Source organism: Paralichthys olivaceus, chromosome 15 (genome assembly GCF_024713975.1).
Source record: "Paralichthys olivaceus isolate ysfri-2021 chromosome 15, ASM2471397v2, whole genome shotgun sequence".
Classification (NCBI taxonomy): Eukaryota; Metazoa; Chordata; class Actinopteri; order Pleuronectiformes; family Paralichthyidae; genus Paralichthys; species Paralichthys olivaceus.
In genome coordinates, this window is record NC_091107.1 from 3,015,300 (window position 1) to 3,901,919 (window position 886,620).

Sequence of the window (886,620 nt, forward strand, 5' to 3'; positions counted from 1 at the left end):
AGGTATAATGAGAGCCTGAGGCGAAAATGTAATTAAAAAGATAATATCTTCCTCTATTCAACTCGGCCGCTGAATTCTGAATATTGTGTTGAAGTAAAGCTTCAGTCAGCAGTGTTAAATATGAAACAGAGAAATACATCTTTCCGTGACAGGTGGCTCACGTCGATTCCACCTCTCTCTCTATACTGGAATCAATAAGCCCCATCTCCATTTATTTAAGATGTTAGTTTAAAAGATTCACCGCGCTCATCAAGCCACAGAAGAGCAGATTGATTTTCAGCTCAAATCTTGTGGGATTTATGTAAAAATTCACCGTGCTTCCAACGGTACGACTCCTCATTTGTGTTAATTAAGAGCGCTTGTTTCAGAGTCCACACCGATTCCTCTCTGTGATTAAAGGTTTCAGGACACTGGTTCAATTCGGGAGATCCACATGTGGAAACATACATCAAAGTGAAATTATTTCATTTTATTCATATGTTCCCTGTTTCAGGGGAGATGAACTGTATGCAGGGTTTATCTACGCCACACTGCGGATATCTGGATATACCTCTGTCCAGACGAGAGCACAGAAACAACCGCACGGTCATAAAGTTTATATATCGACGACCCATCAAATACCAGAGAAGAAGAACATGTTCTGCCTTGATGTTAAATTCATCCGCAAACTTGAACTTAGACCTTCGAGTGCAAACCAAACGGGATACAGCCGCCATTGTTGTTTTCTTTTTTTGAAAATCGTTACTTTGAAAGGTGCTTGTCAAAATAAAAATATGAAAATCTTTTTGCACATGGACGAGAGGCCTGCATTAGTGTGCAAGGGCGTTCGTCTCCTCGTCTGAATCAAACTAACTCACTGACAAAAAACTTAATTGAAGCAGAACCTGGAAAAACAAAAGTGTATTTTGTGAGATATTTCAAAATAAGAGCACCCTCAGTTGCCCTCAAAAGGGCTGTAATGTTTATTACACAACAGCCATTTCTGTATTCCTGCAGCCACTCAGCTCGAGTCTGCTCTGATAAGTATTCCTTTCACGGCGACATGTATTCATCGCACTCTTTGCATTACGGTGTTGTTACTTACGCTGTCAGTCACTCTGCTCTTTCTCTGCCGCGGCGGCTGCAACAGTGCTCACCTGAAAGCTTCACTGAAACACATAATCACTCGCTGATGCTGCTGCTGCAGCACATGAAGCATTTCATAAACACAACCTCAGTCTATGTTCCTCGGGGGTGGGAGGGGCTGTATGGATCTTTCCATATGGAGAAATGATGTCAAAGCCAAATTTGCAACTCACATATAACTGTTACACGAGCTGGTTGAACCGAGTTAGTCGACAAAAACATAAAAACAACCGTGTCTCTGACAAAAACTCTGTGTCTGTAAAACTGCAACAGCAAATATGTTTTGTAAGATTATGGCTGGATTATGTTCAAAGGGAACGTTCTGAATGAAGTGTGACATTTATTTTTCGGCGGCAGAGATGCCAGGAGGTTCGTCTGTCACACCAGAGACCAGGATTTACATCTGTGTGGTGAGATTCAGGCAGTAAAAGCATTTTGCACCTTAACCGACTGTTGAGAGCGTAAACATTACAGTGTAATAACGCTGCAGTCGTAAAAAGTGGTTATTGTACTGAGAGATTGGACATTTTTGGTGGGAAACAAACACAATACCGGTGGATTTCTTTTTACTGATGAGCTCGGTTTATTTCTTTATTTGCCAAACATGAAATATTAACGTATTCTTATGTTTACGAGAATGACATCAAGTAGCGTGCATTCCTCCGCAATGACTGTAAAGTTACTAGCAAATTAAATTAAAATAAGAAGCAGTCGTGGTGATAATTTAAATTATTTATAAGTGAAAAATAAAAATCCTCACGAGTTCTTCTGAGGTTTCAATCCACCATTTTTGCTGGAAGTCAGTTTAGTAGTTTTTGCATAATCTTACCAACAAATAAAAACAACATAGCAACAAGGACCTCAGACTCCTTGTGAAACCTCCTGAAGTCACTATATCACTAACTTGGCTGATTTATTTCAGATAGATTAATAACTTTTTCTTTTTTAAATCAAGAGGTTTCTTTCCTGACCCTCTGTATCCACCAAGTTTTGTGATAATCCTTCGAGGAGTTTTGCGTGATCCTGCTCACAAACATGTAATGTAACCTCCTTGACTGAGGTGATAACAAATGTAACGTGACTGCATTTATGTTTTTTTACAAAACTGTAATCTGCTGCAGTCCCTCAGAGATCTTAATATTTCCTACATTACACTAAGGTTCACTCAGGTTCCTTAAAATACCTTTTATATGAAAAGGAATTCATAAAACGGTTTTCTCCTGCAGAGCAAAATGGACAATAATTTAGTCAAAACAACTTGGTTGGTGTCTTTCCTCCAGTATAGTTGTTTAACTGCCATTTATGTCCTTAAACACAAAATAAGCAGAGCTATGAAAGTGTTTGTAAATGGATGGTGTTTATATCGGGTTCCCTGGCGACGTGCCGCTGTGTTTCCATATTCGTCTTCCTAATTTACCTGTTGCACCTCAACGTGTTCAGTCAAAAACAAAAACAACACTGATTATTTTGGACATTAATATCTTTTCTTTTTTATTGACAAGAACTCTTCATTGTTTTGTAAAAATGTCTATTTATGAACCAATACAAAATATGTATGGGAATGTGGAACTCCTTTTCTCCATTAATGCACATTAACATTTCCCAAGAACAGCAGAGAGACAAAAAAGAATAAATCTAAAAACAAGAACTGGTGAAACAATCAATTCTTTTTTTTGTTGTTGTGGGGAATGAAACGAGTTTCTAAAGGCGGTGGTGTGCTGATAAGTGACAGAAGTACAGCCACAACAAGTTTCTGATCCTGCTTCATTCCAATAAACAGTGTACTCATCATGATCTATGTAAACACAAAGTACTTAACACATCTTTACAGTGCACCAAATATTAAGAAAAACACAGAAAACATGTACAACATAGATGCAAAATATCTCACCAGTTCTGCCTCTTGGATCTAAAGTGTGTTGATTGGATGAGGGTGTTTTGTAGTTGCTGTCATATCATTGATAGGTGGGGCCTAAACTTTGCATTCTACCTGAGATGCAGTCACATCGGTCAGCAACGCATGAACCTGAGACAGGACATTATCAAAAGAATTTAATGTGAAGAAAATTACAACAGTTACACTGTAAGACCAAAATCCATTTTTCTTTTTCTTTACCGGGTGTTAAATATAAGAAAATAAAATCAACACGTACAATGACATTAAATATCGTTCTTACTTCAAATTGAACCCTCGTCATTTCTGAATAATCTCCATTGAAATGTGATGTTTTGTTTTTGTTACCTTTGGAACTTTGGAAGAACAAAAACATTCGGAGGAGCACTCCAGCAGAACCGACCCACACAAGGTTTAATATTCACAAATAAAACATGAATGCATCAGCCTGGAGGGAGAAGACGATATTCACTTCTATTCCTTTATTGGCAAGTACATGTTCTGAAGTCTGATTCAAATGGAAGCTGCCACATGTCACTGAAGCGAAGTAGTGCTCACTGTAAAATACAAATCACACAATTCTCAGTCTTACAGATGAAGTGACACCTGCTCTGTGATTCATAAAGCAAGGAGAACAAGTCAGTTAATAGTTTAATCACGAACCATGACCGCAAAACATCGAAACCTAATCGATAAACCCTCCCCCCCACCCGTCAACGTAACAAACACAAAACAGTGTCATCAGCGTACAGTGTTAACTTAGTGGCGATTCCTCTCCGAGTACAGAACTTTAAATTAACTCAAGTTTTAACAGAAGAAGAAGAAACAGTTGTGACTCATCTACAGCCGCTGCATCCAACGGAACAAAGCTAAAAATACGTCCACAGCTCCGCGAAGCCGACACCCCCCCTCCCCCGCCCGCCCGCCCGCCTTCTCAGTTAGCAGAAAAAAATAATTTAATGTCTTTTTAAAATGTGCAGATGTGTGATGCAGAGGAAAGTAAAAATTCGCACGATGCATTTCCTTCCACGAGAACCTTCTCAAACGACTCGGACAAACCCAAACCGAGATTCTCAATATAAAAAGACCGAACGCTGTCTTCATGCACGACCGTAAAGCTATTACACTGCAATCTGAGTTGCACATTCACAAAATCCAATCAAATGGTTTTAACATTAACAAAAAAAAAAAAAAAGATCGAGTCTTGAGATGGCGGCGGACAAACGGCAAGCAACTCACCTGAACTACAGAGGTGAAATGTGAGTGTTTTAGTGATTAAACATTAACTAAGATTATCAACAGAATGTGAAAACATAGAATAATGTTCTTTATGCCAAAGACGTCTGTTTATTGAGTTGAGCAATAAAGCGCGAACCCTGTTTTTAATGTCTAAGTTGTGTCTGGTACGATCTGCAGACTCTCTGCATTTACTTGGTTTATTTATTGTATTTGTGCAGAATGACCTGTCGATGAAGTTATTTCATTGTCTTACGTTCTATTGGTTTTCACACCTAAACTTAGCCAAAACATTTCGCTCGTTCCTTTTTGCTAATTAACATGTAATGAAAGCGTTTGCTCACTAAATGGCTGCTATCACATTTATCTGAACTATTACTAAAGAAATGTTTTGATGTTGATTTTTCATTCTAATCTCTGATTTTTTTTTTTTTTTTTTTATCATATCACAGTATATTTTATTTCAATGGAGAAAAAATCATGTCATCTCATCCGGTTTTACACAAGATGGATAATCAACAAACCTGCGGGTCAAGAAAATTACGCTCCGCAGGAGAATAACTCCCCTTTTCTTCTGTAAATACCAATTGTTTTGTTCAGGTTCAAGTTTAATTTGAAAAACCACGGGAAAATAAATCAAACTTGAGGACTATTGTTGGTTTTAGAGTCTGAATCGATTGTGTTGATATGAAATATTCACAAACGTTAAACGTGCACGCTGCACCTCACTCCGCCCACAGCTGTCACATGAAGCGAGCTGCTTGCTTTGTGAACACGACGCTGAGACAAACAACGCCATCAACACGCCCCCTCGTTGCCGCGATGAGAAGCCGAGGCGTGAACGCAAACTGTGGATTTAACGCGTGTATTAACTTCTCTTCATTACTTTAGGCGTTCCTCAGGGCTTCCCAGCTGGCACGGCAAAAACTGATCCTCGTTCGGTTTTTAGCAGGTGACACGTGAAGCGAGCCGGAGAAGCAGAAAGAAAGAGTTTCAGCACGCACACACATGCAAAGAATATCAAACGTTTTACGAGCTGCGGCGTCAGAGCGAAGACCGTGAATTTCAGGGGGTGACGTGAAAGTGGAAAGACGGACATGTCTCTTAGAGCGTGACGGTTCGAAGACATTTACTTTCCCTAACATTTGCTTGTTTTACAGTTTGACAAAAACTCACAATGTGATATGATAAAATCCACAAAGGTACTCCATCGTAATTCTAGTAAAAAATATTTTCTTAGTAAGGATTAGTGTACAATACAGCTGTGATTCCGTTGGATTGATTTACATTGGATTGTGTGTCTACGAGATGAAATGAGCCCGCTGGTCGGGGGGGACTTTTACTTTTTTTTATTTTGTGCAGCTTAAATATTCCTTAAAGTAAATTTTGAATAAGTTTGGAGTTTGGTTAAGGCTGTTTCTTTTCTCAGTAGAGTTACGTACATGGCTGCCAGTTGACCAATATCAATGCCAAATACGTTTTCAACAGCCGTTTCCACATCTTTGCTGAAAGTCTCCCAGAAACAATTTGAAAACAATTCACATTTTCTTACTTTCCCCGTTCGCAAAAGAAAAATATATTCAGGAGCGAGAACAGATGGAAATCACTTAAATCTCATCATTACAACTCAATAAAAGCCGGTGGGAAAAGAGCAGGCTGCCATTAGGCTGGATAGAAGAAAAATAACACTAAACAGAGGAAGGGATTACTATAATGAAACTGTGAGGAGGGATAATGTACGACATCACTTCACTGGGAAAAGTAATTGAAGAACAAAACTCCCAAAAAATGAATATAAAAGCTGACGTGGCCAAAATAAATGGGACTATCATTCCCATTACTCTTCACTGGCTTCATTCTGATTTCTTTCTGAATGTGGTGTTGTGGATGACGGGGGCAGGGAGGGCAGATGCAGTACATCCAGCCTGTTTCTCGTTTATGTCCTTTGTACAATGATATGTAAAGTATTTCATGCATTTTTGGAGCCGTCAAAACTTCAGGGAAAGAAAAAATAGTGAGGAGAAGTAATGGCTTGAGACAAATCACAGTATACTGGAGAGAGTTTGTGTTGTTAGGACGTGTGTGTGTGTGTGTGTGTGTGTGTGTGTGTGCGGATACATTTAGGGAAATGAATAAAGTGGCTGTGTAATTTTACCCTCATACAAAAGCCAACAGCACATCGATTTTACAAGTGAGGAGGGGGAACAACAAGGTTATGCAAATGAGGATCAACACAAACCCGAAGTGCGGATAAAAACAAAGAAACCGAAAAAAAATAAAAGTCAGAACAAGGCACAGAATTTTCTGCAAATGGTTGAACTAAATAAAATTCGTACCAGCAGTCAGGGAGGTGTCGAATGGTGAAGCTCTCTACAGTGATTTCTGGCAACATCTGGCGCGACCCTCCCTCCCTCCCTCCCCAACAACCCCTCCCCCCTTTTTTCTCCGTTTACCGAAAATCCAAACACCCCCCCACCCCCCCCCCCCCCCGCAACGTTTTTTTCTCCTTTTTTGATTTTTGTAACTTTTTTTAAACACACAAAACATTCCATCTACATCTGCAGACTAGACTAAACAACGGCTTAAAACCAGGCCTTTCTTTAAAAACCCATTCCTCGTCTACTCGCTGACCCCCCGACTCTCACTAGAAGTGATCCTGAACCTCCTCCAATCCCTCCCCCGTCACCGCCCCCGGCCCCAAAACCAGCTCGGTGTCCCAAAGAGGACACTAGAGTGAGGGGGTCCTGTTTTTGATTAGATGTAGTACTCCTTCTTTTCGTCCGAGTTGGTGTGGCCACCCTCTGCGTTGATGATGGCTGTGTCTGCGTCCGCTGCGTCGTCTGCTCCTTTGGCTTCGTGTGTGAAGTAGGTACCTGAGGAGGAGGAGGAGGAGGAGGAGGAGGAGGATGAAGGACAGTGTCACGGATTCCATTACAGCCTGACGCCCAGATGACACAAAAGATTAAAATGTGCTGCTACATCCCACAGCACCTAATTATGCAAAAATCTCTCCATGTGGTCATTTACACAAACCAAAACACCGGCGAGCTCTAATATTCTGATTATACATCATTTCCCCCCAGTTTTTCATTCGAGACTGGCACATGAAAATCAGGGTTTTGAAATAATCTCGAGTGTGGGGAAGAGCGTGGATCACACCTTCAAATTAACCTTGTCAAGTTCAGCAGAAAAAGGGAACTAGAAAGCCACTTCAAACCTAATTTAGAGGATTTATTCATATCCTATCACAGTGGAGTTTGATAACGAAGGCAAGGCAATATTCCAGAACGAATGGTGAAGGGCACTTCCACATGTGGAAGAAAGAAACGCACGAATTCTGCACGACTCCACAGAAAAATTGTGTTCGGTGGAAATGAGAAAGGTAAATTAAGAGTGAAGTCTTCTTGTGTCTGACTTTTACTGATACAGTTTGAAAACTCATCTCACAATTGTATGTGATATATATATATTATATTATATATATAAATATATTATATGTTTTTTAGTCTGAAACAAACATAATCTAAGAGAAATATGTGGGAATGATGGTTTCTTATTGGCTGACAAAGATGAAGCCAAAACATCTTGATCACCCCCTGGTGGCTGGCTGCAGTATGGTTCTTAAACCACCTCCTCCATGTCCGCTGATGGGACATGGATCAAACTAAAATGTCCAAATTCACATCGAACAGTTGGTTTTCTGTTATTTTAAGTTGTTCTCATCCCGCTGATGTTTGTTAAAGTCTCCGCCATCACTACTGGTTGTTGTCCAGCTACACTGTGAATCACAAGGTCTTGGGAAATCTTGTGTTTTCACCCAAGCAACAAACTGAGAACTGGATCATTTGCAGACCCAGACGTCTTCACGCCGCTGGAGGGGATAAAACGAGTCAAATCCAGGTCATGAATTTGACGACGGCGCAGCAGCCAAACTTTTATCACCGGGTCCGAGCAGTTGTTGACACAGAGAATGAGAAGCTGAGGTTGATTACACATAATGAACAGTGTGGGTCAACTGTCCTGAACCTTACTGCACTTTAACACAATGTTTTTCATCAGATCCACAAAAGTGTCCACTGATTGGAAAACCATGAGAGGGAAAGCTGAGTGCAGCATCATCATAAAATAAAACGTCTCTTCCACACATTTACTTTGCCTCATTTACACTATTTCCCCTCTAAAACGGTTGATGTATCCAATTTCATTTCCTCGTGCATAAGAAATATCACAGTGTGAAATTCATTATAGATTGTAATTATTTCTGCGTTATGAGGGCAGCATACGAGATGCGTTATACTGTGCAGCATGGCACCATGAAAAATGTAATTTTACTCACGATCAGTAACCCATAGCCTTAATAGCCATCTTTCCATTATTTCAACAAGCTTCCATCCAAGGATGTAAAAAGACATTTTATAAACCTGATAAACTTTACGACCGGTTTATCTTTAAATATTAATAATTAAAAATAAAATGTACCTTTTTTTAAATACCCACAGTAAAATGTTACTTTCAAGGAATTTATCTGAAGTATTTGTGTTTAGTTTTGCAGAGTTTTACACACATGTTAGTCCTCAACATTTATATATATATATATGAAAAACCTAATCCCAAAAACCTTCTATTGTAAATCGAACTAACAACCATTAATATGCATCGTCAGTTCACATGTAGTTTCCTCAGCAGTGCTTGTTTAAGTTTATGTCCAGGTCTGATACCTTTGTGTCTTGCAAAGTAACGCCCCAGTACGATGAGTAGACACAGCATCGCAAAGACGACCACGGCCACCACTCCTCCGATCACTGCGTGGTCCACCGTTCTGGGCGCTCCCTCGCCGGCTCGAGAATCTGCAAACAGAGACAAAAACAACCCTGAGTGTGCACAGGCAACACTGACCGCCTCTCTAACTGCCTGTCAGTGAGATGTGATGTAAATTATACTTAATGTAAGGACCTTGAATAGAGAAGCTGAGGAGCTGCAGAATAAACCAGGAGCAGAGATGATTACATAGATTTTTGACCATATGGTTGACTTCCTTGTTGCCGGGGGCCAAACCCATATACTAGAACGTGCAGCCAAAATAAATCTGGAGCTGCTTAGTCTGGTGTCCTGAATGTTGCTTCATGGAATAAATAAACATGTTTGAATACAAATTGTCACTAATACATGGAGTATTATTCAATGACAAAGTTAGAGTGTACACGTTCAAGGTTTCTTTAATATCCCTGAGGAGTAATTAGTTCTTCAGCCACAACCTAACAATAAATACATGAGCAATTACCAGTACATGTACAGAAAGCAATTCATTTACTTCTCATTGTGATTTAAGTTCTTCACTTATGAGAAGCGTATAGATACTTCAACAAGACTGTTAATAAAAAGCAAGCTGGCCTTTGTTCGGATGGATCCCATCGTAATATCAACATGATTATAAAGTTCACTTCTAATGTTTGAGGTTTCATATCTTTAAAAGCTTGTTGTTGTGATTCAATGTTGAGCTCTTGTCCTTTGTTAGAAGAAATACACAAAAACTACCGAGTCAATTTTCTTAACACCTGGTAAAAGGGTGAGGTAGAGGCCAGGGCACAACTTTCACAACTTTGTGAGATGTTTGTGCTTTATGAAGTGTTGATACCTATGAGCAGGTTAACTCTGGTGCTGATCCGCATAATGACCCAGATGCATCTTATCTGAAACACTTATATATGCAATATGGTGCTAATTAGCGTTTAAGTGTGTGTTCACTCTCCGATTCCCCCAGATAAAAAATATAAAAGATATTTTATTTTCTTCCTTTGGGTTTTTTGTTTGTTTCCAACTAAGAAGATATAACGAGCCTCCTCTCCTGGGACCAGTTGGGCTCCTTTTCATCTGGCCAACATTTTAATAATCACTCCCACAACAATAAGAGTTTGGGCCGCGATCAGGAAGTGATTAATCTGAGCAGTAGAAGAATTACCATACCCCCGGTGCCACGGGAGACATCAGTATTATAATATAACAATTAAATACATTTTTCTTTATCTTTAGGTTCAGTGTTTAGAAGAAGAAAAAGCTTTAATGCAACCATGCACACGGGAAAACGCTCACAAAGAGGATGCAAATGGTTGATAATGTATTTAACTTCCAACACACGTGTGCAGAAAACCTATAATGTAATGCTGTAATGCTGTGTGAAAGGTATTGATCAGGTGAAGGGATCCATGACAACCAAAGTTAATATTCATTTGTAGACGTGACTGGTTCTTCTTGGTCTAGAAGACGAGTGTATTCACCTATTGAGGAGCAACGAGAGGTGGTGGAGGGATGAGTCATGAGATGTGACCTAAATTTAACTCACATACTGTTTCCATCACAGCTGCATGTCTGTGCTTTTATAGCTTATTCAAATACGATAACACCAAATCCTTCACTTTCAACATAATGACTGTTCTAAAGACTTATTTTACAGAAAATGCCATAAAACTACAGCAGCGAGGAAACTAAACAACAACCATTCTCAGGAATAAGTGGAAGTGGAACCGACCTTCAGCCCCCGACCATCTATTACCTGGAGTATCTCACTAAAACCCCCTCCCCCACATGCTTCGCCACACTCACACAGATCTGCTGAGTGAGCTCCGGGAAACGAGTCGGAATTTATTAACACAAAAAAAAACCAAAACACAAACAGAGAGAGGAACACCTTGGAAAACATCACCTGCCGCCCACCTCTGCATTCCTGGAGAGAAGGAGAATAAAGGAGAGGAGGTGGGGGGGGGGGGGGGCTACCTGTCAAACTCAACAAAACATTACCCCGAAAGATCTAATAGGTTATTTTGACTTCAGATTTTCTTTTTTAGTGCTGGGCAGATTCAATTAAACTGAGCAGGAATCCTTCTGACATCCAATTCGCTCTTGTCAGGCTGCTAAAGCTGTGCTTTAACACACTTTCCTATTACGATGTTAATGTGGACTTTGGCTTTGGGGGGGGGAGGCGGGGCGGCGTGTGTGAGTGGTGCGGTCAGGGTGGCTTAAATTTCCCCGGTTCAAATTCATCCGAGAGCGACGGGAGATGAGAACATCCAAGTCTCCACAATACACCGGACTTTCCATTATGTGCTGCTGCGTATCATAATGAGCTCCGGCTTCTGGATTCTCGACCGTACAACAGTCTGACCTGTTGGTGGTGCTAGAGAGAGAGTTCAGGTGTCACCGAAAACCTCGTCTTATTTTGAAAAGCATGAAATATCCACAGCTAACTGCAAGGAAATCTCTCACTATTCTACATCATGCATCATTTTGTTTTAATTTCACCAGAATCCAGTCGGACATATTTGTATTTCTGGAAAGTTTGGGACCTCTGCTATAGAATTTGAAATAAATTAGGTTTTTCTTTTTGAAATCCTTAAGTACCACAATTTTAGAAAAAAAACAACCCAAGCTCCAAAACAATTTCTATAATGAGTGATAATGAATATGAATATTTCATGGCTACCTGGTGGCTGGTGATGACTGTCGCACCAAATGATTAATTACATCGAAGGTGCAGAAATAGCCTGTGGAAAGATTTAATACAACCTGGTTCTTATTTTTATACCTTTTCTATCACTGATAAAAAAAAAAAACTTTGCACTCAGTAAGTTAAAAGCTGAGATCTCAGCATGTGGGTGTTAATGAATCCTGCCGTCTTCCTCTTTATTAGAGCTGACAGATCCATTGTTAATGTGTTAAAATGTTGATGTGCATTTTATTATTTCATTCTGCAGCACTTAGTTTGAAGCCAGTTAAGTTTATGTATTAATAATCAGTGAAAGTTCAGCATGACAGGTTGAAGAGAAACTGTTTGTTTTTCCAAACTTGACAGAAAACTACGAGAGGAGCGTCTCATGAAATCCTAACAGCACCTAATGTGCTCCAGCGACGAACACAACAATAATAATTCATATTCATATTTCTCACAGGAGGATTCTGCTGTGTGACTTTTCATGGATTTCGCTGTGCTGGTGTGTTTTGTCATTACATCGGCGACCAAGCTTTTCCCCACGTCGCCCGTTTCTCATCCGCGTTTGATTACGACAAAATCCTCTTTTAAAAAAAAAACAAAAAACTCTTTGATTCAAAAATGCAATTCAAAACTTCTCAGCGGCAACACAAGACTTCATGGTGGAGTGACTAAGCAAACAATTTCCATCTTAACCAAACCGCAAAAATTTAAATAAAAAGTTGGTCTGGGTTTCATATTTAATGAGTCCTGTTTGTGAGCCCGAAGAAGTGTCTGAGTGTGCTGTCAGTTCCTGAAAGCACTCAGTCCCAATGATACCGCCGAGAGCAATTTGCATGTCATATCAGCCAGTATCACTTTAGAGCAATTACTGTCACCAAGTGAAATTCAGTACATTTGTCTTATTATCTCACATGGGGAGTCAAAGCTCAAATTGCATGGGTGATTGTTCCAGCAATCAAAGGGGGGAGGCGGGGGAGGGGGGGGGGGCACATTCAAGGCAATTTCTGTTATTGCCTTTCCCTTAAAAGTCACTTCTGTTGTGGAATGAAAAGCTCCAATAAGATCCACATCAAACTGTTTCCTTTAACTGCAGCTCTTAATTACAAATCAAGAGGGGAAAACAAATTTAAAGTAAGTAGCACCTTTCATACGGAGATCCTGTTACACTGCCACGGAGAAAAAAAAAACCCTCGTTACGCCGCTTTTGCCTTGTTTAAACTAAAGAACTGAAGAAGCCGCTCCTCTGCTACGTCAGTGTTGGACGCTCTGTCTTTCACACGTTCGTCGATCGATGGCTCTGCGGTGACAACTGCATTAAATAAACAACAAAACCCTCCACAGAGAAGACTGAAGGGGGACAAAGCTCCCTCCTTGAACAGGCTGCGGAAAAAAAAGGGCTTCAAAATGAAAAGTCCAAATTCCAATATGCCTGGAGCCACTTATGAAATTATGCGAAAGAGCCAGATGGCCATTAATTTAATGACCGTGGCTCAACAACCCAAAAAAAACTTTTGTTAGTTCTGAAAACTTTCCATTATCTGGTTGCTTGTATTGTCAAATAGTGACACGCAGCACGACGTCCTGCAGCTCTGGGTTGTTTGTTTTCTTTGCTCATTGTTTTTGTTTTAGGGTCATTGAGCGTTTTTCTCTCATTAACACAGACGAGCAGCTGTTTTCAGCAAACAGGCAAATTTAACAACTGGCAGGTGAATCAAGTGGAGCAGCCACAGAACTATGAACTCTAATATATCTTATATCTTATCTGTTGCCAGAAACATGACGCCAATGAGAAGATGATGTCGTTTGAAGCTTTGCCGACGTGCAACACATTAGCCATCAGATTTTAAATGGTTAGAATGAGATTGTTAATGTACTGAAAAGGTGCAAAGATAGAATAAATCACAAACAATAGTATGTGGATATATGGATAAGTATATATTCTATAGAGCCCTCTGCAAATCAAATACATACAATGATCATGAACAACCCCTTATTTTAATTTCTCTTTCAATGCCATTAGTTTTACTTCTGTTGTTTGCTCTGTTTTTAGTTTAAGGCATGGTTTGTTTTTCAAAAAGGCACAAAGATGTAAACTATGACCAAATAGTTGCAGCACGAAATGTTTTCATGTCACATCAAGGGTCTCTGGATTTATCTCAACACTAACACACACTGTTGCTCAGCCTCTCTTGGAAATGTGCCTCAAATATATGCAAATGTGTTCGGAGCAAGGTGTCCACAGGGCTCAACAAATACTGCAGGAGTCAATCAAGTGAGTGGTCATTCTGACAGGAGGAGAAACACCCATGTTAAGTTTGAATGTGGAGTATCTCATTTTCATAAGACATGTTGACAAAGGCTTGATTTGAGACAGAGGAGATCTCCTAATTGGATCTTCTAATCTGCTAATTAAGCATTAGTGATTTCACTGGTGCGCCCGTGCCGCCTGCAGATAGAGGTGCAATCACAGCGGCACTATGTCGGTGGGGTGTCATAAGAGCACACTGGCTTGTCAAGATCCACTTCCATTGCCCACAACACTCTCGGTTAAAGAGCGAATGTAATTAAAGTCCCAATGAACCTATTCATTGAACCTATTTGAAAATGTCAGTTATATCTTTTGCCTCTCGGGTAGCGAACTACGCTGCTTACATACAGAGCGGCTCGAGAGTTATTGAGGTTTTTTTTTCACTTCAGAACGCTGAAAGAAAAACGAGCCGAGGGTCAATAAATGTTAAAAATGAAAATATTACGAACAAGGTTGCAGGAGTTTGACAGATCTGACTTCACTCCATCAGATACTGATTGTAAAATGTGGTGATGCCTGTTAAAGTAAAGCCAAAAACAAGATTTATCAAGCGGAGATATAATTCTACTTAGAGTCCCGAGTGAGGATGAAGCCTAAAAAAAACCCATGTAGCCTACATTTCCCATAATGCAATTTCATCATAATCCACCCCTTTTCTGAGAGCCCTGATTACATCAAGGTCATTTTATGTTGCTTTATGGGTAAAATTAATCGTCTGGCCTATTAAGATAAATGTTTGACTCCGGGCCGCCACGGGCAAGATCACTCTTAATCAACCTTTACCAGATCCACTGAATATGTGAGAAGATATGAACATACAGAATTAAAAAGTAATATTAAAAAATAAAGTTATGAGCAGACTCTGGGTTATAGAGTGTGATACTGTCCTGAATGAGTTATGTGAGGGGAGAAGAACGAGGCAACAAGATGAAAACTGACCTAGATACGTGCATATTTTATCGTAAGTGATTTCAACGAAACAAATAAAAATTGTGATCCGATGTCAGATGTCTTGAACTCTGAGCTGCAGAACATCGTCAGAGTTCATCTCCCGGTGGTTGAAGCAGACACACCGAGACAAAAACACATTCTCGCTATTGTTCACTTTAATGTGCGCTGGCCTCCGGTTCACCCGGCCTGTGGGAGAGCACCGGAGGAAGACACAAACACACAACATGTAAACTCTGCCAGTGTGCTGTGAGCCTGGGACCCTCTCGATGCAGCGGTGCTACCCACAAACCAAAGCATTGCCCCAGTAAGTGCTCCGACTATTTCATCTTCAGGATATCCAGCCTTACTTGAGCTTAACCTCAGGAAATACTGGAACAGGCATCATATTTCCCTGACTGATCTCAGGTAACATGATGATCCTGAAGGTTTTGTTTAAGTTATTTGATTCTATAAATAAACAGCTCTAATTAATGCAAGATGGCAGCGCCCACAGCTCAGACATATCTGCTTCATTTGTTTACAGTGGGAGGAAGTGGAGACACGTCGTCCATCATTATTTACAGTGCAATAGTCAGGATGTGTTGTTGCATGGCTCTCTTCTTTGTGTGGAATGATCTTCAGCTGCAGGTTTGGCTGATGTAACCTCATTTAAAACAGTGGCTTCATCGAAACTGGTCAAATTGTGTGAACCGTGTTTTTGTTTGTGGCGTCAATGAATTAGAATAAGTTGGAATTAATCAACCAAACAACTAGCCAACTCTCTCAGGATCATTACCAACGGGAGCTTAATAACCAACAAGGCTCCGCTGAACACTTCAGTGCACTCTGCAAAAGCGAATAAACAGTCAACAAAAATTATACCGAGTCAACAGGAGGCAACATTGCTGAAGTGTCTAAGCTGTGGGTCGTTAAAACCAAGTAACACGTTGCCGAGAAACCAGAAGTTAGAGTCAAGCTACAACACAACAGTCATCAAAGTAGACAAAGCAGTGAAGGGCAGAAAAACTTCATTTCATTATTACTATTTTCACTTTTCAGTCTCATTCACTGAAGCTACATCTGTATATATCTGTATATAGCTTCTAAAATAGAAATCTCAAACCCATCTGAAACACACACACACACACAAGATTGAATATCATGAATCTAATTTACACCCGGTATAGGTGCGCTCTTCCTCTCCTCTGCCGTCCCTCGTGTGATATAAACCTTTCTATATGTATTGAATCCTATTTTTGAAGTCAAACTTTATAACACTACAACGCGAAGGAAAAAAAGCAAATGTTCCGACTCCTTGCAAAACTAAGCCAGTGGGGTGTCATCTCCTAAGAAACCTCGTGCCTGCTTTTGTTCTGATGGAGCTATTCATCATTTATCTAATCGAGGCCCGTCTTCATCCAAAATGTAATATAATTATGGGCTATAACTGTTCTCAGGATATTAAGCTGTATCTAGGCCACGGGAAGGCTCGATAAACACCTTCTAATAATGGCTTTTAGTGGTCTCAGGAGTGACTTCTCCTCACACACTGAGGACTCTCTATGGCTCCCAAGGCCAAATGACTTTGCGGCTTGTTGTAGAGATGCACATCAGTCCTGGTAATGGGGACAGTGTTAGAAAAAATAAAAAAGGTGCAGCCCAGTGGAGCTTCTCTCCATCCACCACACGGCCCTTTCTTCTTTCATGCCTGATTATGAGCACACACCTTCCCACACACCCTCTCCTCCCATGCCACTGAGCCGCCTCCAGCCTCGGCCAATTCAGCAGCATCTGAAAAACTCCCGTTGATTTATGTTTGTGGATGTGAGAGCTGGCGAGACGCCTGGTTTGCAAGCCTGTGTTCTCATGTTGGCTGATTTTTTTATTTTTTATCGTGTGACATCAGATATCTGAGGGTGATCTTGTATTAAAAAAATGTAAAACACAGATACAGTCAAAACAAGAGTCATAATTAGTGATGTTTTCTTAATAAAGCATCGGGACATTACTTATTGTCAAAAGGTAAAAAATTCATAAAACAGTTTTAAGTGCTCCAAAGTGAAAAATCTCATCAAGGTCAAAGTCACAGAAATGTCAGGCTTTGATAGAAATGGACCTTAAATCAAGTCCTGTGTCTCCTCGGCTCTCTGCATATTGCTAATAACAGCAGGAGAGGCTGTGCAGCAGCCTGGTGTTGTGACACAGAATAGTATCAGTGAAATGACATCAGGGGCTGTGAGTGGATCTGTGTACACAGCAGACGCAGCCCTCGGTGACGGAGCCGAGCCAAAGAAATGAGCGGCTAATCCTGCACAAGAAGCCCGAGACAATGGCCACATTTACATACGTGCGGTAAACAGACGACGGCACATTCTCCGGTCAAGGTCGTCCTCAAGAGATGAGCTGTTTACACAAACCTTTCTGACTGTAGCTTACCTCACTGAAACTACCCGTTTCCATAAATCAACAAGATTAGGGATGGTTGTGACTATTCGCAGCTTCAATCTTCTTCGTGGTTTTTGCGACAGGGCGAGAAAATCCTGAGAAACGGCTGTGGGAGCCTTTCAAGAGACAAAAAACTCAGAGGAGATAAATGGAAACCCCATGGACGCAGACACTGTACTCGGTTAACCATTAATTAAAAGGGAACAAAAGTATGTTACCAAAATCCCCAAAAACGACCTAGTCCTGGTCGGCCACGTTTTAGCCACGGGCCTGCAATAAACCCGCCTACTCTCTTCCTGTCATTGACGCTAATTGAAAGGTCTCGGGATCACCTCTTCAAGTTACGACAGCTCCTCCTGGTGGGGACCTTAAAGGCTCTCACCTAATTTCACGACAATTCATCAAACATTTCGACATGCATCACACTGTGGCTCATGTTGTGCGGCTTCACCGAGGCCGGACGGATGAAATATTCAAACCAAAGGGCAAAGTTATGTCTCGTAGAATTCTGTGAACTTTCGTGAACTTTAACATGCAAATATCTTCAACTGACCATCTGCAAATCATCTTGACAAGGCCGACCTTTGAGGAAACGGAGAGTCCAAAATGGAGGAGCCACGACCAATGATTTCCATTGAACGTCCACAGACTGAGCTCCGACGATGTTCTTTTGCGAAGATGTGCAGATGATTTTCCCCGTGCCACTCTCTCAGCGCAGCACTGACTACCCACTTAGCGCTAAATAAGACTGCAAGCTACTGTACATAAAGACAGGCTGTCACCAGAGAGAAAGATGAAGTATGTAAACAATGTCAGGAAGTCTCCAAGGAAGGATCACATAACTGTTTAATCACAGCTCCTCGAATAAAGCTCAAAGACGTTCTGCGCTTCGAAATGTGCTTGAATCAGTGTCGGCAGAATCTTCTACTGAACCAGCAGAAGTTCCTCAAAGGACTCTGTGACGTTTGACCTTTGTTGCACAGACCCGGCGGCTGCTAACCGACCATAAACGGGACAGAGTCGAGAGATAAAACGGAATCCTGCCATTATGTAAAAGATGGAGCCGGAGCAGAATATTTCACTTGTTATCCCCGTGCGCCTGCTTTGTCGTGCCATTCCGGCCGTCTTTGAGAAGCAGCGTTGTGGCACAATCTCTGTCAGGTGTAGCAATGCTGACAAAAAAACCTGCAGTGATAATGAAATCCTTTAGCGGAGCTGAGTGCATGGCGCCGGCCTCTAATCCAAGCCTTACCTCAAAGGAAATTCAGACCAGCTTACATGCATGGATGGTGTCGGGGAAAAATGGGGAGAGAAAATCTGCTGTATTCCACATTCAAGCTCATATTATAGCCAGAAGTTGTCAGTGCTGCTAAAAGTGACTAAAGCCAGTGACAATGGATGATATCTAGGACTGGATTTGTCTCATTTACACAAAAACACTGAAAGGTTTTTGTGGGAGAAATGTCCTCGCAATGACAAATCCCTGGTCGTATCTTCCCTGAATCAAATCGGGGGAAAAAAAAAAAAGATCTGCTCTGAATTTCTTTGTCAACGTGGCACAAGAAAGTGTCCGAGGCCCCGAGAGAATCTGCAGAGGAAGCTGGAGCTGCGGACGCAAATTAGAGGGGCGAAGGAGCAACATACCAATTATTGATAATCAATTCAATTTCCTCTCAGTGTTCATTTTGGGATGTAGCCCATAACCCACATGAACGAATAAATGTTTCTCCGCAAATTCTGGTCAGACACTAATTTTCTCTTCCCCTGTCCTGTCGGCCTCGATGCCAAACACGGACCCGGCCGAGGTAAAAGCACAAACTCTCTCTCAGATGGAAGTGGCAAGACTTGGTCGCTGTCATGGCAACAGTGAGCCTAAAAGCGAATTAGAATATGAGCATTGAAAAGCAGGGAACATGCTCTGGCTTCCTGTGTGGTTCAAATATCAACTAAGACATTAGAGAAATCATTCCAGCTTTTAAAGTGCATGTGAACGTGTATTTGAATCTGCATCACATAGATTTTTTTTACCCAGGTTACACTGTTGTGAGTTAGAAGATTGTCGAGGTTGTGCAGCCGTAGATTGAGTTCTTCGAGCCACAGACACTGACAGCAACACAGGGAGTGACCGTAAACTTTTTAAATAAACAGAATAAAACAAAAAAGAACGGGAGAAAGAAAATGAGCTTTCACGAAAAACAAAACAACAAAAAGAATTGAGATGAGATCATCTCTGAGGGTCGTTATTAAAATAACTGGGAGGGTGATGAACTCACTGAGGTCACGCAACATTCGGTGAATAGTCCTCCAATGGGATTTTTATCAGCAGTTATACTTGAGTTGACTGTTATTTTATATGTAATGACTACAGGTAATGTGCTTAATTGTTCTGGCAGGCGATTTAAAAAAAGGGCTCGCCAGAGTTAATGTGACGGCAGTGGGAGCGCGGCTGCTCCGGTGGTGCAGGTGTTGTCATTCCAGCAGGTGGCAGCCCGACAGATGGGGAAGACTGACAGTTTGTTATTAATGTGATGTCGTCTCTTTGGTTTGTGCATCTGGTCGCTGAACGCAAACAGTTTAGAAGCAAAGAAAAAGAGACACGGAGCAACACAGCAATATGACCGATGTACGATTCAGAGGAAACACGTGGATTCATGTACGTTCGCACGAGCGATGCACAAGAAACAAATGTAGGATAAGAAGCTTGTTGCACAGGATTTATAATGGACGAAGAACACAAAGCGCCGGGCCCGGTATCGACATCTGCTCCATGCGACTGTATTAATTGCACGATGAGTCAACTGAAAGTAGAGCTGCTTCACAATTCTCCCCTCCACAAGTATCACTCTCCACCAGAACAATTTACATAAGAGATGTGCCCCTCGTTGGCACACTCCAATTTTTAAACTGTTGTTCAGACTGATTAACAGCATCAGATCTATGTCACAGGCAAAAAAAAAAAAAAAAAACCTGATTACACCTGCGTGATGTGTCATCGCTTGCATGTGTGTTTCATCATGTGAAGAGCCGGTTGGACCGTCGGAGGTTCACTTTACTTTCAGCAGGTGGTGAGTTACCAGAGGAGAGGGACTTTAGTTTTTCTGTTTGTCACCTGTCGCACTCATCGAAGAGTCTGAAACAAATGAGTGCAGCACATGTGCCTCGTTTGAAGACGAACCCCATGAAGGTGGGTTCAAGCAGCGGAGTTCCAGCCTCAGACACGAACACGTCCACCTGTGCATGCACATCAAATGCACACAAGCTGAAGAGGTTCCATCACGGCCCTGATTCTGAGATTCTCTGTAATGGACTCACTGAATCAAAGCACTTTTCTGAGCTGCAAAAATCCATCTTTTCTTTTTCTAAAAGGCCGAGAAACTGCTCTGCACTCACTCAAAATCAGGAGTGAGCGGAAAGCGAATGTGGAACACACACGCCGGAATCTCCACTTTGTTGCGTTTCTGCGGTGACTCAGCCGAGCCACCCCGTTGACTCCTGTGCCCTCCTGAGAGAATTCATCACATTCTGTAACTTTCCCTTTCAAAAAAAAATAAAACACCTTTCAGATATTTCACGTATTTGTTGACCAGCTGGGACCCAGGAAATCCTGCTTCTGTGGAACCGAGGCAAAATGTATTGACCAAAAAAAATCTTTAACGCTTTCAAACCCCTGACTGAGATGTTTTTACTCTATTCACAGGTTTATCACTAGAAGCTTTTCAAGCCATATGTTGTTCCGATTAACATTGTGCGGCTATAGAAATCCTATAAACTGCCACGTTTGTTGTTATCACCTTCACGGTTTGCATATTTATTTGTTTACCAGGAGGATTACGTAACAACTACTTAACAAGGCATCAGCAAAGATGGATTTCACAAAATTTTGTGGGAGATCAAAATGACCTGATGAAATTTAAATGGGAAAAAAAAAAAACAACCCCTCTAGTTTATTTAGACGACTGATTTCCTGTGTGTGAAATTCAGTGATTTGATTTAAAAGGACTGTCGGGCCTCGCAGAAGATATGAAAAGCTTTACTGAGTGGAATTGTAGTTACCCAAGTTAACAGACATGATTTCTTATTTTATTTTAAAACCATATCAGAGAATATTCAACTTTATAAACTATATATATATATATATATATATATATATATATATATATATATGACAGAGTTATGAAATTTTAATGTTTAAAATAAAAGTAAATAAGTAGAGGAGGTTCAGCATGCTGAGGTGAAGCTGAGGCCAGAATCCTCTCGTTGTTAAAGACAAATGCGTTTGTTTGCACATGATCATCAAACTCGTGTTGCATGTGTCGGGAACATGAAGCTGTGTCCCTTTAACCTACTAATATGTTACGCAGCCAGTGAAGCTGGCAGCACCATCTGTCCCCAAACCCAAGATCACCCGAGCACCGCCGACTCTTGACGCCTGCGACGGCTCCGTCCTCAGTTTTTAAAAAGGACGACATTAGGAAGTTTGCCAATTTTTCACAAACATGCCTTCTTTCATTTTTCTTTCCACACATAAAACAAAAGACGGAGATAAACTTCTCCATTAACTAAATACTTTCCAAAGTTGCCTGATGGCAATTTGGCACAATGTGTCCTTAACATTTAACGAATGCCTTGTCTCTTTAATGACATCCAAATGTGACAGCTCAGTCCTTGGATTAAAGTGGAAAGTCCTGTGACTCACCCCCCACATTCCCACTGTGAGCAAAGTGGCCATTAAACGGCCGTATTCCTCTCCACCACTAGATCTCCGAGGCGGCTCAATTATCCCGGTACTTTCACACGCTTGCTGACAGCCGCGTTGGCAGGTGTGTCCTTTCCAGACGTGCTCTCTTTCCAGATGGGAAATTAGTCAGTGCAGCTCGCCATCAGCTAAAGCAACTGACACCTTCCACCAACGTGCCCTTTCATTAAGAGTGAGAAGATGGAGGCGAGAGGAGAAGAGCAAACACTGGTCGAACAGCCCACCCCCCTGCAAACGCCGGCTGCGAGCGCCGGACCACATTTGTGTCTTTTTGTTTTATTTCGGATGAGGCGACTGGCGGGGAGCTGAGTGAACTCATGCAGGTTTCATGATGACAAACAGATAAAGTCCTGATTACGCAGCGTGGTGTCGATGAGCGCCAGCGTCTCACGATGCCGCCGGACCACACGGACAGGAATGGTCTGTATTTATACTCGGCTTTTTCTATGATGACCACTCAAGGGAGGGATCGAACCGCCGAGTATTCTGGTTAGACGACTGTTCTTTAGTGGTGGCGGCACAGTGGCTCCCACTCAGACACTAAATTACCAGTTTACCGCCTCCTGTGGAAGTTTGGACTTACAGACGTTTATCAGAATTCAACTTTGACGATTCAAATGATAAAATACTTTTTACGTATGTTACGATATAAATTCCTCTTAATCATATTTTATCGATGCACAACAGAAATTGAAGGTTTTGGACTTCGGTTCGGTTCATCAGCCATGAGGATATATATTAACGTCACTGTGTGTCTGCTCGGAGTTTATCGAACTTAAAAACTTAAAAAGGCCTTAAATATACGTTCTGACACTAAATATCAAACACTAAGCTCTAAGATTAATAAAGAAAAAGATTCATTTAGCTTTAAGAAAACCGGCTTTGAATGTTTTAAAGATGTGAATTGATCTAAAATGTTTAATTTGCGTGTCACTGTAGATTCTCTTCTTCTTTCTAAACAGAAGCTGCAAATACTGAATCGTCTATTTTGTTCCCAGAGCTAATTTCTCTGTGATGAAGCCGGCTTTGATAAATAAGTGCGGAGTCCTAACTGTTGTTCTCTTGCTGTTGTGTTCTCCTTCCTGCAACGTGGAAAAGCTTTTTCTACCATATGAACGTTTACAGGATGCGCTGCTAACTATAGCTGCTGTTTCCCACGAACGCCTCAAACTCTGCGAGTCTCACAAGCGAAAATAACTTTACAGAGCTTCCCGGGGGCCAGAGGTACAGTGAAGTTTATCCTCATGCATGATAATAAAATCCATCATTAAGTCTGTGTTTCTAAGACTCTCTTATTTCATCATGAAATCTTTTGGAATAAAAACCCAAACAAAATGTTTTTTCCTCCGCTGGCGGTTCATCTCAGAGCCTTTTCATTTCTCTGCCGCCTTTTTTAATTTGTTCCCTCCGGCCTCTTCTCTCCGTGTACCTGGACCATTTGAGAGGGAAATGGACGATCTTGGGAAGAACCTTTCGGCTCACTCGTGTTTTCGGCATCCTCTTTCTTTTAGTCACGACAAGCGGGGGCATCGCTATGGCAACAGCATTGGAGAGGATACCGGGAGGCAGGCGGTCAGCGCCGAGGCTTCTGTAACAGCCTCCGACTCGGTGTCACACGCTCGCCACAGAGATGCAGACATTAATTAGCCATTTTAAGAGACGTCACAATTTTTTTGGGATTAATCAAATTGTTGAATGACAGTTGACGGGAGCAGTGGATGGAATCAGCTCTCTGAGTCGATTCAGCTCCTGGGTTAGTGATGGTGTTGACACCGAGGAGGAAGTTCACGGTTGTTTGGAGTGAAAACGTTAATTTGGACGAAGCCGCCGGTAAAACACAAGCGTCAGAAATAAATGAACGAGTGTGCTTCAAACAGCTGTTAGATTGTACGTTCGCACAATTTCTAAAATAATCCACCAAACATTTCACCCTGAAGACTCTTCCGTGAGTTCGCAGCTGGTTTGTTTTCGTCTTTGTGCAAAGTGCAAGATTTTAATACTCGAGGAAATAAAGAAAATGAAGTAGGTCCGCCGCTGCTCGCGCGTCAGACTCCACAGAAAACATTGTGTTTTTGATTTTTGCCTTTTAAAGTATAGAATAAAAGGAATCCTTGGATGTGATTACTATAATTTTTTAATAACATTGTGAAGGAGTCACATCTCGGCACTGAACAGCTGCATGTGTGCAGAAACTGTTTGATTCCCCCGATTTGCTAATGGCTTCATTCATGTTCCTCATTTATACTAATTTTCTTTTCTGTCAAACAAACAATCGCTTGATTGAGCAGCCGACCCTGTGATGAGTGGACGACCCGCTCTACCTCCCGAGCCACAGCTCCAGCTCGGTGCTCCAGGTCACAGTCATAGTGTTTGTTGTTAATGCATCATATTAACTTGTTATTATTATTAGCATTAGCTGCTGCAGTTTCCATGGTATCAGGGCCACACAGGGGGAAGGAGCAGTGGACAAATAAATACACAAAATTTTACTGAAGTAAAAGTAGCAAATTAACTTCTCTCATTATCGCTTTTAAATATACTTAAAATATTAAAAGTACTTGTCGAGTGTATTCTATTCCCTTGTGCAAAGGTCTTCTATCATATCATATCTGTGTGAAAGGGAAAAGTACTTTAAATGAAATATTCTTAAGGATGTCACAACTTGTTAAAGCTCTATGAGACAAGTAAATGCACTTTTAAACATCCCACCTCTGTAAATGTGACAGAAGAAGAAAACACATATTAAACACTATAAATGTGTGTTTACAGCCTGTGCACACTTTGTTGAATCAAACTAACTCTCATCATTGTTGTGTAACTCTCTGTTTTATAGTCAGTGTCAGTATTCATTAAACCTGGACTTGAAATCCACGCAGTGATTCAGTATTTATCCAATCGATGTCTGTATTTACTATTTATGCTGAACCGCCGCCTGGAGACGACGTGTAGGTGTGATTGACGGCGACGACTCTCCTGCTGGTTTTATACCTGTTTGACATTAATGTGTCGGCATATGTGAACGCAAAATACAATTTTAAAGATGTTTTTTCGAAATCCGTATGAAAAGTTTCAAAAATCAAATATTCAAAATCAAAACTTTCTTACAGAGGCATTAAAAACAGAGCGCTTTAAATCTGAAGGGAATCTAGTGAGCGGATATTTAAACATTTAAATGGCGCAAACACGTCTTTCAAAAAGGAGTTTGTACCTTACGTGCTTTACAATTAAACTCTGAAGAGTCCGATATATGATTTTTAATTTCCTGTGTGTGAATAAAAGGAGACACATAAAGGTTTTCATGCTCTGATATTAAGATCTCTTTCCTCTGTCCATTGCTGCAGCTCCTCTTTGCAGCCTCTGTCCGAAACTGCGCGCCGGTGTTTCAGGAAACGTTGGCCTCCACTCTATCTTTAAATGGCTTTAAGTGAAGAAGAATCACAAATATAAAAATGTATATTCAAATGCTCGGTTACTTTTACAGTAAATAACATCCTGTTCTCAGTTTTACAGTGAGATCATTGTCGTGAACCACCGTTAAAAAGCTGCATTTTCTCTTTTGTCTCAGTATCTTTAAAAAAATAAAGCAGATTTCACCTCCAAGGAAAAACAAACCAATGTAGAAAAAGTGATCGACAGGTTGTGAGCTTGGGTTTAAGGTTTAATCTGCATTAGGATAAAGGATTTCATGGTTTGTCACCTGCTACAAACCTGAAAACCCAATTTCACATCAGTGTGAGCATTATGGAGTAAACGTATGAATGTTAATTACAATGAAATATTCGAAACGACACCTGAACCTTCCACGAATGTATATTCACCAAATAGTACGTGAATGATAATGAACCTCATCTCCACCAATGCACCGTGCAAATCCATTCATCTGGTTTCAGCACATCTTCTTTTTGCCCTTTTAAAATATTTTACAGGAGGGTGTGAGTGAATATCAGTCTCATACCGTTCTCTCTTCGCTCTTCTGTCACATTTAAAAAAACAAACATTTTCCCTTCATAATTTAGAAAAAAAACGTCGCAGACACATTTTTCTTGACGTGTCACGTGTACACACACCTGCTGCTACGTTCGTGCGTCTGCAACTCAAATAGAAACTTTTAGAAAACGCTGTAAACGCGGCGATTTACGTTTGAAAACTCTGGGGCCGTGTTTCAGTCTGGACGGGGAAGATGCTTGAAAATGAGCGTTTGCTTCCTCAAGAGGTGTTTTCGAGTAACAAGTTAGCAGTGAATGCTAAGCGTTGCTAACACGTTGGTTTGAGAAACCCCCCCCCCAAAAAACCAGGTCTTCATTTTTTCTCTCACTCATTTGTTGTGTTTTCTGTAACTAACCAACCAACTGCAAATAGATGTGTTTCTATTTCTGATACTGAGCTAAAACACTCTCAGGTTTGAACGATAATTAAGGTTTATCACCATGAGCAACATTTATTAATTTAGAAGATGCAGAAGTGATGCCAGGTTTAGGAAATCGCAAAACTTAACAGAAGCATGAATCACACTTGATTTGAAAGATTAATTATGAATTTATATGTAGCTGAAATAACTGCAGAGTAAAATTTAATGGTTGTGGAAAACCCTCCGATTATATTCAATCTTGAAAAGGCCACGGTGGATAAATTGCCAAATGCAGAATCACACAATAAAATAAATAAATAAAAACTTGTTACAGTTATTTTTAGCAGTTTGATGAATTCAGGTTCATCTGTATATCAATGTAATTTTAATCTACATGCAAAGTATTTTACGCAGCTGCAGGTATTTTAAACCTGAAGTTCTCATTATTGGCTTTGTAATCTCGGTTCTTGCTGCGGTTTGTTGCATTTTTGTCCAAAGTCTTTAATTTCCAGTAAAGATGAATAAAATATTCATGATGCATCACTGCGGTTAATAACTAACATTTAAAAAATGATTATGAGCTGAGACACAACATCTGGGGCAACCATTCAAAAACTCATAAACGCATCTCAAAAAAAAAAGAAGAATAAAGCATCTGTGGTCCGGGGCCAACGTGAGCTGCCAGCATCGCTTACGTGGAGGAAACCTGACGATGCTGCAGCCGAGTCGACACCACGTTAGGAGGCACTGATATCCCAGTGGGTCTGCTGAGATCTATTCAACAAGCCAACTTAGGCTGATGCTCATTAAATCAATTCCGCCATGCATAGAAAATGCTTTATATACCACGATGAGATTACTTTTATTTCCTTCCTTAATATTTAACCTATGCAACAAGGCACTTTAAAACCTTATTAGATATTTTCCTTCTGGCCTGGTACTGAAAAAAACCTGCATATATACAAAAATATCAGATCAAATAACATATGATGTTGTGAGATGATGTGATGGTAAATATTTATATACATATGATGCCAACCCACAATGCAGAGCAGGGATATTTATAGGTGACCACAGTATAGTAATGTACTGCATAATGTAAAACTGTTCCCACACAACCGGAGAAGCGCGGTCGCTCTATCGGCTCATTTTTACAATTGAGCCTCCGCCGGAAAAACTTTTTGGAACTATTTTCTTGATGCAAAACTTTCCAACGTGGTTCATCGTAAAACACTTTCTACTTCACCGCAGGAAGATGTCAACGAAACGCGGAGGCGTACGGATCCCTCTGTATCTCACTAATGCACTCGTGCTCAGAACCTCACTGTAAAATCGAAATACACGACATCCAATGAGTGTGAATGGTTAAAAAATAAAGTGCACACGGAGCGGAGAAAAACTTTCCCTAATTAAAAAATGTCTTAGTTTGAAAATCACGCTTCTCCCATCGACAGGTGTGAATCCTCAGAAATGTAGAATTCAGTAAGATGTGTTAACTTCAAGGCAGTTGACCCCTAAACCCACCAGGTTTATATATATATATATATATATATATATATATATACTTATATTTATCTTCGTATTTGTGCACGTCTTCTGAAAGTACGTATGAAACCAACTGTCACATATTTTGAAAGGGACAAATATCTTTGCGTATTTAAAGTCGGCGTAAATGAGTCTTAGTTGATGCAGTGAACTTGTTAGCGAAGGTTGAAGTTTTCTTATCTTCACATCCATGAATATGGATTTTATTATAAGAGTTATGTCTCTGGTCGTCTTCTGATTGTTGATCTCATATTATTCTAATATGAATATAGATTTCTGGGATCTGCCAACACCTGAGGGAAATATTTATCCTTTCTTTAGCAGCTAAATCCTAATGAGTGTTAATGTCAGGTGTCAGAAAACTCCTTTTTTTAGACATCTAGTGACGACACGATCATTATCATGCGCACAAATTACACGATAATAATAAAAAAGGGGGATGCAAATTAAGCAAAATGAGAAAATGATGCGTATCATCTTCATTCATATTAATGAAAACGAGTAAATTGAGTCTATTTTGCCTCGACACAGAATCATTTCACGCTGTTGATATAATCAGTCCTGGCCTCAGAGTGGGTTTTATTCCTCTGTGGCACCTTCAGGGAAGCAGAGTAATTGGTTAGTTGGAGCATTTCACAAGAGCAGTTCTTTGCAAGAGGAATTTATGGGGGAAAAAAGATGTTTATACTAAGCTCCTCTATGCAGTGACACTAAGTGAAATAAACAGCTTTTTGGCACAATTAGCGTAGCAAAAATGTAAAAAAATTAAATGTAGCCTGACTGTTATTTGGCGGGCGGCTGCGTGGCATCAAAAGACATTTGACTATGATCAATACATGACTGATAGCAGGGGCACAGCTTACATTCCTGCAGCCTGAAACAATAACATCGACTGTGCAACAGTTAAAAGTTTGCATGCTGCAGAGACAGGATACACTTTAAAGAACAGAAAAAAAAAAAAAGAAAGAAGAGGAAAGTAGAGATACCAACCATGAGCTGCAGGTTCAGTGCTGGGCGCAGTGTCTGAGCACACAGGGAGAGGACATGGCAGTTGTGGAGGGAGGTGTGGAACAGGAGGAACAGCATGCAAATAAAGGAGAAATGGGGGAGGCGGGGAAGGAGGGAGGGAGGGAGGGAGCGGGGCAGGGGGAAGAAAACAAATGACACCCATAAGCAAGCATTTGGAAGACCAGAACATGACAAAAGACATAAGGCTTACGGGAAATCAAAGGGAACCAAAGGCAGTGCAGAGATAAACAAAAGCTTTGCACACACACACACAAACACACACACACACACACACACACACACAAGCGCGCTCACACACTCGCAAACAAACGCTTTGCACTGAACACACTGGACGTAGCGTTCAGAGGGGAGTGTGGCTACTGCTTGAGGAGATATGGATGGAACTATTATCATGTAGCCACTGTTGGCAGCAAAGACGAACTATCGGGAGGAAATAATTGTGCAGCTGTCCCGGTTTAACAGAGCGTGACTCAGAAAACACTTTTTTTCGGAGGGGAAGCTTCCGATGGCAGCGACTCGAGTTAAAGTTGTGGAGACGAGGATACGATTTTAACGTACGACTCTCCTCACGATGGTCCCCTCACGTCTGACTACGTTTGTCTTGGCAGCTGGAGACCATCGCCTGCACATCCAGTCAGTGTGCATCACGGTGAGCGTTTCAGAAAAGTGGACACAACCTTTGATTCCACCACCAGATAGCGTGTTCCAGAGGCTGCGAGATGATCCGATAAGTGGTTGGTTGTAATCGTGTAGTTTCGCTCCGCCCGTAACCTCTGTGTGTCCATGCTTCGATCTTTCCCGCCGCTTTAACCTGCGTCAGCAGTTTTATCAGCGACTCAGCTGCTCAGGAGGAAAATGATAAATGGTGAATTTGGTGAATTTGTCATTTACATTTAAAATATGATGTGAAAAAACAAAGTGTATATGTCGGTGCTGTGTATTAAAACAGTGAGACATTGTCTCTGCTTGATGATTATAAGACATTAATAGACGTCGCAAGTGTTGATCAAAAAGTTATTTAAAACTGAAAGAGCCGATAAAAATACAAATATACAAATATACATATATACATCGGTGTTCATGTTGACCGATATGAAAAATTATACAGAATAAACATTGTGTACATAATATATATATATTTATTTTCTTAATTCAAGTTCTATATATTTGGTTATATTTCTATTTTCTTTTTATTTATAGTTTAAAATTAAAAAACTGAGTGTGAGGTTAATATTCTTGAAAATGACTCAAACCATGAGCGAAAAGAAAAATCTCACTTCACCCTTGTTTTTGGTTGAGATCTATCAACCTGCTGCAAACACGACCACAGACACCAGTAGATTCAATATGAGACCTGACACAGCTGCGATGCAGACTCCTACTGTCCACTGATTTACAGCTGAGGTGGACAGATGCAGGCGTCCTGGAGCGGAGATGGTACCACCGACAAATTGGTCTTTAAACACATGTGGCTCTTTTATCGCTGCGTGTGTGCATTCAAGTTTGAACCTTTCAACACAGTAAAAGCACTGAAATGAATCTGAAGGAATCAAAACAACATTTGTTTAAGTCTGGAGTGTAAAAGACACAAAAAGAGATCAGCTAATCGTTATGCTTCGGCTGCTATTTACTGTACCTGAGGCTGAATGAACATGAGTGTGACCTGACAGGTAAACTGCCTGTGGCTCAGGAGGTAGAGTGGGTCGTCCACTATTCAGAAGGGGCTGTGGTTAGATCCCTGGCTCCTCCAGTCTGACATTATAAACAAATTAAAAAATCTTCCCTGATCTGCCTTTAATGAAACAAACAGGAAGCTACTTGACCAGTTATCAATAATGCGTGATATTTACAGTTGCATATTAATTACTCTGATATTTGTGGAGACGGAACAGGGAGCTTGACATTTTGCATTTGGTTTATTTCAGTCTGGCTTCTGCTTCACAGCTGCTTGAGAATTGATTTTCTTTTTAAAAGGAGCCACAGTTTTACTGGTGATTACATCTGAACAGACACATTCACTGCAATGTTTATAATTACAATTATATAATAAAATGTTGAACAAAATGTAATTTACACTATCGTGCATCAAGCGTTCACGTAAGGAACAACAATGACAAGAGGTGCTATCTGACTGAAACGTACCTTTAGCTCAACCACAGAATTAAAGATTCTGATTCAATTACTCAGATTGTCACCGGTGGCCAGTCGAGCAGACGTTATTATGTTAGATCTAAATCATTAATCAGATCAGTAAATGGGCAGAGAAACCGCACTCGGGGGCATTTGGACGGAGTACAGAGGAACTGGGACAGTATATTAGCTCTGACGTTTCTCGAGTCGGTGCAAACACAAGTACAGAGACGTGTGATGCTTTTTTTTTTCTTTCCTCTAATTTGTGTTTTATAGGTTGTTTGTGTTTGAATCCGACCAAACCGAAGAGAAAATCAGACGAACCCTGACACGTGTGTGAGGTAGAACATCACGCAGCTGTGAAGCAGCCGATGTGACTGAACCCGAAATTATGAACGGAATCATTATCGCCCACATTTTTGTCCAAACCCGACCGAACGTCTCCTGACGGACTCGGGTCGGGTGTAGCGGCTGGTTCCGAACACACAGGAAGTGGTTGACCAATCACAACAGAGTGGACCAGCTGGCCAATCAGAGAAAAACTGGGCTTTATCAGGACGGGGGGGTCTTTAAGAGACAGGAGCTTGAACCAAGTGTTTCAGACAGAGGCTGAAAAGAGGAGCTGCAGCAATGAGGAGAGTGTGGTGTGTTTTAGAGCCAGCGAAGATTCTCAAGTAATAATTAAAGTTGTCGACCCGGTTGTGAGCAGAACGTCTCCTTTAAGAAATGTGTGACTGGAGGATCTTATCTCCTTTAAATAATATAACATTTTTCAGCTGAATAGTTCAGACTGGGTCATCTCAGAAGGCAACAAAGGCCTTTTTGTGTTTTATCTCCGTCACTGCTTGAAGGCAGTAATGTACTCGAGTTCATTAGTGCAACAGAAAGGCAGCATGGCCTCATTACACTGTGGGTGGCCACCATGTGGGGCCAGTCAATATGTCTGCCGCTGAGTGATTGCCTGTAGATGTTTGAGCAGCCTCCCCCTCGTTCAGCATCTTCAGTGGCACCGGTCAGCTCATCACGGGCCGAGTCCTCGCAGACAGTGGACAAAGCTCCACGACGACTTGCCACGCTTCCCATGAGCCCTTTGGAGACTCATTGTGACGTGACATCCAGCTCAACATCCAGAGACAACTGCACGTCAATCATAATTATATTGGCAAAAATGCATTATGGGAAATCCTGCACTATTGAAAATGCCAAGAGACTGCTGGGCGTCCCCGCTGGCTGCATGATTACTTTTTCTTCTTGTTGGAGCCACTTTTCCTGACCGGCCTTCTCTGCTCTTCAAGCTTTAGTTTCGGGATTGCTTATTATTTCCCAGAACTTTGCTGTTTCCAACACAGAGCTCTGTCAGTAAAGAAACTATCTCTCTGCTTGGTTTAAAATCCAGTAAGAAATGACAAAATCCTAATTTCGTCATGTTGGTGTTTTGCAGAGCAGTGCAATGACAACAATGCAACAAGTAATGCAACGTAACCACAGCAAAACAAAATGCAATGCTTTTATTTTACTTTGAGTTTACTATGACTCCACTTTGTGTACAAGTTGATCTTATTGTGAAAACCAATGTACTGCTCTTGTGTGCAACTGAACATTACGATAATACTGATGCTCCTTTATTGAGGTATTACACCTGGTGTTAAACAATATTATATCCTTTATACATCACAAGGTCCAAACCTCCGCTGACGGCTCTCTATCTTATCAGCACTGTGCTGTCCACAAATCTTTTATTCCCCGACATGCACCAAACTGCATCTCAGGACATCGCCTGTCGTAAGCTATAACAATATAAATGTGTTCTAGCAAATACGTGGACCCCAGAGGATGCACTGTTAAGAGTTTGGTGATCCTCTAGTCAGGAGTTTTAGTTTTACGAGTTAATTTACTTTATGACCAAAAACAAATGATACATTTCCATACTGATGCTAAACTTTCACCTTGAACCACCTCACAGAGCTGCGAGCAGAGCGGAAGACCACTCATCTAGTTTGAAGCGAGAGAAAAACAAGTCCGTACTGTACGGCAGTCTCGTCCACACGTACAGTATCTTCTGAATCTTTTATCTTTGAAACAGAGTAAAACTAAACTCAAACACAAGGCAGCGTTTGTGGCTGCAGCAAGAGATAAAAGCATCGATTGATTCAGACACAGGAGGAGTTTTTCCTTAAAGATGTGCAACTTTTTAACTAAAATAACAGAAAAGAAATAAAAAAAAAACACAATTTACTTGCACAATACAGCTCTTAGCTGAAGACAGTTGAACACACTCTATTCAGCGTAGCAGCTTGTGTAGTGTAAAAACGAGCGTGTGTAAATACCCAGTTGAATGCTTCCAAATGTGTCTTCACTTGTGGTACTTTCCCAAATATTGTGTGCTGCCTGATTACCTCCCGGCCCTGCTTTACGAGCTTCATCTCCTTTTAGTCACTGTGTAACACAGTAACACCTCCACAAGACAATATACTCCCACATTAAGAAGATGTGTTGGGCTCCGGACTCGTGTTTCCATGATGCGGCCGAGTGCTGTAATATCACTGATGCTCTCTTGGGGCCGTTATTCTGTTGCTATCGACCTTAATCAAATTAGTTCTAGCCGGCTGGCTCTAATCTTAAAATGGACAAGGAACCAAACAGGGCAAAGTGGGAACAACGCACTGTGAGCAGGTGTTAGTCAGGAGGACTGAATTCATACAACTCTTTACTTCACTAGATAATGTTCATATATATACGAATGGATATTGGTTCCCTCTTTGAATCTGTCTCGTTGTCCTGTCTATAGTTTGTGTTTAAAGCAACACTATGAAACTTTTTCACTCTAAAACAGCAGCTTTAGAATAAGTTTGATGGTTAAGGAGAATGTTTCCTCTATTAGCCCCGCTGCTCACCATGAACGTCTGTGTTTGCTCTAACTTTGGTGAGTGGGTACGATTCCCTGTGAGAAGCACACGAGGCCGGAGTCACTCGTGGGTACGTCCGGCTCATGTTGCTGGGCCGACCGTCAGAACAACAATAATCCCAGTTACAGCTTTCATGTTATCGTGCCGTGCAAACTGTGAATGCAAAGCTGAGGAGTCGTACACGAGAAATAAACAACACAACTGGATTTACACGACCTGGTTCACCGGCTGCCTCCTCCTTTCCATCAACTGCATTGATTTGATGAGTGTTTGTTCTAAAATGATTTGATTGGCTTGTGCCTCCGCTGCTGCATCAGGACTTGAGCCCGACTCAACGTCGGCCGCACGCTGTATGAGCATCGCAGCACAGTGGAGCACAGATACTGTTCTGCAACGCATGACGTCAACCCCCAGTAGACGCTTCAACCTATAAGTGTGCGTCCAGCGTAACTGAGTGAAAATCAGGTCCAGCAAGAGTGAAGCTGAGCTGTAGATCAGTTAAAGAGACTAAGGAGTATTTAAAAACCAGCGTTTATCTCCAATATTCGTCTGCAAACTTTTAAAATAAGCAGAGTTCTAAGCAGATTTTGGAGGTTTTGTTAAAGCAGCAGCTCTTCTGATTCAGGAAGCCGAGGATCATGGGTAATATCCAGCGTTCAGTTGTGTTTCAGTCCCGTTCTGGTCCCCACATCGATAGACTTTGATTTTTTCCTACATGAAAGCCACTGCATTGCTCGGAAACAGATCGCAACAGAATTAACACCCACGTGTGGCTGCAGAGGGCGCTGTTGTTCTGGAAAAGTTACATAGTGTTGCTTTAATGAATTATTATTATATTATTATTCATTTGTATATATATAATTGATTTATTATCTTCATTCAGAGATCAAGTCCCATATTTTTACAGCTGTGTGTTGTGTAAGTTGTATTATGATCAGTGATATTATATTAATGGGGAAGAGACGGGCGATGTGATGACAGGTGTAAAATATGTAAGAGGTTGAACGTTGAATCACTACGACCACAGTGAATTTGAACAAAACCAATCGTAGGTTTTAAAGGAAAATGTGTCTCACACACTGATGAAGAAAAAAAGAATAGAAAGCACAGAGAATAGAAACAGAGGATTGTGACGCAGGAGAAAACGAATAGTAAGGATTATTTAGCTGCCTGTCCTAATTACTGGAGCTGGTCAGCATGGGATTTTTCAGCAGTGAAAATAACAATTTAGTCATTTCCCCTCGTCACTCTCTAAACTTAAGAGCCATGTGTTGAGGCTCTAATAGATTTTTTAAAGTACTCTATTCTTTCCCTCTAATGGGGAATTGATTAGAAAAAAGAGAAAATTTCAGCCCTGCTCTGATAGATTAATTTGGCAGAGGGTGTCTGATCTGTGTGGCACACTGTGGGTAAATGAAATCAAATGGCAGAACGTATTACGGCCATATGAGTCTGCTGCCTTCAATCTATATACACAGTAATAATGGAAAGCCCCTGACAGTTGAAAGCCACAGAGGAGAGGACATCTGGCAGAAAGTGGGTTGTTTCAATCTGAAAATATTGGCACTTATCAGGTGGAGTCCTGTTCGTATAAGGGACTGAAATAATCTGCCGATATACTTTCGTTATTTGTAGTAAGTGCAGTGATTTTCATGCATTGTCATTTTCCTGTATTTCAGTGAAAAGCTTTTTCCGGGAGCTGTGATTTTCTCCGCATTTTATTCCTACTGAATTATTTTGACGTTACTAGTTCATGAAATGTGGAGGTTTTCAGACAGACAGCACAGTCGATGAGTTGTGGGTCATGTGACCACACCGACTAATTAAGGTTTAGAGCAACAATTTAAAGCTCAAAACTAAATAATGTGATTTTTTTTGAAGCATTGAGAATCATTTCCTGAATAATCATTTCTATCGTTACAATAATATTGTGCTTATTCGCGATACCTGCAAACATAAAGAAACGGCTCCAAGTTCCATCTCATGACTGTAAATAAAACTGGATGACGCAGCTCCACGTTTCTTCCACTGGACAAAAATGAAGCCAATGTTTCTGATACGGAAGCTGCCATCTTTTGCTAGTGATGTATTTGAGAGACAGCTCAACATTTTATATATAAAATAACTAATTAATGAATCAAATAACTAATTAATGAATCAAATGACTAATTAAAACCGAACTTATCAGAAAAATGAACACGAGCCATCAGTGTGATAAGAACAGAAAATGACCGAAACCATCATTAAGAAAAAAGTTATTTGATGCGTATTTTGAGTTTTTTAGTTTGGTTCCTGTCCCATCTGTTAACGTGGAGAAGCCAGTGTTCATCGACTCTATGGCAAACTTCACATTGTGTTTTTCTACGTAAACACGATCAGAGATTTTGTAAATCTGCTTCAATGGCAACTTTGAAACCTTTGCTCAACAGCGGCCTCTGTGGACACAAGTTGCAACTACACAATAATGACACATTGAAATCCTCTTTTAAAGATTCCCTCGGGTCATTACGTTTAAAGTCACCATCATTAGGTGATCTACCCGAGGCCGAGTGTAGACTGTTTCTTTATCATTCCCCACATTTTCCACAACAACAACATACAGGTGTTCCATGAATATAAAACATGGTAGAGAAAATAATCCAGAGAGGACGACGAGCAGAAACAATAAACCTGTCTCCATGGTGAAGTATGCTGTGTTTACCTCGTGTCTTATTTTTGGTATAAACACACTGAAATATTTATGTAACAGTAGAGTGCAAGAACAAATCTATAAATCTGTCTATTACAGGCGATGCTACAATTAACTATTGTCCAGACGAGACAGAGTGAGGCTGCAGCAGCAAAATCCACATGACCCTGCTTTGCATTTCCAGATCTTCTCTAATTTTTCCCGTCTGTATGAATATACGTACTTATTGTTGTTATTTACCTATAAAAAAACGGTATAATTCTCAGCAGGCACATTACAAATAAATGTGATCATTTTGCAAATCAGCGGAGATCTCAGCATGAATCAGTCAGGATAGCTATAATCAGAACGGGCCTGTGCCGACTCCGCACTCCTTGATCCGAGGCAAAGGAGCCATCAATCAGCCTGCATAGATAGGTATTCTCTTTAATCCAATCAGATGGCCTAATCAAGCACAATGCCTGTGATTTCTGACAGCCTCGTGAGATTTGTTCCTATTGAGTGGTCCGTCAGAGAGGCTTTGATTGCGTTTGGAGCTCAGGCTGATTTGAAGCATAAAGTGATGTTTTCTATCTGCGCCCCTTCGGAGATTTACATTCACAACAGCCCTGAGTTCTGCTGCTGAAGGAGCGAGATGCTTTTTTTTTTGTTTATTTCTAAAGGGGCCTAATTTTCAAAAGCTCTTGTTCCGTTGTTGCTGCAGCTGCTCTCTTCTCTCAGTCCACCTCTGATCCATAATTAGGTTTTATTTAACAGAAAACAAATTTGTTTCATATTAAAGGATAATTCTTGTGTTTGCAACGAATAAATGTTGCAGAACAATTAACTCAAAGCAATTATTAACCATGTTTCATCATTTGCGGCCCATCATGCCAGTTCAATTGATATCACACCTTAATGTCACGCTGCTATTCACAACTATTTAAAACTGTAATTAATGATTATCTTCTTCAGTTTGATAAGAAAAACTATATTTGTTGCGCTCTAGTCCTGTTTGAAAGTATATTTGAAAACAGAGCCGTGAATAAACAGTATTGACGACCAGCAAAGTTGCGCTGACAGCCAGGCAACACGAGCAATGCCCTGGCCAATAGTTGTCCTCTTAACAACTGCACACACACCCACACGAGCACACACACACACATTTGAAAACTAGAAAAACTCATGGGGGCATATCATAAAATCATTTTGTGCCGCGGAGCGCTGTAATTACTCATAATTCCTGACTGTGATATATGAGGTCGTATAAATTCCACCAAAGTCTATTTTCATCTGTCAAGTTTCCATGTTAACCAATTTTTTACAGAACTTTTGTGCATTTGATTTGAGCTTGTGGATGATAATGTTCAACCGTGACACCAGAGTTTGAACAAAAAATTCAAAGTTCAGAGAAACACTTCAAACATCCTCCGACAAACTTTTTTAAATGACCAAATAAACCTCATCTCCATAAGCTGATGCTTTGTGTGAGTCTGTAGGCGAGGGACAAAATGTCGGGGCCGGAACTTCTGCTGGCCATTTCCAGTTTGAACAATCATGTTTGAGCTCCGTGAAAAGAGGTGCAACACATTGACCAGAATGCATCTGCTATCTGCTTTTTAATTGCTCTGCTCTCACATGCAGATAGCTGTTAATAGAGATGAGCCTAAAATGTCGTCTGGACCTGAAACACCGAGAAAAGGAATCACTGTACCACAACTCGTGTGATAAAACAAACTAGTTGGACTGTAAACAGTGATCAGAAGATGGAGTCTTGGCCCTGATATCTGCCGTCTACACCGGAAGCTCCTGAAACATTGGCGGCTGCTCCCAGAGGCCTTTGCATCGTCGGACGATAGACGATTACACAGAGCACTAGTGAATACGCTTTCTTTCTGAGATTGACATGTTAATATCAAAGTCATGTCTTTGTGTCAAGTGCTGAGGTAAATCAGGGCATCATTAGCCTAGCTTAGCATAAAACTGGAAACAGAGGGAGAGAGTTGGCTTTAAAATTGTCATTAGATCTGTATAAAAGTTCACGTCTCAGTCTCTGAGAGACATTTTCCACAGCGCTGCACTATTTCTGGGTGTGAACGTTTGTTTCTGACCTTGTGACAAAACAATCACAACACAATATCCACTTACCAGCTTTTCCTGAACTTTCCTGCATCTCTGGCTTTTCATCAGTGAACATGAAATTAAGCGTAAAATGACCAAGCTTCCCCCGGATCAAGTCTTATTTAAAACTCATTATAGGAATAAGCGAGCAGCGAGAATTTGCTGCGTGAGTATCGGATGCGACTCATTCATTTCCACCCGTTAAATGATGATAATATTTAGAATCAACTTTAAAAAAGTGTGACAAACCTGGGTGACCTTAACCGCTGGGTGAAAAAAAAACAAGCCTGCGGATATGACTGCCGCCTTGTCATGAAGATGGAAATATATGGAGTGAGTCGGGGGAGCGCTGTGGGTGAGGGAGCACATACACACACAGATAAACAGGTTGTGTGAGGGTGATACTGTACCTTGATTGGCTTCAGGGTGGGAGATGGTGGTGATGATGGTGGTGGTGGTGGTGGTGGTGGTGGCTGTGGTGGGTATAGGGGTGGTGGTGGGGGCATCTGGATGAGGACAAATACATGACAAACACGGAGGGGGGTTGCATATGAGTATAAAAACCATGAAGATAAAGTAAAGTCACAGGGAAACGATTGGTATCGCTGGTTGATACACGACCAGCAGCTCATTGTGTGTGTTTGAGATCTGCTGCAGAGCTTTTCATGAATTAGCCGGATGACAGCGCATTAAATACACTGTGTACACACAGCGATGACACGTCAACACATCACCCCGTCTCAGTCCGACTGAGCTGATCAAGGATCGTGTCGGGAACTTATCGTCTCCGTCCATTCACAGGCTACACGGCGAGCACGTGGTTGTTAGAAGTGATTAAGTGTCTAATGAGCAACGCGTGCTGGTGTTGCACTTACTCTGTCATTGATATGCAGCGAGCCATCTTGAAAAACAAACGTGTCTGCTTAACATCGCCGAGGAGGAGAAGTTGGCGAGGATGAAAAAATAAAATGTGATGTACAAACTCAAACTTAACGAGACAATAAATGGCAGTCGACAAAAACAGAGGGAAGGAAATGATATGCATATAATATAATTACCACATTATGTCATATCAGTCAAGTTTACATCCACGTGTGTTCGGATTCAATGAAGATATGTAGTAAAGACTCGAGAGAGACTTGAAGAGGAAATAGAAAGAAGGAAGAAGGAAGAGGAAACTGAATAAAAGAAGGTATTGACTTTATCTTGTCACAGTTGATGTATGAATGTTTGAGTTATGGTCAAAGTTATAGTGACTGTGACCTTTAACATCAAAATTCATGGACAATGATTCGTGGATCATTGTCCATCAGCTCATCCCTGAGTCCATGTGAACGTATGCACCAAATTCAAAGAAGTAACCTCATGACGTTACCGAGCGTTCATGAGAGGGGGGCGGACCGAAGGACACCCTGGAAACATAACGCCTCTAACCATGGCTGTCAGTGCCGCTGAGGCATAGAAATAAAAACATAAAATAAACAAAAAAGCATCAAGCTGGGTCCATTTTTCCTCCCACAGCGTTTCCCCTTTACCTTCATTAGCCGGGTTAGATTCCCCACCCTGACAATGACCAGGGGGGAGATATCAAAAGTGACATTTTCCCTGTTGAAGTGGCAGGGCTGCACTGATATGAAGCCGCTGGCAATGCTGCTTGGTTAGAAACCTCCCATGCTGCTCTGATTGCCTGGGAATGGGCTGAAAAACCTGTTGGGGTTATTAAAAGGTGCTGAAAAAAATAAGTAATTTCTGGCTGTCGATAAGGAGAAAGGCTGGCCTGCCCCTAAATGAAATAGGCCCTTATAAGAAGGTGAGGAAAGGAAATGTGTGTGGACAGAGAGCAGGGAGGAGAGGGAATTTAAGGAGGCAGGAGAGACGCTGTTTAACTGGTTGTAAAAATTGGGAATCTATGTTACATTTTAGCAGGAGAAACACAAAGCTGCAGCTACACCACTCATTTCCACCTGCAGGGGGCACTGGTGACAAAACTGCAGCAGGTATGACTTTCCTTATCTGAAAACGCTGCATGTCACTGTATCAACATTTGGGTTTCAAAACTGCAGCGGTTCTACATTGCAACTGTAGGGAAATGGAGGTACACGGGAAATCTGCACACTCATTCTCAATCAGCAGTTCAGCTTCTTGGATGACGCACATGAGCCACAATAGCTTTTCTCTAAAAGCTCAAACGACAGCGTCAGAGTGAGGAGTGAGCGGCAGGAAGTTCTGGCACAGTGAATCTGCCAGTGAATGATTTCTGTCTGGTTTCAAATACAAAGCATGAATGAAAACAATGACTTTGCATGAGAAATTGACTCACGGTGCTAAATTCTAACTGGTTTTATTAACTGGACCAAACCGGCGGACAGTGAATCTAGTGGTGTTTTGGCAAAATCGAAAAAAAAAAACAACTAAGTATGAGGATGTATCAGATATCAAATATCATCTGTTTAGCCAAAGCCTGTTAGATCCTATCTCTCTATGCCAAAGAGCTCTGTTGGTGGGAAAACCAAATAACTTCAGTCACATTAATGAGCCACACTCGTGCACTGCTCTTCTCCATCAGTGTTACTGCAGCAACTTGAGTTTATTTGAATCGTCCTACTGCTGGAAATACTACAACTGTTCTGGGATATTACAAAACCTGTAGTACTTCACTTCGTCTCCTCATGTCTTTAGTGTGAAGACGGAGGTTAGTGCCACAGACGTAGGTGGAAAGTTGATGAACCCATACATTTACACTCTTGTGCTCTTTGTTTGTGGGATGGGTGACACATTCAAGTACTCTTGATCCTCGCTGCTCCGAGCAAACATATCTAAACAATGAAACGAGAGCAAATTCCAAAAGTAAACACGTTAAAGCTACATTAAAGAGATGATTAAAGTCATCCTGCTGTTTGTAATGTCGTCCCAAAGGGGGCCAGTGGTTGTTTATCATTTAAAAGCAGTCAGAGTCCCGAGGGCATTAGATGTTGATAGTCACTACGTTACTTTAACAAAAAAATCCTCCGTTTTTTTCTACCTGAATCAAATAACACACATACAAGGCAGAGGAGACCTTGTAGCCTCTCAGAACTCAGCCTGAAGCAAATTTAAAAATGCAAATCGTGGTCTTCAGGTGATCCGGGTCCGTTTTCCAAACTCCGCTGAAGTACAGTGTTGTTGTATGTTTTCAATCCATCAATTTTAAAAATAAAACAACCTTGACAAATACAAAAGGCTGCTCAGGACCAATGTGGAGACAAAAGGCGGAGAGACGCGATCCGTTGGGAAGTCAGCTGGCAGACGAAGCTGGAGCTGATGAGTTTCACACATGCTCGAGAGCCAACCGACTCCAGCTCGGGGGTGGTGCTGTCTAATTGGTTTTATCCCATCACGAACAGTGAGGGTCCAGCAGATGTTTGAGATCATCAGTGTCAACAACTCATTAAAAACTTAACATTAAAAAAAACAGATTAAAAGAAAGAGTGTTGGTGTTGTCTGATTGTACAGTCCAACCCCCCCCCCACCCCACCCGCTTTCACTTCCCTTTTCTCGTGGATTGCCGATGTGATGTATCAAAGAACAGCGGAGCTCATTGACTTTCAAATGTGACAGGCAGAATGTGTTTTTCCTCCCACTGAGTCACCGGGCCTTGTTTACTGATGAGGTTTATGAATCAGTGTTTCTAGTCTGAGCGGATGGAGTAGGATTTCAAGAAGCTCCGAGACGCAGCGAGCGCGAGAAGTCGACGAATGCGTCGCATAAAAGCACCGGTGAGACTTGTTTCCTGTTTTCAAACATGCGGACAACCTGCCCCTTCATATCAGCTCCTTCAGTAATTTAAATAAAGAGCTACCTTTTTAACTTAATACTTTAATCTGAAACATTTTTTTCTTTCTCTTAGTCGTTTGCATCCCTTGGAGTAAGGGTTGTTCTATTGTTGTGCTTTCTTAGTTTTCATATTCATCGCACTCGTGCTTATTTTAAGATTTGTCATTAAAGATGGACGACATGATGGCTCACCAAAAGTGAAGCCAAATGATCTTGATCGCCCCCTGCTGGCTGACTGCAGCATAGGTCATAAAAACCTACTTCCTTCATGTTAGCAGATGGATTATGGACCAAACTAAAAAGTCACGCAAGACAATAAAGTCTGAATTCTAAAATGATCTGACTTCATACACGTATATGCAAAATGATGAAGTGGCCAATCCCTTTAACCACTTGCCTCAGATTGTGAGTGAACGCTTGAAACTAATCATTTCTTCTTTTTACTCTCATCAGATCACTTGAGAAACAAACAAGCCTAAACAACCTTTTTTCTCTCAGTCTTTATTAATCCTAGTTTCATGTTGAGACTAAAAAAAACATGCATGTACGTCAGCATGACGGTGTAGGTGTTGAACGACGTGTTAGACGCTGCCTTGTGTTATGACTTTTTGTTTTCCCGACCTGACAGACTGTATTGTTCATTTCTTTATCTTTATTTTTTTGACATAATATGCAATTAGCGCCTCTTAGCTCTGTCGGCCCGATTAATTTTTCTTCATCCTGTCAGGGTCAGGTCCTCTCTTTATTTTCTACGTTTTTTTTCTCTTCGTTTTTTTCCCCCATCGTTCTGTGTCCTCATTTTATTTCTGTCCGTGTGCATGTGTGTGTGTGTGTGTCTGGAGCTGAGTGTTGTTGCCTGGTGCATGTCTAGAAACCCAGTACCCCAGCCTTTGCCAGATTGTTCCGTGTAACAGTACAGTAAATCGAGACGGCCACAGTCTATTTCCTCTTGTCTGTTTTTTGACCCAGTGGTTTTCTTCCCCCTGCTCTGTGCTCATGCTCAGTTTCCCTGCGCCTCAGATACCAGCAGCTGCTAAACCTGCCGCCGAGCAGCGTACAGCTCCGTCCTCGTCTGCAACCTGTTTGGATTCAGCTCCAGTCCGCCTCTCCCGCTCAGCCACATCTGCCATTCCTAGTCCAACTCCGCCAGTCTTCCAGACTCGCCTGCTCCGCTTCATCGAACCCATTACCAGGCTGCCACTCCTCCTGGACATCCCAGCCCTCGCCCCTTCATCCCAGGCTTTCTTCATGTTTTCAATAAATTACTTTTGAAACTTCTACCTGCCTAACGAGTCTGTGCTCTGCATTTCAGGTCCGATAACAGGTTTCAACCTACATCTTTAAGACGGTGCCGTTATTCCCTGTCAAATCTGAGCTGGGGATAATTGATTTCCAAGAAGAATTATTAATGGTCGCAGCATCAAAAAGCCCTTGGAAACAATTGGACCGACGAACAAGAAACCAGAAACAGAACGCGTGATGCATCAATTGGAGTAAGTTGGTACATTCAACTTTTATCAAATCCTGTTGGTAATACAGGAAAAAAGTCTGTCCTGTCAAGAAATGGTGTAAATGCAAAAAATCTGATTTAACAAAGTTCTCTCTCCACCTCAACAGCAGTCATCTTAGTCGGCCCATTGTGTTTGGCCCGCTCAGTTTCAAACAAATGGAAATCTGTCCTCAGAACTGAAATTTGTTTTTCTCTGAGTGTCAGTCCTGTGTTATATCAGCGATCTGCACCCACTCTCATGCAATGCAAGCTGGGATTGGCTCGCGATCTTTGTTCTGTGGACATTTTGAGATTTGTTTTTCTCAAAGTCTGGACTAAATTGGAAAAGACAGCCTCAAGTTTTTTGGCACCGAATGCAAGTTAAAGACTTCAAAACCTGGGAATGTTTAAGGCTCTGGTAAAATCCGTTGAGTCTAACTTGTCTGTGTGAAAGTGTTTAAATGTTGTTTATCTGAGTGTGTTAACTGCTCATTCTGTTGTTAATCACTTTGGAACAAACCTGGTTCAATAAAGGCTGCAAAAAAGAAATGATGATAAAAGGATATAATAATAATCAGCTGCCTGTTTGGATGAAAACAATTTTTTTCATGCATTGGATTTTGTTCAAGTAAGTTTTTATGAGGCTTCGAATGTATTTCAGACCTTAAAATAAAATCTGGGTTTGTGACCTTCAGCTTTAGAGCGAACCACCTGGATCACACTTTGATCGGATGAATTACAAAACACAGGTGGGTAGTTTTCTTCATAGTAACTTAATTTGGGGTATTGAGGTCTGTAAACATATATGTTAAGTTGCATTTTGGTGTGTATTATTTTTCGAGAATTGTAGAACGTATCAGATGAATTATGGAATTCGAGATCGCGCAGATTGAATTTAAAACCTCCTTGCAAATTTGTTTTGGGAGTGATGAGTTACTTCCCCCTCCTCATAACACAGCAATTTCACTTCCACTCAAGTGCAATTACCGCAAACGCGAGGCACTTACACACGGAATGTTTCAGGACACTTTGCACCTCCGGAAGACAAGATGGAGATGCCACTTAAAGCGCTAACAGTGATTTTCTGAAGCGAATCCCATGTGTTCTCATGGCGGAGAAGTGTAAAGTGAGTAGGAAGATGACTGAGAGCAACAGGGTCACTACACATGCTGCTGGTGTGCAATAAAAGCCTGCGGTGGTGAAGGAGCAGGGTTGGAAGAGAACTCAGTTATTGGGTAAGCGTCGGCCTGTAAACAACTTCAAACCCCTCGGCGCCGGGTCTCACTCGACTGTGAGAGGAAAACCCTGATGGTTGTGTTTTCCTACCCTGTGAAGTAAGAGCAGCAGTGAGAGTTGGAGCTGTGCACACTGCATTCTTTTTCTTTCTGGTAACATTGTTAGTGTCAGCCAGGCTCGTGGTGTTCTCCATCACTTAGGGTCACAATACTCTGGAATCGGATGTATTAGAGGAGATGCTGGTGGAGGCTGCATTTGTTCTGGCTGTCAAGCATTGAGCGGGGACTGCTGGGGCTGGAGGTGCCATGCAGACTCTATCATTAAGTTACACAGCTCTAATGTTCAGTTTGGGAGCTTGTGTTGATTTTATTTGTTAAATTAAAAGTTAACAGTTATGGACATGCTGGGTTTTGTAGTTTTTCTTGTTTTACTGAAAAGTTTTGACAAAGTTTCAACTGATGCTTGCTCTTCATCACTACCTCTCATTTCTAACACCGCTGGGAGGCATCATCTTAATGGACCTCATTCTTCATGAAACTCTTTAATTTACTTTAGATAGTCCGAAGGGGCCTCGTCCGTTTGGTCTGGACGAAGGAAAAACCTCAGACCTTATTGCCTCTTATTGTCGTTCTCGCTCGTTTCAGTTGATAATGACTTATTACGAAAGATTTGTAACATGGAGCCGAGTGGGGAAATCTAAAGCTGAAGACTGAAAGCAGACCATGCTGCACTGCGCACAAATCTCACAAATCATCATCACTGGTGATTAAAAGACAGAACGGGGAAACAACAGAGACATTTTATAACGTATTATAAACTCAGACTGCACATAAAGATGGATGGCTACACAAAGGCGGAGCCAAAGTGTCTCGATCGCCCCCTGGAGGATGAATGAAATATAGGTCGTTCATCTGGCCTCATTCATGTTAGCCGTTGGGACATGGACCCAACTTACAGTAAATCAATAATACAAGTAAAAACAAGGTGCTCTGCATCTTTTGTATCTGGGATATTTTGGCTTCATACCCAGATAGTAGGTGGAAGTGGAGCTGCATCGTTCATACAGTCATTGTCACAGTCTTCACTTGATGTCGTGCAAACGTTTTACAGTCTACAACCACAAGATCATCATCCATTTTGCTTCAACACCTCAAATGCACCTCACGAGAGTTCAGCTGGAGGCAGCAGGGGACCCTGACTTTCAAGCAAGTTTCACACCAGCCAAATCAAACGGAACAAAACTTGCAGAATCACAGAGACAGGTTTGTTTTAACTGAACTGAATTCAGAAGCTGTGAAAGATCCTATAGTTCCTCTGTGTATAGGTTTACACACTGACTTTCTTTCCATGGAGCCGGTTTGTTGTTAGATACATCCTGTCGTTTGCAGCTTCTGTTTAGGTAAATGGTCCAATCCAAGGTGCATTAAGGATGGTGGTTTCATAAGAGCAAGAGGTGGTTATATATATATATATCGAGACACATATATATAAATATATATGTGTGTGTGTGTGTGCTTGTGTGGTGGAGGGGCGTCGGGAACATAATGTGAGAATCAGCTTCTGACAGCTCAGCCACAACATCCTGTCTTCCCATTAGCAAGGCGAAGGTTCGGCATGATTTGCTGTTGAATTACAGCGGACATTAGTTGTGTGGGGACCACAGACACATCAAAGTCATCAAAAGACTGGCTCTAAAAGGATGGAGCCCTCCTGTGGTTTTAATGGTGGCTGTTTTTCCCTTTTTTTTTTTTGGTGCAAGGCTTTTCGTTGTCCATGTGTTGCATTACCATGTTTATCTTTGTGTTTCTGTCACTGCGGGGGCATGTGTGGGTGGATGAGACAGGGGCGACTTGCAGCCCACATAATGGGGATTTGGTGTTTAGGCCTGGGGAGAAAGCCTGCTACACAAGTGACACTGTGTGGATCACGCAACTGAGGGCAATAAGATGGCTTCAAGTGACGGAGATGCTCTTATCAGCGTCTTTAATGTGGGCTGTAATTGATCTGATTAGAAAGCACACACACACACACACACACACACACACACACACACACACACACACACAGCTGAATATCATTGACTTAAGATGACACTGCTTTGACTTTTTCTGCATTTTCGTTCACATCAGCCTAAACTTGAACTTAATCGAACCTGACGACAGGTCCTCCTCTTAATTTTCAAAATAAATTTTTGGCAGTTAAACCGAATTTTAGAGTTAAGTGTGGGAAACATGGAAAATTACGTTTCACTCCATCACAAAATTCAAGGGTCTGCATTATTGGGACTTGCTGTTCTGTCCCCATGAGGAAGACAACAAGCCTCCATAATGGTGACGGTGTAAATAGATTTATGTCGACACAGCGTGAGCAGTACCTGGACCACACCAGCACCTTTTTCTTTCCATCACTTAAAAATCAAACTCATCTATAACCTACATATTTAATCTTAAACTTTCTTGGATCTTCAGTTTCATAAGATTGTGGACCTTGTTTTTTTCGCTGACACATCAGGCTATTGGTGGTAACAATAGCTCTATTGTCCCAGATGGATTTATTAAAAATAAAACACCTCTGCATTAAAAAATTATTGCCAGCGTCAGGTTTCTTAAAATATAAGGTGTATATTTTGTATAATGGCAGCGGAGGGAGCTTGTCAGTGCGGACTTGAGGTTTGGACAGGATTTGGACGGCTCATCTTCAACCCCAGCACAAACCACACGCAGTACAATTGCAGTTGTCAGCAGCGTTTTAGAGGATCAGCGCGAATGCAAAACATAAAAATGACGCGGAGCACAATGGTTTTAAATTAACAAAGGATCAGAAATAGAGCAGACTTCATATGGCCAATAAACAGAACATCCCTTGCAAACAGTTCCAGATTCTTACACAATGATATTGTTCATCTTGTAGATTAAATATCCATTTCCTGACTGTACATATACAAGAAGTTCTACCTACCATTACTGAAGATTAAATTCAGAGTGATAAGCAGATAATTTCCTATCTATCTGGTACTGGGATTAGTAAACCCAAAGATCTACATGTCAAAGTGATTCCAGCAGAGATAAAACCAGAATATAGACACAGCCCCTGCGCTGTTGGTTTGAACTAACAGCTCTAATATAGCAGGTGGCAGTAAGCTGCTCCGTTGTTTTATTGCACTCATCATTAGCACATCAGCTCTCTCTGCTGTAAATAACATCCATTCAGCTGGTGTCCGTTAGCATCACTTCCATCCCCCCGACGTAAAAACTACTCTTCTCACTCGGCTAATTCCCTCTGACAATAGCGGCCAAATAATTTCTCTGTGGGATCGGGGTGTCCCAAAAGTGAAAGTGAAGTCATTTTGGCCCAGGGAAAATTACCACATTAGAGTCTAATGCTCTGCTCCGGGGGAGAAAATGTTACTGGTATCAACAGCATAAAAGCATATTTAGATAATGCTTATGAGGGCCAGAGAAATCAATAGGGAAAGAAAAGAGGATGGAAGGTGGATGTGGAAGCCACATTTATAAATAAAGCTGGCAGAAGTTTGTTGGAGGCAGGTTAAAGAAAAAGACCAGGTTTGTAGAAGGATCGCCGACTTTTAAGCAATTTCAATCTAAAATACTTTATTTCAAATTCTTCCAATATCTCCTCATGATCATGATAGCGGAGCGTATTGTGTGTGCACTGAAAAAAGATGGGTAACATTCATTTTATATTGGCTCAATATTGCGTTGTCCCATTTGCTAATGTCCGTGGTGGCTAATTCCAACTTTCAGTGGTTGGCAACTTGTGTGGATGAACGTGGGGAAGTGGGGCTTCTGACGGAGCAGTGAAGTCAGACGTGGATTTGTTGAATCACCAGCTGGGTTTCTATTTAGGTCCATGCACATAAGAAGTTCTCCCTTAACTGAGTCAATGGTCTAAAGATAGAAGATGCTGTATTGATTGTGAGGCCATTTCAGGCAATTTTGTGACTTGTAATGTTGACGTGCATCAGCATGTAATAAAATTACTGAGGCACATGAATCAATATATTCAAAATGAAACCAGTGACCTATTGGGGCCAATGAAGTCCAGTCGACTCTTAGTCCTAAGAACAGACTGTATGGTTCACCACGGTAGTTATTTACATGAGTGTATCTACAAACAGGGCAAGATAACAATACCCTGCACCTGTACCGAAACACTTCAGTCTGGATCACGGAGTGTTGTGTGTGCTAACAACGCACACAACTTGCAGATTCCTCATTTCAAGCTCCATCTTTTGACAATTCTGGTGTTCATGGGACAATCATCCAAAAAAACTGAAATGAAACTTTTGATCTCTGAAGGGTTTAAACAGGCGAAGGGTTTGGGATTTTTAAAAACTAGAATCTCTCAGACAAACTGTGAACAAGTGCATGACTGAAGAGTTAAAAAACAAAGGAGAAGAGAAAGAAAAGCAGACACAAGATAGAGATACAGAAGAGAGATAACAAAGTGTGAGATGGTGGGTGTTAGCTCAACGTACCATAGACATAGAGGATGTAGTCGTCGTAAGACTCCCCCACTGAATTGGCCGCCACACAGCGGTAGGTTCCGTTGTACGACTTGTTTAGGTTTTCGATGTAAAGATCGCCGCCAGTGATGACGGCATGCGATGGCACATCATCGTCCACCTTGACCCAGTTGACCCGCTGCGGCCTGAAAAGCAGAACAACAGATGGAACAGTCAGACCTCAGGGGTCGCAGGAAGGAGTTTGTGGATGCATTGCTCATCACAACACAAGATATAAAATGTTTAGGTTTTCAACAACATTTGAATATAAATAAAGATGGTCGACACGTCTCCACTTCCTCCCACTATGCTTTTTTGAGTTGGAGTTTAACTTTTTAATTCGGTCCATGTTCCATCTGCTAACATAGAGGTGGCAGGGTTTATGACCAACCCTGCAGCCAGCCATTAGGAGGCAATCGAGACCTTTTGGCTTCACTTTTGAGAGAGAACATGTTGTGCATCTTTAAATCCAATCTATGGTCTGAACACAATAAATCTATCTGACATCTTTGAGTTGCTCTATCGTCCCAAGCCTTTTCTAATACTGAGGCCTATTCCCTCACACCAGCACACATGTATTTAAGCGGCTTGCCAGAAAAAGGGCTAAAAAGAGGAGAGGATATAAAAAAAACAAGACATGACATCCTTCCCTTTGTGTAGACTTAAAGCAACAATAACTGTACAGTGGCTTTGTCTTGAAATTACAGGCTTTCCACGCTTGTATACTTATGAGTGTTTCCATGTAGGTGGGCGTCTTCCAAGCATCTGTATGGGTTCTGCTTTGTACCTTGACAGAGGTTTATAGTGGGGTGACAGATTCCATTTTTATGACAATGAGCTCCGAGCGCCTGGAGTCACATAGGGTGAGGAGAAGAGAAAAAGACAAAACGCTTCTATTTTGCCGCTGCAACTTCCAACGGCCACCGCCAGCTACTGTTATTTCCCCTGAGCTCGTGCTGATGGTCTCTCTTGTTGTGTTTTGTTGTGGTGTTTTAACTTGTTTCCCTTCATTTGAAAACATTTGGTGTGGAGGGAGCAGGCGAATAGGAGTGGCAGAAAAAAAACAACAGGAAGAGAAAATATGAAATAGCGGTTGGAGCTCGATGGCAAACACAAACAAACAAACAACAACTGTGTTTAATGGCTGTTCGTGGACAGCTTGAAATAAAGTAGAGTTCTCCAGATGAGCTAAATGAAAAGGTATTTTCCAAACATCGCACGAAAGACATGACCTCGGAAAATAAATCGTTTCTATAGGTGGATGGGATGTTGTGAGCAGTGAAGGCAGATAGACGGAGATAGACGAAGAGGTAAGACGGGGCTGCAAGGAGAGAAGAAGGGCAGGCGTCTAGAATACAAATGGCTGCCTGCAGCCGGGCCCCCTGTGCTATCTGCTGGTAATGACTGCACAACTCTCAGCAGCTCTAATGAAAATGACTTCCAATTCCCGGCTCACTGTATTGATTGTGTTTTCATCTTTATAAAATGAATACGGGTAGTGCGCTTGTCTCTATGCCAAGTATGAAAACTATGGGGGGGCTGGCGGGGAGAGGAATTTTAGAAGTACACAGTGTTCGTCACTGTGTGTGTGTGTGTGTGTTTATTTGCATGTTTTTGTACTTCTACCCTTCAGAGATTCATACAGAGTTTTAGAGCCTCACAAGGAGAAAACTTCCTGCCAAGTGAGGACAGTTTGAGATTAAATTTTGGATTGAGTTTAAGTTTGGGTCAAGTTTAAAGTCAATTCAAAGTCCTGCAAGAGGAAGCTTCCCTGAAGAAATAGATAATGCAGGTATGGATGGTGGCAGAGAACAATCCTGTCTCAGAGGAATTGTGTCCGATGCACAATAAACATATTAAGTAGAAATATGAAAGTGCAAATAAAGTACTGTTCGTCCAAGGAGAAAGATAACAACAGGAACTTAAAGAACTAGAAAAACTAAAAAATATAGGCTACAATAACATTTGATATATGATAAAACAAGCAAAACGTCTATAGAAAAAATGCTCAATATGAAAAGTAATATTGTTTGAATTAATGAACTGCTACTAGACTATCAAACCGACATCTGAACACTGGGTTTTAATGGATGATTGTCATTTATCACAATATTTGAATTGACTTGCACTCAGAAAAGAAATCCCAAGAGTTCATCACAATAATGATTCTAATCTAATATTCAGAGCTTCATCTACTGATTATTTTCTTCAGTTCATGTTTGAACGGCCTCATCAACACACTAATGTGATTGATACCAACAACACCAACTGTATTGATGTTTGGATGGTTTGTCTCGCTCTCGCACCTTTACTCACCCCTGCTCGTTGTAATGGCTTCATTTGCACTCCATTACATCTCAATTCAAAGACCTGTCATCTCAACAAACCAACACCTGCGTTTACCGACGCAGACACATCTGGAAAAACAGCAGGATGAGTGACAGCCGAGAGTTTTCTGATGCTGGAGTCAGACATTTTCAAATCATCGAGATAACAGAGATAAAGGCGAAGGCTAAAATTAAATGACGATTGTACAACAAATAATCAAACTTTAATCAAAAAAAATCAACCAGTCAGTCCATCAACATACTCTTTCAACCTGACAAAGTCTCGCTTCCAGAAAATTAGCACTCATCACAAAAAAGGACACTCTGTTCACACCTGAACTGACATGCGGCTAAATTTGTACCCACCAGATATTAGGCCTCACTCCGCTATTATTAATTCCCCTCTCTGCTCTGCCTTCCGCCTATAAAACAGTGATAATTAAACACCAGCTCAAAATATCACACGGTAATTCTCATGTATTTCATAATTACAGGCCGGTTTCGAATGTTCATTTTCAAAGTCCTGGAGAAAGAAAATAGCAGCCGCTCAATTATGTGATTACGTATCCGGCAATGGTCCTTCAGAATAGTTCGGCCTCAGGTCTTTCAGTGACATTCGTCACAGTTGCAGACGCAGTTTTCTCCTGGTCAGGAAGCTCTTGTAACAATGCAGCCCGTTTATCCATCAGCTGAACTCCATGTGCCGATGAGAAGTGATCTCAGCAACCACCTGTATCTGTCCCCATCACTTGTCTGTCACATGTTAAATTAAATGAAATGTTCATGAGCCAACAACACAATGATCTGTCTTGTTTTGACAGTATGTTAGAGGGATTGTAACGCCCATGGGCTCAAAAGAAACATTCTTCAACCTAGACTAGGAAGCAGTCAGAGCAAGAAGTTAATAAATTCCTATCATAAATTCATAGGGTTTGATTTGAGAGGTGGTAGCTGAGAAATAGAAACTAGTATTATCTTTAATGTGACATTTAGAAATGTAATGTTCATTCATGAGAATCACAATATCGTGAGTTTCTCAACTGGGGGAAATATGAATTGGAATATTGATGTAAAAAAAGTCAAAAATCAAGGTTTCATTAATGGGGATGGACCGAGAGCCAAGTATAATATTTTTTTTATTCATTTTCATTTAGCTGTCGAACATAAGAGTCCTTGATGTTTGGCATTGGGGTGTTAACCTTTTGGGTGTAACAAGGAATTTATCACACGTACTGCTGTCTTTGTGTTTTGCTCCGAAATATCCTTCATATAGAAATAAAACAAACAACAGAGGCCCAACGATGGAGCCTTGAGGTACACCACATACTACATGGGCTACAGATAAAGAAAATAGAAACCAGGAAAGTCCTGTTTGACATACTGTACATGATGTGGTGGTTTTCAAACACATTTAAATTCCTTCTCTCACGTCAGAAGCTCCAGTTAAATGATCTTAAACAGTTACTTGCATCAGCTGTTACTGAGAGAGACTAAGAACCGATCACTGGTTTTACATGAAACAGCCGTGAGACAAATAAACCAAGTCAAAAGTTCACACGAGGTTGAACTACAAGAAAAACTTCTCTTGTTAATGTATCAGTGACACGTTGGAAGTACAGAGGATACTGTAGAGTTCTGTTCATCTATTGTCTCACTCAACACCATCTGGAGACAGCGGCAATATATTCTATCGAGTGTGAGAGGCCACAGATGCTCTCTGAGCAGCTGGGCTATAAACAGTTTGATATTATCTGTTTCCCGTAAAAATAGAATAAAAAGTTCTTATGGTTGTCAGAGGATGATTCAGCTCTGACATTATGAAGAATGTCAGCGGCACTGCTCGTGACAGAGTGCAGAAAATGCTCAGTTTAGAATGAGCACTACCATAAGGTAGCCTTACGTTTTTATTAAATTTAACTGCGAGCAATTCTGAAGTCGTCAAGTTGAACAGTGAGTTATATTCTGTCTGTTTTTCTACATTTTACGTTCTTTCAGGGTCTAATATTATTTATTACTAGAGCATTCGTACTTCCACCGAGGCCTAACGATCCCCTCAAATTTAACCAAGCTGCACAAGGTCTCACACGCTCGGTCACCTAAACAAATTCTGGTGTTCTGTATGAACCTAATCAATGAAAATGTTAAAGAATGGAAAGAAATTCTGCATCAAAATTTCACGGCTTCTTTCACGACTCATCCTCGGTCCTTCCACCAGGTTTTGTGGAAATCCATCGAGTTGTTTTTGTGTAATTTTGCTTGAAAACAGACGGGGCTGAAAACATAACCTCTCTCTCCTGCAGAGGTAAATACCTTTTTACAGTGGTAACAGCTTGTGAAGGTTCAACAGGATGCTAGCATCCTATGGGCAGGAGAGGAAGTGGCAAGAGGTGAACAGTTTATCTTTTCAGTCTAAATATTGGAAATGTGAGATGTGCATGTTTACGCTTCCTTTTGAAGCGACTGAACCGTCGTGCTGCTGCTGCTGCTAAAGTTCAACCTCTCCTCAGTAGCACAAGGACAGAGTCAAAACTGCAATGAGGCAGATGCACACACACACCGAGGAATACAGTGGAGATATGTGCATGAATATAGAAATGTGCATCTGTGAGCAGGTAGGTCTGCTTTCCCTCCCTGTGGACTTTTTTAATTGGTTAAAATGTGTGTGTTTCTGTGTGTGTGTGTGTGCGTGTGTGTGTGTGTGTACAACATACTGGGGTTTGCCTTTGGCCTGACATGTCAACTCCAAGTTCTCTCCTTCCCTGGTCAGCCCCTGAGGAAATTCCACCACAATCTTGACCTCCGGTTTGTCTGAAAGGGAGAAAGGGAGAGGGGGAGAGAGAGAGAGAGAGAAAGAAAGAGGGAGAGAGAGAGGGAGGGGCAGGGGTTGTTACCTGATAAAGTTACAACACAAAGGAGACGATGCCGCTGAAGCAGCTGGAGCGAAAATGTAAGAATGTTGTTTTGACAAATAATTGCTAAGCTTTGACAGTCGCTGCCGAGAATTTCTCTTGTTCCAGATCCATTGACTGTTGCTGGTGTTATCAAAGCCCTCCTCGTCTTGGTGTGAGGGATGATCCGTTATTATTACGGACACAAATCTTATGTTTTATTCAATTCATCATCTTGGATTGAATTCAGTGTAGTGAAATAAGATTACGAAAGAAGAAAGAGCTACAGAAGCTCTGAACTGACTTACAACTCTGAAACATGTATTATTGTATTATTTATTATAATAACGTGTTTCATATAGAAAACTCAATATTGAGTTTTCTATATGCCCTGAAATTTAAATGAGTTACTTGATGATATGTGCATCGGTCAGACCTCGATACCACGACTCCGTCCCTCAATCGCTACTGCACAGAAATTCTATCAAGATATCAAAGATATCACTCGATATTGATAATCACAATAAAAGCCATATTATGTTACGTTTAAAGAGTTTCGCTCCTGAAGACTGTGGTTTTAAACTCTTATGTCATAAACAACAAAATAAATGAAATCTGAGGTCAGTCAGTCATGTGTATTACCTCCTCACTCTGTTTACACAAAGCATAACCGATATATATATATATCAATATACAGTATATTGAAATTTAGTGTTTATCCAGCCCTAATTTCTCGCAATACATTACGTAAAAGTGTCCGAGCTTGTTTACTCCGAGATGTTATATAGTTATAGCGGTTTTCCTTGATTAGATGCCGCCGATAAAAACTTCTCGACGTGAGTCACGTCACACTAGATGAATGGCTGAGTTCAAATGGTGTAATCACACTTTTCTATAATTCCTGATATGAATTATTCCTGTTCTTTCCCCAGTTTTATGGCCCAAATGCACAATTTGCTGCAGCATTTTTAATCAGCCCGCAGACGGCGGGATCGGCCGTGAGTTATGATTTCAAAGCCCGCGGTGAAGTTCCACAGTGCTGTCCGACCTTCTCGGCAACAAACAGCACATGTCTGGCCATCCATCTGTCTAAATCACACCCTGTCAGTGGTCGGCTCTCCGCCTCGGTGATGGACAGCACACGGGCGATAAGCCAAGTCTCACGCTCATCGGGCATGCACGGGTTTAGACAGCAACCCTTTGGTTTTGTTTCTACTGCAGGCCCTACATGGCAGCCTGCGACCTTCTCCTTTGTTCAAGACGTCGTCTGACCTTGTCATCTTGGAGCCATAAACATGAAGGATGCCTGGCGTCTGTAGGTTGTTTTGATAGTCTCAAGTAGTTATGGTGGAGCTGTCTCGTCCCCGCTCGATAGAAAAAACACAAACTGCCTCACCGGAGCTGGATACTGCGTCTTAAGTGGAAATGAAATAGTGTCTCCCCATATGCAAGAGGACCGTTATCATTATGCCGACTGAATTATCTGCTTTATTGCGTGTCTCACCTCATGAGCACTCAGGACGGCATGATCCATCTGCCAGCTGACCTTAAGGGTAAACAACCAGGCAACAGAGCAGAGCTACTTCTACTCTGTTTATACACACAGACATTACAGGCTTATTTAATTATGCTGTCCCCTAACAATGGGCCTTTTTTTTTTTTTTTTTTTTAAAGCTTCTTCTTACGACACAATGTGCTTCCATTGCGCTCACAAATTGCCCACACAGTGATTCAGTGGGAATCGTCTATCGCCTCGTCCTCATCTATCTCAGTAATCAGTAATTAAACTTCACTCTCATTGTAGAAATAGAAAATGTAGGCTTTATTTTACAGGCCCTGTCGTTTGTAATTTCCTAAAAAGGAAACAGATATGCAAACGGAAAGGTTCGTGAAAAGGACAATGTCATTTGGTGCTAATTATAGGGAAATAACCACGGAGCCCGTGTTCAGCAGGGGTGCAACAGTACAGTAGAATTCGCCCCAAAGCATTCACAACAGGACGCTTGTCTGTTACTGAAACCACGCTCGTCAATTCAGCCCCTATGAGATATAAATCATATAATGTTGATAATATAGAGACTGGAAATGAAAACACAGAGCTGGAGGAGACTTTAGATGTTATATACAGATATCATGGAAAAGGACAAAAACTGTGGACGTACCTTGGAAATGTAATCAAACAGCATCACAGAAATACGAGTATAAAGGAGCTGTAAATATGGTTATTATTATTTCTATATGAATCAATATATATTTAAACATACTGGTGCAGTGTCTGTTGTTTCGGCCTGTGGTGATGCCGGTAGCAGCTTTTCTTTCTGAGACTGTGAAAGTGACCTGAAGAAACAAGAACTACGGAAAAGTCTGTGATATTAAATTTGCAGATTCAGATTTTTTCTTTACACAGCGAGATGTGACGTTACCCCTGCCCGAGGTATCTGTACGTTCTGTGTGACTTTCTAGTTCTATTCATGTTTATGTTGCCAGTAAATGCTGTAACAACTGAGCAATATTAATACCTCAAATAAAGACCTGTAGTCAATTAAAATAAATGAACAAAGACCATCCTCTCCTGGTACATGTCTTATAAAGTGCAGGACATTTCTACCACTTTAATTACAGGCTTTGTTGTTGTAGATTACTCATCTAATGTGTTATTGTCCTATTTCTGTCTCCGTAGGTACGCGTGTTAATATCTCAGCCAAGTGGAGCTAACAGTGATGTACCATGTTGCACAATAAAAGCCCTGTTAATCCACTGAAACATTCCAGGTCTTTTAATTTGAAATGCGTACAGGAAAGGTCAAGTTCTCATTAACAGCATGATGCAGTGACAAAAAGGTGGAACAAATTAAAAACTCAGCTTCCTTTGAAAATTACCAATTATCCTTATCAAACAGAGGGAATTAGAAACAAAGAACTGCCTCTGATGCAAAGCAGCTTTAAATAAAGGCCTGTTACCTTCTGCAGATGAGGTAAATAAGACCAGCGTCAATATTTGAGCAATACACAGGACTGACATTTATGCTTTCTCTCAAACAACATTACTAGATATAAATATACCGGTGCCCTTTGGATTACAATAAAACATGTGGGCAGTGATCTGAATTTAAAAATCATCAAAATAAACAATATATATAATTAATTTCTAGTCTGTTTCTAAGTGTTGTTGCTGCTCTCTAGGTTTTCCTTTGGAAATGACGCGCACATAAGATTGAAGAGGCTTAAACGAACAGACGCACGAACAATGACGGGCATCAGTCGACATGCGAGTGTGATATCAAGCTGCGCAGTAAAGAGATCAGACAGAAGGTGGACTGCAGGACTGGTGACGCCTGTTCGCTGCCCGTTACAAAACGCGCCGAGTGTGACGGCAGCAGCGTGAAGCAGCGAGGCACAGAGCCCGGAGGTCCATGTGAGCACGCCGTCATCGGAGGCCAACAAAATGCCACGCTGCCTCCGTAGATGAGCTGATCTCTCGCTCTCGCTCTCACAGGGAAAGGTCAGATTTCAACAAAGGAGTTTTATATTTTTCAATAGAACTCCGAGACAAGTGAAAGGCCAAAGATATAAGTTTACAGAGGGTTAAGATACCTGAACGTTATCATTAAGCATCAATCAAAAAGACCTAAAAAAAACAAAACACCATCCCCCACATGGCTGGAGTAGCTGAAAGTTAGTTACTTGAACTTTTATCAGTTATCTTTTACACATTACTCACTTAACTAACTAATGAACAGTAATATCGACCCTCTGAAAACACACCTGCAGCGGGCAGCGCCGAACCAGTCACAGGAGATTGTTGTTGTTTGCGTGATCCTGCTCAAAACTATCGGAGATAATTGCTAAAAAAAACTGGAATAAATTAAAGCAGAGGGCCTCCGTCTCTCACCTCTTCATGTTGTAAACTCGTGGTGAGAGAGAGAGAAGCTGCAACCAGCGTCCCCGCAGGCCAAACAAACAGCCCAGTCCACACAGGCACCGCTCCAGTATTTTTAGATTTCTTAGTTTTAAATATGACAAATGATTTCAGACAATTCTTTGAGGACAAGAAGATAAAAATAGAAAGATGTCCTTTAACAGCAAACCAGCTGCAACGGTAACTCAGATTGTAATAGTGATGACAGATGTTAACAATGGTAAAACATTATTACAAAGACTAACAATAAATCTATCATTACTTTGTTTCTTTGAAGTTGTTTATCTGCTCTTTTATTCTCTTCCACTTTTTTATTCATCACGTACTTTTATTTTCTCACATGACAATGTTAGAAATTGTGGAAAAAAGGAAGAATCTGCTTTGTTGCAGTACAATTTTCTCATTTTACTCATTATAACCTGTGAGTGGAGATGATTTCCCTACGAAAAGTTTGGGTGAAGGCAGCAAATTGAATTAATGGGGATGGAACAGTCTTACCTGTCCAGAGTAAAAACACTTGACGTTACTTCTTGGTTATTTCCGAGCAGAAATACTTACACTGCACCTCGAGGTATTTTTGTGCTTGGAAGTCCTTGACTGCTGGATGGTCCACGATGCAGATCACAGGAGCACCGTCGTCCTCCTTACTCACAGTGAATGTGAGGCGGCTGGTGACTGTGTACATCTTGTCGTAGGTCAGCTCAACTTTGGGCTTGCCTGTAGAAAACAGAAACAAGGAGACTCAAACACGGGTGCACCTTGCCTTCAAGATAACATTTGAATGAGCAGACGGTGTATAAACTGTGGTGGAGTAAGACCCGCTGTGCAATGACTCAGGTAAAGGAGCAAAATCTCTGAGGTAAAGATTGTTGATGAAACATTAAACTCAATTGGAGTCTAAACCTTCACCTGCAGTCACCGACCCTGTTGTGCAATGAGTCAACAAATAACAGCAAAATCAGATTTCTTTAGAAATTTTCTCTGCAGGGTTTGGGACTCAAAGGAAAGGGCTTCAGCGTTTCACTCATTAAACACAAGTGTTTACTTCACCTCTGCAAGAAACCCGATTGAAATTAGTACAATTTCAAAATGCAATCATCACCGATCGCTCAGGTTTGTGTGGAACTACTCCTTCACAGTGAAAGGAACTACTTCCAGTCATTGTTGGGAATGTACCATGTAGTTTGGCTGATATCCACATGGGTTCTTCTTCTCTCACATACTTGAGGTTCTCCTCCCATGAGCCATAAACAACCCGATATACGGTTCTCTAGTTTCGAGTCCATCCATCGTCTATGGTCACTTATCCTGTGCGGGGTCACCGGGCAACAGGTGCAGAACAACCTGATCAGGTTGTCAGGCTTTAACAAGGTGGACACTTACACTAAAGTCTCCTATTGACCCAACATGTATGTCTGCAGACAGTGAGAACACTGGAGCACCAGGGGGAAAACAACTCCAGCTGCTGGATGTGACCCCCGACCTCTCGTTGCTGTAAAGTAACAGTGGTTGTCAATACACCAACATTATTTCTATGAACCCACAGTTCCTGATATCATATCTGTGTTGTCTTCAGTTCGTGAACTAAAAACACTAACACTAACTGTGTCCTAATCGTTAATGTGTCTCTGCTAATATAACTGCTTCGGTGGCTTCCTGCTTTAAGGTCACATTTATTTTAAGTGTTTGTTTTCTAGTCATATAATTAAAACTAAGCTGCAGCCGTTCAGACTGGATTGGCAAAGAACATGCTTTTGAAAATATCATAGCCTTAGTTAATATTTTGTATTTGTCCCTAACTTGAGCTGACACTTAATTTATTGCATCCTTGGTTCCGCGGGGAGCACTTTGTTAAATACTCCAGAGTTGAAGGGTCGACCCTCCAAGTTTTACTTTACAAAATAATAATGATAAAACCTTTGGATCTGGGAAAAGAGGCTTAAAGAATATTATGCCCTGACAAAGACGACTCATTTTCTGAGTGCAAGGACAATGTCCTTCTTCCACTGACCCTACAAAACACGAGGAGTGGAGGAGAAAGTGTCCTCGAGAATGGTGAAAGAAGGTGAATCAGCTGAATATGTCGGAGACAACTGTGGAACTGTGATTCATTAGGCTTTATGAAGCCGGGATTGTTGTGTAGTCACCTTTTTTTACACAGCTCTGCCACATCTGAGGGCCACAGAGTTGCCCTCCTCTGATTAGTCGCTGCTGTGTAATATCAGACAATATGTTCTCAGATGCAATGAAGAGGATACCTAATCTCAGTCATCCAAAATAAGACGGATAGCTGCAGACAGCTCTGCACGGCACAGTCGCAAAGAGAGATTGATTATTTTTATCCCTTTGTCCTACTTCCGAACAGTCTGTTGTGTGTTTGTGTCACATCAATAAAACAAATACTGGAAGCAGCAAAGTGGAAGAGTCTACAAAGAGAAATGCTGGGACAGGAGAAAATTTGTCTTAATGTGAACATTGCTGCATCCATTATTCCTCTCCTGGCATTGATTAAACTCCTCTCTGTTCATCCAAATTACCTATTTAGAAGTTTTTTCAATGAAAAAATCCTTTAATGGCCTGAAAATGGTTTGAATGTAACTCTAAACATTTGCCCCATTTAATATTTCTATATATACAGTATATATATATGCAAAGTACCCCACCCCCCTATCTCCACCCACCACTGCAGCTCTGACTCTGATCAAACACACAAACCTCTGCAAGGTTTTCGGTTTGGCTCGTTACTGTACGATACACACTGGTAAATGGTAACGTGGGAGTGATCCAGGTGTGTGGGTCTGCGTCAACATGTCACCCTGTCCTGGATAACACAAGTCGTGTACTAACACTGTGGTAATAAACCAAGATAATGAATAACGATATGAGTTAATAACGTGTGGTCCTGATCGTCAGCTCTGTCGAAGTTAGCTTAATGAGCAAAACACAACAACAACAATAATCAGCTATACGTTGCCTCTCTTCTGATAACACTAATAATGCTTTGATGAAACAGTGAAATGAATATTCCGAACTCAACCCTGGGAGTTAACTGGATCGTATGAAACCCGTTGTCTTAATACCGACGTGTTGACAAGGTTAAAAACTGGATCCTCATTGGAGGGAGCATTCTACCCACTCACTTACTGCCGCTCAGCCGATACCGTCACCGTGGTGACAGCCGTCCCTTTGAATGCTGGGAAAGCGAACCCGTGTGACTTGCATCGAGTAAAGGAACAGGTTGTCATGAATAAATACCACAAGAGGCTTCAGATGCATGCAAAGGGCCTGAAATGGGAACATGAAGGGCTCTGTTCAAATCAAAATGTGTGTTGAGATGCAGCGTCGTACTGAGTAGACTCACATCGGCACGTCAGGATACGCCAGGAGTCAACGAACCAACACTCCGTAAAGAAATCACATTCTCACCCTGGGTTGGTTCCTCCACCGAACCTTTTCTACTTGTAGCCTATGGCTCAACTGGTGTGTGCTCAAATAATTAAGGACAAAGTTTGACGCTACATGACGGCTGCCCGAGTTAAATAAAATGTACGTCTCTCCACTCCTATCAATTTCCCCAAATTATTATTTTATCCATTTTGGAGTCTTCCTGTGTGGGTAGGAGCAGCGTATTGGAATCACCCAGTGGTTGTCTCATAAGACTTGAGGCTAATGGCTGTTCTGGTTCCTGTCAGTCAATGAAGTGCCCTATCTCCTGGATTCTTTTTTTTTTATCACCTGTCTTCCTTTCTTTCGTCGTAACGGATCAGAAAGGAAATGACCCACATTACTGGATTCTCCATTTTTCATGACTTTCACTGCAGCCTAAGCTTTAGAGCTGGAGACATCAGTGTTGGGGCATGTGTTAGCAATAAATTGTTAAAAATCGGAGAGAGCTAATAAGAGAAAGAGATAAAAGTAAGGTAATTTGTCTGAGAGATGGTTTAATTTAAATTACTTTACATTGATGAACGATGAAGAGATCCTGATTATCCCTTTGGGTAATTAAGTAAAATTCGGAGAAGCTTTAATTTGAAATACATTTACCAGCCAAGGAGCCACGGCCAAAGGCAATTTAAGGAATTCTGCCCTGGTGTGTTCTGGCACCCTGAGCCATTCTTTGTCTTCTCATCTTTCATTTCCTTTCACTCTAGTGTCTTTAACATTTTCAGCACCAGCAGGATTCACTTTCACAATCTGCTGCTCAGTCAACTCAAGAACCTGTGGAGTCACTTCGTACAGTTGACTGCAGACATGGACATTAACCTGGACAACCAAATAGTTTGACTGAATCAACAAACCTGGTGTTGATGAAACAACAAAAATAAAGAACACAGGAACGTAGAATCACAAACGATGAAGTCTCGTCTTTGTTTGAGGCAGAAGTGGATCAAATCAAATGCTCCAGATGTAGTGTTGTGACAGGTGAGCTGTGAAGTACCCCAGAGTATTGTGTAAAAAAAATAAAATAAAAAATGCATCCAGCAATTGTGCGACGGCAAAGAGTCTCTTCTGTAACCAGCAGCTCATTGTTCACAAGTGTGGGGCAGGAGCATGGGCGGGGGGTTGAGGAGTGTTTAGCTTTATAGAAATAATTTTCCTGTTAAAAAAGCAATTCAGCATCATTTGAAAGTTCAGTCAAAGAGATTTTGAAAGTTCAGGGAAGAAACTATGTAAATCGAATAAATTCACAGAAAACTTAAGAACACTTAAAAATACTTGCAAAACAAGAGGGTTGTGCTACTCTCAGCGTAAAAGAATGATTTCTGCAAGAGAAACCTGATTTCATGGCCAAATATAGATTTTAGAGCAAATTTCAAAGAAAGTAATATTGTGAAAGACAAAAAGGAACAATAATACACCTCAACAGATAAAATGTTCATTCAAGTCAGTTTCTGCAGCTGTCCCGTTGAGCATTTGCCCAATTGTAATACTTTCATACCTTAAAGCTCCAGTGTGTAAGATTTCAGGTTCTTTTTCATGTTTGGAGGGAGAGGGTGAGGTGGGGGGTGTTCAGCTGCAACATGACACTTCACCACTAGATGTCACTAAATTCTACACACTGCACCTTTAAATGCCTGCTATGTCTATTTAGGAGCATGAGTGAAACTGGCTCTTTAATCCTCACAGCCGTTACCCGATGCCAGTATTTGCCTGTGTACGCGGTCTGCAGACATGTCCGCCCGTTTAACCAAATGTCACCCGTCATTTCACCGTTACAAGTTCCTGACCTCGGCACACTGGAACATTCTTGGATGTGAGCTGACCACTACGGGTGTACTGCGGTGCAGCGTCGAGGTGAAGCTGCTCAGGGCCGTCAACACAGCTTGTGATTAGGACCTTTGTTTCACAGTCTTTACAAAGCTTGCTGTCTGGGTTCTGAGGTGGAGCTGCCTGGCAGGAGGCCTGTTCACCCCTGAGCTCCGCTCACACTTCTGAAGCCCAGCTACCTTTGATGAAGGCATGAAAGTTGTCACAGTGCCACTGCACATCCACACTGCTTTAATGGAAACTATTCAAAGCCACAGCTCAATTTAAAAAGCACTGGCATTGATTCAAGCACTAAATACGGAGAGCCGGCACAGAGAAGTGGGAAGGCAGTCCCCAAAAATGGTTAATTTATATGAACCTTAAAGACGCAATGCATGAATGCAAAAGGTGGAATTTGGCAACACTTTAGAGGGAGAATGTGCAAAGCTGCAGCTGCATGACTAACACGACTAACTGAATATTATCTATCACATTAAAATAACTTAAAAATGCTGAGGTTTGATTTTGACCCTGTTTGCAGGCAGGGAGGTCAATGATCAGTGTTTTTGGTTTCATCTCGTTTAAACGTTCACGATCACATTTCTTCACAAACTCCTTTAAGATTTTTCTTCTGACTTCTACACTTTGAATATGCAGCTGATTCATGTCCTTTTCATTCTGCACCGTGGGGGTGTTAACAGGTGAATAGCATTATGGGTTTATTGTGGCTTAAAAAAGGGGAATTTGCTTTTAATTGTATGTGTGAGCAGGATCAACAATCAGAATATCTGAAGGCATGTGGTGCATTGTTTTCCTTCTTTTGTTTGCAAGTGAGCTTTCATGTGGAATTTATTCACGGTTCCATGTTTTGTCAAAGCGAGAGGAAAAGTGGAGGCAGGAAGATTTGGTTTCTTTTTTTTCGAGGCGACACATCAAGTCCCTTTCACTCTGGTTCATGTAACACAGTGTTTTTTTGTGTCAATCAGAGGTGTCTCTTTGTACAGAATACCTGTCTGATGATTGTGTGCCTGTCTCGTTACGTGTGGAGCCCACCTACCTGGAAGCTCCTTATCTCCCTTCATCCATCTGATGGTGGCGGCGGGCTTACTGCTCATGGCAGTGCAGGTCATCTCTGTCTCGTTGCCCTCACTCAGGACCTCATCCCGGGCCTCGATGATGGGGTTACCTGGAGGAACTGCAGCAGGAGACACAAACCAAACATAGATTGTGGTCGGGCTCAACCTTTAGCTCTATATGCTGAATAAACAGAGCTGAAGCACTGAAGATGAAGAATTTATAGGTTTATAGGTAAGTATCGGTCAGACGAGAATTCAAAAGATGCAGAACAATTCTTTTTTGTGAATTAGCTTGTTATGCTAGCATTGGTTTTTTTTTTTTATAATTATATACATCTTATATAAATAATATATAATTTATAATAATAAATAAATGAAAACGGGAACATGATGAGCGAAATGAAATGTGTAAGAGACACTGTGATATCATATTATCATGATATTTAGATTTATAAACAACAAAACACACAGATAATAAAGAAATGAATGATTTAAAGACGTTCACCGTATACAGTATGTAAGTATTGTTGCAGCAGGAAAGTCATTTATATTTAAATACATATTACTCATTAATCAGTCAGTCATTTGCATACATGTATTTCAAGAGTTTACATGTGATCGATGACACGTCAGGCCTCCCACACGTCGCTGATATGAGTTTAAACTGTTTGGATTTACTGAACATGTGAAATAAACAATGTTCCTGGATTTCACTGCTTCACTGTTGTTGCTGTCAGAGTTCCTGGCAGTTTTCACAGTGAGCTGTCGACCATGGTGCTCAACATGTGACTGTGTGTTGTTTTCCACAGTCTAAAGGCTGATTAGCAAGCTTCACCTCCCTGCTACAATAACACTGAATGTGTGTGTGTGTGTGTGTGTTGCTATTGTAGCTACTTAGCACAGTGATGTCAGCGTAGGCTTCCTGCGGGGGATCCGTGTAGAGCTGGCAAACATATCGACCCTCGTCTGACAGCGAGACATTAGACAGTGACACCCGCAGCTCATTGTCTGAGAAGTTCACCAGCTGAAAGCGAGCGTCTTTCAGTGCTGAGGGAGAAGAAAACACATGAGAAGGTACATTTACACACTCAGAAAGTACATATACTGTATCCATATGGTACATAAGACTTTTCTTTAAAATTACTGTTAAATCAAACGCTTCAAACCAACTGTGAAGTTTGTTTTGTACTCAAGCATCAGATGAAACCTGAGAAATAAAAAAGGTCTTGCAGCCCAGAGGGATGTCAGCAAATTGCTTTTTTGTTGTCAGAGCAACACGTACTGTATAAAACAAAGAAATTCAGTTTCCCATCAGCGAAGACAAATTTCCACAATCCCGTGGACAAATATGTCACCAGACGTTTTTGTGTCAGGTGCATCACAACGTCAAGCTTGATTCAAAGAACTTTCCAGAGAGGTTGAAAAAAGTAATTAGTCGACAATCAATCACAGGTCCAACAAAACATGCAGCAATAAAAAAAAAACAGAGAATGAAAGCACAAGACGATTCACAGCGGTTTGTTTAACACGCGGCGCGCATGCTAACAACATGACATGTATTAACGGAGGCCGCAACCTTGGCCGACTGAGGACGACGAGGAAAAATCCATAAATCCTGTCTCTTCCTCATCTGTAGCCACTTTCATCTTGCCTAACCTTGTTTGCCCACCTACCTTAGCACACTCTATCAGCTGTAATGTAGACTGACAACATGTGCTTAAGATGAAAGCAGACCCGTCCCCCGTCCCCCCCCCCCCCTCAGATATGCTGATAAATTCAGCTCTGACTGACAGCAACTGGGGGCTCGTCGCACTCCGCACTCTCTCCTCTACAGCTCGACTTTTCTTTTTCTTTAAAAATGTAAAAACTCAAAGCTTTAAACACGGAGACGCAGAAAACCCGCAAAACAAACAATGAGATGGAATCACTGCGGGGTTACATCGTTATCATTATTGTGCAGCTGAATGCGGTCACCTGCCCCAAATGTTAAGCGGTAGAAATGTAACTCACTGCAGAGACAGCAAGCGAGGAGCAAGAATACTAATGACCACAATTAATTTTGTGCATCATTAAACAAGAACATCAGAGACACTGCGAGTGATACTGGAAACGAGGCCTTTTGTCATCACATCCAGGAACAAAACAGAAAGACATCTGCATCCAAAAATCCATCTCGACTTCCATCCACGCTCTTTTAAGGCCAAACCCCCTGAAACCAAAAATGAAAAAAACTTTCCTTTGTCTGAGCACAGTGATTCTGTGAGTGTGGTACATGAACAATATGGCCTTAATTAGTGTAGCTCATTCACAAGCCTTGTTAGGCCTCATTAAAATGGGAGGTCAGCCTCTAATCCTGATGATTAAATCAAATTAAATGTTCCTAAATTTGAACATAGCGACGCTGCGGTATACAAATGCATTGAAGGTGTTCTGTCTGTTTTCTGCTCTCCACACAGACGCGCTCTCAGGGCCCCGAGGTGAACGGCATCCAATGGTTTGAGGGCAGTGGCAGAAATGCGACCATTTAATTAATCACCGTGGTTTTTCTGTTATTTAAGAGGAAACAGACAACGGCCAGAACAGACACGTCTCCCAGCAAGAATTCTAGTTGAATTATTTATAATTCAAGTATTTATCATGCTGCACCGTTTCAATTAAAACTCCAGTGAACACAGGGAGAGAATCGAGAGCTTCAAGGACACTAGCTTTTAAGTTTTTCTGCGAGTGAGGTTTAAATTAATAAAAGTGCTTTGAATGTCACCTAAAATAGCCGATTACTGGATGTGACCTGGTTTGTGACGAGATGTCAAACATCGGTGTCATCAGCACAAAACTGCACATTGCCACACAGAGCCCTTTGGACAGCTTTCTGAATGTTTGGAAGGTTTTAATGTTTTTAATTTAACTTTCAATGTTTTGTTTGAATGCTTTTCCAAAGTTTTTCCATGTTTTTGAATGTATTTTAATGATTCCAAAATTCTAAATGTGTGTTTTTTAAAAAATGTTCTCAATATCTTTGAATGTTTTCAATGGTTTTCAATCAGGTAAATAATTCTTCTGTGTCACATTACAATGGAAACCTCAATTCACTGCTTCTCTTTGTGTACTTAGGACACAAGAAAAAAAAAAAAGAGCGTGACCTTTAGCTCGATGCTTCTCTCGCTCTGTTTTTCTCTTGTCCTGATATCTGATACTGTGAGAAGGACATGGCAGATGCCTGACAAAGGTGATAGATAGTCAGGTCTGTGGACAAGAGGAGTCCGTCCAAACTCCGAAAGGCAGTAAAGCATCTGATTTGTCGGTTTTTACAGCTGATGGCGACGCAGCTAATTTAAAAGCAGCGATAAGACGGTGCAGCAGCTGAAGAACAGCCAAGGAGAGTCTGTGAAGTCGCTGACAAAGTGAAAGTTCAACTTCTCTCATCCTATTTAAAAGTGCAGTGAAGAGTCACTGGTCACGCAGATTACGGAACTCTGTGGTTTATTATGCAGTGAATGTGCTCCAGTGTCCAAAGAGAAGGAAACTGAACCAGCACACGTTCCATGTTCTCAATGTTGAAGACAGTGAAACATTAGAACACGTGTCGTACACGGACCGAAACAATTTAGAGAAAGCTGAACACACTTTACGATCTGATCTCCATGACACAACCAAAGTGTCTCCATCGTTCAGACTGGGTGGGTATCTTCGATTATTGTGACTTGTGATTCTCGGCAGTTGGATTTTTGCCTATTAGCAGTACTATGGATTCTGTCTCTTAACTTTTACAGGGACTCTATAAAGGAATCGCTCTATTGACGATGAGGAGGGATGATTACAGCCACTAACTCTGTCAATCTATCAAGATTTACTGGAGGAGATAAAAGCCCATTGTTTAATGTTTGCACGGGACCAGGTAATACTGGAACAATGGCCCATATCAAATCATACCGCACTATCATCACTAATAAAATGAATTCCTCTGACAAGCGAATCCATGGCCAGTGTAAAATACTAACTAATACCAATGGATGATGCTGAACCACATTTCCTCCCCCTTTCAGTTTCTCAGTTTCTCAGAGATGTTTATGTTTTGATCATAAAGAGCCAGAAATCACATTCAAATGCAGGAGAAATTATCAGGAAACGAAGGATATATATGTTTCCAAATATCCTGTGAAAACTCAAACCGTCGCTCATCACACCACCGTGATCTCTGCGTGGAAATGTAACTGCCTGTAAAGGTGAAAGTCAAAGTGGCCGAGATGTGCGGTGGAAATAACCCTTAAAAACAAAATGAAAGAGTATCGGGATCAATGCATCTTTCCATCATCTTCTCTTCCCATTTTCACTTAAGGGGTTTTTAATTTATCTTGTTTTTTTTTCCTCTCCTTTTCCTTCTCTTGATTCATCTTCATTCTTTCTCTGCATTTCATTTAAATAGTTTTCTCCTCAAGCCCAGCCGAGGATGACTCCCATTTTCGAGGGAGCAGGAGATGATGAGAGCGCCTCGGCTAAGTGGCTGCAATCAATTGTGATTAGTGGCTGCCGCTACTTTTTGAGAGGAGCACATCAAAGTTTTATTATTGGGTGTCAGAGTGAGTGAGATGGGGTGGGGCGGGGGTAATTACACTCTTACAACCATCCTCCCCCCCACTCGCCGTGAAGTCCAGGCTTCCAAATCACTGCCGAGGCGCCGCCTAAATCCAGAGTATGGGAGCATTTAGCAATAAATGGTGAAACTCGTGGGGGCTTTTCTCTCCCTCCATTTTCAGACTCATAAAACTACCTGTTGTCATAATTTATTTAGTTTTATTGTTTTATGTTTGGCACTGATTACGATGAGCTTTATTCATATCATCATTTCTGGCTTCATGATGCCAATATTTCTAATTGTGTACAACTCACATTAGGACATGATCATTCATATCGCATTTGTGTAAATTTGTTCCTTGACTATTTTTACTATTAACTTTAATTACACACTAACAAAAGCAAAATGAATGCAATTAACTAATTTAGCTTTAAACCTTTCTAGCTCATTGTTTTGATTTGTGAAAGGTTTTCAGCAGCAGAAGCTCATTGAAAAAGCTGCATATTAAAAAAAAAAAAATGTTTTAGCCAAGCTAAAGAAAAATGCAGAATAAATAGTTCTGCCTCAGAGTTAGACGTCGTAAACCGGTGAGTTCCCAGTTGACAATTAACCTGTCCCTAGTGGGTTGAGATAAATTTAACCTTTCCAACCTCATAAAGGAATAAGGAGGCTAAAGTGGCCCCTACGTACATGAAACCATCGAGAAAAGCAAGTTAACCGTTTTATCTCGATGAGCAGAAGAGATCTGAGGTCTGTTAACAGTCTCTGGTGTAAAGGCTGCACAGGGAGTGAGCATCTTTGTTCATCAACCTTATTCATGCTACAAGGCCAAACATTGTTGGGAGCTAAACGCAGGCTGTTTTAGTTAGCCAATGGAAATTCAGTCAATCCAGGAGGATTTAAAAAAAAAAAAAGAAGCTCCTTACTTAAGAAATGATCCTAGAAGATATGTCGCAGTGCAGTTTAAAAAACCTGGGGTGATGTTATGTTAAAATATTTTACCACGGTACCTGATTTATTCATTAACTGATAATACCGGGGTAAAGCAAAACTTCTCATGGGCATAATAAGAGCTTTTCAAAGTTGAACCATGTCCTAAAGTGAACGGGTAAATGACAATAATATATTTCAGACATATGGCAATTTGAGCTACGACCCAGCAGCTGTGTGTTCTGCCTGTGAATGGGCGCAACATCAGCGTCTCTGTGCACGCTGGTTTTTAAACAGCGAAAAACTATTTGTACGAAAGCTTCACGTTTGTCTTTTCCCAGAAGTTCACGGACGGTGATCTTCAGCCCAGTCAAACTTCGTGGGAACCTGAACAGTCGCGTTCGATGCTTCATGCGGGAAAGAGATTTGTCCGTTTCAAACGATGTAACCGTTGATAGCCAAATACGTCCATGTGTCCTTGGTTGATCAGCAATACATCCACCAGGGGGCAGAGCAGCATTGATGGTTTCTGACAACATGTAGACAGTGGAGGACAACGTAGATAACAATGTAGCTAATGTAATGCACGCTGTGATGATGTAGCTCTTAAAGAGGCGATCGTGGCTGTGTCGTAAACGCGGGTCTCTCCTCGAAAGTTTCGCCATCGCTTGAATTTCTGCCTCGTGTCAAATGGTCGTCATTCTGTCATTTCATGTTTCACAGCAAAGAGCCGTTTCGGTTGTGTTTTAAATATGAGAGAAATGTTATTACTTCTACGGTGAGTCTGCGTTTAATCACTCCGAGAAACATTATAATCAATCCATCAGACTCCAGCTGTGTTCGTTGTCGTGCCTGACGACAAACATTCATACACGTTGACTTCTTTTTAACACACAGTGAGCGGCTTTACCACCGACGTGCAGTTATTTTGGCTGCTGTTTACCGTTTTGCTACCATTCCTCTCGCTGCTCTCCGAGTCTGACCTTCTGTGTGTGTGTTAGCGTTTGTGTGTGTGTGTGTGTGTTGGAGGATGTGTATCTGACCCCGCTCCCACACACTGGCACTTAACACATTCTCCAGCATCTAATTTGAAAGCAGAGAGAGAGTTTGAGCAGAGAAAGCAATGCTCTGTTTTTATTTCAAATTAAAATGAAATTGTTGCAGCTCATCTCATTTGTTCACATGACACGAGCCTTACCCGATGTTGTAATAGATCTTTGGTTATAATCATAATTATGTGGCATCTAATTCTTGCTTCTAACTGCTTCCAGTTGAACAATATAATAAACTAATACGCAGATTTAAAGGTGAGTACAAGCTGGAAATGAAAAGCATCAGGGGGGGAGTTAGACCCTGTGCGCTGTATATACCCAAACCAAACCATGCTTACCTTTCATATTATGTCTACCATATATCACAGATACCTTTATGATCTTTAAGGTCATGGGGTCGTGTCTGTGGCCCGACAGGAGGCCGAGATACCCACATTGGTGCGGATGTGGATCAAGTGGCAACATTTTCACCACAATAATTCATTAAAGAAAATTCAATCACATTTAGGGAACTGACATCTGTGAGTTTGTGAAATGTTGTGAAGCTTGACTGAATCTGAGGGGACTGCCGGTGGAGGTGTGCACTCCACTTTTCCGCGGTTTCCCATCCTAAACCCCTTTTAACACCCATGACACATCTAAAACTGCTGTTCGCTGTGCAGTCACAGAACATATCTCATGTTTTGACCTGTTCCTTCAGTTAGGAAATCACATACTCTGCGTGCACTCGTGATGTAGTAGTTCACTTTGAGCGTTCTAATCCTTGGAGACTCCCCAACCTCCCGCAAGGTGAGTGTCAGGCACTCATTCACACTCACCGCCCCCTCCTCAGTCACATACACCGCCTTACAAACACAACTTCTACATACTATTCAAGGGCACGGTTCTGTGTGAGGGTTTGGTATTTATCTTGGTATTTATCTGCTGTTGTGCCGAGCCGCGGTGAGCTGACTCCCACAAGCCGGCTGTCAAGGGCAAGGTGTTCTTCTTTGACGGAGGAGTCTTTGATCTCCTGTGATCCCTCCCAGGCATCTTCGCCGCAGCTGCACTGCTTCATTATGACATGGCCTCCACCAGGCAGCCTCCAAACACCCGTGGCCCCCCTCAGAATAGCACAACTGCCATCTCTGTCTCAAATCCACAGAGGTGGATTATGTTTGTGTGCGCGAGATGGGGAGAGCGAGAGGGTAACGAGACCGAGAGGATGGAGTGCTTTGAAAACTGTCACCTGACTGTTAGTTTGTACTTCATTCCCACTAAAAGCAGTTCTAGTGCATTCTGTCATTTCATGAACTTCAATTTTGTTCCTTTCAAAGTAATTGGTTTGTATGATTGTGAGCGTGATGCTTCAAAAAAAAATCGCAGGAGGGATGACCATGAAACGTGGTGACAGGATGTGGAGAGCAAGATCAGATGGTGAAACTCTAGTTGGTATATTCTACGCTAGTTGGTATATTCTACGCAACCAAGTTCCTGGTTGGGAATTACACATTAAATTGGAATATAGGGTATTCTCTGATTATCACGACGTTTTATGAGAAACAAATCTTTTTTTCTTTTATATTTCAATCATATTTTTCGGCCTTGGCGCAGGTATGCGCTCTACTGGGTGCCACCGTATTTCTTAATGACGTGCAGCTGTTTTTTAACTGATCCACAGTTCGACATTACTCTCGAGTTTGCTGAACCTGTTTCCTCGAGTTTAAGCCGCTGACTTTAATTCAGCCGGGCACTTCTGAGATCTGTGGGAGATCGTACCCACTCACCATTGTTACATAGAGCGGGAACAGGCGCCGAGTGGGAATAAAAGAGGCAATGAACCATCAAAATGAATTTGAAGCTGTTATTTTAAGTTATAATAGCTGCATTATGTTGCTCTAAATGTTTTGGGATATGAGGTGATTTTATTTAATCAGACAAAGCGAGAGCTTCACATATTTGGTAGATTGCATTAACCTCGTTCTGTGCTAACCTCGCTGTAGACGTGTGGGTCAAACTCAATGCGGCTCACTGGAAATGCGAGTAATGTGAGAGGATATTAATTAATGCTATACAAATTTACAGGCGCTTCCACTCACACGCTTTGGTTCAAATACCCGTTTTATGATATTTGCTTTAATTTATCAAACGCCTGTCTAATTTTACAGCTGCCTGCAAAATGAACCAGGGAAACTGAGATAAATAAATGCATCACTGAGATTGATTTCCATGTCATCCGATCACATCAAACTGCTTCAGACTATAATTAAACACATTAGATATCAATCACATCGGACATGACGGTGGAGGAAGATCACTCTCTTCTATCTAGACTCTCACACTAGACTCATATTGTAAATCACATGAATTATTATTCATAAGGTTTAGTTTCAATAAAACAAAAAAGCTTTGACTGAACTCTGTAAAATCTGCAGTTTGGGAATCAACAATATTTAGTCACCTTTTTAATTCGGCTATTGTGTTCCCTAAGTTTTTGAATGAAGTTAACAGAAATGAAGTAATCTTTTCATTTGAATGGTGAAAATGAATGAACTGGTTTACTCTTCTGTGATATCAGTATGTTATTACTACCAGCAAACTGTCGTCACCGTTCAAACTTTATATCATTGGAGGAGAAGACTACAACAATCTGCTTCTTCTTCTTCTTTTTTTTTCCTTCACTTGCTTCATGTTGTCTCAACTTTCTACAACTGGTCTGGAATTGAAAATTTATTTTCACTCTGCAAAGGAGCTCAACCGTGATTCAGTTCGACCCAGATGAAGTCCACCTCTCCTCCCACTAAATGTTATTATACCTCCAGTAACACGATGCCAGGTTAAAATCACACTATCCATCGGACTTTAATTGTGAAATTGAAATGTGTTTATTTGTTGACCATGTTTTTGATTCAGGAGCCTGAAGAACATGACTCCAGAATGGAAGCTGTGCCTAGTTTCTCACTTCCGTTTCCCTGCAGGCAGGTGTCATACACTAACAAAACCCTAAACTGCTCATTCTCATCTACTTTTCTTATGTCACTAGAGTGGAACACACCTCGACCCTGTATTCAGACATCCGCCGGTGAAATAAACAAACCGACTCCGAATCTAAACCACTTACGGTAAACAAAACAACGTCATAACAACAATAACACTCCCGTCAGCCGGTCGAGGTCACGTTGACGTGTCGCTTTGACAAGTTACACCGTTGAAATGCAAAGAAGGTAAACGTTAGAGCTGAGATGGAAATTGGTTGCTTTCGTGACGGCTGTGAGTAAAAAGCTGTGAGTAAATATCTGTCAGTGGTTGAAGTCTGTGTTTCCCTTCCGGTCAAAACAAAGTAAATTTACTTAACAAAACATAAAGTCCACAGGAACAGCACTTCATTAAAATATGACAGGACACACGACGGTAACCAATACTCACGCCTCATGTCTCTGAAGTAGATGGTCTGCCTGTTGGGGTTGAGCAGCTGTATCACGGAGTCGTCGTTGTTCTTCACCCGACAGCTGATGATCGCCATGTCTCCCTCCACCACGGACACGTTGTCCGTCACCAGGTTCTGACTCACCACTGCAGAACGAGACAAAGACAAGGACGCACACGTTACCCCCAGTGTATGATTCATTTACATGAAGCAAAGACACTTGCGGCGAGGTGTGATTTTCAGGCAACAGACTAACGATGACTTTCAGGTCTGTTAATAAACAGTAAAAAGTAAAAAGTACTAATAACACATGGGATTAATGAGAGAGAGAGAGAAACTTCCCGGTAAAGTAAAAGCCTTAATGATGTATTTCAATCCAGGGATATAAAAAAGACAGAAATATATATAAAAAAAAGCAATCATGTATATCCGATCGCATTTATTCATTCGAGTGATTAGACAAACACTTCTTATGAGTCACATGATATACCTTGAATACCAATCAGCATTTTTGAGATTGCACCCAAACATATCTCTGCTAAGACTTTTCCTCTGCTTCACTTTATTGGCTTAAAATTTGACATTTGTGACGTTCACATGTTTTGCTGTGGGTTTCTGGAGGTTGTGTGCTACGGCTGCGTTACGACATCGGGATATCCACTCTAAAACTGTACACTTTTGTTGTTTTCATTCGTTATTTTTTTTATTTATGTGGTGCTGCCTCCTCATCTATGTGGAAGCTTACATGTCTGCAAAAATCTCACATTTGCTGCCATTGAACTGAAACCAATATTCTTCATTTTGACTCTGTAGTTGCAGAGATTTACACTTTTAATTTGCCCTTTTTGAGCTGGGGCCTGACAAAAGAGGTTAATGAAACAGGGAACATATCATCATCGTATGTCTTCATTTGTTGTTTGTTTCTTCCATAATATAGAGATCAGTTACCCTCTAATCCTCCTTTATTGTATTTTGAAATAATTGATGAGTGGCGACAAAAAAACAGGCGGCGCATTAAAACCCCTTGATGTGTTTCCATTGGAATAAACAGAAGCGAGTGACCTGGGAAAGTGTTCAACGAGCCTGTGGGCTCAGAAACACTGGTCACAGCCATCATCGCTCATCAGCCGCCACTTAAGATTGCTGTACTTCCTTGTTTCACAAACAATATCTCTGCCTGAAGAATGAAAAATGGATTCTTTCGAGCTTTGTGCTACTTTGATTTGAAAAACTGCAGTAATAACATCACAGTCTTTGCTTTGGGGTAGCATCATTGTTGTGGCCGGTGGTGAGGCTCGAGTGGCTTTTGGCTTATTTTAAATGATCGCTACAGAAGCATCGCCAGGCAGCCTGCCAGTCGAGGCTGATGGCGTTTTCCATTTCCATGATGGTGAGATACACAAGCCCTCACACACAGACACACAAGGAAAGATAGAAAGATGAAAAAGTTTTTGAAAGCAACAAATGCTACTTGTGTCACGTTCGGACGAAAAACTTCTTGTTACACTGTTTTTATTCGGGGCTTTTCTAGTCTTATCAAAGTACTTTACAGTACAAGTTAACCCATTCACTCACAAATTCATACACCGCTTCTTTACACTGCACTATTTCTATCACACACTGTTTTCACACTGCAGGACAAGCAGTCAGGCGGTGCCTTGCCCAAGGATACTTTTACATGTGGACTGGAGAAACCGGATATCGAACCACCCACCCTTTGGCTGATGGACAACCTGCTCCTGAGATACAACCACTGTGGTCTGCAGTAACCTGAGTGCTGGTCAACATCTCATCAAAACCAAGTCCAGCAGCTACACACCTCCAGGATTGTAACAGAACAGCACAACGGACATTTTGAAAGGCTCAGCGTGAGTTCTCCTGCAGTGGCTGAAGATTCGGCTCCGATCTGACACTTAGCTGCTGTGTCTTCTACGCTCTCTCTCCCAATTTCAAGATTTCCTGTCAATCAAAGCGATACGACCAAAAAATCTTGAAATTGATCAGACAGCAAGGGCCGGAGGGTGGGGGGGGGGGTCCCACTAATTACATCAGCACCCATGCAATAGATGATGATGAACTAACCAAAGAAAGAAACACATACTGTGTGACAAGGACACACTGGTACATGATGGAAAAAAAAAAACTTTATACAACACTTACATCACATCAGGCAATTATTGAGCCAGATCTTGTGTAATCTGAGATGGACAACGTGTACCCGGCTGAGAGAAAACTTGGAAAAAGGCATAACGTCGTTATAATCACCGTTTACATTTGCATTTATAAAAACAGCCTGACAAAAACATCATCTTCTCAGAGAGGCTAAAAAGGAGCGACTCAGGGGTGGACACGGGGGCGAGAAGCGAAATAAACCAAAAGAACACAGGAAACATCAACCGCTAATTTGCATGCCTCAGTTGTCAAGCACCTCTAAATATCCCTGCCATTTAGGAGACAAGGAGGATGAGGCGAGAAGAGAGAAATTGCATCCTCTGATGCTGACAGATAAGGATAGACAGCTTAACGAACGAGATTCAAATCAGCATCCCTCGGTGGCCCGAATGCAGCCCTAAATAAATGAACCTCGCTGTCTTTAATATTCAAGACCGAGCCTCATTTTTCAAAGATGTGCAAAGGTGGGCAGCGGGGTGGACATCTGGTTATGATAATGTGCTAACATACTACAAAGTGCATTTCAAGGCATCCACTGAAGGTTACAAGGCAGCAGCGGGGCGCTGCGTGGTGTCTGCTTGGTTGTGTTGTAAACCAGTGAAGGTAGTAGGAAGGACTTCAAACGGTTGCTGCCTTGTCAGCTACATAATTGTTCCTGTTGTGCTAAATAAACAACTCTGACATGCTGGAAGATGGTATGGGGAGGCGGGGGGGCTAATTAATGGCCAACAACAACCATGTGCTGTGGCCTCCGAGGACACTGTCAGAGGTGTTGCAGAAAAGCACTTCTGACATCGTGGTGTGCGAAGGCTGTTAGAATCTGAAGTTTTCTTTTTTTATTTATTTTCAAAATGGGTTTTTTTTTTGTTTTTGGGGGGGGGGGGGGGGGCATGAATATCTTAAAGGGGTCGTACGCCAGAGGACCAGGGTGAAGAAGAAGAAAGGCCAAAGACTATTAGAAGAGTTTTATTACTGAGCTACCGACTGTCGATTGATAATGACCCGCGTGACATTTTCACCATGAGCTGATGTCGAGTCACACGGTTCTTCAAGGAGATAAACACGATGGGAGTTTAGACTCAGGTGGAAATTAGGAACAGGGGAGTCTGGTGCAAGGCACTTGGGCACCAAGGTGAGGCGGGGGGGGGGGGGGGGGGGGCCTCCTAATGAGGCCCTGTGCCACTACAGCTGCATGGCTTCAGAGGTTCTGGTTGAAGTACTCTTGGTGGCACCCTTGGGATCCCCTTGAGGAATTGTTCTTGAGACTTTTGCATTTATTGTTGCCCTCAACAGTGAAGTGAAATATCCGCCCTTGAGTGTAGACTGACGCGTGAGGGTAATTAAACTTGCCGATGATTGATGCATCGTGTTATATTTGTGGTAATTATTTATACTTCTAAAGCCCCAAATCTGAAAAACACAGTGGAGTTAGTGGGGTTAGCTTTAAGGAGCTACAGCCTGCTAATAAATTCAGGGGTTGTTGTAAATAACCTTTTCAACATTCTGTGAAATCTGATTATAATGCACTGACGATATGTTTTGCTCTAGATAGAAAATACAGTTTATCTTCCACAGTAATATAATTCTTTAAGTGTAAGTTAAGACATTTTGTAAAATCCGTGAAAAACAGCTGTTTGGACGTGATCGTGACATATGGATCATGACCAAAATAAATATTCTTTTGAGCACCAGAAAACTCAGCGTAGGAAAACAAGCTGCCTGCTTTTCTGTAGAATTCAAGATGAAGCTCCGTGTTGGTGTTTTCAAATGCAGATGAGGTGGATTTCACTTTGTGCTTCACTCCTACCTGTGAAAGCTGCTTTGGAGAGACAGACCGCGACGTCGAGAAGTGTGACAAACATCGGAGCATCAAGTGAACCGACGCAGGGGCCAGAGGACGAGACTACAGATACACTTCCTTCCAACCAGAGTCTCACATTGGAGCTTTTAGTTACTGCTGACACTCCTCCACCGCAGTGAGAGAGACAAACTCTCATAACTGAAATAGACATTATGATAATGGTGCACCAGAGAACGTGGGAGTAACACACTGTATAATTTAGCCTGAGCTGCACTTAATACGTTTCCTCCGTAATGTTTAAATCCATCACTTAATTTACCTCTTTCCATAACGTTGACACACAAATACAGGACAGATGAAGACCACAGGCAAACAGCTGGGGAAAGTACTAATACTACCCAGTCAGAGGCACCATGGGAAAATTATATCAGCCTCTCCACTGAGTTAGTATTCAGCCAAGACTTGAAGTGCACATCTTTCCAATCTCCCAAGAAATATGACCTGCGCCGCCTGGAAACTGGGAATCGGAGCATCAATCTGCATCAATCTGGACCAGGAAACTTTCCACCGCCGCTCGGGAAAAGAAATAAATCACTGTTTTCATTGTTCTGATATTCTCTGGATTTGCAGTCAGACGTACAGACTTTTTTTTTTTTTTGAGAGATTGAGCAAGTATGAATGAATTATGTTTATTGTCATCACCTACGTTGGTACTGTAGCTATTTGCAGAGGCTAGGGGTTAATGGTGCTTCTAAGAAGAAAACAATTATCTCCCAGTGTCAAATTCTTTCTTTGCTTTATTCTCATATATTAATTTCTGTCTTCCTACAATAGCATAAACAATGATACCATGCACTAGATATAATGCAGTGGCCTATAAAGGTATGTCATCCATTAGCATCCATTTATTCTTCGAGGGTCGGATAAGTGACCCTCAATGTCAGCTGTGACAGTGGATGAGAGGTGGAGTGACAAACCATGCACATTCACACCTACAGGCAATTTAGCGACACCAATTAACCTAACCTCCAAACAGAGAGACTCCGACCCCGAACCCAAAACCCTTCTGCTGTGAGGTGACAGAGCAAACCGCTGCACCACCGAGCTGCTCCGACATATAAGTGGTTCGGTATTTATTTGTCAAAGTGTTATCCGGAGTCATGTAGCTCATATTTCCAGCTTTTTCAATGGCCGGTTACATATTTGGCCGATGGCGACGGAAGGGGGCTGGATTCCAGCCTTCTGTCATCCATGTCAAAAAGTTGGAGCAGCCAATCCTAGATTAAAGTTGTCAGACAATGACACAGCACACTGCACGGCACAAAGCTAGCCCGAGGCCCAAATTCACTCAGACAGAAATGGAAGAGAGAAAAATGCCATATTCCATTTGCCTGGGCTAACAGCTGCACGTATCTGTGTGATTCAGTATGAAATGTATGCATATTAATCTGGCCACCGTGACAGTGAGAGAGATTTTAATCAGGAAATAAAACCCACTATAATACTGATGTATAACCGCAGAGGGACATTATCTGGGGTTCGTCCGTTGACTCGTTAGATGAGGCTTTGTTTGTAGATTTTACTCTGCACATGACAAACCACTTACACACAAGGTTGAAGGATAATATGTTGCTGAATATTAATCCACACATCAGTCTGTCTCTGGTTTTCACGTGCACGCTCTCCCCGTGGAGGCATCGGCCTTAAAAACAACGGCTTTTTTTTTAAATTGTATCTGCGGTTAAACACGTATTTTTATTCAAATCTCGTCGTCATCAGACACATGATGCAACGTACAGTAATCCTGTACAATACGCTGCATTTTCTCCAGTAACGTGTTTTCCTCGTGTGCCGCGCGGCTCTCTGCAGTGTGTGTGTGTGATCACCAGAGCCGGGTGAGAGATATTAATTTCCCTCTGACATTTCGAGGAACATGTGTATCTGAGTGAACGCTCAGTGAACAGCTTACAATCATATTTCCTTTTTTTTTTGTTGATGTGGCTGCTGGTGATAAAATGGTGTGTGTGTGTGTGTGTGTGTGTGTGTGTGTGTGTGTGTGTGATTGCAGTCAGTCCTGGTCTGATTACATGTTTTCACAGATGTGCGTGTGCATGTCTGATTATACGTCTTTGTGTTTGCTGCAAGGAGTTGATTTTTGGGTAACTCTCTGAACTCACTGAACAAGTGTACAGCATTATTACAGTACCTGTCGGGCACGCTGACATTTACCATAATAATGGGCACGGGATACACGTAATGATGCAGTAGATATGTATGAGGACAAACTGAGGAAGACCTTTAAAGTTGGGACTTTGTAAATACGTGCTAAACTTAAGGTATAATTCTGGGTTGTGTGTTCTTCATTCTTTCTTCACGGCACGAAGGTTCTGGGTTCGAACTGGAACTGTCCGAGGTCAGCTGTGTTCTACAGTTTTCGTGCAGTGAGACTTTGTATTTCAGCTGCAAGTGGTCAAGATGACCTGGCTGAAAAGATCATCTGGTGACTCGTAGGTGTTGAGAGTGGATGTGGGCGAACAAAGTGCTCAACCGTTGTTAAGGTAACAGAAAGATAATGGCTCTGATTCGCTAAATACTAAAAAAATGAGGCACATCCTACGTCATGCTTTAAGCCAGTGCCAGATCTTTCTCTGACCTTCACTGAGTGCTTTGAGCTGCCGTCTGCACGGAGGTCTGATGCGCTGATATGATTTGGTTATTATCCATTATAACCAAAAGATCCACTGAAAGACAATTTATGATCCACGTCGTAAAGAGTCAGAATGATCCTTTAATTTATGAACATCTTGTGACGCTAGAAAAAGCATTAAAAGACGACGACGAAGCGGTAAAAACCTACGACTTGCTCGTCAAGATATATTTGGTGTTTTACGAGGATCACAGAGTTAAGTGTGGAGCCTCTAATTTCAACCGCAATCCGTGTGAACCGAACAACCCTCCAGCCAGGCCGCTCGCTGCGTGAACGCTGTCTCGGTGCAGACGACTGACGTCTCGAGGCTGCGGAGAAAAGGTCAAGATCCTTGTACGGCCGGACCACTTCAAACAGTGGAATCCCTCTCGGGGAGGATTTGAAGGAGCAGCTCAGTTAAATACGCGTGTCGGACTGTAACTTTTGAGAAAAGTTCAAAGATATGACAGACGGAATTTACGGCGGGAGATACGACCGCTGCCTTCAGAGATCAGACTCTTTAAAATAGATTCTGATTCTGGCTCAGGCAGACCGGACTGTGTATAAAGATGGACGCACATATCTTGATCGCCCCTTGGTGACTTCTGCAGTATTGGTTATAAACCTCACCTCCTCCTAGTTAGTGGATGGGACATGGGTAAAACAAAACAAAAAAGTAAGAGTACATGTGATTTTATGTAGTTCTTATCACACTGGTGCATGTTCAATTGTTCACCAGGATGAAACAGCCGAGACGGATTCACAATCGATCCAGGATCGAGGACCTCGAAACTGCGGCTCCATCTTCCGATCACTAAAGTTCACAATATTGAATTATGAATTTACTACAACTGGAAGTGGAGATGCATCGCCCATCTTTAAATGCATCTATGGTCAAGAAAATTGGTTTCTAAGACACATGCATGTTATCTATGTTGCACCTAAAGGGAAGATGAATCAGTTATGGTGCCTGTGAACGTGCAGGAGGATTATGCAACTGAAGAAATCAACATATAATTTGATCTGTTTTCTATCTCAGGTCTGCACCTTCTCCAGCTTCTACCTGATAAAAGATTTGCACACTCCGGTGAGTCACCACAGAGGTGCTCGCAAATTTCAATTGTTCTATTATTGGTGTTTTGTGGGTCTTCTTATGCGTTTATGAATGTTCCTGAACAGGGACCTGCTTTGTGGAGCCCTGGTGGTTGGCAGGTAACAATATATGATGAGACCTGAGAGTAAACAGCTGCAGTGGTGAGGAGCAAACGAATCAATACACATGGTTTACACACTGGTATGACTTTAAATCTGTGCAGGATTTAAAGTGGAGCGTTATATTCCACTTGAATACGTTTAGATTTCCTCAGTTACAGCGAGACGTTATTATAACATGAGAGTATTTTTCTATTGCAAGAGAATAAATGTGACGATGAAGATGATATTTTAATAAATATGGATATATATTCTTTTATTTTTTTTGGGCTACAGTGAATGTGATTATTTATTATGTCCAATTATGAGCACATCTTTTCTCATTGTGGCAGCACTGTGCTCCTGTAATTCACCTCCTGATATATTGGTATTGAGACTCGGAGAGAGCGAAATAACAAATGACTCCACGATAACTAATAATACATGTCAAGCACCTTCAGAGAGTCCCTCTTCCACATGAGCCACATAAATATCAACCACCAGAAGCCTCACGCAGCGCCAACAGCCGCCTTTCCAGCCCGACGTTGCATTATTCAAAAGCGTAATCCATAATACACCAAAGCTAAATCTTGTGATAGGAGAAACCCCTTTGAGATTCATTCAAATGAAACATAATGCATCTGACTGAATGGCTAATAGATTGCCGCACTTTAAAGTGTCAAAGAAATACACAGAACCTAGAGATCTGGACGAGTTAGCACTGAGGCAGCACATAAATATAATGAATGACTTAACGTCTTCCCCAAAAAAAAAAGAAGAAAAGTAAACAGAGCTGCTGAACGCAAACTACAAAGTACAAATCGTACTGTCCAGGAGAACGTGTGCGAGTCAGGGAAAACATTTAAACTACAAATGTTCTCGTAGAAAAACCTACATCTGTGTCCTGATTGGTTCTACCGCACGCTTATCGTCAGTAACACTTCGACATCGTCGTCAGTGCAAGAGAAGAAGCTGTTTCCTGTCGTTTCCAGCAGCACACACATGCTACGTGAACGACTGTGCGACATGAGTGTGTCGGCAGGATACGGAGTTAAGGCGCTCCTCTGGAAGGAGGTCATTTTTATTTAAAAGTCAAAACATAATAATTTGCTGATGCTGTTTTGCTCCTGTTTCTTTCACTAAAATTCAACTTGCATTCTCTTTTTACTCGCTGCTTCCAGGATCATGTTAAAAGAGCGAGTTTCTGGCTTCTGAAGATGCAAACAGTTTGAGAATGACTGTTTGACAATACCTGTTTTTCACGGTTACACTCCTGTCACCCCTCCCCTGCCACACACTCACACACTCTTCACCTCTCCCACTGGTGTTTGGTGGAACAGAGGATTTGTGACACGTTATGTAAGGCTGGTGTGTGAAGAGCTTTGTGGGGCGTTACACGCCTGCAGTGAGCATGTAAATGGTTGTTGCGCCACCACTGCTTCTGTTTGCTGCATGAAACGCCTTCATCTCACCGCCGGGTTTAATGTGTGTGGAGTAAACTCCAATTCCAGTGAATAAACAATAATACATGTTAACGGAGGGTTTCACGAAGCTATAAATGTATTGCATACTGTGAATTGTCTGTGATAATACACACAGACTAAAAGCCAGCACATGTGCAGCCACCCTGCTGTACGTGTATATTGTGTCTTTGGTCTCGACTGCTTTGTTCCTATTTCCAGCTCTTTAAAAAAAAAAAAAGAAGCACATACTGCAAGTTACACAAACATTTTCTTCATGGAAATAATCTCATTAGCTAATAGAGGCTGCAGAGCCCGGAGTCAGTGTATATGTTGGTTTAGTGCAGCCGTTACTGTAATGTAAATAAGAGTTTTCGGCTGAATCAGGCGATGATGAAGCAATTAACAATGAACGTGTAACAGCTACAACAAAACATTTAACCACTAGATTGTAGCTCAAATTCTGTTAAAGTGCTTCCCTAGCGCCCCCTAGAGGCTGCAATAGACACAAATTCAAAGAGTCCCGGAAACCAGAAGGAGTCTCATGAATATTCATAACCAGGAAAAATTCCAAAGTGGTCAAATCTGTGTCTTGATTTCAATATGAAATGAACTGTCAACATGGCTAATGTCAATAGCAGATATTTACTGTGTTCAATTTCCCGTGAAATCCAAGCTGATGCGGCTTCAGCTGCATTTTCAGATTAATTTACATGCTCTTTGCTTCGCCAAAGGCCACTTAACATTAAGAGAGCATGTTTGAAATACAGAGGGCTCGACTGCAGCTCCGAGAGCTTCCAAAGGAGTCTCTTGATACCGCGGGAAAATGTCGTGATCGTTTCAGCAGCGATGCTTGACGGTAAAAGGATTAATTTGGAATAAAACTTCATGTTTGTAATGAAAATTAAGAGATTTATGAAGCAAAAACATCCGTGGTATCGGCGTAAAAATTAGGGATGAGGTTTAGGTTTACACTTGAACCACGTATTAATCTCACTTCATACATGTTCCACTCCAAAATACAATATAATGACTAAAAGATCAATATATGGGGACCTCTCCAGTTTGGGAGATGATATTTTTTGCGTGTGCTTTCCTTCAGCAGCTCGTCTCTAACCTCGTGTGCTGTTTGGAACTGGGCAGGTGGCATAATGGCTTTAATGGAGCCTTTTCACTGACAACAGCAAACTGCTGCATCTGGAAATGAGGCTGATAAGAGCAAAGTTTTGTGGCTGTAAAAAAAAATAAATAAAAAAATAAAAAAAGAGCAGCAGAGCTGAGTGTGGTGGCAGCGTTAGGTGATAATCCTCTCTCTGGGTTCATCACCACAAGAGCAGGATATGAATATTTATCAATGTGGCTGTAGGTGTTTCGAGAGCAAAGTTTAAGGCTGCATCTACTCTAAAACATATTTATCTTGTACTCTAACCACGGTTACTCCCAGCGTCCACATTACTCCCAAGTTTGAAACATCCAGTGGAACATTTATCTTGTATCTTTCAAACTTCAGGGCTGATGTTTATCTCCACTTCTTCCAACTGTCCAGGAACGAAGCAAAAATCATCCCGGATACAAAATGCTGCAATTTTGTGCCAATGGTGTAATTTGGAGCCAAGAGGGGGATGGAGCGACGGTATCCCACGTTGTTGATGCTGGTACCAACGTTTAGTTACCCGTCCTCTGCATGGGAACGACCAGGGAGTATTCAGGTGTGCTGGTATGGACAGAGCTGGTTTCTGATACTAATACAAGATAATGTTTGTGTTCGAATGAGAATGTAGTACAGTCCTATTTCGTATTATTTCAGGATGTGGGTCTTTAGTTTTATGAATACATTGTTTTCTAACCAACCGGAGCCCGTGTCAGTGCAGCCACAGATGACTTGGCCTCTCAAAGTTCGATTTCACTCCCAGTTTGTACGACATCCTCAACCCGTCTCCGACAGGGCAGTTACATAAACCCTGTGCAGCGTTTTAAATACAAATCACCATCCAAAACAGGCATTCCTCCGTTCCTCTTCCTCTCGCTAACGCTCCTTCCTCCTGAGCCTTTCATGCTCAGAGGAGAGCGAGGGGAGGCATTGTTCTGGATTCAAATAAAGAAATCAAGAAGTAAACAGAGGAGCGGCGAGGGAGGCAGGAAGGGTATGAGGGAGGGATGGATGGAACGTGGCTGCTGGTTGGTGTCGCTAATGATGAGGAAAATGGAGGGTCATGTGGGAGCCATGGCTGGATGGAGAGAGAGGGAGGGAGGGAGTCGGTGTTGTATAAAGAGTCACATAAGTGGTGGCTGGATGCTTTGTGTGTGTGCTTTCTGCATTTCCACTTGCTCGAGTTGGGTGCACTGTTCATATTACACGGCGGCGGTACATGCCGTTACTTATGTGAGTCAAACCGGGTTATCCACGAGCGTGAGCGGCGGCGAGTGTGCGTACGTGTGTGTGTAGGAGCGAAGGGGGCGGCGACCAAGTGATTAATGCTTCAGAGAGGCAGCTGTGGTGGAAGCTTAGTCATTTGGAAATATCATTCAGGGGGAGAAAGACAGAGCAGGAGAATGGAGGGAGGGAGAGGAGAGAGGGAGAGGAGAGAGGGAGGGGTGATGCGTCTGCAGCCGTTACCACATGAAGAGAAGTGAGCTTAGAGTCGGTTCGAACGGGGCGGTGAAGCACACGTGACTCGGCGGAGGGGAGGTGCATCCTTCTGTCCTTCATCAAATCCACATTCATAAGTTTCTGCTTTCAGCACCAATGTTCAAACTTTCAGTATTCTGTGAACTTCTGCCTGATGAACAACGATGAGATCCATTAAAGGGACAAATACAATCTATTACCTTCAATTTCTGGAGTATGTTTCATTAGCTTTTGTCATTTTCAGGTAGTTCGCCACTAGTAATTCTTTTAATGTTTTCTATGACCTAAATTACGCGATGTAGGCGTCGCCACTCTGTCCCGGCATCGGGATCTAAAAATAACTGACATGACCTCTAGTGACCTACACCCATAATTGTTACCTAAACTTTTTAGTTAAATTAAGAATAAATGTCATAAAACATCGAAAATCTTAACCATAAATTCAGATTTGTAACCTATAAACTAATATAACAGGAAATTATAGTTTTTTTTACTGAATTATTCAACTGGTCTCGAGTGCTTTTAACGCCTAATGCGAATATACATATTTTATACTTGTAATCGGGGGAAACCCGATTAAAGGTGTCTTGTTTGGGTCGGGCTAATTTTTCTCTCAGGCTCGGTCGGGTTCGTGCAGAAAACTGCGCCCCGAGCTGAACCCTAATGCCTTTTCCCCTTGGATAACTGCATAACTGTTTATTGGACAATGTTCTAACTGTGCAGAAGTCCACTCTTAAACAAGACAGAGTGCAGGTGGATAACAGCTTGTACTACGGGGCTATACTCTGCATCCTGACTCAGCCATTTTAAATGTGGAGCAGCTCTTGTGGATATTATGTCGAGTCAGGCAGCTGCAGAGGAGCGGGAGGAAGTCGAGAGGGGATATCATCTCCTGACACACGCTGGGTGAGGCAGGTTTTCTCCTCAGGGGCCACGACGAGTGACAAACGACTGATGACAAAGGCGTCTTTCTAAGAAAGTGCTCGACAAAATGTGCAGCGGTGAAATCTACCTGTCAAATAAACAATGTGTCACGAGCCAAAAATATCCGACAGACGGTCGCTTTATTCCAAAATATGACTGAATACAATTATTACAAATTAAGGAATAGAATTCGGATGAATTGTGAAAATTGTGATATCATTTCTTTCTTTTCTCGGTCAGTCGATTATGTTTTCTAATTGATCTTTCCAGGGTATGAAGAAGGTTTTATATTTTAAAAAAATCTATTTCAGCTTAAACCAGCTGCACACTGAAGGATTTTCAAATCTTAACTGATTTTAAAAAACGTACGAGACAAAACAACAGATGTTACTTAATCTCTCGGTTGTGAGAACGAACACCAACCAGACGATCGTGTTTTTCTTTTTCTACTTTCCACCCAGGACGTTTCTTTTTCTCAACACGAGTACATAACATTTTCTTTGGTGAAGTTTCTCGGTCAGCTCGCTCTTATTGGCAGGGTTCTCCCAATCACTGTTCCTTTCATACTACACACGTTTCCCAAATGAAATACATCTCATATTTATATATATTATATTATATTATATATTTTAAGAGATTTTAAGATTATGTTTGTTCATTTGACCTGATAATCTGTTCACACCAGCCTTGAAATGACAACACACGATCTTCAGGACGGTGAAATCAGGCTGATTAGCGCAGCACACATTCCATATGCTGTGAATCCACACATACTTACAATGCAGGTAACTTGAATATATACTGATGCTTTAATTTGGTTCTGCACGCACTTCAAACTTCCCCGGTGACGAAGTTGAAAACTTTTGACTCCACGAGTTGGCGTGCACCAAAATGCACCATTAGTGATGAAGGAGGCACATTTCTGTCCCCTGACCACACAGACCGGATCGTCAGCGGTGGTGGAGGCACTCCACCGCAGCGCTGAGGTGAAACTTTACTTACAGCAGGCACACAAACTGTTTCCTGCAGCCGGAGTAATATCTGAAATACTACTTGTTTTCAAGTACACTCCGAGCCACTGTGGACTTCACTTTAGAGGGAGGCTGCCCATGATTTGGGATCCAGCCGCAGAGTAACAGCGGTACAGTGTGTATCACGAGGCGGAGGAGGGAGTCTGAGGTTTGGCCCGAGTCAACAGTCCATGGCTTTACCAGCTCCTCTGCTGTATCTCTGCTCTCAAAATACTTCAAATACAACATCCTCAACTGGCAAACACTTCAGTCATACACTTTTTGTTTAACCGCTATAAAAAGAACTTGTTGCCAAGCATTGGAACTTCATCATGGTCTGTATGACACGATACAGACGGTGCTGTTTTTGTCAGTGGATCGGTTTTAAACATGCATCTGCAGTGAACTGGCAGGATGCAGAGTTACAGGTGATTTCTTCCGTGAACTATAATGAAACTCCAGCTCATCCAGCTCGTAGACTGGCCCCATCATGCCCCATGCATGAATCACAGCTCTGATTGCAGGGCACGGCTCGGAGAAATTATCCCAACCACACCGAGAAGAGGCATTAGTGACATTTGTTGTCTCTCCTAAGGCCAAATGCTGTGGTAGCCACGCTTAACAATTCTGTGACTGCCAAATCAAAAAACCCCGTGTAGGCTTCTAACAGCACATGGCAGCAGTCCGTAATAAACTGATCATGTTTCTGTGGAGCAGCTGTTTCACATATTTTCAGACACATTGGTAAAAACTGACATTTGGCGTTCTCAAGAGACGATGTTGGTAATGGAGGGAAAAATGTCAGGGGGTGTGTGTAGCTGGTCTACCAACAAAAACATTTATTTACACACTATCATGTCCTCTGACGGAACTTTGTGTTGGTTTACATTAAAACCTGGAACCGAGAGTGACAGAAGGGTTTGGATCTTCAACTCTGGCACCGACACTTTTGATGTGCGAGACAAAAAAGAGCTGTGGTCTGCAGGCCACGCCCAGATCACAACATGTTAGTATCAACATACATCACTACTATGTTGAGGTATGAAGTGTCATTGTTAGAAAGGGGAAAATGCTGCAGCTCTGAGAATCAAAGTTGAATCCAGGCTGAGCGTCGACGTCGAAAATGAAACGTGCATCAGGAAGCAGAAACACTGTGATGAGGTCTGTTGGGTTTTTTGATTTTGTCTCCAGTTCCTGGCGGCAGGCAGCTGAGAGGACAAGTCAATACTCCATCACTGCAAGTTACGTTTGCCACACTTTTCTAAGTACATTCACTGAAACCTGTGTTTCTCTCGAGGGTTTCTTTGCTCCAGTTCCACTTGTTCCATTAGGGAACAAATAGCTCATGAAGCCTCAATCAACCTGGAACCACAACGATACAACGAAGCTCTTTGAGTCTTTCCTGTCACGTCTGTTTCCTGTTTCCTCAAATCATGTAAAGACGAGAGTGAGAAGTAAAAATAACAGCTGGAAAATGAGGTTGTACCTGGTTATTCAGCTTTACACAACTTTATTCGAATTCTAAAGTTTGCATATTATCCTTAAATTCAGGTTTATGATTCACTTTCCTCAGACTGTGCGTCGCTGCAGCTCCTCTTTTCAGCCTCTGTCTGAAACACTTGGTTGTAGCTCGTGTCTCTAAGATCTTTGTTAATCCTTAAGATAATTGCAGCGTGCAGGGAATGTTGGACTCTGCTCTCGCTTCACGCAGCTTTGTCACGCTTCGTGTTGGGCGAGCCACTGGACATGCATTATGCAAATAAGGCACAGCGATGTGAGATGACGGCACAATGACCAGGACGTGTTGGAGGATCGCTTCTCTGTGGACTTCAGGCTCTTTAACTTTGTTTAACTTTTACATTCACAAAAAAACTATAAAACACAACCGAGGAAATAAAAGCAGAAAAAGACATCGTATGTCTCCTTCAAGAAATTCTGGGAACGAGGCCGACTTCTTTCTTTTATTGTCCTCGGTTTGGAGAAAATAAACTTCTAAGGTCTGACACTTCTGGGATTATAAAATGGATGAGTGCTGCAGTTTACTGCTGCACTCATCCTGGTGGTGGCGCTTTATGCTCAATACCTTTACTAGACGACAGATGACTAATTATGACAAATCATTTAATTATCATTAAAATGACTGAGTGTGACCCTCTGTTGAGAAATTAAAGATTATTTAGTTTGTTAGTCAAATAATTAATGTCTGACATGTGAATATCAGGCCGAGGCTGATTTATACAAATCTATGATCTCAGTATTTACGCCCATTGAAGCTGATTTTATCATAACTAACCGTCTTCATCTTTCACGTGATGCAGCCACTGCACATTGTTCCATTTAACAAGAGGAGGACAATATTAGCACATCCATTGTAAATAATCTAAGAGTGAATGTCAGTGGGTCAGAGCTGGTGGCAGTGGCTTGTTTCCACAACCTCTGCAGTGTCAGTGAAGAGGTCATGACAGTCAATTCACGTTTCACACGTGGCTAAATTTAAGATAAATTATTAGTTTTTCTCCTCAGGTGGTGAACGTGAGCTGCAAGACAAAAATCTATTTATCTGCTCGAGTCAAAGATAATTACTTTGAGCAGAACCCGACGTTATGATAGATTAATTAGAGGAGGGAAAAACAGGTATAACAGCTGTGCCATTCTCCTTAATGATCGAGACGTGTCCGCGGTCAAAGTTCAACCATTTAGATTTTTATGATTCTCTCTGTTCACCGCATCACGTCGTAACCACGCTCTGCCTGCAAAGCAAAAATACCTGAGGGACGGAGCTCTGGAACACTGGCGGAGACACAGTAAGAGGGAAGGTTAGCATCTTAAATTGCCGCGGATGTTGTCAGGAATAATATTCTGGAGTTATAAACTGTGTGAACGCAAATGTTCTGGAATAATTTCCTAGATTTAAACTAACTCAACCAGTAACTTCCAGTAATTAAGACAAATCTCACTGGATGAAAACCTTCATCCTCTGTTGGGGTTTTTGACTGAAGTGAAAACATCCAACTCCAGGTATCAAACATATTTACAGAGGCTGTGTTACCATCACTCAATATTCTGTATCCGGGGATATTTTAAGGATTCTGCTGATTTTTATTACTTGAAAACTTTTTCACGCTCTGATGTTCAGGAAACACATTCATGTCCTCAGACTGTCCCGTCGCTGCAGCTCCTCTTTTCAGCCTCTGTCTCAAACACATGGCTTTAGCTCCTGTCTCCTTAAGACTCCTCCCCCTGATAAAGCCCGTCTGCTCTGATTGGCCGACGTGTTGTGATTGGTCGATAGGCCTCAACAAGGACTTAGAGACGGAGCAACACATCAAAAAATAAATACAGATATGCTTTAAGATGATTACACGTGCCCTTCTGCTGCTCTATCATTTCCTCTTATCGAGTATATTTTACTAATTCAGAGCAGGTGGAGTTGTCTGAAGTCTCTTTATGTTTATACCTGAGAGCAGGAGTTCAACCTCTGCTCGCTGTTAACTGTAATTTCAATCGTAATAATTTAACGGTGAGCAAATTGCCTCGTAGCTTTTTTGTGGTGACAGCCGAATATGGAGTTCTTAAGTGGAATATTTTTTACTTTGCTGCGTTAGAAACTGAAATTTTGAGTATAAGCATTAAAATTATTTTCTATTTTTCGATGTTAAAAACTTTAACTAGATTCAAAACATTTCACCTGAGTCAACAGGTGTCAAATTAAGACATAAAAAATCGGTCGGTTTGATGGACGAGCTGCATCCTCAGCACGGCGCGCGGCTCCGAGCAGCTCGCGTATTGAAAAAATGTAGATTGCAATGCACTGGACTGGGGGAGTATTGGCACTGCAATAAGAAAGACACATCCTGTGGTTGGGAAATATTCCTGGGTGCAGTGAGAGATGACCTTCCTGAATACATATTCTGAGGAAACGCTGATTGAGCTTCAGTAGCTTGGGAAATTGAACCTGTGTTATGAAAGAAAAGCATACAGGATGACAAGCAAACACTGTGTGCGTGTGATTGATTTAGTCGTTAATCTGAGCAGTGTGTGTGTGTGTGTGTGTGTCTGCAGAACACACACATGCATGCACGTGGTTGTGTGTGTGTTTAAAGAGCCGCTCTGTGCACACATGGATAAGACTCCTTGGGTTTTACTGCCGCGTCCTTCATCCCACCTCCATCCTCCGGTGTCTTCCTCTCTATTGATTGGCACATCGAACAAACAAAAAGTCACCGACACAGTAGAAGAAGAGTCTCGTCTTTAGTGGCGGGTCAACTGAGGAGGCTCGGAGACGTTTGACGAGAAGAAACGTTTTTGCTTCTTCTTTACGAACATTTTAAAACCTTTAGTGAAGAAAAGGCTGTAAACATAAATCGTCTTGCTTGCCCCCTGGTGGCTGGATGCATGTAAGTTCTTATCACACTGATGCATGTTCAAGTTCGTGTGTCTGATAATTTGGGTTTAAAAAAAAAAAAAAGATTCCCTAATATTCCTGAATAACAATACTACTACTACTAATAATAATAAAAGCTATACATGTACATTAAATTGGATCTATTGGTTGTAGACAAGTCGAACGTGTGAAGACATAAAGGCCTCAGGGCTCAATGAATGTTTGATACAGATCTTATTAATGTGAATCCTCAGTCGCGGATCTAAACCCAACTGAACATCAACAGGCAGAGCTGGATGAGCCTCCTGCTGCAGAGGGTCAGAGGTCAGACACGTGGGCTCCCGCTGACCCTGGTGTAGTATTTATTATTACTAATTAATCTTTAGTGTAACATCTCTTGACAATGAAAGACACGTCTGACATCGTGCAGCTCTCCACTACCAATCGTCAAATCAACGAGTGAAGTAAAAAGAAATTAAAAACTATCACTGTCCCTCCTCCGTAGAGACACTTCCTGATACTGTTGTCTTTTATTTTCACCCGTCTACATGTTCTCATCTTAGCAATAACTGCAAATACTCTTTTCTGTTACTTCATGTCATAGCTGCAGGTGTAGAGCTCCACTTTCTTTAAATAAATACAGGCCCTGGAAATCAAGCTGTTCTGTAGATTTCATATTCTGGTGTTGTTATGTCTCCATCTTGTTTATTCTATTACTTTTCATTTCAGTTTTATTTATCGTGAATTTAGAAACCACTTGGCAAGACTAATCAAAACGCGAGCGCTGCAGTAGGTTTTCATTATTCAATCCAAAAGAAGCCATCTAGAACTTCTGTCGAGTCATTTAATTGCCTTATAATTAACTTAAAGTGTGTAATTTACTTATGAAATGTTAAAAAAGACTTTGCAGACTAACAAAGGCAGATACGTGAAAGTGCATGAGTGGACTTGATAATGAATCCAACCTTTGGAGTTTTCTAAAAATTAATTTCTAATACATTTGATTTTAAAACCTTTCAGGTTGTTTGTTGCCAGTGTTCTGACGTTGGGTTTGTTCCCTGCGTCTGTGAAGAAGTGGAATCTCTGGCAAACGGTTCAAACGGGTGAGGGAACATGATTTGGCAGCTCACACACACATTCGTCTTCTTTTCAGTCCGACACAATGAAATGCGACGGATACATAGATCCATGACGGACCTGAACGCTATTAACGCATTCCCGCTTTGAATAAGGCAAATATTTCTCGAGGTTTATCGCGGAGGGTTAAGTTCTCTTATTAAAATCAAACGAGATGATGATTTTCTTTGGCAGGGCGAGTGAGTGTCAGTTTTCTGTTGCAGCTTTGTTGGCAATCGGCTGCTTGGACCACCACTGCTCCGTGGCGGCAGCAGCATAGGTCTGCGAAGGACTGGGCTCCGTCCAATCAGCCCCATGGGAAGATGTCTTGCTGTTTAATTCTAATTCATGTACATATAAATAACTGTCGCAGGCACTGCTAATTGGATTAAAAGGCTCGGTGGAGGAGAGACAGAGGAGAGGCGTTTAAAAACGGAAGCGTGGCTTGATTCATTTTTTCTACTAAAATGTTTGTCAAATAGCAATTCTACAACATTTCTATGACTTTCCACAGTTTTTCACTGTTTGTGGAAACTATTAAGGGATGTTTAGGACGTGTGTCATGTTTCTGTGTAGCTGCAGTGACGCTGTGAAAGACACGAGGACAAAAGAATTTCCACACAATGTCCAGAGAAACTTACACAATAGTTCTGCTCCGTGTATGCAGCGTGAATGAAAACTTGATTACACGCCTTCAAGGAGTCGTATACAATTTTTTTCAGTTTTCTTTCCAAATTCACGCTGACATTTTCAGGAGCCTGATGTGCGGAGAACACAGCAGGAGACTGTCTTTAACATTCAGGTGAGTAGTGACGTAAGTCATGCAGGAGGCGTGACGGAAAAATTCTGCTGTGGAAAACCTCAGTGGTTTTTATTTTACTGCACATGGACGCCAGCGTCTGCCCTCATCACCAAAACCTCTCGAATCTCATCATCTATATAATTTGTGTCTGCATCTTCTACGTCTACGGCTCCTCTTCCTCAACCTGAGATATCTCTATTATATTCAGCTTTTTCAGTTTTTCATCCGTCGGATATGAGAAACGTTATCAACACGTCCACTCAGTCGCTGTAAAATGTTCCAATGTCATTTTCCTGCTGTATTCTCATATGGGCTTTTAACTTTTTTAGAAAAAGTTTCGGGAAAATGTCGAGAGCAGGTAAAACAGGTAAAATCAGGTGTTTCAGGCCGAGGCTGAAAAGAGGAGCTGCAGAAATGGACATTTTGAGGAAAGCGATGTGTTTTCTGAACATTAGAGCATTTAATGCATTCAAATGATGAACCCTGAATAAGAGCGTAACTCCTTCAAGATCTTGCTCAGAAAGAAATCACAAGATTAAAGGGACGCAAGAATGAAATGTTCAAACCAAAGCATGGAAATATAAACACATACATCAGTAGCTGCAAGCCCGCTAACAGAGATTTAAGAACTTGAACACAAAGGTTTTTTTTTCTCCCCTTTTGAGAAAAAGGTTGTTATGAATAAAACTCTTCAGATCATTGAGTTCCCTCTCAGCGCCGTGTGGTTAACTGCAGTGGAGACCAGGATGCTGCAGCCGGGGCAGTTGAGATCATTGGTAAGCAACTGAAGATGTATCAGTCAGCAGCTCTGACAGCTGCATGAGATCCGGAAGAAATGGACTGTGGAGAATGCACGGGTGAGGCAGACAGAAATCTAAATGTGAGGAAGGCGGAGTGAAACTGAGATGGAGAAAGATTTCAGATTGCTCATAACGCAGCACACACACACACACACACACATATATACACACATAGACACACACACAGACACGAGATGCTGAGAGGGAACATATCTTGAAAAGCAGCTAGAAAAGCTGTGAGGAGAAGGAGGAGACGAGGGAAAGGCTTACCTGGGTACTGAGCAGCTCCTGTGTTGTAGGGGGAGGGAAGGTAGGAGGGGGAGGAAGGAGAGAGAGAGAGGAAAAAAAAACAGAAAGGGAGGTTAGCATTCAAAGCCCCATTAAAAATTAATTGCCCCCATTTGCCAGTGCATAGAGGAGCATGCTTGTAAAACACAGGATAAGACAGGTAAGAAAGCAAAGGAAGGCGCATATACACGGCGTGTATACATCAGGCGTCGACCAATTATCAGGCCCGGCCGTTAATCTTCACTTTTACAATTATCTGCAGGCGGCGCTGGGGTTTGATTCAGCTCCAGAGGGAAAAAAAGCCCATCAACAAGGGGAAGGCAGCAGATATTACGAGATAGTAAACATGACATGTTCAACACAGCAAAAGTTCCAAAACCACCACAGACACACGGACGAGATGTTTCTTGATCTAACACGAGTGACGCCGAGGCGACGCCGAGCTGAAAGTAACCGGCAGAGCTATGAATAATGTGAGGAATTAGGCAGAATGTCGCTAAAAGAAGAAGAGAGCTATAAAAGCTTCAGCAGAACTAGAACTACTTTATATGTTCAGCGGATAATTAGCTGCTGTAATGAAGAAAATGGTAAAATTAACTGGAGGGCGATAAAGCAGCAGAACAAGCTACAAGTAACACAAACGCTGGAAACTTGAAATGAGACAATGCGCCTACAACAGCCAATCACTGCTGTCACTTAAAATAAACTCATGGAAAAGAGGAATTTCTATTTTTTGGTCTTTCTTTGTTTTTCTTTATAATATTTGTGCTCTGTTTATTTTTATTATCACCACACACGGTCCTACTACCTATCTATGTCTATGTCTGTGCACTAATTGGTGAATAAAGAAAGAAAGAAAGTGGAATTGCTTGTCTCAAACTCTAAAATTCTACTTCTGGTGGTATATTTATAATTTTATTCCCACTTGAGTTATTGTAAATCTTCGTCACCTCATGTGTTGCTTCCAAGTCTCAGCCCTGTAACACACGTTTGAACTCTGAGTCTGCTGCAGAATATCAGCGTCTCTGTCAGTTGATCGTCTAAAAAGAGCCGAGAATTAATCAATAAGTAAAAACTGGATAACTCGGTCTCAGCTGGGATATCTGTGTAATAAATAATAAAATCCAGCATTGCAGAGGAAGCACAGCGTTGGCCGTCAGCGTACAGTCTGGCATCCGTTCAGGCCCCCATCGTTGAAAAACCCCGCTCAGCCAAGTAAGCATCAGGATTCCAGCTATGAGGCAGCTTTTGATTAGAGAGCCTATTTCCTCTTCAACTTTTGCCAATTCTCAATCATGGTGATATTCTAATTACAATTATCCGGAGCGAGCGAAAGAGTGTGGGTGTGTGCGCGTAACTGAGGGAGAAGACAAGTGAGAGCGAGGCCGTCTTTGTGTGTAAGCCGAGAAAATCAGAGGAAGATGAAGTGTGGAAATCAAGCCACGAGAATTTCTTTTCTGTTCTTTGTGGTAACGATGTATCTTTGCGGAATCGTTGCTTATTTGCTTTTTCCTAAATCCCTGGACGTGTATCTCTGCGAGCTTTAAGGTGTCGGTGTGCTTCACACAGAAATAACTTTTGTTTGAAGTGACAGAAATCTTCTGCATTTACCACATTAATCTTCAAACCGCTTATTCTTTAATAAGCGCGACAGATTCACATAGATGCAGCATAAATACCATCTTTGAAAAAAAAAAAAAAATCTCCACTCTCTTTGACGGTGGAGAACCGGAGCGTTCACCAAAAGTCTCCCGGCATCGCATCACTCCCCTCCTGCTTGAGAATTCCGACGTGGCACACAGGAAGCAAAGTGCCTCAGAGAGTCGTACAGTCAACTCCGACCACCCCGGAGTCGGGGTTCATGCAGAGCGACGGTGTGAGGAGGTTTTGCTTCTGGGAGATTACACGGCGGCAGGCGGGACATGGAGCAGCTCTCCCCATGTTAAGTAAATGGAGAGCGGCTGAGGAATAACTGCATCGCCCCTTATGGGTCTTGCGGGAGCCGTCGCCATCCCACCCCGACCCACAATCTCCAGGGGTGAGGTTAAATGACAAGGACTGCTGAGATGCATTAAACATGAGTCATTTGGACCAAGGGCTGGATGCTGGACCACTCCAGAGATGATAGGGACATTAACCAGGGTTTGACCAGGGCCTGAGCTGCATTTAATAAGGGCCTGCGCTACCTCCCAATGTCTCTCTCCACTTTTGACTCACAGCCAGGGAGGTAAGTAGTTTAAGATAAACACTGCCACAACTTTTTCTGTCTGCAGCAGTCTGATGCTCTGCCTCTTCCTCTTTCTCTGTACTCGCTCTCACGGCTGACGACTTTGAGTCTCTTCGCACTGAGCCGTGATCAAGACCGATGTAGAGTTCAGTCATTCACAAAAACAAAAGCGATGACTGATTAAAACAGCGACTGTCAGCAGAATGATACAGTATGAGAAGCATGATACACAATACAAAACGTTGTGATATAATGTTGGATTGCAATTCACGATACTGCACAAGTGAAGGCGAAAGGTAAAAACCCGGCTGGTCGTTGTCAACATTCATCAGAGTTTACAGAGCGGCTCAGTGGTTGGACTCCGACCCACAGTGCACTGTTTTCCTGTGGAGTGACGGATTAGCAGAGACATTTTGTGGTGCACTGACATTTGGTTTTTACCTCCAAATAAACCACCGGCTTGTTTGCAACATGTCTGCTGAGTTCGGGCCTCACATATTCTCGACCTCGACAGGTCGCCAGTCCATCACGCACCGACATGTTATCATCAGGCATCTTATTTAATTGTCAACAAGCAGATTGCATGACTTGATGACCCAGAGACTCAATTTCAAACAGTCACCACTGAAACCAAATTCATGGACTTAAGGCATACGGCCATTTATCATTCAAGAAGTAAGACAACAGTCGAAAGCCCGATTGTCAGATTAAATCATTTATTGGACTTTTTTCTTGATGGCACAAGACAAAAGGTCAGAGATCGTTCAAATCCTAAGGAATCACTCTCTTCTTTGAATATCCACCAACAAAAATATATAAAAGTCAGAGCAGTAGGCTGTTTTGTGTTTTGTCTAAGGACAGAAGGTCAAGACGGACGTACAAATCAACTGACTTGTGGATACTACCCAGCATAGTAGTACAATAGTAGTTGTAATGTTTTTTTTTTGTTCCACCAAACCGATTTGTGAAATGGTCGGCAACAACCAAAAACACTTTTTTTTAAAAAATGGACCAACCTCAGTAACAAAAAAACTGGAAAGGTCCCAGACGTTGTGAGAGTGATCTAAAAAAAAACATTTCATCTGTATTCACCAGGTGAGGGAGGCCTGCACACTGTCCTCTCTTGCAAGAAACACGGTAATAGCATTAGCTTCCATCGGCGCAGCACGACCACGGGCTTCCGAGTGCGTCTTCTTCAAACGCAGCTCTCGGTTAATGGCATGGAACACACATTCAATGTCTATCAAAGAGGGACGTTGCTGGGACGGAAGTGCATGCTGACAACCCCTCGTGCTCGTTCCTCCGTCACACAAACACATGCTAACCCACTGTCACCCCCCCCCCCCCCCCCCCCGCACACACTCCTACCAGCACACCCGCACATACAGAGAGAAGCCCTCCCAACAGTCAGTTTAAGTATAGCAAGGAATAATGTGTTGATTAAATCTGTGATCAGCTGCCTAAGGGGCATGAAATTGGACATGATGAGTGTGGCACATTAAAAACTAATTATCAATAGCACCGATCCTGTTGTCTTTCTTTTGAACCAGTAACGGCGGTAAATCAAGTGTGGAGAATGGAAAACTATGTGCTCTATCACGATGAGCTGTGGGGTTACAGGCATACCTGGGTCTTGGCGCCATTAAAGCTTTAAGGAGAAAAATGCATGTGGCTCTGAAAGGCTTTTTTAATTGTGTTTTCCAATAAAACACTGTTGTAGGAGTGTGATTATTATTTTGTCTTCTTCATGAACAGTTTTTAAATCTGCTCACAGGAATGGTTCTGCTTCTTTATCCTCATTGGTGTTATCGTACCCAAGTTGAGAAGGTTCCACAAAGTAGTAATATTGATCTGTTGGCCTTTTACTAGAAGTGTCATTATGGAGACAGCGAGCTTCGGTCTGGTTCTCTATTTTATTGACAGTCTGTGTTTAGAAATGAAGGTTGCACACTTGGCACATATACTGAAAACGCCTTTGCCTGGTTACTCATGCATCTGGACTCATATGAGCACAACAGTCCTTCCATCATCTGTGAGTATTGTTGACTTCCTGTCTCCTAAACTAAAGAGCCATGGGATTATTTAATGATGCAGCTCTTCTGCATGTTACTGGACTGACTGGATCAAATTCTGATAAGAATGATTTTATTACATTTTACAGTCGCTCCGTTTCTAAAAAAAAGAAAAAGAAGCTCTTTGGGCGAGTGTGCATCTCGCTGCATGGCGCTCTCACTTAATAACGTTCAATAGTCAAACATGAAAATCTAAAACTGCAGATCCACCAAAATGATCCTGTTTCCAATCCTCAACCCAAGTTTTTTTATCCAACAGGCAGTGGTTTGTGAAGAGAATGAGATAAACTTTAGGGTCGTTTCTTTGAAAAACATCAATTAGAAAATCAGTTAATTGATCTTGACTCAGACCTCCACCATCTTTTCAGGTCTTTTTTGGTTTTTACTTGTCGCCTCCTCTTCAGGATGCTTTCAAGGTGGCAACCGGCCGCAGTTGCTAAGATACTTGGGATGCATCTGTCTCGATATTTCATCACCAACAATGTGCCACGGGACAGAATCTCCACTTGTGTCTTCTCAGTTGTGTGCTGAGCTGTAAAGCATCTGTCATTTGATGTAACCTAAGAGGTATAAACTGTCTTTTTTTTTCCTTCTCTCCTTCCTTCCTTTTTCTCCTCTCCTTGGATGTTGCTCACTCATCCACTCTCCCTTTACCTCCGGCTGTCTCTGGGCCCTGGCGATTAGAGTGCTGGGTGCTCTCCTGCTGATAACGCTGAGAAACCTCCCTCCCTGTACCACCAATGTCTGTGTCCCTCGGGGTGCAGGAAGAAAAAAAGGACAGCCCAGGGTAATGTCCCCCAACACCCCCCAACCCTCACCCCTTCTCACCAGTCACCGCGTCATGTGTGGTGGATGAATACTCTGCCTTGTGCATCTCATGACTTTGAACAGAAGGGCCTGCTTTTTTCACGGTGGATTAGAGCAGGCCAGAAAAACGGGCGAAAGTAATGCAGCTCAGCTCGCGAGGGTGTAACATTATGAATCGAGGGCCCTTTTCACGAGTGAAGTTTTACATTCTGGAGTGTTTACAGTAGCGTTCGGTAGATTGTGTACACTCGGAGCTGAAAATGTAAGACAAATGCTGGTGCTCAAATGTGGATAATTTTATTTCATGAGAGCTGCACTTGTATAAATTTCCATCCAGGGGCTAGAAAAGTGAAAATAAAATACATATACACTGACTGACACTATTATAGGGCAGCTCTCTCAACTGCAATTCTTTGTGTGTTGGAATTTGTCCATCTTCTTTATTGTGACATGACTGCATCATATAATTTCACACACTCGTGCTAAAAAATCTGTCTAAACAAAGTTCTATTAGATGTAGTGACGGGGGGAGTCATTAAAGTTCAGTGAAATCAATGACACGCGATAAATTGTCGTCATAAAGAAACGTGCATTAGCAGTGACAACAGGCTGTGACATTCAAACTATGATTGATTCATATTAAGGTTGGTTATCTGAGTTACCACAGCCTTTCTGTAGAGTCCAACCAGTCTGGTCATTCATCACTGACCTCGTCCACAGGTCTGCGGCTCACCGGATGAACTGTATGTTTTATTTAGCGGAATTCCGAGTAATATATGAGGGAGACAGACGTGTGTGAAAATCCCAGGTGATCAGTAGTTTCCTGAAGTACTCAGACTAGCCCCGCAACAAAGTCACAGAGATCAAATTATCTTTTTCCCAATTTTTTATATTTGACAATTTTGATTTCGATATTTGGCTTGAATGTGGCGTAGGGTTCGGGTTAGGTTAGCCATTTGTGGAACAGCCAACATTTTAAAAGTATATCACTGATATAAGTCGAGAATTGATCTCAATAAAAAAAAGGCTATTACATTTCTGGGTTACACGCTGTTCTTATGTCTTTGCTAAATGCAAAATAAAACAAAATGCAACCGCATAAAAGCAAAACCTTCTTAAGTGAAATGTAAAAACCATTATGTGTCTTGGCTGAATTTACGTCCACTCAATGATGGTTTAATAAGGAAGGAAAACCAGGTCCTCAAGGTACGTGAAAGAAAAAGACTTGGCCTGGCTTATCTCTGGGGTCAGGGAAGGTCCACAGCCATTAATTTTAAATGAGTGGAATGGATTTGTGGTAATGGAAACCCAATGGCTCCAGACAGCGTTGGAACTTGTGGTGTGAAGATATCAAACTGCAGTGTGATAACCTGACCACTCAACTGTATGAAGTGGAAGAAATCAAGAAACCGATTTGGGTTTTCTGCCCCCACACGCCATGAAAGTGTTACACGTAATGCATTAGAAATCTATGAGGCGTTCACACGTAGCGCAGCTGACGACACAAGGTAAACTCTCTCCTCCTTCGGTCCAAACCCTTTCAGTCTCATTCAGATGGATGCCTCAGTTTTAGCTCATCATCAAACATAATATAAAAACCGATCACGCCTGTAAAACGAGTCGTCTCAAATGTAGATAAGAGCAATTAAAATACGGACATTACCGATGGTTAAATAAAAGGTCAAGACAGAACATAAAGATCTCAGATAACTGCGGGTTGGGGACCTTGAACATTGCATTGGCTTCACACAGGATTGTCTCCATTAATGCTACTGTGAAAAGAAATGGAACATGTTTGCTCGCTCTGTTGTTTTGCAGACTTACAATAAATGAATTGTTGTGTGAGTCCTTGTCTGTAGCTGGTTCACACCAAGCAAACTGTGAATGTGAGAAATATACTGAATAACAGCGTCGCATGTTTTCCATACGCCACCATAAGGCAGGAGAGTGTTTGAGAAAATTGTCGAGACATTGTTAAGAGCCAGCATGAAAACGTTGAGAGGAGACACAGAATTAATGTGACCGTAACTTTGTTATCCGACTACCTCCTGTCTTTTACATTTCTACTATACGAATTAAACAATCATGTGTAGAATTGTTCAGCCTCGGTGGAGGAACGAGCTTCACACAGGGACATTCTAGTTTTTCTACTAAAGAACAAAACGAGCTGATCAGTTACTTCGTGTTGCTGCTTGGAATGAACAGTCATTAGTTGGAGAGTTATTGGCTAACATCCATATTTCCTTCTGTTCATTGTCTACAACTGCTCATCTTGTTCTAGATCACCAGGAACTGAAGACTTTCCCAGCATGCATTTTCCTGAAAGGCAGTTTGCCGTGTATCTATTTTGAGCTGTTGTTATTCACATCACAGAGTGACCGTGATCTGCACCGAGGTAGAAGTTGCACAGGAGCCCATTGGTAATGAGTATATAATATATATTTATATATATATATATATATATATGTTATTTTCGTGTGTGGGGGGGGGGGTTGGTGGTGAAGCAGCTTACCAGATTGAAATGCTCCACTTTCAGCCGTGTGGCTCAGAGGCTATTACACCCGGACTCATTCGCTCCCACCTTGCTTTTTACTTAATTGAATCAGCCCGTCCCCATATCAGATATTCCTTAACGGAATACTGAAACCTATCCAGCCCTTTCCTAATACCATTAGGGGAAGCGGGAGAGCAAGATGGATGCTTTAATCCTGCTGGTTCAGAGAACACAAAAGGAGAGTGTGCCCTGCAGTCAGACATTAGCCACAACATTCACTGCCGAGCCACAATATTCTTCCGAGCAGAAGACTTGCCTTGTCACTGCCTGACTGAAAACTACAATAACAAGAGCTCATTTCCTGCAGACAAGCTGGCATGTAAATAACAGAAACAGTAACTCATTGCATTCCCTCGTATAAGGGGGAGGAAATAAATTACTGCAACGTGTTACAGTCAGCGGCACCTTATTTCCATGATGTCTACCACAGTACTTTATGGGGCAGTGTGTTCGTGCCATTCGTTCAGGAAGCCGGCGGATCTGCAGGAATGCATGTCCAATTTGACACAATGGTGATGCAGATGGATGAGGTTCAGGCGAGCCGCCTGCTGCTGAGGTTTTCTTATTTCCCTACCTTTTTTTTTTCTGCTGTGTCAAACTGCAGCTAAGCTAAGGTGAGGTCCATTATTTCTGGCCGGCTCAGGCACAAACTAATCCTCTTATTTGGGAGGTCAGCACCAATCATTATACAGAGGGGTGCCATTACAGTGTACACTTCAGTGAGCAGATTTTCCCCTTACATAAATATATGACTCAAGGGACTGCTCTTACTCCGCTCTCTAATTTATCCCTCCTGCCTCTACCTCTTAGCTCTCATCCTTCTTTTCTCTCTCTCTCTCAACTTTCCCTTCTCTTATCAGTGACCTTCTCTAGCCCCTCTTTGCTTTTTCATCTTTTCCTCTCCCACACTTTCAGCTCACATCTCTCTTTTCCCACCCTCGTTTTTTTTTTCAGGTTGCCCAGAGTGGCGTATAATTGAATCTGCGGAGAATGCATGAGCAGGAACAATTAGCTCAGTCACTCAGAATGTGGATATAGCTGTACAGTAGGATAAACAGAATGATAAAAAAAAAAGAGGGGAAGGAAAGCAGGAAGATAAGCCTGAACTGTATGGGTGCCAGGACAAAGGGAAACACACAGCTCACAAAGTACACAAAATTTTGTTCCCACCAGCCCCCGACAAAGACAGGGATAATTTCATTTAGCATTACGTGCATTGTCTGTGCTGTCACACCGTCCTGCTTATAAACCACGTTTAAGAGGGTTTCTGGGAAAGCAGGACAGGGAGTCATGCAAGCTCGGGTTGTAAAGCTCATTATAAAACCAAACTGAAAAAGCAACAAAAAACCTGCAAAGGTAATTTCAAAACGTGCAAAATACAATTAAATTAAATTCATTGAAAAAGCTGCTGAAACAAACCCGTCCAACCTTCTGATGGCCACCATCACCAGAGTTAAAGCACAAATCCTTCGCAACAAATTCCACGACAATCCGCTCAACAGCTCTCAATCCATTTGACTTCAAACTGAAAATGTCAATCTCACGCCTGCTTGGAAGAAGAAGTCAATTACCAAATTCCAGACAATCCATCCAATGATTATTGAGATGTTTGAGTCTGGAACAAAGTGCTGATGGACATTATCACACCTAGAGCTGCATGGATTCAATGACTGGAAAAAGAATGTCTTTAGACTCCAAGCACAGCGCTGGAGAATCCATTTTTATTGATTACATGGTTTAATTGCGTGATGAAAATGTCTTTATTATGTTTTGCATTATAGAACATGTATAAAGACGGACATCCCAGATACAAACGATGACACTTTGCACATTTGGAGCCATAATCTGTGGTTTTAAATGTCCTGCTGATACATAAGCTCGACCTGTACTGCACCCAGACACCAGGGGGCAGCGCTTTGGCTTCACTTTTAAAGAGCTGTCCTGTCGTCAATCTATTTATACAACCTGTGATCGAAATCTCACCAGTCGCCATCACATGAGATGTTCGTCTGGGTCAAAATAACATGATCGCAGCCTCTTGGTCCTACTTTGTTTTTTTTGACATCTACAGCACTGGACAATAAGTGACTCTCCAGAGAAAAAGGGAATTTCTTTGGTCCCAAAAAAATATATATATTCAGTTCTGTGTGGAGCTGACACCAGCAAATATGGACCATAAATACTTCATAAATACCAATTACCTCAAGAAGCAGCCATGAAGAAAAGAGCAGCTATTTCAGCCAATTATGAGGCTGCTCTCTCAAAGGGCGGAGGAAGGCGACTCTTCCGTTTCAAGCCTCCCACTGAAAGAAGAAACCTCTGTCATGTCGCAGAGCTTCAATAATGTTTCCCTCCACCTTCATGTCAGGGATGAAAGGCCCCAAATGTCCTTTGAGTGAAATCCCCAGAGGACTTAACATGCATCAATAACATTTCCATCCATGAGCATGTTTGAGGGGGGACTACACATAATCTTCTCTCGTACTTTGAGGCTGCGCTCACTTCCCCGTGACTTTTATTTACCCCGGTCTCGGAGGTCTGTCCCTCGCCGTCCCGAGATGTAGATGGAGGGAAAGAAAAAGAGGAACAAAGAAAAACAGAGCGGTGGGGGGGGTGAAGGCAGAGTCAGACGCCACATTGTGTCACTCGCTTAAAATAGGACAGCTGCCTCTTGAAGGAGCCATCATTCTTCATGGGGCGAGCCTGTCTTCATTTCCACCGTCTGCAAAGCACACAGGGCTTAACACACTTACGTCGGAGGATTTGCTGCACTTGAAGGTGGCAGCAATTCCCTCGACTGCAGGGGGAGGGAGCACTGTAAAGCCATCCGAAAAAAAACTAAACAAGTTCAGCTCAGGCAATAATAACCTGACCGCTTCCTCTTTTTTCCAGAGCGAACTTTTGCTCACCAAGTTTCTGTGTTAGAGGTTTATAGGATTGTATATTCATGTATTTATTAAAAAATAAAAATACATCAATACTTTTTCGTTGAATAGTTAATGGGTGTTTTAAAGATGTATTTGGTGTTTTTTTTTCTTGATTGGAAAAGTTTGCAAGTCGAGGAAAACCGCAGAGACCAAAAATATCCTTAACCATAATCCACCCTTAGCTCATCAAGATACCATCAGAAACACCATTATCTTAATATAATTACAGTGCACGTCCCCACAATGTGGAAAAAAGCTCTCAGTGATTGTAAGCACTCAAAGAACTTTTCTTTCTTTCTAAATAAGTTAGAAAGTAATACCAGCATGTTTTTCAATCTGCCTCTCCCGTTGGGGTGAAGTATGTTTATCCAAATTGGAAGCACGACCCTTGAATGCAGGAACAAGTGCAGCGCGTCAAAGTAAAGTCACACTTAAAACATCTCGTTTGTGATTTTGAGGAGAATTGTTCCATGGGATACTGAAATTACATGTTTCTGCTCGACTGTGGTTGACTACCACCCCCCCATTACCCTCCAGGCTTCACCGCCTTTTTCCACATTTGGATTTTGCGAGTCCACTATCTATCACTTTGTCAGCAACCTCTCGAAATCTAAGCTTTTGGAGACCTGTGTCAGTGCATCCACGTTTTTCTATGGTCTACAATGACATTGCACAAAGGAATATCTGTCATATACCAAATTACTCCTCCCCTGATCTATAAAATAATCAACCTATGGCTCAACCCTTGTCCAATCTCCACCTGAGACATATGAGAAGAAGCCAGAGCTGCTCCGACACTGACTCTTTAATTGTCAACTAAGTGGCCTCCCCCGTGTTCAAATGAAGCTTTAGACATTCAGCTACAAAGCAGTGATTATGGAGAAAAGGTCAGAAGATACTGCATCTGCTGCAGCCACCGACAGCGACAATCAAGATGCAGGAGAATAATTATTTGCGTGGGCTAATTAAAGAACTCGATCATGAGACACCTTGCATCCTCCACAGAGGCAGAGACAGGGAAGACATTAAGAAAGCGTCCCTCACACTTGGCATTGGCACATCTCCGCTGACCACCCACACAAACTGCCCCTTCACTTGCTCCCACGGAGAGAACACTTCACCAATAAGCGCAGTGAAAGTTGGAAGAATGAACCCGGAGAACTGGAGCACTCAGCCTCAAAATTTGGAGAGAGTGGTCACTGTAAAATCTCTTCAAACCTGACTGACCTAAAATAGGACAGTTGCATATTCAGGTCTTCAGAATCCAATGGCTCTTTGAAGAGAGATGAATCTCTGAAGCTTATTAGCTTGTGGCTCCTCCTGGCACAAAGCACATATCTTTGAACCTTTATTTAAAAAAGCCGAACCACGCCGTCACACATCCAGCTGCTTATTGCCCCCCTTTAGTGGAGCAGCTGAGTAGATACACATTTTTATATTTTTTTCTAGCTTATACTGGTAGTGTTTCCAATCTGGCAGCCAAATGAAAATAGGGGCCAGATAACAATGAGATTGGCAGAGAAAATAATAATAAGACACGGTCCTAACCAACCCTCGAACACCATATTGCAAAGCAAATTACCGTCGCGATGACTGCACTGCCAGATGTGGCTCTCACACTGCAGCATCACAGAGAAAAAAGCCAGCAAGCATATGCTCCACGCTGAGGATAACTTAACTGGTACAGACCTCTGGTAAGCGGATTGAGAGAATTCCCTAAGCATATAACGGCCTACTTCATTCAATATGGTGAGGGTATGCTTGGACCGCGATGATGAGCCAACACAGTCACATGATGGTTTGTGATAAATTAGCTGGGGATCCATGGTGCAATAAATTGCGGCAGACCAAGGGAGCGCACAGCGAGTATTGCTTGATAGGATATGCTTCATCCTTCCACCACACTTCCCATGATGCTACACAGAACAGATTTGTCTGGGGCTGTTAGGAATGCCAATACAATTAGATGTCCGACCATTAAGTCTCAACATGGGTGATTTAGAAGTTTAGCAGAATTCAAAGTGTGTGAATGTGCCGCTCTGTTCTGTAGAGGTGAGAAACACCAGCAGAAAATCAAACTGGAAACAGGCACAAGGCAGCGCCACTGAAAATTACAAGTGAATCTAGATGATCATCCTTTTCCCAAAGACATAGGCCGCATTGCGACCCCTGATGCATGGTCTTGAGAGAACGGCACAGGTTTTACTGGCGCATGGTTTAAATGTTCGTCTCTTATCATTAGTTGCAGTTGGATGTTTGGAATAAATCAATCGGAGGGCCACGTGCTCCACTCAAAAGCCGGGTGTGGTTGCACCTCAGTGAATTGCACCTGCCAGTCCAGGCACATATTAAAATCAATAGAAGACAAATACTGCACCCCTGATGTCAGAACATGTTTTGTCGCGACAGCTTTGTGTCATTGCATCAATACAGCAATGTGCCAAGGATGCCACAGACCCACAGGCACATGGATGCTCAGATGGGCTCAAGTGCATTTGCAACTTTAACGACATTGCGATCGACTGGAAATGAAAAACTGCATCTGTGTGAAACTAACTCAGAATGGAGGCTTTGAAGTCGGTCATTTTGACACATGCTCCAGTTGAGAACACTCACCTGGTGGTTTTTATAATTTACAGGTGAACTTTTAAAAACAAACCGATAAAACACACGAAACATTCAAATTCAAAGCCCAGGAATTGATTCGGTGCAGAATTCCCAAAGCAGCTACAAGACAGGCTCGTTTAAAAGGGAACAAATGGATTTCAGTGGCGGTCCCCGCAGCTGACTCAGCCTTTACAACACACACATCTGTTTTCTCATCACAGAGCTCTCACACATTGTCTCTCGCTATCTTTTGTCATCCAAGGCAGAGATATGCACAAACACAAATGGTGTCAGATCACACAAACGTTGTCGTAAAGGATGTTCACACCGACATCGGCTTTGTTCATTAGTCTCTGCTCTGGATATTGTCAATGGTCCTGAGGGCAAGTCAGTGCTATACAAAAAGGGTGGAGGGGGTGGAGGGGTTGAGGGAGTTCAGGGTCTGCATGCAATTAATCTCTGCTCCATCACAGCCACCTGAGGACCAAGTGTGTTTGTTCAGGCAGACGAAGAGGAAGCCACATGATAGATCCTGTTTGTCTTCCCCGGACACTGCATGTTGATCAGCTGTAAGACGACGTGTGTCATTTCTTCAATGGATTATTTCTGAGGTTTGTTTCTGATGTTTGCTGTGGTGTTCGTTCGTTCTGGCCTCAATGTGAAGACGTCAGAGTCGTTTCTTTCTGTATTCTGACTGAGAAACAACTTGCACTGCTCAGATCTTTCATTCTTCTCATCACCAATATCTGCTAACATTCATTATGTGTCATTTTTAGGGTTTGGGACTAATTAACGAAAAAAAAACACCTCTGGAAATAAGTTTTGAGCAACTGTTCGGTTTTAAAGCTACAGTATGAAACGTCTTTTAGCTTAAAAAAGCAGCTTGATTAAAATGAGTTTGATGGTTGAGTGACTGCGAACATGGAGAATGTTTCCTCTTTCGTTCCCTCTCCTCATCCTGAACGTCTCTGTAACTTGGGTGCGTGGGTACAATCTCCTGTGAGAAGTGTGGAACCGACTGAGAGTCACAGATTCAACAGTCGGAATCAGGTGCAGCAAGTTAAAGAGTTGAACCGCAGATCAGTTAAAAAGACTTAAAAAAGAGAGTTTATCTCCAATATTCAGCAGGAAACCTTTAAAATATGAAGAGTTCCAAACAGCTTTTGGTGGATTTGTTACAGCTGCAGCTCTTCTGGTTCAAGAAGCCGGGGATCATGGGTAATACCCAGCGTTGAGTCAGTGAGTGGTGCTAAACAGATGGACTCTTCTTCTTCTTTTCATGAAAAGCACTATAGACACTATAGAGCCCAAGAGAATCAATCACTCAGTGTGGCTGCGGAGGTAAAAGTTGCATAATGTTGCTTTAATGAAAAGTATCGTCAAATAATTCACATGGACATTCTGGCTGAGATGAGATGTTTCTGTTTTTATATGAAATAAATGCACTTGTGCTTATTTGTGAACCATTTAGCTTGGAGTGCTTATTTTGGGTGAGTACAGCTTTCCAGTATAAGTCAATTAGAATTGTTAGTGTGTATCTGGCTCAGTTTAGCTCAGTTTCCCAGTATTTTCACACATGGATCACATGGACCAGTCACAGAGCTGTTGACTGTCGGCACTTAGTGTGGAGCGGCAGCCAGAATGAGCCACACTGGCCGTCACGGAGGCTGCCAATCGAGGCTGTCCACACAGACACTGCTGTACACCTGCCATTCTGGCATATTTTGCATCGTACTCTGATTCAATTTGCCACTCAAAGCCATTTCAGAGCCTGTCACACACATTTCTGCAGCCCAGAGGCAGCTGCATCAAGAAAGTCTGAAGGGTGATGGTAGATACTGTGTGTGCTATAAGGTGTGTGAGTGTCTGCTGCTGGAAGTAAGAAGAAGAAAAAAAGAGATAAACATAACCCGGTATATTTTTGGTGAATCTATTGAAGGAGGCCTTGGTTTCATTAGAGAACAGATTAGAGGGGAAAGTCAATATTCACCAGCTTTGGATTTAAAGCCCTACTTACAAAGGCATTAAGATTTCAGGAAGTGATAAAAACCATAAGAATCCTGCGTCTTTTGTTTAAGAGAAAAAAGGACGAGTTGACGACTGTAATTAGATAAAAACCTAAGTGGGATTTCTGAGGCCGCCACAATTAGCTTGCAATTGATAAACGAAGAAAAGTCGTTCATTTATTTTACCGAGCATTACGTTGTCCTCGTTGACATCCACATGAAAACACATACAGGAGGAAAATAAAATAATATAATATAAATAATAAATTTGCAGCAATGCCTGGGGGTGCATTTTCATTATGGTCATCTTCTGTGAAATGTGTTACTTTAAAAATATAGATTTAAAACATTCAACAAAGAAAACAACCTCAAAAGAATACACAAACTTTGTCAAAGCAACAACCAGCAAAATGCTTTTGTGTGGCACATTGTTAATCCAATCAAACTTCCACGTAGACACTGGCCATTCAGTGCAATAAAAGTTCTCCATGCTTCTAACAGTGTCCACGTATATTTGGCCAAGTTGTATAATAGGAGGAAATAAAAGATAAATGGACTCACACACTGATGGTGCAACAGTCAGCAGCAATTTGGCTGCGGTCCACACATCTCGGCATTATGCAGAGATAATATGGATTTATTGTGGCTTAAGGACCTTTTCTTAAAACCGGTGAAAGCAGCTCCAAGTGGGATGAAAGTATCTTTTGCCAATTTCAGACCAACAGTCTTCTTCTTCTCCTTCAGGGCTCAAGTTAAAGCAAATGCATTTTCACCCATGTGATCACTCATGGGCTCGTGGGTCCTAAAAGGGTCGATCACACTTTTACCAACCGACCCCTGGTCTCAAGTCAATGAGGCAGAATCGTACTTTAATTTTATGGGCACATCATCAACATAGGTGGCTGCACATCCTACTTGTGACCTCACGAACACTATCTGCATGTTTCCATTTAGAAAAATCCCCTTTGCTGTTCTAAAGACCGAGACTAACCACAGAGGTACACGATCAGTTGGAGCTGATTTCTTTTTTTTTTTTTCCATGCATCAGTGACTTTGACTTGATCAATGTGCAGATCTATGATATCGTATTGCCCTTCAAAAGTACTGGTAGGCATCACCTCTTACGCACTGATTATTAAATTATGTTTATCCTTAAATTCGTAGCACTTATGATTTCTGGGGAATTCGCCATTTAGGTGACAGCGCTCGCAGTATACACACCCCCCCCCCCCAAACACACACAATTTTGCTGGAGCATCGCTGCTGAACATCTGTGGTTCAGCGCCGCCTAACATGAATGCGATCGGTTCACAGGAATAAAAACACGGCAGAGCTTTTTCCACTTTATCGCAGAATGATAACGAGTGCAGCTGGAACGTTGTCTTGCACTGACGCAGCTCTGTGGGGATCGGCCTGACTATGTATGAGACTATCTCTGACAAGGCACGCGCGCAGGAGGTGAAACCACAAATTGACAGTGTGCTCCAGGGTGATGAGAACCCACAGGTCTCCAGTGGATTATACAATCTGAAGGGCGAAATTGAATGTGGTTTTTATTTTTTTTTTTATCTTCATGCAAAATTAACGTTTTTATTGTCTATACAAAATCCACACAACACATGTCAGTCAATATTAAGCGTGTACATGGTGTGAACAGTATCAACATGACAACATCGTTCATTCAGACAACCCTCAGAGCAAACACTGACATGTTTCATCACTTATCGTGTTCAATTATACTGTCACGCATGTCACACGGCATCGCAGGCTCTAAATCAGAACTGCAAATCCGGATGAAGGCATCAAAGCGGTTTCACTACACTAATGTTGGAGGCACAGAACGCCTGCTAAAGCCTTTTTTAATTCACCACAGTGAACCAGTCGACTGACTAACGACAGCATTCAGATGCACAGTGTGACTAATCCATATTTATCCAACATGACAGCAGGAAACTCTCCAAAATCAATATTTCTGATTGATTACTGTCCAACTTGTGTTGGAAGCTCTCACACTCTCAAAATGACCGACAGCAATTCTGAAATCATTTAGTCAAATATCACAAAATGACCCTTTTCGTCAATGCAGACTTTTATTTTCATGGAAAAGCGATGACGAACAGCCATCGGAGCCTTTTCAGTAAAACCTGTCTGAATAATGTTGCTCGGTTTAACGTCACGGAGCTGTGAATATGAGCTTCAGAGGTTCCTGCTTTAAAGTCGCTGTAGCTGATTATGTGCGAGTCTTCCCTGGGCTGAATCCTCCCCAAGGTGAATCACTCTCACACACACACACACACACATTTAGCTGCCATTTCAATAGTTCATGTCAATCCTGCACCTGTCTGTTTCCCAGCCTCCCCGGTGTGGTGATAAGAAGCAGGCATTACGATTGTCATTTCACATTTTCACCCACCATTTTTTATCTGTTTCAACGTTCATCGGTAAAGAAATCGTGAAGTGTGTACTCATACACTCAAAAGAGAAAAAGAAGCCTCCAATCCTTCTCGTGCAGCTATCAAAGCTATCAATCAGCCGTAGCTCGGGGCTAAAATAGAGGGCTGCTCTGATGGATACATTTGCTGCATCCCCCAGTTCAATTTGTTTGGCAGCTTTGGAAAATGTAGCTGAGTTTGGTGTGCAAACACATTGTACCAGTCACTCCCATTCAACTGGCAAAGCATGAAATGACAGTCAGGGCCATTTGGGGAAACTTGTGTTTGCACACAATGGAAGGCAGAGGCAGCCTAAAGGCTCGCGGGTGACGCAGGTTGAGATTTCAGTAGAGATGAGGAGCTACTTCATTTGTTCTTCTCGATGTTCAGTGTTTTTATCGGTTGAGAGCTGATTGGTTTCTTATTCTAAGCATATTGAACAATTAAGAGCAAATGCTGTGCTGAAAAATGCACTGAACTCCTACGTCACTTCCTGCTGCACCAGCTACAAAACAGTTTTGTGACATCACAGTGACCTTGACCTTTAAAATCTACATACACGATTGCGCCGAATTATCCTGAAACCTGTGTTCTGCTTCCCTCACGGTGGCCACGAATGTGCCTGTGACCACACACGAGGGAAATCCAGCCAGGAGGATAGGACTCTGTCCTGGTCGTACCACAAACTCCACAAGAATTCTGCCTGAGCTCGTATGAAAAAACACGACAACAGCAGCACATATCGTGTATGATTGATGTGAGTGTGTTGAAATGAAAAGAGGATTTACAGTCACCTCCAGATTCGGAGCTGTTCTCTGGTGAAATTAACTTATTACAAAACCACTAAGAGGTTTAAACATCACGTCAGACAGATTTGTGACAGTTCGGGTGATTATCGTTGTGCATCGTCTGCACTTTATAGACTTTGTGGGAGAAAATGAAAAAAAAAAAGTTTACTCTGAGACTGACAGCGAGTCATAATGAACTTTATGGATTTATCTATTCTCACTGGAGGTCATGAAAACCTCACAGAGAACCAGGCGGTTATGAGAATCATTAGCAGGGACTGCGGCTGGACCATAACCGATGAGGGACAGGTAGAAACATCTCGTATCGGGGTTTCCTCACTGGTCTTTAAGTCTCACTGAATCTTTAAGGCTCACAGCTCGTTTTTATTTGCTCGAGTATCTGGGGAAATCCTCCTTCTCATGCTGGTGTGCATGTGTGTCCATGGCAGTGCTGCGTTCATCTCTACATCCACAGCGTCCAACATCATCGCGTGCTTTATTAATTTGTTTCCATGCCACAAACCGACCACAACAGAGCAGTAAAGTTTGTTCTGCAGCAGGAGAGACCGGATCTTAGCCACACCCAAAGTGGTTGGATGTCAAGAAGCATGGAGCTCTGAGCTTTAGGTGAAGGATTGAATAACTCAGAACGATTGTTAACACCAGGTCTGAACGGGGGTCACCGACAAACACATTATCGAAAAATAGCAATTCATACATGAGTGTGAGACATTTTACGAAAAGCCAGATAGGAAGCTTCTGCACTGGGAGCAGGACACAGTCGTGGTTGCCAAAAAACTTAAAGAAAAGAAGCGTAACAATTAACTTCAACTGTATCCACTAACTGAGTGTCCTTAAAGATTTTTCCACAAGAAGTGGTCGTTGGAGTAATGAAGTAGATATATCAGAGATATCGCTCCTCAGGTACCTTGGAAAGTGTAAGAGCGCAGCTTGATTAGAGCAATTACAGTGGAGAAGGAGTATCTTACTATTCCAAGTTAAATTGGTTGGTTAAATAAATGTGAAAAGGGTAAGTGTAAAATGACCATTAGGCTGTCCTCTCTGTCTTGGGCTCAGGGTCCTCCCCGACTCCTCCACCGGCTCAGCCGAGAAACAATTATTCTCTGCTATTCAGTCCAAGTGGAGCTTAAGTTTTCAATTCCAGCTGCCCTCTTTGACCTCCGAGTGCTGGAAGATGCTCTTATATGCGGCTCGGTAACACCGAGCGGAGCCACGTTGTACATTTTGGAGGTGTGAGGCTCGGGAGCTGCTTTGACATACAGTACATGTACAAGCTGAGGATGTAAGATTTTTGAACATGTGCAGTGAACAGTGTAATATTATCACAGACAGCGGCTCTGCAGAGAACACTATCTTTGTGTGGGCTGCCTTATATCAAACTACAGATGTTGCTCTTATTATACAGGTGTTTCCCTCTGTATCAGTCTGTGAGGCAGCAGGAGAAGATTTGTCAAAAAGGAAAACGGTATCAGAAACAAAGTGAGGCAACAAAAAGATAAGGGGAGCCCATCCCCTCAGATGTGATGCCACAGATTTGACCTTTTGTCTAAATTAAACACTGGTGAAGATACAGTCGCTGCAGGGCCAGACTAATCCTTTCTGCACCCCGCAGCCCTCCCTCTCCGCCTCATACCATCATGCATGTCTTTATAAAGAAATAAATAGTGTTTAACGAAAGAATAAATACAAAGAACAGTCTGCACAGGAGAGAGAGAGAGTGAAGGTACCCCATGGCCAGAGTCAATACTTATCTTAGTAAACATAAATAAGCTTGGATCTGTTACATCCACACACGAGCTCTTCACAAGAAGACTATTGATCAAATCCCCACCAAAGGCAGAAATACAGGATAAATAACAGCAAGATTATAGACGGAATTTGAGAGTCTTTCACACCCTGAAGGCTGCCGAGGACGGACGGAAAAAAAGACCTGAAGAAAACAGAAGAGTGCTGAGGTCCCAACACTTCTTCAAACATAAACTAAGAAAACACTAAAACATTTTGAAAACAGGAGAGGTGCCTTAAAAAATGAATGAGATGAACCAATATCAAACTCCTGTCAGTGATCTCGAGTCTAAAGCCTGGTGAGGATTTTCATCTTCAGACCGCAGACATGCTGACAGATTTTTACATCATAATTGTCAGAACACACCCACTAGATGATTTTGCCAGAAGTTAAGACCACACACAATTTCACAGTGAAGATCCCAGAGACTCCGGGACTCACAGAAACTTGTGTAATCAGAAGTAACTCCAGAAGAAAAACAAACATGGAGGAGGATCCACGTCAGCTGGCTGCGAAAAGAAAGGAAAAAAAAAAAAAAACTACTAGACTTGGAGCACGTTCCAAGTCTGGTGCAGAAAGCTCATAAACGTGCAATCAAACGCAATCAAATACAGAAATCCAGCATCGCTATCTCACACAGGTTTGCCATAATGGAGTCTAATTAAAGCTCCGACCCCCAAGGTATTCTTTCCCACCTCTGCTGAAGAGAAGCAAACCCTGCGAGTGCAAAGACAAACAGACTTATTAAGACAAACAGGCCTATGGTGCTGCTTGATAAATGACGAGAGAGACATTGGGGGGGGGGGCAAAGACCTGTATATCTCCATTCTGACATGGTTTGTGTTTATTAAGAGCTTTTGTAGTCTTGATGTAAACTCAAAGCACTTTACGTTACAGTTCTGCCGTTCACCCATTCACACACACATTCACACAGTGCATCTATTAGCAGCACTTTGTTCTATGAGGAGCAATTAAGGGTTCAGCATCTTGCCCAAGGACACTTTGGCATGCAGATGTGGAAGACTGAGGATTGAGCTGCTGACCTTCTGGTTGGAGGGCGACCGCTCTACCCCTCAGCCACAGCCACCCCTAATAGTGCAGCAGGAAGAAAAAAGGGAAACGTTGGCTCTGAGGGCAGCACTCTGGAGACGAGAGTTCTCTCCCTGAGCCTCGGCTGGCTCCAAACCAACGATGTAATTTGAGACTAAATCACAGGAAAAACAGACCACACAAATTGTGAGTCTTTGCACAAAAAAATAAAATTATTTAAAAAAAATTGGCATGCTCCCAGACGGTTGTCTTCAGAATAAGAAATCAGCGAGCGCGAAGCTTTCTTTTTTCCGGCCCGCTCCCCGTTAGCCTTAATACCCTCCCTGCCATGGCCCTGATTTGGCCAGACTGACATGAACATTAGTCTTTCAAACTTCAATCAGTCATTCCGACTGCTCCCTCTTGACAGGCCGAAGAGAACAACATGGCCACAAATCACAGGTGAGGGGAGAGGCGCTCTAACATGAGCTGGGCAGGGAGACGCATCGCTGGAGGCTTGAAAATGCAAAGGAGGAGAAGGATGTGTTTACATGATGACATTGTGTTTATCCATCAAAAGCAGATTGTAGAGAGAGAGAGAGAGAGAGAGAGAGGCCGTGCTGCTGCACTATTTGGAGACGGCGTTTGACTGAGCACTCGGCAGAGCCCGGGTGGCACGCCAATCTAACTGCCAGGTCCCACTGGTGATGGAGGGCAACAATCATGTGTGGTGCCACATCCTTCTCCGGCTCTGTCTGCTTGTCCTCATTTCTCCTTAAAGAAAACTAAAAATCTGAAGCAGGGAACACGCTCTGCTTTCTTTGCATCCAGTGAGAGCTGGATGAACACATCGGGCGCTATTTTCACTTTTCAGCCGTGGCTAAGGAGGAGCCATGGTTTATTATTTTGGAAAAACTGCTATCGGGGTGAGAATGTTTCAATATTTTTTATAATAATTCCCTTTTCTACAGTGGCCGAGAGCTCAACACACTGCAAATAGAAATGCTAATGGAAAAAAACAGATAATAACGACGGAAATGTTTCCAGGGGACCCAAAAAAGTGACGAACCCTGGTTGTTGTGAAGTTTCATCACCACTGACGAGCAGCAGACTTCAATAGTATTTCTGTGTTCGCACGTGTTGTGACTTTTTGCAGCGGACGTGTCATAGAATTGATGAAATAATTTTCCTATTTGTCTATTTGCAGTGGGTTGAGCTCTCTCGGCCATCGCACTATTTCATAGTATAAAGTGTATTTTTTTACTCGGTGAAAGCTTGTGGACAGACATCATCACGGCGCCTGTATTGAGCAACAAGTGCAAACAGGTTTTCTCGTGTGCACAAATTATAATCATGTCCTCTAAAGTCATTAACTCAAGATAACAACTTGTCTACACAAATTATTATCATGAGTGCACAAGATAATAACATGCTCACAATCTGGATCTCGTGCGAACAAGAGAATAACTAAGTGTGCAAATTAAAACATATATTGTCTTTAGGACTCGGTATGAAACAAAAACTCCTGGTCTGAGGACAATCTGTCTCTCAGGCTGGATGTGTGACCACATGATTCGATAGACAGTCACTCTGTCGGCTGAATCTCTGAGAAATGGGAGAATCCTCGTCCTGTCACTCATAAATCTTCTTAAGGCCCCCCCGCATGACTCTGAGGATTATGAAAAGGCCGAAGAAATATCAGAGGGTTTACTCTGTAATAACAAACAGCACCGTGCCGAGATGGATATCGTACCAGGTGGCGTGAAATATGCACATATGGGCTGCGTGCTCTAAAGCTGGACTCGGGGTGGCTCCGAGCTCATATCTGTCATGACTCACTGGCGGCATGTGCTGTCTGAATACTAAAGCCCGGTGTGGACAGATGAACAGACATATGAGGAGACACTGAGCTATGACAATGATTCAGTCACTGATGCAGAGTACAAAGTGACATATGATGCTGGAAACACTGGTGACCCTCTGTCATTGATGCGACGGAGCCACGCCTTCTGTCAACTTTCCAATTTAATTAGTCAGTGGTTGTTAGCGACGACACTTTAGATTTTAGCACGAAGAAAAACATGTCAGTCGACAGTTCCGGGATAAATTGCGGTTACGGACCTGGAAACAAATTCAGTCAATATTCAAGTTGTCTATCGCTCTTTGTATTTATCTGTATTAACCATGGAGTATTTATAAAGATGGACGACATGACAGCTCCTCTATGGTCAATCCAAACCATCTTGATCACCCCCTGTTGGCTGGCTGCAGTATAGGTCATAAACCCTGCCTCCTCCATGTTAGCAGATGGGGCGTGGGCCAACCGAAAAGTCAACATACACATTAAATCAATTTCTCCAGAGATTTAGGTATAGTTTTTATCAGACCGATGAAGCAGCGTACAGGTGACAAAGCCTACTTTTTTTCGCAATTGATGGACGTGAAGGTGCATCGTCCGTCTTTATATAGAACGTGGTTCAAACTCATTGTATAAGCAGAAAGAAGAGAAGGGGAACGTTGCTTAATGTGAGCAAGTCCTCCTGTGATGATAATTCTGATGGGTTATCAAGCTGGAAATCAACTTGCTGGTGGAGAGAGCGTGTCACAAGTAAAAAAAAAAAAAGGTGGAACTAACAGATTGTGCTGTATAACTCACCAGAGGAAATGCATAAAAGAAAGATGATAAGCTCGTCAAGAGATCATGGTGTGTTTACAGGGGCAGAGCAAGAAGGAGGAAAGAAAAACCTCCCTGTGTGTCACATGTAACAGAGTGGAAATAAAGTCCACGGTTTGCTGTTGAACCCAAAATAAAAACTATACTAAAGGACTTAAATGAGGTAAAACAAAACAGTATCTCGTCGATGAATTCAAAAGGAAACGTGGATGAGAATAGAGTGCTCATGTAATCAGGCCTCTCTTTGCCCTCATCACATCACAGATGGCTGAAGCAAGAACTGAGTGTGACAAACACAGAGGGTGATTATTTACTGACATCACATGTTAAGATATCCCAGGACTAAAATCTTTAGATTGTCGTCTCGCTGCCATCTGGGCCCTCCGCCGTGTTAAACTGCCCGGGGCAGCTGGAAGTGAATCATCCTTCACTGGATGGTTTTGTGGAGATGTGTGTGATAAATTATGCGAGCGCACAATGCACGGATTTGTCACATGATCTCTTAAACACAGACATTACACGTGACACGTCTTTTTCATAGATCACTGAGCAGTCAGCCGAAACGAACGTGACATATCACGTCCCCCATTCAACACACAAGGAAACACACATAAAGAGCTTTATATAAAGATAGCTAGCTAATACGTGATGCCATGCTCGTTAAGGAAACTCTTACATCAAACAGAATCTCCCCCTAGAGGCTTATGTGCAAGTATGTAAATACACAGACATCCTTCCAGTTGTACTGTGAAGAAAAGTAGGTTGAATCCTCCGTCCCCTCACCGACAATTTAGTCTAATAATCTCTCTCTTAGTGTGTGTGTGTAAGTATGTGAGTTATTTTGTCAATTGAACTAAAAATGAATTTGTTGGTCTTTGATATATCTGTTTTCGTCTGATAATAAATGTTTCCCTTTGCTAATTATCAAAGAAACTAAAACAGACCTTATATTTCAATTAACTTCAATACATCTTTTTTTCATTAGTAAATTAGTAATACAACTAAAAATGAACTAACTTTAATTTGTCTATTTTCACTGTTATTTATTAATTTAACATCACATGAACTTGTATTTTATGTGTTTTTACTTCAATGTTGTTATGTTTTAAATAATACCTGAATAAAAATGACACGAAATGCGATTTGTTGAAAATAAAATGAAAAATCAAACTCACTTTTAAAAGCTGAATAAAATGAAATAAAAAGTTGTATGAAACAGGCAGTTGTGACGGTGTAATTTAGTATAAGAAGATACTGAAGGCATAACATCAATGTCCTCACAACGATAGAAGACCAGTGTATGTGTGTGGGAGAAAGAGAGAGAGTGCATGCATGAGTGCATCATGGGATTAGTGCTGTCATTCGCTGTTAATTCTACATATTTTAGCGAGCGAGTTAATTAACAGAAGCTATGTCCATATTTACTAACAGCAATATTTGCAACACTGGAGGAATATCCAGCTCAGCTGCTCACATGGCAGCACATCACAGGCCACAGCCTTCAAACACAGCTCTCTAACTTCAGGTGCTTCATATACCTGCGATTTTTATTTGGTGTAAAATCTAACCTGAACACATCGTTTCTATACTTCTAATGAAGTGACCGTTTTGAGCAGATGATCATGTTGTTTGTCACCTGAAGGAGCGTCACTGTTTGAAGGGTTGATCGGGACGTGTGTTTGCCATTTCGCTGACAACCTGATTCTGCCCTGATGCTAATTAGATATTAAGTCGCTGCATTTGAATTTAAGTATTTAATCAGCTCCACTAAGAACTAATGAGGTTTGTTGGCTTTGATCTGAACCCCCTCAGACTGACACAGTCTTTAATAACTATCACAATTTGAAACAACGGGGCACTTTGTCCCGCGAGACACTGGGTGTTAATAGAAGATGTCATGAGCTGAACCGAACACACAATAAACATGGGATTTTGAAAAATACCTGACATCTACATTGGCATAGGAACAGTGTTTGCACGTTGACACAAACGCAGGATTCATATTTCTAAATGTCATGTAAAATTTCTCCGGGTCTAACACAGCCATTACTCTTGAATTTCCTCAAATGACTAAAGAGGACCATTCTGAAAAATGTCAAGGAATCGTAATTCTGTATGTTGACCATGATCGTTCCGTATATAACCTTTTCCTTGGTATGAGTTTTGTGACCGTGGGCGACAAACATAATAAGATCTACTGTAGAAGCATCATGATGTTTGACAGAAGAAGTTTCAGCTTGGTTGAGCTTCCTTGGGCTTTCCATTGCATTTCACAGTCTTCACGAAGATCAAGTAAATGGTCTGGTTTAGCGTTAAAGGAGATCTTTGGCAAACATTAAAAAGTTGTCATTGCTCTACATTCGCAGCACTTAGTGGCTTAGTGAGACCGCACACAGTATGACCTCCCTCTCTGTAAGGCTGCTGAATATCAAAGCAGCCAAACGCAGCATGCTCCGCTTTGATGTCGGGCACACATCCTCACCAAATTGACCAAACATACGGTTTGTACCACCGAAGGTTTCCATGGACTCACGAGCAGGGATTTCCTCAATTCAAACCAAGCATGATGAATTATTATACATAAAATACACACAATTAGTATCACAGTCGTCATTACATCATTGTGAGACTTTCTGGGTCAGATCACTGTTCGTATGCCCTGACAAACGCTGCAAAACAACAAGAACAAGGTCCAGCTGAAGCTTCCAAGAACCGAAAAAGGAGAGAGAGGATCTGGTAGTGACTCAGGAAGAGTACCCCCCACCCCCCCAAAACATTTTTCAAGAAAGTCACTTGTAAAATTATCTGGATTATTCTGATTTGTTGCTGTGTACACATCCATTGTAGCAGCAGGAACATCTGGTCGATTTTTCCCACTGACTTTGTATGTGTCTCACAGTGAGAGAACCATGTACAATTAACAATGCTTCTCTTGTGGCCGACAACCTATGACGCAGAAAGCCAAAGTCAAGGGATCTGACTCGGTGCAACTTCAGCACTTCGAAGGTACCACCTATAAAAGTTTTATCGGTGTCTGAGGATAACAGAGTTCTTAGATGAATCCATTCATTACGTTAGATTGCCATGAGAGGTGACAGCAGAGAGACAGACAGGTAACCAGCACTACTCAAACACTCTCCTTTCATATCCCTTTAATGAAAATATATTACACCAGGGGACCAACCTAATAGACATGATCCAATAAACCCAGTAGAATAAACCATAATGGCTTCCACAGCAGCAGCATTGCATCATTGGGGACGTGTTGAAGGAGGTGTGATGAATGTGGTATTTGTTAATTGCATACACGTATGGAGAGAATGCCATCTGGGTAATTAACAGTCTGCGTGACCTCGTACCCCCTCGTCTGACCATAATCTCATGGTGCAGATCTGCTAGTGAAGCTAAAGTTTTAAGGACCTTCCAGTGGGTACAGCACTTTGCAGTTAACGGGAATACATGATTATTTCTTGTAGTTTCCCATAAATACGGGGAATTGTATGATTTTTTTTGTGTAAAATATCTTGAAAACCTAAAAAAGCTGAAATCAAGTGTTTCAGACAGAGGCTGAACAGAGGAGCTGCAACAATGGATAGTTTGGAGAAAGTAACTATCTTGTGTCTACGCAGAACGTGACAAAAACCAAGACACCTCGTTGTGATGAAGAGAAAAAAAATGTCAAAGCCACTTATTTATTGAAGGACGTTTGCTTCATGGCAGTGGGGGATAATGATGAATGACCAATGACCGTGGTTTTACATGAATATTTGGTTCTGTTGGTGGCCACTGGGAACAAGTGGAAACAGCCCCGACATGATAATTGCATACAAACTATCATGGGCTTTGTCTGGTCAATAATAAATGTGGAACAACACAATCTCCAATAAGATGCAGAAAGAAATTTCCATTTTTGGATTGAGTGTTTGGGGAGCAGGGAGTTTGGTAAATAGCAAGGTGAGGTTGCACAGGGGTGAGGAAGCAGGGTTTTGAATATCGGGCCACCAGGCGTGTGCACCAGTGAGATTGATCAGTACTCTACAGCCACTGCTGCTGCTGCCGCCATGAATAATCAATTGTTTAAATCACTCGCGAGGCTGAATATGTTTGTGCTGAGGCAGGGCTAATTTAAGTCCTTTCAGGGGAAACGTATTAACATACAAACATATTATTTTCAAAATGGAAGTGGCTTGCTTAAGAACAAAAATCTGCCCGTAAATAAAGAACCTGCATTTTTCTTGATTATGAATTCAACAAGCTGAAATATTTATTTTCGGTGATTTGTGTATTCCATGTAGCTGCAGTATATGTTCGTACCACTGAAATAATAATGTACAAAACCAATAATATTGTCACATATGGGATATTCTGTCTTCTGGCTTGTTGTCTTTTCATATCAGAACTTAATTTCACAAGAATATTGAGTTATGTTGCATTATACAGTGTGTGGTTACACAGATTGCTACATTTTTCAACAATGACAGGTTACACTTTATCATATCCTTCTGCATTGTTATTTTCCCTTCGCCGCAAATATGTTAAAACACTGAACACAATGGTTTACAAGCAAATTGCAAATTCATCCATCTGCTGGTTTTAAAATAGCGTGAGGAGAAAAAAGAAAAGCAGTTGTCACCTTTTCAGAGAGCGGCCTGAAACATCTATTGTGCACATTCATGGTGCTGCTGGTTTTCATTTTATATGTAAATTCTTGAAATCACTTCGACAGGAAATCTCAAGAAAGCCCGACAATCTCATTCTCGTGGCTGCAGTCACCTCGCAGTGCTAATACAAGGCTGTGTTGGATTGCAGGGTTCTACACATGTCCAAGTGAGCTGCTTCATGACAATATTTTAGAAAAAAAGTCACATAAGACTTTGAATCAAAGGGGTATTGTTGTGAGACAGAGAACAGTAACAATGAAGACGGAGCATGAGGAATCGGGCCTTTGGCCTTATCTGATTTAGACCCCCAGCCAACAGCAGATACAATAGTGTTGGATATTACAGACAGTGAGACCCTCAAAGGACTGAAGCCATTGATTTGTGAGTAAAAAACAAGTTTTGGCAACTGCAAAGACGCTGAGCTTCCCTTCAGCAGCACAGGACAAAACTGCTGTCCTTCCTCATTAACGTCTGCCGGAAGATTTGGATTCAACCATAATGTGATGATTTGTCAGCCAAGACATCTGCATGTTATCTTGACCATTGCCTGTGACGCGAAGCAGCATGCAAAAGGATGAAAACACGGAGGAATCAGACGTGCTGTTTGTTCAGAGCAGGTCAATTCTTTGTGAAAGTGCCTGGAGCGTTGAAGCCTGAACATTATCTTCCACTGGCACAGTCTTTAAATGTGTGCAAAGGTAGAGAGGTCATCACTGTTTTCTTTGTAAGCTTTGAAAGATACGGCAGACGACGATAAGATGGCTCTGAGATAAGAGATAACTCGGCTTCTGCTGACACAATAGATAGCATTGTTTTCCACCTCTGGTCATAATCCAGCAGTGTTGGCCAGTCTCATGAGATCCCCTCTATGCATTCTAGATATAGCCCTGCATGAAAGGGGAAAGCGCTCACTTGCATAAAACTTCTTTGAAAAGAAGAATCAGATCATTGTAATGGGCTTTTGAAGGAAATAATATCAAATTATGTCGTACAGAGTAATTTCTGGTAATACCACTCCTGCTTATGGGTTAATCGCATTTGAGCCAATTTTATATTTGAGGCACAGGAAACGACAGCTATTGAGAAAAGAATGGCATCAAAACTAAACTGATTTAGGTTGAATCCATTCTACAGAGCAAAGTCTGAGTCAGCCTTTGGAGATTATCTTAAATTGTCTCAGTAATCAATACAACTTTGATTTAGATCTTTATAGAAGACACACCAAAACAAGTAGAGTCAATAATGGTCTGTAGGAGAGTGCATACCTCCGCCAGGGCAGCCTCTTGAATTCAACTCGTTGAAATCCCCTCAAAATCCATTAATTATTCCATTTTGCAAGGTTAAAGAAAGTGATGGAAAATTCCAGAATCCACCAATTTGTCCATATCTTCACACAAATGTAATGGGTTCTCTTTTGGCCTATGTTCCATACGATTAGAAACTAGACAGATACCTTTTTTCTTTTTTACCTTTAACTAACAACTGCCCTGAGTGTTGCTATGCACTTTGCAGATGTAACCTCAGAGTTCATGTCCTCTTGACCCTGATCTGTGCAGCAAGCAAACTTCCTCTTTCACGCAGAAGCAAGAGCAGACAGCTTCCTGTTTCAACCAAACTACAGATGGCTTCAGTGTTTATGCTCTTTCAGTAATAGTTGTCTCTTATGTTTCCTGTTTTATAAAAACCTTCTCCTTTCACTATTCAAGGTTCCAGTCTGAGAAACTCTTTATTTCACATCTCGAGATAAATTTCCACCAAGTTTTAAATCAACCACGTATTATAGCACATCTTCACTCTGTAGAATCTGTACTATGAACAAGTGAGAATGATATTGACCTTAAAAGAGTGATACTTGAGAAATACATTTAAAAAAACCAAGATTCATAACAGCACTTTAGGTGGTCCATAGATAATTTCACTTTTTACACACAATAATAGAGGCTGAAGAGCAGTTTTATCCAGTAATGCATTATGATGGGAATGAAAGACGATCTCCTCTGTTGCCAGGTAATTTATTTGTTGCACATGTCTCTGAGTGTTCAGTAAGTGCAGCTTGCCTACGAAATTGATAAATCATAAATATATTAGGAAGTTTAACTATGCACTGTAAGTGTGGAAATGACTACTAATGCTGTTAGAAATAAACAAAATAAATAAAACACAGGTTCCTCATTTATTTTGAGAGGCCACACTGATCTGGAAAAGATCAGTGGGGTAGCATTATCAGGGAATATATCTTTTAATATATATTCTAACTTCAGCCCTGATTACATGGCATCAAATATTATTGACATTGTATTTAAATATATAAACCATCACAATTTAAACACTTTATGTTATACACGACACAGACAAAGGTTGTTTTTCGTTAATTTAAAGTGTAGACAGATTTGTCCAAGATCATTCAGGTGAAGAAACATGTCATATTTGACATTTAAGGTGTGAGGATGGAACCACAATATAAAGAATGTAAGAGAGGGGGACACAAACTGTTCATAAAACTGTGCTGTGATCGATCCCAACTCTCAGAGAAACCTGTAAGATTCAGGAAGCTTTTCAAAGTATTGATTTATCTGGGACCCAAACAACTCTCCCTTCCTCCTAATCCACACATTTAATAGCAAAAAATTGCCTTTTTTAAGAGCGCTGTTCAATGCTGGGGTTTGTGTTGCAGGATCCTCCAACATTTCCAATAATGATGCTTTTCACATAAAATGTTTGAAAGTGTTTTGCAAATACAACTCTTACATTTACAGGTTTCACCAAACCAAGTTGTGTCATCATTTCATCTCTCATCCGTAAAAAAGTAAATGTGAGTTTCTCTCTGATGCATTAGTGGAATCTTCCGAGACTCAGTGCCACACTGATGTACAGCATCATGAACTGTGTCTAAAACTAAGTACGGCTACATTCATGGAACTCAAGAGTAAGAAAATATTTTGTCCTCTCCTAACCACCTATCCACGACCTCAACTGAAAAGGCTTTCAAGTCCAGAGAGAGGTGAAGGGGAATTTATAAGGAAAAAGAAAAGGAGAAGCGTCGTGTTGAAAGACTTCTAGTTGACTGACAGCAAGCTAAGGCCAGATATTTACTTTCCTTTAAAAAAACTTGATTAATTCAATCTGAAAACTGTAGGTATGTACCTAAAGCATGCTGTCCATTCATGATAACAGAGTTTTAATATCGTGAATATAAAGGAAAAAACCAACAACTTATAATTAATAAAGAAACTAAAAGTAACTCATGCAAATCAACAAATCACATAAAGCATAGGTGGTACAACGACAACGTGTTCGGCTGATGCAGCACCATTGTTCTAAGTTTCTTTGCAAATGTATAAAGTAACTAATGAACAATAGCCAGAAACACTAAAGTACCGTCAACTTTTAGGGTGAAAGATGTTTTACTCGATGCATGAACTGACGTTGTGAATCACCTTAAATGTCAACATGCCACCTTTGACACGTCCATTTGTTCTTATTGGCTGCCTTGAATAACATTGACTTAAGTGCTGATTGAATTCTCAAGCACTTGAAGAAATGTACATGAAAGTGATTGTGCCAGACAGAGAATCAGTCCAGCAGCACGACGGCTAAGTTTTCTTTGAGTGGGATCGTCCGATCTTTCCTCAACTAAAGGAACAAAGGAGACAGAAGAAAGTGCAGCTCCGTTGCTTTGTATTTGGAGAATGAGACCCACTCTTTTCACGAGCTACCACTTAATCACTGCCGGTGGGACTTAATCAATTACAACCCCCCCTGTTCAAAGCGGACCTTTTCATTGTACCCAAATGCAGTTTAAGTCCCTCACTTGATCAGTCAGAAGAGAGGTCGAATTAAGAGTAAAGGCTAAACGTCTGGGCAGGAAATGAGTCACAGCGGTCGACATGAGAAAGATGGCCATCACAGGAGAACGAGACAAGGACACACACTTAGCCCAAGTCTGCAGTTCCATTCAGAATTACATTTTGTGGACATTTGTGGCTTAAACCAAGCACACAGATACTTCTGTTTGAAAAACACATTTATATATATATATATATTTTTTCCTTTCTATTTCCTTGCTCTCCTCTTGCTTGGCAGTTCACATCCTGATCACATAATGGCAACCATCAAATAATTAAAGCTAATTTGCAATCAAAATAACAACGCGGCTTATACTCTGCATTTCCTTTTTTTTTAATATTACCAGAGGTAAATTAAGACAAACAATTACCCCAATCAGTCACTCGGAGCCTCCGTTCATATGATTATTCCTGCAGCAGTGGCTTGAGCCTTTTTCATGAACCACATTTCAGAGACATTTGTGGAGCTGTTGCTCTTTTTATAATAAATACACACCACCCAGCCTGATGTGACACCTTTCAAACAGCACCCGCGTCGTTTCAGCTATTCAACTGGCCTCCGAGTCTCGGAGTGCTTACTTAGCATTTGCGTCAGTGTAGCTTCTGTGAAAAAAAAAAGTATTGGATGGCATTGATTTTGTGCTAGTGGTGGGTCTATTCTGGTGTGCTTTAATCTTCTTTTCCCCCTCTCACCACTACCCCTCCTGTGCCTTTTCTTTCCAGCTCTGGGTAGCACAAAACAAAGATGTGCAGCTTTTCAACATTCATGTTGGGAGGTCTCCCGATACCCCAGTGTCCAAGGTGTCGATACTTTTCAGAGCTCTGATGCACTGGTGAGAGAGACAGGGTTGACACAATGGACAGAGGTGAATCCTGCTCAGCGAATAAACCCTCGGTTTACAGTAAATCTATCATCATACAAAAATAATCCTGTGTCTTTTAATGTGGTTGCTATAATGGGTGCATGTTAGATGTGTACATAATAAAAAATGATGCTTAAATTTGCTATTGGGCTGGAGTTGGTAATATTAAAACACCACTGGATGGCTGAGTTCCTTCTTGGCCAATTCTTCATCCTTCCACCAATTTTCATGGAAATTTGCAGAGTTGTTTTTGCATAATTCCGCTGACAAATAAACAAACAAGCGAACCAACAAACTTGAATTCGAGCCCTGTGGTTGTTTGCTTCCACTAACCAACATTTATTCTGACACGCACCTTTGACCACTGAAATCAAATCAGTTAATCTTGTTAATCTCAAAATTTCTTCATGAACTCTGATCGCACAAATCTAATCAATCAATCTGTGAATCTAAGTGAACATTTGTGCCAAATTGGAAAAGATTCTCTTGAAGCATTTTTATAAGAACCTGTTCACAAGCCAAAAAAGCTTTATTGGAAGTCACAGTGACTTTGACCAAATTCGTAACATGTTTGTCCATAAGTCCAAATGACATGAATTCCCCCAATGTGTTCTTGATATATCATGTTCACAGGAATGGGATGGATGGTCGGACATATACAGACATATGGATGAACGGTCAACCCAATAACCTAAGGCCTCTGTTCAGGGAGGCAGGGGTTAAAATACAGTAATCACCTTAAAGTGCCATATACCGTTGTACCACATTTAAGTGCCTGGATACATGCTATACTAGTGTTTGGTATTTACATAGGACACAAGTAATGTACTAGACACTGTAGGTGACTGTGGATAAAGGACATTATAAACATTGCAGGGCTGCATGCATCACAAACAGTTGAAGCTGCAGAAGGGTACAGCCCTGCTGCTGTGGAGAGGGAGAAGGAGAATGGATATAAATGACAGGGGAAGGTGGAGGAGGGAAAGATGGATGCAGGCGAGGGGAGGGTGGATGGTTGAAAGAATGAATGGATGGATGAATAGATGGGGGTTAGGTGGCTGGAGGGAGGTATGCTACATATTGGCATCGATCCACAGGAGGGCCCATCAAAGATTGAGTGACATTTATGGCGCCGCTCGCTGCGGCGACCTGCCGTCAGGAGCAGACACAGAAAGCTGTGACAATGTCTGCTGTGTTGGGAAAACTGTCACTGCTTTTGACTACTGCTGAGCCATAGACATTTTCTCTGGGGGTCCGCAGGTCAAGGGCTGAGGGGTCTTATTAGCTGCAGAGGGTGAAATAGGCGACTTACTTTGTATTTAACATGGATTAGGAACAAAGCGAACTGTTTAATGTTCCCGCAGAGTCTGTCTCATACAAGTAACTAGCACATATATTAAAAGAATCATACAGGAAGCTAACGAGACGTCTTCAAGCATCAAATTAAACATCGTTTTCAACGCCACTCGCAAATACTTATGGGAAAAGGAAACTGACAAAAAGAGCATTAGTGGGGTTTGAATCAAGGACGTTACATTTTCTCAGGCATGGTCCCTTCGTTTTGATGCATAATCTCTGTGTTGCTAACTCAATATGTCAGGTGACTTAGGGCGTTCCAGTGGTTTGCCCCAACAATTCAATTTTACCATGACCCCTGCCGACCAAACACCATGTCGCTGTCAGACAGTGATGGCTGCCCCATGTGCCCTGTTTTCACTCTTCACCTCACATCTTCAAATACAGGTATTTATTTCACAAAGTACATGCTCCAACAAGACCAGTGCACATTTCTTTCCAACTTTTTGTTTATATGGTAAATTGAGACAAGAAAAAAGAAGGAACGTGTTGAAAATGCAAGCAAGTTCATTCAGGTTCACGCTTCACTCTCTTTGTTGATTTCTTTGTGTCATAATTCATTTTAGGTTTATTGTGAAGCACTCTGCCCATTTTTACAAGGTTGAATGTCCAACCAGGCAAAACTGGCAACTGCTCCTGTAGTCCCACAAATCCCAGTCTCCCAAAGCACAGTATAAAGTGATGAGGGTCATGCATTTTTACTCACTACATTATTTCGTACTAACCGTGGACACAATGGCTCCACGTTGCATTACAATTCGTATACTGTTGAAAACGGCCATTCTGTAGGTGCCACTGGGGAGAACGTTGTTTTCTGGCTTTACAAGGGCAGGACAACACGAAACAAAATGATTTCAAGACAGCGCCGCAATGTGAAAGGGGTACGAACGGGCTCTGCAGGTACATATACAACTTCTGACAGTATAAGTCATGTTAGCACAGTTAGCAATGGTACCAGATGCCCTTAGCTTGTCCCTTGCCTTCTACAAAATGGCTGTGCAATCAGAGTATCCCACATCACTTAGCATTTAAAAATCAATGCAAACACATGAATCGTACTGCAAATATGAATATTATTTCAAATTGAGTGTATTAATACACTGAGATGATCCGTCTAAGTAACAACGCTTTATTCTTCATTTAGAGTCAACGTTTACACAGATATCCTTGTTAGGACACTGCTTTGACTTCCATTCACTGTGGACAACCTTACCGAACCTCAACCATGACCCATCAGCCGAACCTTCGCCTACACTTAACCACCATTGACATCTTTTTCTCTAAACATTAACCAGGAGCTCAGTAATGATGTTTTCCCCCCATTAGGACAAGGCTTAGGTCCCTATGAGGTCTACTGGTTCAGCTAAACTCAGCTTTTATGCTGGAAAATGTCCTAAAGAGGATAGAAAAATGAGTATAACACACACACACACACACACACACACACACACAATCTATTACCTACCCACGACCTGCATGCATGTGATTTGTGTTCTATCACTGGTAATCATTAATGATTGTGGGGAAAGGACTGTGGGTAACAAGCTTCGCTGTTCAGCATTCCTAAACAGCCTCTATACTGTCAAGGGCATTTACACACAGCAGAGGAGGACACATTTGCACATGTACACACTTATGTACACACATGCCAGCAAAACACTAAACTGACTTTACATCCGTGTGATATTAACTTGGTTTAAAATCCACAGTAGAGAAATATATATATATATATTTCTTCTAAATTTCAACATCTCTTTACCCAGATATTAAAATTCTAAATATCCTGAGGCTCCGGAGGCTTTAACAGGTCAGAGAGTCACAGGTGCAAATTTCCTCTAAATGGAGCAGTGCGCTGAATTTTAGCAGTGACAAAACACTTTCTTCACAGTTCCTCATTTCTGACAGATTATCACAGAAAGGCCCAGCATCAATATTTAATTTGATGCCACTGCTGCCTCTACAGCAGACGCCAAACAAACAATATTTGAGCATTATTGTCAGTAAATTTGTGATGGAGGGCTCTGGTCTTATTCATAAACAATACTGTCTGGCAGCTTCAACGGATCTTATCCAGAGGAGAGGAAATGATAAAGTAAAATGTCTTATTGTGCCGCGGGAGTCAAAATGGGATATTTCTGTTTGCAGTCTCCCACAATCAGTCAATACAAAATATATCACTGAGCTGTTGTCGCTGCAAACAGAACCTCGTCTCTTTTTGGTATTGTCCAAACCGGCTTGATTACAGGAGCTTGGCTGTTTTTCTGTCCATTTCCAAAACAAAGATTTTTGTAAACAAATGAAAAACAGATCCAGAGGTAAATCTCTTTTCTTCTGCAGTAAAACCTGACAGGCACTTTACCTGTGTGGAAGTTTCAATGGGAGAAAAGAACATTTTCCATTACTGAATCTATTTGGCAGATTGTATCTTCTTTTGAAAAGGATAACTCTGCATTTTAGCAACTGCAGTCTTAGTTTGATCTCATTTCTACATTACAGTTATTATATAAAAAATAACTTTTACAGCAAAGTCCATTAGAGAAAGAGCAACCACATTATCCACAGCATTTTCATTCAGAGGTAATACCGAAAAGGGAAGAAGAACTAAAATATCAGTAAAGGGAAAAGTTGTGAATGCAAAAAAAAGTAAAATCTGCAGTTTAAACTACATGTTCATAACAGACCGGGTCATAATTTGAATTATGTACTGTTGGTTTATATAAAATCTGTCTCATCGCTCATTTTCTGAGACATTTCCATAAGTAACTGTCAGACAGGAATAATGATGGTCAGAAGTTTGTGAATCAAGTTGTGATAGATTTAAATTCCTCTTATCAATAGGCAATATTCAAACTAGACGATTACAACCTCATCAGATTCACCGAGACATCGCCCATTGATTTGTGCACGGCTGCTTTGAAGCCTTACATTTAGCGACGCCAGTCATCTGATGGATTTGAGCGTGTTGCCCCTCCAAGTAGCTCACTATGCTAAATTTGCACCGACTGATAAAACAGACCTCGAAGCTCGAATTTCCTTTGATGCCTCAGAATTTACCGAAATCAAAGTGAATGAGAGGAAAGTTTTTGGACACAAATCAAGACAAACAAAAAAAAAAAAAAGCCAAAGTATCCGAGATGCTTCGCCACAGGAGCCTGACACTGAATCAGTGTATTTGTTGAAGTACAGAGATTACTCGGCTGTTTGAGATGGAACATAGTGTATTTTGTAAGACTATTTTATACTGACTGTTGTTATTGCTCTACATATTGTTTTCAAGGTGTGTGCGTGACTGTGATACCATTGAAAGTTTACGGAATGGGTTTTGATATCCTGTGTTATTTATTGTTTGTTTTCTTCATGAAAAGCTGCAGGGCTCAGGAAAGCCCATGGATTTCTGAGCTTTACGAAGGTTTTACAACAGACACAGAGTTCTACATATTGTGTTGCCTTGTTCTCGCCCGGTAAGGCTCCTGAGAGATTATATTAAAACATACATACAAAAGCGATTTTTGCCATTTTATTATTTCTGCTTCTTTTTCCTTTGCAACTGTTCCCTCTTATCACAGAGTCGTTAACACATGAAGAACAGGAGAGTGGAAACTTTTCTATCAAACACTCATATTTATAATTTCTCTGATATGAGAGAGCTGTCTGATGTCCGATGGTAGTGATGATGATGATGATGATGATGATACCACTAGCATCTTTGTTTTAGCCAAAACAACTTGGTCAACAAATCTTCACCTTGGTTAATGCCATGCATGTCTTCCAAAGACAGAAATTCCTCCTTTGTATCAAACTCTGCAGCTCAGCTTGTTAAATCTGTCGTTTCATCGCAGGCCAGAGAGAAAAAGTGGGAGAGTTTGGAGTATTTTTTAAATATCTTTTGCCGTATCAGTGATCCACTGTGTGACAGGTGGCCCAGACAAACTAAGACTTTGAATTTTTTTTGAACTTTTTTTTGGTGATAGCAGCTGCCCAACAAAAACAAGACTATTTTCACAAATTCTCCTTCTGAACGAGGTTTCAGCTTCTTAGCTCGCTCACTGCAAAACCTGCCCGTATAACAATGTCTCTGACAGAATGTTTGCTGCATGTTTGGCAGAATTATCTCGGTCCAACTTATCAAGTTCACCTTCATGTTTCCCGTTTCCTGGATTTGCCCTATTTCTGCATATGCGTCCCGGCTTCTCTTTTACTAAAAAGACGAGTTGTGCTACATTTCGCTTGTCAGCGCTGACACACAACAGCTACGTGCATGATGCGTTCATCATGACTGTGACCTGACAGTCATACAGCCAGAGGGGACCGCTCTGAAGGACGTTCACCACCCGTGCTGTAGCAAGACATCAAGTGAGGAGGGGGAAGACACGAACCTTCCCTCAAGTCTCGTTTGTGCACGTGATCCCCGACGACCAATGAGAGGCTAAGTATCACAGGACATTAGCGGTCGGTCAGGCTTGGCCCTGGAGAGGAAAACGCCTGCCAGATTGCAATCCCTCACCTTGATGCACAAATGGCCTTGCACACCAGGCCGAACCCTCCCACCCTCCAACCGCACACCGGAAATGAGTGATGGGACTCCAGTTAAGATCTGCGGGAAGCCAGGGATTAAGCAGAACTGCATTTTGTCACGCTAACACCGGAGGGGACATTTGAAACAGGATGACACCTCATGAATATCAAATGGCACCCTGCTTTTTAACGTGACACACTTCACACTTCCTGGAATTAATTACCAGTTGATAATGTGGAAGCTGCGTGGCCGACCACAGCTCCGACTTTTCAAGGTGTTCTGAAAAACTTCTTGATGTTAGTGGGGCTGGACCATGGGGAAAAACTTTTTTTTTTTGTCAGAGATAACAAGCACCTCAAATAGATTCACAGAAAGTGATCAAATGAGACTAAAATAACGAATGTGTTGCCACAATTATAAGGGCCGGGCTTTTTATTTTTTATTATACGCCGTACAAGGAGTTTTATATTTCATGAATGGGCTCTTTATCCTCTGTGCCCTTAATAAAACCTCGCTCCAGCACAAAGATAAGTTGATTAACTTCCAGAACGGATACTGTTACACTCCCAAAACATTGGCTGAAAAGCATCCCCGGACTCCATTCCCCGATTCTACCATCGATGCCAGTGTATTAGCAAACTTCATTAAAAAAAGGTGTGAGTGGAGAGCAGGAGAGAGTCACACCCTGACCACTTCATCACAGCACGGGGAGAGGAAGAGGAAAGGCTTGTGTGAGCATGTGTGTGTTAGTGTGCTAGTGTGTGTGTGTGTGTGTGTGTGTGCATGTGTCCCAGGCTGCTTCAAAGGCAGCCTCTTGGACAAGATCAGTGCTGTGACCCTGTTCCAAGCCCATCAACAGGCTGTAGGCTGGCAGGTTTCTGGAGTGGAGACGAGCCTTTAATCTGGGACAGATGTGAGAGAGACACAGTAAAACACACAGAGAGCGAGAGAGCGAGGGAGGCCAGGGAAGGAGAGATAAGAACGGCTGGGATGTTTGCAGAGAAGCTGCAAAGTGATGCAGGCGTCCCACAAAGAGACAGAAGCCAGCTACCACAAGAAGCTACACATCGATCAATACTTCATCTGCAAATTGGGCCTTATTTATATAATAATTTCTGATTCATATCGTATAATAATCTTCAGTTCAGGATGATGTGTATTACCACAATTCTATCACTCATACTTTGTTGCTCTTTTTTTTCCCTCTCTCGTACAAAAATACTGTTTTCCTGCGATAAATATTTCGAATAGCTTTCACAGAACTGTTTCAATCACAAACTCTCAAGGCAGAACTTTACACTGACAGATTTCCAGCAGCAGCATTTTTATTGTCAGACCTTTAATGTGAAACATCTACAGGAAGTCAGGAAATGTTGAGTTTCACTGAGATGTTTCATATTGAAGGAATAAAAATGGCAAAGCAGAGGGGACTGAAACTGAGCTGAGATTGAAAACCGAAAAGAAAAACATGTGAGTGGCTGCAGATCTTATTCAATGTTAGATTTTACAAGACACACTGGACCTTTTGTAATAGTTCTGAGTAAAATGTGACACAAAGACGTGATGGGAGGGAAGAAAAGACCAAACACGCGTGAGACAGGCGCTAATTCAGGGGGGGTGGGGGTGGGGGGGGGGGGCGTTCAGTGACACATGTTTAGAGTAGAAGTAAAAGGAAAAGTACCGCTATAAGAACGAGAGTATGACAAGAATAGAGACAGATTTGTAACAAGATGGAGAAGGAGGGAGGAGAGAAGGCAAATCAATGTTGCACAACGCGTGTGTGTGTGTGTGTGTGTGTGTGTGTGTGTGTGTGTGTGTGTGTGTGTGTGTGTTATGACAGAACAAAAATAGGGATAAAGTGAGAAGCAACAAAGCTCTGTCTCAGAAATCGTGACTCACGCAAGAGTCTGAGCTCCTTGTAAGTGTGTGTTCCTGAATGCTTGTACACTACATATGTGTGTACTTGTATGATCAACAATTACCCACTGTGCCTCACACGTCATCTAAATTAAGAAAGGAAAGTGGAAAGAAATCACACTCACACACACATAAACAGTGGCTGTCGTGACAAGTGAGAAAGAGGGAGGGACAGAGAAAGATGTGATAGTGTATAAATATTATTTAAATCAATAAAATAATTAGCATTTAAAATCGAAAAAATTAAATATCCACAAGGATGTAAAATGATTTTTCTTTGTCTCCCTGTCACAGATTCTGCTCATGTTTGTCTCTGATGTTTACTTTGCCTTTATGTGTGTGATGTCAACACGTTTCCCAGAATATATTCACAAACGTGTTGATTGAGGGAGGCAGGAATTATCAGGTTTAAATCTGAAGTCTCCATTTTTTATGTCACCCTGATGTGTCACATTAAAATATGTTGGCCCTGCCAGTTCTCATATTTTCATTCACTTTCACGTCGCGCATCAACACACAAGGAAATCACACATCACATGATTTGCCAGCGTATCTCCAACAAAACACCAACCAACACACGTAGAGTTCGTAGAAACACGCGGTGAATGTAAACACGAGACCTCGGTGATTAGCGAGTCAGTGTCAAAGGTTCGATCTCTGCATGTGTTTGACATTCAGGACGCTAGCTCATCAATAAAGATGGATTATTGATCAGTTATAGGTTTGAAGGGTTTATTATAGTTGAGTTCACGTTAGATTTATTGCGCAGCGGAGACACATACAGTCGTTGTCTTAACATGTAGCCTGGATGAGAGTAATACTCTGTGTGGTGTACTGCACCTTCTCAATACTATAATTGGATGATGATAAATCAGGGGTTTCAAATCGACCAAGGGCTATTTTGGCTGCTTGACTCCTTCATAATAGAGTCATTTTTCAAAAAAGGACCGTGCAACAAGGATACGTCTATTTAGGAAGGACCAGAGGCATCGGCAGTAAACAAATGTGATGGAGAGAATATCAGTTCTTTCTTTTTTCCCTACATGCTTCACTCTCAGAAACATAATTGAGGTAAATGCCATTATTTCCTGGTGGAGGTTAGGCAGCTTTCTGGGGGGAGAATTATTTTCCCGACACAAGAAATTCAATCACGATGCTCTTCCGCAACACATGTTAGTACCGCTCTGCTGCATTAGTTTAAGTGATCACATGCACGGCCTTTATGGTGAAGTTAGTCAGGAGGACAGCCACCGTTGAGATGAGGCTTTCTGCTGTCGGTAAGAACCGTAGACTGTAAATAAAGATGGACGACACGTCTCCACTTCCTCTCGGATGTGGATGACCCAATCTTACGCTCTAGACATAATTTGGAACTCTTCTCACATCCGTGTCAAATGCATTCATGCAAAACTTGTACAGAAATGTAGCGTTGCTTCTTTCTAACGATGTCATTACTCCGTGTTTATCAGTAAACCGAAGGTTAATTAACCGTCTCCCACACGGCAGTTGACGTGCAGCTGGTTCACTGGTGCCCTGATGCAAAGTAAGTAAGTCCAAGAAACCCCCAGAGCTTTAACAGCAACAAGTGATTTAACAATACTAAAGATTCCAAACCAAATCTGGCTCAGAGCGGCGCTAATCAAGTGCATCGGACGACCATGCGTAATGTCAAAGGAGTGGCTCGAAGAGATTAATCCACAAGCGTTCCACTGATCTTTGTAGCTCGTGGTTTTGATCTCTTTGGGCCTCAGCTAGCCCCACTCTTATCAGCCTAGATAGCTGGGTGAGGGGGTGTGTGGATGAAAACAAAGGAAAAACAAATGTCTCTAGAAAAGCAGAGCCGTTCATGTGGAGGACACAAACAAAGATCAAGAGATTTCGTTGTGATGTGTCGATCGAAAACACGTGATCCTCGTTAGTTTCATCCTGCCTCTGCTCTGACGCTAACCTGAAGATTTTGACGTCGTGAATCCATCTGAGCAAAAAGTCCTGACCCAATTCTGCGGACATCCTCCAGAGTTTGAAAACGGCCAGAGTGACAAATGGACTAATATTCACCAGGCGGACACAAATAAAGCTCTAAATTACTGCTAATTGTGCTCTGTGCCTCCTGGATGAAATAATTGTTTGCTAAAATGTTTGTTCCACTGCCTCAGATTAACAAAATGAAATCACTTAATGCAGCTTTAAAGTATTTGATCAAAATTCATATGGGGCCATTAGCGCCGATGTCTGAGGCAGCCTGAGAGAGGGAGACTGTTGTTCTTTCTTTTGGAAATTACGCTGCCTTGCTTTTACTTGTTTTTTTTGTCTCGCCCAAGTTCTCCAGACACCAGAAAAGAACACACGGCATAATGTGTTTTGAAATGGGAACAATTTAAGTACCCGGCAAGTAATGGTTGTGATAAAAATAAGTAAAAATCCTCCTCCTGTACAAGCCTGAAACAAATTGGGATTCCTGTGGGTTCTGGATGGAAAGGAAGAGGAGGATATTAAAGACAAGAGACGACAGGCAGTGAGAGAGGAGCTGCCTGCCACTCATCATCCGAGGGCCAGCGAGCGTGGTTGAAGTCTGCGAGGCATAGGTCACCTGATCCATGTTTAATGTGTGTGTGTGTGTGTGTGTCGCTTCCACCACTCTGGCTCATCTCTGGGCATCACTGCAGGGGCTGAGGATGTGTCACATAAACCACAGGCCAGTGAGCAAGTCTGGGGAAATGGCGTGTGTGTGTTTGTGCAGCTATCTTTGTGAGGACCGGTTTTAGCCTTTAACCCACGGAGTGAGGACAAATTTTGGCAAAGTGAGGACATTTGGGCCGGTCCTCACTTTGTGTCCACTTGTGTGGACTTGGTTTTAGGGTTACAATTAGGTTAAGGGGTAGAGTTGGGCATTGAGTCTGGATGGTTAGGGTAAGGGGCTGGGGAATGCATTGTGCCAATGTGTGTCCTCACTAAGATAGCTATGGTGGGTGGGTGGTGATGTGTGCATACGAGATGTATGGTTCAGGAATTTAGAGGTTTGCATTTGCACATATTTGTGCGTTCCATAAGAAATATGTATAAAATAGCCACTATCTCCACAGTGTGGTTGGTCAGGAGTGTGTGTGTGTGTGTGTCTGTGTGTGTCTGTGAGCTAACTGTTACAAAGCAACTAGTCAATTCCCCAACAATGTGGAACGGCATCTCATCATCCACACTCATATACGTTTTAGCTTTGAAACGCTGCTCTGGGTCGGTATCAGAAGTAAACTCGGTTCATATAAAACACTTGAAGATTCAGATCACACGATCTTGTGCACGTCGGCGTGAACGGGAGGCAGATCACTCCGCAGCTGGTCGCTGCAGGCCGTTCTCCTCTCGGACCAATGATGAGGTGAAGTGTTAGCAACACTTTGCTTCAACGCTATTAGTTGCAAAAGGATAAAAAACTATCGAGAATCGGATGCAGGAGAGGGGTCAGCGTGAAGACTCACAATAGTAGTACAAGATGATTGACATGTAGAGTGAACAAATCGTCATGGAAACAGATGTTAATAATTGCTTTTCATTCAAAACATATATTTTTTAAATTAGCTGTAAAGCATCTGAATCTCATCAGTGGTAGATTTTGCAGTAAAATAGTTTTTGTTGGGAATAAAGGTTCATTATTTCAATTATACAAGTTTTCCTTTCTGCTCTTTGAAAGAAAAGTTTTCATTGTTTTTTTTTTTTTTTTTTATCATCATTGAAACAAAAAAACAAAATCTAACAAGGGGAGTGAAGCTGTAGCCTAATATCAGCTGAACAGAGAAGCCTCCCAGGAGGAGCACGATTAATTTAGACAGTAATGAGGATTTGTCTGAAAATAAAGCACATGCACCTTCTGAGCAATCAAAACTTAGTATTCACCAGGGTCGTGTTATAAACAATAGGTAATATCATCCTTAGTTTAACTGGAGAGCGGTTAAGTAATTGTTCTAGATGGAAATCAGCTCCTCCTGAAAACCAAATGATTTAAACTGAATAAAAACGCAGGAATTAGTTGTTTAGATCATTTATAATCAGCTCAAAGCATCTGCATGTGTATCTGAGAGAATTAATACGTCTGCCATGATACATGTAAATAATCTGTGCGTTATGTCTAGAAGTTTTCAGGAATAACGTGAAGGTACACAAAGTTTTCCTCATTGTGTTTGAATCATGACTAAGCCATCCTAAAGCTCGTAATTGTTATGAGCAGAATGTATTTTCAATTAGTTATTCAGTTCTGCTGCTGATCCAATCTAATCCTGGCTAATCTTTGCAAAAGCCATGTCAGCGGCATGTTGAATGTGGTGTGATGTGTGTGTGTGTGTAAAAATGAGTGTCGACTACGTGCAGCCGTATGCGCCCAAGTGTTAACGCGTGTTTGCACATGTATACGTGCTTCATGACAGGAGCCTGCGCCCACACGCGTTGATGGATGGGTGTGCATCTGCCTGGCACGCACCTCCAAAGCGAGCCCTATAAATAATAAATGACCGTCCATGCAGAGGCAATGTGGCAGCGTCGCTGAGATTAAAAAAATGGAGTGGCCTTGTTAATACACCTCCACCCAGCCTGCCAGCTAACCAGCCTGCTCAGGGGACAGATAATGGCTGCCTGTGCCTCCACCTCATGTTGCTGCATTATGATGAAGCCCGGTGCTGCAACCACATAGTAAAGCAAGAGCAATGGCTTTGTAAGAATCTGTTAGTGAGTGTGTGCATTGGCTGAATAATAAAAAAAAAGAATGTGGGCAGGAAAGTGTCATTCAGGACCGGGGCTAGCTTTTCATTCCTCTCTACTTTACGGGAGCATGTGTGGCGGACACACAGCCACCTTATGTAATGAGATCAATTTGTACTAAATGTTTATTGGATCTGTGAGTAGAATCCTGTGCTAATTCCCCATTCAAGAGTCTGAGAGAAAATCAAAACAGTAAAAGATGAGATATGAAGGTACTCAGATGGTCCCAAGTACAAATACTCCCACAGCTGAATACCTCCTGCGCACAGGAAGGCACAGCGTAATACCATTTAATACCCAGGCATTAAATTACATTATCTTTTTACATCACCACAGCTGTGCTCGCAAATGAAATGAAGGGTACACTACAGGAAAAGGTCTGGACACAGTTTCCTGTAGCTGCGTTTATAAAGAACGGATCAGGAGATCAGACATGGAAGAGTCCAGATCAATCAGATGAGGGGTGGAACCTGGGCGGAGCCGCAGGAGACAGGACATGATGTACAGATACTGCTGCGGAAATCACGTTTTTCTTCTTTTTTTTTTTACAGCACGTCAACCAGGGCATCGACCTCTAACAACAAAAGCTCTTGAATCCTGAAATATTGGCTCCCTTGGATATTTATTTCATTTCAGGGGCTGAGGGAAAAGTTCTGGAAAATGCCTAGAGCGACAGAACACAAACAGCCCCTCTGGAAAATATCCAGAGTTCAGTGCATGTGAGTTAAGATAAGATAAAACTTTATTGATCCACACACCAGGGAAATTCCGCCTCGGAAAACAGCCTTGTTGCCCGGTTGCATGTTTTGTTGCACTACTTTTTAAATTTGGTCTGTGAGTCACAGCGTTTGGTTCAGGCGTATACTTTGAATGATAATAACAGTAAAACCTCTTTAGAAGCACTTCCATAAGGGTGTTTTATAACCTCTAAACACAATGATGGCTCTGAAGCTCTTGGCTCTTCTCCTTCGCTCTGCGGCAGAGAAAACGTATTAAAGCACCTTTAAAAATAGCTGTGAGGTCAGAAAGTGTGTTCAGGTAATCATGACACAGAAGCTGCTTATTGGTCAACCGCAGGTTTTGTTGAATGACGTTTATCTCGTCGTCAGGACACTTTGTCTCTCTCTTGATTCCCTGGCTGTCAAGTGGCACCAAAAGTTGACTTGACGCCACATTTCACATGAATAGCTCTTCCAGACAAAATGCTCCATTCCCCAAGTGTGGAACAAGCTTTCAGAGCCATCTCTTCCAGTGAAGAAACGATTTCTGCAAGAGCTCAAAGATTGTAATAAGTACGCTTTCAAATGCAGAAACAACTCTGTAAAGCAGCACCAGGGAAAAAAAGGAAGTGAAACCCACTGACGCGCATCATTTGGCGAGATGACAGCTCCTTAGTAAAGGGAATTGGCACTGCTGTTTTAGCGGGTTCCCCGCTGAACGTTATTGGCTCTGCTTCATCTCAGTCGTTGTTGTTCTCAGTCACTTTGAGCCAAGTAATTGTCAAAGCTGAGCACCTTTCAGCCCCTGCTGAGAAGGTTGCACCACCTTGTCAGTAAACAGCAGCGTACTTTGAATATCTAATGTCCCTTCTTCAATATAAAGGGAACGCCTCTGATAGTGGGTGGCAGCAATAACACAAAGCAAGACAGGTCCAAATATAGATGAAATTGCTTGTTTCAAAATTCCGCTGCAGAGAAAAGAAATACTCAACACTTAACTGTCCAGGTTTTGACAGGTTTGAGATTGTAATTTAACAGGATTGGGCTGAAGTGAATGCTTGTTGATCCGACCGGCTCTCATGTACTTGGATTTCTTGCAGACAAGTGGGAGGAAATCGCCAAAGTGACTGTCTCACAGGGAAAAAAAAAAATCCAAACTGTGAGAAGCATTACATGTTACATTTCAGGGCTTTGTGATCTCATCTTAAACTAATGCTCTGCAGAGGTAAGCTTAAATGAGGGCGGTGCACCGCCTGTGCATCATTGCTTTAGAGTTCTACATGAAAAGAAGAGCTTCTGTGGAGAAGCTATGAAAAGCAATTCATCTTCATGAAAAAAGTAATTGATGATGATGTAGTAGTGAGAAAGGGGCCAAATGTGTAGCTTGTTGAAAGGCGCTCCATATTTCAAACTTGTTTACAGCTCTGACGAGATATTCAGAAACCTATGAAACAAACCATGAGCAAAATAACCATGTGAAGCTTTAATATGTTGGAGCATAATACTGGAATAATGTGCTTTCATCAGCTTTGTGCAGTTATACGTCTGCGGCCGAGCTGCTGTGGGTGAAACACATGAACTTTACAACAAAAGCAAGTGCAGCTGATGGTGTGTGGTGGCAAATATTGGCCCCGGTGCCTCTAATACTCATGTAGCCCTGCTCTCATTTTGTGGCTCATTTGCTGGCATATTGCAGCGGTGCAAAAATCAAGATCACAGTGGCTATTGGATCCGGGGAGGCAGGAGCACTGGCCGGTTCCCGTGCACCGCAAGAGCAGCTACGCCTGCCTGTGGATAGATGCGGTTTTTGTCAACCTATAAATCAAATGCGATGTACAAAGGTAAAAAAGACAATCTCACTTCCCCCCTGAAATATGAGCATGGCGCGCGAACACACACACACACACACACACACACACAAAATTGCTGATATGGAGAAAAAATAGGAGGGTCTCATATTTTATCGTGTCCATTGAAGGAATCTTGAAGAATCCCAGTAATTAATGGCCGCAGTTATTAAAGGTGACGTACCGGTGGGAGTACGGCCAAACGAAAAAAAAAAATAACAACAATAATATTCTAGATGAAGTGCTTGACCTTAGTCTTTCGTTTTGTAAAGCAAAGCACAAATGTGTCTCCACTGAGTCACATTTTGTCTTCAGCAATGGATCAACAGGACGATGTAAGCGTCCCAGGGAGACGCTGAGGTGCCACCGCCGTGATTCTTTATCCTGAGGGCAAAAAAAAAAAAAACCCCTGAAAATTCTTTGCGGTAAAACCAGCTTGTTAATCTTGCTTATCAGCAGATGTGTTCTGAGCTGTTGTACTCTAAAGTCAATTATTGAAATAAGCTGGTCTTTGGTTGAAAAAAAGAGTGAAGACCCCAGCCTCATTTGATTTATTCTGGTATCAGAGCCCTCCATGGGTCATTTATCAGCTAAATGGCTTTTTGAATCCATACTCTAAAGTTCATTACAGCGATTAAAGATTTATTCAGTCTTAGTTATAGATAATTCATCTGAGGCCTATTAAAATGCCTTTTTGTCGCTGCACCATGTGGTCGTTTTTAAAAGGGAATGGCAGAAGGGAATTGCAGATGCAAACCAAGTGTTAGATACGGCCTGCCCAGCCATTTATCAATCTCCTCCAACGGAGACAAAGGTTCAGAATCACAGCGGGGCCGACCAATTTGACGCGTGGCTCTCACGGACGATGAAAGGCCCGGCATCTCTTGAACCTTTTTCAGCCCCGAACTTATCTCTCGAGTGTCTCAAGTGTTTCGGCCCCTGTGAAGAGGAGCTGTTCATCAGCGATGCCTTTATTGTTTGAAGAAAGGAAATCAAGGCGCGTGACAAAGATACAAAACCACATCAATGGTCACATACGATTTTGTGTGTAGTCTGTGAAACATGCAACAAAAACTCCCCATGCAGGAATTTTAAATCAAAGCGCACCTTTGGGACCTTCCTTTGGAGAGAAACTGACAACATGACAGGCTTCATCCACAGCAGCTGCATATAATCCAGCGAGGACTACATGAGGACAATGATGTAACTGCGGGCAACACTCCGGATTGGGAAAACAGTGATTAAACCCTTAACATAATTCAATAACGTGACATGTCGTCTGAAGACAGTGACACAACATGGGTCATGTCACAAAATTTGATAAACTACAGAAACGTTAATCCCAGCAAACCAAGAAGAAAGATGGTTTTAATTCAATAACTGGTGGTTTACGCAAGCATCCTTCAAATTCTCCATCTGCTCTTCACCATATTCATCCGTATAAGACTAGAACATCTAAACTAGCTATCACTTTTCAATGCATTTTCACACAGCAGCTCTTATTTTTAGAAAGAAAATGTTATTGGTGTGCTGGTGTGGTCAGGGTGTTATAGAAATTGAAATGGTCATCGATAAGAAAAAGGTTCCCTACCCTTGACTAAGAGGACAACACACCAAACATAGCATACTACAATAAATATATATGGTTTTTTCAGTAGGGGGGTGTTGCACTTTCCACCCATGACAAAATCTATTCATCCATCGACCTGATCACAAAGATCTACACAGAACAAACCATTGAAAAAAAAAAAAAAATCCCCAGGTTACAAAGGCACAATCTCAGTTTTTCTGTCTTATTTGTTTCCTCTGTCCTAAACCTCACCACGACTCCAGTCGCAGCCGTAGTTCATCGTTTTGCCTCTAAATCATTCTGCTAAAGAAACAAACACGCTTTGTTGCACCGACTTGGCTCCTTTGACTCCACCCGTCCCAGTAAACCAATAAAAGTGTGTGTTTGTGATTGTTTCCTGTTGCTGAACCAATTACATCCCCCCTCTCTAATAAACCCATCCACAGTTTGCTTGAAGGAGGTCTGAGTTTCTTGCTGCGTCTGTGTGGTTATTTGCTTCAAATAGCCTCGCTCTCTTTTGCCCAAATGAAACAAATTAAAGAAATACACCCTCCAGAGTTCAAATAAAACCTCTCCAAACACGCTTGCTATGAAATCCCCCTCAGACAAGCTTTGGCCTTCTCCCGCTCTGCTTCCCAAAAAGTCTGACATGGCCACGACTATTGGTCCTTCAGCCACCAGGGAGAATTAATAAGCCCTCATTTCCATTTCTTGCAGGCTTCACGCTGTGCTTGGTCTGCTTTGGAGGAGGACAAAACTTCACAGAGGGAAAATGGGAAGAGTAAAAAAGGACGATGGTGTAGAAAACAAAGACATTGGAAGAACAATCCCTCCCGATGAAGTTTATAATCCACTGAGTCCTTGATGCACCCAGAGAAAAGTCTCCAGAGCAGCTCACGGTGCCACATACAAAAAGAAAAAAAGAGAAAAACTCCTGCTTCCATGTGTCATTGTGAGTGTGTGTGTGTGTAGTTTCTCCTCCCTGCAGTGAAGAAAAAAGTTATCTGTGATATCTGACCTTTGGTGATGGTAATGTTCGACAGAGCTGAGGTCTGAGGTGATATCTCCACTGACCACACTCTTAGCATGCAGGTTTCTCCTCGTCAGAACATCTCTCAGACCTTTACTAACCTTTGGTTTATCACAGGGACAAGACAGATGTATGGAGAGGATAAAAGCAAACCTGGGAGTGAGCGTGTGGGTTTGGCTGATGGGGGGGGGGGAGGACAATAGTGTGGGAGTATTAACTCGATATTCTGATTAAATCTCATTTGTAAGAATGAAGTTTTTGCTAAAGATAAACTTCAGCCCTCTCACATGCTGTTGCCATAGTTTCAAAACGAGAGGAGTCATTTAGTGGTTTTGAGGCGATCAGAATCAGTGGACGTGTCCATTCAGGCCGACTATGCTCATCACCAGATGTGTTTGAAACGTGGCCGGAGCCGTCTGTCCGTACTCTGCGTTTGGTTCGTCAACATTTGTGCACGTCTTCTGAAAGCTGACAGATACGGAGGAAAGCAGAAATTTTAAGAATAGAAACGACATTTTTACAATAGAGGAATTTTCGAAAGGAGCGATGGTAATTCGCACTCTCGACCCTGCGCTGCCCTCTGGTGAAAGTGTTGCTTGGCTAAGTTACGTCGTTCTAAACGGACATATCTCCCTTAATAAGTACAGGCAGCATAAATGAGTCACAGATGTTCTTTAGTAAATACTTTGCAAAGTTGTTTACGTTGCATATAAAATACTGCAAGTACAACAATTTAAAGTACATACAGCAGCAGTCATATCAACGTCCAATCAAATGCAGGAACAGGAAATATACTACAGTTAATCCATATACTCACAGTATATTGTTTTTTTTGTCTTTAACACCTTATCTGTCTTCTCTGCAAATACCCCTCCAATGAAATATCAGCTTCTGCAACCAGTGTTCCAATAATTACACTGATGTAACCTTTATTTAAGCAGTTAAGAGAACTTGGGGAATGCTACAGGCTACACATTGGAATAAACGCCTCAAGGTAAATTATGTACTCAAAAGCTGTTGTTAAATGTTAATACGCTTCGTTTTAAATTATTCGGAACCAAACGATGTAACCTTCTGTTGACCTTTTGGGAAATTTAAATATAAAAAACGTTTTCCGAGGTTACTGTCAAATGACCTTTGATTATTTTTGTTCCCGAAACAGTGGTACAACAAAAAAACTGGTAGGACGAAAAGACCGTTCATGCCGCAGTGCACTTTCAGCCAAAATAGTTGGAGTTATAGCCGCTCGTATATTATACACAAGTGTGTCTCAGCGTGTGCACATTGGGGGTGTGAGTCCATCGGAGCGTGCGCGCAAGTGTCCATATGTGCGCCTTGTTTGTGTGCCATTGCCCATTAAAGCTGCAATTGCCCAGCAGGCATAATTTTACACTCTGCCGAAACCAATACACAAGCCAGCACAAGTCATCAGCTATCATTACGCCTCGAAAAGACTTCAGTCACTCTGCGGACGACACATTGAAACTGCTTCTTCTGACAAAATATTTCCCATGAGGCCGTCGCGCACACACTTTACGCACAGGTGTCACAAATAGAAGGTGTCACCGAGCTGCCACCTCTTTCTTGTGGCTACCTCTAATGAAACCCGGCACCTTTGGTCATGCGTCTATTTTCGTCTCTTCCTCTTTCCCTCCTCTTTCTCCTTTTTCTTTTTCCACTCAGCCTCTCAGTCCTGCACCACCCACACCGAGCGAGAGCAAGCACTGAACACTGCTAGTAATTAGTGGTCTTGATAATGGGGCAAGGCCAAGGAAGGTTGCCAATAATCTGGCCTAATTGCTCAGATGCATGCCAAAGCGTCCGTCTAGGACAGGGTGGTAGATAATGGCTTTGGCAGGTGTTGCCAGGGATATGCCCCCGGTGACGTGCGCTTTTAATGACCACTGGAGTGCGTGTGTTTGTGTACGTGCGTGCACATGCATGTCTGTGTTCCTGGAGACACTGGTCTCAACCACAAGGGCTGAGAAGACAATAAATATTATGCCAGTATATCAGATTTTAGTGTTTCGGAATTGCTTGTGCAAATCCCCCTATCAATATTTCACAGTGGCTTGTTATGCGAGTTTGCTTGATGAAACACGTCTGTTGACAGCGAGTGTTTGCGAGCTTTAAAAGCAATTAGACGACAGTTTTGAAGCTCGACTAGTATCTCCTGCAGACTGCAGTGTTCATTAAATCCCACAATGTTAAAGTTTTGAAAGGAGCTGTATACTGATGATTTCTGTCACTCTTACTGAAACAAGTGTGGGTTTAAAGATGCTCAGTTTGCCCCTGAGCTGGTGCAGGGGATGTTTAATATCAATGGGTTAATCCTGTGATTGGCACGGATGCTTTCAGCAAACCTCAGGCGGATAACCCCCGTTTATATATATTCTCTGTTATACATTTAGAAAGTAAAGACAACAACGTCTTCATGAAACTTTCTGTGGATGTCCCTGGTTTCTTGAATAAAAGCTAAAGTTTTCAGTGGCGTCCTTCCTTCCTGTGGTTCAAAGTATTCAACTTTTCTATTCAAGGTCACAGAAACTACCACCACAGAAAATCACTCGAAAATAACAAACTTAAAATCCAAAATAATAATAATAATAATAACCATTCACACAGATACGTCCAAACGTAAAAGTGCTGCACCCCACCGTGCACCACATGATTGATCATCGTCATGTGACGTTCTCGACTTCACCATTGCGATGAGAAACAAGTTGTCGGGAGCTGACGTATCCTATCTGTAAACTCAAGATATCAGAAGGCACCTGGTGAAAGCCTGATAAAAACAGAAATGAGAAGTTTTAAGAAAAAATCCTTCATGGTTGTTGACTTCGGCTCTGGAAACAAAATGATTACAGATGGACAGAAGTATTGATCATCATAAAGCCGGATTATAGGCCAGGGGTGTTCTAAAAACCAGAATTCCTGCAACATGAGAAAATAAGAAAATACTAAAAAAAATTTATGACCCATTCCTGATCCATGCTGGAGGGTTACATTCTGCATATATCACCATAATATGGTTGTATATGTCTGTAATATATATTATATTAACATCAGTGTCTTAACGGTTCAAACTGAAATGTGTTCCTTCCACAAAGTTCACACAAAATCCGTCATGGTACTGATTTCTGGCTCCTTAACACATGCAACATTACATGTAATCTGATATTCGGTTTTACAGATGTTCACTAATCCCAACAACACAAAATCCATCATCGCTCATTGAGATCAGCCCGCACTAAATACAACTGTAGAATTTGGAGCTGAATAACAAGTAAACCCAAACGCCCGGAGTTTTCCCTAAATACAGCGTCCATGCAGTTTCCAGGAGGCTGACAGTCAGAAGAGGTCAATTTGAGCCCAGATAATGAACACCACCAAACTCTGAGAAGCACCGACGCCCTCAGTCACCATCAGCGACATTACTTTTATCTCCATATGGCTCAAGCCAGCAGCAACCAGAGCTGCCGCGGTGCTCCGCCGCCGCCGCGTGAAGCTCGTCTCTCTGGGCACGCCAGCCTCTCTCCCTTTGATCATAATCACAGCAACTCACAGCGAAAAGGGGGCAATCATTTCAAACCTGATGGCAGAATCATACAACGCTCTGCTACGAAAAAAGGCAACGCAGAGGGACTCAGCAACTCACGGCTGACTGGAATAATCCACACGCTGTTGACTGACACTCACCTAGAGGAGAGGAGAGGAGAGGGAGAGAGAGAGAGAGACAAAAGGGAGAGAAAACATTAAATAATGCATCCCAGCTTCAATATTGACAAGAGAATCACAAAGCAAAAATCATGGGAAGGTAATTACTGTGAATGTTTGAGAGGGTCGGTACAGAGCGGTGCAAGGGAGGAGGGTAGATTTTTCTCTCGGCGTGTTCACACTGTGAGTTGAACTGATTCGAACCGCGGAGGAAGAAGGAAACTTCCAGACGGATAAAGGTGCAATGAGAGTCAGGATTTTGATTTACCGCCATGGCCGGACACTTCACTTTGCTTTTTTTTCACCGCTCGTATACGTTCCCGACTAAATCGTAGTCATGCCACCATGTTCTCATTTCAACAACGTGATCGTAACCAATAGAAACAATAACCAGAGGAGAATTGAATCTGTTGTCCTTTAACAACAGAGTTTGAGTGAAGAGGCGATATCTTTCGTCGGACGAGAATTAAAGCAGCGCTACTTTCACTGAGCAGCAGCGCCCCCTGCAGACGCCCGCCCGCCCTGATCGGTTCGGTCCGGCTCCTTATTCTAGCGATCGAGTGTTTTTTATTTGGAGGAAAACAAAGTCTATCGATGTGTTGGGCGGAGATTTCTCTGCGTAGTCGACCTCACTGAGCTGAGACACAACTGAATAGTGGATGTTACCCATAATCCCCGGCTTCCTGAAGCAAATACACCAAATTCTGTTTAGAATTCACATATTTTGAAAGTTTCCTGGCTGAATATTGGAGATAAACACTGGATATTCATGAGTTTTCAATCTTTTTTTTTAATCTGATCTAGATTTCAGCATCAGTCTTGAAGTTACCGGGCACATTTCTAGCCGCTTACCAAAGTTACAGAGTGGAGAGGGGAATGAAAAGTGGAAACATTCTCCATATTCCAAGTCAGTGAACCGTCAAACTCATTTTGAAGCTGCTAATTTAAGGTTTAAAAAAAAAAAAAAAAGCTTGGATGGTTTTGCTTTAAAACGCTCTAAAATCATGCTTCGTACTCAGAGAGCCCTTGACATGACTTATTTACAATGTTTACCAAACCATTGCATTTCCAAACTAATTATTTTTGATTTGTAGGAGTATCTATAATCAGCTGCATATGATTCATGTCCTCAAAATACTTTTATAACATTTGACTGCCTGAGTCAGAACATTCCTAAAGGGGCAGAGCGGAACAACTTTGGAAAGGACGGAAGGTTTCTGGAGACAATAGTCATTAATGTGCAGAGTGAAGAGGATTGCTCCGACTGCTCAGCGGACCATTGCGGTAATTAAAGAAGTTTGGACTTTCAGAAACACTGCAAACTTTATTTTTTCTCCCCTGTTTGGATCCCGCTGCCTTCTGCTGCAGGTGGATAAAATAAGTCTACCTGCGGCACATCTGACCTTTTGAAACTGTAAGCTGCTTTTGCAGTATTCCTTCTCTAAAATTACAGTTAGCGCGGAGCATCTCTGTCTGGGAAGCTCCATCTAAAGCATGGTGGGGTGCGTGGCTTCTTCCTGCTTTATCACCAGCATTTGAATATAAAAACAACGACATTTTTTAAAAAACTGCCTGAGCTCCAAACTGCACGACTACCGTCCGACAAAACAAAGAGAGACACGCTCTTCACCGTGATGGATTCGCTGTATCAAGCCAGTTGCACATCTCTGCATGTTAATTATCACATCAGATTGAAACGAGGGAAGACAAGTCCATTCATCAATCTCCAAATAAATGTTCGTTAGAAAATGGACGGCGCGAGTTTAAGATGCTTAAAATGCATCCAAACTTCGCCCGTTTTAACCACGTCAGAACAAAGCCTCCATCTTGTATCACCAGTGTCACTACAGGAGGTGAGCGAGCTTTTATAAAACACTGCTTCACTCTGTATTCACCCGGGTTAACACACATCCTCATTTTAAGGAGACCAGTTTGTCTCTTCGGTGCTTTTCTATTGTCTGTTGTTATCTGTCTAGTTTCACTCATCCTACACATCCCCTGTAGACACTGGATGAAAAGAAACTGTCATCTCTGATGCCGCAATACGTGGACGTTCATTTTAATTGTGCTCAGAGACACTTTTCCTAGGTTAAATACAGAGAAAGCAAATAAAAACAAATAGCTGTCCTGACTTTTTTTGGTTTTGACTGGACATTAAGGACATAAACTCAACATTTTAATGTCAGAAAAGGTGTTTTAGATATTTTATTCAGAGGAAAAAGATCAATTGAACCTGTTACCCTACAATTGTGATTATTGACTGATAGCTTAAGTGGAAATGTTATGAAAGTGACATGTGAAATGTGTTTGTCATAAAAAGTGAAACTGTTTGAAACGGTCGTTTCGGACAAAACAAGCGATCAGAAGACATTTTGAGCTGCAGGACGGTGGGATTGCTCTCATGACTGTTTATTTCTCTTTTATGGACGTTATATCTGCACTTGACTGCAAAAACAAGTCCTGCTTCATTACGTATGGGTATCATTTTCTTTATTTTTTCATTGACTCATTATGCGGCATGGTTGAAATGAATTTTGGGATTGATTGGAAGTCTAGCTCTCATCAAAATGAATGTAATTTAGTTTGTTTAATTTTTTAACACAAGATTCTAGGATGGCAACACAAAGAGCAGCAGAACGTTAGTTTGAATGGGACCAGGCAACATATTAGTGTAACAACTGCTCGTGAAGAGAAAGACGTAGAGAGAAGTGAGATGGAACGAGTGGAGGGGAAGACTTTTAAACAAAGCAGCAATCGCTTCCGTTCAGCGGAGACATTCAGCAGACTGGTTTCTCTGTGGCGTCACATTAGTCAGTGTCCCCATATAGAGTGTCACCGTGAGAGAGTTAACTTGACAGAGTTACAGAGCGAAAGCAAAGAAGAAAAAGCACAAGAAAAGGAGGAAGAGAAACCTCAAAGTGGGAGAAAAGCGGAGGTGGAACTTTGTAAAGACGTCTTAAAGATGTTTTCTGGTTGACAGGGCCACATGTCAACCAGTAAAAAGAGAGTGTGAATCAGGGATGTGACACTGCTGGAATAACAGCTTTGAAGTTCATTGCAGATGACAGGCAAACGTGTGGTTACAGCTGGGAACAGGTGTGTGTCAAGCTTCAACCTGACTCCATTCATTTTCTCATCTGTCACGGTGCTCTAATGGTGAACCTTGTTTTGAAGATGCTAAAATACTCCATTCTGTGCAACACCAGGCTTTATATCTATCACAATTATACGTCTTCAATTTTATTAAAGTCAATTTACCTACAACAGAGTGAGACGCTGCGGGGAACCAGATGTAAGAAGGGAAACTGAAATAAAGCAACACACCGAGGGGCCGTTCAACCAAAATTAATCAAATAATACAAATTAGAAAAAACGCAATAATAAACACGAGCAAAACAAAAAGACACGCATGTGCAGCAGTGGTGGGATCCGACCTGTTGCTGCACTGTTTAATAGTTCGACCCTAATTGAATTGAATGAGAAGGCAGATCTCGGCAGCCTGACTGCCTCCATTCTTCGACAGCTCAAGGCTCTCTTGGAAACCTCTTGTGATTCATGTGCGTTGCCAGGCTGCTGGATTACCACCGCCAACCGCCAGGCTGCCGTTGTGTCTTTATTTTAAAAAGGGGGTTGGGGTGCTGGGGTGCTGGTGCTGGGGACACAGCGAGCGAGAAAGAGCTGTGTTTTGTAAAAGGTTTATGCAACTGGATGAGGCAGGGAGGCAAAATCTGATGAACACCTTCCAGCCGACAACACGCGTATGTCTGACTTCCTGAATGTGCGCTTTCATAGAGAGAGCACAAGCCAAGAATAGGATTACTCCATGTCTTGGCAGGAGTCAGAGCGAAGACTTTGCAGGGAGAGAAAAAAAAAAAAATGAGGGTTTAAGTTGAGTTGTACTCAATATTGCATTTTACAGTTTTTAACTTCCCATTTTTCGGGGAAACAAGACCTTTGTGTGAACTCGTGTTATTCGCTGGGAGACGAGTTTGGTTCCATCCCGTTCAGTCATTTATCTCCAGTGACGTTCGACAGGATGATGGACAGACTAAATCAGCCGCAAAACGCAAAACAAATGTATTTTTCAGCACCGGACATTTTACTCTAATTGCACTAGTTTATAACCTATTCGTTTTATTGTGTATTTATTGTTGTACATTGTGTTGCTCTGATCAGTTGAAGCTCTTTGCTCCCTTTGGAAGTTGAAAACTAACCAATCCAGACCCCTTTGTTGATGTGTTTTGGAAAAGCCGACTTCGTCTCTGAGAGAACTGAAGGTGTTCAGTACGAGGGAGCAGCAGGGACCATGCAATCAATTAGAAAAAGTTATAAGTTCTGAGGTAGATCTAGTTGATTCATAATATCCTCTTTAATTATATATGTTTTAATCTTCTAATAAAGCACAGCTGGATATTATAGCATCACTGACTCTGTGAATTACAGCTGACCTCTGCAGCCAAATTAGATTTTTTTTCCACTGAAGCGTTTCATGTAAAAAACGGCAGAACAGTTCCAACAGGTGCCTCAGGGTCCGTGGGAGTTTTGCTGTCGAGCAGAACAGTCACTTTAACATCACCTAAAATATTCCACTGTCCGTCTTACGGTCACGTCCTCCTGACCAACTCCACGATTGCTTTGCTTTAGCATGACAGCTTTTGGCATCTTACAGGTTTTTGTTAACACAAAAGCGAAACCGCAAAATTTATCTTGGACAGTCGGAGAAAATTGGTCACAGTGGGCCCACAAACAATCATCAAATGGGAGGAAGGGGACCAGAGCAATTCCAAAATACACTTATGCCAACCCAATTTTTGGACATTCGGTGCAGACAACCTCTGAATGATAACGGCTCAGGAGATTTCTATTCACTTGTAAGCTATAAAGTACATTTCTCAGCAGATGTCTTGAAGCCTGACGAGGTGAATGGAGGCTTTTTTTTTTTTTTAACAAATGTAGGAATTTGAAAGGATATTATTCAAATTATATCCAAAAACTAATCACGTCTGATCCAAAATGCACAACTAGACACAGCGAGACTGGCAGTAGCATGATGTTCAATCAATTCATCAGCACACACACAGTGGCAAAAGAACATTTCACAAATCTTTTCTGCAAGTCTGATGCCTGGAGGTAGTAAAATAGACGTATTAACCCTCAGACCTGAGATCCATAGCAACCCAAGGAGACTACAATCAAACCAACTACATAACTTGGACCCAAGAAACCAATAAAAACATCTTTAATTTCTACTCACCTGGTTCTTAACTTGCACACAAAGCTTCGGATTTCATTTGGATTTTCATCGCACCAATGACTGACATTTAAAAGAGTCCGACACCCGGACCATCGGTGCAAGATCGTCACAACGACATCAACCACAGTTTCCTGCTCAGGACACACAACTTAGCTTTCGAGCTAACGTGCCATGCTAGCTGTCAACGCTAAACACAAGAACATGGGGTCGTGTGATTGGCTGTTTCCTGTGCTGCCGCTAGAAAAGTTGATCTTAGCAAAACGAAACCAACAGTTTCTTCTCTAAGCTGCTCTTCACCACGACATCACCCAGTGTTGTTATCCCAGTTAGTCGAATGCACTGATTAAGAAACCGCTCATAAATTTCCCCTTGCTGTTAGATGAGATACTTAATCACCACGGCAGAGCTGTGATATACGGAGAAAAAACTGTTCCCTACTGCGGACCAATTTCTGCTTGCACTGCTCATAAATGGAATATGTTGAGACCCTCTCCACCTCCTTCTCTGTATGTCACACTCATCTATCCATACTAATGAAGATATTAATTAGCTGTCTTGAGATTAACCTAAAAATATGTACGTGCCTGCCACAGGCTGTAGCTTTAAATACATGTCGGCAGCACGCTTAGAGCATGTCTGTGATCTCGCCCGACATACGAGATGCTGAAAGTGGGGATGAAGGGTATTACTGCTAAATCCTCAGTTAGGACTGTGATGTGTTCCACCTGCCTGTGTTCCGTCTCCACTAATTTATAATCCCGCTCAGCATTCCCGGCGTTTTCTTTTTTTGCATTCGAGGACCGTCTCTCCGTGCTGGAGTTCACAGATGGCCGTCAGTGTCAGAGTAATCAATACGTCAATACTCATATCCCAACCTATATAAAGTTAGTTTCATTTTATGAGGTCATGAGGTTCTTGCTGACATCAACATGTACTTTCTTGAATATTAATGCACTCAAATGGTCCATGTGGTGGTTTGTGGGCTCAACGAGAAAAATAGAGAAACAGAATCCACTTTGTTAATAAAAGTACTGATACTGACATAAAAAAAAAAAAAGGTAAATATAATTTTTAATTATAAGTAAAAAAACCAACGTGAAAATCACGATCCCCATGGAAATGTCTCAGTATCATCTATTTAATCCGACAGTGTAGGTTGTGTGATCACACTGCAACAGGCAAATAGTGCAGAGCTAAGAAAACTTTGAGAGGAGAAAGGACTTTAAAGGTCATCTGGAATTAAAAAAGAAAAAAACGGTGAAATGACGACGGAGCAAAGTGCACTCCAAAGGCAAATGTCTCACAATGTGACCCAGATTGAATTTTATTTCCTGACAGTGTCACAGGCTCATGGCTTTTGGAAATGATCCCTGCAGTGTAACAGAAGCAGAGATAGTTGCAGTAATAAAATGTCACTTGTCATTTTAAAGTACATAAAGTTAAGCACTTGTTCGCTTCCTTTTGACATCTTTACTATTTAAAGTAATGTTTCTCTTCCTCAGCGTGAGATTCGGAATCTCTTCCGCTCGTTTCCGTCCCGATTCTCACAGAGACGCTGCGCAGGTGTCTGTGTGTTTCATGTGTTTCATATTGTCGTCATTAAAGCTACGTGTGGCTAACGTCTGCCAACACCGCCGCTGTTGAATAAATACACACAAGAGCCAAAGAAATCTAGTCGGAACCTGAAACGTGATTAAAAAGCATCGTTCAACAGAAACATTCACACTGAGAAGGAACCAGCCTTCATCCAATTTCATCCTTTTTGTTCATTTTTTTTCTCCCCCCCATCTGGAGTCATGAATGGCTGATATGGTATGATGCATTAAGGAATCCAGCAGTCAGCAGTCCACGGTAATTAAAAAGAACTGGTGGTATGAATTTAGAGAAAAGAAAGAACCTGTTAAGAGAGAAACTGTTTTGACCTTTTAATGGTTTCTATAAGAAAACCAAACATTGACACTGTGGGAGTTCAGGTTTAACTCTCAGAATGAGAAGTGGCTTATTTATATTTTTGGATTTCTCCTTATGTCACCTGAACATAACACGAAACCCGTCAACAGGAAAGTGTGAGAATAGTTTCAGGACAACACGGACGAGAACGAATATGCAAATATTTACATAAACAGCAAACATCTACTGACGACAGGAATGTCTGTAGCTATCACCAGGTTTTCAACACAAGTATGTGTGTGTTGAAAATGATCCAGTTCTGAATCTATAAATGAATCCAGTCAAACGTTAACTTTAAAAAAATATCCAGTGAACATTTAACCACCTACTGAATTTACTGATTCAGACATTCATGATTCCGAGAGGATGGTCTACGGTGATATCTCGATCTGTTGGCACCGTGAGGTTGACATTTTTGGTTCTGAGTTAAAGGTTCAGTGTGTAGAATTTAGTGACACCTAGTGGTGAAGTTGCATGTTGCAGCAGAACACCGCTCACCTCGCCTTCCAAACATGAATGAGAACCAGTGGGAGCCTCCAGTCGTCAAAAACTCAGAGGGTGTTTGGTTTGTCCAGTTTGGGCTACTGTAAAAAAAAAAAAACATGGCGTCCTCCGTAGACAGGCCCCACTCCTGATTTACATATAAAGTATTTCAATATAAATATTTGACCACTCTCGGGTAAAGGGACATCTGACACTCTGGACCTTTAAATAAATCAACAACGACAGTATTTGATGTTACACATAATCTCACGAACTAGCAGCCACGGTCACAGCCAGAGCTCTTGACCACACGGGCGTCTGAGGGTAGAGGAGCTCGTCCTATAACCAGAAGGTCGGGGGTTCGATCCCAGTCTTCTGTGAACTCTAATATCATTTCTCTCAGATGTGCTGCTTATAAAATTCATCAGTATTAAAATCACTGATATTGTATACATACATTAGCGGTGCACCTGTTGCTCGCACTGAAACCTGAGCGTGTGGGCGGCGCCCTCCTTGTGTACATAGACACACACAGTTAGACGCTTTCTCTATGAACAGTCGCTCCCCTCCTGCTGCCTCGGGCGGAAGATCCCCTTGGCTGACCTCAGGCTGGACTGCCGCAGCCAGTTTGCATCAGATGCCTCGTGGAGCAGAGCGGTTCATGGCTCCAGTCGAGCAAAGGTACAGTACAGAGAGGGGGAGCAGGTAGAAGATCATAATGGGAGGAAATATTTATACACGGCATTAAAAAGGTCTCCATGTACTGCATCATTACAGGTACATTATCAAGATATGGACATTCACAGTGTGAGGTTTACAATGAATTCAAGCATGAAGTCTATTATATAATAGCGTATTTGGCAATTTAGGTGCTTTATATTTGCTATATAGGTCGGAACAATCTGAATTTCTTCATCCATCAAAAGAGAATCCAACGTTTCTTTAAACAGCCTTTAGGAAAAGAGACAGATTTGAATATTGTGTGTAAAGATAGAGATGAAGACACAAATAGAAAGATAATAAAGTATATAAAAGATTGATTTAGCTGCAGCTCCCGGGTCTCAGCTGAGGTCAACACCAACGAGAGATTTTGGAGATAAATTTAAATGACCTATATTAGCTTCGCTGCTGTGACATCAATGGAGATATTTACAGCTGTAAAATCTTTAAACCAGCAGGAAGGTTGAGAGTGGACAATCAACCATCTTTCTCTTACTTGGTTTAGAGCTGCCTCATAATTACATCTCTCTGAATGTGTTCGATAAATACACTTATTGACTAAATTAGTTCAGCACAGTGAACGATTTCAGCTGTTAAGCACAAACTTTGATTATTGACCATGTTAATATGAATATACAAGATTAGGGATAAAATAGTGGCCGTGGTTAAGAATCAGTATTGCAGGTGCATAATCACACTATTAGAATTATGCTTGACCAGGCCAGTTCAATAAACACTGGTCCTATTTTTAATGTCTCCAGCTCCAGGTTGTAATCTATGAACGATTACACTGAACACTGTCTGCAGCTCAGGTTTCATTCTGGCTTCTCTTTCCACCAGAACAGTATCTGTGATTTAATCAGAGCCTGTTTTTTTTTTTTTAGTGACATGCCTGGTAGCACTCCATCATAATGCAAGATAAAGACGATCACATGTTGATATCAGGTGAAAACGAGGTCAGGACGCCCCCTGAGCGACTTGGTGCATGAAGATAAATGAAATGTTTTTCATCCGATAGCAAACGACCATAATCACAACGTTGGATAAACGTTTTTTTTCTTTTTGTGATTTCACTTTTTTTTCCCCTGCATCTGTTAAAAGCCTGGATTCCGTCACCCTGCCTATATGAGCCTTATATCATCAGTGCACAACACAGATGGGGGTCTTTCTCCCCTCAAGCACCCTCCCACCCACACACACTAAACTCGTCTCCCATATGCTGGAAGATATCGCTGAGTTTTTTCAGACGACGCCTCCTCTCCCTCCGAGCCGCTGACCTGTCTGACAGCTTCTGTGTTCAGGATCAAGCGTCGGGCTGACGGGCGGAGTCTGTGGGGCTAACTATGATATAGCATCGCGTTGTCAAAATGTATTGAGGACCACATTCCTGCATGCCGTCCCTCAAGGGTAATTGGCTGTCGCCCGGTAGGTGTGCTGTTTAAGTAAAATGAGTCTCATTCATCAAACAGTTTTCCATCATATATTCATACATGTACATCGTATTTTAACGCAGACGCGTGTTCAAATGAGACAAAGTCATTTACACACTGGGGCATGAATGTGTCATGTAGTGGCATACGCTGTTTCAGTATTTGATTATACATGTACAAAGGAGGATCAGGGTCTCGTTGAAGAAATGAATATACCCTTACGAGAATAAAGTCATAATTTAAAGAGAAAATGTCCAAATATTATGGGGATAAAGAGAAATATAGAAAAAAATAAGTAGCGAGAAGAACTCAGGAGTTCCACACATTCTGGAGACAACGAACAACAAGACACTACAAAACCCCTTTTCCTGCAGTCTGTGTAGTTCTTCCTTCAGAACAGACTCTAGTTTCTGAAATTCCATGTATCTATCTATGAGCATACTTAAAGGTAAACTATACGCCTAAGGGTGATGATGCTATAATCAAAAGTCAGACTTTATGCATCCACAACCTCAAAAATAAACTTTTGCATTTAAATTTGGATCATGTCCTGATTTCAAACCACGAATAATGGAAACGGTCTTTCGAGTAATTTTCGTAATGGTCAATTTCATCAAGTGTATTTTAGGTCTCAAGGACAATTCTATCATGAGGGGAATCATCATTATTTTTCAGTTTTCATAATATCTGACATTAATTGTTATATGAGAAAGAAATCTAAAGTCACTTCCAGCTGCTGTTACAAGCTGACGATCATAATGTCACGTAAGAGGCTAAAGGACACAGCTTGTATAATGTTTCCCATTCAATCCTTTAGCATATTCAGTCAGTCGCTCTCTCAATGCATTCTGGGAGGAAATACATGCATACAGTATTGTCTCACTTCACAGGCCCATCTTCAATGCACATTGAGCTGAGCTGAATGCCAATGGCCAGCGGGCTGACACCAGCTTCCCAGGCGTCTGATGCCGAAGCTGGTGACCCGTCCCGGCTCTCATCCAATCTACCTGTCACTTCTGCCAATGAGGAGACACGCAGAAATGGATACCGCACCGCTGCTGCATATTGACAGTGGCAGCTGCAATTCACGGGGAGGGAGCGGCTTATCTGCGACGAGCAGCTTCCATTTCCTTTATGTGAGAGAAAGAGACAGCTCGACACTGAGCTGAAGACAATGTGTGCAAAAAACAGAAGTTTATATTCTGTTCTCACCTACGCTCCCTCAGCGAGATTGCTGATATTTGGTGACTCTGAACATTTCCTCTGGTAGCGAGGGGCAAGAGCTGTCAAAGAAAAAGGCCAAAGCAGGCAACGATTAAATCAAACTGGTATTTAAAGGTTTACATGTGAACCTTCTCCCACTCTACTCACCAATGTCACCGGAAAAATATCTGAGGATGCAAAAATGCAAGGGATAACCAAAGAATCCATAGATAAGTTGTAAACAAGACCCTCAGGTTAACCAGTGTTTTTTCAAACTAGTATTTACCAGGACAAGTCAATAAAGATATGAAGAATCTGAATGTATGTCTGACTTATAACGATATACCGCACCAGCCAAGGCTAACAGCCGATTTTGCCCATTTATCCAGATCCGCTGCAAAAATTGATGAATTCCTCGGGTCACGCTCCAAATTTCATGAAAATCGGTCCAGTGGTTTTTGAGTATTCCCACTGACCGGCCAACAAACAATCAACTAGAAAGGCCCTCGGTAGAGTCCACACCTCCACCGAGGCCCAACAGTCGTCTTAAATTCAATCAAGTGGCACCAAATTCCACAAACTCGTAGATCAGTCCAGAGATTCTTCCACAAGGATCCATCCACAAGTGAAAATATACTCTCTAAAGCCCTTTTTGGATGGGATTCAATTTCCAGAGCATTGTGGGTCTTGGTTCTAGCAGAAAACTGTCCTCGCCATGAAAAACCACAGCATGAAAACATCCCGCTCATTAACTACGTAAAGAACGGAGAAGTATTCTGATGTTCACAAATCTAATCAACAAAGTCCTCGATTAGTGAAACTCACTAGAAAGACAACACGAAAGCTAATGATACAATTATTGTCCAACTATCACAAATATACATTTTAATCCAGTTCATGATCCAACTGTCGAGTGATGTCATATTGTTCCTTATCCTAAAATAAGATTAGCATGAGTAATAATAGAATCTGCAGGTGAGTATCTTCCCGCGTTATCTACCACAGGTCCGCAGCTTCGGTACAGAAAAAAGACAAAACAATCAACCATTCATCGGCCGATAATTTCTTTGAGGCACGCGGTGACAGTACGGACAAAAGACGATTGATGAAAATAAAAAAATAAAAAATCATCCTGCTTTTTTACTCGTCTCTCACTGATTCCTCACAATGGGTGGCTAATCCACATGTTCAATACCACCATGTTGAAATGGCAACCTTGATTGATGTGCCAGCGCCTCATATTTTTCACTCCTGCAGACAAATAATGCACAGTTCCACTGCATTAGTGAGCTTCTTGTCATTCCCACAATATAATACACCCTGGACCATGGTATTAGTTTCTGATTTATTTATTAATATTTCTTAAGCTGGTGGCAGAGATAAAAAAAAGAGAAAAGAAATGAGCATGGCATCCAGTAAATATTGTTGAATTAAGGGCTGCACGGAAGACGAGACTCCTCTTACATCTTCCTTTGCATAATGCAGTGAGGTGGGGTTCTCTGTTTTGTTTTTTCTCCCCCAAGATAATCATATTATCTGCTGTGGGTTGCGTGCACTTGCCAAGGTTGTGGTCCCAGCTAAATCCACCATTGATCTTTCCTCCTTTTCTGCCCTCCCTTCATTCCTCTATCAGTCTCTCTCCCTCCAAAGCCCCCCCCCCCTCCCTCTATTCCCATCTCAGGCAATCACTCAGGCTTGCAGAGGTGGGAGGAAGCGAAAGGAGGGTAGGGAGGTGGATATTTAATCAACTGAGTTAGCTCTGCTGGTGCCGAACAACAACTCCTATCAGAAGTGGGATTTAGCAAGTGATCAGCATGGGGCTACTCTCAGTTTGGGCTATTGATCACACATCCCAGACCGTGGTGCACTTCTCCTCTAATGAGGCCAATCCACACATTTGGAAACCTTTAGGTACGGGTGGATATGTGGGCATGAGCTAATTAAGGGGGAAGAATAGCAAACGGCCTCCTTTTTTTTTTCAGGCTCTAAACTTTACCCTACTTTCCTCTTGTGTCACAGACGCAACCTCCGGCTTCTGCGACAAATAGTTTGAAAAGAGTTCAGCTTTAAAGTAAGTCATGAGGTTACCTTTGTGACTGAAGCTGCTTTTAAAACCATGCACTGAATCGTTTCCTGGAATTTTCCGAAGAGGCTGCGTGTGAGAACGCAAAAAAGTTTGAGTCAATCATTGTAGACATTTTCTGGAACTTTTCCTGCCAGCCCCCTCGTACAACGTCCAGAAGTGAGTCCGTGTGAGAACGAGGTGAGCATGTGGGCGTGTCGACAGACGCCGAACTGAAAGGACACAAATAGCTCAGGATGAAAAAGAGCAGCAGTACATTTATAGGACACCAACGAAGACGTCAACTTGGAAAGACAACGAGCTTTGAGAGTTTTTAATGATAATGTCTGCGGCTGAGTTGCAGGATATTGTGTATGTCGTGTCCTGCCTTGTGCATGATCTATCCATGTCATATTGTCCCTGCTTGACATCATGTCCTGCATCCTCAACAGCAGCCTTTGAGGTGTCGAACATTTCGGTACTGAATATGAATCTTTTACACCGTTTCTCAAGCCAGGGTAATGCTAATTCAGTGCTACACTACAAAAAGATGTCAGGGCCACTGTTGTGACAGGACAAGAAGGCAACAGCAATTGCCTCCCATGTTAATTGTCTCTTCAAAGCAGGACGGCACGTAGTCTAGTGCAGCGTCTAACCGCGCTCGTCACCGCTGTTTTAACCCAATCAGGCCTCAGATGTCTTCCCATCTGCCAAGATCAAATGACACAACATCACTTTGAGACAAGAACAGAGCCACAACCCCTGCCTGTATATCAAATATGGAAGTGGGATAAAAGCATGCAGGGCTTTCATCTTAAAAGAAACTTGTTGAAGGGGAGCACCACTGTTAGCAGAAAGTCTACAGCTGTCAGACAGCTACTCCCATCCTTCCCGCCCATGGGTTATAAAATGACACAAGCTACAGACCTTAAGCCAAGGCAAATTGTTTTGTTGCAGTGCAACACAGTGACAAGGCACGGCTAATGTCTTTATCTGTCAGGATGGAGAAAGGCGCAGCTTGGCAGGCTGGTCAGTCATGTGGACGTCCCTTTTGTCACAGGAACAGCTCAGCCAGACGCAGACGATTCAGTGGACTGGGCAAAATACAGCTTGTTTAATGATAACAACGGTGCAGCTCTGTTTCTTTGTGCCATTAGCGTCTCTGAAGTTTCTCAACCTACTGCTGCATGTGCCTCAGTCTGACGCCGACACCGTCAGTGCGACTGCAGGTAGGAAGTCACAGACTAAGTCACAGACGGTTTGGAAAAACTCCACTGAAAACTCCAAGACTTTCTGTTGCAGGGTTTAATCCGACACGTTTGTCCAGAAGAAGCTGAGACCACTCAGGCGACATTATTTTGGGTTAAGGTAAAATATAACTGAACTAATTGCTAAGATATAGAAACCAAGTGTTTGACTACCGTTTAAATGTCTGTGGATGTTCACGCCCCCCAGGGGATGTACACTGTTGGTAATCATTCCTCCGTGTCGCCCTCAGGCCGGTTTTCTTATTCGTAACATAACTGATAACATTTAATAACGAGACTGCTACAACATTTACTGACCTCTTTCATGCTCCTCTGTGGATTTCTTTCCATTTTCATGTGGCCACCCCCCGGGCCAAATTATCAGTTTAACACATGTATAATGGTTGAACGGTCATTAGTGTTTGGATCATTTGGGGGCAGATTTAATGTTTGGTGATCCAGTGGGATAACGTAGCAGCGCCACCTTCAAAACACATCTCCCACTCGTGTAAACAAAAAGTATGAACGTTATTTCTCCTGCTCCCCAATGGCTCAAAGGAATCAGGTGATTCTGTGACGTAACCTGTGAGGGGACATGCTAACGTACTGATCAGCACTGCAGCCTCTGGGGGGTGGAACAGCTTCTCGTCCTCTTCAGCTGCAGTTTACTTGCGGTCGCTGGGAGGTCGGGATGCAGAGTCCGGCTCTGAATGCACAGTGTGATTTAAAATTCAACCTGAACTGAATGGGAACAGCTTTTTAGACGTGATACAGTCATGCTCGTCAGAAATTACCATAGTCGTCTGTTGGTGAGTGCAGCCGCTGAAAGAAATGCAAACTGTGAAAGAAGGCCTCCTGCTGTGCATCACCGTCAGACACCATGAGCGACTGAGCTCGGCTAATCAAATACCACCATTCCAGTTAAATTTGTGTTACATGTATTAGAGCAGAATGAATGCAGCTTCACTGTCACCGGACGACTGCGTCATTCCTTTTTTTTTATTTTTTATGTCGTCTTCTAAGGCTCCTGGTCGAAGCCGACTTTTTATATGAAACATTGTTTTCGGTTAATAATTCATGAGGAGAAAAGCAGAACGATGTGCAGAGAAGACATCATTATTTAAGCACATGCAAAGACCATAAGGGACGTTGCTCGTTTTTCTGAGTGCAGCGAGACCTTGGGGGATTATCCAATCCACATCATTTCCCCCCAACCCTCAAACCTCATGCTTTCCTGATCACATAAAGGATTACATGGCTTCGCAAGAACACATTCAGGCATTAACTCCCCACAAAGTGCCAAACGCAAGGCCAAATTAAACATCTGCCTCTTAAACTCTGAAATGACAAAAGTCCTGAGCTTCGATGAAAATAGTCGTTAATTATTCTGCATTTCTCTTAAATAGACGAGAAGCTCAATTTCACCAAGGTTATGTTGAGTAATACACACGAGTGCATCAGAGTGAGGCCTTTATTATGGCAGGAAGGTCAGGCTGTGTGATTTGAATGCAGAGTCAAGTTCTGCCAGTCTCCGGTGAGATTGGAAGAGCCACGCATGCACAGTCACCGGGATTTTTATTACAGCGTTAATCATCAAGAAACATCCTGCGAGACCGCAGACGCTCCGCAGCACATTGCTCCACATGAACGGTTGGAGGAAGTAAATAAATGTGGAGTCTACCTGACGAGGTGGAGCTCAGGCAGACGACTCAACAAGTCACGCTACCACGCTCAGACAACACGACACAATCTGCACACGTGTACACACACACATCCTGAGCCGCACTGTACAAAGCAGCCCATTCAAGCTGTCATGTCGCGCTCGCTATCTTCCTGCCATTGTTGGCGCTCACATTAAGTTGGTTTCCATCCGCCGGTTTTTATGCACATTTTAAATTAGCACATAATAAATGAAATGAAAAAGAAAGCTTTTACACTCGGCTGAGGTGGAAAAGGTGGAATCGTAATGAGGAGGAGACATTGTTAAGGGTTTCGAAAGGAGACTTTTTTAAAGAGAAGACACTGGGGAGGGCTGCTTTTACTTTTTTGTTCTTGGTAACACATCAATAAAGAGAAGATATGATTAAGGTTGATGGAAGTAGAAAAATACAAGCAGGTCCCCACCTGCTTTTGTCGTCTTTTTATCATTTCATTATTTTTCCCACATTTACGAAGCATTTGCTTCACACTGAAATCCTCGTCATCGCCAACTCCACTCGACACATATGACCCAGACGTGTGCTGCCTCTGTTACGCACCATGTCACGTGGCAGCATCAAACCAACCGTGTGCTCATCGGTCGCATGTTTCGGCCAAGCACAGTTCCGCCTGTGAAAAATAAAAACTGCAGCAGGCACCAGCGTTACGTTTGTTTCCTACACGATCTCACACAGTTTATCCTCCGAGGGTCGAGGAGCCTGGAGCTGATGTTATGTGTGAACTGCAAATGTAACACAATCTTATATTCATTTGTATTTTTAGTCATATTCCTACATTTACCTTTGCTAACAATCGTTGCAGTTTTGCACGCTTGTCTCTTATTTTGTCATCTCTGCATAGTCTCTTGTTCTTCGCTCTGAGTCTAATGCCCTTGACGTGCTGCTGTAACACAATCGTTTCTAAATTTGGGATCAATACAGTCCATCGAGATTTTTATTCATCTGTCTATTTCACCGAAGGTTACATGAATAACATGTCACCAGTTCATTCACTCAGCTTGATAGCTCTAGTGTGGACGGACAATAGAAGACATGACAGCTCCCCAAAAGTGAAGCCAAGGCGTTTGGATCGCAGTAAAGGTCATAAACCCCACCTCCTCCATGTTAGCAGATGGAACATGGACCAAACAGCTAAATGTGTTGAACCAAGATCACGGTTCCACAGATTCTGGCGTTAAAAGGCATCGAGGTTGCAGGACAGTCATCTTTGTTGACAGTCGGACCACCAGATACAGTGAGAGCAGGTTTTTTTGTAAAGGTCCCTGTACAGTTACAGCTGCACCAAACATGGCAACGTTACTTTCAGCCAACACAGATAACATACACAGTGTTAAACTCCTCTTTGTTACTTTATAGTGATGCTAACTTTTCCCTCCTGTTTCCTCATTGTTGCGTTCGATGGTAAATAAAACCAGCATGGTTTGTACCATTCACTCTGTTCCGCACACAAACACAAACTCTCGCACGGCTTCTCTGCTTTCGACTGTAATAACATTAAAAGCTGCAGAAGCTCAGCAACAACATGAAGGTTCATTAATTTCAAAAGAAGCTTGTACTGACACAGGACGGTCTCCACAATATATTAAGTACAACACACACACACACACACTACAATTACTCTGGTGATGAATTGTAGCGAGCCGTCCTTCACTAATTTAAGGAAATCACTTGGGGAAAGAAAAAAAGTTAGCAGAAAAAAGTCATTTTTGGCATTCTACATCTGTCAGTCTGTGTGTTAGCCTGATTAGTGCGCACTAATCGACTCCGCTAATCACACCCTCAGGTGAGGGAGAGAGAGGGGGAGATGGGGATGGAGAGATTGGGAGAGAGGTGGTGGGTGTTGGAGAACAGTAAGCTGCAAAATGGTGGAACAGCTGCCGCGGTCTTTTACAGGGAGGCCCCGGAGAGCTGTTCCGCAGGGTGTACGTCGGCTGCAGTGCCACAGTTTTCTGCAGGAAATAAAACACCGAAGGCTGACTATTGCTTTTGTGGCAAACCTATTAGTTTCAATGCTTTGTTGGGGAGATCTTATCTTTATGTTCGGAGTGGGACACAGAGAAAACACTCGTCTTCTCTTGGGCAACACTGCAACTGACAGTTACTGCTGTGTTGAACATCTGGAGCCAGATTTATAAATATTGTAAATGCATCACGGTGTCACATATAATTTACCACTTATAAAGACAGAATGTAAAGTGAGACCGTCAGCGACTCCTTCACACCATATGTGCATGTATGGTTTTCTGGAGTCCTGCTCACACTGGACACCCCCACCCCCCCACTAACATCTGGCTTTTCTCTTCAGTCAGAATTAAGATTCATTCCAGGTCGGGGAGACATTATTCTGAAGCTGCACGTCAATCACTTAGTTTTGCTAATTGTTTACAGTAAACGGCTGCAGTGATGCACAGGTCAGGGTTTTTCAAATATCCCCATCTTCCCCCCAACTCACAAAAATATGCATTAATCAACCACCTGATCAAACCTGCAACCCGCCAGATGTCTCTTCCACACACACGCTCTTCAGATCTTAATGGTGCATATAGCATCCCCCACGTGAAGTTCTATACCGTCCTTCTCCGCTCGCCCTAATGCATCATAAATGATGCAGAGACGTGTGTGAGAGATGTTTGTTAGAGTCCAGTGATGCAGGTTATCGATAACCAGGCTCTAAGTGGACTTGTGCTCCAACGTGAGAGTTATAAGTAAGTTGTGTTTAATGAAATGTTCCTGATGCGTTTAACTCATCCAAAGAAATTAAAGTTTAATGTGGTAAAAGCAGTAAAACAATCTGTATTGATTTATAAACTGTGATCAATCCTGACAGTATCTGCTGTCCACAGCTGCTTTGTGCTGTATGACAAGCTTCTCCTGCAGGTCATTAAATCCATGCAGCGCTGGACACGCATGTTAATTCATCTGCAGACTCCTCTTCAGCTCTGTGTGCGTCACGTAACCTCGTTACAACTTTGTTTGCAGTTTCATATGCTGATGTATAAATGTGTGATAGTCAGACCAATATACTAACTAATAGAGAGGAAATCATTTCCCATACCACTATATATATAAAAACAATGACTGATTTCTAAGATGCAGTTATCAAACCCTTATATCTTGATATTTATATATATATATTTATATACCTATACATACCAAATATATATAGAACTTTTGTTCAATGTAAAATATAAACATAAATACAGATATTTCCTGCATTATTGTTTATCCTGTATATAATAACACACCTATTTTCAGCCAACCGATAAATCCGGCTCTGCTGATGAACCTTTAAAACCACAGTATGACTGAGTAAATGATGGAGGTGAAATTAGGTCTGTGAACATGCGTTCCAGAAGAAAAGATATATACATTTTTCTGTCGCTGTATTTATTGTTTTAGAAATAAATCTTCACAGATTTTTTTGGGCTTTTAAAGATCAAACTAACTCAGCGAACAGAACTGGCAGCAGTTTTCCTCTTCTTATGTTCAAATGTTCGTATGTTCCACTGCTACATAACTAACGGCCGCTCTGCCTCCCTGAGATGTATGCGATGCACAGGCTGAGAAGAAAGATCTGGGTAAAACACCTGCGTTATCTGTTTCTTTATTTCCAATTGCTCTCATGAAATCGTTTGTTAAATATGTTTTTTTCTTTATTTTGTCTGGCGTCCATGAATTATTCGCTCTCTCAGCAGCAAGTGGGAATTGTTTTCCTCCCAAAAGCACAGTTTTATTTTGGGTTTTTTTTTTCTGCATGAATAACTACTTTGTCTCCAGGTGGTTTTTTTATACGCCCACTGAGATGTAGTTATGCACACACGTAAACACACTTTAAGGCAAAAAAAAAAAATAAAAAATCCCACTAATGAAATGTGTCCAGGATTTCTAAATATTTTGCAGTCTGCAGGGATATCGCTCAGTCCTCCACGGGATGTGTCGGACATGACGGCTGCCAGTTTCTACGCACAACAACTAAATGAGCATCATGTTTCTCTTTATCTACAAAACTGGACCAACAGGCGTCGCTGATGTTGCCAAACTAAACCTCTTACATCAAGAAACCTCACCGAGCTACATCAACTGGTGTTTTCTAAAGTAGCGTGAACTTACAGAAAAAATACAAACAAGCACGAGCTCTAAAAATGTTCATAAACCTCAACTAAACAACAAAAAAAACATTACTTATTTCATTTGAATCCAAATCTTGTTTGTATTCATGTCTCATAAATCACATTCCATGATTGGAGACAGCTGCAGATGTGCATGTTAATATATTTAATATAATATGAATATTACCCAAACCATATATTATTGTCTGTGTTAGGAAGTAAGATTAAGTTTTTCACATTTTTTTCTTTTGCGAGCCTTGAATTCCCGAGCACCCTATCGTGCACTCACGCTACACTGAGCCCTTCTTGTTTCAGATATGTTTGAGTATAACCTGGCATGGGCCAGTGGGCAGGCTTCTTTCCTTCCTCTCACTACCTGCGCAGTAATAAAGGGAAGGGAACGGAAAGTAGCATCGGCTGCAGCAACGGTGGGATGAGGCTGCCGAGGTGTTAGAAAGAGGAAAGAGGAGGAGCAGCGAGGCCAGCGGGTTGGTCAGGGACCAGCTGGGAATTGGAAGTGAGGTGAGCTCGGTGAGGTGAGAATGGAGCCTCAGCATCGTCTGAGGTTTCCATTGCACTTGACTACTCTTAGCTGAGGCAACCAAGCATGGAGGGATGTGCAGCTGGAAGTGGGGGCGGGCAACTGTACTCTCTCCCCCCTGGCTCAGCTCTCTGGGTGTTAGAGGAGCATTTGCAGCCCTCGAACCCACTGCAGCTACTTTCATTTGTTTCTCGAATCAATTTCCAAAGAATTTCAGTCGGTTTTGTTCAATATAACTGGATTTTAAAACAAAAACACCCACACTGATAAAATACACCCCATAAAAAAACCATAGTTTTTCCATATGATTGAATCAATAGAATTCAGGACTCGATGCAACTGCAGCTAATTATTGTTCTTTTAACGATTATCAATAAACAGACGTCTTGAAATTGGCTCCTTCCATTGGTTGTATTGATCATTAAATTCAACTTCAGTTCACCAGATCCCGATGTTATTAATAGCGGCATCGATGTCAGTGCCCTTAACTTTCTGGACGACCTGACACCTCCTCCATGTTAGCGGATGGGTCACGTCAAATGAATGTTCTCAGTGTTGGTTTCGGTCAGTTTGGTGTTTAACCTCATTTTTCCTGAACATCTGGTTTAAATATAAATATAATAAAGTCATGATTGACAGCTGGGACTGACTCAAGATTGTTCAAGCATCCACGGGACCCGCAGCTCCAAATGACATCTCCGGGGCAATCGTCCATCTTTGTCTACAGTCTGTGCAACTCTGCTGCTGATAATAGATGGAGCACTTCAACCAGAGCTTCTGGGAATCACAGCTAACTTCTAGAGATTTTTATCTCCACCGTCTTTTCTGTTCCTTTGACTTTTCTACTGACTATTTCAATGGGAGTATTTCATCCCCATCCAAGCCTTGTGGCTGCTTCTAAGACAAATAAAAACAGTCTACGCTGCAGACCACTGGGACTTTAGATTCCACAACCCTGGATTCCTGATAACTCCTCCGACTTCACCACTTCACTATATTCCTGGGAGAACCTGGCAAATTAAGCTGAAGGCATCACTGCCAATAAGTGAACCTATATCATGTTTACTTATTGTGATTCTCGTGTCAAAGTGTATGTTACACCTTTGAGAAATAAAATACTCCAGTAGATTACTTTTGGCACATGGCTGAAAGCAGATTAAAGACCTAACTTCTTCCCACCACTCCATCAGGCTGGTGTAGTTCTGTATCGCTGGGAGAAGATGAATTATATTCACCAGCAAAGGTTCTCTGAGTGACTTTGTGTGGGAGGCAGCCGGGAAGAAGACATCATTAAGTCAGCGAAATCAACAATGAAGTCTACCGCAGACACACTCGCTCGGTTTTAAATGCACATTTGTTGGTGGAGTCTCCATGAAAGAAAACGATGCCCCGCTTTCACTTCCCCCAAAGGAAGAACTGCAATTTGAAGTAAACAGAAGTACTAACTCACATCTAAACAAATGACCTGGAGGGTTTATCGTTGCATAGGAAAACCATCAACGGTAGAAATACTGATTCTGAACATGAGGGAGAAACAGGAACAAATCCAGACATGCACAGTCACCATCGCAGGTCGCTTCGATGCAGATGCAAATAGAAATGGTACTTCTCAGAAGTTTAAGAAATTAAAGCAAATTACTAAAGAAAAAAATGACAATAACTGTTAATGATTTTTAAAAAATCCACTTTAACTACTTCTAACAACCCCTAGCATGACGGATACTGTACATCACTCACCTCTCACTGATTAAACGATAGCGAACAAACTTAACATTTGCATTATTTATCTACATGTATTATATTTTTTCCCGTCACAAACCAAAAACTCAGCATTTCAACGAAGCACTGCTCAAATGTCGATACCGTCGAATATTCATGTCGTGCAGCCGAATCAGATTCTGTCTCTCCTGTGATTGACAGCTGAATATTAGCCAGTTACCTTTCAACGAGCTGGATAAACGTTTACCACCGTTTAACACAGAGTTAAGAATTTGTCAAGGATTTGAGTGATTGAACGTGTGAATGAACACCTGTGATCTTCTTCCCGGGGAAGCCGTGCCTCCTCATTAATGTCTCTGTTTGGCTATTTCTCGTTTGTTTCAGTCGGAGGACGTTGACAACAACTATTTGTCGAGCCGCGGGGAGGGGGAGGGGGGGTGTCGGAGAGGTTAAACAAGGTAAAGATGGAAGAAAGCGAGAGCAGATGGGACAGTGTCAGCGTGTGCAGAACGAAGCGTACCTTCATCCATCATGTGCGACACACACACACACATGCATGTACACACAAACTTCCCCTGAGCACATATCTTTGCGGGGACCTTACACTGACATCATTCATTTCCACGATCCTCAACCGAACTTCAATCATCACAACTGAGCGTCTGACATGAAAATCGCGACCTTCGGACAGACATGCACTCTTGTGGGGTCCAGCGTGTTGGCACCCAGTGAGCAGTCGGACCCCACAAGTACAGCGGGACATGTGTTTCCGACCCACACACACACAAGGAGCATTCCCGGTCATTTCACAGCAACAGACACTGGACAGCAGCTACTCTCAGTCAGACGGACAGTTTGAGACGGAGACAGTTCTCATTACATATTTCAGGACGTTGATAATGTTTGTATTAATGCTTCTTATTAAAGTTGAGACACAAAGCAGCTATTTTATGTTTTCTTTATGAGAGATTTGTTGCTGCAGTGCACTGCAGAGGTCTCTAAGAGAAAAATACAAATATTGAAGTTTCAGAAACTGCTGAGAGGAAAGCTCTTATGTTTTTTGGGTGCATCAAGTATTTCACTTAGATTCTGAACATCTACAACAACATCTCTGTGTTTCATTGTTCTAATCAAATAAAGTGACTGACTGACGTCCCTCTCATGATGAAGTCAATAAACCATGATTACAACCCCCTCCCCCCCTTCACAACCTTAAAGTTGCCTAATCTTAACCAACTTTTTATCATTGCTGGTAAAAAATTTCATCCCCTACAAACAGGCGACTTTGTGTTTTGTCTGTTTGCCCCATATAGTTTCATTGAGTCTAATTATTAATGTGTCAGAATATCTTCATTAGATTTGCTTTGGAAATAATTCAGCAGAAATAACCGTTCATTGTGATGTTTCATGGACTTCTTTGTAGAACTGCATTCCGCAAGCTGCAGAAACACACACACACACACACACACACACATATATATATATATATATATATATATATAAATATATTTCACACTATTTCAGATGTAGTTAAGAATTGTGCCAGTGTGAAATTGGCACACAAACACAGAATCCTCAACACAAACATGTGCTTTCTTGTTCTGTTGGAATAATGTCAGGCAATGTCAGTTATCACTTTTGTTTCTCTGAATGTGAGAAGAATGGGAGTTGGATTCTGGCTCGGGAGCCTGGAGACAAACATCAAGGAGCCAGAGCTCCACCTGTGACCCTGCAGGCTCCGGCTCGGTGTTGGGTTTGGAGTGCGATGTGGGCCTGGCTGCCCCTCTGCATTCCCTGCCGGGGATGATGGGGGATTAGCTGGAAAACTGCCTGAGAATGACTAAATAAACAATGGAAGCAACAGCGTGAGGGGAAACACAAAGACAGCGCGGGCCGTGACATTGTTTTTTTGAACCCTACAACTGGTTCATCAAGGTTATGGAGGGCGACCGAAGAAAAATCGGGAAGGAATTTTCAAAGACCGAGATGAAAGGTGCAGAGCTCGACAGCGACTGGGTAATTCTGAGATGTAAACAACAACCGACACGCTTCAGAAACTTTTTTTGGCCTAGTTGTGTTTTCTGCTCTCTGATATGAAAAGTTATCATTTCCATACAATCCATTAAACAAACATTTATAAAGAGGGCCAGTAGCCTTATAGAAAATTGGGTGCATAATGCAGTGATTCACTTCTTATTTCTGCTCCCCACATATTGGACGGTGCCAGGAGAATGGTAATGGAGTTGTTGTCTCCATCCACCGATTTGCGCTCATTTGTTATTTATTCATGAAAAACTAAGCGGGGGTGCGCGGCTTAATGCAGTTTATATCATTCGCTCACTCATGCTATTCAAATTCAACTATAATATAATTTGAAAACTTCCCTTCCACAGTTTTCAAAATGCTGCTCCATTCAAATTTGTAAGTCAAAGAAAAGACCAGAATATTATTTTCACAGTGCAACAAAACAATAACCTTTCAAGGCCAAGCAAGAGGGAAATTCACCCAAACACTGCCGGGAGGAGAACGCACAAAGAGAAAGAAAAGAGTGTCAGCGTGCTGTGATCAACTTAAATGGCTTGGACTGTCAAGCCCTTTTCATTTTATGAATTTTTTCTTTGATCACACTCAGAGAAGCCATTTTACCTGGGGACCACGCACGGAAATGTGCAGCCTTTAAAAGCTCTGTGCTCGTTGCTACGAGCCTGACACAACCTGAAACAGAGCCAATTAAAGTTCCTGCACAATGGATACCGAGCCACTACTACACTTAACGATAAAGTAAGAGTGCTTGACCTATACTGAAATGTGCACTGGAGAACCACAGTCCTGCAATATTAGTGGTAACAGTCAAGTCAATTTAAACTGTTTTATTCTGAAGTAAATCCAAGATGTTAAGAGACAGAACAGAGGAAAAGGTGTGAAAATAAATCATTACATCATCACGTGTACAATTTGTTTACCTCCACAAAGGAGGTGGTTTTCATGCCACTGTCCATTTATTGCTGGTTTGTTTAAATTCTGCATGTATGTTCACAAAACCTGGAATGATGGGACATGCATGGGTCAAGAAAGAACCCATTAAATGTTGGCGTGGATCCGGACAAAGTGGCAGATCCCAGAATTGTGCTCCGTTGAATATAAGTTCTAGTTTTTTTTTTTTTTAAATGATATTTTAGGACAGTGCCGGTTGGAAATGGAGAGAGAGCGAAGAGCCGGGTCGACAAAGTGTTTGTGCCCCTATTATCACTCTTTCAACCTTAATATTGTTATTTCTGACAAGTCGCATGAAACCACGCATCGTTCTTCCTGTGACAGGAAATGACGGGTGAACAACAACGTTGGCCGTTTCGCCTCTGATACAAATCCCTGATGATTCCTCTGAGTGCCATCAGGCGACCCTCTCACACACGTCTGTCAGTCGGCCATGTTGTTACAGTCAGGTCGGACTACTTAGCGACTGGTGCGCCCTCGCCCTTCCAAATCCTCTGTGTTTACTTAACCTTTAGGAAGTCCTCATTAGCCAGCCCACTCTGACGAGCCTATTGGGTTTTCAGAGCAGAGATAAATGAACAGAGCCAGCATTGATTTGACTTATGCCTTGAGCCGGGATCACGCTGGTCAGTCAGTATGCACAATGTAATTAGTTATTAGCAAGAGGGGGGGGGGGGGGGGGGGGGGCTTCTCTTAAGTGATTAATCAAGAGAACTCCCTGACTCCGAGGCAAAACAACGAGCAGCCCGAGGAGAGAAAGGGCACCAAACCCAGGCAGGCTGCAGCTACGGTAAAAAGTGACCTCTGGTGACCGTGTGATGAGATGAGTTTCTAAATGTGGCGACACAATAAGTGACCTATTTTGTATGTTAGGTGTGAGGACAACACGCGACACTGGCCAAGTGCTGATGCTGGATTAGTGATCGCATAAAGTCCAACCTTCCTTCTGAGGTAAGTGCCGGAGATGAAATAAAACTTCCTGATCTCAGGGTGCTTTGGGCTTAAAAGAAGAAGCAACGCGGTTTATAATTGATCAAGCATCATTAAGCGTCTCAAACAAAAAGACGAACCTCGGCGAATGCACTGCTGAAGCTTAAATGCCTCCAGCTTTAAACGCTGTCTCGTGCACATTTTTGCACAAATAGCATCGGAAGAAAAGATCTGTAAAGAAGCACTGAGCAGAGAAAATGGTGTAATGCAAACAGAGGCAAGAGGAACCCCTGTGCCTTTGATTAAGGGACTGAGTTCGTCGTGCAGTCGCGAACGCAGCTGCTGCAGAACGCATGCCGAGTCCCAGCATATAGAGACCAGTCGTAAGGGACAGTGTGGGAGGCCGTGCGCAGATAAGACAGGACAGACATGCGCTGGTGGGATCTCTCACTTTGGTCCAATAATGGAATCTCATTACTAAAGTGAGAGCTGTCCAGAAAGACCCTAATGAAGCCCCACACAGCGGAGGCCCACTCTGAGACGAGGGAGAGAGGGAGAGAGTGAGGAGTCCGATGAGGACTGGCAAAGCGAGAGAGCAGGAGTGACATCAAATCTATAGATGGGAGGGGACGTGTCAGAGCTAAATAAATACAAGGAAAATATGGCGACGGACAAAGACCGAGGGTGCAACAAGGGGCAAGGAGATGGAGGGGTGAGAGGAAGAATATGAGAATCAATCATAAGATAAATGATGCAGCGACTCCCAGAGGAAAATAGAGTGCTGAAAAAGACTGTCCAGAATGCATATGGGCACAACATCCAGGCTTTTAGTGCTAATTGACAGACGGCTGTTCCAGGTTGTCCGCTCACCCTCTGAAGAGAGTCTGGTGTGTTGTGTTTTTTTTTTTCCTCCTCCTTCTTTCCATGAGAATGTTTAATAGGTCAATCGCTGTGTGCTGCTAATTGGTTAGCGAAGCCAAAGGGCCACACGGTCCCACACTGTCCCTCCCTGGAGTGCTGTCATCCTGTCGCCACCTACGCACACAGCTAGTTTTGCTCCTCGGCGGGAAGGTGCGCGGCAGCTGCCGGAGAAAACAGGGGCTGCAGCGTCCCCCGGGGACACGTCGGGGGGATAAAGTGCAATGGCCCTGGCTTTCAGTCAACATTGCTAAAAATACCCTGCAATGCCACTGTTAAAGCCTCACATGGCTGCCGCTGTCTCTTTTCACTTGACAGTGCATCTGGCTGGGAGGACGATGCAGAGGACGAGGGCAGCTGACCACGATGTCGGGAATTCACAAGATCCCTTGTGGTTGAAGGGCGCGTGAAACAATGAACTGGAGATTATGAGACACATTTTTTTTGCACTTGGTGAAAATCTGAATCGTCCCGAACACATTTTTAACTCACGTCCAGCTCGGCTGCATAAAAGACCACACCAGGGTTTTTGAATCTCAAAAATTGTATTTTGAGACGTCAAGTTGGGATTATTGTGACCGATAAGACCGATGGAAACATTGACGTAACGGCTCTATAGTGACTTCATACTGTAGGGAATATAATGGTAATGTAGGCTGGGGGGGTAAACACATGAAGGAGCCTCTGTAGAATAAATTTAAGCAGGATAAAAGGGAAATACAGGATCATAGGTGCTTGTTAAGTCAGTTATTCCAGCGTCCCCTTTACCCGCGATTCCCCGTTTCCTTCACAGAAACTTGGCAAGAGAACTCACCCTACAAACCTAAAAAGGCTGATGGGTCAACTTTGTCTTGAATTATCTCCAGTGGGAAAAAATCTACAGCTCAAAGCTCACTTAGTTTCTCTGATATCAGTTAATAGTCCTGCCTCTCCCTTCAAATCACAAACGGTCTTTTCTTTCTTTCTTTCTTTCTTTCTAAGGTCCATTCATCCATCCATCCAAATGAGTAGTTTACTGTACCAGGTATACAAAGGTGCAAGTTTTCACTCTTTTAGATCAAATGCAATAATCTTTATGACAGGAAACAGTGTTCAGGAATGTGTTTGTAAAAGCTGTGAGGAGGAATTTGAAAAGTATTTTATGTTGGTGATATCCCCTTGACAACAACAATGGACCTTGAGATGAGTATGAATGTGGGTTTGTGTATATGTGTTATGTACTTTTCTTTTCTCTGCCTGAACAAAGCACAAGCCTGTTTTTTTTTTTTCTTTCAAAGAACTGACTTTGACCTGTGTTACTAACAAGAGAAAGCAACAACGCACACTGACACTGAGTGAGCTAAATCTATAATCTACCCACAGGAAACTTTGGAAACTACTTCCATGGCATCAGATTCTATAGGTGTTAGAGGAAACAGTTCAAACCCGTGGGTCAAGACTTTACTGGAGTGTACATGGCACTTATGATATTGAATTTCTCTGCATGAGCTCATCCCATTAGAATCTAATACCTTACATTTAGCCACTATCATCACTTATATCAAGGCCAGCATCAGCAGTGGTCCACAGTTAATTGTTGGAGTCGTGTTACATCTGTCAATAACGACATTGAATTATAATCTGAAGTAGCTATGCTGCTATATCAGGAGGATGTGGAGCCCGAAAGCAATCTCACACATTTAGTCGACTACTTTATTACATCCGCCAAAGACATTATGTTTTCACTCCCCTCCGTTGTTTGTTTGTTTGTTAGTCAGCAGGATTACACAAAACCACTTCACAGATTCCCACGAGATTCAGCGGAGGGATCTGACTTCGACCGAGAAAGAACCTATTACATTTAAGCGTGGATCCATGCAAAGGGGCAGATCCAGGAACTACTCAATCAATGTCTTTAACATTGCAAGAAAGGGGAGTCAATTTGATATAGTATCTATCTATTTTCCCATTTCCCAAAATCAAATAATCACTGATACCCCATTTTATAGAAGTGGACTCACCCAGTCTCATTTGAAAAGCCGCACAGACGACGTGGGCATTTATCCACTTAACGAGGACGACGTGACAGCTTGAGGAAGCACACTTAAGATATACAGGAGAGCACACCGCCGAAGGGTTAATGTTTTATCTATTCAATGAATGCAAAGTGTCTCACGCCAAAAGAGCTGTTATGCTAAAATTCTGCACAAAGAGTCAAATCTTTAATCGTCCTCCCTCTGTTTGATAAATCGTGAGTCCATGCCTCCATTAGATTTGATAAAAACCTGCATCAACTTTGTTTTAATCGCACCATTGAGATGGATGAGCTGTTATCTGTGTGACGATGGGCAGCATCCCATGCAGCTGCAGAGCCACTGCTCTGAATAAGTGGTAATTTTAACCTGGTGTCAGCACTTTTTACGAAGCCTGATTGCTCGAGAATAATGGCCACTTTGGCAACTGTCAATTTTCCTCTGGGGCAAATTGGTACAGAGTTGACGCGGTGTGATTCTCAGAAGCTGTCATTTCCCGGGCTCTTATTTCAATCAGGGGCCACCTTGCTTACTTCATTACAACGATGGGCAGACAACTCGAAGGTGCTTTGACTCACTCACTTACTGAATCCACCTCCCTGTGTTTTCTACCTCCAGCTTTGATTTCTGCTCTGAACGAAGGGAAGACAAAGTGCTCCAGTCCTGTGTTACCCCAGAGAATTTTAAATCACTCCCAAATAAAATATACTTTCACAGGTCAATATAGTTTTATTGCTTTCAGATTTCTTGTAAAATCACTTCAATAATTCTTTAAAGAAGTGTAATTAAAACGCCAAATCAAAGCTTTGGTTTTTTTTTTACTTGGAGGCTTTAATATGAGACGTAGAGAAAAGAACGACTTGTTTTTCCTCCGCTGAGTTTTTTCAGAGGTTTATTTCCGTCTTGTAAATCGTCAGGGACAAAACTTTAACCAGTTCTCTCACAATCAAGAGACCTGTCGTGTTTCATTCAAAAGACGAAAAACACTCGGGCACATTGCTGTGTCACTAATGAAAACTATTTCCACAGAAAGAGCAGCATGGAAGCTCTCCGGCTGATTATACAGAGGGAAAAAGACCTGCAGAGAGCGACTTGGATGGAGTCTCAAAGCGTGGGCATTAAACCAAAGTGTAATTTCTGCTGTTAATACCTGCAGCTACCACTGGACCTCAGGATTTAGCTGAAAGTCTGTTGTTCAGTGAAGGTTTTTACTTGTGTCTCAAACTCCCAAGTCGTTATTGTTTGTGCTGAAAAGCAGAGAGGAAAGGTTGGTGAAGAGAGGGGTGGTGCCAGTGCCATTTTATGTTCTTGTAACGCTGGTGTAAATGAGCGCATGCGTGTAAAAGAGCCAGAGAGACTGAATGAGCTTTTTTTTAAGCTAAGGGCCGCCCACAGAACTTCACCTGGTTGTAATGTACAATAAAAGCTTTCACGATACGAAAATGGTGGAAGGGAATTGTTGGTTTACCACATCGCTCACATGTGCATCTATTATTTTAAAGTACACTGAGTGGAGCCCTGAGATTTGTGCAGCAAAAATCAGAAAAGCAAACAGCTGCCTCCCTCACCGCAGCTCTATCACCACTCAAACACTGTCAGCTGTGAGGGGAAATCTGAGCATGCGGAACGGAGGAGCCAGGGATTGAACCACCGGCCTTCTGATAAGCAGACGGGCTCACACACCTCCTGAGTCACAGCTGCCCATCGTCAGTATTTTAGAAACGTATGCACACATGTAGGATTATGGCTAAAACAAGGTGCAAACCAACGAGCCACGTAAGGAGTCGATGGAGCAAACGTGCTCTCACAGGAACAGACATTTTGGACGATTCACCAGGTCGACACAAAGCTGACGGTGCTAAATGTTTCTTTAAATCTTAAAAAATATAAGTAAACCGTTCAATTTATACTTGTTTTTTCCATTTTGCAGTGTATTATACAACTTGCATGACAGACACTTGTTCTTATTTTCGTTATGGCAGGAGGCCATCAGCTCCACAAGCTGCATCGCCGCCTCCACGCCGTTTAAAGTCCAGAGGACGGTCTGCAGCATCTAACAGATATTTAAAAATTTGTGCGGGTATTTAATAACAGCTCCACGGTTGATTGTTCATTAGTGCTCGTCACATCATATAAGATTTAATCCTTCGCTGAAACACTGTGTGCTGGTGTTTAATTGAGTTTTATGGCATGTGCCTCTCCAGACAGTCCAACCCTGAAATTACAGAACGGAAAAATGCAGCCTTGAACGAGCCGGGTGGAGAGCTATGTAAATGAAGGGCAAGTTTCAGAGCTCCGCAGCCTTGACTTGTGCTCTCGTTGCTGAAAACGACCGCACCTCCTGTGCATTCAAAACTGTGCGGTGCTTCACAAACACCTGTGTGGTTCGTATCGTCCTCGAGAAATACAGATAACTTCCTTTTAACTGTGTTTTGCAATGAAAACTGTTGACGGAGAGGTCTGTGGGTTATCCAGAGTCACAGAGACATTACTTTAATCTGCCCTGTGGCACTGGTGCTCATCGGGTTTCATACACTGATTTCCGTTTCCTTGACAACGGTGTTCAGATGCAAACTGTTTGACAAACTTTCATTTCAGTGACATCTTCCTAACTGGCTTACAAGTGTCAGACCTTTGAGTTCACGCTCAACCGAAAGCAACGTTTGTCGTGTCGTTAGACTTCAAGTCTTGTTTATCTAACGCTCGACTCTTCTCTGAGATGTTCTAGCCCCGATTGAAAATATCATCAAATCTACTTCCTTTGGAAAAAGTTGTTTCCATCAGGTGTGTGTGTGTGTGTATTACTTTCTTTTGCTCCAACTCCAACCACTACTGAAGAAAACTGATCCTCATCCTCTCAAGTTGATTTCACTCTGTGTATACTGTAAATCTATGAGCACAGCTCTGTGGTGGTAATCAATGGGAAACACTGTGGAAAGACAGAAAGGTCTTCACACATCAGCGGCGTGACAAACACCACAAAAATGGGAAACACTCGAACATTCATTACAACAAAGACGCAGATTTGCATCAGTTGCAAGATCTTTCCAACAAAAGCGTTGAACAGCAGCTCATTCTTCAGGAAACACGATGACGTCAGTTTAATCCACTGATCTCAACAAAAGAGAAGATCGTTTCTCTTTCACAGACAATTACAGATTTCTCATTTGAGGAGCTGAAGCTCGACCGCAGCCCCGGGTCAGGATGTACAGTCGAGAGAGAACGAAGCTGAGCTGAGGATGACAAAGCATCTGAGCAGTCAAATAAAGGATCCTATGGAAACAATGCAGCATCTTTCAGCCCGTGCGAGTTAAGCTGTTGTAAACTCTAAACATCTACAGTACGTAAAGATTTGTTAAAGCAAAACATCGCATCTTTGTCCCGCATATAATATTCCCATTCTTTGTGAAAGCACATAATCAAACCAACAGTTCAGAAAATATATAAATTGTGCAATTTGATCTTAAGAGCGATCTCACCATCGCTCCAACGGTTTGAATTTCTGACATGAAAATGTGAATCTAGAAGTTTATAATGTTCAATAAAAGAGAAGATACAGGTACGTCTATAACTCTATTTACATTCACACACTAAATACACTCAGAGTTAAAGCTTCAGTGTGTAACACAGGTCTCAGATCAGTTCGTATAAACCTGGTGTGAAATTCATGGTCATAATAAATCTTTCACTTACTCAACAGAGAGTAAACAGTGGTGATTTAGAAGAAGAAACCTGATTAGCATATAGCGCTACAGCCAAAAAAAGATGCTGACCAAATTTCCACTGAGGACAATTAATGAAACCACTTAGCACAACACAGCAAGTCAACCTGAAAATCAATCTTTAATTAATACCAATATTCTGCTTTTATAGCCGGGCTGATTAATTGTGAAAATCATAGCATGTGAAGATGAAGAAAATACGTCTTTAGAAGCCAAACTGCAGAAACAAAAAAACCACACGACCCTCGTGAGCAACAAACACTTTGATAGGGAAAGAAATAAAAAAAGGCTATTTTCTTCTTATTTGCCTGAGTGAAAAGATTTACATTAAAAAATGAAGTGTATCTGAATAATAAAATGTTGAGTACTCTCATCTAGACAATAAAGCACAACTGTGTCCTTGAATAAACCTTCTGTTTCTTTATAATGGCTTTCAGATGAAGAGGCTCGTTCAGTCTGAGATCAGCAGCGTGAGCGGCTCGTCGTTTCCTGTCGGACCCACGCGTTAGAAAAGTAACAGCGGCGCATACGCACGTCCTCGTCCCTTCACTGTAGCATCTGCCAGCACGTTCTTTAAGCTGAGTCACTTTCTTTTTTGTTTTCACTTACAATTTAATACACAAGATTACTGATATCGCTGGCATGTGAAAACAATTCCATTTGGAACGAGGACAAGACCATTGATGCACAACAGTCAGAGAAGATAACAGACTGCTGAAAGTTAAATTTCATTTTCAGATTAGAGACAAGCTGTGCAGAGGCCTCTATAAAAAGCTGTCTTGCCAGATGCCTTTTTGGGCAAATCCTTGATTTGATTAGCTTTTAAATGCTCTTTAAAAAGCCTCCACTGCACAGAACACAATTAGGGTTTTCAAATGGTGAACCAGTGATCCCCTCTGCAGATTCACATCCACAGGCGCATCTCCCAGTTTGTTGCATTGGAAAAATATGACTGTAATTGTACTGGAAATAGAAACGATAATTAGAAAGAGGGCCATTCCTCAATGTGCAATCTGAAACAGGAGAACAGTGGATGGTTGGTGGAGCCTGCAGCTACAGTAGATCAGTGTAAATGTTGAGGCCTGAAGAGAGTCCACGAGCACAGGATGAGGCGGAGCTCTGTACACTATATACAGTAAGAGAGACATTAAAGAGAGCGCGCTGACAGACCCTCAATGAATAAATGCAGTGAGTCCTTCTCAGTTCAGGCAGCGTGAAAGCAAAATGTGGCTTCACACTAAAGCTAACTTCATTAAGTTCAAAACAAGAATATCTGAAACTATGGGAAACTCTCAGGAGAGACGGGGGGGGGGGGGGGGGGGCCTCAGAAAACTCCCAGAGCTGAATTTTCTTTGGTTGGTAACTCAGATGCTGGAGAATAATTTTTAACCCCCTCGTGACTTTGTCGCATATAACAATCGACATAAAGTCCAGGAAGCCAACGAAGAACCGCCTGAAACCTGACGTCTCTCCAGTGACCAGCGGGGGGCGACGCTTGTGATTGCGATAAGACGTCAGATCTATAGAAACTACGTTAAAATGACTTTCCACCTGATTTATAACATAACATTTCCTGAAGGAGTTCATGGTCTATAGTCATCAAGTCTTCTTTAACACATGTTCAATTTGTAAACGATGATCCTGTTTATAGTCAAACAGACGATACAGCACTGATCCTTCAATGAGCTGGTGCCGTCCAATGAGTGCAGGCCACAGGTGTGGGCGGGCGTACAATGGCCTCAAGTCCTGGGTGAGGCTCCACCCCCTGCTCCTCCATATATGGTTAATTCTGGCTTCATAAAACAAAGATGGCGCTGGACAAAATGCCAAACTCCAGACTACGAAGTATCAGCTCACGGACCGATGGGAAAAATGTTGTTTGTGATCAAAAAACGATCCAGCGAGATCATCGGATGGCTCCTAATGTTGTCTCGGCCTTTAAAAAATATTCCTACGAGTGTTTTAAGTTGCGGCACAGCTTTCAGTGAGCTCAGATTCATTTCTATATAACTCAGACTATTCAAACTGCTCGGCTGTGCTATTGGTGAAGAGTGATGGTGATTGAAAGAGAGTCAAAGTGAGCTTTGTTAGCAGGAAAAAGGAAAACTAAAAGAACTCCTTCTCAGAATGTTGACTTGATGTTGTATGTTTTTAAGCTTTTGCTGGAGGGATAATGTGCGAGGACAGTTGCGGGACTGTGGCGTCCCTCCACTCATCACAGACCTTCAGGTGACACAAACATCTGAGACGTTCTGACCCTTGTTACTTTGCCTTTTTATTTTAAGTTGGCAAACAAATCGAGACATATCAGGAGGGATCTGAGGAGTTCTGCTCTATCCGTCATCTGTCCCTGACACAGCCACTTAGAAAACTGATTTACATCCCTCACTGCCTGGCAAAGCTCATACAGGGGATTTATCCCACAAACTCAGTTACTACCTTCATCTCTTTGCCGACACAATAAATCCAGCAACTTTCAGAAATCCTCCTCTTTGCTTTTCTTCCTCTCCCCTCCGTGCACTTCTTTCTTGGTAGCAGTGAGGAGACGCCGCCTCAGCTGAGTTACCCATAAATGCTCGTCTTCAGTCATGTCAACTTCCCACCAGTCGTCCCTTCCTCGACATCCCTCACCTCCTGTTTCTTGCACTCACCAAACAAACATGCCAGCGGGCAATGATTCCCCGTTAGCCCCTTTAGACTCAGTGATTTGTTTGTTTCAGCTGAAAAGGTTAGTAACATAATGTGCAAGGGGTAAAAACATGCTCCAGTTAAGGCTATATTTGCCTTTTCTTATGGGAGTCATAATGAATACATGCACAGCAGGAGCGCCGTCGCTGGGCTGCCTGGAGGCGGCATCGCACCGCGTGATAGCGACACCCTTGACAGAATTGAGGTTTGCAAGACGCCGTCACTCAGCTGGGTCGAGGTAAATGTGTGGATAATGAGAAAGTTGTCTAAAACTGTGAGCTCCACTCATTATAGCGCCCACAATCACACCGGCTCGGTCAAACCAATCTGACATGTGAAGGAGAAAATGAATCAGATTCAGTTGAAAGTGTGAAGGTGCCGTATTGGTGCCATCCAACGAGAACCACCGCTGCAGCCGCACAGACGAGCACAGGCAGAAACAACAGGCACCTTTTCTGTTGCAGCTAATTGCATTAAGCTTAATCAGATTGTCTGTTTGTCCTGTCTGGGAGGAAGTTTTCTAGACTTAGGGGTAAGAGGGGGGTGGCAGTGTGAGGGATTAGGGATAAGTGGCTGGGAAACAGGAGAGTAATAGTAACAAGGGGAATTGGCGAACGTGTGAAAATAAATCAGTGTCCGTCTCTGCACAGTCTCACTGCAGATATGTCCATGTCCCATCTTTAGACATTCTCGCTTTTAATTGATTGCTCCAAATGTTTATATAAAATTTAAATATGACATTCACAGTGTGATCACAACAAAATGATCTTTCATATTCCCAACATGTCAGAGAAACAGTCTCTTAAAAGCCCACTTGAGGGTTTTGATTTGATAAATACAAGATTAACAGATATTATTATTTGTGTGCAAAACTGAAAATTATGAAAGAAATTTAACAAATGCCGAAGAAGGTAAAACAAAAAACCTGGATCCGCTCCTGTTCAAACTGAATCGGTTCTTCCACTAAGTTTTTTGTGGGGGTTATCTTTTGAGCAGTTTTTTTAATAACCTGCTAACTAACAGACGAAAAGAAAAATAAAGAAACAAAACCAGAACTTCCTTGGTTGAGGTAAAATAATTGGCAGCTATGATTTGTGCAGATCTTGGATCATGTGAGAAGAATGAACTTTCTTTTCTTTCATTCAAAATAAACATAAGTGTGAATTCTGTTGCTCCATCGTCATCTTTGCTAACACTGAATGGAATAACAGGATAAATCCTCACGGCCCTCTGGGACTGACAAACTAACAAGACAGTCCTTTTGTCCCCTCTGGTCCATTTTCAGTTGGACACGAGCATTCAGGGGACATTGTTGGTCGTCTCCATCCATTTCTTCCGAAGCTCTGTCAATGGCCGGATGGTGAAGAAAAGCTCTGTGTCCCTCTGGACGGCTGAGAACAGGATCTCTGAAGTTTCCTTGGTAACAAAGCTGTTGAGCCTTGAGCTTTTACAGTACATTCCCATTTGCACTTTGTAAAGGTGAAGCTACAGGATTCGGTTTGACAGTGGGGAGTCTTGCGGGGCCTTGGCTACGTAAAGCAGTTTTGACAGATCAGCAGTTAAGCGAGGAGGTTTGTGTTGCTGAGAGATGATGCTTCAAACCTTTGGGTTTTCTTCAGCTACCATTCCTGACCATGGCTGCATTTAATTATTTGCATAAAATAAAACGAGATCTGACGTCTGATGCATTTATCCAGATTTATCCTGATCCAGATTGTGAGGTGTTTATATATACATATATATATATATAAACACCTCACAATCTGGTTTAGGTCTTTTGACTTTGTCTCGGATGCATTTGTAATTTGAGAGAGGATGACTTTCTTTTCTGGAGATGTTTCCACCTGATATAAACATGATGTGTTATCTGAAAGTGAAATCTAATCAGAGACTTTTACAACTGTCTAAAGTAAAATGAGGAAATACTTGACACGCTCGCGAGGTTGCTTCAACATGCAAGTTGAGGCAAACTTAACAGACGACAGACTTGTAGCTTGTGTTTTCTTGCTTTAACAAGACTAAAACTAGTTTGATCCCTCACAGACCTCCTCTGTCCTGTGACCCTTATTTTGCAGCTCCCAGTGTCTTGGTCTGTGCAGCCATGGCATCTATAGAGTTTTAATGGGCAGCTTGCTGTGTAGCAGGATGACATGGGATTAGGGGACCTGTCAAATGTTGGGTGGATTTATTTCATGCCACCGAGTTGCACAGATTTGCCTTTATACATATCTGAGATCTGAACAAACATGAGCCAGACCTCCAGATGCGCTCTGATCAATCTGAGGCCATTTCATTTAAAATATGTTCTGTGTGCATTTAAAGCCACGAGCATTAACAGACATTTCCATCCATTATCCAGTTAATATATTCAGTCACAGTTTGAATGTGGATACGAGGTGGAATCAGGGTCTAAATGTCACAACAACACAGAAAACTGAAGCCTGAAGCTGCGTTTTGTGCTTCTGTTTGATCTCCAGTCATTTTGACCATGATCCAAAACCCACAGAGGCTGTGATTACCATATCACTCACCACAGTCTGCACTGCAATGTATCTGCAAGTGTTAGATAAATTGTTGATAGGTATCAACATTGGCAACTTGTGCGAGGAGATAAGCTCTGATGTTGCACTTTCTACCGGTTGCTTACTGCAGCAGAGATTATTAAATACCCCTTAACAACACTTTGTTTGCTTCTCGATAATTTCCTCATTCAAAGGATATAAAACACAGTCAAGGTACACGGGCCTCCTCAGTGTACTTTGGTCCGCCAATGATCTGGAGCAGACGTACACAAAAAGCAACATGCCCTTGCTTTAGGAGTTCACCCTCCCCAGAGAGGACTAATGTTGTTTTTACTTATCAAGGTGTTTCCGAGGAAGCAGGCAGAGGAACATGGTGAAAATGGAGCCATCAGTGACGCTCCCCAGGGCCACACTGTAAGCCAACCGCGAAGGAAATCACAAGACTCAAGGCACAAACCAGGAATTAAATAGCTGGTTCAACTGAAGTGGCTTTTTTTATTTATCTTTTTTTTTTTATATAGGTTTTTACATTTCTATTTCGATCAGGAGTTTAAGGGCTTGTCGTTTAAAGGTGTGTTGTGACAACCTCACCTAAACATTAATGGAGCGTAACAACGGGATACAACAGCATAACAACGGGAACAGATGGTGATGGAGTGAATATAGATGCAGTGAGTTGGGTTACAAATATAAAAATTAATCATCAAAGACGACACTAAAGAGCAGCTCACTTTGCAAAAACAACGTTAGCTGACATCGAGTGTCAGGTCAATAAATAGGGATTTCAAGAGGGACTAATTATCCGGAAAGTATCCTCACTTGTTCCTCAACAGAAGCTGAATTCCTCTCATTGTTCACTTGAAAACAATAGACATTAATGTCACTGTAATTATTTTAAACAGTGTCCCTGAAACACAGAAGAAGAAAAGCTTTTCACCGATGTCAGATTACAGATCAACATTCCTTCACCAAGAAAGCTTCTTATTAAGATGGTGTTTTGTGCAGAGGTGGCATTTTAATGGAGCAGCACATGTAAACCGAGCGTAAATTATTGAAAATGCATACGTGCACAAGAGCGATCGGAGCGGAGCGGTGAATCTGTGTCAGGGATCTCACACCGCTTCTTTTTTCTGAATGACATTCAAGTCTGCATGTGGTGATGCATGTGGCTGTGTGGGAGGAGGCATGACATCTTAATTCCCTGATCTCAACATTAGGGAGATATCCAGCACCGAGGTCTAAAAGTCAGGACGTTAATCCAGGGAGAGTCTGAAGTTCGACCGGGAGACATTTTCTATTCAGATTCTAATTTCCCAGCGTAATTTGCAAATGTATTCACATGTTCTTGTTTAATATTTATTACCGATGTAGCTTTACTCACCTGATCAACCAACACGATGCCGATTGATCATTTAAATCATCTTTTCATCTCATCGCAGCGTTTTAGACGATGAACAGGATGCTCGCTCACGCCTGCTCGCTTCGAGCAAACAGGAAGCCGACTACAGTTCACTTTACAACCAGTGGCGTCATCAATAGCAAGGGATTTCTCAACATTACATGTGGTATCTTTAATTGCAATCACAGGCAGAGAGCAGGAGCTTTAAATTCCGTGTGAACCTGGTGTAAGGATCCGTATCAGGAGAAAAGAAATCTATGGGCGATTAATTCTTTTTATCATTGGGTTTTACACATGTAGCAGAGTGTCGTTGGGTAGTAAGGCAAGAGATAAGAATTCCAGTAAATCACTGATTACGTGTAAACGCGATGAAGAAAACTGAAATGCCACTCAAGCTACTTTTTATTTCATTATCAATGTTTTTAACCGCCACATACACTCCTAACTATCAGTCAACTCAACACGCCAGAACCGAGCCTGTGGCAACTGCACCAACCTCCATATGTAGCGCCAGTGGCACCGGTGGAGCTCGAGGGTGTCCCGTCTCGCAATGTTAAATGATGCGATAACAAACTCCTGGATCTGCAACAGAATTTAATGGGTTCTTTCAGGACCCATGTCGTGTTCTTCCACCGAGTTTCATGGAAATCTGCGCAGTAGTTTTGGTGCAATACTGGTCACAAACAAACGGATAGACAGGAATGAAAACCTAATCTATGGCAGAGCTAGAAAACACATCTTATTTAACAAGTCTCCAAAAATCCTACTCTTTTTCTTTGAATATTCACAAGTGGTGACTAAACCATCTGTTGTATGTGTATACATTATGTTTAAGTAATTCATGAGGATGCTAAATGATTGGTGGGAAATAAAATGCTGGCAGTGAACACAGCCCAGGCAGCAGCTACAGTTTCTTGAAAACATATTTGGCAGAAGAAGAAGAGTGGAATAATCTTGAGGAGACAGAGCGGATGTCAACATATTTACATTATTCCACTGTTAAAATTTCATCTGCGTTTCCGCACATTCACTTATCCAATACCGTCTCCGATCATTTAAATGACTGCGTGAAAAAAAAGTTTTACATGCTTCTACTCAGAAAAGAGAAAAGCAGAAAATGTGTTGATTGGGAAAGAAGTACAAAAGAGGGCAGAAGGCTAATCGTGTGTGGGAGGTCTATTCAGACTTTGGAAAGCTTTGGCAATGAAGGTGTTTTTCATTCTGAGGATGGAGTGACCTCGTTGTAAATATAAAGGACGGGGTCAAGGGAGTGAGTTAGTCTGTTCATTTGCTTGAAACCCTAATTGATGAATGTGGATTCGACAGAAAGAAAAAGTCAAGGACACGCGTACAGTAATTTAGAGGTTTGCTGGTGATGCTTTGCTTTTTTACCGTGTTCCTAAAAATGATAGAAAAATGTTATTGGAGGAAGAACAGATTCTTTCGGCATGATGAGTCACTCTCTGATTCATTCTGTACATGTGATTATAAAAACAAGACCAGCATTTATATCTGCACAGTTTAAATCAGGGAGCACGCTCTGTTTCTTTGGCGATCTCCACAAGGACAGAGGAAAAGCCACATTCTCGGAAATTTCCCCCTCAAAGATGGAGAGAGACCGAGGGGAGGGGGCGGGGAATAAAGTGGCCGACACAAAAACTACCTCAACTGCTCGGAGGAGTCCACAAATGTCAGCCACTTTTCCGAAATCACATGCAAATATATGCGGGGAGGCACTCAAAAATTGAGTCGAGCCTCATGCTCGGTGGTAAATATGAATATTCTGCCGTGTAATACTCCTGAGTTCAAGTCTTCACAGAAGCGAAGATAACAAATTAAATACCTGCATATCATGATTCCTCACTGTGTGAAACTAAAGCAGGTCCACAGCTCTCACTTCGCTCATTGTCAGAACCTCAATAAAGCTAATGTGTGAAACAGCCTCTGCAAAGTATCTTCGCTGAAACAAGGACACATGAATAATAGCTCGGAGGATATTAGATTTTCCTTTTTATTGTAGCTTGTATAGTATTATGTGCATGTTTTTATTTTGTGAATGGAAAAGTGTAGTTGTTGCCGTCAAGGCTGTTACAGCTAAATCACAGCACCACGGACAGCGACAATAAATCTGGCATAAACAAAAGAAGAATTTTAATTTAACTTTAGAGAGAACGTAGATCACAAATGTATAACAGCTAATAATAAATCTGTTTCCTGTTCCTTTTTAAACTCCACAGGGGACCGCGGTTTGAGGCGCAACCACGTGATTTGTTTAAACACTATTTTTATGACTGGTTTATAGAATCAAGCCTTTTTTTGATGCCGTACATTTACCTTGAATTATTCTTTATTGTGGTTGCACGCTTACAGTGTGAGGTCAGCCCTAAGTTTAGGCTGACGTGCTTTACAAATAAACTATTCTTATTATTTGTCTTCAACACACTGTTTTTGCTCTAAAAGCCAAAAAGCATTTATTTGTTATTGATATTTTTCTTATTCTTAAGACCCAGTGACAATGTTGCCACAACCTGATGCAGCTGTGTTGAGACTAACACAGACTGTTTGCAAAGTTTCAATTAGGCTAAGAGCAACTTGTTTTTTAAGCCCACTGCTGCAGACAATGAGTGTTTGAGCAGCAGTGAGGCAAGTGTGTGTGTGTGTGTGTGTGTGTGATAATGAGGGATAGAAAAAAATACATCTGGCCAAGTCAGACAACTTAATTAAAACAATGTTGATTACTTTGTCAAATGATGGCAATTTAAAAGGCTGAAGGAGGACGGGAAATAAAGGAGATATAAGAGGCTTAGAACTCTGCTGATTTTCATTATTGTGTTAGTTCTCCATGAGAAAACAGATAGCCACAAAATCTCCCCTCCCTGTGTTAATTAGTGTTATTTTCGGATGTGTGTAACACAGTGATCAGATACATGACTGCATCAGGACTCTCACAAAATGTTTCCAGAAGCCTCAGGATTTATAATTGTGACCCGTGTTTCACTGTGTGTGTTGGAATCATAACAAAATCACTTTCTCAACCTCATTGTTAGAAAAACAATACGAATAAATAAAAACCACAGCCGTGTAAAGAAGCGTCCGACGTGTCAGGTTATACTTGAGTTACATATGAAGCAGCTTCCAAGGAAACAGAGAGCAGCTCGGTGCGTGAGTTCTCCATTTCCTGCACACACGCAACCCCCCTAACCCTGCAGCATTTCCAGAGCATGTCAAAGACCCTGAGAGGTTAATTATTTGGTGCATGATCTGTTTATTTATTTAACTCAGACCACGTTCCCACCACTCTTATCTATTCCTTCACGGCATGTCGGGAAGTGGGCTGAATCCTAATAAACCGCATTCCTCTGCAGCTCGGAGCTCCACTGTTAAAAGCGGTGCGGCAGGTTCGGGAATGAGATATCAAGCGAGCGGGGAGGCGTCAGGCAGCCATCTTCTGTCGGTGAGTGAAACCTCAGACGAGCGCTGAGCCGACGTTCTCCAGCAAACTATACAGGTTAATATCTTAACTGATGTTTGTGGAGGTGAGTTGGTGAAAATGTAAAGAACCTTAATGGATTTTCTTCCGGGTGACATTGTCGTGTTTTCATACAGAGGCTGATTCGTCCAAAAAGAAAAAGAGATATGATCACTTTGCTTTCATCGAGAAACAAAGCTGTAAGCACAGGAATGTTTGCTGTGTGGGTGACAAACGTCTCCCGACTGGACCAAATGCTACTGAGAAGAAAATGAGAATTTCCACTGTAATTGTTCATCTTTCATACGCGGTGCAAAGAGAGGCTGAAAAGAAAATACAAGCACAAACAACATAATGCAGCCACGCTATAGATTTCACGGGTCGTGTAATATCAGGTCGAGCTTCCAGGGGAATTATGTTCATATTGAATGATTCTGCAGCTCACAATTTAATGTTTAATGCCTTTGTTCATTACCACTGCAGGAAGCAGTGCAACCGCTCATTAACCAGCTAGAAATTAAAGGTGTTAGGGTCAAGGTGGTGAACAGGTATGAAGCACCCCCCCCCCCCCCCCCTTTAATTTTGACAACTGGAGTTTGTGTTGCATCAAATACCGACAATCACTGTTACCAAGACAACAGAGCACTATTTAAAGGTTTTTTTTTTTTTTTTTTTTCATATTGCAGTTCCTCCCTTCATTCTAACCAACTTCGCTTGTCACACTAAAAAGGGAGCGTCAGGGTTATAGAAGTCGATAAAAGAATTATTGATGAACCTGATCTTAAAGATCAGTTTATGAAGATGGTCAGCAACGGGTCGACTGTGGGTTCGAATGGGCCGCTCATCAATAAAAACTAATTATTTCACAATATCGGACACAAACATTCATGAGCATCATCAGGTGCTGATTTCCATCATGGCAACAGAAATCTGCTTCGTCTTCAGCAGGTTAAAACATGGAAATTTGTTTTTTTCTTTTATTTTGCTGCAACGCGCTCTCTTTAGTTTATGTTGATGGATAAACAGACGAATAGCAGATATGCAATGTGTGTGAAAACTAACATGAGCCATTAAAACTAGCTGTATGAGCCACGATTGAACAATAACAAAGCAAATTCAAAAAATTGGTTAATCAAGGACACACAACATCACAGACAAGCCGTCCTTCACAGTCATCAAACAAAACGCTTTCTCCTCATTCTTCTTTGAATGCCCTGTTTTTTTATTGTCAAATTTTCTTGTTTGGATAAAGACACTTTGTTTTGCCAAGTTAGTTTAAAACAAGAAGATTTTAATTATTTAAATGAGCCTTTGATTGTGTTCCTCACCTGCCGCAGGGACGACAATCACTGACCGATGTCACACTGCCGCCCCGAAGCTTCTTCAATCTCACGACGCCCTCCAACCCCCACCCCCACTCCGCCATTACCCCCCCTCATCCGCCGCTGTTCACACACGTTGGGAGCTTCTCGCTGTGTTCTCAGCTGATGCAATATCAATTAATTTTGTTCTGCTATGGAGACAAGCTCTGTCATCTTGTCTCTCCAACATCCATTGAAATCATAATGGTGAGTGGAGAGTGGTGCTGTCACCAACACTCGTACAGCTCTGTCAAAAGAGTGCTTATATATATACAGTATATACAGTATATATACATAACCTCCGCCAATTTCACACAGTTCTTGTTGCAACATAAAAATACAACAGTTATTTTAAAGAAAACTGTTTAAACATCATGATAACTAGGTAGGATTTTACTTTTCAAGGAGCATCGGGGTTAAAGTTGTCAATTAGAGTCAATAACCTACTCAGTACTCAGCATCTACCGCCACCAAGGCCAAACAGTTCACTTATAAACCACATTTAAATTGGGGTCCACACCAAAAAATGAAAATATTATTCCCCTAAAAAAGCCAGATGTGATTCATTAAGAACCATGAATTAGTCTCAGATATGATCCTGGATCTGCGGCGACATGTTATGGATTATGATTTGGCCAATGCATGTTCCACGTTTCCACTCATCCAACTAACCAACCTATAAAAACACAGTGAGGTAGAGCCAGTGAACAAGTCCTGCTGATGTGTGCGTCACAGAAACTAAGAGCACCTGCTTCTTATTGCAGATGACAACACCTCGGTTGGAATGTTATTTCACTGAGGGGGGGGGGGGGGGGGGTAAAACACGATGATAAAGAGGATCTTTGCCTGAAAATAATGGAAAAATGAAGTAAAGCTGCTTTTAATAAATAAGCTGATAAATCAACTGGGATTTTTTTTTTTTGTTCTTAAGGAACCGAAGAGTTGAACTTGACGCATTTAATGGGAGGCACAAACCACAGGAATATGTTTTATATTTGATCTACAAAGTGCTTCAGTGTTAAGAGAGTTGTAGTTAACACCATCATTTATAAAGACGAGCGTCGGGGAGCTATTAGGCTTGTCTTGTATTTGACTTTGTGAGTAGCAGGACATTTAACAACGCATGGGAGCCCGAGCAGGCGCCAGAGTGATTGTTCCACTGCCCGTTTCACCACAAGCCGCATTCACACACACACACACATGCACACACACACAAAGACAGCATGTACGCACAGAGAGGGGCGACAGAGCAGCCCACCCACGTTCAGTGGATGTGATAAGATATTCTGCATGACGGCTGTGGGTATACAGAGAGGAGAAAGAGTTGTCTAGGGATTGGCTAAATCTATCCTGCTATAGGCACAGAACACATAATAAATCTGATTGGCTTTAAACAGCAAGATTCAAAACCTCCGCCTGCAGCTACTTCAACTCCAATTTTTAGCTCAAAGCCTGCAGCAGCAACTAAAGGCACTTTGGTCAAAATACTGTCTCCAGAGGCGGAGTTGAAACATTGCTTGTTGCAGCAGTAGTAACGCTTTATACCTCACGAGGTCTTTAAAGGGAAAGAAATCCTCCCTCTGGTGTATTTACACTGTTAGAAATAAATGTGTGATATTCAGTTCCAATCCCTCCTGACCCACTGCACCTCATCTACTTCAGTTTTTAGTTGATGTTATGTCATCCATGAATGTTCCCCGTGATGGGAAAGTATTTCAGATTCAGAGGAAATTCTGCTTCTGCAGTCGAGCTCCAGCTGTCGTGAGATGATCGAGACTTTAGAGCGATGGCTGCACCCCCCCCCCCCCCCCCCACCACCCCCCCACTGCACCTTCAGTTTAAGAGGACACAGAATAAGCAAATATACTGGATACAGACTCGAAGTGATTGAGTTTGTCTTTAAGTGCTGCTGCAGATGACGGACGCCTCCTTGCTTCCCCCATGATACAGAGACAGTATTAATGTGCCGAGGTGTCGAGGAAACGCACATCGGCCTGTGGGGTGTGATGAGGCCGTGTCTCCTGTGCAGCCTCGATGTTTCCTGGAAGCTTTTTACGAGCATCGTGAACCAGTTTTTTTCCCCACCCATTCAGTTTTTGTTTTATTATTGTTATTATACATGTATACAGATGTGTATGTATATATTTTACGTTAAAAGAATGTTTCCCTATGTGTTACATACATTTTATACTCAAACTGTCTAAAATACATGTGAGGAATCAGTGCAATTAAAAATAGAGACTATATGCATATTGGTCAACATATTGTATTTTGTTTTACTCCCTAACATCAGGTCACATATCAGTTCAGCCCTCTCACTGAAACAAACACAAGCAACACTGCAATATAAACTGTTGTTACATCCGGATAACACTGACACACTTCTCTGTGATTGACTCCAAACATTGCAATGCAGATGAAAACTCAGTTACCCAGTTAGCTCCTGTAAACACAAAGCCATCCATCCAATCATTATCTATACGACCCATGTGTTCAGGGAGAGGTCATCACAGCGAATCTCAGGGTCGATGTACACACAACCATTCACCCTCACATTCACCACTACGGACCATATCCAATTAACCTGAGCTGCATATCTTTACACTGGGAGGAAGCGTGAGTACCTGGAGGAAACCCACGCACGCACTGGGAAAACATGCAAACTGCACACGGAAAGACCCGGAGAACACTCACCACCTCTGTATGATTCATCACAGTGAGAATGCAAAGAAGGACAAAGGAGATCGGGCAGGCAGCGGGTTGCAGCGAGGCGGAGGCTATGCTACAGATTTTATACAACATTTTCAAGAGTGGGCATGTGGAACGTGTCGTAAGTAAAGCGGCTGAATAGACGACCAGATACAATGACGAGGCTTAAAACACAGCACAGGGTTTTTCTGTTGCAGCAGGAGAATTATGAACCAGTGCTTGTGTTGTCAACTGCAGATATGTTGAATCAGCACGTCGTCTTTTATTTTGGCGATCTGGTCAATTAAAGCTAAAGTCTCTTTTCTGTTGGTTTGTCTTCCTCATCTGCTCCAGCGTGTGTGACGGCTTGAATATTGGATGTCTGCAACATGTGGAGAACGAGGCCGACGCTTAGTCGCTTCCCGAGACTCCAACAACAAAACCTTTACTTTGTGATTTCATCTCTAAAGTCGTACGTTCTGCAGCATTTGTGCAATTCCTGCAGTTTTCTTTATCTGAGATATTTCCAGCTACACTACGGATGTCTTCCTGTCATCTGTTCTTACCTACGTATCCGCTGAGTAAGAAAACTACGGCGCAGCATCAAAGCCCAAATTGGCCTAGAAATGGAAAAGGCTGTTGTCTTAACAGAGCTGCGCTGTGTTTGTGCCACACGGCAGAATTACAGCAGGACAATTTGATGCAACTGTCTCCATAAGTCACTCGCATTACTCAGGCAATCTATTGAATTTCCCTGGGGACAAAAATACGGATTCTAAAAATCCATTTAACTCAGTGATAGCTTCATACCAAAATCAGATGTACACCGGCTCCCTGGAGAGTTGCACTGTACTACTTCATCTCTCTTTACGAGCCTCTTCATTGGTTAAATATCCCGTATCGGCAATCAGGGGGTGGGGTGTGTGTGTGTGTTTGGGGGGGGGGGGGGTATCTAAATGGCAGCCACTTTTCTCGATGGCCTTGTTTGATTGATAAAAATAATTTAACCGGTGACGAGAGCCAATAAATACAACTTGCAGAGAGATGTGATTGGAAGCGCAGCAAAGGCTCAATTGTTTTTTAATCTGGCGGTGATGAGCGAGGTCACAGCCAGTGATTAAAGTGTAGGAGGGGCCGCCATCATTGCTGCACAGCTGCTTGGGTTTTCTGTTTGCACCTTGATGAGATGAAGGGCCAGGGGCAGGCAGAATAGAGTGCCCCGCTGCACCTTAATCCCTGATTTGCTGCCTTTGGCACTCATTGATTGAAAGGAGCAGCGCGTTGTGGCTGATCTACCTAACAAGGAACGGGTAAAGGGGAGATTAGAGAGTGTGTGCGTTTGTCTGTGGAGGCTGTGAAGTGAGCCTCCACCTACACACCCGAGTCGTCTGAGTCACTGAAGATGTGGCGGACGGCCGACAGAACGAACGAGGAGGAAAAAGAGCTGAGAAAAGAGGCTGAATAAACACGCCAGCGGTTTGAGCGGTGCAACATGTTCCCCACAGAGCTCCTGTTTACACGTCTAATGACTGCGATACGGACATGCACACATCCAAAGATGCTCACCCACGTGCTAAGAAGACGAACACTTACACACACATCCAATTAAGCAGGCGAGCTGGAGATAGGCATGCTCTAAAAGCTCACAATCAGAGGAGACTGACATAATTAAGACTCCTACTACTGTATTTTCTGATGGTATTTCATCTCTTCTACCATCCCGCCGGCTGCACTGAGCATCTGAGCTCACCAGGGACCTCGCAACAACTTGCAACACCAGCACATCAACCTCACACTCTTCGATGGAGTCGTGATGAGCTACAGTTGCGAAGATCCGTCTCCCACCAAAACTGTTAGTGCTTTGTTTTTTTTTATTTTTATATTTTAAAAGCATGTTCGTCTCAAAGAAACCTATGGACATCTTGTGTGAATAATTTATAATTGCCTGTTTAGACTTTCAAATGAATACAGCAGCACAGGCTGCACGGCCACAAAAACGGGGTAAACCTGAGAGCTTAGGAAGACCCTGAGCTGCGGAGGTGTGCTTGAGCCAAGATGCTAATTGGTCTTCTCAAACTGATTCCTCTGCTTGGGATCTGATTAGATAAAATAAATAATCTTTGGTCTTGGACTACTGTTGGTTTGCTCCTCCCTTCTCTCTCACACACACACACACACAAGCTTTCTCCAGAGATGAAAATAAAAGCAACAACCCAGCTTGGCTTCAGTGCTATACGTTGCTAAGAGCCCTAAATGATAATGTAAGCAGCTCTTTGACAGACATCACTGAACAAGTGCTGATATGACACCCGGCAAAATGTTCCTCCGCACAGGTGCAGACTATAAATAAAAAAAAAAACACCAAGACCTGAGTGGAATAACATATATTCTACTGGAGCTGAAATCTGCACAGATAAATGAGCTAAAACACAGATAGTGGAAAATGGACGAGCCAAAGCTACAACCCATTAATTTGGTTTTGTCTGCAACAGGAAGACACACTGTTGTATAAGAACAGCAACAACAACATTGGTGATATAAATACTTATGAAAATGCTCGTCTTTGTTCCACTGCAATGTCGTCTCAAGGGTGTGGGTGTAAAAAAAAAAACAACTTCATAGTTTCAGTGAGCTTTAATAACCTCAGATAAACTACACTCAAAGGTTTACATTTTAAAAGCTTCAGTAAAAATGTTAAAATTACTCATTATATTCAAGAAGAAAGCCACGAATGTCTATGGTGTGCGGTGTGAATAAAATATGATTTCCCTGTAAACTTCCCGACATTGGATCAAAGTCGATCCGGAGAGAGCTCGGCGGAATCAAGAAGCTTCAAAGGGAACTCTGTGTTTTTTTATGATGTAACGTAACAAATGCTTTTGATAAAATTAAACAAGAAACTTCAACATTGGAATTTCTAACGCACGTCGTGAATGGAAAGACAATGGGGCCAGAAGACGAAAATGAAACATCCAGGTACGGTTTTAAAAACAAAAGCTTGAGAATAAATGTTCTTTAACTGAAAAGCAAATCGGAAAAACAGCCAAAGCTTTAACCAAGCATAAATGCAAGTTCAAATTTGACTGCTCAAACCACCTGTGGAGGCAGCGTCAGACTCATTAACAACAAACAGAATTCATATGCTAATATCGGGCGAAAAACAGGGTCGGAAAGTGCCAATTGAAAAATCCCGAACAAGGACTTCTGAAGTGTAAATGAGTCCCAGTTCACTTTGTTAGAAGTTGACTGATAACCAAATAATGAAACAACTTGGATTTTCAGAGAAAAAAAGAAAAAAAAGAAAAGAAAACTGAATCATTACTTTTCTTCCCACTTCAGCTTTGGGCAGCGTTACTATCAGAACACTTACGATCACCGAGTACTTAAAGGTGACAGGCTTCACAAATGAAAGAAACAGACCTGAGTGAAGGATAATGAGCGGCGACAGTGGGTGCTTTGAAGTAACCAGAGGGGCGAGGTCGCTCAAATGCCTGTCACAAATTAGCAGTAAAGCTACTAATTGCAATTTCCTTTAAATTTGTAAATGAATGCATACAGCAAACCAGGATGCTCATTAATTCTATATAATTAAAAGCTTTTTTTTCTTGCTTTTGTTGCAGAAAACTGTCAAAACTGGTGCTAACAGCGAATCCAGTGCAGCTAATGTGAACAAATGACCATTCTGTCCAACAACGGCAATGTCATGTTAAATAATGTGATTACAGAAAAAGGTTTCCTCTGAACTCATCATTGATTAAATAACAAATAATGATGATATCATTAGGCACAGAGGACCCTGAAGATGACATCACATTCATTTCTATTTGTCTGTGCACTGACAGACACGGACCCTCCACATGATGAGGCGTTGAGCCTCAGAGGCCTGGGCGGAGACGTGAGAGAGTCTTATGACACACGAGAGGTTGGGAAGACGACGCTGAGAGTTTTTATGTGTGGCTGAGAGACGGAAATCTGGGGATGCAAGAACACGTTAGAAGATGTAAAGTATACTGAAGAGTAAAGTGTGTCTCTATGGCCGTCGACGGGCTGGTTAGTTGTATAAACTGTAATAATGTTGGTGATCCACTGGCTTTCCATCTAAAATGTGCCTTCAGCAAATACAGCCTCAAACTTGTATAAAGATAATTAAGTTAAACTGTTAACACAATTGCATGAACGCAGATTCCAATATGTATGTAGGACCAAAGTATCGGCAGTACCCAGACAAAAACACATCATCTAAGAAACCCACTGATGGACGGTGCATCGTGTCATTCTGACCACGTTGTCAGTTTACCTGTTTCATACAGCGGCTGTAATTAGACCTCATGACTCGACCTGATCCGTCACCATCATCTGTTCACCTACTTCTTATCCTCAATCACCTGCTTCCCATCCGGTATTTAAACCACCTCATTCAGCTCAGCTGCTGCTTGTGTGTCTGTTACCTGTTGTCTGTGCCTGTCTGTTTGTTTGCCTGTCTTGCTGCCGACCTGAGAACCTGCCCGCCCGCTTGTCATCCTGTCTGCATGTAACCCTGGTTTCTTCCATTACAGCTGCCTCCCTGCCTCAGCCTGCCTGCGCTTGTGTCTGTGTTCTCCCTTCCTCTGCCTTTAATGATTTAAGTTCCGACATAAGTTTCCGTCATTGTACGTTGAACTAAAACTCACACGTCTTTTTACTGCATCATATTCTCTGCATGGTGGGAGAAAAATACTCTACGCATGTTTGTCCTTTGAGTTCACAGTGTGGCTGAAGTAGAATAAACTTCTGAACCTCTCTCAGATTTAGTGAAGTGAACGATAAGTGTACATCTTGACATTTATCTCTATTTCCCCATCACCTCTGTATCTAAAAACAGGAAGAAGGACGAGAGTTCCCACAGAAACGCAACTGATACCTTCTCGCAGGCCGTGTTTCTCCTGCATCTACGGAAGGCTATTTTTAACCGGCCTCAGACAGTTGTATACACCTACAGTGAGACAGTTCGAGTCAAGGGAATCACTAAACTATGTTCCTGTGCTGTGGAACTGTCAATTTGTCAAGACAGTTTTCTTATTCAGGCAGTAAGAGGGGGATCACTTTCCACTCTGCTACAGATCGAGCGCCATCTGTTTCAAGACGGGAAATGGATTGAGTTCAGTTAACTGTACGTCTAATAAATATATGCAAGAGAGTGAAGATCTGTAGAAAGCGGTGTTTGGATCAACAAGTCTGATTTATGGATTTAGATTCACGGTGAGGCCACGGAGTCTGAAAGCAGAATCAGCAGATCAACAATGTGGTGGATGAAAACTACAGCAGCTCCTCTTGATCAAATGAAATCTTCATAATTTAGAAAAATCGTATTTGTACATTTACTTTTGCAGAACTTGTTTTATACAGACGCTTGAGTCATAACGTCGATGTGTGGTTTGTGGATTCACGGAACCAGCGCAGTGAAGCCGTTCACTTTCTCGAGAAACGCTCATTGACACACTTGACACTAAATCGATCTGCAGACAGTAACAACATTTTAATCCATTTTCTCTGCATAGACGACCATTAAATTAAACATTTGCTGTAACATAACACTGACAACAACAACAACAGAGGTGTTGAAATATTAATTGGGCCGACAGGAAGAAGATGTATGATTGTAAAGTGCAGAGCTGACAGGGGAGCACATTAGTATTGTCTTTGTCTTCAATACTTTACTTATAAAGTATCATTTTGATAATTGAACATACACGGACATTCCCAGGTGAAGCAGCTGATCTCTGTCATGGCAACAATATTCATGGAAACGCTTCCTCTTTAGCAATTATCTAAAGCACAATGTTCTCTTTGTTGCTGCAGTGATTTTTTTCCAGCTGATTACAAATTACCACCTTCTACTTATTTAGGTCCCCAGCAACACGTCTGCAGAGGAAACTGGATGAACAGTTCTTCAGAAACGCAAATTAAAAGCATAAAAGGCAAACATAGATTCCTGGATTTAAAGGGAGATACTTTACCTATGAGACTCTGTTTGTTCTTCAGTAAATATGCAGCAGAACTTTTGTCCTCATGCAGCGAGGAGCAGCAAAAGTGCAGGTTCTCCTTTTCTAACTTTGACTGTGTCATTTCCAGTTTATTTAAGAAAATTTCCTGCGAGATGACTTAGGTGTGAGTTGACCGTCAGGGTGAGGGTCCGGCCTGATAAACAGATGGTTATTCTGTCACTGGTTGCATTAACAGTATTTACTGCTGCCGCTGCGACGTGGAGCAGCACGGTCGTGTTAAATGATACATTTATGCTCTCCTTGGAGATTTCCCGGCTAACTGCTACTACTAAGTGCTAAATAAAAGGATAATGAAATTGTGTTTTATGGGGGTTATTCAGCTAACGGCTCCTTGGCACACACAGTTTTACCCTGTGACTATATTTGTCTTTATGCTATTAGAAATGTCGTCAATGCCATTTCTGTAGTAGAGGACATTTGACATCTCACGCTATGTTTGGATCTAAAGGAGGAGATCCTTTCACGCTACGTTTTCTGGAAAGAAAGGCCTTTAATTTATGTTTGCTTTTAATAAAGGGGGAGGAATTTAATTGGCATGAGCAGCAGTAGAAATCATTCCTAAGCAAACAAAGCCACTAGCGAAAGGCAATGAAAAAATAAATCGCACAGTGTGGAAAAAAAAGAAATACATACAGTATGCAGTGCATGATATTCATTGTAATTGGAAATAAATATGGTCGACACGCTGCTAAATTCACATATTAGAAAGTACATCTGCACAAGAGCATTTAATTAAAGTTAAAGGAAGCAACTGTTTATCTACACATTCAGCAGACGTTGGTTTTCCGTCAGTCGCTCTATATCACAATCATAACAAGTAATTCAAGTTCAAACGATCCCTGTTGTTTCTACGTGACCTTGCGGTTTCGTCTAACGCAACTTTTCAACAAATTCAACTAATCATCGTGTCGTTTCCTCTTCCATCGCAATCCCTGCGCAAAAAGCTGAGCCATGCAAGCGTATGAGCCATGCAAGCGTATGAGCCATGCAAGCGTATGAGCCATGCAAGCGTATGAGCCATGCATGGATGGTGTATGTCAACAAACCTGTTGCTGTTGAGAGGACGTGTGTAGAAATGTGCGACGGGAACATCTCACATTCACCGACAAAGATTAATGTTAAAGGCAAGAGACTAGAAAAATCCTCGCTGTTGATGCTTCACACAAAAAAAATGCAATTTTAATTTGCTTCTGCAGATTACATGACATTTTAAAACGTTTATATAACTCAGTGAAATCAGAATTTTTTAGAGCCAACAAAGGTCTGAAGTATCCTGGAGGGTCGTGTCTTATCGTTTGTCACTATAAGCAACTGTGTCAGCCACTACACAGTGTTGGAAATAATGTTAACGAACTACAACGTTGCATAAACCTCTGATATTTACATCTGGACAAACATCAAACCTCTGTCTGAGGTTTTTTTTTTGTTGGATGCAGTTGAAAGCTTCGGATTCTGCCTGGGCTACATTTCTAACGCCGGCTGTGTCGTTCGGTTCGGTTGCACCAAAGCTCTCGCAGGGTGTCAGAGCTTCAAACGAGGAAATCCATCCAGTCACATTAAACATACAAAATCAAAACAAATATACAGAGAACTCAGTCTGAGCTGCCACATTATGTTGCTGAAAATGTCAAGGAAGAGGAAACACGGGATGAGTGATGAAACACAGGGTTCAAGTGAATTTCGAGGGGAAGTCAGGCTTATATGTCACTGTCATTTCCCCTGGTGTTTTCTGGGCTGGACTGTGAGCAACGGTCTGTGTTACTGAAATGGCCAGAAGTTGCATTTTTCTTTTTTATTTCTTCATTTCTCTCACACTGTCCTGTTTCATGTGTTTACCCATACGAGTCAAATAGAATTCATAAGTCGTATGTTCGATCAATATCTTCATTGAATGCTTCATGCTTGGATTAATCACGTAGTAATACATTCTGACAACAGGTGTCACATTACTGTACAAATGCCTGACTTGAAACCTTCCACCTTAAATACAACTGTAGAAATGACACGTTGCAGCAGCCTGATAGAGATGTGTGGTGTTTTCCATCAAATGCAAAAGGCTTGAAATGGAAATACGTCCGTCCTGTTCTGCAGCAAAATCATGCAGTGCACTTAGGATGATTATATTCCATTGAGTGTCTGGCCCATAGATGCATCAAATGTGACTTAGCATATATTTCTATGCAGCAATGACATGCAAGAGAGCAGAAGCGAGACTACGAGAGAGGGTGAGCAGAGGGAAAGATAATATTGCACAACGCGAGCTCCACAGAGATGTAATGATAGTAATGATAATATGATTTATGGTCTTTGTCTTCCTCTGGCTTGTCACAGCAGATTTTGCACCGGGGAATTTTATGCCAAATACTCTTCCTCGTGCAACTCTACTATTTTATTGGGAACTGGCTGCATGATCAGTGGACAACCTGAACCTACCACCGAGCCATGGCAGCTGCAGTAATATGACTTCACTTAGAAACACAGGGCGGAAGAAGAGAAGTCTTAACTGCACTTTTTTTCTTTAAATCATGCTCGGCCATGAGTGACTGCTGGTTATAACTGAGAGCCACTCTCTGCAGTTCCATGTAAGAATGCCATGACCTGGATTCTAAAGGTGTCATGTAGAAACAAACGCTGCAGTTTCTAATGATCCAAACAACATAATCCAGGCAGTGAGGGAGGTACACGTATGAATACACTGTTCCAAACATGCTTACTGTCCTATTTTCGTCAATGGCGCGTGGCAGAGGCTTTGAGCTTTGTGCCAGTGAAGTGGTATTTCTGTATTTTTCGCACACTTTCTTTTTCCCTCGCCTCAGGCTGTTTGGTACGTTGGTGACTTGCCGAGAACCTGACGGTGCCAAAACCAGAGACAGACGGGGGAAGTTGAGGTAGAAGATATCTGTCAGTTGCATAAAGTGGGAGAGAGAAACATTTATATGAAAGATGATGCACATTTCCACATGTGCCGCCAAACGACATCAGGTCAGTGCCGGCATTGATTCTTTGATAAATGAGGGTTTCCCTCCTCAAGTCAATACACATTAGTACAAAGTGAGCAAATGCAATTTTATAGATTTAAATTGGTAACTCACAGCAGAGCACAAACCGCAGCCAAATCCCAACAGTCTCCTTAAACTGCACCGACACACTCAGATATATTCGTCCAGTAAATATGCCAAATTCTTTGTGGATAAGACCCTTTGTACAAATCTATGCCAAAGTGTCATGGCATCTTTAGAAGTTTGCTTGATTTCAGTCTAGTTTAAAACTTCTGATGATACCATGACCTGGATTACTGAGGATCTTCACACACAAAATGTCACGACTTCTTTCTTTACCCAAGTCGTTTCTCTGCTCAGTAGATTCTGTGTATTCCTGCCGGTAAACAAACCAACCAACACACAGGAGAAAACATAACTTTGCTGGCAGATGTAAAAAAAACACCAAATCTAGTCACAGTGCACCACGGATCCGAAAAAACATGTATAAACACACCTTCAGATTTAGCATTTTTCTTTTACCATTTCTTCCAAATCCAATGAAGCCCTCCTGGGTACAGTGGGTGAGTGTCGTGGTATTTGCTCTATTGTGTGTGTGATACTGCTGACTTTGCCGGAACCACCGAGCCAGAAGCGTCTCTGTTACGGGCACGCCGGCTCAATGCATCACCTTAATCACTCGCGCCTCACATTTCAGCCGCATGAAACCTTCACCGGGGTTGACAGCAACAGGATGCACGCTCGCTCAATCCCTCCTCCATCACCACAACCAACAGAGAGCAAAGAAAGTGCTTACCTAGGAGAAAAGAAAATGAGACAGGGAGAGAGGGAAGGAGGGTTATTCAAATAGCAGCATTGCATTTGGCATCATCGCATTTTTCACTTAGCTGTGTTGTATAGAGACGAAATACATGTACGTCTGCAGTGTGTAGGACAAATAGCTACTTGAAGCAACAGCAAAATCTCTGCAATCATAGATCCACTTACACAAAAACATATGTCAATGTCTGGCATCTAAAAACGTCAGTGAAGAAATACTGACACAGAACTCACCCAAGAACAAAACATTCAGGTAATTACTCTATAAAATGCTTCAAAATACAGGTGATATAATAATAATAAGCTTCAGCATGAGAAAGACTTCTCGAGAGCTAAATCAAAGTGTTTCAGTGTGTGAATCCCAGGGGTCCTCTCTAATACCATATAAAGAAAATAGTGGGCATTTCAAAGATATGCTGCAGTGTATTCTGAAGTACGTCGACAGAAATGAAATTTCAAAAGGGTCATAGGAGCAACACATGTGCAAAAGCCACGTCGTTGCTTTATCAACACAGCACCAAGGTTTGAAAAGTTATTATTCTTCTGCAGAGAAAAATATTCTCTCTGCAGAACAGAGTCAGACTTTATTCAAAACCTCCTGAACCATGAGGCAGAAACACATCACATCTTCTTGTCTGATCCTATTTACCCTTAAATCTACATTTCGTATGTACTTGTAACAGATGCTGTGAAGATTTTAGGAATATTCTTATTATCTCTTTTATTAAGGGCTAAAATAGGTTTTGGGGAGGGTATAACTAACACAGAGGAGACATCTGCGTAACTCAAAGAAAAAGAAAATTATATGCAGCTGCAGAAATAATAAAGTTGAAGATGCTGCAACGTAACTGACTCACAGAGTAAAAAAGAAACGTGGATTATTCTGTCAGCGTAAAAGGAGAAAGAAGTTGATTGTCATTCAAAACCTTTTGGTGCTATTTTCATACTCAAACATGAAATCTAATTAGAATCACCTACTTTGCTGTTTGATGGGTTCTTTCACGTCAAAACGTATAATTTACAAAGATTCACTTATTCCACAACGGAAGAGGACAGAAAACTTCTTCACATCTAAACGCACACTCTGGTCAGACCAACAGACTCACACTGACATTAACGCAGCATTTAAACAACTCTGGTCCACAACCCACACATCGTGGCTCCCGTGGATCTGAACCTGTGAACCTGATATTTGTGAAAAGCCGTGATTTCCCCGAGGCTTAGGTGTTCAAAGCCAAAACATTACTTCAAAGCTTGAGTAAAGAGCAGTGGCCTCCACCTATGAGCTATGCAAGTGCTGCAGTGCGAACTCGGGCAAAACTTTAGAAAAGGCACCGTAATTACTGCGGTTTCGACTTTGGCGATATTGTCAGACGTTATGAATTTATACGAGTTGCAGAACAGAGTATGAAACTTTATCTTCAAAGATCAGTGTCTCAGACATCATATTTCAATACCTTGCACTGTATTTAATATTACATCAGGTTTCTTGAAACATTAAACAATATTTGATGAAATGAAAGTTGAGATTTATGCAGGTTAAGACATTGAAAACAACTTCATTAAGGTTTGGTTTAAACATTTAACTGAAACTCCTGTAGACGGTAATTCTGCCCAACACAGAACTTGTGCAATAAATCGTATATTTGTGAAACATCCTTCAGAGAGATGTTGATTCAGCCCTGTGGTCGTGGGGAGGAGGTAGAGAGTGTAGGTTGTGTTGCTGTTGCATCAGCCTGCAGCTCTTTTTGTTTTTTATGTACGTGCTCTTTCATGTACGTTAAAAGAAGCAGAAGAAACACCTTTCACTGTTACACCACCACAACCATACACAAGCACCAGAGTGCAAGAACTAAATTACTATAAGATTAGATTAATTCAAACAAGCCAAAACCAAATTTTGGAAAAGACAAAGATATAAGTACCTTAATAGGTCTGATTTGAGAGATTTCTCTCCAAAAAATCAATAAAATGTAAAAAAATGTGTCTTGCCATGTTTAATAAAGTGAAAAAAAAGAAATCCTGGTCCGGATCCAAACCAAAACCTCCCCCGGCCAGTTTCACATCCTTCCACCAAGTTTTGTGATAATCTGTCAGGTAGTTTTTGTGTAATGCTTCTAAATAACAGACGATACAGAAGAAAACAAAACCTTCTTGGCAGAGGTAGCAAATTGCTCTTACAGGTATTTGTTGAAGCACTACATTTATTATTGGAGACAGAATCACCAGGAGGATGATGGGAGATGTAAACAGAGCACATGACAAAACGATGTTCTCAATGACAGAAGGGTTCTGGGGTTAATGCTACCATCAACGTTTTCCTGTCTCAAACCAGTATTTTCAACAATGTAAAGATATTTTTAAAAAACTACGTATCCTCATTACCTTAATAGAAAACATAATCCGGCTGCAACTTTGCAGTTTCCTTCAAAACATAATTGCTTTTGCCAATTAGCTGCATATGAAACAAATTCTAGGAGACATTGTAAATATGAGGTTAGTTTAAAATGCTGCTGATGTGTGATGCTTCATTTGCTTCTTGTGTGTGTTGGATTCACAGAAACCAAACAGAGTTATTTTTTAAATATAAAAAAGCACTGTCATCACCCACTAATGTTGGGACAGCACAATACTAATGTTGGCTTTTATTGGACTGATTCACTAAGGTGCTGGAAAAAATGTGTTTAATTCAAGCCTGGAGGACATAAAGCTCTTAAAAGTGTTAAATCATGAGCAGAATCCAATATCTGTTGATTATTCATCCCTAATATGTTAGTCAGTTTTAATCGACATTGAAAAAATGGTTAATTACGTCAAAGCCAAAAAGAAAGTGATTAGTGTAGAAGTATATATAAAAGCCCAACTAAATATGTGCCATGGGAATGTAATACTGGCAAGAGGATAATGAAGAGAGGCAGCTAATATTGCACATGAGGACCACTAATGTAGAAAGTCATGGAAATGAGGTTGAGATGTTTTAGTCAAGCTGTGACTGCAATGGTCTTTATCACTGGGCTGCATTCATTCTAAAGGCTGCGGCCCTTTCTCCTGAATCAAGACTGATGGACGACACTGAGGGAGAAGCAGGAAGGTCCGGGAGCGAGCAGCTGCTGCTCCTCAACTATAACCAGGTGGGGTTCTTTCTGCTTGGCGTGTTGTCTGTAAGTAACTTTTAAAATCAGTCCTGGCTCGTGACTTTGAGATGTTCTTTATCCCGTTCTGAAGCTCAAACCAAGAAATCAGTGGAAAACACGAATAAATAGAGGAAAGCTTTAGGTTTGTAAATGAGCTACACAGAGGTCACATTAACAGTCCTCACAACGCTGCGAGGAAACTAATTTGCAATGACACAACATCACAGATCAGCTTTGAAGGGACAAACGAGGCAGGTTCAAGTGAGGTGAGCAGTAAAGTGAACTGATTCACTTCTACTTCCAGATGTTAAGACTAAACCGCATCAAATGAGCCCTGTGTTGGGTAACATATGATAATCTGCAGTGGAACTTTTACTTATCACATTATTGGCGTGCCTGATTTCCACAGGATTAATAACAACCTCCGCAGTGTTATCAAATCGCAGGTGGAGCCCAGGCAGCGCGAGTCCTATGCAAATCAGACTTTAGGGAAAACCGTGAATGATGTTGCCTTCGGGGGGAAATGAACACGTCAGGCTGAATGCCTGTCTTTCAAAGAAACAATCTTGGAAGGATTTGGATGACAGAACACCAGTTCTGATTAGACCTGACGTGAAGCTAGCCAATTAAAGATCACTTCCATCTGCCCTTTTCGCTGCGCACGCCTCATAGTCTGCTCCCTTAAGGTGGGACCGCCTCAGTCACAAATGATTTACAGAGGAGGAAACCTGTTAAGAAAAATGACTGGGAGATTTATTTCTGAACTGTAAGCAAGCCATTAAAAAAAAAGCCCCAACCCATCCTTAAGCCAGAAAATGGCTGTCCAAATGTTAATTTGCTGAACAGCCTGCAGATGATGCAGAACATGGCTTTCACCTTCTCCTTCCATACATAATTCATGCTATTGACTGGTGAGGCAATGCCACTTTCATGCACCAAGCTCACAAAGTGGTGCCACTTTCACACACCAACACAAGCCAATGAATCCACACCAACTGTGCCGTAACACTTAGCACACAATTGAGCTTGGCGTTAAATGTCCAGACAAGATTCAGGCATGCTCACATTTCAGGCGGCCTCACACTGGCTTACAAAGACGTGTGCACACATGCTGTCACAACAGAACCCGAGCACAAACAAAAGATAATACAGAAGAACCCAGAACGGTTATCAGTCGTACTTCTAATTTCTCAATATGTATTCTTCAAGCATGACTTGTCACATAGTGCAGCATGTGTATAAGATCATATAACGCAAGGCTGCCAAGAATTATTCATGGTGTAAAGCGTCAGATCCACGGGGAACATTAAATATAAATTTCTGTGTGGCAGCCGTTGCTGGATCCTCCAAAGTGGGTCAGACTGAGTGGCACAGAAGCAGCTTTTGGCTACTTGTTCAGAACCAAAAGGACTGCAGTCACTACAAAGCCCCTCTTTGATTAACCTCACCGCCAAAAGGCAACTACCATATGACTCCTGCATTACTCTGGAAGAAGACTGAGAGCAAAACACTGAGAACAGACGTCGCCAGCAATGAGTACACAGTGTACAACAGTGATTCTGAAAGTGTACAGTTCCTTTATAACACTGATTTGCTGTGTTGAACACATTCCCAGGTTTCGGGTCTGACCAGATGGCCGTCATCACAGGAGTGAAATTTAGCTCTGGATCGTGAGGAGGAGCGATAGGTTCTGGAAACGATACCCATTGTAAACATTTGCAATTTTGGAATCTTGGAAAGCCAAGTCACAAATTAATTTTTAATCTAATAGGACGATAATGACACATTTGAGATACGCTGGTGAGCACGGTCGACTGAGCGAACGACTAGTAGCTGGTTGATTGTATGAGCTTCATTCTCTCTCTCCATCAGTGAGAGTTGAGAAGTCAGCTCCTCCACTTCTTTCTGCATCTGCAGCATTTTTGCGGAGCCATCAGCCATCATGAGATAATACAATGTTTAATATTTGTGAACATCATATTACATATATACATAACATCACATACACATTATATAACATTTTCATTTCCTCCTCTCAGACATGATTTCATGCAGGAGGAGCACAGGTGAACAAGTATCAGGTGTGAATCAGTTGTTAGGTGCAGTGTCTTATTGCTTCCTCCTCCTCAGTCCCAGACACCGTCTGATTTTTTTCCAGATTGAAACCTTCTTCTTTTTGGGCGTCTCGTCAGACACAGGTTCTGGAGCAGGGAGAGCATCAGAGGGGGACTCCTCCTTCTTCTGCTTCTCCTGCTCTTCCTCCCCCTCTTGCTTCTCCTCCTCCTTTTCCTTCTGCCACTCCTGATGCTTGACATCCTCTCTCTCCTCCAGTGAGAGTTGAGAAGTCATTTCATCCACTTCTTTCTGCAGGAGCATTTTCTCCTCTGCAACATTTTGGTGGAGACATCTAATCTCTTCCATGATCCGTTTATGGACGAGGTTCTGCTCAGCCTGGCAGGTTTCCACATGAGACTTGACTGCTTTCTCAAATTCAGTCGTCATGTGGGTGACCTGCTGCTTGGCTAAGAGTTCGTCAGCTAAAAACTTCTCACTCATCTCATTGTTTGAAGCTCTCAGTTTCTCCAATTCATCCAGGAGAGCCTTAGTGTTGCTCCTCTCAGACTGCAGATCAACAGCTAACCTCTGCTGGTTGATTGTATGAGCTTCATTCTCTCTCTCCATCAGTGAGAGTTGAGAATTCAGCTCCTCCACTTCTTTCTGCAGAAGCATTTTCTCCTCTGCAGCATTTTTTTGGAGACATCTCATCTCTTTCATGATCCGTTTTTGGACGAGGTTCTGCTCAGCCTGAGACTTGACTGCTTTCTCAAACTCACTCGTCATGTGGGTGACCTGCTGCTTGGCTAAGAGTTCATCAGCTAAAAACTTTTCTCTCATCTCATTGTTCGAAGCTCTCAGTTTCTCCAATTCATCCAGGAGAGCCTCAGTGTTGCTCCTCTCAGCCTGCAGATCAACAGCTAACTTCTGCTGGTTGATTGTATGAGCTTCATTCTCTCTCTCCATCAGTGAGAGCTGAGAGTTCAGCTCCTCCACTTCTTTCTGCAGAAGCATTTTCTCCTCTGCAGCATTTTTTTGGAGACATTTCATTTCCTCCATCATTCGTGCACAGACAAGGTTCTGCTTAGCCTGCAAGGCGTCAATCTTAGACTTTGCTGCTTCTTTAAGCTCAGTCGTCATGTGGATGATCTGCTGCTTGGCTCGGAGGTGGTCAGCTTCATACTTTTCACTCATCTCATTGTTTGAAGCTTGCAATTTCTCCAGTTCATGTATGAGAGCCTCATTCTTGCTCCTCTCAGCCTGCAGCTCCAAAGCAAACCTCTGCTGGTTAGTTCTATGAGCCTCCTGCAGCTCCTTGTAACATCTTTGGAGGTCGGTCTCCTGGTTCTGCATGGTGGTCTCAGTTAGGATCTCTGCAGTGCTGAGGGCTTCGTTGTCTTCGTCCCAAACCTCAGACTGGTGCATTTCGTCATTGAAGTCACCCTCCTCAGGCTGCCATGTATCTTCATGCCTGTCGCAGTTGTTTTCTTCCCAAGGTTGCCGTTTGGCCAACTTTGCATTGGCCTCATCTAGCGCCTCGCAAAGAGTGAGTCTCCACTTTCGTTGTTCGCGACCGCGGGTCCTTTCATTGTCCAACAGATGTTCAAGATATTTGACATCTCGTTGAAATTTCCGGCAATCCTTGCAGTTGTAGTGAACTTTATGTTCGGTGGTTCCTCCGTTGTTGGCCATGACAATCAGTTTGAATCAGGAGCAATCTTAGCTGTTTGTTGCTAGCTGAAGTCTTTTCCTGCTCACAATGGTTAACCACACGCTGACCAGTTGGAAATGATGTGAGTAAGAAGCTGCAGTCTCATGTATATATAATGTTCAACATTAAAGCCATCAGAGCCAATCAGAGCCACCAGAGCCATCAAAGCCACCACAGCCATCAAAGCCGTGTGTGTGTGAGACTGTTTGTGTGTATGTGTGTGTGTGTGTGTGTGTGTGTGTGTGTGTGTGTGTGTGTGTGTGTGTGTGTGTCCAGGTATTGCTGCTTTTGTGAGGACCTAAGTCTGTGAGGTTGTGTTGAAGTTCAGGTTTATGTTAAGATAAGTTTAGGTTGAAAACCTGACTGAAAAACCAATGAACTGTTAATAAATGAAGCAAAATATATATGGATGAGATAATACAATGTTTAATATTTGTGAACATCATATTACATATATACATAACATCACATATACATTATATAACATTTTCATTTCCTCCTCTCAGACATGATTTCATGCAGGAGGAGCACAGGTGAACAAGTATCAGCTGTGAATCAGTTGTTAGCTGCAGTGTCTTATTGCTTCCTCCTCCTCAGTCCCAGACACCGTCTGATTTTTTTCCAGATTGAAACCTTCTTCTTTTTGGGCGTCTCGTCAGACACAGGTTCTGGAGCAGGGAGAGCATCAGAGGGGGACTCCTCCTTCTTCTGCTTCTCCTGCTCTTCCTCCCCCTCTTTCTCCTCTTGCTTCTCCTCCTCCTTTTCCTTCTGCCACTCCTGATGCTTGACATCCTCTCTCTCCTCCAGTGAGAGTTGAGAAGTCATTTCCTCCACTTCTTTCTGCAGAAGCATTTTCTCCTCTGCAACATTTTGGCGGAGACATCTAATCTCTTCCATGATCCGTTTATGGACGAGGTTCTGCTCAGCCTGGCAGGTTTCCACCTGAGACTTGACTGCTTTCTCAAATTCAGTCGTCATGTGGGTGACCTGCTGCTTGGCTAAGAGTTCGTCAGCTAAAAACTTTTCACTCATCTCATTGTTCGAAGCTCTCAGTTTCTCCAATTCATCCAGGAGAGCCTTAGTGTTGCTCCTCTCAGCCTGCAGATCAACAGCTAACCTCTGCTGGTTGATCGTATGAGCTTCATTCTCTCTCTCCTCCAGTGAGAGTTGAGAATTCAGCTCCTCCACTTCTTTCTGCAGAAGGATTTTCTCCTCTGCAGCATTTTTTTGGAGACATCTCATCTCTTTCATGATCCGTTTATGGACGAGTTTCTGCTCAGCCTGAGACTTGACTGCTTTCTCAAACTCACTCGTCATGTTGGTGACCTGCTGCTTGGCTAAGAGTTGGTCAGCTAAAAACTTTTCTCTCATCTCATTGTTCGAAGCTCTCAGTTTCTCCAATTCATCCAGGAGAGCCTTAGTGTTGCTCCTCTCAGCCTGCAGATCAACAGCTAACTTCTGCTGGTTGATTGTATGAGCTTCATTCTCTCTCTCCATCAGTGAGAGTTGAGAATTCAGCTCCTCCACTTCTTTCTGCAGAAGCATTTTCTCCTCTGCAGCATTTTGGCGGAGACATTTCATCTCCTCCATCATTCGTGCACGGACAAGGTTCTGCTTAGCCTGCAAGGCGTCAATCTTAGACTTTCCTGCTTCTTTAAGCTCAGTCGTCATGTTGATGATCTGCTGCTTGGCTCGGAGGTTGTCAACTTCATACTTGTCACTCATCTCATTGTTTGAAGCTTGCAATTTCTCCAGTTCATGTATGAGAGCCTCATTCTTGCTCCTCTCAGCCTGCAGCTCCACAGCAAACCTCTGCTGGTTAGTTCTATGAGCCTCCTGCAGCTCCTTGTAACATCTTTGGAGGTCGGTCTCCTGGTTCTGCATGGTGGTCTCAGTTAGGATCTCTGCAGTGCTGAGGGCTTCGTTGTCTTCGTCCCAAACCTCAGACTGGTGCATTTCCTCATTGAAGTCACCCTCCTCAGGCTGCCATGTATCTTCATGCCTGTCGCAGTTGTTTTCTTCATGAGGTTGCCGTTTGGCCAACTTTGCATTGGCCTCATCTAGCGCCTCGCAAAGAGTGAGTCTCCACTGTCGTTGTTGGCGACCGCGGGCCCTCTCATTCTCCAACAGATGTTCAAGATATTTGACATCTCGTTGAAATTTCCGGCAATCCTTGCAGTTGTAGTGAACTTTAGGTTCGGTGGTTCCTCCGTTGTTGGCCATGACAATCAGTTTGAATCAGGAGCAATCTTAGCTGTTTGTTGCTAGCTGAAGTCTTTTCCTACTCACAATGGTTAGCCACACGCTGACCAGTTGGAAATGATGTGAGTAAGAAGCTGCGGTCTCATGTATATATAATGTTCAACATTAAAGCCATCAGAGCCAATCAGAGCCATCAGAGCCATGAGAGCCAATCAGAGCCATCAGAGCCATCAGAGCCATCAAAGCCATCAGAACCATGTGTGTGTGTGTGTGTGTGTGTGTGTGAGAGACTGTTTGTGTGTATGTGTGTGTGTGTGTGTGTGTTTGTGTGTGTGTCCAGGTATTGCTGCTTTTGTGAGGACCTAAGTCTGTGAGGTTGGGTTGAAGTTCAGGTTTATGTTAAGATAAGTTTAGGTTGAAAACCTGACTGAAAAACAAATGAACTGTTAATAAATGAAGCAATAAATTTAAAAATTTTTTTGCTATTTGCCCATGTACAACTGCTGCTATATATACTACCTGATATTGTGTGTTTCTGTTTGCTTGTTTGTTTGTCCTCTCTTTGGAGTTAAATCTTGTGCTACTGCTGTAACATGTGAATTTCCCCACTGAGGGACAATAAAGGAAATCTAAATCTAAATCTAAATCTAAAATATATATATGGATGAGATAATACAATGTTTAATATTTGTGAACATCATATTACATATATACATAACATCACATATACATTATATAACATTTTCATTTCCTCCTCTCAGACATGATTTCATGCAGGAGGAGCACAGGTGAACAAGTATCAGGTGTGAATCAGTTGTTAGCTGCAGTGTCTTATTGCTTCCTCCTCCTCAGTCCCAGACACCGTCTGATTTTTTTTCCACATTGAACACTTCTTCTTTTGCGGCGTCTCGTCAGACACCTCAGTCTCCACAGGTTCTGGAGCAGGGAGAGCATCAGAGAGGGACTCCTCCTGCTTCTTCTGCTTCTCCTGCTCTTCCTCCCCCTCTTTCTCCTCTTGCTTCTCCTCCTCCTTTTCCTTCTGCCACTCCTGATGCTTGACATCCTCTCTCTCCTCCAGTGAGAGTTGAAAAGTCAGCTCCTCCACTTCTTTCTGCAGAAGCATTTTCTCCTCTGCAGCATTTTTGCGGAGACATTTCATCTCCTCCATGATCCGTGTACGGATGAGGTTCTTCTCAGCCTGGAAGGTGTCCATCTGAGACCTTAATGCTTCCTCAAGCTCAGCCCTCATGTGGGTGATCTGCTGCTTGGCTAGGAGGTCGTCAGCTTCATACCTTTCACTGATCTCATTGTTTGAAGCTCTCAATTTCTGTAGTTCATGTATGAGAGCCTCATTCTTGCTCCTCTCAGCCTGCAGCTCCACAGCAAACCTCTGCTGGTTGATTCTATGAGCCTCCTGCAGCTCCTTGTAACATCTGTGGAGGTCTGTCTCTACTTGGGTTAGGGTTCACACCCCGAGTCCAGGTTTGTGATTAGGGATTAGATCAGCATCTAAAAATAACCTTATCAAGTAAAATCACACTTTTATTTTAGTATTTTTCACTGCAAAATAAATACATTGGCTCTTTTTACTGAAATGTTTTGCGTCTTTTCAAGTATGTAAACTAATTATATTGATATCAAAATCAATCATTTATCCCATTTTTTACAAAACATATTTGCTGCAACACTTGAATTTGTATATAAACACAACTTCTAGGAGGCAGGGTTAATTTAAAACTTGATAACATGACATGTCATTGGGTCACTAAGAGTTGGGGCATTCACTACATCAGAAATGGACTTACTTACATAGAATTACAAGCAGTGCATGTGTGATGACAATACCTGAAGCCTGATAGTATCCATAAAAGCTTGTTTCACTGGGCCGGATGGAACAAACAGCGCAGTGACACTCGCAGCGAAATCAGCCCATTTAATTTTAATTATGAGATGTTCTGTGCCAGTGGGAAATTACCCAGCAAAGGGTATGGGGTTCACAAAAACAGTTGGTTTCACCCATTTGGCCAGTGATCCATCAGCAGGTACATGCAAATTACTGCAGAACATGAGTCACTATTAATGTGATGGCACTTCACTCGCAATTCAGCAGAAAAACAGAGTAGTTTATGTCAAGAAATCCAATTTTTTTTGGTCACATTGGTTTTAACAGGGCTGTGCAATTATTGGCGGCTCCAGTTAAAATTGTGACGAGTAAGAAAACTTCACAGATTTCATTTTATCCCGATGAAATGACCACGCTCTGTCTGAAACCATATGCTGCATGTGTTAGCTGGTTTCAATTTCATATGCTGTTTTCTTTGTTTTCTTATTTTTTAAATGTCACCTCATCGCAATCCAAGAAATCTTCAAGTGCAAGAGACAAACACATGAAGTTAAGGTAACGCATTGTTACAGACACGACTGCGAGTTGGTGAACGCAGCACTGGGCATAGTAAACAAAAGCAGAAGCTAGGTGTGAATTTCGCATCGGCTGCCAACTGTAAATGTCCCTGTCAGAATTTGTGAGAAAAAAATGAAACGTGCAAATAAAAAGGGGGAAATATGTTTGTGTGGTAAAGCTCAAAGCCTCCACTGCTCCCTGTGATTCACTCCTCCAGCTACTCTGTTTCAACACACACATACATAAACATGGATTTGGTAGAATTCAGGCAAAGAACACGTTTTTCACCCTTTAAATCAACATAACTTCCCAAAAAGTGAAACGAACCAAGAGCGGAAAACAACCGTCTACATCCCCGGCTCAACAACTTGATATGATATTAGCTTTAAGACGGAGAATTTCTCTCAAGGAAGCCCGCAAAACAATAATGTCCAATTATATTCTATTATTTCTCATTCAAATTTGAAATATTGCTTTATCTTCTGATATAGCTCATCTCTCCAGCTCGACTGGCAGAAAGTGAATCTGAACTTCCTGATCTTACAATAACAACAGGTCTTGGCTTTGTCTCCTAAAATAACTGCGTCCTTATGGATTAGCGGGCCTCCATCATCATGGATCCAAACAACAAAAAACAGTGTTGGACAGTCATTGTTAAATGAAAAGAACATGTTCAGGTGTATCCACATCTTGGCGCTCCTCATACTGACCCTCCTCCTTGGTTTTGCGTCGTCATAACTGCAGCCGCTCCTCACCATAAAACACAGGTTGTAATAAGCTGCTTTCACAGATGACCCGTGGACTCGTTTGTTTTCACAGGACTGTCTCATACATCAGACTCTGGCAACTTCTGTGCTTCCAGACAACCCATTTGGTGATAATGAATTTTATCCCATAGGTGTCTCCACATTTTATTAATTGGTGCATCGAGTCGTAGACAAAGTGCACAGCAGAAAACTGACCTCCCTGAGATTTACCATTTTCCGATCCACAGTAAACATGTATTTATCTCTTCTTCGCTCCATTGGAAATGACCTAAAAAACCTTTTTTCTCTTTCTTCCTCCTTTTTAAATTTTAATTGAGTTAACGCCAAACGACACATGACACAATCCAAATAATCCAGTTTTAAATATTAAATGGCTTTGACAGCAGGGAGGTACTGAGGAGATAACCAGCGGCAGGTGACACAGCTTTTGCTAAGTAAAAGTTTAAACCAGATCCTGACTCATAACTGACATTCACATTAGAGTTACACAGACGGTCATCAGAGAAATACACTTGTTATGCAGCACCTGCACTTTATCTCTCTGTGGCTCCATCCAAAACATTTTCATTTAAAAAGAGCATTTTAAACTAATAATAAGTATTTCAGCTCCACGTCAGAAATAATATCCATCCATACTAACACACCTGAACATGTTGGAGTAAGACGAAGCAGAGTGTCTACGAAAAACTCTACAAATGACGAACAACATTCGCGTAAAGGCGGACGAGGGATTCTGCAACATCTTGTAATCACCACTGGAAGTCGAGTCACATCTGATAAAGACAAACATGGAAGTGAATCTGGTCGACTGCATCATCTTCACCAACATTCCTACACGTGTCCGTTTCCGGCGCTCAGAACTCCAACAGCATAAACAAAGTGACGGTGATGCATCTAAAAGTAAAACGTAGTGGTTTACGTGTGGAAAGTTACATGTCTGAGTCATCACATGCACAACAGCCATGTCAAAGCAGAACCAGGTAACACGTCTTATCTGTTTGACTGTAGAAATAGTTTCTTTTTGATTAGCTGTGACGAGACCTTCTCATGTCAACGACTCAGACGCACTTATCCAGATGCTGTGAAGGTATGAGTGCACATCAAACTCCTGCCATTTTGTTCTTTGCTCAAATTGTTTTTCATCAAAAGTCATCGATTGCTGTCCGGCTCTCTGTCACCGTGGCCTCAGCACATACGTTTTTTATTCCTGCCGCTGTACAGAGCGCAGACATTCCTCAGCACCGTGGGGGATTTGACTTTGGCCTGTTCCGTCCTCTCTTTCTATCCTGTGCCAGTTCCGTGCTCTCACGTGTGCGGCGGCCCTGACGGCCAGAGGTCAAGAGTGACAGGAAGTGTGGGTGTGCTAATCTCCCCTTCAGCTCCAGCTCTGGAGCCAGACCTCCATCGGCTCAGCACAGCATTTGACATAATAGATGGGTGAGCAGATAAAGGAAGACGAAAGCCCCTTTTGACAAATGGTAGAATTTCCTCGAGTGAGACTCTGTACTTGATGGTAATGGTTGAGGGATGAAGGGTTGAGGGGGAGTTGGAAACCCGTGGAGAAAAATGGTTATTGTATCTAATCCAAATTGCAGCAATGACCCCATTGTCACATCAGGGAATTGTCAGCCTCACTTTGATTTCGCTCCGTGTGACCACTCGAAAAAAGTCTTGAAACAATTCTGGGACTGAAATACTTTGCTTTAATTCACCTTTGGGGTCTTTGTGCTGAAAGGAGGTCAAGAGGCACGAAGCAGAGTGCGGTGCACGGTGGTAAGACCTGGATTCGGCTGATAGGAATGTGAGGGGTGGCAGTGGCTTCATCACAGTCTTCTGTCGCTTCATCGAGGGCAAACTTTCCACTAATTAACAAAGAGTGTGGTTCAAGCTCAGTTGTACAAGATGCATCACATGCAGGAGCAGGAAGGAGAATTCACACTAAAACATCCACTTCAGGTAGAAACAGTATTTTTTTTACAGCTGTTTAAAAACTGCAGAGCAGCTGAATACAGAAAAAATGATCTGAAGCTTTTGGTATTTACCATCACTTCCCTCCATCGTTAACCAAAGACTTGTTTTGCAGAACTGACCCCAGCATGTCTTCTATGACCATACTGTATTTTCTACTGCAGTTTATGTAATCCTGTTTCCTGTGCGCTGTTTAACTGTACAGAAATGAATCCATGTTGAGGGAGTTTTTCCTCTCCACAGTCGCCAAAGTGCTGCTCATTGTGAGAACTGTTGGGTTTCTCTATATGAATACGATTTTAAGGTCTTGACCTTCTATGTTAAGAGCCTTGAGATAATGTATAATATGATGTGGCGCTATACAAATAAAAATTGAATTGAATGTCTAAAACATCATCCGAGGACAATCCTAATGACATTTTATACCTAAACTTCTACAGACACCAATATCCTGATATTACCTCAAATAAGAGAATAGTATGAGTACTGACACGTCAACAGCTGATTACTTTCAATATACTCAGAATAATCAATAATCAGAAAACTTGAGGGGTATTCCAAACACATTGTGTGGACTTCTTAATCGCATTAGAACATAAAATAAGAAGTTTTTGCTGCATTTTGCGACATTGACAGAAGTGTGTACCGTTTAATTCTTGAAGGCGAATAAAATATGTATATATTAGACATAAACAAGAATATTAATGGAATACTCTATTAATAAGTCATGCAAACGTCATAATCAGAGTACTTTCTTAGTAAGAATAAGGTCAAATGTACTAAAAGTAAGACACAAATCCCAGCCTTAAAAAAAACTTCTCATCAGTGTGTGTACTTTCAATCACACTCTCTCAGGTGATTTCTTTTTTTTCTGTCCCCCTTATTGGTTTAAATTGCCTCATTATCATTAATTCAAGTTCACCGTCAGCGGAACGCTGCAGGTGAGGCTTTGTCACGTAAAGAGCTTAAGAGCTTCCCACCTGATGGAAACTGCTGTTATTGGAGTTGCAAGGCCTCTACCAGCTACTAATTGAGAAGAATAGAGTGAGGGAGCCATCAGTTCGGAGCTGAACTCTCCCCGAGGAGATTCTCCGTTTGACCCGTCACTAAGAAACAATGATGTCTCACAGGTGACGTCTGTATCCCTGAAGCACAAACCTGACGGAGCAGCAGAACACAAAAACACACCGACGTACAGTCTGACATTTCCATTTACAGTACGAGGGTTTCAACGCCGCGCAACAGGAGAGAAAACACAGATTAAAAGATCACACTGAAGTTTTGAAAAGTCCCAAAATATCCAGCTCTGAGGTGCCGTTACAGAGCTGACATGCAAAAGTGAAAACAAAAGGCCACGTAGGAAGGAGACAGAGGGAAGACAGACACTCAGGGGACACAAACCAGAGATAAGAGAGGAGCACAGTGACTGCTGGAGATGGAAAAAAAGAGAATCAACAGATAGGCAGATAAAAGGGGAGGCAGCTGTGTTGTTGACACTTGAGAGGGAATGATAGAAGTGGAGATGCAGGGTGGAGTTGGTAAACTGACAGCTGACAGCATCAACATGGCCTACATGTATCACTGGCCGACTTATGTAACGCTCACTGATGTCGTCCTGAGGAGAAATCTTACAGGACACGTTGGTTTGGTGTTTTTTTTTATTTTTTCATTTGTCTGCTGGGCCAGTTTCACAGAACCCTCAAACCAATATTTAAGGTGGTATTTTAAGGTAACGTCTACTTTCAATAACGTCATTTTTTATGAATAAAAGATGATTTAACTTGGTTCCCTTAAGATTCCCAGTGATCACGTGACTTTACTCTCCCGCTTGAAAAAAAATACAGCTGCACTTTCACGAGCTCTGTGTCCTGATGTAAATCTAATGTTCTATAACCAAACTGGAACAGATTCCTGTCATTCAATTTACTACACAGGTGAACATGAAAATTGTCAGCTTTGGAAACTGTGACATCTGCCTGACTGACAGAAATCATGAATACAACTGTCGTATCTGAGGGGACGTTCTTATCTCACAGACCCGGTGAAACCAAACCAACTACACCCTCCACCATTTCTGAAGCCAGATAAGGGGCCTTGTTTATCACGAGGGGTTCTATCTTGCACCCGGTGCCAAGCAGGACGGAAGTGTTTGCTCGTTATCGTGTTCGTATCTGGTGCCGAGGTTGTTAAAAGAGCAAATGCACTTGCATCCAATAATATATCAGTCAGTCGGTTAATTCTAAATTTGTGAGACTATGAAGAAATATTTGATTTGACAGAAATTTGGCTTTTTATTTTTACACCTAAAATCCATTTCCAACGTGACTTTTACAACATGATAAAAAAAAAAAAAAAAGGAAGCTTTGCCGTTATGTCTTCACAAATGAATAAATACACAGAAGGAACCTTACTTTTCCCAGCCAGCAACAGAATCTGCCTTTTCACCTTCATTTCAACAGACATGAAAAGTCATAACTGAGTAATGACCCGTCGTGTGGATCCTGAACTTCAAAGTCTTCCTTTATTCTTTCCAAATTGGATAGTTACCCATCGACGGGGGTCAAGGGAGGATTTCAGTGCCCCTTCCTCTTATCTGCTGAAAGGCTGTGTCAATCACAAAATGCGGCTGTATCAGAGCTTATGCATTAAAATCCACATGTTCTGGGAACAGGTAAGAGGAGTGAAGAGAAACGAAGCACTTACCACCTTAAATTAAGAAGAATTTGAAAAATAAAACCCATGTTGCATTTGTTCCATTTGACCAAATAGGATAAAAATAGGATATCCTGTGTATATATGTGTTCTCATCACAAAAAAAATAAGTGTGTTAATTATACATTGCCAGATTTGCTTATTATTAATATATTGTGTATGATTTTAAATAAAATGTTTGATTTTCACTGTAGCATGTGATAATGAACACCTCGTGTTGTACAACACTTCAATGAGTCTTCATTTTTATAATAAATATAAAATATGAGGTTGCTAGAAAACGAGGAGGATCTCTTCTTTATTTTGATGCATTCAAAAAGACAAACAGACTTAAAGCAACACAGCAGAAAATGTTGAAGCCCTGCCTCTCGTTTTTTTGCCCACCACACCCCTGCCCCCATTACCCCAAAGTTATAAGACAACAAATATCTGCGGCCTAAATGAATAATACCACTCGACCAAAAGATTGAATAACAAAATGTTCCTTTTACCATTTTGATAAGCAACGTGTTACCTCAAGATCGTATATCAACCGTAGAGCTGCAGCCACAAAACTAATTCATTCTTCCATCTTTACTTCTATTACTATCACGGCAGTTCATAAAAGAAATACTTCTTCTCACGTCTGATGCTGAGCACCGCTCTCCTGTTGCACAGATTTAATGTGTTAGCGTAACAGACACCAGGAGCTGGTTCGAAGGTGGTAATTTACGGCCGCTACAAACTCGTTAGGCATCTTAATTAAAAAGAAAAGGCCTGACTTGTTTAGCAAGTTAAAGACCAATATAGAAACGTAGTTATAAAGCTAACCAGTCAGAAACTAATTTGAGCTAATGTGAAACTGTTTTTTTTGCAGCAGGATTCGCGAAGTCAGAGCGGCCGAACCAGATTTTGGGGAAGCGCATCCACCAATCAAATATTCAGCTGTTTGAGGCCGGACATATCGAGGGGATGTGAGAAGAGCGGCAAATAGGCCAAGTGTCATTTGATGGAGTGGATACAGAGATTACAGAAGTACCAGCTGTCAGAACGCTGGTGAATCAGCACACTCCAAAATGAACGCTGCAGAATGTGACAACAGGGCTGCTCTTGATGGACACGTGTTGACAGGCGGCATCGCTGGTGATGAGCAGGAGGATACCCACAGTCCTTTGCTCTTCGGCCAAAAAAACAGCCAAATTGGCTGACCTGTCAGGCCGGGTATGTCCATCCAGAAGGTGAGCCAAGCAACTTTAGCCCTTTTTTAAAAAAAAAGAAAAAAACAGCCACTGAGCAGCTGCAGTTCATTTTTCAGCTGGTGGCCGAAGTTAACTTGTCGCCGGAAAAAACAACCACTGAGCCGGTGTAGTACGAGACGCCACAATTCAAAGAAGAGACGAGAATTCACCCCGACACTGAACGCTGATCCAGACGGGTCATTAAAATGCGAGTTGATGGAAGCACAGAGAATAAAAATAATGAATTTATTTGTTTGTTTTTTTTTTTTTTTTTTAGCTTTTTGTCATTTCTTCCTCTAGTTTTGATAACAAACAAAATATTTTCAGGCAGAAAAATCAATAAATTTATTCCAATAAAACAGAAAGATCTCGTAGAATAGAATTTATACACCAAGCATCCAAATGTGGTTATTTTTTATAACAAGCACATGAGAAAATATGTTCCATTTTTTAGGTCGTTTAGTTCAGATGCTAGTTAACAAAGTTGCCTGAAATGTACAAGTAATTATTCCTGTGCCATTAAACACTCCTGTTACAGCATTTAGGGATAAAAAAAAACAAAAAAATATAAAAAAAGGTTGTGGGTGAAATCCTGCCATTAACCAAATGGACTTGGCTGGCTGAAATAGAGCTTTCCTAATGTGTGGTGTACTTAGTATGGAGGGACTCATGCCAGTTTTAGTGCTTCAGAGTGTTCCAGTCAGTTCCAGAGACGCAGCGAGGGTCCTGAAGAAGCTTCATTTATTCTCAGCAGGGCAACAGAAGGGAAGTGAATTTCGCCAGAGATACAAATGGCGTATCCGTGTGAGGCGAAAGCAAGCGCTTCAACCAAAGGTCAGATTCCCCCCAATTTTATTTCTCCTTTTTTTTTTTTTTGTTGTTGTTCCCTTTCCTTTGCGGTGGCTAGGCAGGAATCAGAAATACAGAATTATCCCTGTGTCATTACGCTCAACACAGATAGATGTTTGTTTCTCACAGATGCCTAATTTGTGGGAATGGAGGCAGGGAGTAAAATCCACTCCTTTCATCTGGATGCTTGTTATCTCTTTCATTATGATCAGTGTGCTAATGAATCCGACCAGAAACCATGGTAATGGCACCTCATTTTCCTGAGTGAAGCCTCTACCCTGAAAACCTTTAAAGACAGGATTTGGCTTCAGGCCACTTTGGTGCAGCGTCATTTTCACAAATCAGGGATTGTAACTAGTCTTCTTACTTAGATCAAACTCAATGATTGCTCTTCACGTCTCAGTCCGCAGTTAAAGGTGCGTTCGCTTAGAAAGGTAGTTTAGAATCGTTGAATTAACGCCTAATGAAGTGGTATCGTTCTGTAGCAACTATACGTGGCCTCATGCATGGACGCAGTGAATAAGTGTTTTCTTATCACCTTCAGATTAATTCTATTATGCAAATATTCATTATATTAGTAATTCATATTTTCATGTTTTTTTTTCTTTATTTGTTAACTTGCCTCTTTATTTTCCAATGTTTTAAACAGTTTGCTAAAGTGACAATAAAATATTAATATTTTGAATCTTGAATTTTTAACTACTAACTCTGACATCTACATATTGAGACAAAATTATTTAACTTTAATATTACTACATGTTTTCTTTAATTTTGCATAACCTCACACATTTGTGGTTTTAGATCAACTTTCAGTTTCACAGATGTTATTACAGGTTCAACGGATGGAATAGCTCAGCATGTGCATTTATTTGTTTGTGTGGTAGAGTCCCATTTGTTTGAAACTAGCCCCAGTCAGTTGTGCACAGCGTAGAAGAAAAAGCAGATATAAAAGTGAATATCACATCATTAACATCATAAACCACGTGAAAAGGGAAAACTGCATCATGTTCACTGTGGGAGGGATCTTGAACCAATCCTGCTGCCTGTATTGAGAAGGTACGTCTGTAACGCTATCACTTTATTACAAACACTTATCCTCTTGCAAAACATCCAGCTTGTGCAGTGAAGTCAGCTTGGTGTTTTACAATCAGCAATATCAACACACGAAAGTGCCGTTGTAATCATCCATAAACTGTTGGACTTTACTGGCTTTATTAAAGGAGTAATTCCAACCCCTGCAAAGATCCCTGTTGTGTCGAGACTCAGCGAGTGACCCTCTATCATTTCAAACCATCCACTTGAAGCACAGCCTCCATTAGTGTATTTAAAGTAAAGTTAAGGTTTTATAATGGTCTAAGATTATAGAGTTTGCTTATAAACGGAGAGTCGTTTACTGCTGAGAAAGAAGCCAGTGGAGATGTTATAGCCGTCCAGAACCGTTGGCAGGAAATGGATTAAATAGCAGATTGCCTGCAGGTAGGCTAGCCAGCCCATCTGAACCGGCTGGACAAGTCCCTGAAACAGCCCATGCTGATAATCCGGAAACCCTCTGATCAAATTAAAACATGTGAGTGGATGAGGGGGAAGGAATCTGCAAATCTGTGGATCATTTCCAGCCGTATATGAATAATTCCACACGTCGTCTTTTTTGTCTCATTTATGTGAAAATCCTTGGTTTTGTGTGCAGGTTTAATTTCACTGAAGGGAAACAGGTGGCTAAGCAGAGCGGCTGCTGGAAGCACAGACAACTTATTAAATTCTATGTCCTTGCTAGTGCTTCAAATGTAATATGATGGCAGCATTTTCAGTGTCAGAGATTCACTTCAGAGGGAGTCGATAGGTTCGATAGCAGCAGACGCAATTACAATGAAACTGTGGAGTCAAAATACATTGTTTTAAGGACTTTATAATAAAAATGGAAAGAAGACAGATCACAATAAATCTCTTTCTGATGATTAAACTTCAGACAGGGTAAAATAAAGCATCAAATCTTCTTGGCCAGTTGCCAAACTCAATTACCAAACTAGAGCACGTGTGTCCACCAAGGCTGAGCGGTCACTTTCACCGTATTGCATATAAAGGCATTGATACATTTACCATGTACACAAAAAATGATTTTATTTAAAAAGGGGGCAAAATATCCATTATCTGATATTTCAGAGGAATAAACCATAAGATTAAAACAGATTTATTTATCTCAAAATGTCAAACAACCTACTTTTTAAGCCGAGTGAGTGAATATCAATATGAAACACATGGAAACTGAAATACACAGAAAGCAGCCGAGCTATATTTGTTACCGCACAGTAACTTATCCCCCCCCCCCCCCCCGGAAAATACAAATTCAGATCATTTCCAGATCAAACACCAACTTTGCTCAGTTCATAGATATTAGCACTTAGCACACACCTGAATGGTTCCGTAAAAATAAAATTGGCTCACAATTTGCAAGAATGGCCAATTTTGGATATTACGCCTATTCTCTAGTAAAACCTCTTTAACTTTGCTTTGCTTCACTTTATTAACATCAGATGTGACACAGATGTTATGCTTTGGATTTCAGCTACAACTGCACGATAGTATTCACTGTTGACAGACCTTTGTTTACTGGAAGTAAGAGTTCTATCTAAATGTACAATGAACTGCAGAAATCGAACGTGTTGCCTTTAAATAGAAACCAAGATTGTTAATAAAGACCCAGCAGCTGCAGGGATATATTCCTTGGTGGGGGTAACAATACAGGGTGGTATCCAAAAAAATGAAAAAGTAGTGATGAGACCACGACACAAAAACCAGTTCACATTTAGAGAACTCAGCAAGTACATCAGGACAACAGCCCCCAAAAACGCTGTCAACTCAATGCACACTGCAGATTATGGAAATGTTAAATGTCACACATATTTATTTATTTGCATTTCAGCAGACATCAAGCCCTGGCATGAAACTAAAAAACGGTTTATGCATCTTCAAAGCCAAATATGACTTGTGACTCTTCATACCCCTGTTTGCTCAAGCACCCTCTGACAAACGAGTGCTGGGGCCAAAAGAAGGAATGCAGCAGAGTCAGCTTATACCCATTACTAAGAATTCGAGGTAAACAAATTCTCTTGTGACTGGGATTTACAGCAAAGCCTGTGCTTTTTTTTTTTCTGCTCCCAGTTGCACTTACACAGACTGTGAAATTAGCTGAGACAAATTAATGCTATGAAGGGAAACAAGGGGTGCTGAACAAAAATGTGGTCTCAGTCAGAAGAGGTTTGGCCGAGCTCATTCTTGGCACATTCCCCGCAAGGCAGACCGAGCCTGTACGAGCCCGGTATGAGTCTCTGAAAAACCCTCAATGAGACCAAAATAATTTAAAATCAAATACCGCAAAGGGAAAAGGGAGTACAAAAGTGAACAGAGCAGAGTAAGAAAAGCTGCTGATGATGAAATGCCTGACCGCCCACACAAATGCAAAGGCTAATTATGACACTCAATAAAACTGTCACTATCTCGCAAAAATACAGACATAACCGCGCAGTAAATTGATTGGGTTTTGATTTATATTGGGAGCAAACATTGGATTTACCTTTGCATTTCATTCGTCTCTGAAAAGTGTGAGAGCAATTGCAGTTTTGCAGTATTGGCAATAACCTCCAGCAGTATGTTTTCTTGCCCTACTGCTTGACCTTTCAGAGGCTTCTATAAATTAGCCAGCCCATGGTTATTCAACACAGCTATTAAAGAGTAATGCCCTCACTGTAGCTCTGAAGCATCCCTGCTGGGAAAACTGCAGGCGATGTCGACTCTCCCGGGTCACGTTTTATTAACCGACGGTGACTTTGCGAGCTCCTCATCTCACTCATCTTGTACTGTAAACATATCCGGACAATGGGAATCACTCTGGTGCAAAGTCGATAGAGTTCAACATGACACTGCTGCACCGACCGATTTTACACTAAATATTTTCCCCACATATGTTCATCAACTCATCTTTTGTCTGTTTCTCTTTAAAAGAATGAAAATATATCTCTAAGCTAATACTAGTAAAGGTTTTGCATTTTGCTAATATCTATTTTTTAGAACCATTAAAAATTGAATTACATCAATTCTCTTAAGAATGACTTCTTTGCACAAAATGTAGGCTACCCGTTGCAGGTAACGCTCGGCTGAATATCGGTCCTGGTGGTGACTGAGAAGCATTCTTATATTAAGGATATTACGCCCTGTGAGACAAATTGTGATTAGTACATATGGGCTAAACAAATAAAAGCTGATTGATTGATTTGATGGTTTGAAAGGTGTGATTGTTGACTGACACATGGGTCAGCCAATCACAGGTTGTTGAACTGTTTGCTTGAGTTTGTGTGAATGAAAGCACATTAAGAGCATTAAGGTTCTTGAGTATAAACTTGTGCTACTTGAAAACTGAGCTGGAGATGGAGTGGAAGCCATCTGCTTTACTCGCTTTGCTACATTTTCGAGCATTTGTTGAAAGACGGAGAGGAGAGCGCGTGTACGGCCGCTGCTTTGTACGTCACTGTCAAAGACTTGCAGCAAGCAGCAATACACAAGGAATTAATAAATGAACACTTTTGAATCTAAAGTAAACAGGCATGTTAATCCATCAGCCATCATCTCAGGCCCCCCCGCCGTCCCTCACAGTTTGACTTCCATCCTTCACCGTAATTAGCTCATTTTGCAGTGACATGACAGCAAACAAAATATTAAATGAAGAATGATAAACAGTGGAGGGAGATGTTAAGTAAGTTTCCATGGAGACCAGCGGCAGCATATCCGTGTTAAGTCAAGTCTCACTTTACCAGAGTCAAACATCTGTCGGCTTGTTGCTGCTTTGAGAAACAGGCTGAATGTGCATGTCACAACTTTGTGCATGTGAGAAAATAAGTTCTGCAGCGTTACAACGGGGTACTTCCATTAGCTCAGTTGTTTTAGTAAATGTTTGTGCTCAAGGTTAAGATTTTCTTGTTTACATAATACTTCACAAAGAATAACACATGAAATGACTTACTTAAGAAAATACCCTGATTTACCAGATAACCTCAAGTAGGTATTAGCAACAAAGACCCATGAGAGATTTTCATATTTTATATGAATAAAAAGATGCACCTGAACACACTGAAGGCAAATAGTTCGAATAATCAATTTGCTTTATCAAGTATGATTAAAGTCTGTATTAGAGGTGCTCACATTAATTTTAAATTAGGTCAGAGATCCAGAAGAATGCCACCCAGTTCATAACATACAAATTCCATACATCCATCGCACCATCCTGGAAAGGCCACAGATTGAATGCAGCCAGTGTCCTCAACCCTGACACACAAGGATTGTTCAAACATCTATTGTATGAGCAGATACAGAACATCTGTTTAGTGCCGCACGGCCAGAGAATAAATGTATAACTCTCTGGATTCCTCTTTGAAAACTGTGTTCTCTACTTCAGCTTTTCTTTTCTTTGCAAACTTCCAACATCTTGCTGCTGCATTAGCAGTAACCTTTGTGCAACAGCGACTGTCAGGGACAGCTTGTTGTTATGGTAAACACTTCTTCTGATAGGACCAGAGTGACTGCACAAACAACGTGACTGGACACGCCACAAAATGGGGATTGATGGTCACAAATGTTCAACAATGGTCCAATGGTGCCAGTTGACTAATATTCAGATTGGTGTGTCAGCGCCCGGAGACCAATCTGCTGCAATTGGCAAAAGGCAGATTCTTGTACAGCCAGGACAACCGAGGGTTGGAAGATTGGAAAGTAACCTTGAAAAACTACTGAATTAAAATATTAAACTATGTTAATTGAGGATGTTTTGCGTTGGAAAGCTTCTTGGTATAGTTTACGATTTTAGGGAATGCTTGTGATGATAAATTAATCAAAAGGGCATTACACAAAGGTCAACTGATCATCTTCAGTATTACAAGTTAAAAGCAAATCCTCACAATATGTGTTACCTGGCTTAACAAATATTCACATCCAATTGCTCTGGAAAAGCTGGAAGTCTTTAAGTAAATGACTTCTCACTTAATTCATAACGCCAGTAAACAATTTCCTAAGGAGTTTATGGTCTCAAACAATTAATCTAAGTCTTCTTCAATATGGCATGATGTCAATTTCATAAATTGAATAGAGTAAAATAGACGATTATGCTCTGTATCCATTGGGGCAAGGATTAATCCCACTCCTCCAAATATGGTTACTGGTTTTAATAACCAAGATGGTGCTGGACAAATGCCAAACCTGATGTCACGGAGGGCTGCCGCTTGATCCAAGCTACAAGTGTGTTGGCTATTTAATACATTTTGTATTTCATAAAATTATACATGACCCAAGTCCCAGTCCTTCCTGAAACGTCTATTGAAAGGCCAGCTGAGCGAGCTGAGTGTCTCCATTGCAGATGCTTGTTCTAGATTTATTATGTGACACCAAGAGCTGAATCTACGTGATTGCAGAGTGCTGGCTCGACTCCTTCCCCTCTCCTGCTGTGAAACACCTCTAAGAGGGCAATCAGGGAAAACAGTCTGCAACAGTCAGGTGTAATGTTGAGCACAAAGCTGCCATTATTGCCCCGTCTGTTTTCAGCACTCTAAGTCTTTATGCTACCAGCGCTTGTGTCTTAACTGTCGTGCCCATCAATCATCTTTATGCTTCTGGAGAGAGATTTATTGGACGAGGATGATGGTTGGAGATGAGCTAAAAGAAATCACGAGCTAAAAAGAAATGGGCAGATAACACTCACAGGTGCATCCACACACAGGTTGCACACATGAAAGCTTTTTGAGTATGCAGTCATTATTGAGCTGTGACTAAAAATGTTCTTAGATACCGTAGTGAGAACGGTTGCCAGGGATGATATGATTTACATGGCAAAACGGGGCAAAGTGGGTTTTTGCACTGACATGCAGTTCAGCTGACATGTCTTGTTCTGCCTCGGTGTCTCACACAGCTGACTGCATTACACATTTGCTCATGGAACACCTAAAAAGACAGGAAATGTCTAGACAGGTAATACATGTACTGTAGTGGAAGAATACGATGAATTTAAAGGCTACTCGTTCTGTCTTGAGGAGATAGAGCAGCACATACTCAAATGAGCTCTCTGACAGCCAGCGCTCATAGTTAAAGAGAAAAAGCGCTCTGGTGAAACATGGCTCGAGGCAGCACTTAAAAAAAAATCGGGCAATATTTCTTTGCGAAACGTGGAAAGCTCAATATGTCCAACAAACCTCCCCTTTCAAATCCTCTCTCTGTGTGCGAGATAACCCTGCTGCTGCTTTTAGAGATGACAGCAAAATATATTACGCCTCGACAAGAGAAAGAAGTTGGCTGAGGTCAACTCGCGCTATTTCACCCATTAGGTAACAGATTTCCCTTTCTGCTCTACATACTGTAGAAACATCAAATTTTCATGCCAAGTTTTGGACCAAGAGGAAGCCACTGTGGGAGAAAAGCAAAATGATGCATCAGAGGCAGAAAAAAGAAAATTTGCCTTTGTGGACACTCAAAGCTTTCCAGAGAGAAATGAAATCCTAGTGGGATGGGAATGTGCCAGAAAACGAAGGCTCCACCATTTTAGAACTTCATTTGATTTCAATAGAGAGGTCGATCTCTTCCATGAGTAGGTGGGGAATGCTACACGATGAAGAAGAAGAAAAAGAAAGGTTACAGGGAGAAATAGAACAGCTTTAGCCTCTGTTATCACAATACAAAACATGCATTTAATTCCAAGTCATGTGGTAGGCCTTTAAACTAAGGGTGCACAAAAAGTTAGAACAAAGCCAAAGCCCAAAAAGATCTGTGAGCTTGTTCTGATGCCCTGAGGATGTACACAGTATGTGGATAGACGTTTTTAACGCTACACAACATCTGCTCTTTTCTTTAAACTCTAAAACACAACGTGGCTTGCAACCTCTTTTAATCAAAGGGAAATCAGTATAAATTATGCCCGTTTCATTCAACACTGACATATCAGCACAATGACCAGCTATTTGTTTGGTGCCTTTAAATGTAACGGTGACTGAATGAGCTTCGTCAAATGAAAAACACATATTCAAACATTTGCAGGAGCTGTTTGAATCGTGCAGTTCAATGTCAGACGAGAGAACATTAAATAGTAACACCCTTACTTCAACTTCTCTGGATCCCTGCTGCGAGTGTGGCCCGACACACATTCCCTCGGGGTGTATCTCATTTGTTAACTCAAGCTTCCCGTTCCTTCCTTTCATTCGTCGCACCAGAGGGAACTGCAGGAAAATTGTTTGCAAATTGCCGAATTGTCTCATTTCTCATTATTTCAGTAAATTCAACTTAGCATCATTCATAAATTCTCTTTTACATTTATTGGGGCTCAGTCTAATCTTACTATTTCTGTCCATAATGTGACGCATCACATTTACAGCCTGACTCCAGCCTGCAATCTTTAACTGGTCATTAATTACCACACCGAAGGGATATAAAGAAGTATAAGCTGACGTTACCGCTTGATGTGCAGAGAGTGTGTTTTATAGTCCATCACTCAGTCTCAGCTGCATTTTCACATTCCCCAAAATGGGAGCTGTCTCCTGGTGCCAGCGAGGGTGAAATGGGCCTAAGACCTTTTTACTGAGCCATTATCCTATCAATAATGAAGCAGCCTTGACTTCAAAGTGAACGCATCCCACTCACTCTGCTTTTGGATGAGAGCTTTTCGATGTTGAGCCCCTCCGACCCTTTTCTGTTTTATATTTTTCCCTCTCAGAGCTGGAAGACATCTTCCGTCTCTCGAGCTGGAAAAGGAATCACCAGCACCATGCTGCTTCGTCGGGGCTGAAACGCTGGCAGCTTTTTATTGCAGTGAAAAATTACAGCACCTGACTTAATTGATCAAGACACTTTCAATCACGGAGACGGATTTAATCAGCAAAATCAGCTGCTGCAGTGTATGTGTTACAGGTACCGGGCTGCGGCTCCCATAAACAGATAGGAGATAGTAAACACGGAGACGTGACTTGCCGTTGCTGGGTTCCTCACAGTTCTATTTATTAACATTTTGTGTACTTGAAACATTCTCGTTTCATACACAATGCAAAAATACTTAACATGTTCAACATGAACAAAAACACACACAGAGCCAGTCTTTTCATATAAATATTCAGAATAATGGATATTAGCGGCCCACTTTGGTGAATGCAATGGTTTTGTAAATAAACTTTACCTACTGCAGCTAATACCACACCTCTTATTTGCTTTCTCTCTTCTTACATTCTTAGGCTCATTTACCAGTTATTATTAACAGTAAACTTCAACACAACATAACATTGTTACATAACATTGTTTGGTTAGAAAAGGGGACTGCGTACTTTTGATTAGAGTCTTAACCAAAGTGAATTTTGGCTGTGTCTTTCTAGAGCAAATCAAGGACCAGCGTGGGAGAAGGAAATCATAAGGAAATATAAATCACAAGCGAACAAAAAAGTGCATCTGGCAGGATTAACATTAATGTGTCATAGCAGCTTATTCCCCCTTTAAATCTGAAACAGATTTGTGCAGATTTTATGTCTACATGGTTCACCTTTCTTTCTGAACTGGCACTGTGAAGGAGCAGTCATCAAAAGCCTCAGTGAAAGGAAACACACACACTCCTGGTGACTTAGCTCACCCTCAACAGTGCCTCTTTGAGATGTGCCTCTGTGCTCCCGAACAAAGGTAATAATGTCTCTCTTCTGCTGGTCTCCGGGTCGAATGAGATCAATCAGTCTTTGGGCAAAGAATCAGCATGTGCATGGCTCTTTTGTCGCCGGTGTCAAGACGTAGGATGAGTCTGATGTAAATCAAAAGACTTTCAGTTCAGCCAAGACGACAAGGTGCAGACACTATCAGCCCTGGCCATCAGTGACCCTCAATCCCTGGACAATGAGTCATTATGGACCTCTGAGAGCCCCTAATAGACTGACTGATACATGAACTTGGATCGGTGTGCTGGTGTGTCAGTGTGTGAAGAATAATCGGGGAGAGCAGCACAATTTCGACAAAGCAAGCAGTGAGTCACGGTTGTATTTGTGTAACAATGAAGCCAATGCATAATTTCACTATTGAGTTTAAAAGCAAAGCACTAGATCAAAGTGGTTTAAGAAAGTGTTTGTATTCCTTCTTCTTCACATTTAAATTGATAAAATTGCCATTTTCATTTACACTCAATTAACCATAGTAATTAAGTGAGAACAGGTTTTAATTCCGCAAATTAACAACGGTATTCAAATCCTAAATTCAGTCTTTTGTAGAGGTCCTTTTGTTTTGTTATGTTTTTTACCAGCGAGTATATGTAGTTTTAAGTCTCCTTGGACGAGTCTCTATAAGCTTTGCATACCTGGATTTGGGCAGTTTATCCCATTCTTGCTGGCAGATCCTCCCAAGCTCTGTCAGATTGGATGGGAAGTGTCCGTGAAGTGCCATTTTTAGGTCTCTCCACAGATGTTATATGGGTTTAAGTCTGTGCTTTGGCAGGGGCTATTTGAGTGCAGTCAGAGACTTGTCCTGAGGGCACTACATTGTCTTGGCTATATGCTCTGGGTCACTGTTGTGCTGAAAGGTGAACCGTTGCCTCAGACTCAGGTCGCATGCACTCTGGAACAGGTTTTTATCTTCTTCCAAGGACCTCTCTATATTTGGCTGCATTCACCTTTTCCTCAGTTCCGCTGAGGAGCCCCGACATAGCGTGATGCTACCACCTCCGTGCTTCACTGCAGGGATGGCATTAGCCAGGTGATGAGCGGTGCGTGGTATTTGCCAGACAGTTTGGAGTGCTGCCAAAATAATTCAGTTTTTGTCTCATCAGACCAGAGAATAATTTCCCTCATGCTCTCCGGGTGCTTTAAATGCCATTAGGCAAACTCCAAGCACGCCGTCATATGCTTTATACTCAAAGTGGCTTCTGTCTAGTCACTCTGATATAAAGGCCTGATTGATGGCGTGCCGCTGAGATGGTCGACCTTCCGAATGATTCTCCGATCTCTGCAGAGGACTTCTGATGCTTTGTTAGAACGACAGACGTTGGTTGGTTATCAAGTTTTATAGGACAAACTATCGGAGGATTCCTGACGGTTCTTCCATTAGAGACCAGTGTGATCTAATAAGATCTAATGTAGCAGAGATCGACAGAATATGTCAGGAAACATGTTTAAATAAATGCTTGTGAGGGGGACCGGACACACAAGGGCAAATAAACATGGGTTACAGCAACAATGGAGCTGATCCTTGATTACATATCTTTGAGATTTGGGACTTTACTTTGAAAACTTGCTTAATGGAGGACAGCTGTTCTCCCCCCCTCAAATACCAGACTGTCTCTGTTCTTCTTGTCAATTCCAGTAGCTGTATCCAGTACAATGAAGGTGAACTGATGATTTACAGAACTCAGTGTCAGTTTGCAGCTTTCTTACCATTTTGTTTTCTCTTACAAAAGTACAATTCCATTACCTCCATTGTATCAGGGTGGAGGCAGAGACCTGCCCAAAACTTTAATAGCGGTTTCCAAGAAATAACGTATAACTGGAAAGGTGAGAGACCCTAGAGCAGAAATGTACAAATAAAGACAAAAAAATAAAATACCAAAAGGTAATTGTGCAGCTAATATTTTCCTGCTCTTTGGTTCAATGGTTGTAAAGAAGATATTAAGATAAATCACCCCCCAACTGTAAAAGCCCACAACTTTGGCAGCACAGCAATGTATTAGGTAGTAGGAAAAGGGCCCTAAATGTGGGCTTAGTCTCCACCACAGTCCAACTTCCCCCCAGCAATTTAGCACCTAAGAGATGTCCTCTATTGCTAGTGGCTTGACAGGCTGTCACTATAACTGGACATGTTATAATGGCAATGGGAAAGGCTGCAGAGCGCCAAACAAACAAAATCCGGTTCTAACGAACTCAGAGGATGTTGTATATGGAAACTAAATACATGCAACGTGTATCTCAAAGCTACTGCATGACAAATTAAAATGAAAATGAAAAAGCAAAAGGCAGGTTTCAAACACGACATGATTTTATGGATGCGGTTCATAACTTGGAGATAATCTGACAATCAACAATGTCAGCAAAAGCAGTTAGAGGGTGAAACTAACAGAGGGACTTGTCGGTAAAAGCCAGAAAGTTCTATTAAAAAGTCAAATACCAAATCCCAAAAGACTGAGCAGTGGGAGATAGCCTGTCACCATGTAACAGCTATTGCTTCACCCAAAGCCACTTTATAAAGACTGAGCAAACACTGTGCTGCTTACCCAAGACAAGACATTGTGTAGTTGTATTTGTTGCGGACACTCCACTAAGAAATCCGATTTTTCCTTCAGCAGTCTCATTTGGTGCACATCAGATATCCTCTCCTCTTTCACTTGGGTAAACAATGGCTGGGAGATGGAGCCGGTGACTCAGTCCCTGGTGGATGGTGTAGTTCACTGCCATATGAAAGTTTAATCAAAGGAGCAGGAGGCAGAAGTCTCTCAGGAGAGAGGCACGGAGCCACCAACCAGGAAGCTTTGGCAAGAGGTCTTATATCAAATTTAGAAGTCATTAGGATTGCTAATAACAAGCACTGGCCAATGCCACGAGCCTTGCTTCTGAGAACACAGCAAATGAAATGCTCCACCTCATCTAGAGTCCCGCAGGAGAGGCCAGCGAGAGGCCAGGCCTCGCAGAGATTTCCATAAGTATTTTTTAATAAAATCCAGCATAATGAAAGATAAACAACCAGGAGGCTGGATGGAACGATATTTAATAACCACAGACTTCGTGCCTCCCCAGGTATTCACGCTCCCTCAATGGACGCTTGTGTCAATACAGACTGCGCAGTGCTTAATCTAGAGCGATAAGTGCAATCATAGAGATTAAAACCAGTGAATAACATCGCAGCTTGTGGAAGGGGATATTTGATAGGGAATAAAATCAATGCCATGGTGTAGCTGTGTGGGGCACTGGCCACTTACAAGCCCGGTCAGTTTGTTAAAGGATGTAAGAACGACTTGGCGCAAGGTCAGTCATGAGCCCTTTTTTTTTTTTCTGCCTACCAAATCTCTCATTCAGAGTATATCAATACTGCTAAGGGGGGGTATGCCATATTTGACCCAGCCTGCTGCGTTTGCCACCAGTTTGCTATAAATGTGAGTGCAGCAAAACAAACAGCAAATTTGGTAGCAGGGAAATATCCAGAGTACTGTATGTCTCCGTGTGGGAGGCAAACTCCCACATCGCACTCCGAGGGGTCTTTTGATAAAACACATGATCTGTTAGGTAGGAATCAGGTCAGAGCAGCAATATCAGAAATTCTGTTGCAATTACATGTTTATCTGCTGGAAAGCCGTCTCAAAGACCTGGAGGATATTGATTGACCCCCAGAAAAAGTAAAATAGGAATCTGCAGCATCAGAGGGAATGGAATAGGAACGCAGTGCTTATGGCATACAAGGATATGTGGTTAATACAATACTGCCTTATGTAACTTCCACTCAATGAAGAAATATAATTTTAACAAAGCTACTTATTATCTTTTTGTTAGTCGAGTACTTTTCTGTCAATTTTTTAAGTGGGCAAATAAAGGTTATGATTTGTAGAAAATAGCTAATGTCTTTCAATGATTGTTTTGCAGTCATTTCAAACTTTAAAAACCGCAGGGGTACTTTATTTTAGAAATCTAGCTTACAAGTTATAAAAATATCCAAAAACCATTGTCAAGGGAAGGCAATTACGAACGATACTCGCAAAGAAAGTGAATGGCACCTTCATCTTTCTTAAAAGCCAAGATTAAAGGCCAAGATGAATAAAATAAACAAAGTACTTCAAACGTAGAAAATGATTTGTAATTTTTAAATTTGCTTAAAAAATAAAAGCAGGAAAACGTGTCTGGTTGATGGCACATGGACTCTTCAGCACATTGTTCCACAGAGATAGCAAAATGCTACTTTCTCTCCAGCATTTGAAGCGGTGACAAGCAGAAAACACAAAGTAAGAGAAGTCTGAACAATGATATTTTACCATCGCTGCATGGCACCAAGAACATTGTGTTATGTTGAAAATAAATGCTGAGAGAAGTTTTTCAAACACATTACACTGTAAACTCTGAAACCCAGAACTGTTTTGATCAAAAGGTTCAAGGTGAGCAATTGTGAGTTGGATTTCACAGAGCAGCAAAAGCACGGAAGTAAAAAGGTTATTTTATGTATGTGCGACATTTTCATAAACCACACATGTATTAACTCTTTGGGGGATTAAATGTTTGTACACTGTTCACATGATTTCCCTTAATAACATCACCGGTTCTTAAGGTCTTTTTTTAGCATGAAAAGTTCTTTGTTTCTCTTCTGTCTCTTTATGTTTTCCCTCGACGATGTTTCTTTTGCCGTGTTACAGCAGAAGTTTAGCAAGACAAAGAGTGAATTTCATGCAAAAGGCTTCTTCTTTGAAAGATACCCTCTTGATGCAGCTAACTCAGTCTGCTAAAGGACACAAACACCTCTGTGAAATGTAAAACTACATCCCAAAGAATGATCTTAAAGTTAAATTAGCAAAAAACTAACATCCCTCATTAAAGCAGGGTTGTTCTAGTTAACTGTTTAACTTTGATATACCCAATAAACCTCCGACTGAGGATGAAAGACACTGGCAATATGCAGCATATTAGATATAGATTTCGAATACATCATGAAGAGGAGAAAAGTAAGTGTTGATAAAAGCATTTTTCTTTTCAAGTAGGTTTTCTATACATCAACTTTAAGCTGGATGTTGTCAAAGCAACAAAAGCAGCTCTTGCAGCACCAGCGTGATAGTGTTGGGGGTGAGGGGTTTCAGAGAGGATGTGTTTGAGCGTAACGTGATGGATGATGCAATTGTGAATTCACTTCATTAGTTAAATGGTCCCTGGCTTCTCACGTGTGTGGTTTCTTTTTGGCTGTGGGGGTCGTTTGAGCACAAAGTTTCTCCTGTGCCCCGGCCATGTGTAATTAAATCAGCCCGTTAACACCGAGGGCTGCTCACTCATCGTTACAGCAGGAGTGAGAGAGATCAGAAATCCTCCACTTCTCTTATTTCATCAAATCTTTCCTCACAATCATCAACATCCTCACATTTAACGCAGCGTTTTTCTGATTATTCACAAATAATTACCTGATTTGCATAAAGTGGATCATTACAGAGCGTTTGGAAGAGGACGTATCTGAACAAACCAAACACTGCGTTAACCTTCACCCTGGAGACTTCACATGCGTACTGAATGATAAGGCCCATTTAACAGGTGCACCCCAAGGAGGTGCCCATAAAAATACCCATAATGCCCATCTCATTAGCCTATATGTTGTGTCATACAGGGTGCTGAAAGATATGCTAATGGATGAATAGTAGCTAAGTATTTTTTTCTCCCAATTAACTTATTTACTTGAAGCTTTTGCTCATTTTAAAGTCAAAAGCTCATTTGATGAGGAGGAAAAGAAACATGATGAGAAATGTGAACTTCCTCACCTACAAATTCCCCTGTGAGAAACTAAAATTTGAATTTCAGTAGCAACTTATAATTCACATTATGTCCATATTGCATGTATATGTCTGTTTCTCTGTGATGTATTTAATGAAGGTTTAAGGAGCTGTGTTCCTATTCAACACCAAGAGAGGAAAAGATCTTTTAGCATTTCAGGGCATAAGCTTCTGAACCTTAACATGAACGTGACACTATGAACGTGTGCTGTCAAAAGGGTTAATGAATGATTAAAGTGGAAAACATGATGCTTTTTGATAAATTATGTTGAATATGTTAAATACAATAAAGGCAACCCAGAAAATATGACTTTTGAAACAGATGCAGAGATTTGGGACAACATCTTTCAACGTGTGACACATTTGCGCTTTGCTTTGCTATTTCTGGAATAATGCATGTCGTGGTATTGTTATTCAAATACAGCTTATAATAGACAAAAATAGAGAAATGTAATGTATCATTGTTTGAAATCATGTAAAGTAGAAGTTGATGCCTTTCAAATCAGGTGTCATACATGTATTTGGACCTGAGAGTTCGTCTGTTGCATCTGGGTACGGAAAAAAAAGGCAGAAATACAGGAAAGGGTTCAATTTGAAAAGGTTAAAGTTCTGCTTCATAAGATATTTATATTTGTACAAAACCAATAATGTGTAACCATTGTAATCTGTGTTGCTAAATTAACATCATGAGATCAGTGACAAGGCAACTGAGCTCAGGGTCATTTATCAACCTGCAGTCTCGTATTATTTGCTGATATCACTTAACAATGAACGCAGCCTGACAGCAACAGGAAACAGCCTCATCTTCTCCAACAATAAAGTTCCGCTTTTGTAAATTATTAAAAGCTTTATAATCTACCTCAAAAACTCTGAAGTTAATGAAACCCACCATCTTCCTGTAGCTTCATCAAGATAGAGCCGGCAATTTGATTTGATCCCAATTATTCTGAATTGTCCCTAAAAATATAGTCATCACCATTAGAACTCAGGCCACAGCTGAAAAGAGGAAACTGGAACTAAAAGTATACGTTTATAATTCTGTTCGCATATTTGATGCTGTGAATTTGTGCATACAAATTATTTAAATTGAAATTTTGTTTCAGACCTGGGGTTGAGACAGCTTTTTACACTTAGAGCTTATAAGAAATTTATTGAAGATCAAAATTATCAGCTTAACTCATCGGGTTGATTATGAAAAATGCAAAACATCTTCATTACTATCACTCTTAAGTTTTTGAAACCCACGGAGAAAAGGAAACGATTCAACCTTAATGCCTTCCACTCATCCTTCAGATCCTGACATCCGTTCCAGTTATCCGTAAAGTTAATTCTAACTCTTCCGTCCCAGAGAGGGATCATGAGTCCCACCTCGCCTGGTGGAGCTCAGAGATAATATCACAGGTGGCTCAAGCAGCAGGGGAGCCCCAAATCTCTATTATCAGCCCGAGGGGAGAGGCAGAGGAAGGAGGAGGCAGAGGAGACCGCAATATGGTGAGTTTAGTTTCACCTGGCCTCACAGTTTGACCTCTGGACCATGTGTCAGCTCCTCCAGAAGAGCTTAAAAATAATTAAGGAGCAAAAGTCTCCTGAATGGAAAGTAGCTTCAAATAATGGCACGCATGTTAAGTGGTCACGAGTGTATTAAACAGTGATACAGAGAACTCCAGCAAGAAGTAGAACGCCATGAGACCTCAAATTAAAAGGACAGAATATTAACTTGATACAAGCCGATAATTGACAAATCATTTTAAGATCACCAGTGCATCACAAGGTCAACATGACGCATGTTTGATGTCACACACTCTTCATTCAAACGTATTCACCGCGTCGCACCACAAACAGATCATGTGGTCATTCTGATGTCCATGAAGGTAGAAGAAAAAGAGTTTAGAGCAATTCTCCTTTTGCTCAACCACCAATAAATAACAGTCTGCGTTCAGTTTCGTCATCTTTTCACTTCTGAGCAGAGTCAGGTTTTATGGAATGAAAGGTCGAGACAGGTCAGTGCCACAGATGGAAACTGGAAAATATACTGAACAACTCTTCAGATGGACCCTGAAAGGCATCATCCAGAGAATATACTGCACAGAGGTGATCCAGTGAAGACAGATACTCACAGGTTCACCCGTGATGTTGATGATTACTTGGCTTTGTAAGTTGTTCCAGTAAAGGCTTCCAATATGGCTCAACCGGTGATTCTCCCTCAGTTTCTTATTTCAGGTAGATTTTCTACATTAATTATAAAATAATACAAGACCAGATAAAGTTCATATTACTGATGATAAACATATCTCGTCTTAGAAAATAAGTAGACTGCTTTCCCATTCAAGTGGGTCAGATGATGTCATATGTTTAGTTCAAAAAGAGTACTACCATCAGTACTGCCAGTGATCGCATGACTTACAAACAATACTACTACACAGGTGAGGAATATTTCTTTCTAAATATCTGTGTCGTGACAAGTAAAAGCTGGATGTTGGTTCCCTTTTATCAATGTGCTGTTTACTTAGAAGGAAACAATAAGTATACATTTTAGTTCAGTATTCACTTTCCTGTTCGCTCAGTTTTTGGTCTCCTCCATCGTGTATGAAAGATAATTACCACAGAACACAGAAAACCTCTTAGCACACATCTTTGCTGCATATTTAACATTATTCTCTCCAGCCACTGTAAATATTTTGGTCTAAAACTATATTTTCTTGTGTTTGTTTTTGTGATGACAACAGGAACAAACTCCTGTGTTCCTCAGATGTTCACCCAGGTGAACCATAGGTAATGCCCAGCAGTTTCCAGTCTGGCATGGACAGCCCCAGTCCATCTACCGCAGAGCACAGACGGGAAGCGAGGCTGTGGCAGGAGGACGGCAGAGGAGGGGAGAGGTGAATAACAGCCAGGTAACGGATCACACGACACAATCGCATAGAAACCAGTGAGGTATCTCAGATCTACAGCGAACATGGCGACAGAGAACATTTATATTCCAAAGCTGTGCAATTACAAGTCTCATGTGGTACGTGTAACTTCTAATGGAAGTTTTCGTGGTATAAACTGAAAATGTACCATGTGTGATGTGAACACTTTGAATGGATGTTTCAACTTGGAAGCAGAAGAACTTTGTTTTTTCCTTTTTATCAGTGTGAAACTGACCATCAAGCAACAAACTAGTTTTTTTTCCTGCATGATTCCTTCAAATGAAGTTTGTCAGCTTGTTGTTTGAACTCGGTTTCAAACAGACTTGACATGAATTGGGCTCTCGAGGACCACAGGAGGAAAAAGAAAAGCACGGCATTAAAACCAGTGAGAGCTGGAGCAGGAAGGAGGTGGGAGGGACAAAGTGTGAAAGCACACCAAAAAAAAAAAGAACGTGGAAGAAAGAGACGGATGAGAGAACAGAAGGCCGGGGAGAAAACTAGAAAGAGAAAGAGGAGGGGAAGACGTCTCTTTTTCCCGCTGACCCGCTTCCTCTGCTCCACCACCCTCCACACCCCCTTCCCCTCTGGGCAGCCAGGTGGCCAGGCTGGGCACAGACGGCCCTCCTTCCCTTCTCCATGCTGGCCCTGCTGGCCCTTCCAAACACGAAGCAGCAGTGGTGGGAGGACACCAGCCAGACGTGGTACAAAGGGAGAACGGACAAGCAGCGTTTGATGGCCTGGCACACGCTCACCTTCCACACAACGCACAAGGAGAACAGAGCACAGCCTGGCGAGCGAGAGCAGGCGCCTTCAAAGCAATTGTTTTCGGGAAAATGACATGAAAGTGTGAATCCGTGGGGTTTTTCACATGACTGATGAGTGTGTGTTAAGTTCCTGGTGCAATCTGAATTTGACATCATGTGCATATGGTTAGACTTATTTGCACTGATTTGATCTGGGAGATAATCAGCTGACGGTACCAACGCCAGGGCCTTCACTCATGCTGCACCCAAACTCTGGAACTCACTTCCCCACCACACCCACACACTGGATCACAACATTTAAAACTGCTCTGTTTAAAACCCATCTGTTTAACGTACTCGCTCTAACTGCAACAAATATGTATTTTTAATTTATTTCCAAGTTCTGCTCTTTTGCACGGTTTTATGTTTAATGATGATTGTGTGATTTATTGTTGTTGATGTTATCTGATGGAAGGTGACCAGGAAAGCTGCCATTGCATAAAATTATTATTATTATTTTTAGCAAGACTGCTCTTTGTCAAAAGGTCTCGATATCTAAAGCCTTCCCGAGTCCGTCCACAGTCGATGGAAAGACAAATATAGTCAAACAGATTCTTTACGCGCTGCCACCTGATGGAACAGTGCATGGAGGTTACAAAGGTTTGAGGAAGACACTGGCACATACGCTTTCTTCATTATTAGACATAAACCAAAAGAAAAAGTCTGAGCACTCCTGCAAAGTTTTTTTAATGCATCTAAATCTATGCAGTAAAAAAACTGCATCATGGAGTGACTGAACAAACGGGAGTTTTGACCTGATAGTCTGAAGGAAGACAGGTCCCAAACATATATTTACAAATCTTCTAGTCAGTAGATTTCCGAGATAATAGAAAGTAGAGAATATGGTATCCAGATAGATAACGGGCCGACTGGCTGTTTCAAGAGGCTGCAGATTTTGAAAATGTAAAAATATTTCATGAAAGTACACTGGATTCTGTAACAAGGAGATGAGGAATCCGCACGACTATAACAAGATAATTAGTGATGTCCACCTGTCCGCTACTGCAGCACAGAGCGATTTCATAATGAGGATACTTATCATTTTAACAAATTTAACAAACCACTTTAAACACCGGGCCCAGAATATGGAGTTCATTGCATTGAGTATATTTTAATCCACTCGAGCTGTTGGGGTCGCACCGGGCTCTGCTCTCCCTCACCTGACACCGATACCATGGATGCACTCTTAGCGCTTCCTGACCTGCAGAGTGCACGGTGGTCTCTCTCTCTCTCTATCTCTCTCCCTCTCTCTCATCCTATATATGCTACAACCAGGGATTCTTCCAGTCTATCACAGTCTTTAAAAAGACCGTGAGGGTTCATTATCCTTTTGTTGTTCAATTTATTTTAGCAAATTTTCTGTCAGCAGATCTGTGACACATCGTGCTTTTCAATGCAGAGTGGTGGTTACTTAAGAAAAGAGCCTCGCATTCGCTCTTTAAAACGGGCTCGCAGATGCTTCAGGCCACCTCTGGGACAAATGCATCACTTACTACAGATTACTTAGATAATGAAAAAAAAAGCAGACGAACGTACATGAGTAAATAAATAAACTTGTAACTCGGCTAACGAGCTGTCACACGAGAGGATTGACGTAAAAATAAATGGCATAAGAGAGCTGTTCATAGAAAGAAATCTAATGCGACTGGTTCTGTTTAATGTGCAGCTTACAGCCACAATGTGTGATTATGTCATTGCTGCGGACACAAACACATTTTCACCTGAACCTGTTTATCCTTGTTAGGAACATACAGTGTTGCTGGTTTATGGCAGAATTATAGGTCACTGCTGTCATGTAGCAGCACTGTACAATAATCAATCCACCACCCACTGCCTCCACCAGCAACCTGAGGACTACTGCAGGAGACGTCTCAGTCAATACAGCTTACTTAGGTTGAAATCATATTTTTCAGCTTCAACTGGGTACAGCATACCCAAGGCTACCATCTGTACTTCCACAGCAGATGTCTCATCCACTCCATCATCTGGGAGTCCTTTGGCCTTCAGGGCCAAGCTGTCTCCACATCAGAGTGAACACTGCAGCCCATTGAGCCAGTGCACTGAGGACAAATGAGAGGACAAAACTGAGAGGTCATCAGCATGGACGTGAACAAAGCTCCATTCACTCACAGTTTGAACATGCAGCGACATCCGACGATGAATGGAGTGAAACTGAAAGCTGGACTTTTTTTTTTTCTGCTCAAAATGAATATGTTCTGTGTAGCGTCATGTCATTACAATGGACACTGTGTAACGTGGAGTCATGACTGGGCTGTGATGTGGACACTCTTTACTGACAAGATAGAAAGACGAGAAGGGAGCTGCCAATGAAATGATGCGACGCTGCCTGTCGCATGCACAAAGTCACCAGAAGCAGCATTTAACCTTCGCAGGCCTCGGTTAATTTGCCGCGCCGCACACAGCAGAAAATCTCCCAATAAAAGCTGCAGTGTGGAGCTGAGAAGAATGGCTCCGCTGCAGAGCCACTCCAGTAGAGACACAGCGAGGCAACCCGGGCGATCTGAGAAACCACTGTTCAAAAGCAAAAACAATTGCAGCCCCGTTGCATCAGTTGGATGTCGGGTCCACGGGAGCGTTGCTGGAAAATTCGTCATCCCCAAAGCCAACAAGGTCCTCAAAAGTTAAAACCCAAACAATGCTCTATGAAGTGATTGATCTTGGCAGCATAAACACCGTTCTCCCATTTTTGAAAGAGGAGCCAAACTAATTGTAATTCAAGAGACACAGAACCACTGGGTTCCCTCCTCTCCCCATTTAGTGCACTGACTTAGCTAAAACACATTTCACTGGATTAATCTGGTCCGCCTGGAAGGTGAAGATAAAATGTACTTCAGGCCAATATCAGCAGGAAGGACAAGGGGGGAGGGATAATCACATGGAGCAAAACTGTATCAGAGACATTGTAATGATAATTATTTATCGTCCCCTGTCAAGGTCAGGATTCTTTCCTCCAGTTGTGAAAACTTTTGAACGTTAAATAAAACAATCATTCCTCTGGCTCGTTTTCCTGCTACGTTTAATGAGTATCTGACTCGGAAAGGTTCAACGGGAAAAAGACGAAACCACAAACAACAAAGCACAAGGTCAACGACAGACTTCCTGAACGACCCTAATGAATAAAGGCCTAGATAAAGAACAATGATTAATTGGTTCCGTGCATCAATGCAAGGCAAGGACAACCCCACAACTTACTAATCAGTCCCCGGCAGAAGCTTAACTGGGAAAGACAATATGCTGCCACCCTTTAAAGATCCATTTTGTCCCCTCACTGTGGCTGTCCACCACATGCAAAGGCATATTTCCTGTTGCCTTGATATTATTCTGGCCTCTTCATTACGTGTAGAGCCAACCTGAACACATACTCCATGCCTGGAAGGAGTTAGGCGACATTAAAATGATACGAGCTCACACAGCCCCTTTCCGGTCTCATTTAAGTGTGAGCGGGATCTGGTTTCATTTCCTCTGACAGTCAGAAGGGAAGCGGAGCAGAGAGAGAAAGAAGGAGGAGGAATATTTTTAACCAGCACTGCTACTGATGAATCACCTCAGCTCCCGCTATCTCCAGGGGGCAGTCTCTGACGGGTGCGGGTGAGAGGTGCTTGTTTCAGGATGGAAGAAGAAGAGCAAAACCAAACTTCACTTACCTAGAGAGAGACAGAGAGACAGCGAGTTGTTAATCATGTGACACGTATGAAGATATGAGCAGTACAGGACTTTAAATCAAAGCACCAAAACATTAATAAAAACAGACAGCCATGCATTAGATAAATAATATGTCTGGGGGAAAAGGGTTTTCTAGAAATACCCCCGCAGGATATTAGTACAACGTAGAACTTTCATCGACTGCAAGTACTATACTGACAGAAAACATCCCAGAACTCATAGCACAGCATATAAAACTAAAACTGAGTATTCAAGGAGTGAATTTGTCATTATTCAACAACAAATGATGCTTCATTGAGATGAACAAGCCCATTAAATTACTTATGAAACACAAACATTTCAAATGGGGCATAAACTGTGTGGTTTTCATTTCCCAGGAATAGAGACTGGAGCTTTGGCACAAACATTCCCTTCGAGATGCATCTTCAGGAAGGGAAGCCACAAAATAATTCACATTGCACGACCACAAATTTAAGAGGACAATATATAATCGCCAAGAATAAAATGACATCTGACCCAGTAACTGATTTGTCAAAATGCGAACATTATTTTCAACGTGTGGGGGGGGGGGGGGGGGCATAATTAAACTGTAACGACCTATTCAAATTCAAAATATAGTCTAGAAGCGCATCAGACCATCACTCACTATTAGCTTGACCTATTGCATTAAAGACAGTAGCAAGCACAGACGTCCTGCGCGGACAATCAGACAATCAACAATTCAAATATTCAAGCGTGCGTGAATATATTCCAACAAATTGTCACATGTCAGTTGTTCGAAATTGACTTTTGGAAAAAGAAGCACTGTGAAACCCACAACTGTACTTTTCTACCGGTTAAAACCAAAACACTACAGAAAATACACAGTCATGTCGGAAGCATTAGGCCTGAATTCTGATCTAAATCACGACAACCACCCGTCCAATTCTGAGTCTACTGTCTCCGTGTTATTTATTCTACTCACCCCCACCACAGTTTTGTATGCTCAGAGGAAACTGTGAGGTCATGACTCTGTATATAGAGATCTGTATTATAAGAGTGAAATAGTCTTGTTGGCTTCCCTCTTATTTGAATGATGTATTTCACCTGTATTGAGTGAACAGTATTGAGTATCAGGATTGTACACATTGCGCTGTCCTGCCGCCCTGAACTAGAAGATACATATAAACAATACAACCACACAGACTGCACTGATGCTCCTCACATATACGATTTGTTCAAATAAATTGCTGCCGATTTTGGCTGCATGCCTCACACGGGGCACCGGAGGCAAAGAAAGACATTGGGTCGTTCGTCCGGAAAAAATGGGTTGCAGACATACATGTCTTTAAATGGAAAAACCTTGGATAGAAAAGGTATGGACAAACTTATGAATTTCATAGGAGACGTCTATCTGAATACAAACTAGCAGTTTCTCAGTCTTTTTTGTAATTTCTTATTGAGCAGCAGTTCGCCTTTAAAATAGAATATGCCGCAAGACTAAACAATCGACAAAAACGAAGAGAATATGCAACTTTTATAATTTCAGAACAATAAGCATGACAAAGAATCACAAATGTAAGAAAGTTGATAAACAACCACATTCTCTTGGTGGATTATTGGTGGACAGTAGATAGTAAAAGGACAATGCTGACTTTATAATGAAAAATTAATTCGCAAATTGCATGATGCACTGAGCTGTTTGATGGTTTCTCCAGCTCGACTGTAGTCATTGTTTAGTGAGTCTTTTCTCTGACTTTGCAAAATATTAATTTACTGTATGAAAACACATTCACTGATTGAGGGACAAATGAAAATGAAGGTTGTCAAAATAAATCTTTTGTTGTAACCTCTCTTCAACATTTATTCGAGCTATTACTGTTTCGTGCTTTTATGCAATATTATTCACGGGCTCTGCCCAAATTTAGAGATTTTGTGTTAAAACATGCGATCCTCATGCTATGAGCAGCGAGTGGGAGAGGGTGTAGGTGTTCATGTGTGTGTTTGTCTTTGAATGCAACAAAATAGGAACAGACAGCAGAGGCGATGCTGCACTGAAAAACACAGCGCTCTAATCCTCCATGTCTCAGTTCACTCTTCTGACAGAAATAATATCTAACTCAAGCGAGCGTAAAACACAGTTAATCAGTTGTGTGGCCATCTATCATGCTGGCAGCCACAGGACCTGTGAGTTTGAGACTGCACAGAGACTTTAACCCATGAGGAGGTTGGCATTCTGCCGGACACGCATGAGCACACAGCCCGGAAAAATTCTACTGTATAGATAAGATACCCTCAGGTTCAACTTTCACAAGTGATTTTGAGAAAGAAAATATTCAAAGCAGGTTCTTCTACTGGGAGCATTTAAATGTTTAATTGCTTCTACCACACATGTAAAACACTGCAAAACTGCATGATTTGGGGGTAAAATATGAAAATGTTACTTGTGTGATTTGCCAGTAATCGGCCCATGACACCATCTTAAACACTCTCAGATGGCTCCTCTCCTTTTTTGGCAGAGAAGCAATTTTTCCACCAAGCTCCTTCTCAATGTCAGAGCTTCTTACGCTCTTCTGTGAAGGGAACTAATAAAAAAACTCCACAGCCCTGGACCATGCATGAAGGCGAGATTTTAGATCGAAAGGTGAATTGAAAGTTTCGCCGTTAAGCTCCCTTCGTTCTTCCCCTTGATAGTCCAGAGCAATTCCTGCAGTACTGCTGACGGTGCACCAATCTGCCTGTCCATCCCCATGTTCCTTCTTGCCCCTCAGGTGGTTTTGGCATCTTAAAGGAATCTCCTTTTAGAGGTTTTTGCGGACATCTCCCATTGGGCATAGTCCCCGGCTCCCCATAATGACCAGACAGACAATCATACCAGGTTCAAGCTCTCTCAGAGTTTCAGTGCAGGCGTCAAAAGGAAGTTTAATTAGCTCAGATCCATTCTACATTGTCTCAATAAGATGTGACCCTGACTGTATCATTCGGAAGTTGTTTTGAACTTGAACCTATAAATATCATCAGCTAAATCTGACTTCATCACGACTTAGCCGTGTAATTTGCACCTTGAGCTACAATGTGAAAATATATTCAGCACTTGGTTGCTTCTAAATCCCAAGTCTCCACACACACACACTCTTAATACTGATGACTCAATACATTTTGGGGAAAAATTATAAAAACTGTGTTCTTTCCATTTTGGTAATTCATAGCAATGCCTTTCTTATTCTGGTATTGCATTGGCAGTAACTGCAACACTGCCCACTATGTTCCTCTGAATTCAAGATGGAAAGGCATCGCTCACTTTGTTTTCAGTCTCACGTAATCTCAATGCAGAATGTGCTGCTTGAAAAGCTGTAAAAATAGGGGCCTTCATATATATGCAAATATGTAATAAATACAAGCTGCTGCACTGAGAGCATGGCTTAAACAAACCAGATAGGCCAAAGGATGGATGGATGGATGGATGGAAACCCCAAACAGTCCTCCCTGCAGGGATGCAGCTGTTGGCAGGGAGCTCTCTGTCTGTCCCCACCTATCCACGGCCGTGATGCCCCAGTCAACTGCGGGGCCAATCATTGGAAAGCACTTATTTTCTCAACAGATGGGAGGACACCCTTGCCAAAGTTTTGGAGTGATGCCCCTATGACCTCTTGAAGCTCCCCGAGAGAGAGCCCGTCTGCTTGCTCCTGCTGTGGCCCTCTCCCAGGGTCGTATAGGGTTAGCTTGCAGTGGACACGGGACAAATCACTGGCAGTCCTGTAGTTACTGAAGTTGATAGTGAGTATTTACAGTGCATCTGTGAATCTCCAAGCAGCTCTGTGGTGCTCTCCCATCTGAGGCCTTCAGGCTTGCATAGAAATAGACAAAATGACAGTGAGAGATCCAACAGATTTGATCTCATTCACTTCATGAGATAATGTTTTAATACGTTAACGTACTTATGATAAACAGGGACCACAACGAGCTGCGTGTAATTATTGTGCAGAGCAAACTTCTTTTAAAAGGACTATACCAAGGTTTTTATAGAGGCTCATTAAATCCAAACTATTCCCCATTATTGTGTGAAGCTTTAAGATTGAAAGTCATGTCACTGCAGTTTGACAATATTAGACATTTAATTTTTTACTTTTTGGCAAATAAAGATAACCCTACCTGCCATACATACATTTAACCTCTTTATTCCAGCTTTTATTAAATGCCTGTTTTAATTTAAGTCATCTGGTCTTGTACAGGTGGAATATTCTCTTTGTAAAATTTGAAATGCAGTCTGTTGGCCTTTTCCAGAGCGAGTTAAAATCCATCTCTACTGTAATTTCTATTTGCATGAGGACTGGCATGATTTCCCTACCCCCTCTGCTTTGATATATAACTTCCTAAGACATGCTGACAGCCCCTGACGACCATTCAGCAAAATAATGCATGTGCAATATTCTGCTCCACTAAAAGTTCACAACACAGATACAATTCAATATTGCAGGATTTGAAAATAAAGGCATTTTTGCTCTCCCTATTTTGTAAAATCAAACAAAACAAAGGCATTACAACTCAGAGGAAAGTGATTGTACTTGCTTTGCAAAGAACTTGTACATGAAATACTGCACTGAATCCCTCCTCTTATCCATTAGACGACAACTGGGAAACTTATCATATATCAAATGTGATACGAGTAACAGAGTACTTGCATTAAAATGTGCTAATTCATTGAATATATCCTTGATTTAACTATTAAGGTCCTGTCGGGATAAACTATCTCTTCTTCCAGAGGGTTATGTCAAAATGTGAAGACAAGGTTTCATATAAAAGTACAAATGTGAAGAGACAAAACCAGAAAAGCATAACAGACACTCAACATCCAAAGATCAGAGGCTGAGCTGAGTCATGACAAATAAATGCACATATTAAAATAAATGACTGTAATGTTCTGTAAAAACAAATATTTTTTTAACATGTCAGGAGAGGGAAAGCAACTGAAGCTGCGAATGCCTGGTGGCTCATTCCACGCTGGCAAAGCATGTAAGGATAAGACAGATTTATCCAGCTCTGTTGAGCAGCAAGTTGAAGAGTATTTTCTCTGACGTTCTGGGGTTGTAGTTACCAGAGCAACACGTCAGTAGACTGAATATGCTCTGTGGCCATTTACCAACTAACAAGGAACGTATGTATAAATTCCTTTTTTCTGCTTAGAGACAAAGACGAATCAATAATCAAAGACAACACAACTGTGTTACACGAAGCAGTTCAATCAAAGCTCCCGTTTGTTTTCTTTTGTGACCAGCTGACCAATTAACTTGCATATTAATCCCAGGAGGGCAACCTCTCACAGATGTGAGGTCACCAAGTTAGAAAATGAGCACAATGAGCCGTCGACCTTCCTTTACATCACCAGATGGAACATAACTGTCTTCACCATGCAGGCAATGAAAAGTGACAAAGCGTTGTTTGGCTCTCGCGTGTCAAAGGCGAGGGTCTACAGGTTTACTGGTTAAATCTTCTTCAAAGTTCCCCCAGTGGCATGAAACAGCTGTTCCAATGTGATGGGCAGAGAAAATATGCAGGGCTAACCCGGAGTCCTAGTAACACTGTGTCTCATAAACCCCATGGCCTAGAATAAAACTGCTGATTAATAGCTAGTGCACATTAAAAAGCACGATCAGGTTGGAGAGTGCTTCTGGTCCCAGTGTGTATTGAAATGCAAAGCAATGCTGAGCGGGATAGAGGAGAGCACAGAGAAGCTCAGACATCCTGCGCACACAGTTAATGAAACAGCACTGACTGTACAGTATGTTATCTATAGAACACTCAAATATGAATTTCAAAACCGGACCAGTGCAAATATATAAGTATAATGAGAAGCTGTAAAAAGACGCCCAGTGGGGGTTTTACTGGGGAAATTATTTAGGCATGAACAGTAATACCCTCCATTAAATTTTATGAACTCAATTACCTTGAAAAGGCGGACTTCTTGTAGTGACACTACGCTAACCTCTGTAGACATACATGAGATTTCATTATCTTGACAGGAAAATGTATGAATTTATGTTTTAGCCGAGTCCGGTTGGGCTTTATTTTCAGGGAGTTCAGAACGAAAAGTCTTGAAAGCAAAAGAAGTACGTAGAAACGCGGGGATGAAATTGGCAACTGATTAAATAATGTTTCCAAGTTGCACCTACTGTTTTTCATTTTTCTGAAGTCACTTCATACTGGTTCCCTCTCTGTTGTACCCTGTTTATTCACAGAAAAACAGATGTACAGTGAATAGCTACTCGGAAGAGCGCCTCTTTATGCCTTGCGCTCACACGGGCTGCCCAAAACGTCCCTAGCAGCAAGAATAAACCTCTTCTAGTGTCTACAAATTGATATATGTAAGCTGGGGTCATTGGGTATCACAATCCACCCAAATTTGTATTGGCAGCTGCAGTTTGATAGGCCTTTAAGCAATATACACGGCAGCCGGAGGCACGGTTCGGGAGCTGAGAAACTCCCAGTCCACAAGAAGAGGCTGCAGTCACCTCCAGGAGAATTCTCCCAGGATGTGAGAGGGGGAGGTCAGGAAAAGGTCTGCAGATTTCACAAAAAGTGCCAGCATTGATAAAGTATGCTGCCAAATAGAAGAAGAATTTCCAACTTGGTGGGGCCATGCTGTATCCACAGGGAGTAAATGAAAACAAGGTTAATGCATTCGCCTCTTATTACCCACACTGGAGGAGAGGCCATCAGCTGTGTCGGGAGGCAGAACGGCAAGATATCAAAACAGCAAGTGATATGCGGGCTGGTATGCAGTACAAGATCGTGCTGCCAAGGAAATGTGTTTGGCTTGCTCTTTGGTAATGACTTATAAATTATGGCAAAAAAAAAACTTTGTTTCTAAAGTCTCAAGGTCTGCACCAATCGGCTCTCATGGAAACTTAGTGGGTGAATTTCTTGCTCTACAGTCATCGTGGCCCTCAACAGTTGGCGGAGTCGCTGCAGGAAAAAAAATGTCCCAGTGAGGAAAAACAAAATGTTTTCAGACTCCCTGTTGGTTAGTCAACCATGGGTGATTGTTTCCAGATTACACAAGTGCCAAGAGGCCCTCTGTGACCTACAGTATAATGGGATGGGTCTTTAATCTCTTGTTTTGTCCCCCAGATAGTGTTGTCTTAATAAGTGGCATGTCTGTTTGGATGTAATACCCTCTCTAATAAGACTTAAGCCTCCTTCTCTTCGGTTGCCAGCTGGAGCTCTGGAGTCTCACAGTGTGCGGTCAGGATGCTCTGCCACTATGACCAATTGCTCCAACGTCAGTCATGTTGACCTGTCAATAGTGGACTGTAACAGCAGGGTAATGGGAGTCCCGCTGACGAGCAGGGGTCCATGGTTTCAATGTGGCGCAAAATCTCTTAACAAGGACTTCTGGCTGTTGTCCCTGGAGTCATAGGAGCCTTGAACTGAGCAAAATGAAACCAAAAATCACTGTGTGCCTTTTGACTATGTTGTACTATGTCTTATTTATTGAGTATCTAATATGTATACCTAATATGTGTACACTTGGGATCAGGGAGAAAGAGTATTTCAACCCTGTCTGTCCTACAGAATGAATTGTGCAACCATGACAACAAGCATCCCTTATTGTTAAGGATGTACTTATTACAACCTCAATCTTAATATTATCTGAAATCTAGCAGAGGTCTTGTACCTAAACCGAACTAAACCCGACTGTCCAACCATCCAACTGCAGCTTGCACACTTATTATTGTTACCATGACTACCAGGGTTCATCTGGCACCGTCATATGTGATGGTTGGGACAAGCCACCAGTATGGTCCTTTAGCTTGGAGAACTTGTTAGTAACGAGTCATAGCTTGTATATAAAAGAAGTCATTAAACCTTTTGTTGCCAGTTTGGCCAACGACACATAAAACCACAGAAGGCCGGCAATAAAGATCAGGAAAAAAACGAACTTAAATGAAGGGTTGTTTGGAATGACCTCTTTACTTTCGCCAGCAATTATTACCTGGCCCATTTAGCGCAATCTGCAGAAATCAGGCAAAGTGAATTCTTCCCCCAAGGTTGCTCTTCCTATAAAACAAAGCCCATTATTGCTCCTCTGAGTGCAGATGCTGTGACAGGTAAATGTTGTCTCTGAAGAAAATGTCCCATGATGACAACATTCACTGCAGGGTGACGATTATCCCTGATTCATCATTCTCATATACTGCGGTGGTTTGCGTATTTCTTGCCTGCAGCTTATCAGCAGCAGCCATTCTCTCTCTCTCTCTCTCTCTGCCTTGTGCTCCTCTTCCCCCCTCTCCTGTCTTTTTTTCCTCTCTCCGTCCTGCTTCAGCAAATCCCGCCAGCCAAATGCTTTACCTCAGAAATCTAATGGAAGTGATTTGACTTTCGATTAATGGGGCTGACAGAGCCAAAATGCCGGGGCAGTGCACTACTGTGCCTATTATGGTGAACACAAGCCCGTGTGGAAAGAAAGCCCATGGGGCTGTTTTGTAACAGCAGCTGAAGAGGTAAACAAAACCAATACATTCCTGAGGAATGACAAAAAAAAATGTGATATCAATATTTTATATTGTGTAACACTAACGTGACATTTCCAATTATATCATGCGTCTTGATGCCAGGATATTATTTGCTTCAGTCCTGACACCTATTAATTCCACTATTTTGTCACTGCAGCAGATTTCATTTTGACGAATGGCACTAAACAAATTAATTGTGCTTCAGGTCTGTGTTTTTTTTTCTGTGAGACAAGGATATAATTCAATATTCTGGGAACAAATTGAAGATGAAGCTTTGGACTGAGCTAATAAGATTGACATTATTTCACCTGAAAGCTCGTAGCACTAGTTCCTGGCTGCTTAGGTGGTGTTCATTCTACTCCCCAATGTGGCCACAAACATTTTACCAAGAGTTCAGAACTCTCTGCTTGATTTATAGACAAACCCCTACATTGTTCTGTTCACACTATATAAATATTAGATTGTGTTTTCCCAGAATCAGGACATGGCTGCCTGGGGGACATTCTATAAATACAGCCTGACAGGCTACATGGCTTTTACGGTCCTCTGTGAATTCACTTGGCTTGCTTGGAATAAAAGCCTCTGTGTTTCACCAACTCTGAGGGATGATCCGTGTGCACCGGTCTCACTGCGATTGGATCTCACTCAGACGAGGGCTTTTTTCATTTTAAAGTGCAGCATGTCCAAGGTCTGTCAAAAGCAGGGGAAGGAAAATGGGGTGAAGTCCTTCATGAGGGAGTTTGCAAGAAGACAATCAAACAGGACCTTCAGGAGGAGCTTGCAGAGGTTTTTTTTATCAATTCTCACCTACATGCAGAATATTTCCGAACAAGGTAAAGCCCCTAATGTTACATTGTCTGGATGTATATCTGCAGCTACTAGAATAGACTGCCAGCGACCAACTAATTTCAGTGTTTAATATGCCAAACAATGATGCTTAAGACCAAAATGACTCCTGTGAAATACTGATCAGCGAGTCAACACAGCATCACGGGGCGCTGCTCCCTGAGCTCCCTCACATACTTACTTCACATCATTTTTATTCATTGAATGAGCATGCAGGCCAAATCCCTCTTAAAGTTCAAGTAACCAGAGCAATTCAAATGCCATGCTGCTTTGGAGCCTTAGTCAAGCAAGGACTCTTCTATTACCACCATGAATGGGAGCAATGTCACTTTTGCCTCCCTACACCAGCCAAACAGGGAGAAAACTCTGGTATGCTACATATGCCCGGTATTAGCATAATCAGAAACAAAACAGTTGCTGGCACAAAAAACACAGCTCACTGCATACGCCCTCAAATCATTTAATTACACGGCCCCAGTTGAGTATATATTCAAGCCATCATTATCTGCTGAGTGCAATTGTTGCTAGGAGAATCTGCCGTGGCTCATAAAACAGAATTAAAAGAATATTCAAAATTCCCCTCCTTTTACTCAACCCCGTTCCGGGGACCGTTTAATTTCCGCATCGCACAAAAAGCAGCGTGACAGCGACCTCAGCAGGGTGGCCTGCAGTAGGTTTACAGACAATAGCGCTCTGTTATCCCCCCCGAGCGTCTTTCCTCAGCTAGAAATAAAAATATGACTTTGGTAGAAAGTAGAAGTGGATGAAGTGCACCCACAAGTCGACGAGAAAGGCTGACTCCTCAGAGTTATATCAGGTGGGCATGACACCGGCTTCTGCCGTCCTTGTGTTCCTCTCTGCCTCCTGAACTCAGACCTGACACATAGCATCTTTGAAGAATCTGAAGTAGCGTGTAGGGTGGCGAATTTTAGAAAAACTTGAACCACATATTTCATTGTGTTGCTTCAAAGCAGCGCTGATACTCTAACCTAAGTGGAAGCTCACAGTGCTGGTGAATGCTTCAATGCAGCTTCCAGTGCTGCAGGACGCACCTTTGAACAGCAAAGTGCACACGTACGTACGTACGTACGTACGCACACGCACTCACGCACGCACGCACGCACGCACGCACGCACGCACGGTAGCTGAAAACCAAAGTTATTAAACTTAAATCAAATACCGGTTCAAAGCAAATACAGGTCCCTTCCAACTCTTGTTATAAGCCAACGGTGATCTAATCATTACAAAGACTTATAATTTCTAAATTTTAAATTTCCAGTGAAGTTTCAGATTTCCAAAGATAACGAGTACGTCAAGCTGAGGAACGTGAACAAACATGGGGACAGAACATTTGTGAAGAAGCAGTGCAGCGCAATTTTTTTTCTCTAATCACACGGACAGAATTGACACCACATCGGAATGAGTCACACATATGAGCTGTATAACAGCCTGTATATTCTATACTGAATGAAGAGTAACACCATATTTTTCACAAAACCACACGGAGGACTTTTCAGAATATAGAGAATAATCATGGTACAAATGTCAAAAACATGCTCCAGTAAAATAAACTAATACTAAAGATTTGGTTCAGATACTTAAAATGCAACTTGGAGACATTGTTCAGATATAAGTGTCCAATCAGCCCTCATGGGAGAAATACTTCAGATTTTTGTGTATTTCATGGGGTGCTGAACATAGTCGACTATTTTTGCAGAGTACAAGAGGATTTTAATTATTTTAATGCTTGAATGAAAATCTTGTTCTGTATTAGAGAGAAGCTGCGTTATGATTACCAACGATCTCAGCTGAACACCAGATAATGTTTTTGCAGTCTGGGGTCCAGAATCTTTTCTGTCACTACACTGAATGGGGAATAAATAGTTTTGAGACACAGCGTATATTGTAAATGGTACTGGATAAAAGTGCTCCAGATTTTATCACACATTTCAAAGTGTATGCTGCAATAAATCTCCTGTACGTGTCTCACAAAGCTGAGGGGGAAGTTGCTTGGACACCGTCTTGTTTCCTGAAAGGCAAAACTGCAAGTGCCAGCTCGTGCAGACTGAATCAGTGTAGCAAGGATGGTTTTATGCAGAGCACAACCTTAGAGTTAGACTTCCCTGCACCCATTTGAATCATTTATTCAGAAACACGATGTCTTAATAAGGGCTTCACTCCTGGTGACACACACTTTGATGGTTTATTTGTGGGTTTTTCTGTTCTACTGCACATTTTCCGGCCACCTCGGAGCAGTCCTGCTGTGACTGGGGGAGTCAGGGCCATTTTCCTGGCTCCGAACCACAGCATACCTTCAGCCTGGTGGAGCTTATTAATTAATCACATAACTATGTTCCATAACCTGGGGATTACAGCGAGCATGAGTCTCATAACCATCTGTGCACTTCTTGAACCTAAGGGCAGTCAGACTGAAAACATTAGACTGAACTAGAAAAGTATTTTAAAGGTACAGTGTGTAGAATTTAGTGATATCTAGTGGTGAAGTGTCATGTTGCAGCTGAACGCCCCTCACCTCACCCTCTCCTTCCAAACATGATAAAGAACCTGTGGTAGCTTCAGTTGTCATAAAAACTCAAAAGGTGTTTGGTTTGTCCAGTCTGGACTAATGTAAAAAACATGGCGGCCTCCGTAGAGAGGGTCCCCTCGATGTAAATACTTGAGTATTTAAATATAATCTTACACACTGGACCTTTAAGCCCAGTGCCCATCAACTCAGTCCTTCGACTGAAGTTATCTTCAGTTCGTATGTGATGCTGTGCTCCACATCTGTTTTTATGATTCAGGTTACCCTCAGATTTCTGGTGCATGTTTGACGACCTGTACAGTAAACATATCGACTGCAGGGCCAGCAGGAATACAAGTTTACTGGTTGTCAGCTGTCCTTTCCCTACGATACCAGGTACGCTCCATCACCTCCAGTGTTACTGTACCGTCGAATAAACAGAAAGGGCCAAAGACAGTTCGCTTATGATGTCGATTGTCTCTGTGCTCAGTGATGAAATATTGATGCCAGATGCAGACGACACAATTCGAGGACACACTCTGTGTTTAAGGGATAAAATAACAGATATGCTTTCGGGATCATAACATTGATTTTGCATCTTTTTGCCAATTTACTACAGATACATGTTTAATTTGCCTGTTGCAAAGCAGATGGCTGTGTATTAGAGAACTGAAGCATTTTTTCTGGCAGCCAAAACCGTTAATCTGAATGAATAAAATATATAAAATAAATAAACATATATATATATATATATATATATATATATATATATATATATATATATATATTACCACAATTTCACCGCTGTGGGGATATTTGACCATTCCAGATTCTTTCATACCCCCAGAGTGAAGAACATCTGCTGAGAAGAGCTGATTTGCATCACGTTAGCCGCCTTATGTCTAAATGTGGCGATGGTTCATCTCGCTTTCTTACAAAGAGCAATTTATTGCTAGTGTACGTTAAGAATGTACTGTAGACTGAACATGGTTCAATTTAAAAAAGAAGAAGAAGAAGAAGACGAAAACTCATTTAAGATTAACTCCAAATTTTCTGTGGCCCAGTAATACTTCAGAGCTTGTCTTTTTCACATCATCAAGTGCCCTTGGGGAATCAATTAAAAATACTATGAATGATATTGCTTTTCCTCACTGCACACACTATAACTCTTCACAGGCCATATGGTTTTATTGAATAATCTGAAAATGCAAGAAATAAAGAGGTTTAATCTGCCTGCAGTTATTAAAAGTAGAAGCCTCCACTCTTTTGAAACACGTCAACAGCAACAAACTAGATGATGGTAATTCAACTGAGAGTCTCACACCTGCACTTCACAGGACGGCCAACACAATGCTGGGAAGTGGTCAGTGCTCGTCATCGGGTTCAGAGAAAAGCGCTCACCTCCGCCCATCAATCCATTAGCAATCGTGAAATTAAATTTGAAAATCTGGAAATTAAATAACGAAGGCATCTTGAAGCCAGAAGCATTACGGCAGTAAGATGACGGATTAGGGTCCCATTACTCACGATTTGTTATTCAATAAATCATTAATCGGCTCTATGAATAGCCAGGGTGATGGACAAGAGTAAGAGCGAGCAGAAGGCAGTGTTGCTGATGCATCAAAATCTCGGAGCGTTGGCCCGAGCAGCCGTGCATACGCCACAACGCAATGCATAATGTAAAGCTTTTGGGTGTTTACGTGCAGCTGGATCATAGCTCCATGACAGCTTTTCACTTTAGAAATGGGCTCTTTCAATCACACAATTCGCTCTTCGATAAAAAGCTTCAGTTTGTCTCTGCATACGCTTTTTTTTTTCTCCTGCAGAAAACATTTTCCAGTAATACAGAATGAAAAAAAAAAATCAAACATCAATTACTTACAGCCCTGCTAGCACACAAAGAGATTTGCAATTTTCAGCCGAGGTAGAAAAAATATTTAATAATTGACATAAAACAACAAATGCTAACAGTGAACAGTGGAACTTCAGTTTGCTTATTATAACTTGAATTCTTGTCTGGTTGCAGCTCAGATACTATGATTTAAAACACTACAGACAGAGGTGATATTGATTTCTTCAGTGTCAGCTGTCATCACATTTTATTTAGTCAGGTTTGATTGAGACAAAGATAAAGATGCAGTGTGTTGTTGAGACTTATTTGAACTATCGATGCATTCAGTCATTTATTGCTTCACAATATTTGAGGTCTTGCTCAGCTCTGATCGTTGCAGGTTAGGAAAAGAGGTATGACCTCTTCTGAGCTTTGTAGATTTCATGGCTTTATGCCCATTATGTGTTTGTATAATTTAAGCTGTGCTCCAAAGTGTTTGAAGGACAGATCAATATCATCGTCCTGCAGACTCAGGCCAATAACTAAAGGTGAAATCCTGTGAATGAAGAGGTTTCGTGCAGAAGTGAAGTATTGTTTCACAATTCATGTTTTTAATGTAAATCATCTACAGATAAAAAAAGGGGCAGTGGTGTTTTTCTTCATGCAGAGTGGCACAAATGACTTCAGATGGCAAATGAATAAATTTGCTCCTGCAATATCGCTCCTCTCCATCACACTCCCTTTTAGGCTTGATGATGCATCGCTGTGGGAGTCTAGTTGTCACCGTGGCAACTAGCATGGTACAGGCAACAACCTTAGACAGAGAGCTCAGCAGCGACTTTCCTTCTTCCCTCTCATCCATCAATTGTGTGCGGTGACTCGTTGGTTTTTTTTCCGTGTAAGAAAATTCCCCCGCTCTGCTCAAAACTTAACAATGACCAAAGAAAATACTCTAATGAATAAATCCAATAGGCCGGCTGAAGAAGGAAGATTGTTGCCAACAGTGTGAATTGTAAGTTGGGCCAAGTTTGAAAGATAGCGACATCAACAAATCGAATGAAGTTGGCAGAGTGGGGCCAGAGGGACATATCTGATCACCTGTGAAATTGGGCGGCAGAGTCAAAGACGTGAGACGTGTCACTACATTTCTCTCAGTAAATAAGGATTAGTTATTGGAGGTGAATCTAAAGTTACACTCACAACATCTACGTTAAGAGCACTTTGTTTAAATTGAGATATAAATATACACATGTCATCTTTTAAAACAATAAGTATAATGACATTATACTGTTTTTCAAACAAGCCAACCAACCTATTAAACTGTAACTCCATTGTAAAGGTGTGCTCATAGTTTCCCAACTCAATTAAAGAATATAACAAACATTTCTGGAGACACAAACTCTTCAGATAATGTGGCTGTTGTTTCTAACCTCTCTGCTTCTCTCACTCTTTCCGTCCTGTCAAGATTTGTTGTCGTGATGTCGGCGTGTCCCCAGTTTTTAGCAGTTACTCTGGTGTGTAGAATGTTTCCATCACTGACTGTGATGAGTGAAAGATAAGAGTTGTGATGGGAAAACAAAAAGAGAAATAATACTTAAAATAATAAGTTATCTTATGATCCTAGTGGTTGCATCAGGAACTGCAGCTGCAGGGGCTCTCAGTTCTCCCTAATGGTGCTGACCGGTGTTTAGAAACCGCTCGCTGATGCTGTGTGATAGATGTCCGTGCAGCTGGGCCCTGCTGCTGCAGCAACACAGCTATAGGACAGGCATGTTAAACACCACGTGGATATAAGTCTCTGAGGCCTGAGTTCTCACAGAGGTCTCTCCACTAAAGCTTCGCTGCAGATGAATAAAAACCTGTAGTGATAAACTGAGACTATGCATCACTGCACTTTGCAAATCAGCCGTTCCGCTTAAAGACAATGCCGGGCCAAAAAGAGAAGCTCAATTTCCGCCGCCATTAATCTGATATGAAACTGAGAAAAAGTCGTACCTTTCCCCTTTACGCTTGCCTGCAAACAGGAGAATTAGACATGGGGAGCTGCTAAGTGATAAGAAAAGTAAGCAGTTTTTCGGCACGACGCAAAAATGTATCTTTCATTTTAAGCTGGCATCAGATTGAGCCTTCAGACGGCCATTCACCAGTCTCCAGCCCTTTGTATGAAAATACCTCTGCAGCAGCACTCCTTCACTCCCTCCCTCTCCTGAGCCTTCTCCCCTTTCTCCCTGCAGCCTTCCAGACAGATAAATGTGAGGCAGTCAGACTGAATGAGGTTTTCTCGAATGATCCTACTTCCACACCAGCAAACCAATTACCATGACTAAGATAAACCCCTCCAGCACCCCTTACAACCCCCCCCCCCCAACCCCCTCCCACCTCTTTCCAGGCAGAAAGAGTCAGCCATTGTTGTGGCTCTGCGTCTCTGCCGTGGCCCCTGAGGGTAGAGGAAAAAAAAAAACCCTCAAAAGTCAGCCTGTAGTCACTTCTCTGCTCCTCAGACTTGACACGAAGGCGCACATAAGCACAGGTCGCGAAACACAGAGCGGGATTTCCTCGAAAAAAAAAAATAAAAAATTGACATTTTCCATCCAGCCACTTCATTAGCATTTTTCTCTCTGTCTCTTAAAACTGAGAAATGTCACGACCATGCCTGTGGGCTAAAAGTCGCAGCGTTCTGTGATGAGTGCGTCTTGTTTTGGTGCCAAACTTGAGGGCAGGGACCAAAGCAGCCTTTGATTTATTCCTCTTGCCATACTTCTGCTAACTTCATGATTAATGCCTCTCTGAAGGTACATGCTCTGTCTCTACACAATCTTACAAAGACACAGTGACTGTAAAAGGCTGAAGATGGATTTGGGGGATTCTGTTATTTCCATGTGCAATTTGGAGAACACAAAAATAACTGTTATCAATGACTGTGTTTTTAACGACGCTTTCTGTCACAGTCCATCTTTGTAGGACAAGTCTGGAGGAACGATTTCCGCCACTTCAGTGCTCAATTTGCTAAATTCATCACAGCCCATAATACAAGCATTGAATATACTGAGCGTACTAATATGTTCCAACCCTCAGCAAGTGTTAGTAGAACAAAAGCAGAGCTGGGATGGAAACGGTGTGGGTGTGCTTCAGGTACCACAAAGCAGATTAAACACATTATACTGAGAGAAAGCTGCTTTAATGAACCAATTATTAAAACTACATCTTGACAATTGCAAGTTAGACTTTAAAACACTCGGAACTACCAGTGATGCACACATTTGATTGTACAATGAAGTACATTGAATGGACACACAGGTTAAAGTCGCCCTCTTGAGATATCTTGTGTGGAAAGTTTGTATTTTTGGCCTGATGATGGAACAAAGGTAGAAAAGATCAAAAGGGTCAACATCATCCTCCAGAAATGTAAAAAAAAGAAAAGTGGCCCCAGATACAAATATTTTGTATGAATAAAGATCATAGATGGGTCAGCAAAGCACAGAAGAGGAGGTGGCAGGAGAGAAAAGACCTACATGTGGAGATAATCTAGCTTTAGCAGCACAGATTGGGAAATGTACAGTGTTTGCGATGGTGCAAAGATTATTGAGCCACCACTGGAAAAATAGACCCTAAGTATAGCCTTCAAGCTGAGGGCATTTCCATTTAATAACAATTGGATCCAGCAGACGATGACCGCTTATTGTGGAGCAGGCGGTGAAAGGTGCCCCTGCCTCTTGGCAGGGTTACAGCTGCTTACAGTAAAGCTACACCCCCTGAGCTCAAGGTTAAACTGACCTGGAGACTCTACGTGGGCTGGTGGGCACTCGGCCACACAGTGTTAGCAAAACATGAGGCCTGATAAATGAACTCATCCATCTTTGTTGAGCCCTGCCACATATAGTTTTGCCCTGGACAAGGCTGCCGAACAGCAATAATTAAGGCAGTCTGAATAAAAGGCGTTTCAGTGATGGGTTTAACTAACAGGAATGATGATGATTAAAAGGTAGAGGTATGATTAAGCCGCACTCTGAGGGGCCGCTTTGAAGACAAGTGTGATAAATATTATTTTTTAAGAAAGACCAAACCAATAATGTCAGGCCTTGGAGAGAGCCTACAGAACATCTAAACGGAAACAGAGGGCAAACTAATTATGACTGTTTCATTCTGACAGGTTTTGAGTTCAAATATCTGGAACACTCAGTTACAAGGACGGCATAACTGCAGAGTCTAGTGGAAAGGAAAATTATTTTTTCCTTCTCCAGACCCCGCTCTTATCTGCGAAGATTAAGTCATTAATCCTACTGGTTCACAATCTAATCACCTGTAGAGATTTCAAAGACCAGGAGTCTAAACACAGGATTACGACAGTGTGTATATTTAAGCGAGCAACACGAGTTTTGACCATTGTATTTTTAACAACGTCAATTCTGCTGTGCTTTATTTAAACCGCATTCTCATCTGAACTAAAGCCAACTGTACCATTGTATGTTTTTCCAAGACCTGCTGTGAGCAATGTCTGAACTACTGCACTCAGACTTCGACAACAACTACACTTTGCATACTTGGTGGAGAACGGCAAAAATAAATCCTGCTGAGAGGTTCACTAACAGTGACCGAGGGCTTGGAAATTAGATCATGTCTTTTTTTTAAAAAGCAATTTGGTTTTAATAATCGTTTTATTTCATTCATGGTAAATGGACAGTTGTTGGTCAAAACACGGGCAACGGCGGCTAACAGCGAACACTGCTGGCAAAGCAAAAAACGAGGGTGAGGACTGATGTTCCAGGGTGAAAGGTCACCGGCAAGAAGTCGGTGGTGTTGTGAATTTGACAAGTGGAGTAATTGATCATGAGGGAGTCCACTCTCCTCGTTACTAACTCGAGTCCTACGCTGCAAACTGGGGAAGCTGCTGAACAACTCTGGAATTGAATGGCATCAGCAAGATTCTTTACGATGCAGCCAATGTTCTTGGTGTTAAAATCTCTGCTTCCTTTCCCCCTTTTCTGCCTTTCTTCCTCAAAAACTCAGAGACCTGCTGTGAGATTGTGTAATCCAGATGCCGTGACAATGCTTTTGTCTGTGCACCACCAGAGGCGTCACTTATTTTTCAAGGGCAAAACATTTTTTTTTTTTTTTGCTTTTGATGAACTCAAAGTAGTTCTCACATTTGGTGGAACGTAGAAGAAAGTGCAGAGCTCGTCACAATGTGTAGCGTAAATCTTCTACCTGGGGTCTCGTTTCACTTTGTCTAGGAGGAAGTAGAGCTCTGCAGGCTGGCTCTCTGGCACCTGGAATATTCATTAGCAATTGTCAACATGATTTAGTGCTCGTCTGGCTTGCTCGTTTTCCATTTAGTTTGAGTTCATAGTTTGGGGAGGGTAACAAACTCCTACAGTAAAATGGAGACTTTTTAATTTGACAAAAGCTCATAAAAGCCAACAACCCACCAGGTAGCGTGGGATAACAAGTGCTTTATAAGACTTCAGTCAAGATTATCCCTTGAATCGCTCCAGCTTATGTCGCAATGTGGCAGCCAAGGCTTTAGCATTAGGCCTTGAAGCCGTTGGTCTAAATCACAGGTCAGCTCAAGCTGTAATTAGCTGTAATCATTGACTGTTGAGATGGTTTGACAGTTGTGCTCTCTCCATTTTTTAAGCAGTGAGTCACAGCACAGCATCCCGGTGACCCTGAGAAAAAAAAATCCAACTGCTTTCTTTGTTATTCACAAAAAAATATATTTAAAAAAAAAAAAAGATTTCCGCACAAATTTGTCTGGAAAAAAGTGGGCTGTTCACATTCTTACAAAAATGGGTGGAGTTTTTGCTAATAAATCTTATCATCTCATTATTTTAACAAAGACACAGCCATGTTTATTTCCTGGCATCCAACACATCCCCTGAGGTTAGACAAGCCTAATTGGAGGTAGGCTAGAATCAGATGAAGCATGAAAACAGACCTCCCTTTAAACCAGCTGAGCTTCATGCAGTGGGTGTGTTTAGCCGGCTGGTAGCATAAGCTTCCTAACATGTCCTTCTGAAAGCAAACGTCTCTGAGCACCTGCCAAAACCAACAGGAACTGCATGAACCATTACATTACACAACTGAATAGCACTTAGTAAGGGACAGGACAACTGTTAAAATATCTAAAACCATAGATTGAAAAAAAAAAAAAAAAAGTTTAACGACATGACAGCGCCCCAAAAAGAAAAGTCAAATCATCTTGATTTATAGATATCTGAGCTCCAAACCCTGAAAGAGTTAAACCTCCACAATGCTCAAGAAATGGAATGGAATTATTTTCCTCAACGTCTTCAATTCACTGACCCCTCAAGGACCCTGATGCTGCTACACCTTTTATTCAAATGTGTCCTTTGTCACTAGTCTGTCGTAGTCAACGGCTCTATCCTACTATGACCCCATTGCTGTATAAATGCTGGTAATTGCTGTATCTGTCGGTTAATTGCTGACGACAGTTTCAATGACCCAGCTGTCATACATCCAGCGTTCGACAGAGGCATCAGCCACACACTCAAGCCAACATGGTCCAAGGTGAAAGTCATTGCAGCACAGTGACTCAGTCTCTGCGAGCATCAGTGGACAACTGGGGCACGAATACTCTTCACTCTCTGCGACTCCCCGTGGTTCAGTTTTTATCATCACAACTGCCAGTCTTTGTCGTGTCCCCTCAGCAGTGGACTACAAGTGAGCTTTCTACTCTGACAGCAAGTTAGGTAATTCATAATGTCCTCTGCTCCTTGTCAAAATGTCAGTCTCAACTCTGATAACTGTAGCGATGCTCCGGTCTGACATGGACAAAGGAAAGAGAGATATATCCCCTTTTTCTGTGAGGTTAAGAAAAGGTGAGAATGCATGATTCAATTAAATGAGAGAAAAGTGAGAATGAGAGGAATTGAGTGCATGTTTAATAAAGATAAAACAAGTATAAGCAATTAACTGAGGGGTATGTTTTAGGATTGTTCCATATATCTATAAGTATTGTGTGTAATGACATTTTGATGCATTCTGTTGTACCATTGTCGAGATGCCAAACTTGGAAAAAGAATCCAGAAATCAGAGCTTTGAGGGCAAGAATCAGAAAAAAATGGTGACAAGCATGAATTAGTTTGACGTGAAATTACAGACTGTTATTTGTCGCCTTACAGGAATAACAGTTCTTCAGTCTACATAGCTCTTGAGCAGCTTGACGTCCATCAACCTCAATTTTTTTTACAAGGCCGTGCCAAAGTTATCATGTGAAAGCAAAAAACGGAATTTCAGTGCGATTATCGAAGTAGTTTTTATACATTAATATTTATACATTTGTCTTTTGTGTTAAATATATCCATTTGCTTTGCCTGAACATGGTGACAATTTTCTAGTTCATATCATAAATAAAATCAGACGTATGCCGATACTTGGGTGTTAAAAGTTGCTAAAATACAGCTCTGTATTTGAGAGAACCTCGGCTGTGGAGCTGTATAGAAGTAAGTATGCCTGTGTTGCAGAAACCCCCAGTTTCATTGGGTAATGTACCTCATCAATCCCTGTCAGGAGCAAATGCACAGTAATACATTTTGTATTGGATGTGGTCACTCTATTAGCCCCTTTAGCTTTACATAACCCAGCTATGCTTTGATCTGCAATGATGTGTTAGGGCAGACATGCATGAGTGACTGCTTCAGCATGAGTCCTGGACCAAATGGCAGAAATGGAAAAACTGGATGGATTTAACAGCATGGCTCTATTGCACACATCCACTTGTCATGAAAATCCACTTTATTTCCTGTTTCTATGATGGAGCACCATATTGGTTTAAAATGGGGAAACGTCTGAATCATCTGCAAGAATCTTTTATTTTGCATCTATGTCTAGAAAAGCGTTTGTTGCTGTGGCGTTCCTGTATTTTTCAAGGCATCAGATTTATTATCAGTATTTCAACTGATGTGTTATCATTTTTTCTTGCATTTAGCCTCGATAAAGATCTGTAGCACACAGCTGAATCATTGTACAAACTACAAGTAGATGACCGGCAAAGTCAAACCAGAAGTACTCATGTATTTTTTTTTTTGTCCGTTTTTAATTTTGGCAAAGTAGCAAATACAGCGACGGAAAACAAATTTTGTTCAGCACCCAGAAACTCCACTTGGCTCCGTCTGTGCTTTCTTGATAAAACTTTATCTCCAAGTGTAGAATTTCATTTTGTAATTAGTGGCTTGAGCAGACAAACCTCAGCTTTACTTGAAAACGCCTCCACCAATTTTACATGCCAAGGTCAATTCATTAGTGATGATGTGGAGAACTACTCAACCTGTGAAAACAGTTGAATAATGTCTGTTGCTCTGGAGGTGTTTTATCAAGCGCAAGAAAAATAATTCAGGTGACATTACTTGACTAATCTCTGCTTTGGCTTGGAGTCAAGAAATTCATAATGAGAGCCTGCATTACAAACTGAGGACAGGAAGTAATGCAGGGGCCTCGAGATCTGCTGTTACAGTTCGAAGCCAAAGTATCTTAAAGCGCAATATATTATTTCAAAACAACCGACCATTCTATAAAGCTCTCCAGCTTATTTTCCGGTCGTTGTTAAATATAGCTCGCACACAAATTATATCTAGTTTGGTGCATCTGATAACATGGAGGTGGCAGAATTTATAACCCTAATCTGAAGACAACCACCAGGGGGGATCAAGAGCGTAGCTTCACTTTTTAGAGGTTATCTTCCATCATATGAGTACAACTAACAGCAGATACTACTTGTCTGATGAATGTGTATAATTGTAGTTGATTTAATTTGCTCCACGATGCCCAAATGGCCCAAACTAAAAATAGAAGAAGCTATGAAATGAACACTTGTTTTCTTTTTCGTCAGAGACCAAATATATATGATTTCCTCAGCCAATGCAGCAGAATAGAAACATCAGAATAACGTTCATGTTATTTCCATAATTGTTTCCACTCTCTCTGTGCTACCGGATGTCCTCTGTCACTGGTGACTCTGATGCTTTTGCATTTTAACCGTGGTGTCACTTTATCTCAATCCTTTGTTCAATTCTGCTGGCTCCATTACCTTTTTTCAACAGCCCCATTGTTTGCCCATTGTGCTAATGTCTGAATTCGAGTTGTTCATCTATTGTCGCTGTGCTGTGTCCCTAAATGAATATTTCTCTGTGACAATACACCGCATTATGCATATTTCGTCTTCCCATTTTATGGATAACAGGCTCTTGCAATTCACATGCAGACTTGTGATACAAGGATACTTTTCATTGTCCTTGCCTGTCACAGAACACTAGCTCGTTCCATCAACAATCACAAGCCTCTCTTCCCTCTGTAAAAATGCAGAGGCTGGGCCAAATGACCATTAAGGACAAGAACACACACATTCAGGGCTTCTCCGGGCCTTTGTAAACATCCAGAGTGAATCTGTTTTTGCGTCATCGTTTGCCAAGTTGTTGCAGAATCTTTCCTTTTTGTTCCTTCAGCTCGTTTTGACATTCTCTGGGCGACTTCCTCTTGTGCCTTTCTGGTTTTGTTTGAGTCTCAGCCAAACTCAAGAACTGAAGATGCAGAAAGTTTCTTGACATTGTCATCAAATTTTGTTAACTTTAAAAAAAAAACTTTAAAAGCACAGATCTAATATTTGGGGAGAAAAAAAAGCATGACTGGTTTCACATTTTTACAAGATCAATGCGTCAAATGGCTCTAAAATCATTTCAGGTATTTCTTTTTGGAAACGTGCAGACAGCGTTATTACATCTAGTCTAGAGTTAGACACAAAACACAACTTGGTCCCATCAAAACCTGGTACTTTTTCCTTCATATACATCAATGCCACCTGGTTTAAAATTAGAAACATGCATTAAAAAAACTCGAGAGGAATCACTCCCAGTCTGCACAAAGGCCTCATTCTCATGGAGCCTCTGATTGATGGTGCGTCGTTGAATCAATGGAGGCTGCTATCAGCTCCTTGTTTGGTAGTGGTGCATGCAGCTTCCCGGTTTGTCTGGAAAGACGCGCTGCAACGGTAAGCATACACATACTGTGTATACATAATTTTCACAAGACAGGATCGGTATTTACAGAAGCGGGACGGCGTTTGTTAGATTTACTCAAACAAAAAAGAAAGAAAAACATCATAATGAGGGGATTTGTTGACAATGAGAAAAATGCAGTATATCGTCAGCGTTATCCTTAAAACTGCTCAGCAGAAGCCTAAACTGAGAGTTGAAAACTGACACTATAGTTCTGCCAAGTATGATCCCATTTAAAAACAAAAAAAGGACAAGCTGCTTTCATTTTTGTGCCATTTTACCATGCCAACAATATGACAGTCCTATTCTTTTGTCCTCACTGCCAGCTGTGCAAATTTGATTGTGTTTAATTTCACTTAATTTTGTGGTGCACAGTTAGCTGGCAGTTATAGCACAGAATTATAAAAATTTCATGGCGTGGAAGGGCTCATAGCAACTTTATTACGCCGGCAGTAACAAAGAACAGACTTATATTCTTGCTGCTGCCCTCTGAGATGATCATCTTTATTATTTGCTGTGTTCAAACCAACATAGGGAAGAGCCAGTCATTGAAATGCATCTACAAGAGTAAAGACTTGTTTTAAGGCGAGGTTATTGTGTTCACAAAGGAAATTGCTCATTTAATGTAAACGATACCACCAAAGAGATACAGCATAAAAAAAACCTACCCACAAAGACGATAACACACATACACATGGAAATTACTCATGTTTTCACAAAGTAAAACCAGTAAACCTTCAAATAATACTATGTTAATGTAATATTACTTGATATTTTGCCTTTTAAGTGATCAACCACGTTAAAGCACTAACAGTCCTATAAGAAAACCCAGCTGCCTGCACAGGCTGTGCAACAGTTTGTGTTTTACTTACACAAAAACACAAACCAAAACATATTTTCATGCGTCAAGTCCATTTTCTTCCATTATACAACTACATCGACTGTCTATTAGTCAGTGAGTGCTGACAAAACGCCAGTGACCTGCAGCCCCACGAATATTCAACGACAAGATACAGGAGAGAAAAGACTGTTTCTGCTGATTTCACTTTAATGGAAATCCCATCGTTAAAATGTAGACACACCCAGTGGTCTGGTTTTATACTTCTACTAAAACGGTTTTGCAGCACCATCGTGGATCCTAAAGAGTGAGTTCACACAGCTTCAGTCATGACTGAAAATTAATTTCAGAAAGTTCTGATCATAGACCGTCCACATTTGGGTGATATTTATTATTGAAAACATGAATATTAGATTGGCAATAAAGAAACCAGGGACTGGCCTATTGCTGCGGGTCATAACAGAATTCCTCTTCACACTATCCTGTTCAGAGCGTCTAGATGCCAGGTCATCAAAAGTTGCCAACTAATGATCGAGCTCGCAGTCGGAGGGTCTCAGTGGCTTGGCAGTCCTTGACCAGTTTCCTTCTTATGTTGATTTACTCACTAAATTGTTGCTCTCGGCCATTGCACATGCCAACATGAAGGCGATTAGAAATGTGCAACAGGAAACCTTTGCCTCTCATTAACTTAATGTTTTTATTTTCTTAAAAGAAGAGAGGAAGAAAAAAAGCACTAGGTACCACTCCCTTTCCTGACAAATTCTACTGTCCCACTCAATTACAGCAGAAACATGCCCCTTAGTAAATAGGGTGCCAATCAATAAGCCTTTGGTTTGGCCCAAGTGATGTTATTGCTTTCGCTGCAATCCCTGGACTTGGATGAAGATGATAAATTCAGGGGGACTGGAGGGTGTAAGGGTAATTAAGTCGGTTAAAGTAAGCTCAAGTGACGATTCCCATGCTAAACAGGCAAAGCAAACGACCTGAAATAACCCTCACACTAGTGGCTTTGTCCGGTAGGCTCGGCGAGCGCTCTCAGGAAGTCGTCTCTGTGCATAACTTTTCCCCCACCATGTTACGGTAATGACTTGGTACAAGACCCAGCAGCACCTCAGGCGCAGTGAAAAGTTAAGCACTGATTCCAGCCACTTGCCTGGCTTCCAGACACAGGGAATATTTATCCTGACAAAGAGTGAGTGACTGAGGGACGCGGCACACTAATCCCTCAATGCAAAGAAATGTCTTTCCCCACAGCAGAATATTCTCATGCAGTCTGCTAAATTTCCACTAATCCGCACATATCATTCTGACTAAAATGTGCCTTTGAGAAAAAGGTAAGTTCAGTATTAAAACAGAGCAGCCGTCTCCTGTTTTTTTTTTTTTTTCCCTCCCTCTTTCGAGTGGGTACAAGATGATTCTCTTTTGCAGCTGTCATGCAAGTGATGCAAAAATGAGCATCGAGCCGATAAAGGGAGCACACGCCTATTAAAAAGCTGACTTCATATATCATCGGCGACCGCTGAGGAAACGGTAAGGAACTCAAACGTCTGGATAGAAAAGGTACTTCAATAAACGAAGCAACTCACAGCGAGAGAAAGTCGATGAGTTTGATGTCAGGCAGCAGATGTTCGTCCAGCACAAACCTGCTGAAATGTGTGTCATCATTTGCGCTGCTTGAAAATAATTGCTGTCAAAAATGCCACAACAACTTTAGAGGAAGAGGAGCTCTCAGGGACTATGGACGCGTTGCATGTTCAGCCTTAACAAACAGCCACACATACATTGTATAAATCATGTGAAGTGCTTAACCACCCCAGAATTAGCAGCATTATATACTCAATTATGAAATGGCTAGGACGATGCATTAACGCTGTAATTATAACCGTCGTTGGTATTTTTAGCAAATTTTCTCCACTCCAATTAAACACCAGTAAAAATGTTCTACACCTGCTTCTAGCACATTATAAACCACACACATCCTTATTTGCAATTTGTCTTGTGGCTGATGCTAAAGCGAGGACCATGGGGACAATAGTGTGCAGATGGTTTGTACCCTTGGGGGCATAAATGTGCTCAGCAAATTTCATGGCAATCTGCTGTTTGGATGGAGGTATGTCTCGTGTTCAAGGGCAAGAAATCGCACTTGTGATCTCTACATTTCTCAAGAAAGATAAACTTGTAAAGGACAATTTGCAGTTTTTGTATACATGAAATAGTAAATGGAAAGAAAATGCCTTCACTGGTGAAAGAAAAGAACATTTAAACAATCCATATATGCACATATACATCTCTATCAGACTTTTTCTTGTGTATAAATACTTTAAACATCCTCTATCACTTTATAAACTGTTCTTCTTTCTAATCAATCAGGTAAATACTTTTATTTTGTTGATGTTCTCAGTTACACGCATCATCTATTACACTTCTGTTCGTCCTGGGGATCCCTCACATGTGGCTCTCTCTGACGTTTGTTTTTTTTCCCCTGGCAGACGGGTTTTATTAATAGTTTCCCCTTACTCTTGTTGAGGCCTAAGGACGGAAGGTGTCACACCTTCTGATTTGTGAATACGGGCTGTACAAGTAAAGTTAGATTGATTGAACGTCAGCTGACAAGAGGCAGGGTACACAGGGTCAGACAGAAAGATTCAGCCAGGACCTTTTTGCTGTGAGGTGACAGTGCTAACCGCTGCACATGCACTTCTATTGCATGTTTGTTTGAAAAAAGACAATATGAGTCTGAAATCAGCAGCTGAGATATTTTGAACTATTTGTCCCTCCATGGACCAAGCTCCAAAAACATGCTGCACAACATCTCATCAGAAACTCCCTGCCAAGTAAACACATCGTTCTACATCTTTAAAAAATGTAGATCACGGCAAAATCATCAGGGATTTTTTTTTTTCGGAATCAACAAAGGTTGCATTGAACTACCAATGACTCTTAAATGTGTAAAATCACTTCCCCATGTACAGGTTTTGAATGTGAACCGTCTCATGACAGCTGCTCCTTTGACTCGTTGCATAACGGTTGTTTTTTTTCATGCATGATAGATAAAAAATTGTGGTGGTATACCAACAGTGAATTCTCAGTAAATATATCTACTGCTTGAGGTTTGTAATGCGTCTGTGGGGGGGAATCAACAGTGGAATGTAATCCCCCCGGGAGAGGAAACTGGTCAGAACAGCTTCCATTGCCTGGGAACTCCTCACTAAAGTGGCCTTAGCTTCTATCAAGGTCATGTTTATGGAGCTTTAAATAGAAACTCCCTGCCTTTTCCCTTGCAATTATTTTAGGGCGCTATTCCCAATATGCTGCTGATGGCTTCAACTGAAATATTAATTCAGTGAGTGAGAACGCAGGTTGTTAGGCCCTGGGAGTTTAATTTTATGTCCACACTTGGCAATTCCTTTCCTGCACCACTAGATCTGTGCTGAAGAAAAGTCGAAGGTAGAGCACTTAAAAATGTGGAAGCTTTAATTTCACAATAAAGGGAAAGCTCTTTTTGCACATCATAAACAAGATACATCAAAGTGTGTTTCAAAATACCACGACCACTACTATTACAGCAGCTGATACTGGGATATCTGAAAAAGTATGCCAACACCCACGAGAAGTTCCAGGTGCTCAGATTTGGTCTAAGCCTTAATACGTTTTTGATTCATTTACCGATTGACATTGAAGAGAAAAAAAACCCACTCTTGTTACTGAGTTTATTGGCTTGTGTATATGGTTAATAAAAAAATATATCATAGTGCTTTTCTCGACTTCTGCATACTGACAGCTTTTTTCCTCACACATTCTATATGTAGCACTTTTTCTATCACACATGATTCACACACTGGCAGTGCAGCCACATGTGGCAATACAGAGTTCAGTCTCTTTCCCAAAGACAATTCAAAATGCAGAGGAGGAGCTGGAGTTTGAACCACTTCCTTTTGGTCAGTTTTATTCTTTATCTACTGCACAATCATTACAAACAGTGATTCATCTTTACCAACCTGGAGAAGAGACTCGTTGTTAATATCAGTTTAATAAAGATGCATCTCATTAACGTTAAACTTAACAGAAAAGTGATTTGCTTGCAGTTCTCAGCAGAGACTTAACACACACACGCTGAGTTTCACGCCAACAGGCAGGTGTCCCCTCAGAGGCTACAGGTGGTAAATGAAAAAGCAAATAGAGTTCATGGACAGCTTGAACACCAACATCTGTCAGTCTGCCACTGCAACATCAGTTAACGTCATCTCTCAGCATCCCTCCATCCAGCTGACTCTTTAACACGTACACTGATAGACAGTATATAACACATCATCAGCACACATTCCGCTCAGGTGAAATGTCAATTATTTCCTCAAAATCATCCTCCAACGCTGCAGAGAAAGTTTTCTAGCCAGACTCAAATTGCTGCAAACCCCTGTGTGACTGCAAGCAGCAGAACAACGCAGCTGAAAGTTGTCCTCAATGCATCGCAGATAAAGTCTTACACCACCTCCAAAAAAAATGAATAACCCAGAGCTGCTGGCTGACACATGCTTTGGGTTCTATGCAAATACATTCTGTCACTGAGCACGACAAAACCTGACAAAACCCGAGCTGCAGCTCCTGTAGTGCTGCAGGAGCAAACTCCTAACACTTTTTTTTTTTTTTCTCCAAGCGGCGCGATAAATTATTTGCAGTTTGTGTACCACTGGTACTAATGTTTTTAAGCACTTCGAAATCCAATTCAAACTAAAGAGTATGTCATACAATCAGCCAATAAAAACAAATTGTCATGTTCCCATTTAAGTGGAATTGATTGATTCATTACTTCATCCGCTGAATGGCACCAAAGAAAACCTTCCATATTAAAACGTTGCCAATAGCCACAGTACAACATTATTTTTTTCAACGTAAACTAGTTGATAAGGCGCCAAAACTTTCTTTCAGTCGTCGTTCACTCTTCTCTCAGTTTCTGCATTTGCAAAGAAACATTCCAAAGCCAGTTTGAGCTACAACACAGTGTGATACTAAATGATGTTCTATCCAAACCCAAACAAGCCTGAGACAAAAATAACCAAGCCCGATCTGAACCTCACTCTCCAAACCCAACCCCAGTGTTAACCCGAGTAACAGGCACACGCCGTTAATGGCCCGGCCAACATAACCAAACCAGACCCTCCCGAAATATAACCTGATGTTATCTCATGTTCCAACCAGTACGTTCTATTCTCCACAGGATGAAACTGTCCTGTTAGTCTAACATCATGTGTTCATTTGTTGTGGACTAATGTATGTAAATGTTTTCTCTTTGCATAACCTGGAAAACCAGCCATAGCTTATCCATTGTTCAGATGCCACACGTGCGCTCCAGCACTTCAGAGAACAGCATGAAGCTTCTGAAGGTCTCTCTTTTTTTTTTTTTTTTTTATAAATCGTAGTTCTCTCCGTTGATAACATTAGACTCACAAAGTGTTGGAGCTGAAGTCAAAACACACGAGATCAAATGTTGCCTCACACAAAGTTCTATTTCGTCGAGCAAATCGTTTCCACATTTCAGTTTCATTCTTCGAGCTTTGGATTTATCCGTCTATGAGATTTCTGCTGTCACCTCAGCATTTAACAAAGTCAACTGCGATGTGTCACAGTCCCAGTTATCTCACTGTCAGTTTCATCCGAACCATTTTCCACCAAAGAAAAACCCTTTGAAAACTGTTGACAATAAGGTCTGTGGATCATTCAAAGCGATGACAGCATTGTTTCTCTCTGGATAAATTCCTTTTACAAAAGCGTGAACACCGCATATAATATTCCACTCGCCTTCAATTTGTCAGGTTATATTCAGAAATCTCGGAGAGACGGTTAATTCTGAACCCCGGAGACGTAAAAACCGAAATGATCCGTCTGGATTCCACGAGAGGAATGTGAGAAATATTTTATTCATAATTTAAGGTGAAGCGATTCCTCTGAGGGGTTCAACGCTGTCAAGCTTTAGGTAAATCTGAAGTTTCTATGTCACATCAGTACGACACTATATCACAGAGATCTGAAAAAACATTTTTACTATTTTTGTGACAATAAGTTGAGATACATTCGATGCTAGCTACAGCAGACAAAGTTTAGCTAACCACAAAAACAAAAGTACTTCTCAATGTAAACGTAGTTTAGTTTAGAAGTAGCAGAAATAACATCAACACTTCTACAACTACTAATGATAACGGCCGCGATAATTACTGAAACTGAACCTGTCTCGTGAGGATGAAAACATCCCAGAGTATTATGACCTGCATCTCTTTCCGTAGAAACATCTCATGCATTTACATTCGGCACGACTAATTACTGAACGAGCCGCCACTCAACTTAGACGCCTAATATCAATATTTATGAAATAGGGATTACCCACTGGAGAGGCCCCGCCTGCGGAATATTAAAGTGACTAAACCTGCGTGCGTCTGTTTCCGCCACCGGCACTTTCGCTACTCGTCATCAAACACTTAAGTCGTGACTGTTCTCTATTGTTGATTAGAAGTGAATCCTTTGGTAAAATGTCCATGTTCTTGAGGCAACAGGCTCATTGCGCTGCTGTGCAAACTATCCACCCCTGTTGACCTGTAGGTTTGTAATCAGGGGGAGAAGGACCCTGGTGGTGACCGAAAACCCGCCGGTGACCTCAGCAGAGCTGCAGAGATCCTGCACAGGGACGGGAGAAACTGTTTTATTCACTCGTCCTCTCGTTTCACACACTTCACCTCTTGCCCTTGTGTTCCTCCCTCCAGGTTGATTGTCTGTCTGTCCCGCCCCGATAAATTTCACCTGTGTCTTATTGTCCTCCTCAGTGTATTTAGTTGCTGTTGCTACCTTTCCCCCTCCGTGCCAACCCGTCATTGTCCTCCGAGTCAAGGGTTCCAGCATCACTTCCTTGTGATTAGCTTTCCCTGATTTACAGATTCAATCTGTTCCTGGTCTCGCTCTCGTCGGATTTGTTTGCTTGTTCCACAGACTTTTCTTGAACCGAACCCATCGGCAACAATCCTGCATCTCTGAGTTGTGCTCTCCTGTTTAAACTGTGAATTGAAACAAAGCCTGAACAAACACATTTTTAATGTTGGAAGATTTACTTCGACTGAAACAGACGTTTCAAATATTTCTCATTTTTTAAATCGGAAAAAAAGATGTATCACTTTTTTTCTCATTTGTGTAATGTGATTTTTATCTTATTACTGACAATGAATGTTATCTATTCTAGGCACGGGGTGTGAGTCAGCATTGTGTGAGAAATCAAACAGCACTGGACGGTACAGACCTCAGTAAAAACCACGGTGCAGAATATAATTTGTTTTTCCTTCCATTTCTTTTTTCCTTGATTTCATGGGCTACATTTGCAAAGAAACGCATAATTACAAGTAAGGGTAATTTTCCCAGTCACGGTCTGAGGCCCACTAATATCCTTCAAACTCATAAATGTCTGAATTATAACTGAACCAAATGTACCATAAAATACTCATTTCAAAGTAAACTCCAAACTGAGCATGCACCACAAATGAGTTATTTCTGATAGTGTGTGAGGTGGAAAAAAAAAAAAAAAAAGAACATACTGTCAAAATGTCATACAATATGGCCCATACTGATATGTTATGGCCCAAACACTGGATAATGTGAAGAAGAACAATCATGCTGAAGCTCAACATCAGTTATGGCGCTGACCTTTTCAAATAATTGCAGCAAAGAAGTGCGAGTCATTTCATTAGGCCTGCAATATCAACCAGTTTGGATATTTTACACTCGCCACTGTGATTTGTGAATGATTGCTCTGTTTCTACAAATGGAAAGGTCAGCAGCGAGGCCGGCCTTCTTTTGGAAATAAAGTGCTTGGCCAAGCAAACGAAACAAGACAGCAATCAGAATGTTAATAGTGGCGTGAAGCACTGCGGCAGGCACTGAGACAGTCTGAGTGTCGGGATGCAGCAGCGGGGTCGGGCTGGGCATGAACCAGGGCGGTTGAAGAGTGAGATGACGGGAGCAGACATGACGGGCTCTGCCGTAACCTTGGCTTCACACTGTAGTGGACCAATCCATAAAACCCTTCCCGCCCAAGATTCACTGAAGAAAACAGAGGGGGCTCAAAGACCGTCAGCGATGTCTGTGCAATTTAGGTGAAATATAGTGCACTCAATATGTTCTTCCTGGTGGAGAGCCAAAGTCTGTTCTTTTAATAGTGTCTACAAGGGCTGCACAGTAAAACAAGGTTATAGAATTACTGACGTTACGAATCTTATAGGGAGAGATATAACTTCATTAAACAGATTGAAATAAAAGTATTAATTTAGAATAGTTTTACCAAACCGTCGGACAGAACCTCAGTTTATAAGAAACTAGTTTAAACAGTGAAATCATAAGTGAGTCATCATCAGGAAAGGTGCTTAAAAACACGTCACATAGCATCATGAATGTTTGTTTCTGCAGCTCAGTGCAGAACGAGCCGCACATTTCTGTCTGAAACCGTCTTCGCAGAACGGCAGGATGACCAGTGACGGTAAAGACAAATACCAAAATCAGCAGCATCATTATCAGCGGGAGACACTGGGGGGAAATCTCTCTGAATTGTGAAGCAGATGTTGTAATTTCAGTGAGATTATGGAGGAGAGATCCGTGACTGTGCCAGTGTTCAGGGGGTCGGCATTAAATCTTATCTGTTTGTTCAGTGTGTCAGGAACACACCGAAATGTTTGTGTGGGCTGTTTTTTCTTCGGATTACGACCTTGACCACAAACACAAACAGGCACTGACACAGCATTTTAACTATGCAAGCAAACCATTTAAAAGTTTACAATGCAGTCAAAAATGTCTTATTTACTTTATAGGACATCAAAATATATAAATCGTTGTGTTTTTTTTTTTTTGGTCAGGGTGAAATGCCTGTTTCTGCATAAAACATCAGAATATGACTGTGAAGCAAATCCGCCCGGCGCAGTAGCATCTGTTCAGTGTAGCCTCGGGGAAGTCATTTGAAAGTTGCAAACACCAGTATTTGTTGGCGTTCTGGGAAAACTTAACACTGGTGTGAAAATGGAGCCACTGGGACGAGCTTACAAGAGGCAACATACATACGCAAAGCAAGAGAGTCTGTTCACGTGCAAACAGTTACATGATGCATTGATGTCATTCCATCAAAGACCAGATGTAACCGTTCGTCGATCATTAAACCAGTGTCACACAGACTAACCTCAAATCTCTGCTTCCAACACACAGACGATATTCAGGTCAGAGAAAGTAAAACAGAATTGTTTAGAAAGTTTGATGATGATTTATCCTTTCACTGATTTAAAACAATCGGCCGATACAAGCATTTCACCAGCAATTTCAAACTTTCATTTTAAGGCATAGAAATTTGTTTGTATTTCTGTTTTCTTTGTATCAAGCCTAAATTACATTTCTTAAAACCAAGGGTTTGATAACACCTCTTCATATATTATATATATATTTGTTGATATCGGACATTTTTCTTTCTTTCATCCTTCTTAAAAATCCATTGGTCAGCCTTTACAAAAGACGACCTACATCTCAGCCAGTTGAATTATACTCCTGCAGAGGACGTCACATGAAGCTAATCAGATTTCTTTTGCTGATCTAAATTCTACCTTCCCCCTGCACGCTGAGGAGCGTCGCTGACTTTTGCTCAAAGTAATCTTTGGAACATTACTTCTAAAACAGCTCAAACAGCGTCCACAATGGATTTCTGAAAGGCTATTGTCACTGTGATTGTGGTCGCAGCGAAGCGGTGGGTGATCGAGTGTCAGAGTCGGATTTCTTGATCTGACTACAGTCTTCACAGATCTCTGTTCAGTCACAAACAAGCCGCCGCCGCCGCTTTTCTTTACATGCACAGAGAACGTCATTCTGAAGCTAAGCGATTTCTTGGCGCACGGGGTGAAACTAGGAAATTGTAATTGTGTGTATCGTTGGGATATTTATCAAATGTGCCGAGCAGATTAATTGCTTTTTGGCTCATCATTTGTTTCTGCCATATTTGAAGAGTCGTGGTATTTGATGATGCAGGAAGGTACGGCAGATGGTCAAACATTTCTTCTTCTGTTGACTGATTCACTCATCCCAGCGATTAACTAGTACAATCTTATTATTATCAATGGAAGTGATGCCAAAACTACAAACCCAAAGACTCAGAATATACTGAGGCAGTATTTCAGTGTATCTAAATTCTCCTTTGGAGCGTGAATCGGATCATTCATTCAAGAACGTGACGGCTCTTTCACCCGTCATGTTGGCCATCAGGAATGTTGGAGCGTGACAGCCCAAACTGATCTTGACGCCTGTTGAATACGTACAGTAGAGCCATTTTTTTTTCTTCCTGAATAGCGGTACTGTAAAGCAGTGGTTTGGAAAATCCGCTGACCCTTAACTTTGCAGCCTCTGACAACAGTGCCCTGGAGCCAGATATCCCCTGTGCTCAGGCCTTAACAAAGAGCCGGGATGACGGCTGGAACTGGAGCATACTACGAAACAATGCACGAACACCGACCCAAAGACCTTTGCTCTGCCGCTCCTCCTTCTTTCTGCCAGATTGTTCTTCTCACCAGTTCTTTTTTTTTTTTTCCTTGTGTCACAGTTGCTCCCAGAGGATGAATGAGCCGCATTATTTCCCCTTAAAATGCTAATTATCAACTTTCTGCAATGTTCAGTCATGCGCTTGTATTGTAACAAGTGGTCTTTACACTTTGCCCTCGTATTCATGTCTATATAAAAAAAAACGACTACAGGAAGATTTCTAATTTTCTCACAGCGTAACACTGCAAATGTTACCCAGATCTTCATGTAATGCCACTGGCAGCTAGGATTTTAACTGGAATACAAAAGAGGAAAAGCTACTTTGCAAGAACATTTAAAAAGGTTGCACTCGCATTTCTTATCACATTCTTTTCCTAAACATGAAAATGCATTACTTGTGCATCTGATAATATTTAACTTTATACGTTTGTACAAATGAGAGATGTGAGTGAGACTACTTGTTTAAATAAAAATATTACTGTTATTAACTTTGATTATAGTCAAGAATATTCATCTAAACGTATCAGTAAGCTTCTGCTACTTCTTCTGATGAGAGTATGCATATACCACATATTATAGGATATGCAGTAATGCCAGTAATACCATGTTCAGATCGTGTGTAGACATGGAAAATATTCAAAGTGTTCTAATCAGACGTTAAAAGCAGTCACACGAATATAATGAGTTTGTCAAGTGAGGGATAAAAATACTGTGGGCTTTGGCTGAGTGGAAACGTTCATATTATTATTTTCCATTTAGGACATCAAGGTATTATTAAGTATAATTACAATAGGCCATATATCAGTGCTTTAAGAAAAATGTGAGTCTCCCGCTTATAATTATGAAATGAATGTTGACATCTACTGGGTTTGAATCTTGGAAACTAGTAATTAATCACAGCATTAGCATTTCATTTGGCAAACTGGAACAATTTGATCTGCACATAACGAACATTAATTCTCCACATTTAATATATGACAGAACCCTTTAGAACCGCTGTACATGGGTCTGTGATAAGTCAGTGGTGCAATACAACATAGCTAAATACAGGAGAATACAGTATTATCAGTTATTTTTCTTCATGTTGTAAATTTTACTATGACACTTTTAATCTTTCTAAAATACCAGCGAGTTATTCAGAGTTTATTCTTTTTATAAAATCATCACCTACAGAAATTTCATATCAGGCTATTATTTGATCCACTGAAGCCTAATGACGGCTCATTGTTCCCAAACCATTCGCTTGATATTCTAAATCAGCCTCTGCACTTCTGTCAGCTGAAAACCGGCCATTAAAAAAAACACCCATTACCAACCACTCACTTCTTATTGACATGGATATTACGAGATGATTCAAGGCTTTCAATCACACCAACACATAATCCTGTTTCCTGTGAAAACACCTTAATTGTGTTTACATGTGCAGCGACACCTGCCAACGATTGTGAGATTACACAGTTACACATGACGGGATTAACGCCGGAGTCGTGGTTCAGGTATAATAACCACGTCACTGGAGGGTTTGCCTCACCAGCTGTCCTTGCCCCTGACTTTAATTGATTTCTACAATGCTTTCTGATCACTACACAGCGAAGGTTCTGATTTAACTCCGATACAACATCGAAGAACTCGATCAAATCCGTTATCCTGTTGTTAAAGGCTCCAGTGTTTATATCTGGTTTGTCTCTTGATCAATAATTCAAGTCCAAAGGAAACTTTTAGTACTATACTTTTTCAGTTGTCCCCTTTCCTTTGGTTTATTATATCGTACGTATGTAAAAGCTAAAAGTCCCATATTTGCATAATGCACGACTTGATGCTAGCAGCACGTTAGCACTTCTCACAGTGTGGAGCCAATCAGAGCAGCATTACATCAACAATATGTCCTCTTCAACAAAACTGACTTAATTTATCCAAGCAGTAAAATACCTCACTGAATCCTTGGTACACCCATCAACGGAATCTTTGACGCAACATGTGAAAGTCTCTAAAGTGCAATCCAGTCACATCCATCTGAAAATCCAGCCGAGTTGCTCGAGCACAAAGACGCTGCCTGGCAGAAGACCAAGCTCTCAGATTATTTTATCACTGACACAACTGAGCAGCAACTGAAATCAGGCTGCACCAAAAGTAGCAGCTGGATAATTTAAGGCGCAGACATCCTCAAGTGATCTGACCCCTAAAAAAGTTTCAGCCAGAGAGAGGAGTAAAGCTTCACTGGTGCCATTCCAGTGCAGGCTCCGCTGATGGACTGGCTTTAAGGCCTGTTTGCAGAAAAAACGACTAAATTCGACAAGTGATTGACGTCTTGAAATGTCACGAGTTAAAATAAAGAAGAGTGTTTTTCCTGCCTTTGTTTTAAAACATCTGGAAGGTGAGGTTTACGACAGCGAGGGGCAGAATGTCTCTAAATGTCCTTCAGTGACACGGTCATAGACTTTCTATTGACACAAGAGAAACACTGAACAAGCAGATTTTTACAGAAAACCAACAGCTGGATTTCTGTGGGGTTTCCTGAGGATGCACAGAAGATCAATGTGAGCTCTTCTGACTCGAACCACCCTGAAGCAGCGGGTCGTCTCAAATGAAACGACAGAATGAAATGTAAATTATTGCCTTTAAAACCACCTGTTTTAGCATTTTCCAATTTATGAGCAGGAACAATGCCTTCAAAAAACAATTAGAAATGAGCTTTTGCAAAAGGCATATCAGATGCCACTGTTAATATTTGATTAGGTTTACCCACAGATTTAAGAAGTAGGGTCAATATTATGATTCGGGTCCAATGAATACTAGATCAGGGACAGACTGTTATTACGAATATCCTCTTTCTAAAGGTGAAGGAAACTTACTTATCATATGTTAGCGTGGTGAAGTCAGTATTCTCTGCACTTTGTTCAAGTTTTCTTTAACACATTTTAGACTTTTCTTTGTTAATACTGTAGAAATGTCGTTGACTTACGGTGGAAAACAATATTATTTCTACAACTGTTCATGTGTCGGTTAGTGCAGCGTGCAGGAACACATCCCAACTTGTAGCAGCTGTTTTTCAAATGTCATCAGACCTCCGGTATGTTTCTTCAGTTCCACATTGTCCTTGATTAAAGTACGAGCAGATATTTCAATTTCAAATCACAACAAATGAGAAAGATTCTACAAACATGAGTTGTTCAGAATGATTGAAAATCGCAGGCTTTTGTTTCTTATTCATTTTCAGTCTCGCTGCATCGACCGGCCGGAACCCGGTGTTCTTTCCAAAGTCACGCTGCCAGAGAAATCACAACCCTCTTTTTTTTTTTTTTTAATTTATTTTACATTAACATGTCATCTGCAGTTTGTTCAATAGCTTTCAAATAGCATGTTCACGAGTCACCGAAATCCATTAGCAGGTCAAGAGACCAGGCGGGTGTATTTTCTCCTGCTGGAGCTAATAACGGATGAAGCTGCGGTTGTGCTTTCCTGAAGATATGCATTTGTAACGACACCTAATTTTACGGCACTTAAGAGAGTTTCTACCGATGGTTTTTGGAGGAGGTTTTTTAAAGCGATTCTCACGGACCTTGTGTGCGATATCCAACAAACCTCCATTTAAGGTTTGAAGAATTCAGCTAAATGTTCCTTTCCCTGAGATGTGTTTCTGGATACGTGTCTGAAAACTGGAGCATAGTGGTAATATATACCAGATGATCATTTCTGCGTAAAAGACTTGAATATAAAAAAAAGTCATGGAATTTCCAAGCTTAAGAAGTTTCTCTTACATTTTAGAATATATTTACTGTATTTCCCTGATACCTAAAAGTATTTGGTTACTGTGTTAAGATCGTTAAATAACCAAAACAAATGCTAATATTTGTACACATGCTTTTACTAAAGATTTCATCAGCAGGCTTCATACATACATACCAATAATAATAATAATATCGAGGCTGTCTGTTATATATAAAGTCCTCAAAAGCCAACACTCCCCTGGGCTTTTTTTCTCCTTCCACTCCATTGGACTGAGACTGGAAAGAGTTGCGTAAGTCTCCAACTGGACAAATTAATCTGTTCCTGTTTTTCAGCGTGCCATCGGAGACATTAATCCAGATGCATGCTGTCGCACTCCAATTTAATAACTACCCTGACAGTCATCATGCTGTTTCACTGCTTGTTTTACTTCCTTTTAAAACAGCTCGTGTTGTTTGTCATGCATGTGTAAACTACCTCGTCATTTCCTCCGTTCTATCTCAGTTGCTTGTGTTTGCCATATTGTGGTTTTATATTTATTAGTATGGTACAAATCATTGCTGTAAGAATTATGTTTCCTCATCGCCCTGCCTGCTGGCTTACCTTCAATTCTCAATGAATACAAAAAAAAAAAGTTGTACTTGCCGTAAATCTCATTCAATAAAGTTTTTATTCACTGGGTACACTTGCAGAGCAGAACCCTCATTTGTTTTCAAGGACATCACAGTGAAAACACTGTTGCTGGGGGAAACAAGCCGTGGCTCACATGAAGATGGTCAGGTGGGTTTTTGCACCTTGATCCACGTTGCCCCTCTTTCACACAAACGCCATTGTTGAGAGTGGAATGAATGAGGCTGCTCAGGCTGCGCGGAAAGTTGGTAAAGCCGAATGTGTTCCTTTGCATGACTGGCTGAATGGCCAAGGTCCTCCTCTCTGGGCCGCAGAGCTCTGTGAACACGTGTTTTCAACACAACAGCACACATTTCCGACTTCCTTTTGACAACCAAGGCCATTACCAAACCTCCTTCTTTGACCCTTTCTACAGGACTGCTTTTCATTCTCCGCTTCAGAGCAAGGCCTGTGGGGTGCGGATTTATCTCAGCGAACAAAGCCAATGGACACGAGTGATGAAATTCTTATTTTTAAGGTTTAATATCTGTCTGTAAGAGTAGTGTTTCACAGGATACGAGTACTACAAACGTACTGCAAAGACCCTGAATATCCTCATCTTTCAATACTAAAAGGTGCAAAGAGGAGCGATCTATCGGCTCGTCCACGAAGCAGAAGCTAAAACTGAAACATGGAATTGTTTCGTTTACTTAACCGACAAACCACGGACACCGAAAAGCTCACATCGAACGCCACAAAGCATCTCACCGACAGAGAGAACGTGATATACACATCAAACCAATATACGAGCCTGTGCCCCGAACAAGTGAAAAAAAAACTTTCTTCATTATTGGAGTTTGATCAGAAAATTAAGAGGCTTCATCCTTTAAGCAAATTTACAAATGTGACTCCAGCTAGTAACCTACACTTTTCCACTAGAGTGGAAAACTACATAAACTCAAGTATTAATGGGTTGATCTGAATACTTGATCATAAGTACTCTGTATAAATTATTATTATCAGTAATTATCACAGCATGTATTTTTTGTCAAAATGTACTCATCAATTTTTCAAAGACACTTAACGTCACATGATCTACAATATTAATGAGCATGAAAACACTAAACACAACTTTACCTATTGTTTTTCTTTAATCAAATTAGATAAAACAGACACTGTGTCTTTGTAGAACATCCACACATTAATTCAAATACACTGAAACTTCACGTACTAACACGGAGCAATACACTAAGTTCCACATCACTTTTATATCTGCGGAAATAATACGAGCTGACCTTGAATCCATCTCAGACAGTTTCACAGTCACTGTCACTTTCTGAGTCTCTGGAGGTTCCAGTCGACCTCAGTGCTGCTCAGACCTGCTTTGTCTTGGCTGATTTAGCTAATTCTGTAGCATTTCAGGCTTCTCACGGTTCATTACCTTTAGCATCTGCTGCCGTCTTTGACCTTCAGCCAAAAAGAAAAGAAAGACGCAGCCAGAAATAAACATCGGATCGGAAAATTGCAGATCGGCTCTTGGGTCAAATACTTTAATATTATTATCCTTATACACTAGGTAGCATTGGACTTTAAATATACTAGAATATAATATGAATAAAATATACATAAACATACTTAACCATTGCCCTACGATACCTCTGCATATATTTTTATGATTATTTTATTTTATTTTGAGTTTGGTTTGTTTTTTTCTAAACTTTTATAAAAAAGTTTCAGTTATATTTTTCATGTATTTTTCTTTTTTGTCCAAAATGTACAAAACTGATAATTATCCCCCAAAAAAGTAAAAAATTTAATTGGTGCATAATAACTCACTGGTTGAAGGAGAAACAACACTTTTTAGGTACAAATCAGAATTAAGACAAAAACAATTGAAGCTAAGCAAAACCCTTGAATTCACATATAATTTCTCAAACGTCTCGTCTGCAGTGGGAGACAAACAGACATGTTCAACTCCTTGTTTGAACAAGAAACACAGAAATCCTGATGGCATAAAAACAACAGGATTTATTCTGTGACTCATTAGAAAACAACAATGTGTATCAGTATATCGAGCAAAACCTTTTCTAAAACATAAATTCCTGGATGATGTGTATCAATATCAGAAATCCCAGATTGACCTCCTGTCTGTGAAAGCGGGAGGATTTCGGTGTCTGGACCGGCAGAGTCTGGTTTGCCAGGTCTGGCCCGTGTCCCGGTTAGCGGCTGCGTTCGTGTAAGAAGGGGGATACAAACGGATGAAGAGGTGGGGGGGTGGGCCGCTCCGAGAGGTTGCACGCTTGAATTAGTCCAGGTTCCCATCAGCCTCCGAGAGCGCTGGAGCGAGCTACAGCACATATACAATCACTGACTGAACAACAAGCTACAGACACACTGACACGCACATTGGCACAGTATCACAGCATGTCCTTTTAAAACGGACATATTTAGACGTATAGCATGTTCATAGATGCAGCTTCTCTGCCTCCGAGCAAACTGAATGTAGAAGAACTGCCCCGGGCCGGCAGCTACTGTCAGCACATTTTACAACAGCCTTCGTTCAATTTACCACCGTGTACATGGGGTACTTATGTGCTTAGCCGTGCGTGCGTGCGCGTTTATGAAGCCAAAACAGCCTAAAATGAATCTTTAAATAGACTGAGCTTGATAAAAATTTAAATGAAGAGCACTCGCAACTCAAGTTCAACCCCGATGTCTCCATGAGGACTCGCGTCTTATCGCATTAGAGACTTGATCAAACACCTAAAGCACAAATTTAAAGCTTAACAAACACGTGAACATATTGTAACTGAAATATTGCAGACATATAAAATGAGCCACAACTTATATACGGGATATTTCATTAGATCCTTCATTTAAATTTAATGTACAAACGTGATTTAATGCACAACAAAGCCAATACTGATATTCGGGAGTAAACAAATTCTAATAAATATTAAAAACGAACATTTGGCAATTCCTCAGATGCTGTTATCAACCTCTAACTATGAATTAAAAGTGCGACGACATGTTGATCTCCCACGAGGAATATTTCACATTGTTTACTCTTTAAGATAAAAGTTTTTATATATCGATCAATATTGGCAAACGTAACTGCAGAAAGAAATGTGTCTGAGCAGGGCTCATATCGGCCGATGCAATCGACCGGTCCATAAATCAGTCAGGCTCCACTCAACACCAGAACCTCAGAATGCTAAAGATAGCACAACGTTAAAAGCCTCCTTTGTTTGCATTGTGACACGGCAGCATCTCCTTAAATTGACTGCCGTCCTTTAATTGACCTTATGCAGCAAAGTAAAGTGGATGATTAGTTGGCATCGATCTGAGTCCTCTCAAGACACAGAGTGACATTTCCTCCCATATTTTATTTTAGGTTTTGCATTTCCTTTCCCCTCTCTCAAGGCCCCGCAGCTGAATGAGCATGAGGCCCGATATCAACACACTAATGCAACCCTTCATCTTCCAGCTCCACCCATTTCTTCGTGGCAGCGGGACGGGCTGTTAAAGTTATGGATTTCCTTGCAAATGGAAATGGGAAAAATATAAGCTGAGGAGAAAAGACAAGGAACAGGGGCCCGAGCTGACTTGAGAGAGTCTGGGGCCCCCGAAAGCTGAGGTCTTGGTTCTTTACAGATTAGAAGATCAGTCCTCCCAGCACTTCCCCTCAGGGCCGAGCAAAGGGAGAGCGGTGGAGGGAAAGCTTTTATTCTGATGCAGCTCTGCCAGTGTTTCCGTCCCAGAGCTACGGAAGCTCAATCTCCTCTCTGAACCAGCTCCCAACAAAACAGGCTTTTCTGCTGTAATGCAGACTAAATCTCTAATTACAATTTTGGGCTTGAGTAGCAGAAGTCATAATTATGGCACCTCTTATTATGCAAATTAATTGACTGATTCCAAAGAATTAATTACCTCTTGTCCCAAGTTTGATTAACAAATGAGAGTTTTCAGCTTCTATTTTGATTTGTTGTTTGGCTTTCTTTTTTCCTGGTGGAGAGAATGGGATAATAAGGAAACAAAAGGTGATGCAGCATGCTGGATGAATGTGAAATTAAATGAATGTGTACTCAGAACTACAACTACTCGGCAGATGAGACGTTTTTTGGGAATCGGGCAGCGTCTGCAGATATCAGGGAATTTAATTTGTCATTTATTTCAGGACAGGATGTATTTAAAAGAGTCATTTCTGCAGAATATTGCAGGATTTTAAGACTAGAACAAGAAAGAACCATGAAGGATGCAAAAAAAAGCTTTCAAATTTTAACTGGAGAAGCTTTAGGAGAGCGCATACCTCCACCAAGGTTGACCGGCCTCTTTATTACCATACTGCAAATACTATATATACATTCCATTTTCACAGAGGTTTTCTGCAAAGTAATCACATCAAATGCAGAAATAATATCCATTCTGATTTTAATCACGTCAGCTCCAAAAGTTAATGGGTTGTTCTTCGGCCAAAATCAACCATTTTACCAAACTTCAAGAAAAGTCCTGAAAAGTCTGTGTGTCTTGATAACACAAAGAAAAACTAAATGTCAGTGTCCTCAGTGAAGGAAACGAAGGTTTTGAAGAAGGACGTCTCTTCATCATAAATAAGAATGCCCCTCACGGTTATGAGCCACAGAAACAAAACAATGCCTCGACCTAAACCCCGTCGATGACCTCTGTGAGCCAGGCTGACCTCGCTGACGTTCCTGCAGCCGAATGAGATAAAATCCCAACAACCAGGTTCAAAAATCCTCCCAGAAGAGTGGAGCTTGTTCCAGCAGCAAATCAATGACCATGTTTTTAGAATCATTAAACAATGAAATGTTCAAGTGTCCTAAAAAAGTTTTGGCAATGCCATCGACACTGCAGACATTTTACAGGAGCTGCACACAGTCTGAAAAGAGCCTCTTTGCTCCCTCACATATCGCAGGCTACCTATTTAAGAGTGAAGTGTTTGCCCTTCGCTCTACAGCACAGCTGTGATTTGACTACAGTGTCTATTAGAATAGAGTTGTATCCCCTCACCCTCCTTGACATTTCCAAAGTAAGCCCACCTCCAAGAACGCATGAAACGAGCGGTCCTAATCCCTGCCTTCGCTCCGACTCAGTGCCTCTGGTTCATCTCCAGCACGATTCAAAACAAAGGCCTGGCAAATGAAATGCATGGGCAGAGAGGCGACGCACAATGTGGCCCACCTGAATAGACTGAAATGAACTAGTCTTGACAAAGCCATGGACAAAAAACTCTCAGGCCTGATTTGCCCGACTGAATGAGAAACCCCTCAAAGCTGGAAAAACCCACCCTTGACTTGTACCCGAGACTCTCTTTAAAAAAAAAAAAAAAAAACTGCTCGCACGCTTCCCATTCTCCTCCAGTCATTATCGCTAGATCCCAACCACAGTGAGAATTAACAGTTTAATTGGTTCTGTTAAACAGACAGAGACGGGCCATATAAGAACTACTGAGCTGAATTCAATGAAGTGCCGTCTTCGGTGTTTGAACCAGTCGACAAGGTCAGCGTTCCAAGACTCAGTAATAATACGGGTTGCAAAGACAATAGGTAAGTGTCAGACCAAAACAATCCAATCCACATCACACAGCACCAAGCCTTTGGGTTTGTTTTGCAATAAGCTTGCCGTTGTCATTGGCAGGGCTAATTACGGGGGCAGCAACTATACTAAAGGATAAATTTCCACATAGCAGAACCCTAATTTGGTCTGTCAGGCATTTAAATTCTTCCTTCCTATGGAAGATAACAGAAGAATACAAATAGCAATTAAATGCTGCTCAACCTGGGTGAGATTACACTCCTGAGAAAGACAACCTATACGAGTGAGTTTATTGCCTCCGAGAGAAAAAGAGGAAAGACAATGTGGTCGAAAACAAACAATGTTGCACCAACTGAAATGATATAAAAGAAGGAGCCTAAATATTTCTTCTTGCGAGGCAATGATGAGTGAAGCCTTGCATCACTTTCTAATTTAACATACACTCAGGGAGCCGGAAGGCCGTGTTAAGTTAAAGGTGGTAAAAGCTGCTGCATTGTGGAGCATTTCCTCCATTATGGCGTCGGTATAGTGGAGCAGAAACAGGACTGTCATCTCCCACTAAACTATCACAAAGGTCATCTGTGTAAGAAGCTTATTACCACCCGTAGTTACGTTTGATTGCGAGGCGACCACCAGCAGTCGTGGTAATTATGATGGGAGCGAAGGAGGGAGTCAGATGAAACACAGCGATTCTTTAAAGAGTCACACAGTGAAATTTCAGACTTCAACACCGATGATGGGACATTCTGCAAAACATTACATTCAGAGGATTTAAATCTCCAATGCACACAATATTAAAATGAATGTAGACTGAAGATCTCCACTGTTGGATGAGAACCTGTAGATTGTGGTGGGGGGGGGGGGGTCAACTAAAATGGTTAAAGCCAATATTTCAAGAGTAGCTCAACCAATGCTGATATACAATGTTGTTAACGGTCAGATTTTCCAAACATTGACTTTAAGCAACTTCAACGTGAAATGAAACTCTATAAACTTTCGCCCAAACATTCTATTAATGTTCGGATTTTAAATAAAACTTTACATTCCTGGGGGAACTACTTAAAATATACTGCAGGTAGTGATCAACAAAACTTTTCAGTGGCTAATGCTGATATTTCAGGAGCAAGGAGCCCGACGGCCAACAGGGGCGACCTGCCAGCTGAAAAGTCAGGGTGCCGGTGTCTTGAGCGGCGAGCTGAACCATTTGCTGCTTCAAAAAATCAAATTAAATAAACAAAAACATAAAACAAAGAAAGACTGTGCAGCCGATTATCTCAAGCTCTCGAAGTCCATCACAAACTGTGGGTGTTGATGGAGGTTTGGTAGCACATCTGTTAGTCACGCTCCGCCTGCACTGCGTAACATCCCGCTATAGAAACATATAGCTGCAGCTGATGGCACCACCTACAGTAAACATCCACACAAGCACGGAAACCACCATTTCTCACGGACAATATTTATCTTAGATTTGTTGGCTTTTGTTTCCTTGGAGATTTGGGGGGGATGTGCTCTCTTCACATTTCACATCCACTCCCCGCATGCTTCACGTCTCCGTTTACAGAGACAAACATTGCTGCTTCTGACAACTAATATGTTTGACTATTTTTAAAATGCTGCATGACATTTGTTTCCAGGATGCTGTGGCCCCTTTTCTCATTGTGGCTGAAGAAAAGGCGAATGTGATTAAATTACAGCTAAGAAAACGATGGCAGTTCTGCGGGAGGAAGTTGGATTAAGAAAGTTTTTCACTTCCACAACAATAAATCCAGCAGAAGAACTTTATCAAATTCATCATTCTGCTTTTCCGGAGTTTTTCTTTGTACTGAAAATACAATGTTGTATTTCCCTCAATAATTAATTCCATTTGGTTAAACAGCGGCATTTATTCAATATTCATAAAAGTCAACACATCCTGCTCTTGTTATTCAAAACATATTTAAGATTCTGATGTTCTACAGAAAAGCGACCAAATATCTGCCTCACCCTTAAGGCCATTTCTAAATCTGACACTTTCCCGTTAGAAATAAAACTTCAACATGAGACACGACTGAGACCAAAACTATGAGCCGATGTTTGATTTTAAAAAGAAGACGAGGGTGTTGCTGCAATTCTGCCTTTCCCGTCATCTCTGCTTCCCCGCTGCCTTTCCGGGAATTTCTCTCAGGCCTCCACCTAATGACTCTTTTGATGAGCTCATAAATGCCACTATGGTTTCTGTGATTCAGGAATCAAGTTGTGAGGTGGGTCTACTCTTATCATCAGTCTTCTACCCTCGGTGGTTTGGTGCATCTCCGGCTCCTGTTAGATCTGGATCAATGCACGGTCAATCCTTTCCCTGAGAGGAGGTATCGATTTGGTTCCTCGGGCTGACCAACCTCTAATCTCTTGAAACAGTGTGGTGCTCCGCCTGCTCTTTGGAGACACTGTATCCTGGCTCAGCTGAGGCCCGGTGCACAGCACAAAAATACAACTATGTCAGAGAAATCTATTCTTCTGTAACGTGTTCGATATCAAATACACAGCCTCCCACAGTCGGGGGTTTCAGGAGTAGGGGGTCCTTGGAGTTACCATCAAAGAGTTTCGCACACACAGAGATTGTTCCATCACATACACCGTGTTTAAAGGTGGACGACGGCGGCTACACTTCCTCCTGTTGCACAAAAATGAAGCGAAAATATCTCAGATACCAGCGAAACAATTTGAAGTCTGCAAAATAGGGACCATATGATTCAGTCTCGGCCGTCAATCATGAATCTTCATCCCGTTTTCAGCATCAAATAAAAACACTTAGACAAACATCAGTGATCAGACAGACCTAAAAAATAATATGTGTACTGAATTTTTGGTTTGGTCCATGCCCCATCCACTAACATGGAGTAGGCAGCATGTATGACCGGGGGAAGATGACCATCCCGAAGATGCAGATTTAACCTAATAGACCAAATACTGAGAGATACGTTTTATTATCAGTATTATTGAGATTATTGCTGCCTCCTATTTTCTGATCTCGAACACTTCCTTCTATCGAATTACACAGTTTGGTCAACGTCTTTTAATAGGCTCACAAGTCGTAACGAGCGAGAGCACCGGCAGCAACATGATGCTAATGAATGTGTACATATTGTTCCATTTGGGTTGAGGGGGAAAAGGTGTAAGTTAGCTGGTGCTAAGTGTCACAGTTCAAGCTGTAATTCTGTCACATGAGATAAGTTTACCGCAGTGTGAACGCAGCCACAGTGTCTTGGAGATGATGAATATTTGATGATGGCTAAGTGCAGGGATGGAACCAGAAGGTTCAGCTGGCTGCTTGGGGAAGTGAGAGAAATCGTATGTGACTGGGAGAGAAGGTCAGCTTTGTTTAGGTCACCACCAGGTCTCCGCCCACTGTTTATTAGTGCATTCATAATCTGACTACGTGCCTGCAATGTTTTATTGAAAATCTGCAGGGTTTATTTCCGTCTCTTAATTTGTTCTTATGGCTCGAGCGAGGTTCCTGGAAGGGGAATAATAAACAACAAGAAATAACGTGTTGAAGCTGAATAGCTCAATACACCTGCATTCATTCAACACGGGTTGGAATCAAGTCCCCAGTTAAAGGTCGGAACAGTTTTCTTAAAATAACTAAAACTTCACAAAAATACTTCAGAAAACATTTGGTGTGTTTTTGTCAACGCAGCAAAACCAGATCGCTTCTAAACACATGAACTCATCTGAAGACTTCACCCTAAAGAGAAAATATCATATCACAATTATAACCATTAAAGTGACCGAGGTTATTTTAAATACCGATACACACACTGAAATCTGAATTATTATAAGAACATCGGAGATTTCACACATCCATCCTCTGTTTCTACAGGGACCCAGACAAAAGTGATATAAATACAAATGAGTCCTTAAATTGAATATGAGTCAATTACAATAAAACCAAACAAGAGCTCGACAGAGAAAGTAAAAACATTTCCTGCACCAGGTCTGCACCATCTTTTCTTTTCAGGAATGAAAGACAAACCCATGAACCTCGCTCTCACTTCATCTGAAAGACCGTGGTAACTTTGGTCAATGCTTTTAATTACGTTGATAATAACCATCATTCATTTCACTGCAGTTTCCCATAAAACCAGTAACCGGCTCATCCCTGCTTTTGTGTCACTTCTGTTTATTAGTTTGTGGTCGTCACTTAAACTCCAGGGAACGGAAACCTTCAATCACTGCTGCAGAATACAATGGCATTTCAGACAATGGTCTTCCTCAGCCCAATCCAGAACCAGTGGGATGAGCTGGAACTCTGACAGCGAGCTCGGCCGTGTCTTGCGGCTGAATGGGAGCGGATCTTGCAGCCAGGTTCAAAATGTTGTGTCTCTACAGAAGTATGGAAGCTGTTCCAGGATAATGATGACGCCCGTGCTGCTGAAATGACGGATGCAGTCTGGTTGGTAAATATGAACCAATAAGATGTGAATACAGACTTTTGTTCCCTGCTGTATTTGACGAACAATTTTACATTTTAACTGATATGCTGCATTATTGCAATGACACACTCCAGACCTCAAAATAGTCCATCAGTTCACAACAGTAGGGAGCCTGTTAGTAATAGATAATTTTCAACCTGGGGAGTAGAGAAGCCGGCCTAATCCTAGTCATGCACAAAGCAGGATATGTTATCCAAAGCTGTTCAAAGCATCTAAATATGGAAGCAGCGGGACCTCGTACTGAATGTTTGGCTGTTCCCACACAACGGATTTTCTGCATGGACTCGTTGCATTAATATCAGCAGTTCAGATGAGGTCGAGAGGTTTTGCAGCTGTTTGTGGAGAGGTCAGACGACACAGGGCTGATGTCTCTGTACCGATCAGAGAGCATCCCAGTTGTTCAGTGTGGAATTTCAAAATAAAAACACAGGGAGTGAGGGAAGAAACTAGCTCAGGTATACGCTTTGATTCACTATTTTATTCTGAAAAGGTGATTAAGCACACACGTTTTAATAAATTTGAATTTATCTGTCCTGGTAAAAATGTCTCCACTTCAGAGATGAAGCTAAAATATCCCGGACACGAACGCTGTCATTTGGCACCGATAACGGCATTTGGAGTCTGTGCAGTAGTGGTTTTTTTTTAAGCTACTACCACTAGCTTCCAGTCACCAGGGGCTGCAGGTTACGCAGACACATGCACACAGCGGTATTCACAACAGCACGGAGAGCAGCGGCTAACTGATGCTTTATTTATTCCATGCAGGAACATGGTGACGTTACACTGATGGCAGTGGGGGAAAATTTCCAGGCTGCCTCTCCACAGGCCAGACTGATTATTCTCAGAGACTGGGTGCTCCATAATCCTCTTGTTTCCGACGGAGGGAGGGAGGGAGCCGACTGAACAGCCGTACATGCAGAAACTTTAATTACACAAAGGTTCAGGGGAGGCCTGCAGTGTGGAGCTGTCCTCTCATGACCTCACAGTACAGATGCATTCATCATATGAGACTTTTAATGCATGTAACGATGTACAGACAAGTATAGCATGTCGTTACCAGGACACTGTTTTAGAAGGATATACAACTTTTGAAAACTTGTGTCAGGAAATAAACTTTTTTTTACAGCTTCTTTACTTAAAAATGAACAAATACACTTAAACTAATGGGGTCAGGGTTATTTACATTGACTTATTTATTCTTTACTAAATAAAAAGCTTAAGAAAACATTTCAACGTGTTTAATGTTTAATTTTCTAAAAACAACCAAAAATACCAAACTCGAGAATTTTATATATCGACTGTCAGTGATTAATTTCCTGAGGGAAACAAAAGAAAAATCATTATAAGCTGCAAATATGAAAACCTGTGAGTATAATCACTTCGTCCCACAACGTCTATCATATAAAGTATTAATCCTCAGTCATTAGTCTGGATTTCTGAAATACCTGAGCCTCTGCAGCCTATTGAGTGAAGTCTGTTACACAAAAAAATATGTTTTCCACGTTATTCCAATAAAATCACAACAGAAAATATTACAATTTAAGAAACGGTGCAGAGTAAAATGTGATATTTAGTCTTTTCTGCGCGGCTCTTTGTCACAACTCGGCTCTCAGATCTGAGCGTTGGCTGGAATATCTCCGAGCATGTTCTCGTCAAAAAGCGAGGAAACATCCTGAATAGGTCACAGCTCCGGCCCTCCTCGGATATTCTGCAGCGTTCGACCGCCAGTCACAGGCGACTACCTTTGCCATTTCGCCGCAGAAATGGACCACAGTTGTCATTTCTCGAAACATTAGTGTGACAAAATAGAAGGCAGACTGACATGGCCGCCACACTCAGCCTTTGCTATTTTTGCTCTGAAATGACCCTCCCTTGTCATCTTTCAGCACATTAGCGTGACAAAATGGAAAGGAGATTGAAGTGGCACCATCTGTGGGTGACAGAGGACGCTATGAATTGATTTTTACTGTCTGATGTGCTCTTTCACACCATGCTGCTTTTCTTTTTTCTTTTTTGAACACTACTGCGTGACAACAGAATATTTAAAGCTCTTCTATTTGCGTTACATTTAATTTTGAGGATATAAGGAATAATAATTGAAAACCTATATTTGTGCATGTTTTATATATTTACATAAACACACACACACACACACACACACACACACACACACATTTGCTCCTCTCCACAAAACAAACAATACTCAGTGAACCACTTAATTCAAGCTGATTTGTAGCAGTGGTCCGATGCTGCTGAATGAATTTTGACCCCAACAGCTGGCAACCATCTAACCAGGCTGCACCCATGCCAAAGAGTGAGGAAGAGGAGCTGCGGCGTTGCACTCAGAGTATGATTTGTAGGCTGCGTACTGTGTAAGGGGAGGATGGGCAATGAAACTTATTTATAGGTGCAATGTTACGATAACTGAAGGGGGAGAAGGAGAAAACGAGGCAGTAACACCGAGGAGGAGAGAAAAGATTTCTGTGTTTTCTGAGCCCCAAAGAAAAAAAAGGAGACGAAGGATATTTATACATTTTTTGTTTTTTTGCTCATTTTCTTTGCCTCACTTCTCAGAATGTTTTAAGTTCACAGATAAAGCAGCTGCCGAGCTGTAGCATGAGTACAAATTGTGTTGGGGTTTCTGGAATTGGCATTTAACCAATCAGACCGAGAATTAATGCAAAATGAGCAGAGTCTTCGTTACAATCAATAAAAGATCTTTGACTTTAGTCCCCTGAAGACTTCGCAGTGTAAACTTTAGAGAAGCCTGGCTCTGATTTACTGTGCGACAAACATGACCTCTGAGGGGTCTTAATAGTGTTATATGGCTTTACAGACGCACTAATGGAGTTCTCTAAGCTTCAATTATAGACCAATCATTCTGCTGTGGGAGGGAATATAATGTATGTGGAGAAAACCACCATCCTCCACTTGCATTGTTCAATGGGTTAGAGTTGACAGTCGGAATCACAGTGACGGGAACACGCTGCGGGGGCGGTGGTGAGCGAAGCCTTTGTCGCAGGTTTTTATTTGACGATCTTCGACGAGTGAAGTCGTGTAAACGGACAATATTTCCTTCGTGGTTAAACCTGTTGACAGATCCGACGAAGTAGCCTTATGTGAATGAAGCTCGCAAAATTTGTCATTTTTGGGCATATAAAGAAAATGAGTTTAAAAGATGAATGGAATTTGTCGAGTAAAGCCCGGAGGTGCTCGTCAGTGGGAACAGGAGAAGGGTGAGGAAGTCAGCGGGATCCTTTATTTTTCACTGTCACCTTTTTGTGTGTGTTTATGTTGCAGCGTGAAATTGTGCCATTTGTACAATTTAATGCAACACCACACATTTTAACACAATTCCTTTCCCCTTCATGTGTCAATGGATGAATGGATTTATGTGTTTGATAACTGCAAAGCGTTGTAAGTTGTGTTGGCTTATGTCACTTGGGCTGTTTTAATAATATCTTTACTTCTGAGGCTCTGCACATAAGTGTAGCTAGAGGGCTCCACGCTGCGAGCCTTTCACTCGCATGTGGGGCTAAAAATAGGCCAAGATTACAGCAAACTATGACATTACATAAGCATAACAAAATCCTGCCCGAGCAGCATCTTCCTTCAGCAGAAAGGTTGATGAATAATCCACGAACGCCGTCCGCTCCCCTCCCAAAAGTGGTCAAATGGTCCAGAAGACCCAGTGGAATCCACTGTGGCTAAAAACGGACTCCGGTTTTTATAAAGGTGTAAATACCATTTTTTAAGCGAAATATAATTTGGCTGCAGTAGATTTAAAAAAAAAAAAATGCAGATTCACAACACCAACAGCTTGGACCACTGTCACCAATAACAAGTCTATAGCTATTTTTTTTATTTCATTGATTAATCAACATTTGAATATCAACCAGTATTAAATAATTCAGAATTATATTATTAATACTTGTGTTCCTACTTAGTTTCTTGGGGGGAAAAAGTTCTGAGCTGAAAACAATTCCGTTACTGATCAATTATGGACGGGTTTCAACCACGTCACCTCAGGTAAACACTTTCAAAAGGTCAGGAGGCTTCTTCCAAACTTTATACTGCTGCTGTAGATATAATATCATCGTAACTGGCAACTCAAAGACAAAATAAACCGAGACTCTCCAATCAGCAATATGGAGAGGAGCAGATGATGCTGGCGTGTCAGGTCAACTTTGAAATGCCAGACAACCAATCAATACACAGACAGTTTGCTAGACTAGCAGCTTCTCATCCTCGAAAAATATATATTCTTATGCGGATTAACTGCTCCTTCACCCATTTTCATTTTCAGTCAAGAAGGTATTAATCTGACAGCCAAGTGAGGCCCAACAAATACTACACACTTCAAAGCTGCAGGAACTGCTTTGGCAAAGCGGCCAGGTTCAAACATTTCTTTTCATTTCTATTTTCAGTCAGAGACACACACCCTGCCCATGGTGCTTTCAAACAACTTTCAGTAAACCCTCAAATACAGAGCCGCTTATTGATGTTCCAACTGACACTTTCAGCTTGTTTAAATTTGGATCCGCTGCTTGAGAGTCGTATTTTAGAGCAGGTGAAGCCTCGTGTTGTTTTAAAGCCATCACACGTAAACACACCACGTGTCATCAAGGGTGTCACCTTCACTTCATTATCGTTTCATGATTTTTGTCAGTGGCAACGTCAGCTGTCGACGCTGTGTCTCCGCCTACTTCAGTTAGTGATGTCACATCTCACAGAAAGTCTGTCACACCCCCCCCCACCCCCCCCACACACACACACACACACACAGCGGCTTCTTGGCTGCACTGGATTTAGTTAGCGGATAATCAGGAAACATTACTTATTAAGAGCCGGGCTCAGGAAAAACCCATGGAGAAATCAAAACTGCCCACACACACACACACACACACACACAGTCACCCTCTTAAGGAGCTTGTAATGGACGGACGACTGTTTCAGCGAAGCAGCTTGTCTTGAGGTCAAACAGGAAAAAGCCATGACCTGTCAAAAAAGGCCTGGGTTCCGAGTGTTCGTAATGTAAAGTTGTGCGGACAAGTGGTGAGCAGGCACTTTGCTTTCGCTCCGTGGACAAATTGGTATCTGTGCCTCCCGCAGGATGTGATTTCTCCCTGAGTGCTTGTTGGATGTGAGTGCTGGAGGGTGGGTCTACAGAGGAGCGTGGCTTTTTCATGGTTACAATGTGAAACCGAAACACAACACAAAGGAAGCTTTTTTTTCTGTGGGCGAAAGAAAGGGGGAAAAAAACTAAATCTGCAGCTTTCAATTGTACGATTCTGGGACCTTTCTATTCATTTTAAGTGATTTATTAAAGTATTTATAATCTCTGAACGACGCTGCGTGTCCTCTTTTAGCAAAAGCACACGGGGACACGCGCAGTGAACTGGATTAGAAGTCCGTCAGATGTGAGGCTGATGAAGAGAAGGGGGTTGGTTTGTCCTACTTGCTGAAACTGTTATTTCCAGAGCCTGATTCATTTTGTTCCAGGAAAATAAACAAAACCAAACTGACACCCATTTAAAGTGTATTTTACATGAGAATCATCGTTAAGTTATGATTTATGAGGTTGTGTTGTCACTACCCACCTGCCTGTCGGTCAGGTGGTCGGTTTGATTGTCGGCAGGATTGAAGGATGAGGAACAAACCCAATTAACTTTGGCACTAGATTCAAACATTCTTTTTGAAAATGAATCGATATCTATGAGTGTGAAATGAATATAGTTGATTTAAATATGTGTGATGTTGAATGATCCCTTTCCATAAGATTTTGTGGAAAGGAAAAAATAAAGCAGATCCAGGAATTCTTTTCACTTCCTCTAACGTGGCGAGATGGGATACTAGCCTTGGTGGAGGTATGCGCCCTCTGCTCACCATTCTAGTTACCTGCTTTTTCTAAAATGTGTTTTCGCGACATATTTTCCATTAAGTCTGGTTCCTTCTGTTAAAAAGCCACGTGTGGTTTGTATAAGATGACGTCTCTGTTGTAGCAGAGAAGGTCAAGTTGTGATTTACAGTGAAATCCTGGTGAAACACAACGCTCCTCATTCGCAGCCAAAATGGAAGGCCAAACTGCCGAGAGCCTCGGCCTGCAGCAGAGAGCAGCACTAGCGTCGAACCACAGGTGCTTTGTGAGAGAGGAAAACCCTGAGTTCGCAATAAACATCTTAATTTGTCTCAGTCGACAGCAGAGGCTGAAAAATTACCGGTGTTATCCTTAACTTTGGATGGGAACCCATTGTTACACCCACCATCCTGGCACCACGTACGTGTTTTGATAAGTTACAGCAATATGAACACACAGTGCAGTGTATGTACTGACAGCTTAGGGTTTTTACTGTGGTACATTTAAAAACAGTGTGCTGTAACACAAATAATACTTTTTATCATATGAAGCATACTGTGAAAGTGACATCTTACTGTCTATGCAAGAGCACACACAACAGAACTGTGAGTCACAAAGAGAACTATCACTCGACGTCACATTGCATTGTGCAATAGTCGTGGCTGGTTAACCGCGGGTGGAAATTAGACGGTTAACTCGAATATAAATAAAGAAAATACAAATAAAAACAATAAATTACTCTTCAGTGATTCAGAAACTAGAGACAAAGCAATATGGATTTTTACCAAAACCAATATATGTATTCATAGTAGGCTATATATAAGCCGAAGAAACGTATCTGATTTTTGCGCTGCAGAATAATACAGGGACATTAACTCTGGAGGGTATTGTTTGCTAATTAGTTTCCTTTTCATACAGAAGAGAACCCGATGGTGACACTGAATGAAACTAAGTGGAACTTCGCAGCCCTGCAATCTAGGATTTCTGCACAAGGGCCCCATTGTTCTCGAGCAGGTAAGATTCTCCTCCGCTACATCCAACTAGGACACGGAGAAAATGAGCTGGTGCATCATTGTGGAGCGGTTGTCTGGCATCACTGCAGAAAATATCAGTCAAGACAAAGTTACAATGGATGAGACAAAGGACGAGAAGTGAGCACAGTGGGGAGACGTGATCCGGTTCCACGGCAACAGCCTGACGGGTCTCATCAGGAGCAAATGTAATACAAGCTGGAGTGTTATGTAAAATGAAAGATGGGAGAACCCGGATCACTCAAGCCGACTGTGCTGCAATTGCTGATGCATACCTGTATTGTATTCAGAGGGGCATTCATTTCCCCTCCGATGATTACAACGGAACACCAGCTGTATTGTTTATTTGGTTGAAAGCACAAATGATATGCATTGATTCCTTATTCATTCATTGTTGAACTCAGCATTGTATCTATGAATGCGGGCAAAATGGGCCCAATTACAGCGAGCGATGCCTCCCTGTGACTCTACAGCGGAGCGAGATGATAAAGGCCTCAAACTGGGAGGAAAGGAGCAATCAAAGGCCACTTGTTGTCCTTTGTAAATTCAAAAAGCGGAATGGAAAACATTTTCTTGCTGTGAATGACAATGGTTCACTCGGGACTTCAGATTAGATGATTAAACCCTGCGCATTTATTAGGGCTTCCAGCGTTTCCACACTTTTAGAGGTATATTATTAATATGGCTGAGATGTCGATGTATAAATGACATTATCCACAGATACATTATACAGTTAGATAAATTACACGTTATCCTAATTTCACTTCTGTCTGATAACTACACATACAGGAAATCGACTAATGAAATCATGATCACTAAATTAAACAGTATTGAAGGCATAACATAGATACTAATATATAATGATCTAACGTTTCCCGGTTTGCTTTGAAATTAAATGGATATCAACACTTGCTCATAACAGATATTGGAAAAACCCAAATGCAGACTCGGCATCATTGCACCGAATACGTCAGAGACACACAAAACTGAAAACCTCCCTCCCTCCGAAACAAGGGAACGCTTCCAACGCGATGGCCGATCCCTCCGCAGCCCAAAGAAGGAGACCGGTTCAGTTTTTAATCCGTAACCAAAACACTTGAACATTTCCACACCAACTACACAATTTAAAATCAATAGAATTTTACACATCACGGAACCCAGCAGCATCTCTGACGCCTGAACTTTCAATCACCTCAGACACACACTGACCCTGATCTGACCCCTCGAAGAAATACACAAACTTTCTCATAGCAGGGGTGTTGATGTGTTGATGTGTTGATGTGTGAGTGTGTGAGTGTGTGAGTGTTAGATGCACAGACAGGATGAGTCTGGCTGAACTGTCACACACCGACGGTAAATTGGCAGCAACTTTGACTATTCAGACACAACTTCAGGAGATAATCTGCAGAAAAGAGCTCATATCTAAAATTCAAACACAAGAAGGCTCCACCTACATCAATAAAATGTGCTTTAACATGAATGAATGAATGTTCACCAACTTAACATTGTCAAGCAGAAGGAACGTTTAGTATACAAGAGAGTACTTTGACTAATATGGCATTAGTACTTTTACTTGAGAAGAGGATGTGAATACTTTCTCCACTACTGCTAACATTCAAAATAACAGACAACAAACCAAAGTAATAATAATAATAGCACCACGATACCCTGAAACTGAAGACAGTTATTATCCAATGTAAATCTCGTAATGTTGACGACAAATGTGACGCATTAATAACCATTTCCTGCAAGGTTTTTCAAATTAAAGGCATATTATACGGATTAGTCTCATTAATGTGTAATGAACGGACCAAAAACTATAAATCTGCTAAAAACAATCAACTCATTCTTTCTACTCTTGACGTGAATAAAGTCCAGTAGTAGTTTTTTAACTAACGAACACACAACTATTTAAACAAGCATGTATTCAGCCAGCGGCTCTACAAATGTCGGAAAAATCCACAGGGGTTCAATTCTCCGAGAAAATAAACGTAGTTATAGACTGGACTGGACTTATTTCTATTTTTTCTTTAATGGTTTCAAGCATTAACGCTGCAACCACTTTACATTTGTGTCTATATTTATTTATGTCATCATATCGGTGTGTGATTCTGTTTGTTTTATCCCAGTTGTCGGTGTTTGGTCAGGATATCCTCCATGTGTCAGACACTCGGGACTGATCCTCTTGCCTTAGGCTGCGCTCTCATGTTGCCAGGTCTCCTTCTTGTGCTCCACGTCAAAGGGACAGAATTTTGTGTCATCGTTTCTCCACAAGAGAGAAACAACACCTTCACTTTAAAGTGGATTTTTTTTTACTGTAGATGCGGCAACTTTGTGTTTTCAGGTGGCAGCCTGCTGGTGAAATACCAATCCCAACCCCCCCCCCCAATCTATTAAAGTTTTTAAAAGTTAGATCAGGCAGCACTTTGGGGTTTCGACATGAAATTGAATTGGAGCCAAGAGTTTCCAAATAATGTCTGGCGCCACACAACAAACAGAGTGCTGGTCTACAGTAACACTGAAGTACAACGTTAGCTGCTCTGTGTCGGGATGTGAGGAACGACCGGTGTGATTTGTCCTCTGAATGTGACGAGTGGGGAAATGTCAGAGAGACGATGTGTTTAAGTGCTTTTTTCCTTTTAGCACCAATTTGACCAGAATTAGATTTTGTTCTCATTTGCTTGAAATTACCTGTGGCTTAAAAACATTTACTCATTAATGATCTATAAATAGTTATCACCAGAACAGGAGGCTGAGCAACAGTCTCCTGCACATAATTCCTCTTAAAAGCCAAATGTATATAATGAGAAAAATATAAACCTTTTATTCTACAGGATAAATAAAAGATATGTATTTGCATTTTACATGTAAAATTATGTCTGTTCATTAAATTCTATGATTAAACTTTAAAATATAAAACCTCCATTACATTTCTTTGTCATACGGGTTTGATAAAAACATCCTCGTAATCATTGCAATTGTTTTCTGATGTATATATCAGCACATACATCAGCACTGAAAATGTTTTACTCCCTAATATCTCAATCGGCATCAGCTCCCTAAAAATCCATACATCTGTCGTCTTCAAGCTCAAGTAAAGAAAAGCGATCGTGGGTCAACAACCGTTTTCACAACCTGAGCGTAAACACATATTTATCTGTGATATTGGCAGTTTGCACCTTTAATTTGAAATTAGCCGCTCATGACATTAATCCCTGATGTAATGCATCACAGTCGTCTGATGCTTGATGACTGAAGACTCACTCTCTCTCTATTTTCCACTGATTTCTTTAACTCATCAGCATTTGGTTTGAGTTCAGAGAAGTCCGAGGACCCGGCAGACAACACCCCTACAAGCATTCACCTCAGTGGCCTTTTGTACGTCACCATTATGCAAATTCAATCATAAATATTCAAACGTCAGTTGAATTCGACTCATTTCACTTGTTTAATAGCACAGCTTGGTCCAATTTCGATACGCAGGCCAGTGGGACTCCTTTCAGAGCGGCAGATTGCTGCTGTTCTGCCTCCCACCCCCCCCCCCCACCACCCAACCTCCCTGGAGATTTGGAATCGGAGCACGCTTACTTGACATCCCATCAGTCGACGGATCACTAGCACGTAGGCCATAAACCTTTTTTTCCCTTTGATTACACTAAGTACACTAAGTGCACAGAGGGACAGATGCGACACAGCCCAGTCATCTGTTGGCTTGCCAGCGGACCCACTATAGACCGGGGCGGGCAACAGGAGGAGGGGAGGGAGGGGCGGCCACTCGGGGTCCACTCCCTTCAGGATTATAACCATTGTTCTTCGTTACAGCTGGGGAAACCTGCTGGGGGGTACAGACGCAGAACAAGTCCATTTCCACACCTGTTCTCCATCACCAGGACTCCTACCAGCTTGTCTCAGAGCCAAAACCACGTTTTTACAGGGAGTCAACAAAGTCTGACTCACGTTCTCGCGTATCTGAACCTGCCGATAATCAAGGTTTTTACGCCAGTTCTAGCAAAAACAGCAATATATCAATAAAACGAATAATTTAAAACTATACAAGTCAAATAACAACAACAACATAACAACTATAGGGCAGAACGACTCCCAATTAAAAACTGCTGCGCTATCAGCATTAATAAAGCTCTCTAACAACCAGACTGTGCAAGGTAAGAACAAAATAATTCATATTTTTTATGCAAAAGATATGTAGACATGCTTTGAGTAAACTTTTATTCAACAGGACTGTTTGCTGAGCAAATTGCAGTGATTTTATTTGCAGATGATGGAGTTTAATTTAGGGCTAATTAATGTTTGTTGGTACCAGCACCTGAGGCTACGTCCACACAAATACATTTTTAAATGCATCACTTTTTGTGAGTCTATGACTTGAATCCGCACTAGTTCACTTCAGCGAACATCATTAGCCACATTTCTGTAGGCCAATAAAAACAAGCCTACTCACCCAGATAGGTTGTGCTGAGTCATGACTCCTCGCCTATCATCAAACTCAGATTTTATTTTGATCTCAAATGACACAGCTTGAAACTGCAAGGTTATAATTGCAAGTTCAAAAATCTTTTCACAGACAGACAGAGAGCTGAATTTTTTAAATCATTAAACAGTGGGACTGCTTCGTATACTGCAGTCACAAGCGTGCACTATCCAGACAACACAGTTAATGCTGCAGTCATCCCTGAACACTCAGGAGTGGATATTGGACAATGGTACTAAAGCTTTAACACTTAACACTATTAAAATAAAGTAATGGACAAATACACTCAACATTTAATAGTTTCATTTCATATTATACTTCCAAGAGAAGCATGAATGACTAATTTAGTACGCTATTAATAAGTACTCCTGGCATGTCTACTTAATGAAGTACCAGACCAGATCTGAATCTGTACACGAGTGGAAGGATTTGTATTTCAAGGTTAGCTGAATATATTTGGTTTTGGACTGTTGGTCCAAAGAAAACAAGCAACGTGACAATGTTGCTTTGGGCTCTCAGAGGATTTTAATTTTCATTATTTTTCAGATGAATTTTGTGAAATAAATTAAACATTAGTTCCAGCCTTAATTATAATCTTTTCAGCTTCAGGGTTTCACACAGAAAAAATGACTGAAATGTTTATTGATTATACAACAGGTATGACATTTTAAAAAACCTGCATTTTATCCACTATTTAAAAAGTTGTGAAACTGTAATAAAACTGTTGGATTGGAATATTTTTCATAGTTTTTAAATACATTCTTTCCCAAACAACTGGGCCAAGTATTTGTGGACTACTGCACTCCACGTCACCCAGCATCACTTTGATTCAGAATCAAAAGAAGTGAAGTTGTTCATGACACCAAAGGTCTCAGCTCCTTCTTCTGAGTGAGCACCATGCTGGTCTGTTAGTCTCAACTACAGTTCTGAGATGTTGTGACCAATACTCAAATCATTTTTGTAACTTATTAACAAGAGGAGACAGTTTGATGACCTTAAACACACAAACGTCCCCATGCATCTGGAAACCTAATGACTTTGCTCGCAACACTTGATCCACGACTGATGAGTAAAACTTATGCTTCCATTTCAAAATCAGGCTTTGCATTCTCATCTCTTGCCTTAAAGACCATGTGACCACATCAGGCTTTAAAACGGGGCAAGCGATAGATAGCGGAAGGGAGCGATTATGTATTTAAGGCAATTAAATAGAAACTACTGCCGTTCTTTTGATGGCTTAAAAGAACAGAAAAAAAATCACATTCAGGAACACTAGCATAGATTTTTCATTGAATTACTTTTCTCGTTGTGACATCAAATAGTATCCGAATAATCGTTCATCCAATCATCACATCAAGGCCGTCAAGATGTCAGTTCACTGAGCCTTCAGCTTTAAGTAACAATCAGCTTTAACTCAGGACAGCAACCGCCAACCTGCAGAAAATAGATGTTTTCAGCTGTGCATTAACTTGGGCTTTATACCTCATGATGAAAAGTAAATAATCCTTTGATAAGATATGCAGCAGGCTGCATGCCGGGCTATAAAGGTGTGACGACGATGCCGCGAGAAAATAGATGGATTAACACTTGTTGTACCACCACAGAGTAATAGGTTCCAATGGGATCTACTTACTCCTGTCTATCTTGTGAAGAAAGCGTGGCTGTTATTTGCATGCAAAAAAACAAGCAAAAAAAAAAAAAAGAAAGAAATCTGACTGCCCTTCACTGGGAAATATGCTGGATTCTCTGGCAAAGATGAAATCTGTGCAAAAGACATAACAAGCTTTTATCCACTGCAGCATCAAACATTGATAGAAAACATAAACCAGCATCCGAGATCAAACACAGAGGAAGCACGTTAACCGGGGAAATAAACAGCCAATACCTTAACCATACTTATATTTATGCACTTGTCATGTTAACATGGCATTTATACATTTTCTTCCTGCAGTCACACACAGTCTCTGCTCTCACCTGCATTATCGCATCGTTACATAACGCCAGAAATATGAAAGCAGACGCTCCTCACTTCACCTGGTACATTGCCCAACCAAGTTTTCAAGTCTCAGCTCGCTTGTGGTCAGAGCGTGCTGCGTTAGCACTCTCTAATAACAGCTGTACCGCCTCTGGTCTTCTAAGTGTAAATTCTGCATTACCATTGGACTTGCAAAATATTTCTATTAAAAAACCTGAAAGAAGGTGAATAAAAATGGCTTAATGACACATTTAAATAATATACCTCCACGCATACATTACAACAGCATACAAGAAAGGGCCTGCGTGGCATTTTTTATCCCTAAAGGGCAGCATGATTATCACTGTCAGGGGTGGATTCAAATTTCTTCCTACAAAGAAATACCTTTGATAATTATATCACTATAATATCAAGCTACTAAATATAGGAAGAGAATCTAAACACATTTCTTTGTGTATAAATGGTGAGAGCCCGACTGATATGGATCTGTAGGACCTGATACCAGTGAAACATTTCCAATTCCGATAGAAGTGCATCTGTGCACTATAAGGATCAAACTGCAGACCTGCACTCCATATATACATTTCAATTTATTATTACCGTCATCATAATACACATTCCTATAGAAAACATACAAGTCTAAAGTATTATTTTTTTAAAACTAAAAGAAACTAAAACTAAAAAAATGAGTCTCAAGATGTTGTTATTGAATCATTGGAGGGGGAAAAAATCCTTGAGGCCATAAAACCATAAATTTCTTAATAAATAGCTAGAAATGAAAAGAAAACCCAAATACAACCAAATATATTGAACTTGAATAAAGAAAAAAAAAATCAAATGCACATATTTTCTGCATCTTTTATTCTGTGAAGTAAAAAATAAAGCATTGGCAAACGCTGATATGGTTTCTGATATCTGTCAAAGGTATCAGCAAACAGATATATATCGGTCGGGCTCTAATATTGATAACCTTATGTTTTCTCTAATGACCACAATAAAATGTCTCCCCCAGTACAAACCTTTATCTTCCATTAAGGAATAATCACCAAAGTCACTTGCCTCTTAACTGAATGCACGATGTGGATATATGTATATATATATATAAATGAATATAAGAGTCATGCATGGTAAGTTATCACTTTATCATTTAGATATTCTTCATGTATATGCAACCAGTGATTGACAAAACCTCCCTTGTCGACTCGTATCCAAAGGCTGAACGTTATCTCTGTGGACGTACACTATATCCACAGTGAGCCCTCTGAAACAAGAGCGAAGCAGTCAAATGTACTGAACTGTGAATGGTTCCTCATAAATCCATTTAATTTGGAGCACTTGTGTGATGTGATGACAGTATGAGGTGGGCTGTGTGTGTGTGTGTGCCAAAATGGAACTTACAGTTAGGCTGAAATTAATTAATACTGCCTCTCTTCCCTCCTCACTGCACAGCAATTCCTACCCCCCCATCGCACCAACCAACGTCCTATTCATTTCAAATAGACATTGCCTGCCCAGCACAATGTGAACCTATGTACTGTGCGCTACAGGTAAATAATTGATATGCTTTGTGCAGGCACACTGAGCTTTGTTTGAAATCAGTGGAGCCATTTCCATGAAGGTAAAGCAACACTGCCCACTGTCCACAGCACAGCAGAGCCCTGTTTAGTTAGCTGTAGCTTTACAGGACAGTTTAAATGGCTTGCATGAAGGGAAAAAAACATTATGGCTGTGCCTCCATTTTAATGGATGAAACGTTGTAATGGATTAAGCCTGGTGGATAATCCACAATGTGACAAACGTGGACATCTGCCTCCCTGTCACTCTCACAATTAGAGGCTCCAACTCAGCATAAAAACGGTTTACATCCCTGCGAGCAGCAGCTTTGCACTGGATCACTTTGAGTTCGCAATCATTCGAGAAAACTGTTATAAGAAGCTGTGGGGAAACTCAGCAGAAACCTATACTTTCTACCCGGTTATATAATTGTGTTTGAACGGGTGGTGTGGTGTGGTGGTGTGGTGGTGGTGGGGGGGCTCATGGGGGCCATTTCTACATCTTTATCGTATCAGTGTGCAAAAGACAAGCAACCCCAGGAAGCAACGCGCGGTTCTCACGTCGCTCAACATCTGCACATAAAAGCAAGATCAAAGCAAAGTGTGACTTCAGAAAAAATGTCAAAATAGAGCGGTGCTACACTCCATCCCGCCTCAGTGCGGTAAATGAGCGTGTGTGTGTGTGTGTGTGTCTGTGTGCGTGTGTTCCGCAACCCGCCAACTCAACATCAATCAAAGCAAAAGCGTGAAAACAAAATGCATGCGTACAGTCGCAGTTTGCGTCGCACCCGCTGCATCTCTGGCCCGACTACAAGCGAGCGAAGCTTTCAGATGTTGCACGATGCTGCTGCTGCACATCCAGTCACGATCATTTACGGGAGAATCACATCCCCGGATCTCGTTGAAAAAATCGTGCAATTTAAGCTTAAATCGTGTGCCAGCAAACGTACGTGTGTGTTGGAAGGAGCCAGAAAACACGAGGCGAATCACCGCGTTGTGCTCTAAACGTCGGCTTGTATTAAAACCCACTGAGCAGCACTTGAATTGCTGATATTCTAACTTTTATAAATGGTTCGCCCGCGTTTCTAATCGTCTCCGCGGGTTGACCCGTAGCGAACCAATTCCGAAAAAACTGACATAAAACGGGAAATTAAGGTTTTTTCCTAAACTATTCCACCGCCGAATACTTACAATAGCACAGTGTCATAATGTAACATTGAGTTTCGTTCTACTTTGTGCGGTTAACCGCCGCTGTAGCATCCGCTCAAAAATCACCGTATTTCTAAAGAGAGTTCGCTGCAGAGCTCCCTCAGCCCGCACGCTGCCGCTGCACTTTAACGCATCGTTTGTTCTCCGTGATTCACAGCAGCGTCGGCTCCGTTTTAAGGACCCGAGCTGCAAAAGTAACCGAGCCAGAGAAGAAACCGAACAAACCCCGGCACACACGGGTCTGATGTTTGTCTCCACGTTTCCCACGGGGACGACAAAAAGACACAACACAACATCTCGGAGTTGCCAGCTGTGCGGGGATGGTGCGCAGACTAAAGTCGTGTGTTCCTGGGCAGCGGGTCTCAAACACCCCGTGTGTGAGCTCCACATGGCGCAAACCTGCATCTCCAGTCTCTCTGTCCAACTTTACGCACACTTGGCTTTTTTTTTTTTTCTTTCTCGCGTCCGAACGTTTGCGCTGCGCACGGTTCGAGCAATGTTCCCTCAGTACGCTGCTTTTCCGGTACAGAGCGATGTAAACCACGCTCCTCGTCCTCCCGTGACTGCGTTCAACGCAATCTGCGGGAGGGAAAAGTGCGTGATCCTCGCGCACACGACAAAGGAAAAGTCCTACCTTTGTGCGGAGCCGCTTGGAAGAGGAATAAAAAGAGAATAGTCGCCAGAGAGCCGCTGCCAGCGTTCGCCATGTTGGACACCTGCTTCAGTATGGCAGAGCGAGGCTGCTTCACCTCCAGCTACAACGGGACTCACTTAATGAGATGCAAGAGAGGGAGGGTGCAGCTTACCATATTCATCTCAGCAACAGTTTTTATATAAAATCATCCTGCTCCTGATATCTGTCTTTTATTCCAGCTCTCTGGTTTTAGGGAGAATAACCATAGACTGTATATAAAAGGAGAATAACTCAGTTTTAGTTGGGGGGGGGGGGGGTTGTGTTTGTTTTGTGCTGCAGGAGGTTGGACCCTGTGGAAACGACCCTTTCATGCTTTAATGTCACCGAACACTTTCAAAAACACATTTCCATTATATAATTTTTCTATATTTTTTTTTTTGGCCATTTTAAAAAATACAAAATAATTAATTGAGCCACCTGTAACATGCTGTACACAAGCCGGACCAGACATAGGATTTCTGTGAGCGCCAATGGCCCCCCAACCTCTGAAAGCAGCTTCCTGATCTCCTGTGTGTTTGAGCGCAAATGTCCTAGTGAGAGCGTGCGGCCCGGCCTCCTTACTTTGCAGGTAGGGGGCCCGGCCGAAGAAAGTACATAGGGGGCCAATTTGAGAACACAGCAGGGGATCCCCTGCAGGATTCAACGTGAGTGAGTGGGGGGACACACACACACACACACACAAAAACTTGCTGATGTCGATGTTATGATCACTGCAGCAGAATTGATGTAGTGTCCTGCCTTGTTGATTCTCTAAATTAAACCACAATTCAAATATTTCTTGATTTACTTGAATTCTAATAACAAATAAACCCAGAGCCCCCCCCCCACAGGCTAGTTTAGCGAGTTACTCTGTGAGCCCCCTTGTGGAGGTGTGGACCTTAGTTGCTGCTAGTTTGCTACGGTCACACTCATTTTATTCTCAAATTCATATTTAAAACTTCATTTATCGATCCGCACAAAACAATGTATTACTTTGTTATCTGTTATGTCTGCTTAGCATATCGTAGATATGTAGGAGGTGGTGCTGCCCCCTGATCTGTTTCAATTGTTGAGCCTGAAGTGGGAGTAGAAACAACTGGACAAATATACATTTTAGTTTGTTTTCACAGTCAGTGCCTCATTTTCAGGGGGGGAGTTGATTCCACAGAAGGAAAACATTCTGGTTCCAGCTGCTCAAAATCTCTAATCTGGATCATCATGATCCAGATTAGGAAATCCCATGTTTGGCTGTCCAGGATTGTGTAAACCATTACAAAACACTAAATAGGACATATGTGAATAGGAATGCATATCACACAATGGAGTGACAACAACAGGTAGAATGACAGTATAGACTCTGATGTTTTCTTTTTCTTTTATTGTTGTTAAAAGTGTCTTTCATAACTTGTCGGTTTTCTATCAGAAGAATTGTGTTGTATTATCTTGAAGCAGACAAATTAAAAAAGTCTTTCATTTCACTGATATATAATTTTTTTACATATTTTATTTGCTCACATATTGGTCAGCTGAATAGTTGTGGTTATACAAAGGTTTGAAATAAGCCATATTAAAATTTGGACTCAGATCCAACACTCGGTTGTGTGACGTAATCTCCTTTAAAAAATCGTATTTTTCCTTTAAAAGGTTTTCAAGATTTGATCCTGTCAGATTACTGCTGAACAACTGGACCCTGGACAGTGCGATAACCACTGTCCTGATAGCTGAGGATAAGAGGAGTTACATGATGGATGATGAGAGCGGATACATTTTATGACACTTAAAATTGAAGTGTGGGTGGATTTTCAAGCCATAAAAGAGAACATTGTCATTTGGGGCAATATTCTATAAATAATAATTTTCTATGGAGGTTGAAAATGCTGCAGAAATGTGTGGAAGACATTTGTCAAGTCTCATTAAAATAAATAATCATTGTAGTCTCTTATAAATATACATTAACCTATTGAAACAGAATTTCAGTAATGAAGAATCCGTCCCCCTTGTATATGGAAATGTCTTAAATTATCAGGTGAGGTAATAACCGGAGGTGTGAGCAGTGAAGGAATGTGGGACGTGAGGGGTTTGGAGGGTTTGGAGGGTTTGGAGGGTTGGAAGAAATGGGGGGGGTCAAGCACGAGAGCATGAACAGAGGTCTTGGATGGAGATTGATGACAGGCAAAGGCCAGAAGGTGTTGTAGAAAGAAACCCAAGGAGGGCGACTCGGGTTGGGGGCAACGTCTTGATGAGGCTTTGTAGCTTCACCCCTGTGGTTTGAGTAATAAAAGAGAAGGAGGCAGGGAAGCAGAACAGAGGTTTATGGGGGAGGGAGAATGAGACAAATAGTCATTCATTTATATTGTGTCTATAAACAGCAGAAAGCACAGTGGTCGATGTGGTTCAACATTAAATAGCAAAGGAGACAAACATCTGGCTAAACACACAAAACATAGTTAAATAATCATTAACTCAACTTCAACCTGATATTAAAATAACAAATCTTCCTCCTCCTCCTACACCTCAAATTTTGGACCTTAACACATTTGCTGTTTTCTTGTATGGGGGGGTAAATCTCTGACAGATGCAGGTAGGTATTTAGTGAACGGTGCTCGGTAATGTTGTCCCCTGGGGTTTGCCATACGAAGGTTATGAGGAGGCTAATGGGATTCAATTCTAGCTTTGCACAGATGTAATATTGCAGAAGTCTGCTGGAAAAAAATAGATTTCCATGGCACAGTAGTCCTCTCATGGTTTCACACCGAAGAAACCAGGTGCACACAGAGGTGCGAGTAAAAGCCTTCTGCAGCTGTCAGCGTTGTAGATTGTTGTACTTAAAGCGACGAGGTACTTTGTGATCAACAGACGTCTGCTCCACTGAGTCAGCTCCATTTGTGGAGCCGTGATGCAGCAATGATGCAAAATTAAATTTTACAACAGTATATGATCCTCCACACAGAAGACGAGCACCATACACCAGGAGTGTTTCAAGGGACTTTAGGGGCCCCGGACAAAGGGGACCTTGGGCCCTACACCCCCCCCCCCCCCAATGAACCATATGATACCATCCATCCATCTATTATCTATACGTATCCTGTCAGGATCGTGGGGAGCTGGAGCCGATCCCTGCTGACACTGGGATTCAGGCTGCACACTGGAAAAGGTCACACATAAAGAAAACATCCACTTCCAGTTAATCGAAATTGACCGACAGAGAACCTGGAGAAAACTCTGCACAGAAGAACCCTGACCAATTCAAACCAGGAACCTGCTTGCAGTGAGGTGATAGCGCTAACCTCTGAACCACCACACTGTGCATTCACATAAATATTAGTAAAGTACTTTTAAGGTCAAATCCCAAACCACGATTCCAGATACAACATGTGGACGATCTAGTCTTAAACCAAACCTCTAGAATTATGAACCTTTTGGCTGAAGGTTAGTGGTATGGGGCCTTGTTAGGGGGGTTCTGACCATGGTGATGCTGCAGGCTTCTGTTTACCTCGATCATAGAATTAAAGAGGTTCTCACAAAACTACATTTGCCGTGGACGAACATAATCAGCTGTTCTCGGGGGTCTCCACTCAGCTCGGGGCCCCTGACAATAACCTGCTCTACCTGCCCTGTTGCAACGCCCCTGCTAAACACAAATGTGTTTAGCTTTTTGTTGCAGGAGAAAATATCTGTGCTTATTTTGGGAATATGCCAGTTTTGGGAATTGCTGTGTGGAAACTTGCACAGCAGGTTTTAATCACTCCTACCACAGATTGTGTATTTTTTGGGAAATTTCATGGATACAAGCTGGGACATGGTCTGATGTGGAGCAGATAGAACAAATATTCATATCTCTAACATAAATCCTTACTGAACATTGAAAACAATAACAGGTCACTCATGACAATTGCATTCATACATTTTGTAACAGGCTGGGCAGGTACTCGATCCAAATGAGGGAAAGAAGAAGGGGAGGCTGTGTGTGTCAAAGCAGTGATGCTCGTTTATAACCCGGTAAACTTCTTCTCATTTGTTGAAACTGATTTATGTTGTCTTTTAGATTTCAGCTCTCGAAGAAAAAACACAGTAATCGTTGTCACTTCCTCAGAATAAAGGAGCATTTTTGTGTTAACATTTACAATCCACAGTTATTTTGATGAATCATGTATTTATTTTGACTATATTCACGGTTGAACTGGCAAAACATGTTGAAAACTAAATATTTTCCTGTATAAAACTGCATTCCCAATCCCAAGCCCCGAAATTACAACCTTGTTTTTCCTGAACTTTCTCATGTTGTCTTCTCCGATGGTCTCCGAGGATTATGCAGTTCATTGACATTCTCTCCAGTTGATTGTGATTTCCTATTCAGGGCTTTGATGTAGGCCAGATTTAAAAATTCTGTTTGTGAACCGTCCATACCTTTGGTCTGTCGAGAGCTTGGCAGGATCGGAGGCTGACAAGCCAAGCAATAGTCACCTCCCCCTGAAAAGAGCCAGGGGTAGTGTGAAGTTCATGGTCTTCAAAGCACCACCACTCCTCCTCCTCCTCCATCATTATGGCGGACGCCAGGGCACCTGCGGATGTGAATGATATCACATAAAATACAACATCTTCAGTAGCACTTTAGTTTTCTTTGTTTGTGGGGGATGCGTCAGTTTCCTGGTGTCAAGGTTTAATGAATTGAACTTGAAGGGATATTATTATAAAAGAAAATACATGCAAATGCTGTTTTCTCAACATGATAAATATCCATGCAAGTCAAATGTATGTGATTTGAATTCTTCAGGCCCGGTTACATTTTCATTACATCTTACCACTTGACTTTGTCTCGTTCAGGGTGATGTGTGCGTTTTTCATGCAGATTTCAAATAACTACATGCACGTATACTCTCTGGAATAGGGTTTGCTATTTATACATCTTAAATATTACAATAAGACTATAAATATGTATATATTACATAACAAAGGACACAACCCCCCCCCCCCCCCAGGGTGGCTGTAAATCACAACAGACGTGATAGGACGTTTCCAGGCATTTGAGGGGATAATTTATTGAATTCAAAAGATGATATCATACTTTTTAGTTTTCTCTACAGAATATGGTTGTTTTTCTGTTTCTTTTTAGGTGTGGCGCATTTTATTGTTGCATTTTGCAATAGCTAGGGAAGTGGGGTTAGTTACTCTTTTATCGCAGTAGTGATTTTAATAAAAACATTGTTGGCCTCGACCTTTAACATCTGTCATGGTTTTTAAAGATGAAAAAAGAAGGTGCTGGTTTCACTAAAGCGTATTTTTGTGCAAATATGTACAGGAATATAAATCAAGCCTCCTGGAATAAAATAAGTAAAACTGCAGAGCCTGACATGTTTGAAATTAGTCTGTTAAAGCTGTCAAGACACAGTTGGTGCAAATAAATTCACTGTCATTTTGTGAACTCGCTCCGTGTAGCTCACAACCAGTTTGATGACTGAGAATGTTCACTTGTTACTCTACAGTCACGTTCTCAGCTCCTTGTGTGAGTCTAACGAGACATTTTGTGCTTTTATAATAATCATGTTACGTAATTAACACCTGGGTCTTTGCCATTTAGGGAGAAATGTTTTATTCTCAAATTTCAGCTGAAGCTTAAAAAAACTTTTATGCCAGAGGAGGCTGGATTATGAAAGATGTGAAAAACAATGGTTGCAATAACGTTGACTAGTTTGTTTTATGACCATAACAAGATTACTGTTCATTTATTTCCAATGTGTACCACAGGGGTACTGCCAACACTCCCCTTTAATTTGTATATAAAGGTGGACAGCTCATCTAAAGTGAAGCCAAATCACGTTGATCGCCCCCTGGTGGCTGGCTGCAGTATAGAGCATAAATGTAATGTATGCTGATGTGTGTTTAAGTGTTTTATTTTTCTAAACGTTGTTTGTAATTTGTTATTGGATGATGAAAAATGGGTTGAATGTAATGATTAACAGCTAAAACCAACTTGTGATTGGTTGGGCACATGTATCAACACCATGGCTACACTCCACGATCACAACTGTGCAGACTCTGGCATCGAGTTTACGATAAAAGTGCTAGATTGCGTTAAAAGTGTTTTCACGTACTGACTGACAGTTGTAAGCCCACGCCCCCTGACTTTGGCTGACTCTGATTTGCGAGATCTCTCTGCCCTGTCAGGTACTCTGGTCACAGACGACTCTGACAGCACCTCTCCACTTTAGATTTTGATGAATATTTTAACTTAACTAAAAGTTTCATGCACTAGTTTGTATTAAACCAATATATATATATATTTATATACATTTCTTTACATTTAAAAAGGAAACGACACTGCTTCATGTGCAATTGAAATGTTAGACAGCCTTGTATATATATCTGTCAAACCTCCAGACAGGGAAAGGTACAGGTGAATAAATGCCAAGCAATGATATTCCACTTCTTTTTTTTTTGTCTTTTTGATGTTTAGTTGTGTGCAGCTTCCTTCAAAACTCTGTAACCGGGGCTGACACACCCGCTGCCAACCGAGCTGAAGCACTTAAAAGAAGAATCCATCCTCAGATAATGTGGGGGCAAAATTCTAAATCTAAAAAGAAGTTATAACTCTTTGATAGTGAAGAGCCGACACCTGAGCATGACCTCTGCCTCTGATGTTCGCCACAGCACAACTGTAGCTGCACTGTAAAACTCTGGGTTGTAGCGTCTCATCATCGCCTGCACTTGGCTTTGTTATGCAGACAACCGATAATGGAGGCGTAGAAGGAGGCGCAGATGAAAAATAAAAACACAGCTGCTTCCGGCTTCATCCACGCTGCGTCGTTATAGCTTTAAAATGCATCACTGTCGCTGTGTTTACTTCTGTCGTCCACACTACTGCAGAGTTTTGGGAGCGGTGGACAGGTGTTAGTTTGAAAACCCCAGGGATGCTTTGTAAAGCAGAAACTGAGGGCTTTTACTGTACCGCTGCTGTCTGTGTCCAATTATTTATATAGCTCTATTGAATTCAGTTGTATTATATTATTATCAAGCAAAACATTGCGAAGAGATGATTTCTGATATGGAGCATAACAGCTCATATAGACAGAGATTTTCAAATTGAACATATGAGCGTGGATGTAGCTTTAGCTTCTCAGTGTTGTGAGTCGTGAGTCCACTGAAAGAGATAAACCAGGATCAACACCTTCTGTTATTGTTAAAAAAAAAAGGTATTTAATTCATTCATTACATTAAAAAACATGGTGGCCTCCGTAGAGCGGGGTCCCCTCGATGTAAATATAAAGTATTTAATTATAAAGGGTCTTTTCTGGGCTAAAGAAAACTACAATTCAAACAATTCAGATGAAACAAACTAGTGAAAACATCATGAGAATTATTGTACATTACATTTCTGCCAATAGATCCCTTTCGCCTAAATCTTACACACTGGACCTTTAACTTTTCTTATTTCTGCTTCTTTCTTGAAGCACTTATAAGTGCAGATCGATTATGATGTGTTTTGGAAAATAACTGGCAGCAAAGCTTTGTAAATTACACATGATTTGAGGGAAATGAGCAAACACTGGTACGGTTTAAACATCGATCGAGTGGAAAAGGTTGGAGAAGCTTTGAGCATCAGCAGAAGCTTGGTTTCTCACTTTAGTTTTGAGTATACATGCGTAGACATGCAGTGGTACAGTATTCATTGGAACCTGTATAGATATTGATCACCATGCCATGTAAAAACATGAGCCTGTTGCTCCTGTGATTGTTTTCCAATAGCTGATTGAAACTAACGAAACCCTAACAAGAATCTGTCATTGGGATTTGTATTGAGTCAAGCACAACAATAGTCATTTACACCTTTTAAAATTATTTGATAAATAGCTCTGTCACCAGTGACACCGCTCGGTGCTCGTCACGCTCTCATGCATGCGTCTCATGAGATGTGCAAAATAAATGAGGAGCAATGCAATCAGCTCAAAACCGCCTCCAGATTAAAGCAGGTCCCAACAGGCAGGATCAGGAGTGTACAATTTGACCCCTGAACCCATAATAATGTTCTGAAATCCCCACTGTAATCGACTACAAGGCCCTGACAGGTTGTTGGATCAGCGCAGCTCTCCAAGAAAGCCACCACAAGGGCTCTTCACTTAATGAAATCTCTCAGCTTTCTTATTGATTCGCCTTAGGTGCTTTGCAGTTGTGTGCAAAACACAACGAGTATAAACACAACAATTTAAATCTTTGGAGCGAGGCAGCACATCGCCGTTCTTTACCATCTATAATGCTCAGGCTTTACTCCGGCAGAGATTAAAATTAATAAGACAACTTAAAAATAGAAAATCAGGTTGGCTGAAATCTGAAGGATTTATCAATAAGAGCGAGCTTTTATCTGCAGAGTGGGAGCAATCAAGGACAACATGGATCGCTAATGCTCGGAATTGGATTTTTCTCATCTTCAAAAGGCGAGTATTAAATCTTTGCATGAGATGAACTATTTTCTTGTGTTATTTTATTGACGCAGGCAAAGAAGACTGCATTGAAGGCATCTGATGTGTGTGTGTGTGTGTGTTTGCACAGAAACATCCTTATAATTTGATTCTGCTCCATATATGAGTGTAGGGGTTTGCACGTTTATTTTTAACATGTTGCAGATAAACTACATGCAAACAAGATATTTAAGATTTTTATAAACAGGTTTGATGATCAGTTTCATGACATTTTAGGAAAAAAGCTGGTTTCAACTGTGCTTTATGTTTTACTCCCCTGACGACTCGAGCCCTATGTATTACCCGACTGAGATCTTCATTTTGCATGTAGGTCTTGTGCAGTTTCACCCTCCGGTTTCCAGCTTCGTCCGAGGACAAACGGCGTCTGCAGGAACAAAAATGTTTGCTTAAGTTAAAGTGACTTTCCGTGCAGAAAATCTACTTTTTTATCTGAGATTATAAATCACTTCTAAAAGCTTCTAAACAAACATGTGTGTGAGTCAGTGTTCATATTATTCATTGTCATGATGCTGTTTGATGCAGAAACACTGTAGAAGTGATTCATGTTAGACGCAGAGAGGCTTCAGTTCACCTTCCACCGAAACAAACACCAACACAGGACACTTCGGTTCAGTCTTGTAGTCGATGTCTCGTCCATTTCAGGGTCAAATGTGAATCTGGACTTTAGGGCAGCATCAAATTCCAGGAAGCAGTGTATTGAAGAGCTGAAGTCACACACAGTAGGTTTCGTCAGTTATAGTCAATTGACTCCTGTGCATGTAGGTCACTCCTCATGCTTGGAAACTTTTTATCAAGCACAAAGAAGTGAGCCGCTCATCAAACCCAGATGCCAGTGCTGCCATGTTCAGCCAGTTCAGTAGCATTTATCTCTCTAAATCCCCCGTCACCACGTCTTCCTCGATGATGGTGTGTACACCCCCTCTTTCAGCACGTCTAATGGTTGGTGGAAAATGTGCCACACAGGCGCGGCAGGCAGTCAGTTGACAGCTGTGCTTTTGAGAAGCCGGTGGTTGCCTCTGGAGCGAGTTCCAGTGAATGTGCCCCGTTTTCTCGCCGCAGCTGACTGTGTGATCAAAATGATACTAAATGAGGTGTGCCACGGGAGAAGGAGGTTAGCAAAGGGTGAATGTATTAGCTGCGTAGCGTTTCAGAGTCAACACAGAGAATGATGGAGACACAGATACAAAGCAGGCGGGCCATGATTTTCACATTAGCATGCTCTCGGTGTTGCCTCCTCTCTTCCCCACTAAAGTACGAGAAGTTGCCACGTGACATCAAACGGTCATTTGCATTTCAATATCGGTGCCGCAGTCAGCGGACTGCACTCAGGGGTGGAAGGGACGAGACTTCATGACGGATGCAGTAAAACATCCTGTTAATTACGCCAGTAGACAAATAGAAACCTTGCAAGTTGGTGTCAGAGCCAATGTGTTATTATTGCTCTTCAGGGTCAGGAGCATTGGGTGAAACAGGAAATAATTTCAAATATAATATATAAGTGTATATATATATATATAGATGAGCTGCTCAGCTGATGTTCTCTGACTAATTTCACAGTGAACTGAAAATATTTTAACAATTTTCAGTGTTTCACAAACATTGTTTACTGCTACAAATTGATTTTTCATTTCAAATTAGTAAAATACGGTTTCATTCCGCTCCCTCCCTCTCTGTCCCTCGAATAGACCGTCTGTGAAGATGTACCACACAACTTCACTTCCTCCCACCATCCAGAAATGAAACCAAAATATCCTGCATGCGAACGCTGCCCGTGGTGTCATTTGGAGCCAGGGTCTGCACAGAAGTCATCTGGTGTCGGAGCAACAGTATCGACCAATCACGAATCGGTCTCAGCTGTCGAGAGCAGATTCTGAACACCAGGTCTGAACTGGGCTAAAAGTTGTTAATTTGTCATCATGAATTGTTGATAGTTTCTTTTTTCCTCCTCCGGTTTAGTGACGTGTTTCAACTGTGGGTGATATTCAAATGACAAAAAGACCTGTTGGGTTTTCCCACAGAACAAAGTGCACAAACTTCACACTGTCACACTGTTTGTACCGTGACACCACTTCATTTGTGTGTGCGCCTCCCATGCACATCTGTCGACTGATAATCATCATACGCAGTTGTGGGTTTACACACAGGAGTCGCTGCCAAAAATTGAAAGGGCCGAGGCCAACAGCCTAATTACGTGGAATAACAAAAAGGGATGAGAAGCCTTAGTGTGTCTGACAGCTAACTGAGGGCTTACATGAAACTGGAACTCATGAGCAGGTTTTATATAACACCACATTTCAAAGAGAAGTGAACATATTTACTATCTGCCAAAGAGGTCTTGTGTTTGTCTCCGAAGGGTCTGGTTCTAAAAACCCACTTTCAGATCAACAGCAAGAAGAACAACAGTTTGGAAACTTGGTTCAGAGTGAATTATACAAAATGTAAAACCAACTCCTTTGACTTAAACACCTGTGACTTGGACTTGGGCCTGTTCGTTTAGAATGCTGTCCTCCCAAAGAGCCAATAACAAACGCAGCAGCCAGTCCCATTGCATGACCAGGAGGGACAAGTGAGTTTGTCAGAGTTGGATCATTAAAGCTGTCACGAGGAAGGTTTCTCACGTTATCCAGTAATTGGACTGTTTACTCAACAACACAGTGAGGAGTCGTCTTCAGCGGGAAAAAAAGCCCAGAAAACTAAAAGCCCAGGCAGTTCGCTTGTCCCAGTACGTTGGATACGACCCACAGGGGCGTAGCCAACCAGACTTTAATTATCAGGACAATACCACAACCTGTACCAGCGGCACTGGTGAGACTGTGCAATGGTGACGGTTTGGTGGAACTTTGCCAAGATTGTGAATCCAGTGCCGTCATCTTCATATTGTCGTTATGATGTCATCTAAGCTTGGATTTGGAGGCTACAGGGGATTTTAAAAAAACGTGCGCCCCCTCATCCATTCTACAGTGTTCTTCGTTCAAACACTTCCCTGGGTGTGTCTGAATTCAGCACATGGCGATACCTTTGTGTAAAGCGTACCTCCACCTCGCAGCAGATGGCTTTACATTACACGAGCTCAGTATTGTTGTGCACGGAGCTTGTTAGACGCTTGTTTATGAGGGATCGTTCCCTCCACCTTCCTCCTGTTGGTTTCTCCAGCCCCTGGAGACGCTGCGTGCGGCCTCCCGAGGGGCTTAGACAGATTGAGTCAGGCGGACGGTTATCTACGACGTGCACAGCTTTGTCATAATTGCCCCCCTTCATGAGCTCACCATTGCCATTACCTCACGCGCTAAACCTTATTAACTGTTGCATATGTTACCATGCCTCGCCTCCACTGTGCAACTTTGAACTTCGGTGCCAATTAGCCGGGCCCAGTCTGGCCTCTCTTGGTGACGCTATTAGAGAGCGCGTCCTTGGAATTACTGCTCATTAGTTCATTTGTTTACCCAAGCCTACTCTAGATTTACTATCGGCAAAAAAGGGTTAGCTGTTTTCCCATTTGCTTTTTACCTTTTATCAATTAGTTTTGAGGAGATTCACGGAATGCAAATAACTACAGTGAACTTTGTCTTTCCGTGAATCGTTAATTTAATGATACATTTCAGAAAAGAAGATTAATATGCGTTCCGAGGTGAAATCTGTAGTTAAATTTCTCCCTATAGCACAGAATAAAATAACTAACAAAGGCAATTAAAATGACTTAAAGCATGAAGAGCAGAAAGTTATATTTAATCGCAGAAGACGAACACACACGCACTTGAAGTACTGGCTCGTAATCTTCAAGGTAAAACCACACATTTGTAACTCTGATGTTAGCATTTCCTCTTCTCCTGCTTCTTTCCTCTGTTTCTGCTAAAGACAATGACATGTGAATCTAATTCTGTTAATTGGACAATGAAATAATCCGTTAAGAATATATTTCTTTGAAGCTCCGGTCTTAACTACACAAATTGTCTCCTCTCTCACACTGTGGAAATGCAGCGCTATAACATCCAGATTGTCAGATTACTAAAAGGGACTAACCGCACAGGGATTGAAAAGGAACGTGAATTTGACAAATGACACCACGAGTTATCTTCTTATGTGGAACGGAGCATGTTAACCTCTTCTGCCTCGGCTGAACGACGCGGGACTGTGCAAGGTCCCCCGGGAGCGTGTGTCCTCCTTCGGCATGCTGTGCAGTCCTTCGCTGACATACTGATACTTTCTTGTCATTGATCATATTCGGGAAGCAGGGCATTGCTGCGGTTTCATCATGCTTGCCAGACCTCTGCTCACTGCACTGGCTAACCTCTTTAAGGTCATTATACTGTACAGGCGGAACTTGGTCTCTGTAAGGCCACAGATTTCCCTCAGGACGACCCGCCCTCCATTCTCAAACGTTAAAAAACTTCTGGACTGACTTTTCCTTCGTGACAATCTCACTTGATCGATGGCTTTTTATGACAGGAATTCATTTTCTACATCGTGTTGTTTGAGTAATTTGAAGGGATATTACAGTCAATCGCATATTGAGTCAAGAAACCTCAGAACTGTCTCCTGGATTGAGTGTGACTGAACATGGGAATGGCATTTATCAGTCAAAATTGCAATATATTAAAATATAACAGACAGCTGTGCAGATTGTGACCAATCTGTGGAGCAGCTGAAAGATGATCGGACCGACTATCACCTGCTGTCAGAGCCCTAAACTGTGGAACAGCTTAAACATGGAGATCTGACAGGTAGTCTTTTAAATCTCCTCTTTAACATAACATTTTTTGCGTATTTTTAATTTAGTTTTCCCCCATGCTTTTTTTTCTCAAAGATGTTTTCTGTCGTTTTACTTCTTATCACTCTGCTGTATTTTCCAGTGTTTATTTTTCCCGTTTGGTTATTTGATGCTATAAAACGGAACACACTGCAAATTCAGAAAACAACTTCATCGATATGACGACACATACAAATACTGAAAGTAACTACACAATACACACAAATACAGAAACGTGCTGCAAATAGCGAAAACAACAACGGAAATGTTCCCTGGGGGCCCAAACATGTGATGTACCTGTTATTGAAGTCCGCTACTCGTCAGTGGTGATGAGTATAAGAATGAAATTGATTAAGTTGTTTTCTTCATTAGAACGTATTATTTTTTTAATATTTATGTGCTTTCTTAATTTGCATCTCTTGGCCAGCGTACGATTGACAGCTGAGACTGACTCATGTCTGGCAGTACCTTGACACCTCTGCTCCGTCAACCCGATCTCGACCGCACAGACTCTGACTCACATCGTGTAAGATGGCAGCGTTTGTGTCCAGGATAAATTGGCTTCATTTCTGGAAAGTGGGAGGTTGACTACTGCAGACGCAGCTAATTAGACAGAGGTGGGAGACGGTTGGTGTGAGAGGAGGAACTTTAAGGCTCAGTTGATTTCGGTGTCTTAGATTTTTAACTGACGTGTAATAGAGAGAAATATACTGTGAGTGGAAAAGAGCCAACGGACGATCTTAATGAAGGTGCACTGAGGCAGAACTGGTTATACCAGAGTTTTCCAAGTCCATGAATTGAGCCAACTGAACTGAGAAGAACACGTCAGCTCACCGACCTTTAAACGACACGGTGGCATCTCTAGTGTTTTACATGGATGTACAGGGAAACGTGCAGCTTACATGACGCCTTCTCTGTAGACACGGTATATGAGGGATTTATTTGAATGCACAGGCTGAATAACTAAGAATTCAGAATGTGTGGCTGCTCGAGAGCCGTCTCACACTGTCAGATTTATTTATTTATTTTCACTCCAAGATTTTTAGCAGATCAAACCTCAGGTTTTTAATGTGTCACTGTCGGGTTTCGAGTCGAGTCAAGTCTACAGGGATTTGAGTTTCCAGGAAGTTTCCTCCTCGTGTCAAGTCTGCAGATCTGCTTCATGGTCAGACATGAGGAAGTTGGAACTTTTAACAACTTCAAGCTTCACAGCGGGAAAGACACAGACACCTGCAGTCAGTCTGACAGCTCATGGTACAGTGAGGCCTGTGCAGGTATGCTGACCAATTCTGAATCATATCAGGCTGAAATCCAAGCCGATGTTCGGTGTGTGATTGTTTTAATTGTGTATTTGAAACATCCACTTTTTATTCGTTATAAATGTGAAAAACTACAGAACTCGGTTGAAGAATGGAACATGTGCCAAGAAAGACATCAAATGTTTGCTCAAATCTGGAAAAATTGTTCTTTCACTCTGTTTAAAAAGATTTAAAAACATTTTTAAACATTCCCACCATTTTCGCATGAAATCATTTATTAATCTTGAAGAAAACTAAATCTGACATATTCAGCGGACTGATACTATGAGTGTGTTGAATGTGGTGTTCAAGCAAAGGTTAGATACTGTGCGTCATCAACTGCACTTACATGTGTACATTATTTATTTAGTTAAATATAGTTTGGGGACATTTTGCTCTCACTAGACATTTATTTACATTAAAATATTCTCGGGACGTACTGAAATAGACGGAGAGACGCAGAGACGCTGGAAAGAGACGTTCCAGGAACCAGCCTCTCACGACAGAGCTTAAACTTTTCTTCTGCTGTCGGTCCAATCTCCGTCTTTTTTCAGGCCAGACGGGACGTAGAACAAAGCAGATTTATGGAGCTTTAATTGTTCATCCAGTGCGGCCGAGGATCTGGCGAGAAAAAAGGGATTCTCAATGAGGTTTTCTTCGCACACTCCGCACCTGCCAGCAGAGTTATTTCTCCAAGTTCATCCCTCATTTTAATCCCTTCTCTCTCTTTTGGTACCTTGTCATTTCTTGACTTAATCTCCTCAGGCATAGTTCTTACAAATATTTAACAAGTGACTTTGCTACAGCGTGTTGGACAAGTGAGTTATTATTCCTCCACAGCGTTCATTTGAGGAATGAAGTAGTCCCCCCCCCCCCCCCAAAAAAAATCTAACAAATGTCTCCAGATGAATAATGGTCTTTCACTTGTTTAGTCTGGGGACGGACTCACATGCTGTTCCCGTGGGAATATGCAGAGGTTTGAGATACAGTACAGAACGTCCCATGTACAACTGTGTATGAAATAGGATTTTATTCTGCATCACTTGAGGGATTGGTGGAGTAAAAACTAAAGTTTGCACTAAATAGCTACACAACATATGTAAAAGACAGGTTTCTTCTTGCTGTTTGGATTAAAACTACAATAATCAAGTTTTGAAAATCAAGCTAGTGCTAGCATGAGTCTCAAACGTAACTCCACACTGCTGCTCTTACACACAAACTGTATATCGTCTCCTTGTTGTGATTCTGGATATTTGAGAGACTTTTTGTGTTTTTGGATTTGTTTCTTATATTTGGATTTACAGCTTTGGATTTGGAGCTTTCATTTCCTGTTTTACTTTGAAACGTTCTTCCTTGTGTGTCTTTACTTCCTGTCTTTGAATGGTTTCCCTCCTTTTCTTGATGACCTTGATGGCCGCGCCCTGTCAGAGGTTTTTTTCCCTGTTACCTACTTTTGGAAAGTTTTCAGGATTCCGCTGATTTCCTCTCAACCAAAACCGTAAGTAAAGTTTAAGACTTTGTTCAATCCATTCTTTTTGGGACGTTCGGGTCCTCACCTCCGCTTCCTCCCAGTAACTGGTCGCAAAATATCAGAGAAGCAAACGCTGCCATCTTGCGTTGAGGAAGTCGTCACTGTCTCAGCTAACGCAGGAAATATTTGTGTACTTTGACCTCAGCTTCACATGTGAATATGTTTTGGGGCATTCAGGTTAAAAATGTCATGAGAAATGTGCCTGCTGTGGTTTAAAGCAGATGATCTCGAGCGTTTAAGTGTGATCTTGTTTTCCTTCCTGTTAGCTCAACGACTCCTCCCTGCACTGACCCAGAAATTACACTAAAAATAGAATATTTCTCTTTACAATAAAGACACAGGGAGAAGGTGGCTCCCGTACTTTTAACACACACGAAGCAGGAGATAGAAAAGCGAGGGAACGCACGTGGAGGCGTCCTGCGCAAAAAAACTACTTGATACCACTTCAACCAAAATCAATTCGAAGGAAATTGGATTTCATTTTCTATAAGGACACTGAAAACATATTGTTAACTTACATCCGTAGCAAGCGGCAAATATGTTGATGCTAGTCTTATCAGTGAAATGATAAGACTGTTTTCCACCTCGATATCCTGTCTTGCAGCACAATAGCAATTTATAGTCGGAATATTTAACAATTTGTAGCTGGTTCCTGGCGTAAAAACTCTTGAACGTCAAATGAAAACATAAATAGGAAAGTTACTTACAGAGACAGAGCCATTGTGAAATGGGGCCGTCACTGTTACGCTCTGAAAAGAATCTCAAGTGTTTTTCTGTATGTTTATTGAAAAAAATAATCTGCAGAGAGAGCCTCTGTCCACTTCAACGTACCAAAGCGACTCCTCTGCCATTGAAATACAATAATCCAGGACTTCTGGTTTTGTACACAGCATCACTGTGGCAACTTAGTTTTTTTTTAGAAACATAAAATGATATAATTTTTTTTTAAAGGATGAACATTTGCAAAGTGTCCATTTAATTTTGATTTGGTGCAGCACGGTCATGGAAAATTCAAAGAGCATTAAAATCACTCTCCATCTCTGTGGTTATTAAAAATCATGGGATGTCCTGAGGCCCCATTCAAATAGGGTATTAAATTAAAATAATAGAAGTTTGATATTAGATTTATTGGGCTAGTGGACCGCCTGCAGAACAGTCCCTCAATTCAATCGCACTTTGCATTTCTGACAATTTCATAGTGGGCAGATTTGTCTGTTCACGTTCTGTTTTATAGCCAATATAAATTATTTTACATGATGACCTTAACATCGTTCACTGTGACTTGTACTGAATATACCGTCTGAAAGAATTTTCCACGAAGACAAAAAACTGCTCCGTCATAACGACCAGTCATTAGCGTGTTTGTATAATGCAGTAATTGCTGCGTTGCCACAAAATCCTGAGGTGATTTATTTCCACGGCTGAATTATGAATTATGAATATCAAACAAAAGTGATTTTTTGTTTGTGTAGGTTTTCAGATCTTCTGGGATGAGTAAGCTTTAAAGCGTGTGAGGGTTAAAATGTGACATATTCTGAGCAGAACATTATCTTCAATCATCATAAACTCTAACTAACCCTAACCCATATATATAAATATACACACACGAAAAAGTTTCTTTACCGCTCACTGTATCTTTCCGTGCGTATTTCCCTGGTGTTGTCGACCTGACACGTGGGCAGTCGAGCGCTCTGCTGTCTCCGTAACCCACGAGGCCAGCTTCGCAGACGCACAGCTCCTTTCATCGAATTTGCGCTCGCAATCTGCGTGTGTGTAATTAGTGCTCGCGTTAAGGTGGAGGTTCATCACACAGTCGGCACCTGGGGCCGACTTCCATCAATCGTCTGTGAGTGATGTCGAGCCCAGTAGGTGCTTTTCAGAGGTGGGATTTCTTTGTGGGGTTTCTCACTGGTGCAGGAGAAAAATCCTCATTAATGAAGAAGCGAGAAACATTTAGTGAAGATGCTCTCTCTCTCTCTCTCACACACACACACACCTACTCGTAACATCCCTTAATTGCGGACTGTCTGTCAGACTAAACCAACCAAGTTGATTATATATATAGATTAAACGAAGCCAGCTTGATTGCCACCTCCATGTTAGCAGATGGAACATGAAATAAAAATGGGACCGAAAGAAAAAGTCAAAGACGACTTTAAACTTCTTGTGTGTGTTTGATAAGTTTGGTTTTAATTGGTTAATTGATGCTGAGGTGAACGTCATGATTGAACCCTGAGTAACTGGTCGAAGGCCCGTATTGTAACGTGGTTACACTGCACGATCACTACTGTTCAAATGATGTGACCAGAGCAAGATGGCAGCACCCGTATCTGAGATAATTTGGCTTCATTTTTAAACAGTGGAATGAGGCAGAGCATCTTTTTATACAGTTTGTGGTGTAAACTAGTTTTCTGTGCTTGTGATTTTTAAGCTCTTAATGCGACCGTCTGCAGAGAGGTTTTAAAAGTGTGTGAATTTGACCACATGTGGTAACAGGCCTCCACGCTGTCCCACTGATTTCTTTTGATTTGGGTGTTTCATGAAATTTAGTTTTTACCCTTCAAAGAATTTCACTTTAGATGCTTTGAACAATTTAAAACAGAATTCTCAGCTTCTGATTGTCACACTCAGCCAGTTAAACGCTTAGTTTTCTGAACCACCTGAGTTCTTTGTGGGATGAATGTGTTTGTGAGACTGATTTCATATCAGCATGAAACAGGACCCATTTCCATAAAAAAGGAAAACATTAAAAACACAACACGGTGCTTCAGTGGTATCATCGTCAAACTCCAAAGAATACACCACCTGTCCCGGACAACAAGCACAACTGGGTGTCTGGCGTTTTGGAAGCAGCACAGCTGTCTGCAGGAGGAATGAGATATTCCTGAGGATTTACACAAATATCTTTATCTTCCTCGTGGGAAAAACCGTGCGAGTCCTTTCTGGAGAAATTGTTCCCTCGGTTGTGATCCTTGCGGACACATCCACAGAAGACGGATGTGGTTCCCTCTGAAGAGGTAAATGGAGCTGTGCTGTCGCATCCCTGCTGCAACATGATGCAGCACAGACGTTTTGAAAGGACTGAAGAAGAGAGACTGCTGCTGGGGGGTGCACACTGCAAACCAAGATCCAAACATGTCCTTAAACTGTTGTAAGGAATCCAATGAAATCGCATTCACAAAGCAAAATCCCCAAGTCCCCTCTTGCTTTTCACAGTGTTGGGACTACAACACCAGAACAGAATGCTTATGGCCACTGGCAGTTGCCGGCGTGGAGGCAAAACCAGCTGCACTTGGGATTACTGTAAAATCACAGTCAGGAAGTTCAACCTTTTTACCTCTCCAACTTTCCCCCTGTTTGTTCAGAGTGTGCTGCTGATTTTATACTTCCCGATGAAATGCCTGTTTCATTCAAAGGGGTTGATTGCGTCCACAGTTGTTGAGGACTCTTAAAAAATCATGTTATGTTTTGGTGCTATACAAATAGAATTGAATTGAGGCATTATCAGTGAATTCTGTGGCGATTTATCGTATTTCAAGATGTGTTTTATAGATGTGTGTTTGTGTGTGTGTGTGTGGGGGGGGGGGGGGGGGGGGTTCTGTTCAAAGCTAAACCCCCAAGTCTCACACTGACATCAAACATATCTATTGTGTCTTTGAGGTTGATCCAGTGTGAATTTAACTCTGGTGGTATTTCTGTGAAGAGGCGAAGGAAGCTTTGCTCTTTTCAGCTCTTCAGGGTTTCCACCTTTTGGCGGCTTAATGATGTAACAATGACTCATCTGGCCCGAGTTGTTTAGGCAACACACACACAACTATTGTCGGTAGATTGCCAGGCTCATGTTATCACTTGAAGAAAGTGAACGATAAAGGCTCTTCATAAAATTCAACCTTCACAGAGGCATTGCTCAGGAGAGTTTTACTGCTGTTTGGTTTGTAAAGAGACGCGTGGATCGCGGCTGTGAAGATATTTTTAATTTCATCTGCTGAACTCAGTGCCCATTAAAATGAACCACTTCAGCCCCTCTTTGTCAAAGCAGACTTAAATATAAACATATTCATGAATGCTTCTCAATCAGCGGTCTCATGTACAGAAATGTTTTCAGAGTGCTTCTGAACGCACAGACCTTTGTCCACGTGCAGCGTCGTCGGGAAACGACCGATGTAGTAGCAATAAAGAGCGGATGAGTTCTGCATTGCTGTATTCAGAGGCTGTGTTCATATTTTCAGTCCTCTCTGTAATAAATCACGAGGTCATTGTACCATGCAAAGCAGAGAGGGCGCAGTAAAGCAGTTCTGGTCCACTCTGGACATGAGATAGATTTAATATCCTTCTGCATGGGACATGTGGTGCTCTTTTCTTCTCCTTTAGGCCTCCTTTTTATTTACTTGATGCCTTTTCCACACCAGCAAAGAACCATTTAACTCTTTGTATTTGTAGCCACCAGATGACCGTATTGGCTTGTAGCTCTGGTCTGGTCTGCACCATCTCCTGAGGGGAATGTTTCTGGCCCTTCAGCTACAGAGCATGTTCCACTTTCTGCACCAGCTCTTTTCTGACTTTGTCTGTGTACCGTTTGGTGCAGGGCACGTTGCGTACAGTGGGATTATCAGAGCTTATTTTCTTTGGTGCAAACAGCTGCTGCATCTGGATGCAGGTGAACAACGGCAGAAAGGCTTTGAAAGCGAAACCTTTTCAGTGTTGTCACTAATAATGGTAACCCTTTGCCCATGGCAAGTGTATTCAATTGTGAAATCCTAATTTATGTGCACCTCTGACAGAAATCTTGTGTAAAGGTGAAGGAACTTAAATCAAGACATTAACATGATCTTTTCTTTTTAGAACCGTCCCCTTCAAACCAGCCCTTAATGTTTTCTTCTTTTTTTTTTCCTCAGAAATGTCATCTGTCAATAACAACTGTGCTTTAGGCCTTGTATCTTTGATGGGCAGCCAGTGCCTGCAGGCAGCAACACATATATTACCGTGTGCTTGAAGGAGCGTTTCCCATTCGTTTTGCCCTGAGTCTCGTGTTTACATTTACGCAGCGACTCTTGCTGGTATAAAATTCTTTAAGTTTAACATATCTGTAAAAACCTTGGCTGAACTTCTCTTTGAAGGCCTAATATAAAGTTTTGTTTCCAACGATTGTCTGTCTGTGAAGATGTGAGACTTGTTCTGAATAATTAGACCGTCCCTGGTTTCTTGCGGTGATCAGTCCATTGTTTACAACAATTACCAAACTATCAATAAGGATTTAACAGCATCGCACTGATGTGAAAATACTGTGTTCAACATTCATTCTCGCTAAGAAATTAGTTTTGATGATATGAAATGGCTAATAAAATAAATATTACTCTTTCGGTTGCAGACGAGGAGTTCGTTCTGCTTGCTTTTTTAATTTTGGTCGCACTGCGTAATGTTCATTCCCTGGCAAAGCCTTTGTATTAGACTGTAACTCACAGAGCCAATAAAGTACAGTAAATTGCTTATCTTCATTAATTTGACAACGTATTTACCCATAGGCGTCTTTATTAATCTGAAAAAGTCCTGTAATTACTCTAACACTGGTATACATAACCGTTCATTATGTTCAGTGCAGATCAGATCATGAAGCAGAGGTTAGAGTTGTTATTTTTTGCGTTCATATTTCACTACATGTCTGAAAGCAGCTGTGGAGAAACAGGTTATTATGATATGGCATAAAGAAAAGCATTATAGATAGTACACTTCAAACAAAAACCATGGTTATATTCCTTCTTCTCACCTTATGAACAACAAGCTTGAGCTATAAGTATTTTTCATCCGTGTGTTTTCTGGACTAAAGGCTCTGAGCCTTGTGGTAGAAGTCTAGCAGTCCCATTCGACCTGAAATGAACACGACGGTAAGTTCCCAGACTTTACGATGCTTGTTGAAATTGCGTGCCAGATTTATACATAAGTCAATTTATGCTTTTTATTGAGTCTTGGCATTGGATGGAGGAATGTGGTCCTCTCATTGAGCTGGGACCCAGCAGGCGTCACTCTCAATAATGCCTGCAGGGTGTCTGGATGAGGAGCTCGCTACCTTTTTGCAGGGAGCCCACGGAGTTGGAAAATCCAACCAGTGTGATGGAAGTTTGTAATTTCAGCCTCTTCTCTGATATTGCTCTGGCCACATGATCCTAATTTTTATTTCCTTTCAGAGTTTTTACTTTTTTCTCATCAGTCATTCAGCTCTAGGGATTTCAACAGACTTCTCTTTCTCCACCTAAAGTGTCTTATGCTGAGATTTTAAAGGCTGCTTACATTTTTCTTCTAAGAGTGCCATTTGAAACCATCAGTGCTTTTTTATATTTTATCTTCCTGCAGATTCAACTTTACTCTGGTTTAGCCTTGCAAATTCTCTCATGTCCTCGTTCAATAAACTTATTGGTAAAAAAAAAAAGGTCCTTTGCATCTCTTAAGTTACCACCTTTCAATTTTTCTAAATGATGAGGTGGAAATCTTTGAGTGTGTTGAAACTAGTGCAGTTTGAATGGATTTAAGGCGACTGCTGGTCCTTGGTAAATGCATTGGCAGTGTCGAGTGCAATTCTTCGTGTAGAGCTCTTGATGTCGTTAAAGTTTTTAGTTGGCGTCTTTTGTTACCTTGGACGTTCTAAAGGAACTCGTCATTGTTTGCATCTCTCTCACGACGGCCCTCCCAGTTTAATTCTTTGTCCTTATCTTGTCTGACACTTAATTGCATCTTCCCCTAAATACCCATACTGACGAAGTGAAGACTGTAAATTGCCTGAAGTTGTGAATGAGATTGTGAATTGCTGCTCGCTAGTCTGTCTTTCACAGTGCATGCTGGGAGCTTTAAGTCCCCCCCCCCCTACCTTTAATAAGTGGGTTCAAGTAATGAACAGAATGTCGTCTCCAGCTGGGAGAGAAAATTATAAATTCTGCTTTAAACAAATCAGCAATAGAACTTCGCCTTGTTAATTAGCTCCTTGGAGGGAAATCGTGTTGTTAAAGTATATAAAAGTACTGCATAGAAAATTACCCTCAAGTGAATATTCAAACGTATGTAGTTAAACGTCATCACATCAGAAACGTCAGTGTCTAAGCAGCATGTCACTGTTGTAGCTGCTGGAGGTGGAACTACATTATGGGCAGTCTACAGGGACGCCAGATAAATCTAAGGGGTTATGAAATGATGACTCGCTAGATGACAGAAGAAAAACTACTTTTTAGATTTTTCCCTCTATCTTTGATTTTCGACAAGGTATCGGATCATTTGATCGTTTGGTTTACAGCAAAAATTCTTTTTTAAATACAGTTTGATTGAACTGTTAACAAGTCGGACGTCTGAAATGTGACCCTGCTGCTCCCATCAGTAACCAAAGAGAAACCACTTTTAAAAGCTTGTTCTCCAATTGTGAAAAAAATCGAAAAGAGTAGAAAGTATAGTATTTCTTTAGGCTGGAATTATAAAGTTGCATACAACGGAAACACAAGTACCTCAAAATCTAATAATAATGGAGGAATCAGTCTGTCTGTTTACTACTTACTTATTTTGTAGCTAAATTAAAATAACATTGTTTTTCTACATGATACCCAGAAGAAAAAAGATGAAGCTGCATAAGAAAGTGGAACAGCCGCTTCTAAGATTCACAGTGTGCAGAAGTTAGACATGGTTTCTTTTACTGTCTTGTCCTTCCCATTGCGTTGTTGCATGCTACTTTGAGTGGCTGCACTTTCCGCATCTCAGCCACCAGCCGCAGAGCTAGCTCATTCCCTTTGTCAGTGAGTACCACAATGTTCACAATTGGCTCTGTCCCATCTTTGTTCGACCATATCTGAAAGAAGAAGTAGAAAATATATCATATTTATGTATATTTACAGTAAGACTATGTGTTGAACTGAGGAGTATGCTGACAGATACTGTGCATGACAACCTCTACTTCTAATTGTGTATTTCACGGGTTGAAGCTGTGTTTTTGACTACGTGAGAACAAAGTGGACAATGCAACATGGAACCTCCTAAAAAGTATAAAATAGTGAAATATAAGTACAGTGTCTGACATCCTTTTGGTCATGTTCAATAACCCTGCAGTGAAACACAGCGAGGGCTGAGCTGGTACAGCTGCATTATTACAAACCCCCGCTGTGTTAAATATGAAGGAAGTCCAGTTGGAAGTCTTATCAGATGCCAAGACTGAGCTACCTGCTATGCACCTTTGTAAGAAAGAGTATCGTGGGATGAGAGAGATCGGTATCGTCAGCTCATCAGAACTGTTGGATCAGTTCCATGCATTCAACATGAAAACAGCTTGACATTAGTGAGTCTGACTAGATTTCATCTGGTGGCACTCTTTAGTGATTGAGTGAAATATGGTACAACTGGAATATCAGTTTCAGATTAGTTTTAAACGACGTCTAAAACTAATACAAGTTTGTCCAACGTAATTGTTCTGTGTTTTTTTTTCCTTCTTCTGAGCCCTCTACAATTACTTTGGTACGATACCACAGTAATGACTGAACCAGTTGCCAAAGCTATAAAAATTAAAACTTAATTGTAAGAAACCGTAGTTTTCCTCAAAGGATTAAACCTTAATCCCTTATTTTTTTCATTGTTGATTCATAAATTCTGCAATTTCACTTGTGTTAGAGTCATGCATTTTGTGGACTCATTCATGCAAGCAATACATTCATTATACTAGAGGTGATAGTATAAGTAGCTATACAACAAGGTTGAGGCTAAGTGATATGGACTAAATAGTTAATGTGTAATATGGTGACTGAAAAGTGAAAGAGTTAATGTGCTTTATTTAGTAAAACTGCATCTGTGATATATCATCAAATGATTCACATTAAACATCTGTTGTGGTGCATGAGTGCAATTAACCTGCAAATACAGGTCACACAAACTTGACTTGTCTAAAGGTGAAACATTTCCCTTTGAGTTGTTGAGCTGACGTCTAAATTTTATGATCTACTTTTCTTTATATTTGTAATTGTTTTGCTTTAATCCAATTAAGGGTTTGAAGGGTCGATTCACATCCAACTAATTTCTCCTGATACATTGAGTATCTGTCAGATAATGTCCACTTGGTTTCCTATAAATCAATTTCAGAGATTTCAGATTTAATCCTGCTTCATCTTGCTTTTTTCTTTTTTTTAAAATCTGTTGATATTCACAAATTTTGATTGAACTCCAAATATCACAGGAGCCTGAGTGTGAACTTTTGCTTTGAGATGAGAACACTGCGAAAGCACCGCAGGGTGGAAGTCAATATTTCTACAAGAGTATACTTTCGATTTCATCTTGCACCATGTGGAGAGCGCTATGATTGTTCAACTTTTAATGTCAGGACAGTGTTTGAATGGTCAGAAGCGTTTTTTTTCTTTTTAATGCGTTCAACAACTGATATTTAATTAATAGCGTAAAATAATACTTTTAATAATAAGCAATAACTGGATTTGGCTTTTGGAAGGTGCCTGAAGATCCAGTGGTGCTGGTTCTCCTGCAGAGCAAAACACATATATTGCCTTTTTTTTTTTAAACAAATGCAGACGTTATGATAGAGGCAAGAATGAAAAACAAATCTGTCAACTGCCAAATAAGTGCACACGCGGGCAACGGCATGCCCTAACATACGGTGATGCCCTCAGCGTGGGGAAACAAGGCTGTGCCACCTTTACTTCCTCATTATGAGCCTGCAGGGAGGCTACGTCGTCACTTAGAGAGATAATGTGACAGCCCAGAACAAAGAAGCAGGTAAACAAAGGCAAGGCTTGAAAAACACCCGTGCTCTCTCCCCGGGGAAAGTGGCTCAGGGCGGCATAAAAAAAAGTAGAAATAAAAAAAGAAGAAAACAGTCCTGCAGAGAAATGGAGAGGATGCACTAATATCTGAAAGCCGAAGTGAATGCTACAGATAAACAATCAGATCTGGCCATCAGCAATCCATCATACAGATTATGCCTGCAGTTGCAAGGCTGCTGTAAATCATCATGAGTGAATGTACTGTCTAATGTTCATATTTATCACTCATAATGTATGTTTGTTTGCCAGCACATGATATATGTAAAGGGACCTCGCGTATTTCATTTTAAGACGTGATGTTTGCAAGGTTTAATTGCCTATAGAGATGGTATATACGCTCTGGCTGTAGCTATCACAGTATCCTATAGGAGTTGCAGTAACATCAGACGATCCACAGATCAGGATTTATTTCTGGCACTGATGCAAGAAAAGTTGTGGAGAGGGAGAGAATGTGGGAGAATAAGGACGGGATGGAGTCAGGGGGTGAAGCACATCCATCGTCTCTTCTTGTCCCTCAGATTAACAACATGAACATATCCAGCTGTTGTAATTGTATAACCTTAACCATAGTTTACCATTAAACAAAGTTTAAAAGTTGGGACATTGCAAATTTGCTGAAGTGTCCAATATCATTTCTGGCAATGGGAGTACACATCATTTACAAGCATTACCTCATATAGGATCGGGTTAACCTCAGAGGATTATGCTGCAATAGTTTTCTTCACCTCAGTTGTAATCGTGACTAAATTGTAATTACCACTGAGTCTTAGTGCGGAGACGACGGCAGAGCTCCGACGCTGGAGCATGAATGTGCGCGTGTCATATTTACTATGGCCACTAGATGTCTCAGATCAATGAAACACTAGTAACATGATGCACATTTATAAATGGAAACTGCTCATTATAACATTACCCCATGTTTTCATGAGACGATGACAATCACTTGTCCAATTACATTGATTAGAAGAATAATAACTCTGCAGTTATCTGTGAGGACAGGCGGCGAAATCCAGTAAATACTTTTTTTATTATTAAACAGGTCAAGCCTTTAGTTAATCAGTAAAATTAAAGTCCTCACCTCAATGTCTTTTCCTCTTAACTTGGCAATTGCACAATTGTGAAAATAGAACCCTGAGGTAAAAAAATATACGGCGAAATGTAAAGAAGGAGAAACGGCACGGACAAATTCGAATATCAAACTGGGTGTGGAATTTTAGTGTAATTTAACATTTCTCCTTAACTTCCTTTAACCGTGCAACCATTGTCATTCATTGTAAATGCTTTTCATTTCCATTTATACAAACTGCTGTTTGATTTATGGCTCGTGGTTTATCTCCTGCCTGCAAATAGCCAAACTCTTCATAGTTGCACGTGTCCCATCATGTGTGTTGGGAAGCTACAGCTGAGTCCGTCAAGAAAGCGAGAAGGAACAGAAGTAAAGAGCTTTAGAATACGTGTAACATTAACGAGATTTTAATGGTAAATTAAATTTCTGCAGCTTTCACCGACATCTTGCAAATTGATGATTTCAGTCTGAACATTAGAGATTTATTTTCTTCCTAATCCTTTGGACAACATTAAGAAATAAGTGCTACAGCTGAGAATAAGATGGTTATTTAAAAAATTTTAAATCCTGCTTTGCTTTTATATTTTTGCTTCATTACTTGAAGGGAGTTGTCTGCTGAGACGCAAGTAATGTAATGAAATATAATCTTCCATTAGGACCGGAGGAGCTCAGCTCTGCTCGGCTGCTGTGTGTTTTTATATATTATACAAACGCACGCGGCACAAAGGTGCTGCATTTTGTTTTGTAGCCTGGTGACTTCTGTCGGGAGCAGAAACACAAAGCGGAATCAAACAGGATGCTTCAACAAAGACACAGTTGGTGGAGAAATGTCCACACGCCCTGATCACTTATTTATTCACTGAAACATTTTGTTCATCCAAACTCTCAATTCATGACTGTGAGTAATTATGGACGTTTCTACTTCCTCCCTCTTTACGAAACAAATCAAAATGTCTTTGTCACCGTCGCCTCCGTTTGGCGCTTTTGACATCATTTGGAGCCGGAGTCTGCACAGTTGTAATGGTGGGTTGTCAAGGTCGATGCGCTCGAATGAAATAACTAACTAAAACCATATTTACTAGAATTACAAACCATTTTTTAAACTACATTATTATTATAATATGTGTCCTTCGACTCCATGCTAACATGGAGGCTGCATCGAAGTGACCAGGGACAAAGTAATGTAACAGAAATGCAGATTATTAGTTTATGTAAACACCATTCATTTAGTTTAATAATAAACGTTAATGTAAATGTACATCATAACCCGAGGCACCACTGTTTGAATGTTAAGTTGTTATATATTGATGACGGCAGCGAGATGAGGACACTGTGAGCTGAGTGTAAACCACCTGATCTCAGTGAGAGGCAGGTGAAAGTAGATATAGACATTTCTTTACACTTTTTCATTTCAATTTTCTCATTAATTCCATCCACTCACGCCTTCTGTCTAAATCATGTCCATTATATATATTATACAGGTTCAATTATGCTCATATGTCCACTGCAGAATTCATAAAGTATGAAATTATCGTGACACTTCTAAACAGAACTATATTCCCCAGCAAAACATTCTGCCAACACTCCGCACAGTGTTAGCTGCACATATTTATATCTGCACACATCTGCACGACAGCTTCTAAACCCGGAGCTAAGTGTGAACGCGGAGGTTCAATGTTCGAGCTGAGCGGGAATGAGGAGCAGACAGACTTAGGAAAATCAATTGTACTGTGGAAAAGAAAAGCAGTCTGTCAGACCGCGAAAGTACAGCGCAGTGATTTCAACACACGCAGTCAGGCAGAGCGTGTTTGAAGAGCGGCTTCACTTGCTTTGTTATCGAGCTACGCCGGCCTATCAGGGAATCTCTCCATTACTGAGGTTCTTCAAACAACAGTTCCTGTCTGACCCCGCTGATCAAACATGCATCTGCAGCATCTTTTTTTTTTTCCCCCTTTATTTTTTCAAATCCGAACGTTTTGGAATCAATGCGGCGCCACAATGTGATGGATAATTGCTCAGTGAAAGTCATAGTTAATCATCTGAAATGTGATTTACGAGTGCGAGAATAACTGATAATTATATGGTATTGTAATAATGACTACTTCCTCAAGGTCAGGCTATTTCATTTAATACAGGATAAAAAAAAAAATGAAAACGAGTGTGTGTGGTGCATTTAAATCAGACCCCTCTTTTTTTTTCCAATGTGTGCATCAGCTTCCTGGGTGAAGGCTGAAAACTGCAGTGTCTGTTGAGACAGAGGTGCATGTTCGATTCCGTCTTTAATCTTGGTTTGAGCTCAGATATGATCCATTCTGACTGTTCTTCAGCGGATGACTCGTCTGAGTCACAGGATGAAGACTGCGGCTGTATGCCTGTTATTAGGCGCCTGTGTCGGGCAGCGTGGTCGTCTCCATCTGCTTCTGGCCACGCACCAGCTCCCAGAATTCCCTTTGCTACAGTAAACAGCACCAACCTGCGAACTAGAAAACCTCCATGTTGAAAATTGCGATCGTAGTCCTCACATATCGTTTATTGTTTTTGTACCTAAGATAAGTCATTTAATATAATTGTGTTCAGCTCCTTGTGTGCAAACGTTGCGACCAGAACATTCTCCAGCGCTGAAAAATACAAAACTCACCCTTCTACATAAAGTGGATCCACCTGGAACTGATAACCAACCATTAGCTAAGAATCTTAGAAATGTATCAGGTCAAGTTTGGTCCATGTCCCGTCTGCTAACATGGAGGAAACCTTGTGAGGTCAAGAATGAAGCTGTAGGCTGAGTTAAACTTGTCTTGATGTGGATTGTTGTACAGAGGAGGACGGGCTATTAGGAAGGAAGGGAAATTAGATGGTTATTGTTATGCAGTGACACAAAATAAACATTAAATGACAGTGTGTAACTCGTTCAGCCCCTTATTGGTTAAACAATTGTTAAATTATTAAAGCGTCCATCTCCACAAAAGCCGAGCAGCTTTTCCGTATGTCCTCCACACTGCGACCGCTCAAGACTAGTTGACATAGATCAATTTCTTTCAAATGTCTGACCGCTGGTGAGTCTGAGTCATTGCTGTTCATTTATCTGAGGCTACAGCTGCACACGTCTCCCGTTGACATGTCGGAGACCACGCGGAGCGGTTGATAAGGCGGACCACATGGCTGGATGAGCATGTAATGGCTGCTTTTATTCCGTCATTTCTCTCAGCTATAGTGTGTTACGAAATTGATCTGTTTCAACAGTGATTTTTCTATATATATATATTTTTTTTATTCCTGCAGCTAACGCTAACGGAGGCACATGATTGAAGTCGCAGCCTCCCTCCTCTAGAAAACAGTGCTATTCTTATGAAAGGTCATCTTTTGGGTTTTCGGCCGTGAAGCGAGGGAAAAAAAAGGGAGTTCATTGTAAATAAAGTGAATGTAAGTGATCGGCTGCGAGAAAAGTAAAGTGACATATGAGCCTCATTCAGCCGCCTTGTATTATTTGATTCTACTATTCACTACTGCACTGGGGACAAAGAGTCATTTAATATCAGATCTTCATTTATGAAGCTAAATATGATTTAAATGGAGCTTGTGCACCAATACATGCACTTATTACATACAAACCTATACCTTTGACTGGTCTCCACCTTTTCCTCCTCTCTGTACGTCGTGCCAGGGTTGCATCACACCAACGTGTATGAGCATAAACCATAACCTCACCATGACTCAGTGGCCTGACAACATTATAAATTAACTCAATTAACAAATAGCTGAAGACGACCAAAAGATGTGGATGAACGTGGTCAAGGTGAGACTCGAGCCCATAAAGCTTCAGTGATTAAGATTGATGGTGTCGGACAAACAAAAATAAAATAAAAATTAAAAATTACAGCTCTATTATCCTGCCATTAAGTTTGCTAAGGTGAAGGATAAGCTGCAAATAACATGGGTCATAATTCGCTTCAGTGAATAGCCACTGAGGAGACAGAGAGAACCTTGAGTGAATATTAAATATAACAGCAAATGAAGAAGCTCTGAGTTCATTGTGTGGGTGATGTTTTGTAATATTCTCCACAAATGCTCAATATCAGTGGAAACTGGAAGGACACTCGGAGAGCGTATACCTTTGCCAAGGCTAACACCGTATCTCGGCATGTCAAAGAAAGAAAAAAAAAAAAAACCCTGGCTCTGCCCCAGAATTAAATAAGCTCTGGGGTCATGTCTCACACCTCCACAAAACTCTCCGGAAACCGCTTCAGTGGTTTATTTTGTTGTAATCCTGCTGACTAACACGGTCAGAAACACACGGAGACATACAGCCACGTACACAGATGGAGAATTTTCTTCTCTTTGGACTGTGGGAGGGGAGGACATGGAGAAAATCCACACAGATGAGGGGACACTATGGCAACTTCACATAGAAAAGCCATCTTGCTTTGAGGCAACGGTGATAACCACGATACCACCAATTTTCATTTCAATGTAATTTTCTAAATTAAAGACCTTTGTGAATTCAGATGATATCGTACCCACTGTGTTTGCTGCACATCCCTCTATATATATATATATTTGCCCTCCGAGGTAATTTTTACAATTTAAAGGTTTAACTTTTGACTCTATGTTTGCTATCTGTCACGAACCATATGTTTATACGTTGAATAAAACAGGTCAGGTTTCCTGGTTCTGTCCACCTGTAGGCAAACTCGCTAAGAAATGAGCCGCTGGAAAATGATTCACTAACCGACTGCATGTATTCACGGTCTGTATGAGCAACATGGTGATGTCACTTACTGTACTCACCGTGAATATTTAATGCAGAGATGCTGCCAAAGCGTCACTGAAGCACAGCTCTGGACTCTGTGGCCCGGAGGCTCCACTGCAGTTAAACTGCTCCGAGGATGTTGCATTACTGCCACCATTTGGACACTGCGTAAAATGGTCAGTCAATATTTAATTCCAGCTCAGTCCTAAACCACCTGAGCACATAAAGCTGAGGCCGATTTACCTTTACACCCTCCCGCTTCAATAAAGCAAATTGTGTGTTATTACAGGAAGGTAGCAGAGCCTCGATATCTCCGGCTAGACGCTGCTTTTGATCTTAAATACAGCCACAATTTCCTGCCTTGTTATCCTATAAAATTAAAATCCAAAGAGACACGAGGCTCAGTTTTAAACTCGGGGTCTACGTGTATCCACTTTTCTGATCTTTGTGCTTCCTTTATTCTATAACCACTATTAAGAGTTTTTTTTTTTTTTTTTTTAAAGTAGACTTTGCGTGACTTACTCCCCTAATTACTGCCACTGTCACATTTTCTCTGCTCATTCCCTCTTTTCAGGAGAATACAAAAAAAAAGAAAAGAAAATCCTACTGTTTCCACGGTAACATTTTCCTCCACCTCACCCTTGAATAACTCATTGTGCATCTTTCACGTGAGTTTACTACTAACATGACACACGAGTCCTCTTAAGAGACTGTTTCCACTTTCTCTTCTCTGTTCATAAATATATTATTTTGTGCGACAGACTCCAGAAATCTCTCAGATCTTGAGTGGCAGGTCGGTATTTGACTCCATCCTGTTTTTTCTTCCGCTGCCTCATTCCTGATCAGACCTGATATCACAGACAGATTGGAAAAAGGGAGGTAGTCTTTACCTTTGCTATCTGTCAGCTTAATCCCCACGGAACATAACTTCATTTTCTCTCAACACTGTTTTGTTAGCCACCCTTGACTCCTACCCCCCAAACGCTCCCAGTGTTTCGTCACTCCTGATCATTAAACGTTTCTCAAATCCTCTCCCTTCTTTTCAAATCCTTTCCCCTCAGTGGTGGCGTCATTTTTCTTTTCTTTCTTTCTGTTCGTCATCTTTCTGATCTAACAATAAAACATAAAAAACCTTCTTGAATAAAGAAACGCCTGAATCCCAGTCATCCAGGGCCCCGTACATCCAGAGCTTAGACAGCAGTGTTTCCGTATCATTGTCTTGAAACTAACTGAAGTTGAGCAAAAATAACATTAACAAGACTTCCTCCGTTGCTTCTGAAAAACAAGAGCCGCATGATTATGGCCAATATTTGTCAATAGGAATTGATGGACCCAATCATTTTTCTTGGCAGAAGAAATCTTTGCTTGAGGCCTGAAAAGATAATCAAATCACCTCATGGTCAAATCAGGAGAATTGCTCAAATGTTATCATTTATCACATTCAGTGATGCACAAACTGTTCTTCATGCTTTTGTCTGCAGCCTTCTCGATAACTGAAACTCATTATTTGCAGGACTGCCCCAGAAATCTATCAACCGTCTCCAACTTGTTCAGAAAAAGAGTTCGTACAAAAACTTGAAAGTGTGAAGACTTCACCCCCATTCTCGTCTCATTGCCCTGGCAACCTGTCGCTTTCAGCATTGAGTTCAAAATGTTATCGCTAGTTTTTAAATCTCTTAGCGGCATTGCCCCCCCCCCCCTCTTATACCACTGACATCCTAATACCTGCTCGTGATCTCAGACCTGCAGATCGACTGTTGCTCTTGGATCCCAGGGTGAAGACTGTGGACTAGCCACCTCATCGTACTCTTTAAAATCTATTTAAAAAAGATTCTCATAATATGGCTTTTAACTAGATTTCTTATGCTAGTAACCACATAATTATCCATTCTCTGCATTTCATCCCATAAGGACGTCACCTTCTGAGTCCTGACAGATTTGATGTTGCAGAGAAATTAACAGCATCAAAGTATGTGTGGCACAGAGTGATGAGGCCTCTGAAGAGGCCGAAAATCCAGGGGAGCATTTAGAGTGTATGGCTCTCTGGTATTAAGGGTATAAATCTAATAAGAACACGCGTCCCTCTGCAGCAATTGTTTGGTTTTATTACCACCTACATGCACCCTGGTATTAGCCTCCCTGTGCAAATAAACTCAAGCGATGCTGCTGAGGAAAAGTTCATTTCTTGGCAGCTTGTGTTCGACTATAATGAATTGTGTTTTGTTTGTGTGTTACCTCTGCTGCGGTTTGTCTGTCAGCAGTATTGCTCAAAAACAACTGCTTTGGTTTCCATTAAACTTTGCGGAGGGGTGAGACATGGAAGAACCAATAGCTTTTGCCTTGGTGAAGGTATGTGCTCCCCGACCGCCTAACTTTTTTGTTGGCTTGTTTATTTGTTTATTGGACAAAATACAATGTTTTCACCCATTCAGATCTGATTCCTTCCACATCGTAGACAGGATTGACACCAGTAAAGCTCCATTTTGTTGGTAGTTCGTCCTAAATTCAAATGCAACACCAATGAAAATTCAATTTCATGTGCCACACCCCCTAAAATCCTCAATAGAATCACAAAGGAAGAAGATGAATGGTCATTTCCATCGGAAATAAATCGTAGATGACAGAATGGAGCTGCTTTAGTTCAGACACTGGCGCCACGGCGACGGATGGATTCATTTGTTGTGAATGTTTCCATTAATGGAGACTTTTTGGAACTGCACATTCAAACGTGCAGAATTTGGAATATTCGTTCTGCGGCTTTCGAAACCACGTCCCACACACGGGCAGTGATTTCACAATGCAATTCACAAACAAGAGGGTAACACACGAGTGACCGTGAAAGCTTCAAAGCTTCTTCAACAAAAAAGCATGTCACTTTTCTCGAGTCTCTGCCGTTTCACCTGTTTCGTCTGGAGGCGTTTTTTTTCTTGACACAAATTAGACCCAGTCAGTGAGTGAGTGTTTAAAAAGCTTTCTTCCCCTTGGTTCTCCCCCTTTTTTCAGCTATTGACTATATTTCGAAACCTCGACAATTAAATTTATGAAAATGTCAGAAAAAAAAGGAAACACGAAACCAAATTCCTGCCTCTTTGTTCTGATGCAAATTTCGTCCAGTGCCATCCTTCCCTCAAGTTTCGTGGAAGTTGGTTCAGTGGTTTTTGCATAATTCTGCAATAAACAAACCAAATACACCAACAAGAACAAGAACAAACAGGTGTCACGAGTGAGATGCCCTTTCATTTATTTTGGGTTAATTATTGGTTATAATGTCGAAGTTGCATCGTTTTCGTATGTTCCTCATGTGTAAAATTGGAATGTCCCTTTAATTAAGTAAGTTACACCTTTTAAAATGTGCCTGCTGATGGTTTCTATAGTGACATGTATTCATACCATTCTTAGTGAGACATTTCATCATCATGGCTCATGAAACCAGTCCATTTAAAGTGCCAATCAAGTTACATCACACATACCTTTCTGACGCAAATAAAGTGGATCCTGTCAGAGATCCATGTTCCACTTCTGTCAGTCATCTGTCTGTCGTTTTACTCCACACTGATCACAAGGTTTCAAGATGAGCTCCAAAACTTTTCTTTTTTTTTCCTTCCACCCCTTCACTTTCAGTCAAGCAGCAGCAGCTGTTGAGCTTCTCGACTCCAGTCCCGAGTTTCTCATTTGACAGAAAACAGACGGGGGGGAAGAAATATATCAGAAAACCTTGTAGAGCTCAGGCCACCGTCCAGCCTGATCCGTGACAGGGTTCCCTCACACGTCTTTGCCCTCAAACCAGTTTGAGAGGATGGAGTAGATCAGGGATGATGCTTTGAAGAAGAAAAAAATGAAGCCGGCTTGCTTGGGACTTGAAACCCCCACAGGGATCTTCTACCATTTCCTCTCAGTGCAGGGAATGAAATCTAAATACTGTCATTTGCATATACTTCTTGTAGAGAGCCGAGAGAAAAGAGAGAAACACTTTGGGGAGCATTTTAAATTAGGAATGTGTTTATTTCCTGGACTGGCCTGTTTAACATTAAACGAAATCCAATCTCTGTTTAGATAGCAGCAAATTAGGCACGATCATTTTTTTTGTTGTGGTCCAGGGTATTGGGATTAGTCCGGGCTGTTTGTATCCTGATGCACTGAAGGACGCCAAAAAGATGAAGGCTGAAATGCTAATGTGCACGCTAACAGATTTACTGTACAGTGGTGGGGGGGATTAAAGCAGTTCAGCATGGCTAGATGCAAGAAATGATGAGCAGGTCCTAGTCAAAGTCTCACACCTACCAGGAGTTCATTATCTCGCTGAGAAGCTCCCCTCGGAAAGCACGGCCATGTTTTCACCGCAGCACTCTGCTTCCTTCATAATATGGCTGCTGTCTGTAGGGGGGAAGCCTCAGCTCGCTCACAGGCAGTTGTTAATTTTTATCCTCACACACACAGAATCAGCATCAATTATTCAAAGATATGGTAGTTAATGCAAAAGTATCTTTGTTGGCTTGGTATATCTCACAGCACAATCAAAATTTTATTATTCCTCACTGCACGGGGACTAGATTCCTGCCACCTGTAACCCACCTGATGTAATTTCCACTATCATGCATGCAACGCTCGCAGAACAGTTGCGGCAAGTTTAAATTTCATATATTTAGATGACTGTCTTCATGTCGCCCACAGAAAGTATTGATTACTTTTTGTAATAAAATAAATACTGCACTTGTCATTCGGAGCAGCGACGACCCTCATCAATGTCACAGCTGTGGATAAGCCGGTGCAGGTTTTACGACATCAACTTTCGATGCCAACACTGACTCCATCTGCAAAAAGTCCAATCAGAGACTGTTCTTCTTCAGGAAGTTGAGTCCAAGTTGAGAGATCGCTCCTGGAAATGTTTTATTACTTCCAGCAACGAGGTCGTGTTTATGACCCAGTGTGTTTGGGGGCTTTCACACTTGCCCTGTTTGTTCTGGACAGTCAGACTTTTTAATTTATTCTGAACCAAAATGTAAGAAAGGAGCTTGAGCCCCCCTGACCATAAGAGGGTGGTCTCAGTTGGATGTTCAATTTGCTGGTAGTATAAAACCATAGTGATTTTGCAGCGGTTCTATACATTATATTCAAAATACCACATCAACTGATCATAAATTTAAAGAGCAGAAATAAGTTTCCCTCCCTTCTGTGTGTATTCATACTGACACACTGCTGTCGTGTGTATCACCGCTTGTTTACACCAGCTCAATCTATAGCAGCGGGAGCACCAACTCCGCATGTAATAAAATAATAAAAAATAAAAAAAAGAACTTCCACAGAGAACTCCGATCCTGCGTTCACATTGAACAAAGACACATCTTGTTATTGCAGTACAGAGGATGGTAAGCACTCTATGGGAGGTCTTCCACTTGTGTCAGATATGTTTGCTGTGATATTTCGGTCCCTGTTTATTCACCATATTCACAGATTATAGACCACGTTCTTTCTAAAGTTCCCTGCTGACTTTGAACCAGACAGGTTGGATTTCACCGTGAGCGCAGAGACTGACACTCTGTTCAGAGATCAGCTGCTTTCAGCGGCTGCTCCGGAGTTCAAACTTGACCTAGTTGTGCAGAAGACGTGTTTATTAGGTCGAGATCTGCACATCACAAAACATAAACTGGTTGCGCTGCATTATAGTGTATGTTGAATTGTAAGAGCAGAGACTGTTGGGAAAAACAAAAGAAATGTTTGTTCCCAATCAAAGTTTTTGGAGGTATTTTTAGTATTTATATTTTTGGAGCTTTGCAGGTTGCATAGTGTGTCGATGCAAAATATAATTCGAGCAGCATCGAACTGTCGATGTGTATCTGTTATAAAGGATCAGGATACTTCATAAATATTAAGAAGTCAAGACGATTTTCCAAAATCACCTTTGAGAAAAAAGAGATATTAAGACCCTGGTTCTTATCTTTTATTTTATATCTTAATCTACCATTATTTGATTCATAAAATGTTTATTATTAGTTATTGTGAATAGAGGTATTTTATCTTTCATAGAAATTTCAATTTCATTCTGTACAATAATGTCTAGAGAAAATGGATTGAACAAAAACATTATACTGCTTGATTAATTAAGCTAATGCTAATGCTAGGTTTAACCAAAACACGAAAACCATTGCAAGTTATTTCAAAATATATTCTTCATAAAGGTTTTAAAAAAAAATGTGCCAATCATTATTTAATTATCTATTAATTGTGGTTCCCTGACCTGCAAGATCAAAACACTTGATGACACTAAGGTGCACAACTGAAGTTATGTCCCTCACGTCTGCTGGTGGCGGCTAACACCTGCTAACATCTACTGTTTGTTGGTAACCTAAATTGTGCAGAAGACCTTCAAACCTACAAGGGATATCAAATATAAAAAAAAAACCCATGACCTTCCCCTGTGCTTCAACCAAGTCTACTAGTCGCTCAAAGGTTCATGTCCCACAATCTTTCCCCAAACCTTAAACTCTTGTGCAGATCTACGTACAGTGGTTGGTTAACATTTGTGTATAGTGGTGTAGATTCAAACTCGGAGAAGCTGTATGAACACATTTAAATCTCCTATGTCATTATTCATTATTTTCCTTTTCAAATGGTTCCAGTCCAATCCATCAGTCTTTTACTCCCCGTGTGAATAATGGGGTTGTGATTTGCACTCTGTATTTATCCCCTCATTATATTCTTGTCATTCTTTTCTTACCCTGTCTGATGCTGTTACAGTAAAAACACACAACTGCAAATATGTGGAACATTGCAGGCTTTCTAGTATTTTAGTGAAAATGATTTTCTTGGATTTCTTTGTGCTAAGAGCCTGGCAGGCCGCCTGCCTCTCTCCCATGTTTCCCCGCCCTCTCCCCGATCATGCCTTCCTCACTCTCTTTCATTCCCATGATGCCTCTCTCCTCTGATAGAGATGCACTCTATATTTGATGCACTCAGGGGTTTCAAAAATGACTTCACAAAAACTAGGATGATGTGGTTTTCCTTTTCTTGCCTGATGGAAATAAGAATCTTGCAGAAAGATGGAACAGTAAATATTTTTAAAATAGGTCAGAAATGATCTTTGTTTTATTGCTAATGTGATTTTATTGATCTATCTTATTTCATGTCTTTGGATCTTGCATCTTTTAACGATTGTGGAATTGCTTTGATCCAGAAAGTTTCTTTCTGTTTGATTTACTGACTTTACTATTCCCCTGATTAACTTTTCCTATTGATGGTATTGATGGCATTATTCACATTTACAACATTTATCAAGCTTTACGCAGACATATGGAAATACTGAACTACTCATTTGCTATGTAATGTGAGGCTGTCTCACCTGTCGTCCAACCAAAGGAGGTGGTCCTTTAGATCCAGATAAAACTAACCCCTTGGTCGGGTGAGTTTGCAGTGGGAATACATTTGTAGGGAGGTCAAGGTAAAGAATATGTAGATGCAGCCCACGTAGGTGATAACGAGAGGAGATGCGTATATAATACTAGATTATTTAGTGCACTCTGTAATGTGAAACCAAAACTAACCAGATCAAATATATAACCAAAACCTTGGTCTGCCCTTAGGCTTCAACATTAAAACCAATGTGTTGAATTAAATCTACTGACGCATTACTGTTTTTAATATAATCTCAAAAATATAACAATTTGCTTTTAAGAGGGATACGTCCTGATTTACAGGGCAAGTTTTATTTACCTTAATTTAGCCCTTGAAATGTTTTATCATGTTAATAAAAAAAAAAAATCTTTGTTGACAAGTAAGTTGCTCCACTTTAGAGGAAAATTCCCTTTCTTCAGTGAGACATGTAGGTGGATTAGTCACTATCTACACCTCTGTGACCCTGCACACAACTTGAGTATATTGCATAAGTCTTTTGACCTGTTGTTCATTGCAAAATATAGATTAATGCAGCTTTACAAAGGTGAAAACATAACCTGGTGGATCCTGACGTGCAAACATTGCCCACACGATTTTCAACCATGCTTCTGGTAACTGTAACAGGAAGACAGAGGCGGAGGCAGCCTCCTGAACAACATCAGTGTTTCTGGATGCAGAACTGTATCTTCCTTATTTGTATATAATTCAGTGCAATATATAAAAATAAATTATGATATTTATACGTGATCTCCTGCCACTAGCATACTTTACCAAGATGCGCCCCCCCCCGCCTGAATGTGTTTTCGTTATTTTCGACCGATCTCCTGCTGTGCTCTCCACATGTGGAAGGCAAAGTTCTGAAAATGTCCAGACCAAGTTCATGTCTGAAAATGTCTCCGATTGCTCAGTTCTTATTTCTGTGAAAATGCTGACCAGGAGAGTCCATTTCCATATTTCTGATCAGAACCTGGACACATGTTAACTCACCGCCCCCTTATCTGTACCATACCCAGTTCAATTCCCACAGAACAGGTCAGCTTCAGTTTTGATAATTTCTTATACAACTAGATTTTATACACAAACAAGGAGTTCCAGGCACTGCTCTTTCAGAAACCCCCTCATACCCTGTTAATAATCCAGACATGCCCAAATGCTTGACCTTGCCTCTGGTTGCGTCGTCACCTCAGGCTCAAAAACACACAAGGGTGAGGGGAGATTTCTGATCAAAGGCTGCAAGGACTGAGAAGTGATCAATAAAGCTTCTTGGGAGGCCGATCAGGTCAGTTTCATGAAGTCCAGCGAGGAGTAAGCAAAACCGCAGCTTGAACCATGTACGGATTCCTGTTAGTGAGAAGCAAGTGTCTGACAAACAGGGTCTGGAGGGCGAAGGAAGAGAAGATCTGAAGGCAGAAACCTTGAGTGACATTGCTTCAGGCGAGTGAAGGAAGGGACTGGGAATCAACACTGATTTAGAAAATAAATAAATAAAAGGAGGAGCTGCGAGAAAGTTATTTTGCGGGGAAATGACTTGCAGTGATCACAAGAAGTCAAAAAAAGGAAACAGGGCAGACTTGACAGAATAAAAACTTTGGCTAACAAGGAGAACTTCTGCAGTTACTCTTCTGACACCTGAAACAACAGCCAGGTAACACATGCCCAGTGATTTCATAAGAGCAGCACTCATATGTGTCAGCGGCACTGTAGCTCTAGTACAATGCACTTAGCTGCAAATACGAGCTCTGTGTAACAAATTGCCCCCCTATGCGGTTAACGAAGTCAAGATTTATTGGTTAGTAGGCAGAGGAAGGAGCTGTTATCGCATGCTGGGGAATAGTTAATGGAAGTGGACATAGACCAGTTGTTTACACCCCCAACAGAGTTTGTCTTCACGGCTTAAGACGTACAATCATATTATGATCTGACAGTTATGAAGCTATGTTTAAATATCCAATACACTCGTACATATATATCCCCTTAAAAACAGTGGGGAAAACGGCAGAATATACCCCTTTGTCCGAGTCCGCGGCAAAACGCAATGGTTCTTTTTTGGCCCGTGTCTTTTTCTTCCACCAAGTTTTGTGGAAGTTTGTTCAGTTTTTGTGCAAACCTGCGATAAACAAACCTGTGAATACTTGAAAAGACTCGTCCTTCTCCTGCAGAGAGTCTGGCTGAGCTGATGATTTATAATAACAAAATATATTCCGATGTAAGTTCAGAACAGCTACTGGCCAAACTGTCATGAAATGTAGTGCAGCAGTTGACGGTCCTCAGAGGATGTCTCATGATTATTTCGCTGACCTTTGTTCAGCTCCACCATCGAGTCAAAATTTCTCCTTGACCAGCAGGTTGGAATTTGCCTTTTGGTATTTTCTGATCCTTTGAGGATAAAGCCTGGTTTTTTGATCCGTTTGTATTTTCCAGCAATGAGCAAAGGGAAACTGTAAAAACTAGTTGACCACCCTCTGGTCAAATTTGAGCATACATTTATTTTGTAATTTATGTGAGGAGTTCTGGATGTTAGTCAAGTCAACACACGACTCGTATCTCAGGTTGGAATCAGTAAGCTCTCAGTGTTCCTCACCGGTTGGACTTGTTTCTTTTCTGTTGATGTATTAACAGAGTTCTGGGATGTGGAGTCCAGACCATGTGGACTTAACCTTGCTCCCGGATTCACACTCTGGGTGCAGAACGTGGTTCAAGACGAGCATATCTGTGAGTAAATATGACCTATGATCACACTGTGGCGTGCATGTTACTGTATAATGCAGGAAGTCCGATTTACAGGGTTAGTTGCAGTCAGACACAGTGTAGAAATGTTTTTTTTTAACTTGCAGGAATATTTTAGAAACAAGGGCATATCAATATTCTTTCTGAGAGTAAGGTCAAAATATTGATAAATGTGTTAAGTACGGGGCAGGAGCTATGACGAGCTTAGTTTTAAGAAGAAGTTAAAGGGAAATCGTAGGGAACAGCATGATCTTTTCAAAGACCTTTTCTCCTAACATTGTGTAACACACCATTTTCAAGCAATCACTGCAATCAGGCACTTTTTGCAGCTCTCGGTGAGACTCCTCTACTTCGCAGGAGTGTCTTAAACTACCAGTTTAGATGTTCTCTCTTGAGAAACTGGTGCTTCCACTGTTCTTGAGGAAACCGCTCCAGGTCGATGGGCGTCTTCTCTCATCTCCTGTCATAGATGTTCAGTTGGATTAAGATCAGGACTCACAGCGCGCCACTTCAGAGGAGTCTTCTCATCCATTCTGGGCCGTAGATAGAATTGCTCCTGGGTAGTTTTACCATGTGATCTCCTCACCTTGGTGTGACCGAGCTGGAATGGAAAGTTGTGCCACATCATCTAATCCTCGCTGAATTGTTCGGTATCAGTCTTGGGCAGGATGGTTGATTACCTAAAGGAGAAATCCTGCATTCTGAATCTGTCAAAGACGTTTGCAGGAGACTTCCCACAAACTCTCGTCACTTATCACTGCTTAAATTTCACTCCAAAATTAGACGTCACAAACTCGTTTCTATCACTACTGAAGCCATAAACTCCGAAACTACTGCAGAGTGATTTAATTAATGATACGCTGGTTGGCAAAAGCCTAAAGTGCCAATAGACGTCTAGTCCAAACAGTGAGACATTTTGTTTAATCATTAAAAGAGGCCTTTGATTTTTATTAAAAGGGATGCAAATTAAATTATTTGATAAAACTGGTTTCATTAGTAAAAAGGTAAACTGTATAAACAGATATTTGAATTTCCCTCCTCAGAATTGACTGCTACACCTTCCTGTTGTTTCACTGTGTCCGATTATTTCTCTTTGGTGACATAAACAGATTATGTAACCCTTAGGTAAACAAACTTATTGAAAAACTATGGAAAAAAAAAACAAGATTATGTGTCTGTGCCTTCTGTAATGGAACTTGATTTCCCATGCATGCACTGTGTAATTGATTTGGAATAACACTCCTCTATCTCAGTTATGAGGGAAGAGGGAATACTGACAGGAATGAGGGGAAACCGATAAGGGAGTTGGGGGAAGGAGGAAAAACACGGAATCAGTGCTTCACTGTTTAATAGACAGAGAGAAGGGACGGGCAGTAAGTGCACATGTTGAAATACACTGACACACTAACAGGATACCAAAGCAAAGACAACATGCAAGAGGAGAAAGTGTCAGTCTGCGTTTTAACACCAGCGCGGGAACATCCTCGCGGAGCCAGGTCCACTTCACTACCTGCTTCCATGCTTGTGCACAGTCAGTCATTTTAATTAGCCATCCTTGACATGGCTGTGATATGTCACGTGTGAACACAGACTGCATGGAGGGGCTACTTGTTAGCGATAACAGCTGCGATGCCGGGGCTTGTAGTAGCTCCGTGAGCTTTTCAGCCAGATAGAAAGTGAGTCACGGCTGGTAAAGTGAACATAATTAACCCCGGGGGAGCAGGACGGGAGGCCTGATCTCTGGGCTGGCAGCCTGCATGGGTGAGGAAGTCAGTACAGATATTGGCCTGCATGTGTGTGTGTGTGTGTGTGCATGCATTTGAATTCTATGATTAAATCGGAAACCTCTCAGTGTGTAAAGAAAAAGGGAAAATTATTATGTAAAGCTTTCAGCAGATGATTGATTTCAACAGACTGGAACATGTGTGGCTTCTGGAAATATTGACAGGTAAAGGAACAGGTAATATAACTGTTCAGAGGGATGTTTCTTCAGCACTCAAGATTTTATTGTTTGAGGATTTATTTACTTAATACCGTTGCTCATATTAGTAATGTTAAGGTCCAGTTTATAGGTATTCACATGATAACAGCTGCTCACACCATAGACTGTAAATAAAGATGCTCGACTCTGCTGCCATCTTCCCCTCTGACATCATTAGTCTGTACAGACGTGATTTTCCTCCACTTTATCTTTACTTTACTACATTTCAGGGAATATTTTCTCAATAAAAGATTTGACAGATCAAAATTGCGATAGCTGCTCTCCTGTTTAATATTAGACTCTTTAAAAAAATCCTATAAACCATTGATTTTGAAGCTTTGCTAATTCTACTAAGTTTGGTTTTTCCGCAGAAAGACACTTGCTCTTTCATGCTATTTAAAAGACACGTAACTTAAATATCAAATCCAATGAATCCCTTAGATTCTCGGTTGCATTAACAAAGACATATTTCTTTACAGTAACAATATACAATTGTTCCTGCAGATATTTGTCACATCACACAACGAGACTGTTCAAATATACAGAGCTGTCTCCCTGGAGGAAAAAAAAAGGCTTTTGAGATATTGCCACTGACCCAGTACGTTTACTTTAAATCAGGAATATTTTACATAATGATGGAGAACCATATGTTTCACCTCCTATAGACTCCCTCTCCGGCTCCACAGGATCACCTTCTGCTCGCAGAGATACAGCATTTCCCACAGGATGCAATTCATCATAAGCCGAGCACTCCTTCACGTCAGTGTGGGCCGGTTTCTGTTATTTTGCATGATTCAAAATGATTTCACCTCTCGGCGTTTAAAAAAAACAAATTGCTTGAAGAACATCCACGTTCCTGTGTTGCAGAGGAAACGCACATTACCGAGCCGCTCCGCACACCTGCTGCCGGTTTATGCAAATCTATGTAACAATTATGTAGCATTGAGCTCAGGCAGGAGGGCTTTAACTCGAGTGTAAGTGCTAACATGAAACATAAACTGAGCTTAAGAACAGTTTGCGCCTAATAATTACATGTGATACAGCATGAAAAGCTGCAACTGATTGTTCTGGTGGTAAAACAACAGGAAAGAATTATACAACCCTAACCCTAATTATTAGGTATTTGGAAAATTTCCCAAAAGTCAAGAGAGACAACGTCTCTCCTGTCTGACATCAGGAGAAATTTAATTGTATTTACTTAATGAAATTAAAAAAATATTTCACAGTTTTAATCATGTCCCTGTTAATTATTAATTTATCTCTAAGCCAAATATATCTCAAATTCCCTCAAAACTATACAGCGCTTTAAAAAACAAATCAAAATTCCCCTTTTTTTCATTCTTCTTCAACAGTCTCATGACTCATCTTGCATCCAGAGATGTTTGCTAATTGTGGATCCAATGATTTTTATCTTCTCTGCCCCGTTACTAGAAATTCAGCCAGTTACTGACTGGTTCACAGGGACTTGTGTTGTCCAATCAAACTGCATTTCAATTCCTTCCATAGCCTGTTTGTTACTGGAAACATGTGGAGTCAAATCTGACATTTCATTGGGTCTTAAATATCTTGCTTGCTATTTTCAAGGGCAAATGTGTAAAACATCATCTTTTAAACTCAGCTCAGTCTGCCTTGTTTTTTTAAAATCCATTGCGTGTACAGTAGTTGCACAGGTATGTAGGTAAAGACATCCTTGGAAGGTTTTTACTGTAGTTCATTGTCAAACTGTAAAAACAGCATTGCGCGACAAATTAAACGATTGCGAGTACAAACCAGAGAATGATGAGAAACCAATGACCCGCCAGTGAGTCCTCATACAAAGTACAGCACTGTTATTAATCCACACCAGTAAAGGTAAAACAATTAAGATAAAACCGTGATCCTGTGAACAGTAATTCAACAGTTAAGAACGTACGTATCGTAGAAAAACGAAATAATAATAAACCAAGAACAACCAGGAAACAGCTGTACCTGCAGATAATCCCCCCACAGGAGCATTTGGGGAGCTGATAAAAGACGCCTGTAAATATTTACCCGGATGCAGATCTGACAAAATGAAAAACAACCGACTGATACTGAATCGCTGTGCACAGAGAACTTCCTGTCAGAGCTTGTGAAAACAGACATCAGCAATACCACTTTAAATATTCAAATATGGAATGATTAATGTGTAAGTCAGCGTAAATCTTAATTTGATTTAGTTTCATTTATCTTTCTGAACTCATAGATGAAAAACCTCCATTACGTCTGGGTACAGTCATTAGATGCACAATTAGCAGATGCCCCCGTGTGTAGACATCACGTTACTCTATAGATACACTGTAAATATACACCATCGAAACCGTTCTACAGGAAGAAGAAAGTAAAACATTTACATTTTTTGACATATATTTACTTTACTGGGAAAAATGTGTTTTTGAAATGGTCAACATGTAGGTTTCCTTTGCTTTCACCTCCTCACCGGTTGGGTTCAGGTTAGTTTGATGAAGTAAAAAGGATTTGGACAAAAAATAAGTTATCGAAAGACGTCATCTCTACTAATAAGTACACATTTTTAACTTGAGCAGGTAAAACAAATGCTTATTTTTGTACTTTTCAGACCAGTGATCACTCTAGATCATGTCACATCTCAGGAATATATATCTTGGTTGGTAAAAATGAAAGATTTTAAACAGTGTATGTCTTTATGTCATGTTATATTTCTCAGACAAATTCCACAAGAATAATAATCACAATGCTGAATTTGACATTCCAAATAAAAGACAACATCATATGGGTAATTAAACAGCTAATTATACTATCTTACAAAAGAGATATTTAGTCTTTAAAGAGAAAGTGCAGTGTCGGCTTCTCGTTGTTCTGTACTGATTTTACATCAACAACCTCTGTTGGACAGTATAAATAGTCTTTTCTGCACTAATCCCCGCTGTGGTGATAACAGAGCCGTAAGAATTACTGCATTGTTGTGGTTGTCAGCCGCTGAGTGCTACCCTCATCAGAAAGCCATTTCCCATCATGCATTTAACTTGTGCAGTCGATGGAGAGCATGATGGAGGGCGCGCGGCTCAGAAAAACATCAGCTGCCTTCCCTCGTGAGGTTGTCATTGCTCATGTCAACTCTGCAAGTCAAGTCCGCGAACGTTATGAAGAAATCAGCCATGATTGATTCTGCACAGGCTCAGTTCATCTCCACCAAACTTTCTGTCCGAGCTTCTCGTCTGCGTCTCGGAGGAGCCTGTTGCTCTTTGGCTCTATTGATCCTGCCACAGAGCGTCTTTCATTTCAACGAGTACAGTACACAATCTCCAGTTAGTCGACTGTATTTCGGTGTAAAAGCTCTATTTCAGCAGAATATGTTGCACGTGATTTGCAAGCTGAGAAATGCTGCAAGCGCAGTTATGGTTTATTTATTACATCTTGAATTGAACAGCAGCTTCAGAAAGACTCCTTCACTTCTTGTGCAATTAACTGTCCTTTTTTAAAATTCATTGACATTTAAGCTTTAATTGATATTGGATTGACAAAATTAACTTAACTGTTTTGTTTTAGAATAATGAATAAATACATATAAAACATCCGCACATCAAATATTAGATAAATATGTAGAAAAATATATCCATCCATCCATTATCTAGACCACTGGAGTAAACGCCAGCTGACATGGGGTGAGAGGCCCATGTCAGCTGCTATCAAATTAAATTGTCAAATGAACAATGGGATGAAAAAGTAAGAGGCTTAGTGCTTCTCATAGGTTCCCATATTTCCCGTACATGTTTTAACTTCCCTTTGACCACATGGGTCAAGGCAGGATACCTTCTTCTGTTGCCCCATTGAAGTCGTGGGTCCATCCACACTGTTCCACCTGAACTCATCTGCTCTCTGAGCCTGAAGCAGGAACGTTTCAGTCGAAGGAGCCACCATACGATCTGGTGTGATGTCATCAGGATAGATACTTAATAAACAAAGCTTCACTTCAAGTGGTTTCTCCGTTGCAGCTTTATGAGACAAAGTCGATCCTGTTTACTTTCAGTATTTCTATCCACCTTCGACATTTTTGACTTTCCATAGTTTAGAAAGTTACACAGCAACCATGGATTCCAACAAACCTTTTGTAGATCTCTGTGATAAAATCATTATGAGGTAGACGGATCATGTCGAGGGCATGAAAGCACTTCTAAATCTTTGAGTGTTCCCAGGAGCGCAGTGTCCTCAATAATGGAAGAACTCTAGAATCCACCAGGGCTCTTCCAACAGAGCAGGAAGGGCCTCTGTCATGAAGGTGAACCGGAGGTCAATGGTCATTCTTTAGAACCGAGCTTCAGACGTCCTCCGCTGAGATGGAAGAACCTGCAGGAAGGACGACCGTGTCAGCAGCTCTCCATCCATCAGGCCATTTAGAGTGGATAGACATGTGACAGCGTGCCAAATGGTATTTGAAGGCCCCTGAGAACAAGAGGAAAAAGATTTCCGAGCAGAAGCCGCTCATCACCGAGCTGATGCCACCCCAGAGAACCATGGTTCTGTTACCCTCATGCTATCAGGAGGGTTCTCGTCAGGGGACTGGTCAGAATCGAGGGAAAGATGAATGCAGTAATGTTGTTAAAAAAAAACCCTACTGTGAAGTTCACGTGACCTGAGACAGAGGCAGCATTTCACCTTTCAGCACGAAGATAACCCGAAGCATAAATCCAGTTAATGCTGGAGCGGCTTCAGGACAAGTCCGTGGTCGTCCTCTAGTGACCCGGACAAAGCCCAGATTTGGACTATGTATAACATCTGTGCAGAGACCTGAAGATATCGCAGCTCACAGACACTTCCCATTCAATCTGATGGAGCTTGAGAGGATCTGTGAGCGAGAATGGGATAAACTCCCCAAATCCAGATGTGCAGCGCTTGTAGAGGCTCGTCCAAGAAGACTCAGACGTGTCATCATTGCCAAAGGGTCTGAAACGCTTCGTAGGACTGACTACAGCAAACCCAACTGTGCAGAAGAGCCTCATGTGACTCCGGGAGGTTAAAGGTGAGCCAGGATAAAGATAACGATGCAACTGAGAGCACAGTTATTTTCCAAACTTACTCTATCGTTACATCACGATATCTATGATACTTCTGGCCCAGGAGCTGGATTAATAAAATCTGATACCATAATAGCGTTAGCATATGCACTGTCATTGATGACCTACATCAATGTAATTGGAAATTTAGAAATGAGACTTTTGCTTTCTCTTCCCCCACCACCGTGTGAGTCTCTCCAGGATTCACTGCTTCACATGCTGCATAATTAACACGTTAGCAGATACAGAACATGTTTTCAGGCTGATGATGCAACGTTTATCTGCTGTGAACTTAATTGACTCATTAACTGGAAAATTAAAGTCCACAGGATCAAGAGCTCACACAACCCACTCAGTCTCTCTGAGGTTTTTTTAAAAGACTAATTGTCACACAGCTGATGTTTCTGTTTCATGTGGGAGTAGGTGCAGTGACTTTGAAGCTGGGATGCAGACGCCTGTACTGCAGCGCTCCCTGGTGGAAAATTGAGGCTACTGCAAGGGATTAAAATAAACCACATGGTGCGATTTTAACACAGCACATTCTTATTATTTTGGGTTATTTATTATTAACACAGGATGATAATTGTGAGAAATTTACTGCAGGTTAATGAGCAAATCATGGAAATTAAAACAAAACATTCTCCCTTTAAAGGTCCAGTGTGGAAGATTTATGTGAAAGGGAACTATGGTCAGAAATTTAATGTAGAATAATCCTCATGATGTTTTCACTAGTTCATTTCATCTAAATTGTATGAATTGTAGTTTTCTTCACCCCAGAAAGGGCCCTTTATATTTAAATACTTTATATTTACATACTTTATATTTACATGGAGGGGACCCTCTCTATGGAGGCCGCCATGTTTTTTACATTAGTCCCGACTGGACAAACTAAACACCTTTTGAGTTTTTATGACAACTGAAGCTGCCACAGGTTATTTTTCATGTTTGGAAGTGGAGGGTGAGGTGAGGTGTGTTCAGTTGCAACATGACACTTCAACACGAGATATCACTAAATTCCACACTGTACCTTTAAATTGCACATGCATGACACATCGTTATGAATGTGTGGTGACAACATGACAGTCCCCCCTGTGGCCATGAAGAATGGTCTTCAGTTTTTGCTTCAAGAGCCTCGACCTTCAGCCCATCCACCACTTGTGAGATGCTTTGTGTTGCGGACTGCAGGGCTGCCTGCTCCATCCATCAGTGACTGACCCTCTGCACTGACCCCACTAATGCTCTCCAGACTGAACGGCAGAGAAATCTTAAACTGCACAGCTTCTGAAATCTTGTGAAAAGTCCTCCCAGGAGAGCTGAGGCTGTTACAGCAGCAGATTAATACTCGTGGATTTTGGAATGACATGTTCAACAAGCACGACACTCTCAGTTGAAAAGGTCAATTTTTTTGTGATAACAAAGCTTGGGTGTGGAACGTCGACTGTAACGTTCCCCCTCCTGCCTTTTCTCATTTTGTGTGCATCACGTCTCAGTTGTAACTCGTAGATGCAGAACATTAACGTCAAATTTCAGATAATTTATTTCATTTAGAGGAAGTGGAATTTTTTTTGGGGAAAATCCCCAGCCTGATTAAAATGTCATGAATTCAGACATTCAGACCCATGGCATTTCTTTTGTTATGCTGCACCACCACCTAGAGGAGATCTGGCATAATGGCAGAAAACTGAATTTCTGTTCGTGCATGAATGAGGTGATAACAACATTATCAAAGTTTAAAAAAGCAAAACAATGGTTGACTGATTGACCTAAATTAGTTAATTATTGTTCCTTGTTAAGCATTGTTTCATGAAATGGGATTTTAGTTTCTGATATTGTCATATAGATCCTCTTTCTTAAATTATCACTAAAGAAACACATTTATACATCAGTACATTTTAGTAGAAATCTAACCAAACTAACGTCAGTACACGCCAAACTGATAGAGGCACATCTTTCTAATGGATCCTGTTGTAAACATCCAGTCTCTTACTGCTCAATTGACCAATCAATGTAATTGTTTAATTGTTTATTTATGTTACAACGCGGTTTAATGTCCAGAAACACTGGATGTTGTGTCATGTTTAATCTAATCTTAACACATTTAAAGCAAAAATGACCCAACATAGCGCTCCAATGCTTTAGTGATTACCCATGAACCCCCTCAGTGCGACCGTGCCCCAACCTCTTTCTGTTTTTGCTGTCTCTTCCTCAGTGCGGCACACAGCCAGGTGTGAGATGCTGTTCATCATAAATCTAAGAGCTGAATGATGGTTGTTTAGAATAATCCCATCAGACTGCTTTCACATTGAGATTCACTCCATCCTCATTTCATTAGAAAAGGGTGAGATGAGACAAACACTCATCCCTCCTCTTCTTCCTCGCTTGGAGTTCATCTGATTAAACTTTGACCTGAAACACGGTGACGCTCCAGTGTTCAAACAATTTGAGAGAGAGGGAGGGACTGACCTCGGCTCCGGGAAATATTGATTGCCGTCATTTCTTGTTTGCACGAGTGTCTGTCAGGAAGCTCCAGGGACAGAGGATTTTCATGTGTAGGCACAGAATGCAACACAATAATAACAGAGGAGGTTCAGTGTTCGCTCCTTCGCACATTTTAATGATGTCTCGACTCTACAATTAACAACAGCAGCTGGAACTCGGTGTCTGTTTTATGTAGATATGAGCATTGCTTTTAAATGGAGAGAACAAATACAAAAGAGGGAATACAAAGGACGGAAGACGCTAGGATGGTGCAGACCTCTGCCAGGGCCTGTCAGTCCAACTAAAGTCAACCAAGATGCACCAAACACATGGAGACATGTCTCCTAAACAAGCCTGATTATTTTTATCAAGATCCTTGAATCCGTTTCTGGGAAATTGATGAAAATGAGGTGATGGGGTCGACTTTTCTCTGGTTTGGCAAATATTTTGTCTCAACATTGAAAATGTCTTGATTTGCATGAAGATCTAACTTCAATGTACCATAACTGTGTTTAGGTCAGAGAAATGTTTTCAATTACATTTGTCAAAAGAAGTATTAGAAGGAAATGATGAATGTTTGTTGAGGGAGTTTTTGAGCACATTTATTTACCGTGGTGTTTAAAGAAACGTTCATCATCATTTGTCAAGATAAGAAATCAAGATTTCAAGTATTTGTCAACTGATTATTTTACTATTTTAACTTTCTGTTGTCTTGTCGTTTCTGTTTTTGACCGATTATTGTTAACATCCTTGTTTTGTTGCATATTTTTGTGGAAGGTGTTTTTATAAATTCACTACATTTGATTGATTATTAGTGTTTGAATATTTAGTGTAAACACATGGCAGCAAGATTATGTTTATCAATCAATTTAAAGAGGCATTAAGGTTTTTTATTTCTGGACTGAACTGACCCCTTTTATGAACGAGCAAAACAATATTCAACTGGAGACAGAATGATGCGGCTCGGTTATCTAAATGAAATTCATGGAACTGCCGTTATTAGAGGATATTTATCACCAGTGTCGCTGCGGAGTGAACGATGAGCATCCAACCGTAATCACTTCAAAGCTAATTACATCACATCAGTGAAGAAGCATTTATTAATTTGTGTCTGATGCAGAATATAAATCAATCACAGCTGAGGGTTGATACTCATCCAGTGTGTTCCAGTTCCTTTACTGTATGCTGTAACTGTTTTGCTTTACGGCGAGAGAACAAACATCTCCGTATTTTCGGACTCATCACAACGCTCCCCTGTCGTCCGCCACCATCCGGCATCTCGCTCTGATATTGCAAATGGTGTCCAGCGTTGTTATAAATATAAAAACAATGTAAAAGCTTAAATTATCATGTCTTTCAATATCTTTTCTCGAATTAATTATACCTGCTACACAACAATACAGAATAACTAAACCCAAGGCCGAACACTCCCCTTCAATAATTTTACCTTGTTTGTTAACCTTCATTTACTCTTTGCTTTGAAATCAACATGAGAACAGATCAATAACTTCCCTAAGTCTCATTTAATATCTCGTCAGGTCAGCGACTTTTCTATTCTCAGTGGAGTTCTGAGGTTTGGTCCAGTTCCAAGCGCTGCACCATCATAATCAACGTTAATGATAAGTGGTTGAAGAGATAAATTCTTAATGAATGACTCCCCCACGGTTTCCTGCTTGTTAAATGGGGTAATGATGACTTTGACCATTTCAATCTACAGCGAAGCGAGGAACAATCCCACGAGAACACTGTGATTAGGGCACAATTAGAGAAATGTGCATTAAAAAGTTCGGCAATGAAGAAAACAGTGGTGCGGCGAAATCATTTGATCACATGAATGAAGCTGTAGAAGGTGTTTTTTTTTTTTTTTTGGTAATCAAACAGATTTCATACAGATTTCAGAAATTAATGTGGTGAGCACAATATTATTATTACTCATAATGATAATAACAGACATATGAAAATGAGATTCATTTTAATTTCAGGATTTAAAACACACACACACAGCACATGTGTGTGTGATGTTCAGGTGGCTGAATCTGTTCACACTTTTAATTGTACACTTACTCCAGTGGTTTCATAATAGAGCACATTGCTCCTAGTGGACACAAGGAGAACAGCTTGTTTTTTGCACCACAGGCCAAAAATGGCTCCATCTGGTGAGAACTAGTAAAAGTGGACTCCGGAATTAAAATCTCATAACAGAATGCATGATTGATGAAGGAATGGCAGAAAGATCAATATCATTAAATTTTTAATGTGTTTCGATGGGGACGTATTAATCCTTAAGGTCCTGAGTTTATTATAGATGTTTCGTGGGAGCTGAGGTTGGAAGTCTCTTTGACTGTGGGGAAGAAACTGAAGAATGTGTCGGAGAAAGAGAAAAACCCGAGAATCGAACCTGTAACTGTGTGACAATAAGGTCACAGGTTAACCACTTAAGACGCAGTGACATGCAGACAGAAACAAACACTTTAACTTTCTCTCTGGGCTGCCATCAACCTCTGAAGCGAGGGGTAAACACGGCCGAGGAAAACCATAAATGCCCCATGGAGACTGACGCCAGGAAACTGAATAGTAATATCTTTCTTGTAAATAACCTGTGTGTGCACCCTTGTCACTCTGACTCAGATCAGTACCTTGAGGGACGTCTCGCTGCGCGTCTGCATCTCGGCCCCGGTGTAGACATAATAGAGGGCACATCAGACCAGGGGACTGCCAGCCACTCAGTGGAGTGGAACTAAAGGAGGAGGAGGCAGAGATGTGGTGAAGGAGACGGGTTATTTTGAAGTTTGGGCACAGTGAGATACTGACTTACATTCAGCCGCCATGACAGCCTGTTGACAAGCTGCAGCTGCGGGCAGAGATTCTCCAGCAGCTCCCGGGGAAGCTGCAGGGTGAGCATGGATGGAATCAACAACACCATGAATTTCATCACCTCCTTGCCTGCAGCCTGTCTGATGCTTCAGACTCTGCATTTAAGACTGAGGTAGCAATTTTCTTTCTTTACTCTTTTTCTTTCTTTACTCAATCTTATCAGATCTGTAAAGATGCATCTCAGGAGCAACACGCCTCACTGAAAAAATCCTCACTGACAAAAATAACTGTCATGAGTGCATTGATCAACAAATGTCGCTTTGAGTCATTGTTGATGAGTCACAGATCGCTAGTTGCCTGTTTATTTAAATTGTAAACATAGCGCTTCCTTGGGCCATTAACAACACACGTGCCAAGTGTGAAGCCGATGAGACGAGTGGTTCTCTGGACATGTGAGTCACATACAGGCAGACAGATATCTGGAGTTAGAAGACAGATAACGTTTGGGTTGAAATCAGATCGCTTTAGTTGCTGCATTCAATAAATTTTCACCTTGTGTCGACCTCAGAGGGAACAAGAGAAACAGAGTTGTGGAAGCGATCATACTGTGCGTGGCCTACAACCCCTATCTCTCCTCTTAATAGCAATAGTTTCTCTTTTATATCCATAGTGTTGTAGAAAACTATGCTCCAAAAACATTTGGCATTGAGTTTGACACAACATTTGTCTCTTTTTTTCACTTACATTTCCATTTCCAGCATATCCAGCATGAACACTGAAAAGAAATACAGAAAGACATTAACAATACATCCATCACTCATGGAGTCCTGTCGTTCCATTTTCCAAGTCACCCTTTTAAAATATTGAACTCGAATGGCCCTCAGCAGAGCGCATACCTCTGCCAAGGCCAAACAGTCCTGCACATGTCTGTCTCTTGTAATGGAAAACTACAGGAAAAGTTCTCAGATAAAACCTCCACATACTTACGATAGATGTGTCAAAGTTTTATATCATGATCCGTACAGTATTTTTCCAGATATTGGGTTAGGGTGAGATAACCCTTTACGCTAAACTAGAATGCTTGGGTCTCCTTGTGGGATCAATTTGGAGGGGGGGTCGTCCACTAACCAGATGGTCATTGGTTCCATCCCTTGCTCCTGCAGTCCACCAGCAACTGAACCCCTAATTTCCCCTGACAGCTGTGAAGTTAGTGTGTGAATGATGTGCGAGAAAGTCATATATGCATTTTATGAGTGAATGCACGGACCATTTATCACATGTCAGATCTGGGTTTTTCTGGATCCACACCAAATTGCACGCGCTCAGAGTCAGCGGTCCTCTAAACATGTTTGTTCTCATCTAGGACCTCGAATTATTCCCAAGGAAATCTGTGAAAATGTAAAAAAAAAAACACCAGATCTTGCAACGATAACGAGAGAGAGAGTCCTGGTCTACAAAAAATGTGATAAATTCTTCCCTGACCTGTTCCACATCCTTTCAACAAGTTTTGTGCTAACCCTCCGAGGGGGTTTTCTGTAATCTTGCTCACAAACAAATAAACCAAAGAAAGAAATGGACAAAAACTTGCTGGAGGTAATAAATGATGGGGGGTGACAGTATAACCTCCTTTGGCCGTGGTAGGACACCAATAAACCTAAAAAAGGTGCAAACACTGTTCGTCTAAAAATAACAACGTCCAAACAGCAGGACAGGAAGTTTAAACATCTCAAGCCATGCTGGTGTCTTAATATTCACATAAAGATGAATTATTGGCTGCAAGTGCAGGCTACAATGGCTTCTCGCAAAAAAACTCTCTTCACAACACAGTTTGAGACTAAGTGTTTGAATTATACATGACGGACTGTGGGACAACACAAACTCCAGAGCGACAAAAGATGCAAATAAGAGAAAGGTGAGAGGTATTTATGACAAATAAGACACAGGTTACAAACATAGTAACACTAAGGACGGCATCATTTAGGTTTTCTCCTTTTCACTTATAGCAGGGGCCAAGTTCTTCCGAGGCTCTAGTACAGATTGTGTCACAGTGGCACAACTACTTTTCAGAGAAACTCAATTTGTTGACCTTATACAAATTACTACAGTTTGTTTTTTGCCTGTTATACTTGAGAGTTTAAACAATATACAAAAACATATATTTCTATGGATCTAACTGATGCATTATGCCAGCAAACATCCTGCATCTTCTTCTGGGCTCATACTCTCTTTATCTTCTTCGTATAAACTGCCGGGGGCATCGGTCACTGTAATTTTCTGCTTAGCAAGCACACTGTACTTGAATAAGTAAAACCAGTGGCCCATAGTTAATTCATCTTCTATGTAAATGATGTTATTCTGCCCGACTGCAGCACAACACTTTCAGCAGTTCAGCCGACTTGATTTGCTCTTGTCTCTGTCCCGGACTTGACTCGTATTTCAGTTGACGTCTCTTTATCCATCTTAGTTTTTTTTGCATGTATTAATCAACTCGAACAGAGTCAGGCTGCTCAAAGACAAACTCTCCCCTCACCTCCTGTGGATTAGCCTCTTTCCTCTGTGTCAATCAATGATAAAGTTGTCTCTTGCTGTTTGCATCACAATTCGAGCATTCATTACTTACAAACCACATCGTAGCTGCTGTACGGTTTTCATCTTACCTTTCACATTACTTTGTTTTATATGACACAACACAAGAGAAAGGAAATCTACTGCAGAGCCTTATTTCTTTTCCTTGGTTTGCATTGTCTGTTCTGTTTCATAAAAAGAAATATTAAGAGGACACATGTTCACAAATGCCGGGAGAAGAAAACGTTTTAAATGTGGTTATATACATGTATGTAACCTTTTAAGACTGTACATGCAGAGCACACACAGTCTGAGCTCTCAGAAACGTATGTCATTACAACACTGGAAGGTTTTTTCTTTCTTATTCGAAGCCTTTTTTATTAAGAAAGCTAGAGATGGAACAATGGAACAACTGATCTATGTCCTGTTCTCACTAAGCCTCAAAGAAAATTTAACCTTTTATCCTGAGGGTAGCGCTACGGACAATCTCACTGAGTTAGCAAGAGGAAGTAGATTTATCCTCTGAGGAGTAAGAATATTATAATATGATATAATATATATGTAATATATTCCACAGCACATATTAGAAACTCTCTGATGAAACAAGATTTCTTATAATTAAACCCATGTGGAGAAAGATTTCAAAACGTCTGATTTTTTTTGGGTTTGGATAGAATCTGTAAGCGCGGGTCAGAGGGTACAACAACATTTATTTTCATATCCAGGCTGCTCGGTGTGACATGAGCGATGGCCTCGGTCTGCTCCATCATCCCTGGCACAAAAACTGAGCTACTGCGCACCTGTTCAGCATGTGAGGAAATGTGTGAGACAGAATGAGGGAAGGGGAGCTGCTAAAATGGCTGATTATGATTAATAATCCTGCAAATATTTGTGTGTCAATACCAGACGAGGCCCAGATACAGTGGAACTATAATTAGTATGTATCTCCACATATTAGCCATCGCATGGTAATTATAGTGTTTGACCCCAAAACAGTGGCTACAGCAAACCACTGTTGCAGGTGGTCAGGGATGCAATGTGACATCATTGAACACAAACATAAATGCTATTGTGTTGTCAAACCATACACAACAACAACATGAGCGGAAATACACAACCGTGCAATCCTGTTCCAAAGCAGCAAGGCATTTAGCAGCTATTAGCCAGTGAGTGAGCAGAAATGTAGGCTTGCCTCTATTCTTCTTATCATATTTTCTATGTGACATGAGCTGGACAGAGATCAGGATAAGGACACATATTCATGGGTTTGAAAAATGCAGGATATACAAGATGCATTCGATGCCTGGTGGAGTCTTCGTTTAACATTTCAGGCCATAATCCCAGAGATGGAGGCTATGCACCACCGACTCTACAGTTAAGCACATCCACCAAATGTCTCAGTGAATGCCTCGGAGAACTGAAGCTAAATCACTTTGATGGCCTGATCCTGCTGCAGTTTGGTGCATAGGTTATAGAGAAGACAAGAGGACCTGCAAAGACGAGATAAATCATTTTTGTTTGAGCCTTATCTCCGTTATACACAGGGCGCACTCATTTAGAAGTGTCATCCTGGTTTACAGATACATCTGCAGCTCAGCAGGTGCTTCCTATCCCCGTTCTTTTTTCGCATGCAAAACAGAACATTGGTTTTCTGCTTCAACATGGCTGGGATTTCAAACATGAATACACTTCAGCATGTGTTAGAACAATGTCCAAGAAATAGTTTGTTTCGAAAGCAAATGTCAAAAGATTACCGCCATCTACAAAAAATAAATCAGCTCCACATCATCTATAGTTTCCTCCACCTACAACATTACGTTTTCGCCGCTGTCCATTGGTTTATTCGTTGGTTTTTCAGTTCTCAAAAACTAATGAACAGATTTTTTCAAAACTTGGTGGAAGGATGGGACATGGGCCAAGAAATTTTGGGCTGGATATTGAAAACCTTTTTTCCACAAGATTTAATTATCATGTGTTGATTTTTTACCAGTTTCACAGAAAGGAATTCCTGGATCTTGATGAAAAATATCCGGCACGTTTAACGGGCCAATAACTCAGAGTGTCTGCAATTTACAGCAGATCCAAATAGAAATACTGATCAAAAGCAGATTCAAACATTTATCATTGTAATGAAATGTTAGATCTAACTGTTCGACCTGAATATTCTCAGTGAGTTCAGTTAAAATAGCCTGAATCAGCATTAAGCTCTACTTGGAGTTTTTGCGCGGGTGTAATAAATGTTTGTGTGCTGTGAGTAACTTTGCTTGTGTTCAATATACTCTGTGGAATTTTGCTTTGATCAGTATTAAATGCTTTGATTACAATTATTCAGTGCAATTGTTTATTTTCTCACCAGGGAGTTAAATGTAAATTCCCACCTCAATTATTACCGAGTTGATTATAGTTTTAGATGACTGACATGTTTGTTTTCAGATACTCGTGGACTGTCTGTTTTGCAGCCATATTGTTTTTGTTTCTTGTTCATTTAGATTCTAGAGGACTAACTTCCATTCTCTTATTACTTTAGAACAATTATAGACATTAATTATGTTGGAACTAGAAGTGCGTAAAAAGTTACTTTACTATTATTTAATTGCTCCAAGTGTTGTCTCTTTAATTAAACTGCGTTATCTTTATTTCCTGGTTCTATAACTCAGCTGAGCAGTGAATCGTTAGCATAGCTGAATTCTTCCTCATTCAATATCTATCATGTATTTTGTTGAAATTGGCCTCACATCTGTAATTTTAGCATTTAATTTGTAGGATGACAAATTTAAGATTCAAGCGTAAAAAATTCAACTGTAAAAATTATAATGCATTCTTGCTTCACTTCACAGTTTGCAGGAGTTGCAGAGGGGATATTCTTGGCGCCCTTCAGAGTAATTAAACTGTAGTGCCAGATATCTTGGAGTTATCTTTTTTGGTATTGACCTCGGTATTGATACTGTCAAAACAGGCCTGTTCCCTCCAGCTCCAAACCGCTGCCAAAATCAAAGTACTTCTCTCTTTCATTGAAGGAACTGGACCATTCAAGTCAATGGTCACTCTTGTGCCTCCTCTTATTGTTGCTACATCATCACATCTCCACAGTCCTGGCTTCCCTCCACTGCCTTTCTGTTAAGTGTAGAAATAATTCTGAGAGTAGTGCTTTTAAAGAACATTCAGTTTCGCCTCTGACCCGGACAAACTACTGTTAATGAGTTCAGGCCACAGCTCCGTCTGCTCTCCACAGATTTTGATTCCTGGCTGAGTAAAAGTGCAACGTTAACCCATATTTTCAGGATTCAGTTTTATTGACCTGCTTCACTGCAGAGCCACTTGTGATATCTGTCAATTAAAAGGCAAAGTACGAGGAGTTTTGAGGAATACTTATGCCTCTGGAAGGTATCTCTCTTTCTCTCTGTATCTATCTATTTATCTATCTATCTATTTATCTGTATGTATCTCTCTCTATCTATCTATCTACTATCTATCTGTTGCAATCTATCTACTATCTATCTATCTATCTATCTATCTTTCAGGTGTCTCATTAAATTTTCTCCTCTTGTCATCTTTGATTTTAACAGACTTAATGGAAATAATGATGTAAAATACTCTGCAGCAGTTTTCACTCTTCTTCTTCAGGGGATTTTGAAAGCACAGTTAAACTGTGCACTTTTCGGTTCAAGGAGACTTTGGTATCACGCTGCTGAGGATGTCCTATTTTCAGAGGAAGCGCACTAATTAGTCTGCAGATTTGAGGAATGTCTTTGTGCCGATATGATTGGATGGATTTCCTTCGGGTTACAGCTCAGGTCAATACCTCATAGTGAATGGAATAAACAATATTTATTGATTGAAGCCTCCTTACACAAGACTTCCATGCAAAACTGACACTGGCTTTGTTTTCTCCTGATGGTGCAATGTCAGAATTACACATTTGACTTTTCAGAATATTTGTAATGTTTATGGTTTATGCATAGAATGTTGATTTATATCCAGTTGTTTAAACTGTAATTATATAAATGCTACAGTTTTGTTTGACCTTCATCCTGCTGAAGACTGTTTGGAGAAAAAAATGTGTGTGCTCTTTAATTTGACATCAATTTTTTTTCATGTGACGTATGAGGAATCCAGTTTGTTTTCAAATTAAAACTTTGCAACGATGTACGTTTGCACTGAGGACATCTGAGTCTTATTTTGAAACATTATGTGGAAAATCCCTTCTTACTTCCTTACCTGCTACTTCCTCCTGTTGCTCCACCCACAGAACCTGTATAGGAAGCCAGCTCACCATTTCCTGAAAAAAAATGGCCGGCCGCATGGTGGAGGCCTCACCCTGAAGTTTGGACCATCACCAATGTGAGTTTGCTTTATTTGTTGCTCCCAATCTGTTTGTATTTTTTTTTAAATAGTTTTGCTCTTTTTTACTTTAGTTGTCATTTTGGAAACATTTGAGTTTTTCTCCGTCTTTGTTTGTTCTTTTCATGGAGGATGGATTAATGTTGTTTCCTTGATCTAAAACACAGATGATAACAGCACTTCTTCTCATATTTTTACACATATTTACTTCAACTTGAGGAAAGTTGTGCGTTCGGAGTTTTCGTACAATATGGATGAACTTCAACAAGTTAGCTTATGGATGCTAAAAGATGTTGCACCTTCCCCTAGCAACAACCAAGACACACAACAGACAGCAAACAGCCGATCAGAGGCCCAGGTCATTTGACATCTGTTTTTATTAACAATTTCAAAAGAGCAAAATGGGGAAAATGGAAGTTATTCACTGTTAGAATATGTTATTGTATTTAGTCTACAATGCAAACTAAAGGTAAACTTATATTTGTGTTGTCTACCTACAGAGTTCAGAGGATACAGGGAACTGTTTTTCATTATAAGAAGTTCCAGTGTACATCAGAGGCTAATATCTGGCTGTCCCACTTTGAATTACACAAACTGAGTGGCTCTGTCACATACTTAGAGGGGTGGGCCAGTGTTTCAAGTGTCTCATGTTAAATGCTTCTACTGGTGCCATTTGATTTTATGTCACTTTACACTATATATCATAGAAAACCGACCCTTTTCAGGGATTGACAAATTATTTAACTTGCAGCTTTCCTGCAACGAACAATTCCTATAACTTATTACTTCAAAACTTTACAAAGGCAGTGCTGGAACAAAGTGCTGCACAGCCTCTGATGGATTATTAGGACGATACTGAACTGCAGAAATTCACTACAGTATATTGGTAACAGAGTGGTGAGAAAAAGCCGAGTAACAAAGTAAGACGGAGCGGTTGGTTCAGTGTTCAGCAAGATAACGACTCAAAACATTAGAAGAAAATAACTAGACGGTGGCTTCAAATGATGGAGGAGCAGAGCAGTCTCTCGGCACATGGAACTGGTTGAGTGCAGCAAATTGATGAGAACTGTTTGGACAAACTTCCATCCATCCATTAGCTGTAGCACTCATCATTAAAGGGTGGTTGAGGGAGCCTGCTGCCAATCCCAGCTGACATTGATTGAAAGACACTGTACACCCTGCACAGGGATCGCTCGATGGTCCCATAACTGCACATAAAGATGATGGATCTCTTCCTCCCACGATCTAGAAATTAAAACAAAAATATGCAGGATACTTACACAGCAGTAAGATCCAGCACCGCCGCAGTATCGAAGTCCTGCCGATGCATGGCCTCGACCAATCACGAGTCAGTCTGAGATGTCAATCCTGTTTCTTCCTGTTTTTTTAATTTATCATTATATAACTTCTTAAAACTGGATTTAACTGAAATAGTATAAGAACTAACTGACAGAAACCATCTTGGAGAAAAATGGATTTGCTCTGCAATTTATATATTTTCATGAAGGTTTATGACTGCAGCCAGCCACTAGGGGGCAATTGAGACTTTTGGGCTTCACTTCTTCTTCATCTGTGCTCTGTCCGCCTATTTTTCTTCTTCTACCTTGTTCGGTTTCACAAGTTCTCTCTCATGTTTGGAAGGGGAGGGTGACGTGAGGGGTATTCAGCTGCAACATGCAACTTCACCACTAGATGTCAGTGAATTCTACACACTGAAGCTTTAAATTAACATTTACCACCTACCTATACATCTTTAAGACCGAGTATGTAATATTGTAATATGTGCAAGACTTTAATAGGAGTAATATTTTATTAAGATGCAGATATTCTGAATCATGATTCTACAGAAGCACATTGCATTCACTTGAGAAATAAATTTGCTTGGTTTTTTTGAATTAACAAAATAGTCTAGGCTCTCACTTCCATGAAATCAAACATGTCCCGATAAATTGAATCTGTTTTTATTTGGGAGATACTCGTGTGTTGCCTCTGACACTGTACTTGTAACCACACAGCACTGGTAGAGGGTTGTAAGAGCTTCACACAGAATATTGAGGTACGATTTATTTAGTTTTCTTTGATTTATAGAACATTATCTAGTTAATTCAGGAAAACTGACCTTTTTTTTCTCTTTATATAAAAACCCTTCTCAGTTTTTCTGAATTAATGAAATCATCTGCTCCAGTTTTCTGGATAAAGGCGATTAATTAAGTCGTTAATTCAAAAAAAAAGAGGAGCAGATTTTTTTTCTTACTTAATATCTCACTTATTTTCTTATTGTGTGAAATTAATCTTTGTAGATTTGTGAAACTTTAAACTGTAAAACAAATAATTTATTCATTTTTAATCTCAGTTGGCCCAGGGTTCGTAATAAGTGTTTTGCTCTATGTGTCTCTAAGCCACCGTTGGCTACTTAGTACGCGCAGTAATCCGAATTAGAGCCCCTGGTGACCATCTGCTGTCTCCTGCTGCAGCTCAGCGCACTACTTTGTTCCCGCATTCACCTCAGCCCGCCCCCTATATAACCCACCGGGCGGAGTAATCCGGGCTGGTATCTATTGAGTGCGTTTGTGTGTGTGTGTATGTGTGAGATAGTGCGTGCTTCGGCTGCTGCTTGTCACTCATTGTGCCGCGGACACGGGAAGCGACAAGGACCAAAACTGAGTCCGGTGGCAGTTGTTGTCCCTGGAAAAGGCTGATATCTGTTCCCCCCCCTCAGCTCCGGAGAGAGACACCGCGTGTTTAAAGTGCGTCTGTTCTGCGAGGAGAATATCTGTGACATTACAATGCTGCAAACAAGGGACATCCTCTGGGGACTGCTGTTCATTGGCTGCGCAGGTGAGACGCTGTGTTATTCTCTTATTATCCATATGCGGTTGCGCGCAGATGGATTCAAGCGGCTGCGGTTTGGAGAGGGGAGGCCGAGCGGTGTGGATCCTGGAGCAGCATCCTCCTGGTCCCACCGGCGGCATCCCTGTCACCGACTCCGGACACACGTTTGGAGCCGTGCGCGGTTAAATGGCAAAGTTTCTCCCGGGAGTGAGAGTTGTAACTGTTTTTACGCACATTCTATCCACACGGACGCGTTTTAAAAAAAATCCAGTTCCAGGCTGTTTTAGTTTAATTCCAGGAGTCGTGCGTTTTTTTTTTAACATCTCCGCGCAATGGAGAGGAGCGTGCCACTCTCCCTCTGCTTCTCTCGCACCATCCTCTCCCACTTGAGCTTTTATTGTAGGTTTGAGTCGTTGTGGGTGAAAATAAACCCACATGCGCGTTGTTTCCATGCGAGTTACGCGTTTGGGTTCGTAAAGGTTAGTGGAGGTGGATGCTGGTGGTGATGCGGAGCGCAGGGGCGCTTTGTGGTCCCCTCACACCAGCATATAATGCTCATATACTCCAAATGTGCACGAGTATGCGTCAGTCTTAGTTTCTAAAATCATATCGGGTGAAGTAAACATCAAATATTGTGTTTTTTAAAGTCCAGCCTGGCTCCATGACTGCTGCTGGGTCAGCTGTGACGCACCGTGGATGGAGCGGCGCAGCGTTGGCCGCTCCTCTCGGGGAGGGGGGGCTGCTTTGTTTCAGGGCACTGAAACAGCTTTAGGGACATTTTACCAAGATAAAAATATTTCTGTTTCATAAGCACGCGCTTAAAGTGTTTTGCATCGGGAGGATTACGACGCAGCCACGGTTTGGATTCTGTAATATCTTCGGATTTGGCTGGAAAACATCGCTCTGCGCAAAAAAGTGTCAACGTGAGGTTTTAGTTTGTCACTATGGGATCAAATCCTTTTCTAGTGTCGCTTATGCTTCTGTTGTTTTTCTCCAACTTTATATTTCGCCGCGGTTTAGGCGCAAAAATAATGTGGACCACACTGATTCAATTGTAGTTTTCAATTCGGTTGGTCAAGATGAAATTCGTCATCCATTGAGAGACACTGAATAGTCATTCAAAATATACAATAGGATCCAATCCCAGAGCTCCCATGGTTATATGGGGCGGAAGGGGACCCGTTCTCCCCCCTGTACCCCCCCCATCCCCCCACCTAATGCGCCTCCCATATCCTCCTCCCCCCTGCATCTGCCCCCTCTTTCTATAGACTGCAACTGTGTACTCCAAGGGGCGTTTATGGACCCCCAGGGTTCCTTAGAGAGAGGACGAGTGGTTTGATTTGATAATAAATTAGTGGAGTAGAAGGATCATTGTTTTAACCTCAGGTGTTGAGTTCACCCCTCATGTTCCTCAGGTCCGTTGTTTCTGCAGTTTCTACATTCAGCTCCTGTTTGTCTTCGGTTTAACTTTTGTCTCCTCCCATTGAGGTTTACTTCAGCCAACATGTCTGTCCCTTAACCAGTCCTCCTTCCTTTAGAGGGTCAACTTTTTATTGACCCAAAGGGAAATTTGGAGGCTGATATTGTGTCATTAAAAAAATTGATATATCCGTCGATATTCATGTTTGACCAGAACTTTATGTGTTTAGCATTTTTAATTATCGTGACCAACATGTTGTAGTCGCCTCCGCCAAGGGTTCAGTTTGTTTATTTGTTGGTTGTTTGTCAGCACTATTGCGCAAAATCTGCCGAACGGATTTCCACAAAGACAAATGGGCCCATCCACAACTTTCTTGAACGTTGTGAGATGAGAAGTTTTTCAGAAAGTGGATTTCTGCGCTCTACTTGCTGCCGTTCTAGTTTGTTTGTCTGAGCATTAGCCTCGGCACAGCTACATCCGAGTGCCCTTCTTATCATTGTTATGCTGTCGAAATATCAGTGACCTCTTGTGGACAAACTGTCTCATATCTGTTAATATTTAATGGGTTGTGTAGCCACGATGTGTCAATTCACAGATTTGTGACTTGCCAATATTTGCAACCTCTCCTAACCACACAACAGAACTGTATGAACATTGTTCCACATGTAATGACTCACAGTCTTATTTATTTATTCTTCACACCCAATCACTTTTAGTGGTATAGAGGACGGAGTGGGACCAAGATGACTCTGTATGTTTTCTTTTTTGTTCTGTGTGATTCACGATCCTGCCAAAAATTCTGACGCCCCTGCAATTCCCTGCCTCGAAAAGTGAGGGGAAGTGAATTGAACTAAGATAATCAGACAGTCTTAGCTCTGCCCTGTTGCTACAGAGAAAGTGATCCAAAGAAATTGATCACATTTGTATGATAGGCCCCGGGTATATTAAAAGGGTAATGACAGCATCACACACTTTGAGCGCTGAGAAATGTAATTACATTCATTGATTTCCAGTTCCTGTTCCAGATCAGTGATAATTACATTTTTGAGGCCAGTAACAAACATGTGGAGCCAGGCCACCTTCCAAGAAACGACTAAATCATGGCCAGATTGAATATGATTTTCAGAAGTGGACACTGGCAGCAGCCTTATGTGTCTTAGTCAGCCTGCAGCCAGATGGATGGAGTCTAGTGTGTATCACCAGTTCTGACCTTGGGTTACTGGAGTGATTTTGCACATCCATGGTCATTAATCCGCAGCCTGAAAGACTGTTGATTTAGGGTTCTGGCCCTGAGTTGATCTGCTGTTGCTGTAGGCATTAGGAGGTAGTTTCAGCTTTTTCTGTTTCATGTCCTGTACCATCAGCTTTAGTTAAAAAAAAGCAGTGCAGAGTCATCGGCCAAAAAAGCACAACCTGGCACAACTTTATGCACCGCTGTCATCTGGCAATGCGCTGTTTTGGCCAATCAACTCCAAGCAAGTAGAAGAGCCTGACAAATAATGTAACCTGCGTTCTTTGTTCTCTAAAATAAAATATTTAATGTTGGTTAACATGGGTCCTGATTCCGACATGTCTGTTAAAGGCTCATATTTGTCTATTTATTGATAAATCAGGAGGGTTTTAGATCAATTATAATAAGGGAGACTTTGTAAAACACTTCATTGTATTTATTCTCCTGTTCACACATTCATTCTGACTCACGGATTTCTACTGAAACTAGACGTCCTATTATCTTGGTGAAACAAGGAGGCCTCACCGATGCAGCCCCCCCCCTCAGAATACCCAGTTTGCACCTGCCTTGCCGTTTCTGCATTTTTTAAATTCATAAAACTCACGCTCGAGTTCAAAAGCAAAATCATATCCATCTGCTTTTGAATCTTCAGACATGCTGAGCTCTGCAAATGCAAACACTGTGTAGTTCATTTAATGATCCCCCGGATCTGAAACAATGTTTTGTGAGTCGAGCAAAGAGCAGAGCTCCTCAAAAGGAAGAAATAGTTCAAGTTAAGATTTCGAGGGAGAAAAAAAATACACAATTCCTAAATGGCTCACATATGGTACTTTAACTGCTGTGGTGAGTTCAAAGCCACTATGAAAATAATACAGGCTATTTTTGACCTAGGGGAACTGGAAAAAGCAGCCAAACAAGGGAAAATTATAAGGCGTTTTTTTAGTCTGTGCTCTGAATAAAACTGGATTCTGAATCTTTAGAACTTTGCTCTGCAGCTGTAACGTGATCTGTTGCATTTGAAGTGAAATGTCCACGTTTTCTACAAATTTCCTGCAGCTTATGTTGATCAAATTCTCATCAGCACAGGAGCTGCTCAGATTACAGCTGTACCCCATTGGCTTGAGCTCACATTTAGCTATATGGTGCAAACGACTCCTACTTCACACTTAAGAGCTTGAGAACGCAATAGAAAATGACTTTTCATTGAATTGCAACTTGTGAGGTCTATGCTCAGGTTTACTGAAGCATCTTTCATTACTGTGCCTCTTTTTTCCCCCCCATTAGCCTATTTATGATTCTTATTCTTCTCACTAGCATTTATGTGACATGTATTCTATGAAACTAGGAGTTTCTCAACAAGTATAAGATTGTATATACTTCTATAATCAATCCCAAATGACTCTGCAGCATCTGGATACAAATGAAACTGATGAAATGAGCCATTTCATACGAGTGTATTTCCCAAATGATTAAATAGGATTACCCCTGAATGTAAGAGCACGGTGTACTTTAAAACTTTAAGTCGCTCAAACAAAAGAGAAACAACCCTGACTTAAATTCTTAACTGTTTCCAAGAGAGCAACAATAAAACAGCTCTGAGATGACTCCCTGCATTAGTTAAACGGCCCTGAATCCCCAAATTCTGGTACAACGTGCATAAAATATGTAATACCAAAACCTGCTACTGCTTCACTAAAACCCAAAATAAATGTTAGGCACTGTATAAATGTTTTAGGTTGATTGTTAAAATCCTTCTGCCAAGGCAAACACCCTATCCCAAAGAGTTAAAGTAAAAAAACAACAACCCTGGATCCACCAACTTTCATCGAATTGGCTGCAAGAGTTTTTATGTTTGTCCTTGGCCCTGCACAAATATCAGTTTTAGTAGTTTTTGCCTAATCTTGCTTTAGTGATCAGACAAACATCTGTGATTATAACAGAGCAGACTTAATATTCCGGTCATAATTACAGTGACAGTTTGCTGATGTGTGTATAAAACTCATTTGAAATGTAAAAGACATTGAAACATCCGCTAGAGAACAGGACGTGGGTTGTGATACAATATCTATAAATCCATGTTTTCTCCCAGTGCTGCTTCACACTGAATCTAAAAGAACTGATGGTTCCAAACATCTAAGTTCAGAGCGACTCTGCTGGCTGGTAAATTAGTTCTCTGCCGACTGTTGGATCAGGACTGGGCCGTCTTTGCATAATAATCAGCGAATGAATAGGGACCATGAGTTATTTGCATTGTGTGAGCTCTGGTGGTGTCCTATAGAGAACTGAATGAAGGGGACAAGAAAAAAAAAGAAGCCTGAAATGGGCTTGTTACACAGGATGGGGGCTTTAACCTTCAGCCTCTAAGTTTTATTCTGTATCTTTAGAACATTACTCTGCAAAAAGTTAACACAATATATATTCTATGTAGCTCATATAGTTTGTAAACTAACCTACTTTTTAATGGCTTGCAGCATGCGTGTGTTTTATCACGAGAGACAATTAAAGTGGGAAGTGGAAGTGGTTTCATTTTTGGTGTAAAGTTTCATGTAAGAGCTGCAGAAGTTTTTCCACAAACTTCCTTCCAAGTGCATAAAAATAGCTGTAATTAACATCTCTTGGAGTTTGAACATGCTCTCTGAGTAAATCATTATTTTCATATAAATAGATGAACTGTTTGGCCTAATTTTAACTTTATATGGTTCTGTTTAAAAAAAAAACCCCAAAAAAACCCCAAAAACATTTGCCTCTGGGGCAACTGCCAATGTTGTGGGGATCGGTAGATATAGATAGATAGAAGGATATCCCGTCCAAGACTGTTTTCCATTCGCAGTATTTACGGTGCACACAAAACACAAACAGCACCAAGCAACGTTTTGGATAATCTCACTAAACGGCTATCTGCATTTTGGTCAATGTGCTCCACCTCTGTGCACACGGACCGTTACCCTGCAGGAAACCGATGTGATTGGTCAAACTGGAAATCTGAAGACCTCCTACCCCAAGATCTTGTTAGTGAGTGTTCCCGCTCACGATCACAAACGAGCTAAAACGTTTCTGAGAGGGCCTCTAATTCAGAAACATTTGAAATGGTCTTTGAAGCAGCTGGCGCCTGAAGGCTAATGGTCACGTTGCTCACGGAGAAGGTGGAGGGTGATGGTGGATGGACAGGTGTTTGCCGATGGACTCTGTGAGTCTTATAGCTCGGTCTCCTCAGCTTCCAGCTCCCTGCTTTTCTTTTTAATCCTGAGCTCCGTTAAAGCGAGGCTGCCAAGTCTGGAGAGTTTTCCCAAGGTGACGACGGACTACATTACAGTGTAACAAAACCCCAGCGTGATGTCCCTGTCCTCCTTGAGCTGCCTGGAGAACTACATGCACTGATTGTATATGTTATATATACAGTTTGTACTGAAGCTTCAGTTTCCTTTATTGCCAGCAGGGGGTCCAGTGTTATTTATAGCCTGTCAACGTTTTAACTTCCACCAGAAGTGGAACTGGTGAACAGATGGTATTTCTGTCTGTGAAAGTCACACTTCTGAGTTGAAATGTGACGTTTGAATCCCTTTGCTCAACACCTCATTTAATTCTGCAAGAGGGGAACATCATGACCCAGCATTCAATGGGTCCCCTGGCTAAATTATTAAAGAACGCATTTCGGGTGTTATCCGTTCTGCTCTTGGTACCAGAGACATTAAGAAAATTGACATCCTGTTTATTATAGTTGCACAAAAGTTATCTCGCACAGTTTATCTCACCAGCCCACATTTCTGACGCAGGTTTTCCTCTATGATGCATATTCAGGGAGAGCTCTCTCAGGGTGTGTACAGTACACATGAAACCCAGGAGAACATTTCACTGTTGATGCTGGCACTGCTCTTTACTAAAGGTGCAAATCTAAAAAGTATTTAGCGTGTAATGGTGGAAACACAAGCAGCGATTCTGTCAAAAAATACATCACACAGTGGCGGAGCAGCAGGTTTGTTGTCCATCGTAGCAGCCTCACAAAGAGTTCAGTAAAATGTATGAACTCGGGGGTAATGATTAAAAGAAAAATTCATTTAGAAATTCTGAAATCGCTCCGAGCTGTAAAATTGCTTTCAAAGAAAAAGGCCTGAATCCAATCTTTGAGGTCACAGGATCTAAATTTGGAGTTATCTCTTATATAATGAAAAGTCACACACAGCGGATTCTTCACAAGTTTCACATCTTCAGAAACCTCCGGTTCAATCACATTTATGTTCTGGTTCAGTTCAGCACACTCTGGCCACTGTACCTTTGCAACTCTTCTCTCTGTGTCGCACATGTGTTGAGCTACAAACATCATACACCGTTGATGTGTGAGGAGCCAATTATTCCAGTGACCCCTGTACCTTTCCTGTAGCGCTACCAACAGATCAGAGGTCTCACTTTAAACAACCTTTTTGGCCCCTGACGAGGTATGTTCACAATTATAGCTTCGACTTACATCAAGTCCACGTGTGAACGATTCAGCCTTCGCACACGCCCAGTGTCTCATAAACAGAAGCACAGATCTTCCATGTGTTTCTTTACTTTGGATGTTTATGCTGATACTTTGGAAGCAGTGGTGATTCGCCTCATTGCAATTACGTCTCTCCAGGCGGTTTTGTTTCCATTGCTGTTTTTCCTACTCAGAAACTACTGAACAGATTTCCATGCAGTTTAGTGGAGGGCTGGGACTTGACCCAAGGAAGAACCCCTTAAAGTTTGGTCAAGATCATTCAACATGGCAAGAGAGGACGTTCTCGTTGAAAATTTCCTCGAGAAACAATAAATCAACCTTGTTTCTCTGTTGAGCTTCCAGTCATTTACCTATTCTGGACCGTGCTAAGTGAAAACACTGGGCCTGATATCATTTTGAATAAAAGCTTTTTCTTTCCTCTCAATTAGATCTTCTCAGTTTCCCTGCACTAGTGCTCAGTGTTCACAGGGCTGAGACGAGACAGATGTGACTCATGGTAATATTGTCCTTAGAGATGTGTTTATCATTCAGCATGAAGAATGGAGTTTAAATCACCCTGCAGTGAAGGGTTTTCAATTTAAAAATCAGATTACAACAGTCAGTCTATAACAGTGGTCTGTGCTCTACTCATTGGTTTCATTCAGTTTAGACTCTTGTGCTTCATTTTTATCCTTTACTGTGTCGAGGTGCATTACTCCGCTGGTCAACCGGAGATTCTGCTCCTCTCATCTTTTTAATCACTCACACTTTGAGCTGATCTTTATTAAAAAAAAACCTGCTGAATTTAAATTTATCTTCCGCATCAATGAAGTTGAAAAAATTCTGCGTTGTGTGATAATCTGTGGGAAGAACGTCTCTCCTGTCTGCAGCCTGTGTGTGTGTGTGTGTGTGTCTGTCGCTCACAAATACGTATTTATTAATTCATGATGACGGATCATAAATCCAGATCGTTGTGGTCACTTTAACCTTCCTGTCCGGGCATCTCGTGTTGTGTGTAGCAGATGAACTACGAGTGCACGTGTTTAAACACGTACCTCATAAACTGCAAACAAACACAAAGTACACGTCAGTACTGTTCACTACTACTAATAACTAATAACTTCTGATTATTGTTGAAGTGTGCAGGTCAGTGGGAATGAAGACACTCAGACAGGAGACACGGTAAAAGACGACCAGCTCTTTAAAGGTTCAGTGTGTAGAATGTAGTGACATCTAGTGGTGGAGTTTCATATTGCAGCTGAACACCCCTCACCTCACCCTCCCCTTCCAAACATGTTGTCAGTTGTCACAAAAACTCAAAAGGTCTTTAGTTTGTCCAGTTTGGGCTTCTGTAAAAAACAAAACATGGCTGCCTCTGTAAAGAGGACCTGCCCCTGGTATCGAGGGTAAAGAAAACAACAATTTGAAGAATTAAGATAGCTGGGATTATTTTATATTTAAATTATGCCATTAGATCCCTTTCCCCTGAATCGGACACACTGGACCTTTAATGTGCGTCTGTCCTGAAGCAGTTAGTTAAAATTATGTCGTGTCTGGACATCGCTTAAAAAATAAATGTAGCGTTGAATGTGAATTGGTTATTTTCTGTTTCTGCTTCTCAGCAACGAAGAATCCAGAGATTTCCTCACCTCTACTTTAAATGTGACTTTGTTCGGACTTCGCTTTGTGTGTTTCTTGTGCATCATTTACACTCGACTTGCTCCGTGATAAATGTTTCACCCCGGCTCTTTCACGATGTTTAAAGTTCTTTATTTACTGAGATGCAGAGTGCCAGGTCTGTAGTTTAGTTTGGCTGTGTCATGCTGTAATGCTGCAGCTCGGGCGTGGAAGACAGTCGAAGGCAGTTTGCTCCAGGATTTTAACAGACTTGCTGATATCTCACCAGCTGTATTTATCAGGGAGGCAATTTTTTTCCGTTCCTGAAATCCTGCTTTTCACACCACCTGGAAAGGAAGCTCATTTTCTTGTACGCCTGGTGTCTGCAGGGATAATTTCTGTTCATTTAAGATGCATGCGGTGATGTTTCTTCCAGACAATTCACTGTGATTGTGTCCCAGTGTGGTGTGTTTGAATTATTCTCCTCTTTGTTATTGAATGATGTTGGTTTTGTTCTTTCAGTTCCATCCTAGCATCTCATCATTGTGTTTAAATGTCCGTTTAACCTGAGGTTTCAGTATAAACTGCATCTTGCACAGACCAAACCTGTTTTCAGCATAATGATCAGGGATTCACATAAATCTATATATTTAGCAGTGGCAGCTGGTCATTACTTACCTGGGTGGGACCACAGTGCCTCCTCAGACATGGTCGTCTCCCCCACCTCAGTGTGTGGACACACACTCATACTGCCATGAACTGACAGAGCGGATTCAAACATTTGTTCCTCATACTTGAATAACATTTGTTAGAATTTATAGTTAAATAACCCAAACTACAGTTCTCTAATCCTTCTGGTTTACATACTGAAATCTATGTATGTGTATATATGACAAAAAGATAAACAGAAGAGAGGAGTCTGTTCCCGATCAACTTTGGCACATGAATTATGCCAAAACTGAGAGAATGCAAATATATTTCAAAAATAATGTCAGAATCATTTAATGTTTGCACAGTACATTCACACAAACAACAAATAAACTAAATCATCAATGAAAATAGAAAGTTATTAATACTGTAAAATGTGCAAAAAGGAGATAAAGTTGATGTGCTCGTTATTTGATCGGGTTATTTTTCTCTTGTTTGCTGGCCAATGTGTTTCCTTGGTGCTGGATCTTTTGATTGGGTTCACAGGTAAACAGTCATTAATTCCTTTGTTTTCGTTTTGCTTGCGTATGATGAATGTTGGACAAAGAGAAGTAATGAATTAGTAATTGCACTTCAAAACCCTGCAGACACGGAGCTGGACTACGTTGAATACACTCCATTCAAATTCAGCACACAAGCTGCTGAAATGACCCCAATAGATGTTTTGTGCAGCAAATAAAACTAGGCTATGTAAACACTGGGGTTGTGCAATACGAGCAAAATATCGTCTTCACGTAAATTTAGGAGTTGACTGAGAGTTTCCTCCCCAACAGACTCTGGTTTTAAACGCTTCTGCTGCTCTGGCGTATAATTAACCATTTTACAAGTTATCTAAAGCAGTTTAACACGGAGCACACCTCCTTTATCACCTGACCTGATTCAGACGCTGCAGCTTAGAAACCAACTAGAGGATTAAATACAGCCTCAGTGATAAACTGTGTTTATTAGATTATGAGCATTAGTCTTTTTCCTAGAATCAGAAATCTATGGTCCCTCTTGATGTGACGATGGCATTGTGTGTGTGTGTGTGTGGTCACGTGTTTTACTGTCTCTTAATCCCAGAGAGTGAGTCAGCGTCATGATGTAATGCTTAGAAATGGTGGTTAGCTCATCCCAGGAACTCTCCGGTTGGCTGGCTTCCGCAGGTGCCATGACGCCTCGGCCTGAATGTGAAGAACAGGAAAAGACAAAACAAGCGCTTCCCTCTGGAGACAGGAACAGAGCGAGATGTGCAGCATGAGCAGGATTTTGTGGACTTGTTTACTTTCTTAATTGGCTCAATTGTAAGTGAGCACATACTTAAGGCTGAGTGTCTTCTGTGGTAATTTCAGAGAACACCAGCAATCGTCCAGAATTTCTTAGCGTTTTCCCAAACAACACAGTCTTTGCTTTATGTTGCGACGACAAGTTCGATCCTAATTTAAAGAAAATGTGGAAGAAGAGTTATAAACATCTATTGTAGACCTTGTCGTGTAGAAAACAGAATGAACAACTGAGTTCAGCTGGAAAGACAAAAACATTCCACATTCAATATATAAAAGAATATTGGGTTTGCATTTCTAATGCTTTTAAAGAATCAAAGATGTATAACAGTGTATGTGTGTTTTCAGAAACGTACACAATTCTCCTGTGAAATCATCTGAGCGAAAGCTACGTAAACGAGCTGAAACGTAGACTCATCCACATCCTGTTGCTCTGACAGCAGAGGCAGCAGAACTCTGTGGTTGGTTTGATCGGAGCCGATGTGTTGTACATCATCCAATCAAGTCCACGATCTAACACAGGAGCTGCACACGACCAGAGCCGGCTGCTGCTCGTGTCCATATGGAAATAACACTGGTGAGGTCGGGGGGAAGAAAATGAATGGGTGTTTCTGACCTGGCAGCAGGTGGCTGCAGGGGAACATCACGTAGGGGCTGACGGCGGGTCGCTGTAACAGAAACAAAGTGAATGTGTTTAATGGAGCTGGTCCTCAAACCTCAATACTGTTTTAGTACAAACCTCCATTTATGTGATGTGGCACCAAATATGGTTTCAGCAGATAGTTACTGATCCACAACAGGAACGTCTTTAACTTCAGGACACGTCGCATTTCTGCTTTTAGTCCATTACTGTGCTTTGAAACATTAAATTCTCAACCCAACATAAATGTTGTTTTGGTTAGACCCTGATTTATTGGTCACCTGATGTGAGCCTCTCAGTTAAATCGGTATCAGTGTTAATGAAAAAAAAAAGAAAAGAATATACTGCCGAAAATATCTGCATTGTTTTTTTCATCATTTCCACTTGATCTCCCAAGAAGTAGAAATCAACACCCAAGTTTTAAAACATTATAATCTCATGTTTTCATTATGAACGTAAGATGCAATCTGTATTTTAAATGTTATGTTTAGCGTCTCTAAGCTAGTATTTGTCACATTGGGCTTTTTTTTTTTCCTTGAATGTTTTGTCTCAAAATTAAGAGCTCCACCAATTCCATCTGAAAGTGTGAAGACAATCACCCTGATGGGACCCAACACAAACCCTCTCTGCGTGGGTCTTTTTCCATTATGTGTTTACGGCCGGGCTGCAGCGTTTGATGAGATCAGGAGAGGTCTGTAATTTATTAGGCTTTCACACTAACGGCATTGACAACGGAGCCGCTCCTGAAGAAAAGCCCCAGGAGTGAGTCACTGCTGAGCGGAGGAGGCAGACAAAGGTGGAGTGCGGCAGGAGAGGTGGAGGAGGGGTGGAGGATGAGAGGGAGGCGGGGACACAATGCAAAGTGTCGTCAAGGAGGAGCCGCTGGGTTGTCGGGACACTTCAACCCCTGGATGCATTGTTTCCCCCTTCTGTCACTGGAACCCCATTTTGTGTGGCACCGCCTGCTCACAGCAGTAATGCTGTTAGACGTGGGTACATGTGTTTTTTTTTTTGTTTTTTTTTAGATCTTCCTTCCTTGATTGTTCCGCACGACTTCCAGCCGGAGATGATGGACAGTTTTCTCTTCGCTTCATTGCTCAGAATCTTTTCTTTACTGTTCCTGCTGCTAAATTAAATGGATTCACGAGTTGAATGAAACCTCAGATATCATGAAAAGAGAGGTTTGCCTTGAATGATAAGCCGATGTGATGTGTTTCTTTTTCCTCCACCCTCACAAAATGTCTTAAAAGAAGAGGCTCTGATGCTATTCTGGTAAAATCACCACGGTGAAGAGAGAACTTCCACCCCCCCCCCCTCGTGTATCGTGGCCTGATTATGTCTCTGGAATGAATAGCCGCTCTCCTGACTGACAGCTGTCTCATTTTATCTGCAAGGCTCTTCTGTATAATCCTCTGCTCTGCTGCTTTGATAAGTTACCGTAACTGCAAAGTTCTGTAACTCTGCAATTATTTTACACCACTGATGGTTCAGAAATTATGCCGGCACATGAAAATGATACCAGAACACCAAAAGACATTTGTTGTCCTGGTTGGAGGATGTAATTATTTCACGGAGTGTTGACGGGTGATAAAGAAAAGCTCTTTCTTTTCTGGCTCTCCTGTTTTGGCACAGTTGTTCTTTTGTAGTTTCTCCTTGTGGTGTCTGTGCTGCATGACTTACTGTAAATGCCCAGAAACAAAATGTAAAGTACCAAGCATATGAATTTTAATTGAAATCGAATAAGAAACACTGCGAATCTTCAGCCTTCACTTGTTTCCTCACGTTGCTTTTTGGCGGGTACTGCATTTTCTTTTTGAGAAGCACATTATTAGCAAATCAATAAACTCCCAACTAAGCTCTCTGAGGTCTTTTAAATTTTTAATCTGATGCCAACAGCATCTACTCTCACCCCCTGCCAAAGAACACGACTGAAGTATAGACGCGTAACGTTCCCGTCATGGTTGAAATGAAGAAAACAAAACAAAGAATGTTTAAAAAAAAAAGCTGTTTTTATGCTTTTATACCTTTGCATATTTGGATGGAAGCTAAAGATTAAAATTCTATAACCAATAAAATTCAAAGTACAAGATGAAGATCTCAACGAAAACATTCAACGCTCTCATACATATCACTTCAGACGAGGTTGTTTTCATGACTTCTGCTCCTCCTGTTCATCAGATTGGGAGTTAAATGTCACATGAAGACCAATGTTGTACCTGAATACCAAGGGAATAGGATGAAATATGTTAGGAGCAAAGGCAACGTGTGGTGCTGCATGTGATTGATTCTGGCTCGCAGTGCAGGCAGCCAGATGGACCACGCTCAGACGATTCAGGGTCGAGAGCTCGGCCCTTTTACCCTCGAGTCCAAAGGCTCCAGCTCAAAGACTTGTAATGTGCTCGGCGTGCCTCAGCGGCTCTGTCACCTCAGTGACGCTGCACTTTATCTGAGCAACAACAGGCTGGATTCAATATGTCGGGCTAAGTATCCAGTTTATTAGATTCATGCACAGAGATCTTCTGATTGGTTTAATTCTAATGGTCTAGTTTTAATTACTGGAATCCACCATTGAAGACAACAGTTTGACATTACTCACGATTGCAACAGTGAGATTTTCATGGTACGTCTCAGGTAATGTCAGTTTCACCATCTCACCACTTGAAGTCAGATTCTGTGAAAGGTTTTGAGGTGTTTTCTCTTTGCATTCTCATTTTTTGGCAACTTGGATGTAGGTTTTAGAAAAATATCCCAACTAATCCCATAGGACTGATCTGAACTTCTTTTTTTGAAGCGACTCTGTTTACTTGTTGAATGTAGGAAGATAAATTCTGACATTTCTAACTGATGCAACTGAATCATCAAGAATCCAAATTAATCAGACATCAAACTAATAAAAAAAATAAATAAAAAAAACTGCTAATATTCCATCTCAATTCAAAATGGAAATGGTTTTTCACAATCTGGCGACAGGGTTACACAAAAACAAACATTTCCAACTCCCGTGCAGCCTCTGAATTAGACAGCATTGTTGTGTGTGAAGTTTGTGTGCGTATCCCAATTTGTCGTATTTGCTGCAGTCCTGTTGTGTATCTGTGCAATAATGATGATTTATCTCACAGTTGTTGCTATCATTATTCAGCATCACTGTGACTAGTGAGCCATAGGTAGATCACTTATCAGTGTCTGACCCGCTGTCGGCATGAAAGAGCAACTCTAAATGCCACATCATGCTCCCATTTTCCACCGTGTTTCTCTGAAATCTTTTTCTCTCCATCTCAAAGAAAGCATACTCTGTTATAGCCGGCGAACACGGTGAAAGCCCACTGTTGTTTTTGACTGCACTTCATTCAGCTCCACTGCGCCCTGTAGCCGGCCAAGTAGATCACTTAGTTTGCCACCCTGTGCCATAGAAACCTCCCAGGACTTTTGTCGACTCCCACTTCCTTGGACGCAGCCCTAAAGGAGCAGAGCGGAGAAGGATGTCTTCATTAATCACTGTGTCAGATTTTCACAGAGCAAAGTATAACTGGAATGACTCAGCCCTCCCTGTCAGGAGGTAATGCGGGTGATAATTTCCATGGGAAGTGGAGTACAGAAAATTAGGGAACAATGAGAATGAGGAAATTGAGGAGACAAATGAGCCTGTGGAGAATGGCCTGGTTGTTAGTCCTCAGATGTACGAGACTGGCCTTGGATACAGTTTTAGCTGACATGCCCAGCTTCCCAAGGACAGAGGCCTTTTACAGAAGCGTCTGCTCATTAGAGAGCACATCTCGTATTGTTTATGGACTTTAATGAGCCTTTGCCGCAACCAAGGGTACAAAACAAAGATGTGAAAATAGGGACCTTGCATCGAAAATTCAACGTGTCTGCTTCCCCAGGACGGGAGCGGGAAAGGTTTCAGATCCTGCCTCCGTTGCCTCCTTGCTCGTGTTTCCTTTCTGAACAGTGCAGAGTCCTTATGCATTGGAGGATGAGGTCAGCCCTTCATCCATTTTCTTTTCCTCCCCGTCCTTTTACCTGGGTCTCTCTCACTCTCTCTCATTACCGCCATTGCAGAGAACAATCTCAGTGCACCATTTTGCCGAGGACATTGAGGAGCTTAATTAGTTCATTCACGGATATGGCTCCTCTTACTAGCCCAATGGTTTTAGTGCCTCTGGAGGGCCTTAAATGCCAACTCCCTCTTGTAGAAAGGCCTCAAAACTGTACAGAATATAAAATACCTGTCAGGTTAATAAGGGAGAACCCCGGCACCTCTTCTGCATTCATTTATAACATTTGCCCCTTGCTTTGAAGGACTCGGAGTGGCGTTCTCTTGGTGGTGGGAGAAATAAGGGATAGCACCATTCATACCAGCCCCTGTGGTCCAATCTGTTTTGTCTTTCAGTCTTGATGTTTGTACAAAACAAGGCTAAATGACATAAAGGGAGATCTAACGGAGCAGTGGATTGAAAAATTGAGGCTCAAAGCTACAGGAGAACAATTCCCACCATGAGAGCGGTTGCTCATGGTGGGAATTGTTTTGCCTCTGTAAATATTAAAAAACGTACATTCTAGACCTCTTCTATATTAAAGTGCCCAACATATGTGCTATATAAATTTAGTCTGACTTTTTAAACTAAACAAACTGCAGCCGATAATGCGATTCCAAATTACAGAGCTCATAACTCCATATGCATTGATCGAACAGAGGTTTAGCTCCGTCTTAACGAGTGATGGGAAAACGATGCCTAAAAACTCAATAACGGTCGGGTGTTGCTTTTAGGAAAAGGTGCAATTATGTAATTCTTTTCATCCTATATTCACAATTTCAGTGACATCTGAACTTTCATTAGAGCAATGGGGCCCCCATGAAATGGATACATGGGAGCAGCAGAGGAGAGTGCTCAGGCTGAAATGGGAAAATCAAATTTGGAGGCTCGAACTGTTTGCAGTGCTTCCTGTAACACTATCCTGTTTGTGGAATGGGGGGTATTTCTGAAATGGCATTCAGTTTCTGGGCAACAGAGCAGCAGCTGTGCATATCTCTGTATCCAGGGGGGCGCGGTGCGATAAAAGCCCATTGATGCAGCTGTGTTTGAACAGGGAGATTGCAGTTCGATCAGCGGCTTGAGGGACTCGCCGACCAACACAGTGCAGAGACAGAAGTTTATAAGATTCCCGCCGAGAGATGTTGAGGTGGAGGAGGTGCCGACTGAAATATTGTCGGATGCAGGAGCGGAACGAGGAGTCTGAATGAACGACAGTTTTATGTTTCGTTCATGCTGGGGTTGTAAAAAAAGAAAGCAATGTTGGATGGCACCATGGGATGTCTGTTAAGTGCAAGGCCAAGCTGGTTGGCATAGCGATTGTGAAAAATGAAAGGCACTCAGTCATTCAGAATTCATTCAATAAAAATAGAAATGAGACTGTTCTCTATCGTTAAGGAAATGCCCAGTCTCATAAATTTGATAAACAACGAAGGAACACAACTCAGACTTGTAAGTTCATCGTAGAAACTATGACTGTCAGTCAAATTATTCATGGACTTGTTGGTGATGTTGAATTGTTAATTCATGATTTGTGTCATGCTATTACATAAGTTTAATGCTTTAAACATTAATTCAATTATTTATTAGGTGTGTCTGCAATTTCTCTATCACAACATCCAACATCCATTTCTCTAATATTTTATATTCTCCGATGTATTTAATTACATTTGAGTAAGATATGCCCCCAAAAGTTGGAATGATGAAATAAATAGGAAATGGAATAAAGTTTAATTATCTCTGTGGGGAAACTTGTCCGACTGATTTACGACAATTAATAGTATTTCTTGACAGGAAGTATTTAAAGTAGATTTGTATATATAGTTAATCCATATCCTCTGCTGTCAGGACCTGTGGGTGCCATTAAAGTGTTGGTTTGGTTTCAGGTGGTTATGCGTCACTTTGATTTTCAACAGTGTTTAGCTTGTTTCTATTTTTGTTAGTTAGGAAGGATTACGTAAAACAGACTCAAAAGATTTCCAGGGGCCCATGTGGAGCGATGTGTTGTCCAGATAAAATGTAAATTACTTTCACATTCTTTAACATGGTGAGTTATGGCGTTAACCTTAGTGGAGGTAATTGGTTTATATGAGAGCAGGAGAACAACAAAACCGCCAAATTGATTGATTTGCACAGATGTTGGTGTAGAGATGGGAGGTTGATGTGGATCCAGATTTTTCTTTCACTTGCTTTTATGACAAAAACATCATTAATATCATCAGTACATTTATTTGTTTTCTTTTATACTATTCTAACTAGATCATCATCCTTTGGCCTCGGCCGAGGTACGCACGCTACTGAGTGCTATTCTAGTGTTTGTCATGTGTAGCGACACAATGCTACGTGGAAACAAGGGGGCAGATTGTAGCCAAAGTGCTGTATTGTCCTGGTGAACTAAAAGGTCATTAATGAAAGGGAAAAATCAATAGTTTTCAGTATCTTGTGTCTGAATCTCAGATTTCCTACCACCAGTTGGGTTAAGCTGGATCAGGTCTATAAGTCACGGGCAGGGGCTCAGCTATAGGTCCGTGCAGTGTTGTAATTCTCGGCTGCGACAGGTGCACAACAGGAAAATACGGCCTGTCATTGAAGGGCGCTTCCAGCCATGTTCCAGCTTCACCTGAATGCAGCATAAGAGGTGATGAGGAGCCTGATATTTTCAGGAAACATATAACGGAGGACAGCCGTTAGTTACTCGTTGACACTCTTACTGCAGAAGCAGAGACGAGATTGGAGGAGGAGTATAACGGAGCCACTCTCCACTGGTGTGGCCTCATTAATCACTGTCCCCTCACTCACCATGGGTGGAGGGGATCCTTTGTCCATGTTTGGAGCCTTCTGTGCTGGATGTGATGCTGCGCTCAGATGCAGGAGCCCGCCTCCCATTTGGCGCATGAATTCTCATCGATGTCTAAATTAGGACTTCATTAACCTACATGGAATTTATGCCACATCAGCTTGCAGAGGAGAGGCCTTATCTTTCCCAATAGTCATTTTCTGAATCCCGCATGCTGCTGTCTCTCCGCGTTGCGTTACTGTCTGATGAGAGGAGTATTTCAGGAAGGAAAGAGTTTGTATTGTTCGTTCTTCATCCACAGCGCTGACGAGTTTCTTAGCCAGTCATTTTTTCGAGCGGAGATTTTCATAATGAGAGAAAAAAATAAAATAAAATTCCCACAAGAATTTCATTATATTTTACGAGGCTTTTTGAGAGAGATTAATTTAATGAGAGCGACAAAAAACTGCAGCAGACTTGTCATTTTTATTACCAAATGAGACTTGTTGTCTTTTTTTTTTTTTTGCAGACTTCACACAGTTTACAGAAGATATATGAAGACAGTGTCTCAGCTTAACTTCGAAGCCCTGAACAAAAGACTCCCTAACACAGACGCTTTGACGGCTTTTCGCAGCCTAGAAAAGACTAAATATTCCAGTGCGTTGCAGTGGAGTGTGGTATCAGGGCTCTGGTGTAATCACAGGCACATGTCAGTGCTGATATTTGCAGCTTAACCTGCTCATCAGAGTAGTTGTAGTGATGAGCATGAGGGCTGAAGGGCTACTTCACACAGCTGCTACATAAAAGCAGAAACCCTGACGAGCATGATCTTCCACGGTTATAAGATCTTTGAGTCTAATCTACACACTGCTCGTCAGTGGGTTTATAAATCTTATTATATTGAAGAAATTATATATCTGTCTTTTTATATTTGAATTCTATGACACTATATTTTACGTGGATGGAGATTTTAGTTATTTAGCAACGTGCAGTGTGAATGGTAAAATGGCTACAATCTCAGCAACAGGAAATTGGTATTGATCAACAATCCCTAATAACCCCTGTACGTCGATTTTCCATATTTATAAAATGGAGGTTCCAGTGAATGATCACCAGCATCGCAAATTCACTCAATGGCTTTGATCAGGCTTTGATGAACAGAAAATACAGTTTTCCTCCTGTATGTAGTTCAGCTTTACCATTTGGACATTTAAGCTTTGATTCAAGTCGACAGAACCTTTAACATTCGGTCCGATGCAACAATAAACTCAACAATGAAGAAAATATAAAACACATAATATCCTAAAGAATGCAATTTGGCCGTGAGGAACAAATTACCGATGTGCCTCAGGATCCTTGTGACCTGGCTGGGTTGCAGACTTCTCTCTCTCAGGGGACCTGAGACTATCTTATGGATTTCGCTTCCCTTTTTTTTGACACAATCCATTTGATGCTTGTCACCACTTTCTTCAAGAGAGTTGAGCATGAGATTAACTGCCAGTGAGGTTGGCACTTTCACCTGCACTATCGTTGACACCGGGGTCGTGTTTGTTCCAAGTGGGTCCTTTTGAAGTCCCTGAGTGATGCTTTGAGGTTTGAATCCTCTGGCCGGCTGGGAAAAGTCTTGGTGTGTACATTGTCAAAGAGCAAACTCTACGACTGCTGTGGAAAGAACACGCCTGTGATTGTTGTGTGAGTGGATCCCAAGGAAAATTGCTTGGAATTCCATTATTAGCAATTATTGTAACCTCGACAGTTAAATTGACTAAATCCAGATTTGTATTTGGATCTGCACCAAATTGCACTGTTTTGTTTACGTCACCAATGAAGTAATATGTTGAAGAATAACATAACTTTCACTTTATGTTAAAGAAAGTGGAAAAACTAAATCCTGGATCCGCCCCCTGATCTAGATCCATTAATTACACGTATTTCGGTCCATTTGGTTAATGAGTAAAATGTTATTTTTTTATGGTCTTCTTTAGCTGCTAGTCGCTCCTGTGTGTTATAACTTTAAATGTCTGGAGCTGGCCTGTTAGTCCTGTCTGGCTTTGACACTATGAGCAGTCAGTTTGGTAAATATTGATCAGAGGAGCTTTTAGAAACGGCCCCTGTGAACATCTGTAATCCTAACCCTTGACTTGTGCTGTTAGTCTGTTGAGGGGTTAAGTGGGCTGAGTCCCATTATTGCAATTATAATTACATAGAATAATAACCTTAGACAATGACAGGGATGAAATGGCTTCAGTATTGCATGAGTACAATACAAATGCTATTATAATGTTAACAGATGCTCAGATGTCTTGAATGAAAATATAGTTTTTCTCGACGACAATGTGATTTGTGAAATTGATGCAGATAAATAGACAAGTTTCCCCCCATTAGACAACGGCACCGATCATGCTGTCGCCAGCGATCATAAAACCCATAAACAAAACCTAATTAGAGTTGTAGAAAAACAGCAATGGAAGAGCGGGCATGGGGATTGATGGAGTGGGCGGGGCTGACTCCTATAGGACCTGCTGGGCTCCAGAGACGCCACAGATGTGACAGTGTCTGGACTGCGTCTGGAATATAATATAATTCTGATGAATTAATAATTGTGGAGAAAATGTCATAAATAATGAGGACTAACGGCTGGTATGTGATGAAAGTGGAGCCGTGCTGAGCCATACTGAGCGAGGATGAGCGCGTACCCCCCCCTCCACCTCCCATGACGGTTGGTGGCAGGAGGCGAGGCGCCAGACCGACATGCAATGTGATCCCAGAAGTCCCTCAGCAGACAGGGTGAAGTAACGGGAATCCCTTGAGTGGGGCTGGGGAGGCAGGGGTGGTGAGCTGGAGGTTTGTTGTTCATGTGCAGTGTGTAATGGTGGTGGTGTGGGGGGGGGGGGGGGGTCGGGCTCCGAGGGGTTAGGGCGGCCGTGTCTTCTGCTTGGTTTCACCTAAGACAATGACGCAGCCTGGCAGATTTGTGCCAAAGGGGGAGCTAGAGGTGATGGTGTGCCATGAGAGCCCTGAAAACACTGCAGATCATTACACACCCACGTACACAATGTTCAACCTTCACACACGGCGTATGCTTAAGATGCATTTATTGATTTTTAGTCACTGGGGAGAACAAAAACCATCAAAACAATCTCACAGACATGTTGACTTAACACGGGACGGAGCAATAAAACCATCATCCCGATATAATCATCAATAACAATATAACAGAAGTCCAATATATCGAAAGAATACCTGATATACCTCAGTGTATGTCTATCAAGTATTTGTCATTCAATGCACGAGTACTTTAAAAACATACAATTATTGATATTGATATTGCATGAAAAATGTCACTGTGATGTCATCTTTTGTCCACATTGCCCAACCTCAATTTCAGAGTAAGACAACTTTATTAATCCCAGTAAGGCAATTAACTTCCACAGCCTGCGGCCAATTCATATAAATACAACTCATGAATTGAGAAAACAACCTGGGAGCAGCCTTCAAATGTCGACACGTCGACATGTCTGTGACGAGTGGGTGCTCAAACTTGTTATTTAATATTTGCATTTTTTTCAATTTTCAACATTATTTTTTCAGTTTCAAAGGCAAAAGTCATTTGAAGTCTGTTCACAACAAACAGGGAAATCTTACCAGGCAAATGTTTCTGTTTAAAATAAACAAATAGAAATGATTTATCCAATTGGAGAAAAAATTTAAATGAAAGGAAAATTATCAGTTGAATGAAGGTTCATTGTTTGTAAGGTGTCTCGCTCAACAAGGATTTAAAAAACATAACCCCACCACTCTTCTTCATTGGCTTCTTGCTTATTCCCATTTGTCATCTTTCTTTCTTTTTTTTTTCTTCCTTCTTCCTCCTCCACTCCAGCTAGTTTCTCCTGGTAGCTCCTTTTCTTACTGTATGGTTCCCCCTGGCCACGGTCTGTCATGGTTCCTCCATGCTTCATTTCCTCGTTAGAGGTTCTGAGCACTTCCTATAATAGATTTCCACTATCAGGGTTCCCATGCTGGTCTGGAAGGATAGGAAGTCTAGACCGTTCGGCGGGAAAACGTCCGATAATTCACCTTCACACTGTCGACTGCTGCTGTGAGGGCGAGGATCTCATCTGCACCGGTGCAAATGGTGCTTCACTGTTATGTGGATATGATGAGGAATCTGTCTCTGTCAGATTTTCATCAGTTTTGATGGACGTTGAGGTTAATTTTGAGTTTTTACCTCCCATATCATGGACAGGTTAAGGCAATTAGCATGAAGCTAGTTCTGCCTTTTTATTGTATTTTTTTTAAATAAGGCTAGTGGAAGTGGATCTAATGACACAGTTCTGCTATTTTGCACTTTAGTAAAAATAAATTGTTTAAAATCAAATTTCACTAACAACCTTTGCATCCATTCTTTCTCACCTCTTATGTTAGTGCAGCATCCACCTTTTACGTGACGCCACCAAACCATATCTGGGTTTCTGTGTCTGTTTCCAACTCATAAAGAATATATGGTGTAAAATCCAGCCTTCATTGTCCTGCCCTGAAAAATAAAAACCTTTGCAATTTTTCCTTTAAGCTTAAAAAAAAAAAAAAAAAAGATGCAGAGGAAGTAATTGCATCTGGAAAATAATTTAATATTATTGCTCATACCTTTGCATTAATTTTCTGCTTGCTGCATCATTGATTTTTATCAATCTGTGTACCGGTGTTAATCCACACGATAAAGCTTGATCAGACTGGGTGCGGTGCTCGTTCCCCTCGACGGCAGAGCTGATGTGTGAACTCCAGGAGTTGGTACAGATGCAGAAACACCTGCAGGATCTTTGATGGGGAAAAAGCTTATTCTGGTACATTTTTGCTTTTTCCTCGTTGTATAAGGGTGAAGAGTCTGATTGTGATTCATTGATTTTTGTTTCACTGGTGATATTTTGTCTTCATACAACAAGCCTGGGGTTCAGACAGGTGTTTCAAATGCTGCCAGTTTAGCTGTGATGCATGGAAAGTAAATTGGTTTCGATAATCTGGTTAAACTTGTTTACGACCTGTTTCATCATCTCATAATCCTGCCTCATCATACTAAAGTGCTGTTGCTGCAGTGCTGTATCTCATCAGTGGGTTTTGTGAATTTGTGTTTCTAATTCTGTATATTTCTAAAGGACAGTGTTGTCGGAACCAAACAGACATAATTGAAAAAACTTGAAACCTAAAACCCCAATTTTACCTTCAAATAAATTGGAATGACCCTGCGGTATTGCCATTTTGCACATCTAATTAACCACGCATGAAAAATGAATACTTTCAAAAGGCACTTTTTAAAAGCTAAATTACCTTAAAAAGGTGTACAATTGTGAAGATTGAAGGTAAAGTAACATTTTCAAATCTCTGCTTTTGTATGCAGGACTGAAAAACAAATTCTTTTGGGATTTGGGGAGAACATCAGGCTTTTCTTACTTTCCTAACACTCAGAATTAGTCTCCACACCTCTGAGCTCTCAAACAGCCCACAATAAAAAAACTTTTCTGTTGCTTACAGCTCTGACAATAAAATTGCCACTTTTGTTCCAGTGCAGTCACAATGGTTTGCATCCCTCGGTAGCTCTGTATCCTTATGAGTATTTTCATCACTGTTTTTCTTTTTTATGACCAGAGGTGCATGGCTTTCCAAGCTTTAGGGAGTCTCCGGGCAGATGTGCCTGCACAATGGTTCTCGTTATCTACAGCTAAAAAAAGGATCTCCATGTAAACATAATGCACAAAAGTTCTTATTTCCTTTATTTTACTTTATTTCATGCTCTCAGACGCTGCCTCGTGTGTGCACTGTGTCACTCTAGCATATAGTAATTGCCTGCTCTCCTTACATCCCCTCTCTTTCTTGTGCACTAGTAAACTGTAGTGTATACTGTATGAGCTGGTGACAGTCCAGTGAACCAAAAAGAAATAACGGTCACACCGCTTTTCCATTAAAAATGCTTTTAGAGAAAAACCAGAGTCTCCAAGAAGAAAAGCATGAAAGCAGATGTCCCCCCATTTTCAGAGCAGAGTGAAAAGTATTGAATAGCTGGCAGAAGTGATCGCTGTTTATTCTCCACAGAATTGAATCTACTGTAAACTGCTAATTTTGCATCACTGCAGATACTGAAAACCACACAGACGTGCTATTATTTCCACATGTGTCTGTTTACGTCATGTGTTTTTTTTCTTGGTCACTAATTCGAGCGGGATAGGAGCCAAGCGCTGTGTTCCTTTCACTGTGACACTGCACTCAGTCAAACATTATTTGACCCTGGTCCTTATCAATGCACAAAGATGAACCCGCATGAAAGGATGGTTGTGTAGGACGTCTGTCAACACACACACACACAGCTGGTGCTGAAGAAATATCACATAGCGAAATTTGCCTGCTCCGTTTGCATAACTGTCAGGAGTAACGGGAGGGGAGAGTTTCAGCCGGTGGCTGTAAGAATTTGAGAATGTGGGCTATGCTCTGGGAACGTGGAGGTGAAGGGGGTGTGAATGTGTCAGTAGGGGTTCAGTTTCACTGCGAAATGTCCTGTTGGTATATTTATATTGTTGGTGAGGCCAACAAACCCAGGCATGCAACCCTGTGCAAGTGTTGGCCACAGCTCAGCGTTCTGTTACTGAAGCCGTCTCAGAGCCTTAAACCGGGGCTGCTTGCTTTTTCACGAGTTATTAATGTGCACCGAGCCTCAACTGTTCTCACAACACTGCAAATGTGGTGATCAGACAGAAACGAGGCAACACACTGGGCCTGGTCCAATCATCACTGGAGTTAGTTTTCACCAAGGAAGCTGCACCCTTTATTTGTTTGGGTTTCGTCACGCCCAGTAATTGATATAACTTCGTTTGCGATGCTGCCAGTAGATGTGAGGGCTGTTTCCTTTCAATATTCCGGGAGGGTGATACATTTAAAATCCAATTCTAACAAGAAAAAGAACAGACATCATTCTGATCAGAAACGGCAAAAAGAAATTCAGCAAGTGGGTGTGGGTTTGTCCCCTCTGCCTCTCGCCGACCTGACTTCTACAGGAGGTCGCTGCCCTTCTGCGGAGAAGTCTGTCTCAGACTGAGTGAACAGCATTTGCAGTTGTATTGTTGAGAACAAATGGCATAAGTCTGTTTTGAGTTTTCAGGGAAATAAAAGCGCCTCTGTGCCGCCTCTTGGAAGTCCAGATAAATGAACTTGTCTCTGTGCAGCTGCTGTCCATTGTCTGTCGAGATGACGGCTGGGGCTCCAGCCCTGATTGAACTCGATGTTTCCTTTGGTCTGAAGCTGTTCGTCCGCGGCACTTTATGATGAAGTCTTGACTAAATCTCATTACCATTTTCTCAAACTCATGTCAGATCTGTTCTTCTCCCCTCGATCCATCTTTTCTTTGGATTATATCTGTCTGTTATGTCGAAAAGGCAGCTTTTTATATCTTTAGACTTCAGTGCATCTCTAGTCAAAAACCTGCGATAATTAGTTGGGTGCTGAAGGGTTTATTAGACCTCCTGCGGATACTTTTGCATTTCATTAGGATAAAGATTCCGAGCACATACTCAAGTCTCTGCTACATTCCCTGTTCAATTCTTTCTAATTTGATGGTCATTATTGGTCATTTTTCAATCGGGTTTAATGCTCAAATTGAAACGTTGCCCTCCGGTGAATCAGGGCTGTCGCCATCATTGAACCTGATACATCAAGCATGATAGAAATTCCTGCTGAAAACTACCTGGGAGCAGACAAGTTTGACAAGTTTGTTGAAATAAAGCGTGGAAATTGGAAAAATCACAATCAGAAAGTCTAAAGAACTGTAACTCACTGTCCCTGAAGACTTTACAGGAAATTGAACTATTTCAATTAAAGCTCCTCTTTAGACATTCAGCTTTTGCTCTGCTGTCTTGGAAAGCGAATGATTGCAAATCAATTCGGATCACCATGGCTGTCTGTTCAGATTTCACAGGTAGTCTCACGTTTTTTGCCTTAATGATGGTTGCGCTCAATCCATATTTCAGTTATTTTCACTGCTATTGTATGAGTGTGAGGACTTTATTTGAGTCACAGTTATTGAGCTGAGCAAGAGAATCTGTATCTTAGAGGACATCACAAATTCTCTTCTACATTTACTCTGAACAGCGACACAATGAGGCGGATGACTGAGAGCCACTTCTAAGTAGAAGCATATCGCCTGCTGATGATTCTGACTGGCGACGCCTGCACTGCGGCAGGATCTTGAGGGATGAATGTTTTTCACATCTGCTTATCAACACATGCAACACGTCTATTGTCAGAAATGTGCTAACTGCTCGAATTCAATTTGCTTTCAATTATGATTCACATTTATTTGTCAGATAGGCCCTTTACCAAAGAGATTATCGGTTTGGCACTTACTATTCAGGCAGTAGTTATTCAACTGATGCTGTATTGTATTTCTGTTATACTGTTATTTTGATTAATACTAGTCCTCAAGAAATGACATTATTTATAATTTACAGGAAAAGGAGTCTTAGCCATAGGGGCATCCTGTCCTGATTCATGGGACCTTACTTTGCTTAATAATACTAAAAGATATTAGAACTCAATATCTAACATAGAATTCAAATCAGATGCTCCAACTTTAAGGGCATAACATCCTTCCTCAACTCGTTGATAGATATACACTACATTAGGTTTGGACTATTTGTGAAACAAATCCTGTGAATCATGAAAGTGAGAATCCATCTCGGATGAATCATTGAACAGCTTATATGAAACATGTGGGTTAGCTAAGGTAAGACTGAATCACAGTGATATTAGGACCTATCTCTAGAATGTTCCGTGACTCATGTCTCTGGTATTCTCTGGGTAGGGATCCTCCTCTCCAGAGAGAACATGGGTCTACTCCATTTCTGGCAAAGGGAGGTGGTCAGGGCTCGCAGGCTAGGACTCTTCAAGGCCATTATCACGACCACTGCCGCATCACTACCTTCACCCACACCTCATTCCTCCCAAGTGTGATTGATGGAAATGTCCTGCCTGGCCTAGCACCGTGTCATGGCATACAGCCGAGGGCAAGGACTCCTGAGAGGGGGAGGGAGGGGAGGAAGGGGATTGTGAGGATTTCAACTTCGTCGATGCTGCTGCAAATCAGTGGGAGCAGTTCACACTTTACACAATATATAACAGGAAAGTTGTCACCCTTGACAACATGATGCCAGCCAAGGCTGTAATAGCTCAGGGACACTGGGACAGGGACACCTACCAAGTCAACAGGGGTGGTGAAGAATTATAATTATAATCCTGTGAAGTTCATATAGACTTTGCATTTAAGGAAAATGAGAGCTGTATTGTTTCATTTCAGTGATTTCCTGAGGAGTCCATGTATTTTCTTTTAAATTGGTTTGGTCCAGTGCGACTAAACAGTTCATGCTACATAACGCTGGGTTTAAGAATTGTATTTAATACGTAGAATTTATACTTAAACACCAAATAATGTTTAAAATAATCATTTAATTGCTTGATTTCTACTTTAAACTGTACTTTAAATACTCAGAAATCATTCGAAATCGAAGATATTTAGTTCTTTTTAACACATGAAACCGATATGATGAAATATCTTGAAAGCTTTTGTTTCCTCAGACACTGACACAAAAATATGAAAAGAAAATTCTCAAACTGCGATCACACCCCTTCTACAAACTGATTTAAGTTGATGACTCATAGCAGTAGCCAGTGTTTTTTTAAACCTTACTTTTGGTACTGTCACTTGCATATCTTGCCAAACTCAGGGAAGTAGGGAACCTCCGTTCGCCTGTACACGTAGTGTAGTCACAATGATATTCAATATCCTTCATAGTAATTGAAGGATGAACTGTGACTGGGGCCTTGGTGACCTACATTACATCCTTAAAAGCTTGTTGAACAACCTCCAGCATCAATTCAAACAGTCTCCAAGGTTGCTCTTTTCCTGGTGGGTCACCTGACTTGCAGCTGTAAACGTTGATTACACGCCATCTCCTTGGGAGTCACACTTCACATGTATGGCCTGTGGGAACAGCACCTGAGCAGAGTGTTCCCTGACCTCCATGGGAGAGGGCACCTGAGAGCCGTCACAAAAACCTGATACTTTATTTATTGCACCGGACTGGATGTTTTCTAGATGTGCTGGAGCTGGTCTGACCGTGAACTCAACATAATTTGCTCACAGATCGTGCTGTAAGGCATTTAGAAAATATAAAATTCCATGTTGTTGATAGGAGCAGCACAGTTTAGTGTGTGGCCTTTTTTGGGGTGTTTATTTTCAGTGAGTCGTGAACAAAATGTTGACACCAGCAGCAAGTAATTGAAAACACTTTAGGGTCACGCTCTATATAGATCTGAGGAGTAATTCTCAACAGCCAAGATGACAGAAACAGAAGTCAATGGGAGTTATTGCCTTCCTTGTGGCTAGTTCATAGCTGAAGATCAGAAAGGAGACGAACGACAAAGCGTGGGAACCCGAAGAGAGAGACTCACTTTTAAACCCTCGCCCACTGGCTTGATGTAGAGTCACAGCACTTTATGAGTGAACATGTCCACAACGGCAAGTTTGGTTTTCTATAAAACTCAAGAAACCGTAATCAGTGTTTTCTATGAAAGCTTTAAAAAAACAAACAAAAAAAACCAATTGTACTCAGTTCCACTTCTGTTGGTGATGATTAATGAGCAATTTCCTGAAACATGGTGTCGAGAAAACATAAGCGGACAATCAAAGAAGTGGTTAAAAATTCAATAACGGAGAGATTAACTAACTGCTTCATTTGAAGTTTAAATGAAAGCCAGCTCTATGAAAATGTTGTTGATAGCCCCTCTTTGCAAAGGTAGCTGAATTGGATTAAAAATTTCCCTGTGTGTTCTTTTAGATGAAACTGGTTAGCCTGCAGGGCTCATCAGTAATGTGTCTGATTGTCTATCTGCTGGAAGATTTCAGTGGTTAATCGTCATCGCTGGGATGAATAATGACCAGAACTACATAAATAAAACCCAAATTGTAATTATTCTTGTTCAAAACGTTCATTATAATCTGTATTTATCCATTTAGTTTTTATCTATTTGCTGAACAGCCTGTCGTGTTTTGTTCTCTCTTCATTTTATGCCCGTCATTGTCACTTTGCGAGAAGAAACAGCTTATAATCAAACCAACAGACCATAAAAATGACTGAGTACAGAGTAAAAGCTTGGTGCAAACACAATGCATAATGACTTTATTAAAGGCAGGCGGTTTGGGAGAAATAGTGTAATGGCTAAGCAAAGCCAGATTCTCATGGGGTTTGCTCAAAAATACTACATTGAAGGTTCATTTCGTAGTATCCCCACACTACTTTTTTCCCCTTTTTCATCTCTGTTCAAGGAACATCGGCAGTTTGTTCAGTCAGTTTGTATTCTTGAATAAAGTCATACATTCAGAACTCCCTCGGGGGGGACTGTAGTTAATTCTGTTGGTGATGGTGGTGCAGAGATCAATAGAAAAACTGGAATAAACAGGGGCAGGATCTACTGTCGGCCTTAGAAAGTTATCATCATTGTAATTTGCTTGGTCAAGCTCTGAGCACATGATCTCTGGAGAGAGGGATTACAGGACTACTAAGCTCCAGATATTTTTTTTTCCATCTTCCATGGCTCTAATTAATCAGGGCAGGGTTCTACCAAGGGGTTTAGCTGGCCCCTTGTCAATTTGCAGCAATCGGCTTGCTCAGACAGGCCTCAACCGCATCAACCCAGTTGCTGTCCACAGTAGATGACAGCCGTTAATGGGGAAGCTTTCACAAGCAGCTGAAATGCTGAACAAACAAAATACAACCAATAATAAACTGAATTTGCAAAGGGATCATAGTAATCACTGTCTTTTAAAAGGGATTTAATGAGCACGATAATTATGAAATATAATGGTGCCCATAAGAAGCATTTCCAGGGAAGGTCAGATACAGGCGTACTAATTCAGTCTTCAACAAATCTGGAAGGATCTGGAGTCAGCTGCTCTATAGATCAATTATGAAATCCTACCACAGAGTGTCTCTTCTGACGAGCTGCAGAATTGTCAGCCAGCGTTAACTCGGTATAACAGTAGTTTCTGCCGTAGCTGTACAAATTTCTGCAGTGTGCTTGCAGTTATTGGCAGACGGGCAGAATCTTACAAATAAATTGACACCAAAGTTGTGAGTGTCTGAGTGACCAGAAAATTTTCGAGCTGAATTGTTTTGTGAGAGGAATGACCGATGGGGAAAGTCCAACACTTGACGGTATTGCCATTTGTCAGTTCTTCAGCAACGGGAATTAGTGTTTATAGGGCCGGCCAAAAAGAACAGCGCAGCTAACAAGATAAGCTTTTGATTGGCTTTATTTCTCTGGCCTCAACTATTATATCCACTTGCAGTTGATTCCAAGTAGTTTTAATAAGTCTGAGAAACTTTTGCAAATGTATTCTTTTTCGTTGTGTCCATAGGTCCTTACTGCAATTATTGTTCAGTGAGCAGTGCTGTGTAGTCAAGAAATAACTCACATGTATTAGTGTTCACTCTGGATACTCGTTAGTTGGAGGAGAAATTCCTCCTCTGACTTTTGAAGAGCAGTGGGCCACAGACAGTTAAGGTTTAATGTATGTAGGTTGTGATACGTGTACTTTTGAATCTTTTTTATGTTTGGATATCCGTGTCCTGCCATGGGATTAAAGAAGAATACCCCAGGGCATCCAGTTACAGCAACAGCTAAAATCTGAGTCATTTTCTTTTGAGATATCCATCCTCACTGACCTCGGTAAACTCAAGCCATGGTCAAATTCAGGCCGCATTGTGAAACCAGAAGCTCCATTGAACTTTGAAACATTAATCAAAAATGTAATGGAATATACTGTAACCTAATAGATTAAACATTTTATTTGAGCAAATATATCACATTGAGGCGATTAAATGCCTTCTGCTCTAATATATTATCCAGACCATGCAGCTGCAGAGACATTTCAGCAGCACAAGTGTCTTCAAAGCCGCAGTCTGTTAGAGCTCATTGCAAACGTGAAATCAACTGGTGCGTATTTTCTTTGGCACCACCCACCTCAGAGATTCAGGCTTTATTGACAATCCAGTAGTATGTTTCAGATTTACTGATTTGTTGCCAGCCAGCCAGCTCCTTTATTTACAGTACGTTGGATTGTGGGATCTGAGACGAGGAACATCTGTGAGCAATTGAGACAAAAGGAGGACAGGGCCCCATCACAAGTGCTGCTAACATTAGGCTGCTTTTCTACCGTGGAACGCGGTTTCCCTTGGGGGACTGTGCAAGATTTATTAGGTTTGACTGCCTCCAATGACAAATTAACAGATTGTTGATGCACTGGGTAAAAAACAAGAGAAAGGGTGGTTGGACATACAGCCTGATGTATGTACAAGCTGGTACTAAGAAAACTAGAGCTAATGGCTAATCCTCGAGATGATAATGAAACTTAAATGCAAATATCAACTGAAACGTCAGTTCCCAGCCAGAGATTTTATTGGTGGTCATGTATGATGATGATTAACAAAATGGTAAAGAAAACCACAAACAACATAAAATACCAAACATTCTCATACCCAGGAAAAACCATGTCAAAGGCAGGTGTATTACTTGGCATCGTCCTCCTATTGCCAAAATGCAGATTTGCTGAGATTTGGGTGAGTTGTTGAGGATTGTATTAGCTGTCAAAGCTTTAGATTGGCAGAGGCTCTAACTGTTTACCAGCCAGATGGAAAGCAAGGTTGTGATTAAGTCTGCCTATGAGGTATAAGGCATGAGATAGGTTAGACATGATAAGCCAAGGGATCCAAGTGTTGTTGTGTACCAGATGGATAAAGATATTGCTAGAAGCTTAAGGCTGCGTAGAACGATGAAGGGATTATAGCAGCCAATCTTTCTGTCAATAAGTGTTTCGGAAGCAGGATAAATTTACCTACAACAGTGTTTCCAAGAGACGCTGAGACGCACAAGCAATTAAATTTTGAGTTGGCTGGTCTCAAGACAAAAATAAGATTCCTATAGCATAGCAGAAATAAAAGGACTGAAGGGAATATGAATCTGGTAACATGAAAAAAAGTTTAACAGATATTTGAACCCAAATACATACAATAAATATTATATTTATATATATATATTATAGAACTTTGTACCACTAGACTGAAATCTTCACCCAACTCAACACTCAGGATCTCACGGACCAATAAGTCAAAGAGCTGTGAGCCAGGGGAGGAGGAGCAGTCCAGCTTGGTCGATGTAAGCCAGACGGGGCAGAACTCAATTGTTACTACGCCATACTACCTCACCTCCTTAATAACGATGTGTCTTGAGAACCTGCTGCTACAAACCATCGTGACAATTGTCAACAACTAATTAGACCGCCTGCAGGGCCTGCAGGGCCTGGAGGATCATGGAGGATCATGTGGCCTGCCTTTACCTGTAGAACCTGAATTCCCTAGAGATCTTCACCAGGATTTCCATCATCCAAAGGTTCCTGATGATCAGGAAGCTACACTACCCCCACCCCCTGCAGCTCTCTACATGCTGCACAGCATCACCCTCAACCACCCGCACTCAAATAGTCTGACGACACTGCCACTCTTGCTATCAGAACACAAGTGTGAACGTAACCACCTTTATCTCAATGTCAGCAAAACAAAAGAAATAGTAATGGGTATCCTGTCACTGCAGCACCCCGTCCTTATCAATAATGAAACAGTTGAAATGGTTGACACCTTAAATTATCTCAGACTCACACTCAAACTTTGACCAGCATACAAACTCACAGGACTCTGGGTCGTACTGATCTTCTCCTATTGTTTAACAAAATAATGTTTAACCCACCTTGCTCTGCTGCTCCGCCAGTTTGTTCAACATGCTCTCAGTCGCAAAGCAAACCTACACACATGGCCGATCCTGCTGCCAGGGTGTCCACACACCTAGCCTTCTCAGTTGTGCATTGTAAATACATTTCACATGACATGTCACACCCAATCAACTGCCAATTCACTATATTGCCTTCTGGGTATTGGTACAAGTCCCCGAGGTGCAGAAAAGCTCACTTAGGAGGCATGAGCCTGGGACCCGCAGCCATAGCAGCACTAAACAGGATAAATCGCTGAGGGAATTCATCATCTTGTTTTAATCTTGTTTGATATCCTCGTATTACTGATTGGCATCGGTGTGTGCACTGATTGGAACTGTTGGGGTCTGACTAAGAACCTAACGAATGAATTAAAAACTCTGGTCTTTCAGCTGTTTTCAGCCTGTGACAGAAATGTTCTTGCATGTCTTTAGGTCAGTTACAGTGCATTGTCAAGATTTCCCTTCCTTTGTTTCAAATGCTGAAAACAAATAAAATTAGACCCAAAACAAATATTACAGTCAATGCAATGTCATTAAAATATATAAAATCATAAGGTGCATTTAACTGAGGTTTGATTAAGGAACTGTATAATACGTACAGTAGAATAACACATCTTTTTTCAATCTTATGTAACTATCTCTTCTTTGATTACCCACCATCAGTACATTTCACAAACTCACTTCTTCAAACAGTTTATATGCAGTTGTTTTTGGGAGCGAGTTCAAATAACAGAACTCTCAGAAGACTAAACCGAATCTTAAGGGAAAATGTGTTTGAATTGCACCAAACAGGTCGTGTGTGTTAGTCCCTAAAATACAACTTCTTCAAACAGCAACCTAGAATTAAAATCCTCACTATTTATGTTGGAAGGCCCAAGAGAATATTATCAATTGGAGAAGTAACATTCTGTGGGATTAACAAAACACTCAGAAACCCTGGCAGCGAGGTGTTTGTCACCGTGAAACCCATCGTAACCCACTGACTGTGTAACTTCAGAGCGATATGCCATTAAATGTGACGGCTGTATTGGAAATTACATTAGATTGGTGTTTCAGAGACATCAGTCAATGGTTCCTGACAGGTTACTGATGAGAATCACAACTATTTCCTGCCTCCTGCTCCACAGGGACATGTTTCTTTCATGGTAACAGGGTCAGAGTAACCCAGACTGATTGTGAAGGTGGCATTGACAGAGCATTTGTTTTTGCAAGTGGTGAGGTTGTATGCAAGGCCTCTGCCTTGTTATGTGGGTTGTCTTGTCCTTAGCTCTCGTGTAAAAGTCGTCTGAGGTTGTGGACAATTTTTTTCCTTTCGTACAAAGTTGTTTTTTTGGCCCTCTAAATATTCACCACATCTGAAACCGGTGTTATTTATTTTCTGAAGTTGTTCATTTCCTGAACATCCTGTAACGTCCATAAGAAAGCCATTTAAAGAACAGGCGAACGCAGCAGATTTCAAGGGTGTCAGTTAACATCGAAAACATCCCCAGCTCTGTATTTGCAAAAACCGCTGAAGCGTTTCTTTTTAGGTCTTGATGTTACTTGTATCTTGTTATGTTGTGAGAGCCTGTGGGATTCATAAGTAAGTTCCCTCATATGTACACTGAAATACCGCTCATACTTTTGTAGGAATGTTTTCCCTCTACTAGTCTGAAGTACTGCGTTCCCAGATGCTAAGTCACATCTAAAATGTATTTGTTTTGTCTGAACAAAAACCAAAAGCATTTAATTATGTGAAACACAGAAACGTACCACATACCCACATTTTAGAGACTAAAATATTTAACATTTTAATTACTTTAATTGCGGTTTTAATCATTTAGTTGACTAACCAACAAATCCGCTAATTATTTCAATATTAGCCATCGATAATAATTGATGTGGTGTGTCGTCCTAGTCTCAGACTTCTCTTACTACTTTTTTTTTTTCCATATATGTACTAGTACACAAGTTCCTCCCACACTTAATATTTGGGCGGCCGTTGTATTGTTCATCTCAAATACACTCGCATGACTCAGTCATCAGGACTTCCAGTTGCAGGAGGGATGTGGGTACAGCACAAATACTTTCTACTCCTACTGAGAGCAACAGTAATGGAAAATAGCTGTAGATCTTCCCAAGGGTTCAGGATGTCGTCCACACTTTCAGCTCAAACATGGTAGAATCTGTTCAGATGCCTTTACAATTTAATTTCAGTTCCACCAGCTTGATGAATGAGTACATTTCTGAGAACCACCATATCTGGATCGTCATCGTGACCTATTGTAATTTACGTCCAAATGCAAAAGATAAGCTCACCCGTAGGATCTCGAGATCATTTATCGGAAGACGTAAGAGTCATTACCCCTATGAAAGCCACTAATGATTTTACAATTGAATTTGCTGGCATACAGGACAGAAGACAGAGGTAGAGATAGTAGGGATTCAGATTACGCATCTGGCTTTCAGGGGTTGTAATGAGATTGCCTAGGTATGAGTTAATTATGCTGTTATATTGATAAAAAAAATAATTGCATTCTCCATAATTCCCAGGAGGGCATGAGGGTTGGAGTTTGGGCAGTGATTTCCTAGTGCAAGCACACATAAATTTGGGAGGACATCCATTCCTCCCTATGAGCAACACGTACCAGGTCTGTTCGTCTCTAAAGGTCAATGATTCACACATGGACTCTGGAGAGTTGTTTGAGGATATCTGACTTCTATCTGATAAGATATGTGATGATGAATAGTTCTGGGTTTTTACCAGCGCTGCAAGGTTTTGATTACCAACCACATCTGCCACCATCAACCCACCACAGACACAAATCTGAGAGCCATATGTTTCTGCATACTTTACCACCTCGTTGTAATATTCAGTCTCCTTTGTGAAATTTCTTTTTTTTTTTTATTTCTTGTTGCTGTGTTGATGTTAAGATTGGAGCCATTTCTTTGTCTCTGATATTCTCTGTAATGTTTCCTGGCAAACGGTGCCCCGGAGGCATCGTGTACTTTATGTTCATCCTGTTTAAATTAGAGTGGAGTAAATGATGCACAGAGGAGATGAGGAGCTCTTATCAGTTTGTGCCCAGTTTAAACAGCCACTCAGCCGTGTGATGTAAACAACGCCTTTCTATTTTACTTTAAAGTTTTAGATGTTCCTGTGTAAACACCACGGTATATCGTTCACACTGAAACTTATGCCAGTATTTCATGTGATGCTAAAATCATTCCTCGCCAGTGGTTTCAGTTTTTGCTCACATATATATATTATGCATTATTCCTGTGGGTATCTGCAGACTGAGAGATGTAGCTGGAGATATCTGCAGACTCGCCTCAGAGAAAACAGTTTTATCTCATCACACATGTATTTTTATTTCCCTGCTGTCCAAGCTCACATGGAGGCCTAGAAATGACGCTGTAAAATTTGGACTTTGCAATATTACAAAACTACAAATGAAAAGAACAAATTGTGTATATACAGCAGTCCTAGAATAAACCTGGACCAGATAGAATAATGTCAATTTTTAGAAGAGTTTCTTTCTCAATCATGGTGACTTTGTCTGTTACCAGTTGGAAGGGAAGGTGGTAGTTAATGGGAACATTATTTATTTAAGATCAAACAACATATAATTTGGTAACTGGAATCCCGAAAGATTTATGAGTCTAGACCAAACAAAATCCACTAATTCTAGTTGCACATGGTTATTTGCTTTAAAAACAGTTGAGTTAGCTATTTATTAATTAGTACAGTCAGTCTTTGAGCTATTCTATTAAAACTGAAAACTCTAAATCAAACTCAAAAACACTCAGCATGGTTGTTTGAGAAATGGCACCATCCCCAACTGAGCTACAGCCGCAAGCTCATTAGAGAAATAGCTGTTCGACTATGTACACAACTGATTCAATACTGACATCTAGTATTAGTTTCAAACAGTACACAATTGTGTGATTTGCGCTGTGAGACTGGGAGTGTTGGCGGGAATATTATCAGCATAATAATTAGAAATTGAATGTTTGCTCATTTAATCCCAAAATAAAGTATCAGTGACAAAAAAACCAATCTTGTTCCTGGACAAAACAAACCTGACCATACATTGCAAGCAGCAGCGAGGCATTTTACATAAAGCGAGTGGGCGCAGTAAGTTACTGAAACACTTGACAGGTGAATGGAGTGTCACAGGAAGTAGGAGGTTTGTGTAAAGCTCTGGCGTCCTCCTCTAGATGACGGTACTTAACAAACGGCATTTAAAATGTGTCATTTTACCATTGAGACTGATTCATTTTTAATGATACTTGATGTGTTGTCTGTTTAGCACATCTTTGATGACATCTCTTTGTTCTCCCCCCGTAGTAGACACACAGACACACAGGGGTCTTCTTTTCTGGCTGTATTCTGACTGAGACATGAAGCAGCTTCACTTCCAGCTGCTCTCTTCCCTCTACCTAAAGCAATCAGGCCAGAAACTAATGTGACTTCTCTCCGACTGTGTCTGTCGTTGCCCTGTTCCTCCTGTCGACAAGCTCAATTGTGACCTGCTCTCTTTGCACATATGGCTTGTGGAGATAGTGGTGAGAGCAGAGCTTTGGAACAACATTAGTTGCAGGACCTTGGATTTGTACGGGGACAAACTGCTTGTACCGAACAAACAGGACTTCACTGTCCAGATGAAAGTAGACTCATCGCCCAGCAACGAGGCCACGCTGCTGAATCAGCTCACTTCATTTCTCCTTTGCACAGGGAAAGGGTCATTTGTCGCTTTCTCTTGTGCAGCTTGACACAGCTGGAGGAGGTGGAGTTACATGACCTTTCAACATGACGCACGGATTCTTTTTGTTTTCATAAACTTCTGATCACAATGCAGAGCAGACAGTGTACCAGCTGTTCTCCTTCCTGCAGTGGTAAATATGACTTGCACCCTCAAAGGTACCGTACAAGTCTCATCCACACTTTAGCCTAGAGGACTCCTCTGGACTGGAGGAGCCAGGGGATTGAACCACCAACCCTGTGGTCAATGGACGACCTATTCTACCTCCTGAGCCACAGCCGCCCTCAAAACATAATGACCAAGTTTACAGCAGCTGAATTGTCTCTTGAGAATCTAATTAGAATTTTTTAAGAAGGAAACGATACATAACTTTAATGGCATTACAACGCTGTTTTTCAGAATGTTAAGGAAAGTGATGAAAAGTTCCTGGGTCTGCCGCTGTAATTGGATCTGCACCAAAATTTAATGAGTTCTTCTCTTTAATTGCCCGATCGTTTCAGTGGCTTTTGCATTACCCTGCTGACAAATAAAGAACAATTCAACAAAAGTACAAGGATTAAAACTGCCTCCTTTGCAAAGATAACAGAGCTGCTCAGCTCATTATTATATCTATTTATAAAGGTATGTGAACATGTGGATCTACGCTGTATGCTGTCATAGATGTCATGGTTTAAAGAGACATGGTGCATGTCCAGTTCTGTGTCTTGTAAGAACTTGACTTGGAGCAATTTGGTCCCAAATAGGTGGCTTTGTTGGATGAATCTGAAAAAAGAGGTTTGGCTTTATTGCTTCTCAGACGGTTCTTAAGCTTGTTATCTGTGCCCGTGTGCTCTGCCACTGGCACACTCTGCTCTGTTGTGCTTGTTTTCAGCGCTGAGCTTGGTCGACATCAGTTAGTTGGAGCTGTACCGAGCAGACATGGTGGTGACTCCTTCCAATCAACAAACAGAAAGCCAAAGGCTCTGTTCTTTGTTGTAGAAGCAGCAGCTGCACTTTAAATGAATCAGTTTCCGACCTTCTGATTAACTGTCAGCGATTTCCAACGAAGGGGGTGGGGGGGGGCGACTCATGACTTGAAGCCGTAAACACACATTTGATTCTTATGACAGGAGCTGGCAGCGGCTGGCATTTATGTTGGCAAACCAAGTGGCTGATAACACCTTATCAGCTCTGATGAATGCTCTAGCAAAACAGATAAATAGAGAGAATAACCAGCTTCATTAATTTGTTGTCACCAGAAGCACCGTTTAGAGAAAATCCCTTAGCAAGCCTGTGATCATTCAAACATGGACACAGTGACGCATAATCCGTTTTGAATAACATCATTTAATTGGAAAAATTATTTGCAGCACGAAAGACACTTTTTTGCAGTTGCATGTCCATTGGCAGGTTATTCACTATTTATGGGAGGCATTTTTCCCTGTGTTTGGATTCTGTTATTACCTCTGTGCTGTTGTTGAAACAGGTTATCAGAAATCGTGGAGTGTCCCCTCCCATGCAGTATTCAAAACATGTACTCAAGCACAATGGGTGTGAGAGCAGGGAGGTAATTTGGTGGGAGCCCCTGAGAAGTTCCTTTAATAATATGATTGGATATTTACTGGAGACGGCAACATGTTAGGAAACCCTGAACGAGGCCTCGTGCCACTACATTTATTTCAAAAGCTTTGTAATTTCGCAGATTTGGTTGAAGACTAGAATGTCAAAATGTTGTTTATGATGTTTCTGGGATGGTAGTAGGAGTTGGGGTCCATTTGGTTTGATGTAGGGCCCCCAGATGACTTTTACCTGGGGCCCCTGAAGTCTGTTGGGAAGCTCCTGCAAATGACCTATGAAAGCACCTTGCCAGATGCACATGCATGATGAGTACAATCAAACTCTGTACAGGCAAGTCTTAGAATTTGGCAACGACTTCTGGCCCAATCAAGAATTAATGACAGAGCCAAAACAGCACTTTCAATAACATTTTACCAACTCTTATCTTTTCTATGGATCAGTCCGAAGTGTTTTGATCCAGTTCCGTTGCTGTGGTCATGTCGTGTTCTCTCGGAGATGGAAAGCTTCACTATCTGCCACCTGGTGTCTCATATTGCCCAAAATCCCTCACTGGCATCCATTCACTCACACCTGAGCCAGCCACTCTGCAGGCTAACGCCAGCAGGTGAGCTTAAATTATAGGTTGTCAGGGTCATGATCTTGGAGTGCAGAATAAAACCTGCTTAACTTGGAGATCTGGGAAACTGTATTGACTGTGTTAGATGTGGCTTCTTGGAAACCGTGAGTGAGCAAGCATTCTGTGAAGCAGTTTATAATGGGAGGGGTGGGGGGGGTCATTCACTTCAAGTGGCCCCTGTTATGTGACCATTCAATGAAGGGGACTTTTTTTTTTTCCAACTGCACAGCAAATTCTGGTTTTATCAATGAACTCTGAGAGCTGAGATGAAGCAATTTTGACAGAAACTGAGCGCACATGTGAGGAATGATAAGATTTAACTCTGGTGGGAGAAACTGCAACTACACAAACACTTAATAAGGAATAAACGGGCAAAGTGACAATTATGTCTGAGAACTAGTCTCCGAGCATTCTAGGAAGAATGTACCATGTACCTCCAACATGCTGCCATAGTCTGTAGTAAATATCACATCGCAGTGTGATTATGAAGTGAAATACAGAAGCTTTTTTCTTATATTCAGTGAAACCAGGAATAATGTTGAATCCTGTGAATAAACACTGAAATATTAACCTATCCTTCAACACAAGCTGGAGGAAATAAACTCCATAAACCTGTTCACTCTTTTTGTTTTAGCAGCACAAGTGGAGAAGTGACAGTTTCTCTGTTCTCATGAAATACCATATGCATTTTCTAAAGTAACCAGGCGTATTCTAAAAATATCCACAGATTTATTAATTTCCTCTGACAGACTATCTCTGAGGAAGAATCCACACATTTCTTCTTCAGTTGTAACCGTACAGATTGTCAGAGCAACACTTTGTCAAACTGCAACAACAGCACAATCGCACTTTGTTTATCTTGTGGCATCAGAGGCAAAAACTTTACTCAAGTAAAATGAAAGATTATAGTGTACAAGATGCAATTTCTTGTGTAAAAATGTACACTGATAAAAGGAAAAAATATATTAATATCCTGAGCACACGTTACTGCATTATGTTGAAAAGGGGAAGAGAAGTGTGAAAATTGTCGTATGGTGATGATAATCAGTTCTTTCCCTCAGAATTAGATTCTATTTGTAGCAGTGGCCGACTCAGGAGGAGGGCGGGTGGGTGGGTTGTCAAGCAATAGTGTTTGCCACACGTCAGCATACGGCAAACACTGATAATGATAATCATATATGATAAAGCTATTCAACTAAAGAGCATCTTCAGGAGTATACGCAGTGAAATACAACAGCCCTGCAGTAAATCCCCTTCGTGAAAATCATAATGCTCCGTTTATATTAGAGAGTTGTTTATTCAAACACATTATCATTTTGGAGGCTGTAATGTGTGATGCCGTTGATATTAGAGCTCGACCTACACTTCAACAGGTCGTTATCCTCCACAGTCAGGGGACTGATTTGATATCAGACTGGAAAATGACCAGATGATGTCAGGTATCTACATCAAACCATCACGCAGGGACAGTTCTGATCTTCATCAGGAGACATAGACAAGAAAAGGTGGAATATAAAGTGAATAACATCAGCCAATCTCCCGTTTTAACAGATGTAGCCACAGTTCAGCAAAAACAAACTTTATATTTTTTCTCGCCAGTTGCACCAAATCTTGCAGAATGTTGTGGGTTTCATAAAGATCCCATGACTCCCATGAAAACAATAAAACCATCTGTGTAGTGAAAACCTGATCAGACCAAAATCTATGAAAGCCACTGCAATGTTGCTCTTCATTCCATCACTATAACCACGGACATGACATAAACAAACATCGGCAAAAGGAAATTCAGAATATGTAATATATATAATAAAATATAAGAAATATAAATACTATATAGATACAATGTAAAGTGTTTAAAGTGTAACTGGATTTGACATTAAACTTTGAATTAGGATAGAAATGAGTATTTCACTTCTAAATGAGTTTATAAATCAAGGTGCTGACACTTTTCTGTATTGTGAATATTAGGATGATGATATTGCAAATCCTCATTCAATACATACTCAAATAGTTGTTGCTGAATAAAAAGGACTTGGTGGAATTGTGGGTAAGTTTGGAGATGACAAGGTTTTTTTATGGGGAAGTTTTGAGTCAAAGATCTCGTTGCACCACAATAATCTTTTCTGCAATGTAAGAGGGTGAAGAGGGGGTTTAACTTTGTGCTAAATGTTACCACTGATTTAAAACTTTCTGGATGCGGCCTCGGTGCAGTCAAGGCAGTGGCAGCTCTCACATAAAGACATTTCTCTTTGAATATCACTGACCTTTCTGTATTTTGCTTACTCCTCCATCTCTTCAAAGTTACTTTTCCACTCTCTTGTTTGCCCTTTACCTGAACACCCCTCCCCCCCTTCCCCGAGCACTTGAGAGAGTGGAGATGATTACCACTTAAGGAAAGGAAAAGGACAACAGGGCTTTTCTTTACATAAAATGAAAAGTTGACCTTGGCATTCGCTTTCCACAGCCTCTTTATTTGTGCAAAGTTGACGTGATTCGCTTGCCATTAAAAGGCTTGAATGAGGAGGTGTTAAACGGCGATTTTGACTGATGAAACCTTGCGTAAAGGAGAATACTAATGATCAACCCGGCATTTTTTCATAGCTGCGCAGTATTTTGCTCATAAGCAACGTGGCGAGTTGATTGAATGTCAGGAATGAGGAAAAGTGCAGATAAGTCTTTATGTGGCCTGCAAAGAAAATAACACATTTAATAATGCAGGGGAGGAACGCTGAACCCGAACCAGGACAGACGAGAGAGAAAGAGCAAATATGTGAATTTAATTCCATGTACGAGGTCCAGATTATAGCACGACCTCAGCTGTAAAAGGTTGTGATGTAACCTGAGACAGTGTTAATCCTTTAAGCTCACTTAAATTAAACAAGCAAACAATACCATGTCGAGCAGCAGGGATTTAACAGTTGGAAAAACACTGAATCTCCTGCATCCCACCCTTCAAAGTTAGTGGAAGTCACTGCCGGGGCCTCTCTGGTTACCAGCTGAGAGGACGTGTGTGTGTCATCCTGGCAGAATGACTGGTGTTTATGTGTGTGTCTGTTTATGGAGCATATGAAGCATCATTTATGACACATAAATGATGCTTTATTTTTGTTTACAGTAAATTCCCCCGCTATCGCCAAAGGCTCTCAAATCCTGTTTTCTCTCCAAGTTGACATCTTTGTCAGCGTGTAAGCCGCCTCTTTTTCATCCCGAGACATTTGTACGTACCATTTTCATCCAGAATTGTCATCAGCCAAATCACTTGCTGTGAGTTTCCAAGACTTCTCCTGCTACAGTACATTCTGACAACGGACATTTTACTTGAGGTTTGTCGGGAAAAACTCCAGAAACGGCAATAACTGAGCGAGATCCAATCACCAGGTTATAGGATCTTTGTGGTCCAAGTAAGGCCATTGAAAGTGCACCCCCCCATGTTACGGCCTTGGCACGCATTGGTTTTTTAAGTCGCAAATCACTTTTGTGGCTGGTGTGATCCCATCGCAAGATGTTCTCTTGTGCGTCATTATCATTTATGCGAAAACACGTTCAGCAGTTCACTGTCACACTTTGGCTTTTTGTAAAGGTCAGCTGGAAATAGCAGTTTGTAAAGTGTCTGGTCGCTCAGACTTCTTACCTTGAATCACCCTCCATCTTTAAAGCTTTTCATGTGAATCACTTGTTTTCAATGTCACTAATTTTGCTTTTTTTTCTCCTCTGTTTTCTCCTCCGCTCCCGTCTCATCACTGCGTCACTTCCTCTCGTCGTCTTCAAAAGGTGAGTTCTCTGACCATTTTAACTTTGTCCTCTGGAAATAATGTGAAGCCATTATTTATACAGCTGTTGCTAAAAGCCAGTTTACTTCTCTACTGGTCTTAAAGGTGGTGATTGTGTTTGCTCAGTTTGGATAAAGTTGACGTCTTCTATGAACCAATCAGACATGAAGTGATTGGTTCCGGGTTTGTTCTCTCATGTTGCCAGGCAACTGCCAATCAAACCTGCAAACCACATTGTTTACTGTCAATCAAAATTGAATCTAAATACTTTTTCATTCAAATTAACTAGTCTGAGCTTCCCAAATATGATAAATGTGATATTTTATGTTGTTTTCTATGAAACAAAAAATGCATCTTGGGAAAAAAAAGGTGTTTTAAAGATATCACATTGATTTAAAGGGAACTGTGAATGGATTGAAATACCTTAAGATCAATCAGTAATCAGAGAAAACAATCTGTCGATTATTAATCAGAAAAATTCAATTAATTTCAATTCGTCCTTCAGTCGTGTTCCCGCCCTTGCATTAGGCTGTAATCTCCATTTGCAGGAGCTAAATCATGATGAGCATTTTTAATGGTCACACTCCGACACTCACATCTCCTGGTTAAGTTTAAAATATCATATTTTTGTAACGTTAACCAAAGTGTTTTTGTTATGGAAACGTAATTACACATGGGACTCAGGTTGCGACTCCAGTCTGTCAGTCCGACACTTTGAATGCCCTCCATTTATCCCCATCACCTCCCTACGAGTTCTTTGCAGTAAATAAACATTGCACTTTTCCATTAAGCATCGCCCCTGAAGCATTTACATTTTCCAATAAACCATCTTTGACAGTACAAATTAGTAATGCGGGCTTGAGAGTATGGGCTACGTGCCAGTAAATGGCAATCATGTCAATGCATGGAAGTAAATAATGCTGAAATTTAACTCTCAGCATTTCTGTCAGGACTGACAGTGTTGTGAACATGACAGCTCGTGCAGGATATAGGACGTGACTGTAATGGCTTTCTTGTGATAATGTTGCAGATAATAAAGCACAGTTATAGGACACACACACACACACAATCACACACACACACACAAGTACACAGCTCCAAACACAGTTGCAGTTTCACCTTCCAAAGACCTCATAAATTTTACAAGCTTTCCCAGTTTTGTTTTCATCTTAAATTTCCAAATCTGGTTGTGATTAAGTCGCTCAGCGAGAGCCTCTGGATGCCATCCAAGCCCCTCGCCGCACGGGTCCCTCCTTAAACGCTCCCGTCTGCTCCCGGCCGTCCGCCACTGTGCGTTTATTCAAAAGAGAGGGGCCCCCGTCAGCCCGCGAAACCTACTGTCCCGGGGTCTGGGGTCTTCTCCATGGGGAGTATCCAGTGTCAGCCTCCTGCTCCACGAGGTGATCCATGATGGAGCTTTGCTCGTAGCACGGAGGTTTCAGCTCAGAATTTATCATAGTCTGCTCACAGCTTGGATGCATGAAGCCCTCACCAGACCACATCAAGGCTATTTTCAAGTCCACTTCCTGTCAGGGGCTCCAGCTCAGTGTTTTAATGGAGCATACTGGTGTTTTTCAGTGTTATTTTTGTAGTTATTCAACAGGTTTAGCCTGTTGAAGGGTTGGTTAGCCAAAATTATGAGATGAATATAAATAAGTATGTAATTTGATTTAAATTTAATATTGTTACTTGAGCCTCCAGCCCAGTACATTTTAGGTCAGTGAAATCTTACTTGTGGTTCTCACAGCATTAAAAATGTCAAAGTTAAAAATCTAAGGCAACTGTCTCTGGTATGTTGGAGCTAATTTGAAATAATGAGGTGCATGCGTTTCCCCGGATACTGAACATTTCACCACTATGATCTATCTGCATAGAAGACAGTATTTATGTACCTGCACATTAAAATACCAAATGTGAAATATTGTATTGATTATGCCAGTTATTTCATCGAGGCAGCAAGATATGTGATGTGTTTATTGAGCAGGACTACATAGAATTTAAATCAGAGGGTAATTTGTAAGTCAACGAGTGCTTGAAACGTTATATAAGAAAATAAATACTGCAACGCTTAAAGTTCAGCTGAGTATTACAGTTCATTGTACTATTCCTAGTATCTACCAAACGTGTATTATATATTATATTATATCATATCATGCACCTTAAAAAAACAGTTGCAAAGTTATTCATGAGACACAAATTAAGAGAGAAATTAACTAATGAAAAATAATTTGAACATCACACACCATTAGAGAGGGAAGAGTAAAAACGCTAGACATGAGTAAAGGGCAAATTAAAATAAAATAAGAAAGTATAAGCAGATTTAGTGTTAACAAGCTGAAAGTGCAATACAATAAAAATCAATTCTACGCTTTCAGGTTTTGTGTCAAGCTCATGTATTTTTTTCAACACGGAAGCAACTGCTCAACATGTACAGGGCAGAGGAGATAGGTCCATCCATCATCTCGGTACCAACTTGAGTTTCTAATGGATTTAATTAGAGCGCAACATTTTTTCTATACACATTTGGCAACCTCTGTGAGTGATGTGCACAAGCAGGCTGACAAATGCAGTTCTAATTGAATACTGATCGCATGCCCCCTGCGTCACCCACATGCTGTAATCCCGGAGCAGGATCGACAGCCTCCTTTCAGGACTGCATCACCTTCCACATCACAGTGGCATACGTCTCGAGTGTTTTTTGGGGAAGGTTGGTAGACAGGATAATTGCAGGAGAAGATACCAGCAGAAGACGTGCAAACTAAGACAGGAGTGAAAAACACTTTGCAGCTTCAAAGCCACTTGGCATTTTCCCTTTCATGTTCTGAGAAATATGACAAATGCATTGTTTAAAGTCTCCGATGGCTGACTCGCAGTGTGAGTTATAGAGGGGGAACTTTGCTGTTTTTGTAGATAGAGGAAAAGTTTAAAAAACCATATGCCATGATTGTATCTGTCCAGAAATTAGAGATATTAAAATACACACTTCCGCAATACACACACACACACACACACACACACACACACACAATAAAACAAAACCCTAAGACAGTTTCTAATGAATGGAAACCGATGGCTGCCGGGAAGATGTGAAAAATGTGTATATCAAGCAGTTGTGGTGTTGAAACTGGATTTACTCTCAGGATAAAATACATCCCTGTGTTTTTGTTGGAATTACTTTCTGCCAATGAAATCATCACTATGAAAACTTTCAGGGCATGAGCTCGCAGGCGAATGCAAGTGAATGATCATCGCCTGCCGACGCAAATTACGTATCACGGCTTGCAGGATGTTTTTGTTTGATGTTGTGACATCCACGGTTAAAGTTCACCAAAGTTACCGCAAGAAGCAAATGTTTTATTGTTTCTTTTGTGTATGTGTGACCGTGCGAACCAGAAATGATCCAGACTGGTCTATTCCTATTTTCACCAAGTTAATGATTTTATTTTATATTCTTCCTGTTGAATGCAGTTCTCCAGGTAATAACCTGTCTTAAAGGTATTCTCTTCTCTGCATTTATGAGCTTCTATGGTTTTAATAGGGAGACGTTGAGCCCACATTGGCATTTCCATCACATCACTTCAGTCTCCATGAATGCAAATGTGCTCAATTTCCATCCGGTTATCCTTATACCTGTCCTATAAACCAAATCCTCTTTTTCTGTAAGTCTCTACAACCTCAGAGGTTCCCTGCAGGTAATATTCTCTCGCACCTCCACTTAAGTTATATTATTTTTTATTCGCAAATAGTTCACAGTGGGTGACGAGCAGGTCTGGCTGATGGGACAACGCTGCTGGGCAGATAATAGAGTTCAGAGATAGTGCCTTTTAAAGGTGAAAACCCTGAGGTGTTCAGGTAGGGGGCCCGCAATCCCACCTCCTGCCTGTGTGGAGGTGCTCAGGGGCCCCCCTCTAATCAGCTGCGGTCAGAGCCCTGCTGGAAAGTGAGCAATGAGACTGTTTACTTCTCATCCCACATACCCACTGTGAACTCTTATTGGCCTACCATGCTATTTTTGCACAAGCTCGCCCTATTGGACATCTGTGAAGGATTGCATCGGCTGCTTGTGGCACATGGCATTCCCTCCCATCTGTCGATCCGCGTGCCGAGCCAATTGCAGCGCAGGTCGACTCCAACACTGCACCCCAACCCTCCACCCCGCTCCTTTCCCGCCAAGTCGCCTGCCCCACCCCTTCACAGCCACGGCTTAGTAATGACTCCGTTACCCCAAAGACATCCAGATCATTTCCAAGTCACTCCCACAGGGCTGGCACACCCATTCCCAGCTGTTAGTCCAAACAACAACATGCCAAAGTGTTGTAGACATTCCAGCAGGCCTGACATTTTCTAACAACATAACGCCTGGCTCCTGGTTATTTCAAAAGATGACCACGCTCATACTGCCCCCCTCCCAAAATAAAAAGAGAACATGGACTGCTGCCCTTGAAATTGCCCCCTAAGCAGCCTCAATTACAGCCTCTAGAGGGTGGATGACCCTGCCAGCATGAGGGAGGAGGCGGAGGAGACATGAGATGTGGGTGAGTCAAGGCTTTGATTGCTGTGAGGGGCTTTCATCTCTAATTCAAACAACATTTCACTAAACATACACATAAACACAGAGACTGCCAGCTGTATGAATGTAAAAGAAAACCCTTGGAAGTGACAGTCGTGCTGTCATCACTCCTAATTTGACGTTCTTCTTGAGTGCTTTTAATTTATTTGACTTTGTATAGTTTTTAGTTTTCTGTCGCTCCTGTGACGTGCAAAAACATCTCAAAGACAATTTATCACCAGAGCAGAATATGAGTTGTCGCAGACGTTTTCACTGAGTCTCACAAAAAGCTGTTTATGCGTCAGACAAGTAAAATTGGACTTGGTTCCTCTTTACTCAACAGATCAGAGCTCAGCTGGAGTCTTTGTGTCTTCTGTGGCGCGATGGTGGATAATTCTGCTCTTTGTCATCGTAATGATTGATGGTGTTGAATCTTTCACTGCAGATCACAGAGAACACTGATGTCAACTGTGATGTGATGTTGTGGTCCAAGTAAAAAAAAAAAAAGAGGCTCTCATTTACTTTATAATTTAGAGCCTGAAAATGTTTTAATATTTTACAGAATGTTCCATCAAACAATGTTTAACCATGGAAGTAAAAGATAGAAGATAATCTGCAGTGAGGAAAATGATGTGTAAGAATTGTCATGTATGAGAATATTCATTATTTTACTTGCTAGCTGAGGGTTCTGGTACTTTTAGCAATGTTTTTCTTAGGACAATAGTTTTTAGTCGGACTAAAAATAAGCACAGCTTGCACCATTTGTCCACCAGATATGAATAAACCAACACATTTCAGATGCAAATGTCAACTAATATGTGGGAGTTTCTTTTGTAAATGAGTTCCTAAATCTCAGAGCGGTCCAACTATTACAGGGGTTACTGTGTTCAGCTCTGATATCCTCACAGCCCCCAGACATGTTGACTCTAGAGTGAACTGACCGGAGCAGAAAGCAGAAAGCACGGCTGTCAAGATGTGTTGGAGCAGCTTGGCACACATCACACCAGTTTCCTCGGAGCGTGGGCGTAGACTTTAATTGCACAGGGGCTAATATCAGGCTAATGGAAAACAGCTGCCATGGGGCCTGACAGGCAGAAAGCTGGTACTCGATGGCTGCTTAGTCAGAGATACTCCAATCATTATTGTGAGAGGCAGCCGCTGAAGAGTACATTGGGACCTTGTCGGCTCTTTCTGCAACTACGTGACAAGACGTGCTAAATAACAGCCAAAAAGATTTACAGGTAGTGGTGCAGGAAAATCTCCCACATCCAGCTGCTACCCAGAATATTTTCTGTCATTGTTTCTCTCTATTGCTGCGTGATTATGTTCAATTATCTTTACTTTATTGTAAATAAGTGTTGTGCTTTGCCCACTTTCTTCTACCACATTAAAAGATACTGAGCAATTCAGGGGCTGCTGGAACAATAAGTGCCTTTCTCTCACCAAACAAAAAGAATAGAAAGCACTTGTTATTTTTTTATACAGTTTATACGTGCACTTGTGATAAGTGTAAGGGGAAGAAAACATGTCTCAATAATTTGTTGGGACACCACAAGCCTTCAGATCTCTTTGGCCCAGATTCTCCAAGTGTATAGAACTTCACCAACTGCACAAGCACTACTTTACTTCCAGTATGTTTGATGATATTGCTGGAAAGTTCTATCTAACATCAAATATATATATATATATATATATATATATATATATATATCTGATTATGTTGATGACTGCTCTTCATAACCTGGCACCAGATTGTTTAAAGGTCCAGTGTAAGATTTAGGTGAAGGGATCAGTTGGCAGAACTTAAATGTAAAATAATTTCAAGTGACGTTTTCACTAGTGTATTTCAGAAACAAATTGTTTCCTTTACCTTAGAATGGACTACTTATATTTAAATACTTTATATATACGAATCAGGAGTGGCTCCTCTCTACGTAAGCCGCCATGTTTTTCACAGCAGCCCAGACTGGACGAACACCCTTTTGAGTTTTTATGACAACTGAAAGTTTCCACAGGGAGGACGAGGTGAGGGGGATTCAGCTGCAACATGCAACTTCACCACTAGATGTCACTAAATTCTACACACTGGACCTTTAAAGTGCAATTGAAGTGACCATAAGGCACAGTGTTGTTTTGGTTATGGGACATTCAGCTGTTTGTGTGACTGTAATCTTTCTTGTATCTGTTCGTTGGGGATGAGTAATTGAATTTTCCTTATCTTGCTTGTTTAGGACTATATCGAACACCCTGTTTCTCTCCTATCTTAAAAAAACTACCTGACAGCAGCTCTTTGCTTTGAAGCTGCATAAGGTTTCCACACTCCGCTCTGCAGCTTAAGAATAATGGTAAGAGTGGAAAACTCCTGCTGAATTCCTTGATGGCAGCGGGTAAAATGATCAGTTTGCTCTGTGCTGTGAGGATGGCAGGAGCCGTGCTGATAGCCTGCACCATATGGTGCATCCAGGCAAACGGTTGGAAATCAATGTGTTCGGGAAGCTGCTCAGCTGCCATCTTGAACCTGCGCCTCTGAGAGTGATGGGGTGAAGGAGGCGGCGGGTGAGGGGGGGTTAAGAAATTGGAGCACCCAGCCCCCCCCCCCCACATTCATCACAGGCAGTCCAGTGTCTGCATATAATCAGATCTCTGCTGAGAGCCACACCAAAACTTGATTAAAGGCTGGACTCTGGGAGTTTTACTAGCTTTTTGTGCCACTTAACCAGCCTCTCACCACCTGCCCCTGTAAAACTATCTGCTGCTATAATGCTTATTTATGTGTTTATTGCCTGTGGGCCATTAAGGAAGCTGTATGTCTGTCTCTCTGGCTCAACCTCTGCACTACCCGACAATTTCTATCCCATAAACGGGCATGGGCTGCAGATGAAGACAGGGTTTGTGTGAGATTGTTGCATAGTTGGGGCTATATTTCCACAGCGCTGTGGAGGAGTGGGAGAATGTTCCGGCTATCACTCTGCTCTAGGGATGAATAAAAAAACTCTGGCTTTGGGTTTGTATTTCTTTAAACCATTTACAATTGCCTTGGGTGTCGCTAAGGCCAGGGTGCAGTAGGGATGTCACTTTGTCCAAAAAAATAAAGTTCGAACAAATTTCAACTGAAATGCGAGCTTCCATTTTTGTAGCTTAAAAATGTAGCAAGACTGGCTTCGGTCCAGGCAATAGTGAGCGCCCCCTGCTTGTTCACGAGGCAAACTACGTCAGACGTTTATTAACTTTCACTCCCGCATTTGAGCAACTGCTAAAATGTTAAATACATGACGGTGCCACTACAAAATAGCGTGGAAGGGTGAGGGCTTGTTTTGTGTGATGCACAACCTTCGATAAATTGCAATTTTGAGTGTGTAGGTTGCTCAGTTGTTTGTTGTTTCTCTTAGCGAAGGGGATTTAAAAAAAAACAAGGAGTGGTCATGGAGGAGAATGCTGCACGTCCGTCGCTAATGGCAACCCGCCTCTGGTTTCTTTTAGTCTGTAGTGCTCATATTTCCAGAGAAGCTGAACATGCTCACTATTTTTCTCTTGAGCTTCACTTTTCTACTCCGCACGTTCTGTTCTGTAAATATTTATAATATAAATCAGCCGATGTGCATTGAGGGTTTAATTGATTGACTGGTGAAAGTAAAGATCATACCTGTCACTGCATTCAGCCACAAAACTTCCCAGCTCCCATCCATTCCTCTCTCGATGTGTCACTGACAACTTTGCTGAATTGAGACTACTTGCTAGGAATTTCAAAAAAGCTCTCTGCAAATATTCTCTGAATGTTTGTGAACAGGGCCTAAGGTCTTTTGAATAATTGAAGGGAGCCAACTTTATTTCCCCATTCATAAATTGTGTCCCGTTTTCCGGCTGGCTGTCAGCTGGCTTTGGGCGTTTTAAGCATCAGCACTCGACAGTCTGGAGAGCACAAGGATCCCTGCATGAGCTGAATTTCAGAAGAGTATACTGTATTTAGGCCTATTAATTAGCTGTCAAGAGAAGGCCAATGGCGAGACATTTCAGCTTATTACAGATAATGCCATGGATTCAGTTAAAAATAATTATGATGATAATGTTCAGTTCGAGTTGGTGCTGCCGTTAGAACAGATGGCAGGTAATCAGCGCTTGTGCATCGGAGTGAGCTGGGAAGAAAAGGCCAGTCGCCTTATTGCTGGACTTTAATTTGTCTGCCACTTTGTGTGTGATGGTAGGAAGTAAGAATTTGACAGGCTCTCTTCAAAAGATTGTCTCACTGTCTGACGTGGTGAAAATGTCTGTCCACGGGAAATTGTCTTGTGGGTTTTCTGATATCTGCTCTGTTAAATATTTGAATTTCCAGATTGAGGTGACAACAAACCATCTTCTTCTGTTTGCTCCATTGGCGCTCGTCTCACTGCGGCGCCGACCTCTTCCTTTTCAGTGTCCGTGGCGGTGGTGTTGTGACTTACTCACTCAATTCACACAGGGCTGCGGTTTGCACAAGGAAATTTGGGAGTAAGATGGCCATGAAATTGGGTCATTCTGGTGCAGGTTATGGAGGGAATGATGACCATGTTCCTTCCATTTTAGTTCTGATTCACCGAGCAGCTGAAAGTTTCTCGAGCATTATTTTTTTAAGCATTTAATGCACGGTAAATTTACCGAGTTCTTTTCAGTTCTGATCTGTACCGCATGATTATATGGCAATAATTGAAATGTGACGGTCAAATCAGATTTGGTGGAGATCCCTATCTAAAGCGTTTCCTCCACACGGGTTAAATCAGGCATCGTATGGAGGAACCTTTTTTCATTCTTTTTACTCTTGGCTGGAAGAAATCTCAAAATCTGCATATGGAAATACTCAACAGAAAGCAGTAAAAGTACAAACTGCATTGCTGCACTGATGTCCCAGGTCCTTACTTTCAAGAATCTTTACAATTATTGATCCTGACAGTTGATGAGAAAACGCTGGATTCCAGTTGTGACAGCAGGTCCCCAGGGCCGCTCATGTCAGGCAGCGACTGCACCTGAACTCCTTTGGAGGTGTTTGTGTATAAAGGTGAAAAAGTTCTTTCAAGCTGGAAAGACGCCTTGAGATACAGAACCTGTCGCAGATGATAAATCAAGTTGGAGTAAAAATTCTTTGTTCATCAGATCATTGTACTTTTTCAGGACTAAAATACATTGAGGTCCTAAAGTGTCAGACCTGTGGACCCCACTGTAAATATACTTGTAATGACGTACTGGCTAGTTTGCAGTTTTTTTTTAAATCTCTAAACAGTCACTTGAAATAAACCACTGGAGTGAACTCTAAAACGATTCCAGCATCCGAGTAAGCTAACAATGAATGCTAGAAAGCATTTAGAGAGTGCAAATCCCCACCAAGGCTGCACAATCCTCTAAATGTGTTATTGCAGTGTCAAAAGATGAAGATTTAAGTATTCAAAGAATTAGGAATAAAACAGGATTTAGATCCTCTGTGAATACCTAAACCCGGGGAGTATCGGGGGCTTTGTATGAGGATGAATAATGCACATTTTAAAGTTAAACCATTTACATAATGTTGCTGTACAGATAGTTTGCTGCAGCATTAACATTATCTTTTGATGCTGATAGATCTAACGTGGAGTTAAACTGCAGCGAGTTCATGAGGTTCTTGATTTCAGTTGTTGACTTTTTATCACAAAAAAGCGTTTGAAGCCATACCACTGCTGTTAATTGTATTGTGTTGCTTTATTACCTTTTAATGCATGAAGCAACACACATCCGAGGGAGTGTTTGTGCTCGTTTGTTTGTGGCCTGTTGTGGAGCTTTGGGGATTAGAGAATAGTTAAAACTTTCCATCCGCATGCGTTTAATCTGAAGAATTGTAAACACAAATCTGAGTCCCTGCTTACTGACCATTGAATGTGCTCCCCTTAATTTGAATCACACACGATGAAGAGCCAAACTCTTGCAGATCTACTACAAAGGGAGAAAAATAACAACCCCTGCGTGTGAAGATATTCACTGAACTACTGATTGGCAAAATATCACCGTGAGCGTATTATTATGCACGATTTAACAGTCTTGGGAGCTTAGGTGTAAGGCTGGTAGCTTTTTTAGTTCTGGCTGGGTTAAAGTGAGGGATTTTAGAAAAGTAATCTCTTAGACCATAGTGTGAAGGATTGTTTCATAAATCAACAAGCTGGGCTCGCAGCCTTGCCAAAAATAATATCATCTATCCGTCACTGCAGAATATTATAAATGACCCCTTCCTTACACAAACTGCATTCATTTCACTGGCAATCCCCTGCTTTCCGTCATCTGTCCGCACCAAAAGAATTGCTGGATTATTTGATTCTTCTCCTTCCTACAAACACTCGACCCCACACTCCACAAAGGCTCTTATTTGAAGTTGCTGCGGTTTCTCTTCAGTGGTCATCTACAGTACATGTCAGCGAGATCACATTAATGCTATCACACTTGAAAGGGGAATAAGATCTCTCCTCTTCCACCCTAACGAAGACAAGCAGATGATTCCAGACTTTGCTTTCCGCTGCTTGGCTCCAAGAACAAAGCGAACAGGAACCTTAGCTGGCTACGAGTTGAGCAGCTTCCCAGTGGCTGGGGGCTGATGGGGCACATGATAAACACTGAAAATGACTCCAGAACCCAGAGGACGGCTAAAACAGAATGAGCTGACAATACTCATTTTCACCGCCCCAAATTTAGATTGTTATGATTTCAGTAATGGTTTTCCCTCAGCTGCTGGAACGTAAGTAATTAAACCTAATGAGCAGAATGGTAAGAACAGAAAATGGGCCTGTGCCTGGGCTCTGATTTTAATTCTTTGTTTTAGATACAGGTGGAGGTTTTGTTATCTTGAGCGTTTCTGAGCTAATGGGATAAATTGGCTGGATGTATTATCCGCTTTGAATAATACAAAGTGAATGGCCTTAACCGCACAGCTTAACTCTCATGCACATGTGGCTATTGAGTAGACGCGAGGCCAAATGTTTTTTTTATTTTTTATATTTGATGCATTCATTGATCTTGCATACGCCATTTACTGTTGTTTACATTTCTCTCTGCCTTGTCAGGAACAAAATGAAAGGCTCTCAAAGTCCGTAACTAACAGGATCAAAATGGTGGTGCAGACTGCATGTGGATAAAAGCCTGGGATAATTGAGTTTGAGCACTAAATTAAAATGTAGTCATACACTGTTGGTTGGAAAGTGAGTAGTCTTACTATCTATTGATCACTAACCCTGACCACACAGTGCATCGTTAAAAATCTTAAATGTAAATAAGCTATAGGCCTCCACTGAAAATATTTCACTTTTAAACTCAGCTCTGCAAAAAATAGATCTGCACCTTTTGTTCTAGTCTCATTATTTTTCTTCTGTCAACAGGGAACATACTGTTCTACAGTTCCAGCTCACTGACGGAGGATTATTGTTTTTGGGTTACATACTTAGTAACTATTCTCTTTCATGTGCAGTGTTATTGTTCACACAGGCTAGCTTCACTCCTCCATCCTCATCCAACCGTTCAGCCCCCCTGTACAGAAGGAAGCCTAGAAACATGTGTTGCAGGGTAGGGTTACAGTTCTGGGCCTTAATGCTTTTGCACAGGTCCACAGCTCTTCCCGGTGCTTATTGAACTTTGCTTTCTGACTACATGTCCAGTTTAACTTCATTGACTGAATTGGCTTTTTCCCTCCAAGACTTGCCGGCCTTTGTCTAGACAGCTGTGCACTGCTGGCGTCTTTGTGCTCTTATTCCGTACGAGCGGAGAAGGGGAGCGATCCCATATGCTACCAGCTGCTAGACGCATTTGCTCTCACTGCTGGTAACCGAACCCACCGAGGAGGAGGGGAAACGCATCTTAGCTGCTCCCGTAACTGGATTAAAGGCCCATATGAGCAATTGCCCTACAGGTTATATAATGGTCTCAAATGCTTCCTGCCATTTGGAGATACAACGTATATAACAGTAGCATTGGAAGGGATGAAATTGTAAGAATCGCTATAAATTAGCTTTACATTGATTCATTTGATGTCTTGCACACTTGTCACACTCTGCACCGAAAGAGAGATTCAGCCTGGAGGCTTAGTTATATTCAGTATATTGTTTTGCTGGAGAACCAGACTCCATATATGGCTGCATTTGCCTGTTTGTAACAAAGAGCGCCAGCTGCATCAACCACACTCCCTTTTAGGAGGCTCCTTTATGGTTGAAGACATCCCTCTAATTTATGTCCCCACGCGGGCCCCTTAAGAAGCATATGAACAAGAGACACATGTTGTGGATAGGGTGTTCAATCCCACCCCCCACCCTCAGTGAATTTAAGACCCTGCTCCCTCGTGGCTGCAGGGAAGAAAACATTAGTCTGGCTCAGGTCAAGGACACGTCTAAAGCAGGTCAAATCAAATCAGGCCAAAGAGAGGATCGTAATTTCACTTTTAAATGTGAAAAGCCAAATCCATGAATAAGGCTGAAGACCTTTTTCACAGCTCAGCGGGATGTTCAGCCATTAATCTATATAAATAATTAAGCAAACATACTAATTACTAAAACTTGAGCTTCAATTTTCAACACCTTTTCTAATCTCAATGATTAACTACATATTTTGTAATTAGCTTTAAATCTATCAACATTATAATTTTCTTATCTGATGCCTGTGTAGGTGGAAGAACCCTTTCAGAACTTTATGAAAAAATAATTTATTCCTTCAAACATTAAAATTTTGAGCTATTTTGGTGTTTAAGCAAAAAGGAAAGATCATGGTTTAGAGTTAAAGCTTCTTCCCTTTTAATGTTCAGTAAAGAAACCAGTGATGTCTGCTGTAAGAAAACTAGAGACAAACTACAGCCTCTTTGCTAAAATTGCCTCCTTTATTACTGATCCATTCATTCAGAGTTCCTCCCTACAAATATCAATTTGTGTACATGTTTCTGACAGACGAGCACTAAAAGTTTCATCCCTAAGTAAAATAGATGCTTGTTTACAACCTGTCTCGATCTGCTCATTTGACTCCAGAGATTTTTTCTCCAAATCTGATAATTGATAGAAATGATTAAAACTACATGAATAAGACCCAAATTGCAAAATGCCAGAGTTTGATCTTGGTTCTGAGAATCAGACTTTAAAGTCCTAGCTGTGTTCTGTAGCCCTGGGGAGATTTCTACCATAGTTCTTTATTTGCTCTTTCAGCTGAATCTGCTCATCCAGGAATAAAAACAAAGGAATGCACATTGGATAAAGACGGATAGAGACCTGCACATGGGGCATTCCGCCTGCTGTCTCAATGCGTTTGTTATGATTCAAATAAAACTAACAATGTTTTACAATCATAAACATAACGACCCCAACAGAGAGAAGCTTTTATTAATACCCCAGACATGATGGTCGGCGAGAAAATTTGAATTAAAACTTAACTCCATTTGTTTTTAATATCGCAGGCCGTGGGCCGGCATTAACGACAGTGTTATTGCCCGCCATCTGTACAGATCTTTTTTTTTTTTTCTTGGGGAGTATCGCATGGTGCTGGCACATCGAGTAGATGGAGATAAGTTGCTCCTGAAATATCACACAGCCGACCAACATCTGTTATGTATTGAACCACTTTTCCCTCCTCTTTACCAAAGGGGCTTTACAGTAGGTCCATTAGATGCCAAGCAAAAACACATTTGTGTTCCTCATCTCGTTGAACTAGTGGACAGTAACAGTCACACCTTATAGCCACTGACACGTTTCCATGTCTGAGGTGTCCTGTAACTCTTTGGTCAGTCTACAAAAGCTTCCCTCACCGTGGAGCTGAACAAAAGAAGATATATCTGATGCATATTATGTAGTTTTTGCCGTCGCGAGTAGCATGATTATAGACATTATAACGATTCCCACGTTTATATTGAAGCAGAAAAAGGCTGTTGAATGAATGTACCTTTGCTCCATTTCTGTATTATGGCCCCGACAGCTCTTATATAGAAACCAGCTGTGACCGCTCTCAGTACCAGCTCGTCTTGATGAAAAGATTATGGACCCCTGGCTTTGATGTATTTAAATTTACAAACTGTGCAGTCATTGTCTACTCGTGCCAAACCCTGCGTTCTGCATCGCTCAGCCAAAAAATACTCAGTCTCAGGTTTGAATTCTAATTATAGTTCATTGTTTACTGAGGTATTTCACATTTTCCTCACCCTCCTCCACGTCTCTGCAGCTGTGTACACTCTGGAGGATCCTGGAAGATGTCACTGGTTCACCAGACCCTAACCGACGTGGGTTTTTATATTGTGCATGACAGAGTCCAAGGGGATGAAAAGCCTGAGAGAATTCAGAGTGTGAAGAGTTTAACAGATGACAATAGAAATGAAATATATGTCTGCTCCACTGGACCTGTAGACTCATCTGGGAATTTGGGGGGTTGGGGCGATGGTGGGGGGATGGGGTTGACTTCATACAGCAATGCTCGCTACCTATTTCCATGTGCTTTACAGCATTGTAGCTGACAGTCAATTGGTCATGACCAGCCATGCACAAACAACATTCATCCCCATTATTCAGACTCTTCCACGTTCATCCAGACAGGGATTTATCTTTGTAGTAATTGGAATAATCTCCAGATGAAGTTAATCTCATTCATAAAGCGTGGGTCTTATGTAGAAACCACGGTAAATAAACTGCAAACACAGCAACATCACAGAAAAGGCTGGTAAACAACACAACACAATGAAAAGAAGTTAAAGCTAACAGCAAGCGCACAACTAATTCAAAGTTGTACAGGAAGGTATTTTATTATCTGATTAGTGATGCAAAACCTGTCGGAACAACTATTTTTTAAGAGGGAAAACTTTTCTCTTTCTCACTTCAAACCAAAAGACCTCCCACATCCCTCCTTATGCAGCCTTGCCCCTCTTGACCCCTCTTAATTTGTTTGGAGCCACATACTCTGACTGATAAACTATTCATGCAGCGTTGGAGTACTCAAACCTCCCACTGCCCGCGCACAGGCCAGATAGAGAACTGAAACATAACATATAGAATTTATAGATTTTGACAAGGCAGGAAAATAGGAACTGATCTTGCAAATAATGGAAAAATACGGAGAGATGGCTGCTCCTCTCGCTTCTTCTGGAAAGTTATTGGTTACTTCCTAACCCCTGTCTAGACAGAGTTAATAATCCTGGTGTGCCATCTGGAATATATGTGCTTACCACACAGGATCTAATTGGGATTTTAATATTCTGCTGAAGGTATTTCAAGATTTGTTCACTTCCTCCAAAAAATGCATTTACAGTGGCTCATTCCTGATGAACTGGATCACTGGTTTCCATCTGGAAATCTTTGAGGAGTAGTGAAATATTTTTAGCCTCCTTACACAAGGGAGTCTGCCTGCTGAATTATTCATGCGTTCAATTGGTGCCTTATGCTGTGTGTTATCTTAAACTGTTTAGTTAAAAAATTGCTTTTAAGACCAAGTCACAGCAATATAACTATAATCTCCATGACGACTTCTGAGGAGAGAGTATTCTTTTAGAGAAGACTCCCTGAGGCGTGCTTTCAAAGTCTTCCCCTTGTTGAAGGCGTTATGAAACAATAACAAATCAAGACACCCGAGAAGCGAACAAAGTTCCCATGGCTGATAGCACTTGTCACACTTAACCTTGTTGTCCTGACAAATTTCCCTGACGGAGCATTGTCAAACAGCCTGTGAAAACTTCCCATGCTCTGGATTCCTTAGCTCATTCACTTTTGTCTGGTTGGCACAAAATTAAGAGGCAGGCAATGTAAAAGCTCCCTATGAGCCTGGAGGATGAGAGGTTGTTTGGAGGTCAGCACGGAAACCTGCAGAGCTAAAGGGCGCCAACAATCTCTGGGAAAGTGGTACAATAGAAGCTTTGGTCATTTCAGAGACAGGACAATGGAGCCAATTGTCATCTCACCTTTGACCCTTGGTGCATTAACCACCAACCATTGAGACCCATACATTAATCATCTAGATAATGTCTTCTTTCATGCCGTGGCCTTAGAGTCAAAAGCTTTCTCTTGTGTAAATTAATGTATAATTCTATATGTGGTTTATGGCTATTTTTCTCATTTATGGGCCTTTTTCCCAAAATTAAAAAAAAATTTTTTTTGGGTCTCTGTGAGTCTGTGTGGGCACCTGTTGGAAATGATAATGTCAGAATAAAAACATCCTGCAGGGGCAGCGCTGCAGAGAAGCAGCGCCTCACATCTTTGTGAATGATTGATCAAAACCAGTGTGGATCAGTGTCAGGTTTGACAGGTCTGACCTGCCTTTGTATAAAATATGTAGTCCAACAGCTGATGTTCTATTTTTCTATGAATTTAAAAAGATAGATGCTGATATCTTCGGATGGAATCGGAGATAATCTCTTTTGTTCAGACTCTTTGATATGTTGAAGCTTTTAGTCCCGCTCGTTGACCCAAAACAAGATAATTAAAAATAATCATGATTCAATTAACAAGAAAAGAAAGATACAAACACATGAAATTCTTTTCCAGAATTTGTCTTTTTTAAATCCTCAATGGCTAAATTTGTCTGTACAATTTGGCCACTACTCACTAACACTATCCTCAACAAAGTGCCTCATTAAACAAAGAAACTCTGCTATGTGGTTTTATATCACATCAGTGAGCATGTATAACCCACACAGAACGGTTGGCCAGCGTTTACCACACAAATCGCTGTCTTGTCACAAGGTAGAAGGGCAGCAGTGTTCCTGGGTATTTGTTGTGTGACTGGCTAAAAATGTGTTTGCCATGGGAATTACTCTCCCTTCTTGTCGCCTTAAGGTGTTAGCTGCTGTTGTTAGGTGGTGACTTTTGGACAACTGCCTCTTGTAACTTACAGTTTGCAACTACAGCCACAGGGGTTGAGTGCGAGGTTGTGGAAATAGCCCAGAGAAAGACAGAGGAAGTGATTCTTAAATTCTCAAACTAAAAGTTGCGGCAAGTCGAGCAGAAAGAACCAAATGCTCATTTTTTTCCTGACACTTTAAGCTGGAGTGGATGCATTTGTGCCGGTCAGTACTTCCCTCTGTGCGGACATGTCTGCCTGAACGACCGTGCAGAGGTGAATGAAGAGGTAAAACACAGCAGAGACACGAGATTTCTGATGTGATTTCTCAAGCCTCACAGTGTGAAGCACGGAGCACAACCCGGATGCGAACACACTTTGATTCAGGGATGAACTTCAAGCTTTTGGGAACCAGTCCCAAAGCAACAGGGCCTGTTGAAAAAATACATAATAACAACCAACACTGAATATATTCACATCTTGCTGGTACATCAGTGTGAGGTTTTGCCAGAGCTGACACTACTCCAAGAAAATAATTTTGTTGCTGTGAAAACCTCTTTTCAAACCCCCCCCACCCCTCCTTAAATTCATCTCTTCTGGGGTGAACTGTGCTTGTCAGTGCTGAGAGTTTCATTCGCTGGCTCTTAGTACAAATACATCATTGCTTTCATCCTTTATAGCAGTGTGAACCTAAGAGACTGTTCATTGCTTGTGAAATTTATCTTGCTTTAGCAGGTGGTGAGGGGAAACCGCGCAAGGATGGCAGAGCCTATACCAAATTCTTCACAGCAATGTTTTAAATGGCGACCTCATCTTGTTGTTTTTGTTCCTTCTTTTGTGTTGCACTCAAGAGGTAAATTAACTCTTATGGTGGATTACTGCCTGGTCTTTTGGGTATCACTTTTACATTTGACATATATGATTAAGAGCCTAACTATTCTTGAGTTGCCCCCTTGCTACTGCATGAGTTTATTCCTCTGACGGATGACCTATTCTTCCTTTCCCTTGCCAAACACTGGATTAAGTGATCCCATGGCCCCGTGGAGCTCTTGTTACTTGTCATCAACAATCATAATCGTAAATGTCACAGCTAATTGGCCATTCAGTGACCTTTTTGTCAAGTATGCGTGTTAAAGGAAAGTTCTGCAACCTCATACACAAGTCGAGCAAGATGTTAAATACTTTAAAGTTAAACCTGCTTCCGACAGAATGTGGACGCGCAGGACAAATGCAGGAAAATTCCAGGTCAGGGATACATTTCCTGGTAAACTGGACAACTGTGTGTACGTCTGAAGATCACAGCAATGTGTAATTCTTGCAAAGCGGATTCTGTGGCCTTTCAATCAGTTTTATTGCTGTGAGTTTCTGTTAATGCAGACAGGAAAAAAACAGATCTACTGTAGTTTCATGAGAGGCCGTGTTATCCATCACAACACCTACACTTGGCCAACCACGAGACTCCTATTAACATGATTTTCCTACATCTGCCTGAGGATTAGCTTGCCTCCCACTAAGATTTAAAAAAAGCGAAGAGGAATGGGCACAAGGTGAATAAAAAAATCCAAGTTTATTGTCAGCTGCAATATTTCATCATGCTGAGCAATGACAGAGTCAATCATTAGCCGTCAATGTTGTCTCTGAGATGCTGTTGATCCGTCTCCTCTGACATTGCGGTTCTGGATGGGTAAGCCTCAATGCCGGAATTCATTCTGGCCACTCTGTGGAATTGATGCTGTTTGTCCACAGTTCACTTCTCCTTGGTTAATGGGTGATTAAGTTGGCACAGGAGACCAAATGACTGATGTGGCTGCATGACTGAATTGCCAACTACAGTGGGAGCCGGCTGTTTTTATTTTGCAGAGCTGTTCCTGCAGAGTAACCAAGGGTCAGTATTAGCTCGTAAAAAATCACTCACTATATTACTTGCAATTATGCTACAAAACAAGGTTTAGAAACTTGCCACACCTTGTAATTTGGCCTCTCCAGTTTTGCAATGCAATAAATATCATATAAAGTAAATTTATGAATGTATATATGGCAGAATATTGCAATTGTAAAGATGTTATGAACATCACACAGCTGCCATGTACTCATGATTTTATTAAGCATCCAGATGCAATGAAATTCTTGACTTATGATTAGTTATAGTTGAGCTTATAGTTACAGCTAAAGAAAAAGCACCGGCTGAGAGCTCTCATCAATACGATTATGCTTTCGATGACATTTTGTCAGAAAAGTTTGCAGGCAACTCAGTGCACCTCGCTCATAGTTCTCTTTATCATGCGAATAATTTTGCAGATTTGCACAGACTGAGGCATATGAGTTACAGGTGTTTCCATCTGTCCTGCAGATGTTTAAAATCTGAACTTCTTTGTGAAAACTCCTGCATCAGAATACATGAACTGTGTTGCTGATATCCTTTTAATAATAACTAATTTATCCTCCAAAGTTATGATCTGCTTGTGTCATTGTTGAGCTTGACTCACCCTTGTATTTAAAAGAATGAAGGTAATGCTACCTTAAAGCTGCGATGCTATGCTGTCCTTACTACTGGAGCTCCTGTTTTCATACATGTGCACCCAGATGACCCTCAGATCTCTTCCATACTCAGCCAGTATGTGCAGGTTTACATTTTGAGTATTTAAATCTGAACATCAGGGATAGCTTTGATGATAAAAGGCAATAATTGAACCCTTGAACCCTGCTACCTCTCACCACATTCCTAATCTAATTCCAAAAATCCGCAGGCGAGTGTTTCCCTCCAGAACTGACCACATGGAGCAGAGCTAGCAGGCGAGACCTCTAAACAATACAGTGTGTGTGCGTGTGTGTGTGTCTTCCCCTGAACACTTTATACACACCACAATCCCCTTAACCCCTCTGACGTTCACTTGAGATATTAGGTAAAATCAGTAGCTGACTTCAAAGTAACCATCACTTACCTTAATATTTGCAACTCACAGACATTCAGAAAACATTAAATGGTATCAGTCCGTGCATTCCTCAGGGGAAAAACAGCAGATGAAGCGAATAACCTCAGATCCAACTTGAATAAAGACAACTTTGCTTTGCATGGGAGCTTCCTGCAAAACCAGCAGCAACTTTTTCAATTACAATAACAGTTTTTTTTTTTTCTCTGCGCCTTTTCAAGAAAATCTGTGATTGCCATCTTGTTTTGAAATTGTCTTTTTTAGTGGAATGCAGCGATATGAAAGGTGTCTTGTATAAAATGTTTTTGAATTGTTGCTTTTTTTTTTAGTTCATGGACATTCCTTAAAAACAACTTTATTGTTTGAATTTACCAAACTCATAATGTGGATGGAATACAACTGCAAAAAAATGAACTACCCTTTAACTTCATCCTGAGGTCAAACTACCATAATTATGTCATATTCCAAGTATCTCCATGTTGGCCGTTATATAATCATTGAAGCCCATTTTAGACTGTATTTGGACTAAAGTAGACATGAAAATGTACATATATAATTAATCTGCCTTTCACTTCTAAGAGAACCACAGTGTGGAAACGTTGCCACTGGGTAATAAACTTGTGATAACACCGGTGTTACCGATTACACATTTTACAAGAAAAGACGTGTTGGGTTCAATATGTGAAGAGCACTTGCTTTGATCCTTGGTGTTGGAGTTTGCTGCAGCCTCACTCTTGTGGTGCACTTGAAGGTGTGGGTATATAGATTAGAAGTGTTGCCTCCAGATGCTGCCCCTTTCATCAGTTTTCACATTGCCTCATTAATATTATCAGATTTCCTTTTCGCATTTGGGTTGTGCCATATTGGTGTTTTGCTTTTCTCCTTGACACCGAATCCTCCGGATTGTCAGTCAACTCTTCTGTTGTATCACTTGTTCTACTCGTACTGCTCTACGTGAATAGGAACCAAATTAGTTTTGTGTCTATAAGAATATTAAAAACACAGTGGGGCCGGTGGCCATGTAAATGTTCTGTGCCTGAACACTGCAACACTGATAATATATCAGCATGCATGTAAAGTATACAGTGATGATCATCAAGTGAAAGACTTTGGTTTGTAAACTGTAAACTTCTCTACCTGTACATGTCCACAAAAGTGCGGCCTTTCCCAAAAGACCTACTCAGACTGCAGGTTCAAGGCAGCAAACGCATTAGTACATTACCTTGAGATAATTCTGACCTGCAGGTTGATTATATTGAAGTAATTGTTACACCCTTTCCACCCCCTGATCCACCCATTCAGCAGCTTTCCCCTTGTCATTGTGTGCATGGACACACACATGCAGAAGAGCTCAAAAAGCCTTTTAATGGATGCCTTGTTTTTTATCGAGCATCGTGCAAGAGAAGGTTTTAAAAGACTCATTTGCATGTTATGCGCCTCCTTTTCAGTAAGCAGACCTCTCTGATTTATGACGACCCTATAAAAAGCACAACTGTCAGGGCGAGAAGCAAGACTGATACTCATACAAGACAGATGCAAATTGCGTGGAAGATTTATTGGAATACCACTGCTTTACAATGTTTGTAATGAAGTGTAGCTGTTTGGATTGTCAGGCACCCGTTTCAATTTGAGTGAATCCATTAGATTTTTTTTAAAGTTGCATTGAGCAAATTATGGGAATTGCAATACTTGATAGTTTTATGCTCTTGCTGACTATTTTCAAAATCATTTAGTTTTTGATTGAAGCCATAGGATTCATGAGTCCTGTAAAAAACAATCTCATTGGTTTTTTGTACAGGCAGCTCATTCCAACCCTCCTGTGGCCGTATAGTAATAATGACATCAGCAAAGGGGGAAGAGCGAGGCGGCAAAAAAGGGCTTAAACAAGGGGAACTGTTGATGACTTACGATATCAAACTTATTTTCTTTAACTGTGACCATTTGATCTTGTCTTCCGACCTAAATGAAGAAGTTATTGGAACATAATCTTTCCCTTAACATTTCCAAGTAGGTCTTATGCTTAAACTCAATACAACTGTTCCAAAGACTGTGTTCTTATTATTTTAACAGTGATGGTCCAGTTTGCCGGTGTCGATGCACTACACATGTTAATTATATGTAACCGATAAACGTGCTGCCATTCCAGGTGATAGTCCTTCAGGTGGTATCAGAAGATAGGGGAAAAACCCCTGTAATTATTCCGATACATTTTATATTGCTAAATGAACAATGTAAAGATACTAGTCTCTTGATTGAGATAAGCAATCCGTCACTTTGCTATCTACATTTTTGTGGTATTGTGGATTTTAATGGTAATGAAAGTAGCAATCATAAGAAAGACATGTTCTGAAATCCAACTTGTGTCTACAACCAACCGTGTCACATTTCAAGGACAGCCTCTGAAAAGTCTTGCATTCAAGAGTAAGCAGATAAAAACACTGTGAAAAGAATTATGTGAATCAGGTAATTTCTTTCTCTGAGAATTCCACGTTAATGTCCAGTAGCGAACTCAGATGCTAGAGTGTTCTTGAATGCACTGACAGAGAAAATAATTTTCAGCATAGTCCCTGCTCACAGCCTGCTTTACTCCATGATGAATGCAGTGTATTGTAACAAGCACAATAAGTTTCAAGTCTCTGTAGGTTGATTTTTTTATAGCTGGAATGAGCAAACCCTGGAAAGCTGCCTGGAAGGTAAGAAATCAATCTAAAGAAACCTCAAGGTGTGCTCAGGAAACACTCAGCAGGAATGCAAAGTGTGTGTGATTTGCAGTTAATAGGCCGAACCATATTTTCACTTTGTTGTACAGTGCAGCTCAAGTGTACAAGTGGATGTACACAGTGAAGGAATTCAGTTGGTGTCGCTCTCTGAGTCGGTGGTGCTGCATGGACCATAGTCTATTGGTGATGAATGATTCAGGCCAGTGTGGCACCCAAAGGCGAAAGGAAATCACTATCCTGTAAACACAACACAGAACTCCAGTTCATGAAACAGAAGGTTCTCCATCTAGGTTCTGGAGCAGTTCAAGAATGTATCACCTCCGCCAGGCAGGATGTTTTCACCCCTGTTCATTTGTTGGTTGGTTGGTTTGTTTATCATCAGGGTTATGCAAAAGCTTCTGAACAGATTCTCAAGAAACTTGGTGGAAGAATGGGGCAGAGAAAGAACAGATTCAATTTCTGCAATATGGTGGCACCAGGAACTTCCTCATCACTTTCTTTTTCGAGACATTTTAAATTGCCAAAAAGGTCCTTTTTTTTTACATTTCTACCAATTTCCCAGGGAATAATGTCTATGCCTGGATAGAAAAAAAATGTTACTTACTGCCGATCCAAATAAAAGCTTGGATTTATCAGATCTAAGTGTAATTTCATGCAGGGACTTTTGTGCCGTGTTGGAGGTATGCAATCTATTGCATTCCATTCTCATTTGTTTTTCTTGGTTTTTGGCATATTTTTGCTTAGACTACACAGTGTGTATAATATAGATAATTTTACCGTCATGACCTACATTACTGTGGTATTTCATGACCTACATTACGTGGAAAGGTGGGGGGCCAGAGACAGACTTGTGGGTTTACGAAAATCAACAGTTGTGGTTTCGAATGTGCCGCGAAGTCTGATATTGAGATCAAACTAGAGTAAAGGCAGTAAAAACATTGTAGTTGCTAGTCTTACAGTTCTGCATATTATTATACTTTCATGCACTTTATGGGAAAAATGAGACATGGTTGTGCTTAGTTGTTTTTGTCCTTGATACCTCACATTTGATCAAACCATTATTTGGCTACTTTTGCTCCTAGTGCACATTTGTAGTAGTTTATTCTACATTTTGAAAGTGCAATCACGTAATGGCTTTATAACTCATCTTTATAAATGTCTTAAAATTTGCTCAGAAATGTCTAAATTATTTATCCTTTGCTGAGCAAGGTCAAGGCCTGGATCTCTCCATTAACTCACTTACCGACTGTCAAATGTATGAGTGTGTAAAAACTTTAATTTCATTAATATTCTTTTCTTTTCTCTCCTTGACCCATGTGCCGACCTGAAATGCCCCGTCTCATTTGTCATATCAAGGTAAGAGAACTTTATCGTTACTCCCACATGACTTTCATTGTAAGAATTCATAGGCAATTTCCTGAAGCTTTTCAGAGAGCATGCCTGGTGAACTCTTACACACTCCAATATGTCCTTGTCTGTTGTAGACACTGATGGCAGCAGCTGGTTCAGTGAATATTGGGTTATTGACTTGGGAGAGAGGTTATTGTCTTTGTTCCCCAAATCTGCCTCTAAACCTTTTCACACAAGTTCAGAGAGGAGCGTCTCACCCTGGGTTCAGTTATGGGCTCCGTCTTACAAGAACAATGTACCTTGAGCGTCCTCTTCCTGCGAGCTCTGTGGGAATTCATGATGTTCAAAGGAGTCCTACTTTAGTGTTTCCTGCAACGTTTTAAGCAAAAAGGAGACATTTATTTTCTTTATCTACTTGTCTCATGCTCAGTAAAATGCCCACTTTGAAAGAAAAGTGGATAGCATCAACATTTTACATACATAGAATTTCTTATATATATATATCATTTTTTCTGATTAGCTGTGTCTGCATGATAGTAAATTTTTTCCTCAAAATGGAAAGTGCTGCACAACAAACATGTTTACACTGTGACGGCAGGAATGTCTGTTTACCCTTGAACATCTGTCATTAGGCTAAGGCAGTCTCAGACTTTTATTCAGTCACAGGAGATGCCTTAGACTGTGTCTGTTTGAAGTATTTTCAGTGGAACCTAAAAAGATGCATCGTCTTTAAAATGCAGAATCGTGTCAATAAAATCTGTTTGGTGCTCATTTCACGGTTTGAACATCAAAAATTGAACCCCTTCTTTTCGACGTCGTAACTCAAGAGTCACAATCGAGGCAGATGCCACGTCATCTTGCTGGAATTAGTTTGACTTCCTGTTCACATTGAACATCGTCATCCTGCTTAGAAATCAAACAAGAAGATGCTTTGATGACTTTTCATGGTGCACATTCACCGTTATATAGAATTTCATATCATATTTATTCCAAATAAGGAAGAAAAACCCACTGAGTTTTTGATACTGTTAAATATCTTATCAACACTCTTAACTGCCTATATTAGATAAGACCTGATCACAGACAAGGCAGAAAACTGTCAGAGGCCATGTACACTGATGTGGTAACTGAAGGTGTTAATGACTAAGGAGACGTATGCTAACATATAACAAAAGATCACACCCCTAGCTTTAGCTTTAGCTAAACTAAAAGCCTGCAAATAAATAAAGTGAAAACAAAAAACTATTTAAAACTTCAATAAGAATCAGCACGAGGTTCATTTCGAGAACTAGTTTGAAGCGAGTGTGGACATGGAGGAAAAAGAGCACCAGATTGAAAGGTGTGTGTATTGTGTGTGTGTGTGTGTGTGTGTGTGCGCACATATGGCCTTGCATGACCTAGTTGTTTGTCCTCCTTTCCAATTCTCAGAAGGTTAGATTGAAATTCAGGTTAGGTTTTCTCTTGGCTAAAGGCAAGTGGGGATTCATTGTCTCCAGGCTAACAACTCCTGGTTCATGCAGGGCAAGGCTGCTGTTGGTTTAATAATATTGCAACACAGACTGGGCAACCAAGCTGGAACATATTGCATTACAATATCCACCTCCATCTCCCCCACATGAAACCCCACGTCTTTCTTCTCAGTTTTGTTATTTTGCAATTTCCAGCATTTCAGAGTTATTGTAAACATAATCACATAATGTTCTGGCTTAATGAATCTCCGCAGTAGGCAAACAACATCTCGTTTTAAAACTGTTTAGTTTGAGCTCAAAGTAGTCGAGTGTTGTATGTAAGTGGGAGCCCTGCTGATGACTTACAGGGTTATACTCTGTCTGGAGGGAGATGAGAGAGACGGTAAGGACGAAGAGAGCAGGATAGAGGACATGTTAAATGCAAATATATCTCCTGCTGTCTCCTGTGCTCTTGGAGAAACAATAGTCTGGATTCTGTTTGACATGGATGAGTAGTACGCGCTCTCTCTGTCTCTGCCTCTGAATATATTTCACTGCTGCCCAAGAGGGGTGAAGGGAACTTACTGCAAATATTAGCAGTCTGCAGCCGTGTCTTTTGTGGCAAAGTGTTCTAAAGCCACGTTGTCTTAGAGGACGGGATACAGTCAAAAGATCAGCTAATGCAGATTTGGTAATGAGAGTAAGTGGAGGGTGGTCGAATTAGCAACAGATCCACGCCACAGTGGAGGGGGAGGAACAGGATGCATTTCAGGGTTGTCACTATGAAGGATTCAAGTGTTTGACTTGTTGGGATTCATCCAGGTGTACGGCAGATGGCTGCTTGTGTGTAAATCTTGACATGACATGACCCACCAGTTATATAGATGGTTTTCATAGACGTGCCAGGGGGACAATTTGTTTTTTTACACCCTATGAAACATTGGTTGTAAAGTCAGTTGTAAAGAACCCCTAAAATCTGGGTGACGAGAACATTTTAATTGTATGAATTCAGGGAAAGAAAATCTCAAAGTTTTGCCTTGAAAGATGGTCTGGTCGTGTCCTTGTTCAGGTCTGAGTACATATTTCAATTCTAATTACTGCTTCATTAAAAAGAGCCAAGGGCATAGTTGATCGCTTGTCCCACCTCAGGCCTACATAGATTTAACCCTCTTGCCCAAATTGCCATTTTCTGCATATTATCTTCTTTTTATTTCATCCTTCCCATCATGAAAATCGTGATATAAAAGCCAAGAGCCCTACAGGTCATCAGCAGGGAATTATTGATGTGAGGAAGAAGTTGAAATCTTATGCCCCTCACTGTAAAAAAAATTAAAGTTGAGAAAACTTTAAATATCAAGGCAACATTGGTAAAACTTTTAGTTTGGCTGTTTCAATAGACGAGGTTTCACTCACTATTGTTGAAATAAGCGATCATCTGGTATAATGAATGTAGCCTATATGACTTTCTGCTGACTGCAGCTCTCCCATCACCCAGTGCAGGGTCTCTAACCAGAGAGAGGCTGGTGTGAATACATTAGAAGACAGAATGGAGAGAGAGAGAGAGAGAGAGAAAAGCACAAAAGACGTCCATAATGCAATAAGAATGAATAAAGGGCTTTATAATGAGGAGGCCTCTCTTCTGCTGATGCCCCTTCTGCCAATCCAATTGTTTCATAATGCTGAGAAGAGAGTAAGAGCAGAGGGGCTTCAAAGCTGGGTTTACTGGAAACTCAGGTTAACAAGGTCAAAGAACAATCTAATCATCTGTCAAAGGGACATTTATTATGATCCAATGTTATGTAAAGGTCATCCTTCACCCTGTTCCATTGCTGCAGCCAACAATTTTATTATTATTTCAGAGTGCTCCAGGTCCATTTGAATATCTAGATGTTTTCAGGGACTGCTTGATCTTTATTAATCTTAAAATGAACCGTATTTGCCTTGAACATCAAAGTCTATATGTACTGTCTGTGATGTCAAGTGTTGAAAGCAAAAATTCTAAACTTTGTCAAAGGGATGGAAGCTCTAACGGAGCTGTGATGGAAAAAGTGCAAGCATGTGAGGGAGGGAGGCTGACAATGGTATGCAGAGGCATACGTCAAACAAGTGCTTACATCTCAGATTGTTCTTTTTTTAAGTTTAAAGATCACCCCTGAATCCAGCTTTCTCACTATCACTCTTCAAACAAATATGACAATCATTCTGCTAAATTTTCCTTGTGTAACTCATCTATTCACAGGACTAATTTCCTGCTTCTGTCAAAAGCTAGTGCTGTCTGGTTTGTATTTCATCTACCATGAAATCCCAGATTCTTCCCTTTTTTACCCTTGTATCAGTTCTGCGAAGAGAAACTTGCCGTGCCTGCTTTGTATTAAGATTTGTGCCAGTTCGTGAGAAAATGCTCGGCATCAGATTTTCGCTGTAAACTAGCATCTGGTGTCTTGGTATGTTGGCAGCTAAGCCAGTAAAAATAAATAATGATAGGGTTTGATGACCGAAATTAATTGAACTCTAAGTCCATAAATGACTTCAGTGGCCCAGAGAGATCGTATAATAAAACATGGATCCCTCAGATAAAGATCTCAAAAATCATAAAACTCTGATCTTACTAATTGTCTTCAATTCTGGGATTATGTGAGGTCTCATGTACATGTCATGCTACACCAACAATAACATCTTTATACTTGTACATTTACATGGATCTTTACATGACTATCACAACATGCAATTATTGGGCAATGCCTTTTTGAGAATTCTTACATGAACCTCCTGCTCAAAACATCTTCAGTTGTTTTTTAAGGCAACTGACAGGTACTGACAGACCAGCCGGCTGCTACAGCTGGTCAAAAATGTTAATTTCCCAAGCAGCTAAGAGAAACCTGTCCTCCCAACCCTCTGGCCTTTCAACGTTTTTGTAGTCGCAGCTTCCTTTTGTAAATTTCCACCTGTGCTGCAGGAAAGACCTACACATTCACCTTACATGCAAACGGAGGTTGTTTGAATTCATCTTTGTGCACACACATGAATGGAGCTTTTCTTTTAGCTCCTGTGGCTGTAGGGCATGGCGGTTGTTCAACTGGATTGAGTGATCAGACATTTTTGCCTTGTTGCACAGCAGAGAGGGAGCTGTGTGAATCACGCTATCACAGATCGTACACGAGTGTAAACACGCTGCATGTGCACGTTTAATGCATTAACTGGACGCTCAGCTGTGTATCTGTACTTTTCTATTCTGTAAGACCAAATGGAAATGAAATACGAGAGCAACGGTTATCAGATGATTGCTGCATGTATTTGCTGTAAGCCTCTGTTCTGCTGATTTGATCTGTCTGAGGTTAAAACCCACCTGACCAAATCCTGGTGAATTTGCTCTGATTTTTCTTTCATTTCATCTAAACAGTTTCATTAGAATTGGTTTTGAAATTACTGGGATGCTTGCTAAGCATTCTTGAGTAAGTTGATGCTACATGACTTGACGTGAATCTCAAAGTTTCCATGTTTAGGTCTAAAATGAACGGAATGTCCGGACATAAAGGGTTGGATTTTTTTTTTCCAAGTACACATCTCTCATTCCATGTGTTCACTGAAAGAATTATTGGTTGCTGTATTTATTGCAGTCCGCAAAGTCATCATTCGTTAATGCAACCTTTACTGAAATGGGAGAAAAGACCCAAAGCCCTTGGTCAGCTGAAGGTAATGAGGCTTCAGTAATGCCGGTTAACCAACTCAAGTGGTTATAGTCGTCATACTGGAAAATATGAACCCACCAAAACCCCAATTTTTTACTGTGTTGTCACAGAAGGACGGTGTATTTCACAATTTGACCAGGGGCCCTAAATAGTGGGTAAGGGAGTGTTAAGGTAGCTTGATGACTCCTCTGGCCTCTTCCATTGAATTGATCTAGAGTAAGTGTGTTTGAATTTTTAGTCCAGTCTCTTACTTCTCTTCCGGTATTTGAAGCTCAGTCCCAGTTTAGCCTATAGATGAGATTTTTGACTTTCTGTTGTAGACATTGAGATCAGAATTAACCATGTGACCGAGACAGTTAGGTTCAGGCATCTAGGTCGAGTGGTTATAGGGTTAGAACGATGTTGTGGTCAAGGCGTTATTTTAGTGGGAAGTCAAAAAGACCTTCCGACCTCAAGGTTTTTTTTGTTGGTTTGTTTCAGGCAAAGGTGTTTCGGGTTTGTGTTTTTTTGCCATTTTGGAGTCGTCCACTTGATTAAACATACGTGTGAACTGAGTGACAAAAAAGTCAAATATTAGATTTGGAATAAAGGTATGTTTGTGTCTGTTAAAAAATGTATGACACCACTGTAAAATGGGTCTTTTCACCACTGCAGGGGATTTATTGCATTTGCTGTAAAACGATTTTTTGGCCAGCAACCAGAGGACAAATTAAGCTCTGTGTGGTTCCCAGATAGTACAGTATCTGATTTACAGTATGTAGTGGGAAAGGAAATATTGTGTCTATCATTGCTTCCCATGCGAGGTATCTTTAGTAATTGCTCCCAGAGGATTAGACCTCTCTGCTTGTAAACGGAACATACTGCATTGTAAGTATTTTCTGTTTACAAGTAAATAAGGCCGTGTTTCTGTGGCCTGAATACTCTCAGACAGTTAACTGCAGGGCACAGCCATTGGTTTTTCTTTTCATGGGTGAGTTTTGGATGCAGATAAAAATCCTTCTTGAGCTGCTCAAAGGTCAGTGAATGCTTTGATGTTGCCTGACAGCGGCATGCACAAATAACCTCTACCTGTCCTAAGCAAGTGAGTCTGACATTTTCCTCAAGCAACAGTGATGGATTGTTTGGGAAAAGCAAAAATGCATAAGCATATCAATCCAATGTGGGTCTGTGGAATGCTGCGGTACTCGAAACTGGAAGAAATATGGAGCTGCACGATTGAGGATGAAAGGTCACCCACATCTATCTTGCTCAATATTAGGATCACAGTTGTTTTGTCACTTTGTTAATTTTGTGTTGTGTTGGGAAATTAATCCGTCTAATGGCTTGTGTCAGTTTCACTTCTCAACATCATGGCTGTCATCGACCCTAATGTGATTGTCCGTACAGTTTACCTAAGAATAAGCACAACCACATATTTCATGCACTTCATTTATTTACTATTATTTTACAGAAAGAAAAAAAAAACAGATAATGCTGTTTAACATTACTTGTGGCACCACCTCGAGATACATTTGGAATCTGTGATTTCACCCACTGGTTTCTGAGGTTTTGAAGTTTGGTTTTCGTTGCTTATCCTTGTTCAGCCAAAAATAACGAGGCTTCAGCAACTGTGTGAGACAAATCAAGCGGTTATCTTCATCCTGGCAGGCACACGCACGTTCAATGCCAGTGTTTCGCTCACATGTTCTTTCTTCCACTGGGGCAAAAATAAAAAAATCATAATTTAACCAAGGAGAAAAAAAGCGAGGGGGGGGGCGACCGTGACTGACTGTGATAATGCTAGACACCTGTCAGCACTATCACTTTAAATATAACCTGTGGAATTTCTGCTAACCAAAAATATAAATATTTAAAATATTCTACAGTCTGTGGTGTACAGCTAAGCTTTTTTGCTACAAGAACATAGATATGGACAAGTCAGCATAAAAAAAATATTGATCCATTGTGGTATGAACTATACAAGAGGCTGTCTTTAGTGGATTACATCTACCAAACCTACCAATGCAAGAAAAATACACCACATTTCTTTGGAAATACTACGTTTCTGAATGTTTCTGAAAGAACTTGATGAGATTCCAATTAAGTTTTTCTTGTAACCACTGGGCACCTCACTTTGCAGGTACTTTGACCACACATCCTGTGGTGGCTGCTTGGGTAAAACATCTAAAACCAGAGCTTTCATGTTATTTCCTGCACCATCCTACTCTCTGATTTGCTCTAGTTTGGCGTCGTCTTTTGAAAGACTTCCTTTGTAAAAGAATTGAATATGTAAATTGCAACATGCAGGAGGTTTATTGCAGAGCTTCAGCTGCGTAGTTACCTACAACAAGAGGGAAGAATTGCCAATTTGGATTCTCTGAAAATGTTCTTCTTCAGGGAAAGCTACATCTGAGACCCACGGCCTGCTTTCCCTTTCTTTTATCATCATTCTCTGTTTATATTCTCAGTATATCACTTCGCCTTGCCTTCCCTGTCTGTCCCCTATTACTTAGTTTTCTCTTTTTATTCTAACCATCTCTCTCTATACTCTGACTGCAACTTTGTTCTACTCTTTCTTATGCAGTCCCCCCCCCCTCTTCCTCTTCGTTTCTCTGCCCCTCGTTCCCTGTATCTGCAGGAGTTTTGGATCACAGAGGCGTTTTGGTGCTAGGCTGCGACAGTACTTCACTTTAATAAAAATAATGGTTGGAAGCTCAGTGGGAGCAGTACATGAACATTCTCTCAAAATAGTTTGCCGTGCCTCGTTTTTGCTGTGGTGAAAAAGAGTCCATGTATTTCACAGCAACGCTCCGTCATCATCAGAGGCAGCAGTTTGTGGTTGCAGTTATACTAATATTTTCGTTGCTGTGGATTTATTAGTGAACTCGAAAATGACCTTCTGGTAGTTACATGCCCTTAGTGAAATTGATGTAGACTTGAAATTGGAAACAGAGGTGAACAAATTAACTAAATTGGCCTTCAGCAGCCTTCATTTTCAGGTAAGTGCTCAGCGGGCAACTTTACCCCGTTATTAAGTTCGTTTAAAGTGACGTGAGAGATGTAGAGGCAGTTCCTCGGTCTGCTAAACCACAATTCTGCATTTTCAAACTTGACTGACCTCTTATTAATCTAAGTGCTACATGTCATTCACGCCTCTGTCAGGGCCTGTCAGCAAGTTAAGAGGTCCGTGTTATGACAAATCTGTAAACTCCCCTCCGTCACCATACCATACTTAAACACGCTGCTCATTCTGTAATACTGTAGGGTACTGTCTTCATTAAGCCACATTACTTTCACAACTTCTCCATTATTCCTTCAAAATGTGTTAATTTGGAGCCTATGCTCTGAATAGTGAAAAGGTATCAATTACATGCTGAGTGCTTCAGTGCCTCTAGCAAGTTCTGCAAATGGCCATTACCTGCAGAGATATAATGGAAAGGAAGAAGTTTGAGAATGATTATTATTTCTTTTTAAGGTCGTTTAACTGGTGTGTATAAATAGTGATTGTTGTTTCAAGTATGGTTGCATGTTTTGGGTTGTATATGCCTGATTGACCGGTACCTCAGTTTCTGAGCTTTTGCATGATCCTCGGAAACTTGGGCCGCTCTGTAATTACTGTCGCTCTGCGGACTCAGCAAATGCATCTTCTGTTTTCATTCTTTCAAGGACTCGAAGGTCCAGTTGTATGTTGACGACCCTCTCCTGGTCTGTCTGATCTGCAGTTTTAGTCAGCTGGTAATACTAATACAAAAACAATATTTCTTGTCTATCTCGTCCAATTTGTTAAGAACCTCTGTACTACGTACTAGGTTGAAAGATGACCTAGTGCATCCTAGTGCTTGCAAACAAAAATAGTACATCCAAAAGAATAAAAAATATTATTTTACTACCTGTTTTAACGGCAACTTTAAGATTTGTAACAACTCGTGGCTGGAAAAGTACATTTACACTCAGTGGAGGTCACTCTCATTTCATGGTACTAAAATACCACCACTCTAGATGAAAATCAATAAAAATACTACAGTATTAACAGCACAGCAGCACAAGGGACCGCTGAAGTTTCTTTGGCAAGCGCCACAAGCTGAGAAGGGACAATCTTTGTTTACTCAGTCAACGTTTATGATTAAAACATTGGTGGAATCGCTCCTTAGTAATAATCTGAACGGCATTAATAACAAGACGAGTCTGTCAGCACATGGTGCAGCTCTGAGTAGGTGTTACAACATTTCCTCATCCCTAAAGTGACAGTGTCTGTGGAGGCTGAAACTCACCGGCCATTATTTTAAACGATTAGCTGTGAGGACAGGCCAGCTGGCCGTGGTCATTTTCTGAAGTCGGCAGCAGCATCCGGCCGTATTGTTATTCACATAGTGTGTTCGGCTGCTGAAGACGTCGTCATAGCAACCGGTAGATGTGTTGTTGCTGATGTTTATCGAGACCAATCTGTGTGTGTTGGATGGGGGGTGTATGTGTTCATGCAAGGTAAGGGTGATGTCTCATTGTTTGTCGTTGCTGACCTCAGGGGCTTGTGGTCCCAACCGCTGATGACAGGCTGGATCCAGGGCTGGATCACAACTATCCAACATCTCTTTTCTTTCTTTTCTTTTCTTTTGGCTTCTTTGTGCACCCATAACATTCAAATCACACAGACTAGATTGAGATGGTTAATTCTTGAAAAGGAAGACCTCATGGAAAGGGAACAGAAGCCTGTTGTCTTCTGCCTGAAGCACAAATGTGTCTGATCTAAAAACTGAATTGCTAAAAAGTACACCAGGGGAGAGTTTGATGTCTTGCATAAATTTGCATTGGAAATTGTTTGTGCTTGGTTCAGCATCTTCAAGTGAGCCACGTATCGAGGAAGTGTTGGCAGACCGATCGCTTTTGTCTTAGTTTTAATTTGTTGTCTGCAGCAGTTAGAAGTTACCCAATAATGTGCAATTTCAACTCTGCTGCTGTTACACACACAACCATTAGCTTGAGGACAGACTTTGAGCTGCTAGATTCAAACACAATATTTTATTCATCAAATACCTGAAAGATGCACAAATGTCAAAATTAGACTAATTAATTATTAAGCTTTTTCATTATTTACAGCAAAGTGTTGTCATAGCCAGAAGGGAAAAGAAGTTTCACCAATGACCTTACCCCATGATTCACTCTTTCCACAACATATTTACATTTTTGCAGGCAAATCTATATCATGTAAAAAGGAAAGTTGGTTTTCTGAAAATTCACTCTCCATGTTTGGCACGAATAGATAAACGTTACGACGAGCTAGTGAACACAGTGTAGCATTTATCAGCTGAAGAACCAGAGGCATCAATAAAACCAAACGCAGAGCTAAAGCAGATTGAATGTTAGACTTCTTTCATCATTGAGATACAAATGAGACTTCAAATATATGATGTTGCCCTGTAAATATTACATTTTGCAACTGTTCGCTCACTCGTTTGCCTCATTAACCAAGTACAATAATCAAATACAGCTTGTTTCTGTGACTTCGATGCAGCTTAAACAACGTAACAGATAAATGGAAGGTGTAGATAATTTTCTCTCTATCTCTCAAAAGCACAAATGTTCAACACTTATGCACTCAAGTCGATACCTTCCTGCCTCAGGGTGTACAACAGGTGTGAAATTCTGCTGCTCTCCAGATGCAATTCCTCACCTGGCTTCCCTCATGACACTGAGTGGGTTTTGAGACTGATGGCTGTGTGACACAGCCCACTTCTCCCAGATTGTTTTCTGGAACTGTAATAGCAAAAGTAGTTTTTATTTACTGCTTCCCCAGCCTTGAAATCATGCAGTGTTGCAGTATGGGGAGGGATCGTGGCAGGATATTGAAAATATATTGAATATGTCTGACAGGCTCAGATGAGAACAGAACATGTTTAGTGGGCATTAATACAGTAAAGAAATGATGGATGATGACATCAATGATAAACCATTAAAAAATATATATATTTAAAAAGCCTGCAGGGTAATTATAATAACGTTCATATAAAGGATCCAGCTTTGAGGTGAGAACACAACCTCTTATCTAAGGATATCAACCAACATAAATATAACTAGTTGCACCAAACACAAATCAAGCAGTTTTAGCACATACATGTTTTCAAAGTTCGTAGTTCTTACTGTATGAAATTAGGTTATCCTGCAGTGAACATTAAGATGTGTGGAATGTCAAATGAAAACCCAGGGCTCAGATAATTTTTATGCTATCAGTGTTAGTCCTGACTATCATTTCCCTGCTATGCTTTTACACTGTGCTTCTGATGGTCGCGTGGTTTACGTTTGGATTACAGACTGTGTCGTATGTGTTATGTGAAACCTCCCTGAACACAGAGCTACAGCAAGATAACTGCAAGTAAACAGCCTTCAGCCTTCAGTGCATGATAATACACGACTGGTTACCTCTTCTGCAGCCTCTCAAAAAGGAGAAGTATGGATTAGATGAGAGGTTATTCTTTGCGCTACCAATTTGCAACATGAGCCCAGATTCATCTCTGGTATGATGAAAAACAGCCTCTGTAAATTTTGCTCTTTCATTTCTTTTTTTTCCAAAGAAAACAGTGCAGCGAGTGTGATTGAGTTCTGGTGCCTTATTTGAGGTTAGAATAATAGTTTGATTTGGTATTTACGTTGAGCAAGCTGTACTCCACTTCCTTCCCCAAGCCTTACTTCCCAGTATGTCAACACTGCAACTCATCATCCGAAGGCATAAAACAGGCTCCTTTGTCTGGGACTTCCAGAACTTTTACACATTACTCAGATGAAAACGACTAATGTGAAATGATCTGTGACTGCTATGTTTAGGTTTTAGATTGGTTTCGCCTCGGAGTAAGATTGTGGTCATGGTTAAAAGAAACCAATATTAACTGAAACTACGGTCATTGTTGGTCCATTCTTCCTCGAGGAAGTGTCATAACAAGATCATGCTTTGTCTTTGCTGTGGAGGAACACTAGTCACAATTAACTTGATCACCAGAGGTTGTTGTCAGGTAAATATAAATATAGTTTGTTATGGCCAACTGAGCGAACGTGTTACGCTGACATTTCTCTTGTGTAGATAATCTGTAAACTTTTCGGCTCAAGGCTAAAGTTAGTTTCCATTTGCTTAATTTCACTCGCTTGCAAGAAGAAAATATGCACCAGGCAATGACATTTTTAGTGTTAGCCAGTAAATCAAGCTCTCAACGTGTAAACACAAACATAGTTTGTATATAATGTGCTTGTTGATGCGCTCACGAACCCTCCATGGATTCAATCAGTCACCAAAAAGGTTTTCTGCCTTAGTTTAGACATTGTTCAGTGGTTTGTGACAGACGTACAACACAGGCTAATGCAATACAGTGCTCTGTTAAGCAGAAGGACATCTAGTCTGGTCGGGTTTAATTTTGTTCTCTGATTAATAGTGCTGGCAAATTGAACCCTACTCTTTGTTGTTTTTGTAATTGCATTAGAGGGATCAGGAGCATTGTGATGGAGGTGGTGATGAAGGCGAGTGATTAAAACGCAAATAACGTAAAAGTGGAACCAGAAGCATGATGATTTAATAATTGAGCTGTTCCCATATGGGGTCATTTTGAGGTGTTAGGATGTTTAATGGACTAGCATAAATGCCAGCGTCTGGGCCGCAGGATATGGCTCATAAGCCATCGCCAAGCCCTCCAATGCCTGGATCAATGAGGAACAAGGCAGCACAAGCCCATTAGTGGATCACTGCAGCTTCAAGCTACTGTGGAAAACTTACCCGGGTTACACACACGCAAGCCTCACCGTCGGCCGGCTTTATTTATCTGCTCTGTCAGATGAATCAATAGCTGCTGATTTGATAGCAAAACTGCACTGATCATCATCCATCCACATGAGCACGCAGACACGCCCCCACACACCTTCCGAGCTGTCACTTTTCAAAGAGCAGCGTGTGTGAAACCATTCAAATGAGCGGCGGATCACGTCTCCTGCTGAATTCTCTGCAGAATATTCTCTGCCTCCTCAGAACCTTTTCTGAGCACAGCTTGAAGAGATACCGCACCTTGACATTTCAAATTTCAGTGCTTTCATTGAGGATCAGTAACAAAAGCTAATATGTCATTTTGGGGGAAACGGCAGAACAAAAGCAGAAACTTTTTTTTTTGGACTTATGCGTAAAAGGCAGCACCAGGACATCATGCTTTGGGAAGCTAAAAGTCAGCAGCTGGATGTGGGTGTGTGTGTGGCATTTCAAACACAAACCGCTGAAAAAGTGCAAACAAAGTTGAAGAAAAGTTTCATGACGCACAGTACTGCAGAGATGAAGTTTAGTCCTGAGGCTACGGATAAACATATGTCCTGCTGCCTTTATATGGGGGAGGAGAAGCTTTTCACTCAGTGTAAAGCATCTCTGCAGATGCTCTTGTGCTTGAATACAACCCTGATCATGTAAGAACAGGTGTGGAAATGATAGATGCGCATGCAGCCTCTCTACAGTCTTTTTTTATTTTTCACAAAATCAATATCTTACAGCTCTTTAAGGCAGACAAATGAGGTGCCAGTTACAAATAGGCGTTATTAATTCGAATGGCATTCAGTAGAGTGCATACTAACACCAAAGCCCAAACAGTCTCCCATTCTTTCCACTCCGGCTGCCCGTCCGACCACTTATCCGGGCTGGTGTGATGGAGTCAGCCGGCCAAGTAGGGTTTTCCAGACGTCCCTCTCCCCAGCCACACTTTCCAGCTCTTCATTGAGGATCCCAGGGCAGATGGGAGATGTAGTCCTTCCAGCCAGTTCTGGGTCTAACCCATTTCTTTTGTCATAAGTCATTATCTGGCTTCAGTGTGTGTAAAACCACATTTTGAATAAAGAATCTTCAGAATATTACACACAAATATTTCCTTATTTGACTTCTTAGGATGAATAACTCTAAATTGTACCTGGTTAATTAAAGTCCATAACTGTGCAGTTGAAAGTTTGGCTGCTGTCAGAACAGTCCTGAGCTTCTTATAGCACTTCAGATAAAAAAAAACTCATGTGACACTGCTCTGTCACTTCCATGGAAAAAAAACAGCTTATTTGAACGCTGCATAACCGATCTGGGTCTGTTTTTCACTTACACTTAAGCCGACACCTCGACTCCTGACGTGTGCACTTCAACCGATGATTTTTTAATCATTCAAATTAAAAATATCTTAGCACTTCAGCTTCAGCTTGAAAGTATAGAGGGGACAAACCTTTCTATAGTGAGTTGTGCGTTTCTTTGGGGGGAGTTGATGTTTACGTCCCTGATTCTGTACTTGAGCCACGAGTTACCCTCAAAGGTTCAGATAGAATACATGTTTTTCCCGTTTGATTTACCTGTGTTGCCAGCGAGCGGTCTGTTTTCTGAAGGTTCAGCTGCTTTGTCCACATTGATCGGCTCACCCCTCTCATCTGTGTGCCCGCACTTGTCTTTGAAAAGGTTATAATCCTGTGACAGAGCGACTGAAATGTTTGCCAGAGACATGGAGGACAACATGTCGCGATCACACTCGTGCCAAGGTACTGTGTGTAGGGGGCAGTTTGAAGAACAGGCGAGGATAAACAGAATCATTCAATGGATGAAATGCCTGCAGCTGTTTAGTGTTGCCTGCTGTGTAAAATTCATGAGTGACTTTCGCACCTCGCGTCTCCCAGACATTTTATTTAAATAAACTGCAGCAGAGATGCACAACACAACTGTGACTGGAATACATACCAACGCAATGAGCAAGTTACAAATGTGTTGACTCTAAATGTGTCACAGACAACTGTAATGATTGATGATGATGATGTTGTCTGCTACATCTGATCTGGCAGCAAATTATCTACTTGAGGTGACAAACATTAAAAACCTTTTTGAGGTAACCTTCAGGGACTCACTGCACTTTGGGGAAACTTTGTGAGCTGGTTTATCTACTTTGTGTTTGTTTCTTTTCTAAATGCAATCGCTCTTTCAGGAAATGTTCTCGAAGACAAGATTCTGAGCCTCAAGATGTGAAGAAAGAGCTTAAACAATAATCTGGTTCGTAAAGCCGTGTGTTACACTAATTGACACCAGCAGCAGGGAAACGCTTCGTAGCAAAATCTAATAGTGAATCTGTAGCTCCTTCTAATATTGTGTAACTTTTAAAGTTCATTTGTGATTTTGCTTCAAGCTGCTTTGATGTAGACGTTGGAGGCGGTGAACCACATGCTCTTCATCAGAAAATTGAGTTTGCTCAGTATTTGTCGCATCGACTAAATTTCCATGAACTTAAGTAATTTAATACTTGATGTTCCACCTTCCGCGTGTATCTCACAACGTGAATGTGTTATTTTATAATCTTGTCACCGTCCCTGCCTTTAGACTTATACTGGCCATCGCATCAGTGCGTCCATATCAATACATCTGTCATAGCAAGTAGGGACAGGCCTATGAATGTGGACATTATTGACTCTGTTCTACCTCTCGCTCTCTCGTCTTTTTTCCCCTCTGAATATGGAACAGCCAGGATCAATAGTTTTCCATTAGCAGCAGCATAGAGATTGGATGGCTGCATGGTAACAGATGGGCACACTGCAAAACAATGGGCAGTGGCTACAGCCACTTAGTTAATTACAAGAAATTTGGTTTAGTTCCCCCCTGGGATGAAAACAGCGAAGGTTGGATTGACAGCTTGTTCACGAGCAGAAATACTGCCCCTGTTGAAAACCTTTGAAATGGGAGCAGCACTGGATTTGAGTTTTTCAGTGCACTTTCATTTTATTATAATCTCCGGGACTATAAATGCTGGGCAAGACTGTAAAAAAAAAAACCAAAAAAAAAACCCACCCATAGCAATATCTTTCCCAGACACACACACACCCAAGTGTGAAGGCATAAAAATAGACGGTTGTTTCAGCGGAGCTATGTTATGGTGACCTGATCAAAACACAGGTATGGGTGGAGGAAATAGAAAATCCAACAGTGATTAAATTACTGGAGTGACAGAGTGCTTTGTCACAAATACAGCCAAAAGATGCACATCCTTTGCATCACACAGCTCGGATAGAAAACCTTTCTTGTACCCCTGATGTCCTCTTGGCTAATTTGATGGATTTCGCAATTTAGCACAAATGCATAAATTGGGCCAACGCTTTTTTTTAAGTTGTAGCATAACGAGCTTTAATTAGCGTAGTCTTGTATTAAAACCAGCCTCATCCACCCTTGTTAGGCAATTTTTTTAATGGGAGTCTTCATAGAGTAGGAGGGTCCTGTTAAAGATAAATCTTTTGTGTGCATGAAAGAAATGGGGATTCAGGATTTTTTTTAACATGGTTTTAGATTTGCGACCCTCAAAACAATAAGCGGTCTTGATGATGGATGGATGGATGGTCTAAGGCAAAGCACTTACCCCACAAACTGGAGATGTACACTTGTTTTACTCAATTTAACGCTTGGAAAACCCTTTTCTCTGCTGTTGCTGATTATCTGACCTTTAAGAGACTCATCATCGCTCTGTCTGTGACAGTTTATTGCTTTTGTTTAGAAATCATTATTGTCTTTTCGAAATGCAAGGTGCAGAGCCACAAAATACAGTTTTGTGTTCTCTTTAAGGCCAAAAGCATAACTCGACGACGCACTGCATTAAAATAGACAAGAGTTATCATAGAGATGAGTAACCAAATATAAAAGACATAAACAATGTGGGCTGGGGATTAAACAGGCCCATTGTAAGTGTTGAAATCAATCCGAAGACGATACAATAAAAACATCCAGTTAATCCACTCATATTATTTTGTCTTTACCATCTGAAGCATTTGCTGCTGTACAATGAAATAATAATTACATTTGTGTTTATTTTCTTCTTTGTATGTTTCCTCATGAACAATTAAAAAAGCAATTATCTTTGACAATTTGATGTTTGACATTTACAGACTTTTAAAATGTCATTTTCTTTTATTATTATTATGAGAGTTGAAGAATCATCATAGGAACATAATTGCTGGACTGGAACAACTGTAAAAGTTCTTGAAATATTTGAAAGTAACACAACCTTATGCATTATTATTATTGGCTGGTAATTTCAGTTATTTGAGTTTTAGTCTGAATCAAAAAGCTTATTTCCAGGAGGATGAGGTGAAAATTGGACTTTAAATGAGGCCGTTGGATTTGAAACGCATGATAATAACACAGAGCTGGATAACAAGGACTCCAGGTGAGTCACTGTTCACCATCTGTCAGCAGCTCCATATAATGCAAAGGTACCTGTCATTAGGACAAAAGAAGACAACGCTGAAGCCTGTGTTATCCGTAATGTTACATGTCTTTTCTTCAACAGTGGGGATAATCTGATTAGCTATGTGATACACTGCCGGAGGGAGGGTTGGAGCTGGAGCCCCTCAGAGAACAGAAAGTAGTGCAGCTCTCTCCTCACCAGTCCGCACAAGCTGTGATGTGTTGTGTAAGTGCTGTATAGACGACGGGCAGGGTTCTATGTGATTTGTCCTTAAAAGGGTTTTGCAGATTCTATTTCTGGGATTCTCCAATGGGAAGCCGGAGATTGGCACTTCAGAGGTTTTCTGCCTTTCAGTCAGAACATAGATATCATAGATGCTGCCATCAAACCAGTAAATTGTAAAGTCTGAACCTCCTCTGACATTCTGTAGTTCTGTATCGGTGCAAATTCAAAATCAACACTTTTCTTTTAAGGGCTTGAGGCAGTAAACTGCAGAACATATAAGTGTGAGCGCATATGTTTGATGCCCACTTACAGTTTTAGCTTTACCTCGGTGTCAAAGTGAAAAATGCTGCTTGGCTGTTTTACACTACAGGGAAACGTTGGCATCTGTATCTACAGGCCACTGTGAGGCCGTCGTATCGAGCGTTGTTTGTTTAGTCTGTTTTTTTTATCAGTTCTGCTCGTCCACAGAAAGAACAACAGCACATTAATCCTGCCCAATGGGCTCAATAAGATGTGGCTGAAATCTTCAGCATGTGAACCGTCTTTGTTGCGGATGTCATCGGCTGCGGACACGAGGCCTACGTCCAGTTTGTGCTTATGTCTGTCTAGTGGAGCGTTTTAAGAGTTTTTTTTTACATTTATGGTTTTTATGATGTGATGGAGTTTACCATTTTGTTGCAGCCATCTTTTGAAATACAGGAAATATCTGTTTTTGTTGGTGAATAATAGAACTGGTCAGGAGGAGCTTTGCACAACTGTTTGAATATTTAGTCGTTGCCTGTAATCACCCTGGAAAACAGTACAGGCAAAATCACATTACGGGCAGAACAGAGTTGGTTCATTCTGCTGGATTCTTGGTGGCACTTGTATAAAGTTGACCATCTGAGTGCTTGAAGTGATAATATTACTTTTATATTGTCATATTTCCACTGCTCATTGCTGAAGTGTGTGGAACCTGGTTGTTATTCTTACATGACCTCAACAAGTGAAAGCGACAATTGTGTCTACAGACGAGGCTCCATCTGTATCATCATCTGTTGAAATGTCCGCGAAGAGTTCAAGCCATTGTTGTATCTGGAAGTGTTGAATCAAAGGCACCTGTACTTTCAATTTGGTCAGAAGGACACGTCCAGGAGGAGACATCGGTAATGACTGGGATTGTGTTTCACCAGTTAGCTTTGATTTCCAATTGTCATTGTTGAAGGTTAGCTCCAAGAACCAAGGACGGAAACCACAAAATGTGTCCTCAAAATCATTAGAGGCTTCAGTCCAAGTCTTGTCTGTCTGAGAACGGTGTAAAACTATTTCAGTATGTAGTATAATTTCCTTTCAAGGATTCTAACGTCACTGATGGTAGAATTTTAGTCCCTCTCAATCTAACCCGAACCCCTTCACAGAATGTTATATTTCCCATCAAAGATATATAGAAACCCTTCTCTGCTTCAATAGTGTTGTATCCATTAGAGAACTAGTGGAGAGAAGCTACAAGACGAGCAGAGGCAGATACACAGAAAAAAGCTTTACTGCGTAGAAGCGCTGGCATATTTAGAATATCTTGAATTATTAAATCCAAGATCCAAGAAGTGTTTTTTGAGCTCTGTTGCTGTGTTAGCTGGTCTTTGAAAAAAAAATAAAAATAAAAAAAAACTTTTTATGATTGTAGGCCAATGGATGACCGAAGTTTTCGAAGCCTCTCTGCGGCGTCTGTCTGATTGTTCCACCTCGGCCAGCTGGGTTTCCGCTGATTTGTCCCAATTAGATATTTCTGACAAAGATAGCATGGAGCAGTAAACACAATTCAAGCTGCAGCATTTGGCTCCACGAAGAAAAAATGAATCAAAGGGCGATCCCCAAAATACCAGAATAAAAGAAAGCTGTAAAAGATGGAGGGGAGCAATTACATCCTGTGACTTCACTCCCTCCAGCCCTTGTTCCACCATTACATCTATAAAATATTGATATTGGTGTTTTATGGCAAGGAACTGTACGTGGAGGCACAGTTTTATCACTTGTCAGGATTCTTACATGTTGTCTCACTTGTTTAAATCTGCCCCTGCAGAGAAATTGCAGAGTTGGAGTGAAGGTTATTGGTATTGATCATATACTATACGCAAATATATTATGCTCGTTTACTGTCACACATTGAAAACCTGTTCCTCACTTTATTAGATAATAATGAGACGTCAAGGATTTTTGTAATTGCTGCTTTTAGTCTGTGAAGTTTGAGGATCAATTTATAGAAGCAACACTTGGTTTCCAAATCCCCAAATGCTGGTGCACAGTGGCAGTTAAGAAGTCTGGGTGTCTCTTCGGAGGCGGTGTACTGAAACAAATACACGCTGACATTTGCTGACAATGGGAAAAAATAAATAAATAATCTGCCTCTAATGTTGACTTGATGAGCCGTCCTGGGGAAAAGAAGGGGAAAGCTTGCAGACGAGATTTACAAGTGCAAGCTGTGGCTTCACACTCTGTCTCTTCATCATTCCGAGCAGAGTGCGATTATCTCCCCCTGTAGTCTTCCTCTGCCCCCAGGTCTCAATTAAAATTGAAAATGAGCAGAAATGTGCATCCACCAGTTTCACCAAGCTGCGATCCAGCAAAGTGGTGTGAGGAAGACGACGTGTGTTGTTCCATCTTCGGCTGCTCTTCGTCATGTTTAAGCGCAGGAAGCTCCGGCAGAGACAGATATTTGTAAAACTTTAAAGACGTCACGTGAAGATGAGTTTTACGAGCTAATTTGGTAAAGGTTTTGTTTCAGTGATGCCCACTGGAGATACATGGAAAGATAAAAGTATCCGAAATAAAGCCTCTGATCAGAGCAGTCATTTTCTCAGTTGTTTAGGCCCCTATGGGTTTAATTTAAAAAAAATCCAACTTTGCTGTCCCCAGTGGTTGAATCCAGTTTAGCTATGCCCCCAACCCTCACAACAATTGACTGTGCCACCCTCCACTGGTATTGCACGTATACCATGTGACTAAAAACTAATCCTGTCACAGCACAGACTGAAATTATTTTTCTTTGACTTCAGTAAATTCAGTAAATATTTAAATTAATCAGATTATCTTGCTGGAGACTTACTGGAACAGTAACAAAGACCACTGCAGTTCCCTAAACCCCACTTTGGCAGCATCTGCTCCAGCAGATGAAAATACCCAGTTAATGCAACCATCTGTTAAAATACAGTTGTGCGAGGTTCCTTTCTTGTGCAGACGTCTGTTACCTTAATGCCCACATATTATAAAAACACATCCCCTTAATTAGAAACAAACGGTTTGTGAAATGAGGGGAGAAGTTCCCTAAATTTAGTCTCTGATATGAGTGGACCGTGATCCCAAAGACGGGGTGAGGCTTTCATTGGCTGGAAAAAGTACCTGTGTGTGTGTGTGTGTGTATTGTTTGTGTATTTTTCCCAGCACCGTTTATTTTTCAGAGTGGGTTGGATCGTCTTTATTTCCTGCTGCTGAGAACACATGTAGTCCATGTGAGGTGTGTTTATTTGCCATATCTGGTGCCCCTCAAGATTCCAGGGTCTTTTTGCCTCATTCTCTGTTTATCTTGGTTCAGTGTTTCAACTCAGTCTCACCATACTCACTTTCAAACAGCCCTCTGTTCCTCTGTTGCGGCTGTGAACAAAAACCCCTGGCTGGGAGCTTCCAATTAATTTTTTGGCTTGTGGTTGGGAACTTGGAATTTGTCAGATAGCCAAGGTGAAAAGTTAAAGTCTCGGTCATTCATAGCCAGAGTTTGACAAACGCTTCCAGAGCTGTGTCCAGATTATATTTAAGAAACTCTTAAGAAAGAGGAAAACAGGGATGCGTTGTAAGTGGCAGCGTAAACTCTTTCCTCAAAAGGTTCCTTCATTGTTGAGTTTTCTTCCTTCTGTCTTATGGACGTCTCACTCCCTCGTGATTTCTGGTGGTACCGCTCAGATTCGTCTGTATCCGTAAGTTTTCAGAAGATGAGCACGAATCCGGACAAAGTGATCGCAGAGGTTTGTCTCTGTCTTGTTCTATGTGGTAACAGTGGTTGCGGGCAATCAAGGATGTCATATCTGATGCCAAATACCATCTGTAAACCAGGACAGGGATTCTGGTCTCCAACTTGATATCACATAACAGAAGGACTGGGTTCGACGTCTGAAAACAGCTGCATTCCCCGAATAACAGTGACCAGAGAACACAATAAGCCATCTTGAATTTTTCCCCAAACTAGACCCACTCCGATGCTTTCATGTGCTTTTACCTGAAATGGATCAAAACTGGTTTCACTTTGAAACATCCATGTCAGTGCTGGATCCAGTAAAATATGGAGAACCATGTTCAGTAGAGACATCCAGAGAATTAAATTGAGGTATTTGGGGGTGATGGTGTGTGACATTAGCAAGTCTCACATTACCAGTTTTCCCTCCATGACGGCTCCTCTAAGCAGAATCCAGGATGGAAACCAGCAGCTGTGTCTGCCAGCTTTGCACGCTCGTGGCCCCTCATGGCAGCGACAACTAACGGAAATAATTTCGACTTCAACAGCCAAAAATCCTGCGAGATGACATCAGTAACTGTAAGTGCACGCTCCTCAGGCAGTCTGTGATTCAGACGCTAAAAGATGCCAGAAGCAAAAAGAAAAGCGAAGGACCGGACCAGGTCTCTATGGACAAAGTGCTTAGTCATTTCTGATTAGGAGCCACTGCACTTCATTCAATGAAGATTGAATTCATTATGAGTAAGCATGCTGACTAATGATTTCTCACAGAAGGGCTACAGTGTGATTCAGGCAGAAAAAGGCCTCACACCAAGAAGGCAAAATAGGTCGTTTAAGGTCTGGCAATGTTTAGGCAGATGAAACTAGGATATTAACATCACATAATTCTACGTATTTTACCCGTTAGAAAAATATGTGGAAGGTCAGTGTTGATATTCTGCAAACAAAACAACGAATGGGCACCGGGTTATTTTAGTTTCATCCTGAAACTGAAGCTCATCAGAGGACGACAGCTTGAGGAGGCGGTGGATGGAGGATGGGAGGCACCAGGACCCATTTGCGTTAATACCGCAAAAGGAAAATTGGCCACATGCGCCTCAAACCACCTCCGAATGTGGTCTGAGTGAGCGGATCTCCAGAAGCTTTGAAGATGCATTTGGGTGCTTTCACGACTGCTGTTTTTATGCTGACCACTTGTGATCTGATCACTCAGGACGGATGTTAATACCATGTGTGAACAGGGTCTACTTCAGTTCAGGGAGAGATGGAGGTCGTTGTAAAAATAAACCGACGTCGACCAGCCGCTCTTGTCGGTCTACTGTCAGAAAAATTAAAAAACACAAGACGTTTGATTTTAAATTTTAATTAAATGACCACTGCAGTCTTCTTCCTGATGGAGACACTCTTATATTCTTCCATTAAACTTTAACTTCATGCAGCTCCAGACACAAACTTATTTATGGAACCCCAAGGCTACGATGGTCCAAGACTTTGAAAGTGTCTCGGAACATTATGCTCCACTTTAAAGGACACATACCCTCACTCTAATTAGTACGCTGCTGCTTTTTTTTTTTTTTTACTCCTGCATGGAATATGTCAGATTATAACCAAAGTTCGTTCACTCCGTTTTCTCACTCCATTGATATTCTTTTTTGAGTTTCACAAGAACTTAATTTCCCCTCTCTGCTACAGACACAAATAAATCGTGCATGCCTCCAAATAACTCTTTATGTCCAGTCATAATATTTTCAGGCCGAGTCCAGCCTGAGTTTTATTTTCTTGTCTCCGTGCTGCTACCCAAAGCGTTTTGAGAACTCGCATGAGGAAACTTTGAAGAGCTTTGTGCTATGGAAGCCAGGATAGTGTTGTGATTTTGAACGGCTTACTCAGATTTGCTTTTGCACAGATATTGAATTTTGAAAAGAAAGAAGTTTTTTTTTAATCTTTTTATTTTTTTTTACAAGCAGCTCTTCCAATAAATGGGTAAAACCTGCACTTTGCCTCACAGGCAAAGTGAACTGATAATCTTTCAGGCCATAAAAGAAGCAGTAGAAGAAGGAGGAGGAGGAAAAACTTCATCTGGAATACCTCATTCCCTATTTTATGCTGTGTTGACTTTTCCAGACATGAAGGAAAAATGAGTGCACGCTGGAAATCTGAGAATTCCACGTGGTTACCGCAAGTGGTGAAAACCTTTCAGCCGGAGCTGGTGCTCTCATCATTCTGCTATGTGCTTTTGCATGATCAAACCCTGAGTCTGAATCAGCGTTACCAGGAGCTTCTGAGTGACGCTGGTATCCCAGTCCTGAGGCGTGTTGGTGCATGTGAAAGGGCTTCATAACAAAAACTCACTTCAAATGAATAATATCGTCTCGTCTGAGGTACAACACGCTGAGTTATCTGTAAGTGATGAAGACGAGGATGAAAAATAACCCCTTAAATTTTTGCCATTTCAGGTTTTAGGAGCATTTTCCACTGTTTCATAATCTTTGTCTTATTAATGTCTGCAGCTGCTGCCGTGGAATTTCCCCATGAGAGATTCAGATTCAGTTTTTTTTATATTAATGATGTGATGCTGATGCTTTCTCACCACCTGTCCAAACCATACGACAATCACATTATTCTGACAGAGTACAGTATTTTATAGAAAACTTCCCAGCAGCCCATCTGTTTCTGATGTACGTGTCCCTAGTCTTATATAACTATGAGTTGCAAATGAGGGGGAGGTGTGGAAGAGTGCGACCACAGGAGTAGCAGCTAATTCTCCAGCTCAGACTCTAAATTTCGTGATATAATATCTATGTTTCTAATTTCATTGTCTGTGCTTTTTATTTACAAACAAACTACAATGAGACCAATCGGACGGCTGCATTCCAAACACTGCAGAATTTCTCAAAGGACCGATTTGCGGTTTTTCAATCCAAATCTTATTCAGATGTCGTTTCTTACAATTGTTCACAGAATAACCAAATTCTTTTTTCTTTTAGAAATCAAAGTAAGGAAACACTGCCCTCTAGCCTGACCTCCACCTCTCTCTCTCTCTCTCTCCATCCCTCCATCCCTTTTTCTATTCTGCCTGTCCTTTGAGGGTTGGTAGGAGTTGGAGCCAATCTCATCTGACATTGAACTGTTTCAAAAAATCTAATAATGAACAGCAATGTGATAACCAGATCCACAGAAGGTCTCCAATTCCAAAAACCTTCAAAATATGAAGCTTCAAAATCTTTCAAAATCTTTTTACGACAACAACTCTCATCAGTACATTAGTGTGCGATTACAACAGTGGTTTCCTTGGACTGATCTAAGTAGAGAAGGGCTCTGAGGTCCTGGTTTATAGAACCTAAACATGTGGAGAGCATTCCTGTGATCTTTTGTCATGTTGGCTATTTTCTCTCCCAGAAAAGAACAGCTTACATTTGCAATGCAATCTAAGATGTGTGCACTACATCATTCCTCCAGTCTCTGTGTTGCTGTCTTATATTGCTGTGTTTACATCCCAACATATCACCTCGCCTGCATCATACCACATATATATATATATATATATAACAGTCAGTGACGGAGTGTGTTACCCCTGGCCTCGCTCTGTCCTTGATGACAGCACTCTCCCTTAAACACTAATTTATTTGTTGTTCACTTGTCACTTGTGTTCGTCATCAACCATGGGTTTTACCTCCAGCCATGGCTCATCCATTTAGCCCTGCTTAAATAAGAGAGATGTTAGCTGAGGAGATTGATCCTTTCAGTTTGAACTGGGGGAAATGTTGCTGAGAAGCATAGGGGCGATTCTTTTTTTTTGCTGATAAATATGTGCAATATAAAAAAAGATTAAACCATTAGTTTGGCAAAACAAGAGCCGGAGAGAGGAGGTTCACAGAACTGCTGCAGTGTCCAGAACAATTAACAACATGTTCTGCTCGGTAAGAAAGCAGAGATAGAGTCCAACCCCATCGTCCATGTTGGAATTGTTCGCAGCCAATCAATAACTGCTTCATTATTTATTCCTTTTTTCCCCCCTTTTCATCTTCACTTCTGAAACAAACCAGCGGTCATTCAAATAAACAACTGGGACATGCTATTTGCAAGATATGCATTCATACTTGCACGTATATACATAATAAAGTTTTTATTCATGCTCTGATATTATGTTTTGGACATTTTTTACTACCTAATATATGTTTTTTTTTTACTCTGGCCTCTAAACATCCATATTGGTTGAGCTCTATTTAGTAGCTAAGCTGTACTTTAACGTTTGATTGTATTATTGTTACATGATATTTTGATGCAACAAGATGGAAACTCATGGAGCATCCAAACTGCAGTGAATGTATCCTTTTAAAGGAGTTGGTGGCACGTCCACCTCCTCATTAGATCAACATGATGTGCAGCTGATGATTTCCAGTCTTGTGTTGTGTCGTCCAACTCACAGTTCATGCTGATCATGCACCAAACATCAAATCAATGAAATTGGGCTTAAAACCTCAAACATGTCGGATGTAACTCCACAAAAATGATGATTCAGAAGTTGAGTTAAGACGACTGTCTTGTTTCAAACTGCATTCAGAGAGCCGGTATCACTTTTCTTCTTGCACTCTTCTCAGATGACTCGAGAACCGACTTTTATTTTTTCCTAAATCACTTAAAAAGCATTGCAGCTCTGCCAATAGTTGCCAAGAGATGTTATTGGGGGAGGAAAAATCCATTATAAATGTCAGTGACGCCTGAGAGCTTGTGGCTTTCCAAACAATGATTTCCTCTCTATCTTGTGTGGGTGATTAGATGGTGTTTTACAAGCAGGACACCACACAGAAGAATTGATTAGTCATCTTTTAAGTCCCACCCCTGCACAGCATCTGGGGTTTCTCTCTGCAGAACTCCTGATTTCCCTCCGTAATACAACTGCTATTGATCCCGAGGAGAAGTGAGGAAACTGTCCCTCACCGTGAACGAGGCATTTTAATGAATGAAGCCCTTCCACACAACATAAATTAAGGCCCTTCTCCTGGGCTCAGGCTTCCAGGCGGTGATAATCACTTAATATGCACGCCTCAGGCCAAGCCATGAGCACAATGATCACAGATTATCAGCCTGTGTGGTAATGAGTTTATTTCCACAAAGTGCTCATCCTTCTCCTGCCTTTGTGTCTTCGGCGTACACTCGAATATGATCTCACGGCGATACGTAAAATGCTCTATTTAGAAGGATTTTTTTTCGGGGGGGGGGGGTCAGAATTCATCAGTATAAACAAGTGAGGTGGCCTCTGGGACTCCGGGAGGAAGTGATAAACTCAGCTGTTATTTGACAGCATCCAAGGGTAAATAACGCGCCCTCATCACAACAGGAAGCTACTTCTGTTCCCTTCCAGTCTGCCATGAAGGCAGTTGTCTCATTTTTATGGAGGAGAGGCCCAGCGGGGCTGAGGAGCAGAGATGTACTGTAGATTCACCAGGGCGATGCTCGTGTTTGCCTTAGGAATGTAAAGTTGATACCCACATCACACCCGCCCTCCGCAGCCACACTCATGCCTCGGGAAGGCCCCGCTGTCATTTGTAATCTCTCATAACCGCAGCTCTTCTTCTCCAGGAAACAAGTGAGGGCTGCTGTTATACACGTAGATCCTAATTATCATACTTGTGTTCCCATCAAAAGAAAAAATTTATTTCTATAAGTCATTAACATCATTTAATCAGCTCTCCACTTTAATTGGGGTCCTAATGATATTTATATGAGCTGTAGGGACTCGGTGTAATCATCTTTAATTGACTCAAACAATAAAGTCAATAATATGCTTAAATTACTTGTTTTTTGAGCTGAGAATGGAAATGCTGTTGACATATATATATATATCTCACAGGTAACCTATAGCGACGCTGTGTTTCCAGAAGAACCTTTATTCTATGGTCATGTGACGACCAACTGTAGCCTCACACTGATTCCTCTCTCAAACGAGCCACGAGGAAAGACAACTATGCATGAATTGCACACGCAATGGAAATTAACCAGAAACACACAGTCTGGTGGACGCCACATGAAAATCACATCATGTGAAACTGCTGACCCAGATTTTGGTGATGGTGTAATGGAGAGACTGCGGAGAAGCTGTGTACTTGTTGTAGTCTGGCCAGATTACACAGCTGAGACCATGAATGGGTTCAACCAGACGTTTTCTGTGTGTCTGTTATTTTCACCCTCCAGCTTTGTTGTTTGTTTCTTTTCTTCCAAAGAAATTAAGTTTATTGATTTTAATAATTTAAGGGACTATTTACAGCGAAAGTGGGAAATGTGGAGAGAGAATGGTTCATAATAATGGCTCAGAAACCCAGTTAAATTGCAGCCTCAGCATCTTTTCAAATAACTGCTGTCATATTAGAAACATTTATTTTATACAATTTACGTAGAAAGTCGGTGCAAACATTTGGGAAATCTCACTGCGCTCTTTATCCACTCTTTATCCGCGGCACAATTAGCTCGACTGTTCCAGCGGTTTAAGAGCCGCAGATGGATTTGCGATCCGTTACATAAACTCCAGTGTCCCCTGGAAGAGCGAGCGAAGAGCAAACTCGATGGCCTCAGTGACAGACTCTTATCAGTGTTGTCATTAGTGCACTTGGTGCTGCTCTGCTGCTCCGACCGGCCACATGCTGTTAATACTCGAGGGGGAGAGAGAGAGAGAAAGAGAGAGAGGGGTGTCTGCCATAGCTGGTGACGTTCTCTATACATGCAACAACAAATGAAGGCCCCATCCCACGCCATCAAGCTGCTCTTAAGAAATGCGTCGCAGGGTGAGAACATACGCTCTTCTCGTCACCCTGCTGCAGTGCAGCCGTGTGCTGCCTGTGTTACACATCATTAATAGTCCAGGAAGATGCGGGTACAGTTCACACTGTGACTGCATTTATCACGCCTTCAGCAGCTCATAAATCACTCTCTAATTATCCCACCAGACTATTTTGAGACCCTTTCCGCAGTCACTCAGCGTTTACGGCTTTTGCATACTTCTCCTCCGTTTGTGCATTTTACAGTTGTGCACACTTTGAATTGATGGAATCCACTCTCCTGCAGAGAGCACAGGATTTATGCGTTTTGTTTCCCATGATCTTAGCGACGCCCTTTGACCTTTTCTGCATTAAATTAGTCTCTTTATTATGAAATTCTGTCCTCGCTCAGGTTCTGTTGTTTTTGTCTGAATTACCAAGTCTGAGTCAGGTCATGTATTTACCTCATGCACAATTTCTCTGTTAGAACACTAAATTTACTCATTCCCCCCTGGAGGACTGTGGGGGAAAAGGCAGCTGAGCAGACCGCTGGTCTCCAAACACCTTTAGCAGAAGTGAAGCGCTATTAACCAGGGTGGGCCTCATCATATTTCACACTCACAGAGATATTTCATTAATAGAATGCCAATACTTCTAACTTTAACAAGGCTCAGAGGAGTCTCATTGTACTGTGTCACAAAGACTGATGCACGGACAGACGGGCTCATCGCCACATTTTAAGATACAGCTTGGATCAGAGATTTTTATTATTTCGTCCTTGCTGCAATAAAGAAAACTCAGCTTCATTATGGGAAGTATTGTAATATTTTCATTATGTCCAAATGTTTTTTTCATTTCATTTAGTAACGGTCGGGATGAAGAATTAATCAAAAAGTAATAATTGAATTCAGAACTTAATCAAGTGGAGGGATTTTTAATCCTGCACGTGCAATAAAACAAATCTTTCTACTGTAACCTTTAGTTCTGATGATTTTCTAAGTGTAAAAGGTTAAATCAAAGTTTTCTTCCCACCATCTCAATGGTTGAATTCCTCAAATGAAACTATAATGAATGACTTGAGAATCCAGATAAATTATCCCTGTAGGTTTCCTCTTTCCTCAGACCAAAGAACCAAGAACATGTTTTTTAATCTTTCAGGTCTAGCTCTCCATTGAGAAATTCCTCTTAACTTGATTACCCAGAACACAATCAGCTTCTTGTATTAATCTACAGGTGATTTTGTACATCTATCATTATCATCAAAGTCCTGCTGAGGCCTGGAAGCAGATTTTAAACGACTGGGAACATTTCACATATTTACTTTGATTGATTTATGCCTCACGTTAAAAAAAATATAACATGTACGTCTAACCTCCATAAAGAGGAAAGGAAATGATTAAGTTCTCTTTGTCCTTGGCTACATGCATTGATGGAAACTATTGTGGTAAGAGAACGAGATGTAGACAGTGGCTAGAAACTAGGTATTACACACGAACATAAGCTTTCCCCTCAAATTAACAGTGTTTTGATTGCCCAAACATAATCATTTAAAGTTCATGAGAGAAGGTTTAAAAAGTTTCAAACTGCCGTCGTCGCGACAAGGCGAAGTTTTCAGTCAAAACTTGGTATTTTGGAGGAAAACAAGTTGGATTTGATTGAACATTTTAGGGAGATGTATGAAATCAACAACATTAAAAGATGTAAGATAAATGCTTTTATATTACCGAGGCTTTTTTTTGTGTCAGGTTTAGTATCATATTTCCCTCCAAGAGTTTTCACGGTGACGTGACTCAATTGTCATGAATAGAATTTGTCAGAGGACCCTTGGACACACTTGTGAAATCAAACCCGAGCGTCGGAGTATAAACAAAGTGTCCTCAGTGCTGTTTTCAGATTATGAGCTCAAGGCCGAACGCAGCCTCCTGACAGTGTGAGTGAATCGATTCAGCAGATAATCAGACACATCGGACAGGAGACGGCTCATGTCATTCATCATATTAACCAAAGACAGCCTCTGCCAATTTTCCATCATGTCATTTATCATAAACATACCTAGCCTGACTAATGCGAGACAACATAATGACTTTATCAATAACTCATCATCTGTGACCGGTACATCAGAAGAACTGTTTGCTTGGTTCCTGGGAACAAGAGTCTATTATTTCCTGCTCACAGATAACAGCATGTCAAACAAACGACCTCGATTAGTTGATCAGAACCACGTCTTGCTGTAATGTGTTATACCTCATGACGGTATTGACTTTAATATAACCAGTCTGTCACATTTTGGTGCCTTCGGTTGCATGAAGACTCATTCGTGCTGCCTTTTGAGTATGAAAAAAGATACGTGCACTTCAAACGGTGCAACCTTCACTGCCCACGTGTTTTGATTTGTCCTTTTATGTTGGAATGGTTGTTGAGAAATACTCAAGTGTGTGAGTGCAGGTTGTGACGTACCTATAAAGAAAGAAAGAGGTACATTATTCCTCTGGTGCCTGTAGTTTCCTGCAAACTCTTGAAGTCGATTGTTGCACTTCTGTTTCGTCTTTTCTGTATCTCCAAAGCAGAGTCCACGCAGAGGACTCCGTCTGTTTCGGAATATGCATCTTACGCTGAGCAGAGCCTTAAAAGAAGCTGCAACTTTTTGCTGATTTAAATCTCGTGTCAATTTACAAGAGTGTGGGTGGAAAAAAAAAAAAAACAGGTGATTGTTAGCTTCACAAAACATGCTCAAAAGAAATCCTCCAGCGGGACGTCTCATACTTTCAGTCTGAGAGATGGGATCGGGATGCTCGAAGCCATTTGTCATCTCTGTGTTTGTGGCTTTCTTCTTCCGATAGAGCTATCTGTTAAATTGCAAAGGAAGTGGTCATGCAGCAGAAACAGAAGGTGACGACGGCGGCTTCCTCTAAGCGATGAGATTTCAGCAGATTAAAAAAAAAGAAAAAAGAAGCAGAGTGCTGATAATGGAGCCGCAGTTTTATTCAGCTGGGGCAGTAGCCAAGCTCTTCAGCATGCCCCTAAGGCTTGTTGTTGCTAAGCATCTTGGGAGCAAAGGTGCTGCTTTTTTCGCTGCCTCTTGTCTTTCTTTGTCTTCGGCCGAGGTGACTATTGTTGCTCATGCTAAGTGCCTCATTTTTTTTCTCTCGTTGCATTCGGCTGAAAACAAACGACCGCTGCGGCTGCCAGAGACAGTAAACACATCCTTCCCTATGCACCACAACATTTTTCACCAGGAGCATGTCCCCTCTGATGATCGGGCTATATGTGGACGTGTATGAGCAGCACAGCAGACGTTTGTTCATCCGGCATGTGGGCCGAGCGCTGGGCTCGGCACTGAAGTCAGAAATGAGTGAGGATCTGAGGTTGCACATATACAGACACACTCAATTGCACAAGATGTTTGTTGTCCTGCTCTAGATTGTGTGTCTGGTGTTATGGGTTTTCATGAATATGTAATTTTAACCACAGTTCATTACACAGCTACTGTTTTTTTATTTCTACATAAAAAAAGTTTCATTCATGTTCAGATTGATGGGAAATGTAAGATGTGAATGTGAGATTATCCAAGTTTGAAATAGACCTGCGGACACACTGGGTGTGAGTTTTAGTGACTCCAGTGAGACGGCAAATGAAAACAGTTCAGTATATTTAACTCCAACAAGGAGGTTATGTTTTCAGCCCTGTCCATTGTTGGCAGGATTACACAAATACCTCAGATCATGTCTCTGCAAAAATTGATGGAAGGATGGGACACGTGTCAAAAAGGATCAAGGAGGTTTTCACAGATTTCCCACGAGATTGATATCTATGAGTTTGTGCAATTTGGTGCAGCGTAATTGAAGTTAAGTCGTACAGAAGTTATCGGTGCATTTGTTGAAGAGTGCTGAGTTAGAGCAACACATTAAATGCACACTCCCATAGTTTCAAAACAAGATGGTATTATTATGTGTAGTAAAAAACCTTGTGTGGGAATGGGAATAAACCAAAATACTACCATGTCCTCAGTAAACCGTATTTATTCCGGCTTTATTCTGTGCTGCAGAACACCTCTCTGGTAACAACTCAGTCAGGGCGACACTCACACTGTACGCTCAGCCGCTGCCTCCCCACACTCATCATCCCTCATCCTTGTTTGTGTTGGAGGTGGAGCTCTGCTGGCTGTGTAGCATCTGTCGCTTCTTAGCTTTGGGATTTTCTTCCTCCCTATCTCTTTTCTTTCCTCCCATTGATCCCGTTTCTTGTCACATATCCAGGCCCCGCTTATCCCTCACTCGCACAAACAGTCATCCACTTCACATCCTCCCTTCCCTCCATCCCTCAGCAAATTCTACCTGCCTCCTGCCTATCAACACAGAAATGATCCTAAGCTCTTCCCTGCGAGTGCGAGAGGAAAAACACGAACCAACAACAACGTGCCGAACATGACATGTCAGAACAAAGCTTCTCATTAGTACGTTGATATGTCGTCGCTAAAACCAAATACTGACTCGAGCACACATGTCAATTGTTTTTAAAACATGTTGTACATTTTGTGTATAGATTATATTCCACAATCTGCAGCTGTGTTTAGTTATGAGTTGTTGCCCGTTGTTGAGTTTTCTTTTTTTCACCAAAGTACGCCCCATGTTGTGTTATTTGATAACATCAACGCCAACATATTTGTCTCTATTCATTCAACCAAAGGCAAAGCCTCGACTTTTCAAGCTCTGCCAGCCTGAGTGAACCTTTTATTTCTTGCCTGCGAGGCCCCAGAATCTGTCCGCACTTTGTTCCTTTGGTATCTCAGTCTTGTCTGAGACGAGCTCCATCCTTTGCCAGTCAGCATCAAGCGTCAGCTGTGGGAACACGCCGCTTTAGAGTGTGCCAGATTCACCCCTGGGCAACAACATTGTGGCAGGTGCATCTCTCTGTAAATCAGAGGTGTGTTTATGCTCTGTGACTGAGCTTGCTGACTACCATCATTTTTTATCTATCATGTCTGACATTGGGATCTGTTCTCCAGACCTTGCTTTTTCTTTAACGGGGGGGAAACATCCACCTTTTCTTGCCATTGCATTAAAAATCTAGAAAAGCACTCGGCAGAGCGCCCAACAGTCAACTGAGATTCAATCAAACAGCACCATCGACGGATTCAGGTGTGCTATGCTAATGCACCGCCTGGATCTGTTTGCCTCAAGCAGAGATGAAGAGAAGGCCACAGAGGTCTGCTGAGTTAAATTCTTCTCTAACTCCCCACACAGACCCCCAGAGGTTCGTTCTTTCCACTTTCAAACTTGCAGTCCAGTGATCAGCATCATCATTCCTCTGAGGCCACAGAAGCTGAAGTCAAATCTGTGGAGTTTCCTCTGCAGACAAAGTGGAATTTAAGATGAATTCTTTGACTTCTTTATAAACACATAACAGCCTCATGAAAAAAAAAAACACTGTGTGTTTGGTTGGTTGGTAGAGACCTTGAAATCATGGGAGTTGGAGGATTTCTCTTTATCTAAGTGTGATTGTGTCTACACCCTGCCAGCGCTGCTTCTCCTTGTCGGCCTTTGTTTAAGTCAATCTCTCTGATTGAAAGTAAATGGAATTATTTCCACGTTATATGAGAGTTGGTGTTAGATGGATCCAAACTGCCAATACTCGCTGCAGTTTGCTCATAATATATGCACCAACCTCTTCTTCCTGGAGTCATAAATGTTAAATTTCCATCTTCGGGAAGTTTTTTTTTATCTTAAAGTCTTAGAATTACTTTCTCAACCTTTTATTTGAATTGAATATATGTTTCCATAATCCATGTATGTACTCTCATTTCTCTACATTTTGGTGACTGAATCACTGACTTCCTCCCACTCGGAGTCGGTGCCGTAGTGATCGAGGGATGGAGTCGTGGTATCCGACAGGTGCACACACTCGACCAATCACCAGTCTCTGCTGTGAGCTTTGCGATTTGACCGTGCATCAATCGACTTTCCTTAAATAAATAAACTCTGATTGTAGGAAGGCGTAATGTCGTCCATCTTCTTATATATTGTGTATGCTGGAGCGCACTTTTAGACGTAAACCCAGGTCTTTTCATCTACATTTAATGTTGAGAGAATAATTGGACAGCTTTTTCAGCGAGAATCCATTTTCCATTACCCCAGAGTTTAATATGAATCCATCGCAATGGTGGGATAAAGAAAATACAGCTGGTTAAAGGAAAAAATATTCATTTGATTGTTAAAGCGCAGTCTCAGTGAATCACCTATGTGCTGGACACCCTGTTGTCAAGGCTCTTGGATCTGTCTGGAGAAATTTGCCAATGCTGCAGTTGTGTCTGACATGACAGCTTTCCTCCCAGGGGTTAAGCATCATTCATATTCATGAGAGCGATGCTGGAGAGCTTCTGGGAGCTGAGCACTCTGTGAAACAACTGCAAGGCTTCTTTTTTTTTTTTTTTTTTTTTACCCCAGCTCCTTCCTGCTCAACATTTTCTGACAGAATGTCATGTGTCTTTTTTTTTTTTCTGCACCGAATGTATTCCACGTTTAAATCCATTGAAGGAATCAACTGCGCTAAGAAAAGGACATATCAATACTTTAGAGCTGCATCCGTCTCAGAATTTCATTTTCTTAAGCTGCAGTTTCACGTAGGGATTCTTTCATTCTCGGATGTTCTGCAATTTCCGAAGATCACCTGTCAATCAAAAGCATTGGCCATCTCAGTTTGGTATTTTATTGTATTTCAATGAATCAAGTTTGATATTACTTTTAGTGATCCTAGCTTTTTCTCTTAAGCCGCACGTCCATGTTAACTCATCACTTTACAAATTGAGCTTTTAATACTGGATCAGACAAAGGAGAAGATGAATGCTTGAGTATAAATAAGTTTTTGTTGTGGTCAGAAACTACAGGGATACAAAGACTAAAATATAAATATGTGAGGCTACAGGTATTAAATCAAAGAAAAACTTGATAAATTGCAGTACCCTCTCCAAATCCAATCAAGTCTGTATTTCCCTGAAAGATGTTCACATCCAGGTCCAAATCCAGGGCTGTGCAGCAGCAGCCGGTGCAGGACTCCATCCAGGCCTCTGTGGGGGGGCACGGCGCTTGAAAAATTAGGTATAATGAGCTTTGTATACAAATTATGTGAATGCTAATCAAGGTTATTTGGCATGGAATGTCAAGAAAGAGAATTCGTTTTTGGCTAACGGACCATTAACAGTAATTTACTGGGGTTACTTCAGTCTTGTCAATGTTTTACGACGCTGCAGGTTTCTCTAATGATGTCCTTAAACATCCATAGTATCAGGAGACCAGTTAGCAGAGTTGCTTAAAGCACAAATCCTGCTTCTAGCCCTGCACTGGACAAGTCCAGCTTAATTAAGCCGTCTGATGGGCAGCGTCCTCCTTTGAATACAGCCTTTTGTCTTTCTCTTCTGCAGACTGTCAACCAAAGGCAACAAAAAAAACGAAGGCCCTGTTAGCGGCCCCTGTAGAGTGCAATTCAAAAAACCAATATCATGAATGTGTTAGATGCAATAAACAACATATGGAGGGTTTTAGCTGTTCTTAAAATGGTGCCAGCAGTGGAACTAAAGATAAAAATTGTCTTGATGTGGCAGGTAATAAATCTTCGGAGCTTGAATATGCTAAATAAACTCTGTCAAAGCACTCCTATTTTTATTTTGTGAGGGTGCAGAAAAGAAATGGTTTCATCACCTGCGACGCATGAATGTCTGTGTTGTTTAAAAAAAGAGTTTGAGCTGAATGACGATGGTATTACCATAATCATCAGGATCGTTTTGAAGGTTCTTCTGCATGTTCACCTCAAATTTCAAAGAAAAGCCTGCAGAGAATAGCAGCATTTTGCCTTTCAGGCTTCATATCTGGGCACGAAGCTGCAGCCCAACTAGGTGGAAACAGACGCCCCTGCAAAGAACTTTTCTTTTGTCGGGAAAAACGTACATCTGGTTTCCTATCAGAGCTGCGAATGTTCCAGCAGTGGTACATCTGTGTGCAATGTATTTATGGAGTTCAGAAACTGCCCCCCCCCTCACTGTTTATGTGTTGGTGTATTTTCCAGGCAATAATAGCAGTCATTCTCCATTTACCATTAAAGAGAGAGGAAGTCCAAATGACACACTTGAGCAGACTGTTGCCTCGTGACGAAGACTCAGAGAGCGAGCGCGTTGAAAAGGCGACACCAGAGTGAAATATTCCCTTAATCCTAGAAATGAATGATGTCTCATATGATTCAAAATGGCAACAGAATTCATAGGGACTTGAGAGTGGTTCTCCAATTATTTTAGAAAAAAGTAATATGTGAGATGTTGAGGGCACCGTCGCTATATTAACAGACTGGTAGAATTGGGGAATTCAATAATTCAGAGAGAAATTACTCTTCAGAAGGGAAACGTGAATAATTCAGGGTATTATGACTTTAAAGAATCAGCTGCACACAGAATGGAGTGGGATTATGATTTATTCAACATCTGGATTAATAGTCAGAGTGTCAGTTTACATCGGCGGGTCTGGTTGTCCACTTACCCTTTACCCACTTAAGAACGGAAAGAAGAAAGGGATTCTTTTTTTTTTTTTTCAGCTATAGGCCTCTGCTGCATTTCGGGCTCGGTGCCAGTTCACTTGCTGAGCAGAAGAAAACAATCTGGTGAGCTCCAAGTCTCGGAGTTTGACTTTTGTGGGTGATGGCACAACACAGCGAGTGCAGTCTGCTGTTAAGAAGTCAAGATAATTGAAGGAGACGCATCTAGTGTGCAGCCCATAATCACTCGAAAATGTGGAAGGGGATAGTCATCACAGCCAGCGCAGCAAGGGACCTGATATTCTAGAAGCTGCACATCAAGAGGGAAAACATAGAAGCGCATTAAAGCAGTGAGCAGTTATATAATAGAAATGTGCGCAGACGGATGAAGCTAGTCCGGAAGTTGGAGAGATGGATGAAGTTGTAGATTGAAAAATGAAGAAAGTCGCTCTCTCAACACTTTCTGCTCTGATTGACTCAAACTTCTGCCCTTGAGCAAGGCTTTCAACATTCAGTGGTGTCAATAAAGTTACAAGTTGCTTTTAACTTTCATCTCTAGAAGTATGTAAGTTTTGTTTTTTTATTTCCTTATGATACGATATGAATTAAAATGATGTCGTGTGTGTGTTTAGAAACTATTTTCATACTTCCTGTTCCTGTTTGCTTCCTGTTTTGTAATTTGATCATCACTCTGATGTTGCTAATCAAAGGAAATGTTTTTCAGTTCTTACCAAAGGATGAACTATGCAATTCTAATATTTGCTGCGATGTCCAGTCTCTGCGTTGTTTGCTCGGTTGGATTAAAGCTCCAGCTTTGGGCTCATGATACTTTGTTGTTTGTGCAAAGCAAAAAAAAAGCTTAAAAATACAACTCAAAGTTTTCAATTTGAGGACACATGTTGGCTGCCAGGGACAGAAATGAGTCTCTATACCTCATCTAAAGTCCACTGAAGTGAGAGTGCACCAATTCTCACCCTCAGCCTCCCAAATACAATTACAACCATTAGAATATGAAAATCCCTTTAATATCCGGTTTTAATGGAACAATTTAAATGCCAAGTGAACCCTTAATTTGCCTGAATGATTGGTTGTTACCATTGTGTCCGTCTGCTTTATCTGGTGTTGTGTCGGTTCCGTCACTTACTATGCAAACTGAGTTCAGTCTGCAAATTAGAAAAGCAAACTAACGCGCTGTCAGAGTGTGGAATGATAGCATGGGGCTGATGGCTGTGGGCTCATTTGCTTGTTCAGGGCTGCCACACAGATCAGAGCTGAACGTGGTACAAATCGAACAGCGGATGATTTAAGATCAAACTCTGGACCGAGCTGCAGCCGCCCGAAGCCAAATTGTGGCTTTTAGATTTTTACCATTATTTTTTATTATTTATTTTGAGTGGAGAATGAGAGAGAGAGAGCAGGAGTGATCCAGATTTTTTTTTTTTATGCAGCATCATTAACACATCTCCATCCAACTGACGGTGGACGGGGGAGGGTGTCAGGACGGCATTTGTGCACAGAAAAGATTTTGTTTACTCTCTTTTGAAAAACCAACACCTCCACTCGCTGGCAAACAGTGAGTCTGTCACACCCGGAGCTCAATCAGTGACGGAGCACTCTCTCACTTTTCCAAATGGATCGCCTGCTTGTTTCCAAGGTCACTGCACTCACTGCTGTGTGTGTGTGTGTGTGTGTGTGTGTGTGTGTGTGGAAGCACAGGAGCAAGTTATATACAAATACAAAGTCATGAATTATATATGTGTGTTTGTATGAAAATAAATAAATAGAAATAGAAATTATATGTTTTCATTACATGTGTAAAATCCTAAATAGTTTTTTTTTTTTTCACTCACCGTTCTCAATGAAACTCCTCTTGTCTTTTCCACCAGCTCTCGGTTCTGACTTGTAACAGCCTCAATAACGAGGCTGTTTCTCTCTCCCTTCACATGTAGGTCACTTTCAGTGAACTGACCGCGCTGACCACTCTGATCTGAAAGGCGACAAGAGAGTCGTTCCATTTTCTCTCTGTGCGGTTGAGCGCTGACGGATTCAGTGTGACACTCTGGTTTGAAACAGAATCCCAGAGGCCAGGAGTGTGCTCAGCTTTATTTGTGCGACTGTCACTAACGACGCAGCGGCAGACGGACACATGACTTCGGACCCAAGTGAAGTCCGTCGGTCCTCTGTGCACATTCATCACACAAGTCGATCAGTCACTGTTTACAGCTTCATCTACTTTAAACTTAAAGCATCATAGCTTCACAGCCTGAAATATACTTTGAATAGAAGTGATCAAATATTCATCAGGTACTCATTGGTCATGACTGGATGAAGAATGAACGGTAGAGTGATCAACAGTGTCAGTAATTGAGATCTAAAAAAATATTTTGTGGTGTGAATGTTTGCACCTATGCATCCACATGTTCTTGGTTTCTTTAGTTTCTGAGATTTCATTGCAAGATGTGTAAACAATGGTCCAATTTTTCAAAGTATCCTTTCATTAATGTAAATAATCAGTTATTACTTGTTCGCAACTTTAAATGTTCGGGGATTTTTCCCCTTTAGTATTCCTCCATCTGACTGGGGAACCTTGTCACAATAGATAGTCCCTCAGTTACCTGCTCTTTTGATTTAGGTTCGCTTAGTGACATCTGTGGTTTTTCATGTTGGCAGTGCGACTTCCATATTCTGCTCCATATGTTGGACTTTGACACTGTCGTCGCTTATTTCATTGTTTTGACTCGACCCGCTGCAGTCAACTGTCAGAAACCACATCGTATATTCAGTTTAGTAGCAAATCCTGTGACAAGAGCTTTTTTTTTTTTTTCATTCATGTGAAATACCGTTCTGCAGGAAGTGGTACTTTATTTTGGTATCAGAGTGGTGAGGAGAAAAGGCAGAGTCCGACAGCCAGGTCGTTGAATTCCTCCTGCAGCCAGATAATGACGTGAAAGATTAGAGGAAAAGAACGAAACAGATGATGGAAGAGCAGCACAGTCTCCAGACTCGAACCCTGTCGAGCTGGTTTCAGATGAACTGAGCAGAAGGTGAAACACACAAGCTGGAAACTTTCTGAACAATATTAAGTTTCCATTGTAGAAGAAAGCAGCACGGATATGTAAGCGACTTCTCCGTGAGTCAAAAAGTTTATTTCAACAAGAAGTTTTCATGAGCACTTACTTGAAAATGTCTCACAAGAATGTGTGAGGAGTTGTGGTAGTTTGCTGGACCCACATTGGAGCAGTAAGTTAAGTGCAGAAAGATTTAGGCTATTTAAATGGGTTATAGTCTCTGGTTGCACTTTGGCCGGCACCAAGAAGCTCAGGAATGTAAAACTCACAAACTGAGGCAGCAAAACACATTCAACACTTGAGAACATGGACAGGAAACAAAACAGAACGAAGTAGAAAATAAATCTGGACTGAGCCAAACCGACAAAGACGACCTGTGGGCACTGAGACTAAATAAACAGGGAAGACAGGGAGAACTGGGCACAGGTGAAACTCGGGGCAGGACAGACAATCACTAAAAACTAGAATCCAGATCGACAAAGGGAGAAAAGGAAATTAGAGAAAGACAAGGTGGGCAGCTTCAAATTAAAAACAGGGCTAAACAGAAAAATGTCCAGAAAAAAAAAGAAAAATACAAGGTTTGGATGAAAACAATTGTTACTCTGTCTTTTACTGAGCTTGTGTGTGTGTGTGTCAGTGTGTATCCTCCATTTTGTAACCTCTTCGGACATTTCCCAGCATAAACACTGACCTTGTCAGAACCAGTGGATCTCATGGAGTCAGTGAAAGTCAGAAAATGTCATTTCTGAGCTCCTTTTTAGGATAAGCTTCTTTTTTTTTTTCGAATTTGGAGCCAAAAACTATTTCCAGTTCATGATGAACATGAGGATCTGGTGTGATAACTCTCAGAGGGGATGGAGGAGAAGCATTCGACCGACGTAGACGATGAGAAAGGCTTTAAATATGAACGTGTGCAGTTTTAGTGAGCTCCATCCGATCATCATACAGTGATGGGTTTGTCACTCAAGCTTTAACGAGGAGATGAATCACGGACAGGATGAAGGTCCAGGAGATGCACACATACAGTTGTACACAGAGATGATGGGAAGGCAAAGCTGCGTTTTTTTAAATTTAATTAAAACCTGTGTTTCGCTAGATGAAGATTTATCCTTTGAGCCTCATTCACCAGCTACCTTGGAAGTTGTTGTTTGAGGGAAGGGAGAGTGTTCATGGTTTCCATTGCTCAACCAAACCCGGCTGTTCTGCCGTCCAGGGATTCAAACTAGCAGCCTTCCTCCGTGACCTCCGAGCCTCCCACATACAGAGATTCTAGAAAGGACAAGTTTCCTTTGTCTTGACTTTCCTGCGGTTTTCTCCCGCTGAGTGTGTTTGCTCTCATAGTTCTGCACTCAGTTTGACTTTCACACACACACACACACCACATTTCGCCATCAGTATCCGCTGCTCATCTTTCAATAGACTGGAAGTCTGTGCAATATCTGAAGCCCTCACGTTTGCCGAGAAACGGTCACCATGCAACAGTTTATATCAGAGGAAATAAATATCTGTGCTCTTAAAGAAGCAAATGAGGTTTCCTCGAGGTTCACAATACGTTCTTCTGCAGAAATAAGAGGGACGATGTTCCTCAGAGGGACAAATGTTTGAATAACTCTTCATTTATTCTTTTCCCTCACATCCAGGGAGCTTAGTGAGACTGTTTATCAGCTGCTAAAAGCCTATCCCACTGTTTTCTGCTTTTTCATATTCTTTCATTTGTGCCGGTTGTGTTTGGTTAAGTTAATGCTGCGATTTCAAAGGCAACGAACTGTCTCAAAATAAACTGAGAAATGTTGCTTGAGTTTGAGACAAATTAATAACACGGGCGGATGAGAAAATTATCTTTAGGGGAAAAAAAACTTTAGAAATCAGGACCGAGGCTTTTAGACGCGCGCTGAAGTGCGGACATCTTGAAAAGTGTGAGGACGCAAATGTCCTCGTCAGATGCTCCTCACGTTATCTGAAACATTTCAAGATAACCCTCTGGTAAAATGTCAGTGTGTGCTCATGTGAGAGTACAGAAGGAAAATGGTGAGGGACACTTGCAGAGACAATGAGGATTTGAGATCTTTTGTTTGATGAGGGAAGGTGCGGAAATTCTCAAACAAGTTCGTAATTCGTGTCTGAAAAACGGTTCTAGAGATCACGCACCTTCAAGTGTTTGCAGACTTCCAAATTTAGTTTCTGGCTTTAAACTTGCTGGCTTATGTTTTACTTTGCATCACCGCTGCAAAAATAGCATCGATCTTGTCGTGGACTATTGTTTGGGATCATCCCGGTGGGACGGTGAATATCAACTATGCAGATCTTTGTTTTGATCCTAAATAAAACCGTGAATCCTCAGTACTGGTCCTTTGTTCTAAAAGTTTTCTTCCAATAATAAACTTTTTGTGTTGCTGCTGCTGACTCATGTGTAACTAGTGTACGTGGGTTTGTTTGCAGCGACACCTCAAATCAAACCCCTTCATCACTCAAAACAATCGCAGACACATCAGACGACTGAGTTCATCTCAGCATCTTCTGAAAAGATAATTATTTGCTGTGATAAATTTTCACCCTCCCTCTGTTTTTCCTCCCTCTCCGCATGCTCGTCGTTTTCCCTGCCGCTGCTTCCCCTGGCGAATTTAAAATCATCTTTGTGTTGCATCACCACTCCGTATCTGCGTAAAGGTAAGACTTTTATGACCACTTTTACTTCTGCTCCACAGGATATGAACCGGATATGTGAATAATGTAGCCTTGAGTCTGATTCTTTTCTCAATGTAACTGCTCAGTTAAATCATTACATTGCGTTGGAGAACCCCACCTGGATTTGTCGTCTTGGATTCCTGTCAAATGTGATGGAACGAGATTAACTTTCCGGATGTGAGGACGCAGGAGAGCCAGGACTCCCAGGCAATAGCCTTTGGGCAATGTGCCTTTTACTTCACACTTCGCAGCGACTACATGAGTTCCCAGGACAGAGCTAAAAATCACTTGCTTTAGAGGCGCCCCTGTTATTCGGAAGAGAAATATTCTTAAATGAATTCTGGGAACCCCCCGAGCTCCTCCGCAGCCATTAGGAATCAGCCATCAGTCTTGATGCCTTTGAAAACAATCAAAGCTGCTCTTCTGCTTCTGTTGACGCTGCATTGGCATTTTCCGGGCTCCGGAAGAAACTGCAGAGATTAATTTATCAGAACCGATTATCCCTCTGATGCTGCTGTTTGGGTGAAATGAAATGCATGTATGAGTGATGGTTCTCTTCCCAGGCTTTTGATATTAGTTGGTGTTTTGAAGATAACGGCTTACTTAATGGGAACACCATTCAATTAAAAATAAAATCAGAGAGTGTGTTACAGCATCAACCACTCAGCAAACATGATTAACCATCCTCCAAAGCATGAAGTCAGAAGACTCCCGGGACTCATTCTCTGCTGCTCTTTTCTTCCTTCATCCTACATCGAGCTCTACATCTGTGACACGTCGCGCAGCAGCGTAAAAACAAAAACCCCGTGCTCCCTTTGTTCAGAGTGTGAAATGAAGTGGGAATGGTAAAAGAGACAAAACTAAAATGCGTAAGTGGGAGCAGCATCTGTGAATGCTAAAATCGTTGCGACAGGCTTTTAAGATAACACGCTGCATCCTCGGTGCCGTCCCACCACATCCCCGGGATAACTGTGTAATTTGCGGTGGAGGACAACAAGGAGTCATGGACAAAAAAGCCGAAGCACTCGGCTACTTCCTTCTGCAAGAAGACTTGGAACCGGCATAATGTAACCGTGCAGAGTTCATCCCCGTGGTTTCCATTTAAACTGTGTCTCTGCTCCTGTTGGCTCAGACATCATTATGAAACAAAGCAGAATCGATTAGACAGATGCAAGAATAAGAGCGAGTGACATGAACCAGAAAAAGAGGAATATGGCTTTTCTATGGGCTTTATCTTTCAAGAGGCTGCCTTTGCAATCCTAGGTCTATAATCTCCTCTTTGTTTTTGCTGGCATTGTTTTCCCTTGTGTACATCCAGTCTTTCCCACACCAAACACTTATCTCACAGGGAAATGTAAATAAAAAAAACACCTTAAAGCAGCGGCCTTTGGGCCATCTGATGTTTTTCTGAAGGGCCTAACGATGTGGTAGCTATTATCAACGCTGGCACACGCCTCTAAGTTATCCCTCTGCACAGTCAGAAGCTGCTTCTTCACATCAGGGTTGAACTCCACATTAAACACCAACCCCAGGCCGGAGGAGGAGCACGGGGAGAAGTTTTAAGGACGAGAAAAACTTTCTGGAAATAATTCGAAGGGATTTTATCTCCCCAACCAGCAAACTCTTCAGCCACAGATAGACACCAGACACGGAGGGAGTGGTTCCTCTGAAATCGTTATTGTTTCTTTTGATTCTTAAACATCTCATCCACAATTCACACATTATCTACGATGTACAAAAAGCATCATACGGTCCCTCACTTAATTGACTGTGACTGTTATGACTCTATGAACTCGCACAATCCATTGCAGTGTGTTGCATTGCAGCAGAAGTAGATCCAGCTCTTTTTTTCTACCCGACCCGTCTGCATCTGGACCCCTGCTGTGTGGTCTTAATTAAATGAATGTAGCTGTATTTTCCAATGAAATATTAATGCTGGTCTCATTAAGGCTTTAAGCTGCAGTTTTTCTTTAGGGCTGCAGTAGAACTCCAAAATACACGATATAGAATTTGATATTAAAAATTCTTACCTCTCTCCTGAAATATAAATCGACAGTGCTCCGAGAATTTGTTGTGAACCGTGTTTGCTTGCTTGATTGACAGACGTCTCAGTCGATAACAGTAAGCCTCCGTGGCTACGGTTTTTTTATTTCCCCACCTAGGCCTCACACTGGCTTCAACTCCTTCAGACTAAAAAGGGATTTCTTTTCTTTCATTACCTGAGAAAGAAAGCTCAGTTACATATCACGTGAGCTTTTTTTTTGGAGCTGGGGAGACCAGCCTGTAATTCACAATTAAAGCACAGCACAGTTTCATTAAATCAGCTGTTTTAACATTATACAGGCTCACAGTTGTTGTAGCAGCGAGGCTGTGTGAAATTAGGGAGCTGACTGTCTGACTGTCAGGGTGACTTACGCTGCTGGTCACAGCTAAAAACACAGGTGCTGTTCTCTGGTACACTGATGGATATGGCCCAGATGTTTTGCGTCGTCCTTCCAAATAACACGACAGAGCAGCTGGAACACTGCGTCATCAGGACACAGCACAACATTAAGTTGAGTTTGATTACTCGTTAATTTGAAAAATTAGTCTTTTGCTAGTTTTTCTTTCCCGATGTGCATTATGTTGTTTTTTTTGTAAATGTAGAATTTCTGCAAATATCTGCACAGAACACACAGAACCCCCCTGACACACCTCGTCAGACGTTCCGCCCATATTTCCGGGCTGTCGTGATGTCACGTGACATAACAAGAGTGCCACGTACTGAACATCGAGCGGCTAGCACGGAACGCCCCCTAACAAAGACGGGTAAAGAGAAAGCAGAGGCAGAAACATTCTCACATGGGCGGGAAGCGGTTAACCAATCACAACATAGCCAGCCGGCTGGCCAATCAGAGCAGACTGGACTTTATTAGGAGACAGCAGCTAAAACCAAGCGTTTCAGACCGAGGCTGCAGGGATGCAAATATCAGGAAATGAACATGTTTACTGAACATGAGAAGATTTAAACATGTTCAAGTGATAGCACTGGTTAATATGATCGACCTGAACATGAGAAGAATACCCTGGTTCAGGGTGATGCAACATGAAGAAGTGTTTCCTTGAATGAACTTACGTTCGTCATTTGCTCTTGGAGTCATTTCTACTTGTGTGATCAGATGCTCCTCGGGGTCGTTGATTGGTGTCATGGCAGCAGGTAGCGAGTGTAGAGCGCTTCACTGATGACAAACTCTGTGTCGTCTGCAGCTTAGCCAGGAAAGAGATAAGTGGCTGTCATCACCAGCTGACACCTCAGCAGTCCTCTCAGAACGAGCCAAACTACAGAGTCCAATTAAGAACATTCCGTGCCCATACTTCAATCTCATCCTCCGTCTCTCTTCACACCCTCACGCCTCATTATTTCCCCTTTCTCCATTCATCATTCCCAAATCTTTTCTTCCTCAATGTTCAACGTTCACACCTGTATTTCAACTCCTTCGCTCCAGAAGTTCTTTACTTTTAAACTTCATATCCTGTTTCTTTAATATCGGAAAAGGGACGAGCAGACATGCAGCACAGCTGGGGCAGTGCATTACCAGCAGCCACTTTTCATTTCTTTGACAAACCCATTGACCTGTTCCGAAGGCAGATGGAGGCAAAATGACGACAGTAAATTATAGTGGGACGCCTTTAATTTGCAAGTCTGTTCTCCCTTAGAAAACAAATCTGTTTGTGGAGTGTGTGGATCTGATCTGCTGGTGCTGAGCCAATGACTGGGTGTCATTTAAACAATTTTCGAGGTGAGAAAAACAGTCGGACAACTTTCCATGACTGTAGTTTTAGTTTTTTTTGCCTGATTGAAACAAACAGAGCACTGGATCCATGCTGTGGGTTTGTCGTTGATTTTTTCTTTATATCTGCTTTTATCTAAAATGCCTTTTATGTTTTGCTACTAAAGTAAGGAATATGAAATGTTCTCTGCAGCCAAAGCTTCTCTCCTGAGGTCTGATTCCCTATTACAAAGTTAAAATGGAGAAAATCTAAATCAATTACGATTTGAAATGGGAGATTGTGATTATAATCACGTATAATGGCAGTAAGATGCCAGAATTGTTATGAATTATACACGATCAAAAAGTTCAAGTCATTCTTAATTAAAGATGGTGAGAAGAGGATTTTACAAGTTCAAAAGAAAGCTGCCGTAATTTATGTTTAACGTTTGGCTGTGGGTTCTGGAGGCAAATTAGAAAATTATACAAAGCATCCCTAAGTAATTGGGCTGCATACATAATAATAATCTAAGCCCCAAGTCTATTGATGCCTTCACATTTCAATCCACATCGGACTTCTGATTGTATCGTCAGTGTTTCACATAATAGCAGATTTTCCAGCTGGGAGTAGAGGGAGGGTGACACTTAAACATTTGAGGAATATGAAGCACAATCACAAGCCAACTCCTTAAATCAACATTTGTGTAACAAATAGCAAACTTCTCACTTTCTTCCTGAGAGTTTTAGGAGGAAATGGATTCCACTCTCATGTCTGTATTGCTGCTCACTTGGTTTAGCACAGAGACTAAATATAAACGACTTCAGCCGTGTCCAGTAGTAAAATAATCTGCCCAAGAAATAAATGAGCACAAAGTCGTATGTTTTGACTTGTATGCAAGTGGCAACCCAACGTGATGTCGACCATCGCCCCAATGCATGCACAGATCAAAAGGAACTAAAGAGATAACGAACATGCGGCTAAAATACGTCTATCGCGCAACATTTTCGAAGCCAAATGCAGAGTGAGAATGTAATGAAACGCAACTTCAGGGTCAGATGTTGAGAAAACACAGCGTCAAGTGTCCTTTTGAGTGACATGCTTGAGTTTACTGTCTCCACTTGGTGCAATGTTAAGCTGTTTTCTCCCCTGAAGCCCTGCTCATTGCACCCTATTCATAGGATTACTAGAGATGCAGGTGTTTCCATAGCAACTGCAGTGCAGGCAGTGGCAACTGGGTACGATGGGGCCTGGTGGCTGTAATGTGTGTGTGTGTGTGTGTGTGAATCCTTGCGTGGGTGTTTGAGAGAGGAAGACGTAGGACGAGAGGAAAGATAGAAAACACTTGAGAGTTTGTGTCCATTTTTACAACAGAAACTAGGTTAATAGACGATAGCTCCTCGCATGTACCAGCACACTCACATAACCATAATTCAGTCCTAAGAAAACCAAGTGATGCGGCACATGTATCGGCTGCAGCTCAACAGGAATCTGTCTCTACTTAAAGCTTTATTATTATCGGATGCGGTGCCGTTGCGTTAAATGCGTTCACTTTGTGCATAAAGCTTTTCTTTTGTTGCTACAAACCGTTATTGCTTCCCACCATGTGACCAATGATGACATTACTCCTCGCCAGGATTATCCTGAAGAACATGTGGCGTTAATCACCTTAGTAAACAGGCAGTGTGTCTGGAAAGTGGCGCTGAGACAATCCCCCCTCCTGAATATGCTGTCGAAGCACACGGGGAATTAGCAGAGGGTGACATCATCTTTACGGATAGCGGCTTTATATAATGTAACGGTTGTACTAAATACCGAGCTGGAGGAATTACTCCTCTGTGTTTTCTTATCTTTCCCTCTATCCTCACTTCGACTATCATTCAGACAGGTCACTCTCAAGAATCGTAAAAAAAAAAAAGGCGGTTTCATCCGTGGAGGAGAGAAGTGGTCAGATGTAGTTTTATGAGGATGAAATTGGTTTTGAATAATATGCTACAGCCCTCACTGTTACCACGTCCCAACCCAACAGCAGATTTATTGTATGGGAGATTCTGTTGACAGCTCTCTCCGCCACCAATGTCAAAACCTCAATGAAGGTAATTTCTTTTGCAAGAATGGTAATCATACGTTCACTTCCCACCCATCCCTTCAGCGTTTGCACCAGAGATTCAAAGAGACTACGCTCAGACACTTATGGCTCTATTTTATTCATCTAAAGTGCACGGAGCAATTGCATTTTGTGGATGTTCAAATCCACTTTTGCTTGTTTAAGACCAGTAAAACAAGGTTACAGCACCAGGTGTTTGGTTCAAACGGGAGAACCTAAGTCTCCTAATTAACCATGAGAGGGTTTTTGGCTTGACATTTAAGAAACCAATCAGAGTGCCATCTCCTATTCCCTGTAAAAGCCAGGTGTGCTTGCAAAGATAGACTTGCGGGACAGTCACATGTGGGCACATATCACATCTTGATTATGCACCTTTAAACTAAAGGGGAAATACGGGGCCACTGATTTCACACTAGGTTTCTGTCGGACATCATTTTCCACTGCCTCCAGATACCATCGATGCACCGGGCCACACTCCTTTTTGAAGAACAACAGACCCGTAGTGCATTCGGATTTAACGACCAGGGATAATAACAACAGTGTCGATCTGAAACTAGTGAAGACACTTGAGTTGCATCAGATTTAAGATGGAGCCTGTTCTTCCGTTTGTCATCCATCTACATATTTGAATTGGATAAATAGATAAACTGCTTCAGTCCTCGTCTCTTGCTCCCTAACTTTCACCGGGTTAGTTACCAACCACAACCTGAAAGTTAAATGTGGCAGATCAGATCGCTGGCTTATGAGAAGTACTTACAAATTTGCTTTCAGGGTCATTTAAGTTTAAGGACGAGCTCCAGCCCCGTGTGCCCCTGCATATGAGTGGGTTCAGATAATGGACGGAGGGATAACAAGGCAAATCCAGTGGTACTAAAATTCTTCTTTTTTCTGTCAAGGTTAATAGTTTTACTCACCCCCAGTCACTAAAGCTAAAAAAGTCTGCACTGTATTTCCCTTTTTCTTGCCAGTCTTTTCTCTTTTGGCTCTTGTCATTTAATGTCATCATCTATCAAAATGACTCAGATCATTTGGTGCACCATCTGTTTAAAAGAACTCACAAAGAATCCCAGAATAGACACAGCTGCCAAAAAAATGAGGATGTTAACACACTATATTCAATCTGTGTGACATATTCCTGTGCAGTCCAAAACAAAACACAGCAGTCTAACAAACGACTTGCCGTTTTCTTTTTTTTTTTGCATGTGGTATATTTATTTCTGCGGGGCTACGCCATCAAAACAATGCAGTGCATGTTCTGTATACAAAATGTGTTTAGCAGCAGTGGGGGGGCAGATTTTAGTGAGGCACATTGTCTCCCCCAGTGAGATGAGTGAGGTGGATTCTTCTTGATGTGAGATGGTATCTGCTCCCCGACTGGGGATTTACCACAGGGACGCTCTCTAAGAGACGGAGATAAGATACGAAGCAGCGATAAGTGAGGCTGAAGTTTTAGCTGCTGCAGTAATTCATTATTAAGGATTAAAGCAGAGTGCACGGTTGGATAGAAACTGACACGAGTGACACTGCACATACATTAGACATAATGGGGGGAGGGGGGGGGCACGATCCCTAACTGGATTCCCACCTGGAGACAATGTCAGTAACAATCACTGGAGCATCTCAGCCGGGGAACTAAACTGGAAGTGCTTGTTCCTATCTGCGTGGAACTACATATACAAAAAAAAAAGATAAAAGGTTTAATTTTAACGACCAAATTATAACAAATTATGGTCGAGACCTTAGAATCTAAAGAGAAACCCAACAGAGATTTGTTATTCAGCCTTTCTCCACCGATGGAAGACACAATAATAAAAACACTTTTCAACACAGTCTTGCCGGACAGCTCTAGTCGACTGCAGTAGTTTCAGTATTGGTTTTACTTATGAAACCAACAACAGCTGTGAGTGTGATACATGACCTTTTATCAAGGAATTTTATTAGTTTATATTTGGCAAGTTGCAAATGTGTCGAAACTTGATCTTTGAGCGGAATTTTTCACAGTAAACAGATTTAATCTCCGCCACAATATCCAGCCTTGTTGTCCAGAGTAGATATCCTCCAGTTGTAGTGACGTTACATTACTTAGTTGTTTGATGGTTAATGTTTAAGAACTCACAGAACTCCAACCTGGAGATTCGGGAAAGATTGAGGTGTGGTTTAATTTAGAAAAGAGACGGGAGCGTACCGGGACACGAGGTCGGTGATATCAAGATTGCAGTGGAACCTGGTGACGATTTTTTTTCCGATTCCCTCAAACTTAATTCCATCAAAGTAAAGATGAGTGAAGATCAGATCGTGAGGTTGCATTGAAATTTTTGCATTGAGTTATAGTTCAGACACTTTTCTCAGTATCAACTCCTCACCTGCTGCTGCTTTATCTCCATCATCTCATTGCCTCTCGTCCCACATGTGCTGCAAACACAATGAATCCGCCGCAATATGCTCATTGCCTGGATCAAGGCCGGAGGGATGAGAAACAATATAGACTAGTTTGTGTTATGAGCCTTTTCTGTGATGATAAACCATTTGCTCATGAACTCTTACATAATAACACAGTATTATCAGTAAGCCTTCCATGCATGTTATGCATTAAAGTGGCAATTATTATTTATACTTCTTTATTTGGGTTTTCGACTTCAGTACCAGTAGAAATAAAAATGTAAAATGTGGGTCTCTGTTAGACAAAGATATCTCGTCTTCTATTAAGTTACCCTTGGGTCTTGTTTAAATTACATCAGTATAAATGGCTTTTAGAAAAGAAAGGTTCGCTCTTAATGGCTCTACCGAGCTCTGCTGACAGAGTCGGGGTAGCAATATGAAATTAAAGAAATCATTATGGTATGAAGAAAAATAAATGCATGATGGATGAATAGAAATCAATACAATTGTATTTGTATAGCCCATATTCACGGAGGACATCTGTCTCATAGGGCTTAACATTGTGTGACATCCTCCGTCCTTAACCCTCAGCAAGGGTAAGGAAATCTTTTTTTAAGGGAGGTGGTCTGCGTCTCTCTCTGTATCAATAATGACCCAGAACATCAAACAGCATTGGACCGAAGACTTTACAAACAGGCGGTACTCATGGAATGTGGTTTCTCTCGGCATTCTGGGTCGGTCTGAGCAATAAATCAGAGTGAAGAGGCCGGTGAGCGAAGGGAAAGGGGTTAACTGCCTTACCTGCTACATAAAAGCCAGATTGTGAAGGCCCAGAGCTGCTACATGAGCAGAACCCGTTTGGCATCTATTTATCAAGCATCCACTGAGCGGCTTTGTAGACATTTGAGTGGGTGTAAAATGGACCAAAAGGAAAAATTCCACCCACCCTCACATCCAGCGTCGCGTAGCCGCCTGTGATGATTAGTGCATTCCATTTTCAGACGAATCGCTGTAGTGTACTTTCATGTTTTCAGGTATTTCCCCTCGGTGTGTGTCACTTACATCAACGTGAGTAAGCGATGTTGAAACGTGTCTCGTACGTGATACGTGAGGATAATTAAAGCAACAGCGAGAGGTTTCTGTCAGTAAAGAGTGAAACTGGCATTCCTCAGGGACTTAATGACTTATACTCCTTTCTGAAAACCTCCTCTGATCTGAACCTGTGAAATCCCTCATCCTTTCATGTTTCCTGCGGGGTACGTAGGTGGTGTTAGCAGCCAGCTGCACACGAAAAGCAGTGGCACGTTTTTTTCTTATGCCTCTATGTTGGCAACAGCTCTGGCTTTAGATGTAGGTCTGACCTATTCATGGAAAAGCGATTGCTCGGGAATGTCGTGAGGGAATTGGCACAAAAAACTGTGGCACAAAAGTCGAAGATACGTGGAAAAGAGTCAACTACTCGAGACCAATTTGAGAAGAATCGCTTTTGTCAAGAAGTATTCAAACTTCACATCTCAAAGTTCAACTTCACTGTGACATCATAAAGATCCTTGTAACCACGTTTCCTGCAACTTGACGGGTTAGAAATATTCATCGGTGACGCCCATACGTAGAACCAGCGTTGACGAAATCAGTCACGTTACCATTTATTGTCCTAATATCACAGTTAAATGTAATCAATCAGAAACAAAAGTATTTCCCTTGCTCTATATTTTACTTTGTGTTACTCTGCCTGAACTGTTACTGAGTTCATGTTAAGAACAGTCACTAAATTCTGTTTTCTGCACACTGGATGAAGAAAGACCTCATTTAGCACAGCCAGGTTATAATTAGAAAACTCCCACCGCTTATATAATGACTTTCTCCATAGCTGAACCCGTTTTGTTTTTTTTCTTCTGTTCCCCTCAAAGGTCAGCGTCATTATGAAAGTTTTTAATTAGTCAAAAGCAGGAATTTGTGCCAAAGCTGACTCATTAAAGTTTGTCTACAAATCACCAACAACACATTCAGTTGGCCTCACCCAACAAGTGTGATTGCATTGAAATGAATTAACATCGGACTTCCAAAGTGTCACTTCAAGAATTGCTGACTCGACTGAACCGGCAACCAACTGCAGAACTGGAGCTCCAAAGTGCTCAGCTCTTACAGTGATGGAATCTTTTGAAAAAGCTGTTGTAATGTTTTGAGTGTGCCCTCACATCTGACTTAACAACAAGGGGCCAGGCGGAGAAATGTCACTCTGACATTTGCCTTCACACGTGCTGGCCCTCTGGAGAAAGTGTCTCCAGGGTTCACTTCATGTTCACTTCATGTCTGAAAGCAGCTATAAATGAATGAAGCTGCTGATGGCATAGGTGCGAGATCTTCAGATAAATACTTCTCAAACGATCACACTGTCAGGCTGAACTGACCAAATACATACACCGAAGGAAAGACTATGATTTGTTGATCTCCTCTCACACGTTTTAAAGCATTTATAACAACTTCTCTCTTGATTTTCTATTGAATTTATGACAGATTGAAAGTAAATTACAATCTGTGCTTTTCTCTGTGATGGTATGAAGGATTTTTATTTTAATTAATCTGCTCATCTTCACCTTTCACAATGTGTTAACCGCCTGTTGGTAATTATTTATTTTTCTTATATTTTTCTTTCTGTGACCCTCGATCCTATAGAAAGTTAACACATCTCTGAAGTCTTAGAGATTCCAGTGTGTACATCGTAGGTTCTGTATAAATGTATTTATATGATCACAACAGACTGATAAGGACACTGAAGCATAATGAAGCACACATTAGTGTGTCACTAATTCTCTCATTTGAGAATGATTTTTATAACATAATCAAGAATAACATCTGAAATGAACTGAGTCCTCTGACGACTCGCTAATTGGAAGGTGTGGGTGGATCATTAGAATAAAAGTACCTATTTGCTAATTATTGTCCATCAGGGAAAAGGTCCTGCCGCTCTGTCTTAAGAGGGAACCGAGCATCTGTCTTGCTGCACTCGCTGCGTGTTGATGCCTGTAAACAGCGTTGAAGAGGGAACGGAGACAGATATTCGATGGCATTTCATGATTCATCTCACTGTAGTTTTAGTTTCTGTGCTGCAGTTATTTTTGGTTAACATCACTTTTGATTTGTCATTTCTTATATTTCAAAAAAAACCCTCCTCCCACTTCTCTTCACACTATATTACTTTAGTTCACAGAATGAGCTGTGAGCACTTTAAAGACTATAGCTGCAATCAATATCTTGAGCCTGATATCTTTCATCTCATTACATTACCCCCACCCACGCATAAAATGCAGCTCACTTATATATTATTTATTATACTCAGTGAACGCTACGCAAATACATCTGTCTGATCTGGGAACACAAATGGGTTTTGAACAAATCAACAGGTTCGCCTGCGTGTGGAAAAAGCTTTTATTCAGAGGAGCTCGGAGGTTGCATCTCGGGTCAGTCGGTGGAGTTTCTGTGGGAACTTGTATTTTTACAAAACCGCTTTGAAAACATATTCAGAATGGAATTCATTTCCTGTTCAAATGAGCTGAGCTGGATAAAAATAACGTCTGTTGTACTGTTTACTCGGTCTAGAATATCTCCTGTGTTTGTGTTCCTCCAATACTTTGGAAAGTCCATCGCCTCATTTGAAAATCTCATGGAATGCAAAAGGGGCTGGGGCTGCACACACGGCATATTAACACTAAGTTTTCATTTTAGTTTATGAGGATTTGACCCCTTAACTTTACTATCAGATGCATTCTAGCTGCTGCAGCTTAAAGGAAATATTCATTCCATTTATTTATTTAAGGCATTGAGGTATTTTCGAGGAGGTATAAGACCAAAGAAAACCACACAACAAAGACGTCTGCCTTCTAAATAAGAAAAACAGCTTCTTTTTTCCAGTCTCTTTGAAATGAAAACCATGTAAAAGGTGGGTGCTTATGGCAAGTCATGTTCATGTCTGGAGGGAGGCACCGGTTTAAGAGCTCAAAAATTCATTTTCCTCTTGTTTCGTATGCACACAGGCGTAATTGGTGTAGGAGGTTGCCATAGAAACCACTACAACGCAGATTAAATCCTGACAGCGGTCACAGTCAATATAAATGGCTTTGGGAATTGGGGCGCGCTCCACATAAGCGGAGAACTGGGGTAAATTTAGCAGGACCCCAGTTAAGAGGGAGCCGCCGGAAAGTGAACTCAAACCCGAGGAAAGCAATGAGCACGATTGTTTCCTCGCTGGATAGAAAAAGACGTGTTACTCAGTAGCTTGTGCATTGGTCTGCTAACAGGGCCACGGCCAGATTATTCCCCACGAAGATGACATTAGACTTAAGCTTTAAGATGGAACATGCTCTTATCAGCGGAACAGATAGTCGACCTCTGTGCTCCCTGATGGACGGAGCGAGAACAACCGAGCCTGGAGCGGAAATGTTCCATTTGACGATTCCCTCAGTAACACACAACAAAACAAAACCACATGCACGTTGATAATATGTGGACAGCATCGAATCTTCTTCGGCCTTATAAGAGTCTCCAGAATGACGATGTTAATCTGATTCGTCCTCCGGGGAGCAGGATTTTCAAGTTTAGTTTCAAAGTTGTTTCTTAAACTTGGGAATATTTGAGCAAACAATCTCAAATCAAGTCGTCTCTATGTTGCAAAGTTTTGTCAATGCAGAGCTTTGACAGATGGGAGATAATCACTGGGTGGCATGGTGGTGCAGTGGTTAGCATTGTTGGCTCATAGCAAGGGGGTTCTTTGTTCGAATCCTGGGGCCTTTCTTTGTGGATGTTCTCCAGACACATGCAGATTAGGTTGAACTGGTCGTGAGAGTGAATAGTTCTTTGTCTCTTCGTGTTGCACTGCTGACCTGTCTGAGGTGAACCCCACCTCTCGCCCAACACCACCCTCAAAGGACTAAGCAGTACAGGTAATGTATAACGTTTTATAAGGCGCACGGAGCACAATCGGTTATTAAGATGCAGTTCCTCTTACAGGTTCCTCCGGACTCGCTCTCAGGCGGCTCTTACTCCGTCTTTATAGCGTTACTTGTGGGTCATCCCGTCTGTCGCAGCTGTTAACCCACATTAAAAGAATCCATTTGTCTGACTCTCTCTGTAAAATCGGGTTTTCTTGTGGGTTTAAATGCTCCTCTGCTCTGGTAACAATAGGAATCCGAAGATTTTTTTTTTTTTTTTTTACGGTGCACCCTCCCTGTGAAGGCTGGTGTCGAGAAGCCACTTCATACCCATGACCCAGTGCTTTCTTCGGCACCCTGCACAGATGTGTAGCGTTGGTTTATGGGAAATTGTTGTTGCGAGTCTACAAAACGGAACAAAGGCAGAGAGGGCGACAGAACATGTGGGTGAAATGCTGTCCGGTTAAACTGAGCTCCAGGTTGTGCTTATGCAGACCTTCCCTCTCAAGTCTTGGCTGCTTTTACTATGTGCATCTGGACCCATGGGAGCCTTCCTTTGTTTCTGCGGCCAGGGGAAGACAATGGATACTCTGGGAGAAGCACACTGGCAAAGGTCTCTATTTACCATGACAAAGCTGAAGGCCACGCAATGGTCACCACTGCCACAGGCAAAGCAGCCCGCCAACGTATAAATCCTCCATATAAATACAAAACACATACACTGAGTGTGTGTATAAACATGTACACACACCCAGTTCTGAAACACACCACCCACAGCTGGCCACAGATATGTAGCACACAGGATGAGAAATTGGAAGCATTTGCAGAGTTGCAAACAGGGTTTCATTGTTTCTGTCTGTTTTTCTTCATATGATTCTTTTTTAAGTCTTTTGCAAGCACTGCAAAAATCTAAATAATCAGAGTTCTCTTCTCTTGCTGCAGAAACTTGGGGAGGCTCCTGAGTCACATCTCATTGTGTGTTTGTTTATAACATCTCATTTTTTAAGTTACTTGCCTTTTCACCATTCTGGAGGGTGGTTTTTTTTCACTTACCTTCAGAGTAAAGTACTTTGCACATAGTTTAAATCAAAGTTTGTGGTTTTGGTTACATTTTAATAAAGTAAACACGTCCCTTCTCAAGTTTCAAGCCAATTTTGACTTTCTGAATTATTAATGAAGGCGATGATCTTTTATCTAACCTTTCTCTGACTGTTTCCACCTCCACCATAAAATGTTTGCATTGTGCTGTTGATGAAAGACAAACATAAAAGACTTTCTAAGGAACTCTTTGAACATTGCTAAGCCCTAAGCTCTCGTTTTGCTGCTCACAGTAAACGGAGCTTTACCCTTTTCATGATGTTTGGAGTATTATCTTGAAGTTACGAGCGAGTGACAGTTCCTGGGTTCTTCTAATGCATCTTATTCTGAAGGGCATTAAAACCAGGCTTACAAGACATAGTGACAAACGTAGAATCTTCATCTGTTCGTTAGCGGGAGTCGTCGTCACGACTTCACAGGGCAGCATGAGAGCAGTTGCTTCACACACTCGGTGCGGTAGATGGTGAGATCCAGGCCAGCTGGAGTGGAAGCCGAACTGTTTACCCCTTTAGAACTGATCGAAGCAGAAAAACAACATTAACAAACCCAGGAAGAAGGAATAGTTCTAGGTCACGGAAGTGCTCTGGCTTAATGATCAAACTAATTTTACTCTCATCTACATTTTTCTTCTATACTGCAGTAAACATAAAAAACATATTTTATCTCTTCGACGCCATGTGCTTGATTTAAACATCTCTGCCTTGTTGCTGAGAATGCTAAAGAAAACGTTAAGATAAAAAAAAAAAAAAACCTGTTTCACGAGTTATAAAAAGTCGAGCTACCCCCTTAAGACACGCTGCATACTAACTGTTACATTTATCAGAATCCTCCCATGAGGATGAGCAGCCAGATAATACGTTGCTCGCTGCTTTGTTGATAACACTGGTCAGGGGAGGAAGCCAGGGCTGGCACTCCAGGCTGCAAACAGCAGACTGAGGAGATGAGGCAGCCATCAGCGGACCAGTTGGCTCCAGGGGCAAAGGAGGGCAGTCGTATTTAAAATGTTGTTTCAGGGCTTCACGGTCTGCATTCTAAGATGTCTGCTGCAGACTGTGCCTGTGCGTGTAGGTAGGTATGGATACGCCAAAATTAGGATTCAGCCCGCTCACGTTTAAGCAACAGTATGCACCTTGTGTGGAGTTTCTGCAAGGACATGGAGTGGAAAGTGTTTTCTGGGGAAAGAAAATAAAAAGGAAGCCTCTGTGCCTAAATGCTTTCATATCCTTATTTTTATGCAAAAGACTCCGCAATTAAAACTGTTGCCAGATGTAAAATGCGATCTGCTTAATTGTCCAGACAAATTTCAATGGGAAGTCTGCAGCAGCACAGGACAACACTCTCTGTAACAAAATCTCCTCTTTAACTTGGGAGGAGCACACACATCAGGAGACAGCTTGCAGTTAAAGTCTTTAAGATGCCTCGGCTCGCAGCCGACAGATGTAGATGACTGGGACTCTTTAGAGATTTGGAACTCTAAAATCATTCTGTGGTCCAGTAATTGATCAAGTCCTCCCTGGTAGTTTTGCGTGCACGGTGCTTATTATCGTCTCTGTTTGACAAAGGCACTACACTGATGGTAGCAGCAAAGCCTGGTTGGAATAACGTTGCTATATATAAGTCTGAACCACTGTATGTGCTTTTTTCACATGGGATCTGGAGTCAGCCTAGTTCTGGCTGCTTGTCCTCATTTTTCAAGGACAAGGTATTTTTTCTCACCAGCAGCAGCGGGCTGCCGTCACAAACTCTTTAAATTCTCTCCTCCTCCTCTTCTTCTTCTTCTTTCTTTGTCTATTCCCACCTCTCACTCTTTCCTCTGCTCCTCTTTTATGGCACCGTCTCTCTCTCTCTCTCTCTCTCCCTGCTGCCGTACATGTACATATATTATTTAACAATCTGAGGAGTGAAAAAGCTATAATAGAGTGTTACAGCATCCGACTGGACCATAGAGACATGTTATTTTTACCAATCTTCTATGCCCCATTCAGATAGTTAAATAATAAATGTGTTAGCGGCACATCCACTCTGTTGGATGCAGGCGGTTGCAGATGGGAGTCATCAGTATGCCAAGTGTGTCATTAGGATGACACCATCCACTGACAGATTGCGGATTTGGGATGAATTTCACCATGGGATCGTTGCAGTGAAAATGAGATACGGTGGTATAGAGAGGTGGTGCAGGAATCTGATTTCATTTGCTCCTCCACCCCTGCTCTCCTGTTTTGTTTTGTCTGCAGCTCACATCGTTGAGCTCGCGTTTCCTCGTCTTGTTTGTTTTTATTGAATTCAAGGAAAACAAGAGTTCAGGTGTCGCCGCTCACTCAGGGTTTTGTTTCTCCCCCTTTTTTAAACAATCAGGTTTGTTCTGCAGCATCACTGTGGAGGCACGACACGAGCTCACCTCGCTTTACAGTAATAATTTGATGTTCCTTTCACCTCACGCTGTTATCCACTCTTTATCCACGAGGCTTTCACAAAATTTGGGAGTTCTCCTTGATCCTCTGCTGCAGAACAGCTGCATTCATAAGGATAACGTTCATAGAAAGACAGACCGACTTCCAAGAATCCTCTAAAGCCACTCTGCTCATGAATATTCATGATCTCGTCGCGTTTACTGTAACCCGAGAACCAAATGATGGCTGCAGGAGTCTTACATGACTTAACAGCAGAGCAGGGGAACCTTAGTGCACCTGGTGGAGGTCACCATCATGTGTCTAGTGACAGATGACTCTGTCAGCATATTTAATATGACAGGGACCTGCTGCTTCTGTTGTGCTCCTTACATGGCTCACCTCACTTCAATGACTGCAATCCCTCTTGACGTTACGCAGCTCGCCGCCGCCGAGCCGTCGGCGCACATCGTCCCGTCCTCTACATGTTTGCCGCAGAGTCGGAGCCGTCGTTCGACAGTGTTGAATCAGACATCAATACTTCATCCGTCGTTTGTTTTGGCAGTGACATCGGTGCGTCTGTTGTTGACTGGAATGCTGAGAGCATACTAAGTGCACGTCAACATTTTGTTAGCGTGTCATTCATCCATTGTCTGCAGTTATTAGCCTCCAGCAACAGGTGCTCCTGCTGTGGCCTTTCACTGTAGAGGGGAGCCATTAATACTAAACACAGTCATTTAGTGAGGTTTGGGAATAACTGCTCACATGCCTCGATTCACTGATGCTCTTCCAGAGAATCGTCTCTGTGACAGACGGAGAGAGAACAGCTGGTACGTGGCCCCATTTCAAACACTTTAAAGCTTCAACTGTCGCCATTTTGATCGTCATCCAAATCAAATTCTATTTTTTTATTTAAAGTATTTATGTATTTCCACAAAATCCCACTCGACCATGAAATGATGAGTTAATAAGAAAACTCAAAACTTCCGGAACAACTGCAACATTTATTGAGATGACCCAAAAAGTGCAAGGAAACAAATATCACAACACATTCAAATACAGAAACGACAGCTGAATAATTTTGATTGATGATTCCTAGAACAACGCCGCCTGCATATCTACAAATTTAAAATTCTGCTGCTCGCGATGAAAGTCTGGTCAGATTAGTGATCTTGCTGAATGAGTCTTTTATCAGTTAAGTGATTTTAATAACCACTCTGCCAGCGTCTGTTCTTGGGTTCTCGTTCTGCTACTTCTGTTCCGACAGCAACATTTGTCATTTTGAGAAGTTTGGCCTCAAACGAACAAAGAGCTTTTTGTTTGAAACGCATCAGAGTTTCTCAGCGAGGTATCGGTTGAGTCTTTTTCACCTCTGAAGTTTATTCATTGTTTTGAGCTAATTAATGTGATTTTTTGTGATGATATCAGCGGAAAAACATTGTAAAGATGTCACGTGACAAATGGTGGGAGGAGCTGATTTTGAGCCACAAGCTGAAACTTATTTCCACACGAGAAAAGTTTGGTTGCTGGCTCTGCCGTATCTTCACACGTAAGCATCCTTCTCGTATTTCTTCTTCTTTGGACTTGAATAGATTCTGTATTATGTTTATTAATTTTACTGTTATGTAACACCTCTCTTTGACACTGAGGAGATTAGACCAAAGTGTTACCATCCTCTGAATTTAAAGGGCAAAACCAAAAAAAGCCTCCCTGACATATTCTTTCTTCTACATAAAAACCACGCCATGAGAAACCCAGCGTTCACAGCAGAGGCGGCCGGAGCTATCAACTGTTCAATCGATGGTTCTCTGGCCTTTTGTCGACGGTGACGTGCGTCAGATCAGGTGTCTTTATGTGCAAGATTTATTCCAGGAAGAATTGGAAGGCGAAATCCAATTAAAATGGAATGTGTCAGGAGGAAAAATCTCTGTAGATTGAATATGCGGGGGATTCATACTTCCTCCCTCTGCCTCCATATCTCAGACTCGCCCGATAACTTTCAGATCACACGTTTCCCCGCACCAGACAATCCATCCGTTTCTCTGTGCTCTCCCCTCCAACACGTTCATAAGCCAAGTCTAATGCCCAGAAGTGATCCGCTGAAGTTTAAACATCGGATTCTACAGCCAACTGTAGGAGTTATACATTCCCCGAGTTAATAATCATGTAGAAACCAGGCAAATTTATTGGGTGCCAGGGAGGGTGGAATGATTCAAGGGGGGTTGAGGACTAGAAAATATGCAGCCAATGCACTTTAAGCGCGGTTGTAAATTAGTTAGCATATATTTCATGGCAAAAAAAAAACTCCACATAGCACTTATTCTCTTATGTCTTCAGTGCAATCAGAATTTATTTTACGGCAGATGCATTCTGGGAGGACATCTCTGGAAAATAACGATGGGAATAAAGCGCTGCGGCCACACTGATTACACAAAAGTTAAGTACAGCTGCATGGCTAATGAAGTTGACATGGCGCTAACACTCTTGATACAATTCCATTCAGTGTGGCTGTCAGTGGCGTAACAAGCTTAGGTTTATCATTGGACTGTTTTCAGCTCATTCAAAACCTCTGAACCGCTTCAATGAGGGACACGTTTCTCTAAGTGGTGATTCCACATATTGTGTTTTCCATTATGTTCAATATGGACACTGCACTGAGGCAGAGTGATGGCGACACATTCCCACACAGTGACACATTCATCTAGAGTAGTAGCATCACCTGATTTTAAACTTTCCCACGTTTGAAATGGTAAACTCTACTAACTCTCCACCTGAGGTTGATTCATTTTCAGTTACAATTCTCTCTAAATCACACATATGCATTTTCCCACAAAAGTTTTTTTTATTTTTTTTATTTAAAAGTTTGCTCGAGAGGAATTTACACATTTGGACCACACATTTATAATTGGTACTGGATTTCCATGAATTTGTAAAAGAGGAGTGTGACCTCATACTGTGGAACAGTTGGTTACTGAAATCATCTTTTCAACTGCCCGTCTGGATAGTTCTTTTTTTGTTGTTGTTTATTTCTCATAATTAAATGAGTACATTGAGAAAACTGTGACAAACCCATTTCATTTAAAAAAAAAATCTGTATAAACTCCATCCCTGATACATCTGTCTATGTATTAATCTTAATTCATCGAAATCTTTATTAATTCATCTCAAGCAAATGACGAAATCCAACTTCAGCGAAGAGCTAACGAGTCAGTTTTTTTGGTTTGGAGATAATTTCTCTCGCAGTTGAAAATCACATGTGCACAGTGAGTTTCTCCAAAACACATTTACACCCCAAGGTTTTCACTGACATAAGCAGCACTTATACAAGAGGAGCAATTTTCATCAGTAACACTATTGTTACCGATGGTAACACTATTGTTTTTTCCTTTTTCGAAAAACAGCATTTGATCCTATGCAGAAAAATAGTGGTGACATATATTACACCCCCCCCCCCTCTTATTTTTTAATACTTTATCTGGTGCCTTATCATTTTATTATTACTCTCACAGCGGGCGAGAAGAATAACAAGGGGAGATCAAATGAAAATGAGTCACTCTAGCCATGAAGAAATGAGATGGTAATAGAGGAAGAGTTCACTGATTAAACTCCATTAATGTGCATCAACTTCATAAAATGCAGGAGCGTGAAGCAGGAAAATAGAACCGGATCCCTGCGGAGTGTGTGAGCCACCGCTGCTGCTGCTGCTGCTGCTGCTGGTGAGAAGGGGACAAGTGGGTGGCTTGTGCAATGCTTTGTCTCCAAGATACTGCACTTAAAGAGCAGCATTTATCAGAATACAACAATGCCAAAGGGGAAACCCCTAAAGCAGCTGAGGAGCATAAAGAAAAGCAGGTAATTACTGAACTGAGCCAAACGACGCTCAAAAATTGAGATGAAGGCTCAAAAATAGCGCTAACACTCCCGTTCCTAGGTGTGCTAGCATCACTAGCTACGGGAACAAGCAAATTACAAGACCGACAACTAGCGTTATTCTGTTTATAAGATTAAATGACATGAACTGTAATATGGAAAAAGGTATTCGTTTAGTTGATGCCAGTTAATGTTTAATGGGAGGAATAACTCTTCACGACAGTTTCCTGAAATAGGTATGTTACATCAAATATCACAGTTAAAGCATGTTAAATTATAATGATGTAATTTTCACTTGCATCTTGTGAAATCTGTTGTACATGGTTTTTATATGATTATATGATGCGACATAAAATGTGCAAACGAGATGAGCTTCGACAAAGTGTGAAAGCAGAACTGTAGTGAGATTGATTCTCCGCAGTGATGAATGTAACGTTACACACAGACGAGTGAATGCAACCGGCGGCCGACGGTCATTATCCTTCATTTGAAACCAGAAATGAAAGTATGGCTCACGGCGAGGAAACCTTGAGTTGCATTGAATCGAAGCAGCCAAAGAAAATCACATGGAACGTTAAAGCCAAATATGTGTTATTTTTTTATACTTCATAGAAATTCCAGGGACATCCAGATTCCACATTGAGCATCCGGAACAATAACTAATTGGAGGTACAGACGCAGCTCTGTGGAGTAAGTGTCCTTGAGAGGAGGGATAATCACAAAAACTAGAACGCTATGTTTTTTGCAAGAGGAATTCCTGTGAAGTGCTGCCCCTCTCGTTTCTTTTATGTGCCCTTTTCCAGAAGGTCAGTAGGGTGCATCCTGCCTCGAGGGCTCTAGTAGGGTCCTGGTACAACAGCGTTCCAAAGTTCATGTGTGCATCAGGGTGGTGCAGTGATTAGGCAGAATAAAACCCTCCCGGAGCAGGACCCGGGTCTGTGACTGCTGCTGTGTGGCAAACTAAGCTTTGACCTTCCTGTGGAGGCAGCCGAGCATAAAGTAGAATTTCTCCTGCAGATCCATGTCACACACAAAAAACAGTGTAGAGTGCTCATTATCAGTGCTCACCTAATCCCCTGCACGGAGAGGAGTCAGACATAAACTCAGTCGAAAAGAAAAAAAAAAAGCAGTGATGGCAAGAACTGTCTGAGCTTTGATCTGTGACTGAGGTTTACAAAAGCTTTAATAGATCAGCAAAGATTTAGCAAGACATTGAACTAGCGAAGAAGGTAATCACTGAGGTGACACTTTTATAAATTAAAAGCAGAAAACCTACGAAAACATACCTTTTTGTTATTTTAAAGCTTAACTGTTTTTTCTAGGCGGAATTGGAGTTGAAAAATGTTCAGCTCCTTCCATCTAATATTCAAAATCCAAGAAAAAAACCGCTGCACAAACCGAATAACTACAAAATAATTCGGAGAAGTTGCACAATAACGTAACTCTTATTTTCATTTCGTCTTTAAAAGTACATCTTGTCTTATCTCATTCAGGTGCAGCGTAACGTTTCGTAGGTGTCCATTTATTTTCCAGTAATTCCAGAATTGATTAATGAAAGGATAATGAATATAACCCCAATATGTCCTCGGACTGTGGGAGGGAGCTGCTTAAATCAAACCAAGAACCTCCGAGCTGTGAGTTTTTATTTTGTTATTGTTCTTCACATCTACTTTGCAGCAAGTAACAGAATCTGTATTCAGGAGCAGACGCTGCACTCTCTCTCACGGTGGTCTGTTTGATGTTTGCTGTTGTCTTTGATTGAGATTACAAATGTGCTGTGGGAGCTCAGCCCGAAGTTGAGAGCTGGATTAAGGTCTCTCTATCGTAGTTTAAGGATATCCAAGCTGCAGCTGTGCGTGAGTGATAGACAGTGTCTCTGTTGAGAGGAGTCGTCTGGCGGGCGGCGGGGATCGGTATCGTCGCTCTCTGCGGCGTGACAGACAGTAAAGGGTTCAGGAAAGGTTACAAGAATGTTCTGTAACCCGCTCTCAGATATACCCTGGTGATGTGTGTAACTGCTTTCAGATGAATGTCCCTTTGTTTTTGGAAGAGCTGTCAGCTAAAGCTTTCATCACAGCAAGCGGCGCATGGTCAAATGGAAAAGCTCAAGAGGAATGAATTAACAAGCCACTTTCAATTATGTAAAAGAGTTTCATTTCATCTCAAGCAGCCAGCGTGGAATGGCCATCATTCATACATCCAGAACCCCGTCCCAGCGGTTCTGGTTTCTGTTTCTTAATATCTAGTGTGGCTCCTTATTGTATCATCCACTGGTGTGTGCATTAGAGTGCCTATGGTATGGTTTTTTTTAAGTCTATGTGGGGATGATACTGAATGTGCCTGTGGATAGAAAGAAGTGTCTCTGGTCCTGTGAGGAATGAGCACAGTACGAGCCAGAGGCTATAAAGCGATTGCAAGATTCAATTGGATTTAAGGTTAGCCTCTGTTCATGGATTCTGCCATATCCAATCCTCAGTGCAGGCTCAGTATGATTCAGTGAGCTATGTAAGCTGTGGTGCCATGTTCTCCACCCTCCATAGGTTCAACTACTCCATGTACATGTTTGTGATCCAGCATGTTCACTTCAATTAATACATTTTGAATATTTAAGCATCTGTATATCACTCAGTTTAATTGCATTACCTCTGTATATTTACCTGTGTCTAAATGAAAACCTGACTTATTTCTCACACTTGAGGTTTTGTTACTGACTCACCTGCTATCGACCTGCCGTCACTTTGTGTTGCAAAGAAAACATAATGACAGTTCCTCTCGGAGGACAAAAGAGCCCATAAATATATTTTAATAAATCAAGTGAAATATTATTCCCACCGTGGAATTCTTCTTTAAAGTCATCATTATTACTGAAGAATGAATTGGTGCTGAATTATGAAAGTTTTGCAGCTGTGAATAGTTTCGATGCGAAACATTGTCTGGTGAAACTTGTTTATTTTCATGTTGTGGAATTATGCGCCCCTGGTCTGTGAAGGTCTTTAGTCCAGAGGCTGTGTTATCACTCAACTAAACCTTTTTTGGCTCCTTAGACTCTCTGCCCGACACGATTCCTGAGTAGGTGGTTAAATAGGTTTATAGTGTTTGACTTTGGTTTTATGATCCAGATTCTTTTTTTGGAATTAGCTTATTTTGAGCTAAGCTAACTGTCCTCTATGTTTGTTTCTGTTGCCTTCATGCTTTTTTTTCATTTTGCCTCAGCATCAACGAAATGATGGAAAAACATTTCTCATATGTTAAACTCCACTCCGATGGGTTGCAGAGCAGTATATCTTGCAGATATCTGGAGTCAGGGGCCCCTCCGAGGTGCCTTGAGGGGAAGCTATGACTGACTCCATCTCAGCAAGTTTATAACCACTTGCTGCCAAAATTGTCTCTTGGGTCATTTAGCCACTGTCAACAATTCAGATGAGGCTGCTGGCCCATGAAGGATAACACCACAGCAGCTCCTCAGACACCCGGCGTGCAAGGAAAGCTTTTAGTCCAACGCTACGTGAAAACCACAGAGGTCGGAGTTATAAATGCAATCTGTTTTGGATCATCATTCATCTCCCGTGCTCATATCAAGGATACCAAGGTTAACATATGGAATTTTAAGCTATTAAAGCCCCATAGTTTTTAAATTAACAAAGGATTAAATGACTTAAATGAAGTGTAGCTCATGGTAACAAGCCCAGAGAGACACTTCAGTCTGCAGATCCTGCGAGGTGGAGAGAAACCTTAGTGCAAATTTACAAATCTCCTTCAACAGCGGTTCACAGCTCTTATTTTGCCCTTGAGTGTTAATCTCGTGTTAATCGGGCCCTGGTCATGAATATTACTCTTAAAATAATAAAAAGAAAATCATTAAATGATATCAGATGATTCAAATTAATTCAAAAAATGCTGCAGATATTCAGCTTTAGTGGTAAAATAAAATGCCGGTAACCCAAAGCTTATGAACTGCATCACGAGCCAAGCCAGTGTAGTTCTCGTTATTTGTCCCAACATTATTTATTGCAGGTATTCATACATCTTTTATTCAAGGCAAAACATAACCTTTAAGGAGCACAGCCTTGGAGCCTTGAGCAACAAAATATGTTTACAGAATTAGCCGCTGCCGACAGGGGCCATCTTCTCCCAAGCACCATTTTCATTTGGGAGTTACTCAAAGATCCTTCATTGGTGCAAACAGCAGAGGTAAGAAAAGTGAGGCAGGACTCCATAAAAGCTGAATCGAATTCATTGAGAAAGGTTAAAATCTGTGTTTCCTCCAACATGTAGAAATATTCTTGTGCAAAGTTGACTGTAAAAGCAACAAGACATTAATGCAGTTGAGATGATCTGAGCCGACAGCTGCTGTGCGTGGTGGATTCATTTCTCAGCTATTTGTATGCCAGGCAGTGTTCTGTAGCTCTGCAGTCATTATCAGTCTGTTGAGATACAGGGCCACCTCAGGGTCAAACAAAGAAAGAGGTTGGTGGAAGCGGTTAGGCCCTTTTGGCCTCATTAGTTAATTAGAGTGCAGACAGGCAATTTCACTCACACTGGCCTTTGAGCGTGCAGAGAGAATACATGAAAAATATAGGATTTATGTTCCAACCAAAATAAGACTTCAATGGGAAATGTCACTGCTTCGCTTTTTCTAATTATGTGTCCAGTGGATTTTACTTACAAACTCGATTTTGCTTCTTGGATGTCAAACTCAGACGCTGCTTCTTCCAAAAGAGGATGGACGTCTTTTGTTTAGCGTCTGGAGCAAAAAAAAACAACGAATCTTATAGTTTCTGACCTAAAACATGTTACATTTTCTTTTTCCTAAGTGCAGCTTGGCCTCAGTTGTATCCCTGTTAATTATAATGTACCAGGGGATTTAACCTTGTGACAGAAAGACCCTGCCTGAGGTTAATTGGTAGGAGCTGAAGCATATTCAGGTCAGACCTGGTTCAGACTTTGTGAAGTAATTTCCCTGATCTTCTTTAGCTGAGAAGTGCAATGGGTAAGTATGTGAAGAAAAAAAGAAAAAGGATAAATTAAAACCTTGAACAGCCATCTCTTAGAATTTTTCCAATCTGGTAATGGCCACCAGTCTAGTATATCATGCAGGTTACAACTAAATAAAATTAACTTGCTATTACTGTTTTGGCACAGCTAAGTGCATATTATCTTAATGCTAATGCCAGTCGTTGGTCAGTCTGTTTGGCTGCCAGTCCAACATTTTGGTCACAAGAAGATACTGGAGGCCAGATTTGAATGGAAATGTCGAATATAAGACTCCCAGAGGAAGATTCATAATTTGGCAATCTGTTATTTTCCTCTGCCATTACCATTTGATGTGGTTATTAATGGTCCTCAATGACTAAGTGTATTTCTGCACTTTTTTATTCTTTAGCAACTTTATTTGAAGCATTGAAAATTTTACCTTTGAATTCACTGAGAGCATTCATACTCCCTAAAGGACGAACTCCTTCCACTCTGGATACTCTTAAAAGCTTTGTGAACCAACATCACACCAAAATTTCAACTTACAAAATGTCTGTGAACGTCAGAGCACCGTGGAATTTGTCTCTTTTTATCTTGAAGATTAACCTTTACATCTTAAAATACACCCTGACCTTCTCTTTTATGTCACTCTTAGGTCAGACGCTTTACGTCTTCAGCCCCACTGCAGGCAGGACTTTCTGCCGTGGAGCACGATGGATGCTGCAGCTGAGCTTTGGATCTTTGCTTTGTGTTTCATGAACTTGTAGTATTTTACTCTTTAGCCCGTGAGGTTCTGTTTGTAATATGTTAACAGCCAGATGTCAGGGTCTAGCTGTTTTTCCCTGCTGCCCTTTTGTGCAGCATTCACTCGAGGTTTAGTAATTAAATACTGTCAGAAGGACAAGACTCAAATTAATCAGAGTAAAGAGGGACATTTCACCACTTCGCCTCTGTCCAATATCCAGATATTCATAATGACAGAAGAGGTGCAGCTATTGGAAATCTATGAGGGAGTTGTTTGTTTGGAGGACATGAGGTGAGACAGAACATTTTTCATCGACAGTGGAAGTTGAGTGCGATGCTGCAGGAAGTGTCACTCATCTACGCTGTAAAGTTAAGGGAAGAAAAGCCCTTTTAACTGTTGATTCCTCTCCACTCGTTATGTGTTTGGATGACAAATGAAGTGGCGGCAGGTTTGCTGGTGGTGGCGGCGGCAGCGGGGGAGTGCTGGCAAAAACCATAATCCCAACAAAGCTGTGGTGGTGAATGACTGAAAGATGTGAAGAGAAGGAGCTTAGTTGCTGACAAGTCTATGTCAATGTGACAAGAGCCTGACACACGGAAAGGACTGCTTAGTGCTTTGTGCAGTGTCTGAGTACAGCAGGTTAATGATAAGTGGTGGAGACCCTTTGAAATGTGCCTCTGAAAAGCTACGTTATCAGGCTCTGCAACGCAAATTGGGAGCGTAACGCTGAGAGTAAGTTCTCTTTGGAGGCTGAATTTAACTGCTGTTACGTACAGTGTATTCACAGTTCACCTGCAAATTCATTTCCATTTAAAGTGCGATAGAGCCAAGGAATTACTCCTGGTAATCTTTCAGTACTTGTTCTAGTATCCAACTTATTGTTATATACAGATATGTGACAAACTAAACGATAACGTGAATGAATTAGTGGAACATGCTAATTTAGGTTCTTTCATGCAGTTGTTTTAGGTGATTGAATAAAGAAAAACCCCTTTTAGTTCCTTCCCTGCTATGCTAGCTCACCTCCTAGCAAAATGAAGTCAACATTGAATTACATTGATTGATCCCAAAAAGCCCCATTATCATGACACCCAATCCAGCAATCCCGGTCAGTAGATGGTCAATATCAAGTATCAGTACATGGAATTAGTACATCACCGAATGAAACTGATGAGCTTTGACCTGCTACCACAGGTGACATCCTGCTGGAAGCAATTTGTGGCTGACAGGATGCAATTGAGGCCACAGACTGGAGCGTGGGGTTGACAGGCTGATGATCCTGCTGGCCATCATAGGCTCAGATGAGAGAATAGGCTTGGTAGTGGTGACCACTGACTGGAGATCAGGAATGTTTTTTTTTATTTGCGCCGCAAACTGGGATTCAGCTGTGGCGCCAGGCGGCTGAGTCTCCGATGGACTTGGGGAGCCACGATTACCATGGCTTCAGGAGGCTAGCAGGCCGGACGGTTGCCAGCTGAAATGCAGGGTAGGGGCTAGCAGACTAAGGCGAGGAAACTGGTGAGGAGCATAATGAAATGCTGGCTGGGAGCTAGTACAACAGATGCTAGCCAACTAGGAAGTTGGCAAAATGGATGAATAGGATCTGGAGGTAACTAGCACTGCAGTAAAAGAGTTCACTGAATTTGCAATTACAAGAATCTTTGCCACTGAAGCTTTGATAACAAAAGCCAAGGCTGCATATTTTTAGTTCAGTGCTTGAGGCTTGTTGGCATTAGATTTCAAGGCTGTGAATTCCTCCTCGTTAAGTCACCTCATTAAGGTCTTCCACCTGAGACGTGAGGTCCAATGGGTCAATTGTTTGTTTGCTGTGTAATGTCACTGTTTGAATTGTTAATTAGTCAAATGCAGTCACAAAAAAAGTCAGTTTGATGCAGTGAGGTTGCTTTTAATCTGAATTGACAGGCTCACATGTGGACGGGTGGGTAAACAGGAAGGTGGGATGACTGGCGCGCTGTCAGCAGCAGACAACAGGATGCAACATGCAGGAAGCTGCTTCACAAGGAAACATTGGGAATGGAGGCAGGTGCCAGATTCTCGGGGGAACTCACTGAGACAGAAACTGAAACGGACAAACTTACAAAGTACTGGTGACAAAGGCTGGAACATATACTGACTGATGTAATGAGTGGCAAAGGAAGTCCGGCTGATTGGAAAAACAGGTCAACGTCTGGGGGCATCTGGTGGATAGAAGGAGAATGGCAGCGCTGGCAGCGCTGGCAGCGCTCGAGGCTGAAGGGGACTGAGTCAGTGGCTCGTGACAGTGTGAGGTTCCTTTGCATTCACTGCCTAGTCAGGGAAAAGCTTTAGTAAGATGTCGCAGGGTGAATTGGGAGCCAATACCAAGACGGCATGATAGTAGTGATGAGTGGGTGTTGATGCAGTGCTGTAAAGGTATCGTTGAGGGTTTGAAAATGCCTGTCAGGACTCCTGTTGAAGTTAATGGAGAAGTTTCTTTCAGTCTGCAGAGGTTAGAGGGAAAACTTGTGTGTGGATTCATGAAGAACACTGAGACTTCCCACTCCGTGTGATATCAGACAATACAGTGGGACGTGACGTGACTTGACTAACAAACCTTTGACTTGGTAGAAGGAGGCTCTGCAAGCGGGCTTGAAATGTGCAGTTGATATCTGATATTCTTGATAAGTGATTGATTTTATATTTGTGAATTTCCAACTTTTAAGGCAGCATCACTGTTATTATGTAAATGCTTTGAACATATGAAGGTTGCTGGTTTACAGAAAGGAAGGTGCTGTTAAAGATTACAACTATAAGACCTGAGCACAATGAGAGTTCAGTCTTGATTCAGGCAAATAGATTTGTGTTATGTTTCATGACCCTCTCGTCTCAGAGCATGTGAGGCGAATACTTATGTCAGAAGATCCAAAGAATAGATCTTACACAGGCCTCAGTGATGATGTGCTCTGCTTAGATTCGCTAAGAGAAAATCTCATTTTAAATGCATCTTTTAGTTGCGGTTCAATATGGCTCTGTTTAATATGGAAACCACATAACAACAATTGGAGTCTCTGCCTATTTCTTTTTTTTTTTTTTCACCTCTCTCTACTTTCACTTATGGAGCAACGGCAACAAAATGCTCCGTAATATTCATAAAAATGAAATGGGACCATTTTAAGATCAAAATTGTCTCCTAATGTCTGGGGAATGCATTTCAGCATTACTTCCTCCTCACTCCCTGTGGGGAATTAAGAATGAAAGTGTCGAACCAATTTGCTAAGAGATTGAAAATGGGTTTCTCGTTGGAGAGAGGGAATGACACGAAATGAATGCTGTGCACTTGGATCTTGCTCTTGTCCTTGCTAACATCTTGATTTGTGAACAAAAGCGCTTGGCAATAAAATCCAGATATACAAAAAGAAAAGTGAACCTTGGATGCAAAAAAAAAAAAAATAATAATCTGCATCTTGTCTTGCTGTTCATTCTGAGAGAATTCCTTCCTCAGTGTCTGTGCTGGTTACGCATGCATCCCAGTGTGGCGAAACACAGCGCTGACTGCCCCTGCATCGTGTGTGCTTGCTCCATCATGACTTGCATGTTAAGCACCAACAGCTGACTGTTGTAGCCTCCTTGTAATAGAGCCAGTCACCACCGGCTGCCAGGCTTCAATTAGGCATGCAAACCCTCTGATCCAAGATGGGAAAGAAGCTGCTGCAAACTTCAGGTTTTTCCCCTCAGAAGAACCAAATACTTCTTTGTTTGTTTACCTCACAAGCTAGCACAGGCTAAGACGAAGCAACGATGGCCATGTGGCCTGTATAAATATTTGTTCTCTCACATAATTTGGAATTAAAGAACTCTGTGATTAAGATGCTAAAAGCCTGTTCACAGTAGCAGGCTGTAAAATCCATAATCCGCTCACCAGAGAATGGTCAGTACTCGTATCTTCACTCACTGGTTTTGGTCATTGTTGCTAAAACCTCACAGGCATATTTGCTTCAAAGTATAGAGGGATTATAAGTAAATTAAAACACCATCGCTGTGATTGCTTCTGAGCTTATACCATGAGTAGATTTAAATATGCGCCTTCATCCAAGTTCTTTCCTAACTTTGTCAAGTTAAGAATTTGAATAATCAGTCTCATGACAAGCCCTAATTGTCTTTTTTGTGTGTGTATTGATGTAAATATGTGTATAAGGAGTTGTTTATTGACGTTTCCTTTAAATTGACACCAGGGTAATTTATTTCTGATCTCATTGCTCTAAATGCTTATTTAAAAGGCAAAGAAAATGGACAAGAATTTTAATAATTTTTTTTCATGTTGAATTGCAATGATTTGATTTAATAAAGTATCAAAAGGGTCCAGATGTTATGTCTCTGTGTTGCTTTGAGTCTGGAGGCAATGTAATTACTTCCTGGAGGACTGCAACCATAACAGCATGACCTCTACAATCCAGCTCTGCTTTAGTGTATTTATAAAATATATAATTAGTGCGGCCTATTTTCTGTGGGTATGTACTTTTTCAAATGACTTATAAATGCAGTTTTATGGAAACATTGTTTGCTATGAGATATTCATGAGTGGGCCTGTGGGGATAAAATGCTGCTAAAGGTAACTGTACCTTCCTCCAGGTGGATACAGCGAAATAACTGGAGGTGTCTTGAGTTGCTATGGTTGCTAATTGCCTCTGTGGCGGTTTCATGGAACAAACTGACAGTTTTTCTCCTTCCAGAAGGAAAAAAAAAAAAAAGAGAACAGGGTGCACTCAGGTTTGATGGCGGAAAACTGTCATCTCTGATTATACTGTTGTGTTGCCCTGAAAAGTCGAAAAATACACAGGACATGGCACTGGAAGTCTACGGGGACCAGACTGGAGTTTTATTCATGCAAATATTTGTCAGAGGCTCTGCTGCTGTGCTGCTGTGCATACAGAAATATGTTCACTGGAGGAGTCAAAACACAATAACCCAAATTCCCCTGGGGTTTCTGCAGTTTGACCCTTTGTGTCCGAGTTATCCTGTTCAATTTGGCCTAGTCCTGGTTCAGGGAGCATCTCTACCTCAGTGATTCCACTTCAGAGTCAAGTTCGAATCTCCAACATTGGTGCACATTCACTTGAGCCCACTGCTTGAATCAAGGAGAGCTCGTTTCTACGTGTCCGTGTGTTGTCTACAAACGCACTGATAATATTTTAATAAAATATCCAAGCAAGGTCCATTTATGCTTCTAGTGTTGCTGCCTTGAGCACAAAAATGTTTTTACTCCACTGTGTAGCACGAGTACATTAAAGTACGTAAAAGCAGTAAGGTCAGTGTATTAAAGCCAGACGCAGAGTGATGAACAAGATAACACACACTTCATGGAATAGGAATTGAGATGTTTGTCGATTTTAATAAGGTGGTTTTGGTTTGAAGTTGGTTTAATAGATGAGGAGAAGGGATGAGTGAAAGATGGATTGATGATTTTAGACTTTCTTTGCTTGTAAATACATTTGGAGAAATTCCATTATCTCCTGTTTTTATTATTCGACCTCAGGCTAAAGTCAAACATCATGTCTGCAGCTCAGCTCTGTATTAAGAACAGATTCCTCTTAACAGAACGACAATAATAGTGGGGAGGCAGGGACTCAGAATTAGGCAGCCAAGCATGTGATGACAGTGGATGTAATTTTGAACCGTATCCAAAAGGGTTCATTCTCTGACGTCGAGATTTACTGTGATTTACCCAAATGACTTCACCTCTGTGTGAAAATACGCAGATTTAAACGATAGATTGAAGAAATCAGGCTGATGTGACTACATGTGTCTAAGAGGTGGGCTGAGGCGTGAAGACGGACTCCTGAGAGTAGACACAGAGGTTTATAAGTCTGTAAAGGAGACTGGAGGTGAGGGAGAGGCAGCTTAGTGGAGAGATATTGTATTGGTGTCATGACTGAGCACATCGGGGCACAGATAGCTTCATCCTTTATCTAAGCGCTCTCTTCACTATGCCAAACACTTCCTTCTATCTGTCCTGTTAATCTACACCTCCGTCCCCCCCATCCGCTTCTGCGCTCTCCCTCATTTTCCTTTTTTTAGTCACATAATCTCGGTCAGGTCTTCTTGAATTCCAGCACGTCTTTGGACTGTGGGGGTGGGGTGGGGGGGCTACCTGGTGAAAACAGACAAAGACACGGGAAGAACATGCAACATACGTACAATAAATATTAGATACGTCGTGTTATTAAACAATGTGAAGAGGCCTAACTAATTTGCAGCCCGGTCTACATTTGACAGCAGCAACAACTCTATGGAAGAGCTTCATAATTTTGCTTTTACCCTGGGCGTCACCTTCTACATATTCAAAGAGAGCTTCAAACCAGAGTGCAGTCTGTGGGGGTTAGAGCTTCAAACACCGACGGGAGCAGACTTCCCTCTTTATGTGTCTTAGTGGGGCGTCGCTCAGATCACCGTGCACATGACGTTGCCTTTTATTTCAAGGGGCACGGAGATTGACACCGCTTCCCTTTAAAAAATGTGCCGTCTCAAAGCTGCCCCCTCCTTTTGATAAAAATAACTCATTTCCTGAATATTTAATGAAACAGCCCAAATGTCCTTTTTTAGTGCGTTCTGCTCCACTTTGAGTTCCACGTGGACTTCTTTCATTTGAATGGTTTTACCTGTATGTTAATGACCAAACCAAGTTTGCTTTGTTGTATTATTACACCGAGTGCAAGCACCATATTAACAATTCCCATTTGGCGTTGGGGAAATTATGCTTTAATGGTCCGGATTTTAATGAGACTTGCACTCAGTGTAATTTGTCTTTTATTATTATCTCTTTTGAAAATTAGAGTTAGTCTCGTTACAGTTTTTTTTTTTTTTTTTAATGAGATTGTCTTTATGAAACGTTTACTTCTTTTTCAAGGAGCTGGTTTTCTGTTCATTTAAGTTTGGTGGGAAAATCAAGTTGCAAACATAAATACCAGCGTGATCCTTTTAGAAAACTGATGAGAACACAGGTTGTTATCATATTTCATAACTTCCCGTCTATTAAGATGAAGGAGTCTTTCTAACTTGTGTATGTATATGTGCATATATATATATATATATATATTTCCATGAACTGTATACACGTAGGCTTAATTTGAAATGGAAATATGGCTTTTGCTCCATTTGGCAGAGAAAGTAAATGAGACTTTATCTAAACTTGGATAATCCTTGATCAAATGAAACATGGTGGTTTTGATGAAGTTGTTTTGAAGTAGTTCGTAACTAAGCCTCATGACTTCTTTCGTTTTCACACTTTCATTTCATTTCTCCTTATATTCTTTCAGCCGAGACATAAAGTCCCACTTTTGCTTGATGTGCTGGAGTCAACAGCCACTTCATCATTGAGACACTGCACAAGTGGCCATTTAGAGACACACAAGAAAGTGACTATGGGAATAGCTATCTTTCCCACACCGCCTGAATTCCTTTCTGTTGTCTTTAGTGCTGCAGATATGATCAGTTGAGTTTTGGCCAGTTGTCTTAGTCTTAGGAGGCATGGTCTGGGTTTGCAGCATTGTATCTGTGATCTAGTAGATGAGGGACGGAGGAAATGGATATGTTGTTTTCTTTGTATCTACCTCCAGCCTGTAGAAGCAAACACACTGTGGGCAGTGGTTTTCCTCGACTCTGGAGGCTACATGCTCGTCTGGCAAACAAAGGCGAGGTCATTCTTGTGGCAGAGGCAAGAGTTTTTCTGCGAATCAATAATCGTATGACTCCCTGATGAAGCCATATGGGAGATGTGATTCCCCTCTCGATTGGTTGAATCAATATTTAAGACTTTGATTGACAAGGAAATGTACAACAGGATCTGTGTCTGCTCTCAGTTGATGTAAGATGCTGATCGCATGTTGCACATACCTGCTCAAAAGTTTGAAACCAAATCCAAGAGAGGAAGGTTTCTCCCCAACATAAGCACAACTGAGTATTTCAACATTCTTTGAGGTTACCAGGAAAAAGCAGGGACCTCATAGACATCACTTAAATGTGGGTAATTGTGGAAAGATCCATTAATTGAACTTCCTGCCACTGCTTGTTGATCTTCTGCCCCATTGTTCATGTGCTTTAGGGTCAAAAAGTGAAGCACTTCATTGTTCTCTAAACAGAGAAGCATATTGTGTACATTTGTTTGCTATCCTAGATACTGTATATGCTTCTCCGCCCAATATTTTGGCCTGAGTTCTGCCTCAGAGCGTAATGATGATGGTTTTAAACATAAAGAAATGTGCGGGAGGACAAAAGAAAAGAGCAACTAAGGCTGCGACTGTCTCTCCTTCTTCACAGATGTGTTTCTTCAGCTGTGAGATTGTCGCATTATGAAGCACCAACAGCTCAATGTTGTGACGTTAGTTTGCTACCTGGCTCTCGAATGGCGAAGCCTTGCAAACTGTTCCCATGAATTTCCTGGTGAGAATTGAGCTGAGACTGACTCGCTGCATCTGTGTGAAGTGGCAACACAGTGAAGGCTCAGTGGGATATCTCCGTCTGTCTCTTAGGAATCATCACATCGCTGGTCGCTCTGGTGTAAAAGAAAAGTGAGGATTCTCTGATTGGGCTTTGACAATTTGTCACAAAATGCAAGATTTTGAATTCTGTTTTATTTTTAGCATGCAGTAATGGAACAAACACCAGGTGTTTCTCCAGATGCTTTTTTAAATATCGTCTGTGCTGCTCTGCTTGTAGCTGCCACTGATGCATTAAGTGCACTGGAGCCTCAGGAAAATAATATTCTCTGATTTATGGCATTTTGCCTTTTAAATCACCCGACAGGGGAAGCTGGGACGGGGAGAACGAGTACAAGAGAGCCCAGGAATGATGAGTGAGATGGCTCTTATAAACACTGAGTGAAAAAATAAATCCTCAGACAGTGATACTGCATGAATTAGTATAAAAAGTGGACTATAGATCAGCTTACCCCAAAAAGTATTAAAAACATCCAATACCATCCAAACTTTATGATAATTGTTGATTGTCACGGCTGCTATGGCTGCGCTGTATTATTTCCCAGTCATGCGGTGTTTGACTGAAGTTAACTGTCGGGTTCACAGGTACAAGATTCATTAACAGTTTACACCCGTGTGGCCACAGGTTGAGCTTCTTAAAGATTGAATCGCAAAGCCGGGGTCTGCGTCATCTCAGTTCTTCTTTGATAATGAAAATTTCCACCTAGCTCTGCAATTGTGGGACGCATCTAACTCCACCGTGATTCAATTCCTTCGCCATACTCACCTTATTTTAACAGAGAACCTACAAAACATAAGAAGAATGTAAAAATGTCACAACTTTTATGTGCAATATATCCGCCTCCTATCAAGCTGGCAGTTCGACAAGGTCCTTGTAGAAAATGGAAGCTTTTAACCCGTCTGCACACGGAGATGTTGCACTCTAGTGAGCATAAATATTTCATCCCAGAGTTTCATTCATTGAGGGTATGCATGAAGAATGCTTGCTCTTTTTGAGCGGGCAAAGCAATTTGATTTTGGGCCTTGCCTTATTGTGCTTTGCCCCGCGTGTCACCATTTGTCTCGATGGGAACCCGGAGACTAATGTATATTTATTTTCTATCTTCCTTTCTCTACCCAGCTGCCATCCAGGTGGAAATCACTCCGACGCAAGGAGAGATCAGCGTGGGAGAGTCCAAATTCTTCCTCTGCGAAGGTAAGACCGCATCTCATTTAATACAGCATTGGTGCAAATGTCACCTCATGCGTACAGCGTATAATACTGCAGTATTAATTCAGTTACACAAGCCAGCTTAGTGGATATATACTCATTAAACATTAAAGACATTCCAGATAAGACATGACAATGCTGAAACAGTGCGAGTATGGACGTTTATTCTGAGATGAGATCAGGTAGGGAAGAGAGCTGAAGAGAGGAGGGAGCGAGGGGCCGTCTGAGGAGATAACGAGAGAGAGGTCTTGCACTTTCACTGTGTTTCCAGTGATGAATGTAAGTAGATGTGCAGTTGTCAGCTTGTCTGAGATCCAGGGGGTAAGTTGGAACATTAGGTAAGTCATCTGTCCGACATCATACAGCACTCTGCACATGAATAATGGGGTCGTACATTATGAAAGTCAGTGTGAAGAACCTGGAAGTTTGTTTTACCCACATTACAAACAGAAATGGATCCCGTCATGCAGATTAGAGAACCATAGTCTGCAATCCTGTATCTCGGTGTAAAAGTAAAAGTCCATTATAGTTAATCGGAACATCTATGATTAAAATAAAAGAAAATATATCTGAAAGTGTATTTTGTTGTGTGGTTGGTAGTAGAGGTCGTACTGTTTAATTGACCCTCATTTTACTCAAACACCATCAAATTGATTCCGTCTCCGAGCTCGTTGCTCCCTGGCTGCAAGTTTAAAAATCTTATGTGAAGGTGACCCTCACAAAAACAGAGCTCAACATCTTTGTGCATGTGATGAAGCTTCAACATTTTTTATTTTGACTTGGTGATATTTCTTTCTTTTTGGTTTAATGAAAGAAACATGGCTCCAGCTCGAACTCCAAAAATACACAAGGGTTCCTTTTGTGTTTCTTTCTGATATTAAGAGACATGAATAAGAAAAAAAATCTCACTTTATGCACTGAAATGAAATTTCATCATCTAAAACCACACTGGTCTTTATAAAAAATGAATGATGTGGAAGAGTTGTTTGATTTTCCTTTCAATCATCCGTCCTGCTGAGCAAATAGATTTTAGTTTGTGTATGTGGTGCGATCTTAAAAAGGCGTCTCCTGTAGGGAGATCTTCACAAGAGTTCTTGATGCATGGAGTGAAGACATTAGCTTTCAAGACTCGTGGAAGTTATAATGACTCGTCATGTTTCATCCTTCACTTTGAATTTGGTTTATGTTTACTTACAGATTATCATGAGAGCACAGACAGAAGCAGAATCTTTTAAATACACCAGTCTGATATGATGTGGAGAAAGCAGGAGGCCTAGCAAAGAAAAAAAGCAAAGTAGCAGAAGTATAAAACAGAATTACACTTTTATTCATAACACTTTCTCGTGTTTTTCGTTTATATAGCAGCTGTGAAATTCTTGCTTCCTTGCCTCATTTTGCGTTTCCTCCTCAGTGGTGGGAGATGCTAAAGACATAGACTGGTATGCGCCCAGCGGGGAGAAGATCCTTCCCAACAGGCCAGACATCTTTGTGAGCCGCAGCGATGAATCCATGTCCACCCTCACCATATACCACGCCAACGTGGACAGCGCTGGCATCTACAAGTGTGTGGCGAAGAACGGGGACAAGGAGGCCCAGGCCACCGTGCAAGTGAAGATCTTCCGTAAGTGTTAAAGAGTTTTTATCTTCACACGAGAATCTAATCAGCGTTATAACAAGGTCTGCGTGAACCCGACCAGACAACACGACCGAAACAAAAAGCCGTCAGTCAAAGAAAAATCCACTTCACCACATTCTGAACAAGAATGGATTAACTCAGACGCAGGAGTGACATTGATCACCGTCACTTTCCTGAAGCAAAGATAAATAATAATAGTTTTTAATCTGATATTTAAAAACATGAAAAACAGATTTTTTCATATATTTTGTGGAGATAGAGGAATAAAACCTGAGGGTATACAGTTCTAAATAAAGGGCTTTATTCCGCTGTGGTGGCTGCTGCTTGGGATCGACTAATCGTTTTATTAACCACGTGTTAATTAGATTTAAAATATGACCAGATACGGAGAGGTAAGTATAATGCCTCCTGCATTTGTTATTAAATGATCTTGGGGGTATTTTTTGATCAGGCAGTTGATGGTATACAAAGAAAAAAGGATAAAACTCGTTCCCTCTGTTCTGCACACGGTCACAGCTAGAAATTATATCCGTTATTATACGAAATGATTTTGCCGGATTAACTTGTCGGTAATGTAATTCCCATCTGTTATGTTCACTGGACACATTTTATAATATAAAATATTTGATTTCCACTTGTTTGGCACAGTCATCAGATTAAATAAAGTTTAATATTGTAGCTTTAAGTTAGGAATAGTCGGCATCAATGCCAGATATTAACCTTCAGCCGACAAAATCATGTTCAACTCTCCAAACAGTTCATTAAAAACACTAAACACATCTCAGCTCCGACAAATGAAAGTGTCTCTGCTGCTGTTGTCAATGTGAACGAGTCTTTGAACTGTCTTTACCTTGTCTACCTTCCCACGCCATCTGTGATTACATAAAGACTCAACCATCCAAACATTTATTAGCAAAGCAGAAGCCCCAGCATATGGTGCCTCGTTATGGTGCTAATCAACTGTAAGATTTTTTTTTTTCTCCCATGCAATATAAATATGCCACATGAGAGTTTGCAGCTCAGAAGTGTCGGGCTGAACATCAAGATACATGTGTAATTATGTGTCTGTCTCATTTCCTCACAGAGAAGATCACCTTCGAGAGCGCCCCGAGCCCGCAGGAGTTCAACGACGGCGACGACGCCGAAATAGTCTGCGACGTGGTCAGTTCACCGCCGCCCACCATCATCTGGAAGCACAAGGGTTCCAAGATCCAAGTAGCCAAAGATGGTGAGCCAATAACACGCCGTCCCGTCCCGTCCCATCCCAACCCAACCCCCTGAGCCGTCAGCTTTCCTTCTCGCCGTCTGCCAAGGCAATACTCTCCAATCAATTAGCTGTACTCTTCCTCCTCTTCTCCTCCTCTGCCTCTTTGAACAAACTAATGCATTGTCAGCAAGGAGGGAGTGTGAGACCTCATGGATGATGCATGAAAGAGGAGAACAAGTTCTCTCCAAAATAAAAAGAGAGAGAGAACTGCTCCTGAGGCTGAAATAATCCAGAAAGGAGAAAAAGGAAGAGAATCGCTAACAGTCCTCGGGAATAAGTTTGCCCAAACTTTAACTAGCAAGAAAAAGAACAGATGTAATCTGGACCTGCCAGGTTATGCTGGGCAGCTTTTCAAAATCTCTTTTTAATTCTTAAAGGAGAGATTTGATGCTTTTTCAGCTTTTCTTTCCTACGGTGTGTTTTATAGTTTTTTTTTGTCAATGTAAAAGTTCTGCAAAGTTGCAAAACCCGAAGTCTGCTCGAAAGGGAGCTCAACAAACAAACAAACAAACAAACAAACAAACAAACAAACAAATGCCTCTCAAACCATAACCTCCTCTGCACATGTAATCATTTATTTTAACACGTGCAGACACATGCATGTTGTTGGGTGTGGCCTATTTAAAAACCTCTCTGCATTTTTGGTTTAAAGCAAGTTTTGTAAAAAAAAAAAAAAAAAGGTTGGACAGACGTGATCAGCTTCAATGAGAGCGTGTCGTGGATTCCTGTGGTGAGTCACTGTCACAGAGGAATGAAGCACCGGATCCCAGAGCATCAAAAGGTCCATAGAAACTTCTCTGCATTATAATCCTTTTCTTCACTGTTTATTCTTATGTTCTACACGATCCCAGCTTTGCCAGTAAACACACGCTTCAGAGCGAAGGAGCGTGACACAGAACTGAGGTATTTAACTCTGCTGTGACGCTTTTTAAACATTGTGACTATGCGACTAAACACGGCAGCGGCGGCGCTGCACGAGTGAAGTGACAGGTTTACGTGGACGGTTTTGTCTGCTGCTGCGAAACTGAGCCGACTGCATCCGCCGACCGCCGAACCAATAACAAACTTCTCAGCCTGCGTCGCCTCTGCCAATCAGATGAGAGGCAACATAAACGCTGCAGTAAACGTGTTCATGTGCAGTTTATGTAAATAATTTCCTCCGGCAGCCAGTGTGTGTTTTGGAAGAGCGTTGACGAGGCTGCTCCAGAGCAGCTCTGCCCCCGAGAGTTCAGCTAAAACTTCATTCTGATATGTGTTGAAATGAAGCGGGAGACTGTGTTTTGTTTTACACTTGGACCGGGCCTATTTTAACCTTTCGGTAACCCCTCCCTCGGTGACCGCTGGAGAGCTCGGAGTCACCACAGTGTTGTCCTAAGGCAGCTTTTATTCCTGGACTCTGGTCAAGGAATGTGTTTTTCACTGGAAAAACCACTAAATGCAACCGACACTGCAAACTGAAAGCGTCTTATGTAATTTTTCTCAGCGCAGCAGTTGACCCTAACCACACGCTGCATGTTTCAGTGTCAAAACCACCCACCCAAACTCTGTCATTGTTTTATGGGTCAGTGTAGCATGTGCTCGAATGCAGAATCTAGTTTTCTACTTAAATACCACTCGAGGCCCTCGGAGGTTTAACTTAAAATACTTTAACGCCACTTTTTACACCAGCTGAATAATTTAGTTCACAGTTCTGTTCATGAAGGATTTTGCACTTTGTATGTGACAGGAAGCAGGAAATAAATGAGAACATGTTTTGAGAGTTTCAAAAATAATAATTCAAAAGAAGAAGCATCCAATGTTCAAAAACCTTCAAAACTTCATTAAACTGCAGAACTGGCAGCAGAATGTGTGAGTAGAGACAGAACTCGTGATGCTCACTGATTCTTTAACACACTTTAAACAGCAGTTACATGTCAGAGACACTTATTTCAACTATTTTTATTGTTTCTAATCTATTAACTGTAAAAGAAACAAACATGTAATCAGATGTAAAGAGTAAAGTATTTCTTTCTGAAGTTTAATGGGCATGTGAATGTATAAATGAGCAAAAATTTAAATACCACAGGAAAGTGCAAGTCCCCCCTGAAAATTGTGTTTAGGTCGTTTAGACGGAATTGTCTGTGCAATAAAGTGATGCAGGGAATAAAATGTTCATTATCCCAAGCCCACGTCGTTTCCAGCGCTCAGTATACAATTATGTGCATCAAGTGATTTTATAGCACACAGACTTAGAAACATCTTATGTCCCCTCACTCGCATGAAAATGAAACCGGCAGCATCGTACCGCTGCAAAAGTGAGTCCTTCTCCCTGAAGCTGGCCTGTGAAAGTTATATTTTACGCGTGCGTCCTAATTAGACACATTTTGCACATGTAAGGAACAAACAACAGAAATGACTTATTTACTTTTCTGAAGGATTTTTGAAATGAGGTCAGAACCCTGGTATTTGAATAAATGCTAAAAGCTGGTTTCAGCTCGCCCTGTGCATTTAATTGCCGGTTTAATTAGAGGTGCGACACGTTTGTCAGACTATGATCGTGTGAAACGCAGCAAAAATACGTGTCAGGCAGGGCAGAGCTCTCGGCACCCTTTTAACCACAGGCCTCATTAGTGGGCATAATTGGGACTTTATAATCCGGCTTCAATTTCCTGTCTGAGCGTTAACGAGTCCAGTTCATTTCAATTTTGGGCCCAAAACAAAACAGGACACAGGCGAGGAGACTACGAGCACTCAAAGTGGTTTTATTACAACTTGTGAGAGAAGTGTTGGGGCGAGGCAGACTGGAGCTCAGCTGTGGCTTCGTTCCACAGGACTGAATGAAACAGGTTGAAATACTGCGGCGGCTTGTGGCGTTGATAAGGAGGTGAGGTGTGCAGGCGAGGAGCTGCGTTCACAAAACCACGCCCGGCGGGACAGACGCACAAATTGAGGACAAATGTGACACAACACCAGGGAGGGAACACAGCAGAGACACGGGAGGGAAATTCAAGAGGAAGCTCCCGAACCATAACGATGGGTCTTAAAGTTTAAGAGGACGGCATTCAAGCAAAACATCATACAAAATTCAACCTTTAAGTAAAAATACTTTTTGGCTTCTTAGATTTTCTTACACAATATTAAAGAATCACAATTCTGTTTTTGGAATACCATCCTAAATTTATTTTGATGGGGCTTCTAGCAAAAGCAAAAAACCTATAGAAATTGGACACGGTACGTTTTATTCTAAACCCGTACACGTCGCTTTGATGATATAACTTAGTCTTTTTTTTTTGCTGTCTGTGTTTTAGTTCGCTTCAAGATCATGGACAACGGCCACCTGCAGATCCGCAGCATCAAGAAGACGGATGAGGGCATGTACACCTGTGAGGCCCGGGTCATGACCAGGGGAGAAATTGACTTCAGGATGATCAAGGTCGTCATTAATGGTGAGCGCCACCCGCCTGTCAGCTTCTGTTCATGCCTCCGCGGCGGCGACAGCCAGTGACCGGAGGCATTATGTCTCTGGGTTAACTGTCCTATACGTCACATTCCCATGAACACGATATCTCCAAAATGCATCGAGGGGATTTTAAACTTGCACTCGAAGATGAACTGATTCAATTGTGGCAGCTAAAAGGCAAAGATCAAAGTCACAGTGGCCTCACAAAGTAAATTTGTGATTTCTTTTGATCAGTTGTCACTAAGATTTTCAAATAATGATTAGTGGTCAAAGGTTCCAGTGACCTTATACGAAACTGCAAAAACCGATATAGAAATATGTACGTGGAGACTTCGCTGGTTTGGCGGAGACCTTCAGCCGCAGTGCAGTAATTCTAGTTTTATGTAGAACAAGTGTAAATCATGTATTTTTCATAAAAAAGACCATCAGTGGTAAATAATGGATTCGTACATAATTAGCTATGGTCATTACAGACTACAGTTTATCAATCACTGATAATAGCAAATTATTTATTTCACTTCTACAAGTGTCCACCCACTGCTTGTTCAGCTCAGCACCTGAATGCAGATGATAAAGATGAATAATGTGCACACTACTGGTTCCAAGGGTCCAGATGCTGCAGGTTTAAATCTATATATCATGAGACTCGATTAGAAATCACTGGCTATGTGTGTTAAATGTTAATCTAATGTGAATCTTTATCCATGTCTCTGTTTCAGTGCTCCCCACCATCCGGGCCAGGCAGTCAGAGGTCAACGCTACGGCTGACATCGGTAGCTCGGCTCTGTTGGCTTGTGACGCTGACGGCTTCCCTGAACCCACGGTCACCTGGGCACAGTACGTCCTCCACCGCTCTAATTGACCTGTTCTGATGAGATGAAACATGAGTGGGGGGGGGTTTCTCATATCTACCCCTCAATCAGGGTGTGGAATCTTATTAACCTCACCAAAAACTTCATATTTGAAGTACAGGAAGGATTCATCAGTGAAGTACAACAGATCTTAACGAGGCGACATATTTTTGTTAGAGTCAAATCAGCCGGGTAGGATAAAGTTGCATAACAATGATGTTGAGCAATGCAGCAAAAATGATTAATGCATAAAACACAAAGTGTCGAGCTCAACATTGTATAAAGCCATACTGTACTTTGCAGGTGCTGTATGTCATGGGTCTAAAAATGGAGAGGAACTTTGTGTTGTGCCAAAGTACATCCTGAAAAAAAAAACATCCTGAAGTTTTTTATTTTATCCTCGAGAATTTAAAATCTACAAAGAACAAGTTCACCAAGTTACGGAACTCGCTTCATTTTTTCTAATCTGTTTTTTTGCAGGAAAGTGTTTTGCTTTTATCTGTGACACGTCTGTAAGGGTGAGGCTGTGCCCTTTAGTAACAGGATGCAGTGTGAAGCCCGTATCACATCTGAGTCACAGCACTGTGTATTAATCAGCTGGACAGTTTTAGGGAGCGTTGTTTGGTTGTTGCTGCCAAGGACGAGGCAGCGTTTTCACTGACCAAACACTCAGGCAAGGAATGGATCCATTATTTAACTGTTTTACATGACTGAACACACTGTAGAGGAAAATAAGATCCTGTAGAGTCAGTGTGAGTTTGCTGTGACACTGACGTATAATCTGAAGTGTTTGCACAGAGAATGATGCGGTCATGTTAAAAAAGGAGAAACAGAAACTAGCGATTTGAAACAAAATGAAATGAAGGGATTTTTTAAAAAAATCACTCGCAGGCGTATTGATTTTCATCCAGTTAAGAGCTTGTTCTCAGTTCAGTCTCTGCGTGTCCCATTATTTCAAGGTAGCACCTTCAAATACCTTCATATTATTTGAAGGTAGCACCTTCAAATAATGGGGCTCACGCAGGTTGAAAAGGCTGTTATGTGCTGAAAGACTTCTTTTTAAAACTCACACACAATGGCTGGCTGGTTTTTATTGTATTCATTAAAACGTATGCAAATCGGGTTGTTCTCGACAAGCCCTCTCTGAAAGAACAACCCAACACCGACTGGAAGTGCAAATTGCATGTTTCAGGTTTACTTCTAATCCACCACGGCTGGCGGCGTCTGTGTCTGTTTATAAATTGGCTCCTCTGATCAAGTCTGAGATAAAACAACGTAAACTCTCTGTGGTGCTGCCGCCTGCGTCTCACAGCCTCTCTGACCAGGCTGTTTGTGGAAAGTGATTGCGGTCCCTTTAGGAGGATTGCACATGCACAACATAAATTACAGGGAGTTGGTGTCTGGTAGTGTTTGAAAATATGGCATGAATATGAATTTGCACGGTCTTGTCTACAAATTGTTGTGTGGGAGAAATGATGAGATTTACTTGCATTTGCATTTGCACGACTGTAACAAGAGGAAAAACCCTTTGATGAGTTCAGTTAGGCAGGTTCACTCTCTGCAAATGCTAATATTGAGTTGTTACCACGTAGAGCTGCAACGCGTGAAGTGAATCTGCACCTCGCCGCTGTAGCTTCTGGTAAATTGAATCTGGTGAACCTCGTTTGTGTTAAAAACAGATTTACTTTTGAAACTGGGGGATAAAGAATTTAGAATCGCAATGTAGCAGGTGTTGACAGAAATTAATCAACTAACAATTGTGTTTCTTTGGATATTTACACACTGCGGAGGATTATACTAGTTTAGACTTTCCATAAACGTGAGTGGAACAATGAGGGTCAGGGTTTCAAAGCATTGTATTTGTCTTAATACAGTAATAGATCCTTAATATTTATATGATATAACTAAACTTGATATTTGAACTAAATCTCACACGTTCAATTGGAATTTTCAAACATCTGTTAACGTAAGAATCAAAGATACCATCAAAAATACATTTGTGCAAACACATAAATGATGGTTCAAGCTATTGAATGCTGTTTTAATTAAAAAAAAATAATAATTCAACCATAACCATGTTGTCAGGTTCTCGCTTCTTTCTCTAGCAGATGGAGTTTGGCAGAGCGGAGACACGAGCTCCCTTTAAAATAAACCATCGCCAAGTCGGTTTCTGGCCTTTTTACAAGTTACTGAACATTAATTAGCTGAAGGTGATATCGTCTGGCACAAAATCCAAGAGTCAGCAAAGGCTGGAAATGAGGAGCATGCTGGATTTTCTAAATTGCCTTTTGGCTAAAAAGAGAAAAAAGGGGGAACGAGGAGAGATATATGTTTTGTTTACGGGCACCGAAGGTTAAAAAATCGTTTTTTATGTATTCGACCGACCTGGATCTAAATTCAAAAATGGAGCCGGCTCTCAGCCCTCAACGGTAAATAAAACCCCCAAAATATCTCTGTTCTCTCCTTCTAGGGAATACATTGTGACTCGACACAACTCTGATAATTGATTTTCCATTAGCTGGTGTAGAACATCTCAAGAAACTTTATTCAGAGTGAACAGGGGAACATTTTTTTCCTCGTACAGCAGTTTCATATTCAAGACACATCACTCACCACTGTCGCGCGGCGGCTCCTCTGCAGATGAATCTTTAAATGTGGCTGCTTGGAGTGGATAAGACTGTTGAACACTGGGATCCTGCAGCTCCTCCATTAATCAACACCTGTGTGTGATGTGGCTGTTGGGATGGAGCAAGATGCAGAAGAACTCTGTGGCCAGAAGAGAGTTAAGACGGCCTGTGTGGTTGTCGGGAGGACAGATGGGTGAAGCGGAGGAGTAAATCTCTATTTGTTCTGGTTTCCTAGTGCTGCTGACAAGGCTGTCATTCACTGTCTTCCTGCAAAATGCCTCTAAAGGGCTGCTGCTCAGGCACACACACACACAAAACTTTATTTTTAGGAGTGAAAGTGGTAAAGAAAAAAAGCACTATAACCATCATTAAATTGATGTGTGGCCTTCTTAAAGAAAATACAGGTGTGAGGTCCAAAGGAGAGCTGAGGCAAATCAAAATCTGTGGAAATGTTTGAGATGTTCTCAGGGACCAAACTTTTTCCTGGTCGTCCTCGCTCTCCTCCCGAGATAAAACTAGATCATTGTCGGTGAGAGATGTGTGATCGAGCCCTCAAGTTCCCAAATGCATCTGATCTGAGCTCCGCCGTGTCTTAGTCACTCTTTTTGATTATTTTCTATTTTCTCCCTCCCTCCGCTACAGCAACAACGTCGTCCTTGAAACGGGTGATAAGTACAGCCTGAACGAGGACGGCTCAGAATTGGAAATAAAAGATGTCACGAAAGTGGATGAAGGAGAATACACTTGCATCGCCAAGAACAAGGCGGGAGAGAAGGCAGAGGAAGTCAGCCTCAACGTGTTTGGTAAGAGAATATTTCTGACATTATTCCGTCAACTCTTTTTCTCTCCCTGGCCTTTTGTTTTTCTACTTATTGACATTTGCTGGACACTCGTCTGCAGCTTCTCCAGTGGCTGGTCGCAGGGTAATGCAGCGTGAATGTACAGTTTAAAGGATAGCATGTCCTATTGGAAAGTAATTAAGCCGGCCCTTAGGACGTTCAGAGATATCACACTAGACTTCCTCTTGATGAGGACATTTGCATTGCAGCTCTGTTACAGTCTGTGTCGGCGGGGAATTAAACCCTCGACACTCTCATGAATTTAACAAAGTGAAAAAGGTGTTGAAACCTGCACTAATCTCACGTTTGTGTATAAACAATGGATGAAATGGTCGTGTATGTGAAAAGGTGTCACAGATAATTTATCAGCCAACGTTTGCAGCAGATCTGCGTTTTTTTTTTTTTTTGGCTGTTTCAGCTTTTATTTTGATTTATGACCCACAAACTGGCCTCTGTCTGAAAAATCAGTAATTTGAAGAATTAACTTGGCGAGCTCCGAACATCAGGGACACCACGTTAGCAGCTAGCTGTTAAAGAAAGCTAAAGCTTTAACGGGTTCACGCCTCGTTTCCACATAGAATATTGCGTTAAGACGCTGGTTAGACAAGAAATAAAAAATAAATTAATATATTAATGAAGTCTGCCTCAGTTATCAAAAAAGAAGAAAATAATAATATAATTATTAAATGACCAGAGAACTTGGTTTGTTGCTTATTGTCTGGAGGTGTAATTTAGTTAATTGTGTCCACAGCAACCTTCTGAAGTGATAATATGCCACTTTGTAAAATGTGTGTTCACCTTTCTCCTTTGCAAAAAGCAAAAAGACAATAATTCACCTCCAGAGGACAACGCTGACATCAGATATGAGCTGCAACAAGCAAAAACCTCTGTGTTGTCATTTTCACCGAGTACTGATAAGTATAAATATGTCTTAAAAAAATATAAACATGTTTCAGTAACGCGTTGGTGTCTTTTATTCCTAGTGCAACCCAAGATCACCTACTTGAACAACCAGACTGCCTCAGAGTTTGACGAGCAAGTCACGCTGACCTGCGAGGCCTCGGGTGACCCCACACCCACCATCTCCTGGAGTTTTCAGAACCGGGTGTTCACCGAAGGAGAGCAGGTACAGATTCCTCTTCTTTTAACTGAGATTATGACTTTTATATAACGACATGCCACTTAGTCAAACTAGACGAAACTTCCTGTTGTTATGTGGAAGCTATTGGGGCGTAACGACCCTCTGCTGAGTCTTGGCTGGGATTTGAAATCCTCTTAACATCATTAAATAACAGCAGAATTTCTTCAATCAAGCATCTAAAGGGGGGGGACAGACCCTTTAGATATAAAGGTCCAGGTGCCCTTTACCACCAGCACACTGCAGAGAGGAGTACATGTTTTAATTCATGTTATACATTTATGCAAGAACTTTCAAGTAGTCTGTGCAGCTTTCTTTGATGACGAAAGTCTAATACAAAGTAATTTTGAAAGCGTTTTTTTAAAATATAATTCTAAAGGTTCAGCGTGAATGAATTCATACAGCTCCGTTCTAGGAACAGTGCCATGAAATAATTTATGTTGCTGTTTGGCACTATCTGCACTAAATTGAATTGAATGCAGAGTAAACAAGAGAAACAGACAGTGACAACCGACTGTGCTCGAGTCTAACCGATATGGATTTTTTGGGGCTAATGCTGATACCGATATTTTAATAAGTCAAACACTTCAGATAACGATATATCAGCAGATGTACATATGAAAACAAATGATGTCTAAGATGCCGTTATCGAACCCTCGTAAGAAATAAATTACAAACACAACCAAGATGTGAACATAAATGCACATTATCGGTGCAGTGCAGATAAAACAGATACGACGTGCGCGACAATTTATCCAACTTATGAATCGTGAAGCTTTAAAATGTAGGTTCATGACAAACCTCGTCTCAATTATCTTTTATTCCAGAAAATCGGGGTTTGACTTCAATCCATCACAGAGCTAATGCATCTTCTCATTTCGACATTGATGTGTCTGAACCAGATCAGTCACTTGTCCGCTCGCTTGTGTTTCTCGTTCAATCAACGAATTCATTTCAGTCGACCTTGCGTCCAACCCTGTCCCTCGTAGATCATTAATTGCCAATCAACAATAAACAGCTTACTCTGCTTTTTACTTTTCCAAACCTCGAACCTTAATTGCGCTGCCTCCTGAACGTGCCCTTCGTACAGTTTAGATTCCACCATCTCTCTGAACTTTCAACATCCTTCTCTAACACCGCCGGGGACTGCGTGAATGCTTCTGTCCCTCCTCCGTCGTGAGAGCACATGCAGCGGTTCACTCTGTTATGTTTGAATCGCGATGATAATGGCTCAGAATTCATTGAAAGTTAAGTGAGATTGAGTCGAAACTGTGAAAATGATTTCGGTGAAACTGGTTTAATTATTTCTGTGTAACAATCTGGAGACCATAAGTCAATCTCTGTTTCAAAATCCGACTTTTATGACCTCAATTACGATTCTCTGGCAAACTGTTGTAATAATCCGCCGTGGAGATGGGTGGACACCTTTCTCTGAGGTGGATTTAATAATTAAAGAAAAGAAAAGTAATTTTCCTAGCTAGATACGATAGGTGTGATAGATATAATAGATCCCATTGATACGATAGATAGATGCGGATAGATACAAGCTGATATGATGCAATATGATATTATGCAATACAATGGATACCATAGATATAACTCAATACAGTGCGATACAATACGATGGATGGATACGAGAGGATGTATAAAAAGATAGATCTCAGTACAAAAGAGGATTCTACATGAGATTTTTTTTTTTTTTTTGAATAGCATATTGCTACGTGAAGCCACAGAGGGTTTGCACGTCTTTGTCCTCCTCTGCAGTATCTCATGGTTTTCTCTCGGTGTCCTTCAGGAGAGCAGCAGATAACACTGGATTAGAGCTTTTAGCCATAGAACACGGGGAAAGGCTCCCGACGCGGGAGCTATGAATATCATCCTTGTGCATTTTCTCTCCGTCGCACTGGTCCCAGCATGTCGGCTGTTGCCAGCCTGAAGAGAGAATATGATCCTGAGCCCATTGTCGTGCTCTTATCAGCTCATTAAAATGGAATAATTCTGAAAAATCCATCTTAATGGTGCATTGTGTCACGTGCGTCACGTGAGCAGTAGATGGATTAGTCACCTCAGAGGGGTAATTTTCTGCTGTGAATGCAGTAAACAGTATTAAGATAATTACCTTGCTGCCTGTAGCAGGTCTGTGGATCGAGGAGGAACACTTCGCAGTGCCTCGGCTCGCAGCTAGAGTAGCTGCGGCAAGAAATGATGTATTATTATACATCTTCATATTACTTCTGATAATGAGGGAAGTTAGGTGCGAGGTATATTTCCCTTGCAGATTTTCCTTCGCCTCGAGTTATGGGCTGATCCGGAGCCTTTGGAAAATTTGCAACTAGGCCACGAGGGCACAATATGATTTGGCATTTTAATAATATGACTTTATACCTTTAAAGGCTATTTTATCTTTGACACCCTTGAATATGCCGGAGTCTTCACTGCAGTTTAAATCAGTCCCTGAAATACTCAATATCCTAATTTTTAATAGAAGTAGGTCATTGTTGTATATGAGGTAAAGCAGCTCTTTATCACTTTTAAGTGTTGAACAGGCCTCTACCTGCTGCGTCACTGAGAGGTCCATGTGGTTTCAGACAGAAATAAAACATCTAATGTTTGACTTCTTGTTTAATTTTCATTCTCAGCCACATCCTCCTTCTCTTGTGCGTTCTCTGTGGTGTGCGCTACCTCGTAATGAAATTGTGTGTGTGTGTGGGAAAATGGTTTATCCACCACGGTTGTTACGCACTGTGACAAATGATGTATGCGTGGAACACAAGGTGCACTATTCTTGGAGACGCGCAGTGTGAATGCGGTGAAAGCACCTGTCCCTGTTTGGCCCCAGAGGACAGGACGGGGCTCAGTTGCACAATATTTGGGACGTAGCGTCCTACTTCACTTCGCAGCTCCGTCCGGCTGAGACCCGAGACCGCAGTGCAATGAATTATACCTTAAAGCTGCCGCGCAAAACACGTCTAACATCAGATGTTATCACCGTAAAACTGCAACGTTAAACTAAAAAGATCGTGACCGAGATGTTTTTGAGAACGTCACTGTCTATAATGATAATAATAATCAAAATCCAAAATAAGTAACACCTAATTCTGTGGAAGTTTGGAGCAGCAGTGGCTGCTTGTCATTTATCAGCCGTGATAATATCATTCCACACGAGCCGTCAAACCACTTCTCTCAGTAAAAAACTTAAAATGAATGCCTAACTGCCAACAGCATTTCAACATCAACCCAATTAGTTATCGAGGTTCGTTTATCACCGTTAAAAGAGTTGAATGAGCTGAAATGAACTTGGAATGTGCACGAACGAGGGGAAGGTAACATTTCCAAGCGGCGGTGGTGGCACGGTCGTAACCTGACAGTGCAGCACAGTCTAATGCGGCGTGGTGAAGCTCGGTGTTGTGCCAAAACTTGTAATGCGTGAAAAAAAGTGTTTCTCCTGGCGGCGTGTCTCCAACCTCAGTTTGATGCCAGGAAAAAAAATAAATAAAAAAAGGAACATAATGGCTTTGCCGCGGTAAACATTTCACAGACTTACAAAGAATGACAGTGGAGTCTAAGTAGTTTGCTCCAGGCATGTTAGCGACACTAGTTTCACACTCTTTTGATTTTGAAAGACCTCAAGGCCAGAATAGGACAAACATCCCATTTTTAGGTTCCATGAATAATAAATTCATCACTGTGGGTTTTTTTTTTTTTTGGATGCAAACCGAGTGACTCACTCAGGAGAATTATCAGAAGGGGATAAAATTTAATGGTTTGTTCCATTAACTGTGTAATTCATCACTGTCAATCAGTGGAAGCGCTCACACAGCACAGTCGTGGCTGCAGGTTACTGAATCTGATGCTCCTCCTGCAGAAAACCAGGACTCGCTCCCGTTCTCGTGTTCGCATCTGTCACCGAGTCATCATCCCGCTCGTCTCCATCCATCACTGTCTCATTCATTTTGATTTAATGCTGCCGTAATCTAAAAATCCCGCTGATCGTTTTGATGCTCGCTGTCACTAATTTTAATCGCGTCGTCGTTCCATCATCGATGCGTTTCGTGTTTTCTGCTGTCGTCCGTCCTCCATTCTGCCCCCGCATCACACCATCCAGAAATATAAAATCATAATGACGTGCGACAGGACAGGACACTGCTAAAAAGTAAAGTGAATAAGTCACTGTGTCGTCTCTCGACACAGGATTTTAAGTGTGAAGCTATTTTGATGCTCAGTTTCATAGCGTAAACTTTTATTAAATATGTACAAATGAACAAACATAAACGAGTTAATGAAAACACTGCCATGATGATGTGGGGTCAGATAAGAAAATCAGAAGTCTCAAGATTGGGGTAATTGCTTCAATTTTAATTAGTGTTAAAGTTCTCTGTTTTCCTCAGTGTGCTTCTAATTCTCTCTCGATATAAAAACATTAATTAATAATTACAGACTTTTCTGACCTGTTCTGTAAATATATCTCACGGCAGCATCAGAAATCTCGACCTCGCCGTGACAGGGAGAAAAACCTCAAACTCCATGATGTCACATTTTAATATTGTTTGCTTTTAACACTTTAACACAGTAGTATAATTTATTCATGACAGAACATATTAATACTTTAAACAAATACAACATGTTGGTATAAATAATTCAGATGTGTCCGATGAGAACCGGTTGAAATCTTCCTCAGTCGTATTATTATTATTGCTTCATTTCGACCTGACAGTTTCAGAATCCATCACTTTGAACAGTGAGTGGCTCTCAGACAGTCTCAGGAGTTGCCATCAGAGTTCCTGCCTGATAACATGATGTAAATTCAGCTTCTTCACCGCGGGCGCCGCCATGGTCACACGATAAGCTGCTACGGTGGCGAGGTGGAAAATTTGTGAACCACCAAGAACTCGGTGTCGGTACCCTCGCTCTCCCTGCTTCTGCCCCCCACCCCCCGTAGAAAAAAAAACTGCTCACTGTCTAAAGGCGGCTTCACATCTGCATTACTGTTTATTTCTTTAACAATACACGACTTAAACCTGACTGTGATGGATCACCTCATTCACTGGACGTTTCTAAATCAGAGCAACTTGATTTTTTCTATAATTGAAAACATATGCAAAACAAAAACTAGCTGATAACCAGAAAATTGCTTTCTGATATTATTATTAATTATTATTATTATTATTCTTGATGTGTCCTGGAGAGTGAAGAGCAGCAATGTAGTGAATATGTCTCTGTAGTTATAAAACCTTCAGATTGTCTGGTGTGGTCTGTGAGAAATGAATCCGGAGTGTGGGTCCTTGACAACAGCTCACTCTGCTGCACTGTGTTGCTCTTTGTCTTTGCTTCCTCCATCTTTGTCCCTTCTAGGATTCTTGGACGCGACCAGACAAATATGAGGTACGGCTACTAGCTACCGTAGCCTGACTCTAGTTATAGCACAAGTAGACCACCTTTGTTTTTTTGTTTTTTTTGACTGCAGAGCAGAAGTGTTGTCATTCCGCCCACATCTAACGTGCACCGCATTTACATGTGCGCTAAACCTGTCCCCCATTAGACGCGTAGTACAGTACATTAAATCCGTTTAGTTCCAGCACACATTTAAGCTTATGCCCTATTTACTTGTCCCTGTTTCCTGACACGCAGAGACAGTATCTCACAGAAGATCTCAGGCCTTGTAACGTGCTGTTATTTCCCGCAGCATGGTCTGGTTACTTCTCCGACTTTACCTGATTTAGGGAAGAAGTAAATTCCTGCTGCGTTGGTTTGTGGGTAGATCAACGTCTCTACGAGTTCACACAGAAAACACTGTCTGCTCTGCTGTGGGCCAGCGATGCCTCTAACTCACCGAGCTCTACTAAATCTTAACAGAGTGGTTTTCAGTGGTGTCGCCTGATTCGGAGGCTGCATGTTTGTTCAACAGTCAAAAACTCCTGGAGCCTCATTTATAAACAGCTCTGTGGAATAAAGCCGAGCAGATTTATTCGTCCATTTTCTACCTCCAACACAGTTTAAGTAATTTAAAATCTTTTTTTTTTTCAATCTGATGTACAAGTTTCTCAGGAACAATGATTAGAAAAGTGTATTATAAATGTTAAAACTCTTTTATTCATGAGGTCTCTGCTCTGGTGTTTGACTGGAAGGAAACGTGCAAACTCTTTACCCGACACAAAATAAAACTCGCTGTCTGTGAACAGAACTGACAAGGAATATAACACTCTAACGTCACTTCACTTCACTCACTGTCTCACACGTGATAATGGAGGAATTACTTCTTCTAACTTGTGTTTCTCTAAAAATACCCAACTGTTTTAATCAGTGCAACAAACGATGAAGTGATGCGGTGATTGAATTACCACTTTTGTAGTGGATTTCAAAATTTGCATCCCAGCGTGTGACCAGTGTTACTTCACACATCTGGGTTTCAAGTGGGGCAATTTACTTCTGTGCAAAACGCAGCTGCAGAAAGTGTATTAATATGTGATGGTTGTGTTATTGGTGTTTTACAGCTACCAGTATATGTACAATTCCATTTAGTCTCGATTTATCTTTATCATTATTTCACGGTGGTGTTTTCTTTTCTCTATTTGTAGACAACCAGCTATTAAAAGAAGTAGAGTGTAGCTCAATATTAAATTTAGTCAGTAGAGGAGTGTGTTTGTAGTTTATGCCCTTTAACAGTTTATAGTTCCTGTAAATTCCCCTTTTTCAGGTTTCCCACGTTGGTTCCTCTTTAATGAAATACTTGTTTCTGCAGGGTGAGAGAAACAGTGTGGGAGAAAAACCTGATACAGTCGCCTGCAGATAAAACTCTTGAAAACAGGGATATTCCAAAAGCCTATTTTCTCGTGATCTGTGACCGATCTTCATGTTTTCTGCATCTGACGATCAGTCAATAGTTCTGCAGCAGCACTATAAGAAATAAAAGCCACATTAGATATCGTGTTATTGATGCAGCCCATCATAGAAAATCAGCTGCTGGTGAAGTAACCTCTAAAAAGCACAGCATTGATCAGACTAATCTATAGTCACCAATAATTTCTGCCTGGATCTGATTTTAGCTGCCAACAAGGATGAGCTAATCGAGTCGTCATGGAAAATAAAGTCTGTGTTGTGCTGAAGATAAACTAAACCTTTATGATCCGTGTTTATTCCACTGAGAAGAACACTTTCAGAAAGCCCCCCCCCCCCCCCCTCGGATCAGGGTCTGATTGTAATAACCTCAGCAGTGTTAGCGCTGCCGAGTGGTGCATTCAGGAAATACTCAAATCTCATGACCTTGCCGATACTTAAATGAGAACAAATGCTTCTATTCGGCAAAGTGTCAACACGGGGAAAATGGAAAAAACTTTGCCAGCAGCTTCTTTATCTGATAAGTGAAGACAAATAAATAAATGGTTCAATGGTATTTCTATTCAATTAATTAATTTAGTTACTGGAGCAAAACTGGAATATCACGAAGCCACTTTAAAACTTAGTAGACTTTGAGGATAAATGCTTGAAGGTGCAGTGTGTTTGAACATTTTCTGTCTTTCAGAGAGTTGACAGTACATAAACAACAGGAAAGAAGGAATTGCTTTGTATATTCATGGTTCTTTCATTAACCCTGTGGGCCTCCGAGGTTCCCTGAACATCAACACTATTCAAAGACCATTTAAATGCACTGATAACTTCGTCTGATTGTCTGATGCATACAAGAGACTCGTCCTGTTTGAGGATCCATCTTTCTAATTGGACAACTTGTTCATCACAAGCTCCATTCTACAAATAGTGGCCATTTTGAGTTATTGCTGGCTCAGCTCATTATCCTCAGCTCTGCCAGAGGACACACACAGTTATGCTTCAATTAATCTAATCATCATTTTTCCATGACAGGATAATAAAAAAAAATTAAAAAAAAGGAAAACTAAAATTATCACAGGAGATAATTTATTTTTGATCCCAGTTTAGGGATAAGTTCTTAAAGATGAAGCATCCGTTTGTTTTCCAACTGCTGTCAGTTCACAACAGAAACAATTGAACAGCTTTTTGGGGAATTTGATGTCTACATTCATGTTCCTGACTTTAATGTTCTGTTATGACAAAATACCGTCATATATCAGTATTTTAACATTTCAGTGTTAGCATGGTGATAAGACCGCCACAAAGGGCAATATCACAAAGCTGCAAGTGTGGCTGTCGACGTTTTGTTAATAACCTGTTTCGAGTAATAAGTAAATGTTGATGTCAGAACAACCTTCATGATTCGTGTCACCAAGGTGGAGCCACACACGTCTTGCACATCCTGTGTGCAATTCATTTTCCGAGATTCCTTTCTCGCCAATATATTAAAAAAAATCCAGTAAGACATTAGCGAGGCATTAGCTGTGGCTGGTGTGGGGGATAGAGATATGCTCCGAAAAAAAAAAAAAAACAGAATCCTCCCTAAAATATAAAAAAGCTATTTGCACCATCGTTGCTAAGAAAAGCTCCCCTTGTGTCAACTTTAATTAAAATGTATTGAAGCAGCGCACATGAGAGTGAACTGGTTTTTCTTCCCTGACAGACGCAGCCTGCACAGAGGCTGGCAGTCTCTGCTATGTAAATGTTGTAGAACAAAATATGAGACAACATGACGCATGTATTGACAGATTATATAACCCAGTCAGTTCTGCCCGACAAAGCAAAGCAGCTGCGACAAACAAAAAAATCATGTCCATGCTTTCCATTACTCAGAAATCACAACTGGATGATTAATAACAGATTTCGGAATCAATCGATAAATCAATCACCTTCACTTCCTCCTCTGCTGCATGTTTTTAACATTTTTCTCTATTTACCTGTGTCCTGTTTACATTCGGACATGTTGCCCACAGTGCGGCTCCTTCCTGCGTCACCGCAGCGAGACAAGATTAATGTCGCCCTTTCTAAATGTTCCCGGACACTCCCTGAGAAGTTCTGTAAACAGCAGAAATATTTCTGCCACATCTGCAGCGTCCTGCTCTGGAAAGGAGAACACACTTCACACCATAATGCTAATACAACAAATATTCAATTATTTATAAAACATAAATGCTGAAGCACCTAGAATGCCTGAAATATTGATAGAAATTTGTGGCAGCTCAGCGGAAGATATATGTCCCCTGTTGGTTTGAACCGCCGCTTGTCCAGAGGAAAGAAAAGCTGTTGCTGTATTTTTAACAGCGACAGAGTTTTTTTTTTTTTTTTGACTCTCCTCGGTGTTGATGTCTCTGCAGCATAGTTTCAGGACACCACTGCAAATAATACAAAGTAGGCTGCGTGAAAAAAATGTCACCGATAACAAAGAGGAGAGCAGAAAACAAACCACTCTGTCCTTTGGCCTCCTCTTCCTCTGTATTTTGTTACGTGAGCATTAAAGATCGAGCTCCCGCGCACGATTAAACAGGTAAACAGTGAGGTCACGGGGTGAGGTCGGGCGTCTGCTGCCCACCTGTGCAGGGAGCAGGCGGATCGCGACCTCGGCGACCCTGCTCACCTGCAAAGAAGCAGGTTGGAGCAAGAAGGCAGAGCAATAAATGCGTCCTGCGGAGGCAAAATAACGTTTTAACAAGTCATTTGTCCCCAACTGCAATTACACAGTTGAAACTTCAATCAGAGTGTGTGTAAACCTGCAGCTACACGGCCTAATGGCTGTAATCTGCAAACTGTTCTGCAGTTTATGGGTCAGGGCTGAATTTCAGCTGATTTCCAGGCTGATGCAGGGACACTGTCTCTGTTCTCGTAATGTCCATGATGCTTTTATACGTGTGAGAGACAGAAAACTTTTTTTTTTATGGCGTAAAGGTTACCGTGTGTAACTTGGCCTGACTCTAAAGGAAAGGGCTGGTGTGTTTTTCTATTCTTCTTATCATCAAAAGATCGAACACAAATACCAAAACCCCCTGTCTGGGTTTTCCAGCTCCGTGTGTCCCACTTACTTCACAATAAGAGAAATGTGGAATAACACCAGTCCTATCTTTGACTATTTCTCACAACTAAATAAACATTTTTTGCCAATTTGTGCAACAATCTCACTTTTATATTCCGTTGCTGCAGTTTCATTGTGAGCTCGTTGAAAGTGAAACTTTATCACATCCACAAAAAGTGTCCATCACATTTTTATTTTACTAAAACATAATTTCAGCTTCTTTTCCATTATTTATTTTTTTTTTTTTACCAAACCAGAAACATGATCCCATCATTTCCCCTGCAGGAAACCAACAAATATAAAAACACTCAGCTGAGGGAAAGTAGCAAGACATTGCATTTATTTCTACCAGAATGTAACAGGTTTTTTGAGTGAGAATAATTTCCTTCTCTTCTTCTTTCTTCTTCTTCTCCTCAGAGCCTTGATAGAAACATTGTGGTTCGCAGCCACGCACGGATCTCGTCCCTCACCTTGAAAAATGTGCAGTTCACGTACGCCGGCCAGTATCTCTGCACCGCCAGCAACTCCATCGGTCAGGACGACCACCACATGCACCTGGAAGTTCGCTGTAAGTCGCCTGACTCCACACTTCTGCCAACTCAGAGAACTGTCTTCGAATCAAATGTCACCGAACTCTCAAGAGACGGTAAAATTAGAATCTTTTGAACGTAGTGTGTCATCATCTTGTGATGGTCGCGGCGTTCCAGGAGACTTTCCCTTAATGTACATCAGTTGTTATTTTCTTCTTGTTTCATTTGACATCACCCTGCAACACTTGGCTTTTCTTCAGCAGTTGAAATTACCTGTGGGAAAGTACAGAGAAATCAATAGAGGTGGTGGCACAGAGCTTAACCCTTGTGCCCTCTGTTTAAACCACAATGTCGCTGCATTGCATGATGGTATCTTTCTCCCAGCGTCCACGTATGTTTATTGTGTGTACATTAGTGTGTTGTGCAGAAGATGTCACTCTTTGAGTAAGATGGACAGACCACAAAAAACATTCCGTCTTCAGGTCTTGCAACAGCTGAACAAAATTTAGATTGTTTAAATGTCCCGTTAAATCTGCTGCTTTGTGCATATGACCCATCATCCAGTAACATGACGCCCTGTGACTCCCACTGGAGACAGATCTTTTTTTCTTTTTCCGGATGTAAAGAGGATTTCAAGAGATATGAGAAAGAAGTGCATCTGAAATAGTGTAACCGAGACGACTGGAATCAAACGTCATTGGAGAGGAAAGATTTGCCACAAGCGCATATTCTGATAAAAATGAAGGGAAAGACACGGCTACAACAGAAACGAATAGGCCAACAGGGTTATTTTATCATCGAGAGAACATTTCCCATCTCATGTGAAATGAAGCAGTGTCAAATAACTGTGCAGCACAGAGGCAGCCATGCATGTGCCCGTCATCGTAAATGTTAAGAGACGGCGTCTGTCACAGGAAACGTACTCCCGGTGTAAATATCAAACTATTTGTTCCTCTGGTTCTTAACCTTTTCGCTCGCTGTGCCACAATCGTAACCTTTAATAAGAAACAACTTTTATCTTGACTCTTTGTTGTAATGTACTCATGCGGTGCAATCTAATTTTATTAAGTTATAAAGGAGATAAACACATTAAACTACTGGCAGGGGCTCTGCCACAGCACAGGCAAAGCAAGCAATCGCCTCAGGAGACGAGAGGGGACCCCCGAGAACAGATGATTACAATTAGAAACCCCCTAAATGAGGCCCCGTGCCTCTGTGTTGCTGCCAAAGGTTCGTAATTTAAGAGGTCTGGTTGAAGACTCGAACTTCTAAATGCAAGTTCACGATGTGTCCTTAAATATCAAAATATATCAAGGTCACATGAAAAGCTTGTGACATAAATAAAATACATTACATGAGCACAACAAACAAACAAGGCCACGAACACAAACAGCTCATCTCACTAAATCGTTCAAGTTCGTACAGAACAGAAACACAGTAGTCGCTCTTTTAACAGAAACCGGGCAAAACACAATAATAATTCTAGATGATTTATAATTCTTTTAAAAAGAGTGTTGTGATGATTGGGAACAGAAATATATATCTTTAAATAAGTTCTATTGTTCCATCCTGCACAATTCGCATATTAAATTAAATTCCAAGGAAACAAGGTTATTATATTTCTTCTTTCACCGTACTACTGTATTATCTTTGCGCAGTTTCCACAAAGACACCAGTCAATTGCTGCTCCGCAGTTATTTGAGATGCTGCTTTAACACATTTGATTCGCTCCTGGACAATATGCATTGGCTGCGCTCACTCTTCCTCGCAGTTACCTCTGTTTCCCGGGATGAATAATTGGAGTTTGCTCGGTGCCACTGTGAGTTGTTTCCATGGGGACGAAAAATGTCAGTTCCAACATGGCTGTGACGTTTCAGGCATGACGTTAGAGAGAGAGAGGGAGAGAGAGAGAGAGAGAGAGAGCATGCATCAAACCCTGGCTGGATATCATCAGGAGGTATTTTGGTGATGTCTTAACAGGACCGGACCATTATGACTCCGGTAATGTTGTTTGAAGGTTGCAGGGCAGGACTGTAATAAAGGATAAATTATACTTTCCACATCTGCTTGACTGCAAGAGGCGGAGAGGGTAATTTTAGGGGCTGTGTTATTTTCCGCTTTGCTGCCAAGTAACAACCATCTACAGGTATCAGGAGGTTAATGTTTTTCTTTGTTTTGCCAAATTTCAAATGTAACCGTGATAGTGAGGTTAAATTGCTCAGTGGTGCTCAAATCCATCTTAGGTAAACAGTTTAGTGATTTTTTTTTTTTTTTTTATCCTCCACAGCTGAGCATCAAAAGAGGTTTATTTTCTCTATGGTTCATTTGTTGTGGACGAAAACAGCCTCAAATTGAGGTTGAATTCAGCCCTTCAACCTCGCACTTACTGCTTTATTTATTTAACTCAGATGTGCTGAGTACAGAGGCACAACTGCATATTTTAACATGAGCTATCCTCAAGCAATACTAACAAACTCTACCATCGAAATACGCCAAGTGCATGCGCTCTGTGCCATGTTCCTATCAGTACGTCACCTAATTCCACATGTATTTATGGAGTAGATAAAAATAGCTGAAGCCAAATTGCTCTTGATCTTATTCTGAAATCTATCGGATGTTAAATTGGTAAAAAATTAAAAATATAAATCCAACAACTGCTTAATTGGATTAATATGCTCTGCTCTCAATGTGCCAGCAATTTGCTCAGAGATATAATCACAATGCAGCATTGATAGAGTTGTTTGAGGGCTCGAGTAATCAGCAAATAATCAGGTAGCTGATTCACTGTTGCCAAGCAATTATCGATAAGAGAAGGTGCTTTGTCTTGAGCAGAGCTCCCGCTCTCTGTCCTCTATCGCCGCTCGCCCACTCTCAAAATGAAGACGTTATCTAAGGGTGGTACTTCCTATCTGCTGCACAGCGTGATCCTATTAGCCGGGCTGAGAGCGTCTAGGTTTGCTGCTGAAGGACCGATACGGGAGAGTGTTAACGTCTCCTCTGTTCCAGCTCCGTTTCCTCAGCTGTCGCCGGTTGTTGAGCGCGTCGCATGAAAACTATCAGCGAGGTGCAAACAGGTCACTTCATGGAGGCGCCTCAGTCCTGATGGCTTCACAGTCAGATCCTAACTTATGGTGCCTCACTGCAGTTGCTAATTATACTTTGCGTTTTATGTGGGTTTCTCTACATTTGCAGACGGTTTGGGTTTCAATGATTGTAACTGTACTTTAAGAGGGAAAGAACAGAAAATCATTGATTTTATAGGTTTTTTTGGAAATGTGACCATTTTTAACCCAAAGAAATTTCCCAAGAATTTTTTTTTTTTTTCAGTGTTTTATCGCTTGAGACTAAACATGTACTGGAATGAATGTCTTGTTATTCCTATGAAGCTGTTAACATGACTGATATTCCACAAATATACAGATTTTCCCGACAGCCATACACACTCTGATGATTGGAAAACAGCCTCATGACAAACGCACTATGGTTACACCACTTTATTGCCTGATGGAGGAATCATATCTTGTGTTATATCCAATATAATCTATTATATCTTCAAAAATGTTTAAAAACATGGAGCCATTTGTGGCTTGCATATTTTTCCCAAAATTCCATTTGAGATTATATTTGGAATATCCAAACACAATATGCAGTTTACATGATCCATAAAAAAAACAAATCGGAATATTTGTCAAATTCCAGAACTGAGTCATCTCAGTCCAGACGAGGAGCCTCCAGGTGTAAAACAGGCAGGTCACAGGGACTCAAGCAGTCAATGAGGCCCCACAGCAACACTGATAACAGAGTGAGTGAGTGGCTTCAGGTGAAGGAGCCTCTTTGGACTCCTCCTCATCATCAATCCATAGCAACGGTGCACCGCAGAGCTTTCAAGGATCCAGGGTCACAGCTATAAAACCCCACCAGTATCCGAGGCCACAGCGTTTCCCAGCACTCAGGGAGAAAAGCATACTTCACTGCATCCGTGAGTAGTTGCTCCGCGTTGTGAGAAAGATACGATGAAAGAAAAACAACACGGGAAAACAATCATCCCTTGTTTTAGCCTCTTGTGCTTTACAATGACGATGCCGAACATGATGGCTCAGAGTAAAAAGGTTTCCACCGTATGGGTTCACTTCAACCCGGTGAGTATGTCGGAGATTCTCGCGTCAACTGCAGTGAGAGGAAACGTATTTTCATCAAACCCAAAATAATATTTTCAGTCAAGCTGCACCAAATTGCACACACTCATCAATATCAGTCAAATAAACATGCCTGAGTTTAAAGAAATATATTATTATTTTCTGGGAAATTGATGAAAACGTCAGGAAAAAAACCCTCTGATGTTAAAGAAAGTGGAAAATAAACACCTTGATCCGCCCTGTTTGTCCGGGTCCTCGCCAAAGACGTAATGGGATCTGTCTCGGCCCACGTCTCATCCGTCCACCAAGTTTTGTAGAAATCCATTTGGTATTTCTTTGCTGAATCCCGCTGACAAACAAACGGACAGAGAACAAATCACCCCCTTGGCAGAAGTGGTTGCATTTTCCATTGGAGCTGACAGTATACAGTGTGGTTATTTATGTTGCCTATAGAGATTGTGTGCCGATTAGACTGCGAGACACTGGAGTTTTTGTAATTGCTGCAGCGTCTCGCAGTAAAACGTTGCATTTACCTTTTGTCACGAGTAAAACAGGCAGAAAAAAAAAAATAGCAATTTAACGTCGCCATAAAAACCAGCACGAGTTCCCTTTAAAACTTAAATGGATATCATAAAAGACCTCACCCCCCAAAAAGAGTGTAAACGTGACATGAGTACAACCATTAGATTATAATATTCTGTCAGGCTGCAGATTCCTAAGGGAGGTTTCTCGCTGGAAGATCCTGGAGATGCTGAAAAGAGGAGGAAATAATTATATATTTCACGATTCCTTACTCCTGCACTAAAGGAATCAATGCGGCCCTGCTCAGTCGGATGAGTCCTATGCATCCTTTTCATGCAGAAATGATTTGATTCAGACAACAGTGTGTATTTTGTATGAAAAGGCTTCAGAATCCACAGAGCAGAGTTGGTATAGATTATAAAAAACAGCTTTGTGTTGGTGAATATTTTAATCCTTTGAGGAACATTACTCAAGCTCAAACTAGCAGACTGCCTTGATTTTGCATTGATATGCTTGTTCCGCAGTTTTTTTTTGTGTGAGATCCGCAAACAAAAACCCTGAAGGTAGAACCGAGCTTGTGCTCGTGCCAGCCACAGCAGGATGTCGACTTCATGCACATCCAAGACGCATCTTGACGTCTCCATTCAAAGGCAGTTTGCAAAGATGACGGCTTTCATTGAAGCAGAATCCAGGATGTTCTGTAGTTTATGCACCACAACGTCAGCACGATGACAGTGTGGGAAAAAACGACTTTCTTATAGTTCAGTGACGGAGGAAGTACTCAAACATTTTACTGAAGTACAAATACATATGTTTTCTACTTTAGCCAATCCCCTCTCGTTATATATATCACCTTTTATAATAAAAAAAAAAAAAACAATATGTTGTAAACATGAGTGGAAAAAATAGATGGATAGAGAAATATTTCATGTAGTTAAAAATAAAAATAAAGTTAAAATTCACTTTGTTATATCTCACTTCTTAGCGGGAACCCCCTGAAAAAAACCCTTAAAATAACTATAATCTTTATTTCTGCTGCTGCAGATGCTCCAAAGATCCTGGGTGTGGTGATGACGTACACGTGGGAGGGAAACGCAGCCAACATCAGCTGCGATGTGGAGGCTCACCCAAAGGCGTCCATCGTTTGGTTCAGAGAAGACCTGTTGCTGCCCAGCGCCAACGCCACCAACATGAAGATCTACAACACCCCAACCGGCAGCAACCTGGAGGTGTGCAGCTCACAAGAAATGCAATCTCAGGGCTTTTGTTTCAGAGCATGTCAGCATTTAGATAATATCACAGCTCTAGTCTGTAGTTACAGCTCTTTACTGATAAAATCTACCATTAGAGGCGTTTATGCTTTTGTTGAGTGTTTTTTGACCTTTGAGTATTTGTCAGTTTAAAAGGAATTTATATTTACTACTCATGAATGAAACAGATAAACTCACCTCGACGGAGAATTAAGTGAGTTTCACTCTTTTCCTGGTTCTATCCTTTTCTTGTTCACTTGCAGCTCATCACCACATCACGTCACCTGATGTCTTAACTTTTTTACATTTTATTTCTGCCCCTCAGATTACCCCCGACTCTGGTGACTTTGGGAGCTACAACTGCACGGCAAGAAATGCAATGGGCACCGAGCACAAGGAGTTCATCCTCATCCAAGCAGGTTTGTTTACTGATAAGTTAAAAAGAATATTCTCATTCGCCCGGTGTCTTCTCCTCACCCGTCCTAGGGTTGTTGGGTTAGCCGACACTCTCCAGCTTCTCTTGGGGGATCCCAACGCGTTACCGGGCCTGTTGGGATATGTAGCTCCTCCAGGGAGTTCTACGTCTACCCCCTCCACTGTCCGCTAGTTATTGCCGCTTGCATTCGCAATCTCATTCTTTTGTTTCAAGACGTCAGAGCTTGTGATCACGGATAAGGGTAAGTTTGATGACAGCGGTCCGGTACAACGCCTGCATGGCTGCTGATGCCACACCAACCCGTCTGTGCATCTCGCGCTCCCCCTCCCCCTGAGACTCCTTTGCTTGGGGCAACAACTTACTCTGGAAGTCTTCTTCTCAAATTTAAACCTGCAGCCCCTGAATAACTGTGATCAGTCACATTATCAGTATATGATGAATGAATAACATCCACCGGCACATTTCAAGTCGTACGTCCTGATTCAACCACCCTCAACTAAATGATTGTTCCAAGGTCAAGTTTAATTCCCAGGCCTTTTAGAGCTCGGCAGTAAAACCAGGAGCAAGGCCCATTACATGTTATGGATACAATTTTAAAGTCAATTCTTCAGGCAGTCAAATGGGACAATGTGTGAAATATATATTTATATATATGTGGTGGTTATAGACACTGACCCTGCTGCTCAGCATGAGGCGCTCCCAGCACACAGCAGGCAGGTAGTGTAGGTAAATGTCCAAATTGCTCTGGAACTGTCCTTTAAGCCATACAGATTGGTTTTTGTCAGCTTCATTTGGTATGCTAATTGTTTTGGATCCATTAGAGGAGGTAAGTCTCTCAGGATCCTGACTAAATACAGTGTGTTTAAATTAATTGGACTGACAACCTCTGCTGCCACTCAGTAATGTATTGTCGGCCCTTTGAGATGTTTTCTTTTTGGCTTTCTCATTTGCTGCATAACTTGTCAGTATGCCTGAAGCGTCTCCTTCACAACAGAGCCGGAAAATAAACCCTTTAAATACAGTGGGGTCTCCTTTATAGGTTTATTTTGCAAGTTTATCCATCAATGTCTATCCTGAGAAAAAGAACTCCGCTAAAAAGGTCTTTGTGTTGCATGATAATCGTACACAAGCCAGAAATGACTGTGTGGGTGTATCATCACTGAAGGATCATTATCCGTTGTGTTTTTTGTTTGTGGCTCCAGGAAGTTTGCAGACGTAGATGAATTGATTGGTGGTTAGTTTATTAATTTGCCATTTAGCGTAGAGAGAAACATCAAGTGTTGCTTTGTAATGAACCAGCGTTGAGGTTCCAGTGTTCAAACCCCAGAGGCTGCAGTGTTCATTAACAACCTAACAGCCCCATCGTGATCAATGGAATAGACAACGTACGAACGCTGTGCTTCGAAGGAGGTCAGTGCAATCAAAGTGGTTCATCCCTTGGAGAGCATGAGCGTGATCACTACATTTAAAAAAAAAAAAAAAGAATCTCTGCAGCTGATTGATTTCCTCATAGATTTTCTATTAACTCATTAAGAATCATCCCGGGGACAAATTTGGTTCATCAGATTTTGTGCAAATTGGAAACGGAAGCAGTGAACAGACACCTGACACATTGATTATCATGGTCAGGTCAGGACAGGTCCCCCTGTAGCGTGAATGAAGTACTACAGTGTCGTCAGTCGACTGCTAAACTCTGCAGGCTGTGACCCTCAGTCTTATCATCAAAGTGCACAGCAGAGAAAGCTGTTGCTGCAAACTCTGGGCTTCAGGGCAGAATAGAGGAGCGCGGTGCAGCTGCGTTGTGAAAGCTGCTGATTTGGAGCATTAGGTGTTGCATTGACTGGCTCCTGATGCTTTTAAACACAGGAGCGACACTGACAGCTACGTTGTTATTTTAATGGATTAAAGCTTCATTTCAAAGGTTCAAGCACAATAAATCATCACATTTTAACACTGTGATGATACAATATGTGTCTGAGGAGTCACATTGTGTTTTATAGATAGAACATGGAAAGAAAAAAAAGGGGATTTTGAGTAAAGTTGTATTTATTCAGAAAGTTTATTTATAAAAGAATTATCAAAACTCAGGAATAGGAATCGATAAAGCATGTTTAATGAATCAGCAGCTCGTGAACGAAAACACAGATATGCTGATGGATTCAAGATGCCGGTGATGATAATCTACTTTTCTATTCAGCTGGGCTGAGTGAGACATGTTGGACTCTTTCAATGGTGTCAAGAGAGAGAGGATACACAGAGATAGAGGCCAGGAGCAACAGAGATGTTGTTACAGGGAAAAGTTGCTGCTTCTAAGTTAAACAGTAGGTTGTTTAAATTCTCGTAAGAGTGTATGAGCCCTTTGTGAAACTAAGATATCTGTCCTGCATTTATTAAATATAATACTGGAGATTGCATTTTTCGTGCCAAGTTGCATTATGTCATATTTCGAGTCTGTTATTGAATGTTATGTTTTTCTTTCCTCTGCTGCAGAGGTGCCATCATCGCCAGAAATTCAATATGTGGAACCTTTCTCGAGCACAGCGGTGGTCGTGTTTGAGGAGCCCGACTCCACTGGAGGAGTGCCCATCATCAAGTACAGGGTGGAATGGCGTTTGCCCGGCCAGGATTGGACTGGCAGGGAGTATGAAGCCGACGACGGTGAGTCATATTCTCTCCTCGGCTGACGTTCATGGGACGTTGCAAGTGAAGAAATCTGAGCTCGATTGTAGATTTACAATCATAACTGGAAAAGAAACACACAGACAAAGGAAAGACAGTGTCTCCGCACTGATTGGATTGGACGGACACTGACATTCCTAAAGGTGGGACACAAAGTAAAAGAAAATTAAAAACTAAAACTCTGGACCAATTGTTGAAAATGTCTCTAATGAGTCCACTTGACGAGCAGATCATAACAAAATGTCCTAATGAGCTCTATTTAGTATCGGAACAGAACAGAAGCACCTACTGTGATGAGTGATGATTCAGTGTTGAATTCGTCCGTGAGTCACCACCACTCACCTTGATTTCCACAGAAAAGACACAAATTGTTCTTTTAATCAAGTGAAGTGGAATCGAGGGACGTTATTAGAGTCTCTGTTAAGGGTCAGTGATTTCTGTGGTGTCTTCAGACGCATCACAACCATCAGCTCCCCCTCCATTTTTTTTTTTTTGACTCCAGCTCCCACACAAAGAAAATATGAGCCAGAGCTGAGTCGTGCTAGCAACAAGAGTTAATCCAAACATGACAGTAGCTGGTGTCAGGAGGGGGAGGTGGAACACAGTGCAGCCTAAATGACAGTCTGCTCAGACACTGACAGGCCCCAGATAATATCCAGCGTCCCACCGAGGGTCCGCGGCTCTCACAAATCTGGATGGTTCTTGTCCTGCCACATGGGACGTATCCGTCAGCGGGTGACAGGCTGCACTGTCAGCACCGAGGCCCAAGAGCCGCCTGTCACAGAAAACACAAAACAAAACACACATGCACCCACACAGTAAATGTTCCCACAAACACAGATCACGTCACCTAATCCACATCTCAACATTAACTAAAGCCTTTTCCAAAAAAAAGTGCAAACATGTCTTCTAGTTTATTTATTATAAGAATTTTGATTTGGAAAATCTGGATTATAGAAGATTATTTAAGATGCAGATCCAGGAAGGAAAAGGAAATGTGTAAAAGCAGCAAAAATGACTGAAATGTTATAATAACAAGTGTTTATTTCAGTATTTTTCCCAAAATTGTTAAGCAAATAGACAAATATATTGTTACTTGTCGTTTTATGACGACAGCAGAAGTGTTTAGTAATTTGTAAAACATGAAATAAATGACGTCAACTAATTCCACGACCAGATAAAAACTAACAAGGCTTGTTCACAACATATTATTTTCAGTCTAGTCCTTTAATTGTTGTCCAAATCCACACAAGTACTCACTCCAGGTTGCAGTAGTAGTACTGCAGTGATACCATGATTAACTCGTACTAAAATCAGGATTTAGTCAGTCCAGTGCCGATAACCTTTGAGTGAAGCTGAGGGAACCAGGCTGTGTTAATCACTGGTGAATCACTCCGGGCTGCAAATCTCATCTGAACATGACTGGTTTCCGCCAGTTGTGAACACATCTGCACGGTTTCCCCCCGAGCGGTCGCTTACTGCGTGTTTCATTCCAAAACGTCCTTCTCATTGAGACATTAACCTAAAACGCATTCAGAATTATTTCCGTGTCACAATAATCAGGAAAATGTTTTTTCAGCTCTTTGGGGTCTGAATTTGTTTTCATCCGTGAAATTACCATTCTGTGTATCACACTGTGAGACATCAGCTGAGTGCCCCCCCCCCCCCCCACAAAAGTCAGGGAGCACACTTATGTATAATATGTGTGTTTGTATTCTGATTGAAATATCAGTGGTTTCTACTCATATGCAAATCACCCTCTCTGTCTAATGAAATGTAACCGAGTACATTTTAATCCGGAGAATTTATTCTTTTTCCTCCTAAATTCACACTTTATGGAATTATTTAGATTATACGTATTATATTTGAAATGATCAGAATGTGAACATTTATTCAACCCTTAAAGAGCAGCTTTTGTCTAATAAACCAAACACCCTTTGTGTTATAATTGATCTTTAATGTTATTGTCCCACATATAATTAGACTTTTCCTGTTTTTATTGGCGTGTGATTTTCATGAAGTTGCTCTGCTTTGCCTCTGGACCCGCTGGCTGATGTTGTACCCCTCCATTCGTACTATTCTGGGCTGTTTATATGCAGCTTTGCTCCCATTTCAGTCTCCAGGAATAATCCCATCAGGATAATATTGCAGTGTACCTGTGGTGACCCGCCGACTGCTGCATGTACAGGACAAATAAAAAAGTGTCAGCCAGATGTTTCTGTCAGTGCTGGAAGTTTAGGAGATGAGTGACACTGAATAATCCATGACATTAACCAAAAGAATACCTAGATGTAAGCACGTGTATTTGTTTGCAGTGTACATTTTCATCTAAACTCTATTCCAGCGACCTGCCGTCATCTTTTCATCAATGCTGAACGAGCACAGTGAATTCAGTGTTTGCTTCGTTATCCTGTTTTCAGCTTCGGCTTCCTGGATTAAACATAATGTAATTATAAAAATAAACATGTTGTATCACACAGAATCAAGAAGATGCAAAACAAACCAAGGTCTTTTCTGGTGGAACTGGTTCTTATTCTTAATCTATATTTCGTTTTTTTGTGGTTAAAGAAGTTTAGCGTGTATGTGGTGACACGTGGGGGCATGAATAACACCATCGTCTCTCCCAACAGACACGAGCAAGATCACCATCGTTGGCCTGAAACCAGAGACCACCTATGAGCTCAAGATGTCCGCCATCAACGGCAAGGGCGAAGGCGAGAGCAGCGAGGCCAATACTTTCAAGACGGAGCCAATCCGTAAGTACCGCCCCTCGCTACCCGTGTCCCTGTTCTGAAGTCAGCGCTCCTCTGACCCCGCCCAACACTTTGAAGCTAATTCTCACTTCCACCGCCTGCTCATGTCTAGCTGAGCCCAGATGCTTTCACCCCCTTTGCTCCTCTTTTCTCACGCCAAGCCCCAGCGCAGAAGGAACAGTAATTCATGAAGCCAGCGCCACCGCTAATCATCTTCGGTAATGGTGTTAACTTTGCAACGTGTGACCCTTGCATTCATCCTCCAGCCGATCTCTTGCAATTTGTGAGTCAATCCTCGCCTCCCTCCGTTTTTTGCAGAGCTTTGCTTCCCAGACACCGAGTCACGTGATGTTGAGAAAGCCTTGTGCCTTTCTGGAGGCTGATTTATACTTCAGTGTGAAGTGGCGGTTCTGTATTTATAGTTCAGGGACAGTGATAACATGTCAGTGATGAAATGTTGGATATTTCAATCGTGTTTGAAGGAAAAACCTTAACCGAACAAGAGAGCTACAAGGAGAACACCTGCTTCTCAGGTATATCAGGGGAGGTTTTGACCATGTTGCACCTGCACCAGATTACTGGATTTTCTTCTCATCTTCTGCATTTTCACAATTTCTGTTCTTCTTGAAAATCCCAGCTGTGTTAGTCATACTGCAGCATCTGTAACCTGACAGCAAAGAGCAGGTGTACGAGCCAACAAGAATTTGGCAGCTCAACACAACATGCGTTCATTTTGTGTTTATTTATGTGCAACCGTGCATGACGCAAAACTACTTACTGTAGAATAAAATAAGGTCCTATAGAAACTGAGTGCAGCTCCACAATGTACAACAAAGATCTCTTGGATCTAGTTCACGCTCGTCTAGTATGTGTTTAATTTAATGGCTAATAATTATAAAGACGTTTCACCTTTTATCCTGTGCCCTTGAGCATCTCATGTTAAAATACAGGATGGTTTTGCAGCTGTTGCTCCATATGTGTCCGTGCACAATGTTTCATGGAAGGGTTTGGGGTTGGTATAACGTAGAACGGTATATATGGAGACTGGAAGTCATTGGGGAGGAGGAGGGTCGCAGCTCGTCACTGAAATGACAGCTGACAGCGAGATAGGAGAGCAGATTTAAAGTGGCAGCGGCATGATTGGCTAATTGAGATAACGGCTGAGTCTGATTGGATTACTGTAAACACCCAACTGTCAGCCGATTACAAGAGGCAGGGAGAGAGCTGTGAATAAATGGAACGCAGAGAAAGTCCTCCTCGTTGAACTTTCACTCGTCTTCATGAGGACGGTATAATCTTTAAACGGTGAGATATATTTGAAAAAGTCAGCACAGTGTGGAACTGTGCTCGTTTTAATATTGATGTGAAACTGGGTTAAAGGATAATTCTGCTTCTTACTTTTAGAGTCGTGCTGTAATTGTTTCAAAGCTAATTTCTAATTTCTCATAGGAGGCCCGATTATAAAACCGGTTATAGCGGAGCTATTAGTTTAGGTGGATTATCTAAACCTCTTTATTTGTGGGTCAAACCAACGTGAGCGCGGCTGATGCAATGTTTGTCATTTAGACAGATGTTTACAGCTCTGCTTATTCTTCTGTTTTACTTTGGTTTCTGATTCTCTTCAACCCACATGAACTTGATGAATTCCATGTTCTAATTACTGATGTGAAAAAATGTCCAGACAAAGAGAATGTGACTCTTTAACCATCCTTCTTTTCACTGCAGTGCTAGTAAACCCAGACAACAGACCTATTTTCATTCAGCATCATCAGTAAATCTTTGTTTTATTTTGTAGTCGCCTCCGTCTCGTGCTTCTGTCTGTGCTTCATCACCCCACCGCTTCTGTAAAAACCGCTCCTCTCAGCATCCTGCTCAGTTTGTCTGAATCCCTGAAGCTGCACGTAGAGCAGAGTCACTCTCCTACTTCAAGAGACTTCACAGAAAAGAGAGTTTTCACTTAGGAGTAGTTTAACTTGTGCGAGGTTAAGCTCAAACTTTACTGAGAGTATCATTTACAGAAATGAAATGAAAATGGATGTGGAGGAATGAAGCTTAGATTATCATTTAATGTGCTGTATTACATTAGGAGTAGCACAGGGGAAGATTGGCAGCCGGAAACCCAGCGTCCTTTAAAGAAAACACTGAATCCACCGTGAACGACGTCTTATCCGAGTGTGGAGCCATTTAAAAGAGAAGTTTCTTATTTGAATAGTTATAAATGTTGGAGGATTATCAAAGTCAGAGTTAGCTGCGGAGCGAAGAGGAGCGAGGCAGATAAAGAAGTCAAATAAGACACAATAGCAGTGTGTAAATGATGTGGCAGGACAGAGCTGCCCTCTTTCATTATTCACATTTCTCATTTCACTGTTTTTTTTTTCTCTCTTTCTGTGTTTCACTGTTTTGTCATCATGGTTTTCCATCTGTTCTCTATTCCATCGGACCTCTCAGGGTATTCTTTCACAAGTAAGTTTCTTTTCCCTGTCTTTTGTTTTTGTTTTATTTCCCTCACTTCCATCTCCATGAAATGAATCTGCTTTTATTTTTTACCATTCCCTTCTCCATTAAAACTTCTTTAAAACGATTGAATAATAATGTAAATCTACTTAAAAAGAAACTGACTTCATCACGTCTTCCACGTAAAAAGTTCCACAGGAATCCTCACCCACCGCCCCAGAGATATGATTTTTCCTCCCTCTTGCATAAATACCAGTTCTCATTCATGACCTGCTGTACTAATTTTCCAGATGGCAGTGTATTCCTCTGCTTTAATGTGCTTTCAGGTTTGTTTAGAACTGTGATAGATTGATGTGACATACAGCCTCTAGCATGTGAGTTATTTTGTGCCGTCGTCCTCGGTGCTACTCTCGCCGGTAACATTTTTATTTTGGTGTCTCTCTTATAAAATATATTGGACTTCCGGCAGCTGCTCAGCTAGAGTGTTATACAATAGTCTTCAAAGAAGGGACTGTATTAAAAGATAACCAAGAAGAATACAGTCATATTAACAAACCAATTCACGGGAATTAAGAATACTTTCATGCAGTACCGTTAAAAACATTGGATATAAATGAGTATGAAAGCTGGAGGTTTAAATATTCAGGCTTTCTATTGCTACGATATTCGCTCCTGGACTGCTTTTATTTTTAGATTAGACTTAATTAGACCTGACGACGGTATTGTCTGAGAGGTCACAAGGGAGAACTGATACCTTCCTAGTCTCTGTCGCAGGTGGAGAGAAACTGCAGCTCAAGAAGAGTTTGTATTCTGCATGTTGCTCTTAAACCCCCAGGACTGATTCTTGTTTATTTTAGGCATCAAACACATGGACAGAGTACAGCGGGTCACATAGCTCGGATTCCGATTTTCAGCGAGTGCGCAAAGTTGTGTCCCAATTTAGGGAACCGCATCCATCACACTTGTTTACGAAGGCCAGGCCTTCATCTAAGCCTCCATAGACTGAATGAGGTAGTTTTACTTGTCAGCTTCGTCAATGGCCCAAAATGAATCCGCAAATAGTTCGGGCCAAGACGGCTCGACCGATGGGAGCCTTTGTTGCTCCGGAATAATTGTGCGTATATTTGTTGGCCACGTTTGAAGGAGCCTTCAGAGTCGCACTTTTGTGACGTCATCAGTCTACACATGAAGCCTCAAAAGAACGCAGCCCTTAAATTAGTAAAAAGGTATAAGTAAGTAAGGATAAAAAAATCTATTGCGTCTCAATTCGTCACACATGCATTCATTGCATTCATGCTGACAAGTATGGCAAGGTGCAGTGCTCCGTACGCAGCCACATGGTGCACTCCATTAAGCGTGAAGTCACAGTGCGACTTCCAGGGAGCGACTCCAGATCAGAGGCCAGGGCCTTGGTCGAGGGCAGATGCAATATAGTTCTCAACATCTATCTTTTTTTTTTACTGTGGGATGAAAGTAGATGAACAGAGAAAAGATTCTCAAAGACAAGAAGAACAGAAAACAACAACTGGAGATAAACAGGTTTAATATTGGGGATATTGGGGATATATTGGGTTTTAATATTTGTCTCTAATCCTTAATAAGTTTTAAAATGTGCCATTTTTGATGCAGGCAATCGTTTCCTTATGTCTAATGTGTAATTTCTGCAACAAACAGTAACCAGTGTGTTTTATTAGGACTTCATGCTCTGACATTTCTCAACATTTGATCATCTGTGGACATCTCTGGTCTCTGAATTCTCCGTATAGCTCATAAGAAACATATCATTTTAAAGAAACTAAGCATACTGCATGCTCCTGTTCCCGCAAGTTTGAATTCCCGAATACAAAACTTGTGTGTAGTCTGTACTGAGACAAACCCTATGTCACATTATTAGTTATTTTCCCACAGGAGAAATTCACCAAGACAGAATAAAAAAAAACAGAAAGTAAACAGAAGTGACCGAGCACCGAGTCGCTCGTGTTGAGGAGAACTCCAGCTCCTCTCACCATGTTTTCATCTTTCAGTTTCGTCAGCGATTCCACCCACTACCTCTGCCACCAGTCTGGCCAGTAGTGAGTATTTGCCAGTCCAGCAGTGTGCAGTGTGTCTCTCCTCACCTCTACCTCTCTTACCTGCTTGGCCTCACATGTAGATGTTCACTTATTACTGATGCGGCTCATGGGAGGAATCATACCTCCTCTGTAGAGCTGAATCAGTTGGCAGCTTATTAGATTTGCTAACACCGATAGATTTGGATTTTTACTAACATTCGCCGAGGACATGACGTTTTTTCCTAACAGTCTGATTATAGTTCTAATTGTGTGGGTGAGATATGATTAACCCAACGTGCCTGTTCATGAAAATCAAAATCACAGTAGAGACTCTTCTGATTGTGGCGTAATTAATTTGGATGCACACTATATAACATATAGAATAGACTATGTTCAGTTTGCTGCGGCCTGTTAATTTGTGTCCGAGTTCAAGTCCGGGTTTATCAGTGGCTGCAAAACAGACGATGTACGACAACATCAATATGTCAAAAAATCACTAGACCCATGTTTTTGTTCCAAAAACACAAAGACGTTGCGTATTGTACGTTTAAATGCTATTTTTACGAAGAACATGACGTGACAAAATGCTCCACGGCAACAAGTGACTGTATGTTCACGTGTTTGAGTCATTTATAGTGATGACACTGTTAAATCCAACTGAAAGCTTCTTCTATCCCAGGAACTATTTCAGGCTCCTTTAAATGAGTATTACCGAAAAACACAACATCAAATGTATTTCCAGTGTGAAAACTGCACCTCGTGGTAAAACCTGCAGTGAGGATATTGGATTGTACACTGGCAGTAGTGCTTAGAATCATTAACATTGATTCTTCAGGGATCAGCCATTGCCCTTAACTCTATTGATCTAAATTTAGTTCTTCATTCGTAAGCCTTTTTGACAGGTGCCTTAAATCTTCTTCAAAGAAGCCAGGTACCACCTTGAAAAAATATTTCCTCCCTCCATCTTCCTACAACCTACAGAATCTATTTCTTCCTCTGTTATATATCGATGTATTTTTATTTTTATTTTTTATCAAAACCACTCTGGCTCTGAATTCTTTTGAAATCCTCAGACTGATACAACCAGGAAACAGACAGAGCCACACGTGCTTTCTGCAACCGTCGAGGTAACAGAAGGGTGAACGATCAGCAACACTTAGAAACCCCTGCTGATATTTAATGACCAGTGAAATGGTTATTGACGGGACCTCAGCTGTCTGAATGCTGAGTGCTTTAATTTCTCATTCACGCAAAACCGAGATAACAACGTGCAAAACAAAATTGCTTTTTGTGCGCGGTCACCGGAGAAACCGCCACGTGTGCCGCTGCTTCTTTAAACCGTTGAACTGTTTGGAAGCTGTATGCTCTTGCAGTGTTTTTTAACCGGGTCCGCCCCTTTGAACACACGTTTGATGACATTTGTCAGATAAAGCCTCGGCAGCCTTCGAATCCAATTCTCTGAGGACGCCGTTGTTCACAGGCCTGTATGTGCTCCAGCAAATGCTCTGTGTTTTCCTGCAAAAGCATCACTCAAGCACATCACACAGGCTTTTAGTCCGTCATCTGATGCAGACCCTGTTTCTCCTGATGTTTCATGTGTTTGTGATGTTTTCTGCCGTGTTGTTGCTGTGTTTTCATACTAAGTCAGCATGGATTGTACTTTAAAAGCTGCAGAGTTGCCTCCAGTCTTCCCTCGACCGTACTTTCCAGTTTGCATCTCATTATCTTTTGTTTAAATTCAGATCCGGGCATTTAAGTTCCCATATTGAAAAATAGCTGTTGACTATGTGGAAGCAATGAGGTAACTCTGGCTGCACAGTTTTGGTTGTGTCATAAATCCACAACCTATGACACACAACCAAAACTGAGTCTGCAACCGCTTCATAATTTCTTCTGTGTATTTATAAAAATCTGTTTTAAAATCAATTCATGTTTTTCTTTTTGTTGTTTATGTTCCTTTTGTGTCATTTTGTCTTTTAACATTTGTTTCTGTTCATTGTGTTTGACATGTTTTCATCATTTCAAAAATGTTTTGTATGTTTCCCATATACCCCCCCCTCTCCCCATGACCCCCCCCCAACCCCTCTTTTTCTATATTTTCCTTTGAACCAATCACGTGCGTGCGCATCATGTGACTTTGTCATGTGGCTCTTGCATGGTGCTGACGATGTCGTCTTCGCCGGCCAACAGAAGGTAACTTGTTTTTTCGTTTGTTTAGTTTTTAGATCAGCAGCGATCACGTAGAGAGCTTTTCCTAAAATTAGATCCTTAGATGAGACGTTAAAAACACTTTCAGTGTTTTTTTTTTTTCCATTTGGCCATTTCTCATCCACCGCAAACATTTAGTAAACATGCTCCAGCAGTTTCCACCTCCTCCGGTCTTCTGAACACTGTATCCTTCATCTCACCAATGATGCCTTCGCCCATTTCCCATTATAGACCATCATAGGAGCAATGCAGGACTATTTCCTTCCTAGTGCCTTGTGACAGATTTAAACCACAAGCAATGATTTAAGAATAACTCAAGATCATGAACAATACATTCAGATATCTTATTTTCGATTGCTCTTTTCCACAGTCATTTAAATTGGACACACTAAACGTATGATACTGCAAGGCACAGCAAAATAACTTTTTAATTTCAGGTGTAGTGAATTGCTGAATCATGCAAACATGTCATTATAATTGGGCTCACACATTTCATTCAAGATATTATTATACATTCAGAAAATAACATACGACAAAGCAAAAGCAACATTTTTGCCAATTTGTGGTTTTAAGGTGTTTCAAGGTTTTGCTGTTAAAACAGTGAAACTAGTTCCATTTTAATCATCCCGTCATTTTTATGTTTTATTCCCCTGATGTGCCTTTTCTTTCTTTTTCTCTACATTTTACCACATTCTCCCACAGTTCTATATTATAATTATCCAGAAATAGTTTCACAGATTTGACTTTGTCCAACCAGCTGATCTGTTGCTACATGAGACTTTTTTGTGATTTATCATTTCGTTATAAATGACACTCACACATCACAGGAGCAGCTTTACAAAAGTGCCACTGACTGCAAACTGCACTGCACGCACGGGTAATCATAGCAAACCACAACCAGAGCTCATTGTTCTTATTGTGCGGTAGCTCACAGTGTTTCTGACTGATCGGACTCACAGCATGACATTACTGCAGCATGCAAGTCGATTTCCTCTCGTTGCATCCTTCTTCTCATCGTTCTGCTGTTTCTCGATGAAAACATTGGTCCTGTTTGCATGTGTGTCTGTCTCTGCTGTCACCTTTACTCGGTTCTCCTGTTCACACGAATACAGTACACAAAAGAACTGTGTTAAGAGCTTTTAATTAACTATATGCAACAGTACTCGCAGTATATACTATTTAATAGAATATGGGATAGGATCGTGTTCTGAAATTATCTGAAACCTGAGAAACTAGCTTGGATTCTGTGCTGAACCCAGAATCGGTCGGACTCACATTTTGAGATATGAATCTTTCCATGAATTGTTATTAAAATAATTATTGAAAAAAATCTATAAATTATATTTTAGTTAAAAAAAATGTCATTGTCCTAAGTCTCCTCTTCCATACGAAAAATGTTTCACCTTAGTTTCCAGGTCAATTATAAATCAATGACAATTGCATCTGTCATTCGTGATTTAAGGATCTGAAGCTGAACTGTGTGATGCATTGCATAATAACAGAGATTTGACTGTTACATCATTCATATTATTTCCTCACAATGTTTAATAATGGTTAAAAAAAAACGAAATAGTACTTTTACATATTATTTTCAGCATCAAATATTGCATGGTAGTCTAACCATCACGACTGACTCGATTCTAACCACCTGTCTCTCAATGTAAGCTGGAGGATGGGGGGGGGTTATTAGATTGGGCCTCATGTGGAACCACACGTGTCACAGTGCGAGGTCACGTGACGTCACTCCACACGTGTCCCCTCCTCTCCAGCCTGCATGTCGGAGCGTCTCACTCTAACCTTCACTTTCTCTGCTCTGCCCTCAGAAAAACTCACCTAACCCAGAATGACGCTCTGTGGATAACAAAGTGTTACAGCTGCTCTTACTAACTGTTTTATTCACTTCCAGCATCTGTCATGCTCACCCCCTCCCCCCCGCTCCACCAGTCTAGTGATGCAGGTTTCAGACAGTGCGCTCCGATGGAAACAAAGTGCCTTAATGCATATTCATTTAATTCATCACAAGCTCTGACACTGATGTTTGAAATGTTAAATATTGATTTTGAAGTAAACAGTGTGACACTCTTGTCTTTGCTCGTGCAGACCTCCACCGAGGCCCATTCGACAGCCCCCTTGTGAAACCGCCTTTTAAATTCTCTGGATCTCGTTTTTTTTTATTTGGACGTGCACCAAACACACTCGTAAATATCAGTCCCTTAAACATGCCTGATTTCTTTCATCAAGATCCATGAACGAATCTCTGATAAATCAAGGAAAATGTTGAAAAACGCCTTATCTCACAACGTTAAAGAAAATTCTTGGATCTCCCCCCTGATCTGGATCCGCACCAAAATATAATGTTTTCTTCACGGACCACATCCAAGTTATGTGGGAATCTGTGAGGTAGTTTATCATGCTTTCAAACCAACCAACCAACCAACCAACAAACAAACTAACTAACCTTTTTGGCGGATCTAATTATAATTACACAGAATAAAGTGCATGTGCTTTTTCTGTTTTTCTGCTTGTGGGGCTGTTTAGATTGTTTGCACAGAGTAAAAATCACGAGATAGTCAGTTTAACAACAAAACACCAAGGCTAAATGTGTATGTACATAATTGATGACTGTGGCTTGTAAGTCCTTCCTTCCTTCCTGTTCAGTGGCTGTAAACTCCAACATCTCTACACAAACAAAACGCCCAGAATTCCCCTCCCACCATCCTATGTAAATGTTATTAAAAGTAATAGAGTAACAAATCCAATCAAGGCCTACAAGCTCATTATCCAGCGACCCAGCCGTCATTACTCAGGAGGACAGAGCAGATAATGAGGGGCCTCGAGGAGAACAACACCTCAGTCAGTGAGCCGCACCGCTCCCCTCCTCCTCCAAGCTGCCCTTAAAGGAGAGTTCCACCCAAAAAAATCTGTCTTTGGTTATCAAACGGTTGAGGAGCTCGTTAATGAGTTGATCGTTCAAGCGAGTCCGTCAGCTGATGTGACACTGCTGTTTAGAGAATGTAATTGTTTGCTAGTACCCGTCCAAAACGTACAGGAAAATATTTAAGGAGACATATTTTGCTCATAGTCACGTTCATCATTTTCAGGACAATGCTGGACTGAGTTTTCTGTGGAGGAGAGGAGCTCCCTTTACTTTGCAGATCTTAACATTAATAAAAAAAGCTTTTTGAACAAACTGGGAAAAAGCATCACGTCTCCTCTAATTTGACAGTTTCTTGATCAGAGTTAAATTGTAGCAACGGAAACTGCTGTTGGTTGGAAACACGAATCGAACATCAATCTCCAACGTCAAACACTTTGAGACCCATTCAGCAACCCTGACCTGCAAACATTGATATTTATAGCTGGTCACACAACTTGAGTCCCTGAAACTATAAACCTGTTCCGGCCACCGCTCGGCTCTGCAGGTGGTGAGAGATTGATGATCAGAAGACAGATGTGGGTGGAATATCATTTGAAAAAGCTAAACGTGGAAATATTTATCTTAAAGACATGCTGTTATTCAACGAGAACACGAACTGTGTTAATAGATCATCGTGGAGTGTGCGATCAGTCATCATACGGTCGCACGTAGCGCTAGAGCCGATGGTCGGCACATCTTTGGATTTGAGACACTTGAGTTCTTATCCTTTAATGGCTTTGAAGAACCACATGACGGCAAAAAACTCTTTTATTACACGGTGAGTGAGACCACCTCCACATCTGCACTGTCCTCGGAGCGTTCTGCTTGTTACAGATTTGAAAAATCCCCTCAACACAACGTAGGTTTTAGTCGACACAAGCACACTCGTATGCAGGAGGAAGGTTGGACAGGTTAGACTGGAAACACATGTCGCTGCAACACCTGCACTAATGACTGCTCACTCTGACTTCTTGGTTTGTTCTGTGTAGGGGAACCCAGTGCTCCCATACTAGAGGTCAAGGTCCAAAACAGGGGCAATTCTCTTACGGTCAACTGGATCAAGCAGGACGACGGCGGTTCACCCATTAAACATTACCTGGTCAGATACAAGGCTGTGAGTATCCCGGGCAAGGAGGTAACCTGGTTCCACTTTGCTGCTCTGCAATGTTTTTTAGTTTTTACCATTTTTTATAAAATACTCGTGGGTCATAAATGCAGCTGCCAACAACTCCAGAGCACATTAAGGCCCCTTTCATGGATTTCAGTTCCCTTTACAATTTGCACCTTCTAAAATATATACTTACTTCTACACAACCATAGTTTTTACTTCTCCATAACTGTTGTTGTCCCCCCCCCCCCCCCCCCCTCCCCTACCAACTTGGAATGAATAGTTTTCATCAGGGACATTGTCAACAGAGAGGATTAGTGTCGACGGACCAACCAGCGTGTCGTGATTATACACTGGCTTCTCACCAGTGAATACTGACAGCTGTGTCTGATTACACACAAAGACACAAACCTCATTTCTGTGGGTGAAAGCTTTGTCCCCAGTGAACCTCAGCATGAAAACAACGTGCAGCTTTAAACTACTTGTTTTTAGAATGTGTCGCACATTATGTTGTGTTACATTTCTAGAAATGATCTGCACCTCATGTGGATTTCAGCTCTGGAGTTGTTGGGGGTGTTGCAAAGAATATTGATATTGATCCTCTACTCTAATAAAATAGCAAACGCACAAATGTTCCTTCCCTTAAATGCTCGAGAAACTTTGCTTCCCTCACATAAAAAACAGTGAAGAGGTTTTCTACTAAGTTTCGATTTTAGCAAAAGGAACCATACCTGACCCTCGGCCTGATATCTCAGATTATTGTACGTCATAGTCGCTCAAATTTGAATTAGTTTGGAAAACTGGCATCTTCTATAAACATTGCATTCCTTCTTATAGACAGATGCTTCAAAGTGTCCTTTGGGCCAAGATAATCTCTGGTGAAACACGAGGGAACTTTTAAATTACGTTGTAAACCATGTAGTATATTAGGTTATCATTTTTTCTTTTATCTCTGAACAGCTTGAAAAATGGGGTCACTTTCAAAATGTTACCCTCACCGCTCTGCTTCTCTATGAATGACCCCAATTTCACTTGGTGACCAAGATTTAATATTTACCCCCGTGCGTCCCTTCCTCAGAAACAAGCGTCCGACTGGAAGCCAGAGATCCGCCTCCCTCATGGCAGCGATCATGTGTTGCTGAGCGGCCTGGACTGGAACACAGAGTACGAGGTTCACGTGGTGGCGGAAAACCAGCAGGGCAAGTCCGAGCCCGGCACCTACGCCTTCAGAACATCCACAGAGCCCACTACCGTCCCAGGTACAAACTCCCATAATCCCTCTCTGAGCATCCGCACACATCAGCCACAGTGAACAAAGGCTCCCACCGTGACCAGAGAGGCTCCGATGGTCGGATCCTTGTAGGTGCTTATTCACAGATTAGTAACTTCAGGGTCTGACATGAATCATCTGTCTCTGCTGTACACAGTAGTGCAGTGGGTAACTAAGAGAAAATACATGATGCACCTCCTACTGAAATGAAAATCAAAGACTATATAAAACCCTGAAATGTTAGATTTAGACAAATTATTTCCTGGGAAATGGTGACGATATTAAAAGAAGACAATCTTTCTCTCAATCTTAAAAATAATTGGAAAATGTAATTGTCTTCCCTGATCCATCACAAACTTTCTACCAAGTTTTATGCTCAAACACATTCAGAGGGAGGTACACATGTGTTTATTGCAGATACAGTATCTGTGTCTCTCCTGTCCTACTGGAGAAATACATTTCTGTCTCTTTACAAGCCCAAAAGCCATTTGATCACATTTAAACTTGTGCTCACTTCACAAAATTCCAGATACCAGTCTGCAGTAGCTCAACAAAAGCTATAGCGTCCTCATGAAGAGCAGAGGAATGGCTGCTGTGTTTTTAGATAAAACAGGTTCTGCTCTTCACTCAGCTGGTTTTCACTGATCCAGGTTCAGGGAGCAGTAAACTCAGAGCAGGAATCAGTCAGACCCGGAGCATTCTGACACCAAACACTACTCAGGTGGTCACGGTCCGTCTTCGTTCTGTTGCTGTGTGTGAGGTGCACGTTTTAACTTGGGCTGCCTCCCCATCGCACTGTTCCTGACCCACGGAAGAGGTGGAATGATCTCTTTTTATCTTCTATCAAGATTTAGGTTTTTCTCTCTGTCTCATCCTGTGTTTCCTCAGTAACACTTTTTATTAAGTTCCACTTTGTCACCATGAACTAGTTGCTTATCAGACATGCAGAGAGCATGGCATCTTGGATGAAGCACTTATTAATGTTGTAATCCGCATAACCATATTTTACAACCACTAGGACATTAAATCATATATATATATATATATATATATATGAGTTTTTCATTTATATATTTAAAAATCATACTACTTTCTATGGGCCTGATCATGTAGAGTCCTTGAAAACACAATAAATATATTCTTACGCAACAAAAAAACTAAATAACAAATGTCAATAATATCTAAATAACTCTATCAATAAAATCTTTACACTTCAGAATATATTCTAGGTTCCTTATTCTAGCTTCCTCTCCGCACTTCACTGTCAGTCTATTAAAGCTCACACCTTCTACAATCAACACATCCTCTTCTAAAGTGACGGAAGTCTGTTGAGATCCACTGTTCCCACTCGGTGGTAGAAGAACAAAGCCGGTACAAATGTCTCTTTTAATAATGGAACACTCCAGAGATTTAATTTTCTTTTAGTTTAGAATAAAGTGCTGTTAATGAAACGAATCAAAACAGAACCACTGGGGCTTTTATTCTGCAGCACCTGGCTCGTCTCGGGCAGGAAGTGTAATAACGAATAAGTGCGCTTTAATATATGAAGTGTTCTCCTCTCCTCCATCCTCACCTTTACTTTCCTTTCTGCACAAAAGAGATCTCAATTGCTTTAACCGTGTTTTCTTTCAAAACGAACAGAACATAAAAGAAGCTGTACAATGACTTCAATATATAAAACACGTTTCCTCAATGTCAGACACAACTCATAAGAATGAATTATTATTAAATAAAAATGGAAAAACATGTTGTTTTACTTAATCTTAAAGCAAATTTAAAAACCATGAAGAGTTGCACATGCTTGAGAAAGCACATGCTACACGTGTTGGACAAAGTTTCTAAATGAGAGATTTCAGAATGGCTCATTTGCTCAACAAGTACATCACGTGTGTGTTTCTGGCACATGGACGCCGAGAATAAACTACAGTCACAATAACTGAGAACAACGACAGAAAAATAAATTAAACCGGTAATTCTTACAATACAGTAATAATACCCCTAAATCCCAAAACTAATCTACGGCTGAAAATAGTCCTCAACAAAACCCTGCTCTCTTTCGTCCTGTTTGAATAATTCATGGTTATGGCTGCAGCACCCAGCTGTTGCCCTGAGATTAGTTGGCGTCTTTTTGAAAAAGGAAAGTACATGTGGTTTTTTTTTTTTGACTTGTTGCTGAACATTTACAACCTCAACAGTTTGGGGACGAGAGCCACGAACTCAGTCTGACTCTGACTCTGAGATGTGCTGACAGTAAGAATGACCATCAGAGGGCGACTCCTCTGAAGAAATAGAAGTGACCCTACTTCTCACTTTATTTAATAACGTCACAAAACAATTTAAATGTGAGGCTCATGATCTCAATCTCCAGTATCAAGTCTCCTTCAACATACTGTGTGATTGACAGCTAGTGCTGTCCAATGGATGCAGGTCGCAGGTGTAGGTGGGCGTTTAGTTTCAGTCAGGCTCCACCTTTCACGTGCTACTGATCTTAAAACTGTGGGATGATGGAGAGAATAATATATTTTATAAAATATAATTTTGTTTTCCAAACAAAACACGTCACAATTTACCCTTAAAATGTATTTATACTAAATAGGCAGATTTAGTATTTATTTAAAAGTCTAGTAAAACTTTTTTTAAAATTAAAATGTTCTTTTTCTAACTCCCTGTTTGTCTCACTCATTGTTTTCCCCTCATTGTTTTAATTTCTATTGTCTCTGCCTCTATCTTTCTCTTCCACCAGTCTGGTTTTATCAGGGTCTCTCACGGATCAGGGGTCTGACCGACCACAACATGCACTGTGTGTGTGTGGCGGTGTGTGGGTGTGTGGGGGTGTGGGGGTGTGGGGGTGTGTGGTCTGGTTCGGTGGGGACGCAGCCCGTACTGTCTCTGCATGGTGCCACTTCCAGCTGGATTAATTTTGTCTGTTGTTTACTGGAGACCCTAGAAAAGCCATCGGCTGCGTGTGCATGGCACATACAGAAACCAGTTATTTTCTTTTTGCCCTTGCTGGGCCTCAGCCACATAGCAGTGGGAGGTTTGGATCACTCATAATACAATCAGAGCTGAAGTTCACATGAGCTCCGTCCAAGTCAGTCCTCCTTTGATTCCCAGAAATACTTTCATATCGTGTTTTTTGATTTTGTTTTTTTTTTTTTCCGAGTTGCTGCCGTTTGTTTTCCCGTCACTTCGATGCACCTGGGAAATTGCTGAGGTTTATTTTTAGCTGCAACATCTGCATTTGATTTTAGGCTTCACAGCTGTTTTTGGTAACGTTGGCCTAAAACAGCTGCTCTGTTGTAAACAATTACACCGGCTCCATTCGCTAAATTGGCGCAGTGACGCAAGTTGTGAATGCAGCGTCGAGGTTGAGTTTCAAACCGTCTGCTTGTTTTCTTCTTTTTCATTTTTCCAAAAACTCAGGCAGCAGAAACACATCGATCAAAGTGAATTGAAGTTTTCTAGAGTCTCTGAAAACAGTGTTAAAGCAACACTATGTAACTTTCACTGAGCCGCAGCTCACCTGTTGAGCTCTGACTGCACAGCCCCGCTCACTGAACGGCAGATGTTTCCCATGATCCCCGGCTTCCTGAACCAGAGGAGCTGCTGCTGTAACAAATCCACCAAACTCTGTTTAGAATTCTTCCTATTTTAAAAGCTTCCTGCTGAAAATTGGAGATTAAAAGCAGATTTTTAATGACTTCTGAGTCTTTTTGATGATCAGCTGCGGCTGATTCTGACAATTGAAGCTGCAACTATCAGTCAGGTTGTACCAGCTCAGAAATAAACCTATGTTAAGGTTCAAATGTTGCATAGTGTTGCTTTAAGTTATTTTGGGGGAAAAATCTGCTGAATCTGTCGTGTCCAAAACCTTTATTTCATTTGGCTCGGTGTGATTCTCTCCCCTGCAGATACAGCTGTGCAGCATTTACACGCCTCAGACTTGCATAAAATAAAATGCTGCCCAGCTGAGGGGAGACAAAAACATCACGATTATCATGCAAAATGAATTGATCATAATAAACATGACACAAACGTGGCAGGTGTTGAGAGCTGATCCATCCAAATCTCCCCAGCTAAGGTTGACGTTGGATTAAAACGACTGAAAATCAGCCATTAACTTCTGCAGTTTTCAATAACATGAGCTCATCCATGTCATTTACTTGACCCTCATAACCAGCTTCTGTTTTGGCTGTGTGGTTTTGCATGGTTTTGCGTTCTCCCTGTCATGACCAGTGGTGTAACAGTAGCTGAAGAAGTGTCTCCACTGTGAATATTGTTCTTGTACAAAAGACGAAACCTTTGTAAAATAACAGTTTCCTCTCTGTTAACCACAAAACAGCTGCCGCGCTCGTTAAGCAAATCTCTACTGAGTCAATTTCATTTTTAAAATCTATATTCAACGTGTGTCTTTTAGCCGATTTCTTGTTTCTTGGAAAGGTCATTTTATATTCCAGTGATTTGTGACATCAAGTGTGTTTTGATAGAAACATAATGAGGCTCTGATTACTCTTTGATAGGCGTAAAGAGGAAGCCTCTCTGATGAGTGTGTCTGCAAAGTTGCAAAAAGTATTTTACACAAACAACTAATTCCTCTGTATGACCACGTCTCCGTGATGCTCCTGCAGTGGCGTCATTACTCCACGGGCTTATTGGGGAGCTGCTAATTGGAAATTGAAATTATAATTTTTTTTTCCAGGCTTGGGCTCCAGCTTCCAAAAACTCACATAGCAACAATCTAAACGTCCTACTGTGTCTACAGTAATGAGCTAGTGGAAGAACTAATGAGGCCTTTGGATCAGGTTTACATGTCGGTGGCAAGTAAGCACGCACTTGCATTGACCTTTCATTACGCCACTGGTCATTACAAACCGGAGATAATAGCTTGACTCGTGTGGATGTGCTCTCACATCCAGGTTGTCATCTGTCTCTAAACTCTGCCGGTGATCTGCGCCATGACTGATTCCAAGCTCCCCTTGTTTACATGAAACGTTCGACCGCAGAGGGCGGACCGCAGTGTGTCTGAAAACGTCCTCCTTTCTCCTGTCATCCCCCATTACCTTCATTTCTGTGACCTTCCACCCATGCCTGCCGTGCACCATGTGTCATTTGCCGTGCTACTAACATGCTATGACTTTCTTTTTGCTTTGATCCTCTAACTTGGATTTCCTTGTTTTATTCCTCGGTTGAGTCTCTTATAGCCTTCCAGACTTGTATTTCTGTATTTCTGACCTATTTTTCTATCTCTCTCCCTCTTTTCCCTCTTTTCTCCTGCTTCCTTTTTTCTCCTTGTCCTCTTCCTGTCTTCATGTGTGATCTTCTTGGGCACCTGTGGACCATGACATTGTCATACACACAAATTCCTCTCTCTGTTTGTGCCTTTATTATTATTATTTTATTTTCTTGTCACACCTTACTGCTGTGCCCTTCACTCAAAAATGTATGTATGTGTATTGTTGATCGATTACCTCAGCTACCCTTGGTTGCCAGTGTGTGACGTCCAGTCTGGCAGCTCTCCTGCTGTCCATGCTCACTGTGCACTGGCTCTCATAAACTGATTTTGTTCAAGGAGAAAGAGGATAGTCTGAGCCGGTGAAATCTTTGGGCACAGACCCCTTTGCTTTCTATGCCTTTTGACCCTTGTGCAGCCACACACAAGATTAAAAAACGATGAAGACAGGGACGCTGGAAGTCACCCAGAGTTTAGGGTGCTGAGAGAAAGTCTATACAATGCATTCATTGATTTTTCTATTCATTTGAACGGCCCGCAACATTTTATACCAGTTTTAGACGGCAACAGGCAGCGAACGTATTACTGCCACTAAAATCTGTGATCCTCTCAGCTCACGCTAAAGTTATCTGCTCCACATTCTACACTTGTGCATCAGGCCGCACAGAAAATACACAGAATGTTCTGAAATCAAATATTACAGAAAATTTCGTCCCATGATTTCTGCATTGGGGACACCCATAAAACAATTGGTGCAACATCTGGAATTCAAACGAGCTCCCAGAGACAATAACCTCCTACGTTTGCAGAGATGAAGCAGTTAAATTGAATTTCTTAGGCCTACTACTGTGCTACCATCAAAATGGTAGTGCAGAAAATAAAATCTAAACTTTTCTCTTATTCATTTGTGTCGTTAAAAAGGTTTTGCCTTGTAGTTACAGCCCCTGACCTGTAGGGGTTGCTGCAGCCCCCTCAGCACCCCTCCTTCCAGCGTCCTTGGATGTCGAGATATTGGTTTCATGATGTTATTACAGGGTGCTCAGTACTTGCATTATTCTCAACTTCTGGGGATTTAGACTCTGTTATTATTCGTTTTCATATTTTTTTTTGTCATGTCTATAAAATGAATAGATCCAGAGAGGGAAACGTTTCGAGGGTTTTGTCATCGTTACACGATGGACATGGGTGCTTCCTCTGAGATACAGTGTGAACAGAGTGTTGCTGCTTTGTTTTAGATACAGTTAACACATTCATAATGCCTTAATGTGATCTCAAGAGGGGAGATAAATCAAAAGTAATTACCTGACACCGTTTAATCACGTGTCCACAGTGTTCTAACCAGTCACGGCAATCGCAAAGAGACTTTTATTTTGGAATTTATTGCCTAACAAACAGACACATCATTCTGATCTTATGTCAGAGACGACATACGAGCATGACAAGTGCATGAGAGCTGACACTAGGCATGATCCGGTGTCCATGAATGTGCTTATGCCGCTGCTTTCAACTTCCCCCCCAGTCGAGCATTATGAATGTGGTAACTCAAGTGTTGAGTGCAAATGCCGTGCCTAATTTCTGTTTATTATCATTTTTGTGTTTCTGGGATCCAAGCTTGAGAAATCCTGCTGGACAAAGATGCAGAGGGAAAACATTTTGCAGAGAAATGTAGTATTGATTATGGTCAGAGTACTCATTTTTTTTCTGGAGACTTTATTACTTGTCAATATTACATATTATGCTCACGTTCAAATACATTGTTATGTAACCGCCTTGTCAGAAGAGAGAGGTCAGAGGGTTGTGCAGAGAAACTAATCATGTTTTTGTGACCGTGTACAAACTCTTTTCACACTGAGAAACGCAAGAAGTCAGCTGTTGTTTCGACGGTTCATTGTTCCCTTTTTACCCGGAAGCAGAGAAATGTCGAAAAAGAAAAACGCTGACATGCAACAGCTGTTAAAACACTAAAAAATACTCATCTTCAATTATGTGAAATTATTTTATTCTCTGAGACATTTTTGTAAGTACATATCAGTGTATTTCCATGTAACCATTGTAGGGTTGAAATAAAATGTCTTTCTTTTTTTCATGAACGTAATGGCTTCCTGAAGCTTTAGCTATTTCACTGCACAGGCTCATCATGGCCGAGCACAGTTCAGCCTCTTTATCCAACGCAGCTTCAACACGATGTCTGTATTCTGCATCCGGTGTTGCTTTACACCAGAGCACACATGACAGCGATTGAGTTTAGAAGCCTGGATACAGACGAACTGGAGAAGATGCAGGTTGCGTTCTAAGGGAAAACAGAGCAGATGGTAAACAGAGTCTTATCGAGGAAAAAGGCTTTTTAATTCTACAGCCCGCGAACAGTTTATTTAAAAACTGAATTTTACAAGATTCTTTTACTTTTTTAATGAAAGAGCTCATTTTCTATCTCTCTCTTCTAAATCAGAATCACTAAAATCGATGATCCTTTCCGTTCACGTCCAACATATCGACATTTGTGCAACAGAGTCGCAGAAAATGAATGGAAAGAACATGAAAACCAATGAATTGCAGTGACAGCCTCTAACCAGTAGGGGTTGGTGCGTCCCTGCTCCCGGCGTCTCAACGTAAAAGTGGACGTTTCTCTCTGTGGTGTTAAAACATCTCTTAAGAAACCGCAGCTACTTTTTTCATATGTCGTTACTACAACTGTAGTGTGTTGTTTGTAGTCACGTCCAGAAAACCCCCCCACCAATATTCGTACCGTGATCTCACCCCCCCTACTGGCAGGATTGTTATTCAGTGGCCGTCTCAAGTTGTTAAATACCAGAAAGTTTCTCTTCGGTATTTTCCGTCACCTTCTCTGGTTTTTGTTTGGTTGGTTTAACGGAAACAAAACGCTTGTGGAAAATCTCAATATATTTAAAATTCATCTTTTCTCAAAGCTCTCCACACTCTGCTCCCACAATGCATCACAGTGCTGCAGAGTCGTGGGAGGTGGAGGAAGGCGACGCACAGACTCACGTCACCTTCGTACCGACATGATCGGTTCAATGTGAGAGAGTTAACAAAGCATTGATACATTTCCAGTAATCAGACAGATGTGAATGAAAACATCATTTCATCCCCACTTTAGATTTATTTAAAGTCCAAACATGAGGAGTTTTTAAACCACTTCACTCGACTTTATAAAGAATCACAGTCTTACACAAACAATCTGGATTTTCTCCAAATGGTTCGGTGCAGATGAATGGACGTTCACTCCGAGGGCAGCTCTTGTGTTTCAGCGACATGTTGAAATACAACTTGTTCCTGTTGTACAAAAAGAAGAAGAGGGCGTTCTTGTTGTTGGTTATCTGCGATGTTGTCGTGGTTTTTATTTGTCTTTATCATTCGAAGCAAAGGTTTCTCAGCCTGATGTGTAAACTCTGACAAACAAACTCGCTCTCTCCCTTCGGCCTCACGCACCTGGAGGTAGAATAACCTGTTTACCCAGACGGGAGTGAAAAGATCTATTTTTTTCCTTGGGATCGTTTCTTTCGTGCCGTTTTTTCATCTCTCAGCCTGTGACCTTCTGACCTTCCTTATTTCCCGGGCCGGGATCAAAAGCCAGACTCGTATTCCTTCGCTTTATTACCCCTGGCAGCGCCGCTCCATCTCCACTAGGCTCTGTCACACAGATAATAAGAGTTTACAACACCCCCGAGGTGCTCTTTGTCACTCGTCGGTCCCTCCTGGTGTTCATCAGTGCTCAGTGAGTAATGCTGGTGCTGATCAGAGCTAAGTGCTTTTCATTTCTACTAATCAGGACCTTCGTATAAATGTTTGCATCAGACCTGCGTTGCATTTAAACAGAATATTCCTCTTCCCGTGAGGCGAACGGTGCGGCCACCCTCTGCATGCAGAGCACCGAAGGAGCTGCAACATTTCTTTAGCCTGTCAGCTGGATGCGATAAATGAGATGAGGCGTCCAGGAGTCTGTTGGGAGCTATTTTACACATGGATAGAAGTTAAGATCGAATCAGCAGAAATTTAAGGGAAATTAAGAGCCGAGTTCTTTTAAATCTATCGTCCCTTTCTACAACTTTACTTCCTGTTGTACATGTTTTTCAAATTAACAGATTCTGACTGAATCAAAAGTGTCAGTCAGATTATCATCTCTGTCTCATTATCTTCTCACTGCATATTAAATATTATATATTATATTATTAGGAGTAAAACCTTTTCCCTAATGCTTCCCTTTTTCACCCCTCACGCTCCATGAAAATGAGTTGGCAGTATATATTTTTCAGGCCAGTATACACATCAGTTTTTAATGCCTGTTGCCGCTCCAGTAAAATGCCTGCAACACTACACACACACACACACTCACTCCTGCATGAAGTCTCCACAGAGATCTTAATCAGTCAGAGACTGAGTCAGTTATCAGCATCACTCCTGCTTCCTCTTGCCAAAAAAAACAAGCTGAAGGTTTTATTGGTGGAGCAGCGCCACACTGTGGTCGAGCTCTGGCACCTACATGGGGATTACTGAAGAGACTTTAAAGCCATGCCCAAAGAAAAAAGGAACAGAGCATAGAAACAGTGGAAGTAGAAAGAGAAAATAGATTTTAGAAATAGTGATAGTGTTGATTTGCAGATGTTAACCAATTCTAAAATAGGGATTCCGTGGTACATAATTAATATATATTAAAATAATTTTCACCATGATGACGTAAAGAGTTTCACAGATAGAATTACACAATCAATATGTATTTAAATGGGACATTTCAAACTAATCAAATATAATTCAAAGTGCTTTAAAAAAAAGGCTGTTGAAAAATTAATTAAAATTACTTTAACAGGTAGAATAACATAGTTTTCAGCCGATCAAGAATTCATACGTCAGTGCTCATATTTCATAATTCTACTCAGCGTGAAGAACGTCGTTTTTTTTTTTTACCTCAAATGAAGATTTGACAGAATTAGGAACAGTAATGAGCCTTTAACGTGACGATCATGTCTCCTCAGGTCAGAATCGCTTCACGTGTTAGAGACACAGAGGATGTGATGTAAAGAAGCAGTGAGATGATGCTGCAGGTTCTAGAGTGAGAGTTTCTTCTTTCCGACACACGTGACAAGTCTAATCAGCGTCGACGTGGAGATCCTTCTAACCCTCTCTGCATCTTTGTTGCATGGAGGATGTTATTTAAATTTTTCAGTGCGTGGTCTCACAGCTGGAGAAGAACGTCTCCTCTCTGTTCAAAAAAAAAAACCTTTAACTCTCCTTCTGCAGCTTAATGAGCAGATTCACATTCGTCGTTATGGCAGCACCAATCACCGCCTCCCCTCAAATTCATCCTGACGCGTAAACATATTTAAAATCCGATCCGCGTAACGAGAATGAAAATAAATGAGAAATATTAGTCTGTAGAAATAGAGCCATTAATGGATCAAGCAGTTTTTGAGAAAGTCTGGATGTTTTTAGTTTATCTCATTCATCTTAATCAGTTGCTACCGTTTGAATGCGTCCCTCGGGGTTGTAATGAAATGTAAATTAACTGCCAATATGAAGGTTTTTCATCAACGTGCTGCTGCGTTAAATGTGGCAGATCGTCTGTGCAGCCTGGACAGTAACCACTTATTGATTTTCTTGGGATTGTGTGGTTTCCAGTGAAATTGAGGCTTATCACATGCGCCCTGTTATCTGCGCTCCTCCGGGGGGGGAGGGGGGGGGGGGCTCAGTACTGTACCTGACAGGCCTGTAAAGAGAAATGTTTGTGTCGTCCATCCTGACACATAGATTTGTGCGTTCTCTCTCAGTGAGCGCTCGGTGACAACACCCTTCGACGACAACACCCCCCCCCCCCCCCCCCCCCCCCCCCCCCCCCCCGGAGCCCTGAAAACATGCCACATGATTTATTGTGCCTGTTAAAATGCAAATGAAGCAACGGGCAGAGGGAAAAACAAGTGTTGACTGCTTCACTTTAGTCAAATACATCTAAATACACAGGGCCGGCACACTCCTGCTTCTCTGATTGCAGCCATCAGGGAAAATGAAGGACTGCGTTGCACCGAAAAGGTCAAAAAACGCTGAATTGAAATGAAATGTCTGGACTGACCACGTTAAACGAATCTGTCATTCAAGAGACGTAAACACAGACATATCTGAGGCTTGAGTTTAAAAAGAATCATCGTCCATTGTGTCCGTCTGTGAAGTTCTTAGGTTTTAACGAGTCATGTGCTACAAGGCCACGTTGACAGAGCTCACCTCGGAGCCCCGGAGGATTGTGGGCCGTCATTCGCCCTGATCCGTGTCAGTCACATGTTTAATGGTGCGTTCAGGCGCTGCTTGTCAACTCGTAAAGTCTGGGTGTTTTATGTCAGTGGTAAATATGTCACATAAACGGGACCAATGAAAAATTAATGGTTGATGTAAATAACCTGAGGTTGGGTTAAACTTTACAACATTACAACAGAACCACTGAACAGATCTGGAGCAGGTCGTGAACATGCTCGTGCTAATTTGTGCTTTTGACGTCATTCGGAGCCGGAGTCTGCATCGATCGATGGTTGGAGTCGTGGTATTGAGGTCACGCTAATAGACGCTTACAGTCCCAGCTCATGACGTTTCACCCATGAGCCCTTTGAACCCATTTATTTCATCAAATATCTTAAAAACGAAACTAACTGGACACACTTGGACGTGCTTCAGTGTGATAATAACCTCAAATGAGAGAAGCTTTCTTTTAGAGAAATGTAAGTGACGTGGTGTTAATAATTTATATAACCAAAGCCATACAGACACCAGAGGGACACGTTTTCTTGTCGTATATACAGACTATGGGTGTAACGCATTAAGATCTACTAGGACTGGATGTAATGTGGTTTCTTGTGGGCAAGAAGCAACAAGAAAAAAATCTACTGCGATGATTCTATATCACCGTTTTTGTCAGGGTCACGTATTAATGCACATCCGTTGAGCTGTGTGAGTCATTGTACACATTGCAAATACAAATAATTTCCTGTTTGAAGTATTTCGGTAAGTAGCTTGTGTTTTGACCCCATTAGATGAAAAATATGACATTAAAATGTTTCTCATCGACTGTGATTAACTTGACCGAGGTCACCGAAACACCCTATAGATTTTGTTTGTGTGTTTGTTTTTCTTAAATGCACAAACAGCTCGCACGCCAAGATGGAAATCTGGCTCCCGTTTATTAGTCTGGATTTATAAATAAACTCATCAAATGCCAGAATGAGCAATGAGAGCTAAACACCGTTCTTGAAATGCAAAGCCGTAAAGCCTGAACCGCCTTGGACCCCAAATCCTGTTTATGCGATCCTGACTATGAACTGCATGTGCATTTGTTTATGTAGAATAATGTGTGTGTGAAAAAAAATCACCTGCATTTGCACTTTGCCCTCAAAGTGGAATTAAAAAAAGAAGATAAACAGCTGCTCAGATAACCCAGTTCAACCTTCATGTTTTCTGGGAGCAGCTTAAAAAAAGATATTGAATTGGAACTATAACAATTCTTAAGTTCGTTAAAGTGAAAAGCTGGATAATGAGCCACGTGACATCTGCCACAGAAAAAAATCTTAGTTTGTTCCACTGGTCTGCCTCTGAGAATCATGGGTAAGAATGTGAATGTTTCTATAGAAGCGAATTAGCTCAGAATGATAAATCTGACATTTAATATTGAAGAAACACATCAATAATCTGTGTTTTTACCAGTAAATTAACTTTTTTGACAACACTAAAATATTTTTTTGCTTTTTAAATCACTTGATTAACCATCTTAGCAGTTCCCCCACCACCAGTGTCTGTAAATAAATTGTTTGTCACATTATTTGCAGATGATGTAACCGCCCTGTCTCCCAGAAATTACTTTTATAAACTACTCATTTGCAACAACGCCCCAACCACAAATGCCATAAACTGGTTTACAACCTTAATTTCCAGTAGACAATGACTTGGACAAATGACTTTGGGGATCCTCAGGCCTCAGGCAAAAAATTCAAAAATAACCACTGAAGTTTTGCCACGTAATTTGAACCAGACACATTTTTTCACATCAGATGTGTGAAAAGCCAAAGGGCTCGTTATGGTGCAGCCATGTGACAATCAAACACATTAGCGTGACAGTTTTTAGTACTAAAACGTAATTAAATGTGTTTGTATGTAGTCACAGTGCTAATATCCTCCTCCTCGTATTAAAGAAACTTATATAGAAATGTATTTGCTAGGTCCAGTTTGTCTTTACATATTGATTTAGATGTTTATTTTGGAAATCCTGCAGTTGTGTGTGAAATTGAACGTCTCAAGTGTGTCGGCCAAGTCGACTCTCTTTGAATATAAAGATGGGAAAATGAAAATGAAGGTTTTATTGTGTTTCAAAAGTTCCCATGTGGCCCTGACATGCTCTAAATTCCCTGTGAAAAGAGCGACACACTTGAGGTCTTGACAACCTCAAGCAGTTTTTTAAAAGCTTGACTGCATTCCTCATCGCCTCTCTCCCTCTCTCCTCCTAACTTTCTCTCTATCCCCCCTTCCTTCATGTTAAACCCTTTTCAAACTCCTCTCCCCCTTCTTTTCTCGCCTGTTTTGCTTGTGTCTCCCCCCCTCTCTCTGTCCGTGTCCTCCAGACGCCACGGGCGGCGTCTCGGGCCTCGGCACCGGAGCCATCGTGGGCATCCTCATTGTCGTCTTTTTCCTGCTGCTGGTGGGCGTAGACGTCACCTGCTACTTCCTCAACAAGTGCGGACTCCTCATGTGCATCGCTGTTAACTTCTGTGGGAAGGCCGGCCCCGGGGCCAAGAGCAAGGACATCGAGGAGGGCAAGGCCGCATTCACGTAAGTCCGTCCCATAACTGTGCACGGCACATCGTGATTGTTTAAAGATGCAGTGATTAATATGTTTTGTATTATCAAGAAGATCTTATTAGTCTGTGCACTGTGAAAACATTGCTCACAGCGACAAACCCACAGAGAATTATCACCAGCTGAGTTAAAAATGAAGCTCATAACAAATATTTACTCTCAGGAGAAGGTGAAGAGCAATTTTACATTTATAAAACCTGTAGAAATAGAAATGCCACGATACGACACGGAGAGGGAGTTTTGTTTGAGCTCTTCTCGAACCAACAATAGATTTCACCAAGCAGAAAAAAGTCCTGTCTGGATTCTCCTGATTCCTTGATACAGTACATAACTGTGGGAGAATAATATCCTGTCTGCACTAAAGCTGCTGGAAGTAAATACATCGTGTACCTTTTACTTCGAATCTTCTGCTTCTGACTGTCAGTTTGGGACAAACACGTTGAACTACAACAGAAGCAGATAACGTTTTATTTTTCCCTGGGAACACAACAGTTGACCATGTTTTGTGTTATGAGGGAAAAAAAAGGTTTCCCTTCACAATTTCTTCTCGATAATTTCGATGCTACTGACAGTGATGCAGAAATATTGATGTCAAGCTGCAGCTGCAGAAGCAATATCACATTTAAACTGCATGGCTCATATTAATAGTAACATATACAGTGCTGTATTTAACATTACCATTGTAAGTGTCTGTTTGTGTTGGAATGATGTTTGAGCACGTTGGCCTTTGTTTGATCAGAAATTCAGTTCAATGCATCGAGCTGTCTGTCATCACGCGCTTCAGAATGCAGCACAACAAAATAAATATTTCAACTAAACAGCTCAGATGAAACAGATTTATTGAGAGCGAATCGTGATGTGCACACAGTTGATATCTCGCCTCAGATCTAAACATGTCACCCACAGCTAGCGAACACTTGAAAGTGCCGCTCAGTCGCAGAGCGGCGTGACGGTAACAGACGAGCCCCCGGGGGGGAAAGCTACAATCAGAGCCTGCAGGTGGATGCAGGTGGAGGATGTTCACACGCTGGAGTAAAAGGATGAGAGAGTGTTTGGCGGCTTAAAGGACCGAACCAGCATGTTTACGTGTTTCTACTCGTTATCAAATCAAATTTGTTTTACTCTGCTACTGATCATTGGTGATTCTTTAAATAGATTTGTTTCTGTCACACGGGCGGGGTGCCACTGTGTTCGGGTGCGATAACACGAGCTGCCTGTTTGACCCTACATGAGTCTACGCTCCTCTGTGATCTGACGCTGTTCGACAGAAATATAAAAAGTTAGTGTGTGAACTCGCTAATTGTCAGTTGCCATCTCACCAACAGGAAAGATGAGTCCAAGGAGCCGATCGTTGAGGTGAGAACAGAGGAAGAGAACGTCCCAAACCAAGAGGGGGGGGGTCCCACGGAGCCCAATGAGACCACGCCTCTGACAGAACCTGAGTGAGTCCAATTAGAACCAGCACCACGCCCACATTTTACAGTTTACAGACTTAAATCTCTCTGCAATGGTAAAATCAGCTGTATGCACGAGAAAGTACTGAAACTAGAATTATATTTCACTTGCAAATCACATCTCTGTGTATGATGTGGAATATTTTAAACCGTAAAGCTGCTGATACTGTATAATACAAGACAAGTCACATATTAATACGTGTTAATATTCAATAATCCTCAGGTCTGCGAGTGTAGGACTGTGGCTATGACCACTGTACCATATCTTTAAATATGCATACCTCCGCCACGGTCCAACAGACAATTCAAAGCAAGAGTCAAATCTAGTCTGAATTTAGCTCATTCAGATCGAGTCGGATCAATCACCACCTTCTCCCGGCTCCTTTTATTTTAGCGTCCTGAACCTGAGAGTGCTGCTTTCTCTGTGTACTTTACTGTTGTGTTATTTTCTTTACCCCTTCACGAATATTTTGTTGCTAACATTCTGATATTGTAGATTTTTCTTTCTCACTGCAGCACTGTAGCACTCACTCTGCCTTGTTTATGACGTGCACTCTCCCTCTACCTCTTTATTTCTCTCGTTGTCCTTTTTTTCTTTCTTTTCTGGTGGCTCTCTGCTTCCTCCCTCCCTCCCCCCCACCACACAGGCCCGCCGCTGCTGCAGACACCACCTCCCCGGCGGCAAACTTGCTCCCCGCCACTGCCACTAACTCAGTTACTGAGATCTTTAGCACGGCACACAGCAGTCCTGCTAGCGAGAGCACCACAATAACCACCAGCGCCTCCAGCCCGACCAAAGCCGCCCCTCCCAGGTCCTCCCCGAAAAACAGCCCTGTTGCCCAGTCCGGTTCTCTTAAAGCTAACACCCAGCCTGATGTTGGGCCCCTGGTCGACCTGAGCGACTCCCCTAAAGTCCCCCCCTCTTCCAACCCAACACCCGCTGTCTCAGAGGCAGTCAGTTCGCCCTCCGCTAACGCCGATGGCCCACAGAGCCAGAGCGACCCAGTCAAAGCCCCTGACAGCAGCCAGAGTAAGGACTCACAGGTAGACGGCCCGAGCAAGGATTCCCCCAATGCCCCGTGCACAGACTCAACCACACCAGCTCAAAATGAGTATGAACACTTTCATTTTCACATCCCTCCACCTGTCTCCACCTCTCTTCCAGTGGCATCCCAATGAATCGTTTCTAAAGGAAGATTCACCCTTGAAAATGAATGCAGAGATTTTGATTCTTCAGACCCCCACATCCACCAGTCAGGAACATTTATATTAATTAATGTAAGGAACAGGCAGTTTAAATGTGCCAAGAGAAATGACATAAGGGACAAAATGTTTGACCTTGCAGTCGTTTCCCTCCAGAGGTGAACGTTACCTGAACACAAAATCACAAACTAAAAGCTGCACACTCTCTTCCTCAGCTTTCATCTTCACATACAATGTAGAGGAGGTAAAAAGTGACAAGAAAATGATTTTCAGTCCCTCAGACTTTTCATCAGTGCTTCTGCAACGCTGCCTTTAGATTTCAACATTGTTGTCTGATCCTCCAGTAAATACATGTTTGTGAGTGGGCTCGGCACAACTGCTCAATAAATAAATATTGTTGGAAAAGATCCGTTGTGTCTGCCAAGAAGCTGCATCATTATACCTGAATGAATGCAGCCAGAAATGTAGTTGCAGTTTGAAAAAAGGAAGCACGGCTTCGAGTGTCGACGAGCCCCAGATTCTCCAGTGATGGTTTATTCTTACAAACACCCACCTTTTTATTGACACGGGTAAAAGTTCTGAGAGAACACAGGAAAATATCAACATCTGAGTCAAAACCAAAAGATCTGGTTAAGCAAAGGTGGATACACAAAACCAACATCCTCTTATTTAAGCTGCTCAAGATGTATGATCGCTGACGGAACTTTGAAGGGTGAATCTTTCCAGATGTTATAAATGATCCAGTGGGATGTCACCAGTGCATGTTTGTCTTCAACCACCACCTCCGTCCTCCGCCTGTTCGTTTTCTGTCACTTCTTCATTTTTCACCCATTTCATCCCTGCATCATGGTGGGAACAGCTGAATGATGCATTTAATGTAATCTGAACCTTATCCCCATTGCAGGTTTAGTTACACGAGGACCTCTCGTAGACGTTTTAGCATATTGGAGGGAATTTATGGGATCGTTATGCTTCAGGCTTAAAGATCAAAAGGTTGATGCGCACAAGATTTAGTACTCAGACGGAGGAAGAGATCCAGGAGACATTGTTTTAAAAAAAAAAAAAAGACTTTAAACAAAGGCAAGAAATTAGAAGTTTAAAAAAAGCTTCCTGTCCTGCTGCACATGAAATTCTTGTTCGCTTCTTTAAAGAATAGAAAAAAAAGTATACACCTCTGTGGTGGAGGCAAATGAACACGTTCAAGTAATTTAAACACGTTCTTTTGATTTTAATAAAGGAAAACAGATGGTGAAGCATCTCTCTCTCAGACACCTCTGTTTTCTGTTTTAATTCCTGTTTTATTTCACTGGAACCACAAAGGGTTATTATCCGGGGATTTGCCCTGAGGAGTTTGCAGATGTTCCTGATTCCCAACAGCCTGTGAGGATAATGAGAGAGCTAAGACACAAGATGAATTACAGAGGCTCGCCGACAATTACTCCTCTCTTCCTCTCTCTCTCTCTCTCTTCCTCTCTCTCTCTCTCCCTCTCTCTCCTTCGTCTCGAGCCTCCCTCCCTCGGACGGCCGGCAGAGATGAAGATGTCAGTGATGAAGAATGGGGAGTTGAGAGCTAGTTGGAAGCAGAGCTCGTGTCAGCTCAGCATCACCTTGATATAACCACACTTGTCATGGGAGGGATTTGTCTTCATAACTCTGTGACAGAGCTGAGGTCTCCCTCTCCCTCTGATCTAAAGTGGTGATTCTTCTTCCACATCACTGAGGACTTTGCTCGTGCCTCTGGTGGAGGTATTGGTTTTCTGAGTGACCTGCTCCTCCTCAGGACCCCAAGTTGACTTCAGATCACACAGTCTATAGACCGTTACATGTGCTTATACAACTTAATGATGCTGCTAAACGCCACAGACTGATAATTAGAGCAGCACATCAAGAGTTTGATTCAATATTGATTACGTGGCTTTTTTAAATCTGGTGCATCATCACTGGCTGAATTCACCAGTCGACAAGGATGAGCCATTCCCATTGTGGACACTATGATCTTTCCTCTAGCACCACCATCAGGCAAAACTTTGTACACAAGCAAATGTGATGTAAAATTTCGTTTCCCCCGAGGGGAGGAACACATTTCTTTCACCCAAACAACATTTTAGCATCATGGGATGTTATGAGCATTTTCAGTGACGTGGTTATGTTGACACTGTTTCAATGCCCCGTATTATTTTATTCTAAAACATTCGAGAATCAAAGTTTTCAAAGATTACTCGTCTGAGTACTTTAAGTCTGTTTCTCAGCCTGATGTCGGGGTCGGATGTATTTATGGATCCTGCATGTAGGACAGACCCTGCCCTGACTTTGTGAAACCCTCAGAGAGCCAGTGTGTGTCTGCAGCATCCAGAAGTGTATTGATTAAAAATTCTATTTGAGCGTTAACACATGCGGAGGACAGAAGCGGAGGAGGTGGATGGATGAGTTATTTTGCACCACTTTCTCCAAACGTAAGCAGCAGCAGCAGTAGCTTATTACTCCAATACAATTCCAATGGGGGAACATATGCTAACAGCAGACAATGTTAGACTTAAGTGAAGAATGGCTTTAAAGTCTATTCCCATTGTGTTGCAGCTGAGTCCAGACGGCGTGTAATCCTCTTGTGCATTGTAGTTTGTGTTGTAGGTTATGCCTCAGTCTTTCATTCCTTCATGCATTGTGCCTACTGTACCGGCCCTGTCTCATTCCACATCGCCGCTCATTGTTCCTTGAAAATAGCTGTGACATCCATGTACTCTTATTTGATGTCTGGCTAGGATAGTGAGCGTGATCCCATTATGTGTGAAATGCATTCAGTTCCAGGAAGGGAAAACAAATTCCCTCAAAGCATCGTGCATGTTTTTCTTCCCCATCTTTCTTTGAAAAATGACACAAAAGGCAGCTCAGAGCAGACAGTTTAGCTGAGAGAGAGAATTAGTGGATTGCTGTTAACAGAGTCTCTTCTCTTTTTTTCTTCTCCTGGTTCTCCCTCACTGCTGTGTCCCCACAGCGGTAAAACTGTGAAGGACGATAACGCTAAAGTCGAGACGGAGGTGAAGAACGCCACGGCCGAGGTGAAGACGGTCCCCAACGAGGCTCCCCAGGCGAACGGCAACGAGAGTAAAGCGTAATCTCCCCTGCTGAGCGCTGGGAGGAAAATGGTGGTTCAGGGGTTGGAAAGGGTGGTTGGGTGGGTGGGGGTGGGGGGGGTTTAAGGTTAATCGAGGATGGGGGGGGTCACAGTCACTGAAACCTCAAAGCAATGTCACACACACCACCCCATTGCATCAGAAAAAAAAGTAAAAGTGGAAAAAAAGAAATCATGGGTCTCTCTCCTGCAGTGTCTTCTGACCAGTAAAATGTAAAGACCTCATGCACATGCCTTAGTAACTTCAATTTCTATTTGTTTAATTCTCACAGGAAAAAAAAGAAAGAAAAGAAGCTAATTTCATGCTCGTAGTTCGCCCACATTCTTGTTTGTAAAATTAAACTGTTAAACACAGAGACTGAGAAACTCTAGATATCCACGGTTGGACTGTAGCTTTACTTCAGTTTACTGCCTTCATCATGTACACACATGTAAGACTGGTACGTTACCAATAATACTCCTCGTTATGCAGTATGGTCGTCATTGTGGTAATGGATTATGGGTCTTTTTTTTTGTCGATATTTTGTTGTGTTTGAATAATGTGCAGACGTACTGCCTATTTAGCTTTTTCAATGTTTTTTTCCAGGGCTAGAAAGTAGAACATTAGCATGCCTGTTTTTTTTTGTTTTTTTTTTTTGCAAAGTTACTGTATTTCTGTACGAGTTCCTGTCATTGGTTTCTTTTTTTTTAGATGTTTTCTTTATTTTTTTTTGTTGTTTTTTTCTTAAATGCCTCCATATGGTTCTGGTCCAGAAGTCACGTAGTGTAAGCTACGAGAAACAGAGGAAGACAGCGGAGAAAGATTTATAACGCTGTCAACGTTAATGGTTTTCATCCTTGTCTCCTTAAAAAATGATGTTTATATACTTTTGCCTCATATGTTTTGGAAGACATGTAACTGCTGCATGGATTATGATCACAGGTAATGTTCTTACCGCTCCGCAGGGAGGGGGGGTGTTCCGTTTGTGCTTTGTGTGTTTAGCTACGTCTACTAAAATAGTTTGGTTAAGGTAAGGTAAGGGAAAGATGGCGGTTAAAGGGTCTCGTCCCAGCTGGGCCTCCCTGGAAAACCTCCATTGAAAGGAGACGTCCTGATAAGGGGCCCTTAAACACGAAGGCGCAACTGTTCTACTCCAAGTTGCTTCCGAACGTCCAAACCCTTCACCCTATCTCTTAAGCCCAACCAACCCGACCCTTTTAGCCGAGCTCTCGTTCTTTTGGTCTCTACCCGGAGGCCATGGCCATAGGTGAGGGTCAGAACGTAAATCGAAAGTCTTGCTTAGCGGATCATCTCCTTCTTCACCACAGCGGTCCCATACCTTCCAAATGTTTCCTGGGTTGCAAATGAGCTATGAATGTGATGTTCAGGAGACAGGGTTGTGTTGAAAATAAGGAAGTATAATTAAAGCTGCGCTCCTCCTCAGTGGCCACATCCCTCAAAGTCTAGCTGCGTCACATTCCTAAAGCGAGAAACTGCCTTACTCGACCTAAATTTGATAGAAACAAATTCTGTGTCTTATCCGTGTCCCAGTCGATTGTTCATTCTGCTTCCGGTCCTCGTCAACTCGTCTACGTGACCAAATATACCAGGCGTCTCCACACGGTCATTGGTATTTGTATTATATGAACTGGACCAATGAAAGAAAGGACGCTACAGGATGTAAATAACGGAAGCCCGGCTTAAAGTTCACGGTTTCTTCTTGGTGGTAGCTATGTAGTTAAAGTTAGTTAAATTATATAGATAGATTAAGTAGCAACATCGTACACTGAAACACCAGAACTGTGCCTGAACTACGAACCATTCTGGGCTGTTTTAACTCCCTGCATGTAATTTAGCGTTGTAGCTCGGGGTGGGAATTAGCGCTGATGCTAAGCGGAACCTTCTGTCGACTGTCTCGTCTCAGCCTTTCATCGGCGCCCCCTGGAAACCAAACACTTTGAAGGAGGTGGCGCCTGTAGTGGGACACAGCTGATGTGTGTTTGTGTGTTTTTAATATTGTCATTCGGTTTTCTTTAGATTCATATGAGAACACACCTTTATCTATTTCTCTCTCACATGTATACACACCCAACTTTTTCCAGAGGTTTAAAGTTTTTGGACCAGTTCTACGTGGTTTCGGTTCGACATTGACTCAAAATCTGTGATGTCAAAGTTCACAGGTTTGAGGAGTGAGAAGTAAAAAAAAACACCTTTAGCTTTTGCTGGTTTCGTCGTCCAAACCCGCTGAATTCTTCACTCACCCATCGCTTCTGCCTGCAATCGGTGTTGAATCTCACATTTGGTTTCTTGGCGCGGGGGTCTCACCTTCTTTCCGCCCACCGACTGATCCCTAACATTAGTTTCTCTCCGAGCTATAACCTCACTGCTCATGGATGACTCCGCTTCTTTAGATTTCTAGACCAGACGTCTGATCCGCTCAGCCAGCGTCTCCTCACTTTCACCACAGCTTATGTCAGTGTGTGTGTGTGTTTGTGTGTGTGTGTGTGTGTGTGTGTGTGTCACCACTGCTGTCACCATGTTGACGTTAAGTCTTTAATTAGTCTGTGCCTGCAGTGACGGGACATGTATTGTAGATTTGGTACGGTTCATAATTTAAACTCACTTTATCACAAAATTCTCACATCACCACGTCCATGTACTGCTGGATACTGAGAGATCTAGTTTTTCTTGTTACAACTGGCCAGAGTGAAAAACTGAATAAATTACACAACAGCGGAGTTTGATTATATTTGTATTACTTTGAGGAACCACACTGATTTATGTGGGCAGTTTGGTCCATTGGTTTGTTTGCCCAGTGTCTAATAAGATTCTATGATCGGTGTCTGTGTCTGCAAGATAAATCTCTGTTCAGCGTGAATGTTAAATACCCACAGACAGATCGCATCATCCTAAACACGAGTGCTAGTAGCCTTTTGTAATAAATTATTTTGTTGGTGAAATAAGGACAAAACCACAATTACAACGGGAGCAGGCAGGAAACCGGCGTCCGTTTGGTTCGGATTAGTCGAAGCCACGACTCTAGCAAAACAACACCCGTCTTTTTTTAAGGAGATAGATGTTAAATACACAAAAAAATGGAAATTAATGAATTAAGAAAACAGAAAAGCAGAGTTGGGGATAATGAGGGAGATCAAGATGTAGGATTTATGCCGATTGGCTGTGGTTATTTACTACGTGACAATACTTCAACATGCGTACCGGACAAAGACCTGGGGAGGGGTGTCTGCATCACCAACTACTACTCAGATATTTTGTTGACATAACCAATGTGTTAAAATACAAGAAATAATGAAGTCCTTTAAAATAAAAACCCAAACTGTCACAGGTCATAAAGATTCCTGTGGAAATTTGTGCTGGAGTTTGTTTTTTAATGGAAAAAGATGAGTCAGTCTGTAAATGAATGTACAAACTCGAGCCATTAAATTAAACTAAATTAAACTTTTGCTAATTTTAATTAAATATTAAATGGGTGTTGGGTGCATATTAATGCATACAAAGTAAATGAAAGGATTTGAAGATATTTTTCTGTGAATCCACAGATCCCTGTTGTGAGAAAATGATTAAGTCTCGACCGTTTTTATTCTTTTTGTACAGCGTTCCTCCTCTAGACTGCAAGCTAGTCCCCTGTGAATGTGTGAATCCATTGTGTCCTTTGTCATAGAGCTGAGCAGATAGTTTGATTGTGGAAAAAAACATGTAGCGTAATAGTGTGCGACAACAACAACACACAGACGTCTGACAGCAGCAAACTGGAACGACACAGTGCCTTTGAATAAGAAATAGTGGCGTCCATTCCATCCCCCACATCCAAGGTTTCACATCTCATTTCTCTGCCGATGTGCTTTTCTCCTCCTCTTCACTTCAGCTGTAAATGAATCAGTGCTTGGTTTAAATGGTCTCATGTATTCTCACTGACTGCATCGATTCGTTTTGGTTCATATGGTGGATTCTTTACGTGGTCGTTGTTTTAAGGAACATTCTGGATTATTAGACGTTTGGCTGTTGTTTCTGTTTTTATGATGAAGAAGACGCTCGACAGTTAATTGCTGAGATAGATTTTACCAAACGATAGATTTTCCTTTTGGATCCGCACCAAAATTAATTGGGTTCTTTCTTCCACCAAAAATAATCCTGCAGACAAGAACAAAACTATAATCAAATGAAAAACCTCCTCTGCAAAAAAAAAAAAAAAATATGACGGTTTGACACGTTCCCAGATCTCAGCATCGACTTGATGAGTCCGATGACGTCATAACCTAAACAAACGATTGCCAAACTGCCAAATCTTAACTCATCATCCCAGAAAAGGATCATCACACAATCTCACACACATTACGTCAAAGCACGAGATACAGTGACTCTTTGCTCAGGTCCCGACTCCTTGAAAGTATCTGAAACTGTTGGTCAGATGCTCGCATGCAAATTATATTAGAGAAGAAAATGATTATCGTCACAGTTTTTTTTTTTTTTTTTTTTTAAACATTGAAGGCTTCGTGTGTTGTGTTGATCTTTTTTCAAGTGTTGTGAAATGTTTAATGTTTGCTTCAAAAGAAAACTAATAAAAACAGTGAGAGGTGTCGACAGCAAAATTTACTGAAATATAGTGTGAACATGTGACTTTTTATTTTCAAATGCTCTGGAATATAAAATGTGGGACCAGACTTTGTGCAGAATTCTACTCGTGTCGAAGCTCCTGAAATCCATCAGCGGAGGACGATGGGGGAACCAGTCCCTCTTGTTCAGATACCTTCAGTATGACACAGCCTTGAATCTCTCCGCCTGAGGCCGACTCTCGATTCAGGCAGAATAAACACATCGGGGGTTTTTTTCTCAGCATTTGTTAGGAAATAAATCAAGATTCAAATTTCAGGGTTTGAAGGAGAGAAAGAAAATGAATGGTGCTCTTTCTCTTCTTATGACCCAACGGCTTCACCTTCAGTCAGACTTCACCGAGCAACAGCTTTTACCGTTTCTGATCTTCAGCTCTTTAAACAGCAGCTTTCTACCTGTAGGTCAGACATTAGGCCGCCGCCCCTCTGTCCCTCCCTCCCTCCGTCTGTCTGTCTGTCACTGTCACCGGTGTAAATACTAAACACTGAGGAAAGAAGGAAAACACGTTTTGACTTTGCATTCTGCCAGAAATTCTTGTGTTCAATAAAGTTAAAGGGAAAAAAGGACAAAGGTTGTGTGAATAGATTAATTTCTGTTGTGATACGTTGCAGAGACAGACTCAGGAAACTGAGGAACAGGTCAAAACACACTGATTTAACTGCAGCATCATAAATACTCAAATATGTTCTGTGATAAAACTGTTTTAAATGTTATTGTCAGAAAGTTAGTATAAAGACACATGTCTATGTTTAGGAATCCAAATAAAACAACAGAAATCACTTGAATTATATATTATATTATATTATTTTCAGCACCTTCATGAATGTGGTGTAATTGAATCAAATATGTTTAAAAAAGCCTGTTCTACTTCAAATTCAAGAAAATACTTTCAACACTACCAAAATCCCAAACATAACTATTGTCTGCTGCGTGTCGTCAATATATGAGAATAAATAAATATTTTAAAGTTTTACTCAGAATGTGCAGTGACTCTACTTGTGAATAAAAAATACATGAAAACAGATTTTCGATGTATTTTGATGTAAGATACAAACACTGGACATTTAAATACTCAGATCTACAGTTTTATAATGTTTTATCATTTTTAAACGATAGAAAAAACACTTTGTCTTCAGTTGAAAGGCGGATTCAGATTAATACGAGAACATTTTCCCTGAGTCCAGATTTAAAGTAATGAGAGTTCTGTTCCATTATGCTCAACATCTTTGAATTATCAGGGTTCTTCTGTCATTTATTTATTTATTTATTCAGTCTTTGTGTCAGTCGCTCAACAAACCATTCATGCTTGAGCCTTTAGTGAAGGGTACATTTCCAAAACTCCACTTCAACATTCTTTATAAGCACAGAATCTTCTCAGGAGCGTACGAAGAATTTTCTTTATTAAAAATGAGAAAATGATAAAAATATAAATGTAACTGCAGCCTCAGAGAATGTGCTTCCCTCGTTTCTCTCTATAATATTGCATTTTCGTCAAAGAAGTAAATAAATGATGCATTAGAATTGATCAATGCATTTGCACCCAGATCGTGTTGAACTGTCACATCCCAGAAAACAAGCATCATGTGGGGTGATGTTCTTGCAGTTCTGCTTATTGACCACTAGAGAACAGCATGCTCCCAATCTACACACAGACTGAACCTGACTCTTACAGCTGAGGCAGAAAACTAAGAATCACATGACTCAAGTTTAAAAAGCAAAATAGTTAACTAGTCTTTGATATAGTATAGTATTTTGTGATGATATTGATATTGAATTATTCTAATTCATTATGATTGAAATGACTGGAAACTTAAATTGGGACGACTAGAGCGTCATCTTCTCACGTCAGAATCACAATCATGTTTATTGCTTTAGTTTAATACAACTAATTTGCATTTGGTGCATTACAACAAAGAATAGAATAGAAATGTAAAAGATGAAACAAGAACTGTGAGAAAGAAGAGCTGAAAGTTAAACAGCAGTGGAATCTATGTGATGATGAAACACATATGAATAATAATATAAATAAATTATGTCGTCAGGGGTTACAGAGCTGTGCAGGAATCAAAATGCAAAGCATCCAAGTGATATAAAAAAAATAAAACGCAAACAGTTCAATTCTAAATGTAACAATAGTTTATTGACATGAGTGTTTTACTTTTATTCACTGAAGTCAGTGTGACTTTAATTCAGACCTGTTGAGAGGGAGTAATCTCTGGTTTGTCCAGAGGGTGGCAGGCTAACTCAAATTAACAGACACGTCCTCAGGCAGATGAGTTGGTTAAAGTGTCTCTAACTTAGAAACATACTTGTTACTTATGTCCACTTTTATAGTTAAAGAAAAGTTATAGAGGAATGTCTTAGTCTGTGTTTTATCTGACTGATAAAACAGGTCAGTGATTTAATCTGTAATGAAGAGAAACAAGAAAGTTCTGAAAATTGTGAAAAAACATAAAGGATCAAGCGTTAAACTTTAAAATGACAGAATTGAAAAACAACAACTAACATCCTTAATGTCCATTCTTTCATATATAAACACACTAAGCAGCTTATGACATGTGATACTGAAGTTTTTAGAAGTGGGGACATGAACGCTGGTGTCTACATCACATAGACGTTAATCTATAAATCTCTGGCAGTAACTCTGCAGCACCAAACATGAACATGAACCTTTTCACTGTGTTATTGATATTTTTATTTAAAAAAGTCAGCGTACATGCATGTGCATTATAACACCAGTGTTCAGATTCACAATTACTCTCTAACGTCAGGTCACATCAGACCTGCAGTCCCTGAGTGAAGCTCAAATTTCCATTTAGATTTAAATGTCCTCAGAGCGTCATGTCGTCCTCGTCCCTTCGTGGCTCCAGCACTTCTTCTCCAGGGAGCCGTCCCTCCCCCATCTTACAACGGTCCAGTGTGGCCGTCGACGGTCTGGCATTGATCACACACTCGCAGAGCTGAAGGCACAAAGCTCGGCCTCATGGCTCGTACCTGTCTCCACACACATGAAAACACACACACACACATATGTGGCCAGTAGTGAAAGCTTGTGTTAGGCTTTTTGATTCACAAATTAGGGGAAGTAACTCACTATGACTTATTATTTGTCCACATCTGGAGCTGTTGTCTGTTCAGATTTTCCATGTGCAGCATGTTTTCTACTTAGCTGCTTGTGCAATGTCACCAAACTGTTTCTGATGTTCTTGTTTGGATCCAGAGAATTTAGGAGGCAAAGTGGAAAGTGTCTGGATGAAGTCGCAGCAGAAATCCAGTGCAGCTGAGGGTAAAACACGGAAACAGATGTGGGTCGAATAAAAGAAAAACGCCTCCTTTCACACGCACTTAATCTCCAACTCGCTCACTTTGAAATGTGAACAACAACGTTTAAAGGTTCAGGGTGTTGGATTTAGTGACATCTAGTGGTGAAGCATCACGTTGCGGCTGAACACCCCTCACCTCACCCTCCTCTCACTTTAATGTTTGACATTGATTTGATTGTATCTTAGACGATGACGGGGTCGGCCGAGCAGATCATCGGACAAGTGAACTAGAAAAGCTTTCAAAATGAAATTGAGCGCCATCTAGAGGTAAAGAGTCACACTGCAACAGAATCTACGGTGGCCCTCAGGTGACATAAAATCACGAGGGTCCGTCTCTCGAAGCCACTCTGAGATTCAGTAAAAACACGGCGACGCAACACGGCGGACTCCGAGGAAAGGGACCGGCTCCAGATGAAAATATAAAGGAGTCGTTCTGAGGTAATGAAACAATTACACACTAATGAAACTAATTTTGAATTTTATTTCCCATTTTTAACAATAGATCCGTTTAAACCCTAAAAAATGAAAATGACTCATCTGCATATTGCTTTTTATTAGTTTATTGTCTTGGTGTAACTGGACTCTGGAGTCAAACGAGATCAAATTCTGAGTCAAAATGTTCCGTGAGCAGAGAGATCCAGTGTTTTACTGTAAACCTGTGAAAAGTCACATTTCCCTTTCTAACTCGTGCTGTTTCATTCGGTGCTTCACTACAAACTCAGAATTAAAAAACATTTTCTTCATGTGAGAGAATCCAGTCGTAGACGTCTGAAGTCCTGTGAGAAATAGAAAATGTTGCCATAAAGCAGCAACTACAAGATGTGTGGTGTAAGTTACTGTGTGGTTCTTGTGTGGTTATTATATAGGTCATAAATATGGCATGTTTTTTTTAATTAAATGCTGTGCAGTGTGAGATAAACGCTGAATCGTTCCCTGTGTGAAGTCCTCTTTGCCTGGATGGGATCTGGGGACTAATGCGGTTTTTGTTCGTCTGCCTGTGGAGCCCCCACGCTCCACAATGAGCACCGTGATAATATTCTCCAGCTCAGTGATACAATAATATTCCACGGTTTAAAAAAAGCTTGTAAAAATGTTGTAAACAGTCAAATTCGTTCAGCGAAGCAGAAGAGATGTGATGAAACTAAAGGCCACGCTTCAGTCAGCTTTGTTGAGCAGATCAGAGAACAGTCTGAATGTACCTGAGGCTGAGTGCTGGTTTGTTTTGAAATATACAGAAGCAGATGTTTCTCTCCCTCCCTCCTTCTCCTTTTGTCTTTCTTCTTTTTTATAAAACATTTTTTTGTTGAGTAATATTTTTTTTTGTCATGCAGAGCCACGTTTCAGCCTCCTCATTTCCACGCTGCTCCCGTCTGGTCCCTTCTCTCTTCTCATTTTTGTGCGTTTGCCTCAGCACAGACTCAGCCAGCCATGCATTCCTCTCCAGAACACTCTGCTTCATCTCAGCTTCCCAACCTTTAAATCACATCAGTGTTACATCACGGCACACTCATGCTTCCTGCTGCGGCCGCCACGCCAAGAACTTTTCCCCTCGCGCTGTCGACCCCTTCACCTCCCCCCCCCCCGCTTGGTCTGAATGTTCTCGTAGTTGCAAAGAATCTTTATATCTGTCGAGAGGAAACCGTTTTCATTGTGCATGAACCAAAATATCTTGGAGAGCTCTTTCAATTAATTTCAAATTCAAAAGATGTTATTGTCATTGCACGGTCGTACTTCGTACACTAGCACAACGACATTGTGGAAAAAAGACAGTTCGATAGTTCACAGTATTCAGATGCGAGGCACTATTTCTATTTTTTCCTTTCCTTTCTTTAAAAATGTAATTTTCTACTATACAGTGGCTTATTTTAAATCTGAATGTACATTAATGTTGACGCACATATTATAATCATAGTCTTCACATTCAGGCTTTTTCTTTGATATTTGATGTCTTGTAACTGCACAACCGAGATGTAAACAACAAAGGCTGCAAGAATTGAAGATCGCCGGTTCTCGTGATTTTTATTGTGCACTTATTTTGTCTTTTTCTTTAGCGCTTGATACCTCAGCAACACGTCTACTGCTTTAGTGCTTTCATACTGTGTAACTATAGTCAATACAGGCACTGACCCTAAATGCTATAATATGCATATAATAATATGTTTTATACTGTAAATCAACCCCCGCTCCTTCTCCACCTACTCGATGCTCCGAGAAGCAAATGTTCAACCTGAGTCATGTCACTGCCGCTTAATGAGTAACCACAACTGACGGATTAACATAATACAGTAAGTTAGTGAGTCAGGTAGTTAGTTTTTAGCTCAGAGACCCATTGTCCACGATTCTTTCCCCGTTTCTTTCTCTTATTGCTCTGGACCTTCTGCAGAAATACACCAGGAGTTCCAGCAAATTACAGAACCTTCGTTTTTTGATCAGCAAATCTTCAGAAGGAGGCTTCTTCAAAGAAATAACTTCCCACTTCACTTCTTAAGCTGAACAAAAACTCCTCTTAAATGAATGGCTTTTGCTCACAGCTTGTGGCCGCAGCTGGCAGTATTGTTGGCCGCTCTAGTCCCCTGGCCACGGAACAGACAGACAGAGGATGAAGGGCGATGGAGGGGGTTGACACAACAGGTACACACATGAAACGACTGCAATTATTGTCCTCCCTCCTCCTCAACACCGCCGTCAGAACTGACAAGGTGTTGGTTGATTTATTTATCTTTTCCTTTTCTTATTTGGTTTCCTCAGTTGACTTTTTCTTTCTCTAGATGCACAATGAAAAAGCTCAATCCAAGAGGATGCACTTTATTAGGAACATTCTCACACCTGCTTATTTGTGCAATGTATGAACTCCTGCACGTACATGTCGGGAGCCTTGGAGGGAGAAACGTGGTTGTTGGTGCCAAACAAACTGGTTTGAGTGTTTTGGAAACTGCTGATCCGCCGGGATTCTCACAAACAACAGCCTCTAGAGTTTATTCAGAATGGTACAACAAACAGAAAAACATCCAGTCAGCAGTGGTTCTGTGGACAGAAACAGCCTGTTGATGAGAGAGGTCAGAGGAGAAGGGTCAGACTGGTTGGAGCTGACAGAAAAGCTAACTCGGATAACTCTTAACAACTCCGGTGAACAGAAAACGCATCTCAGAATGAGCCTGTCAAACTTTGAGGCCGATGAGTTACAACAGCAGAGGAAAACATTGTGTTCCACTCCTGTTGGAAAACAACACAAATCTGAGGCGGGCGCTGACTCACCAAACCTGGACGTCGGAAGTCTAAATGAATCCTGAATCCTGCTGTGGCTCACAGATGATCGGAATTAACATTAACAGCATGAATCCATGGACCAACCCGCCGTGTGTCGACAGTCCAGGCTGGTAGAGGTGGCGTCACCGTGTGGGGAACATTTTCTCGGGCCCTTGATACCAATCAATCATGGTCTGAATGCCACCGTCTGTCAGAGTCTTGTTGCTGAGCATGCACACGGCCACAGTTTACCATCTTCTAATGGCTTCTTCCTGCACGATAATGCTCCATGTCACATTTTTAAAACGGGTCTTCCCAAGTCTCCAAATCTGCGTCCGATAGGGACACCTTCTGGAAGTGGAAGCACAGGAGTTTGGCAGCATTTAACCTGCGAGTGCCTCAGTGAAGCCGTTTGTGTGTGTCTGACTTCGGCTGTCACGGTGTTTCATGACTCCCCCTCTTCGACATGAAGTCATTATGAAGTTATTCACATCTCTCACACACATTGTTGATGGAACGATCGGGATTATGTTCCTGATGTTGCCTCAAAAACTCACATGTCAAACTGCTGATGGTCAGGAGGGAAGTCCGTGACCTCAGAGCCAGCGCTCAGACGAACATGTGCTGATACCGGTGAAGATACGAGGGAAGATGCTGAGACGATCTACAAAAGTTTTCTTCCCTCAATGACAAAGTGGAAAAACTAGGAGGCCACAAGCAACGATGTAATTATTGATCCCATCCCGGAATGTGGCAATGAAAAATGGCGTCATTTAGAGGACGAAGTAAAAGGGTCAAAGTTAAGGTAAAAAAAAAAAATCGAGCGTGGAGCGGATTGGTAGATCTGATCTTCAGACCTGTAGGATCATCAACTCTCTCTGCTACAAAGATAAACTGAGTGAAGACAAAGTCCTGAAAGGCTCCAATGTTTTCATCAATGACCTCCCTGAGTCTGTCCATCAAAAGCAAAGTGAACGTCTCGCAGACATGAAAGCAGTCAGGGGGCGGGGGGGGGGATGTTCCCTATCTGTGGAATAATAACCTCATTGTGCAAAGACCCCTCAATGGAACCACACAGCACCGGACTGGACGCCACGACTGTTTCCAGTTTCTGGATTTCACAGTGAAGTGTTTATCAACTTTAGTGACCTCTGCAATTAATTAATTAATTCACTTTCCTAAAATATCAATAAAGAGACAATTTTAAACCTGTTTTATGAAAGGTATTTGAAAAAGAACAAAGAAATACATTAATATTAAATAAGTAATTTCAGTGGCAGATTGTGATTTAGACACAAAATGTAAATGGCTGAAAAACATTCAATATACTTCTACTGCTAAAAATCTAAAAAAAAAAAAGAAGTCGGAACAAATTATATTCATTTTGCTTCCAGTCAAACTCAATAATTCACACATAATACAAGATGAGCAAATCATTTTATCTTCTTAGACGTACAACAACTCACTGTCAATACTCAGATAACCTCTTCAGCGGAGCACAGCTGTGGAGCAACATTCCAACACAATCATACTTTTTTGTTGAGCCAGACGTTTTGAAATATTCAGTGTCAAAGCAATTCTAAAGTACCTTTTTCTTCGGAAATTAAGTTTATATACAACAAAGAGCCCTGAATGTGCTTCTTTGTGTTGTTAGAGTCTAAACAGAACCGTTAAAGGTTTTTTCAGGCTTTATTCACTACGAATGGATGTTGTGCCGTAAGATCAGATATTCTGGCAGAAGACAAACAGTTCGCCTGTGAACATTTTACTGACACTGTTCAGTATCAACGTATGTGATGCTCGCCAACGACCTTAATGAACAACATATCCTCGTGACATTAAGACACAACACAACATGCTTCGGTTTCCAACAAAGCTTTTTTTTTTTTTTTTCACTCTGCTGCAGTTCGATGGTTTTAAAGTGTAATTTCTTAGAGACGACGAAGTCCTGCTTCATGTCAGCAGCAAAATTGTACACAACAGCTGTGCACAGCAAAGCTTTTGGCCGTTCCGTTTCCTCTGCGTGACTTTAAGATTACTCACAATCTAGTTAAATCGCAGCATCACAGATGCACATGTTGAGACCAGTTTGTTACTGCTCTGGCTCATGAATACATCTGGACCGACGTTTGTTTGAATTTCACTCAGTCACTTTGAAAAATGAGCGTTCAGTTCATTTGTCACTAAAACTTCGAACTGTGCAAAGTAAAGATACAAGTAAATATTTGTGCATTTGAAAATGAGTGTGAGTGAGCACAGACACAGCCTCATTTCCCAAATTAGCAACACTGACCTTTAGCTGTTGACGACGGGAACGTGTTCAAATGCGATTTCGAATGAAATCTGGTTTGACAACTTGTAGATTGATTAAAACAGGCAGACGAACGTCACCGTGGCCAGACAAAGTTCTAGGTCAACATGGCGATGCCAAGACCCAACAGTCCACTTATGAAACCTGATTTAAACCTGCTAGATACAGATTTATATTTGGATCTGCACCAAATTGCACACGTTGATATCAGTTCTGTAAATAGATGTAAATTTCCTCTGGGAAATTGGTGAAAATGTTAAAGAAAGTGGAAAAAAAAAAAATCCTGGATCTGCCCCAAACTTTCTTGGCCCACGTCCCATCCTTCTAAGTTTCTTGGAAATCTGCTCAGTACTTTTTGCATAATCCTGCAGACAAACAAACAAACCAACGGACAGAGGCTCCTCCTCACTTTGAGCAAAACAACAGGACAGATGAGACGATACAGGTTTGATGGAGCGGTTTGACGGTGACGTGGGTTCGATGATAAACAAACCCCAGGTCATCCTAAATGATTCCTGCAAAGATATTGGAAACAGGGAGGAGGAGGAGGAGGGAAGAAGGAGAATGAAAGAGAGAGATGTGCTGAAGGATTAGCTGTGAGGAGCCTCCCTGTGGTGAGCAGCCCTTCTTTTTCCCAGGAACACCGGGAACACTGTAAGGTGATTACTGTTTCATTTGCCATCGCTCCAGTGGTTAAGCACTATGGCCACTAGGGCTTGACTGCCTCCCCTCAACACAATGGAAAACAGGGTTAGACTCTTTGCATCCTTTCCACTTAGCAACTGCTAATGAAATAGTGCACTCACTTTTTATGAATCAAAAGATGAAACACTGAGGATCTTACATGAGCAGGAAACGGCAGGAAAGAGAGAGAGAACATGGACGAGCAGGAAGGACGTCAGAGAGGTTCTGGAATTCTTCTCCAAAAACAGCTGGGTTCCTGCATTGTGTTCTTGTGTGTGTGTGTGTGTGTGTGTGTTTGAGGATGGGGGGGGGGGTGAAGAAACATGTGATGAAGGGAGGAGAGGTGGTTCTTTTCTGTGAATGAAAGGCAGCTGTGGCCTTGCTGGGGCAGCGGACCCAAGGTGATGTTGAGAGTCAGAGGACAACACGGCATTCACATGCAGATGTTTACACGGGACGATACGTGTTTTCATGATCATCTACAAGCTTTTCAAGACCCTGACGAAGCCGTTATTGTGCTTTTGTGTTTTAAAATACAAAATATAGCGAAAAAAGTTGCTTGTACATGAAAGCAAAGAAAGATTACTTTGCATGTGCGGAAATAGAAAATTACAAAGAGCCAGTTTTAAATTGCGATAAATATATTTAATGTGTATTTAATATTGTGTTGCACATTTTCCAGGCCACAACACAGCGGGACGCACCAACACGAGTAAGTGAAACTCTGTGATATATATATATATATGACATGTTGTGACATAACTCTCTGTGCTAATTGTGTTGATGCTGTCAATGTATTTTTTCAGAACAGGAAACAAAACCTGTGTGTTGTGATGGGACTTTGCACGAATTAAAGATATCTGGTATTTCAATCAAAAGGCAAAGCAATTAAACCAAAACCATGTTTGATTGATATATTATATGAAAACATAATTTCACATTGATAGAAATAGAAGCTGTGGATTTCCCTTCAGGGAAACAGACCGATGAGAAGGAGCCTGATCAAAATAAACCTCTCTAGTTCTGATGATGTTGTAAAGTCATTCATCATATTCCTCTTATAATTATCAACTCAGCAGATGGATTTGTTCTGACCCTTCTGTTCTTCCTCAATCATACACTGCACTGATGAATATTGAGTTTTACTGTACAACGTGTGGCTCGCAGAGTTTATTACGATAGAAGACACGACAGCTCCACAAAAGTGAAAGACATGGGACGTTAAACAAACTACAAAGAAATCTATTTGACGCTATAAAAACTGGGTGAAATATCATGTTTACTACATCTGAGACTGAGACCAGACCTCAATATCCACGATGTGAGGAGCTGTATCTGTGTTGTTTATCTTTATTTACAGTCTGTTATGTGGCTGGGTGAATTCCAAAATTAATTTGAAAACTTAAGATCAGACCCACATTTGAAATTGCCATGAAATTCCTCACCCTCTGTGGCTCCACATTTACTTCTTGACCCACCATCTCACCACCGGGTCCTTCCCTCACTCATCACAGTGATGTGAGATTAATTTAACTACACGGACTTCGCACTAAACTGGTCTATCTCTGGGCTTTTTGGGTCCTTCCAGGATGTCCATGCAATCTCCTCTCAAAGGAAAGAGGCTATTAAACAGCCTTCAGGAAAGGATGGAGGGAATCAAACCAAGGGCAATTGAACACAGGTAGACAAACAAATCCACACAGTGACACGAAATAAATTGAGGTGTGTGTGTGTGTGTCTGTGTGTGTGTGTGTAGGTGAAGGTGAAGGTATTTATTTAAATATAACCCTTTTACTTCTCTCTTCCAGTATTTAACATTTACCCTGAAGGTATAATGCTACTGTTGGGCTTCGGTGGAAAAAGCAAATTTGTCTGTGTTACTAATTCATCAATGTTCATGAAAAACAGTGATGATATTAAATACTGTCTCCGTGCCAGTAGCATGTAGGCTATTTAGAAACACGCTAACAAGAAAATGACAGGTGACATGTTACAGATATAGGAACATACGAGAGCTTGACAGGAATCCTCGGTGCAGACTGGTATGATCGATGGAGAATCTCTCGGGACTGTGGGACGACGGTCACGTGGGTCAGGAGTCTTACGGGATAAACAATGTTAGCGCAGCACAAAGGTACGCTAAAGGATTCCTTTAGCATATGGATCACTTTGTAGCATCGTAGCATCTCCTCACATCGCTTCCCTTCACCTAGTCGTTTCATTTGACGTTTCATTTTGGTCCCATCAGCTAACATGGAGGAGGCAGGGGGGCAATCCTCACTTCTGTGCTTCACACTGATTATGTGTCGATGATTCATTTGATGTTTTTCATTCGTTTGTTGAATGGACACGTACACAATGATCTCCTTCCACTTCTAACCTCGGTAAACATCAGGTCCGTGAGACAAAGAGCCAAAAACAAAGGCTTGTTCACATTTCAAATATTACAGAAGATGAAATTCAATATTAACAGTGTGAGAGGAATTGTTAATGGTCTTTATTAAAACTAAGCAACGTGATGCATCCTCTCACTCTGCAGCTCTTCATCTGCAGCACTGACAGAATATCAGGTTACTGTGCGTTTTAAAAAGACGCACAACAAGCGTGACCACAGTAACTATTACTATCGTTGACAGATGTGATCTCCGGAAGATGTCCAGATGTTTGCGTCCTGACATTGTCCAGAGTTTCTCCAGATCGGCCGCGTTCACAACAACAGGGAAATCTCTGTGGCTTTAAGGGGAGGGGTGGAGCCTGGGTAAAGCAACAGGAAGCAGGAAATGACGTATAATTCTGCTGCGGAAATCACACGTTTATGTTTAAAAGCTCATCGGCACCAAAAGCTCTCAAATCTCGACGTCTTTCCAAGTCGACAACTTCGTCCACGTCTTCTTCATCCTGAGATATTTTAATTCTTTTTGGGGGTTTTTTCAGTTTTGTGTCTGTTGTATTCTCACATGAGCGTCATCACATATTTTCCAGAGTGTCATTTATATAATTAGAATTATTTTTATGTAATATATTATATAATTAAACTAAAAATAATCGTCAAGAGAAAAAGATGTTAAAACTTAAATTTTCTTATTTTCCACTGATTCAACACATTTAACTTTTTTTTTTTTTTTGACTTTTACCCATTTTCTTTGCCCACGTATTTCACACAGGTTGTGGATTCCCTGAGGAAACACTGGGTTCGAACGTACAACGAAATCCCTCTTGATGCATCTGACCACTGTCCGCCTCATCCACTCTCACTGTACAATGCATAAGGTCGACCTGAGGCACGGGAGAGAATTGATCTCCTGTCGAGACTGTATCCAAGCTCTGTTCCCTCAGATCAACACTTCTCTGTTGTGATTCCCTCAACCAGGGAGATCAGCTCACATCGGTGAGGAGTGTAAATGGGTTCAGATGTATTAATTATTAATGAGAAAATTACACCGACAGAGTCCATGTGGGGTTTCGTGTTTGTCTATGCAGTTTGAGTCAGACTCCCTTTTTGTCCCCATTTGTCGACACCAGAATAGATCACAGGTTTTTCTTATAGAAATATAATTAAAAATTCATGCGTAAGAGATCTTATTAAAACTATTACAGCTGTGGTGAGCTCTGATCTCTTTTTTTCCCCCTCTATCCTCATAAGTGTTTATTTAGCAAATAAAATAATAATTGTGCCGAGGAGATTTGTAAACTGTTTTTTACTGTCGCAAAAGTCCGGAGGAATACGTGGCGCTGGAAGAGGAAAGAGGTTTTTCTGCTTCCTGTCTTGTTTCCTCTGATGCTTTTTGCTCGTTTGTTTTCTTGTTCATATTTGTTGTTTTGTTCTGAAGTTAAACACAAACTCACACGATGTTTTTACTTGTTTGTCTGCAGGTTTACACTAAACTTTGGTGGAAAGATGCAGTACGAGTCCCAGGTAATTGTTTTTACTGTCTTTAACACTGCGATATTTAGACGTTTTCAAGATATTTCCGATCTGGATTTTTGCTCAATCGAGCGCATTCAGGTGAGAGATTTTTAAGAGTGAGCACAATTGTTTGAGGCTTGATTGTGTTCAAGAGGAATGTTGGGTCTTGGTGGAGGTCTGCACTTTATCGAGTGCTGTTCTAGTTGCAAGGACAAAAACACTTGTTCCAGTTTGGTTTTGTTTTGATCTGCTCTTGTTTCACGTTTTTTTAATGCTCCTCTTCACGACAGTTCCAGCAGCGGCAATAAACACTGGCACTGAATGTCGATCATTGTGTTGCTGCAATGTCAAGTATGAATATACGGCTGCTTTAACAATGTTTAATACCTACCTCTGTTGTCTCATGTCTTATTCACATCATATATTTTGCGGCGGTACACATTCATCAGACAGATAAATTTTTATTTGGTAGAAAACACACTATACATCTACATGTAACACACAAGACGTGTAAATCAGGGTTTGACTGTCATTGTGCTTTAAAGGCAGACAGAAGTCGTAATATTGTTCTATAAAGCCGGTTGTGCAGACAAAACATTTATTTGTTCGTTCTCCCTGAACTTAATGTTCACGTTTTAAAATCATGGGAAAACATTGCAATCTATTATCTAAGAGACACTCAAACTCCTAAAGTGCTTCTTAAGGCTGCGTGACCCAGTCCAGTGATTATTCAGCTGCAGAGTAACTCTCTAATCCACGAGTGACTGTGAACAAAGACTTGTGTGTAACATTTTTCAAATCAATTCAGAGTCAGACAATAAAACACGTAGAAATGTATTTTTGTCTGTAGCTGTTGTTCTTCATATCAAGTTTTATCTGGTAAGATTTAGCCAGAATATCAGCAACTAGCAGTCTGAGTTGTAAATTTCCTTATTGCTCGTTTGAGGTGAAAAGTGCACAGCGTTATCTAAAGATGATGATTAAGTCTGTTTTCAACTTTTAAAAGCAGCCCAAAACCTCCGTGTCGTAACGGCCTGTAATTGCCCTGTTAGGAGATGATTGCAGAGTCTTAGGTCAAAGTACTCTTCACCTGAAACTGACCACACAAACCCAGTTTGTCGGGCTGCCATTCTTTTGGCAGAGGAGTATTGATCCGGAGGATTCTCTTAAGCGCTGTAGTTTGTCCTCTGAGGGTGGAGCTGAAGGCTTGGAATGGAGAAGTAAACAGGCACTTGGTAAATAAAACACCTAGGTCAATATAGCCATTTTACCCATTAACCTGAAGCAGGTTTGGCCATTGGAGGAGATAACATAGTGTGTGTGGAAGAGGAAGAACCTGTAACTTGGTAAACACAGAGTTAAGTCATTCAGGGGTCAAAGGATTTTAAATAAACTAGCTTTGCATGTACTAATATTGAATTTTTTTTAATTTTTTTTTAGAAATGACATCTTTAATTCTTGCTTCAAGCTTCAAACATCATGTTGGTTCAATTCACATTTACGTGTTTGAGAAGCTTTGACTCAAACTCGGCTCTTTAACTGTGTGAGTTTTGGTTTTACCCACGAGCACATGGCGAGCAAAAACTACTTCCCGACCGAATCCAGAAAAGGTCAGAGGTGAGGGTCAGGGGTCGAAGAGGCGTGGCCTCAGTGCCGGAGACGCCCCCAGGTTTACACAAGTGTAAAAAGAGTCCATTCAGTCTGGCTGCATGGGCAGAGTTTCACAAAGGTCCACTGTGTGGGGCCTATACTCCCCCAACACACACACACACACACACACACACACACACACACACACACACACACACACACACCTCCTCGATGCACCATGCCTACAGGACACAGACAATAGGGGGGGTTTCTGGTTTGCCTGTTCAACTAAGTTTTTGTTTTTACTTTAACCGGAGTGGATCAACAAATTCCTTTTCTCTTTCTGTTTTTAATCCCGACCTTCATTTATGTGTCGCTGTGATCGTCTGAACACTGTGCAGGAGAACAGAGGAATGAATATCCATGGAACAAGACAACAACACAGTGGAAACGGTTTTAAATGATGCATGAAACAAATGGTTAAAGAAAAAACGTCAAACAATGCAAATAATGCCAAAGCTCACTATTGAAGAAAAAAAACAATCTGAAAAACACACGAAAGGTTTAAAAGGTTTCATATTTCCTTCGCGTCAGCTCTCAGCTCCAGGCCGGTTCATTCCTACTAAATATTTAGATCTTTAAAAACAGGTCACGTACAGTTTCATTTTGATTTAAAGACTCATTACTTTCCCAGAACAGTTGCAAACGCCAAACAAGTAAACATTTAGGGGGACTATTTTCAGAGGCAAATTAATATACATTCAGCGCTTTAGTGAGCAGTCACAGGAGCAGGGGACATGTTGACCAAATTCAATATTATAATTTACTGTCTAGTCGGTCGAAGGCACAGAGGGATAACACATGTCTTCATTAGTTTGATTTTCCAGATCTTAACGCACTGATTATTTTCAGTATCTATGTCTGTGTTGACCGAATCACGTCGTGAATACTCTCTGGATCAAAAAGGATAATTAGCATATAAAGTTAGCGGGAGGTCACCTGTTGAGAGCGAAAGTTCAGCGGCTGCACAGATAAATCCGACTCTCGCTCATTTGTTATTACTCCTAATTGTGCATATTAAATTTTTTATGGGAAATGTGGAATTACTCGTGTGTCTTTATAGATGATGCCCGTGATGAAAGCTGGAGCCCTCCTCTGTGACTCATTTCTAACCGCAGCTACTAACCAAAAACTTTCGGGCAGCCCGTCGTTTTCTAACTCTTGGTATTATTTTAAAGTGCAGCGATGATCTGGTTTTCATAATTTAGCCCTCATCTTCCTTTCCCTCAGTAAAACGGTGGATTATTGCCAGATTAAGGGAGTGCCTTTTTCTTTATCCCTGGGTAAGCCTGCACAGCACGCAGCTCAAAGGTAATGAAGCACTCTGTGATCCGTGCCCGGATGAATCCAAAAATTCCCAGAGCACCAGTGTATTTTATAGGAAATGAGATGAGAGCCCCCGTCAAACCTGTGCTTTCCATTTTGAGCGCAGCAATAAACTGTGTGAGCACGAACAACCGGCTGCAACAACCCGACCTGTTGCAATTTCAAAAAGAAGAATAAACAGGACGACAGGTTTTTTAAATTGATGTTATCTTTGCCAGGGAATAGTGCTTTGATGCTCTTTTGTTAGAACTTGGAAAACAAACAAGTTTTCAGAACTGAAACTAAATCCAGACACATTTTAAAACATTCCTTTGTTTGAATTAATTATTACCAGTCCTCTAAAGTGGAAAAGGTTTTTACTTATTTTTCATTCCGACACCAAGATCTTTGATTTCACCAAGGTAACCTGACTACAAAATAATCTGGTGATTAGAGGATTCCAGCTGCAGCAGAGGGAAATAGATAAAAATATTTAAGAACCTAATTGATTCAATTGATAATTAGCATTTTAAAATATAAGATACTTTTAGAATGATGCTCTTTATTAGTCAAAGTTACAGATTTGCACATACAGAGATATTTACTGACACAGGGTGAGAATCATTTTAGATCTTGTTAAATGTTTAATTTATTCCTAATAAGTAATGACATTTAAATTTTACTTATGTGACTCTATGATGACGACAATTTTTACATCGAAAATAAAAAAATACAAACAGTCTCTTAAGAAAATAAGATACATCAGTGCAAACCACAACATTGTTTTCCAAAACAAGATACAACAATGTTTAGATCTTAACATAAAAATGTGTAATTTTTATAAAACGATATGACGTTTGTGATGAGGAATAATGGAATTTAAGTCTTTCAATGCTTCAAATGTACAATTATACAAGTAGATCCTGTTGGTCAACCAGAGGTTAAAGTGTTTGAGCTGCATCTTCCACAATCGTTGCACAGGAATTCTTTGCAGCGTCTTTGAAGTCTCAACGCAAACAATCGAACTGCGTGTCCCCAGAGGCACTGACGGTCTCATCATCGGTTTTACACATGAGGAGAAAAGACAGACAAGACGGAGGTTCTCACTTAAGTCACTGAGAGAAACAAAACTCACAGTGAGAATCACTTTCAGAAATCAAAATGAAGAATGTCTCTGTCTGCTGTAGCTGAGAGAAGCTTACTTTCAAGTACCTGAACTGTGTAACGTCACGTCCGACATGTAGTTCAGACTGTCAGTCAGAGGGAGGTTGGTAGTTCTTGAACACAGTGAAGAACACTGCAGAGCAGATTTTATTTCTGCGCTACGAGACACTTATGGTCATTTGCTAATTTTAATTTGTGGCGTTCTCATGTTGTCACACTGGGAACACGAGTGTAGGTCTTCTGTCAAACACTGCTGATGGATGGAACACGTTGACTGATCTGTTGCAGACGCTGGACGACCCCTGCCTCCCTCTGACCTGCCCATCGCTTCCAGTTTATCAGCCCCAGTCCGCCGAGTGTTGATGTGAGCCCGAGGCCACAAAGGTGACTTTTCATCATCCTGCATGATGAGGAACATCTCGGTGTGTCGCAAACTGTTCGTCTTGCACCATCTGGCATAGCTACTCCCTTTAAGAACCTACTAATCTTCAGTTGGGTGTATTTGTAGAGAAATCGCTGTCTCCACAAATGAATGTGTGATAAATCAATTTACTCAACATTATGCTCACATTCCCCTCGTTCTTCTTAATTCTGGACAATTTGTACTTCAGGAAAGTAAAAGCACTTAAAGGCAACATAACGCCAGAAATAAAATATAGTGAAATTAAAGCATCGGAGAAAGAAAAATTGCCTCATGCTGGTGATCATCATTAAGGCAAAACATGAATCAAGTCCTAAAGTTTGCTTTTAGAAGAAACGACTCAAAGACTGATTTCAGGCCAAACAATTATGAGGTGTACCGTCTGCTACTTTCATGGTTATTGGTCAACAGAAGAAAGTAAGTGGAGATTTAGATTGATGCTGACAATCAAGGGCTGTTAAAACCAAACTGATCAGACTGAAAGAAACTGAACTCTGGAACTGAACTCTGAGGATGTATTTTTTATGAAACAGCCTTTTTATTTCATGTTTTTTCTCTTTGAATTACTTTCAATATTTTCACCTGATATTAGAAAATACTTGAAATACACAATTTCACCACATCCTTGATTATTTGTTCCTTTAAAATTAAGTACAATTTGAAAACACCGCAACCCTCAAGGCCTAAATATGTTTTCACAGATGCAGCTGCATGTTGTTAGAATGAAATCCCGCATCTTAAGTTACATTAAATGTGTGTATGCATGTGTGTGATTTTCTACATGTTACCAGTCTTATGTTGCATCATGTGTTCATGCTATCGTCCGGCCACTGCAGGCCTTGTTTTCTGAAACACGAGGGCACAGTCGCACGTTTGCGAATCGGTGGCAAACGTTCTGTTCACTTTCAATCGATGCACATTTGCTCCCTGTGGCAAAGCACGTCGCTCAACTCTGGTGAACTTTGACCTTAAATATAAGCGATATATACAGTATTTATATATATATGTTGTAAAAGTCATCTTCTTGTTGCAAGGCTGATACTTCCTCTCTGTGCCTCTATTGTTCTCTGGCTGAGGAGAAGGAAAAGAAGCGTTCAGAAACGTCTCCTGTTCATTTTTTAAAAGAAAATTAAGAAAAAATAAAGACAAATAAAGCTTTAGATAATCCTTTACTTTACTTTTGGCAGATTTAAAAAATAAAGCAGAGGTAGTAGTTTGAAATTAGAACTTGTTGATTCAAAGAGAAAAGAGACAACACGATGTTCACTATATGGTATAAAAAGCAAAAGTGTAATTTAGTGTGGAAGGATCTTATTACATGATTTCGGGGCCTATAATCTGCCACTGTCATGTTTCTGCACGACTTTATTTTGATTATTCAAAAACATTTTCAAAATGTATTTATTCAGGTGTTAAATAAAAATGAAGACGAACACTTGCACTCATATCTGTGCTTCCACTCAAACATTTTGACTAAATTGAAAATGGGTTTCGGCGTCGGTGGCCCCCTTCTCCTACTTTCACTCAACCCCCCCCCACAATAGGACCGTCAAACTACGATGTGTGCCCCTGCATGGCTGGAGTTTGGGGGGGAATAACATGTGCATTCAAACAGCTGGAGGGAGATGAAGAGAGGGGGGGGGGGGCTCACCTTTCCACAGCCGCCTGTGAGGCAGCCGTTTGACATGAGACAGCCCCCTAGGTGTCTCACTTTCTCAGTGTTTGTATGGGCTGGAGCGCAGAGCCGGCTGCTCGTCTGGCTGACTGGCTGCGTTGACGTCAGCGCCGTGATGATTTGCTAAGGCGAGAGAAGAAAGGAGTTAGTGCGTGTTGAGAGAGCGGGTACTGCGAACTGCCTTTACTATGCTGTAGCCCCAATCCCGCTTCACTAGACGGAGTCAAAACGCGCAACTTGGGTGAGTACCACACCGGGGCTGAAGCGGAGCTGCGGTTCCCCCCGGCGACAAGTGCCAAAGCGCCGCCGCCGCCGCCGCCACTCTGCATGCGTGTGCCACTGTTTTCTCTGCGCACTTTCATTCACCATATGGATGTTTGGATGCGTGTATCCAGCGCTTCTTTTCCCCCTCCTGTTTCGCTTGTCCTCGTTCAACCTCACGCTGAAGTTAGCAGCAAACGCGACTTTGGCACGCAAGTTGGATCCGCGCACCGGAGCGCTCGGTGGAAACAAGTGTTTACCTGATTGCCGCCGCTGCAAGGTGTTGGAAGTTTGCATTTACGCACGGTAGCCGATTGTAGAGATGTTAAGGTTGACGCAACCCCCCCCTCCTTCCTCACCTACCTCTCTCTCTCCTCTCTCTCTCTCTCGGTGTGGTGTTAGTATGCTGGAGATCGCAGCCAGAGGACGTGAGGTCTGGGCTCTTTCACCGGGAGCCAGACGACACATGACGCCTCGCTCCATGTGACTCTACCGGAGAAATCGCGTTCGCTCGTTTTGATGGAAATTACGCATTTTTCTTTGTAGACACCAGCCTGCGCGTCCTTGTGCCTCCAGACGCACCAGTGTGGCTCATTTAGCCGTGATGACATCACGGTGAGGACCGGAGACATTGGTCCCTACACGCGAGACAAACCCGAATCCAGTCACTGTACAGTCACACACACCGAGATTGATTGATTGGTTGGTTGATTGATTGACTGACTGACAGGGACCTGGAGGTTTGATCGGTTACCAATAATCGTCTCGGGGTCGCATGCGCAGCAGCACATTGTGAGGTGGGGATTGGCAAATTGATTTGTTATCGAGACTGTCTGATCTTCCTCCCCTTTCACTTTTCTCTGTGTATCCTTCAGGCACCTCTCTGCGTGATTGTGCGCAGCCACGATTCGCCTGAAACAAAGTCCACCTGTGCGTTCCTCACACTGAAGCGTTTAAATCAGCGTGGATACTTTGTTTTGTGTGTCTGTTGTGTTCCTTCCTCAGAAACGGTTGTGCCATGTTTTTTCGCCGCTTCTCCCCACATCCGCGTGTTGTCAGTGTGGCTCATGGTCTGGAATATTGAACGCTGTTTATTCTTGTTGTGGCTGGGTCTCCAAGGCGCGCTATGGCAGACAACTCGTGATCAGATTGATTATGCTGCCTCTCTGTGAAGTCGGCCTAATGTGGTTATTGTCAGCGGTCTGCATTGTCCTCCGGGGAGAGGATCTCTCCTGCCTTAATGTACTTAATGTAGAGCGTGATGTTTTGCATAATGCATAACGCTGTGTATCATTTGTCTGTTGCGTCTGGCCAATATTAACACTGTCTAGACGCGCGCATGTGCCTTTTTATGATTAAGTACCCAAACATGCAACTTTGCATCGTAGTCCCGGTGGAACCTGCACTCACAGACCTGCAGAGCGCAACAAGCATTGATCATTGACGGGGCCATAAATCGCAGCTATATTGGCCCACCTGTAATAAAGATAATGTCTGGTTGTGGGTATGACCTCTGTTGACTGAGAGGCTGCAGAGTTGAATGAGAACCCGGGGTTTCATCATTACCTTCCACATATCGATCTCGTCAATGTGCCGAAAAGACAAACTGTCCAGTGACCCAACAGGATTATTTATTCTCGCAAATAATAGCCAATTTACACCTAACGTCTCTGGTTTGGACTTGTGTGATTGTTTGAAGTGATATATTATTTTATTTTTTTTAAAACAGTCATCCTCTTGTTGCAAGGCTGATATTTCCTCTTTCTCTCTCTGTGCCTCTGTTGAGGAAGGAAAACAAGTATTCATTAACTTCTCCTTCTGTTAATTGTTGAAAATATAATAAAACTTTTTGGCAAATGTAAAATGATAATGAATGAAGATTCCTAACAGAAAAACTGAAACGAGTAGACTGGACATATTGACTTAATTGAGGAGACAAAAAGTGTCCCTCAATAATCTCATTCAGAATGTGGGTCAATGGAGGCACTTGGCTTTTAGTCACTCATTCGTGCAATTATAATACATGTTCTCCAAAGCTTGGTTATTAGGATTGTATGTCACAATATCAAGTGGACAAACACGTTTTCTGGTAACGCTGAGATGATAATTCCTTTAAAAATCCACATAAACCAATTAATTGTAAGCCTTTGTTATTTCAGCGTAGGTCAAAGTGTGATGTGTGCCGGAGCAACACTTCGCCCTGTTGACTCGAATAATCAAGTTAACAACTGTCACAGAGACAAATCATTTGGGATTTTGGACATTAGTGACTGTGAGCAGAGGCAGTGTGTGTGTGTGTGTGTGTGTGTGTGTGTGTGTGTGTGTGTGTGTGTGTGTGTGTGTGTGTGTGTGTGTGTGTGTGTGTGTGTGTGTGTGTGTGTGTGTGTGTGTGTGTGTGTGTTGCTTTCGCCTCATCCTGCTTTCCTTTCCACCCATTTCTGGCTGCTGCTCTCTGCCCCCCCCCCCCCCCCTGTCTGTGATGGGAATACTGAGTAAGATGCTATTTAATTTCAGAAAGGCTGCTGACGGTCTTTGTGAGCCTGAGCAGCAATGAAAGAAGAAAATAAAAACCCACAATTCCCACTTGTTTAACTGGTGTACGTCCCCATCAGATAACCGAATGAAGACGTCTTTTTAAGATGGCATATGTTGGACTGATTGGTATGCACGGGCGAGCCTGTTGGACGGCACACAATTTGCCTCCCCTTAGATATATACAGTCAATACTATTCACTGATTTTAAGAACAATGCCTCTGCGCTGAGCGTTTACCTTCCCTGCAGGATGTTTGCAATTTGCAACTCCACTGATTTCACATTTTCCATTTTACAAAATGGTGAATTTATTGACAAATTAATTAAATTTTCTTTGTCAACATTTAATTGTCGAGTTCTTTTGTGAAGCAGACGGAGAATAGTTAGTTGAATTAAATATATTTGTTACATTTTTTGTGGACCAAAAAAAGAAAAGAGCATTTGTTGGATTTCAAAGTCTTTAAGATCTTTGGTGTGAAAAACGTTTGCTGATTTTCTTTTTCATTCTGTCTCCACTCAGGATTCATCTTGTTTACAAAGATAGCTTAAAACACTGCTGAGCGGGGAAGGCGAGCCTCATGAGTCGGCCTCGTGGATTGCATCGACATAATGGATTTAACTAAAATGGGTATGATCCAGCTCCAGAACCCCAACCACCCCACTGCCCTGCTGCAGAAGGCCAACCAGATGCGTCTGGCCGGGACTCTGTGTGACGTGGTCATCATGGTAGACAGTCAGGAGTTCCACGCTCACCGGACTGTGCTAGCCTGCACCAGCAAAATGTTCGAGATCCTCTTCCACCGCAACAGCCAGCATTACACCCTGGACTTTCTTTCACCAAAGACTTTTCAGCAGATTTTGGAGTATGCTTACACTGCCACGCTACAGGCCAAGGTGGAGGACTTGGATGACCTCCTGTATGCAGCGGAGATCCTGGAGATTGAGTATTTGGAAGAGCAATGTCTCAAGATCCTGGAAACGATCCAGTCCTCGGATGAGAACGACGTCGAGGTAAATGCTAATGACGGAAGCACAGAGGAGGATGAAGAGCGCAAAGGCCACAACGGAGCCAAGAACTCAAAACAGCATTCCATGGTGAGCCCCTATCTGTCAGGTGCCCAGCAAGTCTCCATGTCTGGGATGGTGGACCAGAGTCCCTCGGTGTCCACCTCCTTCAGCGTCTCCACCCTGAGTCCCACCAAAGCTGCTGTGGACAGCCTGATGAGCATCGGCCAGTCTCTGCTTCAGCAGGGCTTTGGTGCCGAACAACTCGTCCATGGCAACTCCCACCACCTGATGACTGAGATCAAGACTGAAATGATGCAAGTGGACATGGGTGGCAACGACAGCCCTCAGAACATGGAGTCCAGCGCCTCCAGCAATGGAGAGCGCAGCGGGGAGGACAGGAACCGAGATGGTCCCGGCACACCGACCAGGAGCAGCGTGATCACCAGTGCCCGCGAGCTGCACTACGTCCGCGATGATGGCATGGGCGACCATCAAGCTGAAGTCAGTCAGATGGGGTTGGAGGCGATGGCTGGAATGACAGAGAAACATCTGGCCTCGCTGTACGCCCTACCTGTCAATCACAAATCAGATGCCATCATGTCCATGCCGGCGTCCATGGCCTCCGCTCTCCCCATGTCCCCAGCCCTGGCTATGTCTATGGACTTCAGTGCCTACGGGGGCCTCCTGCCTCAGAGCTTCATCCAGAGAGAATTCTTCAGCAAGCTCGGGGAGCTGGCAGTGGGCATGAAACCAGACGGCAGGAACCAGCACGAACGTTGCAATGTTTGCGGTGCAGAGCTGCCAGATAACGAAGCTGTGGAGCAGCACAGGTAAGCCAAAGTTTTCTACTTAATATCTTCTTTCCGAATCTTTTTTTTTTTTTTTTTTTGCACGTTTTTTTTTTTTTGTTTAAATCAATTCTAATAGTTGATTCTAGATTTCCTTATGTTTTTGCTTTCCACCGCTCATTTCGACAAAACCTAAGTAATGTTTCCTGAGATTCAATAACATCTAAGCCCAAGTGTTTTGGAAACACAGTCTGAGTCACACCTTACAAATGTGGGTGGCAGCTATAACACACTTACCAAAGTGGGACCCCCTTTGTCCTGGACCCACTCTCCTCCCCCTTCTCATAACTGCACAAGGGGGGCCCTTATTAGCTTGATAATTGGAGTAAGCGGTCAGCCCAGGATATGAGAGCTAAACCTGGGCCCTGAGACAAGGAGGTAGTTCTAGGACAGGGAAGTGGTGTTAAACCAGCACAGCGCTACGTCAATCAGTGCATATAAATCAATCTCAAGGCCTGGAAACTCAAATCCGAACATTGGAACTAACCTGTAGACTCTTTCAAAACTTCCCTCCAAATTTCATGTCATAAGTCAGCACCTCTGCATGGTTCAAACTGTCTTTATCAGTCTTGTGAAATGTACTTGCATCACTTTTTTGCACTGTCATAGTTCTTTTTTTTTTTGCCCGGAGGCCTTTTCTTACCTTGAGGACCCACCTTCTCACCTTGCAATGTTTGCTGAAATCAATAGGAATGCACTGTGGTTAAAGTTCACATGAGGATTTGAACCCAATCACCCATCCCCTTGTGCCTTAGCCGGTATCTTGGTATGCACGGCCAAGAGCTGCACTGATTCAGTCCCAAGCTACTTCAGCTTCTTAATCTGATTTGGTCTCGTCTCATAAAAAAATACTGAATATTGCAGAATGGCTATTACCCGAAAGAGAGGTGTCCTTGTTTGCAGTTTTACAGTATGTTATTGTGCAGGGATTTTATTTGGATGGATTACGTCAGTCAGTTACTTTGCAGTTTTGTGGTGTTGATACAAAGAGTGCTCACTATTGATCAGAGCTCATTATTCATTGAATTAAACGGACGTTTCTACACGGTCTGACGTTATTAATCTTTGTTTGAATACGCGAGCTGCGTTTAAGGCTTCGACAACAGCTTCAAAATGCTCCAGTGAATGATGCAGTAATGTAGCGTCGCTGTGTTAAAGGACAGGCTACACTCCTCTCTGTCTTGAGAAAAGTCTGGCGTGTGAAATGGTTGCCTGCGTTTCAAGAGGAATTTCATCAATTCGCTCAAGCTGGGAAATCTTGTATCAAAGGAGATTTCCAAACTGTTTCATGCATTGATCTCGCCGCTTCTCCCCATAGCATACTAATGGGTTAATTTAGACTGGTTGATACACCGACACGACACTGTTTAATATTGTACGTGCTGTCCTGAAAGCCTCATGAAGTGCAGAAATCAAACATTGCATCATCCGCTGTCTGCTCTGCCATCCGCACATGAAAGGTCTGCTGTGCCTCCCTGAGATGTTTGATAATTCAGATGCTCCTCGTGTCCTCACAAATTCCAGTGTGGGTCATTTGATAGCATATCAAGTCTCGCTTTTTTTTTGTTTTTTTTTTTGTCCGGCCTGTCAAGGTGCTGATTCTTTTGATGTGAATACAAGATGTTTTATTTCAGACGAGCGGAGTCGTGTTCCCTCTGACTAATTACACATCATTTCCCCACCGCCCCCCGTGTCAGGGTCACCCACTGCCTCGGCAACAAACACATAAAAAAAAAAGTTGGCAGAGTTCACATGGTGCAAGCAGGTCAAGTCAAACATGAGCGTAATTGTTTCCAGATGTGGTGCAGGTCATTGGTGTGAGGTGTCTGTGTGCGTGTGTCTATGTTAAAATGAGTGCACCAGAAAGTACCCACTTCCTGTATAAATTTAGTCTTTGCTCCCTTTCATTCCTCTGTGCCCTGGATTATATCATAAAAAAACACCCACACAGACTGACTACTCTGTGTTTGGGCTCCACAAGTGGTCTGCGAGGAGTCACCCGGGGGATACAAGGAACATGTGCTGATAAGATGTGGAAAACCTAAATTCCTTATTTAATTCATTAAATTGTGAATTTTTGATCAGATCGATTCGGAATTTTTACTAATTTACTTGTATGGCTGCTTTCATATATTTCAACAGTTAATATTTCAATTGTTTTGGTACCTGTGGTGAAAAACTAGGAAGCGTACAGGCGCTGAAATTGAACGATTTCAAATGATGTACAGCCTTATTTTGGAGTAACCTTCCAGAGAAATGTATAAAACTAAATAAGAGCCACACTTCATAGGTGCCTGAGGGTCAGTTTACTGAATCTAAGCAATCCCCGTCTGACCACAACAACTTTTCCCCTGCTTCCCTCCTCCAGCAGTCCATACCACCTCTTCCCCACTGACAAGCCCAGGATTTATTTCCTAGAGGAAGCCCAGGGTGAGCGTGGTTGCAGCTTCGGGGAGACAGGATTACAGCAATATTTTAGTAACCCTTGCACTGAGAAAATAATCAACACAGGAAAGGCCTGAGTGATTATTGGGAAAATAAATGCATGATGCAGGGGGCTAATTCTGCAGAGGCTGAGGAAAGGGGAAAAAAAAAAAACCCTCCACTGCTTGGTATTCCAAACACAGCATCCAATTCACGGGAACTAGCCTTGGGTTTATCTCTTTCACTTAATCGTCCATTCTCATGCAAATGACTGACCCTCGCTGTAATGTACATCACATAAGTGAAAAAAGAGCCTATTTTAAAGGAGCGCTTTTCCAACATATAGCCGTTAAACATTACTGAAAACCATCAATGCTTTAACTCTGTCTTTTCATAGCATGGAAAAGGTTTTTTGAGGGGATGGAGAGGAGGGTGCATGATTGAGACAAGTCACGCTATCGCTGCCTCTCCGTTCCTGCTCATGTTATTCTTATTATTGATTAAAGTATTGGGGTAAGCAGGGAGAGTAGGGGGGAAATAATCACCCCTGCATTAACCTCAGCACGCGCACACACTCCTGTGTTCATTACTTCTCACACACATTCCCCTCTTCATCAGCAGCAGCAGCAGCCGGCGCTCGCTCTTCCATTTCCTCTCCTTTTGTGGCAGAGGGGGGACAGAGGGCGCTCCAATACCCTGGGCCCCAGGTGTTTAAACAGCGGGCCCAAGGCTCTTATCTGTGCATATCAGAGAGGGACAGATAACCCTTGGCACTCCTCCTCAGTAAACCAAGAGCAGATTGAACCCAGATAGCGGCCCATAGCGTTTGTTGCAGGTGATAACGATGTATGCACACACACGCACACATACCTTGCACATCGTGGCGAGACCAGTGGAAGGCGTACGAGTTGATTTGCTCCACCCTGACACTTGTGTGCTTTGGACGCTATCAACCATTAACCACCGTTTTCTTACTATACATTCACACCATGAGCAGCAGGGTGGTTGGGTTCAGGAGACCGTGCAGCACGAGGGCCGCTGGGCAGATGTAAAAGAAGCGACTGGATCGTGATGGTTCAATGGTTCTGCTATCATCAAAGGGCATTGATGTCCTACTGTGAAACACTCGTCAGGAGCAACACAGGCAACGTGAAGACAAAGTCTTAAGATGAAATAGCAGCAACTTTTCAATATTTATTCTTTCTCGGTTTAATATCTAATTCAGCAGCTGTCTGAAAGGCTCAGAGAGAGCAGAAACTGTGAGGGCGATTTTTCTTTTTCCACGTTGTCGGAGCCATGAGGGTTTGCGTGACTTTAATTCCATCAGGCATCTGTGCTTTTTCTCCGAGCGCGTGTCTCATTCGGAGATTGCATTTTGATTTCCAGTGTGCGGCAGGCATTCATGTACACACACCTAATGCAGAATGTGCAACAAGTATACGTGCACTTCCCCTTCATCAGATAACGGTGGCAGTTTCCTCCACTCAACTTAAAGGAAGTGGAAAAGAGAACGTTTGTAGAAATGATGCACGTTTGTGTTGGTTGTCTGATATTTGCTGTTTCATCTTTTGTGATGCTGTACATCAACTCTGGCCTCAAATATAACGACTCAATGTACTAAAACTAAAGAAGCTGATCCAAACCTGTAAAACTGAAAGCATTTCCCTTGCAGTTTCCTGAAAGCAGCCCAGCAACAAAGCTTCTATTACATGGCAGTGGATTACCCTCTATTTGAAATCACTCAGTGAGCTAAGTCCTCCCGACTTGCACTCAGAGGTACAGTACATGTTGGTGTAATAATCCAATAGCACAAAAAAGCCTCACTTGACGAAAAGAAGAAACTGCTCTCCAAGAAATACCCAAACCACAGACAGAGAGGCTCATTCAAGTCTGGCTGCCACTTCGTCTTTCTCTTTATCGTCACTCAGGTGCCTCTTTTTTTTTTGCCCTTATTGGAGGTGCAGGGTTTGTTTATGCCCCAGAGGAACTGACGCTTTGACCGGGCCCACGGTGATGGCCGCAGCCGAGGCAGCTGCTGGCTGAAGCCCAATTATAGACAGGCTTTAAAAGGCTCTGGTTGAACCGTAAAGATTTACACCGCCATCGCTCTGATCTCAGATCTGGGCTCTGTCCTTACTGTCAGGATAGGGAGATGTATCGATTAAAGACTTAACACAGGGGGCTACATCATGTGGAATGCACTACACACACACACACACACACAGACACACACACACACACGGAGGTACGTGCGTGCACAAACACACCCCGTGGTACAGATCAAGCATTTTACTGTCATGCACTGACGTCAGGTAGCGAGTCACCTTCTCACATGTGGTGAAGCTGCTTTTAAAAAGATTTGAGATGCTTTTTTTTTTTTTTTTGGATAGGGGAGGGAGGGAGGGAGGGGATAAAAAGAGAAGGGCAACACCAAGAGAGGAAGGGGGGGGGGGGCTTTAACATCCAGACAGTGGCTATGGCAATGGAAGGAGGTGATCTAATCAGTTGGCTGATTAGATCACCTCCCTCCCTGAGATAAGAGTGGAGGGAGGTGCCTGTGCAATAAAAGTTAGCAGCTTGACTCGGCGCGACCAGCTGCCTCTGTGTGGCTAACAGCGCTCGGCAGACGTGGCCTTTGCTGATGCGGTGTGGCAGGGGCTGCCATGAAACGAACACACGGAGGCCCCTATCCTTTGTCCCCTGTGGGGGCCTTGTGGTCTGGAGGGAGGGATAAGGATAACATACTGTACTGGAAGTTGGCCGTGTGTGTGTGTGTGTGTCCATGCGAGAGTGTGGGCTTTTATTTTGTTCTGCGTTGTTGTTGTTGTTGTTGTGTGTGTGTGGGGGGGGTGCTCACCAGGAGTACTAATTACAGCCAGTTATCAGGTGACATGCAAATGTGTTATCGGCCTTAACTTCCTGATGCCTATCTCCTCTCAACAGAAGCTGCTGCAAGTGTTGGCAGGGGGAGAGGCTGTGCCACTGTGTGTGTGTGTGTGTGTGTGTGTGTGTGTGTGGATCTAGCGGCAGATTCTTTGTGTTTTTGACCTTTATTAGAATAAGCAAACCCTTCACTTTCCTACTGTATTAAAGTGCATGCATCATTGTCAGCTTTCCCATTTAAAAAAAGGCAAAGTCAATAGAATTAGAATGATCTGGCCATAAAGCTGAGTGGGTTTTAGTTCTAGTTCATAGAGCCCTGCCTCTGTTCTCCTGGACCTGAACGCTCTGGGTTCTAATCCCATCGATATCCTATTAGCATCCCCTCTCTGGGTCCCCGCCACATGAAAGAAGATGTGTCGGTTCCCCCCGCTCTGATTCTATCGCTCTGGCGGACCGTAGGGAGGACGGGCACAATGAGTAAATGTGCCGGAGCCAAAGGGTCTACCCAAGTGTGCTCACAAACGTCCTGTGTGTATGTGAGGAAAAAGCTGCCACCGCCACCTCTGAGGCCCCCGAGCCTCCCTGGGAAGTATCAAACCAGAGCCCTCCGCGGGCTTCCAGCGAGAGAGCTTCTAATTAGCCTCTTTGTTGCCACTTGAATGGTTTGCCAGAGATTGGCAAGAGGCCCCAATGGAGTGATACCAGCACGCTAAGAAGCTGGTCATAAAAATTACCCCCCATTCTCCCCACAGTCACCTGTCACAAAGGAGCTCTCAGGTAGGAAACTGAGGCCGGAGCAGCGACATGTGCGATGTTTGAGTCCACCTCGCTCCTCGGAGGCCGAGGTACCACGTCGGCTCAACAGGTGGAAGTGAGTGTTAGCTTTACCTGCTCATAAACGTCTGCTCATAAACTGCTTGTTATAGTTAATGTTGCAGTGAATAGACATTATGTCGAACGGTTCAAATCGTTTTTTTTTACTCTAGATCCGTGAATTGTGGGAGAAATTTGGGAAGTTTCTCAGTGTTAAAGGAAGAGAAAAAAATGCAACTCGAGCCGGATCCACACCAAAATATTGTGGAATCTTCCTCCGCCCCTCGTCCCGCATCCTTCCACCAAATTTCATGAGAATCCATCCAACAGTTTTTTGGTTATATTGACTAATACACTAACGCCCATGAAAACGTCATGCTAACTTTTGTCAAACCAAGGGATGTAATTTAGTTTGGTAGTTAAGTGACGGAATTTAGGATTCTAGCTTTCATTAGATACCGAAATGTTGCTGCATTTAATGAAATGCTTGATCTATGTGATAGTACGCAGTGCTGGAGAAAGTACTCAAACATTCTACTTAGGTAAAAGCAGAAAATAAAGAGACCCTCCTGTAAAAATACAGTGGCGTAAAAAAAAATCACATATATTTGTTGATATACGCAGTGGAGCAAAAATACATCTACAGACACATGAAAGTAGCGTAACTAAGTAAATGTACTTCACTACATTCCATCCCAAATAATTTTATTTATTTCAATTTAATTTGATCATTTATGTTTCCACCATAATCTAAAGTTGGTGCATGTGCTTATTTATGAGAACAGGCATTTATTGGCTGCTAGCACTTTATCAGTGAGTCATTAGAGAATTGTTGTTTTGTTTATATATTTCACATGTGTCTGTGTCGGTGTCTCTTCTCGCTGTCTTGAGGATTTGCTCTCGTTGAAACGAGAAGTATTTGGTGCCATATTTTGACACATGTCACAAACGTGTAGTGTTACATGTTAATGATTTAAAGACTTTACTCCTCCTCAGGTTAATCAACACTATCCGTCTAGACCCTGGACCTTTGACACATTTAGGTTATCGGGGGCTAAGACTCGAAGGAATCACAATTTTACTACCGAGGATGAACGTCATTGTGTTATCGCAGAGCGGCCCTATCTGCCTGTCACCCCGCTCAAAACGCTCTCACATCCACGTATGTGGCGTCTGACATGCTGCTCGCTGAGCGCCGTGGCAGGGGTGCAATGAATGTCAAGGCAACTTGAAGCTTGAGCGCCGACCGACACGTTTTAAGCTCCGCTGTAATCCAGGAGGGATCAGTTGGGTAAATCATGGCATAAAGCTTAAAACTATAATTGATTTATGTATTTGCTGACCGAAGACGCCCAGAGAGATTAGCAGAGGCAGGGAGCTGATGATGGATCGGCCGGCCCCCTCACACAGGCTGCATGCGAGGTGGGGGTTGGATTGAATTGAAGGGAGATTTGTCTGCTTGAAGAGCAGGAATGTTTGAAAACAGTGTGTAACGTCGGAGAACACATGCAGATCTGCGTTTATTAAATCACTCCGGTTTCCCACCATCAGATGTCGTTCAAACTAAGTATCAAACTAAACCAGAAGCTGATATTTCAAATGTTCTGAAATTCATTCCGTTTCAGTTTTGACCATTTTTACTATAGAACTGCACCTTTATAGAAAAGATGAACTCTGGTATTTTGCATTTCTATTCTATATATTTCTGGTTTTATCAAACGACTCTAAAAGTGCAACTGAAAATATTAAGTTATATTTTGCCTCCAGATTTTGGCTTTTAATTGAATATATTCAACATTACATAAATTATTTCCCAACTGAGGCACAGACTGTAGATGTATTAAGTAAAGTTCTCCAAGAACCTTTTGCCAAACCATCAACCTTTTTTTATAAAAAAAAGATTTAAAAAAAATGGTGCACTCTAATTAAGTTTTATTTCCAATAAAGTCCATCTCCTTATATATTTAATTACATTTTAATTAATTATTCTTTAGGTTTTTTTCTCCGTTAAACAGAAATGTATAAAAAAAAATAGAATATAATTAAAAAAGACACCGCCTAGTTTCCTCTGCCCTGCGATTACAACATTTTTATTGTGATTAAAAGATGAGATTCATATTGTTTCCTGTAAGATCTGACTCATTAATCACGTAAACCAAACACTGGAAAATGTCAGATTATAATCATATCAGTCTGTCTTTAATTGGCATCGTAATTCCCAGAATGCCCCTGACGAGTTATTTGATGGCGAGCATCATTTAATCGGTCAGATGGTTCCCGGCCATAATCACGCCATGAATTTCTCTCCTGACACGTTATGAATCCTGTCTTTCTTGTTTACTGCCGGACTGTCAGGCATCTCCAAGGTCTCTCTTGACCGCTCCCAGATTGTTTTGTGTTTGTCTGTTTGTCCCTGGGCCCTGGAAGGCGAGAGTGGGATAGTAAAAAAGAAAGGGAGGAAAGACGGGGGGGAAAAAAAAAAAAAAAAAAAAAAGCCATTCCATTTCCTGGACTGATCATTGAGGCGTTGGGCTCTGACATGTCATGACTCAAACAGCATCATTTCTGCCACTCCTGTCTCGCCGCTGACCTTACAAATGATGCTGTAGGCTCCCGCCATCTGCCATGAAGCACGGTGTAAAACAGGATGGAGTTTCATACTCGCCACCAACACCCTCTGCAGTTCTCACCCGCCGCTCTCGTCTTCTGGGAAAGAAAAGCAGCAGCGGTTTTCTCTTTGATGGTTTTGTTCATGTACTTTTTTCTTCTTCTTCTTCTTCTTCTTCTTCCTTCCCTGCTTGTGTTTTATTGCCTCCTGTGAAGCGTTGGTCTGAGGCGAGAAGCTGGAGCTTCCCTAACAGGTGTTTGGGTGCTTATCGCCCACGTCTGCACCCCTTATCTCTGGCCCTCAGCTTCCTGCATCCTCTCTCTTGCATGCCTCAGAGTGGGGATATATTTCACTTAGCCTCTGACCCGAAACCTTCCTCTCTCGATATCTCCCTCTCTCCCTCTCTCTCTCTTCCTCACACACATCCACAGCGCTGTGAAGACGTTTCATCATCACCATCTGAACTTGACTTTATTTTTTGTTCTCCTCGTCTTCATATTACTCGCACATTACTCATAAACAGCAAGGGATCTTCAAATTTTAAGATTCAGGAGGACGATTAAACCAGAGCTACAACCAATAAATATTTTAGTGTAATTAAATTCAATTTGACATAATGGCATTGTTTATTTATCTTCCTAATTGATGTGTTAATTGCCCGATTAAAGTTTTAATTAAAGTGTCAATGGTTTAGAGTGGACATTGTCAAAAGAAATATATTCCCACCGTGATGGTTAAATTGCTTGAAATACCATATCCTTGGAAAATTGGCTTGAATTAAATTAATGTTTTTCCAGTTGACTTATCAATAAATCAATCAATCATTTCATCACTAACTAATAAACATCAATACAAGACACTCACTCATACTAACTGACAAGTGTCCATTTATCTCTCAGACTTTTTCTTTTGTATAAAAACGTTAAATAATCATTCACCTCTTCTGAAGAGGAATATCGTTATGCTGTCGATGTGCTCAGTTTGAGGAGACGTCTATTGTCCTTGTGTTCGTCCTCGGAGAGGAAACACATGTGCCTGTCTGTTATTTTTGGTAGTTTTCCTCACTGTTCTCGAGGGTTGAGGGCAGAGGATGTTTGTGAATATGGGCTAGACAATTAAAATGTGATTGATTGACAATTGATGAATTGTGCGTCCGTTCTGGATGGAGTGGTTTTCTCAGGTTGTTGTGGAGAAGAAGGAAAACGTCTCCGTGGCTTCAGCACAGACTTCAGCTTTGATGCTGTTCGGATCCGTGAGTTTGATCCAGCGTTTTGTCAGAGTGATTGGTCTCAGGCTTTAGCTCCACCTCCACATTCCCTCCATCCTTCCCTGCTCCCAAGTCTCACACGGGGACAAAGGCTAAAGTGTCTGTGGGATGGGGTTGTGATGCTGGTTTGGAGGGGGTTGACCCCCTCCGAGGACCTGACAGGGGCCCTTTTTTTTTTTTTTCTAATCCCCATTCTGAGTGGGCACAGAGGGGAAAGAGCCCACAGTCTAACACCCATGAGAGAGTCTATTGTGAGCGGCGGGCTCTGTTACAGTAGGGTGGATGCAGGGGTCTCAGGCCCAGATAAACTCCCGGGTCAACCAGGCCCCTGTTATTTACAGTAGGCCCTTTCATTGGCCCAGTGAAACAGGAGCCTGTGGTGGAGGTGGAGGTGACGGTGGGGGCTTCAGGGGACGACCACTGTTTGTGCTCAGCCAGGCCTCCACTATAGGTCAAAGAGCACGGGGGTGGGGCTGCAGGGGTTACAGACCTGACTTTTGTCAGTGTGTTTGGGGGTGGGGTTCCTGCTTGGAGGTGGGGGGGGGGGGAGAAAAGGCTTCAGAGAGAAAAGGCGGCAGCGATGACTTCCACATAATGTTCTCTGTGACGTGACATAACCAAACGACATGTACTGTCTGAAGCAAGAGAGGAGAAATAATGGATCCTAAAACTTTTAAGACCAAGATTACAATTTAAATGACTTTCTGTGAGTTAGAAATACAGAAAATCAGCAAACGTTTTACGTTTCTGCACAAAATATTGAACTGATTCAGCTGCTTGGTGTTTTAAAAGTCAACTGAAACTCAGATACTGTATTTTTAATAGACCATGATGCATAATTAACTATATGAAGTATATTAACTAAATAAAATTGGGTTTTAAACCCAAATGACTAATTGGTATTTATCACATTGTTTCCCTCACACCAACCATCTCGACACAAATTATATATATATATATATATATATATATATACATATATATATATATATATGTTTTAGAATTTGCAAATGTTTTCTTTGTTTTTAATTTGAATACAATTCAATAAAATTGCCAATTCTAGATTCTGCTCATCGATGTTTAACTTTTTGAGACATTTTTGCTTCTTGTTTGTTTTAATAGAAAATCATGCAACTCTTAGAAAAGTGCCACAAAAAGTTGAGATTACTTTTTTCTCATCTGTTCCAAAAAAACTGATGTTGCGTCAAAACTTCATGAAATTTTTATTCCAAACCTACAAGTGTCTTAATATCCTGAGGACATTTGTCCTTAAAGAGAAGACGTCGTTTTACATGAAGTTGCATCTCTTATTATAAAACTGCAATGTTTCATAATTGTGAGTTGGATTTCAGAATGATGAATGATGCAGGTGTGTGGGGACGTCAGTGTGATTTAAAAGTTGAAAAATTATCTTTGGCTGATGGAAAGTTTGTGATTTACTGAACTTTAACAAAAAAAACAAACCCAAATCAGATAAAGTAAAAAAAGGTTTCTGCACTTTTCTCATTTTATTTATGGAAGAAAAATCTCTGCAATGCTGGAAAAAAAAAAAAAAAAACCTGCCCACTTTCAATCCGTTATGCAAGATTTTTTTTTTAGAGAGGAGAAAAGCTCCTGCTTCAAAAGTCTGGTGATTTATTTTGCATCAGGGGAAACCGGCTGGAATATGGATGAGAAACAAAGAGCAATGACAGGAGTGCAGAAGAACAACTTTTTTTAGTTTGCTGCTTTTGTGATAAAGTGAAAACTCAACACCGTCCTCGCCCCAATTGTCCTGAAGTGGCTCAGTGACCTACATAAGCTCCGTATAACTTGACCGGCTATAGAAGCTCAACAAACACACACGGTGGAAAGGGGCGCTCTGTAACTTAATGCTTCAGATTCACTTAGTTCGGTCGTCTTCCTTCTCACGTGACATCCAAAACTCTAATCATCACTATTTTCTGAGTGCTCTCAAAGTAGGTACGAGAGAACACACACATCTCTGAAACAGTCGTCAAGTACATTTATTAACCTTAATCCCGTACCATCCATTACAACCCAATTCCCGTTTGTTGCCTTTAATTAAGAAATGGGAAGTCGCCAGGGGCCGGGCGTCGCACGAGAAAGGGAACCGCTACCATCTGTCCGCAAGACTCCAGCGTAATCTGGCCATAATCTTAGTGTCGACCTTCCGTACGAGGAGGACGGGGGAAGAATAGAGCCGAGCAGAGACGTACAATAAGGACAGCAGTGTCTCAGGCATCCATTTGCCGGAACAGATTTTATTATTTCGACTTGGACAAAGACAGCAGGGGTTAAAGGTCAGCAGGCGAGGACTTTACAGATGAAGCCGGGTGCGGTGGCGCTGTGTGGGAGATTGCTGTGACCCCCCACCACCACCACGGCACTACCACCACCACCACCACCACCACCACCTCTCACCCCTATTGTCCTGAGAGAACACAAAGGCTCCTGTCAAACCCTAGTGGTCAGCGGCTTCGGCCAAACCCGCCCGAGCAGGAGCAGCAAGAGGGTTTGAATTTGGCTGAAGCTGCGACCGCTGACCAATCAGGAGTCAGGGAGAGAGAGGCGACAGTTTGTCCTCCCAAGCGGATTTTCTCTTTTGTTTATTTGTTTCCAAAAATGTTGAAAGAGCTGAAAATAATTGACTTTTTCTTTATCTGACCTTTTGTTCAGAGTCTGTAGATGAATACCACCAAGTATATATATATATATATATATATATGTACACTATTTTAATGAACTGGGTTTACTTACATTTTTTTGACGTCTTGTTTAGTAATATTTTTACAGATTCCTATTTTCCAAATATAAAATATGATGCATTGCTTTTGACAATATGTAAACTATTTTAAATTAAGTCCACTTTAACCTTCTCATCCATAACAGTCAGCAATTAAAAAGCTATCTAACGCTGAGTAGGTATTTCTACTGGAGTAGATAATAATAAAAATAAGAGTTGCACCAACATATATGTTGATTTTCCTCATAAAAACAGACATATTCACTCCATTGTGTGTAGTTGACAATTAATAATCTAGGATATATCTGCCGAAGCGATTTGTTTTGTTTTGAGTATAAAACACGAATGTACGATTTTTTTGAAGAAAAAAACATCAGGAAAATCCGCATTTCAAATCCAAGCAGAGCTCTGCAGCAGCTATTCATGATCTGTCCTCATTCATCCGTCTGTAACAGACACTGTGACGACGGCTCTCGTTAAAGATGCCAAACTCGCGCTTTAACATTTTTCTCCTCGATGCAGAGAGAGGAGAGGAAAACATGCGAAAAGTAAGAATGCATGTGATCGGAGAGAAGCACGGCTGCAGCACAGAGAAGGACTCCGTGGCATTACGATTCCTCTGTGTCTCGCTTTCTGTCCTCTAAATACCCTTGACATATTACGGTGGAGATCAAAAGCCCAGGAGAGAGATGTAGACTCTACGTGGGTGTCGAGGTACAATGTGGTGCGAGAGTGCGGCGTACAAAGGGAATATGCAGCACGGCGTCTGGTTTGTCTCCGTCTTCAGCCAACGCTCTGGTCATTGTGGATGATGTGGAGCTCACACATGATTTTAAATATTTATTTCCAGAACAAAACATGTTCTTTACATCAGAAATCACATGAAAGCGAAGTGGTGTACATGTCCTTGTACAACGTATACAACATTTGTGTCGTACAAATTTTTTCGTCTTTTATTTTTACGCATTTTATTTTAAGCTACTTTAATCGTACAAAAGTCTTCAGAGACTAATCACATGTTTTGGCACTGTTTGATCCCCACAACAGAATTGTGAGAAACTTCCTGGGATTCTTATTTTCTTTTAATTAAATAACTAAAATCAAATTGGATAAAATTAAAGGTCTGCTCCTGATATTATCCAGTTGTGATAAAGTGGAATCCTTATCGTGTCGTCCACTAATGAGGCCTTTTACTACTTGTTGTCTCGCTGAAGTTTCGTCCGGACTTTTCCCTCGGGAGGTCGTCTTTGTCGTAAACAGTAGAAACTGTAACGGTCAGTCTCTGTGTTTTTGTGCGATGGCCGGCGTCGGCACTGTGGCGAGGTCAGCGGACATGGTATAGCTTTCACATGGCCCCGAGGTCCTGACCCCCACCTCTTCTGGCCATATTCAACCCCCTCCTCCCAGCAAGGACCGAGGCCCTTTGAGCCGAGCCCTCAACCCCCCGCAGAGCGCGCCCCTTCAGCACATTAATAGTGGCACTGGAACTAATTGCCCAACCTTAGATGTGCTTGAGACCCAGATTGCCTCAGCTGCCAGCGCGCCACAAACCCCCCAACACTCCACCCCGAGCAGAAGAAAACCTTCAAAAGAAGAATCGCAAAATTGCTGGTTTCTCTGCCCGGTCCTTTGGTAAAACACAGCTCTTCCCCTCAAAGGGCTTCATTTATTTCTTTGTGTTACTGTAAATGTGCATCCATTCAGGCTTGTTTTGAAAACATCGCCCTCCCTTCTCGTGGCCGCGCTCTCGATTTTTGTCTCGCCATTCAGCGATGGCTTGGTTTCGCTTTTATTCCTGCGAGGGGGACTGACAAGTAACCACTATGCACCTCGCGCATTGGCGAGACCTTCCCACACATGCCATCCGCCGCCATTTTGTTGCTAACCTCGTCAGGCACGATAAAGCGCCAAATCGCCCCTTTGTATTCGACACACGTATCAGTAATCCTTCCCATCATTCTAAAATATTTTCTTCCAGTCGTGCGCTTTGAACTGTGAATTGCAGTACGGGTGTAAAGTGGTGTCTAGCACCAGACTGTTGCTGTTCACACTGTCACGTCTGCCGTCTCCTCCGCTGCATTCAGCGTCACCCGAGTTCAAAGAGACGGCGAGAGGGAGGAAGGCGGCTTCAGAGGCGTTTTATGATTTTATTGAGCAAGAGGAAGCATTGTTGGGAAGGTGTTGGACCGTTATCTGTGCTCTGTCTCCCAAAATGTGACTTCAGACTGTGCCTGTGTGTGATGCATGTGTCTAAATGCTGAGTGAAGTTGCTCTGCTGCTTTATTGGTGCGTACGTTGTGATTTCCTCTCGTCTGAGAAGTTGAGGAGTAAAGTTGAGGCTCTTATCAGTTCGGATTAACTACACACACACCTCTGTATGTTTCTGTTAATACACCAAAGTTTGTTTTCATGCACAGAATAAAACCCACGGACAAAGACGGATGAGCCTCCTGTCATCTCCTTCTTCTTTATTTCCGTTTTCAGCAAATCGATTTTCCTGAGTTTTTGCAGCACAAGCTGTGATGGGGCTGAAGAAATGTTTCTAAAAAGATTTATTGAGTTGGTGATGGAGCAAAAGAAACATCACAACCTGTTCTAGTATTTTAAGAAAGAGAGGAATTGGGATTCAGCTGAGGACATCAGTGCTCTGCTCTTATCTTGTGTCTGCTCGTCACGTGACCGGCACAGAAAACAATAAGTAAATGAAAGAAGTTTTACATTTTTATAGTTAGATTTAATATTTTGAAGGTTTCATTTGTGTATATTTGTGAAAAAATAACTCGGCTATAAGTATTGCAAGCTTCTGCACTTAATTGAACCAACACATTGAGATTCAGGGCCCTCATGAGCGTGTTGAAGAGAAAGTGTAATAACATCTTGAGGTTCTGACGCTGGTCACTGCTGGTCTTTTCCGTTTTGTCCAGGTCTTAGGTTCAGACAGGATTCTCCATCATCTCCTCCTCACACTTCTTGTCTTATCTGGCTCTAATAACTTCTAACAACACTTTAGAACACTTTACTCCCTCTAGAAACCAAAGCTCCTGAAATCACAGATCTCCTCCCAGAGAGACTTTATCAATACTTGTAACGGAGGTTACTCCGGGACCCTGTTGACTTGTCTCCTGACCGTTTACCCTGGACTTAGCAGAGGAGCCGCGTCGACCTGTGGTCCCATAACACAGACACAGATGACGAATGATGGTCTTTAGAAGATCCTTAAACAAATACATCTTTCTGTGTGGAAATAATTCCCCAAATTCCCAAATGATTCCTTCTTTCTATGCTCCAATTCGAAAATGTTTACTTCCCTGGTGCTGAGCTGAAAGCCGACCACAGGAGTAGTTTTTTTGTTTATGTCATGTATCCTGAAAAGTCTCATTACGCAGAAAAACCCGTCAGCAGCCGTGGAAAAACAGTGGTAATGTTTGTTTTTTTTTATTGAAGGAGGAGACTTTGTCCCAAAATACCATGTTTACTGCCTTTTTCTTATTAATTCAGGCAGAGTAAGTCATTTACAGTATGTTGAACATGCTGCTTCACTTTACTTTTATTTACCCATTTGCACTTTGCGGAGTCGTTGGTTCTTTTGTGCTGAAGGACTCATTCTCTCCGTCTTTGCTGCATGTGGAGATTTTACATTTCACACTGAAAGAGTCGTCATCTTCCACTTGTGCTTTTATTATTTGAAGCAGAATCAAATATTTATTTTTGCGTCACACTGTCATGAGGCGTAAAACCAGAACCAGAAATACTTTTTTAATCCCCAGGGAGAAATTCTGTAAACAAATGAACTCATTTTTTTAAATGGATTATCTGCAGATTATCTAATTTTAAATGGTAGGTGGAGACCCTGTTAAGATACGTGCGTTGATGACGTTCATGTTTGTTCATGAAGGATTTTGACCCTTTAATACCTCAAAAATATGTAAAACTATATTATGATGCATTTATCCATTACTTAAAGTCAGAATCTTTCTTGTTTTACCGTTTAATAAAGTTTTTTTGGCGTCTGGAAAGTGTCGTCCAGGTGATTCTCGAAGCAGCGATGGCTCCAGATTATTCCACTGCAAACTGAAGGACATTTGTAGTTCACACACATAATTTCAGATTAGCTGTGATCTAAGGCTCGGGCCGTAATGTGAAATAAAAGTCACCACCGAAACTAAGAGTGATAGAATCCCCTGAGGCTTAGCAGCTTTTTAAAGAGATGGTAGCAGCTCCTCTTTTACAGGTGTTCAAGTTATGTCCCTGCATTTAATAGGAGCAAATGTGTGTTTTGAATGAGCAGAGGTAACTACGTCTGTATCTGTAACTGCAAACAGAGACAAAAATGCATCCATTGTTGTTTTTGAGGCTAAATTCTGTAACTTCTATATGCCAAGCCCCAAAGATTATGTAATTGTATACATAGTACCCCTCATCCTTGACATATTCATTCAGCCTCGTGATTGAGAGCCCAAATTAAACGAGGGATGCTGCTGATGAGTGGAGGGAGTAGAAGAAGAGTCCGGTACATCTGCAGCCGGCCACATCTTTTCTCCCTGAAACTCTCCAGACGTCTTTGCTTTTCTGGGACAGCGTCTGCCCACAGAGACTCCTCGGCTCTACCTGCTCTCTGTGTATTTTGGCGTCTCCCGCTTCAGTTACCACGTTTGCACGCTGCCAAATCATCCATCATCGGACAAATTTCCTCTCCCTCTTTTTTAAATAAACTCCGCCGCAGCAGCAGCAGCGGCACCGCTGGCCGGTCAGATAATCCTCCGTGGAAATGTAGCCGCTGACAGATGTGTGCATGGCTATCAAGAATTACAGCCGCAATAAGAAAGACTGAACTTTATCCCCCTGCAGCAACAATACAGTGACGGAGCCCTGTACTGTTATTATATGTCAAACATCCCGGACATGATGTGCCAGCTGTAATCCTGTGACTTCAAATCTCCACAAACCGCTGATGTGGACATCTTTTGTTTTTCCTGTGTGTGTGTGTGTGTGTGTGTAATAATCCCAAGTGTTGTGAGAAGTGTCCTTCGTGTCTCATGTGGGGGAACAGCTCAGGTCGACCTGTTGACGTGTCGTTACAGATGTGAGGTGAAGCACCGAGCAGGTTTATCGGCTTGAAAAAGATAGAGGCTCGCAAGGATGGGAAATGTGTCCAAAGCATTTTGAACCATATATTTTATTACATGCATCATGGGAAATGTAGTATGAATTTGGACTTGAACCCATGAGAAAAGTAGTTTTGAATTCTTCTTGATCTTTGCTTCTCCCGAGGTGCGAGCCATTACTCTGATTCTGAACTTTTTCCAGAAATACAATCAAATCTCAACTTTTAGTTACAAAATATATTCTCGAATATTTGCTTGACCTTAACGGTGACACTCCCCCGGCTTGTATTTTCCGTCAATAAGAGAAATAAGTGTAACTGTGCCACCTATCGCAGTCAGTAGTCGATCCGAGACGCTTGTTTTGTGTGTTTGAATGTGAGTGAAAGCTTTAACTCGTGTGTCTTTGTAAGGAGCTCATTGTAACTGAAGATTCTAAAAAATCGCCTTGAACGTAAGGGGCTGAACTTCTGATGATCGGTTGGAGTGGAGCGAGAAGAGGAAAAATAAAAACACTCACACTTTTGATGTTTAATTTATAATTTATATAATAATGTTTATCCAAGAGCTGGGTTACGTAGAGGACGGAGAGAGAGAGTAACATCGAGATCTCCACTCGTGGCTCCGGATAAGAAAAACATCCTTTGTGCGTATTATACAAATTAAATTGTCAGAATCTGTTGTGAATAGAGCTCTTGAGTGTGTGAGACAAGCTTCTGTCCTTGCAAAAAAATCATTCTCGTTGAAGGGGAGTGCACACATCAGTATAAAACATCACACACACACACACACACATACACACACTGAGTTTTCACGACCAAACCAACTCCTGCATCAACTATTTTTCATGCTAGGAACTGGATCGCTTGACCCGGTGTGCCGATGTTCAGGTTCCTCATGCGTCCTCAGTCCGTCCCTCTGTCCAACGATGTTTCAGCGGCTTTCATCAGAATGTTTTTATTTTGCACCATAATCAATATCAATCCTCTCCGATTATTCTGCTGAGGCTTTAAAACAGAGGAAGCTTTCATCTTCGCTCTGTTACACCACCCAGAAATCGTCGTTACACTCGAGCGTCGTCTAAATTCCTCCAGACAGAAATCTGCCTTTTCGCAGCAACTTTAAAAGTCGTACCGTTTGAATCGAACAGATTTGTAAAAATCTTACAGGCATTTGTCCGCATGCAATATGAGGTTGCAACATTTGAATTTATTTGAGAGTTCCTCTCTTAACCATGAAAGTGGAAATGGAAATTTTTACTCCTTTATTACTGCGGCTTGTGTCTGTGGTTAAATGTGTAAAAAAAAAAAAAAAAACAGAAGTCGACAATTTGGATCCTTTATATCATCGACTGTAATATGAAAATGAAATGACGTCAGTTCAGCGATTAGCATCAACGATAACTCACCGTTCAGTGCACATGGACCAACAGCCAAAAGACCAGCATTGCGTTAACTGTTATCGTCTCTGACCTTTTTGCCGTTTTCTCATTTGCATTCTGCTTTAATTCGTATTTTTCGGCAGGTAAAGCAGTGCAGCAGATTAGTCTCAGTGTCCTAAAGTACTTAGTGTAGAATTTATCTGATTCATCAAGTGCATCCGTCCACGATCAAGAGCTGGTTTATTAACTCGTCTAATCAATTCTTCCGCGGCTGCTCTGCTCGTATTGTGAAATATACTGTAACCTTCAAAATGTGGCAATGACGCATCGAGTAGATCTCATGATGAATGCCCACATCTTTTTATTTAGTGTTAGGTGTTCAAATCGTCTAATATTCTGACCTACACTGAAAGCAATATTTTCAATTTTCATTTTTTAACCCATTTAATGCAACAAAACATTAAAAAAATTAAAAAAATACAGTCGAAATGCTTTTCTCACTTAAAATAGGAAATGTTTATGAAAGAATATTTGAATGAGGGTAATACACTCATCTTTTAAAATCACCATTGGACACTTTTCATTGCTATAGAGGCTCAAGCTGCAGCTGCATCTTCATCAAGTCCCATAAAAGACAAATTCACAAGTTCCTGTGCTTTAGAAATTCCTTTCTGACTGAGCTGTGACTCTCCTGCTCCATGTTTTCAACATTTCTGGTCGGACAGCGATCAGGAACTATTCACTCTTAACGGAAAAAAAATAACTTTGACAGCCCAGCTCCAAGATGCACATGCCCGGATACTTATTCATTGCTGCATATTCTCTCTTTGCGTCTCACCGTCTCAGTTTAAAAAACGGCCGAGCCACCGATTTCACCAAACCAAACAAACATGAGAGCAGAACAGCAGCTCAGAGGAGGGAACGGGGCCTCGGTGACTCATGTCGGCTGAGAACATCCCTTTTCTAGCCTCTGCCTGCGGTTTTGGAAATCATTTCGCCGCGCCGTCGTGTCACTGTCACCGTCTAATCTCATCGGTAAGCCCCAGGCATGCCACAGTGTCCTGGCTGCCCACATCTGAGCAAACACCCTCGGAGAGAAAGACACCAACCTTTCAGCGAGGTGACAGAGGAATGATGAGCGAGGGAGGGAAGGGTTATAGAGGGGAAATATACAGTGCGGTTGCCGGCACCTGTCTTGATATTCATCTTAGAGGTGTAGGAACAGAATCCTCTGTCCGCCTACAAGTGATTCCAGCGAGTGGCTTTAGGCAACGTGCACTGTACAGCATCCTGGAGACTGTCTGGACTTATATACTGAGTCCTTCTATATCTACTGCAGCAGTTTGAAAGTTATATACAGATCCAAGCAGGGCTGAATGACATGAGAGGGTTTGCAATAATGATATAATATTGTTTTCTATAAATGCTTGTATGTTAATTTACACACTTTTGTTTAAAATATAATAAGCATATTCATGAATGTCACATTTCCAGAATGCAAAAGATTTGCAATATAGCTCACATTTAATAAGAAGCTGTGTTTAGGATTAAGATGTAAGATATGTTTAAGGTTAATTTAATATATAAATTAGTTAAATAAATATTAAATGTTAAATATTTTCAACCAAGGTTAAAATATACAGAATATAACAACCAGTCAAGATCGTGGAATAACACGGTTGACAAATATATATTTTACAACTTTATTTTAATTGATTTTAATGAGGGATCGCCTCGTCAATGTTTAAATGGCTCGAGTCCCCTGCAGCGGCTGCAGGTTCGGAGCCCGGCTCTTTGCTGCCTGCTGATTTCATGCTTACTGTGCTATGTATTAGCAGCGACCACAGCAGCGTCCTGGGTTCAGTGCCAGTAAAAATTATTTTGAGTATTTTTAAGGAAATACAACTAAGGCAGATTTTTATTGCAGAATGATAAAGGTCCTCTTTCAGACATGCAGGTCTTGTGCAATGTTGTAACATGAATTTAGTTTCCATAGCAGAGGCCTGGTAGAAAAAAAATAAGCCAAAAAAACAACTCACCGATCATACCAGTGTTTTTTGTTGCATGCTGACATGCATTAGCTGCATTGTTATTGTGAATGAACCAATTAAGGTGGTCAGACGTGTCCTCTTATCCCACTTCTCTCCCACCGTCCCTCTGTTTTGCAACAAAGCTAATTAAAAATGGCATGTTTTGTCTGACGTGGCCAGTGCCAGTCACAGTGCTGACTTTGTTTGGAGGGCCGAGATGTTGCCAACAGGAATGGCTCCAACAGAGACTATTGAAACGAAGGCTCATTTCCATGCTTCAAAATAACACCAGGGAACAATCAAGGTCGTGTTTATTAAAACACATCAGAGAAGTGGACTCGCCGCCAAAAGCCTCGCTCAGTCAAACGCGATGCCTGGCTCTGTGATCACAGAGGGAAAAAAGCATCCGGCTTCATTTTACTAAAATGATAAGGTGGCTGGATCCACACGGTCACGCTGGGCTGTTTGTTGTTGCAGCCTTTTTGTGGACTGTGCGGAGTTAATCCTCCTCTGTAATCAATTCCTTTCTGAATCACTTTCAGTAATAAAGCAGACTGGACTGAATACGCCATAGAGGAGACGTTTGACAAAGAGTGGTTATAGTGTGTGAGTGTGAGTGCGTGTGTGTGTGTGTGTGTGTGTACATACGCAGCCACTTCCTGCGACAGTAACGCAGGCGTGCGGTATTTGAACTTATTCAGCATCTGGTGAAATTAGCACAGACCTCAAAATGAGGAAGTGATAGTGAAATGGAGGAAGAGAAGATGATTCCAGTTCCATTTGATCGGCTATTTGGAATACACTCACATGAGCCTGTTTTATTCTTAGTACATGCACTCTGTACATCATCGAGTTTACTAGAGTGCACGGGGCAGCACATAAAGGAAGTGGCAGTACAGCTGATTCTCTGTCTGGCTCTTTGTTTGCATCATTTATTTATAAAACAAGTTGCGTCACAAAAAAATATTAAAATCAAATACATAAATGTGGTTTATTGAGAATTGGAGCAAGGTCGTTTGTTGTTAAACACATTTCCCACAGGTTCAGATTCAAGAATGTGAAATAAGTAAAAACGTCACAACTCTTAAGTGAGATTGAGTGTGGTTTGAAATATCTTAAATAACATTAAATAACTTTGACAGGTTCATAATTTTTTATTTGAGGCTGAATGCGTTTAACAAATGTTAAAAATACCCATAATACCCATATTTCCTTTATATCGTACTTGGCTTCAACAGCTGCTTTATGTCCCCGTCTTACAGGCTCCAATTTAGTTCTTGGCCCGCCTCCCAAAAAGCTCAACCTGCTCTCATTGGTCAGCTGGTCCTCTTCGTCGTGATTGTTCAAGTGCTCAGAGCGTGAATTAGAAATGTCCAGAGACTTCCTGGTCGGCTGTAGCCAACGGTAGCAATGGCGTTGCTACCCATGCGAGTGGCCAGGAGGCGGGAACGTTACACTGCACTCTGTGACGGAGATAAATTATGGAAACATGAGAAAATTGTAAAATAAATAACTTAAAAAAACAAGTTTTGTTGCTTCCTGTTAACGGCCACGGGAACGGTTTGATTTGTCAGAGTCTGGTCCTGAACGCCGTCCAATACCATTAAGTGGCTGGACAGGAGGTTTGCGTGGTGAAGTGTGTGCGTGGTGGGGGGTGGCGGGCCTCGGGGGGTCAGAGTGAATACCTAACGAGCCAAAACAGGCCTAAACAAGACCTTGTCACCACCTGTCCCCTCACAAGCTGCTGGCCTGCACCTCGCCTCTGCTTGTCCTCTCAGAGCTGCAGATAAGCAATCGCCTTGAGCTGATACGCAAACTTTTTAGGACAGTGCTCATTACACACACACACACAAACACACACATTAACCACGCCAGCGTCCTTCAAACCTCGACTGACGTGCAGAATGGATGCCTTCGGTGATGCCATTGTCTTTCGGTCAAGCTTTACGTTTCCCTCTCGGACAAAGGTCATTCATCACGACAGCATAAAGCTCCGGCCATTAGCAGTTGATGAATGACCTGGCCTACCGGTCAAGCCTTGACCTCCCTCCCCTGGTGGGGTAATCTACTCCTTTTTCTCGAGTCAAAGTTTGAGAAGTGATCAGCCGGTTTGACCTGGAAGGTGCAGCCGAAAGATTCCAGTTGGTCAAGCTTTACTGTATCTATTTACCCAGCGCTCGGTTTTAGTCACACACAAACACACAGACACACACAGACACACACATGTGCACACACAGGATGCTTTCAGTCCTTATCTCTGCTGCTTTTAGGACAGCTGTTGAGTGCAAGCAGCTGACCTCTGACCCCCAGCACCACTAGGCTCCTTCCCTCCCACCGCAACCAGTACAACCAGCATGACAACCCCCCACTCCCCTATAAATTCCTTCCCCTTCCAGCTCCAAAGCACTTTTGTCTGTTTGGTGTTTGTCCAAAAGAGATTTTCCTTTGTGCCAAAAACACAAATGCTAAAAAAAGCAAATGGCACAAATTATTTACACCATTTACTTAGGAGCAAATGAAAGGAAGGGAACTTATGTTTCGAGACACCGTGTCTGTGTGTACATTTTTAACCAGACCATATGTGTGGAGTTGTGGTCGGCCGTGCAGCCACTGGTTGCATGAATTCCTCTGTTTCTCCCCTGTGAGTCTGAAACATATGTGAGGAGCCGAGGGTCTTTTCAGGTCATGTTATGGGAATGAAGAAGGGGGTCTTTGCTGCTCATGTGTGCATTGCTGCCGTGTCTCGTTCACCACATTACAAAAAACCTGCAGAGGCGGGGGGAGGTTTTGGTTTCCGCCTAGAGGGCACTATACTGCCTTCAACATAAGGAGCTTCCACGGCAACCTGAACACACACACACGCACGCACGCACACACACACACATGCACACACAGATGCAAAGATAGCTGAACTGTACAACAATGTGTTGTGTGTTCATTGAAATGAGAAAATGTTAAAATCAACATTGTCTGGTAAAATATTCAGTATCACTAAAAGTATTAGGAAGTAATCACTCTTCAAATTCTGCAGGGACCCTTTCAGAGTTAACTTTTTTCTGCAAACATGTGTTATTAAGTCATTTTAACGCTTACATCATGTTTTGAAAGTCGAATTGAAGCAGCGGCCAACTACAGCCGTGAGAAAGTCGACTCAAATACAGAATTCCCCTCTGAAAAGTTGCAGAGGAATTGTACAAAGTCTCCCAGAGGGAAACTCTTCCCCTGTTTTATCAGAACGTAAAGATTTACGAGTAAGATAATGCAATTAAAGTTAAACTCTGCTTCTTCAGTAATCATATGTTGTGTAAAACGGACGAGGAGGTGCAGCTGCACATGCTCTCACTGCAAAAGGGAAACAGGACAATTAATTATGAGTGAGCACAGAAAACTCTGTCTCAACTGTACTAAAACACACTGTCATTACTTTACAAGTAAGAGGTTGTTGCACTTTTGCCACTTCAAACACATCCTGCAATAATACGGCTGGAGGCAAAGTGTGTTCTAAGTTATTGCTTCAAGATGCAAAGTAAAACTTTTTTCCTGTCGGGACGGCAGCGAGATGGAAGACGGTGCACGGCCCATAGGATTCACAATCGGTGCAAGTAACATTTAGTGCCTGGAGCCTTCGGAGTATAATTTCAGAACTCACTGAGTTTCAATTCAGTGGTTACAAAAGCTTTTCGAGTATTTTGTAATATTTGCTGTATCCTGTCGCCTGCTGTCGATGCTTATCCGGTGTAGACCATGTGAATGTCTGTTTCCCAAAAAAGAAAGCAAAGCATAACTTAACAGATAGAAATGATAATAAATATTTCTCAATAATTCTCACGTTGAACTTTAATCCTCTGGAATCTGCCGCCAAACTGATGTTTGTTTTTGCGTCTAACATGTCGGTCAAATTGAAAATTATATACAGACTGTTTTACTGAAGAAAGTATTCCAAAGTAAAAACATTTTAATCTGGTATATGAAGTCAAAAGCATCCAAAACAACCTACTGGCCCAGGACTCCGGAGGGTTAAATGTATTTTACAATTAAATGACTACACAAATAAAAAAATATATCTCTTATATTTATATCACATGTTCTTAGTGCAGGTTTTTATTTCTGTGATGTTGCAGATTTCTTTCTGTAGTTGTGTTTCTTCATAGGCAGCATTTCAAAAAAATCTAAGTTCACTGTGTTTTTGCAGCAAAGTTCTGCAGCGAACTTCTACATTATGTTAAATGAGGATCAGTAACCGTGCACATGCTCGCGCACACATTCAGTCTTCTTTGTGCTCCTGCGCTCGCTTTGACTTAATTGTCCTCCCCTCTCCCGTTGCAGTGAGAAAATTTGCCAAGTGCCAAATGAAATTGAGATCAACTTAACTGTGTTAAGCAACGAGCAGGGGGAGAGAGAGAGAGAGAGAGAGAGAGAGCGAGAGAGAGGCACAGCAAACTACACTTGACCGCTCTTGACAATAGCGCCTGCTCCCACCAAATTCACATTGATTAATTAATTAAAGTCCCTGATTAGCAAATTGACTGTCTCAGCTGATTATCAAATTCAGTTTCTTTATTCGACGCAGCTGCCGCCTCAAAGCTTCATCTCTGCTCTGTATCTAAGCCGACCACTCGGCTCCACGACGCCACTCATGCGGCCGTCTGAAGGAGTCCTCTGTGAACAAACAATCAGTCAGGACCCGGTGAGGATGATTCCTCTGCCAGCGTGGAAACTCATGGTCTGCACAGGGAGACTGGGTCCTTGTTTGTAATTTGAGACCAATACATTGAGTTATAGAATCATGTCTGGGTTGTTTTTTTTTTTTTTTACTTCTTATTCAAGATTAATGCACATTTTTGCGCCTCAACATTGTTTCTCATCTGTTTGGGGCGTTCGCTGCTTTTCCTTCCTTTCTCTACCGCATCAAATCATGAGTGCTGCACTGAAAATCAAGTCTGCAGTGATATTTAGCTGTATTTCACCATATGGGAATGACTGGAAGCTACTGGATGCCTAAAAAAATAATTTAAAAAGAGTGAATGAGGCAGCATGTTTTGCAGAATAGATATAAAATATTTGCAAGTAAGCATGAGCAGTGTATTATAACTTTATGACAAATAGCCCGTAAACGAGCTAAGATCACATATTGTATGAATCTGCCTGTCAGTATTTCCATCTCTAGTCATTTAATAATGTGGTTTTCACTGGAAACAGTTTGTGTTGTTTCTGAGGTTTTTCTTTGTGATGCAGTGGCATGAAAATACTTTAATTTAGTATTAAACACCAGTAAACAACTCTGCAGATTTATTTATACTGCACTGATACCCCCCAGAAGTTTAAAGATATGTCTCCACACATGTATTTTGAAGGTGGCCAAATAAAAAAAATAAATCTATATTCAGCAAAACATGAATGAAGAAAAAGTTAGTTTACAGTGAAATGATCCTTTAGATATATAAAAAGTTGCTGATAATCTGTGCGAGAGCTTATACAGCTACTTTCATATAAAGTAAATAAATGAATTAGAAGAAAACGCTAAGCAGACATTTCGTTTGTCACTTGTGCATTCATTGCTAGGATGTATGTCGGGTATCTTTTTTTTTGCGAGTCATATGATGATGTGAGGATAAAAAAAAAACGGACACAATCGTCTCATTGACCCTTCAGCTGATGATATGTTGACCTTAGGCAACATTCTTTTACATCCACACAGTAGTGCAGGCTCCACTGTGGGCCTCACAAATGACCCTGTTTACCCCGACGGAACAAGAAGGAAGGAACCATGCAACACACACACACACGACGGAGGTGATGGCTGGCCCGTAGTGGAGCCGATGGATATCTAGCTCCGTGCCTCCACTGCCAGGCGGAATGAAAAGGCCGACAGTGTGATAGGGCCGTCGGACCACATGGACGCTCCTGTGTAGGGCCATTGTGGCCGATGGCTTTGTCCAGATGGTTCACATACCTTTAGTCGTGCTCTGGGTGAGGAATGCGCTCCCTCGGGACAGTTCCCGACCCTGGAAACAAGGGCCAACATAAACACTCATCCCCAACCCCCACCTCGGACCTCACCTAAAATCCCCACAATCCCTGTTAGAGCTGATAATGAGGTTGCGGCAGGAAGAGGACCTTAAAAAAAAACTTATAGAAAAGTGTCACAGCACCTTAACGTGCACCTATACTGACTGCAGCGTTTTCAGGTATTTCCATCGTGTCCCTGCAGGTTTGAGCGTGACACATTTCAGGCAGAATTAACAATGACAAAAGTGGTTTGTCACATGACAGTATTAGGATGCAGTGGAGGAAGGGGAGGTGGGTGAGTGTGTGTGTGTGTGTGTGTGTGTGTGCGTGTGAGGGATTATAGCCTGACTAATTACCTTGTAAAATGCCATTCCCTCCATTTAAAACACAGCAATGCCACAATTCCAATAAACAAGCATTATTCCACACAAAGAGGCAGCGAGATCGCGGCCTGGAACCCTCTGTTCCAGCTGTCTCGTAAACAGCGGTCGTCATGGATGGATGATTTTGTTCCATTTTTATCAGAGCGAGTTTAAAACGCGGGTATTTATATTTTAGCTATCTTCTGAACAAAAGGGGGGGGGGGACAAATTCCACACAAGTCTATTTCACTGCTCTCGAAGATAAGTGTTTATTTTGACATATTTGTTCATGGAGGAATTAGATCCTCCTGTATACGGTAAAACTCTGTGCTCTTGTCTCTTCTCGCTGCTCTGATGGGCTCAGGCTAATAACAGGAGGAATAAAATAACATTTCGGTTTTTCGACGTGTTTACTCGCTGGTGCTGAAGCCAAATGAGAGGCCGCGCTAAATGTATTTTGAGACGAGAAGAAAGGAAACACGTCATTTGTCCGACCAGACTAGACCGAGGGGCGACAACTGCACAGAGTCGGTGACATGTGATGCCTGTGTCCCCGCTGCAGTCAAGAGAATCTCTCATTTTTTTTGACTTTAGCGATAAGGGTTTCTCCAAAAGTTGGAGGACAGCTGGTGTCCCCTGACTGTAGCTTTGTGGCTTTGCTGCTCGCTGTAGCTCGCTGCCAAAAAGGATGAAAGCAAGTTGAATTTATAGCCTCGCAAGTCGTGGCTCAGAACGTCTGAAATGTTTTGATAAATCTCTCCCTCATCAACTCTTCTGTGGGAACGTGCACCGCTATCGCCAAAGGTTAAGGGGTCCTCGTGAAAAATGTTTGTTTTGTCTGATAGAACGGAACGTTGGACAATATTTTCCTGATATTTTAATTCCACAGCATCGAAGTGAGTAGCTCTGTAGTGAAGGAATAGACAAGAGGCGTAAATCAGCCTGTATGATGAAAGAAAATGTGAAATTAGGCTCCAGGTTAAAAGAATAGCTCAAAGCCAGACAGACGACTGTTTTCTATCCGCTCGTCCTCCTCCTTTTCTTCCTCCTCTGCTGGTATCGAGGCCCGCGCTCCCTTGCACATCTGTCGGCATGTATCCGCCGCTCAATCGCTCTCACTGGGCCACGGCGGGTTCCCTAACAGCTCAGTATGGCTCTTCCATTAATCAAAGACACTTCCAGTGTCCCATTACAGAAACACTGCTACTCGGCCTGTCTGAAGCTGACAGCTCGCCAATTCATCTTCGAGGAGAAAAAAAAGCCATTGTGGCACGCCAGTCGCCTTTACCTGTTCAAACGAAGGGCTGTTAAGAGCGCAGGAAGACCCCTCTGAAATTGTTTTCTCTAGGTCAGGCAAACAACAAAAAAGGTAAATTGCTTGTCTCAGGTAACACACGGGAGGAGCCGGCTGTGGCAGCAGGTTCTAGGGGGGGGGTGGGTTTGGGTGGAGGAGAGGGTCAGCGAGGAAATAAGAGGATGGAGATGTGTTTGTTAAGAAGCTGATTTCAATGATGCTGCGGGGGATGAAATGCACCGATGCAGTTTACCGAAACGGCCTAAACACTGTCCTGACACCGAAGAGGACCCTCTGCAGAGGCGGGCTGCCGCTAAGTACATCTCCTTACACCTCCCCTGCCGCCTGACGGTGGCAGCTCAGGGTGTTTTGGCTTTTTGTGGCGGCGATTGAGAGCATACTGAGAAAAATGGACGGCATCCACAAACAGATTTTTTATTTTTGAAGGTTTTCACTTCGCTTCTTCTTAAAAAAAAAGCATCTTTCAAACAGCAAAGTCCAAAATTAAAATACGAGTAAAAGTTATGAAGATGGTTTCTGAGCCATAGGAGGAGGGACGCCATGGCAAATGTCAAAGCTTTTACAAAAACAGCTATAGATGTGATTCGGTATTTATTTATATCACTTGTCAACAAGACGAGATAATTCAACATAAACACACTGCTTGAAATGTCAGAGGTCACGACTGCAATGAAAAGGATATAGAGATGTTTTAGAAACATGTATGGCCACTAGGGGGCTGAATAACTTCCAAACAGGAACCAATTCGAGCCCTTTATTGCCTAAAAATGTTGCTATAGCAACTGTGTTAGCGATAATTTCTGTTATTGCTAATCAGGGACAGTCTACTTATGAAGCTACATTAGCATTGTTGTCAGTCGTTGTGAGTTTTACTGTTTTACTCTTATTGTAGCTTTTATGCTTAAGCCAGCCGCTTAGCTAACAGCTATAAAAGACTATATACAATGAAAGTATGTGTGAAACCAACCACCAAAGTAATGAGCCTAAATAGGCAAAAAAACCTATATGGGTTCACACACGTGTAAACTTTCACATTATTTGTATTTTTACTTTAAGTTAAAAAAAAGTTTAAATGATCAGGATGATTTTTAAGTAAACAGAGAAAAGGGTTCATAGCTTATATATATGTAGAGCATTTAACAATAAGTACAAGTCATCAGTTGTAGGTGTGGAGTAAATAGTTCCTCTGTCACACCGTGAACTTTAAACATGTTGAATTTTAATTGTTGACATGATCCAAAGCACATGGAGCAAGTGAATTCAGGGCGTGTCCACATGCACGCTTGCTAGTTTAACCACAGAGAACAACAGGACGCTGCAGCAGCTCAGGGGTGAGAAGGGTTGAACTCGATCTCTTTATTAGTCATGGGTGTTTGTGGGGATAACGTGCAATAAACCAATCAGAGCGCGATCTCCCGGCCCCTTTAACAGCCAGGTGCAGTAACACCTTGGTGGCTTGCGATCACGGGGGCGGATTTCGAGAGGAGAGAACATTTCTCTGCAGGGAAAACAAAGCATAGTGTTCACAAGCTGTGCACCAGCCTCTGCAGCTACTTATTATTATCTTGATAACACTGTGCCGTTGACTCCAGACCAAGTTTTTTGTTGATCAATCATGCAAAAAATTACAAGCGACAGAAGTATTGTACTAAAAGTAAAGATTAAGTTGAAATGAAAAAGTTTCGGTCATGATTTTTCTTCTTCCTTCTCAAATCCCTGTTATTATTTTAAAGTAGTTTTCTGGCACTCGGACTGTAAATAGTTCACCATGTGCAGTTGAGAGGGAAAAGGCAAAGTGAACTGTGAAAAGCCAGCTGCTGCTCAGGGTGTGTGGCTCAGAATTGGCAGCTGCTAACTCCAACATTTTTAGCTTCTTGGAAGTCGAAGAAGTGGCGAGTGGCTCGTTTCCAAACCAAGGTACAATCCGGCAAAAAGGCAGGAAAAGAGAAACCCAGTGCTTTGGCCATTTCATGACGGCTCAGTGCGATTACATTGTTCTCATTAGGATCAGACCTTTCTCTCTAATGAACACACTGACAGTAAAAGTGAGGGAGGCCCAATGAGAAAGGACAGCTTGTCCCCTCCCCTCAGCCCTCCGCACCCCCCCTTGCTTGAATTTGATTGGCATAATGAGGTGAAGGCTAGTTGGCACAAAGCTGCTCTGGGGGGCAAATGGAGACATTATTATTTTGTGTGTGTATGTGTGTAAAGAGGGTTTTTTCTTGGCGATCTACACCCCGGCCCCACTGGGCTTTTAATTACCCTCCCCGTAACATGGCATCTGCTGAGACGGGACGATAGAGCAAGCACTGCCAACATGGGCACCGTGGCTCTCTCTCTCTCTCCGTCTCTTGTCACCGTTAGACCCCAGCTGCAGTCTCGCTCCGCGCTTATTGGATTCTATCTACATGTATGATTGATTCAGCACCTGAACTGTGCTTTTCATGACAAGACGGCCAGAATGAGACACACACACACACATGCACACACACACACACACACACACACACACACACACACAGACAGCAGAGCACCCCAGCTGGCAAATATTTAACCAACCGTGAGCCGCTGTAAGATGCCCACTCTGTTCAAGTAGGTTGGGACATTTTCGGAGCAGATGTTTGATTTGCTGCTCTGGAAGAGAAAGATTGTAGTTGTCTTACTAAAAGAAATCACAGGGATTGTGTCGGTGTGTGTTTCTGCATTTGTCTTCTTCTTCTTAAAGCTGCAGTTTTGACTTGGGGACTTGAGAGCAAAAAAAAAAAAAAAAAACCCAACAAACTCAACCATGTTTTTCCAAAAGGATTTGATTCCTGTGTCAGTTCAATCTCCTGATCAGCTGGAGATTCACCTTAGCTTTTCCAGATGTTGGTCTGTAACTATTATGACGTTGCCATTAAACCAAAACACACATTTATGATACAAAGGGCTTATTTTTAAAGACATATGACGGCCTTACATCCTAGATAAGCACGTGTGGATCCATACTTTTGTAAAGTTGTTTAATCATGCATGTCCGCAGGGTGTCACAGGCAGTTTGGTGACTTGAGGACACTTATTTTGGTGTTTACGGGCTTCTCCCGTTGCAAGTGAAGCCCTATAATCACTTTCTGTTGCAACCACCACCATGAACGCTGCTCTCGCTGTGTTTCTTTTTAGTTTGGCTCCGTGTGGACGATGCTGGAAATGAGGACACGTTTCATACTGTGATATAAAGTCGTGTGTCTATCGCCAGCCTCTAGCTGTTAGTAATACACACGAACACAAACACACTAGTTGGGCCATGAAGAACATTCAAAGGTCCTGTTTGTTGTTTAAATCACCTCCCCCCCCCACACACACACACACACACACACACGCACACACACGCACGCACACAAGCCATCGCAGCAATCCACACAAAGTAATAATCATCAACATTATCCTGTGTTATTACTTATCATAACACTTCATTGTGCAATAATTCCATTAAACAACAATGTAGTAATTATTTCTCATATTCATTCGACTCCTACTGTTCTTTCACTTTCCCTCCACGGAGAAACAATCGCTGCCAAATCTGATAAATACACGAGTTTATTAAACTGACGGCTCTTGCTATGGCTTCCTCTCATTCCGAGGTGCATTAGTGTCACATCGAGAAGTACATTATCTGTCAGATACTACATTATCAGCTGACTGTAGTGGTGTGTGATGTTTTCCTAGCCGGGGTCGGGGGAAGTCTGCTCTCGAGTGAAGGCAGCGACCCCGGCCTGACATCCAGACGCTACTATTTCAGTGTTCTGGCCCTCTGGCCAAAAAGCTGTCAGCACATATTTTATCCTTTTGCTCGCACAGTATATTTTCTCTCGCTGCCTCTTTTCTTGTTGGACTTGTCTCACGGCCTTTCCTCCCTCTGTGTACATAGCGGTGACATAGACCCAATACAAGGCGTTAATGGCTCCTTACAACCTGTTAAAGTCATTTCAGGTCAGCTCATTTTGTTAAATCATGTTATAAAAGTTGCCTGTCGCATTTTTTACCCAGGCTTCTGTGCATGATTCATCCTAATGGAGGAGAACAACATCTACTCTATTCAGCCGAGTTTACAGGACAGTGTGGTCCTTTCTGTCTCAACAACAAAGTTATACAAAGTTATTACAGTTTAACAAAATAATGTGTCTAGTTTTCACACATTTGCTTTTAAATTGGTCTTAAATTTAGTTCCTGGCAGCGTTTGCTTTTTTGAATTTAACCTTGTGCATTCGTAATAATCTTTTATATCCTACATTTTGCACTGCACCAACATCAGAAAACCACTGCGCACTATGTTATTAGGCATATTTCACACACACATAAACCCCAGCTCTCGCATGACCCTCCGCTGTACGGGCAGAGGCACTGATTCAAGCCGACAGAATTTCTTGGCACAGACCGCCCACTCCATTCACTGGCTGCTGTTCAGCTGTCATACTCACTCGCTGAAGTTTCTCCCATTAAATAGGGTGCCGTGCAGAGATGAATGTACCAATATGAGCTGTTGCGTTCAAGGCAGTGTATTTATACATAGTTAACCACTCGTCCTAGGTCAGATATGAGGAAAGTGCCTCGTGACAGCAGCAGAAAAGAGACATCAGGTGTAAATAAGAAGAGAACAAGCTCAGGTAGCGTTATGATACCGATGAGTCTCAAAGTCAGGTTTAGGATCCACCAGGGAATATGAGCGGACTGCCAGAAATAGGAGCAATTGTCATGCTTCATTATCTTTCACTTCCTCTGAGTTAGCTCAGTGTGTATTAAGCCATATCTGACATAGTTCTTTTCCCAGGAAGGTAAGAATTTATTTTATTTTAATTCATGTGTGGATCCCGAAATCAGATAGAAAGTCACAAACATATATTAATACACAAATTTATGTATAAAGCAAATGAATAATTGTACAGCAAATGAGGCCTTTGTAGTGTTTTCTCCTCATGTTGTCGTACATATATATTCAATAAACACAGTAAACACAGAAAGTATAATATTAAAGTAAGTCTCTACTCTATAGCCATTAAAAGGGAAACAAACACAGCTATTACAGGAACTGTGATGTGTACAAGAACATAGTCTCACCCCCCCCCCCACACACACACACACACACTGAGATGAGAGCGACTTGTTTACTGCAGCCCCGCAGAGCTCCGGCTGGGGCTGTTTGGGACGCCCGTGGGTGCTGTGTAGCTCTTGGAAGGCGGACGTGCAGTGAATGACAGTGCAGATAGCCCAGCGCCATCACTGCCACCTGAACCTCCCCATGCCGCCTCATAAACACACACACACACTAACACACACGAGTTCACGAGGTCGGACACATCAAAACAACCTGCCTGCGGCCGTCTCAAGTGTGAAAATAAGCCCCTGCAATCTTTACCTTTATTCTTCTCCAACGCTTTTATTTTCCTCAGCATAGATACAGTCGTTGCTGCAAATAATCTTATCTGTGTTGTTTTGCATGGATAGGCACAAACACAAACACACACACACGCACACAGACAGACACACAAACACACTGGCTTGCCTCTATCTATTTCCCAGAATGCGATCTGTCCGGCGTGCTACAAGGCGTACAGTAAATCAATCTCAGAGACATTGCATAATAGTTTGAGAGCCGAGTCCAAATAGCTAAATAATCACCTTGTCAACTGGTCTGCTCTGGCTCGCTCCGGCTAGAAATAAATAAAATCACAAGGTCCCTCTCCTGTTTCCAGATAAACAAGAGTGTTTACGCTGAGTAAAGTTATGAGACTCTGCTGTCGACAACACATTCACTGTGTGCTGGCAGTTTTTCTTAGATAAGCCACAATAAGCACTAGTTATAATTACATATGCTGTACTCTATATAGCTTTCTCATTTGAATTATGTACTCTACATTTCATTTTGAGAGCTCTGCGGGCCTCAGAGAGTCAGCGTGATAGATTTAAGATCTTTGCAATGTCATTTTCATTTTATTCAATGCAACTTTTATTGGTCCAATAAAATAAAAGTATAGTGAAAGTGATTATCATTGTATTGCAGTCAAAAAGGCCTCATATGTACAAACCTACCCATTAGTTCTAATAATCCTTAACATTGCATTAAGCTTTTTATTTTATATCATTTGCTGTTCACTGATTTTAAAAGACAACTTTTGTTTTTAAAATATCAGCCCATTTTCTCCCAGAGGTATTTTTCACACGTATGAATCCAAATATTGAACTCAGTTGTTTTTACAGTATTGTTACATCACCTTTTGCTCTTACTGGGGAAATAAATATCATTTCTCGACTCGTGTTGCTGTTATATTTATCATTTCTGATTCTAACTGCCACAGCAAAGACAAAACTTCTCCACAAGCTAAAAGTTTGATCCCGTTTCATCTCATTCGAACTCTCTCCCTGCTCACAGACACTCGGCTATTATCTGCATTTAACAGCCCTCCTTTTTTTTTGCAAGTGCTGTGCCATCACACAGGTTGTTGTGTTGTCGTTCTTGTTGCGAAATGCAGCTTTTATTGATGTAACAGGTGCTTAGCTCGACTGTGGCAGTCAAAATAACACATCTCCTCTGTTTGGCTTTCAGAATGGAAGCTAAAGTTAGACATCTTTGAGGTTTTTCTGCCACTTGATGGAAGGTGAAGCCGATGCATAATGCATGAAGAGAGAGGGAAGACTTCGTCTGGCTGCTTTTTATAGACCACCAAAGCTCTGCTGCTGCTGCACACACACACACACACACGATGCGATGTAACCTCTCACAGATCAAGAAAGCAGGAGCAGAGGAAAAACAGGAATCTAGCAAACCAGCAACATTGTTGAGAGAGGGGGAAAAAAAGAAAGAAACAACAAGACGAAACAGAAATGTTGACGCGCTATTTTGAGACGGCAACGTCGTTTGATGCACAAACCAAACGAGGAGCTGGGGGGGGGAGGAGGGAGCAGCGGGGCTGGCGTCTGTCTCAAAGATGGGTTTTAACAGAAATACTTTATACATGTGATCTTACAGGCTCTCCTCCGTCTTTGTTCCCACCGTTCCAACACTTCAGTGAACGTGTCTTTAGGTCTAGTTAAAATGAGGAGGGGAAAAAAAGAGTTATCGCACAAGGGAGGAGCTGAGGATGTCAAATAATTTGCAGGCAAGTCGAGCTCCCACTTCTGGTTGCAGATTTTTGCAAACCCCATTTGCTGCTCTCAAAAGTGTGGAGTTATTTTCCTCTTATCCCTCTAATCCTTATTTAACCAGGCCGGTTGACTAAGAGCACACTGTCATTTATAGTAATGACCTCGGGGAGAAACTGCAGGGAGTCGCAAGTACACACACCCACACCTGTGTGTCGCCCAGTGATGGGTCAGAGCCTCACTCCATTCATCTCCTGTTTTTCCAGTGTATTTTGGGGCTGGATGATAATATTTAAACTTATATATATTTATATATATAAGTAAAGAAGAAGAAGTCACAGTGAAGAAAGCTTCTATTTTCCATTTTCTACAAATCAGAAGACTGATATCGAATCCTCTCCGTGAACGATGTGTTCTCATGTAGGCGGCTGAGACGTTTGAAAGCAACACCCGTAGTTTTGGGGGAATTTTAGCATCTTGTCAAACGGATGAACCCTCAAACAGGCTTTGGTACATTTTCTCTGCAGTAAAAGAGAAATTTCTCCTGCCAGTCGGAGGGGATTTGAACTGCAACCTCTAGGTCATGTTCTCTCTTCATTGTCACCTCTTTATTGAATAAAGGGACTTTGTCGCAGGGCGAGAGCTCTTCACACTGCGTGGAACTGTAGCGGCGAGGTTGAAATGGCTTCCTGAGTAAGACTGGGGGTATTAGGGAGTGAATCCCAACTTCTAAGCTTTGGTGGAATCCAGGTATCTAACTGGGATTAGGTAGAAATAGTTTGTTCCTGCCCAGGAAGCACAATTAGACGTTTCTCAGATTGTTCCCCCTCTCTTACCTGAGAACCGAGGCTCCTCTACCCGTACGTCCTTGGGTAGCGATCATGCCTGGGTGGCGATAATTAGAGGAAACAGCTGTGACGCAAAAGCTGTTTTACTTCTCACATTATTTCATTGCAAAGAGAACTGCAGCATGGTTTCCATGAAGAAAACTGAGATGTGACAATGAGATTTTGTATTATCTTGGCCTCATTCGAGCAGATTTCAGGGATAAGATGTTGAAGAATTGACCGACAGGGTTTGATATCACAGAGGCCTTGTCTGATGTTTGCCCCTCCGTTTTAAAAACAATCTCAGCCCACATGACCTTCATTTTACAACATATCTCTCCGTCGAAACACAGAAATGCTTCAAACATTGAAAGCAGGAATGTCAATAACATCATCATTCCTTCAAATAACCTAGAAAAACACTGCGTGTGATAATTTGTTCTTCGTAAATCACAAACCCAGAGGAGATAGATCGCGTCAGTGTGGACAGGGCGTGAAGTAGAGGAATCAGTGTATTAAACCCTTCAATACTGTAAATGAGCACATTTCTTGAATCATATTCAAAACTATATCACATGCAACATGTTAATGGGTAGGCAGACGTTTTAAATCTAATAAATGATGAAGCTGATGATCACATTTGTTCTTGAATTCGCTGTGTGAGGCGTCGGCTGAGGTTCTCCACACTGTGGTCATTAATTAAGGCTTCAATGGCAAAATAAGGTTTTTAAAATCCCTCACTGAGGCGACCAGACGACACTTTACTCCCCTCTCATCCTTCTCCCTCTTGCACGCCAGATGCCGGCTATCGTGTGAGCATTGTGGGGTTTTTTTCAGTCTGAATATAGTCATAAGAAACATTTATTTAACGGACTCACATCTCGATGACAGAAAGCCATAGCGGATAAATGAAGCCGATGATTTTTATGCCCGGTGGCGGTTTAGAGGGCCTTGAGGACATGATGGCATTTTAAATTCTCAGCTTTAGAAATAGAATCTCATCTTTCTGGGCCTGATTACCACGTGGTTGTATTGAATAATACACAGCACACACGGAAAATTGCATTCGCGTCAGTGGCGTACTCTGGTCTGAACACGTATTGCTGCTGTTCATCCATCTCAGGTCTCATTTGTACTTCGAACCGAGTCGCAGGGAGCAGGGACACATGTTGGTGCAGGGAGGAGACGGAGGGCTGCTGCACAAAACCCCTTGAAACTGCTTGTAACACCATTAGGAGTTTGTGCAATGCATTAATTAGTCCTGTAGGTTAGGACACCTCTTGTGGGCTAACTCAGACATGACTGATTGGATTTTAATGAAACTTGTGGAAATCATTAATCTATCCGCTTACAGCCGGCTGTCAAACTTACCCTCGTTATCAAAATTGCAGCGATCAGATCAAATGAAACGATGCATCCACTGGAGGTGGCGCCGCGATCACAGGTGACACATTTGTCTCTGATTGGCCGCGACAGAGTCTGTGTCACTCAAGCGAGAAAACACGGTTACTGTTGTTGATTTTTTTATTTTTTTATCATTGTTTTTACCCCGAGAACATGATATAGCTGTTTTCACCGGAGACACCCACAGGGCAAACTCGGGGGTGGTTGGTGTCTGCAATATTATAAATAACACAGTGAGGATGAAAGGCTATGGCGCTCGCTCCCTCCCCGTCCCTCCGTCTCTCCTCTTTTCCTCTCGCCCTGCTACTCATCTATGCTCAACACGAGTGCCTCGGCGTTCGCGTGTGTGGCTTGAATTTATATGAACGTCTCCCCGGCGAGGGACAACGGGGGCCAAGTCATTGATATGTGCGGGAGGACTCAGGATAAACAGCCCACGCCAACCGGTGTTACGCCAGCTTGCCTGATACATTTTGATTGAGCAAAGACAGAGGGGTGGAGTTGGGGGTGGGAGGGCAAATGGAATTGGGGAGGCTTATAAACCGGGATGAAATGACAGCAACATTTTCTGTTTTTTTCACCTGGTTCTCCTGTTGGCAGAAAATAGAGCCACAGTGACGCACATATAGAGCTTCGCTAGATAAATGGACTGCACTTATATAGAGCTTTTCTAGTCTAATCGACCACTCAAAGAGCTTTACACTACATGCTGTTCACCCATTCACACACGCACTCATTCACAGGTTTTGGCGTCGGTGTCTCGCCCAAAGATACTTTGGAGGAGCCAGGGGAACAAACCACTGACCTTCCCATTATAAGATGAGCATCGGAGCACTTTAAAAAATAGCTGGATCCCATTAATGCTCCTATTATTGTGTTTTTCACCTCTAAATACAGCCTGTTGTTTAGTTATATCCAAATATGATCCGCCACCATCCGCGATTCCCCTCTCGCCCCCTCTCTCTGTCTCTGTGTGACACGGTCAGCCTCCTAATGGACTGGAAATTCACGTTGGGGGGGGGGGGGGGGGTAATAAAAGTCCCTTGTTCCTTCCAGCTCCGTCTCTCTGTGTCAGATAACCAAAATAAGAGGTGGCGGTGGGACACTCCGACGCTTATGGCCACATTAGGATCAGCCACCAAAGTGACACCGAATTGCCTCGTGCATCATTTCGGCTTTGTTCACCGTGACAGGGAGTCGTGTGTGTGTGTGTGTGTGAGCGGTCCTTGTCCGCCCCGTGCTTTTATCCCCAAATGGATGAACCATTGGTCAGGGTCTTACTTCTCGAGTGCATTATCCCACTTCATAATTTGTGAAAGTCTTTTTATTGACCTTTGTTTGTGGAGTGTTTTCTGCGGATGTCTCCTCCCATGCTCGGTTGCTGCCTTGTGATTTTCCTCAGTGATTCACATCACAGCTCCGTGTGTAACTTCAATACTTAATGAAATACATACAGTGATGGTTAAAGCGGATATTTGAATTGTATAGTTTATTAATAATCTGGTTTATTAATCCAGTAATTTGCATTGCTCTGACCCACAATGTTGAACAATAGGAACCACAATCAGACCTAAACACATTTAATGTCTTAAAATGAAAACACTTCTTCTGCTTTAATTCAATTAATTAATTACATTCTTTATACTTTAGTTACTGTCACAGTTGCTGAGGACATAAAAGAGAGGCGTCTTTTAGCAACATCATTCCTCTGCTTCGCTCTAAAGTTTCCAGATATTTATATAAATGGAAATAAACAACAAAATACATTTGTCTAATTTAACAGAATTTCAAGCTGTATTTGAAGATTAGCAATTTAAAGTCCTTCCAGCTGCTAACATCCATCAGACACAGGGAACATTAACATTCATTCACCGATGTGTTTCTCACCACCTGATGAATTTAAGTCCTTTTCCTTTTTATCTCAGTTTTGTCCCCAGCTAATCTCTTAATTTATCTATAACTTGGTTTCAGTTGCCGTACTCTGAAAATTGAATGATTTCAACAGTTGCTTTGTGCCGGTTGTGGTTGATGAGAGCAAAGTTCGAGGTCTGAAGCACCATCAGTGGGTTTGTTGTAAAGAGTGATTCATTCCGCATTCCACACAATTACTTTTATTCAGCGATCACATGAAAAACGGTTTATTTGGTCAGCTTGCATTTTGGAGGGAGGCACTTCACAGAGAGTAGTAGAGATAATTTTGTGCTTTATGCTCAGCTAACAGCTAACGTGGGGGAAACGCTCGTCACCAAACGTTTCAGATGGCGAAACGAGGAGCTCGCCATCCCTCTGCTACTTACGTCTGAGCTCTATTCAGTGGCCCTGCTTTCTCCCATTATCAGTTGTTTTTCATCTGATCCACAGAAATAATGAAGACACACACACACACACACACACACACACATATACACATGCAGCTTTTCCTCAATTTACCACCTCTTATCAATTGCCTCCCTTTATCTTTTAGTGTTTTCTTCTTTCCATCTTAACCCTCCATTCCTCTTTCTCCACAGCTTTTATTTACGAACATTGTTTCAGGTTGTTTTATAGCTCCCCTCAGGACCAGAGAGGATGGAAGAGGAGGAAAAAAAAAAAAAAAAAAATGGAAAAATAAAAGATGAAAGGATAGAGAGCAACACTCAGGGCTGCTGAGGGAGAAATAGATTCTGGGCAAGCAATGAGAAATAAGTGCAAGTCATCAAGCATGGCCCTGCTTGGCTTTTCCCTTTCCGTCTAATAGTTTAGATGTGGTGATATGAAATGTTGATGTGAGCTGATCAGCGTGAGTTTCAAGCAGAGTCATTTGATTTAATGAGGTTTGGCAGTCGTTCCAGTGCCTGTGTCAAAGCCCAATCATGTGAAATCTGGATGACTCAAAGCCATCAAGGGACTCTGGAGTTATTTTCAGTCATTTTATTTGTTGTAGCACGACAGAGCATTAGGGCCACTTGAAGGCAAAAAGATAAATCTGAGATCGGGCATTAAAGTCGCAATATTACTTATTTTATTGAGAATAAAGTTGTAATGTATTATGGGAAAAAAAAGTCACAGCATTACAAGGATAAAGTGTTGATTTTAGGGCTTGATAGGGTTAATGTCACCAGATCAACCGGTCACGCAGCCTCTTGTTAAATTTACTTTAGTCTCAACTTAGAATAACAAAATATCAAGGATATCTTTTTTATTTCAGAAAAGGAAACTTTTAGAGATTTCGAGAATATTGTTGTAATATTATCATTTAATGATAAAAGTCATGATTTGAAAGATAAACATTTGTAATTCTTTGAGAATAATATTCTAATTTATCAGAAAAAAAGTCATTATATTACAAGATAATAAAGAAAATCTTTTGAAACAACAAACATTTCCTCCTCCACAAAAGAGACCAAAGAGTTTAGTCTGTTTGGTTTTTCTTCCTGAATAGACACAGTTTGTTGCACAATCTTTTCAAACTCCTGAGACTTGAGTTAATAGTGTTCAGGTGCTGATGAGCCAATAGATTACGTATTTTGTTATTTGTGAAACTAAAGTTTAACTTAACAAGATGCGTATGACTTTAGCTCAAAATATTTGCACTTCATCCTTGTCATACACTATATACTACATAAATTTGACTTTTTTCTTGTAATATTACCACTTTATTCTCAAAATCAGATGAGTTCTCTGTGTGATATGTGGCTGTAACATGTCATCACAGCATAGATCACTTTATATGTTGACTTTTATTTTAAACTGTCATCAAGTAGAAGAACAGGTGGGAAGCGCCAGTTTTCACTAAATGTGTTGGTTATGAAATATGGCTGAACAAGTCCAGCGGCTAAGTGATGAAGAAAAAAAATAAATCGTGAATTACACGCGACAAGCTGTTGCTGCTCAATAACGCAGGCCTGCAATCCGTTCACAATTCAAACACACACACATGCACTCGCACAGCCCTCGGTTGGGCTGTGTTTTATGAGGAGGCACGCTGCATGAGGTGATCAGCATATGTTTTGTTGACATAAATTTTAAATTTATTGCCGTTGTCAAAAGTGACTGTTGGACAAAGTCGATTATTAACTGAGTAAATGGCCTGAGAGAGTTTTATGTGAACTTCCTTAATGGCTACAGTCAGTCTGTTTCAAATCACCCTCCCCAAGCTCCCACCCACCTCACACACACACACACACGAAGAAACACACAAACACACACATCATAATCTATTTCAGAGGCGCAACATGAAAGCCGTGTGTGTGTCGAGGTCTCTCTGAGCTAAATCACTGAGCTGAGACAATATTTTAGTATCCTTTTACATATCATTAAACTTTGTTGAAGCTGAATCACAGTATATTATTAGCTCCGCTTAAGCACATAAATCATTTGGAGGGATATAAATCACCCAAAATGCCTTTTGTTTCTAATTACCATTTCATTCTATGGAATCCGAAGCTGCGAGCGCACCATGGTTGTGGTGTCGCTTCCTCTCCGTCCTCAGACCAGCAAATTACTTTCTGAAAAATTCATATCTTGAAGGTGACCTTGGTTTTCTGTCTGGTGTCTCTCCCGCTCGCCCCAGGGAACAAGTTAGACATATTTTTATTTTCACCTTTCAATCATGGTGTGAACCTCTGTTCTGGATCAACTATGATCAAATGTGACTCATTAAGTTGCAGTTAAATAAATGTACTTTATTCTGACTCATTATCCATCACAAGTCTGGTTACCTGAGTCGAGCCTCTCTTGGAACAGTTGTATATCACCGCAATCAAAGGTCCACACTAGCTGCTGTTGCTAATTCTGTCGTCATTTGACCCACTTTATATATTTTCTTAAATACTATACATTAAAACGAGAATGGCTTCTTACCCTATGGACAATGCCAGCAGTGCTTCGAGTGCTAAACCTGTCCTTTTACAGACTAAATTACTGGAACAGCTGCTGGTACCATTCTGTTGAACATCAAGTAATGTGCTGTTTCAGTGTATAGTGTGAGCTATTTCAGTGGAATTCAACTCACACACACACACACACCACCCTTCATCAACACTTACATGTACGCTGGAAATACATGGCATTGCTTCCAGTTCGAGTGGCCTTAATAAGTCCATCCGTACCTTATCAGTGCTCTGTCTGGGGGGCACAATGGTCAGATTGAGGAGGGACACAATGGGCCTCTGAAAGGCTTTGTGCTCTGTGTGTGTTGTGTTGTGGTTTACCACTTGCGTGAGTTTTCCCCCTTATCAGAGTGAAAGTCTGTGAGAACATCACCTATGATCCTTAAAGGGAAGGGGGAAAAAAAAAAAAAAATCAATTCTGTTCCTTTGCTTCGTCCACTTCGTCGTGTGTGGCTGAATTTGGCTCATTCCTATCGGATGACTCGTCAAAGACAAAATGACATGAAGATGTTTTTTTTTTTGGTATCTAACAGTAAAGGTCAGGCGTTGGTCCTTTGGAGGTGAAAGCATTCGATTGCTGCTATTTTGCACGAATCACGGAGCGGGAGTTCCAATGAAGAGGTGGCAGGGATCGCACTTTGTCCACTGGCAGTTGCTCTAATAGTCCAGAATGCCATGCATCAGTCTGGTGCAATTGCTATCGATCTTTTCTACTATATGTGTAACCAAGAGCAGCACGTTGGCATACAGCGTTTGATGGCGTACTGTTGTTCCTGCCTTTCATCAGGCTCGAGTATCTCTGCTGGTTGTTGAAAACCAGGAAATGTAATGAACTAAAATGATGTAGGACTCTGCTCTGTCCCATCACAGATTGATATCTCGCAGTCTTAGAGTTTGAGTTCCCCGTCTCTCTGAGCCACTCGCTCCTGTTTTGCTTTTTCAAGTGTCTTCTTATCCCTTTTGGGGGCATTTGATCCTTATAGGGCCTTGTAATTACTCTCCAGTGGCCAAAGGGACGTTATTCTGACTTTGATTTCCAGGGTCTCTCCACTGAATTTTGAACCACGACAATGTGCAATTATGATTTCCTCATTTCAGATTTGTCCTCCTCTTCTTTGCAGGGTTTAGATGTTTAGATGAAAGCAATTAATTGTCACTTAAGTCATACTAGACTTAATAACTCATGCAGCCATTGCCAAAGGACAATATAATGTCTCTCTGTCTGTCTCAGTCTCGCTCGGTCTCTCGCTACCCCTCCTGAGGCACAAAAGAGAGCTGTAAATCAATTTGCATTCGACATCTGACATCAATCAGTCATGTTTTGGGAGAGTGGCACCACCTCCTCCTCTGCGGCTTTGTTGAGAGACACTAAGATGGATGGCTGTCATCTCGCCCAAGTTGAGCGGATCCCTTATCAAGGGCATTGTTTCCCTGAGAATGCACTCGGCTGATCACTCCGCGCCACCTGACTCGTCGACAGAGACCATACAATCCATCTGTTTGACGTGGTCTTGTTTTGTCTGCCAGAAGCACCCGGAGTATAGAATCTGTCATATTTCCTTAAACATTTCTGGTTTATATATATTTCGAGCTTTGCATTAAGACAGTCGACTTGATTCTGGAAACATGCTCATCAAACCAAAACCTTGTTTTTTTGTTTTAACCAATTGTTAAAATAATTCACCAGAGAAATGTAATTGTGACTTGATATTTTTACAGTTCTCTCTCCAAATATTTGGAAACATAAATGCAGATACAGTTTCTCTTTGAGAGGCTCATATTGACCAGTTTTATCAATTTCGGACATCAATTAAAAAATATGTTAGAGCAAACTTTCATTGATTGCATCAAATCTGCACCAACTTTAACAATGAATCATTTCAGTCTTGAATGCGTGAGCCTTTTGGTACCTCTCTATTTGAAGTTCTCGGGAGGCTTAGGGCACTGAGGCAGTTGTTTGGCAATTCGTGTCACCTTAATTGCTTTAGAGCACTTTCAGATACCTCTCAAGAATAATATGCTTTGTAATAAGCCGTGGGGTCTTTGGGGATTTTGTAACAGAGAGAGTTGTGAGGGCAGACTTTATGTTGTCAGATGTTATTTCGTTACCCAACCTTCAAGGCCTTTGCCACCTAATCAAATATTGACCCTTAGCCTTGTCTGAGCTGGAGCGTTTGAACTGTGTTACATCCTCATGACTGTTTGTAAAAAGACATTTCAATAGAAGACCTGATTTTGCTTCCAGCTACACATTATCTTCTGTTAAGTCAAAAACTGCCCCATAAGTAGTTCATACACTAAATAGCTGCCCTGTGTGTTCTCTATTTAGCATCTTATCCGTCTGCAGCACTTGAGCTGTAGGGAGCCAACAAAGCCTCTGCTTGAATAGCATCTTGTGATTTACAGCACCCAGTCACCGTCTGCTGCTCCCTGCAGAAGAATATGTGCGGTGGTTGGACGGCTTGTTGCACTGATGGTTATTGTTATGTGCTGATGTTATGATTTATGAAGTGTGACAGCCCCCCACCCCCACCCCCCCGAAACTGCAAAAGGCCAAACCTTTAGCCGTGCTCAAAGTCATCAGTTATGCATCTGTGAAAACGCCACTTCGCTACAGACACGAATATCTGTTTTCAGCGATATGCACGCACAACAGTGACTTTCTAACCAGCAGAGTCCAGACAGTAATGTGTTTGTTTTGCTCTTTGTCAACAGGAAGATGCACAGTGGAATGAAGACCTACGGCTGTGAGCTGTGTGGGAAGAGCTTCCTCGACAGCCTCCGTCTACGGATGCATTTGCTGTCTCATTCAGGTAAAGAAATCTAACTAACCCAAATCACTAAACCCCAGACCATCATATAGAAAAACATTACCCCCTGTTTCCTGGTGATTTTAGTGAATTGATTGATGGAAATAATTGATATTTCCTTACTGTCACTGAAGCATTAAACAGCAAAGTGCTATTTTCAAAGAAGACAGAGATGAATCCAAATTTTGAGAATATGAGTCTTTTAAAACTTTGCTGGAAATTCTGTAGAAACTAATGGAGGTCAGAGGTGAGAGAGCTGCTCATTAAAGGGCCAACCAATGGTTTGAACCCAATTATTTCTTATGACAACTTTCCAACTTGTTGCCATTCATTTGGCCACAGTTTCCAGAATAACTTATGTTAAGTTAAATGACTTTTCAAATCACTCTGCATTTAAAACAATATATTTTGGGAATCTCCTTTTTTTTTTAATCCACCGAGGAAGTTTCCTGACCTTGTTTGTTAAATCATCAATAGAATCAAAAAAAAAGTACTGAACCAATTTATATAAACCTCTGGGAGGGGGGGGGGGTCCATTACATTTTTGGGTGTCGATCAAGTGAACGGGGAAGAATCAGGTAATTCTTTGACTCTTTCCTCATTTTGTCGATCGTCAAAATACTCCAGAGCTGATGCGAAACAGTGTTGAATCCGCCATTGTTTGGCCTTGGTGGTGGTGGTGGTGGTGGTGCCGTTATAGTTTCCTTATTTGTTCACTTACATTTTCTATCAATTTTATCTCCTCCTCAAGGATGCAACCTTGCTTCCTCATCGGGAGCTGCAGCCCTGAATTTAAGTTTCGTGTCCTTGAGAGTTTCACTTTGATCGTTTATTTACATGAATGGGAAACAGAAGATAACCCTGCAGCCGGGTGTTGGTGCGGTCAGTACTAGTAAAGCTTGCAAGGTAATGGGCTAAGTTTGGATGGTCTTTTTAACAGGAGAGTGAATGTCTTGCAGATTTACACACTAATAGCCCGACTGCTGCCTTTACTCCTCATAAATGTGGTTAATTCACACACTGAATGAGACTGATTTACTGCAGTATTAATACACAGCACAGTACATAAGTACTGAAAATAGATCTTTTATATTTCATTGAAAGTATCAACAATGGGCCGACACTGTTTACGCTGCAGCCTGCGAGCAGAATAAAGGGATAAGTTACCTCACATGTGCTTTATCTCACTATAAACACACGCTGCTTTTTTGAATATGCGAATGTGGAGCGTAACCCACTTTCGGTGATTTGTGGATTAAGTAACTGTTCAGCCCAGTAAATCTGAGCAGCTCTGGGAAACTTACCCCGAGAGGTGCCTGCACATCATCATCCTGTCATTCTACACCTCCGTGACATTAGAGGTCCAAGAGTCAGTGCAAGTCAGAAAACACTGGACGCATTGATTGGTCCAGCCTGACACTGTTACACCCACCCCCCAAAACACACACACACACACACACACATACGCGTGCCAGCAGTCCCTGTGCACTGAGCCTACTTAGTGCAGCGCCGCTTTAATGGCATGGGCCGCTTTTTATAGGCAGCAAAGAGCTCCTCAGTCCTAAGGCCCTAAGTGCAGATGGTTTATTGAGACACTGTAAAAGCCATGGGACCTCTGAGGGAAGCCCTCCTGCACACACACATGCACACAGACACACACAGACACACACACAGACACACACAATCCCAAATCCATGTGTTGTCGTTGGCTCTGTTCTGCTTGGTCCCCTGTATGTTTTCCAGTGGTCGCACTAAGTGGTCAGAATTGTCTACTTGGCGTTACCGCGAGAATACTACCAGCAACACCACCCCCCCACCACCACCCACCACCACCCCCCTTTTTGCCAACCACTCTCAGTAGACGGAAAGCAATAATTGCCAAGATCATTTGTTTGTTTGTATCTCACCAAATTTTAAACAATGAACTGCGATGGATGCCGACGCTCCCGCTATGTTGTGACAAAGATGAATGACAGACGCACGCTGGGCCAGTGAATTGGCTCAGCACCGCAGCTCAGCGTGTCAAAAACAAAACTTGCTCCAAGGAAATATTCACTGTTTATTTTAAAATTACACCCCGTTTTCACAGCCCCTGCTGCAAGCGCACACACACACACACACACACACACACACACACACACACACACCCTCCTCGCTCACTTGTCAAAGCAGCGAGGAGAGAGAGCTCCGTCACAGGAACAAATGGGATGGTGATTGTTATGGAGATTGGTCTGTCTCTCTCTCTCTCTCTGTAGTAGTTTGCGCGTCTTCGGCACATGTTGTGTTTCCCTTGTTGGTGTCACTTCGCGCTGCTGCACAGTTCAGCGGCTGGAGTGAGCATGAATTCAAAACTGGTCTTAAAGTCAGGAGTTATGACAAAGTGGGAGCTGAGGGTGAGTCAAGGTAATCTGGTTGACTCAGACACTTGTTGCGTGTTCCTGGCGTGTGTATCTGTGTGTGTGTGTGCGTGTGTTTGTGTGTGCCCAGTACTCTTCATGCTCCAGTGCAGATTATCCTTAAAGAGCCATGCTCAGACAGAAACTCAAACTTTATGTTGTCACTGCATTAGTCATCGTAGTTTTAATAGTAAAACTTGTAAGCAGTACTTACTGGTGCATCGTATCTTTATGTCCCCATACTAATACTCATTCAGGCAACTTTTTAAATCATCCAAACATTGAGTTTTAAGCAGTTTTATCATTTAACAAACATTTATATCAGTTGGCTAGAAATGAAATAGAAAATAGTTTTTACTTCCATATGTAAAATAACTTACCTCTGTCCTATCATTTGTTGATTTCATCCAAAAATCTTCTAACAATGTTCAAACCCAAAGAAATCCAGAATTTTACTCAAGGAAATTAAATTTGGTCGCATTTTAATTAAGTCATTCATGTCTCATGGTCCTTCGTTCAGGCCAAATCGTCCAGTTTGTGCGTTCTGACAATTATAAGATTAAAAATCGGTTAAATCTGTCATTTTGTTCTTTAACGTTTTTTAAATTCGGTGAATAGTTGAATATCCTCTAGTGCGCACAAGGCTTTTAGTGATGTCACAGTTCTCAGGAAAAGGACTCAGGAGGCTGATGTAAAACTAAAACAGTCTCTGGTTTTTATTTTGTACATACCTCCCCCAAAACACTTGAAAGGTCAAAAAACACAATGGGAATCATAACAGTCAGGGAAAGAACCGACACATGGCACCAAAACAAGCTGGCAGACAGGAAGTGGAAACAGTGGGTGTGTATTAGATGTATTAACGAAGGACGAGAGATGAACAGGTGAGTGGAGGAGGAGGAGGAGGAGGAGGCAGCTCAGGTGAGAGTCTGAAATGAACACGTGAATGAATGAAAGGATGGAGAAAGAGACTGAATCTCCAAACCATGACGAGGGAGGAGAGGTTGTGTGTCGTCGGGGTTTGTTGAGGCCTGAGAGATTCGGTAATGACTTCTTGAGTTTGAATACCTTGTGAATTTTGCAAAAATGAGAAAAAGATTCGACTGGAAGTCAGAAGATAAACACAGTGTTCCGTGAAGTGCTGCGACCGCATCAGCGAGGTAATCATCACCTGAACAGATCAGTCTGAAGCCCTCCTGTGATGTCAACAGGTTAATAACAACTCACAGTTTGTACTCGCTGACATGAGGTGAAAAGTCTGTTGATGGGAGATCAAATGGAAAAACAAAATAACATCACAAACCAAAGGAAGAGCCACGTACTCCACCTTGAGAGCGGCAGCCGAGCGGAAGATGTGGGCAGTGTATTTTTAGCAACAGTGGCAGCAAGTGCACAAACTTTTCTTTCTTTTTTCTTTTCTCTCCTCTTTCCAAGCGGGGCCGCCTTGATGCACGACTTCAACCTGTACTGTTACACACATCAGTGTTGATTCATCGGCGCTTTGGTCTGGCGTAAAAGGCAAGACGAGCGCTTCTGTCGAGACGGAGCGACGGTTAGGGAAGAGACAGCAACTGAGGCAAAGCCTCTTTGATAGTTTTTGTTGTCTGTCTCTTTTTCTTTTTTCTTTTTTTGCACTTTTTCTCCTCCACCTCCGCCTCCGCCGTTTGACTTTCAAGGCTTTTCTCGGTCTGATGCCGCGTCTCGATTTTTATCGCTCTCTCTCTCTCGCTCTCTGTAATGATGACACTCCACCGAGTCCCAAAACCCCTCAACCTCAGCTCCCCCCCCCCCTCTCCTTCCCCACACTTCCTCCTCCTCCTCCTCCTCTGCCGCCGCCATCATCCTTCAGCTCGCTTCAGAAAAGACAGAATATTGGGGAGATGAAGCGAGAGAGTGGAGAGGCTCTTTGGTATGCGCAGCGTGTCGTGGATGTGGAGCGTTTCAGGCGCTGTCGCTCTCTCCACCCTCCCCTCTGCTTTCCACTCTGTCTCTCACTCTCTGTCTGTCTGTCTTCCTGCCTGTCTGTCTCTGTCCGTCTGTCTGTCTGTCTGTCTGTCTGCCGCTGTGCTTGTTGTACAGAGCACTTGGCGGCTCGCCACTCTGGGCTGCCTGCCACCACTGAGGGTACAGTATGTACAGTCTACCTTGTGCCAGCTATTTATTTTTCCCCCCTCTCTCTCTCTCTCTCTCTCTCTCTCTCTCTCTCTCTCCTGTCTCATTCTGTCTCAGTCCTTCTCTCCCAATTGTTTTTTTTTATTTTTTTAAATCCCTTCCTGACGTTTAACGTTTGACAGCGTTGGCAGAGCCAGATCCTGCAGACAGGGGGTTCGTGCACGGCGGAGAGCGCGGTGACTCAGCCCCTTTGCCTCTGAGGTCTTAGATGTTGTTTGTCCTTAAATGATAGCAGCAGTTTCACGCCACAGGTGAACAATAATGGCAGCAATTTGTGAACCTAGACCAAATTATACGACAATAAAATCCAATAGTAACCACAATCATTTTGGATTCAATCAAAGCTCGGGCCACGGTGCTTTTTTTTTTTGTTGAGCATCACAGATTGTCGAGTATCTAAAGCTCGTGTTTGATTTCTGATCTGATTCTTTGAGCTTGATTTCAATCATATTTCATCCAGGTCTGTTTGTTCTTCACAGAAAGCTCCTGCAGGGCTGCTTTAACACTTGAAAATGTGGTTTTATTTTAATTTGTTTTATATTTGACAAAAAGAAAAACTTCTTAAGATGCACTCATAAGCACATTTTTAAGCGCTAAATCGACGTCTAAATCTTTTTGACACCTGAGCAAAGTTAAAGAAAATCTGATCGTCTAATGAGACCAGAGTAGACAGAGATCATCATCTCGTGCAGCCTCCAACTTTTCATCGCGCTGTCTTTATAGTTTAAGAGCGTTAATCCTCTGTTTACAGTATGTACACATCGTAAAGAGTTGTTGGATTAGACAGCTAAGCGTGTGTGTGTGTGTGATAGTGGGAGATTTTCTGTTTCTAACCAGTTGCAGGATAAGCTTCTCACTCAAGGCCTCAATGTGATGATATATGAAGGAAGCAACAGGCGTCGCATTGTGTCACTTGGGAACTGGGAAACCAAAGATGTGGGTTTTACCATCCACTCGTCTTTATTCACTTTTTTTTCCTTTTCACAATAGTTGGTTATTATGATTAATAACATCTGAGATTTAACTGGAAATTCTCCATCCAGAGTTTATCAAAAAGTCACAAGAAATAAAAATGTGGCATTAATTGTGCAGAAATGTATTGTCATGGGATGATCCATCTTGAGAGGCTTAATCGCCCAAACACTCAGAAATGGAAAACAGAACAGTGCAAGGGACAAAGATACGGAACACAACAGGTAGAAAAAACAACGACAAACAAGAGAACAGAGTAAGAACGGGAGAGAAAAGTTAGACACTCACAGGAAGGGAGAAAAATATCGATCTATAAATAAATAGTGAAGGAAATACAAAACATCTTGGTAATCATAACACAGTGACTTCATTACTGGAAGAATAAGCAATTTGTTCTTCTTCCTTTGTTTTTCTTAGTGTATGGCAACGCAAAGGTACATTACCACCATCCACTGTGTTTCAATATCCTTCTTCTTCTTCCCCATCTCTTATTATCCCTTAAGCTAAGCAACGGCTGAGACAGATACCGTTTTAAGCTCCAAAAGCAAAATTCTTCCCTTGATACAAAGGAACAATAAATAGGATATTCTTAGTCTGTTGTATAAGGACCCAAAAAGTGTTTTAAACGATGAGAAACATTAGTAAGTTCATGTCCAGGGGGCAAAAAAAACCTAAGTGTGTCTAAACTACTTGGTGAGGATATTTCGTTTTGTTCATTTCCTGCTCTATAGCTGACTTTATATATTTTATTCAAACTTTTAATAAAAGTTTTCCAAGTGAGAAGCTTTCGGAGATTTCTTCTCACTGGAGAATTGAAACGTCGCCACACAATAATCGGCACGAAACATAATGAGCTTTGTAGTTGTGGGCACTAGTTGATCTTTAACCATCAACCTAAGAAACTCAATCACAGATTATTGATGGAAACAGGACTTTATATGAAAACCTCTCAGCCTCTGGGTCATGTGCTGGCACAGTGTGATGCTGTGTCACACAGGCCTCATCAGTTCGGTATGCCTGTGTTTGGTTTGTACCTTAGTCAGACAGCACATCCAGTACTGTGTATTTACAGAGGGAGGTTTTTTTAGGACAGTGTATCTGACCATGCAAGGGAATTATAATTTTTCGACAAACTGCAGTTGATGGCTCCGCTCTGTGTAGAAATGGAAGATTTCTGACGATGGCGCCGCCCCAGTGGTCGTATTTAAAAAAAGATCCCGGACATTAAATTGTCATTTTTACCCCCATGACCCCTTTAAAGTTGAGAACCTCCCAACCTAAGTAGATTTTAAATATAGAAAATTGTGCTATATACAGAGAAATGCTCTTTAATCCAAGTGTGTGGGCACTTCATGCCCAGTTTATGTTTTAACCCTTATTCCATAGTTGATTTGAACTGAGAAGTACACACTTATTAACATTGTTGTAAATGCGCCAGAGTTAACCAAAACTCCTGTTTCCCAGCTGTTCCCGACCAGATGTTCGTCCTGGCTGCACTAAATTTAAAAGCGTTGTTCCAAACTGATCCAAATCTGAGCATGGGAGCAAAATACCCACGAACACGTCCGGCGTGTTTAGATGAGAAGAAATGCAAAGAATCTGGATATGAGCACGACGAGGCGGGAGGGTTTTGCTTTATTCCCCCCGTCGCTCTTTGTCTGCAGCTCCCATCTCCGTGGCGTTTGTTCGGCTGTTTGGCTGTCGGCTGGTCGGATGTTTTGGCCGCGTGCCGGCTCTTCCCTCACAGTGATGACGACATATTTGTGCCGGCAGGTCTGGATGTTCTGCCAGCATTCCAGCATTTATGATCGCTTGCAGATGTGAGTCCAGGAACACACTGTACTGTACCCAAACCCAGAAATTAATGAAACTTGACTGCCTTCCAGGCCGCAAATTCCTAAATGTGTGTGTGTCTGACTATGACTGTGTGTGTGTGTCTCTGTGTGTGTGTGTGTGTGTGTGTGTGTGTGTGTGTGTGTGTGTGTGTGTGTGTCTCTGTGTGTGTGTGAGAGAAGAGAGACAGGAGACTCAAGGGAGGGGTGGGGGGGCGGGGGGGGGGACATGTGCTATTAAAAGCAAGTAGCTGGAAAAGAAGTAGTTCAGAATAAAAAAATGTTATGGCCCAAAGTGTTGAGCGGTGTGCGTGTACATTTTTTAACCACAGCTGATGTTCCTGTCACGCTCGCACGAGCACACTCACATATACATCACTGCTCTTTGCCCGGGTGCATTAACACAAGATGACAAACAGAGCAGCCCAACAGCAGTCGCTATCGCTCTAGTAGAACGACCACAACATTAGCTTAAAGCCCCCCCCCCCCACCTTCACTCCTTATAACACTAACCCTGACCTGTTGATTCAACGCTCCGCGCACCGATGGGATTATGCAACCGCGCAAATCTCAGCTGGGTTGTGTTACATTAGACGAGGGCGCGCTGAGGACAAGTGCGAGGTGACGTAAGGCAGGGGTCAACTTCTAATACTGTAGCATGAGCTGCTGCCACAGTCTGATATTTTTATTTCTCCGGCAGAGAGAGAGAGAGAGAGAGAGAGAGAGAGAGAGAGAGAGAGAGAGGGAGCGGTGGAGGGAGTGCTGGGGGGGGGGGTGGACTTGTTAGACCTCTGTCCTGAGCAAATGTGACTTCATTGGAAACGTGTTGCTCGGAGCAGCTGTGCTCTTTTACCTAGAACTCGGTGTACCTGCGCTGCGAGGTTCTTGGAAAAAGCTGTGTTTTTGACAGAAATAACACATAAAAATAGCCGGGCCGAAAAAAAAAACCAGTGTGATATGTGAGGGATGATCCTCCTCTCTGGGGCTGCGTGACCAGGTTGACCGCTCAGTGCCTGGAAGAACACTCAGACCTCATGTCCAGTCGCCTGAAATGCCATTTTGCTCAGCATGGACTTGTACCTGACACCTGTAGCTTCCTGGAAAAGGCTGTGGAACTGAAAGTCGTGCTGCTGAGAAATGTGTCACTTACCAGCAAAGGCTTGTCTCACTGTTTTTTATTTGCAGGTCACTGCAGGGCAAACGAAATCAGACTTTCGGTGTTAAATGACCTTTACAGGTGCCAAGTAGAGACTGGATGTAAAGATTGACGACACGTCTCCGTTCAGTCCCATAATCTAGAGGTGGAGCCAAAATAATCCTGGATACGAACGCTGCCATCTTGAATTAAACTTTGTAAACAGCAAAGGATGGAGCCGCGGTTTCGTCAGTCATGATGTTTTATCGCATTTTATAGCAACAAATTACCGACCTCTTTAAAAAACATGGGTTTGATGTGTACTTTGACCAATCCGCTAACATGGAGGATGCATGGGGGTGATTGGCAAAGTTATACGAGGCTAAGGATTAATCGTAAACTCCATGAACACAGTTCATTTTGTTCTCAGAAATAATATTTATATACCACTACACTGTATTCACAGTGACGCAAATAAACAAATTTGAGTCTGAACTCACCGTGAAATTTACTTTTTCGCGATGAACTGCACCAGCGCGTATTTCAATAGAAAGTATTTACCGTGGACATTTTACTGATGCGTTCAGAGACGGTCTCAGAAAGAACAACACAACAAACCCACTGCAACAAAGTGAGTAAACAAGTGGAGCGGCTCAGACGGGCTGATTTATTGGAAATGTGCACATATAGAATGAATCCTCATTGAATCAACACGTCCTGATATTGGAGCATCCAGCGCTGCTGATATTTCAGCCTGTGACTCTTAGTTCAGTGAAACATAAACTTGTTGTTCTGGTCACTGCTGTAAACAAATAAAACTTTGACCAGCCCTTTTCATTTCAGTCCTGTGCCCCAGAAATGTAACATAAGACTTTTTCTATGAATCCTGTCAGACACGGTCTCGCCTCACTTGTTTTTATCAGAAGTGACTTTTCTATTTTCTGTTTGATTTGTGAAATGCAGATTTGGGACGAGTTGATGCCGTCGGTCGACTTGTCAGTGAAACTGCTTTTATTGCTCTCAAAATGAACGTGGCGTCTATTTATTGATGCAACAGTTCGACGGCAGCCAGAACACACAGGTAAAGAGAAAAAGAATCAGTGAGCATGTTATTATTCATCTGTAATATTATTCAATAGAGGATTTGCAACTGCAACATAGAGCTCTGGCTTTTATACGATATCCTCTCGTTAAATATACACAAATAAGTCGATTTAACTTCCGCACATTAACAACAAAAACACAAAATCCAATAAAAACAAGCTGAAATGTGAATTAAAATAAAATTAAAATTGAAAAGAACTTTTTAAATACTATCAATAAAAATAATCATGAGGTGAAATTGTAAAGATCAATACATAGAGGTTGATGTTATGCAGCTCTGATCCGATTCTAGTCAGAAATGTGACGACTTCACTTCAGAATAAGTTGAATAAGTTACGGATCAACACAGTTTACGATCTTGACTTTCATTTTTAAGATGTGAATAAGATGAACCCTGCCTCCGAGCACGACTGCCTAAAAATAATCCCGCCAGTAATCACCTTTTGTCAAACAAGCAGCTCGGGCAGATTCGTTTGTGGTCAGATTACCGCAGCGGCTCCCATCTTTTTCTTTTACCCGCGGCGCTGGTGACTCATAAAGCTTGTCGATCAAAAAGTTGGACGGGGAATCTCATAGTTGACTTTTCAGCCCTCTCTATTTTCAGACGAGCAGGAAAAAAAAAAAGCAGGAAGACTTGATCCTATTCTTTTTATTACAGGGATATTGCAGCTTTAAATCCTTTCGGTTGCTAAGTAGCGAGTGCCCCTGTGCTCCCTTAATGGGCCTGATTTGGTATTCAGCTCTGCTGCCAAGTCTTATTTTTGTATGCGAGACAAAGTGTTTTGATGGAGGGTGATTGCTGAAACGTCAGTGTCTCTACCAAAGGCTGTTTCTTTTTTCTTTTTCGGTGGAGAGTGAGAGTTTTATGGCCTCTCACAGTACAGTACACTGTGTGCCTTCTGCTCAAAACAAGAACACAGTCGATTGAATTTTGGATTCGCTTCATCATCCCTCCCTCCTCCTTGCAGCTTTGTTGTCAGCGAGCAGCATGTGTGTCTGAGCGAGAGAGATGTGAGTGCTCGCTGTGTGTGCCTAATGCCTGCGTGTGTGTGTGTGTGTGTGTGTTTGTGGTAAAAGTCAATTATTGCAAAAGGCTTCCAATTAATTTGCTCTCCTGGAAATTCAAATGATACTGTAGAACGCACACGGTCATAAACACACATGTACACACAAATCAAGCGCAGACAGTCTCACTAACACACAAACATGGTGAGCTGTGCACGCACAAACACACTGCTTACTATTAACCCGAATGGAGGGAGAAGATGCACGGGCTGCAGACATTTGTTTGCTCCAGAGTGTGACGTTAAATCAGGTTGTGTGTGTGTGTGTTTGTGTGTTTGTGGGAGCTCTTACCAGCCGAATAGTGAACGTGGCTCACGGGGGATGAAACGGGATCAGGTGGAATTGCTCGGTCTCGTCTCCAGGTATTCTGGGATCGTCTTTTTTTTTTTTTTGGCAAAGGCTCCTTCAGTCTGTCTCGTGGTTTTCACACGACAGGAGGGGAGGAGACGTCCACCACAATTATTTAATCAGTAAAAAAAAGCTCAGTTGTTAAGACGTTCAGGAATCACCAAGTCAGTGATGAGGATGAAAATGATCAGAACTTTATAACCTTCACCGAGGAGAGGATGTTTTTATTCCTCTCCATGTGTCGGTCGGGGGGGGATGTGTGTATGTAAACGAGACTGGAAACAAACAGGGTTAGAAACCTGTAACTTGTGCAGTTAAGGCAGAGTAATGTGTTGGTAGCTGCTAGTTTTCCGTTTTTCTTGAATTTCCCATCCATCGGTATACGTTAAATGTTTGAAAACCATCCGTCCTGGAATGCATGGCGATTTGAACACGGCATAATGAGGAAACTTAATTGCGAATTGTGATTTTAAAAAAAGAAAACCATGTCAAATCATAGCTTACTAAAGAAAACTTGTCCCTCAGCAATTACAGTTAGAGAGCACAGTTACGTAAAGACTGAAAAGTGTGTGTACATGTGGTACTGGTAAGGTCCAGTGGTGCAGTTCTGTGTTGTAATTAGTGGTGTTTGCCACATTCGGAGGAGGTGCTGCTATTCGTATCTGGGCTGCACATGTCGATATACGCTCTGTTTGATTCTTCTTCTCGTATTTTCCGTGTTTCTCTCTGATATGTAATTATTCCGTGCAAAACTATTTACGCAGATCATTGAGGTTTGGTGACCTTATCTCACTTCTTGCATGTTGTGTCAAAGTCGGCCTACATGCGTGTGGAGGCAACTTGGGGGGGGGGGGGATGGGGGTCATTAAAGGTTTTCTTAAAGTAAAAAGTAATAAAGTAGGAAAAATAGAAAAAAAAACTCCGTGGCAGGGATGAGAGGTAGGTAGCACTGGGGGGAGATAAGGTTGTGAGAGAGGGAGGCTAAATTTAAATCGTAATTGGCCGACTTCCACAAGCTTGTGGGCATTTTAATGAGTCATAATAACTTCATTTAAAACCAGCTGAGCAGAAAATAGATTGGAGAGGAGCCTGTGGCTAGTATGGATTTGTGTTGCTTTGTGTGAGTGAGTGAGTGTGTGTGTGTGTGTGTGAGTGAGTGAGCGTGTGTGTGCATGCATTGAGCTTCACAGTAAAACCTACACACACACACACACACACACACACACAGAATGCAGAACTGGTGTGACATTTTACTGGACGGAATAACACAGATTTTCTTTGTACGCAGCTTGTGTGTAATGACACGTTATGGCGCCACTGTTACGTCTCATTCTGCGCAGCTCAATATCCACGCAATGTCGACAGTGAGGACGGAGATAGAGTCAAAGAACGTGAATGACTCTATAACGTTCAGACCGTGGTCCCCGCCCCCTCGGGTGTTCTCCCTCCTGGGGGCTCGGAGGTTTCCGGTGTGGGTGTGAACAACTGTAACTGTACATTTCACCTGTTTGTTCTGCTGAACCTGTTCGGGTGGGACCAGTTACACCTATATCATTAGGAGAAGAACATTGGCGACCTCAAGCGATTCCCAGTTTGCCGTTCGGCTCCGCCCACATTCAACCCGATCATTACTGTCTGTAATTGTCAAATGTATCCCAGAATGCAGTTGTGTACAGTCGATGGTCGATTTCTACCATCTTGCTTAAATGGTTAGAAGATCAACCTGTCGCACGAGTTTCATGTGCAGCTTCTTGTTAAGCTAAAGTAAAAGTTTTACAAATAACAGAAAACCTTCCGCTCGTCACTGGACTCGGAGGAAATGTTTGCTAGTTGTCGGCTGCGAGGTCATCGTACATTTCTGTGATTTCATACTTATTTATTTATACAGTTAGAAAGTGCATTATGTTTTGAAGATACTTTATTTATTTACACTGAGTATTTATTGCTGTTTTCTTTATTATTTAGTTAAACTTACCAAAACATACACAAGAAACAAAATTCATGTGTGCATTAAATTTTACAAGTGTATCTCGTGTGTGGCTCAAACAGCTGAACACAGTGATTCATCTGAATATCATATCGTCATGTCGAGTGCCACCGACCTCTCGCCCTGCGCGCTAACATCCGAGCGTGAAATGTGCTGCCTGTCTGAGGGTGGTGCGTCTTGTAAACTGTCCCGTCGGCTGCGAGCGCAGATGAAATTCTGTAGCTGTCAGCTGCCTGAACACTCACTGTCGCGCCGAATCACAGCCTCCTCTGATGATCCTTCGCCGCGCATTGTTCCTGTCATCTGCTCCCGAGCTCGACAGGGAGTCACACCTGGAAGTGAAGTAAGAGTCATTTCACGGGAGAGACGGCGTGTGACAGAAAAGTAAAAAACTTGTTCATGCCTCAGATTTTTTTTTTCTTCCCTCCAGCATTGTGCCCCAACAGTAAAACATTGTTGCGTGTAACTGTGTCACGCAGTCACACCGGCTATTAGATTTTCACTATGCTTGTCGCAGTTGCTGTAATGAGCCCCTGGTATGCCGTGACATTGGCAGAAATGGAATTCAGCCAATCAGATTTGACAGCTCCTCCATTGTGTCGTGGCAGTGTGTGTAATTAGGAAGGTTTTATAAGCGCGTAGGGAGTCTCACACTTCTCTGCTCACATGTCCTGTCCGGTGGTTGGATTATTACCCTGCTCCAGACAACACATCTTTTAAATCTGGCTTTTCTTGAGGAATAACTTCTTTATAATTAAATATCATCCAAAACTTCCTCCAAATCTTTTGACAGTTTAATCGAACAAAGTAAAACATGTTTGCAAAGCTGAATGAAATGTCACGATGCCAGGGATCTCGATTCTGTGACGGTCCCCAATGGGAGAACAGAGTGTGTGTGTGTGTGTGTGTGGGGGGGGGGGGGGGGGGTTGTTTGTGACACAAATGGTAATAAAAGTAAATATTCTCTCAGGCACAACCTTTTATTGCATTATGTAAGTTGGCCAATAGCTCTGGGAAACTTTTTAGATCAATTTCGCAGCGCAGATTAGAAAGCTATGAATCCCATTTATGGAAGAGCTCCCTCATGAAATGCTCTTTGAAACTTTTATATTTTCGGATGAAGAGAGAATGAACCCGGCTAAGCAAAGATCTGCCGACGGCACTTTCATGTGGGGGGAAGAAAGAAAGCAAGAGAAAGTGAAAGGAGACAGAGCGAGCGAGGCAGAGGGAGAAGATAAAAGCACTCCCAAAGCCATCTGGAAGTAGCCAGGACACACAAGGATTGCTTTTATGCTACTAATTCCACTGGGAGGTGCGACATAAAAGCGAAGCATGGATATTGTGTTATAACTGTTCAAAACAAGCAAGTGGCCACAGAATACTAATACAGGCGGTCGCAGGGAACAGCACTTCAATCCAGGAGTAAACAGGCTTTTTGGACAATCTCCAGAGGATTTTTTCTGGAGGTTTGGGGGTACGGGGTGTATTGATGTGCAGCTCTTCAGTGACTGTATCACACTTGTGTTGTGCAGGTTGTGTGTTTCATTTGATTATTACCCACTGGCTGTGTTAACATGCAGGAAAAATACTGATTTATTACCGAGAAGGTTTTGTTTTCATTTTTGTTTGTCTGTTAGTTTGCAGGATTACAACCGTTACCTGGCAGATTACCACCAATTTTGGTGGAAGGATGTGATATGAGTCAGGAAATAATCCAAATTAAATTTCACTTTCTCTGCCAGAATTTGTGGAATCTGTGGCGATTGGCCGGGGTACACATGCAGGTAAATCGCAAACACCAAGTTAGATATGTTACTATGAGAACTGCAGTATATTAAAACAGTTGCAGGTCAAATTAGAGTATGGCGAGCTGAAACAGCAGAGCCCTTCTAGTTTCCATAATTTGTGTAGGTTGCATTTTATAGATTGAAACACTGCCTGTGAATCGTTGCATCTCTTTGCTGCGTGTCCCTCTCTCCCTTGTTCCCTGTCATCTCTCTACTGTCTGTGATGAATAGGTTAAAAAAAATGAGCTTCCTCTTCGACCCGTTGCCTTAATTCATCCATTTCACACAAAACTCTGTGGGAAAAAACAAACTTTCTATTTCCGTCAGTAACCCCGGGTTTTCGCCAAAACGAGGCAGGACTGAGATTTAAGCATTCGTAACTTTGAAGTCTTGAGAGTCGTGGTTTTAATTCAGGCTGTTGAATAAACCGTTGCGTAACATCCAACACGCATAGAAAAAAAACTGCAAATTATAAGTGTTCAGTGATTATGACAGTGTGTGAGAACGCCGCAGACAGCACAACTAATACAGGGAAACATTTCTATCGTTGCACTGACAACACTGTTGGAACACGTTGCCCGAGGCGCTCAGTGTGCAGAACAACCCAGCTTCCTTTTAACTCAGTTATTATGTCTGTATGAACTGACCCAAAACCAGTTTGCCGGACAAACTGTTTTTAAAGGGAGCTTCGTGTAAATGCAGCCCGAGAAAGTTCAGAAGAAAAGAGCATTAGATGTCCGCTAAAATATTCAAAGACGTCTCTGTGGGTTGAACCAAAAGACGTAAAGAGGAGCAAGACATAATGAGTGCACCCAGCATGACTGCGGCGCACGCCACCGATACAGAGGTTTCTGTCAAACTGTCACCCACTTTCAGATTTACACAAACCTTTGAAATGTTGCATAAAATTCTATGTAAACTGGGGATGTTTCCATCAGTTTGCTTGAAGTGGATAAATCAGCTCCTTGCACATCAAACAGCACATCCAGCGAAAAAGAAGAAACTGAGGCTGTCTCACCCGCTATGTTCTGTCATAACTGCTGCTCGTGGCACAGTTTAACGCAGATCATTAAAGTTTAATTTCCTCCAAGGTTAGAGACGTTTAGAAGATGATAATAAACTGAGTAAATCTTAACTGGTTATTAAGTAACTGAATATTTAATAGATTTTTCGCAGGGGGGGGGCTTAAAATTAAAGCGAAGTCGGATTCAAACAGACGTGTCGTTGTTTCCGTTTAAACTTAAATGTCACAGCGTATAAAACGTGACATTAGCGACATTGCATTGATACAACAGGAGAGAATAAATCCCACGTGGTAAATTAAATCAGGAGAGAACAGGACCTATTGGAAGTATTGAATAGTAATAAGTATATTGCCATTAATTATCATGGGTCGCCAAGTGCTTGTGCTCATTGTGGGAACTGTTGTGTCCCTCAAGACTTTTTTTTTTTTAGATTTACTCTACAGGACACAGTACGAGAAGTGAAATATCCAGATGAATAAATAAAATACAATTTATGTCCAGCGAATAATTTTGCTGGATAACAGCAGGAGAAGAGACGAGGGGGGAAAAAAGCTCCACTCACGGAGCAACTAGAGAGGACAGGCGAACTCTTTGAACCGTACAGTCACCATTTGGCCTATTTCTGCCTCAGCTGATTGTATCCCCCCCCCCCCTCCACCACCTCCACGCACACACACACACACACACACACACACACACACTTCCCTACGTTTGGCCGCCTGCCAGGAGCTGTCATTGCCTCTACAGTATCGGCTCTGCTGTATCTATATCCACAGCTATGTAGAGACCACGGCACAAAGTGACCGGCCTGCGCTGGGAAGACCGCCGGCAAAATCCCGAAGTCTAGACTCCTGCAGGATCCACTTAACTCTGGTCAAAAGGAGAAAACTGCTAACAGTATTTTTAGCAGCTTTTTTTCAGAGTCAGAGATTCCTAAAGTTTTTAAGTTAACTTCTTGTTTCAGGTTTAGTTTGTGCGAAAACTGTTTTCAAAACAATCACAACTGAAGATGATTTGATTTGTTTTGTTTGTTTGAAAATACTTTTTTGATAACGTTCGGAGAAATTGCTGGAAGATGAGACTCGCCTAAACAATAGAGGAAGGAAAGGAGTAGTTTCTTGCAGTCTTCACCTCCGACAATATAATGTTGAAGAACGGCAGCAGCAAAGTGAACCAGTTTGTTTTTTACATTTAAACAGTAAAACTGCTAAACCCCAAATCAACATCACGATCGAACCCGACGTTCAGCTGTCTGCGAACCAATAACCGTCAAGTAAAGGTCACCGAGGCTCTCGTGTGAGGAGAGGACGTACACGAATGGCGTGAAAAAGTATTCTCTCCGTGAATTAAAAACTTAAACCAAAATTGCCCCGATCGAATGTCTGCAAACTTATAGACCCTTTGACACTCAACATGAGTTTCTCCTAAGCTGCTCTTTATTTAGTTTCACGTGTTTGTGCACGATGAACACTGTATGAAACATCCTTTAACTTTATTGTCGCACAAAATAAAAGCAGCTGACGGAGGCGGTCAGAGAGCTGAGCTCAGCGGCTCATAAATGATAACTAATGCGGATCTGGACAGAATTTACACATCGGGGATTTTCTTCAGCTTTTTGACTCCGCTCACCAAATAATATCCCGACACCCCATTCGGGGGGAAAAACAGATGACTTAATGGAAAAGAGCGAGTAACCTCGTTGCGTGGTGTCATTTGGCAGAAAGCTCAGGCCTGATGACTGCATGTTCTGTGGTATTTTGAGGTAAGTTTATTCCCCTGAATAGCTCTTGTTGTGAGATTTCCCTAATTGATCCGATTTGGCCGTTTGAAGTCGTCACTTATTAAGTTTTATGTGGAAGATTTAACGGCGTGGAAGAGAGGATTTTTGGAATGAAACTAAATAAACAAGTATGTAAATCATTGCACCTGAGTGCAGTTAACAAAAACCTGCATGTTTCAAGCATTTCCTGTTGTTAACCATTTGGATATCCTATCATCTGCGTTCTGCGCCGGGTCTCCAGTTGTTTCTGTTGGCTCGGCTCCTTCCGGAGGCGAACTCGGTCACATCAACAGTTCAGTTTCCACGTTGTCTTTTTGGTTGTTGAATCAATAACTAATCCTCACTATGTGTCACAGTTAATTTTTTTTTGTCTTTTCTAAAAATCATTTTAAAAAGAAAAGTGATCGTCAAGGTGCAGCGTTTCCAGATTCTTCTCTGAGGGTCTTTTTTTTTAATGTCTGATAGCATTCAGTTTAGCAATCCAAGTATTTCTCTGCCAGGTCACACTCTTCCCTCCATTTTTCTTTGTCAGAGTTTTACTACCCAAGTGATCACTGTATTCCCTGCTTCCCTCTCAGGCCCTGTGACTCCAGCGTTAATAAACTCAGCCCTGCCTTTGACAATGTGTGACTTGAAAGCAGGAAATAATGGGCCCTAAACAGTAAATCTTTACAGGTTATTGACCAAGGGGGGGGGAGGGTGTGTGTGTGTGTTTGTGTGTGTGTGTGTGTTTGTAGGGGGCATCCACCAACTTCTGCCATTATTTTTTTCTCTCGACTTAACATTGTTCATCCTACGAAACAGAAAAGACTCAACAGGGACAGAAAGAGGTCACGAGGGACAGTAAAGGTTTTGTGTCAGAGTCTCCTCCTCAGCGTCTGACCAGAACGCTCACATGAAACTGTGTGAATGTCTCGTGTGTCCACCACCACGCTGCGTTTTAATGAGCAGGGGCTCAGTGTCTCTCGTTACGCTGGTAAAAGTTGCAGGGACGGCCTCGGCTTTTTCTTTGGTTCACTCTCCAGTCAATTCTTAATTCTTTTTTACTGCAGAAGAAGAAAGTATAAAAAAATAAATAAATAAATAAATAGTGCAGGGCAACAAGTGTCACTTCGGTGTCTACATTTTTTAACCTCAGCCCAGCCCGCTCTCCCTCCACCTCCAGGCGGCAAACAACAACACAAAATTAGTTTTCCAGCCCGGATCAGCAGCAGTCTCATCCCTTCCTCTCCTGAACTATAAATGCATTTACAGCACTGTAAAGAGGATGTCAATTGCTGGATTCCCAGCAGCTGGCTGGGCAACAGTCTGCGCTGGTCACGGGGGTAAGGGTTCAACTGCTGGTCAGAGTCCCAGGTCCGGCCAACTGATCCCAGGAAACAGAATAAAAATAAGTTAGTCAGCTTTTTGCCCAGTGTGTGTGTGTGTGGTATCACCTACATGATGATCAGTCCAACACTTAGATATAGCAATATATCAACAATATGTATGTTGAGGACAGTCTCAATTCATCCTTTGGGGACCATGAATATACAAAGTTTGATCAAAGTTCCTGACATATGACTTTGTTTATCCGTCTATTGAATGTAGTATACAACAACAACTCCCATGATCCCACGCTGCCTCATGACATCACAGACTTAGGTCCTTCAGTATTGCTTTGATTGACAGACCCCTAATTGGCCAAAGCAACTTTTTCCTAGCTTTAACTTAGTAGTTTTGTTTGCCTAAAATAAACGCATCCTAAACTATCGAGGTAGAATATCAGTAAACAAGTTAAGGTTCCTTTTTTTTCTATGGGGGTGTTAAACTATAAGTTTTGTGATTCAGTTTGGAGGATTTCAAATCATGAACTTTTTTCGGCCCCATTACATTTAAGAGTTAAATATAAAACCCACTTTATTATTTGCCCTGTTGATATAAACACTGCTGCCTCAAGGTACCACGAGCACGGCTTTGGTCTTATAGTTCATACACAGACGAGCCAAGTTCTGTAAATATCAATGATTTCCAAGCATTTCCTAACAATGTGTTTACTGCTAACGCTCTCTGGACACAGTGTACGTTGCAATAAAGATCCAGAGCTGCTCTGAGGTTGTTTGACTCGCGTTGCCAGCTTCTGTTTCATGTCAAATTGCTTGGGAAAACTGCCGTTGAGTAAAGGAGCTGATCTGAAGTTTGTAGGCGGTCGAAAATCCAGCAGGAGCATTCACTCGCTGAAGAAATAAGCAAAGCTCAGGGTTGAGCTCCCTAAGAGGAATTAAAAGAGTAAAGAGTAGAAAGAAAACACACAGAGCTTTAACACACACACACCACTCAATCACAACACTCAGCTCATATTGGCTGTTGCGGAACATTATTACGTGAGAAGGCTGTGGATGCAGAATATATGAGTTTATTATCAATGGACGGACGGATTCTCTCTTCATCGTCTCGTATTTCTGCTGTTTACCTGGTTGCTCTTCTGTGAATGACTCAGAGCAGATTATACATTAACTCATTGTCCCCAGTGTGCTGCACTGCCAGTCGCTCTATGTTTACCCTGACCTGAGTGAGGGGTTGTTTACTTTAAAGCTCCTCTTTCCTCCAATTACAATTCTTCTGTGTTTACTGACAGAACAGATATTTAATACTTGATGATTGATAAATCGAGAGTGAAGCCAAGTCAGTTTGCACAGGGGCCATTATGTCGTTAACATTGAGATGCAGGATGTTTCTCAACATGTTGTTTGATTCCTGTGAACATTATGTGTAAATCTTGATGAAAAAAAGTCTGGGAAATGTTGGACTGGTATCGAAATCTGGATGTAGTGAAATTAAATGTGGTTTTCAGGGGTGTGGGCTTTTCTTCAGCTGCTGTATGATAACAACTAGGGTTAGAAACCTGTAATAATAGCACCAACATAAACCTTCTTAGTAGTCTTTATATTGTTATTAATATTCCTCTGCTATATTGCAATGCAGCACGGCCCAAAATTATCGATATCTTTAATGATTGACTTCTGTTGTTGCTATTGATGAAAACTATATAGTGATAATTATTGATATTTCTAATTGCCCGGCTCTAATCCTAAATGGATGTTTGTTAGCACTGTCAGCCCTCGATGGCTGCAGGAGTAACTGGACTCTAACGAGGGCTCGCGGTCCTGTCTCCGGGATCTAAAGTCTAAACAAAGCTCCCCAGACTGTTAAGGTTGGTAAACATGAGTAATGTGTGCATTTTCCCACTGTCGCCTTACATTACTTCTGGGCAGCAACATCTTCAAAGTTGCACGATGCATTCCGAAGCAACAGTTTAATTTATTTAGACTTAAAAAAAATAAAATAAAATAAAAATCAAGTTAAAAGTTTAGCTTGATCTCATCAGGGTCTCTGTCAGCAGACGCTGGCAGACCGGAGCTGCAGTAGGTCATTCATGTCAGCGTATATTTCACCAGAAGCCCACCCACCCCTGTCCGACCAGCATCTATTAATACCAGGCCCCGGGGCCTGTGAGAAATGGTCCACTTTGGCATTTTAGAGCAACCTAACTTACTTCCTGCCTCCTCACACCAGGAGAGCCCCGGGTAGTTCCTCTATACGCATCCAGCTCTTGTTTCCTTCCTCGCATGTCTTCACACACACATACACACACAAGCAGCCGAGGCCCTGAAGATATCCTTGCGTCTGTGGCCTGCAGGAGAACACGGACACATGTCAAAGCCTCATTTTCTTCTCTTCTTTTTGAAAACAGAGGGGGGGTTGAAAGTAAAGCTGAAAACACATGGCACCTTTCACCTCTGAGGGCAACCGGGGAGGAGGGGAGGCCTGGCTCTGCAGAGGGCGGGGGGGTGTTTTGAAACATTTGGTCAGTGTCTGGCAACAGCAGGGTAATTGCTATTACTGGACGGTGTGTGTGTGTGTGTGTGTGTGTGTGTGTGTTACACCTGGGGAAAAATTCAAGTTTTTACAACCCCGGATCGTATTTTCTTTATTTCCTTCTTAGAAGTTGCGACTGAGTTTTAGTTACCTTTTCATTTTACAGACACAGGGATGCGATTCTTTGCGATACGCTGCCAATAAAAAAAGGTTATTAGGTTTTGAATTCATCCTGTGGGGAACATGAATATCTGCTCCAAATGCCACAGCAATAGTTTGAAGACCTTCCTCACAAAGATGTGTCACTCGAGTAAAAGTAAGTCGATCACCGAATTCATTAGGATTCCACCTGAGCGTCTGTCTTTATAGGAACGTAATCGATATATCCAGTCTGCATCAAAGAGTTGGACTGAAGCGAATCATGAAAAAAAGCAAAATACATTAAACTTTAACCATAAAATGAATCTAAAAAGGGTTTAATCAAATTTCATTCAAGCAGTTAAAGCAAAACCAGGCAATAAATGGAAAAACTATTATATTTACTACTAAACTCTCATATTTATATCGGGGACTGTGTCTGCAGCTCCATGCCACAGTAAGAGTAATCTGATTACATGTGTCTAGAAAGCTGAGGAAGGCTTTAAAACGATGCCTCTGTATTTGTGTCCATTCGTGTCAGTGCACAGTCTAAACCAGGTTCCTCTGACGTCAAGACAGTTTGAAATTAGGGGAGGGTGGCAGAGAGAGAGGTAGAGGAGAGGAAGCGACTGCAGGAAAGGAAGTAGGGAGGAGGAGGAGGAGGAGGAGGAAGAGCGATGAATATGTGGACTGAGATGCCCTCGATCTCCCCGGGGGCAGACGCTCTGGAAATGGCTTCGTCGCTCAGAGAAAGTGAGGCAGAGGAGAGGGAGAAATAAACAGTACGAGGGAGCGGGGAACAGCGAGGGCAGGAAACTGTCTGTGACCTACTGGACAAACAAATTGGTTTGCAGGCAAAATGGATTAAGAGGTTGAGCCGGGCAAAAAAACAAGGGTGACTGATGTTGCAATGTGAGCTCATCCATTTTAGAGTTGGGGTGGGGGGGGTTGGATTTAGAGGCTTCATGTGTGGAAGTGTCTTGTGTATCCCCCCCCCCCCCTCGTTTCTCCGTATCTGTGTGTGTGTGTGTGTGTGCATGCGAACGCTCGGCAAGTCAATATTTGTCTGCTTTGCCACGTCCCTAGACATCCCATTCGGCGCAACAGACCGTAAAGCTGTCAAATGCGACCTGAATATTCTCTGTCTTCATCTGTTTCCTCCTCTTTCTCTCCCTCCTTCTTCCTCGCGCTCCCTCGCGTCCCTTTGATTTCTTTTTCCTCGCCGTCGATAACAATATCATCGGGAGCGAACGTGCGCCGGAGCTTTTTGATGGCTTGTCTATTCCACCCCACCTCCCTCACAGAAGAGCAAGATTATCTCCTCTTATCTGCAGCACTTTGTTTGATCACGTCATAAAGTCATTTCTGCCTCCGTGTGTGTGTGTGAGATACTTGTGAGGCTCAGGGTGTTTTATGGTTACAGCAACATCATCTACATTATGTATGTTTCGTGTACTTTGTGTTTGCCCAGTTCACTTGTCATCATAATTGTTCTGTCACTCTTTCAGCTACTGTCGCACCCTGTGTCATCAATTTCTCTGCATAAATCAGGGATGTTATGCACACGGGGGCCATCTTTGGGGGGAAAAGTGAAACCATTTTTAAAAAAAAAAAGTTATTTATCTAATAACTTCAGAAATCTGTCTTTCTGTGGCTCTTGCATCAGGAGAACTCTTCACAGTATTGGCTTCTCAGCTGCCCTGTGTACAGTTAAAGGCCCAATGTGTCACATTCAGTGCATTTGAACATGCAACAGTATTTTAGAACATTAAAACTGATTCTCCGCTTCACTGAACTTTGAATGAGCAGGCGCAGCCAGTCTTTATTTCACTTTTTTTTACAGTTTAAGAAAGAGCATCAACACAGACCAAACAAACAGGCCGTTCCAAACAGGCCGGTGAAGAACAGTCACTGCACCGGTTAATCTTCAGAACACAAACATTTTAGTAAAACAAAATACAGTAAGATTGAAGGTATGAATACTAATAAATAAATATATATGATATAAATCGTGAGGTAAGTTTTCCATCTGTCCTCTCCAGTTTATTAATCTGATCTGTGTGATGGCACCACTTGTTGGATGTTGGTTTTATTTCAGTTAAATATGCATCGGCATACCGCACTGAACTTGAACTCTGTTTGTGTATATGAAAAGATAAACTCAAAGATAAATAAAGATAAATCTCATCTCCTGCCTGGGAACTCCTCTCGATTGTGTTGCAACACCTGCGTGCACCCGCGGTTCTCGTGTCTTACTGCGGACTCATCCTGTGTGTGCGTGTGTGTTATGATTTTATTATTTGGAGAGGCAGCCTGGCGAGGGCCCAGTCTTTTCTGAGCCTTGATAAAAAAAAAAAAACGTGCTGGGAGCTCGGTGGTACACACCTTCTTCACTACAGGGTACAGGCAGTACCGTGGCCTGTCCTCTCCAATTGGCAGCCTCTGTGCTGCTGTACCACTGATAAGAGGCTGGTGTAAATAAAACTGTACAGCACGGCTCGTTATAACACTGAACGCAGAGCGAGGCAAGGAGGGACGGAGGCAGGGAGGGGGGGGGGGGGTAAGAGAGCGTGTGGTGTCTGTACTCATTGTTCTGACAGCATACTGCGTCTGTGTGTGTTCCTGTGTGTGTTTGTGTGTGTGCACTTGAACCACATCGACTTTCAGATGCTGCGATTAAAGATTTTTTTGGGTAACAAATGTCATGTGGTCCTCTGCTGCTTCACTTTTATGTATTTTATGCCAAAACAAAAAACATAAGTCAGCGACAGATGAAGTTATGTTTCGGGGTCAACGACATGAATGGAAATCCTCACACGTGTGTCAAAGCCAATATGTGTGTGTGTGTGTGTAGGGGGGGGGAGGGGTGCGTGTGTGTGTGTATGTTTATGGATTTTTGCTGTTTTTTGGTACTGAGAGTGCAGTCTTATGTAAGCCATTTATGAAGGCTCAGTGAACAGCCAGGCTATGTTTTTGTTGGTGACTGCGCTTGTCTGCCTCCCTCCCTCTGTCGCACACACACACAAACACACACACACACGCACACTGTCTCTCCCTAATCTGTCTGTCTGCTTCTCTCTCTCTCTCTCTCTCGCCCTGTTTACACTGTTAAAAACCACTGAGTGTGATATTGGTCGGCCATCGACATATACACTGTAATTAGCCTTTTTAATTTCCCATTTAGCCTCTCTGACTCCCGGGAGCAGATCATTGAGCCAATGCTGAAACATATGCACATACAGTAAACAGCCCTATCTTGACTCAGGAGGGTGACAACAGAAACAAATCTTCTGTTTCTTGATATTACACATTGATATCTTACTTTGGTCACAGATTCTGTTCATTCAATCAACAGTACTGTTCATTTCAAGGTCAGATGTAAACCTGCTCTGTCCTAAAAGAGCAAAGAATATAATTCCCTTCACCCAAATTAAAATCTACAGATTCTAATGAAGAACCTTGCAAATGGCAAAAAGGTAACGGAGCCAAATTCCTACATGTTATGACAAAGTAAACACACTTTCTATCTGATATCTAAGAATCAAGCGTCACAGGATATTAATCTTTTTACACAAGGCAGAATTTTCCAATCCTAATTCAAATGTCACTGTCACAGTTCTTAAGAAAAGATTTCCACCAACTGCACTAATTCACAGAGAGCCGGTGTCCTGCTCTGATCCCTGCTGATGGCTGATGGAGGACAATGCATTTTATCAGATCATGTCCACACGCTGCAGTGCAGTCATAAATACAGCTGTCATTTGATTCTCACGCTCCACGGTGGCTTGTTTACCGTGTTGTGTATTGTACAGACCTGAATGTGGTATTTTGTGCCGTACAGAATGCTTATTCTCTCCGAACAGTCGGCCTCTATTGTTAAACCTCTCCTCAATGTGGAAGCTCTCAGACGGAGCGTTTTCTCTGTTAAATGGACGCTAAAGAGTGTCATGCCGTCTCATGCAAGCACGCATGTGAGGCCATTTGACAACTATTTGCAGGAAAGAGGTTTCTTACATGACTTAACTGTTTCCCTGAGAAAGAGTGCGTTCGCTTATTTCTGTATTTTCCCATTTTCACTTAACAACATGTTCAACTGGCAAAACAAGGTCGTGCAGAGTGCTGCGATGTGCTGCGACGGAACCATCAGCGCCTTCATCAGATTATGAAATGAAGCACAAAAGAAGAAACGCAGGGTTTTTTGTTTTTTTTCCCAGCGTCTGTGCAGGATGAAATGTTTAGCGTTCAACACGTTGGCCTACTTCTCGAGTGTCGCTATGAGCAGAGACAGGCTCTCTAACTCTTATGTTTAATTCTGCGATTGTCTTTGATGAAAGATTCTGTTTAGACTGCCATCCCCGAGGGGCGGGGGGGCATCTGTTGCAAACTAAGCATATATACTCTACCTGTGCAGGAAAGTAGGTTGAAACAACAAGTGTCAAAACTGAGTGTGGGCACGCAGTCGCAAAAAAGAAAAAATAGTTTTGTCTTCCACGGCAGCGGCGAAGAAAAGCAGGACTATCACTCCCTAACAAACAAGGCCTTTCTCTGCCTCTGACATATTCTTTTCAATGTGATGACAATCTGAATGGCGGCATTATGAGATCACATCGCCCAACGGGGATGATGAGAGTGTGCTGATGATGTGTGTGTCGCTGCAGCCAAACACACTCGTCACACCCACGAAACCCCCAAATGGGCACTCCGTTCTCCCCTCGTCTTCGCCTCTGGATCATAACGTGATGGTGGTTTTGCATTTGTGACTCAGTTTCCACACAGTCATGGAACGAGTGTTACAGCAAATAGGACAATACGCCATCGCATGCCACATTATTTAGGGAAATGTGAGAATGAGCACTTACTATGTCAGGGGAAATTACAGACGAGGGGAAACGCACCATCACTTCCCTGTGAGGCCCATGCTCGCTGGGCTAATCCACAATCCTCCAAACGTCTGCATGGTGAAATGTTGCCACTGTTGGGGAAAGCACTCGGCAGTTAAGTTTAAGTGGAACACTCTTGAATGGCAAGGAAGTGGTTCGAGAACAGAGCCAACAAGAGCCAACAGTAATCACAAGTTTTACTGACGGAGAAATAATTATGTCCTGGTGACATTTTCCCTTTTCGATACTGATACCAAGCAGTGATCCAGTGCATTCAACGACATAATGTCTCTCTTTAAAGAGCTGTGTTATATTGAGCATGTATGGAAGTGATGGTTGCTGTCGTACTTGTGTGTCGAAAAACCTAAAATCGAAGAAAAATAAATAAATCTAGGAATAAAAAACATTTTCATTCGTTAACTATTGAAACTAATTTTTAAAAAAACATGTAGACGTTTGTTTCATATCTCAGATATTAAACAAACCAACTTTGGTTTTCACACAGAGATTTTAAACAATTCAACTTTTTCAGGAAACCAAAGAACCGGATGTGAGCCGTCTACCAACACACTACACTTACAGTTCACTCCTCCAGCCGCAGTTTGCAGTATAGATGAACAACAACAGCAGCTAATCTATCTTTAAAGATCAGCAGAGCACACAGGGAGGTTAGCGCTGTTGAAAAGTTAACCATGTGACACCGTACGAGGGGAAGCTTTCTTTATCAGGGCCACGCAGGGCCTGTAAAGGCAGATGAAGTTTACAGAACGGGACCGTTATATTGCTCTTTTGCTGCCGGGCTCTGCAGGAAGTTTACTTGATTGGCAGCGAGTCCTCGTTGGCTTGTTCTCTTTTATGGCCCTTTATGAAATAACCGAGCCACAGTGTACTGCAACAACAGTTGTGCAATATCTCGGAGAGGGAAGCGAAAAGGGAAGCGACTTCAGCGGCATGTGGCACCTGGTCCAACACACACACACACACACACACACACATGCATGCATGCTAAGCTAACGGACGAACATGTGGCAATGTGACACGGGACTCCTCACAAGCTAACGGGGGCAAGTCTACAATTTGGAGATTCCCTTTTGGCTCCTGGGTGTTTTTGTTTTGCATCATGATTTATAAGCCTCTAGCGTCTAAATTAAAATCTTCCAGGTTCAATTCCAAGTTAAATTAATAGCTGGGTGTGTGTGTGTGTGTGTGTGTGTGTGTGCGTGTGTGCAGGGCCAAAGCTAAGGGAGTAGCTTGTGCAAGGCAAACTATTATTTAGTACAGATGTGACAAGCGTATCAGCTGATGTTAAGTGTGTGTCTCCTCTCTCCCGGTTGCCCCGTCTTTTCTAACTAACAAGTCCACCCTCGTACAATCAAAGGGGCCCCGAGATTTATCGCTTTAATTTGGCAGTGAAAATGTCTGATGGCGGCTGTTACCAAGCGGAGGGCCCCCTGTTAGCACTTAGCTGGCTAACCAGAGTGACGGGCATCTGGCTGGGTGGCTGCCTGGCCGTGTGTCCCCTGGATTCCTGTGCTCCCACTTTTCCTCCCCCCCCCTCCTCCGTGCCCCACAGTGACCTCGCACAACTTCATTCTCCTTGAAGCAAGGCATCATGCAGGCATTTCCTGACAATTTATGTCCTCGTGCCACAAGCGGGGGCATGCCCTGCACTAAAATCCTATCCCTGGTCCATTTAGCACACGCCTCTTGGCCTCCCAGAAGACTGTTTAAGTGTTGCACCACTGTCTGTGAGGCGGAGTCATTACTTGCCAGTGTTAAGCCTATTTACTACAAATCACCTCGGTTTTACAGTTCTGCCAGGCCTGGACGTGAATGTGATTTCTTCCCTTCCAGGCAACCGCTGGTGTTCAATAATGTTTTTTAACCAGATTAGATTTTCTTAGCATGAATTCCTCTTTTCCAGGAACACATTTACCCACGTTCACACCTGGAAGCTGCACCGTAACAATCACAGTTTGATCTATCGGCTGCTGAGGGGGCCATCTGGGGAAGTTGGGGGTTAAGTGCCCTGCTCAGGGGCACCTCAGTGGTAGCAGTGAGGGAAGACAAATTGTAACCTGAAACCTGCGGTGGATTACTTTAATTTCCAAGTCACTGACAATTGATGTAAATGCATTACAGAAATGAATTTAGAATCTACAATATAGCTGCTTTCAGAAATGCACTGGGGCTGCATGTGAGAACGCAAATGTCCGAGTCAGTTACCGCAAACATTCTCCGGAGTTTCTCCTGCAAGTAAAAACTCACAAATGTGAGTGAGATGACGTTTCTGACACGTGACAGAACTGAAAAAGGATGAAAAGGAAGCAACATACACGTAGAAGATGACTTTGAATACACGCGCTAATGTCGGTGTGAATGAGCCGTACACAAAAACTATTTATACGTTGTTTCCTTCCTCTGCCGTCACCTGATCACTCCAGAGATTTCTGTCATGTTGTGACCCCGTCTCACCCAGAAATCTCCTGCTGCACTGTTGTGTGGATATTCTCCGTAGTTGCAGCTTATATTTTGGGAAACCACATCCATATGTGCATGCGGTGGATCAGCTAAAACCACAGCTTGGCCCTCTTGAGAATAGTTTGTCGGACGTAAAAAAACATTGTGTTATCCTATGATAGTCTATGAGAAGCATGTGATGGAGTCACGGCTGCACTTGTATGGTAATAAAACAGTTGTTCATTGCCAAGGACGATCAATGAGCTCAGATCAATAGATGGAGGGAGTCAAACCCAGGTTAGCAGGGTAACTGTAGTACGTAAAAATAATAATTATAGTTGAGCCGGCGATGATGAATGTGGGAGTTGAAGAAACAACAGAGGGGCGATGTGATTAATGCAAATTGGGGACATCGGTTGGTGTGTTGGGGGATTCTGTCTACATCTCCGCTACATGTCTTGTTCTCCGGAGGTTAAGTGGCTGCTCTTGCCAGCTAATTCGGCCATATGCTCATCTGTGCATTTGACACTGGAGCGCCATACGCTCGCTCGGCAAATTATGCCTCGTGAATATGCAGCCAATTAAAAAGGACACTGCTCACCAGCTCGGTGTGTTTAGTCTAAAGTTGTTAACTGGTAAATAAATCTTGCGATATCGCGGATGAATCTCAGATGTTCTGGCTTTAAAGGTTGCGTTACAGGGGCTTATGATCTTGTCACGCTCACTTGTGCAGCGCACCGTCTTTTTGCATAACTTGTTGCATAAGCGCTGCACTGGCAGGCACACTCTGTCATGTACGCTCCATGTCATTTCTGCTTTTGCTTGGGCTTATTACAGTACAGGCCGTTCCCTAATGTCTGTGCGTTTGCAAAACCACACAAGCCATCGCTCCCTGAGTTTTTTTTTTTTCTGTCATCTAAGAATTGGCTTCCTGTTTTCATTGTGTTCTGTTTCTCTCTGGAGGTGTCGTAACCCAGGAGGCTGTGCCAAGAACAAACCAAGGTCTGGTTTGGAGAGATCGCTCTGTGCTTGCACTGGAAACAGACACACAACACACACCCATTTTGCACACACACAATATCCAGATGTTAGTTTGTGTGTTTGTGTGTGTGTGTGTGCGTGGGTCTTTTTGATGTGTGATGCGTATGGCATGTACAGTGCCTGTTGCCAAGCCATAAAAAGTCATTTGTGTGAGCCTGATCTGATGTGCCCTCCAACGGCACCCTGTGGGTACACATGCCCAGATCCTTCCTCCCTTTTATTGTTGTACAAGGTTGTACACATTCATAAAGTACACGTGAATATATATGGCAGATAGTATATGTTGTTCCAGGTCATCGCTGAAAGCCTGCATACTTCTACTTGCATAAATAGAACCAAAGTGTTTTGGAATAAAAAAAAGTAAATTCCTGCCTTTGAATAAAAATTATAAAGATTATAAAGATTTAATGAATCATCTTCATCATCCACTGTCTCCTCTTGTTTTGCAGCTGGTGAGAAGGCCATCGTTTGTGACCAGTGTGGCGCCCAGTTCCAGACAGAGGAATCCCTGGAGGCTCACCGACAGATCCACACCGGTATGAACACACACACACACACACACACACAGTCAGAGGTATCATCGTGACGCCATGGACATAAACAAAAAGATTATGAGCTCCTCTGCTACATTGAAATCTACAAAATCTCTGCCACAGCTGCTGCTGCTGTGTCCGTTTCAACTCGAGGTTGTTCTCCATGTACCAATTAGTTGAAACGGCTGTAGATGCTGCAATTGGAATAATAAGCACATTTTAACGAGACAAATTCTTTCACGAGGTTTCCTTTGAAAACTTTACAGAAGATCATATTGAATCAGGTCCATCCTGATTCACAATCTAATTTCTGTGCTGTGTGTGTGTGTGTGTGTGTGTGTTGTGCTCATTCAGCCCTCTCTTGATAACTGCAGCCATGGATTGACACATAGATAGATAACATCATCTTGGATTAGTCCCACTCGCCCTAAATCAAGGCAGACCCAACAGTAATCAACAAACCGGGAGAAAGTTGGCAGGCCGACGTTGTTTATCAGCGCTCAGCTATGAAGACGGGAGGATGATGTAGATGCCAAGATGTAAATAGGAAGAAGTAAATACCCCGTCAACAGATGTGTGATGGCTCAGCTTCACGGTTTCACTTCTGGTGATGAAACCTTTAATTTGGGGAGAAAAGAATGTCTCAAACTTATCCCACTTAGTTCTGGAGGTGGTGGGCCCGGGGGGCAAGCGTATGTGCTGGAGGAGTCAGTGCATCATGTGTGTTTGTGAGTCACTTCTTTTACTCCATTTTATTCTCATTATTACTTATTTCCCTGCAGAATTTAACATCACACTTTGTTTACACGCAGGTCACACTAAGAGTTTTCAGGTGATTTGTCAAACTCGTCATAGATTTGTGATCTGCCTGAATCCTTTGGCTCATCTGGCACGTTACATTTTGGGTTTCTTCACAAATTCCATGCACTTCTTTTGATAGTGTGCATCTGTTCACAAATCAGATGAGAGTTGTGACTCATAAAACCGTCACTAAGATGAAATGTCTTTGTGGCTATTTTTTCTATCGGCTATTTGGGATGTTTCTGATAAAATAAATACAAGAAACATGAAAATAACAAAAAAATGCAGCATTTAAAAATATTGAACATTGATTTTCGTGGCAGCGGTTAAAGCTTCAAGGCTCTGGGGTCTGACCTGCAAATAAAGTCGTCTAATAGTGATTGACAGAAATGACAATCCAGTATTTAGACTTTTTCACTTGAAGAAAGCTCAGTGTGTCGTTAATAAGAAAGATTCAAGACCTTTGTTGTCGTTGTGCAACCACAACAAAGTGTCATCCACAAATGAAATACACAAATATTAAAAACTATTTTTCGACGAGGGTGCAGCAGCAGTAAAGTGACTCAAAATTATGAACAATTTGAATATTGCACAGTGAATGTAAGTGGGATGATGGATATGAAAGTTATTGCACATGATGATGAGAGAGGTTCATCCTTCGAGATGCACGTTCAGATCATCATCATTATCGTCGTCTTGTGTCGTGTCCTTCGTCTAAAAACGTGACCCTCGCTCTCCCGATATCTGCTCCCATTGGTTTGTGGCTACATATACATACCCCCCCCCCCCTCCTCCTAAAGACTGGAGGCAGAGTGGTGCAGTCAGGATTTTGAGTTTTGGGAATGGGGGGTTAGTGTGGGCTACTCCTGAGGGACATGCCCTCAGCCAATCAGCTCGCCAGAGGTAGAGAAGGGTTAAATGAGGCTAATGATCCAACAGCCATAACAGCGGAAAGGAGCGCTCTAAATATAGGCATCCTCGTCTGGAACGAATGGCAGGGGGATGATGGGGGTTTGGGGGAGGGGGAGAAGCCGCAGCCAGGGCCAGACGTGTCTTCCTGCCAGACAACTGGAGCAGCAGCAGTAAGAGTATAGCAATCATCCCCGTGTTCAGCTTCAGATACGGTAGAAATATGACGAGGCAGTTCCACCGCTCCGTCTCATGCTCAGATTATGATCTTCACGCTGCTGGACACACACGTTAGGACGCTCGCAGCTCTGGATCCCGGCGCGTCATGCATCAGCCTGAAGGCGCGGCCCCTCCTTTCAGTGTTCATGCGAAAAGACTAATTGCCGTCATTACCGCAGCTCACGATCAATACACGTTATATGACAAAATTCAATTAGCAATACCAATATTTAAGAACAGATTATAGGTAATTAACACATTGTTGTTGTTGTTTCACATCAGTTTTAATCAATTTAAGTGTATTTTACAGTAATTGGAATTATGCACTCAGCTTTATGTGTGTGTGTGTGGTTGTGAGTGGTTGTGTGTTTGGTCACGGGACCAAAGCCCAGCCTGAATGTGGCTGAATGTGATATCGAAGGGTTCTGGTCAAAGTTAGCGGTAAGATGTGAACTGTAGTTAGGTTAAGGTTAAAGTTGGGCATGAATTGATTCTGGTTAAGGTTAGGGATGAGGTTTTGGTTGGGCTGCCCCTCAGTGAATGGACGTGAATGTAAATAAGGATAGCTGAGCAGACCTGTCCGTGTGTGTCCTATTACATATGGCGACACCGAAAGGTTAAGTCCTGCTCATGCACTGGGCTCCACAAAGAGTCGAAAGGCTGATTGCATTTAGTCGCCCGGTCTCCAGTTTCCAGCAGCGAATGACTGATGACATGAGAGTTCGAGAGGTAAACAAACAAGCCTCTTCCTGTGTCTCTCACTCCAACATTGTGGAGACTTATTATGAGTGTGTCTGTTTCATTGTGCAGTGAGAAGAGAATTGCACAAGGTCTTCTTTCCGGTCCAGGCCAGTGGATAAATTGGGAGCGTGTCGTCCAAAAACACAATGCAGTGCAGCTGCACCTCATGCTGCCATGTACTGATGGATTGTATTTGCACATGATGAGATGAGACACATAGGGCATTTATTTAAAAGGCTAAATTTTGGATGTTGGAACTGCAGATGATAGATATTTGTCTTCCTTAAGAATCTTTGTTTTTGTAGATGTGAGTCCTCCTGCAGCGGCCTAGGGTTTGGTTCTGACCTGGACCTGTAGCTGCATGTCTTCCCCTGTTCTCTCTCTTCGTGCTGCACTTTCCTTCACAATAATATCTGCCTCAGATGCCTGACATTTCTTTTCAGGACTCATCCTCCATTAGGAAATGAAAATATGTGCAGTTCATGGTCCTCTTTTCTGTCCGGGTAATGCGGTTAAGGTACCTTTAGATCCCTGCTTGTTATTTTATCTAATGTGTATTTTGTAGTGTTGTTGTTGTTTTATAGCTGCAGCTTGAGCCCGAGACCAACTCTGCCGGATCAAAGTTAATCTTGAGTCTCGGATAACGTCCTCTTGGGTCTGCTTGAAGAGCTGCAGAGTTATTTTCTCTCTCTTCTTTATGTGCCTTGTGATGTAAATAATATTTCAGCACAATAACACAAGGGCAGACGAAACAACAGAAAGTACTGTACATCAGACGCAACAGCCGCTCCCCTGGACAATACTGTGTTAAATCAGTTTGAGCTAGAAAGCTTAACAAACATGGATTTATTTATACAGAAATGTCTGTGTGTACAGTGCCCGAGACGCATAACATCAGAGAGGGCGTGTGGTAGGAGCGGGGGGTTACTGTTGGCCATCAAAGCCAGATTTGATCTCTGCCTGCCTCTTGGCAGCGCTTCAGCCCTTGGCTAATGTTCTCTGACAATATTTGGCCTCTGAAACTGTGGCTGTTTCTCGCTGCTTTGAATGGGAACTATTGTGGCATTTCCTCTGTTGGCCTGATCAGCTGCAGTCTGACTCAACCTCTGTCTCTTTCCCACTTTGTCTTTGCTCGTTTTTTAACGGCGCTGCTCATGCCCGGCATATCACTCACACCTCTCTCTATTTACCTCTCCGCGAGCGTGGAGGCATTCCTGAAGTTGTCGTCATTCCTAACGGACAAGCTCTTTTTTGCGAAAGGGCAGGGGGTGACCGGTCAGGATGCCAGGGGAACGAATAGCAAAACATCATGTGGCTGTTTTTACTCAGTCACCTCGTGCAAACACACATGCACAAACACTCACCACAAACTATCCCCTACATTGGCAGTGTTGTGCAACACACTAAAATAAAGCCAGGAATGCCCGCGTTCAGGTGCCTTAGTCACTTGTGAGTTGCATTACATCTACTCACGGCTAATTCTTGTCACATATTTTCCTAAATTGGATGGCACGGCATCAGAGACTCTCTCTCTCTCTAAACACGGACTCGCCTCGAGGTTTTTGTCAGCAAAGAACACAGTCGGTCTGGCTCCCATGGAGCTCTCATCCTTAAAGAAAAAAACACTGCTGTCATTTAGACTTGTAGCCCATTTACCAGTGTCTCTGCCTGGCGTCCTCCGATTGTTATGCACAGTATGCACCGAGACTCATTTTTAAAGACCCAGCCCTGTCGCTGATAGCAGCCTTCTCAGGCAAACGCAACATGCAAGGAGATGCTTATAGGAAGGATTTCCTGGTGGAGGCTTCCATTTCATCATGTGCCTGTCAGGTGACAGACAGGAAGCAGAGCGTGATACAACGTGCATACTGATGTGAAACCACTCCAGACTGCATTTTTATTTTTGAAATACTGTCTAAGCAAGTTTGAGTGGCAGACAGCTGCTTCCTCTGAATGAGGAGCAAAACTTAAAAAGAACCTGATACCTGCAGGTTTTACTAAATACCAGTTCCCATGGTTCAGAGCTGTCATCCTACATGAAATGGCCCTGGATGTTCACCTGAATGCTAATTTTTCTGGTGTTAATCAAATTTGTAACAGGAATAAATAAAAAAAAAAACTTTAGGAGGTGGAAAGCACAAGGTTCCTGGTTTGAATCCCATTTCCGCGAGGGTCTTTCTGTGTGGAGATTGCATGTTCTCCCAGTGTCTGCGTGGGTTTTCTCCGAGTACTCCGGCTTCCTCCTACACTCCGAAGACATGCAGATTGAGGTTAGGTTAATTGGAGACTTTAAATTGACTGTATGTGTAATTGTATGTGTTTCGGTTTGTCAGCCCAGGATTTTCCTCGCCTCTCGCCCAATGTCAGCTGGGACCAGCTCCCCCTGAGCTGTGCAACAGTCCTGAACCCGGACTCCAATAAGCAAAGCCCCCCCCCCCCCCCCCCCCAGCTTTTGCAGAAATGTCAAAAACACCTTTAATACGTTCCTCATGATGCAATGTCACACACACACAGTCAAATGTCCTCAAATCCCGAGCAGCATTTGTACCTTTCAAAAACATATAAGAAATGCCACGCTCGACATGCGGCTCTGAAAGACGTGCATGTCTTCTCGGAGATCGTTTTTCAACGTCAAGATAAGCATCAAATTTATTAGCTGTTGCATTTCTAACATTGGCTTTGAAGTTATGGGCTCGAAAAAGGGGGTTTTTACCAATTAATGAGGCTTGGGGTTTTTCCTCTTTCAAAACCAAGGGCGATAAAGCGCTTTAACATATAATGTGAGCTTTGCTATTGAAGGGAGCAGTAAAATTTTAGGAGCTAGTTATTGTTTAATGCGGACAATCGTTACTGCATTCTGCTTTACAGATCTTTGTGAATTCAGTTTGCAATGGAGGACTTACTCAGACGGCACGAACGGCCCCCAGAAGACAACGTTTCTGGCAGAAAAGCTGTAATTGTCATTTACTGCTGTACACTGTCATTTCCTCTTTGTGATATCAGTTGTAATCTGTCTCCAGAACTGTTCGAATGTGGATTTTGTCCTAGGCCATAATATCATATTGGGAAAGTGTTGTGCTCATCTCCCCGCAGCCACCTCCAACGTGTCATTTTCAGTCTGCATTTCCAGTAAAGCCTCTCCCCGTCGGGCCGTAGACGCGGCCGTTCTGATCTCCGAGCTGCTGTTTTCCTCTCGTTCCGTCTTTATCTCTATATTTCTGCCAGCTATCGTCATCTCGCTCTTTTTGCTTCTTTCATTAGATTGCTTTGGTCCCCACCATAATTTATAGCTCTTGTATTTTATTAGTAAACCCAACCACACTCACATTCCACTTGATTAAACTGGAGCTCTCGGCAGAAAAGCAAAAGGTCAGAATATGTGCACAGAGAAAGTTGCTCACAAACAAAGACACACACAAAAAAATAAAGCAATAAATTTAAGTTAAAGTATTTTTTTTTAAGTCTTGTTTCTTTGTGCATTTAGAAAAAGCAGATTTCACTAGAAGGACTTGATGCATTGTCACAGGCTCTGCAACTGCCAATGTGAACTGTATGTCCATGAATGCACACTCTATAACTTGCACATGAATCCATGAAACTAAGTTCACTGTCTGTATTAGCAGCTGCCTGTTATTTAACATGAGCTGTGAGTAGCACTTGAAATATTAGGGAACTGCATCTGCCATGTGACCGATGTAGAAATAAGTCCGGAGTCCACAGCTTATGGAAGAAATGTTGTTCGACCGTTGGTGTTCCTGTTTATACATGAATCATCTCCATGTGCACACACACACACACACACACACACACACACACACACACAGCGGTGCCAGTGAAAATCCACATATAATAGGAGGGGGAGGCTGCTCTCTTACTCTTCTATTTTTCTTTCTTTCTCTCTTTATCTCCCTCCGCCCTTTTTTAAAGTCTTGTAATACAGGGAAAATATGCAAACCATGGAGTGGCAATAGTGGGTTTAGCCAGTGGGAACACAGCGTGATTCCAGCAGGCTGTGGCCACAGAGTAAACACTTTCTTTTCTCAAGCCAGAAATAGTTTGGCTGGAGAGAGAGCTGCGGAAAAGAAGGGAGGGAGGGAGGGAGGGAGGAAAGAAAGGAGGAGAGAGAGAAAGGGAGAAAAGGCAGAGAGAGGGGGAAAAGAGCAAAAGAAGGTTATGACTGTCAGAAAAAAGTCGCTCTGTTTAGTAATGTTATTTCTTTTACTGCGTCTCTTTCAGCCTCAATCACACGGCTCACACACACACAGACACACACAGTCATGTCACTCAAGCAAATTAGGCCAATGGCAGCACTACACAGGGGTCACGTCAAAAGTGCCGATTGTCTCAATCACATTAGTCCAGCACTGGCATCTGTTTAGCATTTAGTTAATTGTGATGTTATTAACTTGTCAGTGAGCATTAGGGCGGCGATAAGCAAAGCAAATATTCTTCCACCCTGGGCAGGCAGAGCTGCACATGTGTTGCAGACACACACAAACACACGCACACACACACTCATGCAGCCCCCCCCCCACCCCCACCCCCCACCCCCTGCACCATGAAAGTGTGATTCCACTCCAACCTACAGATCACTCCAAGTTCTTGTTAACTGTTGGAATGAAATTATCACCATAAAGATAAAATAAACATGTTCATGAGTCGTTCCAGCTCATCGCCGCTCTCCGCTAAAAGGGCAGATGCGCATTAGCATTATGACTTCTGATCGCAAAATGTGAGCGTGGCGAGCGTCCTGCCGGTGTCATCTGGTGAGTCAAAATGCTGATTCGCACCATCCTGCCGCTTGTCCTTTTTCCAGCATCCCACTCATATCTGAGCAAGCTGTCCGTGGACGAAGGCAGATTATCCGTCTCGCTGTGTGTTTGTCTGTGCTCAGCGGGCCAGGGAGTTCACGCAGGGCATTCTGGGTCGCAGCAGGTTATCAGGGGCCATAAGAACAAACAAAACACTGCAGAGAACATATTTATTTGTATTTATGTTCAAAATACACTTATGTGAAACTATTAAAAACAGCAAATCCACACGTTTGAGAGTTCATTGAAGATCTTGTCAGTACGCAGAGAATCAGGTGAATCAGATGCTGCAGAACACCAGACGCCTGTTTATCCAAAGTTTATTCATATTGATCGTATCACACGTCCAACTTGTACCAAAACCGACGCTGCGCTTCCTCAGGCCCTTAACAACACACGCCAAGGGTGAAGGTGATAAGATGAGTGTTTCTCGAGATGCACCGAGACAATACATATCAGAAAGGCATGAAATCAAAAACTCTTGTGTGAAAGTGGCGTCCGTCTCGATATCTAGGTTAAAGAGATCAATGATCCTGGCTCTGTGTTCATGCAGATTATCACACAGTATCTATTTACCGTCAGAATATTTGCGGTGTGATCGTTTAATGCGCCACAGCTCCCTTCACCTCTGTCCCTGCTGTAAACAAATTCCTCTCTCTCCTCCCCTCCCTCCATCTCCCCCTCCTTGGCACTCAGTCTCACTCACCTTCCAAAATAAGAAGAGTACAAGTGGTCGGAGACACCATCGGCTGCTAAATTAAATCAAGTGGCACCAGCTCGACTACAGTCACTTCTCCCGCTACTAACCTCCCTCGCTTTCCCTCAGCAAACAAATTTTTCCCCAGATAAGATCTAAATGAGTTTTTCCAAGCAGAGGAAGATCCTCCGTGCGGCTGATGGATACGGTGCGGGGCCGCGGTGAGACCAACACCCAGCAGTAATCATCCGCCATGCGAGGCCATAGGTGTTATGCACAGAGGCCCATATTTGAATAGGGTTTGTGTGTAAATGAGATAAAATGTGTGAATGAGAGCTGGCACCGATACGTTCCCCCGCACCCAGATTCATTCATTGAGAAATACCCAACTGGGCCCCTGCGCTGCAGAGCCTCAGTGGCGAGGCTTAGTGTCGTGGTGGGCACTGTCGCATTGAGGCATCGCCACAGGAAATCATGGGACAACAGCATGTCAGAAGAGGGAGGCAGTATTCTTAGGGGGGGGTATGAGGTGGGTGGGATCCAGTGGCAAATTGGGATGTCCGTAGTGTGCAACAGTCTGGCTGCAGGAGAATCCCCACATGGATGGATCTTTGTAAACCAGGGACAGCAGCCACACATCCAGAGAGACCAATAAAATGATGTGGTATGGGCAGCAGGAGGGTGGATTGAGGGGGGGGGGAGCGGATTATAGACTCCCAGAGGGCTCTGCGATTCACGGGCCATAAAATGGAAGTCAGCAGGACACACTGCAAATCTGGCCAGCCAATATCCACCATCCCTTTCCTCCCTCTTTCAACCCCGAGGATGTGTCTCAGCCGTATGTCACAATGCAACCCCGGCAAGCACGTCCCGTTGTCGGACAATCTTAACTCCCCTGGATGCCGCTTTTCTCCCGCGTTACATTTGCATGTCAGCCGCTGCGGCTTTGTTCGAAATCTGCTTGGTAAAAAAAAAAGAAAGAAAAAGGATAGATAAGGAAATAGACAGAACACTGGAAATCAACCAAGGCATTTGCCATTCAGGGAATAAAGAGGCCGCTTTTGTCAGGAGGTTCCCCACTTTCAGATATCCCATCGCATTTTAACCTTGGCAAGGCGAGGACTTTGAATATAAAAGGATTCGCCCAAGAGAGTGAAAGAGAGAAAGAGATGTGGAACACTGGCCCCACGTCAACAATAGCCAAGGTTCTTTTGTCCACAGTGTTATTTGAAGTAAATCTCCCTCTGTAATTAGATTGGAGCTGTTTGTGGACATCTTAGGAGGGAGCGTCAGTGTTAAAACAGCAACGCACGAGGGCCCTTTTAATTTACAGTGCAAATACCTTTCGATTAGCGTGGAGGGCGAGGAGGAGGAGCGGGGACTGAGGAGGAGGGACAATGGGGGAGTCTTTCAATCCTTTTCTTTTTGTTGTTGTTGTTTGAGAGTGGGAAGAGGTTCGAGCAGCTCTCCTGTGTTCCTTAATTGTGAAGCAAGGAGATTAGTACGAGTGCTTCCAACCTTTCACCCCAAACAAAGGCGCCATCAGATCCAGTTGCCTAGTGACACGGGGGTTTCACACCGGCAAATTTAGCCGCTGCCTCCACCGCCGCCACAGCTCCTCGTGGAGCGTCTCAAGCGAAGGAATGAAACCTCCAGCATGACGCAAAAGCCATTCCTGTGCCTGTGTGTCTGACGGCAGCCTTAATGGCACCGAGCAGCCACACTAATGAAAATGGCCGTCCATCCTCGCTCCGAGTCCGTCTCTCAGACTCGTATAAAAGTTAATGTACCCGTGACAATGACATTCAGAAGACCGTTTAGCTCTGGACAAATGCTGCATTTCTTGGTGGCAAGAGCAGCCGGGCACACAGAAATGTCCTTTTACACTGCGTGCAGCTCAATCAAAGGGCACTTAGTGGTGTCATATTGATTATGGGAGCTTAACCTCCGTCAATCTCCGACGGGTCATTTTGGCAGCCTTCCCATACGTGCCTCAACGTGGAGAGAGGGGGGGGTTCCCTCATCTGATGTCAACGCTGATGCTTTCTGTCATGTGTCTATCAGGGACATGTCCCTCTGTCTTGATGCAGGAGAATATTATCAATAGAGCACAGATCCTGGACAATCCCAAATATGAAAATTACGTTTAAGAATTCATACAGCACCTTACGAGAACCCCAAAGACACTTTCCATGTGTCACTAGGGACGAAAACCTAATTCAGACTTTAATTTTTAAACTTAATTAACTATCACTACATTTGAATGTGATTTCAGCTTCCAGGTGATGACTGACTCCGTCTTCCACGTTACAAGAAATCCCCTCAGATTGCTTTGGGCTTGAACAAAAACGTTTATATTGTTCATTACAGAATTCAAGTTTATGCCTTGTCCAATGGTAATGACAGTATTGACAGGAGAATAGTTCACATTTCATTAGCTGAATCAGAATTTCCAGGCAGTTAGATTCTCATTTTCCAATTGAGGTTTGTTTTATTCTTGACAAACTCTGGTAGTTACAGTAATCCCAGCTTTATCCTTTTAGCTTTTAACCTTAACTGGGAGATTATGTTATAGTATTATAAGCATGGCGTGAAGCTTTAAGGCCGTCCAACCTTGAGGAGCAGCTTATTTTATCCCGAAACATGATCCAGAGTTATCCAGACCACGTAGTGTTTGTGCTTCAACTCAACCAAACATTGATTCTGTCATGAGCTTAACGAAGCTGAGGATCAGGGCAAGCAACCTACTTCTACTTTGGAGGACTTGTTGCAGATTGATTTGTTTATGCAGCAATATTATAAGTGTTTGGCAACATTCAAAAGTTGTGTGACTCGTAGAGCAAGTATTAATACATGCAAAACCAGGTCCACAGGGTTTTATTCCTCTGAAACTCGTCTGCACATAGTAACATAAAACCGATGATATGATAAGATAATGATATATTCTTGAGAAATGACAGAATGCGGCTGTTGGACGAGTGCATGGTGGCGTGCAGCGAGCAGTGACACGGGGAGTGAGTCATTGAGTTGGGGTTTGTCTTGGAGGTGGCCTGCCAGGACAATACTCCGAAAAGGAACTCAAGTGGGACCCATTACACCCCACCGAGGGCCGACTCTTATCAGTTAATAGCAGGTTTCCCTCTGAGAGCAGATTGTTTTGATAGATGGCACCTGGTCAGGCCTTTGCACCCAGACACACACAAAAACACACACTAGTGTATCCTAGATAAGGACTGGGAGGAGAAAAAAAAGTTTTAATTTGAACATGGCTGCAGAGTATGAGTTCAGATATTCTTAATGTTTTCTGACTTGTTTCACTTCTTCTTTCATTGTTTGCTCGTGGAAACAAAGGGAGCGTGTTTGCTCAGGTGTGGTGTCAAGAGTGAATCAGCAGTTCGACTGATTAGCCGGCATTCTTCTCCCAAATTACATTTTATGTGCTCTGTTCGCAGAGACCGCTGTGACCTGGAATGCTTTCATCTCAGATTGCTGTTGTTGACTTTGGCATCGTGTGTCTTTTTGCCATTTTATCATAATTTGTCATCTCGTATCGAGTAACAAAGGCTGAACAAACATAAATTTATAATATCTGCTGCAGCTTTTCACAACATCCATAAACAGAGAAGACTGTGAGTTGCACAGGTCGTCTGAGTTGCTGCCATGAAAGAAAGCTTTTAGAGTAACAAGTGAAAATTCAGCTGTTAAACATGTTGTTTCCAATTAATTTACGGACGTAATAAAAAATCACTGCTGCTAAACATTCTTTGGCAAAGAGGCCTGAATGCTGTTATTAAACTGTCTCCCTGAGAAAAAGTACACGACGTGTTATCAACTAGATCTTCATATCAGATCAGTCAAAACAAACATTTATATTCACTCTCTATTTGTTGTGTGGAGCCGGTTCACCAAGATGCATGACTCTGTGTGAAGAGTCTTTGTTTATGCTGCGACCTTCTTTGATTTAAGGTTAAACTCTGGGAAGGACCAGGAAGCTATATAGAACTCAGTGACGTAGGTCTCGATGTTCACGCAGTGCAAAGTGAACATCTGGGTTTCTACCGTTGCTTCTTGACTGAGGCAGGAAAATGTTGAGATTTCACCCTTGTCCATTTAATTGATGGACGGTCGGTTTGTTTGTGAGCAGGATTACGTAAAGTATTAAAAACAGGTTTTCGCAACACTTGCAGGAAGGATTGGACATGGGTCAAGAAAGAATCCAATAAGTTTTGGTGCAGATTTGGATCTTGGGCTGGATTCAGGAACTTTTTATTTCTTTCTTTAACTTTAAGAGGCATTTTTTGTTTAATTTCCCAAATCATGAATCTTAATAGAGGAAATTAGACATGATCAGCAGAGTAATATGTAAGAGTTCATGCAGCTTGATGGGTCTTAGTGGGGGTATGTGCCCGACTGAGAAAAACAATGACCAAGAACTGTGTATATTTATTGAGTATAATAATATTTCCCCCAGTGACACCAGAGAGTCAGGGATCACTGTGCAACTTTCCTTGTCGTCTTTGCTGCCCGTCATTCTCGCTCTCTTGTTTCCAATATGTAAATGTTCTCTCGAAAATTAATTTAGCATTTAATTATGAATTTATTCACAAGCAAATATGCAAAGAGCAACACACTCGTAAGTCAGCGACCAGCTGTTCTCTGCACGCTGACCTTGACTAACTTTTATCAGAGGACAATCAGGAGTCCCCCGCACTGCAGTGGAGCTCACCAGCCAACAGGAGGCAATGGAAAGTTACAGTTTGATGCCAAATAAATCACCAAATTACAAATGAATGATATTGATTTTAATATTCCTTTTGCAAGAGGAGATGAAAATTACATTTCAGATGCACAAATATGAGAAAGAAGAACAAACTTTGACAAAGAAAACAGAAATAATGTCTTGTGTGTAAATAGTTGTCATTAATATCTCCATTTTATCCAGAAAAGTCAGAAAGCTCCAATGAATTACAATAACTACGGCATGTTTTATCAAAAGAGGAGTGTTTACTGTAAACGAGAAGTGGAAAAATCCACAATTGCCTTCAAAAGTTTTGGATTTTCTTTTTTCAAGAAGAGTCAGTTAAGAAGCAAAATGATTGACTTTATTTCATAGGCCAACGTGTGAAGAGGCTCCATCATTGTTGGAACATGTTGGCTGCTATTTTAGATTAGTGGCAATTAATCATTGACAAAATCCTGACACTAAAGTTTAATTCAGGAGTTTGACAGGATGCAACAAGTTTATTATTTATAGAAAATTCTTGTAAAGCCGTAAAGTCTTAATTATCAAACTCCCCTCCCCACCCTCGGCCAAAAAAAAGGAAGAAAAGCTTTGCCACCGAGGAATGTTTGGGGGTGGCTCCACTGGTCCGACTGCAGTGTCCTCTTACAGTCCGGCTGACCACCAGGCTCTGGGAGTGATTGATTGGTCGGTGCCGGGGCCATCAAGGACCCTTTCTGCAGCTTTAGAGGTTAGGGGTCACCTCTTCTGCAAATCTGCTTCCTTTTGTACAGTCGCAACACCAGGAGAGCAGTGTCACATCACCCCCTTCTCTTTTCTCACCCCCAGTCCTCCTCTCTCTTGTCTTCACCCTGGGAAAATGGGGGAGGCGTCAATTAAATCTTTTCTCTCTTTCGCTTCAGTTCTCTCTGTCTTCTGAAGTTGCTCCCTAAAAAAAAAAAAAAAAAAAAAGCAAATTCTTTAGGTTTAAATGCAAAGAGGCGCTCAGGGCGAAGCCGCGGTGCTGTTAAAAAGGGTGTGTTAAGGTTTCCTCAGAATAAAACTAATGATAATGGAGCATGCAAGCTGTTGTAGAAACACTCCTTAATGGATTACTTAAGCAAGCAATTAGCAGTACACTAACAGCCAGATATCAGCATCTGAATGGCTTAAAATATGTGTCAGTTGTAATGATGCTATGTGGCAATTACTCTTGTTAATAGATTGATGTGAAACTTGTTGGACAGAAGCATCTGATATAATCCAGAAAGCTTCTCCTGCTCTTTCTGGTGCTGATGACAAGTTTCCAAACGAGGCTCTGGAGAGGTTTTGTTGTGTTGTATAATCTTCCTCCCCCACACACAAACAAGAGGCCAAACCAAAATCTAAAAACATAACGGTTTGATTGAGGATCCTTGATGGGGAGGGAAAGGGTTCGTGCTCCTCGGCCATCTTTAAACACCAGACAGAGCGGAGAGGAGCCCTGCAATGTAATCCTTTTGATATGTAGTCAATCCAAAGGGTTTGCTGAGGGATAACATTGCAATTCAGAAAATGTGGCTGGTCCCTGGCCCTCAGGGGCCAAGCCTTTGTGGTCACAGGACCAGGATTACACTTTAACCCCCACCAACGTAAGCAACCAGCTCCCCCCAGCCCTCCTCTGGCTAAGGCCTGGGGTCAGGTGAAAGGCCAGGAATCTTAAACAGGGTAGAAAAGGAGGGAAAGGAGGAAAAAAGAGAGAAAGTCCAAACAAAAGTCCTGGATTTAATTTGAATTCCACCACTGACCAACATAGTTTGTGTTTTGTTCCTCTCCAACAACAACAACGTGTTTTTTACATCTCACATAGATCCGATGTAAGGAAGCAGGTTTTATTAGAACTTTTGAAACGATCAGGTGATGAATCAGAAAACAGCAGAAAGCATGAGGTTTGAATCAGCATCTGTGTACTTTGTCTTTTTGACATGATTGGTGCTGAGACCATCACAAAGTCTGGTCTCAAAATCAATACAAGAAGGAAGCGTACGAAGAACAGATGTAAACATGAAAAAAACAAGAGTCCTGAAGGATGTTGTGTTTGTCTGTCTGTCAGCAGGATTACACAAAAACTACACAACTGATTCTCCTGAAACTTGGTGGAAGGGTGAGGTGTGTGGACGAAGAAGGAACCTGTGAACAGATTAGATGAAACGGGGCGGAGGCAGGAATCGTTCTTTACTATTTTTATACACAGCAAAAGGTGAAAATTACCATAATGTCCCATGAGTCAATCAGCAACGGAAGAATGTAACGTTCGCATAATTTTTGCTCGATCACAAAGCTCCATGCATGAAGTCACAACTGCTGGTTCTGTTACTCGCTCCTGACCGGCGGAGTGTGAGAGTCTGTGTTTGCGTATGTCGCGTGTTTCCGTCCAGCGTGACGGTCGGCGTGTTTGCAGACCAGATGTACTGAGGAAGCGATGGGGGGGTCAAGGTGGGACTCTGCGTACCCCTCCTCCCCCCCCAAAAAAAAGTGTAGATTTATGGCAACGAGTCTGTGTCAGGGAGCTGTAGTGCGCTCTCCCTCCCACGCCACACTATAATTTCCTGGGCTCTGTCCGTGGAGAAATATGGCCTGGAGACTGAGAAGTGGAGGAAGAGCTAAAGATAGAGATGACGGGGCAAGAAGAGGAGATGAGGAGAACATGTCAACAATCGTTTTCCCGATTCTCCACCTTTGTACATTAAACACACATCTCGTAGTGTCTTTCATTAACGGTCTTAATGATTCTTAATGACGCTCGAGGAACAAATAAAAAGCTCATCAAAGAATCTTTCTGCTCCAGGAGGTGAACAGATAGAAGTGCCTTTGTGCTGTTTGTGTTACTGTCAGGCAGCGAATTGATCCGATTAATAAGCTTCATCTGTGTCCAGGTATTTCAGGAAATTACTGCAGCTTTGTAAAAAGAAACTCGGTGATGTATTTACTCCGGTAGGAATGAATAGACCCAGACACCAACAGGATGGGGAAGTAAATAGATTCAGAGGAATGGATTTTTTGGTGGGTTTTGGTCTTTTCATGAGATTTGGAGAAAATGTAGAATAACGGCACAGACTGAAAATCCTTTATCTGGTTTCCTCCTGCAGCGTCTTCCTGTTCTGTCTTATCACTTCAGAGGGGCCATCGTTACACTGACTCACCTTTCAGGGTTCTTCCCTGTAGCAGGATTTCCTAAGTGAACCCTGTCAGCGAGAGGTCACCCTGCAGAGTTAATGTGGATTATTCAGTGAATCTGAAAAATGTTGTGGGAGTCGCTTGGACTCAACTCTTCATTTGAACTCTAGGATATCAGATTGTTTTTCCAAATTTATCAGGCAGCTTAAGTTGGAATTATTAAAAACTGGCTTATTTTATTCGTGCGATGAAAGATGACATGAAGAAAAAAGCCAAAATAAAGAGCAGGTACAACCTGACCTGCCAACTATGTTCTTTTACTTACAAGTCAGTATGTTTTGTTTTGTTCTTTCTGAACACTGTGCTTTTCTGCTGTCTTGTTACATTTTTCTCAATCTGTTGATATTAACCAGGACATTAGTCTTAGATTAACTCTTAATTAAACCCTTGTTTTGCAAAGACTTCGCAGTTCAAAGAGTTCACAGCATTTTTTGGCATTTGAATTCACTAATCTTCCAGTGTGAAGTCATTTCTGAGGTATTCACAGTCTTGTTTCAAGATATCGATTTCTGGAAAAACAAAAAAGTAAAAAGAAGAGAAAATGCATCTGGAACAAGTGGAGGAATCTCACTCTGCAGGTCTCATATCGCAGCACTTTCCTCGTAATGCAACTTGTGTGTATAAACCTGAATGTGTAAAAAAGAGCGTGTTAGAGAAACAGCGTTTACCCTCATTGACCCCAGCGCTCCATAACAAACACCTGACCCTCTAAACTACTTTCTAATCTCCATTCTCCACCATTAACGGTCTCAGCGGTCGGACACCGAGACTGTTAAATCTCACCATATACCATATAAGAGGCTTTTCGCTGGAGGCAAACTCCTGTGAACTGAGGGGTCATGTGAGGACTTCTCTCCTTCCACCGTTGCTCTGGTTCTCCAGTGGGAACCGTGCAGTGTGTGTGTGTGGAGAGACAGAGGAGCGCCCCCTGCTGGCCAGTGGCAGCACCGGGGCCCTGTAGACAGCTGTCTCACACATGCTCCCCCAGCACAAGCTGAAGCACTTCCCTGCTTTATTCCCACTCATCTGTATCGCCTGTTCTTTATTCAGAGGTGACTTTATGGAGCCGTTTTGTTGCGATCGGCGCTATCATCGCCATTATATGATTATCTTCCACTAATCTCTCCATTGTAATAGTCCTGCAGGACCAATTTCTGGAGCAGGATCGTTTCTTATCTGCATTTTTAGGCAATCTGGGGCAGCAGGCTTCTCACTTCTCCCCAGAGATGCAGGCTTAAGATGATGGTCTTTTAGTAATGATTTCATTTCTACCTTCACTGAATCCCAATTTGATCATCGTGAACGAGAGCGTTCGGCTCGACTCGACGGGATTTGGCAGCGTTTTGAAGTATGGATGTGTGGCAGTGTGTACACTCATAGTAAAGACAGAGGAATATAAATATATAACAATTACAGATCCACGCTCGCTCTAAAACCTCATGTCCTTGAGTGAACGTTCTCCAAAGTCTTCATTTTATAAAGATAATTTCTGGATTAGTTTTAATTCCTCCTGCACACTGGCTCTTTGTGAGCGTGCTATTTTCGAAACCACAGGTGGGCACATGCAGGTGATTGTTAACAGTCCTGGCACCGATCGCACTTGTTTTTCTCGCCTCGCTGTCTGAGAAGCCTTTCGAGCCTCGCAGAGTTTCTCGGCTGCCTTTGATTCTCCCGTACGAACGTGGAAAACATGAACCTCCCCTGCTCTCATCGGCCTCAGCGTGCACGCAGCAAAACGACTACATCTACAAGCTGCCCGGTGATGCTGTGATAAGTGAGGGTTTCCTGGTGGAGAGGAATTAAATCAGAGCTGTAATTTACATTTAGGTGGAACTGGCTCTTTATTTCTTTTCTTTTTTTTGTCATACAAAATTAAATATTTGTTTCAGTTTGAAGTGGATAAGCATGAATTTGAATTGTGAACGGAATTGTCAGTCCAATGAATTACACAAGAAGGAAACATATTGTAAACGAGGACTCAATTTTATGATTGATGATGATGCAAAGTTCATTAACATCTATAAAAAGCAATGGATCAATATATATATCATACAGGGAATATAACAGGGAATAGATCATTAGAATTAATAATTTATTTAGGCTTAAATTTAAGGTAGGAAAAACTAAAAAGAACAAAAAAAAGCATCTTGCCCGCATTTGTTTGTGATCTGTCTCTGCACTTCACTTGCAATTTGGTCAAAATACAACACGCTGCTCCCCTACAACATTAATTTGAATCCAGATGACAGTTATAATGGAATCAGAAAAAGAGCAATGCGTTGAAATTGAAAAGATGCGTCAGTGCATCTGGAGAAAGTGGGTCATCGCAGGTAAAACCAGGTAAAATGCACTGCGAGAAAACGATGATGCAGTATTTTGCATCCTGTTCACATTTTTCTAAATCATGTTCCGTGTTAAATAATTCACGACGAGGGCACTTTTGTTTATTTATATTGTTTTGTGTGGAGTTTAAATAAGAAATATGACAAATAACCCACATTTGGTGCCTAGAAATTAATAATTAGTGTCTCTTTAAAACTCCAGGTGTTTTATCAGTTTCGTTCATGACTGAATTGGAAATATTCTGCAGCACATTACCTTGTATTCCATCTGACTCTCATAGTTCCAGTCATATAAGCAGTTGTATGTATTTATGCTGGATCCCTCCAGTCGACGGTAATCTTTATTTATATTCAGTTTTAATATTTATGTTCCATGTTTTTTTTGCTCCTGCTACTTGTTGCACGGGGATCATTAAGGTTTTATCTCTTCCCTTATTACTGCATATCATAACACAACAGCACAGGGCTGGATGTAGCGGCAGCGAAGGACGCAAACGAATGAAACGAGGCCAGGACTTCATTACGATTGTAATTGAAAGAGAGAAGAACCCTGTGTACCCACCTCCACCACCACCATCCTCCCAACCTCCAAATCAATTTCCTTTAAATTGAATTAATTGAGATTCAGACACACCACTGTATTAGTTCTTTAAAACACAACCCTCCCAGCAACACACACACACACACACACACACCTTTCTCCTCCATTTCTTCGTCTCCCACAACAGCCGTTTCCCCCTTGATGGAGTTTGATCAACACCCAGCTGATCTATAAATAAAGGCTTTTCCTGCAGCCCACAAAGTCACGTTGGCCACTTGCAGTTTGGTTCCAAGGTCACAGCTGCCTGAACTCGTCTTTATTGCAGCCATCCACCACTTGTTTGGGAGATGGCTCTAAATGCACTTTAAACTAATGGGGAATCTGTTGTTTGATGGAAATGGACACATAGAGTGAAGAAATGAACGCAGATATTAAAGTGCATGGATTTTTTTTTTTTTTTTTTTAACTTTAGTCTCCGGTGAGACGCAGTAAACACCTTTTTTTTAATACGTATAATCACCAATATAACTTACATACATATGCATCACAGTAAGTGAATGTTATCAGCCAGATGTTTCACACAAACGGGCCCTGAAATGAAATGAGCCATTAGGTTTTTGTTCTCAGATTTCTGTGTCTAAAACACAACATGGTGGAGTTTGGTGAATTTACTCGCTTGAACTCATTAAAGTATTAAATTGTTTATAAATCTAATTCAGCTGAGCCTGACGAGCCAGGATTACTAAAAAATATATATATTTTAAATATTCGTCTTTGTCTCATTGGCTAAAACATTGATCATCATTATAACAGATATAAAAACATGGTGATTCTTATGGAACCTTAATGTTTGTTTTAGAGAAAGATTTGGTTTCAGATAAATTGATTGTACAGAGTCACTCACTTCTGTCCATTTTTATCTGCTTCCAACACATCAACTCCAAGAACCGTCCGTTCACTTCCTGTTCCTCCTCCTGACAGGTGCCATTGCAGCGAGATAATCAATGTTGTTCACTTCACCTGTCGGAGGTTTTAACTTTACGGGCGGTCGCCGTTTATGTATTTTGATGTAGAGAAACTCTTTAAGCCAACAACATGTTGTGTGAAATGAAACATGCTTCTGTTTCAGCACTGTTTAATTTCTAGATTTGTTTTTAAGGTAGCTGAAAGGAAAATGTCAGTGATTACTTTCTGGTTAGAATATTTTTCTTGCTCTAAAACCTCACATTGTTCATCTGAATGTTAACTGTCCGAACATCGTTCAACTGCTCGTCCGTTTCTCCATCTTACCTCTTGCACAAGCTCGGCATCTCTTCGATGCTCCACGTTGCTCGTGTGTGATTTGTCGCACAGTTTCATCCAAACAGTGAACAGCAGTTTATGATGCACTGCTGAGGTATTCTTATTCCTCGTTGTCCTTTGCTTATTTACCGCCTCATCTGTGGTATAATGGGAGTATGTTTACTCTGATGAACTCAGGTGTCACGGGCGTATTTTTCCCATTGTGCTCTGCCAAGGAAATGATAGAGGTAAATCTATTTATACGGTGCTTTTCTAGTTGTAACAACCACTTTTAAATCACAGATCTATTCAACACTTCTGTGTCTTGCCCAATAACACTTCAGCTTGCAGAGAGGAGGAGCAGGGAATTGAACCAACGAATTTCCAATCGGACAACCCGCTCTACCTCCTGAGCCATTTTTTAATGCTGTTTGATTTTTGTTTGCTATTCAGCAGAATTATGCAAAAACTACGAACGTCTTGCAAAGGCAATGGATGACACCATTTAATTCAGGTATGGAATCTGTTAAAGGTTAAAACATTTTCTTAGGTTCCCTTTTGTAAAATGTATAAAAATAATATAATTGGAATATGTGAGTTTGTGCAGTTTGGTGCAGATAATCCAGATGTGGCGGAGGTTATTGTTGGACCTTGACACAGACGGTGTCGCTCGGCTTCTGTTCTGTGATTCCTTGCGTTGGCTGAGACTTTGTGCAGCGCTGCCGTGTCACGGCCCTGCCGCCTACTTGTGGGCGACATCTGTTTAGCAGACACAACAAGGGCACGGCCTTCACCTGCCCGCTGTCTTGTTCCCTCCGCATTTCTTCTCCAGCGAAACCTTGTGCGTATTAAATGCAAACCCTCCCGACAATGGAGGCCTGTAGTGCTGTGTGACTTTTCTCTTGGAACTCCACCCCCGTACTCATCCTCTGCTTTCTCCAACAAAAGCCCTACATTAACTACATTAAGCTGGTCCAAGAGCATGCCATCCCCCATTGTACCTAATACCTTAGCGATTAGCCATTTGGCTATGCTTTTCCCCCCTCGAGCATTCACGTATGATTTGCTTTACTTTTTTAAGGTTACACACGTCAGATAGCCTCCTTCACCCGACACCCCCCTCGCGCCGGGTTCTTTTTTGTCCCACCCCTCCCTCCCCTTCTTCCTAAGCCGTCTGAGAAAACACAACAAACACCCCATCCTGTCCAGCGTGTCTGTGCTGGACGCAGGGTGCTGACTGTGTGTGTGTGTGTGTGTGTGTGTGTGTTGTGGTTAGGACAGTAGAGTGAGGTGCTAAAAGCCTTTTGTCCAGCAGGAAAGACGATGTCAGCAGCCACAGTGAAGGGGGAAAAAGTGAGGGGGAGCTGGGGTCATTTGGCTTCAGCCTTTTTGTGTATATGTGTGTGTGTGTGTGTATCTGTGTATGGGTCGAAGGACCTAAGAGCCTGTGACTAATGTGAGTTTGCAGCCCAGTCCCCCAACCCCCTTTTCCTTTTACATTGTCTGCCCCCACTGTCCAGATGGCCAGTGAGAAGAATAAATCCTGGGAAGGCGAGGAGAGATTTGGGATTCCAATGCAGGACAGAGGGTAAAGGTGGGGGGGGGGGAGTCAGTGTCAGTGTGTCTGGACGCAGAGAGACTCCGGTGGGGAAAAGTTTCTCTGAAGATCAGAGATCAGGTAGAGGTGCAATGACAATAAAGGAAACTATTGCTTTTTTAAAATCAATACATTTCTGTTCCAGTAAAATGAATATAGATGCATGAAATTACATTATTTTATCAAAAGATTAGAGTTGAATGAAAAAAAGTTATGATTGATGAAGTGATGAACTTGTTGAACATTTTTCTGCGTCAAACAAGAAATCAATATGTCACATAAGACCTGGATTCTAAATCCATCTAAACCTCATGTTCCATTCAAATAAACCACAGAACTGTCCAGGTTATGGAATTTTAATAATATTATATTTATATTAATGATTTCATCGTCCATTTGAACGTTTCCATTTAGATAAAGACATTTAATAAGTAATTTCCCTGTCTCTCATGTCACTGTACGAAAACTAATCAAAAAATGATACTTGAAGAGCTGGATCCTGAATTAATTTCCAAATAAACTTCATGTTCCGCTCAATGAATCCATAAAAGCATAATTGCATAATGACAAAAGATGGACAGGCACAATTCTATCATTTATTTGAATCAAATGTTTTATGATGTAAAAGAAACATAAATTATTTTTTAAACAATAAATATAATGTCATCACATTATATTGTATTACAGTGAAATGTTCATAAACTCAAATTAAATGTCCTCCTTCCCCTTTAAACACATTGGTTCCCTGTTTTTTTATCTTTGTCATTATCTGGGAAAAGTTTCTTTATTATCTGTAATTTCATGTTTGGACGACTGACTAAATGTTTGTGGTAAAATCGGCTTCTTCTTCCTCACTCTGGAATTACACGTGTAAATGGATTCACTCCCTCGGCACAGACCAATAAGTCTTTCTTCTTACAGTGTGTAATGGTCTGGGTGGTGGAGACGGCTCAGTCATACAGATCAGGTCATTTTCTGAGGTGTGCTGGGAAAACACAAGAGTGGACGGAGAGCTCTGGGTTTTAGAAGTTGTACAAGAAGTGACTGTGATGATCAAAGAGGAAGGAAATGATAAACGTGCGAGTTCCCCAATTAGCCCACAGAAAGATGACTCGTGGTAATTAACTTGCTCGAGACCCAGAGTTGGAGTGAGGTGACGTTTTTGGCACCTGTTGAATTGGTCTCGGACCCTCGTCCTGTTTTGTCTTTTCTTCCGTTTGTTTTCTCCCATAAAGAAAAACCCGTATTATTCTTCAAGCCCGTTAATGAGTTGTTTGTTGACGTCACTTGCTCTTTCTTTCTTTGCATTTTGTTAATGTAAATGATTTGCATTTGCATTTCGCTCCTTGCAGCTTTTATAAAAACCCTCATTGTCGCAGCCAGTGAATCAGTGAGTAAAATCTGAAAGGATCTTTTTTTCACCTTCATTAATCTTGGGGACGGGGGATTTACGTCAGCTGACAGATTAACTGATAAATTTAGAGTGAAAATGTCTCCGTTTCCTGCTAAAGAGAAAAACAGGGCCGTGCTCAAATGTTGTGCTTCATCTGTAAACACACAATTGAGCATTTTATGTGAAAAAAAAAAAAAAGATCCAGGTTTATAAACGAGCGAGCTGCGCAAATTTCTCCGTGGGATACGCGAACCTCCCACTGAATGCTGTCATTTATTTTCATTGGTTTCCTGCAGTAATGGACTTCGCTTGAACGACATCTTTGTATTTAACCTTGAGAACGAAGCATTTGAGGGCATATGTGCATTTATGCATTCACAGACACACACACGCACAGACACACACTCAACCATGATGATCGTCTCACTTACTGTTTTTTCTTTTCTTTCTAATGGCACATTTTTGTCTGCGATTGCACAGGGGTCACAATGTAAATTAAGTGTTTTAATTCAGCGCTGTATCAGTCGTGCTCTATTTGCTCACGTTATTTAATGTGCAGGTATTTGTCTTGATGACATTGGTGCACAGAAAACATATGAGACAATTCACTCCATTATTCTGTATGACATTAAATAGCGAGACAAGGACAGTTGTTGCAAATATACGACACAACATCCACATTTAATGCCTTTAATACTCCATATAGGGTGTAACACACAGTATTTGTACCAAAAATGTTTGGTGTGGGTCTTTCAGATCTGGCCAAATAACAAATAGAGGGCAAACCGAGCCGAGATGTGTTTTTGTAGCAGCAGATAAGCGTCCAGGCTCAGCTGTGGGAACACAGATTAAAAAACACGCTGAAAGTAATCAAGCCTATTTGTAATTTTTTCGATTTACTTTTGTAAATGTACTGCAACAGTTCTACAGACTTTAAGAATGACAGCGTTTAGTCTGTTAAGTGAACTATGGAGTTTAATTTAAAAAAAAAAGACATCTCCACTTAGCTTCAACATCCCCCATAATGCACTTGTGTGTCATCTTGTTGTTAGACCCTTCCTGCCCTTTAAACAGCAACATCTTCCAAACTCCAGACCATTAGATTGTTACTCAGGCTTTATTTTGTAAGATATCTCTTCGGGCGCTTTATTGGCAGGACAGCAGAAGTGTGAAAAGGGGAGAGAGAGAGAGAGGAAGGCACACGGTCGAGAGCAGGGCTAGAGCCAAACCTGCGGCCACTGCAGACCCTCACTCAGGCTTTCTGCAAAACTCAATCTGACAAAAGCCTGAAGACGTCGCTGTGATGCCATCAAGAGTTGTTTCTCAGACTAAGAAAAGATTCGCCTGTTTTCACTGGTTGAGTTTATACGTTTGGCGTGCAGAATCATTTTAGTCGTATTTACTGTAACCTGCTATAAAAATGTAATTCTTCTTGCAGGGATCAAAACGTCAACTGCCGTCCACAGCTTCTATTTTGTTAAAAGCTAGAATAAAGGCAGGTCCCACTTAGTGGCCCCTACTGGCTCTTTACTGCTTGTACACCCCCCCCCCCCCCCCCCCCCCCAGACTGCCAGAGGAAGAGCGAGCCAGTTGTCATGGCCAGGTTGGCTGAGAGTTAGGGAGGCCAGCTGTAGCACAGGAGCGGCTCCCTCTCATTTCCACTTCATTTATCTGCTCCCCTCCACCCTCCCTCCCTCAATCCATCCATCCATCCATCTATCCCTTCTTCCTTTCTCTCCCTCCCTCCACTAGTGGACCAGCACTCTCTCCACGCTGAGCTCCACTGTGCCCAGTCAGCTGTGGCCGAGCAAATGGCATCTTTTGTCTCCTCGCTCTTTTTTTGTCTCTGAGAGTCTAAGTGCAGTCGTACGTTTGTTTTCAGAGTCATATACATTCGCTCATTATCATATTAAAGCCCTCGGATTTTAAGCATTCACAAATCCACCTTATTCTCCTGATGAAGCACCACTTTTCCCACTTTTACTCTTTGGCTCAGCTTTTATTCTTCGTATAAATCAGTCTATTCCTGCACTTGTAAGAGATGTATTGGAGACCGAGGGCCTGTGTGTAGTGTTTTAGTCATAAACTGATAACTGAAGTCGTGCAGGAAATAAAGAGAAATAAAGGAAACCAAATCACTTCCAGATTTGACCCAGTGTAGAGCAGAGCCAGGTCCAGACAGAGCGCTCTCTCTGTTTCCTTTCCCCTCCCTCCCTCCCCTCCTTGGTATGAATCTGCCGTATCTCATTCCCCAGCGCTAATTCCAATTTAATTGCCAGTAGCCCGAAGCCTCCTCAATAGGAGTAACAAATGGTTTGATTCTGTAGACTTCATCAGACTGCATTTTAAATGCGACACAGTAACCCGGTGCGAATGCCAATGAAGCCTGGCGAGTAGCTCCTCTGTTTACTAATTATCCTTTTTCTTACTCCGAGCCACACTGCACAAGTTGTCTGATTAAATCGGATTTGTGGGGATTGGAGAGTGGGGTAGGTGGGTGCTCCGGTGGTGGTGGTGGGCGGATTGGATGGCGAGCATTGGTCTGTCCTTGTAAACGATCCGCAGGTCCACAACAAGGAGGGGGGGGCGGCGGTTCCAACTGTAAATCATGATAAAGGGCTTTGCCACTGTCTCTCACGTTGACATTAATTCCCAGCTTGCATCATTTATGATCTTTACAGTCAGCACGGGGGTGAAGAGAAGAATAAACACAGGCTGGTAAATAAATTCTACCGACGTTTCAGAATTTATATCCACTGCAGTCGTTCAGGGGAAGGCTCTGAGATTTTCCTTCAAGGCTCTTGAATGTGGGTGGGATGTGTATTTAAGAGCTGAAAAGCTTTAAGTGCGACATGTAACAGGGATGAAAACTCTTCCTCCGTTTATATACACGTCCTGTAGTTTAAACTGAAAGAAATTATTGCATTTTAGTCGTATGTCCACAGGCGTTATATACTTTTTTTTTGCTTTCTTCTTGTTAACAAGACTCATTAAAAGATCAAAACCAAAAAATGCTCGGTGACCTCCCAGTGTCTGAGCCACTGAGCCTCGAGCTTATTTGTTTCTACTGAAGGCGTAACGCTTTAGAAATGGGTCACAAATATACTTCCTTTGATTTAAAGGTGCAGAAACTTCATGAAAACCATAAACACTGAGCAAATGTCTAAAACTGGAGACTTTTTTAATCCACAGATGATTATCCAGTCAGGATTTACAGCAGCAGTGGATCGTATTTGGGCCCGATTAAAATAATCCATTAATTGTTTCTTAATTAATTGTACTTTTTAGATAATTACGGAACTCAGTGGCAAAGATAAATAAGGTTGGATCGACAATACTTGTCAGTGTGATCAGTAATTTTCTGTTTTTGATTTGTTAACAATAAGGAAAAACATATTTAATTATTCATTAAGATTATTTTTCAGGGACGGTGCATGTTAGGGACACACTGTTGATGTGCTTGACTTGGCCAAGAGGCAAATTTTCATGACGGTAGCAGCCTGAAATCAAATAACACCTTACATACTTAAAACCGTTATCATGATGCAGACAATAACAATTAAGTAAAAGATAAATATAGACATATAAAAGAAAAGGACAAACGTGGGCAGCAAGGTAGTCAAAGCAAAAAAATGACATTTCATTAAATCAAAGCAAGAGACACACAAACACAAGGTTAGACATGAAAACCAGGTAAATTACAATCAAGCGTATCAGTCTTTTCCATTTACGCTGACGAGCCTTGATCAAAACCTAATTATTGCACTTGAGTACATTTGAAGGAAAAATAGTGAAAAACATTCGGCGTCATTGTCCAACATGACGCCCACAGATCCAGAGCTTTACACTGTGAGTAATAATGTGCTAATGGTGGTGAAGTGCTCCACTTGCTACAGTACGAGGAGAAAATATGGTGACGCTGTGCAGATGAGGAAATTCTCGCTGCTATAAAGACCTCTCCCTGTCAACTAAATGGCCAGTTGAGCTGCCATATGGTTGCGCTGACATTATCTCTGGGTAATTAATATGGCATCTCGCCTGGCATCTGGTGGCATTAATCTAGCTGCGAGCAGTTCATCTTACAATGTCAGCGCGGCTGCGGGCCCGACGTGAATTATCACTGGCCGACGGAACAGGGCGGCAGCAACGAAACAAAACACAACACAGCGGCGCGGGGGGGGGGGGGGATGTGTGCTGTTTCTGTTTCTTATAATAGAGATGGCCTTTCCTCTGATTTCGTACTTTGGCCTCACGTGAATAATGTGGTTCTTTGAGCTGATTCATCGTGTACTGAAGCTTCCAGGTCACTGTTTGACTGATCGTATTGTACTAATACAATATTTAAACATTTAATGACTTTTTTAATTTTATTTACACCAATATATTTATATTTATTACACATTTATATGATATTATATTTCAGGTTGACATCCAAGGATTGGCTGAAAATTAGCCTATACAGCTAACTCTGGCTCATTTAAGATATTTTGTCTGTTGATTAATGAGAAATAAATAAACAAATAAATACACAGTCTTCCCCAGTTTCATGTTCTCAAATATCTCTCATTGATTTTTATAATTTATGCATGATTTTAATTCCTGATTCACTAATTACCAACTTCTTTGGCTCAGAAATAAAACCATCAACTTTGCATTCAGTACAGGTTGTGACCACTGGGTGACTTTGCTTTGTCCTTTTTAAATACAGTTATTATATATATATATATATAAAACATCAGCCATATATATATAATAGTTGTGAAAAAGCAAAGATTAGATGAATGAAATAAAATATATGAAAAAATTAACACAGCGTTGTTTTCCTAAATTTTCTTTTAACTGATTTTCAATTTTTTTAATAATCTCTCAATTATTCAAGCCTCGGGTCGGTTTCTGGATCCCCACATTAAGAACCACTGGTATATGTACCAGCAATATCATTAAGTTACGGTTGTTTTTTAACACATAACTTGCGAGTCTCATACACATTTACTGAACAGAACTGACTCTGAAATCTGCACCAGCCAACAGGTGATGGATACGATGTCGGAAAGTCTGAAATATGAAAATAAGAGCTTCAAGAGTAAGGAGATAGTTCGGGGGTAAATTTCTTCTGTTGCAGTTTCAAGTGCACGTGAGAAATCCACTGCTCCTGCTGTGGAAACGTCAATTTGTAGGACAGACTTCATGGCCTGAGTTGAAATTAAAGTAATCCTAACTTAATCCCTAATTTAAACTGAGATGACCTGCTCGTCTAGTTTGACCCATTAGCTGCAGTTTGTGTGTGACAGGAGGTGAGTGATGTAATTTGGATGCAATGCGTGTTATGTAAACTGCTTTTAACTGTACGATTATTTCCTCATTTCTGCATCCGTGCTGGTGGTTCCCACTCCACATGGAACTTTTACTGCACAGTCGGCCTCAATGCACAATCAGTCCAAAGGCCATGTGCTCATCGTGAGCATTTTGATGCCCTGAACATAAGTTAAAACTCATCTGCGGCAGGGTAGTGATCTCACAGTGGAAGAAAAGATTAGATAAAACTTTAGTGATCCACACACCGGGGAAATTCAGTTGTTACAGCAGCAGGCAGGTCAGAATGAGGTGGACGAGAGAATAAAACGTTTAATAAAAAAGGCTCAGTTAGTATGTACATAATATTTACGATCATTGTGGTGGTTTGTATAGAAATGTTATAAAGTAGAATGCAGTGGCACATGATGATTGCATGTAGAGTAGAAAAAATTTCCAAGTATCACATGAAAGCATGTCTAGAAAATATATAAGGACATATCGTGATGTGCAGATGACGCAGAAAGTTATTTTCCATTGGAAATTGTGCAAATATTATGAGTAGAGTGACATGAGGAACAAAACAGCAGTATTTTATTTATAAGGACAGGAAATCTTCAACGTGATGATCGTTATTACATGTGACACTGTGTTGTTACTGGACTGTTAGCTCGTCATGCTAATACAGGAAGCAACATTTGACCACAGGGCGTCCCTGTTAGCCAGCGACCTGCCAAACGTGTGTGGGGGGGGGGGTACCCGAGTATTTCATGAGGACCTTTTCCGATCCGCACGACAGTAAATCGCAGAAGGTGTTTATGTGTTTCTTACTGACAAGATGCATTCCTCTGGTTACGCTCCACGGAGGTAAAAAGGTGCTCGGTGACCTTCTCATTACGGCTGTGACCTAATGTGTGATGAAGCCTGATTGCAGATGAGAGTAGAACAACAAACACTTCCAGTCTAGACGGAGCTAAAGAGCAGCCGGGAACGTCGCCCCTGCTTTCCGTCGCCTCACACCTCGCTCCGCCGACAGTGGCAGGATTGTTGTGACTGGTGTCCGTGGCGACTGTCAGTTCGGTGGTGGCGGCGGCTTGCAGAGGCGAGGATTGGACAGAGCAGGTGGTTGGATGGATGGTGCTGTGACTGATTGTTGAAGTTTACCGGTTGTCGAGCGAGGACGGAGCGAGGCGAGAAGAAAAAGAAATGGTGTCAGTGCGTTTCGCAAAGAGCCACAATTTGTTTACTTGAATGACTCGATGATGTAAACGTTTTCTGGTCATTTGTCCTGACGACATCGAATAAATCACATGTGCGCCAAGAACGATTTCTCTGTTAAAGGACACCACCTGAAAAGTTTGGTTCTGAAACAACAGCCTGGCAACGTTCTAGAAAGGTCTAGAAATGTCACCGCACCAGTTCAGCTCCCACGTTTCAATCACTAAGAAACGTCTTGGATACCTGGGACGTCGTTAAAACGTTTGTGAGAACCTCAGGATATTTTTTCTTGTCTGCTGGTTTTCATCGCTTCTGTTCTCGTCAAGTTTGGATGTGCTGCTTTCATATACTTTCACCGAAGGGTTATTATTAAAACAAAGGTTTGAATGATACCTTATAAAAACGGTGCAGGTTAAATGAAGCTAATTTGCCGCCACTGGTAATCGGTGCTCATTCACCACACAGGAAGCTGAAGAACTCTGCATTTGAGTTTCACGCCTCAAACGATCCGTGAAAACCGAGCAAAGCGGGAATCGTCGAGGGACAATGTTTTTTATTCTTTTTTGTGACGCACCATTCACCTCAACGCAGAATGACTCATTTCTTCTGCCAAACTTTGCCAAAACACTGTAATTATAGAAATGATATACAATTAGATGTGAAATTATCTCAGAAAAACATCAAAAATAACGTGTTTTTATGACTTTGTACAGTTTTATCATCAGGCTTCATCAGATCAGACTGAGACAGTTATTTTTTTTAGGACACACACACACACACACTCCTACATTTAGTCACTATCATGCCCTCTACACATAAACTATAGATTGCTATTGACATGAGCGAGCAGTAACAGAGGTTGAGGGCTGCAGTAATGGCCTGTGATTGAACACCTTGTGCTGAGGTCCCGCTGCTCTCTGCCTCATTAACTCTGGCAGGTCCTCTGTTCAGCACGCTGCATTGCAGGCCACAGTCAGGACGCATTTAACTGTCTCAACTACAGTCAGACACACTCACACACACTCAGTGTTCAGCATGGATTTTAGGAGGGATCACTGCGGGGACTGTAGTGCTCATGCAGAAACGTTGTCTTGTCTGAATATTTACAGTCGAACATTACAGGATCCTGTGGAGCCTCTGAGAAGCTGCATCCACAAGACATTTAGTAAATTCTGTGTTTGTTCACGGTGAGGGGAAGGAAAGGTACAACTCTGAAGAGGCTGCTGGAGAAGTCTGGACCAAAATCACTTAAAGCTATTAAAAGATGGGGTTTAATAAGATGGAGACTTTAAGTTGGAGGTCCTTAAGTGTGATCTTTTAAGACTTTTAAGATCAGAGCCGGTGGGCGAGTGGGCAGGTGCGTCGTTACTCCGCTGCACATCAGAATCACAGAAAGTGCCTACACCTCTGTGGCGGTCCTCCAGCCTCGGGCCATTTCTCTGCTCTGAGCCCATCCGGACACTGTCACCTCCCATCGTGCGAGTATTCCTCTCCATTACCAGCCTGTGTCCGTCCCCCACTTAAATAACAGCAGCCCTGCCACTCCAGGCCCATTAAGATACTGCCGGCACTGCCGCGGCCACACACACACACGGACCGCCGCAAACTACCCAGGCCTTTATAAATAGATGGGGAGAGACGGAGAGAGGGAGAGAGGGAGAGAGAGGCTGGTCGGAGAAGGTAAATTATTCCAAAACAACCAAACAGGACTGAGACTAAGAACCCCCCACCGCTCCAGCTCCTCCTTTTCAGGTGTCACTTTAGCCTGACTCAATTTTACACTGTAATGGACCTCGTGGGTCAACTACTTTCCTCCCACCTTTCCTTCCCTCTCTCTTTTTTTTTTTATCTCCACCGCCGCTCTCTTCATCTATCAGCAGCCGACAACACTTTTACTCACTTTCCTGCAGCGCACACATTATTCCCTGTACTGACTGCGTAGTTTGCACCACTTAATTTTTCCCCAACACTAATCAGGGTTTGCAGTAGACTACCAAAGTGCGGTTTGCAGGCGAGAGGGACAACAAGTGCAGCCCATGCATGTAACGTCTGAGGCGTCGGGTTATTCAAAATATGTTTCAAAGGCCAGGATTTGCATTTCCCACCCACCACCATCAATTTCACGAGGTATCTTTTCTTGCAGTCATGCAGCATATTCAGCTCATTTACTCACAACATGTATGTTCCCATGCATCATCTTCTCATGCAAGTCCCTGAAGCGCTCTTCGAGTATAATCACCATCGGCCCTTTCTTTAAGGAGGACAACGTCCACTTCTTTAAAAGCATGAATGGGACAGAACTCGTGTACTGTCCACGTCGATGTTTTTATGCTGCGGAGAGGAGACTGGAAGCCTGTTGTTCATCTTCTGCTCTCATTACATCAGGGTGCACATCTTTATGTTTCGTCTCTACAGTCTTTCTCAGATGTCGTCATTTTTGAGTTTTGAGGTTTTTCTAACGGGCTCTGGCAGCTTTGTGCGTGTTTGTGTGTTACTCATGTGCTGCTTTGAAAACACACCTATAAAAGCAGCTCTTTTAAACTTGATACACACGATTGCCGACACGTATCGTACGGCAGTCAACTCAACTGTAACCCCCCTCCCCGACTTCAAAGTGAAAATCATTATTTCATGTGGTGTGTCTGCCTTTTGTTCTTCAGCTTTGTTTCGTGTGTGTGTGTGTGTTAGTGTCGGTATTTGGGTTTCATATTTCCACCAAATCCACGCCTTCGTCCTGGCCTGGAGGTCAGAGGTCAGAGGTCACCTAACCCTTTACATTCCAAAACCTTTCTTTTCTCCCCCACCTCTGATTCTACCATCTTAGACCAAAGTCCCTCTCTCAATCTTCTCCCTTATTTTGACTCTAAACCAATTACGCTTTTTCATTTTCCAACAACAACAACAACGCTTTACGTCTTTACTTCTTTAATGGGCTCGATTTGAAGTGGCCCGGAGGAAGAAGTTTGCCGCTAATGCTAAGATACACAATGAACTCCGAGAGAGGGAGTGAGGTAGAGAGGGAATCGGGTGAATGGGAGGCAGGCTTGTCAATCAGAGCCACTTAAGTACCTGGAGTCCTAGAGGGATTCCAGAAGCAATCGACCCCGGTCAATAGGCTCCTCATTGATAAAACGCAAAGAGCAGGGGAGGAGGCAGGAGAGGAAAATAAAATACAGGAAAAACAACTGGCAAAGCACGAGTTACATGAATGTTCCAGTCATGTTACGATCCAGAGCATTTACTGATGCAAGAGATGGAAACGTTTCCACTTGAATGTCCTTTATGTTCCTTTTAAAGAGATTTTAGATTCGCTGTTGGCGAAAGTCCAGCGGTGAACAAGCAGTGATTCAGTTTAAATTTTATAAGAGCATTATGTACTAAAACAAGTACTTATTAAATCAAATAAAAGAAAACGTAAGAGAAAAGTGAACATTCAGAAACTTGCTGTGGGTATTTTAGGAGCTCCTTCAAAACAAGGACTTGAAGTTGAATTAAAGACATTTCTTAGAACAATTATATTTGTAGAGAAATTTGAAAATGAGCAGAAATTAATGTAAAACAGTAAAAACAAGACAAATGTAGGATTTTGCAAATAATGGGTCCAAAAATATGAAGTCTGTCCTGAAGGTGGAGCTGTAAATACTGCATAGTGCACCAATAAAAGCAAATGTGACAGTAATCTGCCTCGATGGTGCAGCTGCAGAAACACTACCGATGATTTTAACCTTCCTCACCTGTAGAGCCGACAGATAAGTGTTAGTGTTCAACAAGGATGCAATGAAAATCTTACACTCACTGTCATATACAGCAGAAAATAAAACAAGGAGACAGAGGTAAAACCCAAAGGGGAAGATATGTCAATAATTATTTAACGAAATTTGATTTAATTTCGCTCCCTTGGTTTCTACATCCCTCTCCTCTGCAACATTCAGAATTTCCTGTCTTCACCTGCTCTCCACAAACTCTCCTCCTATCATCATCCTTCAGCTGCACATCCTCCCTCCACCCCCCACCCCCCCCCCCCCCCCAGTTCCGTAGCGGGTGTAGTGCGGCCGAGACAGTGATTGATCTGGCGTGGAGGCTGTCGTGGGCCCTCCGCCTCCTCCAGTGGTTATGAACATGAGGCGGGCTGCTCTTCATAGATTTTTAAATTAGTGTCAGCTTTGCCCCAAAGATGTGTTATTGACTGATGAAATAGAAACTGAGCTCCAAACACTCAGTCCTTCCCCAGAGTTTTCCCCAGCCTGGTAATTGAAAAAGTGTGAAGGGAGTGTGTTCGAGGGAGCGTGCAGCTGTGTCAGAGTGTGTGTGTTGCTGTGTTTGTGATTCTATGTGTTTTTGTGCTTGCAACTGTGTGCTCTTTATCTCTGCTGGAGGAAAATGTGCAATGCTTGCCGGAGCCAAGATTCGATTGACGTATTGCATAGGAGATCTTTATCTTTCCACTCACCAGCCCTTAATCATGAGTATTGTGTGTACCCTTAATCCAATGAATACAGTATTTTCCTACGTAAGCCTATGGAGGCAGTGTTAGTAGACTGTTACGAGATTAGAGTGACAAAAATCATGAAACTACGAAAATAAAGTTTTTGCTCAACCACTAATTCACCTGATGTGTCTTTTTCATCGCAGGGTCGGACATGGCCATCTTCTGCCTGCTCTGCGGGAAGCGTTTCCAGACCCAGACAGCGTTGCAGCAGCACATGGAAGTCCACGCAGGCGTCCGCAGCTACATTTGCAGCGAATGCAACCGGACTTTCCCCAGCCATACTGCACTCAAACGTCACCTACGCTCACACACAGGTCAGTGGAAGCTGTTGTGAAACCGTGATTGTTGTGTATCCTCCATCTGTTCATTGTCAGCCGTGGTCGTAGCAAACGAAGTAGAGCAAAGAAAGGAAACGTGGTGAGACCGTGGCCAGGAGTCGAACCGGAGACTCAGAGCTGAACGCATATTTACCCAGAGCGTTGTTCAGACATGAACGGAAAATGGACGGACCCAACGGTCTGGACGTTTTCTCGACTTTGCCGTTTACATGTGATTCAGCAGGAGGTGTCAGAATCAAACGTGTTGAAGGAACATGTGCGGACCATTTAGGTGAGGGGCGGAGCCTGAGTAGAGCATTAATGGGGCAGGACATGATTTCTAAACTCTGGAAAACGTTCAGAGCAGCTGACGTACGTTTGTGTTCTTGCATGCAGCCCCTTCTGGATAATGTGAGGAGATATTCTGGAGTTCAGATCACGTCCGGCAGCATCGTACCTGTTGCACGCTCTCACCAATCAGCGGCTCAACGCCGTGATTTATACATTTTTGTCCAAACCCAACTGAGGCTTTTATTATTTATTATACGTGACAACTGGAAAACTTTTATGGAAAAGATTATACTTAAATTTCCATATATATATATACAATTATAATTGGAGAAGTGCAGGAGAGAGTATCAACCACCACAACAAAATCTAGACGTGAAATCAAAAGAAGTTGTTTTAATAAAAGTAATCAACCAGGGAAGTTTTAAGTATCTATTAGTATAATGTTTTAATCCCATTCCCGTTCATCTTTTATCCTAAATTGCAGAATATTTAAAAAAAATTAGCTCAAATTTGAATTTAATTTGAATTTTTTTCTGAACTGAGAAGAATTTAATTTTTTCTTTTAAATTACTTTGAGTTTTCCATTTTTATTACAATAAAAAAAATGCAATATGACGACTTTGTACCACAACAAGTATGATTGTGGTCAAATATAGCTCATACAGTACAACACAATGTAATATCAAGTGAGGCTTCTGTTAGAAAATCCCTTAGACTCATCTCTGTCCGTTTACATTGCTACTTGAGCTGATCTGGATAAGCCGCATTAATCCAGGTCAACAAAATGAATGAATCGTGCATCATCTTATTTACAGCCACTCTGTTCTTTTTCCTTGTTGTTGTTTTTTCCTTGCGTCCACCAGTAATTCTCTCAGCGCTCGCTCTCTGCTGAAGCGAGGCCTGGATACTAATACATTGTTGCAGGGGGAGCGGAGGTAGCCCTGATAGATGTGGCTGTTCAGAGCGGAGGGGGGAAAAAAAAACACTACCATGACAGAATATGAAAACATGGAAATGAATCCCATTTCACCGGCGAGGGATGGAAGCTTTTTTTTTTTTCTTTCTCTCTCACCCAGCTGCCTGTCTGCGACCTTAAATAACAGTCTCACTGTCAGAGCCGATTTAGCTCACCGGCTCACGGATAAATATTTGAAACGAAAGGCAGCGAGATGAGAGCAGTCGTCCCTATTTACAAGTCAGGCGAATACACCATTAGTGTGTGATGGTGGCGGTGCGGGCTGAGGGTTGATGCTGGAGGGGGGTGGAGGGGGGGTGAACAGATCTGCTCGAGCCGCCTGTACAGTAGCGTTGCACACATCTGCTCCGTCTGCCAAACATTGGAGAGGACACAAGCGGCGTCTCTGATCCACCTGCCCACCCGAGCAACGCAAATGTCACCTCGGCCCGTCTTCTGGTAGCTGCCGCAGATGAGACTTTGCAGCGTCGTGCCACTTTGAACCTCATCCCGCTGTGGGCGTGCGTTAAATCACAATGAGCCAGCCATGAAAGCAATCGTTTAAATATGATGTGCAGCCTTTTGTCGGGGGGGGGGGGGGATTAAAAAGTCAGCAACTCACACAGTCGAAATCGGCAACAGAAATAGGTCCTAATTTACTCTCCAAAAAAAGAAGTGGTGTTCCTCTACATTTTGCACTTTGATGTTAATAATCTCATTCACACTTTGCAGGGTAACGTGGCAAAAATAGTGTGTGAAAGCCGAGCTGCACGGCGTATCCACCTCAGAGACGCAGTTGTTGGAAGTTTACCTTGCAGCCGTGTTTGTTGAGACATAGACTCATGTGCACGGTTTTTTGTTTGCTTTGGTTTTAAGTTCTTCATCTTCCCGATGAAATGGTTTTAGGTTTGGAAAGGACAATGTCACTAACGTGAACACTGAGGAATAAGTTCAAACTGTCAGCTGTTCATTGAGCTTATTGTCGTGAGTTAAAATGATTAATTCTCAAGTGAACCCTAATAAGATGAATCCTAAAACATCAGATTTTAGTATGTAGCATATATTTATACACATTTTTAGTGGCAACAACTTGCACTTTGCATCAAGGTACAATATCTTTGGAGTAAAAAACACGTGTGTTGTTTCTGTGGATTGGCCTCGGAGGTATTATTCCTGCTGTTGATGTTGAGTTTGAACCGTGTCTGATCCACTCACCTGTTGAACCATTGGCAAAGTTCTGTTGATGCGTTTTCCACAAGTTATTTCGATTATATTTCCATAACGACGGCGTTTCACACTTAAGCTGTGTGTTATTGTTAAAGAGGTTCAGTGAACACTCTTTGTTTGCGTGCATACAGTCGTCCTCAGTTTACAAAAGCACTCACACACAAAAATAAAATCCCTCGTTCCCTCAGGTGTTTTTCCAGAGAAACAAGAGTAAATATTTGCCAGATTTCCTTGTAAATACCGAGATCTCAATTCCGAGCATTCGACCCTAATTTCAATGGACGTGGCGCCTCGTCTGCCTCGGAAAGCTCTCAACCTGCAGCTCGGTTATTGGTTGATTCACTATTCTGGGGATCAACTGACAACACGGAGCAGCAAAAAGCACTTTTATGGGCATTCATTATGTGTGCTTCATTTTACCTGTCGGCCGCCTTATCTTTTGAAAGCAGCCTCGCTAGTGCGGCGCTGACACTGGATCACCATTTTGGATGGGGGGGGGGAGCACATTTAATGGTGTTTATTTCACCGTCTTAATCTCGCCCCATCTCGCTCTCGCTGTCTGTCTCTCTTTCGCGTTTCCCCTCATCCACCTGCGGTTTCATCACCCTCTGGATGTTACCCACACTTGCGTCCATGTTGCCTCTTTGTTTTGCTTGTATGTCTCCTTGCATGTGTGCACAGTACAGTAAGGGAGTCGTGACACAAACACACAATGTGGGGCTGGCAGTCATGGCAGCTGTGCTATTCCCCTTCCCCTAACACCACACACACACACACACACACACACACAGACAGTGTCTTTACAGACCAGGCCTTCATTAATATTCTGTTGTTGTGCACTGTCTGTGTGTAAGTGTCTGTGAGAGTGTGTGTACGTGTGTGATTTTTTTTTTTTTTTTTTTTTACTCTGAGCCAATTTGCTGTCTGCTGTGGCGCGGTGTTTTGTGTTCGCAGCTGTATTTGATAGCGCTACAGCCAGAGAGAGAAAGAGAGGAGAGGCAGAGCGAGGGAGAAAATGAATTGAGAGAGAGAGGGAGAGAGAGAACGAGCCAGCTCCGGTCGTGGCAGTGATGGAGATCGGTGATTTACAGCCTCTTACCGTATATAATGAACACGCCCCAGGTGCCCATGGGCACCCTCACTAGGCCTATGGGGGTGTCTAAGGAGGTGATGGAGGGGAGGGGAGGGGGGTGGATATGTAAATGTTAGAGATGGTTTTGTGGGGGGTGGGTTTGGGGGTCAGGGGGAGACGCAGGTGGTGATGCTTGGGGGCACCCATGGGTCCTCTCACCACACATTCTGTGGTTCCACCTCACTGTGCTGGTTCCTCATCTGTGGCCTCGCTGCCATGTGGTCACACCAGAGAAGGGAGGAGAGCAAAGAAAGGGAGGAAGGAAGGAGGAGGAGAGGAAAGGAAGCAATAGTGGCAGATTTGGGATGGACACGATGACACCATTATTGTCCAGCTCCCCCCCCCCCGTGAGAATATCCTGACAGAATGAAGTCCTGTCTGGTCCTTTTTTCTTTTTTTTCACGTCCTCACACTGTGATTATTGTAGAATTGTGTCTGATTTATTTAAAGCGCTGCAGTTTGCTACTTTGCACTCTGGCGTCCCCAGGTGGCCACAGCGGATAACAGGCGTGATGTGCATCCCAGGCACAGACTGTACAGGAGGATGCTGGAGCTGCAGCCACTTAGCATTTCATACCAGTCTGTTCTTTGTCTGGCTTCACTCACTCTGAACATCAGATTGTATCTTTCACTGTTCAACTGCGTGAATTATACAGAAAGAAATAGAAAATCACTGTTACCTCTGTTTATTGCACATCATCAGTCAGAGCTCTAACCTGAAGCAACTGCAGCATCTTTTACAATATTGTTTGGTTGGTTTGTCGTTATAAAGATGGAGAGATAGATGGATGGATAGACTGATGGATACAACAATGTAGGATACAATAGATACGATAATATAGAATACGATATATAGGATACGATGGATCGACAGACTGTCTATATGATATAATGATAAAGTCAGAATTAAATTCAGTAAAAGCCAAATCAAGACATTTTGATTATCTTGATTATTGTTTATATGCAAAAAAATGTATTCATGATATCCACATATCCCAAAATTATATATTTTTTTATTTTATTTAGATCTGATGCAATGCAGAAATCCCAGTAATAATCCTTTGTGTGAAGACATTGTGTTGTTCGTGTACAAAGACTGCGAGCTCTAAATTCTAGATTTTTGATGATGCTTTCCCAGCAGCAGACGTTAGCGCCGCAGCAACAGGACATTAAGCATAAATAACCCTGCGTACAGCCTCCTCTGTGTATTAGCATCCCACTCGGCCGGTCTGATCGGAGGCCCTAATTAAAGACAGGTGAATCGGAGCTCAATTATTATTCCTGCGGCGTCGTGCAAGCCCACCGAGCTCCGTGATGGATTGTGATCTCTGCTGTGGTTGAAACGCTAGAAAGAGCACAATGTCTTACAGCGGGAGCCACTGATAACTTCATGCAGACAAATAAAGACTGTCACTTTTATTGATTTTTTTTTTTTTCCTACCCTGCCCCCACCGCCACCACAGCCTCCCCCGTCTCACCCCCACCTCCCTCCATCACAGCCTTTCTTTAATGGTAAGGCGTTGCAATGTCTGAAGACGTCGAGTTTTTCTCCATGACACCAAAAATGCGATGAGCATTCAAGGAGTGGGCCATCTCTCGTTCCCGTTTCTGCAAATACACGCATACGAACTGTAAAAAGAAAGATATATTAAATACAATATGCAGGAATGGAAGTGAAATTGTCCCTTAACAGCGGGGCAGTGGCAGCAGCACATAACGAGAAATGCAATTTATTCCCTGGCACGTTGCTGCTTGGACAGGCAGATAATGAAAGGCATAGGTCATTGGTGGCGACTTAAACCCGCAGCAATGGAGTGAAATACATTAATAAATATCCACAACATTAGTTGGATGGAGGGTGTAACAGAGGTGGTGGGGGTGCAAATGATGCGAGGACGAGCCCCTCGTCAAACGTTGGGATACAATTAGTCTGGTGGACGGCTGGTGAGAGCCTCCTGCAAATCATAATATCCCTGATCATTGACATCTGAATATCCATTAGAGCCGCCCCGCGGGGACCGGAGCTCTGCAGCCCCGAGGAGCAGAATGTGACGCCTGTTGTCATTTTCATTTTTTTATGATGAGCACACGCACTGTACATCCACCAGCCAGGAATAAGTGGAACGTTTCAGAATGTAAATACAAGCGCCGTGTGAATTAAAAGTGTGAATACATTTAGCTGGTGTGTGAGGATTAAAAACAGGAGCTATAAATACGTACGCAGTAAATAAAAACACTAACAGTAAAGGTATGATCATCATCTTCAGTGTTGAAATATGGTTAATGTCAATATGAAGATGATGTTACATGCAAATGATGATTAAATGAGACGTTTTTCACATCTGTGTCCGACAAAGCTTAACCGCACCTATAGATAGTTTTTAAGAACAAGAGATTTATGATTTTATTTAAGACGGTCTTAAATTACTGTCACTAATATACAGTAGATTTGTATCAGTGCGGCTCAGTTACAGGCTTTAGAGCCCAGTTAAACTGTGAAAGTCGTACCTCCCTTAACGCTGAATTTACCTTAAGGAAACTAAGTAAATATTGAGCCCATGTTTGTGGTCGTTGTTTATTCAGGCTGCAAATATTAGTCTTATTATAACTTCCAGTAAACAAGGGGAAGGGGTGTGGTTTCTCTTGGCAGGTAATAGACAAACAGAGGAGTCTGGCTGCAGTACTTACTGTAGGCTGTCACGTTTTCTTGAAGTATAAGTATTCATAAATGGATACTTCACGGATACCTTTATAGTTGCTACACCTACAATCGTCTCACGAGTTTACTTCCTCCAGCGTGTCCCACGTTTCTTTGAGAGGCTTCGTGGAGCAGCCATCTCATTCAACATCTCGTCCACGAGACCTTTAGAAAACGTGCATGTTTGTGGCTCGTCAGATTGAAAACATGAACACTGTACACCAAAGGGTCATAAATTCTGTGATGACAAACTTAGTTCGTTATCGCAGCGCTGCCACATCCGTCAGGTTATCCATTAGCGCTCGGTCAATAATACGTCTCATGGCCGCTGGACAGCCATGACAGGCGACGATTATTTAAGGCTTCACACAAAACAAAACAACAGTGCAGGGGATTTGTGGAGAAAGAGGTTTACATTCGTCTGCTCGTAAAAAAGCCTTTAAATTGGTTCACTGAAGCATAGCTACTGTTGTTCTGGTATTTTGAATAAACCGACCCAGACACATTTTCTCATGGTGTTGAGCATTGAACCATTGAACCAGCGGCCAAATATGTTTGTTTTTCAGAACAAACGAATGATTAAATGAAGCTTTTAACAATATTCATGATAATTACTTCTTTAAAATGTTCATTAAGCAAACCGTCATGTTTCTGGCCGTCGTGCTGTTGTGTTTTTTTTTTTTGTCCTTTTCCTCCATAAACGTTGTCTTTTTCTTCCCACACGGCAGCGGGGGACCACCCATATGAATGCGAGTTCTGCGGGAGCTGCTTCCGAGACGAGAGCACGCTGAAGGGTCACAAACGCATCCACACTGGGGAGAAGCCCTATGAATGTAATGGCTGCGGGAAGAAGTTCAGCCTCAAGCACCAGCTGGAAACCCACTACCGAGTGCACACAGGTACTGTGGTTCAAAATGCTGTGTTTATTGTTGTGATTTAAAGTGTTGAGAGCTGTAGGTGGGTGTTAGGATAGTCGTGTCCTTGAAGAATTTCTTAATTTAGTCTAGAGCTCCTTGTCATTTCCTTATAATTCCAGTCATTATATCTATTTCTGAGATAAGTTTGTTTTATATCCATGTCGTTTATGTTCAAGTTCACCATGCACAACTTGGTCTTCCAACTCTGATTGGCCGTAGTTGTCGTAGAGTTGTCCACACATGTAATTTGTTAGGAATCTAGCCAGAGGAAGCGATGAGTTGGCGAGCCTCTTCAATCGCATCATCATTAGAGTCTCCAGTCAACCCAACCTGCAGGGGGGAAGTAACCAAACAATACCCACACATGCACGGGGAGAACTTTCAAACTCCACACAGAAAGGCCCTGGATGTCAGAGCCGACCACATGCACCACCGTGCCACCCGAGCCTGAACAAAGTATCTGCAAAGCTCTGTTCTAGATTAATATGAGCACAGTTGTTGCATCCTTCCCCATCCCTCAGCTTGATGAGTGCAACACTATATCACATTGCCCCTCATAATAATGCAGTGTTTAAACATATTGATGTGGCATATGGAGGCCGTTAAAGGACTCTGTTTTAGGCAATCCAAGTTGTGAGGCACAGGCCGGAGCAGATGGATATCTCTGTTGCTGTGATACAGTAGATGAATGTCTCAGAAGACTTTGTATTGATCCCGGTATATTTAGAGCCCCATAAAGATGTTGACACAGTGATAAGCTGGGTGCCCCGGAGAATGAGTGCACGCTCCGTACCCGACTGAGGGAGGATACCGCGAGTGTTCACCAGGATGGCACACGGCCAAGGCTCTATGCTTCCTCACCATCTCTTATTCTCAAACACACACACACACACCTTCTCCCATTCAGTAAGCCAGCTGTTAAGCCACACTATCAAGGCAGGCTGTCCAATAATTGGCTCCCCCCCCCGTCCACCCTTTCACCTTTTATGTGGGGGAGAGGGGCTTTGCGTTAAGCCGGAGAGCAACAGCAGATAACAAGAGCAAGTGACAAGCTCACAGTCAAAGGCCACCTCACACAAAAGGCAGCTGCTTGATGAATCATCGACATTGGCAACCTAACCTCCCCGTCCCCTTCTCTCCACACATCCTAAATGCCAATGGCGGATCAATATCCGGACCCCATTTGCAATTCATTATTAGCTGGTTATTCGAGGCGAGCCTGTTTACAGTTGGCTTATCAATATCATCAAGATCACACATGTATCCACACTCCTGCAGAAAAAAAAACCCGCACAACCACCTGCAATGGTGTATTTATGCTTATTGGCTAAACGGTGCCAGCTCACCGCTGGGGTCAAGGTTAACCAAGGCGCTGAAAGAACAGGGCGGACCGAGCAGCGGAGGCACAGCGCCGCTCGTTTTTCGCCGGCGCACACATGCGACGCTCCAACTGAAAGGTGACAGCGAGAGCCGGGCCAGATCACTTCCGACAGCTCATTTCAAATGCCATTGGAAAAGGTCAGCATTTACATGTCTAATTTGCGTCTGCCGGCTTGAGCGCTGGTGGATTATTCCCTGCCATCACTCAAATCATTAGCACATTTAGCTTGGCTGCTGTTGCAGAATTGAAATGTGCCTCTCGACTGTAGCAGCCCCCACAGCAAGAAAGCAATGTTGTGCTCTGATTTATGACACCTCCAGGAGCTCTTTGTGGCAGGAGCTGTATTATGTGTAATGTACCAGAGATTAGCTGATTAGATGTGGTTTATTATAGAAATACCAGATGTTTAAATATCACATGTTCTTTTTAAAATAGCTACCTGGAAATTTGAGAGCATGTGGTTGTTTTTATTAACATTAATATGGGTTTGTTTGCGTGCTTGTCTGGTTCATGTGCAGCCCAGTTGTTTTACCATCAGTACTATTCAGGAGCATTTGAAGGGACTTGGGGGGGGGGGGGGGGCTACAGCTACAGCAAACTAAACGCATAGAACCAAACCACATCATTACTGTAAACAAACATTTATTTATCAAGATTATAGACAAAGTGCAGACCATGCAGTTGGTGTCTCCTGTACATATCTGATCATTGAATTTAAGGTTCCCAAAATATTGTGTTTGTGGAGTATCCTGATCAGTCGTTCTCGGGGACCCACGCAATTCTCTGCATATTCATTGTAATGCCATTATAATCAGGCAGGAGGTGTGAGGCCCATTTTTCTCTCCTCCTCAGTGGATGCAATGAAACCGAAAGCTCCAGAAAAAGCTGAAACGTGAACCTCGGGTTAATATTAGAACCTGCTAATCTGATTTCATGGATTCAGACTTTTATTTTTGACTGTTTTCACAAGGACAGTGAATAAATCACTGTTTCTGCACAGTCTCTGCAGCCGTCTGATTAAAGAGCATGACATCTCTTTTCCCGTTTCTTCCACTGCACGGCGTCATATGAATGAAAAAAGCGTTGCACGGTTCCAACATCATAATACAGTGGAGTCTTTTTAATAAAGGCACTAATGAGAATTGATAACAACTGAACACAAAGGAGTTATTTCCCCTCAACGGCAGGAATAATTAGAAGCTCATTTTGTTATCTTCTGGAGGGATATTGGGATAGACCTGACTGCCACTGTGTTAACACCATCTGTCAGAGGTGAACAAACTTCACCGCTGTACATTTACGCCTTTTGTTCTTCTTTTCTCGTGGAGTTGTACCAATTATCTGAGGCCGTGTGAACAACTTTAAAGAGTTAGCGTGGTCTTTTACAGCCGCGCACTGCTGTTCGTCAGACAGTTGGGATTTCGCTCCCGCGTTTTGACTTGTCGCTTTATGTATGCACGGTCCAATTATCATAACAACACCAGCATTCCTTGTGAGCCAACAGGGGGAAATCTGCGGTTGCTAAATTAGCAGTGACGGCGTATTCGTCTCTCCTGAAGTCTCCTGACTCAGAGACAGTTTTTTTTCTCCCAACAACAGGTTTAACTTGCTGCAAACTGCCAAGAAACAATATTTTGCCAATAAGGGATCATTTCTTTCAATAAGACGGCTTTTATTCTTGTCTTGTAGCTTTTATTTGCAGTTTCTCTTTAATAGACTGGATTTTATTGGGATTTCTGGCGATAAGTACACTGTCATATTATGTTAAAATGATGTTGCAGTGCATTGTTTGATTGAATGCATTTATTAGGTCGCAAAATTGTTGTTATTGACCGACACTGTGTTGTCTCCGTCCTTAGGTGAGAAGCCATTTGAGTGCAAGCTGTGCCATCAGCGATCCAGGGACTACTCGGCCATGATCAAGCACCTGCGCACCCACAATGGCGCCTCGCCCTACCAATGCACCATCTGCCTGGAGTACTGCCCCAGCCTGTCAGCCATGCAGAAGCACATGAAAGGCCACAAGCCTGAAGACGTCCCCCCAGACTGGCGCATAGAGAAGACCTACCTTTACCTCTGCTATGTCTGAGTCCGGGAGAGTGAAGAGAGAAAGGGTACGTGAGAAGGGTGGGGATGGGGTGGAGAGGAGAGGTAAGGGGAATGTAATTGAGCGGAGAGGAGGCATTTGGAGCTGTGGCGGAGTGTTGACAGCTGAGGAACGTCAACGGCGAGAGACTCGAAAGCAAGAGGGTTCGTTTTCTCTTTTTTCTTTTCATGCAAAAGGGCGGCGGCAACGACCGACCGGGGGAGGTTGAAGGGGCGGTTGCGGTGGGACACAAGTGCTGAGAAAAGGAAGACTTGGACATGGAGAGAGATTCTCCACCATTGTTCGGATTCACCGGGTCATTCACTACATCTGCAACTGTGTTATTGTTTCGGGTCATTTCACTCGGCACCAGACAGCAAGCGAGCTGCAAGGAAGTGACTTCTTCGGACGCTGCTGCAGCCACAGTGGCCAGAAAGCAGATTCTCAAGGGCTACCTGAACCTGCACGAATCTTTCACTCCATTTTTTTTTTTTGTCAAAAACAGATGAAAGGATTTTTGTGGTGTTTACCTTCGCCCTTCACATGAAAAAATATCTGAAGCATCAGATTAGGCCATTATCTGAATTTTTCTCCTTTTTTAACCATGTTTCTCAACCATAACAATTTTTTCCCCGAGGCTGGACGAACACATATTTCGTCACCACATCATTTGAGTTTTAAAACAAACGTACACTCCGGTGGGAGTTTGAACTGCTTTTGTGTCAACATGCCCCCGAATCTTTCCCAAAAGGGAAACGTATTATTTTTTGTCTAAGCAGCGGGACACAGTTTTTACCAAAAAATCTCTGTCGACCTGTCTGCACGTTAAATCCCTCAGTTCCCAGCAGCGGTGGCAATGAGACAGCCCTTGAGAATCAGCAAGAGAAGAGCCCCTCGGCTTCTGCAGTAGACGAAACAGCTGAACTGGACAGGTGGCAGCATTAAAATACTGCAAACCAAGCAGCCATTTGGTTGTAAGGGTGGTGGTGGTGGTGGTGACGGGGGAAGCTGGTGCTGCTTTTGGTCGGATGCCTCTCTGGTTTTTCTCACTAGTCTTCCTGGTTCTGCGTCAAACGAGGGCTGCACAAGGAGTCATCACTGGCACCCCCCCCGCCCCCCCAATTCCACGGAGAGCTAAAGGCTAACTTGCGTCACTTTTTTCATCATATATATATTTTTTTTAGCTCCGCGTCATAGTTTATCAAAGCTTGATTGCACAGATAAAACAAATGACGACAACAGTCTCTGTTTGATGTCTGCGAGGTTGTATATCCTCTCATTAAACCATGACTTGCTACAACAGTACGCCACAATAAACCCAATCTACTCACCTGCTCAGCAATAGAAGACTGGACTGCTATTATCATGTGCATTTTAACCGGATCACTATCATAATCTCACACTACACGTCCTGACACTCGAACACTCTCTAACACGACGGATCTGTCCATTCACCACCACTGTGATGGAACACAACATTTTGGGATAAGGCTGCTTCTTTGTTTTTTTCCGTGGGAGTCCTGTGACTTTGACTGCTCGTAGTGAATGTTGAAGAGCTGCTGCGATGCCTTAGCTGCACACCTGAACAGCTCTGTGGAAGGCGGTGTTGCAGGATGAAGACTGTTATATGGCTGCAAAAACATGAATGTGAAAGACTGTAAGCCCGGTTCGTACAAAGGCTGCGTCGAAATGATACCGCTGTAGGTCAATGCTGCCTTTTGGTCAAAGTCGGAAAACTTTAATTCCAACGGTAATCCGACATACATCGGTCAACTCGCTGCAATTAAGACGCGTGATCATCCACCAACAGGTGTTTTGATAGGATCTGACAGAACAGATCACACGCTGGGGCCATGAAGTCATGTGGTCTTCAAATCCAGACTTCAGAACCCAGTGAGACAAGTCTGTATCTACCAATCCAGTATCAAGTAGGTTTATTACAGAGGCCAACCAGGGGTTCGAACCTTCTTACCATAAGATCATTACATTCAAACTTAACAGTACAATGAGACGAGGCTTTATTTTTAAAACTAGCTGATCTGGAAAATGCCTCAGAAACCTAAAAATTTCCGTTTGGGAATTTCCGCCTGGAAAGTACGATATCGGCTGAAAAACTTTAAGGAAGACCATCAGGGCTTTAAGCAAAAACGCAGTTGAGATGTTATGAGGATGCGTTGGTTTGCGTTGGATGCGATGACCTTGACACAGAAAGAAAGAAAGATGGGATTCGAGTCAGGGCCCTCAGCATAATATAAAAAAACGATATTTTTAAAATAACTTTTAAAGCCTCAAACCGAAATTCAAATTTTCTCGCACTTGACTTTGGAATTTCAGACTTTCCGACATCCCTGAAATGCAGCATTAGACCTCATGGTATACACAGCCACAGGTATTAAGGTCGAACCGAAGGCTTTAACGAACATCACCGCATGTCACAGCGTTACCAGGGTGACCGCTTGTCCAACTGGCCGGTGGAGGAAAAAAGAAATCACTGATTGGACGAGATACGGCCCAGCAGCTTAGGGGGCGACCAGTAAGACGACAGAATAAATCTACTCTCTCTCTCTGTGGTTTTTCGTCCCTGCGCTTTGTCTCTCGTCTCCTGTCGTTTGTTGTCGTTATTATTGACCTTGAGTTTGATCTCAACACATCGTACTTGAATTACCTCGTTTTTGTGACCTCATGTTGCTTGTGTATTTTTTTTTTAATTTTTCCCTTTTTTTTTTGTTTCATTTGTACATTTTTTTTTCTCGTTCATGCGCGTACGTCGGAAAGATGCATTGCACAACATGATGAAGCAATGTCTACGATGAAAAAAATATAAGTGCCACGGTGAAGAGATTTGTTTTTTCTAATGTTGTGTATTTCTTTGTGCATTAGTTGTTACCAAACTTGGTATTATTATTAACCCTGCTTGTTAAAGAGCCGGAAGGTTTGGTCATTTGTTATAAAAGCTACCTCTAAGTTGTTTTATTTTCCTTTTTTTTGCAAAAGCACATTTTTGTGTTTGCGTTACTTCATCATTGCTACTTCATCTCATGCTTTTTTTTTTTCAAAAGTTGATTTATGATTGTGTTTTTAAGCAAAATGTATATAAAAGGGTAAGAAATAACAAAAGTAGAGACTGATAGGATGTGAAAAATCCTTCATACAGATGTTTATTCTTCTCTTATCGCCCCCCCCCCCCCCCGCAACTCCAACCAGAGAAGCGCAGAGAAAAAAAAAAACAAAAAGCAATTCTGAAGCCTTAAGTGATGAGTCAGAGGGACGCAGCAGATGAGAGGAATTTCTTTTCAAGAGGGTTTAAAGTGGAGAATTTAAACTTGAAAATATGTTAATAGAATTGTAGTTTTGTAATGTGAAGAAAAAAAAGAAAAAGAGGGTTCATTGGAAAAATGGCTGAACCTCCCAGGACAGGTCATATTTGCAGCGATGCAGCGTGCGTTGGACAATTGGAACTGCAAGCGGTAATCAAAAAAAAAAAAAATTAACAAAAGAAAAGAAAAAACCAGAGGGTTAAAAATAGAGATTCTCTCGGCTGACGAGCTCTCTTGAGAAATGAGTGTATTCCTGAACAAGAGCCAACAGAGGCAATTTGATATATAAAAATTGTGATATTTTTGTATTGTCAGTCCTTTTTCCATTTGTGGAGGGTCACAGCAGGGCACAAATATTTGTATTTCTTTTTTTTACCTGTTTTATTTTTTTCTTCTCTCTGGGTGTGAATCATTTTTGCCTTGCTCCTCTTTGATATTGTTGGACAAAAAAACGTGTGTGAACATATTGTAATAATAAGTGTTGCTTTCTGGATGTCAATTGCATTGTAGGTGAAGGACTAAAAATCTATCTGCCACAACTTTTACGAGCGTGTGTGTATGTGACGGAGTTTAAAAAAACAAAAGAAGCAAAAAAAAAAACAAAAAAAAAAGATGATAAAATACGGCGGGGGGCTGGGGGAGGGGCTGCCAAAACCGACCAATTAGTACTTGTCATTCACAATTTTTCAATCAAACTTGACTGTCGACATATTTTGTTTTTGTACTTGAAAAAAAAAAGAAAAAAGAAGAAGGGATGGCATGTCCCGTTGGTGTCTTGCCATTTTATTCTCAAACACTGTGAGCTGAGGGGGCTTTTTTCACCCTCCTTAAAATATCCACCCACTATAATATACCCAGTCACGGCTCAGTCCGAACCACCACAATGCAAAACCTGTGCAGTCACGTTATTCCCATCATCGTCCTCTGAATGTTTTCTACTTTTCTCGTGCGGGTGAACGAGTGCGTAAACGACTGTGTAACTATGTGCGTGCGTGCCTGAGTGTGTGTGTATGTGTGTGTGTGTGTGTATTAGTGGAAAAATGCACTAATCAGATCAGATACAAAATAAGAGGATATTCTATGCCACTTTTTTCTCTATGTTGGAAAAAAATATATATATACATTGGCATCGATATAGTTCTTCCCTCAGTGTTCCTCCGATGTTTCTGTACTATCTTTGTGCCTAAAATGGAAATTGTTCAACAAAAATATCCATCTATATCTGCTTAGTTTTCTGTATTTTCAGAAGAAAATAAAAATGGTGTCTCCAGCACCCTAGGGATGTCATGACGCTCGAAAAATGACCCGATTTAGTTTTTTGATTTTTAATCCTGAATAGAGCAGGGCTTGTTTTTCAAGGCAATAAACCCCTTAATGCTACTGAAATAGCAACTGGAATTTTGCATTCACTTCTTCCTCTTCCTGTGACTCTGCGATTGGTTACACAAAAGCATTTATTTAGCGACACAAAGCAAAAAGCACGCAAAGAATTTTTTTTTTTTTGCTGGAATGCAGACGCGCAGATCTGCTCCACTCACGTCGTCTATTTTTTTATTTTACAGCAACGGGTTTGCTAATGAGAACTTTATATTGCTCTTGAAAAAAATAAAGGAGGCCTCCGATTTGGGTGGGTTGGCACTAGGGTATTCCCGCCCCCTTCAGTTTTTTCCCCTCTTCTTTTGAAAGTACTTTTCTTTTCTTTTCTACAAAACGCATTTAGAAGGGGATGTGAAATTCGTCAGAGAGGAATCATGGCATCCCTGGAGCTGGCACTCTGTGTTTTGGTGTGGTGTTTCTAGAACAAAGTAGCCATTTCATGCAGTGTTGCAATGCATGTGCCATCAAGGTCTAGACTAAAAACTGTTTGAGTAACAAAGCACCAAGACATTGTATTTTTTTATATTAGCACTGAGGACCAATCGCCCTGTCGGACCAAGCATTACTAAGCTTTTTATGTAACGAAGCTTTTTCTCTCTTTGTCTTTCCCTGGCTTGTCTGTGCTACTTTTCTCCTCCATTGTTGTGACAGCACAAGTGCCAGTCGAGTTGCTCTGTATTAAGAAAATAGTGTTTTTATTATGATTTGAATTGTTATAGTTTTTGTCTACCTCAGCACCTAATCTTAGCCTAATCTTAGAAGGTGCCCAATTATTATTTTTTATTTTCTTTATTTTGTTCTCTTATTGTTGTCGGTTGTATGATTTTTTTTTTTTTTTTTTTTTTTGAAATTTGCATTAGAGCTTTGCAAAGGTCCTTTGTCTTTTCCAGCGACAATGTGCTATTTTTTTTTTCCCGTGGCCGTGCGTTTCCTGTTGAGCTGTGCCACCAATCTATAGCCACCGTCTGTTGATATAGAGGTTGTTCTTTTTTGTTTCTTTCCATGTAGAATCGGACACATCTCTTTGTAACATTTCAGTGTTCTCTGATGGAGTGTGAAAAAAAATAAAAAGGAAAAATAAAAGATTGAATGCTGCAGGTTCTCTTCTCCATGTTGTCACTAAAGTCAATGTTGTGCCTTTGATAGTGAAAATATAAAGAATATTTCGGTTTTTTTACATCCTACTAACGGTAGATTGTTTTTTGTAGTGAAATTTTTTTGTATTTTTATTTATGAGTCTCATAATAAAAATCTAATCATGATGTTCAGTTGTATACTTTCAATCTGCAGTTAGAAAAAAATAAAAAATTGACTTCATGTTGTTTGTCGTAGCACTCTTTCCATCTCGGGATTTGTTCCCCAAGTATTCTAAAGAAATGTAGGAGGTAAATAAATATTAATTTTGTCGCTGGGCATGTTCGTGATCTACTTCCTAATATTACACAGTACTTTTTCTACTAGTTAACAACATCACTGTGTAATTGTGAGATTAATTACTATAATTATCTCTCATAGAATTTCAGTTCAATGAGATTAAAACACACCAACAGCTCCTGTGGCATCACATTATTTTATTGCTTTAGTTTCTATTCAAATTATTTATTGTGTGCATAGTATTTATATAAAATAAAAACTGAGTGTAAACCTCAGCTGAGACTGAACCGTCAGACACATGGTTGTCCAGTTCTTATAGTAGAAATGTGAAAGAAAAGGATATGGTCGGAGAAACTAAATCATTTATTTGTCATAAAATATCGTTTAAAAATGTCCTGGATTTACACATTAATCTAAATCTGCACCAAAACTTTACCAGACTCCATCCCTCCACAGAGTTTGGTGTAAATCAGATTACGAGTTTTTGTGTAATCCAGTGAACAAACGAAAACAGATTTGATATTTGAGCCTTATGATGAAATGAATTATTGACATTTAAATGTGTCAATGCTGTGGCATGATTCTATTCACTGTCACTGTAGTACACTACTTCTAATAAAAAGAGGAATATTACATTTACGCGGTTCCTTTAAAGGAACTCAAACCACTCAACAGATTCGGGGGGAAAATGGAAAAAACTAGATAAATAAAACCAAAAATATCCTAAAAATATCTTGTTTTGACCAAAATGTCACTGTATATAGTTTAATCACATTCATAAAATGATATTGTATATGGTCAAAGTATAAATAAATATATTCTATATGACAGTAATATTAATCTGTCTATCTATTATAAAAATAAAGACTCAAATAATGAGTTAATTTCAAGAACTGACTCTTTAAAACTGAGAAAAAGAGAAAGTCTCCGTGTACTATGTGTATTTTTCAAATATAATGTACTTCTGCTGAATGTAATTTTCGTTGCTTCTTGTCTTCAAGGACGAAAACATCCCTGAAACATGAACTGATGTGCAAACGGAAATGTCTCCACATGTACACATTTCTCCTCTTGCAACTATCACTATTAAATCACTCAGCTAAATTCCACAAAGGTGTGTTTCCACAAACGATCCCAGCGGAGGCGCAGAGTCTCACTTCTCATACTCATATCGTCCTAATGACGGTGGCTGCAGCACTTCAAGCCTGACTGCCTTTTGTCTGCTCTGCCTCTTGTGCCATAGAGGTCATAACTGCTGTCATTAGATATGCTGGGCGTGTGTTCCAGTGCAGCTCTGTTGTCACACACGCATGACTGTCATTAGAGCGGAAGCGAGCCGAGACACCAAATGTTCGGAGACAGATCAGACCGAAAAAAGGTTTAGATGATTCTGACGTGTCAGGATGTCGTCGGTGTTCGACTCCCTCTCTCTGACTTTATTCAGTCTCACATCAAACCAGTGAACTTTTTCATATCTGATGCTCAGTACTCGTTAAAATATGTCTAGAGAATCGACTGTGTGTGTTAAGATGGACGACATGACAGCTCCTCACAAGTGAAGCCAAATCATCTGGATTGCCCCCTGGTGGCTGGCTGCTGTATAGGTCATAAACCCTCCATGTCATGTACAGTTTGTCAAATATGGTTTGTGTCATTTAATGTGGTTCTTAACGTGTGTCTTTATTTTTCTGCTAATCTTCTTATTTTAAGATATAAACACGTGGTGAACCTAACATACGTCAGGTCACCATCAGAAAAAGACAGAATAAGAAAATAACGATAACCTGCTTTGTACTTCATCTGCAAATAATCGCTGACGTGGTTGTTTAATGTGTTGAAGTCTAAAACTCCACCAGACCAAGTAATAAATCTCCATAGTCATAGTCTCTGCAGTAATTTAACACTGAATGAAGCTCGACAAGACGAGTCTGTCTGAGCGTCCAGCAAATAAACATCACATCACAAGTGTCTCATCCGACGCAACTAGATCTGCTCATTTCCTCCCTCTGCCTCACAGGGATCAGATCTCGACTCCAGCGTATTGGAAACTAATGAGGCGGCTCTCCACTCTCCCCGGTTCACTTCTGCAGTCGCTCCCGACTGTTAAACCCCGTAACACATCCCAGCTTTGTGGTTATTCTTGGTTTATTTATTTTCTTGTGGTTTTTGGATTTTGGCAGAAAACAAAAACAGGAAATGAGACTGACCGGTTTTGTTGGACTTGTCGGGGCTTTGATCTAATTTGGGCGTCTTCAGGAAGGAAGGGGCAGCAGTTGGTGAATGGTTTGTCGGGATGGTAATGTGAACATGGGGGGGTCTTTGTGTTGCCACATGAGGTTTCAGGGCTGATCTTTGTCTCACATATCGAAAGGCCGGATTCTCCAGATTTGAATTTCAACCTCCGCATTAAAAGTGATAATCCTGAACTTTATTATTTTGGGAAGGTTTAAATTAAGTTCTATTAATTCTTGATAAAACCAGAATGTTTTCTAAACCAGGCGTACAGTAAATCTGATTTGACTTACGACAATAAACATCTGTAGAGTTATTAATCAACACTTAACACAATATCAGCCTAAATAAAAGTACATCAAGAAAATAAATATTTAAAACATGAAGGGGTTAAGGGCCATAGCAGTTGGCTATGGAGCGTATTTGATGGAATGTGAAATTGTAAATAAAAGTTTCCTGATGTTTGAGAGTGTTGTGTCTGTAGGAGGTAGAGGTAGAGCGGGTCGTCCACTGACCAGAAGATCGCAGTTTCATTCCCTGTTTCCCCCAATCTGTGTGATGCTGAACACCGAACTTCCCCCAGTGCCGACAGTGCACGAGGGATGTATGATAGAGAAAGTGCAACACATAGACGCCCTGTGTGAATGGGTGAATGGCAAAACTCCATAAATTTACCATTCAAGGGCTTTTTATGTGACTTAGGCAGCTCAGCTAACTTTCCAACCGAACCATTAATCATTCATTCTGAGAGAACCATACATGTGTCGGAGCTAAATCAACAGATCTCCCCTCTCTAACAATAACACATCATGGCCGTGTGATTCAACAACACCATATTCTGATCTGCGTGTTTTCATGATTCCCGCTCGGTGCATCAGAGCAAATGTTCTTGTGAGCAGCAGATGTTGAAGAGGTCTGAGTCAGGAAGAAGAAGGAAGGAGACGTCACACTCTCTCACTCACAGAGAAACACACGAGTCTCCCGACAGGACGGATCCTGGTTCATTTAGACAGAATGTCGCCGCAGCACAAAGTTATAATGACGGTAAACTCACTGTCAGCGTCAACATATGTTGCCTGGTGGAGGGTTTTCAGCAGCTTCATTCATTCAGCAAAGGTTAACTGAGGGGGATTGGAAAAACGAGGGTCAGGACTTTAACATAACATCTTTGATTATACTGATATGTTGACATTTATCTTTTTCCCATTTTGCTTTTATCGCACAAAGTCTGATTGATAGATAACATGACTATTTACTGAGACTTTCCAAGTGGTAGTATAATTCTTTCAGGTTCCTCTTTGTCATCTAAAAAAATAAAAACTTAAAACTGCCCTGAGCTCCAGATGAGTCTTGTCCCACTATGTCTTACCTGTTTTTTTAACCTGGTTTCATGTTTTAAATTTTTCATTGCACTTATTTTTTTTTGCATGATTGTGAATTATTTCATAATTGGAGGAGAATATATGAAATATAAGATAATTTTAGGCTTTCAATGAGAATACCATCTCTGACAGTGGATGTTTAACAACCGTCCCCATGGTAATGATGGAAAACTGATCCTGTTGTGCATGGTGCCCTCCTCTGGCTGCTCCGGTGACCTGCGTCAGGCGAGGGGTGCTACACAGCTTCAGTTTATGTTCACATCAAACATTAGGAGAAGAGACATGTATGTGAGATCAGTGATTTGTGGTTGTTGGTGCTGGACTGGATGGTTTAAATATTTCTGAAACTGCTGATATATGCACAAGAGTCTCTGGAGTTTATCCAGGATCAGTTCTGAAGCAGAGAACCGCTGCTTGAATCAAGGCCAGTTTATTCAGAATGCGCATTTAACAACAAAATATACATTAAACGCTAAAGAGTAAATGAAATATGTTTTCAGAGGGTGAACACTTTATACCTCTTCGCTTTGGTGCACATGAGACTGGAAGAATAAATGTGCAACTGACAAAAATATCAACATAAAACAAATAATAATTCATGATGCATATATAACAACATATGAAATAAAAACTTTTAAACCATTTAAAAAAAAGTATTTTCATCATTTCAATGTCTTTTTAACATATCTTATCGTATGATTATATTTGTTTTTATTTACAGAATAATAATTTACTATGATTTATGACTGAATTATTCAACAATCTTTGTGACTCCATAAATTCCACATTCAGCACAATAATTCAATGTTTTCTTGAATAAACATATTAGTGTATTATTCAGTTACTACCTCAATGATATAAATTCTCCATGTATAGTTAATGCATATTTAAATTATATATATTACATATAACAGCGTTGTCATAATTCAGAAGTTGACACCAACCAAGTTTTATTCTTCACTGTAGCTTCAGTGCTGTATGTGTTCCACATTGTCTTTGTCCTCAACACAAGTTTGTCAAATATTGAACAATGTAGGTTTTTACAGACAAACATTATTTCATTCAAATACATGGAAGTTGCGGTCGTATTAAAAATGGACCGAGCAATAAACACATCGTTGTAGTTGTCTGTTTAGAATTCTGAGGAATATTATGAAACAAGTAAAATATCTCATAATGTAGAGATGTGTTCATTTCTTTCCTACAACTCTTATTTTGAAAAGGAAACTGTATAAAACAGATCCAGTTGATGGAAATATGAATAATATCATCGACATCAAATGTGTAAATCGAAGGGGTTCTATGTTTATTTGGTTTTCTTTCCGTGGCCCTGATCTTGAATCAAAATGAAACTGATGACAAGAATAATAAACGTGTAGGATATAGTTCCACAAATACAGGAACCATGTCGCTGTTCCATCACTCTACGAGCTCCTCTCTGAGGAGCGACACATTCAGGCCCCAGAGCCACCAACTCTCACCGTTTTTAATTCCACGCTCCGCCTACTGAGCGTCGCTGAAAGACTCAGGCAACCTGCCACACCGACCACAGTGTGCCCAGTGTGATGCTGTACGCCACCACGGCCACCAAGTAGACTCTGAAGAGCAGCACGTCCAGCACGTAGCCCACCTGCAGCCACTCCTTGGCCACTTCCCGGCACCTGTCCCTCTTCTCCAGGAAATGACGTATGGCTGTCACCTCGTGCAGGATGTTGTCCATGACGGGGGGCGTGGGGTCCCGGGAGGGAGGAAGACCGAGTCCGAGCAGAGCGCCTTCCCTGTCGTGCTGGCTGAGCCTCTGACCGATCTCACAGGTGTGGTGGTGGTGGTGGGTGCAGCGGGCTGCATGATGGGACAAAGACGGGATTTATTCCAAAATATCAAGACGACAACCATCGGACAACCATCAGACAACCCTGACCAGTGTTGTTATGTTGTGTGTACCTGTGCCTATGCACCTCATAGCATTTATTTAAGGTGCTATGCTTTAACCCAAACCTAACCCCTAACCTAACACAATCCCAACCCCAGCCTCAAGCTAAACCCCATACACAACCCTAATCCAGCTCAAAAACAAACTCATTAGACTGGGATGTTTTCACCAATCAGTCGTGGGAGGACAGGGAAAAAGAGCTATCTAACCAATTACATCTACCCCACGCATAAACGCAGTCAGATTACCGGAGGGACTATCCGGGGCAGTAAGCCTGTGCACAGCAGCACGCTGGTGATTCAGTCTAACCGGAACACTAAATAAAAAAATAACTAATTCAATTAGAGAGAGAGTTTTCCTGCTCGGACAATCTGAAGAGATAAGAAGAAAAATGGGGACTTGAACCTATTCTGAGAGAGAAACAGCAAGTCCACTGCTGAACTATCTGAGATGTACCCCAAACACAGGCCTCGTCCTTTATGAGGTTTTTAATGCATCTGGTTCTAAACTAAATCTCTTCTTTCATGGCACAAGAATGAATATAACACCCTCGTCAACCGTGACGTGGACCTTACCCGTCCCATAGCTGTTGTCCTTGTAGTGCTCCAGGTCGGAGGCCTGCGACGACAGTCTGGAGCAGAGGCGGTGCTTCTTGTGGATGCAAAACAGGACCGGGGCTCTTTCCAGCACCAGGTACTTCACCCAGTGGGGGACGGGGGGCTGCAGGTCCTGCTTGTGGACCAGACGCACAATCAGCACGGTTTCCGTCAGGCTGATCACCAGGAGGGCCATGCAGACCACGAAGTACACACCTACATGACAGGTGAGAGAAGGTGTTTGATGAGGATCCAATCGAGGAAATGTATTAAAAGAAAATACTAATTGGCGTTTTTACAGCATCATTATCACTTCTAAACAACTTGAGCTAAATGTTCTCTCGTCGATGGTTTGCACTGTGTCCTAGTCCAGATTCTTCTCGGAGATTACATCATGACCCCCCTCGCCAGGGAGGTTAGGTTTTTCATCTTCTCTTGTTTGTTTGAGAAACAAGAAAGAAGGAAGAACTCACTAAACTTTCTAGGATCCTGGATTTTCTAGCCTTGCAGGAGGAGGTATTTCACTCACCAGACTGTCCCTGCATGCTCGCCTTGAAGAGTAATTGCTGCTCAGTTGTTTTTTTAAACTTCCACACTAAACTGGAGGTAATAGAAAATGGAACTTTTTAAATAGACCCTCCTTATAAAAATCCTGTTCTCAATTCAAACTGCTGATAAACACCAATCGATCCCAGTCACCTATCAGCGGGGTTCCAATGGCAGTGGCAGGCAGAGTGTCTGATACAATGATGAGGAAGACGGAGTAGCCCAGCAGCAAAGTGATCTTGAAGGAGACCCGCTCTCCGCTGTCTGGTGGCAGATAGAAACCAACAATGTCCATCACCATCAAGAAGATACTGGGCAGCAGCAGGTTCACAGTGTAGAACAGCGGCCGCCGCCGGATCACCACCTGGGAAATGTAGTTTTAAAGTCGGGTCGAAAGTCAGGACACGGTTAGTGAGGTGAGGTCTGACACTGTTCAACATAAAACAACAAATCATCCATCTGCCTCTGAGGATACCACAGTTCTAGATCTCAGCTTTTATGCTAAGCTATGCTAACTACATCCCAACCTGGGCTCATTTAACATACAGATATGAGACTGATATCAATCTTTACACATTCGTTTACTAAAGAAAGCTAATAAGCAATTTTGTGTTCTTTTATTTATGGGGGGGGGAAACATTACAGTACATTTATTTTTAACAATTAAAAAAGCTATTCAGTACCTATTGATTCAAAATTAACATAGACTGTCAATAGAGATAAACAACACACCTCCATCTCCTCCAGCTGTACATAATGGATGCTACCATCTTTGGATGTAATTTGATTTTTCATGTCTATGTCCCATCCACTAACATGGAGGACCTCTACTGCAGCCAGCCCCCAGGGGTGATCAAGATCATTTAGCTTCCCTTTTTGGGGAGCTGACATCTCATCCATGTTCTTGTACAGTCTATGTTCTTTTCTATAAAAAAGCAGCGTGCTATCAGTCCATGTACTCACGTGGAACTTCATCTCGGCGTAATAGTCGTCATTGTCCACACTGAAGATCTTGTAGTTGGACAGAATGTGGAGCAGCTCCCACTCTCCCTGGTTCATGAAGACGCTCTTGTCCTCCCTGAGCTCCTCGGGGCTTCGCATCAGGGTGATGTTGATGTCGTCAACTACAGATCGAAGACAATGTCGGGAGCAGCGTGAGACGAAGTTACCCTCTGACCAGCGCTCTGCTCATCTCAACAGGAGACGGACGGATGCACAGAACACAACAGTTGTTCTACTCAAGTCTTGATGAGGGAGTTCAGGAGAGCGCTGGATGTTATTTTCCAACAAGGGTAGATTTTTTTGTGGTAACCAAATCACATCAAAAGTAGCATTGAAACTAAAGATCCTGCAAATGATTTTTGTCCGTCTTACTTTGTACTTTTGTCCATTTTTTTCAATTATACCAGTATTATCAAATCTGGACCAAGTTGTCAGTTACAATGGTGGATCTTTATAAGTTAGGTCAATGATAAACTTCAGTTTTATCCTTTTTAGTCAAAATAACACCTACTTTGATCTGTGGGATCATTCTGTCTTTTATTTATTTTTGAAAATCAAATATAAATACATCAAACATAATGTACAATTGGATAAAATGTATAGTTCTAAATTAATTTGATTCGGCATTTTGTTCATGAAAGACAAATAAAATATATGAAGATATTATAGTTTGTGACCTCGAAGATTGAAAACCTAAATCTACAGTTTAAAATGCAGTCCAGTAATGTTCAATGGAATTATTTTTATTTTAGTTTGGAATAATCTCTAAAACATATTACTAATAAATGACCTGTATGTCACCTTGCACAGATTATAATATAAGAGTCTTACTGGTGTGCAGCCAGCTCTGGAAGGTGAGGCTGCACTTCTGCACGTCGAAGGGGAAGTTGTAGATGTTGAGCGTGCAGGCTGTGACGACCTGGATGGGTTTATAGTTGCGCACCAGTCCATCGTGTGTCACGTAGACATAAGGAATGTCTGGGGACTTCCCCACGTCGACGCTGCAGGTCGGGGACAGAAAGGACAGCAGGCGTGTGAGGGACCAGAGGAAAATATGAGGAGAGACAAAGGTAAAAAACCCGCAGCAGCTCTTACAACTCATTGATGAGGATGTCAGGAACCCACACGTTAGCGGTGGGTAAAGAAACTTGTTTGACTTCATCAAAGTCTTCTGGGTTCCAGACCAGGAATTCATCCGTCCACGACTAAAAATATTCAAGAGAGGAAATGAGTCAGTCAAATTCTATGTAAATTATTTAAAAGTAGATATTTTTGAATTGCACTTTGTCAGACAATATGATTTATTTAAAATAAGCCTTAAAGATAAATAAAATATTCACATCCAACAGAGGAAAACTGTCATGACTCATCTACTAAAACTAATGAATTAGTGACCTGAAGTTTGTCATTGTGAATTCATGAAATATTTGATTGCTCATTACCTTAGAAATATATTACCAGACGTTATTATTCACACTGATTTGACAATTTTAACATTTTCTACAGGTTTTTTTATTTTGGGCTTTTAATTGAAATCAAATTTTTCTCTAAAGTTCACTTTGCTAATCAACGTCCCAAATGTTCACTGGAGGAAGAATTATGCTCCACCACTTTATTGGGTTATTTGATTTAAGGTTAAAGGAGGTGAAATGACTATTTTGATTTAATTTTTTTTAATTTCACCTGCTATGTTTTGTTTTTTGTGGAACAGTTTTCATTTTCAGTTTAAATCTCCCTGTGAAGAGTTCAGAGGCAGGATACTGAGCTGTTCATCATAACTTTATGCAGTAATTAATTAATGAATGGACTTTGTTTGAGGTTTTTATTTAAAGAAAGTCCTTGGTGTTCATCCTGCCTGGTGGCTGAATGTAAAAAACTACTCCTCAGAACTCCTCCAAAATAAGAACATTGAAGAATGTGAAGAGTGTTGATATTACGTGTTTATCCCTACTTAAGGGTTTGTGTTATTTTGTTAAGTAAAAAGAAATATAGGAATTTGTTTTCCAAGATGTGAAAACCTTGAAGTTGTCAATAACGCTGCAGAATCTTATAACGTGAGGTCAAGCTGCTGAAGATGAGTTTTAATGTCTTCAATTGCAGTGGTTCTGTTTATGGAACAACTGAGAGTAGATGTTATAGATGCTTCTCTTACTTGTCTGTACCACACGTATGTCGTCAGAACCTGGTTCTTCTCATCCTGAGGAAAACGAAATTAAAACAAAAACAGTTTTCTGGGTCGTCTCTAGAAAAACAGTTTTTAATCCAAGTGAAATGTATGTGTACTGCAGTTAAACAGAAGCCATATTCTATTCAAAACAATAATTTAAGGGGCAGGTGAGTGGATGGTTGGACTCACCACATTCAGAATAGAGTAAACCATCAGGTCTATGGCGACGATAGTGGACGTCCTCCAGTCTTTCACTGGTCTCACTCCTTTCTTGTAGCCTGCACTCAGAAACTCGGACAGCCGCACCAGGGTGGCGTTGGCAAATCGTCCGGTGCTGCTGCCCTGTCTCTTAACTGAAAATTAACAAAACATTCATTTTTTAACTAGCATGAAAAAAGTCCGACATTCAGTGCTCGTCTCATCAGGAGAGATGAAGCCAGTGACACGTTTAAATACATTTATTCATGTTTATGCAGAAAGTAACTACAAATACTCCATAGTACACATCATTTGTAAGAAATACTCCACTTATTTAATAAGATTAAGCTTCTTGGTATTTGCATGAACATTTTCTTAAAATTGCTTCTTAAATATGAAGCTACTGGTGATATAAAAGATTTGAAAATAAAATAAACCTGTCTGTGTTTGTTTGTCGATATGAGAGTAAACAATACAAATTAAAAATGTCCAAATAAAATAATTTAATTACTAATAGGCTGCATTATCACACTAACAAATACAATGGACATATAAGTAAACATATATTGTTTTTAAATCAAATGTCTTATTGTACCAGCAGTGATTTTTGAATTTAGTGTTTGAGACACATACATTTTAATTCCACATTACCACATCGACCGATGTAAAGTAAGTCAAGCCAAAAAACACACTTTCAGAACATCTTATATTTCTGTCTCAATATCTTCACTAGAAAAAAGAAACTTAATAAATCCCTTTAATTAGTAATTTAAATTGAAATGATCATTTATGTCAATGTATCCTTTTCAAGTTAATCAAACTTAATAAATTGTGTGTTATCAGTTGGGTTAAGTTGGTCCAACAATTTTCTTTTTTCAATATGATTGTTTTGTCCGAATGGCTGAAATGATTTTGTGTATTCAATCAAAAAGATAAAACTGTGTCAGACAAAATAATAATCTCTACGACTCAAGTTGTTGACAGTTGTATTTACCGAAAGCATAAAACTTAGTGTAAAACAGAGGCGGCTGTACCTGTGCACGCTCGTGCTGCTCCTTGAATCAGAAGGAAAAGCAGCGTCGTCCAGGCTGATGAGAGCCTCATGGTGCCGGTTCACGAGTGTTTTCTCCTCCCGCTGTGAAAATCTGCCTGCTGCTCTGATGAAAGGCCGACGCCTGACACCGTCGTGCTCCATATCCGTCCACTATATCCATCGGTTCACCCACGTCCAGCAGCAAAACCTTGTTAGTGTCACTCAGCCCATTAGAGGGTTTGCATGAGCTCTGACACCACCACCCCTCCCCCCCCCCACGTTCAATACAGACACAGCTCCCAGATAAATGGAGCTGATAGACTGAAGGAATAAAAGCCAGTGTGGCCCTATCATGTATCATATCTGAGTAATTCTATTGATGAAGTCATACACGCATCAGGACGGTACGTTATGATGATTGTCAGTCATCAGTTAGAGTGTCCACTCACCTGCAGAGAACAGAGTCTCTGCTTTTAATATCCTTTATCACATGAAACCCACAGTGGCTGTGGTCTGCTTCACTTTGCTTCACTCTGAGATCCAAGATATGGAAGTTCAATCTGCCAATATTGAAAATACAATACATACTTGAACATCGAATTGGCCGGTTTGGTGAGCATGATGGATAAAGCAAGGACGACCAGTGTTGTGCGTGAATGCGTAAAGCGTTTTATTATATTAAGAATTATATTACGAGCACGTTAAAGTGATTTCAACTGTTTGTACAGAAAGGAAATAACCAATAATAAAATAATCAACTCAGTGATAAAGAAAAATACAGAAAACTGTTTGAACAATATGAAGTAATGATAAATAATTAATGCAATTAATGACACAAAAAAAAACAATTAAGACTGTCCGTTAAACTATTGATGGGAAAATTTAGATTTTTTTCATCAAAACTTGAAGAAATTGAAACTGAATTTCAAGCAACAAAACAAGAATGTTATTGAAAACCTCAGTTTCCACAGATTTATTTCACTTCATCACCTCAGAGTCAGTCTGATGAAGAATATTTGTTAAAAATAATATCAAAGACAGAAAGTCTTCAATCTTTCCTTTCAACATTTTTTAATTTATCACTTCCGAGGAAGTAGAAGTCACGATGGCGCCTCCCTGTGGAGAGATGGCCGTACAGCATCTGGTCCGGCAGCAGCTCTGTCTCCAGACAGCTGATCTCAGAGTCCTCTCTCCTGTGGACACTCAGTGAGTCCAACAGTCTCTTTACCTCTTGTCACTACTGAGGTTTGAAACTCAGTGAGGATTGAACAACCACTGTCGAAGAAGGGGACTCTTGTGTTTTACATAAAGCTTTATTTCAGTGTGATGTATTCAACTTCTCTGGATTTAGACAATAAAGATCAGTTTTAGTAAATCAGGAAGTCACTTTTGGAGGGAAACTGCAAAGGCCTCAAAAGCCTCACCTGCGAAAACAAACGAACCAAACTGGCAGATCAGAACTGAAACTTCTCTCACTGACTTCATTCAGATGTTAAACTTTAAGGTGAGTTTTAAATCCTTTTTTTTTTTTGAATGGGGTTCATTTTAGTTGCTTTGCAAACACAAACAATGAAGTTCAATACAACCACTTTAATTTTTATTAAATACAGGACAGAGTAAAAACTATTTTTTGAATGAAATCATGAGAAATTAATGTTCAACAAGCAAAGTGTTGTTGAGATTTCACTGAACTCACTGTTTGATTTCATCTTGTCATATATTTGGTGCTAATTTTAGTATTATTGTGCATATTCAAAACACACAGTACGTTTTAACAAACTGTGACACATCAGACCAATCACAATGAGATACGTCTTCATCTGAGTCCAATAAATCTGATGACTCCAAATGAACAACAGGCTTCAGATCATGTAACATTAATAAATCCATAAAAAAGAGAATATAGTTTTTAAGATAAGTGAGATGAGTTCAGTTTAGAAAACTGGATTTGTGCTTATGACAACGGACAGACATGGACCAGTGACCTGACAGCAGAGCTTCATATCTCACAACGAGGATCAAACTGTTTTAATAAAGAATACGAGGAGAACCAACACATTATTCAGACCGAAGGAAACACAGTTACAGCTGCTACCTGCAGGAGGGACAGCTGGTGAGACATCTCTGATTGTGTGAACGTGTAAGTTACCGAGCCCCCGGGGACATTTTGGTAAGAAATATATTAAATGATCGCAACATAACGCGTGGGGACAAAATCAATAACTCGGGGCCACGAGATATGAATCTGTATTTTACTAACAAGACCTGGAGAGAAGTGAAGAAGCCTCCTGGATGAGAGACATCACATGATGTCGCCTCTGTAATGAGCTTTAGTTTGAGTCTAGCTGTGGTGGAAACGTTACCATCACGACTCAATGAAGACACTTCATTGGCAAACATGCGGTGATCTAAGCAGCGTGTAACCTGGACAAAATCCCAACGTCTTGGTGGAGAAGATGTAACAGAAAGAGAAACGAGGCACTGACTAAACTTTGATCCACAGCTCTGTTGCATAACATCATGTAACCAGATCCACTTGAAGAAGAGACTCGCAATTACTGTGGAAAATCGCATTAATATGGATCTTTCTGCCGGTAAGTTTTCTGTGACGCACTTTTGATATTCTTATCACGAGTATTAGGAAACCCACAGGGAGCAGAGACACAGCAGCTGAGCTCTGAATGGGCTGTATTGATCTATTATGTGGCAGCAGGATGGAGATTAAAGCATGAATACAATATTATAACATCACACCGGCACTGAGGCTTTTCTCCAGGGAGCTGCTTTATTATTATAGTATCGTCACTCACATCTCCAATGTCTGGAAAACATGATAACACACCCTGTGTAATAATGTGTCTGTGAAACTGTGAGGTGGCTGTGCAGAGGGATATCTGCAGAGAAAATACAAACAGAATGTTGAAGAATAGAATTTTACTCAACAATTTAAAAGCTGTGGAACTGAGAGCACGTCAACATTAACACAATTCATCAGATCGAGGAACAACTGAGGTGAAAAGAAAGTATTTATATGCATGTATTCGTTTGGTGAGCAACATACAACATACTGTGTGTGTACTTCAATTCTAACAAACGTTCGTTTAATTGAATATGGATATATTTTAAATACACTGCAGTGTAGTTTCATTACATTTTAATACAGATCAGTACAATAATCCATTCTTCCTCTTCTAACATATTGGGCCTTTTAAAGCTCTGCATCTAGAATCTCTGTAAATACACCAAACACCATAAATCTAGACGTATTGTCCAGTATTTAAAGAATCAATAAGTCTCTGAGCGTGTGTTGGTTCAGGCAAAGCTCCAGCTGGCCCAGAGCAGCAGCAGAGTAGCGGCGTACACGGCCAGAACCAACAGGTAGAGGCGGAACAGCAGGCGGTCGAGCTTAGAACAGAGGGCCAGCCAATCAGCCTGAGCCGAAGACTCTGTGTCCTCCTGAGACAAAGCCAAGCGGAGGGAGACCAGTTCCTGGAGGAGCCACTCGGGCCCAGATGGAGCAACCTGGATTTCAGTCAGAGACAACAAATCCCCGTCCAGCGAGGGCTCCAGCTCGTAATCTACGGGAATCAACAAATGGATTTCAGATGTAAACAATTAATGTGGACAGACGTCTCTAGATAAATGTGAGAGCTGCAGGTTCCCTGACTGTTGAACAGTTTAATAAACAAACCCAGTATTGTTACCTCCATCGTAGAGGTTCTGTTTTCTTTGCTGTTTGTTTCTGTCAGCAGGATCATGCAAAAACTATACAACTGGTTTTAATGATTCTTGGTGGAAGGTTTGCGTATCAACCAATTTATTTTTATTTTTTTTACTTTCTTTACATTGCGAGAAAGGTTAGGCACTCTCCAAGTGGTTAAATTTGAGATCATTCAATGTATTTTCTGTTCATCTGATGCACAAACCTCCAGACGTGTTGATGTGGTCGAGGGTCTTGATGGAGGTTAAGGCGCTCTCAGTGAAGCTGGGACCACCTGAGCCGTACTTGTCCAGCAGGCAGGCGGACACCGACATTTGTCTGACCTCCTTCTCGCTGTGGTGGAGCAGCTTCACCACCAGTATGGATTTGATGAGGCTGAGCATCAGCATGGCCATGCACACCACGAAGAACACACCTGAGAAGAGACGGAAGGGTAAGAACCTGATAAAGACCAATAATTAGTGAGTAAATCATTACTGATGACATGGTTTGCTCATAGAACTAATTATTAAAACCCACCTACGAGAGGAGTGGTGACGGCAGACGAGGGCAGATCATCCGTCAGGTTGACTCTGAACACGGTGTATCCCAGCAGTATGCTGATCTTAAAGGCGATGCGTACGCCACTGTTCAGAGGAAGATAGAAGCTGATCACATCCACCAACATGAGGAAGATGCTGGGGATGAGGAGACCCACCACATACAGCAGGGGGCGCCGGCGGATCAGAACCTGAACGAGAGATAAGGTCAGAGATCACAAACAGTTCAGTGTCTCATGGTGCAGCTGATTCTTATTTATCCATGATGTCCATCTGAAGTCAACTCTGATGTCATTTTCAGTTTTTAAACTGTTTTGGAATAATTCTCCACTAAAGTATTATCATCCTTGCACTCAAGTATTGCATGGTACTTAGTAGTACTTGGTGGTGCTTGTATTTCCTGTATGCATGAGGGTTTTGCATATGTATATTATTATCTATTGTTAGTATTGTATTATATATTATATTTTCTCGTTTGTTTGCTTTATTGAACTTGATTGAAAGCTCAATAATAAACATATAGTTGAAACTAATGACTAGCATGTGCATGGTATTAATTGCATTATGTAGAGGTGATATATAAATATATGCACATGATCTATGTCCTCTTACTAAACTACCAACAAAACTGCAGTGTAACAAAATCCAAATGATCCTTTACACTCGAGCACCGTTACCGAGAAGCCTTCTTCAGACTTTGAGCTGAATGAATAATCCTCCCTGAGCTCCACCTGCACAGGCCCTCCCCCCCCCCCCCCCACCACCACCACCACCACCACCACGTACAAGAAGTCCATTGATCAGGCAGCCGCTGAGACAGTCTCAGTTCTCCCCCTTCTCTCTGTTTCTTTTCCTGCCAGAAACAGCCTCTGCCTCATCATTTGGCGTTCGCCCACTAGTCCGATCCACGGAGGTCATGGCCAGTTGCTTTACGCTTTGCAATTCGAGGGGTTGAGGGGGTCGAACCCACAGAGGGCTCACCCACCGATGAGCAATCGTGCCAGTCACAGTTTAGTTACTCACTAGGAATGGATGGTTGAAGAGCACCACACCAACACTACTGGGATTTGATTCAAGTAACCTGCAGTTTTTACACACGCCTCTCCATCATTCCCTCACAAATGCAGGCCAACATAACTGAGACACACATTGAACTGGATGTGTGCGTAGTCGGTCTCGTCCTGGTGGATTTGCCAGTAGCGTGAAGGGATGGACAGCAGTTCCCACTCTCCATCATTCATGAACTCCCCCTGATCGTGAGCGATGTTCTCTGCACTCCTCCACAGAGTCAGGTCTATCTCCTTCACTGCAGAGGGAGAGAGATGTTGAAGGGTTGAAAACTAAAAGATGGAGGGTAAAGCACGTTCATCACTTTTGTCTCCCAGGCAGTATTTGTGTGGACGTGTCCTCATACTGTTATGAGTTTAGAGTTAGGGTTATGCTACCTTAGTCCAGATGATCCCTGCTAATTCAGCAGTGTCATTTAGGTCTTAATCTTTAACCAATTTCATGACAACTGATCAAACTGGAATGAAAGAAGAAAACCATTGACAAAACCAAGCTCCCATAAGTTTTGGGATGTTTTTCATTTACATTTTCACTCTGGTCCATTTATCTGTTAGTTCGTTGCACTGTGAACAACCATGTAATGGATTTTTATCTGACTTGGTGGGAGGATGAGACATGAGGCAAGAAAAGAGTCCATTACCAGGGAATAATTCATGGATGTTGACGAACAAATTAACAATATTTGGGGGAATGATATCTATGAGAGTGCAATTTGGTGAGGATCCAAATAAAAATTGGGATCCAGTCAATTTAATCTTGGAACTTGTGGAATTGTGGTTTCATTGGGGCCTTGGCGGGGGTTTGCTCTCAAAATGGGATCCTAGTTTAAGATGTGAAAACTCTATTTTGCAGATCCTGAATTTACTGTGTTTTTCACCACCACTTCACAGACGAGCACACAGACCTGAGTGAAGCCAGCTGCGGAAGGTGAGGCTGCAGTTCTGCTTGTCAAACGGAAAGGCGTACATCTCAAGGCTGCAGGCCAGCACCACCTGCATGGGTCGGTAGTTCTTCACCGAGCCGGAGGAGTTGACGTAGACGTAGGGGATTGGTGGGGATTTCCCTGCGTTCACACTGGGGACACACATGGAGGAGGGGGGAGTTAAGATGAGACGTGGAAAACAAGGTGGAATATGAGACCCGTCAGGATCACCGTCATGTCAAGCTGCTGTCCTTACATAACTGTAAAGGACAGTTTGATTATTTTTGATGAGGCTGATTTAGTATTTTTTTTAACTTGTTGCTAATATTCTAAACACATTTTAAAACCAGGTAAAACTGGTTCACGTCACCAGTTTCTTACAATTCACTAACGATAACATCGGGTATCCAGATCGCATCAGACGAGAGTGAGATCTCGGTGATGCCATCAAACTCTTCTGGATCCCAAACCAGGAACTCATCAGTCCAGATCTGCAAACAACACAAGACGTGTCCAGTAAAGTATTATATTATTATATTATTGTATTTAAATAGACAAGATTTAAATGGTGGATTTTATGAACAATGAACTGAAGGATGAGAGGCCACATACCTGTCTGTACCAAATACTAATAGTAATGCTCTGTGTCTTTCCATCCTGGGTAAAAAGAGAAAAAAAACTTTAATGATTAATCTTTTATAGCATCAAGACCATGAAATGAAGCAGTGTCACTTAAATGGATTTAAAGTTGTGTGGTGCAACAAGACAAATGGTACAACTTTCAATACAACTCAAAGAATGATTTAGCTCATTTTAATTCTAAGATATAAGTTGTTCCTGACAAGTGGAATAGAAAGTGTAAAGTTCTAGAAGTACTGATGTCCTGAAGTACCACATCGAGCACAGACTGCAGTATGAGGTCTATGGACACGGTGGTAGCACTGGTCCAGTTGTGAACCGGCCGAACTCCGCAGTCGTATTTCCTCAGGAGGGTCCTGGTCAGCTGGTTCAGAGCGGACCGCTTCGGCTTCTCTGGCACACATTCACACAGATGAGCTACAAGACAAATAAATTACCCACAACGCACGGATGTAGGAAGTCAGTTACTCAATGCAGTGCAATACAATCCATAAAGATGGTAAACAAACTTCAATAAAATGGTGGATGTATGGATTAATGAATCATACTTCTGGGATTCCACATCTAAATTACATTGTTTTTTTTATGTTAAACTGGAGGATTGTGTGAATTTAAAAAAACGACAACTTTTTATGCAATAAGTCAATAACTTTTTAATCCATTTCTCTTTACGAATACATAAATGACTGCATGTTAATGCATTTGATTGTGTTTAATTATAGTAAAATAAATAGATTAAATAAAAATAAATCGATTAAATTTCCTTCACATCACAAAAACTGGATCCGTGAGAGCTCACTGATCTATTTAAGTCATAGAAAGAGGAAAACCATCAGTCAACCAGAGTCATACAACAACATCAATTGAAGATGCATTTCACAAAGCAGAAAACGTTTGGAAGAAAACCCCGCAGGTGATAACTATTTCAGAAATATGTCAGTGAGGAAGCATCTTACCTGAGAACAGCAGCATCAGCCAAACCACAGACATGAGGCTTTAGGAAAAACCCTTTCAGACCTTTCAGATTACAGGTGTTTTCCAGGTGTCACATGCAAAACGCTGAAATGTTTACACAAAGAAATCCACAGTTTGATCGAGCAGGTTCAGCAGAAGCAGCAGCGAGCGTTGGGAAATTGCAATGACCAGAGTAGCACAGAGACTTTGGTTGCACTGATATTGATTTTCCACTTCTCCCGAGTAATGTGATCCATAAATTAATGAAACACGCCGGAGAGGAAACTCCCCAAAGGTTTGTTTAGTGTCTGTTTATTGCTTCATTCTCAGATGGTTATCTGTTGCTGTAAAGGTGATTTTAAGACACCAAAGAGAGCACGTTTGGATTAAATTCATCATTTACTGTGGAATTCACACACAAGACATTAATCCAGATGTAGACTAATGAAGATACTGGTGTGAAACAAACCTAAAGTCCAGTTGGTAACATCACGAGAGTTGTTGAAACAGATGCTGAAAAGTTTTTAAATGATGTTGGAGCAACAGATATCATAAAAAACACTATGTTCATGTTTGATAACACATGGAACAGGAGGATCTATTTTTAATTTCAGGAAATACATCTACAGTTTAGTTTGAGTCTGAACGTTTCTTGATTGTTGATGAACGTGGTTTATATTTTAATCGTGTTAATTTACAGTGTTGAATGAGGAGGAAGTGTAAACTTGACGTCACTTGACTGTAAAGTTTACTTCAATGTTACAAAATGTAACAAATGCTCCGTCGCGGGGGCGCGCACGCCTTGATGTCAGCCGCTCGATCGTCCTGGTGCACGCGCGTTTGTCTCTTGACAGGTGGGCGCGCGCAGCCGGTTGATCGCTCGCTCGCTCGCTCGCGCCGCGGACGGATGGAGCTGGTGTGACTCCGGATCTCTTCCGACACTTTGGGACAAAACCGGAGGAAACCCGGGTTTTTATCTGCGATGAGAACCGAACAGAGTGAACGTGGGGAGAACTCGACCAACTCGGTGAGCGCAGAGCATGACGGGAAAGTAACAATAAGTAACAATGAGTGTTTGCGTGAAGAACTAACGTGAACTCCAACACTAACCCCCGACAGAATCCAAGACCTGCCTTAAAAAACACTGCATTCATACTTTGACTTTAATTTAGCTGTATTTACACAGGTTAAAAATACATTTAACGTTATTATATCGTTTACACAGGACACACTTTAAAATTCGGCTCACATAAAGTTCACCAAACTGCTTTTATTTTAATAAAATTCATATATACTTCTCCCATGTAGCTGATGATCAAACAGTGATTTCTGTCTAAAGACCAGTCTTGTTTAGCCTCTTATCTTAATACACACTTGCTCTAAATCATTTGTCCATTAAGAAGTAGCTAACTTTAGAATCCAAAGATGTTTTCAGATATAGTCACACACAACCTAAACCAATCAGAACCATATTCCACTGTATATTCTAGATAAAGTGGATTATTGTACTAAGTTTTAATCACATGTGACTATATCAAATACATGATGTTTTCAGATACACTCACATTTGGCTAAAACTTATGACAACCATATTCCATTATATAGGCTATCTATGTCTTTAGAATATATAATGAAATATGACTCTGATATCTCAAAACTATGCTGTACAATATTCCATGTGTCTATTTTAGTGTTATTCGAGGCTGTAACATTTAGATGAATCAGTGTTTGGCTCCATCACACCAGACTTTATCAATAGGCCTTTTCTAATTTCCAGCCCCACGGACAGCACATGAAGCCAAGTCTCCACTGGTGCTAAAGGGTACGGGGTTCCAACACTTACTCACACTGTAGAAATTAGGAGGTGTCAAAAAAATCATGTGTTTGCATCAGTTTTCTGTTTGGTATTGACATAGGAAGTGTGTGTCTGTCTGTGTGTGTGTGTGTGTGTGTGTGTGACTCAGAGAGAGAGAGAGAGAGAGAAAGAGAGACACCCACTGCCTTTGTCACTCAGCTCTGATGGCATGGTGAGTGGAATGATAAACAGAAGCCTGTGCTATCCATGTCAGAAGCTTTAAATAGAGGCTAACCAAGAGGGTCTCAGATAGCCCCCGGACTCCATATAAGTATAGTCGGCGTGCTTTTGCCTGTGTGTGCGTGTGCGTGTGTGTGTGTTTGTGTGTGTGTGTGTCAGAAAGAGACCCTGACATGTCCACCTGCTGTCAGGGTAGGGGGCTTTATATAGCACCTCTCGCTCAGCAGACTCATGTTATTTCTTTCTTGTGTCTGTGGGGTCAAAACATATGACGGCCTGTGAGAGTTTGTATTTGATGACGGCTGATCGTAAAGTATTAATACATTTCTGTTGGGTTTCCTTGTTTGGTTTCAAAGGAAACACCGACAGTTTGGTCGATTAAACGTTTGTTCAAATCTTCCAAAAACTGCATCAAGGGAATAGTTTTTGGGGAAGTTTGCTGATTTGTATTTTTGAGTTAAATGAAACGATTGAAGCCTTTCGTCAGTGCTGTAAATATGAAGCGACCACCAGCGAACCTAGCTTGGCACAAACACTGGAACGGAGACGGCACAGATCCTGGCTCGTTCCATCGGCAACAGGATCCACCTCTAAAGCTCACCAACACCTTATACATCATGTTTATTTAATCTGTGCAAGAACACAACAGATTTCTTCAGGGATCACGAACCTGGACGTTTTGGAGATTCTGCTTGTTGCCTGGCGATTAGTCCTCATATGTGCTTGTGTACAGGAATGAGACTGGTATCGGTGAAAGGCAAATAAATCTCCCAAAATGCCAAACTATTCCTTTAATGCTGTAATTTTAAGCCGCTGAATTTTCCACAGTTAGACTGACACAGTTTGGCATGTGGGCGTTTGTCCTTCAGCTCCACATACACACACCATGATGTGGGTCAGGAGCTACGACTGAGGCCTATACTTTTATCTTCAGGTCTCACGTTGTGTTCACATGAGTCACAGTGGACTGGAAGTTGGGGAGTTATGGGAAAAATGTGGAATATCTGCATGTTATCCCAAAGGTGGGTTACATACATCATAGTCAATTAGATTTACGAACTAAACCTTTTGCTATTTGCAAGAAACATATTTTATTTGTGTTTGAATCGTAAATTTGAAATAATAAATACTAGATTTGAACAACACTGTTGCCTAGTTCTGTTTATATGATAAGCACACATGAGAGTCCAAAGCCGGTCCGTCAATCACCCAAACTGTGCTTGTGCCATTAAACAAATTATAGAGACGCATGAATGATCTCACGCTTGTTGTTGCCTTGTGTCTGATCTTATTCCTCAGCAGAGCGAAATGCTGATCAGCCAGCTGAAGGAGATCACTGGCATCCAGGACCCACAGATTCTCTACAGAGCCTTGAACGTAAGATCATCAAGTGTCAAAAGATGTTTATTGACAATTCACCCTGCGGAGAAAAAGCAATGTCTGTTCAAATTATCATGACAATCCATCGCTGGAGCCACACGGGGAGCTGCTCTTTAATGAATCCGATAATTAAATGATTAATGTTAGAAGAGCTCTCAGCGATTGTTTTCAAAGCAGCTCCACAGTGTTGATCGTATGTAGTAATGCAATACTTAATTAGTATTTTATTGCTAATTCCTCTGCAGACACTAATAATATCCTAAATGTCTCCTTTATTCTGTCCATGTCTCATTTCTTAAAGGCCAGTCAGGGGGATGTTGGACATGCTGTGGGACTGTTGACAGCACAACCTGCAGAGGTTCAGGATCCAGGGGAGCCACAGGAGTCAGAGGCCCCTGGAGAGGCCTGGGAGGGCCAGAAAGGTTAAGCAGGGGCCACAATAGACCGGCACAAAACTCTGACTGAATTCAATTTAATTAATATACAATTACATGCAAGACTAACTGGAACAAGACAAACTTCAACCACCCTTTCAGATGAGAGAGAGTTGGAAAAAAATTGTCCGACACTAGATTGTTGCACGTTGTTGTGTATTTTTCTTTAGGAATTGGTAAAGATGAACTACAGGCGGCCATAGAGCTCAGCCTGCAGGATTCCCACAATGCCCAGGAGGAGGAGAGAGAATTTCACAGGTTATTTTTCTACAACGCTTATTTTTCACCATTGACTCTGGTTTTATCAAGTTCAAACGAGTTAATGCAGGAGACAGTGGCTAAAACATCTAATTGAAAGTGAATATATAGGCTTATTTGTACAATCTGAATACATCTGCCTGTGTCTTTTAAAGTTGTTGGATCTGTGTTTTTTAAAATGGGAACCTTCATGATGTTCTGTCAGGGCTCTGGAGGCCAGTGCAGAGGAGAACGCAGCGAGAATGAAGAGGAAGCGATGTGAAGCTCAGGGCGACATGTGCAGCCCCGCAGACTGGATCCGTCAGGACGACTGGCCCGTGGGCATTCGCAACGTAGGAAACACCTGCTGGTTCAGTGCCGTCATACAGGTACTAACAAAAAAAATGAAATTCATAATGCACCTGCACAATGCACACAAATATTCTGTGGGGTGCACCACGCTCCTTCTGAGTTTCCACCTGCTCGGACAGAGTTAAATAGCTCCCTCATTCTGCTCTTCGAACATTTATAGACTTGTTTCCCTTCCAAGGTTTCTATCTTTAGTCTGTCAGAGGTGTCAAACCTTGTATTCAGGTAGCAACAGACCTTTGGTCTTTTAAAACCTGATGCTGATACAGATATTCGGGAATCAAACATTTCTGATACAGATTTAATTGTCAATATATATAAATATTTACATTAAATAAAAAATTAGTAGTGATTCCCAAGCTACCGTTATCAAACCCTTTAGACGAAGAAAAGTTATTGAGGCTTGATATTTTAAAATGTAACCATAATCTTGTTATTCTAATTACAGATTATAGATAAAAAGAAAGTACAAATACAACGAAATATATGGAACTTCAATTGAGAATATAAATACATACACAGATGAATTTCAAATCGGTGCACATCAGCAAACACGAATGCTGATGTGATATATGTGTGAGGGCCGATGTTGTGATGCTTTCACAGTGACAGCACTGAATCCTGATTGAATCTTACCTTTCTCATCAGCTCATAACATGCTAATAAAATTGGACATCAGAAGTCAAACGAGTGCGTGGACGTCTTCCTGTTAAACGAGAACATACAGTATTTTTTTCTGAGCTGCTAATTCTATTAAAAGTCCGTTCCAGACTGAAGTCAGTCAGACCTATCAGGTGGCTCGGGCAGAAACAGGAGCCTCATCGAGCGGCTCTGGCCGCGGATGATTAAATAGTGAGGGACGGGATGATGGAGCGAGCGGCGGACTTGGAAATGGACGACGAGAAGACAGCGGTTATTCGTCTCTGTTGATCTCAAACGTGCTTCTACTTCGATTTAGACGTCAAACCCTCTCAGGACAGAGGTTATTGTCTGGAAATGAGAAAAATTAGACATTGTTGTTTGAATGCAAATTTAAATCACATCTTTGTTTTCTTTGTTTTCAAATCAAACACAGCCCAGCTCTTGACAAAGCCGTCTCCCTTCACAAAGTAATTATACTATCAGATTTAGACTGAGTGACCACATGATTCAATTGTCAGTTCATTATCCCTCTATTATCCTTTGTGGTATAAATTACAGTAAAACTGAGATAAGCAGTAATTGAATTTCCCACACAAACGGAAAAATATATCATAAGTGCTCAGAGGCTCCACTCACCAGCCCACGAGACAAAGTGACAGGTATTGATGTCTACAGTTTATCATGGAAAACACATGTTTTTATTTCATGGTGTGCTGAGCTATTATTAATAAAACTAAATACTTTATTTAGTTTTATATCTGGAAATTGGAAGAATAAAACCGTGATTCTGAAAAGATCGGAGCTGGAGACGCCTGATTTTGAAGCTTGAAATACAGGAATTATTTCTTAATGGAGTTTTTCCAAAAGTTCCAGGAATAAAATTATGTCATACTGTGTTTTTACTTTGAATATCTCATAAAGATAATGTACAACTTTACTGCCATGACTTCGATAAAGTGATGAGCTCCTGAGTGCTGAAGTCAGAGGTGTAAAATCTTTTTTACCTCTATTTAATGATATATAACACTGAAATTCGTGGATTGACTATAAGCTATGCTCGTACATTTTTTTGTTTTAGTCTCTGTTCCACCTGCCTGTGTTTCGGAGGTTGGTCCTCAACTACCATCTGTCTGAGCGACTCCTGGAGAAGTGCAAGAGCCACTCAGTGAGTAAACTACTGTCATCAGAACATGCAAGAATTTCTTCAAACTACCGCAGCTGGCGCAGGATGAAGTTTGACTCTGAGTCTGTGTTTCCAGGACAAGAGGAACATCGCGTTCATGCAGGAGCTGCGTTGTCTGTTTGCCCTCATGCTCGGCTCCACCCGCAGGTTCGTGGATCCCTCTGCTGCTGTGGAGTTACTGCGAGATGCCTTCAGGAGCAGTGAGGCCCAACAGGTACAACACACACATGCTGTATTTGTCATTTACCAAACATCAAGCAGGAGTCAGGGTGCATGTCGGGCAGCACCTTGTTATCACCTCCGATATGTCAGCACTTGAGTGCTAGATAGTCGTGATAGTTAATCACATCCCCACTTCTTTCCCTCCCTAATTGTTTTCCTTCCCTCACATATTCTTAAACAAGCAGTACAGTTTATATGTGTTTTGGAAGATATGCACAGTCTTAACTTCCTTTCTTGAACCACCACTGAGACTTAGGGTTTAAGACACTGACTACGTTTACATGAACACCAATGTTCGGACATTTTAATACTCTGAATCAGACTCATCAGCATTTTCTGATTACCTAGTATTTTGATTTTAGTTGCATTATGTGGATTTGTATACGTCTTAATCTCACTTTTGCAGCATTTTGCAGAATCCACCTGTGCATAATTTGACTTTTATTCCATCCGGCATAAGGAGAGTTTTTCCTTTCTTATGTCTTTATTCTAGGACGTAAGCGAGTTTTCCCACAAACTGCTTGACTGGCTTGAGGACGCATTTCAGCTGGCTGCCAGTGGAAAGTGAGTTCCATGTTGATGACACCCTCATACATGTTTGATGACTATTCTTCACTGGATGCATAAACATAATGTCATGTTTTACTTTTAGTAACGCAGAGGACAAACAAAAGAACCCCATGGTCCAGCTTTTCTACGGCACCTTTGTAACTGAAAGAAAACATGAAGGTATGTTTTTGGAGTTTTTGTCGTAATCAATCTGAGTTTTCTTCTTTTCTGCCTCTCACGGTTTTGTGATTCTGTTTAGGAAAGACGCTATGCAACACCGAGCAGTTCGGTCAGTACCCCCTTCAGGTCAACGGCTTCAACAACCTGGACGAGTGTCTAGAAGGAGCTATGGTCGAGAGGGAGATCGAATCACTGCATTCAGATCACAGCGTTACACCCGGTCGTGAGGTGAACGTCTTTATCGGCCGATAGCAGCAGGATTTCTACCTACTTCTACACCTTCTCATCCGGTGTTTGTGAAAATTTGTTTCTGTGCTAAGACGATTTTGTATTTTCTCTTGGTTTCAGAGATGGTTCAAAAAGTTACCACCTGTCTTGACGTTTGAATTGTCCAGATTTGAGTTCAACACTCAGCTCGGTCGCCCAGAAAAGATACACAAGAAACTGGAGTTCCCACAAATCATTTACATGGACAGGTGAGCGATAATATAACATAGAGAGTAAATGTAGAAAAAAAAAAAAATTACCTCGTTAGTGAAAGTCAAAAGTAGGGGAGTAGGTCTGCATCAATTGTCCCCAGGATAGTTATGTTATTTAAAAGCTCAGCGTATTATCAATGCAGAACGGAGGATAAGAAGAAAGCTGCCATATAAATCTTTTAACAAATCTTACATCTTAAATTTTTTGAACTTTTCGTTTATAGATATCTTCACAGAAACATAGACCAGACCCATGAGAGGAGAGGGGAAGTGAAAAAACTCAAGGAGCAACTTGCAATCCTTCAACAGAAGTTTGAGTGGTATGTTAATCGTTAAAGCCGAGATCTGACATCAGTTTGTTCTTGATTTAATGAATTGTCTCTAATCGTCTTCATTCACAGCTACAAAAACTACGGCTCAGGACCCACCAAGTATCCTCTGGCAGACATGCTGCAGTTTGTGTTGGAGTTCGCTACAACGAAGCCCACGAGTGTTTCCCCGGCCGAAGACCTGAGACTAGCTGCATCTTCACCGACTCCGTCAAGTCACCCGCTCAGCGAAACCACATCCACAGAAAACAGGTGTGAACCAGAAAACTACTGTGGATATGGAAATGGATCACGACACGATAAAAATCACGTGTTGTACATGGTTGCTTCTATATAAAACTTTAAAAAGTATACACCCATGTTTCTCTTTCGCCCTCAGTGAACCAGAAGACACAGATTCATCCGAGGGCCTGGCGTCCAGCGTGTCGAGTTGCCAGCGGACCCCCATATACAAGCCCTTCACCCAGTGCAGACACCCCGTGGACTGTCCACCGCACCCTGCCCCACACAGCATCACCGACGAGGAGCTCCACTCTGTTAAAAACTGCCTACAGCGCTGGAGGACGGAAGTAGAGAATGATATAAATGGTATTCCGATGCAAATACACACCAACACAATGACCACAGTTCTCATTCAGTTTACTTTTTAATTGACCGAAACAGTGTTGATCAGATGGTTAATAAAAAGATATATTTTATTCTGACGCGTGTAGATGCAGCAACAGATGGAGCTGAATGTGATCAATCGCAGATAAAATAGCAGCGAGTTCAAGATTTGCCCAAGGCGCCTCCTTCACTGCGCTTTGTTCCACCAGAATACCTGCCCTAAAAATACCTGGTGTACGAATATATAAATAACATGTTCAGGGAAGAACCTCTAAGCCACTTGTCTGATGCACCTTCACTGAAGGAGACTTTAATGTCTCCATGTGTCTCATGGCCGTCCCAGGCAAGAGATAGCGATGAGATGAGTCGTATTCCTGTGACTTGAGTAGGAGAAATTCACGCCACTTTCCCAAACAATTTGATACGAGACAATGAGAGGAGTAATATGAGACAAGGTGCGATGCCACACGAGTAATGTAAGATAAGATAAAGTACGAATCGTCTATGTGTACGGTACGATGAGGTGTGAATTAATGCACTATGATATACAATATGTTATGAATGTATAAAATAAGGTAAAGAAAGATATGAGACAATAATACTTTATTAGCTCCACATGGGGAATATTTCCATTTTGCTTTCCTGTAAAATGGCGAAAAATGGGTTCAGGAATAAGATAATGAATTTCTACTGAGCTGTAGGTGGAATATATTAATTCTCGTTTTTTGTTTGGTGTGTGTGTGTGTGTGTGTCAGAGCTAAAGGCCAGCATTGACAGGCTCAGTCAGAAGCTGGAGGGCATGTACTCCGACAACTGTCTCTGTCAGGTAAGACTTACTCTCGCCTCATTCACTCTCACAAACAGCAGCTCGGTCACATTCTCTCCACGTGCAGCTGTAGAACGTGAACTGAGAGATGAAACTGTGATATCACACTGCAGAGCTTCAGTGTGTCCGTACTGTCATCTAGGCGCCCTACAGACTCCACGCAGTGCTCGTCCATGAGGGCCAGGCGTCAGCGGGTCATTACTGGGCCTACATCTACGACCACGCCAACCAGCGCTGGATGAAGTACAACGACATCTGCATCACAGAGTCGTCGTGGGAGGAGCTGGAGCGGGACTCGTTCGGGGGCATGACCAACGCCAGCGCCTACTGCCTGATGTACATCGATGACAGTCTACCGCACCTTATTACAGGTAAACCGCCATGTTCGCTTCAGTCACCATTACTGTACACAGCAGTGGGAACTAGTGTGTGACTCGGCCCTTAGTTTTTGAGAAAGTTAACCCTACCTCACATCTACCTAGAAGACACAGATGACGAGACAGGCCAGATGCTGCACGGCATGGACTCCCTGCCGCCCGTCCTCAGGCGCTACGTCCACGAAGACAACCGCTGGTTCCAGCAGGAGCTCAGCGAATGGGAGGAGCAGTTCTGCCAGACGGCCGCCCCGCAGGGAGAGACCACCGCTTCGCCCGAGATCCCAAATCCTGGTCCAGACAACGTCCAGCCAACTGCTGTTGAGCCAGCACCTCAGTCAGGACCCTCCACCGAGGAGGAGGAGGACCAGGGAGCCGCTGAGGAGCCGGATCCAGAGGCAGAGAAGGATCCAGAGGCAGAGAAGGATCCAGAGGCAGAGAGGGAACCAGAGGCTGAACCCAGAGAGGAGCCTGAAGGTCTGTAGTGGTGACGAGAGGAATGAGATGTTTTATTTTCTTACCGTGTGGCAAAACATGCTGAAATGACTTTAACAAGATGAGGAAGCCATCTCAACATCCTGGGAGTGAAAGGAGCTCTGCAGTATGAACATGTGTGTTTATTCAAAGCCTCTCTCGTCTCTTTCTTTGACCCCAGAAGAATCAGAGTCAACACCTCCACCACCACCACAGAGCCCTGGCCTCCAGCCCGACGACAGCAGCAACGCAGCCGTCACCGACGCCTCGGGCCCCAGCCAGAGCTCCACTTCAGCTGAGAAGGAGCCGGAGAGTCAGGTGGTCACCTCTGCGACCCCTCGCCCATCTGTTTGCCCCTCTGTTGGATATGAGTCAGAAATTATAGGCCACAAATATAAAGTGTGTATATCTGGCTCAAGAGTCCTGTTTCACCGCTTAGCATAGCGATGGAAATCTGGACTTAATGTCAGGCCGAGTGCAGAACAACGCACGGGAGGTCAGGAATAATTACAGACATCAACTGACTTGTTGTTTTACACTCAGTAACTTGTTCAGATACATAAACAACAGTAAATTCTCAAACTCAACCCTGGGAAATAGTTGGAAATGTCATAAGACACCTCTCTCAATGATAAAAAAAAAAAAAAAAAGGTTCTGTGATCTGGATCCGCACCAATATCTACTCAATTCGTCCCTGACCCATACAAACCTCATCCTTCTACCAAGTTCAGTTGTTTTTGTGTAATCCTGCTGGCAAACAAACAAACTAAATTACCTTTAAATTGAAATCACCACCTGCGACAAAATGTCCACAGAACTGATTGTAATCTTCCTAAATGTAATGTATGTTCAGTTGTTCCGTCAGATGGCTTTAAAGTAATTTAATTAAGGTAGTGACTGTAAAGCACTTACGTCCCGTTGACACATTGATTTATAACACGTAAGTGAATTTTCCTCCTTAAGTGTATTTCCAGCTGTAAAAAGCTGCGGTGTTTCAGTGTATTCACTTTATTTGACCTGACGTTTTTCAGATATATTCATTGTGTAAGTACATAATTGCGGAGAGAAGCTGTGCCACTCTGCCTAAGTCCTGTAATAAGTGTCCACAGGTTCCCTTAACGCGGAACACGACATAATTCAATTGAATATGAGTTAAATATTATAAATATAGTTCATTAATTTTTAAATCTTCGTCTGACAGACTCCTGACCCTGAAGCAGAGCTGAGGAACCAGCCATCACCTGACCTCCAGGTGGATGAAGACGACACAGAGGTGGCAGAACTCAGCTCTAGAACTGAAGGTGAGACAGAGGCCTCCAGAGAAGCTCCTGAGCAGGAAGCAGAGCAGAAGGAGGAGGAGGAGGAGGAGGAGCAGGAGCAGCAGGACGTCCCACCGGCGAGGCAGCGACAGACCGAGGACGAGGTGTCAGAGGTGGAGATCCCCAACGTGGGCAGGATCATGGTGAGGGCCGATGCTGATGGATACAATGAAGAGGTAAGAGCAGGAAGATGGATTCACATAAATGTAATCAGATAATCAAATAAACAAATCGTAATTAATAAGGTTTCTCAGTTCTCTGGAGCTCAACAAGCTGTAACTCGAACATAAGTAACACAATGTACATAGTTGGTTTGTTAGTCTTCTGTTTGCCGCCCAGTTTCTCTCTCATTTCATTTCTCTTCTCCGTTTGTTTTGTCATTTTCCCAGATGATGCTGACTCCAGCTATGCAAGGCGTCATTATGGCCATAGCCAAGGCCCGACACATTTTCGACAAGGAAGGCCCCGAGGCTGGCCTCATCAAGGTTTGATCGATTTCACAAAATCACCTCGTGATTTTACTTTAATTTACTCTTGAAGTAAACCACCCTGCAGTTTTAAATATGTATGTGCCTCTAAAATATACTTAGAAAATTACAAAAGGCTGCAATTTAATCCCTTTCTTTCATTCTCAGCTGCGGATTTCCTCCCTAATATCCTCAGCAAACACTGTATTTACAGTTATCAACATTAATTAGTAGCCTCTGAAAGATTTCCTTCAATAAACACTCAAGGATTTTTATAAACCTCAGTGTTACGAATATAAGAAGGTTAATTACATTATTTTGACCTTGTCTCTTGACTCACAAACCTGAATAATCTCATAATAACACAGAAAATACACACTGAAAATATTAAATATCTATTTGCTCCCTTTACATGAGGAGATCAATGAGTTGATCCTTAAAGCTCACAGGCACAATTTACTTGTTTGTGTGATGAATAATGATAAATATCTGTCTTAACCCAGCAAGCATCACTCCATCAACAAACGAGTATTCAGTCCCCGTATGAGGTCTATTGGTTACCATGAGACTAAATCGAATGTGTTTTCATGCTGTTACATGTTTTCTAATTTTGCGGAAATTGAAATATCGCAAATTTCCCACTGGCACCTGCAGGCCTTCCACGAGGAGTACTGCCGCTTGTATGAGCTCTCCCAGGAGGACACGACGCCCCAAGAGGATCCTCGTCTGCAGCACGCTCTGGTCTACTTCTTCCAGAACAACGCACCCAAACGCATCATCGAGAGGACGCTGCTGGAGCAGTTTACTGACCGCAACCTGAGCTTCGATGAGAGGTGCGCGTACACAAAGTCAAGATGAGTCTCTCTTGTTTTGGAAAAGGACGTTTTTAAAAAGTATCACAAAGTGAGAGAACAGATAAAAGAACAGATAATAAACTGACTCCATGAAAGAAAATTGATCACAGACCCTAAGATCAAGGACAAACCTCTAATATATTAAAATAAGTTGTGAGACTACAAGTGTCGGGTGATTAAGATATGATACGATAAGAGATATAAGAAGATAAGATATAAGAAAATAGAGGAGAAGAAGAGAAGAGTCCCAAAAATGTTTCAGAGTTACAGCAACAAAAATAAGTAAATGTACAATATATAGGATATATATAAATTGTATTAACAAATATACATAATGTAAAAATGATTGCACATGGAAAGGTATTGCACAGATAAAAATATTTAAATTGCACAGACATTGTTCAATATGTTCACACAGCAGATGTGAGTGACTAGAGTGAAATGGTTTTACTCACAGCAGCAGCTCCTCGCTAAAAAAATTAAAGTAGAAATACAGTTCAGGCCAGACACGAGCTTATTCTACCACCTAGTGTCCAGAGCAGAGATGTGCAGCTGGAGTTTTAAAATCTCTGATCTCTTCATATGTGCTTCGTGTGCAGGGCCATCAGTATCATGAGGGAAGCCCGAGCCAAGCTGCGCCTCATCAAGCCAGAAGACATGGACATGGATGAATACTTGGTACTGTCTATCACCTGAAAGAAACAAGTGTGCACATTAATAACACAGGAAATTAACTCATCGATGGTTTCTTTTCTTCAGTAACAGCAAACTATAGCTAATTAGCTTTAGAAACGAACTAATGGGTTTGGGGGTTTAGGGTTAAATGTCCTTTTGTCTCTTTAAAGTGAAAAACAGAAAAAAAAGAAAAACATCAGCAGGAGAAACTGGCGGCAGAAACAAAAAAAAAAAAAAAGAAGCTGCGGCTCTACAGTGTGATGCAACAACAGAAAACAAACCCAACTGTTGTTTGTTGTGTGTTTGCTCTCTCACAGCAGTGGCACGATGACTACAGGCTGTTCAGGACAGTGTTTGTGTACCTGCTGAGTGGCCTGGAGCACTACCAGCACGGGAAGTAGGTGTCAAATATCCACCGTCGCTCCACCTGACCAGTAACTGTCACATCAATTCTGCAAATTCAACAATTCAACATTCAATCATTCTGTATAAAAATGAAAAAAACAAGAATTTAAAAGTTTGTTTCTGAAGAAGTGAAAATAACTAATACTGTTCTCAGTGTCTTGGGTAATAAAGTTCAGACGGTCAATTAAATGGTTTTAAAATGTTGCTTTTTTATCATATTTAAAATGTACGAATATAAATTATATGTTTTATGACTGAAAAACTACATTTACACGTATTTTTTATGCTAAATTTGTTGCAATTCTGGAATTTAAAACATCTGTATTCTGTTTTTTTTATGATTTACGTATATTTTTGTTGTATGATATGTGTTGACTTATATAAATGTGTGTGTGTGATGCAGGATGCTGGAGGCACTGAACTACCTGGCTCATGCGTACAAGACCAACTCCACTCTGCTGAAGAACGGGGAGAAACGTGGCGTGGACAAGTCGCTTATCGCAGTTTACAGGAGGAAATGCCTCACTGTGAGTGAAGCAGCTCTCGCGTTCGCTGTGTGGAGCGACATTACATTAACGTGAAGCGAGACAAACATATGACGTCGCTATCATGATGAAGATATAAAACAGAACAGAGAAAACGCAGGAGCGACAATAATAAAACACCTTCTCCATCCTCCTCCTCCTCCAGGCGTTGAACGAGAGCGCTTCACGACTGTTCTGCAGCGGCGAGGAGAGCAAGGTGGAGGAGGGCGTCACCATCATGGACGAGGCCGTGATCCCCTGCCTTCAGCTGATGAGCCGGGACTTGGTTTTATCGCAGGAAGATCGGGACGCCATGGAGAGCATCCGCAGCCACTGGTGCTGCTGCCTGGGCCAGGACATGGATGGTACGATCGGCTGAATTAACACATGAACACGTGTGATGACAATCACCACCAAGCTTTTCAAGCACGAGATCACTTTTTTATTCCGAACATAAGCCGAGATCTACAACCCCCCCCCCCGATATCTTGCAGAAAACATCATATTTATTATTTTGGCAAATTCTGTTAAAGGCTCAATGTACGGGTATAAATATACACAAAGAAAGGCTGTGCTACTTTATCTATATTCACAATATTCACTTTAATATCAATTCATATTTGCAGCATCTGGTCAATGCACAATATTTAGCTTCTCAGTTCAACAAAATGTTTCGCAGAGGAGCTGCTGCTCAGCACCATGTTTTTGCATAGGCTTTGCATGGATTATGGCCCTAAATATGACTATTTTCCTGTGTACTCAAAGAAATACCAGTACTGTACAGTATGAAGCAATGCTGCAAATATTTCACAATTCAAAAAAAAAACTTTTTAAACAAATTAATGGATTTGGTCAACAGAAACGCTGGAGTGCTTTTATTTTGAAACACCTACAGAAAGTGTTTGTGACAAATTCAACATTAAAACATTAAAGATCATTTTCTCCGTTTGTTCTGCTCTGAATCAAAGTTTATCTTTGTCACAAACAAATTCACAAGACCTCCTGAACCCGTTTCAAAGTAAAGTCGCTGTTTTCTGTTATTTTCTTTTATTGCAGAAACTATAAATTGCTGTATTGACGAATGTTTGTATTTCTGATTTGCCTCCCGGCCTGTACGTTTCTCGGAGGTTGAACATTCCCCACTCCTGTTTTAAACAAACAAAACTTCAACTTAAGTTAAACAAAAAAAAACAGAAGACAACACTTTGTCTGCTTCTCATTTTAATTGTCGTCTTCCTTTGTTTGCAGACTCACTGCAGGTGAAGCTGGGTGAGTTGCTTCCCCGGGTCCTGGACGGTGCAGCGGAGACAGTCGTGCTCAAAGACCCTCCCAAAGTGCACGTCAACCAGGCACACGACCTGTGCAGCCGCCTGGCCGCTGTCATGGAGTCCATTCACAGCACAACGGTAGTCATAGTTAAGTAAAGTCCCGAGCGAACCCCCCCCCCCCCAACAACCTCCTTTTCAAACGTGCACCCTCACTGCAAGCAACACGGACGGTGGAATATTCTGTACTGAGACTGTGGAGTTGAGACATTTGTGTATTTCACTTTATCTGCTGCTTTGGCATCGCACACAAAAATAGTTTTGATATGTTCACACACCGGGCTGCAAGCACTCACTGGGGATTAGTAGATATGGGAGGGGGAAGGGCTGTCAACACAAAAATGCACGCTCATAGCAACAGCATTAAGTCATGTAAAAAAAAAAAATCTACCCAAAATCCTTTGTGAATGATCGGTTTGCATCTGCAGCATTCAAATGTGCTCCCCCGCCCCCAGCCGGCCCCGTCTGCTAAAAAATACTGTGTAACTTAAATACACACATTCGGTGCCATCTCTTTAAAATCAACGGAGGAGGAGCTATAAACGTTTTCTTGAAGCTGTATAGAAAACTCTAAAGATTTACTCTCTGTAACCATCTCCAACAATTATTCATGAAAACCAATCTGCTGAAGTAAAACAACATTACATCAGCAGAGCAATGACGCGTCAATATCTGACCCTGACTCGCAAAGTACTTGTACTCGGGAAAGTTTGTAAATGGACACGTTATACTGACACTGGCATAGTTGGACGTTTTCCGGAGTTTACCCTTTAATTTGAAGAGAGTGTCTGCGTCCGACACGTTCACAACAACAAGAAAATATCTGAACATTCAGGCGAGGAGTAACATCTGTGTGGAGCAGCAGGGGGCAGGACATGATGTGTTTGTGTTTCTGCACATCGACATCTGCCCTTTTTGCCAAAAGCTCTCAAATCTCGTCATCTTTCAAAGTTGACATCTTAATTTTCGTCTTCTATGTTTACGAATCCTCTTTTTTCATCCTCCCAGTTTTGAGTCTGTCTCGTGTTAGAAGTGCCATCAACACGTCCACTCGCTCGCTGAGTCACATGGACTCACTTTGACATTTTACCAGGGGGCCGGCTGACTCAGACATTTGCCTTCTCACTGGAAAAATTCCGGAAATTGCTCAGACTTCAGTGAAAGTCTGAAAGCAGCTTTAGACTGTGACACAACTCTGCTGGGATTGTTGATTTGCTGATTGTGTTGCTAAGCAGTGTGAATGCACGATGAAGCCTCTTCACGGGGCTTGAGGGAAAAAAAACCCCACTTGATTTGTACTGCACAATGACAGAATTCTGTTTGTTAGCTTTTTTTAAATATATATTTTATATTACTTTGTATTTTTCCAAAACAGACTCTAGAAAATGTCACGAGTTAAAGAAATTCAGAATCGTATTCACAGGATGCATAAAAAACAATTAATGTACGACTTTAAAAAAAGGGGCTGCCTCGGAACACTCAGTGTATCTGTGAACTGTAATGTAAAGCGGCAGCTCTTGTTTGTATGACAGCACCTTGCATATACAGATGTGCCTTCTTTGAATGGTTCCACATGAGTCGACAGGAGATGAAGAGATGTTTTTTTCTGGTTTCGTGACTTGATGAATCCTCCGAGTAAGAATTGTCAGGCCAGCGACCTGGAGCTCCTGTAACAGCTGCTGAATCCACACTGCCTTTTCACTTGATGTCTGTGATGATTCTCAATAAATGTTTTAAATACGCTGTTTACTCCTTTGTTGTTTACTCCATAATGAGGAGTTGTGTTGTGTGCACACAGAGTTAATATCAAACGTGGTAAAGACACGACTGGCCGATGATTTGAAAACAACCCTGCATTTAGAGCTTTTAAGAGTTTGTTAACTTCTCCAGATATTATGATTGAAACACATTCCTCCCGTCAGCTGAGCCTGTTTTCCTTTAGAACATGATTCCCGACAATTCTTTGTCTCTGCGCAAGAGCAACGAGAATTTCATTGTATGATGTTCAGAGGTGAAAATAAAGCTTGATCAGCTGAGGTTTTCCCATCCATGGTACAGGGGCTCCACACGTATAAACTTTTTCTTACAAAAATAAACTTTTAACAATACAACAAATATTTTCAAGTTATAATGTGAAACGTTTGCCTGGCAGGACAGTCAGACATGAAATCTTGTTATACAACATTTCGCGGTAGAGATCCATGTTTGTGTTTCAGGTATGGCAGCAATTTGCTTCCATACAGGAAAGGTACACTCGTGCTTTTACTTTGAAGCCGTACACACCCAACCGGAAGTTGTCCTGTTACGGCTCCAGGTTGTCTCCCGTCTCCCGCGGCTCTCACGTCCCGAGGAGCCGAACCGAGAGGAGCCGCTGTCCGGTGGAGTGAAGCCGGGCGAAGCGGAGGACACGTCGCCCAGGTGAGACCGACATGCCGGCGGACTGTTGTCCCGGAGCGGCGCTGTTACACCGGAGCTAACGCTAATGCTAACGTCTGCGAGCGGAAGTGCGGAAGTGGTTGACGGCGAACGGCGTCACTTCTCCGGGTACCTTCAGTCCTGTGGTCGAGAGGAGAGAGGAGAGAAGCTCCGCGGAGTCAGCGCCAGTTTAAAGCTCCTCTGCGAACAGGTGAGATGAAAACACACAAGTTCGAGACCCACGTGGAGGAGTTAGCTCACAGCGGTAGCTAGCTTTGCAGCAGCGCGTGTCACTGTGAAAACAAACCGGGTTTCAGGTTGTTGTTTTTTTTATCGGTTTGTTCCGTCTGTGGATGTTTAGCACTGATGCATGCCCCCCCCCTCCCCCACCCCCCCCCCCCTGGACGACTAGCTGCGTGTTAGCCACGCGAGGTAAACGGATCCTGCTAACTCCACCTCGGTTCTAAATATATAGGTTTGCTGTCCTGCAGAATCTGCAAACCCCGAGGAGACACAAGTGTCCTCCCTGGCGATGCACGACTCCCCAGCAGCAGACACGTTTGCACTTGCATTTTGAAACCACAGTTCTTTTCTCTGTCACCATAAAGTGCAACCCCCCCCACCCCCTCACCCCCTGCAGTTTGTGTGCAGGTTTTGCACAAACTCGGAAAACCAGTGGTTCTTGTTTGCACAGTCGTTTAAAACGTTTGAGTTCAAATTGTCAACATGGAAGAGCTCATCTGTGCAACTAGAGCAATAGTAAGAAACAATAATAGTCAGATGCAATGTCGTAGAACCAAACACACACAAGGGTGCGACAGTGAAAACCAAGGTGACAAGTGTAAAGAGTGTAGGAACATGTTTGCACACGTGATGCTGAGCAACAGAAGTACTCACATGTTTTGTTGTTTTTAATGTTAAATCACCGCCAATGCATCATTTAGTCAGAATGTTTTTTTTTACAAAATACACAAAATATCACAAGTCAAACAAGTTTCTCCCAAACACACGTCGGAGCCACTTCGGCACATTTCCTTGTTTGGTAAAATATGTTGTTAAAACCTAAGAATTCAGCAGAGATTTGTCATCAAGTCTTTGAATGTGTGATTAAAAGATATAGCGTCAGGCAGTGGAGCATTCGAGATCATAGACAGTAGAGGACATTGTTAAGAAACTGGAAAGTTCTTCGTCACGACGTCTGAAATGATCTGAATTTAATTCAGACGTTTACTGTGTAATGTACAGAAAGGATTAACTGCAAGATTTATTGTTTCACAATAAAATACAAACCTTTCTTCTTGATGTGCGTCATGGGATGCTCAACAAATATCATATAAAGCATTTTCAAATCTTTACATACAAAAGTATCGTGAGGAGAAAAGTAGAAGTAAAGCGGATTCTTTTTTTTTTTTCTGTGTCCTTGTGTTTTATCTTTCTCACCATCATTCTTTCCTGTTTTGCCTCCGTCTCGTTCTGCTCTCACTCACACTGGAGCTCTGAGGGGAGGACGGGGACACTCTATGATTACTCTGGAGAGAGTTGTTGCAAAATATTTCAGTGACAGATGGACTTCATGCCTCTGAAGAAAGTTCACTGTGGGTTGTGGGAACATTTGTGGGTTCCCTTTTAAAAGGGCCGAGTGATGGATGTGGATGGAAAGATGGAGCGACAGTGATTGTTAACACTGATTGCTCCGCAGCATGTAGAAAGGTTGAGCGACCGAGCCGCTGCTCTGTAATTTGTGTTATTGTTCCTTCCGAGAAATAAGAATAAATCAACCGGACTTTATTTTTTAAAGCACTTTTCATACAAACATGCACAGAGCAAAACATTATCAACAGGAAGTGAGGAAACGCTGTCGTTATTCTAACCAATGTGAAATGAGGAAACTAGAGGCAGATAAAAAAAAATGGACTAAAAGAGATTAGAAAATGATAAAAATATGAAATAATAAAATATTAAAAAGATGTGTGAAAAGGATAAAGATAAAATTATAGTACGCTTGAATAGAAACATGTAAAACCAGAGATAATAAGTTGGGTATTAAAGGAGAGAAAGTCAATAAGTAAGTAAATAGTTAAATAAATAAAAGAATTAAAGGATTTCTGAAAAACAACTTGTATGTTTAAATAGACATCAATGAATAAAAACATAAAATATAAAACGGGTGAGTCTCGAGTTTGTCTTTAAACGTAATTAACACTTTTTTTTTGAGTAAAGATTTGAAGTTACTACAAACAATTGTGAATTTTGAAGAATATTTTTTAGCTTCTCATTAAATAGTTTGATGATGTTTTATGTGGATTATTGTGCGTTGTTGTGTAGTTTATAAATGCTGTGGTATGAGGCGCCACCTGCTCACATGGAGGTGGCGGGGTTTATAACCTGTACTGCACTTTTGAGGAGCTGTGATGTCGTCCATCTTTGTATTCAGTCTGTTCTGAAGTTCTCCCCTTGATGACGAACGAGGAAACCGCACTGACACGCTCTCCTTCATCTCCACCAGGTGCCATGAGCAGCGAGCTGAACGTGCCCATGGGCTCCCCGGCCCCAGGGGTCTCAGAGCATGCTCCGGACGACGGGGGGATGGACTACAGGGACTGGGTGCGGCGCAGTTACCTGGAGCTGGTCAGCTCCAACCACCACTCGGTGCAGGCCCTGTCCTGGAGGAAGCTCTACCTGAGCCGGGCCAAGCTGAAGGCCTCCAGCAGAACGTCTGCGCTGCTCGCTGGCTTCGCCATGGTCAGTGATCACCGGCACAGGCTCTCAGAGTAAACGCTGCGCTGCGTCTGTGGCAGCTGGTGGTTTCTGTGTGTTTCAGATCCACTAAACTAATGTGTGAGAACACGTAGATGCATTTTCTGGGCAGGAAGTGGGCATCCTGTTTGAGGGTTAGGGTTAGAAAAGTGATCTTGATAAAATAAATTAATAAATATAAAATATTATAAGCCAGGGTTTGTGCTGCAGTGCCTCATTAATATGTTGAACACGTAGAATTCTTTCCTCACATTGGTTTCATGGTTTTCAAAGTCTATTAATTGCTTCGCTCATTAATGGAGTTAAATGCAAAACATTCTCTGGTTTCAGCCGCTGAGACGTGACGGCTTCCTGTGGGTTGTTATCTTTGATTCTCAAACGGCTCCGCTGTTAAACTGAGGATACTCGATGTTTACGCCATCGTGACTGAGTTATCTGAAACTGACTCGGACAATATTATCAGGCTTCTTCAAACTTTATTATTTAGCTTTGAAGCAAGCAGAGTTTGAAGCCTTGTGATTGCATGCCGACTGAAATCTGTTATCATCTGATGTAGACGGTGGATATCGTTACCGAGAAAATGATTTCTTCTTCTTTTTGTAATCGTCATTTCAAGGTTACAATAAGTTTTATATGTGAAACATGTTGATATGATCCAGGTTACGTTGACCTCAGGACACCAGGAGCAAACCACAGAACAAAATCACGACTGCTTGCTGTCCTGGCTCCTAAACGGTGGAAGGAGGAGCTCCTCATTGACACCAGGACAGCAGCAAGTCTTCACATCTCTTCCGACTACACCTCGGTGACGAAGATGATGTCTGGCTGGTTGTTGCATCAGCTAAATGAAATGTTTATATGCATGATGTTCATGACGTTCATGGACACTCAGTAACCTTGTCGTGCATATCGCTGGTTGTTGTAGGTGGCCATGGTGGAGGTGCAGCTGGAGGTGAAGTACAGTTACCCTCGCGTGCTCCTCATCGCCTTCAGCGTGTGCACCACCGTGCTGGTGGCGGTGCACCTCTTCGCTCTGCTGATCAGCACCTGCATCCTGCCCAACGTGGAGGCCGTCAGCAACATCCACAACCTCAACTCCGTCAGCGAGTCGCCCCACGAGCGCATGCACTACTACATCGAGCTGGCCTGGGGCTTCTCCACGGCCCTGGGCATCTTGCTGTTCTTAACGGAGGTGGTGCTCCTCTGCTGGATCAAGTTCCTGCCCATAGGTTCTAACGAGGTCAAAAAGGCCAGCAGCAGCAGCGCCGCGGAGGTCACGACGCACGCCACGATGGAGGCGACGACGAAGTCCCCGGGGCTGGAGAGCGGCTGGCAGGCGGCGCTGGCTTCCACCATCATCATGGTCCCGGTGGGGGTGATTTTTGTGGTGTTTACCATCCACTTCTATCGCTCTCTGGTGCGTCACAAGACAGAACGGCACCACCAGGAGATAGAGGAACTGCACAAGATTAAGATACAGCTGGACGGCCACGAGCGAGGCCTCCTGACTGTGTGATGATCTCACGGCAGCTTTAAGAACTGCCACTCCCACATTTATTTAAACCCTCTCACTGCTCTGACTTCTGTGGTGGCGGTTGATGTTGCCTTGCTCAGACTCCGAGGCTTTAACGCTCCTCTCTTTGCGATTCAAATGGCTGTCACATGTCAGACTGCTAACTTATTCTTAAGGTCAATTTCTGTCGTAGGTTTTGTGCCGTCAGCTCGTCTGTTGATGTGTAATCTGTGTCGGTCAAATAATAATGTTTAAAAAGGTTTACACCAAAAGGGCTAAACGGTTCCGTGTGCCATGTTGTTTTTGTCATGTTCGTGTTTGCGTGGAAGCGTCGCGTGACGATCGGCTCCATTCAGGATCTGGTTCAACGTCGGCAAAATACCCGGATTCACTCTGGAATTCTTTATTCGATTTATTTTCTCCTCACTTCTTATCAGAGAACATTTAAGCTGCAGCTATTAAACTAATTCACATTCATTTAAGTTGCCACAACTCCGGATCATAACGTAGTTATTTTTGGATTATTTTGCTGGGCCAAAGATTATATGAAGACAGAGATGAACCACTCTCCTCGATAAGTGTAGTTGCAATTTTACTCGAACCAGCAGTGTGTGACATCAATAATTTACGCTGATCATGTGAATAATTATGATCCAGGACCTCCAGCACTTGGAGCCAGATTAATAATGAGTGCCAAAGTTTTTCACACGTGGTGAAAAGTTGAAAGGATTCGACAAGGGATTCAAAAAGATTCAGATTTCTTAGGATTTATATTCAACGAGCAAAAACCTCAGACGAGTCCCCAACGTTTCCCTTAAACAAAATAATGCAGATCATGAAATCAGAATTTTGGAAGAACGCAATTACATTTAAATCTGCTAGATCCAAAAATTGTGTTTGGATCCAGATCAAATCAGTCCTTTTAAATTTGCCTGATTTTCCTCCATCAGGAGTTTTTCCCGGGGAAATTGGTGAAAAAGTGAAACTTTCACACACTCGTAGATATCAGATCCTAAATATGGCAGATTGTTTTTCAAAATCCATCTTTTATTTTCAGGAAAAAACTATGAAAATGTTGTAAAATGCCAGATTTCTTAATGTTAAAGAAAAGGATCTGCACCAAAATCAAATGTGTTCTTTTCTGACACATCATGTCACCAAGTTCCGTGAAAATCCGTGTTTTAGTTTTTGGGCAATCTTGCCCACAGGCAAAACGGACAACGCTCACTTACGTCTCTCGCTGCACTGAGCTCGTTTTTGTAAAAAGTCGAGTCGTGCGTCACGCTGCAACCTGCTTGTCTGCTTTGCGCTGATGGAGTGTGTGTGTGTGTGTGCGTGCGTGCGTGTGCGTGCATGGTGCAGCATGGTTCAGAAACAACAAACTGTTAAGTCTTAAAATGTCACGTTAATGGAAAATAGCAATGACGTTGTCACTGTTTTTTTTTTTACGTCCAAAAAAAAAAAAACCTCATGCAAGCCTCGGACCTTTTTAGTGTTTTTCTTCCTTCTAAGAGTTTTTTATACGGATCCTGTGTCAAACCCGTCGATTCAACCAACTGATGCTGCTCAAACTGCTTCAATATGAATGTGCTACTGTCCAAATACAGCTCTGCCTTACAGACCGATGCCTTTTTAATGAACTTTGAAGGTTTTAACACAAGCAGATCTTTTGTTGTTGTTGTTGTTGTTGTCTGGAAATGTATTAAATGCACCGAGTCTCTTGAGGCTCGCAGGGCGGGAGAACACGCCAAAATGGAAATGAGCGAAGGAAATGAAAGCTCATGTTGCGATCAGCTCGACCTCGTGACCCGTCTCCAAATATTGTCGATCCTACCGTACGTTTGCCTTCACTGAGAGGAGCAGGAGATGGTTTGTTGGACGAGGCCGGACTTTGTTACTGTGGTTTTTTTTTTGGAGGGGGGGGGGGTTATTATTTAAAAGGAAAACGTTATCACAACCTGTTTATCACATTCCAAATACGATGACTGACCAAAGTGACGCTCAGTTGTTTGTTTCTCGCTTCTCGGAAGAGAAGGAAAAAAAAAGTGCACTTGTAGTTTAGCTGCGCAGCGAATGACTCTGTCTCGTGTTTGTGGATTCGTGCTTCTGAAATGAAAAGTGTGGACTTGTTGAGATGATGGAAATCACAGCCTGCAAAACAGAACTTCAAATATTAAAATATGTATATATGCTAAATCAAGTCTCCTCGTCTTTTGTAACCACTCACATCCATTCAGAAGTAGAATGTGAAGTCATCTATGAAGTGTGTCGACCTGTTTTGATCATATTAATGACAGTGAACCGACCTGCAGACACTATCTGTCCGAGCAAACAAACGTATGTGGACCGACCACATATTTCTGATCGTGCGTGTGAGTTCAGCCAAAATCCTAAAGCTGAAGATTCGCTGCACAAAGGTTCAAGTGCTTCTTTACTCTTCTTTGAGTAAATTCAACTGTCTGATCACGAACAAGTAAAAATGATGACTCAAAAGTTCCAACCAAATAAAATTTAATGTCTAAAGTTTCCTCAACATAACAGAAAACATGTGGGAGAAGCTGATTTTAGTCAAGGAGACAAAACATTCCATCATGGCAGCACATTTTCTCAGAGAGAGAACTTCATTTTATCTGCAAAAATAACAAAAACCCCAAACCTGGAAAATGAAAATTCACTTTTTTTTTGTCGTTGCATGTTGATGATGAACAATATTTTCTGCATACACTTCTTTTTTTTGGCCAACAGAGGGCAGCCAGTGCACGTTTTTCAATGCTTCATACATGATCCTGCAGGCATCCAAATTCAAAAAGTACAATTTTACCAGCATCATGGTGGAACAGAAGAACGAATCCTTTATCATGCGCCTGAAAAAAGGACACAAGACTTTAACCCATGTTTAAGCTATGTGGCGTTAACCCCCCCCCTCAGCTTCACATGCACAAGCTACCACATCTTCAAGACCTTCAAATCCACAATAAAACACATGAAGTCATAAACATCAGAAAAGAATACAGGTTATACAGTTAACAGTTCATAAAACGGTGAAATAAAGACGAACCTCTCGCAGATTAAATCAGAATATGTTACTGATCTCTAACAACTGAAATAACTGGTTCACTTGTGTTTTCACAATGTCCCACAAGACAAAATCTCATCTTAAATTTAAGGAACATTTTGTATGTAAACGCACTGGAAAGAGAAATAAAGCACATGCAACGTCAAGAGAACCGGTTACTTGATTTGTAAGATTACGACACATTTCAGAAGCTTCCACTATTCATAACTTGTTTAAACAACTGTCCTTTTCCATTATTTAGTTTACACTAGTTATGTGATTCTTAAGATTTTAAAGATGCAGATGTGTGATAAAAATAATAACAGCTCCAGGCCAGTGATATAACTGATAATGCACAGGGTGAATCTCTTGAAAATCAAAACTTCTTTGAACATGATTATTTTTCAAAGTTGTCCTGTTAAGATTCCCAACATCCTTTGAAATAAAAAGATAAACAGCATCGTGAAGTACGCAACCAGAACATAAACCTGAAGAGCATCTGTCGCATCAGCTTGAGATCGAGTGGGGAATGTTCCCGCAGCAGGGAAAGAGAAGACATCTGCTGTGAAATGTATAAACTAATTCATGGAAACTCAGCGAGGCCAGGGTCGACCAATCACTTTCGGGAAAGATCACAACTTGAATATATTAATTTAAATTTTAACTCATATTATTATTTCTTTCTCTTTTTCCGGTATGAGGGGTTTCTTTGTTTTGAAATACTCAGGTCAAAAGGAATGACTGATAAAAACAGACTGACAAAGTTCAGAAGCCTGTAATCCTGAGATGATGAGATCACAAATACATGTTTTGTGTTTAAGATATTTGAAGATAATAACCTGGATGAGACAAGTAACCAAATACAAAATGCTTCAGTTTTGCTTGGAGACGCACTTCTGGAACAAAATGACTCAATATGCTTCCAACAAAGTGTTTGTTAGATCTCATAACAGCGTCTGAAAGTTCCTGTTCGATGGCAGAATCTCTACGGAACAGACAATCCCACCATCTTTATGCAAAACGTGTAATGTCAGGACCTCGATACTGTGATTTCATCCCTCGATCGCTTGAGAACGTTCATGTCGAGGATATCTTAGCTTCATTTCTGGACAGTGGGAGGAAGTACAGATTATTCTTTTTTTGTTTGTTTTAAATAGGAGGTAAAAAGGGGTTAAAAATCATAAACTAAACTTTACAAAATACACATTAGATGTGGCTATTTGTTGTCTTGGAAATGGTAAAAATCAAGTGGTGTTCTGGAGATAATTATTGAGAACAACCTGATCTAGTCTCCCACAGATGACAGTGCAGAAACCCTGCTGCTGCTGCACCGTCCTGAAATGTGCTCTCATACAAAACTTACTTCAAAAACACAAACAAAAAATGAGATTGTCTGAAAAAAATTATGTGAATAATAAAAAAAAAAAAACAACAGAAAAGAAAGACAAGGTAAGATAATACTTCTCTGGTATATTGTTACTCTGAAGGTTGATACAATAAAGTCAAAATCTGCTGTGATCGGTGCTTGTGCTGAGCGTAACATGACCATTGTGCAAAAAAAAAAAACCCCATCAAACTAACGAGTGAGTGACAGGACATGCATCTGTGTGAACCAATAAAGGCAACGGAAAATAATAATAATAATAATAGAAGCAAAGAAAGCAGGGGAGAGTAAAAGCATGCAGTTGAAGCGTCACACTGTAAGGCAACTGAACATCTTGCTTGGCTCTCCTGCCTGAAAGCTCCACAAAGATGCTGCTGATCAAAGATGTTCATCTCGTCGTGTGTTCTCAAAACAGAACAAGACAGAAATCTGTTAATGAGCATTCGGTGGTTTTTTGGCGTTTTCTTCTGCGTTTTCTCAGCCACGGCTGAACTGGACTGAACTGGACTGGACTGGACTGGACTGGACTGGAGGCGTGTTTGTAGAGTAATGCTACTGGTTGTCCAGGGCTGAGGTTTATCACACATCAAGTGTGTGGTTTTTAAAAGGAGACATATTCTGCTCACTGTCATCGGCCTCTGTCTTCTGGCCCAGTCTGCTGCCAACCTATGTGAGAAATGTCGTCCCCCGCTCTCACTTCGAGGCTCATTTATGCTGCCGTTACGTCCGAGAAGAGATACGTCCGTTTTAAAACAACGCGACCGTGACTTCCTAACGCTAAGCAATACATCCACCAGAGGGCAGCGCAGAGTCGAGAGTTTCTGACAACAACAAACAAGGTGCCGCTGGAGGAGCTTGTGATGACGCTCCCCTTAAGAAAGAGCAAAAGCAGCTGTTTGTCTCTTTGCCCGGTCAAAGTGACATCATACATCTATAGGGTTAGACGTTTCTCACAAGTCTCTCCTCACGAAGTTCACCCATTGTTTTAATTTCCTCCCTCCTGTCTAGTGGTTTTCTCGCTGACTGGCTACACTGCCTCCAAGTTTCTTTGCTACCGTCTGTTTCGTCTGCATCTGAAAACTCTCAGAAGTCAAACACAAATACTGACAAGAAGAATGCAGAGTACGGACAGAAGCCTTCGTCTGTTTACGTATCAAGCTCGAGCATAAATGAGCCTTTGTTCGTGGGCGTGCCTCCTTCAATACGAGGACCCTGAAGTTAAACTACTGTCTGTTACTGCAAACGTACACAATCGTCCCTTGTACACTAAAACCAGCGGCTGATAAAGTACTGCGAGGATCTGTTCATTCAAACAGTGGCGGAGCTCGTGAGCAGCTTCACACACATTGAGGAGATTTTGACAGGGTCGCTGGAGTGTCTCAGAAGATTCATTTGAAACAATGATCCATCTAAACGTCTGTTCCTATTTTGAGGCTTATGCAACAAGTGACTTCACAGTGAGCCTCTCCTTCCTCTCTCATTGACATCACTGTCATGCGCAGCTTGTCCCATGAACCTACACAATCAAAAGTTCATACACCCCCGAAAAACTTCAAGACAACAAGCCACACGGTACAAAACACAGAAAAGGAAAAACAAATGAAATCAAGTTGACAGCTAACATAGCTTATAATCAGTCTAAGGCAAAAAAAAACAAAAAACAAGTAGTGAGTTGGTGAAATTAGGAGCTTTTTCTGACAACATACTGTGTCGGTTATCACTCTGTGGACCAAAGTCCTGTAGTCCATGCCGGCCTCCCTGGAGGAAGAAGATCCTCTGCACTCCTGCATGGCCTGAATCCCTGGTTGGGATCTACAGGGATGACGAGAGGGTCAGCTTCACACTCTGAAGCTCTCTCCTTTGCCGTCAATGTGGCGCAGACGCAGGTAGATGTCGGTGCCGATGCCCTGCATAGACTGTATGGACAAGGTGCCGCCCAGGTACTCAGCGTAGGCCCGAGACGTGGGCAAGCCGAAGCCGAACCTGCAGGAGAGAAAGACACAGACACTGAAGCACAGACTCATATCTGTTTGTTTCACAGCCGAATGAAAATCATTTGATGTCCGCAAAACATGGATAAACACGTAACAGTGCAGGTAAATACAGGTGGTGGTAATGTCATGAACACAAATCCACACTCTCCCTGCGTCCTCTTCACAATTTGAGTCAGTTTGAAAATGTGTTTTTATTTCTGCGTCGTCTTCTTTCGAACAAAAAGCTTTTCAAAAAATATGTCACAAGAGGAAAAATGTCTGGTCATGTTACATAAGAAAACAAAGACATGTGCAATCAGATTCACGATGAGAGGAAGTGCTGCACCGTACGAATACCAGTTTGAATGAGTGGATGGAAAAACTACTGCAAAGAGTATTGAGTGATCATCCAGAGCAGAGACGTGCTATAGAAATAGACCTTTTACCATTTACTTAACAAAAACACACGTGCAAATGCAGTTGGATTTGTTTTAGACGTGAAATCAGAGGTCTATGAACGTTTATGTTTATTTAGGTCAGTGGAAAGAAATACAGGCGTCGAAGGCCGCTGATATATTTGCTACACATCACGGCTGCTTTGTGTTTCCTGTATCTGTTCTCAGAAATGAACACGAGTAGGGGCAATACGTTTTTGTTGAAATACTCCAGGAACGGGCATAGTACACATGTAGTACTCAGAAAGTATGTGAACAATTCTATAGTTAACAAAGACAGTGTACATTCTTACCCATGCATCGGGCTGGACTGGTTTCCACTGTTGGTAATGTTGTTGAAGAGGTTGCTCATGCGAGGGTCCTGCGCGCTCTCCTCAGCCGTGCTGAAGTGGTAGTCCATCACTTTGTCAATTATATTGTGAGGGATGCCGCCGCCACGGTCTGAAATCCTGAAACAAAAGATTTACAAGTTTAAAAGCTCTGAGCAGCACAACACTCTGCCACCGTCACATCCTTATGTTTCACATTAACACTCCGACAACAAACTCACTGAATCCTTGGCTCATTTAAGTTTGTTTTTTAAATTGAAATATTCCAGCTGCAGTTGAACGGCCGCTCACCTGATGACAAAATCAAGGTCGTTATTGGCAATCGTGATGACCACATCAGGCACATTATACGGGGTGTCCAAATGACTTTCCATGGTGGCCCTGAGGAGGAACACACAGATGTTAGGGTTGGGATGTTATGATTTATGGATGACAGAAATAAATTTGCTAAATTATTCCTAGTTTCCTGGACAAACACGTAGCCGCAAAAAACACAAACAGATGCGGTCAATCTGGAAAACGGGTGGGAACATTACCTCATGGCGTTCTTGAGGAGCTCGGGCAGGATGTAGTCCAGAGGCAGAGGGATGAAGGGGAAACGAGCGGCTACGTGTCCGTTGATCCTCACCCTGGGCGAGTTTCCATACTGGTGCTCACACAGACGTCTGGTGGACAAGGGGAACATATGAAAAACTAAGTTTTCCACAAAGATAGTATTTATTAATTAGTTTTTTCTCTGTATCACCCAAATGGGACCTGTATACATGTTGCCAGTTACTTTGCTGTTGTAAATCTAATTTCCGCACTAAGCTTATCCATATCGGATTCGTTGTGTTGACACGTTCAATAACAGCCGAGCTCATTTCCGTGCTATTCACTGATTATTGGTGTCCCCACACCCACTCACACACACAGAGAGAGAGAGAGAGAGAGAGATTTAATGTGAACTTTTCTTTTTGAACTCAGTGAAAGTCACTTCACGATAAGATTACTAAAGTAAACAGGACAGATAGCTCATATCTCGTTCACAGCTCCGGGGGTGAAAACGCTGCATGTGAGCGAGCGTTATTTATATAAACTCTGACCCCCTGCGTCACACAGAAGCAGAAAGTCATCTAAAGGTGATAAGTAAACAAACACTCACCTGGCAAAGTCCACCCACTTCTCTATGATCTTTTTGGGAGAGAGGCGTCTGCATATGATCCCGACAAAATCAGCCTAAAAACACAGAAAACTATGTTTAAACAGGCCCCACCGATGTTTGAGGAATATGAAAATCAACCTGGTTTAGCATACGTTACGTTAACAAAACACTTAAGGTTTAGAATCATTTGAATCATAGAAACTTTCAGATGTACATTATCTTCGTGGAGGGCGAGATGGTGCGTGGCCAACATTCGGATTCCCAGACGAGAGCACAGCGTTGTATCCAGGAAGCTGCGGATAATTGTCTCATCCTGAAAAAACGAGGGGGGGGTAAAGAAATGTTCCCAGACAAAACTCAAATCAAACAAAACTTTAGTCTAAGTCTCTTTATAGGATCATCAGTTATGGATGATCTCCAACATTCCTGCTACAGTCGAACTTTCTCTGTCTTCAATCGTGAAGTGTGGAGGGAGACAGCTCTCACCTGGATGTGTCGGCGACACTCCCTGAAGCCCTGAGCCAACATGGTGACCACATCTTTGTGGTCGTCCAGGAGCTGCTGCACCAGTTTACAGAAACGAGCCTCCACGTCCTGATCCTTGATCTGTCAAAACAAAATCACCACATATCGACACGGTCACCTCCTTCAATTTTAAAAGGATCAAAGCAAAGTCACTGGTTTCTCTACTCCTGCTTTAATTTGCTCTCAGCGCTAAACTCAACACTTCCATCCGTGTTTACCTGATGCTTTGATAAATTCAGCATGATGTAAAGTTTCACAGGAATAAATCCAGAAGTAGAACGACAGAGTTGCATAATACTCACCACAAACACAGTTTTCATTCATTAATCGTTTATACACATCCTGCCTATACAGTATGTTTCACAACGAAGGCCTCCAATTGATCAAAGGGGATAATCAAATCCTTTTCTGGCTTTTATTGTGAAAAACCTACAGAAATACAATAACTCCATATTAATTTTGAACATAAATGTCCATAAAAGAAAATGAAAGTAAGAGAATTTGTTTTGTGACAATGTGCACATGAAAGAACCTTTGACCTCTGGTGAACAAGAGCTGATCTCAACCTTCAGAACTAATAACACCTGCTGGCATCTCTGACATTCCCCTAATCTGTTCAATGTTTTCAGAAAAACAACATTCTTGGGGATTTAATGCTATTAACCAGCAGGGGGCATACTTAACATAAAGCCACTGTAAGATATACATTTTCTGGCATCTGCAGAATCTACGTATACATTGAAAAAATAGAAAAGCTAGCGGGCAAGTTTTCAGAACAGAATGATCCCGTCTAAATCCGCCTACACATGCCGACCAACGCACACACGCCCAGCTGTCTTTATATAGAGCAGAGCAGAATGGTCTATATGTATGAACAGGAACAAGTGGGACATGTTTGTCTTTTTTGTTGAGGACATAGCAGCCGAGTAAAAAGTCAAAGCCGAGGCTGTTTACTGTCACTGTCAAGACGTAACAACCACGATGACTGACCCACATTCCACCCTGCACATATTTTCTGTAACTGAATCCAGAGAGAACTAAGATTGCACAAGTTGTGAGCTTTTGTCAGTTACAGTTCAGACTCTACATGATGTTAAAAACATACATGATCTTAGTTTCAGACCACCCAGCACTGATACAAACATACATGTATAAAACTTATTACTCCACTTTTAGTGCTGCCTGGTTCATGGGTGGGTAAGTATTTATTTGACTCTGCCAGATAAACCATTTAAATGGCGAAACAAACAAACAAACCTCTTTCTGTTCAATCAATCAGATGTGAGTCTCTTTTTTTATACAAAAATCTTTGTTAATGAAATAACATTGAGTTTTTTGGGGTTCGCACGACACTTGGGGCTTTTTATTCAGACGTGATGTGATGGAAAATACATTAACGTTTAGGTTCAATTGCAGCTCTGAGTGAAAAACACATTCAGCATCAGCTCAACCAATCCTGGAGTTGCAACAGCCAAGACTATCAGAAGTGACAGCAAATGTTCACACTTCCTGTTTGTGGTCATGGACTTGAACTTGAACTCTTAACCTTGTGTTTGTGTGTGTGTAGGACACTCACCTGCGGAAAGTCACTGACCATGTGGTACGCTCTGATATACAATTCATGCTGTAAAAGAAAAAGGGAGAAGAGAGGTGGAGGCTTTAGTTAGACTGGTTCTTCAATCATCGTCCATCCAACCAGAAATAATCACACTAGCAGCTCAGCCCTTTGACTGGGCCCTGCAGTCAGCACAACTCCACACGTGGCTCACATTACAAAACAGAACGTTTGAAAGCAAGAACTTCTGACCGACAAAGCTTGAACAACTCCTTTTACAGAAAATAGTCCCTGTTGCACAGTTACACATGAGTTGAAATCATATCTGGCTTTCATTCATGACGTGGATCAGCTGAAACTCTAAACCTGCGCCGACCATTGTGTTACTTGTCAATGAAGGAGCTGTGGGAGTGACTTAAGCCACCCTAACCTACATTTTAACTGGTGGCGTTCAAGGGGAGCAACGCTTTATGCAATCAGCACAGAGGAGCTGCGTGATGCCAGAAAGGAAGGAATCTAGGTGAAAGTTGAAGAGCGCAGAGGCGGTGAATTGGTTGTGAAGGGCCTGCTTGCAAAATCAGAGCGAGAGAGAGAGAGAGAGAGAGACAGAGAGAGAGAGATAGAGAGACAGAGAGAACGTTTCCTGTGTGAATAAACTCTCACTGAAAATAAAAACAATGGCCTCAACATGTTTTGATCCAGGCTCTGGTGTCGTTTTTACTGCTTCTGTTTACGTGCAAGAAAATCTGGTGACTGCTTTATGTTTCAGAGTCAGATTTATGGGTTCTACTGACTGAGGGTTTGGGACAACTGTGTATGAGACATATGCTGACACCTCCATACATTGACCGTGGACGGTTTTCATCAGAACGACCTTCGAAGTGTTGAAAACAGGAACTGTCAGCAGCAGAAAATCATTGCTCCAGAAGTATCACTAGTTCACGTCGAGCCTGAACGTCTAAAAAAAAAGAACATTCTAAACCGTACAAAGTTGTTTAATCTGACAAATTACATTCAGTCCAATGTGTTTATGTGACTGGCTCTTGTATGTCGCTCAGTGCAAAAGTATTTTTGTCTTTTCAGTCCAATGTCTCTCAGGCCCACTCCCATCAACAGACATGCTACACCCTCCCTGTGTCACTGCAGCTGTGTTGACACTCCGTAAATCGAGCTCAATGGCTGCATTTCTTTTAAATTAGCTTTTCATACAACATTCTCACTCACACTGACGGCAGTGAGTTACAATGGAAGGTGCTGGCCTGGGCATCGGGGGTAATTTGGTGTGCAGCCCAGGAACACTTAATGTGGACAGGACATGTGGGACAAATGGATCTGCCAACTCTGTAATGAGTGCTCTACCTACAATGGAGGCCGAAGCTGCACACACACACACTCAGTATGTGAAACTTCTTTGCTAATTTCATCCAAAATTTAGTCAAGGCCTTTCCTGTGCTGAGGCCTGGTGGTCACTTTCTTATTATAACATCCACTGACAGACCGATGTTCCCTCACTTCATTTAAAGCTTCACTCCAGGAGCAGTGCTGGGTGAGAATTGTGTTCTTACCACTTGCAGAATTGTGGGGTTGCAGCCAATGATGAAGGGCAAACTGCGGAAGCCCTTGATGCGATGAGCGATTCGTACAGGCAGCTCTTTGTGAAGGTACTTGGCACTGCTCTGAAATCACAAACAAACACAGAGTGAAGAGTCAAAGACATCAAACAGAATCTTTTTACAGGTACACTCAATGTGGCGGACGTATTTACCAAGATGTGATGTCCATCAGGAGACTTCCCAGAATACAGCAGGGTGGCCAAGGTCAGTCGCACTGAGGCCTGAGGAGAAAAAAGACAGATCAAGATCAAGTTAATGGGACTGAGACTTTCTGCTAAAAACATTCATTATGAAACAGACAGCTGAATCCTCACCATTTCCTTAGCAGCATACATTCAGACATTAAGGACACCTTCAACAAAAGGTGTGCTGGTTCTCAAATCTAAAATTAGCAGCCACGAAAGAACCTATTCCAAACGAAACACTGTTTGTACCTTGGGCTCAACTCTATGTTTGAATTTCCCTCCGGGCATTCTGATTTAACTAATTCAAATAGGGTCATTAAGCTTATGTCAACGTATTTATATCAGCTAATGTATTAATATCATATGTTTTAACTCTTTAATGTGGATGTTGGCTGTGCTCTATTAGAAATACTAGTACTAGAGATTTAAAACTCTGATCCAAACATTTATTTTAAAGCTACTGAGTGATACGTTATATATATACATTATATAGTGTTATACACAGTATATTTGTGTGCACTAAGCAGGGAGTTGACCAGGCTCAGCCAGGGAAACACGCTACTAGTCACGTACTGTGGGAGAGGAACCAGTGTGAGACAGCAGGTGGTGAATCACAGTTCAGTGGATAGTGGTTTTCAGGGCACTGAGTCAACAAGACTGTTACACCTACAAGACGATGTTGTACAAAGATGTTTCATGCTCGTGATAATCACATTGAGAGTTAAATTTACTATAATGTAAAAAAAAGAAAAGCAGAGTATTTGACCTGTGTGGAAGGAAATTTCAAATAAATGAAATTCAGCTGCAGCTTATGTCATCCATAATCACAGGTCTTCTTTCATGTGAAGTCAGCTAACGTTACCACGGCTGCCAGTTCTTGCTAGGACCTGCTGTATCTACATTTCTTATCTCGATATGGAGGGACTCATGGATATAAGGTGCAAACGCCTCACACTGGGATCAGATCTCATGTTAATAATACCGGGTGTGCATGAGGCCAAAGTGGTGCACAAGAGTGAAACAGCCATTAACGTTATAGGCGGTGTTTACCCTCCAATGACCCCTGCTGCTACGACATTGTGAAAATATTTGCTCAAGTGCAGGGAGGCATGAGTGCACGTCCGTACCAAATTGAAAACTGTCTGGTACACAAGGAACAAGATGAAAAGTGGACCAGATTGTAGAGAAAGAGCAGAGATCAGACGATCACCAAAAACTCCAGAGATCCAGTCTCAGCAGACACAACACGCCTGTGTTTTAAAAAGCGCTGAAGAGGTATTTTATCCTATCTCAGTGTTTGATCTTGACGTGCAGCTGCATGAGAAACACTGGAGCTGAGATTGTTGTGAACTTTTGGGGCAAACATGGACTGAACAACCTAAGTTAGTGGGAAGGAGGAGTGGCAGTGTTATCAGAGAACAGGATATGTTTGTGTAAGACAACTTTCCGTTGATACTTATGAGCTGGCACGTTTCTATCTCATCTCACTGAATGTTGAATATTTGCATTAAAAGCCAAAAAAAGACAGACCCAACACTAACACAGCTGCGTTCAAAGACCAACTGATCTGATATCAGTGACCTTCTGTGCGGTTATAGTTTCAATCACGGCTTTTCTTCAACACCATCAAGAATAAATCACACGTTTGTGTGTGTTTAATGATTATTAAGCTGAATTAAACGCGATAAAAAAATACAAAAAACTAGCTAGCTAACCAGTGAACAACCCAATGACACCGCGTTCAAGCCCTGCGGGAAAATCGATCCAAATAGCGGTAAGAGCGACCGGAACATTGCTCGGGGACTTCGGACAGTCGGGAACATGCTGTCTGGATGTGCTCTCGTTGGACTGTCAAAGTAACGTGAAGCTGTCAATTGAAGTGGAGCCCACCCCAAAAAAAAAAAAAAACTTTGCTGTGTCCCTGAACACAACACAACACAACACACACACACGGTGCGGCTAACGGCTAACGCTGCTGTCAAGCTAGAGCTAGCTTACCGCGACTGGACACGGAGGGGACAACGGCTCCGGAGAGGCTGGGAACCGGGTTTTTAAAAATAAAATAAAATAATAAAAAACCCCTGTCTTACCTTCTCTGCGGAGACATCGATGGCGGACTGGTTGTAGAAAGACGTGACGGACTTGGACCTCTCCCTCGCCAGCTCCGAGAAGCCCTGCATCGAGGACGTGGAGCGGAATCGGGGGCTCTCCGCGCTGGACGGAGGCGGCGGCGCTGTTTTGGTGACCGGGGCCAGCAAGAGGCTGCCGATCCTCGGCCTGGTCCTGCACGAAGCACCGCTCAGCATCTCCGCCGCCAAACCCGCCAGCCCGGGACGCATCTGGACACGAGGCGTGCGGGAGGGCTTCTTGTGCGCGTGAACAGGTCGCTGTGACCCTGACTCGTGAGAGCGCCGAGGGTTCGGATGCTGCTACGGGGCCATCGGGGATCGAGCCATGATGGTGCACGTCTGTGGTACAGTACGAAGAACAGAAAGGGCTTTGTACGCGTCGGCCAATGGCGGAGCGAGCAGGCATGACGACACGACAGCTGAGCCAATCAGCAAGAGAGAGAGAGGCGGGGCCAAGCAGCATCACTCCCCCCTTCCTCCTCCTACCATTGTACAGTAGAGTTCACATGTTAATTCACTTTACTTTGTTTTTATATATATATATATATGTATATATACATATATATACATATACATATACATGCTGCAATTCTACAGTCTATCAGTCTGTTATAAGGAACCCTACAGTACATTTACAATACTTGCATTGGGTAGTTATTTGTGTAAAATGCAGGTGAAAGGGTTTCTATTGGCAGACATTGAATGTAAATAGTCTCAGATATATTTTCACTAGTGTTTCATCTAAATCGTACAAATTGTTGTTTTCTTTACTCTAGAATGTCTCCTTTATATTTACATCTGGCCGGTTCTTCTTCACTACGCTACGTTTTTTTTTACAGAAGCCCAAACTGGACAAACTAAACACCTTTTGAGTTTTTATGACTGAAGGATACCACAGGTTCGATTTCATGTTTGGAAGAGAGGGGTGAGGTGAGGGGTGTTCAGCTGCAATATGCAACTTCACCACTAGATCTCACTCAATTCTACACACTGCACCTTTAACCTGGGGTGACAGAAATGTTTTTTTTAATTACACAAATGTGTCACCCGGTGATACATCATAATAATCATATTTACATACATATGTTTTCACATATATATATATATATATATATATATAAATTTGTACAAAACAAACTGAAAAATATACATATACAGAGAAAGAAAATAAAAATAAAATGAAATGAGACAGATTTATGGAATCAAGTGTTTAAAGTCAAATTGAATCTAATCGGTATTGAGTTACCTCTATCTGCACACAGACACCAACTGTGCAATATTCACAAGTGTTTTTTTTATCTGTTTAACTGCTTCCTGAGTTAATAGTTAATAGAGAAATCTACTTATTTTATTATAGTTTCTTTCTTAGACATCGCAGGAAGAATGAGTCTCACAAAATGTCAGAAAATTTAAAACACAAAACAGATCATACAGAAATGAATACCTCACATTTGGCCGATTGTCACTGCTAACATCTATACCCGTCACGGACTCATTTTTTGATTCTTGGCATTAAAAGTCAAGGTCGTGCTATATGGTCGAAGCACTCTGGTGGTATCTTTACCCAGAAGTCACCAGCAGATGGTTGTTATTCAGAGGTGAAGGACGCTTTGACAGAGTAATCCAGACGGAGTGTGACGATGAGATATTTGTCTTTCCTCGTTATAGGACCAATATTATGCAGCTTTTCGATGAACGAATTGAAAGGTAATTTATTTGTTAAATCCCAGAACAAACATCATGGAAGCCTTTGTTCTCGGATTGACTGTGTTCAGACACCTTTTCTGTTAAATCTGAAAATGTCAGATTTAATCAGAATACATGGTACAGTTGAAATAAAATAAGATACTGACACCTTTGGTTTATTCTTTTCAAATCAAGTCTTTTTTTTTTATTAAATGAATAACGTTCATGTACAAAACTGGTACAAATACTCAGGCTCAGTAAACTAGTCTGGGATAAAATTTTGTGTTCAGATCAATATAATTAAACAGGAAGGAACACGCTGTTCTCCATCCATTTTCTCAGCAATCACTTTCCAGCTGCATCTTCACTTCGTCCTTGCGGAGCAGTCAACTCTGCTGTGTTTGCTTTCCTGAACATCTCAGCACATTACAAGGCATCATTATACAGACAGGTCCAAGGCTGGTCTTTCTCAGCAACAGTTCAAGCATGTGTGGTTATTAAAAATAAATAAGTACATTTCTAGATAAAAGAAACAACTAAAAAATGCATAAATTATATTTATGACTGAAAATAGCTGTTGGACAGATCACAACACCGTGTCTAGAGCAGAAGCAGGTCTGCTGATATTTCTCTTGATATTTCTTATCCAACTCTGTTATTTGGCCAGTGGTGAACTGGACCGTGTTCAGTTGCTTCTTTTACTCATTAAGTAAAAGAACAAGAAAGTAGCTGTGTCAGTTGCTTCTTATTACAACTGAAGAAAGTAATATTTAACATAGAGTCACTTCATTAAAATCCAACTGAAACCACAATATGAAACTGAGCAAAGGCCTTAAATAAATATACCTGAGGCCACTTACAGCTAAATTTACAGTGTGGAGTCTGTTATTTTTTATAAATTGCGCATATTTATATATAGTTCTTCTTGAATGATTGCATATGATATGCAATCATTCATTCTTCTTGAATGATTGCATATCATTTTTGTAACAAATCATGTGTTCAGGTTGGACTTTTTGGATGTGTACATTACATAAAAATGTCACATAGTGACAATCCATAACTCTTTTCCCTACTTTACTCGACTATCGCATTCAGTTGTGCCTTTCCAGTATAAAAGCGTGCAGTTCAGAAGCTTAAATTCTGTGCAGAATGAGACATTTTTCAAATAGAAAATACAGAGAATTGTTATTGTATAACTTTAAACTATCAGGTGTTTTTTTGTTCTGACAGATGTAACTGCAGCAGCGTCAACACTTTCCTTACACAGACTGAGGGAAATGAGTAATAAACCAGTTCCTGGAGAAACTCCCAGTATAGACGTTAACTGAAATTGAAATGTTCCAACACTTCCGTATTGGAGGTACTCTTACAAGTACCAACATTTGGTACACTCTGTACTGTTCTTTCTCCAGTACACGAACTCTAATAACCTGTATGATTTCCCTTCAGGAGCTCTCGTCTTTTTTCCACACTATCACCATGTTCTTGTCACTGAGGGCCACCAAGTAGTGTAGCTCAGGGTCCATAGCTACACTGTTGATGGAGGGGCCCTCCACTTGGCTGTGACTCTTCCTCACCGGCGTCGGCCACTCCAACACCTGCCAAGACAAAAAAAAAAGAGTCTGTTAATCGTAGATGTTTACAGAGGGAATTATAAGAGAACATTTCCTTGACATTGGCTTGCCCAACAATATTTCATGCAAGGACAGTTATAGTAAGTAAAGGAACATTTATATGCGACACCTCAGTGGGCTGTATGGGTTTCCCACTCTGGGAACTGTTGTTCTGGAGGTTGGTGATGTGGTACGTCCACAGTCGTCCTTTGTGGTCACCACACACTACGTAGGCTTGTCCTAAAGAGAGAGGACCAAACCACACACACATATGTAAGTGTCACTATCAAAGTGGGAACAACTCGCTCAACACAACACATTCCCTAACCCCTTATCTTAAACATCACAACTAATTGCATGGCCTCTTAAGTACATTACTATTCATCATAAAGCACTTACATGTTTTTAATAGGACATCCGTGTTTCCATTTGAATCGAACTTCTCATATTTATATTTTTTAATATAGATAGAAATTATATGTATTTGTAATTTTTAACATTGCTCTATTGATTTTATTATTAAAGTAATAAAGATGTGCCAGGGCAGCTGCCCCTCTGGAGTGAGTTGACAATATTTGATTCTTTTTTAGAGACACGTGTACTATGGCCGTCCTGAAGCAGAACAAACTGTCTCTGTCAATTCCCACTCCTCAATCCAAACATATGGCCGACTGCCTCCTTGTATGGAACAAACTGTTACAGCTGAAGGTAATAAAAGTCTGCGGAGCACTGTGGAAATTCACTCGACTGCCTTTGGCGCCCTCTAGCTACCCCAAGTGCTGTGAACCCTCTAAACTCATTCTATAAACTTGACTTGAAAGATGATTTGAGAATGAAACAAACATGATAAACGCAGCTCGACTGCTGATGTGAACTTACCGGGACAGGTGTTGAGAGCCAGGTAAGGAATCTCTGTGTCGGCCCACTGCAGCTCAGCCAGAACCACCGCACACACCGTCCTGCTCTTCTTGTCCGGCCGCTGAGCCTTTGTCCTGCTCCAGCTCCACAAGTAAATAGAACCATGCAGGTGGTTCTTGGAGGCTAGAGGAGAAAAAAGATTAAAATGAGAGATAAAGCACGAGGGAGAATATCTTCAAGGTCCTGTAAATAAAACAAATACACCGTTAAGAGCTTTTCTTACCCACTATGTCATTAGTAAGGAAACTGAGGCCATCAACAGTGTGATAGTCATGATCTTTGTCTTCCTTCTTATAAATTGGGAACGTTATCTCCATCTCCTTGGACCTAATGAAGAATTAAACATGTTATATTGTTCCGGCATGTCAGTGTGTTTCATTAAATACACAGTAAAACTCCACACAACAAACCCAGTGTCATACAGACGTGTGCTGTTGTTTCTACATTAATGTGAGGGCATTTATTTCAACCATCTTACTATAAAACGTGTAGTGTATGTAAGGTTATGTTCCCATCTGAAGAACAGTTCATCCAAACTGCTTCTGACTTGGCAGGTGTGTTGCCGGGATTCAAGGAAGTGCAGTGGTGTTAAAAACTAATGACTATTTTCAATGAACAGCGAAACAAGCATATTTGAAAAGAGCACTGAACGAGTGATAGAAATGTTAGATAAGACAGGTGTTTTGAGGAGAAGGTACACTTAATGGATGAGAGCACACTGGATCCAGCACACAAACATCTGTGCGTCTACGTATGATAAGTGTCTTTACCTCTTGGTGGTGTTGTTGGTGCCGGGTTGTGTGTTGAAGCAGTGCAGCCCGTCCTCGCAGGCCGTGAGCAGGTGAGCGCCGGGGGACGTGGGAGGGAGGCAGATGTGCAGGGGGGTGGCACTGGTTTCCAACAGCAGCAGCTGACTGGATCGACAGACCGAGCAGAAATATTGTCAACATCACAGCCTGAACCTCTGAGCTCATCTTAAGATGAACGATTAAAGAACATGTGATAGTGAGGCAAAACGACGTCAGATTGTACAAACCCCTTCGTCAGAGGAAATAAAAACAATATTCAACACACAGAGCTTTGTTACTTGTTTTAAAAAGAAAAAGGTCTAACTATCAAATCAACATGTTGTTCTAAAGAAACCTTTGTAATCAGTGAATTACAGAGGTAGAAATACTCACACAACTTTGAAGTTGTACTGGCTGTCCACTCCACCGATGTCCCACATCACGATCTTTTTATCATATGATCCCGCTGCCAGAGAAAAGATGAGGGGTGAACAAATGCTTGCGTCGTACTCTGCTAGCAAAGTAAGACTGTCAAAGATCCCGAGACTCGTATAAAACAAATGTACCTTTATTTCAAAAGTGAAAAAGATTGAATGCGGCGGGTCAAAGTTAAACCAGGAGACTGTTTGTGTAAACTGTGGATTTTAATCTGTAAGAAGCGACTCACTGAAGAGGAAGTTTCCCTGCTGGTGGTTGAAGCGGAGGATGGACAGCGCCTTGCGACTGGCTCTGAACTCCCCGTAGGCCACGTTGTTTCTGGGGTGGATCAGTTTGACGAGTCCTCTCTTTCCACCGGCCGCCAAGATGCTGCAGTGCTGAGCTGAGGCCCCGCCTCCCCTGGACATCAACACCACGGACCAAGCCAACGAGAAGAACTCCTGTTTGAAGAAAGAAGCAAAAGTTTAGGACATGAACACGATTTTTTTATTCACACACTTTTTCTAACATTAGGGTACTTTTCCTGCAGCACCAGTTTTATCATGTCCATCACAGTTTTATAAAAACTTACAAAAAGAATTATTGGATTAAAATTGATATTGTGTGCTAATGACTGTAAGATTCATTCAAGCTAAAACATAGGAGATGATTTGTTATTGGGAGAAACTGTGTCATAACCACAAGTGGCAGCTTTCAGATATTGATCACGAGGATGAAAAATTTGATTAATTTCAGTGACGTCTTGAGTTTTTCCCTTCACAAGCAAATTCGGCCAAAGTTATTCGAAACAAAGTTACTGAAATCTTGGATAATAAATGGAGCAGACCTCTCCGGAAACTTTATACTTCTTCATCACCATCCCCGCCTCACAGTCGATCACACACACAGAGTCTCCTCCACAGGTCGCAACCAAGCGGCTTCCAGCAGAACCACCTGTCAATACAGGAGAGAGATTAACAAAGAAAGTTAGACATATTTAAAGTCTCCCTTAAAAAACACGGCTCTGCGGCTGCTTTGACATATGTGAGGGAACAGATCGTCACGTTCAACATTACCAGTGGAATCTGGCAGCGGCTGGAAAGCACAGGCCCACAGCTGAGTAGAGAAATCCTCTGAGTTGTCCTGTTTACTGTGACACTGGAGAACATGTAGAGGCTTCAGACGCAACGGCTGCTGAGGGTAAGAAACAGGGACCCATTAAGTACTGTACAGATACAAAGATGAACCAATGGAAAGAACACGACTTAATTTAAGCATTACCAAAAATTAGAAGGTTATGTTCCAATTTGGACAAATATATTATCTAAAAAATGATTTGAAGACCAAAAAATAGCCGACTGTGATCTAGACTAACCCAATACAGACATTGTTTGGCATTTATGCAGCTGCCTCACAGTCATTACTCTTATTCAAATATTTACTTTACCTTGCTGCAGCTCTTCACTGTCGGCATCAAGTCTTTTTGCAGCTTTGTAGCAGTAAAGTCTTTTTTGTTAATAATCTCCTCCATGTCAAGATTTGCTCCGTCCTCTTTTTTAAAAGCTCTCCTGGGCGTCTCTGTCCTCGGTCGTCCTCTGGTGGGGGTTAACTGGGGCTGCTCGGTCTTAAGGGGGCTCATCCGGACGCCGTCGGTCTGAGATTTGAAGCGAAGGCTAGATTTGCGAGGACTGCCTTGGACCGGGGAGTCTGTGGGATCTGAACGCAGCTTTTTGCGAGGTGTCAGACTTACGTTGGCGTCCACTTCTGCAGTTTTTTTCCTCTTGGTAGGAGTTGAGATTTCCTGAAAAAAGCAAGTACATGATATAAACCACACTGCAGGTACGAATTAGTTACAGATTCAACATGCCTCAATGTCACTACTATTCCTTGAATATTTAATACACCATTGCTGTGGACATTTTGAATTTTCTCTGTTGCCCAGTGAGAAAAACCGTTACAATCTAAAGACACTGTTTAGTTTGAAAGTCATGATGACCATCCAGTAAAGCTTGGTACAGACATTCATTCATTCATTCATTCATAGCAGTTCATCCTTCAAGTCCTTACACAGTTGTCTTTTGTATCAGTGAACTCGTTGCTCTCCGGTTCTTTCTTTGGTTCCACCAGAGAGAGCAGGTACTCCTTAGCTATAATCTCCACCTAAAACCAAATGAAAGACAGAGATGTTCACCAAAAATGACAGAAGGCCAAACAAAAGAACATGCCTGCACATGACGTCCTGAACCAACCTTCCACTTGGTGAAGTCAGAGACCGAGCTGGGTCCAAATTTCACCTGGTGTCGGGCGGCATCGACAAAGTTTTTCTCCAGGGTCGACAGCTTCTCTGCTGTGACGGGATCTGGGAGACTGAAGCTCTTCTCCCAAACTGCGATTGTCTAAAATAATGAGAGACATTTTGTTCACTGACGGCAGGAAGAGCCTGGAAATGTAGATTGATAACTGACACACAAGTCCAAATAATCATCCAGTGTCATACCCTGGTCCTCAGGTTCTCAGTGTAGACAAAGCGCAAGTGGTTGGCATTGGTACTGACATCTTTACCGTTGTACATCCTCAGTTTGGGTAACAAGACCATCAGCTTGTGATTATCGCTCACCTGCGGAAGAGAAGCAACATTAACAGTCTACTTATTATTCCTTTCCCCCTAATTAAGCAAATCATCTCATTACTAAGTGAGGATCTTTTTATACTAACATGTTTGTCCTTGAACTTAACATATCTGGTATTAGTTTGCGCTTGTTTGCTCAAGGTTTTATAGCGTCAGAGCAGTTTCATGGAGATCAGCACCACTTCATTAAAATACAAATATAGCCAATATATTTAGGAGAGGTGCTCCAAAGCATAATTTTTAGCCATGTCCTCACAGTGATATAAAGGTTGTCCTCAATCTTCAGCTCCTCCAAACTGCTTAGACACTGCAGAGTCGTAACATCCTCCATCTGATTGTCGCTGAGGTCCAGGGAGCGAAGCGCAGGCAGCTTCAGGTTCTTGGGAAACTCCTGGAGTCTGTTCCCAGACAGATCCCACCGCTCAAGGGACCGGAGGTTGGACAGCAGCTTGACTGGCAAATCCTGATGCTTCAGTTGGAGCTTGGACAGACTAGAGGAGCAGAGAGCTTCCAGTTAGTGTTTCTGTATAGCAGGGAATCAAATATAATCTGAGGCTCTGGATTCACACAATCAATTGTGTGCAGAATGGTGAGGCTGAGATCGATGCTCCTGAAATTTTAATCAAATCTTTCTTGCTGACGTACAAACACTGCAACGTTAAAGGGGAGGTATGTAGGTTGTAGACACCTACAAAGCAAACACTAAATAGGGAGAAAAAAACACCTGCTTACTTCAGAGTCTTGATTTGGTCCAGTCTGTTGGTTTTTGGAGAACCTTTCTCCAGCAGAAGTTTCTCTGTTATTTTCTCCATTGTGTTTCTGTAGGGAGGAACCCAATTCAAGAGTTAAAAAACTAGAAAAACCACTGCAGAGCACGGAGGGTGTTTCGAGAATATTCAGATCTCGGCCTCAATGCTTTCACACCTGTACTTCGAGATGACCACTTGTGATTGGCTCTCAGCAGCAACACCAGGTCTTCACACCAGGTCTAAACAATCTCTTTGTCTCACTAGGTTTCAGTCAAGTTTGCATTTGTACGACCACCACAGGGAGCGGCGTCTGGCCTCTCAGCTCATTTCGTTGCCTTTTTCACATATTCAAGTGCAGACTGACCCCCTGGGGCACAAGTTTCCACCATTCAAGGTTCATCCTCATCTCAAAAAAATAACTGTTTTATATAAAACCACAGCTCAATCAGCTTTCTTTTTAAAGTTGCTAGGTCACAGGAAATATGACATATTACATAAATAAGACTATCCTTTATTAGTCCCACTATGAGGGAATTTGCAATATTACAGCATCAAATTCAAAAATAGGCATCCGCAGGTAGTAATAAGCTTTTTGCTGTTTAGTCTTTTAACATTAAACACAAATACAATTGTGACCTCATTCAATCTGTTTAGTGAATAAACAGTTTCCTGTAAAAAAACAAAAAAAAAAACACTGTGTTTGTATAAGACAGTCAAAGCTAAAAAATTATCATTTAGACAACAACCAAACCAAACACAACCACTCAACACACATTAAAGCCATATCTGTGGTATTCGGAGCTCCAGCATTGTTCAGATTAACTCTACAAACTCTAATTTCAGGAATCACCGTGAATTATTTGTTAGGGAGAAACAAGTCATTTCAACGCGCAGTGTTTTGCTAATAAAAAAACAAAGCTCGGCTAACCACGCTTGAAGCACGTTCACTTCCTGGTGTCTGGAGGCAACAACGTTCACAGAATATCGAATAAACCATTTATTCTTGACTTTGAGCGAAGAAGCACCTCGTGAGTGAAACACCAGCTTGGTCATATGTGTAATATTATCGATTATAAAGAGAAGAACGTAGATTAAACTACTCACTGACTCTTCGGCGGCTTCAGCGCAGCTCCTTCACAAACTGAGCTTTCCCGGGAAAACTCTACGCACGTCCGGTGGGCGTGCTTCCGTCCCCGCCCCCTGCACTGAGACCAGCACGACGCATGCGCGACAAACTCACAGCCGTTGCTAGGTTACGATAACTCTTCCTTATATTATATTATATTATATTATATTATATTATATTATATTATATTATATTATATTATATTATATTATATTATATTACTTACAAACTGGTATTAATGAACTGAATACTCAAACATGTCATCATCTGGAATAGTCTTGTTATTGGTAATCTAATTCCCTTCTCTGTCTCCTTTTGATTCATGTTAATTGACTAACAGTTGTATATTCTGGATTCTGCCTCAGCGTGTAGGTTTGTTTGTGAATGTAATGTACAGTCCCCCTTTAACAGATAAAAGTAAAAGGAACGGTATAAATTGTAGATTTTAAATAATTATTTCTCTTATTTCGGTTTATATTTGTGGAGATGACACATGATTGTTATGTAGTAGACAGTTTATCTTATATAAGCAGCCACTGGCACTCATTTGGAAAGTATTGTTTGACTTGGGCACTGTATAATTAATAAAAGTAATAATAATAATAATACGTGTTATGTTTGTTACATAGATTAACGTACTCAGTCATACTTGTACTTTACAAGACACCACAGCCCAGAATATTTAAATACCATACACAATTGTTTGTTTTATCTATATTTAAAATAACTGTGGTTAATGTAAATAGTCTGAATTAAAAATTAACTTGTTCCTCACCTTCTCAGTTGAAATGAGATTCTTTTATAAACGGTGATGAATAGTCCGCAGGTTCCGCTAGGTGGCGATGCTCAGCGCTTTCAGCGGTTTAGCTAACTCTGCTTTTAGCGGAAGTAGCTCCGGGATGATGGCTCCTGCTCCTGACAGCAGCGGCTCCTCCTGTGCCTGTAAAGGTGTCCGCCGCTGCCTCGTGTGCGAACAGATTAAGGGAAAGTGTCATTCGGAGCCGAGTGATCCTGAGGTGAATGTTTCCGAAGACTGTTTTTTTGTCAACCTCGTTTTTATGAGCAGGAAAGAGACGCAGCTAATGCTAACACCACTCACAGCTAGCTACGGGTGCCCTGACAGGACAGTCCCCCCAAAATGAGTCCTGCTGCAAAAACCTCAGAAAACAAATCTACTTTTTACAAATATGTCAGAATGAAGTCAGATTATTCTCACTGTACCAACATACACGTAAGTAACCATCCACACATTACTACATTATTGTCAAAGCAAGGAGGAGATCATCTCTGGTTCAGTACTATCACACTGTAAAATACTCCATTACAGGTAAAGTATTTGAGTATTCGACTGTCACAGTATCAAACGTAAACCAATTCAATTCAGGAAAATGTCCCAGATAATATATTATACAATAATAATAATACTAATCTTGAAGCAAATTGAGTTTGAGATCTTGTCAACCCATTTTTTCTACTGCGATTAATTGTAATAATAATCAAAGCAAATCATCCACTTTGACATGGAGGAACAGTTAAATATTATACAATTGTGCATGAAATATTCCTTAGATGATTATCACAAATCTATTTTCTGCCACTGGACAAATTGATGGATCAGCTAATGGTTTTAAATCTACCAGTACATACTGTTAAGTAGTTAAATCTAAAATAAAGCATATTTTAGAGCTCTCCATGTGTTTTCTATGTTAAATTATTTGAGCATTAAATGCATTTAATTAAAGTAGCTGTAAAATGTAAAAAGTGTCATGAAAAGTAAAGTACAAGCACCTAAATGTTTTATGTACTTTATTCAAGTTTAATAATTGTACTTACACCATCTTCTGCTCGGAAGGTTCTTTTTTTGTTCATGTCATTACAGTTGTGCTGCTTCATTGCTTGATTGACAGTGTTATTCCTGGACAGGAAGTTACTAAAGTCAGGAACCTACCACTTTCCTGAGAAAGACATTAATTCAATATTGTAACATTGTGCTTTATCATTATGAACTAAACAACAATATGTCTTAATAATTTGTAGTAAAGTTAACATAAATGTGTTTGTCATCTAATGTGAAGGTTGTGCATCATTTCCTCTACGATCCTGATACGAGGCTGGCTGTTTGCAATGATGCCGAGGCTGTGTCCTTCCCCTTTCCTGGTGTCTTCCTGTGGGAGAACTTCATATCAGAAGCGGAGGAGAAGGCGCTGATAAGCTCGATGGACCAGGATGTGTGGAATCAGTCCCAGTCTGGGCGAAGGAAACAGGTTATGTCCAATGCAAATCAACATGTGCTTGCTCTAGCAATTTGGTAGTTTGCCACAAGGTTTAACTTGTCCAGTCTCAGATACAGTTACACCAACACAAACACATTTTAATCAACCAAGAGTACAATAATGTAAGTGTCTACAAAACATGAATTTCCCATTAAATTACTTATCATTATTTTTATCTGATGAAATGAAAAAAAATTGTCCTCTTCTATCGTTGCAGGATTTTGGCCCAAAAGTTAACTTCAAGAAAAGGAAAGTACGTGTGGGCGGCTTCACTGGACTCCCTGCTTTAAGCCAAAAACTAGTGCTCAGGATGCAGCAGGAGCCAAATCTCTCAGGCTTCCAACCAGTGGAGCAGTGCAATCTGGATTACCATCCTCAGCGAGGCTCAGCCATCGACCCACACCTAGACGACTCCTGGCTGTGGGGGGAGCGCCTGGTCACCATCAACATGTTATCAAACACGACTCTCACCATGTCGCTGGAACAGGGTCTGCCTGAGCTGGGATTCGGGGGGGAAGTCCAGGTAGCTGTGCATCTCCCTCGCAGATCTTTGGTAGTGTTGTACGATGAGGCACGGCACCGGTGGAAACACGCCATTCACAGGGAGGATGTTCATGAGCGTAGAGTTTGCAGCACTTACAGAGAGCTGTCCACAGAGTTCTTACCTGGAGGGCAGCAGGCAGAGCTGGGAGCTCTGCTGTTGAACATGGCTTTGAGTTTTCAAGGAACTCCAATATGAGCTGATGTGGTGATGGCAAAGGAAAGCTGAACAACCAGAGATGGCAGTCTGGACTGCCTTTTTTAAAGGTGCCTCCTTAAACAGAATGAAGATGTGTCCTTCACAGGGCTGAAGGCTTGAAGCTTGAACCTGTGACTCCTCTCCAAATGCAACAGTTAACAGAGGGTACACAACTCTGTCATCACCAGTTCCTGTCTATGAAATTGACCAGTTGACCAGTGCACACTGGATTTTGTAATATGAATATGAAGATTGCAAAGGATACAGCTGCTGCTGTGGCTCAAAATCATTGAATGAGAAGAGGAAGACCACACATCATTAGTGCATAGAGTCCTGCCTTTGGACTTAAAATGCTGTTATGGATCTGTTCCCTTTTCTCCTGCATATGTTTGACTAAGTTTGTCCCATTTATTATTTCAACATTAAATATGTTTGTGCAAAACCTGTCAAAGGCACTACAGGTTTGGTTTGACCTATGAGTCATTAATACTCCAGAGATTTGAGGCCCTGATTGGTTAAAATCTGCACAATGAATAAGTCAGATGTTAAAATGTATTAGGTCAAAATGCAGTTGGTTAGAAAAGAGAAATAAAAAAAGGAAATGTGAATTTTCTCTGTCAGGTGTTGGTTCCACAATGACCTTCCAGAACAGTGTCAGTGGAGAACACTGTCTATCAGTTTGAGATGTGATGAGTGTAAAAGGCCAATGAATATGATTTGTGTCATTTCATACTCAAACAATTAAGTGAGCCTTTGCGTCTCATGGAAGCACCTGTGTAAATGTTATAATCTCAGTAACATCACACTCATGACTCCTAAGGTGTCAATCCTTGTGCCACTACTAAATAGTACTGATTTTCAAATCCTTTAATGAATTGTTTCATCAGAAAAATTCTCCATATCCTCTGTAAACAGCAAATATGATAAAAAGGGGAAACATGTGATTCAATATATTATAAATAAAATTATTTTTATGAATTATATACATTTATTGATTCCATTTTTTCATCTTCTTGCTCTTTTTCACAAATGTTAATACTTTTAATTACACAAATAAATATTTTTTCATGCATTTGATGTCATAATACATTTATTGGATGGCTACTTATTATTTAATTCTCAGTACACCTTGATAACTACATTTAAGTCTTGTACACATGGATGCACCATTCATTATTCAGTATAATACAGTTATGACACTCAAAAGAGACCATTTCTCTATGAGTGTATTTTTTTCATTTCGATAGTATCATACTGATCATGCTATTATCATGTTAACAATAAAAAAGGTTAGCACTCCTGCATAGACCTGATCAACATTTATTTTAACACTTTTTTTGTTCATTTAACATATTTATTGACTTACTATTGGTATTTGTTCATGAATACACAATTAATAATGCATTATAACAAAGTAACAACACAACAGAGACTATTCTCCATTAGAAAACTTTTATTTTTGATTATATCATAGTGATGATGTTATTATTATTATTCGCTCAAACACTTTTAGTACTTAGTGCCACTTTGTGGTAAAATATAAAAAATATTTGCACTCACACAGACCTGATCAACATTTATGTTTCATTAACAATATAATAATGCAGTGCTCACAAAAGGCCATTCCCCACGAGTGTACTTGATCATACGGATCCTGTTACTATGCACTATAGTATTATAGCGATGCTAAAGTTACTTAAGTAGAAGATAAACATTTGCTCACAGACCTGGTCAACATTTATTCTATCATCATATTTCACCCAAGTCAAACTCGCTCGCTGTCTGCGCCTTTATTGTGAAGGTCTGTGCCGGACATCCGTGTTCCCCCGGACCGGAGCCGCTGCTCTCGGTGCTGAAGCTGCTTCTCTGCCCGACTTTGAGTCGCTCCGTGCGGCTTGTTAACCCCCCCCGGAGTTTATCACAAGCCGGGACCGGTTTGTCAGGGGAGGGTTTGAGCTCGCCGTCCCCGGGGTAAAAACAGTTCGCGAACCGTGGGACGCAAACATGACGGACATGTCCTGAGCCGCTGTCGAAGCACGGAGCCTCCGTTGAGAGACGCTGCTCTGATGTAGCATGTTAGCTAGCAGCTAGTACAGTGTACACACAGCGTTTTGTTCCGGACTGGACCGACTCTGCATGACGAGCTGTGGCCGATGTTAAGCTCGGAGAAGGCGCAGAAACCGCGGCTGTTTTCTTGAAGCGCGAGTCGAGGATAACTCCCGGTTGTCAACCTCCAGCCCCGGGGCTGACCCCCCGGTCGCCGACCGAGTTTAATGGCCGGAAATCCGAGGAGGGGCGCCGGACTCATCGGCTTGATGAAGGACGCCTTTCAGCCCCACCAGCAGCCTCTGCAGCCGCACCAACCTGCCGTGGTCGACAAGAAAATGGTGGAGAAATGCTGGAAGCTAATGGATAAGGTATCGATCATGTAAACACGAGTAGAAATAAGCGTTTTAAACGTAAATCGTGGAGCTGGAGCTGTGAGCAGCCACTGCCACGTCCCTCTTTTTCCAGCATCATTATTATGGGCACATTTGTTTGGATATAACCTGAACTTTAAGATGAGTTAAACACACGTTACCCCTTCAATTATTGTGGATATGACTTAATGTAACATTACTGATGATGCTCATTGCCTCAGATTTACTCTCACTCATCCATACAGAAAGATTTTTAGCATTTAAACACACATTTCCCCTTCAGCTGCTGTGGATATGACTTACTTTAAAATAAGGAAACACTACTATTGATCCTCATTGCATTAGATTTACTCTCACTCATCCATACAGAAAGATATTTAGCATTTAAATTCTCTTCTTTCGTCTTCCCCTAATGTAGATCTGACTTTGCATAAAATGAGAAACTTTACTATTGAAGCCTATTGCATTAGATTTACTCTTACGCATCTATATAGAAAGATAATTGGCATTTAAACACACATTCCTGCTTCACCCAGTGTGGATCTGACTTTATATATAGAATAAGAAACAATACTATTAGAGCTCATTGCATTAGATTTACTCCCACACATCTATACTGAAAGATATTTGACATTTAAACTCATTATTTCCCCTTCACCCACTGTGAATCCGATCATATGATAAAAGAAACACCACTGTTAAAACCCATATCGATAGATCTAAATGGCATCCCTACAGAAAGATATTTTGATATTTAATTTGGCTTATTGAGTTCCCACTCTTTGGGAAAACTGAATCCCAAACAAACTGAAAGTACAGAGGAAGCACTGGAGTCCAGGATTCATTATCTAATTAGGCTAATTTATAATGAATTAGGTCACAGTGGCACTAATCTGTTTATCACTGTGCAATAGACTTAGTGGAAAACCCACTATATTTGGTGTTAGATTAAGAACGCATGTGTCGTGTGGGGGATTTTGTACAGTGTATACCTTGCTGGCTGTCACACTAACTGTAGATGAAAAGAAAGTAGAGCGAGAGAGAGAGAGGGAGGAGGAGATTAATTCAGGAGAGCTGGATTAAAAAGCAACACCATCACAGAGACATGTTATGATATAACATCGCCTGCCTGCACTGTGCAAAAACGTGGCTGTGCTGCCTCATTGACACCCACAGTATTAATGTGTCATCGATGTCACATGCCTCTGACTGATCCCTTTCGCTGTTTGACCTTCTTAAAACTTTTTATATCTCTGCGTTACATGATTCCTCTTCCGATCGAGAAGTGACTGAATATGTAATAAGGGAATATTTGTGAGTTCTGTCTGATGTGAGACACAAAAGTTGAACACATGGTTCTGTTGAACATTGTGGGGATTCCCTTTTTATTTCACCTTTATAGTCCAGCTCTCTCCCCTCCGCTGCCAAAGTACGCTATAAGTTTGTTATTAGCTGCCATGTTCTAGAGCAAAGCAAACATTAAAAGTGCACAGTGTGTCACTCTCACTAGTTATTTCATTAACATCTGCTTTAAAAAAAAAAAAAGCCCGCAAACATTGTTCCTGTTTTTTCTTCCTGAGCAGAAAGTAAAATAACTCCAAAGCTCATAGTTAAATAAACAGCTAAACTTAGAATTCACAGTCTGCGTTCAACCGAACTAAACAACGTCAGGTGTCAAAGATATTGGTCAACATCATGTTTAGAGAACTTTGAGTCAAGGTTGACGGAATCAAAAATGTTTTAAGTTATAGTATGTTCAAATGTATGTTAAAGAACAGTACATACACATGTATGTTACAGCACTGATGCTTTTGTCCCTCTAGTCCTGCGTATTACAACTTGGGTCAGACCGTTATTGTTTTTACAAGTAAAAACATTCTATTCACAGAGTTGATTGCTGAGTTTGAGGAATGCGGCAGTGTTGCTGTAACAGAGTCAGATCATGAGCAGTCAGATCTGTTCACCTTCAGGAGACAACACTGACAAATACTAAAATTATTACCAAAAATATCTGTGGCAAAATATCCAACAGACCCTGTTCCTATTCCTAGATCTCATCTCGTTAATATAGTGAGTGCGATGATATTATTTTTATAAATAAATAACATGGAAATTCAAAATGATCATGATGTCTGTCGATCAAGATCAAGACTTTTACAGGACTTATGTGCAGAGGAGAGAAGGACATCCTCCTACGTGGCGCGTAAAGTTCTCATTAACTTGATAAATATTGTATTAGACTGGAAATCACGTAATTGCCATGAATCCAGCTTTATTTCTTTAATTGAGTTGTTTTTCACAGACATAGGAGATGCTTTCAGAGCTGTAATAGTTCAGGAGTTACTGTCATAACAGAAACGTTGAAGTCCTACACACATGTATTGTCCCATGAGGATAAACATTATATTTTACTGATGTCATAACTTTTCATTAAGCATTAAGTCTCATTGCGTTTCCTCTCCAGGTGGTACGTTTGTGCCAGAACCCCAAGGTGGCGCTGAAGAACAGCCCACCCTACATCCTGGACCTGCTCCCGGACACGTACCAGCACCTCCGCACCATTCTGTCTCGATACGAGGGCAAGATAGAGATCCTTGGGGAAAATGAGTATTTCCGCGTGGTCATGGAGAACTTGACCAACAAGACTAAGCAGACGATGAGTCTCTTTAAAGAAGCAAAGGAGAGGATGTACGAGGAGAATTCTCAGCCCAGGTAAGCTGCATGTTGATAATGTTTCCAACATGAATTGGACCCAAACACGAAGACGTCAACTTGAAAAGACGACAAAATTCGAGAGCTTTCGTAGATAAGGTTCAACGTTGATGTACTATAAACAAAAACGCAGTTTTCCGCTGTCCTTCACCCGCTCGTCTTTGTTTGTGAGAGGAAAACTCATTTTCTGGAGTTCCTGTCTGAAAATGACTGTAGACTCATGTCTTGATGAAATATAATTTATTCTTGGAGGGGACATTCGTGAGGATTTAGGAGAAGAAAGGAGCTGTGCAGTATGAAAAGTATTTGAATAACTGACAGATTGAGCTAATCATTCTTCGAGTTGGTGCCATATCCATTAAACTGATTCTGAAAATTATTGTTTAAAACCTCTTGAATGGGCAGAGCTGTAGCTGAATGAAGCTACCTCTGTGTTTTAAGGGGAAAGATTTGTACAATAATCCACCATGGATTACACGTCTTTACAGATCAGTGTTGCACATAGTATTGGTTTTTCTTTAAATGAGTGAAAACCTTTGAATAGATCCAGTCTGTTGTATTTACAAGGATAAAACAAACCTTTTCAAAACTAAAAGAAGTCAGTGCCTGTGTTGCCTGTGTTACTGTTTTATTTGCATGAGACTACGAGAAACATAATTTAGACACACGTCAGAGTAACTCATTTACGTTGCTCTGGCCTAGTTTTTTAACAGCTCCTCTGTTACCAGTGACCCATTGACACAATTATTGTACTAGTTTGGGCTTTACCCAGTTTATTTAAAGAAGGAAACGAAAGGACACAGAATCGGTCACAGTTTCGTGATGTCTTTGGAAAACACTACAAGGCTATCTGAAGTTTCTGACAAGTTTTTTTCCACTTTCCATCACTGTGATGAAATGCAACTTGTGACATATTCAAAACTGGACCAGTGGGGTGGGTGAAAATCACTCAACTGTGTGGTAAAGCTGTGTTAAAGCCGTGTTTAAAGTGTCGCAATCTTACCAGCTTCCTCTACTTCTCAGAAAAGTCATGACTGTGAAAGTTCATCCTTCCTCTGATACACTTAGATTTTTATCAAGCGTTTCCTCATAGATTCTGTGAATCAACAACCAGTCCAAGCTAACTAAAAAATACACGATTCTTTTAAAGGTATAGTGTGTAGAATTTTGTGATATCTAGTGTTGAAGTTGCATGTTGCAGCTGAACACCCCTCACCTCACCCTCCATGTCCAAACATGAAAAAGAGCCTGTGGTAATTTAGAAACTCAAAAGTTGTTCAATTTGTCCAGTCTGGGCTAAAGTAAAAAAAACGTGGCGGCCTCCGTAGAGAGGACCCCCTCGATGTATTTAAATATAAAAGGCCTTTTCTGGGGTAAAGAAAACTACAATTCATACAATTTAAATGAAACGAACTAGTGTAAACATCATGAGGATTATTCTGCATTAAATTTCTGCCAATAGTTCCCTTTCACCTAAATCTTACACACTGGACCTTTTAAAAGAGTCGCAACATGCATATGAGTATACATAACACACACGAGAAAGAATGCAACTTTAATAGTTCAATCTAAACATGCTAAACAATGCAACAACAGTAGTTTTTGAGTTTATCTGTTCACACCTGAAGTTAAAAAGGTTTTTTTACAGCTTTTATATGGATCAAGAAATGTTTTTTTTCAGGTGTGTATTGTCAAATGTGGAATCATAAAAGACACAGGAGGTAAAAGAAAAGTGAAAATAGTCTTAAAACTGTGTGAATTCGAACATTTCACCCACATATTAGAATAAATAGACAAAGTGAGTGTAAAATATATATGTAAGTGGCTGACTGTTTGTGTCCTGTATTAATTTGTGTTTTCTCTCTTGCGCTCCTCTCACTCAGGCGAAACCTCACCAAGCTGTCTCTGATCTTCAGTCACATGCTCGCGGAGCTGAAAGCCATCTTCCCCAACGGCCTGTTTCAGGGCGACAACTTCAGGATCACCAAAGCTGACGCGGCTGAATTTTGGAGAAGGTCATTTGGGGATAAGTGAGTTTCTGCTTTTTCAAATATTTATAAGTCTAAAAATAAATCCGGATGTATTTTACTTTAGATTGGTATTTTGATAAAATTAACAGGTTTGTGCTTGTAATATTCTTTCTGTATTTCTGTAAATATGAAGTTTTTAAATGCATTCATTTTGCAAATCTGTTACTTGACTTGAATTAATACTTGGAATCTTAGTTTTTCTTGATGTACGGATTTCCAGCCTTGTCGACCGGTTAGCCAGTTAGCCAACCTGTTGCTTTCTGTTCCCATCCCACCCATAAAGGACCATCGTGCCCTGGAGGACGTTTCGTCAGGCTCTTCATGAGTTTCACCCGATCAGCTCGGGCCTGGAGGCCATGGCCCTGAAGTCCACCATCGACCTCACCTGCAACGACTACATCTCCGTCTTTGAGTTCGACATCTTCACCAGGCTCTTCCAGGTAAACTATGAACCAACTCTACATTTATGAATTCCTCATAAAACCCTGGTGGGAATTATGAGTTAATGGTAAAAAAGATATTCACCTGTAAATGAGTCAAAATATAAATGAGGCAGTGTTCGAGAGATAAAACATTTCCAAGACAGTCAGTGCAGGTTGGGTTGTGATATTTTTAGTTAACTTTAGCAAATCTCAAAACAAGTTGTAAAGCAATGTATTTACTATGAATGTGTTTGTAGCTTTCATAAAATAAATGTAATGTCCAACCAACTGAGAGGGAGACACCGCCACCTCGACCAATACCAAAAGTCACATTTCTGCATTTCTAAGTTTCTAAACTTCTACTTGTTGATCAGTGGAAAAAGGTTATTTTTATGTCTCAGCGATTGTTGAGTTAAATAAAACCTGGAGACTTGATGAAATAATAAGTTTTGTGTGTATGTGTTGTAGCCATGGTCGTCCCTTTTAAGGAACTGGAACAGTCTGGCCGTCACACACCCTGGTTACATGGCCTTCCTGACATATGATGAGGTCAAGGCCCGACTGCACAGGTTCATCCACAAACCTGGCAGGTGAGATGCAGACGAGCCAAAATACTTTTTTTGAAATCATAAAAAAAATGTCTCTGCATAATCTTCTGTGATTATCAGATTTTAAGGTTTTGGATTGAGAACAGTCAGTAAAACATGTTATTGCATGTGAACACCGCGTGCCGTTGTTTTACCTCGTCGTCTTTCCTTCAGTTACATCTTCAGGCTGAGCTGCACCCGGCTGGGCCAGTGGGCAATCGGCTACGTGACAGCGGATGGGAACATCCTGCAGACCATCCCCCATAACAAACCCCTTTTCCAAGCCCTCATTGATGGATACAGAGAAGGATTGTGAGTCCCACTACTAAAATGTTTATATTTTGGGTGTATAGGATGTTATAGTTCAAACTTGCCTCTAGGGACAGGTCAGAAAAGATAAGAGATCACCAGATTGACTCCGGAAAGTTATTTTTATTTAGAATAGAGAAGGATTATCATTGTCAATTGTTAATTGTGGGGTTAGGGGCATTAAGTTAGTTTATTCTGGTTAAATATGTTAAGAAAATATTGCTGTAGGATAACACACTTCTTTGCTCCTGATCCAAACAATTATTCTTCACCAATAAACCAACAAATAGCTTAACACATACAGTAGATGTCCAGGAAAGGTCCAGAACGTGAAGCCAATGTGGAAGCGCCTGTATTCAGAAACCTTTAATCCCTTAAATGAGGGCGACTCCGCTGGTTATAAAAATAAATCCATTTGTATAGAAGCTCATGTCTCTATGTCTCACTTGACAGTTAGTGATCTCAATCTCTAGTTTCAAATCCTCTTCAGAGTGAACAAGATGATCAAGCGTTGCATGGATACCTACTGAATATTTTGAATTGTTTTGTTTTCTGACTGATTTAAGACATTGTATGTAATATTGAACTGTTTGTGTGTGTGTCTATGCTGCGTTTCTTTAGTTATCTGTTCCCTGATGGCCGTGCACAGAACCCAGACCTCACCGGGCTGTGTGAACCGTCTCCACAGGACCACATCAAAGTTACTCAGGTTTGACCATGTTTGTTTCTCATCCGCAAACCCCTGCACGCACACAACACTTTCAGGTGCCTATGGAAATCAGTTTTTAGTTCAAATTAAGTTCACTTAAATTAAGTGCCACCATGTCACACTACAATAAGTGTTAACAACTACAGTCTTCCATACAAACAAGTTGTGTCTCCTCCTCTGCCCCTGCAGGAGCAGTACGAGCTGTACTGTGAGATGGGCTCCACGTTCCAGCTTTGTAAGATCTGTGCAGAGAACGACAAGGACGTGAAGATCGAGCCCTGCAGGCACCTGATGTGCACCTCCTGTCTGACCGCCTGGCAGGTGAGACTGTCTACTTTACTTTGTCAATCCTGACAGACAATTGTGCACATCCTGTATGTTTCAGCGTCATATCTGCAAAGACCTTATTTTGCTAAACTGACTCTGTTTGTCTTTTCCCGTGTCATGTATCAGGAGTCAGAGGGTCAAGGCTGCCCGTTTTGTCGCTGTGAGATTAAAGGCACAGAGCCCATCGTAGTGGACCCCTTCCACCCGAAGGCCAGCGGGGCTTCATTCGCTGGTTTCCAGGGGTCCAGCAGAGCAGAGGCTGCTGGGAATGACGAGGAAGAAGACGATCGCCTGGAGGACCAGCACCTTGTCATGAGCAGGCTGGCCTGCACCAAGGTTAGAGGACCACATACACAATATTTAAATGTCAGGAAGCGAAATACAAATCTCATTGCTGGTTCCATGCAACATCTGTAATTGTATGTATGTATGTGTGTGTGTGTGTGTGCTCAGGTTGAACGTCCACCATCTCCGGTGTCTCAGCTTCCTCCAGTGCCCCCCCGACTGGACCTCTTGCAGCAGAGACCCTCCACCTCCCACATTGCACTGGGCCAGGGAGCCACAGCCAAGGTTAGTGTGTCTTAGTGTGTGTGCTGCATCTCAGCAATGAAACCACCCACTCACCAAAACCTCCAACTTCTCCAAGAATTCCTGAGAAGAATGTGTGTGTTTACTGTATTTGATGTTGTGTCTTCTCCGCAGATGGGAGCGACTCACAGAGACAAGCCTCTACCTCTGCCTCCAGCCCTGAGAGAGTTGCCCCCTCCTCCCCCTCCAGAGCGCCCCTCCCTGGTCGGCCAGGACTCCAGACTTCAGAGGAGACCCCTGCCCTCAACCCCTGACCAGCCCGCCTGGGCTTCCAACTACATGGTCCCACGTCCCGCAACCAAGGCCCCGTCGGCTCTTTCCTCCGCTCCTCAGAGCAACGAAATCAGCGGAGAGGGAAGCAAACCCCATTCAGCTACTAACCCCGTCTACTGTCTGGCTGCAAGGTATGGAGCTCCGCTGATGTGGGGTGTAGTGGAAAGGCAGTAACACAATGAGACAGGAACTAAGGAAGATCAGTTCTCAGCTTCCTCAGTTGTCACGCTACACGATTTTTCACTTGCCGACCTTTCTTGGAACTTACTGACCCAGATCACAGCCAAACCTGCGTTAGATCAGAATCTAATTCATAAACTACGAGCTGAGAGAATCCCACATTGTTTGCGTTGTGTTATCTGTCTATGATCAGGTCTCTGCCGGGATCAGCCGTGTTGAGTGGGGAGAAGTCGTCCTCTGACTGCGAGGAGAACGAATACATGAGTCCCACCTCGCTTCCAGTCTCTGGTGCACCCTGGGTCATCACAGGCTGCCTGGTGCCTCCACCACCAACACAGGCAAACCAACACAATGACACCAGGTGAACAGGAGAACACACAGTATACACAGATTCTTATGTGTCCATGTTGATATGATTGTGTCACATAATTCCTGCAGATTTGTCAGCTGCACATTCATGCTGTCTATTTCCTGTTCTACCAAATATCTTGATCTGTGCTTTGAATGTCCACCAGGGAGCGCTGTTTGTCCAGAGTTGTTCACGTCCTAAACCCTTTAACACTTCCCTTAGGTTCTTCTTCATCCCCCTTAGAAAAATATCTGAGGAGTAGATGACAGAGTCTTCTTAATTTATCATCTCAATTTAAACAGTTTTATTCTAAATACTAATTATTTACTCTTGCCAATGAAACATATCCTTGATCATACAGTGTCCTTTAACAGTAATCACTTCTTAACTTTTCAAATAAACTTTTGCTTAACAGACGTTTTTCTTTATTTTGGATATTTGCAATGATCTAAAACTAATCCAGAGTAAAACCACTGAAATAAAAAGAGAAGGTTTACATAATGACACAATTTCCTGTGAAGACAAGACATAAAGAATAATTTGTAATAACATAAATGATAAAGTTTTCTCTCTGTGTCTGAGCAGTGAGGCGGCTGAGAGCGACTCTGATGACCCTCAAGTCTACGAGTCCATGTGTAACATCCAGGCCCAGGCTGCATCGTCTGAGACGCCACAGACGTCTGATCTGGGTAAAAACACAAAGAAATGTCTTCAAATACTTATTTACTAATATCACCTCTGTCTTGAGCCTCTAATATGAAGGTCATCATCACTGTGCTGTTTATTTTTCAGACCACCCTCCACTCTCAGCAGCCGTTCCACAGGAGAAGGAGGACACGAGTGAGGAGGACATTTACGAGTATGACTGTCCCAGACCGGTCGTCCCTCCGGCCCCAACCAGAAGAACCGTGTCGGATATGAGCGGCCCCTCAGCGGCCTTCAGCTCCCTCAGCATCGATGGTGCTGTAGAAGCAAGTATGTATTTGCAGCACATTGACTAAACCTGCTGACGTGACTGAAGGGAAAAGTTTTCATGATTGTTTCTAATGCAGAGTCTGATCACAGTAAAAAAAAACTAACCTGCTCCAGTCCAAACATTGTGTTCATAACAAGCTGACATTCATCATCTTGTTCAACAAGAAATCAAAATAAATCTTTGTACTCCCTCAGGTGCTTAACGTTAACACACTCCCTCCTTCTACTGACTCATCTTCTTAACCGTGTCTTCAGGTATGTTTGCCGCAGGCGTCGACCCTGAACGTCCCCCCAAACCTCTTCCTCGGCGAGCCAACTCTGACCGGCGGCCTCGGCCTCTAAACCGTGAATACTCTGCTCCTTTGCCAGACCTCCCTGGTCCCTCCTCTGCCTCCCCTCCTCCTCCTCCTGCTCCTGCTCCTGCTGCTCCTGCTGCTGCTCCTCTTCCTCCTCCTCCTCCTCCTCCCGCTGCTGCTGCTGCGGGCCCTGGAAGCCTGGCGCTGAACGGGGAGATCGAATGCCTGATGTCGCAGGGCTACTCCATCCAGGACATCCAGAAAGCCCTGATGATCGCCCAGAACAACCTGGAAACGGCCAAGAACATCCTGCGCGAGTTTGTCACCATCCCCTCGGCGACACACATCGCCACATAGTCGCTCCGGTGACGCTCGTCCTCTCCGTGTGGTCTCTGTCTTCACTCTGTGCCATTACCATGGATAGCATTTAACAAGCACTTTTTCTGCAGGGCCACAAGAACTTGCCAAAAGGCTTTCCTTGCGAGGAGCGATGCTGCGTTCACGTCATAGCGGAAGATGAACGAGCGACATCTTCTGCATCTCTTTAATCATTGAAATACCCATAAAAAGTCCCACATAACAAACTTCAGCAGGTAAAGCTTCTCTGAGAGGAAGTCTGGGGTGGAATTATAGTATTTCGATTAACGTGGACAATTTATTTTTCTCTTTTCTACTTATATTTGCCATTTTGAGATTGTCGTCTCTTGGCCCAGCTTGGAGAAAGCCGAGGACGGCAACAGTATCCTTCACTAGGCTCTTGATATGACCTGAATGCAGCATACGCAGAGAATCAAAGCCTTTGAACGTGTGCTCTCCGTAGCAAAGCTTTGAACCCTGCTGTACCTCGCTGAGGTCGACTCGTGCTGTAGCCGCGTTTCCCCCTCGGTCTGAGCACCTCCTCTCATTAAGCTACACTGATGTCACCTCTGTGGATCGTCTCTCTGCTGGCAGCCGCTCAGTTTGGTGCTTTACGAGCTTCTTGGCAAATTTGTGGCGTACGAAGATGTAGCGTCACGAGTTTTGGTCGTAGTGATTAACTCCGTGGTGTGTGTGCTCATGCTAACGAATGTGAATGTTCAGTTGCAGTATCGCAGGCCTTCGTGTCGTACGTGTCACCGTGGCTCGCTCTGTTATCTTGATGGTTTTCTGACACGTTGACTCCATATCTCCTCTCAGCTCTCGAGTCAGTGACGGATCTATATTGAAATAACAAGTTTAATGTTTAAGTACTCTCATAACGTGTTGTGCTGAGTGTGGTACTAACAATGGCTGAATTTTTTGACAAGTTCATTGTCTCATTAACTCTGGTTTCCTGGAGGCAGATTTATTTAGTCAAAGCTTATGTATGTATTCTCATATAGTTTCTTTCTAAAGAGTGAAAAGACATTTAAAGGCGAACTGTTCGATTTCCTGTCACATGTTTATGTTCCATATTTATACCAGAACAATGAAAATCAAATTGAAAGGGTTCACACTGAGCTTCCCTAAATATGCCGGATGCCCCAAAGTGTTAGAGAATGTGATTTAAATTCTAGATCTGCCTCTTGGTTCGGATCAGCACCAAACTTTAATAGATTCTCTCTTGTCCCATCCTTCCACCAAGTTTTGTGGAATCCGATCAGTATTTGTTGCTCAAACCTGCTGACAGACAAGCAGTCGGGGGTGAAAACCCCTGCAGGTGTTGTGTTGTCATGTGGACTCAGGTACTCGGTGTTAAGTCAGGATTACGTGATGTGATGCTGAAAGGACACAGAGGGATGATGTGATAACGACAGCGGCGATGTTGTGGACTCGTTTTCACAGAAACATTCCAGTTGTTCACTTTTCTCTGCTCATCGTTCCCTGACTTACATTGGAATTTCACATAACCCACAATTGTTGATGTTTTTAAATTAGTTTGCGAAGTCGTTTCCCCCGAAGCTCTCGTGGACGTTTCAGTTGCTCAGCCGCTCGTAAAAACTCGTTACAGGACAAAACCTTAATAGTTGAGATTTCCAACCATGTAGTGAGACCTCACCGTCAGCTGCCTGTAAATAATTTACTGATCTGCTCAGTGACTGAAACGTCAGAGTCGGATCAGGCCTCATCTCAAAGTCATTCACATTTGTTCAACAAAAAAAAGTTCACACGAACAAAGAAATTACACAAAATCCTCCTGTAAAGTTTTGAAATTCCTCCGATCAGGTGTTTAGAATCTTTCCAGTTGAGTAACGGTCGCTCTCCAGGCGCCACTCCTCCACCTTTATGATGCGTCACCTCATCAGTGCGGTTTTTGATGCGATCTGCACGAGGGATCGAGCATTAACCAACCACAGGATCACAGGCGCGTTTAGAGTAAAGACGAAAGGAAGCCTTGAGTCGTCAGTGCAGAATACAAGCGTATAATAAGAGAAGCTCCGTTCGCTGTAGAGGACGGCTGCTCCATATTAACGTGCACGTTAAGGAACACAGGCAGAAACTTGAGTGACTTTCTGCCTTTTCTTTTCCAGCTTCCAGAGATTTAATGGTTTCTATAGTAACAAGTACAGTAAATGTGCCTTCTGTCAAACACCAAAACAAGCTCCCCACATTTACTGCTTCAGTCCAACAGGTTAGATCTTTTTGTTTCAGTCCGTCTAATAAGAACACGTCGAGCGATGCTTCTTCATTTGATCCACATCCGTCAGAATATCTGTTTTCAGTTGTGACCAAGATACAAAGCTGAATATTTTACGATAGAAAGATAATGAACGTGTTAGAGCCCCCTGGTGGATAAACGACAGTCAAAAATGGTAATTAAAACAAATTCATTTACGCAAAAATACATTGGAATAAATCCACAAAGAACAAAACAGAAATGAGCCAGATGACATGAAAGAAAATATTAAAAACTAACAACATTCGTTAAAACGGGTTAATAAAGGTATGACTTCAGTTTTTGTGAAATAATATTCTACTAATTCTTATATAAACTCTTTCATAATAACAAATCATCTAAATTTTTTTTGAATGCAGCTGAAATTTCAGTACTGCACTTTCTTGTTTCTTATTCTCTGAAATACTCTAAATCTGGTACATTTCTCTGGTTGTTATTAAACAGATTTTAATTTCTTATAAAAACATGTTTAATATACGTCCACAGTTCTCTAGAATCATTCAGCTCTAGAAAAATAAGAAAAACAAAAGTGTGCAGAGTTGAAGTGTTTAAGATGAAACACTGCGTTAAAGTGAAGCTCGTCCACGTCCCTGCAGACGAGGCTGAGGTCTGTGAATCTTCCATCTCCAGTTTTCTGTCTTGATGTGATTCCTTCGAGACCTTCCAGCTTTAATTGCCCCTAAACTCAAAGCGTTTCAAAGCGTCGAGCTGCCGCTTCATGTCGCCCCTCAGCTCCTTCTGATACAGAGAGGACGTGTCGTCAGGCCTTCGTGTTCGCTTGATCCCAGCGTTACAACACTTAACAGGGACCAACTCTTGACCATGAAAGTGTGTGTGAGGAAACACTCGACACACACACACACACACACACACACACACACACACACACTTCCCCTCAGAGTCACTCTCAGCTGACGTGTCGCTTCTCATCACATGTGGTGTAATCACGTTAACAAGCCTTTTCAACAGGAACTTGCCTACTAAAGAATAAGTTGTCTTCATCGCTTTATTGCCTGTGTAAATATGATTTTATTTATTGTCTTTTTAATACCCTCAGCATTCATTGTGTTGCCATGTTTTCATGCCTAAGCCATTAAGATTTTTAATTAAACAGTATTTTCTTTAACATTTGATCTGTGGTTTGTCCTTAAATACGTCACAAAGAAACTCCAAGTCCGAAGATTTTTATATTTAATGTAAAATATTATAACATACATTATAGACACTGGGTTTAATCTCTTGTAGTTTTAGGTTTATGAATAAAGTAATGGGAGAATTTCTGATACCAGTGTATTGGCCGTGTTGTCAATCCATAAATCGCTGAGGGAAACATGTTGGTATATTTTTAAAATGATTTCCATCACGCGCCTTCAGCGCTTCACTAGTTTTCATATCATTTGAATGAAATAAGAACAGTTCCTCTTCCCACACATCCAGGAATCCAATGAATACATTTTTATTTCTAAAGTTTGTTTTAACAAATCAGTTTGTCTCATGGGACAAAACATCCTCTGTTCTTAACCCTCGACAAGAGTGAAGACAAACGACTGTCAACAGGACACAACACAGTCCTAAAACAGACGAAGGTTAGTTTAAGACAACTGGAACGTTTCAGACGTTATTCCACGTCTCAGGAGACACGTTGTCTTCCCCCTCACGTTCTGCCCAATTGGAGGAGAAAGGCTGATTTGTTTTGCAGCGAGAAGGTCGGAGCTCGGAGCCTGAATTCGTTGCAGATGTGAGCTGTGTTCTCTGACCTTCCTCCTCCTCCTCCTCCTCCTCCTCCAGACTCCAGCTGGAAACCTGAGCTACTGTTGGAGTCATTTCCAGCTCGTGCTGCTGACAGCGGTCTGGAGGCAGAGCTGCTTCCTGTCTCCTCCTCACTGTGGGACTGTGCAGGGCCGACACCAGAGCACACACTCACACACACACTGTTGTTCTGGTTCCTGCTGAGGCCTCAAGATCCTGACTAAAGAAAAGCCTGCGGTCACAGTCTTACTGCTCTTTCATGCCTCTGCAGAAGAGTAAATAAAGTGGGGTCTAAATTTTAACAATTTAAAAGCAAGATCACACAGCATTAAAAAAATATAAATGAAGAAATGTATAGATGAGAGAAGAGGAAACTTGGAGGAACACACATGTAAAAATGTGAAAGATTTCAAAGAGCATAAGGAGTCTTGTGAGTGGGAGCCCTGACGGAGCAGTCACCTCTGGTCCTCAGCCTGAACCCCGACCGAACCACATTTAAATCTGCGAGATGTTTTCTAGATATCAGACTCCTGGAGGTACCTGTTTGTTTTAGGGTTTTCTTTCCATCATGAATTATTTCCTGGAACTTGAGTGAAAATGTCTAAAACGTCCTTTCGTTAAAGAAAATGAAAAGAAAAGTTGGTTCTTTCTCGGCCCGTGTCAACTTCCTTTAAGTTTTTATAGAAAATGTTCAGTAGATTATTTATATTCCTGTTTATTAAACTTGTCTACTCTTAAACATGTCTGCCATGACAACGTCTGTATTATAGCTTTTTAAAGAAATTCAGTTTTGACTCGAAACAACCAAACGGCTCTTTTCTACATTTTCTTTCTTTTAAATTCCCTGAATCAATTTCTCTTCTTTAACACAAACAAACAACCACATGGGTGAAAACACAAACATCAAAATAAAAACACTCGTTTCTCTTTAAATGGAACTTTTTTATTTGGCATTATTTTCTTGCAAAAAATATAAAAACACGCAAGCATCAAATGATCACATATACAGTACTCACATTTAGGAAACGAACAACTGCAACGATCACGTTCAAAAACATGTTTCCCACTGGTGAAGAATCCAGAAACAACGAACAGAAAAATGTCCCGTGCGGTCAAAAAAAAAAAACTGAAAAGACGAAGAGGTGCAGATTCACTGCGAGGATCAGATCAGAGAAACTCCGACAGCTTCACGTGACGACTCTTCTTCTTGCCTGAGGACGTTCTGTACCTGGATATTTCTACAAATGTAACATCTCAAAGGAACAAAATAAAACAGAAAACACGTCACTACTCTGTTTAATGCTGCAAGTCTTCGGGGCAACGTTCGCGCACTCGGCAACAAAAAGGTCAAACTTCTTTTCACAACAACCAACACGGTGAGAGATCAGTACGTCATATTCACAACACGGACCTCCAGCAGCGTAACACGCACGTGCGCGTTTGAGCCGATTTACTACAAACAAGGAGGATGAATCATTTTCAGTTTGTGCCTCTACACGTTAAATTGTCACAGAAAAATGAATCTGCATGTTTTGTACGGTCAAAAAGAAGAAAACATTCTGTGTGTTAATATATAAATGAAAATATCATGAGGTCAGAAAAATTCAGCGGATAAAAGTGAGTTTGTGCTTGAAATATTTTTTCTCTCGTCCAATTTTGTTCCAGATGTTTAGAAGATTCTGCAAAAACTTTAAAACAGCTGTGAGTGTTTTTAAATGACCTTTTGGATTTTCTTTTTTAAAGATCCTCAGCTCTTCTCTTTGGCTGCAGATGTATTTTTAAACGAAGTGTCGTCTTAGCCTGTACAGCTTTAAATCGGTTTCTTACTTAAACACAATCTATGGTTTCAATCGTGATAAAAAACTTTTCTCATCAGTCTGCAGGAGCATGACCGTGGCTGAATCCTGTAACTGAAGAAAACTGAATGTTCCCTGTGACATGTTTTTTTAATCTCCTGTTGATCCTTCAACAGAAATAAAACCTGCGTCATTCTTATCTGTAGCGTGAAGCTCAAACGTGCACGACGTGAAAACGCGTCTTCGGGCCCAAATAAAAAAGCTCTCAGAGGAAACACAAAGAACACACAGAGCAAACCAGAGAAATAAATCAAACAATATTTCAGTGTACGACGCGTTCTCAAAAAACAGGCACAGCAGATCACTGACCTTTGACCTTTTCACCTTCAGTAACAGTCGGAGGCGTCCGCTCACAGGTCTGAACACGTATTTACAAACAGTGCGAGGGCTTGACAGTAGTTTGCAGAAGGACGCCAGAGTTTCTGAGCCACAGCTTTTAGGGCGGGAACGCTGAAGTTTAGCGCCCCCTAATGGTGCAACTGCCGATTCTGGAGGAAAAGTTTGTGTGTGTTTTTGTGGGGGGGGGGAGGGTGGTAAGTGTTTATCTACAATTATTGGCGTCAATCATTTAAAGATCTGATCAAACACGCTGACGAGACGTCTCTCAGTGTGACTGAACCGACCGTACAGAGCAGCCACGGCAGCGGAGCAGCCGGACTCGTTTGGTCTCAAAAAACAAAGAAATAAAAAATCCCCTGGACATGGATCAACATGCACACGACCCAGACGCTGCCATGAAATGAAAATCCGAGTGCCAAAATATCTTAAATAACAAAATATATATAATATGTACACTTCATAGAAAAAGAAACAAAAAAAAAAAGGATGCATCGAGAGACATCGTCGCACTCGAACGACGGCCGAGTGCAAACAACTGGAGGGACTGAATGTACAGGAAACACTCATTCAAAGGAAAATACACATCTGTACATACATACCTGTGTTTCTGTGTGTGTGTGTGTGTGTGTGTGTGACTGTGTGTGTAAAACTACTGAATACTGCTGAGAACAAAGCATGATGGGGGAAATGTCCAGGCTGTGTGGTGGGGTCTTCCTGCAGATCTCTCATCCCATCGACTCTGTCCTGTGCTCCAACACTGACGTCTCCATGCTGCTGAACCTACAGGGACGTTACTGAAAGACACGAGGAGGAGGAGGAGGAGAAGGAGGAGGACGTCAGTGCAACACAAACTGACACACAACATAACCAACACTTCTCACTGTGCTCCGGTGTCCATGTCGTTACAGTTAATTTCAGATTCGTTTATAACCAGTGTTTCCAATCTACAAACACACAAATATTAACCTGATCAGAAGTTATTAGGACCGGTACAGTCATTAAAATGAATAATAATATAATAAAATGTATTTTGAGTTCCCTCTAGAATTTATGAGACAAGGATTTCCCATATCCAAAAGAAGTCCAGCATTTTGTGTGCAGGTCGTTCACCTGCCAAACACGACACGTCATCGGGTTTGAAGTGGACTGGAAGGACTCGGAGTTTCCATCTTCAACTACACAAATGTGATTTAACACTGACAACGTTTAAATAATTGATTTGATCAAAGATATGAACCAACACACACACACACACAGCAAACGTCTACAACGGCTTGTGTGTTGTCGGGGGAACTAAAAGTGAAAAATGTTTTCTTCAGCTTCAGGAAAATAAAAAGGCATGAAGTTGTCTGTATGATGCTTGTTGGTGGCCTCTAGGGGGCAGAAGTAAGTTGTTTTTTTGTTTTGTTTTTTACAGTGTCCGCTCGGAAGGTCACCTGGTCATCAGGTCCCTTCTTGTCTCCGTTGACGGCCTTCAGCAGGACAGACTCCTCGGTCTTTGTGTTGGTCTTCATCTCCACAACAATGTCGTCTTTGGTGGTTTTCTCTTTGGTTCTGCAGAGAAACGAGAGAACGTCACAGACCCGCTCGGTTCTGAAGAGACGGGACTCGACCGGCGAGTCAGAGTGTCCTCTAAATGAGTCTGTAAGGTTCTCATTTCACTGCTGCATGTCTCCAGTGTGTGTCATTGTGAGATCTGAACGGAGCCACGTATTGGTATTTCTACTTCTTAAACATTTTGTTCTTTATTGTCATTATACTGCGGCTCCGGTTAGTTCCGGTTAGTTTCAGTTGGTCCGTGAGGAACTCAACAAAAAAGTCAAACTTCAGTGGGACTGTGTGTTTTTACAGCTGCTCCGAGTGCGACGTGTGTCTGCGTGGAAGAAGCAACAAGACGGGACAAGACAAGGCAGCTTGTGCAGAGACTGAAGTTCGGTGGCAGGAGGACAGAAGCTCAGACACATGAAGAGGAAACAGCACACGAGCGAATCAGAAGTGAAACAGGATTAAAACAGATGAAGTGGGAACGCAGGGTTTAAATAGACGAGCAGACGAGACACAGCTGAGACACATCAGGTGATCACATCAGGTGATCACATCAGGCTGCAGGTGAGCGAGGAAGCAGGAAACAAGAGGAAGTGAAGGCACCTGCACTTAGAGGGCGAACAGGAAGTGAACGTCAAAATAAAACGGGAAAATGGACGACAAGAAGGAAAACAAAAGGGAAATAAACAGTCGAAGATACAAGGAAGTTAATGTCACTTAACTCCTGTAGACAGTTAGAGAGAGTCAGAGACATTTATTCATATGTATGTATCTTTGTTTGTTTGTGTTTTATAATATATATGTATGTATGTATTGTAAGTATATATATATATATATATATATATATGTATATATATATATATATATATGTATGTCGTATGAACAGGTTTAGTCAGTAAGAGTCAGCACTCACATCTCCTGCTTCCCCGAGCGTCCACAGGGAATCTTCCCCTTCTTGTGGAGGAAGTAGAGGACGCTGCCGAGGATGGCGAGCAGCAGCAGACACAGTATGATCACCACTATGATCACTCCACTGCCCTCAGCTGCACAAAGACACACACAGACGACAACATGTTAGATCCTTCCACGTCTCACAGCCGACACAGAGCGGAAGGACACTCGACTCGACAGTTTCACAGTCATTTAAACAGAATTTCTGTTTCCTGCCTCGACACTAGAGTCTGTGTGATTTAAAGGAGCAGTTCCAACACTTCCACACATAAAGTCAGTTCACACGTGATAACAGCCAGTGCAGTGTCTCCTGTGTCTCTGGTCGAGCTTTGTTAAGTGTTGGAACACGACCTCACGTAACCTCACACTGAGCTTGCACGTGCAACACAAAGACTGTGCGGTGTGAGGTTTGAACGACCCAGAGAGTTTTCCATCGACAAACGTCTGGCTGCGTAAAGTCCGTGTAGGATCTGTCTCTGGCAGGTCTCCATGTTCACGGCTCAGTGATACTCAACTGCTGACGTACGCTTTTTTAAAATAAAGAAAAAGTCTGTTCTACACGTTCAAATCTTTTTAACAACTTTGATTAAGCCGCTTATTCAACGAGGTCCATTTTATGCATAAGGAATAATTGTCCAAGTGTGAAATTACATATTAAGTTATATATAAGTGGAAGAGGACGGTGCGGTGAAGTTAATTTATTCCTCTAAGCATCTGTGACCTTAATCACTGACCTCATACGGATTATATGTAAAACGCTGGACTTCAGCTCTGTGGTCTGAAATTTCCGTTTCTTTTAGAAGAGCAAACAATATTAACAAGACACATAACTTTTTTCAAAGCATTTCTACAAACTTTTATCAGTTTATCATCAAACACCAAACGGAGAGTTCATCAGAACTTAATGCAAAGAAAACTGCTGGGCCGTCATTGGTCGATTGTCCCAGTTCACAGCAGGAGATGATTGAATTTAATTGAACTAATGCGAGCACAAAAAAAATCAAGAACCTCCTCAACCTCCAACTCACTTCACTGTCGTAGTTTCTAGGAAAGTGAATTTTTGACATGCACATTTTACCTCACTCTCTAACACACACAAAAACGTGTTAACCATGTAATTACTGTAGTATTAAGTATTAAAAAAAACACCAACACCAAATAAAGTAAAACAGAAGGTTAAAGGATGCGACCATTTAAGATATGCAAAGAAAAAGTAAAACACTATAAGATGACAGTTGATGTTGTAACATGATGAAAAGACTTTGGATTTGTTAGACGGAGAAATTCACTTCTGAAATAGAAAGAAGAAATAAAGAACATTGACATTATTGTTCCCTTGAGCAGGAAGAGATGGGACTAATAATATTTACAATGGTTCTGTTCTGTTCATAACCGGAGCCATCGCTGATTTTATTATTTAGATCTGTGTTATTAACAAACACACACTATGTTCCGTTAAGATCACTGCATCAAGCTTGTTGTTGTTTTATGAAAACTTTATCTATAATTCAATTAGGATTTCTGGAGACAACCCATAAGCTGGCAGGATGTATGTATATATATACAGTTTATATATTCACATATATACTTTAATGTAATAAAAGAAAAGTAAATGTTTTTTTCTCATGTGTCTCTCTGTCTGGAGTAAATGTACAATTTGAGTAAAACCACACAGAGACGTCTCTAAACCCCACTCAGGCTTTAACGCAGCTTAATGTATTCATGATGTTGGACGATGCTGCTTCCACAGTTGATGTAAGTCTGGGGCTCCGGTTTATCACAGTTATATAAAATCATATATATATTCTGGTTATATTTACCATTTTACGTCCCTTTGTAGCCTTTTCCACTGACAAATAAAACTATTCTGTGTATTTTTCTTACTTTAAATGAACCAGATTTCCCGTCTGAATGCACTGAATCCATGAAAACTGAGAAACTAAGGCAGTAATGTCTCAGCGTCATGTAACAGTGATGTAATTCATTATTTAAGAGCGTCTTGCACTTCTTGTTAAGGGATTGTAGAAACCCCTTTTCCTCTGAGGGACTGTATAAGTGTTTTTAGTCCAGTTTAAATGATCATGTGACACAAATAAATACAGCCCCTATTAACTGTAATAATTAAGGAAGCAAGCAAATATTTATTAAAACTTCAAATTATATCTTTATAATGTAAATAACATTCTTTTTGTCTATTGTTTTTTTATGGGCTGCATTCCCTGCAGGCTTGTGAGGATTTTAACGACGTGACGTGAGAAGATGAAGTCAGAAAATTCCCTGTCTCCAAATTTAAATGCCTCTTTTTTGTTTTTCTGGTTTATAAAAAATCCACAATTAAACACAACTGTCTGGAAAAGTCAGTAAAAGTGAGACGCTTTGTGATTTTAGGGTTTTGCAAAATTATGTCACTTGCTTTAAATAAAAAAAAGTTTGATATATAAATAATGTGTTTTTCACAGCAGAGCATCAGGTTCAAGTGTCAGAAAAATGTTTGTGCTCTTGACTTTGCTGGTGTTGAGATCCCCCCCCCCCCACCCCCCCCCGCTCTGTATCAAACAGAATATTTAATACGCCCACGGGCCATCGAGAAGATCTGCCAGCAAACCAGAGACAGTCCTGTTACACAGTCCCCGCGTGAAAGTCATAAATTATGCATGTGGTCGTCCAACCCTTCGTTGTCACAGACAGAAGTTACAGTGTGAAGACTGAGACAGAAGAAATCGTGCAAGACGGAGACAAGCTTTGTTGTTTTGTTTTGTTTTTTTTAACATGAGACAGGAGACGTTACGGCAGCGGTCTTACCGGGAGAGAAGGGAGCGGTTGTGGTGACCCTGGGAACTGTGGACAAGTAGAACAACACTTAAAGTGGGCAGTTGTCCATGTCCACACACACACACACACACACACACACACACACACACACACACACACACACACACACATTCAAGCACTGCCAGTTGCTTCAGTAATAACACATATTGCTCTGGAGGTGAGGTGTGTTTTAAATCCCTTTCATAAAGACTACATCATATTTCTTTGTGACACGTTCATGTCACGTGAGAATGAAGATTGGTATAAAACAGACTAAAAGAAATTCACAACCGCGTCAATCGTAGATTATCGTTAAAGTGTTTGAACGAGTTTCTCTCCTTCTGTCTTCGGTCGACTTCTCTGTCGGTTGGAACTGAACAATGTTTCACACAAACCATAAACATTTCAGGATGTTAAAAGAATAAAAGTTGGTGCAGCGGTTTCCTCACATCGTGACGCACTCACACAGTGACAGTGAGAGAAAGGCTCTTACTGGCTTTGATGCTGAAAGCTTTGACCTCGGTGCCCATGTCGTTGGACGCGTTGCACTGAGCGCTGACGTCCGAGGTGACTTTGACCGACACCACGCTCTGCGCCATGTGCTCGTTCGCTTTGCTCACCACCTCGTGCCAGTTCTGCAGAGAAACACACACACACACACACACACACACACTTATTGTGGATGAGGATTCGCATTTCAACCTGTTAAAGCCAAAATAATAATGAGAATAACACATTTTAAAGCTTTCGAGGTTTAGAAGAGTTGAAATTAAAATCAAACCTTGTAACAATACACACATTAAATGATGTACAAGTATAATATTGTTATAAATAACATAAAATGTGGCTTCAAGGAAACTATGAGCCTTTAATGAATGTCCCATTTAATTAACAAGGCACAATAAATGAGCACACAAGTCCAGTTTAGATTTGAATAAAATGAAATAGAATAGATAATAGTAAAATATGAGAATAGTAATAACTAATAATAGAGACCATGCACAGTGAGTTGAATCTATTTTCACTCCACAAAGGCTTTAGTTGAGTTTATACTGTGAGTTCAGATGTAAGAAGGTTACCTGGCTGCCGATGATGCTCCAGGAGATGCTGGGCAGTGGATGACCCTGAGCCTCACAGCTCAGATTCACCATCCTGCCTGTGGCCTCCTCCAGCTGCACCTCCTGATCCACGCCCACCAGCTGAGGACCACCTACACACACACACACACACACACACACACACACACACACAAACACACACATAGACACACACACACACACACAAAGTTCAGGTCTACTCTCGCCAAGGAACCAAAAACTTTCTGCATAGATGTTTCACATTAAAAGTCTTTACATGAAACTGTTCCGCTCCTTCCCGTCAAATTGGAAGCTTACAGTTTTTCAAAATAAAGTCCAGCAGTTAGCTGGCTGTCGTTTAAAGAACAGAGCACAGATGTTTCAAATCAAATACTGAGGGGAATCACATCAGAGGAAATAGTTGCTTCTCAGACCTTTCACGACCAAAAGAGTCACACAACGGTGAAATGTTGGCTTTAATTAAGTGTTTCATTAATGTAGAAAACGTCTGAAAGAAATCCAGCCGACGTCAGAGTTCAAGAGAAGCTGGTGAAAAAAAAGGGCGACTGACCTTGAACGATGATGTGAACGGAGCCGCTGGTGTTCAGCGCCGGCAGCGAGGGAACGGTCACCTCACACATGTACTTTCCTGTTGTTTCATAGGTGGCGTCCTGCAGGTGCAATGTGTTGCCCTTACCCACCTGTTTGCCATCCTACACACAAACACACACACACACACAATAAGCACTACCATGTACAAGCAGTGATTTGAAGCAATCAAGTGGATGAAGTTAGAAACACATATTCATGGTCCCCAGAGGATGAATTCTAATTTATTATTGAGTCAAGATTGAAATTTTTGGCAACCAATTTATATTTATGTCCCAAAAAGAAATAAAATTCTCAGCTGTGCTCTGGGTTAAATGCTCGTTATCAAACTAAACTAAGATTCTAAACAAGGCAACTCATTAAATCGTCATCGTGTTCCTGTTGACACGCTAACGTCGGCATCTGAATGAATCATTAGCGTCTAAATAAAGACACACATTGAGTGTGAAGTCTACAATCATGTGACCCGCTGCCAGAGCGGCTCCACCCACCAGACTCGTGCACAGTATTGTGTGTAAACAGGAAACCGAGCGCAGCTGTAGACTCTTTGTCTTGTTTCAATTATAGTTTGAAATTTCTGCAGCAGATGATCTGAGACTGATCTGCACAATAACGTCCCCTCGCTCATGTCAGTATTTGAATTGTTCACTTTATGTATATGTGTGTCAGAGTTTTGCTTCCCAGTGTTTGAAGTATTTTGTACTTTGCTCTACATTAAAAAAAAGGGGATGATGTGTTGCTATGAAACTATTTCTGTGCTTTCAGCCACTAAACACTTAGTAGTATCTTGAGCTGCTTCCTGCGAGCAGGATTTAAAAGCAAAGCTGAAGCTGTACGAACCTTGTACCAGACGGTGGAGGTTTTCAGGGAGGACAGAGCGTTGCAGCTGGCGGTCAGATCTTCTCCCTTGATCATGAACTCTGACTCTTTAGGTACAACAACAGCTGGATCCAAATCTGAAGGCAACACACGCAGAAAACAAGACACATGAATGAATTCAAAGGTGACAGAAACATAACTTTTACATCTGACTAAGTAACGTTTTAGTTGTCAATGTCTCTGAGTCAGTTTTAAATACGTCATGTTTGTGTTTTCCTCACAGTGCACGGTGAGCTGCATTTCCCCTTTGACCTCGCTGTCTTTGTCAGCGTCCACAGGCCAACACTGGTAGATGCCGCTGTCTGTCCTTGACACCTGAGACAGGGTCAACGTGTTGCCGCTGCCGTACAGTTCGTTATCCTGCAACAAACACTCAGTTTACACAGCGTGATCGTGCGATCGGGAGGAAAAGTAACGAACAAAGAGACGTACGGTCAAAGATAAACTGGGGAAATCAGATCCTGATTCAGTTTCATGTTGGAGTGAGAATCCTGCTCGGGATTCCAGTTTAAAACGATTTTTTTTTAACAAATGATGAATGAATTCAATACTTTCAACTCTGCAAAGAAAAAGTTGTGACGACATCTGAAACTTACTGTCAGAAGTTTTTCAAGTTTTTTTTCTTCCTGTCCCTAGTTTGAGTCTTAATGGAAACATTTCACAGCTCAGAGATCAGGACACACAACAATTTATACCAGAATCCATTAGGACATGAGCCACAAGTGGTCAGACTCCACGAAATCCTAAATATTTAATATATAAACCTACTTACTTTAAAGTTAGCATGAAACACAGGATGTCTGTGATATCGTTCATTTCACTTTGACTCTGTTCAAACATCCAGTACGTTTCAGACGTCTCACATATCAACGTCCGTTCTTTTCACTGTCACCCTCTCGTCTCAGGTCGAATAAAAACTCACCACTCGTTCACACCCAGCAGCGAATTATCATGATGACTTGTTTATGTAATAAAGTGTTTTTCTAGTGTTTCTCTTTCTGTTAAACAAGTGAGACTCATGAGCTTCTTTTCATTTACTTCCCCTGGTGCGACTGTACATGATTTCATTCATTAAAGAGTAACTGAAGTAAACACAAGTCTTCATGTTTCTGGTAAGTTTGGTTTTAATTCGTTTTTTTAATGCTGTAAAAAAAAAGAGTGATACGTCACGATTGAGACTGAGACTGAAGCATCGTTAACCCTCGTATAAAACGTGTCTCTCCCTTCTCATCCGTGCAGCAGTTGTGTTTTCTGGTTTGTAATGAGCCTGACAGACGTAGACTTCTGACAGACATGTTCGTCCTGCAGAGTAATTCAGTCTCCAGATCTCAGCAGTAAATTCTGTGACTGAGTAAAATATTGTGTCACAACACAGAGCGAAAGCCAAAGGTATTAAAACAAGAACACGGTTGTGAAGCTGAAGTCGTGTTTTCACCTCCTCGTAGTCTGCGGAGTTACAACGGCAGTCAGCTGAGTTTTTGCATTGTCCGCACGTACAATGGATGTGTGTGTGACGTGGGAAAGAGTCGGACTCATGAGCCCCTGTCAGCGTGGCCTCCGGGTCTCAGAGCCCGGGCCTGGATCTGCAGGGTCAGGGCCGACAGAGCCTCCACAGACACGTACACTCATGTCTACACGGGGCCCTGTGAGCTCTGCATATCAAAAACATTCCCTGCATGTCTCCTGCGTGTCACCCATTCTCTCTTGGGGGACTTGTAGGGTGAGAAAAGGACCCTCCATTCTTACTTGTTCTCGGCTGAAATTGAAGAACGGCGGGGGGTTGCCATCGCCCTGGCAACGCAGCTCCACAGTATCCCCCTCTTTGACCAAGCCCTGGGGCAACTCCTTCCACAGCTCCACCATGGTGGTAGGGTCTAAACACACACACACACACACACACACACACACACAATCAAGTTAAGCAGGCTGCTGGAGTCACTTAACAAGGCCACTTCCACAGCGTTGACAGCCCAGACTGTGTTTGGCTCCGTTTGCCACAATGTCCCCACAAAACTGCTTCGAACAACAATGGACCCACAGAGGAGACGGAGGAGGAAGTAACGTGGCTGTTAAAATGCTTTTAGATGATCGGAAATTAAAATTATATGTCATTAATCGACTATAACAAGGTTCAACCCATTTGGACCCGATGTGACATCTCTGTTTATATATAATTTGTATATAATGTCAAAGACCTAGAGACGTGTGACTGATGAAATACTGTGAATGGCTGAATTACTCCGAATTTCAAGGGATGTGTTTTGAGGAAGAGGAAGAAAAAAGGTTTTTGTCGACGTTGGCATATTTTTAGGATTTTACAGACATTCGTGGTCAACAATAGACGTGACCTGATCGTGAACTCACAGTGAACCGTGACGTTGACGTTGTTTGACTCCACTGTCCTGATGGCTCCCGGGACAGAGAAGCTGACCTCACAGGAGAAACGGGCGTCTTTGTCCTCCTTCACCACCTTGTACTCCAGCGTGCTCTGCACCGAGTAGAGGCCTTTGGTCTCCCAGGTCAGGATCAACACGTTTACATCTGGAGTGTGGACAAGACAATAAATTCCCATGTGGACCACAGCCTGAAAAAGTGGCCCCCGCCCCGTCTGCTGTTCACACTTACGTCCTGGATCTGGCTTCAGCGGGACGTTGTTCCTGTACCAGGTGATGTTGGGTTTAGGAAAGCCGTTCTTCGCCTCACATGATGCGACCTGGACGGAAGGTCACATTCAGAAAACTTCAGCAGGACACGAGAAACAACATGTTATGTATTTAACACGGTAAGATATTGGTGAATCTCAGTGTCTAAGATTTAATGTCCCCACCTTAGACGGCACCTCCTTGGTCACAGATATTCCGGTGAGGACGCCCTCAATCACCGGAGCCTCTGGAGGAGCTGCGTTAGGAAAATGAGAGAGAAATCTAATGAGCTCATTCTTTTTGCCAATCTGAAAGCTTCATTTTGTTGTGGACTTTCTTACCAAACACTCTGAGGTGGGTCTTGCCCTCAGCGGTCCCGGCAGCCAGCCCGTTGACCTGGCAGAAGAACTCCCTCTCGTCGGCGAGCTGGACGTCCTGGATGGTGAGCACGGTTCCCTGAGGATCTGGAGTCACCAGGATGCGGCCGCTGTATTCCGTGTTGCTGTCCGTGATGTTAGCGTTGTTATCAAAGTAGAAGATCCGCGTCCGTGAGCTGCCGACACCTCTCTGCAGGAGAGGACGGACAAACTTACACTCAACTCAACATCTTCAACATACTGTGAAGTACTCTGAGGATGATATCGGGCAGAATTTCTTACATTTATGATGAAACGTCTCCAGATTTTTATTATCAAAGATTCTGAGAACATCTTGATATTTTCTTTTAATTATTTTTTCCAATCAATTCTTTTAAAATATGTAACAGTCAATATAATTATTGGAATTTTGGTCTTTTGGGCTTTAATTCCCACTCACACATTTTTTTAATCCATTATTCCTGCTTCAGATCAGCCCCCTGATAGATTCATTAATTTATAATCGTGCACAGGATCATTATCTTTTAATGAACTTGGAAAATAAATCTATCAGGATCTTCTGCATGAGCATCCACGGTGTGATTTCTGAATTTTTTTAATTTTCTAAAATCAGGAGATGAGTGAAAATAATTGCTACGAAATGCACAGAGGAGAGTCTGTTAGTGTTAGTTTTATGTTTAATGTGTAAGAGTCTCGCTGTTTTAATTCTTGTGGCCTGATCATCATCTCTTCCTAAAATCTGGAGCCTCAATGAGAACCTGAGCTCGGCTTGACGATTTGAATTGTCGGCCATGAGAGTGCAGCCCTGCCGAGTACATGAGCAGTCGCATAACTTAACGAGGTGTCAGTTTTTTGCAACGGGTCCAGACGTGCTCACCACAAACCACTGGATCATGACGAAGCTGGGCTCAGTGTCGGTGTCAGTGAAGCTGTACTGGCAGGGGATCTGAGCCGAGTCACCCAGGTACACCTCAACACTCTCATGCGTGGTCAGCTTCACCTTGGCCCAAGCTGGAAAACACACACACACAGAAATATTATTCAAGGTCGATTCAAAGCCACAAAAACTGCATTTAACTCAATATTTCTTTTTTATCAAACTCCAGTTTTGACCCTCAATCCCTGCTAAGTCTAAAATGCATTGCGTTTGGCAGACGTCAGTCTACCCAGGCCAATCTACAGCCAGTCAGCCATGTTAGCAGAACACAGAAGAAAAGGCTTCTTGTCCACATGGCATCATTTTCACCCATTCTGCCCGGCCACAAAACCACATCTTGGCCAGAAAATCGGTTCCCCCGGGGACGATGGGGGGAATGCAGCCATGGGAAGCATTGCCAGTTTGACGGTGGGCTGTTGATTCAGAGAGCCAAGAGCTTTCTTATACATGTTGGGCTTGGCTGCCGTTATAAAGGGGGCCGGCTCGTACAGCGACAAAAGAAAACAAGATGGCACGAAAAAGTCAGATTTCTTGGTTTTATCTGGTTTGGAGTTTGTAATGCAGGACGGTGAAGGACGGTCCGCCTCGTCTCCTCCTGCTCTGTCAGGTGTGATGTTCAGTGGGTTTAGTGCTACCTTATTTATTGCTGAGCTGCCACACCTATACTTTCTCTTTTTCACATTTGTCTGCAGAACAGAAAGTACAGAGCAGCGATTGTGTGACTCCTGCCCCTGAGTTTTCTGCAAACCCCAAACGTCAGTGTTATTAGTCTCAGGACTTTCGCCACCTGAGTTTGTTGTGGCTCCACAGGAAGCTGCGATAACTTACTTAATTTTTCTTGCACGTAAATAAACCTTGGTTGGGATAAATAATTTAATTAAAAATTAGGGGTGAAAGAAGAGAGTTTGCCCCAATAGAACGTTTTGAACAGTTTCTTTCCAAACTTACTTAAACGTACAATAACTTAAGCCACAAGCGATCTCTCAATCAAAACAACAACAAAAGACACAGATTGATGACGTTGTGAAGCACCAGGGATCATGGGAGTTTAACTTTGTTAAAACATTTTGGATCATGTAAATACACAAGTCAACAACATATATAACATAGGTCTCGTCATTTTCAGAACCAAATGAAGAGTTTTTATGTATTATACCTTAAACGCTGGAGTATTCATATGATCTCCTTCACTGTATTTACTGTGATGAATATAAACCAAATTATTGAATAGTCAAATACTAAAGGGGCGGGGGGTAAAAAAAAATCGGGACCTTCCATTTTCTCTTTTTTGGCAATTTAATGCTTTCCAAAAAATACAAGGGGAAACAATTAGCAGGGCCTCAGTGTCCTCGGACGTGTTTTGAGCGTTGGTCGAAACAGACCAAGCATGAAAAGAGCTTTAAGAGTCCAGTTGCCACCCTGCTGCCCCCATTCAGCCGGCTGCTCCCCCATCACCCACCCCCAATCATTTTCACAACTCATTTTTTTTTTCTGCAGGTCCCTCCCTCCTCCTATGTTCAGCCAACCATTTCTTTTAAGACAACCGGCGCGCCATTGTTCCCCCACCTGGGCAGACCAGACCCTCCCCCCCCCCCGACACACACACACACACACACACACACACACACCAGTCAACCAAAATATGCTCCTGCAGAGGTTAAAATCAGTTCATCATGTACCACGACTGTTGTTTACTGTGGCAAAGACGATGTGGGACAACAGGCAGATTATGGCGGCCGCAGAACAAAATATGTTCCAGAAGTCAGTGTAAAAAATGTTGTGTCTCTTTGGGGCCGTGCTGCTAACTTTTCAGCTAATCCGATTAGCACCGGGGGGCTGCTGGGGATTTGGCTTCCAAAGCCAACCTGGGACTGGTCTTATCTGTTCCTGTTGTGACTTTATGCTGCACGGACTAAAGCACAAACACACATGACCCATGATCTATGGACCCTGACAACCAGAACTGCTGTCTGTGGGTGTGCGGCTGTGTGCATACATTTGTGGCTGTGTGCTGTCTGTGTCTGGATGATACAGAGCTAATTCATTCAGGAGTATTTGAATGTGCTGACAGGATCAGGGCTGCAGGACAAGACCCAGAATGACTGAGTGGTCGAGCAGACACACGAAAACAATAACGATTAGATTTCAAATGGTAAATAAACGTCTCCACCAGAGGAATACTACGGTTCATTAATAACTAAAGTAACACTCCACCATACTGAAGGTTACTGCCATCATAAGATCTGAATTTGCTCTTTTCTTTCCCCACATCTTTCTCCTTTGTGGCTCAGAAATACATTTAATTCACTGTTGCCATCTTGCCGAGGACTGAATATATTATGACTTTCTCTTGATGCCAAAACCAAAATACTTTTCATGCCTTCCTTCAAAAAATAAAAACAGTTTTGTCAATTTGATGCCAAACTTTTCAAAATGATAAAAGTTGATCATAAACCTTAACTTTTCATCATATTCATGTCAAAATAATCTATTTCCCCAATATGAACCGATGCATTTACAGTTTGTCGTTGTTTATAATTTGACCCTTTATAAGTGTCTCTGTTTGGCTGTTGGACTAAAGTTTGGTTTAGGGTTTGGACTGATTCTTGTGAAATGTATTTGGTGGTTTTATTCTAATTACCTTCACAGGAGACTCTGAGGATGTTAGAGGAGATACAGGCAGAATTAAAAGAACAAAACATGACAACAAATACGTTTTTTCTGTCCTTTCATTCGAGGCGAACTCACACAATACAAATGAGACAAACAACAGACGTAGTGAGGGGGCTTCCTCCAGGACGGCCTCTGCATACAGTAGCTCATTATGTGCCTAGCACACAAGACAATACCCTCAGACGCTAACTCAAGTGGTCACCATTAAGGGCTTCCCCATTCGATTAGGGCAGTCGGCTTAGGGCCTCTGGTAGATCTACAGCTCTGCCACTGATAAGAGTGCAAATCACCTCTGACACGACAAATCAGCCTCTTTTGCTCAGCCCTAATCCTCACATGCCCGACGGACCATGAAATGAGGCTGAATGTTTCTGAGAAGTCGTCCAGTTATAAATGTCCAGTGGATTCAGCTGATTTTTTTTTAGGCGATATGGTGAAATAATGGAGCGATGTGGTAACTGTGTCACCATAACGAACCTGGTGTTTGAATATGTCAGCATGAGGAACTAAGACATTTTGCAGAAGCAGATGCATTCACTTATTTTTCCGCATATACTTGAGTTTTTCAGGACTCCTGAGACGTCTTCAGACATGAACTCCGGGAAATCCGGACCCAGTTGTCCTTTCACTTGTGAAGAACGCAGCAGGAGATTGTCTGAGTCAAACACGTTCACAAAAAAAAAGGAAAATGTCTGAAACTTTCAGGCGGGTGCTGGAAACCTGGTGTCTGGGGTTTAAATATTGCAACATGAGGAATAAAGATTTTTTTTTTTTTTTTGCAAAAGCAGACGCATTAAATTATGTATGTGTCATTCAATTTATTCCACAGGCTACATTTTGGGGAGAAATCAGCTTTTTTCAAGCTGCTTATGAGGAAACGCAGGAACAGACTCCTGGAGACTCCGTGAATAAACGTCGTGCGTGGACATCGAGGGTCCCTCTGAGGGCGGAGGGTGTAAAAAGCTAGCATGTAAGTGTGGATGACAGGGAGGAGGATTTCTCAGTACGCAACCCTGGTGTGCTCTTGAACACCTGGGGGACACTGTGTACTGCCCAACATCAAAGACCCACACACACCCACACCCACACACACACACACACACACACACACAGTGAAAGCACGCTGCCCTACAGTGGAGATGAGAGCTTCTCATCCGACTGATGTGGCTGCTGTTTCAGAAGCAGCATCTGGCACAAATCTCACAGCAGCCTGATCCGTCGGTGACAGGGAGTGGCAGCGAAGGGCCCGGGCTTTATTCTTCTTTCACATAGAGAGATAAGGGAGCGCTGCAAATCTCCTCAAAGGCTCCTCTTTGTGCATCAGCGATCGCCCTCCTTTTCATGCAGCATACAACAGCTCCAGGTCAGGAGCACGCAGACAGGCCTCCTCTAAGGAGGTGATATTGACCTTGGGGCAAGAACTTGCATTGTGCAAACTCATTGCAGGACAGTTGTCACGTTTTTTTAAATTTTTCTGGCTGCTAACAGTTCCCCATGCACCAAGGCAGCTGGAGAGCTGCAGCTGAAGTTGTGTTTCAGCAGAAGAAGAAGGAATTCAGCTCATTTGGAATAATCCTACTGGAGTTTCTTTCCTTTTAAAACACTTCTTGCCGTCGTGCTCATGGACATAAAATCTGCCCCCAAACAAGAAGCTCATCATTTTCCAGTTTCCTATAAACCTGCACTTTAATTAGATGTTACCTGTTTTAATAATGTGTGCGTTTATAAAGTTTCTATACTTTTTAAAATGTTCTTTATGCTTCTGATCTGTACTGCCAGGCTTCTTTGATCTCTCAGAGTCACACTGAATAACCTCTGTACATGAAAATGTGCCAGATAAATAAATTTGCCTTGACTTAAATATGAAAGTCATCTTTGAACAAAGCCAGTGACCAAAGGAAGCTGCTGCTGTATTTACCTGTTTTTCTATTTTATGAGCACAGGTTGTGAGACATACTGCACACAGAAAAAAACTCTCTCTGCATTTTGCTTTGCTTAAAACAGATATGTAGATTATATGTGCGTGGACGCTTTTTGAATTTACTTGACTTTGATGTTGGTTAGAAACAAACCCCAGCAGCATTTTTCCTCCTATATTTATTTTGCAAGTTGTCTAAACTGATCATATTTGCATTATAGTGTCCACAAAATGGAATCTGGGTTTCTGAGAAAATGCTTTCGAGAGATCTGATGAAACTCCCCGAGCGTCTCTCTCAACCTGCATGACTTACAAAAACATGTTGCCGTGTTGGAATGTTTCCCCACTTGTTTTGGTTTTTCTCCTCTACATCTTTCACCCTCTAACGATGGCTTGTTGAAAGAATTGCTGATCGTTCCCGCTGGTTAGCAACTTCTTCAGCAGCTCCATTAATTTTTCATCATCGCACCCGGTGGGTGAGTCTTCATTAAAGGAGCAACATTCATGTTTTATTTATGCTTGTTTCTGATGTTCAGCAGTGAACTGCGGCTTGTTCCTCGGCATACACTGCTCATCAATAGACCCCCCCCCACCCCTGCAGAGCTGCTGGGCTCTGACATGCAGGTTGCTCCACAGCCACAGGATGGATAATTAAAGGTCAACAGGCTAAACACTGTATCTACATCCAGGGGGCGGTGGTTCCTTTAGGTCACAGCAGAACAAAAACAAATTCGTAGAATAAGCCCACGGAAACAGTTCAATTCCAAAACATGGAAATGCATCAGAAACAGATTATCTAATTATACCACTTGCCAAAAACCAGACCAGATCCAATAATTGCGGTCATATATCAGTCTATTACCAGAAGGCTAGACAGACTTAAGTCCCTGAAAGCGGAACAAGTGCAAATGCAGCTTCCTAATCCAGAGGAACCCCAGAACCACAACACTGAGGAAACACTGAGCATGATACTGTTTCCATTTCAAACATAAATATCAATTGAAGGATATTTCGCTCCCTTCCTCTAAATGGATCTTTGGACAAAATTATAACCACAAGTATGGAACATAGATCAACTGAACAAGTGAACGTGTATCAACATGTCAAGTCATCCAACTTTGCAGAGAGCGAGCAGAAATTGACATTTCTTGTAAGACGGCACCAGTGAGTCCTCCTTCGTCTCTTATTAAAAGTGTATGAAAGACGAGGCATTAAGTTAAGAGGGGGCCAGGTACGAGGCCTGTTATTTTAGCACTAAAAATAGGAGACCTTTCTCCCAATCAAACCTCTGACGACAGCACACTGACTTTGCCGCTGTTCTCCAACAAAGACCTTCTTATCCGCGTCCCTGTGGTCATCATCGGAGCGCCGAATATCCTTGAACGCTACAAACCAGGAGCCAACTTAATCAGCTTTCCCTCAACCATCCAGCAGAAAGGACTGGCCTGAGGTAATCACTTCCATTTCCATTCCCAGAAAGTTAACTCTGACTTTTATAATCACAGCAGGCCTATAGAATATTATTTTAGGCACTTTCTCCTTTACTGGATCGTAGTCAATGTAGATATACACAGGAAATGTGCAGAGTACGAGGCTGGACAGAATAAAACTGGTTATATGACATTGTTTTAATGACTATGTCTCCAAGAAGGATGCCCACGATAAGTACCATTTGTCTTACAACCACCAAAAACACCATGATTGGATATTGGCAGGACTCTTGATCAGGGCAGGAACAACAGAGCACATTAAATAGAGGACATGCACACCGGGAGTTTAGATAAATGTTCCTGTGGTCAAAGTGGAAATCTCAAGAAAGTGGCATGAAATAAAAATGATTTCTAAACTAAATGTTTTACGTTTTGGACATTGTTCCTCTCTGGGTGTATTTCTGCAACACCAGTTTAAACATATCTGTCATTTCCACTTCCTGTCTCACCTCTTACTGCCAACCCACCATCCTCCCATCACCACCATCACCTCCCATTCAGGATGTTCCATGACATTTAACAGTTTCCAGCATCCAGCTGCTGCCGTTTCTCACTGTGGGGATCCAGTCCTGTCTCCTGTAGAGGGGGCTGACCTGTTTCATACGTCAACGTTACACAAATAGAACGAGCTCTCGAAATACCCGAACTAACTGAATAATCACTGATCTTATGTTTGACCCCCACGTGCAAAAAAAGACAAATGCACATATTGTTTTTTTATCTCGAGAAACAAAGTCTCTTTGTTTTTGCATTAGCGCAGAGAAAAGATTGGAGTTAATCCTAGATATGAGGTTTGGTTTCTCATGGGAACAGTGAAGGAGTCAAGCACTAACTGAAGGTCACCAGATTACACTGTGTGGGTGTTTCTGTGCATTATGTGTATGAAGTCGTGTCGGTAACTCCTCTACTTTGACAGATGTTGAGAACTATACACTAACAGTGGTAGAACCTGAGGTGTGAGACTTTCACATGAAACACACTTAAGTATGTCCGGTCTAATGCGCTGCCTCCCTCTCACATCCGGTTCAGACGTCGGCATTCAATCACAAGCAGAAAGCGTTGAGTACAGGTGTGAACTGGAGTCTGGATACCGACCCGAGCCCGCGTGGACTCGATGGGTCAGGTGTGACTACAATTTTGAAACGATATTTGAGTTTGGGTCGGTGAAGCGAATCTCCTACCTGCACATACCCACAAATGTGTAAGGAGGTTCTATACTGCAGGAGAAAGGAAGCAGCAGCGGCATGGGTGCGTAATTCCTCTGGTCGTCATAATCATTTATGTAAACAGGCTGAATCTATTCACTGGGAATGTTTACCCCCCCCCCCCCCCTCGCAATGAGTCGTCTCTGTTTTTACATAAAGATCTTACACGATTAGCTTTAATGGTGATTGTGAGAAAACGCCTCCATCACACACACCCTCAGAGAAATCACAATCAACTTCCAAACTACAAACTGCATCTGTGTGTGTGTGTGTGTGTGTGTGTGTGTGTGTGTGTGTGTGTGTGTGTGTATCTCGTCTGAGATTCTCTGCATATTTTGTCTGTGTGTTTGTATCATCAGAGTTTATTAGCATTCAAGCAGCGCCCGTCACACAACAAAGGCCTATTTGTGCATTCCCTCTCCTTTTATCCCATCTCCCAGACATGAGGCGAGCTGTCGGGCGAGCGTGCCACACCTAATTCACTGGGATCAAAATGGCGAACCCCCCCCACACAAATCCCCCGCTGAGCACCTTAATGCTCTCAAAGAGAATATCAGAGTGATCACAGGTGCACGACTGCGTTAATGAAGAGAGGCTACTCCCTGTGCCCAGGCCGGTCCGACTAACACACACACGCACAGACACACACACGCACAGACACACAGACACACACACACGACTCAAAAGTGTGATAGGCCAGGTGTGCAAATTGGCTCAATTCCAAATACCTCACAAATTGGGTAGCGGTGTGTTTTCAGAAGAATGTGACAGAAACCTGGATCAGGTACAAATGGATTTTCAGGTGAAAGTGAGAAGAAAAACACCACAGGAGCATGAAAATGATTTGAATTCTGTGATTTTCGACCACGTCAACATTTGGTTTCAAGAACCATCGTCATCGTTAAAGCACAAAATGAGAGAATATGTTCCAAACGAATGGTGCCCATCAAAATCAATATCCGCAGACCTGGGGAGTCTCCGTCATGGAGGTTTGAATCTGTGTCTGGAGGCTGTGCTTCAGATACTGGTGAGATATGAAACACAACCCTGGAAGTCAAGATTAAGGAACAGATGCATTAGTTTGAAGGCTTATCAGATACTAAAACAGAGTTCATGTTAGTAATGCACTGGGAATCTGAGCTTTACAGCAGCCGGGTCATGAATTGAGCTGCATCAAACCTTTTTTGCAGGATGACCCTCTTTTTTCTCTTTTTCATGGAGACAGGTTTGAGTTCCTGACATAATTTTGATCACTTGTTTAAGTTCAGCGAGCAGAGATGACGTCTGACCACACATGCATGCAGCTGTTCTGAGGGAGGAGGCAGATGAAAACTGTGGATAAGAGGATCTGTGTATGAACGTGTGGGCTGATTGATATACTCCTGTCCTGGAATCTTATCAGTCATATCACCCAGCGACTCTGCAGCTGCTACACCGCGGCCGGAAACACACAAAAAAAAAAAAGAAGCAAAAAGATTTTAGGGCCAGATTAAACCTCTGGATGTCAGTGTTTTGTCTGGTTAATCAGTAAATCATTTGTTTGCTGAGCTGTGAGATGCTGGGTGAAGGACAATTACTCCCAAGTTAAGGAGAGTGCAGCCCGACAGTGGCAGGCATGGCGGAGTGGGGGGAGGGACGCCTGCGGAGGAGGGCGGGGATGGGAAGCAAACAAAGCACATGTGGGATTTAGCTGCTACTGGATGACTGCAGGCATTCAGAAACTCTGCACGGCCGTTTACACGACTGCAGGACCCGACTTTACAACCACTGAAAGGTATTGTGGCAACAATCATGTTATCATCTGTCTCCATTTATTTGAATGGCCAGGCGCGCCCCCCCCTTGGTTGAACTCAAATGGTATTCAGATCTTTTAGTCTTTTCAGTCCCCTATACCTGTCTGATTCTTTTCCTCAACTAATCTCTAAGAAGTCAAGGAATATGTTGAAAACGCTCTCACATTGTTAAAATAAGTGAAATAATATTCCTAGATCTGCACCAAACTTCATCGGCTTCTTCCCTGACCCATATCGCATCTTCCCCAGCAATTTTCTTGCAAACAAACCAAGACGCGAATACACAGGGGTTAAAACATAACCTCCTTCGTGGAGGTAATCAGCACAATTTTACACTCAATAAAATCAGTGGCTCACTCTTTAGGTGTTTCAGAAAACGGAATTAAATGCCACAGTGACGTCTTTAAATTGCTTGTTTTGTCTGAGCAACCGTCCAAAACCCATTAACGATGGGTTTTCCATTAACAGTGATGAAACAGACAAAAATAGCAAACAGTCCAGGTTAACTTTCCTCCCACTAGATACTTTAACGACTGGTCGGTTATTAAAATTTATCTACGAGTTCTAATCAACCAATGACGTCGGTTGTACTATTTGCATCACTGTTTCTCCAGATAACCTGCGTAAACGCTGTGTTCATGTAAACACGGCGTGCGAGCGTCGCAGGTTCAAAACACGTTCACCTTCAGCCTTATTGACACGTCTCACAGATCTAAAACTCCTGTATTTTCACAACAAACCTGCCCCTTATTTCACGTCAAAACACGGCCCTCGCCTCCAGGGAACAACACGACACTTTCTCCACTTTCTCTAACGTGAGCCTGCGGTCGGTCGGACACAATGTCAAACACAATGATATATCTGTGTTCGGAGCTCTTGAGCAGCTACATTGTTTGATATGAGAGCAGCGAGCAGCCTCTACGCCTACTTTATCTTGATCTCTAGACTGGGAGACTCCAGTTCTCAGGGCTTAGCAGACAATATCCACTGCTTGTTTCAGTCACTCGGACGCGGCGTGCCAAGACCTTGAGCCGGGGCTGTGGTTATGACTGGATTCCAAATCGTCCGGTGGCACAGTGTCCTGCTGAGCTGGGGAGGCGAGTGCGGGGGGGGGGGACAGAGGAGATGGGCATGTCACGTTGACACAAGCAGCTGTGAACAATAGGATTGTCCACCACCCCCCCCCGTTCCCATGCTGTGGTGGACAGGGGCAGCTGGGGAGGGGGGGCGCTCCAAAAACACCTGTGGGCTTCACATCCATCAAGTGATTTGTGGGAAGAAGTGAATGAACAGTGAGAACAGAGGAAGGAGGGAAAATAAGGGTGAGTGTGTGTGAGAAGAGAGTTGGGGTGTGTGTGTGTGGGTGGGGGGGGTGTCACTTCAGAAGAGTGTTATCACGAGACCACACACAATGAAATGATTGTGTATTTCCCTCCCAAACACACCTGTGCACCCATAAAAACATCTTGCACTTCCTCTCACTCTCTCTGAACTCAGGCCACGTTCAAGGTGACGCTTGAATTCTGCATCAAATCGTTTGGACATAGTTCTAAACCTATTGTAACCTCTTCCACCAAGTTTGTGTAAATTTGTCTTTGCATCATCCTGCTGACAATCCAACCAATCGTTAAACCAAACCAACAACCAGACAAACCAAACCTCCCTGGCAGAGACAACCAACCACCATGAGAAGAAACTCCAACAGGAAATGAAATCCAATGCAATCAATGCAGCCACCGCCCGCGTGGTAAAGATGTCCGTCACAGGTACAGACTACAAACTGCAAACATAAGAACACACTGCGACCACCCTGAAGCTGGAAACTCACAATATTAGTCAACATCTGTGAGTCAGCAGCTCGGTATGTGACAAGAATCCAAATGAAACAAAACTTAGATAACCCACTTTTTTTTTTACGCTGAAACACACATAAGTTAAGTTCCGCAGACAAGCACACCGGGAAAATCCTGTGATGGGAACGCGTCTCTTTGATTAGGCGGTTAATCTTTTAACAGTGTCCAATATCAGGGCTGAGGGTGTGGGGGAGGATTTGATATTTAAGCATCTCTTTATCCTCTGGCTTTTGAAATGTCAAGTTCAAAGATCCAGACCAGCCGCTTTGATCTTTGAGCTAAGACGACCCAGAGAATTACCCAACAGCCCCTGACCGCCTCCATGCACAGCAGAGACGAGCAGAGTCGGTACACATGGAGTATTATTAAGTCTGATTATATTAGAGGCTGTAAACAGGCGTTTGATGTTTGTTCCTCGTGCTAAGGTCAGACCTGTAATCCAGTCAGAGCAGTGTTTTCTCTGGAATGAAATGCTCGATGAATACTCGACTCTCCCTGATAGAATTCAACTTATTCAGTTAGGACACTTTCCCAAGCAGCGTCTCGGATGTAGAGCTCACGTCCCACAGTCCTCTCGGTTTGATTATTGGAGACAAATATGAAATGGGGTTTAATCGCTTTGATAAACAGAAGTGATGAATGTTCTGCTTCACCATTGTTCCAGTGTTAGTGAATGAAGCACGGCCAGTTCACGATGAGTCTGATTAACTGGAGCCGAAGAAGGAGACGCACCAAAAATAACACCAGCGGGCCGAAGATAGAGCGGAGGAAAAATGAAGTTGACCTTAGAACCCATCACAGTGCGATGAAGTCATAGTAACACTAAATGTTTTAGCCACATACAGGCATTTCATTTATTTTATAAATGTTTTAAAACACACTTCTATGTGGTTATAAACATATAAGTGTTCGTCAATGTATCTGTCAACAGCTGGAATCCCTCCTGAAGAAATCTGTTAGAGGAGATCGGAGTAAAATACAATAAAATACAGTTTAATAATGATGATTAGAGCCTGGACGATATATTTTTGGAGGCTGATGCCAATAACAATACAAGGGAGCACATTTTGTTAAAAAATGAGGCAATGATTCCTAAGTTGTTGTCACCAAACTGCGGAAAAGAGGATTGATTTTAAATCAAAATACAAACACAAACACTGTGAAATGCTCACATCAGCCTGATGTGTTTATTGTAGATTGAGTCCATGGAACAAGGTAAGAACCTGGAGCCACTGTTACTGGAAGTTCTCGGTAAAGTTGAGAAAATTAACAAAACTTGGTCATAAACCAGGTTGAAGTTATTTTAAGTTTTGATGTGTGAGGCTGCATCTTTCACATGAAAATGTCAGCACAGTGGAAACCTTGACTGAGGCACCACTGATTTTACACATGAGAATCAGTTGACTCACCATGAAGAGTCCAACTCGACCTGTGGAAACAGTTGTATAACGTCCTGTGACTCTGGAGGAGTTCAAAAAAAAAAAACCCTGGATAATGTCGTCTCAGCTCAGGCTCGAAGGAGAACATTTTATTATAAGAGAGCTTCCAATACAAATCACCACACAGACAGGAATGAATTGTGGGAAGTGTAGGATCCTGAGTTTTACAAGCTTTGTCTCTTGCAATCACTGCAGTTATAATGGTGGTGATTCTGTTAAAACACTGAACTGTCTGTGTAGCCAAAGCCTTGCAGAGCTTGTAGCCACACAAGAACTTGTTCTTTCAAAAGTGCGACTCAGACACTAATTTTCTGTCAAAGCTCAACCGAGCCCAAGATAAATTTTGCCCGACCCAAAACCGACTCAAGTCTGATGTTTTCCTTTACGGCGGGAACAAGTATAACCCAGCTGCTGTGACCAAACCTGACCCAACCTGGCCCCGACTCTTCAGGTCCAGATGGGCTCAGGTCAGGTAAACACACTACTTTCTTTATTACGATAAACTGCTGTTAATTTTCAGTAAATTCCACAAACACTGAGCTGAAGCCAGAAATAATCACTTCGGCACCAAACGTGTATTAAACCACATGTGAAAACAGCCACGAGCAAATTCACGATTCTCTCCTCTTTGAGTAACATTAGCAAAAAATTCAGTTAATTCAGTTGCGACTCATTAGCAAGACTGATGAAGGAGGCTTCATATTGTAATCTGAGCCATTATTTTGTTATTTAGCTGATCTCTTTCTGTAGCTCCGGGTTAGAATTAGCACTGGAAACACTCGAAACCTGTCAAGATTCGCTTACACCATAAATCAACTGGTCTCCATCTGCAGTGAAGGAACGGGGGAGGGGAGGCAAGAGATGTATGTTGCTGTCAGGTAACACTTTTGCCGCTGGGTAGCATGCACTGCATGGTGGTTAGGTTTAGTCATTAAGAATTACTGATCTAAATGACACTCCCAGTGGGTGGTGAGATACTGTAGGAACAACTAATGGTCAGAACCGGCTCAAGAAAGGAAGTATCTGCAGCCGCCCTGCAGGATCACCAGCCTGCTCTCACTGTACATCTCTGTTAATGGGCACATAACACCGAGCCAATGATAAAGACCAGTGTGTATTTTCAGGCCTGTCGATATCAGTGTTCCTGGTCTCTGCTGGGCAGCAGATGCCAAGCTAGCTGGAGGTGGAGGAAGCCCATGGCGTCACGACTCCTCCAGCCCTGCAGGGGGGTTTGCAGAGTCAGATATTCGTCTGCTGTACGTCAACCTCACGAGGGTATTTTTGGAAGCGGCTTCCAAAATGAAACTAGTTGCATTTACTCAGCTTAAATGATAGCATTAATGTACGAGGCCAGCTGACATACTGTGTACAGTAAGAAATATTAAGGAGCACAGCTGACGACTGCACTCTCAAGAGCCATGATTTATTAAGTGGGACTCTGGATGGGGTCTGTTATATCGATACCGCTGCATATTAAATAGGTGTGACATATGCTACAACTTATACATGCGGCTAATCCCTCCTCCAACTGAGCAGCACAACATACAAACAGCATAGTGACACGTAGTAGTAGGTCGTGATACAAACAGTTCGCTAATTGAGTGAATCAACTTGTGGCTGCAGTTCTATTCACTTTCAGGGTCGATTTCACAACGAGGTGAGAAAAGAAGCTCAGACGTTTGTTTCACTGACGTCATCCACCTCCTCCAGCCTCCATGGGGGGGCCGCCAGATGCCCAAACCAGCTGCAGGCTGCGGTCTGACAGCACGGTCTGCTTCCCGATGTCGGCGGAACTACAGGGAGACTGGCTAAGATGAGATTCATGTTCATGTTTTCACCTCAAGAGAGAAAGACTGAAAGGTTTTATTCTGCTGTCACAGCTGAGAGGTGCATTTAGGACAAGAACACCAAGACTCTCATGGTTGAACTGTTTTCAGGTTGCAAGAGTTGATGAGTCGGAAGTTAAACAACCTGCAGAGAGAGGCCTCGTTCTCATCTGTAGTTTAATTCCACAGCACATATTCTGAAATGGGCAAAACTGTCCAATGCACAATCAGACAAGTCAAAAAAACATCTGCGCTGACCACAAAAACGTGTTGGAGCTTTATTTTGATCTCACTTACCACTCTGCGTGTGATAATACACACCAATCTTGATTTGCTTAATGTAGAATACTGGCTGCCAGAGAGCTGGAGAGTTTTCCAGCTTTGAATTGACACTTCACAAATCTGTCGTCTGTCCAGCTTTATAATTTATTTTTTGGGTTTTCAAGTTTTAAAAGAACTTCCAGGTTGGTTCGATCCTGTATTTTAGGGAATTTGGGCTTAATTAAATGAAACAAAAACATCTTTAAATCATCGTATTTCTGGTAGAAAATACAGTTACTGTCATTAAATCATCTCCAGCAATGACTTTTAACCTCAACTCTGCTTCTCACATCAGCCTACAAGGTGCTTTCCAACACTGTGACCACAAGCTTTATCTTTATAATCCCCAATCAATCCCAGATGGGGGTTCAGAGAGTCTTCAATCCAGTTTCTACAGTTTTTGGGCGAATGTTAGTTTTGTTTGGATCCTCGACACTTCTTTATTCTTAAATGGCAGTTGTAGAAAAAGCCCCGCGGGGCAGATTCCAGCCCCTAAACTTGAGCTGAGGAGGTAGATCACATTACAGCTTTCATCAGACACGTCTTCAAAAGACACTGGCTGAGTCTGGCAGACTCTAAATTGCCCCAAAAGTCAACTCTGCACCGGGGCTCCTTAATAAATCCTGTCTGTGACTTGGACATTAGCCTTAAGGGTCTTGATTCTTATCTGTGAACAAAGCCTGTTATCACGTTCCACATCAGTGCTGCTGACATTTCACAAAGACATCTACTGAAGCCTCACCGCACAAACGTATTCCGTACAACATGTCTGCTGCCATGATGAAGAGTAAAAGACGAGACTGGAAATATTCCAGATAAATTCCACTGCCCCATCAACAGTTGCTGCTGGTTTTGCTTCACCAGGCGCATTTTCTGCCTGTCTTCGTTCTCCTGAGGGACGTTTAACAAAGAGATCGGCCCTCGGGGGAATCTGGCATCCAAATTCCCTGGAACCACAAACTGAACAACAGAAAAAGACCAAAATAATTAGGCCTGCACTATGAATCAGCTGAAGGGCTGGAGTCCCAAACAAAGCATGAAATGTGAGATAAATCTGGCCCTCAACCATCGGACTGATCGCTGAGCCTCTGGGGCTGGGATAAGATTCACAGCCCTGACACAAGACTCTGCACTCCTGCTCTGGAAAGAAAACCCAAGAAAACCTGAAGTGATATGAAAACCAAACCTATTTCATTTCAGATCTAAACCTATAGCTGGTTGCACAATTCTCAGTAATGAACAGACTAATCAGAAAAAAGCAACCACACTGGCAGATGCATGGTTTATCCGTGGCATGGCACAGCCCATTAGCTGAGAGAGGCAAACACCATGAAAGACGCTCTGGTTGGCCCTGAGGTCTTCATGCATATTCATGGGCACATGCACACACTGAACATAGACATGGCTTCTCACCATCAAAGTCGATCCTGATTTAAACCGACTTCATTTTAATTTGACAACAGATGCGAACGCAAGTTGCTGTGACAGGCAACTGACTGGCACGATGCCAGACATCTCCAGCTTTATCATTTCATCTGAACGGAAGGAAACAATACATCGAGTCTCGAAATGTAATGGCAAGAACATTCCACAACATATATGTCCAAGGAAAGAGGTTGTGTTTGTTGTCCTCCCTTGTCCGTTGGTTGGTTTGTTGGATGGCTGCGTTGTTTGTCAGCAGGATTACTGAACGGATTTCCATAAAACTGGGTGAAAGGATGGAACTTGGGCTCAGAGGGAACCCATGAAATGTTTTACTTTCTTTAACATTGAGAGATAAGGACGAATAATTGAATAATTAATGCATCTTGATGGAAATAATCATACATATTGAAGTTCTCAAGTAAATTTTGTGAGACTTGGAGAAAGAAATACAAAACATAGAATTCTTTGCCCCCCCCCCAAAAAAAACTACCTCGAGCATCTTGGGTTGAAAACATGACCTCTGAAACACAGATGAGTTATATCTGGTCGCTGTCATAACAGGTAACTTTCACCATCAGGTTTTAACACAGCCTCTGTGGAATTTTCCCCATAAATGTCAAAAGCAACACAGATAGTACCTGTGGTATTTACGATTTTGTTACTCTCGTCATCCACTCACGGTGTCACTCTGCAACCTGAACCGGGCGATGAGCTGAATATTACACTTAATTATTTTCACAGCCTCTTCAGACCCAGGTGACAGTTACACACTGGCTGGTTCGTCAGTCTGACATAACCCCAGAGAACAAAAGAAATCAGAGGAGTTAACATTCCTAAGCACAATGACGCGGTGCGAGGGGAAGCCTCCGGCAAACACGGGAGACAAGTCAGTGGCATGTGCTTTGTTTCAGAAAGAAACTCACCTCAGATCCGTTACCACCGAGCAGCCTCACGGACACAAGTGAACCCTCTAACCAGTGACATCGTGCTGTGGTCACATTTCACACACACACCTCAACGCCTCAGGATTTAAAGGGGTTTCTGTAATTTCCACCTTCCAGGAGTTGGTTCCTCACGAAAAGTTATAACTCAACAGCTTCTCTAATTAATAGGTAACTGTGCTCTGTGCTGGACGACATGCTGCTTATTCTGCCTCTGGGTCAGGGGACTGCACGGAGCTGCGAGATGTTACAACAAGATTACTAATAACTTCAAAGTTGATGTTTGGTTGACAGACTTTCAATATAAATGCAAACTGCTTCACAATTATCTAAACTGCTGTATGATCCATCTCCGATTGGATTTATCAATATACTTTAAGATAAGTAATAGTACTATAAAGAGTTTTTTTTTTTTTTTCTAATTAAGCTAAGTGGCTACCGTCGGTAGCCATGTATTTATCTTTGTGGCATCTTCGCTATCGACATTTCTTTGGCTGAACTTGGTAGAAAGGTTGGGTATAGGCCAAGGAAGAAGCTGTTAACTTTTGAAAACTCCCATGATCCTTCACAGCGTCATCAAACTAGGTCTTTTTTTATTGTTTTGATTAACGGACAATGTTACGTATTGTACGTTAAAGGGATTTCTAATGAACAGTATTTAGGTACTAACTAAAATCCAGTATCTTAGTATTCATCATCGCTTTAATATTGATTTTCATGAAGTTTCCAGTTATTCGAAAGTATTTTACATAAATTTTATACATAAACTGAACTGGTCTGAATAAACTGTTTTAGCAGATGGCATCAGAATCTCATGTCGCTGCCGATTTTGGAGTACAGTCATCCAGCCTCTAACGAACTGCTCCAGAAAAAATAGGCTTTCCATGTGGGTGGCATGTTGTGCGGTGCCAGTGTTTATGAGCCAAAGCTCCATCAACTGAAAAAAAAACGATTAACGAGCATCAACTTTACACAAAGATTATTATTAACACTAGACAAGACCAGAGTTCGTTGAATTTTAAACACATTTACTGAGTTAATCTCTGTGGTTCAGTTAATCTGCACACAGCCCTTTCCTGTGTACTCCTGCTGCTTCAGTCAGAACAACAACACGAGCAAAGTAAATATTCCCAGGCTCCGTCCACTGCGCTCGACAAGAAGAAAGGCGGGGGGGGCACGAGAGAGGTGTGCGAAGAGACAAGCGATGGGGGGGGGGGGGGGGGGGGGGGAACAAGGCCTCAGAAAAGGCGGGAAGGAGGCAAAGACCATTGTGGTGTTCGATTTCTCTGTAACGTGAGTCGCTGCTTGTTGCCCCCCCCCCCCCCCCCCACACCACAATGTGCCTCGTCCTCCGGATCGGGGCATCAGGTGTGTGCAGCTGCTGGTTAAGCTCTGTTTGCAGAGCAAAGAGGGAGAGAAGTGGGGAGAAGAGGAAGGAAAAGCTTCTGAATGAAGGCGATACTCAGGGGTTGGGGTTTTTTTTGTCTCTCCCTCTGGCACTGATGGGACTCCTGCCAAGACTTGGATCGTGGCCCAAGAGAGAGCACCATGTGCCCCACAGATGGGCCCTCCAAATATGAGGGGACGTCACGTACAGATGGCCAATTTTGCCCGAGCACTGTTTTGAGACAAATCTGCTCCAGACTGAAATACGACTAATGAATACCTCGTTTTAAAAACAAAGAAAACAGAACTGTCGTATGCCGTAGAGATGTACACACCCCTCACTGTAGTATATTTAGCCTAAATAACAAGTGGCAATATAGAACGCATGACGACATATGTTGTAGTCACTTCCTCAAGAAAGTAAAATCAGTGTAAAAGAGAGAGATTATGAAGGAAAACCATGAAATCAGATTGTTTCTGTGTCTGTTTCACATTCATGCTTCATCCTGTATTTTAACCTTCTGAACTCTGCAAGACAAACGGTCCTCCAGCGTCTACATAGGTATTTCTGCTGTCGTGTCATTTCTTCATGTATTTTATCTCTGTACAACCTAAGAAAGGAGTCATGTAAGTCTATAAAACCATAATAAATGATAAAAGTAATGATATTAGGTTTTTTCATCACATTTAGCAGAATAAAAACAAAAAAAATGTCAATGCAAAAGATTTAAAATATTTCTTAACCATGTACATTTTATACGTTTTTGAGATATGCCCATTTTTCTCTGCTCCCCTCCAGTCATCGTGCATCGGTGATACATTTTGAATTTCACGTGACGAACAATGACGTCATTCCAAGTATAAACTGTGACAAGGCAGGCTCACACTGTTATGGTTTTTATTTTAGATTAATTTGAACTGAATCATGCAAACAACAATCCGTTCTTGGACATTTAATCTTCTCCACGTTAAACAAGGACAGCACTGCTCATGAGTGAGCCAGGTCATACTGCCCGAGATATTATCTAATCTAATTCTTAATGTGATAACAACTAAATTATCATATCATGACATTGACAATATTGCGAGGCGGTGACATATTTACATCACCACTAAAATACAGCAGCAGTCGAGGTTCGATAACATTAACACCCGGAGAAACTAGAACCACGTCATACAACCAATGGTCTCATTACTAAATTGCTCAGAGGACGATTCAGCTGAGGTGACGATGATGGATTGATCACGTCGTCCTTGTAATTAATCAGCGACATGCTTTTAGTCAGGAGGATATTATCGATTCAAAGTGACTTTATGTACTTCTGCTCACGTACAGCAGGCGTGAGGCTCAATGTAGTACTTGTTCTTTACTTGGGGTATTATGTTAGTGGATGGGACATGGACCAAACTGTCAGGCTCCATCCCTGATGAATTTAACCCTCTGGAGTTGACAATCCCTCCAGTACGATCACATAAGGTTTGTTCTGGAGTGAAAGTGAAAAACGACTTGAGCTGAAACTAAAGATCCCAAACATTGGCACGGTAAACTTTTTTTTCACGTGTTATATAAAGGCAAAATGAAAAGCATTCAAAAACCCAAAATACCCCAGGACTCCTCAGGGTTGGACACAATCTGAACCTCCCAGGACAGTCGTTCCAAACTGCAAAAAAGATGACATGTCTGTGCAGCAAAATTGGGACTACTCCACCACACACCTCTGCATTCATCCCGCTGCACTCACAACACTGTACAGAAATAATCAATCCAGTGCAAGGGGTGCAGCCAAATCCAATATTTGGGACTGAAAGAGGCTTTTAAGAAGTGAAGCTCTCAGCACTCTCCCTCTGCAGTGGAACCCCGCAGCACTTCTAGTACTTTTTAAAGAAAGAAATACAGAATAAATAAATAAATAAATAAAAATGTAGCGCAGTGTTGCAGGAGACATTGTTCACGTTCCTGACACAGCGTGATAAGTGTTAAGTGCTCCGGTCCCTCGTGGGCTCCTCACACCCCGAATGTACATGTTCCTTTCCTGCATCTTCTCTCCTAGATTGAATTTACCTTATCAGCAATCTCTAGAAACTGGTCCAGTCTCCTCCTGGGTGGATTGCTCACTGTATGGATTTTTATTTTATTTTAGCCGTGGTGAATGATGTGCTTTGGATGAACACACCAGTCAAGAGATGTTTTGGGCAGTTCTTCAGCACCAGAGAGGTAAAGTCGATACTGAAGAAATTCCCTCCCAGAAGGCCGGGGATCAAACTACAGAGGCAGCTGTTGGATATAAAATCCCACTCAAACATCAACCATTCCACTGGCTGCAAATACACTACACATGCTAAGACAAGGCCCTTGAAAACCCTTCAGTCGAGGCTTAAGGGTGGATGTCAGTTCTGCTCCTGCCAGCTAAACAGCTTTGATTTTCCAAAACATGTCTTGGATCCTCAGAGCAAACACAAGCTTTAAACCATAGACTCAAACTACAAACACAGAAAAAACTCAGCTTCCAGAACAAGGCAAATAGAAACAGAATTGGGTTTTTTTTTTTGACTGTTTCAGTCAACAAAACCTGTTTATACCAAGAATATTATGCTTCATTTGGTTTTGTCTACAATAACCACTCACGGCAACCAAAGCATCATGTGTGTTTTTATAGTTTTGTTTAGGTGAATCCACACTTGGTAAAGATTAGGAAACGATGTTGATGTTGTTTAGCTGCGGAATCATAAATGTGAAAGTAGAATATTCAGAGAATATATTAAAGAGTTAAATTCAATACTGTTTGATTGCTCACTGTGGTGACATACATGTTGGTGGAATTAGTTTACATATGCTTAAAGTTACAATGAGGAAACATTTAAGAAATACCACAGGGATCAAACAGCACACTCTCTTTAATGAAAACAATGAGCCAATACATTAGATTACATGGCTGTCATGCCCAGCTATCACTCAGGCGAAGTCCCTAATCCCACACGAACAACTGCAGCCAACAGCTGCACACTTCCTGCCACATCCAGACACGCCCAACAGCCGAGGAGCGCAGGCATTCAGCCCCGGAGACAGATGAAGGAGAGGTCAGGGACCACCACCATTATTTACATTCAGGACATTCACTCGCTGGGATACCTTGCAACTCAGTTTTGGAAACTTAACCACTTCAGTGCTACTTTACAATTGATCAAAGAATGAGCAAATGAGATGGAGAAAAGTTTCATGGCATGAAGGTTCTGGATCATCTACTCATACCCAGAGTTACGCTTCGTCAAATCAATTTTCATGTTGACATAAATATCGTTTGCCCTTCATGCAGTCTGACCTTGTGGTAGTTTGGGTTATAATTTAATGGTTTTGATTTAATTTCAGAATATCAATAAATCTATTTAAATCATGAAGAATAATAAAAGGAACTGATTCTCCAAAGTGTTCGAGAACACTATAAATTAATTTGTCTATTTTTCATATTTCAATGTACAATATGTAACTTAGGTCTGAGCCTTAAGGTCTGAGCTCACATCTTCAGAGATTTAGTTTTATTTCACCCACTGGGCACAGATACCGTATACAGCTGATGATGCTATATGATGAAATAAATTAGAAAAGCATCTCAGAGACTAAACAGTCAACCACAGTAAGCAAGGCAAGTTATCAAAGTACGGTCTGATCGCCAGATCGTTTGTAAATCTGGTTTCGAGTTGGTACAATACACAGATTCTTTAAGATCCACATTACAGCTAAATGCACTTAAGGATAAAAGTATTTCACAATGACCTACGTGACCCCGTCCTCCGTGTCTACTTTCTGTTCTGTAAATGTCGTCATAAAAGCTTTTGCCACTGCTCTGATTTACTGCCCGGACCACTTGCCCATTCCTGTCACACAACATGGCCATCATACTGATGAACACAGGTCCACGGGATCAATAGAGTTCGGAGTACAATGCATCAACCGAGCTACATGTTTGGGTTTCTTCTCATGCTCAGGATGGCTTTATTTCCATATGGCAGAAATGCTTTTAGCCACAAATTGTATTGGAGTAAGTGCACTTCGTGGACCATTAGGGAGGAGGTCCGTTTTGACGGAGCCTGGTTAGGAGGATCTTTAAAAGGTCGGGGGTCTCTATCGGAGGCCAACGATCTAATCCAAAAACAGACGGCTTTACTCTGTCTCCGAAGGAGGTAGAGGGGAGATGAGGATTAAATAGAGGTAACCCAATTAAGACTAGGCTGATGGAGTAAAAAACAGGGATTTAGGAGAAAAAGAGGGATAAGGTCAGGACAGAGTGAGTGTTGTCCTGTTGTGAGAGACGCTGAAGGAAGGTTTCCATCTAATTATGTAGAGTAAAGCTTGCTCGAGTTAAGTAATCCATCTGTGAACACAGTGTTGGACTCTATTTATGGTGGTCGCTGACGGGATACGGCTCCATGTCTGTGTTTACTGTCAATCTCACCTGTTGCCTGTCGCCAGCTCTGCTGCAGCAGCACATTGGCTGCTGTCCTTCCCTTCCTCCCCTGAATCTCTCTCTTCATTAACAACATCCATCCTTTCCTAAAGCCCCCCCCCCCCCTTCTCTTGCTGCCTCAGCTGCCACTGCAGCACTAAAGCCTGGAAATATTCGAGGCAAATTAATGGGATGGCTGATCACACTGGTCGGACTGTTCGGCTTTGCCACTTGTGTTGTCTTAGATTTCTGGGAACTCTTGCTTATCTCTGGTCCAGGCTGTCTTTGCGCCTCCATGGACGAACCCCTTCTTGATTATTCCTGCAATGCGCACATGGATCGTGGACGTGGAGTTGTCTTCTATGTGGGGAAAAGCCAAGAACAATCCTTCTTCCTGTGCACCATCATGTTTTGATTCAGAGTGTGCATGAAGAGGAGGGGGCTGTACACAGATGGGTCCATTGTCAGTGTCAATGTTTTCGTGGGGAGGGGGTGGAGAGAGGGTTTAAGAAAATCAATGCACCACACAGCTCTACGACCAAATACGATTTTACCTGTTTGAAATAGTAAAACGGTAATAACGGTGAACATGACCCTTTGTTGGAGAAAGGAAAGAAATCCACTCACATGAGTTTAATTCTATTTATAATCTACTATCCTGAATTGGTTTAGTCAATAATCATCCCAATTAGCTCAGGCTGAGTCTGGTTCTGCTGGTTTTTCTCTCCACTGTCTCCAATGTTTGCTCCTTGTGGGAACGGCTGGGTTTCTCTCTAGTTTTGTAACGTCCTGACCTTAGTCAGACCTCAGTAGTCTACCAGCAAATAAGATGGTTGACCAACACACAGAGCACCAGTCAAACTAGAATCACGGAAAAACCAAATATACAGTTGATGATGGAAATCTGAGGAAAACTGCACAAAAAATAACCTTCAAGATAAAAAACGGAAATAGCTGAACGATTCTATCCGTGATTGGCAGGTTTGACCGTTCACCTGACGTTTCCTTAACCATACTTTACGGAGTCATTTACTAGATTAGCATTGAAAAAAGCAGTCGTTTAATCAATAAGTTGATTGGCAGGAAATCAATCAGCTGCTGTTCAGGTCCTCAATTAATCGATTCTTTGTTTTTCAAGCAAAAATGTCAAAACAATTCTCCGGTTCAGCTCAGCTGTGACACTTTACTGTGTTTCTGTGTTTTAAACCATCTTTACAAAAGATGGATGCCACACCCAAACTTTCTATTTACACCAACAGGCTGACAGGTTGTGTGATGACAGGTGTGGTTAACCCCTCCAACCCTCCTGGAGTGATGAACACCTCAAAGCAATTAACCAGAAGAAGAAGAAGAAGACGACGGTGCATCCCGAAGGAAATACATCAGAATATCCACAAGACACTTTGGAGAAAAAAAAACCTTAAGACAGAACGAGACATTTGAAGATGCGACCTTGTGATTTGGAGGATTAATAGAGAAAATATCCTGCAGGTGATTCGAGAATGAAAACAAGAGTTGTCCTCATCACTTCAGAGGACATTACATTGACTTACCTTCATTATAAGTTATTACTTCGAAAAAATTTGATTCACGTAAGAGGGACATTATGGGACTTTTTGTCTCCATAACGTAAAAACCTGACATTTTAAGGTGAAGACCCGTTTAGAGTTTGGTTTCTGCAAGTAGGAATTACAATTAAGGTTATAATGAATGTATACAACCAATACTTACTGGAACCTAACCCCATCTACAACTTTAACACATGTCTTCACCTCAACATTGAATGATTTACCTTATTTGAGTTTTACAGAGATTCTTGTGCACAAATTATAAAACCAGATTCAGGTCCCAACAACATGAGAGCACACACCCACACACACACACCCCCACACACACACACACACCCACACATACAGGCCATGCACTGTTCTGTCCCAGAGCTGGTTGAACTGATGCTGAGTTTGCTCCTGTGGTTTTATATAAACTGTTGTGGGTCTTCAGATGTTCGCAGCACTCATATTAAAACATGTCTTTAAGAACTGATCCAGAGTCTGTCCACACAAGAACCAGAACACGCATCACACGCACTGAACGCGTGCTCCCGTCGTGCTCCCTGATAGGCTGCAGCACGGTCGCTTAATTGATTCCTTAACTGCCTCAATTACGCAGTAATGAATTACACCTTCAGATAAAGTGCAGGCGGTGACAGTTTCAGGTGAAGACAAGAGAGAGGAGAAAACTGTGGAGGCAACTCCAACATGTGCGTATTTCAATAGAAGTAAATCACGTGTGTTTGTTTCATGACCACAGAAGCAAAAACGCGTAAAAACGCACTTTTAATTAAGAAAAGAAACTTTTTGTCAGAAAGCCACGCGCGGCACATCTCATTCAAACTCTCTTCACTTTAAACTTTTCAGTCTGAAGAAAATAAAACTGATTCATACAACATGTGCAAGTTTCGGTTTTTTGAAAAACTCACCGCTCGAGCTGAGGAGGCAGAGATGAAGAAGAAAGAGCGAGAGGAACGGTCCGTGCGCCATGATTCACTTCTGCTGCTGCTGCGTGTCTGTCGTATCCAGTCCGAAATAAAACTGAGCCGAGGTCTGAGGACGAGAAGTTACGGAGGAGGAGGAGGAGGGAAGAGGAGGGAGGAGGAGGAGGTGGTGGATGAGAAAAGGTGGAAGAGAAGTGGAGGAGGAGGTGGTGGTGGATGAGGAGGAGGAGGAGGAGGAGGAGGGAGCTCAATTAAAGTCTCAGTCTGGCGGGCTCCTCCTATTGTTGCCCTGTGTTCATGTGTGTGTGTTGCAGCAGCAGCTTATCAGCGTGTTAACCTCCCCTCACACACACACACACACACACACACACACACACACACACACGCACACACTTCTTGCTGGTAGAAAGTCCTTAAGGTCGTGACTGAATAAGCATCTTATCGTGCCACCACACATTTTACCTCCTGAAATCTCATGAATCCACCTCCCACTTTGATTTGCATTTCCATGGAGGCTGGAGGTAAATGAGCACATTTAGATGTTGGAGTCTGAAATCAGATTCTTGATGGTCGGTGGGTGGAGGAGTGGTGAGAGGGGGAGGAGTCTGGACCCCAAAATCTGTTAAAAACCACTTCACTTTTCATCTGAACTTGTTAATAATCATTAGGATTACAAAGTATTGGATATGTCGAGTAAGAATAATGAATCTTCACTGGGTTTCTATTGTGTTTGCAGAAGTAACCGAGTGAAAAAAACCTTCAGAAGCATCAACTGCAGCTTGTTTTACAGACCGGTCCGTCAGTTTCAGAGACGTTTTGTTTGATTGTTGGGAACTCTGGGTGTTTTCGCACCTGAGAGTCAAGCTTCATGTCTTTGTTTGAATTTAAACTGGTTAGTTCTGGTTTGGCTCTGGGAGCAGACTGAAAACTTTTATTTACTGACATCCTGTCATCATCACACGTAGCTCTGCTTCTACCAAACACTGCAGCTACTTCAGGCGCAGAACTCGACGCTAGTTCGATTGTAACAAATACAAATTCTCGTCGTTCAAACATTTTATATCGTCAGAGGTGATGATTGCAAAGATGTAGGAGAGACCTTAAGTTTCATTTTCTTCTTCTATTGTTTAATGCCGTCTCAACTTCCTGCTATTGGTCCGAACGTCTGAGTGTTGGGGACACAGTGAACTGACTTTGTCTCTAGACCTGAAAACTGTGACTTAAGACGTTGTTCATAGAGAAAGCTCTACACAGTCATTAATAAATGCTTTATAACCACTTCGTTATTTACTTAAGTAATATCAGAAACACAAGGCAAAAGTTTGAAGGTTCCATAGTTATGGAAATAACAAGGATCTGACAGTGAGACACCGTCCTCATGTTGTCCTCATGTTGTCCTCATGTTTGTGGATTAACTGACACTTGAGTGCGATCGCACACAAACAGCCTGGTGTTTGTTTGCTTGTTTGTTTGACACAGCGACAACTCGTCTCTCTGCTCAAACTCCCCCCCATGGATTAACTGATGCAACAACTACTGAGTACTACTAACTGACCGTATATATATAGAGATCACCGACAATACTACTGCGCTCAATTCCTACGTCTTCTGATTCTTCTCCCGCCACTGTCATCACTTTAACAATCTTTAGAATGAGACTCAGACTATTTGACATGTACGTGCACATACACCAGGAATTTGACTGTGGTGTTAACTGCGCTCAGTGTTTTTACACAAATAGACAAACAGTAAAAACACAAGCTATTAAAATATACCTAACTACTTGTCTGTTTACTAAAGTCTTTAATCAGATAAATCAAACACTGATATGGATTTGATTGTTGTTAATCAGGCTACAAAATAGAACAAGGTATATTTGGACTTTGGTTGATTTATTTCCTTGCGATCTGATTGTTGTTGGTCAGGTGTCGGCCCAGAGGAAGCTGTCACAGCCATATATCACGAGCTGGTCTCTAATCTTCTGGCCGAGAGATATTTAGTCGTACTTCGCTCCAGGCTTAAAACTCGAGGAGTCTTTGAAGCCTTGCAGCTCAAGACTCACTGGTAGATTTGACTTCATTGGAATTAGTTTATTTATCAGTCTTATCTTTTGTTGTTTACTGCAGAGTGTTCTTGTGACGTCTGCTCTATAAGTTTTTCCCGGAAAGAAACTTTACTTATCTTTAGAAACTGCATTTTAACAAGGTCGTCAAGCAGCGAGCTGTCGAACCACATTTGATGATGCAGTTTTTCTTCCAGCTGTTTCTAACACCCACACATTTTCTTTTTACTGGAAACATGTATTTAAATCCATATTCTCCTCACTAAGAAGCAACCGAGACAATAATATTAGCATATCTTTCCACACTGGAATAAATTAGGGACGTCGCCGGAGTGAGGACGGAGCTCAGGTTAGACAAACTGGACGTCTTCCAGTGAAGTGAGCAGGCCTCTGGTGTTTACATCGCCAACTGTGGAGCCACCTTGGCCAACAGCTGCAGCAGAGAGGCCTCCTGGAGCGGGTCGCACAGCTGCCCAGCTCCCGTCATACATGAGCCCACAGCCGCGGACGCAGCACACGCATTAGACATGGAGACGGAAATCTTGTGGTTACACAACACTTGCGGCTCGCTATAGGTTTACCACAGAGAGCTTTCAAACATAATGTCGTGGAGTGTGGGGCACTCACGCTGTGGAACTGTGACACTCCAGTGGACTTGTGGGTAATAAAAGGCAGGAACACTCTCACTTTCGGTTATTACTCATCGAAAAACAAAAAATAATTCAAAAGTTTACTTTTGCATCTTGCTGTACTTGTATGAGATTATAATTATTGTGTTTTGGCTCCTTAATATTAGTTGCTAACATTCTTATAATACATGTGGTAACGTTGATGCAGGGTTTCAAGAGGCAGTGTTTGGAAAGTGCTTGGTGGGAAATGGCTTTTATCACAGTGAGATAAATAAAAGTGACACGGAGAAATGTTTGCTCTCTTTTCTATGGAGCCGTTGGCTTTGGAGGAATGTGGAGATAAATTATCACGAATGTATTTCAACCCAGTGCTTCGTCTGAAAGTGAAGCAACCTCTCTTTGTGTTGCCTCAGGGAAGGTGAACATGGCCTCCATGTGGACCTGTGGTGTTCTCAAAGATTTTGTTCTTCATTAAGAGCCACAAAGAGCAGAAAGTGTTTCACAACAAAAAGGCCAAAAATAGATCCAAGTTCTAAAAGCACAAACTAGGCTCTAAAAGATTCCTGCAGAACATTGTTCACCACCGCGGCCAAAAGATTAAACAATTAGATTAGACAAATTAGCCTGTGGACGGATGAACAACTGACAGATACAACAAGCTATCAAGATGGTGGTAATGCAGAGACTATATAATAATAATGATGCTATACAAACCGAGCAACACGACAAAAACAGGACTTGGACTTTGTTGTCGGTCCGCTTGTTGTAGACTTTCATCTGTGGATCCATCATGTTGATGCGTTGAAGAACATGATGGCTGAAATGAAATGCTGGACACTCAACCAATCAGGTATTATTCGCATGGCAAGCCCCACCCCAAGGGTTGTGGTACTTTCACAAACTCTCTGTGGCGGAGGTGATGGAGACTGAAATACGGATGAGAGCTCACAAAGTTGGAAAGAACCACTTTTGTCACTTCATGTTGTGTAACAGACATTTAGTCTTCAATCCCTGGAGAGACTGTAGGAGGTCTGGACTCAAGCATGGGAACAACTGAGCATCAGTGAACGTGTCGCTCTGACGGACTGACCCTCATATCTTCACCAGGTTCACCCCCAGATCCATCACAGCTCAATCAGCATTAGTCAAATCAAAATAAACCAAATCTGAGCCTGATGGTGAAAAGAGGACGACGGCAGCTGCAGAAGTAAACGTGAATCTCGCCGCTCGTATCAGGGAATATTTGGTTTGGATTCCAGCCAAGTTCTCTCCACTCTGGAGGAAACCATCTCTCACATGAAATCTATCTACGCCTCACTCACGAAGACGTGATTATAACCAGGCTCCTCTCGAGAAAGTTATTTTTCCCAACTGTCGGCCAACACATTTTCTCTTTTGTTAATAGCAGTGGTTCACTAAGTGCTGGCTCTCTCCTCCTCACCCCCCCGAGCGTGCCCTAGTTATCTCATTCCTGAGGAATCTCGGCTCAGACTCCGTTTGATGTGTAGAAACTCTCACCACTCAGCACTTTTACTGGAAATCTCAAGATAATTTCTATCTCACTCGTTTCTCAGGTGACGGTCGCACACATTCATTCCATCAAAACTAGAAACACAACTCTGAGATGGGGACAAAAAGGCCCAGTTGGGCCGCATGTGTTGTTTTTCAGTGTCTTGTGCGATATCAGTAAAATGTGGAAAAATGTGACTTTGTCGTGTGTGAACAGCTCTGCAGCAGAAACAAGGCTCTTCTTCACAATTCCTCGTGAATGAGGTTTCAGCGATTATCTCACTCACCACAGAACTTGCCTGTGTAACGTTGTCTCTGCACCAAAACTGCACCAAAGAGCTTTAATTTGTCCTTATAATGATTCCAGTGCAGCCGCATGTTTCCAACTGTGATGAAGCCAGAGTTTGGTCTTTTTCATCACTGTAACCACATCCCTGCAGACTGGGCCCACTGGCTTTTCTCTTACTTCAACAGCTCAGGAGGAAGCACCATGGAGGACGTGTTAGTCTAATATTAAGTGATTCTCTTTCATCACAGGAAAAATGATTGAGACCTTTTCTCTTTGTTTCTGAGCTGCTTTTATGAAACGTCAATATGGTCGGATCACTCTGTTTCAGAGTTATAGAATTATTATTAACTTAATAATGTTAGAACACATTTCTAACCACTATGTCAATTTCTAATTATGTATCACATTGATACAACAAAAAACAATGAAGCTAAATGTAACATGCTATTTATTTATACCATTCAAATATAATTTGACAGGGAAACTAAATATATATTGTTGTAAAATACTAAATACTTCAGTGACCAAGTATTACTTCATAAACCTCGGACACGGTTTAGAAAACGTTTCATGAAACTCAAGTCGGCAGCTTTACTGTCTTCATGTTGACTGATGGTTCTGTGATATCGCAGTAAAATTTAAATTGTTCAGTTTCTCTCGTCTGATCACTGACATGAACTCTGGGCCACACAAATATCTCTGACCTTTACAAATCAAGTCTGTTTCATTTCAGAGTAGAAAGAAAGTCAGTCGTTGTGTGAAACTGTCTTTGAAGTGGGAACAAATCCCAAACCCCCTCTGAAATATTTCTTCTCTTCCTCTGTAGTGGAGCGGATGATTCCATCCCTGCCAAATCTTTCTTCTAGGGTATTTTAAATCAGCTCGCCCTCTTTGTTATATCTCTTCCCCTCACCTCTTTTTGTTGCTCCTTCTTTCCAGTCATCTCTCAGGAGGCGAGAGGAGGAATAATGGTGTAAAACTGACGGTTTTTAACTCTCGGGCTTGATTCATGCATTGAATCAGACCTGAAGGAAGAAGAGCAACCGAGGGAACCGTTCCAAAAACAAGAAGAAGGTTTTCCTGATCCATTAACAGGTCAACAGTTTATCCACATGTTTGAGTAAATCAAACATGTCTTGTTGTAAACCACCACCACTTACCTGAATCCTTCGCTGCTGTTGTGAACGGGAGAGTTAGTGCACGTTCGTGTGTTTTAGGGGCGCAGCTTTGATGGGAAGATCGGTTGCATATTTGCAAAGTGTGGCCTGCTCTTGCAAACTTTTCCACGAATTAGCAAATCCAGCTTCATGAAGCAGATCCAGGATTTTATTTTCAACTTTCTTCAACCATGTTAAATGACAAATTTATATTTCTGCCTGACAAGATAAGATCGAGATAATCACGTGTAGGACTGTTTGCCCTTGTGGTTAAAAAGGTGGTGCTCATGTTATATATTTTGAATCCTCTGTCATTTGATGAGAATACACACAGTGAACCGTGAGTACTACAGTATATCTGTCATTGCTTTTGTGGACTTCAAAGTACAGATGAAAAGGAAATGGTGCAGACCCACATAGTGGTAATCATCCACCGGCATTAAAAAAAAGTCTTTGAAGTAGCCGAGAGATTGTACTCAAGTTCGTCTTCATCATCGTCTTCATCATACTCGTGAAGTGGGCCCACACACTGCTCACACAGATTGGGGGCAGAGTGTTTCACCACGGGGGTGCCAGACGAAGTCAAGGCCCAGTGGTCAGAACAGACTCTGTCAGAGGAAGGGGTGGGAATGTGAGACAGGACGCGAGTCACAAAAGAAAAGTACAGAGGGGCTTCAAGGACATGAGTTCTGATTGGACAGATGGACTTTTAATAAGAATGTCTCAAAACGTCTTAAAGAAAATGACAGTAATCACAATAAGCCTTCCAATGGGAACAGGAGGAACACTGCCAGATCCAACATAACTGAGGGTCTTTGTGTGTATTCACTGTTTTTACTGCACGCACACACACGCACACACACACACACACGCACACACACACAAATAGTAGTATGAGCATTAGTTTCCTGCCAGCCAACTGTGCAGCAACACAGACAGACTTTAAAAAGTTTGGAGAGATAAAAATCTGCCTGAGTGGACCTTTAATTATACCGTAGCATTTATTACCACGTCAATAATGTTTACTGCTGCAGTGGTTGTAGCTCAGAGAAAAGAGTGCGGTGTGGTGGCATCATCACTTCTGTAAATGGACCCCCATATATGCAAGGAACGGCTACTGAGGAGGTTATGTTTTCATTTGTTTCTTCGTTGGGTTGATAAGACAAACACGACAGAACGGTTTCTAGTTTCAGCTGTGACTGTGCACGACCTCTTCTCCAAGGAGGGAGGACATGGCGTTCTACTCCAGCTTTGGTTTGTCATCATGATATTTGCTTATTACACAGCATTTCACGCATATTAACACCGTGGTAACATGTCCACAGACAGTAATTGGACAGTGCTATGTGTAACACTAACCTGTATGTGGATGAATAAATATGAAATGTATGAAGGAGAGAACATTGTTCCTCATTCAACCAAAACCTAAAAAATGTTCCATACAAAGTCACGAGCTGAGCTTTCACTGTGTAGATTCGATCCCGAAGAGAAACACGTCCCTTCACTTTGCATTGGTGACATTTTCTGGGCTGGAGGCTTTACTGGAACATCACAGGGAATCATTAGATATCCTCCCCAGAAATCCTGATTCGATTTACACTGCGTGCTCGTGTGGGGGGGGCGCGTGGTTGTGGGGTGGTTGTGCACGTTCTTGTGTGTGTTTTTCTAAGACAGGGGGCATAAATAGGTTACGGGACCTCTGGATAGTTTTGGGGGAGGGGGTAACTGATTGTACCTCCTGCTATTGCTCTGATCTCGTGACAGAGTTTGTCCCGAGGCGGACTGACACGTTTCCATTGACCCCTCGGAAAGATTGTTGCCATGGCCACAAGACGCTCTAATGAACTAATGAATCACTCCGGCACACCTCAGCTCAGACACATCAGTGTCTAGTTGGGGGCACAGAGGGAGGGGGCGACGAGGCGGGGCCCCGGGCTCCGTAAGGACACAATGGTTAAAGCACTCTGAGGGACCCAGGTGGCCAATTGGCCCCGAATGCAGTGAATCAAAATTGTGTCAGTGCAGCTCTTAATCACCAGCAGACAGCACACTTCACATTCATTCTCCTCTGATTACATTAACAAGACGTCCAGGACTCTGCCGTCTTTTGTCTCTCGTGTGTGCAGGGCTGCAGGTATGCTGGAAACCCTCCTCGACTTGGATTTGACATTTTGCTTCATATTCCATCAGCGGTATAAATGATTCAGTCTCACAATAACAAATCACTGTCCACATTAAAGGAGAAGTTCAACAGTTCTGGGAAGGAGGCTTATTTTATGAGAAAATCAAGACGGCTCTCGTGTTTCTACTGGGAGTCAGGATGTGGTTAGCTTAGCTCAAGGAGCCTCTGTGAAATGTTTGTCCAGTGGTTGTGCAGCCTCAGAAACCTTTTCTCTCTACACTTGTTGGATTTGGACGAAAATAGGATATGATCCGACTTTCACCTTCATCGTGTTGTGAGCGGTCGGCTGTGCAGACGTGAGAAAAGGAGCCATGACTGTGGCTACGTGCATACGACCGCGCTCTCGGTTTGAAATGGTGTTTTAAAGCTAAAACGATCCCTTTGTACTCAGGCGTTTTAAAAAATGCAAAGGCTCGTTCAAGGACGCGGTTATTCAGATGAAGATCACATGTTAATACCCAGGTGGAAATACAGTGTAACCTGGAGATAGTGCTACAGACCAGAGGGGGTTTTATTCTGGGAGGGTACAGAGTCTGGACGGAGGACAGATTCATAACAAGAAGCTGCAAGAGGACAAATAGAATAGAGAGTTAGATCTTTTTGTACTGTCCAAACCTGGTGGAAGGATGTGGCCTCGGCCAGAGAGGAACACTTGATGCAGGATTGTTTTGTGTTAATGACAAAGTTTAGGGGCGTTGGGAGAGCTCTGTGTCAACATGCTAAACAAAAAGAAAGAAAATCCTAAATCTGCCTGTTTATCCTGCTCCCACATTTAATGGATTCTTCCTCGGGTCAGGCCTCACTCCTCCACAGAATGTTATGGAAATTGGTTCTGTAGTTTTTGCATAATCCTGCTCAACAACACACAAACAGAAGAAAACAACTTCCTCAGCAGAGGACGAATAAATCATTTATCACTTCCTTCTTTCTTTTATATTTAAGTATACATATGTATATATGGTATTTTAAAGAGTTGGTCAATATATCGGATGTTTTATTTATTTTTCGACTGACTGAGATTGTTGTCCGTTTGTTTCCTCATCAGACATTTCACTTGACGCAGGTTCAGTAAAACTCCTCCTCCGTACAGACACTTAGAGTTTGGAACATTTCCTCTCAACAATAAACTGCAGCTTTAAAGGGCTTTGATATTTACACATGTTAAATAATCCTGCTGAAATTTAATCGAGAAAAAAAAATAGCAAGTGAGCCGAAGAGCTGGAGCTTCAGGCGCCTCTGATAAAGCAGCTTTTAACTCCCTCCCTTCTTTCAGCTGTTTTCAGCGTCGCTCATTTTCTCGCAAAACCTGAACTTATATTTTACATTTTAACCTTTCACACACACACACACACACACACACACACACACACACACACACACACACACACACACACACACACACACACACACACACACACACACACACACACACACACACACACAGGAGATACAGTTTCTGCATTAAACGCCACGTTACACTCGGTCAAGATTGGCCCCTTGAAATTGGCCCCCTGCAACTTTGACTGACAAGCCCGAGTGCAGTCGCTAACACCATTAACCTCAAACCACTCAATCACCCAATCGCATAAAATAGTCAGGTGTTTTCCTGTAGGTGTTAAATTGTGTCCACAAGTGCAACGTTACAAAGCGCAGGTTCTCATCCTGTCCGATCATTTTACAGTTTCCAGTGTTGGTGTTGGGTTGGTTTCACACAGACGAGTCATTCTAATTTTCTATATTCTTATCATTAGAAGTCCTGCTGCTGTAAAACTCACTTTAAACGCTCACTATTGGGCCAACGGACGCTTTGAAAGGATCAGGGCCTAGAAAACATAAAGATTCTCGTTCCATTTTGGATTCGAAAAATGAATTTCAAATGTTGAGAAGGAAGTGGAACTAATTTTGCAGTTGCTAGGGGCCCTGACCTGAGAGGGGGGGCCCCCCCAGAGAGCAGCTGATTACATTAGTCAACACCAATGACAATTTAGTGAGAGCCCCCTTAAATTCTACGATCAGCTATAAACAAGAGACTGAAACGACACCATGGAAACCCCCTAACGAGGCCCCATGCCACAAGCTTTTTGGCAAAGGCTCCATAAATTTAGAGGTGTGGTAGAAGACTGGAGGAGATAGGTTTGGTTTGATGTCGGGCCCCTAGGTCTCCTTCGCCTGGGGCCCCAGAAGTCCCTTGAAACGCTCCTGCAGCCAGGAAACATGATTCTTAATTTCCCCGTTGACAGTGCTGACTGTTTAGTTTCTGCCTGAGCATCACACAGAGCTGAGAGACAGCAGCCGTCCTGCGGTTGCATTGTCCAGTTCTGGTTTTTTTTAGTTTGAACATCTTGCAGCCGCCAGCTTCACGTGTGGACTGTTTTATTACTCGGGTTTGTTTGGTGTTTAACGGCGGGTGAGCAACGCCTCGGCTGCAGTGTGTAATTTTATATACTGTTGTTTATGTTCTGCTACGTTTTGCGTTGTTATTGTAGACAGTGGAGAGTTATGGGAATCTTAAAAACGTTGGCACCGGACTTCAAGAAAAGTCGTCTCGAAATGTGATTTAGAGTTTTGCAGAATCGTCCAACGCTGACATTCTTGTTTTCGTCTGTCTCGGCCAAGCAGCTGGTCTGTCAGTCACATGGCAGAAAAACTCTTCAGATCTATGAGTGTAAAAATGTAAATGTAGTAAAACAACAGTGTAAAAATACTCTGTGACCTCAGAAAAAGTAAGAAGTACAATTATTATTTTTAAGATCATATGTTTAAAAAATCTAAAATTCACTGAAGCAGCAGTTTATTGTTTTATTATGAGACTGTAAAGATGGAGGATAGTTAAATAATAGTTAAATCCCACCTTCTCCATGTTAATGGATGGGATACAAGCAAACAAGTCAAAGTACCTGTTTCATAAAACATTTCATTTTTTAAAATTTGATTAGTTTAAGTTATTTGACAAAAACAGGATGAAACATGATGATTGACAGCTGAGACTGACTCATGATCTGGTGGAAGTGGAGACAAGTCGTCCATCTTTATATACATGCCAATATTTTTACTTCACTTTCCTCCATGAGCACATTATTAGGAACACCATGCCCTGAGTGGTTCCTTCCTTTGTGGTGCTTTGTGGCATTGATGCTTGTTGTTGTCGTCGTGCATCCTCAAATCCTTCTTCGCCGCAGCAGCTGTGGTTTCAGCTCCGACCTCTCTGACCATCTCTCCTCTGACCTCGCTCATCAACAGGACGTTTCAGCTGCTGGATGGTTTTTCTTTCTTCCTGCACCACACTGACTAAAAATCTAATTCTAGCTGATCGGCACTTCTAGAGATACTAACACCAGCCTATCTGACCCCAACCACACAGACTCTCATCCACTGCAGTGGTGCCTCGTGATTGGCTGATTGGATAATTGGAACAGAACATAGCTGTGGATTCTTCCGAGGTCTGTCCAATTTCGATGGCTCCATCAAATGCGTCCCAGCATTCCCGGCATTAAAGATCAGCAAATCCCAGAATTCATTGTGCTTCGTTGACGAACAGTGTTCCGAAAGAGACGATGGCGGAAGCAAGAGACGAGACTAAAAAGTCTGATAAATGCATCAGGCTTGAATTCAAATGTTAAACGTTGAAAACAATTGAGGAGAATAAAAACTTTCTCATCGTGTCTAAGTACAGCTCTGTTGCTAGGCGACAGATTGCATAAATCCTTCATAGATCAGACCATCTCATTTTTGAGGTCGCTGTCTTTGCGAACCCCCTGAGTTTGGACGCAGCTCATATTTCAGTTTGAGCTTTATTTTCACACTCGTTTCTCTCTGCGCCACGACTGAGCGAACACATGTAATCCGCTGTGTTACGATGTAACGACATCAAAAACATGGAGCGTTATTAGTTGGGTTTTTTTTGTGCATCCTCATCGCTGCTTTGTTTCATTTGCTTGTTTACACCTCAGCTCAGTGTGGGAGCACAATGACGATTTAAAAGGGAAATGGTAACCAAGGGAAACTGGAAAATAGCGGTGACCAGCATTCACCAACAATGGCTGCAATGAAAGTAACAATGACAGTGGAGCTTTTAAAGCCCTTTTCTCACTCTTTTTTTTTGTGCTTGAAAAAAAAAAAAGATGGAGACAAAGGCAATAAACGGGATGTTGCAAAGAAAAGCTTTTCAAAGAGACAACACAGGCAGTGATGTGATATTTCAAACCTGTCACAGTGCTGGCCTGTGTGTGAACAATGAGAGTGTTTCAGCCTCTTGTTCTCTCAGGCTCCTCAGTTTGGTGACGACCTGCTCGCATCGGTTTCTGCAGCAACTTCTCAGAAAGAAACTGGTCCATTCATCCATTAAATCTTTTATTAAATGTTTAATAAGCTGCAGTTATAGACTCCAGCTTCACTGTTGACCTGCAGCGTCAATTCATGACCTCAGGATGAGTTTTTATTACAAATCATTGTTTTGCTTTAGACTCAAATAAAACCCCCCCAATAAAATTGATTGGTGAAAAAATTGGTGAAAATATCAAATCGCCTGAGAAAGTGAAAATCCTGGATCTGCCCATTTGTCCTGATCCGTACAAAAATATTTTTCTTGGTTCAAGTCCCATCCTTCCACCAAGTTTCATGAAATCTGTTCTGGAGTTTTTGTGTAATCCTGCTGACAAACAAACAAACCAACCAACAGACAAAGGGACGGTGGTGAGAACATGACCTTCTTGCAGGACTCAGAGGGAGAA

At 41.8% G+C, this 886,620-nt stretch overlaps 12 protein-coding genes and 3 long non-coding RNA genes across 37 annotated transcripts; 6 read left to right on the plus strand and 9 right to left on the minus strand.

The window, feature by feature from the left end:
- Positions 1–6,742: 6,742 nt before the first annotated feature.
- cadm1a (cell adhesion molecule 1a) lies at positions 6,743–316,638 on the minus strand. Of its 6 annotated transcripts, XM_069509991.1 has the most exons (12): positions 316,485–316,626; positions 96,653–96,670; positions 75,407–75,553; positions 66,341–66,493; positions 65,428–65,565; positions 59,682–59,840; positions 55,029–55,125; positions 49,964–50,136; positions 39,338–39,433; positions 29,064–29,096; positions 8,974–9,102; positions 6,743–7,128 (listed from the first exon to the last, which is right to left on the minus strand). In XM_069509991.1, exons 1-12 carry the CDS (start codon positions 316,555–316,557, stop codon positions 7,010–7,012), a joined length of 1,335 nt encoding a protein of 444 aa, XP_069366092.1. In that variant the 5' UTR covers positions 316,558–316,626; the 3' UTR covers positions 6,743–7,009. The 6 variants fall into 6 exon arrangements, with proteins under 6 accessions (XP_069366092.1, XP_069366093.1, XP_069366094.1 ...); XM_069509992.1 differs by lacking the exon at positions 96,653–96,670 and having other exon boundaries at positions 316,485–316,638; XM_069509993.1 differs by lacking the exon at positions 29,064–29,096 and having other exon boundaries at positions 6,752–7,128.
- Positions 316,639–380,057: 63,419 nt separating this feature from the next.
- On the plus strand, positions 380,058–597,894 carry ncam1a (neural cell adhesion molecule 1a). 9 transcript variants are annotated; one of them, XM_020097380.2, is made up of 22 exons: positions 380,058–380,361; positions 526,741–526,815; positions 528,242–528,451; positions 529,551–529,694; positions 533,021–533,158; positions 533,892–534,009; positions 537,293–537,453; positions 538,473–538,615; positions 543,980–544,009; positions 548,955–549,105; positions 554,770–554,954; positions 555,301–555,394; positions 557,902–558,069; positions 560,721–560,846; positions 563,292–563,306; positions 565,322–565,369; positions 571,463–571,587; positions 572,660–572,840; positions 586,691–586,898; positions 588,251–588,367; positions 589,027–589,491; positions 592,575–597,894. In XM_020097380.2, exons 1-22 carry the CDS (start codon positions 380,310–380,312, stop codon positions 592,693–592,695), a joined length of 3,075 nt encoding a protein of 1,024 aa, XP_019952939.2. In that variant the 5' UTR covers positions 380,058–380,309; the 3' UTR covers positions 592,696–597,894. The 9 variants fall into 9 exon arrangements, with proteins under 9 accessions (XP_019952939.2, XP_069395766.1, XP_069395767.1 ...); XM_069539665.1 differs by lacking the exon at positions 563,292–563,306; XM_069539666.1 differs by lacking the exon at positions 543,980–544,009 and having other exon boundaries at positions 380,059–380,361.
- Positions 442,915–444,288, minus strand: LOC138404839 (uncharacterized). The gene is made up of 2 exons (XR_011238601.1): positions 443,885–444,288; positions 442,915–443,234 (listed from the first exon to the last, which is right to left on the minus strand). It is a non-coding gene; the product is annotated as an uncharacterized lncRNA (long non-coding RNA).
- A 16,398-nt stretch (positions 597,895–614,292) lies between the features above and the next one.
- LOC138413801 (uncharacterized) lies at positions 614,293–617,767 on the minus strand. Of its 2 annotated transcripts, none has more exons than XR_011246206.1 (3): positions 617,631–617,767; positions 616,987–617,133; positions 614,293–616,406 (listed from the first exon to the last, which is right to left on the minus strand). It is a non-coding gene; the product is annotated as an uncharacterized lncRNA (long non-coding RNA). The 2 variants fall into 2 exon arrangements; XR_011246207.1 differs by lacking the exon at positions 617,631–617,767 and adding an exon at positions 617,265–617,422.
- On the plus strand, positions 617,058–749,368 carry zbtb16a (zinc finger and BTB domain containing 16a). Of its 4 annotated transcripts, none has more exons than XM_069539805.1 (7): positions 617,058–617,251; positions 620,325–621,642; positions 667,534–667,631; positions 698,058–698,144; positions 732,552–732,722; positions 739,757–739,927; positions 743,186–749,368. In XM_069539805.1, exons 2-7 carry the CDS (start codon positions 620,414–620,416, stop codon positions 743,413–743,415), a joined length of 1,986 nt encoding a protein of 661 aa, XP_069395906.1. In that variant the 5' UTR covers positions 617,058–617,251; positions 620,325–620,413; the 3' UTR covers positions 743,416–749,368. The 4 variants fall into 4 exon arrangements, with proteins under 4 accessions (XP_069395906.1, XP_069395909.1, XP_069395908.1 ...); XM_069539808.1 differs by lacking the exon at positions 617,058–617,251 and adding an exon at positions 617,416–617,551; XM_069539807.1 differs by lacking the exon at positions 617,058–617,251 and adding an exon at positions 617,749–617,886.
- Positions 644,244–655,124, minus strand: LOC138413802 (uncharacterized). The gene is made up of 3 exons (XR_011246208.1): positions 655,058–655,124; positions 648,868–648,919; positions 644,244–644,377 (listed from the first exon to the last, which is right to left on the minus strand). It is a non-coding gene; the product is annotated as an uncharacterized lncRNA (long non-coding RNA).
- Positions 749,369–753,775: 4,407 nt separating the features above from the next.
- Positions 753,776–760,775, minus strand: htr3a (5-hydroxytryptamine (serotonin) receptor 3A). The gene is made up of 9 exons (XM_069539853.1): positions 760,571–760,775; positions 759,528–759,691; positions 759,324–759,368; positions 758,267–758,376; positions 758,003–758,172; positions 757,133–757,293; positions 756,323–756,533; positions 755,603–755,839; positions 753,776–754,936 (listed from the first exon to the last, which is right to left on the minus strand). The coding sequence occupies exons 1-9, from the start codon at positions 760,638–760,640 to the stop codon at positions 754,620–754,622; spliced, it is 1,485 nt and encodes a 494-aa protein (XP_069395954.1). The 5' UTR covers positions 760,641–760,775; the 3' UTR covers positions 753,776–754,619.
- A 3,106-nt stretch (positions 760,776–763,881) lies between these two features.
- LOC109635701 (5-hydroxytryptamine receptor 3A-like) lies at positions 763,882–768,448 on the minus strand. The gene is made up of 9 exons (XM_020097056.2): positions 768,415–768,448; positions 767,712–767,851; positions 767,432–767,476; positions 767,201–767,310; positions 766,802–766,971; positions 765,978–766,135; positions 764,810–765,020; positions 764,496–764,705; positions 763,882–764,147 (listed from the first exon to the last, which is right to left on the minus strand). The coding sequence occupies exons 1-9, from the start codon at positions 768,446–768,448 to the stop codon at positions 763,882–763,884; spliced, it is 1,344 nt and encodes a 447-aa protein (XP_019952615.2).
- Positions 768,449–769,279: 831 nt separating this feature from the next.
- usp28 (ubiquitin specific peptidase 28) lies at positions 769,280–786,043 on the plus strand. 4 transcript variants are annotated; one of them, XM_020097303.2, is made up of 26 exons: positions 769,280–769,439; positions 771,747–771,824; positions 772,129–772,249; positions 772,432–772,519; positions 772,725–772,887; positions 774,588–774,674; positions 774,769–774,906; positions 775,408–775,478; positions 775,567–775,643; positions 775,723–775,871; positions 775,992–776,119; positions 776,347–776,442; positions 776,524–776,703; positions 776,831–777,039; positions 777,813–777,883; positions 778,026–778,254; positions 778,366–778,734; positions 778,913–779,049; positions 779,933–780,226; positions 780,440–780,535; positions 781,172–781,350; positions 781,971–782,049; positions 782,364–782,443; positions 782,855–782,978; positions 783,142–783,340; positions 784,224–786,043. In XM_020097303.2, exons 1-26 carry the CDS (start codon positions 769,395–769,397, stop codon positions 784,397–784,399), a joined length of 3,663 nt encoding a protein of 1,220 aa, XP_019952862.2. In that variant the 5' UTR covers positions 769,280–769,394; the 3' UTR covers positions 784,400–786,043. The 4 variants fall into 4 exon arrangements, with proteins under 4 accessions (XP_019952862.2, XP_019952864.2, XP_019952865.2 ...); XM_020097305.2 differs by having other exon boundaries at positions 778,916–779,049; XM_020097306.2 differs by having other exon boundaries at positions 778,369–778,734.
- A 517-nt stretch (positions 786,044–786,560) lies between these two features.
- Positions 786,561–793,181, plus strand: orai2 (ORAI calcium release-activated calcium modulator 2). Its single transcript, XM_020097359.2, has 3 exons — positions 786,561–786,926; positions 789,222–789,457; positions 790,398–793,181. Exons 2-3 carry the CDS (start codon positions 789,227–789,229, stop codon positions 790,986–790,988), a joined length of 822 nt encoding a protein of 273 aa, XP_019952918.1. The 5' UTR covers positions 786,561–786,926; positions 789,222–789,226; the 3' UTR covers positions 790,989–793,181.
- A 298-nt stretch (positions 793,182–793,479) lies between these two features.
- bckdk (branched chain ketoacid dehydrogenase kinase) lies at positions 793,480–805,734 on the minus strand. The gene is made up of 11 exons (XM_020097174.2): positions 805,294–805,734; positions 803,171–803,239; positions 802,971–803,081; positions 801,427–801,474; positions 799,812–799,931; positions 799,540–799,638; positions 799,326–799,399; positions 798,718–798,846; positions 798,473–798,562; positions 798,146–798,301; positions 793,480–797,407 (listed from the first exon to the last, which is right to left on the minus strand). Exons 1-11 carry the CDS (start codon positions 805,540–805,542, stop codon positions 797,263–797,265), a joined length of 1,290 nt encoding a protein of 429 aa, XP_019952733.1. The 5' UTR covers positions 805,543–805,734; the 3' UTR covers positions 793,480–797,262.
- Positions 805,735–807,193: 1,459 nt separating this feature from the next.
- lrwd1 (leucine-rich repeats and WD repeat domain containing 1) lies at positions 807,194–815,383 on the minus strand. 2 transcript variants are annotated; one of them, XM_020097173.2, is made up of 16 exons: positions 815,240–815,383; positions 814,119–814,205; positions 813,643–813,877; positions 813,255–813,374; positions 813,007–813,153; positions 812,825–812,917; positions 812,205–812,558; positions 811,834–811,948; positions 811,605–811,711; positions 811,008–811,218; positions 810,734–810,806; positions 810,323–810,466; positions 809,776–809,879; positions 809,514–809,675; positions 808,765–808,874; positions 807,194–808,619 (listed from the first exon to the last, which is right to left on the minus strand). In XM_020097173.2, exons 2-16 carry the CDS (start codon positions 814,196–814,198, stop codon positions 808,467–808,469), a joined length of 2,208 nt encoding a protein of 735 aa, XP_019952732.2. In that variant the 5' UTR covers positions 814,199–814,205; positions 815,240–815,383; the 3' UTR covers positions 807,194–808,466. The 2 variants fall into 2 exon arrangements, with proteins under 2 accessions (XP_019952732.2, XP_019952727.2); XM_020097168.2 differs by having other exon boundaries at positions 811,834–811,951.
- Positions 815,384–816,100: 717 nt separating this feature from the next.
- alkbh4 (alkB homolog 4, lysine demthylase) lies at positions 816,101–819,256 on the plus strand. Its single transcript, XM_069539564.1, has 3 exons — positions 816,101–816,277; positions 817,337–817,525; positions 817,752–819,256. Exons 1-3 carry the CDS (start codon positions 816,104–816,106, stop codon positions 818,271–818,273), a joined length of 885 nt encoding a protein of 294 aa, XP_069395665.1. The 5' UTR covers positions 816,101–816,103; the 3' UTR covers positions 818,274–819,256.
- Positions 819,257–819,632: 376 nt separating this feature from the next.
- Positions 819,633–834,211, plus strand: LOC109635803 (E3 ubiquitin-protein ligase CBL-like). Its single transcript, XM_020097185.2, has 15 exons — positions 819,633–820,690; positions 823,158–823,405; positions 825,289–825,435; positions 825,719–825,875; positions 826,326–826,447; positions 826,619–826,756; positions 827,375–827,462; positions 827,652–827,783; positions 827,916–828,125; positions 828,243–828,359; positions 828,492–828,781; positions 829,024–829,191; positions 829,765–829,868; positions 829,972–830,154; positions 830,410–834,211. The coding sequence occupies exons 1-15, from the start codon at positions 820,547–820,549 to the stop codon at positions 830,805–830,807; spliced, it is 2,646 nt and encodes an 881-aa protein (XP_019952744.1). The 5' UTR covers positions 819,633–820,546; the 3' UTR covers positions 830,808–834,211.
- Positions 834,212–835,755: 1,544 nt separating this feature from the next.
- Positions 835,756–874,228, minus strand: mcama (melanoma cell adhesion molecule a). 2 transcript variants are annotated; one of them, XM_069539562.1, is made up of 16 exons: positions 874,048–874,227; positions 848,797–848,930; positions 847,884–848,109; positions 847,728–847,798; positions 847,526–847,613; positions 847,265–847,441; positions 846,647–846,774; positions 845,122–845,260; positions 844,862–844,977; positions 843,984–844,125; positions 843,416–843,546; positions 842,830–842,971; positions 842,328–842,363; positions 839,488–839,617; positions 838,466–838,583; positions 835,756–837,823 (listed from the first exon to the last, which is right to left on the minus strand). In XM_069539562.1, the coding sequence occupies exons 1-16, from the start codon at positions 874,106–874,108 to the stop codon at positions 837,821–837,823; spliced, it is 1,842 nt and encodes a 613-aa protein (XP_069395663.1). In that variant the 5' UTR covers positions 874,109–874,227; the 3' UTR covers positions 835,756–837,820. The 2 variants fall into 2 exon arrangements, with proteins under 2 accessions (XP_069395663.1, XP_069395664.1); XM_069539563.1 differs by lacking the exon at positions 842,328–842,363 and having other exon boundaries at positions 874,048–874,228.
- Positions 874,229–886,620: the final 12,392 nt, after the last annotated feature.

What these genes read in the sequence shown, in the direction of transcription:
- mcama (XM_069539562.1), bottom strand. Translation starts at nt 874,108, where the DNA reads ATGGCGCACGGACCGTTCCTCTCGCTCTTTCTTCTTCATCTCTGCCTC. An exon ending in CCTCCACCGTCTGGTACAAG is followed by an intron (nt 844,126 to 844,861) that starts GTTCGTACAGCT and finishes GTTTGTGTGTAG; the next exon opens with GATGGCAAACAGGTGGGTAA. An exon ending in AGCTTTCAGCATCAAAGCCA is followed by an intron (nt 842,364 to 842,829) that starts GTAAGAGCCTTT and finishes ACTTGTCCACAG; the next exon opens with TTCCCAGGGTCACCACAACC.
- htr3a (XM_069539853.1), bottom strand. Translation starts at nt 760,640, where the DNA reads ATGAGGCTCTCATCAGCCTGGACGACGCTGCTTTTCCTTCTGATTCAA. An exon ending in ACGCCGAGATGAAGTTCCAC is followed by an intron (nt 756,534 to 757,132) that starts GTGAGTACATGG and finishes TACATTTCCCAG; the next exon opens with GTGGTGATCCGGCGGCGGCC. An exon ending in CATTGGAACCCCGCTGATAG is followed by an intron (nt 755,840 to 756,322) that starts GTGACTGGGATC and finishes CCTGTCATGTAG; the next exon opens with GTGTGTACTTCGTGGTCTGC.
- ncam1a (XM_020097380.2), top strand. Translation starts at nt 380,310, where the DNA reads ATGCTGCAAACAAGGGACATCCTCTGGGGACTGCTGTTCATTGGCTGC. An exon ending in CGTGCAAGTGAAGATCTTCC is followed by an intron (nt 528,452 to 529,550) that starts GTAAGTGTTAAA and finishes ATTTCCTCACAG; the next exon opens with AGAAGATCACCTTCGAGAGC. An exon ending in TGCCACCAGTCTGGCCAGTA is followed by an intron (nt 565,370 to 571,462) that starts GTGAGTATTTGC and finishes TGTTCTGTGTAG; the next exon opens with GGGAACCCAGTGCTCCCATA.
- orai2 (XM_020097359.2), top strand. Translation starts at nt 789,227, where the DNA reads ATGAGCAGCGAGCTGAACGTGCCCATGGGCTCCCCGGCCCCAGGGGTC. An exon ending in TGCTCGCTGGCTTCGCCATG is followed by an intron (nt 789,458 to 790,397) that starts GTCAGTGATCAC and finishes TGGTTGTTGTAG; the next exon opens with GTGGCCATGGTGGAGGTGCA.
- bckdk (XM_020097174.2), bottom strand. Translation starts at nt 805,542, where the DNA reads ATGCGTCCCGGGCTGGCGGGTTTGGCGGCGGAGATGCTGAGCGGTGCT. An exon ending in ACCCCACAATTCTGCAAGTG is followed by an intron (nt 801,475 to 802,970) that starts GTAAGAACACAA and finishes TTTCTTTTACAG; the next exon opens with CATGAATTGTATATCAGAGC. An exon ending in GACCTTGATTTTGTCATCAG is followed by an intron (nt 798,302 to 798,472) that starts GTGAGCGGCCGT and finishes CTTTTGTTTCAG; the next exon opens with GATTTCAGACCGTGGCGGCG.
- alkbh4 (XM_069539564.1), top strand. Translation starts at nt 816,104, where the DNA reads ATGCTCAGCGCTTTCAGCGGTTTAGCTAACTCTGCTTTTAGCGGAAGT. An exon ending in CGGAGCCGAGTGATCCTGAG is followed by an intron (nt 816,278 to 817,336) that starts GTGAATGTTTCC and finishes TCTAATGTGAAG; the next exon opens with GTTGTGCATCATTTCCTCTA. An exon ending in AGTCTGGGCGAAGGAAACAG is followed by an intron (nt 817,526 to 817,751) that starts GTTATGTCCAAT and finishes CTATCGTTGCAG; the next exon opens with GATTTTGGCCCAAAAGTTAA.
- zbtb16a (XM_069539805.1), top strand. Translation starts at nt 620,414, where the DNA reads ATGGATTTAACTAAAATGGGTATGATCCAGCTCCAGAACCCCAACCAC. An exon ending in GAAGCTGTGGAGCAGCACAG is followed by an intron (nt 621,643 to 667,533) that starts GTAAGCCAAAGT and finishes CTTTGTCAACAG; the next exon opens with GAAGATGCACAGTGGAATGA. An exon ending in GCATTTGCTGTCTCATTCAG is followed by an intron (nt 667,632 to 698,057) that starts GTAAAGAAATCT and finishes CTTGTTTTGCAG; the next exon opens with CTGGTGAGAAGGCCATCGTT.
- LOC109635701 (XM_020097056.2), bottom strand. Translation starts at nt 768,448, where the DNA reads ATGTCTGTGGTTTGGCTGATGCTGCTGTTCTCAG. An exon ending in CCGCAGCTGGCTTCACTCAG is followed by an intron (nt 766,136 to 766,801) that starts GTCTGTGTGCTC and finishes CTCCCTCTGCAG; the next exon opens with TGAAGGAGATAGACCTGACT. An exon ending in ACGCACACATCCAGTTCAAT is followed by an intron (nt 765,021 to 765,977) that starts GTGTGTCTCAGT and finishes TCTCTCGTTCAG; the next exon opens with GTTCTGATCCGCCGGCGCCC.
- usp28 (XM_020097303.2), top strand. Translation starts at nt 769,395, where the DNA reads ATGAGAACCGAACAGAGTGAACGTGGGGAGAACTCGACCAACTCG. An exon ending in GGGAGAACTCGACCAACTCG is followed by an intron (nt 769,440 to 771,746) that starts GTGAGCGCAGAG and finishes CTTATTCCTCAG; the next exon opens with CAGAGCGAAATGCTGATCAG. An exon ending in ACCACATCCACAGAAAACAG is followed by an intron (nt 776,704 to 776,830) that starts GTGTGAACCAGA and finishes TTTCGCCCTCAG; the next exon opens with TGAACCAGAAGACACAGATT.
- LOC109635803 (XM_020097185.2), top strand. Translation starts at nt 820,547, where the DNA reads ATGGCCGGAAATCCGAGGAGGGGCGCCGGACTCATCGGCTTGATGAAG. An exon ending in ACCACATCAAAGTTACTCAG is followed by an intron (nt 827,463 to 827,651) that starts GTTTGACCATGT and finishes CTGCCCCTGCAG; the next exon opens with GAGCAGTACGAGCTGTACTG. An exon ending in AACCAACACAATGACACCAG is followed by an intron (nt 829,192 to 829,764) that starts GTGAACAGGAGA and finishes GTGTCTGAGCAG; the next exon opens with TGAGGCGGCTGAGAGCGACT.
- cadm1a (XM_069509991.1), bottom strand. Translation starts at nt 316,557, where the DNA reads ATGGCGAACGCTGGCAGCGGCTCTCTGGCGACTATTCTCTTTTTATTC. An exon ending in CCACCCTGAAGCCAATCAAG is followed by an intron (nt 29,097 to 39,337) that starts GTACAGTATCAC and finishes CTGTGTGCTCAG; the next exon opens with ACACTGCGCCCAGCACTGAA. An exon ending in CACTGAACCTGCAGCTCATG is followed by an intron (nt 9,103 to 29,063) that starts GTTGGTATCTCT and finishes CTCTGTTTGCAG; the next exon opens with ATTCTCGAGCCGGCGAGGGA.
- lrwd1 (XM_020097168.2), bottom strand. Translation starts at nt 814,198, where the DNA reads ATGGAGAAAATAACAGAGAAACTTCTGCTGGAGAAAGGTTCTCCAAAA. An exon ending in CAGTACAACTTCAAAGTTGT is followed by an intron (nt 810,467 to 810,733) that starts GTGAGTATTTCT and finishes CTGTCGATCCAG; the next exon opens with TCAGCTGCTGCTGTTGGAAA. An exon ending in AACCCATACAGCCCACTGAG is followed by an intron (nt 808,620 to 808,764) that starts GTGTCGCATATA and finishes TTGTCTTGGCAG; the next exon opens with GTGTTGGAGTGGCCGACGCC.